This window comes from Mustela erminea, chromosome 1 (assembly GCF_009829155.1).
Source record: "Mustela erminea isolate mMusErm1 chromosome 1, mMusErm1.Pri, whole genome shotgun sequence".
NCBI lineage: Eukaryota > Metazoa > Chordata > Mammalia > Carnivora > Mustelidae > Mustela > Mustela erminea.
The window spans coordinates 24,339,833-25,371,143 of NC_045614.1; the positions used below are offsets into that span (position 1 = coordinate 24,339,833).

Here is a 1,031,311-nt window from a genome sequence, read left to right on the forward strand (position 1 = left end):
CTAATGCCCAACAGGTGGGGGCCTCCTGAGCCCAGCCCGTCACTCACGCTGCACACCTGTCGGGCACTGACACCAGGCAGAGGGACAGGGACTGGATGCTCCCTGCTCCCACAGCTTCTCCTCGGAGCTCCTTTGCTGGCGACCATTTCCCCGCTTGCCCTTTCTTCAAGTATTCAGGCTCCTCCTCTTCCTCTCTCTCTTCCCACCACCCCAGGTGTCCTTCTCTGAATTCAGCCCAGCAATGCCCACTCTTCCCGCTTTTAGCAACTCCGGAAGCACTCACCCCCCGGGCAGAAGGAAACCCCTACTGTCGGCGGTCAGACGTTCATCAAGCCCCTGCACCTGTAGCATTTAATCCTTGCAGCAATTCCTTGCCACAATAACCAGCCCAATTTACAGATGAGAAAACCGAGTGATAGAGGGATATTGGGAGTGATAGAGGAGATTGCTCAGGATCTGGCCCAGCCGGGATCTGAAGCCAAGAAATCAGGCTGGGGTGCCTGGGTGGCTCAGTGGGTTAAGCCTCTGCCTTTGGCTCAGGTCAGATCTCAGGATTCTGGGATGGAGTCCTGCATCGGGCTCTCTGCTCAGCAGGGAGCCTGCTTCTGCCCCTCTCTGCCTGCTTCTCTCCCTACTTGTGATCTCTCTCTGTCAAATAAAATCTTAAAAAAAAAAAGAAGAAGAAGAAGTCAGGCTGAAACTTCTGTGTTCTCTGATGTTGTCAGAAGAGCACAGACAGACCAAGGTTTGAACCCCAACTTTATCATTTTCAAGGTTCATGGTGTTGTGCAAGCTTCTTAGTCCCTCTCTGCATCAGTTTCCTCATTTGTAAAACAGCAGGGATTATCTCAGAGCTGCAGTGAGGATTAAGTTGAGGAGGGGTTGCATTTAAAACAATCCTAGTGAGGAATTTGGGGGGCTCAGTTGGTAGAGCACATGATTCTTGATCTCAGGGTTGTGAGTTCAAGCCCCACATTAGGTGTAGAGATGACTTAGATATAAAATCTTTTCTAAAAAATTAAAAAAATGAGGGCACCTAGGTGGCTCAGTGGGTTAAACCTCTTCCTACAGCTCAGGTCATGATCTCAGGGTCCCTGTCCTGTGAGGACACAGTGAGAAGGTGGTGGTCTACAAGTCGGGAAGAGAGCCCTCCCCAGAAAATGACCATGTGGACACCCTGATCTCGCCCATTCAGCCTCCAGAATTATGAGAAAATAAACTCCTGTTGTTCCAGCCACAGGTCTCTGTTATTTTGTCGTGGCAGCCTGAGCAGACTGAGACAGGAGGTCAGTCCGCTTTCACTCCATGTTTCGAAAAGCCCAGAAGATGAGAAATGACACAGCCCAGCCTCACAGGAACCTCCAGAGCTCAGTGCTTCATGACACAGAGGCCCCCATAGCCAGCACAGGAAGACAGTCTTCTCTCCACATCTCTTGGACCTTTCAACCAAGAAAAGAACTGGGCTAGAATAGCCCAAGTGTGAGAAACAAGCCCAGGGGCTTTCATCTGGACACCGGCCAGGTGGGGTGTTTTCTCAGAGCTCTTCACATCGTGGGTCCAGACCACACATTAAAATGCAACCACCAGGGTGCTGTGTGGCTCAGTGGGTTAAGCATCTGCCTTCGGCTCAGGTCATGATCTTGGGGTCATGGGATCGAGCCCCGCATAGGGCTCTCTGCTCAGCAGGAAGCCTGCTGCTCTTTCTCTGCCTGCCTCTCTGCCCATTTTTTATCTCTGCTTGTCAAATAAATAAATGAAGTCTTTTAATAAATAAATGAATAAATAAATAAAATGTAACCACCATGATACAATTCCTTCTCCTGATCTCAAAAGGAACAGTGCACATTGCAGGCAAGTTTTTAGGTGTCAAAAAGAAAATGGGTGTCAATCCTACTATCCAGAGAAAATACACTATTAATATTTTATGCATCCCCCCCAATCTTTTTGGGCCTGTATAAAGAGGGAGACCTCTAAGATTCTCCCACAGCTGAGCTCGGGCTACAGATATGCTTCCATAACCTTCCTTTCCCCTTCAATCTTAGATCAGAACTATTTTCCCTTCTCACCAAAATTTCTTTGTAGACCATTTCATCATTGGGTAGAACCATAATTTATGTAACCATTTCCCTATTGTTAGGCGTTGAGGTGGTTTCTAACAGCACGCCACCATAAACAATGCCTTGAGGCACAAGCCACTACATAAATTTTTATTCACTAACCTACCCTGACCACATCCTTATGATGGATTGCTGGACGCAAGATGGCGGAGATCGCCCACATGAGCTGCTTTATGACTCGTGACCCACCCTGTGTGGCAGAAGTATGAGAGAGTCTGCCCCACCACATCCTCACCAGCATTGAGTATTATCCCTTTTCAATATTTCGATCACGTACTCGAATATCTTTTTGTGTAGTTCTTTAAATATTAGTGAGAAAGAATCAGCACAGGTTTTGATAATTTGGCTCTAGAGGAAAAAGAAAACAGGTCCAGGAATGTTCTACTGAATTTGACACCAGCTGGAATTAGACGTTTGTTTCAAGAAATGCTAAATATTAGGGGCACCTGGGTAGCTCAGTGGGTTAAAGCCTCTACCTTCAGCTCAGGTCATGATCTCAGGGTCCTGGGATCGAGCCCAGCATCAGGCTCTCTGCTCAGCAGGGAGCCTGCTTCCCCCTCTCCCTCTGTCTGACTCTTTGCCTACTTGCGATCTCTCTGTCAGGTAAATAAATAAAATCTTTTAAGTAAATAAAAATGAAACGCAGTATTACAATATTTAACCACACTTTGTGATTCTGACTCATGGGTAGCAAAATAACCAAAGCGGAGGTTGGAACAGCCTGGCTTTGGGACCAGACAAGCAAATGGGGAGACAAATACCAATATTTATGGAGCGCTTTCCAGGAACCTGTTGTTAACATGCAATGCGAGGGGCGCCTGGGTGGCTCAGTGGGTTAAGCCTCTGCCTTTGGCTCAGGTCATGGTCTCAAAGTCCTGGGATCGAGCCCCGCATCGGGCTCTCTGCTCTGTCGGGAGCCTGCTTCCTCCTTTCTCTCTGCCTCTCTGCCTACTTGTGATTTCTGTCAAATAAATAAAAAAAATATATTAAAAAAATAAAATAAATTTAAAAAAAAACATGCAATGCAATACTAAAACTTAAATTCTATGAAGCAACATTATTTCTAGCTCTAAAGACAGGGAGAGACTGAGACCCAGAGAGCGTTTGTGGGTGACCCAGATGACTCAAGCAGCAGCGGGGTCTGGGGAGCCCAACGCAAGCCTGTTCGCCCTCCAGGCAACCTCTTTCTTTCCACTCACCCATTTGGGCTGCGGTACAACCCATGGGCAGCTTAATCTGAAGGTCAGCTCTCTCATTTAGGATGAAAAATACCCATACCACCTGCTTATTTTACTAGATTCTCCAGCAAACTGTTTCCCATAGAGTAGGAGGGAATGCCTCGTTTATCATTACCCAAATTATCATTGACTGAAAACAGCCATGAATCACAAACAACCTTATACATTGGTCTGTATTGCATTCCTAAAAATGTATATGAAAGTAGAATGTAAAAAAAAAAGAGAGAAAGAGACTCCAACAAAGCAAGTATATGTCTTATCAAGGGATTATATTCAAGGAGAGCTAAAAACAAAACCAAAATCCATAGTCCGGGGCTGTGAGTGGCTTACAAGAGTCACCCGCGTCAGTCTTAGATGTGGGCATGCTTACTGCCAATACACCAACACATACAAGACACTAGGTCGCCGGAAATAAAAATCCATTTCTCTGAAATAATCATGTACTGGCACACCTGAGTGTATTCTGAAGTTGCATTCAGATGATGGAAAACTCAGGGCACCTGGATCTAGTTCAGCAGAGAATCTGCTTCACCTTCTCCCTCTGTCTTCCCCACTTCCCCAGCCTAACCCTCCCCCACCCCCACTCTCTTGTTCTCAAATAAATAAATAAATAAATAAATCTTTTAAAAAAAAAAAAAAGATGGAAAACTCTGACTTTTAGTGTTGGGAAGAGGAGCTTAATGGTGGTTTTCTAGAAGGGGCAGTGCAGATCCCAAGGAAAACAGAACAAGAGTCTGCTGGCACTGATGCTTTTTGCCAACAATTTTGAAAAACTGGGCAAGAAAAGAATTGATGATCCATCTTTCTCTTGATAAAGTGAGCTTTCTCAAGCTATATCCCTTTCAAGAATACCAGACGGGGAGCCGAGATCTATTCCTGGCCATAAACGGTTAGCCGGGGGACTTGGAAAGCAAGTGCCTTGGATTTCAGGCTGGGTCTTGCCTTTTCATTATGAACCAAGTCTGTCTGTCTGCCAGACTTTTCCCCTTCCTTCCTTCACTCCTTCCTTTGACTTCTTTATTATGAATTACAAATAGAAATACAGCATTTCTGTACAAAGCCCCAAATCTTCAACACAATTTATAAGCTCTTCATGACTGCCAGCTGACCTTTTCAATCCAGTCGACCACCATCACCGCATTTTTGGTCTTCTTGTCACATGGGCCATCTTTCTGGTTTTCAGAGATGCTATTCCACCACAGGACCTTTGCATGTGTGGTTTTTTTAAATGCCTGGTATGTTCTCCCCTGACTCCACTCCTCTCAGCCCTGCCTTTGCCAATGTCTTTCCTACTCACTAATCAAGCCTCAGTTTAATCTTCAGCTCAATTTCCATTTCTTTGAAGGAAAGCTTCCCTGATTTCCTAGACTGGTTCCAGCTCTTCATTATAAACTCTCAGAGCACCTGAAGTCCTCCGTGTCAGTTACTAACTGCACTTCCGCATTTATTTGTGGGATAGTTTCCTTGTTCTGACTATCTGGTGAATGCTGTAAGACAGAGTCTACCCTGGCTCGTCCCTGATGTCTCGGTATCTAGCACTGAGCTTGTCTGTATGCATTTTGCCAAATACGAGGGATGGATAAAGAATTGTGATTTTATACTCAGGAAAACTTGCATTCAAGATTGCTGATCAAGTGAAGACGTTTTCAACAAAATGAAAACTGAGGCAATTCTCAGCATCTCACTGTGGAACTTCTAAAGGCTTCCAACACTAAGGAAAATGAGTCACTAAGTCAGTCACTAAGGAAAATGAGTTCAGATCACGGAAGGTCTAAGGGACAGGATGTTGGCAAATAAGTTAGGAAATCTATGGGCCACCTGGATGGCTTGGTCATTTAGCAGCCCAGCTCTTGGTTTCAGCTCAGGTAATGATCTTGGGGTCGTGGGATCGGCCCCACACTGGGCTTCACACTCAGTAGGGAGTTTGCTTGAGATTTTCTCCCTCTCTCTCCTCTGCCCTGCCCTCCCCTGGCTCATGTGCTCTCTCTCTCTTTCTCTCTCTCTCTCTCCTCTCTCTAAAATAAATAGATACTTTTAAAAAAAAATCTACATACACATTGACCATGTAAAATAATAATTACGAATGTCTACTTTGGGATATTAAAACAACCAATATACTGGTCAAACGAGCATTTACATTAGGAGGAACGCAACTGGAATTAAAATAAGCCAGGAACCTCTCCTTGTTTGAGAAGAGAATGGAGGCACTGATTAACATTAAGTTCTATTAAGTATAAATGTTGACGCATCTAGGGTATCCACACTTTAATATTAGATGGACAATATAGCTTCCAAAACAAAAAAAAAAAAAAAAGGAAGAAAAATGGAATGAGGAAAAGGAAACAAAAAGTGTCCAAAAGAAGAGAAAGGAAGATAAAAGAAATAAAAAGTAGGGCACATACAAAGCTCAAAATCTATCAAGGATCAGAAGCAAATAATGAATAAAACTTTTTAATTAAAAGTTAGGATATAAGAAAGTGAAAAAAATTAAAAGACTAAAAAAAGTCCCAACTCTAGATGTTTAAAAGAAACATTCACAACCTAAAGAAATCGAGTAGTTGAATAGAAGGAACGAAAGAGCAAAATACCAACCCCCAAAAAGACCATGGTAGCCATATTCATGTCCAACCCAGGAGATCTGGAGGTTCAAAGCATTGCTAGCTTCAAAGATACTATATAATAAGGAAAGCCTCCTTTTTGCAGAAAGATACTACGTGAAGAAACGTAAATGAAATTTACACCTTCAAGTCGCTGGGAAAATGCAGTCATTGAAAGGGGGCACTCTCTCCAAACAAGGGGACACCCATCCATTGGCCAAGGATGCATCACTATGCTAGGGGCATGGGAACCCCCATACCACCTGCTTTAAGCAGAGAGACCTCCCCAAGCTCACCAGGGCTAAATTTCCCTCCACCACTGGCCAAGTGATCCGACTCCTGCTACTGTCCAGCACAGGTCCTCAAGTGTCCCGCTGAATTCCACATACCTAAATGCTACGTAGCTTACGTGTCAGTGGTCACCCCTCCTTCTCCCAGCCCCAGGGCAGGAGAAGGGACCCAAGTGCTCTGTGCCAGAGAACTCCCTTCTGATTCTCCCTCACCTCCAGACTTTACCATGTAAGTCTGAGCTGAATTTTTTCGTCATTCATTCATTCATCCTACACGTTTGCACACATACCATGTGCCGGGCAGTGTCTGAGGTACACAGGAGAAATTCTGGAGAGTTCCCGTCTGACTCAGTAGCTGGCCTAGAAAATCCTGCTCCTATCACCGCCTAGGGAGGGAGGTGTGTGATACCATGTACCAGATTGCCAGGCCATCTTCTACCTTTGGAAACCGAAACTGTCCCAGCTTCAAGCACACAGGTGGCCCTCAGTTACCCTTTCCCTCAGTTCCCGAGAGGTCATTCCAAACATGTCAATCCTTACTTCACCTCTCCATTGCTCTTTTAAACGACCTTTAGGGGCACCTGGGTGGCTCAGTCAGTTAAGCCTCTGCTTTCAGTTCAGGTCATGATCCCAGGGTCCTGGGATGGAGCCCCCGCATCGGCTCCCTGCTCGGCGGGGAGCCTGCTTCCCCCTCCCTTTCTGCCCCTCTTCCCTCCTTGTGTGCATTCTCTCTCTCTCTCTCTCAAATGCATAAAATCTTTTTTAGAATGATTTTAAAAATTATTTAATTATTGCCAAAATGTATTTATTTGTTTAATTAATTGCCAAAAATTAATGTCCATCAGAAAAATTAGAACCTAAAGATTAATAAAATTAAAAAACTCATTCTGCCATTTAGGCATAATTACTGTGAATGATCTTTGGTGTGTGTACTCTGTTCAGACTGTCTTCTCTCTCTCTCTCTCTCTCTCTCTCACACACACACACACACACACACACACACATCTTTTTGCCCACTGATTTCCATTACGAAGGAATATTTCGTCTCAGGGCAAAAAGACAGTGAAGACCGTTGCAAATCACGATGCCCTTAATAATCACACGTTCCCAGGATTAACTACATGTTCTTCATTGATAATTGACAAAATCAACAGCACACCAAATAATAAGAGAAATACCTTTGAGCAGTGCCCCCCGCAAAAGTAGAAAATTGAGATCTTCGTATTAGTTTTCTATAAACCCAGGACGGACAGCCTCGGCACCTGCTAGGCAACACAAGAGAAAACACTGACAATGGCACACCTCTTGCAGGAGACGAGTCTGTACTCTCTGAACACCTCCAAATCCTCCCCGTCTTTTTAAAAATTGTGGCACGGACCCTTAACAAGAGATATACCCTCTTCACGATGTTTTGTGTATGCAGCGCAGCGTTGTGAACGATAGCCATAATGTTCTACAGGGGAGCTCGGATGTACTCATCCTGCATGACTGAGACTTTATAGTGGTTGAACAACCCCCTGCCTCCCCTTCCTTCATCCTCTGGCAACCGCTCTTCTACTCTTGGTTTCTATGAATTTGACTACTTTGGATCCCTCACGGAAGTGGGATCGTGCACTATTTGTCCTTCCGTGACTGGCTTATTTCACTTAGAATCACATCCTTCCGTTTCATCCTTCCTGTCACGCCTGGCAGGATGTCCCTTTTCTAAGGCTGGATAATATTCCGCTATATATGTATATATGCCTCATTGCCTGCATCCATTCTTCTGTTGATGGACATTGAGGTGGTGTCCTGTCTTGGCTGTTGTGAGTGCAGATATCTCTTCGAGGTCCTGATTTCAATTATTTTAGAAATAAACCCAGAAGTGGGTTTGCTGGATCATATGACAATTCTAGGAACTTCCACAAATCAGGCTTGAGCCACAGAGTTGCTGCCGGGCTGGTGGGACAATGGGCTGCCAGGTGGGCCCATCAGATCCTCCAGCTCCAAACCCTGAATCCAATCGGACAGATTCCCAGCAGGACAGATCGCTGGGAAAGCTGGGAGCACGGGTTTCCAGATGGCTACTCCAGGTCACTTGAGGAGCCTAGAAAAATACAGCTTCTCCAGACTCACTCTGAGCCTAATGCATCTGAATATCCAAAGGCCAGGCCTAGAATCTGTATTTTATGAATATCCTAGCTGATGTCGGAGCTTTGTCAAATTTGGAAAGCACACCAGAGGGCCAAGTCATGACTTTCTTGGATTCCAGGAGACATCTCAACCTCTTCCGTCAAGCTTGTGTCGGGTTGTTGGATTAGGTGATTGCACTGCAGAGACCTTTAACTGACACGGCCCAGAGCCGAAGCCAGCGCTCTGAGCACCTGCCGCATTACGGCCCTCCGTTTTAATGTTCTGCATCAGCATCTGCCTCTCTCTGGCATCTTTTCCCACGTCTGGGCATTATACATACAAGGAAAAAGGTCCACAGGACAAAGCGGCTGATCTCTCTAAATTCTAGGGAGACTGTTCTCTGTAAGATGATTTTTCTGACTTAAATCACACTCCTGTTGGCGACAAGGGCTTGTGCTAAAGACAGTGGGGGCCACTCTTTCTCCTGCAAGGGCACCTGGAGGCTCTGGGGAGTGCGTTTGTGACTCTGGACCAGGGCTTCTAAGAGACCTTTCCTCCATGGTAGGAAGTCCTATGGCCCCGCTGTCATTTTGCATATGTGGCTATTGAGTACTTGAAATGTGGCTCGTGGAGGAACTGGGTTATTTTATTTTAATTAATTTACATTTAAATAGCCACAGACAGCTAGGAGCTCCTGTTTTGGACAGCGCCCACTAAGGCGGGCAGGGAACACCAGCTTTGCTTTACAGACCGGTACTCAGAGAGGGGAAAATGACATGCCTGAGGTCACCGACTGAGACAGGGCGAGGATTCAAACCCAAATTCAATCCATGATACGTGAACTGCTTTGCCACACACATACACACACACACACACACACGCACATACAAAGTGTGTAAAATGCTGATAGGGGATCAAATAAAGCTGAACATCCCGCTTCTGAGATATCAGCTCTGTTTTAGTTACAAAGCCAAAACAAAAAGGAAAGCCACGAAGCAGGACACACACTATCAATCCGCCTCACCATGTAGACAGTCCGGCCAGGGGATTTGGCTGTCTCCGCCGCCAGTGCTGGCTCGAGAGCGGCCTTGTGGTCGAGCATGTTTTACTGCGTGCCCAAAACTCCAAGATAGCTGGGCCTCCCGGCACAAACGTGATGGCCGGGGGCGCGGGGAAGGGGGCCCAGAGGCAGTGCCGCAGCTCCCAGGGGGAACACCACGTCTGACAGGTCACATTCGGGCCACCGCACGGATGGGGACGGGGCCCCACCGCCCTGGAAAGCGTCCCCGGCTGCCTCCTCTGCTCACCGCGCCCCGGGAAAACGCGGTTCTAGCAGTTACGGTCAGCCATTTAAATCACATTACCCTGTAAGTGGATATACAAATTGTCAGCCCTAATGAAATTTAGGAGGAAGCGGTGGGAGGGGTGAAAACACTCAGAACTGGTTTCTTGGTTTTCGGACCCGGATTCAAGTGGTTTACACTCCTCGCTGAAAACGTGCTTGGAGTGCGGTTTCTCTGCCAGCTCTCGGGGGCTCTCCCGGGGAAGCCAGGGTTGAGTCTTCTCCACCCCCCCCACCCCGCCCCAGTTCGCCCTGAAACTGCACCGCGAGGCCGAGCCCCTTGCACACACGGAGCTGCTGCCGGCAGGAGAGGGTCTTCCTCTTCTCTGCACCCCACCAAAGGCCTGGCGCTCGGAGGCATCCGGGAAATGTGGAATGAAAGAGGCCGAGCAGACAGGCCCCATGCACAGCCTGAATCGTGAGAGTCGGAGAGGCCCTCGGAAAGGAAATCCACGGGGCGATGCCAGAAATGCCTCCGCAGAGACTGCGGGGGCGGCGGGGGCAGGGAGGAGGCCCTTTGCAGTGTCTTCTAGCGGAACACTCGGACTCCCGAGACCGTGCGCTGAGCAGCATCTAGGATTAACTAATGAATTATCTGCCACTAAATAATCGATCAGGCTTCTCTCTCCAGGGCAGACAGGAGAGCTAGTGGAGGGAGATAATAATATAATGGCTTCCATTTATGGAGTGGTTACCCCGCATGCCTGACACCACGCAAGCACTTGGCCCGGTCATCCTCCCCAAACCCCTGCTCAGTGGATACTGTCTGCCCTCTCTACAGACGAGGAAATGAAAGCTCAGAAACTTGTCTAAGACAGTGCAGGTGTTTCTGATTCCACCGCTCACAGTTTTTTTCCTCCCCTCCCCGCCCCCACCCCGTGCGGGTGAGGCACCTGAGGATGGTGTGAGCGTGCGGGTGTGTCCTGGAGGGAGATGGGCCAAAGAGAAGCTTTCCCTACCTCGCAGGTCTGCGGGGCCCACGCAGCCTGGGCCAGCTTTCATTTGCATTTCTTCTATTCCAAACATCAGGTCTTGAAGTCCTGTTCTCCTCCACCTTGACACTATTTCCTGGGACAAAGACATTGCTCTGCAGAAAATCAGCCTCACTTCCCCGTGTGACCCCTTCCAAACGGAGGCGCATGTGTCAGGGAGTGAAGCCCAGAGAAGGAAAGGAATGTGCCCAAAGTCACACAGTAAAGCGGTGGCCAGCATGGGACCAGAGTCCAGACATTGGAAGTTTTGCTGGGGCACCCTGCCTAAAACCCAGGTCCAGGATTCTCCCGGCTCTGGTGCACGCGCAAAGGGAAACTTTGCCTGACACCCACCCCCCACCCACCCCCCCCACCCCCCACCCACCCCCCAGCCCAGGGCTCTCCCATGGCACAAGAATGAGACTTCGGAGATGGGCTCAACGTGAAACCTAGCACAAGTGACTCTGGGTCTGGAACAAAATGTTAGATTTCTAGCGTGCCTAACTTTCCCTTCTTCTCTTTCCAGCAACCCTGGGGGGCCGAGAGACCTGGCTTTGCTTCTTACCAGCTCTATAGATTGGGAAACATATGTGATCTGCTGAAGCTTCTCTTGCTCCTATAAAATAGTGATAGAAACCCTTCTTTGTGTCAGATGCTGAGAGCTCAAACAAAATAATATAAGTAGAACTATTATGGGCTTAATAAATGGGAGCAGTTGCTGATAAATCTGGGCTGTGAGTTAGAAAATCTTCTTATGCCCACTTTGTGGACAAGAAGACTGAGGCTCAGAGGAAGCTCAGCAGCTTGCCCAGGGGGACACAGTTTGCTACCCACAGGAAGTGAAGTGGGGCGAAAGGTGTGCCTCAGATTCCGAAGTCTGGGCTGCTCTTTCCAGCCTCAGACTCCTGCTCCGTAAAGAGGAGGTAAGTCCCCACCCTGCTCATGTCATAGTCTCTCCTAAGACATGGGAACGCATTCCGCAGAGTTTCCCATGGATGGGGGAGGACTCGGCATGTCTGAGCTGAGGCTAAGCCCATCCTCCGACTCCCCACCCTCTGCTTCCCCAGCCTGAACCTGATCAAGAAACCTTCAGGAGCCCCCTCCCAGTGCCTTGAAGGGAGGGCCCTGCAATTTGCTGAATCAGGGAAGCTCATGAGTCATTGAAAGCCAGCGATGGAACGTGGCTGCTTTCTCCCCATGCCAGTGATCACCACCACCATCATCCCTACTATAACCTGAGTGCATTCTTGGTACCTAGCCATCCTTGCCAACACTGTATAACCCTATCATACCTTCATGTTACCCATATGAATACCAAATGAAGCTCAGAGAGGCAAGTAACTGGCCCAAGGACACACAGCTAAGAAAAGCAAAGCTTGGAGCCAGGCTTTCTGAACCCCCAATTCTTCATCCACCCCTCTACAGCTATGGTGGGTATCCAGGGGTGAGACAAGGGTATCCTCCTGCAGGTACTATCACAGGAGAGAGAGGAGATAGACCACCACTCGAACACTCTGGAATCTTGACCCATGAGAGAGAGTGATTGCAAAGCTATGGCAGCAGCTAAGATCCTATACAGACCTCCTTTGCAATGTGACGTTGCCACTGCTCTCATCCAGAGGAAGAGTCAAGCTTCTCCGTCTTGTGAACACGGGACTCTCCTTGGGATGCTTTGACTCATATAATGCTATAGAAGGGAGACAGTGCAACTTCTGAATTCAGGTCTCAAGGAGCCTTGAAGCTTCTTTTCTCACCTTCATGGAATGTGGTACCACAGCGTGAAGGAGCTCAGGCCAGCCTCCCTGAAGCTAAGAGAACATGTCAAGAGAAAAGGCCGGACAGCAGCCAGAATCAAGCACTGACCTGTGAGTGAGGCCTTGTAGGACAATCCAGCCCCTAGCCAACCTGCCAGGCCCCAAGTAAGGGCAGAGGAACCCCAGCTAACCCAGTCCAAACTGTTGACCCACAAGATCACAAGTCATTCAGCAATAAAGTGATGAAGGGAATGACTTGATTGTTCCTGGCCTCAGTTTTCACATCTGTAAAATGGGGATGATATTCATATCCATATTTGATGAGCTTATTATGAAGAATGAACGAGATGAAGCCCATGAATCGAATCTTGGACTGAGTCTGGCAAGGAGTTAACAGCATCACCATCAAGGATATGCACAGTTCCGGTCATGGAGTCTGAGGCATGTGGCATGAGGGGATCCCTTTTGTGGGTGGAGGGAGTGTGTACGTAGAGGGCAGCCCTGGGACAAGAGTGTGAGGTAGAACTTACAGCAGGTCACACTAGTGGAACAGAATTTGGTAAATATGTGGCTAGAATCTTCTCAGTTACAGGGACTTGAAGACCATCCCAAACTGGGCTAGAAGCCCAGGATTGCAGGGTTTTGAGCCAAGGCGATGCAACACCAAAATGTCCCCAAGATCGTGAAGTCCTTCAGACTCCAAGATCTACGGAAAAGAGGAGGCAGATGTCTCCACAGGGTCATTAAAGGTCAGTTCTGACCATGCCCTACCCATGCCAAATATCTTCCCATGATTCCCCGTCCCTCTAAGGAAGATATCTAGGCCCTGGCTAACTACAGTGTGAGCTGCTGTGCACCCCAACCCTCACCATCCCCCTTCCCCTTGACAAGCTGGCATACCCCTCAAATCACAGTTCTTTGGATGGACCACATCTTCTCCTACCCCCGGACATTTGCACAAGCAGTCCTCTCCTTCTTGAATGCTGTTACCCATGCTTTTCCCACTTAACCTAGATAGCCCCTACTTGCCTTTAAAAGCTTAGCTAAAACATCACTTTCTCTAGGACGCACCCTTGAAATCCATGTCCGGGTTTGGCTCTCCCCCCTGGGCCCCCTCTGGCACCCCCATCCTTCCCTGATCTCATGTCATTGTGACTGCCCGTTACTCAGGGAGGGCTGGACCATGTTTGCTTTGCTCACCGCTGGAACCCGTCACCTAAACCAGTGCCAGCATACAGTAAGTGTTCCTTAAATATCCCTTCCTACCAAGTAAGTGATAATGCAGTAAATGAGTTGGAAGGTCCTTAGAGATAAAACAGCACCAAAAAGGAAATCGGAGGCTCAGCAAAGGGAAGAGATTTGCCCCAAATTACACATAAAGCTATGTCAGAAGCAGGAAAAGGCCCCACCTTTACTGAATGAGGCCAATTTTCTTGGATGGCCGGGAGGGACCCTGGTTGATGAAGGGAGGATCCCTCCTTGATCATGAACGTGGATGAGTCAGGACCTGTCTGAGCTTCCCAGGGGATGGTGTTCTCCAGGTGAAACTGCATGCTTCTCAGGGGCCGATGTCCTCTGGATGAGAAGATGTGCAAGGGACCTTCCCAGTCTGTGACCCTTCCACCCAGGGACCCCACTGTGTCCGAGGACTTGGTGACTGACCTGGGTTCTGACTGCAGGAGCGTGACAGGTGGACCGAAGTACCAGGAGAAGCAGCCTGCCGGGTAGCATAACTACTTGCTGTATCAAACTCCAAGATGCCTGTCCGTTCATAGACGTTTACAATTTCATCACATAACAGTGCAAGGAGGGAGTTTCTGGTGAGGGCATGGCTTTCTTCCCTGGGGTGGAGGGGTCCAGGACCTGGCTTGCCCTGGCTCCATCAACCCCTAGCCTGTCAGAGCCCGCTGCCCCCCACTGGTGGAAGGGAGAGATGCCACGGAGAACTCATACCGGCTGTTCGAAGACTCCACGCTCCAAAACCAACAGACGCCACCTCTGTTCATGTTCCACGGCTAGAAACTAGCCCTTGGGCCGGACCCCGCTGCAAGAGGACCTGGGCAATGCAGTCTTTGGAGGGGCAGCCCTCTGGCAGGATCAGTTCCACATCAGGAAAGGAAGAGCATGAATTGTGGGTGGACAGTCGGCTCTCGGGTCAGACTCAAGTTCTCTAAACTTCCATTTCTTCATCTAGAAGATGAAGACTACAGCATTACCTCCGAAAATTCTTGAAAAATCTTACTGAAATGAGTGAAAGATAAAATGCTTAGCAAGTGCTGGGTACAGAATAAGTGCCTACCCCACCTTTTTTTTTTTTTTTAACCATTAGAAATTAGATTTGTCCAAAGGGGATGATCAGAGGACGTCCGGACCCCGTTTGGGCTTCCTTTGCCTCCTCTGCTTTTTACACCTTCCTCTCTCCCTTCTGTCCTTCTCTGTTCCCCTTCATTTCTTCCTTTTCTGCACCTCTGTAGTCTCTCTGTGTCTCTAGACTCCCCTCTTTGCCTCCCTGAGCACATCCTTTCCCTCCTATCGAGCCACACTGAGCAGCAGATGGGCGGTCACTCGGGACCAGCCTCCAAAGACACAAGCAACAGACCCCAGCTCTCTAGACATGGCACAAGGCAGCCATGGACCACAGGCCGGGCAGCTCTGGACTCAACAGCACCTGCCAGAAAGGGGGGGCCCTCGGTCCCAGTGCTTCCCATCTCCCCCATGGGTTGGGAGCAGGAACTCAATGAGCAGAAGTCAAAACCTCCGACCAACTCCGAGTTAAGCAGCAGGTTTCTTTCCTGCTGTTCTTTGATTTTAGCATTGCCGACACACCAGAAAGAACATCATCTGTCCCTCAGTGGGCAGTAATCGGCCGGCCGTCCGTCATCTTCCAAACTTGTTTGGTCCTGACACGCTTCTGTTGAGCATCTCCTGGGTCTTTGAGTGATAGAAGGTTCCTTAGAAATTGCAGCTCGAGATCCAAGAAGAGAACACGCATGTGTGAAGCTACTGGCGGCAGGCTGGTTAGAACAGATTAGCCGATAATTTATTGTCTTTGTTTTTGATGCTAATCCCACCTCTTAAGTTGCTACTACCTGGGGGGCTTTGGAGGTGGCCTTTTAGGTTCTATCGTGTAATTTCAGTATCCACCTCATTGCTCTTATGCCCAGGTTTTAGCTGAGGACACTAAGGTCAGAGATTCAAGAATGGTGGTAGGGCTAAAACTTGAGAATGGGCATGGTTTTCTTTCACTCATTAAATAGTTTTTGAGCTCCTGGGGCACCTGGGTGGCTCAGTGGGTTAAGCCTCTGCCTTCGGCTCAGGTCATGATCTCAGGGTCCTGGGATCAAGCCCCGCATCGGGCTCCCTGCTTGGCTGGGAGCCTGCTTCCCCTCTCTCTCTGCCTGCCTGCCTCCTTGTGATCTCTCTCTCTTTCTGTCAAATAAATAATAAATAAAATCTTTTAAAAAAAATAGTTTTTGAGCTTCTTTGATTTGAACAGAGGCAAAACTTTTTTATTTCTTTGCTTAACCTCATTGGCTAACTTATAAATCCAGATCTTTTCAGTTGAGACCAGTGGGTTTCAACCAGAGTGATTTTGTCGCCCCTCTTCCTGGGAGCATTCGACAACGTCTGGAGACATACTTGGTTGTTAGCGATGGGAAGGTGCTATTGGCACCTCGCGGAGAGAGGCCTTGGGAAACCGCTAATCGTGCTGTGATGCGTAAGAAAGCCCCTTGCATCCGAGAATTGGCCGGCCCCACGTGTCAACCTCGGCAAAACTCTTGAGTTAGAAAAACACACCTTTAAAAACAATCCCAAGTGCAAGAACCTGCAAGGGTCAGTTAGGCGACGCACATGGCTGGAGAACTGGACGTGCCCGGCCTGGCTCAAAGAGGCAGAGGCTGCTCGGCTCGGGCCAGTTGTTGCTACAGGGGGCTGTTGTAGGTAGGTGGCCAGCTCTTCTCATTTCTCAAGCCAGAAATCTAAATTTGAATGTGCAAATACTCATCTTGTTGGCAACTAATTTGAGCCATTTTTAAAAAATGTTTTGCCAGTCAAACAAAGCACATCTGAAAACGTAGTATAGACAGTGGGCCACAAGTTTGCAGCCTCCCCAAACACCAAGCGAGGGTGCCTTCCTAGCACCACGCTGACCACTGTTGGGACTGTTCAACAGAACTGGCTCACACTTCTTGGGTTTAGTCTTCAGACTTATTCTATCTTTCCTAGCAAGCATTTAGTGAGCACCTACTATGTACTAGAACCTTCTCTGAATACTCCAAACATGTTGACTCATTTTATCTTTGCAAAACTCTAAGATGTGGGTATATAATTCTGCCTCTCATTTTAAAGATAAGGGTTCAGGGACACAGAGAGGTTATACAACTTCCCCGAGGTAACACAGCAAATGTTCGTACCAGGATCTGAAATCCAAACAATCTATGTTCTTTTTTTTTTTTTTAAGATTTTATTTATTTATTTGACAGACAGGGATCACAAGTAGGCAGAGACATAGGCAGAGAGGAGGAAGCAGGCCCCCTGCCGAGCAGAGAGCCCAATGTGGGGCTCGATCCCAGGACCCTGAGATCAGGACCTGAGCCGAAGGCAGAGGATTAACCCACTGAGCCACCCAGGCGCCCCCAAACAATCTATGTTCTTAATGGCTAAGCCAAACTGCCCTGTGGAAGAGGCTGCATCTCCATTTCTACTCAGGAAAACTTGGAAGGAACTTGTCTGACTCATGAGTCAATTCAGGTAAGTGAGTGAACAGTCCCCCATCATACTGAACTCTTCAAGTGCTCAGGACCTCAGTCCCTCCAACTAAAGCTGTGGTTCTCAACTGGGGGGTGATTTTTCTCCCTGGGGCACTTTCTGCAATGTCTGGAGACATTTTTGGTTGCCACGAGTTATGGGGGGGGAGGGGTTCCTGCCGGCATCTGGTGATTAGAGGCCAGGGATGCTAGCTAAACCCCCATCACACCGGAGAGACTCCTGCAATAAAGAATTAGCCCAGCCCCCAAAGCCAACAGTGCTAAGGTTTTAAACACCTGGCTCACAGCCTTACCGCATGCAAAAAGCAACCAGCAGAATGTCTCAGGTGATCCAGTCTGTTTATTTTGAACATTATTTTTGCTCTCTCCTCAAATCCTAGTCTTCCTTCTCTTGCCCTGGAATTCTGCCATAATCCCATGTCGCTGTGCTCACCTCCGACGATAAGTAATAATGTCCTAACATGACACTTACAGGTTAGCAGCAGCAGAATGAATTAAGAACAGGCAAAACAAAAATGAGCATTAAAATACAAAGGGAACCCTCAAATTTCAACCAAAATATCACACACATGCGTGAAAAGAAAGTTCTTTTCCTGGACACCCTAAGCCATCATCATGCTCTGTGCCCGCATGCAACTCTGTGATGGCCACGGACACCGTCTCTGCTAAACACACACGTGACTGCGCCAATTTCATAAAATGATTTTAATAGAAAAGTACAAGGTATGAACAAAAATAAATAATCTTTATCTCATGTCTAGCCCAGCAAATTGTACACTGTATATAAAACTGTTCTAAGTGGTAATTTTTCTCGTTTCTTTTCTGCTTTTGAAATACTGAGACAACATTTGAATGAAATCTTCTATATTCAAATCGATACATTATTTGCTTTAAAAAAAATCATACCAACTTTTAATCATTCTACATCCATTTTTTAAAGTTGGCTAACAAGATGATGTCGCACTAAAATAAAATATCATCCAATCATCGGGTTTAAGTGTAAAGTTTGTGCAAACAGGTAAATTAGAAGATGCATTTCCTAAGTTTTAATTCCTACACTGCCAAATGTTTCCTATATTAAAAACTCATTTCATCGTCTTCCTTTCAAAACATGACCTCTGGTTTTCCCCACTCCACAGAGAGAGGGGAGGCTAAAAAATACTTTTTTAAAAAAATAAATATTTTAAAAGTATACTTTACAGTGATAATGCGGTATCTTCAACCTGTGCCTTGGTGCGTATCTGCATTACATAAAGGCTTCAAGTTATAGTACCTTTTCTTCCTCCATCTATATTATGCGCCACTCAGTCTTTGGGGACAGTTTTTGCTAATGACCTCTTGGAGCCAGCCACTACCAGCTTCTCATTTGGAGCCCTTATCCTTCTACAGTGTCCTATTTGATCATTCCAGGGGCTTGAATAACGTTTTTGCAAAAACAAATTGAAAACTGGTATTGGCAAAATCATATGAGAAAAGGGTTTCAGGGAGGCTACTAAACCAGTCTCAGGAGGTCAGCAGCTCGAAGAACCGAACAGATAAACCGGACTGAAACTTAAAACAGATTTCCTTTTCCTTGAGCCCATAATTACTATTTTGAACAGGACTCTGTTTGCCGCTGCCTATATATAAATTTTTTGTTAATTTCCCTGTATTGGGAAGATCTTGAATGCACTCCAGGATGAGAAGGGAAAATATGCTGACGTTCCTAAGTGAAGTATATGTTTTTGCAATAAAGAACACTGGTCAATATACAACTGAGGAAAAACTGAAACAGATGTGAGTCCTAGAACCACAAGCGTTTGAATTTGCCCAGAAATGCTATTTTAAACACTCTATATGTTGGTCTACTGTTTTTTTGTGGAATAATGCATTCTTGGCATCCTTAAAAGGTTTCAATATGTTACAAGGTTATCCGGAAAGAAAAAAGCAAAGGGCTAACATATCCATCTGTGCGGCGCTGGCCAGATTGCGGGGTACGTTTTCAGAAAGCACAAGAACTCCTATTAATTGCACTTAACACAACAAACCTTTAGTTTCCCATGAGTTTCATCCTCTGCAGACCAAGGCTTGCTTTTCCTAGAACTACTTTCAACGGCGCTCCGTCCCTAGTAACTTCAAACAGAGAGGTGCAACAGAGGCAGTGGTAAACACAAACTTTTGGGTGAAAATACTGGTTATGGATAAAAGCATGTGCCTTCTCCATTCTTCTCTGAGATGTTACAACAGCAACACGCTCTAAAACAATTAAGTTACATGCATAATGCTCAAAGAATGTGAGCGATCCTATAACCAGCTTTAAGCCATCTGCTTGATTTCTTTTTTTTTTTTTCTTGAGGAACATATATAGGAAAGAGAATTCCCCTTTTGTTCCATTACATATAGAAATCTTTTGAAGCTTCCAAAGTTTGGTTTTGGTAAAACTCTGTACTCTTCTATTATTCTGATGTGTAGTCATTCTAAACTATCCCTCATGGTTTCTCAAAAAAAAAAACCTTCCACATGAAATATCTGAAAGACAATTGAAACCACTTACCAATATACAAGTAACGTTTTATTTTTATATTCTATCTTCCATTTGGCATAAGCCTTTCATGTTTGTTTTTTAAACCAGTGAAATATACAAATCACGCAAGACAGAAATATGTACATTAAAAGTACAGAATAAAGGCCATAGAAGATATACATAATATCTGAATGACAAGTAGAATATCTTACATTAAATAGTTTCTTTTAAAAACTAGGATTGTTAAACTCAACTCTCTTCATAAACATGAATCACTAAAAAGGAACAAAATCTGGTTTAGCAAATAAAAAAATTACTTCATGGTTTTTGTATAATAAAAACCAAAAAAGTGACATTTTAAACTAATTAGTGCTTTTTAATTTCAAGATCTTTTGCTTGCAATTCACTGCAACTGAGGGGACGAGAATATCTTCGTGCTATAAATTAAAGAGCCACAGGTGGCAGAGGTCATTGTGAAGGTCACTGAGCCTTGGAGGGTTGCAGGAGATGGGTGTCTTTCCAAACTTCTAAAATAGCATAAATCTGAAATAAGAACACATTTGATGGAACTTTTTGGAAAGAGGTGTCCTTCGCTTTAAAAAAAAATTTTTTTTTTCTAATTAGCTATGTATGCCATGAGCTTAATTTTCCTTATGGACTCAAACAGGTGCTAATAGGCACCAGTTTCCACTCTGCAAATGGAACCATGGCAACACAAACATGGACAATGCTTCTGAGTTTCGAATCTCTCTTCGTTTCCACATCCATGGCAAACGAATAATGCCCTTTCAGGAAAGTGTACAGAGATGGAGGTTGGAGAGAAGGGGGTGGCGCAAGGCCGATAAAAGGAATTTTCAAACCAACATGCATTTCGCAGTAAGACCTTCCAGATTCCTCAGAAACAAGGCTGTTTTGTGATGCTCCCTCCAGGTGTGATCGCTCGCATCGGGGCCGCAGCCCAAGCTCAACCTGGAAAACTTTTGGAAAAATCCCCATTGGATTGCAATGAAGAGTAACAATGCTCTAGATGGAGAAATCGCCTCAGAATAAACTGTAAGTCACTGGCTGCACTGAGATATAATTATATTTATATTTATATATAGATGTGTGTGTGTGCACATATATATGTTATGTACAAAAGACTTTTGAGATATCAGGCACCATTAAACCACACCCCCCCCTTATAAATGCAACTGTTCAAGTACACTAGGAACAGCCTTAGGGTATACCTGCAGTATAATAGGAAAAGCTGGAGTGGATAGTCAACACACAGGATCACAAGAGTGAAACGCTTGCAACACCTCTGGGAACTCCATTAGCCATGTAATGTCATTAAAACCTATAAAAAGACTGCTCCTCAAAATAAAAGTTTGAGGGGGAAAAAATTCCCTAAGTAGCAAACCGTTTCCCAAGTGGAGCTTGTAATGTTTCATTTCCTGTCCCACAATCAAAGGGACCTACTGGAGCTGCCTTTTGGCCAGCATCACATTGCACCAAGGCCAGGAGGAATCAGAGAGGACCTGGGGTTGAGCCGGAGGGCCGACTTCACTGTTTCCCCCTCGTGCAGGATTTCCGCTCCGGGGCAGGGCTGATCTGCACCCAGTTCAGTTACCCTGTTATTTGGGCTGAGGATCTGTGAATGGAATTCGTTTATTATTTCCATCATTATCATTTATTAACCAAGCATCCCTAAGAAAATTACAGTATAGTTTTTTTCAATATTCAGGCCAACCTCCCCACCTCTCTCCAAACGAAAAGGCTAGTACCCAGAATCATTCGGGGATCCTTTTCCAATCTGATAACCTAATTCCTGTAACAGCGTCAGATCAGGATCTTGATATGGGTGTTTTTAAGGCTTTTAACTTCCGGAGCTTTCCTGCCTGTTCCCCAAGTTTCAGTAGCTACTGGTACAGAACCCTGTGCAGATCGAACATTTGAGAAAAAGGGGACAAATGATATATCTTGCAGGGATGCGAGATTTTTTGCTGTTACTTTTTAAATTACCAGTTTGAAAATGTTTCCAACTGGCAGCCCCTAGGGAAGGGGTGGGTCTCATTTCGTGTTTGTTTCTCTCAAGACCCTTCCACGTGCCCCAGAGCACTGACAATCCATTTTGGTCACAGAAGCTGAATCATGCATAGAGCTGTACCACCCCCTTCCAGCTGGTTGCTACCTGTCCTATATTTGACCCCACAGTGGAGAAAAAGAAAACATCTTTCCTTTCCCTTCTAGATGTGCATACAACTAAGGGTACTTGTAATCCCCCCTCATCCTACACCATCAAAAGAAGTCTTGTCTTACCTTTCCAAAGATGCACAAAATAAATATCTGTCTTGGTTCCCACCCCCCCATTATTGTCAAATAATAATTATAATATTAATAATAAACCACAGAGTTCTTAGATGGGAACAGAAAAAAAAATGCTTCCGGTTGCAATGCTGGGGGGAGGAGGGGAATAAAACAATATTAAAAGAGAAACCAGAATCACTGTACGTTCTATAAATAAGTGGGTCTGGGAGCGGGGCTGGGTGAGGCGCGGGCAGCGGGCACCCGCTATTTGCACACGAACTGGTCCACGATCTCCGTGCACTTCTTGCACTTGACGTAGCAGCACCAGTGGAACTTGCAGTGGCAGCGCTCCGTCTGCACGGTCTTGAACTGGTCGTAGCCGCGGCCGCAGCACATGAGCTCGCAGCCGTCCATGCCCTCCGACGTCTTGTTGCACAGGCGGCCCTGCGTGCCCAGCGAGCCCGTGCTCTCATTGCGCACGCAGTAGTCAGGGCTGGGGTCGATGTAGACCAGGTCCTGCGTGGTGGGCGAGTTGAAGCGGCTGTTGACCTGCACCAGCTTGCCCCGGCTGTTGAGCCGCATGGCCGCCGCGCTGTCGTACTTCTCCTTCAGGGCGTCGCCCACCTTCCGGAAGTCAGCCAGCTGCAGCCAGCACGTCTTGAGGCTGCAGGAGCCCGACACCCCGTGGCACTTGCAGGCCACATCGGCCAGGTTGTACACCGTCTGTGGGGAGAGAGGACAGTCAGCGCACCCACTGGCGGAGGAGCCTGGAGCGAGGGAGGGCATGTTCCCAAAGCTCCCCCCATCATTTTCCCCCCGGGAGCAGTAGCCACCAGCTCCCCCAGGGCCCTGCCTAGTTCCTCCTCCTCCTGCGCTACCAGAAGGCAGGTGTTGCCTTCTTCTTCTTCTTTTTTTTTTTTTTTTAAAGATTTTTTATTTCTTCATGTAACAGAGAGATCACAAGGAGGCAGAGAAGCAGGCAGAGAGAGAGAGAGGGAAGCAGACTCCCCGCTGGGCAGAGAGCCCGATGTGGGGCTCGATCCCAGGACCCTGAGATCATGACCACAGTGGAAGGCAGAGGATTAACCCACTGAGCCACCCAGTCGCCCAGGTGTTGCCTTCTTTAAAAAATCTACAAAATAAATGGGCTCTTAACCTCTCATTAGTATACCTCACCGGAAGCAACAACCAACTTTTAAATGGTAACAGGAAAACACTCCAGTTGCTTCTTTTTTCCCCAGGATAATGTCCTGAACACTGATCCCAGAGACTATCCACAATTCCTGCCTTCCTCACCTGGGTGAATCCCCTCTGCCAGCCTATGAGGGCAGGGCTAGTATCTGACCCATCTCACAGAGAGGAAAAGTGAGGGCTATAGAGTTACCCAGGAAGGGAGGGCTGCCAGGATTTGAACCCAGGTGGTTGGGCTCCAAGCTCATGCTCAGTGACATCCCATGGGCACCCAGCTGCTAAGCAGGAGGGTGGGGTGCTATTATTATTAGTGTCCCAGGCACTGTCATCAGAGACTTTATACTACTTATTAAAGCCTCCCAAATAACATTATAATGGATTAGATGATGGCCCATGGCACAGAGAGGTTAAGTGTCCTGCACAGGCCACACAGCTGGAATGTGGGGAAACCAGGTCTGGATCTCAGGCATTCTCACTCCTGGGTCCTGCACAGTTCCTCACCCTTCCCCACACTGTGTGATAAAGAGCGCCCACACCCGACCTAGGCGGATGTGAGTTTTGTCCTAACTGGGCCCTGGCATTGAGGCAACTGGCTTTACCTCTCAGAGCCTCCTCTTTCTATCTGGGAAGGGGAACTGTAATGGTACAAACCTCGCAATATTGTTGTAAAGATAAAATGAGGGGATGCGAGGAAAGTGTTACATGGCATATGGGAGGCAATCAGTGAATCTGCTCTTTCTCCAGGGTGATGAGCCCAAGGCATCTGGGTGCTGGTCCTGGGCTCTCACTGGGTCACCTTGGCCTCCCAGTAGCAGCGTCCGCTGTCCTGGCCTCACAGCACCGTGCCCAGCAGTCTGGGAGGCGGTGGCTGCCTATTTATAGTCCCCACTGCCCACAGCTCCTGTGCCAGTCACCCTTCACAGTTGGAGTGGTGCTGGCAAGCTGCAGGAGGTCTGTCAAGAACCTAGAGGCTGGAGGGAGCTAGAAGGCGCCTTACACCCAGAACAGCTCCCTTCGTCCTCTAAGGATTCATAAAGGGCTTTTTTTTTTAAAAGGGGGGGCCGGGGCGGGTGGGAGGGAGCCAAATGTACTCCCTTGGCACTCAGCTAATGTGTGGAAAGGTTTTGCAAATGTATTTAACCTTTGCTCCCCTTTGAGGAAAAGAAAAAGCTAATGCCCCCAGGCGATTCTAATATGATTTCCTGGCACAGGGTCCAAATCTCCTCCTCCCTTCCCCCACTGTCCTGGAGAAAAACTGTCTTCTCTGCAACCTCATCTGCCAGGATCCAAGCGCAGCTCACTGCTCCACTTATAAAACCTACCAAAAGAACTCACTCTCTATTTAAAAATATAGATGGTAAATGACATTCTAATATTAAAGGTGCTTTTCCAACTCCCCAAAACCCCCTATTTCCACTTGGAAATCCCTTGACCTTCTCTTCTTGGTTGCTAAGCCTCTGATCATTTCTCTTCCTGAGAGAAGTCAAAGAAATCCCCTCCAGGGATGAAAGTACCCAATACGGGCACGATGGGCCTGGAAGAGTCAACCACATCTCTCTCTTGGAGGTGTGTCTGGTCTGAGGCCCTGGGCACTGCGGTTTGCTCTGAGTACTGGGATGTGCCCCCCTGGGAGGACAGGGACAAGCTTTATGGGCTCCCACGGGGAGTGGGGTTGACATGTCCATGATGTGGCCTTGGTCAGCTCCAGAGGGGAGAGACAGCAATGGGAGGCTTGAGAAAGAAGCTCTGAAACCGTAAAGTGACCCCTCACAGCACCACAGGCAAAAATCTAGAGTTTAGTCCTTTCCCAGCACCTCCACGTTTTTAACATCAATGTGAGAAGCTAGGTTAGCTGGAATTATCTAGATAATCTTTGACTTCTCTGTTCCCCATTTCGTAACATTTACCAATTAAGTTATGATTTATCAAGCACTCGCTAAAGGCAGATACTAAACTCAGCCCTTGGACTGAACCCTGTGAAGCTATTGTTTTACGGGTTGGATAGAGAGAAGCACTGGTAACTTCGTATGACCCCACCCCTGTATGATCCCACTTAGTCCTCACATAATCCCAAGCAATAGTTTATGCCATGACCTTCCAAAAGACGTGCAAATGAGGTAACTGAGACTCCTACACGGAAAGGAACAGAACTGGATCTTAACCTAGATTTCTTTAATTCTGCAATCGATAGCCCTTTACCCCTGAGCTGTGACGCATGCGTTTAATAAAAATGTGCCTGGGCTTGTATCTCAATCCATCAATTTTTCCCCCATGGCCATGAAGTGGTTCTCTAGGGCCTCAGTTTCCCAAGCTTTAAAAATGAGGGTGTGTGGTTAGAGGGTTCTAAGACTCCTCCCAGTCCTCTATATTTTACTCTGTGATTATCTTCCCTTTTCCTCACCCCAAAATACAGAAGAGTGAAATCTCTGACCAGAAAGTTCCTGGCACCTACCTTGGGTTCTGTGAAAAAATAATGACCCTGGTTTTCAATGCTGCCAAAGTTAAGAAAAGTTTCACCCCTTCATTTTAAAGCAGCCATAAAGTGCCATGTGTTTAACCGCAGGAAAAAAAAGGGTCTTTTTAACTGTTGTGGAGAAGCGTCCCACCAGGGGAAGGAAAGAGTGGACCCAGAAGGCTGGTGAGGGCTTGCAAAGCTGGTCTCTCTGGGCCCTTCTGAGGGGCTCTCTCTTCTATACAGAACCACCCTCGAGTGGCCTGATGGGCAGACCTATAAAAGTCCACACTCCTAAAAATGCCATCGTTTTCCTAGAAAAACCCTTTAAACAGAACAAAACAAAATAAAACCTTCAATCCATCAGGCCTGCTATCTAATGCCATGAGGAGAGGCAAGGAGAAAGCCAGTGAGGGAAAAGCCAAGTCCTGGAAGCTGAGCTGAGGGCTTTCTCCACTGGGCACCTCCCGGGATAAAGAACTGCCTCTCCCAAATTTAAGCCCAACCACAAACATGTTCCAAGGAGGAGGGCGAGCTTTATTCACATTTTTATTTCTGAGCTGGGCTGGCCAATGGCACTGGGGACTAATTAAAAAGGCAGAGAAAGCTCTTTTTTTTTTGTCCAGCGACTGCAGAAGCACCTTTGCTGGAGGGGGCCAGGCGGGATGATTCACCTCGAGGAGGCCTTTCTGGGGGGGGGGGGGGTGTAGGTGGGGAGGGAGGAAGGGAAGAAGGCGGACAGGGGAGCAGCGAAGGGCAGAGTCCGAAAGGGAAAGAAGGGGCTGGACGCCCGGGAGAGCGACCGAGGGGCAGGTACACCTGGAGGGCGGCGCAGGGCGGCACCGAGGGCCGGAGGGCCTGGCGGCCGAGCCTGGGGACCCCAGCGGGACGCGAGCGGGCGGCGGGGGCGGGGGGGGGGGGTGATGGGGCGGAGCGGGCAGGCGGGGCGGGCGGAGGACTCACCCTGCGGCCGGCCTCGTTGTTGTGCAAGTTCATGAGGATGCGCGCGCTCTCGTACGAGCCCTTGGCGTGGATGCGCTCCCGCTCGCGCGCGTCCACGAACTCCTTGGCGAAGCGGTAGCCGTAGTCGATGTTGTCCCCGCAGCCGCCCCACAGCCAGTCCCGCGGCAGGTCCTTGGGGCGCGCGGCGCGGCTGCAGCCGCAGGTGGACAGCTCGCCCTCGCGGCACGCGCGGCTCATGGCGTTCACCACCCCCGCGGCGCTCACCGCGTACGTGAAGGCCGTCTCGCGGCTGCCTGCGGGCGGGACGCGGGGGTCACCCGGCGCCTGCCGGCTGCCGGGCTCCGAGAGCCCCCGGGGAGCCCCACCCACCCCACCCACCCAGCGGCCCGGGGCAGAGGGGCCGGGGGCGCCCCAGCCCTAATACCCACACCCCCGGGGCCGGCCCCCACCCCCAGGGGAGGAGGCAGGACAACCGCCCAACACTCGGCGGCGGCAAGTGACAGGAGCAGCAGACCACCCCCCCACACCCCACCCCACCCCCACCCCCGACACCTTTACTCTTGACACTGAAGCGGCCACAGCGCTCAGGCGGCGCTGGACTGGTGTTCCCTCCAGCCCCTGAAAATCTTGGAAACTTACTTCCCAAAACGCACGTGAAAGAAGTCATTGAGGGAGAACAGAACGTGGGGACCTCCTTACGCTTATGTTAAGGTCTGGTGTCATTTTCATGTCGAATTACCTCAGGCGGGAGCACAGAATTTGCTAGGCTTAGGGCCTCTGAAAGTCTCCGGCCCTGGAACCCTGGAACCCAGAGGCTGCAGCAGCCCTACTGGGGAGGGGGGGGCGGCGGGGGCGCCTCCCCCTTTTTTCCATCAGGAGGCACAGGGTGCCTGTCTCAGGCTCTTGACGTCCCCAGAGGACATTTCTAAACCTGTTCCTAGAGTATTAGAGTGAAACTTGCCCCTTCTTCAATCCCAAGCTGATGGGTCTGATACTTCTTCCAGAAGATGGAGGTCTACTTCTAACAGCCTGCTGTCTTTTATGTGACTTCTGCAAACCACACCCCCACCCACAGCCTTAGCCTCAGAGCATTAGAATAAATAGCAAGAAAGAAGAAACCACAATCTGAGGGGAAACGAAGAGTCTTCCTCTTCCTGAAACCCTGTACAACACTGATAGAGGAGTCCCATTCATCGGGAGGAAAGTGGAGGCAATCGCAGACTACCTCAACTCCCACTTGTACATGGAGACGTTTCTGTGTGTAACAAGAAGCCACTTAATAGAAATGTGGTACCAGAGAGAAAGGGTTAACATCTTGCCCGCTGAAGCTGGGGTGTAGGGGGCTCACTTTCTTCAACTATAAAATAAGTATTGAACTAGATGCCTGGGCAAAAAAAAAAGGCCACTTTTGGTGTTGAAATCCCTGTACCAGAGTAAGTTTTTCTGACACTTAAAGAGCTTCCTAACAATCTCTGGGGGGGGGGGGTAACAGCAGCAGAACAGCTGACAACAGGACCCCACCCCAACCAGAAGGGTCCGTCTGAGGAGGACGGCTATACCATTCCAGGATCCCGCAGGCTGCCCTCTCTGGGACTCAATCTCCACACTTCAATCCACAGACATGTGTGATTCCTCCTTCCAGGAATAGCGAAGGTTCCCAGCTACCACAGACCTTCCCTCCCACAATTTGAAAAAAATGAATAATTTGAGGAGCGTGTTGGTGGTTGGCAGGAGGATCCAGAAAGTTCCTAAGGGGTGTTCCGTGTATCTAACTCAAATGAGAGAGGCAGGGCACATCAGGGAGTGGAGAGAAATGAGGCGAGCAGACAGATTCTGGGGAGTTACTTGAGGATTAATACTGATAGTACAGAAAAATTTGTGGCCCCAGATGGGAGACCTGTAGAGTAAGGCAGCCACTAGAGGAAGAGAGATAAAGAGTCCTGCGGAGATAGAAGAACATGAGGCACTGTCTTTCGAGGAGACGGCGCATAAAAGGGCTTTTATACAAAACACAATAATGCTGCTTTTTTCATGGGTCTACCTTGAGCATTTCCTTTTTTTTTTTTTTCTTTTTCTTTGCCCTGGCACCCAAACCTGGTCAGAATCTCTTTAGCTCATTGGTCCCTGCAGGTAAAAATGTCAGTTTGAAAAGTGCTCTTTGGCTAATAGCCTATGGACACAGCCATCAGTTCAGTTCGGGTTCCCTCCCTGTGAAATTTACCTCTCTTCAGACCCTCACACCCCTTAAAAATGGAGCCTTTCTTATATATCTTTTCACAGTGTGGAGACAAAGAAGAGACGGAGACAAAAGCTGGAGGAAAGGATAGCGGTGATGAAAAATGAGAAAGTTTCCGAAATGAGGAGTGGGCCCTTCACTGGCCAATTGTATACAGCGCCTCCCAGGCAACTAGCACCCTAGAAAAATGAGTCAAAGAGGGATGGAAGTAGCAGCCTGAGTTTCTCAGACACTGGCCCCAGCACAGGGTCAGATTCTCACGGATTGCTCCCCATGTCTCTGGTTGTACTTAGTGCTCTGGAGTGAGTACACACACACACACACACACACACCCCTTGCAACATCAAAGGTGCCTTAAATTTTCCCTTAGCTCCTTCTCTTCAAACAGACTCATAAATAGAAAAGTGAAAGCCAAGTTAATTTCCCACTGTTAGGGTTGGGTCCGTGTTCCCCTTCCACAAAAATCTATTCTGGTTTTTCTTCCCTCCATCTCTTTTTTAAATAAATAGAAGAGAGGGCCCCATGTTCCTCTGGAAGCCCAGCAGCAGCTTCCTGCTGTAAGACCCCAGGAACCTGGGGGACTTTTGGCAAAGGAGGTTGGGGTGGGCTCTCAGATGCCCAGGACATGGGTAAACTTGATGCTAGTATCTTAGCAGGGTGCCCCAGGAGGAAGTTCGATTCCCAGCCACTCGCCACCAACCCAGATGGGAGTACCGCACAGCTGAGGACCAGACAGGGTATTTGCAAGGGACAATTAACTATAAGCCTTTGTACCAAAGGTTCTGCTTGTTCCCTGAGGAGGCAGGCTCTTTGAATCTTGGACCACATTTTAAATAAATCTCCAGCAGAACTCAAATCCACTTAGCAAATGATAGCTTATTCTGAACATTTTGGCCCAACACAGGCTACATAGGAAGACGAGAAGAGGATCTTAAATCAAAGCCCTGTTCCAGTGACGACACAGAAAAACCGTTCCAATGCTGTTTTGCTTCCTGGTTACCCATCAAAAATGTATGGCTTGTGCAAACTCAAACACACGCGGAAAAGTGCTCCCAGAGTTTGAGAGGGAGGCAGTTTAGGGGGAATACATAAGGCCAAGGTGAGAAGGGAAAGCTGACAACTTACCATTCTGATACGTTGTGAGCTTGCTCACAAAAAGGCAATGCAGAAGGGCATCTCCACCACCCCACTTTACTAGATAGGGCAGTCCACGTTCAGGGCAGGCTCCTGTGTTCCTGCCGCTTAACTCCTGGATTCGGATCCCAGTATACACATTAGCACATTTTAATCATTAACAGGAAGGACAAAGCCCTATGAAACTGCAGGCTGAGAGTCGCAGACCATTTTGCCATTCAATCAGAGGAATGGCTTCCAGTCCTGTATTATTTTAGTATATGAAGTCGCTTGGCTTCTTGGCTCAAACATCCACTGACAACTCTTTTTTGTTCTCAATGAATGCACTTTTCAGGGTTTTTATAAAAGCATTTTATCCATCCGTGACGGATATTAAGCCAACTTTTTTATCTTCAGTCCGTCTAAACAGTTAATTGCTTTGATAAATGGCTTCTTATTTTAGGAATCACCGCGGTCATATTAATTATAAGGGCTTGTTTGCATAATACTAAAGGGACCTAAAATATTCACACTAGAAAACACACACAGGATCCCATCTGTCAGATAGTATCCTATGCTATTAAACCAAACCAGAAGCAGACAGAGTCTCCAAATTCTTTGCCTTTGGCCCCATTTTAACGCCACCTCCTCCCTGCATGCACTACCAAGTTCAAGGATACGTTTAACCTAAAGAATCTGACTGTGAGCAATACATTTAAGACTTTTTTTTAAGTCTCTAGGTTGGGATCCGAAGCATGTGCTTGTGTGTCAATAGCCAAAATCACAATGTAAATGGGATCACTCCTAATTAAAATTCTTTCTGGGCCTAAAAATAAAGCTTTTAACATATATATCTCTATAGCCTCAGGAAACATCTATATTAGGAAAATTAAAACCTTATTCACTCCCAACGTAGCCAGCATTCGAAAGATGACAGTATTTAGTTTGATGCGTGGGCCATTTCAATTGTGGCTTAAGAGACTTCTAACCGTTAAAAGAGTTTTGAAGTTTAAAAGGATATAAATGACTCATCTTTCCTCACCTCCTTTTGAGAAACCGAAATAAGCGTTCTGCTTCTCTTCCAAACAGAAGGCATTTTAGAAAAAAGTGCAGTGTTCAGAAAAATGAAGGTGTCTCTGATGCTTCCCTTCTGATTTGACTAAAGAAGCCCCCAAACTTATTATTATCAAGGTGTGGGAACAGGAATTAAGGCCAGGGGCAGTAGTGAGGAAGATTCCGGAAGACTCCCCCCACCCTGCGCTCATCCAGCTGGAAGACTCCGTCCTTAGCAAGCTCCTAAGTGCTCTCGGAAGCCCGTCTTCAGGAGAGGGCTTGATCTGCATTTAACCAGCTGTTGCACAGTGTCCTACCTATCTGCATGACCCGGCCGAACACAGAGGTGTTGTCCACGGTGCTGCAGTTCCAACGCCGATGCCGGAACTGATACTGGCACTCCTTGATGCCCGTCTTCGCGCCTTCTCCGATGTACTGCATGTGGTCTTGGTACAAGTGGCACAGTTTCTTCTGTCCTTGAGAAAGTCCTGCCAGCTGGCTGCAGAGAGGCTGTGCTCCTATGATATATACTTCTGACATCTGAACAGGGTTATTCATACCTAGCGACCTAGAAGGGGTGGGGGGAGATGTGCATTCAAGATTTACGTGAACTCTCGAGGTAGGCCCCCTGAAAGCATGTCAGCGAGACAGAGTTTTCAGCACACAGATGCTTTTTCTCTCCTGCTTGTCCTCATGACAAAGTAGGAGAAGGGCTTCATAAAACTTCTCTGTTTAAACTGCGCTCAGAAAACGGAGGTATTGTACAGTCCCCACCCCGCCATCTGGCTCCTCAGTTAGGTTTTCACTCCCTTCCTTGCCCGGGTTGCCATCTACCTGAACCCACATTTCCGAAATGGGGGAGATGGCGGTTGGGGGGACGGGCCTCTGACATTAGAGAAAGGGGACTCCCTTTGCCCCACAAATTGGACGGATCTGCCTTGAAAACGTATGCATGTGAAAGCAGACAGAATTAGACACGGGGAAGAGGAGAGAGGAGCTCCTTTTGACCGGTGCAAGAATTGGGACACAAGTAGAGAGACTGAAGAAAATTCACCAGTTTCTGGACATTTTAAAAGGGCCCCTTATGTGATTGTAAAAGACCCAAGACAGGGTATCCAGTGAACACAAGTCATGTTTGACAGTCAGAAGAAACGCTGTTCATTTACAGGGAAAAAATATCCAGAACGCCGTCAAAAATAATCCTTTGGATACACTGCAGTCTATCTACAAGGCCTCTAACCAGAGAGAAACGCTCGTTTAAGGACATTTGACTACTTCAGGTTCACCTCCTTTTGATCAAATTTCTAGCCCCATACTGCCCCACTTGGAGTGCAGCTGTCTTCCTAGAACACTCTGCCTGCCTCAGACCCTGAAGGTTAATAACCTCGAGTGACAGAAAATAAAAGCTGGAACTCGCTTTTACTACCTAGAGGTGGCAAAAGTAAATTTTATAGATAGGCTTACAATTATTAGAAAAGTGAATTTCAGTGCCCTTTTATTACATGATGTACTACAAGCAGACATCTGAACAAGGGCCTCATAGAAAAAAAGGGTAGATTTATAGGGTCCCATTCCCTACAGAGCTAAAGATTAAGCTTGACGATATTAACAAGTTAAAAGAAAATTCTGATTTCCAGATATATACACAAAATATATTATAGACCTATGTATCACATAAAGGCACTCAGACTCACGATTCAGCTTTAAATACTGCAGCATCGTACCCACGAATCTTAGAAAAAAGAAAATCAAACAAAGAATATGTACTTAGAAAGAACTTACCACCAAGAATTGGCTTCTATTACAACCTGGGCGAAGGAGAAAAATATGGCCAAAGCCATTAGGAAGAACTTGGAAGACATTGCACTTCCAGCCGTCCCCAAAGCAACTCCTGGGTTTAATATTCCAATCGACTTCTGGAGAGGGAAGAAAGGAGCAGATGTTTATTGCCTCTCAGATAATTTTCAAGCATACAAGTTTAAACAACGGAAGCATCCGGGGTCTCTTAAGTTTACTGTTGATTGACTGCGCTTCTCCTCCGTGAGTTTTTTGATGGCAAGATATAGGCAGTTTCTTTTTCCAAATTAATCCACCCACGCAACCTCACCAGGAAATCTGATTTCGCTGGGATCCTGCGCGCGGGGCACGCCAGCGATTACAAACATGTCTCAATGCTGTTGAGTCAAAGCCCCGCTGCCAAGCGCTGCCTCTTTCCTGCTCGTTCGCTTCCCGCACCCCCTCGCTCCCCTCTAGTCCGCGCTGTGCTGGGTCCCTCCTCGGGAATTCACTCGGGAACCCGCAGCCACCCTCGTCCGCTCTCCGACCTGGGCCGAGCAACAAGTGGAGCCGGAATTAATTCCATGGGCGAGAGGAGCGCGAAGGCTAGTGGAGCACGCCGCCGGCGGCTGCGGAGGAGGCGGGGTGGCCGGCGCGGGGGTGGGGGTGGGGGTGGGGGCAGGACGCGGGAGGGAAGGGCAGGGGGTGGGGGGCGAGGCCCCGGGGAGCGGCGTGCGCGAGAGTGCCCAGCTGGGAAATGCAGTTCGGAATTAACAGCGTATGTTTCCTAATCAGTTTACAGGCCGCTTTGGGGGAAGCCACTTCCAGAGGGGGAAGGGCAGCCTGGGTTTCCTTAGGACACTATTCAACCAGCTTGGAGTGGGGAGGAGATGGGGGGCCCTGGGGATAACGGGGAGAGAGACCTGCTCTCTCAACCCAGGAAACAGGAAAACAGTGCCCCCTCCCCTGCCTGCGGCCTCCTCTGGCCACTCTGCGCACCCCCGAGAAGGGGAGAAGGGCTAGCACCCCTGAGGCAAATAGGGGATCTGTCCCGGGAGAGGATCCCTTCCCTGCCCTCCCACAAATTCTGATTCTTCATTTCCCTCTTTCTCCCGCCCCCCTTCGGTCCCCACTCCTGACAGCTGCCACGGAGAAAGAGGAAAGGAAACCACGGGGGGCTCCAGTTTTCTTTGGTCTTGGTCTGGACTTGTCGGCCACTTCGCCACCGCGGCCTTGTGAGCCTGGCCTTAGAACACCTCCGCCCCACCCTCCAGCCCAATTCAGACTCGGTTCGGTTAAGTCCCGAACGGTGAGAGTGCAGGGCAAGGCCACCGCGGGTGCCAGTGAGCCCTCGGCGGGGCCAGAGATGCGCCGGCTCCCGCGCCGCGGCTGAGCCCCTGGATTCCAGGGAGCAGAGAGGGCCCCGGCGGCGAAGATTCCCGTTGTGAAGAATTTCGGGGGCAGGGGGCGGCCCTGGGAGCTTTCGCGGCCGTTCTCCCACCCCCCACTGGTGACTTGTTCACCTGTAGGCGGCGGGGGCGCGAGACAGTGGCCCGTGTGGGAGGGAGGAGCGGGTTTCCAAAATCCCCTTTTACGTTTCTGTTAAGTGTAACCCGGCTGCGCTGCACCGCCGGCAGCCCGGAGGGAGCCCCTTCCTCGGGAAAGGAAAGGTGAGCCTTCTCCAGGCGGCCGAAGGGCCTGGAAAGTGCGCCGTCAAAGGGACCGAGGGGACCTAGGCAGCCTTGGAAAAGCGAGGGGGCCCAGGAGCGTGCCAAGGCTTTTCTGTGCCCGTCGTCCTTTTGACCAGACAGCTCGGGGCTTCTCCAAGAGGAAACGCTTATGTGGTCCCCCGAGCCCGCTAACCAGGGCTCTGAGCCCTTGGCCCACTCATTCTCCAAACGCCGCAAAGCTAGGGGCGCATCCCGGAGAACAGAAACCTGGGGTTTCCCCAGCCGAAGATAGAGAAGGCTCGGTCTCGCTCCCCACCCCCGCCCGAAGTGTCAAGTTTCCTCCAGGGGAGGGGGTGGGCTGCGAGGTCTGCCTTCGCGCGCGGCCCAGGCTGCAAAATCGACTCCCACCCCCCTCCGCGGCCAAGGCCGCGCACGCACACACACTCACAACACACCCATGCACATTCACACACTCGAACGCGTTCAATAGACACACACGCACCGACGTGCTTCCGAGACGCGGGCGGAGATGGCTGCTGGCCGCGCGCACTTTCCGAGCTTCCCGACGGGCGGGGCACGCGGGGCGGGGCGCGGGCAGCAGAGAAATTGATAACAGATTCGGCGGATTACAGCGGATCTCTTTGTTAGAGGCGAAGCCACACAACCGAACCGATTTTGGGCCCGATGACCCTAGGGAGAGTCTGCCCATTCCTAACTGGGAGTGGGTCACTGGGTCTCCGAGACTCGGGTCTCCCCAGCTCCAGATTAGGGGTAGGCCAGAGGTGTCCCAAAGGGGAACCGCCAGGAGAGCCCTGAGAGTCGCGTCTCCACTTAACCCCGCGTGCTTGCCCGGAAACACCTTGGCCCTCTTCCCGCTCCAATCCCCGTGCAACCCAAAAAAAAGGCCCCACAAGTTTGAAGGACTGAAAGAACCCACAGCGAACTCACTAATAAATGCATCGACTCTGAAGGGTAAACACCCTTGCCTGTTTACCAAGAGATCTGATCCCAAAAGACAGTACGAAATGAGACCTCTCCGGAGACGGTCACACCGGGGGTAAAACAAAAGTTCTGGGCAGAGACTGAGTTTACTAAAGAACGGGCTAAATGTTTTCGAACACTTTCAGAGCCACGAGAAGCCCGCTTATGTAAGGTCCTCAGAATCTGTTCCTAGCATGCGATGGGGTGGAGGGCCGCGGGCGCTTGAGAGTTTCTAGCGCAGGGGAGGGGTGAGGTGGGGGTAGGGCATTCGTGCTCCCCAGTTTCCAAAGCCAGAGCAGCTCAACGCAGTGACGCTTATTCTGTCTCTCCTCCAAAGCCTCTGCATTGGATTGAAGGTGTTCCTAAACCACCTTTATCCACTGGGGTGCAGGCTGGGGGTGATGAGGGGTGGGAGACAGGAAACCATCACTCTGGTTAGATGAGGTTCCCAAGCCACAGAGCCAGCGGGTCTGTGCCAGCGCCCAGCACCCAAGTCCTCAGCTCTGCGGCCCCTAAAGAGAAATTCTGCAAAGGCAGGAAGAAGATTCTCGACCCTCACCCATGGGCGCTACCTCATTCGGTCTGGGCATCCCCTTCCACTAGGTTTTTTGAGTCTAGGTTCCCCCAAGTCTGGGAGGATGAAAATGAAGGGGGAGACCAGCAAGGAGTCAGAAGTGAGTTTGACCTGGGCTCGTGGTGGCTAAAAAGATAGGAAACTCCAACAATCCCTGCTCTTGGTAGGAAATAAACTTTGTTTTCCCCACTGTGATCTCTTCCTAAAGGAGAGAAACAGAAAACTGTGGGAGACAAAAGGCTGCAACCGCCAAGTTGGGACGCCCTGCCCCAAGAAGTACCCAGAGAGAAGAGGGAGCCCACGGGGCTGAGCCTGGTGAGGCCGACGGGGAGGTCCGCTTTAAAGGGGGAGCAGAGGAGGACGTAGGGTTCCCCTAAGCCTCTAGCCTGGGCTCAGAGGGATCGAAGCAGTCCTTCACCGCCTTGTTGTGTCCACAGTGCTGCGTGTGTGTTGTGTGTACGTTTGGGGTGGGGGAAGCCCTAGAGAGAAGGTGGAGGGAGCTCTTTGCGCCCAGTGATCAGTGCAAGGACTGCCCCGGCTCTGGACTGAACAGCAGGTCGGAGAACAAGGAGGCTCCAAAGGAAGAGCGGTGGCCAAGCCCGGCTGTTCCCTGTCTCCCCACTTCCATCCCAGGACGAGTCTCTTCAGACTTCAATACTTTCTCTTCTCTCTCTCTCACACACATACACACACACACACACACATCACTTACACCTTCTCACACAGGTTAACCTCCAAGCACAGGCTCTCGACTTTATCCAGAGGAAGAGCAGAATGAAGGAGAAAGAAAATTAAAGATCACTTGAACCCCCACCCTTCAGAGGCAGTTTCAACTCCGCTTTTTAATAGACGAAGAAATTGAGGCCGAGAAAAAGAAAGCAACACTTGTCTCCCACAGAGCAGGGGTGGGAGCGCCCAGGCCGTACCCTAGGCCTTCTTAGGGCGACGCTCCTGTTCCTACGCCCCGGGGACGAGGTAAACCCTTCCTCCTCTCTCCGAAGTCCCGTTTGCTGGATCGGACCCCTGGCCCCATCTGTACTGCGGCGGCTACGCAGAGCAGCTTGTTCCCTGGGGGCCTCTGTGGGGCCCTCGAGAGGGAGAGGTGGACCTGGTGGTCGGGAAGGACGAGCGGAGCCCGAGGTGGGAGGCAGAGGCGAGCAGCTGACTGCCCACCCCACGGAGCCGACTCCCAGGCGTCCTACCTCGAGGCAGCCAACAGGGGGCAGCCGGCACCGCACTGCGAGCGTGAAAAGGCAGCGGGAAGAGCTGAGCTTGGTGCGCGCGATGATAACCCCTTGTGCACCGGGGCGCTCCGGTGAGGAAAGGGAAAGGCCAGGGACTCTCGGGCCCGTCCTCCTGGGGAGGGCCCTCCTTTGTGGGGCCCGGCGGGACTAAGGCTCTCTAGTAAGCCCAAGACTGGAGAACAACTGACCCTTTACTCCCCTCGCTCCCCACACACAGGACAGGGATCTACACACTCGGACACAGTTTACAAGGCGTCTCCACAGCTTGCGCGCTTTCAGCCTTGCCCCCACGAAACTCCCCTGGCAGAGGCTGTCTAGAAACGAAATCTCCATATCAGGCTGGGGCAGCAGCGAATCTTGGCGGGAGGGCAGGGGCTGAGGAGATGCGATCCCACCCCTGGCTCCAAGGGACTTCCAAACAGAGGGTTGTCCATTTAAAAACGGGAGAGGAGAAGGGGCCCCGACGCCAAACTGGAATTGGAGAGTAAAACAAGGCCCCGGGGGGCTCCAGATTTCGGGTTCTTTTTAAAAATTTTTTTGGGAGGGCGAGCGGGAATTTGTTTGCTTTAGGAAACATCTTAATTCTAATCCCAGCCTTATTTTCTAGAAAAGTAAAATGGGAGAGGATCAAGAAAAGTGAAAATTAAGGATCGAAGCTTGGAGGACAGAGAGAGGAGAAGTTGTTTGGAAAATAACAAGTTCTATTGCAGGAAGAAATGTTAACTTTTCGCAAAAGTGAACTCCCGGTGACCCTCGGAGTGTGTGACTCGGCTTTAACATACAACTGACAATTAAAACAAACAAGAGTTCACAAACTGCCCCCCGCCCGCTCTCCCAAAGCGGAGGCCCAAATGTTTCCAAAGGACACGGCAGATTCCGCGCAGGGGGCCAGGGCGCGCTCTCTCAGAGGACTGGATTAGAGCCACCACTGCCAACACTCCCCGCCCCCATCACCCCGGCAAAGTGCCGGAGCTCACCCAGTGGCGGCTAATAATGCTAATAACGCGACCCTGCTCCCGCGCCGGGGTGCGCACTGGCCCCCCACTGGGCACTCTTAAAGGCACACGGGCCTGCAGCGCTGGGATTCCCCGGCCCGGACGAGCCTGCAACCTGGCCTCCCGCAACAGAGGACGAGGGGAGAGGGGGCGGTGCACTGCTCTGGGGTGTAGGCTCCTAGTCCTGCCGCCCGGTCTCCCAACCAAGGAGTCCTCCTCCCCTCTCCGAGCCCCGGCCACACACCCTCTTGGTGCCCGCGCAGTGGGCGCTTCGTAAATATTTGTTGAATTGAATCATTATCCTGTTACTGAAATATACATAGTAAATTACACTGATGTTTCTTAGGGCAAGAACAAAGTCCTCGGTGAACCGCTCTCAGTTCTTCTGCCCTGGCTCTTCCTCACTTTTCCTCCAAAGTCCAAAAGGCTTGCGGAACTTTTGGTGGGACAAGAAGTCTCCCGGGAGACAGAGGTAGTGCGCGAGGGTGGGCGGGTGGGCGAAGGGGTAGGAGTGCCTGCCAGCTACGCAGGAGTTCTAGCTTCTGGAGGCAGCAGAAGAAACGGAAGGATAGGAAGAGGTATGTATGCGGGGGGTTGCGGGGGCGGGGGGGAGTTAGTTAACTTCCAAAAGAAAAAAAGTGAAGAAAAAAAAAGTGGCGAGCGTCGACAGCGCACAGAACACCTACCTTCATGGCGAGGGGGAGGGGACGCGGCCGCGGGGAGGAAGTCGCCACCAGAGCGAGGGCAGCCGAGGAATCCGAGCGGAGCGGCCGGGTTAAGCCTGGGGGGACGATCCCGCGCAGAGCTTCGGGCTCCTCCTGGGCGCGTCGGGCAGGAGCAGGAAATCGGTGGCGAAGCGGTCACTGGCGCCCGAGTCCGAGGGCCCGAGCCGGAGCAGCGCCGGGATGCGCCCGGGAGCCGAGGGGGCGCCGAAGCCCGCCGGCCGGCAGCAGGGGCAAAGCCGAGCCGGCGCGCAACAAGGGAGCCGCGGGTCCGGCGAGGGCGTGCAGGCGACTGTTCCTCGGCGAGGCGCTCCCTCTCCAACGTCCATCAGCGACGGCGGTAATTAGGGCTTTCCAACCCCAAATGTGGGCGTGATTGTGCAAAAGACTTTACAACAAATAATAAAAAAAAAAAAATTCTTCACAAGAGGGTGAAAAAAATGCCCCACTACTCAACTCTGGCCCGGGGCGGGGGCGGGGGCGATCCGGGCGCCCAGGTGCCCCCAGTTCATTCACACCACGGATTCTGCAAACTCCCGGCGGCTCACGCCTCCTGATCTCCAGCTCCTCCTCTCCAAGTCTGTGGCCGAAACGTCTGCTTCCAGGCGCTGATCCTGCGGCCGCGAGTGAGTGTGTGGACGTCTGTGTACACACACAGACACACACCCACCCCCCACCCACCCCCACACACACTGAAGCTTTGGGGCCACAGAACAATCAGGCGCGCATGGCTTTTTCTCCGGGAGATGCCGCTGAAAATGCACAAGTCGCCGTCCGGACTACAAGAGTCTGCGCCAACTTTTGTCCTTTCATTTTAGGGTTTGGCAAAAAGGGGGCGCAAAATGGGTAAAAGTCGTCCCTCGAACGCTCTGCGCGGCGGTTTCGGGGGCGATGAGCGATTGCCCCGGGGGAGACACTGGCTCCCCCCTCCCCTCTTTCTCTCTTCGAGTTAATCCCCGTCTTTCCCCCGCCTTCCCTAGGCGAAGGGCGAAGAGGGGCGAGGGCACCGCGGGCGTGGGGCTGGGGAGGGGCGAGGGCCAGGGGCTCCGCGGCGGCCCTTCAGCTCTGGCGGTCCATGGCTGGCGCGGCTGCCCACCTCCTCGTTTGGCGCCGGGGCCCGAGGGGCGGGCTGGCGAGCAGGCGGGCGGCGGGCGGTCGGGGACGCGGCGCGGCGGCGGCGGCGGCGGCGGCGGGAGGAGCTCGCTCGGCAGCAGCCGCACCGAACCGGACTCTGGGCGGCGGAGGCGGCGCCTTGGAGCTCGCAGCAACCTTCCACGCGATCCTGCGCCCCGCAGCCAGACTGACCCGCCGCAGGGACCGCGACCCCCCCCACCCACCCCCGGCCCTCCTAGCCAACTGCCTCACTCTCTCTCCCTCTCTCCGGACTCCTCTTTCCCCTGCTGTTCTTAGAGGGAAAAAAAAATTTTTTTTTAAGTTGTAGAACCAAAGGCGGCTGGAAAGAGAGAGGGAAGGGGGGAGAAAAGAAAGAAAAAACTCAACTTCGCCTATGCGCATGCGTGGTGAGGCCGGCCTATGACAAACTCCGCAGGATTTTAAAGCCGTACCACGGCTGGGGTGCAGGGGGGTGGAATACGCTCCCTGCTCGAGCCCCCTTCTCTGGGCTCCCCATCCCCCAGGCATCTGCTGAAAGAGAGAGGTCCACTCTGCAGCGGCTGCCTGCCCGCCGCCCGGCCGGCCGTATGCGATCTTCCAAAGCCGCCCACCCTCGGGAGGATGAACCCCAACTTCCCGGTCTGGACTCCTTGGCTCGCGGGTCCCGAGACGCTCCCACTGGGGCTGCAGGGGGCCTGCGGCCCCAACACGGAACCTCTGGGAGCACCTCCTCCCCATTCTTACCCCGGGGGAGGGTCCCTAAGCCCCGAGGCTGGAGAACAGGGCAGACGCGCACATCCTGCATCGCCCCAGTGTAATAGATTTGGGGACTGGGGCGCGCGATTCAGCCTCTGGCTGCGACCCAGCGCACCCGGATGCGACGTGTGGTGCTGCCGGGTGGATCTAGGTGGTTGCCCTCAGGTGAGAAGCTTGCGAAGTTCCGCAAAACCGTATTCCAGACACTGGAACTTCTGGACACTTACAGACACCTGTGGTCGTCCCTGTAGGGACGCGGTTGGCGGATGTGTGCCCCTGAAGCCCAGCATGCCAGGGAAGCCACCCCCAAACATGCCTCCCACTGGAGCACAGCTCTTGTTCTCAGTCCTCCCCATCCTCTAGACATCCCAGGTGGAACACACACACACACACACACACACACACACGCACACACGATTCAATTTCCACCATCCAGCAGCATGCATTTGACCTTAAGGCATACACTCCACAGCCTGGGTTCTTGGGGGGAGGGGGTGGCTGTTCTGTTTTGTTCTTCCATCCCTGACTCCCACCTTGGCTGACCACTACATCGCGCAGGGAAAGACTGCTGAGACTCTGTCCCACCCTCTGCAGCCCCTTCCTGGACCTTACTTGTCTCTGCTGACGGGAATCCTCCCCAGCCCTGGCCTCCTTTGGCCACCCGCACCAAAATGGCTGTGTGGGCTTCCCAGGAACTGCAAGAGATGCCCTTTCTCCCTCTGGCCCTGCTTTCTTTAGCCAGGGCTTCAGGAAGCCTTAAGGAGGAGGAGCCCAAGGTCATCAAAGTTCTTCTTGAGACATCTCCTGTTCATCTCCTGAGTTCCTCGTCCCCTTACATTCTTTAGGCCTTGCCCACTTAACAGTAATGACCTGTGGGCATTTTCCAGTTTTCCGATCTAGTCTGAAATCTGCCAGTTCCAGGGGAGGGTCTGAACATGAGAGGTCTGTGCCGGGAGAACCGCCCCTTGGCAAGCCCTCCCTGGTTCCCTCTGTCCTTTTTTGCTTTTGACTGCGTCTGTCTCAGGCCGGGCAACCCAGATGCCCAGAGGCACTGGGCAATGGCAGGACAGGAGTTCAAGAATAGAGCTCTCAAAGGGTTCTGAAACCCCTCCATACCCAAGTGACCCTGAGTCCCTTTAGATGATCTTACTGCTAAAACAGAAGGGCTAGTCACTTGCTCTCACCCCTGCAGCCTGTCCAGAAACCCTGGCTACCCAACACAAACCTTTTTCTAAAATTTGTCGAATTCTGAATTATCTGGATTATTGCCTATTTTTCTTCACTTGCCTTTGCTTATGTAGACACAGCCCCAATCGTCTTTATTTCCTGCTCTCTTCTTTTCTCTAGAAGGTGGTGTTAGGTAGTGGTTTAGGGAAGACTGAATTTCCAACCCTCCTGGGTTACTTTCTAGCTGTCAGGTCTTGGGCAAGTCATTTAGCCTCTCGGGGCTTCAAAATCTTCTTCAATACACACATAAACTCACAAACAAACAAAACATGGAGAAATACAATAACCTGTGGCAAGGGTGCAGTGAAAAGGAAACAGATGACCTTGAAAATCAGGCAGGAAGCAAGAATGAACAGGGGGGTCATGGAGTACTCAGCGTGGGTCACTTGCCAGGCACTCCATACCCTTGATTTTTTCCAGTCACAGGGAACAGTCACACTTTTCACTGAAGAAATATAAACAGCAGGGAATTGTTGGGTATCTCCCCAGATTTCACTGGCGCCCTTTGCAAATTAAATCATTATATGCCCCCCCAATTTTATAATTCCACAAAATCCCCAAACTTCTGACATACCGATCCGGCCCCAAAGATTTCAGAGAGGGGACTGTGAATTTTCTCTGAAGATACTAATATCGGATGTGGTGAGATCTCACCCCACAACAATCCAGGAAGCTCCCTAACAGCGTCTTCCATGGCTAGAACACCAGCTAGAACACCAGCACTCAGGACAGGCCTTGGCAACTAGTAGGTGCTCAAAAATATCTGTTGAATGAGCAGATGAGTGCATGAATGGATGAAAGGATTATTTCCAGAGAAAGTTGTCAAGGGGAACCAACTCGAAATCCACTTTGAGTCCTCAGCCAGAGGTGCTTCTCTGGAAAACCAGGCTGGTTTGCAAGAGCCAGTCCACCCTGGTGTTGATGGAATTGGCCAGGAGAAGGGACACTGATGCCTCCCCATCGGTTAAGGAGGCGGAGCCCGAGGTTCTCAAGGGTTCCTGTCCCGCAGACCCCTTGCAAACCGTGTGCATGGGCGCATGCGCGCTCAGATTGAGTCATCTGCAGACACACCGTGGAAGGCATCGCGGAGCTCCACTCATTAGAAATGCTTTTGAGTCCATGGAACCAATAAATCAATATTCTTGGCTGCTCTCCCAACAAGATTATTTCACAAAACAGAGCGCAAGATGAGGAATTTATGAACGATCGCATCCCTGGGCTGCCTTTCCCAGTGGGAGAAAGCAGGGTCTGGGTTGTCATTCTGGGAAAATCTACCCCCCTTTTATGCCCGGCAAATAATATTTTATGGCTCTGGGTTTATGGCGGTGTTTTAATGATCCACCGTAGAAAGCGGTTTTTCTCTCCAGTCGCTAGAATTTGTTAAGAAGGGCTGGAGGCCATAAAAGAGGGATGGGCCCCAGGGACAAACAGGCTCCATCTTCTGAAATAAACTAATAAAGGACCCCGAGATGTTTACTCCTTCACCTCAGAGTCAAGACCAGCCGGGATGCCCGCGAGGGGCCCACAGATGGGGCACTAAACAGGACAAAGAGGGCGGAAGGGGGTTGGGGCTTCCTCACCACCGCGTGGCCACAGTCAAAGTAATTCCGTCAGGTCGTGAGGCCACCGGCCACTGGGCTGGGAAGGACAGGGCCTCCCTTGCAGGTTGAGGACATTTTTGGACACTGGGCTGACTCAAGCTTTCCTAGCGCTGTATTCCCCTCACTGAGGGCCCTCTTTATTTTTTACCATCAGTGGTGCTTTGGCAGGGGGGGCGGTCTGAATGGATGTCTTTCTTTCTTTCTTTTCTTTTTTTTTCTCTTTCTCCATTCAGTGTTAGTTTTAAGGGACATCAGGGTCAAAAAGCCCCGAGTCTGCCTCCCAGCTGTACCTCTGGCTGACTGAGTGGTCGCTTCCCCTTCTGAGCCATCCTTTCCTCATCCGTACACTGGAACAGATTAGGGATCTTCTAACAATTGAGATAAGGTTCCAGAGGCCTTGGTCTTGGCAATAAGTGTTGCGATTATTTCAACACTAGGAATGTCTGTCCCTGGATGCCTGAGTCCAATCCGGAGTCAAATAAGTTGCCTGAGGAGGGTAGGGGCAGGGGTCCGGGGAAAGAAGAGAAAGGAGGGAGGCAGTGTGTGTGTGATACGGTTCAGTAAGTAGGAGGCTGCGAAGTGCCTGACCTGAGGGTGACGAATGAGTAGTAGTAATAATTGCTGTTAACTTTGCTGTCCTTACTAGGAGCCCGATGCCAGCCTGTTTGAACTAATATTCATTGTCGTGTTTCATTCTTACTACTTCATGAGGTAAATCCTTCACTATCTGCATGATAGGGAGACAAGGAGAACTTTGAAGAGGTCACAATTTCTATGAGCTCAAGCTGTTTTAGTGTCCCAACCCCAGGGTATGAACCCCGATAACCTGACTCAACCGAGGCTTTATGACCGTCCTCTATCTACCTCTAGAGAAAGACAAAACTCATTTTCAAAAGGGGTCTTCCTGGCTCCTCAACCTTACCACACTTTTCTCCCGCGCCTGTCCCACACAAAGCTTACTTTAAGTGGGAAGAGTCTTTCCCGAAAGCTTGGGAGTTTACTCCACTAACACTGAACACGAAGACCAGACCGGCAGAATCGGCCACACCTACCGGCCTGGCTGACATCTCATTCGACAGAGCCATCCAAGATTTGTCCTTCCTTCCTTATCCGGCTTGCAGGGAAGCCCTCACTCCACCACCACCATCAGGAGCCACGGCCTCTGCACTCAGCAAACCACCTCGAATTCTGAGCTCCTGCAGGACAGCGTCCTCTGACTTCCCAGGCCTCTGAAGAGGTGGGTCTGGGGCTCCTCCCGTGTTATCCCTGACATCACGGTCCATCCCTCAGGAGCACAGCTCAGATTTTATCCCCCTGCCTCAAGTCTTTCAGCGACTCCCTCCGTTATCAGATAAAGTCTAAACTGGCCGCCTCCTACCTGCAAGGCTCATGAGAATGAACCCTGTGCATTTGCTGTTCCCTCAGCCTGAAAATCTGTTCCTCTGACCTGGGCACTTCCCCCCTGTTCAGGTCACCACCTCCGTGTCCATATTAACTTCATTGAACCCCCGCTCCCCCTGCCGATGAGCCTTGTATGATAGTCTTTCATCCTGATCTAAAATTACCTGATTCCGTTTGCATTCACGTTTATTTACTTTCTGCTTTCCCTTCGCTAGAACATCCACTCCAGGAAAGCAGGGGTCCCGGCTGTGCCGTTCAGTCCTCTAACCTATAGTAACTGGCATGGAGAAAGTGCTCGATAAACGAACGGAAGATCATACCCTTAGCCATATAACTGCTAAGCAAGAGAGCTTGAAAAATGCTGGAATTTTCATTTTGTCTTATTCTGCTTATTTACTGTCCACGATTTTTTAGGCACAATTGGGCCTAAATCTGTGTGTTAGGATTTGGGAATCTGATTTAGTATTCTCATTTAGTAACCTGACTTTAAATAGCAGGGGCTTAACCACCTTACTTTATCTACCTATGAAGAAAGGGAAACTGTTTTTTAAAAAGTGTCTCCTGGGTTCCCTGAATGTGCCCACACTTTTTCCTCTGGCCTCTCCCACAAAAGGCTTACCTTAAGTGGAAAGAGTCTGATAAGAGAAATAGTTTTCCTCTGAAGAAAGACAGTCTTCTGTTCCTCTCCCTTCTTGTCATACTGATTCTTCTGAAAAGTTTTCTCTTACTGGCTTTTTTTTTTTTTTCCATAAAAATACAGCTGGTGTACTCAATCTCGTTATCCATCCCACATGTGTTCACTGTGGGTCCCTGCATCTAGATACTGGGTTTAGAAAATAGAGTAAACATTTCTGGGGAGACACAAGTCCAGTTACTAACATGAAAGAAGCTGACTTTCTCATTTGAGAGATAGGGAAAAATGCTGGAATTTTCATTTTGTTTTATTCTGCTTATTTATTGTCCACGATTTTTTAGGCACAATTGGGCCTAAATCTGTGTGTTAGGATTTGGGAATCTGATTTAGTATTCTCATTATTATTTTTGTTCCCAAACAACGCATTATCTAGTCACACTCCTGGGTATATAATAGCATGTCTGTAAGCTCTTTAGCTAAGTTCCTTTCGCTGAAAGGGGGATCTAGAAAAATGTGATTATTTTTCAAAATTTTTCAGACTTAGGCATGCCGTGAAACTGACTGGCAGACAAAATCTCATTAGACAGCATCTAGATAGTGAGCAGATTTTGTTCTTTGTTTTTAAGATTTTATTTATTTGAGAGAGAGAGAGAGAGCACACATGCAAGCACAAGCAAGGGGGAGGGGCAGATGGAGAGGGAGAAGCAGACTCCCCGCTGAGCAAGGAGCCCAACGTGGGAGTGATCCCAGGACCTGGGATTGTGAGCACAGCTGAAGGCAGAAGCTTAACCAACTGAGCCACCCAGTTGTCCCAAGCAGATTTGGTCCTAACTAGATGCTATTATAGATAAAATCTTTCCTTTCCAGATGAGAAGCAAAGATGAGCCTTCCTTTCATGACAACCTGGAAAGCCTACCATGAGGACACATCTGGGTGAGTGTTAAAAACAGATTTTGCCCAAAGAAGAAAATACATGCTGGTATCTCAAAACCATCTAACAATATGAACATCTTTCTTTGTTAATTTCAGCTCTGTGACACTTGCCATTTTACTATCAAACCAATGGTGGAGAAAAATTTTAAAGGAGAGATATGTTAAACAAAATACCTAATTACAAAAGACAGAGTCTCACCATTATTACTTGTCTTCCTGACCCCAGACTCTGCACAAACCATCTAAGGGCATTTTTGACTTTTCAGAACTGACTTACAGTTCTGACTTACAGTCCACATCTTATTGCATTTTAACTGGAGTGACTCTAATATGATTTTCTTCTTCCGTGCAAATATTCTCGACCTCCTTAAAAGAGACCGCAAATAATTCTAAAGAGCAGAATTAAATCCCAAGTCCTTTTAATTTTGTATACTTTGCCAGTATAATCTTCCATGCTTAATAAAGTGACACTGTTATGACTTCCCAAATCTGTCTCAATAAATCAGTGAATTTCAGATAAAAGTTTCTTTACTCAGTTTAATCCTTAATTCAGTGATCTATAAGTGTCCATGAAGGTCAAGTGACAATTCATTGACTTTAAAACGCATGAGAAACACTCCCAGGGCAAAAGATCCCAATGTCGCTGAATGTATTTAAAGTAAGTGGTTTTGACTTAAGCAAAGATTTCTACTTAACCCAGAAGAAAAGCAGTCACTCCTTAGAAATACCACAGAATTCAGGGAACTGAAATGAATAATGGCAAAGGATTAAATTCACCTATTCCAGTCGGTACATATATCTACTGAGTATATACAGGAACACGATGGCTCGACTCACATGTTGTCCATGGACGACCCCCTTCTTCTCAGCCCAGGAGCACAGTCCTCTCCGTCATGCACATATGTCATAACAGAGATTAGTGGGTCCATAAGCACCATCCCTCCCTGGTTCTGCTTGTTCAATTCAAGGATGCTTGAAAAGATCTCTTTGCCACTTAGAAATGGAATTCAGTCCATACTGATAGCAGGATCTATTTCAAAATTCAACAACTGAAAATAAAAGATCATAAATTTAGAGTCAGTTTGTTGGGACGAAATTACAGCTACAGAACACAAACCAAAGAGCAGCTTATCACATGCCTACGGAATGAATTCATTCATTTGCATCCAATACGCATGAATTCATTCATTAATTCATTCACTCGGTTCACTCCTGGAACGCATATCCACGGATTGTCTTCTATGGACCATCCATCATTCGTTTAGTAAGCATTTATGGCACACTGTAATCAATTCATTTATCAAATCAGTACTGTATGTGCCAGGTCATGTTGCTTTGTCCAGTGTAGCCCAAAGATGATTACTGGGCCCTCACTAAGTGTTAGACCTTTGTAACTTCTAGAAAAAAGGCTCAAATGAATGGCTGAGATGGAAGCCCACACAATGTATAAACATATCCTGGATGATACTGTCACTTGGGCGATGCCGTTGGGCCTGTGGCTTCTTAGTGTGCTGGGAATAAGGCTGAGAGGGCTTAAGGACCAAGTTCAACATGAGGAAGCCCTCCTTGTGCTAGCTGGCCACCCTAGACATCCCAAGGCGGTCCAGCGGGAGAGAGCGGTTGATCCCGGTCTAGCGGGTCGCCAGCAGGAGACAAACGCTCTGTAGCCACATCATTGCCAGGGCTCCCAAATATTGTCTTCTCCTAGGAGGCTTGGAGAGCCGAGGCATATTGGCCTGGGTCGGGGAGGCTGGTTTGAAATCAGGTGAACTTGTAACCAAAATCTCTTCCAGAATCTTGATTACCCCACAGACACAGAACCTGCCCGTTTCCCTCCCGAAGCACTCACTCCAGTCTGTGTCGAGCATCTTCTAATGCATAATAACATTGAACTTGCCTGGATAATAGTAAGGGCTGTTATGATCCTGAGGTCACAGACAGGGAAAGTAAGCTTGGAGAGGACACAGAGCCAGGATTTAAACTCAAGCCCTGATTCCTCAGGGCAAGAGCAGAAGGTAGAGCTGGAAAAAGAGGCAAGAAGGAGGGAGGAACTCAGAGGAGAGGGAGGTGGGAAGGAGAAGAGACAGGGAGGAAGAAGAAAATGAGGCCGAAAGGTGCTGAGTCAATTCTCCCAGAAGCAGAGAGAAAGGATTATATCTGCTCTCTGTTCTTTGTCTACCGAGGATTAGCCTCAGGATACCAAACCCCCATATGCAAATCAAAATTCTAATCACAGCATGTTGCCATAGACCCCAGGAATCGGTCACAAGGCCAAAGTTGACTGTTTCTTTTTCTGAGCCGTCTCATAATGGTACATTCTTCCGTGGGCTTCCAGACGTCACTGTGTCACTGTTCGTGATAGAGAGGTTTCCCTCGGTACCTTTGAACGGGATCACCCACCCAGGGGGTTGATTCCCAGAGGGCTCATCATTTTCTTCCTCTTTTGGCAAGCTTTCCCCCAGTTACCCGCCGTGCACCGGGGATCATGCTAAGCATCGGTGTTGCAGAAATGAATGAGCCACGGTCCCTGTTCTCAAGGGCTCACGATAAAGCCGGATATCCAGGCTCCTGCGATAGTGATGCCGGACATAATGTTTATTCATGTGACACAATAAGGTATCTGGGAGACAGAACAAGGAGAAACGGCAGGCATAACACTAAAGAGAGGAGACAAGGGCTGTGTCCACAGATAGAGCCCCTAGTCTGGATGCTTAGAGCTTTTGTCTGTCCCACACTGACTTCTCCTTCTCTGACTTCTGATTCTCCTTTAAGGATTCACCTATAATCTCCTTGGAGGCCAGATGAGTCCACCCTCAAACTCAAGGTACGGGCACGGGCACGTGATTCAAACGTGGCCCAGCCGAGAAGGGTCATGTGACACAGCTGAGACCAATGGGAGATGGACTGTGTTTGGGCAACAATGCAGTAGGGGAACTGACCTTCCCTGGAGGTTGTGACCCAGGTTGGCTCTACCTGTGTTTTCGGGGAGGAGTTGGGAGGTCCCCCATGACACAAACAGCGTGGAAAATGAGGACAACAAAGAAGTAAGCAGAACCCAGACATGGAGGAAAAACTAAGACATTAGCCTGAGCTGGTTGGAGCCCTTGGGTGCCATTGTGCCTGAGGTCCTATTACCCTCCTGACTTTTCCTTCGTGAAATCATTTTAAGTTGGGTTGTATCACTCGTAATTCAAAAAGTTCTGACGATACAATCATGTTTGGTTGTTTTAGGAAAATACATGTTTGAGTGAAAAAGGCAAAGTCAGTTTTACGGTTAAATGCCAAACACACATTCCAATCACTGCTGGGTTTAGACCAGCCCTCCGGAACCTACAGGAGACTTGACCCGACACTCTCCTCTGGCTTCTTTGAGACAGAGCAAGTTGTCAGCCTGGAAAAACCACAGGGGGTCACCACTCATGTATGGACAGTGTGGACGGGGAGGTGAATGAGTCTATGAACCAGGCAGAAATCTTGGGAGCGCTTTGAGGATAAGCCAATGAGGTCCAAGCCAGGAAGACAGCACGTGAGGGGTTTCTCTTGGAGACAGAACACTGCGGCTCAGTGGTGGATGATACAGTCTGTGACCTATACCTGCATCTCTGGGACATCTGGCTTTGACATCCTTGGGACAATCAGTGGGGAAGTCAGCAACTGCCTTTTATTTTTATTTTTTTTTAAGATTTTATTTATTTGACAGAAAGAGTGAGACACAGTGAGAGAGGAAACACAAGCAGGAGGAGTGGGAGAGGGAGAAGCAGTCTCCCCTCCGAGCAGGGAGCTGATGTGGGGCTCGATTCCAGGACCCTGGGATCCTGACTTGAGCCGAAGGCAGACACCCAACAACTGAGCCACCCAGGTGCCCAGCAACTGTCCTGGTCTCTCTGATGCTACTTCATTTGGAAACATAAATTAATTGGTTTAAATAAGCTAAACCCATTGGGGTTTGATTTAGGGTCTTAAAATCAAAATACATGGGGTGTAGAAAGGACTTTAGTTTTCCTATGTCCATTAGGAATAAGATTTTAGATACCTACTTTCTCTGTGTGGATTCATCAATATAGTCCACCAAAAAAATGCTTTTTGCATCTGCCGGCAGGGCTGAACTGCTAGGTCTGAATCAGATAAGGTTCTATACCCTCGGGAAGACTACACATCTTCCCTGCCTACAAGCCCATCGTCTTCTATGGTAGTAAGTCGATTCGCTCATTCAGTCAGTCAGTTAACAGTTTTCCTCTTTGTGTACGTTTGCACACCATACACGGCAGAGATAAAGCTCAGAGAGCAGGGTGTTCCAGGAAAGAGCTCTTCTTTGAGGGGGAACTAACTGTTTGATTAATAGAGAACTAAAAAGTCACCTCCTAGACTCCCGCTACACTTCTAAACCTCCCCTTCTTACTACCTTTGTTCAAACTGGAGAATCTACGATTTGCTTCCTCTGTAAATGCGATTGGATGACCCTGTCGGACACAATCCTCAAAGAGTCAGGCATGATGGTGCAGTGGTTAGCACCCCCCCCACCCCCCGTGCGGTGCCGTGACCCTGAGTCCAGGTGGCTGCTGAGTACTCGGAAGACGGCTAGTCCTAATTAAGTCAGGCTGTAAGTGCGAGATACAAACGCATTTCAAAGCCTTATTATGAAAGCAGAAAAAGGTGGTAAATTTTCTTATTAATAATCTTTACATCGGGATGCCTGGGGTCTCAGTGAGTTAAGCTCCTGACTCTTGGTTAGCCTCAGGTCAGGATCTCAGGGTTGCAGGATCAAGCACCTGGTCGGACTCCATTCTTGGTGCAGAGCCTGTTTGAGTTTCTCTCTCTCCCTCCCCCTCTTCCCCTCCAGCTGTGAGCACTTGCTTTCTCTCTGTCTCTGTCTCTGTCTCTGTCTCTCTCTCTCAAAAATAAATAAGTAAATCTTTAAAAAAATGATCTCTATATTGACTGTGTTGAAATGATAGTATTTTCAGACATTTTGGATTATAGACATATCATTGAAATTCATTTCTCCTGCTTCTTTTTTTCTTTTTGGAGACATATGGCTACAGCAAATTTTGAAATCACCTACAGGGCTCACGATGTTTTCTGTCAAACAGCAGTGGGTCAGAGCAGGACTCTGGAGTCAGAGGGAAGATTAAAATCTGGCTTCTCTGTTTAATAACTGTGTGGCACTGAATGACTTACCTTCACTGGGCCTCAGGCTCCCCCTCTGTAAAAGGGATTTGTGACAGTCCCCACCTTGTGACCATGATGCAAGAAAGGAGATGCGTTGTGTCCGCACCAGGCCTGGCACTGAGCTGCTTTCTAGCAAATGTTACCTATTCTGGGCTAACCCTCCAGCATCTCCCCGGGAAAGTCGGGGGACCGAGCTAGATGGGTAGCAAAATATACGATGGGGATTTGGGTAAGTCTATGACAGAGTTGTTCCCTTTTGATTTGCTATTTTCCCAAATCTAAAGTTTGCTCGTAAAACGACAGTATTGTTAGTGGATAGCAGCGGCTGGCTTCCTGAAGAAAGACTAGTCCTCCTGGTCGTTCTTTGTGGCCCCAGAGGGTACGTGCGGTTACTGTGACACATACTGTTAATGTAGGTGGTTTTTCCTGCGAGCCGACCATGGATCAGACCTTGTGCTAAGCATATTATCTGCCAATTGTGTTCCCAACAGCCAGCCCAGAAGCACAGGAGGGCCAAGAGATTTCCTCAGGGTCCCCCGGCCAGGAATTGGCAGAGACGGGACTCGACCCATGTCTGTCGGACCCCAAAAGTCAATTTACGTATTGACCGGAGCAGACACATTCTGGGTAATTCCCTGTGGCCGTGAAATCTCAGAGCCTTCCTCAGGGCCTCACAGACTGTTTAGATAGAGGAGCAAATGAGGTTTGCCACAGGAGTTCCAGATTGTTGCCCCAACAAAAGGGAATCAGAGATTTTATAGGAATGAGAAACTGTGCTTTGGAAAGGTGTCCATTCTTTCATTAGAAGGCAGCAGAGAACCATCTGCTGTCAGGACCCCACTCAAGGCAGTCCTTCCCATCCATGGCTTGAAAAACAGGACCAGCCAGAAACAAGGAAGTAGTAGAACTTTGCCTCTGGAGAATTTTCCGGGACCTTACACACATGACCCCATTAATCCACTCCATACCCGGATGAGATAGGTAGTTGCAAGTTATTACTAGTCTCGCTTTCAAGATAGAAAACCTGAAGCCAAGAGAGATTAAGCAGTTAGTCCAAGGTCAAGTAGTGAGCTAGACCAATCTGGAAAGGAAACAATTATCTTCTAAAATTCCACTCAAATACACGAACCGATTGGCCAGTTCCTATGGCGTGCTGATACCCGCTTAGATGCCCTTGCACTAGAATGACAGGCTTTTGCCTAAGATATCTGCATCTGCCTTTGGTCGAATTTGTATGGATTGGTTTAGTATCAGTGTCCAAACTGACATCAGATTTTTTCCCAAAATATTGGCTCAAGGCAAATACAGCTCCCAGCTCCAAATGTGGTATCCATTTTACCTAGCTCCGTTACATTTAATCACACCTACACAGCTTTTGGAACATAAAGGGAGAATTGTTCTACAAAGAAGCCCTTCTTGTGTTTTCTTTTTCTTTAGAGATGATCTGTAGCGCATAAAAAGGTTTAGGGGCTTCTGCAGTTTTACTGTGATGTCTACCCTGGGGAACGAGGAGCATACACTGTCTCCAAATTGTACAAAATCTGGAATCCAGTGTGGCTCACCTTTGAGCTTACTGTCACTCTTCAGTTTAATACCCCTTACTCTTTCAGCTGTGTACCTCTGACAGTAGGTAAAGTTCCATGAACCAAAGTCACGCATGGGCTGGGGAAAGAGGAGACATTCAGGGGAGCTCGGAAGAATCTTTGCTGTGAGCTGACATTGCAAAGGCAGCCCCACGGAGAAAGGGTCCCCTGGAGACAGCACTGGTTGTGATTCCTTGTGTCCAATTTTGCAAAAGGCTCTGCCCTCCGAATGTAATTTAAAAGCAACCATTCTGTTATCAGTTTTGACCAGTCTGGGGCAATGTGAGACATCAATGCACCTGTTGCTGTCCGAAGGAAAACAAGGCCCTGTTTCATGAACTGGGGAGGAGGTCGTCTACATATTTGGAAATGACAACAGGCTGCACTGAGCTCGCTGGTGAAGAATTCACAGTGGTTACTTTGGGATGTGTTGGATTTCAGTTTCTTGGACCAGCCAAATGAGGCACTTAGAGAAATTCCTCTTCCATGACTTCCTAATTTTCCGAGTCCAGGAGATTCGGGATTGGCCATCCTAGGAAATTCCAGTTTGGTCTCCCGAGCTGTCCAACTTGTTCAACCTTTCCCGACCCCTTTGCTCCTGTGCTGATGTGGACAGCTCCTTCCAGAAGATCGAACTCGATCTAAGCCAGCTTGTTACCTTGCTAATAATGCACAGATACTGCGGGGCCGGTAGAGGGGGGTGGTAATAGCATCATTTACAAACAACCACGTTATAAAAGGAACTAAGAAAGCCAGGGCATTACCAAAGGAATGCTGAAAACCAAGGCCACAGATTGTGGCCGGAGGCCAAGATCCTTATTCCCCACCAACCTAAGACTAATCCTAGAGCCTTACCTCTTCTTCCAGCTGTGTGCAGCATCTGGGAGGGAAGGAGAAGTGGTCCCTCCCAGCGGTGCTTCCTTGCAGTTACTCCCTGTTCGTTCTTCACCACTAGGCCCACGTTTCCTATCATGTAAGCTGGTCCGCCTGTGCTCGCTCTCTGCTCAGCAGGGAGCCTGCTTCTCCCTCTCCCCTCCCTCTGCTTGTGTCCCCTCTCTCAATGTCTCTCTCTCTGTCAAATGAATAAATAAAATCTTTAAATAACAACAACAACAAAAAACAAAACAAAAAAAAAAACCCAAAACCCTTCTGGGAATGTATTGTCCTCTTAGGATGAGAAAACACAGAGAAGCTAAGGAAGTAGCCCAGGGTCACTTCTTAGGATGTGGTGGAGTCAGGGTTTCACATTCCCAGAGCCTGCAAGCCCAAATAGGTCCAGGGGTCAGGCAGGCAACACCCCGGAGTATGGCTGGCCAGGTGTTGCCGTTCGGAGAAGAATGGGGACAGTGGAGAAACGGAACTATGACTAAGCCTTCACCAAGCTCCCAGCATCCCAGAAAACCTTTTTCGTGGCTTACCAGTTACTTACTCCCAAAAGTTAGCCAGTTATCTTGACTCCTAACCCCATAGATGAATTTTGTCTGTTTCAGTGCTTCGTATGAATGAAATCACACAGCCTGTTCGCTTGTGTCCTTCTGCTTTCACCTAATATTCTGTGACATTCATCTGTGTTGTGGCATGTAGCAATACTTAGCATGACTTAACGTGGCAACTTAGATTTTGGTGGAAATGTTGATTGGTTGCCCATCTGAGGCTGAACACACATCCTGTGGCTCCTCTCTGGGTCAAAGCTCTATTCGAAGGAAAAATAAACCAGTCTCTAACGTCATTTCATTTCGCTGTACATCCTACTCCCCTGTACATTTGATGTTTGCCTCCTGTCTTATTTGAAAATTTGCATTCCCTTTGTGACGAAGAGAACATGAGTGCTTCCTCCAGCGAGAGGGATTTAGGTTCTAGGATCTCACTTGCAACCTTGGAAGTCCTCCAGAAAGGATGAACACCAAGAACGTGAAACCAAGAGAGGGAGAGTAAGATGTTATTTGAGCCCCTGGAACAAGCCACATCTGAAACCCACTACCTCTAAACTGTTGGTTGCATGAGGCACTTGTGTGTGTGTGTGTGTGTGTGTGTGTGTGTGTGTGTATCTATATTTATTTTTACTAAAGTTATCTTGTGTTCATTTTTGTTGTTGTTCTTTATTTGGGGGGGGGGATACTTGCAAAGGAAAAAAAAATCCTGACTGATAGCTTTATTTGAATAAGCATTCATATTTCTCCTCCCCACCAGCCACACTGCCTTTATCCAGTGAATCACAGGTATGCGGACATAGAGGTTTTGTCTTGGATGTATGCAAGGGTTTTCTGAGTCCTCTTCATGTGGAGTGACAGCAGTTGGCACAGACAACATGTTTTTAAATAGAGTACACCAGGCTTTGCCTTAACCCTGGGAAAGGGTCTTCTCTGCCCACATGGATCATTTCTGCTGTCAATGCCTAAGCCAGTCAACAGGGGGAAGGCAAGGCGAGAGAGAGCAGAGGTACTTTCAAATAGAAGAAAAAAACGGTCCAAAGGTTGAAGCTGCTGATTCAATAATTTTAAGGCTTTTGGAGCTGTTTTCTTCTCTAGCCCATGTGTCTTCTGCATTGAGACAGAGATCTGATCATCTCTGGACATCTACATTTCAAAGTCTGTCACAAAGAGGCGGGTAAATCGTAAATACCGCGGAGAAACCTGCCAAGCACCACCTCACCTAGGTGATCAAGGTCAACATCGAAAGTGAGAAGTCATGTTGATCATAGGTACCGATGTGGTGAGAATGACATTCTACCTCGGTGGTCTTCCTCCTAAAACCCATACCCCTGGTCTGATCCTGAGGGAAAAAAAAATCCCAGGAGAGGGGCAACCCACAATATATATCTGACCCATACTCCTCAAAACTGTCAAGGTCTTTATCAGTGTGAGAAACACATGGCCAAGAGGTGCCTAAGTAGACCTGACAAGTCATGAAATGCACTGTCTGGATTGCGATCCTGGAACAGGAGAAGGACATCAGGAAAAACTAAGGAAATTGGAATGCAGCACAGACTTTAGTAAATAGAATGACATAGAGATATTTTGTTAATACCATTATATGCATGTTGGTTCAATTAGTGCACAAGTATACTGTACTAATAAAGTATGTTAATAATAGAAAAACTGTTTGTGGGAAGGAAGTTTATATGGTAACTCACGGTACTATCTGCTCAAGGGTTCTGTAAACCTGCGACTGTTCTAAAAAATAAAATCTATTGGGCTCCTGGGTGGCTCAGTTGGTTGGGCAACTGCCTTCGGCTCAGGTCATGATCCTGGAGTCCCATACTGGGGCGGGGGAGGGGGGGTCCATGCTCAGTGGGGAATCTGCTTCTTCTTCTGGACCTCCCCCCTCTCATGCTCTCTCTCTCTCATTCTCTCTCTCTCTCAAATAAATAAGATCTTTTAAAAAACTACTAAAAATTATGTTTATCTTAAAAAATCTATTACTGGATTTCTTTTTTTTTTTTTAAGACTTGATTTATTTATTTGACAGAGAGAGAAGTCACAAGTAGGCAGAGCAGTTGGCAGAGAGGGAGGGGGAAGCAGGCTTCCTGCTGAGCAGAGAGCCGGATGCTGGGCTCGATCCCAGGACCCTGAGATCATGACCTGAGCCGAAGGCAGAGGCTTAACCCACTGAGCCACCCAGGTGCCCCCATTACTGGATTTCTGTTACAGCAGGAGGGTAACCTAAAATTCAGAGCTCAAAAGGGCCCCTGAAATGATTACAGTGGTCCACCCACAACATCTTGAGTAACCATGAGCCATGCAGTTAAATATGCCTTCATTGATCGTTTTTCAGTCCTTCTGATTAGTAACAAAGAAAAACTCTTGGTTTAGCCCCGGAAACACATCTTCTACCATTGCCTATCTCCCTTTTTAACAAAGAAAGGGAAAGTCCAAGCCTCAGAACTTCATTTTTATTATTTTTACTGTTCTTCTATTTGGTGAGGCCCATAAATAGAAAATGATCCTACTTTTGCCTTTATGATAATGGCATTTTTCTTATACTTATTTATTTACTTATAAGGTTTTTTTTTTAAGATTTTATTTATTTATTTGACAGAGAGAGACAAGTAGGCAGGGAGGCAGGTAGAGAGAGAGGAGGAAGCAGGCTCCCTGCGGAGCAGAGAGCCCGATGTGGGACTCGATCCCAGGACCCTGGGATCATGACCTAAGATGAAGGCAGAGGCTTTAACCCACTGAGCCACCCAGGCGCCCCATATACTTATTTAGATAGAAAAACAAGACCACTTAAATTTAAGAATTACTATATAATTCTTATTATACTATACTATATAATACTTATATATAATATTACTATATTACATATAGAATATATATAATAATACTATGTAATACTTACAATTACTATATAAGAATTACTGTATAAGACCTACTGTCTTTAGCTATAGCAAGGGTCAGGAGAGTGCTATTTACATGACTGAAGTTGAGACCCCATGTACTAGTCTATACCCTTCAGCGTCACGCTCAAGGCCCTCTCCCAACTGGGGACACCTGTCCACTGTCTTGTCACCAGATCCCCCACCATGCAGACCCACAAGCTCCTAGGTCAAGGGTGGTGATGCCCAGACACTTGGGGCATAGAAGAAGTAGAGAGGCCCCTGGATAGCAGGTGTAAATCCAATGTACTGTCGGGGCTCTCTTTTCCCACAAGGCTTGATTTCCACTGGGATCCACGGCCTCGCTGAGCAGCCATCGGTTCTCTCCCAGTATTGACCAACTGGGGCATTCTTGAAGAACCCAATTCCTTCGGGTCTCTGTGAGCCGAATAGCCACCCTGGAGCCCAAATTTGCAACACAGATGAACTGGCAGGTGGGAACGATTAGGATCTGCATCCAGGCCAGTATGTCCCTGGGTCTTGATGCATCCCTGGAACCAAGGGGCTCGCTGAGTATTGGGTTTAAAGCCCAGCTCTACCACATATAATCAGTGGGACCCTTGGTGAGGTACGTAAGCTCCCTGGGGCTCCCCTTCCTTGTCTGAGGAGAATGATGTTTCCTGCCTCATGAGATTACTGGGAGGACAAGTTCCCATGGGCATGGCATTTAGCAACAAGGCCATGCATGTTAGTCTGAGGGCCATGGCCTGGTTCCTAGCAAATGCTCAATCACACCCAATTATTTTGATCTGTGTTCATTTACTAGTAGTACAATCATTATTGTGGATTAGCACTTCTAAGAATTAGAACAGCTCTCCAGTTTTTTGTAAGAGCCATTCACAGATACAGGCAGGGCAGGTTCTTAAGGTCAAAGCCTCACGTATACCCAAATGATGTCATACATATCAGTGGAACTAACGTACGGATTGACCCGCAGAGGAGTCCAGCAGTGCGCGGGCTAGTACCTTTCTTAGCAAAAGGAGTGTTTTGTGAGGAAAGAAGCAGAGGCTCCATCTGGCCGGCTGGGTTTACATAATCAAGCTTGAATGCAAGCCGGCTGCTTCAGGAAGTTCTACGAAAGAAGAAATTCTTGTCCAACAAAAGTTCTTTCTCTACAAAAAGGCAACATAATGAAAAGGGCACGACTGCAGACTGTTCCAAAATGCTCCGGACTGTGGGAGAATTTCACACATAGTGGCCGTGAGCCCATAAAGCAAATGGTATGTCCCCTATGTCATTAGGGGCCAACTGGGGGGATATTCTGTCCCATCATCTCCTCCCCAGAGAATCTTTGGGGATATATATTTCTGTTTTGGAGCCTTGGGGACAGTCTTGGTTTGCAGTGAACTTACCATACATGCTGGAATCGGTCACATCCTAACTGGGCCTCAGTTTTCCCATCTGCAAAATGAGACTATTGGACACAGGGCATCTAACATACTTTCTAGCTTTGATAATTAGCTACTGTTTGATTTCAATAAGGGTAAGATTTGGTAGTTCATTTCTTGGAATACAATTCAAACCTTTAAAGAAATCAGGAGATGGCTCCCCACCATGATCCCAGTTGGGCTGTGAAGGCTGGTGAGCCCTCACATGGATGATTTGTGTGTTTTTCGGGATGATTTTGTGTGTGCAACCAAGGGTATCCAGGGTTAACTATTATTGCTGCCTGCCCAGCTTTCTTGTCCCTCTCTTCTAGAATAAAGCCCATTTTTCCCCCTTTGGAGAGTGCCCTGCCCACATCAGTGAGGCTGTCAATCCCTGGGCCTCTCCCTCCCAACTGCCTTGAATAAGGTCATTGGAAGCGTGATCCAAAAAGGACAGTAAGATTCCCTTTAGGGACCTAATGTGGAGGCTTGAAAGGAGAGGGTTCCTGCCCTTCAACCCCAGAATGCTCAAAGCTGTTGGGAGTCATCTTTGCCACCAAGTAGAAAGAACCCAGCAGGGACTGACATCAACCCAAGGAAAGTTAAGAGGAAACGGGAAAAAGAGAAAGGGAGGGAGGCAGGAGAGGAAGAAAGGGAAAGAGAAAAGGTGGGAAGGAGGAGAGGAGGGAGGGATAGGAGAGAGAAGCAGGGGGAGGTTGAGAGGGAGAAAACCAAGGGCATGGGATGGTGGGAAGGAAGGGAGAAGGGAGATCCCGCCAGTGACTTAATTTCTTAATATGAACCTCCGGATTCAGCCTCGTGTCAAGCGAAATTTGTGCCTTGCTCCCTCCTGTGAAGTGAGTATACAACTTTCCTCAGCCATCCTTTTTTCCGCAAGACCTTAGGTTCCTCAAATGAACACCCGTGACCCCAAAAAGATTAGAAACCACCACAATCGGAACATTTATTAGAGATGGAATGAACTCACTTCAGAAAGAAACAAAGTTTATTTGATGAATATAAATAAGGCGATCAGCACAAAGTACTCCTCATACACATGATAACAAAGTTATGAACTGTACATACCTTGTATGCTGTTGTACTTCTACTAGACACGAGGTTACAATGACTGGCTAATACATGCCCACTGGTAGTTTCTGAGGGTTCCTTAGTTTTATGTATTGTTTTCATATCGAAGTCCATAATCACATGGTCAATATTCACAACCCACATGCCACTCACTTGGAGAAAAATTACAAGAAGCACTATCAAACAAGGGTCTCCGGGAATTAGATACACTGACCCCTGGTAGCATTCAAACGTTACTCTACACAAACACATCTCAGAGAGAGCCTATGTCAACACATTTGCGGTCTCATCATAAACACTGTTTAAAAAGTAAATTGAAACCCATTTTCAAATGAAAGTTGACACGCTGTTAACGTGCATACTGGATACACAAAAATCATTAAATACAAAATCGAGACTGTACATCAAAACCAAATGGGGTATAAAGTACAAGCCTGTTTTTGCACAGAGCAAGAAGACCAACTTCTCCTAAATGTTAGCCTCCACTTTTTTTTTTCCAACTTTATTATGATTAGAAGGGTACCTGCTAATGTTTGCGCAAAGGAAATATCTCCCAACATCACAGTGTTTGTTGTAAACCCAGAGACTCTTTTTGTGAAAAAGGGAATTTTTATTTTTTGGTAACCCCCAAAACATCAGAGAATATTACACGAAATGGGAAAATGTGCTATGTCAGATGGAATTTAATTTTTAAGGGACTAAGTAATATGCCCCCATAATGGTGAGATTGATAATACTTTAACCCAACAAAAGTGGGGCCAAAAAATGCCCCCTCAAACAACAGCTGTGATAAAATTGGCACATACTGAGTAATAGCTAACTATACGTGGTTGGTTGCTTTTTCTGTTTCGAGGACCCTAGTTTCCCTAGTGGGTTTCCTACACCTGCTTCAAGTATTCAGTTGCAGAGTTCAGGTCAGGATCTGGCTGCAGGAGGCGGGGAGGACCGCCTTTTATTGTTCACGGGGACACGCTTACGTGCCCTGGGTTTTCAGTGCGACATCATGTCAAAATGTGCTATAAACATTTGCAAAGAACTCTGCTCTCTTCTCCAGTCGAGATCCTAAAACCCTTTGATAGTTAAAGGACAAACTTTTTAAACATGAATGTATTTGGATTGTTTATGCAACACGAAAGCTTTACGTAGTTCGCTATACTTACTGACGACAAGAACAAAGCCAGAAGCAAGAAACCTGCTTGGATATATTACTCCTAACGCACCAAGGATGAACAGTGCAACTCAGACACAGTTTCATCTTCCCCGACAAATAAGGTGTCTGTCTTTTAAATATCTCTATGGCTCACGGGAGAGGTCTGGAGTTCATTGCACCAACATTTTGAAAAGTGATAATAACAACTAAATTCAATGCAAGACTTCAGGAGCATCTGTGTGGAATCCTTCCCACAGCAGCAAAGAAAGACAACTGTATTTATTAAGGCCACTCATGCTTTACTTCACTGTTTATCCTCGTAAGAATGTAGATTTTCGTCTCCCACGTGCGTACCTGTGGAAGGCTTTCTTCCATTGACGAGAAAGTGGATCAATGCGAGAGTCGCACATGTTTGCCAGACTGGTTGTGAGTTTTATGCAGTTAAAACAACCTTCCTTATTGTTTCATTTTCAGAGAAAGCAGTAGGAGCTAAATCCTCCTTAGTACCATGTAACGTTTGGAAAAGACCTCCAAATTTGGTCTCTTTCCCTGGCATGTGCTTTACATAATGACTCTGTACCCACACACGTGTTGTGTAGAGCTATATACAGATACACAGCTTTTGTGATTATTCCTCATTCATCAATGTTTTCATGTTTGATGCTGAAAATGCTTTGGAATCCATGTTGGAGACATTAAAAAAAAAAAAAAAAAAAGAGAAATGACCCTTCATTTCCAGAAGATCTAAGCTTACACAGCATTTGAATCTGGAAATGTGAATGAGTCCCAGCTTCTCCATGGAGACCTGCGCGTATGGGAATGGTAAGAGCCTGAGGCTCGGGTACGTCCCTGCCACGGGGATGTGTGGGCCACACGGAATAGAAGGGCGTGGGTGCCTCAGGCTGTTGCCACTCTCCAGCACAGAAACAGGGTAGATAGGATCATGAATGATTGATTTGGACATGCCATGCTTTGTCAGAGACACACACCATGTTCTCATAAGGCGATTTCTTGGCAAGTATTAGTGGTTTAAAAAATTGATTTCATTTCCAACCTGGCCCAGAGGTAACTACTGGTTACACCATCAAAATACGGTTCTTCAAACAGCGGATTAAAGAAACAGAGGAGGGTAAAGGCTCACCATTTTTGGTGTTTTGGTTTCTTCGTCAAACACTCCATGCATCCTGGTGTACAAACACTGCCAACACCACTCACTCACAGAATTTACACTTTTTGATAATCTGATGCCTTAGGAATGACCACGTCGACTGAACCAGCAGCAGAACCGGAGATGAAGCGAGTGGTCCAAAAGAAGCTGAAGCCACAGTTAAAATCCCACGGAGTTCAAGTTTATCCCACGATGTTGAAGGAACATAAATAAAATGTATCAAAGAATGACATTCAGAAGAGATGATCACATTTTGAACACCCGAGTCCCGACCGCCCTCCCACCCAGAAACGGAGGAGCTGTCATTTTCCTCCTCCTCCTCGTTCTCCCTGCCCGACATATCTGAATCCGTGAGAAAGGACGTGAGATGATAAAGGAAATAGCAAGTCGAACAGAACTGTGCGCCGTAATGAAAATGAAAAGCTCCGCTTCGGTCCTGATGCACGTTCCAGGGGGTGATGGCCAGTGATGGGAGCCCCGCTGCAAGAGATGATCAGAACATTGCTGCAGAGCTGCATTTCCCCTTTAGTTAGCTCTTCTGTTAGCTGCAACAAGAAAGCACAACATTTATCAGGGAAAGCACCTGCCACTGAAGAGGAGATTACAGATAGGGCCAGATAGAGCTGATAGGGCCGGCCTTCCCATACCCCACCCCTGCATGGACCCTCTACTACTCGCTTTGGCTGGGGTTGGTTGGCATGGGGAGGAAGCACAGAGGAAGGACAGAGTGAACACGAAGTTAAATTACGTCTTGTAAACACCTTTGAGAAGAGGCCTCTTTCAAAAGATGTCGCATACAGGTGTAGAGGTCTCTTGATAGGCAACAAGAACGTGAAAGGAAAATATACCAGAATGTTCCAGGGATCACTTCTACGTGATCAGAGTATATGTTTGGGTTTTTTCTCTTCACGCTTTTCAACAATGAGTAAGGTTCTTAAACTATTTTTAACTTCATGTTATGGACACTAGAGAGTTAAGGATGGTCAGGACTCCAGAAAACTTAACATTTGCTTCCAAACCAGCTGAGACCAACAGGTTCGAAGAATACTGGACCTAGCCATTTCCACTGCGGGGTGTGATGCAGAGCAATGGGAAACAGGGACTCAGAGACTGGCACACAGATGTTCACAGCAGTGTTGTTCACAATAACCAACAGGGAGAAAAAAAAAACCGACCAGGCATCTATAACCAAAAGGAATGGATAAACAAATGTGGTCTATACATACAGTGGAATATTACTCAGCTCTAAAAAGAAATGAAGTTCTGATTCACGCCACAGTATGAATGACATTGGAAGACATCACAGCAGCGAAATCAGTGAAAGGAGCCAGACACAAAGGACAAACACTGTATGATTCCACTTACATGAAATATCTCAAAGAGATACATTTGTGGATGCAGAAAATAGATTAGAAGACTGCCAGGGGCTGGAGGGGAGGAGAAATGGGGAGCTATTGCTTAGTGGGTATAATTAAGCGATCTTTTGGGATAGTGAGAAAGTTCTAGAAATGGACAGTAGGGGTTGTACAATCCTGTGTAGGCACTGAATGCCTCTGAATTATGCTTAAGTTGTACACCTAAATGGTTAAAATGGTGCATTTTAATGTATGTTTTGCTACAGGGAAAACATTTTAAGAAAGGATATTGAATAGAAAAGAACAAAACAACGTTGGCCTCCCCCCTTCCCCCCCGCACGCAAAGACGTGCGAGCTCGACCCTAAACATAAATGGAACAGCCAGCCATCCGCATGCGTCATGCTCTGGGGACAGAGAAGCAGGAGCACCCCATGCTTCCTCACTGCCCCATCAGGAGGGCCAGGGGTGGAACACAAGTGCAGCCTGGGAAGAATCAGTAAAATGGGTGGGAAGAGAGGCCTGGCCCAGAGGACCCTTCAGGAGATGACTGGCTCCCCCCGCCGATACTCATTATCATTCACATATGGCCTTTGAATACTCGGGGAGTTTCCGGGCACATGGCAATAGAGCAGCTCTCTGGGGAATATGGCAGTGAGAGGAAAGATCAAACACACGCACACACACACACACACACACACACACACACACTCACACATGTGTGAGCCACCTTTTGTATAGAGCCTGCGCTGTCTGAATTGGTGGTCAATGCACAGAATTTCTTGAGCCACACTGACTAACGAGAGCGCCGGAGACCCCGGTGTCCATACAGGTAGGCGGTTACTCCCAGCCCTGGTTAAACAGTACAAACGAAATATGTGGCTTGGATGAACTCTGCTAATTCATACTCTGAGGAGTTTGGTGTAACCCTTCTGGTTAAGAAACTTGAATCGGGGCAAAAAAAAAAAAAAAAAAAAAAAAATGACTTTTGCAGAGCCAGAAAGCTAGGGAGTTCCTAGAGCAGATCATATTACTTATTCTGGCACATAAAATCTCTGCAAACTTCGTATGAAAATTGTAAGTCAGAGCACGCTTTCTGCTTCATGAGCTGTGCATAGCTCTAATTCTTTTGTGCATTAAGCATTTCTTAATCATCCTTTTAAAGGGCTGACCAATATATTAAAAGGCCACATGATTAAAAGGTAAAGAGAAACCCAAAGTAGTACTAAAATGCACCGGTCATATTTTACAGATGGGGAAACGAGTGAAAAATAATTACAGTGAATGCCTGATGTCCTTGATGTTTTTCCAAGATAAAGTAGCAAAGAACAATCATTTATTCAGTTGAGAGAAAGATTTCCAGCTGGGTAGCAGGTCACTAGGCAGAATACAGTGCCTCACTAGGGCCGTGCGCGGCTTTGGGGCAAGGTTTGCACTGTGGAAGAGAGAACACTCAGAAACGGTTTGCCGCTCCTTCCACTGGACAATCCATTCACCGGGAGGCCGACATGGCTTTGAGAGAAAGACTCAGATGACGGTTCCCAGCAGTTAGAAATGCAGATGATCCCTTGCTGGGGGACAAATAAGCCTGTGCTTTAAAAAAAAAAAAAAATGAAAAACAGGAATGAGGCAATCCAGGCAGCCTCCCACGGCGGGATAATCTCTGGCGAGTCCCGCCTCACCCGGAGGGTCACAGCTGCCCACTCTGTTTCCAAGCATCTTCTCCTGAAGCACCCGACTCGGGGTGCTCACTGGTGCCCCCGACAGCCTTGTTTCTAAGGACGTCACCTCCATCTTGGATTCCCTGCATGCAACCTGCAATTACCATCCCACTGCCCTCAGGAGGGAGGAAGGATGCTAGCCGGGCCGGCCCCTCTCTCTCCAGCCCCACGCGCCCCGCTCCACCTGTGCTGGACTTGCTTCTGCTCGAAGCTCTCCTTTCTCCTCGCCTCACAGCCCGGCCTGTCTGATGAGCATTTACACCAACCCTCCATGGGCCTGATGCCCGCCCACTCTCTGGTCTCAGTTTAGGCATCACTTCCTCCCTAGGGGCCTTGCCTGACCCTGCTGAGTGTGGGATGTAGCACAAGAAGTCTCACGCACACTTCACTGTCCCCTTGTGGTGATGTGTCTGGACTTGAACTATCCAGCATGGCAGCCACCGACCACACGTGGGTACCTTGAAATGTGTTGGTTCAAACTGAGATGTGCTCTAAGTGTGAAATATATCCAGATGTCCAAGATTAAGTAAGAACTTATTTTTTATATTGATTTTAAATGATTATAAATTATTATATTGAATTTTAGATTCAGTATGAATTTAGTTTTTTTAATTTTCCTCTGAGTTTATCTAATTTTTAAGTGTTTCTCAAAATTCCTGTTAATACACAGTGTGATATTGGTTAGATTTTGTTAAAATTGATTTCATATTAAAATAATACTTTGGACATATTGGATCAAGTTAAGTAGAGTACTACAATTAATTTCTCCTGTTTCTTATTTGTATTTTTTTTTTAAGATTTTATTTATTTATTTATTTGTGAGAGAAAGAAAGAACACACAGCCACAGGGGGATCAGCAGGCAGAGGGAGAAGCAGGCTCCCTGCTGAGAAAGGAGCCCCATGCGGGACTCGATCTTAGGACCCTGGGATCATGACCTGAGCTGAAGGTAGCGGCTTAATTGACTGAGCCACCCAGGCCTCCCTCTTATTACTATTTTTAATGTGGCCACAAGAAAACTGAAAACTCCTGATGTGGCTTCCTTTATATTTCTATCTGAATAACCCTGGTCTGGGCTATAAGATCTAGGAGGGAGGGGCCAGCCGGGTCTTGCTCATTTATCATCCCCTGTCCTTTGCACAGTTCGTGGAACCAATTGATTCACTCATGCATCCACAGGTATGAGAGGGCATCCAGAGTAGGCAGAATCCCACCCCCTACCAAGATTTCCTGCTCTGCTCAATAGCAGAGGCTTTTTCTCTAGCGAGTAGTGGAAGAGAAAGGGAAACTTCAAACATAATTGGGGTTTGCTGTGTTGAGATGGAGGGGAATCATGGGACAAGGACTGAGAGTGTCCCACACAGTCAAAATGCAGCCCGCAGCCGACAGCCAGCGAGAGAACAGGGCCCTCAGTCCTACAACCACAAGGAACAGAATCTGCAGGCAACTTGGATGAACTTGGACGCGGGCGCTTTCCCCAGGGCCTTGGGTCAGCGTTGTCCAGCTCGGTCAACACCTTGACTTTGGCCTCATGAGACCCTAAGGGGAGAACCCAGAGGAGCGCGACTTGGCTTCTGATATATAGAAACTGTGGGATAATAAATGGGTGCTGTTTTCGTCACTGAGTTTGTGTTAATTTGTTGTGCATGGATAGGAAACGAACACAGCTTCTTTCTGTGTCAGGCAGTGTACCTGGTGCTGAGGGCACAGTAGTAACAAAGACTGACAGAATCTGCACCCTCATGAAGCCTGTATTTTTAGGAGTAAGACAGCCAATAAGCAGATACACAAATAGATAAGAGAATAAGGATTAAAAAAAAAAATCTGTGGCTCAAAGGAAATGAACAGGGATCTGTGTGACAGGCCTCCTTAAGACTTACTGATCAGGGGTGCCTGGGTGGCTCAGTGGGTTAAGGCCTCTGCCTTTGGCTCAGGTCATGGTCCCAGGGTCCTGGGATTGAGCCCCACATGGGGTTCTCTGCTCAGCAGGGAGCCTGCTTCCTCCTCTGTCTCTGCCTGCCTCTCTGCCTACTTGTGATCTCTGTCAAATAAATAAATAAAATCTTAAAAAAAAAAAAAGACTTACTGATCATATAACAATTATGGTATTTTTCTTAACATGGAATGATGTCCATAATTTTCCAGCAAAGAAAGCAGATTTCAATTCTTCATATGTAGTTCAACCTTATTTTTTGCAGCAACACACTCATAAACATAAACATTTGCAAATGTCTATACCAGCATATTGTTAATAATGATCTCTGGGGGGTGGTTTAAAAGTTTCTTTAGAAACTTTGTTGTTGCTGCCCTTCTTCGATTTTTTTTAAACCAAAGAATGTGTAACTAGTCTCATAGTAGAAGCCTATTTCCATTGTGAGAAGTCCTGACTTGGCTCTGGGGAGGGAGTTGCAGTTGGTGTGCCCGGGTGGGGGGGCCTTCGGGGGTGGGGTGGGGGGCCTGCAGGGGTGGGGCGAGCAGGCTCAGGCCAGCAGTGAGATTCCGGCCCAGGACAAGCGCCCCCAGGAGACCAGGCTATAAACGTGTGGTGTCTCACAAATATTCCTTCAGACTGTTTTTCTTTGGAATAAAGACACCTGCCCGATTATGACTTTCTTCTCCTGCCCTTTCAGTAGTGATTTGCAGAAACTGGCTGGGAGAAAGGGGTCTTTGGTAAACACGGAGGGGTTAAAGGGGAAACTGTTTAATAACAGTAGTAAAACGCAGGCTATTTTTGACATCTGGGTTAATGTCCATTACGCTCCATGTGCTTTCCAAATGTGTGCTGTGCCCCCAGGTAGAAAAACAGACACCCATTCACCAGGGCTTTGGACGCCCCTGACATTGCTCAGGTGCCCACGTAACAGCAAGCCTCACAAGCTCATTAACAGCTGCCCAAAGACAAGAGATGCTCATTGTTGGGGGGAGGGGGTGGGCAGCAGGCATCCTGCAGAATCACTCCACTAAGTAATTCTGCTCACAGGAAAACCCAATAGAGTCGTTTCTGCTCAAAAAAAGAAAAAAAATTCTATAACTACATCTGTGTTATTACTTAACATCTTTTAAAATGGGGCGGAATGGGTTTCCCGTTTTTCTCATGAAGATTTATTTATTATTGTTGTGATCAAAGTGGCAACAAATTATGTTAAATCATTTAATTTTCTTGATAGGAGCAACCACCTTGAAGCCATAATTCAAAAATATGAGTGGAGAGCAACATTTTACCTTGCAAGTGGCCTCCTACAGCTCCACAGGGCAATAAAATGTAACACTTGAGAGCCCGAAGGGCTGGGGGGGGGGGCGGGCGTGGGCCCAGCCCGCCGCAGCTCAGAATTGCAAACTGCTGTTCGGGATGGTAGAGCCTTCTGGACAGGGCAACAGAGAGACTCTGGATTTGGATTTCAACTGCTGGTTGTATGTGCTGAGTACGACTCATCCACAGCGTTTTAAAGAAAGGAAATCAAATGCACGGTAGCATAAACTGCTAGGTCTCCTTAGGACTTATTTCTGTAGTTATTATTGTAGTCAGAATTACTCATAGCTAATGTTTGGTGCGCGCCATCTGCCGTGGAGCCCAGTGATTTTGCTCCAATGATATCAAACTAGAGAGTGCCACGGTTCTAACTGGTGTGACAGCCCCTGAAACGGATGAGGAAACCGAGGCCTCCAGGGACTAAATGCTTTAGGTCAAATTCCCACCTCCTGGGGTCTGACTTGAACCCGTATCCTTTTTGCTTTTAGAGCCCCTTCTCTTTACTATGATGCCAGAATTTTCTAGATCTTGGTCCTTTGTTTTCCACCTTCCCAATTTTTGTAGTCTTCGTAACACCTGTCATGTTTAATTGATAATTTTCCTTAAAATTTTTTCTTTTCTAAAAATTTAAATGTCCCTTTTAAGAAAGGTTTGCTTTTATGTAAGTGCTTGTTTATATCATTCTAACAAATAAGGCTTATGATTGAAAATTTTAAAAAAAGATTTATTTTAACGCTGTAACGGGGTCAGTATTTGTCTAATACGCCTTATAAGAATTGCCTATTTAATTAATTCAAGTGTCCAAGAAGTACCTAAAGCTATCTTCTCGGGGACATGCAGGGCCCTGCCTGTGCCTAGCCGGGTCTCAAAGACCATTCCCGCCGCCTAGCAGCGGCCTCCTGCTGGTGGCACCTGGCTCGAGTCATCGGGCTCACTCATTCTCATCCCCAGGGCCACCAGCCATTCTCAGCACCGCCTCAGTTGAAATTTTAGGCCAGGCTAGGATGGGCCAGCTTTTCTCTTCTCTTTTCAACGCAGACAGCAGCAGAAGGGAAGGTCAGAAAACTGCCACTCAACACCAGCATTAGGCACTCTGTGCAATTTTTAAAACATTGATTGAATAGAAATGTGCTTTTAGCTGTAAGTTTCCTTAAGATAATACTTCCTCAACCTAAGGCAGTGCCCGTATGCCAAAGGGCTTTGTTACTTTACTCCAGGATTTCCTGATGGGATACCATGGACACTTGGGGCTGAGTCATTCTTTGTAATGCGGATGCTTTCCACTATGACCTTGACTCCTCGACTCCTCCTCCTCGAAACTAGGAGCATCACGCACTCTCCCAGGTAGGACCATCAGAAATGGCTCCCAATATTGCCAATTAGCCTCTGGGAGGGTGGTGGAGGCAGGGGCGGAGGGGGGGGGACAAAATCCCTCCCCCTAGATGAGGACCCTGGTCGAATCCATTGTTTTTGTATTTAATGGGTTAACCGTGCTATTTACGTACAATTATATTTTTGGTAAGTCACGTATCGCATACGTGCCTCTACCAATGCATACAAGATGGGAACATTTTTGCAGAAATAAACATCTATTCTAAGATGCCCCATATTATTTCAGACACGGTGGACAGATTTAGAAGTCCCGTGGAAGAAGGTACAACCTAAGTAATAAAAATAATGAAAATGTACAACTTATCCGACATAAAGTAGAAATGCCACAATCCTGAGATAGCGAGACACCTAAGTCACTCGCTGAGCTAAGTGAAAAGGTAAAATCTAGTTTAAATTTATAGCATTCCTTCGGTGTCCCTCTAGGAGTTTGGCACCTTGCCAGGGTTCCTTGTTAAAAATTTGTTAAACGTGTTTGGCATTAATGCAAACACAAAGTGGTCATTTGTTACAAATTCTATTGGAATGCATTCATTTAAGGCAATGAAGTAGTTACTAGAAAAGAAAAAAAAATGTTCATTAAGTAACATTTTAAAAATACAATGATGTATGCAGTGTGCAGCTACGGGCGCCCCGGCGGCTGTACGGTCGCTGACAGAGTAACCGCACATTGTGTTTGGTTTGAAATTGGAATCTTTCAAACATAAGTGATAGAACAAAAACTGGTTTTGTTTGTTGTCAAAACCGATGTTAGTCTTTCTTTCCTGAACTAGTTAAAATAACCAGAAGTTTGGCATACGATTTCTAACATCTCAAATCAGCGAAACGTCTAGGTTAAAATAATGCTTTGGGAATCTCTGGGAGTGCCGAGAGTGACATCGGAGACAGGGACTGTTTCAACAAACAGAACCCCCCCGGCCCGGGGCCCCTGGAGAGAGGGGAGATTGCCCGAGTCATCCCGGAGAAGCCCGCATGGGGAGGGCCACTACCTCCGTGCTTCCCGCCTGTCTGAGGTTATTAGGTTACCTGGAGAGGGAAAACCATCGGCTTTCATCACGGAGACGATGGAATCCTATGAGCAAATATCCTACGCCTTGTGTCCACCTTCCTGTGCCACCCTGAGCTGCTCACACAAAGGAGTTAGTGCCGAGTAACGGTGACTCCCTAGCTCCCCCAAGAAAGGGCTCTGAAGCTCAGCTCTGGGAGAGAGGGGTTATTTGTCACCACAGGACGTTTGGCCCTGCGACGCGGCTGGCTGTGGATGTCTGCAGAGAGCACGCCATCTCAGAGTCCCCGGATACTTGCCAGAGCCGGTCCGAAAGGTGAATAGAAAATTCCCACTTCACAAAAGTGTTCAGAAATTATTCACTGCTTTTTTCCCTTCGCTCTCTCTCTTCCTCTGACGTGTTTGCTGCCAGGAAAGCGTCCAGATAATAAAATCCCAGTGGTCTGGAGAGTCACGAGCCCAAATCCCCATATCCCCCAAACCTCTCTTTAGGTTGGTCTCCCTTGTGGTCTGAGTTTGGTGTTAGTGAGTCTGCCCGTGAAGGGCATGGATCCAGGGTATCTTGTCCCTAAATTCTTGAAATCTTCTCCTAGATCAAGAATAAACTTAGACAAAATGTAGCATCCTGCGTGTGGCTTGGAGAAGTTTGCCTTTCCCTTCCCAAGTGCCTCAAGGACCAAGAACCAGCAGCTCTAAGAACAGGGAGAAAATACTTCCAGAAGTCACAAGAGTACCTGATACAAACGGTAAGACACTCGCTCTGAGTACTACTACAGAGCACTTCTTGGTTTCATACCATTCGGCGGGTCCTCTTACAGAGAAAGAATACACACATAGTCCCCAGCATTAGGGTCTCTCCCAGGGGCTCTGGAAAAGTCTTTCTGCTTGAGGGGGTCCAAAGCTCAAGCCCCATTAGCTTCAGGATAAATTCCTCTGCCTGCAATTAAAACTTGTTTCTGAGATGGCATTTTCAAATTCAATGGAGAATAAAGCAAAACATGTTTTCAAATCCCTTACTGACAAGAATTCAGAACTTGCCCTACCCAACCCAGCAGACCACAGGGAAACGTCTCTTCAGCCTGGGTGCTGAGAAGGCGGTCAAGGGCAGGAAGGAGGCGCTCCTCCTAGAAAGAGGAGCCGCCAAGGCCTTCTGCAGAATTTGAAACATGAAGGAACAATTTGATATCCCAAGTTTGCCGACGAGAAGTGGCTCAGATGACAAGCGTTTACAACAGGATCTTCATAGAGCCAATAATGGCAATTAGTCCCCAGAATTTGAAGGCTCCCTTCCCGCCTCGCTGAGGTGGAATGCCATTTACTCTTGGGCTGGCGACTAATTAGGGGTCTCTTTTGAAGATCAAGGTTTTGTGATCCCTGCTTCTTAATAACATGGTTTGCCTGTCGGCCACCTGGGTCCAGGCGAGACCTCCCTTTCCCCCTCCCCAAACAGCAGGCACTGCCTTAGGCCAAGAGCAAGTGTGGGCAGGAAAACACAGACCCAGCCCGTTGAGCAATTTAACCTCTTCACCGCCGAGGGCCTGCAGCCCAGTGCTTGATTCGGCTGCGTGGAAACAGAGAGCGTGGACCTCGTTTCTCAGACAGGGCGGAAAGGCTGTATGCAGTGCAGAGAACCCCACTTCGTGGTGCAAACACTAGGCAGTGTGCTTTCTTGCGCAGGAAGAGAGGCAGGAAGACTCCACTTTTCCAAATGAGTGGTAAATCAAGAGGCCCTTTGCATTCGCTTCAGGCAGAGCTGTTTCCAGAACGGATTCTAGAAGTGACTGGCATAAAGGAGGCTGGAGGTTGAGGACCGTCAAGTGCACCTTCTGGAGCTCTAATCTAACCAGTCATCAGGCCCAAGAGGCTGAAGGGTCTGCATCAGCAGAGCTCTTGCCAGGGTCCCCATGGCCTTGCTGTGCGCTCCTGGGCTGGCAGCTTCGCTCTTTAGAGGGAGAAGCAACACTGCAGGAAAAGTAAGCTGCAAAGAATTAAACTTGTAACAACTTGGGCAAAGCACTGGAAGCAAGCAGGGCTGGTCCTTGGGCTGTTGACACACTCTGGCCTGGGTCGGTTGTGGTCACTAAACCCATTAGCGTTCCGATGTGGCAACAGCTAATGCAGCAAGTTCAATGTGTTTTTGTTTAATTTCTAAATGCTGGGTGCACGCTGGCAACGACAGCAGCCGAAGGCAGTCAACCCCACTGCCATAAACACAGTCGTCATTGTCGCTGATCTGAAATTCATATTTTCAACTATTTATTTTTGGCAGATAGGGGCTGAATGGCGTTTTGCATCTGATTAACTGTGCTTTAATTTCAACTTTCTTCAAACTTCTCTGTGTTTTCGAAGCAACCACCAAATCAGAGTTTTCCTGCAACAAAAGGTACTAGCTTTTCATGGGGGTGGGGAAGAACTCTGTGGTAGGTGGAGAGGAAAAGAGGAAATGTATAAACCCAAGCCAGCAACCAGCTGAGCGAAGGTGGACCTTTTGGAGATATGCAGGGGCTCTGAGGGCCCTCAGAGACCTAATCCACAGCCACCTGCCAATAAGGGACTAGACAAAAAGCGACCTCAATTTAGTCGGCAGAATTGAAAGGGATGTGGTCGGCAGGGTTGTGTCTCTTAAATGAGACCTGAAGGCAGATTCAGCTTGAATTTGAATTGGTCTTCAAATTATGCTTGTGAAAAGTATGAGACTCTTTCCACCCTTCCTCACTCCCTTCATTCCTTTATACCTTCTCTGCCTCCTACAATTTTTATAAAGTATCTATCAGGAGCCATGTTAAGTCCTGGGGACATGTGGCCAAACGAGATAGATGCTGACTTCAGGGAAGGCACAACTAGTGAGCATGTCAGACATTACGTTCAAAAAATAATTAAAATGAACATACGATTAACTAATTAAAAATTCGGTAAGTACCAAGGAAGAGAATGACTCCCCAAATTCACTGAGCACAGTCACTTTCGTTCAGTGGCATCCGGTCCTTACACTGCTGGAGAGTTTGCAATTATTAGTCCATTACACCGCTCCAGAAACAGGAGCAGAGAGGTCAAGTTACACACTCAGTGTGTAACAGCTAGTCAGTGGTGGGGCCCTGGTGCCATTTTGCACACTGAGACATCCAACCCCAATTTATAGGAGCACATCGGGTCTGGTCTGTTGGGAGGGCTGGAGAGACTTTCCAAGGAAGTCACGTCACTAGTGGGTTCAAACATCAGCTGGAAGGGAATGGCTACTTCTCCTCTCTTCCTCCTCTTCTTCTTCACTGTGCTAACAGAAAAGAAAGTCTGTAGATTCCTATGCATTCCCAGGTTTTGTCCAGACTCTCTGCCCTTTCAAGTTGGTGCTTTTTGTCTCTCACCAAGAGCTCAACTACAGGCTCCTTCAAAAGCCTCCACTTCAGAGGACCGAGGTGCATGCATCCTCCTTCCCCTCCAAGAGCTTGCATCATGGCCTTCCAGCGTCATGGCACTGGGGATGATTAATCACTTTTAAATATGAAAAAAATTAACATGTCCGAAGCATTCTTCTCCACTGTCGAATGTTTTGCTTTAACGTAGATCCAGAATGGCTCCCTTTCCCAGCAGTTCCAAAGCAATACATTTTCAGTTGGAAACTCAACTGCAGAAATCCCATCCAGAAGCCTCAAGCCATATATCTTAACATCTTAATTTCATTTAGGAGGAATGCAGTGATTGATCATTTATCATTCTGAGATTGAGTGAACTATCTAGAGGATTCCAATCTATTGCTTCTATGCAACTGATGGGATATTCACATGTCTTCTGTCTGCATGAGGGCTTCGGGGTCCAAGCTGTCTTTGAAGGAGTGGAATGCTAAAAAGATTATTGAGGGAGGGTCTGCCTTTACCGGCAAAGTATAACTCTACGGCTTTACTTCTTCCAAATTAGAGCCTCCCCCAGTGATAGCCAGGATGTCTGCTGCTGAGTTACTCCCACTCCTCCATCCCCACACAGGGAATCTTGCCTTCCTGACCTTATCCTTTGATAGGTAACTTTGAAAGGCCTGGGGAAAACCTTCCCAGGAAATCCATTGGCGATGGTGGGACTTGACTTCTTTTCCAAGAGATTTCTATTTAACCGAAAGCTGCTTTGTCACAAAGGCATTTTTACTGTGGCATAAACAAAATGGCACCTTCCTGGGGCGTCTGGGCCAGGCCATTGGCATCACAGCTGCTATGCTGGCTTCCACTCAGGGTACCATGATAATCTCTTCATGTTGGGTAGGGATGCTTGGACAGCAGGGAAATGGCCAGAATATTATAGAACAAGATTTCTAGAGTGTCTATAGGACCACCGATCTTGAGCTAGATGTGTGGGCAGGAATGAAAACATGGTCCTTAAGCCTGAGCATGTTTTCTATAGTGGTGGATCCCAACTGAGAGCCTACTATGAGTTTCACATGGTGTGGGTTTTAAGAATACACACAGAACATGATGACTCTAAAACTGCAACCCTTCTCTGCAAACATGCACACACAGAGTTTGCTCAGGAAGCCCACTGCTTAATAGACAGTTGCCCAAAGGGAAATGATGATGTCCATGCCCAACAAGGAAAGCAGAGGAGATTTCTGAGGGAATCCAAGGCTGGTCACATTTGCACAGCATTTGAAAAGAGACAGGCTCTCTGGTTTGAATTTACATTTAAAAAAGTGGTACCACCTCACACCAGTTAGAACGTCAAGAATTAACAAAACAGGAAACAACAAATGTTGACGCGGATGTGGAGAAAGGGGAATCCTCTTCCACTGTTGGTGGGAATGCAAGCTGGTGCAGCTACTTTGGAAAGCAGTGTGGAGGTTCCTCAAAAAATTAAAATAGAGCTACTCTGCGACCCAGCAATTACACTACTGGGTATTTACCCCAAAGATACAGATGCAGTCAAAAGAAGGAGAACATGCACCCCAGTGTTCATAGCCGCAATGTCCACAGTAGCTAAACTGTGCAAAGAGCTGAGATGCCGTTCAACAGACGAATGGATAAAGAAGATGTGGTCCATATACACACCAGAATATTACTCCGCCATCAGAGAGGATGAACACCCACCATTTACATCAATATGGAGGGAACTGGAGGGGATTATGCTGAATGAAATAAGTCAAGCAGAGAAAGACAATTATCCTATGGTTTCACTCATGTGTGGAATATAAGGAATAGCATGGAGGACCATAAGGGAAGGGAGGGAAATCCAAAGCGGGGGAGAAACCAGACAGGGAGATGAACCATGAGAGACTATGGACTCTGGGAAACAGTCTGAGGGATTCAGAGGGGAGTGGGGTTGGGAGAAGGGGTAAAAGGGTGGTGGGTACTGAGGAGGGCATGTGCTGTGATGAGCACTGGGTGTCACACTTAACTAATGAATCACCGAACATTCATCAAATACTAATGATGTACTCTACAGTGGTTAGCTGAACAGAATAAAAAAAAGAAATAGAAAAATATTAAAAAGATTAAATAGAAGTGTCTGTCTGTCCTTCCAGGTGTGCATGTAATCCAGGGCCCAGCCCTCGGTCTTACCTCCAGCAACTGCTCAGGGAGTCCGGGATCTCTAGAAGGCCACCGGGACTGATGGGCTCCGGGTAATGGAGAACTAGTAAATAAGGGGCCCCTCAGGCAGACCCACGCTCCCACCTGTAAGGGGACTCCTAGCTATCACAAATGTTTCCAACTTAGATGTGGAAGGGCCCTGAGAGGCAATTCCTGTGCTGCTTTTGTCGCTGGTCACTTTGAAGATTAAAGAGGGAAAAACGCATTTTCATAACATAGGAACTGGCTGGAAATTTCCCTATTAAATCCCACGGTCCTGGCAGGCAGAGGCTGGGTTTAACTCTTCCAAGACAGGCCTGGCAGCCAGAGTGAGGGCTAGGGAATGTCTTGAGGAAGAATTAGGCCAGAAATCAAGGAGTGCGGCACCAAAAAGTGGATACAGTCTGCACCAACGACATTGCAGGGTTCTAGGGGCATCTTTGGAGTCACTTCCAGAGACCCACACAGTACGCCTTCAAAGTACTCAAGTGGTCCCCGTGTGACCCAGGGGTACGTACACCAGTGGCCTTGGCTTTGCTACAGAGACGAATTGCCCGAGGATCCCGTCCTGTGGGATGTGGCAGACCCCTGCAAAAACACTCAGACCTCCTCCCGGGCTGTGCCCAGCTGTGCAGACAGATTTGGGGGGGCAGAAGGAGCCACAGCACTGGGTCCCCATTCAGGGCTTTTGCACCTACAACCCGCTCCTCCTGGAGTACCGTCCCATCACCCTTTACCTGACGGGGCCTTCTGCTGTCCTCAGATGCCCGCTTAAATGCCACTTCTTCCGGGGGGGCCTTCCCTGACTCCTGTTCTTGGTCACATCCCCTTGCCAAACACTCCCTCCACACTCTCTCCCTCCTCCCCCCTACACGCTCCCGTCTCGGAACAAGCTGCAGTCCTGCTTTTGTGCTAGCATCTGACTCTCTTCTGACTGCAGCCCTCGCTGCCTTCATGAGGACAGGCTGGGGATGCCTTGCTCACTGTGGTATTTCTTTTTTTTTTTTTTTTTAAAGCTTTTATTTATTTATTTTAGAGAGAGATAGGAAGCATGAGCGGGGGAAGGGTAAAGGGAGAGGGGGAGAGAGAATCATAAACAGACTCCGTACCAAATGTGGAGACCGACATGGGGCTCGATCCCAGCACCCTGAGATCATGACCTGAGCCTAAATCAAGAGTCAGTCACTTAACCGACTGAGCTACCCAGGTGCCCCTCACTGCGGTATTTCTTACAGGCCTGCCACACGGTGGGCGCTCGACAAACATGGAAGTGGATTAAGGCGACAGGGGAACCCGTCAATGATAACCAATAAGTACTGGATGCTCGCTATGTGCCAGCAATATTCCTAAATGCTTTGCAGCGGGGATTTTCAACTCATTCTTGTTTGGGGTCCGATAATTCTTTGTTACGGGGACTGTCCTACGCTTGCGCGATATTGAGCAGCAACCCCAGCTCCTCCTCACTGGATGCCGGTGGCACACGCACTCCTCCCCGAGTCACGACAATCAAAACTGTTTCCAGACATTGCCAAACACTCCTAGGGCAGGCAAGCCTCCCCCTCAACCACCCTGCTGAGAAGAACTGATGTACACAGATTAACCCACTCCTGTGCACAACCACCCATGAACTGGAACTGTTCTTTACCTCGTGTCAGAGTTCAGAAAACTGGGGCCCAGAGTGGGTAAGTGACTTGCTCCAAACCTCACATCGGGAGCCCCGGGCGGTTCGGTTTCTCACTCTGAAGAGGTGCTGGAATGAAAAAGGGCTGGCTCTAGGCCATGTGGGTAAAGATGTGGCCAGTGAAGGTCCTGGTCTTTCTCGTCTTTGCTAAGTGAGCTTCCTTGCCATGGCCCTGGGCTGCAATTTCAGATTGTCCCAACCCAGGGCCCTTTACCGGGGTTGGGCTGGATTTCTGGAAGGACTCCTCGTAGATCGGAAGTGGCTACACATCTTCTACTCACTGACTGCTTCTCTTTCCTGGGTCAGTGTCCAGGGATGCCCAGACCCTCTGGGAGCAAGGCTGTCAGAAACTAGCAAGGTGAGGCCAAGGGTACCTCACTTAGGCACGAAGAAGGCTCGATGGAATGTTACCGGGAAGGTGGGCCTCAGATCCAAGCCTGTCTGCACCTCACCATGGCAGGTCCTTAAGCCCTGGACCACGGTTCAGCCAAACTTGGTAGCAATCCTAATGTGCGGACCGCCTACCTTTCTGCACCTGCTCAGGTGACTCCATTTGTGGACCCTTGGTCTCTCAGCCAAGAATGGAGGAGGAGGATGACACTGTCCACCCCAGAGGGTTACCATGAGACAGGGCCAAACAGAAGCTCTGCACACGTGAACTACCTATCACTTTTTTCCCTTTCTAGTTTGGCTGCCCTCAAGTAAATCACTTAACCTCTCTGAGCCTCAGTGGTTTTTTTCAGTTTTGATTTTCATTTACAAAATGAAGGTAATAATCCTAACTTTTCCAGGTGGTTGAGAGGATGAAATAAAATGAGTTTGTTTATAAAACCCCTACACCCGTCCCTGACACATAGTAGATGTCCAATTACCAGTACTTCTTTTCACCTCCTCCTCTACATTCACCCATAAAGAGTAAAGAGATGGGCATCAGGACCAGTTTGATCAAGAGGCTGAAAGTTCCAGCATGGGGTGTTTATGCCTAGGTTATTCATGGGCTGGACAAGGGCCTTGTCACCTTCATGAAAGGAAGTATGTAGAACAAAGAGGGAGCACATCACAGGGGTCCGGAAGGAACAGTGCTAGACAAACCCAGAGCATCTCCCAAACTACAAATTCCATGCCTCCAACCTACGGCACCCCTGGCAGCCAGCCTCGTTGGCAGCTCACCCTTTCTCTTTGGGCCCTTCCTGTTGGCACAGCCGACCTGCTTTCCAAAGCTTCGGTAGGACTTTTTTTCATGTCTCCAGCTGGTAGATAAACTTTGAAGGATATTTCTGTGGCAGGTACAAACCTGGACAGGAAGCCTCAGGAAGAAATCCTAAATTAATTATATGTCAACATTTAAGCCACAAGAAGGAGCAGTTGTCATAAATTTTTGGGAGGTTAGAATCCAATTTTAGTTGTAAATGCGAGCGAGCTCACTGACTCACTTGTGAACTGGTGCCAACAAAATGATATATTTTACATTCTTTCACAGCTTGTTTTGGCTAAACACAATGAAGAGAAGGGTGGGGGGCGGATTGCAGTTCTTACTCTTCACCAGGCCGATACGGTCAATCATGCAGAAGAACTACACCACGCATGTGCCAAAGCAGAAGAAATAAGCTCCGTTTATCCACTTTTTCGGTTGCCTTCCACCCTCATTGAGAAAGGAAATGGGGCTGAAAAGTCAAAAGAAGGTCTTAAGGACTGTGGTCACCTTGAGCATGGCCCAAGGCTTGACATTCCTGACAACACATCAGGATGCCCCCCCAGGAGTCTTGTCCAATTTCTTCAGCCCTGAGCAAACCTTGGCATGATAATGTCTTCTGAAACATCATTTCTCTGAGCATTGGTCATTAGTTAAATTTGGTGTCAGGTAGTCATTGGAAGAAAGGCAGAAAAGTCTCTCCAATCTTCATAAAATTCAGAAGGTGGGAGTTTCAGGGTTGGTGACCAAGTGGAGATTTGGGGAGAGTGGCGTGCCTGCGGAGGCCATGGGAGCTCGGAGCCTTTTCCTTCTGCCTTGCCCTACTCATCTCTTCCATCTGGCTGTTGTTGAGTTATTTCCTTTTATAATATCCCTGTCATCTAGTTCAAAAGAACAGGAAGAAGAAATAGAATGAGGAGGAGGAGGAGGAGCGGCGAAGGGGAGGCAGTGGCAGCGGAACTTAGGCTAGGCTACTGTTGTGGGTTTTACTTTCTGCTGGCTTTCTCATTCATTCATTCAACTGATTCTTCCAGTAGCATTTATTTTTGCTGAGCTAAGACTGGGGATATGGTGGGGCGTCGGACATGGGCCCTGGTCTTAAAGCTGGGCAGCCAAGTCAGAGCCTTAGGTGAGGAAGGAGACAAAGGCAAGACAATGTGATGTGTGAGCTAATGCGGGTAGGTAGGAAGGGTGCCCCAGGAGCCCGGGAGGCACCGGATACAGTCAAGGAGGGTCCACAATGACCCTTAGAGATGATTTCCATGTTGAGACTTGAGGAGTAATAAGCAGGACTTAGCCAGAGAAGGAGGACAGAGAGGAGTTCTCTGATTACAGGAGAAGCCTATGGAAAGGCCTAATAGAAAGCCAGCCCAAGGCCCCCTCAGAAGTGCAAGCACTAAGGACAGCTGAACACAAAATGTGAAGGGAGAAGGGTGCTGACAGGGCAGTGAGGAAAGCAAGGCCGGCCACACAAGACTTTTGGCTACACTGAGGAGACTGGATGATTCCCTCAGGGCAGTGGGATACCATGGAAGGGGCGTGATCTGGCCAGATGTGTGGTTGAGGAGCGTCCCTTTGGGGCAATGTAGAGGCTGGGTAGAGGCAGCTGGTGAGGCTGTGGAGAGGCCTTAAGGGACAGACAACTCCGTGGGTAGTAGTGTGGGCAGAACTGAGCCCCCTAAAAGCAGACATTCAAGTCCTAACCCCTAGGACCGGTGAATGTGACCTTATTTGGCAACGGGGTCTTGGTAGAAGGAATCAAATGAAGAGGAGGTTAAACTGAATTGGGGTGGGCCTTAGTCCAATGTCTGGTGTCGTTAGAAAAGGAGGGAAATGTGGACACAGAGACACAGAAAACCCACACAGGGAGAACGCCCAGGGAGGGTGGAAGCAAAGACCGGAGGGACGGCATCTTCAAATTAAAGACCACCAAGGACTACCAGCAACCGTCAGAAGCCAGAAAGAGACAAGGAAGCATGCTCCTCTAGAGCATGGCCTTGTGCACACCTTGATCTTGGACTTCTGGACTCCGAAAACATGAGAGAAGGCGTTTCTGCTGTTTTAAGCCACCCAGTTCACAGTACTTCGCCATACCGCAGCTCCAGCAGACAAACCCAGGAATTGTCGTGGAGCCTCGCTGCGCTGCTCCCAGCAGCACCGAACCTCCACACGGCCTGTGTGCTGAGCCACCCGCGCCCATCTGGGAGAGGGTCATGTGAGATCCAAGAGACCTCTATCCTTCACGCTGGCTCCCTCTGACCTGGTTGAGCAAGCAGCGCTTCGTGGCCTGCGAGGGGCCTCTCCCAAGCGTGGCCATCCGTGAGAGAGTTAGCACCGAAAGTCAATATTTGTCCCTAGGCAACAGTTGTGTTTGCGCTATGAAAGCCTCACCGGGTTTTTTCGGAGATTTCAGTCCGTGTGGTCTTTAGGCCATGAGGTAACCTTGTCCCAAAGAAACCCCTGAAGACGAGCCAGGAGGGATGCGAGTCCCAAACAGCGGGCTTTGGCAGGAGGAGCTCAGGAAGCACGAGGGGACTGGTCCCAGGGCCAGGGGCTTCGGGGGGCCGCAGTACACAATCGCTGTGTTTGTGCTATTAGCAGGACCGATTTCCTCCTGCGGCTCGGTGGAGCCTCCCCAGGCCCTCCCTCAGTCCCGATCAGCTGTTCCCAGCTGGAAGCACTCCTGTCATCTGCTTCCCAGGGACACCAGCTGACACAGCGGATGGGACCGTGGGCTAGGCCGCAGGAGTACACGTGTCCCCGCATCTCCTGCACAAGGAGGAGACGACTTGCTACCCAGGTTCTGCCTGGGTAGGGTTGGGGGTTAGGAAGCAGCGACAGGCCCCTCAGGGCCCAGTACAGGGCCTGGCACCAGAGGGGTCTTCATAAATGCACATGCGCATACATGAAGACCGTGGGCTTTTGATCCAACAGAATCTGAGCTCCATCCCGGCCTGGCCCAGGGTTAGTTGTGCAACCTTGAACACGGAATTGTACTTTTCTGGACCTCAATGGCCTCGTCTGTGAGATGGAGACACTAAAAATACAGAGGTGTGGAGAGGATTAAGAGAGATCATACATGTGAGTGCTTAGTAGAGAGTCTGACAGTAATAAGGGCTCCTAAACGTTAGCCATCACAGTCACGTGCCAACATAACAACAGTGTTGATTTTCGCCATTTCGAGACGTAGGGGAAAAGGTAGGGGGAGAGAAGAGAGGGTCAAAAAAACCTCATGAGAATTCTGTTTGCAAATTCCTTCTATTGCTTTGATCACTATTGGCTGCCATGACAGCTCTATGACATAGGTCAAGGGTTGTCATCTCCACTTCTGATAAGAGAATCTGAAGTTCATGGCAGTTCAGTAACTCAGGCAAATGCTTTCTAGTGATAAGTGGCAGAACAAGACCAGGACCCCGAAGTTTTCCCACCACATCTTGACAGGGCACAGAGGCACTTGACGACCCCTCCTGGAATGAATGAATGAATGAATGAATGGGAGATCCAGTTGGAAAATAATCACAGGTGGGGAAACAGGGGCAGAAAAAGACAGGATGGAAGCATCTGGAGACCTGCTTGGGCACTCATCTCCCCTTCTCCAACCTCTGTCCCGAAACCTCTGCCAATTCTCAAACCCTAGGATGGGTAAAAGGAGGAATGAGAAGCTACTGACTAGCAGTCCTTTAATTTCCCGAGCCTCAGTTTCCCCATCTGTCCGGTGGAGATGACCGCACCCCCACAGTCTTGTTCGGAGGCTCCAGTGGCACGTACATGAAAGGTCTCTGTGAGCAGCACCGGTATTTAAAAGGATGAAGCAAAATATGATGGCAGATTGGAAGAGAGAACCGGAAGGAAGTGGCCCAAGATAAAAATGCATTAATATTAACCAACAGGTTCCTTCAGAACAACAAAGCAATAAAACAATAATTTTAGAGAAACAAAACCCAGCCTAGGAAAAGTCTGCCAGAGGGAGCGGAAATGAAGGCACAACCAAGTGGCCCTTGGCTTACCTATCTGGAAAACACAAGATGAAAAAGATTCTTTGTAAACCAATATTTGAAAAAGCCCCACTGGGCTTTCTGCCTGTACAGACTGCCTATTATCTTGGCAAAGGATGAAAACAAGGGAATTCTTATTTAAAATGAGCATGAAACAAATTCAGGTTCATGTTATCGGCATCATCTGGAGCTACCATTTACTGAATACCTACTATGTGCTGGGCACTGTGCCAGGAACTGTGCCTAGACGCTAGCTTCAGAAGAAAATTGTTTAGCACTCCTACAAAGCAGACATCGTATTCCATCATTCACATATTCATCTATTTTCACAAGTTTATTTGTTGCACAGATATGTCTGGAGTGTCCTTTATGTGCCAGACATAATACTGTCTGTTTCAAATAAAATGAGAAACTGGGGCCAGTCGCTTTCTGTAAGTCAAGGCTTCTCAGTGACACCACTTCTGACTTTTTGGGCCAACGCTTTTTGTTTGATAATTCTTGGGGCGGAGGGTGGGGAGGGGGCGCTGTCCTGTGAATTGTATGCTGTCCAGCAGCATCACTGGGCTCTCTTCATAGAGGTGTCCATCTGACAAAAACATCTCCAGAACGTGCCGAATGTACCCTAGCAGGTGAACAGTATGGTTGCTCCCAGTTTAGAACCACAGCCTTAATAACATGCTGGAGGGACTCCCAGAGAGTCTAAGTCCAAGGCTGCAGCGTTAGTAAGGGAGCTGTATTAAGCAAAAGCCAGAGCTGATCTTTGCCGACCTTGACTTTGTTTCTGCATGCTGAGATCCTGGAGGTGGGGTTTCCCAAGCCAGAGCCTCTGTGACCTTGTTTACTAACAATGCACATCTACCCCTCAACTCTCCCTTTGGATTCTTTGACTTTTTTTTCTCTGTCTGCCACATCATATCAGTCATAGACATTTAGTTCCTGAACGTTGGAGGAGACTCTAGGTAACCAATGTGCTGAACCCAAGACATCCCTGAGTATTGTTATCAACATAAGCCAGTTCTCCAGTGAGCCCCTGGCTGGACCTTTGGAGCAAAGTTCATGTTTCAGCTCCTTAAACAGCAACTCCGTGGGGGTGTACAGAAAGTCTCAGGAGAGAATTGGGATTATTATATTCCCAAAATATCTTGAGATTTTTAAACTTCAAAGTTGTATCTCAGTTTCAAGAGTAGCCTAACCTTTGCAAGGGTTACTCTGCAAATATACGCAAGTTAAGAATTCCCTGGCAGAATGTCTGCCAGGATCCTAAGCCTACATTCATATCTAATTTATAATCGTGCTGAAAAAAACAGGTTCCTTTTTCAAGGAGCTCAGATTACCCCTAGTTTGGCATTGTGCACAAGAGTGACAGGTGCAATTTATGTGAATAATCACTGCAATCAGCTGCCCTTAAGAAGGAACCAAGGACATGCCCTTCAGAGGGAGAAACTGCTGAGTCACACCATCAACCATCGCCCCCCAAAATGGTGCCAAAGCCACTGGTTACTACTGACCCAACTGAGAGGACACTGCTGAAGCAATATAGTCGTCTGTTGTGATCGAAGTTCCCCAGCCTGGGCAACCACGGCTCTGGTTCCAACTCGGCCAGTAAAGCATCCTGTCCCGTGGAGGAAGGCCTCTCCCTTCACTGAGTCTCAGGTTCCTCATCTGTAAAATGATGTCACTGGACCCCATGAGACAAAGGATTCCCCTGGCTTTATCAGTCAATGACTTCCTTCTCCACTGTAGTTGTGGTCTGTGTATAGGCTGGGAGGTCCTCTGGGAAGGAGCCAAGAGATGATGCCTTTGATAATAATAGCTCCCAGCAAAGCGGGGCTTGAATGAATGACTCAGTGAATGAGCGTGGGTGTGGTTTTCCTGCAGCCGGGGCGCTGAGCCTCCACGATCATCATGTGCGATCCCAAACCAAGGATAACTCACTTTGGGACAGAAGCGATTTTCAGGTTTAGGAAAACCATGGTATGGACCAGGGGTTGGCAAGATAGTAAAGGGGCAGAGTCACTACTTGAGGCCTTGCGGGCCTTATGGTGTCTGTCACAACTTCTCCCTTCTGCAATTGTGGCATGAGAGCGGCCATGGACAATAAGTAAATGAATGGGTGTGGCCGTGATCCAATAAAACAAATATAGGTGGTGGGCTGGATTTGGCCAGGGGCTGTTGTTTCCCCTCTCCCCCACCCCACACGACCAACCAACTCACACGTGTCTGCTCTGTCTCCAGCAGCCCCCCTGGCTCTCTGGGCCTGGAGAGCTGCACGGCCACTTCCTGACTTAGCTGGCATCACAGCAGCCCCATCCCTCCCTCGGCTCATCTTCCCGGAGTCAGAGCCGACAAAAATCTTGTGAGAGCCAAGTGTTCAGCTGAGGAGCAGAGATCTCCAAGATGATTGGCATCAAAGCCACCCTGTCTCCCTGCATTAGGCTGGGACCTCAAGAGCAGGGAAATGAGACAGAAGGGATGGATGGAAATGCAGCACCCATGCATGGGAACTTGGCTTGTCTTCCCTGGAAAATCAAGTCCAAGTGTTAAAAGAGTTATGATGCCCAATTATCGCAGGCAGCAGTTGAAGGAGGAGTGGGCTTTTTGCTCCCACCAGAACACCTTTCCGGCTCACACATGAGCACAATTTGGATTCTAACAGGACTACGAAGGAATAGTTTGATCGTGAGGTCATCACATGGGGCTCCAGAGCCCAACTGACCTTTTGAAGTCTGCTCAGGGAACCTCATTATGTTGCATTTTTGAGTGATCCCTTCTCTGATTTTTCCAAGTCCCTTTGCCCCTGCATTCCTTTGATTAGATTTTTGCCTCGATAGAGAGGCACAGGATGAGGGGAGGGAGAGCCGTGGAGGGAACCAGGAGGAAAGACCTGATTATTAAGTGAATAATCTCCCCGGGGGCCTTGGCCTGCTACTCCGTGGGCTGGGCTTGCTGGCGAGGATGTCTTTAAGGAGCAGTAATTCTCCAGAAGGCAGGACTCCCATGGCTTACCAACACAATTTGGAATGAATTGATGCAACCCTCGAGTGGCAAGCAGGAGCCCTTGCCAAAGCACACACAAAGTTTCCCCGCTTGTAAAGCAGTCACTGGGAGTAGCTTCTAGAGAAAGGAAGCTGATCCCGCCCCGTGACAAGCCACCCCTTCCTTGCCCCTTGAACATTAATGTGTTTGCTCAGCCCACTGTCTGCCCCTGATGTGCATTTGTGTCCTTGCTGCCATTTTTCATAGTAATGACTCCTGACTTCCTGCTAGCAGAATGTCAGAGCCCAGAGAGGTCCCCGAAGACTCTCGGTTCCCTTTAAGCAGATGATAAAGGGTGGCTTAGTGTATAACCGTGCACAAATCACCGATACTCAGGATCTAGTCAGGAAAGGAGGTGATTCTCCCCCTGATTTCAACCTGCCGACAGGAACTCTCAGCCAGGCCCAAGCTTCCAGCTCAGCGATAGACACAACTTCCCTGGTGTGGCTGTCTTTCTTAGAATGCCGGGCTTTCCCGGGACCACCCCTGGCATTGACAGGGCACGATCCCCCCTCTTGTCTCTCCAGCTTCAGCATATTTGAAGTCACCAAGCAAACCTGGGGCGCTTCTCTCAGTTGTTTGAATGAGAGGCTTGGAAATTTCACAGTCATTCATCGTGGTTGTAAAAGGTCAGCAAATACAACCCAGGGAACTGTCCTCCAGGCTTCAACCTTTCTGTGCCGACACTGCATCTCCCAGGCTGCTGCTTAACAAGACTCTGGGGCCATACAAGACCTTTGCTTGGATCATATCATTCCCTCCACAGGAGTTCTAGAAACTTTTTTTTTTGGTATGGTTTAAAGGTAGTGAGGGCCATTTCAAAGTAACCGACTTGGAGAAGCCCCCATATGAATGGAAAGACCACAGGGCTAACTTGTGGTCCTGCCTGGACCTGTATGCTTGTCCCAGCTTTCACACTGACACACAAAGGTGACCTGGATTAAGTCACTCAACTTTCCAGCGCTTTGATCAGGGCCCCTGAGCTGTACAGGTCTCTCCCTCTGACCTATGGACCAACACGGGATGATTACTTTCCCTTTATCAACACAAACCTCACCAGCACTAGGGGCTTCTAGACGTGTGCCAGGCATGGGCGATACTGGGGTACGAAACTCATCCCTACCCTCAGACAGTCAAGCAGATTAACCTCTCTAATATGTCAAGTGTGTCATCACAAGGACAATACCTACTACGCACCAACCAGGTGTCGAGTGTAGTTTCTAAGGCCCATTATATACATTAATTCATCAATTCGCCTCAAGTGCTTCTATTTAAAAATTTGTATTTTATTTAAATTCAATTAATTAACATATGGTGTATTATTAGTTTCTGAGGCAGAGTTCAGGCACTCATCAGTTGCATGTAACACTCAGCGCTCCCTAAGTGTCTTTTAAGTACACACTCTTCTCCGAGTTTGAGAGGTGAGAACACCACGGACCTAACAGCTCAAGACAATCGCTCAGGGTCACACAGGTACTAAGCGAAGGAGACAGCGGGAGCCTAGACTGACCTGAGGGCCTTCTCAAGCTGCACATCCACCGCAGGGCCATAGACGGGCTGTGGGGCTCCTTCCTCCTCTGTGCCGCGCTCCCAGTGAAGCAAGTCACCTTTCCATTTATTCCAAAACCTTTTAATGAACCTGAGGGAGGAGCCTGACCCTATGCTAGGTGCTGGCATTAGGGGGTAGCTGAGAAAGCTGCTTTCCCCAGGCTCACCGTGGAGCAGGAGAGACCTCCTCCCCGCACACCTACAATCCTTCCTCACTGGTTAAGACCCTTCGTCCTTAGACCCCTGGGGCACGAGTCACAGAATGTCTCCCTAACTGACCGAACTCACTAAACCTTGGAGATAAGAGTCAATGCTGGAGGAGCTCAGTACATTTTTCACCGAACATGGCATTGTCTCAGTCAGCAAAAGATCTGTCTCTCAGGGGACACTGTGATATCTGGCAGGTGCATCACAGGCAGGAGTGGCCAAGGTGACACAGAAGCTTCCTGGGCCTCGAGGCTGAGCACAGAGAGAACCTCAGTGCTTTCGTGATCCTGGAGGCCGGGCCGTGGGGGTGGGCAGAGGGAGAAGCATGGGACTGGAGATTATTGCCGGGGCTCATGACTCCTGCCGTGCTCTCTCATTTCCATCTCCCCTCCGTGTCCTTATGATAACGGCAAGATCCGTATTAATCCTGTTAGGACCCACCATTCCTCCAGCGCCCTGTGCCAGGCTGGGGGCTGAGTACACGACTTGGAGTTTGGCATTTGGTCTGCCCAGCCACGCTCTACAGTGGGTGATGATAGCCCAATGCCGGCCCTCCTCTCTGTGTGGCCTCTACTGTTGGAGCTGTGGGGTTTGAACCCCAGCTCTGCTGCTTACTGGTCTGGTGCCTGGGGCAAGTTGTATGATATCCCAAGACCCAGTTCCTTCCACTGTTAGAGCGTTAAGAGGAACGCCTTACTGGTTATAGGGAAGGCTTTGGTGAGAACATGTACTAAAAGGACCTGTCATAGGGCCTGGCACAAAGCAGTAGCTCAATAAACAGTAGCAAGTATTTTAGTTTCCTTCAAATTCTGACTCTTATTCTTAGAGTCAGGCAAGTCAGCACCAAACAATGGCATGAGGTCCCTCAGTCCTTTCAGAATGGGGACCCAGACCAAAGTGTGTGGTCCTCATGGCTTTGGAAGGAAAACAGGTAAGCAACATGGAAGACAACAGTGGAGAGGTGCGGTGTCCCCACAGAACAGTGACTGGAGTGCAGCACCTGCAACAGCCTGGGGGCATGTGGGCGCGTAACTCCCCGCAGGGGGCGAGCAGACCTCAGTATCTCTCCTGTGTGACATCAGCATGTTATTTCGGTGACTCAGCTTCGTTTCCTCACTGCGCTTCAGAACCGGGCTGAGGCACATTCCCTCTCATCTTGCCTGACTGGGTGTTCCACTGGGCCCTGCTTCTAAATGAACTGTCCCCTGGAATATCTGAAAGCAGGAAACTACAAAAATAGAAGGGTACCCTCCACCAGCCTTCCCGGAATCTACAATACTCATCAAAACAAAGCAGTAGTTCTCAGTCCCAAATTCCAGTTTGTTGTCCCCAGTAGAGCCAGTGTGAACCTGCTGGAACATAAAGGTGACAAGGCTCTCCCTTGTGCAAGAGCCTTCAGGAACTCCCTGTCGGCTTTTGGGGAGGAGGAAGGTGACCATTCACCTCTTCCTTTGTCCCCACTGCTGCCACGTTCTGATCTAGCTCTCTCCCTTCCCGTCACCTCACCCACACAAACTCACCCTTCAGATCTCAGCTTAGACAGAAGCTCCTCCCTCAGGAAGCCTTCCCGGAGCCCCTGCTCTGAGTCAGAGGACCCTCCCCCTCGTTCCCAAGGCCCCCCGTGCCCACCACCCGCTCCTTCCTGGTACTTGTTGCACACGCAGACATCCGTCCTCCCCGTCCTGGTCTTTCCGGATACATGGTGAGCTCCGTGGGGACAGAGAACTTGTACCCAACCAATGCTTGTTGAGCCACTTAGCTGACGATGTTGAGCCTGGAGTAGTCTTATAGAATGCACATGTATCAGTCTCTGAATTGAAGTCCTAAATGGACAGATTGTGAAATGTAAAAATGGAAACTTTCAAAGGGTTCAACAGTAATGAATCTGAACTTCCTACCATGGAGGGCCCAGCCTAAACACGGGTTGGGGGTGGGCAACGGCTGAGGTGGGGGAGGCCCCTACTATCTGATTCGGTTATGGAGAGACGCTGCTTGAAGTGGGGGCAGGCCCTAGGTCGCCCTCAGTAACATACTGATGGTCTCCCAGCCCCCTCTGTCAAGCCTCCACTCTGCCCTACAGGAAGGGACTGTGGAACCTCAAGCTTTTGCCTTGAAATTAGAGGCATCTAAACCTCCAGCTTAAGAACTTTTGCCACATGTAATTATTGACCTGAGACATAAGTCACCTTCAAAAACTCTGCGCTGACAGAGGGCAAAAGAAAAGCGTCTAGAATATCAAAAGGTAGAGGGTCCAGATTAAAAAGGGCGACGCAGGGAGGGCTTTTCCCAACTTGTAGCCTTTAATTGACTCCAGTCTCTGCCAAGCACCCTGGCCTCCTTTGTGAGCATGCTGGGAGGTGGGATGGGTTCCCCTGACACCGGAAACGGGTGGCCTGCAGCCACATTTCCCGGAGGAGTCTCCCCTTGCTGTCGCACTGGGTGCCACAAGCCATCAATGTCTGCAACGGACAAGTGTGCTAAAAGAACAGTCTTAGTAGCCAGGCTTAGCGCACAGAGGCAGAGGACCGTTCTGCCTGCTGTTCCTAGCCCCACCCCATGGGACAGACTCCAGAAAACCTCTGGAATATCAAAAGGTGAGGTGCCAGGCTTGAGATCTGACCAAGTCTGGGCCAAAGGCAGGCAGGCTGGCTGGCATTTTTAATTCAAAGGTCAGTTGAGGAAATTTCATAGTCAGCTCATTCCTCTGGGTCCAGGCTTACCAATCTGGGAAGTGGTTCTAGAAATCTTCCTGTGCCTCTGCCCCCCCGCCCCATTCCCACCTTAGAGCAGAGGCACACTTTTAGTAAAACAAGGCTCCCCTCTTGTCACAAACGATGCATGTATCAGCCTCAAGTTCAGTATGAATGCAGCTTTGCACCGTCCCAACATAAAGCAATCGTAGGCTGCCTTGGAAAAAAGCTCAAAAGACGAACCGGAGTAATTCGCACAGAAAGCTTTAGAAACCAAAGTCCTGCTTATTCTGCATGGAGAACACAGGGAATGAGGACACATATTTCAGCCTCTTTTTTTTTTTTTTTTCCCCATGTTTCATTAGCATTTTACTTTTCTGCAAAGAAGTCCAAAAATGAACCAAAGGGCTTTTGAACCATCAAGGAAGGCTGTGCCTTCTGGTCTCTCAGGACACCGCACCCCCGCCCCCCGCCCCTGGCAGACTGGGGATGAGCCCCATCACCTTGCATTCGTCTCTCTGGTAGGCATGGGGGAGGCAGAAAGGAGGAGATGCTCTGTAGGACTGGCCTGTCCAGGCCTTAGAGTTCAGTTAGGATTGAAAACTGATATCAAAAGGAATGTCAAGCAGAGAAATCTAAATATTTCAAACCTGGTTAGTGGCTACAGACAGCCCATCATCTCCTTCTCTTTGGGTTTCTGTCCTTCGCTTTTTCTTTTTCTCTGAATTCCCCGCCAACCCGTGGGACTTTGCTGGGTAAAACCCAGCTCTCCTCTGGTTGCTGGGCTGTGCTTATTAAATGAGGATGAATGTCAATGTCACCCAGCTCATTAATAATTGATTTCCAACCCTGTCTCTATTTGCAGAGCAGAAGCCACTTACAGAGTCTATTATTCCAACTCTGTGTGTGGGTCACAGGGCCAAAGAGGTTCCAGCAGGGGTAACCTTTGTTGACAGCCATCACCATGGCAACTTCACACATCTCTAGCCTCAGCCTTGATGCCCAACAAGGTACCGTGTCTTGCCCTGCACTGGGGACTGGGCTGGAGTTTGCTGAGCTCAAACACTATATGAGCAACTCCGCTGGCAAAATGGGATTTTTCCGTTTTAGTTTTTGGTCTTTGTCGAACGGCATCACATTCTTTAACCACCCCTTTTCGGAATCTGGAATCTGGCTTGGAAAAGGGCATTTTCGAATTTAAAAAAACAAAACCCTGCTTTTCTTTCTGTCTCCTCGGGCAAAAAATAAAGACAAAGTAAATCCCCTCTGGTTGCTTTTAGGTCATTTTAAGTCCAAGAAACCTATATGATCCCAGAATAACCGATTGTTTCGTTTCCACCTTACCAAAGACAGCAAGCTTAGACCAGAAGAATTACTGTTTTGCTTTTAACCACCTATTAATATTTTGTCCTACCAGCCATACTTCCTCTACCCCTCTACCCCTCCTTTGAAGATTCCCCCCCCCCCGTAAATTAATGTTTAACAATTAAATGAAGCCAACGGAAAGTTTTTGAAAGATCCACACAATTACGGATTGGGTGGGCAGGCAGAGCCTCTAATTTAAGTGGGAAATGTTTCCCAAATTATGGCCTGAGACCTCACAGCTAATTACATAATTTTCTGCATCTGAAAAAACATAAGCTGAGAAAATGCAAACAGAATCACCCTGATAATGAGAGAGAAAAACCTGGAAGTGGGTCCACCTATTATCTTAGAAAACAGAGCTACTAGGTATATCCAGGAAGAGCCCACGAAAGAAGCCCAGCGCTAGACTTGCACATGGTTTGAGACGTCATGTCCCCTGTGTGTCAACCTGAGCCACGGTGCTGGACTCAGAAAGACCAGTGTGGCCAAATGTGTTGGAGAAATAGTAGCTATTCCGTCTGTGCTTGGAGATTTTTCTAAGGCACATTTTCATACGGAAGGCTCTACTAAGTCCCTCAAGGAAACAATATATTTAACCTTGTTTTGTCCAGAATTGGCCAAATTCACGTGATTTTCTTAAAGAATCTTTACTTAAGAAATGTTTATTGAAGTAAGTGAAAGATATTTTAAAAAGCCATTTTAAATAAATAATGCTGATTTAATACCTCTTTGGGGGATTTTTTTTTTTTAAATAAATGTTTTATAGTCCCATGAACGTGGGAAACTTAGGTCCCATGTTCTCAGAACAGACTTTGGGGGCGCCTGGGTGGCTTAGTCGTTAAGCAGCTGCCTTTGGCTCAGGTCATGATCCAGGGATCCGGAGATCAAGCCCCCACATCAGTCTCCCTGTTCAAGGGGGAGCCTGCTTCTCCCTCTCCCTCTGCCTGCTGCTTCCCCTACTTGTGCTCACTTTCTCTTGTTCAAATAAATAAAATCTTAAAAGGAAAGAAAGAAAGAAAGGAAGGAAGGAAGCAAGGAAGGAAGGAAGAACCAAGAGAACACACTTTGGGAGATGCTAATCGAATCCCATACCTCATAAATAAAGATACAGAGTCCCAGAAAAGGATTTGCTCGAGGTCCCAAGGGTGTCTTAGGGCGTTCTTAGAAGAAAAGGACAGTGGATCCCTGCATTCCCAGGCCAATGTCCTGTGGATTAAAGGTGCCCTACCTTGGAGGTGAGAATACAGCATGGAGACACAGACTGGATGGCCTTCAAGTCCATGATCAGGATAAGCCAATGCACTTCTCTGTGACGTCTCCCAAGAATCACACTTTTAAGTGACAACTCAGAATGCATTTGGGAAACTGGTGCTTTGGGAGACTGGGGGACCTGTTCTTCAGAGGAGGTGCCCACTGAGCATTCCTGTGAATCACTTCACACTTTGCTCTTCTGCTCTGGCTGATGATAGCTTGGTACAGTAGGAATGTTCCAGACCAAGAGCTAGAAGACGAGACTGGTGCTATTTCAGAGGGATCCTTGCTACAAAATGTGCACACTGGGGTGTCTGTGGTTGGGGAGCAGTGGTAGGGGTCAGAGGTAGCCTCTCTTCACTTGAGGGCAGAGACTATAAGATTTCATGAAAGCTGGGTCACTGACTTCATGCTTGAGCTCAGGACATGCCTCCTTATCGGAGGTCTGAGAATCCCCATCTGTAAAACGAGGGAGGGGAACCCCAGTAGTATCCTGAAGTCCCTTCCCAGCTTTCACATTCTTTACCCGATGCTCCCTCCTGGGAGGGAGTGACACTCAAAGCCACATTCACACAATGACTGTATCATGAATAGCCGCTTTTAAAGTCAAAATCCTCTTCTCTGGGAAAGAATCTTCTTTGTTCTTTCAAAAAGCAAGGTCAGTTCAGACCAGCACCCCACAGAACAAATGCTTATGCAAAGCTTGTGCCATTTCTGGGAGGCACCTCGGGTAGTCTTGGGAGGGTTGGCTGTCCTTACTCCCCAGGGCCGGCAAGATCCCAGAGAACAGCTTCTCTTGTCTGGCTCCCACCCCCTAAGAAGCAAGCAGGAGGTACAGATGCGCAGAAGCCAACAAATATATATATATATAAAACATATATTTTATATATATATATATAAAGTTTTCTTTGGAAGAGAATTTCAGAAACTCCGAAAACTTAGGTCCCATGTTTGGGTTCAGCTCAGGTCCTCCTCCTGATCAAAAGTCTCCATTCCTGAAATGCTATCTGAGTGAAAACAACTTCATTCAGGATATCAAGCCGTGAAGTCATCAAGTTTTGAAAAAGATCAGCCTCCCAGACCACCATCTGTTATGCAAGCTATATGCAATGTACAAAGTTGCTAATTTTTTTGGCCAGGACTTCAAATTCCATGCTTTTAAAAATTAAGATGACAAACAACTTATTTTTACAAAGACCTTGAGCCAGCCAAAAACAGTCCGGCTTCCCCTCAGGTCCCAGAAAAAACACGGTTTTGACAAGAGCTCTTAGATTGTCAAGTCAGGCCACTGGTGTTTGCTTGGACCTTGTGTCTTAGCTGACAAGAGCCCTGGGGATGGCGGTCCTAGAGGAAAAGTCATCAGCTTTTCATTGTAAATAAAGGCAAGGAATGGTCGTTCCCATTCTTAACCCTTATCTGGCACGCACATCTGACTATCTCTGGGAAGGAAAAGGTCACAGGACAGTTCAATGATTTATCGAGAGCAGCTTTCATGATCTTTATATTACTTTCTCCAACATAAAAATTGGCCATTTCTCAGCACATAACATCCACAGAATCCAGAAATTGTGCAGCTTTGTGTCTCTGCAAAATGGGTTATCTAGAAAGCCGCACAAGAACTGTCGTTAGATTCTAGATAATCGCACAAACAGGAATGTTTGTGTGCTTCCTGGTTCCAGAGATGTTGAAAGTAGTCAAGTCAATGTGCTAATGAGCTAAGTCACTGTTATTTGAATCAACTCAGCCCCCCACACACTAAGTTGAGGAACAGACTTAAAAGAGCTTTAAGATCTTCCTCACTTTCCAAGCGACCCTTTACTGGACATTGTGAACAACAATGACACATAAGGTACCACCTATAATCTTCCTAGAAATCCTGCATGATTAATAGTATGAAACCCGTTTGTAATTGGGGGAAGTTGAGACTCAGAAAACCTCATAATTTTTCCAAGATCATGGGGTTTGTATATGATGAAGCCAGAGTTTGAATTCAAGTTTGCCAAGCCGGGTTCTCTCCCTCGTCTCCTGTAGAAGACGGCAATTCTGATTCTTTGAGTAAAGCTGCCATGATGGTCACCTTTCCCTTTGCCACCCTGACCCCCAAATTCTAAGACAATGGAAGGTTGTATTAAAAGAGAACATTGCCCAAGATGGCAAATATGTTTCATCTAGAGGGTTGATTGAGATAAGCCAGCCCTGGCTGCCTGGAGAGCTGTATTTACTATGTATTTACTCTGGACCCATGAGAAGAAAGCTGGGAAGCATCACAGTGTCTAGCCATGGGAGAGGAAACGTGTGGTGTATTTGTGTATTTTCTGACTCGGGGCTGTAGGATGCTATAATAACCAAAATCCATCTCTCTCTTTCTCTGTGTCTCTCTCTCTTTCTCCCCTTCCTTGCCTTCTCTCGTGCTTTGAATAAGCAACACTTAGTGTGACTCCATGACATATGCCACCAAATTTCAGTCCCCCAGGAACTTACTGCTGCAGTGAAATAGCCAAGAACAGAAAAAAGAAAATGGCAGGGATGCCTGGGAAGCATCTGCCTTCTGCTCCGGTCATGATCCCATGGAGTCCAGTGTTGGGCTCCCTGCTCAGCAGGGAGTCTACCTCCTTCTCCCCCTCTGCCCCTCCTCTCTGCTCATGCTCGCCCTCTCTGAAATAAATAAAATCTTTTAAAAAAAAAAGAAAAAGATGGCACACATCTCCTTTCATGGAAAAATGAAGAGTCCTCAGTGTCCCCCAAACCATTTCTCCTTTTGCCCCTTCTCATTAACAGCAGGTCTGGGTCACTTCTTTCATCCAAATTTTTGTCAGCTTCAGGGTGACCCACAATTTGCCAAAGAGCAGACTAGATAGCTCTTGCCTGACACCAACAGGAATGTTCAAAGTCTTCTCCAAATCTTCTACTGGATTCCACTACGGCTAGTACTTCTATTTCTTCGGTCTCCTACTTCCACCCAGAAAGGCATCTGGTTTTCCTACAAAATCATATCTAGTCACACTCAGTTTCCGCCCCTCAGGGGAGGGGAACCTGTGTGGAGATCCCTCCTGGGCTCTGGCTGCTGGGTGGTCTCCGAGGTCCCATATCTGCTCAGAGCTTCTGCAGCCCCAGTATCCTTCTGCAAGCCCCAGAGGACCCCTTCTCCTGGCCTGCCTTCCTGCCTTCCTGCGCCTGCTGTGTTTAATCTGTCCTTCCATCCGTCCCTGAACTCCACTGGACCTCTTCTCTGGGAGGATTGGGAGAGCAGGGCTGAAAAAACACAGGGCTGTTGAGGAGTTGTCTGGGAGAGGAGCGGCAGCGATGGGCTGTCCACGCGTAAGCAGTCAAACATCTGAACTTGGAGGGAGAGCTTCAGGGAGACAGAGCTTCTATCAGCCAGTAATATCGAGGGCCAGAGCTTAGACTAATAGGAAGAAATAAAAAATGGGAATGTTTCGGCTGGACATCAAGAAAAACATCCTGATGAAAAGGGAAGGCTCCCACGTGGGGGCCGTTCTCAGAAAGAGGAGTGAGCGGCCAGGTCACTGCTGTGCTCCCCCAGCTCGGCTCCGGCAAGGTTATAAACAAGGCCGTGCTGCCTCGGGTGGGATGGAGCCTGGCCCCCTTCCAGTTTGCCTTCCCTTGGAGAAGCCCCCGGAGGTGGGGCATGCAGATGAGGTCAACCTGGGTTGTAAGAATCAAGGAGGCACTTAAGCTACGCCATGACCATGGGAGTTTGGGAAAGTAGTTAGCTGGTCCGGAGGAAATGGGACAGCTTGAAACTCCTCTCTCCTGCTTGTGTTGTCTCTGCGTGGCACTAGGTTCCCTCTGCTGACCCTCTTCCTCTGGTTCCTTAGGATTTCTTTGTCCTTGCAACTTTTGGTTGCATGTCATGGCAGACCTGTCCTCTCTCACCTTGCCAGCCTTGACGCTTTGCCTCTCTCAGCTAACCAATGCTACCTCTCCACATTGTTCAATTCAGCTTCCTGAGAATAAGAACCCGGCTGACCCGTTTCTTCAGTTCCCGAAAGGCCAGGTCACTGGTCACCTCTTGGGCAACAAAGTTGGTTCATATGGGTTCAGGTGCCTGATCTTTATCCAATCAGCGGTGGCTGGAGCTGGGCTGGGCAGCTGGGGCCTCCCATGGCTGTCTCTATAGCAGGAGCTCAGGACTGGCGGAGGTTTCTTTAAAAGTGATGTGAGCCCCAGATCTGTCTGGGCCCTTCCCTCTCCCCTCTGTCATGCACAGAACTCCGTCTTGCAAACCATGTTTCAGCCTCTGAGTTAGAGCGCGACCCCCTCCTGAGCTCCAAGGGCCTCCTGCTTGGGTTGGGTGAGTGCTCAGCAGATGGAAAAAAGACGACCTTCCTATTCACACATATGGCCCCGTGACTGGCTACCAGGTTTACTGGGCCTCCACAAGGGCCTTTTATCAGTGACTGATGTGCCATTTGTTCCCCTCCTCCCCAACTCCCCCCTTTCCAGTTCTACCACACCCCAGCCCCTTTGCTTCTGGCTGTGCAGAGGCCAACCCCTCCCCACCTGTGATGTTCCCCCATTGCCCCTTCCCTCCTATCAATGGCGTGGGGGAAGAGAGGGGCATCCTTCCATGAATTGGCCCCTAGGGGGTTATTTGTTTTCCTCTCACTTATCAGCATCATTTAGGATAAATCTGAATTCCAAAATGTTTGCCAAATGCCGGCTCCTTGCTTGCTACTCCTTGGATGTGCTGAAGAATTCGGCCTCACACGGGGCAGCTTAAAATCAAGGGACTACTTCTGAGACCCTTACCAGGCCTAGGGTGGGAGTGGGGTGGAGAGACACAACCCGACAATCAGCATCACTCAACACAACAATCTACAAATCCCCACAGTGTGCCAGACCCAGCTACGGCTGTCACCTCACCGGCTCCCCGACCGATCCTGCGAGAGAGGACTCAGCATCTCCATTCGACAGATGAGAAGACATGGTTAACGACGGTGCTCAAGGCCTGGTGACTGGTGCCAGACGAGAGATGCCTGGACACCCAGGGACCGAGAGGCGAATTTTGAAAGGCCCCTCCCTTTGGGGTTGTTCTAGTAAGATGACCACCAGTCAGCACAGAAGAGCCCCTGCTTTTCTCCTAGGCCGTGTCACACCCTCACTTGTACCGTTGGTTTTCCTGGCTCTATGAGGGCTTTCACCAAAGGACTTCTCCTTTCCCATTTCATCAGTCATCAAGCCCTGCTGCTTTTTTCTTTAGAATGTCACTGGGAAGTGGCGCCTCTTGCCCATCCTCACTGCCACTGCTGCCACGTCCCTCTCCCAGATTCCTGCCCTGGGCTCCCCGCCTCCAGTCCTGGCCCCTCCTTAGCCACACTCCAAAGGCCAAATGGCAGCTGAAGGGCTCCTCCTAAGAGTTACCTCAGTTGTGCGACTCCACTGGGGAGGGACTAGAAGGTTGAGTGGTGACAAGCAGCAAGCAGGGCGCCCCGGGCACCCTGGTGTCCTCCTGAACTTCTGCAGAGCACAGGGGTAGGTCACAGAGCACACTGGGCCTGAGGCTCTGAGAAGCAGTTTGCCTTCTCAGGGGGAGCTCCTCGGGAGTCTGCTGCAGTTGGGGACTTTCTTCCCCTAGAAGCGCTCAGTATCAGCAAATCTCTCCTCTCCAGGAAAGAGTTTCTGACTCTGGGGCATGCAGGAGAACTGGATAAAGTGCTGGATGAAGAGGAAAGATTCAAAGGAAGAAAAAATGGGGGTGGGGGTGGGGGTGGGGGTTTGGAAGCTGTGCTCACACCTGCCTCGCCGAGCTCTTGCCAGGGCTGCAAGAGTCAGAGCCCAGAGCTCGGTGGCAGGGCTCTAGTGTGGCGGGAACATCCCACTGTTCCTGGAGGGATTCGAAGGGCACGGGACTTAGAGAAGCCCATTCAGGGGGCCCCGCGTTCTGCCACCCTGTCCTCTAGGGCCCTTCTTAGCCTCTCTGCACTCCCTGGCTCAGGGCTCACACGGGGCACTCAGTAGTTCTTTCCTAAGTGAGTAGATAGAAGGAAGGCTCAGCAGGAAGGGAGGACCCGGTGGCCAGGCGCCAGGTGGTACCACCCTGTAAGCAGGTGAGGGGTTGGTTGGGCAGAGCTTCAGACAGGTGTCAGGGGTCCAGACCCCCGGCTCCACTGTTCCTTAACACAATGAAAACACGAATAACCAGGGAGCCAGGTGCCGTGCAAGGCACGCCACGGTCGTCTCCCTCCCAGACATCCTGGCCTCACTGCTGCTCCTGCAGACCTGCCTTACTCCCACCTCAGGGCCTGCCCTCCCTGTGCCTCTGCCAGGAACGCTCTTCCTTCATCTCTGTCGACTTGTTGCTCGAAGTCCCATTCCAGTGAGAGCTTCCTTGGTCACCCTATTAACCCCGTTCCTCAGCCCTACTCCCTACCCCTTCTGAGCTGTGTTTTTCTCCAAGCTATTTACGTCATCTTCTGACACATGGCATCATTTCCTTATTTATCATGTTTATTGTCTCTCTCTTCCACCGGAATCCAGGTCCCACGAGGGTGGGATTTTAGCCTGCTTTTAATGTAACATTGTTCACGGCTACGTCTCCAAGGCCAAGCAAGCTCGTGTCTGGTACATGGAACTTGCTTGATAAACATTTGTTGAATGACTCTGAACCATCACAATGACCCTACACAATGACCCTAATCCAAACTAGGCATTTGGGCTCTTCCCATTTCATTGCTGAGCAAATTGAGGCTCAGCAAGGGTGGGGAACTGGCTAAGGGCCCATAGCCAGGGTGGGGTGAGGGTGGAAAATGTGTGTGTGTGTGTGTATGTGTGTGTTCGCGCGCGTGCCTGGGTGTCTCTGATACCAAGCAGTTTCCTCCCCACCCCATGTCTGTCACTTCCAACTTAGGTGGAAAACAAGGACTCTGTGTCTGATGACTTCGGAGGCTCTCCCTCCTGAGTTCTGTAAGTCAGTTTAAGTCCATAACCATTTTCTCAGAGGAGGTGGAGCCGCAGGGGTCTGGAGCGTTCTCTTTGGAGTGAGAGCTTGAGCACTGTTTTTCCCACTCAGCCCTGGGACCTTGGAGCTCTTCTTGACATCTGAGCCTCTGCCTTCCCTGCCGCAAAATGGGGATGATGACAATGCCTCTCTACAGGGGCATCAGGGAGCCCGCGTGCACGTCAAAGGCTCCTCGGTACCTGGCCCACTGTTAACATCGTGGCCGTTCCGCTGACAGTCAGGACCTTTCCCGTTACCCCAGCCCTGCTTCCATCCGGGTCCCCCACCCCTGAACCTCCTGGGTGGGGAAGCTCCCCTGACTCATGTTATCCTCTAGATCAGCCAGGACCGGCGGTTCCGCCTCAGAGAGGCGGGGTAGGGCCCAGCCGGCCGTGTTTGCAGCCCAGCAAATGTTCCTGGAGCCTTGTTTTTTGTTCTGTTGCTGGGCCATTTGTTTTTATAGCTTATCGTTTCTGCAGGGGGGCTTTGAAAGGCTGCCATTGCTCCAGTGGATGTTTCCGGTTCGCCTCCATCAAGCCACATTTAATGAAAACCAGTTTAAGGTCTTCTTTCTCATAAAATGTCTCATTGTTGCTCCGGCAGCTCCTCTTTGGAAATAATGAAGATGAACGCTCCCTCCGTGGGGTAGCACACAAAACCCCGGGCCGCAGGAGAGCTTTGCTCAGTCCCCGGGAAGTTTTGGAGACTGGAGGAGAAAAACAAGCCAGCGCAGCCTCTCCTGAGAAGGAGGAGTAGAAGCAGAGGCCTGGGAATTCGGAATGCTGCGGATGGAGGAAATGGAACCTGGGTTCCTTGTCCCCTCGAAAGGAATTGTCAACTCGAGAATTTTTGCCGCGGAAGGGGGCTTTCTACATGCCCTTCAACAAAGGCTTGCGGTCCAGAGAAGTGCCTTTTCTGCCAGGGGACCTCCTTCAGGCTTGCCAGGCCTAGGCCAGGGTCAGGGGTGCCTGATGAGGATCTGATGGTCTGCAGTCAGGAGGGTGGGGGTGAGGGGAGGGGTTGGGGGAAGGGAACAGCTTGTGGCAGTGTCACCGACAGCAGGAGGCTTCCTCGGAATACAAAACACAAAGGTTTTAGATGTGAGGGCCTGGATGCCCAGGGGTCCGTGGTTACACTGATGGGAACCCCCAATGTCCTCTCTACACACGCCACACAGGGTGCGTCCTACAGAGCGGAGTAATGCTCTTCTGAAGATGCCGCTGGTTTTCTCCCTTCAGGATACCTTTGTGGTAATAAAACATTCTGGAAATCTTCTACCAATTGATTATTTTGTCAGTTGTTGCAGGGGATAATAGGGTTAAGTATAGTCGATCGGCCTGGGTCCTTTGCAAAAGGGACTTTCCCCTCTATGCGTGTTTGCATGCTTACTCCTTACTGACACCTCAAACCACCTGCCTCGCTTGCTCTCACGGAAGCCTTCCTCCTCCGGGCAGGAAGGAGAGCAGAAGTGGCCACGCAGGAGACTTTCTTGTGGACTTGGCTGCCCTGTGTCAGCAAGGAGGTGACGTGAGGCGTGAGCAGGGCAGCCAATCCTCTCTCGCTACCCATGCTTGCCCCCACAAAGCTGTGTGTCCTCTGAGAGGTCACCTGGCCTCTCCAGGACTCAGTTTTTCCATTTCAAAAGGAGGAGGTTGGTTTTGAGGAGGGGGTCACAATTGTAGAAGTGTTTACTTGGGCCCCAGGCCAGCCGCAGTCCCATGGCAGGGGCGGAAGGGATGGAAGCAGACTGGGGACGTCCCGACTCGGGGCAGCCACCATTCCATTCCAGCCGGGGTTGTTTTTCAGAAATGGAGATCCTCAGCAGCCGGATTCTCCATTTCTCAAGAGAACCCGGAACGCTTGGTTTTTATGTGAACCACCAAATTCTTAAATCTTGGCAACGAAATCAGATGTTTAAGACAGTGTGCATGCAGGTAAAAAAAAAAAAAAAAAATCGATTTGTTGATCCCTAAAGTAACCCCTGGTTTAAAACTCTATGATCCATACTTATTTATGACAGAAGAGCGGAGTGCATGTAAACCAGAGAAGCGCCTGGCTGCCCCAGACAGGAGCCGGGGCCCGGATGCAGCGCTGACTCTCAGCCCCGAACACCAACGGCCCTCCGTCCCTTCGCCTACGAACTGGGAGGAGATCCCAGCGCCGTGTGAGGATTCAGTGGGGTCCCTTTTGCAAAGGGGTACATTGAGGGAGGGTAGAGTGCCATGCCCTGGTTATTCTCATCATGTAAAAATTCTTCTCACCACTGGGGACCCTGAGGCCCAAAACCTGGAACTAAGCTGTCTCACATCTCCGAGGCTGCTCTCCCGAAGCAAATGCCTGAGACGATATGGAAACCAGATGCGGAGCAAACACCGCCTTACCTTTTTTTTTTCCCCCCTCAGTGCTTTTGTAACTTTTTAAAGTCGTTCCACGTTCATGAGCTCTGATATCACTGAACTCACAGCTGCCCGGCCAGGCTGTCAGTTCAGGGATTATTGTGTTCCAGATGGGGAAACTGAGGCTCAGAGAGAAGAACGACTGGGCTGAGGTCCCAGAGAATGTGAGCGGCATGAGACAGAAGGGGCTGAGGTCCCAGAGAATGTGAGCGGCATGAGACAGAAGCCCTGTGGGCTGCTGCCTGCCGGCAATCCTTTCAGGGTAGCCAGCTGCTTGCAAAGCACATAGGTTTCCAGATACAGGCTTAATGCAGAGGGCCCTGCCGGCAGCCAGCATCAGGACAGCCGGAGCCTCTTGGTCAGTCCCGTTTTCAATGGCAGTTCTAAGGACAGTAAAAGTGGCAGCTGCTTCTAGCCACTATCACTCCTCCCCGGGAAAAGGCGGCAGTTGCCCACGGGGCTCCCTCTGCGGCTTCACCACCCCACGAAACCATGAAGTCCAGGGTCATCTTTGCAGGAATGCTTGCTTCTTCTCTCCCCTTCAAGGCTTGTGCACGATCTGTTTCCCCTCGGTGCCAGCATCATTGCCCTCCGGGTGCCCTCCAGGAAGCCCCTTTCCAGTTCATATTCCTTTGCTCTCAGGGAATTGTGGTTCTTTACTTCAAAGCCTTTATCTCAATTTGGGATTGTATGTTCTATACATTCAGAACTGTGATGATCTCATTTAGTTCCATCTCCTTCAATGAAGTCGGTTGGAGGAAGAGATCTCATCTCTTTGCATTCAACGTCATTGACTCCAACACCAGAGATGGTAAACAGGAAATATTTGTTCAGTGCATAAACAGATATGTGAAGTACGTGATACCCACCATTTCATGTAATTCCCTCTAAACTCCATGAAGTAGATATTAGGAGGAGTCCCTTGTGGTAGGTGGGGAAACAGAATCTGAGAAGGTCAGTGACTCGCCCAAGGTCACACAGTTAACAAAAGATGGAGCCTGGATTCAGGCACAGGTCTGCCGTATTTCCAAATTTTCAAAAATACACTAAGAAAATAATTGAGTGAACCTCTCTTTTAGTAAATGTTCTCCAGAGAAACAAAACCAACAGGGGGTGTGTGTGTGTGTGTGTGTGTGTGTGTGTGTGTGTGTGTGAATGTGTGCGCATGCATGTGTATGGAATGAGAAAGAGAGGTGGGGGAGAGAGATTGATTTTAAGGAATTAGCTCAATCAATTCTGGAAGTTTGATAATTTTACAGTCTGATGGGAAAGGCCAGCAGGCTGGAGACTCAGGGAAGAGTTGCAGTTCAAGTCCAAAGGCAGCATGCTGGCAGAATTCCTTCCTGCTCAGTGGAAATCAGTGTTGCTTCTGGAAGTTCTTCAACTGATTAGATGAGGCCCACCTACATTATGGAGGGCAAGTTGCTTTACTCAAAGTCCACAGATTTAACTATTAATCTCATCCAAATAACACCTTCATAGAAACATCCAGAGTAATGTTTGAAAATCCCCGGGCACTATGGCCCAGCCAAGTCAACACACAAAATCAGATGTTACCACCTCCATATACCATCACTCAGATTCAACAATGATCAAGAAGTTGCTATTTCAGGGCACCTGGGTGGCTCAGTCGGTTAAGTGTCAACTCTGGCTCAGGTCATGATCCCAGGGTCCTGGGATCAAGCCCCACCTTGGGCTCCCTGTTCTGCGGTAAGTGTGCTTTTCCCTTTGCCCGTCACCCTGCTTGTGTTCTCTCTCTCTCTCTCTCTCAAATAAATTAATAAAAATCTTTTTTAAAAAGGAAGTTGTTACCCTGCTTTAACTAATCTCCTTTCTCCTTTTTTCTCTGTTGAAGTGTTTTGAAACATACCCCATATTTTCATATACCAACCTACTTTTGAACTCAAGACTACCAACCACAACACACACCCTTAATTCTCCATACCACTAAGAGCAGACTCCTGTCCCCCACTTGGGAGAAACACAGGCTCTCAAAATGCAGAGAGGGGGCTTCCAGTGCTCAGGGCCCAGCCTCCACTGCCTGAAGGGGAGGTCTGATTTGTGGGACAACTTTCATGGTCTCAGTGAGACATTTCCTCTGCGCTCCAGCAAGTCGGCATCTAAGGTGACCTGCTCCAGGGTGGGGGTGGGGCAAGCCGCAAGGCATGCAGCTTCCACTTCAGAAAATCACTCTCCGTTTTTCCACAGCCACACTTTTGTTTTCATTTTCGCGTTGCGCCTGCCTGCTCCCCGTCTGTTTATTGCTCTCTTCTCCCTCTTCCTCCCTGGCCTCCTCCCCCTCATTCTCCATCTCTGCCTTTGAGGGGTCTGGATTTTTGCACACTAGAGAAAGGGACCCATTTAATCTACCATATTTACAAGCTTTGTAAACAAGGTACAGTGAAATCATGGAAAAAATGCATTTTATGTGAAAAAGTTCATTATACGACTTTGTTCTATTAAAATTGCCTGGTAGAACTAACCCCACCCCGTGAATTTGAAAGAAAAAAAAAATAAAGAGAGAGAGAGAGAAACAAAAGGACCCCTAAAAATGCCCCAGTCGGCATTTATGTCCCGTAATTTCAAATCAATATTCATATCATTTCTGTGTTTCAAAACACTCGAATGGAGTTTTCCTCTAAGCAAAAGGCACAGGGACTCATTTAATGTGGCCTTCCAATAATTTTCCTTTAAAATATTATTGTTTTAGTTGTCCAAATGGATTTAGGAACTAGGATTTAAAAACCAACCAACCGAATAAATTCTCTTTTTGACGGCGGAATAATTTGTAATCATTCTACTTTAGTGTCATTTTTTTTTTTTTTGGCTTTTGTAACTTAATAATTTTGTGTTGTTATGATTGTGGGGCTTCCAGATTTTTCTATTTTTTCTTATGATGATAATAACAGCCCGTATATTAAAATGTACCAAGTACTCTGCCAAACACACTAGATTAATAATTTTGTTTAATTCTCACAAAAGCCCCACCAGGACAGGAAGGCTTTGTAGCGTTAAGTGACTGGTCCAGGGTCACCGCGAGGAAAAGACAGTTCTGAGACTGAAACCTCACAGCCAAATCTCTGCATCATTTAAAGTCTAATTTTCTAAGTTTAAAAAAAAAAAAAAAAAGAGGACAGGAGACCAAGAAATACTAATAGTAATAGGATTGTCTTTAACAGGTAGAGACATGGGTGACTTTTAATTTCTTCTTTAAACTTCATTAAAACTTTCAGCTTTTCTATAATGAATCATGGAATAGTGCTTATATAACTGTTTTGTGGGGGAAGAAATGTAAAACCTGCCTAGCCTTATCTCAGGAAGACTGAAGGTCTTTTATGAAGTGTTTAAATACACCGGAGAGTGTCTGAATACAAAATTTGCTTGATACTTTGTATACTGGATAGAATGCGGAGTTCCCAGAGGACCTGGGCTGTGCGGACTGTCCAGCTCCTCCTCTGTGATTATGTGGGCGAGCCTCTCCCCTTCTCCGGCCTTATTTGTCTCATCTGTAAAATGGGACCAGTAGATTGAAATGCTTTTAAGGGCCCTTCTGGCTGCAAACTCGTCTGACCTCTTTGATTGCTTATGAAATAATCTAGATGGCCTCTTTGTCACCAAATATTCAAAGACACTGCTTGGCGCGAGATCATGATATCCTTAAGAACATAGAAAGGGCTCTCAGGCATTTTCTGTCCTTTTATTAGGGCTTTCAAGACACAGGTGCAGAGAAGGTCTGAAGGGATTAATAGCCAGGCTGTAGATGGCCTCTTAGGGACTGCGACAGGAGACATAGGCCTGTTTTCAGAACATACCAAATGGGTGACACCCTCTCCTAGGATATGGTGTGTCTCAGGCTATGATCAGCCATTTTTTCTTCCGTTCCTGAAGGCACAGACTTGGAATTGATATCAAGGACAAAGCAAAGCCACCTGGAAATTGCATGGCTGTGATTTTTTTCTCTGCTGCTTCCCAGGGACTGGGTTTCCATGTATGTGCCCCACATTATAACCCACCCTTGTTTTCAACCAAGAGTTAGGGCTGAGACCAAGGGCCTGGCCAGCCTCATCTCTGAGCACCTGGGTTCTCGAGGCAGGCAAACATCACTCCGCCTGGGGCCTCTAGAGAGGCCACAGCTGCTCTGTCTGTCTTAAGCCTGCAGCTCGCAAACATCCCTGGAAAGGAAGGGAGGGAGCCTTGGGCTACACGGAGGTGAAGCCCAAAGCCGGCCCAGAGCCCTGGCTCCCAGACAGAAACTCCACTAGTGATTCTGAGGATCCCATTTCCCACCACCACAGCCAGCCACCGTAGGGAAGGCGGCACCAGGCGCCTTGGAAAAGAAATCAAAATGCAGGCACAAAAAAATAGGAATAATCCTAATAATCTGAGACCTGCCGCCCTCGCTAACAGGACCATAAAGGGCATTTGTTTCTAATTAAACACCAAAACCCTAAACCTTTCAACTCTGCATCCACAACTACTGTAAATGTTTATGAAAAACGGGAAATTCTCGTTTAATTCAAACCATGCCAGAAATGCGTTTTCGTTGTCTCAACTGGTGGAGAAATCCTATCGGCCCCAGCTTGAGCACATCTGAGCTTTAAATTAAGAAAGGCAACAGTCCTAGGAGCACAGGGAAGTCCTGGGGAGGACCTGTTTGAGGCAGCCATGGGCCTCATCACAGTCAGCTTTTCAAAGGACCTTGGAGCAAAAGCCGAAGTGTCTTCCAGAAAGAGAAATGGGTACCAGAGGTGCAGGGGAGGGTCACAGACACCTCAAAAATGGATCAACCTGCCCAGAGAAATGGTTACAAGTGAAAGCACTAAAATCAGACGACGTGGGTCAACTTCTTACCACCCGGGTGCCCCAGGGCAAAGTTGGTCAACTTTCCGAGACTTGGGATTGTCACAGATCCCCATGACAATGAAATGAGAGGAAGTGCTGGGCATGGCAGCTAGCAAATGCCTGGTCCCTGCCCCCAGAGAAGTAGCATTCATGGGGTACTCATGTCCACCCAGCTCCGGGGGATCTCTGGGCAGCGCTTCCCTACCCTCATCAGTAAACCCTCGGAGTTACTGAAATCGTAGCCCTTGCTGAGCTAGCCTGTCGGAGAGCAAAGGTTTCAGCAAGAGACAGCAGCCCTTGCAACAATACCAACACAGCTTGGCCCCAGGACCCGTGGAACCTCTCGAATGCCTCTCCCCCAGATCCCACGATGGAGATCATATCTCCACACAGATAACCCCACGGGGCTGCAGAAATTCCCAGAACGGGAGGAATCTCTGCCTTCTTAATCAGAGGATGAACGTCCTCCCTTGGAGACAAACATTTCATTTTGGCTGGGAGAGCAGGAAAGAAGCCTTGGGGACTTGCTTAACTGCATTTCCTAACGTTTCATCCAGCCTTAAAAATTGGGGGATTTCCTTTGCAGGTCTTTGGGGAGAAGGGTTAGGACCTCAAATCTGGGGCTGAGTCATCCTTTCTCTCACTATGGATACTCCCACTCTAACAACGTCAGCAGTAGCCTTCCCAAAGCAGGGAGGGTCACCCTCCCACATTACTGCCCTTTAGGCAGGACAGAGGAGGCATAGGGTGTTGTGCCACAGTGTCCAGCTACCCTACCTCCGGAAAGGTAGCCCAAATTCCTATGTCCTCCACTTCTGTCCACAGGGTCCACCCCAGGCCCAGCCATAGAGCGCGTGACTCAGCTTGGCCAATCACACTTTCACATCCCCTGGCCACTGGGTCTCAATTGGATCCAATGAGGTATATCAAGAGTTTTGCGGGACTATTAGAAGAAACGTACCTTCTCTTTGCCAACAGACCTGAACCTGGAAGGATGACAGATGACAGCCCTTATGTTACCAAGTGGAGCCTGAGGAAGTAACCAACCCACACAGAAGTACAGAGACGGGGTGGAGAGAAATCAAGTCCTTATCCTATATGTTGTTTGAGCCCCTGGGGCCCACCATGCCTGACGGTAGGATCTCCATCTTCCAATTCCACAAGCCAATACTTTCTCTCATTAGTTTATGTAATTTTGAGCTGCTTTGTCAAAAGACAGCAGCATCCAGCAAGGACTTCCTGAAAGCCTACCATGTGCCTGGATCTGGGCTGGGTACACTACAGGATACCGGGACTCAAATACACACAGAGATCTGGAGTTGACAGCCTCTTAGGAGAGAATGAGACATGAGCTTGAGTGACGGTAATAGTAAAAAACCGCTGTGACAAATGCTGCAAAAGGGGGACATAAAATCCTGATGACATATGAGGAGTGAGGAGAGCCCAAGGGCCAGGAGGAGGTTTATGGAGATGGCATTTTAGCACCATTTTGAAAAGAGTCACACTGACAAGCAGAATTTGAGGTGGAAAGCAGTAAATAGGACCCCCTGGTAGAGGCGACAGTGTGAGCCACGTTGTGGGACACATGTTTTAGAATGAGGGACAAGGAGTGGGGAAAACACTGGGCAGACCCCTGGAATTCTGTGGGGGCGTGGCCAGGACACCGCTCCCGCCCCCTGCTGCCCCCCACCACCCTTCTGATATCTTTTCCCCGCTCTGAATGGTCTACCATCCCCAATTTGTGTAACAGCTCTCAGCCTGCAAAGAAATCTAGCTTTTGTTTGTTCGGCTTATTCAGGCTACCTCTGGCGGGAATCCTTTATTTACTGAGTCGTTGCCATGTGAGCTCTCCTATCCCCAAAAGTTAGCCAGTTCACTTTGCACTCCCCAAAAGGCCGCTTCCAGCATCAAGCCGTGTAACGTGGGCAGGAAACCCACTTGGGAGAAGCCTGGGAGGAGCACTCCAGTCAACGCCTTTGCAGAGTCTGGTTCTTGCCAACCTCTTCTCACAGGCCACCAGCCCTTTCGCTTTCCGCAATCCCCATGGCCTCCGGCCACAGAGCCTTTGCATACACTGTTCCCTCCTCCTAGAACACCGTATCCCTACCTAATCAACTCCAACTTCTCCTTCAGATCATGACTCAATTGCCATTTCAGCATAAAAACCCTCCTGGACTCCCAGGGCTCTACTCCTAGTATATATGGGTTGAGGGCCAGCATTCCAGAGTCAAAATGTCCGGCTTTGACTTTGGCTCCAGTGCCTCCGAAGTGTGTGATGTTTTCATGCCTCTGTTTTCTCATTTGTAATGCCGTTATCATAATGGAGAGGCTCAATAACACCAGTAATGTTAGCACATAGACACAGGAAACAAGCATGAGCCATTGTCCTCTAACTTCAAAGCACCACATCCTTCTGCCTCCTACCTCTTCACTGATGTACTTTAATGTATTCACGTGATCTTCTGATTGGCATCCGTCATTGCCAATTGACTGAAAGCCCCCCGGGGCAGGGGTGATATCCGGGTTTGCCCATTGTTCTATCTCTAGTACCTTAATACACGCCCTGGCACAAAGTAGATACTTAATAAACATTTCAGGAATGCAGGGATGAATAAAAGGATAGAGGCAGAAAAAAGTAAGACCTCAAATATTCTCACCATTTGCAGAAACTCTGATCTAAAGATGTCCCTCCAAGTAACTCAGGAGCAAGATCTTGAAGTTGCAAACATCTGTGGTTTCAAAGATGAAGAAAACAGATTCCAGAAGATGCTCCGGCCACTGAATTCCGCTTTAGCTATTCATTTCCTCCTTAAAGAAGGATACGAGGCCCAGAGTAAGCACAGCCAGCCAACCAGATGCAACACTCTGAAGTCAGCAGAAGATTGTCTGATGTGCATCAAATGACTATAATTCCTCTTCTAGCATCCCTAACGGTTCCAGGGAAGTTTCTGCATTTGTGACCTTTGGCCCAGATTTTAAATAATATTATGCTTTCCTCTGCAATGCTATTGTCTGAGAGTTTACATATTTGGGGTATGTTTTTAATATGTGTCTCATACCATATAATGGGCCAAACTCTCCTCCGAGATCCATGCTAGATCTCCAAAGTATGGAATACGTTATAGATTGAGGGGTAAACGGCAGTTTCAATGCCAAACTTTTGATCCCTCATTTTTCTGTGGCCCTCCAGAAAGGACGGCTCAGTTGCGAATGACCAAAAGTGGGCTTGAGGTTTGCGGTAGGGACATTCAGCATTTCTCTCTGCAAAACTCCTCAAATCAGCCCTAAAGAAATGTTGAAAGAGGTGGATGTGAAGGCTGAGTACCAATGGGAACGGAGGCGGGACAGCCAGACACGGGAGCCTCGCCTCTGCACTGAGCAAGTCATGCAGCTCTGACTGGGTGCTGGTTTCCCTGGAGCAGGGCTCCTGAGGCCTCGCTCCCTTCATCCCACTCGCCTGAGCCAGCCTGGCTCACTTGATGTGTCTCTCAACTGGTCTGAACCACAGATATGTTTTCCTTCCCGGACTGTGGACCCTTCTGAAAGTTTTTCTGCATATTTCTTCCTTCCCCCAAAGAAATGGTTCTCCAACTCTGAAGTTCTGATCCCATGAAGCAACAATGGAGTGTAGTTCTGAGCCACAATCCTCCCCTCACAATGGCTTCTTACAAGGAGAAAGTGCTAGAGGAACAAAAAAATGCAGGCATATACCCAAAACTCACACCCCTCACACCGGAACTGAAGTCACACCCCTAAAATCCGCCCTCCCACATCTTACCAACCTGAACTCCCACCTTTCTGGGGGTCTTAGCTCAGCACCTCATTTTAGGTCTGAATATCTACTTGTTCAGCAACGAAGTTGCTGGAAATCTATGCTAGAAACCAAACTCACCTCTTCAAATAAATTTGTGTCCTTGCGTGACCCAGCGGGTGAAATGAGGCTGGGTGGAACTCTCCGATGGTTGGGGCCTGAGCACTGCGGTGGGCTAGGTTTTCAGGGTACAACCTAGATCCCTGCAAAACTCCACCCAAAGAGGCCTCAGAGGACAACACCCTCAGTCTATTCATCAACGTCCTCCTTGCCCTTGGCCTCTCTCCATTGGAGATGGTGAACAAAGAGAGAACAAGATAGATTAATCTCTTTTTAATCCTTCCCTCCGAGCGGGGGCCTGACCCCGGGCTTTGGCCTGTTTCAGCTCCATCCTGGGCAAGGCCATATTTCACACCAAATCATTAGTTTCTAGCGGAACAAGGCACCACCCATGGGGTATGGATGGCTTCCTATCTCGCAGGAGCCCACAGGGGCTGCTCAGACATGATCTCATCCATCCCCACCCTCCAGAGCAAGGTGGGGGCAAGGAACATTCTCTTGGCTCTGCTGCTGAAGGAACTCTAGCCCGGAGGTGAGGCGCCTCTCTCCAGCTGTGCGTGACCAGAGGCGATGCCCACGTCAGCCCTCTTTAGCTCCAGGCAAATCCCCCGCAGCCCAGCTCTTCCTGGGACAGCATAGTGGTGACGAAATCTGTACCACAAAGCAAGTCCAGGTAAATGAATGGCCATGGCTGTGTTCCAGCAGAACTTTATTTCCCCAGACAAGCAGTGTTTGCTCTATGGGACACAGTTTGCCAACCTCTGTCTTAGTGTAAGGCCTGACAGAGCTTCCTGCTCAAGAAATGATCTTAGAACATCAGATTGGAGCAGAGTTCCTCAACCTCAGCACTGCTGACATTTTGGGCCCCATCAATGTTGGGGGGCAGTTTGTGTGTTTTCCTGTCCACTGTCTAGCAGCACCCCTGCCCTCCAGCCATTAGATGTCAGTCGCACCACCCCTAAGTCATGACAATCAAAAATGCCCCCAGATGTTGTCAAATATCCTCTGAGGAGGAAAACTGCCGAGAAGTTGAAAAGTACTAGGTTGGAGGGAACTTAAAGAGATTGTGACATTTGTGTCCCCTCAACTGTTGTCCTGGCCCAGGGTTACCCAGCTCAGTTTGCACACCTGCCGACAGGGACACGTGAGGCTCTCAACCTCTTTGGTTCAGATGCCGCAAAGGAGCACCCTATCTCTTGCTTCCTGGGCATCCCCATGAGCCCCGTTCGCACCCTGCTTCACAGGCATCATCGCAATAACGGCATCATGTGGGCGCTGCCTTACTCCCACAGGAGAGGAAAGCTAGATGGGACCTAGATCATAGAGCCAACAAGTTCAAAGGCCAGGACTCAAATCCATAGCCCATCTGCCCATGCCGTCAGCCCCTGAATCATTCCCATGCTGATGTCCGCTCTCTTCATCTGCCTTCCTCCCAGTCAGCCCAGAGTGGAGACTTTCCCCTCTGTGTCTGGGCAGGGCAGTGTAGAGACTAGAGCTAGACTCCTCCAGGTCTACACTTAGTGGCCGCCTCTCAGCCATGCCCCAACCTCCTACAGCCTCATGTTCCTTGTCAGAGAAGTGGGGATGATAACCGCACCACCTTCAAAAGGCTGCTGGGAGACCAGAAAGATAATGCAGAGGAAAGGCCTGGCAAACCTTGAAGGCCTAAAGAAACATCAGTATTGTTCCTGTGACTGGGGCCAATGGTCCTTTGCCATAGGGTGGCTGCTATTTCCAGACTGGCTCCCTCTCTAGCTTCCTTCTAAGTTTGTAGGTTTCATTTTGGGGTCTGGGCCCCAAGCCCTTCTTGGAGGTTCTCTTGGTCCCCTCTGGAGCGTGGCAATTCATCAGGGGTCCCCCAAGGGGACCAGGGGGTTCCCTTGTGCCACTCTCTTCACCCAGAGCACCTACGTTTTTATTTTTGTAAATGCTGAGCCTCAGCTCAAGATTCTTTTCGTAACATGGGCTCAGCTGCAAAATAGAGCTAAAAATCATCACTCAAGGGCCGTTTTCTAAGTGTGACTCTTGAATGAGCCCATCAGCATCAGGCTTTCCTGAGAGATCGTCAGATATGCTGAAGGTCAGGTCTTATCCCAGACTTACTGTCTCAGAATCTGCATTTTCCCCATATCCCTCAGAAAAACGATTCCAGGTAAGTCTGAGTAGCTCTGCTCTAGGGATCCTCTGATGCCAAAGTTCCCATTGTTGCACCTTCCTGGGAGTTGCTGCCCTGAAAAGGGGGCACAGCATTGGCTAAGTCTATTCAGAGCTGCAGTTACAAAATCCTTTGGGAAGGCAGAGCTTTCTGTAAAATGCACCAGGGATTGGATCCACGGTGAATTGCTACATGGAGTAAAGATGGCCTCGGAAGGGAGTTGTTTTTTTCACCCCTTAAATCTGCTCCGGTCTGTGACTGCTTTGACCAGTAGGGTATGGCAGAAGTGATGCTATCGCCCAGCCTCTGCAAGGACTCCCAGCTTCTGACTTGGTCTCCTGGAGCCCTAAGCCACCATGTAAAGAATGGGTCTACCTAGATGGAGAACCCACAGGGAAGGCTCTGAGAGGACGTATATGCAGAAGAGAGGCCCAGCTGAGCCCAACCTGTAGTCGTGACCAAAGCCTTCTTGGACTCTCCAGGCCAGCCCAGCCCGGCCCAACCCAGCAAAGCCACCTATGGAATATCATCAGGTCACATGGAACCAAAGTGTCCAGGTTGGCCCTGGTGGAATTCCTGACCCACAGAATTGTAAGACATAAGAAAGTGAGTATTTCAGCCACTAAATTTTGGTGTAGTTTGCCATACAACAGGAAATAACTGGAATGATTTCAAAGGAAAATCTGTCATTTGGGTTAAAAGTCTTACCAAGTCAGGTTAGAGGTAGGATCAAGGGGGGAACCAAATGATCAGAAACTCACTCTTGCGGCAGAGTGCTGAGGTCACCGTCTTGGCAGACTATCAGGCTGTTAGCCCCTCGCCTCCCTCTTCTGAGCGCACTGAATCTTATCTCCCAGCAACACTCATGCACCAAAGGAGGGATGGTGATCCAGACCTCCTCCCCAGGGCTTGGGATGCAAATCTGGGAGATTGGCTCATCCACATTATCAGTGGCTGAAGGCAAATATAGTCTCATCAGAAGGTTTAGATGATGTCAGCATGTTCCCACTAGAAAGTTCACCAAGCTATTGCTTCTTCACTTAAAAAAAAAAAAAAAAGAAAAAAATGAGAGAAAGGAACTCTGGGCTAGAAATCAGACACCCTAGGATTTAGAACTGGCTCTGTTACTTTGAACCATCACTGTAAACTTGGAAGGTGACGAGCTTTGCAACCTTGGGCAAAATCCTTTGTATCCCTGGTTTTCAATACTCCTGTATGTCCATTATGGTTCTGTATAAGTTTTCACCCACAGTTCTTAGAAGTTCAAGGATGATCCTAAGAAACTCCACGTGTCCATGGGGGTTAGCAGAGGTAAGAAGGACAACTCAGAAAACTGAATGCTGGGTCCTCCAGCTGCATTTCAACCAGAGGAATTTATTGAAATTTGGCAGAATTCTCAATTTGAAAATGAAAACAAAAAAAACCATTCCTGAATACCACCCGTCTTCATATTTGTAAGGCACCTTCTAGAACTCTCATCCCTGAGTTCTCTATTCCTAATTTTGAGGGGGAGTGGATGTGGCAGTCTGTGCATTGATTTCCCCCACTGCATACTTCCAAAAGGTAGGCATGGTGAGTCACTCTTTGTCTTGTTGCATGGTATTCACCCCCCCTTCTTTTAATAATAGCACCCCAAATTCCTTGGGGGAAATCACCCCTCCTCTACTCTCAGTCTAGGCCCCATCTTAGTGGGAGCGTATGACCAGACATGGTCAGTCAAAATGCAGTGTCCTCTTGGCCAAGACATACTGTTCAGTTCTAGATGAGCACAGGTTCCAAACCAGTCCAATGAGAGTCTGCCCTGTCGGAAAAAGTGGCCATCCCTTTACGGAGTTGTAGAATGCCAGGTGGGAGCTGCCATTAGTTATCTTGCCACCTCTGTGTGAAAGCCAGCCAAAGAATGACTCCAAACCAGAGGAGAGCAGAGCCAAGAGATGGAGTGAGACAGGACCTGGATGATATCGTATAAGCTTCTGGATCCAGCTGAACCTGAGGTCAAAAGATCCAGCTGAACCCCTGGACCTTTTAGTTATTTAAGCTGAAAATTCCTCCTTCCCCCTTTCTTTTTTATTTTTTTTCTTTAAAGTTTTCATTTATGTATTTGATAGAGAGAGATAGCGAGAGAGGGAACACAAGCATGGTGAGTGAGAGGGAGAAGCAGGCCTCCCGCTGAGCAAGGAGCCGGATGTGGGGCCTGATCCCAGGTCCCTGGGATCTGGCAAAGGCAGACGCTTAATGACTGAGCCACCCACACGCCCCTCCCCCTTTCTTTTAATTAAGCCAATCTGAGTTGGGTATTCGTCTCTGAAACCCAGAGTTTCGGCTCACAGAATAGGGGTAAATATAGCTTACTTGAGTCTGGAGATGTCACATGAGAAACATCTAAGTGTTTTGCATAGCCTGACTGCAGAGAAAGCAACCTCCCAGGTTAGTGGCCTGAGAGTTTGTGCAACACCAAAGAACACCAAGCTCGCCCAATGCAGTCACCCTCCCATCCGTTTTTGTATTTCCTTCCAGCTGCACCTTCTTTTACGGAGCTTATCTTTCTCCGGCCAAGACATCTAAAATGACATGCTATTGGAAGACATTTCTGTCTATGCTAATACCTGTGTTTAAATTTTTTTGTTGTGGTTTAAAAAAAAAATGATCATGATGTGATAGCAAATGAATGTTGGCAAATTACCAGCTGACAGGCGTAAAATTTTATGAACATGCACATTCCAAAGGAATGTGGAAATAAGCCATCCACTGTAGTCCAGTTTGGCAGAAATATTACAAAAATATAAGTTTGGCATATATTGTAATTCATTTAAAGATGCTTAAAAGCCCATCCATCAACCTTGCATGGAAGGTCAAAGAAACACATGAATCCCAAATAAACAATAACTGATGTACAAGGAAAAGGCCTGAATATCTTCCCCGAATACCAGAGAAAACACACACGTGTGGAAAAGATGGTGGTGAGATTTGAAAGGCTGAGCTTCTAAAACCTTCATTAATGTTTAAAAAAATAATAATCGCTTCTTAGCAATATGGAAGGTGGGCTGTTTCCCCTGAATGGCCATCTGAATTCTGCTCCTCAGAGAGAATTTTGCTAATGGACTGATGGGTATATACCCTTCAACCCTTTACATTCTTGCTTCAAGGACCATATCTATAAGGAACAGAAAGAGCACAATAGATTGCTCTTGCATATCTGCATCCAGACTCGCTCTATGTCATCAGAAACCCAGAGGGCCTGCTTGACCCCTTCCCAATCCTCAGATGTGGGTCTGAGATGTGGATCTGACTGGATCTGGCCAGTCAGATTATTCGTGGTCATAGTGATTGGCTCAAGGATGGCAAGTTCCCCATCTGAGTCTTCCGTAAGATCTGGTAAGTGAACATATGAGTGAGAGAGAGAGAGAGAGACCCATGATTTTCCTCCAGGATCCTGGGGAGAACGAACCATGGGATGTGGAGAAATTGCTACTTTACCCCCAGCCTTTTGTAGAAGAAGGGAATGAGGCCAACATGCTCAGAGAAGGAGAGAAGAGAGATAAATTCAAGAGAGGTGGGAGAGATAGATAGCTAGACGGATGAATAGAGAGAGAGTGTGTGTGTGAGAGAGACGTAGACAAATAGATAGATAGATAGGAAGACAGAGGCAGAGAGATATGAGATCTAGCTATGCCTGCAAAAAGAACCACCACCCCTGCCTGGACTTCTCAGTAACATGAGCTAATAGATACTCTTTTCCATTTTGGCCAGTTTGAGCTGGGCTCTGCTACTTGGAACTGAACTAATTTTGACTGATACAGTTAGCCACAATATTTGCAGCAGAATCAAGACCATAAAAGAAATTGGACAAAGGAGAAGGATGATATGGTTATTACTTCAAAGAAACTCGCCATTTAATTGTGTTCAGTTTGGTAATGGTTTGCTAAACATCTATTCCATTCCCAAGTCTGTACGAGGGGCTGGGTGATCCTAAGATGACTAGGACATAAGCCTCACCCTAAAGGATCTCCCTGCTGAGCCAAGCAGTGGCTTTCTTCTTGGTATTTTGGAGATGGGGAGATGTGTGGCTATTTGGAACTAGGAAGGCACCATTCGGCACTTGAATAAGGTGGACAAAATCTGGGGAGAGATGGAAAGTTTGTACGATATGGACTCAAAAGACCAGTTAGAGTGTTTAGGCACAGTGGAAAATTGTGAAAGGAAGATGCTTCCCTGATGTCCTCCAAACCTCCCATTCTAAGTGGCCTATTTTTTTTTTTTTTCACATTTTAACTATTTGTGAAACTGGCTTATGAGTACGGCTGTATGAGCCATACTCATGAGTATGAGTATGAAACTGGCTCAGGTATTCAAGATGTAGCTTTCCCAATGGTCATGTGGGAATAATACCTAAGTTGCAGAATTCCTGTGACAGAAATACTCCTAGTTGTCTATCTTACTTTTTGTTGGCCATTTATCTTAGTCACAGGCTCTCTGACTTTTAAATGGGCCTCTCTTGCAGCTGTGTGACCATTTGTCTAAATTCTGACTGATGAAATATAAGCAGACTGCAATTTCTAGGCTGTGTCCATGAAGGGAGAAGAAGGACTCTTCTTTTATCCTTTTTCAGTCCTGTTGCCTAGAATACAGCCATGAAGGCTGGAGCTTTGGCAGCCATTTTGAATTAGAAGGCAGAAACCATGTCCAAGGACAGGGATCAGCAAATGTTTTCCTTTCAGGGTCAGGTATCAAGTGCTCTTGGCTTTGCAGGCCATATGTTCTCTGTGGCAGCTACTCAACTCTGCTGTAGTGCAGAAGCAGGCACAGACAACACATAAATGAATGCTCATGGCTGTGTTCCAATAACACTTTATTTACAAAAACAGGCAGTGGGCTGTAGGCCACAGTTTGCTAGGATAGAAGAGCAGCAAGTTAAAAAAAAAAAAAAAAACAGGGTTCCTGATGACATCATGGCACCCATTCCCCAGACTTACTTTATATGAGGAAAAAAAAAAATCATGATTTTTTTTTTTTTTAAGAATTTCTGTCATTTGAAGTTCCAACGAAAATAGTTGTTTAGGAATGAATAAACAGTGCATGTGAAATAGCTAGAGTACACATTAAAGACAAGTGCTTATGCATCAAATAGGTATTCCATAACAACAACCAGATAGCTGTGCTCAAAAAGGCTTTAACCACCTGCAAGTTGAGGACCTGGTGGCCAACAGATCTGAAATCAGCAGGGATGAGAGGGAAAGAGTCTGCTCCACAGGCAGAGTGTATGGATGAACCCTTCCTGACCTTGGCCATGCACCCCTGCTCTGCCTGGGGCCCAGGATCCCACTCTCCTCCTCTGCACAGTCCTCTAATTCTCCTGCACTGGTATTCCTTCCCACCTCTGAGATGTTCCCATCAGCACAACAATAAACCACTCAGAAAAAGAAAACATGCTAACCTTTATTGACTATAATAAAAAAGATGACGGCCTAGGCTCATGTAAGCTGACTTGGGTTAGAGTGCCCAGGCTTGGCCATAAGTCACCTTCTGGCAACTGAAACCACATGAAGCACAGTGTTGAAAACTTGCTAAATCATTTGTCACTCACTTTTAAAGTAAAATACTTTCTGAAATAATCATTTGATTTCAGCCTCAGCTGGATATAAATACTCTCTCTTCACGGGCACATCCAATAGCAACTGAAATCAAGGCCAGTCAAAAGGCTTTTGCTGTCAAGTTTCAAATCCATAAATACACTACTCTCAAATTCCAAATTTCTTCTTCCTTAGGCCTCAAGTGAAATTATTACATCCAGTGGGGATGCAGAGGTCTCTAAGCTTGGGGGATAAAAACTGTCCTGGCTACTGAGTTTTCTGGCTCTGGATTTGAGTAAATTTAACTTTCATGCTATGAGATCTACTCATTGAATGTCCTACTGTGTTTCAAGAGCATCTGCTATATTCTGACTGTGTGGGTTCAAATTCCGGCTTCACCACTTAGCAACTGTAAGACTTTGGGCAAAGGTGTAACCTCTCATCTGTAAAACGGGTTACATGAAGAATTAAATTCATTCATTCATCATGAGAAAAATTTTGAGCACCTACTATGTGCTGGGCACTGTTAGATGCGCAGGGAACAGAGTAAACAATGCCATGCATATATTTATGCCTGATGCAAAGTAATTATTCAATTAATTCTCATTGTCATTATGTTGATCATTCATATAAAAAATACGAATGTATGTACATTAGACCATATTCTAGATGCTGAAAATCCAGAAGGAAATGAGAGTCCATCTTCTTATAGCACTTAAAGGCAGGCAATATCTAAGTATACAAACAAGATCCTTTACTATGGTTATAGTTGCCATGAAAACTACTAGCTTGGGTTATATGCTAGAGAGTAATCAATGATGTTGTGGGCAGGAGAGGTCAGGGGAAGATTGCTTGAAGCACCATCTGAAGATCTGGGAAAAAGCACTCCAGAAAAATAAGGGGGGTCTGTGTAAAGGCCCTGAGGCCAGAAGGGGCTTGATGTGCATGAGGAATAGATAGAAGACCAATGAAGCAAAGGGAAGAGTGGGATAAAGTACAGGTGGAGAGGTGGGCAAATCCCTCATTGTATGGGACTTTGAAGCCCTGCTAAGTCTTTCAGATTTTATCCAAATGAAATTAGATCCTATTGGAGGGTTTTAAGGGAGCACTTAATCTGATTTTCATTTTAAGGCTTGATCCTTTTGAATGTGTAGAGACCAGGGTGGAAGCCGGATGATGGGGGAGGCTGCTGAGGTCCAGCCGGGAGATGATGGGCTGCATGGTGAGATAGTAAGAAATGACATAGTAGGGCCACCACGTTGGCTACATTTGGTGAGAGAGAAGGAAGAGATGACGATGATCCCCATATTTTCAGAAGGAGGTCTAGAGCTGGAACGAGGGTGAGAAGATACTGTGAAGAATTACCACTGGGGATAGAGACAGCAGTCTGGAGGCCTGCTTTAGGCCTCAGAGTCATCACCCATGGATCAAGATGAAGCCAGAGGGATGGATGAGGTCACCCCAGTGATTAGTGGAGCAACAGACAGCAGCCTGGAAAGTTTCCTTCCGGCCTTGTCCCTCACAACTGTTTTATTGCTATCTGGTGAGTTTCACTTCTGGTGATGGCTTCCCTCTTTGGGCCCTTCTAATCTGTTTCTCTTTAGAAGGTGGCTGTGTTCAGTGGTTTTTCATTTCTTTCTCTGGACTAATTTTATTGCTCATAGCCCTCTCTTCAGCTGCCTTGGCAGGGGGATGCTGTATATTAAAATAGTTATTATTTTATTTTATAGCTCAGTTGAATCTATATTCAGCTCATTATAAGTGTATGGGTCCCACTAGCCAAATACATTTCATAATGGTAAGCTCTTATTGAGAGAGAAATCTCATGTTTTCTTGGTATCTTCCAAAAGGCTGCCCCTAAATTGTGATGAATCATATGTGGGCATACCATGCTCCTGGTTCAACTTGGCAATATTTATAACACTGGGGCCCATGTGGTCCAAGGTCAGAGTGGCAAGGAGGTGGGAGAAGAATTATACAACATCTCAAAATTAACATTTCCCAAACCGACTCCTGATCATCATTAATTCATTCACTTCCATAATCTTCCCTATTCCAGATGGTGGCAACTCCACTTTTGCAGGCTCTCAGGCTGAAATGCCAGCACCATCTTCAACTTCTGTCTTTCACACTCCGTATCCAATCCTTCAGCAAATGCTGTCATTTCTTCCTTTGAAACCTATCAAAATCTAATCAATTCTTTTCATCCCCATCATAACCATCTTGGTCCAAATCCTCAGTATCTCTTTCCTGGATTATTTTACCAGCCTTCGTGGCCCTTGCCTCCTCCCGTCTATTCTCAAGTGGGCTAGAGAATTCTCATGAAAATAAAGTCAGATCATGACATACATCTGCCCGAAACCTTCCAATGACTTCCCCTCTCACTCACAGCAAAATTAAGTCCTCACTGTGGCCTATGAGGCCTTACATGGTCTCTCTGACTCCTCCCCTGCTGCTTTCCCAGTGCTCACCATACTCATGTCAAGTGTCATGAACACAGGTCATCCACATTCTACTTTAGGGCCTTTGAATGTACTTTTCTGACAACCAGGAATGTTCTTCCCCCAGATATAAGCAAAGGGCACTCTCTTACCTCTTTTAGGACTTCACTCAAATTGGACTTCCCCACTGAGGCCTTTCCAAGCATCTTTACCTAAAATTTCAATAACTTGGCCAGAATAGGCCACGTTATACCATAGGAACAAACAAACTGAAATCACAGTGGCTTTACACAGCCAAGTTTATTCCTTTCTCATTCTATGTGTCTACTGTGGGTCAGCAAGGGATCCTGCTTGCAGTCTTTCCTTGGGCTCCATCTCGGCACATGCTCCCACAGCCAGGAAGGCAAGAGGAGAGAGCAAGGTGAATGACACATGGCTCTAAAAGCTTCTGTCCAGAAGTAACACACATTACCTCTGTTCCTATTTCATTACCCAGAGCAAGACGCAAGATCGAGTCTGACTTCAGGAGGAGAGGAGGTAAAATCCTGCCTTGTGCCCAGAGTGGGATCGGGGAAGGGCCCAAATGACCACCTCAGTCCAGAAGAGCAGAGTAAAACCCCCTTCATCTGTCTCTACTTCTCCTTCCCTATAGCTTTCCCAGTTCCTCCCATCCCTTCACTCCCAAATCTCCTTCAAAAAATTCTCCTTCCTTCTTTGAGGAATGCCCCTCTCCAGCCCTAACTCTTCCCTGAACATAGACACATATAATTCCCCAGATGCTGTATCACAGAAGCCAAGGGCCCAGTTCTGCCAAGCCAGCCTCCAGAGAGGGTAAAGTCAGTGAGGGTACTTCGGCTGGCAAAGCCAGAACATTTTCAGCAGGCTGACTAAAGGGCAAGGCCGGAAAAGCTCCCAAAGTGATGAAGCTTTGTCCAGTAGCTCAGGGCATGGCACTCTGCCCATTAGACAGAGCACAGCGCTGGCTGATTTCCACGGGGCTGACACCAAGATTTTAGTGATCAGAGGAAGATCCAGGCTTTTGGCATTCTGTGCTTTTAAAAAAAAATGTTAGATTTAGACTATATTTAAAACTGTATGGAATCCATGAGGGCTAACAAGACTATTTGGCTTGTCCCTGACAACTCCTTTCAATACAGATTTAATATGTCAATAATTTTGTGAATACTTAAATCTCCATTCATCATTTCAATGATTTCTTTACTGAGTATCTACTATGTGTCAGGCGCATAGTAAGCAAGACAAATTCTCCTTGCCCTCAAGGAGATTAAATTCCTCTGAGGGGCAACAGACAGTGAACGGGATATATGAGTAGTTGATGTGGTACTGGAAGGTATAAAGTGACATGGGGGAAGTTGAGGTGGAGCAGAGGAAGGGGGCTCTGGAATGTGGCTGCAGGTAGATCTGTTGTTTCAGCCCCCCGCTCCAGCAAACACAGTCACTCTGCGAGGAAGTTCATGCGAGATTCTGGTAAACTGTCAGGTCACCTGTAGCCCCCGCAAGCAGAATGGAAAGCTAGTGTCGCAGAGACACTGTGGGTGGCTCTCATCACCCCCTGGTCTGGGGACCATTGCTTCTTTTCCTCCTCTTCTTTGTAGAGTGATGAAAACGGAATGGGCTCTCCATTTTCCTCACCTTTCACTCATCTCTCATTGGGACCATTCCAGGAACTTCTGGGTAATGTGATTGAGGGAGAGGAGCGAAAAGTTGCCTCTGGACCCACTTCAAGGAAATGTCACTGAAACCCCAGAATTCATCCCACTTCAGTGAGCAGGTACCCCTGTCTCCAAGGAGCTGAGTTGGCAGCAACTTTCCAACCTAGCTGATTAAACAAATACAAGAGAAGACCACATTTGGCAGCAACAAAGGATTAAAAAAATCCCTCCATGATTATCTTGGGCCAAATCTGAAGAAGGAATCTGCATTCATCCTGATAACACGTTAAAGTTCAGTGGCTGAAAACTGCAGAACAAGTTGGGTCTCGGTGTGGAAGGGGCAGGGCAGGAGCACGCACTCACTAGCTCTGCCAATGAGGAGGAAAAAAATTTTAACGAGGGCAAGATAAGAGCCAGACGTGTGGAAATATTTCTCTTTGAGGATATTCTTTGTACCAATTACTCTTCAAAGATATCACGTTAGCGTTTTTGGCACAACTTGACAATTAAATTAGACGAATGGTTTTCAATGTTTTCGCATCTGATGTGCCTGAAACTCTTCTTAACGCTAACATTTTCAGCCCGTCACACACATTCTTAAAACTTTGGCAACTCGCATAAACACTGATTTCAATTAAGTCAAGAATTCAAAAACATTTCACTATTTGTCTTTTTTAAAAAATGACATGACAAGTAATTAATTGGGCTTGATTATCATTTTGTAGTGTCTGAAGTTTGAAAGAAACACAGGCAATAAATTTCTGCTTTTAGATGATGACTTCCAAGATGGCTTCATTACTTATATTCATGGACTCTCCTTTCCTCCCAAGGATTAAAGGTGCCTTGAATCACACCCTCCCCTCTTCAATTTCATGGTCCCAAGTGATTCTTGTCCTGGTCGGCTGTCATTGTCAGTTGCCCAGGAGAGAAGGAGAATGCTGTGCTGGATAATGGGAAGGAGCAGAGTAACAGTGTGGTCAGAATATGAACCTCAGCCAGAGGAGAAGCAAATTCCAGGTCTTATATCTAGGGTTATGGTTTCCCACTTGCTGATGTGACAATGTAACTTGATGAGATAATGACTTCCAGGTTGGTTCCAAATGGTCTGGGATTGGAAGGTGAATGTGGATGGAGGGCTGGGGCGAGCTGCAGCAGCCAGATGATGCATAGATTGAAAGAGGTGGCCATTCCGCAGGACATCTCTCCCAGGAGTTCAAAGAGTCCTGACGATCTTCTCTAGCTGGTTGCTGACATCCCAGGAGAAGCACAGATGGCCGATGGCCAGATAGGCCAGTAGGGCTGGCACATGATAAGGAAGTTCGAGGAAAACTCCGAAACCTTGCAGCTTCCTTTTCTTCTCCGTTCTTCTCTTACTTCCGGTCTTTCCCCTTATGCTGGTCATTTTTTCCCCTCTACTTTTGAGATGCACCAATGTTTAATCGGTTTAGAAGATTTTGATCAACATCAGTAAAGAGGAGTGGTGTGCCCTTTCCATACCCATTCTCTGTGTAGAGGGCTCTTTTAGGCCATCAGGGATATTTTGAAAAATCCCACAGAAACCTGCTCTTTCCCTAATTTATCTCTCAACGCATTTTGTAACGAATAATCTGATGTCCTCTTCCTTGCTGGATAGAAAATTCCATGAGGACAGGAGTTGGGTCTGTTTTGTGTACCATGTACCTCCTTCCAACCCTAGCTGTATCCAGCATGTCTTTATTCTGATGTCTTGACATCGGGGAGCCTTACTGATCCTTAGGGAGACTGATCATCTGAGGATTCAGCCAGTTCTTAGAGATAGCACATGACTTCCATAGCTTTCATACGCAAACCAATCAACCAAAGCCCAGGCCCCTCAACTACTTCCTTTACCAGGCACTCACAAGGCTCTTTAACACTCCAGGCTAATATTCCTCTGCCCTAATCACCCTTGGGCCAGGTACATCCATCCCCTCCCCACCCAGGGACTGCCAAAGTTATTCAAACTAGTCAATCCTAAGCCTGTTGACTCTCCCTTCTCTTTTTTTCCCCAGCGGAAACGATAATAAAGGTTCTTGCCCACTTTCCCCTTATCTTCTCTGCCTCCTGACTGACCCCGCTGCTTTCCTGTGTGGCCCTGAGGGGCATGGCGTGCCTCCTCTTCTGATCTGTTGGTCTCCCCATACCTGAATAGTAGAACCTCTACTCGAACACTAGCGCAGTACCCAGCACACGACAGATGCTCAATCATTATTTGTGGAAGACTGACCCACTAAGTAGATGGCTCTCGCAGCCGTTTCTCCAAACTTCAAAGTCCCCAAAAAACTCCCTGTCCACTGTTTCCTCAACCTTCTTTCCTCGCACCAGCTCACTGCCTTGGCCAAAATTCAGGTGGTCCCTCCCACCCCATGGGGTGCGTTCTTCCTGCCACCAGCAGGGTTAGTGTGGCCCAACAAGGCAAGCCTGATGGTGTTGCTGAAGGGAGAGCGGGTTGGGACATTGTGGGGGCTTTTCTTGGCTGCCTGTCATGATGAGATATTCCAGCTAGCAAAGGAGAACAAAGACAACAGCCAGGAGCCTCGTCTTTTATGGTTCTGTCCTGGCAACATTTCAGGAACAGTCCTGGACTGGGGGCCAGCCAGGCTTTGTCACCTTCCTTACGTGCACCACGGCCACTGGTCCTCCAGCTAGAGGAGTACCAATGCAGGAGGCACGGGGATATGAAAGTGAGCACATGGTGGTGGAGGGGACACCTTCCTTGGGTCCATCCCCAGCATCTCCCATGAACACCTAGGCTGGCATCAGAAAGAAACAACTGAAGTTACCCATGCTGAGATAATACCAGTGGGGGAAAAAAATTTTTTTGGGGGGGTCTCCTGGGGATATTTGGAAGCTTCTATAAAATAATAAGTAATATTTATTGAGCAGTTACTACATGCTGGGCACCATGCTGGGCAATTTCTATGTGAGAGAGCCATGCCTCACAGTAACCCTGCAAAGGGGTATCACTGTCTCCATTTTCAGATGGGAACACGGAGTTTGAGGTGAAGGGACTTGCCCACAGTCACACAGTGAGAGTTGGGCCAGACTTAGTCTTGAGCATACCTTGCTTCAAAATCTCTCCACTACCCCACATGGCGTCCTTCAAAAAGTCAAATTCTGTTAAGCATTCAAAAGCCTCAGCTGGGTGACTACTCAAGGCCTCAGTTTCTCTCCCTCTGTTGTGAAGAGGTCGCTCCAGATAATCTTAGTAAAAGGCTTTCTATGCTTTGTTATTTTGACCCAGCAAGTGATACTTCCAAGCAGTGTAGATGTCCTCTGGGAGCTAAGGAGACTGCAGGGCATCTGAAGCCACTGATACAGGCTTTGCGACCTTAAGCAAGTTGTTCAACTTCTCTGAGACACAGAGAAGGCAACAAAATGGTCCCGAAGCAGGTTTGACTCCAAACCCCCAAGCTCTTTCCAAGAATTCTCTACCTGTACCACTTCCTTCCTCACCAGTATTCCTGTCTCAAAGCAAATATTTCTGGAATGTGATACAATTACAGGACACGACACATAAAAGTGTGGGTAAGGAATGAGCTTTGATGTTGGGCAGACTGAATTTTACTGACACTGCTTACCAGGAAATATTTAGCTTTCTCTGTGACTCAATTCTCTTATCTGCAAAATGGTCACCGACAGGTCATGGTTCCATAGACTTATCTGAGACTTGCCCGAGATGATGCATTTTGCATGGAGCTGGGCAGCAGAAGCATCTAGTAAATCTTAGCCATTAATATGATCACTGAACTTTATGATTTACTCTATTCTCTGCCTGCCTCCCACATCTGGAATGGTGATGTGAAGAGCAACAGATGGAAGGGCAGGCAGGACAAGGGGGGGGCCACAGCCGCCATCCGGGTAGCGAGCTGGCAGGCAGCGCCAAGAGGCAACACGACAGCTAGCTGGCGGCATTCTATGAAAGGGAAGGCTGGGGTAACCCAACAACCCACTGGGCTACCCCTTGTGTGAGGAGTCATTGTTCCTCACAGTCTTTACTTCCTCTGTTTGCACAGTCAGTGTCTATCGGTCCTCTGCTTGCCAGAGTCAGCGGCCTGGACCTGCTTGGGTCCAGAGGACCCGCCCCATCTTTACTTTGCATGCATCCAACATTCAGGCACCCAGGAAGCCTGCCACAGGCCATCAGCCTCAGTAACGGTGGTACTGTCCACAGACATTTTAGCGCGAGGAAGTGCCCTGAATCTCCAGTCCTAAAACGCATTATTTTCCTACCTTTAAGGTTTTCCGAAATGAGAGTAGAGTTTACATTTGATGAATGCATTTGATGTAGTGTTTCTCATCACCCAAGAGCTGTTGGTAAATGGGAGGGGTGTTCTAGAATTGAGGGAATACAATCATTTGTCCTCGCATTTTGTGCAGAGATTAAAATACCATCCTGCTAGGGCTGGTAGTAGTAATTATAATAATTATCATTGCTATTAATAGCAGTTACTTTGTGTTGAGTTCTTACAAAGGCCCAGGACTTCGCGTGTACTATTTTCTGTCCCTATAAATAGAGCTCTGAAGAGTAGCTTCAGTTATTCCCATTTGACCAATGAGGGAACTATGGTCCACAGAGGACCTCTAACTCTCTGAAGCAAAGTGACTCTCTCAAGGCTTCAACACTGTACAGCCAAAGGGCCCAGATTCAAACCCAGACCCAAATGGCTCCCAAATTCTTCCTGTATCATCTATGCTTTTTGGTAGTGTTTCTCTCTCAAATCCCCAATGAAATCTTCGATAGGAAGTTCCTTTGCCAAAGTCCGTGGATGACATACTGCAATAAAGCAAAATTTTCTCTCCCAAATCATTGGGCCAATGTATGAACTGAAGTAAAACAAGGTAGAGGACAGACCATCTTATGGGTGAGGTGGACTATGCTACTGGATATGTCCAAGAGGAAAAGGATGCTCCATGATAGGTGTGTCAAGGAGAATTCCTGTGGTCTTGGTCTGTCACCCATTGCTGTGCAACCTGGAGTGAATCACTGTGCCTCTCTGAGCCTCCACTGCATATACTGTGCATATGTGCAACGAGCACAGGAGTCTTCTAGAGTCATTTGAGGATTTAGGATGTTCACGGGGTGACACTCACAGGAGAGCTCAAATGATGCTGACTTTGTTACCATGACTGTGATCATCAAGTCTGGTCCCTGAAGCTCCAAAGTCCCATAATTCTCTCCAGACAGTCAGACAGAGATTAACTATATTACCAGTCCCTACCAGACATAGGTCAGAATGGGTCCTTATGTTTCCCTGGCCAGTTTGAAAGCCCTAGCGGACCCCTACCACCACACAAGCATCACCTTGTCCGTGACAGAGAAACCACACACCAAAGGAGTGGTAGCTTTTGGGGCCCTCTTCTGAACTATTGGCTCATAAAAAGTCAATAAATGGAAGGGCATTTTAGAATTGTGAAAATACACTCATTTATCCCTCAAAAATTGGTACACCTAAAATCCTTCAAGGGAGATATGTCTACATCTATATGTGTATTTATATAGCTAATTTTACAGATGAGGAAACTGAGGCCCAGAGAGGTGAAAGGGTATGCCAAAGGGCAATGATGCAGCAGGCCCAGAATCCAGGTCTGCTGGGCTCTGAGCACTGGCCCTTTGGCATTTTCTATGTCACCACCCTGTATCTCAATCTCCAGAGCAGACACAGGAGATGGGCTTCCCCTCTCGAGCTCTCAGTCAAGATGATACGTAGTGAAATAAGGTTCCCATCTTGTGGGCCTTCCTGCTGGCTGACAGTTCTTTCAGTCAGTCACCTTATAGCTTCAGCCGATGGCCTCATCCTGGTTTCCTGTCCCACTGAACCGTGTTGTAAAAGTACAGCTTCAAAGTGGTGACAAGCATAGTCCCACAGCCTGACGGGATGCTCAGGAAGAGAATGTTCTTGGGGCTGATATCACACCCTCAGGGCCCCCTGGCCTTTTCTGACTCTGATTCAGAGTCCCCAGACCATGGCTCTGTTCTCTCTGTCCAGAAGAGGGACTTGTCACACTTGGTCCTAGACATTTCAGGTGATAAAAGATCAAAAGGCGAGCCAAATCTTGTGGCTTGCCAACAGGCCATTGTCTGCCTGGTCTCCAGATCTGTCCTCCAGGCTCAGAGACCAGCAAGCATCCCCTCTCTACCCAGCCACCTTCTCTTTCACAACTGCTTAAAAAAAAAAAAAAAAAAATCCCCTCCTGTTCTTAATTGCATGCTGTGTGTTCAGATTTCCTGAAGTTCATGAACTGCTGTGAAATTTAAGACAAGTCTGCATTCCCACTGCTTTGCTACTTTTTAATTCTAAATTCCACCCACCTCCCTAGGAAAAAAAGAAAAAAAAAAAAAGCCAAGCTGAGTCAAAGAAAATTTATGCCAGTTGAAAGGAGAAGGCCAGCCCCAAATAATTCTACTAATAAAAGGGCAGTGAGAGACAGGGTAAAAATAATAAGGTTATATCCTCATAAAGTTCCTTTATTTGTGATTCCCAAGGCACTTGGGGAGCACTAGCTCATCGGGGCAGGGTCCCAAATGTAGCATCTCCTCCCAGTGGTTGCCTCCATCACTCCGGGGGGTCCGTAAACACGGGATTGTAGCACTTGAGAGCCTTCGAGGTGGGTTGGTGGGAAGTGCAGACCAGAAAAATTTTATAGCAGGAGAAAGAGGTGCCAAAAACCCTAAAGACTTCCCCATAGTCACCCGATGAATCAGGCTGAACCCCAAACAGAGCCCAGGCACGCACTGTTCTCCAGGCCTTGGAGAGGAACCCATTGGGCGGTGGCCACAGGCCATTAAGAGATGCTTTGCAGTAAAAAGACCATATCCCGGAAGCTTCAGGGGGCCTCCACAGTCCTATGAAAGAGGAAGAGCACCCCTCCCAAGCCATGGAGTGAAAGGAAACAGAAGAGATTGCACAGGACATCAAGCCTGAGTTAGGATCCAACATGCAGAGCAGAGCTTTCCCAAGGCAAGCACTTACTCGGGCCCTACTATGTGTGAGGCACTGGAGATGGGGAAACGAAGGAGACATGGCCGCCTCATGGAGCTCATCATCGCCGAGTGGTGGCTCCCCTGGGTAAGCAGCAGGCTCTGAACAAGGAATCCCATGGTGAGTGCTGTAGCAGACATAAAGGTGGTCTGCCAACTTAAGGCCATCCTCCTCTAAGCCCATCTCCTGTCTGACTCCTGCACTGGTGCCCCCACTGGGTTACTGTAACCAGAGGGTGAGCACAACACCGTCAACCCCTACCCCCCCCATCAAAGTCCTCCATGGCTGCTTCCAGCTAGTGAGCCCAAATCCACACGCCATAGCTTCTAGGCCCTGCCTCTCTCCCAGACCTCCTCTCCTGCCATTTCCTTCCTACTTAATTATTCCCGGAACACCGCCCCACAGCCTTCGTCCCTGCTTCTCTCTGCTCCAGAACAGCTCGTGCCTGAGCTCCTCGCACGGTCAGCATCCTTGCCATCCTTCACGGGTCTGCTCACCTGTGTCCTCCTCAGAAAGGCCTTCACCCGGATTCTACAAAGTAGCCTGCATAAGTCCCTCCCCATCATGTACCCTTAGTTTACTTCCTTCAAAGCAGTTGTCTCTTTCTGAAATGAGACACAAGTTGTCTCTATGTATTTGTTCGCATAACATATGGCCAATCTTCCTGTACTACTTAGCCAGGTAACAAAGCACTCCGAAACTCAGTGGCTTAAAATAGCGACCACTTACTCTTACTTACGAGTTTACAGGTCAACTGGATGATTCATCTGGTCCTGTTTAGGCTCACCCATGTGTCTACGTGGGGTTATTAAAGGGCTCTGCTGATCTTAGCTGGGCTATCTCACATGTTCAGAGGTTGGCGGGCTATGACCTAGTATAGGCTGGTCTTGGCTGGGACAACTATGCTCTCCTATACATGGCCTCTTACACACCCGAAACAAGCATGGGCTTGTTTTCATGTGGCTAGGCAGAGCTCCAAGAGGGAGGGAGGCAGGGAAGTCAGGAGAGAGAGAAGGAGTTCACAAGGCCTCTGAAGTCTTAGGCTCAGAACTGGCATGCTGTCATTTCCACCACACTTTGATCACTAAAGAAAGTCTCAGGACTAGTCCAGGTTCAAGAGAAGGTGAAACAGAATTCCACTTCTTTATGGGAGGAGCTGCAAAGCCATATTGCAGTGGGTATAGATATGTGGATTCTGAAGAACTAGGGACATTTTGGCAGTCAATCTACCACATTCTCCTTCTACAGTGTAAGTTCCACGAGAGGAAGGACCTCAATGAACACTCGCCGAGCAGCACACACAGAATTAACCTTCCCCTTGCAGAGTGTGAATTATGTACACATGTGTTTGGCATGCACATGTGTTTGGCATGCTCATTGATTTTTTAAAAAGTGGCACAAACCCCTTTATAACACTGGATTCTGGGAGAGGGTTATATTCTGGCCTAGACAAGCTACAACAGGCATCTGCTATATGGAGCTGTTCTACACTGGGAGACATACCTGCCCCATGGGATACCCAAATCCACGTAATAACAGGTCACGTTATAATGAGGTTTCGCTGCACATGCCTGCTCTCCATTTAGACAGCAGGCCCTGCCAGGTCTTCCTCCAGCTGCTGGCTTCAGACCTCTCTTTCCAGAAGGATAAGAACTACCTGTCAAAATGCAAAGCTCTAACAATGAAATATACAGCGCATGCTGTGGGAAAGCCCTCGCTTTACTTCCACAGGCTGCAGCTGGTGTGCACGGCTGAAATGATTCATTCCTCCTCCCAGCAAAACAAGTCCGTTTACAGGGTCTCCTAAACAGAACACATCCTCAACCTTTCACATGCTCTACACTCAGCTCATGATTTAACCACCTTTTCACTGAAGAGTGGCAGACTCAGCGCTGAAGCGGGAGGCTCCTTCCTGCATTGCTCGCCACTCCAAGGCAATATACTGTTACATTTCTAGGAAATCAGAATGTCTTCTAAACCCTGCTTCAAGTATCTACACATTCCATGCTAAGCTGCAATGCTTAATTTAATATCTCCACAGCAGTGGTTGGGGTTTCAACCATAGATCCCACTGCCTCAGGGACATAGGAAGAAAACTCAAGACGTGATATAATAATTTGGAAATGATTGTGCATTTGAGATGAGGAAAAAAGACCAAAAAGCGAGAGAGGTTTTCACCACAATTGCTAAGAGTGGATGTGAATGCTGCTTGATAGCAACATCAACGGCATCTTTTTTCTTGGGGAAGCTTGACTCCTAGAGGGTTTCATTTGGGGAGGGGGCAGTGCTGCCATCACCGGACTCAGAGAGTCCAAAGGGAAGAAAGGATTTCAGTCACAAAAGGAGCAATAGCATTTCAATGTCAGGGAAATATGGAAGAAAAGACAGAGGATGGAGACCAAAAGAGGCTGAATTCATTTCCTTTGGAAATCGCTGCCTGGATCGGGGTTCCTCAGACTGTTACCTACTCCCATGAGAGCCTTGAAATCTCTTCTCCAAATCAAAGGTGCTAATTACTTTCATAAGGGTGCTGGCTGGAGCAGAACCCAGGAGGTTGGTGAATGTGATTTTCTCATTTCTGGGATTTTCTCATTTCTGGGCCTGAGGAATGCTTCAGTTTGGGAAGGTAGGCCTCTTGATTCACTATATATAATTCTGATCCCTGAGATGCTGGTTTGCCTCAAACCTGCCCAGGACATTAGTGGTCCATTGGTTCATTAAATATGGATTGAATACCCCTAATGTGTGCCATAAACTCTTCCAGGCAGAGCGAACAAAACAGCCTATATGCTTGCCTGTAGGGGGCTCATAAACAAAATCTATGGTGAAACACAACAGTATGTTTGATGATGGTAAGTACCAGATAAACCAGGGAAGGGTTTGTTTGTTTGTTTGTTTGTTTTTAAGTTGGGTGGTCAGATGAGGTTTCATTGAGTAAGTGACATTTGAATAAGGACTTGAATGAAGTGGTGTGCGAACCTGTGGCTATCTGGGGGAAGAGAATTACAGGCAGAGAGAATAAGCTGTGCAAAGATCCTGTGGCAGTAGGTCCCTGGTTTGTTGGAGACGTCTCTGTGAGGTCAGTGGTGGAGAGGAGTGATGGCAGTATGAAAGGGATACTTTGTTAAGGGCCTTTTGTAGCACCAGTTTAAGGATGTATTCCTCTAACTGGGAGGCAGGTCTGCGTGATTCCTATCAGCCCTCAAAGGAGTCAACTTCAGGAGGAGCAGGGTAGAGGGGAAACAAAGGTACTATCAGTCTTTCTCTTTTCAATACTTGAGCCTTAGTTCTCCCACTGCCCCTTCCTTTAAAAAGAAAGTAAGTATGGGAAAAGAAATAGCATCTGTAAAAGTAGATGTATAACAACATCATTTAGTCCTGCCATGGGCAAAAGGTGAGATGTTTAGAGTCATCCATCAGGGTGAGTCTATAGACTGTGTAATCACTGAAGGCTGATTAACCCAGGGAAGTTACCCAGAGGTGGGGACTTTAGATGTGTAAGCAGAAGTCCTGCATGACAGGAAAGATGGCAAGGTTGGACAAAGGACATTCAATGCTTGTATCCAGCATTTGTTTCCAAGCGAAAGTCAAGATGATAGCAGACACAACAGGGTTCCCGGCATCCTTACTTCATGGGGAGGCTTCAGATGGTACCTGTGACCCTTCTGAGATGGTAGACATCTTCTATATGTTTTGTGCTCTTTCCTGAGAAAAGGACCCAGGGATTCTCAGAAATTTTCATGACATCCTCCAAAATGAAGAACCGCTGACTTGGCATAGAGCAACTTCGGTTTTTCTAGGTCAGTAGATGATCCCCCAGGAGAACTCTGTGATCAGGAAGAGCTGAGCCAACATCTTCATATTATACGGGTCTTCATTCAGGGTCATGGGCAGCTCCATTTTGAACTCAATACCCAAGAACTTGGATAGTCACATGCATGTTGTCCCCTCCATACTCCCAAATCCAACTGTCCTAAATACTGTCCAGTCATCCAACTGAACACGGACTCTCACTCCCCTCCCGGCTCTACATATGCTGTTCCCACTGCTTGAAACACTCTTCTCTGCTTTTCATATTAGCCAACTGTCACATCACTCAAGTCTCAGCTAAAATACATCTCCTATGGGAGGCAACTAGATGACATGATGAACCCACATAGCATCCTACATGTCTTCCATCATATCCCAGCAGAGCTTATTGTGAGCTCTGGTTTTATAGAAGCTTTCCCAGCTAGAACATAAGCTCTGTGAGGGGAGGAGAGGGGGTTCTCTCCCTCTGCAGAGAGCCCTGGATCTAGTAGGCACCCATTTTTTCTAGATGTTTCTAGATGAATGGATGGATAGGTATGTTGAACAATTACTCTTCTCAGAAAGGCCAGTTCTTCTGGACACTAACTTGCTCCCCTCCCCAACCAGTGGCCAGGCTCCATAGAAGAGTCTATCACAGCCTTCAAATGCCTGTTTTTACAGACCTGGGTAGTTATACCCAAAAGAAGGCTATCAATCTTTTGAGGTATATATATATATACCTCAAAATAAAAATAAAAAAAATATATATTTTTTATTTTTATTTTATTATCTATATACATATTTTTATATATATTATTTTTATTATATATATATATATATATATTTTTTTTTTTTCTTAAGAAAGGGGTAGAGGGGGAGAGGCAGAGGCAGAGGGAAAGAGAGAATCCTAAGCAGGCTCCACACCCAGCATGGAGTCTAAGGAGTGGCTCAATCTCACAACCCTGAAATCATGACCTGAGCTGAAGTCAAGAGTCAGACATTTTACTGACTGATCCATCCACCTCAGAGGCAGAATCTTTAAAAAATAAAAATAAAAATTACTGGTCTAGCTCAAAAACTGAATTTTACCCAGTTGGATGATTCCCATTTCAGGTGAGGGGTTTTTTGTTTTTTGGTTTTTTAAAAATTAACATATAATGTATTCTTTGTTTCAGGGCTACAGATCTGTGAATCATCCATCTTATACTTTTCACAGCATTCATTCAGGTGAGTTTTTAAGCAAGCCAAACTACCGACTGCCTGGCCCCACATCAGTCTTCACAATTCCATGTGGTGGTCCCTCTGCAGGGCTCCACACCAAGCCTTCTCTTGTCTGAAGAAGTGAATGCAGAGCCTGACTTTGAGAGCATTTGTTAGAACAGACAGGATGACCTACGTAACCTGAGTTCAAATTTATACTTTATCACAAACCAGTTAAGGGCCTTGGCAAAACATTTACCATCTCTGGGCCCCAGTTTCCCCACCCTTAATTGACTCAGTGCTCTGAATGGTGGTTAAGAGTAGAGGGCTTCAGAGGCGAAGCCTTGAGTTTGAATTCTGCCTCGACACTTGCCAGCTAAGTGGCATTTCACAGGTTATCTTTAGGGGCTTCCGTTTTATCATCTGGCAAAGTGGAACTAAGAAAGGTTTATTTGCAAAAATATCAACCAAGACTCAACATAGTAAGTACTAACTAGGTACTGTACCAATATCATTATTGTATTACCCTCATAGCTATTGTTATGCTATATAGAGCGGAACATAATCGGTACAGCTACTCCTATTGCTAAGCCAGAGGAAGAAGGCTGGAGCCCTTTAGTCAGGCCTACTCAGTCTTTAGAGTCAAAGCAAAATGCTACATTCTTACCCACGAAAAGCTGGACTTTTAGTCTCTTTACCTTAGTGAATATGAATCTAGAGAAAACACATGTGAAGTCAGGCATCTGTTAACTACTGGCTAGTTTCCAATTCATTCATTCATTCATTCATTCAGGGAAGAAGGCAAGAAGTCACCAGGTAATATCAGCTTCCCTAATAGTTAACTGAGAATGGTTCCAAGTCAGCAACTGTGCGGTACTGTGCTGGTGTCAGACAACATGGGCCGGTGGAAACTGGGAGCCATGGGAAATCCTGGCTCTTCTGAGTATCCAAAGATTCACTGAGCTGCTTCTAGCACTGTGGCCCTCAAAGGGCAGCAGAGGGCCAAGTGGGAGTTGTTGCCAGCAAATCCAACCATACTCCCATTCTCTAGCCCCTCCGTCCCAATATAGGCACAGGAATCAGGAGTCCAAACTCTCAACATCTTCTGGGCTAGAATCTTGACCCCTCCTCATATTAGTTATGCAACTCTGCAAGTCACTTAGCCTCCCCAAACCTTAGTCTTCTTATATGGAAAAGTGTAATAAGCACTGTATCAACCTCAGAGTGACTGCAAGGATTACAGGAGAAAATCCAGGAAACTCATCTCTTTAATCGTGCCTGGCAGAGGGAAAGCACTCAGCAGACAGTGGTTCTTAGTAGCAGTCACGGGCGCCTCAGAGACCCCATGGTGTAGCCCACCACAGCAGAGGTCACGCCCTGGAGACAGATGACTAGGGTTTGAAGTCTAGGCCCTGTCTCTGGTGGTGCGCCACCTGGGGCAAGGTACTTAACCTCTCACAGACTCAGCTTCCCCATCTGCAAAGTGGAATCAGTAACAGCACCAACCTCCGGGAGCTTTGATAAGGACTCAGTGAGTTAATGGGCAGGAAGCCCTCCAAGCCAGGCCTGCTTTCTATCAATGCTCACTAAAGACGGCTGTGATTACTACTAGCTGGTCATGCCAGGTGTTCTGGGCTTGGTTCCTGGCTCTCCCCCAGCCTCGCTGAGACTCAAAGGAAAGGCAATTCTCCTCATTTACTTGAGGTTTTAAAAACCACACCTTTCTTACCTTCCCGCTGAATACGAAGACCCTGAGGCCCCAGGCAGACATTGTTTGCAAAAGCCCCAAACTGCCACATGTCACTTAAATGGACGATTTCTGCCCCTACTCTTAACAGTATCCTATCCTGGTGAGTAGAAGCAGCCATGGCCCATCTCTCTCTGCCAAAGCTGGCTTTTTCAGGAGACCCCCAAAGTGGAGTGGGATCGACGGACGTGCGAGGGAAGGATGACGTAAGACAGAGCGTGGCGATTCCTTCCTGAACGAGAATGACCGACAGGAGGAACTCCACCGGCCGACTGGAGTCACTCGGGCATTCCCACCCCAAGAGGTTGGTATCCAAATGAATGGCTTGTCTCAAGCTGAGCAGAGGCCCGGATTTTATCACCCAGTCAGTGGACAACGAGAACCAGACTTGCCTACAGGATGCTCGGGGAGTTACAAATCCAAATACGGTCTTGTCTTTGCTATTTCGGGAGCCTGACGTGTGTCAGTCCCTATGGTGGGGAGGGGCTCAGGCAAGAACTGGGGTCTTTGGTGCTGGCTGTGCTTCTGCCCGGGTCCCTGAGATTCGGTTATTCGAGGTGACCCCATTTCCTGCAACGCTGAAGTGCTGTCATCTACTTGGTTTAGGTTCTCTAGTTTGTTTGGAGATAAAGAGCCCCCAGTACGGTCTGTTTGTGCGGTCAACCGGGCAGCAGTTGGCAGGATGAAGGAACAGTTTTAGAACTCAGCTTCTAAAAAGAGTCTTCATTGGGTCTCCAGTTTCTCCTGTGTTATGGCTCAGGGTTTTTGGTCCTCTCGTGGCCCCTTAAATGGCTAGGCTTACCATCACTGAACTGGGCTCCATTCAGCCAAATGCTCCTCCACCAAGCACCTCGACCGTTTGGGACCTTAAATCCAACCAAGGGTCCAGTTATTAAATTTGGAAAAAAATGCCTAGCATACCTGTCTTCTTCCTATAACTGCTAGAGCTCTAGACTTCAAAAAAATGAGATCTTTGTCATAGGGTATTGCTCCAAGATAATAAGTAAGATTTCCACTTGAATTCCCTTGTTAGAGACAGAGCTCCCTGGGGACTTCACCCTGGAAGATAACAAAACCCCAAACTGTATCAGTACATCTAACTTATCCCCAGTCATCCAGGCCAAGGGTAGGGCTACTGAGGGGCCTCTGTGGGTTTGAGGTTTTTTTGACCCCAGTCTTTCCTTTGTGGCCATGTGAACCACCTTCTTGATTATTAAGAACACAGAATGACCTAGAAAAATCCACAGGTTTCATGGAAATGAAAGATCCACAAACAAACACAGCTGGTTTCAGCTTTGATGCTGATAAACAAAGCAAGGCAGAGCAGAACCGCAGAACGAAAATCAAAAAACCAGACTGAAAACAAGAAAAGAAAATCCTTCTTCTCAGCCTGTAGACATGGGAGGGAGGCTCGAGGAAGCTTTGCAAAGGGTAGTGTTTGAGAACAGGGCTTCCCGGAGGGGAGTCTGGGAGCCCCCAGGCTGGGCCCTGGTTCACACAGAGGCATTGGTGTCAGGTGCGAAGTCCAGGGCACTGGTGCATCCAAGGTGACCCTGGGCCAGAGAAAGAACAGGATGATGTGGGGGCGGGGGAGGGGTGGGAAGTAGGGGAAAAACCAAGACAAGACTAAGAGGAGGGGTTGATACTTCCCAAAAGAAAGCAGATCAGGTGGATGGGACCCTATTCTAAAATAGGAGAATAAGGGGTGCCTGGGTGGCTCAGTGGGTTAAAGCCTCTGCCTTCGGCTCAGGTCACGATCCCAGGATCCTGGGATCGAGCCCCATGTCGGGCTCTCTGCTCTGCAGGGAGCCTGCTTCCTCCACTCTCTCTCTGCCTGCCTCTCTGCCTACTTGTGGTTTCTCTCTCTCTGTCAAATAAATAAAATTTTAAAAAATAAATAAATAAATAAATAAAATAGGAGAATAATGTGTTTATAAGAGGGAAAAGCAGATGCCCACAAGCTCTCCTCAGATGCGAGAGGATGATGCTGGGATTTAAATGCCCAGAGAATCTCTAGAAAGCCATGTGTGGACTGGCTCTTGGACTATGGGCATTTCCCTGCATTTTCAATATTAATTCCAAGCCCTTGTTGGCCAGCATGAAGGTGGATTCCAGCCGTGATGCTTAGATAAATGCTTTTCATAGATCCCACTGTACTCTGGGAAAAGATTTATAATTATAGTGTAATTTTATGTTACTGCATTTGACCATCACCACCAAAAACACATTACGAAAAGCATCTTACCAAGAGATTTCCCCATTCTGTGCTCACTAACAGAAACAGTTGGTGACTGAGTTGGTGACCTATTTAGCTGTTAATAATTTTTTTTTTTAAGTGCATTTAAAACTAATTTGGTTCTGGGGCACCTGGGTGGCTCAGTGGGTTAAGCCGCTGCCTTCGGCTCAGGTCATGATCTCAGGGTCCTGGGATCAAGTCCCGCATCGGGCTCTCTGCTCAGCAGGGAGCCTGCTTCCTCCTCTCTCTCTGCCTGCCTCTCTGCCTACTTGTGATCTCTCTCTGTCAAATAAATAAATAAAATCTTAAAAAAAAATTAATTTGGTTCTAACTGCTCTCTAAAAAATCGTATATTTTTAACCAAAACTGAAAATTATACTTAAAACACCTAAATACCCACCATCTAGTGGAGTAAATAAATCTTAACATTTTGCCATATTCCTTTCAAATCTTTTTTTCTTTAATTTAAGCCCTTTTCCTTGATTTTCTCCCCCTCCCTCCCCTCTTCTGAAGTAAATACTGAAGTTGGAGAGTGTTATTCTAGTACATGTTTGTTAAATGTTTAATACTATGTGTGCTACATATTCATTCATTAATAAATGTAGAATAAATCTGCAACTTTAAAAGTTTTCAATGTTATTGTACCACATTTATCACTATCAAACATGCTGCTTTCAGTCAACATTATGTTTTTGCAATTTATCCACATTAATGTAATTGGTTCGAGGCATTTTAATGCCGTGATGTATGCTACGGCATAACATACCAAAATTCTACTGATGCATATTTGGATTGTGTCCAGCTTTTTGCCATTACAGAGCTTCAATGATGCTAATTGCACATGTCCTCTTGTGTGGAGATCCAAGCAGTTCCCAAGGGTCTACACCTAAAGGTCGAATTGCTATGTCCTCGTGAATGTCTGACTTAAACTTGACTAGATAGTCCGAGTTGCACTCCAAAATGATTGTAAAATCCACACCAGCAGTCAGGGCAATGTCCTTTCCCTGTGGTGCAGGGTATTATTTACCTTGTCTGCTGAGCTGGTGATAATACTATTCACTGGTTTCTCTTGCCAGGCGTTGGGCTAAGCTATTCACACATATTATTCCATTAACTATCCCACGTAATCCTAGCAACGATCTTATAAAACAGGTTTTATCAATCCCATTTCGCAGACAGGAATCAGAGGCCGGGTGAGGGAAACCACTTAGGGTCAACCTGACAGCGAGTGGTGGGCTGGTAATAACAACCAGCTGTGTCTGGCTCCAGAGCTCTTAAAAAGTAAATATCATTGCCTTCAAAACTGCAAAAACATCCTTTTTCACTGAGCAGACACATGACTTGAAGCCACAGAGACAATAAAGTTCCCCAAGTGCTAAAAAATTGGTACACATCCCTAGGCTGAACCCAGAGCTCCTGATGCTTCACTCTCCAACCTGAAGCTGGCACAAAGGTCAAGGTGGTTTCCTCGGCAGTTTTCCCCAAGGAATCAGCAGAAGGTTCCAAGCTGGGTGGCATCAAGGGCAGACATCCTTGCTTCCGGGCCCGGCTGTAATGGTGTTCACAGACCCCAGCTCCTCCTCCCAGGAGCAGCCCTCCAGCCCTGGACCCCTCACCATCAATCAGGGCTCTGTGGAGCGCCTCAGTCATTTGGAGCATTTGGAGCATTCTTCCAAGAGAGGGAACAACCTCATAAAGCCTCCGCAATTGAATCAGAATAAATGGATCCTAAAGATGGCTTTCGACTCAGGCCCCAGTAAGCCGACGGAATGTTAAAAAGACACATGAACCTCAGAAGTGAAAGCAGAGAGTGCGAGGGAAATCCCCTTGGCCTGATGAATCAATTCCAGAAAAACCCTTTCACCTGGTCCCCATCCATCAGCACCAGAGTCCGGAGATGGGAAATGGTGGCTCTCACTCTTAGCACCCCTGTTTACAGTTATCCACACTCTGAGTGTGGTCAAAGAAAACCAACCCTGGGACAGAGACCAGGAAATCCTGACTTAGGAAGAGTGTACAGCAAAAAAGAAGTGGGTCTCTCCCTTTCCACAGGAGATCCAGGGATGCTGACCCCCTGCTCAGATTCCCTTGGGGCAGGCAGTATTCTCTGATGCTTTTAGTTCACAGAAAGGCACTGCTGGGCCATAAGGGTCCCTGGGTGCATCCTGGCTGCAGGAGCAGTGCCCTCTGGCCATGTAGACTTTCCAGAATGTTGTAGGAAGACCGTGGTGGACAGGCTGACCAAACCCAGTGCCTGTACCATCACCATGGCTCAGGCATATGTCAGGAGACTCTTTGGGGACAACTGGATCCCAATATGGAGGAAGGGAAGAGCAAAACCAAGACATAGGCTTTGGGGGCAGCCGGACCCGAGGTTGAATTCATCTATTAACTGTATGACTTGAGCAAGCAATTTGACTTCTTTGAGACTCAGTTTCCTCAGCTTTAGAGAGGGAGGTAAAATCACCAAACTCAGCAGGCTACTGGAATGATTTTTTTTTTTTAATGTGTTCAGGGTGCATAGCACAGTGCCCGGCACATGGTTAAGACTTCTACTTGCAATTATAATGACCCTATTTTATAAATTAGAAGTAAGTACCCTTCTTCAAGACAATTGACTGCCATCTGATAAAAATCCTTCCACAGATCTGTGATGACTATGCAGTGAATGGTGCCCCCAGAGGTGTGCAATGGACAGTTCGCACCGCACCATAAGTGCTGGCTTTGCAATTGGTAAGCGCTCAATAAGCAGCAATGAATACTTTACCAGTAAGAATAAAAATACCATCACCCACGGACTCCATGAGGAGTCTTTCAAATGGCACTGACGCAGGTTATAAATGAGTTCCCAGGACCCCAGGAAGTGTGCAGAGCTCATGGGTGGAGGATTTGGGAGGGGTCGTGCGCAGAGGGCAGTGGGAGGCTGTCAGGCAACAGTCCCAGCAGGAGACGAGCAAGTGGAGGCTTCAGAACGCTCAGGTCAAGCCTGAGAGGCAAGCCTCATCAGTCAGGGGCAAGTTGAAGGTCTGACAGGCATAAGGTCATCCAGAGCGCAGACTACCTCCCAGAGCGGCACTGGGAGCATCTGGGGGCAATACTATGTGAGAGGAAAAGCCCGTGAGCTGCATGGGACACTGGAGGAGCTCCACCCCCTCTTGCTCACCGATCTCGGCTCCCAGAAACCCTTGTTCTCCCAACAGCCTTGGGGGGGGGGCTGTCTCATGTTTTCAAAGTACCTTGAAATATATCACTTTATTGGTTGGTTTGTTTACTAGTTAAAATTTTAAGACCATATATATATATTTTTAAAAGACAACAATTTCACTCAAAAAATGGGCCAAGGACACAAATGGGCAGTTCTTAGGACAAAAATGACCCATGAACAAATGGACATAAAATCTGAGAGGAAAAATTTTAAAACGAGACAGTTTTCTTCTCATCAGACCGGGGGGGCGGGGGGGCGCGGGAATGAAGACTGATAATATCCAACGCTGTTAGGATTACAGGGCAATGGATGCCTTCCCATTCTACCAGTGCGTGTAGAAGGTCCTTTTGAACATTGTGGAAACCAATCTGGAAGTCTTCATTAAAATTTAAAGACCCTCTGGCCCAGAAGTCACCCTTCTAGGAGTTGATTCTACAAAAATAAAAGCGCTAGAACATATAGGAAAGTACACAGTAAGTCTGCAGCAGCCTTCTCGGTAGTACCAAACCCCCCACCAAACAAAACCAACTGGAAACAACCTATAACCCAACAGAAGGTTATAACCGAATGAATACAGTTTTTCTATGGTGTGAACATTGGGGTGCATTAAACACAGAAGGTAGATTTATTTATACTGACCTGAATGGATGCACTTGATAAGCTCTCAAGTAAATTGCCAGTTGCAGGTTAAAATTTATGTAAATATGCATGTATATATGTAAATAGGAATATGTGCTATAAACTCAGAGGGAAAAATGGGGAGGACATACACTAAACTATGAACGGTGGTAGCATCTGGGGCGTGTGATGACATTGCCAAAAGTCGGTGGGTACAGAACACTGACTTCCTACTTTGTATCCTTGCATCTTGAAGAGGTAGCATTGTGAAGATTCTCACTTGAGCATAGCTAATTATATAACAGTTGGGAAATACGAACAAGAATTTTTTAAAATTTCTGTTCTTTGTTTCTCCTCTTCCTCAGGGTTGCGTTATATCACGAATGACTGCACAGGGGCACCTTTGAGGGACCTGCCACTGGGAGCGGGTGCAGGACACTCCGGTGCAGAAAGTCTAGTAGAGACTTCTCAGACATCAGGGACAGAACGGCACCCTGAAGCTGGCTCATATTAATCGAAATCAAGTTTGCGCCCCTTGTGTTCCAGGTGCAGACACTGAGATCCAGGGCCCAGGCAGGGCCTGGAAGATGCTGTTAACTCACGCAGGCCAAAAGCTATTTACAGAGGGAATGAGCACTCAAAACACAAGCCTGTGTGTGGTTCTGTTTGAAAAAGCAACTGACCAAGGCCCAAAGCAAACATCCACAACGGTAAACAAACAAGTCTTGAATAGGTCCTAGGGGTCTCTCCAGCCAGGTTCACTGCCCACTGCCGACTTCCTTCTCTTTGCCAGACCCCCTGACAGGCACCTTGTCTTCATTATCCTCGTCTTCCCACACCCTGTGAGGCAAGTTTGACTTACCCCATTTTACCAGTGAGGAAACAGAGGCTCAGAAAAGAAAACTCAAGTTGCATCAGGTCACACAGCATACAAGTGGCCGAGGCATATTTTAAATCCAACCATGTCTGTCTAATGCTCTGACACATGGCTTCTCAAGAAAAAACGACCCCCCTCCCCCCCTGCCAAAGGCCTTTCTGTGAGAAACATTTGTGGACAAGAGCAGTGCCCCCCAAAGATGCTAGTCCGAAGCGGGATTGGTGACGGGCAGCTCTTCAGTCATGCGGGCTGTGAGCCAAGGAATGGCTGGTGAGGCTTCCTCAGGCTGTTCCAATGTGTAGGCAGGGCAGGAAGTTGGGGTTCTAGGTGACCTAGCGAAACGGGAAGGATGGCCAGGCCAGATGCAGCCTTCCTGGAGCTTATGGGGAGCTCGCTGGCGAGTCCTGCTCACACGCAGGCTGCCTGCTGCCTGAGCAAAGAGAACAAAAGCCGCTCTTGCTGACTCAGTAGCTCAGGCCACTGTGGGCATGTCCCAGAGCCCAGGCACAAGCTCTGCTTATTCCATTTTTCTCATCTGTTGAAAAGTACGTGATCAGTAAGCTTTTGTTTTGAAAATAAACACCCTCTTGGATTCCACACTCTCTAGGCCAATCCCTTCAGCCTTTTATTGATGATTCCATCTCTCCCATCTGCCCTCTCCTTCTGAAGAGATATTTTTCTTTTATTCTTTTGGGATTTGGCTGACAATTGATTTCTCCATGCTGGTGGAGTCATGGGGAAAGGTAGAGAAAGATCTTATTTGTGTGTATGTGGTGGGGGGAGGGTAGAAAGAGTGGGTGAGAAGGAGGCTCTGCTTCTTTGTTTAGATCCCATTTTCATCTCTCTTTGCCTCCACCTCAGCTTCTTGTTTGTAATGACAAAGTATATGCCTGGGTATATATTTATTTTAACAGCAAGAATGAAAAATGACTAATCACCTTGGATCAGATTACTGAAGGGATAGGAGCTAATTTTCTATAAGCCAAACCAATAGATGTAGACATGGAGGTAGTTAAATGTGAGGATTCTGGAAAGCCTCCACCCAGTTCTGCTGGAAGTATTTCCTTTTGCCTGCCTACCAGTGGTGGCTGACAATTCTATTATTAGAGAGTCACTCCTGGGGCTGATACTGTGCTTGTTAAAATGCATGTCAGAATAGTAGTCCCTCACATTTGCATAGAATGATGGGTGTTTGGAGATCTTTTGTATCTTCTCCATTAACCTAGTCAAATAAATTCTACAAGCCCCTACTGTATAGCAGGTGCTAGATAACACGCTGGTGTTGCAATGGCAGGCAAGAATGGCCTGACATCCTGTGCTACAGGAGGGCACAAGAACAGGTTAACCAACTAGACCTGGGACTACACTCCATGCTCCTGATCCCATGTTCCTTCCATTTGACTACCTGTCACACTAATGCCTGGGTGGGATGAGATACTACACCTTTGCAATCTTGGTGGGAATCAGTCCACCAGTTCATTTCTATGCGATAATCCTCTGGGCATGGGCGGAGGAAAAGGGAAGGCCCCATAATGGGGAGTGGGGATACTGAGGGCCACCTGTGGGATTCCAGGGTGCTTATGGTACCCAGAAGATCCTAGGGACAGAAACCAGGGTGAGAATAGTATAGGAAGATCCAGAGACACACACCTCCTCCCCTCCACAGGGCTCCCTGGCAAATCTTTTAATCATCTCTGGTTGACTTCCCATCCATTTCTGACAGTGGTTCTTTTAAAACTCTCCCCAGCAACCTATGCCTGCAAAGATCTCTGACTCTCTTTGGAGACCTTACCTTCTTTTAAGAGAAAGTCAAGGTCATTCAACATAAGTCTCCCAGGTTATACTTTTTCTCTCCTATTGCTATCCCCTGAGTGCTCCCTGGAGATGTGGCAGGTGGTTCTATGGGCCAATGAATTCTTGCTTCTACTTCTCCCACTTCCTGTAGGACCAAATGCCTGAATCTTTCTGCATTTGTATCTTCACACTCAGCTTCCTCTGGCTCCCTTCTCTTGGTCTACAAATAAGCCTGATTCTCCCTTACCACGCCCTCCCCCCAAAGTCTGTCTACTAAACAACCTCCTCTTTCTTTAATTTCTATTTCATTTCTTTAATTTCACCTTGTCACCTCCCAGATATTCCTTTACTTTTCTTCTTTCACCACCTCAGTGATTTTGTGTCCAACGCCAACTCTGAATGTCCAATGCCCAAAGAAGTGGTCTTGCCTAGCCTTCCTCATCCTCTCTATTGCCCTTATATTAAAAAATACTGACCTTTTCCCTCAACCTGGAACTGTCCCCCTACCCTGCTTCTGTGATACTATACTCAGATTCTGTCCCAACGTCACTGTACACTCTTCACTTTCTCCTGCACTGCCTTCTCTGAGTTCTACCCTCATGTATCTCAATGGCCACAGAAAGACAAGCTGGCAAAGAGATGACCAAGAAATGCTCAAGGAGACCAAAGAAGAACTCCAAAATATCCAAGGACACAGAAGCCAAGGAACGAGCAAGGAAGGAAATGGATACCAACAGCATCAAGTTACTCAGGGTAACATTTCTTGGCTTTTTCTAAGACAAATCCAGGTCTGAAAACAGAATTGCATGAATGAAATAGGCTTCTGTGGTTTGCAGTCTATAGTAGGATTTTATTCAGAAAGGACCTTCTAGTGACTGGAACTTCCCAAGTAGAAGGTGGGGGACCATGGGTCAGGTGGGTCAGTATTAGACAACTCTATCTTTTCTCGGATTCTTTGATTATGTGATACCTTCCCTCAGACTTTTTCAGGGGACTTCTTACATCCAGTTATCATGACTACCACTGCCATCATCATCATCTCCACCATTATCACCACCATCATCAATATCCTTATCACAACCACCACTACTGCCACCATCATCTTTATTATTATTCTCCCCACCACCATTAGCATCACCATTATCAAATATCACTGAATGGTCCCCTAAATGGTTTTTTGCTGAGGACTTCACATACATTCTCTTATTTAATGACCATATCAACTCTGGAAAATCAATTATTTCAGTTTTATAAAGGAGAAATCCCAAGCTCAGGAAGGTTCAGTAACTCTTCCATTATTACACAGTTAGTATGTCCTAGGAGGAGAATTTAAAGGCTAATCTGCCTGATTCATGCCAGGCTCCCTCTCTTGAAATGTGAAAGAAGACAAACCTGCCAGTGACATATTCAACAAGCTAATACAGAGGAGGGAGTTCTTTTAAAAAATAAGCAAGAAACTTTGCCATAGTTGCAAACATGTTGATTCCAGGAAAGTTAACATTCTCAGGCCCTGGTCATATTAATACAAGTCTGTCTTTCAACACACACATTTTCCAGCTTGTTAAATTGAGATGACTCTACATTTGTTCATAGAGCTTGGCATCTTCTGCAAAAAATGTTAAAAATCTAATGGAATGATCAGAAGATAAAAGCCCTCTCTTTTCTTATTTGCTTAGAAGGACCCAGCAGTTTAAAATGTTTTCTCTACTAATATACACAAGAGAGTTTATTAATCCAAAATCAAGATATCTGTTTAAATGTAGAGCAAAGGATTGAGGTCAAAAAGACATAGATACAACTTGCTTATCTTTAACAGGATACATTGAAACTAAATAGTGGTTTAATAGCATCTTTCCAACATTTTGTCTCCTAATGGGCTTTGCAGGATTATTTTACATTGCAATTTTTCCTGTCCAATACCAAAGTTCTTCAAAGACTCTATTCCCATCCTTACCCTTTCGGGAGATGGCAGGAGAAGGAGAGGGGGAGGTGAAAAAAAGCCCTCTTGCAAATCCCTTTCCAAAAATCTTTGGCTGAACAAAGACTTTCCCATTTAAGAGCAGGTGACAGTAAGATCTCTCCCATAGGCAGCACATTAAGACTCTCTGTAGAAGTAAACAAATCTGTTATGATGAAAGCCGGACATTCCTCAGGACCAGGATCTAATGAAAATGTCAGTGTTTTATGCAGTTTAAAAACTGACAATTCAACAGTTTTACAGGAGCTATTTAATGTTTATCATCACTTACAAGAGCTCAAATGCAGACAAGGAGAAGAGCAACAGAAGAAACCAAGTAACTTCTTGCTTAGAAGCTGCTATGTTACCCATAACCCATGAGGGTTTTACAGTTTGTCAAGTACCAGAACCCTCAGGCACTAGGGCACAGGTCTTGGCAAAGGTAAGCTGGAAATCCACACTCTAAGATATAATCATCACAGCGACCATGCTCTGCACTTTCATTTACACCCTTCCCCATTAAAGCCTCAGCCACTGGGGAGTCAGGATACCAGAGAAAGCTGTTAAACCAACACAAGGCAATGCATTAAGAGTCTCTGAATGTTTGCCAAATTCTGCCTTAGATACTATTCAAATCACTGAGAGAAGAGAAATAGAATATGTAACTTCAAAACTAGTAGGGGGGAATGTAAAAAGAAATAAAGAAAGCACAGTCAATTCAAACAGGGCAGTAAGGGAGAGAAAAGGAAGAAGAAGAAAAGAGCACCTATAATAACAGAACATACAAAAAAGAAGACAAAGTTAAGTCAGGTAGATTAGTCACAATAAATATAAATAGCTTAAATTCACCCACCAATGGCAGAGACCCCAGATTAAAAAAAAAAAAATCAGCTTTATAGGGCTTATAAAATGGACCAGTGACACACAAAAGCTGAAAATAAAAAGACAGAAAAAGCCTACACTCCCACAAATTAACCAAAAGGATGTTGCATTAGCAATATTATCAGACAACATAGTAAGTAAGTAAGGGTATTAATAGAGATAAAGGGGGTTGTTAATGACAACAAGAACAAACCATCAGGAAGTTATAACATTAGATAAAGAAATTAAATACATTTAAGATCATAGCCTAGAGACACCTAGGTGGCTACGTCAGTTAAGCGTTTGCCTTTGGCTTAGGTCATGATCCCAGGGTTCTGGGATCAAGTCCTGCATCACCTTCCTTGCTCAGCAAGGAACCTGCTTCTCTCTCTGCCTGCTGCTCCCCCTGCTTGTGCTCTCTCTCTCTTATTCGTTCTTGATCTATCTCAGGCAAATAAATAAATAAAATATTTTTTTAAAAAAGATCATAGCCTAGCAATAGATAAAACAAAAACTAATAGAATTACTAAGAGAAATGACCAAATCTGTAATCATCAGGAGTATCTGAATGCTTATCTCTCAGAAAATGAGCAGCTGAACAGCTAATAATAGAGGTATACAAGATTTCAGTTACATAATTTATAAGCTTTGTCTAAAAAACATACAAAGAATATGAACTCAAAGAGAAAATATACATTCTTTTCAAATACACATGGAATGTTTACATAAAATTGAGCATGTACTTGGCCATAAAAAAAAAAATCTCAACAAATCCCAAGAAGTGATATCACATGCTTAACATCTGAACTTCTCTGTTGAAAGAATACTGAAATTTTGGAACCTTACACATCAAGGCTGTTTCACCCAATTCTTTGCGTAGAACTTTTTTTCTCATTTTCCAAGGCTTTCACCTCCTCAAAGAAGCCTTCTCTGATTAAGCTAGAGTAGTGCTTTCCATCCCCTGTCATTCTATATATCACTCTACTATATATTCTTCATGCTGTTCACTGGCCTTTGAAATCACTTTATTTGTTTGTTTACTGGTTTACTGTCTCTCCCCACCCCAGCCCTCCAACTAAAATGGACTGCATTTGCAATCTCTTGCTTCTGGAATGGAGCTAGATACATAGTAGGCACTCAGTAAACACAGGCTGGGGTCAGCATGCCTTGGCAGCCTGCAGTACTCATAGTCTCTCATAGAGTACAGATCTCTCCCCTAGAACAGATCACATTACATTAGAATTATTTGTATGACTGTCTCAGTAAGAGATAGTGAGCTTGTCATCCTATCTGTGTACATAATTGATGCCAAATAAATGGTTGTTGAATAAACTATGACCTCCCTTGTGTGCCAGAAGAAGTTTGAAACCTTGAGAAGCCAAGTGACCTGTTTAAAGCCACATTTTGTGCCTGATTCTTGACTGTGAGCATGTCTCTGATTCCCTCCAAGTGACCTCTGTATCACACCCTATCATGTGTTGAGGCCACAAATGAGGACAAAGGAGAAAAGTTGGAAATACCTTTTTCAACAAACTTGGAGTTTCTGTTACTATTACACATATCCTAGCCTTTGCCAATTCTATTACAATTGACTCAAATCATTTCTTTCTTTTTTTTTTTTAAAGATATTATTTATTTCAATCTCAAGTAGGTGGAGAGGCAGGCAGAGAGAGAGAGAGGAGGAGGAAGCAGGCTCCCCACTGAGCAGAGAGCCTGATGCGGGGCTTGATCCCAGGACCCTGAAATCATGACCTTAGCCGAAGGCAGAGGTTTAACCCACTGAACCATCCAGGTGTCCCGACTCAAATCATTTCTTACGATAACTACATATCTCTACAAGGACTGGATTTTCTGATTTAACAAGGGATAGAGCTTAAAATAATGGCTTGTTGACTCAAGATCAATAGTGTGGCTGAATTATCAGCCAGGTGGTTAAAGAAAGAGGAAATACTGTGTGACCTTGGGCACATCATTTAGTGGATCTAAGCCCCAGTTTCCATATCTATGAAATGGTCATAGTATCATTACTTAAATCATAGGTTGCTCTGAAGACTAAAGTAATTCAACTAAGCACTGAACATCTAGTATGTGTCCCAGTGTGCTCAATAAATGTTGCGAAGATTTCAGACCCTTGTGAGTCACCTTGATTACTTGGCATTAGTGGTTTGAGAGTTTTGCTCAAGAAACTGGTTTTTGATAATCTGTCTTTCTGAGCTCTTCCAGAGATTAAGACTTTTGCAGAATGGGTCTTAAGGTTCTTTTGAATCTTATTAATTCCATTTCTTATTGTGAGAGCTGAGCTAGAGAAGTCCCGGCCAATGCCACATGTATTGATTGAATGGTCCTTTTACTGAAGATTTCAGAAAGATGAGGCTGCTAGAGGGGCAGCCAAAGCGACAGCATTGGTTAACAAAGGGGCATATTGTCTGGCACATTCTTCTCTGACCTAACTCTCCTCCTGCCTCAGAAGGAACTGTTCTAGAATGGAAAATTCCCACCATGAACATCTGCTTGCCAGATCTGCTCCAACACTGTAGACACTGGTAAAAGCCATCAGACATTAAGGATTTTCCCTTGGATTGGAGCTACTTGACCAAGGGCACAGCCAAACTTCAAATTTATCATGGAAGACAGGGACAGCATCATTGAGATGAGCATTCCTTTTAAAGATTAAAAAAAAAAAAAAATTTACATAGCCCTCCACCTGAGTTATTCCTCTTATTTTTTGATTCAAAAAAACACTGGTTACAAAAAGCTACTAGGAACTCAGTAAATTTGTAAGTGAATTATTTTAGAAGTCACAGTAGTCTCTAGACATATGTCAGAAATCATCACTTGTATATTTACGAAGCATTCTATTCTGGTCCAGGATTGCTTATGCGTGTGTGCCAGGAGGAAGGGTCAAGGTATGAGGCCTCCTGAGGGGCTTTAGTCCAGGGAAACTGTAGTTCACAGACGGGAGATGTAGAATTTGTTTCCTTGAAATCAGGGTTTTTAAACCTCAGCACTATTGATATTTCAGGCTGAAAAATTCTTGGTTGTCGAGGCTGTTTTCTGCCTTGTGGGATGTCTATCATGGTCTCTGGCCTCCACCCACTAGATACCAATACAGCACCCTTCTCCCACCTAACCTGAGCTGTGATAGCCAAAAATGTCCCCTGGCGGACAAAAGTGCCCCCAACTGGAAACCACTGCTTTCAACTTTCTCCACATTCTAGCTCTCTCTGATGAAAGTAGCTTATTGAGGCAAGCTCTGCTGTAGAGGAAAAAGACTGAATACGGGGTAAACACTTTTCTTTGGAATACTCACACTTAATAGGTATGAGATTTGGTTAGGCTGAGGATAGTGATGATTTTATCTAAATATTTTGTACCTCAGAGTCAATCTTGCAAGTGGAGTCTTGGAAATAAAAAGAGCCCTGGACTGCAGGAAACCAGAGTTCTCTTCCCACCTCCACTGGGAGCCAGCTCTGTGACCTTTGGCAAATCACATCCTTCTCTGGGCCTGAGTTTCCCCGGAAGTCTAACACCTCATACGGGGCACTGAGGCAGAAGGCCACAGCTAGGATGGAAAATGGAAGGGGGTTCTACCACCCACCACCCACTAAGAATGCAATAATGGACCCACCGTTGACATCAGAAGCAGCTAAGACCTGAGTCACCATTGCAGAAAATACCGTCAGTGAAACAACACATAAATTTGCCAGGTTATCCCAGAATATAGAGATGTAACCTAGGAGGGACAAAATGAGGGACATGGGCCTTACATAGTGAAGAGCCTGAGACTAGCAGATGCTCCAGAAGAAAAGGCTAAAACTAAGAAAAGAATCAATACATGCATGCAGATGTAGCAGGCTAAAAGGGCTTAGTGAACACCAGGAATATATAAAGGAAGCAAAAAGTAGACATAGGTTAGCAAAATTATTGGCTTGTCTGTATAAAGGAAAAACAATCCACAAGCATCTCGTAAGAAAATAACAGGTTGCCTTTAAGAAACACACATCAGGCCGGCCTCGGGAACCACTAGACACAGCAGGACCTCCCACGTGTATGCATAAGACAAGGCAAGCATTCGTGTCTACCATCTTCCCCACCCAAGTCCCAATTTTTGTTGATATATCTGGGATTTCAAACTGAAACATTTTTGGTTTTGGCATTATCTCTCTTTTCTTTCAAGAGCCACTTCGGACACGTGTGCTCTGGCTTTGAATCCATGTTTACGACAGTGGTCTGGGATGCTCAAGACTAATTCAGAAAGGAGACAGGGGCTTCCAAGGGTGCTGATGGGAGCAGAACAGCTGTCAAGAGAGCAGGTGGGCTGTGCACGGGTCATGCTGTGGGCTCTCTGAAGGTGTCCACGTGGACCCGGCACCAAAGCCCCACCGAGCCCAGAGCAAATGAGTCAGATCCTGAGGTGGGGCCTGGGTAAGTGCCCACTGCATTCTGACGAGAAGCTCAGGTTGAGGGGTGATCCGCTGACATTGACCCAATAAGCCCTGCCACATTGTGACCTTTGGCAAATCACATCCTTCTCTGGGCCTCAGTTTCCCCAGAAGTCTAACACCTCATACGGGGCACTGAGGCAGAGGGCCACAGCTAGGATGGAAAATGGAAGGGGGTTCTACCACCCACCACCCACTAAGAATGCAATAATGGACCCACCATTGCTGCCCTTCGTGTTGCTGCCCACCGTGAGGCTCTCTTCTGCATGTCCTAATCAGGGTTATAAACCGTGCTGCCAGGAGCCAGGGAGGTAGCATGGAGGAGGGATGCGAGCCTGGTATAAGCAAGATATCAGTGGCCGGTAAACCAGATAGGGCAGGCTGGGATGCCGGGGCGGGATGGGGGTAGGGATGGATTTCTGTAGCCATCTGTGGGACTATGGCCCAGGGCAGCAAGATCATCCGATTTTTTCCCCAAATCCAGAATGTTGGATTATATGTGATATTTGCAGGTTTGGGGGGTACCCTGTGTGGGCCAGCCCAACTGCCACCTGGACAGACTTGACTCATAGGCTCTGCTTGGGACTCCAGCCTCAAATTATTCAGGTCTTCAGACATGCTCCCTTCTTTCCACTAAAGAAAACATCTGTCTCCTCAGAAAGAGGCTAATAAGCCTTTTTCAGCAAGTAGAAACTCAGATGCCCCCAGTAAGTGTCTTCATTAATTTGATAATTTTTTTTTAAAGATTTTATTTACTTATTTGACAGAGAGAGAGATCACAAGTAGGCAGAGAGGCAGGCAGAGACAGAGAGAGAGGAGGAAGCAGGCTCCATGCCGAGCAGAGAGCCCGATGCGGGGCTCCATCCCAGGATCCTGAGATCATGACCTGAGCTGAAGGCAGAGGCTCAACCCACTGAGCCACCCAGGCGCCCCTGATAATTTTTTTTTAAAGCCACTCAGACCGCCCTGAAGCTTAACTGCTCTCTGTCACTTCGTGCTTGCAGGCTTTGTCTCAGAGCTCATGCCATGAACTCCCTCCTATGGGAGAGTCCGGTCTCTCTGAAGAGCCGCAGATGCGCTCAGAGCCTGGTACGCGGCACTGTCACTCCCAAATGACAGGAGAGGGATGCACAGCTGCAAAATTCAGGGGGACAAGAACGCAAAAGTATTGAGAACCCAGAGTTGGCTTATTACTCCCTCTGTAATAGCCAGTATCGACTGTGGGCTTACTGTGCCCCAGGCATCATGTTCCAGACACATAGTTAATGAACAAATGAATGAATCAGGTGTCTCTTTTATTTCACACTGCTCAAATCGAGTTTCAGCATTGCAGGGTATTTGGACTGGCAGAATCTCTTCTCTCATTTGTCAGTTAGCTCAGAGAGCCAGATCCATGCAAAGTCAGCATGTTGGGCATGTGTGAGTGCACACACACACACACACACACACACACCCACACACACCAGACAGAAACCTGCCCTCGAACCGTCCGAAATATCTCCCTTAAAGCCACGCAAGAATCTTCCAGAGTATTATAAATGTCCCTGACACTGGTAGGGCTGGAGGCCAGGCGCTGCGTCAGGTGTAGGCACAGTGGTGTGAGTACTGTCACTGCACACTTGGAGAGGTCTCTCCTCCTTTCAGGAGGAAGAGCTCCTCCCCTGGGGCTCACTCTTGCAGACAATCTTTGGGTATTTTCACCCAAGTCATTGCTCAGAAGATTCTCTGCTGTGGCAGCCTCTGTGGGCAGAATCCTAGCTAGGATGGGAGATGGAGCCAGGTCCTCAGGGACACTCCCCCAACCCTCCTGCGCCACCTCCCCTCTCAAGGTGCCACCACCCTAGACACCTACCCAAATAAACATCTGCTCATCCTTTGGTTCTCAGCCTCAAACTCGGGTCCAAAGAGAAGGCCTCCCAAGACTAACCAAGAGGGAACCTGCTTCTCTGCTCTCTGCTCCCCTCGCTCTCTTATCCTGCAGAGCACCTTTCAAAGTGTGAAAACACACCTTTATTTGAGTAGTTATTTGCTGAAGTCTTCTGGCCTCCAGGCCGGGGGCTCTGGAAGGACAAGGACAGGCTGTGTCTGTCTTGTTCACACGTGCATTGTCAGCCATCTGTGGTAGCCCAGTTTTGCCTTCTAAGCCAGGAAGGGCTTCCTGGTGGGTTGGAGTACTTTTGAGGTAGGAGACTTTCCTCTGTTCTGTGGGAGAACTCCACAAGCCAGGTGAGGCCATAAGGCAGCCAGGAGCCCTTTCCACCTCCTCCCCTCCTTAAGGACTCCTGCAAATCCACTTTCCCCTCCTTTGCTGAACAGCTCAAATGGGAGGTTTTGTAAAAAGCAAGTAATGCACCAAACCAGAGATTCTACGCTTATACTAGTCCGTTACTGTGAAATAGTTTCAGGTCGTCAAAACAAAATCAACACAAAAAGCAAAACTAAAAAAATCACTGCCTTAGTTCCTCATTCTGAGTCCCAAATCTTTAAAAACCCCTTTGCCTCAAATTCAAATAAGTTTTTTTTAAAACAAATCATATTTAAAATACATCTTTCCCCTCTCTCATTATAAAGAGAATCGTAAGAGAGCATTATTTTTCACATTCAATAAAAATCCAACCTGCTGCTTTGTTCCCAAATCACATGGTATATTGACTACACCAAAGATCAAAATTGGCATTCGCGGATAACTTTATAATTTATAAAGACAAAACCTAACGATCATGGTCACCATCCTTCCTAAATGTGAAGCCAGCAAGATTCATGCCTGGGCTCCAGAATGTTCTGGTGCCATCCAGATGATTTCACACTCAGCACCTTGAGCCTCCAGCCGTGTTTATTCAGTTCTCAGTGGTTGGCTATGCCCGCTGGGCCAACTCTCAGACAGAGAAATCATTCCAAATACATAACGCTCAGACCAAAGTAAACTACATTTAATGTTTCTTTAATGAATCAGCAACTCCTTTCAGACTTAGCTACACTACAGGATGAGGCTGCTTATATTATCATGTGAAAATATTATCACATGGATACCTACAAATATCAATATATTAATATATTAGCCAAGAGGGACATTGTGTCATATGAAAAAAATACTTCAGTGACCAAGCCTATTACTGAGCCTTTGCAATTTTCTCTCTTCCTTCCCCTTCTCCTACCTTCTTGCTGACGTCACACTCAGCAGGTGTGTTTGAGGATTAGAAAGAGGGCCAGTGTGGTGTGGCAGAGCACCAGGGCAGGGAGGGACTGGCACCAGATGAGGCTGACTAGGCAGGGGATGGCGCATGCCAGGCCTTGTAGGTCTTGGCCAAGCATCTAGGTTTATTCCAAGCACAAAGGGAACTGCCTGGAGGTACTTAGGAAGTAAGTGTATGATGTAATTTACAGTTTATAAAGATCATTCTGCCAAACTGTCTGATGAATTTATGCCTTGTGCCCAAAATGTGTGCCCAAAATGGATCACGAGCTCCTGGCTGACAAGGCTAAAGGTTTTCTCCTATTAATGACCTCACCTCACATACGCACAGAAGTTTTAAACCGAAAGTTCTTAGACTTTTGTGAGCAGCAGAATCACCAGGAAGTGCATTCAAACCCAGCTTGCTGGACCCCACCTGCAGAGTTTCTGATTGAGTAGGTCCCTGTGGGGCCTGGGAATCTGCATTTCTAGCAAGTTCCCAGGTGACAGATGCTGGAAAGCAGGCTGTCGGCAGGGCACTTGGAGGGCCAGTGCTTAAATCTATATGCCGAATAAATCCATCAGTGAAGGGCCATGAAAATATTTTTTCAAACAAAGCAATAGAAACAATTAGTGGTTTGAGTCTGACCTAAAATGGCAGCCATTTATTCTAATTTGTCTTTTTCTGCTCTTAAATTGTTCCCCTTTACCACCTTATGCAATGAGAACCAGAGAACTAAGCCCTGTGTGCAGAAGTATTCTGAAAGGACATAAATTATTGTGATTATACAAGATGAGACACTTCAGAGACAACATCACCAACTTTAATTACAAATCAAATGTCATTCAAAAAAAATTTTTTTAAGGAAAGTATGTGATTTATTTGTGTAGGCAGTAATTATCTGCCTCCATCCAGAAAGGATATGAGGTGGCAAGACATCCGTTGGTACAATTCCAAAACTGAACTTTTTCTTGGAATTCAGGCACAAAACTCACTATGGCCCATCCCTATCTGATTCCAAGCACACAGCACTGGCGAACACACCTACTGTAAGAGGTTGTTCAAACACTCTTCCTTGAAGGGAACCCCCAAAGATACTAACTGAGGTGCTTATTACGCCAAAGCAGAAATGTAACCGAAGAATAAAAACTAAATAGAGCCCCAGAACCAACTGAGAGAGAATATGCTTTAGACCTAGGGAGTGTGCCCAGAGCACTGTGGAGGAAGCATCCTGGGGCTCTGAAGGTTACTTTTCCCTGCTACATGTGACACCACAGTTTCCACAGGCAAATGTCCATTCACCCAGAAATTGTTATCATGGCCCAACCAATAGCAGGCAGACAAACTTAGGAGGTTTAGGTCCTTAATAGGAAGCCCTTTTGCCCAAGGCCTATAAGGTCAGAGGTTCATGTTCTGCCTAGAGGAAAAGCTGGTTAGACAGCCCCCAGGCTGTGAAGGGCTATACTTAAACACTGAGGGGTGGTCTCAATGCCAGCTCATTTCTTTGGTAGTTATTCAGGATCTCATGGTCTAAGAGGATGGGGTGGGGGGGGGGAGGGTGGGATTAAAACATCAAAAGCCATAGAATCAAAACGAGAAAAGCTGTTGAAAATCACAGACCTTGAAAAGCAAATAATAAATAGTCATGAAATAGGAACCAATGAATGAACCGTATTCTCTGTCCACATAGCAAGACACAAACAACATGAAGCCGTACGAGAATTCACATCATGTGGATGATGAGCCTGGATTCTTGCTCTAAGCTGGGCTAATCGTGGAACCGTCTGGCTGTGATTTCAATACAAAAATAGCCACGTGTACGTGCTAGCAAAATAGAAAGTATGTGTGAGCCCCCAAATCCAAGATCATCGCACAGGTTTCTTATTGAAACCCAGCTCCCCGTGGTGTTTGCAATTACCCACCTCCAAAAGGGTAAAAGTAAACATTGGACCTGCTCTGGTGTCAAACTGCCAGCGGATCCTCCCCGCTGTCTCCCTCCTCCTCTTCTTCTTTACAGACAGGTAAAGTTGGATCTCTTGAAGGAACTGGGGGCTCCCACTCTAGGCAAAGGTTGGACAGGTGATCAATGTACAGCATGAGATTTGACTGTGCCTCCGTGCCTCCGACAGAGCTGGATCATCTGGGGCAATGAAAATTATAAGCAACAAGAAAGCGGTATTAACAGCAAGGGTAGGGAAGCCCAGGCGTCCCACAGCACAATTCTCTAGGACACTCAGCAACCATTCTTCTCCTCAGTCGTTCTGGGCACACTCATCAAGCACGGTGCCAGGCTCTGGGGATACAGGGGTGACAAATATCAACACAAGCCTTGCCCTCATGGAGCTTATGGCTTTTTAGGACAACGACACAAGCAATTAAAGGACAGTGGATAAAGGAACCTAGAGGGTGCCGGGGAGCATAAAGCAAAGGCAGGCAAACCAGATTGGGGTGGGGAGGGGCGGTCATGGAAAGCTTCCTGGAAGAAGTGACATTTAACACTGAGCCTAGAGGACCCATGGAGTTAGCCAGACAAGACTATGGTGTGTCAGCATGTGCAAGATTCTGAGATGAGAAAGCATGGCTGACCTGAGGAGCTGTTCTCATCACACGGTGCTTCCCCAAACCCCACAATGCAGTCATGATTTGACCTCTTCTGGTGCTATGTCAGGAAAGAAACTAGAAAATAGTTTGTTTTATAAGATGATAGGAAAAAAAAAACACCCCTAATAATGCAGAGTTGAACTGCTACAGAATAGACTCAACTGCATCTGTCTGTTCTCTACCCAGCAGCATCACAGGCGAGTGAGATGCCGTACTTAGGACCGTCAAAACAAGGAACTAGACTGAAATTTGGCATCACCAAAGTGGGAGCCCCGCGGCCTCTTCCCTTCCCTTGGGTGCTGTCCCTTTCCTTTCCTCCAAGTTCCTGGGAAATCTCAGAGGGAACACTTTGCTCCTCTTACCCTGGCTGTTGTGATGTCTGACAGGCTGCCATAGAAATGATACCTCCCACTTGCCTAACACAAGTAAGGAAAACCGGATAGCGTCTGAAGCCAGTCTTGTCAGGGGGCTCCATGCCGGAAAACAAAACAAAATAAACAAACAAACAAACAAAAAAAAACCTGTGAAAGCCCCAGTATCTTGAGTGTTGCCCAGCATTCTAGCTGCTTTTGCATTATGAAAGAGACCATTGTGAGGGATGGTTAAAGACATGGCCATAAGCACGAGGTCATTTTACCAAAATGCACAGTCCGAAGTAGCTTTCCTTTATATTTTCCTATTAGCATATAATTCAAAACCTGCAAACAACATCTCTGACTGAGCACGAAAAGAACAAAACCCTCACTTTTAAAAAGCGGAGCAAGCAGCTATTTTAGAGACAAAGAAAGGATGTCTTTTTAATCTATGACAACACAAATTTGTTTAGGTTTTCCCTCCACTAAGTAAGTAAGCAATTAGGTTTTTTCCAATAAAAATATCCCTGTGCATGAGCAAACACCAGAGGCAATCATATAATTACCCTGCCCAATCACATTCAATTGCTGACAGTTGAGTTCCCACTGCTCATTAACTTCAGATCGCAATGAGGTCTTTACGGAAGCCCTTTCCCGTCTCTTTACAAAGGTTCCTATGATGCTGTGAGCGGCCCCAACACTACCTCATTGCAGGATAATCATCCCAAAATGGCCGGGGCCAAGGCCAGCCTACTCTGACTTCCCCTCTGAAAAAATAAAAAGAGAAATTTGAAGAAACACTGGCTTGAACACCCTTGCTTCATTTGGGGATCTCACCTCTAAATATAATAGTAACCTTTCACCCCCACACTTTAAGTGCCATAATTATATAATTAAAACCAATTATGTCATTTAACAGAGAGACTTTTTCAAGATCCACGGCAAGCCAATTACCTCAATCATTGACCTCAGAAGATTTCCCACACTGACCTGTAACAATGGGGATTGGGATAAATTTAGGCACTGGCTTCTGAAGGCTGGCATAGACTTGCTGGGTGGGTTGTAGCTGGTCTCCTAGACTCTAGAAGCTGAAATGAATCCATTCGAATCTAATGCCACCACCACCACTTGTTTGCACAACCTTTCCAATATCCCAAAGTTGATTTTTCACAACCACCTAATGGTATTATTACTTCCATGTTGTGGATGGGATAAAGGAGGCAGGGAGGGTTATGGAATTATCTCGAGTAATACACCTAGTTAATGGCAAAAACAGGACATTAAAGGCAAGGGCAGGGCTAGAGCCTGAAGCTTCCACCCCAGAATCCAAAGCCTCAGTGTAGCAAGTTGTGTGTGTGTGTGTGTGTGTGTGTGTGTGTGTGTTTACTCTCCTGGATGCCCAACCCTCCTATTTTGATTATCTTACCCCAATTTCCCTTTGATGCAATACATCTATCCACCTACAGCTCACATGCATCGTACCAGGCTCAGCTTTAGCTCAGGAGTGTGCTAGAACTTTGGCCTCAGAAAGTCAGCTCCCAGAATTTCCCTAGCCTTCACTGGCTCAGGGATGAGCATGTGACCCAATAAAAGTCAATGAGACACACCGAGGCTTTGCCGAGGATCTTGGGAGAGAGACTCACTCCTCTTTACTGGGCTTGTCTATGGGGGGAGGTACTGTCTGGCAGTGGAGCAGCCATCTAGCTATCCCTGAAGGAGTGAGGGAGGCAGGAGATGGAAAGAGAGAAAATGGGTCCAGGAAACATCCCTGGAATCCCAGGGATATTTCATTCAATAGCACATTAGAGAAAAAATGAAGAATGCCACCACTTACAGCTTGGGTAGGCTTGATTACAAGGATGGAATTAATTGACCGTGGCTCTGAGCAGCAGTTCTGCCTCCCGCTCACAACACAGTTAAATGCCTCTTATTTTTAAGTTATTTAAAAAACATGCCATTTTATGGGCAGGAGGAAGCACTTTAATCTGCAAAATGATTTTTATCATAAACTAAACATCCTTGTAACTTTTTGGTCCTATGCTTTGGTCTGAGTTGTCTCTCCTTGGAGCTGAGACAGCTGTTGGAGCTGAGAAGACCTGCCTTGACCTTGCTCTTTGCCCTGCTCAGTGGTACCCTTGTGTTCTCCAATTCCTGGATCTGTGTGGGATGTAGGGATACAGGATACTTGCACTCATGAAAATGGGGCATTTTTCTTTCTTTCTTTCTTTATTTTTCCCCTCTAGTCCCAGGCCTTGAGGGAAAAGAAAATTCCTCTAATGTAGGCTTTTCTACTTTGGTATTATTGAAATTTGGGGACAGACCATTCTTTGTCGCTGGGACTGCTCTATGCATTAGAGGATTTGTAGCAGAGTCCTCTGGATGCCAGTAGGCATCCTCTCTCTCTCCCCCCCAAATTGGGATAACCAGAATTGTCTCTTGACATTGTGAAACATCTAGGGGTCATAGTCAAGATGACCACCATTTGAGAACCCCTGCTTTCACAGAACATTTGAGATATTTATTGGATTTTCCTCACAGCATCTCTGAAAATATAATTCCTTGTAGTAGTATGATGTCTTCTACTTAAAGTGTGAGGAATGAGGGAACCGCTACACTCCTAGAACTTTCCAAGAACCTGTAAAATACCAGCTGAGAAGAGCTGACTAAACAAAAAGACCCAAGATAACAGTATCCTCTGCTATCAGGGCCATGAAACCACAGGAGATACTGACCCATTGTGGACCAAGGTGGGGAAAATTGTATTAAATAGAAATTATTTGGGGGTGCCTGGGTAGCTCAGTCAGTTAAGCATTTGCCTTCATGATCTTGGGTCCTGGGATGGAGCCCCACATCAGCCTCTCTGCTCAGCAAGAAGCCTGCTTTTCTCCCTCCCTCTGTCTGCTGCTCCTCCTACTAATACTCTCTCTCTGTCAAATAAATAAATAAAATCTTAAAAAGAAAGAAAGAAAGACGAGAGAAAGAAAGAAAGGAATTATTTTACCTAAAAACCAGAAAGAGGAAAATGATGTGGAGGAGAAAATTAGAAATGAAGAACAGACATCTACAGGATGAGTTCCAAAGTAGGTATCTGGCTTCTCATTCCCACAGGGGAAAAAATGAACAATCTTAAGATTATTGCTGGGTTTCCTGGATTCAGCTTCAGCCAAAAAGGTGGAAAAGTTTGGGCTCAAACAGAAATGATCTCTCCAACAAAGGCCTTAAACTTCACTCTGCAGAGAAAAAGCCTCAAATGGTCAAGCCTTACTTCTTTGGACAAATGTGGGCAAAGACATTTAAAATAAGAAAAATTGATTGATACATATAGTATTTTTAAAAGGAAGGGAATTTACTGACTTTCTTTGAAATGTCCCCCGTAACTAAGAATGGACTGGCAGAGGTCCTTCCGTTAGGATTGATTTGAATGAAAAGGTAACATAAAACTTATTTAATTAACAGATGCATTGCTAACCCTTGAAGAAGGGATTTGAATTGGTTTGTCCTCTCAAGAACTAATTGGTTGTATCTTCACACAGGCAGCTAGAGGATGCCAGCCCTACGCCACAGCAGTGGGGTTCCAATAAGGTTTTGCTTCAAGGCACAGACTTCTGTGAACCTTCTGTCCAGAGAACCAAGATTGGTGTATGACTGGTCTTTGATGGGGTTTTGTTGGGTGAAAATGTTTGGATTCTAGCAATTTTTCTCACTGGAAGTTCTAATGCCATGGGGGATAGAGAAGTGTTATCAGGGGAGGTTAGATGATCAGATCTCAGACACTCCTGCTTCCTCAGTTCCCAGGCAGCCTCCTCCTCCACCTCTCACCATGCTCCACCTGTCCCATTCTTCTGGGACATTCTCTAGTTGCCCTCTACTTTCCTGCAACCAGTGAAACCTGATGGCTGGAGTGTAACCCTGTCTCAAATGGAGGAAAAGCAAAAATAAAGGAGTCCCCAGGCGCCTTGGCCCTCCCTCCCTTTGTGCTTTTAGGCTTATTGTTTTTGTTTTGATAAAGAGGTAAGATCAACAATAATGGAAAAAAATAGAAGTATTTGTCTGGAGGTTCTAGCAGAAGTCTACAAGGGACTCTGACAAGCTATATAAAGAACTATCCTTTACAGAACTTAGTAATTAAATCTGCAGGAGCTAGTCCTCAACTCTTGATACATAAAGTCAGGGCACACTCTTCGCATGGATAAGTATCCCCACCCAGCCCCTCTCTACTGAAATCATTCATCTTGGCCTACCTGTGTTTCTCAGAATACCTGGGAATGTCAACAGAGATAAAAGAGAAGAGTAGCTCACTCCCAATTCTAGCTGGCATTAAAACCACAGGATGAGTCTTGTGGGTCTTGACGGAGGTGCTCCCTGACTAAGTTTACACATTGGCCTGTGAGCATTTTGTTGGTACCAAAGGCATTAGTCAAGGTGAAAACACAGGTCCGCTTGAGCAAGCATGTGCCTGTTTCCTAAAACAAGCAAAAACCAAGGCTGTACATATACCCTAAGACAAGGTATGCCTTCCCCATGTCCTCCTCAGCATGAAGTATGAAGCAGGCTCTCTCACTGGGATGGCAGGTGTAACAACAGGTCGTTGTCACCCTCATAGTCAATGACCGAACAAGACTTCTAAGAGCAGCAACTCCTTGTTTTAGCCAGGGATGAACCTTACTCCAAATGTCAAGAAAAGGATCTTAACAGTGTGCAGAATCCGGGTTAAGGTAGGAATTGAGCCTCAGTATATCCAGAAATTTTATACAAAATTTGATCTAGGGGGGCGCCTGGGTGGCTCAGTGGGTTAAGCTGCTGCCTTCGGCTCAGGTCATGATCTCAGGGTCCTGGGATTGAGTCCCACATCGGGCTCTCTGCTCAGCGGGGAGCCTGCTTCCTCCTCTCTCTCTGCCGGCCTCTCTGCCTACTTGTGATCTCTCTCTGTCAAATAAATAAATAAAATCTTTAAAAAAAAATTTGATCTAGGTGCTTTCATGCATTATTCTGAGGAGTGATTTAAGGGTTTTTTAAAATCATATTCTTATATTAGTTTGAAACTCAGGATGAAAAATTAAACAATTGCTATAAAGTCCTCCCTTATTTAAAAAAACAACAACAGTTTTCTGAGGTATAATTAATATACTATCAAGTTCATCCATTTTCAGTGTCAATTTCAAATATTTTGATTAAATGTGTGGAGTTGGGCAGCCATCACCACAAACCCGTTTTAGAACATTTCCATCACCTCAGAGAGACCCTGTGCTTTTTTATGGTGAATTTCCTTTAATTTCTGCAACAAAAGCTCTGGAGCTGAAAGAAGGCTCTTTGCTTATCTGAAGAGCTACTCCATTTTTCTCCTTTCTCAGGAGTTCTTCTAAAGTATAAGTTGTTGTTTATCTGAAATTCAAATATAATCAGGTACGCTGTATTTTCCCTTGTGAAATCTGACGACACTAATCCAGGATCAAAGCAAATTAAGCAAGTGAATCATTGTTCATATCTAGGAATAAAAGTACTTTTCTAGAGCACTGTAAATAAACAGGCATTATTTTATTTACTTTGAGCCTTCTAGGTTCAAATATGGCTAGAACCTAGTGCCAGTTAGAATCCAGGCTAAGAACTATGGCTACAGAAACACCATAAAGAATTCAGGCCCCAACTACTATTTCCCCGCTATTTCACAAGCAAGCCTGGGACCTCAAGCATCCAAGTGGTTTATGTGCTACATTTGCCAAGAAAGGTTAAAAAAGTGAATGTAATTGTTAATCTTGCAACTTGCAATTAGAAATGTGACTGTTAGGGGTGCAGATGATAAGTAAATCATTCTTAATTCTTTTGAGGTCCACAAACCCCTTTGAGGGAATCTGACAGAAGTTATGGGCCTTCTCCATAGAAACATTCATGCCCTTTTGCAATTGGAAGCGGTGCACAGAGTGGGTTCATAGATTCTGTGACAATGCACATGGACATTTCAAGGGTCCAAGAATGCCAGAAAGGTGTGGGCAAGTTGACTAAAGCCATCCTGAAGTGTTTGCTATGCCTCTTCTTTTCCTCCCACTTGTATAGGAAGGGAAGACGTTGGGGTGTTGATAAATGAACTGGTTAGGGCAAGAAGACACAACCAGGTTGCTCTCAGACATCAATGGTGAGAACTGTAGCATCAATTCAAGGTTCATGGTCAGTAAAACGGACAGATTGGCTTGTTTTCATATTATATCCCACAGATCTAATTGACAGTTATCTGAGAAGGACATTCTTGGATCCTGGACCACTGCACAAGATTTTGGCATTCTAAAAAATGTTTAAACCACTGGACTATAATGGCACCTGGGGGCTCAGTTGGTTTAGTGTCCAACTCTTGGTTTTGGCTAGGTCATGATCTTGTAATCATGAGATCAAGCCCGTGATGGGCTCTGAACTGAGTGTGGAGTCTGCTTGAGATTCTCTCTCTCTCTCTCCCTCTTCCTCTACCCCACCCTGCTCCATGTGTGCACTTTTTCCCTCTCTCTCTCAGAAAATCAAAACCAAAACCAAAACAAACAAACAAAAAAACCTGACTGGACAATATGGTCATCAAAATTATCAAAGTTCCAAGTCATCTGATATCTCTAATTCTAGAAGCTACAGAGTAGAGGTCAGGAGACAGTTAAGGAAGATTGGGAATTTTTTTTTTTTTTTTAAGTCCAACAGAAAAAGGCAGTTGGCAGATTTAGGAGAGAAAAACATCTCAGTCCTTACCCCTCCTCAGTTCTGCAACGTGTCTCTCCTCTTTTGTGCTTCTCTCCCTTCCTTCACATGGAAAACCAAGAAACTGCCCAGATTTCCTTTGGTAAAATTAAAAAAAAATTTTTTTTCCCCCAATTACATGAACTTAATCAATTTTTCTTTGGGTAACAAAAATAGCCAACAACCTATTATATCATTGTATAATATCCCTCACCATAATTGGAGCTCAAATGGATAAAGGACATGTATGGCTTAGAAACAGTATCTTTTTGTGCCTTAGAGCACCTACAAGATATTAGCACCCCCATTTTTCAAAAGAGAATACTGAGGGGGAAAAAGTTAAGTGTCTTACAGAATTCACCCAGCTAGCCAACAACAAAAAGAGATTTCAAGTCCCAACATCTACATGAGCGACCACCTTACTATGTTAAAAGGTTAATTATATAACCTATGACTTAAAAAGAAATACAGACTTCACTCATTTCTTTTCTCTCAAAAACAATAGACCATTTTAGGGAAGCTTATTATCATGCCCAATGATATGAACCATAAAACTGTTCTGAATGTTTATTTCATACTTATTGACATCTACGAAGCAGATCTACCATGTGCATGCTTATCATCTCAAAGAAAAATACATTATTTCGTTTTGGGGTTTTATCTTATCCATTCTTGGTCCCTGAAACAGCACAAGAAATGTGTACACTCTGTTCTTATTTGTTGTCATAAGATACTAGCGGCATGCTGGGAAGTAATGTTCCACACTTTGTGTTAAGACTTCTCTTTTTTAAACAGAGCTTGTGTAAATCACAGACAAAGTTGACAAATTTCACGGCTTAGTCATGGCTAGCATATCAGATTTCATGGTTTGACAGAGATTAACAAGAAAATCATATTAGAGTTACAACTATTAGTAGATTCTTAGATATTTGGTAAAGAAACTCCGAGCTCTCCAAACTGCATTGCCCACTGCACGCCACCGCCGTCCCCCCTCCTCTGGCTGCAGAGCTCCCAGGATTCCAGGGATCCACCAAGTCACCTCTGGGCTACAGCAGGGGTGAGCTGATGCCTAATGGACTCCAGAGAAAGGGCTAGTGGCTTGGAATAAAGCAAGCAATTTACGACCCAATTCCTAAGAGTGCAGGGAGAAACAAACACGCTGTGTTTGTAAATGACACAGGCATTTACTTGCATCGTATGCACTAAGGAGAGGAATGAATGATCATAGTCATTGAAACGAAGATATTTTAGGTAAAAATTAAGTTTTCACATCTTTATGAGGGGGCAATTCAGCAGAGGCCTTGTTAAAAGTGGTGGCATGCAAGCAGAGACTTCAAAAAGCCTGCTGCCTGCAGAGCCATTTGGCCCGAGGGCTCTGCATATCCTCTTTCTTTGGGGTAAGAGCCCAACTAGCTCGTCAACTTTGCATAAAAGACAGCCAATTTGTCAGCCATTTGCTTTAATTCTCTTTCCTAGTCTTCTAACGATAAACTCCATACACCTTCTGGTCTTCAGCATCACGTAGCTGACTGGAGGATGGAAATTCACTTGAGTCCTAGTCCGGTTTCCTTCCCAGGCGATCCTCCTGGGTCTTATAGGATGTCCTTAATCAGAACCACATTACTCGGCTAGAGGAAGTCCTTGCACAGACGCTGGCAAGACACTAGGGCAAATTAGTTTCAGAACACGGAAGGTCAGATTGGGAATAAAAGCTGCAGTCATCTATTGTGTTTTCTTTAGTTGAGAAAATTAAGGCAGGGTGCCTGACTCGTAAGAGACAAAGATTTGGATAAGCAGTAAGCCACTCAGGGAAGCAGTTCCCTGGACTGCAGAGCACAATAGTCAGTTGTGGAAAGGCAAAGTACTCAAACATTCCAGGTATTCTGGACAGAAGCAAGGATTTTCCTCATTTTCTCCAGACAGGTTTTTATATTTCAGGAGCACCGTAGATTGGTAAAATAACACCGGCTAAGTTATTACAAGTTTTGTCAAGAAATAACTGCCAACGAAGCATGTGTGTGCACGTGTATGTACACATCTGTACATATATTACATGTATTGTGTCTTGGATGAACAAAGCATATTTTAATAATAGTCATAACAGCTGCTATTTATTGTGCTCTTACGTGACAGGTACTATGGTAAGCAGTTTCCATGAATTATTTCTTTTACTCTCTCAACAAAGTAGCATGGAAGGGGCTATCTTTGTCCCTAATTTACAGTTTTAAAACAAACAAAACAAAACTGAGATCAGAGGGGATTCCAGCCACAAGGTTAGTCACAGAGCCCTGCGTTGATCCTAGGGCTGCCTGACTCATAAGCCTGGGTTTTTAACCACCTCGGGATGCTCAGCCCTGCAAATTCTCCTCACTTTCATTGAGATGAGTGCCCAAGTTGACTCTGAGCAAAATACAAATTTCCTGGGAAGCAGGGACAGGGGTTGTATTACTTCATGAGCCATGAGGGCAAAAGAGTTCTGCCTGCAAGGCTCCGGGCAGATGGAGGGGAGTGGGGTAAGTAGAGGGAGAAGTCATTGCAAAAGCCTAAGACCTGGCTTCTCCATTGTTTCGCCCAGGACCAGTCTGCCTGGAGAGACGCAGAGAACCAGAAGGACCAGGAGGCTTAGTGGAAATCTGTCCCTCATCCAGTTTCAAACTAGTAGCCTTCCCTTGTCATGAATGGGCTTGCCCTAGAGATTTGGGGCAAGAAGCATTTCTAGTGTGCTTCTACCTTAACTCACACCACGGGGGCAGCTAACAATTACAAAAGGAATGAACTTTTTCATCAAACGCCCTTCCATAAAACCATTTCCCAGGAAATGTAACACAGCATGGAGCTAGCCGACTGCAATTTTCCACCAACAATGAGCATTGTGGGGCACAGGTACTATATTTAAACGATTTTCCTCCAGCTTTTTGGCAAGGCTCTCTCTCAAGGAGACTTAGTCGGGCTGAGGTCTCATTCCCCTCCGGCCAGCAGGATCAGAATGTTTAATACGACCCTGTCTCTTCAACACCCATGTGTAAAACGCCAATAAACAAGCCGGCAAAGACCTGCAGTTCTAATTGCCTTTTAACTCCGCCAAGATGATAAACTCCCAGAGCAAGGAAGGAAAGACTCCCAGGGATTTAACAAGTTTATCTGCCTGCCACTTGAACATTTTCTGTCTGCCTACACTTCAGTGAATTCACCAATAAAAGGATAAAAGGGCCCCGAACCTCAGACCCCTCAATGGCCAAGAAGCTGCAGATTCAAAACGTATGCCAGCAAAAATCGACTGGTTAACTGAGTTTTGTTTTATGTGTTTGTGAGATCTGGAGCAAGGAAGGTGGGACCACTTGCTCATTTCTTGCACCGGCCACTTCCCTTTTATTGACTGAGGCCTACAAATCTTCACCTACAACAAAGAAAACTGTCCTCACAAGGAAACTGGGAAAGGCGACTCTCTCAGAAACTTCCTACATTCAAGTTACAGGACTGTACCCACAGGGGAAAAGCCAGATGGGCATTGTCCCATCACTCCCACAAGCACATTCTTCGGCTCTCCCTCCCTACACGGACTTTCAAGTTTAGCATTTTAGCTGTTTTGCTGGGTTTGCAGCCTACCACCCAGAAGAAAAATTCTGACAACTCAATACCAGTTAGAGATAAATCAGAAAAGCAAAGTAAAACAAAACCGAAAGATTGACTGGGGGGTGGGGTGGGGAGTGGGGTCCCCAGAGCAAGGAGGTGCCATTCAAGACATTAAAGTGCGGTGAGGAGTGCCTGGCTGGCTCAGTCCATGAAGCCGGTGACTCTTGATCTTGGGGTTGTGAGTTCGAGACCCATACTGGGTGCAGAGAATACTTAAAATCTTTAAAAAATAAAAGTAGGGCGAAAGGACATAGACTTTCTAGAAAGCCACGTCACAGTATTTATCAACATAGATATGCAACTTCCCTTTCAGGAATTTAGTCTAAAGAAATTATTAGACAAGTGCATAATGAGGAAGCTGAAGGAACTATGGTCATTCTAATAGGAAATATTTAAATAGAACTAAGTGTTCATTGTTAAGGACTGGTTAAATAATAAAAAACTCTGTACTCTGAAGCTATGACAATGATGCTGTAAGTATCATTATTAATGTGGAAACATGTCCAACACACAAGGTTAAGTTCAAATAGCAAGTTATAAAAACATTTATTACATGGTTTTTTGAAGAGGCTAGATATCAAAAAAAAAAAAAAAAAAAAAAAAAAAAAAGACTGGAAAGGCACATAGCTCACCAAAATGTTAGCATTTCTGGATGATGGAATTCTTTTGCAAAGATTTTTGAATTATTTGAAATCTTTAATAATAAAAAGGCACTGCCTTTAAAATCAGTTTTAAAGTACGAAAGCTACACAGTAAAATATCCCACCACCACTACCACCTGATCAATAGCAAGACAGTCACATCTGAAATAACTTATGGAAAGACCCAGCTTTCCTTTCTCAAGCAGACACGAGTACAGAACATTAAAGGATTTGGTCTTCATTTATCAGCACATGTAATTGTTGTTCAAGTGTATTCTTCAATGAGATGAGAATGAATGGCAAACCACAAGTGGGCTCAAAACCCCAGAGGGCCTATTTCCCAGGGGCCCATGCCTGTATCGTCAGGGTACAAACACTGAGAGCTCCTCTATTAAGCAGACCTGTTCCACTCAATAAAACAACAGCAGCTCTAGAGTAGGGTGCTTGCCAAATGAAAAATCTGAAGCACTATTTTCCTATTAAAATCTCATCCATGTTTTTCCTATTGGAACCTGGAAACTGGACAAATTCTGAAGGAATCCAAAGGAATTTCTTTAGAAAAGAATTCTGTTAACACCAAAAGCTCCCCAAGCACTACACAAAGCAAATGCTAGATTGCATTACGCTGAAATGTAAAAGCAGGGGTTCAAACCCAAAATGATGTGTCCTTCGCACCAGGCTTTGTGTATATCGCAGCTCACGCGTTTGTATACTTATCCTTGTACATTTCTGCATCTCCCCTTTTTTGTAATTTCATAATCAGTTCCAGATTTCCTATTTCTTCCACATTTTAAGGCATGGAATTTTGGATTTGGAAGATGCAAGGTTTAAAGGTATAGAAGTACAGTGGAAAGTATGATAAAAATAAAACCAAAATTGAAGTTTTGTTTCATACCTCCGGAAAGTAACGAATTGGATGTGTGTCTCAGAGCTCATTTGAACCCCAGAAGCAGAACATGGACACAGGCAGAACTTTCATGTGCAAACTGGACCCTTTGATTGAGACTGACTGTCCTTGCTAATGGATGAAGTTCTGGGAAGCAGAAAGTGTTCCTCCGTGCTGTACTACACCCATGATAAGTATGTCTGCCAAATCACTGTAATGCTACTCTCAAAATTCAGAACTCTGTCCCTAATAAACAGAGGAAACTGAAAGATCAGGTTAATCTAGGATAAACTTCATTTCTAGAGTTCAAAGACAACTGGCCTCTCTATGGGTCTTAATCGGAGGCTTCTTTGAAGGATCGTTCTCAAATTCATTAAAGAATTTTCACTGACTTCACAGACTTTGGCATTAAATAGATAACTTGAGCTCTTCATTGCCCTGCAAAATGACTGTTCACCTTTGAAGCTCTGCAAATTGGGATTAAGTTGGCTGTTTGCCTTTTACCTCAAAGATGACTCCAGTCCACTGATCACTGAGTCCAGGGCAATCACCTGGTTGAACAATGGTATCAAATTTTTCCCTCCAATGTGTCTTTTTAAAAACACACATCCTCTTGTGGGTTGGTTTTGTTCTGAATTTTGCTTCAAATGTAATAGTACTGCTTGCTATCAATGTCTTCTCTTCATCCAAAACTTCAGGAAATACATCGTGTTTTAAAAAACCAAGTTTCACTTTCAACTAACTTGAAAGACAGGTGGAGCTTTTAGATGCATAAGTTCATTTTAAAATTCTTCCTGGAATTTCACCTACTCACATGCCATACTGGCCCAGGCGTCTCATCTGATCCTGGTGCGCCCTTCGGTGCAGCATTTACTAGCTTTTCACAATGACTCTGCACATTCCAAGGAGGGCTCAGCATAAACACATACACCAACCAGCCTTCAGCTCCCACAACCCCACCGTCTGTTTCCTGCACACCCTGTAATCGAAAACATCTCTTCTTCTCAGGTATACGGTCTTGGATTTGTCACGGTGAACGCGAGACTTTACAAGGCCAATAAAATGACAGCTGCACAGAGGGGACGGGGTGGCTTTTACGGACTCTGAAACACCACTGCCTTTAACTCCCAGGGATCAGGAACTTGAAAGCACTCCGATTCACTTAGCTCTGTGTTTGTCATAAAGTTAAGGCTAATCAGATTTCGCCCAACTTGCAGCCCTATCTTAAATCCCCAAGCTTCTCCTATGCAAACTTAACTGATGGAAGATGTGATTATGCCTTCTCAGGTCATAAATTCTAGATATTTATAACATAACTGTTGTCATTTAGGTCAATTAAGATGCTTTTACTGGCTCAGAACAACTACCTATGGGGCTTGTCCAATACCCTGACAGTGGTTTATGACCCTTAGGGTGATTTTATCTCCTAAGGATATGAAAGATGGCTGCATGTGAAAATGTTCAGGAGACTCTGGGAGAATTTTCCCCGTTCTGTGATCATACCCATTGCCATTCTGTTCCTGGAAGCTCAGACCCCCCTGCTTATCCATAAAACTACTCTCTGACTCTAAAACTTCCCCTAGAGTTGGTTTCTTTAATCACCTTTTCTCCCCCAAAAGACCTAAGAGGGGAGATAACACCTCCAGAGACACTCTATGATAAAACTCCCAAGTGGTGGGCTGGCCAAACCGCCAGCTGGGAAATGCCAGACTTTTCTAGATGCATAAAATGTTCCTGAAGACTCGTGGGTTTTACTTTGCACATGGGGCCAACTGCTCCCTCATGAAAGGCAGAATCAGGTGACAATAAAGAAAGAATGGAACATATTTGGGGATTTCATGTAGATAGGTATCAGCTTCTTCTTTTACCTTGGGGAGTATCACCTATCTCCCATCATCATTCCCTTGCTGTTTCTTCTTTCAGCAAGGCCCCTGGGCATCCACTATATTTCAGGCACTGTACTAGGTGACGCAGAGATCGAGAGACTCCCAGGCTCACTGGAGACACAGGCACATTACTAATTAGAATACAAAGTGTTAACAGGTCAATGTACAGCAAATTCTGGAAAGCACTGAGAAGTGCCATTTCCACTTTTGGAACAAAGGGTGATGGTCAGGGAAGGTTCTTTGGGAAAAAGAATTCCTTGTGTGAGGCTTAGAAAATGCAGGCAGATATTTAAGACCAAATGAGGGGAGAAGGGAGAGCCTTGCCAGCAGGGAAGGCATAAGCAAAGACACAGATTCGAGGAGGGCCTAGGATATGTGAGAATGCCAATCGGGCTGGTGTTCCAGAGCATCGCATGCCCAACAGGCAGTGGTGAGAGCTGAGACTAGGAAGCAAAACCAGGACAAGCCCCTGTGGGGTTTGTGTTCACGTTACATAGCGATCACCTTTCTTGTTCCAAGGGGACCTGGTACAACAGCTCCCTTTTCCCCAAACTAGCTGGACGCAGTTGATTAAGAACCATGTCTTCTCCTTACCCAAATCTCTTTTCTCCACCAGCATCAACGGCTGCCATTGTAAAGTCCCCCAGTCTCATTTGACAGAGTTAACTCTTTAAAACTCTAGTCACACCTCCCTTGGTGGAAAGCACTCTGCTTTTGATTACCACACCAACTTCTGTTTGCAGAAGCCAGGGAAGACATCCAAAATTCTATCTGGTCAACATCTCCTAAGTGCTGACTCCATGACAAGACACTGCCCTGTGGATGATTCAGAAACGTGGTTCAGGAGGCGATACCTCAGCATGCAGTGTGATTTTGACGTACACAGTGACACACCCTGGATCTTAGAATTTAAAGATTTTTTATTAATATGATTTTTTCCTTGCATTTCTGATGATGATAATTTGGTTGAATTTGGCCAAAAAAACCTCACAAAACCAAAAACCATAAATAAATAAGTAAAAAAATACCAGAGGACAACATCTACTTGGCAAAAGGAGAGCCCTAATGTGGAAAATATGCTATAGCAACAGCATTTGCAAGTTTGTAGTATGGGAAAATGCAAGGTCCCAGCAATTTCCCCAAATTAGCTGCTTAAATGTACTATAGGGACCCACGGTCAGAAAAGACAGCCTTGACCCAGGCAGTCACAGATTTCTCAAAACCAAATTGTACTTCATTTTGAAGAGTCTTATGGAAGTTTTTACTGCTGTTAAAATGTTAAAATACTTTGTTTGTTTGTTTATATTCTACCTTGTCCCCCCAAAGGATTAAAGCATCTAATACCAATTCGAAGAGGCTCTTATTACTGGAGAAGGGGAGTGAGGGCTTGAGTTACATCCGCCATGCAAAGGTCAGGTTGGCTCCAAGTGGGATTGGACAGTGCTGATATACTCGGAATACTTCTCTAACGCAGAATATTCTGATTTAACACACAATCTGCAGCTGCTGGGTGACAGGGGAGGGAAGGACATGAGAACCCAGTTCTAGAGGGAGTCTGGGAACCATGAGCCTCATTAGCTGCATAAAATCCCAGATAAAAAGTGCACCCTCTCTCATTTGTTCTCTATGCCTGGATGTGTGTTTATATTTAGTTGACCCGTCAGACAGCCTAAGATGCACAGTGCTGCATGGAGACCCTGCTTCTCTGCCTGGTTTGCTTTATGATTTCACTGTCTGGGCAAGTCATCTAATCTCTCCGTCCTTTAGTTTCTTCATCTGAAAACGGAGCTACTACTTTACTTCAGAGGATTATTGTGAAGAATAAGAATTAATACATGTAAACATGGCCCGGTGCATATTAAGTGCTCAATAAATGTTAGCTACAATTCTTATTTCCTAGTCCTTGGTTAAGCACAGACAGAACAACAGAAATAAAGACCATTACTTTGTCATAAGGAACTTATGGTGTAGCTGGAGACAAGATGGCCAGAGGGGAAAAATGATCCAGAAAAGGGAATCCTGGGGAAAACTGAGTGAGGACACTCTAAAAGCCCCAGGAGGTTAGGAAAAATAACGATAATGACATTTTTAAAATTTGGGGGGAGGCTTAAAGGGTTAATCTAGGCTGAATCCAATAAGCAGGCTTCAGATGGAAAGGAGGGCATTTCGGACAATGGCAAACAATACTCAAGAAGACGTGGAAAGAAAAATGAATGCTATATATTTTTAGAAGAGGAAAAAATATCTCATTATCTGGGAGTGGTGGAAAATTCATAAAAACTTCCCCGGGGGACCCACTTGGGAGGAATATGAGGACTGGGTAGAGGTAGTTGAACTTAATGTGGTTGGAAACAAGAGGAGCTGCCAATCTGTCATCATGGGAGGGACACCGAGAAAGCGTTTCAGGAAGGTGAACCTGGCTGAGGCCCTCAGGTTGAGTGGGCTGGGAAAGCTCTGAGTCAGGGAGGCCACCAAGAGGCCACCACAGGGGTGAGGTCCTGTGGGCCACACCAGAGTGCAGAGAGGACAGAAGGCAGTGGAGGATGAGAAAGGCCCTCTGGTCAGTGACTAAACACCTAGACATGAGGTCTAAATGCAGAGGATGCAGAGTCCCATAGGACGGGTTGGAGGCCCAGCTCTGCCACGTAGCGGCCCTGAGCCCAGGGCACCGACTCTGTAAGTTTAGCTTCCTTCCTTGCCAAATGGAAGCAAAAACGCTTACTTCATATGGATGAAAAGCTAAGGTCCACTTAGCATGACACCTGGCTCCTTCCGAGGTGGTTAAAAATAATAATAATAACCATTTATTTGATGTTGGTGTGCTAAAGAAGGAATTAAAAATGAAAGGCAAGAAAACAGAGGTTCTACACCTGGTTCCTAAGCCACTGAAGAAGACACGGGCCTGACTGCCAGTCTGGTTCACTCTTCAGGAGACCTCATTAACACTTAACATCAGCCTTTACTACCTCAGAAACAAATAGAGGTTTCAATATGAATGGAGACTCCTGTACTGTATCCCCTTTATTATGTACCTAACTCATTTCCATCTCACCATGGAAACCAAGTCTTGCCAAAAATATCAGACCAAAGAAAAATAGTGATAACTTTGCTTCATTTAAAAGAAATAGCTTAAGATTTAAAAAAAAAAAAAAAAGTAAGTATTTTGTACTTTATTTCATAAGAAGAGGGAGGGGAAAAAAGATGACACATTGTACCAGCGATTACCTGCCCATTTTAAGCCCTGTCAGCAGCACAAAGACTTGAAGCAAAGCTAAATCCAGGCGCATTATTCCTTTAAGCCCCTGTGATAACTCAAGGGGACTGAAAGGCATGTCTGTGTTTCTACAGGAGGCTTGTGGTGGGTTCAGAAACTTGTAAAGAAGTGCCCTATTATCTCAGGTAGGTGTGTTCCGAAGAATTTAAACTGAATGTACTTTTGTTTTAGTTCCCAAGAAATGTTCCTCATCCACCTAACTTTCCCCAAGTCCATCTTGCACAATGCAAATTGCAGAGGTAAGATGTGCTTGACCTAATAAGTCTGGAATGAACAGCTAAGGAAGTGGGTAACACCAGGAAATTCTTCATCAGCATGCCTTTTTGACCCTTGCAGAACTGTCCTTGATGGCCCCGAGCATGCGAGACTTTGCTTCCTTGTTGGGCTGCGAGGTATTTGCCCACAAAGTTTTGAGAAAAGCTACGAAATCAAAGGGGATCAGGCAAAATGACCTGCTGTTCACCAGTGCTGGTGGGCAGCTCTGCTGGTCACCAGAGTAAGGACTTTAGACCCTTCAAGAAATCAGCAGGAGAGAAATGCTAGAGTAACTTGCCTAGGTCTGCTAAAGCATACATTCCCTGAGGAATGGACCCGCCAATCCACACACTCTTCTGGACTACGAAATGCAGGAAAAAATGATCCTTTCTTCCATCTTTTACACATGAAACTAACTCATATTATGACACAAATGAACTTATACGACTCAGCCGGCTTCCTTACTGAATACAGCTCGAGTCAGTGTTTGCTTTGATTACGGAAGGAAATAAATGGCTTCTCAACGTCCTTTGGATAAGGTGGCATTGGGAAAGTAACCTCGACCAGATACGTGGTACAGAAGAATTGCTCCTGCTGAGCAAAGACAGAAAACCAAAAGAGAAATACTTCTGGCTGCCGCAGAAGCTCCACAAGCATGCATGACTTGTTATCTGTGCAGAAGAACAGTGCGTACAGTCTCCCAGACCTGCAGTTCTGTTCAACACCTGAGAACCATGCCACCTTGGGTAAGTAACAATATCCCTGGGCCACTGTTCCTAGCCTTTAAAAGGAAGCCAACAGCTACCTACTTCACAGGATATCATACATGTCAACTGGACTAATGCATATGAAGCATTTAGATTATGCCTGGCATGTGGGAATCATTTTATAATATGAGCTATCACTACTAATGTAAAATCAAGAAATTCACACCTTCTACCCTCAGTGAACAATGTTATTATTTAGAGCTATGAGTAAATTCTTTTCAGTGGAGAAATCGTCCCTCAATGAGATAGGAATCAATCATAATTTGGCTTCACCTCCATGATACTACTGAGTCAACAGTTTCTCTAGAAATTTCCCTTTTCTCTGGGTCTACTTTAACAATCATCATTTGCATAGCAAATCAGACTCATCATAAGATGATCTAATACTGTCACTTCAATAATCAGAAGCTGTAAATGTGTAGACAAGATTAGTGGGAGGACAGGTGATTTAGAATCTGGAATCATAGGGCCATGGAACTGCCTAGGCCCTTGGAAACCTTTTAGTTTAACCACTTCAGGTTAAACAAGGTTAAAAACAAGAAGAAAAATGTCTCGCCTTGGGCCACAGATCATGCAAAGGACGGAGGAAGGACTAACATCCTCAATCCAGGACTACGGTCACTGCCGCTTTTAATTCAAGAGATTAGCTGTTCCTTGGAGTTTTAGTAGAACTTGACTGTAAAATTATCTTGACCTGATTTGGAGAGGAGAAAGAAGGTGCGGTCATATTTTAGCTACGGGTTTAGGTCCTTCAGTGGTTACTGATATATCCAGGCTTGTTTCTCTCTTATTTGGAGTCGGTTTTGGAAATGTTTATTTTTTTCAGGAAATTTTTTAATTGTACCTGGTTTTTAAAATACATTGGCACTAAGTTAGCTATAACCCCTTTTATAATAATAAAAAGAGTCCTTACTCTATCTGTAGTTATGTCCTCACATTTCTTCCTAATGAAGCATTTTGTATCATCTCTCCTTTCTCCTTCTTATTTGCCCTGGACTAAGGTGAGACTATAGAAGAGATGTCCAACTGAACTTTCTGCCACAATGGAAATCTTCCTTTATGTGTTTTATACAATATGGAAAGAACTGCGCTACCCCAACACTGTAGCATGAGTCACTGGCTCCATGTGGTTATTGAGCCCTTGAAATAAGACTAGTGTGACTGAGGACGTGAATTTAAAATTTTATTTAATTTTAATTAATTTAAATCGTCACATGTGGCTAGTGATTACCATATTGGACAATATATATATATATTATATAAAATTCAAAGATTCAGCTTTTGTTTTTGTGAATCATTTCTTATTATTATTGTTTTCTATTTTATTTACTTGTGCCTTTGGCTTTTTAAAAAAACTTCTTTTTGTTTACTCCTTTTTTTTTTTTTTAAACTCTGATTGTTTTTATGAAGATTAGTCATAGCCAAGAAACAGGCTTATGCAGGGTTCTACTGAGGCCTGAATTCCTTCCTCCCTGGATTCAAGTCCCAGAGGCTTAGTAGGAAGGTCTGCGAAAAAGTGATTGAAGAGAGAACATGAAAAGCTGAAGGCCTCTCAGATGAAAGCCAAGCCAGAAACCTGGCTGTTAAGAATATTTTCTCTCCTCCAAAAAATGAATTAGTTGAATCCAATGTGACACTCAAAGGAAAATCAAAATGCTTGAAGAGCAGGTTGTGGACTTGAACTCCCATGTAACTGGATTCCTCCTTGGGACTTACAGCTCTGACACATGATATTCTGTAGAGAGGGTCCTGTTAGCCTTACTGAAATCTGGACACCATGGGCCTTTTTTATATGGAGAATTTTTAAGATAAATGGAGTTGAGAACTGGGAGCTAAGTTTCCAGGGATTTCTGCCATTTGGGACTATGAAGTAGGGTAGAAGCAGCAGGAACAAGAAGCAGATGAACTACTGTAAAGGGACAAAAAGAAATCTCCTTTTGCCTAGAGAGAGTTAGTCTCCAGGCTTGAAGATGAGAACCACCCTTCATAAAATAAGAATTCATTACACTTCTAGTCCCCTAGGCCTCACTGCACTTTGAGCCAACATGCAATATATATCAGAGAGCTCAATATCAGAAGGGATGCCAGGGCGGTGAGGTGATGGGGAGGTCGAGTCTCCCAGAGATGATCAGAAGCCACTGAGTGAGTGATGAACTCTGGAAGGCTAGGCTGCTTCTGCTTTGATGCCGGGGGTGGGGGAAGGAGAGAGGTTTACCCCAAAGGGACTCTAAAATGCCAGAAATAGAGAGAATGAACCTGAAACACTGAGACTTATGGTGAATTGGAGAGCACTTTAGGTAAAGTTAGCCTATGATTTTGAATTTTCCTGGTGATTTTACTAGAGTATTCAACGTTTCTTATAATATTCCTTGTTTCTTATAACTTTTAGATTGTACTATAATCGAAAAAAAAATTCAAAGAGCACAAAACAGGAGAATGTGATAAGGAGGGCAGGAAGGGACTTCTGATGATGTGGTCAGGGAGGGCCTCTTCCAGCTGTAACAGCTAAGCTGAGACCTGTGTGATGGGAAGGAGTTAGTCTTGCAAAGATTCAGGGGAATGGAGACAATAGGTTTGGAGGTCCTGGTGTGGAAATAAGCTTGGGATATCGAAGGGCAGAAGGAAAACCAGGCTCCAGGACCACAGTAAACCAGGGCATGTTGGTGAGAGGGATGTGGGAGAGGTGCATAAGGGCCAAGGCAGAGGGGCCCCTGAGAGTCAGAGTAAGAGTTCTGGACTAATTAAGGTTCATGAAATATTTGAGACTACTTGCCTAAAGCATCCTCAGTGAAAGCAGTTTCTATACTTCCATACTGACTCCCAAAGCACAGTAGATCCTGATGAGCGTGTCTTTTCCCCAAAGAAAGGGTAGATTACATTGGTGCATTTTGCTCAATGGGTTGGGCAAGAAACCAAGGTCTTCCAAGAGCTTTCCATGTGTCTCTGACCATTAAAGCCACTACTGTAGGGGCTTCACAGAGTTCAGGGGCCTCCTGGTGGGCACACAGTCAACTCGGGTAGACCCAAACCCCTTGGCAACCATTCCTGCTTCCGCCTCTGGGTTTTACACAAAGATTTTTTTTTTTTCCTTCTGCCACTGGGAAAAGTACATAAAAATAGGTGTGCCACTTGAAAATTAAACAGACAGTAAATACCCAGGGCAGCTGGGCTGTGATCTAGATAACACCAGCGAATCTAAGAGTGGGAAGTCACGTAACATAAGAATAAGAAAGAAAGAAAGAATCATGGCAGTAATGATCGGTTTGGAAAAAAAAAAAATAGATGGAAAGAATTTGGAAGGTAACAACTTCCAGATGGTCCTGGTGGTGAAGATAGCTATATATAGAGAAAGAGGGGCTAATTAGTTCCTGGGCCGAGGCCCCAGTTTCTGTTAAGTGAGTGATTGTTTCGTGGTGGTTTAGTTCAATGCTAGGGGACACACACCACATCGCGAGTAAATTAAGTATTTGGGTTTTTTCCCAAGCAGTGGGAATTGCCTAACCTTAATACAATTAATTAAGACTCAATGAATGTTTAATTTAGTTCTGGTGCTTGTACCAGGGACACAATGGGCTCTTTGTTTTGGCCAAGACTCCTAAATATTGGAAAAAGAGAGGCAGGCTGAAAGAGAGCAAGGGTTAGTCAATAGCTTTCTCCCAAATGCTCAGATGCACAAGTTGGTTTCCAAATGTAACAGCCAATTCAATGAAACCCAAGAGATTGCCCTAGAAGGAGGCTGTGGACCTTCCAGGAGAAAAGAAAAAATATTGCCTCACGCCTCTGGGTTGGCATCAGAAGTTACAAGCTAGTTTTTCAAACACCCTCTCCAAAACTCTCAATCTGCCAACTAAATGGACCATCTTTACAGTGCATGCTCAACTAAATTCTCGCTTGGTTTCTTCCTACTTTCAAGTCAGGAGCCCTCGGCAGTGAAAAGAAGGCTTGAGAAAATTTAGGAGCTAGGAAGAGTGGTTGGAAAGTTGACTGCTTCCAGAAGACTATGACCAAATGGACCACTTTTGGGGGGCTACCAATAACCACCTGACAGGCAGCTAGACAAATGTGGAGCTTTTTATCATTATTGAATTGACACTCGTGGCTCCTAAGAGAATTCCATGAAGAATAACAATAACAACAATAACAAGGGCTTCCGTTTACTGTGTGTCTACTTTGTGTCAGCCCCATGTGTGGTGTTCCATGTAGATTATCTCATTCAACTTTCACAATAACAAGTAGTCAGTGTTCTTATCATCCCCTGTGGAACATGTGTAGGAGCTGAAGCTTTGAGATATTAAGTCCTTGCTGAAGGTCTCATAGCTATCAAATGAAGGAACACAGATTACAACCAAGGATGCGTGACCCTCCAGCCTCCACTAACTCTTGCTCACCGCTGATACTGTGCTGAGGCACTCTCTAGGTGAACTCCTATTGGGTGGATGAGCTAGAGGGACTGCCAAACAGCTGGCTCTTGCTACGTACACCAGCAGAGGAAGGTTCAACACTTTAGCGAGAGAACAAATGTGTACTCTGTGCCCATTTACACACCAACTTGCAGAGCTGGCCAGTGGTGAGAACTACCAGTAAGTCCATAGAACAATGACTTCCCATCCCAGTCAAGTCAGACAGAAGAAGTAACTGGTTCGGGAATAGAAGAAGCAAAAAAGCCCAAGGCAAAGAAGACTTGAGCCATTTGACTTGACAGAGATGAGGCTCAAGCCATTTTTTTTCCTTGAATCTGGTCCTTTTCACTTTTAATCCATTGCTGGAAGACTGTCAGGCTCTGGGAGACAGGGTGAGATGAAAGTAAGGAGGTAAGGATTATTGGACCAAATTCCCATCTCTCTATTCTCTTAAGTCTGGTTTTGGTGGAAGCCCAAGGGTTGGCCCAAAGACATCTAGTTTGGCCATGGATTAATTATCCTTCACTTTTACCTTATCCTATAGGAGCTTTAGCAGCCTGAGATGATTGTAGTCCTAAACTAAAACTTGAATTGCTCAGAAAATGTAATTCATTAAAACTATCACTACATTATAAAACTTAGAGCAGGTAGACAGGGATAAATTAAGGATAATTTAGACCAAGATCACCTCGCTCCCAATTATCAACTGACCTATAGCCAAGATCCTTAATCTAATTCTGTGGAAGAAGGGGAGAAAAGAAAAGATGGTTAGCTAGCTAAGTTTCTAAGAGCTTAAATGACTTACAGAGCGTTACCAGGTTAGTGGCAAAACCAGGACAAGAACAGAAGCACGCAAATAGTACATGACTCTCCCATTATATCATCCTGCCACTATTTTTTCCTGAGTGTCTATAAGTTTTCCATGTGTGCATCCATTCAATCAAGAAAATCCTTATTACCTACTATCTGCTGGGCACTGGGAAATGCAAAGATGAGTAACTCCCCTCTTTTGTGGGCTTTTGTACGATTTAAGGACAGGTAACTGGTGTTTAGAACTGTGCCTGGCCTACCATTCAATAAATATTTCCTAAAGAGATGCATAAAAGTACCCAGATAACATAATACTGGGCAGACTGTAAGGAGCTAGAAATATCCCAACAGTGGGAAAGAAGAAGGTGCGAAGAAGGCATTCCACAATATTTGTTGAATGAACAAACAGATGAATAAATAAATGAAACAGAGCTGAGTCCAGCATAATCAGCACACTGAGGCTTTATGAACACTAGGTAGTAGGGTATATGGAGAAATTACTCCCTCACATGACCTTTTCTAAGGGGTCTTGTGTTAGTTCAGCACATACCCAGATCCCTTGACTCTGGACTCTTACAGGACTCCGAAAGACTTTCATTAGAATCCAGCTCTGCCACCTACTCATCAGATGTCCACCGACAAGTCAGCACTTATAGCCTCTCTGATTCTTGCTCTCTAGGAGGGCAAAGCAGGAGAACCCGCCTTGTTGGCTGCTGGGAAGATTAGAACTTGGTACAGTAAAATTCTCAAGAAATACAAGCAGTGCCTACCAGGAATGCTTATCAGTCTCTGTTAAAAGCTTTTTTCTACTACACCCCTGCATCCAGGTATCTGCGTGCACTTGCTGTTTACTAAGCATTATCTTAGCACTCTAGAAATAGTAATGCATTCAATCCTCATGACAACGCTAAGGGTCAGGTTTTATTATCTCTCATCTCACATACAAGGAAAACAAGGAGCAGAGAAGTCAAATGACTAGCCAAAGCCACACAGCTAGAAAGCGGACGAACTGGGATTCCCAGGGAGGCCTGGCCCCAGACTACGGGCACTTGGCCCCCATGCTATGTCGCTTGCCAACAGAGGAAGGATGCCCATTTGCTGTCTCCTGAAAACATGATAGTCTTTCCACCACTAGCCCTGCATGGCTCAAAACTCAGGGACGGTAATTTTTAGGAGACTTGTACCTTATACTTAAGAAAAAAAAAGTGATCATCCAAAAGGTCATGCCAGCTTGGTAAGATGTAGCCCTGAACTCACTCGGTGGAGGAATGATGTGGCGGACGTGGCTCACTGAGGCAAACAGCACCAGGACACCGGTGACTAGATGCTCCTGTGCTCCTCCTAGAGCTCCTGTGGTACCATTAGACTGTGACAATATGGTTTCCCCTACACAACACAGCTGGCTTGGTCTGGGACATCAATGTGATGCCAGAAGCACAAGATGTCCAGACAACTCTGGTGGCATTTCAATCTTTGGAAGATTCCATCACTGCCTCATGCATCATCGTCTGAATTCTGTTCTATATACTCTAATTCTTCACCTTCCTAATCATATTTATAGCAATAATCAAAATAATAGTCCTTATTCTTTAGCACTACAAGCCAGACATTTCACCTATCTCATTTAACCTTGTAATAACCCCATTATTAGGTGTTGCTGTCCACATTATAAAATGCTGTGCAGAGAGTTTCCTTTATTTCTCAATCCATCCATTTGCCTCGCCCTGTTATAAGGCAGGCCTGTGCCAGGCACTGAGGTTATAAAAACCAGCAAAACCCAACCTGCTCCTGATTTCATGGAGGTAATCCACTAAATTCCACAAATCGTGATAACGTGACAAGAAAAAGATACCATGGGCTATGAGACCCTAGAGTGAAGGGACCTGCCCAGGCTTTATCCAGGGAAAACTTTCCTGAGGAAGCAGAGGGAGGGCATGAGTTGTAATTAATTGGGTCAAGGGGGTAGGAATGGGGTGGTAGATATTATTATAAAATAATTTTAAAGGGTTAATGCATTAGTGATCTTTTTTTTGGTCATTGTGTGATTTCTCACCCATAAATAGTAAAATTATTGTCCTGAGAGGGTCATGGGGCTATGTCCTATACAATGGAGAGGCCAGAATGGCATTTGTACTGACCTGCCTGTACTCCTGGAAAGATTAGCTTGTTAACCATGGCCAAGGCAGCAAAGGACCCAACCCTTGAAGGTCTCATGATTCTTTTTATTGCCAAGCCTGTGTGCATGTTCTTCCCATTGTCTGGATCATTCCATGCCATACCGCCCCAAAGATGCCAAGCCCGGGAGTCGAGGGTCTCAGATGGGAAAGGCTACATGTTCTGCTCACCTCCCATGTGGTCTGATAGAGTTTCCATTTATGTTCCAGGAACAGGGGACCTGCCCCTCCAAAGAATCCCCTTCAGATGTGGTAAGTTTTTCAGCACTTAATATAGCCAAGATCTCTGTATTAGAACAGTTTGGCACAAAAGGGTCTGGTTCCTTCTTCTACCCAAGTATGTGGTTTTTATGGGAGATTTGAAGGGGTGGTTAGGAATCCCAGACACAAAGACGGTTTATAAGAATCTGCTCATGCTGGGGCACCTGGGTGGCTCAGTCATTAAGTGTCTGCCTTTGGCTCAGGTCATGATCCCAGGATCCTGGGATCGAGCCCCACATGGGGCTCCCTGCTCAGCGGGAAGCTTGCTGAGATTCCCTCTCTTGCTGTCGCATTGTCAAATAAATAAATAAAATCTTAAAAAAAAAAAAAAAAGAATCTGCTCATGCTGTAAGTTAACTGACAAGACCTGAAGTAATTGATTTTTTTAGAATATTACATTTTATGTATCCATGCATTCTCTCAGGACGCCCAATCCAGACTGCCTGGAAGCTACTTGGGATGTATATACACCATACACCCACGCTCCTACTATTTATTGGGACCAGCCTGCTCTATTTCTATGATCCTGCCTGTATTCTACCTATTAAAGAGAGTCGGTCCTGGCTGTAACATAATCCTGGCTGAGATTCACATGCAAGATGTAATCTTGACAAGCCATTTGGAATCTCTTCTAAAAAAATGTAAAAGCCAGCATTCTTCCAGAGAAATGAATCAGTCTGATAAAAACGTCTACAGGAGAAGCCTAATCAGTTCATATGGGAACTTGTCAGTAGACCCTTTACTTGGACTGTGAGATTAAACCATCTTCATAAATTGTCATTAGAAGCAGGCAGGGTCCCTTCAGCTAAAATGCTCTTCTTTTATTTCCACTTAGAAACTCTAAGGTTGCATTTCCCCAGTGGAGACACCAGCAAAAGCGACATCTAGAATGAGCACTGAAAAGATAACAAAATCTCACTTTTTCTCATGAATATGGTCCCTTTCTAACCTGGTGAAGCAGGATGCCAGCTCTCTGCTCTCCTTTAGCCATTTAGAGTTCTGAAAGGAAAAACCTGCCTCACTTTACTATTTCTTTTCCCTAAACATCCTTTTTTGACCTCTTATCCAGATAATCACCCACTGATTATTTTAGAGGTATGCTAATATTTAGATGAATCCTCCAAGATGCCTTGGGTTGGAACAGGAAATGCTTTATGTCATTTTAATGTTTATCAACATTAGTGGTGAAATCATATCATTACATGGGAAAACATTTTCAGATGATTTTTTTGATATTATCTAAAGTAATTAGTGTGTGAGTTAAGAACAGGCGCAAAGCAGAACCATCTCAAAAGAGGCTCTGCCAAGTAAGTAGCAACTTCATTCACCCATCTCATTAAATTGCAAGAGTTTCTGTAGGAGATTTTTTTAAAATAAATTCTTCTCAACATTAATACCTTTACCCCCTTCTCACAGTAATCCATACTAAGAGGAGAGAATAAGGACAAATGTGACTCCAGTCCTGGTTCTGCCTCTTGCTGGCTGAATGATGTTGGAAAAGTCATTCAGCTTTCCCCAGCCTCCATTTCACCATCTGCAAAAGGGGATAATAATATGACTGACTCACACAGCTGTTACAAGAATTAAGCATACCATCTGGGACACTGTGAGCCTAGCATACTATTTAGAGCACTTTAGATGATGGGTAATTATCTGTTTATTGAATGAATGAATGAATGAATGAATGAGTCAATGAACCTATTCTAACTAAAACTGCAATGTCCTAAATCAGGGGTTGGTAGATTTTTCCTGCAAGAGCTAGAGAAGAAATATTTTAGGCATTGGAGGACGAATGGTCTCTGTCATGACTACTGAGCTCTGTGTTGTGGCAGAATCCAACCATACACTATAAAGAAATGAATATGGCTGTGTGCCAATAAAACTTTATTTGCAAACACAAGCAGGAGACTGGATTGGAACCACAAGCCATACATTGCAGACCCATGTTCTAAAAGCCTAGCCTGCTAATGACAAACTAGACTGACTCTCAAAATAAGTGCTTAGTCATGATTTATAACTTCAGTGTTAGATTAAGCCCTTTGAAGGCACAATAAGAGGAAGTCAGTCAGTCCCTCCCAGCTTCATTGCAAATATTTGCTGCACCCTGTCACACCCCTCCCACCACTGGCAGGACCCACTGTGGTCCCACAGGTATGCCGGGGCTCTTCTTTCCAGCTGGTGGACTCACTCATCCTCTAAACCAGCCTATTTTACCCAGTTCCTCCTTGAGACCAGGCTTCCAGTGACACCCTGGTAGGCCAAAGGCCCTCCTGGAATGCATCCCTTCTTTTCCTACTCAAACCAATGACAAATCTTCTGACAAAATCCTCAGACACAGAGATAGGAACCTTCTTGTCCATGTCCAAGAAAAGAAATGGAAATGTCCTTCCTTCTCACACTCCTAGTAATCTCAGGAGTATAGAATCATGTCGCAGATGATGGAAAGCCATGGGCCAGGATGAGTGAGGGCTTTGTTGAGATAATGTTTCTCTGCACCGAAAGCCTACTGTGTTCAAGGCTTTGCCTAGAACGTCTCCCTGCCCCCACCCCCGCCACCCCTTGTCCCCAGGGTTCAGAAGAAGTAGAGCTCAGAGAGCAAGGAAGGACTTGCCCAAAGACACAGCCTGGAGAAGAAACTGGTCCCTAAATTGCTCTGACCCAGGTCTGACTGACTCAAAAGACCAAATTATGGAAACCCACTCTTTGCTTCTGCGTACATATGGCAACTCTAATCTACCGAGTACCCATGGGAGCCAGGCTTTCAAATTCAGCACAATTTGCAAGCATTTTACTTACTGATGTGCTCACTTTTTTCTTTTTCTTTTTTTTTTTTTTTTTTGACATCTCCCCAGCTAGATTATAAAATCCAAAGAAACCAATCTGTACCTCCAGCACAGTCCCTGGCACACTGGAGGTGATTACATATGTGAAGAATTAATTAAGAAAGAAGAATAATGAAGATATTAGACAGTAGTAATTGTCTATGGGTCAGGCATCAGGCTAAGAATTTGACATACATCATCTCAATGACCACTCCTACTCCATAAGTGGTTACTCTTATTTTCCCCATTTTATTGATGATAAAACTAAGGTTCTGAAAGGTTAACCCTTCCAGGCTAAGGTCAGAAAGCTAACAAATGGCAGAAGCAGTAAGTGAACCCAATTCTGTTAGGCTCTTAACCCAGATTCTCCTTCCTCCATTCAGTTTCCCCACACAATGATCGCCCTTGTCCCAACTCAGACAGTGAGTCCGTTGGCTGAGGGCCCTGTTCCTTCCACAACAAAAAGTCATCTTTTCTCTTTCTCCCTGACCATGTTTGTTCCTAGTGTCTGGAAATTGCTCTCACCTATAAAACCAGGATAATTTTCCATTGTCAACATACATCCCAACCTCCTCCATGGGGTTTTTGTGAGAAATAACTCCATTTGCAGCCATTAATTAAGCTGTTAAAAGTACAAGTAGCTTTTTCTCCATTTTTACATGGCTTCTCAAATGGTTAATGCTGATTTCTTTCTTGGTGCAAACACAAGGAGCTCATAACTTTTCAATGGATTATGAAAGTTATTCCCCCAGGGGCTCGGCAAGGCAGTCATCGCTGGGCATAGCTTTGACATGACGTCAGTGAATTTAGTCCTTCCCATGCTAATGGTGGTTCTTAATAATATTATTGGAATTATTATTACCTTCAATTAAAAGGTTGGCCATGAATGACTTACTACTTCAGAGAGATTCCCCAAAGAATCACATTAGAGTTTGCCGTCTTTTTGCCAAAGGGTACCATAAGAACAGGAACTAGAGTCCTTGCCCACCCCCCACATAAATACATTAATTAATAAATACGCAGTATTCAAATATTTTATGTTTTTGGCTGGTTCCCAGGTTTTAAATTGACTTCCTTAAAGGTGGATAGGGCTGGCTAATCAGTACCACTTTGTTTCAAAAACTAAAAGAAAATAAAAAAAAACCTGAACATTTTCCCCCCCACTTTTACTCACCAAATTACATTAGAATAGTATTAACAGTGCAGCTATAGCCTTCACAAAATGGCCCATCTCTTTCTTATTTTGCCAGAGACTAGGCAGCACAGGGGCTGGTTTCAAAGCAACATAAGGAATGGGTCCCTGGAAAAAGTAATTCTTATTACATCTCTCTTCACAATACCTGGAGAAAGGCCTTCAAAGCCAGGTGAGTTGCTCATTGGATTCAGGGTCACTGAGCTGTCTGACTGCAGATGAGAGCTGCAGGTAGTTCTTAAAGAAAAAACTGGAACATGTAAGTTCAGTCAAAAGAGGGCTTTGGCTGTGCCCAGAATCTGATGCTCAATCACCATGGAAATATGTCATCCACCTCTGGGGAAACTAGGTCCAGGTGCTAGGACAGAAACACTACCTTCCTCTTCAGAAGCAGTGTTAGCATGTACCTAGACCAAATGGAGAGAGGGGTGCCTGAGTGGCTCAGTGGGTTAAGGCTCTGCCTTCAGCTCAGGTTGTGATCTCGGGGTCCTGGGATCAGGCCCCGCATCGGGCTCTCTGCTCAGCAGGGAGCCTGCTTCCTTTCCTCTCCCTCTGCCTACTTGTGATATCTCTCTCTCTCAAATAAATAAATAAAATCTTAAAAAAAAAAATGGAGAGAGATGAGAAGTATCTCAAAGGTAAGAGGATGATTCCTGGGGTCCCAGATGCAGAATTTCATGGGAAGGATCTCTGAAGTCATGAAAAACAGTGAATTCATATCCAGGAGAGGAGGAAATCTAGGGTTCCCACAGACAGGAGAGAAAGCATAAGCTGGGACCAGAATAAAAGAAGACACTGGGACACAGTATCTGGTCAACAATGGACACATGCATTTATGTTAAATAAATGATAGGGAGAGACCTAACATTCTGCTTGGCCTGAAAAGCTCTGTCAGCTTAAATCTATAGCAGCCAAGAAAGAATATCTGTGTAGCACCTAGGTTAATTTCAATACATATATTCAAGAATACGCTTCCTTGCTTTTAACCCAACCAAACCGAAGCCTATCAACTTGCATGAATTTATGGTACTTTTGTTCCTGTGGGGTGTGTGCATATGTATGTGTGTGTGTGTGTGTGTGTTTAATCTTTGTTTCTAATAAAATTACTTACTTAACCCCCTGGGCTGCTTATGAGTTTATCAAGGGCAGGAAGCAGATGTTTTCACACTTGGACCCAGGGTGAGAGAGAAGAGGTGGTATATCACTCAGATGAGGAAGCAGACCACAGAAGGCCAGAGCCTTAAAGACAGCCACGTCAAATGGAGAGGAAGCAACTTTAGGAGGGCTGCCTGGGAAGCCCATGCTGCCTGATACTGGAAGATGTCACAACTCACAAGTCCTGTGTCTGCCTTTTACCTCCCTCGGAGAAGAAATCCATGGCTGTGCTGGGGCAGCCAGGACTTGGCTTTGGTTCTCTGTCTGCCTCCTTGGTAACAAACTTGGCCTCCCTGCTTCCTTGACAGCCTGTTCCTCGTCCATCTGTCTTTGTCAATGAATGAAATTCCAGGTTTTTCAACAAGGCTCCCATTCCAGGAATGGCCATGCAGCCTGATTCTGTTCTGGACACATATTATTACTTTTTCTGCCATATCTTTCTAGAGATCCTACCTTATGCATAGCCCTGGAAGGAGGAGCCCCACAAAGAGCTTGATCTGCCCTAACTTGCTAGGGTTGACTGTACCAAGCAAGGAGTCCTGCTTCAGGCACATCCATTGAGAAGGATAGCCAGGGACCTGTAGCTTATGGCCTAGTTCTGAGATTGACTAATGAGCTGTTTCCCCTATGAATTGAGAAAGAGGGATTCCAATGGACTGAGTCAGTCCATGAAAAGACTGTGGGGACATGCAAACTATGGGGAGAGTACCAAGAAGTTAGAGGAAGTTCCATGAGAGGGGACAGTACTGATGAGAAAGTAGATAGCTATCCTCAGTTTCCACTCTTCAGATCTAGTCCTGTGTGCTTGGCTCCACTGCCAGACCTTCAGCTCTGTGACAGTCTCTTGCAGGTGTTCAATACATCCCCTGGTTTTCTCCAATACATCTCCTGAAGGTTTTCAATACATCCCCTGCACCAGATGCTCTTTTTGCCTGCTTATTACTTGGTACAGTTTCTTTTTGTAGCAGTATCTTGACTTTTTTTTTTTTCCCTTCAGGGAATCATACTTCACACACTGTAAGACTTCAGGGGAAGGAACATAACATAGGTCTAACCAATCCAAAATATCCTATTTTTTAGCCACACAGTAGTATGTTCATGGAGCGGAATGTGGCAAAAACTGGTGGGATGAGTTTCATCTTGGGACTTTTTTTTTTTTTTAAGATTTTATTTATTTATTTGACAGAGAGACACAGTGAGAGAGGGAACACAAGCGGGTAGTGGGAGAAGGAGAAACAGGCTTCCTGCTGAGCAGGGAGCTGGATATGGGGCTTCATCCCAGGACCTGGAGATCATGACCTGAGCCGAAGGCAGGCGCTTAACGACTGAGCCACCCAGCTGCCCCTCATCTTGGGACTTTTGTTGTAACTAATAAGAGAGTGAGGTTTCCATGCTTCTGGGGCATCTATATTATTATGTAAACTTCTGGGGCTGTTAGCAGATGTTTTTCTATCTTTTGGTGAATCCTTTGGTGGAAGTCTGCTAATGAATGAAATATCTCTAGGGGAAAACAGAGCCAAGAGATGGTGAGAGACAGAGTCTTAATGATTTTTTTCTTGACCCCCTGGATCCAGCCATACCTGAAGATATTGTACCTTGACTTTTCAGATATAAGGGCCAGTATATTCCTTTCTTCCCTTTTAAAAAATAGTTTGAATTGATACAAGATTATTGACTACCACATATTCCTTTTAGATTCAGATAGCCTGGGTAGGTCACTCTTCTTTGCAGCATAGGAACCTTCCTTCTTAATCCTGTCCCCTTTTTCCTTCCACTACTTACCTTATCAGGAAAAGCTGTTAAAAGAAGAGCAGAAATTTCTACCTTCCATTAGCTTGGTGACTTTGCAAACTCTATATTCACTATATAGCCATCTTTTCCACCCACTTTTCCGTTCCATTAAGTTTTTCAGTTTGATGTTATCTATACTGTAATTAAAAATTTTTTAAAAAGTTTCTCAAATTGATTCAAGTAGTCTTAAGTGCCTTCTGAGAGCACAAGAGGATCACGAGGGACACTTTATACTGAAGAACAGAAGTAGCGCCCATCACGCCCGTCAAATTTTATTGACCAGAACCCAGCTGCATGTTGGAGAAATAGCACTGGTGATTAGCCACTTTCTGCTGCACTAAAACACCATTGGCCCAGTATTTGTTGAATGAATAAATAATGAGCAATGTGTAGAGTTAAGATTTGCAGATGACTCGGAGATTCCTTTCTATACTATCTGGAAAAAAGAAAACACATGGAACCTGAGAAGTCATATTCCATTGTCATCCACAAGTGTGAACTTTCTCTCTCCTGAGAGGAGCCTCCTGAGTTCTATCTCTCTACACATTCACCTCAATTTTTTCTCTGGCTCTCCTGCTTTCCACAGAACAGAAGATTAATGGATTAACCTTGTTTTCTCCCCTGTGTGCACTCCATGAAGTTATATTGCCCCATTCCTCCTCCGTCCTGAAGTGTGCCACATAGCTCATCAGATGAGGTGAAGAAGAGCGGGGGGGTGTTTGCTTGCTAAATTCACATCGATATGGATTTAGAAGGACCCAGCAGTTCAGAAATAGATGAAGAATGATATTTTTGTACAGGAAGTCACATACATACAGGTGTGTGTATGTGCCTAAAGAAGAAATAATTACGAAATCTTGTTACCATTTCAGTTACCTAGGCTTAAGTTTTCAACAGCAAGTATGGCATAGACATTTACTCTTGAAAATTTGGAGAGAGTCGTTGCTCAGATTTAAGAAATCTCTCTGCAGAGCTGGTCCGCCTGTGCTCATTGGTGGGTATAATATCCCGATACTATGAGAGTTGGTCAGCAAGTGCACACACTAAGCAAGAAGTTCTTTTTATTACAGGTACAATGCGGGTCTGACTGACAAAGGTTTTTGGCTTTCCCTCTCCATCGATGGATGTCTTTCATTACAGATTAAGCCTTTGAGGTTTTTGGGTTTTATTTAAGAATACTGTATTTATCTCCAAAGTAATACTTGCTCTAAAGATGGCCTTCTTGTGAAGTTACATTTTTAACTTCTCCTTAAATTTTTGTTAGATCAACACAGAAGTCAAAATTATATGTATATTATACAATAAACTATTTTTCAATAGGATCAAGGTGTTTTGTTTAAAGGCATGTTATCAGAGAGACATCACAGAGAATTACCAAAGTAAAATTTAAGATTAGCAATTATCATAATCTTAGAACACATTTTTTTAAAAAAATAAAAAGCCAGGCTAACGTTGCCTCAAATTCTTTCTTGATGACTGAGATTTTTCAAAATCTTATTTTTGACTCAAGGAAATCATGAGCTTCAATTATCATGATGTGGGTACAAAATTCTGGCAAATATAATGTTAGATAAAAGAGCCTCTAATGCCTCCTTTACAGATTCTGTTTTCAGGGGACTTATTATCATATCACTGAGTTGCATTTTATGGGATTTGAAGGAGTTTGCATGCAAATTCCTTATCAGTGCTTCAATTTTGGGCAAATGACTCAATCTCTCTATGCTTCAGTTTCTTCCTTTGTAAAGTGAAGATAACAATAATTCCTACTGCATAGGATTGTTGCAAAGATTAAGCAAGTTGATACACATAAAACACTTAATAGAGAATCTGGCACAGCGTCAACTTTATGGCTATGATTATTTTCTCATTACTTTTCAACACACTCCTGGACAAGTGTATCTTTGTAGAAATTGATGGCTCCCATTTGTAGTAAAATTAGGCTGTAGTCAGCATCTAATGTTGAAGATAAACTATTTAGAGAAAAATAAGAATGAAATTTTAAATAAAATTGAGATTCTGAATTATTAATGCAAAGCAGTCTTCACCATAAACATTATGGATCTGCGTTTCAGGATACATAGAAAAAATAATGAGAGCCAAACTCTTTTTGTGTACGTGTGTGTGTGTGTGTGTGTGTGTGTGTCTGTGTGTGAGATAAATAAATAATATATGACTGGGGGGAGCCTAGGTGGCTCAGTCAGTTGGGCATCCAACTCTTGATTATGGATCAGGTCATGATCTGAGGGTTGTGGGTTTGATTACACTGGCTGTGGAGCCTGCTTAAGATTTTCTTTCTCCCTCCCTCTCCCTCTGCCCACCCCCTTTCCTCTCTGAAATAAATAAATAAATAAATAAATAAATAAATAAATAAATAAGAAAGATTGGGAGACCTCGTATCTATGGATAGACATCAAGAAGGTAGGTGATCCCCTTGAAATTTATTTTGTGCATGTGCATTTTCTAGAAAGAGAATCCTCAGTTATTATGTTTTCCATCCACATGATCTTGAAAACATTAAGCATCCCTGTGTAGATAAAGAGTTAGACTGGTAGATACTTTGTTCCCATGTTGCCCACTGCCCCTAATTCAGAGTGCATAAGCAGTGGGTCACCTGGAGAACATCTCCCCCTCGCAAATATACCAGGTTCTCCTTACTGGAGAAAAACTGGGATCTGGAGGAGACTGCCTCTTTGGCAGTGACCAAAATTTCATAGTAAATAGTGGGGAAGAGATTTGGGACTTTATCTTTAAAAATGAGGCTAAAATTTTTAAAATGACTTCACATATCTTATTTTTGATAAAGTTCCGTTTGCAACATCAACAACTTGTTAGTTCTTACAAAGAACACAGAGTGAAACGTGTGGATCTATTTGGCCCATTTATTTTCCTAACCAGGTCGTATGAGTACATGATGTGACCTCCTTCACTCCCATGAGCAGAGTTATTGGGAGGGTGGCATTCACAAATAAATCTGAGACTTTACCATTTTCCCAAGGATGGATTATAAGCCTCTAACATCCAGTCACTCACTGTGAAGCCCTTGGGCTGTGGTCATGCTTATTGACTTTTCCTCTTTTTAACTGATAACACATTATCTTCATTGATTATTAAATTTGCATGTGACACAAACTTGGTTTCCAACATCACTTTCATCAACTTGATAAAATCTTGGGTCTTTTGAAAAGTTAGCTATTTCAATTTCCAGGTGATATAGACTCTATTTTCACTGTACTCCTGGCTGCTAGATAATCCAGAAAAGACAGACATCTAAGGAGCTGACTCAACACAGTGGGAGGCCCGGGCATTATGTGGGGAAGATGTCTGAGTGAGCCTAATTTGATAAGTGGTCAATTAATTCACGAATGTTTTAATGTTATGGTAACTTCGGCTTTCCTACCCTCAGTAAGTGACTTTTTAGATAAAGGGAACTCAAGGAAAACCCTTGTAAAGTTAGTACAAACTGGCAGTGGGTTGGTGTGGGGACAAGAGGGCCCTTGCAATGCGTTCTCCCATAAAAGCCATGTTGTGTATAGTGGCTGGCGAGGGGGAAAGAATGCATTTCAGGCAAGTGTATGTTAAATAAGCCCCTTCAAGGGCCAGTCCATGAACTCCAGTCTAGTGGAAAATGAGGCCCACATTCCAAACCAATTTCACAACCAGCCCCCCTTTTTTAATAACAACTCATTTTTACGTAGGGGGTTGCTTATTCTGCAATTCTGTAATAGTGAATTTTTGCTTATTGTGTTTCTGGATAACAAGGTGTGCCTGTGTTTCCTTCTCACATATCAGTTTGCAGAAAGTAATTGGCCTGCAATTTTTAACCCAGCCCCTGCATGCATTCCTTTCTGAATTGTTCCAGTTTGTCGTGTCTGTGTTGTCACCTGAGAGCTGATCTTCCCTGACTGAAGTCTATTCGAGAAGCATCATTACCCTTCAAGGTGTCTGGTGCAAAGATGGGCTGTTTTGACTGAACTAGCAAAACACATACAGAGCATCTTTTCCAAAAGTACTCTTACGTTACTTCCCAAAGAAAATCAGTTTGTAAAATAAAACCAGTGGAATTTAGACTCAAGCCTTTGCTTCTTTTTGGGGGTGGGGTGGGGTGGGGGGTGGGGCGGGAGAGTTGCTTTATAAATATAACCTGAAGAATAATAATATTAATATTTGCTCCTTTTTCACCAAAGTCTTACGATGTGCCAGGTGCTATGTTAGGTATTTCATATACACAATCTATTTTAATCCTTAAATTAATCCTCCCTGCATTTTTTTTTTCTCTGTAGAAAGGAAGTTTCATACAGGGAAGTATTTTTCTCTTTTTGTTTATTGTTGCATTCCCTGGTGCCTAGAACAATGCCTGGAATAGGGCGGGCACCAACCCTTATTTGCCAAATAATGAATGGATCCCTATTTTCATACAGGGAAACTGAGGCACAGCGAAGCCAATTATAAGCAATTTGTCTAAGGTCACAGAGGTAGTAAGTGACAAATGGTATTTCAAACAAAATCTAATACAAAATCTACAATCTGAAGCGATACGCTCTCTCCCTCATCTGACCCATGCATGCACCGTGACCCAGTCACACCCACCAACACACAAGGACACACACACACACAGAGGCTGCCCCAGTCCATCTGCTCCCCGGCAAACCATTGGCCAACTGCTGAAAGACAAAACCCATCCCCCCACCCCAAATCCATCTCCAACAAAAGTCCTCCGTGGGCTCTTCTGTCGGCAATTCTCACTAGTATTTGGTGACCTCCTTGCCCAGTTCTCATTGCCTGGGCCACAACCCCTCCCTCCCCAGAAGACTCCTTAATTATAACCACCACATAGTCTATACCATCCGGGAGAGAGGCTGTTTGGCAGCAGCTGCGAAAGCTGAACTAAGTTATTTGCGGATTAATCCGCTGCTGAATGTAGTCTTACAAGTATGGCTTTGGGGGAAAAAAAGATAAAAGGAGCTAATGCCGTTTGTATAAATGTGAACTTACATACAACACAGATGCAGGCACACCCACAAGTATGGGGACTAAAAGTTAAAATATGATTATCAAAGGATAAGAAGGACTTACAACTGTAATGTAAAACATTAAGAAATACGTCCTGGCTTTCTGTGTTCTGCCGGGATACAAGTGAGCTCTGAGCCAAGGAGGGTAGGGAAAAAAGAGAGAGAGCAAATTGAAATATCTTTAGGTAGACTTAAATATAGCTTCGGAGATTATAATTCAGATCAAGGCTAGAGCTCCATTTCAACATTCCTTGACTGCTGGTAATATAACAACGGCCTGCAGATTGGGAGGTACGTCTGCTTGGGGAAGGGATGCTTATCTGATCTCAGCCCATCTTTCTTCATGTTTCAATCCCAGAACAGCTGCCCTCCTCTTGGTGAGAAACGCAGCAGTGGCGGCCTAAAACCCAACAGGCTGGAAGCCCAGCTGACTGCGATCCAGATGAGGCTGTGTTACCTCGGGCGGGTGTGCCCACTGCTGAATGGAGCAGACGCGGCTGCTGGTGGGACATCTCGGGGGGCTGCTAGCAGACAGCTGCCATGCCCCACAATAAGGCAGTGCCCCCCTAGTTCCCTGGTGGGAGGGAGGTGGCAGGACAGACAGCAACAACGTGGCCTTGAGAAGGTGGTAGCTCCAAAAGCTGTGTCCCCTCGGTGGCCAATTTCCTGAAGCTGGGAATGGGTGGGGTGTCCCTTCCACTATGCTCATTCATTCATTAACTCACTCACTCACTCATTCATTCACTCACTCATTCATTCATCCACCTTCCATTCATTCAGATATTAAGCAAGCAATGCAGTACAACAATCATATGTACAGACTTGGGGGGCAGATTTGGGTGAGACTTCCAGACTTCACATGCTCTGGCTGTGAGACTCTGGGGGAGTTACCTGACCAAGCTTCAGGATCCTCACCTGTACTGTAGAAACAATAACAGAGCCACACCTCATAGGGCTCCTTCCTGAAGCCAGAAGACTGTGAGTTAGTGCATATAAAGAAAGCTCTTTACATAAGACCTGGAGCATAGTAAGTGCTCAATAAATAGCATAAATAGCAAATCTTAGGATGAGGATGACCGTCATGTCAGAACCATTAGAGGTGTGTCACACAACCTGTGGCCTCCTTGTGCCCCTTGCATGGTTGTGGATGAGCAGGAAAACGTAACATATGAACAACAAGATAAAATGTAAAAAGTTAAAAAGTCCCTAGGGAAAGTTCCAGAGAAAGTCCCACAGAGGAAGAGACACCACTGGACTTAGAGTCGATCTACCAAAAGTGGTTATCACTGTCCCACTGCCTCAGCATCAGAGCTGTGGCCGCTGTGATCTGTGATAAGGCAGAGAAGTAACCTTCAAAGGGGCTGGAGCACATAAAGGGCTCCCAGCAGGTTCCAAGGATAGAAGCTGTATCTGCTGCCATGCTCCTTTGGAGACAGCCTTTGTGGGTCCCTGGGGGACAGCAGAGGTTGGGGAAAGAGGGGTGGAGGGGCACATACCGCAGAGACAATGAATGACCTGTTGCTCTGTGTCTTTCTTGAATGAGGCTGAGCAAGGACATAATGACAGCTCCCTTTCATCTCTAATGTCTCAGAACTTCAGGCTCATCTGACAGACGGGTCCCCTGACAGCATCCTGAGGAGCACAAGTTCTATGAGATGTCCTCCCCAAAATTCCAGGGCCACATACATAAATGCATTTGGGACATGCACCAGACCGTACCTCCCTGTTAGACTCTGCTGGTGCTCATTAGCTGAGTCAAGGTTCTGAGAAGTCCTACAACATTCTGCTTAGCTGAGTTTAGTTCAAAATTATTCAAAGTAGTTATTTAATAGAACCTATGTCCCCATCCTCTCATTTCATACATAAAGAAGGAGTGCGGGCCCACGGTGAAGAAGAGACTTTCTCAAGGTCACACCACACAGTCGGTCAGGGCAGAGCTAAACTTGAACTCGAGCTTTGGTGAACAGTCCTTTGCCTTCCTCCTCCTTTCTCCAGGGAGCAAGGACAGCGGGGGTGTGCGGCACTGCTCCTTGGAGTAGGTGGTGACAATGCTGACACTCCTTTCAAGCACAAGTCATTCAAAGTGACGGCCCTGGAGCACACTGCTAAAAACAAACCCCAAAAGCCCCCTCTGAAATGTCTAATGGAGAACAGATTTGCAAGCCCAGTCCCTGGAAGACACACTAGAGGGTGAGGAGGCCGGGGAGAAGCACAGCAGCGCATCCCAGCTTCTGGGGGTGCGCCCAGGCCTTCCACTGCCTCAGCCGGCCGCACACACTGAGTCCGAGACTTCGTTTCCTCACTGTGAAACAAAGAGGCGGCTTTCAGTTCTGTCGATTTATGAGCCTAGAGAAGAAAGGCTTGGTAGAATCCAGGTGGACTCCTTGGCATTCTGGGGAGCCCCACCTCCACACGGCAACTCACCCCACCTTGGTGATACGCTTCTCTGCCTCCTCACACAGCACAGAACCTCCTGCTCCAAACCCTCCCAGGGCTCTCTAGTTCTCCTGGGAGGACACTCCGTCTACTTTCGCTAGCCTGCAAGACTGCAGATGAGCCTCTCCGAAGTCCTCTCACTGCCTTCCCTTCCTCTCTGCCTCATCTCCACCCTGGCTTTCCCTGGCTGGCCTCCTCCCAGCCTGGGGGTCCCATGTCCCCATCAGCCTTCTGGACAACTGCATCTGAGGCAGCAGCCTCCCCCTCAGGCTTTTTCACCACATTACCTCATTTCCCTCTTTGTACCTGTCACTACCTGAAATCATCTTAGGTATTCATTCAATTACTTGCTTAATTTTGACTCCTCCCAAGAGAATGTAAAATGCTTGAGGGCAGAGTAGCGCTGTTTACAGCTCTACAATTGTTTACCTGGCACAAAGACTGGCAAAACGTAGGTGCTCAGTAAACTTCAATGAAGTGAATGAATGAATGAATGAATGAATGAATGAATGCTTTACCAAGAAACAGTTTGCCTAAGACACAGGTCAAACAAAACCGTCTGAGTCATCAGGCAGAATTGGAAAGCCACCTGCTTTGTTTTCCCAGAGCCCTTTTTGCCTGCCTCTCAGAGGACAGTGAATGAAACTCTGTCATCACACCTAGAGGGCACACATCTGCTTTCAGGGCAGGGACCTGTGTGTGCTGTCCTGTAGGTCCTAGGGCTGGAGGCCAGTCCCCTGCAGGTCCTCCACAGTGCTTAGAGAATCAATGAACTGTTCTTTTAGAACCCAAACATCTCTGTACTGGCACAACCAGGGATTTGCTTCCTCTCCAGGAAAGATAAGCCACCGGAGTTTTAAAGCCTACATTTAAACTGTTTACATCTCCCTCTCCATGTGTGTCCCCCAAGAGAAAGATCATCTGGAAGCCAGGTGGTTTAGTGGGAAGAGCGTTTGGTGGGAGCCTTGCGTCTTGGGTTCTATTCTCAGGCCTTGCTGAGGCACCATGAGTCGGTCTTTTCACCTCTCTGAAACCTTGCTACCTTGTTGTTACAGGCAAGGGGTTGAAAAACCTGGAACCGGAGTACTCCCTAGGCTTTCCTTGTCTTGACCTTGTGGCTCAGTCTCCATACTCTCCCTCTAATAGTCCGTACATACAATGTGATAAGAAACGTGTCTGATGTTTGGCCAAACAAGCATTTTGCTAAGAAAAACGTTATGGTCAAACGAACAAACCAAACCAAATCAAAACAACTGAGAGTCATTCGCTGTGCTCTAACTAGTGCTTTAATTCAGGCTGCATCTGCCACGCCCCAGCTTGAACCAAATGAGGGGATTTGCATATCTGTTAAAGGTTCGGGACTTTTCACAGATTGCAAAAAAGTCCGAATCACAGCAGCTCCAAACCCTACTGCGTTTTGTTTTACCCAGCCTTGCAGATTAGCTTCAAAGCCTGCTTGGTCAGCAAACATTTCTGCTGGCCTGGAAAAGCTCTTCAGTTCTTCCCAATCATTCCCTACCAGCCCTGGGACACCAGAGTGATGAGGAGTGGGGATAAGCCATTTTCCATTCCTGTGAACATTTCAGGGCCCGAAGCCTGCCTTCTTTCAGATTCCATGGGCCTTTGCTAATTTGTATGACAGCTTCAATGTAAATAGGACACATCTGCATGGGTTAAAAAAATAGCCACTCATTGCAAAGGGCAGTGCACTGTGTTTATTTATTATCTACAACTGGAAATCAGGTTCTGTTTCTGGTCTAGAACAGCTGATGGTTTGCGACAACCTGCAAGGCATTCTGGAATAGTTTTAGTCAACTATTGACTTTAAAAACCATTTTATACTCATTTTATTTTCCACAATTCTTTCTCAACTACCCAGCTGGGAGAAGAAAATGAGCATCTATAAAGGCGGATATTTACTGTGTATATCTCATGTATCTCAGGAGGCATACACACCTGACAGATGTCAGCTGTCTGCTGGTGATCATGCTGCTCTTCCTATTATTATTAACCCCTATTTACTGAGCAAGTACTTAGTGCCAACTAAGGCCTTCTAGGGCCTTCTCTCTGTTAGTCCTCAACCACCTTAGGAAGTGCATGTCATCATTTTGCTCTAAGAACAGGAGAAAACTGAAGCACAGAGGGAGTTAAGCATACTAAGCCTGTATGCTGGAAAGCACTGGAATTGGGATTTGAGCCCACAGCCTATGCTCTTAACCAACTTAGCACCTTGTGGTAGCCTCACACTTAGTTACCAAGCTGGGCTACCAGTCAAGGAATACATGCAAGTCTAAGGTTAGACCTGGGCACACGTGTAAAGGAGTTCATTCAGAAAAACGTACTTCAAACTCAGGTTTGAAAAAGACTTCTATAGTTTTAGTTTAGAAGGACCTCTTTAGTTTTACTCAGACAGTCAATTATCTCTTGAAATTGATTACACTTTATATACACACATCACATATATATGTACACATCCAAAATTGCTATTTCCGTAGTTATTTTTTCATGAATTATCCTATTGTTCACTTTAATTCTATTGAATTCAACAGACAAGATAATAAAAGATTATGCTTACTGGTAAGAATGATAATAGAGTGGCAAGTAACATTTCAGGTTATTTACCAGAGTCTGAAAATTTAGGAAGAAATCTGAGATGTCATCTTGAAAATTGTAACAAATCATTGCAATCTGTCAGCAGAGCACAACGAAGAAATGACAAAGATTCTACTGATGTAGAAAGGTGTCCAGAGTACATGAAGTGCAAAACAGGGAGTTACACAATAATTTATATAATGCAAGCTCATTTCTTATGAAAATGCATGTGTGTGTGTGTGTGTGTGTGTGTACATAAGTCTAGAAGAATCTCTGGTAAGACATAGACGGGGTGGAATGGGGGATGTTGAAGAGGAAACTTCTACTTTTCATTTCAAGCATCTCTAGTCTAACTTTTTGTATGCATGTATTTTTAATTTAAATAGAAATCAAGATGACATTTAAAAGCACTCCCAGCCAGCTGACACAGCAGCCCAGGTCACTGGTGCGCTCTACATTGTAATTCCTGCCATCGAGGCCACATCTGCTCTCCTGAGTCATCCGCCCACTAGCCTCACTTGGTGTTGGAAAGCCCACCTCATCTCAGGGTACCAGGGTTGGCTAACCCACCGAAAATAGCTCGAGCATCTTTCTATGTGATTTGCAGCTATTTAGGTCTCCCTCTTTTTCTTCCTCTCCCTGGCTATCTATTCCCTCTGCATGCAGCAAGGACAAGGTAACCAGGATCTGTTAGCACCCCAGACAAGGGTGCTGAACTTAGTCTTCTTGATGAGTAAGGCTTACTCCAAGCCAGCTGGTCAAGAGGAGATCAAGAGAAATGAACAGGCGTTAGCCCCTCCAGCCAAGCAGCCCCCCAAGCTTACATACCTCTTTTGCCCTGTCCTGCCCAGGTGGCCTACCTATGCTAAGCTCTCAAACTGGTGAGAAAAACTCACGTTTGATTTTTCAGAAGGTGCGCTGCCCGGCTTATCTGCAGGACACACATCGGGTGCTGGGTGGCAGCACCCGCCAACCGGATGGCTTTGCCCATGAGCCTACTTCCCCCGAGCTTTGAGAACGCGGTTTCCAATCTGACTTTCATGTTTTGGGGCTGAAGTTTCAAGGACGCATCTGGACAAAATATGCTTTCCATGTAGGCCAATTTATTTATTTATTGCTTATGACATTGTACTTGGCAGCTAAGGAGATATAAAACAATTTGAACCACTCTGCAGAAAACGGTTGCAGAGTTGCCACTGGAGACCCCAGTGGAAGATAACGGAGGAGAATGGAATCTTGCAGATCTTTCTGTAATTGACAGGCAGAGCCTCGAGAGGCAAGTGTGGCCAGCGGGCATTCCTGTTAGGAGCTCACTTACATCTCTTTCCAGCCTCAACTCCTACTTTGGCACAAGCAGGAGACCAGAGGCATGTGTTGGAAGCTTCATCTGACAGAACAAATATGCAGGCAGTATGAAGGCTTTTGCCATCCACCCCTCATCACAGGGGTAGACAGAATGTTTTGAAGTGTCTTTTGAACATTTGCTAATGCAGTGGCTAATGTTGACTGCTTCCTTCTGCCCCTCCTCTGCTGACGCTGTCTGTGTCCAACTGCTGACCCCAGCCTGCCTTTGACTGAGGAGTTCTAGAGCCCCAAGGTCCTCCCTACACAAGCTTGTCACAGGGGAGGAGTATGAAGGTATTGATGCCTTGGGGAAGCAGCCCTTGGCCACTGACCACTGGGAAGCAGTGTATACATACCCCGGCTCCCTCTTCCTCCCTCCCAGGCATGTGACCCTAAGGCCTGTGTCCTACACTGGCTCCCAGAGGTCCCTTGCACAATCAAGCTCCAGTTACCAGTTACCCATAGTGGTGACCCCCTTTATGGGCTGCCTTTCCATTCCTGTCCTACTCCTCCATTGCCCTGTTGATGTTTTCCAGGATTTGTTTCTTCCTCTCTCTCTCTCTCTCTCTCCCTCACTTACTCTGCTTTCCCCGTATCCCAAACATCATCATTCCAGCTTAGCACTTCTTTTTCCAGAACTGAGACTCATTGTCTATCTGGGTCCTGTGCCCATCCGTGAACCAATCACTGCAACCCAAGTGATAGCTCCCTCCCAGTGATCAAGTCTGGGGGCAGAGAATTCTGAGTAGCTGACTTGAGTCATGTGCCCATTCCCAACACAGTGTGGGCTACTGGTATCAGAAAGGAAGGAGATAGATTATGGGCAAAGGACAGCAGTAGACGGTAACCATACACCACTACCAGGCACTGAACACATTTCACACACTTGCTCGTGAAAAATCTTTTTCCTCTGACACAGTTACAGGAATAAGAAGAGGACTGAAAAACTATCACCTTGGAGGGGGATCTGAGTAACCCTGCCTTGTCAGCCTATGACAAGTCTTGGACATGGGGTCATCGTAGCCACAGGTGTTTAACCAAGAAAATGGTGCAAAGTCCCAAATCCATAGGCTTTTTCCAAGGTCCAGTCCCAGCCAGCTGACTGGCAGCCCTGACACAACAAGTCAAAGCCAATTGTCAGGACACCCGTCAGGTATAACAGCACCTCAGGGCATATGGGGGTGGGCAGATAATAGCTGACCCTTCAAGCCACAGAGCAGCATGCGCCCACCACCTTCAACAGAAAAGCCATTCTTCCCTACAGCAACAAGGACACGGGAAAGAAAGTGAACATGTGAAACCGTGAATCATTTTCTGTTTATTAGGGGCTGGGACTTTGTTTTCTTAAAAACTTTAGTTCTGTCAGCATTTTCAAAACAACCAACAGGAGTCAGCTGCTCTGAAAGCCCCCAGATGCCCAGCCACAGGGGTGCTCTTGGCTGCCCCATGCAGCGTGGAAAGATATGCTTCCTGGCTGATCCCCCTCCTCCCCAGGCCTTCCACGAATTACAAATTATAACCCCATCTCACCTCTGCAGACCACAGCTCTGGTCTTGTCAGGCCGGACTGATATTTGGATGATGATTTAGCCAAGTCAGGCCTGGCTGTCATCCTAGACTCCCTCTACTCCACAACCCAATACAGTTGACTCTTGCTCCCAGATAGCTCTGGAATCCAGCTGCCTCTCTCTGTCTCTAATCCCGCCCTTCCTTTATATATACCACACTTCCCTAGCCTCCAACAGCATCGCTGTATTCACTCCCTTTCCCCCATCCATTCTTGGTAATGCCACTAGAGGGATCCTTCTAAAGCATCCGCATCTGATCATGTCCCTGATCAGCTTTTTCTTTCAATGGTTTCCATGTTCCCTTATAATAAAGTTCAAACTCCTTAAATAGTAGAAAGCCCTTCTGACCTCAGTCCTTACTGTATCTTCAGCCTCATCCTTTCCCATTCCACCTCTTAGCCTTCTCTACTCCAGATATGCTCATGAACATATATGTATGTTTCTAGATTAGATCTACATTATGATATTCCTCTGATCTGGGACATTCTCCCCTACCCCATACTGTCCTGGCTAACTCTAACTTTTCCTTTAGGCCCCAGTTTAGAGGCCACTATTTCCGGTTTCTGAAGGCATCTGGTACCTTCTCCATCTCAGCATTTGTTTCAACAGTCCACAGTTGCTTGCTTATCCATTCTCCTTTCGCTAGCCTGGAAGGGTCAATGAATTTGGAATTTGTCTTATTCATCACTGTGCCCTCAGCTTCCAATGCAAACCAGCACACGATAGAAGCGCAGTTCATATTTGTTAAATATTGGAATATGTGACCGAATCAATGCAAGGGGTCTTGCGTGCTCAGACTTTCCACTGGTTGAATTTGAGGTCACACTTTCTGTACAGACAACTGAGATCGCTTTGGCATACCGCCCCCACCCTCAGATAAAATGTCAGTTATGTCCCACATTTGTTTCACTTAATATTCCTTTGGCTCCTGATGGTATGGTCAAGGTATTAAAATGTGTCCATCACCTCTAGAATGGAATGCCTGATGTGGGGAAGAGAGCACGGTCTTTGACACAATCTAGAGCAAGTGGACCTCCAAGGGTCTGAAGTGAAATACAAGAGTATGCACTGTGCTTCGACCTGAAGAGCCTGGTTGTGGAGCATGGACAGGAGTTCCTGTTTCCTTGATCATCCAACTTGGATTTTTTTTTTCTTCCTTGCTTAGCATCTGATAGTGTAGTATTCCGAGGGCATTAAAACAAGGTCAAGAAGGCATTCAGGGATGTAACTGTTTGGCAAGAGTTTAAATATTAGTGATTTTGCCCAAGGAGGCATATAATTGCAGGGTGGTGGTGGTATGCTGTGAGACACAGTGTTCACACGCACACACTAGGGCATGAGGGCCCATGGATACAGGTACGGGTTTGAGTCCTGGCCCTACCATTGATAAGCCGTGTGATTCCTGCCCAGATAGCTAGCTTCTCATATGCCCAGTTAGCTCATCTATAAACCAGAGATAATAACACCAATCCTTGCAATTTGTAAAGAAGAAAGTAGGGAATGCACATAAAACACCTAGCATAGCACCTATCTTATGTAAACATTTAGAAAATGTGAGCTAGGATGCTAGGAAGTAAGAAACATCAGCCTGACCTATGGATCTATTTCTGCTACATCTAATACACTGACATTGGCTCAGCCCCTGTATTCATTCTCTATTGTTGTCTATGACAAAGTACTATATATTTAGCAGATTAAAAAATCCACCTGGTATCTGTCTGCTCTGGGTCTCCCAAGACCAAAATCAAGGTGTGGGTACAACTGCTGTCTTCTCCGGGGGTCTGGCATTAACCTACTTCCAAGCCCATTCAAGTCATTGGCAGTATTCAGTTCCACAGGATACTTTCCTTTCTGACGATCGGCTAGGAGTCATTCTTAGCTTCTAGAAGACTCAAGCATTCTATGGCTTGTGGAACAGTTCCTCTCTCTTCAAAACCTCTCCTCACACTTAGAATCACTCTGACCTCTCTCTCTGCCCCATCTCTTTGTTCTTTTCTCTATTATACTGTATCTGTCTGACTCTTTTGCTTTCTTCTACTACTTACTTTTAAGGGCCCATGTCATTGCTTTGGGTCCACTTGGATAACGCAGAATACATTCCCTGCTTCAAGATCTGATGATAAGTAACCTTACTTCCACCTACAAAGCCCCTTCACCCAGAGTCTGGATTTGCTTTTGATTGAATAATGAGGGATAGGAGTCTGGGGGAGAAGTCTTTGGGTTCTGCTTATCCTGTTAGTTTTACTTTAAAATCTGCTATAAAATCCATGTCAGCACAGCACACTCCCTGGGTGTTCAGTTTTGGCTGTTTTGTGCAGCTGGCTCAGCTGGGAACAAAAACATGAAAAAGTTCTTTTCAAAAAGAATAGCCCACCTTCTTTCCTGAGAGAGTAACTGCTCTGTTTAATATGGAGTTTTAAATTCATTTATTAGGGAAACTCCCTTCATTCTTCTTGTTTCCACTTTCTGCCTAATAATATCCATACTATTTTAAGGTATTTAAATGTTGCAGCTCTAAGGTTTTTTAATCTAGGAGGCTCAACTTTGGCTTTCAAATATCAACCAGCAGTGTCTAAACATAGAAGACTCTTGGGCAATTCTGAATTAATTCAAATAAGACAGCATGGGCTGAGAAACTTGAGATTCAGGTTGGAAGGTATTTGCCAATTGACCACTGATTCCACTCTCATTAGTTTACCAGGCCCATTTGATGTAGAAAATTAAAATTCTGGGCCTCAGAAATACTAACAAATATGTCCTAAGATATAGACACATCATCGTTAACTGCAGCCTTGTTTGTCATAACAAACATGGCAAACAATCTAAATACCCACCAAATGTGACTGGATAAATAAATATTGGCAGGAGAATTCCACGGACTATTCCTATAGCTAACAGAAAAGAATAGACGTAGATTCATATGTACTTAAATGGAAGGCTTACCACGACATACTGTTAGGTGAAAACTGCAGACCAGAGAAGAATCTGTATAATATGATCCAATTTGTGTTAGAAATGAACTTTGTAAATGTACATATATTTTGCAAATGTACATGAAGGGCATAGCTACCAATTAATTGGTGTATACTGCTTCTGGGGACAAGTGTGGAGTTGGGGGATAGAAGGAAAGGGGCACTGAGGTTTTAAGCTCTTTACCTTAGTATACCTTAAATCTTTGACAATGATAATTGAATCATGAATTAGTTGTAGACTAAGAACATGGGGCAAACTATACCAGGTTGAATATACCACAGAGGAGTAAGGGGCGTGTGGGACTTCTACAAATGTGACTTGAGACATGATCTTATTTGAAAGTGTTCCAGAACTCAAAGGGGTAGGCTAAAACGAATGACTTTCAGCTGAAAAAACCCTGCTTATTAATTGCTGCCGTAGAGCCAAGACTAAAATAGGCTGGACAAGAGAGGGCAGTTTCTAGATAATGCGTAGCCTGCCACAGACCTGGCACATAATGGGTGCTCAATAGAGACTTGAAGAACACAACAAATAGCACTATTCAATTTGTAGAAGTATGGTGCCTGCCTTGGATTAAGGCAAGCATATTAAAATTGTAGTAGACATATATATATAATATTCAAGCCAATCTCAAGAATGGATGGACAGAAGGCAAATGGTTCTGTTATAGAATACAGGCAAGGAAGATCTGGACTATAGGCAATCCTGATGTATTTTTAAATAGAAAGAGACAAAGAAGCCCCTGAAAAACCAGATTCCAACCCTATGCAGCCCCCCAGGAGAAAGTTCTTTTTTTAAAAGATTTTATTTATTTATTTGACAGACAGAGATCACAAGTAGGCAGAGAGGCAGGCAGAGAGAGAGGAAAGGAAGCAGGCTCCCTGCTAAGCAGAGAGCCCAATGTGGGGCCTGATCCCTGGACCCTGGGATCATGACCTGAGCTGAAGGCAGAGGCATTAACCCACTGAGCCACCCAGGTGCCCCCAGGAGAAAGTTCTTAACAGGGAGCAGGTCAGAGGAGCCAGAGAAGAAAAAAGGGACTCAGAGGAGGAGGAAGTTCTCCACAGTTCCTATCCCTTCATCTGTGGGATTTAGAGGCTGGAATAAATGATTGCTCACCTCCCTCCCAGCAGCAACCTTCCCCTAATCTGTAAATGGCTGCTCTGATGGCCAAGTAGCCTCAAAGGAGTTGGAATCAGTTCCTTCAGCTTCAAAGGAATAGAGGCTTGGGTTTGCTTGTCAAATGTCAGTGTAAACCTAAGCCCAGCCCCCACCTTCTCTACAGATCACCTGTCAGGGGCTAAGCTGCCAGAGTCTATGTGGCCCCTTCATTTTAAAGGGCCAGTTGGGAAGGGAGGCACATGGTGGTGAAATGTTACCCCAATGTCCTCAAGCATAAAACTGTATTATTTTAGCTATTAAAATGCCTTTTTAAAAAAACCTATATTCTTTTTATTCTATTATAGTCATAACATCACTTTGACTTGACCATCATTGAATATGTGACTAACTAAATCCATAAAGTGAACACGAGTAACACATTGGCTCTTGGACTCGACGCTAGGGAATTCAGGAACCCTGTTTCTGGAGATGGATGCGTTCTCTTTGCTGCTGTCGGCCTGTTTCTGCCAACCACTGAACAATAGTTTGTAGTGTGACTATCCTGCGAGCCATCAACTTGTTTCTAAATTGTACCAGATGCTCATGCACTAGCTCAGCCTCATGTTTCCATCACATTTTTATGTTTTGATGATGTACACTCTTGCCACTCAAAGTGTGGTCCACACACCAGCAGCATTAACACTGCCTGGGAGCAGAGTTGCCAGATAAAATATAGGAAATTCAAATTTAACTGGGTACCCAGCTTCCCCGCCCCCCCCCCCCCATCTGGCCACCCTACCTGAGAGCCTGTTACAAATGCAGACTCTCAGGCTCCACACAGAACTGTGGAATCGGAATCTGCATTTAATAAGATTCTGGGTGGTTGTAAAATCCAGGAGGCACTAGTCTACTTGGCTCCTACAATTTTAACCCTTTTACTTTTAAGTCCTGCTGGCAAATTCTGATCTCACATCTGCATCAAATGCAGATGAAAAGAATAATCCGTCAACAAGGTTGGTTTGTGTGTCTCCCTCATTGGACAGTTTTGGAATGTGTTCTATTTGCAAATGTGTGCATTTTTCAACCTGCGCACACAGGGCACCCCGCTTTCAACTACTGATCAGCCAGAGCTGGTCCTGCAGGCTGAGTCCCATCACTCCAGAGGAGACGCCAGGCTGTGTTAATTGCTTGCTGGGTGGTGGGGAGGAGGGGAGGGGTTACCATCTCGCCTTTGATCAGGAGGGAGAAGTAATGGTTTTACTTACATCCTGCTTACCCTCTGCACAGGCTGAGAGCCCCAGGATCCATTTCAGGCTCTCTCTTTCTTCCTAGTATTCTGTTACTGCCTACATACCGCGGCCCAGGGCTTCAGGGGGGAAAACCAAACGCTCTTTGTGGTACACCCACATGACAGGCTTCAAAATGGAAACAATATTTAAGTTAAACCTGGAAGATCAAGTTTGCTCAAATCTTGCAACACAGGGAGCTTTTGAAAACTTCAGCAGCAGGTCTGTGTTTGATGGCGAGAGGCGAGCAGGGATGGAGAAGTAAGGCCCTGTTAACAGACAATGAATACACATGGGAACCAACAGTCCCCTTTATTCCTGATAAGTAACGAGGATAACAATAATACTCCTAGACAGAATCTCCAGAGTTTCAAGGTGTCTTTCTAGCCACTCTCTTCCTCAGCCTGTAGAATAATTTTTAGGGAAGGGGTGAAGGCGTAGAACATAGTCATCATTAGTCCCATAGGACAGAGAATGTACGACCAAGTAAACAAATTTTAAAAGTCGAAAAAAACCAAGACACTTCCCTTAAGTGGCACATTTCTCAATTCTTAAAATAGTTCTTTCCCCCTGTTGATTTATTTGGTCATCCCAAACTACTTGGACTTCAGAAATCCCACATAGGATTTCAGATCTGGAAGAAACCTTACAAAGATTCATAGAATCCTGTTATGGATTGAATCTTGTGCCTTCAAAATTTGTATGTTTAAGTCCTAACCCCCAGTAACTCAGAATGTGACTGTATTTGAAAATAGAGTCATTGCAGATATAATTAGTTAAGGTGATGACATACTGGAACCCAAATCCAACATGACTGCCATCCTCATGAAAGAATATTGGACATGGACGAACCCACTCAAGGAGCTAGCCATGTGAAGATGGTGGGGAAGGTCTGGCGATGCATCTCCGAGCCAAGGAATGCCACAGGTGTCCAATAAACCAACAGAAGCTGAAGAAGAGTCATGGGACAGTCTGTGTCACAGCCCTCAGAAGGGACCAACCCTGATGGCACCCCGACTTCCAGTTTCCAGAACCGTGGAACCATCCATTTCTGTTGTTTAAGCCACCTTGTTACAGCAGCCCTAACAGGATAGTACAGATCCTAGGGTGGAAGGTGCAATCTTGGCAATAATGATGATGTCAGGCAGGGGTTAGAGGGCTTCATGTGCCCTCTAACACATGAAGATTTCATCAAATCTGGGAGGTAGGGACTAGAAATGAGGAGGCTAAGGCTTGGAGAGGCTGAGCTGCTCAATCGAGATGACACAGCTAGCACATGGCCATGCTGAATCAACACTTGGGCAGTCTTGAGTCCAGACCCTCTTCTCTCAACCATTAAACAACACAGTCTCAGGTGGAGTGGCCAGAACAACAGACTCACGTCTAATAAGCACTTCCAGTAAGCACAACAGGCACTTTCAGGAACTCATAACACCACTGTAAGGTAAAAATGAACACTGTCTATGTTTCACAGAGGAGGAAGTAGAAACAATGAGGTTAAAGGACTGACCCAAGGTCACATAACTCATTGGTAGTGGAGCTGAGGTTTGAGCCAGGTCTGGGAACTCTAGAGAAGCCTAGATATTTGTTGGGTCTCAGTGGCAGGTATGTGTCCCTTTCCAAATTACCATCTCCTCCCTCCCATGTCTCAGATACATGCCATCCTTCTGTCTTTCTACCCACCTTGCACATCTTGTGATTCCCTTTTTCTATATCTTAATGCACACACAAGGACATTTTCAGAGAGTTCATTTCTCTTCCCTAACTCTACAAGAGAGCTCTTTTTCTTCTAAGTAGTCCAGAAGATGGCTTCATAGCTATGAAGTCTATGACATTGCTTCAGTCTATGGGTCAAACTCTGATAATATTCTTAAGTCAATTCCAGGAATTCTCCTGGGCCACACATGTAGAGTGCATCTAGATGCAGAGCAGTGGTTCCTGGCCAAAGGCAATCTTGCCCCCGAGTGGGAACATCTGCAAACGCTAGAGTCCTTTTTGGTTGTCACAGCTGGAGTGCAGGGATGCTACTGGCATCTAGCAAGTAGAGACCAGGGATGCTGCTAAACATCCTACACCACACAGCTGCACAATAAGGAAGGATTCAGCACCAAATGTCAATACCGCTGGGCTGGAGAAATCCTGACATAGCGTGTGCCCTCCAGAGGCAAATGGCCCATATACAGATTCCAACTCGTTCAACACATTCAGCTTCCTCGTTTTACAACCAGAGGCAATTTTCTTAACTTTCTAGGGTCCACTGTTCTTATCTTCAGAAAGAGATAAATAACAGTACTCACCTTACGGGTTTGTTTGGGTCAGGGGAGGGTGCTTGGGTTAGTCCATGATAATGCCCTCAGTCAAGTGACTGGTACAGTGTAAGTGCTCAGGAGAGCCATTCTTTCTATTTCCAAAGCAGGAAGTTAGGTGTCTGTGGGGCTTCCATAGCTGCTGCTCAAATGCGCTATTCTGCAATTTTAGCTGAGATGCACAGTCTCGTACTTATGTATGCCTGACCCAGGCACTTACCATCTGGGGCAAGGTGCGACATAGAAGGAAGTTTGTTTCGAAAGCAAAATCAGGCAGAATAGACAATTTTGGCTATCCCTCTCTAAAACCTTTAGAAGTACTCAGAAATTCCCTTTGGAATCTTCTCAAAGGTCTCCATTTATCTATGTAAGTAGCATTTACGTCACTTTGACAACAGGACAGACACTAAATGGTTTAATGGATTTAATCCTCGAAACATCCCCATGAGATGGGCACTGCCTTTCCTGGCTCTTCGTAAACAAAACCACTTCTGAAGTATCAGGACCCAAGATCAATCACTGCCTTATTAAGTTTTCATTCAATATTATTGTTTGTTCTACCACATTATGGCTATTGTCTCCTGGTAGGCTCCCCAATACTCAGCACAAGCACAGGAATTTAAGCAACACGACATCAGGTTTTGGGGGTTAGCACTCCGCAAGCACACTGTTTTATCTGGAAGTTTCTTATGAAAGCTTTCCTAAGCCAAAATGGTATAAAGAAGTAATTACCCTTAATTTTGCAGAAAATTTTTTAGCATTCCCAGACCCCCAAAAATAACCACTCTTAAGCTTTTCTGATACCTTAAGACACATCTTGCAAACAGAGGCACAAAATAAATCAAGACAGATGCTCACAGACCCAAGTCAAAAGTAAGGTGACCTGATACTGGGATGCTGAGTATGGTTCCTGGGGAAGTAGCTGGTGGCCTGCTCTTACTGCACGGGGTACGTGTTGCCCCTATAAGGACTTCCTAAAAAACAAATGCTAAATGCTATTTTTGCTTTTTCTATAAAAGTGAAAATACTTCTTGGATTTCTTTTGGTTAGTGAAAACAGGTAGTAATGTAAGTCTTTTGCGAAAGCAAAGTGGTGAAATGCAAACTTTTGAAAAGTGGGGGATACCCGTATCTATTATATATAATCATGATTTGATTTCCCGACCATGAGTCAGATGACTTACAAACTTTCGGAACTTTACCCACCTGGGTAGAGACTTCCGTATGTGGTTTAAAGAGCTCGGTCGGAACAGCCCCATGCTATATGGTGGCTGGTGTGGTGGTGGATGACGGAACAATGGGGTTCCAGCCTGGGCTCTGCACCTCCCAGATGTGTGACCTCAGAGGTCTCTGGAAAATGGGGCAACCTGAGACCAACATGTTGGGGTTGAAGACTAAGTGGACTTGCACATGGACAAAGGAGATGTTTGATAATGGCTGCTCTCCACCTCTGAACAAATTCTGCCATCGTCATGACTTGGATTCCATGCCTTACTCACTCCCTACTCTGTGGGACCAGTTAACTGACAATGACCCCACACTTCAATGTTGTTGTGTTACTGTCCTGTTTCCTTTAGGTCCTTCATGTGTCACCCCTCTCTGCCTCCAGCCCTGGTGTTCAGGGCACATCACACAGCCCTGTATGTCCACCAACTGAATTGTCCATGTTAATCTAATTCTACATGGACTCGATGGCAATACAGACCACACAGTGTGGAGCTGCCCTGTGCTACACTACAGATTTCTTGAGTTCTTCTTATAACCTGCCATTGACAGAGACTTAAGAATATGGCTTCCTTGGGTAAAATCACTCAAAGAGAGCAGGAATCTTATTTGTGCTGTTTCCATTCTATCACACACAGTAGGTACTTACTAAATATACGCTGAACTCATTGCTAAACAGGTGAGCATTAGTTAAGTGCTACCTAATGTGGTATGTGGCATTTTTCCTCCCAGTATCTAGTTTCATTTCTTTTCAAATAATCTGAATAATTTGTAGGCAGGAGCATGAGAGCTTAGTTGCTAATCTCATCAACAAAGAATCATCCATAGAGGAGACATGCCTTTGGCCTTGGTTGTTGGCATTTCAGATGTAATTACATTTTTCACCCTAAAATTTCCCAACAAGATTAAGAGTCACACACAAAGTCTTCTTAACCCTCTGCTCAGAAGTCTGCAAAGGAGTTCTGCCCACTTTTCATGGGGTTTCTGAAAGATGCCAGCTGCTGGCAACCATGAAACATGAAACACAAAGGACCTGTAATCTCCTGGAACACACCCTGCTTACACAATTCCTTGCAAGCCTCTCGAAGAACGTACCACGACCTGCAAGCAGGTACTTGCTTTCCTGCAGGCAAAAAAGATGCAACATGGCCTTTCCCAACAGGCTGTTCCCAAGGTTTCCTTTATCTCTTCTGGATCAGCCAAGATAAGCGAGTGCAAACCTCTAGGAAAAAAAGGCAGCTCTAGCATTTTCTTTGTAATTTCACTTGCTTTATAGTCTCTGTTGGAATGTCTCCTGAAAAGTCCTCTCATGGTGGTATTTCTTGTAAGAACTGAAAAGTTTTAAGCTTCTTCATGAATCTGATTCCAGTTGACTACTCACTCCACTAGCTTTTTGGGACTGTGAATTGAGGGCTTTTGCATTTGCGGGCACATATTTTTGTTGTTGCCAAGGCTGTTGGCTTGGCCCTAGGAAAATTACATCCAGTCGTTCCAGGCAAGGGACTTTTGGTGTAAAGCATGAAGATCCCAGGGAGACTGGTTCCGTCCACTCCTTTGGTATTGTGTGGTGAGGCCGAGTGATCACAGTGGTCAGACTGGTTCTCAGCACCCAAGCTGATTCAGGATGCATTCATTGAATAAACATTTAACTCTCTACAACACATAGCAGATATTTGATACATAATTACAGAAATACGGATGCTGCCACACTGTAAGTGGTGATCAGTGAGGAAAATATCAGAGGAGGGGGTGGTGGGGAAAAATTAAAAAAAAAAAAAAAAAGGCAAAATAAAACAAAAACGAGGGCTAGTATTCACTGAGTGCTTACTATATACCAGCACTGGGCTAGCTAGCATTTTACATCATTGTCTCATTTGATGTTCATGAGAACTCCACAAGGGAGGAAAATAAAACCGTATTTTCCCCGTTTTCCAGATGAGGACACTGAGGCTCAGAGAGATTAAATACTGGGCTGCAGGCCATATGGCTGTGTTGGGGCAGATCTGGGACACAGAGCTCCATGTCTGTTCCATGAACTTCTATGTGTGCCAGATGGACAGTTAATGCAATTCAAGGGGAGGAAAAAGAGGAGGAAGATGAGGTGATAGAAGGTATGAGCAAAAGGAAAGGAAGAAGTGGTCAATGAAGAAAACTTCTGATGTGGAGGGGGGAAATGGCAGAGCCCTTGCTGGCTAAATTGCTTCCTCTCAGAAGAACAGGCCCACCTTCTCTTTCCCACGGGAGGGCTGGGCAGGGAGCTTGAAGACTGGAGTGGAGATCTGAAAGGGTCTGGGAAGACCTGAAATGAAGAAACCTATTTAATTCTGTTTAGTCTAGTTTTGTTCAAACTTAGTTGAACATAACATGTTTTTATTATAATTTTTAAAAATGGTCTCTTACTGTCCAATGCCATCAATGCTCTAAGGAAAAATTTCGTAGGGAATTGCTACTATGGGGGAAGGAGCTGGTGACTGAGAGCTGACTTTCTTACGTGGTAAAACAGGCACAGTGCTACCTGCCTGCTACCCTCAGAGAGCGGATGAGGGAGTCAGATGGAAATCAGGACGGATGTGGGGGATTTCCTCTAGACTAGGAAGGGAGCTGTGTGAGTGAGAAAGAGGTGGGAAAAGCACTTGGAAAATGTTTCCAGTGATGAGTGGACCAGGCACAAAGCTGCTGGGCCAAAGGATTCCCCTCAGCTGCCCCTGCCTTCTGCCTTTGCTGGGAAAGCAGTGACTGGCCCAGGGGAGATGGAGAGAGCCCATCTTTCCCTGTCCCTGGCCCCTGCCCATGGTGACAGCCTCCTGGTTATATAAAGTTCCCAGAAAACCTCCATGGGTGGAAGATAAGATGCTCACACTCACCCACGAAGCATAGAAACGGCTTACCAAACAGTCTGGCCTCTGCAAACATGTTAGTGCATTCGTAATTTTTAAAGATAATAATGTGAAGAAAATTCACCTGGCCCCTCTCAGCCCTGCACCCTCACAGGCGGTCAGCCGTCTTCTCTGAGAGACTGGATTTCCAAGTCCCAAGCCTGTTGTGTAAGGAGGGACAAAGACTGCTCTTTGGCTCTGGAACACTTCCTCATTCTCCCTCGCTCCCTTCCACATTCCACGAGCGGGGAAGGACAATGCTTTTCTGTGGCCAATTGTAGTAAATGACCTGTGAGACTGAACCAAACTTCAGATCAGCTGGTGGAGATGCGGTTACCCCAGGTACCCCAGGTAGACTGCACCCCTCGCAGAAGAAAACAGGCAAGCTTCCACTTCCTAGTGTGTCTTTGTCTTGGGACAAAGAGGAGCAACAAGGATTTCCTCTAACGTGACTTCATCATGCTCCCAGGTTGTACCCTGGCGCCAGCAGATACAACTTCAAAAAGTTAGGAAGACCAGAAAGCGACCAACAACAGCAGTAAAAAGCCCAACATGCAGAGCCTGGTCAGAATCCAGTTCCATCAGGCAGCGGCGAGACTCCCTTTTTCCATCATGGAGGGCTTTTGGTCTTCTTTTGTTGTTGAGGGATTTGTATAGAAACTCCTCTCAAATAATGCAGTTACATCAGAGATCAAGGTGCGTTGAAGGAAGAATGGTTGCTGGGGAATCGGCAGGGCTGCTAATTCGGCCACATGCTGACTCAGGGCCACCACACGCATCCGGCTCCTGGGTTGACACGTGAGTGAGGAACAATGAAGCCACATACGCTGCCAAGAACAAATGCGCTGGGAAGTGTTCATGACTCTCACACCCTGCCCCCACTCCTCCCACAGCCAAGCTGCAGTGCGCCTACCCCTCCCTGCACAGGTTCTCCCCACAGCCTGGTGTAGGGGAGAAATCAAACTTACAGACAGATGTCAGCTGTCCGTATGGAAAGACAGTCATGTGACAATGAGTAAATAACAACAGTTGGCCCAGGGCAGCAGCTAAGAGTGATGGGACCGGTACCTAGTTCAGGTACCAGTTCGGTCAGTGACCGGTTCGGTCAGTGTGCCTGGTGTCCACTCTGGTGCTGGAGTGTTCACCAACCACGTAGGACCGAAGCCTGTGCAAAGTTAGAGTTATCCTCCTCAAGTATATTTTTACATGATCGTATTTGTATATGCATGAAAAGGTACCTAAAAATGATACTTTCTCTCAATGAGGACTTAAATAACTTCTTTCCTGATTCTTCATTAAAAGTTTCTAAGTTTTCTACTGTAAACATAAAAATTAAAAATGAGGAAAATGAAGCCATGGCTTTAAGAAGCTCAGATTTTCCAGTGAAAGTGATCTTTGTGATTTTTATTTCAGAGCCTCATTCTGTGTTTCTCTCTGAAGGATGAAGGTATAATGTCTTTCACCATTTGGGCATTTCCTTTTTATTCTGGGTCTAACAGGTTTCCCTGAGAAATGATTTTGCCTCGAACTGATTATAACAACCTCTCTTCTTCTACATCTTTCTGGGAGCTCTCTTTACCCCACTTTATGTATACACAGTGACTGAGGCACTAAGGAAATGCTTGGGGAAAGGCAGAATCTTGACTACCAACTCAGCCATCACAGGAGGGGCCCAACTCATTTGGGCCCACAGTGGCCGGGTTGAGCCTCAGGCTGTGGAAAGCTCCGGAAGGCTGAAAGAAATGGCAGGGCTCCTCCTTATGCAGATTAAGCCTCTCAGTGATTTTGTCACCATGGAACAGCCCTGTGAGCTGGCTGGTGTGGCCTGGTGTTTGAGAGTATCAGATCTGCATGGGACAGATGGGGGCAGCTTAGACCAGGGTGTGGCAGGATAGAAGTTCTCAGTTGTATGCAGTGATTCTTCGCATTTGCCTGACATTTCCTGGAAAATAAGGCTAGAGGGAATGGACATTCCCATCACAAAGTCTCTGATGGACACATTCATGAGGAAGGTATCTTGTAGCCACCCAGGCAAAATGGGTTTCATGAGATCATCTCATAGCCAAGTGGACCAGTACTTCTCTGGCAGGGATCATGTTACCCCAGGGAAGGCATATAGGCAAGAGGCCTGAGGACTGAGTTAAGACCCACTAGACGTGGCCAATACCCTACAGCCAATTGAGTCCTCAATGGCAGAAAAGAAAACAGACATTCTGGTTAATACACTCAGTGGTGGCCATAAATACGCACTCTTGTTCTGAATGTTATTGTCTCATTTTTCCATTTTGTTAGGGCTGTGGAGATGGTTGAAAAGAGATGAGGCTTGGGCCCCTCTCCCTGAACTACCAAGAAAATTCTGGCCCAGCTTTTTACCACCATCTACCAATTGGATGGCTCCCCAAAGTAGGCCTCTGAGAAGTGTCTACCCTGGGTTCCCAAATTTAAGAAAGAGACCTACGAGTCTTCTCAAGTCCACATTTAATATTCCAAGAGAAATCTCTTGTGCTTTCCCTGAAAATACCACTCTGGCCTCGTGTTTGAATGCTGACTCTTGCTGGGAGTTCGGAATCCACGTCCAACATTAAATGGTGCCTTGACCTCATTTAGTGGCTGCATTCTTTAAAAACTCCTTCTACCTTTCTGGTAATAAGGGTGATCCTCTGGAAAAGAGTGTGCACAACATTACAATGTCCCAGATGTAAGACACAATTTATGGGCAGGATTGTCACACATAGTGATGTATGTCCCTCTGGCACCTACTAATATCTGGACTGTGCTAACTGCCATTGGCACCTCTCTCCCTGCTCTTACCCATGGTTGGATTTCCTGATGTCCGCTTGGCTTATTATTTCTCTTTTAGCCTTCAGTTTTCCATAGTCCTCCCACCCATTGATATCTGTGTTTCAGATTAATTTTCGCCAGATGTGAGTGTCTGGACTGCTCCAAGATTTGTTACTCTCCCTCTATGTTCCTAACCTTCTTTGGGCCATTAGTGTAATTTCTCTGACTTTGCTAGTATTCCCAACACCTCCCAAAGTAGTGTCATCTGCAACTTTCTTTCACATGCTCTTCTCTCCCCTTTACAGATCATTAATAAAGAGGTTAAACAAGACCAGACCAGCACCGCACTCTAGAGCAAATGACAACGGGGTGGGAGAAGCCAAAGTGCTCCCTGTGCGCCAGCCCTGGCATAGGAAGGATGTAATGTAATGCAAAAACACTCCACTAGACACCTCCCGCCTCCGGCCCACGGTCATTTATCACCACTGTTTGTTTACGATTTCTCAGCCAGATTTCAGGTCCTGAGAGTGTGGTCATATCCAAGCCAACACGTACTGCTTTGCCAGGTAACTCTCACAAACTCCAGAAAAACCCACAAGAACTTATTTACTGCATTCGATTTTGCTTAAAAGCTTCTACTCCAGCCCCTGAGTTTCATCATACTTGAGAACAGAAAGAGGTAGACTGAGATATTATTACCCTTCTTTCTCTTCCAAGTCATCAGCTCATAATTGTTTGTCAAATATTTGTTGATTTTTCATGTTATACACTCAATTTTTCTTTGAGCCAAAGGAAATCTTCCTCTAGAAACATGGACTAATCTATAGTCTCCAGCAATCAAAACTTCTTTTGCTATACCAACATGTCATTAAAATCAAAGGTAACTGAAGAGGATTTTTCTGCTTTAAGACCTGCTAGAAAATGTGTAGCTGACTTGGGTAGCTATGATCACAAAAATAGATTTCCCCTTTTGGTTTTCCTTTCTTCTGTCTTTTTTCTTATCCCCTTAATCCACCCATCTCACATTATCAACTACTTTCTTCAGCTGGCTTATAGAGTTTGCACTTCCAAGCCTGGTAATAACAATAGCAATGATATTGTGATGAGGACTGGGCTCTTGCTATGCACCAGACATGGCTAGGTGTCTTACTCACCTCAAGTCATCTAATCCTAACCATAGCCCTGTGAGGTGTACACAGTCTTCCCCAAATAAGGTAACGAAGGGATAGAGGACACTAACCCAAGACCACCTAGCCAAACAGTGCCAAGTCAGGACACAAACCCAGTACAATTTAAATGCAGAGACCACATTATGAGCCACTGTAACACATTGCCACCCAATCTCTCATAGATGAGTGGTTCTCCTTTTCTGAGTTACTGGTCCCATGAGCGTCTGTGGAGAATCATAGGCGTTCTCCTTGGAAGATGTGCACATATCCACAGATGAGTCTGTTAGCCACGTCAAAGGATCTGCAGACTCATAGCGGTTCACGGACACCAGCTTAAGAATCTGTATAGTACTCTATATTTTTCCAAGGTAGGAAATGTACTTTGTTCACTGCCTCAACACCAGTACTGAGATGGAAGAAATATTTTTTGAATGAATTATTGATTGCAAGGACTTTGGGCAAGACATTCCAGCTGTAGCTCTGAACAACAGCTTTACAACATATCTTCCAGAGTAGCAGAGGAGGAGGAGAAGAAAGGGCGGAGAGGAGGAACGAAGAAGAAAGAGAAGGTGAGGGAATAGATAAAGCAAAAACATCTCACTTGGCCCAGGAATGAAGTCTGTACTGGAAAGAGACAGAGTCTTTGTCATGGTCGTTCTGAAACACCTCATAACCACTTCTGGTTATATCTCATCTAAACTCCTGAAAACAGGTTATTAAAAGTTTCTTCTACCAGAAATAATACACTCAGAATTTTAAGATGGGAATCCAATCCTTAGGAGTAGGCAAATATCCCACAAAATATGCCTTAAGTGACAGAATTCTTGATACCTCAGGGTTTTGGGGGGACTGTAAAAGCCAATGGCATCTTCCCCCCCATCTGTAGGTCCTTTCATCCTCCTACAATATCGGGAGCTTGGTTTTTCTATAGATCATATACTTCACATTTCTCCCTATTATATGACGGCTGATTTTTCATTGCAACCTTTGATATTCAAGTTGTCTCCTTGTCTTTGAGAGTTAAGAGGAGCTACACACCCTTGAAGTTGGACTTCAGCTATGCTTTAAACTTAGCAGTCTGTATGTCATTGCAATGAGAGGTCAAAGATTCCCATGTCGATACACAGGCAAATAGAAAAAAGGGAGATCAAAAGTCTGTTTTCCTTTGGCCAGTCTGACTGGACACCTGGGGAAAACAGAAGGGAACAAGACTCGTGCTCAGACCTCCACCTCCAACAATGGCCTGTCCCAGCTTTGCCACCCAAGGTAGAAATTTGGAGGCAGTCTCAGGCAGTCCTTTCTCTTACCCATCTATCAAAGTCTTGCTGGCTTCATTTCCTAGTCTTATCTCCAATTTATCCACTTGTCCCCGCTGGGCATCATCTTTCCCACTACTCCCCTTTGTCAGCACCATCAATTATCTCGCAAATGATGGAACAACCCTTACCTCTGCTCTTCCTGCCATGACAGTTCAGCCTCTATACCTCAGCCAGGCTCATTTTACAACATAAATTAAATTATGTCATGTTCCTGCATAAGATCCTCTAATTTTCTTCTCATGTTTTCATTTTTCTTAGATTAAAACCCAAACTCTCCACCTTGGCCTAAAAAGGCTTTACATGATCTGGACCCTTCCCATTTCTTCATCTTCATCTCATCGTTTGAATTTTCTACCCTAGGTTATGGTCTTTATGCTCCATCAGCCCAGAAAGCCCTTTCTCACCCTCTGTCATTTGCATGTCTGCCTGGGACTGCTTCCCAAATACACATTCTGGCCTGAATGCCTACTGACTCTCCTGCTTTCAACGCTTTGCATAAAACTCACTTCCTTGGAGATATGCTTGCTGAAATCCCTTCTGAAGTAGATTAACCAAGTAGGTTCCTCTTGTTAATCTTGAGATCTTCCTGGTTTCCATCAAAGCAACAATCAAAATTTATAAGGTTTCCTCTCCCAGGTCATTCTTTATGGTCTGTTTCCAACAATACTGAAAGATCCACAGCATGGCAACCATGTCTGTCTTACTCATTGCTTTCTTAGTATATAACCAAGAATTTAACCATTTAATGAAAGAATGCATGAATAAGTGGAAAATGAATGGATAAATAAATGAATGAAAGAAAATGGCACAAGGATGATATGAACCTAATCCTCAGCCATAGTATCCTACCAGAGGAGGATATCCCTGTACAGGAGGTATAAAGAAACTTCCATTTTGCAGAGAAAATGGGACTTCAGCTAAAGAGACTGAAAGGCCAAGGCTCTTTCTGTGACTTCTGTCCCCACCACTGGATTTCTCTTGTCCCAGTACAAGCCTAAAGCCTAGCATTTAGACCTTTCCTACTAAGAGAAAGCAAGGGAGAAATAAGCTTCCCAGCCACAATAAAGTATCTCCTTCCTCATTCTTCCTGACAAGAGGCACGACAGGGAGTTCCATTGGCCTCTGAGCACTGCTCCTATGTGTAAGAAAAACCCTTCCTTGTGTCTAAGCACGCTGTGATTCATCCTTGCCCTCCGTAACAGCGTCCATGTGCTGCTGGCACAGAACTACAATTCTTCATTTTGAACAGGATGCACCTACAAGCATCATGGCCCTTTGCCAAACTTGTTAATGCCCACAGCTGTATTTTTATGAATCAGGTCCTAAAAATTTGCATATGTTTTCAATCTAAAAAGACTTCTTCCTTTCTAGTGGTTTAAGAAATAAACATGATTTTGTGTTCAATGTCTGCTCCACGAAGAGAGCTCACCGTAAAAGCTTAAACGTTCAAAAGCCTTGGCAGGTGTGGCACTGGATCCCCCAAGGTGCCTAGATTTGGTCCCTCCTTGCTCCACCTCATTGAATGTTCACAGAACAAAGTACCTCTTGGGGGTCCAAGGAAAGCACTTCCATTCAGTGGAAAGGAAGAGTTATTTGCTGACATAAATGAATGCCACTTCAAGTGGATTTTGATCAAGTGGATTTTATTTTCCTGAAGGAAAATAATAAAGACTTAGGCTGCTTGGTTTTTCTGTTTTGTAAAGCAAGATAGAAAATGCTGTAAGGGCTCCCAGAGCACATTTTCACAATCAAAAGTAGGCGGTGAGAGGACAATGATTGACCACACGTTGCAGGGAAACCCATGAGGGCAACAACTTAGCTGGAGAATGTGACCCTACAGAGTGTCTGCAAGAAAACCAGAAAAAGAAGGCAAGCCAAAGCTAAATTCTAGGCATGGGGAAGTAGGAGTGGGGATGAGCCAGCGGGGAGGGAAAGTAGAGAGAAGCTGGAAGAACACAGGAATGTATGTTGAATTCAAGCAGCACAACTACGTATTTTGTGTGACCCATGACAAAATAAATTGTGGAGCCCCCATGTCCAAAAAATTATTAAGAACTTGAAGACAAGGACAGCAGAGCATTAGACCGAGAGTGCAGCCCTTCTAAGGCTGGGGTTCTGTGGACTATACAGGTTACACGCTGATAAGGCTGGGCTGGGGGAGATGTTTATGGGGAGAAAGCCTAGCTCTAGGGGCTGTCGAAACTCTTTAGAAAAGAAACTTTCCCCAGTTCATTTTGCTCTCAGAAAACACCATCCTTGAATGATCACAGTAAGACAAATAAATCATGCCTGGGCTAGTGTCTGGAAGTGGCAAAAGAAGGAGGAGCTGTCAGCGCTATTATGTTAATTCTAATTTGTTGTAATTTTTGGAGCCACTTTTCCTAAACTGTGATTCATTTCAGCACCAAAACACCAGATTCAAGTCACAGACTTCTGATGCTATTATGAGCATATTACTGATGGCTAGTAAAATAACTTCTTGTGATGTTTCTTTTATAAGGGCCATAAATCAAAATATTTAAAACAGTTAATTTTTAATGTGCCACTATTATCCATCTTTAGTTATAAATTTAATGTCTCCTTAGGCCCCACAGACTGTAATATGACTCAAAACATGCAACGGCTGTTCAAATACGGAAGGTCCCCAGTATCTCATTATTTAAATCCTTAAGATACGGTTTTAAAAGCCTGCGGATATCTGAGCAAACTTGTTTAAAGGAGTCATAAAGGAAGATAGGTAGTTTTCCTCAGAAGTCTATAAAATTTATTAGAACATATTAAAGTAGGATTATATATGGAATAATTTTCAGAAGACATTTGTTTTCTGGGGTACATGGTGCTTGGGGAAATTCGCGGAAGAATAAAGGGGGTAAGGGCTTAACACTGTTGTCTCTATTTGCCTTGAGCAAAGCAGTTTCTCTAGGGGCATTGGTACCAATTCTCCCTGAGGATGACAGCATAGGTCCTATCTTAGAGGATGGCAGGGTGGATATCATGAATCTTGTGAAATAGCAATAAAAATCTTTATTATTCAGGAGGAGACATGAATACAGTCCAGCATCCTAATACTTATGATGGCAGAAGAGTGAGCTTCATGGAAGAAACCCAAGTAGGACCTGCTCTTCTCAAGGTAACCCCCAGACTCTTAGAGACTTCCTCTGCCTCCCCGTCTCTGCATGCTGTAGGCATGTTTCACATACTTACTTTTTAACATTATAAAACCTCCATTTCTTATCTAATGCTACTGTAGATCAAGTGACCTGTGTATTAGCCTTTCTGCTTGAATAAAGGTGATGTATCCCTTAAAGCTTTTTCTACATAGGGAGAGAGTCTCCCAGATTGGATCTTAGGGATTTTTCTGGTTTCCCCACCTCTTCACACTGACAAGCTTCCCTCTGGAACCACTCTGCTTTTGGAAGAGTTGGTTCCAGAGTTGTTTTCCTCTTTACCCAGGGAAGGGAGAAGAGAGGAAACAGAAGGTCTCATGTGACTGGGAAGCAGGTTCTACTCACAGCAAAGGGATCTAGGAGGTGTTACATCTTTACTGTGGAGAAAGATGTGTCTGAAAATCAACCCCTGTGTATTCTCCATAGGACCAGAGAAAGTCATTGGTGGCACCTGCAAAGGTTTAACTCAGCAGTGAAATGCACCAATGAAACTATCACTTGTGGGCAAAACCCACCAGTTATTGTTTTAAAATTCACCTGAAGCACCACTATCATGTAATATGAATGCAAGGCTTGGGGAACAGCACACCTGCCAAGTTATCCCACAAAATTGCCACTCTAATCACAGACTTGTGACATTTCATATTTGTTCCAGAAAAAGAAATGCACAACGAGTACTTCTTGACCATAAAAAATGACCATAGCACACAATTGACCACATTCCTTGTTCTGAACAAAATGGCATATACAGTGTCATCAGTTCAACAGCATATTCTATGGAACCAAAGGTACAGTCAACTCTGGGGAGTTTATGACTTGTTAAACAACCTGCTGTGTCCTGGGGAGGTGTGATTTGCAGCAGCAAGTCTCCAGGGCTCAGTGTCCCATTTATAACCTTGTGGTAATTACATGAGCCACTATTCAATCATAATGCAGATAACACAGAAATAAAGAGTGGATTCTTAATGGATAAAATATCAGCCTTCAAAAGAGCAAAACCCTCTGAAAAATACGCAATGCATGAAATTTATAGTGCAAACCTCCACAGAAACCCAACTTAAAAAAAAAAAAGCAACAGATAGAAGACCACTAATCTGCCAGTACTGATATTTCTATTCTAATGCATATAAAGAAATAGTTACCCATTCACCATTACTATGCCTTGGTCCTTGTGTTTTCTTCAAAACTTTGCCATAGAAGAGAGAGTACAATCCATTAAATGGGCTTCTTAGAGATGATAGTTTCAGCTCCACGAAGATACGCAGTTTATTTTCCTTATTCCTTGCCAAACATTTGACACAACCAGAAGGACAATGAGAGTCACACCACACTGGCACATCTGGTAAAAGCAAGCTCTTGGCTAAAAACCGCTACTGGAGAATTGTGACAATTTCTGAGTCCACAATCATGCCTTTAAAAAGTGTATATAAATCCTAGCAAAGGCACAGTTTACATCTTAAATAACACAGAAACATGTGAATCGTGCTCAACCCAGCCCCAACACGGCAGAGCAATAATGTGGTTGCGGGGAGGGGGAGTAGGAAGGTGGGGACTCTTGGGGGATGGTCACAGAACACAGAAGCAGACACGGGGCACAGTCACAAACACCAGTGAACACAATTGAGCACACATACAATACAATACGAGAATGCAATTTTTAAAGGAAAAATGATATAAAAGATGGTTTCTCACCCCTCAAAACAAAACTGGAACTTTGGTCTACAGGCCCGGCTATGCCCATATGCCCTCCTCGTCATCCTGTGGCCGGCCCGGGTAGGGAGGTGCACGGAGAGGAGAGGAGGGGAGCACCGGAATGAAAGAAGAGAAGGTTAGTTACACCGTGATGCACTGCAAAGGCACACTGATCTTCACTTAGTTTTTCAATCTTAAAGAGTGAGGGAAAAAAAAAAATCTATAGTAACTTAAGTTCCACATCACTGACTTGTCAAATCCGTAACTGTATTTGGCATCTATGGGAACCCCCACACAAAACATCCCACACGCCCAGCTCTGACTCTGTGTCGAGACTGGATTAGAAGATTAAAATTAGTCTACATTAGCAGATGATTATATTTTTGGAAAGCATGCAGTCTGAATTGCATATGCCTACGAGTAGATTAAACCTTTTTAGTAAGCAGAGAAGTAATTATAGTAATCAAATACCCTTAATTTCTCTTAAGCTTAGAGTATCAATAAAGGCTGAAGAAGAATTAAAAAAAAAACAAACTCCATTTACTTGGGTGAAACAAAGTTCTGTGGCATGCAATAATTCACATTGGTTATTTCACAAAGGCTCAAACATGCTGTGATCTTCTGGATTTGTCAGGTTCTATTTTGCTCTCAGCATAAAAAGGATGTGCGCGCCATGGAATGATTATACATTTGCATGGAATGATTGCAATCAAATAAGTTTCAAAGAGAAGAAAGTAAACTTTCGATTCAGTAGAATGCTTGTAGAAAGAGAGTTTCTGTTTAACTTAGAATTGTGCTCAACTATGGATAAACTGAAACTTATTTGGTCTGAATTCTTGTTGTTGAAAATGTTTCCAGAATGGCTCTGGCCACTTTCCTCACTTAGTGAAGGGCCAATAAGCAGAGCAATTGAATCTTTGAAGACAGAAGTAAATCTCCCATCCCAAGGTACTGTTCTGAACAAGAATTCTCACTTTTTATTGCAAGGATTGAAACAAAGTGTAGAAGATTGAGTGGTTCATATCCTGATCTCAAGCATAATTTGGGAGCTGTGTCTTTTAATAAATCCCCAATGAACTGGGTTTTGCCATGATTTGCTTCTTTGTTTTGAAAACCAGGAACAGGAAACAAAATAACTTGGATCATTTTCTCACCGTTTGGATTCTCATTGCATAAATTGTTGTAATATTTGTTTGAATCATATAAAAATGCCAGTATTTCACCATGTTTGATCTAGAAAAACAGCAATTTCATACAGTTCAATCGAACCTTGCCAATAGGCTATGGTAATTTTCATCTATTCAAGCATTCAGATCTGTGGTTTTTGAAGTGAGTTTTCATGTAACATGCTTCTTTTTATTTCTGTATATTTTATTTTGCTCACTTGAAAATGTTATTCTGAGAAGAGAGCCAGAGTTTACCAGACGGCCAAGAGGGAATCTATGGCCCACGAAGGGTTAACAATCGTCAACTGATTTGAGTCTACCAAGGGATTTGCACAGAGTACAAACTGGACAACTCAGTGTGAATATGCATCAACAGTTTAGATAGGAATATTCTAGCAAAAAAATAAAGTACAATTGATCATTTTAGCTGGGTCTTTTCATACATAACTTATCTGTGTCTATTAACCACTATAGAATCTAGCACTTGCTCCTGGCAATAAACTTCCCTTTTCCCTACATAATTTGAGAAATATGTATTTTTATATTCATTAAACTTCCTCTCAGTTCCTGGAGAAAAGCAAAGTTAATGCCCCTTTTTATGCTAATGAAGAAGGAAAATGTACCACCTGGGACCCTGGGGCATTCACAAATGGGTTTCCAGAGGTCTTGCCATCCCTTGAAATTCAAAGCAGAATGTTGTGGGTATGTGTGTAGTATATTTCTCTGGATGGAAGCCCTCGCTTTCATTATAAGGTTTTTGACCCCCAAAGTCACTGCCATAGGAAAACTCCAGGTGCAGAGCGAAGCTATGATTTGCCAAAGTCACAAAACAAAATAGGAGGTTTTCCCTAAAATGCAGCCCACAGACCCTGCTGACCGCTTCTAAATGGCTGTAAAATCACTTTTCATGCAGAGCACTCTATTTCATTTTGCATCTAAAACCCAACAACATGTATACATTTAGTTTGTTTCAAATCCACTCACAGAGGGTTTTAAATTTTGAAGAAGAAAGGAAGAAAGGAAAGCCACTGCCACCAAAATCTAGTACTATTTTCTTAACAGTGAAATGTGGTCTAATGCAAATGACTTTTAGCAAATTAAATATATTAAAAAGTGGTAATTAATTATGATTGAAACAGACAGGAGTTGTAGGTTGAAAATATACACTGCCAATATCACTACTGTGCCTCGTCCACCATAGGAATAAAAAGGAGCTCCCAGATGTCCAGGGTTATTAAAAACCAGATGTTGAGATCGATGTCTTGTATGCTGGTGAATAAAGTAAAGAAATATGACAGTCCAATATAAACTTTGCTAACATTTAACATGGCAGAAATGTGGATAAATTCCTTTAGTGAACTCGGAATATTATGCATTTTTTTCAAGTTTTTTGTTTCTAAAGTTGAAAGTTCTTAACAGAAAATAGAAAGAGAGGTGGTGGCCATTTCTGGTCTCTCTAATCTTCAAAGCTTAAACATGAATTGACCCTAATCACCAAGTGATCTGGGTCAAAGTGAGTGTCCGCTTAGGGAATAAAAAACAAAAATGCAGGAGCTAATCAGAGGGGGAGCTCCAAGTATTTCCAAACGTTCACAGCTGTCTGACTCCTGCATTGCTTACATCTTTGTATGCAAATATTAATTTGTTCAGCAATCTTACTGCACAGAAATGTAAATTTGGGGGCCAAAAAATACGGAACAGATAAATGTCACTTGATCCCTAGCTTCATGCCAAGTTATTTAGAAATTCTTAGGACTTTCAAAATGCATCTATCAGGTCTGGGAGAGTCTATTTCCTTGTTTTTCTGTTTCTAAATCTACTTTGCAGCGGCTTTTCTGGATGTTGTCTGGTGTTACCTCCCTTGTGTGTCCTTCTTGAGTGACTGCTATGCCAGGAGTTGCCCAAATATGGAGGAAGAAAGCCTCTACTCCATCAGGCATCTGCGTGTTTTCTTCCACAGCATCTGGGGATGGGAACATCCAAGGTGGGCTGAAGCTCAGAGCCCAGTGACCACAAAACACAGCAAATTTTGAAGAGCAGGGAGGCTTAGTTATCAAATAACCTCAGGATGAATCTGTAGCTCCAGAGATTATATGAGGCCTTGATGGAAATCCTGCAGTCCCAGATGCTGGATTCTCCAAATACTAAGATAAAACAAAATTCCTCACCGGATGGACCACTCACAGGGCTGTGCTGATGTCAAGATCTAAGGGCAAAGGGATGAGGCATCACTGACAAGACAGGTGGACTTCCTATTGTGGGGAGGGGGGCATTTGTTAGCCCCAGCAAAGAAGGTCTCGGAAGGAATATGACATATAAGCTCTGGGAAGGAATATAATATGGCATGATAAACAGCCCAGTGCAGACTTTTAATTGGTCTCTATTTTCAAGTATTATCTGTAGTCAGCTGGCTAGCCCCAGCTCATCACTGGCTCGCCCCCCCCCCCACCTCCAAAACACCTGCATTTCTCTTTGAGTTCACAGCCAAAGTTTTTTCTTGAAATTGGAAGGCCAGATTCCTAATGGGGACCTTACCATCACACCTGTCCTAGCTGAAAATGAGAGTGAAATGATGGAAGCATCACCTTCAAATCAGCCCACCGCCACTGTGAGAATTCAGCTAGCCGTCTCTGCCAGAAAGTTCACCCTGGCTTCCTTGGGGGAAGGGATGCAAAGAGATTGTCCTGGTTATTACAGCGTCTGGAATAAACAGTCACCAGACTTCTCCCTACCCCCACTTCAGCCCATGCCTGCTCTGACACTTTCTGGAAACATCAAGCTCCAGGACTCCTAACTTTGGCTGCACAGTCCTGGAAGGAGGACGGTATGGGATTTATGATGTGCCCCGTGTCTGGGTTCAACCAAAGCAGCTCCTCTTGGCATTTCCAACTGCAGGTTTGGCCAGCGTCGAGGAAGACAAACACACGTGCAAAGGAAAAAAAAAAAAAAAATGGGTATGAATCTGGAAAACAGGGGCACCTAGCTTTGTCAGGGCACTAGTAGGTTTACTCTCAGGATCAAGTCCAAATCTTCCCTCTGGAGACCTTCCACCCCTGCTTTTCACCGCCCCTGCCTACTGTAATGCTTAGTCCATGGATGAATGTTTCTGTTCAGGTGATGAGGGCAGGAATGCCTGTGAACTCTTGCATGATCTGTATTGTTACAGCCTTTGCGGCCCATCGGCAGACAAGTTCCCCCCAAAGAAGAAGAAAGTTCAGATACTTCCTTTGTACTCTGTTGAAATATAAATGTTAGTTTATTTCTGACCTGGGCCAGAAATGATCCAGCAGGTATTAGCACCTGTGCAGGGTTAGAGAGTATGACAGCTTTCTGTGTTTCCTCACTGGGTCTCACCACTGCTCCATGACACAGGAGTTGGGAGGCTCTTTGTGCAGATATAAAAGGGAAGTCTCAGGAAAAAAGATCAGGTAGCTCACTGAAGGACACCTGGCCAGGAGCTGTGGAGCCAGGGTCAAATTCCAGTCTACCTGACCACAAAGGTATACCTTTCTGACATGTGAACTCTGAAGCCACAAAAGAAAGAGCTCATGTTGACCCTGAAGGCATTTGTTGGTTCTGCTTTTCTCATCTCTGAAGTACTTTGGACTTTGCATGGCCCTCTTTCCGAGCTGTTGAAGGTCCTTGTTGGAGTTGGGTGGCACAGCTTAGGCTGGGTCTCTCTGGCTCTTGGAAGAAAGAGAACCTCACATGCAAACAGTACCTGTCCTTTATGTGGGCATACATCAGCAGCACCCCAGCGAATTTCATGGTCCCTGAGGGAAAAGGCAGAGCCTTTACTCACTTCACACTGCCTCACAATGCCTCAGATGTGGGAATTTAACAAATTATTTCCAAATGAGTAAGTATACAGGATCAGTTCTTGCTTTTCTGAATGACTCAACTCCTCTGAGACAGAAGGCTGCCTGGAGTCCAGAGTTCCTTAGGGTTGCCAAGATTGTGTTTACTCATTTCTCCCAATGATGGCTCCTTCCCCCTTTGCACTACATTAGCTACTTCCCTGGTTTATTCTTCTAACCCCGGCTGGCAAAAAGCTGAATGTCATTGGCTGAGGGGGAATTCGACAGGAGATGTACATATTTAAACAACAACAACAAAAAAACAACAACACTGGGGTGTTTCTCAAGGAGGGGGTAGAGACTAGAAGCCCGTGCAGTCTGTGTTGGTTTCTTCTCAGCAAGTTCATCTCACAGGGCCTGAGGCAGGGCAATCATCTGAGGCCTTTTTCCAAACCATTGAGAATATTACAGAGGTGTGTGTGGCCGGGGAGTAGGGGGGGTTCTCCTTCACATCTAATGAAGTATCTTCAGGCACTTTCTTGATTTTGTGGGGGGCCTTCATTGTGGGGCAACTTGAAGAAAGTAGTTTTCTATTTCCTTCAAGCAAAAGTAATTCTGACAAACCAGTCTTTGGTGCATGGCACCAGATCTCTCAGCTGAAAGAGGCAAGTACCCAGCTGTAGGTGGAAATGCTGGAAGGCTCTAGGTTGGCCAACAATATTGTTTCAGAGCCCAAAGTCAACATCTGTTAAAAGCTGAGCCATTGCCAGATAGTCATAAAAAAGGGGTGAGGGTGGAGACAGGCTTTATATTTGCTCCCTCATCCATCAGTCATTAACACTTGGCTTTGTTAAATACAGTGAAAACTGTGTTTTTAACAGGACTCTGGTTCTGCCATTTTCTGGCTAGTGGGCAAACAAATCCCCTAGCATTTTGACTCATCATTTCCTCAGCTGCCTCAAAAAAGAAAACGGGATCATATCCTGACCCTGATACTTCATAGGGTGCTGACTGAATTAAATTAGAGAATGTAAATTAAACCACTGCGTAGTTGTTGCAAACATAAACTAGGCATACCACCGGTTGGTAGCATCTGATGGTTTGCTACTATTGTAACAAATTATTTGACATTGCACTAAGGCCAAAGGCAGAAAGGGTAAAAAGGACCCAATAGGTGCATAAAATTTCATCCTTAGGCATTTTGGCATCTCTGGGCTGTTCCCAGCTAGAGGTTATTCAGATCATTCATATAGAGATGCTGAACCAATTTTTAAAGAGCCATTACTGTGTACATAAGGTAGTTTTCAGAATTGTTGTGTGTGTTTAAAAGATGTTTCCTATTCTCTTTCCTGGGCTGCTCCCGTTATCTTCAGGGTGCTGCAACTGCCTGGTGTGCACAAGTCAAACGTGATCCTTATGACATCAGTTCAAGAAGAAAAAGAGGAGCAATGGTGTTTAGCAACAGAAAATGGATCTCTCTGCTTTCAGACGTTTCAAGGTTGGCCACCCCCTTTCCATGGGGAAGCCGAAGTGCTACCTCTTCGACAAATGGGACTGGATTAAAGCAGCACGTTGAAAAGGAATCAACCCTCCAGTGTTACCAAGATGAGTTACACCTGCAAGCTGGGGAGTGCAGGCTGTGTCTGAAAACCCTTGTTGACTCAAAAGATATGGCAACAAATCTTTTAATGAAACCCTAATACTGCAAACAAGGTTTAAAAGTAAGAGGAATCAGTAAACCGGGGGACAAAAACTTGACCCAAAATAGAGTAAGACTGAAATCTTCAACAGGCTCAAAGCCTCTGTAAGGCAGAAATCCTTTTCTACCAGGAGGATCCTGCTGCATTAAGCACCTCTCCTTTTTCCCATGCATGAAGACCCTACCTGGCAGGGTTTATCAGACATGCCCTCATGTGCTTACATGTCAGGAATTAACATCACACCCAGATTAAAGAGCTTTGGTAACAACCCGATCATCTGCAAAGCCAGCTTCCCAGCGGCTGTCACCCCGCCTCCCTCTCTCTCCTCCTGTGGCTTGTGATGGTTGGGTGAGCTCGAAACTGCTGGTAGGGGAAGGAGAGTTAAACACTCCCTGAGCAACAGTTCAGACATTTGTTCTCATGTCCTTCTTTACCTGTGGCCACACAGAGAGCCCTGGCAGGTCATTCCCGAGCTGTTGCTCCTAAAAACAAGCAAACAAATAAACTGCCCCCTTTATTTCCCAACGGTGAGAAACTGCACATTCCTCCGGTTTTAGTAGCTTCAGGGATTTTTAATAGTCTTCGAGGATAGAGAAAAAAGTGACATCTGAGCTATCTTTCTATTTCATCTACTTTTTAAAATCCGTTGGGTTTTAAACACAGCATCTTCCAATTCACTTGTGACAAAAGGAGTATTGGCAAAGAGGCAAGGAATCCCAAGGAAAGAACTTGTAACTGTGTGGTAGTGGATGTTAACTAAACATATCCTGCTAATCATTTTGCAATATGTACATGTATAAAATTATTATATTATATGCCTAAAACTAATAAAATGTTAAATGCGTTATATATCTCAATTTTAATTTCTAATTATCTTTTTTCAAAAAAAGAAAGAGACAAATGGCTCACAAAATTTAATTCAAAATGCATCGCAGGATATCTTTGGCTCCAACTGTGAGAAGACCAGCCCAACAGTGGGGACAGCTGAAATCTCTGAACCCTTCTCACATCCAATCAACTTCAGCCCAACAGAAGCCTTCTTCATGAGTTTCTGAATTTGAAGCCTTCATCCCTACGTGAAACCAAAACCCAAGGCCTCATCTAAGAAGTGGGCCAGGAAATTAGGCTTGCAGTGTAAAAAACCTAATTGCTTCTTAATCAGGCCAGCTTCAGACATACTAGTGTGGGTGGGAAACTGATATTAAAAACTGAAGACGTGTAACTTTTCTTATTAGGTTACTGTCATAGGGGACTCAAAATTTGTGCTTTTCTCTCTTGTTCTGTAACTGCACTTTAGTAAGCTCTGATACATGGTAGTTAATTTTTCTTCTATGTAGGAAACATGAAAACATATTTAATGTATTTACACACACACATATATATGTATATATAATATATATTCAAACATGTACTCAGGGGAAGTTAAGGAGAGAAATTTCCAGTTAAACATGATCTTGCGAAATTCTTCCATATGTGGAAAAGTCCTCAGTTCGTCTGACATATAGCGATACATACATATATACACACAGGACACTATGTATACATTTATCCCACATTCATTTAACCTCAAAACATAAAATAAATTCTTTTTTTTTCCTCCCTAAGCAAAAGCTAGGAATAACAACTCTATATACAGAATCCATCTTCGGAGGCCAATGGAGCAAGTTAACCCCCTTGTCTGTTTGTTAGAATTCAAAGAGCTGCACTTTGGCTAATCTGTTGGTGAAAGTACAAGGCAAGCAGGGCATCAATCACAGACCCCGTCTACCATTTCACAGAGAGGGGCTGTGGGCAAGTGGGGAATCCACGGGCCTTGAGTTGGCTTTTTGAGAAGTAACAGGGCCTAGGGAGGGGTTGCTGTGACAGCTTCGTTCCCCTGGTGGACAGTGAGACTCTACGAACTCCTTGCTGACCAAATGTAAAACGCAGGCTCTGGAAGAAGGAGGAGGTGGAGGGGGAAGAGCAGGGGACTTTGACCCCACAGATCTGGGACGAAGAAACAGCTGCGGTTTAGAAATGTTGTCATCAGCCTTTAGCTACCACCTCAATGAGGACCTAACTGTAGGGGTAGCTAGACATTCCCCTCCTATGGAAAGGCTCTGCAGGACACTCACTAATTCTATCTGAGAGCAGGTACCTAAAGCTCAGGTGTATGTAGCATGGACAGAGGTAAAGGGGCAAGAGGTAAGAACCCCATTTTTATCTTGAGCTATCTTAGGGTCTTTTCATCTGTAAGAAGAGGGAAGAGGCGAGATGTTTGGAGACCAGAAATCTCAAAACGAAGGTAGCAAGGGTTGCAGCCTCTGTGAAGCAGAGCATAGGTGGCAGTCAACCTCAGTGGGATCACTGAGATCATTTCACAATGTCCTAACACACAATCTGTGTATCTACCCCATATACACAGCTTGAAAAGAAGGCCACATCTAGGTTCATTAGTGACCAAGTCATTTGATGGTTTATGGGAAAATGACATGTGTCTCAAGTAAAATTCAATGGGAATTTTCAGCAGAAAGTCAAAGTGGCCATTTAGTGTTCTAAATATGTCTAGTCATACAAAAACCAGTCTTAGTGGAGAGCCAACATGTGCCAAGACCACCGAGCAACCAGGAGCAATAGAGAAAGAACCAAAGTTCACTATTTACATCTGCAGGCCAATTCTGGAAGTGGCCAAGTGGAGTAAGCAATATTTAGGACTGAGGCAACCAAGTTTCTGGGAACAGATTAACAGAGCAGTCACCCTAAAGTTAAGGATGCAAAATGGAAAATCCAACTTCTGCCACAGTCAGGTCACTACCGTAAAGTATGCCCCAAGCCCTGGCAGATCTGATAGCAGCCCCTGGCCCAGAAGAGGCGTCCTCTGCTTTGATCTGGGAGCCTGGCTTGTCCTAGGACCTGTATGTACAGACTCCTTTGTGAGTAAGCAAGGGGATGTGGGCCTTGGGAGTCCACTACTAAGGGCCCTCTGTAACCTGGAGCGCTTCCCCTCCCTCTCTGTGCCATGCTCTCACTCTGGTAATTCCATGGCAGCGGGGAAACTGCAGAAAGCTGCATTTTCACTGGCACAGGTTTAGCAAGAATAAAGAGTAAAGGGGAACACCATACAGTACTTCATTAGTAAAATAAATAAATAAATAAATAAATAAATTTAGTTAGTTAAATGTGAGAAATATAATAAAGGATTTATCAAAGAATAAAGAGGAACAGGTGAAATGGGAGGAAATGAAAGGAAAAAGTCACATAACAAAAGAATGTAAATAAAGACCATGAGAGTTGGGGGAAATGGAAAGAGAACTGAGGAGATGACATTTTTTTTCAACTTTGGAAAATACATCAAAATAGGATAAAACTTACTATAATTCAATGGGAAAGGGAACAGTACATGTGCACTCTAGAAAAAGTTGATATTATAGCCATGCAACCATATTTAATACATGTGGTTGTGTAAATACATCTATCCTGACATCCTAAGAGGTTTGCTGACGATGTATAGCACTAGGAGATTCAGGACCTCATCTTGGGTCTGTCGATTTTCAGGTGTGTGATTCTGAATGATTAACAACATCTCTGAGATTCAGTTTCTTTATATGTACAATGGGGATCCTTCCATCTGTCCAAACTGTTCCCCAAAGGTACTTAGAGAACAGCTCCTTCAACAGACATTTATCGAGTGCCTACTATGAGCCAGATGGGTGTGAATGTGCCTTACGATATGTAACAGAGTATGAATACAAGGAGTATAAAATTTAACCACCTATTCCCATAATAATTTAGTAAGTACTAAGCTTCCATGCTCCTGGACTCTGTAGCCCTCCTGTAGAAATAGGATTTCTATAAGAGGAGTATGAAATTTAAATTTTAAACAGGATCTGAAAGTCTTCAAAGTGGTTAAAAGTCTTTGAGCTTCTCAATGCTGTGAGTGAGCACTTCCATTCAAAAACAAGGGAGAGAGAAGAGATGCAAGTTCTGGGCTTGGAAGGTGCCCATGATATGAGGTTTCCATTTTTCTAGGGACTATAAAAATCATTTGATGCCTGGAAAACAATGAAAAGATTTGGCATAATTGATATGACAAAGAAAGATGCTCCCTTGACAAAATAACAGACATCGGTGGCAAGTACAGAGGGCATTTAGGAGAAGCTGAGTTTCCACTTAGCTTTTCTAAAATCAATCTTGGTCACTTAACTGAAAATAAAATTACGAGTGTGGTTCCAGCATGTTCCATTTATTCTCTGGTCTTTGTTATTCCTCAAAGCAGCTTATCAGTAGCTAGTGTCATGGGAATTGTTTGTTGTCTCCCCCTGGAAATATCTGTGCCCACCTCCTGGTTTGAAAAATTTCCAAAAGTATTATTACAAGGATTTGTCTGAATGATCTACTTGGACATTGGTATGGCTATGGCCATAATGGGGTCATAGGCCTCCAAGTATCACATCTGCTCCTTTCTCAGGTAAGAGTCTAGACTGTTGGACTGCCACATCCCACTGACTTCTCTTATGTGTTCTCCAGATTGTCCCTTCCCCTCATCATACTCATTTTCAACTTCTGAGGGTCTATGTATTTACAATTATCCTTACTTTCCTGTGTCCTCACTCTCTTAATGGTTTCCTTAGTTCAGATCCACAGGGTTTTTGGTGGGATGACTCATCCTCAGACATTATAGCCTTCAAAATGGTATCCCAAGAAATAAATGAAAGAGGCAATCTCATTTTCTGCTATGCAGAGCGTAGCAGAAATTGCCTCAACACTCCACCTTCTGATGAAAAACACTGCTGGAAACTGGATTAGCTATGTTTTAAACCAGGTAGTCTCTTTCTTCACCTGATACTCTGAGAACAGTATTTCTCAGAGCACAGATGTTTCTAGAAAAGAAAAGAAAAAAAAATTCTATGATCAAATAAGTCTGGGAAATGCTGGATTAAGTAAAATTGGAGAGCTTTCTTTCTTATATGACTTTTTTAGATCCTTTGATCTGCTAATTGCACCAAGACTCTCTAAGACTGACTTATAATATGCAGCATTTCCCCCAAATTCTTTATTCACTGAATCTTTGTTTTAAGACTTTCCTCCTGGGACTAATGTTCCAAAAGTTACTTTGGGAAATGTTCGTCTAGACTTATAACCCTTAGATTCAGTTTCTCCTGAGGAGAAAGCAAACTCATAGTGAAGGAGAAAGGGACAGGGAAGAAATGGAAAAAGAATCTAACTCTGCAAGGGCCCAGCAATACTTAAATCAAATTTACTAAGGAAAAATGAATTTCTCTGGAAAAGTAGCGAAGTGACTGGTTTTCTTACATTTCTTTATTTTCATGTGTTCTGATCTTTTAATAAAGCTCAAGAGACAATGGCAACATTTTGTAGTCCCTCTTCCAGAAGAGGGTTCACTGGTCAACCATCAGGTCACAGGAAAAGTCAGAGCTGGAAGCTTCATGGGAAGGAAATCAGGAATCCCTTGAAAGAGACCTTTTCCCTTTAAGTCAGTTAACACAGGTACACTATGGACATTTAGTTTAAATCCCATCCAAATTAATCCATTTTTCAGACTCTTAATGCTGTCACCATAAGGCTGTCACCTTCTCCTGAGAAGTAGCTCCACCCCACACATATTAGAATATATGCTTTCACAATTATATATAGAGTTTGTAATCACCTGGGAAAGATTTCCCAGTCTTCCGATGACTATGACATTCTGGAACTTAGTTTTATAACAATTTATGAGCTATTGGTGATTATAGCAGAGGGTATGGTTGTCCTAGACCTGACACTCCAAGTCAAAAAGGTCACCAGCCCAGCCATTTCAATCAATGGAGTCAACCTACTCATGCAGGTCTTCTTAGTCAATTCTATTTTCTCTAATTGAAAGAGTGTAGCCAGGAAGACTTATAGCTTTGCTGACTCCAATTTAAAACCAGAGAGTTATCCTTCTGGTCAATGGTATGTCACTTTCAAAGTGAACTTTACTGTAGAGTAAGTTCCTAAGTCATGGGCCCCTAGTTAAGTCATAACCATCTTTTCAATGTCATTTTTTGATTGACACGATCCAGGAAAAAACTGAACAAGTCTTGAATTTTTGTCTTCAGGTTAGACAGCCTTCCCAAGGCCAATGTAGTGGCTGGCATGGAATATGTACTCCAAGTATTAGTTGAGTGAGCAAATAACCAGAAGCAGGACTCAGATCAGTCCACCACCACCCCTCCCAGGGCCTGAATTTCTCATTTGTAGAAGAGGATGAGGTTATCTGCCTCTATGTCAATAGGTTGCTTAGAGTGTCACTGGAATGAAGGATGTGAAACTGGAAGACCATCACCATCCTCCCAACAGTAGCAAACACAAAGGTATATTAGAGGTCCTGATGACACACCTCAGCCAGATACTTCTCAAGGCTAACTCTTCTGGGAAGGGCATTTCCCCTGAGCAATGATTTCTGCCCTATGACAACTGCTAGTGTTGGCAGACAAACATAAGAGGGTCAACCAAAACAGGAAGACCTCTATTTTGTGTTTAATAATGATCTCTGGAAAAGTAGCAAGGGACAAGATTTTGTGAGAAATATAACTTACCAGGCAGATAAATTTGATCTGGTATCCAGTTTCTAGCAGGACATATTAGCATATGTGTTTCTGTGATTAAACAAACCCATTTGTTATCTCAGGAGGTCCTTGTGTAAATCCCTTCCCAATTTGGGCTCCAAATCCTTCATTCTGCCTCTCTGATCCTATCTCTCCAGGGGAAAGCCTAGGGTGGCCTTCTAGCACCAATAAAACCTCACATTTACCCTTCCTGTGAGAAGGTCAAGGAACAAAGGGCAGTGTGCCAAAAGGCAGGGACCAAGAACAAGAATGAAGATGTTCGGATAGTAGGATGCCAGGTATACTAGGATGGGTGAGTGTGGAGAGGTGGTGATGGCAAGGGATGAGATTTGAAAAAATAAAGCTAAATCAAAGCAGAACCAGATAATGACAGGAAATTTATATCTATCTCTACTTTGCTGATCGCCAAATGAAGAACCATTTTGAGAGCTAATAACAAGAATTGGTGCCTTTCTGCCCCTGGCTTCAGAAAACTAGATGTCCTAGAAGAACACCTGCAGTGTTAGGGTCTCTGAGGGCAAATGCTTCCCAGTACAGAGCAGGGAAAAGCTGGGTGTCAGGGGCTGCGGGCCTCCAGGTTGGAGCTACTTCACTGTGGAGCTCCAGGGAGCACTTCTTGTGTTGCATACTACATAAATGGCTCCCCCGGAGTTGTACTCCTGGTAGAATACCTTGGAGACTTGCCATCTTAACTTCTTCTTTGGGATACTAGTGACATGAGGTGCATAGAAAACAGAGCCATCTGAAAAACATCTTAGGAGCACAATAAGCACCTCCTCCTCCACGGTTAAACCTCTCTTCACACAGGTCATTCCAGTAAGCCCTCCTCCCTCACATACCCAGAAATATATAACAAAGGCATTCACACTTATCCAGATGATTCTATTCCTTATCTACGGCCTCATCCCTCTGAAATGTATAAGTTATACTAGGATCACATACACAAGAAGCTCACAGTATAATAAAGGAGGAAATACTGCTAATATTGACTGTATTAACCTGCTAGTTTGCATTTAATTTCATAATTTCCATGACGTTCACCTTTAGGAGTTTTAATCCTACATACTATCAACAGTTTTTATATTTGGTGGGTGAAAGCACGTATCATTGAAGACCACAGGAGATTTTTGTTTTTGTTGATCCATCTTTTTCACTTGCTTCATTTAGTCAAGAGAGAAGATAGGATCCAAATCAAATAAACCAGACCCCTTGACTTAACCAGCTAAAATGCAAGCAAAACTGATTTCGCTTCATGTTGTTTTACCCCACTGTTAATTTGCATCACTAAGGAATTTTCTAGGAAAGTGCTCAGCAAACTTAAGGCTTCTCTGGTTGCCAAGCTCATGGAAACAAAGTGCTTTCTCTTAAAATTCTGAAAGAGACATTCCAAAGTAACCCACCATTAGATACCGAGCCAGCAATAGACTTCATATCTATGAAAGTAAAAAGGAGGGGAGGAAAGAAAATGCATAACATAAACAAGAACAGACAAAACCTTAAAGAGGAAGGAGAAAGGAAAACATTTAGACTCCTTGAGTGATGGAAATAAATACCAAAGCTATTAGTTTCAGTTCAAAGGACGTATCACTTTATGCTGTTTATTATTTCTTGAGGATTATTTATTTTATCTTAAAATATCCAAAGGGTAAAAGGGGTCCTGGAGGTAAGCGGCAATGAAACTGACCTGGTCGGGAGAGGGCCTGTGATTGGAATGCTGCGACCTCCCAGGAGATCGGTGGTGGTGGTGGTGGTGGTGGTGGTGGTAATGGTGGTGGTCCTCATCGTAGTTGTCCGCCATCAGCTTCATTCTATTCTGGGTCTGCACAGAACAAAAACCAGAGAAGACTCCATTAGGAGCTGGAAGACCAGCCAAAGATATTCAGGGCATAATTATAGCACCTATAGGGCTCCTTTTGTTCCTAACCCAGAAATTTTCATTTTTAGTCAAATTGAAACTCAATAAAGAAGGCACCATGCCATTTAGTAAAAGAGGCTTTGTCACATCCTTGAAGCTATGATGTTCTTGAGCCTACCTGAGATAAATGTACTCCCCCGCTCCACCATGTGATTTAAAAGGGGGAAAAAATGGAAATACACCCAAAGGTGCTCTGTTTTACATTAGCAAGCGATCACACATATCCAGATAAACTTGTAATCACAAACTGCTGACAGTCACATCCTACACTCTAGAGCAAGCAAGAGAAGGAAGCCCCAGACAAAGAAGATGGGACAGGGCCAAGTGGAGACACAAAACTACAGACAAGTAATGGTCTTGTGAGACAAAGCAGAGGAATCCATTCAAAAACTGCCATATGCAAAAGTAGCAATGGAGAAGGTTTGTAACTCCGATGGCTTCTAGGGAAAGGGCTCTTTGTGGACAATTTAGCTGATGGTGCCCTTTAGGGAAACTGAGCAAAAGGAGCAGAGTTGGTGTGAAAGAGCTGATCACTGTCACTTATGTCCCACTATGTCACACCAGGCAGCTAGGTGTCATGGCTTACATTCCCAGGACAAACAATTGTATTGTTTTGTTAGGTAAGGCAAGAAACAGACCAGCAATGAGTTGACTGAACAAGGTCACAGAATCTAGAAAGATGCCTGAAGACAAGGGGGAAAGGCAGAGAAAAATATCCAGCGCAGAAAGCCAGGCAATGTGGAGAGTACCCAGAAAAGGAGGAAATGCAGAGTACACACGCATATTTGGAGAGAAGACTGTCTGGATTCAAGTCCTGCTCTACCTCTTTGCTGGTTAGGTCATCTTTTGATGTAAGCTTTAATTTCCTGAACTATACAATGGGAGTAATGGTGCCTTCCTCCTTGGGGTCGCCGTGAGGAGCAAGAGATCTGATCGCTTCAAATGTTACCATAAAAATAAAAAACTGTTATTATGATTAATTTTGCTATGTTTACAGTAAGAAAACTCTCCTTCTTTACATGCTGTCTCCTCTGCCTGCGGTACTTCCCCCAACCACTATACCTCACCTCTCCCTTCTGTGTCTGGTTAATTCAGGATTTCTTTTCTCTAAGAAACTTTTCCTGATCCCACCCCTGATGCCAGGACATGCACACCTCCTGCTTATCATATGTAACCTCAGATCTATCTATCCTACTGTTGGTCGACTTGAGGCTGCTTCTTTCACCTGCCTCTCCCCAGAATCTAACAGGGCCTAGTAGATGTAAACGCACTGTGCATGCTGCTGCAGTGAGGCCACTGAAAGAAAGAAGGGCCAGAAGGCTGAGGGATGCTGCCATCCTAGAGGCAACTGCACATTTGTTCTTAGCCAGGGAATGTCACTGAGAGTTGAGGACATCTCATGAGTTGCTACAACCTTCCCACTGGTGGAATGAGATGACAGTGAGCCATCAGCACTTCAAGAAAGCTGGAAATCAAAGGCTGAAGAGCCTCCAACAGGTTGAAATTTTATCATGTAACATAAATAATACTCTGATAATAATTCTGGACCTAACAGTACATTCTTGTAGTATGTATGTTTCATGTACAATCTAAATTATCTTCAAAACTTTCCTGGGAGGAATAATTACTATCCTCCTTGCAGAAAATGAAGGCAGAGATTTCAGCTCCAGAGTCTCCTTCTTTCCACAGAACATGGAGATTTCTGGGGTCTTCCAATTCTCAATCTCAAGCCTTTTCTCTTTGCCATGCTGTCAGCAGAAAAGGCAAAGAGCTAATCAGGTACAAACAAGAATTCCTTTAGATGCTTTGGTTCTGCTAAGTATTAGAAACACTTCATATCCCAATTCAATCTGCCAGAGGTTGTCTCATAATGGACTCCATTTTGTGAAATGTGTACAATATTTGAAAGTCCCCACAGTGGGTATAAAAAATGCATGTATATGGATAAAAACAATAAAAATAGAGAGAAAGATCCACCTAACAATTTAAGAAAAAATCCCAAGCAACCTTTGGCAGCTGATAGCATTTTCATCCTTCTCTTGCCCATTTAAAGCATCAGAAGACCCAACGGACAAGTTATGGCTTGTGAGAAAGAGCAGGTCATGGGAGCTGTTGCCGATCAAGTACTCAAGAGTCCCCTCATTCAGCCTGCCCTTATGCAAAAGATTCTGAATTCAGTGTTCACACCTAAAACTCCAGTATTGTCAGGAGTTTGTCCTTTTGAACTCGTGAACTAATAAATCTGAAATTGTTTCTTCTAATAGAACTGGGAGAGCCTGAAGGGAGCTGTAAGATCCGCTATGGTCAAGAAGGAAGGGGCTCACCCAAGACTGAACGACGAAGCCTAAATGAACAAATAATAACTCTGCTATTGTAAACATCATGATGTCCTTATCCTTTGGGGAAGCTCCTGTGATTTTATGAGATTATTTTCTTACCAGCAACAAGCCTAAAGTTCCCTACCTTTGAACTGTATCCCATAAAAGAATGTACAAGCTAAATAAGATGCTATATGCAGTCCTAAATGTGTCTGCTGAAATGAGGTGTTGGAGAATAGGCATGTCATGGGATAAAGACTGTAAAGGAATGATGTCATCTTTCCAATTTGGTGCTGAAATATAAATAAACCATGTTGTTCATGTGAATACCAGATCTGGGGGAAATGTACACATAGCAATTGTGAGCGGAAGAGGCTTCTTTTGATTAGTCTGGATTGGAAGAGAAGAGTGTGAAACAGAGATGAATAATGAGAGTTTGGCCTGATACTCTAGACCATTTTTATTTATCTTGCTTGTAACATATCCCCTAAACTGTGACCGATGTCTTACAGGCTGGTTGCTAGTTTTCCCTTCTCTAAAAAAAGTTTGACCAATCCAGTCTCCTTAATGGTCAAATTGAAAAATCGATCTCTCTTACATTATTATTTTTTTTAAATCATCTTTACCTATTCTCCTCCCCACCCAATTATATTGGTTTCCTAACATACCAAGAATGGTCTGCAAGGATGAGAAGCCATGAATATCACTCCTTGAAGATAGACAGAAGAAAAACTGCAGAAATTTGTAACAAGGATAGCATTTGTACACTGAGCAGGTGACTCCATGTATAATGGTTCATATCCCTGTAGTCGTGTGGTTGACATCTATACAAGGTGCCCACTCCAAAGCCTCAAACAGCAGCTCTTCTGGGAAGTCATAACTGGAGTCCCAGGAAAACTAATATGGAGTTAGAGAGAGGGAGCGCTTTCCACAGCACTACACTTGGGAACTCATGAATTCACTTAGCAATGCACTGAAGCCCATTTTTATTTCCTTTTCAGTGTCTACCAAACTGCTGACCTGACACGTTTGCCTTTGGCTAACTGTGTTATATTCATTTTACTATATTATGTCATGACTGCTGAGACATCTCTAATCAGATTTCATTTTCCACTTCCTCTTTGTTCCAGGCGCCACCTTATTTCTCTAGGGCGAAAGACTCCGCTAACAGCTCTCTTGTCACACTCTGGCCTCCCACTGAACACAATCTAGAGCTGGGGTGACATCAGACCCCTGTTAGTCCCTAACATCCAGCTCCTCAGAGACTCCCACTGCCCTCAGGAAAAGAGCCCCAGCTTCTCCAGGCTTATAGAGCTCTTGCAGGGCATTTCCTTGCTGTCCACCTCCCAAACTCACCTCTGATGCTCCCTGTTCCCATCCCTGGGATGTTCTATTCCCTGTTCCTGTCATGTTCTTCATCCTCTCTCCCTTCACCCGAGTTATACCCATTTCATTGTCAACACCATGACCTCAGAAACACCTTTCCTGAGCCTGCCTCGAAGGGATTAGGTGCTCTTCCACTGCCTTCCTCAAGACCCTGTGCCCACCTCCAGGCAAACCCCCTCCCATCATGACACTTATGCCAATGAAAGGTACATAATCACCTGCTTTCTCAGCTTTCTCCAACCACTAGGTTGAAATTCTCTTGAGGGAAGCGCTATGTCTGAATCACCCTTGTACTCACCACCTACACAGAGTCTGGTGCATACATAAGTAGTAAGTAAATGTGTGTCCAATAAATGAACGGATGTATGAAGGCATGAATAAAATACTTTAGAACAGATGAAAGGGAAAAGTACATCATTAGCCGCTATGATGAGTCACTTGAGTATATAACTCTTCATGGGACAGTTTAACCCTTCCTACTGTGGATTTGTCTTTGGTTGCTCTTCTTGGGAGTGGGAGAGCAGGTTAAATGTATAGTTTTGGAGCTGTTGGAAAAATTGAATTGGTTTTCTTCAAGATATATTCCATTCTTTAGTAGAATGGAACTCGTGAAATATTCCATGTCCCTGGTTCCTTACCTCATTAAGAATAAAAGGTTTGGTGGTGTTATGGGATTCATTTCCTTACTATCCCCTAGACTTTAGAAGAGCAGGGGCCTTTGGAACACTTTTGTTAGCACCAAAAGTCAACCATGGAAAACTGAAACTTTATCCATTAACTAAAATCCCTGATGAACACCATCTGTGAAAAGGTGCCATATACTCCATCTCTTTGACATTTCTGAAGATTTTATCCAAGGAGCTCTTGAAACAAAATGAAAATCCTTGATTGACTAGTAATAGACTCAATAGCTTAATGGCAATATGTAGCTATAAAAGTGTAATATTAAAACTGCCTTTAAAAATATTTTAGCAAGGTGGCAATAATGAACTATGCTTTGATCAGTCATCTGGATCAAGTTAACAATAAAACCTTCATGAATATGGTTTAAATAAGAAAAAAATATAATAAGATTTGTTGCTATGGGATATGGAGATAATACCATACAATAGCAATTACACTTTCTTCTATCAGAGTTTCTTTTCTCCCTCTTTCCTGCCAGGGAAATCTGAAATAGTCCAGAACTCTTCTACTGGTCTTGTTTCTGCCAAATCAGAGCAAGGTCAACAGTTCTTGTCTCAGAGCAGAAGATGGGGAAACCAGACAACAACTGGACAGTGAGGAGGAGAGGGATTTCCTGTATATCCAGCAGGCCCACATGGCAATGAATCATAATTGAGTGGGTCTGGGTTCCAATGCTTGGGTCACCCCTGGAGGACAAAATGAAGCAGGAGGATGAAGAAGCTATTAGGGGAGTACACTGCATTGGAGAACGTTATAGGATTAAGCAAGAATCAATGATGGAAAGGCTTCCACCCTGGACATTGCAAAGAAATTCATTCAAAACTCACCAACCTTCTGTAACCCTAAAGACAACAACAGTGATATGCCAGGTGTTTGGCTGGTATGCTTTTGTTGACTCTCTGCTTTTGAAATAGCTTTTCTTATGAGCCTTCTTTTACAGATGAGAAAACCAAGCCCATGACTGCTCAGTTGGTGAGTGGGGGAACAGGACTGAAACCCAGATTTCTGACTCCAGAGTCCTATGATAGTGATGGGAAGGGTAAGGTCCTGGGCCAGAGATTGGGGACAAAGCAAAGCGAAACAAGACATGAGGAATTAAAGGACTCACTAAGACACAGTATGGGAAGGAAAATAAAAGTGAAGGGATTGTTTACATAAAAGCCCGGAGGCAAGAAAAGTCCTGTCCAGCTGAGGGCAAGGGCATCAAATAAGGCTCCAATGGTCAGATGCATTGAGCTAAGACTTAAAAGTTGGGGGGCCCCCTGGGTGGCTCGGTCAGTTGAGCATCTGCCTTTGGGTCAGGTCATGATTCCAGACTTCTGGGATCCAGCCCTGCATGGGGTTCCCTGCTCGGCGGGAGCCTGCTTATCCCTCTCCTCCTGGCTTGCGCTCTCTCTTGCTATCTCTGTCACTATCTTCTCTTTCTCTCTCTCTCTCAAATAAATAAAATCTTTAAAAAAAAAAAAGTTGGCACAGTTATGGGTATAAAGAAGTGTAGGCTGGAGAGATTCATGGTAAATTCACCTTGAGAGGAAAAACAGATCAGTGGAGGAACTGGAACCCAAGATGTGAGGGATGTGTATGTCTGTGTGTGTGTGCACGTATGTACGTGTGTTGCTTTCTTCATTCCTATATTGGAAGTGAGGAGAGCAGGAAACATATTTGAGATGATACTTCATTATTTCTTAAAAGCCCTTATCAACTTGGGACATTTTGGAAGGAATTTAAGACAGAGCCATAGTCATATGCTCATACATGTCAAACTACGGTATCTCTGGGAAGATGGGAAACTACAACAGTCTACATAATCTGTTGCTACAACATCAGTCCCTTGGAAACTGGTCTTTTAGCCTTCAACCCATTCAGCTGATTGGTCCTTCCTGCCAACCCCCTTGGCTCCCAACTTTGTTGAAGGCCTCCCCTCAGTCTTTATAAATGGAAAGGTAGTAGGTCACTATGAAGATTTTAGAAGCTATTTTTGTTATCCAGTCACTAAATACCCTGGTGTTATTTTATTTTTAATTATTATAGAGAATGTCAGTGCCCATCCCATATCCTCTTGCTCTATCCTAGAAGTCAGGTGCAGCTTGAATGGATAGTCCTGGATGTGCTGTTGTCTTCCCACCTCAAATCCATGGACCTCTCTGCCTAAGATCTTCCTCTGGCCACAGGTGCAGGTCTGGCCAGGGAACGGGGCACTCACATTCTCAGAATAATGCTCAATCTATGAGGGAGGAAGGAGGTGATGGATAAATAACTAGTGTCCCCGTCCTTTGGTGGGACCACCTATGGTGTTTCAGTATCTCTCAGTAGGTCCTTAGCAGAGAGCAGTCCTGCCTGATGAAAGCAGGAAAGCACACACTAATGCACTTTTTTGGGCATTTTCACTTCCTGTCTCACTTCTCAATTTTTTCATCATGTTTCTTGGGATCACCTCCCAAAGAAACTGTCTGCACCAAATCTTTGTCTCTGGGTCTGTTTTTGTGAGAATCCCAGCAAATGATTAATAAGCCTCTATCTGCCCAACTTTTGCACAGGACTAACATTCTGGTGACTACCATGCCTTTCCATGGATAGCTCTTGAGATTTCTAATTACCTGGGGAGACAGAGCTCTTGTCTTTCTTAGGGGAGTAACATAGGCCTGGCACTAATTCTGTTTCTGCCAAATATTCAGCCTGAGACTCAGACTGACTTACTTTTCCATAAGTCTCAATTCCTGAATCTATAAAATGGACAAGAGAGGGAAGGGTGTGTTTAGCATGAACAAAACTCCACATGGGTGATGCTAGTCTAGTGTTCTTATTGTACATTTATGTCTTATTATACATTTTGCAGTTTCTCTTTCCTTTTTCACTTCTAAAATCAAGGGAGAGGAGTTATTCTGATAAACTCCTTACTGCTGCCACCTTAGGAACCTGAGGAATTCCTGGATGGGAAAGCATGCTCACCTCTGTTCTACTCTCAGCCACTGCAGCCCTTGGTGGGGAGAATTACCTCCAGAGAAAGAGTTCTCTGTGCTCTGCTGATAATGGGGAGGTTAGGATCCTTCACAATGGCAGAAATAAGGCCAGTGTTGTGAGAGGGAGCCACCTGTAAATAGCAATGACAACACCCAACGCTTACCTTGGCCTACTGTGTGCCAAGCTCAGCACTTGGCTCTTGTCAGTTTAGTCAGTTACACCAACAGTGAGGCAGGCAGGAGGTGGAGGGCGTATTCAAAATAGCTGCTATGACAGGGGCGCAAAGCCTGTAGCAATCAAGGCTGAGTCAAATGCAAATGACCTGGGTATCAGTCCTGGTAGAGGATTTTACCATCCCCACTTTACAGAAGAAGAAACCGATGTTTATTTATTTATTTTTTTAAAGATTTATGTATTTATTTCTAGAGAGTGAGAGTGAGCGTATAGGGGTGGGGAAGAGAGAGAGAATCTCAAGCAGACTCCCTGCTGAGCACAAAGCCCCTTGTGGACTCTGACTCTCTGGACGTTGACCCCAGACCTGAGAAGAAAAGCAGTTCACTTTTGATTTTAAAGTTCTCTGAAAAGAATGAAACTCAGGACATACTATAAAATCTTGATCGAGCTTCAAAGCAGTCCATGTTGCTGACTAACCCTAATATAAATTCAAAGTCATAGGCTAACATATTAGCAACTGCAGACAACCAAGGAATTTCTAACATCCCGAGCACCGTTGGAGGTGGTGGGGTCTGGGGAAGGGGAGGGCCCTAGAAGTTTCCAGCCCCAAGTTACTTAGTTAAGCACAGGTCTGTTTAATTAAGTAGTGGGCAGCACATGCTATACTTAGCTTTTAAACACTTGTAAAGTCCTCTTCATTCATTTATCTTACTTGTCACTGACAAGCTCTTCAAGGACTGTAACAATATGCAGAGCATGAAGAGCCTGGGTAAACAACGCATATTTTATGTGGAGTCTAAACTGCTTCAACTCAGAGAGTCAATAGAGGGTCTCTGGGAAAAAAACCAAAACAACAACAACAACAAAAAAAAAAAACAAAAAAAACCCCACCCAGACTGTTCTGCTAACTAAAGATGCATTCTGTGCATATGGTTTAGAAAGTGAGCTTCAAAATCAAATGCTAATTTTTTAACTAAAAAGAAAAAAGTCAGGGGCAGAAAGGAAGGAAAGAAGGGAGGGAGGGAAGGAGGAAAGAGGGAAGAAAAAGGGGAGTGAGAAGAGGGAGAGAGAGAAGACAGAGGAAAAAGGCAAAGAAATGAGGAAGAAGGGAACAGAGGAGGTTCTCTGCAGGCACTGGGGTTCAGACTCTAAAACTGTGCAGAGAAGGGTGGTCAAGGTCTTCATTCAATTCATACTGGCAACCAATATTTATTATCATTGGCCTAGGCAGAACTGGCATCCCCGCATCTTCTCCTCAACTAACGAGTTAAAAAACAAAAAAAGAAAGAAGGAAAAAAAAAACCAACCCAGGGTCTGGCCTAACAGAATTGGCTGATAGACTAGAAACTGCTAGTTTCTCTTCTAAGGAGAACCTGAAGGGCTTGAGTAACCCGGCAGTGCCTCAGGGAGGGACCGAGAGTCTTCCGTGCTAAGGGCTAGGAAGACAGGTATGCACATACCTGGAGATGTGCATGAAGATTCACAGGGAGTAAATGGGCTTTTTTTGTTTTTTTGTCACTAGTTTTTTGTTTGTTTATTTTATTAAATATAATGTATTATTTGCTTCAGGGGTACAGGTCTGTGAATCATCAGTCTTACAATTACATACTTACATACATCCTTATATCCTTACTCACCATAGCTTATACCCTCCCCAGTGTCCATCACTCAGCCACCCTATCCCTCCCCTCCACCCTCAGCAACCCTTCGTTTGCTTCCTGAGATGAAGTCTCTTAAGTTTTGTCTCCCTCCCCGGTCCCACCTTGTTTATGGATTTACTTTACAATGTGTTTCAATAAATTATAACAAGCACATCAAACACAGAAATCATATACATTATATCATAAGACATGGAAAACATTGTGAAGGTGGTTCTCAAAATGACTGAAACTTGAGACACCCCCATCAGAAGGAAAGAGCAAAGCAGCTGAGAATGGATTGGGTTGCAGTCAGCAGAGTCTGGGGATGTGGAGTAGCCCAGGGAGAATGACTGGATCCCCACGAACTGTCAAGAGGACAGCAGGACATTCTCCTCCGGGGGCTTTGACCTTGACGCAGAAATGGGACCAAACGAGATCTGGGCCTGCTCCCAGTTCTGAAGCTGAGCAGAGAGGCATAAACCCAAGACCTCCTCTGCACCTCACTCCCTTTGAAACAAAACAAATGACAACAAAAGGCAGAGAAAGGGAGCAACGCAGAACATGTGGCGGGGCTGCTCGCCTGGCTACGCTGCGTCCAGGGAGAGACCCGAGAAGGGCGGTGAGACTAGAGTAGAGGTTTGGCAAGGCGCAGAGCAGGAGGAAGACAGGGAGAGCCAGCTCAGGTCCTGGACCGAGAACAAACCCCTCTCCCCAGCTGCTCTCACACTTGGGTAAAACAACTGAAGAAAATGTAAACACGCTCATTAGTAGTTTTCCAATCAGTTGGAAAACAAATGAGAGGAGAGAAATGGCAGTGGAGTGTCCCAAATACCAAATCTATGAAACATTCCCTCTGGCGTTTATCTTCTCACTGGGTTGCTCGCTGTTTGGATTTCAGTGCCCTCACTAGCTTTATATGGGATACGCTGAACTTACCCTAGCTAGGACCAATTTACTTCTACGTGGAAAAAAGAGTCTGAGTCATATATTCCACTCCGGGTAGGTCTCTGTGGACACCCCCCACCCAGGGACACGAGACACGATAGGCATATCATTCGCGGGTCCTGTCACACACTCCTTGAGCTGATATTCCCTCAGCACACAAAAATGAAAACTCATCCACAACCATCACTTCTCCTGTGAAAAATTACCCCCAAAGAAGAGACAAAGTGGAAATCCTGGGTCTGTGGATCTGACAGAAATCCAATTTCCAGAAAGGATGGAATTACGTTCTGATTTCCTCTGGAGATGCCTGGTGTGCTGAATCATGTTTCCTACACCCCCAGCCCCCAACAAGTTAGATGAGATTCATCAAATCGATGCATTTTGAAAATTACTTTTTCTTAGTCACCTGTTTAGGGTAGAATCCAAAAAGCCTGATTTTCTATCATCCTGAAGTTGGAAAAGCATAAGGAGAAAATATCCAAATGTACTTAAACTTGATTCTTAAACAGAAGAAGATATTAGAGTATGTAGCGAATGCTTATTTAGAGTACTAGGAGAAGGTGAGTAACTGGAAAGTTGAGGTGATCTTCTCTATGACTCTTTTTATTTATTGTATTTTTTTAATGTATTAAATTTTTAAATATTTTTATAAACATATAATGTATTTTTATCCCCAGGGGTATAGGTCTGTGAATAGCCAGGTTTACACACTTCACAGCACTCACCATACATAGCCCATACCGTCCCCTATGTCCATAACTCCAACCCCCTCTCCCTCCCCACCCCCAGCAACCCTCTATTTGTTTTGTGAGATTAAGAGTCACTTATGGTTTGTCTCCCTCCCGATCCCATCTTGTATCATTTATTCTTTTCCTACCTCCAAACCCCCCATGTTGCATCTCCACTTCCTCATATCAGGGAGATCATATGATAGTTGTCTTTCTCCGATTGACTTATTTCGCTAAGAATTTCAGGAGCTATCTCAAATCCCTCTCCTACAAATGAGGACTTACCAGAATAATTCAGATTCATTTAGTGTTAGTGCTAGGCCACACCTTAAATCAATGAATCCAAGTTTACTCTTTTACTGAAGGAGAGACTGAGGTTCCAAAAGGTTGAAGTAAATCATAAACCCAAGAGAAAGCCCTAGAATACTCAACCGCAGGTCCCAGGCCCTTTCTCTGCCCCGGCTGCCTTCCCATTTGATTTGCATGTGTAGACAAGTCCACCATGCCCATGACCAGTAACAACACAGGACCCCCTTATGTCTTTCGTTTTGCATTCCAAAGTACTATGGTATTAATTTCCATTCTTGCAGTCTGAATAGCATCAAACACCTAATCATTCTGGTCTCAGTGTCTACAGATAGGTTAAGGAATTTTCCATTTTCTTTCAGATAGGAGTCTTAGTTCCCTAGCAGAACTACTGATTTAGCTTTATAATTTCTTCTTTTTTATAGCATCTCTTAGTTTTTATTATATAAAGCATATATACTAGCTATGAAAAATTAAATAGTACAAAAGACTTTATGGAAAGAAAAGTAATATTCCCTCTCTGCCTACCCCAATATCCATTCCCACTCTTAAGATTTTTTGCCAGTTTTATCAGACAATTTTTATATGCATAACGCAAGCCCAGACACTTGCACATACCCTTTAAAAATAAAATGCCCAGTATCTCTTGGCTATCCTTCCATATCAAGATCATGTAGAGTGACCTCATTTCTAATGGTTACATATTATTTTGTTCATGCATGTACTTTTATTTATCAGTCTTTTTGGTGTACTAAAATGGTGGGCAGAACTCTATTTTGTTCAAGATGTAATTCCAGCACCTAAAATATCACATGGCACACAATGACACATATTAAATGTTTGTTGAATGAGTAAATGAATGAATAAGTGAATGAATGAATGAAGATCATTTGCATAATTTCCAGTTTTTCATTATTTCAACAATGCTTTAAAGAATACTTTTCTAGGGGCACCTGGGTGGTGTAGTTGGTTGAGTGTCCAAATCTGGTTTTGGCTCAGGTTGTGATCTCAGGGTCCTGAGATAGAGCCCTGGTCAGGCTCCGTGAGATAGGCTCCTGGTCAGGCTAAGCATGGACTCTGCTTGAGTTTCTCTCTCCCCCCTCCTCTGCCCCTCCCACTCGTGCTCAATCTCTCTCTTAAGTAAATAAATAAATCTTAAAAAACAAAACAAAACAAAAAATTTTTCCAAAGGGACAGTTTAACCTGTCTTCATGTGCTTGTTTTCAACAAGGACAGATGCTGAAACAGGTTATGAAAGCTGTTTCTGTGATGTGCTGGGAAAAGAGATTCAGAAGAGATTCCCTAGAATAGGGAATGCACATTTGAAACTTTGAAAGTTATCACCAGTCCCACATCAGGCTCCTTGCTCGGCGGAGAGTCTGCTTCTCCCTCTCCCTCTGCCACTCCTGCTCCTCCTGCTTGTGCTCTCTCTCTCACTCTGACAAATAAATAAATAAACTCTTAAAAAAAAAGTAATCACCAAATTTCCCTTCAGAAACATTGGCCAAGTTTCAGTCTGTGCCTCTTTCCCCAGACTGTGCCAATACTGAGTCTTTCAAACTCTAATCTTCAAAAATCTGACACAGGAAAATTTCATATTTCAAATTTCATATTTCCTTAATTATAATTTGAGGCTGAGCTTCTTTTCATACAATTATTGGCTATTTCTATTTCACTATTTGTGAGTCTCCTTTTATGTCCTTTTGCCCACTTTTGGAGAAGGGTAGGGAGGAGACTTTCTTCTTATTGATTGTGAGAATAATTATATATACGTATATATACATAAGGAGCTCTCACTATATGTACATATAAAAAATTCTTCAGAAAGACAAGAACCCAAGTAAAAGTGGGAAGAAAGCAAGTGAGGCAGGCTATGTGAAGAAAGGGAAATGTGCACAGACAGGCTGGATTTGAGGATGCCGGGGAATTTCTTGATTATTGGAATACATCAGCATCTGGAATGTTCACTTGAGCAGCAGAGAAAAGGGGGAAGTAAGTATTGGGTAGTTGGTGTGCTGGGGTGCAAACAAAGCTGGCCCCTGTCCCTCTGTGCCCCAGGCCCAGCAGGCAGGTGGTGCTTATAGTGGAACATTAGCAGGAGTCCCAGTGTGCTTCACGTCTCTGCAATAAGCTTGTAGGCTTCCTGAAAGTCTGGGCCATCCACAGGAGAGTACAGGGCATGTAAATGCCACTCATCATGCATGTGTTGGTGGCAGAATCTAATACAACCTTCTTCCCCAAACAAAAATTCCCTGTGTAGCAGTCCTGGTGGATGCATTACTGAGCTGTGGGAAACACAATGCCTTTTGAGAGAATATATTAAATGGCTTAAAGGGGATGTCCTCCCTCCCCCGTGCCTGACATATTCTGAGCTTTTTGGTGGCAGATTCAGTCCACTTGTCCTAATTCTACTTTTTGGGAGGTCTTTAGACATTTCAATACCATTATGCCTGCTATCTCTAGCTTACCTAGCCTAATCATGCTTTGCCCTCTCTACTGGCCATTCTCTACTTCTTGTCTCCTCTGTGTATCCCATCACACAAGGGGTCATTATAGTGTGTCAGGGCTCCTCTTAGAGAATAAGTCCCTGAACAGAGCCTGAATAATCCAAGTCTTCACATGTGTCCTTACCTTGTGTTAAACACTATTTAAAAATAATTAATATAATCCCATGTTGCACTGATCTCTGAACATCTGCTCTGCAACAATGACTCATATTCAAATTTGCAATTGATTAAACTTGTATCCTGGTGGCCAGTTTCCTTGCTGTTTCACACACACATATAAGACATGTGGCATGTGCACACCAGAATTTTAATTCTAAGTTTACATTTCATTCTTTTCCTTACTGAATATTTGCTTTGGCTTATCCTAACTGAATTTGTGTCTATCATTTCATCCTGCTGATTTCTCAATTCTAACTATGTCTTCCATTGTTTCAAGTAAACTTCTCAGCTTTGAGCCATCACATTTCCAAAAAGTATGTTTTCAAAGACTGTATAATTAGGTCCAGGTACAAGCCAGAAGGACAGAGCCCAACACTTCTGGCAACCTCTCTTTGGAGGTGACAGGATTCCCGAACCAACCTGCCTAGGGTAGAGTTGTTCAAACAACTATAGATCCATCCAACTGGACCACCATTTAGTACTTACTTCAATGGTAAAAACAAAACAAAAACTGATACAAATACCTTTCTGGAATCCTGGCATGCTCTGTCTACAGCATTCCCTCAACCTGCCTTTATACTAACCTTATAAAAAAACAAAATGAATTTAACATTACTTAATCTTAATAAACAAATAAAGAATCTTAGTGATTGCTGATTTTATTCCAGGTTTCATAACCATTGATGGAATAACTTGTTCTAGAAATCTGGGTGTGGATGGATATCAAAGTTACAGTACCTTATAAGCACATTTACCTTTTAGGAATTTAGAAGTAAAATTCTGGAAGTAGGTAAAATTCAGAAAATCTTAAGAAAAGCGGAAATTAGTTTCCCCTGTTCTTGAGGTGCCTTTATCCACTGTTGGCAGGACTGTAAATTAGAATAAGCTTTCTCAAGGGCATTTTGGTACTATGTATTAAAATTCAAAATATGCATGCCCTCAGGTAAAACAGTTTCCTCCTGAAAAGAAAGTCAGACAGGTACACAGGGATGATGAAAGGATATTCACTGGGATATTGATCACAGTAGCAATTAATGAGAAGGAAACGAAATATTCATCTGTCAGGATTTTGTTAAATTATTGAGTATTCATTATAATATAATGGAATCCTCAGAAACCATTCACAAGTAACATATATTTATATTCCTCAGAAGGAAAGAGTATTACAACATAGAGCTGAATGGAAGGAGGAGCAGATGATAAGACAGCATGTTCATATAAAATAATATATAACTATCTATACTTAAGCATATTTGAAGGTTTACATATGTTTGTGTTTACAGCACATACATACTTGCATCTGTAAGAAAGGCCCAGAAAGATGAGCACAAAATATTAATGGTTATTGCCAAATGCTTGGATTTCAGGGGGTTTACTTATTCCTTTATTCCTTTCTAAATTACTTAAATATTCAGTAAATTATAGGAAATAAGAAATGAAACAACAAGAAATATTTCTCTGTTCCACATGTCAAAATGCTGAGATACAAATTACTCCTCAGATTAGAAGGAAATCGGAGTTGAAATCATCTTAGTTCGGGGGAAGAGACTCCTGAGACTGGCACTATTGCCCCTGGTCTCCTGCCATCTTCTGTTTCTGTGACGTTCACAGTCCAGGGTTTAACGGAGTCCTGCCTGCCTTATTGGCCACAGCTCTCCTCCTTTCAGATTCCTTTCCTAGAATCCTTTCAAATTCTAGCAAAATAACATAGCAACTTCCTCCAGAAGAGGTCTTTAACAAACCTGGCCCCTTTTAAATCCCGAAGAATGTGTGCACTTCACAACTGCTACGAGAGGCATGGCTGTGGCTATGCAACACAGCTGGATGGAAAAGGATCGGTTCCCAAGTCCCCGTCAGGCTCTGAACCAGTGCACCACTGCCAAACCCAAGTCCTCCCACAAGAGCCTCAGAGCCCTCAGCTGGATCAAGTCACTGTCCATCTGACTTGTGCATCATGGGCCAAAGATTGGGTGTATCTCTTTGCTGGGTCCTTTCAAGTTGGGAGAGTTAATAGTACAGCTCCAACTTCAGGAAATTTCTTGTAATAATACGGCATTGCAGTAATGTATAGGGTAAAGTCATGCAAAAAATATTTGTCTCATTCCCACACTCTGTAACTTGGTAATTATATAGGAGCTTGGACATTAAGGACCCAGACATAAAGGAGTGGGTTAAAAAGCATAATTATGGCTCAGAAACAGCATGAGCCTGGGGACATTTCAGGCCAGGTTCTACTCAACAAAACAAAACAAAACAAAATAAAACAAAACAGCACCCCAAATCAAATAGTGGGCTCTCTCTCTCTCTCTTTCCTATTTTGGGAAATAACCCATTAACAAAATAATGTACCTATAATGATTATTTAGAAACAGACATGAGATGGAAATTAGCAGCAAAATAAAGTCTTCTTTATAAAGTCTTCTGGGATTTTAAGGTTAATGGCCCAAGGATCTCTCAGGTCCTGAAGCTTTATAGGACATAATTTGAAATTTGTGCTACAGAGGAAAGACTTCAAATTTCCATGTCTCATAGACTGTGTAATTGAAAGAAGCTGTTGTGTTACACTTTGTATGGTATTGGGGGGGGCATTAATAAAAGACCCAAGTTATTACTGGCTAACTATTCTTAAGTATGCAGAGAAAAGTATATGTCCAGGGAGTCAACCAAGCTACACTAAACCCAAGGTAAGAGCTCATAGATAGAAATAACCCAGGAACCTAATCTCAAAAGCCACTCTATCATTAATCAAAAATACTGGTTCCAAACTTATTTCATGTGATAGTTCTCATATCATAATCTCCCTTAAGAAAACACAATAGTTCCCCATTGTCTTATGTATCTGATAGAAACAATTCATTTGCTGGGCAAGGCCAACATTTCCCTTTCTTCCTGAGCAATTCCCCTCCTCCCATCTGTATCCACAGAAACTCTTCCCAAAGATGGTCTCTAATACCCTGTACACACAGGTTCATCTCTACCCAGGTACTTCCTTTGCCAGAAATGACCCACCCCTTCCTTCAAAACCAGGTTCTATAGCCTGAATCACAGCTAAGGCTCAAATGTACTTCAATACAACAATCTCCATTACTGAAAGCGTCCTGGAGAGTAAAGAGAATTAGAAGTGGGGTCAGAAGGCCTTAGTCAAATGGCCAAAGTTAAGTCACTTAACAGCTGTTTAACTACCAGCAAGTTATCCAACCACTCTTATTTTGTGCAAAAGGCATCAGGAGACTGCTGGATATCAAAGGAGTTTCCCTGAGCTTCTGTGGCTTCTGATACCTTTTCATAGCCTTGCAGTATGTGAAACAAGGCTTGGATTCTCTTTCTGTTCAGTAAACTCTGCTGAGCAACTCTCTCTTACCAATTACCATCGCGTGCCCTGTGCTGACTGCCTATCTCTAACTCTCATGCTCATTCCTGCTACATGGTCGCCTCCCAGTGCCCAGGTACACTTCTTCTGGTCACAATTACAGCTAAAAACCATCCCAAATCTTGTCATTTATTTTATGTTTACAGTGCTTGAATTTGCAAGGTGATCTATATAAAAAGAGTAAGCATTTGGGTATCATAGGAGTCCCACCTTTGGTGGGTTGCTGATCTCCTTCATTAGATCAATACCTTCTACATGCAGATCTGTCAATCAGATCCATCAGCTTTTAGTGATCCTTCCCTGAGATCCTTAAGATGTGGTTTGGAAGGCTAGTCCTAGAGTCAGTATTTGGTGAAAGTGGACAAGAAGCCCACTGCATGTCAAAACAGCCAGGTTTAGGAAGTGCCATAACCATTTTTAACATTATCACACACACAAATTGTTTTTGAGAATTTTGCCGTGCAATAGCCAGAAGCATTACAGAGAATTGGAAGTTAAAATAATAATCTGTATCATCTTTATAATTTTTCCTTTTATTTTCCACTGTAATTTATGGTCTTTATCTATGAATCACAACATTGAGCCCTTCGGGAGCTCCAAGCTGGGAATCGCTGTATACTTGGAAAAATCCAATACTTCTTACTATCTCCTCTCAATATGCTACTGCCTATTGAGAAAGGATTCCTTCTTCCTCCTTTTCACTTCAAGTTTTCTCACTTCCTAAGGGATGCTTCCCTGAGGTCCTGGGAAGCCTATATGCCCATTAAGATCTTGGTATCGTTCAGTATGAAAGCCAGCATAAGCGTATATCAATTCTGTCCCTGAATAAGTGTGTGGTTTTTATTTGGTTTGTTCCAGAAGCTCTTTCTTTGATTTGCATTTCAGCAGTGTACAAGATCTGAGAAACATCCTAACCTCCTGGCAAAGTATCAGGAGAATATTGCTTTAACTATAGAATGAGGCCATTGCTTTTCCAGAACTTTTCTTTGCATTGTCTGAGTTTGAGAATAAAATATATATTTGAAAAACAAACAAATAAAGGAATCAACAAATAAACAGTAGAGGTTAGACCCAAGACCTTATCCCAGATGGCTGAAGGTAAGGAGAATAATTGCCTACAAATCAATCAACAGATTGAGCAGAGGGGGGAAAAGATGCTGTGCTGTTTCCTTGATCCCTATCTGGATTCCCAGAGTTCCACGGACATTCCAAAAGTAATTTGGCTTTTATGCACAGTGCACAGGGACTAATGTTTTTCAACAGAATGTCATAAGGAGATGGGATAATTTTGGGTCTTGCTCTCAGCAAAAGCTGAAAATTGGGTGTGGTTAAGAGGACAGAATCAGGCTTTTTTTAATGGGACCACTCTTTTGAAAAATCACCCCAGAGACGAAAAATTGCTTGCCCTTGCCCCACTGAGAATTCATGCTGGATTTGCCCAAGAGAATTCCCGCTCATAAAAATATACAAAACAGATCTATTAATACAAACCTGTAATTATGAACAGAATGAGAATCTCACTTAAATAATTTTGCAGTTTTAATACCAACTGATTCAATAACCCCAAACCTGATTGGACTAGTCAAACTTGACAAGATTCAAGTCCCCTGAAGGTGATTACTGAGCACGGATGACTAATAATCAAACTATGTGAGATGCTGAAAAAAGAATAAAGAGCAAGACAATGGCTTCCAATCTAAGCAATGTAAAATACTCAACAATGGTTTTCCTTTTTTTTTTTTTTAATTTATTTATTTATTTGAGAGAGAGTATGTGAGGGGAGAAGGTCAGAGGGGCAATGTCAGATTCCCCGTGGAGCTGGGAGCCCGATGCAGAACTCGATCCTGGGACTCGGATCATGACCTGAGCCAAAGGCAGTTGCTTAACCAACTGAGCCACCCAGGGGCCCAACAATGGTTTTCAATGTAAAACTGTTTGGCAGCAAACAGAAAGAGTCTATTGGCAAGTATACTTTTTGGACCAAACTCCAGAAATGGAAATTAAGCGACAGGATGTGCCCAAGGTCATGTATATATGGGTGACCTCATAAAGGAATGTGGAATGCTTGACTTCCAGCCAACACCTAGCTCCTTCCGCTATGGAGGAAGGAAGACCGAGAATAAGAGGATGCTCTGTAAATTCTGTGGCTGTACCTGCAACCTCACAGACTCTTTCCATGCTCAGTGGAGCAAGCATTAAACTAAAGCATCACACATCACTCTAAAATTTTCCTCGGAGAGAAATTGTAGCTTTCTACTTCCTCAATTCTCTTGGTCTTGGTCAGAACATTAATATTTGTTGGACAGCATGTTTTTTAAGTGGGAAGATATTTCAAAAATCAAATATTCTGGTTTGTTTCAAAGAATATGTTCTCAGCTAAAGTCTGAAGCTTTCTTCCTGTGGGGGTGAGCCATAGTTGGCCACAATTCACCAAAGTTTCCACCAGCTAACAATAAAAAATTATGTCCCATTCTAAAGAAACAAAAGAAAAATTATAGTGAAGTTGTGCATTTCCTTTCCAGTCCCCAAAGACAATCTGAAGAACGGGCTCAACATGCCAAATTAAGCCATGAGAATTTATCCATATCTAATAAGGATTAGCAAATGTTACAACATTGAACACGGCCTTGACATAATTTATATTCCAATTTCTAAGGCACTGGGTTCAGCGTGCTCTCATTCCAGCCCTGACATAGGAGGATATGTTGAGCAGTCCTGTGGGGTCCTCTGAGAATCCCAATCATGTGTACGACAAGCAGGAGGGCTCTTCATGTGACAAAAGAAAGTCTTTTTATACAGAAACAGTGCTTTCAGAACCAGAACATGGTAACCAAGCTTACAGAATTAACCACCTAGGAGAAATAGAGGCATTTCTCCCCTCGAGCCCAAGATAATCATTCTGGAAACAGAAAACCTGGTGATGGAACCTGCTTTGCCTCTTTCCAAAGTTGGGTGTCCACCTGCAACTTGGAAAACTTTGGAAACAGTTCTAAGTCACATATTTGGAGTGAAAAAGATTAAGTCTCCTGAACTTTGAGCTAGCCAGCTCTGATTGGGTCTGCTCCATTCCATTTCTCATCCATACTTGCCAAAAGCACAAAGAGGCAACTGGGACATTTGCTCATAGTATCTGCTATTAAGATAAATCAGCAACACTTAAGTGTCTTTTGTTCATAAAAAATAATCCCCTGGAGATGGTTGTTCCCCTTCCAAAATATCAGCTTTTTGTTTCCCTGCCTCACCAAGGATTGCATCACTAGAAAGCTCAAGAACACAGAGGCTGTCTCCCTGGAAGCCCAATGTCATGTCAAGAAGCCTCAGAAGACCTTGGCTCCAGCAGAGCCCCAGCAGCCTGGACAAGAAAGTCTAAGACCGGGAGGTCTAGAAACACCTTTCCTTGGAAGGAAGATGTCTGAACCCGCACCAAACTGGGTTCTTTCAAGGCGGTGTTTGCCCCTCAAGTTTTCTTCAAGGATGAATCAGGGTCTGCCTCCTGAAAATGCAGAAGGCATTTTCATGAACACTGCTACTCAAGTTCTTTTTTCTTCAGCCAGGGGAACAAGTCATGTGAAGTGAGTTTATGTCAATGGATTGTCACCCACCAGAGACAATTTGGGACCATCATTCTTCAGTGCTACCCTGTGGGAAAGAATAAGATAGTCTTGTCTTTGCTCCTCAGAACTGAGATCAATATTGTACACATCTGTGCAACCCTCAGGGTTTTTTAGGACCTTGCCCTTCAGAAGATGCTGTATGGTAATGCTTCTCTGTGAGGTAGGTAGGAAACAAAAAATAACAATTTTTATAGGAAGGTAGGCTGTCCTGCTCACCATCATCCAAGTAATTAAAGGAAATGAATCAGGATTACATAAGCCAAAGGAGCAAACTTCAGAGACTTCCTTCTTCCCTATTGTCTTTGAAATCTAGAATCCTCAAATATTCCCTAGTGGGAAAGATGGCAAACGCATTGCAATGGGAAAACAAAGAGGCTGAGAGTTCTACCCCCACAGACAGACTTACTAAGGGCATCTTGGCTTGCCCACCCACCAGTGTGACTTGGTTTCAGCATCTGCAAAGTGAAGGTAAGGATGGTACTACCTCTTCAAGTATTTGTGTGGATTGTAATGAAACAACAGAAGTACAACACTGTGCTTAGAATATCATTTGTTCAAGAAATGATAGCTGTGTTCATATCCTATGAACAATGCATCTGTCCTACTCAACCACAGGCTCCAAGAAAGCAAATAACTGCCATTTGCCTCAAAAGTCCTTGCTGTAGATCAAGTATCAACATACCGTATGTGTGAATGTATTGGAATTGTCTCTGACTAGCAAAAATGCAAAGAGCCTAGAGGTCTGTTGGTTTATTCCTTTCATTTTATAGATGAGGAAACGGAGACTGTGAGAGAGAAGCAAAATAAGTTGTCCCAGGTTTCTCAGTGTGTTGGGGTCAGGGCTGGATGAGAACTCTGATTCTTTGATCTTACACTTTCTATTACTTGCCAAGTCTTCCTTGCTTGGCGTCATCATACTTTCTAGATGGCTGCTTGCTGTCAGGTATCTCAGACAATACTGGGGCCCCAAACCCAAGAAAACTGACAACAGAATCTGCCTGGCCTTGTGACTCACATGCCTGCTTCCTACCCTAGCACCCAAAGGGGCTTTGGTACACCCAAGGTAGTCCATACCAGTAGGGTTTCTGGTTGGCTTCTTAGCTGTCTTTTTAGACTAGGTATGCTAAAGGAAATAAACCAGCCTCAAGACGATTGGCTAATTGGAGATTTCTGGGGAATAAGAACCACCCTGGATTATAGCTTTCTGAATTGTCATTCTTGTTCAGTCAATTTTCATTGTTCTCTGAAATGACAGCCTCTCAGTCCAATCTGAACTTATAACCTCTTTGCACAATTCCATTCCCAGACTGCATCAAAGATCATCTGAATAAAGATTTGCTGGCTGTGTCCAACGGGCATTTCCCAATGGTCATATCAGGGCAGAGATAAGAGAGTGGGGTTTTGGTTGTCGTGTGCATATTTTTAAAAAATAATCTCATCTAAACATTGGTGTTGTGGGGTTCTGGCTCCCCCACCTTGTCAACTCAGCAACTGCACTTCAGACTGGGACCTGGGAAGAACAGATTCCTACTCTCCTGGCTGTAGTTTATTCCCTCTGAGGACCCCCTCCCTGGACCATACTCCACATGGATCACCCCCCAATACCCTGCAAGTCCTTGTTCACATGCCCCTTTCTCAAGAAGGCACCCTGGGAACATCCTATTCAAAGTCATCCCCAAACACCTCATAGAGCTCCATCTTCATTTTTCCTCACAGCATTTGTTATTAAACATGGTATACATGAGATGTCTTTATTTTGTTTTTTGTTTGTCCCCTCTGCTAGAATACAAGCTCTCTTGGGGCAGGGAGTTGTGTGTTTTGTACATTGTGGTGTCCCCAGTGTCCAGAACAGTGTCTGGCTCATTGTATGTGCTCAGTCAGATTTGCTGAATGAACTGCCCATTTTTCCCCATGCCTTTTCCCCTAAGAAGTTTTAGAAATCTCCCTCTGCCTCTCCCTCTCTTTTACTGGTCACTTGCCCTTACTTAGAGTAATATTCTGCTCCAAATCTATGATTGGCATGTTATCAGAGTATGGTCTTGAAAAACTCAACACAAACAATGATATTTTTGTAAAAACTTAGAAATGCCAAGTGTTTTGTAGGAGAGAGCCATTTCATAATTCTCTAAAATCCTTAAAACAACTATAACTCCAATATTTCAACTTTTAGGCAACGAATCTTAAGGAAAATAACAGAAAAAAAGATTTATATACTGAGATGTTCATCAAGTATGATTATAAAAGTGAAAAACTAGAAACAAATTAAAATTCCAATAATAGGAGAATGATAAAATCAATTGTGGCAATGATGGAAATCATACAACAAAGATATATGTTTTTGAAAGCTTTTAAGGACATGGGAAAATGTACAACATTAAATGTTTATAAGGCTAAAAAAACTTTATTATGTAGTATGTCATGTCTTTGTTCAAATATGTATGTAGACAATGGAATGTAGGAAACTATAAATCTTAATGACAGTTATTTCTGAATGGTGGGATTATGGGTGATTTAAGATTCTTATTTACATTTTCTAAGTTTCTATAATGAGCATATATTATTTTTATGATAAAACATTTATTAATATGCTTTCAACTATGGAAAAGTATCATTTACATAATAAGGATGGTTACAAAATTAAATAGTTATTACTTTTTAATATCATGCATTACTTTAGATTAAAAAAAGCACACATGGAAGATTCTAGAAGTTTTCACTCTGACTTTAGTAGCATGTTGCAGAGAATTAAAAAAAAAATGGCATCTTCCCAAAAAGAATATGTAGTTAAGTAAGAGTAAAGATAAACTACTAGAAATGTTAAATTCTGTGTCAGCAATCTGTGAGAGGGGCAGGGGAATATCCCTTTTCCTGCCACATTATTATTTGAAAAAGCCTAAGAAGATGTAATTCTGAAGATAGGGAAGGGCCAACAGTTTGCACACCATTGCTGATCAGTGACAAAACCAGCATGATTTAGATGCAGTTATGCAAGGGGCAGTGTGAACAAAAAGAGAGGGGGAAAGGACTTTTCTTTCATTTTGAAATTCAGCATCAGGAAGACACAAGGGCAGGAAGTCGGATCTTTTTTCAATTCATTTGAAATGATAAGGTGAAGACAGCCTAGAAAGACTTTTAATTATACGATGAGAGGAAGGAAAGCAGGGAGGGAGAGAAAAAAGACCAGGAGAAACCTGTTTTATATGTGAGATGGTGAAGAAGAAAGTGGAAAATGGGGGCTGGGGGGAGGCTTCCAAGCAGCTATCCTGAGAAGGAAACACAAGAGGCAAATGCCAAGATTTCAAACAGGGAAGCAGAAAACACAGCACACTTGATCAAGCCCATGGCAACCCCTTCCCCATGGCAGTGGGTGATGCCTGGTGATGCAGGAAAAGATAAGTCGCCCTTCCCAGCCAGCACATGACCTCAGCTCCTGGCATGAGCCGGAGGGGGGGCCAGCAGGAGGAGCTGGGAGTGGTGCTCAGGGTCACAGGATAAAGCCTTCTCTTTATGCTACTTGTTAGCCCCTTCGCTTGGGGGCTATGACCTAATGAGGTATTGCAGCAACTGGGAACATGAGAAAAGTATGGAAGAGCTTTGGGGTGAGATCCCCTTTACCAGTTATGCTGTCTTTGCCCAGTTCCTGGACCTTAGTTTCCTTATCTCTGAAACAACACCCAGTTTTCAGAGTTGTGAAGATTAAATGAGATAATATACTTAAAATCCCCCACCCAGTGCCAGGTATCCAGCAAGAGTTCAAAAATTGTTAGCTCTTCCCACTCTAAAAGGTGAGTAGAAAAACTGTAACGAAGAGCAAGAATGATGTACACATTATACCCACACTTAAGTCCTCTTGAAGCAATGTCACTCTAAGATCCCTCCAAATCTACCAAGAGCAATAGCTGGATCCCCCCCCCCCCCAAAATACAATGGCTTCTTGGTGGCTGACATTTTGGAAACTTGCCCCATGCACACTCTCTGCTTTGGTGGTGGATCTGAATGTTCTCAGAGGCGGTAATGAACAGGTTAAAATCGAGGGGATTTCAAACATGTCTAATCCAATAAGAGGCTTGGTAAAACATGCGTTATCACTTAAAGAATAAATGTTTAAAAATAGAGCACAGATGTGAAATTTGAATAAAAAAAGAGGGAGACAGCGCGTGAGAGATCTTCTTGGCATTTGTGTGCTATATTCTGTTTTGGTCACCTTCAGCTAAGCCCGTTATTCTAATGTGCTCTGCCAACTGCTAGATACTGGGGACGGGTGGGGGGGGGGTCTTCAAATTACTGAAACAAAGTTGGCAAATCACTCTGAAACTTAAAAGTCAGACCCATCTCTCCCTTTCTGTATTTCTAAAAACGGGGTAACACACTGATGAAGTTGGTCTTTTCAAGTTTTTCTACTCAAAAAGGTATACTTAAGAAGTAAAGAGTAAGCTTTTCTAAAACTAGTATTTCTTACCCTAGAATCCTTAAATACTTAAGAGAAAGTATCATGGATAGGCATCTGTCACAAAGGGTAGACTATGGACTGCTGATCATAAAATTCATACGTGATTCCTACTTCTGTAGGAAACATTCTCTGACCTCTCCAGCAAGCAAACATTTTTGAATGTTGATGGCACATCTGCACCAAAAAATGGCAATTTTCCCTGTTATCTGTTTCATGAGTTAACATCTGCCATACTGGTGGAAGAGATGGTAAAAACCCAAGGCTCAAGGGCAAACTCAGTTATGTCCTAGTGTAGCTCAAGAAGGCCGAACGCAATTTCACAAAGGTATTCCATGAATGTTTTGGGTAGGAAAACAAAGTAGCTTTTAAAATATGACTTTATTCAAATGAAAGACTCAGAAAGTGGACCATCAAAGTCAGCTTGAAGTTCTGGAAAAAGGCACCTCTAACAGAGATTTGGGGAAACCCGTGGAATCACTCAGAAAACCTTTGCGTCCATAATCTGAGTGCTGTTTTGTGTTGTAAGTGGTTGGCTGAATGGATACCCTGAGTACTGGGGCCAAGGCATCAGCTACTTAGAGTAGGTTAGTCTAGGTGAAGAGAGCAGTTCAGTGTCCTGACCAATTACTTGGACACAAAGAGGAAGCTTTTCAGTCACACTTCAAGGAGGTTTTACCTCCTTGAGAATGCACTGCCCTTGGCCTGCCAAGGAGGGATCTGAGTATTTCTTTTTTAAAAGGGGATTCTCTAGAACACACTATACAGACACTTTGCATTGAAATCAGTGATAAATAGAGACGTGCCTAGATCCTACCAGTGGGACATGAACAGCTTAACCCAAAGTAAGTCTGCAGTGCAAACCAATGCATTTGCATTTCAGCAATTCGATCTGGGGCAAGTCTGTGATGCATTACAATGCTGGGATCAAATCAAGCTTTTCTGGAGTTCATCCAACCAAAACTCGAGGCTATGGGAACCCTACTGCATAGAGTTCCTCCACTGCAGTTTAATTGTGCTCACCTCCTGAACCGTAAAGCGTAATTAAAAGCCATCTGCATACAATGCAATGAAAGTGTAAATAGGAAGCACAGCCATGTGTGGCCTCAAGCAGGAGGGCTGGAATGCCTGAGCAATCATCCCACTCAGGTGGTTCCCACTTTCCATGACTGGATGGGTCTGTCTCTGCCAAGGTCCAGTTTGACTAGGATTCCAATCCTACAACGAGCTTCCGTGAAACACTTTTCAGGGTGGCCTCTGCCATCTCCCATTCTTGGCCACACCTATTTGGCTAATTCTTAGGTATGATTCCGGTGACCTGAGCAATATGAGCTACCCAAACGGATACACTATGCAGACCTAGTATAGCCTCCAGAACGTTGACCTGGACTAGTCTCTCTTGTTCTTAATGCCTTCCTGTTCCGAAATGCCCAGTATGTTTCCTGGTAGCCAAAAGCAATGCCCAGAACTGGTAGGAAAGGGAAAAGAAAACCAAGCACAATTTATCTCTGATCACAGAAGTATTCTAACCAGTTCTGAGAAATAAGCTGGTTCTAATTTTAGCTAAACAATAGTGTCTGGCCCTCATTTTAAGAAGGCATTTTCATCAAGGATGTGCATATCACTACTTCGGCACACAGGGGAGCATTTGGGAATAAGGCTTAGGGGGTAAGATTTAGTTTTAAGCTTTCTTCAAAAACCCCTTAGCAGCAGAAAAAAATCCAATGATTTCAGAATTAATTATTTTGATGTCAGTCCTTTCTTTAAGGGTGGAGAAAAAGAGTTGGGGGGAGATTGGATCCAAAACACAGAAGAAGGAAAAATGGTTATTTTTAATAATATTTCCTCCACACAGAAAGAAAAAAAAATTAACTCATTCCCATTTGAGACCTTCTCCCCAAACTGCAAAAATCTGGAAGCCAGATTTTTTTTTTTTTTTAAGAGCTAGAGTAAAAGTGTCAGACGTGTGTGCTTATGAAGAAATGCAATTGGGAAGAATACAAAAGTTGGACAGACTTGTCTATCTACAACCAAGCTATGATTTATCCTTTATCTTTTTTTATGCAACAGAAAGTTAATTTGTACTGCTCTCTCAGCTTTATACCTTGCTCAGCATAGAACCAACCCAAATGTCAACACCTGAAGAGCGTCATAAAGATTCTTTTGTTGTTAAGCATAGTTGGAATTTCTGAACTCATTTCATATCACCTTCTCTAGCTCTCTTGACAGATGTTTAACAGGAGTTTAGGTATTTCTAGGCAAACTGATTTATGATACTCAGAAGTTTTCAGGGATGAAGTAGAGGGGCTCCCTTCATAACAACAAGTAACTTTTGCCACATCTGGAAACTCAGTGACATTTTATTTAAGAAGAATCCCCAAATTTAGAGGGAAGTTGAACTAAAATAACAGTGAAGAGATTCAGAAGAAAGGTTCAAAATGGCCACCATTGCACATAATTCAAGTATGGGAAAAGGCATCTCTGTAAAATGTCTTGCAATGTGGTAGGACATGACATTGTGTTCATCATTTAGCAAACAAGTCTCATATCTTCTACCAACTCCTATAGGTGGTGGCTGCCTGGAATACTGGGGTGAGAAGAACATAATGCTAAGTTTTGTCTAAAGTCATGATTGATCAATAATGTCTCTTTTTTTAACATGCTGCTCTGGCAATTCACCCACTCATTCATTTACACTTGCAACAAATATTTACTAAATGCCCACTATGTGCTAGCAATTCTGCAAAGCCTGGAGATAAATGGTCAACAAAAAAAAATTACAAGCCTGGAGATAAATGGTCAACAAAAAAATAATCACAAAAACAAATGCAAAATTGCATCTGTTACAGTGCAATTAAGTGATGTACATATTCTACAGGCATGCCAAACTGGAGATTTGACACAACTGAGAAAGTTCCAGAAAGCTTCCCTGAAAAAAGTGATGTTGGATTGCGATTGAATGGGGCATTAACTAGGTGAGGAAAAGAGGGAAATGTATTCCAGGACGAGGGGATTGTGTTGCATGTACAAGGCAGAGCACATATTGGTTTGAATTTGTCTTTATCACTCCAGTAAAGGAAGCCAGGGAAGATTTTTCAGCAGTAAGGGTTGGAGAATGATAAGTGTATCATGAGATTTATCTTTAGAAAAGATCAAGCTTGAGGTTTGAGAATCTCTGCCTTGGCCTGGCCTGGAGGCAGGCTGCACTTCCCCTTGGCACAGATGTCACTCTGAGTAGGCCAATGGCATGGTGGTAGCCATTAATGACCACTGCCTGTCTCTTTACAACAAGGAGAGTGCAGGATTTAGACTCTAGTGGTATGTTGTTGAGACTGTCAAAAAGTCAGGGAGGGCATTTTGTCAAAGGGCTCTGTTCTCACTCAAAAATCTCACTAGCTATGACAAGTAAATTCTGGTATTAGTTCTTCATGGCTCCAGTGGAAGTGGCAATGCTTTTTACAAACACAAGCTAAGCACCAGGACTCCTTAGAAGCTGAAGGCAGGGGAGACTGGGTTCAAGTAGGGCAATCTTAGACAGAGCACTCCAAGTGGTACCTGAGAGTCCCTCCTGCTCTGAGTTTGCATGACTAATGTATTTTGTTTTCTAACTACAGAGTACTTTTGCTCCAGAATGTACCACTCTCAGTAGATCCTGCATAAGAGTCCTACACATCCTATCCCCACCCCATTAATGCTCTGATAGCTCACCTCTTCATCTCCTTGCCTACTCTATTCCAGCCACACTGGTTTCCCTGTTCTTCCCCCAAACACACCAGCATGTTCCTGCCTTAGGGCTTTGCAGTGGTGATTCTCTGTGCCAAAACACTCTTCCCCTAGATATTTAAAGGACTCTCCCTCTCTCACCTCCTTCAAGTCTTTGCTTAAGTGTCTCCTTCCCAATGAGTTCCCGTTGTCTACCCTATTTTACATTGTTACCACGTCCTCAATCCTTCTCTGACACTTCTGTTCTCCCTTATACTGGTCTAATTATTCTTTCTTTTTTTTTTTTTTCTTATTTACTTACTTATTATGTTCAGGTTGATTGCCTTTCTCCCATTCTCTACTCCCAAGCCATTAAACCATAAGCTCCACTAGGAAGGGGTCTTTATCTATTTTGATCACTGATGTATTTAAACAATGTTTTAGGGAAGGCACTCAATGAATATTGTTGAGTTGAATTCCAACATGGTACTTGGCCTCAGTGAGTTACCCATACCCATACCTCATCCTTGTACCCCTGGGCAGCTTGGGAGCCAGAGGTTGAGGCACTGGAACTTGATTCCTCTGATAGCATCTATGAGATGTGGGGGCTAATCCATGGCTCACACTACTGCCTTAAGGATGCAGTATTTAGCCTAGTTAAGAGCAAAGTGTCAGCACTCCTACATCTCAGATGCTCAGCCCTGCACTTCCAGATATAGGTGGTATGTTATAGGTATGGTAGTTGTGTCATATGGTCTTGGTTTGATCAACTCAAAAATAAGAATGATGCCCTCCTCATTGCAGCAGATAAAATAAATGTTATGAGTGAATCCTCAGGACCTGGTAGAGAGACTGGCACAGGGCAGGCATGCAATATGTTGGTTGGTTGATCATGAGGAAAAAGCAAGACAATGTTTGTAAAGGAAGGTATACATAACACACTTGGCATAGAGCCTGGCATGTGGGAATCATGCATTCATTCACAAAATAAATATTTATCACGTGTCTACTAAGTTCTAGGCAAAGTGCAACAACCATGGGGATCATTGAACGAACTACTAAATGTCATGGGCAGTAGGAAGATCTGCATGAGATAAGCTGAGCGGAAGGCAGCCTGAAGAGGGTGGTATCTCTCGTAAGCCAGTCTGCTTCAGTATCCTTACAGAACACTGGGCAGATGAACACCCAGACCCAGGCCTCCCCCTCCCACTGACCTGGACACGTGAAAGAGTGTCAGTCATACAGGTGTCAGTCATACAAGTGATGACAGCTGAGGTTTGGGACTCTCCCGGTGGCACCCTCTCTGATTGACTCTATGTGACTGCATACACAAACCAAGCAAATTTAATGAGCACTATAAGCCTCTGTAGTGCACCCTGGGTGCTGGGGTCAGTGGTTCCTGATATGACTGCTCACTGCTCCCCAAGTGCTTGGGCTTTAAGGGAGGGGGGGGACCAGGAACACTTAGGTACTAAAGTCTGTCTGCTCTTTGTCCCACAGTTCAGGGGTATGTTCTCAATAAGTTATGACTCCCAGGCTTGCGGAAAAATATCAACAATGAAATCAAAATCAAACTACCTCTAAGGGTTGGTGGTAACAAAATCAGTTAGTAATAGCAACAGTAGTAGTAGTAGGAATCATGCCAGCTCACAAATATACAGCACCTATTATGTGCCAGGCACACGCAAAGCTCTTACATTATACTCACAATACTTTGAATTCGATTATTAGCCCAATTTACAGACAAGGAAACTGAGGTTTATGGAGGTTTTGTATTTTGTCCATGATCACACAGCTAGCTAACAAGTGCTCAAGCAAGAGTAACCCTAAGCAGTCCAACTCTAGATGGCATCTGCAAATTCAGTTATGGTTATGTGATAAAGGGTCTTTTCAAGCATCATGGAAGTCCAGCTTTGATGCCTGAGTAGGGCACCCAACCTCTCTGGACCACCAGTTCCTTCTCCTATAAGAGCATCAGCCCTTCCGTTTCATTAGGAGTCGATGAGTCAGTGCATGTAAAACCTTTACACTGATGCCTGGCATGTGGTGAAAACTCAGAAGTATAAGGAATTATTGACATGATCAAATAGCTTAAGCCTAAGAGCTCTAGGCAGAACCCACCCCTTATGAATAGCCAGAGAACATTCTTATACGCCATCTACTTCAAGCTTACAAAGATAAGGGGACCTCACAGTTTCTGCAATACACTTCTGCTTGTCACTCCAAATTCCTTTCTGAACCTGGTGAGGTATGTGTGGACTCAGGTGGACTAGCTAAAACCTGAGCTTTACAGCTTACAAGCTGTGTGTTTTAGGCTGGTCATTCACACTCTGAGTCTCAGTTACGCCCCCCGGGAAACGGAGGTAATCCTGCCACCCACACCACAGGGCTGCCGTGAGGATCAGGGACAAAGTCCCCGAGGATGCTGGATATACATCCTGGAACAGAGCAAACGCTCAATAAAAAGGGAGTGCTTTTATAAGCCAATTAATCATTATCCTTAGAATCGTGTCATTTACAAGGATACATCAATTCATGTGCCCCCCCCCGTTGCCTATAGGGTGTGGGGAAGGATTTCAAACCTAAATCATCAAGGAGCGCATCATTCTCATTTGCTGCCTTTTTTTCCACAACAGCCCTTCAGACCCTGCCTTAGTTCAGGCGGAAGCCTAACTCTGCGTGGCTAGGTTTCCCAAATGTGCCCCATGATACCCAAAACCAAGCCTGTTGTGAATAATGAAGGCTTTGTGCAGTTTCCCAGGAGCAAATTGAAGGGCTACACTCAATCCTTCCTGGAATCCAGGAGTGCATTTTCATGATGCTGAGAAAGAAAAAAAAAAAAAACAGCCTTAAAAAAATTCCTTATTGGGAAAAGTAGAGGGAGATTTGGGGAGCAAGGTATCTAAGAGACAGAAAGAAAAATATAATCCACTATGCCTGACCATAAGGCCTCGGGCAGTCTTGGCTTTACAGCAATGCCAGGCCATTTCAGAAGAGCTGGCCCCAGAGGGTAGCCATCAAGTCTGGAACCCTTGGCAAATACAGAATAAATAAAATCACATTACAAATCAAGATATAATGCTATCATCTATGGTCACAGGATTTTTGGCCACCAAGTACTAGAAATCATTAAAAGAGGGAAAGGGCAAGGCAGGATGTAGCTGTTATGCACCCTCACCACCCCCCATGGTGGGGGCAAGTGTCTCCTTAGCTACTGACTGACCTGAGACCTTTGGATCATGTATGCATCGTAGCTGGACCCGTGGTACTTGGCCGTAATATCTGGGCTGTAGCCAGCATCACAAGTGCATGGTATATTCGAGCTCAGGGGCTGTTTCTTAGGTCTATATACCTGTGGGAGAAAGCTACAATGGTTAGGTGCAGGAGGGGAGGGTGCAGGGTTCACAGGAAAGAGTTGGAGAAAGCAAAGAAGGGGGCTTATCTTGACTTTCTGTGGCCAAGTGGGTAGAAACCAGTGTAAAAGATGCACAGCCCCAAACAAAGAGGTCAGATGTAAGCAGTTCCCAACCCCCAGGACCAGCGCTAGCGAGGCATGCTGCTCTGTGGAATGACCCCAATGTCTGGCAGTGACTGGGACCCTCCCTCTGCAGGAGAGGGCACCCAGGCGTGGCAGTGGTCTCTCTCTCTCAGCAAGGCAGTCCTATGGGAAATGGACTCTGGTTTGGGGCCAAAGGATGACTTTTCCTTCCTGAAGAGGGAAAGAGTTGGCCCAATTGTGAAGGGAAGGGGCTTGTTTCTTTGGGCTTCCTTTCCACTCACCTTGCACTATGTGCTCAGACACCCTAGCAGGCAGAGAACCAGTGCTGGTGGCTGAAATTGAGGTGGACACACTCCTTGTGGTACCACGTGGCATTTAGAGAGTTTCAGAGCCACATGTGGCCTAAGCTAAGATGTGACAGCCACCTTGTGAGACCACAGACCGTTGAGCCATAATATATGCGGAATTGGTTATATAAGGAAGCTAGAATCCAAGGGAATATCTTTAACAATTACTTCCAAAATACCCCAAGTTATATATGGAGAAGAAATAAGGTCTGAAGATTTCAGGAATGATTTTGCAATACGCTACTTCCATCCAAGCCACTTCCAGGAAACTCTCCAAAAAGAAAAGAACTGCTTTCTGTACAAGTTAGGACTTTGCCCCTCCTTCCTTTTCCCTCAGAAGAAATACAGTAGCCTAGAGAGGAGGAAAAAGATGGGATAATTGAATAAATAGGCGATAAAAAGAATGTATAGCTGAATAATGGCCAAGGAGGTCTCCAAGTAGTCTGGCAGTGCTGGGGACTGGGAGATGTCCCTTAGTCAAAAGGTCCTAAAGGAACTAGTTGAAGAACCAAGGTTGGAAGTATGGAGAGAAAGAAATCTAAAGAACTGGATGAGGAGAGTCACTGATGGGGCCCAGAAAGAGAGCAAGACAGAAGGTAACAGGTCCAATGGGAAAGTAGGTGCCCAGAATTTAATTCGTAGTTTCCAAGAAATAGTCAGAAGTCATACAAAGTCCACTGGAAGGAAGAGACCTGAGAGTTATTTCTGGGGAGATGATGTGAATATAAAGGAAAGGGAAATAGCACTGGCTGCAAACCACACAAGCCCAGGCACATGCACATAAACAGAAAAGCAGTAAAAGGATGTTTCAGCAACAACTTGGGCAGTATCATTCCTACCTGGTTTTAACTGCGTGAGCCGGCACGATGGGTATGGGAGAATGAAGAGCAGCTAAACCCATAGAAAGCACCCAAGGCCCCCAAACCAGCCAAACACACCTTTCGTGCAGGAGGCCCCACCTGCTGCTTTAACTGATGCACGAGTCGATCTTTTTCCCGCTTCAGGGCCATAACTTCTTCCTGTGTCTTTTTCTTTTTGGAAGCAGACAATTCCAGCAAGGCAATATTTGCATCTTTTTCACTGATTGCCGCAAGCAGAGCTTCCTGTCTGGTAAAATAAAGATTATTGTGATCATTTTTACAAAGTGTAAAAAAAATTGTCATTTATAGTTGAAATGAACCATGGAGCTTTGTCTTAATGGGAAGGAATTATGGACAAAGTTTAAGACAGACGTTTGTCTCAGAATGGACATAGTAGTTTGGGTCAGAATCCCTGAGACTCATGCACTGCTTCCTTTGAAGGAGCCATCTTTCATTGGTTTCATAAACAAAGCTGCAAATTAGAAAAGGAGGGAATCAGTCTGAGCATTCACTTCTAGGACACTTTAATCCATCCATCCATCCATCCATACATCCATCCATCCACCCATACACCCGTTTGCCAAGTAAAGTTCTCGGTACTCCAAGACAACCCAACAAAACGGGGCAACAACTTAAATATCAATATCATTTTTTTTCATGTAAGATTTCCTTTTGAAGTCATGCAGAGATATTTAGTAGAGGAGTCCTTTCTATTTTCAACGTAATTAATGATGCTTTCCTGCTATTCTATTTAAAACCATTCCTTCCTCAGTCTTCCTTATTTAGTAATTTTATCACTAACCACTGACTAGTCCAAGCCCCAAACTTAGAAGTCATCCTTAATTCCTTCCCTCTCTTTTTTTCCCAGAGACACCCCATCAACAACTTCAATAGGTTTTACTCCAAAAGACATTCCTTATCTACACATTTTTAAAAGATTTTTATTTATTTTTGAGAGAGAGAGAGAGAGCAAGCATGAACAGGGGGAAAAGCAGAGGGAGAAGCAGACTCCCTGATGAAGCAGGGAGCCCAGTGCGGGGCTCAATCCCACAGCCCTGGGATCATGACCTGAGCCAAAAGGCAGACACTTAGCTGAGTCATCCAAGCACGTGAAAAGACATTCTTTATCTAAACTGATCTACGGCTACCAGACTTGTCCCAACCACCAGCATCTACTCCTGCAACCCACTGGTCTCCCTAGAACAGACGAGATCGGGCGCGTTCAGGGTGGTATGGCCGTAGACTGGTCTCCCTAGAACAAAATCCAAAATAATCTTTAAAAACATTATAAATTTTGGGGTGCCTGGGTGGCTCAGTCAGTTGGGTAGCTAACTCTTAATTCTGGCTCAGGTCATCATTTCAGTGTTGTGATATTGAGCCCCAGGGAGTGCTCCATGCTGGGTGTGGAGCCTGCTTGAGATCCTCTCCCTCTGCCTCTCTTCACCCTCTTAAAAAAAAAAAAAATTACAATGCTTTGACTCATTATCTCTGATTTTTTTTTTAAGGTTTTATTTATTTATTTGACAGAGAGACAGTGAGAGAGGAGACACAAGCAGGGGGAGTGGGAGAGGGAGAAGGAGGCTCCCCGCCGAGCAGGGAGCCCGATATGGGGCTCAGTCCCAGCACTCTGGGATCATGACCTGAGCTGAAGGCAAACATTTAACCACTGAGCCACCCAGGCACCCCCTTAATCTCTGATTATAGCTGACTCAAAATAATATTAGAGTTGCCTCCTCCCATTTTACAGTTCTTTTTTTCTTGCAACATCTGTTGCAAATTTCAACATGGAATTTTGGGAGACTATTTCTAACTAGACATTGGTTCTCCTAGTACCTTTCATTTAGTCCTTCTCAACACTGAGGAAGTCTTGTCCCAATCTGCGTCACTTCTGCCATATTCTAGATACCTTATAAGACCTCACAACCCTGCGAAGGCCTCTGTACTGGATATTTTCTTTACATAGAAGACCCAGGACTAAAAATTGGTCATGATCCTGTTTTGTCTTTTTTTAATCCCCAGACCAGGCCCACTCAAGACTAGGCCCCCTCCAGATGTCTGAACAAGATGGTCATTATTTGGATCTCAGATTTTCCCCCTTTTCCCTGCAGGGATTTGTATGGACTTTTCTGGGCCCTGCTAAAGGCAGGCAGTAGGAGCTTCTGTTGGAGGCTCAGTCAGACATATGAGCAGCAGAAATGTCAGGGAATATGTCCACTTTCCAGAAGAAAACCAGTGCAGGCTGGACTATCAACAGCGGCATTCAAATCCAGCTTCACACAGCCTGTCTCCTTCTGGATAACATCTTGAGACAATAGACATGCTTACCATTCACAGCTCATGCATATTTGTACATAAAACTAGACTGAAGAGGCTGCACAGTCTTCAAATCAGGGAGAGCCCATTCGCTACCTGCTCCAACTTAACTACCACACACGTAGGGTGACTGTAATATTTTACCCTACTCTGCGCCAAATTAAAATGTCTGTGTGAAGCTTTTTTAATGGAAACAACCTAAGAAATTATTAGGAGGAAATTGGGGATTGATCGTGAATTATGCTGTATCTCATATTTCACTCTTCCTTTTAAAAAGATTTTATTCATTTGAGAGAGAGAGCAAGCATGCATGTACCAGCAAGAGTGGGGGGAGGGACAGAGAGAGAGGGAGAAGCAGACTCCCCACTACCTGCAGAGCTCAGTGTGGGGCATGAGGCTTGATCCCAATCCCAGGACTCTGAGATCATGACCTGAGCCAAAGCCAGACATTTAACTGACTGAGCCACCCAGGTGCCCTCCATATTTCAGTCTTTACAGCTAAATGCAGCATTTAAAATGTTGAGGATAAAAGGGGTGTCTGGGTGGCTCAGATGATTAGGCGTCTGCCTTTGGCTCAGGTGATGATCCCAGAGTCCTGGAATTAAGCCCTGCATTGGGCTCCCTGTTTGCTGGGGAGTCTGCTTCTCCCTCTCTCTCCCCCCTGCCCTCCCCCCGGCTTGTGCTATCTCGCTCTCTCTGTCAAATAAATAAATAAAATCTTCAAAACAGAAAAGAAAAGAAAAGAAAAGAAAAAAGATCTGTGAAAACGTTTATTTGTTGAGAGACAATTCTCCACGTGTCTCATATTTCAGCAGGTTTTACAAGCAAAGGCACTATCTTCTTTTCTCACAATCTTTCCAGAATGTTTGTATAGTGAATAACCTTGGAAGACAGAAGTAGTTTCTCCCTTAGGATCAAAGGGTAGACATGCTTACTGCCCTCATATAATAGCATCTCCTTCTAGAGCAAAGGGCAGGCACATTACTGCCATTATAAAAGATTCAGGTTCTGAATCTTTTCAGTGTTCTTCTCTTGTAATGTAACCCACTGTAAGCCCAGCTATTCATCTGAGCTGCCTGCCTTGCCTCCATGGGACTTGAGGAAAGGAGAACTGACATAAATACGCTGACGCTGCTCTCCGCACCTTAAGCAATGAAGTCCTTTGTTTCTGACCTCAAAGTCTCTGGTCATCTACCTGCATCCATGAAACTGAGGCAGGCTAACCATTAGCATGCCACTAAGGGGAAAATCTCAGAATCCTCACAGTTCTAGATGGGTAGGTATATATATTCAATAAGATCCCCCAAACATAAAACTATATTCGTAGAAAAAAAATTGGAAGGAAAGACATCAAAATGTTAATAGTCATTCTCTCATGGTGGTGAAATTGATAGGCTGGTTTTTGCTTTTTTTCTGCCTGTATCTTTCTGCATTCTTCTTCTTTCTCACAAAATACCATGAGAGTAAAATTAACAAACTGTAAATGAAACTTCACAGTCATTAAATAAACTATAGGTGCACGCTTCAAATACTTGGCATATACGAAAATCTGTTCATTTTCTCATCAACATTTTTATTATGTTCTCTCTGTCCCTCTCACTCTTTATATGCAGGTAAGTGCACACACACACAGAGTTTCACGTATACATATCTGGTATAATCTACATCATCTCCCATGTGAACAGTTGTAATCATTGCCTAAGTAGGTTCCCTTTGCCCACTTTTATGTCCCTATGTTCTATGGTCCTTTACAATCCACTTTCCTCTCCCAGGTCAAAGTTCAGAATTACACAGCTTTAATAACTGTTAAAAGTCATTATCAGCTGGGGCACCGGGTGGCTCAGTGGGTTAGGGCTCTACCTTCGGCTCAAGTCATGGTCTCAGGGTCCTGGAATCAAGCCCTACATCAGGTTCTCTGCTCAGCAGGGAGCCTGCTTCCCCCTCTCTCTCTGCCTGCCTCTCTGCCTACTTATGATCTCTCTCTGTCAAATAAATAAATAAAACCTTTAGAAAAAAAAAGTCTTTATCAACCTAAAGAAGGACACTTCTAAATTCCTTTTACCCTATAATTCTATAATTTAAGCTTTTCATGACTTAACACTTATTTATCCTCTTGTAATATCATTAAAAGTCCCAACAAATTAATTTCTAATTTTCAATTTTCTATTGATTAGAAAACTGCTGATCATAAAACACACATCAATTCCTAATTCTCTACAGATATTATTACTAAATATAGTCCCAAATCCTATTATGCTTAATTATTATATCTCAAGATACATTTAAAATCATTTTTTAAAAAGTACACTTAAAACCACTACTCGTCAACATTAAATTGATGCAAAACATCCCATTTTGTTCCTTGTACCATGTTCCTTATTTTTTTAAATTTTGTTCTGTTTGCTTCTGGTTAACAAATATGTTTTATAAATGCTGGTACTATACAATCATAGAAATCTGAACAAAATAAGTGTAACAAGGAATACATACATATATATATATATATAATATACCCTCCTTTAAATATTGACCATAAACTAATGATAATTTATCTTAACTTGATTGAAATCTACATTCAATAATTTTAGTCTACTTAAGTCAAAGAGTAATTGGTAGAAAATAAAAGTATATAAAACAAAAAATATGAACATTTCACATTTCATACTACGATATCTCGGAAGATGTTCTGAATATGTTAAGGTTGTATCTGGCCACTTACTTAAACAAGGATGCCAGGCAAAGAAAACTCTTAATTGTAGGCTGATAGAACCATTGCATTTGTGGTTTTTTAAACAATAAGCTTTATAAAATGAGTTTTAGATAATTCTTCATCAAGCTGATATATTTCAATTAATAATTTAAATCACTGTGAGCTAATTTTGCAAAGTTATGGGTTTTCCTTATCCCTGCTTCAGAAGTCAGGGGCTTTTTGAGGATAAGAGATACTGAACATAATATTTTTTAAAAGATTAATTTCATTTGCCAGACTTATATCAGATTCTATACTTTTTGCAATTCCCATAAGGCAATTTGCTAATATGTCTACTTAAAGCACCGAAGGACAAATACTTTACTGAAAATTAACAGAGGCCTGTTTTGAGAAAATGGCAAACATTGTAATAAATTAGGAAGCTTAAATGTTATCACTTCTTTTTTCCAATAGGGAATTTAGATTCAGTCTTTAAAAGTCTGGGAAAACGGAAATATTTGCATTTCTAATGCCCTTTTACATCTACATGTTTTTACATGTTATAATTTTTTTTTAATGTGTACCTGTGAAAAGACATTTGGATATAAATTGGAAATGCAAAGAAAAATTCTCATTATTTTCCCTATCAAGTGACTCATCTAGATTCAAGGACAGATTTACATTGCTTCAGAAATTGTTACGGTCCCAACAACCTGAAGAAAGTTTCTGTAAGTCTGAAATCACCTTCAGCAGTTAATCTGTCCTTTCTGTTCACAGAAAATACGAAAAGACTGTATTTCCTCATCTTTAGATAGTTAGTGGGGTTAAGTATATGCCAAAGGCTTGCAGAATTATCTTTAGAACACTGTGATGCTTTAGTATACAATTACTAAGGTAATCTGTCTATGCCCCAAAATGTAGCTTAAAATATGAAAAGGAAGCCCAAATAAGCTAGAAAGGAAGATAAGATAATGCACAGAGAAATAAATCTATAAGAGTCTGCTGAATGCCAAGCTAAGAAAGTGGACCATAGACAGCATTTTATCAAAGTGCAGCCTAAACAAACGTCAAGGGGAATAATTTCTTTAACAAATATGGGCAACAATGAAGTAAAAAGAGGGGGGACTTCTGTGCCCTCACGCACATTTAGTCAGGGTTAACAATGGATAAAAATATGTGCAAGAACACATTTAATAACCCTATGCTGTCATTCAGTTTGTAGGAGGTAGTCAAGATACAGCTAATAAAACACCAAAAAAAATGGTTTGCGCCACCCTGAAAAGAAAAAAAAAACCCTCAATGGAATAAAACAAAAGAAGACTGAAGGGCGTCTCCCACCAAGATAAATGCCTTCTTTTGAGTGTTGCCTGTGGCTAACCTTCACAAAGAGAGCTCCAGAATCCTCTGATGGTAATACATCACTACATCACTTATCACAGTCAATTTAAAAGGGAGCTTTATAAACATTTCTATTTCACTCCCTGTTGCTGTCGCTCTATTAATGATGACTTGAGCTCTGAGAGAGGATCCAAAATTAATTTTAGAAATTGTAAATGAGGCAGACCAATTAGGAACTATTATAAATTGGTTGGCGGGTTGGGGCGGGGAGGGGGGTAGTATTAACACATTTTTTTTTCTTGCAGGCTCTTGTTTTAGTGAGCTGACCCATCTTTAGGAACACACTCAATTACAAAAGCAGATGCTTAAAAAATGCATTCCATTAAGAAATGTTTGGATAATCGCATGCAAGGGAGAACCTACATTATGTACGGTGCTCAGCCCACAGTCATGTTCTAATCATACTGTGGGAAAAAAAAAAATTCCGCTCAATCAACTTTTCCCAGTTAATTACTGTTTTCTTTCCCTCATGACCCTGAATCTTCAACCGTAAGTTCAGTAGGAGGTGACTCAAGACAGACGGTGACGAAAGATCCTGTTCAAAACAGCCTCTCTCTCACCCCTGGGGTAAGGATAGGTGGAGGTTTGCTGTGATCAACCCTGGAGATAGATGCTCATTTGCCTCAATTTCAAAAGCAGCATTTTTAAAAAGCATCTTGAGAAAGGAAAGTCTTCTGATATCAATTAATATCAACACTACCCACTAGCAGAATGATGTATTGTGTATGCAGAAGGGCCCACGCAGAAAGCAAAGCTGCTCACATAAGGTGGGGCCCACAGGGTGAGATATATTTGAACAACCACAAGTTCTAGCAAGGACAAAGAACAGACCAGATTTGTAAAGGCCAGGCTTTGGCAGCCCAGACTCCTTAATGCGGTTTGCTCTCTGTCGCCCACCTAAAACTGACCTCAAGAAATAGTTTACTCCAATTACGGAGAATTTTGTCTTTGAAACCTAATAGCACACGACTGGAATTTCCTAACACAGGGGCCATGAAGTCTTGTGGAGGCTCTTTACTCCACACACCAGCTTTTTACCCCACTACTTACTCAGGGCATGACCTAAGTAGGCAGCTGAGCCATCCTTGGGTTCCGCCAAGTGCAGCTAGGCTAGGAAGTTCTGTAGGTAAGGGGAACACGGTGTGCTTTCAGGACACTGAGATGGCAAATGCCAGCCCCCTGGTCATTTTGTTACAAAGGGTGTCAGGGAGTCTGAGGCCAACTGACTTTCCCATATGGAAAAGGCCAGAGGAGGATGAGTATTAGGAAGAGCTACTGCCCCCATCCTCAAATGCTCTCTCCATTCCCATCCCTTGGGAGAACTGATAAAAAAAAAAGTCAATGAGGGATGGGAGGAGCCCTTCTCTAAGTCCCGGTAGAAGACGTGTGTGGCATTACTGATTACTGTGTCTGTCTGTCTGTCTGTCTGTCTCTCTCTCTCTCACACACACACACACACACACACACACACACGATAAAAAATTACTTCTTTCAATTTTTAGCCTATTATGATTTCTTTAAACTTGTCTACTTAAATAAAATACCACTTATGTCCTTAAGACTTGATTAACATACTTGATTAGGATACTAATTTAGTGCCTGAGCTTTGGGACTGAATATACCTGGGTTTGAATCTCACTAATTTATCTATTGTTTCTATGACCCTGGCAGGTTCCATAATGACTCTGAAACTTAGATTTCCTCATAACTGAACTAAGAAGGATGATAGTCACTGTCTCTGAAATCTTTATGAGAGTTAAATGTGACAGTGTCTGTAAAGATTCTGTTCAGTGCCTGATACAACCACACAAATGTTAGCAATTACTTATTTTTACATAACATGGATACCCTCAAATGTAAAGATTGAAGTTTTGCCTTATTTTCTACCAGGCTCTCCTTCACAGTAAACATTCTAAATATGCCATTGGGTCACTTATTTTCAAGGCTGACTCTCTGAAATTAGTTTCTGTCTAGTCGCACATTTGACTTTCATGAGGTGGTATCTGTTTTCCCAAATAAACTAAAAGGAGAAAACAGAGCTTGAGTGTGGACACAATGTGTTCATCATAGAAGAGTTGCATCCCAGGCCAGGCAGGTCTGATTTAGTCAGTAACTGTTCAATATCATTCCATCCAAACGGATAGGAAAGGCCACATAAAAGTGGGCAAGACGTGATTTCATGCCACATGAGAAATGGAAAAGTGTTTTAAAAGGTGACCTTTTAAAAGTCAAGGTCAAGTGCAAAATCTAACCAAGGTCAAACAACTTCAAAACAAAAATTCTTCCATTAAAAAAAAAACAACTTAAAAAAATAGTAAATTTGGAAGGCAGGGAGGGCAAGTAAAATAAAGGGCCTCTGACCCTTCACGAGGCACACACGAGCACACCAGGCATTAGTGTGTAATCGCTTGCTATAGTTCTCCTTTGGTTCCATTATTCTAGTTCAGTGATGAGAAAGTTTCTCTGTAGACCACTTCACACCGCCAGTGCAGATTTACACATGCAGTACACCCAGCCAGACTCCCTGGAAGGGTTATTGATGATTGATAGTAGGAAAACGGAACACATCTGGACTTCACTGTGGGCCAGAGCTTTGCTAAACCTATTGTCCATGGATGATCAGTTACTGTCCAGACACTTGCCTTCTCACATTAACTTTTCGGTTGGAAATTAGTAACTGCCAGAAAATGGGTCACTAACTTCAAGGTTTAGAAGTTTAGAACTCAGGGTATCTGATCAATTATTATTTTTTTCTTATTGGTAAGATATATAGATGTGTATATACGTGCATATATGTATATATTTATTTTCTCAAAAGATAATATATTTTAACTTTCCCTCTACTGTATATTTAATGCTACTAAGATTTGTTAGTAAGCCTTGCACAGAGCAGCAAATTGCCCTCCTGTATCTTGAACTAAATATTTTCCCTCTTAATTTGACATTTTTGTGTTAAATCAAACCTCCCTTTACTTATGTTTACAGGGAATAGAATATTCCCAGAGGCTAAATTATAATGAAAAACAAAACAGATTGTCATGTCATTGCTGTGAGAGGAATATGAGCAGAAGGGGGCACATTCCAGAATTTTGCTAAACATTTGAAGAAAATTGAATTAAGGTTCTGTAAAGCAGATCTTGTAGAGAGAAATACAAAAAAATAAAGTTGCTGGAAGCAGCTCCTTTGTGACAGTTCCTATTCAGAGGAAAGGAAAAAGGCAGTGGTGTCTACACCGGGGAAAGGAAACACAGTGGTGTGTCTGTGTATGAAGCAAAAAGCAGGTTTCCAGAAGGAGCCTGAAGGCATCATATCTGATAGGGAGGAGGGCTAACCAGACTCCCCTCAGCTTGAAGCTGCTCTCCCTTGCTGTGCCTGCCACGAAGAGAACGGCAATTCGGGATAACCTATCGGAGTTTTCCTTTGGGAATCTGATGGCTTTTAAAGCACCCTCAAAGACGTAATTCCTCAAGTAAATCTCTTTGAGAAGTCTGGATTTTAGGTCTGCCATCTCGTGGCCATTGCAATAATTACTGCCCCTTTCCAGTTTTTCCCAAAGTAATTACATCTCTATCATCTATATTCTAAACAGGTACTGCAAAGGGTGCTTATTTAAAAAATGAACGTTAACCACAGAAGAGCTCCACGATGTGTAAGGAGGTAGGACATCTCACATTCTCATCCACTTTCTGCTCACATTTTTCATGTCTTGATGGAAGCTTAGATTCAAATGATCACTTTACAAATTATCAAATAAACATTCAGTATAGGGTTGGGCCTGTTGAGAGGTGGGTTCAGAGGTGATAGGCATGTTTTAGGTGCCTTTTTTTTAAAAAGAGAAAACTTAATGGACACAGAGTTGCATCCAAACGAATGAAAGTATCAGCATTTCTGTACTTGCCACACATGAATTTGCAAGAACATACAGAATAAAGTAGGTTGTAAATCCAAAGGGGCTTCATACCTAAAAATTAAGATGATCTGTTTTTCTGAACATGCTTCAACAATGTGAGGGGAAAAAAGTAAGACCAAATTTATAGCAGATATATGTTGGGATGGAAATGCTAAAATGCTGCTATAAAAACACACTGAGTCTGTCTAATGAACACCCACTAGCCACTTGTTGCATGTGTCAACAGGAGAGAAGCAAATGCATGTGGTCACTTCTTAGCAAGGTTTCACCAATGTATCATAAGCTCTAAACTAAAGAGAGATGCAAGAGCGTATTCTATGACCATAAATTAATTTCAGAGCCCAAACTACAGAAGTATAGAACTATGCATACACATACATACACCGAAAGGTTTGCATTGCTAGGCAACGATTTAAAAGATACATATATAATGAAGAGTTACAAAAATCAGTGAGTGAATCCAGAAATAATGAGTTTTATCTGTTAGTTACCTGAAATTTCTGGATTTGTGAATATAATATATGGGACAGTATAGCATGCTCCTTCTCAGAGGCTGAGGGAATGTGAAACCAGACAGCGGATGCAGAATGAAAGAGTCTGGTAAACTACCTGAAAGCACTCCACATCTGGAAAGAATCGTGGGGGAACCAGCCCAAGACACAATGGTATAGAAAGCAGTCTCAGATTTACAGTATGGGTGGCCTTGTGGCTCATGGAAGTGAAATTTCCACTCTGGGAGGAGCGATCACTAAGAAGCAGGAATATTTGTGATGTGAAATTAGGAAGTCCACTCCAAAGCAACTGGAGGGAACATGTTCCTCTGGGGTGGCTGTTTACTGACCATGCAGAGAAGAATAAACTAACCAGATAATCAGAGCCCAGTTCTTCAACTCGTTGAACGCACACTCACTGAGTACCCCCTGCATACCAGGTACCGGGGAGGAAAGGACAAAGAAGACAGGCACAACTCCTGCTGCCATACAGCAGACCCTAGAGACTCTCCATGCACACAGTCATAATGGCTGACCCTGCTTTCCACAGAAATACTATTCTATTTCTGTCAGTAACGAATACCAGATCATTAGCAATACCAGGCAAAGAAGATATCCATGAATCCTGTTTACCAACCCAAAGGCTGGGAATAAGAATTCACATGGCACGTTCCCCCACATGCATCAAATAGTGGCATAATTGATCCAAAAGCTCTCTCCCATCCTGTCTTCTTCATTCTGCATGTCCAGCGTGATGCAGCTGCAATCCAGAAGCTCAAAAATGAACAAATAAACAGAAACCTGACACCTCCTATTCATAACTATTGGCTGAATGATTTGAAGAGCACTTTTTTGTGTGTGTTTCAGAAACTGTCAAATATCAGTGATCTCATGTAGTTCGACCTAACAATTTTCTCCCATAAAAAAAAAGCAGCTTTACTGGTTTCTTCATCTGCTTGTTTATAATACATGCCCATGGAGAATTATAATTCTTCATCACTTTCTAACCTCAAAGACTTAAAAGACTGAAGCAATTCCCTTTCCACAATATCCAACTACTAATCCTACATGTACCCAAAGACTACCTACTAGAGACAGCCCAGTCCATGGGAGAGAGCCTGCTACACATATCAGAGTGGGAAGCAGGCAACTAGAAGCCCCGAAAGGTGACAGATCCCAGTCCCTTAGTGGGTGCCCCCAGACCTGGAAAACCACTTAGTGAGAAACTTCCTGGTGATCAACTCCCAACCTGATACTGATTACCACTCCCTGAGATACTGACCTGTTGACTGATTGCTTTGAGATCAGATCATCTATCTCCCAGGACAGCCTTGAGGCGGCCCCACATCACTGAGCAGCAGTGGAGCACCTTCCTTTAGATTTGAACTTCAAGTCACAGGACAAAGGGCAGGAGTCAGAGAAGAATGTGGCTGCAGAATGCTTAAGGGGTTTTCTAAATTCCCATAAGTGAAAGGACCAAGAAAAAAGCATCCTTGAAGAGGTGACACAATCATGAGTGGTGGCATAAAAGTACCAGCTAATGTCTTAATCTGTGTCTTAATTTCTCCACATATGGACAAACACTGTGCTAGAGAGAAGTTACTGTGGATGAACACTGTGCTAGACATTGTACGGGAACAATAAGAAAGAGGGCTTGCAAACTCTTCTGGTAAAGAAAACAAATGCATATGAAACGTCAAATCACAAAACAAAAGACAAAGTATAGTCTATTAATGCCTCCATTATTAGGATGGAGGATTAGCAATTATTAAGTTATTACTTTGTTTGCTATATGCATATGTGAGGCCTAGGTAAAGCACAGAGTTTCATTTAGTCCCCTCAAATTATCCTCCAAAGAGAAAGTAATTATAATTCATACCATGAAGTTCCATAAACTGAGTCTGTGGAAATTTAAGCAGATGGCCCAAAATCACATTGCTTTTCAATGGTGAAACTGGAATTTGAATCCAGGTCTGTGTGACTTGGTCATTTCACTAAAATGCTTGGTTGTAGGAAGGAAGGAACATCCCTTTGGTTTGGGATAATGGGGGTAGGTTTTCACATACTGCAGAGGTGGTGTATTGGAGGGCTGTACTGGAGGGCTCTAGAAGGAAAAGGGAGGCTTTCAGATGGGGATAAGCTTCTGAGAAAAAACTAAGAGTATTCAGTCATTTAAAATTCTATCTGTCTTGTGTATTTACTTCTATTTCCAGCTATACAACTCCCAGGGATGTTAGAGTACCACCACAGAAAACGCATGGTCAGATTAAGTGCTTCCTAAGTGCCAGATCAAAGACTGGCACTTGGAAGTTCTCATGCATGCACACACATGCTCATTTACATATGCACATATAAGCGTGTACACTCTCACTTGAGTACACGTGCACACAGGTGCGGACATGGGCAAATACTGTGAGAATAAGATTGCCAACACCCTTTCCAGGTAATGGCAACTTTTTATTCTGAAATTAGGTAATGTCTTTGCTCAGATGTGGTGTTAAAATGCCCTTTTATCAAATGATGGTGATGGAGTTAACACTTAAATAGCCTTATTTAACTTAATAGCTTAATAAGCTTTATTTTTTTTTCAAAAATATTTTTTCATAGTATTGGTCCATGACATTTAAAATCTAGAAAGCATTCATTTGATTGCTGAATATTATTATAATTAGGGTGTGCTTGACGAACATCTGGATATTCCTTTTTACTCTGCAGAGATGGGGGCTTGTCGTTCCTTTTGAATGTGCTTGACCTTTCATTAAATACTGCCGAGATTTCCAAGCAGGTTGCCTTAGGAACGTCATGTTGAATCCCAATCATTCTTACTAAGTGACCATTCCTTAGATACCCATTCCAGATATAGTATCCTTAGGATATAGGTGAGGAGTGATCTTTTATTTCACAGATAGTCCCCACTACACATGATGTCTAGGTCCTTCTCAGCACCCTCAGTTACCAGAGAAGGAAAGAAAAGCTGGGTTGGTCTACATTAACCCTTAGGAAAACCACATCTAAAGGTGGCCAGAAAGTCCAGTATGAAATATGAAAATATGACATACTCTGTCTCTCCTTGCATTGAATTTTCTAATGTAATATGTATATGTATGGCTACGAATGTCTGAATATTCAGTGTCTGGGAAGACTTAGCAACATGGTACTTATTCCTCCAACTATGGGCTAAAGTGAATACAGATAAGGATTGCCTCCAGGGACCCTAAGATTTGAGTTAGGACCTACGGATGGAAATTGCAGGTAGATCAGGCTGATGTCAGTCCAGTAACAGAAAGAACTCTGGCTAAGTCACAGCTTCAAACAACCAGCACAAGCTGCCTCCTTCCCATCTCTGAAAGTATCGGTGCAGACATCAGAGCAATTCATGTCAAGCAATTCCCAGAGCAAGAATTCTAACAAAAGAATCAGTTAAGTTTCTTTGGATTGCCAGCTACAGAAACTGACTCCAGCTAACTTAGCAAAGAGAGGAAGTATTAGGGGCATATTTGGATAGGTTAAGGGAAAAAAATAGCTAACACGTGAGTCTTAGGAAAGTCGGTGAGAAAGATGCTCCAGTACCCTGGTAGCAGGAAATTCCAAATCCATCTTGGGAAGACATACCATTTATATAATAACTCTGCTAAAACCTTCAGACTTAATGGAAAAAGGATATTTGACCTTCCTAGAAAGAAAATTAGCCCAATCCAGGTCAATCAGCCATGGGTGGGGGTCTCCCCCCAACTCCAGGGAAGGTCCCTATCACTGGGAACCCACCCTAAATAATGGTTTCACATCAAAAGAAAAAGGGGATAGCTAGGGTTTAAGGGCCATTCTCATTGGCAGTTACTCTAATAATCTCGTAGCTTGAAGGGTCTATTTCAGTGGTGTGTTGGAACTGGCTGCTTCTGGTGAGTGAGAGTAAGTTACCTGCATGTCTTTCCAACTCCACCGCCAGTCAGTAACCTTGGCCATGGTAGGAGTATTTATTTACACAATGGAAATTGGCAAATACTACCCATCAGGGCTTCTCCCTGACCTTGCCCTGTTTTACCCGCACACCACTGGCCGATTTCAAGATTGTTAAACACTCTTGCCAAGACTGTTATCCACCCCAGAGGACTGCCACAGATCCCACAATAGGGAATATTTAGGTAACACTCCCCAGCACTTTTTCTGTGCCAAACACTGTACTATCCTACAGCACAACAGCACTACAGCACTATATGATACACTACACTATTCTAACTCTCTATGTATTAAGTCATTCAATCTGCAGAGCCATCTAATGAGGGAGGTGTTATTATTTCCCCATTTACAGATAAAGAAGTAGAGACAGAGGGGTGAATTAACTTGTGAACTTTGTTCACATGGCTAATAAATGGAAAAGCAGAGATTTGGACCCACAAAGTCTATAACTTAATAAGTCTCAGAATATAATAAACATGTAACTGTTATTCTAAGTAATGATGCCAACAGAAAAAACCAACAACCCAAACAGTTTGAACCCAGGGAGGACTTGCCTGAATTCCAATAAAAGGATCTCTCTTTAGTCACAAAGATGCTGTCAGTGCAAGCAGCCCAGTACCTGGATGTTCATTCCTTTCATTTTCTGGAATGCCTGTGGACTGAAGCCAAATCTAAACCTGCTACAAATCTCAGAGAAGAGAGAGATTTCACTGTGTATAGTGCCAGAATTCCCCAGGTGAGTGGCAAGTGCATTTCAGGACTCAGTGGGCAGTGAATTGGCCATGATGTCACAAGTCCAGTGAGAAAAGGGAGTTAAGTCTGAATCTTCAACCACCTCCCCCACTGGTACTAATGGGAAAATAGAAAGGAGGAGATTCATAGAAAGACAGTCACCTGGTTTTAGATGTGTGCCGTGAACAAGATACTTAATGCTATGCATCTTTAAATGAAAATACTGTTACCCACTCCCAAGGTCACTGAGAAGTTCAAATAAGATGACCCATAGGAAAGCATCTTGTAAACTGAAAAAATCTTATGAAATTGGCAAGAATTACTATGGGCAGTATCCTTACGCATACAGTTCCTAGAGCCCAAACAGCAATGTGCAGCTTGATTTATCCCAAGCAATATCTGGGATGGACCCACCAAGAGCTGGGCACTGCTTCCATCTGTTGAGCCAAAGTTGTTTAGCCCATGTAAAATCACCAGTCCAAATGGCTGTTGGGAGTTTCACCTAGGACAAATAGTGTAAGACCATGGAGGGAAAATTACTATCTGGAGGAAACATAGCTTTCCTTCTCCAACGATTTCTTGAAAGATGTGACCATAATCCACCAGCACGAAAGACAAAGCCTCTTTCTAAATAGAGTTTAAAAATTATGAATTTTTTAAATCCACTGAACAGTCAATGAATATTTGTTGAATGAATGAATGGGATTCATTGGATTCAATGAGATTCAGTGGGACTCCATGGATCTGGATTCAAATCCTAGTTCAGCACCACTACAATCTGTGTGATTTGGGGGAAACAATTCTGTGAATCTCGGTTTCTTTATCCATAAGATGAGAAAAATAATATGTACTCTTGTAGAGTATTATAGGAGATAAAATATGTAAACCATTTAGCACATTTAGTTAAGTATAAACAGTTATTACTACTATAAATGCAAGCTGTAGTTATTATTAGTTTATTAATCCACTATTATTATCAGCTACAAGATAAATATGTTCAAATCTCTAATTGCCAAAGAAATAATATGAGTATTCCCAGCTGCTAGAGACCAGAAGAGAAAACTATTTTTTTTTGAAAGGAATGTTGAGCAACAATATTCTCAGTTTTCTGTGTTTGTATCTAGAGATTTACTACGTTCCTAGTGTTTACCATGGTATCACAATTCTACTTGTACACACTTCAGCAAATGTAATTTGGAGACTGGAAACGAATTTTTCTGTAAGGGCAAAAAGAAAAACTGAATTCCAAAACTGACAGTGTATCCAAGACAACATTTCCACTCTGGATTCTGCCTTCCTTTTTAAAATCACTTAGCAGAACTCTTGAATATCTAAACCCAGTATTTCAATGGATCTTCAGAGCCAAAAAGCTTTCTGCAAAGGATTAAAGAAGTAGCAAAGTGTCATTAAGAATATAAATTTAAATCGCTTGAAGGGAAAAAAAAAAAAAGTGCGGCTGTGACAGTTGCTCATTCTTACACAGAGAATTTTAAAACTCCACAAAATTATAAGGGGAAAAATATCAACGAACTGCTATAGTCAAATAAACGAAAGTCCCATCAATTTATTTGTAGTTTCTCTTTGAACTGCAAATAGACACAGGTGCTAAATGTCTTCCTTTGTTCTGTTAAAGAAGTCTGAAATTCTTAGGCTTTTCTATTCCAAACAGCTCAACATGAGCTGTGACAATTCTTTGCTCAAATCAAATTAATTTAGCTTCTAGCTTAAAAAAAAAAAAAAAGTTGTATAATAAAGCAAATTAACTGCATTGTATTCCTAACTGATAAGTGACTTCTTTAAGTCTTTTCTTGGCTTAGGTGGAGGGTAGAGGAGACACAGCAATTGATCTGTTTTGAAGACCAACCCCCCGCCCCCCCAAAAAAAGAAAAAAGAAAAATCTATCTCCATTTTAAGACTTTTAAAAACTAATTACAAACAAAATGCTTGCAGTTCTAATGATTGGCTATTAATCTTTTTTTTTTTTTTCCGACTTGACCATTTCCTCAAAGATCCATCTGCACTTCATTTATTTATTTCTACATAAAGACAGCTTATAATTCGCTTATCCCAAATTTGAAATACTGGTTTGTCTGTAAATATGGAAGCCTAGAAGAAGCCCCGGTAATTGGTGCTTTTAGCTGCCCACTTAATCTTGCTTAAATTACCAGTGTTCACAATGAGGAATGATCGAGAGGCACAGGTTGAGTAACCATCAGGATAGCAAATGCAGGGTATGAGGTTAATAAAGATTATTGTCAAGAATCTGAATGTTATTCCAAATCACAGTAACCAATGACTCACAAATTAAGAGCACTTGCTAACTAGAAGCAAGGTGACGGCCAAGTGGGGTAGTTAAGGCATTATTGCTTCTGTAAATGCTAAACTAAAAGTAGACGTGTAATCTTCAACTCCCTGAACACCCCAATTTGGCCACTAAAGATGCTGTTTTACATTTCCAAACATTTTCCCCTGTCACTACTTTTTATACTTCAGTTCTCAGGTTGTAAGTATTTGTTACTTGCAAAGCAGCCCCCTTTGAACACCGAATCATGGGAGGCATTTGTAACTAACTGCCAATGCGCCTGCCAAACAAAAACTCCCTGCTGGTGACATGACCACCTAGTGACCTCTAAAAATGTTGTAACAATGTGAAAAATAGCTCCCTCTTGTAGGAAACAGCAATTTTTTAAATTAAACGTACATTGAACGTTCGCTTATATACAGATAAATGGTGTTCAGAGTCACCTTCTCTGTTTCCAATTTCAATCTTTTGAAACCCAGCCCAAACCTAAATAAATAAACGTTGATACTAAGAAGAAACTAAGAGCTCAAGAGCCTTGTGATTTGCAAACAGCTTTTTTCCATTTTCGAAAATCTAAACTCTGGGCCAGACATAGAACAGGTAATGAAAAGGAACAGGCTTGGCAGTCCCTCTGTGGTTCTAAGCTGAAAAATACGTCAGGCAGAAATAAGTGGCTATAATTTGGCAGGCTTAATGTCTTTAAAAGTTTGCAGCTTGCTAGAGAAAAAAAAAATTTTTTTTGAACAGTTATAACATTTACAAATTGAAACACAATCACTAAGCTAAAAAGCCACCTTGACATAATTTCATTATCCTCAGACTTTTAAGCGTACTTTTATCATCTTCAAGTATTTTTGCACTGAAATAATAGGAAGTGCGTACATAATAGCAGGCATACGTAATATTAGGCTACATCATAGTAGGCACTGATAATAATTAAAACTGGGGGCACCAGGAGGCTTTTTGATGCCAACATGATCTTAGATGACTGTAAATATTAATGAACCTGGTTTATGCCATTTGACAACAAAATATTCAAGCCTAGTCTCACTTTAAAAGGTGCAATGAAGCTTCCCCTATATGCCCAATGGGACACAAAAAATGGGAAATTGGACTTGACAGTAAGTATTTTTGATGCCGTGGATCACTGTTTTTCCGGTTACCTTATCTTTCTAAAATTTCAAAATTAAGAGTCTCAGCGCACCAGAGGTATGACATGTCAAAGGCTGTTTCACTTTAATGCGTCTGTTGTTCATCCTGACATCTCTTTCTGATGAATTATTTCCAAACACTGGCCTGAGCCTCGAAAAATCAAATCACTTGAAAAGAGAGTGGCACTAGCAACTGTTTGTTTCCAAGCCATTAAAATGCCTGGAAGATCACTTGTTTTAGAAAAGGTAGTCAGTCCTTCTTGCCTCTTTAAATCTCTCACCTATCACCCCACCTCCCCCTGCAAAGGCAAAGAAAACTACTTCAGGATCCCTCCCTCAAACAGGGAGAAAGCCAAAGGACCTTCTCTCAACTCTGATTTAAAAAATAATAAGATACAAAGAAGAAAGAAAAAAAAATGCATACCCAAATCCATGTTAAAATATGCTTCCACCTTTTCAACTTTAAACTTAAAACCTGCTTTGTTAATACACGAACACACCAAATTCAATATGCTTTTGGTAAAAGCGCTCCACATTGAATTAAAAAATTGCTCTGCTTGTAAAGTGAATCCTGGCTATCATTTCCAGACAAGGAAGTCTTCCCTTGGTTTTGTGACATTTCCCCCAGCTTTAATTAGCAATTCTGTACTATATAAGTTGTTCCAGAACACTTGCCTTCTACAAAAAAGCACTATGATGTAACTGACCATGAAACAAATTTGGATTTTTAAAGAAATTCAAGTGGTAGCAGAGGACTTGCTTTCCAGACTGACCTCTATCTCTCAGACTTTGTGGTGAGACAGTTCACAGTAGTAATATGATTTGACTAATGTTATATCCAAACTCATATGATAATTCTAACTATACATATAAAATCATTATAATACAGTTATACTTGGTGGATCTATATGAAATTTCTAGTATGCAGGTAGGTTCAACCCACAAGAATGACAATATAGGATTCTGACTATATGAAATTAGTCTCAGGATAATATTCTCATAGGATTGATGTGGAAGTCAATAAATGCCATCTCTGAAGAACTTAACAGAATGCCTGAAGCATGGTAAGCATTCAAAAAATGTGTGTGGTAGAAGGAGAAGGAATTATAAACCTGTAAATATTGTTCATTTTGAATATTCCAATCATTTAGGCTATTGATGCTTACTGACGTAAACATTGGCTGTGTGTCAAATAGCTTACAATTTAAGAAATGTAATCACAAGTCTTAGTTACTATTGACTAAGTGTTCTCCATCAAATAGTTTTTTAAAAAGTCAATTTATTTTAGGCTCAGGTTATATATCTCTTTTGTAAAAGACCATTCTACCAAATTAAGATAAATATTAGATCAACATAGACACACTATGTCTTTGAGTTCTTATATTTTGTATTCAAGTAACAATAGGGACAATTTTATCACATGGAGAGAATTACATTTGATCAGAGTGGCTAAAATACTAACTCTTTTCCAATACCTTGGCTATCCAGTATTTCCCAGCAATTACCTGAGCTGGGCCAGGTGATGCTAGTAATCCACTCCTCTCCCCAAAATATGTGGTGTTCTAAGCTCATGAAGAAGAGACAACTCCATATATTAAATTTGATCTAAAAAATCTTCCAGGTTAAAAAAAAACAAAACAAAACTATATCATACTAAATTACACATTTCTGAAAGATTAAGGAATTGGAATCTATGGCCAAGATAGTCTAGAATTTCTGAAATGTGTTAAACCACATTAAGTGAATTGGGTTCCCCAACTCCAAACTACCTACACCCACAGCCACTCTGTTAACACCCAGTAAGGTCACAGAAACCTCTGCCTCTTCTTATTGTGTGTTTTTTCCTAGAACTCCATCATCCTTGGACACACTTCTTTGATTTGTATTGTGAAAGATGAGGGGTGAACTAATAAGGGATGGACACCTGCCATCCTTCAAAGCACCGCCCCCCCCACAAGTGGCCCTATACACCCTTCAAGAATCTTTGGACTTTCAAGATCTCTGCCCCCATTTTACAACGTTCTGAGTTAGGTTTCCTTGTCTCCTAGGACATTGCTGGCCTGCACACTGAGAGCTGGCATTCAGACAAGGTGGGTCATGTCTATAGCCAAAAGAAATCCAGCCATTTAATCTAAGAAATTGTGAATGTTGGATCTTTCCACTCTTCTTATTATACATTAAAAGCCAAACCAGCTCAAACTATATAACATTTTCCAAGAATGTTACAGTGGGTTTATGTCAATGAAGGTGAATGGATCAAATATATTCTTCAGTGAGGTCTCTACCAACAAATAAGACTTAAGCATATTAAAAGAGAGTCCATTTTGGAAATTCAAAACACTTGGCTTGCCAAAGTGAGGGCTAACCACCAAATTCCACCAGATAAGGTGGTTTTTCCTTTTTCTTTTTAGATTACAGACTCTAATTCTTAATATTTTTACTTCTTTGCAATGGAATTTCAATTTGGAATAAAATTTTACTCCCTAACAATTAAGCCAAATCTCAAAAGCAACTCTATTTTACAACATCTCAGGCTCCCCCAGTTTACCTATCTGTGGAATTCCTCCTTTTGTACCAATCCAACAGAGAGTATAAATTAAAACATATTGGGAGCAGTATTGTAAAGGAAACAGTCCCGGAGTTGGTGCATTGTTGTGCCACTTCTTTTGAAATTTTGAAAATTATAATTGTATTAAAACTTTAAGAAACCGCTTCCTAAATTTTTCATGAGTAAAGATGATGACTACTTCACAGTTCACTTAAATCACTCAGGTCTTACTCCATCTTCTGGACATTTACACAGGAAGAAGGGTTCCCTACTGTCTCCTCCCCCTCACTGGGAGTCGGACCAGCTGGGACATTTTAAGTCTCTTTCATTAAAAAAAGAAGGTTAAGGTCAAAATAAGTATGATAAACATGGTAGTTTCTATTCTCAATACTCAAGGACGAAAGACTAAACAACAAAAAAATGTAACATTAAAATTCACTACATGTATGATGAAGCTTGTTTTTTCTTTTCGTGCAACATAATCATGGAGGAGAAAAAGGGTTTTGGAAAACAGTAGATTTTACCTTTAGCAAATCTAGTGTTTTAAATGGAACTAGTAGTTATACAGCTGCACATTCCTTTAATTTGTATGTTTCCAATTATCTGCATGACTGGCACTTTCAAGTTTTACAGTTGATCTTGAAGAGCAGTGCACTTAATCTTACATAAAGAATATTTTTACACGAAAGAAAAAATAAGGTAACTGTGCTTTACTTAAATGTGTTCGTTTTTGTACATTAGAAGTTTGAGCAGTTTGGTTTAAGGTTCTTTAAAAGTTAGTCAATTGCAATGCTATGACTTTTCATAACATATACTTTGTTATTGGGTTTAACCTTTTTACCTATAGAGTGTCAGCCCCTCTCCCTGACACAAGACCCCTACCAAACAGTAGTCCAGTGTCAAGGTTATCACATGAAAACAGACTGTAGGTTTCATTCTCATTCTTCTCTAATGGCTGAAAAAAGCAAATTCACAGCCCCGATGGAATAGCATGTTGACATCTGAGAGCTTGCAGTATCATAGGTAAATTATGTGCCTCCCACTGTCCAAAGTCAAGGAGCAGACTGGATTCTTCAGAAACACATTCTGAAGCTGTTTTATCTTCCAATCACCTTCTTCCTTAAAGGTAATAGTCTACTGTCTGTAACGTAAGCTACTATCTCAGTGTGGTTGTAAAAAATTGATTAGGGGCACTGTGGAGATCCCAACCCAGTGTTTTTAATGATTGTTACATGGACCAGCTCTTTACTATTTGCTGTATATAAGGGCAGAAATAATCTTTTACTGTGGCTCAGAAACACTTGAAATAGACTGAGTGGCAAAACTTAGTTATCAAATCTAGTTGTGATTCAATACATTATTAAAGTGTTTTCACATATATGGTGGGGAGAAAAATAAATGAACTATGATGTACAATGAAGACATCCCTATTAAATGTTCATTCATATAGAACCCGCCTTCCCACGGGGTGTCTCTCCTGGTCTGCCTGGAGGTGGTTCGGTGCATGAGAACGTGCTGTATAAAAACAACCCTCAGATAAAATAATCCAGAAATAATGCTACAATTATTTGACGTGTACAATAAGCATATGGAGTCAGTTAACTGAGGAATGAAATACAGAGAACAGTAGTGGTTCAGGGGTGTCTTGACTTGTTTCTGGAATAGGAGAGCCTAAAAGGTGTGATATAAACCTAGGGGAAAAAACGACGAGAGGCAGACTCAGATCGGTGCAGGGTGGATGGGGACATAGGCAGACAGGAGATGAACCTTTAGCATCACCACATGCTCACTGTGTGATCCAGAACCTCTGCCAACAGTAACGTAGATGCTTTGGGGATCAGACGAGATAGCACACTGAAACTGACGATGCTGCTTTGAGGACTACTGCTGTTCTCTCTCCAGCTATTTCTATCATCATCATTATTATTGCTACAGCTCAACAGCAAACTTCTTCTGTAAAGAGCCAGATAATAAAGATTTTAGGCTTTACAGGTAGGCTTGCCTGATTTAGCAAATAAAAACACAAGAGTCCAGTTAAATTTGAATTGGAGATAAATAGTGAAATAATTTTTTTTTTTTTTTTTTTTTTTTTTTAGTATTTAAATATGTCGCATGAGATATTTGGGACATGCGTCTAAATTAAGGGGGTCAGTGAAAGAATGAACCATCTCCTAGTTTGAACGAATTAGTGGCAGGTATTCATTTTAGTTAGGTGGAATGTGGCTCCATTTAAGGAAGAGGCGTCTAGAATTGACAGAATGCTGTTCATCCACCGAAGTCTCCAAGAAGGGGGAGAATGGCCATTTTGAAGAGATTGTCAAGAGGATTCCTGTTCTAGAGAGGAGTTTGTACACGTGAGGATGATATGTGGGGTGTGTCTGGCATTAAACACACCCAGATTCTGAGATAGACTCCACCTCCTACTATTGGGGTGACCCTGGGCTCCGGATCTGCCATCTCTAAATGAGGATGCTTTTATTGCCCTTGCAGAATTGTTGTGAAATTTAGAAAGAACGAACATCTAATAGCAAGTGTAACTGTCCTGCACATAGAAGGTATTCAGCAAATAGCAGAGATAAAGATTTTCTGACTATAAATTACAGACATTTTCAAACACACAGAAAAGGAGAGGAGAAACACCCAAAAGCCCACTGCCAAAACTTAACAAATATGCTATATTTTTTCATTTTTTTATTTCAGAAAAAAAATTTTTTTTTTAGAATTTATTTATTTATTTGACAGAGAAAGATCACAAGTAGGCAGAGAGGCAGGCAGAGAGAGAGAGGAGGAAGCAGGCTCCCCGCTGAGCAGAGAGCCTGATGCGGGACTCAATCCCAGGACCCTAGGATCATGACCTGAGCCGAAGGCAGTGGCTTAACCCACTGAGCCACCCAGGTGCCCCATATTTCTGAAATATTTTAATTAAGTTGGACAACAAGACATTTAATTCCTAAATATGTCAGCATGTGTTTCTAAAAAATAAGAAATTTCTCCCATATTCCTAATAATAAATAAATATTATTGATACTTAACGCCTCTCTCTTTTTAAAAAAAAATATTGATTCTTGGGGTGCTTCTCTGGTTCAGTTGGTAGAGCATGTGACTCTGGATTTCAGGGTTGTGAGTTCGAGCCCTTACATTGGATGTAGGGATTACTTAAAAAATAGAACCTTAAAAAAGTTGGATTCTCATGATACAGCTTTATGAACATTATTTTACTGTATTCACTAACTCACACATGCAGACCTATCTTTTTCAATCTTGTAGAGTCCCCAAACCAATGTCTCAGATATTAACATTCTCAGAAATATTTTCACCATTTCCCTTATCCTATTTAGTTTAAAGATTTGCAATTCGTACTTTGCAATTTTGAGCCCTATAATGTTCTCCAAATTTAGAAAACGTGTTTATCTCTGTAACACAGATAGTTCTAACTGAAATTAAGTCTCTGCAAGAGCCATAAGGATTATGAAACAACATTTGTAATTCCTAGTCCCATTTACAAGCAATTTCTTTTTGTTTTCAGGCAATTTTCACTTCCAAGTAAGCACAGACTGCTCCCTCCTCCTTAGCTCTGCTACCCCTTGGAAGAGAACTAAATTTTGCCACATGTACTGTGGCACTTTTACCGTGTTTACTTGTTAATGGATTCTTGCCTGCTGAACTGTATACACCAAGCCTATGGTCATCACAGTGTCTGATACCTGGTCCAGAGCCTGGCAGATGCTAGACCCACAGTAAGTGCTGGCTGAATCTTTATATGAGTGAATGAGCACCTTAAGGCTCTGATCATGCTGTTATTTTGCTCATCAAACTTTGCTATCCTAGACAGAGCGAAAGCAAAACTCGGCTTAGGGCATATGATCTTCAAGTCTGAATTAATGGATTCTAAATGAATAAAGTTTTTAACCCCAAGATATTTTGGCAATCACTGAATGAATCCCTACTATTATTTACCCACATATCTCCCTAGGATTCAACTGCAGACTGACTAACATCCAATAAGGTCTAGAAACCTAAGAACAGAGGCATGGGGCCTCCTTTTCCCTGTCTCTTAAACGAGGGGAGTACTTCTCCACTATATGTAGCTGAATGTGACTATGAACAACGGAATACAAGCCAGGCAGGCTGATTTTTGGTGGGGCTTTCCTTCTTTTTGGCAACACATTGGGTTAGAATTGGCTGCCAAAGTCTAGAGGCCTTCAACTCTGTGCCAAAGTGTCAATTTCAAGAATTACCTATTAGAACAATTTCTAGGACATGGGTTTTAATCCAACTCTAGATAGCTTCTTAGAAGTTGTCAACGTACTACTGGTTCTTCCAATGGTATAAAAGTAAGTCATAATCAAGTCTCCCTATAAGTCTACATGATCTATTTCTTTACCCTACCCCTTTTTTGACTGAATGAAGATGAAATTCCTATGATAGAGAATTCAGACCAGGATACATATATGACCGTACTATCCCCATAAATCAAATTATGTAAAACACATGCAATTACCCACAATACCTGCTTAAATAAAAGACTTTTTTTTTTTCCTCTCAAGACACAAGAACAATCTAAAATCTAGTTTTCTTGGCAGATTAAGTTGCCCATCCATCTCCAGCCATTGGTACTTGTTCAAACTAGTGTAATGGCTCTGCACAGGCTAAGCCTCAAGGTCCCCACATCCATATTTAATCTACAGATAAATGCAGCAATCAATCTTTCCCAGGGTCTAAGAGAGCTATTGTATTCTACTCGATGACGTAGCACGTGCAACTATTGTTATGGCTTTCTGCCCTAATGACTCAAAATGAACATTTTTAGACAATCTAAACTGGCAGAGGCATCCTCAACAGAGGAAACGTGCATTAGAGAGTAGGGTGTTCCTTAAGGTTTTACCAGGAGGTTCGGGGAGTAGCTGTCACTGGGGCGATTACATCATGCAGATAGTGCATTAATACCAAACAGCGTGAAGCCTGCTTGAGAGAGGAGGCAGCAGATTAGGGGAAAAGCTGTAGGAAATCCTGCACGAGTCCACAGAACTGCTATTCCTCACCTGTTCAGGTGGGTTTGGGTTTTGTGTATTTTGCTGAATAAAATGATTAAATGACCCCACTGTCTCTGTTTTACTTTCCAATCATCTCAGAAAAACATTTTTGAGATAGAATGAGTGTGAGTGGTAGAGTAGTGTGGTCCTTGGAAAAGTGACTCCAGGCCAGACTCCAGACTTAGGGAGGAGTCTGCCAGGGGGCTCAGACCTCTCCACAGGGGCGCCCAGGCTCCGCAGACCAGAGCACTAAGGGAATAGCAGGAAGCTATTTCTACTGCCCAGGCCAGCAGTAGAAATCAGAGGCTGATTTCAAAGTCCGGTCCACCCCCAGCCAAGCTAAATCCCAGCAGATCACCAAGATCACTGTTGTCACTGGGGGCTGGCAATAGGAGAGCTGGGGATGTGGACATTCTGCTCCATTTAAGGTTAGAGCATGATTCCTGGCTCTCTCCACAGGGAAAGGAAAGAAAGACCCAAACAGAATAAAAGAGGACGTGCAACTCTTTGGATGGATGATTTTAACTGAATCAAATAACAATATGAAAGCTCTCCCTGCCTAGCCTTGGAAATGACCCAAGGAGGCCAGACAGGGTTGGCATTTCAAGTGGATATGGAGAAAATCAGACCGCAGTTCACCCCAGGAACACTGAGGAGGACAGAAGATGAGTGGAGCTTGAGAGATAGGCTGAGATCCCACAAAGGAAGCTGTCCTGGAAGGCAGTGCTTACCCTGGAGTCCCACCTCTTACATCTGGCACAGCTTGGAAGGGGTCGATGACCCTCTTGGAGACTGTAGGCACGCTTGGATTCGGTTAGTTACAGAACTCTGAGACTACTACCCAGAACTCACCTTCTCTGAAAGGCCAACATCTAGGGAGAGAAAGGGCTGCCAGGAAGCACTTTACATTCCTCCTTTGCCATCCCACCTCCACTTCCTGGAACAGGGTTCCCGTGGGTGAGTCACCCGACAAATCCCCCATGTCATAGCCCAGGTCACTACCCAACCCCCATCATGTTTGTTCTATCACCCATTTTCTCCAGGTCACTTAGGCAGCAAGTATTTATTTGTTGCATGCCAGGCCCTGGACTGGGCATCAAGGATAAAATCGTGGGCAAAACCAGGCAGAGGCCTGCTATATTCTGGAGCTATGACTGAATGGGGAGAAGGAGGCAATAATAAGTAAGGAAGTGCTAATTAAACAGTCATACAGATAAAATGTAAACGATGGCGCTCCAATGGCATAATCACTTGGCATGCAGTACTATAAAATGTAAATTACTCAGAGGGCTTTGGTTTTTTTGCCAGGAGTGCCAGCTTCCAAGTCACTAGCACCTTCTTCTATTGCTAACATATCTGCCAGCTCCAAAGTGGCTGGTTCCAGGACCTGTCAAAGACCCCAGAGGCTTCAGTAAGGAGGTTTATTCAATTTTCACTGGCTGTCCTGACTGTGGGCTCCTTGCCTTCAGGCACATGTGTGAGGGAAGTAAAACAGAAAACTCCCTGTGTGATAGATGCCCAGCGCTACTCAAAGTCACTTCTGCCTCCCAGCCCCAGCTTCATTTATGACGTTTTAATTTGCAGGAGACAAGGTGGCCCTTCATGTGTTAGACCTCTAAGGAGTCTGCCTAATCGGACATGCCCAGATGCAAGAAGACGGCTTAAACCAGGAATGGCAAACAGACCTGCTCTTATCTAAGGGTGATGCCCACTGGAATACTAGATTGAAGAGGGTTTTTAAGCTTAGCAAGAAAGGATTGTTTTGAGTGATTACTGGTGTCCTCTCCAGACGTGAAAATGAAATGTCCTCCTTAGGATAACCAGTCTATGAACACCCCTCACATTAATTTGACAAATTTTGAGTGCCTACTAAATACCAAATGTAGAAGAATGAGAATAAGGCTGATTTACAAATGAGAACACCAATTCTGGAACAAAGCATCACTAGGTATTCATAAGCCACACTCTTCACTCCATTCATTCCTTCCTTCCTTCATTCATTCAACAACTAGTAATGATCACGGACTACATCATAGGCATTGTGCTTGGTCCTGGGGACACAGTGATGAAGTTGAAGGACTAGGTTCTGCCCTCCTGAAATTCAAAGTCTATAGTAGAAAAGAAAAATAAACAAGTAAACAAATATCATTTCAGATAAAGACAACCTAAAAGAATTAAATGATAGAGAGGTACAGGGAAGAAGGTAGACTTTAACCAGAGTCTGCTTTGTGAAGAAGACATGTGACTTGAGCCCTAAAGCATGGAGGAGATGGGGTCCCCCGTGGGCAGATCAGAGGGAAGAGCATATGCAGCAGGGGGAACAATAAGTGTAAAAGCTGTGAGCCAGGAATGAGCTTAGAAAAATCAAATCAGTGGGGCTGGAGCTTAGAAGTGAAAGGGAGATGGATACCAGATGGGTGTGAGGAAGTAGGCAGTGGGCAGAGACAAGCTGCACATTCTAGTGAGGAGCTTGAACTTTACTGCATTTTTTGTGTTAAGTTTAATTATGTAAATGCAGTGATATGTGTATGAAGAGGTAGTGCAGGAAACGGCATGATCTAACTCATGCCTTAAGACCATGCCTGTGGCTGCTGTGTGGATGGATTTTAGGGTTGGGATAAGAGGAGGATGATGGTTTCCTCATCTAAAATGGGGGTATGGGATGTCACAGGCTCCAATGTCCTTTTGACTCTGAAACTCTAGCATCTGTGATGCACTGGGCTGAGCACCAGGGCCACAGTGAACCTGTCTGCCATGTTCACTGTGATTCTCCTCAAAATTCTGACCAGGGCCATGTGCACAGGGGAGGTCAGGCAATATATCCTGAAAGAATGTCTGCTTTCCACACACAAAAGACCTGTCCTCTTGTCATTTAAGAAGTCTGCCCTTCTGGACCTTAGAGGTTACTATCACTAATAATGCAGTCAAGCCTTTCAGTATTTATTCAGGGTGGGTTAGAGGCTAAGATTCAGTCCAGTCTGGGTTAGGAGCTCTGGGGCACATGAGGCTATCCTCTAATAGTATTGGGATGGCCCCCCTTCCTTCCCTGATGATACTATTCCCAAGCACATTTTAGGAGCAAAACCACAGAGTCTCTGTCTGGAGTGGGCAGAGGGTGGAGAAAGTACACACAAGCATAGGGAGTGAAAGGAACAAAGGTCTTCAGGTGGAATTACAGAGTATTGTTACGTAATATTGTACAGTCCAGATTTCAGCTCTCAAAGGATAAAAAACTACAAATATATTTGGTTGAGTAATATGAAATTATCATTTTTTAACATTTAAAAAAAGCTGAATATCCGCAATCTCATTCAGTTCAACCTAATAAATAGAAGCCAAACGATGGAAGGCCTGAGTGCCATATTTAGGGATTGGGCATTCATCCCACAAGCCACAAAGAGTTATGCTTGTTTCTATGGAAGTCTATATGCAGTTGCAGCTGGATTTTAGAAGATAACTGGCAACAGCTGAACAAAACCCTGGAAAGACAAGTGAATGGAAAGAGGAGGATTGGGCAAAAGGTTCTTGTGGTAGATTATTTTACCATTTCCAATTATTCGCTCCCTACTTTCCTGTAAGAGCAGCCAATATCCCTTCTCACTGCCAGGTGATTTGCAGGACCTTCCTGTAGGAAGAGTGCCCTCTTCTCCTTACCACCTCAGCCTTGGCCATGAGATGTGTTTGACCATTAAGATGCAAGAGGAAGTGATACATGTGGGTTCTAAGCAAAAAGACCAAGACCATTGCATAATCCCTCTCTGTCATGCGAATTGTATGTCCCAAACAGAGGCTGCTACTTGACCCTGGATGCTCAAGTGACAATGAGACAAAGAGCCCCAGCTGGCCCATGAGTGATCTGAGCTCACTGAGCTGTGGGGGGTCATTGGTTATACAGCAAAGCTGACTAATACAATGTATACACTGGCACCCTTCAAGCCATTTCTGACCCACAAGAGCATTTTGTTGGACTTTAATGGAATTTCAAAAGGTTTTTGTTGTTGTTGTTGTTTTAAACTAGTTGCCTTTATTTAAAAATCCCAATGTGGGGCTTCCTTTAACAGCAGGAAGAATTAGTAATACCGAGACTGTATTCCTACATGACAGAAATCACCTGGAAATGAGCAGGAACTGTCCTTTCAATGGGGCAGGTGTTCTCGAGTCCTCACTCTGTCCCAGTGTCCCTCCGAATCTGGATCTCTGAGTTGGTTGCCAGTTACCACAATTGATAAACTGCTGATTTTCTTATAACCAGCCCAATATGGATTACTAAGATTACCAATGGCCTTGATTATTTGCCTTAAAGATAAAATGAAGAATGACATTAGCAACACCTATCCTGCTATATACTTCCCCTGCATTATCCTCACTGAGTCTTTGAGTCAACCCTACCATCACTGCACAGATGGGGATAGTGAGGTTTAGAAAAGCGAACAGCTGCTCGGAGTTAGACAGTTCATAAAAAGTGAGGCTGGGACTTGAACCCAGGTCTTTCAGCTGATAAATCCCATGCTTTTAACCTCTCCTATTACTTGTTTATGGTAGAAAAATTTGAAGATAAAAGTAAGTGGAAAGGAGGACAGGAAAAAAAAAAAAAGACAAACCAGAAGATTATGTAGTTCTTTCTAGAGTCTGCTCTAGAGTGTGCTTTTCCCCCCTTAATAATCTTTCATACAATTTACATATGCCTTTGTGTCCTCAATAATTCCACTTGCTGTGGGATGCCTGGGTGGCTCAGTGGGTTAAGCCGCTGCCTTCCACTCAGGTCATGATCCCAGCGTCCTGGGATCGAGTCCCACATCGGGCTCCTTGCTCAGCGGGAGCCTGCTTCTCCGTCTGCCTCTGCCCTCTGCCTGCCGCTCTGTCTGCCTGTGCTCATTCTGACAAATAAATAAATAAAATTTAAAAAAAAAAATTTCACTTGCTGTGATATTGTTATCCTGAGCTTCCCTCTTGAATGGTGGTGGCTGAAGGAATGGCTTCCCTCTGTGGTAGTTAGAAGCAAAATGTAAGAAAAGCAATAGATTGAGATGATTTAATTACCTAATTTTGGAGTCACAGTTTGGATCCTAGTCTGCCAGCGTCCCTGAACACCAGATCTCTCTCCAGGTCTCTGTCTTTACCCTTATCTGGATGTTGAGGCATAGATCCTCTTCGGCTGGCTGCATGTAAAGTACAGAGAATGAGCCACCTAAATCAGCCTGGGCTTCCAGCTACCTGGGCTTTCAGCTGTTCCAGAGACAGTGATGTCTCTCATTCCCATTGAGCTGAGATGAGACTGTCGACCGTGCACATCTGACGACACTGTGTCCTCTGCAACCCTTCCGTGTTCCACCACATGCCTGTAGGGGCAGGTTCTCCGCTTGCTGTGGAAATTCCCGTTGGAGCAGGCCACCCAGTATATAGGTAGTTACTGGTTTTCTCACAAGTCCTAACCATCCTAGTCTTTTGCTCTTACCCACCGGTGAGTCTCACAAATAGCCACTCACTTTGCAGGGGTGAAATCCATCAGCAACCCAGGAACAACTCAGAAAGGCTCTGTACTCCAAAGTCTCACATCTATGGGCTTCTCCACCCGAAAGAGGGATTGTTGTGTGAATTAGATAGGAAAACCCATGCTCAAAAATGAGGATGGTGCTCTAGGTGTACAGTAAACATTCAATACCTACTCCTAGAATTATCATTTATTTTTATTACCAAAAAGGCTATTGAGGGATATTCCCTTTCCTTTCTCTCCCCTATGCATTTTCACTCATCAGAATTAAGCCCATTATACTGGAGTTATGAAACCAGCTGAGATGGAGAGAGTCCCTTAGGGTTTAACCAGCTCCTGCTACAGTCATCCTCATTTCAGTTCAGGACAATTCATTCTTCCCATTGCTCAGACCCAAAGCCTCAGTGTCAACTTTAACACCTACTACACGCTCACACCCTACACATCTGATCCTTCAGCATTTCTGCTTGGCTCTACCTTCAAAACAGACACAGAGGTGAACCACCACGCTATCACCTGCGGCCACCACCATCTGGTCTGGTTCTCCATCATCCCTTGCCTGGGTCATTGCAATGGCCTCCTAGCTGGTCCTTCTGTTTCTGCTCTTGCTCTGCCGCCTTTGCTCAACACAGAAGCCAGGGATCCTGTTGAAATGTTACATTGGAGCAAGTCATTTCTCTGCTCACAAACATCCAAAAGGGCTCCCCATTTTACTGAGTCAAGCCAGAGACATCCTAATGGCACCAGCCCTACATGACCAGCCTGGCTCCTAATTACTTTTCTTTTCTTTTTTTTTTTTTTAAGATTTTATTTATTTATTTGACAGAGAGAGATCACAAGTAGGCAGAGAGGCAGGCAGAGAGAGAGGAGGAAGCAGGCTCCCTGCTGAGCAGAGTGCCTGATGTGGGACTCGATCCCAGCACCCTGAGATCATGACCTGAGCCGAAGGCAGCGGCTTAACCCGCTGAGCCACCCAGGCGCCCCCTAATTACTTTTCTAACATCGTTTCTACTCATCCTTCACCCAGGTACTCCATTCCTAACACAGAGACCTTTGAACTTGCTATTCCTTCTGCCTAGAATGTTATTCCCCCAGAAATGCATTTGGTTGGCTCCCTTACTCCCATCAACCTTTGTTCAAATTTCACCTTTTCTGTCAGGCGTTTCCTTAACAAAAAAAAAACCCTAACCTCAACACTTCATATTCCCCTTTCTCTAATTGTTTTCTTCTTGGCACTCATCACCATCAAAATACAATACGCTAAGTTGAACCTTATGAAATTGTCAGTTTTTAAACTTGCTGACCGATAAAAACAGTACTGTCCTGTGGATCAATCTCATATTTATCTTACCTATCACGTTGATTGTTTTTGTCCCCCTCTAGAACATCAGCTCCACGAGAGGAGAGATGTTGGTTTTGTTTACTGTATTCTCAGCACCTAGAATAGTACTTGACACCAAAGAGTGTTAGCACCCCCTCCCACCCCCATCAATAGTCATTCAATGAATAATGAATGTGGCTGGGGGCTTCAGTTTCAGTTAACAATGAAAAAAAATCAGGCTGCTGACAGGTGTTCCTGGGAAAGGCAATTTTGGTTAAAGTATCCTGGGCTTTTTGAAAGTGCAGTGGGGAAAGCTTTAAGTGTATTTTCCGGTTCACTAAACACCCGGGATATATTGAAAGGAACAGAGATTACAGAGGGAAAGGAGGCTGCTTCTGTATATATATTTATCCAATTTGAGATTCTTGTCATTTTATTCTCCTATCCCCCAAATTTGGGCTGCTACCCCTGCCTGATGCCCAAAGGATTCTAACCAGAAGCCCCATAATCATAATTCTAAAAAAAAAAAAAATCCTCCTGGCTGCCCTTAAGTTCAAAGCAGTAATTAACCCCACAGTCTTTTGAGACATGGGGCATCTTCATGCAATGCACTTTCAATATAATACATTTAGTCTCGAACCAAGCTGGGTGAAACATGTCTGTCCTTTAGGGAAAGAGGACACAATGGGACATAACCGCAACCAGTGCCCCAGTTGTCCAAGAACCACCTAAGCTGAGTTGGAAAGAAAGCCCGTGGGATCTCATGCAGGGAGGCATTATGTCAACATTCGTTCTGCCAGCAAGTTAAGATGAATTCCACAGACTAAGCTTGGACCAAGTGTGCAATTAGACACCAGGGAAGTGAAATTCCCTGAGCTGCGGCCTGGAGCAGAATGACAAAGTGCTCAGGGACTCCCTGACTCTGTGGTCTTTTGTCAATTTTGAGGCTGTGGTATCCCCTTCCTTGGCTCTCCTGTCCCCAGGTTTGGCTCTCCAGGTCCTTCGCTCTAGGTGCTCTGATGGTCTTCCATGGACATGGTTTACAGGTGATGATGTTGGTCCACACTCTGCAGGTCTGGCTTTATAAACCCAGGCCTTTGAAGGTACACATCTCCCCCAGACCTTCTGTGAGCCTGGGTGGCTGCCACCAGGTAAACAGCACAGTCTGGCTGAGCCACAGGGAACATAATATGCTTTTCCAGTCAATTTGCTTTATTTTCCATTTAAAAAGAAAGACCTTCATCAAAATAGCCATTAATATTAACTAATTACTAATATTTGTTTTAACATGGTTAAGAGAATGGCATGTTTTACAAGTTTTAGAGACATAAAACCCAAGCCCAATTTGGTTCTTGCCTCATTAAATTTTAAATTGTCATAGGTCACTGCTAACACCAACAGTAATTCTAATTCCCTGGTCTAACCAGAGAACAAACTTGAATTCAGTGGACATTTTAGGAGAGTCAGCACCCTCGTGGAGGCCTTTACACAGCTGAAGCAGAAGCCTTGTGTGCCTCAAAAATCCCCAGATACATTCTCCTGCCTTGAACCTCGTTATTCGGCTTTCGTTCTACAAAACTGCAGGGGAAAAGACCTGTGTCTTTTCCTATTTTTTCTTTCCTTCCTCCCTCCTCTCATCCCTCCCTTCCTCTCCATGATGATAAAGAGAAAGAGAAAATAATATAAATAAGTCTGAGAGGATGAGACAGAGAAAAGATGAAAATGCCCTCCCCAAGCTTTACAAGAAAAATTTGATCAGAAAAAGTACTTTCCCCTCCTGATCTTCCAATATTCAGACTAGCAGATAATTAGTAATGAGCCCAAACCAACTTTTCTCTGCCAGTCTCTGCTAGTTTCCAGATAATTTGCTTTGTTCTGTGTAAGGCAGGGCAACTCTAGTTGGATTCCAATTTGCATAAATCCACCTGCCTTTTAATTTTAAAACAAAGAAGGACACCAGAAGAGAAACAAGGATTAGGATGACAGGTTGGTAGCGCCCACACATCCCCCCCGCCCCGCCCAGCCTCACTGAGATAAGACTAAGCCTCATTCTACCCCTGACACAGGCCAAAAGGGTCCCCTGGCTGAGGCCCCTGCTCTGAGGGCCTGCATATCAAAACACCTACACATATATTGTTTTCCTGGCTCTTAAGAAATTTGGTGCTGAAAGTTTACCAACTGACCAAGTGAACTGGAATTACAAAAAAAGGATACACAAACCAAATGGGGCCTCCATTCATTCTCCCATCCGAGGCCCTGGAAATGTCAGAAGCAGGCCTGTTTGAGTCCATGGAGAGAGGGTAAGTGTGGAAATTGAAGGAGAGGTTATCGTGCAGAGGGCTAAGGAATAAGAACATACTGATGATTGAATTCTTTGGCACAAAACAAGACGGAGGGTGGAGAGAGAAGGCAAACGCCTTCTCAGGGATGGAGCAAGGAAGCTGACGAGTGGACGTGACAGGGCCAAAGAGGAGATCTGATGGGACAAGGATTCCCCAGGAGCATCAACTGAGGATTCTAGAAGCCAGAGGAACCTAGGAGCAGAGGGAGAAGTCCTACACAAAGATATGGCGTGAGTCTCTGATGGGCATGCTTGATGGACAAAAGGAACCAGCTCAGGGGCAAGCCAGCCTCGGGTTTGGGTACTGGCTTACAGAGCATTCTAGAGATTGTAAGCTGGAGCTGGTGACCTCAGACGTTTGACCCTGACCTCTCTAACCCTTGAGTTCCTTATTATAAGTGGGGCCCATCCCCCAGGCTTGCTGGGAAAAGAAAATGAGAAAGCACATGCAGAAAGCAATAGCACAGTACTTGACATGTAGCAAATATACATAAATATTAGCCATTAGTGCCATGGTTAGGATTAGCGTTAGTAGTAATTTTTCTGTTTAATGGGATTCCATTTGGCTGGTGGGTCCTAAAGAAATACTGTGGACATCTCTAACTCCTTGTCCCCATCTTTTCTGAGACTTTCTTGCAAAGACTTACTTCTTACTTACAGGGCCCGGTGTCTCCCTCTTCTTTTACCCAAGGCCTTTAAAAATACATTAAAAAAAACAAAAACAAAACAAAACCAGCAATATGCAGCATCTCATAAAGGAACATGTCATTTCTCCCCAGGGACAAATGGCCTGCCAGGCAGAAGCACTTGGCACCCTATGGTTCACACCCAGTATCCATGTGCCAGTGTCAGAAGCATGGACTTCAGTGAGGCATCTGAAGGCCCACGCATCACCAGTTTCTGGGGCAACGCCCTGGTGGAAGGTAGAACTCTACCCACCTATAGCAGAAACAGCTGTGGCTGTGTTATAGTAAAAATAAAATTTCCCATGGTGTGCTATAGACATGGCTAAAGATGGGTGTCTCTAACCCACACCCAAGGACACACCCTTCAGGCTCTATCTGGATGAAAGTCCAGCAAGAAAAGCAGGCATAGAGACATTGCCCCAGAATGGCAGAAGGGGAAGTGGGGCTTGGAGTCTAATTTGAACTTATTTATAGTAGACCTCCAGCTCCACTGGAAATGTTGCTCATTACCCAGAAAGCCATATTTGTGCAAGTTAATTTACAACTTGAAGACATAATGTTATGGAGTAATCTAGACTTTGATTTATGGTAAATTTCCTACTGGCATGAATTTTTATACACCAGGCTTTAGCTGATCCCCCTAACCGACAAATAATGCTCAGCAATTATACACTATCAGGCAAACATGTTGTAACATACACTTTTACCCTTAATCCTGTATATAAATTTTACTTTTTACACTTGTGTGGTTCTCTTCCACATGTGAATTTCAGAATACTATGCCCATTTAGTGTACTGTTTATCATGGTGAAATGTGACATAATTGACTATTTCCTATATGAGGCAATTTTCAAAAAATCAGCTTTGTGGGGTTTCTTTATGTTTTCTGAAAGAAACAAAACTTTCCGTACATAGGACATTTCCTTGATGATATTTCACATCCGATAAGGTAAGATTATTAATGCTCACTGATGGTCAGTGTGATCCTTTTCCAATGTCATAAATCCAAACACACTTGGGAGAAATACATATTTTCAAGAAGAGATTTTGTTACATGAAAATCCATGTGTGTAAATGCATATGCTTATGCACACCTAAATAGATAGGTGTGAATATGTATATATGTACATGCACACAAGTTAGGCGGAGTGCAGGTGTTCCTTAAATCCCAAGAGGGCTACTGATAGTAATAACTGTGGAGAAAATCAAGGCCTTTGCTTTAGGTAAGTCCTCACTCCACTTTGGGCATGTTTACGCCCCATTCAGAGGATGGTGAGGAGGAGGGGAAAAAAAAAAGAGGATGAAGAGGAGGTTGAGGAGGAATATTTTGAGAGCCTACTGTGTTTCATGCACCTCACTGAATATAATGCCCGGCTATTTTATTTCTCAACTTCATTTTCAAAATATTGGCATTAAAAACACTTTTCAATAGACATGAAATCTGGACATTGTAAAGGAAGAGACTGAGATTCATATAATTATACAAGTTTTGGGGAGCAGAAAACAAACCACCATAATAACAACCCCGAAAAAAGAACAGTAAATGATTTCACATTAGGAAAAGTATATGATAAATAACCATTACAGATACACATTTCAGATAAAGAATCTATATCTGTAACATGACACATTAATTTTAAAAAGGTCCAATAGCCCAGGAGAAATAGGGACAAATGTTATGAATAGGCAAAGCACTGAAGAGAGGCACACAAATAACTAAATATAAAATGGTGTTCACACACACCAAAATTAGGAAAATAAAAATTAAAAGAACAGATGACCTCCCTCTTGTGAAGTCTAATCAAGAAAAAAAAAGAAGGCAGAAGAATTCAAGCAACTAACTACAAAATGATCAAAAGGCAAGAGAATAGAACAGATAAAGAAGAGATTGTAATAAGAACAGTGGATATATATGTAAGTGAACTGTATAATACTCTAGAACAGTAAAGATAATAAAATTCACTGGGAAAAGGGAAGATAATCTAAATGAACTAATACCTCCCAAATCATGAAATAAATGAAAACTACTACAAAATAATTATCTTCAAAATTGGCACTGGGTTTGGGCCACTTAACAGAATACTACTTCCAAACTTTTAGGAACATATCAATTTTTTTCTGGCTGCTTAAATAGTTCTGGAAATATGGATGGCCTCACAATTTAATTTTCAAAGCAGCCATAATTTGGATACATTAAAAAAAAAAAAAAGAAAGAAAGAAAGTATAGGTCACTTCCACTTGTGACTATGACATTAAAAACTGCAAGTCAGGGGCGCCTGGGTGGCTCAGTGGGTTAAAGCCTCTGCCTTAGGCTCAGGTCATGATCCCAGGGTCCTGGGATCGAGCCAGCATCGGGCTCTCTGCTTGGCCTGCTTCCTCCTCTCTCTCTGCTTGCTTCTCTGCCTACTTGTGATCTCTTTGTCAAATAAATAAATAAAATCTTAAAAAAAAACCAAAACCACTGTAAGTCATAATACTTGCAAAAAACCCCCAGCAGCACATTAAAAGAATAATATAAACATGACCAACTAGTGTTTATTCAAGGAAAGTTGGGATGGTTTAATATTAGGAGTTCTATAATATAGCTCATAACATTAGTTAAGTCAAGAGAGATATATGTAATTATCCAAATCAATGTTTCTTTATCAGTGGTACACATCAGATTCACGGATCTGATTTCTATCATGGCAAACAATCCTGCAATATATCTGGAGCAAGTCCTGATAGATTTTTTTTTTAAGTGCTCTTTGGGGATTCTTTTGTACCCTATGAGAAGCACTGATTTAGAAAAATGTGTAAGAGGTATTTGATAAAAGTTAGAGAATTTTTGATATAAATCATGAGAAATTAGGAATTAATCCCTTTAGTAAGGATGATCTCATCTGAGTAGTAAACATAATAATGGTAAACCACTAGCATCATTCCCATGAAAACCACGTGTAAGACAAGTGTATTTACCACAGTTGCTAATATTTATTATTGTTCCAGATATTCTAAATGAGCAATAAGACAAGAAAAAGATATTAAAACATAGCTATCATAAAGAGAAGCCCAAGTGTGATTATTTACAGATCATATAATTATCTATTCAGAAAGTGCAAAAGTCAACTAAAACTTACTTGAACTGATAAAATAATTCAGAAAGGTGACAAGCTAAAAAAATTCATGAAGCTCTTCTATAACTTTTCCTGCCAGTTCAAAAAGACAATGGGAAAATGTTCTACTCATAACAACCAATATATATATATATATAACACCAATAAATAAACCAAAAAATCAATTATGAGTCCCAGTATGAAAAATATTAAAATGGAGGAAACTTGCATCCTTGAATTAGACTTACACAATAAGTGAATATGAATAACATAACAAAATATACTACTACATATTTATTGATATGTGCCAGTTATCACATGGAGATAAGTGTTTTACATGCATTATTTAATTTCCTACTTAGAACAATTCACTCCTCGTTGGGATATGCCAGCCAAATATTACACCCAGTTTGTTCAAGGGCACAAATCTAGTAGGTGGCAAATCCTGGATTCAAATCCAGCCAAATCTGCCATGCTCCTAATCACAAACTATGACAAAGATCTGCCTCCCACTGGATTGGGAGCATCTTCTTCTGCAGTCCTGTGTTGTATGTCAGTAAATGATATGCTGAGAAGAGCTCATGAGAGTCAAAATCTTTACACGTCACTATTCACTAAAACTTCTTAAGTGGAAAAATGCAACAAGGGGCTTTGAAGGGAACCACTGGTAAAGTCCAGGGCCTCAGCTTGTGGTATGTCACCCAAATACATTTGGACACTCTGTCGTGGCTGTTGTTTTGGGCTCTCGCCCAAGACTTTGTGTAAGACCTTGGACAAGCAAGTTTGCCTTTGCTGAGTTGAGTACTCTGTCAACATTCAAAATAATGCTGAGGCAGCCACAGCACAGGCCGGGAAGGGATGTCCAGGGCCATGACATTTTACAGAGGACATCCCAAATTCATCACTGTGTTTCAAGTTCAGACCTGCCCTTGGAACCTCTTCCAGAGTCTCCAATTTGAGACTGAAAGCAACACTTGAACTATTGGCAGGAGAAGCACTGAGAAGGGAATGAGACCCCACATTCCTAAAACCACAGGCCTTCCCTGCCAGCCCTGCTCTCCAGGGTAGACACTTAGAAAACATTCCCAGACTTCTCCATATGATCTCAATGGAGGCCTGGGGGTGGGGAGGACCATTTGTTGTCTGCAAATTTTTAAGTTTATATAATGTATTCATTTAATGTTTAAAAAACCTTTCTGTCATGCCTTGGCTCCTTGATCCTTTTCTTTCTTTCAGAAGGTCTGAGGAGTGAAATGGCCTCACACACACACACACACACACACACACACACACACACACACAGAGGGGGAGGCATACAAAGGATGAAGGACCCTGTTGGGAAAGCAGCCTGTAGGTACCTTCATTTAATTCCCTGTAAAATGGGAATGATGGAGTGTAAGAAGGGACCTGAGGAGACATCCCAATACTGTCCCCTTAGCTCCCATGCAGATGTCCCTGGACTGTCAGGGAGGGGCACCCCATATTAGTTCTACTGTGTACTCTGGGAGGCCCTTTAGTGACTGTAAGGCTATCTCACATCTCAACTGGTATTCCTTTCCTTCTCAGCTCTCCAGGAGAGACAGTTCACTGAGGAAAGTCTGCATGTGTCATGCAGACATGTTTGCTGATATCAGAGGCCATAGGGGTCTTACCAAAGAGGCAAGCCAGCCTTTTCCTGGGTCCCTTGGGTTGTTCTCTCCACTGGTTTTTCTACCTATTCCTAACTCCCTACACCTTTACCTCTTCTTCCAACATTCTTTTGTATTTCAGCAAAAGATATCATCATCTGGCCATTTAATCGTAACAGATATCCTAACTTTTCTCTCTTACTCACCAGTTTCACTCCATTTACTCATCCTGAATCAGCACTCTTCTCTCCATTTCCATAGGAAGACTGCTACCATGTTACATGTCACAACCCCAATAAACTCCTTAGTTAATGTCCCACTTTTATTCATTTGTTCAAAAAATACTGAGTCCCTGCTATGTTGTAGGAATTATTCTAGGTGCTGGAACACAGTGGTAAACAAACAAACCAAAACATGGAAACAAAAAACCATCTGGGAAAATGGGATGGGAAACAGAGTACTGCATTCCTATCACAAGTATCAGGAAGCCTCGTGGTTAAATGACCAAGAGGCTCTTCTGCTCCCACCCCCTCTAATGGCCTCCTCCACCCCACAGGGCAGCCAGAACATCTTTTCAAGACACAAAGCAGACTGCCTTACCTTTCTACTAGGAAACAACCTCTGGCATTTTGAATAACATTCATCACTCTCCGTCTTTTTTTTGGGGGGGTGAGGGAGATCACTGCAATCAAGGGGCATCAAAAGAGTATTTGACAAGTAAAGAAACAGTTTTACCATCACAGTGAATATTTACTCTATGCTCATTGCATGCTTAGTAGCCCATCTGGTATTATGACTGGAAATGCCAAAAGAATTTATAAGACATATGCCTTAACTCTACGGCTCACAATCCAATCATTGAAGCAACTATGTATTAAGCACCTATTATGCACCAGGAGTTTGATGGCAAAATACAAGCAAATCTCCATTTCATTATAGAATTTTGTCCTCCCAGCGGGCCCACAGCTCCCTTTTGAGTTTGCAATCTTTTTACAGCTATTCGTATGCCGTCTTGTTCATGATGGGTACTTAATAAACGTAATGAATAGACTAACAATGTGTATGTTTATTTGGCAGGATGTTTGCTGCCAAGCCATTCAAAATGTTACATATTTATGTCTTTATGACACAATATCAACCACAGTAAGTACTAGCATTTATTGAGCACTAGATTAACTGTGTTCTTCATGCTCTCTCATCTAATCAGCACTACACCCCTCACATGGAGGCTGTTATTCCCATTTTACAAAGGGGTAAAGAGAGGTTCAGCAGATAGCAAATGGCAGAGTCAGAATTCACACCAAGACTTCAAAGCCAGAAACAGCTGGTGTGGCCAGCCACAGCAGAGGCCACAAAACGGGGGCACTTTCCCCTTTCCTCTAGTCGTATCCTGACATGTCCCACACAGACAGGGCCATACTCTTCACCCACATTATCAACTAATTCCCTCCCAATAGCACCTGGAGGGATACAGTGAATACTACTAAAGCATAAAATGAAAGATTTCTCTTTTTATAAATACTTGTGCTTCACATGTGCACAAGCAAGGAGTCTAGGCTTTGCATACTGACTGCATGAGCTCCAATGTCAGTTTGGCCACTCCCTGACTGAGTCATCAGTCTGGGCCTCCGTCTCCCTAGGGATGAAAAGCAGAAAATATTTTATAGTGCCCTTAGCATTGTGCTGGGTTACTTGTTATTTTTTAAATGATTTTGTAAACAAATGACATTTTCCTTAATCCAACAGTCTACCTATCGTTGTTGGATTTATTAGTGCTGAACTGATTCCATCTCAAGTAATGAGAAATGTGGAACTTACTTTTTGAAATATTTTGCTCTTTCTCTAGAATGACTGCCTTAAAGAAAAACTTTTCTGGGGGCGTCTGGGTGGCTCAGTCGGTTAAGCATCCAACTCTTGATTTTGGTTCAGATCACGATCTCAGGGTCCTGAGATTGAGCTCCAACCAGTGTGGAACCTGCTTAAGATTCTCTCTTTCCCTCTTCCTCTGCCCCTCCCTCTATTGCTCCTTCTCTCTAAGACAAAACAAAACAAAACAAAACAAAATATCCCACTTTACTGCTGATGCCACTCAAAAGTATCATTACTACCTACAAACTAAAGTTAGAGGCAGATTGACAGCATACTCTTGATGTACATATCACTTAGATGTGTAGATGGGTTAGAAAATGCCCATCCTTGAGAATACAGGAAACATAGTCATCTGCCTTGGGTGACAAAGCATGATAGCTGTCCCTTTAGATGATAACATGAAGACCACCAAACACATTCCCAAAGCAGGGTCCCAACACTGAAAGCCACAGGAAGCCATTAAAAATACGACAGTAACTAAGAAACCAGGGTTAGCTGTCAAAGATCCAAAATGATATTGCCTTTCATGACACCTCTATATCTTTTACCCTCAACTACTATAGGTTACCACATTTTGTGTTTTTAAATAAAAAGATTAAAAAAAATTTTTTTCATGTGATTAAGATATTAAACTGGGATATTTTCATTCTAGAGGACAAAAGTACTTGTTATAGTAGATATAATTCATTTTGGGCTTTTTTTCCCCTTAAGATTTTATTTATTATTGACAGAGAGACATGTGAAAGAGGGAACACAAGCAGGGGGCATGAGTGAGGGAGAAGCAGGCTTCCTGCTAAGTAGGGAGCCAGATGTGGGGCTCAATCCCAATATCCTGGGATCATGACCTGAGGATGAGCCACTGAGCCACCTAGGCACCCCCATATAATTCATTTTGAACAGACAGATATAGACTAGGGCCTTTTAGGAGTCATTTCTCATGTAAAAGAAGAAAAATCCCATGTCTTCTGGGATCATGTGGCTTTTCTGTTTGAGAGAGCTCTGGTTTGTCTTCCCAGTCTTTGTAATTTTCCATGTATTTCTACAGAGAATGGAATGAAGCTTGAGAGAGAATGTGACTCGTTTTACAGAAGATTTAAAATTTATAGGTATGCCACAGAAGTTCATCATTTTCCATCCTGTCTGAGAAACGAAGAGTTTCAAGAGTTTTTATAGAGCTTGTCAACTTTCTTCATATTGGTTACCAATTTATAGAACTGTGTAAAAAAGGCTGCCTGGTGAGGTCACAGAGGCCAAGCCAGTCGTATCAACAACAGAACTCCATGAGACTTTGAAATACTTCATAGGAACTTATAAAATAAATTATGTCTATAGGTGAAAAAGCCTCTCATGGTCTGTTCATTGTTTCAAGTCCCTATCCTAACACAAATGACTTGGAGAGATTTTTTTCACTTTTTATGTTTTAATATCTACTGTTCTTTTTTTCTCCCACTTTTTCTAGGTTCTGTGAATTCTACTCAAATAAAATAGGTCTATACAAATCATAGTAGCATAGGTGAACTCTTCCTTGACTTTCAAATCCTGTTTCACAGGAAGCCAACTGGAAAACATCCCTTTGTCTCTTGGTATTGGTCCTTCACATATGGCTGAAAATTTCAGCCAACACTAGAGTTTCCACAAGTGCCAACAAAAGAAAGCGTTGCTCATTTAGGCTTTCATCAAATATTACTTAGCACTTAATACTGGATAAGAAAGACATTTAAAGGAATAATCAAAGATTCTATGACAAAAAGAATCACAAGGGAGGCAACCATAGCACAATGCTATGGAGGGGTTCTGAAAGCGTAAAGCTTACTTATATCTTTAGGAAAGACTTCCTGGAAAGTGGTATCATTTGAACTAGGCCTTGAAGGAATGGTAGGGTTATTATACAGGGATAGAGCCCTTGACCCAAACTGAGTAACTAAAACAACCATCTGGAGGTGAGGTCACTTAGGGTACACATGGAGAACCTAGAAATAAGTCCTGGTCAAACTTTCCTGCTTAGCCTGTCAGTATTTAGATGACAGAAAGGGGCTTCACAAATTAACCAGCACCATCCTCTACCTTCTCACCAGACCTCACTATAAATAATTCTTTAAAAAAAAAAAAAAGATGCTATTAAACTTGTGAAGCTTCGAGGTTTCTGCTACCACTTTTTACAATTTCTTCTTTTAGCTAACCTCCATCCCACTGCTGTAATTTTCAGCCTGTTTCTTCTCCCTGTCTCTCTGGGCAATAGCTGCTTCCTATGGTCTTTACATCAACAGTCTTTCTTCCTTTCCAGACCTTTGCGTTCCTCAACCTCAACTCTTCCCTTCCCATGGATCTCACATGGTACTGAAGTGTGCTCTGCCCTGTGCCAATGAAAAGGCAGTGAGAGATACCTCCTGAGCCCCGTGCAGTCCAAATCTTCTCATTAATGTTGCCTAGGAGTGCCTCTGACTTTCAGCAATGCCTCCACTTGGGGGTAGTTCTCTTAACTGGGGCTACACAAAGCCAGCTCTGCACCACTGGCTGCTCACAGAGTGTGTTTTTCTCGGACTCACTGGCTTCAGTCTGATTGTTTCTGATCACTTCTTTAACATATCAAGGACACAAGGAATTCTAATCCTTTCCTCCAAGGTGCCAGCTACTTCTGAGTGGGTTGCTTTCCAACTCAGTGGTTACAGGGACTTTGAAATCAGCCATGTGTTTAAAATATTGAACAAAGACTTAGATCTTGAAATGTGCACTTATCCTTTCACTTATTTTCTTAATTCATGAATTGACTACCACTTATGGATCCTGCCTATACATCTGTTTTAGATGTGGAAATTTTTTTAAATTCCTTCATCATTTGAGTTAACTCTCCATAGTATGTCCAACTTAGCTTGCAATATGCCAACATACAGTGGAACAATTATCTTTTCTTTTGCAAATCTGATCGAAAATGAGCCAAGTCCTGCCCTTCTGTGCTACGTGTGTGAATGGTAGTAGGGTTGAGAGTAGGGAGTTATTTAGAGAAAGCCATAGGCTGGTTTAGCCATATTTTTTGGAGGGGATTACAGTCTTTTATACATTGACTCTAATGCCCTGAAAATTATTCAAATGCTATCTTGGTGCCAAGGTCCATGACCATTAGTTCATTCTAAAGGGATAAGAGTCTGATCTTTGACTTTCCATACTAGAGTCACACCTCACAATTAATTCCATGTGTGTGACTGTGACTGTGGATGTATGCATGAGGCTTTCTTGTTGCCATTGCTGATTACATATAATCATCTATAATTTTGTGACACTTACTGTGAGTCAGGGACTGTGTCAACTATTTTACATAAATGTCTCATTTAGCCTTCCCAATAAGCCTGTTATATGGTAAGTACTATTATTATCCCAATTTATGAATGAATAAACTGAGTTTTGGAAAAGTAAAGTCACACGAACCAAAATCTGTCCACTCCAAACTTGGTCTCTTGATCAATACCTGCATTGCTGTTTTGAACTGTATATAGCTAAGCCAGAGTCTTCTGGAATGTTGGCTCCAGGTCTTGGCTGTGGCTAGAATAGAGGGTGAGTTGTGTAAGTCCTACCAAGGACAACGGCAACATCCCCCTCAAGATGGTAAATAATGAAAATTATCCCTGGCCTGCATTCAAAAGGAAAGACCTATTCAGCTAATGCTCCAGCCCTTGGAAAGATCACTCCTAGGAGAGAATATTATGCATTGAGTCCAGAATACATATGGATACAACATAAACTGTAGTATAAGACGGAGCCTCGTTTTAATATCAGGTCCCCTAAAGACTATCTGATCTTAGGCAAGACTCTTAGTGTCCCTGAACATCAGTTTCTTCACCTACAAGATGGAGATACGAATATTGTATGTCTTTTGATACCTAGTTGGGTTGTTATAAGAAATATGTTAGATAAAGCTCAAAGCCTGATTGCTTAAAAAAAAAAAAAAAAAAAAAAAGACTTCTATTTTTATTGTTGTTAGGCACACTCAACAATCTCCATTCAGATATAGAGCTTGACTCGGCATCTTGATTAATTCTTATATAGCAAAATATTTCACTATTTTATGCATTATACCTGATATAAGATCTTTTTTTAATATTCCATTTATTGTAAATGAGAAATAGGAACAAGGAGGTGAGAAGCATTCATCTCTCCAGCAAATCTACCAAGAAACAAAACAGATAGATCTCCATTAATCAATCATAAGAGCTCACTAGAGAAAATTTACCACACCACATCTGACAATACTACCCCTGCAGGTTCAAAAGATTCTCAAGATCAAATATTCCAATAAGTAACCACAGCTCAAACGCAAATTAGTCTCCTGAAACACAGAGGCTTTCTAATTCTTTTTTTTTTTTTAAAGATTTTATTTATTTATTCAACAGATAGAGATCACAAGTAGTCAGAGAGGCAGACAGAGAGAGAGGAAAGGAAGCAGACTCCCTGCTGAGCAGAGAGCCTGATGCAGGGCTCGATCCCAGGATCCTGAGATCATGCCCTGTGCCGAAGGCAGAGGCTTAACCCACTGAGCCATCCAGGCACCCTAAGGCTTTCTAATTCTTAAGACCTTCAAATATCTATGAGCAAAAAGCCATGTCTAGAAGATACCTCTCCAACCTTGAGATTTTTCATGCAGACCCAGCCCCCAGTCACTAGTATTATTAACTAAGAAATTGAGAACACATCTATTCTTTCAATTGTTTCTTCATATGAACCACAGAAAATAACCCAAAGCTTCTAGAACTTATATATTAGACTTACCAGAAAAAAAGGAAGAGGACTTTTTAATTCATACACTGAATTAAACCACTCACCCCAAATATTATTTAGGCCATGTCATATACTGCCTTCCTTCTCTTATCTGAAAGCAAAGAAGAATGTGCCAGGGGTTAGACCGGTTTCACTTGGGATGATGAGCCATGTGTCTGCCTGAAAAGATGGCCTAGAATCTACCCTGACAATCTCAGAGTTCCTTAAACCCTGGGCAGCAGGAGCCACTCTTCAAAGAGTATCTTAAATCCTGGCCATGTTCTGGGAAAGGGCCCATGAAATCTTTGTTTCTCCCCAGCATGATCATAGCTACCATAGAAGGACAGGAGGAAATTCAAAACAAGCAAACAAAAGCCACACAAAAGTATCTTGATCGTTTTTCCCTGTGCATTCTTGCATTAGAGATTATTTTCCTTAATAACCTTATTAATTCTCAACTCTTTCATTATGGCTACACTGAGTCCATCATGTAATTAGATGATCCAGAGATAAAAGCAATGGCCTAAGAGACACGTCCCTTTGGGCACCGGATCAATTTTGCAGCTGGGTAGTTGCTCAGAGGCCTTGAACATATCCTACCTCTTCCCAGATGTAGGTATATACGGGCTGGAGCAGATGGTCCTTATGATTAGCTTTGTTCAGTTCTGAGGCCTAAAATTTCCATTTTCATTTTTGTTTTGTTTTAAAATAAGTTTATTTATTTTATATTATATATATATATATTTTAAAGATTTTATTTATTTATTTGACACGAGAGATCACAAATAGGCAGAGAGGCAAGCAGAGAGAGGGGGAGGAAGCCGGCTCCCTGTCGAGCAGAGAGCCCAATGCGAGGCTCGATCCCAGGACCCTGAGACCATGCCTTGAGCCGAAGGCAGAGGCTTTAACCCACTGAGCCACCCAGGTGCCCCAATTTATTTTATTTTAAATAAATGTATAAATTTATTTATTGAAGAATAACATGCATATAGAAAATTCCATACATTGTAAATATGCAGCACCATGCATTTCACAAAGTGATTATACCTATGCAACCAGTGGCGATCTCAAGAAATAGAACATAACCAGCACTACTGTCTTTCTCAGTCACCTCCTAAGAGGGAATAGTCATAATCATAAGTTCTAAGACCATAGATTAGTTTTACTCATTTGAGCTTTATGGGATCATATATTCTTTTCTCCTTTGTGCTTGGCTTCTTTCCCTCAACATATTGGTGAGATTCGTGTTTGGTGTGAAGGTTACCCTAGGTCACTGTCACTGCTCTAGAGTATTCTACTATACTAATATGCTGCCTAAGGTTTAATATTTGTGGTTACTACTAGATGTCCCAAATCCTGTGCTATAGCTCATGACCAACTGTGACTGCCTTGCAAAAGAAGCAGGCAAACTGAAGAACATGCCTGAACTGACAAAGACTTTGTTTACTGCATCTTGGGGCCATGTTATGCTGTGTTCTTTTAAGTCCTCAGAGGTCTTATGCCCTGAGAAGTTGAAAGCAAAATGCCAACAGTATCAAACTTATTTAAGCAACACCTTTTTGTTCTTGTTACTATTCCATGTGATCTATACAGGTAAAACCCGAGGCCCCTTAGGAGTTTCCAAGATACATAGATACATATGTATCTATACACTGATACATAGAGAGATTATAGAGACAGACAGGAAACCCAATATACAACCTAGTTTAAAGAAAACATATTCAGCATAAATGAAAGAAAATAACTCATGTGCAAGAAGAAAGATAAAGGCATTTTGTGGGGTTATGCCAGGTAAAATCACTACTGTTTTTCCCAAACAATTTAGTCTGAGGAGAGCTCACAAGAACACTCAATGAGAAAGGCACAGGGTTGCTGTAATCTGGGGATAATAAACTGAGTAAAGTTCAAAAAAAAAAAAATACAACATAGCCATGTTTTTAAAAAATGAAATAAAAACCTTCCTATTGCAGCAAATGATCACAGAGGGTAATGAGCCTACTGGTGCTGCAGAAAGGCAAGAGAAGTTCCAGAGCCATCATCCACATTGCTTGACAAGGCCAGGAGACCTTCTGGCATCAACATGATTTGATTTGGCAGCTAACGTTGACGCTCTTGGGACATGTCAGCCTGAAGACAGGCTGTTCTATTGGCCAGATTTAAGGCAGTGACTTCGCCTGACGAACCTGGATTATTGCAACCTACTCTTAACTGGGGCTTCCAGTCTCCAGCTGTGACTTTTTTCCCACATTCTCTGAAATGAAGCCCAAAGGATCTCCCCCAAATGCAAACCTGATCATGACAGGCCTCCATTTTAGATCCTTCCACTTAGAGCCTTCTCTATTGCCCACAGGATAAAGTCCAAATTCTCCATTGCGGCTTTGAGTGCTTTTGGAGTGGACCCCTCTTTGCTCACCTTGCTTGCTCTCTCCCACACACTCCAGACATGTGAAATGCCTTCTAGTTCCCTCTGCCTACACTTTCCCCCTAGGCGTCACCAGGCTAATCCTGCTTGTCTCACAGGTCTCAGGGAGCTGCTGATTTCTCTGGAAAGGCTTCCTGGATGGCCTCTTAATGCTCCTGTAGCAGCACCCCACAACACACTAATTACAGACTGCAGCCCTGTTCCTTGCTGCTGCAGCAGTCCTGACCAGTTTCTCACCCTCATCCCCTTGGCAGTCACGAACACAGAATTTGCCAACAGAGTTTTCTTGTGTACACCTGCAACTCCATCTGATTCTTCTTCTTGGTCTGCATTGCACATAGAGGCCATGAGTACCAGAACTTATTGTTCTGGGGAGTATCCCTCAGCTAAGGGCAGAAAGGAGGAGGGTGAAGAGTCCAGCTTTCTCTCCCTACAAATAAGCTACTTGCACTCAAATCTTTGCCTTAAGGCTTGCTTCTGGGAAAACTCAGCCTGAGACAGTGGCCCATTTCCCAGTCAGACCATGACTCAGTGAAGCTAGCAACTGAGGTCTCTCATTTATCAGTGGGCATCATCAGTGCCTACACCACATGCCTGGCACAGAATAGATATTTATTGAAAAAATGGGGTATGACATTCAGTGAACACTTATCTCATTGTTGGTTTTCTACTTAAAGGCAATATGCAGCAAAAGCAAACGCTTTTGAGTCAAAAGACTTAGGTTCATTTTAAAAAATGGAACCGTCTGCTTCTGATTGGTGTAACCTTGGGCAGGGTGAGAGTCAGGGCTAAGACTCCTGAGCCTCAGTGTCCCCTTCTGCCCAAGAGGGGTCTTTATGAGACTCAAGGATTGTTGTTTATTTAAATTGTGGGGAGTTACACAAATGTAAGTTGTCCTTATTTTAGGCAGTCGTGTAATTCTTTATGCCTAAACAGGGGGAAGGAGATTTCATCTCAGATACCACAAACACTTGTGGCAGGAAGAGGAAGTTGATGAAAACAGGGGCTGGGTAAACAGTTAATTCCATTTGCAGAGTCTTTAGAGGCTGACATCTCTGTTTTGATGGAAATAAGGGAATAAAATAGGCTTTTATCAGTCTAGAAGTAATTGCTAATAGTAAATAGACATAAAGGGTATGTCTGCATATATCTCTGGGCTCTATTTGACAGGATACTTCTAATGAACCTTTTTTTTTTTTAAGATTTTATTTATTTATTTGACAGAGAGAGATCACAAGTAGATAGAGAGGCAGGCAGAGAGAGGGAGAGAGAGAGAAAGGGAAGCAGGCTCCCTGCTGAGCAGAGAGCCCGATGTGGGGCTCAGTCCCAGGACCCTGAGATCATGACCTGAGCCGAAGGCAGAGGCTTAACCCACTGAGTCACCCAGGTGCCCCAAACCATTTTAAATATGGAAAATCTTAGCATTTTTTTGTTTTTCTCCTTTAATAGTTTCAGAATCCCTAAACACAAATACATACATGTTGAAAAATAGCTGAGATTATTTTAGATCAAACTAAAATCAAATGTCATCTTAGTAACTTCATAGTACTGCTTTTATTTTTTGAGACATGCCAAACCCTATATTAACCCACCAGGCCACTGTTTTGAATATAAGACTTAATAAGAGAATAAGAACGAGAAATTAGAATATAGTCTAAAACACTGAAATTTTTAGTGTGCTTAATACTGATTATCAATATGGACCATCAGCTAATGAACATCTTTTGACATCTTTTTAATTTAAAGACCAGCTTAAATAAGAGCCACAATTTTGAAATAAGGGAAACCTGAACTCATTTTCTTTCCTTCTGTTTAACTGTTTTGTGTTCTAGGTGGATGGGAAAACCCTAATCCATCATCATATTGATCAGCACTATGTAAGAGGGAAGAGTACGTGCAAATTTTTACCCCAGAGTTCTCAAAGTTAGTGCTTCTAGGGCTGGGCTTTCTCTCCAGACCCTCACCCACGACTGTGTATCTTATGTATCCATGCACATGGAGGACATAAAATACATGTCAAACAAAATAAAGCAAGTTATTAAGTACAACAAAACCCTAAATCTTGGTGGAAGTCAACAGATAAACAGACTATAACAGTAGAATAGTCTAAATACACAATGTATAATTCATGGCTAACCCAAGGCTGTGCTTGTGCAATATTTCACCGGACTCCCCTTGTAGGCTTTGAGGTTAAGACTGGGTAAATTGCACTGCCTTTGCTAACTCAGCAAAACTCTGGACACTCAAAAAGGAAAACCCCATCTTTTCCAATAAGGAGAACAGGCAAGAAGTTCAGAGGGTAAAGAGAGTATTCTCTTAAACCTAGACATTTGAAAGTCGCTGGGTACCAAGCTATGCACTATCTTGTTAATAGGTAATTTCATATGTTTATGACTTCTTCAGACATTGTGCTGCTAAAATAAAGAGAGTTGACCAACCTCTTTCCCCACACTCCATCATTGGCCCCTGGGCTTAGTTCACAGTAGGCATCTGATAAACATTTGCTGAAGGAACTTCTTTTTGATTTCCATTTGTTGTCCACTGGATGCAGCAATGAAATGCACACATGAATATACAATGCCCAATAACAAGAGTAATAGAAACCTGAATAAAATGAAACATCTTTATGCAAATTGGAGTTTTAGACAATTTCTTAATTATCTTTTCCCAAAATATAGGATGAACTAACAAATGAGTATACATGGCTTTCCCAAAGCTGACAAGGCAAAACCAAGTCCTTGGCAGCTCTCCAGTGGCCACAAGTGAGGCTTTGTGCTAAGGACCACCATGGCTTCTGGAGACTAGAAAGCTGAATGGGCTGTGGGATACAGTGTACAGGGCAGTGCCATTTTTGGCAACTAAGAAATAAAAGAGGGAAGACAAATGTCAAGTCATCACCAGCACAAGTTTATGTGCTTACTAATACATGGGAGAACTATGCCTGGTGGAGCTACAAGCCTGGGCTTTGAGCAGTAAATGAATCTGTCCATAAAATAAAAGAATTCAAAAGAATGTTATAAACATAGAAAGGTGAGAACTGGTTTAGTCTTTCTAAACTAATGGATTCAACCAATCAATTGCATCTTCTTTTGAGTGTTTTGCAGTTGATTGTTTGCTGATCAAAAAATCCCAGGTGAGCTTTTCAACTACAGAATGCTGTGATTTATGGTGTCTACCTGATGGTTTCACCTACGAATGAGCAGAGAAGATACTGGGCCTACGAAGTTTTTTCCCAGTCCTATGGAGAAGGTTTTCTCCACTGCCTTTTTAAATGTTTAGAGAAGTGGTAGGAGACCAAAAAAGTGAATTTTGATTATTACACAAGTTATGTCAGTTTGACATATTGACTATATAAATATAACAAAATAATATTGTTAATCAAAAATTTAAATTTAAAAACAAATAGAGGGGGGCCTGGGTGGCTCAGTGGGTTAAGTCTCTGCCTTCGGCTCAGACCATGATCTCAGGGTCCTGGGATTGGGCCCCATATCAGGCTTTCTGCTCAGTAGGGAGCCTGCTTCACCTCCTCCCCACGCACTGCCTGCCTCTCTACCTATGATCCTTGCCTGTCAAATAAATAAGTAAAATTTAAAAAAATAAAAAATTAAAAAATAAAGAAAAACAAATAGAAAAACCTTAAAGAAGCAGAAGTAATTTACACTGAATAGGCTAAAAGGGATAACACTATCCTTCCTGTGAATTACTATAGAGTTTAGGGCCTCCATCTACACTTCACCAAATTACTGAAAACCTTATTACATCATTAATGAATACAGAGAGGTAGACCAACAGAAAAACTCAAGTACTAGCTTATAACTTTCAAAATATTTAGAAGATGGCAGTGAGTGGAAAATTTTTAATGTGTAATATACCCAAGAACAAATCCTCAGGGAAATGCCTAGATAGAGAAATGGTGCCAGATTTCTGCAACACAGGCAAACAAATTAGAATTTTTTTCTGGACCTTTAAAATATGCATTGAAAGTAAAACCATGCACCTTTCAAAATATGGAAACAAAACCCAGTGCTGTCACAAAATGTACCTTCTCTAAGTTGCACTTAATGTTATGGCACTAGCTTTTATTGGGGGTTGTTGCAGGAGACAGCTCTATGAAAACCACATCTGCGTTTGCTGGAAAGGGCTGCTGAGGGTATTATCCATTATGTGGTTCAATATTCCTATAGAAAATCACTCACAAGAAACTCTTTTTAATATCTGGTGCCAGGAAAATCTCTATCTCCAGGAACTAGTCTGTTTCCTCCTTTCTAATAACAAAAATGGTACAATTTATCCTGTTTCCCTTTTTGCCCTGGCTGCCAGGGAGTTCAGGGCCAAATTTGATGATCAATCATAGTAATTATAATGGACTTCGTGGTTAGCAGAGTTATTTCCTCCAGGTTTTCAAGGCTTTTATTTTTATTTTTTATTTTTATTAATCATGTATGTGTGTGTGTGTGTGTGTGTGTGTGTGTGCACACGTTCATTCACACACACTTGTGACATGGGCTTTATTATAACTTCAACACCTTTTTGAAAAATGATGGATTATGTTTCTTGCATAAAAGTAAAAGATCCAGGAAGATGTCAAAATATGCTTTTTCTTGGTACAAATAGTTTTCATACACATGTGTATGAGCTTAAGTATCTTGTCTCTTTGGAAACAACTACTTTTATACAAGTTAAGAGTTTGTCACTGTTATACCCAGACAAGTTTTATTCTGTTTATGGATTATTTCTTTGATAAAATAATGTATCTTTATTTATAGTTGATGCCTTTCAGAACATGAACATCATAATTCTGCAAAACTTTGTTAAGCTCACAGTTATCATGAAGTCCTTAAGTTTGGCTTTAATGGCTTGGCTGAACTCAAAGAATCACTGCAGAGAATTCATTTACACTACGTTTACCAAATATTTGAAATGGACCATCATGTCATTTTCACTTCTCTTCAATGTTTTCTTTTTTCTTAAGTAATACATATGAAATTAATGGTTGATTTGTTTCAAATGATATATTTTCCTGCCCTGAACCTATTCTATTAGGCAGCTTACATTTAAAAATATTTTAGTCTTACAGATTTTCCACTGACTAATAAGCAAAATACGGCTTTTCAAAATCCTAAGAGAAGTACATTAACTTTCTTTCAAATTGTTGTTTAAAAAAAAAATGTTCCACACCGAATTCCCTAACTTGGGACAAACCGGAAAGATCCCATGAGTTTTTAAACCATATTCATTTCCCTGAGCATGGGGGCTCTGCCTCCTGGATGGTACAATGCATTCAGTCCTCCTGTCAGTTAGAATTTAGGAAGTCATTTCTCTTTAATGGTTGCCAGACCTCCTGGATAAGCTGGGGCACTTTGCTTTGCCCTGGATCTCCATTGAGACTGGAACCTTCCTACTTACTTTCCCCTTTACCACCATAAGAACACTGGGATCCTGCTGGCATAAAACTGTTTTGACCCCTGAATCATAAAGCTGTACCTTAACAGTGGGATTGTTTGCAATTAAGTAACTGATCCTTTTCCTATTTAACTTGAGTCAGTTCATTTGATACTAACACCATGCTTCTGTAACCCCACCTCTCCACCCCCCACCTCTCATTCCCTTGACATGTCTCCAAGAATAGCTGGGTGGCTTTGTTCTTTAACTCTGCACATAATCAAAAAAAACCAAAAGGCCACAGAGGGACTGGATATCAGCACAGTGCCTGGAATCAGACAGACCAACCTCACATTAAAGCTGGGGTCTGCCACTTACTGGTTCTATGACTTTAAGTTACTTAATTGTGTGGGATCTAAGCCTCCTCATCTGTAAAACGTGAATACTAATAACAGTACCTCACTCATAAAGTTGCTTCATTCATTCAGGAAATAATCACCCAGAGTACCTCCTATTTGCCAGGAAATGTGCCAGGAACTAGGTACACAGTCAGAATATAGACGGGTCCTACCCTCATGGAACGTTCTTTCATTCTAATTGGGCAATTAGACACTAAATCAACAGATGAAAATACAAACTTAGAAGTTTTGGTAAGTACTCTAAAGGAAATGACAGAACTCCGGAGAGTAACAATGAAAAGTGAAGGGAAATGTCTTTGTAGAGGGAAATCTTCTTAATCAGGAAGCATTTAGGTTATGATCTGAAGGCTAATGTGGAGGAAGCAGACAAGAACGGGAATAGCATACACAAAGGCCCTAAGCAGGCAAATCTCAGCTTTTTTGAGAAAGAAAATGGACCACTCTGTCTTCAGGAGACTGTGTGAGAAGGGAGAAACTCGGAAACAAGACTGGTGAGTATCAGTGGAGATTCAAAATGCAAAAATCAAAAACAAAAACCAAAAAACAAAAATGTGATCTAGGGTTTAGAACAGATCAGATATCAGCAAATTACAGCTCATGGGCCCGCTGCCTGCTTCTGTAATAAAAGTTTTATTGGCACACAGCCATTCATTTGTTTATGTATTGTCTATGGCTGCTTTCACACTACAACAACAGAGTTAAGTGGCTGCAACAGACCTAAAAGTCTGAAATATTTACTATATGGCCCTTTAAGAAAAAGTTTGCCAATTCTGAAACAGAGTAACCTCCAATAAATGTTTAAATAAACAACAACAACAAAGTAAGCCAATACTGTATGATTCCAACTATGACATTCTGGAAAAGGCAAACTGTGGAGAGAGTGAAAAGATCAGTGGTTGCCAGGGGTTGTAGAGAGGTAGGAATGAATAGGCAGAGCACAGAGAATTCTTATGGCAGTGTAACTACTGTGTGTGATACTATAATGGTGGATACATGTCGTTATAAATTCGTCCAAACCCAAAATGTATACAGCACCAAGAATGAATCCTAATGTAAACTAAAGACTCTGAGTGATAATGATGTGTTAATGCAGGTTTATCAATTATAACAAATGTACCACTCTGGTGGGGATGCTGATAGTAGAAGAGGTTGTGCATGTGTGAGGGCCAGGGATATATGGAAATTCTCTGTACTTTTCACTCAATTTTGCTGTGAACCAAAGACTGCCTTAAAAAAAAGACTTTTTTTTTTTTTTAAGAGTAATATGATCTTTGGCAACAGATCATATTTCGGCCCCAAATCTGCTTTTTCTTGAATTACATATAAAATGCAGCAACTCGGGACACCTGGGTGGCTCAGTGGGTTAAGCCACTGCCTTCGCCTCAGGTCATGATCTCAGGGTCCTGGGATCGAGCCCCACATCGGTGCTCTCTGATCAGCAGGGAGCCTGCTTCCTCCTCTCTCTCTGCCTGCCTCTCTGCCTGCTTGTGATCTCTGTCTGTCAAATAAATAAATAAAATCTTTAAAAAAAATAAAAAAATAAAATGCAGCAACTCAAACTGAAGTCTTCCCTGAATTTCAAGATACCTGTGTTCTTACCAAAATGTGGATAGATATAATTTTTTTAACTTAAAAAAAATGTAAACCATCTTGTATAACCATGGGAATTAGCAAGTAATGGGATTTAACTTGAAAATTTTTGAGAGGTAGGTTAAATTAGAAATTCTGGGATATTCTGGGAATGCAGTAATATTGTAAAACTAAGATGGATAAGCAAAATATTTAAAGATTGTTTCTATTAGTAGTGCATGCACACTGATCATATGAAATAAGAAACTTCTGCTTCCAGCATCATGGCAGACTAGGTGCTATGAAGACCTCTTTCAAAACACAATTTTTATTGGATTGTTGAGCTCATGGGAAGTAAGGAAACCTCTAAAGGACTAAAATAAACACACAAAACTCCAGAAGTGAGCTGAAACCAGAATATTGTGCTGAAAACCCACATAAATAAGAGGGATTGCTCTGACAGCAAACACCTAGGTCATTTACAGAATTGAGACACTAAGCCAGTGCAAGTTAGAAGAGCTTAACCTGGAAGCTCTGATTAAACCAGGATTCTTGAAAGAACTAAGTGGTCCTAGGTTGGTAGCAGCCTTTCTTGCTTCCAGAAGAAACAAAATAAATCTCCCCTGTAGAAAAAAAATCCCTATTTTAGTCACTTGGGGCTCCCACTACGATTTGCCAAATATAAATCCTCAAAGATTACCAAGCATAGAAGGAAACCAATTACCAATGAAGGAAAGACTCTATAATAAACAAACAAACTACACACACATACACACACACCCCTAATGGCTTCAGATACTTGAGATATTAACTATAGCATGTAAAATAGCTAATTATGAAATCTTATTATTATTATTATTATTTTTTAAAGAGAGACACAGAGAGAGAGGGAACAGAAGCAGGGGGAGTGGAAGAGAGACAAACAGGTTTCCTGCCAAGCAGGAAGCCCAGTGCAGGGCTCAATCCCAGGACCCTGGGATCATGACCTGAGCCAAAGGCAGACACTTAACAACTGAGCCACCCAGGTGCCCAAACTATTTATGAAATTTTAAAGAAATCCATGCAACAATAGACTATCAAAAGTGACTAGAAAGATTTGAAAAATCCAAATTAAACTTTGGAGGAAAAATGTATATATATAATAGTTAATCTAAAATAGTCAATGAATGTGTTTAGCCACAGATTAGAGACAGTTGAAGAGAGAACATGTGAACTGGAAGATATCAATGGAAATAATTGCTCAGATGCAGCTGAGAAACTGGAAGAAGGAAAATGAGAATGGGATATAATTGATACGGAGGGCAAAAAGGGAATATTCAACACATCTGTTAAATGGAGTCCCATGAAGAAAGACTAGAAGTGCAGAGGGAAGGTGATATTTAAAGAAACAATGGCTGAGAATTACACAGAATTGGTGAAAGATATGAATTTACATATATAGGAAGTAGAATAAATAAAATAAATTCATACCTATACATCATAGCAAGACTAAAAACAATCAAAGGAGGGCGCCTGGGTGGCTCAGTGGGTTAAGCCGCTGCCTTCGGCTCAGGTCATGATCTCAGGGTCCTGGGATCGAGTCCTGCATCGGGCTCTCTGCTCAGCAGGGAACCTGCTTCCTCCTCTCTCTCTCTCTGCCTGCCTCTCTGCCTACTTGTGATCTCTGTCTGTCAAATAAATAAATAAAATCTTTAAAAAAAAAAAATCAAAGGAAAGCTAGTTACTTACAATTAGATGGAAAGCAGACTTTTCCACAGCAATAGTGGAAGCCTGAAATCAGTAGAATAATATGTTGCTGAATGAAAACAACTATCATCCTAAAAATGGTTGATTCAGGAATGAGGGTGAAAAAAAGATATTTTCAGAGAAAAATTGAAAAGAGTTTATCAGACATAGATGTACACTAAAAAGAACTGGTAAAAGCATAAAGGATTATAAGCTGAGAAGAAAAGATTGAGATGTAAAAAGAAATGATAAACAAAGAACACTGGTTTTCAAAAAATAATTTTCTATACAGGTTTGCTTAGAATTGCCAATTTTTTTATTAGTATCTAATCCATTGATTAAAAAAAGGGGCATAATTAAAGTACTAGACAAGAATATGTAAATAGGAGGGTAATAAACAGAGTTAACATGCTTTATCATGTTTATATTGTCTGGAAGAGGTAAGTGTCACTGGCTCCCTGGCAGGAATATGGGCCATACACAAGTCAGTTACACAATCATCTTATCACCAAAGCTGATCTAATTACCACCACAGCTGAGTACCATATCCGCCCATAGCAGAGGACAATACTGAGCCTTGGGTGGACTAACTAACTACCTAGGGACATACTGATGACATTAGACTTCTCTGACTTTGAAGTAGTCAATGCTTTGACTTAAAAAGGATAGAAACTTCTGCTTATGGATTTCTCTTCTCTTCTCTCCAGGACAATTCTTGGACATACAAAGTGACTTATGTATCATGATATCCTGGGCAACATCACCCCCAACCATGGGACACATTTTAAATCAAAGTAAGTACACTGGTGGTCTTACTACCCAGAAATGCTGGTTTAGTATCTGATGGGGGAGAACACCCAAAGAGGCTAGGATACTCTCCTATGGGTATATGTCTTAAATCATAGGCCAATAGATAATTCCAGTCCCCCATAGTAAGAATACAAGGATCAGGAAACAGAGGAAGAGGTTGCAGCGGCCCTTCTCAATAAAACACCTGATAACTTACTAGGAGAACATTTGTTTCCACCAAAGAACATAGTCATGGCGTGACAAATTAGAAGCTGAGATTGTCCCTTGGCCATTTGGGGCTCCTCACTCCACTGAACAAACAGATAAGGAAGGTCACCATTACTGCAAGGGGTATAAGAAAAGAGATATGTAGAACCCAGGCATTCACTGAGGTACCCTCAAATGAAAATGTAAAACAGTGGTAACCCAATAAATTCAAAACCATCAATAACTTAGATCTTGAAAGAAGGTATGTGTAACATTAACAAGTCAAGAACTCTAACTAGCTGAAGTACCAGCAGAAAGTAAAGGGATCACAGAAGAGTTGATGGTAGAGGAAAACCATGATTACCAATGAGGCCTCATGACTAGCTATAGAGAGGCTACAGAAGTTACATTTTGTTTCACTAAGTCACTTCTTTTCCCCCTTTTATCCTTTGGTGCCTTACAAGACTGGTGGTAGCTCAGATTTTAGATACAAATATGACCAAATTGACATTTTCTCACAATGATGTGGGGACTGAGGTTGTGTTGCAGACACTAACTTTTCACCTGAAAAAAGGACACGAGGAGATGCCAAGAGGCAAATGGAGTAAACTGAGCCAGATATTGTCCATTTGTCCCTATAGATCTACTCCACTCTTCTCTCCTTGGTTTCTTTCTCATTGGCTGATGTACACAGGTGACATCAGTGTGCTCTGTGTCCTTGGGATTCCTGCAGAATTAAGCTAATTGCAGAAGATGGATGTAGGGAGGAGAGTGACATCAGCATGTCTATCCTTCTGGTTCCCTCTCTGTGAATTCACTTCAGGCTCGTTATGTCCCTTTCAAAGCAGCTCCAGTTGACCCTCTCCCACGTTCTGGGAATGTCTCCTTCTTTTGTCTACCTGGACTTAGGAGTGGTGACATCTCTGCTGTGGTAGCCCTGGGTTCCTGATAAACCCTAACAGTTCCACCATACCATACTCATACCTTTGCAGCTAATACCTTTGTAAGTAAATGCTTCTTCAGTTACCTTAATTTGAATAGCTGTTTCTACTGGGGCCCTGACTGACCCACTCACTCTGATTTCATGTTATATAACACAATGTCTATGAACAAACCCCTATTTGGAGGGATTTTCTTTAAACACCCATAAACTCAGAGCTCTGGGTAATTCACTGTGGCATCAAAATTGGTTAACTCTTTGGCACTATGTGACAGGTTCAGAAAAAGTTGTTACAAGAACACTTTCTGGGTAACCAGAAAGAAGAAGGTTCAAGTTGGACATGAAAAGTCAGGAGCTCTCTACCTCTGGCTATAACTGTTGGGCAATTACTATCAAGAAAATGTTAATAGAACCTAGCAGTAACTTCTCTTAGGACCAACTGCCTTAGTACACTTTGGATAGGCTTTAATTTATAATTAAATGACCAACTAGTCAGATATGCAGAGAGAATCTAAATATTTCCCCAAGACAGAAGTCCTCAAACTCTGAGTGTGCATGAGCATCACCTGGAGTCAGGACTGCGTGTAGTTTGGCAGGGTTCAGGGCAAAAATGTGGGCCTGTTGTTAAGAACTTACTAAGAATTCCAAGACAGTGATAGCAGAATCATTAAAGCAAGCACAAGGCTCATTTAAATGCAGAGTCTCCATGTTGCTGCAGAAATTGCACAGCCATGAAGCTGCACTGCTTGGAGAGCTTGTTACAACATAGGAGGCTGCATCCTCCTTCCAGAGACTCTGATTCGGTAGGTTTGGGGTGAGGCCCACGAATCTGCATTCTGAACAAATTCCTGGATAAAGCTGATCCCGCTGGCCTAGGAACCAAACAAAACCTGAGAACCATTACTCTGGAGAATATAAAAGTGGGGAGGGAATCTCAAGATGAAATGAACACACAACAAACCAATTCAGAACCCAATCTGATTATCTGAATAGATTTTGTACTGGATATCACAATATATAACTCTGAGTCATAAAAAATTAAATTCATCCATTTGTAAATTTATAGATACAAATTTAATATCTCAAATAATATTAACGCCTATCTCACATTTAGAGATTCCTTTTATCAACAAATACTTATTAAATGTTTACCATATGCTGGGGCACTGTGCTTGCTCATGCATTATCTATGAATAGGTCATAAATAAATGAGGATATTATTTAGAATAGTGATCACAAGCATGGAGAAGTTCAGAGTTGGATGAGTGAGATCCCCCATGTTAGGAAATCCAAATATGGAAAAACTGTATCATTTTTATAAACATATATTTATTACATGTTTATTGAGAAAATATAGCTGAACAAAAGCATCCCGGCTTTAACACAATTGAGACATGATACAAAAAATATATCACAGATGATGTTAAAAGGTAAAGAATGCCTCATTTCAAATAAAGATGAGATATTAGGTGTTCATGGTGACCTATAAGAGTTTATTAAGAATTATGAAGTTTTATCCTATGATGAAATAGTGTATATTTCAGTGTATAAACATACAAACAATACCTTCAGAAATTTTCAAATACTCTCCTTAGAATAACCAAGGTACCAGTTAAGAATATCAGCGAATCTAGGGTGAAATTTTTTTAAGGATTAACAAAAAGACACCTTCTATAAAGATTAAACTACTCCGGGACGCCTGGGTGGCTCAGTTGGTTAAGCAGCTGCCTTCGGCTCAGGTCATGATCCCAGCGTCCTGGGATCGAGTCCCATATTGGGCTCCTTGCTCGGCAGGGAGCCTGCTTCTCCCTCTGCCTCTGCCTGCCATTCTGTTTGCCTGTGCTCGCTCTCTCTCCCTCTCTCTCTCTGATAAATAAATAAAATCTTAAAAAAAAAAAAAGATTAAACTACTCCACTCTCACTTTCAAAGTCACGCAAAGACACTGCCAATTTATTTCCACAAATGTCCCCTGCAACATAGCCTATAAGAACCTATATCAGCTTCAGAGTTCTGGTTTCTCCTATGCGGTATACAGTCTGGTTGACTATTGACTATTCATCACTGTAATTTCAAAGGATGAAAAGTTTGCTCATGTGGAATGTAGGTATTCTTGACCTCTGAACTCCATTGTTCTGAAGCCAGGAAAAAATATGAGAACTCTGGCAGTATTAAACAAATCTGATAAGGTCATGTCTGCCTTCAAAGAGAGATCAGCAGCCAACTGCACAACGGTCTGCAATTTCCAAAATATTCTTCTTTCTAGGCCTCAAGTGTTGATAATTAACTGCCTATATTCTAGGCCAACTTTATTATTTTTCTATTGTAACTTTAGTAAAATTAAATAATTGTAATTGTAAAATTTTTAAATGACACTGAGAAAATAAAATTATATTTTCCCCCACAAACTTTCTATTCCCCCACTTAAACATGAAGAAGATATAAAACCACATTATAAGAGTTTACTGGGAAGAATGTTAATGAAGGATGCTAAGAATACCTTGTGCTAGACTTATAAAACATAAGTTTTATTAAAAAAACATACAAATATAAGAATAAATATGGGAAACTCTAGTTTTTAATAAAAATCTGTGAATCAAAAGTATTTTCAACAGATGAATATTTAGTATGAGATTCTGACAATAAATTTTGCAAGGGCCTCTTTTTTTAAAGCAGAGATCAAAGAATATTTTGTATCTGGTCTACTGTTAATTTATATCAATTTAACTGTCAATATTTAAAAATTCACAATGAAATTACATAGGGCTCAATTTATAAATATTTATCTATAAAGTTAACATCTGTGAATTGTGGTGGTGTGTCAAACTGTAAACATATTCATGGAACATTGGTTCATTTTGAGAACAGATGTTGGGCCATCTCTATAATGGGGTTGATTGTAGATGGTACAGTAATGATATAGCCTCTTTCTTTCTAGAAACATTTAAAACACACAGGTAAATCCAAGGAAAGCAAAATGTGCCCCTGAGTCCCTACTCTATTTTTGCCACAGTGGCAGACATTACTAGATGATCCTAGAACCTCTCCAGCCCTCAGGCCAGCCTTTGTATAGCTCTCATCAGAGCACTATGGCAGTCACTGTCGAGTGACTGGAACTAGCACAAGATCAAACTATTTTTTATGCGTTTAACTCTTGTATTCTGCAGTGTTTCTCAAATGCTTTTATGTGCAGCATATTTTCATGTATTTGGAAGTTTGGTAGCACTCTTAAGGATTAAAAAATTAAAAGCAATGATAAATAAATTTCAACAACACTAATGATCTAGTCTGTCAGTACCTTGCAGTGTCTAGTAAAGCAGCCCCAATGATCAGTTATTCATTTTATATCCAGGTTACCCTTTGGGCATAACTATTTACAGCTTTGGTTCCACCTCTGTAGTAAAGCTCTCTTATAGCCATTCGACATGCCATGTTCCTTTAGGTCATTCTGGTATTCTCTACAGGAAAACAGACCTTTCTGTCAAGACAAATGTGGTGCGCAACTATTGGTGTGCCTTTAGAAAGAACACTTTGGCCAGTGAGTGCTCACCCAATCCATAGACAGAGAGAATGGTTAAGAGGCCAGCTGGATTTGCCAGATGAAGACAATTAGGTCTCCTGTTTTCTGTGCCTTATCTCATTCAATATTCTCAGCATCCCATGAGAAAACTGAGGCTCTGAGAGTTTAGCTCCTTGCCACACCACCCACTGTGAAGAAGTAACAGGGACACAACTCTGGTGAGGAGATATGGCCCACTTCAAAGCCAGTGAACTTAGCCTCTCTGCCAGTCTGCCCTCTGGTGAGCAAACAAATCTAGTCACCTTCAAAAGTAGGAGTAGATCTAAAATATTAACAGCAAATCTGGAAGAATGGAGAAGCCACCATTCTTTCCACTGTTTCAGTCAGAGTTTGTTTTATTAAGACAGGCAATCCACTTCCTCTTTGCACCAAGTGTCTGAAAGCATCAGTTCCTTCTACTTCCTTCAGGAGGTCTTCCACTTGAAATGTGATCACTTCTTGAACATAAAGTGGATGGTAGGGCTTTACAAATGTCAAAGGCCGCAGACAACACAATGTGAATTATTATCAGGATTGCTTACGCTTTAGCCCCCCACTTTCACACAGGAGCAATATTTTCACTGTCACTTTACAGGGGAGACAATTAAAGAAGAGAGGAAACTTACTAACCTGAATTTAGCACCTACATGCCAATGCTCAGGTGATGTACATGAGCTCATTTAATCCTTACAACAAACACCAAGTATACATTTTCAATTTCCTCTGGTTAATTTTTATTACCATATCACCTACTATATGTTTTATGTATTTATTTTATTATCTGTGTCCTGCCCACCCCATTAAGCCCTCTTTTCCTTTCTTTTTATTCTTTTTTTTTTTTTTTAAGATTTCATTCATTTATTTGAGAGAGTGAGCAAGCGAGAGAGGGGGGCAAAGCAGGGGGGAGCAAACCCCCTGCTGAGCAGGGAGCCTGGACACAGACAGGATCCCAGGACCCTGGGATCATGACCTGAGCTGAAGGCAGACCCTTAACCGACTGAGCCACCCAGGCAGGCCTAGGCCTTCCATTCTATAAAGGATTCAGATATTGGTCTGTTTCATTTAGGGTCATATCCCTAACAGTGCATGGCATGTGGCAGATGTGCAATAACTATTAACTATGTAACTGAATACAAGCTCAGCAAGATTCAAAAACTTGCCTAAGATACACATTTTGGAACCAAGCCCTCTATCATCTGTACCCAACTGCTACCCAACACCCCAACTCTGGGCTATTTGAATGACTGAGAGTCCCACCAGCTGGGGCAGACAGTAAGGATATCACTTGGCAGTGCTTTGTGAATAACGGCACCCTTTGACCAGGGGAGTCCTGATATTATTGCTTCTTCATTTAAAAAAAAAAAAAAGAAAGAAGCTTAATCTTGAGACAGCAGCTATATCCCCAGATTTAGGAAACACTAAAACAAATGGTGCTGATAGAATTATACTAGCAGTAGACATTGCCCACAATTCCTCCTTGTAGTTCCCCTCCTAGCCTTCAGCCCCTGTCTGGTTCAGGTGGCTACAATTCAACTCAAATACTGACTGAGGTCCACTCTGTGTCACCTACAGTTGGTAATTGGGGAAGATGCGTCCTTGTTCTCATGTAACTCACAGTCTCCTGTGAGAAGAAAGGCAGTGAATCACATAGGTTTAATATGAAGCATTATGAAGTGTTAAAAAACAATGTACAGGAGGAGTGCAGAGAAAGGGAAGCCTGGTTATCTGAAGGCTGCATCAAGGAAGACTTCAGGGAGGAAGAGGCATGTGACCTGGGCTAGGAAGAGCATCACTACCCAAGGAAGGAAGAATACCAAAGTCACCACCAAGCTGAAGTAGGGGAGTAGTAGATTCCTAGAGTTGTAAGCAAAACTAAGAAGCAGTAGAATTTAGTCCAGTTGTTCTCATGTGGCCTAAATGGAGTTATTTTGCTCCACAGGGGATATTTGACAGTATTTGTCACAACTGGGGGGGGGGGGGTGCTACTGACATTTAGTGGATAGAAGACAGGAATGCTACTGAGCGTCCTTACAATACTCTCTATCTCCCCAAAGGATTATCCATTCCAGAATACCAATGCTTACGGATTGGTAAAGGATTATCCATTCTAGAATACCAAGAGTGGTAAGGTTGAGAAAGTCTGGCTTAAAGTAAAGAGCATGAACTTTGAAGGCAAAGAGACTTGGTTGCAGTCCCATCTCTACCCCTAAGTAGCCAAGTGACAAATGGCTACTTTGTAGCCAAGAGGCAAATGACACATTCCTTTTGTGCTTAAGTGTGTTCATCTGACAAACAGGAAATGCTGGCAGTACCTACTTCACAATGGTCAATCCTTCACTCAACAGATATGTCTAAAGAGTCTCCTATGTGCCAGGTACTACATTAGCTCCCAGGATACTGCAGTGGGTAAAATGAATGTAAACCCCATGTTCATGGAGCTAATCATGGAAATTAGGCATATAAGCAAGCAATAAATAATAAAGAGGTAGGAAGCTACTGTGGAGATGTGTTAGACGTTAAAGAAGCTCCAACAAGGAAGATTTGCCCTAGACAAATGATCAAAGAAGCCTTGTGGGAAGAAACAGCATGTAATTGGAATTGTGAAGGATGGTGAGGGATTGGTCAGGTGAAGAGGACCAGATTAAATAAGATAACAGATGTCAAACCCTTACTATGGTACCTGATGTAATATACTCATTCTATAATGGGAATTATTCTGAATGTCCCCAAGAAACCCACTGTGTATATAATGCATTCTGGATTTCAGGAGTTATCATTTTAATATGATGGAGATTGCTGTTAACCAAACTGTGCCTTCTCCTTCCTAGGTTCTTGGCTCCCTGGCTAGATACTTCATAGCCTTCCTTAGTTAGACATGGCCATGAGACTAAGTTCCTGCCAGTAGAATGTGAGAAGTGATGTGCTGATTTTTGAGTGGGCTTTATGTCAAAGAACATGACTTCTCAATGACTTACTTTTGTTTCCCTCTGACTGCTAAATAAGGATGTAGTTGAGACCCAACTTCAGCCATGCCATGGATGGGTAAGCAAAGTCACTCTGTATAGGGTCAGATAGTAAATATATTCAGCTTTGTGGGTCATATGATCTCTCTCATAATTACTCAACTCTTCTGTTGTAGCACAAAAGTAGCTGTAATGTGGGCACGGCTATGTTCCAATAAAACTTGATTTATAGAAATAGGCAGAAAACTGAATTTGGCTTGCAGACCACAGTTTGCTAACCCCTGTGCTAGGGGATGAGGAAGGAGTAAGATGGAAGGAACCTGGACTTGTGAAGGAACAGAACTGTCCTGTCAACCTGGACCCCTCCCCTTAGAACTGTTAATGAGAAAGATACCCATATATATTCTTTAATCCCTACAGGTAAGCCTTTCCCTAATGAAGACATGAGTTTCTCATGACTCTTTGGGTTTATTTAGACTGTCACGGCAATCTAGGAAAAGTGTGCATGTAATAAGGTCTTCAGGAGAAATGATGCCTGATCATTCAGCATTTGGAAGGAAGACTGCATTCAGGCTGGCAGGAGCTCATGCTTTAGCAATGAGGAGTCCAGAATTCTCACTCCCCATTCAGCTGAAGGAAGCAAACTGAAGACATTACCACCATTTACAAATTCAAGATTTACAGAAAATCTGACTCCTACTGCTGGATGCCTGTTGGTGTCCTCCCGGAAACGACAGTCTAAGTAAATAGCTGGTATCTTCAATCATGGTAGAAAGCACACAAAAGAGGCCATAAAACAGCAAACTCTGGATGCTTCCAGTGGCAGGCCATGCTGGCTGGAAATGGCCTCAGTGACTTTAAATAAAATGAAGACTGAATTTCTTGAGGGCCTCTGGACCAAGTTCACTGGTGGTTTTCATTATTTCTGGCTTGCTTTATCCCTGCTTTAGTTGGGGAAGTGGGAAAGTTAACAGTGTCCTAGAAGACCTCTTTCCAAAAGAGTTCGAAATAAAATTACCATAATCCTTTTTACATTGATAATCCATTTACATTTACAACTATATTTTAGGCAACTCAACCTTCATCAGAAACTAACCATTGCCAACTCTAAATAATCCCTAGACCTTGACAAAATAGAATTAAACCAGCTTGAGGCATGGGAAGAAAGGGTAGCACAGCCAAGATGGCTGAGCTGGAAAGAATTTTAAGTGTCTACTTTAGTCTCCTTTTCTCATTTCTCAGGTGAGAAAACTGAGGTCCAGAGAAGTTAACATTTCAGGTCACAAATCACATTACTGGGTGTTTACCCTAATGATACAAATGTGGTGATCTGAAGGGGCATGTTCACTTGAATGTTTATAACAGCAATGTCCACAATAGCAAACTATGGAAAGAGCCTAGATGTCCATCAACAGATGAATGGATAAAGAAGACGTGGTCCATATATACAATGGAATACTATGCAGCCATAAAAAACCCATGAAATCTTGCCATTTGCAATGACATGTATAGAACTAGAGAGTATTACGCTAAGCGAAATAAGCCAATCAGAGGAAGACAATTGTATTATGATTTCTCTGATATGAGGAATTTGAGAGGCAGGGAGGGGTTCATGGGGGGAAGGGAGGGAAAAATGAAACAAGATGGGACCAGGGAGGGAGACAAACTATAAGAGACTCTTAATCTCAGGAAACAAACTGAGGGTTGCTGGAGGGCGGAGGGAGGCATAGGGTGGCTGGCTGATAGACACTGGCTGGTGTCTGGTTAGGGAGGGTATATGCTATGGTGAGAGCTGTGAATTGGTTAAGACTGATGATTCACAGAACTGTACCCCTGATGATTCACAGAACTGTACCCCTGAAACAAATAAGATATCATATGTTAATTTTAAAGAAAAGAGTAAAAAAAAAAAAAAGAAGACAAAAACATTTCAGGTCACAAAACTAAGTTAGAAATAATGTGCTTCTATGGTTTCAGGTAAAAAGAAAAAAACTGTGATTTTTTTTATATGTGTTTGTGTGAAATTGGGGAGGAAATACAACTCTATTGTCCATTTTCCCTGTTGTTTTCTATATTAGAAAGAGCCAGAGGTAAATGTGGGCCTCAATTTTTAAATCACTTTGTATGATCAAATTACAAACTCCTACAAAACTTGGAGTTTAAAAAAAAAAAAAAACTCCAAAATTTTGACTGATTCCTTAACTTCAATTCATTTTCTAGAGAAAAATGTATTGAGTAAGTAAGATATTTACATGTGTTCCTGACAAGTAAGGATAGTTGTGTGCCTCAATGCACACTTTTAAAAATTTTCCTACTAAATCCTGTGGCTTTTAGAAATAAGATGAGGGAAAAGGGGGTTTGCTAGTTGTCTGAATTGAGATGCTAAAGGTCATCATGAGCAAAATTCAGTTTTCTGTTCTCAATTTCCTTGCATCGTTACATAGGTCCTTTTCTGTTTTCTAAAACATCTTACAGCACACCCTAAATGTAGAGAAAGGTAACACAACTCTATGTGGTTGGGGTCCTGGATCAGGCTGCCATTCACTGTGGAGCTATAAGTCTCAGGAGCACTTATTCTCTCTTCCTCAGAATGGCCCAGATACTCAAGAAGTCAGGGAGACCCTGGCCCCCAAATTTGATACAGCATTGCTTTTTGACAAGATAGAGTTAGGACATGAAAATGTCTAGAATACGGCTGCTGGGCTGTTGACTTTCACATTAGCTATATATTTTATAGTACTTAGTGCAAATATGTATAAAAATTAAATTTGCCAGTGAGATATTCAAAAGAATGTGGTTGGCTGTGAATTTCCAGGATTGCAATCCAATATCTGGGAGCTCACACCAGGACCATTTGTCTATCGACACAACTCAAGTGTAAAAGTCCCCAATGCGCTTTCTTACGAGTTGGTTGGCATCATTGCCTCAAATCACAGAGGTTTTGTGGTAAGGAAATAACAGGAACAACTGGTGGATGCATTTTTGATCTCCCAACTGCAGGGGAAATGCATGTACAAACCTTTTCAACACATTTTCAGAGACACCAAATATGTTACAATCAAGGGTATCTCAGGTAGAGGATAACAGTTCTGCTAATTCTTAAGCCTAGTGTCAAAGGGACTGGGAATGTTTCCACAGAAAAAGCAAAGATGTATTTCACACTGGATAATCCATGATGACAAGATTTTAAGGAGATAAATCCTTTTCCTCACAAAGTATGTGCAACTCACTTCCATGTCTGCAAATCATCAGGCAACTACTGTACATTTTTAAAATCTATCCTGATAGTCTTCTGTTAACTCATGCATTTTCATATTCTGAAATATGCAAAGTTTCATTCCTTTTTTTGTTGTTACATACACAATTCATATCCTAGAGAAAATCTCTAAAGGTATAGATGAGGAAAAATAAACATACAAAACTATGACCTCACTAATTAAGAATAAATAACTTACAGACACTGGTAAATATTCCTCCAAATATTTCTGTTTTTCTCTCATGCATTCATTTTTCCTTCCCCTCTCCTTTACATACATAGCACACAGACATAAACATCCTAAAATGACTGCACACTATACATATTAATGGTTTTTTTATTCAGAGATATGTGTAGAATCATTTAATGAAAGTAAATGGATATCTGTATTATCTGTTTTAAGAGCTATACAGATTTCCACTATGAGTATTGTAAACATATGTATGTGTACAAACACATCATTATAGGCATACCTGGGAGATACTGTGGGTTCAGTTCCAGACAACCTCAATAAAACGAGTATCAAAATAAAGCGAGTCAAATGAACTTTTTTTGTTTCCTAACGCATATAAAAGTTATGTGTCTATGATACTGTTGTCCATTAAGTGTGTGCAGTAGAATTATGTCTAAAAATGTACATACCTTAATTAAAAATACTTTATAGCTAAAAAATGCTAACCATCATCTGAGCTTTCAGCAAATTGTAGTATTTGGCTGGTGGAGGGTCTTGCCTTAATGTTGATGGCTACTGACTGATCATGGTGGTGGCTGCTGAAGGCTGGGCTGGCTATGACAATTTCTTTGAACAAGACAACAGTGAAGTTTGCTGCACTGAGTAACTCTTACTTTCACAAACAAATTCTCTGTAGCAGTCAATGCTGTTTGATAGCATATTACCTGCAATAGAACTTCTTTGAAAACTTCTCTAATCACGCTGTTTTATCAACTAAGTTTATGTGATATCTTAAATCCTTTGTTTTTATCTCAACAATCATCACAGCATCTTCACTGGAATAGATTCCAACTCAAGAAGCCACTTTTTCGTTCATCCCTAAGAAGCAACTCCACATCTGTTCAAATTTTATCATGAGATTGCAGCAATTCAGTCACATCTTTGGGATCCATATTCTAGTTCTCTTGCTATTTCCACCACATCTTCAGTTACTTCCTCTACTGAAGTCTTGAGCCCCTCAAAATCCTCCAAGAGAAGTTCTTCCGAACTTCTGCTCATATTGATATTTTGACCTCTCCCCATGAATCACAAATGTTCTTAGTGGCATCTGGAATGGTGAATCCTTTCCAGAGGTTTTCAATTTACTGGCCCAGAGTCATCAGGAGAATCACTGTCCATGGCAGCTATAATGCATTTATTTATTTATTTATTTAACAGAGAGAGAGAGAGAGATCACAAGTAGGCAGAGAGAAAGGCGGGGGGGGGGGGGGTAAAAATAGGCTCCCTGCTGAGCAGAGAGCCCGACAGGGGGCTCAATCCCAGGACCCTGAGACCACGACCTGAGCCAAAGACAGAGGCTTAACCCTCTGAGCCACACAGGCGCCCCTATAATGCATTCCTTAAATAATAAGACTGTAAAGTCAAAATTTCTCCTTGATTCATGGGCTGAAGAATGGATGTCATATTAGCAAGAATAAAAAGCAACATTAATCTTATTGTACATCTTCATCAGAGCTCCTGGGTGACCAGGTACATTGTCAACGAGAAGCAATCTTTTGGAAAGGAATCTTTTTTCTGAACAGTAGGTCTCAACAGTGAGCTTAAACTATTCAGTAAACCATGTTGACATGGATGTGCTGTCATCCAGGCTTTGCTGTCTCATTTATTATATAGCATAGGCAGAGTAGTTTTATCAGAATTCTTAAGGTAAATGAGCATGGACTTCAACTTAAAATCACCAGCCACATTAGCTTCTAACAAGTGAGTTGCCCTGTTCTTTGATGCTTTGAAGCCAGGTATTGACTTCTCTCTAGCTATGAAAGTACTAGATGGTATCTTTGTGTCATAGGAGGCTATTTTGTCTACATTGAGCATCTGTTGTTTGGTGTAGCCGCCTTTGTGAATTATTTGTCTGAATATTATCTGAATAATTTGCTGCAGCTTTCTACATTAGCAGCTGATCCTTCACCTTGCACTTTTATGTTATGTGATGGCTACTTTCTTTAAACTTCATGGACCAACTTCTGCTAGCTTCAAACTTTTCTTCTGCAGTTTCCCCACCTCCCTCTCAGCCTTCATAGAATTGAAGAGAGTTAGGGCTTTGATCTGGATTAGGCTTTGGCTAAAGGTAATGCTCTGGTTGATTTGATCTCCTAGCCAGACCAGTAAAATTTTCTCCATATCAGCCATAAGGCTGTTCCACTTTCTTGCTATTTGTGTGTTCACTGGAGTAGCACTTTAAATTTCCTTCAAGAACTTTTCCTCGACCTTCACAGCTTGGCTAATTCTTTGGCTCAAAAGGCCTCGCTTTTGGCCTATTTCAGCTTTTGACATGCCTTTCTCACTAAGCTTAATAATTTTTAGCTTTTGATTTAAAGTGGTCAATGAAGAGGCTGTCATAGGGTTATTAACTGGCCTAATTTCAATATTGTTGTATCTCACAGAATAGGGAGACCCTAGAAAAGGTGGGTGGGGGAATGACAATGCAGTGAAGCAGTCAGAACACACAACATTTGTCAATTAAGTTCACCACTTTATATGGGTATGCTGCCTAGTTCCTTAAAACAATTACAATAGTAACCTCAGGGATCACTGATTACAGATCACATTAGCAAATACAATAATGATGAAAGAATTTGAAATATTACAAGACAAGGCAGAGCATCTCAATACAGACAACTAGCAGCCCCCTTCTTCCCTCATCTTATTTCCCAAAGACACAGAATTCAGTAGGCCTCATGAAATCAATATAAGAAACAAAGACATGGGTGAGATGGTGTTCTATGCCCTTTATGTGCCAGCAGACTCCAGGAGAGACTCGTGAGGTTGAAGTGATCAGAGGGGGAAATGAGGGCCATTGGAAAAGACCAAAAGAGGGGTCCTTGGCTCACTTATTGTTACAGCATCTGGGTAAAGAGATGAATAGATGTTCAACCTCAAATCAGGAAAATGGAATTCAAGACCACAAGAAGATACCATTTCACATTATTCCAAGTGCAAAATTAAGAAGTTGAACATATCAAATGTTGGCAACTATTTGGATCTCCACAGGATCTCACAGATGTCTGGGGGAGTATAAACTGTCATAGTGACTTCTGAAATCAACTGAGAATTTATCACATACCCTATGGCCCAGTGATCACACTCTTAAGTACATAACCAAGAGACATTCTTGTACATGTATATGTTTACTTAAACCCTACTTGTAGGAGAAGAAAAACTGCAAGTAGCACCAAGGGCCATTGACAGGATAATGGAAAAATAAATTGTAGAGTACTTACACAGTGGAATATTATGCAGTGGTAAAATTAATAAACCAAAGCCATATACAATAATATGGATAGTTTTGAATAATATCATATTGGCTGGGAAAAATCAAGTGTCAGAAGACCACACACAGTATGCTATCTTTTTTGTAATTTTAAGCAAATAAAACCAAATTACAGTTTAAATATTCATATACATGTGACTACTTTATGAAAAGCATGGTAATAGTAAACACAAAATCCAGGTTCATGGGCATATATTAGGGAAAGGCCATGGATTAGGAGGGGGAAACCCATACAGACATATAGTTATAATTCATGATCTGAGGATTCTTGGTGTAAGTGTTAAGTCTGTGAGTGTGCATGTGTGTGTATGCAAGTGTATGAATGTGTCTTGCATGCTACATGGACCAACGATGGTAGTATGTCATAAATCAAGAATCATGGTTCAACCAATTTTATAATTTGAAATCCATTAAAATATATATGAATGAATGTCAGGCACTATGTTAAACACTTTACACTGTCTCATTTGAATTCTCATCACAGTCCAATGACGTATCTACTTTTTATTCCCATTTTACAGATTAGGCAACTGAGGCATCAACAAACCAAGTACTTTGCCAAGGTCCTGTGGTAAGTGAATGTCAGGATTTATACCAAAGCAGTTGACTCCAGAGCCATAATCTTCTAAACCACTATGCTACAACCTTTTCAGGCTCTTTATACTTACCTGTACTGTCCAATATGGTTCTTAGTAGACACATGTGGCTATCTGAATTGAAATTAAATGAAATTTAAAATTCGATTTCATGTTGCACTTGCCACATTTCAAGTGCTCCATTGTTCAAGAGATAGTGGCCACCGTCCTGGAAAGTGAGATGGAGAATTCATCATCACAGAAAGTTCCATTAGGCAGCCCTGGCTTAGCTGATTGCAGAACCAGGAACTTGGTTCAAGTTGACTCATGCCTGGTTCTGTCCTCTTTCCACTACTCCACACGGCTTCCCAAACACAGGTCCCTGATGTTGATGCCCCTTACAGAATCTCAACAATTCAGAAATGTTCTTTGATATCTGCTTTGTGATGAGCTGAAAGGACACCAGGGGACCTGGCTGATGAGCTGGCCAGCTTTTGATGCTAGCCTTGCGCTCTGCACTGGCCATTTTTCTTAAAAAATGAAAAACTAAAACTTATGAAACAGAAATGTTCAGCATGTGTAAATAGTTACATAAAAGAAAATAAAAACTTGCTACAACACCTTCAAAGGGCTGGCCTTATTATAAACACCAAATTTTTATCATTCCTTCAAAATTATTTCTCCTATTAAATGCAAGTTCTTCCATCAAAGCCACATTTGCTCGTTTAGTCAACCGCTCTCCTAGCCTTGGGCAATGCACACTTTTCCATTTCTTCTCATGTAACCCTCTTGGCTACTGTGAATGCTACAAAACCCACTTCAAAGCATGCGAGAGGCGGGAACAGGATCTACAAGGCCAAGAAGAAAAGATCCCAGGGATGGGATAAGATATGAATTTTGTAGAGCAAGATGAAAGCATTTATGAACATCTTTGCAAATGCACCAGCACAAGCGAATTACAGAAGAAACAATGAAAAACAAAAATCAAAGTGTATCTTTGGCATCCCAATCAAATGCCCTTCCCGGAAATCTGATTATTTAAGTGTCTCAAAATTCAGGAAGATGTAAGTTAGAAAAATGCCCTTTGGTTGTGAGAAATGCATCATCAAATCTTCAAGATCACTTCACATACACTTTCTCCTTTTGATTCTCTTGACAACCCTGCAAGGTGCACAAAGCTAGTAATAGTATGTTCATCTTACAGTAAGAAAACCACAAACCACACTTAGGCTTACAAATTGGAAGAGATATAGGATCAAACAAAGATTTCTTGCTGCCAGTTCTGAAGTTTTTGCTATAGCATGCTGCATTTTACGTAATTTTTTTTTGTATTTTGAAATGTGAATCAAATTCTCTTCTCTGTCAATTTAAACCTGAAGCAAGGCTTCAGTAAAGAAACCTTTTGAAATCTATAGTTAGAGCATGAAATAACTATGAAAATAGAAAAAAACTGGCTGATGTGGTAACGTTTCTACAAAAGTAGTTATAGTTACATAGCAGATGACAAGGTGTAAGATATATGTGGGCTGGTAAATGTGGGCTACTTATTTATAAGCCTATGTGAAAGCCGGATGAATATACAGCTCTACTCACCTTTCTCTATGTCTCATATGAAGGCATTTTCCCTGGTCCTCTCCTCTCCAACAAACACACAAGCATACAGCTCATGGCAAATTCAATGGATCCTACGCAATGATAGCAAGTCATCTAAAATAGGTATGGTGTTTGTCAAGAGGTCTGCTCTGCCCTTTGCCCCTTTGTCTGGTTAAATCTCTCTCATCCTTTAGGTCTATGTTCTGGGGCTGCCACTCCATCCAGAAGCCTCCATTAACCCCTCAGAGCTCCATAGCAGCTGCCCAACCCATCCTATTGGAAAGATTCACTGTGTTCTAATTCCCTGTTTAGTCTATCTTTGCCACTAGACTGTGAGCTCCTGGAAGGGAGGTTCTTCAAATACTGGAACTGGATCTAACACAGAACGGTCACCAGTAATGTTTGCTGAACAACTATTTGCTGAAGTAACGTTTGTTTGTCCATGTCATGGATACATGAACAAATGATCTAACAAGTGGTTCCAGCTTTAATCAGGATTCCAGTACAGTATAGATGTCATCTTAGGCATTTGCTTAAGACACCTGCTCTCTTAGTGGGTGTGATAGGCAGAATTTTGGTTCCCATAACCTTTGTTCTCTGCTATCATACCATGAATATGTTATATTATCTGGCATAAAAACTTGGCAGCTCTAATTAAGGTCATTGATGACTCTAAAATAGATTATCCTGGATTATCACGGTAGGCCTGATATAGTAACTTGGGCCCCTAAGAGCAGAAAAAGAATTCAGAAGAAAAAATCAGAGAGATTCAAAACATAAGAACTCGACCACCATTGTTGGCTCGAAGATGGAGGGAGCTATGTGAAAAGCATGAGAAGGAAGTTTATTCTGCCAAAATCCCAGGAGCTTGGCGGAGGAGCCAGAGCCCCAGGTAAGAACTGTAGCCACAACTGATATCTTGATGTTTGCCTGGTGAGAGCCGGAGCAGAGAATCCAACTGCTGTGCCAGAATTTTAATCAATAGGAACTGTGAGGTAATGAATGCATGACATTTTAAGCTGCTACATTTGTGGTCATTGTTATGGCAACAACAGAATACTAATACAGGGGTTTTCTCCAGAAGTGGCAGACCCTCAGACAGAGTTTGACTCCCAAATTTTTAACTGGGGAGGTAATCACCAAACAGTGGCAAGGGAGTGAAGAAGTGAGCCCATGAAGGGAAGAAAGTCAATACAACACAGGTTACCACTGTGGGGAACCAGGGCTCAGTACTGCTGGGGACCACTCGGAAACCTACAGAAGTAGCCTCGGTTATCCTCTCTGAGGGCAGCGAGCCACCTGCTCCCACCTGGCATGAGTGGGTCTGCTCCCAGAGGCACTAATTCTCTAGAACCTCTGCTCCTTCTCCCTTACAGTCTCTGCTCCAAGAGAGGAAAGCGATCTGATAAATGAACTTCTTAAAAAGCAGTACAGACTCAACTGTGACCCCTTTGGGATTGCTATGCACTTAAAGGGTGACTTGCAGAGAATGGACAATATTTAAGCCTCTCAACAGTAAACCTCAAAGAAGGATTTGAGGATTGTAAGAAGAGGCTTTCTCAACCTCTCTACTACATCTCCCTGCTACCTCCTCTCCCCACTCCCTTCCCCCGACTACATCCACTGGCAAGGCGTGTCTGTTCTGAACCCTTCGGCAAGTGAGTATCTACCAGTGACACAGATTTGTGAATACAGATGTGTGGCCTCTCTCTCTCTCTACCACTGTTCACATCTTTAACCACTTTGGACTTCTCAAATTAAAGCCACATTATAAATACAAGGCATTATTCTTATTCACTGGTAATAATGGTAATAAGACTCAAAACCAAAAGTGAAACCTGGTTCTTGGGGACACTGAGGATGCAGGAGACACAGGTAGGAACTTTTTTTTTTTTTTTAAACAGAGGCATAATTGCATCTCTGTCAGGTACAATCTCACTCTCCACGTGATTTCCATTATTTCAAGACAATTTAAATCCTACCTTTCCTCTGACAAAAGTCTGTGATTACAAAACAAGGAGCTTTTTACAGCAAGAATAAGTTGTATTGTTCTACAGAACATATTGTATCAGAAAACAGTACCCTGAGCACCAGAGCTGGCCAGGTGGAAATTCCTTATATAAACTGTGAAAGGGAGAGTTGAAAAATAGTTTCTGGTGTCCAGTGTGTGAAAGTGCTGGATGAGCAACTTGCTTCTCACATGTGGCAGGATTGCTCAGAATATGAGGCTGGGGCTAAAGTCTCAGGCATCACTTAACACTGGATGCTCCAAGTCCCACTCCTCAGATACAAGGTTTATGCAACACGAGGGGTTTGCGCCTGTGCCCAGTACACACGTGCTGTTTTCTATTTTCTAGGCCCTGAGCTAGGCACCATTTATATAATATTCATAACTGTATTCTGCTGTTTTTATTACCCCTACTTTATAGAGGAGGAAAGCAAGGCCCTCAAAGGCTAGGTCACTTGCCTAAACAAAGGTCACAAAGAGCTAAGATTTGAAGCCCACATCTGACCTGCTTCTCGGGTCCCTGCTTCAAACAATTCCTAACTTTCTGTTTCATACGATGCCAGTACCAAATGGCGCAGCCTTCAAACAGCCTCCGAGATAAGCTGCCCCCTGCCAGCCCTGGCTGGTGCCCTAACATCTACAACCAGACACTTCTGGGAGCTCACCCAAGGAATGGGTGTATCTGCAGCTTATCAAGTCTAACCTCACCTCTTTCACTCAAGAAAGCACTTCACTTTGCAAAAAGTAACATTTATGTTGTTATAAGGATAACCCTGAATTCACACTCATATATTTAGAAAAAACTCAACCATTCCCCAACCTTGGTTGAGGCAATGTTGCATAGAGGTTAAGTCCTTGGTCTCTGAAGGCAAAAGAACTTTCGAGTTCACTTACTTGATTCTACCAGTTACTAGCCAAGTAGTGTGTGGAGCAAAAGCAATTAAATCTCAGTTTCCCCATCTATCAAGCGGCCATTCTGTAGTATCTACACATGGGAATGCTGTAAGGATCAAATGCAATTCTATACATAAAGAGCTCTGCATCATTCCTGGACACAACAAGCCCTCAAATGGTCATCCCATCATCATTGTTATCATACTATTTTCCAGTTTTTGTTATTAGTGGCAAGCCTCCAGCTGATGAGGACACAGCAACTCCAGCTGAGTCACAAGAGCTGCCTTCCAGTTCTCTAACTGGATAAAGTCCCAGACTTGGCCTCTCCTTATTGACCTTTGAGTCAGCCATCTAACTACTTGTCACCGCCTCTTTCATGGGGCACCACACTTCTGGGGGATCATAAGCAAGATTTAAGATCTGCATGATGGGACTGTCAAGTGGAATTCCTCTTTTCTTCTGGCAAAACTGCCAAAGCTTTCTAAAGCTGCCCTGGAAGGAGACCATACCCTGAATGTTTCAATTCATTACCATGACAGTCATGAAACATACTCTGTGCACCAAGCTCCACATTCAGAATTTGGACTGCACAGAGCCCAATCATCCTGGTCCCCACACTGGAAGAAAGCATGGTGGCATGCTTTCATCTTAGCAGCATAGAGCAGGACCTTAAAAGAGCAAATAAGCCCTAGAAATCAGAATTAAAAAGCAGAACTATCAATTTTTATGCCTGGATGAATGCTTTCAACATAAGTTTGTTTCTGGATCAAATAGTGACCAATCGTCAAATGTTATTACCCTGATAAGATTTCTATGAAACACATAGTACAACAGCATAATAATATTTCTTCTTCCAAAGAAGGAGGCAGGAAACAGAGGCTGATCTTTGGCTCAGATGACTCCAGGTTTAAACTCCGGCCGGCTTCTTGCTAGCCAGGCTTCTTAGCAGGTGAGCTAACCATGTAGACCACATTTTCATCTGAACGATGACAATATCAAGAATGCCAACCTCAAAGGGCTACTGAGTGTGTAAAGTGTGACAAGGCAGCGAAAGCACTGGCAACGCACCTGTGTTCAGAGAGCATTAGGAATGCTTTTTCTTAGTGAAGTTCCTCAAAACTCACTGTGTAGATTCACTAGCAAAAATTCAGCAAAGAAACTACTAATGAATTTAGAAAAGGAAGGCTTGTATTTCCTAAAGAAAAGCATTTCAGGGGCGCCTGGGTGGCTCAGTGGGTTAAGCCGCTGCCTTCGGCTCAGGTCATGATCACAGGGTCCTGTGATCAAGTCCCGCATCAGGCTCTCTGCTCAGCAGGGAGCCTGCTTCCTCCTCTCTCTCTCTCTGCCTGTCTCTCTGCCTACTTGTGATCTCTCTCTGTCAAATAAATAAATTAAATATTTTAAAAAATAAAAAAATAAAAATAAATTAAAAAGAGAAGCAACTGAAATTCCAAAGGAGTTTCAGAAATTCACCTAAAACCACCCAACAAATGAGTAGTGGTGAAACTGGAAGTCAAACTCAGGTTGGCGAACTCCAGAGCTGGATGATTTGTGGTTTTCCGAATGGGATGCTCAAAATCTGTCTGTCAGAAAACTACACCCTCTAAGATGACCACAAGTGGTTCAGAGGTGTTGAAGGGCTGCAGATGAGCTGAGACAAGCTTACAAAGGAATGTGGGTGTCCTGTTCCAGGGACACACAATAAATGCTCAGCAATCCTTGTCTCTGAAGACAATGCATTCCAAGCTCCCAGCCCTCTTGAACATGGAGGGGCTCTGCTATTCAGCTGTCCAGCACCCCTGTTATCTCAAAGTTAACTATTTTCCTTTATAATTCAGTGGAGACTGATAACTATTATTTCCTTGTCTAACGCATACCTACATGTGCTCTGGTTATATATAGGTTGTTAGGAATTAGGATGGACATTTTTTTAGCTCAACTTTACCAAGGGTATTTATACTCAGAATTTTAGAACCATCCCAATTAACCTCAGAAAAATTAACATATGAACTGGATAAGACAAAGAAAAATTTTTGTTTTCCCAGATTATGATCTGGGAAAGAACAGATAGGATCACAGGGTTTGCTGACCTGATTAACAAGGAAAAGCAAGTTGAGAAGCTTTAAGAGATGAATGCTATGCAAGAGGGAAAACAAGTAAGACAGATAAGAGGTAAGAGAGATGAAGAAGTCAGAGATTGTGAATAAAAATATCTGGTATATTTATAAAATCTCCAAACCCACATAGGACTGCTGGTTGTTCTCCAATAGCTATTCTCCCCTTCTATACTTATGGAATTTTCACTGGCCTGTAGCCTTTCAGCTAATGGACAACATTTTCTAGCCTTGCCACAAACTGGATGTGGCCACATGACTAAGTTTTAGCCAAGGAAATGAGTGCAAGAGTGATATATGCAGCATCCAGTCTGCTCCCTTGGAGGAAAGGAATATATTCTTCGCTTGTCTCCTGTTCTTCTTCTAGTTAAGACACAGACTGGACAGGGAGCTGGAGCAGCCATCCTGAACCACGAGATGGAAACCATCATGTGCTGAGGAGGGCAGTAAGATAAAAGCAGTAAGAGAGAGGAAGCCTGGGTCTCTTTCACTGCCAAACCAGCAAGACAGTTCTCTGTGATCTAAATAGATTTTGTTTTTGTTTGCTATATATAGACTTTGATGTAAGGAAGAAGTAAACTTGTATCTTATTTAAGCTACTAGATTTTGGGATCTCTCTGTTATAGCAGCCTCATCAGAATTTTAACTAATACATCAGATCATATGAGATTGATAATCAGGATAATGATATCAAATATACTGATGGAAAGGAGGATTTTATTTCATTACAACAAAATTTCTGGAAACACCTCCTCCAACTACCACATGGTATAAATTCAAGGAGACATCAAAGTGTCATTTATTGCCATAGACTTAAAATCTAGACAATTTAGTCAAGTTGGGCTGGCTCAATTATTACTTGCAGCTTCTTTCTGATAGCCTGAAATATTGTGCTTCAAATGTAGAATATTTTGGGGAAGGACTTCCCGATTCTGAAAAGCACAAGTTCCTCTAGTCCCTTAATCCCACTTCAAAAATATGTGGCCCCAATACTTCACGTCAGACCTGTTGGCTTCTTCCTTTGCAAAGACTAGTTGTTACCTTAAAATCACACTGGATCGTATCAGTTCTCTCCTCCCAATTTCCTTTCTTAATGCTTGGAGCCTCATCATATCACAATGAAGTATTATAAAAATATAGGATAACAAATGTTTTCCTCTGGGTTTGGTAAACTGGAATGGGGTAAGGATTGTGCATTTACACCCAATTTACTTCAGACCATATTACCCATAGAATAACTTGTGAGTTCTCAGATAAAAGCAAATAAAGGAAACTATGCCAAAGTAAATGAACATTTTTCAATTCCTTTCATATATTAAATACTGATATATCCCCCCAGAAATATAAAAATACATAGCATCATAGTCTACCTTCACGCAAAATGCAGTATATACACTCTTTCATCACGTTAGAATATGCCGCCTACCAGTATTTCTACTCCTGGGAATATAAGCAAGAGAAATGTGTGCAAATGTTCACAAAAACACAATTCATACTATTCACAATAGTCCCTAGATGGAAACAGCCCAAATGTCCATGAAAAGCAGAATGGATAAAACAAACATTAAATACTCAAACAAGGGAATACTAAAAGGGAATGAGATCGAATTGACTACAAGTACTCAAAACCATACGTCTCACAAAGAAGATGTTGCACACAAAAAAGGAAAAGAATGTATACTTTTTGATGCCACTAACATACGGTTCAAAGCCAGGCAAAATGAATCTATAGTGCGAGAAGTCAAATAGTCACCTTTGGGAGAATTACTGACTGGTAGGAAATGGAAGACTTCTGATACACAACGTATTCTTCTTTTTTGTTTTTGTTTTGTTTTGTTTTGTTTTTGTTTCAAATATGGGTGCTGGTTTCATGTGTATGTTTACTTTATGAAAATTTACCAAGCAGAAATCACATGATTTGTATACTTTCAGGCAGGCATGCTATTCATCAATTTTTTAAGATTTTTTTTAAATACATGAATCCAAAATACCAAATTGGTTATAATACCAAAAGCAAAGTGAGAAGATTATTGCAAGCTTCCATCTAAAACACTTCTGAGAATAAATACTATGGACATATCTATAAAAATGGGTAAGTTACCTCAAAGGAGCAGTAAGAAATGCTACAGAGAATAGGCAAAAATGGAAAAGCAGGTAGGACTACCTTCTAGGAAAGTCTGCTAACAACATATGGGTCTAATGGCAACAACATAAAATTTTAATATCAATTGTGTTACCTACAAGCAGCAATGTTTACTCTTTCACCATTTGGATGACTTAGACGCCATTTTTTTTTTTTTTTTTTTTTTTTTGCAGTGGATATTAAAAGAAGGTGACATGTATTTTATTCAGATTATCCGTGGAAAACCACATCTATTGGGCTTATCGATGCCCAGTACACTGCATTCAACTTATGTGCCAAGTGATGAAGATGACTCAGTTCACAGGAGCCCAGTTTAATTTCTCTACACAGCAGCCCCCTGTACTAAAGGTTATGCAAATAGAGCGAGTGGCTGGTGAAATTCAGGCTGCCTCTTTGGTGTTAAACACAAATCAATTTGACATAGAAATGCCCCATCCTCTCTGTGTGTCTCTTCCCTCCCCTTCTTCTTCATGAGGCTCCAGCTCCATCACCCCCCACTTGGCTCATCCCTACAGCCTCCTAACCTGTACTGGTGTTTCGAACTGACTTTGGCTGCAGTTAATCTTTCACGCTACAGAGCTATCCTCCTATTATGCTGTTAGAAGTATTGCACATTTCCCTCAGGCCCCAAATTCGCACTTCTAGTCTCACCTCCCCTGTACTCGCCCCTCTCTATCCTTGAAGCCCCAATAATTGCTTGCCCTTAGGACGACCTGCCATTCTCTACATTCACCACCTGTGTTTATATTTCTATGTCATGGGTCATATTGTCAGCTAAAGAGCAAATGTTCCGTCCATTCCTTGATTATGGAAACCCTGCGTATGTTTCACGATTCAGATCAAATTGAATCTTCTTTATGACCCCCTTGCTGATCCCCCAGTTTGGGAAACCAAAACAAAACCAGAAACGATTTCCTTTTTTCATCAATACTTCATTCTTCTAAGTGTGCCCAGGTCTTTTTACTAAAATGTGGAGCTTTTGTGAGTGGATACTTTTTTAATTCATCTTTTTATTCCCTGAAGCACCTAGCACAGAGTTTCCTACATCTTAGGTACTTAGAAAAGAAATTTTAAAAGAAAGAAAGAAAGAGAGAGAGAGAGAAAGAGAGAGAGAGAGAAAGAGAGAGAGAGAGAAAAATAAAGAAAGAGAGAGAGAGAAAGAAAGAAAAACAATGAGCACCTGTTATGTGCCAGGCTCAGTGCTAGGTGAATCTGTGCAATAGGCATGGTCACTCCCATTTTCTGGAGTCAAAGCTGAGGCCAAGAGATTAAGTAACTTGCCAGAGACCATGTGGTAATGATAGATTGGAGATTAGAGCCCTGCACTGCCATCTGACTCAAGGTTCAGTCCCTCCCTCTGCGAACCAGTGTTCCTGTACAAAGGTATATGGCGCTGGACTAATCTAAATATGCAGGAAGTGCTGGCTCCCAAATTCCAGTTTCTCAAATGAGAAAATAGTTGATGTTTTCTCAAGTTATAAAATTTTCAGTTTGCTTTAGGCTAGTTCAAGTGTCATCTACTCCTTGGGTCTGTGGTCTTTTATTTGCTATCTGCCTGAGAATCTGTCTTCTTTACACACTTTTATTTTTGTTCCAGGGCTCATTTTGCCTAGAATTCAGCTCCCTGTCTTTTCTCAAATTCTGATGTAAGAGTTGGCATATATACCAGAAAGGTTCCTTATCCTCTCCACTGTCAGTCTTTCTACTCCCCTCTCAACAATGGTCTGTGCCTCTCTTCTTTATTTTGTACATTCTGATTACTTCAAATGTAAGCGTTCTCAAAGCCAATGACTGAGAAGGAAAAGGAGCCCACTGACTGGTCACTCACCACCATCTGAGATAATAGTGCTTCTGGGCAGCCTGAGATTCTAGCTGACTTTGTCAATGTGTCAACAAACCTCAGGACTGCCCAGATAACCAAGGACTTACTCTTCACCTTGAAGACAACAGCAGTAATAACACCAATAACCAACTGTATTTGTTTCCCAGGGATGCCATAAAAAATTACCTCTGCAGTGGATTACAATGACAGAAATTTATTCTCTCCCAGTTCAGGAGGCCAAAAGCCTGAAATCAAAATATTAGCAGGGTTGGTTCTTGTGGAGACCCTGAGAAAAAAATCTATTTCATTCCTGTCTCCTAGTTTCTGGTGATGGCCGGACATCTTTGACATCCCTTGGCTTGCAGATGCATCACTTCAATTCTGCCTCCATCTTCATATGACCTTCTCCCTGGTGTTTCTTCTCCTTTTCTGTCTTTTGTAAGGACACCAGTCATTGGATTAAGGGTGCACCCTGGCCCAGAATGGTCTCATCTTGAGATCTTCAGCTAAGGGAAAGATGTAAAAACTCTTATCCCAAATAAATTCACATTCTGAGGTTCCAAGTGGATATATTGGTTGGGGGCCACTATTCAACTCAACACTGGTTGAAAGTTTACTATGTGCCAGGCACTATTTTAAATAATGTGTATTAAGTCATTTTATTTTCATAATAACTAGAAGAAGTAACCATCTTCCCATTTTACAGATGAAAAAGAGAAAGACCTAGAGAGGTCTAGTAGTTGTCCTAAGAACCCACAGGTGGTAAAAAGTAGAATTAGTATTCTAAGTCAGGTAATTTGACTCAGGAATTCATGTTCTTCACACCAGAGTCAACTGCCTCAGATGCATTTACCAGATTCAAAGTGCCTTAATTAACAGAGGGGACCACTTCTACAGATTGCTAATATAAGAGCATTAAAATCACATTGTAAATACAAGAGCCGTATACTAAACAATGTTGGGAAATACATAATGTATTCTCTACTGCAGCTTACTTCCAATCAAGACATCACCTAAGTGATCACAGAATTCTTTCCTGTGGAACCTGAAGATAGCTCAAATGTTCCAAATACTGCCTGGCTGGCATTTCAAGGTGGCACTCAAAATGAAACCTCTTTGCCATCTTGGTTTTAGGATCTCTCATTACAATTTTAAAAAAAAAGGGGGGGAAAGAAAAAATGGAGAGAATGGAGGGATGAGGGGCTTGGTCTCCTTTGTCTCCTTCTAGCCTACCTTCCCTTTGGACTTTTATCTGCCTTCCAACTCTGACAGTGCAAAACTGGATCAGATCAAACAGCATGGAGAGCCAGACAGAAGCCCAGGCTCAAAATCCAGATCCCACCAGACTTTGTTTGAAATTCAAAGACTGCAGGGGCTGCCAGCAAATTCTTGGAAAAGCTCTGGACTTCGGAAGAAACCTTGCTTCAACCTCTAAGAAAAAATGCTAGATAATGATTTTTTTAAGCCAACAACGGGGGCTGGTGTTGGGATGAAAATGCACGCATTAACAGGACAGCAGGTGTACTGGACTGGAGGAGCCTCTGTGTGTCTTCCCCAGAGCCCAGGCTTCATTCTCAACATTTCCTATGATCAAGCTGCTCTTTACATAAACTTTGCTGTAGATAGTGGCATTTGCTACAGCTCCTTAGAATCAATTCTTTCCCAGTTGTCTTTCACACACACACACACACACACACACACACACACACACACACGGGAATGCACTGAGAAAAGACATCATGTGTTCCAAGGAAACACTATTTTCCAGGTTGTGTGCACAACTTAACAAACTTGAGGATCTCCAGAGCTCTATACTTTGCTTCACGTCATCATTATGCAAGGCACACCAATAACTAGACTCCAGAGCTTTGGGTTTAGACCATTTGTAGAGAATGTAGTATTTTCACTGGAAATTAGCTTCAGGTTTAAACTACTTATTTATTAAAACCTACTCCTTTATTAAGCAATGTTTAGTCTTCACTTAAAAATAACAGATATAGGGGCGCCTGGGTGGCTCAGTGGGATAAGCCTCTGCCTTCGGCTCAGGTCATGATCTCAGGGTTCTGGGATAGAGCCCTGCATTGGGCTCCCTGCTCAGCGGGAAGCCTGCTTCCCCCACGCCCCCCACCCCTGCTGCCTGCCTTTCTGCCTACTTGTGATCTCTGTCTGTCAAATAAATGAATAAAATCTTTTTAAAAAATAACTGATATACCAGAATGTACTTTATAGTAATTACATCATAAGAAAAGTTACTGATAAAAATTATCCACTTTACTTCATAGATACGCATTTTTCATTGAAATACTACTCTCTCCTTTTTTCCGGTGAGAAAAGTAAGGTCCAAATTGATCACACTGCTTAAGGTCACACAGCTACTGAGCCATGGGACAGGGACAAGAACGAGGTCTCCTAGCTCCAGTTCTATTCCTCGACACCTCAGTGTAGCCACCCAACCTCACTCCAAGATAATCTGCACAGTAAAAAATCCTAAAAGAACCACAGCAGCATTAATGAAGTTTTAAGGATATGGATGCCTTTGAATTCTCTACTTTTTACGGCTGAAGTCTCTGCATGATGTCAGAAATTCAGTCTGCATTTTTGTCTGTATTAAACCCCCAATATTTAATGTTCTATTGAAGTAGTAACAAATTGATGACGGCATAGAAATTAATTTTAAAACTACTCAATAAAAGTAGGTCCTGAATTTCCTCCAGATTTTTTTCCCTGTCAATGACTGACAAGTTCATGAAACCTTGACAAGATTTCTCAAACTCAGCACTATTGACATTTGGACCTGGTAATTCTTTGTTATGGGGGCTTTCCTGGACATTGCAGGATGTTTGTTAGTGTCCTGGCCTCTTTCTTGTAGATGCCAGTACTATGCCCTCCCGTCCCTCCTCAGTTGTGACAACCAAAAATATGTCCCCAGTTATTGTCAAATGTTCCTGGAGGGACTTATAATAGTACATGAGGAATCCACTGGAGGCATATTAAAAGACAACATCTAGGAAGTTCTCAGAAAACATAAACTGATTTGTTATCATCTGATCTGCTTATATCAAATATTACTAGCATCGAATACATTATACTGTGTGAAATAAGCCTATCACAAAAGGACAGAATGCTGTATGATTCTACTCTTAGGAGGAACCAAGAGTAGTCAAATTCATAGAGACAGGAAGTAGAATGGTGGTTTCCAGGGACCAGGGTGAGAAGGAAGTGAAAGTTCTTATTTAATGTTATACAGATTCAGCATGGAAAGATGAAAGGTTTCTGAAAATGGGTGGTGGTGACGGCTGTACAACAATGTGACTGTACTTAATGTCACTGAACTGCATATTTAAAAATGGTTAAAATGGTAAAATTTTTGTGTATTTTACTACAAAATTTTGAAAAATGGTTAAAATTCTTTTTAAAAAGTCATCACAAGGGCTAACTCCATAGAGCAAAAACACCTAGACATGCTTTGAAACTCCCATATGAGAACCCTGGGTTTTTTGTTATTGCCATTGTGTTTCTTCTTATTTGCGGGGGGGAGGAGAGAGGAGGCTGTTTTGTTTTGAAAATAAACCCCATACCTAAGGAATGCAGAAACTAAGACAATCTTCCTCCTAATTCCTGACCAAACTTTCCCAGCCAGAAGCAAGAGCAGCAAGCAGGGCTCTAGTGCCTTCTGCAGAGCAGTGTATATGCATGCATCAGGCCACAGGCCCTCGGGGAGGCCCCCTGATTTAAGAGCCTTCTTTGTGTGAAACACAGCAAGTCCAGATCCCCGAAGGACTCAGCCTGTGGGCCACGTCAGCCCAGAGCCCTTGCAATTGCCAGGATGCTCTTGACAAAAGACGGTCTGGTACCAAGCGGCAAGGCCATTATTTTCATTTAAACCATACATGTCATGTCCTGTTTGTGAGAAACACGTTAAACAACTCAGAAACACATTCACCATGGGCTCCAAAGTGGGATTCACATTCCTATGGGCTGGCGTACTATAAACTGCAGGGGGAGGCTACTGGGGTGGTAGGACGGCTCATCCATCCTTGTTTTAACAGAGGGCCCCTCCCCAAAACTCAGCTGTCAATGAGGACCTTCTTTTCATTGTTTGATGGGAGTCTTACAGTTTTCTTCAAGTGCCCAAAGCAAAAAAGCCAGGTTATCTATGGGAGCCCAGAACTTCGGATTCCTTTAAGATTCTCTCCTAGCAATTTTTATTTTCCTTAAAAAAAAAAAAGAGTAAGAATCCAGCCCCCCCAAAAAGAATAAGAATTCAGCCCCCAAAAAATATCCCAGAAAAGATGACTTGCCTATTTCCATCTAAATTGTAACAGCAGACGATACATCTATCATGACTGAAAGACATTTTGGAGATGTAAGCCACCCCTAATAAACCCAAAATCTGTTCTCCTAACCCACTCCATCACAAGAGCATCTTGGATGGAAATGCACTCACCTATAACACATAAGATGAGAAATACCTCATTCACCGATGAAAGAAATAACTAATAAACATGGAGAAAAATAATTCAATCAAGTGTAATTTCAACTTATCCTGCTGTCACCTAGTTACCAAACATACAGTATTTATATGCAAAACTCTAAGAAATACATTAAAATTAGTACCCAACTCTAGGCCTTTGGCCAAGTCAAATAATAAACAGTGTAATAACTATGTCTGGTTTCATGCCATGACATTTCTTTAGGGGGGAAAATTTATCATTTAAACTATACATATCACATCCTGTGTAAGTTTTTAAAAAATTGAACTATTTTCTTTAAATGTTTAAAGGTAGATTAACTATAAACAAAAACTGAATCAAACATAATCAAAGTCCTGTAGACTCCAAGAAGACTATTTTGAAAGGAATCACATTGTTAGTTAGAACAAAGGTGGATCTAGCAGAATTCTTAAAAGCCAAAAGAATACCTTTCCAATTGTGAAGGTGAATGCTAGAATGCCTTACTTCCCTTCCTCAAACTGACAGCTTTCTTGTTGAAGTATACAAAAGTTCTGCAGCAATTTCAATTTTACTCTGGCTTTATGTAAAAAGATGTCCCCTGGCCTTTTAAATGCAAGTAGTCAATAATAATGTACTTGGCCATCACCCCCAGAAGGCTGCAACCTCCTGTTCTTGCCTCTCCGGCATGTCTGTCAAAGGAGAGATGGACATCACGCCTCTCAGAAAGATGAAGATCATGCTCTTCTTGGCACTACTAGAAAAGAACTTTATCTTTGCCTTTATTACAAATGCAAGAGGATGTCTGTCATAGGCAGAACTGATTCTCCTGATATCAGTAATCAGCATCAAAACTGAACTTGGGCCTGTGGTTGGTTAAGGCATTCTGGTATTTTGTGTGTGTGTGTCTTTGGATGTCAGCCTAAGGGAAGACTTGGTTGAGCCTAACACAGCTGTGATATTCAGTAACAGCTCTTTTGTTTGAGTGATCTTCTCTGCCATATTCCACCCAAAGAATGGCTTGAAAGAGAGGAAGACTAAAGAACTCCCTCTGTGGCTCAGGAAGAATTTTGTGGCTCATTCAATACAGAACGCCATTTACTCTTTATCAGCTAATTCATTTAATTGGCATTGTGCTAAGTGCTGAAGATACAGCAAAGAATAAGGAAAGGTCCAGGTTTTCCCAGAGCTTACATTCAAACATAGGGACATTCTGAAGTGGACAATGAACAAATAAAGTACATGTAGACAGATATAGATGTATCCACAGCAATTTCGATTTTACTTTGGCTTTATGTAAAAAAATGTCCCTGGCCATATATGACACACAAATAGTGGTGGTGAGTGTTACAAAGAAAAATACCTCTACCCTAGAGAAATGAAAACATATATCCACATAAAAACTTGTTCACAAATATTCATAGCATTATTCATAACAGCCAAGGGTGGAAACAACCCAAATGTCTATCAACCGATGAATGGATAAACAAAATGTGTTATATGACTCAATAGAATATTATTTGGCAATAAAAAGAAATGAAGTATTGATATATGTTACAATAAAGACGAACCTTGAAAACACCATGCTACAATGAAAAAAGCCAAACACAAAAGGCCACATAGCGTATGAATTCATTTATATGGAATACCCAGAACAGGCAAACCTACAGAGACAGAAAGTAGATTAGTGGCTGCCAGGGGCTGGGGAGAAAAGGTAATAGAGAGTGACTGTTTAATGAGCATGGGATTTTAGGGGTGGTGAAAATGTTCTGGAATTAGACAGTGGTCATGTTTATATAACACTGCAAATATACTGAAAATCACTGAATTGTATGCTTTACTTTGTTAAAATGTTGAATTTTTTGTTATGTGAATTTTATTTGAAGTTTTAAAATATTTTTAAAATGTAGGAATAATAGAGCAGACTAAGAGTGCAGATAGTGCCAGAAAAAGTGCTATTTTAACTAATTTTATCAGAAACGTCTTCTTAGTTGACTCTCAAGCAGAAACTTGAATATAGTAAAGTTACATGCCAAGCAAATATTTGGGGCCTTTGTTCTCTGCTGTTTCTCTCCTTCTTTTCTTCTCCCTTTTTCCAACACAAGACTTTTCCTTTTAACCATTTTTAATTATAATATTATGTGACTGTCACCGCCATCTACTTCTAAACAGTTTTCATTGTCTCAAACAGAAAAGTGCTATTTTTCTTTTAAGGCTACAATTGGGCCATTGATACAAAAACAAAACAAAACAAAACAAGAAAAATGGTTTTACAAGAGAAAAGGTGAGCAGGGTGTGTACTTATGTCACTGTTTTGTTTCTCTTCTGTTCAATAAATGATTAATGATGATGGTAGTGGATTTAATATGGGATACTCTGCTGTGTTGAAAAAAAATGGTGGGGAGGTCAGGGAGAAAAGGATATCTGGCAAGATCAGCCTTTTGGTGGGAAAAGTCCTTCCCTCATCATGCAACATTTGATTTTCAAATATTTATTGACTCATGGAGACAGTGTGGACTCTCATGTCTGAAATATCCATGTGATGCCCCATATCTGTGTGCTTTACAGAATGAATAGCCACCCAACAAAATGCAGGTCTAAAAAATCATAAGAAGAAAATAATAAGAAGAAGAAATAATAAGAAGAAATTTTAAAAAATTAAAAATCCCAACTTCTGTTCCCTGAATAGTATATAACTTCGAAAAATAGAACTATTTTCCCAAATTTTGGCATCAAATCATAATAATTCACAGAAAGGGCAGTGCTTTTTTCACTTAAAACTAATTTGTAATATATGTATGTTCACACGCATACATATGCACACACACACAGTAACTAAACCTCTACTTTAAAAAGGAAAGTCGTTACTTTAAAAGATAAAGAAATGTAAAGATGGCTAAAATTTTATTAGCTGAACTAATAAAAGTTGGTTCCTATTAAACATAGCATTCTCAGCTTTATTTTCTCATAATGTCATTCTTATTCTGGTCTGTAATCCAGTTTATATATTATGTGTCTTTGGTACGAAGGAATTTAAATTTATAATGCTGGCAAGAGAAATGGATTTATACACTCAAGAATATAAGCTCCTATTCAACATACTTAAACATACTTAACACACTACTGATAGTCAGCTGCCATGAGGCAAACTGTGAGCTAAACAAGTCTTTGAGCAAAAATACTGAAAGGAGGCCGCAGCGCTTGTCATGGAAGCACACCGATGCTCACAACGAAACGGAAGACTGGCCTCTCGGTCCTATTGGAAAGCACCCCAACTCCAACAAACAGTGTGTCCTATTTGAGAGTACTCTGATTCACAAAGTGAGAGAGAACCCTTTCATTCAAAGGACAAATCTCCACATTATGCAACATGACAAAAGTACTCTGCAATACAGCTAGGTCGAAAATACCAGAAATACAATTCCTGCATGTTCTCCTTTAAACCAGGAACATCATATAGCGGTCAGGACAGGCAGAGTTTAGGCCAGCCTCACTACCACTCCGTGCTTCAGAGCTTAGGGGCTGGATCCTGATTTTCTGGCACGCAGGACTACATTCTCAACCCATTCACTTGCTGTGGCCCCATACTGCTAGCTTTCCCCGCTGCCCTTCCATTCCCTCTGCCCAACCCAAGCTCCCCTGCTGGCTGCAGTGCTGCATTTCTGGCTTTGAGAAGAACTAGCTTGCTGCTCTTACAGCCCCAAGGCGCTCTCAATGCCTTACCATGCTGCACCCAGCAACTCTACTAGTTGGACATGGCCATGCACTTCTTCCAACAAGTCCTCAAGCACTGACCACTCTCCAACTGCCTCGGGCTCTCTCACACTCTCTCTTCTGATTGTCCCTATTTTGAATGGAGACACTTGCCATTCTCTGGGAGTACACCTCCTGGGCTGCTGGAGGAAAGCTGCAGAACCTCTCAGCTGTGTGCTCACTGTGCTTCGCTCTACGGAGTTATTTCACCCATGAAATCATTTCTTTTTATTTTTCTCCCCTCTTCTTTTTCCCCTCCACCCCAGCCCCACTCCCACCCTTGGAGTAACTCGAAACTGTTTTAGAACACCTTCATTCCTGCAGAGCTTCAAACAGCTGTGCGGCAAGGTCTAGAAGTATAGGGGCTGCTGAAGCTGTCTTCGCTGTTGTCCGTGCCATTGGGGCAGGGTGTAGAATGACCTTAAGTCTCCAGGCTCCCTACCACGCCAGCTAGCCAGGCTGCTCCTAATGAATAACAAATGGGCCTTCCCAATGCATTTGCTCAAGACAAGCTGCCATTACAAGCCCTTTTGTTTTTTTAGTGTTGTGGTAATGTATCATCTTGCTTGGCTGGAAGTCATCTTTGAGAAGGTCACCACAGGTACGTGCGCCCTTCCCTTGGACTCCTCTCCCACCCACTCGCAACCCCACCACCATCCCCGCTATAAAGGAAGTCTGGTTAATGTGGACAATGCACTCCACACCTTTGTTCTGACCCGGGGAACCAGAAAATCCAGGACTCCACTTGTGGGCCTGCTTATCAGCTATAAATGCTCCCCACTTTGCAAGAGAAGTTTGGCAAAAGATGGTAGATCTTCAGCAAGGTTAAAGGACAAGTCACAGGGACTATAGGGGATAGCACTGTGCTTTGGAAATTGACTTGGAAATGGGGGCAGGGAGAATGCCCTTTATCATGACTGAAAAATCAGATCTCAATTCAGAGTAGGAAAGGTTCTTTTCCAAGCCTCCTACTATTCATCTTCATTTCACAGATATTTAGAGCATGTATTATGTTGCTATGGACAATTAGCCTTTTATCCAATTTTACTTGAGAGTTTAACTCTCCCACCCGAAGGTTTTAATTATACCCTCAGCCCCATACTTGGGCCTCGGTTCCTGCAGCTGGAAATCTGCCCCAGTGATGTTATAACCTTGTTAATGTAACAAAAGAGGAGTTTACTTAAAACTGGACTGACTATGGACTTAAGCCAAATTTACTTGAAAGAGGAAAGAGTCTGTCAAAAATCCTATAGTAAACACGGCAAAGCAGTTCTTTCATTGCCTTCCCTTAATTCATAGCGACAAGCAATTTACATGTAAGTGGATTCATATGCTCTACCGAGAGGCCTCCTCTCCAAGCAGGGGTGGTGTGTGCTCCCCCCCCCCGCCCCCGCCTCCCCTTTTTCTTTTCTTGCCTCCCTTTTAGTTTTTTTCTTTCTTTCTTTCTTGGTATGTGGAGTAGGCTGTTCTCCTTAGTGAAACAGCATAAATCCACAATGTTTTAATCGCCCCAAAGCATAATTAGAGCCCTCTAAACATTTACCAGACCAGTCGCTCTGAATAAAGGCAGTTGAAATTTCCAAAAGCTACTCTTAGACCTGACTGTTGTCCTGTCAAATACACACTTTATATTCTGTTGAAGCCTGCTTATAAAGAACGAAAAACTCTCCTGCTAACGAGGTAAGAGTTGTAAGCTTTAAAGTGGAAGTTGTTGGTCACATACCAGAGCCCACGTTTTTCTCTGTTGCCAAAATCCTGCAGGGCTTCTTACCTTCTGCTGTTAATTAGATTACCTTTTTTAAGTCCACACACTAACAGAAAACATACATTAGACTAAACAAGAAATGACAACAAGGAAGGGCTGAATGGAGAGCCTTCTGAGAAAACATGAAAGAAAAACATCATTCTTAATATCACTGGATAAAGAAAAAAAGAGACTGCAGGTAATTTCAGCCTGCAAGGGGCGGGGGAGGGATCCTTAACATTTTAGAAGCAAAGACCAAAAAATTAATTCCCCCCAAGTAGAACGCCAGGAAGGGGTTTACTTCAGTTACATTATTTTCAACTATGCTCTTTGACAAAATCCATCCATGGCAAACAACTGGCTAGCACTCAAGTTTCTTTCATGCGCACTGAACGTTTAATTAGTTCTAACTAGATCAAAAGTTGTTTTTCTCCCTTTTGGCATGTATCTGTATCATTTCTGTGCTATTTGGAAGCTGCTAGACATCAAAGGCAGACCCATCATTCTTGGGGAACCTCCATTCCTTGGAGGTGATTCTGATGTACCCCCTTCTTCCATGCTACCGGATGTCATGGCAGCCACAGGCCACTCTGGCAGGGCCTGGTGGCACCCCAAGCCATGTACACAGCTCCTTCTCACTCCTCTGAGAGCACCCAGCACCGAACGGACTAAGAATGCCCCAAGAAAACTGCAAACAAACCATTACTATGTGGAATCACGGTAAATCCCTCAAAACGAAGAACCTGTGAAAAAAATCTATGTCTGAGGGAATCCAGAACTTAGCATCATTTAGGTCATTAACACCCCATGATATCGGGACTTATTTCAAGTACTCCAAAGTTACCCTTTTTTTTCCTTTATTTTATTTTGGAGGAGGGGTTCCTTTTTGCCGTTTATTCCAAGACCTTTAATTTTAACTGGATTAGCAAATTAATAGAAATTAAATTAAACCAAGTACCCACTAAGAGCCTTCTACTTAGAGGAGAGCTTTGAGATTATAAAGACACAGGCAGAAGGCAAAGGTTAACATCCCAGCCCTCCTCCATGATAGCTGTATGGTTTAGGCAAGTTTACTTAGCCTCTTCGACCTTCAGTTTCCTTCTCTGTAACCTGGAAAGAATATCTTCTTCATCAAGTTGTACAAGGAGTAAGTAAGATGGAAAGCACTGAGCTCTGTACCTGTGTTCTGTAAGCCACATATGTTTAAAGGACATGCTCAGTAAGTGTTTGACACTGCTCTAATCCAAGTAACAACTATTTGTCAGAGATAGAATTGTAGTGTTGTTTGGTCTAGCTTTTTAACTATGAAGGTGAGGCTGTTTCAAGGTCCATTTTTTAATTTATAATATATGCCAGGAACTCAACTAGGAGCTATTTACATAGACTATATCTTCATTTGTCAGAGTGGCACCATCTACAGGCTCTACATTCTAGCTTCTTCTGAAGAATATGAGAGAAGTTGTGTGCCCACCTCAAAGCTACTGACAGAGGCAAAGGTCCTTGGAACGCCATGTCCCTTCACACAGGTGAAGTTGTTTGGCATGTACCCTTCCTTCTGCTGGAACACAGATGTGATGGCTGGAGCAACAGCAGCAAGTTTACAACATGAAGTCAAAAGCTGACCACGTCAAAGGTTAAGATAGGATGGCAATAGTAAAAATACCCTATCCTTTCTCCTCCTCCAAACTTACCTTATGTGAAAAAACGAATTATTCAATTTGGGAGTATTCTGTTGGGTACAACTGCAGCTGTTACCTACCCCTGATTTCTCTTTGGCTTAGAAGATGTGGCTACATAGAAAAGAGGATTTCTGGGCACCTGCACATTTGCGTGGGCCTATTTAAGGAAGGATTATATGGCAACCTGAGATGCATAATATCTGCTGCCCAAACTTGTCACATTTCCCTTTCTAGCGGCCCCACCACATGCTGCAGGATCACACAACACAATTACTAAATCATGGTTTTATCACTGTCTGTGATAGTTTGGCTTCCCTTGGGTTCCAAAATATTATGTTTAAAAATATCCATACTTGCCCTTGGTTGTGTTCCAAAAAGAAAAGACATTACTGGCGAGCATGTGCCTTCCTAAGAAGCACTGACGAGAGTACATCTTGAAGTGAGCACATTAATGGGTGTCCTTTAAACCCTCCACTTCCCATTTTCCCATTAGAGCCTCCTTAATTTAGCACCCCAGGATTCTACTTAAATTACCTTCTTAGTCAGGATTAGGGGAGCAAAAGGAGACCACAGGGCCCTGACCCTGACAGTTCAAATTGTCAGCGCCAAGAGACTGACACACTTTTCTCCCCACTAATCCCACATTGCATGGCATGGTCTCAATTTTGGAGAAATCCGAATGCTTATACACTTAGCCAATTCCCAAGTGATTCGGATAAACTTAGTACCAAATAAGTGAGGCATTTATGTATCTTGAATATCTCTACTTGCTCAATGCCAGGCCCTCAATATTTCGATAAAGTGATGACAGGAAGAACACAGAGAACAAGAAGTGAAAGCAAAAAAAATAGTCTAAGTACATGGGAAAACGATGAGCCTCTAGAATTTATTTTGTATATTTGAGAGGAAATATATGTTCATAATGCAATTTTCAAAATGTAGACTTTAGAGACAAGATTGGTTTTCCTTCCCTTTTTTGAGGAAACCAAAGTAGATTTGGGCTCAGAATATTCAAGGGCAATTTCTAAAAGCCACTCGGAATTGTCTTCTTCCTGAATCTGCCAAAAAAAACTGCACCGAAAAGAACTTTCTGTCTGTAGCAGCGCAGTCAAATAGAAATATAATATAAGCAAAATTTTCTAATAGCCACATTTAATATGTAAGAAAATATAAGTGAAATTAATATTAATATTTTTATTTAAGCCAATATATCTAAAATATTATTACTTGAATATATAATCAATATAAAATGTATTAGAGATAGTTTATATGTTTTTTTTTTCCACACTAATGTGTTTTTGAAATCAGGTATCTATTTTATACTCACAGCACTCCTCAGTTGGACCTAGTCACATTTCAAATGCTCAATAGCCACATAAGGTTCATGGCTCCTGTACTGGACACTAGTCTATAGTACTTATCCTGTAAACACACACGCACATGGTCAATGGCACAAAGACTGTCATTACAGCAGAGTAACATGTATATTTTTTTGACCCCTCATGCCCATCCCATACAATTAATGAAGGAAGGGAGGAGATGTAAATTAACACAGCCATTGTATAGCTTAATCCAGATGAAACTGCTGAGATGCAACCATTCTTAACCTATAAATATGGCAATTTCATATGGTTCAACTTAATATTTTCACCCAAAGAGCTCATGAGAGGATTCATGGTGAGATTCAGAACTTAGGCTTGCAGCAAGCCTCCAATAAAATCACTGTCTTGAGTGGTCACTGATTGCAGAAGTATGGGCCAATGACATTTCAGGTCCAAGTGCAGCAATTCATTAGCTGCTAAGTTGTTTCCTCTTTTCTTGGCCAAAACACAGTTCCTACAAACCTGGCTGAAAGATAATATTTGGTCAAAAAGTAAGGCAGTGGTCACTGATAAGTGTTACTGGCCACCATGCACAGCTCAAGGTCTATGGCTGCAGACTCCTGGAAGCATATCACTTAGAAGCCTCAGAAGCCCCTCAAACTCTGTCTTTGCAAAACCATAACCTCCAAAACCACCACCATCACCATCGTCGTCATCATTGGTACCATCATAATCACCATCATTGTCTTCACCACTACTGTCACCAACACCATGACCATCACCACTGGGTCATCACCACCCCAACAATAACGGTCATCATCATCATCCATCATCACTAACAAGAGCATTATCGCCATCATCACCAGGCCTATCTATATAAGTCCTTACTTAGTTCCTTTACCCACTTCCCTAAGACATCTTCACTCTTTCACCCAGGGAACTCCTATTCAATCTTTAAGACCTCGTTTAAATATCACCACCAGAGTTCTTCTCACCTCACAGGCTAAATGAATTGCTCTCTCACTTCTGTGGAACCATTGAAAAAGTCCTTTATCTCGGTTATAACATAATGACACAATTATGCAATCTTCTCTCCCAACTTTCAGTTCCTAGCACTGGGCCAGGTACTAACTCTAAGATTCAAAATAAATATAAACTGGTTGAATTCAGATGAATTACATTACAATACAAGGCCATTCACTATGTAGACATTCCTTGGATGCTGAGCTAAAAAATGATTTTGAGGCTGTAATCTGATATTTCCAATCATTCTATATATATTTTGTCTTCAGACAGATTGTAAATAAATATGGACATGGGCCATAACTTCTGTGTCTTTGTAGATTTCACAGTACTGTGCAGAGTCCCCCACTTTTAATAGCTTTATAAATATAATTCACATATCATACAGTTCACTCATTTAAAGTGTACAGTTAAAAGGGTTTCTGTATATTCAGTTGTGTAACTATCACAGTCAAATTTTAGAAAATTTTCACTATTCCCAACCAAAATGCATACCATTACTAGTCACCTTTCATCTCTTCTCCTAACCTTGGGCTACTATGAAACTAATTTCTACCTCTGTGTATTTGCCTATTTGCATATAGACTGGATCATACAATATGCAATCTTTTGTGACTAACTTCTTTTATTTAGGATGATGTCTTCGAGGCTCTTCCATGTTGTAGCATCCATCAGTACTTCATTTCTTTTTATTGTCAAATCATCCCATCTATGGATATACCTCATTTTGTGTATCCATTCAGCAACAATCCACACATTTGGGTTGTTTCCACTTTCATCATATTATGCATAAGGTAGCTATGGATATTAATATACAATTTTTTAATAGATGTATGTTTTCATTTCTTCTGGGTATTTACCTTGGAGTGGAATATGGATGTCTGTCATATGGAAACTGTGTGTTTAACATTTGAAGGAATTACCAAACTGTTTTCCAAAGTGGCTGCACCACTCTACAATCCCATCAGCAATGTGTGAGGCTTCCAGGTTCACCACATCCTCAGCAACACTTGTTATTGTCTATTACATTAGTTATCCTTGTGAGCATGAAGTGATAGCTCACTGAAGTTTTGATTTCTATTTCCCTAAGATTAATGATGTTGAGCTTCTTTTCATTCATTTAATGTCCATTTGTTTATCTTCTTTGGAGATATGTCTATTCAAATCCCTTTTTCTGATTGGGTTATTTGAATTTTTATTAAGTTGTACAAGTTCTTTATATATTCTGTATACAAGTTCCTTATGAGATATGATAGCAAATATTTTCCTCCCATTTTGTGGATTGTCTTTTCTTGATGGTGTTCTCTGAAGCACAATAGTTTTTCATTTTGACGAAGTCCAATTTATCTATTCCTTTTTTAGTTGCTTGTGGTTTTGGTGTCATATTTAAAAAGGCTTTGTCTAACAAAAGGTCACAAAGATTTATACCTATGTTTTATTGTAGGAAATGTTACAGTTTTAACTCTTACATTTAGATCTGTGATCCATTTTGAGTTATTTTTGTATATGGTATGAAAGAGCCTTTCACAGCTTAGGGGTTTTGGAAATAAATAGTCCACACATTTTCTTTTTATGGATCTCATAACACGTTACCAATAGTTCCTCTTCAATGGCAATTAACTCAAGTTTGCTTTCTCATGAGCATTTTATAGAGACCTGGCATTCAAGATGTTCTAAGAATTTTGCACAGGAAGAATCTAAGGAAGCTAAAAAGACTATTCATCATTGAAACATTGATAATGTTGGTAAAATTCCTCAAATTTTGATTTTATATTGTCCTTTGATATTTTCCTTTCATTGTCCTGAGTGATTTCTATATTCTGAATACTGAAAATTCAGGAGATGTTTATGGTTTCTTGGTTTTTAGTGTTGTTTCTTCTCCTTCCTTCTCTCCCCCCCTACCTCCCTCAGTTCCTTCCTTCTTCCCTTCCTTCCATTCTCTTTCCTCCTTGCCTTTTTCATCCATCCTTCCTTCCTCCTTCTCTCCTTCCCTCTCCCCTTCCTTCCTTCCTCTCTGCTTTCCAACTAAAGTGTAATCTCACTGAAAATACCTTCGACAGATCTTGATTGTTTTCAAAAACATTTATCAGCGACAACCCCCCACCCCATGCCACACACAGTGCCTAGAATAGGTCCTGGCAATAAGTGTTTAAGGGTTTAATTTGAACAGTCAAATCCTATCCCTGAGTTCCAAACGAAACTATAAGGATTCCCTTCACCACAATGACTGTACAGGCACTGTTCTATCCATTATCAATTAAAAAACATTTATTTTATAATAATTGAACAAAAAGCATTACTCCATGTAAATGAAAAATACCAAGAGAAAAAATAATAACTGTACAATCATGACATGTAAATTCATGCATAGGAAAACAGACTAGGAAAAAAAGATAATTCAAAATGTCAAGGCTTTTCCTTGAGCAAATTATTTCTTTTTTCTGTTAGCCAACATTTGTCATAATATGCATATTTAATTTCTATTTTTTAAAAAAGAGCTCTCTTTAAAAAATTATTTATTCTTGATTTTTCAGATATAAGAGGGATGTAACATCATTGCTACCAATCACTTGAAAATGTTATATAAGAGAAAGCATTTTTATAATTACAAAGTCTTATACAAATATGACTTACTATTATTATGTTGAATAATAATAATATAATATAATTCAATCTGTTATACTGTTAAAATATCAAGCACTTATAGAATTTTTGGTCATTGAGCACAGATAATCTTCTGTATTCATTTGGTATGATGATAACATACCTCCTTCTCCCCTGCCTTACTGATCATGGGTGCATTTCTACATACTAAAGATTAATTTACTAGCTCCTAAACCTTTAAATGAAGTAAACTCTACACCTTTAGGGCTTATCAGGAAGCACATGAGTTGTGTGTGGAGGCCATGCACAAACACATGTGCAGAGTCAAGCTCTGCATCTCCAACAGGCAGGCTTTGCTCCTGCTCGTAGGGCAAGATGGCCATAATATAACCTGTGTCTAAGACGCTGGAATCCAGCAGATGTTCATGCATCTTTTTCAGTTTGTTGGCTGGATTTAAGAACCCTGGAACCTGTAGTTGATTAGTTCTGCTCTGGGTGCCACTGAGGCCCAGGGGAATGATGCTAAGAGGGTTTCAGGAGACAAGGGCATAATTCAGTCAGCCTACAAAAAAAAAGGAAAAAAGCAATCTTGGCAACAGAAGCCTGCCTGCCTTCCCTCCCAGATGAGTTTGGAGAGCCCTTGTTCTTTGGACTTTGACGTCAGAGGCCGAAGCTTTCCTGGTCCTTCACTGGCTGCTGCTCAATAAAAACACCATCCCATTCCATCATTTTGATCATCATTATTTCCTCAGTTAATAAAACTTAAAGAAAGCATGTTTTCAGAGATAGCTGTTAAGGGGCAGAGGCCCATTTTGGCTGAGGTCAGCCTTGGCAGAAGTGAACTTTTTTTTTCCTAAGGTTTTATGCTCTTTTGGTAAAATCATATTGTTTCAAAAATTAAAATAATAAAACAATAGTTATGCAATGGAAAGTGGTTCAAGTTTGCTGCCACAAATTTTCATGTATACACTTTTAGCTGCATTAAAAGCTACACTCCAAGCTGGTGTTTTAAATATTTTTTAAGCTCAATATCTCCCTGAAAAATTCCAGACCAATTCTGGGAGTTTCTTTCATTGTGTATTTTATTTTTTAAAATCCTGTCTTATTATAAATATATAAATTATTACTAATACCATCATCAAGGAAGGGCAAGGCTGAAAATTTCATATCCAATTACAGCTGACCAGTGTGAAGGTAAACCATATGACAACACACTGTGGACACAGCATCTCTAATGGTAGCTTGAAAAAAATGACTTAGGTTAGTAACCAACTTTCAATGGCCACATGTTAAGAAGAAAGTGAGAATAAAGGGAAAGTGGGGGGCTCTATCCCTGATGGAGGGAAGCTATTTGTTTTGAGGCAAGGATAAGGCTAGGAGTTGAGGATGTTGTGGTGGAAGATATGCTATCACTGCATCCTTATGGGAGTGATAATTTTGAACTCCTTCCCCCCATATAAATGAGCATTTCCAAGAGAATCTCCCAGAGCTGCTTTGGAAGAGAATCCAATATGTTCAACTATTGAGTTGTTTTTATTGGTCATTTGAATATTGTATTTGATTGTGAGTCCCCTGTGAAACACTCCTCCCTTCCCCCTTCTGTATCCCTTAGGTCTTGTGTGTACTGTTCCTCCCAATCACCATGCTTCCTCCCAATCTGGATTAGATGTCCCAATACCCCCAGGACCTTCCTTATCAGAGTACTTACTCCATCTTTCCATCCTCCTCATTAGTATGTGAGTTCTCCTAGGCAAGGACCATGTCACTAGGGCCAGACTCAGTGCCCAGCCCATAGATAATGTCCAAGGACTAATTGTGGACGGCATATATATATACATAAAGAATACCCAAAGAAGATAGATTAGAATAGTGAGGGCCCTCTAAAGTTGTTACAAGGGGTGCCTGGGTGGCTCAGTGGGTTAAGCCTTTGCCTTCGGCTCAAGTCATGGTCTCAGGGTCCTGGGATCGAGCCCTGCATCGGGCTCTCTGCTCAGCACGGAGCCTGCTTCCCTCTCTCTCTCTGCCTGCCTCTCTGCCTACTTGTGATCTCTGTCTGTCAAATAAATAAAATCTTTAAAAAAAAAATTTAACTTGTGATCTCTCTCTGTCAAATAAATAAATAAAATCTTAAAAAAAAAATTAAACCTGTTACAAAAAAGAGGAAAAGAAATAACCGGGTACCTTCAGATGGAGATGAAATGATTCTGCAGTATAAAGGTATGAGAGGGCACCTGGGTGGCTCAGTGGGTTAAAGCCTCTGCCTTCAACTCAGGTCATGATCCCAGGGTCCTGGGATCGAGGCCTGCATCGGGCTCTCTGCTCAGTGGGGAGCCTGCTTCTCCCTCTCTCTCTTCCTACTTGTGATCTCTCTCTCTCTGTCAAATAGATGAATAAAATCTTTTTTAAAAAAAAATAAAGGTATGAGAGAGAAGACAGGAGAATAGCTTTAAATACTCAAAGACTATAAAGATGGATTAAATACCTAAGTGGCCTCAAAAAGCAAAATGTAAAAGAACCAAGAGCAAGAGGATAAAATGAAAAAGAAAGTTATTATAGTGGAACAAAGACAAACATTTTAAGAAAGAGTTCTCTGAAAAGAGAATGAGTTTCCTTAGAACACTCATGTAGATTTATTAAGACTTACTAAGTAGTGTAACAGTTTTATATGTATTAACCCATTTAACCATCAGAGAAACCCCATAAGGAAGGCAATATCATCTCTATATTTGATCAAGGTCATAGTGCAAGCAGAGTGAGTGGTAGGGGGCAAGATCAAACCTAAGTCATCTGACCCTACAAAGTCCAGGTGCTTGGCCCTTAAGCTAATGCATTCCTCATCATCTTTTGATGCTGGGCAGATGCTAAAGGACCCCTTCCCAGAGATGATACAGAGGAGTCAGGGCGCATCACCAGAAGAGATAACAGGCTAGATGATATGAAACAGTTTGTTTCCATGACAACACTTATTGTCACCACTTGGTCTTATTTGGCACAAGGTCAACAAAATGTAATGGACATAAAGTCTGTCAACCAAAATGTAGTGGACATAAAGTCTGTTTTCATGTGGGACCCTAGCTTTCACATTTCTCCACCCTTTTGGAACACATTTTCTCCCTGCCTTCTACTGAAGCCAGCATTAGAATGCTGCCAAATCCCTGGCCCAGCTGTCATGACTCCTTGAGTCATTCCCCCCTAGAGCAACCAGATGTGAATGCCAAGCCCAAGACAAAAATCTGGCTCAACATAATGATGTCACATTGTTACCTAGTAGAGGGAGGGAAGGGCACAGAGCATATTTGGATACAGAAGCTATCTCACTGCTCCCTCGGATCACCAAGGTTGGATGTACAATAGATATTCCACCGTTCAAAACATCAAGACTAAGCTAAGCTCCTGGAAATCAGGGACTAGGTCTGAGTCATGACTGGATCAGCATCTAGCACAGTGGGATATCTCTAGTTATTGGTCAATAAATGATGGTTGAATGACGGTTGATGCTTGAACATCATAGGGGCTAAAGCACCAACTCCCTGAAGAGTCAAAAATCCACATGCCACTTTTGACTCCCCCAAAACTTAACAACTATTAGCTCACTGTTGACTGGAAGCTTTTCTGACAACAAAAACAGTCAATTAATGCATATTTTCTGTTTTATGTATTATATGCTATATTCTCTCAATAAAGTATGCTAGCGAAAAGAAAATGTTACTTAAAAAATCATAAGAGAAAACAGTACCATTTATAGTACCATACTGTATTTATATATTAAAAAAATCCAGTTCAAACTGTGTTATTCAAGGGTAAACTATAATTAATGAACAAAGACTCTAAAATAACTCTGCAGAAGTTAAATTTTTGTCCCAGTGATATGGGGGCTTCCGGGAACAAGCAGATGTGATCATTAACACAAACAGTGCAAGAAGCTGAATGGTTATCTTCAGGACTCACCAGAGATTCAGGAGTTTAACCTCATTACAAAGAAAGCTTAATTTTAATTTTATTCCCTACAGAAAAGCTACCATTAGTCAAGACCCAAGAACCCTTAGGTGTAAAAGATGTGACCAATCATGTTCATGTTCACACTATGGAAGTTATTATTTCTTTAAAATCCTGGAAATTTACCTTTCAGTAAAGAAGTTGGAAAAAGACGCAATCAAGAAAAGTCTTTCCCTTCCAGTTATGTGTAGAAATGTCAATAACTGCTAAGAGATAAATACTCCACCCAACATGTCAGCTCTGGGAACACTAAGACTTATGCATTAGTCAGGGAGAATAGAGCTGAAAATCGATTAAGGAATGTGTCAAGTGGTGTAAATCCTTCTGATTTCCCTGTATAATACCACTATGTAGTCCACGTTGCTGTTTTATAGCAACATTAAAACAAATTAAAATTTAAGCCTCTCACATTTGGATCCCAGGGAATTTCAACTTTATGGGGAAAGGCCTTCATTACAATTCTCCTCCACCATAAAGTACTTGTAATTTGGTGTCAAAAATGTTTATCTGAAAAAAAGAAAGTTTATACTGAAATATTTATGGATGAAATAATATAATGTCTTGGATTTGCTTCAAAAAATACCGGGATGGGGCGCCTGGGTGGCTCAGCGGGTTAAAGCTGCTGCCTTCGGCTCAGGTCATGACCCCAAGGTCCTGGGATCGAGCCCCGCGTCGGGCTCTCTGCTCAGCGGGGAACCTTCTTTCCCTACATCTCTCTGCCTACCTCTCTGCCTACTTGTGATCTCTCTCTCTCTGTCAAATAAATAAAATCTTCTTTAAAAAAAAAAAAAATACCGGGATAGTCATGGAGAACTGCCAGATAGAAAGGAAACAGGACTGTCAATGACTGAATAATTACTGGGGTTAGGTAAAGCGTATATGGGGGTTCATTTTGCTTTTGAATATAATTGACCTTTAAAAAAAAAAGTTTAGCAGTATTTTATCTAAATGCATTGGGCCACCAGTTAAGAAAGAGAGGATTCTCAGGGATATTCTTCTCTGTTCCATGGAGGTGCCCCTTGCTTTTGAAGGAAGGGAAAGTACCACTCATTATACCAAACTTACAGTCCTATCTCATTTGAGTGTTTGTTCAGGTACCTGCATGGATCCCACGTTAAAGGCAAGGTTCTCAAGGTACCTTATTTTAAAAATATAACTTAGTAAGGAATTTTTGTCTTTTTTTAAAAAAGATTTTATTTATTTATTTGACAGAGATCATAAGTAGGCAGAGAGGCAGGCAGAGAGGCAGGCAGAGAGAGAGGCGGAAGCAGGCTCCCCGCTGAGCAGAGAGCCTGATGCAGGGCTTGATCCCAGGACTCTGGGATCATGACCTGAGCCAAAGGCAGAGGCTTTAACCCACTGAGCCACCCAGGCACCCCAGTAAGGAATTTCTAACTGGCCAAAACTCTTTAAAATTCTTCTCTCCTTTAAACATAGGTATTTGGTAAACTCATCTTTCCAAATGAGAAGCTTATCTGACTTCAGTATATTCTTCACTGGAAGACTTTCTGAAGAAATGAAAGTCTGCATAGGAAAGCTCTGGGGAAGTTTAGAAAACTGCTGCTCTAGAACACAAGATGCAGAGGATGCCCATAGAGGAGAGTGGATCACATTGAAATCAGTTGCATCGAACTCAAGAGCCTATGTCCCCAAAGAAAAGAAAATGGCTCTGAACGGTGACCAAGTTTCTAGTTTACCCCACGAAAGACTGCTAGATGAAGGGGCACTTGGGTGCCTCAGCTGGTTAAGTGTCTGCCCTTGGCTCGGGTCATGATCCTAGGGTCCTGGGATCGAGCCCCACATTGGGCTTCCTGCTCAGTGGGAGCTGCCACTCCCTCTGTTACGCTCGTGCTCTCTCTCTCACTCTCTCTCTGTCAAATAAATAAATAAAATCTTTTAAAAAATAAATAAAGACTGTTAGATGACATTGTTGAATGTGGAAAGAACTCCTTTCTAAATCTACCTGGTCTGGTGCCACCTGCCTCCAGATGGGAGAAGGCCTGCATGCTAGACAGCCCAGTGTTACAATGCTACTGGTCCCATTAACACACTGGCTGGAGGTCCATGTATCCCAGAAAGGGACTGAGCTGGTCCATGGTGAGAAAATATAAACATAATGCAGGCTATGACTAGACCAGCTCTTCTCAACCAGGGCTGATTTTCCTTTCTAAGGGGCTCTGGCAATATGTCTGGAGACACTTTTTACTGCCAACTGGAGGAGGGGATTGCTCCTGGCATCTAGTAGTTAAAGGTCAGGGATGCTACTAAACACAGGACAATCCCTATAGCAAAGGATCATCCATCCCAGTGTCAATAGGGTTGTTGCAAACCCTCAGATTAGAGCTATAGTTGCTATAGAAATCCTCTCACAGCCCCCATGCTTGCATGGAGGAATGAAGGTGGTAGGGGCGCAGAACACAGAGGAGGCAGGAAGAAGGGAAAGCCAGGGGCACGCATCTCCACCACTCCCAGAGCCAATCTAACCTCCATTGTGTAAATGCAGATTCCTGTGGGTCTGTTGAAATCTTTCACTTCTCTCCTGGGGCGCCACTGCCAAATTCCTAAGACAAGCTCTCTCCCTCTAGAAGACTGCACCACTTCCCAAATAGCATGCCCACATCCAAATCTAATCCTCTGTGCAAAAGCTAGAGACAGTATGGTGTGGTGGTCAAGCATGTGGCCAGACGACATGACAATCCTTAAGAGGTTCAAAATCACCACTGTTATGTGACCCTGGGCTAGTTACTTAACCCCTCTGTGTCTCTGTTACTTCAAATATAAAATGGAGATGATAAAAGCACTTATCTTAGAGGGTCATGTGAAGATAATAATTTGTTTCGTGAGTGAATGAGTCTATGATTGAACAAATGCCTGAGTCCATGAGGAGTGCTTAGTTGTACCTCAGGCTAGAGTGCTACGTTTAGAGCAGTTGCTTCTCAAAGCTGCAATGCCTTTAGCTTTATGGAAACCCCAAATGCTCTGAGCTTAGCTGAAAGGAGGCTACCCATGGCCTGGAGGCAGCTGACTTGTGCTCTGGCCAGGACGTCCTAGAATGCTCTCTTTCCTTCTATCTCAAGAATCTCTTCCCTCCTCAGTCAGGCCAATGGCCCCAAGCCTGCATTGTTTTCCCTTGTACGTGGCAGGAGCGAGAGGATGTTTTCACTAGTCCTAAGACTAAGGCTGACTCTGGGTACATCAGCCCCATGTCCTTCTGGGACTAGGGCAGCAGCCATCATTCATATTGAAGGGTCATTTGGAAGCCAAGTGTTTTTAGAAAAACAACAGAATGGCAGTTTTGTTTCAGTGTTTTGACTTAAGCATCAAACAATCTGCTTCTTTTTCCAAAATTACTTAATATGGGAAATGTAAACATTTTCTAACAGCACTTTCTCAAATCATCCTAACAAACCTCACACATATGACCATGACACCATGGACTTTCCCACTGTACCAGTCTGGGTCTGGCTGAAGACAGAATTTACCACAGATGGGTCCAATGAGAAGAATTCAATGAAAGGTCTACAGAGGAGAGGTGAGCAGGGTTAATAAAACAAACAAGACATGGTGAGGCACCCAGAAACTGGCAACAGTGGGCAGCCATTCCCTTGCCTTGGGCTGAGGGGCAAAAGGAAACATGAGTTAATCCCAGCTAGCAGGAGCCAGGGATGGAGCATTGCTGAGAGGGAGCTGTAGCCCTGAAGAGAAGTCCTTACCTCCAAAGATATGGCCACAAAGCAAGAAGGGAACAGGAAGAAAACTCTCTAGCTTTTTTCTCCTCCCACCCTCCCATTTCCAGCACCTCCTATTGGCTTTGAACCCAATCAGGAGTCAGCCTGCAAAGGAACTCTAGAAATGCACCCCAGGGTGGGTAGCTTCCCAGGGCACAGCCTCCCCTCCCAAACAATGGCAGGAGGTAGGAAAGAGCATGAGGTTGGCCTACCCAACCCCATGTGGCCTTAGAATTAAGCCTTAGATGATGGAAGTCTTAGAAATGCATCAAAGGGAAAGTTTTCCAAGAAAACTTCCAGAGATAGAGCCAAGAGGAGAAAGAAGCTCCAAGCTCAGGGCTCATGAAGTGAACACACAAACACCAATTTCAAAACAGAATGGAAAGACAGCAATTTAACTTTTATCATAACTGCATGCTGGCACTAGCTCCAGTGCCCTCTGCAATCCTCTCCAAGTAAGCAAAGTGCAGGGTATGAGTAATAACAGATTCTCAAAGTTGGCCACAGCCTTCTACAGGTTCGAATTAAGATCCCAGGGATACTGGCTTAACCCAAAGATCAAGTCAAATACTGCACTTCAATTTTCACAATCTGTTGGTTCCCAAATGCCGTGACTGGAAAACCAAAGACCTCGGCCATACTTGATTGGCGGCTTGGCTTCAGGCGAGAGTTCTCAATTGTTTTGCTGCTGGTGAACTGAGTAGTCTCCTCTCAGAATCTCATTCTCCAGGCAAGATTGCCAGAGCCAGGCCCTTATCTCCTCAAAAAATGTATGCACATGTATGTACACAAACACACACAAACACACACAAACACACACACACACACACACACACATACACACACACACACACTCCTTCCCAGGTGCCTGGTCTGCTTCCTTCCCTAACAGTCAAAATTAGAATCTAGCAAGATAACCATTATGCTGAGAAAATCAGAATATATTTTGAACCCCAGCATTTTGTAGGGTACCAGAACATGGGTAGGAAAGGGAGGGGGAAGAAGGGAGACGAGAGAGGATGGTGGTTAGAAGTAAAGGAAAGAAGGAAGAGGAAAAGGAAAAGAAAGGGGAGGCTGGGTGGAAAAGAAGGCAGGAGTGGCCAAGGTAGAGGGAAAGGAGGAAGAGGCAGCTAGCAGGAGGCAGAGTGTAACTTTCATCAGCATTCCTTCATTCCTTCAACACCCTTGTATTAAATGCTTTCCAGGGATCCAGAACATTCAAGCCTTCCCCACCTCCATACAATGCCTTGCCCTATAACCCTATATGTCTTCACTGACTTGGAGCCTTTGTGATGTCCTCTTCCAGTGAGGATGAGGATCTTGATATTTACCTGTTCACCCTCCATATCTTAGGGTTGAGGCTTCCCCGATCATATCTGGACTACATTTTACCTATGCCAAGAAGATACTACAAGAAGGCAGAAATCCTTCTAAGTTGGGAGTCTTTCCAAGTCCTGCCCTTCACAGCTCTGGCAGGCAGCTGACATCTGGGCAATAGTCTATTTCCCACTGATGCCCTTAGTCTCTACTCTGACATACATTCTTTCACCTTTGCAGTGTCCTTCTTTCCTTTTTGCCCTAAACAACCATTGCAAGAAGTGTTCCCTAGCAAAAGACGTAGTAACCCAGAGGGATGTGGTAATGGAGGGAACAAATAGAAGGGAGAAACAAAGGTGGAGAGAAAGGGGCATCAATTTATAGAGCTGACTAGAGGACTAGCCCATTGAAAAATGTCCAATTTCATACCTTCAATTTATAGTTGAGCAAACAGGGGGACAAAAGACAGCCACAGGTTAAGAAATGATGAACACCAGAGCTAGAAGGATTCCATGGTCTGTTGACCAGTTGGCATGGATGGATCAGGTCTTTTGTATCTTAGTGAGGATTTATATTTATAGGGACCACAGTTTCCTAGGCATTTGGATCTGAGACCTGTGCCAATTCCCCTGGCATGAACCTCCATCGTGAGCTGGTCTACAGTCCCAAGAAAGCAAGCCAGAGTCAAGAATTCAAAGTCATTTACACAAAACAGAAAATCCCCAGGCCCTCTGGGTAAAGATCATGATCCTGAATGGGGAAAACATATCCTGTATGAGTCCCCTTTGAAAATAAGTCAAATTAGGGCACCTGGGTGGCTCAGTGGGTTGGTCTCTGCCTTTGGCTAGGGTCATGATCTCAGGGTCCTGGGTTCGAGTCCCACATCGGGCTTTCTGCACAGCGGGGAGCCTGCTTCCCTCTCTCTCTCTGCCTGATTCTCTGCCTACTTGTGATCTCTGTCGAATAAATAAAGAAAAATCTTAAAAAAAAAAAAGGAAAGAAAGAAAAGAAGTAAAATTAAATCAGAGATGAGACCCTATAAAGCTTTTCTCTCTTCCCAAATTTAAACACACATTCTTTAAAAAGGGAGGCTAGTTATGGTTTCTCAATGCTCACTATTGGCATGTGGAGGTGGATCATTCTATAATGTTATAGAGTCTGTCCTGTGCACTGTAGAATGTTTAGCAGCATCTCTGGTCTCTACGCACTAGACTCCAGTAGCAACTCCCCTTTAATTGCGACAACCAAAAATGTCTCCAGACTTTGCTGAATGTCCCCTAGGGGGCACTATTAACCCCATGCTGAAACACACTGCTTAGAGAATCAGACCACTAATGGGGTCATCTGAGTCCAAAGCTCTGTTCACAATGGGAGAGAGTGGGACCGGCTGGCCTCAGCTCACTCAGCTATAACTTGCAGATTCAGGCTGTGAACTCAAGTCCCAAGAGCCCTGCTCACTGGACCAGAGAATTCTCATTGCAGGATCTGATGTATGACCCTGGCTGTACTGTCTGGCCCTTGATTTCTCTTTGTGTGCTGTAGCTGTCCCATCCATTGCCTCCTGAGGCTAAACCTGGCAGCACCCCCCACAGCATTAGATCAAGTACTTAAAAAATTCCTCCAACAGGATGTTGCTCTTGGATTGCGAGAAGGAACACAACTGTCCCCTTTGACTTACCATGCTTTATGAGATTGGAAGATCTGTACATTTCTCTTTCCCTGTTCTTAATGGTTGACCTTCCCTAGACCCCATGGAGCTGCTGTGAGGATGGAGATAACATAAAGTATGGTGGCTGGAATTATTTAAGCTCTACAATTCACAAGCATTCAGATTATTTAACTGCTGATTATGATTATTTAAGCTGAAAGATTACACCACTTTAGCTCAGAAAATGTTTGTATTTCCATTAAAAACCACCAGGCCAAGGGCCCTTTGACTGACATTTTTCACTATTAAAACTATACATACAGTGCATGTTTTTGGTGAGAAGACAGTGTGTCCCTTATTTTGTTTTAAGATAAGGAAGCTGACTTCAAAGGCCTCTTCCAACTAGCTCTCTTCCAATCCTCCCTCTGAACATCATTCCAGCCTGCTGTCTTGCACCCCAGAAGCAAGTTGGAAGAAGCACCCATCTGCCTATTGCCTTCTACTATTTAATCAAAACCAGTCCTGCAATTCCTACACTTAAAATTCTTAACAATGACATCTAAGTTCTTCACTCAGAGATGGTGTGCTCAGTGGTAAAGATCATGGACTATAGTGTTAAACAGACTTGCATTTGAGTTCCAGGTGTCTGGGACTCAGCTTCTGCATCTACGTAGTGGGGACAATAACATTCCCTGACTCACAGGAGGTGGCAGCAATCTGCCCCTGCCTGACAAGTAATGAGCACTTAATAAAAGTTTACTGTAATAGTAATTCCATCACCCAAAGTCTTGCGTGCACTGAAGAGTATATATGTCTAGGCTAGTTTAATTCTCTGAAGGCATGTGAATCAGAGATAATATATTCCTTGAGGCAGGGAGAGTGAAGGGCTCTTGATTCTACCCGACATGCAATTTAACCAGTAATTTTTTCCCTGTAATGATTTGTGAAACATGTTTGTGCTTGGCTAATACATTTTACATCTAAAGAGTTTTAAGAAAAATAACACAATGTATAAAACTACAGAAAAATTCTATTGTGGTCCTAATAGAGAAGACTGTGTCCTAAACCAAGCAGTCATTTTTGGCTTTTGGCAAGTTTCTGCATTTAAACACAGTTTCTCAAGGGAAGCACAAAGTAGATTTCGGCATCTCCTAAGTGTCATCCACATTTCAGGTCATTTGTTTAGTGAAATTACGGCTAGAATTCCTCATTGGAAGCACTATGATCACCCTGTTTCTACCTACCTGGGGATGGAAATCCCCTCCATAGCAAGCAGAACAGGTGTTTTTTGGCTAGCACAGGAATTGCTGACACACCTCGGGAGCTGCCTTCAAAGGCTACAGAGTCTTCCTCCTTTCTCCCTTCTGCTGACTGAATGTGGACAGGATGGTTGCAGCTAAGACAAAAGTCTTGCATCGGGGTGAAAGCTATATGCTGAGAAAGGCAAAGCATCAAGACAGGAGAAGCAGAGGTCCCCAGTGACTGCACGGCTACTTGTATGAGCTTCTGGAATGTGAGGTTTTCTGTTCCTTGCATCTAAAGTTAATTAGACCACTCCACTATTCTAAAGTTATTTTCGTTGCAGTTAAGTTTTACTTATGCACTGTAAGCTTTGTGTACAAGCTCTTTTCCACTAAAGGCACTAACACACCAACTTCAGGGTTACAAGAGAGAAACAGAAATTATGAGTGATAAGCATTTATGTGACTGTCTGAAGCACAAACCTCAATTGATGTTGGATAAGCAGTTCTTTATGACATTTATTTTCCCTCTCTCTGTCACCTGTCCTCAATCAGAGCAGGTAACCTGGAAAAGATGTGACGAGCTTCATCCGTATACTAGCTGATTCAATTTACTTTTCAAACTGAGCAGGTGGTAAATAGAAACAACCAGACAAATTAGGACATTCTACAACACATTACCATGGGTATTTAATATTTTTTAAATTAGACATGTTGAAGTTTTTCTAAACAGACCATTAGATACAGAAAGGATTTCGTTGTAGCTCCCCTCAAAATGTTGAAAGCATTAGGGTCAATTTGGAATTTGGAGATAGGATCAGTACATGTGAACTATGTGTTTATCTAACATATTAACATGCAACATAACATTATATATTCACTCACATACATACATATATGACATTTTGCCACTTAAAAATCACCTTTTCATAAGTGCATAATTTCATTAAATCCCCCTAGCATCTTTGTAAGATGGTGCAACTGAGTTTATTAATTTTAAGTAATGGATGCCTTCAAAACTCTCCTCCCAGGCTTCATTTATCCTGTCCAAATTGCCAGGCACTTAGGATTCCTCTCTAAAGAAATGTGATTTGTCTTTTCTCATGCTGGCATGAAATAAAGAATAAATTGATTTTATCATTTTCTGCACTCTGCCTCTCCTTTGAAGGGTACTTACCTAATGAGTAGCTCTCTCAAAAAGGATCCTAGATCAAAGAAGCCAACAGGATAATGCCTTGGAATAAGTTGCTGCCTTACCTCACTATAAACTTCCTAAAATAGCTTAGTATACACAAAGGCTTTTGAGGCTATCTGGAGAAGATGCCTAAAATGCAACAATACTGAGTAAATTAAGATGGATCTTACATCATCAGATGAGTTAAAAATATAGAGGTTTTGTTAAAATCTTTATGTAACACAAGCACCAGAAATCACCACAAGTCTGAAATACGCACTTTAAATCATGTAACTATTAACCAGCTCTCAAAACCCTATTCATTCTATACTTAATACTAAATTAAACTTATCAGTCAGCCTGCTGATCTGCCTATTAAATTACTATGCTAGTTTAAATCTTCTGAGCAGGCACACACAGATAGATTTTAAGTACTATATCTCATGGCCTTCAATTCCTTTTAGCCACAGATATCAAGTTCACCTGTCACAAATTAAATAATTGAGCTTTGGTTATTGAAATGTAAACTTATTAACCAGCATTAATAAAACCAAACATATATAATGATGTTCTAAGTATTATTTTAATAAAATTCCTTTTAAATAGGAGCAAATGTAACAAAGATGAAGCATTAGGAAATGTTGTAGCAAGAGGTTTAAAGTATTTTTTTAAGTAAAAGAATAATCTTATAGGGGTGCCTGGGTGGCTCAGTGGGTTAAAGCCTCTGCCTTCGGCTTAGGTCAAGATCCCACGGCCCTGGGATCAAGCCCCACATCGGGCTCTCTACTCGGCAGGGAGCCTGCTTCCCTCTCTCTCTCTGCCTGCCTCTCTCCCTATTTGTGATCTCTGTCAAATAAATAAATAAAATCTTAAAAAAAAAAAAAAGAATAATCTTATACACAAAGGAAAGTGACTATAGTGCTCTTCTATGAGAAAACAGGGTTGGGGCACCTAGGTGGCTCAGTCTGTACAGCAGCTGACTTCTGGTTTCTGCTCAGGTCATGATCTTAGGCTCCTGACATTGAGCCCCACATCAGGCTCCACGCTCAGTGGGAACTCCGATTGAGATTTTCTCTCTCTCTCTCTCTGCCTCCCCTCCACTGGTGTGCACTCTCTCTATCAAATAAATAAATCTTTATAAGAAAGAAAATGCAGGTTGGGGACTGTCCGTTCCTTCCGGTGTCAGGATAAAGACAGGCAATTAGAATACTAACCTATAAAAACCAAACTAAATGGGGAGGTATTGGGAGGAAGAATCCTATATGAAATACAGTCAAAGGCTCTCCTCTGACTTAGGTCTCTAAAAGGGTTCTCAGTCTAGGAAATTACACTGAATTTTCCATGTTCCTCTTTATCCCAAAGACCTACAAGGGTCCTTACCTTTGGAATAGCTTTCTAAGTGGGATTCCAAATTTCCTTGGTTATAGGAAAAAAAATATTTTTCTCATCTATCTACTCATTTATTTGCTTATTAGTTCATTCATTTCCTCCACTCATTTCACTCAAGTGCAAGCTTGATCAGGTGGGATTTTTCTGTTTGTTCACTTAGAACAATCCTTGCCACATAGTAGGTACTCAACGAATATGAATTTTTATGCTAATTCATCCTTTCATTCCTCAAAAGTTTATAAAATGCCTACCACATGACAGGTTCTAGATACCAACATTAAAAAGAAATTACACTATAAATAAAACCAACTCATGAGAAATCTTTAAATTAGAGGAATCAAGCAATATTTTCTCATTCTAAATTCAGTCTAAATTTAAACTAAGAAGATAATTTCCTGCACTGCTCCAGGAGAATGGGAGGGAAAAATGTAGATATTTATGGCACATGTCCTAAAATGATAAAACACAAAACAAAACTCTGGTTATAAATGAAATTATAAATGAAACAGCTGGGTTGTAGGGGTAGTTATCAAAAGGTAGCTTGAGGGATCTTTGTAATGATGGAATAACTCTATATCTTGACTTTGACAGTGATTACACAAATTTACACATGTGATGAAATTGCATATAACTAAATACATACACAAAACAAGTGCATTTAGACCCAAAGAAATCTGAATAAAGTTGGTAAATTGTACCAATATCCATTTCTTGGTGTGATCCTATGCTATAATTTATAATTATTCAAAATGTTACTATTGAGGAAAATGATTTCTTATAACTTATAAATGATAAATGATTTCTTAGAACTGCATATCAATTTATAATTACTTAAAATTAAGTTAATAAGATAGAACAGCAGAATGCTTATCAAAACATTCTTTATGTTGGCAAAACATTAAAAGAAAAACCATGACAAGTGGGAATATTACACAGAAAGCCATTTAGGTTTCATATAAGTACCAGTGAGGTATCTGCAAGTGCCCATGACTTCCAGTGGGAATGGTGTTCACCAGGGCCTGGTGAATTCCCTAGTAGTAATTGCATGGATGGGAGTCTGGTTGATGCATGCTGGGAGGCTGGACCCAGCTGCTTTCCAATTTTAAAACTCTGTGCCATTTGATTTTACAACGAATTTAACAGACACCACCTTTCATTTCAAAAGCCCCTTTTATGTTTCAAAGCACTTTCACATATGCTGATCCATATTCATTTTCAGTTCAGTACTTTAAAAAAAAATCCTGTCTGTACAACAATTCTATAGAGTAGGCAAAGCAGTTATTATCACCTCCATGTTACTGAAGGGAAAACTGAGGTAACCAGGTAGTGATCTCCTTCAATTACAGGTAAGTTAACATATCCCAGCTCCTTTCTCCTGACTCACGGCTCCACCCCTGCATCCTCTAACACCATACAACCTCTCCCTTCCTACATGGATTGGGAATAGATAGATGCTGCCTAAAATTGCTTACAGGATGCCTGCCAAGTTGAAAGAAAACCAATAGGGCACCTGGCTCAGTCAGTTAAGTTAAGCATCTGCCTTCGACTCAGGTCATGATCCCAGGGTCCTGGAATGGAGCCCTGTGTCAGTCTCCCTGCCTGGTGGGAGAATCTGCTTCTTTTTCCCCCTACTCCTACTGATGCGCTCGCTCCCTCTCTCCCTTTCTCTCACTTTCGCTCTCAAATAAATGAAACCTTAAAAAAAGAAGAGAGAGAGAGAGAGACCCAGTAATGCTTGTCACAAGTGATAGTAAATACTGACAGGGATATACACATCTGAGTTTTTCCACTAACTTATGTTGACTCAGTTAATGTCCAGTAACCAATATGTCAACTCAGCTTAAAAATCAGGATTGATCAAACCAGTTGGTTGACCTAAACAGCCCAGGAGGCTCCTGAATCTAATTGGGATTTTTGGTCAATATAATTCCCCATACTTGTGTCCCCATAGTCCTGGGAAGGAGCCCATAAGTGGGGCTTCTGGGCCAGTTAAATAGTGAATAGGGTCCATATTGGGCTCAATGAAGCAGGGCTTTGTTACTTTTACCAAAGGAATTAACAGAAGAATTCTGTATTTATTTTGCTGTGGCAGAAGATTAAGCACTTGAGCAATAATGTGGCAATTCACCAAAAGAGGTCTTAGTTAGGTGCTATCTGAAATCATGAAATTAAGTGGGAAAACATACACACGGAAAAGGTTTATATGTTTAAGAAAAATAAATCCAAATTTTAGATAAATGATACTCTTCACAAAGTATACTAAACAAATGACATATTTTCATTGGCTGATAGCGTCATTTACACACATATATCATTTTCTGTGTGCCAAGCCCTCCTGAGGGGCTCTCCTCTCAAACACTCCACGAAAGTCGTTATAGAAGGAAACAGAAGGGCCAGCGATGTTAAGGTCATTTCCCCTAAATCACACAGCTGCCAAGTGGAAGCAACAAGATTCCAACCTAGATCTGATGACTCCCAAATCAGTGTGCTTCACTGTTACTCACTCTCTCAAAACGCTGAAAGTATATGTCCTTTTTATAAACAAGACGTAATGGACATTTCCTTAAAAAGCCGTAATAAATTACTCCAAGAGATACAGAGTTAACTTGGAGATAGCTGGAGAACAATGGGAGAAACTAGGCTGAACTTCACACACTGCAACACACAAGGGGGCAGAAGTGGGGCTGGTGAATGGAAGAGAATAAAAAGCCTGAAGGAATCAATGTATTGCTATTATTAATAAATTATTGTTCAAGCTGGTAATGTCACAGATGTTTGAAATACTCTTCCTCTTAGCTACATAAAATCCAGTCTTTGCATTCAATCTAGTCACTCATTCGATAAACAATTATTGACCATTTACCATATGCTGGGCACTGTTCTAGGCATTATGATAACACAGTGATTCAAACTGATGAAAGTTTCAGGCTTGGTGGAATGCACATAAGCTCCATGAGAAAATAAGACAGTAGAAAGGGAGCTTGATGTAGAAGATTTCAGTTTTAATCCTGGCCAGATGGCCTTAAGCAAATTACTTGAAATCTCTCTGAATCTCAGTTCCCTCACTTCTAAACTGAGGATAATAATATACTGTTTTTAGGGGTGCCTGGATGGCTCAGTAGGTTAAAGCCTCTGCGCTCGGCTTGGGTCATGATCCCAGGGTCCTGGGATCGAGCCCCACATTGGGCTCTCTGCTCCGCGGAAAGTCTGCTTCCCCCTCTCTCTCTGCCTGCCTCTCTGCCTACTTGTGATCTCTGTCTGTCAAATAAATAAAATCTTTAAAAAAAAAATAATAATAATATCTGTTTTTATTATGCATTATTTATTATGAAAAATGCAAGTTTATGCATAAAAAAACTACTTATTCTTTGGTCTTGGAGAAACTGAGGTAGTTGACAAGGAATAAAAATTTTGTCCTCATTATTAAATCCTTCAAAATATTTCATTCCATATTTTCCATGATCTAAGCTTTCTGGGTTTAATGTTAACCATGTGTAAGACTTATGGGGTCAGGATAAGGTCATGCTTCCATACCTAGCCACCAATTTCAAAGTCTACGTTACAGGCTTAAAATGCCATAATTATGTACATTTCCCTTACTCTGGAAGGAAGTTAAATTATATCTTAGTGATTATTTCATCTTAACTTATAGAGAGAGATGCTGCTTCTTGCCTACTTCTTTAGGAACAGATCCACAGTCAAGTGATTATTTCTAAAATCTTTGAGTAATCTTCTTTCCTATGTTCTTCCATGGTGATATTATTTTGTTTTAAGAATGAAATAAGAGCTAGGTGGAGATGGGTGTGTCACAGGACCACAGGAAGTATCATTGCCCAGCATGAGGTCACACTTTATTGATTAAATCAAAGAAAAAGATTGGTTCCTGTCTCCCCCTACCCCTCGCCTACCCTACCCTGGCGTGAGGGGGAAGAGGTAGCAGGGGGATTTCCAAGTCTGTTTTTATCAGCCCAGCAAATCAGAGTCCTTGCTTCCTAAACAAAGAGGTGCCAACCTTGAGACTCTATGAAAGCCAGCACAAGCTACGCATTGTACAATGTGAAAAGAATATAATTAGCAAAGTTATAGTCACAATTAGGAAATACCTCCTCAGAAAAGTTTCCACTTAACTCTGAGCAGCACTCAAATTACTATTGTGCTTAACGAGGCTTCTGTCTCTTGGCCAGCTCAGACCTTTGAGACAAATCTAAGAATAACAGCGCCGTCCACAAAACACAGACACACAAAATTTAACGCTGGATTTTTTTTTTAATAACCGATACGAAAAATGTGCAAATTGGGACAGGGAAGCTATAACTAAATAAATAAATAAATAAATAAGAAGCATAGTCACGGAAATGAATAGTTAAGTGCTGGGCAGATTATTCTTTCTTCAAAATCTTTGTCTTTTCTAGCCTTCCTTTCCCCATCCCTGAAGAAAAGTTAGAAAAGAAAAACCAGGAAAACAAAAATGGGTACTCACTTCATCTCCAGGATCTCCTCCAGCTGTTTTCTCCTTTCTATCCGGAGGTTGGCCAAATGGGCTTCTTTTTCAGCTAGAGACTGCTGCGTGGAGGCCAGGCGGGCCTTGGTGGCATCCAGTTCCTGTCTGGTCTTCTCCAATGCACTCATCAGTTCCTCTATCTGAAAGGCAGAGGGAACACGGTGTTATTTATCCTTCATTCAAGCACCAGGCCTTCCTTGCTAGCCTGTATTCTGATAGACACAAAGGAATCATAGCCATCCTTGAACTGGGCACTGTATCTTGGAATCCAATCTTTCTTTGTCACTGGTTGAAGATAAATGTTTCAACACAAGAAATGTCCAAATTTCTCCAGGGTCCTCATTCAATTGGATTATCCAATAACCTTTATAGAAACTATTTAATATATTTATCGGTAGTGGAAGGTAACTGGCTTGACCCAATTTCAACCTGTGTTTGGCAAAAATCTCAGATACTGCCTCACAGTTGGCGGAAGGCAATGCTCAAAAGGCATTTGCGCAGCACAATATACTTTTGTGTGTAGGCCCCAGAGTATTCTGACAGGAAGTTAATCTACGTGTTTCAGATTCATTCATGTTTTAACCTATCAAAGTGTTGTTTGGCAAAAGCAATTTGATGTCCAAGGGGCCTCAGGAGCCCCCTCTCACCTCACCTCCCTGACTCACATTCAGGAAGCAAGGTTTGGCCAAAGGTAAACAGAATTCCAGCCACAAAAGGTTCAAGTTTGGTTTGCCCCTGAAGTTTGAGAGGGTTCTAAACTTGAAATAAATGACATGTAACTTTTATAGGGTGCTAATACACCATAGAAATAAGCCAGACTATCAGATATCTAGGATTTTTAGCCAGGTCCCAAAAAATTGGACCAGGGAGCCCCAAGGCAAGGCCTTATTCTCCCTAAACCATTGGGGGCTTTTAAAAGCCAACACACAACAAAGAGAGCTGGTGTTTACGGTTCTGTTCCAGAGACTTCCGTGGAGTGAGCCAGTGAAATGCCATCCTTTGCACAGATGCAGGCCGCATCCACCCTGCTGATTTAAAACCATGGTTCCAGGAAGCTTCTAGATTGATATTTGGGTTTCTAAGCCACCCTCCCACTTCCAGCTGAACTTGGCAGAATGGGATCATCCATCACTAAAGTCAACAGAACACCCTTCAAAATGTGTCAATGACATGTTAGGTTCCAATTCATAAAGACTTTCTACACAATTTCTTCAGTTTTCCATGGAATTTTTTCAGAATAAGCATTATAGTTCACATCCAAGGTAAATTATATGCTTTTAAGATGCAGAAAACCCTCCATTTTTCCCTGATAAAAAGAGGAATTTGATGACCATATAATGTAAATCAAAGCCAAAGCCAAAAACAGTTTAAAAAGCAAGGAATATGAAGGTTAACCATGAAAGTACCAGAACCACACCTGCCTAATTGTAGAATAAATAGTATTATTTAACTTTAGAAATATACAAAATTTTAAAAGAAATTATAATATTTATATCTCATATAAATTTATAGAATATTTTAAATATGACTAGCAGCCCTTCGACAAAGCAATGCTGGGTGAGTCTGAAACAGGTATCTTTCCTCCTCTCCCCCTGCCTATTTTTGATAGCAGCATAAAAAAAGATCAGAATTATGGTCATTCTAAGGGCCAACTTGGATTCAGTTTGCTTAACCCTCTATGGTATGGACTGTGTCCTCATGACCCCATCTCCTTTTGTAAATTGCTCTCTGTTCCAAATGCACTATTGATCTCAGAGAAGAGGGAGACTATCCAGGATTCTCACCTGCTAAATCCCTCTCTCATTAAGTTGACGCTGACCTGTCTGTAATCCACAGATACAGAGCGACTCAACTGGCTTTCCCAGTGCTTAGTTCACACACCACTTTACTGCTTGGGGCCTGCCCCAGCTAGTTTTATACTAACCCAACTTTAACAATTACACTTTAGAGTTTAATGACTTGTAGTCTTCCCTGGTCATTTCAGCAATAACCACATACAAAAACCTGGGTGCCTAAGAAATACGGTCCAGAGTTTTTACTGTTGGAGATGACATTGGCTTCTAGCATCAGTAACTCCTAATATGAGGTAAGACTACTATTCTCAACACCTAGCAAGCAAAGCCTCCAGTAGTTTCCTAGGCCAAGGCCTACGACTCCTCCAAATTCACATACCCTAGGCCAGTGAGTATTGTATACTGCGGACCACTGGGGTCACTGGCCTCAGATACATAGTTCTAGTCTTCACAAAGCCACTGTTTCTCTCTGTGACTTTGTACTAATGATCACTTGATTCTTTGAGTCTCAGTTTCCTACTGAGGACCATGATACTTCCGGGTTAAACACCTAGAGTTCTGAAAACTATTTCCTTCGCTACCAAAGCAGGACCATTAAAAAACAAGAAATGTTTTCTCTCTTGTGGTGGCCATCAGGGTGGATTAACAATATTCCAGTTCTCCTCCGTAGGGGCACACAGTAGGGCCACACTTCCCTACTCTGTTTTAATTGGGGTGAGGCTTTGGTCAATAAAATCATTGTCATTTTCAGGTAGAAGCATTTAAGTGCTAGTACTTAAGCCCAACCTTCCCTTTTCCCTGTGATAACAGAAGTGTGTTTCAGATAATGTCTCCTTCAACCTGAGTTTCCCAATGACCACAGGGAAGCTCAAGGTCAACCCACATCACATAAGCAAGGTATAAATCTCTCTTGCAACAACTACACCATGAGATGATGGACTGTCTGGCTGTTACCCCAGCCTGGCCTGGGCTGTCTTGACTGGTAAACTGTACACTTATTATCAAGTGCCCCAAGTCTGCCTCCATCTCCCCACCAGTTCCCTCTCATCAAGAAAGAAAATTGCTTTTCACTTTTGCTATCCTGTGGAAACTCTACACTTGCAAGCCATTGGTACTTTCCTTCTTGCCACATGTCTTTTTTTTTTTTTTAAAGAAAGATTTTGTTTATTGATTAGAGAGAGGGAAAACATGAGCAGAGGGCGGGGTAGAGGGAGAGATACAGGCAAACTCCCCGCTGAGCAGGGTGCCTGACATGGAGCTCAATCCCAGGACCCTAAGATCATAACCTGAGCTGAAGGTAGATAGATGCCTAAGCCACTGAGCCACCTAGGCACCTCCCACATGTCTTTTCTTAATGTACTGGTTTGCATAGCCAAATTCTTTCCCTCATTTGACACAACATTTTAGCTGATTGTGTATATGTACCTTGTACCTTAAAAAACAACAGATTAGAATCTCAGCTCCATCACTTACTATGTGACTCACACAAGTTCCTATACCTCTTTCAGAGTCACTCTCCTCACCAGGAAACAGGGGACCATGCTGCTTATTCTGTTCCATATTTATGGGCATTAAGTGAGATGATGTAGCCCTATATTTATATATATCATTTATTCTTCTTCTAACTGATGTTAATAAAATGATTTTTCTTCTGATAATGAGAATAAAGTACACTCATCATACAAATTATAAAAGACACAGATATAAAAATTTAAAATTTCTCTTCTTATTTAAGATTAAATAATGACATTCTTTTTCATTAAGATCACCCAAAATTCTACCACCTGGAAATAAACCCTATACACATTTGGTTATAATTTCTCCTTCTCTCTCTCCACCCGCCCCACACTGTGTGTGTGTGTGTGTGTGTGTGTGTGTGTGTGTGAGAGAGAGAGAGAGAGAGAGAGAGCTAGACTGAGATGCTATACACAATTTTCTAAATAATTTTTGATAAATGTATCATGAGAATTTTCCCCTTGTCATTAAATAGTCATTTGTAAACACAGTTTAATGGGTAAGTAGGGTTGTATCCACCCACCATTTTCCTAAAACCAACTCTTCCCTTGAAGACCTGAAAGGTTTCCCTGAAAACCTAGTACCCATGTTTCTTTAGTAAATTCTTCATCTTCCTGCAGTCTATAATTGGATTCTTCCTCTTATTACTCTGTCCTAAAGACATTTTGTTCATCCATGTGGATTCTTAGCAGGAAAATGAGGTCTGTCTCCACACTTCTCACCTATATACAGATAGCTTTCAAACTTTATCTTTTACTAACTTGACCTCTTTCACATATATCTAACCACCTGTTGATCACTTCCATTTGGATGTCCCAATATCACTTTAAATGTAAGATAACCAAAGCCAACTCATGATCCATATACAGCCACCTAAACCAAATCCCTACCACCCACTCCTTGTTCTCCCAACCTGTCACTCCCTACACTCCCTAACACATCTACAGGGCCAACACCCTGACCTTTACTCAGGTACTCATGTTTAAGACCTCAGAACCTCATCTGCCTCCTCTCCTTCCTCTTTTATTTTCTATTAATCATCAAGTCTTATAGCTCTATTTTGGAAATACTTCTCAGATCCACATTCTTTTTTTTAAGATTTTATTTATTTATTTATTTGAGAGAGAGTGAGAGAGTTCAAGTGGGGGGTGAGAGGAGAGGGAGAAGCCGACTCCCCCCTGAGCAGTGAATCTGATGCAGGGCTCAACCCCAGAACCCTGGGATCACGACCTGCGCTGAAGGCAGACCCTTAACTGACTGAGCCACCTAGGCATCCCCATCATTTTCTTTTCTATCATTACTATTGACACTTAAGCTTAGGTCCCTTTCTCTCCCAGATTTCTGATGGGGTTTAAAGTGTGTGTGTGTGTGTGTGTGTGTGTGTGTGTGTGTATTCCTAGCCTTTCCCTGTACCCCCTACCCTAAATAAGGACATGGCTTTGCTTGATCAGCTTCTCCCCATCATAGTGTCTCTCTCAGGTCCACTCCTGGATTTTAGGACATGGAATTAACCAATGGGTAGCAAAGTGAACTTGAGAAGCCAAGTGCAAAAGTACAGAACTTTGAAGCACAGGCTATGATGATCTATGTGACAAAAAGTGGGAGAAAAAGTCAGAAGGGAAAGAGGAAAAATGAGCCCTGAGACTGGGGACAGAGACAGGTTTTTGTTTTAAGGGCAGGATAAGGAAATTGTGAAGAAGAGAAAAGGGGAAGGAGGAAAAAGTTGAGAGGGGCTATTCCTGGGGCCCCTTCAATGTTTTCCTAAAACACAAATTGAAGAATTAGACTACCCTTTTGATTTTTTTTTAGCTGTTTGGACTATGTGTGTTTGAAAGTATATTTAAACTGGGCCCTATGGGTCTGGGATTCAAAGATGTCCCATAGGATTCACTGTCAAAACCTATCTCTACTGCCAAGACACTACACCTAAACCACCAATATTTTGTTAAAAATATCACTGGCCTAGCTCCAACATCTCACAGAGCTCCCAACAGTAGTAGTTTTCAAAATGTGTTCCTTGAGCATCAGATGTTCCCGAGTGCATCTAAGGGCTGATAAATAGGTCAGTGGCATGGGACAAAGAGTGTGAATTAGCAGAGAACCTTTTCACCATCCCACACTCACAAAGAGTTGTTCTACTTCTGTTTGACATATAGAATTCTACTCAGGATTTTGAAGTTTTTTTTTTTTTTAAAGATTTTATTTATTTGACAGAGAGAGAGAAATCACAACTAGGCAGAGAGGCAGGCAGAGAGAGAGAGAGGGGAGGAAGCAGGCTCCCTGCGGAGCAGAGAGCCCAATGTGGGGCTCGATCCCAGGACCCTGGGATCATGACATGAGCCGAAGGCAGAGGCTTTAACCCACTGAGCCACCCAGGCGCCCAAGGATTTTGAAGTTTTTAAAAGAAATTAACATATTTTAAAATTCTGAGATGATTAAAGCATGATTATGAAGCCAGACTGTACTAATAACACCTGTTTTACCACATATTAGTCATAGAACCTGGGAAAGGGTCTGAATTTTCTCAACTGGAGAATAGTACTTCTCATAAGAGTTACTGCAAGCATTAAATGAAGCGATTAAATTAAATAATTAAATTAAATTAAATTAAATAATTGAGTGTACAGTTCTTAGTGCAGATACTGGCAAATATGAAAACAGAAGAGGCAGCACAGCATAGTGGTTACAAAACAGAATTCGGGAGCTAGCTTACCACTTACAATCTGTGCCACTCTGAGTGAGTTACAAAAGTTCACTAAGGCTCAGGTTCCTCATATGTGATGGGAGAGCAATAACAGAGCTTAGCTCACAGGGTTTCTGTAAAGATTCAATGGGTTAACATCTGTGACCCTCTAAAAACAATGCCTAGGACTTGGTGCCATAGAAATGTCAGCTCTTATTTATACAGTGCCTGGTAAGTATTCAACCCATTTCATGTTTATTACTGAATTCAAATATTGTGCTTCTTGTCACCTATCTGCAAATGCATATGCATGCATACACAAACACACATACGCATGCACAGCCCTGGATTGCCCCACAATGACCCCCCTTGAGTTACCAAAATCACCGCACCTTTAAGGCTCTGTCACAGAACCCTGGATTCCTTCACAGCCCTGACACTCCTTCCAGTGTCCATACTCAATAAATAGCTGCAGGATGGCAGGAAGGGTACAGTGATTAAAAGCTGGAAAAGCACATCCCTGGATCAAGTTTTGGTTTCCCAATAGGATCTCTATGACCTGAGGCCAAGCTTAACACAGTGCTTTTTAAACCTGGTTGCACATTAGAATCCTTTGGAAAGATAGTAAGAATTCCGATGCCATGGTTGCATCTCCACCAATTAAATCAAAATGCTGGAGGGTGGGAGTCAGGCTTTTGTATTTTATTAAAGATGCAGATGATTCTTAAGTGATTCCAAAGTGAAGCCTAGCGTAGGATCCCTGGACATTACTGACCTTTCTCTAGGCTTGCAGTTCCTTCCCTATAAAATGGGGAGGAGATAGAAACTACTGCACAGCACGGGCACAAGCATAAAGGGAAACAATACACATAAAGCATCCAGCCCTTTCTGCTGGACACCCTGGAAGTTACCATTGTCCCTGGGAGTGGTTCCTAGCCACATTACCTCCATCCAACCTAAGTACCAAGCACCAATTCTTACTGTCTACTCTTGACTTTCTACCATTTAAACACCACTTTACATTTCTGCACAACTTTTCACATGGATGCTAAGTTGCTACAACTGGATCGTAATCCCCTGGAGGGCAAGGACCACACCTCCATCCTCATTGGAAGCCCCTCCAGACCTTGACTCAGTAAATACATGCAGGATGGCAGGAAGGGGAGTGCAAAGGCGCGATTCTGAAACACCCTCCTTTGACTCACTTAGTGAAATGACAGATGAAGTGTGAGTCCGAACCTGATACTTTCCTACCCCATAAATCAGTGGTTACCTTGCCATCCTCACCAAACACCCTTCAAGGTCTTGCTCTCTGTTTGCCTCAAGCACCTTCTCCTTGGTATGGAGATGAGGGGGCTCAGTTACCCAGGTCCTGAATGCAAGGGGGCCCTACATTCACTGCCAGCCCAGCAGCCACTAACAGCACCCAGAGACCGTGAGTTTCAGGATGGCACAATAAAAATGTCCCAAGCTTTGATCTGGGGTATAAGCAAGGAGCTTTTAATCCTACTCTGCATTCCACATGCTCTGCCCTGGGACCTGGGAAATATGAACTCCCTCCTCCTTTAGCCGCCACTTCACAGGACATCTCCTATGTGTCAGGTACTCTGCTGGACACTTGTAGTAGGCTCATCCTCAGAAGCTTTCTGGTTTGGCAGACAAGTTTAAATCAAAAAACTATTTACTCACAATTGTGATTAAAAAAAAAAAAAAAGGCTAGGGATGCCTGGGTGGCTCAATCAGTTAAGCTGTTGATGCTTGATTTTGGCTTGGATCATGATCTCAGGGTCCTGGGATCCAGTCCCACATCAGGCTCTGTGCTCAGCAAAGTCTGCTTGAGGATTTCTCTCTCTCTCCCTCTGCCCCTCTCTCCACTCTCTGTCTCCCTGTCTCTCTCAAATCAATCAATTTTTTTAAGCTATTAAAGAAAAGTACTGAGTAATGAGCAAGAATGAAACAAGACCCAGTCCTGCCCTAGACCCCATGGTCCACCTCCCTAAATCAGTTCAGTGGAGTAGCTTGTTGAAGAGAAAGGAAAAAATGAGTGCTGTGGGGACTGTGGGGACCTGTGGTCCTGTGCATTAGAGAATTGCTACTTGGAGAATCACAATGATTATGAGTCAAAAACCATTTTTGAGAAGCTCAGCAAGAAATCAACATATTTGTCTTGATTTAACATAGCATTTGCTTCTTTCAGAGGTATACTTATTGGTAATTTACCAGACAATAATATTTCCTGAGGGAGAAAAATTTTAGAAAACCGTTTTATTCTTAAAATGTCACCTTCAATGAAAACAGAATTCACAGCAACCTCAGAAGTCTTTTATAAGACTCAAGATGTTCCAATTTAAAATAATTTCCTAAAGGTCCCCAAATACAATAAAACTAAAATTCTGATAAGCTAAGATTACATTTTAAAATACATCAGCTTGTTGTTACAAATACAGAACATAATAATTAAAGGTTTCTTCAAGCTAGATGTCTATTAGGCCACACAAATTTAAAAAACACTTAAATAATTGTGTGTCATTTCTGATTTTATAAGTCATTCCATGTGGCAGATCATAAAAATTGTCTTATAAAATGGCTAAATTACCAGAACTATTCTATTGCATTTGAATAATTCATAACTCCATACACTTTAAGAATAATGAAGCTGTTAAATGAATTTCTAAAGAGTCTAGTGCTTACACCCAGCTCTGGAGAAACTTTTCGGAACTTTTAAAGTGAACAGCAGAGCCTTAAAACAATAAAATAAAAAAACCTGTTTAAGACCTTAAATCATTAACATGTGTCGACTTAAACTTACACATACATTTGTGTTGTTTAACTAAATATTTGAAAACCAGCTTCTCTCTCAGTTATCTGCCAAGAGCCCTACTCCAGGTTCTGCGTGTCTCTTCTTGACACGTGGCAACGTCCTGTGCTTTTCATGAGGCTTGCTTGGCAAGAACTGATCTTCAAATATTTTGATAAAACAATTTTTTTCTTAAATCATATGTCAGTATTGAGTTAGTACTATTCTGTGTTAATGATTTGGAATTTTTAAACAGTTTTATAAACCGTGTTTTTAAAAATGCATGATTCCTTCTTTCTTAGCCTTCACCACCCATCCTGGTTTTCTGTCTTTACTCATCCTGCGTGCAAGAGAACGGTAGTTTTCAGTCTGCACCAGAACACACAGCCAATGAAATCCCCATATCCCAGGTTATAGCCAAACTGGAATGCGAATTGGTCCTGTGGGAATAGCTGGGACCTGGCCCAGGTCTGCTTTGGGCACAGAGAAGGTCACCCAGAGATCAGAGGGTGAAGATAAACGCTGAAACCCTCCCTCCTCAACAGCAAGAACTTCGAACTTCGCAGACAGTGATGCTTATGGCAAAGAATCTGTTAAAACGAGGGCTACTAATCTTATTTTTCCAATTACTCTTATCTGACATTTCTATCTGTACCTCCTTCCCACCTTCCCACTGCTGCCTTAGAGTGACACCTTTTGGAAAGGTTGAAACTGAAAATGCCCAGACTGCTTTCTGCCTGGACCTGACCACCCTTAAGATTGTGTTTGGGATTTGCTCCCTCCTCACTAAAGTTTAAGCATCTAGGAGGTTTGCTTCAATATGTCACCTCTGATCCTTCAGCAGCAAACAAATATCCACATCACGTGAGTGTATTTGGGCTCAAGCTCTTTGATTTTGACTACATTTTAAATTCCCCCTTTTCCTTCCTTTCTTCTCAGGCTTAGTAACAAAACTTCAGACCATAATAGAAGATGGATAGTGAAGAAATGTATAAACTACATACATCTGACTTAGATTTTGTTAAATCAAATAGTGTTGGAACACAAATGAATAAAAGTTTCCCCACAATGCCCTGAGCAGTCTTTATTCCAGATCAGACTGGGCTCAGTGGAAACTCCTTGACAAAAAGGCTGTGTGGATGACCTTCTGTGTATGTTTGCTGTAGGTACTTCTTGAACAATTGGGAAGCATTCTTTACTTTGCCTGTGCACTGTTCACAGCATGGCAAAGAGCTAGTCTTTTCCCTAACAGTCTAGGAAATTCTTGGAAACAGGATAGCTAGTGGTTAAGACTATGGACCCTGAAGCCAAAAGGCTTAGTTCCCAATCAGGATCCAGCCATGTGCGGGCTATGTGACTCTGTAAAAGATTCTTGACCTCTATTTACATGAGTTCATTTTCTGTAAACTCTGGATAATGACTGTAGTTCCTGGGCTCCTTGCAAAGAACCCCTGAGTGCAGCACTTACACACTGGCAGAAAGCAAACACGCAGTAACCTGTCATCATTATCAACAGTGATGTTAGCTGACACACCGGCGCTTAGCCTTCTGCCTAGGAGAGGATAGGTAAGCAAGACAAAGTTACAATTTCCATTTTCTTCCATTTCTCAGAGATACATATTTTTCATTTTCAAAGGAAAGGTGAAATTTTTTACTACGGAATCAATAACAAATCAAATAAATTACTCTCAAGTATGTGTTGTTTGTATTTTAGTCTAACTTAACTGAATTCCAAACACAACCATGAAGGAACTCGTTAAGACATTAGAGCAGTAATATTCAATAGAACTTCCTATGATGATGGCAAGGTTCTAACTCGTTCTGTCCTATACACCTGTCACTAACTACATGTGGCTATAGAGCACTGGAGATATTACTGGTACAACTGAGGAACTGAATTTTTAATGTAGTTTAATTTTTTTAAAACAATTTTATAGGATTTTTTAAAGATTTTATTTATTTATTTGACAGGGATCACAAGTAGGCAGAGAGGCAGGCAGAGAGAGAGGAGGAGCTTGATCCCAGGGCTGTGGAATCATGACCTGAGCCGAAGACAGAGGCTTTAACCCACTGAGCCACCCACGTGCTCCAATGTAGTTTAATCTTAATTAAAATTAAAACGTAGGGCACCTGGGTGACTGTTGGTTAAGAGTCTGCCTTCAGCTCAGGTCATGACCCCAGGGTCCTGGGATGGAGTCCCACATTGGGCTCTCTACTCAGCAGGGAGTCTGCTTCTCCCTCTGCCTGCCACTGCCCCTGCTAGTGCTCATGCTCTCTCTCTCTCTCAAACAAGTAAAGTTTTAAGAAAGTAAAATATAAATAGCCAATTCTAGTGGCTACTATACTGGAAAGAGCCAGAACATCTAAATTTTACAACTTTATTGTCCAATAGCGTTTAGAAATTATTTCAATCGTTAGGGCAACTAGGGGGTGCAGTCAATTAAGTGCCTGAATCCTGGTTTTGGATCAGGTGGTAATCTCAGGATCGTGAGATCGAGCCCCGTTCAGGCTCCACACTCAGTGCCAAGTCTGCTTAGGATTCTTGCTCCCTCTGTGCCCCACTTCCCCTTCCCACCACTCTCTCACTCTCTCTCAAATAATAAATAAAGTCTTAAAAAAATTATTTTCAATCTTTGTGGAAAGTTTATCTCTTTTGAATATATGAGGAAAAACTTTTTAATTTCTTTAATTTCATTATAGTTCATGAATTACCATTTTATCCATGATTCCACTTTAGGAATTTATTCTAATGCTATCATAAGGTATGTTGCCAGAGGAAATTATGTTCATCATAGCCTTGTTTATAAAAATCAGAATAAAAATTTTGTTAGTGTGGATATATATAAACAAATGTATACATATATACACAAATATGTACACTCAACTTTCACATAAATGAGTTAAATAAATTATAATGTATATGTGTATGTGTAAGTGTTGCAAAGAAATTGGATAGTAAATTAGAGGCATCCAATTGTTGAGATGTTGGACAGATATTAAACACTAAGTAGAAAGACAGATTGTAAAAGAAAGAAGATCATGAAATCCCAAGTGAGAAAAGCAAGCTAGTAAATAGGAAATACAATATAATCCCATCTATATGTGGGTTTTTAAATGTATATTCACAGAAAACAAAAAGATTAGAAGGAAACATCAAAGGAAAAATATCAAAATATTAGCAATGTGTTTGCTTCTAGGCATGTTATTTCAGGTAATCTATTCTATTTTTCTTTGCACTTTTGCTGCAAATATGAATTATTAATGTAAAAAAAAAAGAACCTTTAAAAAATTATAACCAAGGAAAGTCTGCATAGGATGTATGTACTTCTGCTCCCATGGAACAAGGGGGTGCTGGTAAACCAGCCTCCAAAGGAGAGTTACAAAGCACAAGTCCAAAGCAGAGCAGGGCCCTCTGGTGGCAGTTACAGTGGCAGCTACCCTCAGCCAAAATAATTTTAACTCAGGCCACACTTCCAGGCATGGCTGCTTTGCTCCTGACACTCATTTAGATTTATGCTGATTATAATCCCCGGTCACCAGGGAGTGTTTGAGTGTTGGTGACTCCAGAGCTGTCAACAGTCATTCCTGCCACCTCACCCTCCCCCACAATGCACTTGAATGTTGCTTGTTTCATTACTGTTCCTTGATAAAGTTCCTATGGGTTTTGGAAGTCCACTATGGTTGTTTGTTTGTTTGTTTTGTGTTTGTGTTTGGGTAGCATTTTATGATTTTGTTATTATTATTTTGTTTCTACATCTCTCAAAATTAGTTGTCAGGCCCTAAAAAGTCACAACCATTTGTTCGTGCCACTAAAGTCACCTCTATTAACAAGGTATATTCATTCCCATTCAACAAATCGGGGCAATGTTCTCAAACAGGCTACTTTCTTGTGATGTAAGGGACAGTTCTGGGGCATTTCCAAGGAGGAAAGATGAAAGAAGGAGACTTTTTTTACTCTGAATTCTCCTATTGGCTTGGCTTTGCAGAGGACACTTATTGATTATGACGAATTTCAATCAGCCCACATTAAGCCTGACTCCAAACATTTTCCCGAGGCCCTCAGGACCCTTGCATCAACGTTCCATCAGCCTTGAGCAATAGGGAGGGGCCTCTCTGTATGTCAATTTGGCCTTGATCATATGGAGTCTAATGCATCCTTGATCTAACCACCAGACCCAGTATCTTCTCAAACACACAGTATATGTTCAGGAAATAATTATGGGACTTGATGCCAAGAGGGAGAAAAGAAGAGATGGAACTATACCGTAGAAAGGTAATCATTATGTCAATCAATATGGTTTCCTGTAACATACTTGGTCCTCACATACTTCCAAAGAATCAGGCCATTTAACTCAAGCTCAGAAAAGGTAAGGGATTTACCTAAGAATTGCAGATGGCTTACTCTTTACCAGAATGTGAGTGTGACTGTTGAGTACAAATATAATGTGACAATTGTTAGAGGTGGCTATCCTGAGATGATGTGGGCCATGAGACCCTCAACAGTAAACAAAACAAAACAAAACAAAACAAAACCTTGGCTCGTTCTCCTCAGTGTCCCCAGGCCTGAACACAGCACCTAGCATACAACCAGCCCCACAGGTACATGGATGAACATAATTTAATGACTAGACCTGGGTCCCATTTGAATCACTGAAGTAGTATTCACTACAGGCTTTGATTTCAGCACTGTTCCAAAATATCTTACTAGATTTTTACATTAATTTTCTATTACTATGTAACAAATTGCCACCAACTTGACAGCTGAAAGTTCTATAGGTCAGAAGTCTAGGCAGAAAGTATGGTATGACTGGTTTCTCCACTCAGGGTCTCACAAAGTTGAAACTGAGATATGGCATCTGGAGATCAAGCCTCTCTTCCAAGCTTATGCAGTTGGAATAGAATCCAGTTCCCTAAAGTTGTAGATGTGAGGCCCTCTTATCCTTACAACTTCTAGCTCCTAGAGACCACTTGAATTTCTTGTCTCATGGCCCACTCAAATCTTTAAAGCCAGTAATAGAAAAATGTCCCTTACATCAAATTTTTCTCATGCCTTGACTCTTTCTCTTCAGGAATAGCCTGGTCCCTTTTAAGGGTTTCCTAATTAGATCAGGCCCATCAAGAATAATCTCCCTTTCCCAAACTCCGCTATGTCATACAGCATACCTAATCACTGTAAAAATATAAAATTGTGTTTCAAAATATATGTGTCAGATATGGGGAACTTCTTTAACATGATCAAGAACATTTACCAAAAATAATCCACAGCTACCATCGTACTTAATGGTGGAAGACTGAATGCTTTCCTCTAACATCAGGAGGAAGACAAGGTATTTTCTCTCAACCCTCTTATTCAGCATAATTCTTGGAGTTCTAGCCACTGCACTAGCAAGGAAAAGAAATAAAAGATATAATAATTGGAAAGAAAATAATAAAACTGTCATTACTTGTTAATGAAATAATTATCTATGCAGAAAATCCTGAGGAGTCTACCAAAAAAAAGCCTAGAACTAACAAATGTGTCCAACAATGTTGCAGAATAAAAGATCAATACACACAAGTCAATTGCATTTCTATATAATCGTAGACTGTAGAAACCATAATTAAAAAGCTAAATACCATTTATAATCACCTTAAAAAATGAAATATTTAAGTATTAAGTTAAAACAGGTATAGGTTTTCTGGGGGTGCCTGAGTGACGCAGTCTGTTAAGTGTCCAACTCTTGATTTCAGCTCAGGTCATGATCTCAGGGTTGTGAGATCAAGCCCCGTACTGGGGTCTGTGCTGGGCATGGACCCTGCTTAAGATTCTCTCTCCCCCTCTCCCTCTCCCCTTTCTCCCTACTTGCATGCACGAGTACTTTCTCTCTTTCTCTAAAAAACAAAGGTAAAAACCCCCAAATAACAACAACAACAAAAAACATGTACCAGATCTATATGCTGGAAATTGCAAAATTCTGATGACAGAAATCAAAGAAAATTTAGATAAACAGAGTATCGATGGATTATAAGACTAAACATAGTATGTCAACTTTTCCAAGACTGATGTGTAAGTTTAACGTAATTCTAACAAAATCTCAGCAAGTTTTTTTTAAAGATATAGACATGCTTATTCTAACATTTATATGGAAACACACAGATTCTAGAACAGCTAGACAAAGAAGAATGAAGTAGGAAGAATCACTCTACTTAATATCAAGGCAACTGTATAGTTACAGTAACAAACATGGGTAATTTTGGCACAGGGATAGAAGAGAACACACAAACAGACATACATGAAAATGCTCAAATGATGTTTGATAGAGGAGCAAAAACAATTCAATGCAGTAAACATAGATAGGCTTTTCAACAAACTGGAATAATTGGACATCCAGAGATTAAAAAAAAAAAGAAGAAGAAGAACATTGAACTAAACTACACTACTCAACAGTAAAATTTCTTATACAATTTAAAAATAGATAAAAGACAGGAACAGACATTTTGCTGACGCAAATATAGAGATGGCAAATAAACACACACAAAAATGTTCTACATCATTAGCCGTTAGAGAATTGCAAATTAAAACCCCAATGAAATGCTGCTATATACCTATTTGAATGGCTAAAATAAAAAGTAGTGACAATATTCAATGCTGGTGAGGACACAGAGAAGGTTGATTCCTTGTACATTGCTGGTGGGAATGTGAAGTGGTGCAATCACTTGGGAAAACAATTTTACAGTTTGTTTGTTTGTTTTTAAATTTAGCATGCAACTACCATGTGACCCAGGAATTGCATTTTTTTCATTATTTACTTCAGAGAAATAAAAACTTATGTCCATATAGAAACCTATATATGACTATGCATGGGAGCTGTATTACTAATAGCCCAAAACTGAAAACAACCCAGATGTCCTTTAACTTGTAAATGGTTAAACTACGGTACAGCCATACTGCGGAAAACTACTCACCAATAAAAAGGAATGAAGTACTGATACAACCAACAATCCGGAGGAACCGCCAGTTAATTATGTTAATTGAAAAGAGCCAATCCCTAAAGGCCACATCCTATATGATTCCATTTATTCAAGGTCCTTTAGATGACAAAATTACAGAAACAGAAAACAGATTAATTCTTGCCAGGGTTAAGGGATGGGAAAAGGGGATAAGTTGAATAAAGGTATAAAAGGACAGGGTGAGGGATCCTTGTGGTGTTGGAAGTGTTCTGTAACTTGCTTGGATTAGTGTCAGTATCTTGGTTGTGATATTATACTACAGTTTTGCAAAATGTTATCACTGGGGAAAAACTGGGTAAAGGATATAAAAGATCTCTTTCTATTATTTCCTAAAACTGTATATGATTTTACAATTATCTAAAAATTAACGGCTCAGACTTTTTAAGTGCCTGTCCTATATATTAGGCTCCCACTTCAGCTGGGAAAAGGACAGCAAGAACAAATACTGGAGGAGGCAGGAAATGCTCCCATAAGGTCACGAAGCCATTCCCATCATCCTGAGGAAGAATAGTCTCCAAAATGTCATAACTATGAGGACGTTGGCAGAGAATGCTCTTGTCCTCAATGTCTTCCAGTCCTGAGGACAACTACATATGCAGGCACAATCTTAAGCATTCAAATCAATGGCTTGACACTTAAGTGACTCAGGATGTGAAAGTGACTTCCTTAAGAGTCAAGTGATAAAAATGTCATAACTGTGGTCCCCTTTTTATAAAAGAAACAAACCATCATACACACACACACACACACACACACACACACACACACACACACATCTGTACAGCAAAGGAAACAGTCAAGAAAACAAAGAAGCAACCCACAGAATGGGAGAAGATATTTGCAAATGACAGTACAGACAAAAGGTTGATATCTAGGATCTATAAAGAACACACACAAACAATTTTAAAATACTATGTTCAACAACAACTATCAGTGCATCATAAACTAACTCATAAAGGCCATCAACAGGTACCGGTTTCCTTATAATTATAATCTAGGTAAGTTTTTTAAACAGTCATAGTAAAGCCTCATTATCCTCAAACTAAATACATCCTCCAGACTTCTGGCTTGGTTAGCTCCTCAGTGGGAGGAAAGCAAAAACCAGACATGAAGTGCCAGAATGAAATCTTCCGCTTCAATTTCTTCTTTATTTAAAACATTTTATAGGGCTTTATGTTGACCCTGTGGCTTCAGGAGAAGGAAATCCTCCCAAATGTGTCCCTGGGGCACAGCATCCCCCACAGCGACTTGGCTCCCTCCTCTCAGAGCGATTACTGCTACATGGAAAAAAAATTCTTAATTGGTTAACTTCGGGAAAACTGCTTCATAAAGGGAAGACTTGGAACAAAGACGCCCACCCAAACAGCCAGTTCTCTCCACATACAAAGTGACTGGGGATGAGTTTGAGAGACACCACGTAAGCAGGGCTGACAGACAGAACAAAACTGCACTTTCAAGCTGGATGGAGGGTTTATCCACTTTCCTCCCATCTCTAAATGGAATTAAGTATCCACCGAGTCATAAGAGCAGATCTGCTCAACTGTGCCCCTCTTCCACTCCTAGCAGTCATCCATGTACAGCTCAGCATCCTCCCCGCACTCCAGAGACTGAGACTTTACTTTCTGGCCATCCAGCTGAACTAATGAGAGTGGGGTTATGACACTGGACTCCCAGGACCAGTTACTCTGCTTCTCACCTGGCTCTGCACTGGAAATTGCCCCACAGCCCCAGCTAGGAGCTGTGTATGGGTCCCAAGGGAGCCCCGCAGACAGTGGGTGGATGGCAAGGGTCAAATCCAGTCCATTCCTATAAAAACAACCAAAGTACACATCCTGCCGAGCATAATTTTCATGCTTAAAAGTAGCAACTTTTGTTTTTCTCGATTACCCGGACACAAGGGAGCATTCACTGTTAATCTGAGAGAGACAAAAACTACTTAAATCTCAATGTGTGACACTTTGTTCTTCAAAACTTCACAGTTGTGATGGAAATTGCTCTGTTGACAGGACAATTTATACCCCTATATTAAATGCCAGGCTTCGCCAAGTACTTGTACCAAGTTTTGGAAGTAGATGTCTATGCTTTCCCCATAAGATGTTTTCTTTAATTTATGCCTTTGAACTCTATTTTCAAAATAAGTGATTCTCCAAGTAGCTCTTTTCAGATTAAAACAAAAAAACAAAAAAACAAAAAACACCATTTTCATTACCAATATGAGATTACAGTCTAGTCCCATATAAAATGATTAAACATAACCCTGAATCAAACATAATCCTGGTATTAAATAGTCTCAGGACAAACATAAGTGAAAACATTGGGTTCCTTGCTTGAATGCCAAATATTCACTCAAGGGCCTGACTGCTTCAGCTGGGACTTTTTCTCCCCTGTACGATTTCTCAAATATGTAAATTACTTTGTTTAAAAACTATTTCTCCTCTCTTTTCTTGCAGAATTAGTACTGTTACAATTATCTATAAGGAGATCATGGTATCTCGACTTCACAAGGAGAAACAGCCTTGGTATTTAAAATATCTAACAACTATACATATATGGAAACGAATACCCCATTTTGATGGGTCACACTCAGTAACCTTAGAGGCGCCTCTATCTGGGCAATAGTTCCTTTTGGACGAAACACAATTAGGCTGTGTAATGTGCTGAATCCCTTCAGATAAATCGTTGTGCACACAGCCGGGCCACTCTAGCTGGCTTTAAGGCTGGGGCTGTCAGGCCCACTTCTCTGGTTAATGTCAGTAGCACTATGTATAAAAGGTGACTCCAGTGTGTACAAATGTTGATCTTTAGAGAAGTCATGCCTAGACTCATACACACATCCCCTCTTTCGTCCACTAGGTCAACGGCAGGAACAGAGGGCGACCCCGCAAGGGGCTTGCCAGGAGCAGAGTCTTACTTGTCAGGTTACATTTCCCCCAGGGACTCCCCTGCCTGAGATTAATCCATAATCCTGTTTCGTGTTTTAAAAACTCAGGTTCTAAAAGCCTTGCCTCTGAGACAGTTTCAGAGGCGACGGGGAAATGTTCTAATACACGGTAACAAATTAGTGCCAATGCAAGTAAGCATAGAAAAGAAAGGGACTGTGTGGAGTAGGTGCCACAAAATGTTTGGCCCTGTCCAAAACCATTTCTTTAAGGTTCCAGAATAGACACTAAAAACATATCTGAATGGCTGGAGTACCTGTAGGTTAAAAAAAAAAAAAAAACAAAAAACAAAGTTGAAACCATCTATGGTTTTTCAGCTTGCTGCTCAAGTTAAGTGAAATAAAGATGCCCCCTGATGGAAAACACAGCCGAGGTTCTGAAGAAATATAATATTCGCTGATGTGACTTCCAAATTAAATTTCATCTGAATACCAAACAGTAAGAAAGCTCTCATCTCAGCTCTGAATAATCCTATTTTTATTACATCAAAATTGTTTCTTCCCTTGCCAACCTCATTCTACCCCTTTTTGCTACAAAGTTAATGTCCAGAAAGAGTCCTTTTACAACTCTAGCAGACCTGACCAAAAAAAGCAGCAATTCCCAGTGCTGTAGAAACCATCACGAACATGTTCTCATCTGGATGATTTGAAGAAGTAGAACTCACTCCACGCTATCGCAAAGAAAGAGAACATCCAGGTGAACACAGGTCTGGACGAGATGGCCCTGTGTGAACTCCCTGACACTTAGGAGCACTGAAATGTGGACAGAGACAGCTGGTTTGGTGGCATCTTCTGTTCCGATTCAGAGATAAGAAAAGGCACGGTACCTAATAATGTAAGTTCCCATTTTAATTTGTGACTCAGTCTTTGATTAATTCCTGCTAAGGTTTAACTTACAATGTTTGACAACAATGCTGACCTTGTCAAAGGCAAAGGTGAGGGTGGAAAGATCATTTTCTACCCAGATGCAACCTCTCTAATGTAAGAAAAGCAGCTCCGGTTTCCAAAGGTTAAAAAGGGGAGACAAATCACCAACCTTGTTGCTCAGTTTGTTGCTGCCTGTGTTGGTATGCATGTGCGTGTGTGTGTGTGTGTGTGTGTGTGTGTGTGTGTGTGTGTCTGTGTGTGTGTGTGTGTAGCATCCCTCCTGCCCAACCCCATCAGTCCCCCACTGCATGTTCGTACCTTCAGGGATCAGTGAGGGTGAATTACAACTTCCATTTTTTGTACCATGGGTGGAGAGAGCCCAAACCCTACAATTGAGCAAAGGAATTTTTACGCGTACAAGCACTGACTTCCAAAATCAAAATATAGTTTTAAAAGAGGCAGTGTGGTTTCTATTCCCTTGCAAATAAAACTCCTTCTCCTGACCGACAAGGGCCCTGTTTTATCCAGCCCTTGCCTGCCTTCTTAATGACATCCCATGGCACTCTGGCCTTCCCTGGAACTTGTAGAATCTGGTCTTTCTCTTCTACCATGCCTTGTTTCTCCCCCACCCCTTCCAAACCCTTCAACCGACAGGCATCTTCTCATCTATCAGGTCTCAACATAAATGTCGCCACCTCCCAAAGGCCCTTCTGAATCCCCTTAGATAAAGTTAGTTGCCTTCCTCCCACCTGTCCCTGGTATTCCTCATCTCAGCTTCAAGTTTGTTTCCTTCCAGCATGTATTACAATAAATTACTCTATTTAATAATTCCTTTGTACGTATCTTCCCATTTTCCCTCACGAGGGTCTTTGCCTCACGTCTAACTTATTCACCAAGTTATCTGTAATTCCCAACTGGGGTCCAGCACATGGCTGGCACTTAATAAATAATCACCTAACTCATAACTAAAATTAGTAACTCATAACTAGAATTGCTAAAAACAGTAACACTTGACAATCACACCAGTGGTTTGGAAAGAGGGTTCCCCAACCAGCAGCAGCAGCTTCATTGGGGAATTTGTGCGTACGCACACTTAATAGCATCCTTTTCCCTATCCCCCTGCCTCCACCTATGGAATCAGAAACTGTGGGGTATGGCCTAGCTATCTGTGTACAGCAACCCCGAGGATAGATTCTGGTGCAACTTCAAGTCTGAGAACTACTGGTTCACACAATATTCCCCATTTTCCAAAGAGCATTTAAGAGCCAATGTCACTGACTTGCCTCTATTTGAGAAAGAAAGAATTAGCACGTTTTCACAGGAGATAAATCTTTTGTAAGCAAACGGTGACTATAATCATTCAACCCAGAAAAATCTCTAAATTCACAAGTAGCTCTCTGTTTAGGAGAAAGTCATTAAAGAAAACCAATGCATTTGCAGGATATCCTTCCTCATTTCTGTTCATACAGACAGAGTGATCAGGCTGAATGTCAGGATGCTGCAGGCAAACCAAGGGTATGGGACTTCTGCCTTATCCATAGTGATGGCCCAGAAAGGGGCCCAGATGGTAAGGACTCTTGCCTCTCAAACTCCACCTTGACGGTAAGGCCCTTGACACAGACCTTGCTTTGTCATCTTTGCACCGTGGCCTGACCTACTATCTAACACACAGTGGTCACTCAGAAAGTGTCTGCAGAAAAATCAGTGATTCTCGTGACATCTGTTTATCTGGGGAGAACAAACAAAAAAGCTTTGCTTATTGAATTTACTAATGGGCTAATTGCCTTTATATAAGAAAAGTGGTTCACAAACACAAGAGAGCTGGTGGAGGATGAAGAACAAATATGAGACTCAGAGTCAAGAAAGATCCAAGTTGGGGCGCCTGGGTGGCTCAGTGGGTTAAGCCGCTGCCTTCGGCTCAGGTCATGATCTCAGGGTCCTGGGATCGAGTCCCGCATCGGGCTCTCTGCTCAGCTGGGAGCCTGCTTCCTTCTCTCTCTCTCTCTCTGCCTGCCTCTCAGTGTACTTGTGATTTCTCTGTCAAATAAATAAATAAAATCTTTAAAAAAAAAAAAAGAAAGATCCAAGTTTAGGGGTGCCCAGGTGGTTCAGTCACCTACCCATCCAAGCCTTTATTTCAGCTCAGGTCATGATCTCAGGGTTGTGAGACTGAGCCCCACATCAGTCTCTGTGCTAGGCATAGAGCCTGCTTAAGATTCTCTCTCTCTCTCTCCCTCTGCCTCTGCCCCCACTCCCCTTATCTTTAAAAAAAAAAAAAAATCCAGGTTCAAATCCTGACCACTTGATGCTGTATGTCTTTGACCAAGGTACCTGACCTTACTGAGCTTTCCATTCCTTAACTGGACATAGAGATACACACCCTGCCACACCAGACAGTTGTGGGTTTTATATGAGGTTGCAGGGTAAATGTCCAGCACAGTATTAGGCATCATCGGGGAAGGCCAGGGAGATTTCAGAAAGCATTGTCATGACCCATAATATCACTATCGCTTACTTGTTTAATTGGGGAACATGGATCAGAATTCTGTGCCTCTGATATAGTGTGTATTCTGGAAACATTTAATGTAAGGGAGTTAGAGAATTATATTCTTGCCTATCCCATAGCTTTCAATGTGTAGGGAGAGATCCATCAGTATAAAACAGGAGGCAACACAGGCACTGAGGTTGGGTCGTTAATGGCCTGAATCCTTTCTCTGCCACTTACCAGCTGTGTGACCTTGAGTAAGCCACTTACCCTCTCTGGGCTTCTGCCTTTGTAGATTAGAGATAATAATATACATCACACAAGGTCGTAATGAGGCCTGGAGATTAAAATGTCCATGAAACACTCAGCCCTGTGACCTGTCCTTAGTAAGCACTAAATAGATGATAAGTATTATTCACTGAAACAACAATAAGCAGGACAGAATTCCATATCTGCTATATAGAAGGCATGAGCAGAGTGTTAGAGGCATAAACAAGGAGAAGATACATTTGGTAAAGCAAGACGGGAAAGAGAAGCTTCTCGGAAGTGATGGTATTTAGACAATGTCTTAAAACAGGAGTCACAAACCTAAACACCAGCAGGGCAGAGCAGTTATTAACAAGGAGTGATACTGGCCAGGCAGGGAAAATGCTCCTTAGCTGCCACTAATTTCCACCAGGCAAAAACACAGGTTCTATGTGCTAGATCCTCTAAACCAAAGAAGAAAAAGTATCTGAATTTTTCTTGTGAAATGATATTTTTTAAATGGTGCCTCAATTAAAAAAAAAAAAAACTATTTGAATTCACAAAATACATTTGTTGGCCACGTGTAGATCACTGGCTACCAGTTTTTACTTTCTATTTTAAAGGTCAGGTAGAATTTTGTCTAGCAGGGAGAGTGGCGAGATCAACCTAGGAAGAAAACAGTCCTAGCTAAGGTGGGGCGGTGGGGGGAGGAGAGGGTGGAGTGGAGGAAGCGGGGAAGGCCGGGGAGATTTCAGAAAGCAGAATGCTGCTCCAGGACACGGAAAGGAAGAGGATGAGGAAAAGAAGTGCTAGGAAACAAAAAGCAGGCGGAATTTTTCAGGGAGAGGTAAGGGCCGGATTGACAGGGTAGGTCTGAGAATACAGACATGGAGAAGGAAGGACTTTGAAATGAAGAAGAGCAAACTTACCAGGCCACTGTCTTCCTTTCTTTGGGCTTCAATCTTCCCTTTTGTACGATGAGCTCCTGAATCAGATGAGTTCTAAGCTCCCTTCTGGCCCTCTCTGCACCACTCAGGGTCACCACTGCAATTTCCCCACCTGGGGGACACCATATGCATCTTCTGTGATCTTGGCTATAGGGGATGTGGCTGTAGATCACCACCAAGAGGAAGAGGTTCAAGGTCTGCCCAAGCATCACCTTTATTAGCCATAGAGGACAAGCTGTCCTGAGCAACGCAGAAGGAACAAGAGGCCTTACGTGTAAGACCAAATCCCTAGATAAAGCAGTAATTCAAATAGCAACACAGTCACCTTCACTAAATAAATATCTGCTTTGGGCCAGATGCTGGTCTAGTTACTGAACAGAATTATCTCATTGAATGAAACAGGTCCACTACTATTCCCATGTTACAGGCCTAGAATAGTTAAACAGACCAAAGGTCCAATAGCTAGAAGTTGCAAGACTAGCGGTCAGGCCAGGGGGTCAATCTGGCCCAGTGCCCTCAGTCAAACTGACTGCCTTCTAGAGCCTTTCAAATCTCTAACTTGGTCCTGTGTTCCTTTCAAAATGGTGCCAAAATTCTGTGGCAGGATAATCCAAACAGGAATGTTCATGAGTGATGCATGCATTGAGAAAGGTTTAGGACTAGGATTCCTTCTCCTGTTCCAGAGAGGGTGGCCCAGGAGGGTTTGAGTCCTGGTGAGTTTTGTACTTCTCCTGACAGAGGTGACGTAAGAGATTTAGTTTCCAAAAACCTGGATTCTCAGTCTGAGAAGTCAAGTTATCACAATGAGTTTGAATGCTTGGCTGGTCTTAAGAGATGTGGATTCTACCTTGGGTGACTGAGGGGGTACCAGATTTCACAAGGCAAGGTAAAGACCTGCATCATACCCAAGCAGCTCTCTAAATGAAGGAGACAAGAAGCCCAGCACCAAATGCTAAGGGAAGGGTTCAGGTGGCCATGGGAAGGAACTATTAGCAACTACCTTGGGCATGGCCCCTGAACACCCCAGAGGCAGTCACCTGAACCAAAGAACAGAAGCCTTGCCTCAAGCACTCTGGGTGTATAAGTTCAGAGTTATTATTAGAACCCTGAAGGAGAGAGAGGAGCCCTTTATTGCCTGAGATTTTATTTTCTGCTAAGCATGGCTATGGGGAAGAGTTTGTGACCTAACAATTAATTTGACTAGAAAAAATAAAATATTATGTTTTTGTACCCAAAGGTTATAAGGTTAATTTGGCCACTTATATTTATTTACATGGAAAATACTTATATTGAGAGGTCTTCGTATGTTTGATAATTTTGCCCATCTGACTATAGAAAGCCTTCTCTCTATAATGGACGTATACACTATGTATTTTTACTGTTTCCTCTTTAAATACTCTATTTTTAGGTTGGATCAACAGCTAGTCCAAAAGATAAATATAAAAACATATTTCAAAAAAATTAATGTATTTTTCTATAATTAGATACATAAATATTTGTTTCTATCTTCACTTAAAACAAGAGACAAACCAAATATTCTAGTATTTTTCCTAAACTCTAATACCAATACTCAATAACAAATTAATAAGTACTAATATGAATTAATAATTACATGGCTTTTACCCTGTACTATGCATTGATCTAAGGTATATATGAATACTATTTTGTCATTCCATTTATTTCTGGTGACACTCTTGAGTTATCATTCCCATTTTATAGATAGAGATATTGAGGCACAGAGAGGTTAAGTAATTTGCCCATAGTCACACAGCTAGTAAATGGCAGAGCTGGGATTTGAACTCAGGCCATGATGTCCCAGAGTCTGTGATGACCACTAGAGTAATTTGCTTCCTAGCTTCTGTTATAAGAATTGAAGGAAGACTATTAAGCATGTTTCAAGCTCTCTATAAATTCATTCATTAACTCAAAATAACTTATTATGGCACTATGCCAGGTATGAGGGATTCATTCCCTGCACAGTCTAGCAAGGAACTTGCTCTTAATTTTCTCACTCCTACCATCCCTCATGTCCCTAGGAAATTACTACAGACTTGGTTTCACAACTTCCTCCAAAAGCTCACACGTACCTACCCCAGTGATGTAGCTGAGTCTAATACACGACATAATGGGTCTAAAAGAAAGCTAAATTTTACAAATTTAGCAAAGCAAATCACAGATATTGATCTCAAAACCCAAAGATAGCAGGAGTTGGTCCAATTAGAAATAAATACAAATTGCTAAGACATGGAAGCATGGAGATCTAGAAGGCTTGAAAGATAACATTTGCCACTATGAAGGGATTTCTTTTGCATTCATAGTTCCCAAGCTGAGTGTGGTTTACAAACATCCTGGGGTTAGAGACCTAACTGTAATATTCCAGTAAGGGAAAGAGGGTTGACTTCATCACAAGGCAGGCCCTGCTGATGGCAGCCTAAGACTGGAATGTGCAGATAATTATCTTTAAAGCTAGTCAACGGCTATATGTCTCCTATAATATCACCTTTAAGATCAAGCCAAGACATTCCAGTCTGAATCAAGGTTTATTTATAAAAGGATTTAACACTTTTAGATCCCATATTGCTTGGAGGACCACCAATTTCCATTCCCAAATATCCAATTTCTTCAATTTCACAGAGCATGAATGAGATTTCAGGTTACCATATGTGGAGGGAAAAATTTAAGACACTAAAATTCCTTTTCTTCAATGAGGTGAATTTCTTTGCTAATGCCTCCACAAAATAAAATCACCATTAGGGGACTGAAAGCAGAGAATACCATACGTCATAATGCCACATTCATGTAGATACAACCAAATTTTCAGGTAATTCTAGCTGAATGGTCTCTCTTGTTCCCCTCAAACTTGAAAGGTCAAAGGAGCAATCTGATTGTGGGTGTTCTATATTGGCCACAGACGGGAGAAAGAATGGCCCTTCTACCAGCAAGGACACAGAATTTAGAGGGATGCACAGATATCTAAGGAAAGAAAATGGACCCCCCATAAATTAGAGTGACCTGCTGGAGGGAACCACTTAATCTGGAAGATTGTAGAAGGTCCTTCATTGGTGGTGTTAGGGAATAATCAGATATCCTTTTTGAAGAACTAGCATAAACTGGCTTAAACTACATGAGAGTTGGCACAGTATGTGGTGTGTACTGAAAAGTGATAGTACCCAGTAGGGACAAGAGAGACAAGCAACCTCAGAGGAGATAGCCCAGAGCTCAGTATTTCAGCCCTACAAAGTTATTTGATAATTGCGCATGCTGGAAAGAAAGAAAGACAATGATAACCAGGAAGGCCACCAACATAAAACTCAATGTAATTTTTTATAAACATAGGATTAGTTATTTGTTGACATTAAATAATTTTAGTCATTTCATGACGAAAAATAACTCGGAGATTAAGCAAGAAAGAAGTGAAAACCATTTAGGTTGAAGAATGATCAAATGTCTTAACTTCATTATCACTGATAGGCATTAATAATTATCTACTTATTAATAATAGAATATTACAATCACCTGTTAATAAATACTTATTAGTGGGTAGTAATATATATGCATGTGTGAATGTATATCTATTTTTTATATGAGACGCTAACCCTCCTGATGGTCATATCTATCATTCTCAATTAATAAAGGGACATTCTGGTTTTCTAAAACAAAATTATGTACATATATATAGATATCATACACACAGCTAGAGAAGGCTATTTAGAAAACTATGTCAGAGAATTAAAAGTAGTTTTCTTCAGCTGTGAATCATGGGTACTTTTTTTTTTCTAATTCTCATTATCAAAATCCAAAATAGCTTTATCAATTCTTTGACCTTAATTGTCAAATAATACATGATTAGACATTTTTAATTCTGGAGGGAAAGTATGAGACAGAAATAAAAGCAAAATTAAAAAAACACAACTCCAGGAGCGCCTGGGTGGCTCAGTGGGTTAAAGACTTTGCCTTCGGCTCAGGTCACGATCCCAGAGCCCCGCATCGGGCTCTCCTGCTCAGCAGGGAGTGCTTCCTCCTCTCTCTCTGCCTGCCTCTCTGCCTACTTGGGATCTCTGTCTGTCAAATAAATAAATAAAATCTTAAACACACACACACACACACACACACACACCTCTCCAGGACCCAGAGAACCACTGATGATCATATTTATGGCTTTCCAAACGTCCTTCCATCTATGCCCACGGTTTCAACAATAATCAGTCATACCATACATATTGCTTTGTGGCCTTCCTTTTAACTAAACAAAATACAATTGACATCTTCCTATCAGTAAATATTGATCAGGTTCATTCTCTAGTGGCCACAGTGTAATCTATCATAATCCCCTCTCAATGGGCCTTGAGTTTGTTTCCAGGTTTCCAAATTATATAAATAACTGTACAGAAATGATCTCTAAACATTTTCTTGACTCATGATTCAGTTATTACTTAAGGTAAGTTCCTGGAAGTGCACTTGCTAGGTCAAAGCCCTTGCCATATCTGTAAGATTTAGAATACACACCAACAAATTGGCCTCCTAAAAGACTATACATATCCTGCATGAGGGGCATATTTTATTTTCCTCTTTCTCTGTATTTTCTGCTAATATTTTCTGTATCTTACATTTTGCTATAAAATCCCTTGGGCAAAGGGAAAAATAAGTAATTTATAAAAAAAATAAATAAAAGGAAAAGGGACAATTGGGAGGTGACTTTTTCCAACAGAGAACTATGAACCATAGGACAGGTGTTGCCTAGAAAGAAGACAGGGACACAGGACTCCGACTTGACACTACTGTCCATTAAACTCCTCCAGCTCACTTCCCTTGCTCGTGCCCACAATGCTGTCTCCTTTCTGTAGGGGAGAGCAAGGTAATCTGCAAGCCTGAGTGTCCAGTGCTTTTAAACGATCCTAGTCATCACTTCATTTTAGGTTTTCAAAACCAAGACAATGGCTCTCCATTTTTCCTGGAATATTTCCCTTCAAGGCAGAGATTTAGAAGAATCCTCCTTAGGTTGAGTCAAGACTTTCCAATTCCCTTCCCTCATCCTGAAACCAATAATACACTTGCCTTTTTCTGTTACCTGATTGGTTTGTTTTTTTTTTTTTTTGAAGACTTTATTTATTTATTTGACAGACAGAGATCCCAAGTAGGCAGAGAGGCAGGCAGAGAGAGAGAGGGGAAGCAGGCTCCTCACTGAGCAGAGAGCCCAATGCGGGGCTCAATCCCAGGACCCTGAGATCATGACTTAAGCCGAAAGCAGAGGCTTAACCCACTGAGCCACCCAGCTGCCCCCTAATTGGTTTTTTTTTTTTTTAAAGAAGATACAGACCACTGAACCTAGTGGCAGGGGAGTAAGAAGACTGGATACTCATCTAAGCAGTCTCCAAAAGTGATACATTTAAAAAACACATTCCCGTGTGCTCGCTTTGGCAGCACATATACTAAAAAACACATTCCCTTAATACTTTGTCATAAAGTTTGTTCACTGTATGATACAGAGAAGATACAGCAGGATAAGAAATCTTGAGATACATGCAGAAATTATTCCACAACTGAGAGTCCTTTTTATGGACTAGCTTCTTACCAACAGAACCTTGGGCTCTAAACTCCCTATTTTAAGTCTCATCTAGGGAGAAAAGGAGACAGGGACTAGGTCTCTTCTCTTTGAATAATAAATTATTCTTAACACCCTTTACTGGCTAACAGTAAAATAGAAGATCAGAGAGCTCAGAGGCCATGAATACCTGTTTGCTTCAGAAGTAATCTTTAACGTTTGAAAATATCATCAGCTTTTCTCTTTAGAGTGGAAACTACGTGTGCCAAAATCTTCTTTCTGCTGATACATACCTGAATCTCTTACCACTTCTAGAAAGCCATCACCCTATAGTTCTTTCCTTCAGACATGAGGTCCAAGAAGATCATGAATTCCCCTGCTAGTGACTTGTTGACTAAGCTTTACCTCAGGCCAGGAGACATGACTGAAGCATTTGCCAACCTGGAGTTATAAAACATACAAATCTAGACTCACAAAGGAAGCAGCTACATGTTAAGATGATTTTGAAGACTCTCTCCAAGTTCATCTCAAAAAAACTAGATACCCATCATTGGAAGGAGAAAGGAAAGGAACCAGATAACATACTTCCTTCCTGGAGGTGCTTTCTTCTAAGCCCTACCAGTACCTGCAGTCTTCTATTTGGGAATATGATCCATTTTTGGACATATATATGAAAATAAAACAGGTAAGATAGAACCAAAAACAGTTAAAATATCTAATGACATCTTGTTGTCATTAGATCCAGATCCAGTTTCTTATGAAACATATACAGCTGTGCCATATTTCAAAAATGCTTTCACCTTCAAATTGTTCCTGATTAAGTCCCATGGGCAATTTCAAGACATTAGTAATTTCCATATTTGTCTTAACTATATCAAGGATATACACGCCATGCTCTTTACTATTATTTTTAGCACTTTTTAAAATAAAAATAAAATGAGATTAGGAATTTCATATAATAAGGCAATCATTGCTGTACCAGCAAAGATTGTGATGCTCTTGTCAGCTTACAGAAGACATTCTCAGAGAACAGACAAAAAAGATCATTTCAGCTAATCTAAAAGGAACAAGTCTAAAAGCGGTACATAGGGGCGCCTGGGTGGCTCAGTGGGTTAAAGCCTCTGCTTTCAGCTCAGGTCATGATCCCAGAGTCCTGGGATCGAGCCCCACATCGGGCTCTCTGCTCCGCGGGGAGCCTGCTTCCTCCTCTCTCTCTGCCTGTCTCTCTGCCTACTTGTGATCTCCGTCAAATAAATAAATAAAGATCTTTAAAAAAAATAAAAAAAAAAAATCTTTAAAAGCGGTACATAAAAGGCGGTTGTAGAGGAATATAAGGTAAAAAATCAAACACAAAAACAGGAACTACTTATATAAATTTATAACATGTCTTGGTTTTATGAAATAAATTACTAAATTTAAATAGTTTAGGCCTTTTGTTAAATTTTGTCACTTCTGTAATTTTGATTCTGAGTTGAATTGGTTTGGATTAATAAAAGACACACAATACTTGAGCTTATAAGGATGTGTGATAAGATTTCACTTATTCTTACTGATGTCAATATACCTAGTTATAGGTTACATCTTACCTATTTTTGGATTGGCTGAGGGGGTAGAAACAAGATAATAACTCTCATTAGAAATCTATGTACTCAGAAAGACATTAAGCTTTAATGAAGTTATTAGAGAGAACTGATTTTTAACTTACTGGGCCTATCCAGAAGCTTGGTGTTTACTTCTTTACTCATTGCTGTAATGCAGATAGGAAAAATGCTAGATAAGTAAATTCATAAAAAATCAGAAGTTGGGGTGCCTAGGTGGCTCAGTGGATTAAGCCACTGCCTTTGGCTCAGGTCATGTTCTCGGGGTCCTGGGATTGAGCCCCGCATCGGGCTCTCTGCTCAGTGGGGAGCCTGCTTCCCCCTCTCTCTTTGCCTACCTCTCTGCCTACTTGTGATTTCTGTGTCCCATACATAAATAAAATATTTTTTTAAATAATCAGAAGTTATAGATTATTCCAAAAATCATTTGACTATTTTTTAAAAAAATCATGACATTTTAGATTATGGGATAAAAATAAATTATCACCAAATTTCTTCCAAATAGTTCATGTCTTCTAAATAAGACACACATATTCAACGTATTTGCATAAGAACATCTCAACCCACTCACAGCCACTGACCCAGAGCATGAATTCCACCTTAAGGTCAAGCCAGGCAATTCTGAAAGAAGTGCTAAATCCTCTAACCACTGCAAACCCATTCCACTCGCTGTGGCAACAGCGCGGTGAGTATTTCGGTCCCAGTGGCCTAGAAGAATGAGTGTACTTCATAAAGCACCCAATTTATTCCCATAAAATGCTTGACATGCCAGTTGACTTTGGGCTCATTTTACACAAAAATCCAGGTTTTTGGAAAGATTTACTCTAGGGTTTCCAAATGTTTATTGCCTCGCTGACAGATTTTTAGACTGACACTTGTAACAGGTGATTTTTCACACCACTAGAAATCCAGAATATGATTCCAGAACATTGGGCAAAAACTGTCTCTAAGACTTGATATTAAATCACACTAATTCTAGAATCTATGAAAGCAGAGAAATACTTCTTAAACTAATAATCAGATGTGAGATAGTACAATATCATCAAAAGTTATACCCTTTATAAAGTCTATGCCTCTAGTATTTCTCTGTTCCTCAGGTATACTGAGCTTGTTCCCCTTGGTGACCTTGCACTTGCTGTTCTTGATGCCTGGAGTCTACTCATCCCAGTGCTTTGCAAGGTTGCTTTCTGCTCATCATTCACCTTCAGAAGGTAGTCCTCCTCCCTCTCCACACCACATTGTATATAATATTGTCTGGTAATTTCCTTCATAGTAAATATTATAATCTCCAGTTGTCTTGTTCATTTTTAATATATTTCTTATTAATGAGAGCAGGGCCTTTCCTTCCTTATTCACAGTCACTTCCCTAGTACCTGGACAGGTACATACTACACACACACACACACACACACACACACGTATATGTATATATGTATACACATACTCAATCAATGTATGCTAAATAAATAAGTAAAAAGTTTAATCCAAAGTACTAAGGCTTTTCATGGAACTACAGTTCAAAGCCATAGGTTTGGCTTCTAAGTACTTCATTATTGTAAAAACAAGCTATATTCCAGACAAGACATATTAAGATTAGGTTCATAGCCTGCAGAATGAAGGTGATTATATTAATTTACTAATTTCCAAAGTTCCATCATGAAGATACCTTGCTGTATTTTTTCTTCCATGATGTCAATGCTTTAAAAATTGTTTGCTTTTCAGGGCACCTGGGTGGCTCAGTTGTTAAGTGTCTGTCTTGGGCTCAGGTCATGATCCCACTGGGATCAAGCCCCACATTGGGCTCCCTGCTTGGCGGAAAGCCTACTTCTTCCTCTCCCACTCCCCCTGCTCGTGTTCCCTCTCTTGCTATGTCTGTCTCTGTCAAATAAATAAATAAAATCTCAAAAAAATTAAAATAAATAAAAATAGCTTGCTTTTCAAAATTAAATTAAGTTAAATTGGAAATACGCCCTATGAACTTTATATCAGGATTTTTGAAAGATAAAGAATGACATGTAGAAAAAAGTGTATAATGAACGTTCACAGCAACATTATTCATAATAGCCAAAATGTGAAAACAACCCAAATGTCATCAACTAATGAACAGATTTTAAAATGTGGCATATCCAAATATCTATATAATAAAATTATTATTTATTCATAAAATTAATGAAATAGTGACATATGCCATAACATGGATGAACTTTGAAAACACTGTCCTAAGTAGAAGAATCCAGACACAAAAGGCCACATAGTATATAAATCCATTTATATCAAATGTCCAAAACAGGTAAATCCATGGAGACAGAAAGCAGATTGGTAGCTACCAAGGACTGGAGTTTGGGAGTGGAAATATAGAGTAATTATTTAAACTGTACAGTGTTTCCTTTTGGGGTGATAAAAATGTTCTAAAATTGATTGCAATAATGGATGCACAACTCTGTAAATATACTGAAAATCACTTAATGGCATACTTTGAATGGGTGAACTGGATGGTATGTGAATCATAGCTCAATAAAGTGTCATATATATACATATACATATATGTGTATACATACTTGGCATGTAGGTACCAATTATATCTTTGTAGACGAAGCTGGATGATTAATTCTCATCTAGACCTGAAGTCTACAAAAATACATATTATCTGCTTATCCTGGGATGCATTGCTTAAGGAAATGTCAGCTAAACAGATAAACTGAAGTTTCAGTGACCAATTATGAGATTATTTTTTAGCTCAAATAGATTCCAGTCAACAGTGGGAATGGCATGTGTATGTGATGTTTACTGTGAGCAATCATTTAGGTTGTTATATAGTAGCTTCACCATCTGTTAGTCCAGGCCTCACAGTTCCAGTGGATCTTCTGTATCTGGACAAGAAGATAGAGTAAATCATACTTTGGTAATAAATTATAAGAGTAATTTATATGCCAAGTCTGAAATTGGCAATAATCACTTTCATTGACCAAAACTCAGCAATATGAGACATCCCTAACTACAATGGAATGTGGAAAATGTAACCTATCTGTGTGTGCAGAAGGAAAAGGATTCAGGTTTTGTTGAGATGTGCATCAGAGACTTAGCAGAGTTTACTACCTAAAGGAAAGACAGATTTGGGAGAAGCCTAGGAGCATCTATTTTGTCACACACACTGTTTCTCCAAAGATACTCCCTCTTAATAAATATTTGCTACCAATTAGAGAATAAATTGGTGAAACTTACGTTAGAAAGAAACTTGGCAACATCCAGGAAAGTTGAAGATATGTGAAACCCATGATCCAATGCAGAAGATGAGAAAGACCTGGCCAGAATATTCCGCAACTTCTTTTATCCTGTGAACCTAGACTGGCTTTGTGACTTGTTTTGACCAACACACTAAGGTGGAAGTGATGCTGAGTGCCCTCCAGGGCCTAGGACTTAAAAAGCCTTGCATCTTCTGCTTGGATAGATGCCTCAAGAATGCCGTGCTGTGAGGAAGCTTGTCTGTTCCACTGGAGGATGAGAAGCCAAATGAAAGTCTGAGGTACTGTTGCCCATAGATGGCCGGACATGTGAGGCCATGCTGGATTCTTCAGCCATTCCAGTCATCATCTGATCACAATCAGATAAAAAAAACTAACAGAACCACCCTGTCTACCCTTAGACTTGTGTAAATCATTATTTTAAGCCAGTAAGTTTGGGGTGTTTTGTGACATAGCAATAGATAACTGATACAGCCAGGAATTTCATCTCTTTATAGTATCAATAAGCTCTCACACTTTAACCCAAAGAGAAATGCTAGGAAATGTCCACATGGTACTGTTTGATAAAGAAAAAAAAATGGAAAAAAATAATATGTCAACAGTTACCCAAAAATGTATATTTAATGTATGGTTTAGACATCCAATGGAATGCTATATAGCAATGAAAATGAAACAGAGCTACCACTATTAACTTGGAATAAACTTCAAAACATACTGGGGTGTCTGGGTGGCTCAGTCGGTTAAGCGTCTACCTTGACTCAGGTCATGAGCTTGGAGCCCCAGGACAGAGCCCTGAGTTGGGCTTCTTGCTCAGCGGGGAGTGCGCTTCTCCCTCTGCCCCTCACCTGCTCATTCTCTCTCTCTCAAATAAATAAATAAAATCTTAAAAAACTAAAACAAAACTATTTTTCCCCAAAACATACTATTGAGAAAAGAAAGTGAATTACCCAATGATACACATTTATTCAATCTTCCAGAATTTATAGAACACTATGTAAGCTACTGTGACAAAGCAGTTATGAAAACAGACCCAAAAATAGAAAAAACAAAAGAAAACAAATGAGCAAAATCCCTGTCTTCAATGAATTTGCATTCTACCAGAAGTATACCAACAATAAAAAAGAAAATAAATCAAATGTTTAGTAACCTATATGGCAAAAAGTACAAAGAAAATAATGACAAAGGGAAAGGAGATAAAGATTAGAAGCGTTTACAGTTTTGATGGAGTAGCCCAGGAAGGGCCTAAGGCAGTCATTTAAATAAAAACATGAGGGAAGTAGGAAACTGGCCATCTGGATGTTAGGGGAAGGGCAATCTAGGCAAAACTGCAAGGGCAAAGACCGTGATGCAGAAGTAAGGCTGGTATTTGCAAGGAATACGGAGGAGGACAATGCATGATTGGCCTAATAAGTAAAGAGAAAAGTATGAAACAATTCATGTTGCATTTTAAGGATGCACAAAATAAAGTCACTTACTATTTATGAATTCATAATGTCTAGTAAAATTATAAAAAAGTCTATTTTGCTTAGAAATAGGTACATATGTCAAGTAAGTATAAAAATAAGCCTGAAAAGATACACATTGAAATAAGGATAGGATTCCTTTTGGGGAACATGAGGTAAATGGGATCAAGACAGGCTATAACAGTATATCTCTTTAAAAACTGTTAAGCAAATACGGTAAATTTTATTTATATACTCATTTATTAAGTAAAATATATTTAGTGTGGAAGTTGGGTAAATGCATTTTAATTACAATATTCTTTGTATTTTCTAGGATGCTTGAAATATTTCATAATTGGCTTTAAAAGGAAATAAAATAATAAATATTTAATCAACAATCAGTAATTACTTAAAGGAGACATAGTTGGGGACACACACACATACACATAATAAGTGAGAAGGATATTTGCAAACTGTCCAAAAACTCAACAGGTATCTGGGTATGGATTTCACTAAGAAGGACATCATATCTATCTCAAGGTAATAGCTACCACATACTTCTCATACAGTATTATGTAGGACTTAATCCATATTTAGGGACTGTAGTTCTGTTTTAATGATGGCAAACATGGCTTCTGCTTTAATCCTTCAGTTCCTCTGTATCTGCTTCTAATATAATCTCAAGGAGCAGATGCTTGTACAAAACTGGACAGGAAGAGAAGTTAATAATGATAGTAATAATGACAATAATAGCACTGACATTTACTGAGTACTCAGTACTCTCCTCATTCTTTGAGGTAGGCATTGTTTACTACTTCCATCTGAGCACCAAAGAACAGAGGTGCAGAGAGGTGACTGACTTGCCCAAGGTCACATGGCTGGGCTGTGAAGTGATGAGCCAGTCTTAAAACAGAGCAGCCTGTCTAATGGCAGAGGCAGAACTTTAACCATTAAACTCTGCTGGTAATGAAGAAACCTTGAGCACACCCTAAAACTTCTCCCACAACTGGCCACTTGTATATTAAAGTTAAAACCAACTGTGAATATGTTTGTGTGCCTGGGTAATAAATTACTAACTGTATGGTTCATATTTGCTTAACTGATGGGATTATAGGCTTCAGTTGAATCAATGTGAACCTTGATTACCCACCAACATGAATTTGAAATCTTGCAGACTCTTGTAAATAAAATTGCATCCAAAGTAGTTGTGACCTTTTAAACTCTTACAAACACTGTCATCCTTAAGATGGTGTTTGCAGAAGTTGGAGGCAGAATCCAACTTAGCTCTGAGAAATGTGTCCTGATTTTCACTGAAAACCACAATCATTTCCCTAAAGGCTTTCTTACCACATGTGTCAGTCCTATAGAGTTGTGTAGGCAAAGTTTGGAGGTTGCCTCTCAATCAACAATTCTCAAGATGGAAGGCCCAAATTCTCTGTTATTGCAAACTGAATGATCAAAACTGAATATGGTTTGGTTTTCTTCTTTCTTTCTTTTTTAGATTTACTTATTTATTTGGCGGGGGGGGGGGGACAGGGAAGGGGCAGAGAGAGAGAGAAACTCAAGCAGACTCCATGTTGACCATGGAGTCCAACATAGGGCTCAATTTCAGGACCCTGAAATCAAACCTGAGCTGAAACCATGAGTTGGATGCTTAACCGACTGCATCATCCAGGTACCTCTGAATATGGTTTTTTTAAAAAGCCACATGCTAAGACCAAATGAATACAACACAAAGTCATCTAAGATCATGAAAATCAAGCCTGAAAAATGTAAATAATTATGACTTATCTTTAGCCACAAAAAAGAAAAAAAAACTAGCATACCACTTTTCTACTGGTTTTGTTTAATAATGGGAGATTAAGTATGTATGTAGCTCATATATGGAGAAGACTATTCTTCATAAATGGAAATAACTGGAAAATCATGTCTGCTAGGAATTATATGCAATGGGGAACATCAACAGTATTTGGTGGGAAAAAACAAATTCAGTGATGGCTAATCACATATTTCAGAAAATTTTTATTATTAATTCACTTAAGATTTTCTCTCATTAAAGCAAAGCTCTGTTAAATAAGATAAAAAAACCACACCTCTGTCCATCTCCTTGCTAAATTCTAACAATTGTATAGTACCAATTCAAAGGTATTGTCTCATTCTACACATTCGCTCACGCAAAGAACATTTATTCACAAGCCTTCCCAAACACACCTCATTTACTCAAGTTAAATAAATGAACTAAGATCTTCTGTTAACTGTCCCAGAATGTTTCTGATCCATATAGTTCAAATCAGTGACTTTCAGATTAAAGCTGTATTTAAATTATTTCTATTACTAGAGGCAAAGTAAATTCAATGCCCCCAGAGTGATGTTTCTAACAAAACCAACTCAAACTTTGCTTCACTAAAATATAGCCAACAGGGAGAAAAACATCGTAAACATAGTAATTATGGTAAGATAATCAAAGGCCTCCACACAGAAAAAAAAATTGTCCTAAAAATGTCACTTGTGGGTTTTGAGGCTTTGGAGCCTTGAAAGAGACTTATTTTAAACAGAAGTCGAGAGGAAGCAACACATTTTGGATCTTTCTCTGTCTCCTCTCCCCTTTTTCTCACTCTTGGGAAGGAGAGAAGATAGAAGATTTAAAAAAAAAAAAAAAAAATCAAGCAGCTCTTCTTTGACACAACCACCCACAACACCCCATTTTGTGTCTTCTTTTCTACAGTGGCATCAAAACATTCCCATTTTACTGAGAGTTTCTTTCCCCTCAGATTTCCCTGGCTTGTAATTATAGTCACAGGGAGCTCCTGCAAGGCTGTCTTCAGGATCTTTCAGCCCTCATACATGGAAATTTCTGGCTGAAATTGACTCTATCCTCTGCTCTTTAAAGAAACCAGCAGTATGAACTAACTAAAAAGATTCAATTTAAATAGACATTTCTCCAAATAAGATGTACAATAGGCACATGAAAAGATGAGCTAAATCACTAGCCTTAGGGAAGAGCAAATCAACACCACAATGAAAGGCCACTTTCCAAAGACTGAAAGTATTCAAGAAATTGTGGGGAAACTGGAGCCCTTGTTAATTGTTGGTAGGAATGTACAATGGTGTAGCCACTGTGGAAAAGTGTGTCAGTTCCTTAAAACATTGATTCTTGAATTGCCATACAACCCAGAAATTCCACTTTTGGGGATATGCCCAAAGACCTGAAAGCAGAGACTCAAACAGTGTTCATGACAGCATTATTTATAATAGCCAAAAGGTAGAAACAACCCAAATAGATAAATAAAAAATATGCTCATATATGCAACGGAATAGTATTCATCCTTAAAAAGGAAGGAGATTCTGACACACATTACAACATGGGTGAATTCCCAAAGACATTACACTAAGTGAAATAGGCCAGACACAAAAAAGACAAATATTATTTGATTCTGCTCCTATGAAGTACTTAGAGTAGTCAAAATCATAGAGACAGAAAGTAGAATGGTGGTTGCCAGAGGCAGGAAGAAGAGGGAAATGAGGAGTTATTGTTTAATGGGTGCATGCAGAGTTTCAGGTCAGGAGATTAAAAAAGTTCCAGAGATGGATGGCAGTGATGGTTGCACATCAAAGTGAATACACATAACTAAAGTCACAAAACTGTACACTTAAAAATGGTTGAAGTGGCAAATTTCATGATATATTTTACCACAGTATAAGAAAGTTGACTCAGAGGATATAATTATAAACAGAATGGTTTTCAGTCAACCATTACTTTTATGAATCAACAAGCTGCCATTTTGCATTTCCACAGTAGGCTATAAATATGATGGTTCTGGCTTGCAAAGGCTCTCCTTTAGTGCCCATCAGTTCGGAGGCTAGACTGTGGTATACTGAACCACAATCATTCATGCCTTTACATTCTCTACTGCTTTAGGAAGAAGGCACTATCTCAAGACAAATGAATCACATTCTTCTGATGCACTGATCTTAGCAGACATCGCTAATCAATCATAGCACTGCTCTGTGCAATTTCATAACCCTTCCTAAAATGGGGTTCAGAAAGAACTACCTGTCAAAATGAAATCTATTTGCCATAGTGGTCTAGATGGCAATCTAGCTATTTTGGCCCAAACTAAAATCTTACACGTTAAAAAACAAAACAAAACAGTTACTATTAAGCTAAGGATGCCAAATAACAGATGTAAGAAGACAACTTTGCCCCATTCTCTGCCCATGTCTTTTCACTCTCCCAGACTCTGAAACATATAGGACCAGGTACAAGAAAAGCAACTCAATACAAGCAACTCAAGTGACCAGAGAAAACGAGATTCTTATAGCCTTATAATAAAAAGGGGTTATGTCAGTATAATAAAATTTTTCATTATGAAAGCCCTCATTACTTTCTAGAGCAAAGGTTGGCAAACTTCTTCTGTAAAGGGATAGACAGTAAATATTTTAGACTTTGCTGGCCATGCAGTCTCTGTTGCAACTACTCAACTCTGCCCTGTACATAAATGAATGTGCATGGCTGTGTTTACAAAAACAGGTGGCAAGTGGTATTTGGCCTGTGAGCCATAGCTTGCCAACCTGTATTTTAGATTACTTTATCTTCGGTACAGATGTCATTAGGGCCCTCTTTCTCCTTTCCTTTTATCCACTTTCAGAATTTAAAGTCATTTCTATCCTGACCTGAGCACTGACCCTTCTCCCCACAAATAGCTGAATGAAGGAAAACTGGCACAGAAAGCACAGAAGTAAGCAGGAAGTGGAAAGGAGCAGAGAGAGAGAATACAAGAAGTGTGCTATCTTGTGTGGGTGGGGGGGTATGTAGAATTGGGAACTAAAAGTCAGTAACTAAGGCCCTTCTCCCAATGGAAGGCTGGGGGTAGATCAGTAGAAGGGAGAAGCCATTCCCCAATTTCCATCCAACCACAAAAGACATTAGAACATGGGATTCAAATCCACCCAAAGCAAATCCTCTCTGGATGTGGTCTTGGATTCTATGTGTAAGCTTGACATGACTAGGACCCCGTTTGGTTATGGTCGCTACTACCTTGCTAAGGGTCATACAAAAAAGTGATGTCCTTATGTCTTCACTCTGGAGACTGGTGCAAAGCAAGTTCAAAGCTAACACAAACTTACTGCATTCATTGCCACTTCCAACAAATTCTGCTCAATAACAAGCAGATACAGCAGGATAAGTATGGAGCAGGTCAGAGCCAGGACAGCTCATTCTTGGACCAGTTACTGTAGTTCACTGATCTTGAGCAAGCCACTTAAGGTCTGTTTTTTAAATCTGAGTGGGAATCCAAATGCTGGTTCCATACAAGGATAAACAAAGAAACGTATTCCAGGTGATCTGCGTTCAGACGGAAAGATAACATCTAGAAAAAAGAAGAAAAATCCCTATTCCAGCAAATATTTCGTGATGTCTTCAATACAGGGTGGGACTGAAAGAGATAAAGATACTTGGTTGAGAAAGACAAGAATGCAGGGGAAGAGTTAGGGAGAAAAACTGTGACTTGAAAATGGAATTACGGAAGCAAAAAGATCGAACATCTAAGTCAGTCTGCGGGAAAAACATATAGTTTCTTGGAGAATGTGGCGCATAAGCGGAGGAATGTGAGAATAAACAGGAGGTTGTTAGGGAAGGTAAGTGGGAGAAGGGGCATTCTAAACATGAAGAGCCACAGAGACCAAAGCTCAGGGAAGAGAAAAAAGATTAACTGTATGTAGGGAGTAGATCTGCTCAGTGTTACCAGACTCTAAAACTGCATGCAGGTTCTGGTACAAAAATGGGGCTGAGGCTTGGGCAAGACAAGGGAGAGCCTTAAATGTCCCAATAAAAAGCAGGGAGTGTATTCTGCAAGATGACCAAGATGTTGAAGGTATCAGCTAAGGCGGTGATGAGGAAGTATAGAAAGTTAATCAGAACATAGTGAGGCTGGACACAGAGGGGTCAGTCAGGAAGCCATTGCGTAATTCATGCAAGAGAAGATCAGAACAAAGGCAGGAGATAGCAGGGATGTAGAGGAGGACAGATTCAAAAAATATTTACAGGCTAAACTCAGCAGGACCTGGTGATCAATTAGAAGTAAGGATAGGGGTATACAAGGAAAGGGAGGACTCTGAGTAAAAGGCTGACTCTCAGATTTCTGGTCTGGACAGGCCAGACCATACCACACCCCAATATGATCTTTCCCACTACAGAGAGTGTTACTCTCCCAGGAAACAGGCAATCTGGGAAAAGTTCGCAAGAAAAAAAGATGTAAGGACAAAGCCAAGTTTGGAAATATCCTGGTAACAAGTACTGGAAATCATAATTACACACATATAAATAAAAGGCCAGTAGAGATGAAGGGCTAAAGGATGCCACCATTAAATCAGGTTTCACTGTACACAGTAGTATTTCTACAATGTTTCTTCAATATGTTGTCTGAAAAATACACAAAGCTATAAAATGTATATCACATGTGTGTCTGTGTGTTTTACAACCATACCATACCTCAGAAGAACACTTTCTGTCCTGTACTATTTCATTAGACAGTGTGTGTAAATAGTAGAGGAAATTTTAGTAAGTATATATTTCAAACTACTTATACAGAAAAAAGATTTGAGTAGGTGGGCATCCATTTACCATTTAGGTTTACAAATTATTGTTATTCTTGTAACTTTAAAAATATTTTCAAGTAATCTTAAATAGTGTACATATCATTAAACAGATGCCAAATTATTAAGGAAAAATGACATGGGGAATTGCTGGACACTTAAGGTACCACAAGTATTAGGTAACTAAATCCAAAAGGGCATGTAGGGTGAGAAAAAACAAAAATGAGCAGTGAAAGGTCCAGAGGCTTAGCAAAAACTGTTCCCTGAGAGTAATTCAAGGACTATAAGCTGTGTCTAAATTCAAACCTCAACCTGGAGGATACACAAGGATTTTAAGTCATTTTTCAGGGATTGAGATAAATTACTCTCACAATAGACTCCCGATCTTCTAGTTCCATATTGTGGATACAAGCAAAATTCAAGGTTGAATTCTGACTCTACCACTAGTTAATCACATTACCACTAGTTAATCATACTGCCTTGAATAAGGCATTCCCTTTTACTCTCTTACTTTCCATCTCTACATCTGAAATATGAAGAGGGTGGATGAGATCACCATGGGGTGCACAGAGCCCATGGTAAGTCCTCCCACATGTTTCTCCTCCATAGTATTCAACAAGTTTATGGTTATTCTCTTGCTCAGTGTTGGTCTTCACACCTAGAAGACAGCTCTATGAGGATGGGACTCTTACCATCTTATTGATTCCAATGCTTAGTGCAATGCCTGGCACTCAGGAGAAGTTCAAAAATATTTTCAAGTAACTTACGCCAAGAAACTCCCCCATTCTCTTTTAAAAAAAAATGTTTATAGGGGAACCTGGGTGGCACAGTCAGTTAAGCGACCTACCCTCAGTTAGGGATCTCAGATCCTGATCTCAGGATCTGTGAGATCTGGCCCACACTCAACATGGAGTCTGCTTGAGATTCTCTGTCCTCCCTCTGCCCCTCCCACTAGTGCTCTCACTCTCTCCAAAATAAATAAATAAATCTTTTAAAAAATTAAATTAAAAAAATGTTTATGCCAGATTAAAATCCAGATCTCCGTAAATACAACCCTAAGGAATGGAGGACAACACAGTTCCAAGCTGGATCCCTGTTCATCCTCTCTTTGCTGTTAGATCAGTTGGGGACTTGTCTCATCATAAGCTGGTTCCTCTCTTACCAGACCCTCAAGGGCCACGTTCCTAAACTGCTCTCCAGATCTTCCTGGTTCTTTAAAAAGGAACTATCCCATTTATGTTTGTCTCAGAGTTTACATGAATAACTATAAAGAGGTTGAGACTGGCTTTCAAAAATGGCACATAATAGGGAAGTTAGAAAGGTAAGGACAATCTCAAAGTAGCGTCTCAGAATTAGACCTTGTCTCTCCCAATTCCTCCCCCTTCTTAAAGATCCTTATGGAATGACAGACCTCAGGGAGTTCCACCATCCCCTTGTTCCTGTGGTTGAGAATCAACCTCTGGTTCTCTTCCCATCTCCTTGTCTAGGGCCCCTCTTCCTTGGCCAGCAGAGGGAGGCTTCCACTCTCATCTTCTTGAATTATTCCTATCCACTGATCCTTGATCTCTTTCCCCTGAGCCTCAGGCCCTGCACAAATGACTGTGGCTCTTTCAAAGGGGAGCTCCAGATTAGAATAAACAAACAACTCATCCTAAAACTCCCTGCTCAGAGCTGGCATCCCACTGTATACATTCTCCAAGTCTCCAAGGCAAGAATTCTGCACCTGGCAAAAGGCACTGTCCTGGTAAGGGGCTCCAAGCCAGCCCTGCCCAGGCATCTCCACTCCCTCCCCATTTTCTCCTAGAATTTTCCTCTTGTGACTAACCCTGGTTGAGCTGAAGTTTTGCCTACTTTTTTCTCCTGACTTTGGGTCTTCCCTACATGGCCACTTTTATTTCACTCTAGTTCCTCCAGTGTGGAATTCTTAAATCTTGCTTTCAAATAGGCAAACAAAAAACTGGACAAATCTAGTAAATAATACATAGGGATACAAAATTGGGCAAAAAAAATATATAAAGGAAAGAAATTAAGAGAGTGGGTATTTTGGGGGGAAGAAATGAGTTGTTTTGAAAAGGATGAGGGCTTCTGGGGTAACTAGAAAGTTCTGGGTTCTTTCATGAGTGGTGGATTTAAAGGTATTATAAATTCATTAGCTATACATGTACGTGTTGTAGCTGTTTTCTGTATTTGCTTTATACCTAATAAAACTTGTTGCTTTCTTTTTTAAACTCTCAACCTCTATGATTCTACAAGCTAAGGATCAACTGGATTTCTGTAAATAGAGAAACATACGAGTCTCTTTCCATGTTCCTGTGAGTTCTCATCACTGCAATAAATGTTTCCTATCCAACTTCCATCTGCTCTTCCATCTGCTTGTCTCCATTCATGAATCAAAGCAGATCTGTTTGAAGACAGAGAGTATGTCTAAGGAAAGCTAGGCCTCAGAAAACTTTGGATGATGAACAACCTAAGGGAAAGAAGAGGCCTGAGTTGTTCCTAGAAATATAATGCTCCTTTTCTTTTAAGTCTGTTAGAGGTTTGTTTTTTTTTTTTTTTTTACATTTTACTCCTTTATTAACATATAATGTATTATTAGCCCCAGGGGTACAGGTCTGTGAACCGCCAGGTTTACACACTTCACAGCACTCACCATAGCACATACCTTCCCCAGTGTCCATAACCCAACCACCCTCTCCCTACCCCTACCCCCAGCAACCCTCAGTTTGTTTTATGAGATTAAGAGTCTCTTATGGTTTGTCTCCCTCCTGATCCCATCTTGTTTCATTTTTTCCTTCCCTACCCTCCAAAACTGCTAAGAATTACTATGTGCAGAGAAGAAGTTTTTAAAGCAGATGGGGGCAAAATGATATTATCATTATGATATCTATTGTTACCGTGTGCCTAGGACTAAGTATTTAGTGAACTTCATCAGATTTAATCCTTACTGCAGAGAAAGGGGAACCCTCCTACTACCCTGTTGGTGGAAGTGCAAGCTGGTGCACCCACTCTGGAAAACAGCATGGAGTTTCCTTAAAAAGCTGAAAATAGAGTTACCCTTTGACCCAGCAATCGCACTACTGGGTATTTATCCTAAGATGCAAAGGTAGTGATCCGAAGGGGCATGTGCACCCGAATGTTTATAGCAACAATGTCCACAGTAGCCAAAGCATGGAAAGAACCTAGATGTCCATCAACAGATGAATGGATAAAGAAGGTGTGGTATATTTATGTGTGTGTGTGTATGTGTGTGTGTGTGTGTGTGTGTGTGTGTGTGTGTATGCACACACACATATCTACAATGGAACACTATGCAGCCCTCAAAAGAAATGAAACCTTGCCATTTGCAATGACATGGATGGAACTAGAGGGTATTATGCTGAGCAAAATAAATCAGAGAAAGACAATTATCATATGATCTCTCTAATGTGAGGAATTTGAGAGACAAAGAGGGAGATTGTGGGGGGTAGGAAGGAAAAAATGAAACAAGATGGGATCAGGAGGGAGACAAAGCATAAGAGGCTCTTAATCTCACAAAACAAACTGAGGGCTGCCGGGGGGAAGGGGTTAAGGATAGGGTGGCTGGGTTATGGGCATTGGGGAGGGTATGTGCTATGGGGAGCGCTGTGAAATGTGTAAGCCTGGTGATTCACAGACCTGTACCCCTGGGGCAAATAATACATTGTATGCTAATAAAAATAATTTTAAAAAGATTTAATGCTTACAATAGCTCAAGGAGATAGATATGATTTTTCTTAATAATTCTATATGATATGTAGTGCTCTTCCTCTGAAAAGCCAACTGATGCTCAACTCTGGATCTTTCCACATGCTATTCTCTCTACCGACAATGCTCTTTCCCCCAACATTTTACCTGACTGGCTCCAGCTCCTCCTTCAGGTCTTATCTTAAATGTTACACACTCCTCACACACTCCTGGTCTTCTTTCACTTTCTGGTACCCTTTAAAAAATATCTCTAACACATTCAGCATTCATAAAAGCAACTGTCCAGTTCCTCATTTCCTGATCACAACTGTGGTAAAATCTTCCAAAAGTGATAGATTATCTGGATGACTGAGCCATCCTGGAATTCTTTTCAATAAATACCCAGCTGGAATAAGGCAATCTATCTTGAAACACACATATATTTTGACAAGGAACCATGAAAAAGCAAGTAATTGATACATAGGCCTGGCCAGAAAAAAAATTACTCTTGTTAATTACTATAAAGAATAAAGAAAATAATGGTGCCAAATCCCAAGTGCCAACCTTCAGGCTGGGAAGGGAAAAAACTTGCCCTCTGTGCAAAGATAAAGCCAAAGAAAAGAATCTTAATTTCTCAGCAAAACAGCTATACATGGGTTTTGGTCAGGTCATGTTTTATTTGCAATCTTTAAGCAATAGTAAAGATGGCAAACAAAATGCTTCAGACCGGAGAAGAAAGAATAATACTAGCTGCACGCACTTAGTCCAGTGAGGAAGCATACAGAGCATTTCTAGAATTTATTTCATAGTTAAAATTTATGTTTAGCTTGGTTTTGTGGCTGCCTCTGTAGCCTGTATGTGCAAGGCATTATAAATACTATTCAGGGGTCCTGCCTCCCTCCCACACCCCATAGCATCAATCAAATTAACCAAGTAGCCATCAAAGTACTTTTGGAGGGTGCTCTGTGGCCCAAACCAGCTGCAGGTAAACCACTTGGCCACAGGAGCCATTCCATTTCCTCCTTAGTCTCCTCGCTCCCATGGCCTCCAGTCTGGAGACAGCGTCCAGCCTCTCGATTTACGGGAACCCCTTGCCCACCTCCTGCGCGTGGGTATGCAAGGCCATATTTAGCTCAACCTACCCATAGTTCACTTCACCCAACCAGGTGAAGCCAGACACCAATGGAGCACAAAGAAGAAAAGGCTTTCTGTCTCAAGTATCTGTCTGTGTGAAGTTAGTGGCTTTTTAAAGGTTACCACTTTGGTGCCTACGCGTCAGATTCTTTGGGTGTTTAATTTAGAGGTGGAAAATATAGTCATCTAATGCCAGCAAGCAGAATTAAGAAGGCTATGATGTTTCAAGTAGAAAATAAAACAATTTGGGAATGGATATACATGTGTGTGTATATATATCAATAGGCATGCATATATACCATATGTGTGTGTGTGCTCAAACAATGAGGATATGGCTTCCTGCCAAACATTAAGAAAAGTTTTAAAAATTTATGATGCTTGGAAAAAGCATACGAAGACATAAATCTTAGATTTTTCTCCCAATCAAAGCTAAACTACCAGAACAGGCATGCAAAACTTTAATAAAGTATAACCCAAGGAAATGAGAGTTTAACAGAAAACCTAAAATTAACAACGGCCTCAACAATCATATCAGAAAATGACTACTTAGTCAATGTTAACTACAGTATTGGTGACAATGGCAAAAGTGATTTTGTCTGTCACTTCCTGAGCACATTCCATGCATAAAGAACTGAGTGATGACCTTACACTGAGATGTCACTGATTCATTCAAACGTGTGAGGTCATCAGTCTTCTTGTCCTCTTTTTAAAGAGGAGAAAATCGAGGCACAGCAACATTAAGAAATCTCAGTGTCACCCAGCCATAAAGTGGAGGGAGGAGGCCTAGATTACAGGCCCGTGTAACTACAGATTACAGAATGAAAAGTGATGGCCATCGATACGCAGCCTCCCCTATGAAATGGGAAGTGGGAAAGGAACAAAATCTAGAATAAGAAAGAAAACTAGGAAGAACTCAGGGAATTTTCTAGATAATTTAGGCCTCCAAGGAGTCCATGTAATCCACAATTACAGCATAATCCATAATTATGGCAACATAAAGTTTTTGTGTAGTTGTAAATGATTTAGCATCTTTCATTGTACAGAAGCAGTCATTTGAGAAGTTGGAAACTCAATCAGTGTATTAGTCATATGATTCCTAAAAACTAGCTTGCTTCATTTCAAAATTGAAAACTGTGGCCTCAGAAAAAAAGGTCAGTTGAAAAATACACCAAAACCTTCCCATCTCCACGCAAATTGCACATCATCCCTAGTCTAAGGAGTCACCTTGGAGGCTGTTACTTATTCCAAAGAGCCAAGCTTTTCTCCAAGACAATTGGGAAACTAACCTTTGGAATCATTTCCAAAGTCTGGCATATTCTTGTGACAAAGCAGCATAACTTGCCAGCAGCAAAACTTAATAGTCTAAAATTGTCTTTTAGAATCAAGAGTGGGGAATAAGGCTGCTGATATAGCAAACTCTGGTTTTAGGAAAGAAACTTGTGCTGTGATTACAAAAGAGTAAGGTCTCTTGTGTGGCTTTTTAAATGGCCAGGGGAGCTCCAGAAAGCTTTTGAGTAATCACTGCCATGCAGGGAAATACACACAAGTTCCACTGGGTGATGGCTGAGAAGGGAAGTATGGATTTGGAGATGACAGTGTCAAAACTAGCCTATTTAAGATGGTGGCAGTGATGCAGCCATCACACTCACACTGACTCAGTGCTCCCTCCAGGGTGCCTGGCTCAGAGCAGGTGCCCACTGAACAGTTATGAATGACTCCAAGACTTCACTCATGTGTCAGTTAAACAATAAGCAAACTCATTCCTAATGAGAAAATTCTCCACTCTTTACAACAGTTATCAGATCAAAGACCTGAACACTAACAATGGTATGGCTTCACTGCAGAACTAAAATAGGAAGAAAAACCTGCTCTAAGGGTCTGCTGCTCATTTCGCCACCTTTTTCCAGAAGTTTCCAGTCTGCAGGCTGTGTTTCCTAAATGTGTACATACAGGGTGCCTGCCACACAAGGCAGTCGCTCTGAGGGCAGGGTGGAATGAGGTTTCCTCTGGCCCCCTCACTATGCTGTCCAAGCTGCTCTCAGGGCAGCCACTTCAAGCAGCTTCCAATGAGGACGGCTCCCCTCTGCAGCTGAAGGAAGGAAGAAAAAATAACCAGGGAACATCTTCACGTGCCAATAAGAATGCCTCTTGCAGGAAAACCCTGCTCAAAGAGACCTCATGATAAGATCTAGATGATACATCCTCTATGGTCTGATTATTCAGCCATTTATTTATCCCACAGTTATTAATAATTAATAAATGATTATTATCTTATTATCTATTGGCACTGAGATAGCAGCATTAAAATATAGACCATCACTTCCAAGGAGGTCACTCTCAGTTGGAACACACTCCCCCTGCTCTCTCTGAGCTCCCAGCATGCACTGCTGCCTGGGTGGGCAACCCTCTTTCCTCCTGGACACAGCTCCCCAATCCCTCACTCTCTGTGCCAGACAGCCTCCCAATCCACAGAAATGCTATGGGAGTTTATTTTCCATTCTGCTTACTTACCATAATTCATTTATTCAGTTAGTCAAAAATATTTATTAAATGCCTATGAAGGGCCAACCCTGTTCTAGTTGCCTTCACCTCTGAGCAGTTTGACCCCAGTACTTCGGGAATCCATGTATGAACCACTCAGTGGAGCCCTACCTGAAGTCACAGGCGTCCATTCACATAACATTAGCGGTGTTTGCTTTATAATTTGGGGGCACATGTGAGAATTTTTTTTTTAAGATTTTATTTATTTATTTGACAGAGAGAAATTACAAGTACACTGAGAGGCAGGCAGAGAGAGAGAGAAGGTAGCAGGCTCCCTGCTGAGCAGAGAGCCCGATGCGGGACTCGATCCCAGGACCCTGAGATCATGACCTGAGCCGAAGGCAGCAGCTTAACCCACTGAGCCACCCAGGCGCCCCACATGTGAGTATTTTTTAACTCTTTGTCACAAAGAATGATAACTGTACCAGATGATGGAAAAGCCCTTGCAGAGGGTCACTGCCTCTTGCGTAAAGAACGCTTGTGAACAGTTCGGGGGAAATTCTGCCAATAAATGCAACAGTGGCCAAAAATGGTAAGTGATTTCAGATATAAGTAATTAAACAAAATAAACATCATAAGTAGACATCTTGGCTATTTTATCTATACCTCCTGTAAGTTTATATATTCAAACTTGAAAAATTTTTGTGAAATTTTTCTTTGAGAAACAGTAGATGGCTATATAATCAGGGTACTTATATTTGAGTATATACAGTAACATTTCCTGGCTCATAAATGATGGAAGAAAGTGCTCATCAGAACCAGAGAAAGGGCCCAGCCCTCAACCTGAAGACATTTGCAGGGAATGCCAACAAAGCTGCAGGAACTGGCTTAGGTAGAAAAAATCAGGCTGCCTTTGCTTAGAATGTTCATCTTCTGAACTTATACTGCTGCCTAGTCCATCCTATTTAAAAAAAAAATCTCTTTGGGTTATATTCCCCCATTTCTTAGTATGCCTTACATTATGATTATGTCTTTATGATTTTTTTCTATCTGGTGAGGGAGAAACAAGAACCTGGTCCTAGAAACCCAAAGGTTTAGTATAAAACCTGACACAAATGGCTGTGGAATGAATGAATACGTAAGTGAAATTTGGCTTTCATAAGCATCGAAAACACAGAGATATGTATGATCTTATTTTTATTTTTCTGTGGGATAAACAAGCCTAAAGAATTAAAAACATTATAAACCTTGTTAAAACTGAAAAGAGGGTCCTCCTATTACCTATAATATACCTCCTAGACTTCCTAGCTCCTAAAGATGCACTTTTAACTACCACCCTGTGTCAACACATTGGATTCTAGTGTACCTGTGGCAATTCCTGTGAAGTGAAACTTTACCCAGGTTACCAAGCCACAGGCTAATATGTTTCTAATCCCTCTTTAGAGTAAGGGGCAAAATAACCTTGAAAGATGACTAAAAGGGCAAAGCCATCATTAAGCCAGATTAAGAGAGGTGCACTATGGACTCTGAAAAATAATCTGAGGGGTTTGAAGTGGCGGGGGGTTGGGAAGTTGGGGTACCAGGTGGTGGGTATTATAGAGGGCACAGATTGCATGGAGCACTGGGTGTGGTGAAAAAATAATGATACTGTTATGCTGAAAATAAATAAATGAAAAAAAAAAGAGAGAGGTGCAGTTCATTCAGAAATTACAGGCCCATTTATGATCAGACTCAGGCATGCAGGAGACATACATGCATTTCAAGGTTATATTGTTCAACTGTTAACATGTTCAAATTTGAGGTTTTCTAATTTCTCATAAGGATCCTTTCACAGCCAAAAATGTACAAGCAAAATAAAAACAAGCCTGCTGGTAATGACACAGGGATACTCTGTGCTTCATTTTCAACCTGTATAACTGATTTTGACAGCACAGCAGGAACCTAAAGCACTATAGTCCATACTGCCCAAGAATGGCTTTAGCAGGAAAAGGGCAAAACTGTGTCCAAATGAGAACTAACAATGGATACCTGAAAAAAAAATGCAACTTTATATTTAAGGCTAGAATAATTTCCACATCTTCCTCTGAAACATTCTTCATCTAATTTGGATTTGGGGCATAGCATTATGTGAGTTTATAACCAGAAGTCAATATAGATCCCAAAGTCAAAAAGTGATAGAAGGAAATAGCACTATACCTTTCATAAACATTTTTCAAGTTTGCTTCACATCAACTTTTTTAATGAGGTGCAATTTTTAAAAGGTATATCAGAAGTAGAATTTTCTTGGTCAATCATTCTAATACAACTGCTATTTAATCAAGTGACAGGCACAAACCCATTGCAAGATGCTCAGGTGAATTCTTATTCAGCAAGGATAATTTTATGCTTAATAAAGTGTCACTGCAGAGTTTTTTCAACCTCAAACTGTAATCAAAGAGCTGATTGCATATCTCAGTTATTAGCACTGTGAATTGTCTAGATCAACATTTACCCAAGTTTTGCAAAATACTAACTCTTTGCAATGTTAATAGATGTTCCAGGAAAAAAATCTTTTTGTTAAATGATTTGGAGAAATTTTGGATTAAAGAACATTAAACATGACTACAGAACTTCTCAGAGTTTTACCATGCTAATATGCATGGTGGCTCTCCAAGTGAGGAATAGAGTACATATTATTTTCCAGAAGCATTTGACAAATGGAACCCTTTCTTCTAATGGTATCTCATAGAACTTCACTTTGATAAACATGCTTTGGGAAATGCGAACCTAGATAGTATCAACCCAGTTTTTGTCAAATTAGTCTCTTTCCATTTTCCCACAGTTCATTATGACCCACATAGTTGGAGGGGGGGATAGCCTCTATGACACAGTGGCTTATTAAAATAATAGTCTATTTCACCAACAATTACAGTTAAAAACCACAAAGCTTCTGCCCTTGAGAAAGAAGTCTGTAACCCAGGTGGCTCAATTCTGAGGAGTTCCTGCATTGTGTATCTTATATCCAGGCTGTCACTGTTCTAATCTTTATCTTTTACTTAAAAAGTAGCAACTGGTGGATGTGTTATTATAACCGACTACTCTGAAGAAAGAAAACATAATGTTTTAGTGCACCGTAAAAAGTCTTCTCAAAATGGCAGGCATGGCACTTCAGATGGAGAACAGAGAGAGTTTAGAATAAATGATACTTAGAGCCAAATAACATATTACAAGGCTGGTACTGAAGAAGACCAATGGATTCCCAACTGGAGGATGTCCTTGACACTGAAATGAATGCTCCATTAGGGTAGCAGTTGGCCATGAGTTGCCCTCTTGGATGGTACCTTTAATCATCACAGGCAGGCACCCTCCAGTTAGTCTCAGGATGCCAGGATTTCAGAGTTGAAAGGGGTCTTACCCCTTGTACAAATCCCTTGTTTTATAAATGAGAAAACAGGCTCAAAGAGGAAAAACAACAACAAAAAACTATGTGCCAAAGGTCACATGGCTAAATTAGTGATTGAGCCTAGCCTACAACCCAGATCCCCAATTCCCTGGGTACTCTCATCCCCACTCGCTCAGAACCTTGTATTCCATGGAAGAACTATGATTCAGGTAGCCCTCTGGAAGCTTCTGCTCTGGCTTGCCAGAGCCAAGGCTCTAGCTGTAGACACATCCTCATGGTTTCCTCTTCCCAATGGTCTTCTTCTATTCCAGAGCAAGCAGCCACCAAGGAACACATGATCTGGACTTGCAGAGCTACTACAAGTCAGATATGCCAGGGAAGGACATCTTTGCTCAGAAGAAAAGATATTGAAATATTCAAGGGTAAAGAATCTTGTCTTACCAACAGTTAAATCCCAGCCATAGCACAGTACCTGGTATAGCGAAGTGCTCAAAAAATATCAGTGGGACTACTTCAGAACTCAGGACAGACTTCTGCATGCCTTGAAGAAATATTTTAGTCTATTTCATTAGTTAAAAGAAACTTATCCACTATCTCATAAAATTCATGTGAAGCTTCTTTGCCCAAGTTTATACAACCTAATTTTTTCCATTTTTGGAATGGCTTGACCACCATTTTCACTGTTACCATAGTTACTGGGGCTAGTGAGCATACAAAGAGACAGTTTGCACAGGAGAGAGGGGTTTCCCACTCAAGACTGAGACCTGGGAAAGAATGCCAGTTCTTTCTCTTGTTCACATCACCAAGTCTCAATCTTCTCAACTGTACAATGGTTCCAAAGATGATAGCTACCTCATTCATTTCTTGGGAAGACTGAACAAGTCAATATGTATACAGAGCTACTTGGCCAACTAAGATTGGTTTTTAACAGCTGTTTGTATTTTTCTTAAGGTTTTATTTATTTATCTTCACACAGAGAGAGAAAGAGACAGTGAATGTACAAGTAGAGCGAGAGGGAGAAACAGGCTCCACACTGATCAGAGAGCCTGAAGTGGGGCTCCATCCTAAGGTTCTGGGATTGTGATCTGAGCTGAAGGCAGACATTTAACCAACTGAGACACCCAGGCACGCCAACAGCTGCTTGGATTGAAGAGAAGTATGAAGCTGGGTAGGTAAGAGTCCTAAGATCGGTGGCATGTGCCTGCCATGATAATCAAAGAGAGCACCACATGCTTATCAGATACTCACTGGAGATGACATGGTATGCTGCCCAGATTCGTTTTCAGGACTAAGGCATTCCTTCCCCAGCTGCTGTCATGGATGCACTTTCCAAGGTTTTGCCCTCCCCTGGGGTTGACCATATCCACTCACTTGTTGATGAGAGGTAACAAAGGCTCAGCCTTCTTATCTCAATTGGGGTCAGCTCCCTCCAAATGGCCACCCCAACTCCATAGGGTATGGATGGGAACTGCTGAATCTCCCTTGCAACTATGTTGCAGTTTAACTTCTCCAGTGCCTCTAGCTTCTCTCCCTTCCTGAGAGTACCCCCCACCACAGTAGGTCTCCTGCATGTTAATCTCACTCTCAGTTTCTTAGGAACTCAACCAAAGACATTACCCTTGGAAGAGTTCTTTGCTCAATAAAAAACAGCAGCTAGTATTCTAATTGTTGATATATTTAAGCAACCTATACTTCTTTTCCATGAAAGGAGAATTTCTGAGTTCCTTTACAGGTGACATCGTTTTATTGGATGAGGAAAGTGGCAAAGGGATAAAGAACTTAAACTGATCTTTATTTAACATTTAAAAAGTCCTAGGCTACGTGGTCTGTTCTCACAATTTTCTTCACCACCGATTTGCTACTTTTTTAGTTATTCTAATTGTAAAGACATAAAAGAGTCATAGAAGATGATAGAATATCCTGTTCATTAGCTTTGCAGAAAGCTTAGTTTATTGTGAGGCATCATTTCATGTCATCTTAAATGGCCAATCTAATATCCATTGCTGAAAGAGCATAGGCCCAATCTTGGGGCTTATGGCTTAATGGTTCAAATCCTACTGAAGGTAGACATATCTTATGGAAACAGTGGGCTATACAAAGCACACTGGACAGGGAGGCAAAAGGCCTGGGATCTGGTCTCCCCTCTGCCAATAACTCCCTCTGGAAACTTGGGCAGTTCACGTGTCTTTTCTGGGACCTCCTTTCCTCATCAGCAAAGCAAGGGGCTTGTATTAAATAAAATCTAAGGTCCTTTCTAGTAAGAAAAACTTACGATTGCTTAACCTTGCAGGGTTTTTCCAGGCAGCATAAATAAGATGTAGAGAGAAAGTTTAATACCAGAGATGAAATTAAAAGTGTCATAAATTCAAATTACTAACTTCCCAAATGTGTATTACAGGAGAGACTATTAAATGACTAGGAACAGATTTTTATAGTTTTATTTTCCTTTTGCAAGATTTCCAACTAAATCATTGCCCATGTCATTGATTGTCATTTCCGTAATCTGGAGTGTTTGAATATACAGCTTAGCAATGCTTTGGACAAGCCATAAGTCAAAGTTAACATTTTTAAAAAATTAACCATGCCCAGGTCTCTACCTTGCATAGAGACATGCTGAAATACCAACATCCATTAGAAAGAGGTTATTGATGTTGGGGTGACATGCACTGTGATTTGCAGGTGCCCCCCTGGCTAACCTCTGGTAGCCATATCTCAGGGTAAACGTGCCATAATTACCCTGGCCAGGAAGAGCTGGTTTAACTGTACTGGCTCTTTAGATGTATGTTGAACATGACTGCCCTTTAGGGATTTCCAGCGTCCATGTGTGTGAATTATCATGTGAATTCTACCTTTGAAAAAAAAGTAAGGTATGCTATCAGAATTATTTTTTTTTTCAATCCCCTTGCCTTCAAATGTGGGTTCCTCAGTAATACCTTCATTGTATCTATTTTGAAAATTATACCACACCACTATAGATTAAAGTAGAATGGAAAGACGTACAGATGCTCCCAAGCACACAACCTAAAGGTCTCATTTCTCAGCGGCTTTTAAAGCACAACTTCTGGTCCAGAAACTTTTGCCTGGGGAAGCAATTTTTTCAGTTTCCAAAAGCTGAGCTTTAGTTTGTCCTTCACAGGAAAGCTTTGTCTCCTCAAAGCTTTGCCTTTAATGAGACCTAAGATTGCAGATGAGTCAATGGACCACTGTCTGAGGCTCAGTTTCCCCATCTATAAAACAAAAACACACAAACTTGCCTCACCCAATCCTCAAGGTCAGTGGGAGGATGCAGTCTGAAGATCATCCCATGGAAGCACTTTGAGAAGCACCCAATGCTCTAGCTAAAATGTGTGGTTGTTGTTATTGTCTAACCTGATCATCTGCAGTATATTTTAAAAAACTAATATTAAAATGATGTCTCCAGTTTATGGCCCAAGCCTCACCTCAAAGTAAGCCCAGAGGTCAGAGTTAAAGGTAAACAGAGGGGGTGCCTGGTGGCTCAGTTGGTTAAGCATCTGCCTTCGGCTCAGGTCATGATCCCAGGGTCCTGGGAGGGAGTCCCACTTGGCATTCTCTGTTCAGTGAGGAGCCTGCTTCTCCCTCTCCCTCTGCCTGATGCTCCCCCTGCTTGAGCTCTCTCTCAAATATATAGGTAAAATCTTAAAAAAAAAAAAAAAAAGAGAGAGAGAGAGAAAGAAAGAAAGTAAGTAAACAGAGGAAAGGCAGGTTCTACAAAGCAAGTCCCTGCTCTTTCCCTAGAGCCGAGGCATGCCTATAAACACTTCTAAATCTCACTAGAGAACACAGGGGTATGCACGCTGCCTTTCCCTCATCAATTTATATTTCAGGGACCAAAAAGAGAAAATGGAATTATATCTAAAAACTAGTCTGATCCTCTTTAGGAACCTCCTTTGAAATGAACAAGAGATTACCATATTACTCCAGCAAGATTTCTTTCTCCATCCTCCATCCCCTCAAGCTTTGTCATTTCAGAGCATTCAGGATTCTGCTTCCATAATAACAATGATTTCATTTGACAAATATGTCACATTTCATTCTGTAGGATCTTCAGCCTTCGACAAACAAACATTCACTTTGCTGAGGACTAAGAGCCACTAATGGAGTGAAACCTGAAAACCCTTCAGAAAAGAATAATGAACCTCACTCTGTCTCCAGGGGGTAATTTAGTAGGTAGATTAGGCAACACTTGATTAAGGGTAAACCTCTCCTTTCCATAGAAATATATTGTGTTTGTATAGAGGGGCTGTATGAAGTGGAGGATTAGGTCACAAATCCTCAAGAAAAAGCAGAAGACGTTTCTCAGAAGAAACATGCGAGTTACGGCACATTTGGAAAAACAAGTAATACTTTATTGGAAGGAAAGAAGAAAAACCCCACATACAACAGTTTTATTTACACGATTTCACTTAGCTTCTTGGAATGTTTCTAACAAATGGTTAGTTCTCAAATACATTGCGCAGGATGCCTTGTCACCCATGACAGTCTGTGAGTTACTACAAAGAGTAACGACTCAACTCAAGGCTACCAGAACTGATTGTCAAATAAGAATTTCTGAAACTGCCTATAGGGAGCTGCTACAACAAAAAGTCGTCTTTGGCTCATGAGGGATGAGAGTGTGAAAGAAAAACAAATGTCAACATAAATCCCCAAGGAAAGAAAGCACTTCTGTACTAAACCTCAGTCCTACCCTCCAATGTTCTGTGTCCTCTGCAGACCTGCAAATACTTGAGTATTTCTTGTTGTCTGAAACAATGCTCTTGTTGTCTTGTTGTCTGAAACCGTGAACAGAATCTGGAAATGTTGGATGTAGCTCCATCCACATTTCAACAACACGACAGAATTTATTCACAGTTTAATGGAACATCCTGATCTCTACCCATCAACATAGAAAATGGCAAGGCAAACAAAACATCTCACAGTGTTAAAAAGATCATAATAAATTCTAAAGCAAATTTGAAAAAATGTGGATCTTTCTTTTAAACCTGTGTTCAGATGACTTTTCCCATCTTTCCATATGTTAAATAAGATGGCTGAAATGGAGCCTCCCTAAATCACTCTACACTGTGCCTACTGAACAGCCATGAAAAACCAGGTACTAAATAAACGTGTTTTGACAATGATGAATCTCTTAACTCAGCTGGTCAGGTTTCTTCTAATGGCAGTACTTAGAAGTGTACCATAACACATGAACATAGATCACAGTTTGAGTAACAATTTTAAGCTTAGGGAACTGAAAGAGAAATGAACTTAACTCAATGACTTGGAGAGATGAACATAGAGATATGAGGCTTAAAAACTGCTGCTTAGGTCACTCGTGTCCCTCTGCAAAGAAACAACTTATCAAGGCTTAGGAACTTCATAATGAACTATATGTTTTGCTGAAAGCAATATATATATATAGAGAGAGAGAGAGGTTTATATTGTTTGTTACACTTACTCAGTTAGCTGCCTCCAACTCCAATTGGAGAAACAAAGTAAAGGAAGTCCCTTTGGAAAAAAGATATGAACATATAGACTTGTACAAATTGAAAAATAAAATTGTCTTTCTAGCTTTTCTTATTTTTTAGAACTCTACTAAAACGACAAAAATAAATGGGAACATTCATTTGCTTTTTAAACTGATCACACTCGGGTTTAACCACTGGCAGAGAAGAAACTTTACAGTTCCCTGGGAACCTATAATTTGGAAACGGAAGCACACAAGAACAGACTTTAGTTTTCAGGCAATAAATTGAAGAGAATTCTGCAGACATACAACAGAAAAAGAGCATAAAATATTGGCTTGTGCATTTCTTAGAATGTTAGTTCATTAACTCGATAACTGCACAGGGAAAAATGCAGCCAAAATCTACAACGATGTCCAATGGGATTTCAAATTGGCATATTTACGCAGCAAGAAATAGCTGGAGGTTGGGGGTTGGGAGTGGGAAAGCATCCCATTCTGGTAATGACGATTTAGTGTGAATCTCCGGAAAGACACCTTGTTGAAAAATCCCCATGCAGTCTCTAATGGGACACACAGAAGCCCAAAGCCCCAAGGCCAGACATAAATATCATCCTCCATAATCTGTGTCATGGGGAATAGTTCTATAGAATTATACAAAAAAACATGATCTTTTACATTTACCTTTCACACACAATTCAACATAAACTTGAAAAACGTTTTACTTTTTCCTCCTTATTGTCCAATATGTTGTTTAATGCTTTATTGGAAACTTTCATTTACTGGTGTGTGCTCTGTATCTGTATTACTCATCAGTATAAAATAGTTGCAAAGGAATTGTTGGACGATACTCCCCATGGTCACTGTCTTCTATGGTTAAATGCTCATTATCAGTCTCTCTGTAACTGAAAGCTCTAGTAACTGAACCCCACATAGATCAGGTATAGCACTAGGCCCTTTCATAAAGCTCATCTTATTCAACACTCTCAAGGCAATAGAGATTGTAATTCCTTCTTATAGATGAAAAAATAGTGAGAGTCAGAGAGGTTCCCTACCTTACTGAAATCCTGAACTAATAATACTAAGGGCCAATATTTGAAAACTGGACAGTTTAGCTCCATGGTTCTTGATCTTTCCCTTCCTGCTCTCCTTGCCAAATTCTCCAAAGTATGATGCAAGAAGTTAATTCAAGAAATTCTTTATTCTTATAGATTGTGAGCATTTCCTCTGAGGAATAATAATTCAAGGTATTCGAGGTATTTTCAGACAAAAAAAGGACTCAGGACAATTACATTAAACTGCTCTCTTGAATGGATCAAGCTGAGCTAGCCAGGGTGCTAGTCTCTTTACTTACATCATGTGAAACCAGTGGGACCAGAGTACAGGGATGCACAGTAGAGGCTACAAGCCAATGGTCAATTCATCTGTCCATGTGTTTCACTAGATCAGAGTGTTTTTAAAAAATGCACCAAATCTATAGATTTCACATGAAAAAATGTATATTTTATGGCAATCAGATGGCCCCTCAACCCTAGGCTCACCTTTCTGGCAGCATTCAGTCGAAGCTTAGTGGTCTCAATCCCTTTGATGAGTCTTGGGTCCTTGGGTTCCTCACAGTCCCTACCACCCTCTATCAGATCCATATACTAATGCCCCTGTAGCTGTAACTTTTCATTATGTTTATGTTACTGTTTTTTCTTATGTAGAGAAATGTTTCTCTAAATGTTGTCCCTTTTGATAGTTTCAATGACTGGTCTCCAGTCCTTATCCTTCCTTGTACTTCCTCCCTTTAAAATGGTCTCTTCAAGGGTAGAGTATACTTCCCTAATCCCCATTAATTTGTTCACCCATGTGCCTTGCTTTGGCGAGTGGTGGGGCCATGGTGTGAAAATCACAGCGTCAGTTTAGGTCTAGGCTGTCTGAGACCTTGAGAGTTTCTGCTTACTCTCTTGTGCCCTGCTACTGTCATCAGAAGAGTTTCCCCAGTGGCACTGACCCCCTTCAGGCTGAGTCTCGGGATAAACATTTGTAGAATGGGGCTGCCCCAGCCACCCAAAGACCTGCAGTGAGAAACAGAAATGCCCACTTAAGCCCACCCTAGAGAAGCTGAGCCACTTGGTCAATCTGAAAAATCTGTGACAATAACTATTGATGCTTTAAAGTCACTGAGCTTTGGGATGATTTGCTACAGAGCATTATTATGGCAATTGCTAACTGATACATCTCTACCAAAAATTTAAATTAAGACATGCTGAAAGAATGAAACATCATAATTTTTTCTTACATGAAAACCTGTTTCCTATTTACTCTAATAGCCTAGACCCTGGATGCATCTGAGTTTGCAATTCCTTCCATAAAACTATAAACCTAAGAACTAAAGAAGGTTGGGTTTGTGAAATGTTTCTTAGCATGACTGCATATCCAGATTGGACTGAAATAGCCCAGTTTTTGCCTGTTGCTGTTATGTCCTAGTTTGAATACATTCATTCAACTTTGTCTCCAATTTTCATAACTAGTTGAATCTCTTCAATTTCTCCTTTGGAACCTCATCCAACAGCTATTATTGTTGCAGAAAATACTATACCTGAAGTTTTTTTTGATATGATAGTTATTTGGTTGATCAAAATCATTAAGCCAGCATGTCCAACCCTTACAAAAAACTAGAATAGAATGAACCAAATTTAGTAGGTGCCAATCCTACTACTAACACTACTAACTACAACTACTAACCAATCCCACAACTACTAACTAATCAACCAACTTTCCAAACAACCAAACTGGATCCCAGTTGACAGACATTTATTAAAAGGCCGAAGAAGCTAACTCATAAACAGGAAATACTTAAAACAACAGTGATATTAAAAAAGCAAATGCCCTGAGAAAGTATAGTTCTGTCTTTAGAAGGCAGTAATTACTGCATCTGAGTACATCTGCTTAACAATCCAAGAAAGTGGGAGTTTCACTCTCTATTAACCTTAACCAAAGATATTTTCATCAAAATTAATCGTGATTAGTTTTTATTGCATTTCAAATGCTATCCTTTATTTGGGGTGGTCAGGAATGCAACTAAGCAATTCCAGACCATGCTATCTTTTATGAATAGGTCTATGAGGTAGTTATCAAGAGGCCCCTTATAAAAATATTGCTATGCAAAAGTTCATGAGTCAAAGCAAGACATTAATTTCCATAACTAGATGTGTCCTTAGAAAAGAAATGACTATATATAGAAAAGACAGCAAGTCTGATGCTCAGAACATATCAAGAGTAGAACTGTATAAATGCACATGCGTATCATAGACAAAAATTTCACAAAATGTTCCTTTTACCTTTTCTTTGTTATCATAATAACAATTAATCATTAATACTTGTGAGCATAGCTTGTGCCAAGTATAATTCTAAATTCTTTATATGCATTGACTCTTTAATCCTCAGAGCAACTCTGAAGTAGATGCAATTATTATTATTCCCATATTACAGATGAGAAAACTGAAATGAGGAAGAGTAAATCACTTGCCCAAGGATATTTAGTGAGTAAATTCTGAAGCTTGGAAAGAATCCTGGGAATTCAAGCCCCAGAGTCAGTTAAAGAAAGATGGTAACACTAACCTCACCAAACACTGACACCACAGTCAATTAGTCTGTTATGTTCTGTGCCCTCCTGTAGCTTGCTCTATGCAGACTCTATACCTTTGTTGACAGTTCTCTTGCCTGGAGTGCCTTCCCTCTGGCTGTGTCCCTCCCAGGTCAGCTCTAATCCTACCTGCTCCATGAAGACTCTCTGCCACTCCACAGTTTTCTTGTCACCCTCTTAGAACTCTGTTTCCGAACTCTCATCACCATCTAAAGATGGTCAGAAATAAGTTTTTGAGTCCTGGCTCTGCCACTTACTAGTTAAGTAATTTGGGGCAAGTTATGGAACCTCTCAGAGCCTCCTTCTTCTCATATATCAAATGGGATAACAGGTTATCTGTCCCATAAGATGGCTGTAGTGGATCTCTACGGATTTACTGCAGCACACCTTCTAGTAACACACTCCTTTCTTTCTTGTGTGAGGTCACCAGTTCCCACTTTCAGCCCATAGGATTTGGGTGTGGCTAACCTGTGTCCCCTAGGCTCCAGGTGATCACATCCTGGCCTGGCCAATATACCCCTTCTTTCAGTTTGAACTTTTGCTAGAATCACTAAGAAAGAACGTTTCTCCTCTCTGAGCATGACTATACTCACATTGCAGGCTGGCTGCTGGTGGCCATGACTGGCATCACTGTGGACAGCTCTCTTAAGAATCAAAGCAACAAAGAGCCGAGCACACCTATAGTAGGATGGAGACAGATTCCTGACGCCAGTGTGGGAATATCTGAGTGTAGCCTGCAGTCCACCTGGCCTTTTCAGTTAATTGATTCCTTTTTTGCTTACTTCAGATTGACTTGTGTTCCTATCAGTTAGAACTAAGGGTCCCAACTAATCCAACTCTTAAGAATTAAATAGGTGCTGGAGCACCTGGGTGGTTCAGTCAGTTAAGCATCTGCCTTTCTGCTCACGTCATGATACCGGGGTCCTGAGATCGAGTCCCACCTCGGGCTCCCTCTCAGCAGAAGTCTGCTTCTCCCTCTCCTGCTTGTGCTCTTTCTCACTTGCTCTGCTCTCTCTCTCAAATAAATGAAATCTTTTTTTAAAAAAAGAATTAAATAGGTGCTGTAAGTTACATAGCACCTAGTATATTGAAGAGTTCAGTAAATGATAACTACTACAGTGATTATTCCTCTACATTAGTTTCTCGAAGGCTGATCCAGTTTACCAAATGTAAAATCACCAACACTGTGGTGAGGAACAAATAAGAATATTTGCCTGGCAAAGCAATAAAATGTTCTATAGGTTTTAGTTCTTGTGATCTCAGTCTCCAGGCTCCAATCTAATATGTTGTATGATTGGTGGGAAAACTAAGACCCAAATCCTGGGACAAGAATATTGAGAAAGCTGTGGATTTGAATAAGCTACCAGTCCATGCTTAGGTGTTCCCAAGCCTGAACAAAGGACCTGATGCTACTATTGTTCTAACCAAATCAACCATCCATGCAAATGGCCTTGATTGAAACCATTAAGGCACCTCTAGGACACAGAGAAAATAAACCTAATATTGACTAAGTACCCTCCATGTGCCAAGCTCTGTGCAAGACATTTCCTTGCATTTCCTACTCTAGAATAATTATTTATTTCCCTTTTGGTCAATTAAAAAGATGAACTGAATACATACTGAAACTATCTAACTCCTTCTATCTCCAAGGAGGAAACCTAATATATAACTGGAGAAAGACACTAATTAATAAGCAAAATTTAACATGAACTCCGGCCAAGTTGAACTTGAACTGTTCTGTTTAAAGGCACACTGGAATAAATAAAGGAACTTCAAAGCAAATGCCCTGTTTTAGCTTGAATGTTTTATTGAGCACATGAGGAGAGCTCCTTTGCCAAAAATAGGGATGGTTAATGAGGAAAAATTGGTGTTTTCAGTCAGCCAGTTGGTTTCTGAGATAGGGCTGTCCATTCAGAGATAACTATATTACACAGGGAAGACAGAATAATGATCTGTCTGAGAGCCTCAGAGTTTTGAACAAAACAAAACCAGTTTTGTAAACTGAGATCAACTTAATGCATCCTTTTTCAAATACCTTCTGTGATAATATACATACATTTCCCTTCTACTAACGCCAAAACTACTGAAATATAATTCTAAAAGGAGGACATTTCTATGTTTTGAGCTTCTTGCCAACTATATAAACACAGCCCTTACCTTTTAAAGCGAGGTATAGAAACCAACAGACTGTGGAGTATTATAGTTTCCACCATAATCAGCTCTTATTAGGCACCATTCCAAAAATGATGCCCCACAACTATAAAGACCTATTGGGTTCTCTGGGAGCACACTGCTAGTACTGGACTCAGAGCTAAGGCAAGTCCCCCATTTCTGTTCGTATTTTTCCACAGCAATGGGTATATGTCAGAGACAGTCAATCTTCAATTATTTAGGTTTTAAGAGGAGAAGCCTGAGCTCACCTGCAAGTGTTGTGAGTTGTCAGCCATGCTATCTTCTCGCCTGCGGACTTCTTCCAGTAATTGGGCATTTTTCTTCTTTTCCAACTGTTGGTTGTGCTTGAGGTTGGCCACCTTCTTATTCTGATCCTTCATATGCCTGAGAAAAGTCAGCAGAGTGTGGTTAAATTCAACCACTGGAAGATCATAAGTTATCACAACAGAATTACTACAGATAGAATATACTGATATGGATTCAGAAAATATTGGAACTTCAGAATATTCCATTAATTCAACCACAAGTATGTATTGAGCACCCACTTAACGCCAAGTGCCAAGATGGCACTGGGGCTGCCATGGTGAATGAGACATGTATAGTCTTCACCCAACTCATGGAGCTTGAAGTCCAGTGGGAGTGACAGACCAGTATCAAGGAGACACAACTTAGGTTTCCTAAAGGAAAGGAAATAAATCACATGCTGTGACAGATGATGATGTGCATTGTATGTGTGGACAGACATGGGACAGGAAGATGACTTTAGGTACTGTGGCCAGGAAACCTCCCTAAGGAGGCAAGACAGTAGGAAACACTCCAAGTGACCAGCCAAGAAATCACCAGTGGAGGTGCTCCCCAAGTGGAAGGAGCAGCAAGTGAAATTCCCCAGGCAAGAAGGGACCAACTACTTCTAGGAACTGGAAGGCTGCAGTGAGGCTAGCCCAGGGCAAGGGGGATAAGAACCCACTCTCCCTGGGAACCTGGGATTGCAAAGGTAGGCAGTACTCAGGGAACACAGGGCCCCTGGTCTGTGACGGGGCATTTATTTTCTTCTAAGTGGTTGCTCATCTAATTATTATTATTCTTTTGGATCATGTTCCCATTCTGAGATCATAATCCATTACTTTGATTTTAAAATAACAATTACAAGGCTCCAATCAAATACATTGTCATCACTTAGCTCAAACAGAATAACACTTTGGCTAATCATCGTGTTATGTAAAGCCCTGGTGCTTGGAATAAAAGTTCTTAATGAATCTATAGGATGTCAAAGTGCAAAATCATAAAGTGATCAAGTGAGTAAAAGACTAAGGACAAAGGATGGGTTAAAAGAGTGGGAGGAGGAGTTCTAGGTTTAATGTGGACTATTTCACCAGCAGCGCTTAGCAAAACATTCCACAGATTTAGGCAACCATGTCCATGGCAGCTGGTATAAATCTAATCTCACACGTGAGGAGGCAGGAGGGCAGTAGAGAGGGCTTGGGAGCATGATTCCAAAAGAGGAGGGCCGCAAAACAGAATCTTCTGGGATCCTTCGAACTCTCCCCCGCCCCCAATCCCCAGGCATTCCTAAGTCAGCCTCTGTCACTAAGCTCTGACTCCCAAAGCAAGAGAAAATCACTGTTCTCAAGGAAATGTGCACGAGATGAGAACTACATGATACACAGCAAACATGTCAAATTAAAACAATTACTAATCAAATGAAAGCCATGCTTAAGAAGAAATGTTTATTTGTTGTCCTCATAAAATTATATAGTCCCCTACTCCCTCTCACTCCAAGAACATGAACGTCGAAAGAACTTATTAAGCTGAATGATCTTCTAAAAGAAATCCTGCTGATGAAAATATTCTGAACATTTTGGTCCTTATGAAAACTTACAGTACTGGCTGAAGCAGTAATTTAACAATTTCTGGTGACATTTATTATGAGGATTGTGGTGAGAGAGAACAGCCATCTACTTGGTCAACATTTGGATTGGATAATTTTTATCCGACATTTCCTCTTTTTTACCCAATACAGTACACATCCACATCTGAAACTATCAACTCAAGTCTACATGCTAATCTTCTTTTAGAAAATTATCTTTTGGTTCCTACAAAGATGTTGAGAACAACCTCTTGCTTCCTAACTAAACAAGGATATAGTATTTCCAAAACTCATACTAACCCGAGGCAAGCACATTTCCCAGCTCAGGAAATAAGGTCCATGTCCAGTAATAGGATATGATGGAGAGGTCAGTGCTATTAATGAGATTGTATAAGTAGAGGACACTTTTTATAAAGAAATACTTTTTATAACTTTGAAGCACACACTTAAATAAAACCAACTGCTAAAATGTTTTGTTCCCAAGTACCACTGGGAAAAAAAAAAAAGATTATTGTTGCAAATATCATTTGCATAAAGAACTCTCCCAAAGCAGTCTGAAAATACATAGATCTTACTTTGAGGGATACTGCAGTATTTTTCAATCCAAAATTTAAAAAATAAACTTCCAAATCCATGCATCCTTTAAAGCTTCTCTGAATTATAAATGAGCGACTAAGAATAATGGATAACTGAAGTTTGGACATTATGATGGAGGCCTATTCTCCATTTTCTCCAATCATTCCTTCAAATGCAGCCTGAAGTAGGACACTAGTGATTGGAAAAGAAAAGCTGAGTTTTGAATGGCACTGTTCAGGATTTTGCCAATTAGGTGGATACAGAGCAAGGTGATGAAAATAATCATCTTGTCTTTGTACACAAGAATATCAACAGATACCTATATATACACACTCCTTTGCAGGAGTGCTATGGTTTTCAAATATATTTCTAGCAGCAGAACTCTTTCTTCTAGTAAAAACTTACATGAAAACCAAAAAAGGAGAAGTATAGCACTGGCAGAGGTAGGAAAAAGACAATGGGTGGGGGAGACAGGGAAGCAGAGCCTCACCTCTAGACAGTCACTCTCTCAGGTACCCCTCAGAGAAGCCCCAGGGCTACCTGAAGCATAGGCTGAAACAGCAATTTATGAGGTAGGAAGAGAGAGAGAGGCAGGTACAGAAGTCATGAAATTTTAAAATACGAGATTTCCTGGTGAAGAAAAAGTCCCCCCACCCCCCGCAGAAGCTCACTAGACACTTCTTTAAGGAATGACCATTGTGATTTTTGCTAGTAATAATTACAGCATCTCCAAGAATAAAATCTGTCAGTGACCTATCACTCCCTGCATTTCATGCAAACTCAGTACAGCCCTCAATTGTGCTAAACTCAGCAAGGCAGAACCCCTGGGGGTGCAGAATGCAAAGCCCTCTGGCAATACTGTCTCAGAAGAGAATTATCACTGATAGCCTCTTCCCAAATTCCCACCTACTAGGCAACTCAGATTCCAAAGCTCTGCCAGAAACTGACCTGCTCCATGTTCCGAAATAAAGTCTCCTTGGGATGGCACTTTTTCTTCAGGGAAACACCATTACAAATATATTCAATATGCAAATTATTAAGAAAGCCATTATGGAGGAGGGGCAAATGGAGGTGAGTTAGAGAGTCCAGTGGTAGGATCAGTTTTCATCATTCAGCTTAGACTGACGAGTTTCATAAAGCAAGTCATGTCACTTTTCAAAATTCAACCATCACTAAGGAGCTTGGATTAAATAAAAAAAAAATTCCAATAGATATCAAGATTAACAATTATGGCTACTATATTAAGAAAGAATGTCAGAGAGGACAGAATCCTGCTATTCACTAGAACAGTCCATCAAATTAAAATTAAAATTAGGAAGTATTCCCTAACTTGCTGGTGAAAAAGTATCAGGCTTTGAGGCCTCCAGAATTACAGAGATGGGAAGTAGTGTGGAGCGGGAGTACATACATGCAAGTGTATATTTTACATAAAGAAGAAAATAAAAACTTCTCTTTTTTTAAATCTCAGCAGAAAAAGATACCATTTTTTTAACCTATGTACTCTCAAAAACATTAAAAGATTCATAATGTCTATTGTTAAAGAGAAGGCCAGAATCTAGCTCTGTCATATGTGGTTAGAAAGAGTATAATTGACAAAAATTGGTTGCAAAATTATAAACCAATTTGGCAGTATCCACCAAAATGTCCATACCTCTTGCCCAAGCAAACCCACTTCTAGGAAAGTAGTCTACAAAAATGCTTGCACATATGCACAAATATTTATGTATAAAATTTTCATTATAGCACTGTCAAAGTGAAAATTGAAAATTGCCAAATTGTCAAGCAGGAGAATGGCTGAAGAAATCAAGTGTATTCATACTCTGGAACTCCAAGCTAACCTAAAAAATTAAGACAAAACTTAAGTATGGACATGGAAAACCCTTCAAGACATATCACTAATCAAAAATGAAAGCAGGTAGCAGAATAATCCATATAGTCTGATCTTATTTATGTTAAAATATAAAAACCTATTTGGATGTATATATACATACATCCACTGAAATGAAAACTGATGGAAACTCCACACCAGTCTGTAAACAGTGGTTACCACTGAGGAAGGGAATAGATCAGGGAAGAAGGGGGTGTTTTCATGTGTTACTGTATGCATTTGTGTGTGTATGTGTGTGCAAGTGAGGCATAAATATGTATAAGAAAATGCACATATATTAAGTGTAAAACTCAATTATTTTTGACCAATCAAAATATAGAGCATTGCCATCGTCCAGCCGCATGTCCCTGTCCCCAGACTGGAAGAAAGTGCTATCCCAACTTTTATCTGCATGCATTTGTCTGTTCTTGAAATTTGTATACATGGAATTATACAGTAAATGCCCTTTTGTGTTTGACTTCTTTGACTCAGCATAAGGTTTTTGAGACTCATTCATATTGTCCCTAAACTCCTTTTTTTGCTGAAATCAAGTGGTATTCCATTATATGAATATACTACAGCTTGTTTAGCCATTCCCTTGTTGAATGAATATTTGGACTGTTTACAGTTTTTTTTTTTTTTTTTACTGTTAAGAATAAGGTTGCAATATAAGACAAAATCAGAGAGGGAGATAAGCCATAAGAGGCCCTTAACTATGAGAAACAAACTGAGGGTTGATGGAGGAGAGATGGATGGGGAAGCAGGGTAACTGGGTGATGGGTGTTAAGTACGGCACGTGATACAATGAGCACTGGGTGTTACATGCAACTGATGAGTCCCTGAAATCTACCTCTGAAACTAATAATACACTCGATGTTAATTTATTGAATTCAAATAAAATAAAACTATAAAAAGAATAAAGTTATAATGAATATTCTTGTATTAATTTTTTTGTGGACATATGTTTCATATTTCTTGGTTAAATAACCAGATGTAAGTATAACTGAGTGTAAAATGGCATAACCCTCCTGGAAAACAATTCTGGGTTTTAAGAATCTTCCAGGAACCACTGAAGGGCAGGAACTAGTGGCATAAACTCTGGAGCCAGGCTTCCTGGGCTCTCATCAGAAGTCCATCACCCTCTAGCCGTGTGACCATCGGTGAGTTTCTTAACCTCTCTGCAACTTAGCTTCTTCATATATAAAATGGAAATAATTGCATATAACTCATAGTGTTACTGTGAAGAGTTGATAGGTTAGTACAGGTAAAATGCTTAGAACAGATCCCAGCATGTTCCCTCTCTGTTTCACTCTTAGCTTGCAATATAAATATGATCATGTGTTGTGTAATGTTATGAATACGTATTTACTGTCTTGCTTCCCACACCAGAATGGCAGGTATTCAAAATGCCTCAAACAATGGACTTTGGAATGCATTATCAAACCCTTTGTGTCATACATTTATCTTCCAGTATGCTTTCCTTAGTAATAAGATGAGTTGCATTCCTGGAAGGCATTAGGATACTAATGGGAAGTGTTGCAGGAAGGTCACGACAAGAATGGGTAAGTGAGCTGGGATCCTAAAGTGACTGCACAAGTAGATGGGCCACACACACACAATGGGAGCTGACAATGAGTACTGCATGCAGAATTTCTGATAATAAAGGCTTTTACTTCTAACCACTGAAACGATTCCACTTTTTTAAAGCTTGTAAATACCATTCAGTATTCCAGCATACCTATAAATTTTAGAAAGACATATTAACTATTCTAAGGATACTTTTAGAGCACATAAAGATGTGCTAAGTGTCACGACCACAATACTCCTTCCTGCAAGAAAAAGGATCTGGCCAGCCGTGCCTACTTGAATGCATCTCTCCTCCTGGCAAAGAGCAACAAGTAGGGCCAAGGTCTTAGGACTTAGCTCCAACATGACTTAGGACTAAATTCCCCCAACCCAAACCCTCTTCTAGAGGCCATATGCACCCTCCTGTTACACATGCACCCTTCACTGTTGACTTTCCCGCCCAAGCAGGGAAACCCTACGAAGCAGGTCACACAGCAGAAGGTAGTCACAATCACAAGAAAAGGGTTTGTTTTACTTGTAGATAGTGCACTCTGGAGAAGTTCTAAAGAGCTGGCTTCCTTCAACTGTTCTCCATTATTCTGGCCCTGAAGAATCTCCTCCCCCAGACAACAATAGAGCATCACCCTAACTATAAGTGGAACCCAACAGCTGAGAGCCTATGTTGAAGAGAGTAGATGGTGGGGGTCTCCTATAGAAGACCCCAAGGAGAAAGTCAGGTGCTCTCTGATGTCCCCTGTCCTCCTCAGACGCTTTTGGTAGGACTGGCACACACCCACAGGAAACTCAAAGGGAAATGGGAAAAGGCCGGCCTCTATTTTCAACCTCTTCAGGACTTGATGCTCAATCCAGAGGCACCTAATAACAAAACACTCTTCCTGGCTAGCAGACCATACACAGTCACAAGGGTCACATAACTAACAAGTCTGGCTCCCATTTACTAATCATCAAATAAACTTTTTATCTGTTGGCCTCTCATGTAGGTCTGGTGACCCAGAGAGCACAGACTGGTCATATAGGTCTGTCTGTCTATGAATGGTAGCCCAAGAATGACTATTTTTCCTCAATGTCAAACAATAAATGTACTGTGATGCTCTACATTCCTCTCACTGTAGACTGGACAGTATATTCAAGCCTCTCAGTCCATATGGTCAGAGTTGGCAGCAGATTCACCATCAGGAAAACCCAACGCAGGATCCCCTGCCATCTTGACCTGCCTCACAAACATTCTCTACTTCAGTATACCATGACTCCATCTATCCCATGGTATTTCGATGCCCTGCTGAGAGCTGACTGTGCAGAAATGCAGATAGGGAAACAGAATGGGCAGACCCCTTCTCTCCATCACTCCTGCTACCACAGCACTTCAAGTCACCATCATTTTCTGCCCTAAACCATGACGCTCCTCTCTCCTCACCAGTCTCCTGCTTCTGCTCTTGTGTCCCTTTTAAGTCATTCTCCACCCAGCAGCAAGAGTGAGTGTTTCAGAATAAGTGAGGTCATGTCCTCGAATCCTCCAGTGGTTTCCATTTCCCAGAGAACCAAATCACACATCTATGGATCTCAGCAGCGCCCTCCCAAACCATTTTCACCTTTAGCCCCAGAATCCAGAATCCAGTCTTTTTTCAGTTCCAAATAATGCTAGCTGCTTTCCACTAGAGGGCACAGACATGTGCAGTCCTCTCTGTCTGCCCCCCACCTGTCTTTCCTCTCACAGCCACCACTCCTCCTACATGTCTGACTGATCGTTCAGGTCTCAGCTTAAATGTCGCCTCTGCAGAGGGACTTTTCTGGGCATCAAATCCAACAAAATCCCCTCTAACCAAAACTGCTATGACCACACTCCATGCACCTCCTCGAATGCATGCTCCGCAACTTGTAATGATTCATATATTTGCATTTTTAATTATTAGCTATTCTATCACCAGACAGGTATTACTGCCATCACAGGGTCCAATCTGAAGGTATTGACAAGAGTGAAGGAACAACTTCCAACCACATCCTCCTTGGCCCAAGCTACCATCACCTCAAAGTTGGGCGAGGATGCCAGCTCCAACTGGTCCATTTAATTCATTCTCCACAGGACAGGGGACAGAGTGTCTGGTACACAAACGGGATCATATTTCTCTCCTGCTTAAAACTTCTCACTGGATATCTATTCCATGTGGAAAAGGCCATGCATGCTTCTTCCCATGACTCCTATCAGGTCTACCTCTTGCCTCTCAAAGTCTTATCTCATCCTGCTACCCCCAGCCACACTGGCCTTTCATTTACACCCTCAATATACAAAGTCCTACCATCCTGAGGACCCCTGCACATTATTTTCCTCTTCTAGAAACCTCTCCACCTAATTCTTATCTCAGCCCTTTCATCACAGATAGTTCATATGTATCCCTCTTAGGATATCCTCCTAGAAGCCTTGGTCAATATAGAAGGTTGGATCCTCATGTCATAAATTCCCAAATTACGCTGTATGCCTTGCTCAGAATGCAACACGTTTCGGATCCTTTAATGTCTTCCTTGTTCTGCTTTAAGTATCATCTGAAGAGTGATCCCAACTGTCTTGTTCTCTTCTCTAAGAACCTAGCACAATTCCTATTCCACTGTCACCAACAGATTTCTGTTGGATTGAATTTAACTCTAAAACCTGCAGCTACTTGGTCAAAGGATGAAACAGGTTCCGTTGTGTTTTATGTGAACCCATAAAATTATTTAGGAATGTGTGTCTAGGGATTTACATGAATTAATATTGCCCTCTTATATTTAAGAAAGACACTTTCTATAAAGAAGAATTTAATCCTGTATAATGAATATCAGCTTTTTGTCAATGAAATGGTACCCAGTCAAAGTGAAAAGAAATAAAACTGGACTGCTGGTGAGTACAACGGGGCATTATTACCTGATGCCAACACAATAACAATCCAGATACTCCTATATTCCTACAACGGTCATTTTTTTTTAAATTAAACTGAAGATCTACAAGGCTACACACGAAAGAAATGACCCAGTTATCTCTTTTGTAACTTAATTCATATTCAACAGATGGTTTTTAAAAGTCTACATAGTTCAATGCAGACTGATGGCTTTTCTCATTTACACTTTCTGAAGTCTAAAAACAGGGATCGCTAAACCTTTTCTCTAAAGATATAGCTGGTAAATATCTTAGGCTTTGTGAACCATGTGGAAAGAGTGAGGGAACAAGTGGAAAGTATTCAACTTTGCTTCAATTTTGTCATTGTACCATAAAAGCAGCCTAAGCATGCTACAAAAATGGGCATGGCTGTGTTCCAATAAAACTTTATTTACATAGGGTGGGAGGAGTCAAGATGGCGGAGAAGTAGCAGGCTGAGACTGCTTCAGCTAGCCGGAGATCAGCTAGATAGCTTATCTAAAGATTGCAAACACCTGAAAATCCATCGGCAGATCGAAGAGAAGAAGAACAGCAATTCTGGAAACAGAAAAACAACCACTTTCTGAAAGGTAGGACCGGCGGAGAAGTGAATCCAAAGCGACGGGAAGATAGACCCCGGGGGGAGGGGCCGGCTCCCGGCAAGCGGCGGAGCAACGGCCCAAAAAATCAGGACTTTTAAAAGTCTGTTCCGCTGAGGGACATCGCTCCAGAGGCTAAACCGGGGCGAAGCCCACGCGGGGTCAGCGTGGCCTTAGGTCCCGCAGGGTCACAGAAGGATCAGGGGTGTCTGAGTGTCGCAGACCTTGCGGGTATTGGAACGGGAAAGCCGGCTACAGAGACAGAGCCGACAGTAAGCTCACAGCTCGGTGTTACCTTGAACTGGTCGCAGGCTCGGTGAGCTCGGAGCGCGGCCGGAGGTCAGGCAGACGGGAGTAACTGGGCGCTGTTCTCTGAGGGCACACTGAGGAGTGCGGCCCTGGGCTCTCGGCTCCTCCGGGCCGGAGACCAGGAGGCCGCCATTTGTATTCCCGTCCTCCGGAACTCTACGGAAAGCGCTCAGGGAACAAAAGCTCCTGAAAGCAAACCGGAGCGGATTACTCACCCCGGCCCCGGGTAAGGGCGGTGTCATTCCGCCTGGGGCAGAGACACTTGAGAATCACTACAACAGGCCCCTCCCCCAGAAGATCAACAAGAAATCCAGCCGAGACCAAGTTCACCTACCAAGGAGTGCGGTTTCAATACCAAGGAGAGCAGCAGAATTCCAGAGGAGGAGAAAGCCAAGCAAGGAACTCATGGCTTTTTCCCTGTGATATTTTTTTAGTCTTGCAGTTAATTTAATTTTTTTCTTTTTCATTTTTTGTTTTTTTTTTTCCTCGCCTTCGGGTAAAAATTTTTTTTTTTTTTAACTGTTACCTTTTTCTTTTTTAACGATTTTTTACTAGTTTATCTAATATATATATTTTTTCTTTTTTACATTTTTCTTAGGTGTTTTCCTTTTTTTTTAATTCTTTTCTTTTCTTTTTTTTTTTTTTCTTTTTTCTTTTTTTTTCTTTCTTCCTTTTTGAACCTCTTTTTATCCCCTTTCTCCCCCCTCACGATTTTGGATCTCTTCTAATTTGGTTAAAGCATTTTTTCCTGGGGTTGTTGCCACCCTTTTAGTATTTTACTTGCCCCTTCATATACTCTTATCTGGACAAAATGACAAGACGGAAAAATTCAACACAAAAAAAAGAACAAGAGGCAGTACCGAAGGCTAGGGACCTAATCAATACAGACATTGGTAATATGTCAGATCTAGAGTTCAGAATGACAATTCTCAAGGTTCTAGCCGGGCTCGAAAAAGGCATGGAAGATATTAGAGAAACCCTCTCGAGAGATATAAAAGCCCTTTCTGGAGAAATAAAAGAACTAAAATCTAACCAAGTTGAAATAAAAAAAGCTATTAATGAGGTGCAATCAAAAATGGAGGCTCTCACTGCTAGGATAAATGAGGCAGAAGAAAGAATTAGTGATATAGAAGACCAAATGACAGAGAATAAAGAAGCTGAGCAAAAGAGGGACAAACAGCTACTGGACCACGAGGGGAGAATTCGAGAGATAAGTGACACCATAAGACGAAACAACATTAGAATAATTGGGATTCCAGAAGAAGAAGAAAGAGAGAGGGGAGCAGAAGGTATACTGGAGAGAATTATTGGGGAGAATTTCCCCAATATGGCAAAGGGAACGAGCATCAAAATTCAGGAGGTTCAGAGAACGCCCCTCAAAATAAATAAGAATAGGCCCACACCCCGTCACCTAATAGTAAAATTTACAAGTCTCAGTGACAAAGAGAAAATCCTGAAAGCAGCCCGGGAAAAGAAGTCTGTAACATACAATGGTAAAAATATTAGATTGGCAGCTGACTTATCCACAGAGACCTGGCAGGCCAGAAAGAGCTGGCATGATATTTTCAGAGCACTAAACGAGAAAAACATGCAGCCAAGAATACTATATCCAGCTAGGCTATCATTGAAAATAGAAGGAGAGATTAAACTTTTCCAGGACAAACAAAAACTGAAAGAATTTGCAAATACGAAACCAGCTCTACAGGAAATATTGAAAGGGGTCCTCTAAGCAAAGAGAGAGCCTACAAGTGGTAGATCAGAAAGGAACAGAGACCATATACAGTAACAGTCACCTTACAGGCAATACAATGGCACTAAATTCATATCTCTCAATAGTTACCCTGAATGTTAGTGGGCTAAATGCCCCTGTCAAAAGACACAGGGTATCAGAATGGATAAAAAAACAAAACCCATCTATATGTTGCCTCCAAGAAACTCATTTTAAGCCCGAAGACACCTCCAGATTTAAAGTGAGGGGATGGAAAAGAATTTACCATGCTAATGGACATCAGAAGAAAGCAGGAGTGGCAATCCTTATATCAGATCAATTAGATTTTAAGCCAAAGACTATAATAAGAGATGAGGAAGGACACTATATCATACTCAAAGGGTCTGTCCAACAAGAAGATTTAACAATTTTAAATATCTATGCCCCCAACGTGGGAGCAGCCAACTATATAAACCAATTAATAACAAAATCAAAGAAACACATCAACAATAATACAATAATAGTAGGGGACTTTAACACTCCCCTCACTGAAATGGACAGATCATCCAAGCAAAAGATCAGCAAGGAAATAAAGGCCTTAAACGACACACTGGACCAGATGGACATCACAGATATATTCAGAATATTTCATCCCAAAGCAACAGAATACACATTCTTCTCTAGTGCACATGGAACATTCTCCAGAATAGATCACATCCTCGGTCCTAAATCAGGACTCAACCGGTATCAAAAGATTGGGATCATTCCCTGCATATTTTCAGACCACAATGCTCTAAAGCTAGAACTCAACCACAAAAGGAAGTTTGGAAAGAACCCAAATACATGGAGACTAAACAGCATCCTTCTAAAGAATGAATGGGTCAACCGGGAAATTAAAGAAGAATTGAAAAAATCATGGAAACAAATGATAATGAAAATACAACGGTTCAAAATCTGTGGGACACAACAAAGGCAGTCCTGAGAGGAAAATATATAGCGGTACAAGCCTTTCTCAAGAAACAAGAAAGGTCTCAGGTACACAACCTAACCCTCCACCTAAAGGAGCTGGAGAAAGAACAAGAAAGAAACCCTAAGCCCAGCAGGAGAAGAGAAATCATAAAGATCAGAGCAGAAATCAATGAAATAGAAACCAAAAAAACAATAGAACAAATCAACAAAACTAGGAGCTGGTTCTTTGAAAGAATTAATAAAATTGATAAACCCCTGGCCCGACTTATCAAAAAGAAAAGAGAAAGGACCCAAATAAATAAAATCATGAATGAAAGAGGAGAGATCACAACTAACACCAAAGAAATACAAACTATTATAAGAACATACTATGAGCAACTCTACGCCAATAAATTTGACAATCTGGAAGAAATGGATGCATTCCTAGAAACATATAAACTACCACAACTGTACCAGGAAGAAATAGAAAGCCTGAACAGACCCATAACCAGTAAGGAGATTGAAACAGTCATTAAAAATCTCCAAACAAACAAAAGCCCAGGGCCAGACGACTTCCCAGGGGAATTCTACCAAACATTTAAAGAAGAACTAATTCCTATTCTCCTGAAACTGTTCCAAAAAATAGAAATGGAAGGAAAACTTCCAAACTCATTTTATGAGGCCAGCATCACCTTGATCCCAAAACCAGACAAGGATCCCATCAAAAAAGAGAGCTATAGACCAATATCCTTGATGAACACAGATGCGAAAATACTCAACAAAATACTAGCCAATAGGATTCAACAGTACATTAAAAGGATTATTCACCACGACCAAGTGGGATTTATTCCAGGGCTGCAAGGTTGGTTCAACATCCGCAAATCAGTCAATGTGATACAACACATCAATAAAAGAAAGAACAAGAACCATATGATACTCTCAATAGATGCTGAAAAAGCATTTGACAAAGTACAGCATCCCTTCCTGATCAAAACTCTTCAAAGTGTAGGGATAGAGGGCACATACCTCAATATCATCAAAGCCATCTATGAAAAACCCACCGCAAATATCACTCTCAATGGAGAAAAACTGAAAGCTTTTCCGCTAAGGTCAGGAACACGGCAGGGATGTCCATTATCACCACTGCTATTCAACATAGTACTAGAGGTCCTAGCCTCAGCAATCAGACAACAAAAGGAAATTAAAGGCATCCAAATCAGCAAAGAAGAAGTCAAATTATCACTCTTTGCAGATGATATGATACTATATGTGGAAAACCCAAAAGACTCCACTCCAAAACTGCTAGAACTTATACAGGAATTCAGTAAAGTGTCAGGATATAAAATCAATGCACAGAAATCAGTTGCATTTCTCTACACCAACAGCAAGACAGAAGAAAGAGAAATTAAGGAGTCAATCCCATTTACAATTGGACCCAAAACCATAAGATACCTAGGAATAAACCTAACCAAAGAGGCACAGAATCTATACTCAGAAAATTATAAAGTACTCATGAAAGAAATTGAGGAAGACACAAAGAAATGGAAAAATGTTCCATGCTCCTGGATTGGAAGAATAAATATTGTGAAAATGTCTATGCTACCTAAAGCAATCTACACATTTAATGCAATTCCTATCAAAGTACCATCCATCTTCTTCAAAGAAATGGAACAAATAATTCTAAAATTTATATGGAACCAGAAAAGACCTCGAATAGCCAAAGGGATATTGAAAAAGAAAGCCAACGTTGGTGGCATCACAATTCCGGACTTCAAGCTCTATTACAAAGCTGTCATCATCAAGACAGCATGGTACTGGCACAAAAACAGACACATAGATCAATGGAACAGAATAGAGAGCCCAGAAATAGACCCTCAACTCTACAGTCAACTAATCTTCGACAAAGCAGGAAAGAATGTCCAATGGATAAAAGACAGCCTCTTCAATAAATGGTGCTGGGAACATTGGACAGCCACATACAGAAAAATGAAATTGGGCCATTTCCTTACACCACACACAAAAATAGACTCAAAATGGATGAAGGACCTCAATGTGCGAAAGGAATCCATCAAAATCCTTGAGGAGAACATAGGCAACAACCTCTTCGACCTCAGCCGCAGCAACATCTTCCTAGGAACAACGCCAAAGGCAAGGGAAGCAAGGGCAAAAATGAACTATTGGGACTTCATCAAGATCAAAAGCTTTTGCACAGCAAAGGAAACAGTTAACAAAATCAAAAGACAACTGACAGAATGGGAGAAGATATTTGCAAACGACATATCAGATAAAGGACTAGTGTCCAGAATCTATAAAGAACTTAGCAAACTCAACACCCAAAGAACAAATAATCCAATCAAGAAATGGGCAGAGGACATGAACAGACATTTCTGCAAAGAAGACATCCAGATGGCCAACAGACACATGAATAAGTGCTCCATATCACTCGGCATCAGGGAAATACAAATCAAAACCACAATGAGATATCACCTAACACCAGTCAGAATGGCTAAAATCATCAAGTCAGGAAATGACAGATGCTGGCGAGGATGCGAAGAAAGGGGAACCCTCCTACACTGTTGGTGGGAATGCAAGCTGGTGCAGCCACTCTGGAAAACAGCATGGAGGTTCCTCAAAATGTTGAAAATAGAACTACCCTATGACCCAGCAATTGCACTATTGGGTATTTACCCTAAGGATACAAACGTAGGGATCCAAAGGGGCACATGCACCCGAATGTTTATAGCAGCAATGTCCACAATAGTCAAACTATGGAAAGAACCTAGATGTCCATCAACAGATGAATGGATCAAGAAGATGTGGTATATATACACAATGGAATACTATGCAGCCATCAAAAGAAATGAAATCTTGCCATTTGCGACAACATGGATGGAACTAGAGCGTATCATGCTTAGCGAAATAAGTCAAGCAGAGAAAGACAACTATCATATGATCTCCCTGATATGAGGAAGTGGTGATGCAACATGGGGGCTTAAGTGGGTAGGAGAAGAATAAATGAAACAAGATGGGATTGGGAGGGAGACAAACCATAAGTGACTTTTAATCTCACAAAACAAACTGAGGGTTGCTGGGGGGAGGGGGTTTGGGAGAAGGGGGTGGGATTATGGACATTGGGGAGGGTATGTGCTTTGGTGAGTGCTGTGAAGTGTGTAAACCTGGTGATTCACAGACCTGTACCCCTGGGGATAGAGTATTATGCCTCCATCAGAAAGGATGAATACCCAACTTTTGTAGCAACATGGACGGGACTGGAAGAGATTATGCTGAGTGAAATAAGTCAAGCAGAGAGAGTCAATTATCATATGGTTTCACTTATTTGTGGAGCATAACAAATAGCATGGAGGACATGGGGACTTAGAGTGGAGAAGGGAGTTGGGGGAAATTGGAAGGGAAGGTGAACCATGAGAGACTATGGACTCTGAAAAACAATCTGAGGGTTTTGAAGGGACGGGGGGTGGGAGGTTGGGGTACCAGGTGGTGGGTATTATAGAGGGCACGGATTGCATGGAGCACGGGGTGTGGTGCAAAAATAATGAATACTGTTATGCTGGAAATAAAAAATAAAAACAAGAGTCTGGTGTTTAACTGAAAAAAAAAAAAAAACTTTATTTACATAAAGAGGTGGCAGAGCTGGATTTGGCTCATGGTCCAGAGTTTGCTGAACGCTGGTCTAGACATGTTCTAATACTGCTATGTAGTAATGATAACCATAGGCAGAAAATGCTCACATCACATGATGTGCTCTAAGCATCTTGTACTTACAAGCTCATTAATCCTCACAACAACCTTATTAAGCAGGCCTTTTGATTATTCCTCCTACAGATGAGGAAACTGCCCAAAGTTACAGCATGAGTGAGTACAGAGGCAGGATTCTCAATCAGTCTGGCTCCAGAGGCCACCACCACGCTCTTAACCTCTGAGCTGTGCCACCCAATTGTGGAGAATGTTTCAGAGCTCCTTCACACAACTCTCACATTCTCTTCTCCAAGGCTGTCCGAGAAAGGTCAAGGGAACAGCAATGCAAATTATCAGGATACAATCTCTGGTCTGTAGCCCAGCCACTATAAGGCACAACACTCCAAACTTTAGAGGATGCCCAGAGCAGGAACTTGGTTGGCTATTAGAGAACTAGATATACATGAGGTAATTACCCAAGAATATTGGCTTTCCACCAGGGGAGCCTTGGAATGGAAGGTGGGAGCTTAACAGCTTCAAACTTCATGGCGGCAGCCACAGTTACTGAAATGAAGACCCAGCTACGAAGCGGAACACAAAACCAACAAGGACGCCATGCAATTTCCCTATTAATTTCCGTTCTCTGAACCCGTTAACCTCAATGTGACCACTTTCTGAATAGATTATTTGGTTTTATGGGTGAATCTACACAGAGAAATATTTAGCGTATTTCATATCCTGGAACTACGCTGCATCATAATGAATTTGGCTCTTCTTCCTGAACAGACAGATTTAATCAGAGACAAAGGATTTGGAGATGATAAAATGAGTAAAGATAAAAATAAGTAGACGCTCAACAAAAAGGGAAAGTAAGAGGAAAACAAAAGGGCAAGAACAATAACAGATAACAGGTAAAAGATCTTAGGACAGAACTTCTGGAATCATGGGGGCAAACCCAAGACTGGGCTAAGACATAAGGTTAAAACTCTTGCCCTGTTCCCACTCATATCTTCTTGCACATCATTTGCTTCTCCTCAAAAAAAAAAAAAAAATCTAAACACTTTAAAAACAAAACATTCCTATAATTGCCACAATTCCAGGGAGTATTGTATTCCTCTAAAAGCCTACGACTCCACTGTTAGACATAGACACATTAGGGCCAATTTGGTAGGGTGTCAGTTGTATTTACAGTTTGGGGTAATATAAAAACATATGGAAACTGTGAAAATTGACCCCCAGGGGGCTAATGTTGGAGGAAACCAACATTCCACAGTCTGGCCAGAGGTTGGGGGCGATTTGCCCAGACAATATACAGCCAAAGCAACCTATGAGCACAGGGGCACTGGGTGTATGCAAGACCTATTTTTATTGCATCCAATCTGGAATGGGTCTGCAGCAACCCAGACGTAAAACAAAGCAGAGGTATAAGAAGATAAAAATCTTATTATGTTGATTTTCCAAATTAAAGTACAGAAATAATGTGTCAGAGTCTATATTATTTCATATCAGAAATCAATGTTAAAATATTGCTAAGTAATAAAACACACTCTGTCTTTGGATGTCATATTAAGGGTCAGGAACTACGCTGAAGCACTGTACATATACAGCCTCAGTTAAACAAAACCAAATCTTTACATGGAGAGTAATTTTATCCCCATTCCACAGATGAAGAAACTGAGGCTTAGAGAGGTTAACATCATACATCGTACATTAATAAGTGGAAGACTCAGAATTTGAACTCCCATTTCTATGATGCCAAAGCTCATGGGCTTATCTATTATGCCATATGAAAATAAGATAGTTTTATTTTACATTATTATGAGATCTTTGTCACAAAAGTAAATGGAGCATTCTAGCCAAACCTACATGTTCTTTTTTGAGAGTTACAATCTTCTTCTTTTCTCTAAGAGGGAGGCAAAACACTAACATCAATAAGTTATATTCTCGGGACGCCTGGGTGGCTCAGTTGGTTGGACGACTGCCTTTGGCTCAGGTCATGATCCTGGAGTCCCAGGATCGAGTCCCACATTGGGCTCCCAGCTCCACGGGGAGTCTGCTTCTCTCTCTGACCTTCTCCTCGCTCATGCTCTCTCTCACTGTCTCTCTCTCAAATAAATAAATAAAATCTTTAAAAAAAAATAAGTTATATTCTCTTTAGGATCTGGTCTGAGGTATGGATTATCAAACCAAATGAAAGATAACTCAGACTTAAGACTGAACCAGTTTTGCATTGCTGAACAGCAACTTAACACAAACTTAGCAGCCTAAAACAACACTCATTTATTATGTCACAGCTTCTGTGAGTCAGAAGTCCAGGCACAGCTTGGTTGGTCCCTTAGATCCCAGCCTTACCAGGCTGAAATTAAGATGTTAGCCAGAATACATTTCTTATCCATTGGCTTAAGTGGGAAAGGATGTGCTTCCAAGTTCATTCAGGTTGTTGGAAGAATTCCTTTCCTTGCAACTGAATGAAGGAGGTTCCTATCTTTTACTGGCTATTGGCTGGAGCTGGAGACTGCCCTCAGGTGCTGGAAGTTGCTCTTAGCTCCTTGCCACGTGGCCCTCTCCATTGGCAAACCACAGTACAGCTATTTGATTCTTCAAGGCCAGCAAGAAAATCCCTCCAGTCTGCTAAAATTGAATCTTATATAATGTAAAGTAATCATGGGAGTGCCATCCACCATCTCTGCCTTATGACATACCCTATTCAAGGGAGTGGCACCCATCACCTTAGTCACATTCTGTTGGCCGGATTCAAGTCACAGCTCATGCCCACATTCAAGTGGAGGGGCCAATATAAGGGAGTGAAAACCAGGGAACAGAACAAAAATAGAATTAATTTTAATTATTTAAAACTTTATTTTATCTGTGCTAATCTTTCAAAAATATTTCACAATCCTTTTACTGTCCATTTCAAACTGTTTACCTTGGTATCTACCGAACAGACTTCATTTTTCCATTTCCCAAACTTCCTCCAACCCATTTTCACCAGTGCAACCCAAGGCACTTGGAAGGCATAACTTACGGCCAATGAGGGGTTATGGAAATTTATGCATCCTTACACTTTCCCAAGTATTTATCCCCATGACAACACACTGCAAAAATAAATGCCTGTTCTTTCCACTCTTCTTCTCATAACTCAAATCTCTTCTCTTAGTCAAATGACGATGAGTAAAACAGAATTAGTGGTGGGTGGCAGATGAAATGAAAATCAGTGAAGGGTAACAAAGTGGCAGAATTATTGGCAAAAAGGGTGTAAGCCACTTCCCTCCAATTATGTGAGGAGACAGAACAAACCACTTCCCCACAAAATTGCCTCAACACAATTAACCACTTCCAAAGTCCATTACTGAGATGCCACCTGTTTCAATTCCACTTGGTGATATTTGCCTAACTTAGTGGTTTACAACAGTGTTCTGCCAGCACTGGCTCTGCAGGATGTGATTAATTGTTGCAAAAACAAACAAACAGGGGCGTCTGGGTGGCTCAGTGGGTTAAACCTCTGCCTTCAGCTCAGAACATGATCCCAGGGCCCTGGGATTGAGCCCCGCATTGGGCTCTCTGCTAAGCAGGGAGCCTGCTTCCCCCTCTCTCTCTGCCTGCCTCTCTGTCTACTTGTGATCTCTCTCTCTCTGTCAAATAAATAAATAAAATCTTAAAAAAAAAAAAAAGCAAAAAAGGGTTAAGATCAAATAAGTCTCGTGGATATACAAAAATGTGAGCAGGTTTCTTATACTGCAGAAATTTACACAGCCTTTATTATTACGAAGTGCACTATAAATCTCTAAAAAGGGACATGGTAGGATGTATTCATTAAATTTATTTGACCCAAACCTTTTTCCCCTCCAAGGATGATCCCACTGAATTATTGTTTTGAGGTATAAAGTCCAAGGAATAATAGTGTTAATCAGTTTTTCAAGTTTTAGTTATTAGTGTATGATCTCAATGACTTTTGCTATACCATGCACTACCTGTGCTTCTTAATATTTTTCTTTAAATGTTTTTACTTTATATACCTTTTAGTCTTAGATTCTTTCTAGGCAATTTCTAATGAAATCATGTTTATATTTGATCTGCAAGTTGTGGGTGTTCTAACACAAAGAGGCATAATGAATAAAATACGTAAGTGTTCACTATACCACCTGAAAGTATCCTAATTTTTAAATACATAAATAACAGCAACAAAGATTCCTGGATACCACCAAAGCCATGACTAGAAATGACAGAGACAGCACGGAAGAGCGAGGAAGAACAAGAGCCAAGTCCTGATCTTCCATGGATGACTGATGATTGCTCAGAGCAGTTTAGTGGCTTGCACAGACATACACAGATGGTATGTCCAAAACCCTGGGCATCACTGTGAAGTGCCAGGTAAGCTGGAAGGTATAAGCAGTTGTCTCTGGTTGCCCCTGAGCCAGTCCCCAAGTTTCATGAGTTAGAGCTGCTTAAAGTGTCTCCTTTTATTCAGTACTAGAGAAAGTCATCCTTTCTGCTGTAGTTCAGCAACTTCACTAATCCCATTAATCCATTAATCCTTCGCTCTCTCCTTGAGAAATTTCAGCCTTGACCAACCTGAGGATTCTACTTGGAAGCAGAACAATGCCCTTCCTTTGCTTTTCACCAATGGACCATCCAAGCTGAATCAGGATAGCCCTAAATCAGCTTTTGGTTTCAAGCTAGGAACAGGTCAAAAGTAACAGTGGGACAAAGTGACCTTAACAGCAGTGACGTGGAGCCTGATTGCATGGGTTCAAACCTCAGATCAACCATTTCTTCACTGAAGGACCTGGGACAGGTGAATCAGTTTTTTTAAATATCAGTTTCCTTATCTGTACAACAGGATATGAACAGTAAAATAATACTTACTCAAAGGAGAAATAAATGGGATAATACAATAAATTACTTACTCAAAGGAGAAATAAATGGGATAATAAAAGGAAGGTTCCCATGTCCTCAATCTCACATCCCAGGACTCACGAAGTGCCATGAAGATGGTACCTATCTGAAGTCCTGGGTTATCTCAGCTCCACGGTTAAAATCTCAAACCTTAGGAGGCAGTGTGACAGGCTGACTAAGGGGTTCTGGAGGTGATACCTGGATCACATGTCTGCCTCTGCCTCTACTAGTTGTGTGGCCTCCAATCTGAGGTCCAATCTAAGTGGTTTTAAATAAAGATGTGGCATTTCTTGTCCTCCTGGGTTTGTGAAGCTGGACTTAGCTCCACTGTATAAGGTGTGAAAACTCGGAGCCACCTCTCATTCGTAAGATATATTGGGCAGCTCTTATTCTTCTTGTGAATCGATAGATTCCTGGTCTCTGGATTGCCCCCAAGGTCTTCTACTTGACAACAGTTACTCAAACCAAAATAATCAGTGAATACCAAGAACCAGCTTAGACCTCTGTCCATTTCAGGAAGATTCTGAAAAATACAGTGAACGCTGAGGCCTCCTCCAGAGCCTATCTGTAGACTCCCTACCCTTCTCATGCTTCCTTCTTCCCGGCCCAGACTATTTCCAGAAAGAACCCAGTGTTTCACACTGGAGTCATGACAGGATCTTTTTTTTTTTTTTTTTTTAAGATTTTATTTATTTATTTGTTTGTTTGTTTGTTTGCTAGAGAGAGCACGAGAGGGAACAGGAGCAGAGGGAGTGGGAGAGGGAGAAGCAGGCCTCCTGCTGAGCAGGGAGCCGGATGCAGGACTCGATCCCAGGACACTGGGATCATGACCTGAGCCAAAGCCAGACACTTAAAGTCTGAGCTACCCAGGCACCCCTCATGACAGGATCTTTACCTGGAGGGATGCAGTAAAATCCTAAACATCCACAGGCGTTCTTTTCATGGTTTTTTTCATGTCCTTTCTAATTTCCACCTAGATGGCAATGCTTCTGAAGCTCACAAGGGCAAGGTGGCCCAACTTTAAGGAACTGTAATCCCATCTAAAATCCAGAGCAGCCACCAGGACTGAGGTTCCTAAGCAGGTATGCTATAGAAAGTAGAATTTTATCCGCATCTCTCTGCATTGCACAAGGTACATGTTTACTCCTAACAACCACTGCATGATACAGGTGTTGTTATCCCCATTATAGACCAGAAATATGAGGATGAGAAAGCAAGCAACTTGCTTAGAGGGCTCTTACAATTAGAAGGAGGCATATCTGGGTTCTATTTCAACACATTAAACACTACAACTCAGGCCATTTTCCTAACCTATCATTGCTACTCTTGGATTTACCTCACTTGCCAATTTCTTATCAGAGCTAACCACAATAATCCTCCCACCAAGACAAGAACAAAAACAAGAACAAAAGCAAAAACAAAAACAAAAACAACTCCACCATTATTTGGCTGTAAGATTGTTTTCCCAAAGCTATATCACAACCACTCCCTGTCAGCAGCTCCAAGGACCTTCTCTTCTTACCACAGAAAACTCAGCAAATACTCTGTTTCTTACATCTGGAGATACACACACACACACACACACACACACACATTTAGTTCACACACACATACTTCTTATCCTTACTACACACAAAAACATACATGTATACATATATGTTTATCTTTCTTTCACACACACACGTGAGCAGTACCTATGAGAGCATCTCTCCCTTAGGCAAGGCTCTATCCATTGTATAAAACAGATACCACAGGAGGCTAAATATCACCTGAGATTCTGTGAAGACAGACAGACAGACAAGAGGAAGCCTGCTCTCACATTCCTCACAAAGCATTCAAGGACACCATTTACCCAGTAAACAGCTGAGGTTTGGGGAATAGTGGAAGTTGTATAAAGTTCCTACAGGATGATGACGAATGACTCTATTAAATGTAGCTGTCATGTAATTTAGAAATGAGAAACAATTTAAACTCACATCATATACACTAATTCTCCTACACTATTAGGTGATAACTCATATTAAAATTTTTTCACTTTCATGAGAAAAACATCATCAATATTAATTAGATCAATATGAAAAATATTTAAGATTCAAGATAAAGCAGAATAAAAGGAATCCAAGTGCAAAAACTAAGTGTTTTGCTCTATTAGTGTCTCAACTTCATATTTTTCACTTTAGGCAATGTTTCCTATTACTAGTAAGCTCATTTGCTAGTATAAATACCAAATTCTTTCTGGTTGCATCTTATAAAATGAGAATTCTTCATCATCCAAAGAAGAAATTGGAAGCAAGAAAGATTTTCCCCTTTTCCAACTGAAGAAACTGAAAACCCCTAAAAATTTAACATATCCAAGGCAAGCCCATGAGAAAAGCAACATTCTATTAGAAAACAATGCGTCAGGGTGCCTGAGTGGCTTAGTGGGTTAAGTATCTGTCTTTGGCTCAGGTCATGATCCCAAGGTCCTGGGATCCAGTCCCGTGTTGGGCTCTCTGCTCAGTGGACAGCCTGCTTCTCCCTCTGCCTCTGCCCCTTGTCCCTGCTCATGCTGTCTCTTGCACTCTCATGTACTCTCTCAAATATATAAAAAAAATCCTTAAAAAAAAATAATAATGTGTCGAATTCTTATTAATTTTGGTACCACTGAACCCAAGTCCTGTTTTTTTAATTAACTGATTTTTTTCCATTTTATCTTTTTTTATTTAAAAAATTACATTTTAATTTAAATCTTCCAGAAAATCAGACTATTTGTTTATGTATTGTACTAAATGTAGAAGGGAAATAAAGAACTTTAGTTTTCCTGGCTGTTGAGATTTATTTTCTGTATTGTTGTTTGGTGGAAACTGATTAAAAGAAAAGTCCTGGCAACACCTGAACACATGATGGTTTTAAAAAAATCACAAGTTTCTCACTGAACGGTTGGGAATGGAATATTTTATGATACAGATTTACAAATCTCTATGAACTGGAAGCATTTCCTGGGCAATTAATCAAGGGGAACTTTTATGTAAAAACACATCTCGATTGAGCTATTCACAAAAGATCACACAAGCTGCAATGACTAATTGTAAGTCTCAGACCTGGGCAGTTTGTTGAAATGCTTTTCTTCAGGCCATTAAAAATACCATGACAACATACAAATTCAGCAAGAAGAATAAACTAACTACGGAAAGTTACAATTACAGCAAGGAATTATTCAAAGTATGTGACCCTTGTACAAAAAATGATGCACGTTTATTTGATACTGCAGACTCTCTGCTATTTTTTCCCCTTTGATAGGTCTGTTGTAATTCCCCCTAACATTAATGAGAGATATGTGCTAAAAATGAATAGCTGCTAACTCTAGCCATCTGTGCATTCCTGGTACAAATAAAATTGAATGTCATCACTACCCTATTGGATTTCTTGGTAATGCTCTTTGCTGATAAGAACTTTGAAAAAATACCAATGGCTTTTTTTCTTTTTCTTACTCCTACAAAGAGTAAGTAAGTAAGTAAGTAAGTATGCCCATTCCCCTTGCTACATAAAGGGGTCTATTCTACTCCGAATCCAGGCAGCCACTGAGAGGTGGGGTGAGATAAATCCCTGCTTATCAAGATAACTGTTTCCCCACTTGGTATAAATGGAGACAAAGTATAGCCAGACTCAAATGATTAAAATGGCCAAATTCTTAGCAGGTTAACTCATTACTTTTCATCCTTCTCTTGCCAGCCCTGAAAGCTAAGTAGCTGTCTTAACAGCCTGCAGCAATCACTTCCAAACAACTCTCCTTGTCCTACAGCTATGCTAAAACGGAGTTAATTCATTTTCCCTTTATGAATTACTGGCTGTCAAGAATTTGAGAAAGATCCCAGGCTTTAATGGAGACCTCCGAAAAGAGAGACCATGAGCTGGAGAACCCAAGAAGGCATGCTGAGGAGCCAGAAAAGCAGGAAGATTGGAAAGGCACTGGTCAGGAACTGGAATACACACACATATATGTATGTATCAGAACAGAGGCTCGTGGGACCATGTCCAAACACAGCCAGGTATATCCTCCATGAGAACCAGGAACATAGAGCCCCACAGGCCAGGCCGTTACAGCGTCACTTCCCTGAGCAGCCAGCCAGGTCATGCTCAGCAAGCCAAACCCCTTTAAGGGCCTCTTTGTCTACACTTCTGAGAGCTGTGTGCTAAGTCTTGCTTCAGAAGACCCAAGGGTCTAATGATCAGGTGGATCACTTCTTCCTCTCAAGCTGTACAGAAAGCCATGGTGCTTGGGATCCTCTCATAGATTTGATCATTAGATCTAGTTTTATGGGACATACGATGACAGAACTGCTAAGAATATTTATTAGCTTGGCTAACAACTAAAGAAAAAAATGGTAATCACAGCTCTCTGGAGAGGCTTTTTAAATTTCATTTTATGGCACTATAAAATGAGGCCACACCCTGAGCATTTGAATGGGCAAATTATTTGGCTGGAAGGGGCTCAAGTTTTGAAGTACAGTCATATCAACAGACAAAAGCTAAGAGAATATTCAAAGCAAAGTCCATTTCCAAGATGGCTAAGATATCACCAAAAGAGGGTAAGCATCCATTTGATCAAGTGACCATATGTGTGTTTAGAGAATATAGTGTATGTTTCTGGTGTTAAGATTACATTTTGAAAAAGTCCTAAATATTTCCAAACTGTTCCTAATCCTACCTCAATGCACCCCCCCAAAAAAGTAATGTCAATGTAAAACTCTCAACTGGTAATTTATTCATAAGCTACGTATTTAATTATAATAATACAAAATCACGTACTTTTCCTGAGACATAGTTTTGTTAAATCTTATCATCCTTCCAACTTACTAAAAAATGTCAACTGTTCTGTTTTTAATAGAATACAGCAAATGCAAGTGTAAAATTACTTGTACACAAGAGAACATAAGAAATCATATATCTAACAAAGGTCTAGTATCCATAATATATAAATAACTTTTACAACTCAATAATAAAGACTAATAACATAATTAAAAATGGCCAAAGACTCTGAATAGACATTTCTCCATGGAAGATACACAAATGGCCAATAAGCACATGAAAAGATGTTCGTCATCACTAGTCTTTAGGAAAATGCAAATCAAAATCGTAATGGGATACTACTTCATATTTCCAGGATGGCTATGATCAGAAAGACAGGCAATAACAAATCTGTGAGAATGTAGAGAAACCAGGACAATTACATGGTACTGGTGGGAATGTAAAAGAACACAGCCACCATGAAAAACAACTGGGCAGTTTCTCCAGAACTTAAACGGAATTACCACATGCCATAGCAATTCCCCTCCTAGGTATATACCCAAGAGAATGAAAACAAATATTCAGACAACAACTTGCACATGAATGTTCACATCAGGATTGTTGAGAATAGCTAAAAAGCACAAATAGCCCAAAACTTGATCAACTAATGAATATATGAACAAAATATGGTAATATTCACATAATGGAATATTATTCAGCAATAAAAAGGAACAAAATACTGACACATGCCACAATATCAATGAACCCAAACACATCATGCTAAGTGCAAGAATCCAGTCACAAAAGACCACATATTATATGATCCCATTTATATGAAATGTCCCAAACATGCAAATCCATAGAGATGGAAAGTAGATTAGGGGGTAGGGTAGGGGGATGATTGGAGAAATGAGTGTGAGTGCTAATGGGTATGGTGTTTTTTCTGGGGTGATTAAAATTTAATTCTGGAATTAGTGGTGATGGTGACCACACTGTGACTTGTGACTTGTGACTACACTGACAACAATTAAATTATATGCCATAAAAGGGTATGTTATTGTGGATGAATTATATCTTAATTTTCAAAATTATACACGCTCATAATAAAAAATTAAACAGTACAAAGAGTTTGTAAAAACAAAGGTTTTATTTTCCCTTCCACCTCTGCAATAACCACTCTTACACTTAAGTGTTTTTTGTCAATCTTTCCAGAGATTTTCTTTGCCCTTATTACAAAGTTTTGGGGATTAGAAAAAATATTTCACATTAGTGTTTTATACACAGAGGCTGGCCCATGGAAAGTACTTAATGAATGGCAGCAAAGTTTTCTAATTCCTTAGAAATTTGGAAATTCAGAATTATCTAAATTATAAAAAAATAGGGTCTTCAGAAAAGTCTTGTGTGCTTTTTACACTTCACGAAACTTTGTTGATCGATAAAAAATAATCTACAAACAACACTTAAAATGTAGAGAAGTTGAGGAAAGCTATGCTAATCATTCCACCCAAAACATCTTCATTTTAGAGGACTGAACAAAAGTAAAACATCTATGAGAGATGAGAAGGTAAACCAAAGTGGCAAACAACAAACAAAAAAGAAATACTGCTCTCCCTAGGAGCCCTAAAAACTGAAAAGCTAACACAGATCCTTTCTATCAGGCACACAGACGAAGTTGTTAAAGCTTAAGAATTTAAAGTTTAAAAGTTTAAAAACAAAACAAAACAAACCCACCCAAACTCTGTAGGAGGAAGACACTACATTTTGATGGCATGATACCTGCCCTCTGACCTAGCCATAATGATGAGGAAGAAATGATTCCATAGTATGATGACTGCCTGAACAGGGGCATTAGTACACGGGTTTGAATTCTCAGCCTCTGTTATGTGCTGCCAACCCTCCCACATGCCTCAGACAAGATCAAGGGAGATACAGATCCTGTGCTCCAAAGACCCTCTCTCTATCAGAGAGATGCTTTGTTTGTGCTGTTTTTTCTTTTATTCCAAAAGGAAACCCATCATTTATCACAAAAAAAGGCCTTCATTGCTTTTCAGTTTTTATGCTGCTGGGATTCTCTGATCACACTGTGTGGGGCCATGAAGAACTGTCTCAAGAATGATTCCTGGAAGAAGCAGAAAACCCCTCCTGGAAATACATCTTTTCTCTTGGCTGCTTCCCCAGAATTCCCCACCGGGAACTGTCTTCAGCAGGCAGGAGGATGGATGGCCTGAGGTCTTCCCCCACCTTTGCCGTGCAGGTTTCCTGAAGCCCATCCAGAGCTGATGACTGTCTCTAGCCTACAAAGGCACTGCTGCCTCCACGGAGGCCCACTCACCAAGCCCACTCCAAGTCACTTCAAAAAGAGGAATTCCACATTCCTGTTCAAGAGAGGGTGAAGACTCAGACCAGCAGCTCAAAAAAAGGCTGCTGAAACTGCCAACACAAACAGCTTCTCAACTTCCATTATAAGAGGTTTTCATCAGCGCTTGGAATCCTTTGTGTTATAGAAATAGTTTTCCACCCCCAAAAGAAGCACATTAGAGAGTGGTCCCTATGGTATCAGGAGTTAGTGCGCCAAACCAATTTATCCCAGCACAAAACTTCTCACTGTGGAATAGGATACAGTCGTTGATTCTGGGTTCTGGAGTCAGAACAGCTGAGTTTGAATCCTGGTTCCACTAATTAATAGCTGTGTGACAATGGGCAAGTTACTTAACTTTTCTGAGCCTGGCTGTCCTCTTTTCACAAATGGGACCAATAATAGCACCCACAGTTTTGGAGCTGGCATAAAGAAGATGTGTGATCAGTTCTAAAAAATACAGCATCATATATAGCACCAGATATGAACTTAACTAAGTCTTTTGGTTTCTCTGCTACTGAAACAGCAACAATAACTACAGACTCTTGTGCAAAAAAATCTGCCACCACACCTTTATTTTCTTGCTGCTTTTAAAGTGCTATTTGTTTTTCCCGTCCTGCTGGCTCTAGTTAATTTCCTGTTAGTTTCTTCTAGAAACTAAAGGATAGATATATAGGCTGATGATTTTTGTGTTTTGTCTGTTTGCTTGTTTTATTAATTATCCTTGCATCTCTTAAGCCTATTCTTCCCCCTTCAACCTCTAGTACAACCACCCTCTTTTAGCACCATTGTTCCTCCTAGCTTGGGCTACTGCCTACCTCTCTAGCCCTGCAGTGCTACAGAGCTCATCCTCCTGGAAGATACTCTTGCCTGCTATTCTCAGACTCAACAAGTTCAAGATCTTGAGCTAAGCACTAAAGGCTTTCCCTGTCCTGACAAACCCTTAACTGCCCATGCTTCTCCTTATTCTAGAACTTAAGCTACAGAATCCCTTACCCTCTCTCCTAGGCATTGTACCTTCTTACTTCTGTTGCCTTTGCTCATGCTCCTCACCTAGTTCTACATCTGATAAAATTCTTTCCACTTTTCTTGTCCAGTGCAAATACCATCACATTCATAGAAACTTCCCTGAACCCTCCACCTTCTGAATGCCCATGACATTCATACTGAATCTGGCACACTCTGCCATGAGTAATGCCTCTTTGTCCAATTCCAGATTTTCATTCCTATATGCCTATTAGAAAGAGCTACCTAGTTGTCCCAAAGCATCTAACACACAGCTCAGACAAAACCTCTCTGTTCTTAGCTCCTGCCATACTTTCCACACCTGTTCCTACATCCTGCAACGGTTAGGCAGGGATCTCAATCATGTAGGCAGGTCTCACTAAACCCAGGGAAAGCTAAGGTATTTCTGCTGAGAAAGCTCAGGTATTTCTGCTGAGTCTCACAGTGAAGGGTATGGGAAAGCCATCCAGAGTCCAAGGTAACTCTAAACACAGGCTGTTTTATTGTCCTATATAACAATAGCTATCTAATCTTCCACCACTGTATTGACTTGGTTCCCCTCTATGTCAGCTTTGATGGCTCACATGCTACCTGTGCATCTTTCCGTAGCTTCTGGTTATTCATAATTTCTATCCTCTCATAACTTCAGTTCTTTACAAGTCATGTTATTAATTCATTATACAAATATTTATTAAGTGTCTACTATTTTATAGGCACTGGGTAGATAAGACAGGTCCTCTCCAGATGGAAGTTCCACTCTAGACTAGAGGATAGACATTGAACAAGAATTAAGACTGTGCTTCATGTTCTAGTGGGAAGTTACATAAATTTATAAAAGACAAACCTAACTGGGCTGGGCTAGCTCCAGTGAAAGGCAAACAGAGGAAGTGACATTTAAACTTCACTTGACCTGGAAAAAAGTAAAGTTATATCCATACTTCATACCTTATAGTAAGATAAATTCCAGATGGTTCAAAGACCAAATGCAGAAAATCAAACCATAAAAATACCCCCCCAAAATTACAAGACAACTGTTCTTATAGTATGAAAGAGGTTTCTAACTATGACACAAAATTGAAAAGCTATAATAGGAAAGACTGAATATGTTTGACTATAAAATGGTAATTTTTATAAATTTCTGTATAACCGTTCACAAAATTTAGAAAAAGTATATTGGCAGGAAGGAGCAATTTAAACTCAAATCAGACAAATGGGTAATCTTTCTAATATAGAAAGAACTTCTAAAAACAAATAAGAAAAAACAACAAAAGATTATGACAAATTATGGACATATTTAAAGATGCCTCATCTTCACCTGTAATGAGATAAAAGCAAATGAAAACTATATTTAAATGCCTTTGTTCTCCTTCCATATTGACAAAGATAAAAATGCTTAAAAACTACACTGCTTTGAAACAGTTAATGGGGAAAGAGGCACTCATATATTACTGATAGGACTATAAATGGATTAGTCTCTGTAAATGGCAACTAGAAAAATTAGAAAGGTATTGTCCTAGCAATTCCACATCTAGAAATTTATCCTACAGCACTGTCATATACATATGAAATTAAGCCTATTCAAAGTTATGAATTATAGCAGTCTACATGAGAGGAAAAAATCTGAAACACCTCAAAGTCCTTCAGGAGGAGACAGGTACAATGGAACTGTATGCAAAAGTAAAAAGGAATGGAGAGGTATATATGGATATGGAAAGATCTCAAAGACATCAAAAAAAAAAAAACGAAAGAAAATCAAGATGCAGAACAGTGTGTATTTCATTATACCACTTGCATTAGTATCATACTATAAATCCTATCAATTTGCTTCCATCTTTCTAGATGCTGCTTCTAGGAATAGTTCAAGTTACACCACAAGGCCTCATACAGATCATGCATACAATTACTATTCGATGAAGGGGAGTAAGTTAATAAATAAAGTAAATAAATGGCTAAAGGAACAAACTTGGGTACTTGGACTAAACTCAACATAAGGTCCTTATATGCACAGATATGGAAAACTTGTGGCTGAAGTAATCTTATTGAAAAAACTATTTTTCAATAAACACAAGGATGGAATTTTCTAGATTTAATTATTCATATCCCTCAGGAAAGAAGCATTAAGCAGACTAAGGTTCTTTTCAACCTTTCCCTCAAAGTCTCTAAATGGCTTAAGAGGAAAAAGCCTTAAAAATCATTATTCCAGCAACTGAATTTTCTAGAATTTTCTAGGAAAGCCAAGGAGGCTGTCTGAACAGATCACCTCCCACTTCTCCCTTGCATGAACCCCATACTCTCACCCACTATTCTTGTCATGAAACCCTTCATCACAACATCACCACTTAATGAACATCTGCTGTGGGTCAGACTGTGCTCCATGCCCAACAGTTCATGTGCCCACAAGCTTTCTGAGGGATCAGTATAATACATTGTCTCCATATTATAAACACAGGGAGAGGCTTAAAGACCTCTGGATGTGTACCCAACATGCCACAGCCATGAGGGTGTTCCTTTTAAAGATGGAGTTTAATTTTCTACATGTAACATTCTGACAATAGCAGTTTGAATAACCTGGATTATAAGTGAAATACTAATATAAAGTAGTAACAGGTCTGGGATAGACGACACATATGAAATCCAAGAGCACTGCTATTTTATCTACTCAGGAATCCCTAAAAAGCCCCCTGCTTTGCATGTATAGGTGGTAGAAGAGCACCCACACTCACCAGCATGATAGGACACCTATGTGCCAATTGCCCGGTGAGTGTTTCTCACCAAGGCCCACTCATCACAGGTTATCAGAAGATTCTCCAGCTATTCATTATTATAACCAACTCATTCTCTCCACGGTAATTATCTGTGAGCAACATATCATGCTGTCCTTGGAACCATCAAACTGACATATGATTAAATAGCAGAGGGCTCTGAAGTTAAATTTAAAACCACTCTCTTACACTTCAACTCACACATCACATCGAGATCTGTCCAGTCATGGGAATATTCCAGTTGACCAACACCAAAGGCCACTGAGAGACTATTCCGTGACTTCATGTTCCCATCTGGGAGAAGTAATGGTTATGTTCTCCAAGCTATCTAAAGAGATTTTCCCAGGATCTGAAGTAAAATTTTGCAAAGCAATTCACTGCCTGAAGTTCTGCTTCTCCCACACATTAAAATGTCTCAAGAATTGCTTATGCTCACGGTGTCTCTTCACAATTACGTGTGGGGGTCTCACAAGAAATTAGTATAATTCATCCACACATGGTGAGGATCACATACTCTTCAACTATCACTGGAAAAATTACTGCAAAAATAAATTATTATACACTCTGCTCTGTGTATACCAATAAGAATAATTCTTATATTAACAATGTTACCAATTAGGGAAAAAAACCCGGAAGAGAAGGTCAATGGGCAAGCTAAAGTTAAAAGACAAGTCTCACTGCTCTTGGACTATAAATAAATAAATAAATGCAACAAGAGATTCTTCAAAGGGAAATTTCTTTCCATTCCCTGACTCACTCTATAATTTCTAGAATTAAAGCTTTCTATTTCTATTTTCTAAAATAATTCTATACAGTTTATTTTTACAGAAACTGTAAATTAGAAAAAAAAAAAAAAAACAGTTTTTTCCCTCCTCAATAAAATAGTTGCACCCAAAGCAAAATCAGCCAATTTCTGTCTTCTTATTCTAGTTTTCATATTTCTTTAGCTTGATATTGCAATTAATCTTCACCTGTATTATACTCATTTAATTTAGAGTAAAGTTTTAAAAAACAGCAAACTTTAAAATTATCAAAATTCCTTACAAAGAAATTTCCAAAATTTATTGAAATTTCCAAAGCCGTTGTTAGATATATCAACAATAAGGTATTTTGTTCAGAGAAACGTACACAGTACCCACTCATTTTTAAATAGGTCCCTCCAAAATGTAGGCTTCGCAAAAATGTGAAATTACACAGTGTGAAAATTCCAAGTACCTTTACCCAATACGGAAGAGAGTTCCAGTCACTAGTTGGATAAATTTTCCCTACAACTTGAGCTGGTATTGTGGGTAATGAAGTGATAGAATTCACATTTCATAAGAAAAGCCATATAAAGGAAATAGATATTATTTTTCTAGAAAGTGATTTATAATAATACTGAGAAACTATTTTTTTAAAAAATTCCTTCCCCTTCTCAACATTTACAGAAAAGGCTAACATATCTTGAGAGATTTACTATTTGCTGATATTCATCCATATGGTAGTACCAACCAAAAGCCAGGAGTAGGTGAGAAATAGGAGGTGGGTTGGGGGTGGGGGTGGGGGGAAAGAAATGGTTAACCCTGCCACCTTGGCATCTCTTCTTCTGGAGCCAAGACTTATTAGGCCCACCTGGGACTCTCTCTTGATTTTGCTGTTGTTGTCACTGTTTTAACAGATCTGCAAGTTCAGAATGGTTTTACTCATCTCCAAGGAACCTCAGAAGCATTCTGTACCAGAAAGCATTTCAACTACAATGCAAACTGTATTCCTCTATCTTCTTCACATTCTAGAGGATGCAGAAAGAGAGCCAGAGCAGGCACTCAAGCAAATGTTAAAAAGTAAAAATAATACAGAGCATAAAGACCTAGTTCTACAAATTGGAGCTGGCTCAGCAAAACATTAGCCATGGCAAGTCTTACCAAGGCCAGGTCGGAAAGGTGCAAGAACCAACCCCTGGCTACACCTCAAAGGTTCAAAAACATTTCCAAATATAGAATCCACTTTATGTTTGCAGGAGTTGTAAATCAGGGAAAACAACTTTTTCCATCCCCAATAAAATATTTGCACCCAAAGCAAAATCAACTGATTTCTGGCTTTCTACCAGTTCTGCTTGGGCATAAAATTTTCTGACACTTCACCAGAAATGTCAGCATTAGTGTAAGGCAGCTAAAAGAGGGAAATAATTTTCTGACCTGTGGATAACCCCTTCAACCCCAACAGGAAAAGGAATTTTAAAAAACACCTGAAACCCAGCTTTTCCAGTTATTAGTATAAATGGGACAAACTATTTTTCTTAGTGGCCAAATCCTTCCTTATAGGAAGTGCTGGTCTTTGAATTCATGAGGGGAGGGGTCATGTCTGTTTTACTGCTATATTCCCAACACCCAGCTCTAACTCCCACATGCAGAAGGATTTCAATGAACAGCCAAGAAAAGAGGGGGAAGGGGAGGGAGGGAGAGAGAAAGCAAAGGGAAGGAAAAGAAAGGGAGGTGGAAAGAAGGAATGAAAGACAGTAGAGAAGTAGGGAGATAAGAAAGGGAGGAAAAAGGGAAGGAAGAAGGAGCAGAAGAGGGAAAGAGAGAGAGAGGGAGAGAGGGAGGAAGAAAATGAAATAAATTCAGAAGAAGATCTCTTCTCCTTTCCTTTTATCTGTGTCTTTATGTTTCTTGAACTTTCAAGCATCTGGCTCAATAAAAAACTGATCATAGCTTTTCTTAGGGCTTCCTGTCTGAAGCTGTAAGATCACCAGTGCAGTCAACTCTACTACCAGCAACTCTCCATGGGGACCAAGTAGAGGGTGGGAGGGGTGAGATGAAGTTAATGGAAGTTCCTCTCTTCAAGAGTCATTTGTTCAGCACACCGGAGTGTGACTGCCAGCCACCTCCAGTTTGTGGCACAACACCCCATGGAGCTGGAGACCCAGACAGTGCTCAAGGAGGCCACCATCTACTAGGAGGCACAATGCCTAATTCAAGGTAGGTTGAACACAGCCCAGGGAAAGGGTCAGATAAAGCTCTAAGAAGATCAAGGCAAAGGAAATTGCACCTGTCTGAGGAGTTCAGGGAAGGTTGGAGAAATGACACCTGAGAAGAAATCAGCCCAAAGAGGGAAAAGGGAGGGAGGACATGAATCTCAGGGCAAAGACAGAGGCTAGCAGCACAGCAGGCAGGACAGTATTTGCCCAAGTGCTTCATGGGTATATTCTATGAACCTCATATGTGGGAAACCATGGATCCCACACAATTGCACAGGTGTCCCTACTATGAGTCTTCTCAAAGATTTTAATGCAATTGGAGCAGAAGTGGCAAAAGATTCTATTTGCATATCAGAAAGGACTGGCTTTTAGGTGAAAAAAAAAAAACCAATCTATTCACTTACTAGCTGTATTAACTTGAGCATAATATTCAACTTTGGTGAACTCCAGTTTTCTATTCTCCAACATGGAAGAATTGGTGGGCCCAATATCATACAGTTGTTTTGAGTAAATACTATATAGAAAGTGATTAATTCAGTGCTGGCACTTAGTTAACGCCCAGTATTATTTCTACTGCTTCTACTTCTACTTTTGTTATTTCCATTATTATTAAGATGGATGTGCATCATGAATGTAAAAATTAAGAATGTCATATACATTATTTCTTCAAAGAATTTGTCAGTTTTTCATCAGCTATTTTTTCAGAAATGCCAGGTCAGCATATAGTACCAGGCAAAGCACACAGTAGGTGCCTACTAGGTGTCTATGGAGAGAACAGGGCAAGAACTGACCCTAGCAAAGAGCAAATTGCAGGACAGCAAGGGAATGCTCTAAGCAAGTTGTTTCTCATTATTTCTTTGGGCAACAGGCCTCTGAGGTCCAAGAGTAATGACTTCATCCTTTGCTAGAAGAATGAGAGATTGAAGTGCAGTACTGAACTTTGGGGAAACATCACAAAGAGTTTATTTTGGTGGAAATGTTTGAAGTGACTCTGTAACAATGAGCTCATGCCTGCTGCCAGACCCCAGCCATGAGCTGGAGCCTGCTTGCCAGGGAGATGCACACAGTCCATCACTAATTCCACTTCTGTGGGACATAAAAAGGGAGGATCCCAGAAGCCCTACTCCAAAAACAGCTCCTTCCTCTCCAAGGGTGGATATTGAGGCACAAACAAGGAAGTAGCTGACCCAGGATCCAAAGCAAATCAGAGCCTGGAAGAGCCCAGAAAGACCCGAGCCTTCTAGTTTTACTTGGTCAACTCTCTGGCAGGATTTTGAAGTGAATCCCAAAGGATACTTTTTATTTATTTATTTGTTTGTTTGTTTGTTTAGTCAGTTGCTGTATACATTTATCTAGATGATTTCATCTGTCATAAATCACATGCTAATCTCACAGATACTTCCTAGAAATGAGCAAACTTCACATAAGCCCTCCCCTCAGCGTGCAATGCAGGGATCCTATTATATCCCTACAGCTTCCCACTGGTTTTTGTGCAAAGAGATTCTTGACAGAAGTGGAGTTTTCTGGAGTGAGAACGTGAACAGGTCTGGAATATGACATTTGCATTTTACCAAACCAGATCCTTATTATATGTCCACCTGATTTCAAGTACAGAGTTTGTAAAGGAAATGAGGCCATTTAAAAAGGTAGCTGAAAGGGAAGATTTCCTATAGAGTCTAGTACAGAATAGAAGACCCAAGAGTTAGTCAAGTTTTCAAACTTCAGATTGGGAGGTAGGGAGGTGCAGGACAGACTACAAAATTCTATAGTAAGTAAGACCATACATTTTTTTAAAAATATATATATGTGTTATGTGTATACACACATATATGTATATACATACACACACAAATATATATATCTCAACTGTGAGCCATATAAAGAAAGTGCATGGGCCAGAGATCCTGTATTCAATTCAATTCTTACATTGTTTTCCCTTAAATATTCTTTTCTTTTTCAAGTTTTTATTAAATTCCAGTTACTTAACATACAGTATAATATTAGTCTTAAGTGTAGAACTTAGTGACTGATTCATCACTTGCATACAACTTCCAGGATTCATCACAAGTGTCTTCCTTAATACCCATCACCTAGTTAGCCCATCCCCTCCATCCATCTCCTCTCCAGAATTGGTCCATTTCATCTTATTTTAACTGGTAAACATGGAAGTGGTGGGAAAAAAGCAGAGTTAACTCTGGAAGCTTGTCAAAGCTCAAGAAAGCTTCCAAGACCTATAGGCATTTTTGTTCCAGGAAAGTAGGGTTGCCCCATTTGTCTTACACTAAAAATATAACAAGAGGCCATTGACAAGGATTGCACATTTTCTCCATTGTGTTCATTTGGGGAAAGAGGTTAAACAATATTGAAATGATCTGAATCTTAATTTGACCATATAGTTCACGCAACTAGACTTGGACTGAACCTAATCGACATACGAAACCTAATCGACATACCAAGCCCCTTGTAGAAAGACCCCTTGGTACCCACAACCTCTCCCAGCCCTAATACTGCATCCTGTCTTCTGAGAGTCACAGTTCATGTTCAATTGTCATGAAACTGAAAAAATCTAAATACTACACAGTACAGGTTTCTGACACATAAGACACAGCAGAATGCCTATAGAACAAATCTAAAGGTCCTGGTAGGGAGCTTTAGGTGTGGGAGCCAAAGTGGTCCCTGGTCTCCAGGGCTTCAATATCAACAGGAGCAGCAGAGGGAAGGCAAAATGAGAAAGAAAACAAAAAATACAGGCAAGGAGAAAAGCTTAAAGCTTCATTAAAGGAGTGCATCCAAAGCTTGGAGGAAAGATTTGGATGTGATGTGGCCAACCTCCTCCTCTCCAACCTTCATTATGATGTCTGTATCTCCACATAGGGGCACCAGAAAGTGAATTAATAGTTCTTAGATTTTGAGTGAGAGCAGTTCTGTAGGACCATGATTTTGACCCCTGTTTAGATCACAGGAGAACTCTTGAGAATGGGCTTCCTTCAGTGAGATGATGTTTGTGGGACACCCACTGTGGTATGTGGAAATAGCAGAGATTTGGTTTCATTTTCAGGGACTATATGCCATAGGGATTGGGAATAGGCAGTGGGACAAAACTGATATATGGGCAGGAGGACTCACTTTGCAATTATCTGCTGCTGGCATAAATGAATTGGTCTGGTGGCTTAGGTGCTGAGCAGTGGATAGACACACAGGTACAGATACTGAATAAAGAGAAGAAAATAACATTGCTTGCCTCTCAAAGAGCAACTGCACTGGCTATCAGTTTGAGTCTTTTTTTTTTTTTTTTTTTTCCCAAGACTTGGTAGCCCAAATCATACCATGCGCACTGTCTGGTAAATGCATTGATTAAATGAAGAAATCACTAGATAGTACTGCATATTATTATAAGGAGAAGATTTGCTTGACTTAAAGGAGAACCAGTTACTGACTTGGACTCCTATCTAAGAGGAGTCAAATCTGGGATGCATTTCTAAAACAAAATATTCATTTTGCTTCTTAATATCAGGATGCACATAGTCAACGCTGAATCTAGTTTTACATTTGGTCCCATATGCTATGCCCTAGGTAATTAAAGTATGTCTTACGGCTAATAAAAATGAAGTTAAAAAGTCAAAAACCAAAACAATGACAGGAAATAACATGTGTGTACAATATGTTACCAACACACTGATAATTTTCAAAAGTGACTTTAAAAAAGTATCATAAATCTTTCAAAACATAGTGATTTATTAACCAAAAAGTCTGAGTGGTTTGCACTATTAAATTTAGCTTTTGAGTTTCTGTGTCACAGGCAGGTCTTTTGTTCTCCTAGGTTAAATTTAGCATCCTGGATTTTGTTTTTTCCACTGCAACATGTTTTATCATCACACAGTCAATTTTCTGAGCTGCTTGGGAGAAATGCTCTAGAATTTCACTCTGATTTCTCTTAGTTGTATAATCTGGGAATCAAAGGTATCGAATAATCCAACAGTGATTTACTTCCCATCTTCTTCTTTGCCCTTTCCCACCTATATGGCTTTCTCATAAAACAAACCTTCCCTAGGCATGGGATGAAATGGAAAAAAAAAAAAAAATGCAGTGGCCAGAGGAAAACCATTTCAGAAATGTGTTTGTTAAACAAGTGCAAGCAATAAATTGAGCTTAGGAGGGAAAGGCAGTTAGAAGAAAAACTGAAAGTACTGACCTGAGAGTCAAGCTGATTGGAGCAAGGGTGAAAGCAGCAATTTGGAGGATAAGCAGAAAAGAAAAGGGATAGCAAAAGAGAATAAAAGGAAGGAAATGCATTAGTTTTAAACATACAGCCAACAGATGTTATATTAGCAGGTTTTATAACCAAATGAAGGACAATAAAGCAACTTTTATCTGTTATAACCCCCAAAAGCCCTGGGCACACACTGTAAACTGTTCTATTAAATATTACACATAGGAAACCAGTATCTGCTCTCATGCATTATCACTGTAAGCACTGGTGTGAACCAGAGGTGTGCTGTAGCAATGCAACAGCAGAATTTGCTCTCTTCTGGCAGAATATTCATAGGGACCGTTCCTATCTGTGTCCATACAAAATTCTATTATTTAATAAACTGAAATGGAAGTTACTAAGGTATTAGAGCTAGTGGTAAGCACTGATGTCGGAAAGATTTTATTTGAACCAGTAAGTTGGATGGTTGCATCTTATGAGATGTTCTTCCTTCCTCTTTGAAAATCAAAAGGAGCTGAACAATTTGGCTTTCCATTCAAAGATTTACATTTTACATGCTCACAAAACACTGCACCTAGCAATGATCAAAAGACACTGTGAGCAGGGCTTTGGGTGAGGAGCTGCCCGCCCATCAGCCTCCCAAGAGAGGACAGAGCAACTTCCAAAGTTGAGAGTAATTATTTTTCAGTTGTAAAAATGAGGATCATACTTCCATCCCTGAAAATATCCAGATGCTTGATAACTTATTTGTGCAAAAATATTTAAGATGCCCTTCCTATTGATCAAAATAATAAAGTCCCAAATCCAAGCAAAAGTTAAAAGAAAAAAAAAGTGATGATCTTCAAGCTACCACAGGAGCATACAGTGGACATTTATTTTATGAATCTATTTAATGCTCTTTGTAAAACAACAAAGTGAATGAACAAATATGATACCAGTGATCTGCTCAAGGGGACCCCACCATTCCATACTATTGAAAAGTAATTTTAGGAGCACCTGGCTGGTTCAGTGAAAAGAACATGTGATTCTTGATCTTGGGGTTGTAAGTTTGAGACCCATGTTGCATGCAGAGATTGCTTAAATACATGAAACTTTTAAAAATTTAAAATAAATAAGTAGTTTTAAGCATTTCACAGAGGAAGGAAAAACAAAATAAATCCTCAGACGAAAGCTTAAACAAGAACATTTCAAATGAAAATAGTGTTGATCAAAATGATAAAAATCAAAGAGAAAATTCAGGATTAAACACACGGTGCAAGCATTGGTCCAATAATCCCTCATATCTGAAATCCCCCTGTACAGTATTTTGTGATCATGAACACACAACTGATTAAAAATAAGTTAGATCAAGCCATGATCATTGTGGGAACTTTGGCCCCAGCTGTTGCTTCAAATTCTTCTGGATCAGAGAAGTAGATCAAACTGAGGTCTATGGCCAAGCTTTAGAGCATCCTAAATTGAAATAGCAAGCAAACATTTGAAATTAGTTGACTTTTCCAAGCATTCCTAGTTTCCATCAAATTCTCAAAGGCATCCATGACCTTCCCCAAAAGGTTGGTAGGGAAGGTGCAAAACTATCTGCCACTTGTTTCATTGAAATTTCTTCAAACACTTTATCAAATATAAATGGATATTTCTCAGCAAGAAGAGTTTATATCAAAACAAAGAGAACTGGTACAAGGTTTCTTCAATGTATCATGAGACTTCTACATGAGACTTCTAGCATGAGACTTTACACAGTATCCCATTTTTCTAAATAAAGCTTTAGTTTACATTTTGTTAAAAGTGTTCTGAAAGGCATCAAAGAAATTATGTCATCACATTATTGAAAAAATTCAGAAGGAAAAATAACAGTCTGCTTCTCAACCTTAGATAAGGTGCTTTTAGGCATCTAAGATGATTTCTCAAGTGTCTGAATGTCTGATGGCTTTAGTCAGTGATCCAGATAATTAAGTGCTACCTGTTTTCTATTCTGACATTACGTGTTATGTGCAGAACCCCAAAGGACACATGCTGTTCTCCACAGTGGGGAGGGATGTGATCAAGGGCTTGATTTGGCCATTTCCTGTCCCCTAGACAAATAACAGCAAACCCCCACTATATTTAGGATAGTTACATGAATGGTCACCTAACTGATACCTTTCGGTGGCTGAGATGCAGAAACCTAGTGGCAGCAGACCTTGTTTGACAAGAGATCTGTTAGCCTCTCTCTTTCCCCTAAGGCAGAACTAATTCTGAAACTCTAAATGAAACTCAGAGCCGTTGATGGGCACTGACACAGAAAGACCACATATTTCAGTCCCTTTAATGTTTGATTACCTATCCGATCATACAGCAGATGTGGTATCTAGCACCAGCGATCAAATAAAGACTTCAGCTTGATTTGGACCAACACTTAGGGGTATGCTCAAGGCCCTTCACCCACTTTGTGTCAACCTTCCCCAGAGTCCATTCACTTGCTGTCCAAGGCAGAAGCTCCCTGCTGAGCCATCAGCATCAAGTGCAAAAGTTTATAGGAAAAACTGCACATGGGGACCACACTGGAGCAATATGCATTTTGAAAAGCAAAATCGTTAATGGCTGATGTAAAACATCCTTCACGTGGAATTTAAGAGGTAAATGCATCCTTGTAAGTGCCAGGCATATGTGATTTGGAATGTATACATTGTGAAAAAAAAATTAAAAATGGGAAGATTAGCAGAGCAGAAAGCAAACAAGAACTGCCCTCTGAGAGAGAAGTAGGCCAGCGTCAGTGTCATTTGAGTTATGCTATTCCTAACCCTGAACCTTTTGTTGCACATGACTGAAGTTCTGGAATATTTTAGAACACTCATTGCTTTTAAAAAGAAGTCTTTTCACTCTGGTAGGTCACGTTACAGACCAGAGACCACAAATTTATTTCAAGTTCAATTTTTTGGTTTTCAAAATCACAAACTTAATTGCAAACACTCCTCTATGAGTCCAAAATGGAGATATATGTCACACTGCTAAGAAATCTTTAGTTCCCCACATTACGAGGTAGGAATTTTGTAGTTTAAGCCAGAAAATGGAGATATTGTCCAATTTGAAAAGGGCTGCCTGACAAACAAGAAAGATGTTTTGGTCAGAATACACATGGAGCCCAGCAGATAATGATTCAGAAAGCCAGGCCGAGGCTGAGCTCTTCTTTTCCCAAGAAACTTCCCCTTACTTTCCACCACCGCCCCCAACTTCCTTCAGGCCTGGGCTGGGGCTGGATCTCAGACATTTCCCAGACTATGTTCTGCTGCTGGACCCAAGACACAGGCAGGCAGAGAACTGGGACAGACTCAAGTCTCACCACACGTTTTATGAATTACAGTGCCTGGGAGGCATCAGCTTTAAGGAAAGGCAAAGGCAGAGATAAAGAAAATGTGCAGAAAGTACATAAAGATAAATGCCTGTAAAATCACTGTTGTTTTAATACATTCCATATTGAGGATATAAAAATGTGAATATTCTTGATGATTTAATGGCACTAGTGTCCAGCTAAGACCTGTTTGTCTAACTGAATGACTACACTATTTTTATGCAAATATTTATAGTAGCTGATCCTGATTTTTCAGTTACAGTTCTGGGGAGCTTCAAAATGTGGGGCACATCACTTTCTCTCATGAAAGCTAATAAAGATGAGACAGATCTCCTGTGGCCCAGCAGCAATGCCTCTCTCTCTCTCTGCAGGCTATGTGGCTGTTCAGTGCTACTGGACTACCTTCTTCCTTCTGGCTCACTGTTGGACAGGATTGTTCTCAGTCACTAATCTGTTAGACCTGGATTCAAATTCTGACTTTAAATCTTATAAGCTCTGAAAGCTTTAGGAAGTTACATATAGTTAATTAATCTGTGTGAGTCATTCATGTTATGTAGTTTTCTCATCTATGCAATGAAGAAAATGATACTTCCTGTGTTGTTGGTAAGATTAAATGGTATACAGTATTACAGGTCAACTGCTCAGCAGAGCAGTGAGCACAAAAAATACATTATTATTATCATAATTACTATTCTAATATTATTAAGGCATAGATAATATTATGCTCTTCAGAGGCTCACAGCTTCTCAGAACAAGAGACTAGGAGTCAGGAAACATACATTAGAGTTTTGCCTATTTCTGACCACAGGACCAATCTCCAAGAGGTAATTCAACCTTTCAGGGTCTTAGTTTTCTCACCAATAAAAGAGATGTAATGGTAACGTCCCTGTGATTTAACATCAGCTTTTCAGGAAAAATTCTGGTCCTAATATACAATTCCAAAGTAGACATATAGGTATATCTAAAGTTAACTGTGTTTTTAAGAACCAATAAACTGGCAGAACATTCCCACATTTTAAAATTAATATTAAGCCTTTAAGGATTTTAATTTGTACACTTATCTCGGGAAAAGAAATTTCTGACTTAATCACTAAAATTGGTCACACTGTATAAAAATCCTGTTATCATCAAACTAATACTAAGGTTTCTAAGTGAAATATTAATTGATTTAGAGTTTGAATATATTAAATAGTATACTTGAAAATGTTGAAAATTTGAGAATTGACCTATCCATTTAATACCTGGCCACTTAATACTGAGAATTTATTTGTTTTAGCATTCAATTATTCCTAATGATGTAACTATCCCACAAGGACTTGGCACCTGAAAAGTATAATACATTTTAAGGTCACATGGCTGGTACAAAGCAGAAGCAAAATTTGAACCCCAATCCTTCTGTCAGTAGAGCCTATGATCTTTCCATAGGCCACAGGGAGCTATTCTGCATATGTCTTAAAGTCCTGTCAGGACTCACAAGTGCCTTGATCAGAGCTAGCAAACATTCACTGATTTATTCAAAATTTGTTCATCTCTCCCATATGGACTGAATCTAGGAAAGACAAATTCTGCCTTATTGCTGAACCAATAAGAAATCCTCAGAGGTAATGGAGTTACATAAGATTATTCAGAAATTCTTTTCTTTTACAAAATATAGGAAAACACATTGATAGAAAGCTTATTTTTAGAGTCTATCTTATATATATAAATACAATATGGATATGATTTATCTGAAACTCTAAATACTCTGGAACCCTGATATAACCTTCTTTGTTTTTAGACAGAATTTGCTATCAGGTAGGCCTGCCTTAGACCCTATTCAAACATATTTATTTAACAAATGTTGTAAGGTCCTCTTAAAAGATACATCCCAGATGAATTTGTTGTGGTGTGCCAAAAAACATCGAAAGGATATGAGCTCCTTTCCCTTTCTCCTATCTTGAATGAATTTCCAAATACATTTTTTGCTTGAAACAAACCTAAACCACAAATGCTTGTCTTTCACGGGTAAAAACAAAACAAAACTAAACTAAACTAAACTAAGCTTCCAAGTAGTCAGAGCCTCAATTTCTCACACACTTTGTTGGCACACATGTTAGATGAGGGACATCACTCAAGAAACTTGGCCATTACTTTCTTAAACACTTAAGAAGTACACAAGCCCTCAAAAGATAAGCCAATTGCCTTCTTGAGTATCCCACAGAAACATAACGTCATCCCTAACAGGCCTATTCCTCACACATCACTCGTTTCCAATTTGAAATATGCATGTGCATTCCAAATCCACTACAACCTGTGATGGACAACTAAGCAAATCATGTTCACTCACTGCTGAGAACACACAACATGGCTGCAAAACTTACCTCTCAAGTTCTGCAATCTTCTTGTCCTTGTCATTCTTTTCATTCTCCACCTCCTTGAGGATCTCCAGCAATCGGTCAACTTCCGCTTGGGCCTTGCCGCACTCATCACGGTAGTAAGAGGCCTCTTTATCAAGTTGTTTTATTCGGTCTGCAAACTCGGGATTCATCCTGGAGTCATCTTCAATATTATGAGCCTTCAATATTATATTTTTAAAGAATGTAGTTAAGACAACAATTTAGAACAATAGGTAGTGCAGTCACCAATGGTCCAGAAATTATCAATGGAGAAAAAATAATCATCATCAAGAATTATGGGTATACTGTCAGTTAAAAGGCAAAATGGAAAATCACACAATTCAGCTACTTCAGAACAATACTGATTTTAAATTATATTACAGTTTCACAGGAGAGGGGTTTTTTTATTGTTAATATTTTGTTGCATTAATGTTACTACTTTTGGTTTTTTTTCCCCCACCAAGAAATGGGGGATGAGTGTGGGGAGAGACTGTGACATCTTTATGCCCATGCTTTGGCAAGCAGAACTAACACAATTCAACTCCTCACAGTTAAGGAGGTGATTCATACCAACAGCTTCCTTTTCCCATAGAGAAACTGAGGATAAAACAATATTAAATTATTTTTCCAAAAACTATCAAGGATATATGTAAAGCCAGGTTAACATGTAAGAGACTGGTTGACTGATGACTGAGTACTTCATCCCACTGAGAAATTTCAGCAGAAGATGTAGATTGAAAGAAAGACTCACAAGTGAGGAAGGGCTTTCCAGCTAACAGTCATACCCATAAATTCTTGTTCTCTTAAGTAAATTTAACCTGAACCAGGAGGAGGATGAGCTAATTCATGAACAAGCACACAGACAAGAATCTGCAAACACATGCATGGGTGGGTGGCAGCTTCTCACACAAGAACATACACAGGCAACAACACAGCAACAACACTGCAGAATAATTTGCAGCCAAAGTATTTGTGGTTTTGTGTGTCTGAAAGTGTGTTATGGCTTTTTTTTTTTCCCAAAATAAACTTTTGGCTGAAATATTCTCAGACAGATGAAAATAACACTGCACTGCAATGTTTTGCCTACCCCTTGTTTCCCATTATTCCTAAATGACTTCTTCAAAGAGTAGGCAGGGAAAAAACAAGTAGTTTAACAACAGTGCACATTCAACAGAGAAAGTTCAGAGAAGTCATATATGTATGTATCTCCAAAATCCATGTGTGAAATCATACAATGTTAATAATTTATTAGGACTTAGGTTGTTCTGCTGTCTTGAGATATAGAACAGATGTTCATTGTGTTTTTATATCTTTTTGTTTAATTTCAGGGAAAAAACAGGCAAGCAAGCTACAGCTACTGTGGGGTTAAATGAATCATGCATGGTTAGAAAAATTAATACTAATAAGAACTACTATTACAAGGTTGACAGTTTTTGCAATGATTTAGTTGAAAAAATTAAAAAATTAGTATAAAAATAAATTTATTTATGACAAAATCATTTTTAGAATAATATTCTTGCATGTAACATATTATTTAAGCATGAGGATAGGAGGAAAATAATTTGTTTTCATGTTCTTTATCCTAAGATTTCTTTATCCAAGAAATAAACTCAAGTATGCAAAAAGAACTTGGAGATATTTATCAATTCAACATACTACTATCAGGTACTAGTTTATTCCCTTTTACCAATATTTCTCGGAAAGCATTTATTTTTTATTTACTTAGTATGTACATTAGACTTCATTCTAATAGATTAGTGAACCTTTTCAGTATAATTAAAATAATCTGAAAGAGAATCCTGAGCTAATATGCCTTTAGAAGTTTATTCATCTAACAATTTTATTTTAAATTGAAGTAATGAAAATTTTAATTTGTTAATTGCCACTTTTAAAATATAGAGTTGATATTCTAATTTAAAAGGAAATACTTCTATACCTATTTATATTTGTGATAAGAATCAATTCACTACTCTTGTATCAGAAAAGCACTGAAAATATAGTTTTAAAATTCCAGAGAAAAAGAAAACAAAATATTGATGTTAATTCTTTTCCATCTTTTATGCCATATTACCATTATTTTATGGCAGCTGAGGAGCATTTCATGACATTATTTCAAACAACCTGACCAACAAAACTAAGATCTTAAAAAAAAATAATTCAGGAACTGAACTAGAAACACACAAAACAAATATAAATATGCTTTCATTGCATGTCTCTGATTTAAGATTCCTTTCTTGACTCTGACTTAAAGATTCACAAAAAGCTAGCAGTTCAGTTAGCCACTGTGCTATATTTTGTTTTTTTTTCTTATGATTATGACTATTAATAAATGGGTACATAATTAATATTCATGAGACCTAGATTCTAAATTTAGCCCTGTGTCTTATGACTACTGTGGGCAAAGGAGTTGGCCTCTCCGAGGGCAGAAAAAGCTACCATACAGCAAACGTGGGGAAGGTATTATTCATTTGTGTTCTTATTATGAGTATTATTTTATGATATGCACCCCGCTATTGGGGCTTGTTATACAGCTAAGTTAATAGGTTTATTTAGTTTCTCATCAAGATACTACATATGTCTTAGAGAAGCCTCCTTGCTAAGCTTACAGAAAAAGCAGTCTGCTGGTAAATGGGTATCTAAGCACATTCTTTATTTTAGCTCTATGAAGAGAAGATAACCCAAGGCAGCTTTTGACACTGGGTGAAATTAGATGGGTTAGTAGTCTTTTCAATCGAACAAATGACTCATGGGATGTTTAGAAGTACAGAAAGCCTAGGAAAAGACATGCCTGAATCTAGGCCATTGTTGGCCTCATATGATATTAAAGTTAGATCATATTATTAAAAGAGATCATAGCCACCTTTACGGTTAGCCTGGTATCTTTTAGGTAATACTTGTAGGTGCTAATGATTCTTCCTCTTAAAACAAGAATACCTTTGAGTTAAATAGATCTCCGTATCAACGATAAGTGTCAGAATTCCCTGAAGAGTTATTAAATAAACGTGTAAATAGATACCATTTAAAAACTGTTAAGTCAACAGAAAGCTTTAAGAAAGAGTCATACAGAGGTGGATGAGTAACAGCTACTTCTGGGTCATCACTAGTGTCCAAGCGAAGACTCAGGAGAGGAGAGTTTGTCATGACTGAACAGCTGGTGAATCCCTGATCCAACCTGAGTAGTGGGGGCAAAAGTCTCCACAGAATTTATAAAAGATATTGCAAGTAACCACTTCTATTCAGCTTGAATCAATACTTTTCAGAGGATGGGCTGAAATTGTTAGGCAGTGTAGCATGAGTGTGATATACTATGATCTACGAACATGAGGATTATACTATACTAAAGAAATACAGGAGGAAATTGAGCTTATAAAGCAACACTTCCTTCCAAGTTATAAGGTCAGAGCCTCCTCAAAAAATGAAGTGAAGGAAGCACTTTATTTGCATTTAGCAATGCTCTTGGCTTTTCAAATTATAACAATGGGTTCTTTAACCTAGAATGGCAGCTCTTAATAGGGATTAAAAGTAGATAACAGAATTGGACCTAATATACTTTAGACACTGCAGAAAAAATATAGATATATATTTGAATAATCATTATCTGAACAAATTCCTACCACGGCATTCTCACCCATTCAAGGTCTAAACTAAAAATACACAGCAATTATTTCCCCTTATGGATCTGTTGATTTGAATTAGCTCTCCCAAAAGGTGAGGAAGCGACTGCCCACTTCATTCTAAGACACATCAGCTTTGTCCCCTCTCTTCATTAGTCAGGAGTCTAACGCTTGAAAATGCAGATTGGTGTGGATTTAATGGTTTTAGAAGCTACTTATTATAAATATAAGGTAGAACACTGTCACTTTCAAAGACATCCACCAGTCATAAAATGAATAACAAAAAAATGTCAATGAACATTCTTTTCTTAACGTAGAGATTCAATTTTGCTGATTAAACCAGTCAGTTTAAAGGCAAATCCATATATCTGGTTCTGCCTCAACATTATTTCTGTTTAACTTTTAGAGCAACTCTCAAGCATCTCACAGAGACACAGAAAGTTGGGAAAAAAATATTTCAGAAATGACTGTACTGCATATTAGATCAGTAAGTTCTGAGGATCCTCCAATTATGTTTTCCTACATTTCTAAGGAAATTTCCCCCATAAATGGGAATAATCAAAACAAACTTTGGAGACTCATTGATGTGGGCAAGCCTTGGAATTTTGACATGAAGAAAAGCCTGAAATCAAGCACAAAAGAGGAATTTAGCCATGACTTAAGACAGGTAGTACATAACAATACCTAGGGGCTATTTTAATTATAGAATTTAGAACTATTTCAGGAAACAAAGCAAAGTTTCAAGTTAATATTATATTTCAATTAAAGTTAAGAGCAAAAAGTGATTTAAGCCAAACCAGGGATTGATAGTATCAATATGAAAAATCACAAGTTTATTAATAATTTTCTTATAAATTTTGGACATTGATTATTTTCAGTAAAATTCTAGTTCATCATTCCAAGTGCCTAGAAAGGAAAGCATTAACTTTGGCCCTGAAACCTACTGTGAAACTGGGCAGGGAATATCCAATTATAATATTATATAGCATTCTTTCTTTGAAATGGGGCCTAACAATTTAAAAAAATCATTTCTTTTAAAATAAACGAATGATTAGTCATGAGCTTAAAGCACAAGCAGAACACTAACTAATGAGCCTGATGGTTTTTCTGCCTGATGGTTTTTCTTCCCTGTGCTTATGGGTTTCAGCAATAATTTGTTAAATTTATGCACAGTGAAAATATGATTCTTAATTGCAGCACTTTGGGGGGTTTAAACATTCCTTTCATATCTGAGCAGCAGAAGAGGGCATATAAACTACTTTAAACATTGTATTTTATTTCAGTCTTCTAAAAGAAGTTTCAACCTTCACATAATTCTGAGTTATGAACAAACCTTACTTTTTAAAAATAAAGGTTTGAAGGGTAATTATAGAACTGCGATATATTATAAAATTTACATTTTATTTTAAATCTAATTAATTAATACCAAATATAAAAGCTGAGCCTAAATAATACATTCAAAATCTAATAATGATATATCTTTGAATCTTAGCCTACTTAGTTCTAAAGGAAACTTCTTTTACAACTCTAGCTAAGTACATCCAGAATACTCACAATTTTCATATTATAACTATTACAAAATAAAACTTTTCTTATAGATGGAATAAATAGGATATTTTTAGTATATGTGCTGCTGAAGCAAGCACCAAATAGGATATTTTTAAATAAATGAACAAATGTTCAAAATAATTTTTCTTATATCACACATATACAAAATAAAAAGAACCAACTGTATGCTTAACAGTTTTTAAGACAATTTAAACAAAAATACAATTATAATGTACCCCCTATTAACTATGGAATTTCATAAAATTAGCAAAGTAAAGAACCAAACCAATTATCTGGATGTTCTGAAACAAAACATGTGACTTCAAATCTTAAATGTCATTACAAATATTACCTGAGTTCTTTAGCTACTAAAAGCCTGGAGCAAGCATGACGTGTGTGTGTTCGTGTGTGTGTATATGTTTGTACATGCTGTGTGCATGCTGTGAATTCTCTCTTAATATTTGCAATTTTCCATTGTGTTGGGGGAACTAGTCTATGAGTGAATCAAATAATTTTCATAAATAGTCCCCGAAAACCACAAAAATAAACCACTGTACCTAAACAGTGACTATGAAAGCATTTATAATGCAGTGTGCACCATGTCCTTTGGATTGCAGAGTCCTATGATGACCTATAAGTCAGAGACCTCACTGAACATTAACAAGTCTTTTTTTCTCACTACAGTGGAAAAATGCTTGGTCTTTTTTCTTGTAAACTGTTACATAAAATGTGAGCCCTGCAAAAGATGCTGTTTGCAGAAAAGACGGGATTTCAATGGATAGTGACCAGGCAAGAGGCGGGGAGACTCACATGTGTGGAAGTACATTAGAATGTTCTCAATTATCCCCTGGCCAGTCACAAAGTTGTCCTCGTTGTGTCCAAATCAGTCATTTGCCTTGCAGCAACAAGGATATTATACAATGCACTAAATTTAGGAGCCAGAAGCACTAAAGTTTTATTAAAAATTTCTAAGAGACCTCTGGATACCATCTCTGGGCATAATAATTACTAGAGCTACGGCAAAGACGGTATTTGAGACTGGTGAATAAACCATATTATTTGTCTGGAATTAAGAACTAAGGGAAGAAAAAAAAATTCAACTGAAGATAACCTGCATAGTGTTTATAATGACAAGACAAAACTCCTCCAGGAGTAGAGACTGGTAGTTAAGCTGCAGAAAGGTTATTATTATGAGAAATAATAAGGATACAAAGACAAAATTTTAGATTCCTAAGAAATGGCATTACAGCATCCCTTAGTACCTGGTAACTAAAGTACAAGTAAAGGAGTTTCAAAAGTAGGTTTATTTCTACTCCAGGAAAAAAAATGTTCCCAGGAAGACTTCAAAGGTCAATCTTTATTTACTCTCATTTGGTTTAGATTAATGGATATAGATCTGAGTGTAAAATGATGTTATTTAACAAAAACAATGAATTCACCAAAATTTATACAGGAGCCGTATTCAACATAAACATACAATAATAAGAAGAAATTTCCTAGGTACCAATAACTGGTTAGAAAATGAAAGGAGAAATATAGCATTAACCATAAATTACCTCACATAAATTTTTAGTAACCTAAAAATCATATATATATATATATAGGTACACATATCTATATAGATAGATATAGATACATCTATATAGGTAGATATAGTAATATATATACTAATACTTAGAACTATCCTTAAAATATCACATGTCTATTAACAGGAAAATGTCAAACCTTTACTGTAAAAGATCTATGAAATAAAGAAAACTGCATCAAGTTCATGAATTGGAAGAAATAATACTGGAAAAATATCACTCTAAAAATTATTTTATAGGTTGAATATTATTCAAATTAAAATCACCAACAGTTGTGCTTTTTATTTGACAAGGTGATCCTGAAGTTTACTTGGAATAATAGAAAATTAAAGGCTAAGAACACTACAACAAAATGAAATAAAAAATAGAAAAAATTAGGGTGGAATTTGCCTCACTAGATACTTAAAAATATTGTAAAGCCACAATACTTAAAATTCTGACCCAAAAAGCAAAAGACACTGATAAAACTGAATAGCTCAGAAATGAAGACATTCATCCAGATGAGAACTTAGTATACAATGAAATAGTATGAAGAAAAGTTGTTAAAGAACTATTTGATAAATGGTGCTGGGAAAATTAGTTGATCATTTGAAAATATATAATGTTAAAACTTCACCTCTCCACAGGAATAAAAATACACTAAACACAGATAAAGGTGTTAAACTGATGTAAAAGGTAACATTTAAAAGATTTGGGGCACGGCTCAGTGGGTTAAAGCCTCTGCCTTCAGCTCAGGTCATGGTCCCCGGGTCCTGGGATAGAGCCCCACATCGGGCTCTCTGCTTGACAGGGAGCCTGCTTCCTCCTCTCTCTCCGCCTGCCTCTCTACCTACTTGTGATCTCTGTCTGTCAAATAAACAAATAAAATCTTTAAAAATAAATAAATAAATAAAAGTTTTAAATGTAAGTGAGTGCCTATTCTTCAAATCAGAGAATGGCTTCTAAGCCTAAAGAAAACGAGAAAATTCTAAAGGGAAACACAGGTCAAGAAACCTAAAAATAGTTAGTTTTCTTTACTAAAAAAAATTTAGGGGCACCTGGGTGGCTCAGTTGTTAAGCGCCTGCCTTCGGCTCAGGTCTTGATTCCAGAGTCCTGGGATCAAGCCCGGCCATCGGGCTCCGTGCTTGGTGGGAAGCCTGCTTCTCCCTTTCTCTCTCCCCCTGCCTATGTTCCCTTTCTCTGTGTGTCTCTCTCTGTCAAATAAATAAAATCCTTTTTAAAAAATTTAAATGAGGTGTGCCTGGATGGCTCAGTCAGATAAGCATCTGCCTTTGGCTTAAGTTATGATCCCAGGGTCCTGGGATCAAGCCCTGAATCTGGCTCCCTACTCAGTGGGGAGCCTGCTTCTCCTTATCCTTCTGTCCCTCCCCTCTCTAGTGCTTCCTCTCTTGCTCTCTCTCAAATAAATAAAAATCTTTTTAAAAAACTTAAATGAAATGAAATATTGCCACAAATCTGACAGTTTCTATATAAAGTACAGAACGATTCATTCTAACCAATGAACAAAACAGCAAACTCAAAAGCAAGTGCTTACATGACCAAAAGAAACAATTTGCAGAAGAAAAATACAAGCAGCTAGAAAATGTTTTAAAAACCCAACCACTCCAGTGATTGAAGAAAATAAAGTTAATGACAAAAAAATTCCACCTGTGCACTTGTTCAAGTTATGAAAAATGACATTTCTTGGTATTGGTCAAGGTGTGGCAGAAAGGCTACCTTTATTCAGTGCTGAAAGAAAAGTGTCATGGTAGAACTTCTCTTAAATGCAACACAGTAAGAACTACTGGGAGCTTTTAAAAATCATTGGCCAGAATTCATTCCATGACAAACATAAAAATGTGGGGAGATTAACATGGGAAATGTTTTTCAGAGCATTATATACTGGCAAAAAAAAGTTGGGGAGAGATGAGCCACATTTGGGGAATGAGTAAATATACTGACATATCACATAATCAATAAGATAGTGTTTTGGAAGAATAGTTACTGGAGAAAATGCTGATGATACCTTATAAAAACAGAATATACAATTCAATAAACACTGACACAATCTGGTGAAAAGAAAAGAAGAGCATTAGATGAGGAAAAAAAGGAGAGAGAGGGAAGGAAAAATGAAAGATGGGGGAAGGGAGGGAAGAGGGAAAAAGGAAAAAGAGAAATAAAGAAAGGAGAGGATAAAAATAACAAAAAAGATGTCTGGGTAGGGAACCCCCCAAATGCTCTTAGTGATTATCTTTGTGCCAGGCAATGTTCTGTCATTTTATTTTCTCCTATACTTCCCTACTTGTGCAAATTCTCCACTGTGACCATATGTTATTTTTATAACCAGAATAACATGATTTAAAAAAAAAAAAACTATTAAGAAGAGAAAATCCATCAAGCTGCATCCCTATCAGTCCAAAAAAGAACTAGACCCTGAGAATATCTCCAGACAGGGAAAGTCAAAATAATGAGAGGCTGGCTATACTCCAAGATGCCAAACCAGTGGGTTAGCTTAATTAATTCAAGGAGAAAAGTTTGTTTTTGCTTCCCGGAGACCCACCACTGTGGTTGAAAAGTCCAATAAGTGCCACATTACCAATATTTCTGGAAATGGTCTTAAAGTTAACGGAGCTGTTTCTTTGGTCCTACCTACTCTGACAGAGATGCTGAAATCCTGTTGTGGTTCTGGTAACTCTGCTGTTACAGGAAAAAAAGCCCTCCCCAGTTGTCCTGCACATACCCAAAATGTGACATACTTAGGTTTTCTGCCTGTCCCCAACTAGTAAATGTGAAACAACTTCACTGGGTTTATTTTACACCTTTTAAAAATGATCTACTCATTTTTCCAGGGTCAATTTTCAAGCTTAAAGATAGTCCAATCTTATCTTTCTTCACATACCCATTGTCTAGACCCTGCTTATGAACATTCCCATTCAAGGGGATGCCTGTGTGGCTCAATGGGTTAAGCGATTAATTCTTGACTTCAGTTCAGGTCGTATCTCGGGGTTGTGAGATCAGGCCCTAGTCCAGCTCATGTACTAGACGTGGAGCCCGCATAGGATTCTCTCTCTCCCTCTCCCTCCCCCCACCCTCCAAAAAACCTAAATAATAATAAAGAGCACTCCCATACAAATGTTAACGGATAGGAAATTTAGATTATTTTTCCTGCTCTGCTAAAAATCATATTTGGGGAAAGAGGTTAATAAAGATGCACCAAAGGAAATTGAGAAATTCGGTTTGTAAAAATAAAATGTTTTAAAGAATGGAATGTAGAGGTTGAATCTATATATACTTAAAAAAAAATTTTTAATAAACATATAATGTATTTTTAGCCCCAGGGGTACAGGTCTGTGAATTGCCAGGTTTACACACTTCACAGCACTCATCAACCTAATTAAATACACCCAAGCATCTTGTGTATCATGCTGTATGTATCCTGGAATAGCAGCTTAACAAAAAGTTGTTGGCTGAATTGTTTCCTTTATCTATGCTCTTCCATTTTCCCATGATGGGAATTCTTAAATAGGACATAATTAGAATGCATGATAGCACAGATCACATCTGCCAAATGACAAATTCTGGTCACCTTGAGGTAATATTTCATCCAGTTAAGCCAGTTGAGTTGACAAAACAAAAAGGTCTTTCTTCTTTAATAAGTTAAAGAAGCAAATAAACTGCTTCATATAAATGCACACCTGTCATTAGGATAAAAAAAAGTCAGTGGTGGCATCTGGGCCAGCCATTTTACATATATTTTTACTAGTTACCTGTTTTGTGTACCATTAAGCTATAATCAGAATTGTTACTGTTATTAGGAGGCTATATTTTAGTTTGTCCTCAGCCAAATGACATGTTTTTAACTCTTACAAAACCCACAATAATGTTAGGCATTTACCAATCTCAAAGAGCATAGCCCTATTTTTAAATCTAAGCCTATTTTAACTTCTATCTATCTTATATCTATTCTATCTATATCTATGACATTCTATTTGAATGTCATTTACATCGACTTACTTGCTACTTTACAAATGCTATCCTTTTTCACACAGATATCTCTGAGTCAGAAGGAACTAAGAAAAAGTTCTAAGAGCCTAGATCTGCAGCTGATCTCTGCTTTTCCATAGCCTTAAAGCTGAAGTTAAGAAGGAGGCAATATCAGAGCTGGCATTATTTTCTTGAGTTCTTAATTTTTAAATTTCACATTCAAAAGAAATGGCAGTGGCCTTTGCACAGGTCATTTCTTTTGAAGAACAGAAATGGGAAGAGACTCATATATATTTTTGAATCCTCCCCAGTATGGCACACCGTGACATGTGATCAATGGATCCTCATGCTTTGATATGTTACAGCGGCAACTTTCAGAAATGACTTACTGGGTTGTACATCTGATTGAACAACTGCTCAGCTTGCTACATTGCAAAGTTGGGGAGGCATTGAAGCACAGACAGGGAAAGAAGGAAAGATCCGGAAAAACAGCATTAGCTCAACAAATCCAGTGCATTTGCACAGACGAACTGGTTGTTAAAAAAGAAGAAATTTCAGTTTTTAAACATTCCACAGTGAAAGTGAGAGGCTCTAGGGAAATAGAAATGTTGATTTTGGCTCCTAAAAAAGAATAGCTGGAATAAGAAATTTAAGGTTTGTGTTACTTTCCCTTTCTCAAGTTAAATAGCCCATGAAATAAAGAAAGCTGTCCACTTTTGATGATACATGAAGTGCTGGCCTCTAGCAATGAATCAGAAGAAGTACTTCTGGCCAAGCTGGCAATTTATTACCTGAACTTCAAAGATGGTAATAATAAAAGATTAATTAAATCTTATCATTGAATTTATAGCTCTTCTTTTATATTAACACAAGCCTGAAGTTTCTATTCAGTCTAATTTTAGGAAAATATAGATCAGCAAACAGCAGGTTAGCAATAGCAAAATATCAGTAAGCAAGACATTCCAAGATTAACAGTAAATGGGGAGAAGAAAAAAATTAAGTCATCAGGAAGAAAAAAGGAACCAAAATAAACTGTTATCCATTGCCCATTACCAGTTCCTACTATTAGTTCATAATTAATAAAAATGTAATTTTTAGTGACTATCCCATTATGTTCCAAGGGCTTCAGAATTTGTAAAGTTCTCCAGTCTATTTTGTGTAGAAGATTTCAATTTTTGTAGATTTAAATATACTGAATATTATCTAAAATATCAGTTTCAGGTTCTACTTCTTAAATAACTACATCATTAACTTGGGGTTCAATGTCAAGTTGTAGAAGGTGAAATACTGTAGGAACTTTCACTTTGCTTTAAGCTGAGTCATGTGCCTTTAAAGAGTCTGAATTTTTCATATGCTCAGCTTTGATGAAGTAAATGATAATTTTACCATGGTTTAAAAAAACCCACTTTCCTCAAAGATGATATTAATTGGAAAACTACCAAATCATAACATTTTGATTTGTTGCTTCTCAATTGATTTCTAGTTAGATAAGGTAAAATTATTTCTACATATTGAACGACACATACTTTTTTGAAAGACAAAATTATCCACATGTCACTAATGAGGTTCTTCTCAACCTCTAAGTGACTACTTAAGATTAATGAATGCAGTAATTGGTAAAGCACACTCATAACTCGTTGGGCTATGTGGTTACTATCATTCTATCAACCTCATTAATATCAGGAAAACTTTCCTCACATATGAATATTTGATGGCACTGTTTTTAAGATGTGGGATGCAAAGTTTAAGGAACAGTTCCTTTTCTGCCTACAACCATTTTTCATCCTGAAGTATTTGGAGACTTAAATTAACAGTATAATAGTTAAAAGTAACTAGGCATGTGAAAGTTCTCCACAAACTTTTATGTAAAAACTCTCCTTACCAATGTCAAGAATTGTTCATAAGACAAAAATAAATTTAAATCTAATGTGGATCTCATTGTCACTGGCAAAACAAGGTTTCTGTTCAGCTAAACACATCTACGATGTTATGTATATTTTATGGCAAAAATACATGGACGCTCACAAATCTTGAGCAAAATTCCATAGGGAATCATGGTTTATTTATGACATAATAAAACTATTATGTTTTCAGCTTTCATTTAGTAAACCTTTATATTTTATTCACAAGTCACATACCCTTTTATTTAAAAGGAGGCCCAGACACTCCTTAAGCTTTTATAGCTGCTTATTTTTCCATGAGTAAATGATGTGTTTATATGTATATTCACATACTGTTGGCTTATATTTTCAAATATTTCATGTAGATCTCAATTCTTTTTAAGGTGATGGGTACTTGAGGTTTTTACGGAACTATTTATTAGCAGAAATTAAAGACTACTAGAGAAGTATTTAAAACTTTTGAATTTAGTTGATGCTAGAAAGCCAAAAATAACAAAATAGCATCTGCAGGTTAGGTATGAAAATATTTAAATTATAATTAGCTTATTTAATTTCACTGTACTATGCATTTAGGAGATAATATAAGCAAACATTATTTATATACTTAGAAATAAGTTATCTTTTTATAAATTAAATAGATCCCTACAGCAAGACAACCATTTTTGTTACTTTAACCCTGGTGATGTGGCAGAATGTTAAAATATTGTCAGGAATAATGCTAAAATGTTTGCAGGATTTGCTCTGTGAGTTTTAGCACACAATGTCAACTGAGAGTTGGAAATGACACCCTCTGAGTGACTCTTTGGGCAAATCAGAGCTACATTGAAAGAAACTAAATTGAAATGAATAGACATTCACTTATTAAACCAGTCAAGTCATATACATAGAAACCGTAAGGGTCAATATGGGAAACTTCTCCTTTTAATTACTAGAGGGTTTCAAATTCTATAGGTGACCTACACTAAAAGGGAGTATATCAAGTATGTATCTGCAGAAATAATATATGTGGTGGCCTCAGCTCCACAATGGCCACAGAGAGTTGATGAACGTATCTTTCATGGCCAGGTCTAATTGAGGTCCTCCTTCAGGACTCAGCACAATGCAACTGAGGTAAGCTAATGTAAAGCAAGTCAATCAAGTCTTCTCACAGTTATCTTAGAGCTGCCTTGTGATCACAAAAGTGTTCATTAAACTAAAAGTACCTTCCCTAGGTTCATTTCTTGAGATGTACATGTATGCATAACATATTACAGAACACATTCATGTATGTGTCAGGCATGTATTATCATACACCCAATGCATAAATAGCCAAGTCAACTGCCACTTAAGCACCCTCAGATGGGCCATTTAAATTCTTCTATTTATTGTTTGAGGTTTTTGCTTAACTAGATACTGCTTGAAAAAAGTGAGACACAGAGTGGATTGAAAAGTAAATTTTGCAATACAGAGATTTTTCTTGCTGTTTTGCTGTACAGGGATTTGATCTCTATCTTTTTCAGTAAGGAGACTTTCTTTACTAGTGTGAAATTTCTGAAGACAATTCCCTAAAATTCTGTGAACAGAGTATATCACATTTCAGTTATATATTGTACCATACAAAATAGTAATATTCAATTTTTAAATATTCAGAATAATTTCTCTACAGATATATGATGCTTTAACATCCTTATCATCCACATCATGTATTTTCATAACTTTAGCAAATAAATCCCCATTCCAGTGTGCTATAAATTATACATAGTCAAATTTTATTATATGCTTTGCTTGATTATTTAGATTCTTATTATCTCTTTTGAATTAACTTTATAAGTTGTCAAAGGGAAACAAAATGCTTAAACTCATAAAATTATGAGTTTTATATGAACAATGAGTGCAGACGTACCAAACAACACAGGGAAAAAGTCAAAGGAATGATGCATGACTAGAAAGGTACTCCACAAAAATGTCCAGTTCAGAGAAAACATGTTAATGCTGCAATGTAAAGATCCTGTTTTCTTTTACAAAGTCTTCTACATTCAACAAGCTTTCTAAGATATTAAGGTCATTTTTGGTTAAGTACAAATAGTCATCCCACAGATATTCTAGGGACTTGGACTATTTGGGTGGACTTCTAGAAATTTAATATTGTCAAGTAAACTTTTACAAAGCTCCAATACAAAAATTAACCTCTTCTGAAAGTAGTAAAAGTTTATCAACATATAATGGGAACCCAGATTCTTTGATTTGTTACAAACATTTTCACTTTTGTTTTTATAGTTAAGATTTACCCAGAGAGTAGCAGCTTATTTTTATAACATATATATTTTTTTACTTCCACTACTATTTTCATCTGTTTTTCAAGTTCTTTTTCAGACAGGAAACCTAAGATATTTTTTCAGGTTCACTGGCCAATTTGATGCAGACTTCATGAGTTAAGAGTGCCTAAGTCTCTTATCACCAGACAGCAAAAGATAAGGGGTTTGTTTCTTTGCAAAATATCTCTTCCTTTTCCATTTTATAAATTCATTGTAAAATGAGCATTTATTTCCTTGGATTTCACTTACCTTTTTTAACTGTGCTTCCAATTTGCTACATTCTTCTTTCTTTTGTTCAATGGCTATTTCTAGAGATTTTAATTTGGAGTCCCTTTTCAGCCCTGCTGAGGCTAATGAAGATGCATGCTCCTTGAGGTCAATTAAACTAGACTGAAAGGAAAGAACACTAGTAAGTAAAACACCGCAATTTCTACTAGTCTTCAATTTGATTACATTGATTCTCTGCATAGTAGTAAAGTGTGCATTAGACAGAAAGGGTAAATATAGTCTTACTAAGGTAACAATAGCTGGCTCTGGCCAGGAAATTAAAATTGGCCAGCTTACAGAATCGAGCAGGATCTAATTGCAGTAGAATCAAATGTGACCAAATGGTGTGGTCAGTAAATGCATGTTTCATGTCTCAAAGTCATGCTGATGATGTAAGTCCCAAGGTGGTCTTTACATGTCATGGCAAAACAGACACCCCGAAACTTCCATTTACATTTATTGCTGTCAAGTCGTGCAGACTCTAAGATAAATATGAAAGAAAATACTAACTCTAATGCTTTCCCCCACAAAGGGCAAATTAAATATAAAAGAAGCATCTTGTTAAGTTTTTATCAAATTCCATTTCTTTAATAGAAAAATAACCAACAGTTTCTAAGATATCTTCCATAGAATCAAAGATAAAATTATTTTAAAATTTAGAGTAGACTTTACGTCCCAGTCCTTTGTAAATCCTAATTCAACAGAGATAGTGAATCTCCCCATTTGAGACATGGGTTTGCCTACATTGTTCCACTCATCAATCATGCCCAGAAACCAAGAGTTCCCTTGGATAGTCTGAATTTCAAAAAGTAAAGTAAATATGTGCATATATCATGGAACATAAATTTGCTTAGCTAAGAAGGCAAGGTCTATTATCAAACATGAAATGATTAGCAGCATCTAATACTGTATCCAAAATATTCAGATATTATCCAAAATCAGACTTTGTGAGTTTCCTTTATATCCCTTTGCAGCATCTAGAAGGACACTAAGCACACAGTGGCCACTCAGTAAATGATATTACCTAATATTTTGTGTCTGAGCTACTTCCTGGGCCCTGGAATAATCTTGTTGATGATAATATCACCATCACTCAGCAAACTATCCAGCTCCTAACAACCCTCTGAAGGACAGAGCAGCCACTCTCATCTTTCAGATCAAGAAACTGAGAGTCATAAGAACTATCTTTTCTAAGGTTCCTGACCTATTAAAGGAAGACAGAGGTCTCAAACCCAGAACTCTGACTCCAATTTCAATGTTCTTTATCATACTACTCCCACAAAAATAATAATAGACCTTGCAATCTAGGCATTTTGTCATGACGAAGATGATTATCACTGCAAATAAATTATAAGCTGACAACAATTATATGTTGTTTTTCTCCATACATTTTAAATTGCCAGGTCTGATAGCTTTATGTGTCAACTTGGCTAGGTTATATAGTCCCCAGTTACTCAATCAAACACTAATAGGTGTTTCTATGGAGGTATTTGGTAGATGTAACTAAAAACTATCATCAGTTGATTTTAAATAAAGGATATTATTCTCCAAATCTGGGTGGGCCTGAGCCTATCAGTTGAAAGGCCTTAAGAGCAGGACTGAGATTTCCCTGGGAAGGAAGAAATCCACCTGTGGACTGCTGTGCCAGTTCCTGTCTGGAGTGTTTCCAGCCTGCCCTTCCTGATGGCCTACCCTATGAATTTCAGACTTGCCTAGCCAGCCCCCATAACTATGTAAGCCAATTCCTTGCAATAAACTTCTTAACATGGTTAAATTTCTTAATACAGTTCTGTCTTTCTGCTAGAACCCTGACTGACACACCCATCCCACTGGCAGGAACATTACTATACAGGAACAATAAATGGTTGCTGAAATGCTTGTCTGAAATCATACAAGGTAGGCATTGTTTACAAAATTATTTTCTTTTAAAGCTATGCTCCACAACATCATCAAGATCTCTTTTCAATCATATATATATAGTTGAGATTATATATATATATATATATATATATATAGTTGAGATTATATATATATATATATATATTGTTTTTTAAGGTCCAGATCCATGAATAACACAATCAGTTATTCAAATTGCAAATGAGATCAAAGCTTCTGTGCATTCTGTTATATACCAACTACAGTAATTACAGATCCCCTAAGTCAGATTTAGCAGTGAAATAGTAGGAAGAGAATTTACATTCTTCATTTTCCTATCAAAGAAATAATCTCTTTTGTAAAAAAACAAAAACAAAAACAAAAAACAGCACACTTAGATTTTAGGGAACTTGCATTTTGTTTCTATTACTCATCAAATCTCCCAAACTTAGATTCCTCATTTAGACAGGACTTTAATTTGAAGAGAATTACCAAAACCAAAGGCTGAGGTATTAATCTGGTGCTGGAAAACGGACACTTATGCGTGATACAGTCCAATAGGAGGAAAGAATCTGTGATAGCCCTAAAGGAGATGGACATTTCCTATGGACAAAAATAAGTGTGAAGGGGGCAGTTGTGGACAATAGCACATATCTCAGAGTTCTGGAGACTGAATAAAATAACATGCAATGCTGCTTCTCAAACTTCTCCATCAACGTATCCCTAAGTAAACTAAAGGAGGTAGAGGTATCTATCCCTCAGAGCGTGGGGAGTATAGCCCTACCCATCCTCTCCATAACCCCCAAGCAAATAATTTCTTTGAAGTATATTGTTTTACTTAAAAAATTCAGGTAGGATTTGTATTCTGCATTCATGTTTGCTCTAGCATGAAAACATTGTTCTAAATTATTTATCATAATGTAAAATCGGTATTCCAGAAGAATCGTCACATTTAACATATACTTTGTGTCTAGCATGGTACTGTATCCCCTAACCTGGAAGTATTCAGTGATCTGGTTGAGCAGCACAGATCAATGTAAAGCAAGCAACACAAGGACTGGCATGTAATAGACCCTCAGTAAGTGCAGACGTTGTTGTTATTATTATTATTGTTATTGTTGTTATCCCAAGCAAAACATCATGGCACAGTAAAAAATTATAGAATCCTCTAAGCCACACAAATGTGGTAAAACATCAAGAAAACTTTCAAGGAGCTACATTGTATGCAGTGAGAGTAGAGACGAGGGCATAAGGCATACTGATAAAGGGAGTTACGGTAAATATTTTCCTTTGAACTCCAATGGCTTTGACAAGGAAAGGTAACTATGTCCCCAAACCTTCACACAGACCCTCAAACTCACTCTCTAGTCTCTTGAGGCTCCTGAGAATGGGACTATCAGCATGGTTCATTTGTTTTTCCAGACTCACCTCTTTTTCAGTCAGTTCAGCTTGTAAAGCATTGACCTTCTCTTTCAGATCTTTGTTCTCTTTTCGGAAAGATTCTATCTCTTCTAGTCTTTCCCGATCATCTCTCTCCCGCTGTTCTTTCAAACGCTCAATTATTCTCTCCTGTGAGGCAATTATCAAAAGAGAAGTGAGAAGCCATCAGTTGTATGTCAAGGCACACTACAAAAGGAAATGGGAGGCAATAAATGTAAGAAATGCTCTACATGAGTCAACACATGCAAGACAGTTAAACTTGGGTTTCTGAAGACAGGCTGTGCATAACAGCATTTGGGAAAGACAATCAATATGGCTTTTGGCTTACTAATAAAAGTCAGCATCACAGCATTGCAAGGGATCTTAATGTTCAAGGTGTGAGGCTGTTCTTGGTTCATGGTGGTACTTGGGAAATTCCAAAAGCAGTTCCAGAAGGTTTAGGCACCAAGACTCTAGGTTTATGAAAGACTTTAATGGATGAGTGGAAGGACAATTAACCTCTTGGCTTTCCTATTCCTTTGCTTGGTTTCCAAAAAAACTTCCTTGGTTTCTGAAGATTCTGCTCTGGCTAGAAAGGGGATCTAAGCAGGGCAAGACGTAGGCCCTTCAGGACTTAGGTCTGAACTACTAGTGAGAACTTGAAACAAAATAAAGAATGAGCTCATTGGCTAAGTGATTTGCCAATGCACCTAGAGATGACCATTTTTCCTCCATATTTTTCCAATGGCTTCTTGGCAATCAGTAGAGACTCCAACAAAACTTTGCTTTAATTTGACAAAGTTCAAATAGCAGCTTTCCTTTACTGAGAGTTTCTTACATGCTAGGCGCTGCAGTGTGCCTTTCTTCATCTAGACTCCATCACAATTGCATGGTCTGAGCCAGTGCTATTAGTAACAGTATGGTAGGAAACCCAGGCCCAAAGACCAGCTAACTCATCCAAGGTGACCCAGCACATAAACAGAAGGCACAGCCTAGCATCCAGGGCTCTCTGAGTCTTAGCCATGTGCATGAGACCACACTGACAAAAACAGATGCATGGTGCCAGTTAAGGAGATCTGAGAACCTTGCGTCCCCTGACTTACATGCTGAAATGAAAGCACTGGTCTGGTAGATATGTTCTCCAAAAACATGAAATCTAACCAATGTCAAAATAAAGGCTTCTTCTTTTTAAGTAAAATTGCACTAGGGTGAAGTTTGAGCTAGATTTCTAAAATTTGTTTCAAATTACCCAACACATATTTGAACTTTCTTTAGGATGGCAAAATAAAAAAATACTGGTGCAACAATCACTCTTAAGGATCCTGATATTATCTTTTATATTCTTATAAGTATGTAGTATGAGACAAGGCCTGATATGTAAGAAACATAAAACAGTATATGATTCAGAGGGAGGTTAGTTTGAACACTTAGCCTGTGATTTAAGTCCCCCCAGGGAAGCAACTGTTCTACCCCAATGACAGTAATTTATGTATCTAATGCTCTCAAAGAAAAAAAGAAGTATCAAAAAAAAAAAAAAGAAAAAAAGAAGTGTCATTATTGTTTTGTAATTAGCTAAAAACACTTTAAAATGAAGTATATTATTACAACAGTCAGGGTAGAAACAGAACAAATCAGTCTACTAATTGTCTACATTTGTTTCTTCTTGATTCCGGTTATAGTCCTATTTGACTCTGCTTGTGACACTGGTGAGTGGATAATTATGCCATCTACAAAAAAAGAAAATGGCCTCAGTGCACAGGAAGTCTCTCAAGGGCTTTTAAAATTTTCAGCAGCTAAACCCTCACTGCCTTATGCCTACACTCATTGCAAAAGCATCACAACTGGTCACCCGGCCACCACTGCCACCACATGAGCTGTTGGAGTGACATTTTTTTAAGTCCCAAACTGTGTCACCTCACTGCTTGGAAACTTTCCCAGGAATTGGTCTGGCTGGATTATGTGGCCTTTATTCCCACTCAGTGCCCTTCTTACGGTTTTACTGTATATCTATCCTCCCGGCCTAGCTTTCCAAAGGGCAGCACTCAAATCCTAAGACTCTTAACTCAGGGCTGAGCAAACTGTCTGGCATACAACAGGCAATTAAAGAAGCTGAAGGAAGGAATAAGAGGAGTGAGAACTCAACTTAGGGACTGTCTTAGCTTCAAAGGAAGGGAAATAAAATTAAGTATGCGTGTTAACATCCAGAAGGTGTCAGAGTCATTTGGTAAATAGGTTGATTTGCTCTAAGCACTTGTACTATTGACTGGGCATCGATGACAAAAAAAATCAGCAAGCACTACAATGTTTTTAAGTGTTATTGATGATTCAATACTACAAAATACTTCTCCGTCAATCACAAAACTAATTTAACTGTCAGCCATGTAGGGCCAGATGTCAAAAACATGTGTTAAAAGGCCCTAATATGCCATGATCTACTTGATTAACAACTAACTTGCAGAAATTCCAACAACGTGTTCTTGTTTTAGTCTTATTTGCATTGGCAAGTATTTCTTGCGCACTCATCTGGCTCTGCACAGGTCTAATCTATTTGTGCTTTATCACTGAGCGGGAACTGAATTACAGCAGCCTCCGGCTCTGCTATCTGCCTTTCTCAACTGCTTATCTGCTATGCGGCTACAGCAACGCTTGGCGAGACCAGCTTTATAAATCTGTGGGTTCCGTCTCTTGAGCTTCTGTGTGTCAATCCTAGAACAAAGTCATACTCAATCTTAACTTGCTAAGTGGCATTAGTTTTTGCACTGTGAATATGTATATAAATTCTCAGAAACTAAAATGAATAACACACTCCCCAAAGGTCATAATTCAAGTGGAATGGTGAATAGTGCCTAATAGGTTCCATTCATCAGCCAAATGACAGCAAATAATTAGATGTTCTTATGAGTCCATGATTTTTAATTAATCATTTTATTTTTTGTACCATATCTTGTTCCAGGGGATCTGTTCAATTAAATGTGGATAAAACTGGAACTTGTGAGGGAAGGGTGACTAAAGGTGGTCATGATGTTGTAAAAACAGCAATTACTAGAAGGTTTGAGTTTCAGTCACATTCCATGACGGGTGACCTCAGTGGCCTTGGGACAGTCCAGGAAGGCAACAAAGTCCCAACATAGGGGCAACTTAGATAGATGAGAAGTGGCTTCCTGGAGCACTGGGTTGAGAAGTTAGCATGCACCACAGTCTATCCATGACATTACCTAGCACCCAGAAACAGGGAATTGTGCTGCATCTGTTGAAAATTTTCAGTTCTTCAAAATGGAAGAGTATAGGTTTGGTATTTCTCAAAGTGTGGTCATTTGACCACTTTCAATAGAATCACTGGCATACTTTTAAAAAAATCACAGGTTCTGGGGCGCCTAGGTGGCTCAGTCTTTGGCTGGCATGCCTTCAGCTCAGGTCATGATCCCACAGTCCTAGGAATGAGCACCACATCGGGTTACCTGTTCAGTGGAGACCCTGCTTCTCCCTCTCCTCCCCGCTTGTGTACTCTCTCGCTATCTCTGTCTCTCTCTCAAATAAATACATAAAAAATCCTTTTAAAAAAAGTCACAGATACCTTGGATCCATGGAAAAGCAACTGAATCAGAATCACTAGGAAATGGGACCCAGAAAACCGTATTTTATGAAGCTCCCTAGATGGTAAGATTATTTGGATACACCCAAAAGTTTGATACGGGAATAAATACTTACAATGAATCTACTATTCTCCCATGATGAAGAACCTTGCCAGTTCCTATCCAATGTTTTTGTCTGTGCTTTTCAAATACACTAACATCCTGATTTTGTTACCTTTTGAAAATTCCCTTCAAATGAATTGATCTGTATTTGCTTTTAATCTTCATTTCTGTGAAAGGCAAAAAGTCAGATGCAAATAAAGTTTGAAAACTAAGAACTCCAGGCCAAAGCTGGCCTACCTCACATTTGGTTTGAGCATCTGCCTTTATGATATTTTAAAACCGGAACTTGAATGGCTTGAGGTAGGTTAAGGACTCTGCCACTTGTCACAATTGCCAGCAGTACCTACTGCCTCACACCAAGCTCACTTCCCTCATTTTTGTTCTCTGCCTGGCTCTTAAAGGTATCTAACTACTCAACTCCTCATCTACTGCCCAATTCAGATTTCATGCACCTGAGATTGTGGATCAGCAAACTGAATAACTACTCTCAAGGTGGTTCCAAAGAGAAATGGAACTTGGATGTCAGCTAATTTAAATGTGCATTTTGAAAATAATGTACTAAGAGAAGAGGCTTGCCCCACGTGATGCAACTCTCAAGTGGTGGCATGAGTATAGCGGAGGCAGACTCCCACAGACCTCAGTCTTCCTTCCCAGTCATCCTCTCAGTCTCAAAGGAAGTGCTTAAATAAAAGAAATAGTTTCAGATTTGGGAATTGTTCGGGGATTTAAACAAGAATAAATCAAATCTTAATAGGGCCAGAGGAAAAAAAAGATAAAATCCTGCCAAGTAATCCATGATATGGAAAAACTATATGGTATATGTTTACTTCCGTAAAGTTGCAGAAAGAAATTGAGAGGTAGTAATGCACTGACATCATATCACTCAAAAACTGCAAACAGGATACATAATCCTTAATATTTTTGAACGAACATTCCCTCATTCAAATTTTTACAAGCAAAATTACTACAGAGAGTTTTGGTAGTAAATTCTTAAGAATTTTTAAAAGAGTATTTTCCCAAAAGAATCATCTTATTTATTCTTTTATGTTTTCAAGGAAAATACCATATCTTAATAATTTAATATTAAAGTTATAATGTTATCATTTCTATCTAGACATAGACTTATGGCTCTTCCTTTTAGCATCTCTATTTTTTAATGTACTGCTGTGGCTCTCAGACTAGAGTGAACAATCACCAATGACTGGATGTTCACTCCTGGAACTTGCTAAAGTATAAAATCCCAGACCCTCTCAAAGTTCTGGTTTAGTAGGTATAGATGGAGCCTAATGATTTAGATTTCCAAGAGGCACCTTCTGGTGATTCTGACACAGAAGTCAAAAAAGCCTTCTTTAAGATACACTGGCTTAAAAAAAAAAAAAAAATCTGTGGGCCATTTAATTTAATACATTTCTTTCCACAAATTTGAGGTGCTGGGAAAGAGAATTACTTGCCAAGGCCATCCAGTTAGTGGCAGGGCTGGGACTAGCTCCTACCCAGGTTTCCTTCCACTTGACTTCATTACTACAGTTCATGGACTATGATAATGGGGAATATAGGAGACAGACAGTATCGCTCCCAAGTCCACATCCTTGACTACTGTGTAATACTGCTTCTCAGGAAGCTGAATTCCTAGAAGAAGAGGAATTAAATCTGCAGAAAGTAAAGAACATTCCAGGCTAGGTGTGGGCAAAGGGTCTGAGAAAGGAAGGAACGTGGCAAACTTGAAGATCTAGGCCAGCGTAGCTAGAATACGGAAAATGAGGGCAGAGAGACGGGGGATGAGGCTGGGAAAGAAGGAAGGAAAGACAGAAAAAGAGGGAAGGTAGAGGAAGGGAGGGAGGGAAAAGCAAAGAAGGTAAGGAAGGAAAATAAGAAGGAGAAAGGGAAGGAGGCTGGGAGGATGGGAAGGGGAGAGGAGTAAGGCAGGCAGGCAGAGAGATAGCTGATCGGATATGAGCCAGATCGGATGAAGGGGTGGATCGTATGTGCCAGGTTAAGGATTCCAGTTGTCATCATCCTAAGAACAGTAACAAGCTAATGAAGGTTTTTAAGCAGGGCCAAATATGATGGGATCAGTTTTGCATTTCAAGGCTCTCCTGGCTTATTTAATGTGCCAAGTATACTGAGGAAGGCTAACGTGGGAGTGGGAGGTCCAGCTGGGAAGGCAGGTAGTGTGAGCGCAAAAGCGGGCACATTTAGATCATCTCCTCCCAACCATGCTTCCCTAAATCCTAACACCCCTGTTTTTCAGCCCAAGCTCACCTTTTCTGACAGAGCCTCTTCGAGTGTTGCTAGCGCAGTATCTGTATTACTGGAATCCGTCTGCAAGGACTTCACTCTGTCTTTCAAATTGGTTAGTTGTTTGTCTTTATCCCTAAGTTGTTCTTGTAAGTTTTCAATCTGAAAATAAAGATAACCATACTTAATGCATATTTTATAACATATCCAAGGCCAAGATTCCTGAACTGGACCTTTTTTAAAAACATAGACCCCAGGTTACAGACATTGTCAGCACTGAAGTTACAGAGACTTAGAATCAAGACCATTTTGACGAGACCTCATCCTTCCATGTACTTAAACTTTGTATTTAAATGGTGATACAGATGAGAAGACTACCTCATTCCATACTGATGCAAGCCCTTCAGGCATGTAAACGTTGCTATTTCTACCTATTTCTGTCCTTCCTACCAGACCGGTCCCTAATCTAATCTCCATTACAGTGAATCAGAGAAATACATTAGCGGGACTTTTTCATTCAATGAAAAGACATGCATTGGGTGCTCATTCTGCATCAAGCACCATATCAGTATATGGCAGAACCTATGTAGTCATTCACTCACTCCTTTATTCAGTAGTAAATTTTGTGATATGCCAAATGTTGTCAAGTGGCTGTTTCAAAGTAACCACATGAAAAGCCAAGTAGGTTATCATCAGTAGACTGTTAATGGGAAGAACTTGTGATATAAATCAAATGTAACAAGTACTAAACACTCCATTTGGCAACTAAGTCATGTGCTGGCAACCAACCAGCCACTTTTATCCACTATCTGCAGCCTGAAATAAACACACCAAATAGCTGATTATAACGCCTGCCCATGAGCAGCAGCAAGGACCTTTCCTGGGCATTGCGTACATTACCATTCATTTTTTTTATTCTCTGCTTTCAAACCATGTATTTCTTATCTAAAGATTAAAAAAATCCCACTATACAAACAATTTATTCATATTAAGAGTTTTAAAGTGACAAGTAAAAAAAGCAGTACAACTCTAAGATAAGTCCATTCAAAATATTTGTATTCTGCACCCAGGCTTTCGCAGGAAATCATTCCAAATGCATGTTTAACAACGTGTGACTTAAACAAATTTTTGGATTATTTGATTCATTTAGCATAAATCTGAAATGCAACACAAATAATGACAGCAATGCAGCAAAAACGAGGAGGAGAAGAAGGTGACAATTGAGGTGGCAGTAGTAGCAGCAGCAAAATGAACACAAAAGCAATGACCCCGCTGACCCTCAAATGGCAGAACATGGGACTTGGCCAATTTTTCCAATGGCTACAAGCAATTTGAACTAACAGAGATGGCCTTTTTCTCTCCCCTCCTTTCTTCTCCCTTCCCTCTTCCTTCTTCCCTTTCTTTTTCCCAAAAATGTATCTTTTTAATAAGACATGTTTTTTGCCTTGAGACAGACATCCTGGAAACTCAAGTTATACATCAAATAATTAGCTTTCTCCCTCAACAAAATGCAATGTATTCCTGCCCACCTACTTCTGTGAGAATTCACTCAAAAGGCATAATCAAAACAAAGGCTTTCTCTATTGCAGACAAGCGTTCACATGGATACACAACACCATAAATACATATATGGGTGAACAAGAGTATGGATGGTTACATGTCAGAATGATACTCGTTATATAAAAGAAGCCAACAGCTGAAAGGACTGGCTCTTTAAGGAGAGGGTGTCCCATTATTTTGAGTACACCCACACCCACAGATACATTTATGTACACGAATATATGTAAATCCATGGTGGTTCCAAGCAAACTCATTAGGCACCCCCTGTCACCCTAGGAGACAGTGCCCAGGACAGGACAAAGGATACCTTCTCTCAGGGTATCAGCCCTGAGTCAGTGGTAGGCCCTGATTTCAAGGGATTTTGGGGACTGGAAATAGGGGCTAAAGTAGACTATAAGCCTGTGAGAGACTCCTTGGGACCTCCCCAAGTCACTGACAGGACTGAAGAAGTTTAGGGCCAGGGTCCTACCGGGTAATATAACACTTTGTATTTTCTGATTTTCTGATAGTAGCCATCCTAATGGGTATGAGATGGTGTCTCCTTATAGTTGATTTGTCTCTTTATAGTCTCCTTATACCTTGATTTTCATTTCCCTAATGACTAATGATGTTGAGTGATCTTTTCATGTGCTTACTAACAATCTGTATATCTTCTTGAGAGAAATGCCTATTCAAGCCCTTTGCCCATTTCTGAACCACATTGTTTGATTTTGTTGTTGTTGCTGTTGAGTTTTAGGAATTCTCTATATATTCTGCATATTAATTGCTTTTCACATATATAATTTATAAATATTTTCTCCAATTTTGTGGCTTGCCTTTTAATCTGCTGATATTCTTCTGATGTGTAAATTCCCCCATTAATACTGCTTTCTCTACACGCAGTAAGTTTTGGTACATTGCACTTTTGTTTTCATTCAACTTTAAGTATTTTTTCATTTCTCTTGTGATTTGTTTTGATCAAGGCATTTTTTAAAAGTGTTGTTTCTGACTTGGAAGTCTGTTTTGTCTCTTTCAGTTATGACTCGCATAGAACATATTTCTCCATCCTCTCACTTTCCTTCTATTTGTGTCTTTGGATCTAAAGTGACTCTCTTACAGATGGCATGTAGTTGGATCATGGTACAGGTGGTAAGGAGGGGTTGTTTCCTTGTTCTTAGTCCATTCTGCCAATCTCTGTTTTTCAATTAGATTTTAATCCACTTACATTTAAAGTAATTACTGAAAAGAAGAGGTTTATGTCTGTCATTTTCCTATTTGTTTCTGTAGACCTTATAATGTTTTTGTTCTTCATTTCCTGCATTACTCTCTTCTTTCATACTTAGTCGATTCTTTGTAGTAAAATGAGTAAATCTATAATCATTTTGTGTCCGTGTATGTGTATATTATTCTACAGCTATTTTCTTTGTGGTTACCATGGGAATTACTTGTAACATCCTGAACTTGTAACACTTAATTTTAACACTTTGAATTTATACCAGCTTCGCTTCAGTAACACACAAAAATTCTGCTATTTTACAGCTCCATCTCTAGCCCTTTTGGCTGGTGATGTCACAAAATTCTGTCTTTATACACTGTGGGTTCCCAAACACAAATAATAAATACTTTTAAATACACTGACATCTTACCTAATGTAGAAAATGAAGCATGAAGTTACCAACCAAAGTTCCAATAATACTAGTTTTTAGACTAATAGTTTTCATAAATATATTACTCTCTTAGGTCATGTAGGAAACAGAAAATGGAATCACAAACCATTATTACAATAATACTAGCTTTTGTAATTGCCCATGTACTTACCTTTATTGAGATATTTTTCTTTTCACATTACTTTGGGTTATCATCTAGTGTCTTTTCATTTTACCCTCAGTGACTCCCATGAGCATTTCTTGTAGGACAGTTCTAGTGGTAACAAACTCCCAAGCTTTTATTTATCTGGGAGTATCTTAATTCTTCCCTCACTGTTTTTTTTTTAAATTTTTTATTTAAGTTCAATTTAATTACATGTAGTATATTATTAGTTTCCAGGGTAGAATTTAGAGATCCACCAGTTGCATATAAAACCCAGTGCTCATTACATCAGGTGCCCTCCTTAAAGCCCATCACCTAATTATACCTATACATCCCCCTTCCAGCAATCCCAGTTTGTTTCCTATAGTTAAAGAGTCTTTTATGGTTTGCCTTCTTCTTAAACAGCTTTGCTGGATATAGGATTCTTGATTGACAGAAGTTTTTGTTTTTGTTGTTGTTTTTTCTTTTAGCACTCTGATTATATCAACCCACTGTCTTCTGGCCTCCAAAGTTTCTGATCAGAAGTCTGCTTATAATCTTATTTAGGATCACTCGTGACACTTTCTTAATGTTTTCAAGTGTATCTCTTTGTCTCTAGATTTCAAAAGTTTGGTTATAATGGATATTGGTGTGGGTCCCTTTGAATTTATCTTTCTGGGAGCTTACTGAGCTTCCTGGATGTTTATATTCATATCAAATTTGCAAAGTATCAACCATTATTTCTTCAAATATTCTTTTTGCTTTTTTTTCTCACTTCTCTTTCTAGGACTCTATAATATGTGTATTGGTCCATTTCATGATGTCCTGCAGATCTTTTAGGTTCTGTTCATTTTTCTTCAATCCTATTTCTTTGTTTCAAGTTCACTGATTCTTCAGGTTGTTCAAAGTTGCCTTTAAATCCTTCTAGTAAATTTTTCATTTCAGTTATTATATTTTCCAGCTCCAGAATTTCCTTTTGGTTTCTTTTGAGTTTTCTATCTTTACACTGATATTTCCATTTTGCTCATACATTCTTTTATTTACTTCTCTCACATATCCTTTTTTGTTCTCTGAGCATCTTTAAGAGTGTTGTTTTAAAATCTTTGTCTATGGGGCACCTGGGTGGTTCAGGGGGTTAAGCCTCTGCCTTTGACTCAGGTCATGGTCTCAGGGTCCTGGGATCCAGCCCCACATTGGCTCTCTGCTCAGTGGGGAGTCTGCTTCTCCCTCTCTCTGGCTGCCTCTCTGCCTACTTATGATCTCACTCTCCATCAAATAAATAAATAAATAATCTTTTATAAAATAAAATAAAATCTTTGTCTAGTAGATCTGCCATCAGGTCTCAGGGCCAGTTTCTGTTTATTTTTTTTTTTTTCCTCGTTGAGTCCTACTTTCTGTATGCCTTGTGATTTTTGTTGTTGTTGAAAACTGGATGTGGCAACTCTGGAAATCAGATTCTCCCAATTTCCCAGGGTTTGTTGTTTTTTCTTACTGTTTTTATTGTTTCAGTTCGTTGTTGTCATTGTTGTTGTAGGGTATCTCTGTGGCAAAGATCAGTCTGAGGTATAAAAATATAAGGTCTGTTCAAGTCTTTCCTGAGCCCATGTCTTTTCCCAGATATGTGTCATCATTTTCTAATTTTCCTTATATATGCAGCTGCTCATGAATGTCTTAATTTTCAACGTATGGCTCTCAAAAGAGAAGAAGAGAAAATGAATGAAGAGGAAAAGGACTGCCATTCCTTTTAGTCCCCTGGAAGTCAGTAAAGCAGAGGAGCAGGAGCTTGCCCCAACATGGGGAGGTACAACAACAGTAGCTGCTGACTCTGACGGTACCTCAAGATCAGAAGCAGTAAAGATCAGAACACAGAACCTTGATAATTGAAAGGTGGGGTTTTTTGTTTGTTTGTTTGTTTTTATTTGTTTTTGTTTTTTGCTTACCCTGGCTCTTCCAAGCTGTGTGTAGGCTGCTTCAGGCACACATGTTCGGCTGCTTGTCACTTGGCTAAAGGGTGGGAAATGGTTAGCTTCCACTGTGCTAACAGCTAATATTGACCAAAATTAACACATTTTACTATCTCAGCCTTCCTCTGGAACTTGCAAGCCTTCAATAGACTCTAGAGTTCGAACATAGTTACATCAGTCAGATTCTGACAGTGCAATCGCAATCATTGTGTAGATGGAGAGAGACATTCCTGGTGCCTCTGACTCCTCCATCTTCCCAGAATCCTCCTCCAGAAATACTCTTTACACACCAAGGAAAAGGCAAAACTGGTTGCTAGTATAGGATCCACTAAATCATGGATTTAAATACAAAGATTTAGGGGCACCTGGGTAGCTCGGTCAATTAAGCATCTGCCTTGGGCTCAGGTCATGACACCAGGGTCCTGGGATGGAGCCCCATGTCAGGCTTCCCTGCTCAGTAGGGAGTCTGCTTCTCCCTCTACCTCTGTCCCTCCCCCTGCTTGTGTGCCCTCTCACTCTCTCTCTCAAATAAATAAATAAAATAAAATCTTTAAAAATAAAAATAAAATAAATACAAAGCTTCAAATTAACCCATTGTATTGGGTTTCTATTACTCCATGAAATATTAGCATAAATTTTGTGGGTAAAAACAACATGAATTTACTGCCCCACAATCTATAGAGCACAAGTCCAAGCATGGCATAATTGGTTTCTCTGCTTATGGTCTCAGAAAGCTGATATCAAAAGATCAATCAGTCTGAGCTCTCATCTGGAACTTGGGGTCCTCTTTCAAGATAATTCACATTGTTGGCATTACTCAGTTCATTGCTGGCTATTAACTAACAGATGCTCTCAGCAGCTAAACCTGTCTTAGATCCTTGCTACATGACCCTCTCCATCTTCGAAGCTAGCAACAGAGCACTTTTACATGTCAAATCCCCTCCTCCATGCTCTAAGTTTTTCTGACTTTTTGTCTCTGACCTCTAGACTCAGATTTGCAATGCTCAAGTGATTAGTTCAAGCCCACCCAGATAATGTCCCTTTTGGTTAACTCAAGGTCAACTGAATAGCAACCTTAATTACATCTGCAAATTCCCTTTTGCATAAAATGTAATCCAAACATTGACATAACACCAGGGAGCCCATGTCATGAGCGCCATCCTAGAATTCTGGGTACTATATCCATATATTTCATCTATACTAAAAAAACATAGTAGTCTTTTAAAAGATTCCTTAAACAAAGAATTCTACAAGAGAAATTTATACAGATCTGAAGAATTAATTATAATGGGATGTGTGACATTTTAACATGGCTTTTCTGCTGCAGCCATTTTTACATGGCCTAAAGTTAAAATAAAAATAAACTTTAAGCTTATAAAATAGTTAGGTACTATATGTACCAGACCTCTTCACTACAAGCCAGGCATTGTCCTAAATACTTAGGGTTTTTTTAGAACATTTTATAATGAGATAATTGAGATTTCCATGCAGTTGTAAGAAACGATATAAAGAAATCCCTTATATTTGTTAGCCAGTTTCCTCTAGTAGTAAAATCTAGCATAACTATAGCACAGTATCACAACCTGGAAATTGATGTACATATAATCCATTGATCTTACTCAGTTATCACCATTTTTATACACACTCATTTATGTGTATGGGTGTATGTCTGTGTGTGTGTCTGTATACTTAGTTCTATGCAATTTTATCACTTGTACAGATTCATGTGACCACCACCAGAGTCAGGATACAGAACGATTCCATCCCCCAAAAGATTCCTTGTGTTGTCCTTTTATAACTATACCCACTTATCTCTGTCTCTGTCCCCATCTCTAACCCCTGCCAACAATGAATCAGTCCTCTTCATTGTATAATTTTATCATTTCATAAATGTTACATAAATATAGGCACATGGTATATAATATAACCTTTGGCATTGTTTGTCTTTCCCACTCAGTATGATTCTCTGGAAACCCATCCAAGTTGTTATGTCTATCAATAATTTTTTTTTTTTTAATTACTAAGTAGTAGTCCATGGTATGGATCTACCAGCCTGTTTAACCATTTACCTGTTAAAGGGTATTTGGGTTGTTTCTGGTTTGGAGCTATTACAAGTAGGCTACTATGAACATTCATGCGTAAGTGTTTTCTGTGAACATAAGTTTTCATTTCTCTGAGATAAATGCCACCAGAGTAAAATTTCTGGGTCACAGGACTTGCAATTTGGCTATATAAGAAATTGCTAAACTGTTTTCCAGAGTGAATGTACCATTTTACATTCCCACCAGCAACACAGGAATGATCTAGTTTTTCTACATTCCCACCAACACTTTTGGTGTTGTCATTACTTTTTGTTTTAGTAATTCTGACAGATGTACGGTGACATCTCATTGCAGTTTTATTTTGCATTTCCCTAAAGGTTAATTATTTTGATCACCTTTTCATTTGCTTATTTTTCATCTGTACGTCCTCTTCAGTAAATACCTGCTCATGACTTTCAGCCATTTTCTAATTGGATTGTTTTGGTTTTGTTTTACTGTTGACTTTTCAGAGTTCTTTTGAGAGTATTCTAGATACCAATCCCTTGTAAGATATATGGTTTACACAATGATTTTCTCCCAGTCTGTAGCTTGTCTTTTCATCCTCTTAACAGGATGTTTCACAGAGCAGAAAGTCCAATTTACATTTCATGATTTTAATGTCAATTCTATGAAATTATTACTTAGCCTTAGATCCTGAAGATTTTATCCTATTTTTCTAATACATTTATAGGTTCATGTTTTACATTTAAATCCATGGTTTACTTTGAGTTAATTTTTTGTATAAGATGTGAGGTTTAGATCAATGTTCAATTTTATTTGCTATAAATGTCCAGTTGATCAAACACTATTAATAAAAAACAAAAAAAATTTTATAAAAAGCTTTTCTTCCTCCATTGAAATGTCTTTGCACCATTGCAAAATATCAATTAAGCATATTTGTATATCTAGATTCTTTATTCTGTTCCATTCACCTACCTATCACTCAAATAATAGGAGATTGTCTTGATTACAATAGCTATATAGTAAGTGTTAATATCACCTTTTTTTTCAAGAATGTTTTAAGTTAATCCAGGGCTTGTACATTTCCATACAAAAAAATTACAATAAGCCTGTATATGTTCACCAAAAACCCTTGGGATTTTGAAAGGAATTTCATTAAACCTATAGCTCAGTTTGGGGAGAAATGATACCTTTAATCCTTTAATATGCTGAGTTTTTCAAACCATGAATACAGTGCATATCTCAAGTTGGTTAGGTCCTCTTTGATTTGTTTTATTAAGATTATATAAATTTCAGCATACAGATCCTATACATGTTTTGGTAAATTTATTTCTAAGTATTTCATTTCTTTTGGAGTTATAAATGAAATTCTGTCTTTAATTTCCGTTTCCAAATATTCATTTTAGTATATAGAAATGTAATTAATTTTTGTTTGCTGATCCTATATCCTCAGATTTTACTGAACTTACTTTATGAACTCACTAGGAAGTTTTACCTTTTTTCTTTTTAAAAACACTTTGTGATATTCTATATAGACAATCATGTCATATGCAAAAAAGGATGGTTTTATTTTTCAATTATTTTTCTGGTCACAGTGGTGAGAACTTTGGAGTACTGTGTCACAACCTTGCCTTTTACCTGAATTTAGGGGAAATATATTTAGTCTTTAGTAGTGAAAGACAGATGTTAGCTGTAGATTTTTTTGTATAAGTTGCTGACAAGCTAAGATGGTTCTCCTCTATTCCGAACTTGCTTAGGGTTTTTAATCATAAATGGGTATTGAATTTTATCAAATGCATTTTCTATGTTAAATAATATGATCATATTATTTATTCTTTATTCTGTTCATATGGTGGATTACAATGATTGCTTTTTTTCAAGGACTGATTTTTAAATGTTGAACCAACCTTGTGTACCTGAAATAAATCCCACTGAAATAAATCACTTAGTCATGATATAGTATTCTTTTTATACATTTTTGCATTTGATTTTCTAATATTTTGTTGAGAATTTTTTATTTAAGTTTATGAGACATAGTGGTCTGTGGTTTTGGTTTTGGGAGTTTTTGCTTTTGGGTTTTTTTTTAATTGTATTTTTCTATTTTGGTATCAAGGTCATACTAGCCTCATAAAGTAGTTGAAAAATATTCTCTCTTCCATTTTCAGGAAGAATCTGAGTATAATTGGTGTTAATTCTTTAGCTGTTTGGTAAAATTATCCACTGAAGGTATCTGGGCATGGAAATATCTCTTATACGAGCTTTTTTTTTTTTTTTTTTAATTTTTTATTTTTTATAAACATATATTTTTATCCCCAGGGGTACAGGTCTGTGAGTCACCAGGTTTACACACTTCACAGCACTCACCAAAGCACATACCCTCCCCAATGTCCATAATCCCACCCCCTTCTCCCAAACCCCCTCCCCCCAGCAACCCTCAGTTTGTTTTGTGAGATTAAGAGTCACTTATGGTTTGCCTCCCTCCCAATCCCATCTTGTTTCATTTATTCTTCTCCTACCCACTTAAGCCCCCATGTTGCATCACCACTTCCTCATATCAGGGAGATCATATGATAGTTGTCTTTCTCTGCTTGACTTATACGAGCTTTTAAATTGAATGGTCAATTTATCTTATGGTCATAAGATTATTCAGGTTATGTATGTCATCATGGTTCAAGTTTTGATAGTTTGTGGCTTTTGAGGAATTGAACCATTTCTATTAAGATGTCAAATTTATGAGTATAAAGCTGTTTGTAATAGTCTTCTATCAACTTTTTTTAAAAAGATTTATTTATTTATTTTTAAAAGAGAGGGAGAACACACACGTCTGTGAATTGGGGGAGGAGCAGAGTAAGCAGACTCCTCACTAAGCGAGGAACATAATACAGATCTCATCTCAGGAGCCATGAAATCATGACCTGAGCCAAAACCAAGAGTCAGACGCTTAACTGACTGAGCCACCCAGAATCCCCTCCTCTATCAACTTTGTAATGGGTACACAATCTGTAATATTTCTTGCTTCTTTTCTGATATTGATGATTTTTATCTTTTCTATCTTTTTCATTATTGCTAGATTTTCCTGATTTTCTCTATTGTTTCCATGTTTTCAATTTTATTGATTTCTGCTCTACTATTATTCTTCCTTATACTTGCTTTGGGTTTATTTCGTTCTTTTTCTGGTTTATTGAGGTAGAAACCTTGATTATTCATTTGCAACATTTCCTCTTTTCTAATGTAACCATTTTAATGCTACAAATTTCCCTCTCAGCACTGCATTAGCTGCATCCCACAAATTTTAATATGTTGTATTTTCATTTTCATTCGGCTATATATATCTATTTTTCCTTTTTACTTTATCTTTGAGGCATGGATTAATATTCACTGAGAATCTTTGTGTCTTTTAAAGATTTTTTTTTTTTTAAGTTATCTCTAAACACAACATGGGGCTCAAACCCACAACCCTAAGATCAAGAGTCACACAATTTACCAAAAGAGCCAGCCAGGCACCCCTACTTAGTATCTCTGAACCATGGATTACCTGTAAATCTCATATCCTTCTATTACTGAGTTCTAATTCTATGACCATTATGATCATAGAATATACTGTATGAATTCAATTCTTTTAACTATGTTCAGTTTTGTTCTACAACCCTGAATATGCTCTATCTTAATGAACATTACATGAGCACTTGAAAAAAAGGTACAGTTCACAATTGTTGGGCAGAGTGTTCTACAAATGTCAATTAGCTCTTGCTAGTTAATAGTTATTCAGTTCATCTGTATCTTTGCTCATTTTCTATATTTAGTTCTTTTAATTGCTGATAGTAAGGTGTGGAAGTCCCATCTATAATCATGAATTTGTGCATTTCTCTTTTCAATTCTATCAGTTTTTATTTCATATGTTTTGTTTGGTGCATACACACTGAGAATCACTATGTCTTCTTGGTGGATTACTTCTTTTACTATATAATTTTCCTATTGTTCCTAGTAATTTTCTTTGCTCTATAGTCTGCCTAATCTGATATTAATATAGCTATTTCTCTTTTTTAAAAATTAATATTAGGAGCACCTGGGTGGCTCAGCTGGTTAAATGTCCAACTCTCGATTTTGGCTCAGATCAAATATGTAAGATTTAGCCCTGTGTTGGGTTCCATGCTAGGCATCCATCAGCTTAAGATTCTCTCTTCCTCTCCCTGTGCCCCTCTCCCTCACACTGTTTCTCCTTCACACTCTCTCTTAAAAAAATAAGTAAGTTAACAGGATATATCTTTTTCCATTCTTTTATTTTCAACCTACAATGTCATTGTGTCTGAAGTAAATTTCTTATAGACAGCATATAATTATTCAGGGTTTTGGAGAGTTTTTGTTTGTTTTGGAGTTTTTCTACATCCAGTTGGATAATTTCTTTTAATTGGTATATCTTGGCCATTTACATAAAGTAATTATTGATACATTAAAGTTTAAGCCTGCCATTTTATTATTTGTTTTATGTTGATTTCCTCCATTTCTTTTTTGCCTTCCTGAGGGTTACTGGATAAATTTTTATCCAGTAAATGAAGATTCCACCTTCATTTACTTATACTATTTTTGACCATATAGTTTTGCATATTTTCTTAGCAACTGCTGTATGTAGTACAATTTACATATGAAACATGTCATAACCTACTAATATAAATGTTTCATCACTTCCAGTGAAGTACCAAAATAGCACTTTCTTAAGGTCCTTTTTATCTTCATCACTTTCTAAATCCAATTGTCTCATTATTTCCTCTACATACACTGGGCACAATATTGCTAAAATTTTTGTTTCAAATGTCAAATGTGATTTTTTAAAATTATAAGGATGAAGATAGTTTAAAATATCTAGCCATATTTTTTCCATTCCACTCTTCTTTCTTCTTTTCTGAAGTAAAATCCTGCTTTACCATTTCTGGGCTGTTTAGAGAGAGTTTCCCTCAGCAATTGTTCAAGGGTAGAAAGGTTAGTGACAAATACTCTTAGTTTTCCTTTGCCTAAAAATGTCTTTATTTCCCTCTTCATTTCCAAACGATAGTTTCACCAGATAGAGAATTTACGGCTGGCAGTTTTTTCTTCTGTACTTGAATAATATGCCAATTCTGTCTGGCCTCCATGGTTTCAGATGAGAAATCCAGTCATTTGAATTGGTATCCATCCCCCTATAAATACTGAATAGTTTCTCTCTGGTTGCTCTAAGATTTTTTTCTTTGTCTTAGTTTTTAGAGGTTTGTGATGTGTCTTTGGGCTTATACCATCTGGGGTTCACTTATCTTTTTAAATCTGTAGGTTTATATCTTTTGCCAAATTTTGGGAGTTTATAGACATTCTTCAATATTTATTATCACCATATTCTTTCTAATCTCTTTCTGGGGCTCTGATGATATGTTAGATCTTTTATTATAGAATCACAGTTCCCTGAGCTCTCTTCTTTTATTTTCCAGTCTAGTTTTCCTCTGTTGTTTAGATTAAGTTCTACTAATCTGTCCTCAAGTTCACAGACTCTATCTTCTGTCATTTCCACTCTACTATGGAATCCTTCCAGTAAGGCTTTCTATTTTTTCAAAGGAATTTGTAATTACTTGTTCAATCAATTTTATGATAATTGCTTGAAAATTTTTGTCAGATAATTCCAATACTTGATTCATCTTCATGTTGGCATTAGTTGTCTTCTCTCGTTCAAATTGTAACTTTTCTGGTCTTGGTATAAAAGTAATATTCTATTGTATCCTGGACATTTTGAATATATGTTAGAAGAATTGTTTTGTTTTGTTTTCCTATTTATATCTTCTATTTTAGCAAGCAGTCACCTTGTTTCAGTTTAGCATGTGGGAGCTAGCTGACCTCTCTGGTTTGCTGACATTGCTGCTAGGGACAGGGCAGCTCACTGCTACCAGGGACTTGGGGGCTGGGAATAGGTTGACCTGCCTTGACTCCACTGATGAAACTGCTGTGGGCAGCTTGAGCCTGCCACTGCTGGCAGGTGGGAGATGGGGAAATATGTTGATTCAATGGACTCTGCTAGCAATGTGATTGTGGGCAGACTGGCCCAGTGCTAAGTCACAGCTGGGCCTCCCTTTTCCAGTCCTTTGTCCAGAGAGAACAGGCATTTCCTTCTTCTCTTCATCCCTTCTTCCTTCTCTCATTCTAATCTCTCTCTCTTCCTTCATCCTTCCTTCTTTCCATCTAATTTCTCTTGGCAGTTCAGGATTACAGGGCTCTCCAAGTTCCAGGCAGGGATATATAAAGAATAAGAACAAAACCCAGGGAACTCATCATGGTGTTCTTCAAATCCCGAGGCCCCTACCCAATCGTCCTTCTTCTTTCCCAACTTTCAGAGTTCTTTTATGACGGTCTGTTGAATTATTTCCAGACAATCTAAATTAAGTTATATTTAGAAAGAAGAAGAAGGGAAATGTGAGTTTATGCTATCTTTTCCCAAACCTGGAAGCCACTAAACACTTTTTAGAAATGAACTGTTTAATTTGCTCTTCAAAATCCAATCACAGATTTAGAAATGAAAAGAAGCAAACAAACCTGTTAAGCTGACCCAGACAATGAGTGATGAAGGAAGGGGGAATTCATATTCAAACTGTCCAACTCGGGCCCAGCCCTGCTTCAGCCTCCCCATGGCTATCTCAGAAGCCTTTACAGCAGTAACTCTCAGCTCCCTTCCTGCACTGTGACCCCTAGGGATCTATTCCCACCAGATGATACAAGGAAGGGAGCCAGAAGCTGGCTGGGCAGTTGAGTAGTTTCCAAACCTGAATCCTCCATTTGAGATTCATTCCCAAATGGCATGAAGCTACATAGCATATACATTCAAACAAACTCAAACAAACTCACTATGTTGGTAAATACTCTCTTGGCCAAAATGACAAACACAAAGTGAAGAAAAGGATTACATGATACCATTAACAGCTACATTTCTTATCATGGAGCTCTCACATAGTCGGTCCTCTATAAATAATTCTTGACTATAACCAAAATGAACCAGCCCTTTAAATACTGGATGAGGCTTGGCTCAAGCTACCTCCCATTAGACACTGTTCCTGAGAACAAACAACCATATCATGACACCCTGTGGAATATTTGAGATACTGCATGCTGCAAGTTCTACCAAAGTCCAAATTCAAAAGGATAGAGAGAAAGCAGGAAAGAAAACAGCTCTCCAAAATGCATAATCAATATTAAAGGTCTAGGATGCTTTTTTATCATCAGCCGTCTGACCCCAAAGGATAAGCCCTCTAAAATAAAAGTGTCTGCTTCCCAAGCTTGGTGCTTATCTGAATTCCAAAGCATTTATATGATTTCCTTTCCTTTAAAACTAATTTTAAAATGTGATCCAAACCTTAACCAAGACAGCATGTTCCCAAATAATATGGAATTTTGTGTAATTTTTCCTTTAGACATAAAATGAATAGGCAGCAAATTTAAAACATCCCCAAATTGTTCTAAAATGGAACATCCTGAAAATGTTCAATGATAAAATGACAGGCAAGATCCTAGGTTGCATCTAGAAATTCTCATGATGTAAAAATACTAATAAGTCATTATTATGGACAAGATCTCCATGGTTTGCTAATCATGGCTAAATCTACTGAGAGGACAGCAAGGTGATGAAGAGGTCTGGAGCCTCCTAAACAGAAAAAAATTCTCATACTGTGCAAACTCATTTCTGCTGAATGTCATTATGGTCAGAAAGAAGATTTTACTTTTGTTTTCCACATTAAAAAAAAAAAACCCTGAAAACCCATCAAATTTAGAGTCAAAATATTCCAATGTTTTAATATTTTGTACTCCCTCAAATAAAAGAAAAAGCAAAGCATAAACAAGGGAATCATTATATGTAGCAAAAGTACATTTGCACACACAATGAACAGGAAACAATTAAGAATTTTTTTATGACACTAATTTTATCTGAAAGTCATAGCTATACACATTATATAGCTTTTGTATCAAGTTTCAACCATGCATATACCTTTCATATTTATGGACTTTTTTATTTATTCAAATAGTAGCTGACATCAGAAAAATTGGTCTGCTTCTTAGAACACACAAAACACTCATAGAAAACAGGAATTAAAGAGGAAATAATGGGACAAATAAAAAATTTTATGAAATCTTTAAACTCTCATGAAAACCATATATAGATGATTCTGATTCAGAGAAAGACACAATAGATCTTCCATAGTCTTCCATTTACTCATTTTCTTTAATACTTATAGATTCATTTTCCACTCTCTAACTCTGTTCTAAACTTAAAATTCAGTTACCAAGATATTACCTGCCTATGATGCTTGCTTTGTTGCTTTTTAAAATCCTAGGCTACAATTCAACTGCAACTAAATTTAAATTTTAAGTATATCATATAATCTTTGGCTATTTAAGTAATTAATATTTTAGTAATTAAAAATTGCCATTAAGATCACCAAAAAATCGTTAAACTCTTTGGGATAAAAGTCTTTTCCTGTCCACACACTGTCAATAAACAAAGTGCTAATCTTGTCACATTTTTGGCCACTGTCTCAGGAATGCTTCTTAAGTACTCAAAGGATTAAATTAAATCTCACCTGCAGACAGGCTTTTCAATTCAGCTGAAAACCTAGTTCTCAAAGGAAAATTACTTTCATCATCTTAAGTTTAAACCAAAGGTTCCATCCTTTGGAATTTGCAAGAAAATAGCAGCATCAAAGAAAATAATTCACTTCAAGAGAGTTTGTTCTTCAAGACTCTGTCTAAACGAATTATTTCAGAGAGAATTCATTTTAAGAAATATTTTCTCAAGGCCATTCTATGAGAGCCATAACATTGTGTCATTTAAATTACTTCAAGTTGACGTCTTTTCACAATTTTGACTGCCTTCTTGGGGTTTTAGGAAGCTATTTTTTTTTTAAGAATTATTTTATTTATAGTCTTTGTTTTGAATTCTAAATTTGGTTTATGGTCTTTTGTTTTTTTAAGAGATTATAGAATTTTATGAGTTAAACATTTGAAACCCATGAAGGGAATTAAAAAAAAAAAAGATTTATTTCCTTTGAGTTCAAAAATGAAATAATAGAAGAAACTGAATTTGAGATTAAAAGTATGTATACATTTGGGGGGGAAATGACAGCACTCTACCTAGTACTCAAGCAACTATTTTCCAATGTAAAATATTCTATGTTCTTTAATTTAATTTAAGAGATACTTAATAGGATAAAATACTCACATTGCAGAAAATTTCCTCCTAAGAAGATGTAGCATTTCAAAAAGTTCCCCCACCATGTTGTTATAAGAGCCACTGGGGGGAAGATTAGGATGCAGTTCATTTTTGGACTCTTGCATCTACTTCCTAAATAAACAAATCCTGGCTCTTTCTCCCCAAATCAAATACAAACTCAGAGGAAGCACAAGGAGATGAACCACTACACTGAAAAATAGAAACATTATGTCAAAGCACCCTATATCATTATTTGCAGACAATTTATTTTGTTATTGGTTAGTATACTTCATGCTAAATGTTCTGTCCCCTACAGCAAATGTTCCATTTCAAAAACATAGTAACATGTGCTGGAAATAGAAACCACCAAAAGCAATAGTTCTGGTAGCTAGGAATGTACTTATCGTAGATTAGAAAAATGAACATTAATCCTGAAGCTCAGTATGTATGAATCTTAGTATCAATATAATTTGTAAAATAACCCAACTGTCTACCAGAATTCTTTTTGAATTGGAATAAAAGTTTTGTGAAACAAATTAAAGGGCTATCCCTAAAACAGATCTCTGTTAAATACAGGTATTAAAGGCAAGATGGGTAAATTCAATATTTATTTTCATCTTAGAAACAACAAGAAATATAACATTTCTGCAATTAGGCACATAAACACGACCAACTGGATGATTGTTGTGTAACTTAGTATTTTTCCTTTGATTTTTACAATTGGTTCTTTAAACAACGTGCTTTATCTGTACTTGGCAAGAGTTGCCCTACCCTAAACCTTCCACAGCCCAGTCTTAAATGGCCCTGGCAGGACCTGAAAGATATATCTTACTTGCTCCCCCGCTCCTCTTCACTTTAGGTGTATTTCTTTAGGGACATAAAATTTTATGTGTCTAACTAGTATCCTTCCTGAGCTTCACAAATGTTATACAGTAATCTGGGCATCTTTAAAATTTATCTCAAATATTTTGGAAGCTAATCATGAAAGGATCTCTGGAAATGAAGAGTTTTTATGAGGTTAAGACCAAATTCCTTCTCAAGAATTTTTTGTGATACAATGACTTATGCTCTTCACTAGACCAAAGGGATGGTGGACAAAAGTCCCCAAGAATGTAATTCAGCAATCTCTGAGAGATACCAACATCCTAATAATTTATACACTAAATACAGTCAGGGATCCAAAAGGGATCATCTGTTCCTATCACTCATTATGTTGTGATGAATCAATCATACATCTGCAAAAATGTACTCAACTATTAAACTATAAAAATGATCCAAAATCGTGTGGCTTCCAACTTGGCCACATACAATAATCCTCTGGATAGCTTATAACACCGATTGCTGGGCTGCAGGACCATAAGTTCTGACTCATCATGTCTAGAGGTAGATTTGGTAACCCACATATTTAACAAGAGCTGCAGGTCACTTTGATCAAATAGTCAGTGACCAGAGTTTTAAAAAATACCGGCACTGAAACATTGTACACCAAACTTCATATGGAAAATAATTTCTCCCTCAATCACCATTCTTCTCCAAAAAACCAAAAAAGTGGGTAAAGGGTGCCTGGGTGGCTCAGTCAGTTAAGCGTCTGACTCTTGATTTCAGCTCAGTCACAGTCTCAGGGTGGTGAGCTCAAGCCCTGCCAGACTGGCAATATTTTCCCTCAGTCTCTCATAACTGAAGATTTTTTCAAAGACCTGAGAATTTTAAAATCATCTCTAGAACATGGATCCAGGCAGAGGCTTGGAAGGGTAGGAGGAGGGGAAAGAACCTCTTCCCTCCGACCTTCCTTCTCTCAAATAGAATATACATCAGTGGCGTTTGCATTTGATAGGATCCTCTTCTATGAGAAAGTAAGGGCCCAGAAAGATCTAATCTCCCTATTTGGCTCTCTAAAGGGGAAGTCATCAGCTACTTAAAACAAATCCTATCCAGGGGCACCTGAGTGGCTCAGTCAGTTAAGCTGCTGACTCTTGATTTCAGCTCTCGTCATTATCTCAGGGTCCTATAATTAAGCTCTGAGTCTGCACACGCATTGTGATAAGCACTGGGTGTTACATGCAACTAATGAATTGTTGAACACTGTATCAAAAACTAACAATGTATTTATTATATGTTAGCTAACTGAACATAAAAAACAAAAACAAAAAAACCATGATTGACACCTCCTTAGAAATAAACCTGGCTGGCTCTAACAGAAATAAATACATACGTCTGTGTGTGTATTTTTTTTAAAAGAGAGATATCTATCTCTCTTTTAAAAAAAATAAAATAAAGGCCCCGAGTCCAGCTTTGCATTCACTGGGGAGTCTGCTTGAGGATTCTCTCTTTCCCTCTTCCTCTGCCCTCCCCCGGTCTCTCTCATTCGCTTTCTACAATAAATAATTTTTTAAAAAAATCCTATCCAGGGGCGCCTGGGTGGCTCAGTGGGTTAAGCCGCTGCCTTCGGCTCGGGTCGTGATCTCAGGGTCCTGGGATCGAGTCCCGCGTCGGGCTCTCTGCTCAGCAGGGAGCCTGCTTCCCCCTCTCTCTCTCTGCCTGCCTCTCCGTCTACTTGTGATTTCTCTCTGTCAAATAAATAATAAAATCTTTTAAAAAAAAATCTCTTTAAAATAAAATTAATTAATTAATTAATTAAATAAAATAAAAAAATCCTATCCATAGCTCATTAAAGGTTGAAGACAAGACAAAGAGGCTGAAGATATAATAAGTCCCCATAAAAATAACAGGACTTGGTAAATGCCACTGGACAGAGCTTCAGCATAAAGGAAGCAGATTCTGTATATTCTCTTCCTCTCAAATTGCTGGTAAAATAACTTCACGGGATCTTAAAGGTACTGGGAGGAAAAAAACACAAAAAGATTATGCCTGTGATTTAAACACTGGGGCTGGAGAGAGGAGTTGAAATGGTTAAGCAGGCCTTACATTTTTCTTCTTTTGAAAGTTTAACTTCGTTCATTCCTTCCAGCAGTAACCATCTGCATTTGAGCGGTCTGATTATAGCACATGCAGAATTTACAAAATAAAATAATGACGCAGGCCCCGGATTCATTCGGCTAATGGAAAGAAGTCTGTCTTCTGCAAAGTGTCAAAAATTCAATCTCATCTGCTAGCCTGACACTAAAGAAAATGTAAACCCGCTTCTTTTCCCAATTAAATTCAGGGTTCCTTAAACTTTCCTGGGAGGTTAGTCTTGTTCTGAAATCGGATATTTAAAGAAGCAGTCTGTTTTTGTTTATGCACTTTTGTTTCCTATTAAGATCTCAAATGTGTTTTGTTCTTTTATTGTCCAAGGCAGCTTCCCCTCATGTAATTTCTGAATCTCACAGATCAGATCAATGTTTCAAGATGGTCATCGACAACTTCTATCCTTTGTTAACAAACTCCTCTGGTTCCCTAATACCACTGGATGCTTTCCTTAATCATAGAACACCTTCAGGGTAAGTGATTCACATCCAGATGTATCCTAAGGTACCACAGAGCAGATCACTGCAAAATTCCCTGCAAACATATATTAAAATGCAAGGGGCTGCTGCAAGTCAGCAAGGGGATCTTCCCAGAGGAAGATGGATCAGGGTTCATGAGTCAGATACTTTTCCAGTAATTAGTTAATGTGTAGCATAAACCAAATGTGAAACCAAATGCAGCACATAAAACACATAGCATATTTAAATAAGCCCTTAGAATAAAATCAATAGGAAAACGGGGAAATATTTGAAGTGTTCCACCCCAGGAAGGGTACATGGAGTTGCTGACAGGTCCATTCCAAGGTGGCTCACATACTTTCAAATGCTTTTTTAAGAAGAAGATAGCTGTAACTTTTACAATATAAAAGCAATTGGCCCTCATGCTTAAATTTCCACAGGCTCTCCCCTAAGGCTTACTCTTGCGTGATTCCATAATTGCTGGCAAGAGGGGCCACTTGCACCTCAAAATAAGGGGTAAGTGGCTAATTATTTCTGTACGGGCCCATCTGCAATCTCAATCAGTTGCAGATGTAGAATTGAACCCAAAAAAGGAAGCAGCTTCCACACCATAGGGCCCTAGATGCAGTGGAACTCCAAGAAAGGGAACACAATAACCTGGCAACTCATGGACGAATCCCTACTTAGTCACCCAGATGGGCTGCCTTGGTGATTTTCTTTGAGGCAAATTAACAAGAACAGCCAAAACAACAGGATTTAAATATATGCAGGTGATATTCTTTTTTTTTTAAAGATTTTATTTATTTATTTGACAGGCGGAGATCACAAGCAGGCAGAGAGGCAGGCAGAGAGAGAGGAGGAAGCAGGCTCCCCACTGAGCAGAGAGCCCGATGTGGGGCTCGATCCCAGGACCCTGAGATCATGATCTGAGCAGAAGGCAGCAGCTTAACCCACTGAGCCACCCAGGCGCCCCTGCAGGTGATATTCTGATGAGCAAGTCCAATCAGCTCTCAATAGTTATCTTGGTTTAAGTATGAAGGCTTAAGCTTCTTCAGTGTTTTGCCCAGCTCTACCTCAGTCTTCCTTTAACTTAGAGGAATGCAACAAGGAGGAAACCATATCCAGAGGGAAGCATCCCATGCCAGGTACTGTGTTTTTTGACTGAATCCTCATGATGACCCTATGATTTGGTGACAATGATCCCTATTTCACAGACAAGAAAACAATCACATTTCTACTAGATAGAAAAGTAGGACTTGAACCCAAGTCTGACAGCTTCTAAACACTGTGCTTACCTTCTTCTTTTTTTTTTTTAACCACTGTCATCTAGCTACTACTTTAATGTTTATTGTTTTAGCATTTAATATAGATTGGACACAGCATGCTCAAGAATAGCTTTTCTATAATCGTTTGTTCTTCACTGATCTGACTACATACTACTTTGCCCACCTCCCACAGGTAGTCTCAGTAAAAATCAAACATGTATAAGACAGTAAATTGTTCAATAAGAAAATCAAGGCATCCTTTTTGCCCAATATGTCTGGATAGATAGATAGATAGATAGATAGATATAGATATATACATTTTTAAAATTTGTTTTTTGTATATTTTAATTTTTTCAGTATTAAGCTAATATTTGTATGCCAGGTACCCTTGCAGATGTAGTAAAGAAGCCAGAGAAGCTGTCAGCCTTCAAAAGAGTTTATGTACATTACGGGATAAGTTAATAAACCAGTCAACAAAGTATCATAAACATACTCCCTTCGGATAGTAACAAGTACAAAGTATATTTGAAAAATTTAATCAGATCAGGGAATAAAGAGTAGCAGAAGTCAGAACAGCACTTTCAGATGGGGTGCTTATGAAGACTTCTTGGAGGAGGTGACATCTGAGCGGGGACTCAGATGTCTCAGATACTATGAAGAACCAACTGGGGAGAGATGCAGTGCAAAGGCTCTGAGGCAAAAAGGAGAAGGGGGAGCTCAGGAACAGCAAGAAGGCTTCACAAACCCAGACCAACAGACAGCCTCATATCACCTGGTAACAAAGCTTTTAACTTACAAAGAGATTAAAATGTGATTAAAATCTCTATTAAGAACTGAGGCAGTCACCCATTCTTCCATTATTTATTTATTCACTCATTAATTTAACAGATAATTACTGACTGCCTACTGCACAAGGGATACCTAATTAGATGATTTACAGAGCCATGCTCCCTTGGGAACTCCCAATGTAGAGGTCAATTCAGCAATAGCTTGATCAGAATAGACTCCACAGAAAGAGAAGAGAAACAAAACCTCATGCCTAGAGACCCAGACAGAACCTTACCCTAAAATCCAGAGAGTGCCAAGATGAACTCAGTATTAGATTGGCAACCCTCCAGGATCCAGCTGATCAAGGGGTGTTCAGTCTTACCCACTCCAGTTGGGATGCCGGAACACATTCCTGAACCTCGGAGAAGCTAGAGTTCTATTTCTAGGGGCACTACAAGGTTTCAACCAAGGTTGAAAGGAGTGGGGGAAGTACATGCAGCAATAAGACATTGTGTAATGCAGAAAATTAGAGAGGTTCCCTACACTCTGGAGTCATATCACATATGACAGCATAGACAGAGTCAAGAGAGACTGAGATTCCCCCAGTTAGCTGAGCACTCCAAGCCTCAGTGTTCTACTCTCTATAGCTGGAATGATAATGATGTTTCCCCAGCCATCCTCATTTACTCAACGGGTACTAGTTGAATGCTGGCACCCACTAGGTATTGGGACATAGCAGTGAAAAACACAGCTCCTGTCTTCAAGGATCTTCAAGGATGTCTAATGGGAGAAAACCCAAAAATAAACAGGGAATTACAAAACAGTGTGATGTTATGAATAAGTATACAACCATCACGACACTTAGGAAAAGAGCACCATCTCATTCTGTGGGGTCAAGTAAGATGTTCTACAGAAAGTGATAGCTAAGCTGACCACCCAAGGGAGAAGTAAGAGTTAACAAGGTGAGAAATGAGGAAGGAGGAGAAGGACTCTTCCAGTTAGAGTGGGAGAGTGTTCAAAGGGTCAGAAGCAAGAGAGAGCAGAGTGTTGTTCTGGGACCTAGAAGTAGCTCTAAATGGCTAAAAGAGAGAGTGAAAGGGGAAAATGGTACAGATGAGGCCTCAATTACAAAAGACTGTGAGAATGTTAAGTACCATTATCCTGAGGCAATGGGAGCCTTTAAAGTTTGGAGCATGGGATGGCATGACTCAACTTGTGTTTGAACAAGATGATGCTGGCTACAGCGGTTGAATGTACAGGAGGAGAGGGTGAAAGCAGCAAGGGCAGGCAGTTCCCACAACCATGCAGGCAAGATGACTGTGAAAGGGCACCTGATACGGCAGTGACTGGACAACTTCAAGGACAAACAACCACAGTTCATCCACACAATGGAATACTATTTGGCAATAAAATGGAATGGACTACTGGTGTCCACGACTAGACAGATGAACCTCAAATGTATTATGTCAAGTGAAAGAAGCCAGATCCAAAGGGTTTTTAAGTATGATTCTACTTACATGATATTCTGCAAAAGGCAAAATTACAAGGACAAAGCAGCAGATTAGTGGTTGCCAGGGGCTAAGGCTGACTGCAAAGGGGCACAAAGGAATTCTGCAGGATGATGAGACTGTTGTATATCTTTTTTTTTTCTTAAGATTTTATTTATTTATTTGACAGACAGAGAGAGATCACAAGTAGACAGAGGAGGGTTGGGGGAAGCAGGTTCCCTGCTGAGCAGAGAGCCCAATTCAGGGATTGATCCCAGAACCCCGAGATCATGACCTGAGCCAAAGACAGAGGCTTAACCAACTGAGCCACCCAGGCACGCTGAAACTGATATACAACAGGTAACATGACTAAATGCATTTTAAAAATATTTTTAAGACTTTACTTTTTTTTTTTTTAAGATTTTTTATTTATTTATTTGACAGAGATCACAAGTAAGCAGAAAGGCAGGCAGAGAGAGAGAGAGAGAGAGAGAGGAGGAAGCAGGCTTCCCGCTGAGCAGAGAGCCCGATACAGGGCTTGATCCCAGGACCCTGGGATCATGACCCGAGCCAAAGACACAGGCTTTAACCCACTGAGCCACCCAGGCACCCCAAAACTTTACTTTTTTAAGAGCAGATTTAGGTGCACAGCAAAACGGAAAGGAAGGTACAGCGATTTCCCACATATCCCCTGTATTCAAGCCTCCCTGTTATCAACATCACTCACCAGAGGGTCCATTTGTTACAACTGATGAAGCTACACTGACATATTATTGTCATCCAAAAGTCCGTAGTTTGCATTATGGTTCATTCTTGGTGTTGCACATTCTATATGTATAATGATGTATATCTACCATTATAGTATCATACAGAGTATTTTCGCCATCCTAAAAATCCTCTGTGCTCTGCCTATTCATCCTTCTCCCCCACAACTTTGGCAACCACTGGTCTTTTCACTGTCTCCGTATTTTTGCTATATGCACTTCTTAAAATGCATGTTATACACCACCTATGTACCCCAAAGAGGGCAATTTTACCACATATAAATCATATATCATATTTTTTAAGTGACTGGACTAGTAAAATGTGCTTATATATCTAAAGTTTGAACCACTAAAACTCAAATGAGAGTCAGAGTTCATGGCCTCCACCGGATGTTTCTGCACAATGTCCTCAGTGTGGAATACTCTCCAGATGGTTTTGGGATCTTGAGGGGATGAGAAGCCAGCTGGTGGATTGTTGAGGCTCCCTTGCCTTAGTCTCACATGTAAAAAGAGGTGGGAAAGTGCTAGAGTAAAGTGTGAAATCCATGCATGCGTACAAGATCCACTGCCACCACTACCACCAAATGATCCTGCTTACCTGCCCAGCCTCCTCTCAACCGTGCCCCACTAAAGTCTTCGAGTTGATAAGCTTCCCCAACTCTACACTCTCTAGCTTGGCAAACATTTTGTCTTTTTTCCCCTTGCTGTGAAATGTCACAGGTTTTCCTAAGACCATCCCATCCCTGTCAAAGGAGCGAGCGCCTTCCCCTGCTCAGCTCCTGCTCTTCTGCTCTGGGCACCTACACTTCTTCATGACACTCCCGGCAACTATAGTCAGGTCATTAACTCCCTAACCATAATCACAGCTTGACCTTTGTTTATTGACTGTCATTTTCCACTGTGGCTCCCTGGGGTCAGGGACTCCATCTCTCTCATCTCCTGCTATATCCCCAGCTCCTAGCACATAGTAGGCCTCAATACATATATGTTAAATAAATCTCAGTAATTAGTCATTAAAATTATCAAGTTTATAAAAGATATTTTGGAACATTTTCTTGATTCTTCTAAATGAGTAATTAATAGGGAAAGCAGGTGAGAAACTTCTGTAAGGCTTTGCAGAGAAGAAAACCCCTTCCCCACTCATTTCCCTGATGCATGCAGCTGAAGTACTCAAGATAAGACCCATGCAGGCAGGACCTATTTACAGTTCAGAATGAGGTACTTCTCTAGGCTGTAGGCTTCACAGGAACTTTGCTCTGCAATGAATGCAATTCATGATTCGTAGATTCAGTAAGAGGCCCAGGAATAATTTTCCAAGGGCCTGTTGGAACTCAGATAAGTGCTAGAATGAAAACATTTACCAACAGATTAAGGTGGTTTCAACATTTCCATTATAAACCCCTATTTTCAGGGGCTTACACGATAAGCCAGCAGTAAAACCTAATTCTAAACTGAAACTTGCCAAATAATGATGGACTGTCTTCACAATTCTTTTTCTTTTTTAAAGAAAGAGAGAGAAAAAGAGAGAGAGACAGAGAGAGAGAGAGAGAGAGAGAGTACAACCCTTAGCCACGTGTAAGTTACTGAATTGCCAAAAAAGAAAAACTGGAAAAGCAGTTTGGGTGTTTCTTTAAATCATCCTTATAGAGAGAAAAAGTCTTTGTTTTCAACATTAATCTTGAGGACCAGTGATCAGAGATGAAACCACTACACAAACATGGGAAATGTTTTTATGGGTAAGTTGACTCAGGCAAAAAAGGGTGTCGACTTCTATCACCACAGTACACTGGGCAGCCATTTAAAAACAAGACAAATTTAACCTGGTCACATTTATTTGTCAGACTTAGTGTCCCAAGATGTAGGAAACAGCAACTCCTGCTGTTCTTTAGACACAATAAATTGAGCATAAACTATGTTCTCTTAGGTCTCTCAAGGCCCCAGAGAGAAAACCAGACTTTGAGAAATATGGGCAGTGCATGCACTGTCCATTTTGCTTAAAAGAAAGTATAAATAACTGCCACACAATTCTAGCAATGTGCCCTTGGCCCAGACTGTAAAATCCCAGCATGTCTCCATCGAAGTTCAGAGGCAGCACCATTATGGATGCCCTATGGATAGTTTAATGATCACCACAAACTTGTTCACTCTACAAAGCTACAGATTTGCTTTTAGCAAGAAAAAGAAAAGGAGCTTGAAACGATGTGGCCATGTGGATTCTGTTCTCAATCCACTTTAGGCTTTAAATTAGAGACATTAAATAAAGAGCCGGTATTATGGGAAAAAGCAGTACAGTAAAGTGCAGGGTCAGCAAACTCTGGTCCGCAGGCCAGTTTCCAGCCCACCACCTGTTTTTGTAAACAAAATTTACTGAAACTCAGCCATGTCCATTTGTGTACAGAATGTCTATACCTGCTTTACTGCTTTGCTACAAATGCCAGGATTGCAGAGTTGCAACAGAGACCATCTGGCGCTTTAAGAAAATACTTGTTGACCCCTGAAGCTGTGGATATGAGATTAGATCTCTGTGTGACCTCAGGCAGTAGCTAATCTCTTTGAGCCTTGGGTTTATCAACTGTAAAATGGGATAATAATAATAATAACAACACATATCCCACAGCGTAATTATGGTGGCTATGGGAGTTAATGCATCTAAAGAAACCTGGAAGGGGAATGGAATTTTAAGAGCTGGCACCTGAATTTTATTTGGAGGTAAATTTGGCCTTGCCTGGGGAAATGGGAAATTAGTGCATGTCCTTTTCATATAGGAAAGACAAAGGGTTGGAGGTGTTGTCCACAGGGAGACAGGGAAGTACACTGAGACCTGAACTCCACTATACTCAGGTGGGCTGGGGCAAAGGTGTAAAGGAAGGTAGTTAAGTGAGCCAGGAAGAGAAACAGGCAGGATACAGGGATAAGTAGATTGGCAAGCTGCTGAAATGAGCAGACAAAGGTTACCAGTCAGAAACTCCACAGGGTTAGGCAGCACACATTTCATGAAGAATCAGGAAGACCGATGCTCAGTTATCTCAAGTCTGGCCTATTGAGGCCAGTCCTCCCACCTCAAAGCTTCAGGAAGCGCTGCTCACCCATCACATGCCTTGTATGAGTGGTTAAGAGTGGAAATTAAGTGGCAGGGTCGGGATAGGCAAGCTGTGTTCCACGACAGGTAGACAGAATAACCAGACCCACCAGAGGAAGCAGGTGTGGGCAAGCTCAGCAGTGCCACAGGGGTGGAAATTCACAACTGAAGGGCATCCTTAGAATAAGAGGCTGTGGGGGATGTTGAGGGCTCTTAAAGAGGGATGGGCTTCTTACTGATGTGGAATAGGGCAAGCAAGTTGTATTAACTCATCTCAGAGGACAGGGTGACCGCAGATGGCATGTGAGTTACACACATCAGGAACTGAGCATGGAGGCTGACACATAAAACATTTCCCTCATCTTTCATATGCCTTTGCCAGTATGATTACTATTGTTGTTACAACTTATTGGCAATCAGAAAACTTGATTCATATTGCTTTTCTGTCTCATGATCTCAAACTATCTAACTACTTCTAGATCTCAGCTTCCTCATCTATAAAAATAGGCATGATAATAGCTGTTCTGACCCCACAGGATTATGGAAGGGATCAAATGGGATATGTGCCCCCATGAACATTGTAAAGCCCCATCCCAGTGTAATGTGGCTTCATTAAGAAACAGTTGACTTTTTGGTAAAACATTAACCAGTCTGACCCCTTAAAACCAAAACTTCAAAGATCCTGAAGCAGTTCACATTTTCTCCCCTCTTAATTCCAGGCAATAAAACTGCTGACTCCCTCAGAGCTGCATTAGGAGATATGAAGAGGTAGACAGGCCAACTGCAGCTCATGGTCCCCCTTTTCCAATAGGCTGAGAATAAATGAGACCATTTATTTTTAACCTTTAAACCATCTTGAACCTTTCCTTCAAGTTCCTATTAAGTTAAACTTTGCTAACAGCTTTCAAGTATATCACTTTGTTTTTAGAATTAAAATCATACTCCTTTAGGAAAACAGATGAGAATAATATAAAGTCATCCTTGAAATAAAGTTGTAAACAGGACCTGCATCTGGGGATGTAGGCTCGTTCTTTAGGGGATGTCAGCTAGTGCTTAAAGAGAAAGAGCAGGGCTATGCTCACCCATGGTCCAAAGTGATGACCCTGCCTTGAATTGGAATAAGCAAAGCAAACACTACTAGGCACGAGAAAGTGACTTCAAGAGTCTCAAAAGAAAAATTCAAGAGAAACTCCATTTCAAACCATAATAGCCAACTTTATTTTGAGATAACAAATGAGTAAAGCCCCGACATGGATTATGGTAGGTGAACAACACCATGGAGTAAATGACCAAATAAATGCCATTCATACACCCCTCCTCTCATTACACTCTCATCACAGTCCTATGGGGGAAAAAAATCCTATGGGGATAAAAGTGCTTTTATTTTTTCATGGAGAAAACTGAGGCCCGAAACAGTAAAATAACTGGACTAAGTCCACATAGCTAGTAGGTCACTGGTTCAAAATAGAATCTGTTGATAAAAACAGCCCAGCTCCTTCAGAACAATGGTTAAAATCAAATGATTTTGCCGACACCCAAGCAAGCAAGTAGGAAAAATGGGTGCAATGACATAATCAAAAGCCTGTTTCCAAGATGTTTCGATTTTTATTAAGTCATTCAAAATTGCCCTCATGCTTAGTATTTATACTTTTACACCAAAAAGCAATTAAGATCTGACGTGGACCAAATGTTGGTCTTCAGAAGTTCACAGCCTTCACCGCAGTGCGATGTAATCCAATACTCCAAGGCAGTGGCTCCTAAAGACAATGCTAGTGTTGAGTTACAGAATTCGTTACCTCGGGCAGGCGAGACACAAGCCCTCTGTGTATAAGCTATCAAAGCCCTACTAAACTTACACCGAAATGCCGAACACAGCAACCCGGGCCCCTCTACTCAACATCTGCTCAACAGTTTGCCTCTCCACGAGCCAGCAAAGGGAATGTGATATGACCTTCTTGCTATAAAGCCTGACTAGGCTGAGGGAACAACCTGAGCTGGTGTGTTCTAGATGAGATGGCAGTGTTCCCTGATGGGAAGGGCAGACCTGGGGACAAAAGACAGGCATTGGTTGCCTTCAAGGTTCAGAGATTTTCTCTCCCAGCTGAATAGTATATAAAGCAAATCATCTTCCTTCCTTCCACGGAGTGATTTCACTTTTTTCAGACAATAAAATTCATGGAAAGTGAAATAGTTTGATTATCTTTAGCACCAGTAAATTTTATTTTAATCCATGGCCAAATATATTTATGTCTGGTTCTGATATACAACCTTAGTGTCTATTGTTCAGAGGAAACTTGACTTAAAAGACATTAGTCATCAAGTCTTCCCCAAAGAGGTCAAGCAGTACTTTTCCTACTAGAATGTCCTGCAGAAGAGGTGAGGCAGACAGACTGCAAAGGTAATGAAGACTGGCTTCCAAATCTGCCACTCTCCAGGGGCCCATCAGCCCCATCATTAGAGTACAACCCAGCTGCAGAGTCTTCTTTTTTTCAGCAAATTCATTCCATTTCCATCTCTTGGCCCACCCTGCTCTGAGTCTCCCCTCTCTTTACCTGCGTTTGTCCTTGTGTGTTGAGAACTACCATATTATGGTTGGTACTGTCTGCCTATATTTCAATAACAATGACAACAGAGGTAGATCTAGATTTTGTAGGGACTGAATTGGGTGGGGGTAAAGGAGGTTCTTTCAAAAAAAAAAAAAATACAGAAATATCTTAATTTTGCGACACTTACAAAAACATACAAATATGAGCACACACTGCCAGGGCTTTGAAAGAGACTCGCAGAAGGAAGGGGCCATGAACTCGACTCATTAGTTTTCCATAAGTAATAAGGTGTGCTTATCGAGCAATGTCCAGAAAACCCTCAGATCATCCTGCCTAGCCTTCTGAGGTTTCTCTTAGGAAACAGGAGAAATCTACTTCTCAATGCCTCAAATAAGAAAGGAAGAATTGCAACTCAGTGGCCCCACTGTCCACCATCTTGGAAAGAAGAGAGAGATGCAAATTAACAGCACTGACCAGATAATGACCTTGAGGCTAACTTGGAATAAATCCGTGCACTTGGGCTATATCAGTACATAAAACAGACAATGATTCCTGCCACTGTGGAGCTTCAACTCCAGCAAAGGCATAAAGGACAATAAACATAATAAGTAAAGGATAAGAATATATGGATTGGTGAAATATGGCCAGTAAAAAAGAACAAGTAGACCAAGGTAAGAAGGATAGACTATTGGATGGAACAAGGAGGCTGCACTGTTGCATGGGGTGATCAGGCGGCCTCACTGAGAAAGTGACAGTAGAGGAAATACTTGGAGCTGGTTAGGAAGTCCCCCTTCTAATATGTGAAGTACCTAACACCCAGCAAAGGAGCTGCTTAATAAATATTAGCTGCTGTTGTAAAATAAAATAATAATCACAATGATGTTATCATTGTTATCACAAATACCTTCTTGATCTTGCCCCCAGGAGGTCTGGGAAAGCTATAGAAGTAAACAATAAAGCTAAATATCTTTTACTTTTCTTTCTAAATTCTCCTCTGAAGACTGATTTCTAGTTATCAGATATCCTCAAAGTGATGTGATCAACGTGATTTTCAAAGAAGTTCTTGTAAAACAAATCATCAATTCAGATTACAAATTTCTGTATTAAGATATCCTGGACTTGATAATGCACTGTCCTTCGATCATAATTTCCAATACTCAAGCATATTCTATAAAGTGGAGATTATCCAGAAATCCAAATTGAACCCACACTTCTCTTTCACACCTAAAGAGACGCATACCCTGGCAAGGCATAGGTACAGACCTGTGACTGGCGTCCATTAAGTGTTGTGACCTATGGACTTGGCTCTTGGGAAACTCGTGATGTTGGAAAAATTCTACCTGCAGATTCACAATCTTGCTATTGCTCACCATACCACCAAGGTATCCACCAAGTGCTTGACACCTCTGCCATCACCCCTTATCACCTTTTTGTACAGGGGAAGCTGCTCAGTGCTCTGATTTGATGTGAGGATCAACTGATGTGATGTCACCTTGGCTAGACCACAATCTCTAGATATATGGGCATACTTGACCATACTCTGGATGTTTCTTTGAGAGTGTTTCTGAATGAAATTTACATTTAAGTCAGTGGTCTTTGGCAAAAGCAGATCGTCCTCCGTAATGTGGTTGTACCTCACCTAATCAGTTAAAGGCCTGAATTGAACAAAGAACTGATCTCCCCCAAGCAAGAGAAAATTCTCTAGCAGACTTCAGACTTTTGCAACTTTAGCTCTTCCTGGTTCAATAGCAGATTGCCTTGGACTCAAATGGAAATTCCTTCCTGAGATTCTAGCTGCCACCTCTTCCATCAGATTTTGAACTCACCAAGTCTCTACAATCACATGAGGTGATTCCTTAAAATCTCTTTCTCTCTCTCAGTGTCTCTCTTTCTCGTGTGTGTGTGTGTGTGTGTGTGTGTGTGTCCCCTCTTGGTTCTGCTTCTCTGGAGACACCCAGCTAACACATTTGGTCATTCTTTCTCCACATAGACACTTGGGTCTGGGGCCTTCCTACCCTGCTCTAGCCAAAACTGTTTCCTAAATGATAGAAAACTATTATTTAGATCATACCCTTTCACATTTTGTGATGCTAGTCTTTCATTGTCTTTGAGCTCTTTTAAATTGTAGATAACTCATAGCAATGAAAATAATTCTTGCTTATAATCATAAAAATTCTGACCTGTGTGGCAGAGGCTATATTCGCTTACCTCCACACTTGGGGAAAACCAGTTTTATCCCCATCTGCTTATCCATTTCAATATTTTTGATCTACAAATATTTCTGGCTCTCCAGGTTCTCTAGATGGTTCTAACATCTGCCTGGTTCCTTCACTGATTAATAAGTAAAATCTTTAATGTATATTCATTTTATATCTGTACCAGAATCATTACATTACCATTTTTTATTGTGTTATGCTAGTCATCATGCAATACATCATTAGTTTTTGATGTAGTGTCCCAAGATTCACTGTTTACATATAACACCCAGTGTTCCATGCAGTACGTGCCCTCCTTAATACCCACCACCAGGCTTTGAAAATTGTCTTTGAATAGGTTCTGTCCTTTCTGCTATACCAGGAATTTCTTAAGCGTATTTAAGATGTTTACTGTATGAATGAATGAACTAATGATTAATCATGTTTTCTCCTTGAGTACATAGGGATACTATATGCATAGACAGTAATTAAGAGTAAAAATCAGACTACTTCAGTTCATGACCTATTGCGGCTACTTATCAGCTACATCACCTACTGTAATTCTCTACACCTCACTTTTACCATCTTGAAAATGGAGGGAAAAGGCTCCCCTCAAGTGTTGTCAATAGGATTAAAATAAATAATCCATGAACAAGGCTTAGCACTATGCATGGCAGCTCTGTAAGTATTCAATAAATTGTACCAATTATCATCATTTTTTAAGCAGGTTGACCATTTGGACAATTGTACACAGTCTATCTTCTAACAGTCCCCAGAGTGCCCCATACCCAACAGGTGCTTCATAAAGGCTAATGACAGTGGTGATGACCACAACAGTACCAAAGCCTCCCAGCCTGCCAAGCTTAATAAAGTGTGTTATCCATTCTTCCAGACCACTGCTGGAGATGTTACAGCCTGACCTTCTATTGATCCCAACATCGTCCCAATGGACCTTGTTCCATTGTAATTTATTACAACAGCCAAATTGAATCCACATGACAGTGCTCAGAGCCAATTCTCATTGAGGTTCTCTCCATCCCCTGCCCCCACCCTCACAGCCCCCAAAGATTTGTGGAGACACTGAATTAGATGATTTACTCAATTCCAGATATTACAGCTATTGAATTCCTTTCTTTAATCTTGCACGTCCACCTAGAAAACGATAAAGATGGCCTGGCATGATTTGTTCTGTACTCTCGTAAATTTATTATTAATGTGGAGTCAGTAACCTTTACTTGCCTGCTCAATTCTTCCCAGCCATGGTCTTTATCTTGAGGAATTCAAGTTGCTTGTTGCTACTGACATCTCTTATATTCCTCAAGCCTTTACTCTCAGTTAGAAAGAGGCAAGTCCAGAAAGATAGCTCTCTGGCAGCAGGCTTTACTGTACATAAATAACAACAGGATTGAGCAGATCTTATATGCAAGTTTGCCAAAAGATGTCTGAGCAAATTAGTGCCTCCCATGTACTGTGCAGCAATTTTAATAGCTAAAATTGACGTTCTTGATTTTTCTTTCAATGCAACAGACGGACAGTGTCTCAAGCCCTCTCCCTGTCACAGCTCATCACTTTTGTAAGCATTTCGGACATTATTTTCTACCTTCTTCCTCTCTCCCTGGGCTAGACTAATCCACCCTGACACTCCAATTGGGAGACTTATCTAACTAAAATAGTTTGTCAACTACCATAACACTTAGTACAGTCTCTGCTTAGTTCCCACATCCTTGATCGTAGAGACTCTACAGAAGGAGGGAAGGGGCTTTCGGAGATGAGTTATTCAAAGAAAAAAAGACATTCAGTTTAAAATTCTAAGGAAGGGGTGGTGGTACTGATGTGAAAAAATACATAAACTACACAGAAATGTGTAACAAATGCTTGAACTATAAACGGAAATGAAATACTAAACCAAAGACACAATTATAGTTCCTCAAGAACAGTTTCCGAAGAGTTTAGATTTGAACATGGCAAATAGCATGTATTTCCTTGTGACAACTGCCATGTTTACCATAGACTTAAGTCAAAGTTAGTGTAAACAGAGCAAATATATACATTACTTTGGACACGGAACTACATTCTATATCTGTGATATTCAGTCAACTGCTACGCAAATTTTCTAAAGAAAAGTTTAAAATAAGACAAAGGAAAATATACTGATATGCATATAGACATGGATTACTGTGAACACCATAAATTAGTGAATAAATGTTTCATGTTAGTTACAGAAAGATTTTTTTCATATTATAAGCCATAAATCTAAATTTTCCTTAAGGATAAATATTCATTTTAGTTATTGCATTATGTAATAAAAATGGATAAATATTCTCTATAGATTTAAGAGATTCCATTTTTTCCATTTTTTCAGTTTTTATTTAAATTCCAGTTAACATACAGCGTCACATCAGTTTCAGGTGTACAATAGAGTGATTCAATCCATCCACACATCACCCCATGCTCATCACAAGTACACTCCTTAAAACCTATCACCTATTTAAAAGCCTAATTTGACTTTTAAGAAAGAAAAACCTATTTTGTTATTTCTTTAAAGAAAAGATATAAATATAGTACTTACATGTAAACTAATGATTTAAAAATAAAGCAGTACTGTGCATTTACAAATAAAAGACAGACAAGATAAAAAATTTAAAAAAAAAAAAAGGATAAAAGGACTCTTTCTAATTCAGGCTTGAAAGCAAACCATATACCTCCACACACTTCAGAATCTAGTGTGAGCTTTCTGTGGGAATCTGGTGCTCACCAAACTCACATGTTTAAAGGAACTGGCCATGAAAGCAACACCTATGACACCTGCTGGCCAAACCAGTGCTTATTATGAATGCTATAGTAGAGGTAGGTTAACACAAACTCACCCCTATTGCAAAATAATAATGATAGAAGACCCTCTTTTCTCATTCTAAACACAAAAAAGTGCTAGTTTGTTTTCCTTCTAAAAATAATTTAATGTCACCCTTTCAACACAACATAGCAGGCCATACACACGCACATGTGCACACACACACAAACTCCACACCCCTTTCTTTATTCTTCAGGGACTTTTCCTTTAGTCCATCACCAGAAGGATTGATCCTTTCTGACTTCCAATGTAACTACTAGTTTAGCATCAAGGCTCTGGATTTTGGTCTTAACTCTGACTGGAGCTCACCTGGGCAAATGCATGTCATTTCTGGCTCTCAAAATCCTCACCTTCTCAACTGAAGCTAAGTTGGACTAGGCTGTCTCTCAAGTGTTCTTGCAAATCTGACTTCAGCACAACTTCCCAGATAAAAGACCTGGGTGGTTATGATACAAAATGTTTCATAAATAATAGCACTTATCTTTAGAATGAACTATTGATAAAGACTATAACATGAATGAATTTCAAACACATTATGCTAAGTGAAAGAAGCCAGATCCAAAAGGCTCGAACTGTGTAATTCCATTTCTATGACATTCTAGAAAAAAGCAGAACTATAGGGATGAGGAACAAATTGGTGGTTGCCAAGGACGGGGAGGGGGGGGGATAGGGACAAGGGCTGACTGCAGAGGAGGCACCAGGAGAGAGGTTTCTGAGGTGACAGACCTGTCCTTTATCATGATTATGAAGGTGGTCACACAACTCTATGCTTTTGTCAAAACCCACAGAACCATACAATACAAAGAGTGAATTTTACTGCGGGTAACTTAAAAATCAATTTAAAATGGTTTTTATAAAGTAAGTCCACTTTCTTTCCAAGTTCTTTGGAAGAGTTGATGGATCTAGCATTAAACTCTGATTTTTACATAAAATAATAATTTTGTTATGTACCAGCAGGGCCGGGCACTTTAGCCACTCAACAAATACCTCTTGAACACATAGTATGTTGAAAAGAATTGAGACTGAAATCGAGATGTAAGCTTATCCTCATTCTAAAGATAAGGAAAATGAAGCAGAGAAAAATGTAAGTAACTTGCCTAAGTTTAAAAAGCCCATAAGCTGAGACTCAAAACCAGTCCTATCACAGTCCATGTTCTTAACAAACTATTCTGCGATGCATGCATGTATATGTACATGTATATGTAGTATATGTTTATGCATAAATTTTAAAAACAAAAATAGAATCATACTGTGGTAGTGAAGGTATGAGAAAACAGGCATTCTCTGATCATCTGCTGTATATATGTATCAGAAACAGTTTATCTCAATTAACAAATTAATGTGAATATCTTTCTATGTCCTTGAATATCCTTCTATAATATAATTTCTATTGGCTAAATTTCCATGTAGGTATATGCCACCATTTATTTAGCCACAACTCTACTTTATATTTTCATTGATTACCAGAAAAAAAAAAAAATTAGAGAACTAGCTATGAACAAAGCTGTGGTTAAAATCTACGCCAACCTCCTTAATTTTTCCTTAGGATGAATTCCTAGGTGAAGAATCAGTAAATGGTAGCTTTGGTCAACTGCCCCACATTTGTGCTCCCCAAGCTACCTGACATTTCATACCTGCTTCTATCTCTTTCAAAGAACATTCTCCTGCAACCTCTAAAGAAAAGTTGGTAACATGGAATGGTAGCAAAGGATCCTTGCCTCTGCTCCCACCTGGCCAACCTTGTCTATGTTTCTACCTATTCACAAGTTCACAAATATTCATAATTTGGAGAAAGCCTCAATGTATGTATGATACTCTTCACACACTTTTCTAAGTCTGAGTATCATTTGCAACCTAAAGAATGTAACTTCACATTTCAGTACTACAGAAAGACATATCTCTACCACAAATCATATGACTTCTTCCAAGTCCTTCAGTACTATTCATTTGAGCACATCCTGTTTGCTTAGCTTTGCCCTATTCAAAATTTATTCACAAAAAACTACCAGAATGCAGTAAAACTGGGAAGACCTCACCCTTTGGAGCAACTTATTTACTACCTACCTAGACAAGAGGAATGTCTAAGGCAAACAGTAAATAAAGCCTAGAAAAGAAGTATCCTTTGTTCACCTCCATCAAATATTTGGAATATATTTCTTAAAAATTTCAGTTGCCATGTAGATTGTTAAATGGTAGAATTGCTGCTAAGCTATAATAACTTATGATCTACACCAGAGCTCATCAAACTATAACTCATGGGCCAAATCTGGTGCACACCCTGTTTTTGTAAATAAAGTTCTATTGGAACACAACCATTCCTATTTGTTTACTTGCTCTGAACTGTACCAGAATTTTGGACAGATTTGTTCTCCCATTACATTTCAATTTTCCAAATAACACATACGAAGCACCTGCCACATGCCAAGCACTGTGCTTGGTACTAGTAATAAAAAGAAGAGTATGTTCTGTTACTTCCTTTGCTGAGCTCAGGGTTTAATAAGGAAATAGACACGAACATAAAACATTTTTAAAATCTTGGTTATGCAATCTGACATAGCACAATCTAAAAACCAATAAGGGCTCACGCCTATACATTTTGAAACAATGCAAATCCCCCTACAATTATAAAAGCTCATCAAAACTCCCATGGTTTCTAAGCTGAGCAGTTAAAGGCATCGGAAACTACTTTTATTATAGTTACAAGCCACACCACTTTAGTGGGCCAGCACTCCTTATCAGGATCCTATGAAGTCCACTACTGTTTACTTGCCTCTGGATTTCTGTAAGAGATTTGTTACTACTGAACAGTTATATTAATATGCACTCATATTGGTTTTCTCTTGCTGTGTAACAGAATATCGATTTAATGGCTTAAAACAATTTCCACTTATCAGCTCACAGTTCTGTGGGTCAGCAGTCCAGAAGTCCAGCACAGTCTGGTTGGGGTCTCTGTTCAGGATATCACAAGGGTGAAATCAGGGTGTCACCCAGAATGAGTATTTTTCCAGAAACTCTACAGAAATTTCTACTTCCAAGCAAAATTTAGTCTCTTGTGGTCTCAGGATTGAGGTCCTTGCTTCCTTGCTGGATGTCAGCAGGAACACTCTCAGCCCAAGGGCTGCCCAAATTCCTTGCCACATGGCCCTCTCTATCTTCAAGCCAAAGAACTTTTTACACAGTGAATCCCCTTCATATTTTGAATCTCTGACTTTCCTATCTCTGAGCGTAGGACCAGATTTAAGGGGTACATGTGATTAGGTCAAACCCACTTAAATAATATCCCTTTCTTAAAGTCATAGGGCACCATCTAATCATTGGTGTTGAATCCACCATATTCACAGTTCTAGGCATTATTCAGGAAATGCACACCAGAGAGGTAGGAAATCTTGGGGACCATCTTAGAATTCTACCTACCATAACACTTTTGTTAGAATTGTAAATTACTTTTGTAAACTATATTATACAAATGCTGATTACACGTTGGTGTTATTGCTCATTCTCAAAAATCAGCAATCTAAAAAGGAGGTAAGTGTGATAAAATACTATGATGAAGGCCCCAAAACGCCATAAACTGTGCCATTAGCTTAAAATTCAGTTTCTGTGAAAACAGTCTTTTTAAAGCAGTTAGATCTTTCAGTTTGCAAACGGTACAGTATAATCAGGTAAGGATAAAGCAAAAACAAAAACAAAAAAAAAACAACAAAAAAACGGCAAGGAGACTGCAATATCAGAACAGTATTAAGGTGCCCTTTACCACAATGACTGTGGCATCATATGCCCCAAGAACACATCATCCCTAATTTACATTTATTCCTATGGGAATAATTTCCTATGGGAAACTTTTTATGTATTATAAAAAGTTGTGAATTAGGAACTTCTCCCTACAATACAACATGATAAATGCTAATACTGATATGTGCAAACTCTTCACAGCAAAGTAGAATCCACTGCCAAACACAGGATAAGTAAAAAAGACAGACAAGAAAATTTTTCTTCCCACATAAATAAGGTTGATTTAAATCAAATGGCCTGGGGAGTATGTGGGAAGACAAACGGAATCATCTCCAGACTGAAATATGTGAAGGCTCAACTACCTCTAATCCCGTACCACAAAACAACAGCTGGTAGCTGAGATTGACAGATGTGTCAAGATGCCTGTACCCAGGAGCAGCCACTGTCAGGGCACTCTGAGCATTTTCATTTTAAATCTTCAAGGGATTTTGCAGGTAATTATAAACAAACCTTTAAAAAAAAAATCCATCATGCTGAAATTAAGTACAGAAATAAGATCTTAACCCAGATGCAAATATTTATTTAAAAGAGAATTTGCCTCCCCTGGCTCAGGATCAGCTCTTTCATTGAATAAGAATCAGTTCTCAGCATGATCTGGCCCTGAACTGCATTTTGAAATAACACAGATAATCGCTCCTGCCACTTGCAAGTCACAAGGGACAGGAAGAGAATATTTATAATCTGGAAGTCAAAGTGACTCTCAAACCTTAATTATAAAATATATTTTATTGCAAGAAGACATAAAGAATAGAAAAACATCTAATTGTAAAAATTTTTCCTCAAATGGGGCAGGGGAGTGTGGTCCATTTATATTAAATTACTTTTACTTCTAATTCCACCAAATGCACTGTATTGCCTCTTCCACTCAAATCTTTGCAAATCTTATTCTCACTGCTTTGATGGACAACATCTTGTAATACCTCAGCTCTTGATTTAGTCATCAACTTTTCCAGAAGTCCTCCTTGACCATTTCTACTCCCAATACGTGAGGAACCCCTCCTATGTATACCATGTACCTGGCTGGCATTGCACAGAGCACACACTGCCCTGTAATTGAATCTTTGGTGTGTTTTGTTTTGTTTTCTGAGTGTGAGCTCCTAAAAGGCAGAAATTATATTTTCTCCAGTAGCTTATGTAATCCCCAGTGCCTGTAGGGCATCCCAGTCATTACAGATGTTGAATATATTCTGTTGGATGACTGGATGATACAAGGGGAGGGAAAGCAAGATGGCCAGAATAAGACAATGGTACCCAAGGCCTCAGCTGTCACAGGGGAATGAAGAGAAGAAGAAGGAAAACTGTCATCAGAGCCCAGCCCTGTCACTAATTAGCACTGTGACCCTAAACAAGTCACTGTATCTCTCAGGACCTCTGAGTCCTGAGTGGAAAAATGAAAACACCAGACCAGAAGGGTCCCAGGTTTTCTGCTCTCTCATATCTTTCTGTCTTTAGTGTTGTCCATGCTTCATCAGCATCCCTACTTTTACATATCTTTTTAAAGACCAATAATATTAGGTTGTGTTCAGTAGAGCCAGTGGGTAGTGGTACCTGGCTGACTCAGTCAGTTAGGCATCTGACTCCTGATTTTGGCTCAAGTCATGATCTCAGGATCCTGGGATCAAGCCCCATGTCAGGCTCCATAGGATTCTCTCTCCCCTCTCCTTCTGCCCTCCCTCCCCACTCATGCTCTCTATTTCTTTTAAGATAGATAGATAGATCAAACCAACAAGCCAGGGAGTAGAAAGATCCACCTAATTGAGGACAGTGACTGTAGTTGATGAAGGAATGCCTGAATGAATTAGCAAGCTTCCTTAAATTTTTTTACTTGCTTCTTCAGAAAGATAACTTCCTGGTTCGTTTGCTAGCAAAATATCATTTCATCAATGTCATCACTAAGAGAGGGCAACTTCAAATCCCTTAGCAATCCATATGAAAAAGAAGGCTGGTAAATTTACTGCTTCATACAGAGGCATAGGTTTACCAAAGAGGCCAGCCACATCTCTACTCAAGAGTTGCAAAGTGATCTTCAAAACATAACTTCATTGGAACAAAACAGACTTCCTTTTTTTCTTTTTTAAGATATTTATTTATTTGTTTGTTTGTTTGTTTATTTGACAGAGAGATCACAAGTAGGCAGAGCAGCAGGCAGAGAGAGAGGGGGAAGCAGGCTCCCTGCTGAGCAGAGAGCCCAATGTGGGGCTCCATCCTAGGACCCCCAGACCATGACTTGAGCCAAAGGCCAAGGTTTAACCCACTGAGCCACCCAGGTGCCCCTGGACTCCTTGCCAATAGAATCAATTGGTTAAAACCACCAACCTGGTTTTTGCCTAGGTCATTGCTAACCTTGGGCAAATAATTCCAACCAAGAATAGGAGGCACACATGCTTTCTCATTCTTTGTTCTGTGAAATTTAATTAGTACTAGAAACTTTGTCACCAACTTCAAACCATGATAAAAATGCAATATATTAAATGATGCCAGAACAAAGATGTTCTGCTGAGACCCACCAACATGTAAACACCAATAACCATACAAACACAGAATACATGTAGAGGTTTTGTTACATAATGCAGTAAGTTAGGATTTTCTTATATTTTCTAGACTGAAGAGGTACTTTTCAAAAAAAATTGGCAAATCACAAACACTAATCTAGACAATACATTTTAGCTACAAATATTTAAGCAACATATTAGTTAAAACTACATTCAGCCCACAATGAATAATATTTTCTCATCTCAAATTACTAGATAAAATATATTAAAGAAAATAGTAAAATGTGAATAGATACATCAGATTTTTAGCCCCCAAGGCAACTAAAATCAAGCACATTTAAAAAGAAGATTAGCCTTAAGGGGCACTTTTCCAAATGACTAGAACACTGGCATTAAGCCAAAGAAATTTAAATGGAGTGATACCTGCTGGGTGACCCAACACTGCTCTGTCCAAATAAGATGTTTTATTTCTATTATATATTCCCTAGACCACAGCTGACCAGCACCTCTCCCTAAATTAGTTGATATGATCGGTGTAGTCAAAACAGTTTTAATAATTCTAATAATTTTAATAGTTCAAGAATGTTATATATACATTAAAAATATAAAAGGAGAAAGTAATAGTAATAGTTCAAATATTATACATGCTTATATACACACATACAAGATGTCTACCTCTGTAAACTTCTTATAATGATGCCAGAGAAAAAGTATAGCTAAAAATGTTAATTAGAGTAGCTGAGATAATATTCAGAAATATTAGAGAGAAAAATATCCATTAAACAAAGTAAAAATCATTTTAAGAGAGAGCCAAGATAAGTTGGACAGTCCATACATGGGAAGAAATAGATTCCTGTAGAGTCCTTTTTGGACTGGATAAAATTATTTGCTTTGGAGGATGTTTAGCACATAAAATTATGTGCTTTGCAGGATGTTTAGCAGCACCCCTGGACTCTACCCACCAGATGCTTGTAGCAATCCCCCCTCTGCTGTGACAACCAAAACTATGCCCAGACATTGCCAAGTGTTCCTGGGTGTGGGAAGTTTGTAAAGGGTCTCCCAGCTGAGAACCTTGCCTTAGAACCACAAGGACCCTAGTTGCAGCTCCAACACTTGGATGCCAGCCCAGTTCCCGGCTTTAGATGCAAAGTGAGCCCACCTACACCAAGGTCAGATGGTAGGTGAACAGCTTACTGCAAAATGGAGCAGCCTCCCAGACTACTTCCTCTTGGGACTAAGTGAGGAGTCTCTCAAATCATGAATTCATCTGTGACTCATCCTAGAAAGCTGCTTAGAAGCCTCTAATCACCTTTTGGGGTCTTGTTCCTTTAAGCCAACTACCAAAACAAAGTGAAACTACTATGATGGCAAAAATGATGCAATCCTTTGAAAACGAAGCAGCAAAAAAAAATCCAATGGCTTAAAATGGTACGTAAAGAATCTCATGGGGGAAAAATAAACAGAAACTGAAACTGAAGGTCATCACAATCTTTTTTCTAAAATATAGCTTAACATATATATTAACATATATTTTTAAATTCCTGAACTGGTGTTCTATTTTATTAATTTAGTTGATTTCCTATTTTTCATCATACTACTTAGTAATTTCATCTCTGTTCGTTTGGTATTAAATATAGGCATCCTTGTATGTTAACCTCGGGTAAATTGCTCAAATTATAGTTTAGCTACTCTCTAAAAGTTAATGATCTCACTTGCTTCATGAGTGGGGCAGGATCATAAAATAGAAACAGTGTGGTGGTTAAGAATAGCTCCATCGGGGCACCTGGGTGGCTCAGTGGGTTAAGCCTCTGCCTTTGGCTCAGGTCATGATCCCCGGGTCCTGGGATAGAGCCCCTCATTGGGCTCTCTGCTCAGCAGGGATCCTGCTTCCCCCTCTCTCTTTGCCTGCCTCTCTGCCTACTTGTGATATCTGTCTGTCAAATAAATAAATAAATAAAATCTTAAAAAAAAAAAACAAGAATAGCTCCATCACTTCCCTGCCGTGTGACTTTGGACAAGGTACTCTTTAAACCAGTCTCTCATTTTAAAAATAGGGAGTATGATAGTACCTATTTGCCATTAGGTTTGTTATAAGGACTTATAACCTAAGGGTACAAAACTCTCAGGACAGTGTTTGATGTATAGTAAGGGCTCAAACAGCAGCAAATAATCCCTTTGTTATAAAAAATTATCATTTGCATGGTCATAATTAAAAATGATCGTGAATAATCAATACCTTCATTTTTTCACTCTCACCAGAATACCATGCCTCTAACAATCCAGTAAGTTAGAAGTGAGAACTGGAGGAAGAAGCAGTATTCTCTGCAAAACAAGACAGTATTCTTCATAAATGCTACATTTTCTTTTCATTAAAAAGGAAAAGGAAGCAAGAGTAGCTAAGTTCCCTTACTCAAGCCTTAACACCTTGTTTTATCTTGTCAGGGTAATGGAACCAAGGTTTGCTATGTGGATAGGACACCAGTCATTTCCCCATCTCGTTTTATTATAAATGGGATGGTTCCGTCTTGTAGCCTACATAGAACATACTGTCCTGGAAACAAGGAGTGAGTCTGACATTTCACTGGGACAAAAGACTCCTCTCACAGCTAACAATATTCGTGGGTCAGGAGTGGATCTCAAAGTAATTTCTCTTTTCCCAAGTCCTCATTCATTAAGAACTTGCTGATATAATTTTCACCCAATGTGTGTTGATTGAGGACCATAACCTGCCAAGAACTCTGCAAGAAGCTGGAGGTATCTTGATGACTACAGTTGGGGCACTCACAGAGATTAGCCATGGAGTGAGGCCAACATTCAGTAAAGGGATGCAGAATTTCAAACTGAGCCAAGAAACAGTTCTTTAAAAGTATAAAACCTCTCCCCAGCCTGAAATGTCAGCAAAGACTTCCCTGAGTAAGTGACACAAGAACTGAGTGGAAATCTCTTGGAACCACATTCCCAGATTCCTTTTATGGCAGGTCTGGTTAGATCCTGCCAATGAGAGACACCTGTGTGAAATCTAGAGCTCTCTCCCAGGACTTTAATCTTAATCAACAGTGTGATGTAAGAGCATTGGGAGGAGGGTGAAAGGGGAGCCATCAGCAGAGAAGATGCCTAACCAGACATTTCTGGTTATGAGATCATGGCACTCTCTCCTTTCTCTTGGTCTCCTACCAAGGTTGTCCTGATTCTTTATCATTCCTAATCTGGTTCTACAGACCAGATACTGGGGCTCTGGATATCCTTGCCATAAATTCCCTTTTGCTCAAGGTAGTCAGAATTAGCTTTTTTTTTTTTTTTTAAAGATTTTTTAATTTATTTATTTGACAGAGAGAGATCACAAGCAGGCAGAGAGACAGGCAGAGAGAGGAGGAAGCAGGCTCCCTGCTGAGCAGAGAGCCCGATGCGGGGCTCGATCCCAGGACTCTGAGATCATGACCTGAGCCGAAGGCAGCGGCTTAACCCACTGAGCCACCCAGGCGCCACCCAGAATTAGCTTTTACTATTTGCATCCATTAAGCAATTTGCTTCCAGTAATATACCATGTTGCTCTCCATTATGCATGTCTATCTCCCCAACCACACTGTCAGGTTCCTGAGAACTGGAGAATGTCTTATTTCCCTTCGAGCCTCTATGATGTAGAGTACTGACTGCTTGACACATAAGAAACACTCAGTAAATGCAAAAAGAACACAATTTTCCATATGTTCAAAAAATAAGTGGTTTGCCAATAATAAATATAAAAGTGCAACTGGATGTTTAAACACCAAGAAAGAGCTCAGTTCAGTTAAAAAGTCCTCTATAACTTACATCAACTTTACACTAACATGGAAATCTCAACGTTGTAGAATCATCTCTTCAGATACTGTTTTTTTTATAAACTTCATGAAGAAACCCAGTATGCTAATAACCATACTCCTGTAGCATCCTTGCCTCTGAGTCTATCATTATTCAGAATTTTCACTGCCATTCTTCCAAAATGGCAGACTAAAGCTGCTGAAGTGGGCAAGTCCATAGACACCACCCCAGAAGCCAATTCCACTCACCTCTCCCTGCCCTTTCCAACCCACAGGGCAATCTATGAAGCCACATGGGCAGCTAGTGAACTTGGCTTCCAGAGAAATCACCATCTGTTTTTCTACTAATAAAATACCTCTGCTCTATAAAATGGGACTGAAACCTAGAATGAAAATGGGGATAGAATTTTTGTCCAATTTAATGGCTTTTTAAAAATTTCTTGGGTAGTAAGTTAATGTTGCATGAGCTACGTAACAGTCTGTATTTGATCTGGTTTAAATAATGCTACCATGTCCTATAATCCTGGGCACTATACACTTTCCAAATGTACAATGTCATCAAGGTTTTATGATATTTCCTACAAAATCTCAATAGCCAGGTAGCACTTCATCAGCTGAAGTCTGAATTCAGGTATGAGAACAGAATACAAAGGCTGCAGCTTGAAAACTGTACTGCTCCTCTGACTTCAGCATCACAGCCATAAGAGGATACTCTACTGAACAATTTTCATACCTGTACATTTTTGTCCCTTACTAAAATAACTCCGTGGCTGGGAATTATGGAGTAGAGCCAAAAGTATGGCAGTAAAACCAAAATCCATGCTCAATGACTGCTCTTTTCCTACAAAACCTTGCTCAGAGATACTCTGTCACCTGGTTCTCTGTTTATTCAACTTCACTTCCTTCTTTAAGTAACAAAATGCTCTGAGCACTGTGTTCATGCCTGCTGCCTAGACATGTGACCTATTCACGTGGCTTATGGAGGACACAAGATTTCTGAGACCCAGGACTCTAAAGGCAAGACTGACAGATACGAGGTGCAAGCCTAGTTTCGCCAGGTTAAACATGGCTATGAAAGGAGCATACCCATTTCTATTGGCATCAAAACACAGTGCTGGTTGCCAAAGAGTCTATAAGAAAGAAATATTAAGTAATACTACATGTCTGACATTGACATAAGTTTATTATTTCTTCCATGCCAACACACCCTAATCCAAAGCTTATGCTGTTCCAATCCAGGCCTGCCCTAAAACAGCCAATTATGCTGAATGTGGTCAAAACTCGAAGGAGTCTCCAGTCCCAAAGACAATGTTTCATTGGCCCATTAGCTTCTGTATTAGTTTCACATTTTAAGTTGGTTTCTGAATCCTGTGCATTACTTCTTTGGGGATTATCTCTCCTTTACATGGCAAGTATAATAGAACTCCCTCCCCCACACTAGGTTGCCAGTGGTATTACTTCCTCCTCAAATGGATTGGTTAACACTCAGTGGGGGGAAAAAAAAAAAAAAAGAAGCTAAAGTACTGCTCTGAATACACATGAAATATTTCCTAATCCATTATCTACATGGTTTAAATAAGTGGGATTATAATCATGTTCCCAAAAGAGCCATAATATACCATTGGCTTTGTTCTAGAACTTCCAAACTAGCCCCACACCTTTGAGCCTTGCTTTTGGAGCAAAGTATAAAATTTTGCAAAATGTGCACATCAGAAATGTCATTTGCCACTTTTGCATTGAAAGTACCCTCCCAAATTCTTTACCAAGAACATCAATGTCATTTATTCCTCAAGAATAAGAGCACTTAGTCTCAACTCCTTGTAAAACAAGCAATTGTGATGTTCTTCATTGATTGACACCTGGTATCATCATAAAACTTGAGGTCCAAAGGAATAATGAGGCTTATTTTCTCAACTTGTTATAACCACTTTTTTCTATTTTCTCAAAGACAAAAAACCAAAAACTTGCATCTAGGTTGCATGACCTTGGGCAAGCCTACCATAGGCTTCAGTGTCCTTCAGTTTCCTGGGGTTAATAACTATACACACCTCAAAGGATTATGGTAAAAAAAATAAGTCAACATTGCATATAATGAGCATAGCAAAGTATCCAGCATACAGTGTTCAACGTAAGTTCAATAAATGTCAGCTTTCATCATTATTCACTGTTGGGGATTTTAAATGAAAAGTTTTCTTTTGAATCCTTAGTACCTGCCCCAAGAATTGCCCTTCTGTCTCTCTGTTAGTCCTATCTACCCTTGACAGCCCCATTGATTCAAGGGTCCTTGGTCATGTCTTCTGAGCTCTCTTCTACACATCTGTACCAATTCGCTGGAGCTGCAAAGGGAAGATCAAATTACCAAGCCTTGTCTGTAAAGATTTCAACAGAAATGAATTAATAATATGATCCATCAGATCACCAATACCCTGAGAGTGAGGATGGAAGCCACAGGGGCTGGGGTTTGCTTCAGGGGCATGTGACTTATATAGCAGCACAGGGAAGACCCCATGCTCAGAAGAGCCCTGGGCTTGGTTTCATGCTCATCCAGAAATTCTCAATAAAGTGTGAATGATTTTCATTTTCCAAAATTATGTAGGTGGTTACTATGACTGGAGAGTTTTGATCAGATTGATTTAAACTGTTTTAAAGGCCTACTCTAGCTTTTATGTTCAGAACAGCCTATAGGAAAGGTACGAGTGGAAACAAAAAATGGCTAGGATGTTGCCAGTATAAACAAGGTGGGAGATGATAGTGGCAAATAACACCAGAAGGAGGGGCCAATTAGAGTTCATTTGTCAGCAGCCATAGCCTGGGTGCCCAGCAACATGCCTGTTTATGGCAGTGTCCCAGCCAGCTGGCTCCTCCTGCCCACCACCGGTTCCTACCCAGTTTCCATGGTGGTAGAAAATGGGAATTAAAAAAAAAATCAGGGTGTATTCCCCAAATCTGGATCCCTTACAACAGAGAAAATGAGTTGCTGAGGGAAAAAAGGAAAGAAGGGCCCTAGCTAGATCAAACGTCTTCTGTGTTAGGTGACTGTAGTCAGGAGCTTATTATATATTGTCTCATTGATTCCAATTAAGTAATAGAGGTAAACAATAGTCATCACTCACACACACACACACACACACACACATACACAAATCAGTATGGGTTCAACAAGAGTAAGATGTACTAAAACATACATAAATAAAAAAATGCATCTAAAATATCTTAACGACCCACAGAATACATTGCTCAACTCTCCATAAGGAAAAAAATAACTAACTTTTCAGACTTGTAATTATTTTAGATGTATATCTAAGTTTGTATAATTATCTCTATATTTAAGCTGGAAAATATAGAAAGAATCATCACTATTTAGTTTTCAGGTAATCAAATAGAAAATTCATCAGGCTATGCTAAAAATGGCATGATACAACAAACAGTAAGTTAAATACCAGTAAGTGAAAAGTTTATACTTCCTAATCTAAAACTTTAAAAAAATTAATTTCTTCTCTTCCATGTGCTCAAAAATTTCTCTGAAATGACAGAACATGGATGATTCCAATTCCCAAGCTAGAGGGCTTATGTGAGCTACTCACCTTCTTCTGAAGAACATTGATTTTTCTTTCCTTCACTTCTAACATATCCTTCATGTCTCGAATCTCTCCAGCCAGTGTCCCCTTCTCTTCCGTGAGGTCCTGTAGCTGTTTTGTTTTTTTATTGAGAAAAGATTCTTTCTCCTCCAGTCGTAACCTCAGCGCATCTACCTGAAGTCAGGAAAAGGAAAGAAGGGGGCAGTTTTACACAGTGGTCATCAGTAACCATCAGTCATGCCCTGGGAGGGAGCGGGGCAGCAGTGTGGCCTTTTCAGCCCAGCATGGTCCTACCATTGCTCATGCTCATCTCAATGCCATGTGTTTTAACAGCCTGTATTTACCTTAAAGTCCCATTGTGTGTGTATCTGAAGAGTGATGCTTTTTTTAAAATCAAAGTTCTTATGAAATAGTAGTATGTCTCCCTGTTAAGGAAAACAAAGCACATTGATAATCCATTGTGCTGGAAAACAAAGCACATTGATAATCAATCCATTGTGCAGGGAGGGCACAACCCTGCTCGGGCTCTGCAGCACCCTCCAAGAATATGGAGAACACAATGAGCCATGCCACAGACATCTGGAAGAACAAGACTGACAAGTAGAGAAATACTCCTGCATTAGAAAAATACAGGTTGCCAAGAGGAAGGAAATGCTATGGAAATGACCATTCTCCAGTGTTATGAAAGACTGCTTTCCAAATATTAAAGAAACAAAAAAGAGACAAAAATTCCTATTTCTATCTTAGCTCAAAAATTAGATTATTACAATTTCTGCTTTTCAAATTCAGTAATAAAATGAGGAAACATAAGCTTTATTTTTCACACTTAATATTCCAAAGACCAAGTGCAAAAAAAGTTTATGTGGGTAATGTGAGATTTGGGGGTGATGGGAGAATTTAATCCTCACCGTCCATACCAGCAATTTGATGGATAGTAGCTACAACAACAATCAAGAAGTAGTGAGTTGGCTAACTGAACATAATGAAAACAAACAAACACAATAATAATAATTTAATTATGTTGGGGGGGGGGGGAGAGAAGAAGAAGAAGTAGCAAGGCAAGCATGTTACTTAGAAATACCAAAATAACCAGGCAAGAAGAGTTGAAATAGGTTGTCTTGGGGAAGAAGAAACGGGATAGGGGTAAGTAGGGGTCTGCTGCATCTTGTCACAAGTCTTGTTGAGCATTTGTCTATTATGCTACCAGCAAATAAAATTTGGACCAAAAAAAAAAAAAAAAAAAAAGACAAAAATTTTAAAAAGAAAAAAGAGGCAGGAATACCATAATAAGCCAAAATAAATAGATATATAAATTCTATCAGGACACAAATTCAAAAGGCAACTTGGCACACTGGAAAGGAGACGTTGGTTTTAGGCTGGGTTCTGCTTCTATCTAGCTATGAGAATCAGGACAAATAACTCCCCTACCAGCCCTCCAGCCTCAGTTTCCCTATCTATGAACAAAAAGGTTGGAACCCCCTAAGTGCCTGACATTTTTTTTATGTTAAAGGCAAGAATCAGTCTTAGGTAGAATACATTAGGAAAGAACAATGATATTAGAAATAAAGTTATCAGGGGCGCCTGGGTGGCTCAGTTGGTTAAAGCCTCTGCCTTCAGCTCAGGTCATGATCTCAGGGTCTTGGGATCGAGCCCCACATTAGGGCTTTCTGCTTAGCAGGGAGCCTGCTTCCTTCTCTCTCTTTCTCTGCCTGCCTCTCTGCCTACTTGTGATCTGTCACTGTCAAATAAATAAATAAAATATTTTTTAAAAATAAAAAATTTTTTAAAAAAAGAAATAAAGTTATCAGAGTAGAAGCTCCCTTTTTTACTCCTTTCCAAGAAAGAAGCACTAAAGTTGTGTTTCTTTTTTTTTTTTTTTAATTTAAGATTTTATTTAGTTATTTGACAGAGATCACAAGCGCAGAGAGGCAGGCAGAAAGAGAGGAGGAAGCAGGCTCCCTGCCGAGCAGAGAGCCCAATGCGGGGCTCGATCCCAGGACTCCAAGACCACGACCCGAGCTGAAGGCAGCAGCTTAACCCACTGAGCCACCCAGGTGCCCCTAAAGTTGTGTTTCTAAAGGTCAAGGGTGATGGGAAGTTGATGAGTAGAGAGTTTTTCCAGTTTTTTTTCCTAGAAAGGAGATCCCAGCAAGGGAAGGGGTGAAACAAATGCTTGAAGCCCAGTTGGTAGAAGGACCATTGACCACATTATGAGACAAGATGGACATTCTGTGACCACACAAGGTGGAAACAGCAGATTCCTTAAACATCTGATGGCCATGCCTCTTCTTAGATAAGAACCATAAAAATCTAGGGGCTGGGAAGTGAAGGGGATATAGCCACTACTATAATCTGGAGTGCCATCTTTTATGTATAAACTAAAAATAGCATTTTTTTTTTTGCCAGATAGGATGAAACCCCAAAGAGATGTTATTCTAGTTTGGTAGATGGAGAGGACTTGAAACAAAGATAGGTCATTTGAGAATCTGGGATGCTTAAGCTTTAGTGCAGCTGGCGTGAATTTTCATTTAGTCAAGGGAAGATCCCCAGGACATGAATATCCCCTTCACTTCCCAGCCCCTAGATTTCTATGGCCCTTACATAAGAAGAGGCATGGCCATCAGATGTTTAAGGAATCTGCTGTAGTGGCTATAAGGGGTTACATTCAATTGTAGAGACTTCCACAGGCTGACCAGGACTCAATGTGAATCTGAGAAGAAACTGTGGTCCCATTAGTCCTGCATTCTAGCTGTCAAAAATGGGTGGTCTATATCTGGAGTAGAGGAAACACTCAACATTCAAAACTGTGCTATAAATAAATTACAACATGGGAGGTAGTAAAAGGCGCTGGAGAGAGTTTAGAAAAAGACACTCTGTGTGATAAATAATATGCTTAACATTTACTGTGCCTCCTCGCCACAAGTGATCTATTAGTGTCCTGCCACATCTTTCTGAGCCTAGAAGAGACACAACGCTAGGTGTAAGAATGTTTCTCTGGAGTAAGATAGAGAGTAAGGATGGCCACAATCAACACATTGTTCACAACACCCAAACTCTACATGGTAGGAAACAGCCTGTGCCAGCTAAGGTTTTTCTGTTTGGGAATTTATTTTCCATGCACCCAAATGCATTTATTAGCTTCAGAGGAATTTTAATCATGACCTTCAATCACTTCAGCCTACCCTTAAAGCTTTGCAGTCTCTTAGAATCAAGACATGAGGTTTAAGGGTCTATTTTTTTAAAAATAAAACTTTGACCTGAACTGCATCCAATTCTAAACCAACATTAGCCCAGTTTGCAGTAAGCAAGTATGACATCATTTCTAAAAATCAAATTTTAACTTCCAGATGGTGCAAAACCACAAGCAGGCACACAGGCCTCCTGATACACAAAAGTTTAAATACAGGGAAGATTAGGAAAGAAAGAATACAGTCAATTAAAAATTTGAATATGTATTTCCAAATTGGGTTCTCCTCACAAATGTCTGGACTTCACTCAACAGTGTACATCATTTATAAAAGAATCAGAAAAGCCTTGATGGTTAGATTATATTCCAACATCAGGTAGAGACATAAAAGTTAAAATGTTTGGGAATATGAAATACCTTTCTCTGCCTCTTCACTCAACACCAAATAATTTTAAGGGCCTTGACTCTCTCTCTCTCTTAAACTTTGGCAGTTGACTCAATAATAAAACTTGGCAAGGCAAAGAGCACCATCATTTCCCAGAAAAACAAAAGAAAATTAGAACTATATGATATAGTCAGCACACAAAGACCCATAGGCTGAATTTCCAATTTTTACATATGACTTAACCTCATGGGAACTAGTCACCTAAAGTTAAAACTAGGACAATCTTTTCATTTTAGGAGAATTACTCATTTCCTTCTGATCCAGTTGAATGTGTATTTGTGTGTGTGTGTGTGTGTGTAAGCACTTGTAACTTATAAAAATTTAACCTTTTATCCGGCAGTATAAAAAATGAAATATTTGTTATCACTTCAGCTCCAGGTACTAACTTGAAAGAAAAGGGCCATGGTAATAAAATGGGCAAAAATTGCCAAAATCAGAGTTAAATATTATTAATCTTTATGTCAGCACCCAGGAATTATAAGCAGTTCCAATAGTGAGGTATGTTTCTAGAAGTGCTATACATAAGCTTCCCAACCTTTCTGCTGTATTTTGCATAGGCTTCGGAAACAGTTCCAATGTTGTGACCAAACACCAAGTGCTACTTGATGTGCCATAAATAATTTTTAAAAAATCAAACGGTTCATTTCAATCGTAAAATGACTACAGCAAAACTTGAGAAAATTAAAAAAAAATTTTTTTTAAACCCTTGAGAGGGGAAGGGAGCCACTTGAAAATTTTCGCAGATTAAATACAACTTACTTGACAACACTTCAGGAATTGAATAAACACACTATCACAAAGAACAATTTTAAAAGAAAATGAAACTGGAGCACTCACAAAACTCCCAATATAGTTTTATTTCACATTCAAAATTTCGATTGTTTGTTTTTCCTAATAGCAGACTTGGATTAAGGGTATATTTGAATTTGATTCAACTTGCAATCATTCAAATGGGGAGACAGTTTCAAGTTGAAAGTAACACTAAAAATAACCTAAAATCGAAAACTTGTTATTGTGGTAACCACTAGTTCTCACTCACATCCAATTCTCCTTTCCTTCCAGAACCCAGGGAAGATCTCCCTTCCCAGCCCCTTGCAGGAAGATAGGGGTATGTGTTTTATTCATGAAATGTAAGCAGAAGTGACATATGTCACTTCCTGTCCATCCATCCCCACATTCTTTCCCTTACTCAGAGATCTTGAAAGCTACATTTTCCAGATGGTAGAGCTGTAAGATGGTAGAACCCCCATAAATCTAGATCCAAGTGACCATGAGAAGCAGGGTCACTCCCTACCTTCTGTTGCTGTAATCCCCAACCCTCAACATGGGCTGGATTTACAGTATCATGTGTCAAACTACTCAGAAATTATTATAATTTCCACTGGTTTTGCTAAGGAGTGGGTACCCTAAAACTAGAAAGGTCTTAGAAATTGCTATAAACCTAAAAGAAACCTCAAAATCTACTTTCCCCTAGCCTTTCACCCCAAATCCAAAGAAGGGGGGTAAAAACAGAAAGCAAAGACAGAACTAAATGGAGCAAGTAGCGGAACCCTGGGGAGTGGACGCTAGGGTCAAATGTCAAGATCTTGGGAACAGAGAGAAAAAGATCAAAAAGGAAGAATACTCTGAAGCACATTGGTTTGAACTTCCATTTGTATAGTAAAGTGGCCCAAGTGGACAACTCTGTTTTGCAAAAGTCTCTGCATTACAAATATATATGTTCAAGCAACCCATGGTAATGGCCACGGACTTACCCATAGGCCTTCCAAATTTCAGGAACACAGTAAGGTGTTAGAAGCAAAATGAGGATAATAACAATACCTCCTTCATCAAGTTATTTTGAAGATTAAATTAAATTAAATGTAATGCACTTAGCACAGTGCCTGGCACCTAGAAACACTCAATAAATCTTCGCTATTGTTATTATACTATTCTGCTTTCTACAACTACTAACCCAGTGATTTATATACTGTAGGAATGCAATAAAGATTGCTAATCAGCAGTCCTCAGGAAAAGTGGAGACTCAGCAAATAAGATTTTGTGCTCTGACAAGTAGCATGGTGTTATATTGTCTGTCATTTACTTTAAAATATTTCAGCATACACTGTATAATGTGTGTGTGTGTGTGTGCGCGCGCATGCGTGTGTGTGTGTGTGTAGAGGCTTAAGGGTGGGTGGATGGATGGGTGTATTTCCCAACTGGAAATAAATTCTCTAGGGGTAGTTAATTAGCCTATGAAAGACTTTAATTAAAAGCTGGCATGCCATAGTCAGCTACCAAAAGTTCCAAGATACTCTTTATATTTGATGAACAGCTGAAATTTGGTCAATTAACATAATTGATGTGAGGAGTGATTTTTCCTTGGTGATGTGAGTGGTGTTTGAGATGTGTAGATTGGCTAGAAATGCTACACAAGTACTCCTACTCTTCCAGGAACAAGATTTGAGATGGTTTGTCCAATGTAGATATGATGTAAGCCACATTTGTAATTTTAAATTTTCTAGTAGCCGTGGAAAAAAATAATGAAAATAAACAGGTAAAATCACTTTTAATAATGTATTTAATTTGGCCCACTATATCCAAAACATTATTTGACCTCTAATCAATATGAAAAATATTAATGAAGTATTTTACATTCTTTTTCTTCAAAATCCAACATTGATTTTACCCTTTCAACATATCTGAATTAGGACAAGCCACAATTCAGGTGTTCAATAGCCACATATGGCTCATAGCTATCACTTTGGACAGTGCAAGTCTATGACTAGTAAGCACAAAAGTTTCAACCTTTAGATTTCAATATCTCCTGCATAAAAATGCTTTATGGTGGAATCTGGACCAAACAAGGTTGGCTGAGCTCTACCCAGAAAATATCATCGCATTGACCCAGCTAGTGTAAACCATTTTTGGCCTCAAAAGGATGGACCTTAGGAACCTGAAGAAGCACTTTGAGAGGTTGTGAAGTACTACATAAAGGCAAGGTCATGCGGCATGAATCCTACAGTCCTCCTTGTCTAACCACCCCTGATCCTGAGATCAGGAGAACCCTGAGAACCACGTAACTGTCAATGACCTAACTGGTTGGTGATTCTGTTAGCACAGTCTTCCTGGAGTCTTGTTGAAGAGAAGAATTTAGAATAATCATTGCTTTCTAAAAACTCTTTTTATACCAATCCTAATTATAGCAAAAGTTACCTTTCAGAAAAAATGTCCTTCAGCAGCTGTACCACCAAACACCAGCTATATAGATGAGGTTATATCTATCTCTTACACTATGCTTGGTTGGGTTATCCTCCTCTGTAGAAGCTTTTTAAAAAATATATATAATAACTAGAATACACATTCACTTAATAACTATTAAGAATTGATTTTGTATCAGGCATTGTTCTAGCTTAGACATACAACTTTTTAATAAGGCCATCAGGTCTATGACTTATTGAACCATATATTCGTAAAGTTGGAGGTGAGGGAGAGCAAACAATTATTATGTCAATATCATCAGTAAACATAATTTTTAGAATAAGTGGGAAGTAATACAAATATAAAATCTAAAAGCTTACATAAAATACTTATAAAAATGGAATGACAAAAGGCTGATTTGTGAATATTTGTGTTTATTGGTGAAAATGTATATGTTTGTGCTTGTATGCGCACAAAATAATAAAAATTCATGATTCAGCAAATATCGGCTAATGTAAATCAAACCTGGAAAGACACTTTGGTATTCAGTAAAATGGTATATTTAACCAATAGCTGCTCTTTACTATGCAATCTTAGAACACTAAATGGTCTTCACTGATCTTTATGAACAGATGATGTATTTTCTCTTTTAAAAAATTATTTTCTAGGGGCGCCTGGGTGTCTGAGCAGGTTAAAGCCTCTGCCTTCGGCCCAGGTCATGATCCCAGGACCCTGGGATCGAGCCTCGCATCGGGCTCTCTGCTCAGTGCAGAGCCTGCTTCTGTCTCTCTCTCTCTCTGCCTGCCTCTCTGCCTACTTGTGTTCTCTGTCAAATAAATAAATAAAATCTTAAAAAAAAAATTATTTTCTAGCTCTGTCCATTAAAGAGGCTTCTTTAAGAAAGGAGAGCCTGGGTGACTCAGTCAGCTGAGCATCTGCCTTTGGCTCCGATCATGATCCTGGGGTCCTGGGATCGAGTCCCAGACTGGGTCTCCTGTTTAGCAGGGAGTCTGCTTCTCCCTTTTGCCCCTTATTCCACTCATGCTTCTCCCTCTCTCTCACTCTGTTTCTTTCTCTAATAAGTAAATAAATAAATAATCTTAAAACAAAAACAGCTTAGAAAAAGTGACTACTTCTGTGTCAATGAACACCTACCCAAAATGCCCAGACTGTGGTCTCTAAAAACCATACCTCACTAAAAGAAATCAGTTTCATGGTAGAAATGATTAATTTTAGACCTGTAGCAAGAAACATACAAGGTAAATATAGTGTACTTTGTTGAACCAGAAAGCATGGAAATTATTAAAGGCCAAACAGTCTTTTTATTGGTCATGCATGGAACAATTGGATGCTGTTATATGAACAGACAGGAGGCAGGAATGGAGTCTGGGAACAGGTAGGGAGCTACAGCAGTCAACCAGAGGAGAGACAGTAGCTGCCACAACCAGGATGGAGGTGATAGAGAGGAAGTCATAGCCTGTACTTGAGACATATTTTGAGTTACAATCAGAAGGCAGCTGGCAGAACTAAGGGTTTATATGTATAGGGATGAAAGGAAGGAAGGAATCAAAAATAATCCCTGGCTGAAGCAACTCTTTGGATAATGCAACTATTGCCTGTGCAGGGAAAGATTAGGGAGAATCAGACTTAGGGATGGGAAAACAAGAGTCTGAGATTAAGTTACACATAGTTTGAGATGCAAGGAAACATCCAAAAGGTAAGTGGCTATATAATTTGGAAGACCCTGACAAAAATAAACCTGAACTACAGTCTAACTTATGTATGGATAAGCAGTCCTGTACTTTTATTTATATTCCTCCCAAAGACTAATTAGGACATCTACTGCCCATTTAAACTCAACTCCCACTTAAAAGCAACAGTTTGAAATCAAGTTAATAAACACTTGTAAAATGATGACATCAATACCACTGAAAACCAAGAGATATCCCTTTCCTAAAAATATTCCTTGTTTTTTATCTTTATTTTTAAGGTCTCTCTTCTCCACACAGTTATGAGTAGCAAGAGATTTGGTCATTTCTACTATGCCCTTAAGCTCCTCAAGGGGAATGTCAATGATGTATTTACCGTCATATTGATCACTCAGTCAGTAGATTGATAATGACTGGGAATAATTGGACTACATGGTTCTGCTTCTGTGGGCTGGCTTATCTTTAGCAATCAAAAGCTTATGCATTTGACGAAGGCAAAAAACCTATATTATATTTTAAGATATTTAGATAGCAAAAAAGAAACAATAATGGCTATATTATAAAGTGCTTCATAATTTACAATATACCTTTCTTCTAAATTATAAGTCTGTGCCCTTACACTATTTCAATAGAAAAAATGAAAATTCAGGGATATTTAGTATTGTATAACCACATGCTGTAGTTATAAAAGTTAAGTTACAATCACCAGCTTGTTAATAACACAGCTGAGATTTTCAGGTTGTAAAGATGCATTTTGTCTTACCTACCTGTCAAAAAATTTTACTCAAGACCCCCATGCCACCTACTTGAAGAAAACAATGCTTGGTTAAGAGTGCTTCGTATCACCCACATGGAAGAATTTGTATCATATGTGGGTTAATAATCCAGCCAACTTTATAAAGCTGTTTTCATACTTAAGTTTTTGGCTACTTCTTACACTAAAATAAGGTGGTTTTAAGTGACTAGTCCAAAGTTCAAAATTTAATGTTCGGTTCAGTTCCAGCAAATTTCTGAAAACACATGGGAATTGTAACTCATGTGTTAATACTTAAAGTTTTTGTTAATAAAACTTCCAACACTAACCTTACCTCATTGAACTTACCTCACTGGTTTTTATGCTCACTATAAAACTATAGCTGTCATAATATTTTTGAATTACTACAAAAGGAAGTAAGCCATTCCAAAGTCAATGTTATTTTGCAACATGATGATAGTTATAAATTCAAAATACTTAAAACCAATTTGCAAAGCTATCAATCTTAGTACCTCCTAACATTTAAAAACCCCATCTTCAAAACATTCACCATTATCAAAAAAACAAGTTTAAGAAAACACCATGTATCATTCATATTGCACCTTCCCTTCAAGTAAGCACTTTATATTTAAACAAGAAGATGCATTTTAACATGAAATTTTAAAATACTATTTCTATTTAAATATGCCATGAACTTTGTAAACTATCACTGAAGCCCAAAGAACTAAAATCACTGATAATTTAGTACCTAGATTAAGTAATAATTTTATGATCGCAAAGTCAGTGCTTTTCAATAAATCCAGATAAGTAATCACCTTCTAGGTATGCTTGACATGTTTGTCAATGACTGAGAAATTAGGAACTGTAGTCATTTTATTTAGAGGATAATTAAACCCATATTTTAAAGTCATATTGCTCAAATCAAGACCCAGACTCCAGAAGGATGGGCACTTGTGATCAAGGATACATTAGTTTGCTACAAGAATTGTTTTATGTTGTCTTTTCTTTTTGGTGATTATGTCAAAAGTTAAATCAATTTATTCTGGATCAAAAAATAACTCCTTATAAGCAAGAATTGTTAAAAGATTTCAGTATCTGCCTTTGTGTTTGCATTTAAGATTCCTTTGGGGGTAAAATGGAGAAAGCACAGAAGGACTTCTTATTTCTCTGATATGTTCCCTTAAAATCTTTGCCATCAGACATCATGGTGGCCATGCAAACAAGAGGTTCATCAGAACTACAGAAACAGCAATCTGAGAAAACAGGGTATCACACAGAACACCACTATGCTGACCTCCTTTACTAGCACCAGAGCCATAGTGGTTGGCACCATATTCATATCAAGTATAAATTAATGTCTAGCAAATAATCTTTTTCCATATAAACTTAATATCATTAGTTTAAATTTTATACACTTTGGCACTATATTTTCATTTCATTTGATTTTGATTTGGCTTCATAGATCTGTAAGTTATAGGCATGCCTAGTCTTCTCTTTGTGCCTAATTAAGTAACAAAAGTAATAATTATTACATTAAGCAATACTGAGTGTCTACAGCATTCTTTTCATTTTTTTTCTTTTAAAAGAAATTTATTTTTCTTCTCAAGTGTAGAACAAACTGCTCTAAGTAAATAGTATTTATTCTTTGAAATCTTCCTGGGTGATGTGCATATATTAAATGGAGGAGTAGAGGTGTGTTCCATGATCAAGCTAACTGGGGAAATGTGGCTAGCTTTCCTAATTTATGGTAAAAATTAATCTACTAAAGTTTTGACATCCCATAACAAAGATCTTACCTAACTTGCCTTTTCCTGCATCTATTTCAGCACAAAAACCTTGATTTTCTAAGAACACATAATATCTTTCAGAAGTGTTTAGGAAAGATTGTTCTTGAGTATCTTTTAGCCATGAAATTTTAAGTCATGGCATAGATATGAAATGTTTGAGTGTGGTGAGTTGAGGACACACCACTGAATTAGACTCAGAAGGCCCTGGCTCAGAGTCAACTAAATATTTTCAAGTTGTATGTACCTCATAGTGTGATGCACCAGGGTGTCTTGTGCATTCCTCAGGGCCACCTGTGAAGGAGTTATTGTTTACAAGTAATAACACTGAAGCTCTGAGGGCCTGTAGAGCTATCTCAGTAGATTGCATTAAAGTCCCATCTTCTGATTCAACATCCACTCCACCAGGCTGCTTCTAGGTTCATTTATGGCTCTGCTGGCACTTGGAGGTGGGGCCTTTGCAGAAATCACTTGCTTCTCAGGGACTCAGGTACCACCTCTATAAACCAATACAATTTTGTTCAATGGCCTCTAAAGTCATTACCAACCCCAAACTTTTATGATGTCTGAAAGTGAGTGATCCAGATACTAAAACATATTGACTCCTCAAACTCAACAGCCAAAAAACAGATAACCATGTCAAAAAATGGGCAGAAGACATGAACAGACACTTCTCCAAAGACATACAAATGACTAACAAACACATGAAAAAAATGTTCATCATCATTAGCCATCAGGGAAACTCAAATCAAAACCACACTGAGATACTACCTTACACCAGTTAGAATGGCCAAAATTAACAAGACAGTAAACAGCAAGTGTTGGAGAGGATGTGGAGAAAGGGGAACCCTCTTACGCTGTTGGTGGGAATGCAAGTTGGTACAGCCACTTTGGAAAACAGTGTGGAGATTCCTTAAGAAATTGAAAATAGAGCTATCCTATGACCCTGCAATTGTACTACTGGGTATTTACCCCAAAGATACAGATGTAGTGAAAAGAAGGGTTGTCTGTACACCAATGTTCATGGCAACCATGGCCACAATCACCAAACTGTGGAAAGAGCCAAGATGCCCTTCAACAGATGAATGGATAAGGAAGATATGGTTCATATATACAATGGAATATTCTTCCATCAGAAAGGATGAATACCCAACTTTTATATCAACATGGACGGGACTGGAGGAGATTATACTGAGTGAAATAAGTCAAGCAGAGAGAGTCAATTATTATATGGTTTCACTTACTTGTGGAGCATAAGGAGTAACATGGAGGACATAAGGAGAAGGAAAGGAAACATGAATTGGGGGAAATCTGAGCAGGAGATGAACCATGAGAGACTGTGGACTCTGAGACACAAACTGAGGGTTTGGGAAGGAAGGGGGTGGGGAGATGGGTGAGCCTGGAGGTGAGTATTTAGGAGGGCACATAATGCATGGAGCACTGGGTGTGGTGCATAAACAATGAATCTTGGAGCACTGAAAAAAATTAAGTTAAATTAAAAAAAAACAACTTTGGTAATTAAATGAGTTTGGCATTGACGCAGAAAGACAAAGAGGAAATCCAAAATAGATTCACACACTTATGGAAATTCAAAGATTTATTTATTTATTTGAAGGAGAGACAGAGAAGATCAGGGGGAGGGCAGAGGGAGAAAGAGAACCTCAAGCAGACTATGCAGGGCTCAATTTCATGACCCTGAGATCATGACCTGAGCCAAAATCAAGAGTTGGACACTCAACCAACTGAAATACCCAGGCACCCCATACTTATGGAAATTTACTATATGATAAAAGTGAGATTTAGATTCAATAAAGAAAATATGGATTATTTAATTAATAGACTGAAAACTGACTATCAACTTACAAAAATAATAAAAATAAAGACTTAACTAACTCCTAATCACAAAAATAAATTCCTAATAAAGAGTTAGATGTAAAAAACTTAAACCATGAAAATTCTACAAAAAATTATGGGGGCTCTTCTTTTTATTTCCAAAGTATAGTAGTCCCCTCTGATCTGCAGAGATTTGTTCCAAAACCTCCAGTAGATGCTTAAAACCACAGATAGTACCAAATTCTATATATACTATGTTTTTTTCTATACATAGATACCTATGATAAAGTTTATAAAATTTATAAACTAGGCACAGTAAGAGATTTACAACAATAACTAATGTCAAAATATAATAATTATAACAATATACAATAATAAAACTGATGTGAATGTGGTCTCTCTCCTTTTCCCTCTCTCAAAATATTTTTTCTATCATACTCACCCCCTTCTGATTGTGATGATATGAAATGATAAAATGCCTACATAATGACATGAAATGAGGTGAATGACATAGGCATTCTGACACAGCATTAGGCTCCTACTGAATTTCTGAAACCATGGGAAGAAAAACTGCAGATAAGTGGGGGAATATTCTATAGAAGTACTCCCTAAGCAAGAGAAAAAGCCATAAAGGAAAGCAAGAGAAAAATACCATAAAGGAAAAGATATACAAATAAGACTAAATAAAAATGAAAATGACTTCATGAAAAAAGACAAAAGGCAAATGAGAAAATATTTGCAAAAACCAAATATAAAATGCAATGTGAGTTCCAGTATAATGTTTCCAACTTAGAATGACAGAAGGAATATGTGCTTATGTGTACATAGACTATTTCCAGAAGAACACATAAGCAAATAAGTAAGAGTTTGTTGAATATCTACAATATGCTCAGTTACATAAGTGATAAAAACAAGGATTAAATTAAGATTAGTCAATTACAGTTTTAAGTTAACTAGGGCATCCCACTGACTATTCTGGGGAGCTCAGAGTAACATAAATCCAATCAGGCCCAGAGTTCCCAGGAAATCAACTGGTCATCTGCCTTTCTAATTGACCACTTCTCAGGGCAGAAATGCTGCAGTTAGGAGAAGGCAGGGGCACAATCTTTCCTGAAGAATTATTTATGGTGGTACATATTATAACTGCCAAGACTCTTTATCTAATATATTATTAATACATTGTTCAAAGCCAATTAAGAGTAATAGCTATATAGAGAGGCTCTTAAGCTAGACTCCTCAAATTCATATCTTAGCCTATTAATTATATAGAGTATACACTTACATATAAATAATGATATATGATAAAAAATAAAATACATTATTTGCAGCCATATATTATATTACACAGTGGCAAACAGCAACTCTATTCTCTGTCCAATTCTAAAATGCTCTGAACACTGGATCACATCCAGAGAGACAGCACTCAGAGACACCGCTGGGAACAAAGGAACTAGCTGATGCCATTTCCCTCCTCTGCTCCTCAGCATTACTATAGGCCCACTTGTGGGAACCAGTTCAGTACAGATACTCGCTACTTAATACAACAAGCCCCACTCTCTACATTCAGTGGAACCACACCTCCTAGTCACGCTTGCCTCAGTCCCAGCACACCAGGCCCCCTCCCCAAGAAGATCAGCCTAAACCTTTACTCAGACCAAATCTCTCTATGGGGAAGTTCCAGCAGTGATGGCAACAGGTCTCATTTCACAAGTAGACCAGACCACACCTAGTTAAAACATGTCATTCAGACCAGTAACCAAACACTGCCCACAACAAGCAAAAAGAGCCTCTACAGATGACTGGCTTGGAGGAAAAAGTGGCCAGGATAAAACAGCAGAACACAAGCAGCACACATTAGAGACATTCCCAGAAGTGCCAGACCCTGGAGAAGAGGGGACGCCACATGGCAGGACACTACTTCATAAGGCTATCACTCTCAAGAACAGGAAATGTAGATGACTTTCTTAACACAGTAAACAGGCACAGAGACTTAGACAAAATGAGAAGACAGGGAAATTTATCCTAAATGTAGGAATAGGACAAGGTCATGGCCAGAGATCTAAGCAAAACAGATATATGTAACATGTCTGATAGAGAATTTAAAGTAATGATCAAAAGAACGCTCACTGAACTTAAGAAAGAGTGGAAGACATGAGTGAGATACAGAACAAGAGATAAAGAATAACCTATCAGAGTTAAATGGCTCAATAAAGATATGAGAAACAGATTGGGAGGGAGGCAAATGATAAGAGACTCTTAATTCTCACAAAACAAACTGAGGGTTGCTGGGGTGAGGGGATAGGGAGAGGGTGGTTGGGTTGCGAATATTGGGAAGGGTATGTGCTATGGTGAGTGCTGTGAAGTGTGTAAATCTGGCGATTCACAGACCTGTACCCCTGGGGCTAATAAGACATTATATGTTAATTAAAAAAAAAAATAAACATGCCTGATAGAATGAATCACAAGGCAGAAGAAGCAAAGAATGAATTAGTGACCTGACCTAGGAGACAGAGTAATGGAAAGTACTCAAGCTGAACAAAAGAGGAAAAAAATAGAATTATGAAAAATAAGAACAGACTTAGGGAACCCACTGACTCCATCAAACACAGTAACATTCATATTATACGTGTGCCAGAGAAGAAGAGAGAGAAAGGGGGAAGAAAATTTATTGAAAGAAATAATAGCTGAAAACTCCCTTAATCTGGGGAAGGAAACAGATATTCAGATCCAGGAAGCAGAGAGAACTCTCATCAAAATCAACAAAGGCAGATCCACACCAAGACATTTGCAATGAAACTGGCAAAATACAATGATAAAGAAAAATTTTGAAAGCAGCATGAAAAAACAAACAAACAAACAAAAAACAAACAAACAAACAAACAAACAAACAAAAACCAGACAGTAACTTACAAAGGAAAACCCACAAAGCAAGCAAGGGATTTTTCAGCAGAAACTTTCCAAGACAGAAGGTAATGGCGTGATATATTCAAAGTGCTGAAGTGCTGAATGGGAAAAATCCGCAGCCAAGAATACTCTAGCCAGCAAAGGTATTATTTAGAATAGAAGGAGAAATAAAGAGTTTCTCAGACAAACAAAAATTAAAGCAGTTCAAGACCACTAAACCAGTTTTGCAAGAAATATTAAAGGGGACTCTCTGAGTGGAAAGAATAGACCAAAAGTGACAGGACTAGACGGCTTTATAGACAAATTCTAGAAAACACTTGAAGAAGAATTAATATCTATTCCTCTCCAACTAACCCTCCCCCCCCAAAAAAAAGATAAAAGAAGGAAAACTTCCAAATTCATATTTGGCAGCATTACCCTGACACTAAAACCAGAAAAGACACCACTGAAAAAAGAGAACTACAGGCCAGAATCTCTGATGAACATAGATTCAAAATCTTTAACAAAATACTTATAAACAGAACTCAATAATACATTAAAAAAATCATTCATTGTGATCAAGTGGGATTTATTCCTGGGTTGCAAGGGTGGTTCAATATTCACAAATCAATCAACATAATATATCACATCAATAAGAGAAAGGATAAGAACCATATTTTCAAATAAAATCTTTGAAAAAAAGTGGGGGGAGGTGTCTGGGTGGCTCAGTGGGTTAAGCCTCTGCCTTTGGCTCTGGTCATGATCCCAGGGTCTTGGGATCAAGCCCCTCATTGGTCTCTCTGCTCAGTGTGGAGCCTGCTTCCTTCTCTCTCTCTCTCTCTGCCTGTCTTTCTGTCAAATAAATAAATAAAATATTTTTTAAAAGAACCATATTTTCATTTCAGTAGATGCAGAAAAAGCAATTGACAAAGTTAATATCCACTTGTGATAAAACCCTCATTGAAGTAGGTTTAGAGGTAACACACCTCAACATAATAAAGGCCATAAATGAAAAACCTACATCTAATATCATCCTTAATGGGGAAAATCTGAGAGCTTTTGTTCCTGAGGCCAGGAACAAGACTGGGATGTCCAATCTTACCACTTTTATTCAATATAGTACTAGAGATCCTAGCCACAGCAATTAGACAACAACAAAAAAATAAAATAAAAGGAATCCAAATCAGTAAAGAAGTAAAATTTTCACTATTTGCAGATGACAAGATACTATATATAAAAAACCCAAAAGACTCCATCAAAAACTGCTAGAGCTGATAAAGGAACTCAGTAAAGTCTCAGGATACAAAATCACTATACAAAAATCTATTGCATTTCTATACACCAATAATGAAGCAGCAGAAAGAGAAATTTAAAAAACAACCCCATTTACAACTGCACCAAAAATAGTAAGATACTTAAAAATAAACCCAACCAAAGAGGTGAAGGACATGTACTCTGAAAACTACAAAACATGTGAAAGAAATTAAAGGGGACACAAAGAAATGAAAAGACATTCCATGCTCATGGATTTGGAGAACTAATATTGTTAAATATTGTTAAACTGTCTATAGTACCCAAAGCAGTCTATACATTTAATGCAATCCCTACCAAAATATCAACAATATGTTTCATAGAACTAGAAAAAACAAACTTGAAATTTGTATGGAACCACAAAAGATCTTGAATAGCCAAAGTAATCGTGAAAATAGAAATGCAAAGCTGGAGGGTTCACAATTCTGGACTTTAAGTTATATTACAAAGCTGTGTAATCAAAACAGTACAGTACTGGCACAAAAATGGACACATAGATCAATTTAACAGAACAGAAAAACCCAGAAATAAAACTGCAACTATATGCTCAATTAATCTTTGACAAAGCAGGAAATAATATTCAATGGGAAAAGAACAGTCTCTTAAACAAATGGTACTGACAAAACTGGACATCAACACCCCAAAAAAAAAGAAACTGGACCACTTTATTACACCATACACAAAAATAAATTCAAACTGAATTAAAGACCTAAATGTGAGATCTGAAACCATAAAAATCCAAGAAGGAACATAGGCAGTAACCTCTTTAGCATAAGCCATAGCCGTTTCTTTCTAGATATGTCTCCCGAGGCAAGGGAAACAAAAGCAAATATAAACAATTGGGACTACATCAAGACAAAAAGCTTCTATGTAGCAAAGGAAACAATCAGCAAGACTAAAAGGCAACCTATGTAATGAAAGAAGATATTTGTATATAAAATACATAAAGAACTTGGGGTGCCTGGGTGGCTCACGGGGTTAAGCCCTTGCCTTCACCTCGGGTCATGATCTCAGGGTCCTGGGATCGAGCCCCATATTGGGCTCTCTGCTCGCCAGGGAGCCTGCTTCTCCCTCTCTCTCTGCCTGCCTCTCTGCCTACTTGTGATCTCTCTTTCTGTCAAATAAATAAAAGAAATCTTAAAAACATACATAAAGAACTTATAATACAACTCAATACCCTAAAAATAAGCAATCTAATTAAAAATGGCAGAAGACATGAACATACATTTCTCCAAAGAAGACATCCAGATAGCCAAAAACTACATCACAAGATGCTCAACATCACTAATCATCAGGGAAATACAAATCAGAACTACAATGAGATATCACAATCACACCTGTCAGAATGACTAAAATCAGTAAGAAATCAATCAACAGGAAACAATAGGTATTGGCAAGCGGGCTGAGAAAAAGAAACATTGTGCACTATTGTTGGGAATAAAAATTAGTGCAGCCACTGTGGAAAACAGTATGGAGTTTCCTCAGAAAGTTAAAAACAAAACTACCCTATGATCCAGCAATGGCACTACTGAATATTTATCCAAAGAATGCAAAAGCGCTAATTCAAAGGGATATATGCACCCATTTTCACAGCAGCATTATTTACAATAGCCAAGATATGGAAGCAGCCCAAGTGTTTACTGATAGAAGAACGAATAAAGAAAATGTACACACACACACACACACACACACACAGAGGATATTATTCAGCCATAAAAAAGAATGAAACCTTGCCATTTGAAATAAGGATGAAGCTAGAGTACATTATGCTAAATGAAATCAGTCAGAGAAAGGAAATTACCATATGCTTTCACTCATATGAGGAATTAAAAAAAAAAGAAGAAAGAGGGGGAAAGGAGATAAATTAAGAAACAGACTCCAATTAAAGAAGACAAACTGACGGTTACCATAGGGGCAAAGGTAGGGAGATGGGTTAAATGGGTGATGGGGATTAAGGTGATGAGCACTGGGTAATGTATGAAATTATTGAATCACTATATTGTATACCTAAAACTAATATAACACTGTCTATTAACTAACTGAAGTGAATGAATGAACGAACGGATGAATGAATGAATTACCCTGAATAAAATGTCATCAAGAAGAAAATTCTGCAAAATGTCTACAGGTATAATACTATTTACTCTATATATTCTTATTTTGCAATGTTTCAAATTCAGCCAAATATTTACTACTGAAATAGTTTTCACAGATTTGCTTTTCAAAATATGAAAATTCATCCTAAGATACTCAGAAACATGTTTTACACACACAAATAAATGAAGGAAAGAAAGATTCACTACTATAGCTCCATTGTAACACACCCCACTAAAGTGTATACTGAATTTACGAACACATTTTCACTTTTAAGCCAAGTTGAAGTTTCACATCATTGACTTTTAGGTAAAGCATAAATGATTCTGAAATGGGTGTTAACACCAAACCCTGTGCAAATTACTTTGGCCAGAGCAAGCAACTGTTTCTCTGTTGGGACTTTATACAGACTCTTCCAATTTACAAGAGTTTTGTTACTAAGGAACATGGAGTTGGAAATAAACACAGCTCCAGGAGTGAAGAAGACAATTGATCAATCAATCAAACCAATTAAGCTAGAAACAAGAACTGCCATAACATTTAAAAAATTCAAGTCATGCTAAATAAATATATTCTTTGCTCATTTTTTTTTTCATAAAGAGAAACAAACAGCCATCTCTTTCTAGGTTCTTCACCATCATTGCTCCTGAAAATATTTACCATGATCACAGCATTATTACAGCAGGAAACATTTTGGTATGGAAAATGTTTCAATCCTGCAAATTTTCTGTGTGTGTACGTGTGTGTGCATGTGTGTGTGTGTGTGTGTGTGCGCGCGCGCTCGCGCATACACACATGAGCATGTGTTGTATGCATGTAAATCAATTTATCATGTGAGCAATAAGTCAACAATATTTCATTGTATTATTCTTGCAGCAGTGCTTTCTTTGTTGAGAGTCCTAGGATTTTAAGAGAGAAATCAGAAGTGACCTGCTCAAAAGTAACAATTGGTGATTAGAACTTCCCATCATTTTCAGATCTGTAAAATGAGGAGGTGGAACTTACAGTTCCAATTCTGACATTCTGTGATTTTATTATTCTATTTTGTTAGTTCATATTCTACAATACTGGAACTCATCAAACTACCCACAAACAAGAGATTTTTGTTTCTAAGTAGCCTGATACCCTATAAGCAAACCCAGTTACGAGGCATTTACCCATTTAAACAGTAAGCATTTTCAGCGCAATCTAAGGGAGGAATACAGGCAGCACTTTGCATCACTTTTATCTTGCAAACAAAGTATCTGGGAGAGAAAATAACTAAAAATCATAGCCCTACCTTTCACAATTACCAATTTTACAAAGAGGGAGGGTAAATGTGCTGACAGCACTGTATCTAAGCGAAACAAGAAATAGCCAGAAATGAGAGAAGTAATCTAAAAGGAAATACCACCTGAGAAAGAAGGGGAAAAAAATATGTCTAGAAGCTACTACCTTCTGATGATGGAAAAACCAAATGCACCAAGCAAGCTTGCCACTCTACTGCATCTCAAATAGAAGTAAGTTTATACAAAAGATAAGATGACTAAAGATGTTGCCAGGACAAACACACTGCCAGACTCCTTCATATTCATATCCAGGCAGAATTTGGGTCTTTTAGAAACTGTCAACATTAACCAGATTAGTCCCAATTTCCCCTGTAAATTAGGAAGTGGAACACAGAGGGCATTTCTTCCCTTCTGAATTTCTTCACACCGGGCATTGTAGGGAAGCATACAAAGGACTAGAGGCATGTACAAATACCCTCACCCTATTCCTGAAGCATTCCCTAGAAGAAATACATGCTTCATGGATAAAATAATATGCTTGTGTCCCATTTCCTTGATCTCTTTGGAACTTTTTCAACAAGACTGCCCATGCCTCTCAGAAAGTCTGCTCTGTTCATCATCTCAAAGTTCTGTTTGTACACCTCACAGGGCCACTCTGGGCAACTAGAAGTAGCTTTATAGAGCCTGGTGTTAAGAAGGATCCTAAGGCCACACCCAGACTTGGTAAGAAGGTTGGCAGAATGAAGAGGTAATGAGTTGTTAGATACAGAGCTATAGAGTCTCTCTGGATCTAGAACACTCAACCCTGAATCTTCATCTTTACATGCATGGCTGACCCCCTGTTCTTGGAATAGGCTTTTCTTATGCATCTTCTGATCTTGAAAAACCTACTTCATATCTGTAGTGAGTTTTGGTGTCCCCCCCCCTCAAAAATATGTCCCTCTTACAGAATTTGTGGATGTGAACATATTTGGGAGAGGGGGAAGATCTTCTAGATGTAATTAGGGATTTATAGATGAGATCATCCTGGATTATTTCTGGATGGGCCCTAAATGCAATTATAAAGATCCTCATAAGAGACACATGGAGCAGAGACATAGACAGAAGAGAAGAAACCACACAAAGGTGGAGGCAGAGGTTGCAGTTATACAGTCTGAGTGAAGACATGCCTAGAGCCACCAGAAGCTAGAATAGACAAGGGAAGATTCTCCTGTAGAGCCTCTGGAGGGAGTGCAGCCTTGCCAATACCTTGATTTTGGATAACTGGTTTCCAGAACTGTCAGTATTTTGTTATTGTTGCTTTAAGCCACCAAGGTTGTTGTAATTTATTACAGTATTCTTAGAAAACTAATACAGTATCCTCTTTTATTCATCCACTCACTACCAACAACAAATGTTCATTATTTTTTATGGGAATCCAAAGATAAATACTACCCTTGCTCTCCAGAGCCCCATGTTCTAGAGGAGTGGCATATAAAATAACAACCATGACAGAGAAGTGCAGAACTCTCCCAAACAAGTACTGAAAGTGTTCTCAGAGGATGTAACTTCTGACCTGAGCTCTGGGAGAATAGGTACACAGGGGAGAAGGGGCTGCACAGGATGTCCATGGGGTGGGCCAGTAGGACAGAGAGGAAGTCACCAGAGAATGAAGCCATGCAGTAAGATAGCCAGATCCTAAAAACTGTATACCACGTTAATGAGCTTGGCATGTTTTCCTGTAGGAAAGACAGGAAATCTGTAGAAAATGCCTTTCCTGACCATGTAAAAGATATATGAAGGTTTCTTTTCCTATCTTGGTCACACTCAAGAATTCAGAGTTCAAACTCATTCCCAATATAAACACAGCCTTTCTGTTCCAGACCCTGGATTGCCATTCCACCTTGCTAGTGATGTTTGTTTGTAAGAAGTTTTCTTCCCCTTAAAACTCTCTGCTATGTGCAATCCTAGGATTCCTAAAAGAATTTCTAGAGCAAACCAGTTCTACAAGTACTCTTCTTGGGGGTAAAAAGGGCTGGAAGTGAGGTGGGGTCAAATGTTCTACCATAAAAAAATTATGGGAAATGTTTATCCAAGAATTTATAAAATGCTCTGAGAAGTCCACTTTAATTCTGGTTAATCAGCATTACCCAAGCTTACTTATCTCTAACACTCTCTTTCTTATAACAGCCTATTAATATCAAAGGAACATACTATAGAAAATGTTATACTAGAATGTTATTTTTCAAATGTAAGTTTAATATTATATTCTATACTCAGCAGGTTCTCAATGTACATTGTTAGGCTCACACCTACCCAGAACTCAACACCTTTATCAGAAAACATGGACCAAATAAATGCCCTCTAGACCACTGAGCAAGCACAGACTAAGCACCCATCTCCAGAACACAGTGGTAGGCCCTGGAAACATAACATGTAGGAGATGGAGTCTGTCCCCTCAGAAGTTTGACATAGCCACACATTAAGCAATATGATTTAATTCTATACCTGACAAAATAACCACACAATAAAAGTGGGTTAGAGTAACCCCAATGGAAGGAAACTTTTTTTTTAAGATTCTGTTTATTTATTTGACAGAGATCACAAGCAGGCAGAGAAGCAGGCAGAAAAAAAGGAGGAAGCAGGCTCCCAAAGCAGAGTTTATAACCCACTGAGCCACCCAGGCGCCCTGGAAGGAGATTTTTCATTTTAATAACTAACAATTCTAAGTATTGTTTGCACAAAGGGGCAAAATAGTCTATAAAATTACCATTTTCAAATGCTGAATTTTGTCAGACTCATAAGAATCCCCACGAACTTGAAAAAAGACCTTTTCTGAAGTATCTCTCTTCAGAAGACCAGGGCTGAGGTTTACTCCCATGCCATTTCTATATATCCCCTGTCATCATTAGTTAATTTCATTAATATTACTAAGTTGCAATGTATTTATGCTTGTACCACATATAATAAAAGCTGTTAAAATAATCTCTTGGTTATTTCATGACTATACATGCTATAAAAATTATAAGGAAGATGGAATTACAAGGAAAGGAGCCTAAAAACACATTCTCTTACCTCTGACAAGAGTTCTCAATATAGAAATTTTGGAGTAAGTCAAATTAAGGATGGGGGGCGGGGGGGCGGGGAGAAGCTTCCTCTGTTTTTCTCTTCTGGGTTTAATTCTGAATGCAAAGTTATTTTCCAGGCAAAGATGAATGGAATTCTGCTCTTTCTAATCTCTATAAAAATTGTGAAAATAAAGATCCATTTCATTGGATAGGACAATGCCTGCTCTGAAAAGCAGCCATTTTCTGATATGTTTGGAGATGAGTGGGCAGGCTCTGCACTCTTGGAACTGTGGGCATGTGGACCTCCAGCCTGCACCTCCATAATCCTTTTCACACCTCAGGAAAACAGATCCTGCTAAAGGGCTTTCTGTCGCCAATGAAGACAAGAGTGCTTACAAGTTAGATGATAACAATATTATAACCAAAAAAAAAAAATGAGACTATTTTCCTTCAAAGAAATTCTATTATTCATATACACGTGGTCATTATTCCTATAAGTTTCTGAGGGGCTCCATTCTAGTCTCTCTTTAAAACAACATTGTGATAGTAACAAAACCTGCTGCTATTTATTGAATGCCTGAAGTACTAGATGCCAGCCTAAGGGTGTGATGATGAGGTGGAAAGCATCATTCCTCCTGATTCCAGAGAAGGGAGGTGAGCCTCAGGAAAGGGAAGAACCCAGTCCATGATCCCACATCCACTCAAAGTCAGAACTGAGGCTCAATCTGTCCATCAGAGTAGCCCAAACACTGGGAGACATAATGATAGACAAACAGGATCCAAGAACTCAGTTTTTCTGCCTCCCAAATCAAGGCCCAGAGAAGTCATTATAGTTTTAGTGTCCCGATAATGTAGGGGAGGAATTCATTCATTAGAGAAGAAAAGGTACTAGGTTGGAAATACTCTAACCAGCAGAAGGAAATTGGGTTGCCCTAAGCCTCAGAGGAAAGAATCAAGACGTTTGTGTTCAGATCTGCTGAGCTGAGGAAAGTAGACTGTTCATGGCTCGGCCAAGGAGCATCACATCGTCCCCTCAACCTCTGCAACCTGTATTAGTATTAGAAGCATAAAAATGGATTTTGATTGGGCTTCTTTTCAGAATAAAGTTTAAAACCAGTAAAACAAGGCTCTTTCAGTAGTAATTGTTAACAGATCCTTGTCACCTGGATGTTCTTACGCTCATATTTTATTCAAATGTTCACTGGCTAACCTTTCCCTCCCTTAACTTCACTGACACAGCAGAGTAAACACTGGGACTGCAAACTAAATGCCAAGGAGGTCAGGCTAATGACACTAAAGAGTAAATGGTTAGGTGGGGACTGGGCAAACTGGGAAGCACACATCTCATCCTAAGGGGCAGCCAGCCACTGCCTCAGTGCCCACCCAAAGTCATTGAGAGGAAACTATGGCGCTGCTGAGAGCTTTACCTTACTCAAGAGAAGCTAGAAATCTACATTATTATGTGACATGGCATGATTTTTTCACATCTAGCAACTTTTTTTATTTCCGAAAAGGGGAAAAAAAAACCAACACTAAAGAAAGGACATTGGGTGAGCCCAGAAAACTAAGTCTGGATTAGATTCACCTTGTGGGTTTCCAGCTTATAAAACTTCCACTAAACATAAGAGTGAAAGAATGAGGAATAAGTTAAGATCATTTCCTTGTTAAGCAGAGACAGCTTAATGGAGTTATGTTTTCCAAAGAAAAGGTTTACTCTGAATTTACAATGAGACAAAGAAATATGTAACTTATGTTCTTACTATTGATATTTTGATATTCTAAACTTCTAAAAGGTTCAGGGGAAAGGTTAGGTTGAATTTCTTCCAAAGAAACTGTTAATATTGCTAAAAACCTATGTATTATTCACTAAATTATTACATTAATACGATTTTCAAAAATTAATTTTATAACTTCTTTTTATCAATATTGACCAAGTTCCAGGCTTTATGCTGAGTCTTAAAGAAACAAACAATGGAATGAGATAGTCCTATCTTTTTCACTAGGCTGATAACCTAGCAAGAATGACAATTTAAATAGCAATCCCAATTAAGTCTGGCTACCTCTTATGATAAGGAAGGTAGACAGTGCTCTGGGACCACTTAGGTTAGGATAATTAGTTAGTTAGGATAAATTAGGGAAAGCTGCCTGGAAGAGGAAATTGAAGCTGAGACCAAAGGGATAAAGGTCAGTGAAAAGAAAGAAATAATTTGAGATGGAAAAGGCTTCAAATCTAGAGGCAGAAAACAGTGTTACTGGTTGGGGAACGCAAAAAGGGCTTGATGTGTCCACAGAGTTCAACTGACAGGGTTGAGCTGGGGCCAGTGGAGAGATGAGAAAGGTAAAAAGAGCCATGCTATGGATTTGGGGTTTTTATCCTGATGGCAATGGAAATGGCATAATGATACATTCCCTTAAGAAGGAGCACTCAGGGGGCACCTGAGTGGCTCAGTGGTTAAGCCTCTGCCTTCAGCTCAAGTCATGATCCCAGGGTCCTGGGATGGAGTCCCTCAGCAGGGAGCCTGCTCCCCCTCCCCCCGCCTGCCTCTCCCTACTTGTGATCTCTGTCTGTCAAATAAATAAATAAAATCTTAAAAAAAAAAAAAAAGAAGGAGCACTCAGTAAAGATGTACTCGTGCCAAAGTATCATGTGTGCATAGATGTACAGTTCCCTCCTCTAAAGGGGATAAATTCTCACTTGCTGGGTCAGCTCTCAGGCTCCTGTTTATTGTACAATGAAGCAAGCTAAAGGCTCTCAACCATGACAATCTTGCCTTTCAGGGGACATTTGATAAAGTTTGGAGACATCTGGGGATATAAGGGCATACCTAGTAGGTAGAAATCAGCAGCCCAAAATATCAATAGTTTCAAGGTTGAAAAATTCTGAAATAAGCTACTAAAAAAAAATTAAAAATAAAAGAAGTCAATCTATATATATTTTATAAAGGCGCAGGAGGAGAGAGGGTAAGAGATCCTAAAAAGCTGCATGACTTTGATATCAACATTAAGTTTACAGGGATATTAGATAAGTGAAAGATTCAGAATAGCTGAGTGTAAAAGCAGGAAACTGAGCTAAGAAGAATGGTCGACAGGAAGCTCTGTTGCACTACTAGCCTCATACTGGCTCACTGCAGAAAACCAGTAAGTATTTTTCAAATGTATGAATTAATGAATGAACAAATAGGTGAATGAATGAGTTGGATCTTTTTTAAAGAGTCATAAGAATTGTGGATTGAGACTATGTTTGTCATTATGACTCTGAAACGACAGTAGAACCCATGTCAACACCTTAGCTGTTTGTTCCAGAAATCTTGTTCCTGTAAGGCTATAAACCAATAAATTGACTATTAGCTTCAGGAATTCCCACTGATCATCTTACTGGGGACAATAATCTACAAACCTGGTCAAATGATTTATTTATCAACCAGACATTTACCATTATTCTCTTCAAGACCCTCACTTTGCTGCATTGCTCAATCTTATAATATCCTGAATTTTGGCCAATTCCAATTAGTTCTGCCTAAAAGGTCCATCTTAAACCATCTGAGCTCAAACCTCAAAGGCCTATGAATATTCCATTTCTAATTTCCCCTTCTGAGACACTGCAAAGGCTTTCTTTGTCACGGTGGTATGCTTCCTCCCTAAAATAAGTTGTAATAAATTTAGTGGTGATATTTTGGGGAGTTCAACAGAATGGAACTACTTTTTTTAATTACTTAAGTTATTGGGCTATGTATCTTTGAATGTGACAGGGCTGGATCACATGAGATCCTAGATTTTTTTTAATTGTATTATAGGACCTGTTTGAAATTTTGACCCAAAGCTTAAGTACCCAGCTGCGCCATATCTTCAAACATCCCCATAGAACTCCATCGGTTTATTTCAAAATATTTATAGAGTACCTACTGTTTTCTAGGTCTTATGTGAACAAAATAGCTGTCAGTCTAGTAGAAGGAGGGAAGATGACAGGCGAAAGACAATAAATGGAAAAACATAGCAAATAATTAAAATTATAGAATGCTAGAAAATTATATAGAGCAGGGCAAGGGGAATAATTAAAGAGGGTGGCCAATGCAGGCTTCACTGAGAAGGTGGAGAGAGTTGGCAATGTGGCAAGGCAAAGGAAAAGAGTGCTAGGTAGAGGAAACCAGTATAAAAGACCATGGGCAGGCACATACCTGGCATGCTGGAACAGCAGCAAGGAGGCCAGTGTGGCTGGAATTGGGTGAATCAGGGGACAAAGGCTAGAAGACAAAGTCATAAGGCAATGGCAATGGTGTAGAGCAGGGGTGAAGAGAGATCACATTGGCCTGGATGTCACCGTGAGAACTTTGGGCGAAACAGGGAGCCGCTGGAGGGTCAGAGCTGGAGAGAGACAGAACTGGACTTGTTAACAGCTTCATTGTAGGGAGGCACTGGGAAAGGCAGAAAGCAGTTAAGAGGCAACTGCAACAATCCAGAAGAGAGATGATATGACAATAAGAATGGTGGGCCAAATCCAGGAAGAGCCAAGAGGACTGACAGGTTGGTTGAGGGATGTATTAAATAAAGAGCAGTCAGCACTTAAGCTAAGCAGATACTTCAGCATGACAGCTGGACTGGTGGATTGATGGTATGTAGGAATCAGGGTCAGTCCGATAAAGCAATCCTATCCTTATAGTACAACCTCAAAGAGAAATGGGGAAATGATAAAAAAAAAAAAAAATTGGCACATAATTTTAGAAAGAATGTTCAATCCAGAACTGGGTGTTTCTGAGACATAAAGAAATGGACAAGGCAGTTCACTGACTGAGACAATTTTTCAAAAGTCCTTTATGAAATTCCAAAGTATACTTAATTTTTACTATAATACTTATGGGCATCCAGTTTCTTAAGAAAGTAAGGTCCCTTTTACAGTAGGGGTGGGTGGGACCCTTGAGAAGGGCCTGTTGTCTAGGTGCAAGGTTCCTAAGGAGGAATCACAGCAATCACAGCCAAGCTCAACCTGGCAATACCTTCAGGTGCACAGGAAAATTACACTGGCCCCTGCAGAAAGAGGAAAAAAACATATGTCCACCTGTAACCAGAATGACACATTATTTATCAGATCTCTCCTGTGGGGAGGTCTACAACTGGGAACAAGGGACCAAAATTATTAATGTTTCACATGAATAAAATAGTAAATGTGTTTATTCTTTACTTCTCCTCCCTTACCCCAGGCATTGAAGGGGGATTATACTCTACAAAACAGAGGGAACATAAAACCAGTCCCAGATATTAGGTCCATGGTTGGTTGTTTGTTTTTTTTTTTTAATGCTGCAAGGGCAAAGAGAGAAAGAAAGAAAAGCCACATAGTTTAGAGAGTAATAAGGAGAGAGTAAAAGTAGTCCTGAGTCTCCTTTTAAAATGGGAGAAATATTGCTATTGTTTGTAAACTGGTGAGCTTGTTATACTCTTTAGGATATAAAAGAAAAGATTAGTTTTTTAATAACTTTGGTTGTTAGAAGTATTTCATTGACAACGACTGAATCAACACAATAATCTGGTCAAAGATGCTCTGGTAATTAAGTCAAACCAATTATAGTGCTTCTTAGAACCATTCAGTGCACCTACATTTATTCTGTTGAAGTTGCAAAAATGGGAGGATGTGATTCTGGGTCTGCTGGTGGCTCCAAATTCACACAGGATATAGCCAAAAAACAAAAGGTCAAGAGGCTAAAGGGGAAAATGAATGAAGAACAATGATGATGTTTCATTCCCTGAATCCAGCACTGCCTGAAGTCAGTATAATCCTGAATTCTCAATAGTACAAATCACGAAGTCCCATTTTGCCTAAACTAATTTGAAATGGGTTCTAGCGCTAACTGGTAGAAACTACAGGCCATTAAACTTCCCAACCCTTCTTTAAAATCCTCAAGCTTAATACAATAATTTCTGACTCATAGGTTATGCTTCCAGGGTCATTATGGGATTCCGATTCACTCTCCCTACATCCTGCCTGGTAGCCCATATAGCCAACTTCGTATTTCCTCCATTCATAAAAGACAATAGATTATAATAAAAAGAAATCTAGATGAGGACCAAGGGACTTTGGGTCCGGGTCCCAGTTTTCCCATGATAGACAACTGCTGATTTGCTCTGATCAAGCCATATTAACCTATCTGTGCTTCAGTTTCCTCATCTGAAAAATAAGGGGTTTTTAAGGACACTGTCCACCTCTAGTACACTGCTTTTACCTTAAAAAATATGCAGGCAGCTAAATACCAAAAAAATACTCCCTATCACCAAAGGCACCTTTTTGAGTTTTTAACTACACCAAAAAATTTTTACCTAAATAAAGTATAATTAAGAAAATTAAACACATGCTAAAAAAAAGCCATTGTCCAAACTTCTCATTCTAACAAAGTAAGGGTGAAACTTGAGATGTAATTCACCCAGAGAGAAAAACCTAAACTGATAGAAAGTTATTCCTTCTAAGATGGCAACTGGAGATTTTTTTTCAAACTTTCAAGGATAAAATAATTTCCATATTAAATTAAATTTTTAAAAAGCCTATTCAAGAACATAAGGAAAAAACATTAATTTATACTACCAAAAGACCCCACTAATTTTTACTACCAAGAAAAAGATTCTGATTTTAAAACCAAGCTAGTAATATGTATAAAATCTTCCTTGTTAGTATAGATACAAAAGTTCTAAATAAAACTAGCATATGTAATTTAAAATACTTTACTTGCCTCCTTCACCATGAGAACTTTTGTTAATAGAAATACCAAAACGTAGAAAAAGACAATGAGCACTTTAATTGTTGTTAAATCACCATTTACTAAAATGCAACTTTCATTCCCATAACCTTTTTAAAGGAAATAAAAGGTCTTTCAACATTAGAAAATGCAAAGCATAGCGAAGAATCCATTTTGCCATTACTAGAGAAACTCTAGGCTTTTTTATAGAAAACAAAACAAAATGATTTAAAATTATCTTGAAGTATGACTATTGCATAAGGATCCACAAAAAAGGCTTTTCAAAGTATAAATACTAACAACAAAGGGGATAAAATATTATTTGCCTTAACACTATAATATGAAAACTGAAATGACCAATAATTTTTCATAATTCTTCTTTTAATTTTTCATAATTATTAAAGTAAAAGAGTAAGTGATCTGAATACAAATCTATATATACACACACATACATACTTCACATAAGTATATTTGCACAAATCTATATATACACACACATACATACTTCACATAAGTATATTTGCATAATAACATCATGAAAGATAAAGCACATAGAAATAAACTTAATAAGGTTCATAAAAACCACTAAAAGTAGGGAAATAGTTGATCAAATACTTAATTAATTTGATCAATTCTCACCAAGTTAATTTGCAAGTAAGTACATTTACATATAGGTTTTTAGATGACTCTTCTTAGAAATACATAAACAAAACAGTTCTAGAAATAAATGGGGAAAAAAATCAGGTAAGCATATCAAATATCATTCTGAAAAAGCCTGGATTGAAAACAGTCTCCCTTCCTTTCTAGAACACAAAGTAGGGGAGCTTGATGCAAGACACAGCAGTAATCATCAGGCTGACAGGACAGTGAGGCTCAGAACAGCTAATTATATATAGGAAATAAGATGAAGATAGAATCAAAAACAAAGAGGAAAGACCATTAAATGAGTATAAATTAGCCAAATGAAAAGATTTTACTTAGATTTATACTTTGAAAGATATGCTAAAATAGACTGTAGATAGATTCTACAGAATAAGTTTTTTTCAAATAAAGGGAAACTGGCTACTTAATTATATTCTATGCACCTAAGGGAATATGACGCAATAGTGAAAAGCATGAGAACAACTCTTTTTTGGGGGGCAGATGAGTCCTTGGGCATATCGCTAACTGAAGTACATGAAGGTACACAACTACTGACATAGGACACTTCAAAAATTTGATGTTTAAATTACCTTGACCTTATACTTGTACCCTGCTTTCAATCAATTTAGATGTACACATAAAATTCCATAAAAATCATTATAGTCTTTGATCCAGCAATCCAAGTGTTCAAAGACATTCACAATGAAATATTACCTTTACCAGTAAAAGTTTTAAAAACAACTGCAATGACCAAAAGTGGGAGTATGGCTGGGGAAATCACAGCATCCAATATGATTAAGAATAAAAATCACAAGGCTGGGCGCCTGGGTGGCTCAGTGGGTTGAGCTGCTGCCTTCGGCTCAGGGCATTATCTCAGGGTCCTGGGATCGAGGCCCGCATCGGGCTCTCTGCTCAGCGGGGAGCCTGCTTCTCCTCTCTCTCTCTCTGCCTGCCTCTCTGTCTACTTGTGATCTCTCTCTGTCAAATAAATAAATAAAATCTTAAAAAAAAAATCACAAGGCTTATCATCACACAGGCATACTTCTAATGACATTATATTAAATTTTTTTTTAAAAACTAAATTTTAAGTAAATTATAAAAGCAACTATGCCAAATGTAATATGAACACAGTATAACAAAGATGAGAAGGGAATATGGGAACAACTTTTTAAATTCTGTCATAATGTTAAAATTGTGATTGATTTAAACATTAATAAGATCATCAGAATGTATTAATAAGACATCAAAAGTGGGAAGAAGAAGGAGTTCTGGTAAGTGGCCAGTAAGTAGTATTAAAACACATAAGCGTTTTTCAAAACCTTCCCCAGAAGGATATGATATATCAAATACATTTTTGACTCTACAAATCTAAATGAATAACCAGAGATTTACCCAAAAGAAAAGCCTATGGGAAAAGCCTTTGAACTCATATCTGCCAAAGTCACCTCTGGAGTTCCAGGACACATACCTGCCCATGCTAGGATCTCCATGTGTTCATGTGGAATAGCCCTGCCTCTTTGGATTATTGAACTGATCATTACCATCAGATGCTTTCACAGGGGTGGTGGGGGGAGCCCACAGCCTTACAAGGACTCCAGGACTCCAGCACTCTCTCCAATTGAGAGCAAATGGTCTCTACAACCCCATTACAGACCCAGGAACATAACACATTACACCTTTAACTACTAGAAAAATCAACCAATAAAGGGAGGCATGTGCCATTCTCCCACATACAACTTATAAAATGTCCAACAAAGAAACGTAGGTGTTGCATTTGAAAAATATTTTTATAGGAAAAATTTGTTTTTCTGTCACAAAGCCCAACCCAGAGCCCATGCTAAAGGAACAGGCCGCTGAGCATCCTCTGACCAGTCCCCGTTGAACATCTCCTTGAGGATCTGTCCCAACTGGAGTTCTGTGTTTCAGCCCTAGTGTCTGAAAGAGATTCACTATCAGTCAAGACCAGGAGGTGGTTTTGACAAAAACAAGAAGACAAGCAATCAGCTCATTCTCTCCCTCTATTTCAATAACTCCAAGAGTGTACCTTCTTCTGGCTTTGGTATTGATAATGTCCAAAAGCACCAAATAAGGGGGAATCATAAAAACAGCAGCTGGTTCAGAAAGAGGACCAGCATGTCTCACAGAGCAAACCCCTCTCAGCAGCACCCACACAAGAAGACTTAGTAAGTCAGCCATACTCATCATTAAACCATCTAAGCCAAGAAGAAACAAAGATGATGGTCTAAAATCCATTCATAGGATTTCAAGACAAAGATGGTTTTACCTAACTTTACAACAGCCAGTCTCCACTGAACCATGTCACGGCTCCACAAGAAAGGCCAAATGGTTCATTACAAGAAAAGTTCCAATGACTGTTACTTAATGTTTAGCAGCGGTTGCTTGGCTTGGCCACTGCAACAAATATTGCTGAACTGTTTAACTTACAAGAGACATTTAAAAGCTAAAAAGCCCAAATTCTAAATATGTAATTCATAAAACAGCATATTTTCTTTAATTCATTTTCTCAAAGTTTACAATATCTGTACTAATTCTCTGTAACTAGATATGTTCTGGATACATTCTCAGAGAATCTGTGCAGAATAAAAATTTGAAACATCTTAAAACTAACTAAAAACATCTTTCCAGTATGCTGCAAGGCAAATGCTTTTTAGATGTTTTGCATTTTTATGCTAAACAGTGCAGCTGCAATTGATAAAAAGCAATCAAGCTAATTTAAGTCAATCAACTCCAGGAGGTTCTCATCACTTGGATAAAAACGCTCTCTCACTCCCTAGAAAATAAATAAAGATTTAACAGAATGAATGTATTTTTTTGACTCTGTTTTCTTGCCATTCCAAAGACAGCATATAACCAAGAAATCATGTTAAGCAATTTCTGTCACTAGTTTAAAGCATAATGCAAACTTTTAAGTCATGTTTAATTAAGCAATCCTGGGCAATAGCATATTAGCAGAGAGTAACAAACCTTGGGTGATAGAATAAAACACAGACACACACACACATGCACACAGACACACACAGACACACACACACACACACACACACACACACACACACAATGAAAGGTACAAAACTGCTGTTAGAGAGGCTATCAATTCCTCTGTACTCTCTAAGGAGAATATCATATTAGATGATTTCGTTCTGGCTGGTTGTCATTATTAAAAGATGATCCTGGAGCTTTAAAATCACAATTTAAAATAAGTAAGTTCAGGGATAAACTGGAAAGCAGAGTTCATGCATTTAAGTAACTTCATATATTATGAGAAAACCAGTAGGGATGGTTACAAAGGACTTTACCATGATAAAGATAATACACATTTAAGATTCAGGACTGGAAGGGGAGGAGAAAGTCTAAATTTCCCATTTCCACTAACAGCTCAACACCACACTCCTCTGACTGCTAAATTCTAAGATGCCTGCAAAAGTGACCCAACAAGTAAACACAAAACGGTATCTGATAAAAGACCCATCATCAGAGATAGTAGCTACCTGAGCAGGAAAAATAGACCAAAGTCATTTTCTCTTTCAGGGAAGTGGTACCCAAAAGACAACATGAAAAAATCAGGAAAAGCTTCTCTCCCTCTCCTTGGTATAAAATCTGGAAAGTTATGGGGCAACCCCAAATGTGTACTTCTCCATTTTATAGAGGGGATGCTAAAAACTGTTTTGAGAATTAAACAACTTGACATGGCCCAGCATACAAGCTCTAGCTCACAGGAGACACCAGCTGCTGTACGAAAGCCTCATGTGGACACAAGTTTTCTTTATTAGTTTCTTGAACATACGAATAGGGGTGCATTAAGGAAAAGGCAATGATGATTAAAGAAATGAAGTTGAAAATATTATTCTAAAAATCTTCTATGAAATTAATTGTGCAATAATACCGAAAAGATGAATCAGATTTTTTTTATGGTGCTTCAGAGGGTCAGTCCCTTCTGCCCATGAAATGCCTCATGCCTGATCCTGAGCAAGCAGGTAAGAAGATGTTTTCCTGGAAAAGCTCTCTGCAATGGAATGCCCATATCCTGAAACCACACTTTTCCGTGCTGTTTGTATATGTGTGTGTGTTCTCTTTAGTAATGTCAGTTTCTTTAAACTCCTAAAGAACACAATTTCCTTGCATTGACAAGGATATAAGTATATTAATTATACCTTTTCACTTTCTGTATGCTGATGTTTTGACACCTGTGGCCTTGCTGATCCCAAGAGATTGTCCCTTCCAGAGCAGGCCAATTCTTAAAGACAGTAAAAGACTCAACCTACAACTGTGACTTTCATGTGCAAACCAACCAATCCAGAGCCCATACTCCTACCCCACCCCCTCCATTAGACTCTCATACTCAGCACCACTCTTCTCCCCCTCCAATCATCCCAGGCAAGGTACCAGGTAATTAGGGACAGCCCCTATGCCCCCAGACACCTCTGAAATTATTCTCACCAGTAATCCTAAAACTGCTTACCCTTGCCTTATCCACTCCTTCCATGAAAACCACAATAAAACCTCTTGCCCATGTTTTCCCCTCATTCCTTCTATCTCCTGACCAACTTTGGTGCTTCGTTGTGTGGCCCCCACAGCACGGCATGACTCCTCCTCTTAGGAACTGTAACGAACTATCTATCCAACGGCAATTGTCTCCCAACCTGTTGGCCTCACCAGACCTAAGTAAAAATAAGATCTACATTTTAAAACAATTTTAAAAAGCCATGCTTCACTCTGTTTTACCCTCACCTAAGCAAGTATGGCCCAGAAGCCTGACTTTAGGAACATTTATAGTCATGGGGGTGGGGTGGAGGGGTGATACAGTCTCCTTCCATGTTGTAAAAGCAATATCTCTGGTATTGATCTTGGAAGGGACAAACTTGTCCTGCCACGTGTGATGTTCAAGGCATTAATGTCTTGAGAGCAGAATAGCAAGCTTTAATATCTTCTTTCAGGAAAAGGAGATCACTTTGCAGCCTCTAGGAATGGCAGGCATCCACAGAAGAACAATTGCACATTCACTGGGACAACACCACATGCTTGCAATCATGTGTTCCAGAAATATTTCATTCAATATTCATAAAGTCAAACTCTCCACATCTTTCCATTTGCCTTTCCATTTCCAGCCACACAACACCAAGAAGAATTCCCTGAACACACCTTTTCTATTGTCTCTAGGCAATAGAAATAGTTCCCTCTTCCTGGAATGCCATCTCCTCTGCTAGCCATTTTCCCAACCAGAATTCTCTTATCCTTCCATTTTAGTTTGCCTCCATGATGGAGCTTTCCTCCATGCCCCTCAGCCCCCCGGGATTCCTTCTCCTCCTCTCTGACATCTCTTTCATGTTGCCTTGTTTGGTCCTTCTTGGAGGACCATGTTTATCTCTATTATAGATAATATGTAGTGATAGCTAAGACTTTACTAGTGTACTGTATGTGATGGGCACTGCACTAAATGTTTTACTGCATCTTATCACTGTATGCTTATCCTAACGTTTTCATACAGGTAATCCTTTTGTTCTACAGTTGAGAAAACTGGGAAGTGAGGTGAATTAACCATGATCAGAACATTTATTTGTCAAGCAATAGAGTCTGAATTGGAACCTGGGTCCCTCAGACATAAAGCCTATGCTCTTAATAGGTGGTATTGCCTTTTTCTGGGCTACAATCTGCCTGGGAGGGTAAGACTGCCCCAGGCATTTGCAAATACCCTAAGCTCAGCTCAATGTTTACTCACAGTGAATAATGGGTACTTACTCCCTGTTAAATAAATAATTCTAGTTATGTTTGAAAACCATAAATTGCAATTGTTCATCCTTTATGCTTTGTCACTTAATTTGGTAATGGGCCATTGCCTGGATTCTTTATGTCAATGTGAAATGATATAATCCTCAGATGGGAACCAATTGGACTCCATTCCATTTATGAAGTTGTTAAGTCAAAGACAACAGGCCATACAGACCTGTACCCCTGAAACAAATAATATACTGTATGTTAATTTAAAAAAAACACACAACTGGTCCAATGGACATTTTCTTCCTTAGTGGATATCCTCAACAGTCATGGGATGCAACAGTAAAAAGGTCAGCCAGGGGTATGCTCCTGTACTTTACATCCATTTCACCCCTCCCTAGAGAGTAAGCTTGGGCCAGCCTCAATTTCTACATCTGTAAGCCAGGATAGGGAGGGAACCCTCTTGCAGAGGTGCTATGAAAATGCCATGAAGCCTGACACATATAAAGTGCTAGCGCGCTGTTCAAAAGGAAGGAGGATGAAGAGAACAATAACTGCAGCTCACTGAGTACACAGGAAAAACCACAGTAAATGAGTGCTTGCTCTGTGCAAGAGGCTCATCTTAGTGTACGCTGCATTGTCATTTCAGCATCCAATGAGCAACTCAAATGTTCAACACAGGCTGGAGGAAGGACAGGTCACTACGGCAATGAGAACTTCTCCAAGACACAGGGGTTTCGAGGTGAGCAGATTTCAGACACTGGGAAGCCTAAAGGAAGACTACTCTGAGCAGAGGAAATGCAATAAGGAAACTGTCTCGGGCGCCTGGGTGGCTCAGTGGGTTAAGCTGCTGCCTTCGGCTCAGGTCATGATCTCAGGGTCCTGGGATCGAGTCCCGCATCGGGCTCTCTGCTCAGCAGGGAGCCTGCTTCCTCCTCTCTCTCTCTGCCTGCCTCTCTGCCTACTTGTGATCTCTCTCTCTCTGTCAAATAAATAAATAAATAATCTTAAAAAAAAAGAAAGAAAGAAAGAAAGAAAGAAACTGTTTCAAGGACAGTTGTCCCAGCCTGGTGACAAGAGTGACTGAAGCAGTCCTTTCACACTGTACCTGGACTACCCATGGTAACATAGTAATGGAGAGTATGTTCAAGGGCTCTGGTACTAGACAAGCTGAAGTTAGAATCAGAGCCCTGCCACTTCAGAGTGGGGCTCAGAGCAGGTAACCTACCTTTCTAGGGCTCAGCTTCCCATTCTGTCAGATGGTATGGTTTTGCAGGGACCTATGACTTATATGAGCACCATGCTTGGGCATGGGGTAAATATTCAGCCAACTTTGTTTCATTTATGTTACTTTTTGCTTGTTACTTATATGAGCAGGGCCTGTAACAGTGGGATACTTCTATTTAAGAGAACCATTATAAAGGTTCAAGGAGATGATACACAATGCTCCCAGGCACAGCTTAAAACACTATAGGTGAGCAATAAATGCAAGGTATTATTGTTAGTATTGGCAACTATAATATGTATAAGGCTCAGCATTAAGAGCAGAGATTTCTAAAAAGAGAACAACAAGAAAGAAGATAAAGTTAAGAATAATAGGGTCACCTGGATGGCTCAGTGGGTTAAAGTCTCTGCCTTCAGCTCAGGTTGTGATCTCAGGGTCCTGGAATCGAACCCTGCATTGGGCTCTCTGCTCAGCGAAGAGCCTGCTTCCCCCCCTCTCTCTGCCTGCCTCAATGCCTACTTGTGATCTGTCTGCCAAATAAATAAATAAAATCTTAAGAATAAATAGTAACAGTAGTATATTACATGCCAAGCACGAAGCTAGGTCTTTTCCATCCACTAATTTGTTCCTTTTATACAGTCTCATGCACAGGTAGTATAATTTCCTGCTTTCCCTTGAGGAAACTCGTACCAATACTCTTAAGCAGGAATTGGAAATTCGGGGGAGTAAAGGGCAAGGCTAGTAAATATGTTTGTCTTTGCAGGCTGTGTAGTCTCTTTTGCAACGAATCAATTTTACCCTTGTAGTGCGAAAACAACCATAATAATATATAAATGAGCAGGCATGGCTGTGTTCCAATAAAAATTTATTATAAAATCTGAAACTAATGTAACCTGTGTGTCAACTGTACTTCAATTAAAAGAAAAGGGGGGGGCGCCTGGGTGGCTCAGTGGGTTAAACCTCTGTCTTCAGCTTGGGTCATAATCTCAGGGTCCTAGGATCGAGCCCTGTATCAGGCTCTCTGCTCAGCAGGGAGTCTGCTTCCCCTTCTCTCTCTGCCAGCCTCTCTGCCTACTTGTGATCTCTCTCTTTCAAATAAATAAATAGAATCTTTAAAAAAAATAAAAAATAAAATAAAAATAAAATAAAATTTAAAAAGCTGACAGCAGCAAGAGCTGGCCTGTGGGTCATGGTTTGTTGACCTCTGCTTGTAGCCACTGAGATTTTTGAGGTTGTTACAGCAGCATAACCTGGACCATACTATCAGATATAAACACCACTATACTTGACAAAGGGAATCCTGCTGGAGAACAGCAGAAAAATAATGGCAGTTTTATGTTTCTCTGAAAAAACATTTGTTAAAACAGAACCATGTACAACTGACTTGAGTTCAGATTGTTATTTAACCTGGTTGAAGAACATCAGTGTGATTTTTAATGCCTTGGGAAGAAGGCACACATTGGACCTTTGGTCAGAAATGCTATTCCATCCCCTTCTCACCTGGTTTACTCCATCTCATCTTTCAGATCTCAGATCAAGTATCTCTTCCTCCAGGAAGCCCCACCAAAAACCAGCTTAGGCTTTTGCAGAACACTTGGGCTCCTTTTCTCACTATAACTGTATTACTGAAATTATTTAATAATATCTTTCTCTTCCACCAGCTTCAAGAATGCCAGAGCCATGTCTCGTTTTGTTCACTGTGGCATCCCCAATCCCTAACCTAGTGTTCGGTACATAGTCGATACTCAATAAATATTTGTTGTGCTGCAGAGCAGTTAAGCAGAACATTAATGGTCACCTTCAACTGATGACTCACAGAGTGGCAATGACCCATCCAAGGTAACAAAATTATTACATGATAGACCTATAATTCAATCCAGATTCAGCAGAAACTCAAGCCTTGATCTTAAGCAGAACACCCCCCACTGACTGCCAGGGATCTTGGGATAACATATGTGGTAAATAAAAGTACTAAAGAAAAGATCACCTTGACCAAAAGGTAGGAAAGTATGGAGGGAGTTGATTGAATACCTTCAAAATAAGAAAGTTCAAAATTTTTCTTTGGTTTATTAAGAGATTCCAAGTGATATCTAACAGATGTGTTTTGTTTGCCCACATGCTATTGCAAAATAATTTTATAATTAGTTGCCAGCATTGCAAAGAGAGAGATTCCACCCAAAACTCTGGATTTCCCACTTTTCTTAAAGTCAGAGATAAGGCAACTCTGGACCTCTAATTCCTGAGGGCAAGAACTAACTCTAGATGGAGCTGCTCCTCTCCAGTTACAGCAGTCACCACTCAGCCAACCTCTCCACATCAAAATCCTACCTGGACCCTCTCACACTGATATGGGTAACCCTGGGTTATATGGAGACTCAGCAGAAGTGATTTAGAGGAGGAGGGCTACAAGTAGAAATCAATTATTTCATTTCCTTTGGAAAGGTTATCAAAAGGCAGGAAGGAAGGAATGGAGAGGAGAGAGCCGAGGAGAGAGGCGAGAGGAGAGGGGAAGAGAGAAATTGTACTGGTAAAATTAGAAGCCGAAATAGAAATACTGAAGAAGTGGGAAGTTTTCACTTTCGCTGTAATATTGTAACTGTCTAAAAACAGGACCTGGGTGGAAAGAGAACTCAGCTCCTGGAGTACATGGCAGTGATGGAGGGAACATCCACAATGTCCTGCCGGAATGATCTGATTTAGTATCATATGATACAAGGGCTTGTGAATACCTAAGAGAGTTATCCAGTTGCAAAATCCTAGAAACTATTTCATTCAAACCTACCACATCTGGGAGCTGTGTTTAAGTGTGGGGATTGGCAAATTACTCTGTAAAAATGTGTTCACCATTTTGCTTACCAAGTCCTCTGATACCCTCAGGAGTTAACCTAAGACCTTCGGGACATAAAGGTCTATTTTATAGTCAAGGTTGGCCAGTGAATTCAACAATCATGATACTTGATATACCACAAGGAAAGAGAGCTATTTCAGTTCCAGAGAATAAAAGCACTGATTAAATCCAAAAAAGATAGGGGGGATGACCCCAGAATCACACAGCTGAAAAAGTATTAGAAATAGGTCAGCCCGAGGTTAAAATGCTACACTACTATCTTTTAGTGATGTGTCTTTGGGACACTTACTTTACTTCTCAGGTATAGGAACATGTACCATTTGTATCATCTTACTGTCCTTACTTTTGAGAGTACTAGCAAAATGTATCATTATGATATAAGAACAATGAGAACACTCACTAACTTTCAGCAAGTACAATGTCTTTCTGTAAAACAAAAGTGTATTCCTTCAAAGAAACCATGGCTTCTGGGATGCCTGGGTGGCTCAGTCAATTAAGCATTTGACTCTTGATTTTGGCTCAGGTTGTGGTCTCAGAGTCTTGATATTAAGCTCTATATTGGGTCTCATGCTGGGCATGAGACTCTCTGTTTCTTTCTCCCTCTGTCCTTCCCTCCCTGCTCACTCATGGGCTCCTGCTCACTCTCTCTCATGAAGGAAGGAAGGAAGGAAGGAAAGAAGATCATAAGAAAGAAGAAAGGAAAAGTAGGGAAATGAAGGGAAGGGAAGCGAGGAAGGAAGGAAAGGGGGGGAGGAAAGAAGGAAGGGAAAGAGGGAGAGAAGGAGAGAAAGAAAGAGAAAGAAGAAATCCTGGCCTCCATTAACCTATCTGGAGAAAGCATATAAAGTAAGACTGCCTAAAAGACTTAAGTTACTTCATATTTTTAGATTAATTTTCAAAAACAAGAATGCTCTAACTCTTAAAGATCAAACATCCAGGCATGCAATGCAGTTAAATGTTTTTTTTCTTCTTAAGAAATAGTTATTGCTTCTTAAGGCTGAACTTTGAAGATACTGTTTATCCTCTGCATGTTTAATTAAAATTCTTAAATTTAATTCAGATATTCTCATTAAACTTGTCTCTTTAGAAGATTATTTTAGCAAAGTTAATATTTTCTTTTACTAGGTGTTAATATAAACAGGGTAGTTTACTTCGAGCTCTCCTTGAGGAGACTGCAACATTGGAGTCTCACACTGCCACCCCACCCCTGTCCTAATTCCTCCCCGCAGCAACAGAATTTGAAGAAAATTGCTGCCACATGTGCCTGACTTACAACTCACACAAGCTCCATGGACTCTGCCCGCAACTCAGCACAACCCTGAGCTACAATGAACTGCACAGCCACCTAATGGCAAAGAACTTCACCCAGAAGACTACTCTGGTTTTGCCCAAATGGTGAAAGGTCACAGAGTATCACAGCCCACCTCTTAAAAATAAGTCTGTAAAGGAGAGAAGGAGAGGAGAAGGGAGTTGAGGGAAATTGGAAGGGGAGGTGAACCATGAGAGACTATGGACTCTGAAAAACAATCTGAGGGTTTTGAAGGGGTGGGGGGGTGGGAGGTTGGGGGAACCAGGTGGTGGGTATTAGGGAGGGCACGGATTGCATGGAGCACTGGGTGTGGTGCAAAAACAACAAACACTGTTACCCTGAAAAGAAATAAAAAATTTAAAAAATAAATAAATAAACAATTCATTCTGTTCTAACAAAAAAAAAGTCTGTAAAAGCAGAAACATTGAAAACAATCTAATTGGTCATCTATAAGGGAATGATTGACTAAAGCATGGTCAGTGGAGTAATGGGAAGCCATGGACAGTGAGACAGATCTGTGCACTAACACAGAAGAAACTCTAAGAAACAGTAAATGAGAAAAGACAATGATTGTTTTCATATCCAATATGATCTCATTTATGTTTAGAAATCCTAAAATAATTATAAATACATACATATATACACACATATTTGGAGAATATACCCCTAAATGATAAGGGTGTTACCAATGTGGGGGACATACTTCAGTGTGTCCAGAAAGATAGAAGTGGAATTTATTGTTTTCATTGTTTATTCTACATTTTAAATTGACAATACGAATGTATTTTTACATTACTTTATAAATTAGAAATAAAAATCCATTTGTAATAAAAAGTATAGGATCCCTGGATGGTTCAATTGGTTAAGCATCCAACTCTTGATTTGGCTCAGGTCATGACCTCAGGGTCATGAGTTCAATCCCCACAAGGGGCTTTGGGCTGAGCGCAAAGTCTGCTTGAGATTCTCTGCCTCTTCCTCTCCCTCTGCCCTCCCCCTGCTCTCTCTAATAAATAAATAGGGGTTCTAGAGGTGCCTGGGTAGCAAAATTGGTTAAGGGGCTGACTCTTGGTTTTGGTTCAGGTGGTGCCCTCAGGGTCATGGAATCCAGCACTGTGATGGACTCCACACTCAGCATGGAGTCTACTTGGGTTTCTTTCTTCCTCTGCCTTTGCACCTCCCCCTGCTCCCAGTGTGCTCACTCTCTCAAATAAATAAATAAATCTAAAAATCAATCAATCAAACAATCAAATCTTTTTAAAAAGAAAGAAAATATGTGCCTTCCAACATAAATAAAGAGAAGTAATTGTACTATTTTGGCACATCAGGTTTAATGAGTAGACAACTCTGGGGTTTTCCAGGTAGAAAAAGCTCATGGGGAGGAAAGAAGGGCCAAAAATTAGTAAGCAACAGTACAGCCAGGTTTTGGGGGTAATGGAAATTCCTTTCTTGATATCCAAGGAGAAGGGGTGGCTCAAGAGTGATGCCAAAACACCCACTGCTCTTGTAATTCAATCTCTTCGCCACTGCTTCTTCTACTGTTACCAACACCCTCCTTTTCTCTCCACCTCATAGCTTCTCATTGCTCTTAGGTTCGGCTGCCTCATGGCTTCTGGTAAGTTCCTTTTCTTTAGCCTTCTCTCAACAACTCTGCCACTCTATGGGCTCTGTGTCTTCTTACCTTGGGTTCAAACACCCCCAGAGAGCACAGAGCATATTTAATGAACTCATCTACCATTCCACATACATCTCCCACCACATTTAATCCTTGGAACAGCTCTCTAGAATTCAAGGAGACGAGTGACTTGCCCATCCAGTTAGTCCAATCTCAAATCTCACAGTTTGTCCTTAATTCCTCTCATTCTTCACCTCTGCCTCCATATCCAATTCTCACATGTCCTGACAACTATCCCTCCAAAATGGATGGCAAAACCATCCTCTTTTCTTCACCTCCACACCGTCACTGGACCCAGGCCACCATCACTCCTCACCAGGTTGTGTGCAGTAGCCTCTCAGGCCATTCCCACACAGCAGGCAGGATGGTCTTCTAGGAGTAAAAACCAGACCACCTACCACCTTGTTTAAATCCTGCCAGTGGCTTCCCATTGCACTGTGAACCCAATCTTATTTCTTTGCTGTGGCCAACAAGAACTTCTTTGATTGGCCATCTCTCCAAGTTCACCTTCTCCTACTCTCCTCTCATGCATTCTACTTGGGCCTCACTGGTTTCTCTTTGTTCTGTATACACAAAGCTCACTTCTGACTGAGGGCCTGGGCACTTGTGCCTCCCTCCGTCTGGGATCACTATCTGATTTAGCATACTTACTGTTAAATGGGCCTTTTCATATGTGTTTCTTTTCTCTACCATCATCCCCCAAATTTACATTTAAATGTAAGCTCCATGGTAGCAGGGATTTTTGCCTATTATGTTCACTGCTCTGTCCCTTTTACACAGGGTAATGTCAGAAGACATCATAGAAGACATCAATGAATATTTGTTGAATGAATAAATGGGTAAATTTTTAGTTGACACAGCACTAGGAAGACACAGGTTTGGAACTCTAAAGCAGTCTTTTCTCTGACCCCAGAACTGATGAGCTTATCCCCTATGTCCTACAGCCAAACCACCCATCCCATCCCATCCCATCCCATCCCTATTTCTCTTCCCTACACACACACACACACACACACAAACACACACACAGCAAATAGGATATACCAGTCACAAATAATTACTCACTGTTCCTTATACATACAGGCTACACTTTCACCCTCTGCACTATTTCTCCTGCTTCAAACACCCTTTCTGTCACCCCTTATCCATCACAGTAAACACTGATCTTCCTTCTGGGTCCATCTGAAAGTCCTCTCCTCATTAACACCTGTCCTGACTCCCTCCCCCACAGACACGTGAATTCCTGGTGTTTTATACTTCTCTGTTTCTGCCTTTATTATTGAACACATTCCAAGATACTATTTTTGGTTCTGAGTCTCTACACATGGAGACCTTAAGGACAAGGGAATGTCCTTAATCTAACTAACTTACCCTGAGGTTTCTCAGTCAATATGTATTATAGATAATTATTAAAACCCACTCTAACTATGGCCATTTTGCACACATAAAAGTTTTATAAAATAAAAAAGGCTATAAGAAGTACCAGCTAGTACCAACTTCATAAGACTACTATAAAGATTACATCACAAATGGGTTCCACATCTGGGAGGTTTAATAAATATGATATCCTACTGTTGTTTTGGTTAATAATACATAAGACTTCTTGTTAGCAAAATGTGTCAAACTGCATTAGTCACTTCATTCTACTGATTTAACCAAGTGTAAGCACCTAGGGGAAAAGCATTTTAATTACGTTTATCATCAGTATAAAGCATTAAATGGCCAATAAAAATAAGAACTATGTGCTTTAGAATTGTTGCTAATGTGAATTATAAATTTCAGCTTAGGAAATAGTGCAATGTCCAGGATAAGACTTGGCATAATAATCTCTCTCAGGGGGCGCCTGGGTGGCTCAGTGGGTTAAGCCGCTGCCTTCGGCTCAGGTCATGATCTCAGGGTCCTGGGATCGAGTCCCACATCGGGCTCTCTGCTCAGCGGGGAGCCTGCTTCCTCCTCTCTCTCTGCCTGCCTCTCTGCCTACTTGTGATCTCTGTCTGTCAAATAAATAAATAAAATCTTAAAAAAAAATAATAATCTCTCTCAGAAGATTGGCATTATAGCCAAGTACTATAAAAATGAAAATAAAGGCAAAGTTACATTCACTTTCCCATAGTGGTCACTCAAAGCAACATCTTCCCAGGCTGGGAGACTTTCCCAAACCTTGTCAAGATTCTTTGATAAAACCCACACCTACAGTTGCTAAAGAGAGGGAACTGAACAAAACTAGATTTTGCAGAAGCAGGAAAACAAATAAGTTAGGACGGCTCCATCCTCAAGAAACTCATAGTCAAGTCAAAAAGCAATTCTGAAAACTCATTGGCAAGTACTATGCTAAGAGAGAGCAGAGAAAGTGATCAAGGCCACAACATTCAGGATCATGAGCAGGAACAGACTTCTGCCAGCCCCTAAAGATACATGGAGAAAGGAAGATGAGAAATTTGTCCAAAACCAAAGAGGAAGGGAGAAAAAAAAAAAAGGAAATGAGCTTGCCAGAACTTATCTATACAAGTTCTAAAACTGAAGAAAAGACATATTTCAAATTGCCCATGTCTTAATTCTCTCTCAAAATTTCCCTAAATTAAGGAGCATTCTTTTCTTCTTCTATGTTCTCAAATTCACTCTACAATACATCAAGATATCTTGGTAACAATCTTAGCTCTATTGTATTGCACCCAACATGTGGTGTCACTTTGAAATTCACTTTTTTTTAATGATTTTTTTTTATTTTGTTCATTTATTTATCTGAGAGAGAACAAGAATGAGAGGGTACCAGCAGGGAGAGGGAGAAGTGGGCTCTTAGGGCTTGATCCTGGACCCTGGAATTAGGACCTGAGCCAAAGGCAGATCTTTAACCCACTGAGCCACACAGGCACCCCTAAAACTCACTTTCTAGAGAAAGACTGGTGAGAGCTGGTTCAGTTCTTCTAGACTGGGATTTAGATAAACTCAATTTACAAAACACACACCAGCACACTCTAACAATTCATTCCATAGTAAATGTTCTCCTTTTGTAGTATTTGAGAGGTTTCAAAACCAGGACAAAGAATAAAATTTATAAGGTTTTACTATCTGTATTTCATTTCTGATATACTTTCTCTTTCTAAAATATGTAAGATGAATATTTAGAATTCCTTGAACTAGACTTATGTTTTACTAATAAGAAAACACTGAGACTGTAAGATGAATAGAAGAATCCAAGCAGGCAAAATAAAGTCTTCTAAACTTCTAGACTGAGTGTGAAATAGTAATTAGATCCTCTGATGACTGATACCCACCAATGTGGGTAAAAGAAATGATGTCAAGCACAAATCATGTGGCCATGGTCTGTCCCTGGCAACCCAAACCATTCCAGGGAAGTTCTGGGGAACGGACCCTGCCTAAACTGAGTGAGTCATCAGCAGGTCCCTGACATCAGCCAGCTGCACTCTCACAGCAACTGCCTGACTGAAAAAAGATTTCCAAACCTTCCACATAAAAAAGCTCAACCAATTCAACTCTCCTATCATATTTCCCAATGCCTTCCTCTAGGTCTTTTACATCCAAATTAACTTTTCATAAAAACAAAGACTTAGAAAAACTAAAAAAAGTTAAAAGAAGGGGCGCCTGGGTGGCTCAGTGGATTAAAGCCTCTGCCTTCGGCTCGGGTCATAATCCCAGGGTCCTGGGATCGAGCCCCACATCGGGCTCTCTGCTCAGAGGCAAGCTTGCTTCTCCCCTCTCACTCTGCCTGCCTCTCTGCCTACTTGTGATCTCTCTCTGTCAAATAAATAAATAAAATCTTTAAAAAAAAAAAAAAAGTTAAAAGAAGACTTTTTCCTTCTCAAATGTTTAATTTCATTGTTTCAGTAAAAGGTCTTCAATCAATTTCATTGATTCAGTAAAAGGTCTACAATCATAACAGAAAAAGTGTCTGTGTACATAAAGACATAATGTGCCAGGGTAGGTAGATAGAAGACATCTTATACCATGTCGCTGGGAATGAAATTCAAAGAGCCTATGCAGGCCACTACTCATATATTTTTATTTTATTTTCAATGTTTTCGTACATAAATTTCAAACATATACAAAAACACAGAAAATAGCCCAATGAATCTCCAGGCACCCACTTCTCACTTTACATGTACCCACTCATGGCTCCTACTCCCATTTCTTCTATGCACCCCAATCACACACCTTTCCCAGTTCCCTTATTATTTAAAATCAAATACCACACATTCTATCATTTCATCTATAAATGCTTTAGTACGTATCTTTTTAAAGATTTTATTGATTTATTTGTCAGAGAGAATGAGCACAAGCATAAGCAGGGGGAGCAGCAAACAGAGGGAGAAGCAGGCTCCCCACAGAGCAAGAAGCCCAATGCAGGGCTCAATCCCAGGACTCTGTGGTCAAAACCTGAGCCTAAGTCAGATATTAAACAGACTGAGCCACCCAGGTACCCCTTTATTATGTATTTTTAAAAAGATAAGACCTCTACATTAAATTTTAAAAATTCCATCATCACACTTAGACAAATTCACCAGTGATTCTTTACTATCATCAGTTTAACTTAAAAACTCCCCCAGCGACTCACAATTTTACCATTTTACTTATTTGAATCAAGATCCAAACAAGGTTCATACATTATGATTGGGTGATATGTCTCTTAAGTCTTTCTTGATCTACAGTTTCCCTCTCCTACCTCTTTCTCTTTTTCCTTGAAAACTTTTTTGTTGTTTTAAAACAAAAACAGAGTCATCTGTCCTATAGGAGTTTCCCATGATGGGGAACTTGCCCACTGCAGTCCTTGGAGCTGTTTCCCAAATTCCTCTCTGTTCTATTTCCATGAAATTTTGGTTTCATTTTTCTGACAAGACTCTAATTGCAATAGAGAGTACTTCCATCTGGAGGCATGTACTATTGGATGTGACATCCATTAAAACTTAATCACCAGGATCCACTAATTAAACATTAGAGGATACAAAATGGTGAGATTCTAGCATTCTTCATTTATTAGCTGGAATACCTCTACCTTGAGAATCTTCTCTTTGTCAACTCTTGACTACTCTGAGACACAATTTATATAAGAGTTACAATAAATGCTCATTTCTTTCCCTTTATTTGCCTGGTTCAGAAATAATGAACTGGTTCCCCAAAATCTACAAGAGCGCTTTTTTTTTTTTTTTTTTTAAAGAGTTATCATTCTGAGGGACGTCTGGATGGCTCATTCATTAAGTGTCTGCCTTCAGCTCAGGTCATGATCCCGGGGTCCTAGGATTGAGCCCCTGCATTGGTCTCCCTGCTCAGCGAGAAGCCTACTTCTCCCTCTCCTATTCCTGCTACTTGTGTTCCCTCTCGCTGTGTCTCTCTCTGTCAAATACATAAACAAATTTTTAAAAAATAAAAAATAAAAGAGTTAACATTCTGAACTCATGGATTTAAGCATATCTTGTGCGTTATTAATGTTCAAATTCTTTGTCCAGTGGGCACATTTTTTTAAAATATTTTATTTATTTATTTGACAGACAGAAATCAGAAGTAGGCAGAGAGGCAGGCAGAAGAGAGGGTGGGGGGAAGCAGACTCCCTGCTGAGCAGAGAGCCTGATGTGGGGCTCAATCCCAGGACCCTGGGACCACCACCTGAGCCAAAGGCAGAGGCCTTAACCCACTGAGCCACCCAGGTGCCCCACATTTTTTTTTTTTTTTAAATTTGCTCCTGAGTCTTTTTGACATGCCCTGTCTTTGATATCTTCCTCACTTTCTGATATGACAAGCTGGTCTAGGCATCACTCCCTGCCCCAGACATAGACTTTTCCATTTCTACAAAGGCTTTTCATGGGAAAACAGTAAATCTGACACTAAGAATGTTCATTGCTACCAGATTGGTCCTTGTTTCTAGGGCTTTATGGAGCCATGGCTAGAATATAAATATAAAGCACTTATTTATATAAGTTTATATGCTGTTAAAGAGGAAACAGAACTTAAGACTACAGTCACCTCTTTTCTTAACTTCATCAGTCTTGCATTGTATTTTTTTTCCTCCTAAGCTCTTAATGAACAAACAGAAACACTCATTTGTTTTATCCCAGTTTTCACACACACACCAGCTTTAGAATAATAATACCCACATTACAATCAATAATATAATTACTGAAAAAGGTTTCAGATTCTTTGCATATTTTTTTGTCCTGGACTGTATGTCTACTACTAGAAATGTACACTCAAAGTACTCTTATTTTAAAGCCACTTGGAATAGATCCTCTCTGTGTGGTTATGCTGTTCCTCAGAGACATAGATAGGTTTGTTTCATTTTTCCTTTTAACTTTCTAGGGATTGCCTTTTTAGATTCAATTTTGCTTTTTAATTATGTATTTACATGGCTCCAAAGTCAAATCTAAAAAATAAAATATATTCAAAGTCTGGGTTCTCTCAATGTCCACTCATTCCACTATAAAACAAGTAATATTATGGCTTGTCCATCAATTTCTTTAAAATATAAGCAAATACATACATTCATATATATATTTGCATTCCCCTAATCTCTTAGGTAAACAGTAGCATACCCTATACACTTCTTACCAACTTCTTTTTTCTTTTTTTTATGTAATATATTCTAGAGGTCACTCCATATCAGTATATAGAGATATTCTTCATCTTTTACACAGCTACAAGTAATCCATTTTGTGGATCACAATGAGTTATTCAATCAGTCCCCTCCTCGTAGTCATTTTGGTGGTTCCCACTCTTTCGCTATTACAAATGGTGTTGCAATGAACAGTCTCCAGTATTTTGTCTTTCTACTAGTGTATCTTTGGGATCTAGAGATTCTAGGAAGAATTGAGATTGCAGTCAAAAGTAAACATGTGTTATTTGCTAAATGTTGCCAAATTCCTCTCTAAAAGAAGATATGCCATTTTGCATTTTTTTACCAGCACTGTTATTAGAAGACTATTTACTTCCACAGTATTACCAAGAGATAGAATACATTTCAAGTCTTTGGATATTTTTGCCATTCTAGTAAGTGAAAATTATTTTTCAATGTAGATTTAATATGCACTTCTCTCATCCTGTGTCAGGTTGAGCATCATAAATTAGGCACCATTTACATTTATTTTTCTTTGTACTATCTATGTATCAGGTCCATGATTCTGTATGGTTGTTGGTTCTTCAGTTCTGTTTTTAAAAACCTTATTTATTGGGTATATGAATCCTTTATTTGTAGCACAGCTTGTAAGTATGGAGCCCAGGTTGTTATCTGTCTTTTACCCTGATATTTTTTGTCATACAAAAATTCTTTACCTTGTCATCAAATTTATCAATCTTAAACATAGTTAGGAAAGCATTCCCCATACCTAAGTTATAGTGCAGTTCAATCAGTGTTTTCTCCTACTACTAATATCAAAGCATCATCTGAGACTGGATACTTTCATTGCTACTGTGATGTGATTTCTAATTCTCTCACTACACTGCCAGTGATATAGGAGAGCAACAATAGATCCAACGAACAGTTGTGGAGTTCCTATATTATGCTAGGCACTGCTCTCAGAGCTCATAAGCGTCAGTTTAAAAAAAAAAAAAAAAAAGTCCTTTTCTTATAAAAAGTTTATAATGTGATGAAATTTTCCTTCTATAAAAATATTAGGTTAATAAACGGATAAAATAAAGACCTAAGTGCAGCACAGTAACGAAAAACCCATCTAGGCCACAATGTTCCTGAGGAATAGGATTATATTTTTGTGTCCTATACAACCTATATCAAGAGACTTTATCCAACAACATGACCATTGAAAATTTAAGGATTTGTAAATGAAAAAGCTCTAAGCATTAAAACAATTTCTCTTTGTAGTTAGATATTTTCATAGACTTACCCTATTGTATGCCCAAGATCTTTATGGGTTCTGTCAAGCAATCAACAATTCACTAAATTGAATCTTTCATGAATCAACCATAGTGAATCCTCAAGGACAAAAAGAACTACAAATAATATTAAATTTTTTCAATAATCACATAATGGGTGATAATGGTGGCAACACTTATTTACTTCTATATTCCTGGCACCTAGCCCTAAGTCTAACACATAGTAGGTACTTTATAAATAACCTACTGGTAGGTGTTGGTGATGATGCAGAGAAAAGAGGAATCCTCCTACACTGTTGGTGGGAATGCAAGCTGGTGCAGCCACTCTGGAAAACAGAATGGAGGCGCCTCAAAAAGGTGAAAATAGAGCTACCCTATGACTTAGCAATTGCACTACTGGGTATTTACCCTAAAGATACAAATGCAGTGATCTGAAGGGGCACATGCACCTGAATGTTTATAGCAGCAATGTCCACAATAGCCAAACTATGGAAAGAGCCTAGACGCCCAACAGATGAATGGATAAAGAAGATGCAGTATACATATACAATGGAATACTATGGAGCCATCAAAAATGATATCTTGCCATTTGCAACAACGTGGGTGCAACTAGAGGCTATTATGCTAAGCAAAAGAAGTCAATCAGAGATAGACAATTATCATATGATCTCTCTGATATGAGGAATTTGAGAAATAAGACAGAAGATCATAGAGGAAGGGAGGGAAAAATGAAACAAGATAAAACCAGAGAGGGAGACAAAGCCTAAGAGACTCTTTATCTCAGGAAACAAACTGAGGGTTGCTAGAGTGGAGGGAGGTGGGAGGGATAGGGTGCCTGGGTGATGGACATTGGGGAGGGTGTGTGCTATGGTGAGTGCTTTGAATTGTGTAAGACTGATAAATGAGAGACCTCTACCCCTGAAACAAAGAATACGTTATATGCCAATGGAAAAAAAAAAAAAAAAAACTCCTTGGACAGAAGAAAAAAAAAATAATTAAATTTAAAAAATAAAAAATAAATAACCTACTGGAGATCCACAATAAAGGTTACCAAAATAATACTGTACACCTAAATTTCATCTTAGTGTTCTGTCTCTCTCTTTTACTCATACATACATGCATGAACAGCAAGGTGCAAGTGATTAAATTTTTCCAAATTTAAATCTTTAAAATTCATGTACATTTTTCCACAAATGCACACTTTGGTTTTGGATGGGAGTGAGGATGAAGAGTTGACAAAGCCTAAGCTCTAGATCTCTGGCAATTCCAAACTGTTCTCCAAGTCACACCATTCCCTTCTTCCTGTACTGCCCTCAGAAGAGCTGTCAAAGGTAGTCATCACTATGGAGAGAACGGACACCCAGCTTTGCTGGCACTAGGTTAAAGAGTCACACTCAGTTAAAGAGAAGTTAGATCTTCTCTTTTCCTTCACATTTGGCAAGATCTTAAGGACAGAACTTAGGATTTGTCCAGTTTCAAATTAGTAACTGCCAAGTAGTATTTTATCATCATTCTGTTATAATCATAAGGATTTAAGAAATCACTACATTTGAAAATAAGAAAACAAAATACAGGGGAACCTGGGTGGCTCAGTGGGTTAAGCCTCTGCCTTGGGCTCAGGTCATAATCTCAGGGTCCTGGGATCGAGCCCCGCATCGGTCTCTCTGCTCAGCTGGGAGCCTGCTTCCCCCTCTCTCTCTGCCTGCCTCTCTGCCTACTTGTGATCTCTCCATCTCTGTCAAATAAATAAATTTTAAAAAATTAAAAAAGAAAAAAGGAAAGATAACAAAATACAAAATAATTGCAAGAAAATAAATTTCATACATTTCAAAACAGAAATGCTTACAATAAAAACAAACTTCTAGGGTTAAAGTGATCCTCAACTACACAACTTTTTACTTCAAATTGTATTCTCTCTCTTTTTTAATAAAACAAGAGAGGGAAAGTATGTGTCTGTATGGAATAAGTATCTGTATTTCATTTAAAAAGAAAAAAGTTCATATGAAAATGGGTAAAAGATTCTTGCAGAAGCCCTGAAATTTAACTTCACTCTTTACATTTTGGTTTGATATGTAAATATACACATAAAGAAACCTAACCATAGCAAATGTTAGACTTTTTCAGAGGAATAGAGGTAAGTGTTACAAACGTGGGTCCAGTGTCAAGAGAACATAATCATAATGTAAACTGGTTATTTCTAAATGGTGCCCCCAAAAGGAAGAAAATGAATGGAAGTACTTAATAAATTCTGTTTTCCATAAGATTCATACCAAAAAAAAAAAGAGAGAGAGAGAGAAAGAATGTGAGCTTGGAGGTCAGTGAGAGTTTTGTTGAATTTCCCTCCTCCTAACTTCTGTCATCTCCTTTTTAAAGAGGCAAGTCAGCTTCCCACAGACATGACAGAAATACATTCTTTTTTTTCCTACAAACTATTCATCAGTAAGTAACACTTACCAGAGGACATGTACTTTCCCATAGATGATTAGTTAATTGGATATTGTTTCTTCCAGTTGCAGCTTAAAGTATGTGTCTGTATGGAATAAGTATAGACAATGCCTTTTTTAAATAAAAATATAACCAAACAAAAGTAATAAGGATCTCTTTTTTTGTTGTTTCAAAGAATATAAAGGGCTTTGACTCCGTACCTCTACATTCCAAAATAACAGATGCAGATTATAAAGGGATCTAATGTAGAAATTAAAGTGATTCAGTTATCTTAATTGCATGTTTAGCCACACAGGTCAAATAACATCCCAATGAACTCAAAAAGAAGAGCCAAATTCTTTTGTTTCACTAGAAAAATAAGTTGCTCAAAATAAGTTGACAATGGGCTAAGGATTGGAAAGTTTTTGATTAAAAAGGAATTTTTGTTGGAACACATAATGAGATTTGAGTTGCAGTAACAATATAAAATTGAAGGCAGAATTACATAAAAAATGAGTACTGTAAAATATCATTATTTTAGTACAATGGAAAATAAGGTGTTTGTGGTTTTACTCTATAAATTCTGTATTGTCTGCTCGAATGTATCCCTCCTTGGCCATCCTCTCAATAGCCATTCTGATTTCAGAGCCTTCTGCATCAACATTCATTTGTGGTAGGGGGAAGCCACACAATCAGCATCTCCTAGGCTCTACTTTTTCCCTCCGTTTTATTGGCTTTTCAGGACTGATTCATGCCCACGCATCACATTGGTGTTCAGTTACAAGGCAGACAGTGAATTTTCCTAATCCATTTAGCGTGCTGACAGAGCCATGTTCACAATTTATAGAATTTCCTTTTAGACATCTACCTATTTCACAGTTCATTAAGATTCAAACTGAACACCTGTGTTTATGAAGTCAAAAGCAATTTTGTACTAACAAGGTGTTAAATAAGGCATTCTCTGAAAGCCTGAACAACAGTAACAACAACAGAAGTACTAGACTCTTGACCTATGGAATGAAATAATGTCTGTAGCTACCTGCATCATCCTTTAATAGGCCAGAAATTGCTATGGAACTGCAGCCAACAACCATAACACATTTTAATTCCTCCACCACAGGTCTTTTATGTTTTACCTTAAGAAAGCAAGAGTATGAGGCTGCCTTGTACATTTCACCCAGATATCTAAAATCTGCAAAACAGTTCAAAATCATAGGAAGTAAAATGTGGCCCCTTTCAACAATGTCTTGATACAAGCTAGATACAAGGACATTTTCAGCATTCTGGGGCCCACAAAGCCTGACCTTGGCTCATTTTTACATAACCCCAAAGTTTTCACATCATTAATAAAGAGAGAATCAAAACAAAGCCCACAGACATTAGGGGAGGGAAAAGTGTGTAGTTTGGCACTGCCATCATAAATACCCTCAAAATGAAAAGGGAAAAAAATAAAATGCACGTAACAGAGGTGGCGACCCCTATAATGACTGTGGTTCCCAAACAGCTTTTTTTCTACTGGTAATAAACCATTTTGCAGACCTCCCAATTGTGGCCACCATGATAGTTACAGCTTTGCAGGTTTATGTCTTTTTCTTGCAGTTAAGAGTGTTATCAATAAAAATTTCAAATGATGCCTTTCCCACTCAAATAAAAACATTTTAAAATGTGAAGCCAACAACAGGATTAGAATGGAAAAATACAAGTGACACCAGGATTTTCTTTTGTATATTTTTTTCACTAAATCCCTTAATTTATTAATTCTAAAGACATTCCTCGCAAGTCTTGAAAGTGAAACAATGCACCCTAATGCAGCACTGGGGTAATTTGACAGTCCTAAAAATTGGTTTTTATCATATACTAATGACTTTTTAGAAGAAACATCTCACTTTGAATGCCATGATGATGACGTTTACTTAACAAAAGTCTATCTCAAAAAGGTTATTTCAAATACCCTTTGAAGCCTGTACAGAAGCAATTAAAAAAGGACTTCACTACCTGCCAGTCAACTGCGACAGGAGGCAGAAGGAAAACTGAAATTACTGGTTAAAAGTAAAGAAGCACTGGGTAATGGGCACTTGAGGGAATGAGCCCTGGATATTATATGCAACTGAGGAATCACTAAATTCTACCTCTGAAACTAATAATATACTCTATGTTAATTAAATTGAATTTAAATTTTAAAAAGGTAAAAAAAATAAAGGAGGACGGCTTATAAATCCCATCTTATATATTGTGGCAAATATTATTTCTACACACTTAAAAAAAAAACTCCTTTGCTCAAAACATGTGAGTTCAGAAGAAAGAGTGGTTCCTTAAGTATCTGGAATAGTTTGCAAAACCCTGTATGAATGCATGTAGCCCCAAGGTCCCTGGAGGCCTGAAAGCATCCCCAATACCTGTCACAGTGACCTGTATAACCAAGAGTCTGGGCCTCAACATGAAAATGAGGCAGAGGGCCCACCTCAGTGCAGAAAACCAAGAAACAAGGAGTCATAAATTGTGTTCTTTTCTCCATGTAATAACAACATTTTCATTGTCAAAAGCTTGATTTTTATGATCCACCTTGAATCTGATAGCCCAAGTCTGCTTTCTGGTTGTGTTATCACACTGAAACATCCATGACTCACTCAGAAAAACATGCCACCACAGAACCCAGAAAACATCTCCTCTTACTCCACCAGCAGCTCCTTACTAAGGAAACAATCTCCCTGAAGAAGTGATCAACACCCCTTCTGTTAAAATGCATTTAATTTTTTACCTTGCAATTGTATACAACATATGTATATCACAGACAATTTAAAGATCATTTGAGTTTCCAACACAAAGGGAAAAACAGCAAAGGTACTGTTGTCCATTATTTCACTTTTTTTTTTTTTAACAAAGTATGCAGGCATGCATAAGTATAGGTATGCACCTTTAAAGAAATAAAAAGTAAATATATAATAAATTTTTCTTAATACACAAGAATTCTAGACTTTATGAAAAATGGTTCCCACCCCAGAGTTTGGGCAATATCCTTCATTATTATGGCCAATATGTAATGGTTATTATACCTATAGTAATACTAGGAGGATTTAAGTCACAGAATTATTCGTTCTTAACTCTTCATAGCCAATACAGGGTTTTACCCATTAAGCATTGAACAGCAGTGAACTCAGCTATTAAGACAGGATTATAAAACTTGCCATGAAGATTAAATGAGACAATGTATGTCAGCTCCTTGACACAAAGAAAACACTTATTCCACAGGGGCTGTTATGGAAAGCACTAGATTTCTGGTTAAGAGCTCAGGTTTTGCGATTCAAGCCCCTGTCACTCACCACTATATGACCTTAAACAAGTTTTAAGGCTCTATCGCCTCATCTTGAAAATGGGGTTAATAATACCAGCCTCGCAAGTTGTGAGTCAAGTTTAAGATAAAGTGTCACATGGGAAACATTAAGCTGTATCTCCTGAAACTCAATATAGCAGCCACAAGACACTCAGTAGCCATTTGAGCAATAGAATTAAATTAAGAAGTCTAAGACCAATAGCCCACCTCGTTCAGAACCTCGCACATGATAGATACTCAATAAAATATTATCAAATGACACCTCATTCATCTAGACAAGTCTAGGGAAGTGTCTGAAGTACAGCAGATTGAAGCATTTCTAAGTAAATGCAGTAACTCCTGAAATAATCCAGCAGAGTGTCTGTAACCCTATAAATACCATTCCCTTTCTCAAAGAAAGCCAAGTTGCCTGAGTGTGGATTCAAAAAGGACAAGCTTTAGTGAAAACATAAAATCTTAACATTATCAGAGTAATCACCTTGGCAACATTAGCCTTCAATTATATGAGATATAAATGGACATTTCATACAGCTTGCATGCTTTATCTCCAAAGGAGCTAAACATGTATTTCCTTCTATCTTCTTTCCTTCCTTTCCTTATCTGCTTTTAAACAATAGAAGGAAAATAAAATCCAATTAAGATTTTGTGTGGAATTATTATCAACCAGTGATAACGAAATCACTGAGCATTCATGGTACTATAAATCAGTTAGTTGTCTATCATATATCTATATGCCCAGTGAAGTGTTGGCTGGATAAAGGCAGGCATCATATCCAGCAATAGTAGTCATTCAAAAATTATGTGTTGAATGAAAAAAATGCATGGAATCTACAGAGCAGGAATCTTTAATGTGAAATTCTTGGAAATGCTTCAGGGCATCCGTAAACTGCCTAAAACTATATACATGATTGCAAGTGAATATAAATGTATGTATGCCAAGGTAAATTTTTCTAGTAAGTGAGCTTATAGATTGCATGAAGTTCTCTTCCATACTGATTACATTTTAAAAACAAAAGCAAGGGATGCTTGGGTGCCTGAGTCAGTTAAATCTCCAGCTTCTGATTTGGGGTAGGTCATAATCTCAGGGTGATGAGATCAAGCTCTGTATCAGCTTTACCGTCAGTGGGGAGTCTACTTGAGATTCTTTCCCTCTGCTCTTCCCCCTCTCCCTGCTCTCTCATTCTCTCTATCTCAAATAAATAAATCTTTAAAAAACAAAAACAAAAATGTTATGGACCTTTGTTATGGAGATGTGACTAACTTAACCTACATTTGCTGCCCCTTGCCTTTATGAACACAAACCCCTACATATTTATTAGTAAGTTCTCAAGTGTTTATTTTTAAACAAGTAGAACTCCTCCCTGATCTATTTGGAACAGAAATGAGTATAAGAGCAAGCATTATATGCCACTGTCATATAACACATCTTCCAGAAAACATGCAAAAGGGTTGTCATGCCTGGCAGTTTGGGAGTCATGCTAGGCAGGGGAAAGTGGACCTGCCAGAAAACTGAAGGAAGTCTCTTAATTTGGGGACACAACAAAATAGATGACACTTCCATATTTTCTTCATTTCTCTGTATCATTCTAAGACACAAAAATGTAAGTCAATTAAAAAATAAAAGTCTTGGCCTGATAAATGCAGACACACAAATTCAAGAGACCCACAGAGGCAGAACACACAGAATGCATGTTAAAAAAAGAAGGACATGAACAGACATTTCTGCAAAGAAGACATCCAGATGGCCAACAGACACATGAAAAAGTGCTCCATATCACTCGGCATCAGGGAAATACAAATCAAAACCACAATGAGATATCACCTCACACCAGTCAGAATGGCTAAAATCATCAAGTCAGGAAATGACAGATGCTGGCGAGGATGCGGAGAAAGGGGAACCCTCCTACACTGTTGGTGGGAATGCAAGCTGGTGCAGCCACTCTGGAAAACAGCATGGAGGTTCCTCAAAATGTTGAAAATAGAACTGCCCTATGACCCAGCAATTGCACTATTGGGTATTTACCCTAAGGATACAAATGTAGTGATCCAAAGGGGCACATGCACCCGAATGTTTATAGCAGCAATGTCCACAATAGCCAAACTATGGAAAGAACCTAGATGTCCATCAACAGATGAATGGATCAAGAAGATGTGGTATATATACACAATGGAATACTATGCAGCCATCAAAAGAAATGAAATCTTGCCATTTGCGACAACATGGATGGAACTAGAGCGTATCATGCTTAGCGAAATAAGTCAAGCAGAGAAAGACAACTATCATATGATCTCCCTGATATGAGGAAGTGGTGATGCAACATGGGGGCTTAAGTGGGTAGGAGAAGAATCAATGAAGCAAGATGGGATTGGGAGGGAGACAAACCATAAGTGACTCTTAATCTCACAAAACAAACTGAGCGTTGCTGGGGGGAGGGGGTTTGGGAGAAGGGGGTGGGATTATGGACATTGGGGACGGTATGTGCTTTGGTGAGTGCTGTGAAGTGTGTAAACCTGGTGATTCACAGACCTGTACCCCTGGGGATAAAAATATATGTTTATAAAAAATAAAAAATTAATTAAAAAAAAAAAAAAAGAAGTAACATAGAGGATTCCCTAAACATCCTGATATACAATAGTAATAATAATAACAACAGCAATGATGATAGCACAATTTACATCTAGAACCCCTGCACCCCCCCGCACTCAAAGCACTTTTCAGACAGATGCATCAGGCTGGCACAGTGACTGGCATTTCATACATCAAGACATGGCGACTCAGAAAGGTTTAAGTCTTATTCATGTTGCAGTTACATAATGGGGAAGCAAAGGCATGTCCATACATCTCCCACTTCTAAATGCTGTGTTCTTCATATATTTTATTTAAGACCATAGAATAATAGCTAGGCCTTTCTTCTTCCTAATTTCTGAATATGTTGGTAATTATTCATTGAAATCTAGAAAAATCAAGGTGCTAAAAAAGCCAATTCATGAGTATCACTACTGCCACTGAATTAATGTGTCGGCAGATGGGGCTAAGTTGGTACATAGAAAACAGCAAGGAAAGTAGCAAAATAAGAAACTTGGCCTTGGGTCCTTTGAAGCTATTTTAAAAAGCAAAATGTTATGTTAAGAGCTATGTGGTGTATCTCTGTGTATGTGTAATTATTATTCCATTGATTTATTGCACACATGTCAAAAAGCGTCTGGGCATTTGTACAAGTTAAAACAAACCAACCCAGGAGCCAAGCCACATAGCCACAAACCCAGACAACTTGCCTTCCACCCCTCATCCCACCCTTCATCCTACTACCTCCTAAACCCAAATACCCTGGTAGCAAATGCTTCCTTGCAGTGATGAACCTTTATGCCAGAAGTATCTGTCCTTTATACCATATTCTAAGAGTAGCCAAACCCAGTTGATGGTACAAATTTTCCAAATAAGCCAACATGCTCTTCCCATTCTAGGGACAGCCCTCTCCTGTTTTAGCAAGAACTTACAGGAATGACTCAGGAATCTAACTGGAAGGAACTATCAGGTATAACCCCCTCCAAGAATGAGCACCATATCTTTCATATGAGTGTAAACTCAGGTCTTTCATTATAGGGCACAACAAAACATAAAATATCTCACTCACTGACTCACTCACTAATCTACCACATGTTAGGTAGGGAAATTCTTACTTCTGTCTGTTTCTCCAAGAAGCAGGAAAATTTCTTTAATGGACTTTACCCTGCTGCCAAAAATCCTTTGCTTATAATCCAACAATTAGAGCTAATTTCAACTTCAACTGCTTCCCCTAAGAGATGGAGATCATTAGATAACATTCTCCATTTCGATTTACAAAGATTTTAAAAGAAAAAAAAAGGCAAAAGAAATTTCCTTGGATGTTTCCAGTTGATAAGATCATTAATCTCACACTCCCAACTTCAAAGCAGGAAACTAGAAAATCACCTCACTTTCTCTGCACACAGAGAACAATTTTTTCTACTTCAAAGCACCATCTCTTTATTGGGTCATTTTAATTATTGAACATGGGTTGGAAGCTATTCACATAATGCTACCACTGTCTTTTTCATGAAAAATGTATAGGTCTGATTTAGACTACATTAACTTGAGAAGAGTAAGATACAGGGGAGAGTATAAGGAAAGGGAAAGAGGCCGGGGGATACAGCACTCATCAGTATAAGGTAATGAGAGGAAGGTAGTAAGACTTTTTGAGCTGACATTTCTTCCTTTCCTGCTGGAAAGGAACCATCAAGACGCCTGATTCCCAGTTCAAGTAATACCACAACAGATTGCCTTGCTTCTCAAATTACCTTCTACCTAATACACAGCAGCAGAATTACACAGCATTATTAGTAATGCTTGTGTCATTGCCAACCCAAGACAACCAAGTGTTGTGAATAATCACTGTGAAAACAAATTGACCCTTGTTCTACAACAGGGGTCAGCAAACTATCTGGTCCTGTTCAGACTACGACTGGTAGGAAGAGGACATTTCAATTCCCACTCAACCCTCTTCCCACAAAATCACAATCCCATGGCTTGGCAAACTTTCTCTATAAAGGGCTGGAAAGTAAATATTTTCAACTTTAAGGACCAGATGGCCTCTGACACTATTAAATTCTGCTGCTGATGCCCCAAAAGAGCCAAAGACAACACACAGATGACGGGGTATGGCTGTGTTCTAATAAACCTTTATTTATAAAGAAATGCAGTAAGTGGGCTTTGTCCCATAAGCCATAGTTTTTAAACCCTATTTAGATAAGTGCCAGATAGCAGAAATGTTCTATGGCTTACTTTCTCATAAACAAGTCACTAGCCACATGTGACTATTAAATACTTCAAATATGGCTAGTGTGCCTAAGAAACTACATTTTAAATTTTACATAATTTTAGTTAAGTTTGATTGGCCACCTGTGGCTAGTGGCTACAGTATTGGCACAGTTCTGGACTAGATACACTGTAGCTTCTTCAAGAGAGATACAGGCTGTCTTCCAATTTATGGCAGAGCTCAAATTTTAACCGTGTAAAATAAAATATCCGTGCTTCTAATTTCCCAATGAAACCACACAGAACTGAAAATGATGTTTCTTAAATGTGAAATATCTGCATCACTGAGGTCAATGTGACCATTTTGGTTTACAGTGATCAAATAACTGCCTACGAGCCAGTGTCAAGTGCACAGGGGCTGAGTCACACACATGCCAAGACCCATCCAATCTGGAGGTTGTTTCCTTTCACCTCAGGACACTGCTGCACCTTGACTGAGGGCATAGGCCTTCTCAATGGCCCCCTTAAATCCAAGGAAAATCTAAACCTCCCCACACACAATTATGAAGGCATGGCTTAAAGAGCACAAGTGCAACTCAATTAGACTGCCTTCTCCCACAGAAACCCACAGATCAGCCTTAACCCCAAAAATCAGGGAGATTCACCACATTCTTTGCTATTGTCCACATGCAATAATTTATTTTCTGGCAGCTGTTTTACTTACATAACTAGCTTGTGTTTTGCTTTTCTTAGCAAGCCCAAAGATATAACTCAATGAAGAGAAGCAAGGAAATAGGATAGTAACATGTATTTGGTTTTCTTCTAAGTATGAATAAGAAGTAACAAACCAATATTTCTTTTTAAAAAACTCACACAAATTTCAACTTTCTTCAATAGGTAAAAGAATCTTTAAAATTGAGGATACTCTTTAGGAAGTAAGAAACCCCTCGAATCACAGAGAGGGACCTATACAGATACACAGCAAGTAAGGCAAATGACATTGCAACTTTTTCATGATTTTGATAATACCATTATAGATCCAACCATTTATTTATGGTTCCCAAATCCAAAAACTCTGAAAAATGAAAAAAAAAAAAATTCCAGTGTAAAACAAACTCTTTTGGGGTGGAACAACCTGACATGAACTAATAGGATGCTACTCACACAGTTTTTATTTACCCTACTTTAGTGTGAGCAATTTTTTTTTCTGCAGAAATAGTCATTTGTTTGTTATAGGGTGTTGCTATATCCCCACTGCGAGTGTTATGCAATCTGTGATATGGGTCTTACCTTTCCAAAATCCCTGGAACATCTGATATCCAAAACACATCTGGCCCCAGGGGGTTGGATAAGGGATCTTCTAAAGAAAGCTGTCCAGGTAGGATATTTTCTATCAACTCAACGTCTGCTGCCTGGAATCCTGAAACAGTGCCTTACCTCGGTCTGAAGGATGGCAGCCCTCTGTTCTTTGGCAGTAAGCGACTCTTTAAGCACTTCAATGTGTTGCTTGCAATCTGAATTTTGATTGCTAAGGGTTTCAAGCTTTGTTTGTAAGGCAAGAAGTTCTGACTCCTTCTTTGAAAGTTCCTGCTTCAGCTGATCAATCTGTGAAACAACAATATTGCAAGAAATTAGAAGCCACATTCCTACTCTTTACATTTGTGAGCTGCTGATTTCTCTTAATTTTCAACAGCTAATGATCATTAATTCAACAAGGCAAACCAACAAGTTTGCCTGAAAAGAAGGCCTTGGAAGTTCTTAGAGGCTGCAGAGGCTCTATAAAGGTAGTCAAGAGCATAAAAAACAGAAAAGTAAGGTCAGCAAACTGTCTTCCACCTTCCATCTCACTGTGGACCAAGAGTCACAGTGGAATGAAGGCTTCCTAGCCAGATCCACTCCTCATCCATGAAGCAATATAAATTATTCACCAAGATCCTCAGAAGGGGCAACAGGTTGCTAAATAAGGTAACTAACCCAAGACATACCCTGGTCCTTCTCTGCTACTCAACAGTGGAAATGATCATTCAAAGCAATCATTTGGCAAAAAAAAAAAAAAAAAGAATCCTCACCCCCCCCCAAAAAAGTATTAAAGGTTTTTTGTTTATATTAAATACTGAAAAGACACAAAAGAACATAAAATTATAGAAAGTATAAGGAAAAATAATATGAGAAACATTCATCATTCAAATCACCAAAAAAGATCATTAGAATCTACATCCCAACCCATTTCTATCTTCTTCTCTCTTAATGCAGAAATAATTACCACCCTAAATTGTGTGTTTGTCATTCCCTTGCTTGTTTTTACATATGTTTTTTGTCTTTAAACTTCATTTGTTCTGTGTATTTTTTTAGTACCTAGCTTTTTTCTACTCAATCTTATGTCCTAAAGATTAAATCATGTTATTGTACATACAATTTGCTCATTTTCCCTGAAGTACGGAATTCTATTGTAAGACTGCACCACAATTTGTTTGCCCATTCTGCTGCTAATAGACATTTTGGTCGGTTTCTAGGTTTTTTGCTAGAACAAAAATTGCTATTCTGAATGTTCTTATATATATATCACCTGGTACACATAGCAAAATGATCTAGGAGTTAAATTGCTGGACTACATAGATAACACCAAAATGTTTACCAATGCTGTTATACTCATATTGAGGTCACAAGGAGTGTGTAAGTGTGCCAATCACTCCACATCGTTGTCAACATCATGCGTCACCAGACTTCTACATTTTTACCAGGCTGATAGTTATGGTAGATGATCTCCAAAGAGGACTGCCACCAAGCTCTTCCTGCTTATACACACATGTTGTACTCACAACTAAAGGTGGAGTCTGTTTACTCTCCTCTTGAACCTGGGCTAAACTGTGGATTGCTTCAACCAGTAAATGCAGCCAAAGTGTTAGTTCTGGTCCTTGTCTGTAGGAGAACAGGCACATTTAGTCTCCTCCAGCTGGAAGCCGGCCACCATGTTAGAAATCCAGCCACCCTCTGACCATGATGCTATAAAGGCCATACCAGCCACATGGACAGGCCATGTAGAAAGACAGAGAGATCTAGAAGAAACTGTGGCTCCTTTTCACCTTGTTCCTGGTCTTGAAGGCAAGAATTTCAGTGTTTCATCATTAAGTTTGATGTTTGCTTTAGCTTTTTATAGGCACTCCTAAGTTACAGGAAGTTCCCTTTTATTACAACTTTGCCAAGAGTTGTTTTTTTTAATCATTAAGGAATGCTTAATATTAATAAACATTTTTCTGCTTCTCATGATTTATCACATTTTTTCACCTTTAATATGTTATTGAAATGAATTACATTAATGAATTTTTAAAATACTCAGCTCTCCTTGCACAACTATGAAAAATCCCACTTGGTCATGATATATTATATTGTTATATGTTACTGGATTCAGTTTACTAATATTTTGTCAGGATCTTTCATCTATGTTTATGGATAAGACTGGTTTGTAATTTTCCCATTTTGTGTTGTCCTCATCAGGTTTTAGTACCAAGTTTGCCTTCTAAATGGAGTGCTCGCTCTTTTAATGTGTTCCGAAATCGTTTGTGTAAAACTGAAATTTTCTTACTGTTAACTTTCATTTAGAAATCACCAGTAAAGCTGGTATTTTCTTTCTCCGAAGACTGTTACTTACTTCATCTATTTAATGGTTATAGAAATATTTGTGTTTCTAATTATTTGAGTCAATTTTGATAATAAGTTTTTTCTCCTAAGAATTTTTCATTTTATCTAAATATTCACCATTACTTAGCAGAAAAATTTTCATAAAACCCATTTATCTTTCAATACCTATGGCATCTATGACTCTTCTATTTCATTCCTAATATTCTTTAATTTTACTCTTTTCTTTGATGCGGCTCTGCAGAGGCATGTCACATTAAATAATCTCTTCAAAGAGCCAATTTTGGCTGTGTCGATCATCCAACATTATTCTTTTCTTTTCTTTCTTTCTTTCTTTTTTTTTTTTTTTAAGATTGTATTTATTTATCTGGGAGAGAGAACACATGAGATAGAGAGAGAGAGAGAGATCACAAGCAGGGGAAAGGGGAGGCAGAGGGAAAAGCAGACTCCCTGCCAAAAAGGGAGCCCTACCTGGGACTCAATCCCAGGGCCCTAGGACCATGACCTGAGCAGAAGGCAGACACTTAATGACTGAGCCACCCAGGCACTCCGAACATTCTTATTCTCTATTTCATTAATTTGAGCGCTTATTTTTTGAATTTCCTTCCTACTGCTTTCTTTGGTTGGACAATTATCTCACTAATTTTCACTCCTTTTTCTTTCCATATATGTGTCTTAATACTATAAATTTCCCTGTAACATTTTAGCTTGATATTTAGTATTGACATTTTTATTCCATCATAAATATTTTCTGACTTCCGTTATTATTTATTCTTCAACTCACAAAGAATTCAGAAATTTGCTTCTTACTCTAAAAATATATGGATGTTGGGGCGTCTGGATGGTTCAGTGGGTTAAATAAAGCCTCTGCCTTCGGCTCAGGTCATGATCCCAGAGTCCTAGGATCGAGCTCCGAGTCGGGCTCTCTGCTCAGCAGGGAGCCTGCTTCCCTCCCTCTCTCTGCCTGCCTCTCTGCCTACTTGTGATCTCTGTCTGTCAAATAAATAAATAAAATCTTTAAAATATATATATATATTTTATATATGGATGTTTCCTAGTTATCTTTGTGTTTTTTCTTGCTTGTTTGCTTTGTGAATAGAGAATAAGGTCTGTTTGATACTAATCATTTGAAATTGGTGTGATTGCTTTATGACAGAGTATGTGATCAGTTATCATAAATGTGCTTTGTATACTGTCTACTAGAAAAGAATCTATATCTAAAAATTACTGAGTGCAATGATCTATATTTATTGGCTTGAAAATGGATTCCTTGCCATAAAGTCTATGACAGCTTTCTTAAGTTAATATTCGGTTGGTGTATCTTTTTTTCACTTTCAATGTATCATTAACTTTATGTTGTAGATGTCTCTTGTAATAGCATATACCCAGATTCTTTTATCCTGATAAAATTAAATGGAGCATTTATTATCATTACAGATATATGTGATTTTATTTCAACCATCTTACCTTGTGCTTTCTAAATATACTGCCATTTCTATTACTTCTCTTTTAATTCTTGCCTTTTGAAAGAATTTTTTTCCAATTCCATTTTTTATTTTTTTTGCCTCTACTCATTTAAAAGTTATACCTTTATTTATATTTATTTTATGTTTATTTCATTTATTTCTAATCCTTAGGTTACTACCCTAGAAAGTATAGCATACTTACATTTTTTTATTCACTCATCACATTTAATATTTTAAGTCCAGTAGATTTTCTGATACATGGTTTACCTAAGTCTAAAGTCAACCTATGCTTACATTCTTTCTGAATAACAGAAGGATCTTAAGACGCTTTAAGTTCAGCCACCATCCCCTTGACAGTAATGTAGTAGTCTACATTACTGTCATGTATTTCAGTTCTTCCCTATTTTGTTTTTAATTCATCATTACTTTTTTACAGTCTGTGTTTGTTTAGATTTACCCCCACATTCATCACTAACTTTGTTACTTGTTCCTGCATCTCAGATATTGTCAGAAATCTCCTTTTGCCTAAAATCCAACATTTAAAATTCTTTTAGTAGGATTTTATTGGTGGCAAACTCAATTTTTATCTAAAAATATCCCAACAACTTTTTAAAATATTATTGCTCATTATTAAAAGAAATTTTCTAGGTTAAGAGATACTTTTCTCAGCCATCTTCTGGCTAACAAAAGCTATTAAGAAGTCAAGCTATCACTCCAAATTCATTGCTTTATAGGTATTGGGACTTTCTTCCATTAGCTGCCTTTTTAAATAGTTTTATTGAAATATAATTTATATGCTATATAGTTCAACTGCTTCAAGAGTAGAAATGATGGTTTTTAGTATATCAACAGAATTGTGCAACCATCATAATCACAATTTAGATCATTTTCTTCATCCCAAAATGAAACCTAGTAACAATTAGAAGTCACTCTCCATATTTTCCACCTTCCAACCCCAGACTTAGGCAACTAATAATCTACTTTCTGTCTATTCTAGGAATTTTATATAAATGGAATCTTACAATATACATACTTTGTGATTGCCTTCTCTCACATAGCACAATGTTTCAAGATTCATCCATGTTGGAGTATGTATCTGTACTTCATTCCTTTTTATTGTTGAGTAATAAATGGTATACTGAATGAATATACCACATTTTGTCTATCCATTTACCAGCTGAGGGGGACACTCAGGTTGTTTCCATGTTCTGGTTATTATAAATAATGCTCCTAAGAATATTCATATGCAAGTCTGTGTGAACATAACGTTTTTATTTCTCTTGGGTGTATATATAGGTGTGGAATTGCTGGGTCATATGATATGTTTTCCAAAATGTACCATTTTATGTTCCCACTAGCAATATATGAGGGTTCTAATTTCATCGTATTCTCACCAACACTTGTTAGTACGTCTTTTTAATTATTGCCATTCCAGTGGGTATGAAGTAATACCTCATTGTGGTTTTGATTTCTCTAATGACTAATGATATTAAGCATGTTTTAATTTACTCATTAGCCATTACTGTATCTTCTTCAGACAGGTGTTCTGTTTTTAAAAACCTTTTTATTTTTGCATCTGAGATGATGGCTTTACTCTCATGCAAACAGATTTCTTTTTATTTATCCTCTCTGGGGTACTCTGAGCTTCCTGATTTTATGGACTGGTACCTGCAGCAGTTTTGGAAAATTCTCTGCTTTCTGCTCTTCAAATATGTCTTCAGTGTAGTGACTCTGTCCCCACTCCCCACCTCTCTTTCCTTCTGAACTCTGATTAAACATATGCCAGACCTTCTTATTCTGTCTTCTATGTATCTTAACATATGTTTCATGTATTTCTTTTTATTTACTTTATTCTACTCTATTTTCTAGTTCATTACAAGTCTTCTCTGCTACGATCACCCTGAAGTTAAACCTAGTCATTAAACTTAAATTTCCATTTTTATATTTTCCCATATCTAGACATATTGGGGGGGTTCTCTTTAAATATGCTTGGCATTCTTATAGTTTCTTGACCCTTATTCATGTTTTCAATCCTCTATTTTATTTACTTAAACATATTAAACATACTTATTTCATAGTGTTTGTCTTGAAATTCCCATTTCTGACGTCCTTGCCTTTTAGTTCTGCTGTTTATTCTTTGTACCAGCTATCAATTATGATAGTTTGGTTTCTGTCCAGTTTTGTGATTTTTAAAAAATTTTTTTCTGTGATTCATGTTTTTTAGAACTTTATCTGGAGAAAAACTTTGAGGTCTAAGTTGAACTTGTGGCCCTTCAGAGCTTTTGTCTCTGCCAATACCTGGGGCACTATCAACTAAGGGCCCCATTAAACTCCATTCTTTACTTGAAGTTTTTGGATCACCTTATACTGCACATCTGTGCAAGAGCCCTCTGTGGTTATGGATTCTTAAAGCTCGTTTTTTTTTCAACTTTCACTTGGCTCAAAGTCTTAAAATAGGTAATTGTCCCTGGATTCCCCTAATATAGGTGGGAGGAAAGCACAATGGGAAGGTTTTTAGTTTATCCTGTACTAAGAGTCTCTGGGACCCCAGTTTAATGTGATAGTGGTAGTGGAATTCCTATTTGACTCTTCATCTTCAACAGACTCAGGCTTCTATCTCTTTCCTTCAATGTTCCCATAACTGTAGAAACTAATGCTTAAGTTCACCTGTCTAGGAAATGCCAATAAGAAGATAGAACCAGTGTTCTGTTATCACTCCAGCCCCCTGCTTTGGCTTAGTTTGGCTCTTGAGATTTTTTTCTGACTTGAGAGTTCTTAAGTACATTTTATTAAGATTTTATTTATTTATTTGATAATGAGAGAGAGAGAGAGAGAGAGAGCATGAGAAGTGGGAGGGTCAGGGGGAGAAGCAGACTTCCTGCTGAGCAGGGAGCCCGATGCGAGACTCAATCCCAGGACTCCAGGATCATGACCTGAGCCGAAGGCAGTTACCTAACCAACTGAACCACCCAGGCATCCCTATAAGTACATTTTAAAATATATGTTTTAGGGGCACCTGGGTGGCTCAGTGGGTTAAGGCCTCTGCCTTCAGCTCAGGTCATAATCTCAGGGTCCTGGGATCCAGCCTGGTGGCAGGCTCTCTGCTCAGCAGGGAGCCTGCTTCCCTTCCTCTTTCTCTGCCTGCTTGTGATTTCTGTCTGTCAAATGAATTTTTTAAAAAATCTTAAAATAAAATAAAATATATGTTTTGAAAATATATTTTATCCAACATTTTTTGTTCTTTTCAAAACTAAATGTGGCATAAAAAAGAATAAATTTGCTGACAATAACTGCTGAGAATGAACAGAGTAGGATGCTTACAAATAAATAGGACCCCCTTTTTTGGAATTGTTCAGGTTGTGCAACTCACTAGAACGGTTGAGGTGGAATCCCATTTGCAGGATGAAGTCAGACTAGAGCAGGGGAGAAATGGGTTTTATCTTGCTTGCCAAATATAGAGATTTGGTAGTGACCAGCAGTCTTGAGAAGGATTCTGAATATGTTTAAAGATGCACTGAAAAAGAGTTGTGATTGATTATCAATATGCTCTGGGTATGTGTGAACAGATGGTGGCACTGATCAGGTAGATGAAATCCATAAAACACATTTCTTCTTTATAATTTAATGAATCATGAGTCTATGATCATTTTCACCTGTAATAAAAGTAATTTCTCTCTTTCCCTCTTTCTCTCTCTCTCTCATATAACAAGAACAGAGTATAAATTAAAAAAGGGAAAATCTGGATTAAGATTAACTAAAATTATAAAAGAAATAAAATCTGTTGTGATCAGCAAGATCAGCATTCTTCATGTGGGGTATGGGTCTAAATCACATGCAGTTGTAGCTGCCAGCACAGTATAGAGTTGATTCCACATATGAAACTGATTCATCTTAAAATAAAGCTAAAAAAAAAAACTTTGAACTTTATATGCTTAAGCAAAGATGATGTTTATAGTATAAAAAAATGATTTGAGCTAACTTCTACAAGTATCAGGGTAGAAATTTAGTGTGGGAATGGGGTATTAAGAGAGGAATTTGAATGAAATTAAGTTGATCAACAGAGTGGTATTTAATAGGAAGGAAGAACATGACAAGTTCTACATACACCTACTTTATTCAATAAAAATAGACTGATAATGATAGAACTATTTCAGCCTATAAATATTAAATAGACAGTTGCTTTAAATAGTTTTCAGACCATCACTGCCATGAGGTAAATTTCAAATAAATATTTTACGCAGACAATAACAGAAAAGGGCTTTTCTAAGGGGAATATAGTTACAGGGTAGAAAATCATATTCGTCCATAAAAATATGCTTTTTGCTTCTTTTATAGCCATAAACTCAATAAAAATGGAAAGTGATGCAATCGAACATACATGAGAACCGAGGCTGGGGAAGGTCTGTCTCAGTGATGGCAAGAAGAAAAGCCAATAGGAATTACATCACACGCTTTATATGAAGTCCATGTGGACATCAGGAACACTTCATCTCGTCTGAAAGTTCTTCCACCGCTTACGTCTGTGACACAACCAACACCCTTAAAACACTCCCTTGCCAAGGAAAACAGCTTCTTTTTCACTGCAGATATGGCCCTCATGTCTAGAAAGTGATATGCTTATTATCATGCAGTTTGGGTTATGAGGTTTGTAATCCTTCAGAGGTTAATAAGAAAATGTGTTACAAATTCAGAATAAAAGAGGAGCTCTAGGACAGCAGAGTGGTGTCAAACTCCTAAAACAAAGGGAGTGACTAATACAGAAGTACTGAGATCAGTAGATGAAAAATGTGTTACATTAGGAACAAAGCCTTGTATGGAATAGGGGATGCCATCATTCTTTCCCTACAGAAAAACAATTATTTATATGGTACATTCCATTCTTAAAGGCTTAACAGTGCTCTGAAGGTAACTCATGGCCTCATAGATTCTGTCTGCACAGTCTGAGTCCTCCAAGTTTTCAGGATTGCATCTCAGTTCTCAGGCAAAACGTGCATGTGCCAAAGGGATTAAAGATTTCCATCCTGGCCAACTATGTCTCGTATTTGTGCCTGTGCACAAGTTGAGACTCTAAACTATACTTTTACATTTTTGCAATTCACCTTCCACCTTTGCAAACATGTTATGTCACAGTTTTTCTATGACATCATATTTATAAAAGCAATTTGGGTCTTCACTTCTACTTAATTTAATCACAAAGCTTTCAAGAGGTCCTACCAGTCCTAGTCATCTGTTCAGCATCAAAATGGAGGTGCATGCCATTTCACAGGGCCATTTAAAACACTTCCTTTCCCTCCAAACCTACATGCTTTACTCATTTTAATAACTAATGCAAGCAGCACTCCCTTCACATTTCACAACACTGTTTCTATTTTAATTTTTTATTGAAACATTTAAAATTATCTATTTCAACAAACTTTTATATCTAGAAATGAGTTCACATACATAATTATTATTAGCTACATTTATTACCTACTTGGAACAATTATATATTGAGATTGATTTGAGGTCATGCCCTGTCAATGAAGAGCAATCAAATTTTGAGTCAATTTTATCAGTCAATGGGTTATAAAAACAATTTTTGATTAAAATTTCAAAAAAAAAGTCAAATGAGAATGTAAATATGTGTTTATCTAATTTTAGGAGCTTTTTTCATGATCAAGTTGAATTTTTTTTTTACTTTTTTTTTATTTTGATTTAGAAGCATGATAGAAATCATTTTAGATCTCTATTGAGAAATACTCAGATGGAAGACCACCTCCAAGGCTATTGCCTTTGCAAACAGTTATCACTCTGAAGGCACCCTTCCAAAACACCAAGTAAAAAAGAAGCTCTCCAGGCTCTTTTAAAAGCTTTCTACATATTCATCACAAACAGCAAGAAGAAGTAACAATATTTCGCTGTAATTTCAGATTTGGTTCCTAGATTTCCATTCCCCTCCTTAGGCAGCATCTCAGAAGAATTTCTGAAATGTTCTACCAGGACTCTGAGTCTGTATAAACTGTAACAATTTCTAAAGTCAACTATGCCTGCATTTTTTTTGCTAGTCCAGATCCAAAGTCCCTTTCTAATTTCCACTTCTATCACTGCCTCACTAAACCCTTGAGTTTCACAATTACATTTCTATTTCCCCCAGGTAAGCTTCTGAGCCTCTAGGTGTTTGCAGTTGAAATCTAACATTTCCTTCCTTTTTTGGAAAACCTGCCATTTCAATTGAATGGAGTTCTTCCCACTTCCTCTTCTGTGTGGGGTTGGGGTGGGACAGTATTTTTACTTACCCTTCTTGGTTTGCTCAGTCACTGATTTGAGTTTGCATTCCTCAACCAGACCTGTCATTGCTATTTTGCCAATCTGGTTATTTAGACCAAAAAAACCCACAAAAAACAAAAACAACAAACAACAAAAAAAAAACCACTAAGCAAACTTAAACTACTTGTATTACTCCATCCAGAAGTTAACTCTCCTCTCATCAAATCTTCAGGGTAGTTTGTCCAGGACATTTCTTACTTTCCCAATTAAGTGGTCAGAATTGGCTTTGAAGTGAGAAACATTTTGAATATGCACTACTTTTAGAGCCCTTCAGTAGCTAGCTCAATGTCATGTGCTAAAAACAAGGTTTAATAAGTCTTTGGGAACCACAGAGCTCAAAAATCCACCATTAAAAGCTTTATCCATACAATTCTGTGCAAGTGAAAGAGTTCAAAGACTGTAATGATGAACTAAACAATTACTCTATCAGTGTGTACAACCAACTATTGCAAAAATTAACCCTTCAGTTATCTCTAATAATGTTGACAAGCAACAGATTCATATAAATCTTGTAGAAAAGTTATCCAGGTGTGCCTGGGTGGCTCAGTTGCTTATGTGTCTGCTCTTGGCTCAGGTTATGATCCAGAGTCCTGGGATTGAGCCATTCACCAGGGTCCCTGCTCACCAGAGAACCTGCTTCTCCCTCTGCCTGCTGCTCCCCCTTCTTGTTCTCTCTCTCTCTCTCTGTGTCAAATAAATAAAATCTTTTTTTAAAAAAGTTATCCAGATAGGCCACAACAGACCATAAACTATGTTAATAATCTAATTTTAGAGGACATCAATCCATGCCTCTAAAATTTAATAAATTCCATGGCAAGTGATTCACCTGACTGGAATCAGTTCACACAGCCTCCAGGATCCCACAAATCACAAAACACAAGCACTCAGGACTAAAATGTTTAGCAGTAGCTATGTTTTTTGTTTTGTTTTTATTTTTTTTAAGTAGCTATGTCTTCATAGACCGGCTCAACTATATCCATCCTCTCCTCTCAAAGCAGAAATAAGAAAAATAAGCAATTGAAGTAATGATAGAAAGTATAAACAATGAATGTTAAGAGTTAATCCAATAAGAACATTCTTTCAATGGAGAAGATATAAAAAATTAATTCTAATACTTTTTGCTATCTTTATCAGTCTGTACAGGACTTCTGCATGACTTTATAAAATCTTGTTTTTATTTGTATTCTTAGAAATCAATTTTCCCCATTAATCAAGTCAAATACAACATTTATTATTATTATTATTATTGATATTATTATTATTGTTTGGTTATTATACTTCTTTAATAATAATGGGGATAATTATTAGCTACTTTTTTGAACCAAGCATTTTAGTTACATTATTTCATTTAAGCCTGTGAGTCTCCCACTAAGGTTTATCATGTTGCCCCATTTTGTAGAAGAACAAAGTGGCTGAGCGACATAAGTTACTCTTCAAGAACATGCAACTAGCAATGACAGGCTAGAGATTGGCCAGAGTCCACTTTATGTGTCAGCCTATACTCTTCCATCTTACTCCATTTCTCTCCTCAAACATCCTTCTGACCTGACAACTTTTGGAATTCTAAAAAGTAATCAAACATTAAAAGTTAAAACAAACTCAAAGACCAATGGTCTCTCAGACACCTGGCAGCTAATAAAGGCCTATTTGCTGAATGTTTTATTTACCTAAATAAATTTCATGGTATTTTTAGCTGTAAAAGAACTATCTCTCACTGTTGAATGACAGGACAGGGAGGAAAAGTTTAAGCCAAAACAATAATTCTGCCCAAACGTTATGAGTTCACACTTATCTTCATAGCTTAATCCCAGAAGGAATGGTCATTGTTTGGTCAACAGGCCACCCTACCACTGGTCTTGCTACACCTCAGCTCAACTTTCTGAGAGGGAAGGACTGCAAAAAAGAAATTGGAAGAGAGGGCTGAACAGGGAAGCCCACTTTGCATTTTGTGGAACTCCCTGAAAGGAAGTGGTTACATTCAAATCCAATGGATATTCTCCTCAGATCTCACTCTACTCCTTCATCTAAACTTTTGACATAATCTCAACATCAATTTACAAATGTAAAGTTAGCAAAAGTAAGCAAAATTTTTGTTTTTCCTCTAGAGAAATGCACATACACACACACATAGACATGGTGAAGTAGATGTATTCTTCTCTGTAATTTGCAAATTCTCTGCAATGAATATGCATGTATATCACAATGATAAAAATCATACCACCATTTCAATATTTCCTCTCTCCACTTCTACTACTTCCTCATAGAACTCTTACCCCTTCTGCATTTTATAAGGCAATAAACAAAAGTCAAACCTGGAACAATAACGGGGAGTTTAAGAGTACATGGTAGAAAAAAGAAAAAAGAATTTTAATTGTTGCGATTATTATTTCAAAAGCAAAATAATTTCAATCCAGGGATAAATAAAAGCTTCCCAAAGTCTCAAAAGACCTACTTGGGGCTATTCAAAAATTAAGTAATTATGCATGTATCAAAATAATAGATATTTAGGTGTTCAGTTCATTTGTAGCCCAAAGTTTGTTTAATTTTGAAAGTAACAAACTAAATTCTTTAAAACTGGCAATACCAATATAAATTAATGGACTAGGTTACAATAATTATGTTGTATAAATATTCCACAGCTAAAGATACCAATAATAATAACACTATGAGGGCGCCCGGATGGTTCAGTTGATTAAGAATCTGCCTTTGGAGAAGAATAAATGAAACAAGATGGGATTGGGAGGGAGACAAACCATAAGTGACTCTTAATCTCACAAAACAAACTGAGGGTTGCTGGGGGAGGGGGGTTGGGGGAAGGGGGTGGGGTTATGGACATGGGGGAGGGTATGTGCTATGGTGAGTGCTGTGAAGTGTGTAAACCTGGTGATTCACATACCCGTACCCCAGGGGATAAAAATATATTATATGTTTAATAAAAATAAAAAATTAAAAAGAAAAAAAAAAAGGACTCTGTCTTTGGCTCAGGTTGTGATCTCAGGTCCTAGGATCAAGCCCTTCATCACGCTGCCTGTTCAGCAGGGTGTCTGCTTCTCCCTCTCACTCTGTTTTTCCCTCTCATTTGCTCTCTCCATCTACTTTCAAATGAATAAATAAAATCTTTAAAAATAATAATAATATAAAAATAATAATAACAGTATCAATAACAATGCCTGACATTTATTGAATGCTTTCTAGGGATTAGTCAGGGACTAAGTGCTTTAAATGCATCATCCCTTGGAATTGTCAAACCAACCTAATGATAAATGTACTTTCCTATATCCTATGCCTATTTCATGGATGATAAAACTAAGGCTTAAAGAAGTTGAATAATTTAAGCAAACAGTAGTATTACAATGCAAAGTCAGTTCTACCTTAAGCACTATACTAAAACCAAACTGTCTTCATACCATTGAAATCAGTTACATTGACTTCCAAGATCAATACATTTGGAGACAGTCATCTTCTTAGGGATGGGCCAAAATTTGGCAATGATGCAAACTTCGCAAAATAGCAAACTTATGAAAACTTGGGAAATTTGGAAGAGAGGAGACTACTAAAAATAAATGTTAACTCCCAAGACACCAAACTTACTCATTAGAAAATCTTGAACAGAGATGCCTGGGTGGCTCAGTTGGTTAAGGAGCTGCCTTCAGCTCAGGTCATGATCCCAGCGTCCTGGGATCGAGTCCCACATTGGGCTCCTTGCTCCGCAGGGAGACTGCTTCTCCCTCTGACTCTGCCTGCCTCTCTGTCTGCCTGTGCTCACTCTTGCTCTCTCTCTCTCTGACAAATAAATAAATAAAATCTTAAAAAAAAAAAAAGAAATCTTGAACACCTTAGTAAGTAGAAATTTGGCAAAGATGTTCCCTGATCTCATATTGGAATCTATGCTTCTGAACGAAAAATCTTCTGTGTACTTCTTTACTGTCCATATATTAGATGATATCATATAAAACAGGTTATGTGGGTATTTGGGGAAGTATGTATGTAAATCATAGATTTTCAGTCACATTAAGAGTATAAAAGTTTATAACTTTGGACCATACCTTGGTTTTCATGAACTTGGAGTGACTTTTGTAAACCTCTATTTGTTTGATCTCTTCTTCACGGTCCTCAGTGTTCAGCACACCATTGGCTTTTAACATCTGGATCTCATCCTCCAGATCCCTTATGTTTCTCTCCAATGAAGCAATTTTTGTGTCCTGTTGTTCAAAAAAAAAAGTTAAAAAAAGGAAAGAAAATTGTTTTTTCAGTATCATCAAAACAGAATTCCAGAAAGTTTTTGGGGGGTAGTAATACATTGATTATGGTATAGTCATAACCCTAAATTCAGAAGAGTATATATTTTTAACTTCTGTGAGGATCATTTGTGAGATTATTTTTTAAGCTCCCAATAAAGATCAAGTGTCAATACAATACGGAGAGTTGCTTAGATATTTTTATCTAATATCTGGAAATCAAATTACTAAAGGAACAGTGACAAAAGTGTTAAAAAAAAACCACTTAAGTGGACAAATTTGTAATTTCAGATATAGTTTGCCAGCATACAATTTCTAGTCTACTTGTAAACAAAAAACTTTGTTCATATGTATACTCTGTGCCTGGTTTTATAAGGCAAACTTGTAATTGGACTCTAAGAGACAAGGAAACTAAAATCTACTGAGGAAAAGGACTCTTATCTAGAATACAGACATCAATGAAATTAAATAACTGAATCCTGATTTAGTATGACTGATACACTAAATATTGAAAATTTATAGCAACTGAAAATAAAATATCACAATGTCATGGTTTATTTTACAAGCAGCTCCCTTCGTGACAAAAAAACATTTCTACCTTGCAGGGCATTTCTAATCCACATGACTTACAGAGTTGAAAAAACTAAAAATATTACACTCAAATGTGGGATTGAGAGGGTGATAAAAAAACAATCATAGAGTTTTTTTAAGGAAATAACAGACATTACACACAAGATAGAGCACTGAAAGAAATGATGCATTGAAAAGAAGAGAAGAGGGCGCCTGGGTGGCTCAGTGGGTTGAAGCCTCTGCCTTTGGCTCAGGTCATGATCCCAGAGTTCTGGGATCGAGGCCCACATCAGTCTCTGCTTGGCAGGGAGCCTGCTTCCTCCTCTCCCTCTGCCTGCCTCTCTGCCTACTTGTGATCTCTGTCTGTCAAATAAATAAATAAATAACCTTAAAAAAAAAAAAAAAAAAAGAAGAAGAGAAGAAAGAGTTCTTATAGGGGAGAAAACCTATCCCTGACCTGAGATGTTAAACTCCAACCAGTCTTTGAACTAAAACAATGAAAGTTTGAATGTAAGTTTGCTCCCTGACACCCTATACATACCCTTTTATTATAAAAATCCAAAGAGCTGATAGTACATTTGTCATTGAATGCTAACTAAAAACAAACTAACTCATTTTTTTTAACCAATTCATTATCAAGAATCTAAAAGACTATTCTCTCTCTGTCAAATAAATAAATAAAATCTTTTCTAAAAAAAATCTAGAAGACTAAATAAAGAGTTCCAAAACTAAAGACAATGAATGGCCTATTTCACTTAAACCTAACTCATAGGAAATACTTTCTAAAAAATACATCTGTCCTAAATTTTGTGGATATGTTCCATTTTAATTTCCTATATTCTATGGCATATATTTCCTATATTCTATACTCTAATTGATGGTATGATTCACAGGGCAATATAATCATCATTAATATTATGATTTAACATTGTCATCATCATTAAATGGAGGAAAATGAGGAGAAACAATTTATTATTGAGTGCCATTACATGTGAACATTCAAGTGCTCCAAGTATTGAAGACATTTTAATTAATTCTGAGGAAACCCCAAAAAGATGAAATAAAAAATTCTGAAATCTGCAAGATTACTATGGAAGGTTATAGTCTCTAGTACTTCATTTTCCTTTAAAAATAATATTTACTGTTATTTTTTTCAGGTATAAAAGTAATGCATCTTAAATTCCTAAAAAATGGAGAAACTCCCCTCTAATCCTACTATCAAGATATAAACATCACTCATGTTTTATGTACAGCCTGCCAGTCTTTTTCTATTCTAGGAGCAATTTCTAGAAATCCTGTATACTGCCAGTTTGAGTGAAAAGAGTATCCAGACTAAATGTTTATGTGCCTCTAAAATTCCTATGTTGAAGCTCTAACCCCTAATGTGATGGAGATGAGATGGTATTTGGAGATGAGGCTTTTAGGAGTGATCAGGGTTACATGGGGTCATGAGAATGAAGCCCTCATAAGAAGAGACACTAGACTTTATTCTCTCTTGCTCTTGACCATGTGATGACACAGCAAGGAGGTGGCAATCTGCAAGCCAGGAAAAGAGCTCTCACCAGAACCCAAACTTGCTCTCACCCTGATCTGGGACTTCCAACCTCCAGAACTGTGAGAAAATGCATTTCTGTTTTTGAAGCCATCCAGAAGTGGTATTTGTTATAGCAGCCAAAAAAAAGGACGTATGTATGGAGGCATCTTTAGTTACTCTTTTGAGCTCTGAGCTATGAGAACTCTGTAGATAAAAAGAGCAGCCATAATAAAAAGTATGCAGAAAAAGAACTTCTAAACATTCATAAGAGCCTCTTAAATAAATGGCAGTCATTTTAAATCATTTTTTTTTTACTATCAAATTAAGACATGCACACTATAGGATGCTTGGGTGACTCAACCAGTCTATCATCTGCCTTCATCTCAGGTGATGATCCCAGGATCCTGGGATCAAGCCCCACATTGGGCTCCCTGCAGAGGCTTCTCCCTCTCCTTCTGCCTCTGGATGCTGCTCCCCCTGCTTGTACACGTTCTCTATCAAATAAATAAAATCTAACAACAACAACAAAAAAGATACGCTCACTATAGGAAACTTAAAAAGCTATGTCGGGGGGTGGGGAGCAAGACAGCGCAGGAATAGGAGACCTAAATTTCATCTGGTCCCAGGAGTTAAGCTAGATATTATTAAACAATTCTGAACACCTACAAACTCAACAGGAAATCGAAGAGAGGAAGAGGAGCAATTCTAGAAACAGAAAACAGACCACATTCTGGAAGGCAGGACATGCAGAGAAGTGAATCCAAAGTGATATATGGGAAGAGAGTCCGCAGGGGGAGGGGCCAGCTCCTGGCAAGTGGGAGAGCAATGGAGCACAAAATTAAAACTTTTGGAAGTGTGCTCCACTAAGGGACGACAATCCAGAGGCTGAGTGAGGGGTGGGCCCTCGCAGGGACAGTGTGGTCTCAGGACCCACGGGGTCACAGAAAGACCAGGGGTGTCTGTAGTGGAGATTCCAGGTATCAGAACTGGGAAGATCGAGGCAGAGAGAGAGCTGAGGAGTGGGCTCTCAGCTCAGGGATACCTTAAACCGTGATCCAAAGCACAGTTGGACCACTGCTTTTCAAGCAGGGACCCCACAAGTAGCATATCTGGGGAGACTTATCCTTCCTCCCCTGGGAAGGGTGGCAGGGGAAGCACATTGCAGGAATCTGCTGGATTTGGAGACTCCAAACAGAGCCATGTACTAGAGATAGAAATGCTTGGTCACAGGCTGGGTGAGCTTGGAGATGGCTGGAGACAGGAAGACAGGAGGGAATGATAACTTTTCTCTGAGGGTATACTAAGGAGTGGGGCCACAAGTGGTCAGAGATTGGGAGGCTGCCATTTTTGTTTCCATCCTCCAAAGCTCTACGGAAAGTGTTCAGGGAACAAAAGCTATGAGAGCAAACTGAAGCATATTACTTAGCCCGGCCCCCAGCAAGGGCAGTGCAATTCTGCCCCAGGCAAAGACATTTGGATCACGGCAATGGGCCTCACCTCCACAAGATTAGCAAGAACACCAGCCAAGACCAAGTTCACCGATCAGTGAAAACTGTGGAACTCCAGAGCTAGGAGAATGGAATACATAGAACTCACAGCTTTTTTCCCATGATTATTTAGTCTTTCAAAGTTAAATTTTTTAAATTTTATTTTTTTCTAATTCTATTTTTTAAATTTTTCCTCTTTTCTATTTTAATCTTCTTAAACTATTTTACCTTATCAAAACCATTAAAAAATTTTTTTAATTTTAATTGTTATAGTCATATTCTATCCCTTCATTGTACATAAACTTATTTTCTGTGTACATACAGGTTTTGCTTCCTTTAAAATTTTGGGATACAGTTTCTTCTAACAGATCAAAATATACATAAATCTAGTGCATGGTTTTGTTCTAGTATCCAGCTTGAACACATTCATTCCTCTTTTTTTTTTTTTTTTTCTTTTTTCAACCAACTTTTTAACTTATCATTTCCTTTTTTAAACTCCTTTTAGGGATGCCTGGGTGGTTCAATGGGTTGAGCATCTGCCTTCGGCTCAGGTCATGATCTCAGGGTCCAGGGATCAAGCCCCGCATCAGGCTCTCTACTCAGCAGGGTCCCTGCTTCCACCCCCCTCTCTCTGCCTCCCTCTCTGCCTACTTGTGATCTCTGTCAAATAAATAAATAAATTCTTTTTTTTTTAAACTCCTTTTAAATTTCATCTCCACCATCATATTCCATCCCTTCATCACGTTTACCATGATTTTTTTTGTGTGTATACACACACACACACACACACACACACACACACACACATATATGTATATATGAGATTTCCTTTCTGTAAGATTATGGGAGACAATTTCTTCTAACAGACTGAAATCCACCCAGTATCAGGTGTGTGGCTCTGTTCTATTCACCAGTCTTTTTTTTAATCTTCCTTTCTTCTCTCCCTAGTTTCTGGTGTCTTCCAAACTGACTAGTATATCTTTATCTGGGATCATTGTTACTCTTTTAGTATTTTATTCTCTCATTCACCTATTCTTTTTTTTTTTTAAGATTTTATTTATTTATTTGACAGAGAGAGATCACAGGTAGGCAGACAGACAGGCAGAGAGAGAGAGAGAGAGGGAAGCAGGCTCCCCACTGAGCAGAGAGCCCGATGTGGGACTCGATCCCAAGACCCTGAGATCATGACCTGAGCCGAAGGCAGCGGCTTAACCCACTGAGCCACTCAGGCGCCCCTTATTCACCTATTCTTATCTGGATAAAATAGCAAGGTGGAAAAACTCACCTCAGGAAAAAAGAACAAGAAGCAGTACCAATGGCTAGGGACCTAATCAATATGGACATTAGTAAGATGTCGGAACTACAGATCAGAATAACAATTATCAAGGTGCTAGCTGGACCCAAAAAAAGTATGGAAGATACCAGAGAATCCCTTTCTGGAGAAATAAAATCCCTTTCTGCAGAAATAAAAGAACTAAAATCTAGCCAAGTTGAAATCAAAAAAGCTATTAATGAGATGCAATAAAAACTGGAGGCTCTTATTATGAGGATAAAGGAGGCAGAAGAGAGAATTAGGGATATGGAAGACCAAAGATAGAGAATAAAGAAGCTGAGAAAAAGAGAGATAAACAACTACTGGACCAGGAGGGGAGAATTCGAGAGATAAGTGATACCATAAGACAAAACAATATTAGAATGGTTGGAATCCCAGAAGAAGAAAAAGAGAGCAGGGAAGAAGGTATATTGGACCAAATTATAGCAGAGAATTGCCATAATCCGGTGAAGGGAACAAGCATCAAAATCCAGGAGGCACAGAGAATCCACCTCAAAGTCAATAAAAATAGGTCAACACCCCGTCATCTAATAGTAAAACTTCTTTTTTTTTTAAATTTATTTATTTATTTTATAAACATATAATTTATTTTTATCCCCAGGGGTACAGGTCTATGAATCGTCAGATTTACACACTTCACAGCACTCACCATAGCACATACCCTCCCCAATGTCCATAAACCCACACCCCTCTCCCAACCCTCCTACCCCCAGCAACCCTCAGTTTGTTTTGTGAGATTAAGAGTCACTTATGGTTTGTCTCCCTCCTGATCCCATCTTGTTTCATTTATTCTCCTACCCCACTAACGTCCCATGTTGCATCTCCACTTCCTCATATCAGGGAGATCATATGATAGTTGTCTTTCTCTGATTGACTTATTTCACTAAGCATGATACCCTCTAGTGACAAACAGAAAATCCTGAAAGCAGCTTGGGACAAGAGGTCTATAACATATAATGGTAGAAATATTAGATTGGCAGCAGACCTATCCACAGAGACCCAGCAGGTGAGAAAGGACTGGCAAGATATATTCAGAGCACTAAACGAGAAAAACAGCCAAGAATACTATATCCAGGTAGGCTGTCACTGAAAATAGAAGGAGAAATTAAAAAGCTTCCAGGACAAAACAAAACAAACAAAAAAACAAACAAAAAAACTAAAAGAATTTGCAAACACCAAAGAGCCCTACAGAAAATCTTGAAAGTGGTCCTCTAAGAAAAGAGAGAGCCTAAAAGTAACAGACTACAAAGGAACCAAGGCAATATTCAGTAACAGCCATCTTATAGGCAATACAATGGCACTAAATTCAAATCTTTCAATAGTTACCCTGAATATACATGGGCTATAAATGCCCATTTAAAAGACACAGGGTATCAGAATAGATTAAAAAAAAACACACACCCAAGACCCATTGATATGCTGTCTGCAAGAAATTCATTTTAGACCCAAAGACACCTCCAGATTAAAAGTGAGGAGTGGAAAACAATTTACCATGCTAATGGGCATCAAAAGAAAACTGGGGTGGCAATCCCAGTTAAAGGGTCTGTCCAACAAGAACATCTAACTATTTTAAATATCTATGTCCCTAACATGGGAGCAACCAATTATATAAACCAATTAATAACAAAATCAAAGAAACACATCAACAATAATACAGTAATAGTAGGGGACTTTAACAACCCCCCACTGAAATGGACAGATCATCTAAGCAAAAGATCAACAAGGAAATAAGGGCCTTAAATGACACACTGGACCAGATGGACATCACTGATATATTCAGAACATTCCCTCCCAGAGAAACAGAATACACATTCTTCTCTAGTGCACATGGAACATTCTCCCGAATAGATCACATCCTGGGTCACAAAGCAGGTCTCAACCAGAACCAAAAGATTGGGGTCATTCCCTGCATATTTTCAGACTACAATGCTCTGAAACTAGAACTCCATCACAAAAGAAAAGTTGGAAAGAACTCAAATACATGGAGGCTAAAGAGCATCCTACTAAAGAATGAATGGGTCAACCAAGAAATTAAAGAATTGAAAAAATTCATGGAAACAAATAAAAATGAAAACACAACAGTTCAAACTCTTTGAGACAAAATGTTCCTGAGAGGAATATATATAGCAATACAAACACTTCTCAAGAAACAAGAAAGGAATCGAATACACAACCTGACTCTACACCTAAAGGATCTGGAGAAAGAACAGCAAAGAAAGCCTAAACCCAGCAGAAGAAGAGAAATAACAAAGATCAGAGCAGAAATCAATGAAATAGAAACCAAAAGAACAGTAGAACGTATCAACGAAACTAGGAGCTGGTTCTTTGAAAGAATGAAAAAGACTGGTAAACCCCTGGCCAGATTTATCAAAAAGAAAAAAGACCCAAATTAATAAAATCATAAATGAAAGAGGAGAGATCACAATGAACACCTAAGAAATACAAACAAGTATAAGAACATATTATGAGCAACTATACACCAGCAAATTTGATAATCTGGAAGAAATGGATGCATTCCTAGAGACATATAAACTACAAAACTGCACCACGAAGAATAGAAAACCTGAACAGACCCATAACCAATAAGGAGATTGAAGCAGTCATCAAAAATCTCTGCCCCCCCCACCCCGGCCAAAAAAAAAAGCCCAGGGCTGGATGGATTCCCAGGGGAATTCTACCAAACATTTAAAGGAGAAATAATACCTATTCTCCTGAAACTATTCAAAAAAATAGAAATGGAAAGAAAACTTTCAGACTCATTTTATGAGGCCAGCATTACCTTGCTCCCAACACCAGACAAAGACCCCATCAAAAAGGAGAATTACAGATGAATATCCTTCATGAATGCGGATGCAAAAATTCTCACCAAAATAACAGCCAATAGGATCCAACAGTAATTACAAGGATTATTCACCACGACCACGTGGGATTTATTCCTGGGCTGCAAGTTTGGTTCAACATCCGCAAACCAATCAATGTGATACAATATATTAATAAAATAAAGAACAAGAATCATATGATACACTCAATAGATGCTGAAAAAGCATTTGAGAAAGTACAGCATACTTTCTTGATCAAAACTCTTCAAAGTGTAGAGATAGAGGGTACATACCTCAATATCATAAAAGCCAGCTATGAAAAACTCACAGCAAATATCATTCTCAAGGGGAGAAAACTGACAGCTTTTCCCCTAAGGTCAGGAACACGGTGGGACTGTCCATTATCACCACTGCTATACAACATAGTACAAGAAGTCCTAGCCTCAGCATCACACAACAAAAAGAAATAAAAAGGCATCAGAATTGGCAAAGAAGTCAAACTCTCATTCTTTGCAGATGATATGATACTTTATGTGGAAAACCCAAAAGCCCCAATCCCAAAACTGCTAGAACTTATACAGGAATTTAGTAAAGTGTTCAGATATAAAAATCAATGCACAGAAATCAGTTGTATTTCTATACACCAACAACAACACATAAGAAAGAGAAATTAAGGAGTTGATACCATTCACAATTGCACCCAAAACCATAAGATACCTAGGAATAAACCTAACCAAAGAGGCAAAGAATCTGTACTCAGAGAACTAGAAAGTACTCATGAAAGAAATTGAGGAAGACACAAAGACATGGAAAAATGCTCTATGCTCATGGATTAGAAGAACAAATATTGTGAAAATGTCTATGCTACCTAGAGAAATCTACACATTTAATGCAATCCCTATCAAAATACCATCAATTTTTTTCAAAGAAATGGAACAAATAATCCTAAAATTTATATGGAAGCAGAAAAGACCCCGAATAGCTAGAGGAACATTGAAAAAGAAAACCAAAGCTGGCAGCATCACAATTCCACACTTCAAACTCTAATACAAAGCTGTAATCATCAAGATAGAAAGGTACTGGCACAAAAACAGACACATAGATCAATGGAATAGAATAGAGAGCCCAGAAATCGACCCGCAACTCTATAGTAGCTAATCTTCAACAAAGCAGGAAAGAAAGTCCAGTGGAGAAAAGTCTCTTCAAAAAATGGTGCTGAGAGAATTTGACAGCCACACGCAGAAGAATGAAACTGGACCATATTCTATACCACACATAAAAACAGACTCAAAATGGATAAAAGACCTCAATGTGAGACAGGAACCCACCAAAATCCGTGAGGAGAACACAGGCAGCAACCTCTTCGACCTCAGTTGCAACAACTTTTTCCAAGAAACATCGCCGAAGTCAAGGGAAACAAGGGCAAAAATGAACTATTGGAACCTCATCAAGATCAAAAGCTTTTGTACAGCAAAAGAAACAGGGAACAAAACCAAAAGACAACCAACAGAATAAGAGAAGATATTTGCAAATGACATATCAGATAAAGGGCTCGTATCCAAAATCCAGAAAGAACTTATCAAACTCAACACCCAAAGAACAAACAATACAATCAAGAAATGGGCAGAAGACATGAACAGACGTTTCTGCAAAGAAGACATCCAAATGGCCAATGGACACATGAAAAAGTGCTCAACAGCACTCAGCATCAGGGAAACACAAATCAAAACTACAATGAGGTACCACCTCACACCAATCAGAATGGTTAAAATTAACCAGTCAGGAAACGACACGTGTTGGCGAGGATACGGAGAAAGGGGACCTCTCCTATACTGTTAGTGAGAATGCAAGCTAGAGCAGCCATTCTAGAAAACAGTATGGAGCTTCCTCAAAAAGCCGAAAATAGAGCTACCCTACAACCCAGCAATCACACTATTGGCTATTTACCCTAAAGATACAAATGTAGTGATCTGAAGGAGCATGTGCACCCCAATGTTTATAGCAGTAATGTCCACAATGGCCAAACTGTGGAAAGAGCCTAGATGTCCATCAACAGATGAATGGATAAAGAAGATGTGGTATATATATATACAATAAAATACTATGCAGTCATCAAAAAATGAAATCTTGCCATTTACAATGACACAGATGAAACTAGAGGGTATTATGCTAAGCAAAATGAGTCAATCAGAAAAAGACAATTATCATGTGATCTCTCTGATATGAGCAATTTGAGAGGCAGGGAGGGAAAAAATGAAACAAGAAGAAACCAGAGAGGGAGACAAACCATAAGAGACTCTTCATCTCAGTAAACAAACTGAGGGTTGCTGGAGGGGAGAAGGGTGGGAGGAAGGGGGCGGCTGGGTTATAGACATTGGGGAGGGTATGTGCTATGGTGAGTGCTGTGAATTGTGTAAGACTGATGAATCAAAGACCTGTATCCCTGAAACAAATAATACATTATATGTAAATAATTTTTTAAAAAGCTATGCAGATAATTGTGATAATCCCATCACCCAGATATACCCACTATTAACACTTTTATCTATCCGCATGAAAGCCTTAAGATTATATTACTACTTTAAAACATATACAAAGACAGTTATCAATTAAAACTCTAATTAATATGACAGAGATTTCCTCTTTTTGAGATAAAATCTTTCAGCATTTACAAAGATCTAAGTACAATCTTACAAGAGTTTAACTGTAAGTTAAGTGTAAAAGGCAGGGTCAACATCTGTGCTATTCTAATACAAAATCTTCTGGGATTTCAGACCCAAGTCTAAAGTGAGCATATTCATATGTATATATGTATACACACATATATACCTATAAAGACGTTTGTGTATACAATACACTTTGTGGTCCTTGTGTCTTACACCTTAATTTTTGATATGTCTCAATCACATAGACGGAGGTGGGGGTGGGTGGGTAGGCATGTATCTTCAGCTTTCCCCTCAGTCAAATCCTGAGGCTTTCCTTAGCAATAACCACAATCACCAGCTTCTAACTGGGTTAGAAGGAGTTTTTTTTACTGTACTTTAAAAAATTACATACTGCTAAAGAAAGATCAGAACAGGGTCAAGATAGAGATTTCATAACATAAAAAAATTAACCTATATGCATCTGAGTTAAAATTTCACCAAACAGTAAAACACATTTTAAAAATAATATTTTTAACTTTAACTAATTTCCTTAAATTAATCAACTTCTCTTTTTCCTCACAAGCCACAAGTATCCCAAAATACTAAATACCAAAATACTAAAAAGAAAGAAAAAAAGAAAGAAGGAAAGAAAGGGGGGTTGTTGTGAAGTCACTTTAATAATTACCTATTTTTTTCCTATCCTGATTTGTTTCTGTTATTTAAGAAGTGAACTTTAAGGACAACAGAACTCATACATGAAACTTTAAGCATAGAGAAAAGGAGATAGGAGAGTATCATGAAGCTCTAGAGAAAAGAACAGATACAAAATACATAGATATATACGATGGTGTATTGACTGTGCCCAAGAAGATACTCAAAATGCTGAGGCAGAGAAAGACATTAGGAAGTCTGGTATGAAATATAAAGGTAAATAAAATGACTGCCCTGTTCACAGATGCTCGATTGCCTCAGTCTGAGGAATTCAGGGAGAAGAAATTTCATCTTTTCTTTTTTTTTTCAAATCTCAAAAACTAAGATTAATTACTCTAAACTTCTATATTTAAGGAGAACTATGGAAGGAAACCGCCTCACAGTTCCTAATGGGGTGCAATGTGGTATACAGATGTTGCCCTTCAAAACCGAGGCTCACTGCAGATCTCAAGAACTCTAAGCACTGATCTGAAGTGAAGACATAATGCTGTAACATCCTGAAAGGTGAAGTTCCAGGGCGCCTGGGTGGCTCAGTGGGTTAGGCCGCTGTCTTCGGCTCAGGTCATGGTCTCAGGGTCCTGGGATTGAGTCCTGCATCGGGCTCTCTGCTCAGCAGGGAGCCTGCTTCTCTCTCTCTCTCTGCCTGCCTCTCTGTCTACTGTGATCTCTCTCTGTCAAATAAATAAATAAAATCTTTAAAAAAAAAAAAAAAGTGAAGTTCCAAAAGGCAGAGCAAAATTTACCTCCAATCACCAGAATTTTCTTCATCTAAACATCTTCACATGTTACTTACCACTGATACTTCAAAATAATGTATGTTCTGACTTTCAAGTATTCATTTTGATTATGTTTCAGAAATAAACTCTCAAAGCAGACCATTGTGGGCCTTCCTTGGAGATGGAGAAAGTGAAATTCAAAATACAATAGCTTTTCCCAAAATCCACAGAACACAAAAGCTCTGTGAAAAGGGCATTTCAAGGTCAAATAAATCTGAGAAATGCTTACTGGGGATTCCCTATGCACATTAGCATTAATGACTCTGGGGAAGTCCTAAAGCAAAGTATTCTATTTAATTTCATTTTTCCCAGTATTATTCCTCTAGAAGTCAAGTCTTAAAAAAAAAAAAAAAAAAAAAAAAAAAGACTTTAATGACCACATTAAGCTCAGGGTTATATACATAAGTGAAGACCCCAAACAGTGATTTAGATTTTTCAAGGGGAAACTTACCATTATTACCCTCCTTTTAAAATAATTAGGTGCTTAAATATCTAGATCACCTTGTTGGCTTCTGTAACTCAAAGTGGTTTACTGAGAGCTTTCTCTGAGCTCAGAGCAGTGAAATAACATACACCCCCATGCCCTCAGACCCTACCACTCCATGTCTCAGGTAACATTTTTCAAATTGTCTTGAGATATATCAACCATTAAATTGTTTTGTTTTATACCATATTTTCATTAAGGACTGTAAGAATGTGGGACATAAAGTTTCAGGAAGGAAAAAAACAGATGAAATGTGTTTGCTCATTCCTCATTAGTTAGGAAAAAATATCTGAATCAAATATCTTTTAAATCATTTCTTTTTGGGGGTGCCTGGGCAGAGGCTTAAGCCTCTGCCTTCTGTTCAGGTCGTGGTCTTGGGGTCCTAGGATTGAGCCCTGCATGGGGCTCTCTGCTCAGCGGGGAGCCTGCTTCCCCCCTCTCTCTGCCTGCCTCTCTGCTTACTTGTGGTCTCTGTCAAATAAATAAAATCTTTTAAAATAATAATAATTAAATAATCATTTTTTATACTTCATTAATTATTTTATTAACATATAATGTATTATTTGCCCCAGGGGTACAGGTCTATGAATCTTCAGGCTTACACATTTCACAGCACTCACCATATCACATACCCTCTCCAATGTCCATAACCCAACCATCCTCTCCCTACCCTCCCTCCCTCCAGCAACCTTCAGTTGGTCTTGTGAGATTAAGAGTCTCTTCAGGGGCACCTGGGTGGCTCAGTCACAAAGCTTCTGCCTTCAGCTCAGGTCATGATGTCAGGGTCCTGGGATGGAGCCCTGCATGGGGCTCCCTGCTCAGTAGGAAGCCTGCTTCTCCCTTTCCCACTCCCTCTGTTTGTGTTCCCTCTCTCACTGTGTCCCTCTCTATCAAATAAATAAATAAAATCTTAAAAAAAAAAAAGTCTCTTCAAATCATTTCTTTCCACACATTCATAAAATAATACTTGTAAAAATTTTATACATCAATTACAGATCATCACTCCTACTTAAAGATTCATACTCAAGACTATTTTACATTTATCATTCAAAAAGACGTAAAAGTTATCTGATGGGCAATTAATAAATAAACTACTGGAATTGAATCCCTAGCAGCCATCCAGCCTACAGATCCACCTGCTGATTCTTAAACCAGCCATAAATATTAGTACAGGTGCTGGACTACTGCAATGAAAATAAAAGTCAGAAGGAGGACTGAAATAAGTATATCTCTGCTTTATCCTTTTTTTTCTTTATTAATTTCTGAGTTTATCTAAGACATGTCTGCTACAGTTGATAGTAAACTTAGGCGCAGGGAGTTTTCTCATTCATTCCACAAATACGTACTGAGCATCTATAGGATATCAGTCACATAGCCACGTACGTGAGATAGTAGGTAGATCTCAACAAGATTCATGGGTACCCTTCTTTCTCTAACATGGAGTACAATCTAGATCACTGTTACTCCAAGTGTGGTCCACAGACCAGTGGCACAAATATCACCAGAGAGAGTTTTAGAAATGCAGAATCTCAAGCCCCAACCCAGACCTACTGAATCTGAATCTGCATTTTCACAAGGTTCTCAGGTGATGTGGGCGTTTTAAATGACTACAGGTGTACAGCATACACGAGGGAGAAGACTGACCAGTGCAGAAGAGACCAAGACAACTTTGCAAGCCAAGTACATTTAGAAAAACACTAACCTACTCTCAAGAGCTAACCATCTGGATGCCTGGGTGGCTCAGTGGGTTAAGCTGCTGCCTTCAGCTCAGGTCATGATCTCGGGGTCCTGGGATCGAGTCCCGCATCGGGCTCTCTGCTCAGCAGGGAGCCTGCTTCCCTCTCTCTCTCCCTCTCCCTGCCTGCCTCTCCATCTACTTGTGATTTCTCTCTGTCAAATAAATAAATAAAATCTTTAAAAAAAAAAAAAAAAAAGAGCTAACCATCTTGGCCTAAGTGTACACCAACCCTGGGAGTAAATTATCTGGAGCATCTTTTCCAGTCCAGATGCCTTTATTTCCCTTTTTGTATTTACTGAACATTATGTTCCCCTTAAATAGCAAGAAAAAGATTTCAATTCCTCTCTAGGAACTGTGAACACTGAAATGATGAGTAGGTGGACCATCAAAAAAGCAGTATCATTTAGTCCAAAAAGAAAAACTATCTTATTGCTAAGTGTCATAATGTGATTTTTTTTTCCAAATACAGTAAGAATTACTGGTTTCATTAATATCAGACCAAGAAGAAAATACAAGTCGTTTTTACAGAGCTTGGAACTCACCATGATCATGTATTGGTCTACGGACATTGATCAGGGCACTTAGGGCAAATTTGGTTTAAGGAAGAAGCCGTGATCTAATGTTCAGGAAACATCCCAACCTAATTACACTTTATTCAGAATAAAATTCTGGACTATTATTACTGGATGCCATAGAGGATTCTGAAGGCTTAACTTTTAAAACTCATCTAGTTTTAGTTGCAAACATAACTGAGCTTCTCTTGGTCTTAGGCTATCTGAGGAATGCCCTGATTTTGGAAGGGTTTACTGTGTGGGATTAACCGCGATTTTGTAAGCCCAAACCAAGCACTCCAGAAAGAAGTCGACATGGTCCTAAAGCATGTTAGAAGGAAAAACTAAAAACAAAAAAAAAAATTAGTGACTCAACTTCTTGGGCCTTATCAAACTGTAAAAAGATGGTGACCTAGATGAGAAGATGACAGAGGACATGCTGTTTTTTGGTGAAAGTATTGATTTTTGTTCATACAGTACCTAATTCTTTATGGCAAAATGTACAAGCACAGAATCAAGTCAAATTCAAAGCAACTAGGGTGCTTCAGTGTTTCTTTCCATGGCTTCATTTGCCTACTTCTGACTCATTTTTCATGAAGCCCATGCCTCAGGAATGCATCCTTCCAGTCATCCTGTCTCTGTGCACATAGCTAATGACCCATGGGCAGAGGTATGTTTCTTTCAGGACACTACACAACCTGAGGTTTTGGTCTCCATATATGAATTTGTTGTTGTTGTTAATAGATTCAAGTCAGGGGGGGAAAAAAAAAAAGAAAGAAAGAAAAAACACCTGAAGATAAAACAATCTTCCTGACCCTTCGAGAGTCACAAACCTGGATGTAAAACCTGGTTCAGGCATTTACGTCTTTGGGCAAAATGCTGAGGCTCTCTGAAATAAGACTATGCTCAAGAGCATGTCATGAAAATCACAATATATGCATGCATATGTTGCATACAAAGTACCTGTCATGGAACCTCCCCCAGAAGAGTAAAAGAGTATATTATTATTATTATTATTATTAGCCAAGAACAGTATAGTACATTCCCACCCATTCCCCAGTTCTGTGAGGTGACCATGTAGAGGACAGTAGCTTCCACTTTTAGTCTACCCCATCTATGTGAACATGTTCCTTAGGTTGCTAACCCTATAACCTCAGGTTGTTATAAGAATTACATGAATGAGAACACGTATGCCTTCTAGAATAACAGTCAACACACAGCAGGTGCTCTACAAATATTACCTTCTTCCCATTTCTAGCTGTAGAATTTATCAATTGCTTTTTTATTTGTCTGCTCAGCTTCTTTTCTTTTTGGGAACTACATCTCTCCAGTTGCCTGTGGTTTTAGTGGGGTTTTCCTGTGTGTCCCTGCTCTGTGGCAAGAACCATGGATTCTCTGGATGCAGATTGATCTGCAGTGAATTCCTTATGCCATCAAGGCCAATCAAGAGTTCTTTTAGGGGACTAACATAAATTCAGAGGCCTCTCCTTTTCTGACCCTATGTTTCTCCTTTTGATATTATGAATGATAAGGAAAAGATGGGCCTATGGCTGGTTATGGCCTTCTTTGATACTATGACTAAGAATGTGCCTGAATGATGGGGCACCTGAGTGTCCCAGTAATTAAGAGTCTATCTTCAGCTCACATCATGATCCCAGAGTCCTGGGATTGAGCCCCACATCAGGCTCCCTGCTCAGCGGGAAGCCTGCTTCTCCCTCTCCCACTCCTCCTGCTTGTGTTCCCTCTCTCGTTGTGTCTCTCTGTCAAATAAATAAATAAGATCTTAAAAAAAGAAAGAAAGAAAGAATCTGCCTGAATGACTGGGTCCTTACAGCATCATTTGACCAGCTAGGTACAGCTATATCTGAACCATCCACTCCCCCAGAATACCAAAATACAATAGCAGGGTTTCAGCTACTTGCAATCACAAGAGTAAGCCACAGAAGTAATAGCATGAAAGGTAACACCAAAATACAGTTAGATACAATAGTCTACAAATCTACAAAGAGAGGTCAGCAATGGGTAAGACGACCATAGAGTAGTCAATCTCCAGAAAGCACAGGGGCCTAATATAGGGTCTCAAGATGAATAAAAATAAGATTATTATAGGGAAGATGAAATTCTTTCTAGCCAGAAATAATAACACATACAAAGTCAAGAGTACTTACTCAGCATGGTATCCAGCACATAATCTTTAATTAATATAAGTTGAAAGAATAAGATAATAAGTATGAATTATGTATGAAGAGGAGTAAGAAGACAGGACTAATTGAAAAGTGTAGATCACTTTTTGTTGCAGAAGAGTTGGGGAAAAAAGAAGGGGCTGAATGATAAGCACTCTTCAGAATCCAGCTAGGAGTTGCTTATAAGCTGGTCAAAAGAAGGCAACAAGATGACCTTTGAAAAGTTAATAATAAAAACAGAAGCCAAAATGGGAGTTGAGACAGTAGAGATGATAGATCATCAGCCTAGTGGTGAAGGAATTCTCAGACACAGTTAAGAAAGGAGTATAGAGAAAACAGCACAGGAATCACCAAAACGAAGAGGTGTAAAATTGATGGAGCTCATGAAAAGGTCACAAAAAATAAAAGAGTAATGTTTCAAGAAAGGAAGAGAGTCAGAAAATATTTGAGCGTACTTTAAATCCCATAGAATCAGGGTGATTGCTGAGTCACTCAACAACCAGTACAGCACGGGACAAGAACCAACCAGAATAGATACCACCAGAGCAATGGAACCAGGTCTGGGAAGTCCCTGAGAGGCCAGGGGTTAACTCCTTAGTTGCTGGAGTAGGGGAGGATAGTCTGGGGATTTGAGATAACCACAGAAATATTTCAATATTTTAACAACCAGTGTAGTTGCACCTGTGCCTCTCAGCTAACTATTGGCCCTTCATAGAAAGTTGCTTCCGTTAATACTGATAGTTTTCTACATTTCCAATGCACAGAAGGGAGCACTGGCTAATCCAAAATCAATTCCATCTGCCTGTGTAACACACTAAAGCAGAAGCTCCCCAGTGCCAGTCTGTGGACTAGGTGCATCAGATTCATCTAGGGAGTGAATAAAAAGTACATGACTTGGTGTCACCCAAGGACATTTCCTTTCAGAATACAGGTGAGCAAAAAAATCTATATTTATTTGTAAACTCCTCGGGGGGAATGAAGCCTCATCAAAAGATTTCTTTTTTAGACCTATGTTTTCTCCCTTGTTTATGTTGAAGATACAAACATATTTGCATTATCTGAAAATATAGAAAAGAATAGTATAGGACAGAAGCAATGCTTCCCCATTCCAGCATTAAAAATGCAGTTAATAACAACAACAGCTAATGTGTACTGATTACCAATGCAAACACTGTGCTAGAAAATATCATTTAATCTTCCCTATAACCCTCTGAATTAAGTACTTATTTTACTCATTTTATAGGTCAGGAGATTTTTAGAAGGTAAATAACTTACCAAAGATTTTCCCTTTTTTGCAATAACTTTCTAGGCCCAAGATGGCTCAACTTCTGCTTGAGGTTCCTTGTCAGCAAACAAATACTTAGATAACTTTCATGCCCTGTAAACGCTCCACTTGACCAGAAATGCAGTCACTTTTTAACACCTTTAATACACTGGAATGGTTGCCTCCACATGTAGAAGAGAGGAAGTCACACAGTAGGATCTTGCTGTCTCCAGGAAAACCTCAGGAGAACTGGCTTCAGAGAAGGTGTGCCACCTAGCAGCTAGGTTATTTTGATCCTTTCTTCCACACAGTATGATTAGCCTTTAAAGATCACAGAGCAAGGTCAAAAGAAAATAGTGAAGAGGTTGGGAAGAGAGGACAGGGAGGAATAAATTTCAGAAAGTGTTTCCAAATGAAAGGGTAGCCCCTCAGTGTGTACTGTGTGCAGCCCCACCCTCCCTAAGGCTTGGTCAAAGTCATCTTTCACATGTACATATAAATACAAAGAGAGTTTGAATTCCCAGAGATTCAGAAAAAGACTACTTCGCAAAAACAGTGACAGCATTTCAAAAAGTAATGAAAAGGTGGACATCTGACACCTCTATTCTCTTGCAGTGCTCTTTAAGAAAAGATCAGGTGAGGAAGCTCTTTTCACTGGACTCTAGCAACCTGAACTCGCTCTTCCCACTCCTTTTAAACCATCCCCACAATGCCTTCAACAACCCTGGTTTGGAGCCTCATTCTTAAGATCTCCAAAACATACCACAAATCCTTCTATGAGCAACCAGTTTGTCTCATGGAAAAAGCAACAGGCGGCAGAGGAATTCAGGCCACCCCAAGTCACCAGCACAGCCTGATGGATGTGGAAACTGGACCATGCCTTAGGGATGAGGCATGTGACAGCCAGTACACTGTCATTACTGAAACTTGAAAGGGGAAGTTCACATGAGGCCTGTGGTTGACTTCTCAACCCTGCTGGCGGAGGCGCACGCCAGTAAGGAAATTGCGATCCCTAAATAAACAATAGACTGGGAACCTGAGCACCAACAAGGGAGAATGCAGGGGCTGCTGGCCTGGGCAGGGCTGGCCAAAATGGAGCAAACAAAGCAAAGATTTAAACTTTGCAAGAATGTCATGTCAATTCAGACTCCGCAGGCAGGCCCTTTGAGACTCCAAATTGCCAGTCTCCTACCCTCAAAACTTGGTAGAACTTTTAAAGCAGGACTCTTGGTCCAATCTCTTCATTTGCCAAATGAGAACAGTGAGAGCCAGAAAAGACAAGTGACTTGCCAAAGGCCCAACAGCCAGAAAGCCAGGTCCCTAGGTCATTTATTATGCCACAGGCCTACTGGCAGTCACTATTTTTTTCTCTACTGGTTTCTCCTTTCAAAGATGCTTTTAAAATCTTTCCACTGCCACCTATATGTATTCTGAGATAAGACTGCCTGAAGTAAACTTCTTACATTCCTTCTCTATCCTTGCTCAAAGGTACCACCTCTTTTTCATAGGTAAAACTCAATTTCCAGACTGAAAGGGAATGGATAGAGAAGCAAAGAATTCTGTGAGCATTTATTATGTACCAGGACTTTCCCATGCCTTAATTCATTTTAATATTCTCCACAACCCTATGCAGGCTGGTATCATGGTCCCATTTCACAGATGGGAAACTCAGAGCAGCAGAGCCAAATTATCAATTTCGTAAATAACTTAACCTTCTCTGCTAACCATAAATAAATATCCTAGCCTTCTCCTCTTTGGAGCCTTCTCTGTTCAGCAAAAGAAAATCAGAAAGAAGAAACTATACGGCTTTAAGCTTTTTTCAATGAACGTACTGCTGTTTTTCCCAATAATTCCTGATCATTCCTGTGTAATGAATGCACATTATTGAAAATATAAAAATTTGGAAAGAAAAAAAAAAAAAGAGGAAAAATTTCTTTATAATCAACTCATTCAGAATTAGTGTCAACATCTTGGTACATTTTTTTCCCCAAGCTTTTATTCCACGTTGATAAATATATCTTCTTTTATATTAAGAATATTAAGTCTCTAACTACTATTAACCTTAGAAATACATCTCCTGATTATAGTTCTGTTTATAGTTTTAGTTTTTAAGTAATCAAAGTTATTGATCCTTTCCTTTGGAATATCTTTATTTCTGAATAACAGCTTACCTTATATACATTACATGTGCCATAAAATTTATCCTTTGACAGTGTGCTATTCAGTGGTTTGTGCAACAAACACCACTATCTAATTCCACAGTATTTTCACCACCCAAAAGCCCTGCACCCATCAGCAGTCACTCCTTTTTCTCCTCTCCCCCATCTCCTAACAACCACTAATCTACTTGCTATTTCTACAGACATACCTATATTGGATATTTCATATAAACAGAATCATTTAGCACAATGTTTTCAAGGTTCACCCAGGTTATAGCATGTATCCGTACTTCACTTCTTTTCATGGCTAAATAATGCTCCACTGTGTGCATATACCATATTTTGTTTATTCATATAGGATAATGGACGTTTGGATTTCTTTTTAGTTTTTTGGCTATTATTAATAACGGTGTATGAGCATTTGTGTACAGGTTTTTACATATGTTTTCAGTATGGTTGGGTGTACATCTAGGAGGAGAACAGCTGAGTCATACAGTAATCCTACATTTAACATTTTGAAGAACTTCCAAATGGCCTTCCAAAGTGGACTGAACCATTTTACATTCCCACCACCAATATGAGAGTACGGTTTTCCACATCTTCCCCAACACTTGTTAGTTACTGTCTTTTTTTTTTCTTTTTTTTTTTTTTAAGCCATCCTAGAGGAGGATAAGTCGTATCAAATTGAGGGTTCAATTTGCGTTTCCTCTTGGAATATCTTTTCATATCCTTATTGGCCATTTGTACATTTTCATTGGGAAAATACCTATTCAAATCCTTTGCTCAATTTTTAATAAGATTATTTGGGTTTTTCTACTGTTGAGTTTTTCTTCCTTTACATTTAAATGAACTTTTTACTTAAAGTATATTATACAAAGAAATTAGCCAAATCATAGGTTCTCAGCATGATGAATTATGACAAAGTAAACACACCTGGACACAAGCAAACCAGATCATAAAGCAGAATACTACTCGTACTCCAGAAGCTTCCTTCATGGCCCCACCCAGCCTCCATAACCCCGCATTCCTCCAAATTATACACTGTCCAGACATCTAACATTATTCATTATTTTTTAATCTTTTTTTAAAGATTTTATTCATTTATTTGACAAGACACAGCAAGTAAGGAAACACAAGCAGGGGGAGTGGGAGAGGGACAAGCAGGCTTCCCGCCAAGCAGGGAGACCAATGTGGGGCTCAATCCCAGGACCCTGGGATCATGACCTGAGCCAAAAGCAGACACGTAAAAACTGAGCCGGCCAGGCACCCTATTATTCATTATTTATGTCTATTTTTGGAATACACACATATAAACAGAATCAGATTGTTTGTGTTCTTTTGTCTCTAAATTCTTTCAATGCTGTTTTGGGGGTATTGAATTATGTTGTTACATGAAGCAATAGCTTGGTCCTTCTCATTGCCATATAGCATTTCATTGCATGAATATTTCACTATTTATCCACTCCATTGTTGATAGCTATTTCTTCTTTTTTTCCCAAGGTTTTGTTTATTCCACATTTAATTATGTTTTAAATCTTTTATTTAAATTGGGTCTTGTACCACCATTGTTAGATTTCCTTCTAGATATTTTGGGTTTTTTAATGCCATCGTAAAGGATATTGTTTTCAAAATTTCTTTTTGTAAATGTGTGTTACTGGCACATAGAACTTTGATTCATTTTTTAAATACTGACTAGCGATCTGGCTAAATTCATTTATTAACCTAATTGTTTATATATGAATTCACTGAAATTTTTTTTTACACGTATAATTATGGTGCCTGTGAATAAAAGTGCTTTTATTTGTTTCTTTGTAATTCTCATACTTAGGATGTCCAGAACATTATGGAATAGAAGTGAGAGTAATAAGCAGTTCTGTCTTATCTTTTATATCATAAAGAAAACTTTTAACATTTTACCATTAAATATGATGTTGATTATAGTTTTCTTATAGCTGCTTCTTATTAAATTAAGAAAATCCTCTCCTAATCTGAGTTTGCAAAAAAAGCATTTTTTTTTACATGGATGGATGTTGCATTTATCAAATGTTTTTTCTGCATTTATTGAAATTACATTTATGTTTCTCCTTTATCCTATTAATGCAGTAAATAACATTGCCTGGTGTTGTGTTTATCTCGCCGGAAAAACTTTACAATTGGTATCCAAATATTAGTCCAAACTTGCTTTTTTGGAATAAGCACAACTTGGTCATGTCATTTGTTACTTGGTCATATCATTTAACTTTCAGTTCAGTAGGATAATATACATCAACAGTTATGAAATTTTCCTTTCATGTAATGACTTTGTTGGGAACTAATACCAAGTTACACTGGCCTCATAAAATAAAATGGGAAGTGTTCCCTCTTTTCCTATTCTGTGGAATAGTTTCTTTATGACTAATGATAATTTTTCTTCAAATCTTCAGTAAAATTCACTGAGAAGCCATCTGGGGCTGCAGGTTTTTTCTTTCAGTTGGTTTTTGGATTTGGGGATTGCTTCTTTTGGTGGTAAGATTTTAAATATAGAATCATTGTCTTTAATATTTGGTACTACTCAGATATTCTATTTCTTCCCATGCAGTTCTGACAAGTTGTATTTTTAAAAGAAATTACCTAAAATTTCAACTTTATAATCATAATGTTATTAATAAAATTTCTTCATATTTTTAATGTCAATAAAATTGACAGTGATATCTCCTTTCAGTGCTGATACTGGCTATTTTTCCCAATAATTCTACGCAGAATTTGTCATATTTGTTAATCTCTTCAAAGAATCAGTGTTTGGCTTTGGTATTCCCTTCCAGTATATGTTTGATTTCTATTTCATTGATTTCAACTTTTTTATTATTTCTTTTCTCCCACATTCTTATGGTTTTATTTGATCTTCTATTGTTTTTTGAACTTAAGTCTTTTCTCAACCAAACTGAAAGACTTGCTCTTCCCCAGGTATTCTTAATGCTTTCCAGCCTCCTTGCCTTTGCTCCTACAGTTTCCGCTGTTTATAAACCACCCATTTCCCCTTTATTAAAATCATGACAACTATTCAAGGCCCTCCTCAAATGTTACCTCCTCTAGGAATCATTTTCTGCCCCTCTCTCATTTGATATCCTCTGAGTCCCTGCAGTCCAGTTTGCCATTCTTAGATCCTGACTTATGTACTTCCTACCATTATCCCCTTAAAAACTGAGTGCTCAGTTTTTCCGAAAGATCTACCATGATGCTGTGCACAAAATAGCTACTCTGTCCACACAGGTGTTCGTGATTCAATTTCAAGAGTTAAATTCTCACAAACTAAACCTGTTCATAGCAGGAATCCCTGAATGGCAAGTCAAATATTCAAATAGATCATAAGAAGAGTTTGGGTAAAAAAAGGAAAGAAGTCTCATTTTTTTTTTAAAGTCTTCCTTGCTTCCAAATAACAACTATATATCATCCAGAGCTAACATTTAACTTGACATTTTGCTTTTTCTGGCTATCACTTAAAACCCACATTTTTCCCCTTATTTAAGGAAAATAGTTAAATGGGACAGTTTTTTTTTTTTATATTGAAAGATGAGAAGATGAAGAAATTTCTCAAGAAAAAAAAAATAAGCTAAAGGATAATTTCTGGTATCGTAAATGGATAGCACAAATCAAAAACACAGGGCTTTGCAAGTTTGAATGAGTTATGCTCCAACTGTTATAAAGACTTAAGGGCAAGACTTAAAACTCAGGGGGGAAATATAGGGCATACATTGGCAGTAGAGTACATATTTGGGGCCCTCCTTGGAGGGCTGGTAACACTTACATGTAAAAAGGATCACCCTTATCTTGTAGCACAAAGCACATACACCTTCCCAAAAATCCCAGAGATCTCTCCAACTCTCAAGAGCTGCCTCAACCTGCTCTATAATACAAACTCCAGGGCATAATTTCCAATATAAGTTTTGAAAGAAAAACCAATTGACCCTATGGGCTGTCTTCAGTAAAAGCAGACTGAAGGAATAGAAAGTATAGGAATTCTGGAGGAAAAACCTGTATTCAGATCTCAGTTGCTAAGTGCCTAGCTGTCTATCCTCCCTAAAACACTACTTTCTCATCTGTGAAATGGAGCCAATTAGGCCTATTTGCAGGTTATTATATGTCAGGTGGGCTGTGTCTGGTTTCATGCATAATTAGTGGTGTTCGGGTTGTGGGGTGTCACCAAAGGTGCAAGGTGCTATTTTTATTATTATTGCTCATACTGTTTCTAACGGCCACAAACAGAGTGAGGCATAGTCTTAAAGCCTAAAAGCCATCATAATGGCTTGGCTAGAAAACTAGGCTTGAAACCAATTTTCTATGAAATCTCATCATAAGAGAAGAAATCATTCTAAGTAGAGTGCGGTGTTTAGACTCAAATAGGTAAGAGTTTTAAAAATGGAAGAAATAAATATAGGGAGGCCTTATAGCCAAAGAAAACATTTCAGCCACAAAGTTGGTATTCTTGACTAGATTCCAATACTTGAATTAAGTTCATACTGGGAATTAGGATGCATTCAGTGGCCTAGGTTTGAACTTGAAATCCCTCCTTTCCTAGATGTGTGACCTTGGGAAAAGTTGCCACTGTAGCTCTCACCTTCTGCATGTTCCAGTGCATCCTTTCCATACCTGGTGGAACTGAATTGCCTGAACTTGACGAAGTATCAGCCTATCTTTTAAGAGAAACTTAACCCAACTGCAGCTCACCTCCACTCCATGTGGAAGAACAGCAGTTATCTGCTGGAGCAGGAAAACAAGGCTTGGTCTTTAGTTTTAATAACAAAAGATCAGCCTCACTACTGGAGTTTAGCACCTGAATGCAAAGTCCTGTTCTTTGGTCAACAGCACAATGACAAGTCAGCAACTTAGGTTAAGCTCAATGCTTAATTGCTCAATGCTCATTTCCCAGAGAAAAGCCTGGTGGGAACAAATGTTACTCAAAAAGCACCACTCATGACACACAAGTGCCTGGCTGGTCATGTGACCAGAAAGCTAAACACCCACAATCCCCACGTTACTTACCACAGAAATACTGTCACCTAGTGACATTACACTCCTAGCTTCTTAATTCACTTTGGATAACAAGTTCACCAGATCAAATACATTTACTGCAATTTTTACTAAATCCCTTATGGCACTCACTAGCATAAAGTTTGTTTTTCTTCATGAATGAGTGCCATTTAATTTATTAAGCAAATGAGAACTAGGAAACTTTGTGTATTTTCTTTTTAGCCTGGGCTGTTAAGTTTAGAGTGAAGTTTACACCCCATTTCAGTAATTATCATTATTCTGGGGTTGGTTTCTTTTTTGCCTTTTCTTAAAACACAAATTTCTTCCTATCCCTTCTTCTTGTGATTATTAGAGCTTAAAAGCCATCTTACTCAGATGGGCAGACAGCAGCTGTCTGAAAATAGAGTTTACATGAAGGAAGTCAAACTAGAATGGAATGAGAGAAAATGGGATCATTAACAACTTTTGAGCCCCTGGATCAAGCTGTGCCTGAAGAAATATCCTGTTTTTCTCTAGTTGAGTGAGCCAATAAATTTCCTTTTGGTTTTAGCCATTTTGAATTAGATTTTCATTCACCTGGAAGATTTAATTAGCAAAGAAAACAATTTTAAGATTATCTGACTAGTACCATTGTTATTGTAATTCATTTTCTTAAAAAGAAACTAGGTACAGCTTTATGAATGAACCTGAGAAAGTGAAATTTTGGACATTATCTTTATGTCAAATCAAATTTATAATAAAAGTAGGTTAAAACATTCTTTCAAAGGAATTAACATTAAAGAAGAAAAAAGGGAAAAACCTGTTTAACTACCATTTTTGTTGACAGTTCTCCATAAAAGAAGAAAAGAGGAGCTAGTAAAGAATCTTTGGACACAAAAGTAAGAGAAGGAAGAGCACTGCACCATCTACAAGAAAACTAATTTCTGTGAGAAATACACACAATGTTCTAGTGCAAACCTGGAACATACCTGCCAGAGCAAATCGGGATCAAAATTAAAACTTGGAGCTTCCTGCAAGAAGATAAATCATAAATAACTTCATTCACTTTGCTTCCTTTCATTGTCATTCAGATGACCTTAAGCCCCCTGCTCAACTGGCTGCGGTAGATTTGATGGCTGCAAGAGAATTACGCCCGCTTTGATGCTGGCAGATGGCCCTCCCCAATGCTTGCCCACAGACATATTTTCACAATGTACAAGCACAGAGGTGCCCACAGAGATCTACAGAAACTACCAAACCAAGTTTCTAAAGCTGCTTGAATTAAGGCAAGTTTTCACAGATTTTCACAATTAACAACTTTCTCAAATTGATGCAAAAGTGTATGTGCAGAGAAGATGAGGGCTCAGAAGTTGACCCTCAGTTTCTCTCAGAAGCAAGGGACTAGTAGAGATAATTTATAAGCCCTTAATTCATGTCATCTCCCTGAAACTACAGGTCAAATTTTCTCTAGGAAAGTTCCTTTTAACTTTAGATTTTGCCAAGGCACCAGATGATACCGATGTTTATCCAAAGGTATTTAAGTTAAAACACAACAATGTCTTAAGTTCCACCCACCAGGTTTAAGGGTCAATTGTATTTGAGAGTCAACCCTAAAGCTTGTAAAATATGGATTTCTAAAATTCCCTCCAAATTTGCAGGAGTGTAATATACAAAACTGGATAAGATCACAGCCTCTGTCACAAGCTACAGACATAGCTGAAAAGATGAGCCTCTACCATCTGCCCCCATAACTCAATTTTTACATAGTGAGTATAGATGCTAATGGGACCCAGACTTCTCCACTGACAAAAGAGAAGGCTGTGGTTTGTAAATTAATACACATCCAAAAACAACAGAAAAATTCCAGGTTCAATTCCCTGACAAGTATATTGATCATCATTTTTCCTAAAAACATATTCTATAAACCACCATCTTTGGCATCCATAAAAGAAAAACTCCAGACTCAATTTACTGATAATATATGAATGTGAAATTTACCCTAGAAGTCATGTTTTATGCCTTCCCATACAGGTAGCCTAAATGAGTGTATTATTTGTTTCTTTTCTAACAAAACATCTGATACTAGAAACTGTTATAAGTAAGCAGATTTTTTTTTTCCTTCTAAAAGTCACCAAAAGGTATTAATTGTATTTGAATAGAGACCTTTACATGAAAAATGTCCACTGCTCTGGAAGAGAGTCACTCCTGGTTTCTCCAAAGATTGCTGGAATTCACAATTACTTTTTTTTTTTTTAAAGAAAGGATAGTTTGGAAATTGATTTTATGTACATCCTCTTCTCCATTAGTAAGTGCCAGAGACTGGGGTAGTAGGCATGGAAGTGGGTAGAAGAAAGACTGACTCTGCAAAAAAGTAAAATAAAATAAAATCTTTAAGATAAAATATTTTGTCTTTTTTCTTTTCTTAAGAAAGAAAGAAAGAGAAAGACAGAAAGGAAGAAAGAAAGGAAGGAAGGGAGAGTGAAAGAAAAAAGAAAGAAAAAAGAGAAAAGAAAAGAAGAGAAAAGAAAAAAGAAAAGAGCCCCAACCAAGTCTCAAGTTTGGCTACACTATAAAGTAAGAAAGAAATCTGTTATGAAATACTCCCCCACAAGTGTAGAATGGTAAGTTTCTTTCAAAACAAGTTCAAATTACATAAATTCAAAATGAATTGATGAGGCAAGATTAGCAATGATTATTCAATCTTATTGGCATTTGGTTCCTTTGACAATATTTTTCAACCAATTTGCTGCAAATGCATTATGAGTGCCTCAACTCATGTAACCTCATTTGGGGGACACAGTTTTAAAAGCAAATGCTCTACATTATTTCCACAAAAATTCACTAGGATGAAGACATTGTCATGACCAAAAAAAAAAAAAAAAAATCCCAAATCAGAATTGTGCATGCCAAATATTCAATAGCTGGTGTTACTTTCTTTATCCCCAGGACTTGGGAATTTTTTGGCAGACAGTTCAAAATCATGTGCTATAATAAAGACAGAAAAATCTTTATCCTATCCTATCAGCAAGCTACAGAATTCTCTTGTAGGCTAATGGTGATCAGAAAATTCTCAAGTGTTAAACTCTGGAATACCAGATTGCAAACATCATTGTTATGAATTGTTTTTCTTCATGAAACAATTTAAATCAAGAATTATTTACTCTTACGATAAACACTATTTACTTCCTTCTGGCAAGCACTGAAAGCAAAAAAAAAAAAAACAAAAACAACCCTTTATTTACATTTCTAGATACTGACAAAGCAAATGGGTTTCATTTAGATTTATTTCTTAATCATACATCATGGCTTAACCATCCTCATTTATTTCATTATTCTTTAAATCCTCTGAATCTATCCAGGAGGATCTCTGATTCTTTTAAATAGCATGTTCGATGCTTCCACAGCTAACTAAGATAACATATGAGTATTTAATAAGTTATTATTACTTCCAGATTTGGTTAGGAGAAAATAGTGGAGTCCTAGGAAAGTATTATTCTTTGAAAAGTACATTTTGCTGATAGCATAATTTTAATTATTTAACAACTTCGCTGCATATAAGGCAACTTCTCTCTGCCAAGTCCTAGTTTTTTAAAAGTGTCTTTTCATTGTAATGTGAATGAAAAGGAGAAAAGAATTATTCGAGCTTTAGAAATATCCTTTTAAAGCACACACAAAACCTCCCCTAGGGTTGAAAGCATTGGCCATGCTCTGGAAATGAACCCAGCTCCTTTCAGCCAAGGGATACTTGAGCCCTTTATTCTTTTGCCCAGAACAGACATCCTAATTAAAGGGCCAATAAATTAAATGTACCCAAGAAGGAAAAAAGATCCAGAAGAAAAGTACCCACCAGGGTGCCTAGAGAAAAACACAAGGTTCATTTCAAGTGTTTATGTTAGGCAACAACAAGTTAGAACAAACTCCGGAGGCACAGCTGTTTTTGAAAAATGTGAACAGCTCCTACCTTCATTTCAATGACAGTCTGGAGAGCCTTCGTCTTGGCTGGCTCCGGCTGAAGTTGGCTCCTTCGGTGCAATTCCTGGGGAGGAACACGATAGAAATAAGCCTGACGGTTCATCCTTCCGTCACACCATGACCTTTACACAGGTACCACACAGCCCACTGGGTGCAGGCTCCCTGTGCACAGACATAAACAAGCCACAGGTGACTCTTCCCCCACCCTCTTTAGCATCCCTCCTGCCTGGAGCCTGCGTTCCGGTGAAAAGCTCCTGGCACATGCGCTATTTCTGAAACTTCCATCAATAATTAATGTCAACTGTGACAAAGCCAGCAAGTAATCATAGTCCAAATACTGTTCAACACTGGGGCTGTTGCCCAGCCATCAAATCATAATTTACTAAATTACATTACTCTGTGTTCCCAATACAAACACAGCATGGAAACGGAGGAAAGAAAATGACTAACGTGGTTGCAAATCCACTGCACGCATGGCATTTTGCTACTGAGGTAGGTTTGAAATGAGCAATTTAAGACCTTTTCAGTACCACTGTGTCACTTTTGGAGTGAATAGATGTGATGAAACCCTGTGAATATCTTGCTTCCTAATTTACAGTTTCTGTCCTTATTCAAAATCACATCTGTGTGTGATATGTTTATGCACTCATGATGCCAAGAAATTAAAATTGGCATTAATATCAACAGTGTTAGAAAGGAGACAAAAATGGTTAAAGCCAGATGTAGACCCAAGACCTCTGGAATATGACAAATACAACTTCATGTAAAACACAAACAACATAATTACAATTTTAAGCTGAAAAGCTCACTTTTTGCATGCCTCATCTCTAAAGAACAGTTCTGTTAAGGCTTTGAAAGTTTCCTTGGCTGAAGAGAAAAAGATAAGATTTGTTCATTTATGCTTTGATTTTCTTAATAATTAGCAACAGTTTTTGTGAAAGTAGCCAATGAGAGGAATAAACAGAAGTACTCACATATGTCCATGCTGCTGAAACAAATCACCTATGGAATAATACTATAAGACTTATTTGCTTGCAGAAAAATCATTTAAATTCAACATGAGGTAGTTCTAGCCCTACACATTCCATCGGGCCACAAACATTAAAAACAAAAAATAAACACACAAACAAAAATCCACTTTGGGCTTTATAAAAGAGAACCAACATGACTTCTAGCTCTTTTCAAGTAGAGATATTAAAATTAACTCTCATCCCACCACTATCATCTGCTACCATCACCATTTCATAAAGACAGAACATATCAATGCAAATATTGCCAGAAAAACACAGTCCCACAATAAAAGATAATTCTTCTCAGGATCATAAACAAATATTCTTTTGCCCATATTCTATTAACATTGTTCTTACTTGCCAGCAGCCCAAGATTTGGTCATGGGAGGCTATGTACATGTCTAGGGCCCAGCACTGGAGAATCTCCCCTACAGTTCTGGAATATAGCATATTTTCTTCCCAAAGTCATCACTGGCACTTCCATAAAAATCTCTTATTCTGTCCTCAATTTTTCCTTGTTTCCTGTCTGCTGACTAAAAGTAAAGAACTCTAAGACCCAAGAAGATGGTAGAACTCCAAGATAAAAGGAGCCCAGGTTTCTGAAATGTCATATAATAAAAAAGGCCAGTGAACACCCCCATGGGCTGGTCTAAAACTGCCGGCAACTCCAGGTGACCAATACAGAAATATATCAGGAACCCAGAATTTTAGGCATGAAATCTCAAGTGGTTCACTGGAATGACATTTCTGGGAAGTTAATGAGTACCTAGAGTCTAGTGAGTTAATGTGGAGGGACACTACCTTCCAGGATGAGCCTGGCAGAGTAATGTTTGCACACACCATCTCTTCATCTCTTCAGTAGGAAACACGCATACACGCACACACACGCACACACACACACACACACACACACCAAAAACCCCTCAAAACTTAACTCTCTATTCAAAGGTAATTCATTATATCTGACCTTTTCCCTTTACTATTCTGGTAATCTACTGCTATGGAACAAACCACCCCTAATTTAGTGGTGTCAGACCACCACCATTTGATTATGTTCATGAATTCTAGATCAGGAATTTATAAAGGATAGACTGGGCAAGGCTTGTTTCTAAAGCATGTCGGAGACTAGAACAGCTGGGACTGGTGGATCCACTTCCAAGAAGGCTTCTTCACTCACGTACCTGGTGTGTTGACCAGAAGAAGACTTGAAAGCTGGGTTTCACTACAATATCACCTATATACAGTGATACCTGTATATGGCCTCTCCATGTGACTTCGGTTTCTTCACAGCATGGTAGCCTCACGATGTCAACCTCTCACATTTAGGTGTAAAGACTCCAAGAGCAAGCACTCCAGCAAATAACCCAAAGACGGTACAGCCCTTTATTACCTAACCTCAGAAGTCCCATAGCATAACCTCTGCCATGCTCCGTTGGTTGAAGCAGTTACAAGCCTGCTCAGATTCCAGGGAAGAGTGCCAAAGAATCTGAAGCCATATTTTTAAATTACCACTTTTGAGGAACAAAACCAGTTGAAGAAACTGACAGGAAAGTAACACTAGAATCTCAAACATCAACTCACATCAGTCTTAAGATATGGCAGATTCAAATATTCAAATAATAATTTGATGCAGGGCATATAGGAAATACAGCAGTGCACTAAGTAGACAAATACTCCAGCCCTTACGGGTTTTTTAATTTTAAATTCCAGTAAGAAAGACACACAATAATTTTAAAAGGAAACCAAACTAGTTTGTTAAGTGTTTTAAAGGAAAATAAGTCAGAAAAGTGGACCAGGACACATTGTATAAGGGGACCAATTGCAACTTTAAGAAGAGTGATCAGGGAAAGTTTCGTGCAAAGGGAACATTTGAACAAAAATCTGCAGGAAATGGAGGAACCAGTTGTACAGACATTCCAAGCAGAGGGAATAGCAAATGTTTAAGAACCAGGTTAGCACTAAATAAGGGGTGGGGAAAATAGCAGGTCAGAGAAGTACAAGGGTGCAGGCTGACACACTGGGCCCAAATTTGGAGTCATTGTCTGGACAATGGTTTTACTCCGAGGAAAATGGGGAGCCACTGGAAGGTTCTGAGCAAAGAGAAACCATGATATACCACACATCCTTAAAAGTTTGCTCTGGCTGCTGGACTGCAGTATGATTTGGGTTGAGGAAGGAGGTAAGGGCAGAACTACAGAGACTAGTAATAAGCAACTGGAATAACCCCAACAAGGGATGATAGAGTCTGGGACCAGGGTGACAGAGTACAGGTGATGAGCAGGAACTGAGTTTGGATATGTTTTGAAGGTGAGGTTGACCTGACTTTCCTGACAGAGTGCCTGGAGACAATAGAAAAAGAGAAGTAAAAGATGGCTTCATGGTATTTGGCCTGGACAACAGAAAGAATGCAGGTGGAAAACCAAGATCGGGAAGATGGGGAAGGATAAGTGAGAGTTATGGGAACCAAAAGTTCGGTTTTGCATATGTTAAGTTTTCGATGCTGTAAGACATTCAAGTGGAGTTGCTGAGTGGGCAGGTGGATAGAAGAGTTGGATTTGAGGGGAGAATTAATAGCTACAAATAAAAAATTTAGGATCAGCCAATAAATAGCTTTTAGCTAAAGTGATAAGCCCAGATGAGATCAACTGGGATTGCACACAAAGGAAAGGAGACCAAAGAGGACTGAGCCCAGGGATGACCTAACATTAAGGGGTCTGAGAAGTAAGGAGGAAGCAATAAAAGAAACTGAGAAGGAATAACCTGTGAAGTAGAAAGAGAACTAAGAGTGCAGTATCCCAGAAATCAAATGAAAAAAAAAAAAAAAATGAATCAACTGCTGCTGAGAAGTTAATAAGGTGAAACCAGAGGACGGACCACAGCACTTAGGAGCATGGCAGGCCATTAGTAACATTGACTAGAGCAGTTCTGGTGGAATATATGAGTGAAGTTTGATTGGAATGTGCTGTGGGAGAATGGAAGGAGGAAAGAGCCTCAGGCTACTATATTTCCACAGGATACTATTTAACTGATCATTTATTTCATCAAAACTGTGATCTAGATTTGTACACCCATGTTTATAGAAACATTATCACAATAGCCAAAGTGTGGAAACAACTGAAATGTCCATCAACGGATGGATAAATAAAATGTAGTATATAATTATTGTGGAATATTACCCAGCCTTCAAAAAGGACAAAATTCTAACATGAGCTGCAATATGAATGAACCCTGAGGGCATTATGTTTAACAAAACACAGCAGTCACAAAAAGACAAATACTGAATGTTCTTACTTATATGATTTATCTAGCGTAGCCAAACTCAGAGAAACCGAAAATAGAATTCTGATTGACAGAGACTAAATGTAAGGAATGCAGAGCTGTTGTTTAATGGATACAGAGTTTCGGTTTGAAAGATAAGAAATTTCTAGAGGGGTGCCTGGGAAGCTCAGTCAGTTAAGTGTCTGCTTTCGGCTCAGGTCATGATCCCAGGGTCCTGGGATCAAGCCCCCTTTGGGCTCCCTGCTCAGTGGGGAACCTGCTTCTCCCTCTCCCTCTGCAGCTCCCCCTGCTTGAGCTCTCTGTCAAATAAATAAAATCTTTAAGAAAAAAAAAAAAAGAATTTCTATAGATTGCTTGCATGATGACCTGAACATAGTTAACATTACTGAACCGTATGCTTAAAAGTGCTTAAGATGGTAAAGTTTATGTTGTATGTATTTTACAATTAAAAAAATTTGCAAGCCATAAACATAACTTGTTTAAGTCCCACAACCCTCACCATCTCCATTCTTCTAGAAAGAAACTATTACCTTAACATTGGTATCTTTCTCATGCATGCTTTTGTGCTTTGATTACATATGTATGCCTTTATAAATAGTATAAATTCAACAACAGAGCACATTCTTTTTTAATTTACTTAAATGCCAGCTGTCTTCCCTACACAAAGCTTTTGCATTTTGGGTTTTACCTCAACAATACTTATGTTCTTAGAATTTATCTGTATAAATGTTTCCCCACTCTTTTTATTCACTATAAACAATGTTCCAATAAACACAGTATATTAAAAAAATATGATTTAGGTACCTTTCATTCTTAACTGTGTAACAACTCTTCTTCCTGAAGCAGTCAGTTTCTTCTGCTTGGAATAGTCCTCTACCATTTTTGTTCCCTTTTTGCCTACAAGGATCAGCAAACTACAGCCCACAGGCCAAATCCAGCCCACCACCTGTTTTGGTAAATAAAGTTTTATTGAAACACTGTTATATCCACTAATTTACATATTGTCTATTGTTGTTTTCATGCTACAGTGACAGAGTTTTGTAGTTGTAACAGAGACCATATGGCCTTGCAAAAAAGCTAGAAATATTTACTATCTAAGAGCCTTTTTTATAGGAAAAGTTTGTCAATTCTGGTCCAGAACATCTTCAATATTCATCCTAGCCATCTCAGAAAAAAATGCCAATTCTTCACATGGCTGTTTCAAATCTGTCCACAAATTCTTTGACATTCCCTTTATAGGATGAAACCTAAATATCTTCCCCTTGAAAATTGACTGAGCTTAGTAACTCAATCTAACAAACAGAATATGGTAGAAATGGCATCTGCAACTTCAGAGGCTTGGTCATAATGACATTATGGCTTCCTTCTTGCTCACATTCTTAGGTCACCTGTTCTAGAAGAAGCCAGCTGACACATCATGAAGATACCTCCCGCTACCCTATGGAGAGACCCATGTGGCATGAAACAGGCCTTCTGCCAAAAACCATGTGAGTCAGCCATAGCAGAAGTGGGTCATCCAGCCTCTGCGAGGTCTCCAGATTCCTGCAGCCCTGCCCAACAGCTTGATGGCAACCTCATGAGGAACTCTGGACCAGAACCATCCAGCTAAGTGACTCACACATTCCTGACATACAGAATTTGTGTGATAATAAGTGTTCATTGTTTTAAGCCGTTAGTGTTTGGGGTATTTGTTACAAAGACATAGATTACAAATATGTCATAGAAGGGCCATTAATTGACTCCAGACTAGTCTACATCCTGCACCACCATATATACTCTCATAGCATTGTGTAACTTTCCTTCATATCACTGAAAATGGCTGCAATTTTTCACTAACTTATGAAGTCAATGGATTCATGTCTGTGTTCACCATTGGGTGGTATACTCCATGAGCACAAAGACTCCATACGTCCATTGTATTCCCAGTAACTAACACACTGCCTGCCAAGAATAAGTGCTCAATATTGCCTAATAGAATGAAACAGGCCAAATGACACTGTAAGTTCTATAATACCTTTAGACCAAAAAGGATTTTTGTGTGAAGGATGGCAGTAGCTAATAGTTATTTATACATGTGCTAAGCACTTTGTAAATATTAAGTTATTTAATCATCACAATAACCTTTTTTAAATTAATTAATTAATTTATTTGACAGAAAGAGAGAGATTACAAGTAGGCAGAGAGGCAGGCAGAGGTGGGGGGGAGCAGGCTCCCCACTGAGCAGAGAGCCTGATGCAGGGCTCGATCCCAGGACCTGAGACCATGACCTGAGCCGAAGGCAGAGGCCTAACCCACTGAGCCATCCAGGCACCCTGACAATAACCTCTTTAGGTAGATACTATTATTATCATTATTTTTCATTCAAGGACATGGAAGCATAGAGAAGTTAGTGACTTGCACAATCTACTGAATTGCACTACTAGGTAGTCTGGTCCCAGGGCCTCTGCTCCTGACCACTGTGCTAAACTGCCCTTGTTTCACCATGTAGCTTTGATTTAATATTTGAAGCTGACAAGCTAGCTCTCCATTGGCTTCTTTCATTGTAGTCACCTCCTATTTCTCCTTTGATCCTATCTTCCATTTCTCACTCCTTTTTTGAGGACTTGAAAATTTAAAGAGACTTCTCTCAATAGCAGTTCTCTGGTACTGATAACCGTATTAGATATTAAAACTTAAACGGCAAACATGGTTAAGCATACAGAAATAGAGGGAAAAAATGATTATTTTCAAATATTAATATCCTTCTCAATCTTTGACAGATCAAACATTAAAGAATGACCTAAAAGATTTAAATGATATAAGTAAGACTAAATTAATAGACAATTACAGTGAACTTTAGATTAGACCCCCATTTCAAGACTCCATGGAATATTTAAACAGAATGATCACCATACCAGACCACCAAGAAAAACCTTAATCAGATTCCAAAAGGCAGAAGTGATACAGGCCACATTCTTCGTCCACACATAATAAAACAAATTAAGAACAAAAGTTAAAAAATGAAACCTTACTACTTGGAAGGTAAAGCTCAGAAAGTCTTAAAATTCATCCTATATAGTTCAACAGATCCTGTCCTCACATATCTACCAGGTGTGTGACCTTGGGCAATTCCTGAATTTTCTCTGATCCTCAGGGTGGTAAAGTTGAAGAGAGATAAGCATGTGAAGTATTTAGCTGGGCTGGCACACAGTACACTCTCAATAACTGAAACTTAGCCTTATTATTGTTGTTGCTCCTGAATGATTATTAGTATTCCTGAAAGTGTATCAGAGAATGCAGCCTGGCAGAATGCATTCCCTGCCCACCTACTCTACAGTCTGATACTGGCTACCATCAAAGCATTGCCACTAGGTCTGCCTGAATAAAATTCAAAAAATACTTGCTGGAGGCCCACTATATGACAGGGAAAACACACACAGAATCCCTGTTTTTGTGAAGCTTACATTCTAGTGCAGGTATTCTCAATGGAGGTGGTACTATGCTCACAGGACTCCAGGGACAGTTAGTTGCCCAGTGCTGCTGGAGTGTAGGAAGTGATGGATACAGTATAAGGAAATGAGACCCAAAGGGTAACGGCTAGGGAGAAGACAGACTGTATAAGGCCACGTAGGCCCTCATTAAAACCCTGGTCTTAGTAAACCTGGTGATTCACAGACCTGTACCCCTGGGGATAAAAATATATTATATGTTTATAAAAAATAAAAAATAAAAAATTTTTTAAAAATCCTGGTCTTATACAGAAGCCTTCAAATTCTAGAGATATGGGGAAACAGTTTCTATGGAAATACATAAATATAATATAAACTTAGCTTTAAATTATTTTTTTAGTCTTCACCAAAAAACAGACATTTGGGAACACATACACACATTTCCCTTAGTTTGTTTTAATACATAACCTACTCCTTTTCCTAAATTTGCATTAAAGATTGTTCGGCAGATTTATCTTGGTCTTTTGGATGATATGATCCTGGGAACCATAGAAAGTAATAGAATAAGATGCCGGGTTCCAAATATTTGGCCAGTGGCAATAACAATGGCCTAGGAGTAACAACAGAGTTTAGTTATTTAACTCAACAATTACTAAGTGCCTAATAATGCTAGACAATGCAGCAATAACAAAGATAAATGAAATACCATGCCAGGTCTCAAGGAACTTGATTTTTCTGGTGGAAGAGGAGAATATAACTAGGATACAAGACTGCAATTAATAACAGCAGCCACCACTTACAAAGTGCTTACCATATGCCAAGCCCCATGCTTCCCGTCTAGCCCCTGACTGGATCTCTACAGCATCCCTACAGGTAGGAGTTACCACCCCCATGGGAAATCAGCAAGCAGTCAGACTCAGAGGGATAAGTAACATGTCGAAGATTACAGTGTAGTAAGACTTGAGAGTGTCACAACGGTGTCTGATACCTAAACTCACATCCTTAATTACTAACATAACACTTGGTCTATTTTGTTATTTGTGGCCCCTTCATGCTCTACAAACATCTAAGATTTTAACAGGTAAGTAAATCTAACTTCTGGTTTGTTTCTTAGTTCCCTGTTAGGACCCCACCAGTTCTGAACAATATGTTGTGGGGGAGAATGAGAGGCAATCATCTACTTCCTGAGGAGGGAAGGATGAGGTGTGGAAAACTTCATGGAAGAGTACACGTAGGTGGTCCCAAGTCTTTCGCTGTAAGCAGTCATTATGCTGTCCACTATGTATACGGCACAGTGTTAGGTGCTATCAGCAGCATCCTGGTCATTCAGCCCAGCCTACACACCTGATCTTTTCTGCTCTTGGAAGCTAAGCAAGTTTGGGCCTGGTTAGTACTTGGATGGAAGAGCACCTGAGAAAATTGGACACTATAATCTTTTAGTGTGCAGCCAAGAACCATAGATTATTCCCAGGCCTCAATATCTAGTGCAGTTTGGCCAGCTGGATTTTGAAACTGCATTAGGCTACTGACTCCATTTTACCTTCCATTTCTCCCATCTGAACTGGAGTGACTGTAACTCTTATACTTGCCTGCCCCATCATTGTCTATTGGGAGCAGATAAATTATTTCTTCAGTGTCACAAGTCCATTGATAACAAGGAATTGTGCTCAGGAGTTGTACTTAATAGATTACACCCAGAGCCTCATCCATACATAATTTAAATGATTTAGATGATGAGATTTTTGAAATGATGAGATTTAGATGAGTTTGGGGCTTTGAGTTGATGCTGTCATGGGATAAGAATTTTGGAGACCGTGGAACAGGGAGAATGAATTTTTTTTTTTAGTTCGGAGAGATATGCATCTGTGGGGGCCAGGTGGTAGACTGTAGCCAGCAGAATAATGCCCTCTACCAAAGATATCCACTCCTATTTCCTATGAATATGTTATATTGCATGGCAAAGGGAATTTGCAGATTTAATTAGGGTTATATATGTTAAAACAGTTATATATGTTAAAAATTATCCTGGATAATTTGGGTGGGTACAACCTAATCATTTGAGCCCCTTCAAAGTTCAGAAGCTCCTGTGACTAGAGGCAGAAGAGAGATGCAGCAGATGGGGAAGTCAGAGATCCTAAGGATGAGAAGGTGTCAATGTGCTGTTGCTGGTTCTGAGACACAAAGGTCATGTGCAAGCACCAGAGGAGGCCTCTCGGGAATAAGGATGGTCCTCTAATGATAGTCAACACAGAAATGGGGACTTTAATCCTACAAATATAAGGAACTAAATTTGGTCAACAACCTGAGTGAACTTGGAAGCAGATTGATCTCAAGAGCCTCTCGAAAGGAGCAGAGACCTAACAACAGCTTGGTTTTGGCCTCAGGGGCCTCAAAACAAAGAATCCAATTAAGCCATGCTGTACCAGGACTGCTGATCTGTGAACTCATAAATTTGTGTTGTTTTAAGCTGTTAAAGGTGCAATCATTTGTTATGACAGCAATAGAAAACTAATATAAGGTGGTTAATCTTTCACTAACCTTTGGACTCCCCTATTACACAGCTCTTCCTGCACTGAGGTGACACACATGCCCCTGAAGCTACTATATACAGATCTTCATTCTATTCATTCAAGGACAAAAGAACAAATCATGTTCTTCTCACATGATGACAGCTTCATGGTTCAAAGTCTTTCTTACTAAAGAATCCTATTCACTCCACTGTTTCTTACAAGGCATGGTATCAGGTGCTACTTCTATGTCTTTGGTCATATTCCTGTGAGGCCAAGCCTGAGACGAGGACGTTTATGCAAGTAATTTATTAATGGAAGGCTCACAGGAGAACCCATACGAGAAGAAAACAAATCATATAAAGAAGAGAAGAAGTTAAGCAAGGATGTTGTTGCATAGAAAATTTAGCCTGAGCCTGCAGGGAGCTCTAGGTGCTAAACTTGCCGCAGAATCTGTCCCACTAGAGGCACAGGGGTCAGCTCCCTAAATTCCTGTTCTAGTCAGTCACTACCTGTGGGTTGCCTGGCACTTCTGGGCAAGAAGTTTGGCAACCCCAGTCACTCAAAAGTACACCTCCCAATAAAGATCACAAATGTGAGTTGTTAGCAGCAGCACCCACAGCCACTGAAAGATGGGTACACCTGCCCAGTTACCCACAGGGGCATTCCTGGATCTTTACACATTTTTCCTCATGTCCCTTTCTCTCTCGAGTACTTGGAGAAGGTGTGGGAGAGGGAGGGCTTGGCTGCTTCACACCTCCAGCCAGAGGGCCCATTTTAGAGATGCCAGCAGGGGATGGCATATGAATCAACAGTGTGTTCCCTGCACACCCCCACAGTCCAGATGGCTACACATCCCAGAAGCGGAGGGTGGCTCCTACGCAGACAACTTCCCTGGCTGAAGATATGCACCACACTTTAGACCATGAAGGAACACACTGCAGTAGTCATGGTGACATTTTCACCAAAAAAAAAAAAAGGCCATGGTCTTTCTTTTGCTGCAGATTTTCATTTCAAGCACCCATCTGTAGTAAAATCTTAGAGTGTAAAATACCAAAGGCTTTCCATAAAAATGGAAAGCCCAAAGGACTAGTTGCTGCAGCTTCTCACTCACAGGGTGAATTCCTTCCTTTCCGTGATGTAGGTCACTGAGCTGAAGTGTGAACAATCTCAGATCTGGGCAGTCAACCTCCAAGAAGCAATTCTGATAGTTGGGAAGTTCTCTCCTTCCAGAAGTTATGTCAAAATCTGCTCCCTCTAACTCCTCTACTAGGTCTGCTCTGCATTACACAGAATTTGATAACACCTATGCTGACCATTCACTGAGGCTTTGCCATGTTGCAAGCATTATGCTAAGTACCTGATATGAAATATCTCATCTAATCCCCCACACTTGGGAGGCAAGGACTAATCTCCACTTATCAAGAGGAGACCTAAGTCTCAGAGTGGATAACGGAGCAGCACAAGACCAAACCACTGAGAAGCAAAGCTGAGATTTGGATCCTTAGCTGTCATTCTCCAAAAGTTCAGTCAAACTCTTGACGTGCAGCCTCCACTCAACAAATTCACCTCTTTGTCATAAGATGGTACTCCAAGTATCAGAATCCTCTCTCCCATGGACTTTTCTTTCTACCTGAAATATGTCCAGGTCCTTCAACCATTCTTGATAGAGCATAAGAACCAAAATAAGAACCACCCTGGTGGCCCTTTTCTGAAAAGTTTCCAGGTTCTAATTTCTTTTCTAAAACATGGTGCAGAGAACTGGCCATTCCACACACAGCCTCTACAATAGCAACAGTAGATCCATCCTTACACATATTATTAAGCAGACAAAAATTGTGTCACCCATTTTGGCAGCAGCAAGCTGACACTTTTTTTTTTTTTAAGATTTTATTTATTTATTTGACAGAGAGAGAGAGAGAGAGAGTGAAAGAGAGCATGAGAGGAAATAAGGTCAGGAGGAGATGCAGACTCCCTGCAGAGCTGGGAGCCCAATGCGGGACTTGATCCCAGGAGTCTGGGATCATGACATGAGCTGAAGGCAGTCACTTAACCACCCAAGCCACCCAGGCACCTGCAAGCTGATACTTTTCTGCATCAAATGAAGATGCTTGTGAATTAAAAATGGTGTGACCATAAAGCTGTGGGACAAGGAAGGGGTCTCACATGCTGAGCCTGGGACCAATCTCCCAGAGAAGTGCACTATACATAGGTGGTCCTTGCAAACATCTGGCTTTTGGGAACCACATCCATGGAGCCTTTTAAAACCATCATCCATACAGCGAACTGTAATTTTAAGGTTCCAGATGGTAAAAAAAAAAAAAAAAAAAAAAAAAAAAAAAACCTGTTGGTGCTATTTGCAAGCCAGTCCTAAACTTGCTCAAAATCCTTACCATCTAATCCTTATAGCAGAGTCTATGAAACTCTGGAATGTTCTTGTTGCATTTGCCCTTATTATTTTACTAAAATTAGTGGGAAACTGAAGCAAAAGGACTGACAAAAGTGAAAATAAGCATAAGCCAAAGGACTAAGAGAGGTGGCACCAGTGCATTTTGCAGCTCAAAATGCCTCATCTTTCAGGAATCGGACACTTTAGCCAGAAAATTCCCTTTTGAATGTGAGGCTGAGTAATAAAACCATTAATGCCACCAGAAAGAGGTCCCTATAGATTGTATCTAAAAAATGAAAAATAAGATTCTAAAATTATTTTCACATTTATGGGAACAGTGATCTCCTCCTCCTGTACACATTTAAGTGTAATCTGATTTGCAAATTACTTTTGGCTTTACCAGCAGCCAGCTGGGAAACACTGGACAAGGCGCTAGGTCTCTCTGTGCCTCATAGTCTCATCTGTAAATGGGGACCCCAATTGTTATAAGGACATGAAATGGTTAACAGATATAAAGCCAGTATGCAATGGTTCCTAAATAGTACCTGGAATGTAGTTCAATAAATGCTGGCTATTTAACATTTATTTAATAGTGTTACTCAAATGAAGAGCTTGTACCCTCGTATCTGGAATTTGGAGGGCATTTAAGACAAGCCACTGCAGAAGAGCAGGGACATGGAAAAGGGTCATGTACTCTGGAGGGAGGCAGGAATGGTCACAAAAAGAGAATGCTCTCAGGATAGCAGATTGTCCCTTTGTAAAACTGTAATAGGTGAGAGGCAGTCTAGGCAGAAGGGCAGTGATGGGTCTCATGTGGAGTTCAGACACAGGCAGAACTGGTCAATGGGAGTCTTGGCAGAGACCTGGTTGATCAAGCTAGCAGCAGGGGGAAGCCCTGGGACAAGATCTAGTCCTCAGGAAGTCCAGGGGAAGGGGAAAAAAAAAAAAAAACCCACCCAGGTCCCAGTCTAGGAGCAAAGAGGGATAGGATGCCAAGCCAGGAACTATACTATGAACTGTCTGTGGGCAAGCTCTGAGTCACTCTCTAGCCCCTCAGCACCGAGGACACCCTTCGGCACATGGCTAAAACAAGAGAACCTAACATCCACTGCAAAGTGCTTTCTCTGTACCTGACCCAGTTTAGACCCTCTTCAAGGTCTCTCTCACCCAATCCTCTCCCACAGCTCCCAAGGTCCTATAATTCTTCTCATTTTACAGATAAGGGAACTAAGGCCCAGTAAGGTGAAATGAATAGCCTCAGTGCTCAGATGAGGAAGGGATGATGGATAGACAGATAAAATTTAAGTTGGCAATGGTCTCCCACCTAAGACAAAAAGCATTTCCTAGAAAAAAGTTTCACCTCACGCCCCCAATCTCATCCCCCACTATAGGTCACGCTCATCCATCCACACTCCCCAAACAACACAGTCCCTAGACTGTCCTTACTATTACATTCCCTTATTCATTGCAGTCTCTCAGAAGCCCAGTTCAAATCTCATCTACTGCAAAAGGCTCACACACACACACACACACACACACACACACACACACACACCCCTACTGATTCTTCCCTCTCATCCTGCACTTTGCTTTAATTTCCATTAGAACACTGACCATGACAGCCAACATTTTAGTGTAGTCTCTAAACCTGTACAGGTTCTACATCCTTCAATCCTCTCAAGTGTTTCCATCATATAGGTCAGGAAACTAAGGAACCAAGTGGCCTAAGAGAATACAATTCTGATCCAGTCCATAGCCTGTGCTCTTAGCCATTAGTATCCATATCTTTCCAAAAGTCTTCATGCATGTATATGTGTATGTCTTCCACAGAGGGCCATGGAGGGTGGGGTAGAGTGTGGCATCCCAACCCCTAACACAACTTCATAGCATGTGCCCACTGTTGACACTCACCACTGTTTGCTAAATCTAGTTGACTTATTTAAATTCCAACCATGTTTAAAATGAGGTTAAGATCTATAAAGAACTTCTCAAACTCAACACCCAAAAAACAAAATCAAGTCCAAAAATGGGTAGAAGACATGAACAGCACTTCTCAAAAGAAGACATACAAATGGCTAAGAGACACATGAAAAAATGTTCATCATTATTAGCCACCAGAGAAATTCAAATCAAAACCAACTGAGATACCACCTTACACCAGTTAGAATGGCAAAAATTGACAAGCCAAGAAAGAGAAAGTATTGAGAGGTTGTGGAGAAACCTCTTATACTATTGGTGGGAATGCAAGATGGTGTAGCCACTTTGGAAAGCAGTATGGAGGTTCTTCAAAAAAATTAAAAATAGAACTACCCTATGACTCAGTAATTGCACTACTGGGTATTTACTCCCAAAATACAGATGTAGTGAAAAGAAGTGCCATATGCACCCCAATGTTCATAGCAGTAATATCCACAATAACCAAATTGTGGAAAGAGCCGAGATGTCCTTCAACAGATGAATGGATAAAGAAGATGTGGTTCATATACATAATGGAATATTACTCAGCCATCAAAAAGGATAAATGATGCACCAATTGCATAAACATGGATAGGACTGGAGATTATGCTAAGTGAAATAAGTCAAGCAGAGAAAGGCAATTATCATATGGTTTCACTTACTTGTGGAACATAAGGAATAGCATGGAGAACATTAGGAGAAGGAAAGGAAAAATGAAAGGTGGGGGGTGATTGGAAGGGGAGATAAAACATGGAGACAAACCAAGGAGAGACTATGGACACTGGGAAATAAATTAAGGGTTTTAGAAGGGAAGGGTGTGGAGAGGATGGGTAAACCCTATGATGGGTATTAAGAAAGGCATGGATTGCATAGAGCACTGGGTGTTATATGCAAACAATGAATCATAGAACACTTGTCAAAAACTAATGTTGTACTGTATGGTGACTAACAAAATAATTTTTTAAAAAGGTTAATATTTATAACAGGACCTGGTATGTGGTAAGATATAATATGCATAAATAAATAAGCAAAATTACTCCATGAGAGATGTTATACATAATCTCATTTATAATGTATCCATTGTTTCTACTCAGTGTAGTTCTAGGAGAGTTTTAAGGCAACATTTAACCCTTATATCAATGCTCTGAGGGGTGCATTATTATTTCCATCTAACAACTAAGGAAACTGAGGATCAGAGAATTCATGAACCTTTACTCAAGTCATGGGGCTGGTGAGAAGCTGAGATAATTTGAATCCAGGCCTCCCTAAATGCATACACCATGCTTTTCTGTTATATGGTGCTCAGGCTTCAGACAGGAGAGGGAACCACTTCAAGGTGGACTTGATAGTGTGTTACTTGAATCAGATGACTTCCCTTCAATGAAAGGGACTATGAGGTCTTAACTTGGGATGATGCTGAGCCTGAAGAAGGTGACCTACTGGCCTCAGCAATGGCTCAATGAGGGAATTGGAGAGCTTTAGAAACTGGGATACAGGCAGACCCCAAACCTAGACTCCAGGAAACACACTCATTTGACATTGGGTGTCAGATAGTTTCCTATAAGGTCTCCCTCCCACTAAGCAGTACAGCCAATGTCAGTAGCTACCTCCCAACAGAAGGGGCCCAAGCGGCAGGGATATCCTTTGAGCTGTTTGTAGAACCCCATTTTTAGCTACCTCGGTGTATAATTATTTAATTAATTTACAAAACTAGGTATGTAATTTACAAAACTGGTATATGACAGTTGGCAGCATATATATATATTTTTTAAAGATTTTATTTTTATTTATTTGACAGACAGAGATCACAAGTAGGCAGAGAGGCAGGCAGAGAGAGAGGAGGAAGCAGGCTCCCTGCTGAGCAGAGAACCCAATGCGGGGCTCAATCCCAGGAGCCTGGAATCATGACCTGAGCTGAAGGCAGAGGCTTTAACCACTGAGCCACCCAGGCGCCCCAGTTGGCAGCCTATATTAATGATACTGGGGAAGAAAATTTATTAATACAGGAAAATGTTCACAATAAATTAAATGAAAAGAGTTGTTTACAAAACAGTGATGAAGTCCCAGAACCTAAGTCAGGTTCGGTGGGGTGAGGAGGTTCGGAGCCGACGACTAAAGAAAGAATTCTTAAGACGTCGTTGGTGCAAAATGGTGGTTTATTAAAGCACGGGGACAGGACCCGTGGGCAGGAAGAGCTGCTGCCCCGGGTTGTGACGGTCGGCATGTTATATACCCCACGGTTGGGGGGAGGTGGTGAAGGGATGGGAGGTTTCAACAGAGTTCTCACATGTTAGGGAGGGCCTACAAGGTGCCGGGGGAAGGCCTTGCCCTTATGGCTTGATCAATGTCGTCCTTAGGTCAGGCATTAACATCAAGATAATTGGGAGATTCTTGGTGGGGTATTATGATCCGGCTATCATTTACATTCCCTTCTACCTCAGTCTCCTCCAGTTTATGGTGGGAGGGAGACATTAGGGCTTCAGGAACCAAGAGTTATTTGCCTCTGGAAATTTGTGCTATTGATAAGGTAACCTCCCCGTTTAGGTCTCTAGGACATCTGTAGAGCAAGGGAGATTCCTGTTCTGCAGGATTGCGATCCCTGCAAGTTAACTATTTATCGTTTTATGGCAGTCAGGGGTGCCTGAGGAATGCTACACATATGGAGGGGAGCGGGTGAAGAGGGGGTGCAAGGTGCCAGCTTTTGCTTTGTCTTCAGCCAGCCTCCTGCTCCCTCATCATTCCCCCCTGAACAATTTTGACCCTTAAATCTTTAAGGTGGTTGAAGGTGGAAGGTCTCATCTTCTGTAACTTCTTCCTGCTGAATAAGGGCGTAGAGCTGTCTCTACCTACTCAGGTCAATATTGGTCAGGGTAGGAACGTATAAGGGAGTTACGAAAGGTGGAGGCAGCTGAATCCAGCACTGACAGTGAAGAGGCGTCCTCGCGCGCGACAAGGATCGTCTGTCGTGGTGAAGTCATTGTAGCAATGGAGTCTCGGCACCAAGTAGAGAAACATGGAACAAAGCAACATATTAAGGTTAATAAGGCGATAAGAATGAGAAGCCCAAAAAGGAGATTTGGCCATAGGCCTCCTCCAAACCAGGAACTTAACCAATCACTGAGAGAAAGAGAGAAGGATCTTGTAGAGCATTTGTATCCTTTATTAGTCTGTGACATTTTTGCGATAGTCTGGGATGTATACGCAACATTCTGTCTTGATAATTGCGCATGTGCCACCCTGGGCTGCTGTCAGGACATCTAAGGCCATCCTATTTTGTAGGACTGCCTTGTGTATTTGTGAGACTTCGGTATTAAGGAGGGAGATGTCATTTAGTGAATCACTGAGTGCCTTTGTAGTATATTTATTAAGGGCTTCTACATGCCACATGACATCCTCTAGTCCCGCAGATGGAACAAAAATGGATGCTAAGTGATCATACCATTTAAAAACAGATTGTGTCCATCTTTGTTTCAAGTTGGGGAGATTAGCTGGAGTTGTAATGGTTTTAGTAATGCGCCCATGAATCCAGGCAAATCCTAAAGTACAGCGACCTATCCACCCTGGAGGAAGGCAGGGTCACAGGTTAGTTCCACATATCCAGTGGGTTCCGTTTGGAGCTGGCCATCTAATGCCAGGTCGCCTTACCCAGTCAGTAGCAAACCAGTCAGTAGCCTGGAGTACTATTACTTGGGAACACATTTCTAATGATAGCCATCCCAGATATGGTGTGTTATTTGCCCAAGTATCATATGTATGATTTCTTTGTTCCCAGAATAAAACTGCCTTTTGACTGAGCCGTCCAATCGTGGGTGTGAACCACAAATATGTATCCCGGATCTGATATATGCCATCTTCAGTATAGCGATAAGGAGGGTTTTGTAACTTAGGCCCATATTTGACTGGGGAGTTATGGCTTGATAGCAATCCCCTTTCCTTCCAAATAGCTCCATGGGCATGTAGTACCAGGAAAGCATATTTGGAGTCAGTATAAATGTTAATTCTTAGGCTTTGGCAATTGCAAAGTGCTAGTGAGCACTATGGCATACCTAGCTTTTCTTATTCTTTCTATGAAAATTACTGTCATCAGAAAACCAACTGTCATTTGTATTTTTAACAGGGGCATCTTAAATCTGGCCATATAGAATAAGCAAGATCAATAACCTCTGAACATTTTTGCTCTATAGAGAAAGAAGTACAGTGGTCAGGTTCAGGCATACAGGTAACTAGGTTTAAAGTTTGACAAATTTTAAGTATTATTTCTGGCATATCTGTTAGTGTAGCCCAGTATTTAATAAGTCGGCCTCCATCATCCATTGGTGGCCTTTGGCTTCTAAGACAAATCTGGACCTGATGTGAAGTCATTACAGTCAGGGACTGTCCCATAGTGAGCTTTGAGGCTCTTTTATGAGGGCTGTTCTATGCTTAGCTAAAGCATCTGTTTGCAATTGCACCTCAACAGAGGTGGCTTCTAGGATAAATATGACTAAGGGATGAAACCAATAAGAAGACCTTTGAGTGGTCCAGGCTTAACAATATCCTGATTACAGAGGATCACTGGCAAGTGAGAAAACTTGTCAAGAGATAAGGGGAGTGCCCCATGCATCATCTGATCCTATCATAAAGAAAGTGGGGTCATCCATTATCTCCACAAGTCCATGGTTAATACTATGGAGTGCGATAGGCTGGCTTTTAGGCAATTTCATTATCCCAGCCACACACAAGGTGTTAGTTAAGTTATACAACTGAATCTACACTTTCTAAATTGCCTAAGAATAAGAATTTTTACATACTTATCTTTAAACTGCCAATGTATAAGCTCATTTTATGGGAACAAGAACTCAGTATGGCACTATTATTACCCCCATTTTGTAGCTTAGGAAAGTGAGGCTCAGAGAGGTTAAGTCATTTGCCCAGAGTCCCAGAATCTTATGATAACACAGAAAGAATTTGAATCTAGGACCCAAAATCCAGATGCCAAATTTTGGGGCTCAGAGGAATAGCATGAGCAAAGCCATAGCAATAAAATAGCCAGGTCAAGACAATTCCACACCTATGGTCTTTTTTGATCTTAATAATTTTCTTATGAATTAGGCAGGGCTACCACCTTTGTCCCCATTATATAGACCAATAAACTGAGACTCTAGGAGCTTAATTACCTTGGGAAGAGCACCCAAGAAGGTAGCCATCAGGTCTGGTCAAATTATTAATTTCCTAGTCTCTACATCTTTTACCGGGTCCATATGGTTCCTAAGGTAAGTGAAGCATCCGTCATGGTCACAGCTATATTCTAACACATAGTAAGTGCACAGCAAACAGTAGGCATCCAATAAAGATTTGTTTAAAGAGTGAAAGAATAAAGTTCAGAAATGGCATATGGTAGGTTAGCCCCGAACCCCAAGAAAAGGTATTATCTCCTTGGAACCTGCAAATATTACACCATATGGGAAAAGTATCCTTGCAGATGTAATTAAGTTAAGGATCTTGAGATGAGATCATCCTGGATTACCTGGCTGGGCCCTAAATCCAATGAGAAGTGTCAGTGTCCTTATAAGAGAAAAGACAGAGGGAGATTTAAGACAGAGAGAAGAAGGGAAGACACAGGCACACAGAGGAGAAGGCAATATAAAGATGCCCAAAGAGATTGGAGGGAGTATGACCACTAGCCAAGGAACACCTGGAGCTACCAGAGGCTGAAAGAATCAAGAAACAAATGCTCCCCTAAAGCCTCCAGAGGGAGCACAGTCCTGCTGACACCTTGATTTCAGACTTCTGCCCTCCAGAACTGCCAAAGAATAAATTTCTGTCATTTTAAGCCACCCAGTTTGTGGCAATTTGTTATATCAGCCCTAGAAAATTAATACACAGCACCACCAACAGCAATATGGGTGTATAATACACCTGCATAACCATTACTTCACCTGGCCTTCACAACAGCTGCAGGGAAATGCAAAGCTGTTTGACCCATGTTTCAGATCAGCACAATGAACGACTAGTAGTTGGAATTATCCTGGCACGGGGGAAAATGAAGGGGTGCAGTGAAGGTAAAGGGGTAACCAACTGACTGAGTTGCTCAAGCTTGGCTGATGGGTTTCAGGAATCACAAGATCATAAATATGCTCAATGAAGATGAATCAGTCCATACTCTAAAGACCATCAGGAGCTCTTTCAATAACCAAGGACATGGGGGCTGCAGGGACTGGGCAAAGGAGAGGGACAAGCAGCCACACTGACGTGTCCAGAAAAGTAACAACAGCTGCTACTTACTGAATGCCTACTCTGGCCAGGTCCCATGCTAACTGCTGACAGACATTACTGTATTTTTAATCCTCACAAGGTAACAGGCATCACTCCCATTTTAAAATGAGAATTTGGAGATTAAGGAGCTTGCCTAAGGTTACCCAGCTTGGAGCAGAAAAGGCAGGCCTTGAACACCTGACTTGGGCACCCACATGTCCCAAAAGAAGGTGTGGCTACACATACAATAGTTGGTAAGCAGCTTCCAGAGGAGGGAGCATAAGTTAAAAAAATGCGGATCAGAAGAGACACCACCAAAAATAGTGGATGGTTTCTTTTTTTTTTTTTCAATAATGAAAAATAAATTATAAAAAATAATTTTTTTTCAAAAATGCTTAGAAAAAAGTGAATTTTTACCTATAATCCTGCTATGAGAGACAATTGCTTTCAACAGTCTGGTATAACCATGCTTTCCAGACTTTTTCTTCATGAATGTGTATACATGTGTATATGTAGGTATGTATATGTGTGCACACATGCTCATGCACACATGTGTTCTCTTTAATTAAAAAAGGACAATACTATACATGTTGTGGGGAAGTCTGCTATATGCACTTAATGTAAAATCCTAATTACCTGGTCTTTTATATAAATTTACCAGCAGAATGATAATGAGTAAAGGCAGCCTGGGAAGGCAGTGACAGTAGTCCAGCCTATGGGTAAGACAATTTAACTCTAGTATTGTTTATGAACACCATATCATTGTGAATAATAGCACACTGAATTTTAGTCCACTTATTATTGTTTCTAAATCCTCCACAAACGACTCTGCTATCACCTGTGCCTAGAAGGGGCAGTATCTACTGTCCTGCCCCCTTTGGCAAGCTGCTGCACTAGGGAAGATGGGGACTTGGTGAGGAATGGGGGTTCTCAGAAACAGGGATGGCTCATTGGCTGTGCCACACATTGAAAGGCACACACCATGCTCTTGTTAGATAAGTAGGAAAACTATCCCTTCTCGCTCCTCATGTAGATCTTGAGGAAACCTACTAGCAATACCCACCATCTTCTTTGTGATCTTGAGAGAAAAATTATAAGGAAAGGTCAATTTAAAGTATATTAAAAAGACAGCCTATATTCAGTGGAGTCTGGCAACTCATCCACGGTCGGGCATTTCCCTTCTAAATTCACTACTGAGTAGCAGGACAGATACTTTCTTTCTTCTCCTTCTTTACTCTTTCTTTCTTTCTTTTTTAACACATCAGAGACCAAAACTACTTGAGATGAGTTATTGAGAAGATATAAAAGAAACAGAATAAACTGCTCTAAAAACAATCCAGCTGTCCACACAGACACAATTGGAGTTTAGTTTCTAAAAACTATAATGGTATAATTTTCCTGTTGGCCATTCCCTTAAAATAATAATTGAACTGGCAAATCCATTCCTCATAAACACTCTCATCATCTCTGGCTTGATGAGGGCTAGCTACTGAGCCACAGATAAAAGTTTCTTCAAGATAGTAAATCATGAGCCATATGTTAGAAATTACCCTACGCCCCTATAAATGGGACTATACCCCCCTTTGTCTTTTCCAAAACAGTGGAAGGGATTTTTGGCAGCCAGACACACATTAGAATCCTTGGGAATAACACTGCTAATCCCCAACATGACACTTTGAAAACTTCAGGGTCATATTTCACAATGGTATTTTCACAGTGTCTGGAGAGATCACATTTCTAAAAACAGATTCAAAAAAACAACAAAAAGATAACCAAAAACTGAGCTCCAGCCACTCAGGTATGAGAATAACTCTTGATATTGGCTGTGTCTGTGCATAAAACACAGGCATCATCATGAGAGATAGCAAAATGTCACAATGGACAACCCGGGCTCTGCAGCCCAGTGGCCTGGATTCAAATCCTGACTCCACTAGTTTATAGCTGTATGACCACGGACAAATAACTTAACCTCTCTGTATATCAGCTTTGGTATCTGTGCAGTGGGAATGGTAATAGTACTTGTTTCACATGGTTATGAGAATTAAATGTAAAAATATAAAGGCTTCCAACAATTTTCTGAAACATCCTTTAGAATAGGCCTCCTACTATAACAAACAACTTGAGTGATAAGTTGAGTTGAGGTTTTCACAGGCCATGCCTGAAAGGGGAATATTCACTTTTGCTCATACTGGCCAGAACCTGGTCATATGGCTGGCTATACATGAAAGGCACCTAGAAAATGTAGTCTAGTAGTGTGCCCATGAAGAACAGGGGAATGGAGTACTGGTGACAACAGCAGTCTATACAGCATGGGTTTCACAGAAATGAAAATTTCATGAAACATTTCCTGTACTTACTAAACATGAGAAACTCTGATATTTCTATTCCATTCCATTCAATTCTAATCTTTTTCATTTAAAACATGTTGGTCATGGCCCAATCAGTTGATTGTCACAATCCACTAAATCCACAAATGTTCTGTTCAGTAAGTGTTAGTTGCTGTTATGGTAGTGGCAGTGGCAGTGAGCAAAACGGCAAACTAGATGCTGTTGAATTTTTTCAGAAAATTCTTGGTATTTGGGTCCACAAGACTACAGTGATGACATGCTTACATTCTGACTTCAGGTACGAGGAGTCTGAAACATACATCTAGAAACATTGGTCAACAAGCCCAGGCTGCCTCTGGAACACTTAACTAATTACAATCATACATTGCAGAAACTAACAGAAATAAACACTTATACATACACACACATGTGCACATAGAAATGAGAAATGACCACTAAATAGAGATGGGATAATACATAACGAAGAAAGAGCCTGACAAGAAAAAGAGATATTTGTCCTCTGAATACACAAAAGCAAGGACAGAGACCGGGTACTGCTTTATCAATGAGTATACAAGTGGTACACTAGGTTTTGCTCTTCATATCCTTGCCCTATAAAGTCCTCGCAGTTTGTGCGTAAGTTAGTACTATGTTCTCCCCCAGCCCTTATAATGTGCTAAGGGATTTCAACTTCCTCTCAAGAGTCATGGGAATCTATGTAAGAAGTCAAGAAAGGTATGACATAATCAGATATGTATTTCAAATGACTACCTTGGGATATACTGGTGTTAGCCTGACTTGAAGCAGGGAGACAGTGAAGAGGTTGCTGTAGTCAGAGAAGGCAATGGCCTGAGCTAAGGTAGAGATGATAGGTAGAGAAAGAAGGGCCCTGAATCAGAGGATACACAGGGGTTCAAACTGGTAAATTCTGTGACTGATTTACAAATAAGAAAAGTCTCCAAAGAGGAAGCACAAGTTTCTGACTTGGACAACTGAGTAGATCAAGTGCTGTTGGGTGAGATGAAGAACACAGAAAGAAAACAGGGAATGTGATAAATTCAACTTCGCACAAGTTATGTTTGAGGCACCTGAGGCTCAATCAAAAGATGCCCAATCAGCACTGGAAACGTGAGCTAAAAGTGAGATAAGACTGCTGTGGAGACCCAGATTTGGAAATTAACAGCACATGAATGATGGTTAAAGTCAGGGGTCATCCTGGGACTGGATCTGACTATAAGACACCATAGACCAACCCCCCACCCTCAGTGCCATCAGCCCACCACACACAGAAGGTGGGGGTTGGGATGGGGAATGGGAAGGAACTTGAGTGCTTACTAGACAGAAGAGGCAATAACATAACACCCAAGTGACCATGGACTATGGCTCAGTTTCTTTATTCATTCACCAGCTATTTATTGAGCCTCTACTATATGAGAGGCACTGTGCCAGGGACTGAAGAAACCATGATAAACAACAGAGACCAGGTACGTACCCATGGTCTCATGGGCAAGGAAGCTGAAAACAAGGAAGCATATTAAAAAAACCAATAGAGCATGCCATGAAGAAAATAGGATACTGAAACTGAGAATATCAGGGAAGGGGAAGGACCTACTTGAATTATAAGATCAGAGAAGTCTTCTCTTGGTAGGTAACATTTAAATGGAGACCTCAAGAATGAGAAAGAACCCAATGGGGAGAAGGTAACAGAGGGAACTGGGCTTTAGACAAGGGCAAAGCAAAGATATTGGAAGTTTGAAAAACTGACAGATCAGGATTCTGAAGCTTGGGAAAAAAGGGAGCACGATGAACAAGGGTTAGATCATGGGAAAGAGTTTGGATTTCACTCTAAATGTAATAGAGCGCTATCAAAGTTGTTTTAAGCAGGAGAATAACATGAAAGATAAGACCCATACTTTTAAAAGCATCACTATAGCTGCCATGTAGGAAATGGATGAAGGAGGAACTGTGGACTCAGGGGAACCAGATCAGAAGTGAACATCAATGGTGGCCTAGACTATGGGGTTAGTTGGGAACATGAGGAGGAGTCAAATGGCTTTGAAATATAATTGGAGGGATAATCATCAGGACTTGGTTATAAATAGGATAGAGTGGGTGAATGGAACAATCAAAGATGATTCCTAAGTTTCCAGCTTGAGCAGCTGAGTGGATTTTAGTATTTCTCTCTCAAGTTTATTATGAGGGATGAAGAAATAACATGTGTCCATCACTCAGCACCAAGGCCAGCACAATAGGTGAGCAGCTGTAAACAGGTATCTTCCACATCATTATTACTCTTCCCACATAACAGACCCCTACCCAAAACCAGATTTCAGAATTGCCCTGGCTTCAAGTCCTTCATTTCCTACTCTCCTCCACCACGCCAAACCCTGGACCCTGGAACCCTTAAGTTCTTTCCCATACATTTTACTTATTCAGACCCTCATCAGGAGAGAAAAAAAATATTTAGTATATTTTGCTCACAAAAATATCTTTCCTCACAGCTTAACTTTCTTCCCAGCTCTAACAAATGACTCACATTAGTCAGTTCCTCCCACCAGGGCCACCCTCATCCAGCTGAGAATCAAAAACCATTCCTATTCTCATGTCTGAAACTCTAAGTGGCTCTTGGCCAAAGATGTGAATCTAGAAATGCCCCCAAACAAAATTCATATCCCAGAGCCTACTAATTACTTCCAGTAAAACAGCTCACATTAATACCATTTGTCTTTTAGGGGTGCCTGGGTGGCTCAGTGGGTTAAGCCTCTCTGCCTTCGGCTCAGGTCATGACCTGGGATCAAGCCCCACATCGGGCTCTTTGCTCAGCAGAGAGCCTGATTCCCCCTCTCTCTCTGCCTGCCTCTCTACCTACTTGTGATCTCTCTCTCTCTCTCTCTGTCAAACAAATAAATAAAATCTTTAAAAAAAAATTATCTTTTAGTAGCTGAATTAACTTTCTGCTGCTTAGGCCAGGATTAATGAGCGAATACCCTTCAGATAGAAAATAGGGACTGCAAAGATCTCAACCATTACACATAAGAAGGAATAAGTCAGGGGCACCTGGGTGGCTCAGTAGGTTAAGTATCCACCTTCAACTCCAGTCATGATCTCGGGATCCTGGGATAGAACCCCAGATTGGGCACCTGCTTGGTGGGGAGTATGCTTCTCCCTCGGCCCCTCCTCCCACCCCCGATCTCCCCACCTCCACCCAGGTTCTCTCTCTCTCAAAGAAATAAATAAAATCTTAAAAAGAAGAAGTATGCTGAGTGAAATAAGTCAAGCAGAGAGAGTCAATTATCATATGGTTTCACTTATTTGTGGAGCATAACAAATAGCATGGAGGACATGGGGACTTAGAGTGGAGAAGGGAGTTGGGGGAAATTGGAAGGGGAGGTGAACCATGAGAAACTATGGACTCTGAAAAACAATCTGAGGGTTTTGAAGGGACGGGGGGTGGGAGGTTGGGGTACCAGGTGGTGGGTATTATAGAGGGCACGGATTGCATGGAGCACGGGGTGTGGTGCAAAAATAATGAATACTGTTATGCTGGAAAAAAAAAAAAAAAGTTTAAAAAAAAAAAAAGAAGAAGAAGAAGTAGAAGGAAGCCGTCAGTTGTGTACTGGAATCGGCTTGTTACCAGCTTGAAAGAGCTGATTGCACATCTCCTCTCAACTCCGAATTCAAAAACATCACACTGGTAGACTGAAATCAGCCACAGTGAAGGTAATTACACCACAGACCCCTGCAAATGATACAAATCAGGAGTTTCCCTCCCTTTTAAGAGTCAGTTGTTAAACATTGACCAGCACACTGCTGGAAGCAGCTTTTGTTTTTAAGTTACCATTTAATAGGCACTTGCTCTGTACCAGGCACTGTGCTAAGTGCCTTCACTAGTTACTTCAGTCGGCTCAGCAACCCTCAGACAGGACACTGAACTTGTCCTGTCACTCATCTTGCTGCCTCATTCCTCCTGGCCTAAACTGCCCTCAGTCCTTCTGTCTCCTTTCCCTTCTCACTTCACCCCGCTTTGACTACCATCTCCCTAACATCTGGCTCAGTAATCCTCATGAAACCTTTGCTGGATCACTCAGGAATTAAATTCAGCAAACCACCTACCATGAAGCAAGCAAATGGAATTGTTACTCCTTCTGTGTTCCTTCTGTGCCATGTACAGACTTCTCTCATGGAAGTTTATATTTTGGAAGTTCATCACTATTATTATTTGAATATATGAAAATGCTCATATTCTTTTTTTTTTTTTTTTTACCTACAAAATATTGGATAGAGTCATTTTGAGTCAGTCTGCTCTTCTTGGGAGAACTAGATATAAATCAGAACATTATTCCAGAAGTATGAGAAATCAGCACACTCCAACACCTTTTTCCTTAATTTTTAAGGAACTAGAAGTAGAATCAGTAAAAGAGAATGAAGCAATTCTAAGCATCCCATTAAAACACAAATTTAAAAAAAAAAAAAAAACCCAAACACAAATTTAGCAAAGTATCCATTCCCAACTCTATAATCCTCTATCTAACCATACACAGCCCAGCCACTGGGAAGGATTGATGAAAAGCCATTTGCTTCAGTGCATGCAATAGGTTATACCTTCAGTAGAAGCCCAGTTTATTAAGTGACTTCTTTGAAGCAAAACACTACGAGAATATCTAAGCATCAGATACATACTTTGTTATCAAAAGTATGTACTTTGTATGATACTTTGTTATCAGCAAAGAATAAAAGTTTAAGAACATGCTTTATTCATAATAAATTAGTTCTTGTGGAAAAATTTCTCCTTTTCAACACCAGAAATATAATGCCTTAATATGTTTCTAGAGAGCTCCTCCTTGCTTCTGGAAGCCTGTTCTCGGGACTGCTTTCAGAATGGATGCTATAGTAACATGTTTGGCTACACAAGAAGCAAATGTTGCCATTAACTCAGTCAAATTACAAAAACATAAATGCTTCCAGTGCCTGGATCAAAATAGTCGTCAGAATGTTGGTTTGGTATTCCATCATTAGGCAAGATACCACAGGCCATATGAGTGAAGAAGGTTTTAGCCTACTGGCAATATCCAAAGTCTGCAGTTACTTTCCCTAATAACCACTTGTAACCAAGAATGTCCTTAGGTGAAAACTCCCTTTGGGTTTTGAACCCTCAAGTTACTTATCCATGACTTGCACTGCATTTTAGGGGGACATGAAAATGATTCATATGGATGATCAAAATTGGTTTCTCTTAATTATCCCAAACACATTATATACTCTTATAAATAGCTGTAAAGCTAAATTAAAATTATAAAATCTGATTATAATGATTTTATGTCTCTATAAAGCCTCAAGAAATGTCCTAATTGAGGAGCTCATATGTAATATGTAAGAGTGAAAAACAGTTGACAACCATAATAGAGAATTTTGACTATCTCTAAACTCAAGCCCTTAATAGGCAATCGAGCCTAGGCTACTAATTGGTTTAGAAAAATAAAATGCATTTCTCAACCACTGACATTGAAATCACACATGTTTTTTAGGTCCAAATTATCTTAGGCCTTCAAGGAAAGAAAGCACTTGAGCATAAGACAAGATGATGTTGCACCTGGGCTCATATTTCCTGAAAGACAGTGTGTAAGTTTCTTTGTACAGCTGAAACCTAAACTTCTTTGGGAAAACTTTTCTGGCCATTACCAGCTTATCAGAGTCCATCAAGAATGGGATCACCAGGGCGCCTGGGTGGCTCAGTGGGTTAAGCCGCTGCCTTCGGCTCAGGTCATGATCTCGGGGTCCTGGGATCGAGTCCCACATAGGGCTCTCTGCTCAGCAGGGAACCTGCTTCCCTCTCTCTCTCTCTGCCTGCCTCTCCATCTACTTGTGATTTCTCTCTGTCAAATAAATAAATAAAATCTTAAAAAAAAAAAAAAAAAGAATGGGATCACCTAGCATCTCCTTCTTGACTTGATTCAACTATGATTAAGTGCCTGAGAAAAGAGGCACTTCAATTAAGTGCCTGAGAAAATAGCCTCTGACCTTAAGTAACTCTAAGAGCTATTTGTAGTAGCTGGAGAAGGCCAGATTTTTCTGGCCACTTTTGTATTTCTTGACTTCTAGCTTAAAAGAGGTACAATTAAGTCCTATTCATCCTAATTAGGACAAAAAGAGGAATTATTTCTTACTTGAGGAAAACCCAATTATCAACTTATGGTATACTCTTGAATTATACATAATTTTACAGCAATTCCTTTTTTTTTTCCATTTTGGAGAGGAGCAGAGAGAGAGAATCTCAAGCAGGCTCCACACCTAGCATGGAGCCTGATGAAGGGCTTGATCCCACAATCCTGAGATCATGACCTGAGCTAAAACCAAGAGTCAGACATTAACCAATGACTGAGCCACCCAGGCACCCCTTTACAGCAATTTCTTCCTTTCTTAAAATCTGCATCAGGACTTTTTTTTCTTCAATGATTTAATAAGTAAAGTACGAACTGAAAATGTTCCAGATATGAGAAAAAGACACATTTTTCTATCTATACTGTGTCTATAACACATCAAGAATGAGCACCCCCTGAATCATCCCAATTACTTTGTGACTATCCTCCAAGAAAAACATTGAGACTGTGGGAATAAGAATTATAATATTTATTTACAATGAGCTTGCTAAGTGCTAAGTAAATTCCATCTCATGATAAGCTCATAGACTAACCCAAAGAAGAAACTTGTCTAGAGGACCTGATGGGAGATATTTTTATTGTCTGGAAGAAACACTCACAATGCAAACTTGGGTGTATTAATCAGATTGTTCTAAGTTCATGAGGGCAACAGTGGTCTTTGAAAATTGTTTACACCATTATATCCCATCTCCCAAAATGGGGCATGGCACAGAGTCAGCATTCAAAATATATTTGTGTAGTGGAGGCATGATTTAATTTTACTTTTGCTCTGCTAACTCCACTTAAAGTCTCATTTTTATTAAGAGACATGCAAACACTTGTAACTAGATTCCCTGAAGCTTTTAAAGTGACATATACATTTAATCAGATATATATTTAGAAACCATTGAAAAATCTTACATAAACAGTTTTTAAAAAAAAAACATAATATGGCCCCCAACTTCACTCAGCAAAACAGGTTTTTTTTTTGAAGAATGGCATGTGTGTTCATGTGCATGTGCTTATGCGCGTGTGTGTGTGTGTGTGTGGGCGCGTGTGTGCGTGTGTGTGTGTGTGTCATTATGAAGCCACTAAGTCAGATTGAGGTTGTCTTTGAATTCTGTTCCTTCAAAAGTATTTGCGCATAATTCTTTAAACACTCCATAATACCTTGCCCTCTCTTAACATAACTGCTTGTCTCTTATAGAATTCCCCATTTCTCTGAACAACAGCAGCAACAAAAAAGAAAACCCAATCCTTACTATCTGCCACCCAGGCATCAACATCTCCTCCATTGAAGAAATTATCAGGGAATATAGTAACCAGGTTCCATCTGCCCTCAGATTTTATTTTTCAGACTGCAGATAACTAAATACTTAATTAAAGCAAGCAGGAGCCTTTGTTCCATAGCTGTGTATGACAATACTTAAAATTGCTATGGAAATTTTCCTCATTAAGCCCATCTCCAAATCCTTGTCCCCACATACAGGGTGCTCTCTTGGAAAAGGGGAGTATCTTCTTACAATTTGAGTCATTTGGAGTACATTGTATTCTGAGCAGGACCCCAATTACCCAGCATCTGATTAATGTCTGTCCAAACTCTTGCCCAGTAACAAGACCCTCTGTAACTCAGCTAACCACCTAACAACCCACATCATTAGGGCCCATTATCTTTTATAATGTTGATTTTTTGGTATCCAAGGACTGTGGTTCAGACAGACTATTTAAAGGCATTAAAATAACAACAGCCTTGCCAGCTGTGGGCATGGCCACCAAAACTACCATCAGGTCACAAGGCCAGATACGACAGATGCCAGAAGCAAGACTAAGGCAGAGGGAGCACACATTTAAGAAAACAGATCCACTTGTTTTCCCAAAGGACACCATATTCCATGGGTATGGAGAATCAATAGCTGGCAATACAGATGACGGAACCCCAACTTCCTTGCCTAGCTCTAGTTAATATCTTAAATTTTATCTCCTTTCTTGTCAAATTTCACCTTGGAAAAGGCTTAAAGCTTTCAAATCTTGGATAAATTTTATTTCCTTTTTTCTAGCCATAATAGTCAACTCTATAAAAATAACCTATGCAGTTTCTTACAGAAACTGCAACTTGATGCTGTTCTTTCAAGTTAACCCACGACTATATGCTTGTTATGAAACAGGTATCATCATTAAGCCCTCTCTACTTTTCAGGCACTGTGACGGATATTGCCTGTATTATTTAATCTCATAACAATAATTTGTTTCACAAATGTGGAATGATGTCAAAAGATGTTAAATAACTTTCTCAAAGTCACGCAGCCAGAAAATGACAGAGCCAGGGTTTGAACCCAGGTCTCTCTGACACTAGGATTCAGGTTCTTTTTTTTTTTTATGTTCAGTTAGTCAACATATAGTATGTCATTAGTTTCGATGTAGTGCTCAGCAATTCATTAGTTGCATATGCTCATCATCACACGTGCCCTTCTTAATACCCATCATCTGGCTACCTTCTCCCATCCCTCTCCCTTCTGTAACCCTCAGGTTTTTTTCCCAGAGTCCAGAGTCTCTCGTGGTTTGTCTCCCTCTCTGATTTCCTCCCATTCAGTTTTCACTCCCTTCCCGTGCAGTCCTCTGCACTATTCCTTATGTTCCACATATGAGTGAAACCATACAAAAATTGTCTTTCTCAGCTTAAGTTATTTCGCTCAGCATAATCCCCTCCAGTCCCATCTATATTGATGCAAATGGTGCTTATTCATCCTTTCTGATGGCTGAGTAATATTCCATTGTATATATGGAATACATACAATCTTCTTATAGGATTCGGGTTCTTAACCATGACACTACACTGCCTCAAAAACTTTTGGATCTTAGAACTTATACTAGACAATTTCAGCCAGCAGTTTCCAATTATCCAAGAATGAAGACACCTTTCTGATGACAAAATAACATTTCATAAGGTTAATATGTAATGAAGAGCTTAGAGTAGAGTTTGACACATACTAAACACCCAAGAAATGTTAGGTGTGTTATGACTGTTAGTATTATTATGAAGGACTCGATAGTAACTACTTTTTGGATGCACTGATGATGATGCTAATGAATAAATTTCATATTCATTATAACAGTATTTACATTCACTTGAAAAAGTAAAGTACTGATATATAAAAGATATGATTTGTAAGTATAAATAATACCTATAAAAACATAAAAAATACACAGCACATATGTATACACAGAACACACACACATGCAAAAACACACAGGCATATATGCAAATGTGCCAGATTCAGAACACTTCTTGAGGTCCCTACTTTTCTCTAAGTGGCATTCTAGAATCCTCTAGCAATCCTCTCCCTCCCATTAGTGAACAGTGTATTCATGGTATCCTATGCCTCCGAAGACACCGAGTGAATTTTCACATCATGCCTTATCTTTACTTAATTTCACCACTTTTAACTGATGTTAAGTTCTTCCCTAGGCTTGGTTTAAGTGCATGCAATTCAGCAGATAAGTCAGCCTATACCTAAACCATAATAATTTCTCCCATATACCAATAATAATCCAGTTAAATAAAATCAGAAGAACTGAATGAAGATAAGCAAAATGAAGGGCAGCTTCGAGAAGGGAAGTATAGTGTTTAGAATACAAGCAATAGGAGACAGGAGAATTCTCATCAGTTGCTATTCTCCCTGTTACAAAAAACCCGAAGATGTTTGCTGCAGGCATCTTGATGACAATAAAATGTCTATTTCATCATAATTCAAGACTAAGATTATTTTTAATAATTTTTTGCCTGGTTATAAAAGATGTTATTTTCGAAAATAGGAAAAACACAGAATAAGCTTAGGAAAAAAAGTAATCACTATGCCAATGCCTACACATTTTTCTGTATTTCCACCCATCCTCTTATCTATATATTCATTTATTTTTAGAATTATAAATCTATTTATATTTCTATAGTTTTTTATAAAATGAAACTGGGATCATATTATATTAAGCTTATATTCTGCTTCTTTCATTTAGCATTATGTCCTAAGGTATTTTCCATTAAGTATTCTTCAAAAATATTATATGCAATAGCATTAGAATGTTCCATTTTACAGACATAAAAGATCTTAAAGATCACAATTACCTTTTATTAAACTTTAGAAATTTGATTATAGGGTTGGAAGAATGTAAATTTTCTCAAAGAATAAAGCTTTTAAAAAATGATTTTTACATTTAGCAGGGGCCAAATACAACATAAATAAATATGAGAGGGGGAAAAAATGATTTTTACGGGTGCCTGGGTGACTCAGTGGGTTAAAGCCTCTGTCTTCGGCTTGGGTCATGAGCCCTACATTGGGCTCTCTGCTCGGCAGGAAGCCTGCTTCCTCCTTTCTCTCTGGTTGCCTCTCTGCCTACTTGTGCTGTCTATCAAATAAATAAAATCTTTAAAAAAATGATTTTTATGGTGTTCAGTTACTTGGTAAACAGCAAACAAAAGGATACATCCTGACCAAGGCACTATGAGATTAGGGACATTTCTGTCTTACCCACATCATGATATCTTCAGGGCCTAGAAAAGTACCTGGCACAATAAATATTCATTTAAAGGGAGGAAAAATGCTGAGGGCTAGGTATTAGAGCCTGGAGGTTATACTTACAGAGTCATATACTTGGAGTTTCTAAAAAACTCAATTCCTCAATCACTGTGAGCCCCCGATGGATTAAGTGAAGCTCAGGAAGTAAAGACCTTGCACACATAATTATGTTTTACTGTTTCATAGATGGCATTTTTAGTAAGTATAAACTGCTTCCATTTTGCAGCATGCAAACTAGCTGGCAACACAGCAAAGTCAACTGTAGTAATTTGATTCCAAAATGCATAAAGGTTTATCAGATCCAGACAATGTGGGAATAAACTGACGCATCTTCAAGCAGATTTTCCAATCAATCTCTTTGGGATGTCAGCTTGGGCAGGATAGAATTTCCATGATTCGGCCTATCAAATCATAAAGATGTCAGAGGGACTGCCACAAATGGATCATTAACTGTTGTCAGGAATACTAAGTTCATTTTTTCTGACTGAAAAGATGGCAATTCCAAAATTCATACGGAGATTCTGAACAAATATTTAAAACTAAGATTGATTGTTGCCCACAATTTAAACAAAGTTAATTCTAGCAAGTTCTGCCTCACTCAACAGGTCAGGAATTCAGGATACCTGCTCATTTTACCTATACTTGTCTCAAATTGTAGTTTTAATGCACTGATTTACTGTATTTTATCATTTTGCAAATGTAATGTCAAACACAGTGCATTTTAAAATGTTATAAATTGGGGCACCTGGGTGGCTCAGTGGGTTAAGCCTTTGCCTTCAGCTAAGGTCATGATCTCCAGGTCCTGGGATGGAGTCCGGCATCCAGCTCTCTGCTTGGCAGGGAGCCTGCTTCCTCCTCCTCTCTCTCTCTCTGCCTACTTGTGATCTCTCTCTGTCAAATAAATAAATAATATCTTTTAAAAAATAAGATAAAATAAAATGTTACAAATCCCCAATGTTCAGAGGAGCTAACAAGGAGGAGCAACATCTGAGGAAAGGGGAAATATGTGCTGTTCTTCACCCTTAAAAACTCTCTTGTTCTTAGACTCTGTGACCAGGAACTGACAACTATTCAGAAGTTGACTCAGTAAAGGACATTAGAAACAGGCGAACAGTAGATTCTAAGCTCTCAGGCAGGAAAGAAATATGGGGCATAAGAATGTATACAAGCCCATCTTAGTGGTACAGGGCAGGAGCCGCTCTGTAGATAAGGGGGACATCTATTAGATAAAGCAAAGAACTGGAATGTTGCAAAGAACATTGGGGCCTCTCTGCAAAAACTGAAGTTACAACAGCTTCCACTGAAGTTGCCAGGGGAAACAGGGTCTAGAATAGACAGGCTAGGAAATTATAGGATGGCCACAGCCACAGCTACCTTAGGAACTCAGGCTCAGAAAATGAGGTGCTTGGTGATGGAGCTGGGCCCCAGAGTCCACAATCACCCTCCATCCAGTTTCCAGGGGGCAGCCATAGGGGTTACTTAATCACTCATCCTTCCCTGCTTAAACCCTTCAAAGGCTCCCCAGTGCTCAATGGGTGCTTGATGTACATTTGATGAACATTTGAGGCCTTCTGCCGAACTACTGAGCCTCCTCTCTAACCACCACCACCACCAACCCTACTCCCAACCCCACCAGCACCACCACCCCTCCCTGACACCCTGACCTTCTATCTCATTAGAAAAAAGAACCTGACTGATTTCAGTACCTGGAGAACATCATTCATGCTCTTCCTTGTCTCAGACCTTGACTCCTGTGCCGCCTCCCTCCTATACACGTCTCCCCTTCTCTACCTGGCCTACTTCCAGTCTCTGTTCAGATCTTCAAGATGCTTTGTCAAGCATCCCAAACTAGGCTGTGAAGTGCTATCCAGCACACTTCCTCTTGAAGTCATTCCTCATTCTGGAAGTTTCCTTTGAGATGCCTTTTAGACTGTCCCATGAGGACCTAGACAACTTCTGTCAATTCACTGCTCTATTTCCAATTCCTAGCAGAGTATGCAGTACATAACTAGTGTTCAGGAAATATTCTTTTTAAAAGTGGACAAATAAACTATGTTGTTCCTCTTTCAAAGGTACTCAAAAGGAAGACTATGGAGTCTTGCCTGGTGAGGGTAGCCCCAAAATCCTCTCATAAGCAGAAACAAGGTAAGTCTGTCTGGGGGTCCAGGCCCACCTTGGTGGCTGACTCTTACCATAATGAATGGAGTCAGTAAGCCCAAGGATCATCCTCCTTATTTTCAACCTATATACAAGCATCAGTTCCAGGCCTCAGAGAATTCTCAAGTGAGCTGACCATGAAAAAATACAACAGAAATTTTCATAAAGTCATGCAATAAGTCCCTTCAGACAGAGGAGCACTGTTCTGTGGAGTTGAGGGGGAGTATTTCCCTTCTTTACTTCATTCTTAACAACATACTGCAGCATAAAAACATATACTTTAGGCACAAATTCCAAGCACAAACTTTAAGAGTAGTTTTAGAATCAATAGACATTTTTCCAATATCATCAGGAGGACATATGTAAACACGTATTATTGCTAATTAAATTGCAAGTTCCTGATCTTATTTCTTTCTCCTAATTAACTGACAATAGTTTTCTTTTGTGTAAGAATAAACTACCTGGGGGCTGATAAATCAGACATCTAAGAAGAGAACTTGGCAAGGGATTCTAATCAGTTGCCATGGAGATGTGCATTTGTGGTGTTTCCTTTACTAAAAGTTATTATCTATGGGAAAGATAATTTGTTGAAGCTATCTAAGTGAAAAGAAGGGAATACGCCAAAAATGGCACATTTTAGTATTTATGACTCAAAATCTGTTTTGAAGCCTGAAGAATGCATATATAATAGGGTTAAACTGTTTTTTTACATAATTTAATTATTGCCTGATAGCATATTCTTGAGAGAATTCATGTAGGTGTGCTTTGTACTAAACATTACATTTTATCTTCTAAAATGAATAATGCATCCACATTGTAGGTGTGGGCTTTTACTTTGTGCTTAAGTTACACTATCAGACATTCCTTAGGAAATTCCACAACTGAAGATACAAAATTGAATTAAGTAAAGGCCAGAAATCTCCATTAAATAAAGAAATCTTGGACAAACCTATGTCTTTTCAGTGATTACTATTTTGTTTATATCTCATCTTGCAGATTTACGTATTATATACACTGTAACATTAACATGAAAATTATTTGACCAACTGAAATCATTCTTGATATTCAATTAACATTTAATAGAAGATACCCTGAACCCATATTTGAGCACCTATAATAAAACAAGTACTTTACATACTAATGCTTTAATCTTCACAGAAACCCTATAAATTAGATATTCCTAGTTCTACTTTATAGAAGTTGAAACCAAGAAGCCAAAGGCTTAACCCATCCATTCTTGATGGGTCGATAATGTCACCAAAGGGGTAAAAATCTGTTCTTAGGTGGTTAGAAAAACCTATATATTACAATGGTCAGTGGCCCTCCAAACCCCAACCCTACCCCATAAAATCTTATTCACTATTATTTGATTTCTCTCATTAGGGAGAATTTAAATTTAATTTTTCTTCTTAGGTGGGGCTATAAAGAAAAGAAGAAGATAGAAAAACACTGGCATAACCTTTAGTAAGTGATAAGCCATTCATTTATCAGGTGATATTTAGGAAATATCTATGGGCCAGGCACTGTGCAAGGACTAGGATAACAGTGGTGAACGGAGCAGACACAGACTCAAGGTTACCAAAGCTTACAGCCCCATGAGGGATATGCAATATCCCCCATGGGGGATATTATGAATGCAAACCAAGTAAACCACACAAGTAAAGAGAACATTCAAAACCATAAAGAGTACTCTGATAGAAAAGGGGTTCTGGGAACATGACTGGAAGACCAGGAACTGTGTCTTTTCAGAAGTGACTTCAGGTTGAGACCTAAGAGGCAAGAAAACTCAAGTGAGGCAAAGGGCATTGAGATAGAGTGCTGGGCTTAGAGAATCATCCAGAACAACCATCATAATGCCTGGAAAACAAGTAAGGTAAGAGAATCTATGCTCCCTGATTTGAGAGACACTTCAAGCTTAAGGGTCAAAGAGTATGGACTCCACAGCTTTACTTCTGATAATCTTGGGCAGTTTACTTAATCTTGCTGTGCCTCCTTTTTTGTGATTGAAAAACGAGGATAACATTGCCCACACATGATGATTATGAGGATTAAAATGCAAAATATGGAAAGTGCCTGGCTTATGGTACAAGCATAAAAAATTGGTTGTCTACTATGATTATTTATTATTACTATTATAAATAGAATAATATAACAAACAAAAGACTCAAAACTGGGTCTGCCATCAATTTGCAGATACTAGTAATTGCAGATACTAGTAACCCCCTACAACACCTTAAATTGTGATTATAAAACTTTATGCAGGTATGACTAGCTACAGACACACATAAGGACTTTCTAATCATAGTCCCTTTCATAATTTGGCACTATCCCCAGGTTTTGCCGTATCATGCAATTCTACATTTCCCAATATGTTTTCCAACATAGTAACCCAATGAAATGCTCAATGACAAACAGGTTTATGGACAAATGGTTTTGGAAATACTCTCTACAATACAGATCACCTGTGGTTTAGGTTGTAAGCCAAATACTGGTTCACTGGGTGGAAATGTATTGAAAAGTTATATGGGGCAGCTCCAGGATCACTGGGATGCCTCACAGCTAGGATCTCAACCCAATGTACCACCATATATTTAGCATAGTGGTCCCAACCATGACTATGCACTGGCCACTACATATTGCCATTGGCTTCTTGATAATTATCCCCAGAGCCTATATGCGTCAGACTTTACCCTGCCATAGAAAGTATCTGACCCTAGCTTCTTTTCCAATTCCAGAATTAATGCAACTGATTGGCTGAGTCACTTGCTTGTACATGTATATATAAATTAATTTATATAATACTCTAATATTATGTTGGCTAAGCAACCTGTTGGAAGTCACACACATAAACAAGTATCTGTTAGAGATACTCAGAGAGGTAAGGAACTTCAAAGTTCATAATTTATTTTGGCAATTTGGCAGCTGTTACTAAGATTCTCTTTTTTTCTGCTTCTTATCAGGCTAACATTAGGTACTGACTAAGCATTAGCAACAATAACAAAGAAACTACCCACTTCTGCAAAACTGAAAAGTGATTTCAAACAATGTTATTCTGCTGGCTTTGGTTACAGAAGTCAAGGGATATTATTTCAGAGCCTACAAAATTAACAGCTCATCAAAAAAAAAAATGGTGACTCTTATTTATTGAGAACCTACTATGTAGCATTCCCTGTGGAATATTAAGCATCTTACATTGAGTTCAGCTCAGCTGCTTCACATTCTGTTAAAGAAGAGAAAGCCAAGAGCCACCCATCAGGTTTGAACTTGCCCAAAGCCACGCTCCATTCCAAGGCTTGCTACCTACCCCTGTGGCAATATCCCATCATTTTTGCAAAAAATCTAAGAGGTATTTCAAAATTCCTGGAACAATCCGCACATAGTTTAATGAGAAATTCTGGAATCTTCTGATTAAAAAAAAAAACAATGAGAACACAAAAAGTTATGATGAATCACAGAGGAAGCTTAGAAAATTCACTCACTGATACAAGGAGAGGTACCATATTGCTTTGTTATTTACTGTCAACAGCATACTGAAATGTTTTAGTAATCAAAGACAGTGTTACTAACAACCCATGGTGGGACTGGAAAGGCTAAAAATTATTGAGGATGCCGAACCCAATAAAACCTCTCTGTGCTGAAAATTGCAGATAATATAAAAGGTATCCTGGTTTATTGGAAGAATATATCAGGTTATGGTTACAGATTATATCCTCTGTTTCATATTTGTGAGAAATGTGCACAATGTATAGTTTAAACCAGGGACCTGAGTTCTCTTAGCTACAGCCAAGAATTTTCTACATAAATAATTTCTCTCCTTTTCCCTGACTTTTTGCAGATGCCACTTTGCATGAAACACTATGGACACAAACAGACCACTGCCACCACCAGTGTCCTCCATCATTCACTGGCCAACTGCAATTCCTCCCTCAGTTTTCAACTGCAGCATCACTTGCTCTGGATGGCATTGCCTGACCATTTAAAATAACTTTAGGTGCCTTCACATAACTCTCCCCATATACTCTGTCCTTCCCATTTCTGAACCAACACCACACTTTTAACTATTTATTCAGTTTTTGGCTCCCCCTAGAATGGGAGGTCAAAGTTCAGGTACCATGTAGCTCTTCTTCAGCAATAAATTCTCTATACCTCACTTATAACTAATGATCAACAAATACTGAGTAGATGGATGAATGGACGGATGGATGGATGGATAACAGCTAGAGAGGAATGCAAAATACATCACAGTCATATTGTTTCTGTGGTTCAAATAACCAAAAAGCCCCCTGGTCTGACATGTCAAATGGAAAAAGGGAGACCTAAAGACAGACTCCTTCAAGAGACTAAGAAAGACTTCTCCCTAACTGAGCTGCAGTAAATGCCTAAACCTTTTCTTCCATCTTGGGAACAACCAGTTCCCAGAACAAGCTGGCTTCTGACTGAGGCCACCGTACTTCTCCTCTCCTTCATATTTTCCCAGTGAGCAGCCATTTCCCAACTGGGTGCATTTTGCCATGCTAGGAATGAAGACACACAGTGCACCACCACAGACCAAGCTCAGAGAGAGGAATTTAACTGGTTCCCTCCCAAACACAAGGCAGCTGTCCATGTCTGTTGACAAATGGTGCTCTGTGGAATCTGGACTGTCCTCACCTCTTCGCATTTTATTTTTCAAAGAAATCTTTGTGACTAAATTGAATATTTTGGAAACCAGAAATAGAGCATCCAAGTAGGTCAGGATGAATGATCCCATTTGAAGAGATTCCTTTGCTGGGAGGGCAAGACTTGTCAGCATTGTGGTGGGACTCCTGTTAACCACTGTCCCCATTTCGCACCACACCAACTAAATTATGCTTCTTGGATGGGAAAACATTTTCTCCAAAACCAAGATGGCACAAAATATGCTAGGAAATGCTCTCCATGTTTGTCAAATATACAGGAGCCAAATTAGGAGAGGGACAACAAACCCAAAGGCCATCAAAGAAAAATAGTTGAAAAATGACCACCAGTAGTTGATTTGGCAGGATAACCATACTTATTTCTGCTGACATTTGAACGCAATTTATGTAAATCTCTCTCTCTTTTTTTCAATCCACTGTTTCTTGGCACCTGCACCTTATCTACTAAAGCCCTTTTTGGGATCTCCCTTTAATAACTAATCATGTCCCAGCCCCAGTAGTTGACTTCTCTAAGAGTCTTGACCCCTTGAGTGACCATTTCTATGTTAAAATTTATTTGCAGTTTCCTCTCCCCCAAATACCTTCTTAAAAGAATTCTATAAAATGTCATCACTAAAGGTTAAAAGCTTCCAAATATACATGTTAATTCACCCATATATTTTGGTACTATGTTTTTAAATAGCCTTATGTCAATAGTATTTAAAAAGATATCCATAGGAACTTAGAATATGAAGAATGGAAAGTGATACATAGATTTAAAGTTTTTGTATGTTCAATACATGTCAATTATACTTATTGGGTCATATATACTTATACATACAAAGGGTTGCATATAATCATATTTTTAGATTCAGATCAGCAAACATGCCAAGGTTTCCCTGGCCAACACTGGCCAGAGTGTGGTAAGACAGGCCTTCTCAGATCCTGTTGGTGAGTGTCTAAACAGGCACAACTCATTTATAAGGTAATGTGGCAAAATTTTAATTGACTTACCCACCAATCCCTCTGCTAGGAATTTGCCCAACGGATTTATTTACACAAGGACCTTAGTGTTTTTGTAAAAGGACATCTGAGGTAGCATTATTTATGACCAAAAAAAAATTTTTTTAAACACCCAAATGTCCAAATCCAGAATAAAGAGGAAATAAGAAAGGTAAAAAAAGATCAGAAATCTTAGAGCTATGGCTTGGCTTGTGTAGGGGTGAGGGGGTTTTCATGGTATTAGGAATAGGGATAGTAAGAGAAACACAAACGAGGCAGTAGGTGTGAAGTGGTATCTCACTGTTCATTTTTATAAGGAAAGTATTGCTGTAATCTTGTGCTTCTTATCATATTTGAGAGATTTAATTACAGAACTTTGAGCTACTTTGAAATTATCATTGTAGTTACTAGACAGAGTTACCATGCAAAGACTGGACCACACAGGTCCGGGCCCTTTAAAAAGACAAAAAGAAAGAAAAACAAAATAAAACAAAACAGGCACATGCACACACACACACACACGCACACACACACACACACACACACACACATACACACCATACATACACAAACACGCAGAGGTTTTAAGATGTATATATACCCAAGATTACAAACTACTAATCCACAGACATACATGTGTTCTTCATACAAACTATGTGGGAAACCTTCTTACATCATTCTCTATGGGTGGCCCAAAGATACTAAAAAAATAAGAAGAATTTGTGCACTCACTATGAGCCAGGTACAAGCTAAGGGCTTTACATGGCCACCATCACAATGGCCAGCAGGCCACCCAGAGAATTAACTCAATATATATTTCTTAACCATCACCTCTTTTTGTTGTCTCTGGTAAGAAGGAAAATGCAAGCTTTCCTTTCACTCTTCCCTGTCTTATGTATCCCATTAATCTCTCCACAGACACTCTTTCTCTCATGATCACCAGATCTTTCCATTCCTCCATCTTCTTGTCAGTCTTCTACTCTCTACCTAGGTTCTTTAGTAAAATGTCTCTCTTCAGATTCAGACCCTCTTCCTGCACACCCCCCTCTTTTTTCTCCACTTATTAGCTAGCTGCTCCCAAAGGAAATCTGAAATTATTAGCATGCTAATGAGAGGGAAAAAGCATTGTCTGACATCCAGAAGCTGGCCTGGCACATGTAGCTGGACCAGATTAACCTCCTGTTGGACATAAATGACCTCACAGAACACCAATGCCGGGCAAGCTTACTCTGAGACCATGATAGAGAGAGACAATGGAAGCCTGGGTGGTTCAGTCATTGAGTATCTGCCTTTGGCTCAGGTCATGATCCCAGGGTCCTGGGATCCAGTCCCGCATCAGACTCCCTACACCATGGGGAGCCTGCTTCTCCCTCTCCCACTCCCCCTGCTTGTGTTCCCTCTCATGCTATCTCTCTCTCTCTCTGTGTCAAATAAATAAATAAAATGTTTAAAAAAGAAAGAGAAAGATAAAGAGACAAAATAAGACCATGTTATAATTTTGCCTAAGCACAGATAATAATGTCACTATGCTACTAACAAAATACCAGACACCTTCTCTTGGCTAAAATGAGTGACTGTTTGCTTATTTACCAAAGACAATTTTATCTTTGTTCTAGTCTGCCCTCCCCAGAAATAAGATTTATTGAGCTACTCAGTCACAGCATTGCACCCACTTTCTTGTGGCATTCAATCTAAAGCAAAATCTCCTTCCCTGAATCACCCATCCAAAGCCCAAAACCTATAATGTTTTTTCTCTAACACCCTAGTATTGAAACACACCAAGTTTCCTCATAGTGCCTATTCTCCCTTGCTGCAATGAATAATAAATCCAGTTATGTTCAACAAGTGTATTCCTCGTGGTCACTGGCTAGATAGCACTGACACTAATATCAAAGGAAACCAAGCTCTATGTTCTGAAAGGAAGTAAGATATCATCCTATTGATGCTTCCAGCCCATCAACTACTGGGCAGACAGGCCCTGCTACCTAACTCACTGGGCTCTGGCCAGAATTTCACCTCCTTGGATCCAGCAATCTGCCTCCTCAAGCACCAGCATTTATGAAAAATGGAAACTATGTCTCATACAACTGCATCAACTTTCTGTTTATTGAACAACAACTATAACTGAGATGCTTTCTACTATTTTTCAATGAAAATATATCACTATTTCAGCTACATTAATAAAGAGGAGCTGAAGTGCCTAGGATCCTAATCAAGGGATATATTAATTTGCTCCAAGATAAAATTACTACCTACAAAAGATTTCATGATCTGTATTTCACTTATGATTGCACCAATGAGCAATTAAGTCTCACATGCTAAATTAGAGCAAATACCTACAGCCCACATGCAAGAAGACTGTTTCTGTTTTGTTTAGTTTTAACTTAATCCTCTGCAAGATCCCTGGAAGTTTGTTTTGTTTACTGTCATTTCCCCAGGACCTAACACCATACTTAGAACATAATGGAGGCTGAAAATATTTCTAACATTTTGTAGTTATATAAAATTAAAAGTTTATGGGGAGTGGTTATTTTTTAAGACAGAAAAGAGATATGAAAAGGTGGAAGTCTGCAGGAATGAGAAGATAGCCTCAGGCACTGTGAGAATGTGAAAAGGGTCTCCATTCCACTCTCAGGCCACTCTCCCAGCTGGTGGTCAGGGAGAGTTTACTCCTCACATACTTTCTGGCAACTCCCATCTTCTTGTGGACTCATCCAAATGCCCTGGCCTCTTATTCAGCACATCCTCATCTCCAAAAATCTTTCCATTTGTTCTATGGCAACATGCCTACGATTACTCTCCAGACCTAGTGAGCACCAAAAACTGCCCCCTTTTAAAATCTCTATGGTATGTGCCTGGGTGGCTCAATGGGTTAAAGCCTCTGCCTTTGGCTCAGGTCATGATCTCAGGGTCCTGGAATCGAGCCCCACATCAGGCTCTCTCTGCTCAGCAGAGAGCCTGCTTCCCCACCCCCCTTTGCCTGCTGCTCTGCCTACTTGTGAGGTCTCTCTCTCTCTGTCCAATATAAATAAATAAATAAATAAAATCTTAAAATCTTTATGGTAACATCCTGCTCCTTCCACCTCACCTCCCACCCTCCATCTTCCTTGCTCAATTACTTTCACCTGATCCTAATCTCTAATCTATAGGATTCCCCACTCTGTCATTAGCCCTCCATGGTCATTTCCCTTCCCCTGTGCTCAGGTTGTAGCAAGCTGTACTCTTTCCTATACCCTACTTAACAGAAGCCCCAACTCAGCTCCATTTCCATGGCACAATTCAGCACTGAAAAATAAGTCTTTCCACCCTAGTCTTTTATGTATTTTTTATTTCCTGAGTCCTCAACAACGCTAAGAGTTGGTGAGGAGGTGGCCGGCCCAGTTGGAAGTTCCTACAATACTGATGGGAGTACAAATTGATAAAAACCACTTTGGAAAATTATTGGGCAGTATACTAAACTACCTTGTGATCAAGCAAGTCTACTCAAGAGAAATGAGCGAAGACATCCACCATAAGATATATATAAGGATGCTCATAGCAGTTTGCTTATAATAAACAAAAGCTGAAAACAATGAAAATGTTATCAACAACAGACTGGGTAAACATGTATATTCATATAATGGAATATTACACAACAATGAAACAGAACAAACTACTAATAGGTACAACGATATGGAAGAATTGTACGGACACATAAAGTACATAAAAATTAAGTCCATTTACATGAGCTTTACTGACTGACAGAATAGGGATTACCTCAAGGGGACATAGCTGAAAGGGAGAGGCACAAGGGGTCTTCTGGAGGCAGGACATATATCTTGACTTGAGTGGTTATTATATGAGTATAAACATTTTCCTTTTTTTTTAATTGTGGTAAATACACATAACATAAAATTTTACCCTCTTAACCATTTTAAGTGTACAGTTAGGTGGCATTAAGTCCATTCACACTACTGTGCCACCATCACCATCCATTTTCAGAACTTTTTTTATCAACCCAAATTGAAATTCCAACTCATTAAACAAAAACTCCCATACCTCCACACCCTGAGCCCATGGCACCCACCATTCTACTTTCTGCCTCTGTGAAGTGGACTATCCTAGGTACTTCATATAAGTAGAATCGCATAGGACTTGCCTTTTTGTAACTGGTTTATGTCACTTAGCTCAGTGTCTTCAAGGTTTGCCCATGCTGTAGTATGTATTAGTTGTCCCTTACTTTTTAAGGTTGAATAATATCCACTATGTATACTCCACATTTGTCTGTCGATTTATCTGTCAATAGATACTTGTGCTGTTTCTACTTTTGTCTGTGAATAATGTGAATAATGCTGCTATGAACATGGTATACAAATATCTGTTTGAGATCCTCCTTTCAATTCTTTTAGGTATATACACAAAGGGTACAGACATTTTTAAAAATCCATCAAACTGTATGTCTAAGATGTGTACACCTGATTTGTGCATTCTACATTAATGAAAGTGTAAAAGAACCCAAATGTCAACAAAAAGACATCTCCTGAAACAAGCTCCAGCAAGACTTAGATGGTCTGCTGGCACTATGTTTTCCTGAGATGGGGAAAGGAGACAACAACTACTGGTTTTTTCAGTGCTCTGACTACAAATGTGCATAGGTATTGAAGAATCTGTATCAAACCTATTTTTCCCATAAGCCCCAATACTTTTAATGTATAATTTTACAAAGTGCAATTTTTAAGACTGTATATATTTGTTATATGGCTTGACAATATGTGTAACATGTTTATGTAACATGTGCTTACCAAGTACCTACCATGTACCAGGGATTGTTTCCGTTTTTTGAGGAGACAGCAGTGAACAAAACAGACCCAAAAAGGTCCCTGCCTTTCAGGAGCTCACATATTAATATACAAATAGATTGTTTTAAATGGGACAATTGGTGGAGATATTCATGTATTGATTTATCACCAGTTCCCCACTGGTAATATGATATGACAATAGCCTCCCAAGTGACACTGTTAGTATTAAACTTAACAGAATTTGGGTCTCCTTGTCCTCCTCTAGAAGTTTTTCAGTACAGGACAAACTATAAGAATGAAAGGTACTTGAGTACAATATTTAGGTACAAAGTCTGAAGTGGTTTGTCTTTGCCAAAGAATCATCTAAGAAGAAAAACCAAAAACAATAACAAGCTAAAACATTCAAGAAAGATGAGGCAGTCCTTGCCATTTCCCCAGAATATTCCTAATCTTATTATAATGCTTATTAATAACTTAAGCAGAACACATGATACTGAGACATCTCCAATGACAAACAGAAAATAAGCTTCATCATTTTAAATAGTTCTTATCACACTGTTAAGCCTTGCTTTTGTTAAATAAAATAATTTATCATACCCACCATTTGAAAGGGTGATAAAGGCAATGTGAATAAGGCAAGACATCAGTCATAAGTCCCCACAGTAAAGTGGTTTAAAATCATCCAAATTATGATACAGTAATAGGATGTTCCCTTAGGATCCTGGAATTCAAAGTCATTAAGGCAGGAAAAAGAAAAGACTTCATAAATTATGTATGCCACAATTATAAATGTCAGAAAATATTGGCTTCTTTAGAAATCTAAAATAATTGATATTTGTGATTTTTAAGATCTTATCGCTAAAGTAGGAAAAGAAAGGTGAACTAAAGATTGTGTCATAAAATTAAAATAGCCCAGGTGGCTCAGTTAGTTGAGTATCCAACTCTTGACTTTGGCTCAGGACATGATCTCAGAACCTGGGTCCCTGCTTGGTGGGGAGTGGGCTTGTCTCCCTCTCTCTCTGCCCTTCCCCCTTCTCATTCTCTGTGTGTCTCTCTCTCAAATAAATAAAAATCTTCTTTAAAAAATTAAAATGCAGGGCACCTGGGTGGCTCAGTCATTAAACACCTAACTTCAGCTCCGGTCATGAACCCAGGGTCCTGGGATTGAGCCCCACATCGGGCTCCCTGCTTGGCAGGAAGCCTGCTTCTCCCACTCCCACTCCCCCTGCTTGTGTTCCCCCTCTCGCTGTCTCTGTCGCTCTCTGTCAAATAAATAAACAAAATCTTTAAAAATAAAATGAATCTTGGAACGCTGAAAAAACTAAATTTAAAAAAGGGAAATAAATAAATATTAAAAAATTACAATAGTACTAATGGCATTCAAATGTTCTTTACCAGTTCTCCCAGCATCTTCAGGACATATACTACCTATTACATCAATTATCACAATAGATTTTAGACATATTTTACCCAAATGATAAGACCAAAATTAAAATTAAGATAACAACATGTGTTTCTTGATGACTAAAGGCAAACCACTGTGACATGAGTTTTGTTTATCTTCTTTTAATCCTCAAGACAACTTTAAGAGGTAGGAAGTATTACTAATCCCATTTTATAGATGTAGAAACTGAGTTTTAGGCATACTTAAGTTATTTGCAATTCAAATCAGGACAGTCTGATTTCAGGGTTCACACCATTGAGCATCATACTATATTTTACATATACTCTGAATTCAAATTCAAAGCTTTTTTTAAAAAAATTATTTAATTTTTTAATAAACATATAACGTATTTTTATCCCCAAAGGTACAGGTCTGCAAATTCAAAGCTTTTTAAAGCATGGTGCTCCAATAACTTGACTGTCACCTTCTGTATTAAGAAAAAAATTATTAAGGCTTCAAAGCCCTTCCTGCCCTGACCTGATACCTATCTTTTAAGACCTGTCTCTCACACTTCAGTCACTGAACTGAACATTCTTTCCTCAATACATAACAGATTTTCAAGCCCTTCACCTGTGTACACACTCTTCTCTTAGGAATGCCCCACCAATTAATCTGTTCCAGTCAAAAAACTCCATGAGAGTCTATGTGTAAATCTGTACACAATACATTATAAATTAAATAGGTTGAGCTTGAGGTAATTATGCAGGGGTTACAATTATGACACATTTATCTGCATTTGACATATTTCTCTACCCCTTTTGAACCACAGAGAACCAGGTCAGACCTGACTGCCTGAATTTTGCAGTCAATCACCACCATTAGCTGTTCTCTTCAAGAACAATATTATTCAAATTGTCAACAGTGTCCTCACTAACAGACACATGGACTAGTTACTGCAAATCAGACCATTTCTCTCAGAGAATACTTAAATAATGAAGGGAAAATCATTCTAAATAAATTAACTTTTCACTCTAAAAATACCCTTTGGCCACACAAAATAAGCATTATACAACATACACTAGAGAAAAGTTTCTTTATAGAATATAAGATCTAGACATACTCCTTAATTGTAAACCAAGACAACCAAAATAAGAAACAAAAATTCTCTCTAATCTAGATACATGAGATTAAAAAGACTAGTTTCAGGATTGTTTCCCAAATCAAGCAGGGTCTCTCTCAGAGGGCTTTCTCCTAACAATCTAGAATTTCCCTCCTTTTATCTTCCAGGAAACATCTTCCCATGCTCCTATGACCTCCATTCCAGAGAAGCCATGTGCAATTATCAGTTTTATGGATGCTTGAGACTTTACACTCGCACAACAAGTCACAATCCCAATGGAGCACAAGCATAGATAAAATGCTCACCCATTGTACAGTCTTGTCTCCTTTGCCACTGACTAATTGACCATATACATGTAGGTTTATTTCCGAACTCTGTTCTGTTTCATTGATCTGTATGCCTATTTTTTTGTGCCGGTACCATACTGTTTTTATCACTACAGCTTTGTAGTATATCTTGAAATCTGGGATTGTGATACCTCCAGCTTTGTTCCTCTCTCTCAGGATTGCTTTGTCTCTTTGGGGTCTTTTGTGGTTCCATACAAATTTTCATGTTATTTGTCCTAGTTCTGTGAAAAATGCTGCTGGTATTTTAATAGGGACTGCATTCAATGTGTAGATTGCTTTGGGTAGTATAGACATCTTAACAATATTAATTCTTCCAATCCATAAGCATGGAATACCTTTCCATTTGTTTGTGTCATCTTTTTTTTTTTTTTAAATCAGTGTTTTATAGTTTTTAGGGTACAGGTCTTCCAACTCCTTGGCTAAGTTTATTCTTAGGTATCTTACTCTTTTTGGTGTAATAATAAATGGAATTGTTTTCTTAATTTCCCTTTCTGCTACCTTGTTATTAGTATATAGAAACAGTACTGATATCTGGGTATTAATTTTATATCCAACAATACAGCTTCTCTAAACTTTATAACTTTACTGAATTCATTAATTACTTCTAGTAGTTTTTTAATGGAATCTTCAATGATATTGTAATAGCATTATATAATAACAGATGGTAGTTATATTTGTGGTGAGCACAGCACAACATTTAGAGAAGCTGCATTGTTGGACACCTGAAACTAATGTAACATCGTGTATCAACTAACTCAAATAAAACGTTTTTTTAAAGTACTCAACCAGCAACCCAAAGAGAAAAATGAAAGTGAATCACCAAGGCTATCCTTTATCACGCATTGCAAGGAGGACCTCTATCCATCAGTAGTGAGCAGTGTCTACAACCAACATTTACAATGGACGTAGGGGACAGATACTTGCAAAATGAGAGTGGTGAGGAGACATTTAGGAATAAACTTTAGACTGCAGAATAAAACTGAAGTTTACTGATGAGATTGCAAAGAAAAGAAAGGAAGAAACATGCTGCCTGACAATGAGAGAAGGTAATCCAAAGACATACCACGACAGGGTAATGCTACATGGTTGTGAACATTGCTCCTCTGAACCACAGTGTTTACAGATCTTACTTTGGTAGCAGTCTTCAGTTTGAAACCTGGCTTACCAGCTCTGTGGCCTGGGAACCTTACTTTCTCTCCTTGACCTTCAAACTTGACCTTGACCTTCAACTCCCTCATCTAAAACATAAAAATAACACCTCTTCCAAGAATCCGGGGATTGAGAGAACACTTAGAATGCAGATAGCACAGTGACTGCCACATAGCAAATGCCAAAAACTATAGCTGCTGCTATCATCATTTGATTTTTATTATGTGAAGACATTAAAAAAAAGACTTATTTGTCTAAAACTATGCTGCCAACACATTTTGTGATGACTGAAATGTTCTATAGCTGTGCTGTCCAATGTGGTAGTTACTAGCCACATGTGGCTACTGAGCACTTGGAATAAAGCTAGTCCAATGGCAGAACTGGATTTTTAATTTTACCTAACTCTGATTAATTTAAATGTAAATTGTCAAAAGTGGCTAGTGCCTACTGTATTGGATAGCATGGGTTTAGCATAACTATAATACCACTTTCCTTTGAAGAGAGAATGACCTAACCCTACAGGTCTAAAAATCCTAGCTCAAAGACCAGTGCCAATCTGCTCTCAAATGTTCACTAGTCTACAGCAAAACAAACCAGAAAAGTTTAAGTTTATGAATTTTTCATAAAGCCAAATCCATTCCAACTAAGGAACTATTGCTCCTTTCGAAATTGATGATTCAATCTAAATTTTTTATGAAATTTAGTCATTCATTCAACAATTTCTATTGTAAGTTCTCCCTATATGTCAGGCATTATTCTAGAGATACACAATAAATAAAAGATTCTCTGCCTCATGGAGCTTACATTCTAGGGGAGGGAGAAAGACAATAAACCCCCACACACATAGACACACACACATACACACACACACCCGTACAAGGTAAAAGAAAGCAAGATGATAGAGAGTAGGACAGGGGGAGGAAAAGGGTCAGGGAAGCCCTTTCCCCTACTGTACCATTTGAGTAAATTCCTAAAGGAGGTGAGAGAGCTAACCATGTACTAAAGAAAGAACACTCCATGCATAAGACACAGCCAGTACAAAACAAATTTGGCAGATCCAAGAGAGAGTTTAGTGTAGCTGATGCAGGTAAATTACAGAAGACAGGGACAGAGAATTTATCAGAACTAGTTTACATAGGGCCTAATAGGCCACTGTAAAGACTTTGGCTTTTATTTCTTAATTAAAATTTTAATTAGGTTTGTAGAATAGTTTTAAAAATAGTTCAGAAAGAATCTCAGCCAATGGTAAGTGCTGTGAAGTGTGTAAACCTGGCGATTCACAGACCTGTACCCCTAGGGCTAATAATACATTATATGTTAATGGGAAAAAAAAAATCGCTCAGCCAGTTTCCCTAAATGTTGAACATCTTACACAACTATGGTATACTTATCAAAACTAAGAAAATAACATCTATACAATAGTATTCATTAAACTCTAGACTTCATTCAGATGTTGCCAGTTTTCCCACCAATGTCTTGTTTTGTTTCAAGATACCGTCCAGGATCCCACATTGTATGCAGATATGTGTTATTAGTCTCTTCCCCTCTGTGACAATGTCTCTGTCCTTCCTTGTTCCTTGTACACTTGCTCTTTTGAAGAGTACTGATCAGGTGTTTTGTAGATTGTCCCCAATATAGATTTCTCTGATATTTTCCTCATGTTTAGCCTAGGGTTATAGGTTTGGAGAAGAATACCACAGAGGTGGAGTGTCGTTGTCATCACATCCTATCAGGTGATGATATCATATACACATGGTTTATCACTGGTAAAGAACGCTGGCTTTTACTCTGAATGATATGGGAGCCATGGGAGAGTTTCGAGCAGAGGAGGTACATGTACTCGATTTTAAAAAGATCATTCTGGAGCCGTGTGGAGAATAAGCTAGGCAAGAAGCATGGAGACCAATCAGGAGGCTACTGAATTGGATTCAGGTGAGAAGTGATCATGGTATTTTAGGCTCGATTAGTGGCAGGTGAGGTGGTAAGAAAGGAATGCATTCAGACATACACTGAAAGTAGAATCAAGATTTGCTCATGAATTAGATGTGAGATGTGAGAGAGAGGCCAAAAGATAAGGATAAGGGGTTTGTACTGCACATCAGATGGGAAATACTGAAAGAAGACCAAGGGAATGGAGGGAACTAAGAATCTAGGCTGGAATCCCTGCATTTGCAATGCCTACTAGACATACAACCAGAGAGGTGGAGCAGTGATTGAACAGATGATTCTAGAATTCAAAGGTGAGACTAAGGTCAAAGATATAAATTTGAAAATCATCAATAAACACATGGTATCTAGAACCATAAACAGGATGAAATCATGGGACTGAATGCAGAGAAAAGAAAAAAAATCTGAGGTTGAAAATGATAATGGTAGCTGATGATAGCTCTGATTTTTTTGTTCAATTTCCTATATTTGAAAAGTTAAAAGCTAGCAACCCCACAGCCACCATCAAAGGTTTGGTGGTATACATGTGAGTAAATATACACATATTTGTTCATTTTAATGTATCTAGTTTTTTATTCTAAAGTTCTGAGAACCTCAAGTCTAAATAATATCTCCAGCTCCCTTTGCTATCCTTAGCAATTTTTCAAAGATTTTCCTGGAAAGCAGTCTTTTCTTGGACTGGAAGTTTATACTCTGGAGAGGAGAGGGGAGGCATGATTTTAAAGAGTTCAAGAGCATGGATCCTCTGATAGCAAAGAGGTCCAGAAAGCAGTAATTACTTGGTGCTGTCTCATGACACTGCTGAGGCAAACATGTGGTGGTTAAAAGCAGAGAATTTAGAAGGGGTGTGGGTGTGCCCCGGCTCAGCCACTTACGAGCTACAGAGCCCTAAATGAGTGGCTCCCCACCCTAACCTCTGCTTGCTTCTCAGCACAAGGGGTTTCTCTTCTAAAGCACTGAAGCCCTATGCACAGTGCTATGCCCAAGATTCTTGGCCAGCTGCAATTTTAATGCAATGCTATCCAACACAGAACAAAAATAAATCTTCCTACAAGCAAATCTCTTTCAATTAGGGAAGGAGGTGTGAGAGAACTAATTCATGTTACAAGCAACCATTTATAATAATTTGTTCAAATGCCTGTAGTCTATGAGCTGCCTTCCTAATAAAGAATAAAATCTTTCAGATATAGCATTGAGATATGCAACTCTCAGATTCAAAATAAACAAGTAAATAAATGAACAAAATCCCAGAAAGATGACCTTCTTAGAGGAAGCTCAGAAAAGGAGCTAAAGAGAAAACCAAGGTTTATTCCAGGTCTTACATAACAAGCACATACAGGAGGCAGGGCAATTTCAAAGATTATTTTCCTCCATCTTCTTAAGCAGTGGCTATCAAGCTTTGATGTATATAAATCAGAATTAACTGGATGACTTGTTAAAAGGCAGATTACTGGGCCCTACCTCAGAGTTTCTGATTCAGTAGGTCCAGGGTGGGCCCTGCAACTTTGGATTTCTAACAAGTTCCTAAGCAATGCTGATGCTGCCTGTCTGTGGACCACACTTTGATAACCACTACCCTAAAGAATGCCTATTATGTCAAAGCCATAGCTGAGATTTGTATGGATATTAATCTCTTTTATTTATTTCCAGCAGGGTAATGATTGATAGCCAATGATGCCTGCAAGATTTTAGCATATGATTTTAGCATATGATTTGCAAATCCAGCCTGAGATATTTATTGTGTGAATCATTTTCCAACCATCCAGAACTTCCAGGAATTCATGGACACCAAACCACACACTTCTAAAAGCCTTCCCTAAAAGGAAAGCTTAAGAGAAGCCCAGAGGATGTGAAGTAAAGACATTCAAAAATAAATTCAACAATTACTTCATAGCAATATTATCAAACCTTGACATAACCGAAGGCCATATGAAATACACTAGAAATTGACTACACAGCAAAATCAAAGTAATTCAGGAAAAAGTAAGATAACCCAGCCAAACTGTGGGGGGAAAAATTTTAAGTAAATCTTAGTACTCTTTATAAAAACTATACCACAAGTGAGGACTGATAGGGAAAAGGAGGAAAATTCAGTTAAAATTGCTCCACATTATAAAATTATATATAAATACATATAAACATAAATATATTATAAAATATAAATAAAAATTCAGAATTATATCACCTACTCAAAAAGATTTGCATTCACAATTCAATGAATTAAATATCTGTTTAAAATATACTCTGGGCAAGGCACTATTGGAATGAAATATACCCCTCATGGACTCAAGGATGTCCACGGCATGAGCTGATAAGTATCATAGTAGGAAAATAAATATCGTACGGAACGCAGAGGGAAAACAGACCATACACTGGGGAAGTTAATTCTGAGATGGACCTGTAAGAATGGAAGGGCATCCCAGGTGAGAGCATGGAAAACACCAAGTTCTAGAAACAGAAATAGTTCAGAGAATATGGGGGAAAGCTTGTAAAATGTGCCAACAACAGAAAAGGCCCTTGGGATCATAGTGAAGGGTGAGACTACAAAAGTGAAGGTGGGAAGGCATGACCATGTGAGACGCCCCAAAGGTAGCCTATAAGAGTTTGGCCTTTGCATCACATTTAACAGCACTAAATGAACAAAGCTTTATCCTAGACAGGAACCAGAGCAACCCTGTCAGAATGCAAAATGTAGGCATAAATATAGTAATACCAGACATCAAGTATAAAAACTTTCTTGAGGTTCACTCAAAAAGGTAGAACAGGTAGCAACAGAAATCACATTTTTTATTGCAAATATTCTTACTCTTTCCCCATAATCAGGCACTAGGTAAGAGTCCAAGGAGGATCCGCAGGTGAGATCCTCTGGCATGAGTTACAGGGGATTTTAACATGGTGCCCCCTATCAGAAATCACTGTAAAAAAACAGCAAACAGGGGCGCCTGGGTGGCTCAGTTAAATCGAGTTAATCGAGACCCGCATCGGGCTCTCTGCTCAGTGAGAAACCTGTTTCTCCCTCTCTCTCTCCCTCTCTCTCTCTCTCTCTGCTTGCCTCTCTGTCTACTTGTGATCTATGTCTGTCAAATAAATAAAATCTTAAAAAAAAAAGAAAACAGCAAACAGCTCAACATTATCCAGTACTCGTGGGAAAGGCAATGAAAACTCAGGCATAGGTTTAAGAAATCACAGCTTTCACCCAGGAAACCAGATTGTCGAGTTCCATGGCATATACCTTTGCTGTTATTTTGTGGCCTGCTTGCACATGGTGTCTCTTCAGAGGTGAGACCCCTGTATTCTGTGGCGGTAGGAAGAAGAAAACAGGTGGGGTGGAAACAAGCTTGTTTACAGAGGCCAGTGTACAAAACAACAACACCTGTTTAAAATTATTTATCTACAAGGTTTTTTTAAACATTTTTTTTTAAGATTTTATATATTTATTTGACAGACAGAGATCACAAGTAGGCAGAGAGGCAGGCAGAGAGAGAGAGGAGGAAGCAGGCTCCCTGCCAAGCAGAGCCCGATGCGGGACTCCATCACAGGACCCTGAGATCATGACCTGAGCCGAAGGCAGAGGCTTTAACCCACTGAGCCACCCAGGTGCTCCATTTATCTACAAGTTTTATTCTAGTATCAAATGAACATAAAAGGCCAAAGAAAAAATAAAGTATATTCTAATGAGGTTCTCAAGGGCCCATCTTCATGACCACCACCTGGTCTAGGCTACCACCAACTATGGTTCACCTTGAGTCTACAATATCCTCCTATTGCCCAGTTTGCTTGGGTCAGCCCTTATTGATGTTGTGCCAGCAAGTATTAAAAGCACTTCCTCTCACTCTTGGAAATGTCCAGTTTGGATGAAGTATGGTCATTTCTCATCTATTCCCACCTCACTTCAATTCTTTCTCCCCATTACAGGCAAAATGATACTACATTACTACAGCCCTTGATTCCTTCCAGTTTAAAAACCTTCCCGGGCTTCCACTGTGTAGATGTCCAAGGCCTACCCTGCTAGGCTCATTCCTGCATCTGCCTTCTATCCACACCAAAATTCTTTTGTTCCCCAAGGACACTGGAGACTTCTGCCTGGAATCCTCACACATGCTGTTCCTGCTACCAGGAATCCTCTTCCCCATCACCTCCCTTTCCTTGCCAATTCTCACTCAGTGTTGGGCGCTCAACCAAAAAAATCACTTCCTCTGAAAACCCCTTCCTTATTATCTATTCAGATTACTCACTTGCACTTCTATTTATAACACTGTATGACTAAATACTTGCATGTCTTGTTTAATGTCTGTCTCCAGAGAACACAGGTCTCTGAGGGCAGGGTCTATGATGGGATTTGCTCATCACTGAATCCCCAAGTGCCTAGAATAGTGTCCTCCATATGGCAGGTGCTTAGTTAATACCACTGGATAAATGAATTCACTTATCAAGATCACAAGTCACAATTACTATTGTGGAAAATAAAGCTATCACTTGTAAACAGACTGCATTTTGTGCACTGGTATAGTAATTTCCCATTGCTACTGCTACCAATTCTCACAAATATAATGGACTAAAAAAACAATACAAATTTTCTATACTATTTTAGAGGTAAGAAATCCAAAATGGACTTCATTGGTTAAAGGAAGGTGTCAGCAGAACCGCATTTCATCTGAAGACTCTGAGAGAGAATGCCTTTCTTTGCCTTTCCAGCTTCTAGAGGCTACCTGGATTCCTAGGCTCATAGGCACATTCCATCTTCAAAGCCAGGAATCACATTACTCCGGGCTCTTCTTTCATCAAACCATCTCCTCTGACTCTAACTCTCTTGCCTCCTTGTGATTACAGTGGGCTCACCCAGATAATCTAGGATAATCACCCCATCCCAAGACCCTTATTCAGTTATACCTGCAAGGTCCTTTTGCCATGTAAGGCAACATAGTCACAGGTTTCAGGGATTAGGATATTCACATCTTGGGGGCAGTAGGCATTAATCAACCTATAATTGGCTTTAAATGTACCTCTTTCCTTGTAAGAATATTAATAACAAAAACAATAACAGGAATGAAAGTCTATTACAGCCCTATATCTTAGAGAATCTTTATGAAAAGTCATCTATAGACAAAGAAAAAAGTAGCAGCATGAAAATAAACACAATTTGCTCTCTTGGAATAATTTCTTATCTCAATTGATTTGCTCAATTTAAAGCAACTACCTTAATAGCCAAATGTGGGATGTAGGAAAATGGCACACACAACTGAAGAGGATACTTTCCCTTCAGTGGGCTTTTTTATAAACTCAACCGGATAACTGGATAGCAGATACTTTAATTCAGTTAAACTTCCTAAGTTTTGTACCAACACTGCACAAATGCCAATTCCATGAGATAGACTATTACTAACATCAAAGGTCTTGATCCATGGTTCTTAATAAATTTTAGACCATGAACCCTGGAATTTCTAGGATATTCAGGTAGTTTGAGATATGAAGACAGAATAGTTTCAGTTGGGATACGGACGCCAAGACACAGCAGCAAAAGCAGTATTTTCCCTATACTCTTGAAACAATTGATTCTTCCTGTTGTCCTTTAGAGTTTACAGTAGAGTAAGTGCTTTCACAAAGAGCCTCCCCTGCCCAGAGTCTTTTGGTCTATTCCACTCCTCCCCTCTTCTCAAGCAACAAGGCAGACTCAAGTCACATACTGTGTTCTAGTAAGATCTCATCTCTTTCCTTAAACCCACTGCCATGTAGTGAGTTATATCCAGAAGACCTTCTCCCATCCAGGCAATTGCTTATCTATGCAGAAAAGCAAGCTGGACTTCATCCAGAGACTACATTCCCTGTCTTTTATTTCTTAGGTTTGGTTTTTTTCCTTCTGATTTAATTTATTTTTACCTTATGCATCCAAAAATCATTCAACAAGTATCACTAAGTGCCTATTCAATACCAAACTGAATATTGAGTCATAATAGTGAATAAGATAGGTATGGCCCCTGTCTACATGGAGTTTACAGTCTATTAAGGAGACAAAATTAAGCAAAAATGATACTAACAACTGTAATAATAATACTTGCAATGGAGAAACCCGAAGTCACAAAATGGCTACACCTGGGCAAATTCTTACCAAGAATTTTGGACAGCTGCCAACATTTTTTTTTTTTTAAATAAGGAAATTTCACAATAAAATAAGGATTTTCTGTTATACTTCTTAAAAATTAGCTAGAGCTCTTCGGCTCAGGTCATGATCTCAGGGTCCTGGGATCGAGTCCCGCATCCGGCTCTCTGCTCAGCAGGGAGCCTGCTTCCTCCTCTCTCTCTGCCTGCCTCTCTGCCTACTTGTGATCTCTCTCTCTCTCTCTGTCAAATAAATAAATAAAATATTTAAAAAAATTAGCTAGAGCTGATAAATAGCTATCCTTTTTTGATAAGGTACATGGTTTCTGGTTTTCCACATTCTCAGGACTCCTTTCTGTCTCCCTGACACTGAACCCAAGGTTCTAGTCACTGTCATCATATTTGTGCTGCCTTTTTTTTTTTCCCTATAGATCTGCCTGTGCTAGTCTATTGGAGTAGTCACTAGCTACATGCAATTATTTAAATTTAAATTTAAATTAATTGAAAACTAAATAATAACTAAAAGTCCAGGTCTTCAGTTGCACTAGTCACATTAAGTACTCAAAAGCCACATGTGGCTAGTAGCTACCATAATAAACTAGGCATATACAGAACACACCCATCATCACAGAAGATTCTGCTATCAACAATCCATTTCATCCTTGGCTCCTACAGGCATAGCAATTTGCAAGCCCTGCTATAGGATGATACAAAATTGTTAAAAGAGGAGAACCGGGGTGCCTGGGTGGCACAGTCAGTTAAGCATCCAACTCTTGGTTTGGCACGGGTCATGATCTCAGGGTCATCAGATCATGCCCCATGTTGGGCACCACAATCAGTGTGGAGTCTACTTGAGACTCTCTCTCCCTCTGCCCTTCTCCCCAACCCCCCAAATAAATAAATCCTAAAAAAAAAAAAAAAAAAAGGAAAAAAGAGGAGAACCAAATTGGATCTAAGAATTCAAGGAAGGCTCCCCAGTGGAAGTGACCACAAAACTGGGATATGTAAAATGTACCAACATTACAACATTGGAAGAAAAGTGATCTGGGCAGAGAGGACAGTGTGTAAGGAAATGTAAGGTGGGCATTTATCCTTATAGAAATCTTTCCTAATGATCTCAGCTCACTTCATGTATCCATACTAAAAAATATCCTTGATTAGCACATATCTAAGCAATAGAGGGTCATATATAAATTCAGAGCTTCAGGTAATATTGCCATACTTCCCCCCCGCCCCAGTAACACTCAAGAAATCATCTTCATTTGAAGAGCATACCCAGAAAATCAAATTTTCTTCCTCTCTGTTTCAGGATGATCGTTTCCAAACCTGAGACTATCAAGGCCCTAAATGTAAAGGCCATCTGCTGAGCAGGCTGTTTCCAAGGGAACAGAAAATGTTTCTCTCAAGTGGATTGCACTGTGATGCTTTTCTGTTCTAAAGGACAGTGACTTCTCTGCAGAGGAAGGCATCCTCAATATCCTTAGAACTTGCATCTTGCATTTTTTTTAAGAATTTGCATTGAGAAAGAAAATTATGTGCTTTGGGAGTTGTTTTAGATCTCCCACTGTTAAAGGCCAAGTTTTTGCCAACAGCTTCTCAAGTGCTGGGGTCTATTTATTATTCGAGGAATTTCTGGACCCTTGGCTGATAAGAATATAGATCTTTCCACTGACGGAGACCTTGCCTTTCTGGATCCATGCAACCAACCTCTACTAAATAACAACTGGTCCAAAGTTTCCTTAGTTCTTTTGGGAACAGGGAGAAAAACAGATGACTAAGCACTGTCCTAAAAAGCTCACAGCCCAGGGGTAAAGCCAGACATGTAAACAAGCATAATCCCTCCAATCAATGAAAAAATAGACATATGTTACAGGTGTTAAATGAACGAACAACACACATGTTGGTAAAAACATGAAGGTGAGTCAACATATGAAACCTCCAGGGGAACAATCTCTTAGACAGTTCTACTGGCCCTCTCACAGAATATCCAGGTGCAGTTATTTGAGGCAAAAAAGCAAACCCAACCTGTCACTCCCCAGTATAAGTCCTTCTGCCCACTTGCTTCTCCCAGATCCTTCAGACCAACAGGATTTAAGATTTTATTCCCCTCAACATACTCCCAAACCCACAAAATACCTGCCTGTGCCTAACGCTACATTTCATACTTCATTAACCTGGTATTTTTCCAGCGTCAGTGGGGATCTCTATCACCCCACCAGATGACGGCATCACCCTTCCTGGACTCCATATGTGTTTATTGCAAGAAGAAATATAAAATCCTCCACACTCAAGCCCTTCCAGTTGGCCTGTCTAATACTTGTTTGTACTTTCATCTTTACTGTGAAGCAACCTTGTTAAAAAATTTATTTTTCAGGTGCCACCATGGATAAATCAGCCTTTTGATCAAGGAGAAAGCATACGTGAAATTGAGAAAGGACACGTTTTCCGTTTTCTGGGAAGGTTTTGGGGATGTCAGTCACTGTAAAAATCTTTTCTTGGGAATGCCGTCCACATCTGCAAACTGTTCCTGTAAAGTCTATGCAGAAATCCATTTCAGTATATAGCTTTGCTCCATGATAAGCAATCTTCCATGGAAAACGCCAACCCTGGCCTCCTCAGCTGAACTATAAAGTCATGTTGCTTTTTTTTTCTTCTATGACAGGACAGAAGGAAGTGATTCACACACCTGAATTCCCTGAAATGGAAAATTTCTCACAGGAGAGTGTTTTGATAGCCTTTGTTTCTTTCGAAGTCACAATGTACGTGTGAGTTTTTAAAGGTTCCCTAACTGAGAAAGAAAACTTGAAACAGGGTAATGATAATGTGAGTAATACATTATTTAAATGATTTCTGTCTTTTTCTGTCTTTCCATTTTTCCTCTTTTTTATACTTTTTCAGAAGCAAGCATGTTTGTAAGTCATAAGGTTGATGGAAAAAATTTGAAGTTTCTAAAAAAGATCATAATACCACAATAACCACTAGTTAGCTGTGTAATGTTGTCCAAGCCCCTAGATCTCTCTTAGACCTAGGACAGAGGGGCCCTTTTTCTGGGCCACACACTAGAGGACTCCACACAGGAGAAACTCCAAAATGCAAATTTTTTTCTTTTCAATATTATAAGAAAGTTTTGTTTGTTTGGTTTTTTTAATTTGGTAACTGCCCAAGCCTATAGGAGGGACTCCTTAGCTGAACTTGGCCCCCAGGATACTGAGGCCAAAGGATACTGAGATGAGAGCCCATGAGAGGATGAACCACAGATTCTGCCCTTGGAAACCAAGGACAAAATAAGTATCTCCCAGATAACTCTGTTCCCTCCGTTCCCCTTGCTCAGAGGACGTATGAGAGGCACGTAGAAACCCCGGGAAGGCCTGATCCGACAAGTAAGGCCTGGAGGTAGAATAGCTGCCCAGCACACCTCCCTGGAGAGCTCAAGCAGATCATCCCCATTTGGGGATCAGAGGGTCCAGGAGTCTTAGGCCTGACCCCAGCTCTTACCCTATCATGCTCTTGCAGATCCACAGGGCTGCCCTAGAGTGACTGAGGTCCCTGCTGCCTCCAAGCAGCACTGGATTATAGCCCTCAAGGCAGAAAGCAGGCAGAGCTTGATTAGACCTTTACCATATTTAGACATTTGGTCTGTGGGTCTCAATTAGCATTTGCCCTGGCCCCACAAAGGGTAGGGGCTGCCTGACTCTGGTTCCTGTGTAAAAATAAGAGGACTCAACAAAATTGCTCCTCAGTTTGGGCCTTTTCTACAAAGTCTTTATATTTTTCACTTAAGTACTTTAAGGTAAAGCAAGGTAAAAAAGGCAATTCAAGATGTCAGGGGGAAAAAAATAATAAAATTTATTTTTCCGAAGTTATTTCAAGAAGAAATCTTTGAATGAATTGTAGCCTCTGGCTTGCTCTTTCCTACCTCTCAGGTTGCATGCCTTATGCAAAGAATGTCATTAAGTAAAACTAGTTTGAAATGCCTCAGAATACACACACACACACACACACACACACACACACACGAAATACCACAAATACCACACTGTAAAATTCTCCATGTGGTATAAGAATTACAGTTTATCTCTCTCTAATGACCAACTGGCAATTAATATTTAACCACCTTCTTGCACTGAAGACCTTTTCTAAAATACACAAGAAGAAAAAACTACATAGAGATTATTTCAAGACTCAACATTCAAATAATAACTTTAAAGAGGACAAATAAATGAAAACCATGCCAAAAGGAGCCAAAGACCACTAAAACTGAAGAGTATTTACTATTATTACTTAGGAGGATTAACTTAGAAATATTTAGAGATGTCAATTGTGAAAATACTAATCTGAATTTTAATTTTTCTGATTTTTTTATACTAATTACAAAGACAGATGTGCTTACTATCCACACTGACTAAACTATAAGCACAGTGTAAGAAACAGCTTTCCTCTTCTGATAGGGGCAATAAATAATGTTTCTATATTATGTTGTGTTCCCGTATATCACAAAACTGGTTGAAATGTATCTCTAGCTACCGTAAATCATAAATACAGTTGAGCGGAACCTCTTCCCTGAATGTACAAAATAAGCACACAGCAATAAAATCCAGAGTTACACGTGATTTGAGTGTGAGTTTCTTCATAGTCCATTTTAATTGATTTATACAGACAGGAAAGAGAGGGAACATTAAGCCTTTTACAAACCTTCCCAAGCTCTCCTAATTAGGCCAGTCCTGCATAAAGAACTTCGTAGTTTTAGAGAATCTGAGAGCAATGAAATAAAAATGAGATAAATTGGGGGAAAACACATATATTCCAACACCTGTTCTCAAATTCTGTGCTTCTAACAAAGCGAATGTTATAGGTAATAGACACAGTGGGCTATGACCAGGTTCCTCACTAGTCCACAGAATGTATTTCTGAAATTTTGGTCCATATTTTACCTTTATGAAGGGAATCTGAATCTGTGAAACAAGTCAAAGCTATCAAAGAGCACAGGGAAAGCTGTGCTTAACATGAGAAGTTTATTTAATAGAACGTTAACTAAGACATGTGAAATAGCCAATCTCTTTAAAAATGCATTTCCAATCTTTATTTGAAATGTTCTCAGAATCTTTGTGTCTAAAAAGTTGCTGAGTAAACGTAAAAGTAAAAACTAAGATATATATAGTAAATGACCTTGTTTAAGAAAACACTAAAAAGCAGTGCTAAAGCAGCTACCATATTTCTTCTCAACCCAAGCCACCAATAATTGTAAGGCACATCTTAATTTATACCTTCAGAGAAAGGAAAATCTTATAATAACACCATCAACTGTGAGATGCATCCCAATTTCAGAGATGCTAACGTGTAAAATAAGTCATTAAAATATGGAAAATACATCCAACTCTTATACTGGACAAAGTGAGAAGGAACATTTGTCTATAATGACCACTTAGCAAATACTTGTAAAATACATGAGAAAATTAATAACTTCAAAAACAACTTTCTTGGGGCACCTGGGTGGCTCAGTGGGTTAAGCCTCTGCCTTCAGCTCAGGTCATGATCTCAGAGTCCTAGGATAAGCCCTACATTGGGCTCTCTGCTCAGCAGGGAACCTGCTTCCCCCTCTCTCTCTGCCTGCCTCTCTGCCTACTTGTGATCTCTCACTCTGTGTCAAATAAATAAATAAAACCTTTTAAAAGAACAAAACTTTCTTGACAGGAAAATGGAACAAAGAACAGTTCTATATATGTGACCATAGAGACAAACAGGTAACTTTCTGTCATCAAGCCTCTCCCCTACTACCCTGGCCAGCCTTCCCTCCCACCTCAGTTCCTATAATATTAACAGTAAAAAGCACATACCTGAACAACTAGTTTTATATGCATACACACATCCACATATATATACACTCACCCACACTCTAGACCAGGGGTCGGTCAGCAAACTGTGACACACAAGCTAAACCAGGCCATCAGCTCTGTTAATAAAGTTTTATTTGAACAGTCATGCTTATTTATGTATCGGCTATGGCTGCTACAACCGCATAACAATGGCAGAACTGAGTAACTAAAAGAGACTGAATGGCCAGCAAAGCCTAAAATATTTGTCATCTGCCCCTATAAGAAAAAGTTTGCTTCGCCGTGCACTAGAGCACATGGCCCTAGAAGACAGGGGCTATATTATAAATTGGTCTTACTCTCCCAGTACCCTCTGGCACCAAGTGAAAAATGTATGCTAAGTGTCAGAGATTTTAGAAATCTAAGGGGAGCATACCTCTAAATCAAGCTAAAAGGTGTTCTAAAGGCTAATTTCTCTCTATAGAGGAATCTTTTACCTCCATCTTACTCTTTCTTTACAAGTTAAGATCTAGTCTATAAATCAGTCCCACACTATCTATATGACTAATAGAGTAACTCCATTTACCTCCCTAATTAAGTTCATCACACAGACGCTAGGAAGACCATCAGCTGCCTTTCACACAGCAAACAATATATAACAAAAAAGCATTTAGCCACCCAACAGCAATTCAAGGCATCAATCATTTCTGAGACATCTGTTGGAGCATGCTCTCTATGCTACTCTAGATAAGAAACTACCAAATAGAATTAGACACAACCCTACCCTCAGGGAGCTAAAGTCTACTGAGACTTTATCTCCTTAGTCTTATTTCAAAGTAAACACATTGTAATAGCATGATAGCAAACAGAACCTCAAGTTCCTGACAAGGGGAAGACCCACTGAGTAATTAATCAGAACTTGGGTACATTGTGCAAAAGCCCTGTGGCCGATATAAGAATGTACAGTCATGGCTTCTTACCCTGAGCTATATACAATACAAAGACAAGGGTATTGCTATGACCAGACCCAACAAATGGAAGAACACAGTCTTCTGGGCCACTTAAGAGGGAGAGATTAATTCTGATAGAACCAGGTTGAGGAAAACAAATAAGAGAAGATCTTGTGAAGAAAATTTTTGAGTAGATTTTAAAAGAGAAGATATATTTCCATAAGAAAATCTTTTTGGATGAGGGAGGAATAAACACACAAAAGGCACAGCCCTAGTATTCTGTACTTTGTCAACAGAGAGTTATTATTATGTATTAATCAAATGTTTACTTATTGAGTGACCACTCTGTGCTAAGTGATATATCTGGGAGCAAAACAAGTTCTCTTTAGGGACAAAGAAAAAAAAACCCTGCCCCTAAAGTTTGACTTCCTATTATCATCACTCTGGTATAAGGAGTGCACAGTGGGGGTGAGGAATATGGTGAGAGACAAAGTTCAACAGATAGGTTGGAGATCACTGCAAAATACCTGGGATGCCACGTCAAAGAGGTTGGATTCTATTTTAAAGAATATAAGATTTTTTAAATATTTATATAATAAGGGGAGCCTGGGTGACTCAGTGGGTTAAGCCTCTGCCTTCGGCTCAAGTCATGGTTTCAGGGTCCCGGGATCCAGTCCTGCAACAGGCTCCCTGCTCAGCAGGAAGCCTGCTTCTCCCCCTCAGACTGCCCCTCTCCCCTGTTTGTGCTCTCTCACGAGCGAGCACTCTCTATCTCAAGCAAATAAAGTCTTCTTTAAAAATTATTAAAAACATATAATAAATTAAATAAATATATATTCAATACATTGTAAATTCTGCCTATGTTCTAGGTCACTAGAGATTATTCCAACACTAGATTAGTCTTCTAAACCAATTGTATTCATAGTGAAGTACATAGCAGAATGTGAATTCAACTCATAAAAAAAAAAACCTACTCATTTTCAAATGTTTGAACCTGATTGTTTAAAGATATACAGAAGGGACCTAGTATATGTCAGTACACAGCCAATGAACTGCTGGCTATGAATTAGAGGTTATTTCCAAATAACCTTAATTTAATACTCGACATAATTTACCAGCCATATATTCATGTGTGTGCACATTTGTGTGTATTAATGAACACATTACTTTTAGTTTTATTTTAAAAGCAACAAAAGTTCCTCCACTACCTGAATGCTTCTTTATAAGACAGCTCCAGAAGTAGTAGGAAGAACATGCCTTTTAGCAGCTTAATCCCTAGTGTCCCCATGTATTTCTCAAGCTTATTTCACCATTGTCTTGTGGCCTGTTTCCTAAAAGCAAACCTCCCTTACTGTTCCTGAGTGACATTTCTTCCCTAGCCATCACAGTAAATCTATTCCCTAGAGTCTTTTTTTTTTTTTAAGATTTTATTTATTAATTTGAAAGAGAGAGAGAGACAGCGAGAGAGCACAAGCAGGGGGAGTGGCACAGGGAGAAAGAGAAGCAGACTCCCCACTGAGTAGGGACCTTGAGTCAGGCTTGATCCCAGCATCCTGGGATCACAACCTGAGCCAAAGACAGATGCTTAACTGATAGAGCCACCCTGGCGCCCCATACCCTAGATTTTTTTTTTTTTAAAGATTTTACTTATTTATTTGACAAGACAGATCACAAGTAGGCAGAGAGGCGGCAGAGACAGAGAGAGGAGGAAGTAGGCTCCCACTGAGCAGAGAGCCTGATGCAGGGCTGGATCCCAGGACCCTGGATCATGACCTGAGCCAAAGGCAGAGGCTTTAACCCACTGAGCCACCCAGGCGTCCCTATTCCCTAGATTCTTAAATGAAACATTTATCTTCATGAATTGCCTTCTCTTAATATACCAGGGTATTTTAATATTTCAACTCTTCTTGGCTAATTTATCTTCACTTACTTGTGCTTATTAGGCTCTAAACTAGGATTTCTCAACCTTGACATTATTGACATTGGAGGTTAAATGATTTTGTATTGTAGGAGCTGCCCTGTGTATTGTAGGACATTTAGTAGTACCCCTAACCGATACCCACTAAACGCCAGTAGTACACACACACCCACACCCATACCTGCCACATTGTGATAACCAACACTATCTCCAGTCATTGCCAAATCCTCCTGGGAGGCAGAATCATTCACTGCTAATAGCTACTGCTTTAAATCTATTAGTTCCATTTGATACTAATACTGACATTTACATTTGGCCTTCCACTATTCCCATCATGTTTATAAGTTAACTCACTCAGTCTTCACAACATCCTATTTTAAGGTGAGGAAATACTCACAGAAGATAAGTTGCTTGTCTAAGGCCACACTGTTACTAAATGGAATAACCTTTCATTGAACCTGTGTCCACTGATGTCAGACCCTTAGCTCTTAACTACTACTGCACCATTTTGCCTTTCTGAAAATGCACAAAATTGACAGTAGACCAGGTATAGTCTCTCTCCATGACTTCCCTATTTTATGATCTAGAGCCATTGAGGAGATCTACCACACATTTAAGAATATATCATTTGCATAGCAGAAGCTCTTGCATCTTCCCAGGAGTAAAAATTCAACAACAACTGGTGTGGCTTGGGCAGGACCAATCCCACAGATGTGGATCATAAATAACCTATATGAATATGACTAGCCATCTGATGTCTACAGGATGAATGTGAGCTCTACATTTTCCTCAACTGAAGTTTTGTTTTGCCCAAGGAGGCACTGCCTTAGTCAAAAGCATGCATTCAGAGAGCACGTGAAAGGTGAAAGGCACTAAGAAATGGGCATGAGTAGAGGCGCTTGGGTGGTACAGTCAGTTAAGTGTCCAACTCTAGGTTTCGGTTCAGGTGGTGATATCAGGGTTGTTAGATCTAGCCCTGCATTGGGTTCCATGCTGAGTGCAGAGTCTGCCTAAGACTCTCTCTTCCTTGCCCTCTGCCCCTCCCCCACCCCACTCTCTATAAAATAAATAAATAAATATTCAGGAAAAAATGGGCATAAGTACCCCCAAAAAGTAAGAGATGAGATCTTTAAGAAATATGAAATCTCATGGGTTAGGCAAAACACCTAGCTACAAAATGACATTATAGTGTATCACACAGCAAAAGCTAATTTCAACTAAAGGTGAGAAAAATCTCAAGTTGACTACATCAAAAGTTACAATTACAGAGTATTTTTCTTAAAAACATTTTTCTAAAGCAAATAATCAATCAGGTTCATAAAATGTAGTAGATGAAGAGTGTTTAAGTTTAACAGACATTACAATGACATGAAATTCACCTATCAATTTGTTTATAATGAATATAGTTTTTAATTATGCATGAAAGCTATTTGTGCTCTTTAATAGGATAAATGTTTCCTTTATGCTCCAGTGTCATCTATTAATTCACTTAGCAAATCCTTCGCAAAGGGAAACTTTGGCTCAGCCCATACAAACTGGTACGAATTTTAAGTGAGTAGGTTATGAATTAATTAAGCTTTTACATGAGAAATAATTGACCTCACAACTATAAAAGCTGACCAGGAATAAAGTGTGTGGGGGGGGGCGGTTCTCGGCCCATCTTCTCTGCAGAGTAAAATCATCTGGGCCTCATTTCCAGTGATTCTGACTTAATTGATCTGGGTGGGACTTGCAAGTCTGCATTTTTAAGCTCCTTGGCTTGTTCTAATAAGCCCCAAGGCTGAGAACAACCATGTTAAAGGAATGTCAGTGAAAAGGGAGAATCAGAAAACATGAGGCACACTGCAGTACAGACTACAGGCTCTTGCACCCCAGAATCTATCAGCTCTTCTATCAACTCCTACTCTGTGATCTTGAGCTGATTACTGCATCTCTCTGATCTCTGGCTTCTTCATCTGTAAAATAAAGATGTCCAATGGAATAAATGAGAAAACAAATGTAAAGAGCTTCGTGCACTTCCTTAAAGTGCTCGGTATATTTTAGAAATTATTGCGGCTTTCTGAAGAAGGGACTTTTGAGTTGAGTCTTGGCCTTAAAATAAAAACAAATTTATATGCCTCTAATAATGCACTCATTCTACCAATTAATTTCTTTAAAAAGAGAGAGATTCACAGAATTCAGTGCTATGCCGTATGGACTGCCTGTTTATAACTGACATACAAGTTAATGGTCAAACTTTGTATTTGCCCTTCAGACAACCAGAATCCAACTGATGTGTTACTTTTTGCCACTTGAATCTTTGAGGTCCCTGAAATACTTCCAGCATCCCTCCCATCCTTCACAACAATTACAAAAATATTTGCACCACCTCCAACTGCTAAGACAAAGACGCGTTCTCATCTACATGCTTCCTTGCAATAACTAATTCTGCAAACACAATAAAGTAAGTTCCAGGCAGGGCTGAATTTTTTACAGTATTAGTTATAAACCCCTAAAATAATTTATAATGGAAATTATGAGATGTCCTTCGCTATGGAGGATATTGGTCGTAGGCCCAACGACAGAACATGTGTTCATGGGGCACACAACTGTATGTACGCAATACACATACACAGAAAAGGGTTCTGTTCACTTAACTCAAATTTATTCAGAACAGTTTTATGTTATTTATTTTCATGAGTTTTAGACAAGATCTTTTTTAGCACATTACAGAGGCCTGGAGGGGCTTTCTGCATAAAAGACAAAGCCAAGCACTGTTAATGCAAAGTATAGTAACTCAGTGTTTTGAGAAACATGGCCAAACATATTTGAATATGAAGCCATCAGGCCAAGAAATCTTGGTGTCTAGAGCTGAGAACAAAATTGGCAGTTGAGTTCTCATTATCAGGAGATTCTTACTAACTTGTGGCCACTTGGCCCAGCCTATCTCTACCTTACAAAGATTCATACACACTTTCCACAAAATATTTGGACAAGAATATTTCATGATGGTAAAACATAAGCCATGAGAAAATGCCATAGAAAGGACATCTGTCCCCCACTTTCATCTGAAAATGCCACAGAAAAGATATCTGTCCCTCTCAGTTTGCTCTGAAGATTAAATGAGCTAATACACGTAAAATGCTTGCCTGGCACAGTGCCTGGAACAATAAGCACTCAATACACACCAACTATGATTACTATTTTTTTATTTTATTATTTTTTTAACTATGATTATTATGTTTAACTGACATTTTCATTATAAACCACACTCACAAAATCTGCATCAAAATGCTCAAAAAGATACTGTAACAAAATAAGAGTGCAACACACAAATTATGCTAAAAATCTAAGACCCAAAGATTAGCTAAAAACTAGGGCCTATGCCATGCTGAACACGGTGGAGGAAAAAGCTAAAGGAAAACACAAAACATGAAGCAAGAGATGATAGCAGGTCTGAGAGTAGAGCTAAGAAAATCCCAGTGCAGACAACTTACCTTTGGGAAGTGTAAGAATTTTAATGTCTTCAGGGTGCTATTTGGGGTTCAGAAAGAATCTTTCACTGTAATAAGATCTAACAGGCCGTACAAAGATTTCACCTTCAAAAAGTAGCATTCAAAGAGCAAGATAAAACTCCAGTCAGAGTTTGGGTTGTCACCCCTATCCCCAATATACACTTATATTTCAGGTAATTCAGGAAGCTGTTTGGGAAGCCTCTTCATTATACTTTTAAAAGCTCCCTTTCCATCATTAAAAAGGCACACATTTCTAATAGGTAAACATCCTCCAGTTGAACAGACTCGAAGCATGACTATTCCTAAGTAAAGCTGCTTTCATTTTCCAAAACTCCTGGGCACCCTTAAACCAACGTGTGAAATTCCATGAACTCCAGGGAAGGGGTGGTGGGGGGGATGCTAATATGCTTAACCTTACAACAGTGAGACCCAGTGAAAGACAGACTAACTGACTAACCCACAGACCAGCAAAATCTTAATGCCTAATAGCAAATCATTTTTAATAAAGAACCAATCAAAAATTTACTAGAACATGAAGCAGACTTTAAGAGACCACTTACCACAGCCTGCCTAGAGAGTCAGACCTTCTGATGTTGGACTGCCATCTAAGCACAATAATATTTCCGTAATCTCTAACAAAACATACACGTGTCACAGCTGAAGACACTTCTTACCCATCATAGTAACTAAAGAAAGTCCCCAACTGCCACCAGATTCCCTGACAGTCTCACAATTCCAGATTTCAAGTTGATCGGTAGAACAACCCAAATGTCTAACTAAATTTTGTCTGGCTAAAGTCTGACTTAAAATGTGAAAAAATAAGACACATCAGTATTGTTCAAGTCATATATTTTTTTTACAAAGTTATTTGCTCTATGTTGTGAAGTGTATTAAGACTAATGAGTCACAGACCTGCACCCCTAAAAGAAATATTATGTTAATTAAAAAAAATAATAATAGTAAAGTTACTTGATCTAGTGAGATAAAAAACATATATTATTTCAAACTTGGTTGTTATTTATCCCTACAGTTGACATAACTGTTTTATCTTAAATAGCTGGTAAAATGTTACCAGAATGGCCTTAAAATCAATTTCATAACTCTTCTCTCCTAGTACATGGGAAAAGCGATGTCCAGAAAGGTCCACAGAGAAAACTAGTTGAAAATAAAAAGTAAATCTCATTCAAGGGTGCCATCTAGTGGGAAAATCAAGTGGTTGTCATGTTGCTAAGCAACCTTTGGATGGCATGTTTAAAACCCCAGAATCTTGAAGCTTGGAAAAAACGTAGTTCAGTGTTTCCCAAAATATGTTCCTTGCTAACAGGATTCTGTCATCAAATGTATTTAAGTCATGCTGGGTGAAACATTGGAAAATATGTCTTTACTACAGAGTATCTCACAGCCTAGAATAAACTCACATACATTGGGAATCTCCAAAGGGAAATGTGGCATTTGTCCCATGTATTTGATCAGGGAAACTCTTTACTTGTGGTCACCTCTGAACTCCTCAGAGAGCACTGGAGTTTCTCAAAACAATGTTTAGGAAATGCTGATTTAATCCAACTCCTGCCTCCACATTTTACACATAAGGTTTCCAGCAATTTAAGTAACTTGTCCTGGTTCCCAGTACTGCCTGTAGCCTGTCAAGCAGAAGTGACCTGAAGGAGGTAGACTATAGGACATTTTCCTCTGCCCCTCTCCTCTAGCATTAAAATTCTACTGTGGAAGGTCTACAGGCTTCATTTTAAGTGCCTATGAGGCTGAAGGACACCTTACTGCACTTAGATAATACTAAATATTGATTAAAAATTCTAAAATAATATTCTCCTTTCATGTTCTCATGGTTATTATTTTTAAAATCTGTCTATGGATTGATCCTAATGTTATGTACCAACATGGGTGGTAGTTCATCTTTATTATAGTTATATTTTTTCAGAAACAATTTCAGAGTATAAAAGTTATGTCTGATGTCTCCCATATATGTCCCATTTGAGTGTGAGCCTAAAGGATAACCACAATACCTAGTAGTGATTATGGAGACAAAAATCAAAGAATTAGAGGCTAGAAAAATAAACTCAAAGAAAGGCAGACATTATATAGCAACCCCTCCCCAAATACAGCAAATATTACATAGGGTAGTAAATATTACATAGGATTACAAAAGCAGCTTCCAAGGATTGTTGCTACAATTTATCCTGAAAAATTAAAATATATTTTCATTTATAAATAAATTTAAAATTTCAAGAGCAACAAGAAAACAACTGTAGCTGTTATGTTTATGGGCATCCCAAGGAATCAATGAAGTGTCAGCCTCACAGCTCCTCTGAGTACTTCGTTTACCTGCTTCACTATTTGTCACTGCTATACCTTATAAGCTGGTTATTCTAAGAAGGAATTATGTGTTCACAAGACTGAAAAATGGGGATAATAATAACTTGAATGAAGATTATAAAGTATACACAAGTAGTAAGAAATAAAGTACCTTTGGTACTGTCGTTTTTTAAGTAAGGGTCAAGCCTAGCATGGAGTCCAGTGAAGGGCTTGAACTCATGACCCTGAGATCAAGATCTGAGCTGAGATCAAGAGTCAGACACTTAACCATCTGAGTCACCCAGGCGCTTCTTATTTGGTAATATTCAAATCATTGTGGTGGTTGCATAACATCACTACTAGTTTCATATTTGTCATATTTGTCAATAAGATAAGTTTTATCTTATTTAAAAGTTTTTTTATTGGGGGCACCTGGCTGGCTCAGTTTGTTAAGCATCTGCCTTCAGCTCAGGTCATGATCCTGGGGTCCTGGGATCAAGCCTCACATAGGGTTCCCTGCTCAACAGGGAGTCTGCTTGTCCCTCTCCCCCTGCTCTTTCTCTCTTGCTAACTCTCTCTCAAATAAATAAAATCTTTTAAAAAATAAAAGTAAAAAAATTTTTAAAAGAGGGAAATTGCTCTCAATATCTTTGGGCATAAAACTGTTTATGTACTAAGAATTATCTCTAAAGGATAGATTCCAGAAGTAGAATTACAGAATCAAAGGATAAGACTCATTTACGTTGACAAGCTTTTTTCCCCAATATGATTGTCTTAGTAATTTATACCAAATATGAGACTTCTTATCACTCAATTAAAAATAAGAGGCTTGAGAGATAACTGTAGGGGTGCAGACCACTCTCAAAGTCCAGGTGGAATGTACACAGCATTTGGAAGGCTCTGGAAATGCTCAGTTCTTCCCACACACACTCAGACTTGAGAACCCTCTCCCATACATGAAACACAAATTCTAAAAATTCCCAAAACTCAAAAACCATAAATTTTCAAAAGGACTTAAGCTTCTGGTAGGTGAAAAAAAGCTCTCAATTAGGACCCCAACCTTAAGATATTAACAAGAGATTTAGCACCTACATATAGAATTGGTGTCTTAATCAAATTAACAGAAACCTACATGCAAAGTGGAAAAAAACAAAAAGTATTGTCAGTTTGGTTGGACAGGTTGGGAGAAGCCTGGTGCCCAAGTTTGAAATTGGCACTACTCTGCACCAGAGAACTAGCCGTAATTTCTTTATATCTGCTCTGGAAGCTATCCACTCTGATTCTGCTCATGGATTACAGCAACATGATGGGATGTTGTAAAGCAATACTAAGAGGCATGAATTGATATGAAATATTTTCTTGGCCCTTCACATATTTCCCCCATACTATACTCAGCCTGAGTTAACGTTCCTCAGGAGTCTCTAAACCACAAAACTTTTTTTTTTTTTTTCACTTCTAAAACTCTTTTGCTTTCTGTATATTTTCTGACAGGACCCATGAGTATTTCCAAAGGCTTGGCTTGGAGTTAGAATGCACAGCACATTTGGGACTGAGAGGAAGATCCAGCTCTGATTAACTTTTCTTTCCCTGCTTTGTTCCAAACAGGATTCCCAACATACCAACTGGCCAACTGACTCTGCCACACAACAGAGTAATCATTCATTCATTCAAATATTTATTGTGTTCTTATTATGTGTCAGGCCCCTTGCCAGGTTCTGAGAGTCCAAAATGGATGTTGAATCAATAATTCTAGCTTCACTCATTTACCAGCTGTGTGACCTTGGCCAAGTAAGCTCATTTCTCTGAGCCTCAGTTTCCTTAACTATAAAATGTGGGATAATAAGGGCCTGTCTCACAATATTGAATAATTGTACATGGTTTCCAACCCCCATTAAATATTCAAAAACTACAATTTAGTCGTTAATGTGAACAAAATTAAAAGCATAATTAATTTAGTTGATTTTGGTTAAAAATCATAATGGCAACTAAGAGACAATGTGCAAAATATAATCTTATATTTGATGTGCAAAGATATATTATATCTTTATATCTGAATTTTGAAGTAGCCTCCAAATTCCTAGTTATAACCCCTAGTAAAGAACAAAGGTACAGTAACTTAACCTGGGCAATTAGAAGTAACCCAGTCACCACTACTTAAACATAAGTCTTTAAAAATTCTCTTCTTTCCCCATCTTCTCATTTATCCTTAACTTTCTAAATGGGAAAGTAGCCTCTGGGGCATATTTGCCACCTTCAGGTAGTGTCTGAATAGCTGTGTCACCTTGGATTGGGTGTTGATGTCTGGCATCAACTGATGACTGGAGCCCCTGCCATGGACTTCAACAAGGTCCATGTACTCTGAGCCCTTCTCATCCCTACCCCAGGATTCCCCAAGTCTTCCAGTGCTCTCAGCATCTGATATGGCTTCCCAAGACAGTGCAGGATTTCTCTGCTGCTTTTCCCATACCACACTAGAGCTTGGGTCTCATAGGGCTGTCCTCAGCCCACTGTCACATTTCCACCCACAAGTCCAGTTGAATGTGCATCATCGAGTCTCCTGCTGCTCTGGGAATCAAGCTAAGTTCCTCCACTGCTTTAAACGCCTCCTAAATTATCCTCTGAAACTTCTGGATCTGAGGAGACCATATCTAATTCTCCCTTCCTTCACATGAAATGGGGCTGGGTGCAAGGGAGCTCTTCCCAGACACCCACTCACCTTCTAATTCAAACCACAACCCCTTGGAAAAACATTGGGCCGACATGCTTAAGGACTTGCTGGTTGTGTGACCTTGAGAAGTGCTTAATTAATAGTTTCCATATCTGTAAAATAGGGATAATAGTAGCCATCCCACAGGAACACTATGAAGATTAAATGAGATAATAATATATGCAAAACCTCTGGAATGAACTAAGTACTACCCAACCCCTACCACCCATTCTAGACTTTCCCTTCTACATGACTTCTGGTCACTGCACCACATGTATAAATTGTGCCTGTTCCAATAATAAATTCCACCCTCCTTGATCTAACACCTTGACAATTCATTTGCAAACATATGCCCCAAGTTTCTGCCTATATAAATTGGCAAAACTTTGCAATTGTTTTAGCATATCATGTACCTTAATGCATCAGTTTAAAACCTTCATCAAGCATGGCAAGCTTGATAAACAACTGCAGTTCATGTGGTTTAATCTAAACTAAACCAAATGGCCTTATCCTTATTGCCCCAATCCCAAGGCTCCATTTCTCACCGAGTAACTCTTGCAACTCATATTTAGATTTTCACCTAAGTTACAAAAATAGAAACACTTGAGGAAATTAGCTAAGTTAAAGGCTATTTTCCATGGCATCAAGTTCAAGGCCAAATTAATATGTTGATGCTTTAAGAATAAGAGCCAAAGTTGAGGATCTGGCACATTTTACTTTTAAGCCATAGCTGTGTGAGTATGAACTTCATCCCTTCATCAGCTCTAGTCATATCTTCTTTTTAAAATATGATTGCAGCACAGAAAGAGGGTTAGCATCTCTGCCTATAAAAAGGGCAAACACCCTGCCTGAGACTGAAAAGCAATTTTCAACAAGTCAGTAATTACAGAGGTCCACCTCAGTGTCCAAATTCCTATCAAGGGTTTGGTTTTGTTTTTTGTTTTGTTTTAAGTTGAAGACATCTTTTCAAGGCAACAATCAACTCAGCTCACAATGAAATAATCAGACATTCTCAGAGAGACCCTCTCTCTGTTCTGAATGCCTTCCTGGGCTTTCAGCTCAGTAGCTTTGATAGCATTTTGAAGTAAGACAAGCCTTTCTTTCTCCATATCACATCTTACACAGAAGCCCAACAAAGCCGAACGACTCTGGATGAAAACAGGACTAGGGGCCCAGATTCCTTGCTCTGCTAGGTCTCACCTCTTGGCTGATCGCAGCCTGCCTCACAGAACTCTAAGACCCCTCATTGCCACTTTAAAAGCCACTGCCTCAGATGATCTAAACTAGGGTTCAGCAAACTTTCTCTGTAAAAGGCCAGATAACACACATTTTCTGCTTTGCAGGCCATAAATGGTCTCCTGTTGGAACTACTCAACTCTGCTATTGTAGCATAAAAGCAGCCACAGACAATATGCAAACAAATGGCCATGCCAGTCCTCTTACAAAAGTTTATCTAAAAAAAGAAGTGACCAGCTAGATTTGGCCCATGGGCTGTAGTTTGGCAACCCTAAACTAGAGACATATCTTTTAACTGTCTCTTGGTTCAACATGTTATTCAAGATGGAGAAGTGGAATATATCACAGAAAGCACCAGAAACTCCACTTTGTACAACTTGAATGATGATTTATTTTCCATTTACCTCTAATATTTACCAAAGTTGTTAAAACAAAAATTCTGTCTTAGGGGGAGGTAGCTCAGTCAGTTAATTGTCCAACTCTTGGTTTGGGCTCAGGATATGATCTCAGGGTTGTGAGACTGAGTCCCAAGTCTGGCCACACCCGCTTAAGATTCTCTCTCTTTCTCTCCCTCTGCCCACCTACTTTCTCCCCATCCCTTAAAAAAAAAAAAATAAAAATCTGTCACATTCATTTATTGCATAGCTGTTGAGGGCTTTAAAACTATTTTTTAATTCTATGAATCACAATCATCTCAAATGTGATCTTTCATACACAGTGAATTTTAATTCTTGAAAGATGTTCCCTGAAATTCTTCCTCCCCCCAAAATTACATTTCATATAAGCATCATTATAAAATAAGGTTTTGCCCTTCCTCCCTTGTGTATAAATAACTGATATCAAGAAAAACAAGGCAAAATCAAGAGTTTTTTCATAATAAGCATTACACCACAGTGGTTAAGGATGTAACAGACATAGGGGGAAAATGGGTTTTGGAGTAATTTTTAATATAATATCTAAGGCACAGCTTAGAAAACTATTACTTATAAATGTATGTATATTATATACTTATTATATGATATGATACTATACTAACACCATTCTGACAACAACCAAGCAGAACTGCTGTCCTAAGTATCAGGAAAAGAATGCCCAGAAGCCATACTTGTTCCAGGGGGTCATTCCTAGCAAGTCAGGCTTCAACAGGAGCAAGGATGAACAAACTGAGGGTTTCGGAGGGGAGGGGGCTGGAGGGCTGGAGGTTGGGTGAGCCTGGTGGTGGATATTAAGGAGGGCACATATTGCATGGGGCACCGGAGGTGGTGCCTAAACAATGAACCTTGGAACACTAAAAAAAAATGAAATAGAATTAAAAAAAAAAAAAAGACCCAAGCTGGGCCCTCTTCACAGGTTCCAGTTTTATCTATAAAAGATAAATTCAAAGGCTTAGCATTGGCTAACTGACCATGTGGACCAAGATGCAGGACAGATAAAGCCTGTGCTCAGAAGAACTGGATCATCCTTTCAACCCTCAGGTCCCCCCACCCCACTCCTACTGCCAGCCCTTCCTCAGAATCAGTAGCAACCAGCACTTGGATTCCACACATTGCCCTTTCAGTAAAGACTCCTTTTCTAATTGTGCTAGCTCAAGATTTTGCAACAGAATCTTAATTTCCACTTACGCTATCTGTTCCAATTCTCATTCTACCTTCCCAGCCACACCTCTCAGTCTGCTCCAGAGAGAAAACAAATTTCCTCCATCAGTCTATTTGGTCTGCAATTGGGGAAAGCAAGCTCTATGAGAATATTGTGGGGGACCTTCAGGAAACCACGCCTCTCCAATAAGTCCTGGGACTCTCTGCCACTGCCAAACACCTCTTATGGGAAGCAGATGAGAATAACAGACTTTCCATAAAAGTTTAGTGAAAAGCTTACCAAATAAGGTAAAATAAGATTGAATAAGATGTCACCAAGGGCCCTTAATTTCTGCACCAAGTGAAACAAAAAACAGGAGAACATCGCCCCTGAGCTCCACCCCCAGAATGGCAACTCACAATGGCTCCCCGAGGCTTACTGCAAGCTCAAATAGTCCCCATTCTAATCTCCCTATAGCTGTGTGACAGAGGCCAGCTCCAGTGCCAAGTACTGCTCACAGAGTTGAAGCAACCTTGTGAAATCAAAGATGGCAGACCCAGATTTTGGCTCTGGCAATTAGGCTCTAGAGGCTGCATTATTATTATTTTTTTTTATTTGACAAATACAGATCACAAGAAGGCAGAGAAGCAGGCAGAGAGAGAGAGAGGAAGAAGCAGGCTCCCTGCTGAGCAGAGAGCCTGATGTGGGGCTGGATGCCAGGACCCGGGGATCATGACCTGAGCCAAAGGCAGAGGCTTTAACCCACTGAGCCACCCAGGCGCCCCTAGAGGCCACGTTATTAACCACTATGCTGTACCTGTTCCCCCTCTGACCTCGGCAGCTCCCTCCCTCCCCTGTCTAGTCCATCCCACACTCCAGTCCAGATCAGTTTTCCTTAGAAACAACTTTATTACTACCACTTCCTTGCTCAAATCTAGCAGCAGCATCTTGTTCTCAGGCCAACTACAGAATGTTAATTTGGTTATGTCCCACCCTTACATAAAATCTTTTAGTGATTCCTTAAAGCTCTAGAGTAAAGACTGCAAACCGTAGTTTACCATACTCACAAAATCCCTCCCTGATGGTCCTCTTCAGCATGAAGACCTTCCTCTCTCATCCCCTCTGTTACAGGTATTCTAGACCTCTACTGTCCACTATGGTAACTGCCAGCCAGGAATGGCTAATTAATTCAGTCCCTTGGTTTCAAGAGCCACATTGCAAGTTACATTTCATAGTAACATGTGACTACGGCTACTATAGCAGACAGCACAACTCTAGGGAGCCTCCAGATTTGACTTAACTATGCTCCTTGCCTCCAATTCATGCCCACCATGCCCTCCCGACCCTCTCTTTGACTTTCTTTTGATCCTTCAAGGCTCAGCTTAAACATCACTGACCCAGAGTCCTTCTTTGCCTCCTCTGAGTAACTGTTAAACATTCCCAGGAATATTTAATAATTGAAATGATTTAACCATGTGTAACCTGTTGTTTCCCATAAGGATCATCACTGTCTATCTTATGAACAGCTGTATCTACAGTGTCTGGTGGGCAGTCGGTAATGACTTCCACCTAGTAACCTCATTCTAGCATATAATACCTTGCAAGAAGGGGAAGCCTCACCAACCTTCCCTCCCAAACTGCCTCTGATTCTCAATGCCTTTGCTAGCCAAATTACACAACCCACTGCCCTGTGGACTTGTCCTGCGTGTTCCTACCCTTGAGCTTTTGCTTGGTTGCACCCTATCTTGCTATCCCATCCCATTTCATTTCCTGAAATCTGCCCCCTTTCAAATTCTACTTCCTATAGGAGTTCTCAATACTTAATGGAAACTGATTCATTCTTTGTGCCTTTTGTAGACCATGTTTGGTATTACTACTCTTCAAGTGTCTGCTGTATGACTAGAAAGACTACATCATCCCAACACCCACTGCTGTGTCTGGTATACATCTTACACTCAGTGAAGGTAAGGCGGTAGGGAAATATAGAATCTCAGAGCCACCAACAAGTGACACTCTATGAGCTGGGATGATTAATAAGGACGATAGTAGGATAGGAACTTCAAAAGAAAATTATCTGAATAACAACAGATTAAACAGTCCGCTGGGAAATGTGAAGAAGCTCTTTAACATACTTTCGGCAAAATGACTGTTTTTTTAAAAATAGCAGTATGAAGGTCAAATGTTGACTGGCAGATACTGTATCATACTAGCTGTCAATTCCATCAGAAAAATTTCATACCAAATCAGAATTGATATTTGGATTTCAACCTTTGTTTTTTCTAAAAATTACCTACACTTGTTACCTACATTTTGTCAAGTGAGATTCAAAAATTTCCTTTAGGGGCGCCTGGGTGGCTCAGTGGGTTAAAGCCTCTGCTTTCGGCTCAGGTCATGGTCTCAGGGTCCTGGGATCGAGCCCCGCATCGGGCTCTCTGCTCAGCAGGGAGCCTGCTTCCTCCTCTCTCTCTCTCTCTCTCTGCCTGCCTCTCTGCCTACTTGTGATCTCTGTCTGTCAAATAAATAAATAAAATCTTTAAAAAAAAAAATAAAAATAAAAAAATATAAAAAAATAAAATTTCCTTTAATTAAATACCATTTTATTCCAATTGCAAGATGAAACTCCATTTAAATTTATTAACTTTACTCATTATTTTTATAAATTTTGATCCTAATTTGGTCTCAATATGGACATCCTCATGTAAGGAGAACCTCCTTCATGGAAATTATAACCCCGTAAATATCTTCCCAGCCATGAGCTAATTTATCCTAAAACAAAATAATCCTATTACTACCCACAAGGAGACTAACTAGAGAAGGCATTTTCAGAGCAACAACAACAACAAATCATGGTACCAAAAAGAAAAATACAACAATACTAGCCCATTTCCATTCATTTTATGGTCTTTCGGGCAGAGAAGCCTTTAACTTTTACTCTTGGGCTTTGTGTAATTTATAAGACACTACCAAGTTCAAAGTGATTTTTATTTTTAGCCTATTAATCCAATCAGCTTTTGATTCTCTCACTGACTCAGAAATATAAGAGATTTCTAACATGCATTTTTGTTCTAGCCCCCTACACACTCACAGAAAGGGAAAACTTGAGAAATTTTCAGTAGGCCAGAATAATACAGAATTTTTAGTTTGTAATTGAAAACTAAAACAGCTTTAAATTTGTTATATTATATTAAGCCTAACTTGTATAAATGACTTAACTTTCCCACTTAATCCAAAGGAACTCTAATTACTTTTAAATTTCAAACAAACATTGAAAGACCAAAATGGACAGGCTGGCAACTTGATAAAATTTACTCTCATAGTGTAATAAAACAAGCTGAGGGAAACATACTGCTTAAAAAGTTTGATTTTGTTTCTTCTCCCAGACCCTTCCACACTATACTCTGCTGACTTCCTCAAGGTATTAAGGAATATGAATTTTAACCTGCTGTGCAGCTTCTCCAAATTCGGTTACTAAATGGGATGTCATTCATATTTCCTAATTATACCCAGCTTGGTTGAGGATAAAGATGTAAACAGGAGGCTAAGTTATTAAAGATAACAAAAAAATTCAGGATCTGTCATTAGCAAGAAAACAAGGGAGATTTCATAAATCTTTGGCTACTTTGGCTAACATAATAAACGTGCCAGATCCTAAGAGTGCAAATAACACTCTGTTATACATCCAGACGAAAGAAAGGGTATCCGAACAGAGAGGGGCATCAGGGAGGCTCAGTCAGTTAAACATCTACCTTCAGGTCAGGTCATGATCCCAGGGTCTGAGGATCGATTCCTGCCTCAGGCTTCCTGCTCAGGGGGAGCCTGATTCTCCCTCCGTCCCTACCTCACTGCTTATGCACTCCCAACCTCGCTTTCTTTCGCTCCCTCCCTCTCAAATAAATAAATGAAATATTTATTTATTTTTTATTTATTTTTTAAGATTTTATTTATTTATTTGACAGAGAGAGAGATCACAAGTAGGCAGAGAGGCAGGCAGAGAGAGGGGGGGAAGCAGGCTCCCTGATGAGCAGAGAGCCCAATATAGGGCTTGATCCCAGGGCCCTGAGATCATGACCTGAGCCAAAGGCAGAGGCTTAACCAACTGAGCCACCCAGGCACCCCATAAATGAAATTTTTTTTTAAAAAAATGAAGAGTTGAGAGTTCCCAGCACCATCTTCACTAAAAAGTAGTGAAATCAAGTTAACATTCTGACACATGAGAACCTTCCTGGATGTGGTCTCAAGTTCTCCACAAGCTTTATTTCACCATTGTCAAAACCCACAGGAGATATCTAAACATAATTGCACTAAAATTATCTACAAGTCCTAACTTAGATAATTCAAGTTCAACACACTAAGACACTCAACTTACTCATAGGTGAATCTATTCAAGTCCTACTTACTCTGCACACTTCTAACAAGCTTGGCATTCTAATTCCCATTCTCCAGATAATTAACAATTAAAAGATGGAATGTGAATGAAGTGCTAGAGACACCAATATTGTTAACAAGGATAGATGTCCTCTAGCACCACAGGAGGAACTCTAAAAAACACCAAAGTAAACACAAAAATGAGATAATCTGAGACCACTTAGGAGAGTGGCAAATAACCCTATATTCCCAAGGCCATCCCAAGGCAAGCACCCCTTCACAGGAAAGAATAATAATAATAGACACTGCTAATCTTGACCCTAAGCTATGAAGAAAAGTCTCCAATCTGCTGGGGACATTCTGTATAAGAAAGCCAAGAAGTATTCAAATAGCTGTAATCTATAAAGACTTTCCTCAAAGTGGTTAATCATTTTTGAAAGTGTTGACACATAGAGGGCGAGGCTCTGGTCACTTGGGGAGCTGTCTTATAAGAAAGCTCCCTTCTCCCACACCATCAGTTAATGAAGCACTGCATATATACACTCCATGTCGGAAGCCGTTCCAAGGACAGCATTCCAAAGTCAGCTATAACAACAAACAACAGATGTCCTGAAAAGGCACAGATATTTCTTCCCCACACCCAAACTGTTTAAGGAGGGGGGAATAAAGAGACAAAAAAAAAAAAAAAGTGTGTGACCAGATAAGCAAACTATCAGGAAGTTGAAAAACAAAATTTCAAGTTTCCAATGAGGGCAAAAGAGCACCAAAAAAAGAAGAAGCAATCATTCTCATTTTTTTCATTTTTACAAAGAAGGAACCAAATAAAATTCCCTTTGTATAAATGCCAGGTCCAGAGACAGCTCTTCCACCATGAGATGATGAAACCTGAAGAACTTCCTCAAGGGAGTAGACACTTCCAAGTAGCAAATTTCCATTTTAAAATAAGCATATTTAATGCTAGTTTCTCCAGTTACAACAATGTAAATGGCTGTTAAATACTAAATACTAGTTTCTAAATTCTGTCATGGAGGCAAAACAGTCCACATTCAGGGTAGGGTCAGGTGAGGGTATGAATCCTCCACTTCCAGCCCCTAGTACCAAATTACTAAAACCCATCAACTTAGTGCAAAACAGGACCGAGACATCTGGCTGAAATGCAACCACTGTGGCCAACCCTGAAGTGTCATAAGTGTGTTTCCCACCATCATAGCAGGCTATTTACTTACGTATGTATTTATAACTTCTTCTTCACCTGCTTCTAGAAAGACCCTGAGGATCCTGGCTGATGAATGGCCTAAAAGACCAGCCCTGCAATTTCTTCACACGTTTACAACTGAAAAAGTTTAATGGAAAAACCACACTCTCATCCAAACTGTCCGGAATACATGTAATGATAGCAAGAAGGATGAAGCAATCCAGTGATTCCTACCTTATCCTCACCTTGTCCCTACCATGGCATACATGAATAGGGTGGCCAACTCTTCCTGATTTGCCCAGCACTTTTCCAGTTTAAAAACTGGAAGTCCTGGGGCGCCTGGGTGGCTCAGTGGGTTAAAGCCTCTGCCTTCGGCTCAGGTCGTGATCCCAGGGTCCTGGGATTGAGCCCCACATTGGACTCTGCTCGGCAGGGAGCCTGCGTCCGCCTCTCTCTCTGCCTGCCTCTGCCTACTTGTGATCTCTCTCTCTCTCTCTGTCAAATAAATAAATAAAATATTTAAGAAAAAAAAAAAAAAACTGGAAGTCCCACAGCCTGGACCCCACCACTCCTGGGCAACTGGAGCAGTCAGTCATCCTACATGAAAACAGTAACATTCATACATCCCATACCAGTCCAGAAATGTGGTTACACACAACCCCTTAACTTTTTAGTTCAGGGACATTGAACTGTGCATGGGAGTCTATCAGTCAGACTTGGGTTCAAATCCCATTCCCTCCACTTTCCAGCATTGTGAAATTAACCTAATCCCCAGTTTCTACACTTACAGGATACAGATAATAATGGAAACCTCCTCAGAGAACTGTGGGCCCAAACTAAGCGTTCTACTATATAAGGAATCTAATATTGCATCTCTTAGTTATATGATCATTTTATCTTATATCATAACCAGGCAATTTAAACACATTATTTGCAAATTTCATGATCCTAACTACCAAGAACAAATCATTTCCCACAAGGCTCACAACTCAGACACACAGTTAATAATTCTAGCATTAGGGATGTCTGACCGGCCCAATCACTTAAACATCTGCCTTAGGCTCAGTTCATGATCCCAGGGTCCTGGGATCAAGTCTTGCATTAGGCCCCTTGCTCAGCGGGAACCCTGCCTCTCCCCCTTCTTATATTCTCTCTCTTTCCAACAAAAAAAATAAATAAAAATCTTTAAAAAAAAAAAAATGCTAGCACTAATAAACAAAAACATGACATCACTACCAGAAAATCCAGGTGAGGCCCTTCTTTGCACTCCAGTCAAACTGACCAAGAAAAATAACCCAGAAGTTTACCACTTGAACAAGAAAGTAAATTTTCGGGGCGCCTGGGTGGCTCAGTGGGTTGGGCCTCTGCCTTCGGCTCGGGTCATGATCCCAGGGGCCTGGGATCGAGTCCCGCATGGGGCTCTCTGCTCAGCAGGGAGCCTGCTTCTCCTCATCTCTCTCTCTGTCTGTCTCGCTGCCTATTTGTGATCTCTCTCTCTGTCAAATAAATAAATAAAATCTTTAAAAAAAAAAAAAAGAAAGAAAGTAAATTTTCTTCCACTGGTTCCCTGTCAATAACTGCATTCTCTCTTTTCTGCTCTGCACATCCAGAAGAGCTCTCTGTTTGTTATCTGTATCACCAACACTGCTGCCAAGATATGAAGGCATAGAAGCAACCTAAGTGTTTATCCACAGATGAATGGATAAAGAAAATGTAGTGGGTGCCTGGGTGGCTCGGTGGGTTAAGCTTGGTCTTCGGCTCAGGTCATGGTCTTGGGGTCCTGGGATTAAGCCCCACCTCGGGCTCTCTGCTCATCAGGGAGCCTCCTTCCTCCTCTCTCTCTGCCTGCCTCTCTATCTACTTGTGATCTCTCTCTGTCAAATAAATAAATAAAATCTTTAAAAAAAAAAAAAAAGAAAGAAAGTAAATTTTCTTCCACTGGTTCCCTGTCAATAACTGCATTCTCTCTTTTCTGCTCTGCACATCCAGAAGAGCTCTCTGTTTGTTATCTGTATCACCAACACTGCTGCCAAGATATGAAGGCATAGAAGCAACCTAAGTGTTTATCCACAGATGAATGGATAAAGAAAATGTAGTGGGCGCCTGGGTGGCTCGGTGGGTTAAGCTTGGTCTTCGGCTCAGGTCATGGTCTTGGGGTCCTGGGATTAAGCCCCACCTCGGGCTCTCTGCTCATCAGGGAGCCTCCTTCCTCCTCTCTCTCTGCCTGCCTCTCTATCTACTTGTGATCTCTCTCTGTCAAATAAATAAATAAAATCTTTAAAGAAAAAAAAAAGAATGTAATGTACTAAAAAAAATGTGGGATGATAGATAGAAAGATAGATAAAGGGGCGCCTGGGTGGCTCAGTAGGTTAAAGCCTCTGCCTTTACCTCAGGTCATGATCCCAGGGTCCTGGGATCGAGCCCCGCATCAGGCTCTCTGTTCAGCGGGGAGCCTGCTTCCCTTCCTCTCTCTGCCTGACTCTCTGCCTACTTGTGATCTGTCTGTCAAATAAATAAGATCTTTAAAAAAAAAAGAAAAGAAAAGAAAGATAGATCGATAGACAGATAATAGAGTTTTACTCAGCCATAAAAAAGAATAAGATCTTGCCCTTTGGGACAACCTAGGGGGTACAATGCTAAGTGAAATAAGTCAGTCAGAGAAAGACAAATTCCATATGATTTCACTCATATGTGGAATTTCAGAAACAAAACAAACAAATATAAAAGGAGGGGGAAAAATGGACACCTAAATACAGAGAACAAACTGGGATTTACCAGAGGGGAGGCAGGCATATGGGGATGGGTGAAACAGGTGAAGGGGCTTAGGAGTACACTCATCTTGATGCGTACTGAGTAATGTAGAGAATTGCTGAATCATTAATACTGTACACCCGAAACTAATGTAACACTGTATGTCAAGTATACTTGAACAAATAAATAAAGAGGCCAAGTTAAACAGACATTTTTCCCTCTTCCCTGTTCATATAAAACAGCAGAATATCTCTGGATGGTGATAAAAGTAGAATGAAATAAACAGAATAAATAGAAAAATAGAATAAAAAGTATTAATCCAAGGCATGACACTAGATAGCCAACAATGCTCACATGACCAGTGCCAAGTTATGTGAACAGCCCTGAAGTCCAAGAAGCAAAGCACTGAAGAAAAACATACACTAGGTATAGTCTCATGTATGAGAGGAGGAGTATCCCTGTTCCCATCTTTCTAGCACAAACACTGTGTCACACCTTCCTTAACTCCTTAAATTATTTTTCCTTCACATGGTAAGGATGGCAACATACACACAGGCATTCGTGCTAGCTTCAAGATAAAAGTGATGTTCAAAGACCTCATTTATGGAGAGATTCTTTTTTTCATATGCATGATATGTGGAAATTAAACAAGTTGTACTTTTCTTATGGCTCTCAGTCACATTATGACTTCTGAGATAATTATTTATATTGTTTTGCACACCAGAGCAGATGCTTCCAAAGAAAGGTGAGAGGGCAGGGCTGTCATTAGCTTATATGGTACCTTTGTATAAATTATAAAAGGAAATCCCCTTGGAACTAGAGGGTATCATGCTTAGCGAAATAAGTCAATTGGAGAAAGACAACTATCATATGATCTCCCTGATATGAGGAAGTGGAGATGAAACATGGGGGATTAAGGGGGTAGAAGAATAAATGAAACAAGATGGGATTGGGAGGGAGACAAACCATATGTGATCTCACAAAACAAACTGAGGGTTGCTGGGGGGGGGGTTGGGAGAAGGGGGGTGGGGTTATGGACATTGGGGAGGGTTTCTGCTATGGTGAATGCTGTGAAGTGGGTAAACCTGGAGATTCACAGACCTGTACCCCTAGGGATAAAAATATATTATATGTTTATAAAAAATTAAAAATTTTTAAAAAAAGGAAATCCTTTCCTCAAGACACTTTACTTCTGGCTGCCAGAAAACTGTTGCAATATGCTTTTATTGGAACAAAGAGCTGTGCTGCCATCTTTTAACAAACTCATAATATATATGCAAATCTATACTGTCCATGATATACATGGTACCCCCAGAGTTGTGCTGTACCTAATTTATACAACTATACATTGATTCTGGACAATGTCCCTTCATCTTCGCTAAATCAGAGTACTTCAGATAAACTACTTGTAATCTGCCTAAAAATTGTCCTGACAAGTCAGATTTATATATTGCTTGTTTGGGTGTGTGATTGCATGTGTGCATGTATGTACCCATGTTACATATTATTTTTTAATGAATTTTGCAAAAAACAAAAGAAGAGAGAGAGAGAGAATTGTCTGTCAGGTTAGATTACTGGCCCAAGGCTATGAGAACAGCTATTCTTGATATATCAGGATAAGAAATTTAAAAATACATGCTTTTTTATATGGCAGTGTCATGGTGGGAGAAAGAGGAAAGGGGAAAAATCAGGAGTCCCATAGCAATCAATTTATTCCCAAGGCAAAAATATTTGTTCTTACCATGAATGATCAAAAATTTTACTAACGGTCATAAAAATAATTGCCCCATTTCAAAATATACTTGCTATACAACACAGGAATAAAGTTTACCTTGTAAGCTTCTTTAAATAGTTTTGCATTAAGCTGCCACCAACTTCATCTTTCCCACCTTTAGATTCTGGCCTCTAAGTGAGACCATTAAGAGTTCGCAAGGTCCAGGATAATGGGTTTTCCAGAAATGGGATCCCAGCTTCCCAAGCATCAGGAAGGCCAGACCACAAGAGCCACAGCTTAAAGAAGGTAAATAATTCAAAAATGAAAATCTGTAAACAGGCAGGTTTTTTATGGACCACTCTACTTACAGAGCACTGACTCAGACATATTGCTTTTCCTCATCCTCTTATATCATCACTACAAGTAACAGTAAGTACAACAAGGCCAAGAAAAACAGCTTTTTAAAGAAAGGGAAAGAAAGCAGCCCAATGAGATTCTAGTAATGGCCAGGTGCCCTTTTCCCTGCTTCAGCTGGATTCTCTCCCTTTATTCTCACAACACAGGTTTTCTCAGTCCCAATTTACAGAAGAGCAAGCTGAGTCTCAGAGAGATTGAACAGCTTGCCCAAGGTCACACAGCTATTAATGATAAGCCATGTCTGACTCCACAGCTCTTGCCTTCCTGCTATACCACACTGCCCTGAGCAGAGTTTTAGGTCAGCACTTCTCAAAATCTTCATGTGCTCATAGGTCTCCTACAGATTTTGTTATAAAACAGATTCTGATTCCAGAGGCCTGGACCAGAGCCTGAGATGCTATATTTCTAATTGTGGTTGATGGGCCACATTTTGAGTAGCAATGTTTTTGAGCAGTAGTTCTCAAGTAGGGAGATGCCCCCCAGGGGACATCTGGCAATGTCTGGGGACATTTTTGATTGTCACAGCTGGGGGTGGTGATGCTACTGAATTTTGTAGGTGGAGGACAGGGATGTTGCTAAACATTCTACAACATACAGGATCCCCTCCCTCCCAGCAAATTATCATCCATCCCAGAATGTCAACAGTAACTCAGTTGAGAATCTCTGCTTTAGAGGTCCTAAGCTCATTTAAACTTCTTCCAGAGCTGCTGTAGTTTTGCAAACTTGCACTGGCGTCAAAGGTTGCTCCAGTATTTCATAAATTCTCCTTGAAGTCTGATAGAAAAGTTGATACCATGCAACTGATGGCTAGAGTCTGACGAAGTTTAATTTCCTCACAAATATTCCACCATCACACTGAAGAAAATCAAGTCAGCTGATTACAAAGAAGGGTTTCACAGACTGCCTGGAGTTTCTGTAAAGGTCCTTGTTTCATAGCACTAGAGTTCACAATTGAAAAACTGAAAGATAAGGTTATTTTTAGGTGCAACTTTTACAATTTCCTGTTCTGACAGTTCAAACATTTACTCTGTTGACAAGGATCACACGAAACCATCTCTTATTATTCAGCATTAGTTATTGCGACTGACCATCAGTATTGCTGGGACACATTCAACTCCCAAAACTCAGTAAAGAAACCAGTCATTCATCTAGATCTTTAATATTTATGGCACAAAAAAAACAGTTCAATTTTAATTTTTGTTTACTGAAATAGTCATACTTTATTGTCTTTGAATGTCATTTTGTTTGATTATGGCATATGCTTTAAGAAAATTGCACATTTGAATATAATGGGGTGTTGAATATAAATTAAGGTGTGGTTAAAATCATATAGCTTTTTGGAGGAGGCAGGGGAGGTCTAAGAAAGAATATGATATGTGTAACATTTTATGGGGTTCCTCCCATACGCTGAGGACAGTGCTAGATCCTATGGATGTTCTTCGTCTGGATATTTACAGTCAAGTAAATGGATATTTAATAATTTCTATAAGAAATAAGCAGAGGCAGGGACCCTAATTCAGTCTAGGGTGAGAGAGAGTAAAAGTGAGGACTTCTGAGAAGGTAATGCCTGGGCTGAATAATGCAGGACAAGTAAAGGTGGAGGAGGAGAGGTGCCCCAGACACTAAGAGGAGCTGCACAAACACAAGCACAGAGCCCAGAGGCCAGTTATTGAGCAAAGCAGCTGGAGTTTGAGGTGAATGGAGCAGAAGAGAGAGAAAGAACAAGAAGACGGGAAAAACAGGGAAGGGCCTTATGAGCCAAGTTCAAAAAGTTTGTACTTTGTCCTCCTGGCAATGGAGGATATGGAAAGGATAGACTTGCAATTGACAAAGATGATTATGATAGCAGTGTGAAGAAGGAACTGCAACAGGTACAAACAAGGAGACTAGTGAAGAGGACCAGACCAAAGGTAAGAACAATGTTAAAGAAAAGCAACAGGCAGATCTAAAAGTCTGTAGGGAGATAAATAAGACTTAGTGATATAATAGATATAGGGGATGTGGTGGGCTGAATAAGAGTCCCCCAAAGATGGCCATATCCTAATCCCCAAAACTTGTGTATATGTTACCTTACATGGCAAGAAGGACTCTAAAGATATAATTGTTAAGGATCTTGGGAGGGGAAGATTATCCCAGATTATCTGGCTGGACCCAATGTAAGCACAAGGATCCTCCTAAGAGGGAAATGGGACAGTCAATCAGGGGAAGGAAATGTAACAACAGAAGCAGAGGTCATAGAGAGAGAGATTTAAGGCTCTAGGAAGAGGCCATGAGCCAAAGACTGCAGCTGGCCTCTAAAGGTTGTGAAAGGCAAGGAAATGAATTCTCCCCTAGAGCCTTCAGAAAGGACACAGACTTGCCAACACACTGATCTGAACATAGTGAAATTGATTTCAGACTTCTGACCCCCAGAACTGTATGAGAATAAATTTATGTTGTAAACCACTAATTTTGTGATAATATGTTACAGCAGCAATAGGAAACTAATACAGGAGTGATGGAGAAAGAGAAATTGATGAAAACTCCCAGTATCTAGATAGGGTAGGGAGCTAAAGAGTGGGGGGCGTCAGCAAGACAGAGACATAGGGGGAACATCAGTTGGGAGGAAGCAAGTAGTTCCATTCTGGACAAGCTAAATTTAAGATGTCTCTGCAACCCACGAGATGCTCACTAGAAAGTTACACATATGGCCCTGATACTTGGCAAAGGGGTCCAGATTGGGGATGGAATTTTCCACCAACTTGGTACTCAGTATATGTTCAATAAAATCTACTGTATTTTCATCTTCTTTTGAGATAAAGGTTGCAGGAAAATTACCACTCCTACTGTAATGAATATAAAACACACTATGAAGAGTAATTATTTCTACAGGCAAGAATAGGATAGTGGGGGAAAAAAAAAGAATAGGATAGTGGAAAGACCTCTATTCAAATTCTAACTCTAACATGGTAGCTATGTGACCCTGCAAAAGTCACACCTCTTCTGTGCCTAAGTTTCCTCATCTATAAAGGGAGAATAAGCCCTAACTGAGATTGAATATATCATGAGTGACCGGCACTTAGTTGAGTGTCAAGTACAAAGTAAGTGCTCGATAAAGGGCAGCAATTATAAGTACTACATATGCATAACTCGTTAAAGATATTTTGATGAGGGGCACCTGGGTAGCTCAGTGGATTAAAGCCTCTGCCTTTGGCTCGGGTCATGATCTTGGGGTCCTGGGATCGAGCCCCGCATCAGGCTCTCTGCTCAGTGGGGAGCCTGCTTCCCCTCTCTGTCTCAGCCTGCCTCTCTGCCTACTTGTGATCTCTGTCTGTCAAATAAATAAATAAAATTAAAAAAAAATATTTTGATGAATCATAAGAATTTTTGTGTCCTCCCAAAAGTTGTAAAACTTCTAATTATTTCATGCTTTATTTCCCAAGTCATTTTCTAGATACATCAAACACTTTGGTCATCTATTATATTAAAGCTGTGTAAGAGGATCTCTTCTCCCAAGAGGGAGATGTGTATCAATAATGATAAACCTGATCTGTCAGCATCTACTGTGTTCCAGGTGCTTGTAATACTAAAGATGAGTAAGATGTGATTCCTGCTATCAAGGAATGCCCAGTCTTGAGATATAGGTAGGTGGATAGACATATAGATATATAGAGATAAATATAAAACCATAAGTAAACTAACATTCACTGAGCACCTACTATGTGCCAGCCCTTATACGTATTCATGCATTACATGTAAGTTATCTATTACATGTATTACATTTAAGTTTATTCAAACCCTCTGAACTAGATGTTTACCACACAATATAATCTACTCTTAACATTCTGGAGCAATTACAAAGTGAACCTGGGATGGTGGAGAGAAGGTCACTCTGGAGTTTGCACAGCTTGTTACAAAAACCTGTGCCCCAACAAGTGACCTCTAAAATGCCACCAAGTGAGGTTTAATTCTGAAGAGAGAACTCAATGATTTGTAAAGGGAGTAAGGACTTGCTTTACAAGGAGACCAGCTGATGTGGCCGTAACTCCATAATTCCTGCTTATCCTCTCCTCACCTTTCTTCAAAGAAACATAAATGACATTTGTTGAGCCAAGCCTTGTGCAAAGTGCTTTGTATAGGTCATTTCATTTGAGACCAAAGAATAAACTTGCACAGGTAGATGAAAAGGTTTTACAGGAAGCAAAGAAAACTGCTGATTAAAATTATATTAGGCCAGAAGTCTCCTGTAAATTTCACTAGCATTCTTAGGTCTCTTGCAAAAGCCCAGAACTTCTACTTGGAACACAACAAGAAAGACAATTAACCCCATAAAACAAAGCAGATAAAAACAAAAAGGGAAGAAAATGATTGAGGTTAAAATAAAAGAGAAGGAAACTGACATATTAAGAGAAAGCGTTCATATGAGGATTATAAATGAAATCATAATATGAGTCAGATCAGAAACCTAAACAGAAAAGGAAAGTTTCAAAGAAAACAAATCAGAGATGGAGAGGAACTGGGTGGGAAGAAATGACTAGAAGCTATTTTGACTTTCTACAGAACAGTAGATACAATGGTTCTCAACTCTGAGGTCAAGTCCCCTGTGAGGTCTTAGGCAAGCTACTTAGCTGCCCTGATGAAGTAATGGGACAATGTCAGCACCTACACCTCACAGGGTTGCTCTGAGGACTAACTAAGTACAGCACTCAGCTCTGTGCCTGCACCAGACAGTCTTCTATTTTTCACAATGGCGGCAACAATGATTTATGCTGTTTACAGCACCCTGCCGGGGCCTCCCATGACACTCCATCAGCCTTTCTCCATGTGATAGCCCTCAGATAGACCATGCCACACAGATTTCTCAAGAGGTTGCCGTGATTTCAGGAAATGTGGTCCTTTTAGACCATGCTCCTTAAGTCCTCTCACATTTGTGTCTGTGAGGCAACCAAGCAAAAAACCAGCATGCAAAGATAACCAAAGCCTACAAAAAGGGAAAAACTTAAGAGTTCTTCAAAGAGATTTCATGTATTCTGGAGAATCCTGTGTCATCATGTGTCAGAACTACCCATTCAGCATAAGCATCCTCAAATCTCGACTAAACTCCCGTGATCCCTCTCCCTGTAACAGTTGCTCAAGAGGCAGCCTAAGAATATCCATCGAGGTTAGCACCTGGCAGGTTTTTCAGGCATCTCAAGCTTCCAGTGTGGAACTGGCAAAGATCCAGTCATGTGCAACATTCTGTCTTTTAAAGAAACTAAAGCTTGAGTCCTTAAAACCAGCTAAATCTTGACATGCCTCATAAAAGTATTGCAACAGTGACTGTTGGCAGGAATACCATTGGGTATCATGAAGCCATGGCGGAATACCTACATTAAGTGTGATTTCTGCTGTCTCAGGCACAATCAGGTTCTGCCTCTTCCTTGCTGTATGGACTCTGACAGAAGGAAAAAGATCTCCACTGCCCTTTAAAAGAAAATCACCCAGTAATGCATTCCTATTTGGATGTGGATGGAAAAAGCAATGCTTTAAAGATCATTTGTCTGAACCAGGATTAATCTTCAGCATGCTAAAAAGTGCTCACAGGTGGTGAGGGAGCTCTTGATTTCAGGTTCAAGTGATTAAATCTAAAGAGGTGTTCTTTTTAGCAACTATTTAGAGAAATATGTTTAAGTCTGGCCAAGAAATATAAAAAGAAAGTGACACTAATAAACCCAAAAGAACCTAAGGTTAGAGAAGCAGCTAATCTACATAAATAGGTTTCTGAGTGGGGGAGGTGTCGAGTGGTGATAAAGCATTTCCTTTGTATATGATCACTGGACCCAACGTTTGGCACTTAGAGAACACAGAAACTCTGCCACTCATCAGTGGAATTCTCTGGGAGAAGAGAACTTTCCCCCATTAATAACTTTTAAAAACATGCACTAATTCATGCTGACAGTCCAAATCCTCCCATCAAATTTCATTAAGTGATCAGGCTGAGTTCAAACATATATGCAGGATAAAGAGAAAAACTCAAGTCTAGAGAAAACTGGGGAAGGGGGAAGGATAGTGAACAAAATCCTATAGTCTAAACTTAAAGTTTTAGAGTCAGGAAAAGAGGGCAAAACTAGAGAACTTGGTCAAGTGGGTCAAAAAATAAAGGTTTCAGTGCCAAAAAAAAAAGCCAAATATGAGTTCAGACTCTGTAGTGTGATATACATAAATACTTGCTGCTATTTTAATATTTGCCTTTACTTGAGATTTAGTAAGAATCTGCCTGAGGCAAGATTTTTTAATAGTAATAATAAAAATACTTAGTAGTACTTATAGCAAAGCATGTGTGGTCATGATGTTTTAAAGGAGAGAAAGAAAAGGTAATTCTGAACATCTGTACTACATTTCCACATGATAAAACTACCACACTCCAAAATTATTCTGAAGTTTTGTGGAGCTAGGGTAGGGGTGGATAGCAGTTCATGTAGAGAAATGTTTATTGAAAAAACAGAAAGGGAGACTCGGAGGCCATTTGGGGGAAAGCAGGGATGACAACCTTTACCGTAAAATAGAACCGCTAATTAATAGTGAGAGTCCAGTAGTCAAAAAAGTGAAGTTACGTGACTTCTCAGATCCATAATTTTTACCTCCATAAATGCTCCTGAGAATCAAACATCTTTTATTTTCACAAAATCCGGCTTTCCCACTTGGTATCTAAGATCAGAACACCACACCCAACCCCTCCCTTAGATTTATTTTCTAGGACTTGCCTAATTCCCAGCCCTACTTTTCCTGAGGGAAGAGGGGGTAGTCGGAGGTAGCTTCTCTTTCAATTTCTCTTTCTCTCTCTCACATACACACACACACACACACACCCCACTTCTGTTTCTTTTCAGACTCAAGCCCCCACCTCCCCTCAGCACATCTGTTTCCTAGCTCAATCCCCTGCAGGCAGTCTTTGGGTCAAGAATTATCATGACTGAGCTGCCCTTCCTCAGTAAAACAGAGCTTCAAGCAGGTGGGGCTGGGAATTACTGTATTTTACCACAGCCACAGGCCAGCCACCAGAAGGATGTGTCAATCACTTTAAACCAGCAGTTCGACCTGTGTGATTTTGCCCCCCCAACCCCAGGAGACATTTTGCAATGTCTGGAGACATTCTGCATTGTCACAACTGGGAGAAGGGGAAAGGTACTACTTGTACCTAGTGGATAGAAGCCCAGAGTACTGCTACACATCCTACAATGCACAGGACAGCCCCTGCAACAAGACACATCCTGTCCCAAATGCCAATAGTGCTGAGATTGAGAGACCCTGAGCTACAACAAGGAAGCAAAATTTCAAAAACAGACTGGGTCATCCCCCAACACTAAATATGCTCAAACAGCTGACAATCCAACCCCCATTACCCAAAAGGATATTACTGCCTTAGAGGCTGAAATAAGGGCAGAGGGTGGTAAGGGGATTTCTCAATTGTCATCCTTACCAGGCCCTGGCTTTATCTGATTAAGAATACTTTCCATAGGAAAACCTAGCAAATCTATGGTACACCAATGATTACTACATGTAAGTATCTTTTAACATAATTTATATATACACTAGACAGTTTCTTTTTCAGGCCAGTTCCTTCAAAGCAGCCACAGATTTAATAAATTGCATAGGCCTAAAAAGTGTCAGAAAGCACAGGCATTTAAAAAAAAAAAGAGGAGGAGGACTTGGAAGCTGTGTTTTAATTAAGTCAGGAATTCCTAGTTCTTTCTCGGAGTTTGAATGGCAATCTCCATTTCTCTGGCATCTTAATAGGTTAGTGAATTCTTCCCACACAGTCCCTTTGTAACCCACAGGTTACCTCCCCAACACCCACCGCTCTTGAAAGAGCTGCAGACTTTCATGATAACCGGCAATGCCCAAGGTGCTACAACTCTGAAGATGAAAATCACCAGCCTAATCGCTGTAAAGGAAATATGAGCAGAAATGACAGAAAAATATATTGTCTCCTCATTTAAGAAAAATAATATTCAAAAGCTATACAAAAATAGTCAGATTTGATGCTCTAAATATAACTAATTGCACATATGCTTTTTACCAAACATCTTGATTCAAAAACTGTTTACTTATCATCTACTTCAGGAGTCACCACACTTTTTCTTAAAGGACCAAGTGGTAAATATTTTAGGCTTTGAGGCCCAGGAGGCAAAATCGAAAGAGGTTTTCTTTTTACCAACTATTTAGATATTACATACATACGTATACATACTTAGGATATTATATACATACATAACCATTTCAAATATAACCATCTAAAAAGGTAAAAACCCATTCTTAGTTCCCAGGCCATAAAAAAACAGATGGTGAGCCACGTTTGCTCCACAAGCTCTAGAGTGCTCACTCTTGATCTAATTGAGTAGTAAGTCTTTATGTTTATTCTAAAGGCTCACTCATCCTTCTTTCTTTTTCCTTTCTCTATAAACCATTCATATGTAATTATCTTTCCTTTATTAAGGAGGAGTTGATTCCTTCTTTGTTGAAGTCACAACTGCTGTAACTATAAGCCAATAGTAGGAATCACCCAGCAAGCATTCACATTGCCTTATTAAACCCTCTACCCAAAACATTTAAAACACTCTTAACATATGGCCAGACTAAAAACACAAATAAAGTTTCCCCTTTCACATCCAAGCCGGAGTGGGTGGGAAACTTTTCCAAAGTTTAGCCACCTAGAAGAACAATGAAATGGAGTACTTATCGGAGGCTATAAATACAGTTTTAATGTCTCACACTGACATAGAGAGAAACCCAAAATACCCAACAAAAACTAAATAAAAAGAAAGTAAATTTGGGAAAACAAAGCATTTCTTTTAGGCAATGAAATAATGACAGAGCTAAAAAATTGAAAAAGAAAGCTAACTTTGAACAGACAAAATGGGGAAGGGCCAGCACTTAGCACCTCCTGTTTTCCTTACTCTCTGTTCACAAAAAGTCATCTATTTCCTAGGAATTCATGGAGGGCCTAGATGTACAGTACCATTTTTTTGTATTTTAATCTAGTACTTTAACTTTCATGAGCAACAAATGGGCTAAGGAGATCCAGCTGTGATATTACATTCTGCATGGCACTGTTTAACCCTTCTACTGCTCAGTGACCTCATACATAGACTTATAGTCCTGGGTTCAACAGGACTAAGATGTAGCAAGGGAAAAAAAAAAAAAAACAAATAACAAAAACAGAGCCTTTTGCATTATTTTTCTCCTTTTTCCCATTGATTTAGGAAATATCCCTAAGCAAGAAGTCAGAAGACCAGAATTCTAGTGCCTGCTCTACTCGGGCATCATCTCTGGCAATGTCAGCGAGTGGTTAGGATCAGGTGCCTGGAAACAGCAGGCCTAAATTTGAATCCCAGATCCATCACCACTTGCCCTAAGAAGCTGGACCAGACACATCACCCCTTTGGGCCATAGCTTCCTCATCCAAGAGACAGGAAACCACCATCAACCCCAGAGTATTGTTGAGAGGATTAAATGGCACTCCCTAGAAATTGATTAGCACAGCCTGATGATGCTCTTGAGTGCCCAGTAAATGTTATTTGTCATTACTTCTTAATCTCTCTGACCCTGTTTCCTCACAGGGTTACCAGAAGCATCAGAGGAAAGCATTAAAACAGTGTACTCTCTAAACTATGAAGCCTCCTTCATATGTAAGGTATTAGCTGATGTTCCATCCAAGACAGGTAGGCCCTTGGTATAGCTAAGCTGTCTCAACTTCCCAATTGCCACAGTTTGTGATATACTGAAGTAGCCACAGTCCTGGTACTTGGACAACTTCCTCGACACTGAGGTTTCATTTGTGGTGCATGGTTTTACCAAACGTGATAATAATAAATCAGGTCAGCTACCCAAAGAATATTTTTCGAAAAGCAGTTAACACCTAAGGTAGACCAAGAGGACAAGGCAGTGAGGACAGTAATGAGAGTCTCTCCCAGCATAACCACCTGACATTCTCCCGAATCCCTAGCGCCTCCCCTCACCTCCCTCTACCCTGCCACTTTCTTTTCTCAGCAGGTTCCAAAATGCCTTTTGCCTAATGGCTCCCTGGGGCTCCACCAGTCTCTTTTACTATAAAAAGCAATCAGTGACACTCATTAAAATCAATATGGGGTAAAACCTGAACCATTTCAAATTAGCATGCAGTGTTCAAACTTTAAAGAGTGTATTCAAATTTAAAGATAAGGCAAATGATACTAAACATAAACACAAATATAAACATAAACAGGAATAGGTGCATTCCCTTTGCCATCAGAAATGTGTGGGTAAAAGTTATGAAATCCTGGTTTTGAAAGTATTGTTAATAGGGGTTCAGAGAGAGTACTTTCCTGTAAAGGTGCTTCATTGGCATTCATCCTGTACAGAGTGCTTGGAGAAAATGGAATTTGGAGAGAACAAAGGGAACCTGTATCAAGTTGGCATTAGTCAGTGAAAATTCTATGTAATTTCAAAGGATATACCCAAGTCAAAATGACATGCTTACTCAGAAAAGAGGCATCAAAGAGAAGTATGCAGTCCCTAAGGTCACTTTTTAGACAATAGTAGGGGTGAGTGACAAGGCAAACTTTGGAATGATCACACAAACTGGGGGCTTGGTAGCCACAAATGATCAAGTATGTATGCAAACAATAGCAACAACAATGTGACCAATAGTCAGACATGCCTTCTGCACTTGGGCAGAACTTCATAGTCATTTCCTCAGCCATGTTCTCAACCCTGGCTGGACAGCTCCACCAGGATTTCATCAAACTCAACACATCCAAAGTCTTTCCTCAAGCCTTTTACCACTTGGGCTGGCCCACTATCCGACCATCTGTCTGCGCCAGGCCCAAAGAAGCTGTCTGCTCCTCGCAGCTCCCAGCACTCAGTTCCCAGGCTGTCAAGGTCAAGGTAGAGATGAACTTCCCTTCAATTCCTATGGCTACCACCCAGATTCAGACTCTTGGTGACCTGAACAACCACAGTGTCCTTCTAACTTGTCTCCATGCCTCCTCCTCCCAATCCACTACCAATTAGCACTAACAATCTTTTCTGTTCATGCCATTTTCCTGGGAAAATGCCTTCAAAGGCTGCCCAGAGCCTACAGAGTAAAATTCAATCTCCTGTGTCACAGGATCTGGGCCTTGAGTGACCTGATCCCAAATCACCTTTTCAGCCTTATGTCCTTTCCTCCTGGCAGGTGGAGTTTCAACTGCTCCAAACTCATGGCACCCCCTCAACACATCACAGTTCCCACCTCTGAGGTTTGGCTCAGCTGCCTCTTTTCTAATTATACTTCACCATTATTACTGTGTGTTAAAATTCTTCTTGCCTTTGAAGACCAGCTCTGTCATGGATGAATTCAGTGGTCAGCCTCCTACCTCTAAGCTGTACACCATTTTAGTGCTATTCGATGTTCTCTTAGTACACTTCCTGCATATGGAAGTTTAGCTTGTGTTCTATGACATCTAACATGGTTTCAAGAAAATGAAAGAAAAGTTCCAATTAGGGTATGTGATAGTGACAGGTATAGACTCTGCACCCAGATTTCCCAGGTTCTGATCTTCACTCCAGCATTTGCTTTGTGTGACTGGAAATAATTACCTGCTTCTTTGTGCCTCAGTTTCTTTATCTGTGTGATGGGGATGATAGCAACAGTATTTATGTAGCACAGAACCTGACACAAAATAAGCCTCAGTAAATGTGAACTGTTTCTCCTACTGCCCCACCTGAATCCTTGAACAAGACCACAAACTTGCCAAGAGTGCTCCCACAGCATCCTGCATATGGAAGTTTAGCTTGTGTTCTATGACATCTAACATGGTTTCAAGAAAATGAAAGAAAAGTTCCAATTAGGGTTACACTCAAGTTCCTGCTCCACAGCAAACACAGAGCAAACGTAAGAGAAAACATAAAAGAGCATGGCACTATAATCATTATGAACCACCCCTCGAAGATTGACAAAATAAATCACAGAAAAACTCTCTATTGTTTTTTATCTCTTTTTTCACTGTCAAATATTTACTGAGCACCTGCAGGCAATATATGAGGCCTGGGAATATGGATGGAATGTACTAACCAGGTAAGAAACTTACTTTATTAAAAAGAAGCAGCAATTGTTAGGTTCTATAATATATTAGGAAATAACTCTTGCAAGAGAGAATTTGTAACGTTATATTAATGTGGTCACTCGTGTTTAGGAATATTTTCCGTGATAAGTTTTGTTGGTAGAAATAGACAGGTTAAATCTGTAGAATCAGAATTAGAAATGCCTCCCTCAGCAAAATCATGGTTCAGCCAGCAGAACTGGAGGCAAATTCATGTTACACAGAGAGAGGCCATTTGGTTTTGAGAAGGGGGAACTATGCTGGAGTTTAAAAGTTTGGGCAAAGAGCTATAGTACAGGCTTGAGCCATCATTAAAAGGTTTATGAGCTCAAGAACTTCTGGGTCCCCAACTCTGCATTGGTGGATCTTGGTAAATAAATGAGGAAAGTAAGAATTCATGTTGCCTTTCCCTCCTCCTCCCTGCCCCAACCATAGCATAGTGGGAACCCCAGGCCCAGTCTCCTGGATTAATAGCAACTGAGGCCCCCAATGCCTTGATTGCTCTTCAGCCCTTGCTACCAAAGATGGGCAAGCTACCCAAAGTTTTAGCATAGAAAATCAATAGTCATGTCAGCAGAACATATACCCTTCCCTTCAAACATCCTACAGTGCTGAGTCCAGAGACTCCTGACTCTCCAGCCACGAAAATACTAAGGAGAGTGAATATAGGAGGATCTGGTATATAAACCCACCTTTTCTATAATGAAATCAATAGAATTTTAGGTACGTGATTACCAAAACCTTTACAGAGAACAATATGTTCTGTGCAGAAAAAGCTAGAGAACAAGGTAAACTATTACCACATCCAATAATGTCTTATCAAATCAACCAGTATCCAAAAGCATCCCCCGACACTAGTGAGTAATGTTCTGTTGCAGCCAACACTTTGGCTCACATTAGCACATCCGCTGTAGTTCTTGGGCAGTGGTTTTGGTCTTCCAAATAAGTTGAGATCATAGTCTTTTTGTTGCTGTTTCCTGCCAGGCAAAGAAGTGGTTTCGCCCTCAGCCTTTTCCAGACCACCGAAAGATAACAAAACACTAAAGCAACCCGACCCTCCCCATGTGCAACTCCTGCCAACTCAAAATCTCCTCAAACAATAGGCTAAACAAGACCAGTATTCCAGGAGATGGGGTTTATGAGGCCCAACACCTCTGCCTGAGAATGAATCATAAAACCACTAGCACTCTATTCTCCAACATTACGCCATCTAGCCCCAAACTGGGTTGAACCGTGCAAAATGAAAAAGAAATCAGGAACACAATGAACTTAAAACCTCAAGTACATTTTAAATCCTGTTTTAGATTCATTTAAATTAACAGAGGTCAGGCTACTTCTTTATTCAAGCTGGGCTATTCTTACTTCTTTAATATCAAAAGCAGTCAGCCACATTTTTCCACTAAAAAAGTTAAAAAATATATATATACCCTGACAGAAGAACATTCTAAAACTCAGTAGAGAATACGGAAACAGCTTACAATAAACTTTGCCTTCTAGAATAACTAATGTAGGAAATTACCCAGTTATTTGGCCATGGGAAACAACTATTTATATATTTTTACATATTTTACAGGTCACAAGTTAAAAGCACACTTTTTATTTCCTAGCACAGCTTTTTTCCAAAGTATTTTATGAAGAGCACCAGTGCAGCAAGACAAAAGCAAGTTAAATAAGCTTGAGAACCTTCCCCTTCCTGGGAATGACTGATGCACACTTGTGTATTAAGGAGTCTAAGGAGTCCTACAGTAAACTCTGTGGAATCCAGCATTTTCCCAAGTTCATTGGCCCTGTAGCCCTTTTTCTCTCATAGCACTTTATTAGCATCCCACAAAATGGCTGTTCTGCAGAGCACATTTTGGGAAAGATTCCTCTAGAAAAGGGATTTCCTGAAATGATTTAATGGCTGAAAGTCTAGTCACCCCAATTCCAATACCAGTTTCACCACTGAGAGGCTGAACAAGCTTCTTAGTGTCACCTCTTCTTCAGTTTCCCCAGGTAAATGGGCCAAATAATAGCACCTACCTCCCAGGCCTGGGTCTTCCCACATGACTGGAACAGTCTTCTGAAAGCTTCACGTAGCCGGTTCCTTCTTATCATTCAGGTCTCAGTTCACAATATCACCCCCTCCAAAGAGGCCTTCCCTGACCACCCAATATCAAGTTGGCCCCACCCAGGTCACTAGTTCTTCCTTCTCTTCTTTTCTTCATGTTACTTCTCTGTTTAACTATGAAATTATGTTTCACCCCTACAGAATACAAGTGTGATGAAGTCAAACTTTATTAGCTATGATTGCTTTATCCCAAAGCAGATTCTCAGTAAGTGCTCACTGAATGGATGGAAAACCGAATGCACCAGGTAGTTTTGAAAGTTAAATAAATATCAATCAATGAAAGTATTCTTTGAAGTGTCTGACACATAAGCATCTATCCAGATGCTGTTATGAAAACTTCTAATGAATGATGAGTGGTTAAGATACTCATAATTCTTGCATTATTTAACTTTCCTCTTCCTGCTGTATCGTGGGTAAACATTTCATGGCATTTATTCAGAGTCGTGTTGGTAAATGGGCTTCAGGGATGCGGTGGCAGGGGCGTAGGCCCTGGGGGTAGCATTTGCTGATTTCCATGGTATAAATACTCCCACCATGACTAATTTCAAGTTATCAATGGTTTAAAAGCAGGCTCACAAAATTCCTGAAAATGTAACAAATGGCTCTCAGAAGATAGTACAATCCTTCTCTTGGGGAACATCCTTTCAGGCCTCCAAAGTCTTTTTGTTTAGTTAAGTTTAAAATCAGATTTTTTTTTTTTTTGAGAGACACCTTTTCCACATTCACCTTCTTGATAAGCCAAGAAAAAGGCAATCCACTGACTTTCATTTGATGCCCAAGGAAACTAGCTGAATATGTTGGGCTGCATTTTCTGTACCACTCTCTGTGGGCTCTCAGACTGATGGTTAAGGCTCCAAACATGATCTATTTCCAGGCCAGACCACTGTGAGGGCAAACTAATCTTGTAAAACACAAACTGAATTTTGTTTAGATTCATTTAAGTGGAGGCATCCACACAACAGAATCAAGGCACCATCTACTTAGTCCTACCAGTGAGCAGAATCTAACAAGAGGAAAAGAGTAACTCTGCCGTGACCACAAGACCCCAACATGGAGTGAAGGTCAATGCTACAGATGGAGGTTTCTCTGGCATCGCTGCCCTGCTATACATGCAACATGATCCCTTGGCACCCAAAATAAAGCAGCAGATTTTTTCAACTGTGGTAATCTCCAGCCACAGTTCTAAGATAACACAACCAAAATTTCCAAATCCACAGCGGCTTTACATGCAAGTGACTACTGCCAGTAGTTACTGTTTCTCTTCAGAAAACTCAATGTGAAGTCTATGGAGTGATGCAGGAAGAGATTAGTCTCTGCTCCACTCTATTGGTTATTTATTGCTGTGTAACAAATTACCCCCAATTCAGCAGCTTAAAACAACACACATTTATTATCTCACAGATTCTGTGGGTCAGGAATCCAGGCACAGCTTAGCTGGGTCCTTTGCTTCAGTCTCTCACAAAGCTGCAGCCAAGGTATCAGCCCAGGGCCTGTCATATTATCTGAAGGTTGCACTGTGGAAGGATCCACTTCCAAGCACACTAAGTGGTTTTTGACAGTTTTCAGTTCATTGTGGCTGTTTGAGTGAGGGTCTCAGCTCCTCACTGGGTGTTGACTGGAGGCTACTCTCAGTCCCTTACCACACGGGCCTCTCTCACATGAGCTTACTTCATCAAAGCAGGCAAGTTGAGAATAAAATAGAGTGTGCTAACAAGATGAAAAGAACAGTCTTATATAACCTAATCATGGAAGTCACACTGGCATCCCATTACCTGCACCGTATTTTGTTGTTTAGAATCAAGTCGCTAGGTTCAGCCTATACTCGAGGACATGGATTTACACAAGGGTATGATTTCCAAGAAGTGTACATCATTAGGGGCCACCTTAGAAGCCTAAGATGACATTCAGCCTCTTGGAATATGGATGGGAAGACCCAGTCCCAGCAAAACATCTCTTTAAGCATCTCAATCCAAAACCAAGCCATGTGGCTTCCCAAGCATGCTGTTAATGTCTCATGAAAATAAAACAAGGGAGAATAAGCATGGAGGACACTAAGTCTTAAGATACAAAAGTCCGTTCAAATTTTCTAAGCAAATACAATCTATATCAGAGGAAACTCCTGAGAGCATCAAGCCCCATCATGGAAGCCATGTTTTCTGAACCACCAAAAAAATGACTCACAAGAACTGCCCATCTGAAAAGGTATATAATGCCAAGAAATCTAATTCTGAAAGCAAACATCTTTTAGAATGTTTATTTATTGCTATAGAAAACTTTTTAAATAAACTTAATGCCATTTTATTGCTTCCTATTTTCTGTGAGATCTGTGCCTCCCTCAACATTTTGCCTACAGGGTACTTTTGAGATCCACATCCACCATAGCGGCAAGGAACTGCTGTAAAAGTTTCAAACCTTGGCTATCACCCACATTTTTTTCTAAGCTCTATCCAACTATATATCCTCAGATATCTGAGCATCCCAATATTCAATAGTGGTGGCAGGCCAGAGAGTCTCTGAAGTACTTCAAATTATTTAATCCCCTAAGTGCCAAAATGCATATTCAAGAAACCTGGGACAGATTTTCCTAGCCAAAAGAAAATGCAGATGAAGATTATCTTAAAACCTAAATGTTCAAAACTGGTCTGCACATTTTACCGCTCTTCCCAGAAATATCCATATGCTTTACTTTCTTCAAATGCTGCCCCAATTCAGCTATAAAAATATTTAGGTTCATTGTTTTGCTAATCACCTATTTGTTTTGCTCCTATAGAGAGATGTATTTGATAAACATCTAAAACTTAGTACTGTACTTAAAAAACCCTGAAACTGGCCATCTGTGGGAAAGTAATTGTAAACCACCTTAGAGCTGGCATGTGCTGCACAGACTTGGATCCTGAATATGTGTCAAATAACAATGGAACATATGTGTAGTGAGCAAAGAAAAAAATCTAATGCAAAATTCCAGTTTAAAGGTGATAAGCAGACAGGAAGATTATAAAACAGATGCCAGGAAATTTTGTTAAGGCTGCAGATATCTTCCAACCTGTGAAAATAACTTGGTAACATATTTTAACTTATAAAATATGGGTTTGGGGCAATAGAGGGAACATCCTTACCTCTCTAAGATGTATGTTTTCCTTCTCTTTCTGGTCTAAAATCACTTCTAAGTGACTGACTTGAGACTCAGCCTCTGCCATCCGTCGTGTTCGTTCATTGTCATCCTCGAGACTTTTAGAAGGCAACCCTTTACTTTGCAACATCTCGAGAAGCTTTTTAATTGACTCATCTCGGGCATTGAGGGTCTGTTTCTGTGTTTCAATTCTCAATTCCATTTCCTCCAAGGTCTTCCTTAAAAGGAATAGCTCTTTAGCTTGTCTGTCATGTTCAGCTTGGAGCCGCCGGAAGTTCTCCTCAGTCAGCTCAATGGTGAAGTGCTCAGCTCCACGGTTGCCACTCTCTTGCTGCAGGAGGTGATTGAGGTCTCTCTGGGTCCGAAGCTCATCCTGAAGGGCTTGGATTGTCAACTGCAGGTGCTGTGATAAGAAAGATGGAGCAGGAGAGGAGAAAGAAGGGGAAAAAGTCAATGGAAATGCCAAGCGCTATTTGCTACTACCAGACTATGAAGATGGAATGTTAATTATGAGGTAGGTCCAGAGGGCCAGCCGTTAAGTGCTCCAGGGTGACTTCAGAAGCATGGGACAGCACATGGAGAGGGGGAAATTAATTCAGTGATGCTTTCTGAATGTCTCAGGAGAAGAGAAATGTACACATACACAGAAACAATATATTAGTGTCAGTCACAAGGGAAATTATACATCTACAGAGTTTTAATTGAGGAAGTGGAAAGGGTTAGAAGGGAAAGTCTCACAAACACACCTTCTTTAGGCCCGCAATGCTCCAGACTCAGTATTCCTTGTTTCCTAAGGTGTTCTTTATTCTACTATCCATACTTTCGATGATAAATGCATTTCCATTTAAAAAATGAAAATAATAGCATCCACTACAAGTAGACACAAACAAGGACTTTATTTTTTACAAATAAAGCTGTGAACAGGTTTAGTAAACAGGATTACTGCATCTGCAAGCAAAAGGGAATAAATGCAGACAGACAGACACAAACACACAAGGAGGTGATGCTGTGCAGAGCAAAACAAACAAGCTGCAAAGAGTGGACAAACCTTGGTTCTTCTGGCATCCAGTAACTGAACAGCATGGGAAATGGAAAAAAAAAAAAAAAATGAAGCAAAAAATCAACACAAAGAAAAGTCCAGAGCAAGCAAAGGATATTTAACAGAAAGAATCAACATAAAATACCTTCACAGAAGAAAAAGAAAAAAGAAAAACAAATTCTTATTACAGCAAAGATCCATAAGCTACACGAAATCTATAGCACTGCTGTTTGATAAACATGATCAAAAGAAAAAAGAAGGAGAAGAAGAAGAAAGTGAGGTTAATTCCAGCTTTTGTTTTCTTAAATCTCACTGACCCAGGAACCCAAAGTCTTCAGTATACTACCAGGGAAGAAAAAACAACACTCCAGAAGTATCCACATATTATTCCAAGTCACCATTTCAGCCAAAATAAGAGTGAAAACACCAAAGAAACAAAACAGTCACCGGTTATGAGAAAAGAAACATTGCATGAGGACAGTTGGTGAATTCTGCAACACCTTTCCCACAGGGTCAACCCTCAGGCTGGTCAGAACAGGTAGTCATAAGCTAGAAGGCATTTTTGTCCTAGGAACAAACCAGGGCACTTCCAAAACAGTTCATTCAATCACCAAACACACACTTCTGCCAGCAGACCAGACATAACACTCAGCAAGGGCCTCAAAATGAACACAAGGCATAGCTCCTGCCCCCAGGTACCTCACAGTACTGTAAGCCATAAATAATACTATGTCTACATTACATAAATATTGGAGTGGCCCACATTTTGAAATCTTTCTGAATTCCTATAGCTGGCACCCAGAGGTGTTGAGATCTTTCTGAGTCTGGTCTATGCCCAGAGGTTAGCACTGAGTATTGCAATATCTTGATTAAACTATTTGTGGATCTATTTCATCTTCCATTTAAGAACATCCACTGAGACATTCCCAGAGCACAAAGAACAATTATTCTCTTTCTCATCCATGTGCCACAGTGTCTCACAGGACAGTGACTGCAAGTGAGCAACTGGTATGTATTTAATGATGGTAATTATGAATTTTTTAAACAAAATTCACTCCTGTAAAGTGTAAAATTCAGTGGTTTTTAGTTGTGCAACCATCCACACAATACATTTTACAACATTTTCATTATTCCAAAAGAAGGTGCAGGATACAAAATTAATATAAAGAAATCTGTTGTGGGGTGCCTGGGTGGCTGTTGGTTAAGCATCTGACTCTTGATTTTGGCTCAAGTCATGATCTCGGAGTCTTGAGATCAAGTCCCACATCAGGCACTGTGCTGGAAGTGGAACCTACTTAAGATTCTCTCTCTCCTTCTCTCTCTTTTTCTCCCCCCACAATCCTCCTCACTCTCTCTTACTCTCTCCCTCCCAAAAAAGAAAGAAATCTGTTGCATTTCTTTAGACTAATAATGAAACAGAAGAAGGAGAAATTAAGAAAACAATCTCATTTACAATTTCACCGAGAATAAAATACCTAGGAATAAGTTTGACCAAGAAAGTAAAAGCTCTCTACACTGAACACTCTAAGACACTGATGAAAGAAACTGAAGACAACACAAAGAAATAGAAAGACAGTCCATGCCCATGGATTGGAAGATTTAATATTGTTTGTTCATTTGTTTGTTTTAGAGAGGAAGAGAATCTTAAGCAGTCTCCACACCCAATGCGGAGCCAACACAAGGAAGGATCTCATAACCTTGAGATCACAACCTGAGCCAAAATCAAGAGTTGGACACTTAACTGACTAAACCACCAAGGTGCCCCAGAATAATTATTGTTAAAATGTCCTCTCCACCCAAAGCAATCTAGATTCAGTGCAATCCCTATCAAAACATCAACAGTACTTTTTTCTCAGAACTAGAACAAATTATTCTAAAATTCATGTGGAACCACAAAATACCCCAAATAGCCAAAGCAATCTTGAAAAAAGATGAACAAAACTAGAAGTATCACAATCCCAGATTTCAAGATATACTACAAAGCTATAGTAATCAAAACAGTATGGACTGGCACAAAAGTAGCCATATAGAACTGAATAAGATAGAGAGCTCAGAAATAAACCCAGGCTTATATGGTCAACTAATCTATGACAAAGGAGGCAAGAATTTAAAATGGAGAAAAGACAGACTCTTCAATAAATGGTGTTGGGAAAATTGGACATCTATATGCAGAAGAATGAAACTGAAGAACTTCCATACTGTTTCCCATAGTGGTTGCACCAATTTACATTCCCACCAACAGAGTAGAAGGGTTCCCTTTTCTCCATATCCTCAGCAACACTTATTTTATTCATCTTTCTGATAATAGCCAGTCTGACTGGAATGAGGCGGTATCTCAATGTGGTTTTGATTTGCATTTCCCTGACAATCAGTGACTTTGAGCATCTTCTCAAGTGCTACTGACTATCTATATGTCTTCCTTAGAAAAATCTTTATTCGTGTCTTCTGCCTATTTTTAAAATCAAGTTGTTTGGGTTTTTTTGGCTAGTAATTTATGTAAGTTATCTATATATTTTGATATTAACCCCCTATCAGATATATGATTTGCAAAATATCTTCTCCCACGAAGTAGGCTGCCTTTTCATTTTGTTGCTGGAATCTTTTGCTGTGCAAAAGCTTTTTATTGTGATATAATCCCATTTGTTTATTTTAGCTTTTGTTGCCCGTGTCTAAGGAGACTGACTAAAAAAATACTGCTAAGACTGATGTCAAAGAGCTTATTGCCTATGTTTTCTTCTAAGAGTTTTATGATTTTAGGCCTTACATTCAAGGCTTTAACCCACTTTGAATTTATTTCTTTATATGCTGTAAGATAGTGGTCTAGTATCACTCTGGCATGTAGCTGTCCAGTTTTCCCAACATCGTTCATTGAAGTGTTTGTCTCTTCCCCATTTTATATTCTTGCCTCCTTTGGAATAGATTAGCTGATCATACATGTGTGGGTTTATTTCTAGACTCCATTCTATTCTATTAATTTATGTGTCTGCTTCCATGTCAGTACCATATAGTTTTGATTACTATAGTTTTGCAATATAGTTTGAAATCAGGAAGTATGACCCCTCCAGCTTTGTTCTTTCTCAAGACTGTTTTGGCTATTTGGGGTCTCCTGTGGTTCCACACAAATTTTAGGATTCTTTGTTCTATTTCTGTGAAAAATGTGATTGGTATTGTATTGGAGACTGCACTGAATCTGTAGATCGCTTTGGGTATGGACATTTGAACAATATTAATTTAACAATATTAATTCTTCCAATCCATGAGCATCTTTCCATTTGCTGGTGTCACCTGAAATATCCTTCATCAGTGCCTTACAGTTTTCAGACTACAGGACTTTCACCACCTTAATTAAATTTTATCCTAGGTATTTTATTATTTTTGATGCAATTATAAATGGAATTATTCTCTTAATTCCTCTTTCTGATAGATTATTAGTATATAGAAAAGCAACTGATTTCTGCATGTTAATTTTGTATCCTGCAACTTCACTGAATTAATTTATTAGTTCTAATAGGTTTTTCTCTTTTTCTATTTGTAATATCACATCATCTACAAATGATGACTGTTTTACCTACTCCTTACCAATTTGGATGCCTTTTATCTCTTTTTCTTACCTAATTACTATGGTAATTATATGTTAAATATATGTTCTAATAATATGTTGAATAAAAGTAGCAAGAGTGGGCATTTTTGCATAGGCTTCGACAATTGTTTTCTTTCTTTTTTGCAGTGAAAGTGCCTAACTTAAGATTTGATTGCCAAGACATTCACTCTAAAGAGGCATCCACTTCAATGATGGCTACCTTGAATAAACATATTATCAACCACAGGACTAGATAAGAGACTGCCCCAACTGAGGCTCCTTTGTTTTAGAAATTTTGATTGATTTCAATAACTGACCTTTTGAGCCACTTGTTTTTTCTCTTCCCACACTTTAAATCTCCCCTTATGTTTTAAATTCACCAATAAAGAATGAGCCCACAAAACCCCCCATCCTTGACCCCAATAAAAGCAGAACCAGGCCCATGCACTCTCTACCCATGACCTCACTGTATGCCCCACCTCTGCTGCACAATTTCCAGGTTCTTTAAATGATAAACCTCTATTTTTTTTTTTTTTTCAAAATTTCTTGATGGCTATTGCTGAAGGGCATCTTGCAATCATACTAAGAACCACAAGGGATAATCCAACCACAATACTGGTTATTGATAAACTGAGATCAGTTCAAAACAGATTTATGAGATGATCTAGGTTTACTTGGAAACAAACATGAATTGGGATGATCAGACTGGAAATCTTCCTTTCTGAGAGTGACCAAAACTGATTGTTTTTCTTTTGTGGTTCACAAACTGGCCAAAAGGGAATTCCAAGGGAAAATTGCCAAAATGTTTTGAGCACAGACAGCAACATTGGAAGACAACTCTGTAAGCGGTCTGCCCCTTTGGATGGGCAAGTTGCCTATCACCCTGATCCTGTTTCCACACCGCAAAATGGGGATAATCATGTTTATCTCACAGAGTTCCTGCAAGGAATAATAACTAAGATAATACATCAAGGGCCAGGTTTGAGAGTAAAGGAAGAGAGGAACTTTGGTAGAAAGGAAGGAAGAAGGAAAGAAAGTAGAAAAGAATGGGAGGGAAGGAAGAAGAAAGAAAGAAGAGAGAAATGGAGGAAAATTGATCCATTTATCTGTTCATATATATTTACCTAGTATCTCCCTTAGACTCACAAAATTAGAAAGAAAAGAAAAGAAAGGAAGAAAGATCCATGTACATGGTCCATGTAGATAAGTAAACTGATAGTAGCTTTACTATGTTATGAGGGCTGTAACAGAAGTCACAGACATGACTAGAAATTCAGAAAGGATGTCACCCAGCCTGGAGATATGTGGGAAAACGTCCCAAAGAGCCACCACGGAGCTGCACCTTGAAGAGCAGTTGAGAACCAGCCCCATGAAGAATGATGGGAAGAGAAGAGAACGTATAAAAACCCAGAAGCAAAGACAGAACAAACCTATCAAGGAATAGTAATAGCAAAAACCTAATTAGAGCTTGCCCCATGCCACACAATGTTCTAAGCTTTGCTAATCCTCACAACCACCTTGTGAGGTAGCCACTGTTTAAGACCTCCATTTAACTGATGAGAAAATGGAGATGCAAAGTGGTTAAGTAACTTGCTCCAGGTCATCCAGCTAGGGAAGTGGCACAACCAGATGTTCATCTAGGTTGTCTGATACCAACTACCCTGCTCAAACCACTATACCATCTAGCCTCTGAACCGGCACAAACACTTCAGGATGTTGGAAGAAAAGGATGTAGGTAAGGGGGTAGAAGCTGTGAGAGGAGACAGGCAGGCAATTATGACAGTTACAGCAATTCCTAAAACTTAAAGTTAGCCATCTAGGCTGTTTCTCATTCAAAGGTTGTAACGACAGATGCTTCCAGGTTGTATATTTATTCATAAGTAAAATCTACTTTCTAGGTAGCCATTTTATTAGTAAATAAATGACTTTGGCATGACCAAAGACAATCTGATAATCAAACTAAAATTTAATTTTCAAATCTTTCTCAAGTTCATGTGTCATTTAGTTTTCATTCTTTTTAAAAATATTTAAAATTAAGCAGAGATCTGTTCCTAAAAAGGAATTACTGAGCTAAATGCATGTACCTTAAAGAGTCCTGATCATCTTTCTGCATCATATACAGGAGGATGGGGAGGGGATCTGAAGCAACCTCTCCCTCTGTCTCTCTCCTCCCTCACTATTCTACTTCTAAGAAATTCAAATCAATCAAGTTTCAAAATTCATTTACCAGATAGCCATTTCTAGTTAGATATTTAACAAAGGCAATTTCTATTTTAAAATATAAAACCACATGTAATAATTTATTGAAAAGAATATCCTCTCTCTGTCTCAGTTTCCTCATTTGTAAAAGGGGGAGGAGAGTAATAATTCCTAATACACAAGATTGTTGTGAAAATTAAATGAGTTAACACATACCTAGCTGTACAATGTACCAAGTACAGAGTAATCATTTATATCAGTCAGGATAAGCTAGGATATGCTGCCTTGACAATAGCAACAAAAAATCATATTCTGAAAGACATAATCCACTTGACACACCGATGACATGGAATCAGAACTTGAAGATCTCAAAGAGACCTTAAAGATTAGCCTGTTAACCTCATTTTACAAACAAGAAGATCAAATCACACAGGTTAAATGACAGACCCAAAAGAGCAATCACATTGTCAAAGCCAGAATTTCAGTTTCTGGGAGCATGAAATCTTGGTTTCTAGGATCCAACCTTATATATTTTATAGTAACCCTAAGAGTAGACCAAAAGGGGGTGCCTCTCTAATTTAATAGCTTAGGAAATGGCAATGGTATCTCCTACAGGGAGGCTGAAAGATTACCTAAATCATTTTACCGGGTCCCACCCAATAGTTTAATAGCATGGGACCTCCAAGAATAATTTACTGAGACTTCCTTTCTACATCTGTGAAATTAGACTGTTAGCTAATTAAAATTGGCTAATAGTATGCAAGCTCAATAAAAACTAGCTCTAAAAGATCCAGATAAAATACAAATGAAATCTCTAGCAAAACCAAACACCTTCTCTAAGGGCCAAAAATTAAGAAAAAAATGCAGAGTTTTCAATTCCGCCCTTCCCAGATTATTCAGTTCCTTCAGACTGAATCACCTTCCCTTCTCAACCATGAAAGCACATTTCTTTTAAGGCTGTAACCCAAACCTTACTGGATCAATAATCAAGAACATTCATTTTAGTTTGTTACCTACATCAGATAGCTACCTACAGACCAGCAACCTGTAAGGCTGTATTCTAGGGCCATCTCTTCGGAAACTCCCAGTGATCATTATGGTCTCAGTTTCCCAAAGCTTCAACCTCTCCTTCTGTGACTTCCATTCTACTGCATCTGGAGAGAAAAGCCCTTCCAATGGCCACCTGCACTGGGATAAAACATTAGCACATGATCCAAACTCATACCTGGGTCCCACTCAAACTGCTATCAACTTAGCACTTATGACACATGTGCAACAGGTGGCAAAACTGTTAATTCCCTTTAAGTACAAAAATCAGTCTGTAAGTGGAAGGGCATTCAGAAAACTTTTTACGGCCTACTCTACACTCTTAATTCTGGGATCATTCTCCAGTTGTTCTCAAAGAATCAAAGCTCAAAAGGCAAACTCCCTTCTCCACAGCCTGCCACTGAGGACACCACAGAAAGAAGCAAAGCAGGTGTCACAATGTCATCCAGACTATCTTCATAGTCACTCTGCTAGGAGTACAACTAGTACAAACAGAACTGTATTTATCCTGATAGCTGGCCTTCAACCCAGTTCTTTTTAACCTTTTCCCCTGACACTTAACTGCATACTTTGAAATCTGCCCTGGACAGTAAAGACTATCCCCATCTCCAGTCCACAAAAGGAAAAGAAGTTTAGAATCATTAGTCTATCCTATTTAAAAACAACAACAACAACAGGTAAACAAAATGGAAGCTTAAAAAGATTAGTCTGTCTAATTGATTCCAAGTCTCAGACAATAAAGGAGGTCATAATGACTTCTGTTTCTGGCATCATGAAAGGTTATGTCTTCTGATAAGCCCTCCCCTACAAAACAGCTAGACAAAAGCAAATAGATCTTTCAGAGCATTGCTGTGCTTACAAGAAAGTAAAGAATATCTCCAAGAAAGAGAAAGATTGAGAGAAAGAAAGTGAGCTTTTCAAGGGCACATTCTGGGCCAAATTTGCATTATACCCCCCAAATCTAGCACATAATAGGTATTCGATAAACAGTGAAATATGGACAGAAAGATGAGAGGACCAGAAGACCAGAAGGGAAATTGTCTCACCAGATGGTCGGCACAGGGGAACACTGTGAGAGTGAATATGTTTCCATTCCTCTTTGCTTTGCTGTACTTAGACTAGGGGTGGGAGAGTGTGGGGCAGGCGGGGAGGGAAGGGGTGTCCTTGACCTCAGATTACTCTGTCCTGCTCTCTCCTCCAAAACTCAAAATGCCTCACGTCCACCAACTCACTCATCTGACAAGACTGCTTTGACGCTGCCAGCACTATGTCCACTTCACAAGAGGATAAATTGGACTGGCTTAAGAGATTTGACTACAATCACATTGTTAGCAGATATGGGCCAGTGTCTAAAACTGAGCTTTCCTCCAGCCAATTCTAAAGTCACCCCTGTTATAAAAAATACAGAGAACTTCATTATGCACAACTCTCATAAGTTCCCATAGTCACTTAATCTTGAAAAAAAGTAGACAATAAAAATATAAGAAACTAAGCCATACTTGAGTTTATATGGAAAAGGGGGTAAAATATACTTTGCCTTAGCCAACATTCAGAAGAATGACTTCCAACAGCTACTGGGGTCAGAATCTAATCCAGATTTCTGAATGTCTAAAACACAAAAAGGTAAATAGAATGAAAATATAATTATATATGTATGATGTGCATGGAACACACAATTATTTAAATAGGGACTAGCCAGATGTTTAGAATCTACTGTGTCTTATCCCCAAACATGGAAAATATGAGTTCCTGGCAAATTTGAAAAAATTTGTGACCTTAAGCTCTTTTCCACACTATGGGGAAAAAAAAAAAAAAAGATAAAGTTTTGTACTATAAAGCAGTTTAGGGTTTCATTGCTATGAAAACCGTCTCTGAGCTATATAAAAATATGAATTGGCTTATATCCAAAAGTCTTGAACTTTTTTTAATAAATCCATACTCCTTCTCAAGCAAGGGCTTAACATAACTCTTTCAAAGAAAACAGAATCTCTTTGCAGACAACTTGGCCTGCTCTGCTTCTCCTGTGACTTTATTTCCCTATTTATCATTTTTTAGTTTGTCTCTAATCAAATTTTAAGGGGTTCTCTGATCCCTGTTTCCATAATCCCATGTGCAGGATGTACAGCACTCCTCATGGCTTCAAACCTTCCATAGACTGTGTCATGTGTGTGAAAAGACAAACAGCAGATGCTGGCTAAAAACATGTGGCCCAGTGGGCTGTGGAAAGGTTGCTGTACTTAAGAAAAGTATAAAAAGATTAATATTTAGACACATGGTCCTAGGCTTTCTCCTTTAGGATAGATGGAATAAGCATATACAGCTAATTGAGAATATTGATAGGCAATTTTTTAAAATCACCAAAGCGTGAGGACCCTGAAATCCTCAGACACATCAGTGATAACTGCAGAATCCACTTTGGTCAGTAACATGACATTTTGCCAAATTCATAACACTAGTGTGATAAAGACCCATTGGCATTTGCTTTTGTAAGCAAGGAGTTCTGGTTCTCATACAGAACAACACTATAGGATGGCACAGTATTGGAATATCGTACCAAGCTAAGAGTTAAGGACTTAGCTTTGCTAAGTAGCTTTGCTACTAACCAGTTATATGATCTGGGGGAAAACAGTAAATTTGTCTGGGCTTCCAAGAACAGTGGTGATGAGCTGGGTTTTGAATCCTGATCTACCTATTATAGCCTATGTCACCTTGGACAAATTACTAAAGTACTTAAAGCACTGAATTATTCATCCATAAACAGGAAATAATAATTGTAACTAAGGTACAGGGTTCACACAAAGACCACATGAGATGTTCCTCACATAGGTGAATAGGTTCCCATAAAGCATAAAGCACTGGGCCTGGCACATAATGAACATTCAGTAAATGTTCACTATTATTACTATTGACATAGTGGTGGTGGCTAGAGGCCCAGAATTAAAATTTCTCTCCTTCCTCCCATTTGAGCAGGGAAAAGAAATGAGTATAATGAACATAAATTTTTGATCATCAAATAAATGCAACAGTGGGAAACAAAATGCTAAGCACTTTGGCATTTTTTAAATAAGGGAAACAGGAAACATTTGTTTTAAGACCAACTTAAAGATGGCTAAAATTGATTTCCCATTAACTGGTCTATAAATAACTCTACAAGGGGCTCTCAGGAATAGTAACATCTCTGTTTTGAAAGTCAGGGTTTTTTCCCTACTGGTAGCCAGTAATACACGAGCAACTATAGGATAGTGGCATGCCCTGCTGTTGACACCATTCAACCTGTTACAGGATGAATGGATGGATTAATTAATTAATTAATTAATTTTAAAAAACAAGTTTAACAAATATTGATATTTTTAAATATGTCTACAGAAGCAACCCAAAATAGGTAATCATGGAAACGATAGTTTAAATTGGAGCTTTTCTATTATTAATAACCACACACAATGAGAGGACAGCTCATTCATTTTAAGCAAATCTTTAGTGTAAATGACATTTTAGAATCTTGATTACAATTTCCTTCTCTGTCCACAACATGTTTATTTAGCAAAACTGCTAACCATCTAAATATTTTTAAGACAGGTAAGAGGTTTTACCTAAATTATTATCACCTCAAATGGCTGAGTGGCATGCACTGAACTATTAATTTTTCCCTACTGTGAGCCACATGGTTCCCTCAGCCAAACTGTAGTCCTTTTTATTAAAACTTTTCACAATAAGAGATTTTTCCTAAATACTTTACTCTCCTGCTTCTCTTTGCTTCTTGTGTCACTCCTGGGAAGGGGGATAACTGACCTCCACAAAATTCGGAAAGTGGTCCTTGGACTAGCAGCATTAGCATCTTATAAGAAAGGTGGGATCTCAGGTCCCACCTGAACCCTGCAGTATCAGAAACTGCAATTTCAGCAACACTGCCAGCTAATGTGAGGCACATAAAGGTTTGAGAAGCACTTCTCTAGACTTTAAAAAAAAAAAGAAGAAGAAGAAGAAGAAGAGGAAGTTTCAGCCTTACTACTGTTTTAAGAAATAATTATTTGGAAATAGAAAGGTGGGGAAGGAAAACATCATGAAAAGAGTATTGTGGTATAGTCCTCAGAAGTACATTGAAAACTTAGTTTGTGTGAGTCATAAAATCTCAGTAAACTATGAGTAGTGCTCCCCAATATAAGACACTACTAGGCTTTACAATCAACTGTTTTATTCATTTTCAGTCTTTTAAAAAAATATTTTACTTATTTATTTGACAGAGATAGAGACAGTGAGAGGGAATACAAGCAGGGGAAGGGGGAGAGAGACGCAGGCTTCCTGCTGAGCCTGGGGCTTGATCCCAGGATACCAGGATCATAATCTGAGCCGAAGGCACACGCTTAACAACTGAGCCACCCAGGCACCCCTCATTTTCAGTCTTAAATAGCATTTCCGTATGCATGTCTGTGCTCTTGGTGAAATTTTAAATGACTGGGGAAAAAAAACCATGAGGAGTCTGAGATGAATCTTTTTTTTTTTTTTTAAAGATTTTATTTATTTATTTGACAGAGATCACAAGTAGGCAGAGAGGCAGGCAGAGAGAGAGGAGGAAGCAGGCTTCCTGCTGGGCTCGATCCCAGGACCCCCAGGACCCCGGTATCATGACCTGAGCCGAAGGCAGAGGCTTTAACCCACTGAGCCACCCAGGCACCCCTCATTTTCAGTCTTAAATAGCATTTCCGTATGCCTGTCTGCGCTCTTGGTGAAATTTTAAAAGACTGGGAAAACCATGAGGAGTATGAGATGAATCCTTTTTCATATTATAACTTGAACAATATAGGGAACTTGTACACTATAGAGAAAATGTTAATATATTGCTTCCTAAGTATCTTAATCACTCAAATTCTCTAAGTGTTTCCATTTTATCAGTGCACTAGAATCAAGAGTCTGAACCTTCATTTCTTTCTCTGGTGTGAAGCTGAGATACCTACAGGATCCAGACAATGTCTATGGTCTTTAATATTCTACATGTAATATAAATATATATGTAAAAAAATGTGTGTGTGTGTGTATATATATATATATAGAGAGAGAGAGAGAGAGATAATGAATGAATGAATGAATGAATGAATGAATATTCCATGATCCACAAACAAAAAAATGGCCAACATAATATAGGAAAGTACTATGACTAGACAAGGAAAAAAAAAAAAACTAGGGAATACATCATAATGATCATTGCTAAGGAGAGGGGGATGGGGAATTACTGCTAAAGAATATGAGGTTTCTTTAAGAGGTGATGAAAGTGTTTTAAATGTATATACTAAAAATCACTGAATTGTACACTTTTAAAGGGTAAATTCTATGACACGTGAGTTACACCTCCATCAAATATTAAAAATGATAGGAAGTGGGAGCATTAAGATGCCTTTCTTGGGGCACCTGAATGGCTCAGTCAGTTAAGCGTCTGCCTCTTGATTTCGGCTTGGGTCATGATCTCTGGGTCATGGGATCAAGTCCCGTGTCAGGCTCCACACTCAGTGAAGAGTTGCCTTGGAATTCTCTCTCCCTCTCCCACCCCCTCTGCTGCTTCCCCCACTCATGTTCACTTGTCCTCTCTCTCTCTAAAAAAATACATAAATCTTTTTTAAAAATCTCGCTTTAAAGACGCCTTTCTTTGTATTTCCCATTTTCATTTACCAAATATTTTTTCCAAGAATAATTTTTGAATTCCTACTGCTATGTTTATGTCTCCCAAAAATGCATATGTTGAAACCTAGTCCCCACTGTGATGATATTTGAAGGTGTTACCTTTAAGAGGTGGTTAAGTCATGAAAGTGGAGACTGGGAATGGGAATGATGCCCTTATAAAACAAGCCCCAGAGAACTGCTTTGCCCCTTCCACCATGAGGACACAGTGAGAAAACAGTTCTCTGTGAACTGGGAAGTAGGCCCTCATTAGACACCAAATCTGCCAGCACCCTAATCTTGGACTCCAGACTCCAGAACTGTGAGAAATAAATGTTGGTTGTTTATAAGCCATACAGGCTATGATTTTTTTTTTTTTAATAGCAGCCTTAATGGACAAAGACACGGGCCTCATCACTTCTAGGCTAGTTAATATTCTTTGAATTGCAAGCAACAGAAATTGACTTGACCTGTCTTAAGCCAAAAAAAAAAAAAAAAAAGGACTGCATGAGAAGATATCAGGGTATCTCCCTGCATCAAAACAGCAATTATAAAAACAAAACCCAGAAAAAAAAGGGAGCAGGACACAGCAGGAAACTTTGTGAAAAGTTTGCAACTCAATTTCAACAACTCCCTGATCAAAACTGTAAATATCCAAGAGCCAGGTATCCACCATGAATCAATCAGTTGTGGCAGCTAATCCTGCCCACCAGGAGCTACTCCAAGGGAAATTTTCTTTAAAGGTAAGTAGAGATCCCAAGAAGAATCTGCTACAATTGCTGTTATAATTAAAGATTTGAAAAGAAGCAACATATGAAAATATAAAAGTGCTATAGTTATGTTTATTCAGGGTAAGGGATTCCAAAAGAGCAATATATACAAGACGCGGGTGAACTTCATGGTACAGACATAACCATGCAAATTCAAGTTTCTAATATCCAGCAATGAACATTGGGAAACTTAAAGAGTATTAGAGATTAATAAGACTTTGGAAATACAAAAATAATTAATTTGACAATGAAAGTCCTAAATATTTTATTGAGAATAATATCTCCAATTGAAAACCCTCTATTTGATGTCAGATGCCTTGAGTTGATCTCCAACTCGATCTGATCACACACTAGCTGCAGGGTCCCACAGCCTTGGGAGGGCTGTATGACACTAACAGGTTACTTCTGTTTTCTAGGTCTCAGTTTCCAGCTCTTTTAAAAGCTGCTAAGAATACAAACATCTTATAAAACCATGGTAAGGTTAAACAGATAATGCATATCAGATATTTAGCAAGTCCCATTTTAGCCCACAGGAAGTCATCATTTTTAAAAGCTACTGTTATGAATATACAAACCCAGACTGCAAACCCTCCCCAAATGCCTGGAAAGAAATAAAAGTAGAGTAGGGGGCAAAAATGTAAAATTATGTTTGCCTGTATAATATACAGAAAAATCCTTTCACCCAGAGGAACTTTCTGGCTTGGCCACTTTGTATTCTAACCTTTTAACAGCAAATAAAATACTTTGAAAGAACCACCCAAGATTTTCTACAAGCTCACATATGCATTTTAAAGACACAGCAAATATTGAACAGCAGAAATCGCTGAACACTGGTGATGAAGGGGATCAGAAAGATAATCACCTTTGCTACTTTTTACAGGAGGATAAACTGAGGCCCAAAGAGGGGGCCTCTTGTCACTTGAAGCCACAGCGGAGATGGCAGCACTGCCAGTAGTGAAGCCCAGACACCAAACTCTCAGCACACTGCTGTGTCCTGGTCTTTCCCTTCTAATCCTATGCACCAGTTTTATTTGGTCACTGAACTGCAAAAGGATTCTGTTACCACATAATTAGTGTCAGGGTATGTGCAACAGCTGCCACAAGCCAGATTTCCACACTGGAGTCAAACATCTTTGGCCCAGACGCATCTCTTCCACCACACACCACCGATGGTACAGCTGCTGTAACCACAGTCCATACCCCAGCGGCTCAATACTTCGGGAGTTGGAACAAATGATTAATTCCAACCAGGATGAAGTAACTCTTCTCTCTGAAAGGACTTTTTAAAGAACACCTTTAGCAAATTTTGAAAGATTTACCATTCTCCAACCTGAGAGCTTAAAGACTTTGAAAAGGGTTTAGAGGAATTTTTTCCCCAAAAATGTATGTGGGATAAATGTCAAGAATGGAGGGGGCCACTCAGAAACCTGGAAAAGATAATGATAAGTCACAGGAGATCCATGCTATCGTTGGGCAAGCCAAAGTAAAAACCAGAAAGAAGGAATAGTTCTTTTGCAGATACCATCATTGGAAGAACATGTTATATGGCTAAGAAATAAGATCCCTTGATACCAATCCGCAATAATATCAATTTGAGATTATTTTTATTTTCTCTGGATAATTTTGGATGTATTACTAAGAATAAGAGTTTTCCTTAGCAAAGACTCAGAAACCCACATACACATTCATGAGCATACAGATACATTTCATATGCTTTAAGATTCTTTCTCAAATCCTTAAACCAGTGAAAGAGAATAGAGTTTTCTCCAAAAGAACAGTAAAAAGTATTTTTAAACAAGGACTGCAAAGTGCTTTTTTCATCCCTGGATATTTATTTTGTTTTATAATTCATTTGAGACTTTTAAAGTCAGGAAGGGAAAAAAAAATGGCTTTCAAATTTGAGCCTGGAACAGAGCTAACCTATCAAGTCCAACAGGGATATAAAGAAAGTATCTAACAGCACAGACACTGCTGGTGCCCGGAACAAAAGCATTATTGAATGGAAGAAGAATTTAAATTGAAGTAAACCCTAAGATACCTTAGTAACTCTAGGTCTCACTGTCATTTTTCCTAATAAGATGAACTATTAGTCCTGGTTTACATAAATTTCATAATACCAGGGCCCTCAGCAAGCTACAGGGAAGCCAACGGCCCTCTTGAGTCCATACATCTGTAACACTATTTAAAACATGATTGTCCCTCTCACCACCATCTGGGTCCTTAACTGTGAACCATACAAAACTAATGGAGACTGGGCCCCACAAAATGAGTGGAGTCTCTTGCTGTATCTTTGAAGGTTTTCTTTCTTTAGTTTAAGAATTCAAAGGGAAGGGCGCCTGGGTGGCTCAGTGGGTTAAGCCGCTGCCTTCGGCTCAGGTCATGATCTCAGGGTCCTGGGATCGAGGCCCGCATCGGGCTCTCTGCTCAGCAGGGAGCCTGCTTCCCTCTCTCTCTCTCTGCCTGCCTCTCCATCTACTTGTGATTTCTCTCTGTCAAATAAATAAAATAAAATCTTAAAAAAAAAAAAAAAAAAGAATTCAAAGGGAAGGGGCACCTGGGTGGCTCAGTCAATTAAGCATCTGCCTTCAGCTCAGGTCGTGATCCCAGGGTCCTGGGATCGAGCCCCGCATCAGGCTCCCTATTCCGCAGACAGCCTGCTTCTCCCTCTCCCTCTGCCTGTCCATCTGCCTACTTATGTTCTCTATCTCCCTGTCAAATCAATAAATAAAATCTTTAAAACTTTTTTTAATTAAAAAAAAGAATTCAAAGGTAAATAAGAGTGGAAAGAATTACAAACAGGCTTTATGGTTTTATAAAGAAGGAAAAAATAAACCTAGGATTAGTTTAGAGTTTACAGTCTGTGAAGAGCCTCCTCCACCATTTATTCCTTTAAATAAACTTTTCAATCACCTTTTAAAGGGACAAAGAAAACTCTGTTATTATAGGAATTGCTGAAATTCAGGATGGGAGACTAGTTTAAGTGCTGAATCCTAGGGTGCCTGGGTGGCTCAGTTGCTTAAGCGACTGCCTTTGGCTCAGGTCACGATCCTGGAGTCCCAGGATCAAGTCCCACATCAGGCTCAGCAGGGAATCTCCTTCTCCCTCTGACCCTGGCCCCTCTCATGCTCTCTCTCTCTCTCAAATAAATAAATAAAATCTTTCAAAAAAAAGAAAAAAGAGCTGAGTCCTATACTCAAGCAAGAATTGGTCATACCACCATTTGTCTATACTGTTTAACCCCTGGCAAATTATTTGCCCTCAATTTCTTCCACTGTAAAATGAGGATGATCCAATTATAAGTAAACACATTTAGGAATATATAAAAATATACTTATAAATAGACACATAGCTTATTATAATCTATGAATTCAATAAACAACTTCTCTTAATGTTATAATTAGTATTAATAAAAGCACATTATGCTGGCATATATCTTTAAAGGTTATTTAGCAACTCACTCAATGAACTCTAGGCCAGATAACATTTGCTTACTTCCTCAGAAATAAGGCTTTTTCCTTTTTTTGAAAGAAGTTTTATTAAGGATATGACTCAATCTCCCATCAAACCCCCTATCATACAACCATTATGCTATAAAGAATTCTTTCATTTGAGGTCACTCGGAGAGTTTGAAAGTATAAACTAGTCATTCATTTCTGCCATAGTGCTCCCAGGCAACATTCACTCAGCTCATCACATGCTAAGCACTTTGATAAAGCATCAAGGATATAAGGTCAGAAAAAGCATGAGACATTGTCCTTGGCCTTGGGATGCTCTTAGTTAAGAGAAAGTGACAAATGTGAAGGCCAATAATCACAACAGAAAGGAATGTGAACATAAGGAAGCATGTACAATGTGCTAAGGCAGCAGAGAGGAAGGAGGCATCAGTCTGGTCTGTGCACAAGCAACAACTCCACAGAGGATGCAGGCTTTGAGAGGGGGCCTAGAACAAAGAATTTCCTAAAGACAAAAAGGGAAGGTATTCCAGGCAAGATGGAGGGAATGGCCAAAGGCACAGAAGTATGAGAAAATCGTGACATGATAGGTGGGAAAATAATATAGAGCTTAGGGGTGCCTGGGTGGCTCAGTGGGTTAAAGCCTCTGCCTTCGGCTCAAGTCATGATCCCAGAGCCCTGGGATCCAGCCCCACATCTGGCTTCTGCTCAGCAGGGAGCCTGCTTCCCCCTCTCTCTCTCTGTCTACCTCTCTGCCTACTTGTGATCTCTGTCTGTCAAAAAAATAAATGAAATCTTAAAAAAAAAAATGAATTCCCTGTTTAAAAAAAGAAGAAGAAAAGAATAGAGACCTTATCCAAAGAAATAGAAGTCTGAAAAAATCATGACATGTTGGGTGGGAAAAGAATATGAAGCTTAAGAGCCAAATGTAAGATCAAGAGTGGCAGGAGACAGCTACAAAGGTGGTAATGCTCATCACAAAAGGACCCAAATGCCATAGAAAGGATGTGGACTTCATTAAGCAGAGAGTGATGTAAATGGAGTGTTTGGTACTGTACATTCCAAACTGGACTTATGAATACATTCTGAGAGGTCTTCAAGTTTTATAAACATTTGAAATTTCTTTTTAAAATTTTAATGATAATTTAAAAATAAAATTATCTGGAAATTAAGATACAACTTTTATTTGTACTAATAATTTATATTTCATTAATTTTTTCAAAAAATATCTACTGGATATCTACTATATGCTAGGTACAATCCTAAGCATTGGGGATATACCAATGAACAAAAGAGAGTACCTGACCTTGACGAACTTAGAATCTCATAAGGGGAGACAATCAATAAACAAAAGTATAGCATATCAGGAAACAGTGCTACACAGATTAATAAAACATAAACATGGTGAGATGGTGTTAATTTTATACAGGGCAGACCAAACTAAGGTTTGGTAGAAAAATAAAGAAAGGGAAGGGCGCCTGGGTGGTTCAATGGGTTAAGCCTTTGCCTTTGGCTCAGGTCATGATCTCAGGGTCCTGGGATGGAGCCCCACATCAGGCTCTCTGCTCAGCAGGGAGCCTGTTTCCCCCTCCCCCTCTGCCTACTTGTGATCTCTCCCTCTCTCTATCAAATAAATAAATAAAATCTTAAAAAATAAATAGAGAAAGGGTATTTTAGAACTGGAAGATAGAATGAAAGGCCAGGCAATTAGAGGCAGAGAAATGAAACAAATGAAAAAGGTATTAGAATAATCCAAGGGACATAAAGGACTGTGAGGGCCCAGAATGTAATCTGCACTTTGTTTTCTAGCAATATGGAAAAAGATAACTATAATCACCTGGAAATGTTGAGAAAATACAACAATATCACTTTATATGCATAGATGAACATGCATGAAAATAAGAAAGATTCTCAAGGGCCAAAAACAAAAAGGAAAACTAAAAATCAGAGAGGTAAGAAGAGCTGAGATACCAGATGGGGGCGGAGGGACATAGCTAAGGTTAATAGCCTTGGAAGTGGGTCAGAACAGGCTCTAAGCAAGTTAGAGCTAGACCTTTCCATAAAACCAAATCAGTGAAATGGTAGACACAAAAAGATGATAGCCTGAACTCTGGGCTCAGGATAAGATAAAACTAGTTTCTCCGAGGATCTACCTTCATGTGAATTTGGGATTCATTGTATAGTGCCTAAAGGTCTGAGAACCCAAAAAGAGAAATGAAATTATATATAAAAATGATCCCAAAAATGCCAATGATACCTGGCAAAAACAAGCACAAAAGTGCTCCAAAGGAAGTCTCCCAACCCAGACCACGTGGAATGCGTGGTCTGGGTTGGGAGAAATCAAATGATATTCAATCAGAGAATGATATTCAATCAAATGATATTCAATCAAATGATATTCAATCAGAGAATGTCAAAAAATCTCTAAAACTCATTAAGGGGTACAAAATGGATAAGTAAAATTAAACTCATGCCTAAGTATAGCAAAGTAAAACTACAAAATGCTAAATGCAAAGAGAGAATTTTAAAAGCAACCAGGGAAACAGATTCACTACAAAAGAACAACATACAATGACAATGGACTTCTCAAGGAATCAACAGTATTATTTCAACAACAATAGCTTGAAAGTGCTAAAAGAAAGTATCTCTCAACCTCAGAATTTTATTCCCAGTTAATCTGCCATTCAAGACGAAACTATACCTGGTGCTACACTTTAGCCCTCTTGATATGAAGAAGCTCAAGCTACCCTATTTGAAGACAACAGACCATGAGAAGAGAGACCCATCCAAAACCCAACACCAACCATCCCTAGAAGAGATTAGCAGAAGAACAGCCCAGCTGAACCCAGCCAAGGCCAGACAAAACTAATGATTCAGAATTAGGAGCAAATAAAAAGTTGGATTAAGTCACCAAGTTTTGAGCTGATATATTACACTACAATAGAGAGTTGATACGTAAGATGCCTAAAACAATGCTGTATAATAGAAAATGAGCAATAAATATTCAGTAAATGACCCATCCCTACCCCACCAGAAAAAACAATACCTAAGGGCAGCCAATGCCAATGTAGCAAGAGTCACAACCTTCTTCACTTGCAGAAGTTAGAACCATTGTGGAAACATGTTTTGAATCAGAGAATCCTGAAATATCAAAGCTCAAATGTCACAACCACTGTGAAATATTCCCAAGATTCTGCTGAGGGAAATACCCACTTCTTCTTGCTTGCTTCTATGGAACACTGAGGATCGCCCTGATATGGCACCTATGTCAGTGTATTTTAAGGATCTCCTATCCTGAGTAGCACCTGGTCCCAGGCACAGCTAAGCAGTTCACCTCTTACTCGTGGTGATTCATTCATCCCAGTTTCTGCCCCTAAACATAACTACACTGGATGCAGCATGCTGGGCTATTTTAATCCTGGAGAAAGAGGTCAGAACACAGAGATAGGATTAAAGGATGACTAAGGAAGCAGCTCTATAGTAGTGATGACAGAGGGAGCTGGCTATAACTTTATCAGATCCCCCTCCACGCATGACTCACTCTACCCTGGTGGGGAGAAATGCCAAGCACAGTCTCAAGTCTCAACAGCCAATAGCCTACAACACAGTCAAGCTGCTTCAAAATGAACATCTGTCTGCTGTCCTTGATCATAGAGGAAACCGAGAAGCCAGGAGGTCAGGCTGATCCGAGAAAATGAAATGAGCCACAGATACCAGATATACCAGATATAACAGATACCTGATACCAGATATATAACCTGATGGAAGTCACCTCTGCCTTCCTTGGAGACCTCAATTCCCATTGCTCTCACCTTTACTCACTAGGCTCCAGTCACCCCAGCATTCTCATTGTTCCTCAAGAATACCAAGTACATGCCTGCTTAGGAGCTATTGCCTTTACTCTTCCCTCTGGAATGCTCTTCTGCCAGACATTTAAATGGGTTCTTCCCTCACTTTATGTAGTTCTCTGCTCAAACATCACTTCCTCAGAGAGGTCATCCTTGGCCACTCCATCTAAATTAGTTTCCTATATACACTCTGTCATTCTCTGTCACCTTACTCTGCTTTTTTTCCTCATAGTTCATAGCACCACCAAACATTATATAGATATATTTATCTATCTATCTATATCTATCTATTTATCTATCATCATATAGCTCTATCTATCTTTAATTAGTGTGTGTTTATCTTCTAACTATAATGTGAGCTCCAGAAGGGCAAGAATTTGACTATTTGTTAAAAAACTGGACACTCAGTACTAATACCTAGTAGATGGTCAATAAACATTTATTCAATAAATTAGTTTCCTAACTATAAATGTGTTAACAAGAGTGCTCTATGTGACCAGCTCATGAAAATTATTTCCTTGTTAGACTGAAATCTCTATAAAGACAGATACTTTTTATGTCTTATTTATTTATGGACCATATGTAAAAATAATTAACATTTGCAAAGTGTTTACTCTACAATGACACTATGCTAAGCGTTCATATGCATTTCTCATGTCTCCTTTGAAACAGCTTCATAAGCTGGGTACAATTACCATTCCTTTTTCACTAATGAGGACAGTAAGTCTCAGAGAAAGGTCATTGGCTCAAGGTCAAGCCAAGATTTGAGTCTGACTCTGAAAACTGGGCTTTTAACCCTAATCTACACTACCAAGTAAGAAATGGAAAGAGTAAATGAGTGGCTTATGAGCTAGAGATGTCCATCAGGATTTGTTCTGGTTGCAGCCTACTCCAAGCCACTCTATCCACAGCCAAATTCCATGTCGAAAGGCCCTGCTCCTGGTTCTCCCCATTCCAGGGGCCAAATAGACCAAGAGATGAACCTTTTACCCATGGCCTGGCTGGGCTGTCAGATGCCTCTCTCAGAAAATTTGAATTGGAAACTGAGAACCTGAGCCAGTCAATAGAGGAAGCAAAGTAGCAAAGAATTCCTCAGGAGGATATAGGCCTTGGCAAACCAAAACCTCAGGGAACCCCAAGTTCTGAGGAAGCAAAATGGACATGGAGAAGGCTGCCGAGTAGATCATGAAGAGAAAGCAAAACAGAAAAGGTACAGAAATGCCCTAACAGTGCAGCTGACTTAGATCACAATAGTGTGTCAGTTTCATTTCCAGTGAACCCCTGGCCTTCTCAACCCACACAATCAACCATACTGCAATAGATTGATTAGACCAAAACAAAGTATAGGATGAGATATTCCTGTCCAATAGGACCTATCTGGACCTGTTATTCAGAATGACCTTGAATTACTAATCCTGGACATGCAGGAGTGAGTGTTGAGATCCAGATTTCAGGTTTTTCTCTCTCTACCACCACTCACTTTCCCCAGGTCACCAACTTCTGCTCCTCCTGGCCATTTCCTCAGCAGGACTGGTGGGTTCCAAGTGACTCATTTATCCTTCTTTATCCCCAGTCCTCTCATTCCCAGGAAGCAGCATGCTAGATGCTATCTTGGCCACAGTTAGTACCTGCCCCGCCACTCCTCTACTCCTTTGGTCTCTGTGAATTTTCCCCATTCTTAGTTTCTTTTCTCAAAAGTCTCACGATCTCTTTCAGAAAGATCTGTCAGATACCTCTCAGAAAGCAATCTGGCTTTCTCTGGGGATCCTTGGTTCATCAAAACAGAGCTACCTATGCCTGGATTACACTTACACTCATTAAGAAGAGCTCAAGTTCTTTCCCACAAATGTTCCATGACATCTGAAGGCCTAGGAGCATACAAAGGGGGTGCTGCTACCCAACTGCACCTGCTGAGCACTCAACCCAGTTCCAATCAAAATACACCCTTAGAAGACCACTGAAAGATAATGGACCCATATTTACACACCACTACTATAAGCATCCATTCATGCTGACATCTATGCAACATATATCTTCCTCCAGATTTCCTCAAGGGAATCACAGAAATCCTAACTAGAAGGACCCTAATTCAATCCTTCCAATTTGCATATGATGAAGCCAAGTCACAAGGCAAAGAGGAAACTTAGACTCAAATGAGTGAAGTGTGAGTAAGGAGAATTCCTTTGTAGGATCTACCCTCCTCAAAGCACAATTGGTCAAGTTTGGAAAACACTAACTGAAGAGCCATTCGAAGAGTGTTATATAGGAAGCACTGACCACACAAAGATAATAAGGTCTAATTTTCTTCTTCAAAGTATTTGCAACTCAGTGGGAAAGAGACTGACCCACATGTTTACATGATAAGACATGCATTTGCACATGCTCTACTTCAGGCAAAAATAAAGTGCTACAGTTACCTAGGTCAGGGGTGTCAAAGAAAAAATGTGATCAGGAAGGGTTCCAGGGAGAAGACAGAATTTTGGTTAATCCTTCAAGGCCCTCCTCATGCCTCGGGTTTCACCTAAAATGTTCCATCCTCACAGAGCCTTCCATAACATCACAGGCTGGGTTTGTGCCCTGGCTATACAACCCCACAGCACCCTGAACTTTCTTCCACTTTCATAACTGACTCATTTTCTTCCATGTTTTTCTCACAAGATGCAAATGTCATAAAATCAGGAATCTCACCTTCAGTACCTACCAGAGTGCTTTTCACACTCCAGGTAACTAGTAAAGAAATATGTGTGTGAGGATGTTGTGTGTGTATTGAATGAAACTGAGCTAGAAATCAGTAGGCTACCCTATACTCACACCAGGAAGGAGAAGGTACAAATGGGAATTTTCAGAAAAGTCTACTTCTAAAAGCAAAGAAGGAAGAAAGAAGGGACAAAGGAAAGGGTAACATAATAATAACATCAACCAACATTCACCAAATCCTCTCAACAAGGCCTGCACCTAGATTACCCTATTTAATCCTCCCAACCACTCAAGGAGGAAGGTAATATAATTGTACCTGTTTTAGTGACAAGGAAACCAGGGTATAGAAAGGTCAAGTAATCACCCAGGGTCATATGCTGAAGAGTAAGAGCCAGGCTGAAACCCAGCAAGTCTGATCTCAGGAACTGAACTCTTCTTCAACATCTGACACTGAATTTGGAAAAGAATAAGTAGACTTTGTGAGATGAGAGAGAAAGAAGCCTAGATTTGGTGTTTGGAAGAGTACAGGATTATCTTCTCTGAGAGCTGCTTCTTTAAAGATGCAGCCCCAGTCATCAGCACCCTAAAAGTAACCCAAGAATAGGTGAAAGAGAGGAGCAATGGACAAGTCCATGGACACTGAAGCTTAGATACTCTCCTATTTCTTCCCACTGTGCCCCACCCTCCCCACTCTTGGTCACCTTCTTTTATTTTCCAATAACAGGACACTTATGGATCCTGCAAATAATTAAAAGCAAAATCTTTTTGCAAATTACAACATGGGGACATGGACTTCTAATGTTTAAAAGACTTTATTAAAGGGGTGCCTGAATGGCTCAGTCAGTCAAGCATCTGCCTTCAGCTCAGGTCATGATCCAGGGGTCCTGGGATCAAATTCCACGTCGGGCTCCAATCCTGAGCGGGGCTCCAGCCTTGTTTGGGCTCCCTGCTGAGCAGGGAAGTCTGCTTATCCCTTTCCCTCTGCCCCTCACCCCACTTGGGGTCTCTTTCTCTCTCTCTCTCTTCACTCACTCAAATAAAATCTTTAAAAAATAAATTAAAAAATAAAATATTTCAGTATAAGCAGATTAAGTATAAATTGGGGAGACTTACAAATTTATCCTTTACTCTTTTAACTTAACTTTATTTAGAACATAAATCAGAAACAAATCCAGTTATACAAAATGCCCAGCAATTAGGGCTGCCTGGGTGACACAGTCAGTTAATTAGCGTCTAAACTCTTGATTTCAGGTAAGGTCAAAATCAAAGTGTCGTGAGATCAAGCCCCAGGTAGGTCTCTGTGCTCAACAGGGAGTCTGCTTGAGATTCTCTCCCCCACTCGCTGCCTCTCCCTCCTACTCTCCTGCACGTGGGTGTTCGTGCACTCTCTCTCTCAAATAAGTAATCTTTAAAATGTCCAACAATTAAAATCATTCAGCACAGTGGTACTTCTAAGAAATAATTTAAAGAACCTTCCAAAACAATGACTGCTTAAATAATTGCCTGATATTTAAAGTATAACAATGGCTTCTATGACTTTCCAGCTTTTGATGGATTTTTGAAGAGTCAACTACTCACAGGTTTCTGTTTAGTAAAATATCTACTGTTTTACTATCTGGATCATTTCAAAAAAAAAAAAAAAAAAACAAAGGTGGTTTGGTCTTTTTATCCACACCCTTTTCCTTTTCTATCACACTTCTGATAGAAGCATCTGACTATAACCACAAAACGGTGATACTTTTGCTGCCAGCTAGGATCAGCTATTATTCATTCTAAATCCTCTTCCTATGTCCAATCTATAAATGGACAGAACAAAGAAAGAAAAATATTACTATTTTTATCTTAATTTTTTAAAAGTTAGTTTTTAAAAACTCCATGGGGGGGGGGGCGGGGGCGTGTTGGTATGCCCTCCCCAAACACACACACACATTCATGTGTTTTATCTTCAGGAAGCCTACCAGGTTTTCACTGGAGATGCGAAAAAAATCTCTTGATTTTTCCCACAGGGGTATGGGCAAAGCAGCCACTTTGAAATATTCCCAGAGCATTCTGTTCTTTTTAGCAAGGTCTGCCTTCAAAAGAAACTATTTTACCAGAACCTAACTGACTGCAAGAAGGGAAATACCCAACTCCAGCTCTCCTCAAGACTTCTTGTCTCTCCTAAGGGGGAAAAGCGAAAAAAACTGAAAAGCACCTGTAAAGGTAAAAGCCTGAGGGCACAGGCTCACTCACAGAAGGAGACCTAGCCATTGGACTATTAAGAAACAACATTAGAGAAATATTAGTTAAGTGCCAAATACAGTCCTTTCTAAGTTTTCCAGGTACTTTCACATATCTTTTCTCACTTCATTCAACCTGTGGGACAGGAAAGGAAGAGGATATTGTCCCATTTTATAGATAAGAATCTAAAGCTCTAAAGGGATATTAAACTTCAGTGGACCCAGATCTTCTATCTAGCTCTTCAGACATTCAGGCCAAATCATATCTAAACCATATCTTTTGTATTACTTAATTAGAAAGTTTCATTAAATTAAGTTTACTGAATCAAAACTTACAGTCCCCAACTTAAAATGTTAATTCCATTTATTGAGCCTTTACTTTAGGACAGACATTGGGACAAGCCTTTCCTGTGCATTATCTCATTGAGTTCTCACCACTTTCCTTATAAGCGAGGTACCATTTGGTTCATTTTCTGGAAAGGGATTCAGGATCTAGAAGCCAAGTAACTTGCCTAAGAATGAACATCAAGCAAGAAAGGAATCTTTGGAAGAATTCATGTGTCCATTTCTCACTTGCCATTTGTGCTTCATTCTAATCATGGCAGGTGACAAAGACTGTCACCTAGACCAAACTTTACTTATGGTCTTCTGAGCCCTCTTGTTCACCAGACCTTCACCTTGGCATCTTCTCTCTCCTTGCCAAGCTTACAGAGCCCTGTCTTAGCAAGTATCTTGTCAGTTCAGGGCAAATCCCCAACCCTAAATATGTGATGATGTTCTTCATCCCTCACTTTTAATGCCTAACTCCTTGCCCTACTTTTCACAAGAATCCTGTTAGGTCAGTTTAGCAAGAACCCTCCATGCTTGATGTCTTTCGTTGGTAATTTTCCATTCACTGAGCCCTCACTCTGCTCATTGGCTAGAATTCCCAGCTGCCTTTGCTATAATCGAAGTTGAATTCGAATTTCTCTCCTCTATTACAATGCCTCTACCGAAATAATCCTGAATTAAGTCCTCCTTACTATTTTAACAGCTATCAATAATCATTTCCTTGAACATAGGAATGATACTCCAACAAATTAACAGTTCTTGGGCTTAGGAGCCTCTAGAACTAAGTTTCTACCACCCGGAAAGCTCTGAGGACTGTACATACAAGGATATTCAAACATATTTTAAATCACTATTTGATCTGATGGGGGGAAGAAGTGCAAGAGACTATAAGAGCACCAAGAACCTAACCATGGGAGGTCATAGCTGGTGGATGCACATGGAATCAATCACACTCCAGTAGCCATCCCACTGCCTCCGCCAACCCAGCTAGTGTTTTATGGGCATGTCGCTGTGAGGGACATCACCTCCTCTCTCTCCCTTATCATCAAGGCTTGCCTTCTGGACCCAAGAAGTCATGAGGATGAAAAAGAAAAGGCTTCAAATCTAGATTTTCGGAGCCAGGAACCCTACTCCTCGCCACTATATGTCAAAGCACAGATTATGCAAGGCCTGATCTCATGCTAAATGTTCACTGAGGACCTCTCACTCTCATGTGTCTCCACCCTGAGGAGCTTTGAGGGTTCAGGACATAGAACAGGGAGGATGAGAATTGAACAGCTGCCTATAAGAATTCTTCTGATACAGGGTCTGAGGAGTGATTCCAAGGGAGAGACTTGCCATACTGCACACATAAGCACACATATATACAAGCACATACATTAATGAACAGAGATGCTTTTGCTCTACGAGGAAAGGTGATTAGAAAGGTATTAGGAACTACTGTCAAAGCATCCAAGTTCATATAACACCTGAGTCATCATCATAACAATAATAATCATAACGAAAATAAGAACAGCCGCCAGTTACTGAACACCTACTGATGCCATCAATGTACTAGTAAATTGAATCATTGTATGTACTCCTCACGCCCCTCTGAGTTGGCTAGATTTCCCAAATGAGGAAACTGGGAGTTAATGTGTGCAACTGCACCCAGCACAGCCAGGATTTCTACCCAGATCTATCTGATTCCAAGGCAGTGTTCCTACCACTTCACCCATAACTTCACACCAGTAATCATTTCCATCAAATAAGTGGGCAGAACACAATACCTACTATCTCAGAGTCCAATCCTTTCGTGGGCCAATTAATTTCACATGGCAACATACTACAGCCACAGAGTAGGTGCTCAATAAATATTTGCTGAATTAAAAAATCGTTTTTATTTCTCAAACCACATTTCCAGTTTATTGAGGGCTATAACTTTCACTTCAGGGTCCTTACCAGATTTCACTGCTTTTGTTGGTCAACAGTGGAAACTACTGCATCATTATGTTATGGACTGATGTCTGTGTCTCCCCAAAATTTATATGTTGAAATTTAACCCTCAATATGATAGCATTAGGAGGAAGGGCCTTTAGGTGACAATTAGGTCATGGAAGGGGAACACTCATGAATGGGAACTGATAAAAGAGACCCCAGAGATCTCTCCTGACCTCTCTTGCTCTCTTGCTCTCTCGCTCTCTCTCTCTCTGCCATGTAAGGGTAAAACAAGAAAACAGCCATCTACAACCTAGAAGACGGTCCTCACTAAACCCTGACATGCCAGTACCCTGATCTCAGACTTCCAGCTTCCAGAACTGTGAGAGATAAATTTCTGTTGTTTATAAGCCACCCAGTCTGTAGTATTCTGTTATAGCAGCCTCAACCTTGATCCCATAATTGCACTTCTAGGAATCAGACCCAAGAGGATAATCACGAGGCTCCTTTATTTTGACAGGGAGACAGAGACAAAGAAGAAGAAAAAAAAGAGGAGGAAAAGAAAAGAAAAATGTGGACATTGGACTTTTCATTTACTTGGCTTTAACAGTAAAAATACAGCACTTTTCTTTTTTTTCTTTTTTTTTTAAGATTTTATTTATTTATTTGTCAGAGAGAGAGCAAGAGCGAGCACAGGCAGACAGAGTGGAAGGCAGAGTCAGAGGGAGAGTCCCCTGATGTGGGACTCGATTCCAGGACGCTGGGATCATGACCCGAGCCGAAGGCAGCTGCTTAACCAACTGAGCCACCCAGGCGTAAGAAATGATTCATTTGGAGGAATTAATATTTTCATTTCTCACTTAAAGGTTAAGATCTTCATTTCATGCTGCCAGAGCCTTTTCCAGTATCCAACACGTGATCACACTTGGTTCACATGTAGTAGCCCCTCATAGACAGGATAAAATCAGTTAACCAGATAGATGAGCTAATTGTTAAAGATAGGCCATTACATTCGTAGGCTCTCTCTCCTCTACAGCTGGTAAGAACATAAACTGAAAAAAAGCTCTCAAAGTACATAGTGGCCATGTGGTTCCAGAGACTTAAATGTGCGTCTTTCCTTTGATCTCCTGCATCCCCTTCTAGGAATGAAACCCAAGGAAGTCATCTGAAAGGCAGACAAGAATTTAGGTGCCAGCACATTCTTCGCATTTCTCATGCTGATAAAATTCAGCAAACAACTTCAATGTGCAATACTGGAAAAATGGTTAAATAAACCGTGTTTCTGCCACTTGGTGGACCATGAAGCAAAGAATAATAAAAATCCTCTCTAACAAATATTTCATGGTAAGGGAAAATGTTCATAAAAATTAAATAAAAAGCCAGATTCAAAACTGCATAAACAGTATTAAGCCAGTTTGTCTAAAAATGTAACAAATGATTTTATCTTTACATATATGCATATAAAAGACATAAGGACATATATGCTCCAAAATGCTAAGTAATTAACCATGCTATCTCCAGATATAAGATTTTTCATTTTCTTCCACATACCTTATCTTTTACAAATGGACATATATTCTTTTCATTATCAGAAGAAAAGGAACTTCTGCAAAGAATAAATTTTATGTGGAAAACCTGAAAGACTCCACTCCAAAATTACTAGAACTCATAAAGGAATTCAGCAAAGTGGTAGGATATAAAATCAATGCACAGAAATCAGTTGCATTTCTATACACTAACCATGAGACAAAAGAAAGAGAAGTTAAGGAATCAATCCCATTTACAATTACACCAAAACCTATAAGAGACATAGGAATAAATATAACCAAAGAGGTAAAGGATCCACTGGACATTATATGCAACTAATGAATCACTGAAATATATATATATATATATATATATATATATATATATATATATATATATGAAAAAAACAATAAATTATATTTTTTAAATGTTTAAAAAAATGTAAAGTATCTGTACTCTAAAACTACAGAAGACTTAATGAAAGAAATTGAGGAAGACACAAAGAAATGGAAAAACATCCATGCTCATAGATTGGAAGAATAAATACTGTTAAAATGTCTGTGCTACCCAGAGCAACCTACACATTTGATGCCAATCCCTATCAAAATACCATTGATATTTTTCACAGAACTGGAACAAATAATCCTAAAATTTGTATGGAACCAGAAAAGATCCCAAATACTCAGAGGAATGTTAAAAAAGAAAATCAAAGCTGGTGGCATTACAATGCTAGACTTCAAGCTCTATTACAAACCTGTAATCATCAAGACAGTATGGTACTAGCACAAAACAGACACATAGATAAATGGAACAGAATAGAGAAGCCAGAAATGGACCCTCAACTCTATTGCCAACTAGTCTTCAACAAAGCAGAAAAGAATATCCAATGGAAAAAGGAGAGTCTCTTCAATAAATGGAGCTGGGAAAATTGGACAGCTACATAAAGAAGAATGAAACTGGACCATTTTCTTACACCAAACACAAAGATAAACTCAAAATGGATGAAAGACCTAAATGTGAGACAGGAATCCATCAAAATCCTACAGGTAAGCACAGGCGGCAACCTCTTCGACCTCAGCTGCAGCAACCTCTTGCAAGACATGTCTCCAAAAGCAAGAGTAAAAAGGCAAAAATGAACTTTGGGGACTTAATCAAAATAAAAAGCTTTTGCACAGCAAAGGAAACAGTCAACAAAACTAAAAGGCAACCTATAGAATGGTAGAAGATATTTGTAAATGACATCAGATGAAGGGCTAGTTCCCAAGACCTATAAAAAACTTATCAAACTCAACACCCAAAAAAACAAATAAATCCAGTAAAGAAATGGGCAGAAACATGAATGGACATTTCTCAAAAAAAAAAAGATATACAAATGGCCAACAGACCATGAAAAAAGGCTCCATATCACCTGGCTTCAGGAAAATACAAATCAGTCACAAAGAGATACCACCTCACACCAGTCAGAATGGCTAAAATTAACAAGACAGTAAACAACAAATGTTAGCCAGGATGCGGAAAAAGGGTGGGACTCCTGGTGGGAATGCAAGCTGGTACAGCCACTCTGAAAACATTATGAAGTTTCCTCAAGAAGTTAAAAATAGAGCTACCCTAGGATCCAGCAATTTCACTATGAGGTATTTACCCCAAAGATATAAAAGAAGTGATATGAAGGGGCAGCACCTGCAGCCTCATATTCATAGCAACAATGTCCACGAGAGCCAAAATGTGGAAAGAGCTAAGATGTCTATCAACAGATAAATGGATAAAGAAAATGTGATATATAGATATCTATATATAGATATATATAAATATATAGATACAATGGAATATTACTCAGCCATCAGAAAAGACGGATATTTACCATTTATATTGATGTGGATGGTACTGCAGGGTATTATACTGAGCGAAATAAGTCAATCAGGGAAAGACAATTATATGGTTTCACTCATGTGGAATACACAAAACAGCAAAGAGGATCATAGGGGAAGGGAGGGAAAATTGAATAGGAAGTCATCAGAAAGGGAGAAAAAACATGAAAGAATCTTAACTATAGAAAGCAAACTGAGGGTTGCTGGTGGGGTGGTGCATGGGATAGGGTGGGGTAACTGGGTGATGGGCACTAAGGACAGCACGTGATATGATGAGCACTGGGTGTTATACACAATTGGTGAATTATTGAACACTGCATCTGAAACCAATGATGTGCCGTATGTTGGCTAACTGAATTTAATTAAAAACAAGAATAAATTTTAAAATCTATGTTCACCTTTCAGGAAATTGATTTGTGATATCTATAATAGTCAAATCACCCCAAAGAAGCGACAATTCATTAAAACACAACAAAACAGGGGCGCCTGCGTGGCTCAGTGGGTTAAAGCCTCTGCCTTCGGCTCAGGTCATAATCTCAGGGTCCTGGGATCAAGCCCCACATCGGGCTCTCTGCTCAGTGGGGAGCCTGCTTCCCTCTCTCTCTCTCTGCCTGCCTCTCTGCCTGCTTATGATCTCTGTTAAATAAATAAATAAAATCTTTAAAAAAAAAAAACACAACAAAACAATAAATTCTAAAGAATAAGATGACTAAACTCTACCTCTGAAACTAATAATACACTAAATGTTAATTAAATTTAATTTTAAAAGAATAAAGAAAATGCATATATAATAAAACTAAATAATAAATAAATAAATAAATTTTTTTTTAATGCTAAGATAACACATATTCCAAAATATAACTCCAAGCACTGTCAGGAGACTTTCCATACATTTAACCCATTCCCTCCCACTGTAATTTATGCCATTGTAACTTGGTTTATAATCTCATTATTAGTCTTTGAACCCCTAGAGGATAGCAGTGTCTGACACAGAGGTAAGGACTTGACACAGAGACAATAAATGTTTATTTAATCATAAGAACAACCACCAGTGAAGTGTGAAAATCATGGTTTCATCATTCCCTCCAATGTTTTTATCCTCCTTCTTCAAGAAATGGTGCCCCTTTGTTCTGGTAGTTCATGGTCCTTCCTCCAGGCTCTGATGGGGCTATCAGTTATTCATAGCCCCCTGACCAGACATTGGGACTGTTCAGGAAGAGGGAATATGGGCCAAGCAGCATCAAATTCTTCCCTAAATATACACATGGGAATTCTAGGGGAGGAACGTACTACCTCCCAACATGCCACAGGTGCCTAAGTGTGAGAAGGTGCCTGGAGCATCGGGGGGACACCTTCTCCAGCCACACGAAGGAAGCCATGTCCACAGGAAAACGAAAGGAAGCCAAATGGCAGAGGGAAGGAGGGCCATAAATGAAGAGAGACAAGGGAAGAGCTGGTCAATGATGCCATAGGCCAAGAAGAACTGAGACCAGTCATGGCACAAAGAGAGAGAGAGTTCTGAAAGTCTTGAGAACACAGTTCCAGGCCTGATGACCCCATTCCTGCAATTTAACTTCAATTCTGCCTTTGCCAGCTATGGCAAGACAATAAATTCCCATTTTTCATAAGCTGATTTGGTTTAGGTGTCTGTGTTTGCAACTAAAACTAGCCTGACTTCTTTGTGTCTCTGATAGCCACAAACATGTAACATTAACAAATGGCTATCAGACACATGAAAAAATGTTCATCATCACTAACCATCAGGGAGATTCAAATTAAAACCACATTGAGATACCACCTTACACCAGTTAGAATGGCCAAAATTAGCAAGACAGGAAACAACATGTGTTGGAGGGGATGTGGAGAAAGGGGAACCCTCTCACACTGTTGGTGGGAATGCAAGTTGGTGCAGCCACTTTGGAGAACAGTGTGGAGATTCTCAAGAAATTAAAAATAGAGCTTCCCTATGACCCTGCAATTGCACTACTGGGTATTTACCCCAAAGATACAGATGTAGTGAAAAGAAGGACCATCTGTACCCTAATGTTTATAGCAGCAAGGCCACGGTCGCCAAACTGTGGAAAGAACCAAAATGCCCTTCAACAGATGGATGGATAAAGAAGATGTGGTCCATATACACTATGGAGTATTATCCTCCATCAGAAAGGATGAATACCCAACTTTTGTAGCAACAAGGACTGGACTGAAAGACATTATGCTGAGTGAAATAAGTCAAGCAGAGAGAGTCAATTATCATACGGTTTCACTTATTTGTGGAGCATAACAAATAGCATGGAGGACAACGGGAGTTAGAGAGGAGAAGGGAGTTGAGGGAAATTGGAAGGGGAGGTGAACCATGAGAGACTATGGACTCTGAAAAACAATCTGAGGGTTTTGAAGGGGCGTGGGGTGGGAGGTTGGGGGAACCAGGTGGTGGGTATTGGAGAGGGCATGTATTGCATGGAGCACTGGGTGTGGTGCAAACACAATGAATACTGTTACGCTGAAAATAAATTTAAAAATTAAAAAAAAAAAGAAACCTTAAGAAATATTACATAGAAAAAAAATACTGCTTTGTTTCTAAGAGACTAGGCAAAGGCGATGTCTGATAAACTTACTTATTAAAATAACTGAAAACATTTGAAAAGTTGCCAAGCTGATTAATACTGATTATAAAGATGATAAAAATCTCTCATAAAAAAATTTAAATGTACGGCAAAGCTTATAGGATTGGAATACAAAAACCTACATATTTATAGATGGACGGCATTTATATTAGCATGTTAGATTACAATGTGATTTCTAAAAGGCTGGTAGATTCTCTATTGAATTAGTTAATTTAAGAAGACCAGTTAACATGCTCACAATTAAAAAACCAACTGAAAGCTCATTTCATCCCAGGGTCGCATCTTTTCTCAAGTTAGCATATAAAGGCCCACATGGGACATATAGATGTCAGTTGCAATTCTTCCACGATTTCTCCTCTAAGAGGTCAGGATTTTCACAGTACATAACTAAAAGGATTGTTTTAAATCAACTGAGAAAGTTGTCATTAAAAAAAAAAAAAAAAAAAAGGTGGGGGGATATCCTGATAGGCAGAAACTCCAGTGTGCACTATATACAGATTAGAACATTCTGCCTAAGTGTTATTAATGACCCATAAACCATAAGATGAAACACAAAACCATGGGCAGGACACCTTAAGCTAATGGAGCCTTATAAACTAGAAGTAAACTAGAAGGCACCACCTGAAGGAAAGTAGATAGATAACTAGATCTACATATTAAAAAGTATTTTTAATTTATATATATAAATATATATACATATTAAATACATATATACATATTAAATATATACATATATATACATATATATGTAGAAGACATACATATATACATATTAAAAATTCAGATCAGGGGCTCCTGGGTGGCTCAGTGGGTTAAAGCCTCTGCTTTCAGCTCAGGTCATGATCTCAGGGTACTGGGATCAAGCCCTGCATCAGGCTCTCTGCTCAGCAGGGAGCCTGCTTCCTCCTCTCTCTCTGCCTGCCTCTCTGCCTACTTGTGATCTCTCTCTGTCAAATAAATAAATAAAATCTTTAAAAAAAAAATTTCAGATCAATCGGGCATCAGACAAAAAAGGCATCTAAACAATAATTAGAAGATGTGTTCGTTTAAGTCAAGGCTTATTTGAAAACTGTATCTGGGAATAGAAGAACAACTCTGTCTTTGTTACTCTGCCGTGAGCCATGCTTCCATTCATTCATTCTTCCACTCACTGAATGAACACCTCCAGTATGCAGTTGTGTGTTCAGCATGGGAGACCTGGGGATAAACACTGTGAGTGGGCCTCAGCACTCATGGAGCTTATAGTCTACAAGGGAAAGCAAAACAGTTGACAAGTAATTATAACGGCACAAAGTATTTCTTTAAAAAAAGAAGCATTTACCTTAGCTCATAGACAATTCAAGCAAGTACACTGAAGCTGGGTTCTTGAGGAGAAGAAATACTAATTAGGTAAGGAAGGGTGAGGGAAGAGCAGCTCAGATAAAAGGAATACCAAGTGCAAAATCCCTGACGAGAGGAATAGGGTGTACTAAAGGTACTTAGAGAAGTTTACGAAAGAGAGACAACATAGAGCAGTGGGTGAGATTGTAGACTCTGGAGCCAGTACATGTGGTTTGAATCCCAGCTCTGCATGACATTTACTAGCTGTGTGACCCTGCACAAGTAACTGAACCTCTCCATGCTTCCTATATAAAACAGGAATAACAATTTCTACACAATAGAACTATTGGAACAGGGCCTTCCACATGGAAAAGTGTTGAGTATTGTGGTTGGAACACAGACAAAACAGGAGCATGGCATGAGGCTAGAGAAGGATAGCTGGGGCCAAGGTGAGCCTTGGTGAGAAGAAACATAAGCAGACTAGATCTTTGTAAAGACCCCATTGGCTGTAAAAAGGATGACTGGTGGGGGTGTGATGATGAATGAAGACCTACCAGCCAGCCAGTAAGAAAGCTTCTGTGGAATGTGCCTTAAAAAAAAAAAGAAAAGGTCAATGTAAACAGTGCTGAAGCTTTGGATAATGTTTGTACAACATCATTACTCTACATGTCTAAGCTTTCGATTTTATCACTAATTTTAAAAACTTAATAAAAAAGCCAAATACTGAACCACTGATCATTTACTTTTTTTTAAAGCTTTTATTTATTTATTTATTTTAATCTCTTTGAGAGAGAGAGAGAGAGCTCAACAGGGTGAGGGGCAGAGGGGGAAAATCTGAAGCAGACTACATGCTGAGTGGTAAGCCTGATAGAGGGCTCGATATCGGGACCTGAGGCAAAATCAAGTGTCAGACACCTAACCAACTGAGCACCCAGGAGCCTCCCATCAATCATTTATTACTCTAATTCCTGTTAGAAAATTTCATGGATATTTTATAACCTCAGAATCTTAATAGGGCCCTGGGAGGTACGATCAAGGCATAGTCTTATGACACTCCAAAAACCAAAACAAAACAAATTTGAATGGATTAATACTTGAGGCAAAGTCTGAGGCCCAAGCCCAGCTGAGCCTGGCCCTAATGGTGCCTAAACTGAAGACAATAAATGCTTCAAACTCCCAGCTATCTCATTTTCTCCCATATTTTTTCCTTCTGGAAAATAGGATCTTTCTTTAAAGGAACTACTGCCAACAGGCTTGATCCACATCTGTAGACCAGGAAGGCACATGTCCAAAGTGCCAAACCATAGTTCCCACATTCTCACTACCAGGTAAACGCCAGTCTTTCAGCATAGAGATAAGTGCTCAGGTTTTGGAGTCAAGGAGCTCAGAACAAGGTTTAGGTCCTGGCTCTACCACACACTGTTATATGACCCTAAATAAATTACTTAACCTCTCTCTAATCCTCAGGGTCCTCATCTGCAAAATGGAGAAAGCAATTTCACTTGTCTTCAAGGACTGTTGTGAGGATGATTTCATATACTATTTATAAAGCACTTAGCATAGATTCTCATACAGAGTAAGCACTTACTAAATGGCAGTTGTGATTATTATCCATCTGTGGTTCCTGTGATGCCACCAAAATTGGGGATTAGACGAGGTAGAGAAAGAAAACACTGCTGGTAAATTGGTCATCTGTTTTGGAAAAGTGGCATATCAACTAATGGTGAAAATATACCTAACCCCATGCCCCAGTACTTCCATTCCTAAGTGGGCATCCAAATGAAGAGCATCCCATGTGCACTAAGAGAAGAATGAGAAAGCTCACAGGAGTATCATTCACAATAGCCCAAAGCTAGAAACAATTCAAATGTCCATCAACAGTAAAATGGAAAAATAAATTATAAAATGATGGTATATTTATATAACAGAATATCATATGGTGCCAAAAATGAGGAAATTACAGCTATACTCAACAAAAGGAGGACTCTCTCAAATCCTATCCTAAATGAAAGAAGCCAAACACGAAAGAATCAGACTAGATAAGATATATTTGTAAAAGTTCAAAAACAAGTAAATTATTAACTCTAGAGTTTAAGGACACATACGAAAGTGGTAAAAGAATAACGAAAAGAAGGAGATGACCATGAAGTCAGGGTAATGGTTGGCTTTAGGGAAACATGGGGCTTGTGATTGGGAAGGAGAACATAGAGCCTCTGAGGTTCTATTTCTTGACCTGGATGATGGTTATGTGCATGTTATACTGACTCATCAAGCTGTATGTTTAGGTTTTATATACTTCCTATATGTTTTTGATATTGTACAATAGCTGAAAAACTAATCTGCCTGCCCTATCTAATCCACGTCTTCTTTTCAGGAGTATCAGAAGACTGGGGACCGTGATATATGGAGCTAGTTCTGACTTTCTGAATCCTATCTATTTGAGCCCAAGTCTTAGTGGGGGTTGATAGGCAGGGAAGATGCAAGAGAAGTGAGGAGGTGAGCCCACCACCAATGACTACCTTGATAGAACTGTCTAACTTTTTCAACCCAGTCTCTAGGAATACTCCCAGGGTCAGCCCCTGTCCTGTGTTATGTCACTTTTAAGATGGGAAACAACGAAAAGTGATTGAGGAAGCTTACAATCAGCATAAGCGAGGAATTAGGGACACAAGGAGTAATGCCACATGAACTATTCATTCAACACTTACAAAGTGTCACGTCGCAGTCATTATTCCAGGAGTGGGCATATTACCCAAGCAGAGCCAAAGTCCCCTAAAATTCACATAGACATATTGTGGGAAAGCAGCACCTTTCTCCCTGAGGCTACAAAGTTGCCAGAATGCAGAATGAGCTTAAAGATTCTAAAGGCCACTTTCCCCAACCTTGTAGGGGAAACCATGTCGGCAAATAGAAAAATAATGCTCAAAGAGGGAAGGAGGGCTGAGAGCTGGAGAGAGATAAGTCAAGGCCCTGAGAATGAGGCCTCATCCCAAGAAGAACAGAGGCCAGCAGAAGCTGAGACCATTTGGAAACCGTGAGTCCCCAGTTCCACCACTGATGCCGATTTCTGCAAACTAACCTCAATTCTATCCTTCCCAGCTACAGAGCCAACATGGGTCAGCTCTTGTGCTCATTTCTCATAACACAGAGGTAAGTAATAGACAGGAATTCCTCTTAAGGATGTCTCAGTTTAATTAGGAAAATAGATATCAACAGTCCAATAGCACTGTGAGAGTCATATGGATGTGGAACATCTTAACCAGATTGGGAAAGGAGAGGGAAGGGTCAAGGGAAGATTTTAAAGGCAGTGACCTATTGACTGAGAATGCTTTGGGTTCATTAGGGAAAAGAGGGGAGAAAAGATGGTCAAGGCAATGGGAAAGGGGCAGGGGTACAGCTTGAGCAAAGGTGAGGAGTAAGAAAAGGAGTTTAGGGGTACACCAAGAGCACTTCGGTATTGCTGGAGCGAGGTGAGGTCTGCAGGAGAAGCCAGAGAGATGGATCATAAGGGAGCTGAGAGCACTTAATAGAGTCTGAACTTTGTCATATGGAAAAGGAAGCCTTTGAAAAACTTTAATAGGAGGAAAATGGAGTTCAATTTCCCTTTTAGAAAGAGCAAGATGTTTCCTAAGGCCACTGAGAGCAAGAAAATGTCTCCCTCCCTCTCTCTCTTCCTCTCGCTCTCCACTCTATCTCAACCTCTCTCTCTCTCCTCCCTCACACTTTCCTTCTTCCTTCCTTCCCTCTCCCCTCCCCAGTGTCCCAAATCTCTAAAACCCCCATCGGTCAAAATGTTCATTTCTTGCAATTGTCACCCTATTATGTAAGCAATAAGGACGGCATCAGCTAATAATAAGAGCATCAGACCGACTGTCTTGAGAGCTGGGTTCTAATCCTGCTATCAGGATTCTAACCACTACCAGGCCTTATGAGCTAGAGCGAGCCACCCATGCCTTTGGTGCCATCTTCTGCATGGGCAAAATGAGAAGTAACGAAATCAGCTGTACACACCTCAAAGGGCTATTATGAGAAGTGTAAATGAGGCAGGTCAAAAATCACATCCCCAGCATCTCTGAATCTGCCAAAGGACATTGATGCAGAATAGCATTACATCACATAATTTGTTTTCTTATTAAGAAAAAGTAAATCCTTCCACTTGGTAAATCTGTACAAACACGGCACCTAGATTTTATTTAAAATAACAAAGACTTCTCAGACCTGTAAGTACCCAATATTATATTTGTAGCAATCTATTTTGACTTTATTATTTACTCTCTAAAGGACAGCATTAAATACTCCCACTAAGCAAACTGACAGATACCTAATATTTAGCTCAAGGTGAAATAAAAAGAAAAATATGTTAATATATGATGACAGAAGTCCTAATAAAAGAACACAGGTAACCAAAGTTCTCCACAGGTAATAAAACACTGGTACCTCAGCAGGGTATCAAAATCCCTTAGGAAGAACAAAATGCTTCCTGAAATTAGGTAGCAATTTTGCCTCTAAGATGAAGCTGCAGAAACCTAGTAGGAGAATCACTGAGGCTTTGGGATTTTTAAATCTAATTTACAGAGCATATTTTCCAAGCATTATTAATTGCCTAGGGGCAAGTTTTCTTTTAATGGTATGCATAATAGTCTGACAATTGCCCACAAGGTGGCACCAAATTCATGTTCAGAAGACAACTAAGGGAATTTTTTTTTTAATTGTAAAGTAGGTGTTCCAAATACTCAACAGACGGTTTCCTTTATAGCTTATGCTCGAACAATGAGCCAGATTTATAAGTATTAGCTTCCCCTTATCCCTATATGATACAAAAGTTAAAACTACTGACAACTATAAGAAAACTTTAAAAGTAGACAGACCTCCTCCTTTCAAGATAGAACTGTTCTACTTCTGTGCAGTTTTAAACAGGGAAAAAAAAAAAAAAAAGTATTTAAGTCCTAAAAATAAATGTCCCACTTCTTAGTGGGGAAAAAATCCTAAAGCTAATTTAATACACTGAGAGATACCCAGAAGTTGATCATTCTCTCCTTTGTTTTACATTTTATTTGATTGAGCTTAGATGAGCCAGTGTAAATCTTTAAAGAGTTGAATGTTATTTAAAAATTGAAACAGATCTGCAATTAATACTTAATGTAACAGGTCATGGTTATTTTAAAACGATGAGATCTATTATAGGAGACTTTCTCCTTCCTATACCCTCCATCCTCTTCCATCTTACAAAGGCTAAACTAAGGTGAACTGGCCCAGGCTGACATGAGCTCTGGGAACCTATAATGAAAGTCATTCTAGGAACAGACACAGTGCATCACTGTTGTGTTAAGGGATATTTCTGCAATTAAAAATGGAGTGCTCTGGGCCTAAGCCCCAGGGAGCCAAACCTTTCATTTTGAAAAAGCAGAGATTGCACAGAGCTATAGATAATGCTCAAAGGGCCCCGCTCCCTGTTAGCAAGAGAAGACAGAGCTACCTGTAAGGAAAAATTTATTTATTACCATTTGCAACACCCACCACAGATAAGAGTGACCTTTTGCAAAGGGCTTGTGACCTGAGGTCATCCACTTTTCAGAAGAAAAACCTGAAAGAAAAGAACAAGGTAGACAAATCCTATCCTGAGGCCACCCAGATACCTATCAAGAAGTATCATCCCACTAGCCATGCCCAAGAAGGTTCTCTAATCCCATTAGCAATCACGAATCATTTGTTCAGCCCCCAGAACACACGAAGGAAAACATTCTCAACTGCAACCTCTTGGCTTCTAATTAATTGTGATCCCTGAAATCAAAAGGTAAACTTCCTGTTAACTCATTTATTTCCTAAGCAAGTCATCACACACCCCTACACCATACACAAGATCTCAGCGACAAGGCCATCTGGGATGCTTATGAAGGTGCTTTCTGCAGGTCCTTTGCCCACCTAGGCAGACACTCCCACAGACTGGCTGGAAGGCAGAGAAACAAAGGGTAAAAAGGGTATGGTCACATGAACAGTAATCATAAAGCTGCTCATTTGTCACTCTGCATTCTACAAACCTGCAGTCCTGACTCTGCCGCCCTGCCATATCCCTCTATGTGAGGAACACAGAACCTCAGCTTCTCAGGGATACAATACTCGTCCAGTCTGAGCTCAGAGCAACCTGACAGACATTTTAGGTCAAATGTCCCAGACCATTTTTAAGATGCTGCACAAGCCCTTTCTAGCTCTGATTTTTAAGCCAACAATACTACTAACTGACATTACAGAATTTAGAAGAAATTCACACAATAAAATACTATAACCACAAAAGCATGTGTCACTTCTCTTAATTCACTAAGCAATGTAAGAACTTTAAGACTAAGACTTTAACAGGGGAGCGGTGTAATGAAGCTTCAGTGTTAGAATCCATAATAATATTAAACAGCCTTAGTGAGGCAGCATTTAATTAAAATAGGTAGGAAACTGGTATTCATTAGACATTTTTAATTTGCCGGCTACTGTGCTAAGCATGTGTCAATTTCCATTTAAAACTGATTTCATAACTGCAAACTTCCAAAAAACTCATGGCAAATCCTTGGGTGTGCCCCCTAGAGCACTCAACACACATTAATCACCAGGCTGTGTCAAGTACTACGATGAACACGCAGGTGAAGTGGTTCTGGTCTCCTGTCTCAGAGGACTGACACTGCACTAGGGGAGGATAACTATCACAGCGCACCTGTGAGGTATGTGTCAGGTACTGCTAAGGAGGGACAGATTATGCATCCATGTATTCTAGACCTCATCTTTATTAGAACAATCCTTAATTGAAGAAAGAGGAATTAATGGAATGCAAAATTGATTAGAGGTGAGTAGAGAGATGTCATTATGAAGCCGAAGAAATGATTATCCATGGGATGAGGAAATGATCTCCGAGGATTTTCTTTTAGATCACAAGGAAAAATAAGTTCTCCAAGAAAGGAAGAGTTCACTCCGATGAAGTTCAAGACCCTTGGCGTGTCTGGGCTTGATCTTCCCTCTGTTCTCATTCAGGCCCTGGGGCTGCTCACACCCTTTCCTTTTGAAATTTACCACAGCTAAGCACCTGCCAGGCCATCCCAGGCTCTCTTCCCTTCATGCCACCTGCTCCTTCTCCACCATGTTCATCTTTTCTTTTTTTTTTTAATTGTGTTATGTTAGTCACCATACAATACATCATTAGTTTTTGATGTAGTGTTCCAAGATTCATTGTTTATGCACCACACCCAGTGCTCCATACAATACGTGCCCTCCTTAATATCCACCACCAGGCTCACCCATCCCCCCACCCCCTCCCCTCTAAAACCCTCTAGTTTGTTTCTCGGAGTCCACAGTCTCTCATGGTTCATCTCCCTCTCTGATTGCCCTCCCCCCCACCCCGCCTTTATTCTTCCCTTCCTTCTCCTGATGTTCTCTATTCTATTCCTTATTTTCCACAAGTAAGTGAAACCATTTGATAATTGACTTTCTCTGCTTGACTTATTTCACTTGGGATAATCTCCTCCAGTCCCATCCATGTTGATGCAAAAGTTAGACATTCATCCTTTCTGATGGCTGAATAATATTACATTGTGTATATGGACCACATCTTCTTTATCCATTTGTCTATTGAAGGGCATCTCAGCTCTTTCCACAATTTGGCTATTGTGGACATTGCTGCTCTGAACAGCGGGGTGCATATGGCCCTTCTTTTCAATGCATCTGTATCTTTGGGGTAAATACCTAGTAGTGCAATTGCTGGGTCATAGGGTAGCTCTGTTTTTAATTTGGGGGGGAACCTCCACACTGCTTTCCAAAGTGGCTGCATCAACTTGCATTCCCACCAATAGTGTAAGAGGGTTCCCTTTTCTCCACAACCTCTCCAACACTTGCTGTTTCTTGCTTGTTAATTTTGTCATTCTGACTGGTGTAAGGTGGTACCTCAGTGTGGTTTTGATTTGAATTTCCCTGACGGCTGATGATGATGAACATTTTTTCATGTGTCTGTTAGCCATTTGTATGTCTTCTTTTGAGAAGTGTCTGTTCATGTCTTCTGCCCATTTTTTGACTTGATTGTTTGTTTTTTGGATGTTGAGTTTGAGAAGTTCTTTATAAATCTTGGATATCAGCCTTTTGTCTGTAGTGTCATTTGCAAATATTTTCTCCCATTTTGTGGGTTGTCTCTTTGTTGACTGTTTCCTTTGCTGTGCAGAAGCTTTTCATCTTGATGAAATCCCAAAAGTTCATTTTTGCTTTTGTTTCCCTTGCCTTGGAGATGTGTCTTGAGAGACGTTGCTGTGGCCAGTATTGAAGAAGGTACTGCCTATGCTTTCTTCTAGGATTTTGACGGATTTCTGTCTCACACTGAGGTCTTTCATCCATTCTGAGTTTATCTTTGCGTATTTCACCAGGTTCATCTTTCTGTCCTTGAGGTACCACCTCCTTTGGGCAGCCTTCCTAGATCACACACAAACATACACATACACACACACACATACACACACACACCATAGCTAACATTTCCCCCACTAGAGTGTAAACTCCATGACAGCAGGGACTGCTGCTGCTAATCATTGTGTCTCCAATGCCTGCCACATAATAAGCACTTAATAAATAATTGTTCAGATTACAGAATTTTAAGTTTTAGATAATTTTCTCTCCCAAGTGCCTATAAGCTCATAAAAGACCAAAAGTGTCTGGCTTCCAGAAAGTACACCAGAAGTGTTCACTGAATAAATAAACAGCAAATATTCAGCCAAAACAGAGCTTTCTAAATTAAATTATTGTCTATTGAGCAAAAAGCTCACAATTACTGTAACCAAGTGCCCAAACATTTGCCTCCAGTAAATGTCTGCACCATCAGTCAGAATGAAGAGCCAGGAGCTTCTCCCTACACCAACCCCTCCACACCAAATCTTAAGAAGTGAGAAGGACAAAAATACCATCCTTTAATAAAGTATTTTGGAAATGGGTTAGAGTTATTTTCTCAGTAGCTTTTTTTCTGTTACCAAGCCACCTATCACAAAAATAACCCCAAACAAGTAAGCAGTCAGAACTGGAACATTTTCACTAATGGCACATCAGTTGATTTCATCATGTCCTGGTTACAGTGGGTCCTCCACTCCACAGCAACTGAATGCCTACTATGTGCCAAAGGTCATACTGTATCTTCTATTCACCAGTTGGATATTTCAAGGCCAGAGCCCTGTATTCCCAGATCTAAGCACAGTACCTGTTATTCAAGAAGTGAAGAGATGTACAACAAATCTTTGTTGGATGTGTTGAAATCCTTGAGGAATGTGTTCATGGAAAGCCAACATACCAGTTCCCAGTGTGCAGGTACATTCTCATCAAGGCCACTTACAGCATCAATCCACGCTTTGAGGACCCAGTTTACATTCTCCAAAAACAATTAAATCTGAATATAGGCTTGACTCTAATGTCCTTTGTTCAATCATTCATTCAACAACTTTTATTGAACATCTATTTTATGTCAGCCCATGGAGACACAAACACTAAGAAAGAAGGGCACAGCACAGTCCTCATGGAGTTCACAATCTAACTCAACAGGCAAGCAGTCAGCCAAATGTTACTCAAAGAAGTTGCAGGGGCTGTGAGGTTAAAACACAGGTGCTCTGGTTCCACTGAGGCAGGGACATGAAAACAATATATCTATGGAAATAATCAATTGTAGGATAAAAGAGAAAACTACACCGGGCTAGTACAGAGGTGAGGCAAATTGTCTAAAAATAATGAGACATTTATAAAAAGAGGAAGATTGCATACTCACACTTGGGAGTGCTATGAGATAGCTGAGCACACACAGGAGAGTCATCGGTAAGTACATATCATGGCACTTAGAGGGTTTCTTAGGTATATGAGGCCCTGAGTGACCTCTGGGTAGCTGGGAATTCAGCATCACTCACTTCTCACCTTGCCTACTGTCTCTGCCAGTCCAAGAGGAGAAAGTAATCTCACACAGCTTTCAAAGCCTCATTCTCTTTATTATTTAGAGACCTGCCTCTCATCCCATAGAGGAAAGCCAAAACCACCCCAAGGGTTATCATCTCATAGGAGGAATCACTGAGTCATAGAATATGAATATTTCTGTGACTTTTGATACATTCTGTCCATTTCATTTTGGCTCCTTATATTACTAAAAATCTCTGTAGAACGGAATTCAGTGAAACACTTGGAATAAAAAAAATTACTGTGTATATTAAAAGAACTACCCTTTCTGAATTTACTAACACAGTTTTAGAGTCTAAAATGTTGTCTTCATGACTATGTCAGTCATTTTTAAGCTCCTACTTGGTAACTGGAACATTTTTTAAAGTGGCATTGGTCAATTACATGTGATTATTAAAATAATATCCCTCACCCTTTTATAAGACCATGACAATAAAAAATAACTAACTTTTCACTGACACTGATTAAAGAGTATTTTAATCACCTAAATCTTTGCTAAAATATAAAGTCTTTGATGTGAAGCATGCCATCCTCTCCAAAAAGAATGACAACCATAATCTTAGTAAATTTTGCTACTAAACTAAAATTGTTTGTCATATCTCATTGCTCTCTCTCTCTCTCTCTCTATATATATATATATATATTTTTTAGTACGGGGACATACAATGTTACATTAGTTTCAGATATACAACACAATGATTCAGCAAGTTTATACATTGTACCTTGTTCATCACAAGTGTAGCCACCATCTATCCTTTATATCACTATTACACTACCACTGACTATATTCCTTATGTTATGCCTTTTATTCCCATGATTTATTCATTTCATAACTACAAGCCTGTTTTTCCCACTACCCTTGATTCATTTTGCCCCACCCACTTCCCCTCCCCATGGCAACCATCAGTTTGTTCTCAGTATTTATAGGTCTTATTCTGCTTTTTGTTTATTTGGATTTTTTTTTTTTTTGGTTGGGTTTTTTTAGCTTCCACATATAAGTGAAATTGTCTTTCTTGGTCTTTATAAGTGTCTCTAATTGTCTTCATGTTGTCTCAAATGGCATGACCTCATCTTTTTTTATGGCTATGTAATCTTCCATTGTGTGTATCCCCATCTTCTTTATCCATTTGTCTATTGAAGGACACTTGGGTTGCTTCCATACATGGTTATTGTAAATAATGTTGCAATAAACATAGAGGTGCAGATATCTTTTCAAATTACTGTTTTTGTTTTCTTTGGGTGAATACCCAATACTAGAATTATTGGATCATAAGGTATTTCTATTTTTAATTTTTTTTTAATTTTATTTGACAGCGAGACAGCAAGAGAGGGAATACAAGCAGAAATGGGAGAGGGAGAAGCAGGCTTCCTGCTGAGCAGGGAGCCCAATGTGGGGCTTGATCCCAGGACTCTGGGATCATGACCTGAACTGAAGGCAGACACTTAACAACTGAACCACCCCAGAGCCCCAACTATTTTTAATTTTTTGAGGAATCTCATACTGTTTCCACAGTGGCTGTACCAATATACATTTCTACCAATAGTGCGTGAGGGTTCCTTTTTCTCCACATCCTCATCAATACTTCTCATTTTTTGCCTTTTTTATTTCAGCTATTCTAACAGGTATAAGGTGATATCTCACTGTGGTTTTGATATGCATTTCCACAATGATTACTGATGCTGATCATCTTTTCATGTGTCTGTTGACCCCCTGTGTGCCTTCTTTGGAAAATGTCTATTTAGGTCCTCTACCCATTTTTTAATCAATTTATTTGGGGGTTTTGCTGTTAAGTTGTATAAATTATGTTTGTCTTTATTTTATAAAAACATTTATTCCTTATTTTAAAATAAAATAAATGATTCATTCAACAATTACTAACCACCTATATGCTAGACATCCTGCTAATTACTTGGGCCAAAGTGGAAACAAAATTCAAAAGTTGCCCTCCAGGGGTGCATGTGTGGCTCAGTTGGTTACGCTACTGCCTTCAGCTCAGGTCATGATCTCTGGGTCCTGGGATGGAGCCCTGTACTGGGCTCCCTGCTTGGTGGGAAGTCTGCTTCTGCCCCTCCCTCTTGCTCAGTCTCTCTCTTTTTCTCTCTCTCTAATAAATAAATAAAATCTTTTTTATTTTATTTTAATTTTTTTTAAATAAAATTTTTTTTAAAAAGAAAGAAAGAAACTGTCCTCCAGAAGATGACAATCTAGTAAGAGAATCAGGCCTGCGAGCAATTATGTCTAATATGTTGATATATGTAAAGAAGTTTGTACAAAAAAACAAAGAATCTTGAAAAAGGAACATCTAAGTACATTTGGGAAATTCAGAAAGGCTTCATAGAAGAGGTAAGTTTTGAATTAAAACTTGGAAGACACAGGGATTGGAAAGCAGACAAAAATAAACAGAGGACACTAAAGATAGTCAGGGAGGCCAGCACACAGAGGGTATATCAGGGTCCTGGGCAGATCATGGAGAGGCTCACCCACCATGCTGAGGAGTCTGACTTTCTCCCAGGTATAGCATAGAACCCATCCTTGAGAAATGAAGGGACAAGATCTAATGTAGGTATCCTATAGGAGATGGGACAGACTGGGATAAGATGATAAAAAGAGCAAGTAGTTAAAAAATAGTAGTTCAGGAGAGAAGTTATACAACCGTGAAATAAGACAATAGTGGTGGGAATCAAAAGAGATGTATAATACATGTGGAATTAAGGAAATAGAAGCTAAGGGATCTGATAATAGACTGGATATTAAGAGCAAAGGAAGAAAGAAAAGAAAAAGATAATTCCCAGGCTTCTGGCAAGTAAACTTAACAGTTGTACCATCCCATGACCTAAGAAATATAGAGGTGGCAGACATGGAAAGTAAAATAGTAAGTTCTGATTAGACATGTATTGGTCAAGACAGATTAGGATAAACAATGGTAACAGATAATCCCCAAATCTCAGTGATTTAAACAACAGACTAAATTGTCACTCGTGCTACATGTTTCTTATGCTCCAACAGGCTTCCTCCTTCTGGGGTCCAGACTGATGGAGGCCCTACGATCTGGACAGTGCTGCATGGAAAAGCAGGAGAAGGAAGCACTAAAGAATCACACCCTGACAATTGCATTCTGACCCAGAATTATCACACATCACTTCCACTAACAATCTATTGGCCAGAAATAGACATAAGATTGTGTCTAACTTCAGGAGGCAGAAAGGCTGCAATTCTTTTAGAAATAGCCCAGAAGTAGATGAGAACCAAATATTAGTGGTCAGCAGATGGATTTAACAGATATATTCAGAACATTCCATCCTAAAGCAGCAGAATACACATTCTTCCCAAGTACACATGGAACATTCACCAGAATATATCAAGTATTAGGTCACAAATTAGGCCCCAAGAAGTACAAATAGACTGAGATCATACCATGCACCTTTTCTAACCACAATGCTATGAAACCACAGGAAAAATCTGTAAAGTCCACAAATACATGGAGGTTAAGTAACATGCTATTAAACAATGACTGGGCCAACTAGGAAATCAATGAAAAATTTTAAAAATATATGGAAACAAAAGAAAATGAAAACACAATGGTCCAAACCTTTGGGATACAGCAAAAGTGGTCCTAAGAAGGAATTAAATAGCAATACAGGCTTACCTCAAGAAGCAAGAAAAATCTCAAGTACATAACCTAACCCTATACCTAAAGGACCTAGAAAAAGAAACACAAATGAAGCCTAGAGTCAGCAGAAGGAATGAAATAATAAAGATCAGAAGAGAAGTAAATGAAAATAGAAATGAAAAAAAAAAATAGAACATATCAATGAAACGAGGAGCTGCTTCTTTGAAAAAATTAATGAAACTGATAAATCTCTATTCAGACTTACCAAAAAGAAAAGAGAAAGGACCCAAATAAATAAAATCACAAATGGGAGAGGAGAAATAACAACAAACTCCAAAGAAATACAAACATAGAAACTACCAAAACTGAAACAGGAATAGGAAATTTGAACAGACTGATAACCAGCTAAGAAATTGAATTAGTAATCAAAGAACTCCCTATAAAGAAAAGTCTAGAACCAGTTGGCTTTACAGGAGAATTCTACCAAATATTTAAAGAGTTAATACCTATTCTTTTCAAGCTATTCAAAAAAAAAAAAACCAGAAAAGAAAAGAAAACTTCCAAATTCATTCTATGAGGCCAGCATTACCCTGATACCAAAACCAGACTCCATTAAAAAACAGAACTACAAAAACAAACAAACAAACAAAAAGAAACTGCACTACAGGCTAGTATATCTGATGAACATGGATGCAAAAATTTTCAGTAAAATACTAGCAAACCAAATCCAGCAATACATTAAAAAAAATTAAAATAATAAATAAAAAATAATTCACAAAAATCAATTAGGATTTATTCCTAGGTTGCAAGGGTGATTCAATATTCCGAATTAAATTAACGTGATACACCACATTAATAATCAATTAATGTGATACATCACATTAATAAAAGAAAGGATAAGAACCATATGATCATTTCAATAGATGCAGAAAAAGTATTTGACAAAGAACAACATTCATTCATGATAAAAACCCTCAACAAAGTAGGGGTTTTTTTTTTAGATTTTATTTATTTATTTGACAGACAGAGATCACAAGTAGGCAGAGAGGCAGACAGAGAGAGAGGAAGGGAAGCAGGCTCCCCACTGAGCAAAGAGCCTGACATGGGGCTAGATCCCAGGAGCCCCAACAAAGTAGGTTTAGAGGGAACATACTTCAATCTAATAAAGGCCATATATGAAAAACTGACAGCTAATATCCTCTTCAATGGGGAAAAACTGAGAGCTTTTCCTCTATGGTCAGGAAAAAGATAGGGATGCCCACTCTCTCCACTGTTATTTAACATAATACTGAAGTTCTAGTCCACCAATCAGACAACAGAAAGAAATAAAAGGCATCCAAATCAGCAAGGAAGAAGTAAAACTTTCACCATTTGCAGATGACATGATACTCTATATAGAAAACCCAAAAGACTCCCCCAAAAAACTGCTAGAGCTAATAAACAAATTCAGTAAGGTCTCAGGATACAAAATCAATGTACAGAAATCTGCTGCATTTCTATACACCAATAATGAAGCATCTGAAAGAGAAATTAAGGATTCAATCCCATTTACAGTTACACCAAAAACAATAAAATACCTAGGAATAAACCTAACCAAAGAGGTGAAAGACCTGTATTCTGAAAGCTATAAAACACTGAGGAAAGAAATTAAAGATGACACAAAGAAATGGAAAGACATTCATTGCTCATGGATTGGAAGAACAAATATTGTTAAAATGTCTATACTACCCAAAGCAGTCTTTACATTTAATGCAATCCCTATCAAAATACCAACAGTATTTTTCACAGAGCTAGAACAAACAATCCCAAAATTTGTATGCAACCACAAAAGATCCAGAATAGTCAGAGGAATATTGAAAAAGAAAAAACAAACCTGGAGGTATCACAATTCCAGACTTCAAGTTATATTACAAAGCTGTAATGTCCAAAATAGTATTGTTCTAGCACAAAAATAGACACAGTTCAATGCAACAGAATGGAAAACCCAGAAATGAACCCACAACTGTATGGTCAATTAATCTTCAACAAAGCAACACAGAATATCCAATGAAAAAGAGACAGTCTCTTCAACAAATGGTGTTAGGAAAACTGGACAGCAACAGACAAAAAAATGAAACTAGACCACTTTCTTACACTGTGCACAAAAATAAATTCAAAATGGATGGAAGACCTAAATGTGAGACAGGAAATCATAAAAATCCTAGAGGAAAATACAAACAGTAACGTCTTTGAGAATGGCTGTAACAACTTCTTTCTAGATATGTCTCCTGAGACAAAGGAAACAAAAGCAAAAATGAACTACTGTTACTCCATCAAAATAAAAAACTTCTGCACAATAAAAGAAACAATCAACAAAATTAAAAGGCAATCTATGGAATAGGAGAAGATATCTGCAAAGGACATATCTGATAAAGGATTAGTATCCAACATATATAAGGAACTTTAAAAATTTAACACCCAAAAATTAAATAATCCAATCCAAAATGGGCAGAAAACATGAAGACATTTTTCCAAAGTAGACACAGAGACGGTCAATAGACATATGAGAAGATGGTTCAACATCACTTACCATCAGAGAAATACAAATCAAAACCACAATGAGATATCACCTCATACCTGTCAGATGTCTAAAATCAACAACAAAATAAACAACAGGTGTTAGCAAGGATGTAGAGAAAAGGGAACCCTCTTGCACTATTGGTGGGAATGCAAACTGGTACAGCAACTCTGGAAAACAGTATGGAGTTTCCTCAGAAAGTTAAAAATAGAACTACTCTATAATCCACCAATTGCACTACTAGGTATTTATCCAAAAAAATTCAAAAATATTAATTCTAAGGTATATGTGCACCCTGATATTTATAGCAGCATTATTTACAATAGCCGAATTATGGAAAGAGCAGAACTGTCCATAACTTGTTAGTGTCCAATCACAAAACAACACAAATGTGGTGGAACAGGCCTCTAACAGTCTGAATCTGAACTCAATATTCTTTTCACTCCATTGCAGGTGCTTCTAGTGAAATGCCCAATTTGGACAGATTCTGTCTAAACGGCTATTATCTGTTCAAGAAAGATGGCATTATCAAGTCAAAAAACTGGCTGTTCTCTGAGAAAGTCAAGGTAAATTTTGGTGGTACACACTCACATTTGGACAATGTCTTCAGTTTTTCAAAGAAAGACCTAACCTGTATGTTTGGTTTTGACAGTGTGATAATTACTTTTCTAAACTTAGGTATCACAGTTCTCTGTTTTAAATCAGAACTAAGGAAAAACTGAAATTTACACAAGAGGAGTGTGCAAGGAGTATGTATTTTCCCAGTAAACAAACAGACATGGCTGTATTTCAGTAAAATTTAATTTATTAAAACAGACAGTGAGCCATATCGGTTTGCCAAACCCCTCACTAAAGGACAAAATCAATTAGTAACAATACTACCTTGGGGTACATCATAAAAAGATCAGTAATTAAATGCCAAGTTGGAAACCAGTCTCATACAAGATGAAGACATAGAGATCACAAGAACAGTGAAACTCTCCAAAACTACATTTATGAAACTGGAACCATGGGTTTTTGTGTGGTACTTATAAAGCCCTCCAAGTTCAATCTCAAAATTCCCTATTGGTTTAAGGGACACTGAACCTGTAATTAAGCCACTGTTTCTCAACTCCATACTCACCTTTTCATACCACCTCTGTGAGGCTAGGGCTGGGGCTCTGTGAACCACATTTCCATTTTGCCAGCTACTGCCTGTCAGGCTGTGCCCATAGGGGTGCTAGATGGAAGCCATGGGACTGGAGGAGGGGTGGAGCCTAGTCCTTCCTGTCTGCTTCCTATTGGCTTCCAGCTCCTATCAATGTATTCCTTCACTCTAACAGAAGCACTTCCTTCCTGTGGCAACTGCTGAATTCAGTTTTCTGTCTCTCTGGAACCACCCTCATTGTGCGCCCTCAGGGACCACAGTCCCAGCCTCCCCACTCCAGGTCCCAGTCCTAGCCTGCTGCCCCACTCCTGAGCTCAAGGACTCCAATACCAAAGTAGTACCACCTCTTCAGAGTTCTGGATACAAGGACCTCAGCTTTCCTCCTCCTTTGCTCAGAGGCCCCAGCACCAAGCATCATCTTAGAGATGGGAGTTCAGCCCCACAAGGCCCCTCCTGCAAGCTTCTAAATCTTAACAACCCTAATCCCGGTAGTGGCAAATGGCTCCTTCACACCTTAGTGTTCTCTTGTTGCCTTTTCAGTTCTTCAGTATCAAGTGGATAACTTTTAATATTAAATTCTCTTGGTGAAAATAATTGGGTGTGGTTTCTGTCTCTGACTCAACCTAGACTGACAGAAAACACAACCCAGCAATTTCAAAATAACTCAAATCCTAATCTGTCTTTCTTAAGCACTATGAAGTAGACACATGATTCTGAACTTTACTTAAAATCGCATCTGTCACTCTCAAAAACTACAGCTGCTCCCAGGGCTGGCTCCTTGGGAGTCTCCCCTTCCCCTGAAATTCCTTCTATCCTTTGCTTCTTCTTGGCCTCTTGTCTTCTCCCTCAACCCTTTTCCTCCTAATTCCCCATCACAAATCCCCAAGGACCAGTCTTCCACAAAGGATGAGCTTTGGAGGGTAGAAGAGCCAAGAAGTCTAGAGTCTAGAGTCCAGGGCACTTGAGCCCCTTTCCTCACAGCAGAGATTAGAAATGGAAATGTCCACCCCAGACTGAAATGGGAAGGTGGGGGAACACAGGAGATAAGCCTGCCATGCATATGAACTCTGGGACGCCAACATTGCTATAATGAAAGTACATTCAGCCTCACAGAGAAATAGGCAGTTGTGGGGACTGCAAAGTATGTGTTCTATGTATATGTCAGAGCTTCAGTTTTTCAAAGGAGGCTGAAAAAAAAAAAAAATCAAGATTCTTATGTGAAATCTCTAAGTTTCTAAACATTGGTTCAGTTTTCTTTAACACTCTGTGCAGATTAAATGAAACTTGCCCAATCCCACCTATTTGCCCTATTTCCTAATACTACCCCATGTTGGCCCTAAATCCATCCAATATATTCCATTTTCTTTACAAAGATTTGATTATTAAAACTGTTTATTTTTAATAGTTACCTACAGAACTCTAAGCCATAACAGCAAACCAAAACCAGGATTCTTTTCCCTGCCACTTTTCCAAGTTACCACGAAAATGAAAGCAAGAAAAATTGAGTAACAGAAGACACTACTTGATGTAAACCCTCAGAAAACAATTCTAAAAAAAAAATTTTTTAAAGCTCTCTAAAGTAAAGCTTTTAAAGTTTATTTTAGAAGAAGATAACAGTGCACATTATTTTTTAAGTAATATTTACAGAACAGTTTGTTCTAGTGTTCTAAATGACACAAATAGAGTAGGCCTGGTATACACACACCAAAATGGTGACAATGAAATTAGAGCTTGATCTAGTGGTAAATTACCCTTTGCTCATCTCACCAACACCTAAGGCTCCAAAATGGAGAAGGTGTCATTTGAATAAGTCGACCACTTGGGTACATATGAGGCCACACACCCACTTACCTCCCAACACCACCCCCCCCAAGTACAATTACCCAATCTGCAAAAGAAAGACACACTGGCACTATAATTACGAGAGATCCGAACAAAAAAACCATGCCCTTTTAAAAGCTTAGCTACATTTCCCAGTCACACTTTATCCGCCTCAGAGCAAACTCCAAAGCAGTATGAAGACTGCTGCCTAAAATGTCAAACAGCAAAGAACAATGTGAAATCCACCATTTGAGGGACAAAGCAATGCCAGTAATGCTAGAGTTGGGGAGAGAGGTGTAGAGAATGGGTTAATTTTTTATTTCTTACTCCAACATGTCTCCGTGTGTTATTGCTACAGAAGGAAAAAAACACAATTTCCCACAGTCAACTTATTTTGCTTCACCTCCACAGGTGCTTATTGTCAACTACAATGAGAACCAACCTATCTAAAATCCACAACCTCACTCTCCAAGAGCCATAATGGAGTAATAAAAGGCCTCTACAGAGCTCAGATGGTTGGCACAAAGGCCATACCCTAAAGACTCCTTGGAGACCCATTATATCTTCAGTCCATTAACTTTTACTTGACACAAAATTCTAACTAACCTGTGTGATTTCAAAGTTCACAGATCAGACGCAGGAAATTTCAGTCTGAAGACAAATCAAAGGCACTTGGGAAAGAGAAGGACATATATACTGTGAGATGCCAGAACACATGGGATAGACACCAAATGCAGAAAAGAAAGGGAGGTGTGTGAAAGAAAAGAAAAGGAGTACACAGCCGAAGAGGAGTGCAGAGTCCTTTGCTCAAAGTGGGTCTTAAAGTGACACTGTCACTTGTAGAAAGGCTGGAAGAGACTATGAAAAAGGAGAGGACAAAAACAGGCAGTACACTGGAATCAATAGGAAGGAACCAATTTGAAACAGCCAGAGGCACAAAAATATCATGAGTCTCATAGTTGTCAGAGTAGCATCTGACATTTTTTGTGGATTTAGGCATTCAGGCTCAATGCCAAGTACTTCTCCTGCTTTTTCTTACCCCAACCCTCTCAGCAACCCCATTTAGTAGGTATTACATCCATTTTACGGATGAAGCTACAAAGGCTTAGAGAGTCCAAGACCAATGTCACCTAACTATGAAAGGGCATAGTGGAAGTGAATTCTGGGTCTGTCTACTTCAAAATCCTGCCCTGGGGAGAAAAGGCAGGGGTAAGGGGAGAAAAAAAAGAATGATACTCTTCAATGATCCCCCTGGCCCACTGTATTCTGCAGTCACCACATGAGGGGAGAGACCATTATCTCTCTAGCACAGCGTCTGGCACATGGCCTGTGCTCTTGGTATCTGATGAATGAGGGTACGATTATTTTCATAGGACAACTCTATAATGTAGGTATTCATATCCCCCATTTAACCATTAAAGAAAACAAGCAATTCTTTAAAGCATTCATTCTAAAAGAGAAGAAAAAACTTTCCTGCTGAAAGATAAAACCAGGAGTTGACAGGCCAAATGATTGCCCTTGTCCAAACAACTGACAGAATACTGGGATGGAAAATAAAGCAGAACTAGTAGGAGATGGAAAATAATAGACATCTTGACTATTCCTTTTTCTTTACTTCAATATTTGAGATAACATAACTCACAGTAAGACCAATAAAGGAAATAGCTCTCTTTGCAACAGAATTTCGTTTATAAACCATACCCCTAAAATGTTTGCCCATGACAATTCTTCAGGACATGATGACTTGAAACAAAGGAAAGGAAAAAAAAAGAGAGACAGAAAACTAACAACCCAGAAAACTAGACAGCTCATCACGTGTTTTCTTCCAAATTCTGCAGAATCACACTTGAAGTGACAGATGTGAAGAGGAAGAAGGTTCACACCCAGAAAGGCAGGAGAACTATTTTGGGGAGGTTAGAGGAGGTGGCAGGGTGCCTGGAGAACTAGTGCACAGATGTAGCTCTGGCATGTATATTCATTCATTCATGCATGCAACATTTACCAAGCCCCTACTATGAGCCTGGCTCATCAGCAGAAGCTGGAGATACTGTGGGGAACCAGACATAGTCCCTACCCTTAAGAATCTCGCAATCTGTTAGAAAATTTCAGGCTAGTAATAAATCAATTAATACTACCCATGATGGAGAATGACCCGGGGATTCTAGAAACTCAATATGGAAGACTCAGGACAATTCAGGAGGAGGAGTTAAGAAAGTCTTCTCAGAGGTGACACATAGTCCTGAAGTGAAGGACAGCCAAGGAAAGAAGAAGGAGGGTCAGAGAGGTTATCAGGGATAGAGCTTTGCCTATCATGGGGAATGGAAAGCCATTCAGTGTTCCATTATCAGGGAGATTATGTGTCTAGATTGGCGTTAAAAATAAAAAATCTGGAGACAATGTGGGAAACAAATTAGAAGGAGATATAGACTAGAGGCAAAGAGGTAAGTCAAGAGACTATTGCTATTGTTCAGGCTAGAAATACTCAAATCGAAACTAGCATAAGGGATGGGGAAAATGAAAGGAGGGAGCTGAGTCAAGAGACACTTGGGGGAGAGAATAAGTAGGAATTTGGGACCAATCTGAATAGAGTTTATGATTGGGGAAAAAGGAATCAAGGATAGCTTCACAGTGTGTAGCTCGGTTGTACTGGGATTGGGATGCTAGAAATATACGCTAAGAAAGGGGTAAGACTGGGGGAAAGTAGCAAGTTCAGACTTGGACATATTGAGTCTGAAGGGTCTTTGTCTAGTGAGAGTTCCATCCATCTCTATATCCATTCACTGTATTAGTTATCTATTATTACATAACAATAATCACACAAATTTAGCAGCTTCAAGCAACACATATTCATCTCATAGTTTCTGTGGGTCAGGAATCCAGGTGTGACTAAACTGGTTCTTCTGCAAGACTGCAATCAACATGCCAGCCAGGGCTGGGTGCTCATCTGAAGCTCAGCTGGGGGAAGACTCCGTTTCTTAGCTCAGATGTCTATTGTCAGCATTCAGTTCATTGCAGAGACTACCAGAGTGAGGGCCTCTGTTTCTTACTGGCAGCAAGTGGTACACAGCCCTTTCCATAGGCACCTGACAACATAACAGTGTTCTTCAAAGCTACCCAAAATGACTGTCTCCTTTTAATACAGGCATTACAATCTTATATAGCATAATCACATACACACAGTTGCATACATACTATCACCTTTGCTGTATTTTATTGGTTAGAAACAAGTCACAGATCCGCCCCGCGGGCCCCCCCCCCCCCCCCCCCCCCCGTCAACCTTATTCAGAGGAAAACACAAAGGCATGGATCCAGGAAGTAGGGATCATGAGGACCACCTTAGAGTCTATACAACCACCTGCAATTTCAATTGATCTCCACAAGATGGAAACTCCTAGACCCACCCTCTTACCTCCTATGGTCCCATGTCCTAAGCAAGCAAGTAGATACTGAGTGCTATGCAAATACAGTTCTATAACCCTCTGTCTCTCTCAATTTGATTTCCTTCATGAAAGCTTCCCAAAGAGGCTATCCCCCCTCCCTTCCCATTCTGGTCTCATAGCACTTAAAATCTAAACTAATGGTTTCCAGAATTTGAGAGTCAAAACGCTGCATATCTCCTAAAATATAGAATAGCTACCATTTCCCAAATGCCTACTCCTTATACTGTAAACTATATATAAAATATCTCATTTAATCTTCTCAATGATACTAAACTAAAAGCAAATATTACTCCTTTTGTACAGATGGGAACATCGAGACACAGGCTAAGACACTTACTCCAAGTTGGAGCTAATTAAGTGGCAGGTACTGGGCAGTCTGACTCTGGAGCCCACAGTCAAAGCCAGACTAGACACTTAAACATCACCAGCTACATTTTTAGTATCTTCCAAGTGAGAAAATATGAAATAGCCAAAAGCTACTTTGAGTTCAGTAACAGTTTTAAATACATTTGCAATTTTTTCCCACAATAGAATCTACAAATATTTGTAGAACACAGTACATACATGTGCAAACATTTATTCTCTCCACAGATAATGTGGATTGGCAACCATTGCAGAGCTTCACAGCCCTCCCCATATGGCTCCTCATCTGGGCATCAGTGGTCCACGTCACGTTGCTTGGTACTTGGATTCTAATCTTCGTCAGCAGTTCTCAACCAGGGGTGATTCTGCCCTCTGAAGGGCATTTGGCAATGTTTGAAGACATTTTAATTGTCATGACTAGGGAGGGGGTGTTGCTGGCATCTAGTGGGTATAGGCCAGGGTTGCTGTTAGATCTTACAATGCACAGGGCAGCCCCACAACAAGGAATTATGCAGCCCAAAGTATCCGTAGTGTGTCAAGTTTAAGATGCCCTGATGTGTATCAAAGATAAAAGTCTCTAATTATTTTGTATGTATTTGTCCTAACTCTCCAAAGATAGGCCTATATGCCATCAGAGTAAAGCTTCATGAGCTCCTCATCACCCTACCTTTCCCAGCCTATGCCTAAGATCCAAATATGGTGAGGTCCTAGAAATGCTTCTTGAATCTAAATTTATTTCAAAGACATAGCAGGCCATATTCTACAAGAGTTATTTATTCAACGATTAACACATTCTGTCCAAATTAAGAGCTTCTACTTTGAATTTTCTGAAGGCTAATTTACTTCTGAAATTAATACAGCCCTACACAGAGCAGCCTCTAGCACCCATATAGTTGAATTAGCAAACAAATCTTTGGTTTAGAAAAATTAGATAAACAAAACCATATGCAAGATCAAGACAAATAGACCCAGAAGCTTCATCAAATGCCAAGGACTAGAAGGTGTTTATTACCTTATACAAACACTCACCCTTAAACAAATGAAGGTTTACTTGTGGAGCATAAGGAATAACATGGAGGACATTAGGAGAAAGAAAGGAAAAGAGAATTGGGGGAAATCAGAGGGGGAGAAGAAGCATGAGAGACTGTGGACCCCGAGAAACAAACTGAGGGTTTTGGAGGGGAAGAGGGTGGGGGGTTGGGTGAGCCTGGTGGTGTGTATTAAGGAGGGCACATATTGCATGGAGCACTGGGTGTGGTGCATAAACAGTGAATCTTGGAACACTGAAAAAATAAAATAAAATTTTAAAAAAAGGAAAAAAGTGAAAGCCAAGGATGTACAAATGGACTAGATTCCAAAATGATCCTTTTTTTTAAAATCACAAGTCATCATGAGGGAAGAGAATATTATTCTATAGCATGTCAGATGCATTTACTGAATAATGAAAGAGTCCCTACGGTTTGTTAGCACAAGCAGAAGCTGTGTGTATATAATTCTAGGAAGGAGTTATTATTTCATTTTTCAACATAGAAATCTAAACCTTCAATCCAGACAGTGAAATGACCATCCCAATGAATTTTCTACCAAGTAGGGAAATGCCGCATTTTATATTTCCATGCCTCTGTGACCCAATCTCAGGGTACAGTCTGGTTCCTCTTTCACTCTCAGATAAACAAAAACACAAGTCCACTGAATCCCAAAATAACCTAAAACCTTTGGGACCACGCCTACACTGCTAAGAGGGCTCCAAAATTGTTCTGTCTGCTCCAGCAATATACTTTCCATGGGGAGATGAATCAGACTGGACAGGACAATGGCGTCTCTGAAATTCCTCAGGAGTGTCTTGATTACACCCAATTAGTGAGGCCATACACAAAAGCCCAGTGAATCAGACAGCCTCGCAACCCAACAGAGTCAGCAGGGCCGGAAAACCAAAGCCATTAGCTCCTGCTGTTTCCCACCTTTCAGAGAATCAAATCCACGCTGGATGGGAAAGACAATGGCTGCTTTGTACAATCAGACAGATTATTTTTAATGGGGGCATGAGAAATTCAAAGCAGTAGGGAAATCCAAAATCACTAATAGTCATATTTGGTATTCTCTGAAGATTGTTATTTGAAAGAACAGACCTAACTTCACAAATACAATTTTCCTAGACTAATTTGAACATTACCCCTGAGTTCCCTGAGCACATGACAAACAGCATCAGAAAACAGCAATACAGGTATGTACCAGGGCCTGGAGTAAGGTTGCCTGGGGGTAAAGTTCATGTGAGCATTAGCCTGGTTCTGTGGAGATAGGTGAGCTTAAATGGGTGGACTGAGCCCTGGGCTATGATCTGGTCTGGAGTGTGGGTAGGCATCTAGTTGGCATCTGTCTATACCCTTTCATTCGCTCACTCACATCTGACTCCTCAGCCCTGACCTCAAAACCTACCAAGATCTACCACTCTCTTTATTCATTCCACCTACACTGGCTTAGCATTTACTCTTACTGAAAGGTCCCCCAGTAACAGGTCCGTGATCAAAGGAGCAAGACTGATACAAAGCGAAAGTCAAGCAAAGCTTTATTTCGCGCTAAGCCTTAAGAATCAACCCCACCGTTGGGGCCACACCTCTTACAGAGAGGGTGATCAGCCTCACAGATTAACTTTTATAGAGCAAAGACCATGTGGTTGACCCTGGCCACACACAGGTGGCCAATGAGATTGCAACACACAGAGAAAACGGCACAGTCATGCTAGGTCACACACAGGTGGTGTGGTGAATTGAATTACAATTCACCCCATAGTAGCTACTTGAACTAGCCTATCACCTTGGTCAGAATTGGTGCCCAAAAGGCAGGGCCCACGCTCCTTGGTAGCTAGGGAGACAGTATGCATGCCCCACTGATTGGATGTCTCCACCTGGCCCAACTCATCCCTGCATCCGACTCATCCCTGGATCCGGGCTCTGTTATCTCTACCTGACCTGACCCACCCTTGTGTTTGGGCTCTGTTACCAGGGCCTGGTGGACCATATTTTACTACATAAACAACACAATGCTGTTTAATCTGAGAGATGGAATCACTCTGGCAAAGTAGACCCTTACACTCACATGCGGGGTTTATGACCTTCCCTTTCTTTCTTGGTGTCTGCTTATCCAGATTCTGTACATTCTCTAAAACCTAGTGGCCTAAATCAAGCTCTGCCTCCTCAAAGATGCCAACCCTGACCAAATTCAGTATTCTCTGAATAGTAAGTATCAGGGCAGTGTTTGTTAAGCCCTTATGATGCTCCAGAAACCATGCCCAAATCTTTATAGAACTGACTGGATTTAACCCCTATGCCATATCATTACCCCCACTTTACCTATGAGAAAATTCAGGTTAAGAGAGAAGAAGTTAAAAAAACAACAACAACAACAAAACAGAGCAAGACAGGCAGACAAACTGAGAAAGAGGAAAAGTAACTTGACCCAGATCACACAGCTAGGAAATGGTGGAGCTGGATCTTATGCCTATGTCTTTCTTAGGCACTAAATCAGGTCTCAGTGAACTTTTTGGTAAATGGCCAGATAGTAAATATTTCAGGCCTTAAAAGCCACACATTCTTTGTCTCAACCTCTCAACTCTGCCTGCAATTATAATTTGAAAGCAGTCATTTATAAATGAAAAGAAAAAAAATTTAGCTCATCAGCAGTTATGAAAACAGGTTGCCCACAGGCCTGTATGAAACTGTATATAGTCAATGGGCTACAAGACCATGGCAATGCCCTTCCCCACACTGTATACAGTCTAGACCTACCCACAGTAACAGCAACCTGTATCAGGAGCTTGTCAGAAGCCAGACTCTGTCTACGTTTCCTGAAGATCTTACAATATTCCTCCCACAAGGCAGAGGCCAATATTATTCCTATTTGAGTAGAACGCTTTGAGAAGTGAAAGAATTTCACAAAGTTACCTTGCGGTTTACCTTGGCTTGTAGGCTAAGATTTAAACCCAGGCTGACTCCAGAGATGCAGTTTTCCACCTGCACAACCTGTATATGATTAGATAACTAAGCTGCAGCCAATATCTTTCCAGTATGAGCACCCAGGATGTAGTCCTGGTATCTTGGCTGCTCTGCTACTCAAATGTTTCCATGGAGGTATTTACAAAGCTACAGCAGCTTCCCAATGGAAGTCTCATAGAGAGTGTTGCCTCTCACTGCTTTGAGCAGACAGAAACATTTCAGCAAACTAAAGATCAAGGGTCATTTCAGAAAGCCTGATTTTATATTTCATTGTTAAACTTTAATGAGGCATGACATTCAGCAGAATGAATGATCCAAGGGATCCAATATATCATGTCCCATAATGTAATTTTTTAAATTATAGATAAATATTGCAAGCACCAAGGAAATCACTTGCCCAAACCCATTTCATTTATAGCCCTCACTCCAGGTGTGCCTGATTCTATTCTGAGGCACCAGCCTGCCATATTAAACCACATCCTCATACATTCCATCCTCCATAAGACTTCTTTTGCCCTAATTCTGCAAATACTAGACAAAGACAAGGCCCACGCTAGATGAGCAGAGAAAAGGGGAAAACAGGTCCTGATTAAAAAGGAATAAATCCTGGGACGCCTGGGTGGCTCAGTTGGTTAAGCAGCTGCCTTCGGTTCATTTCAGGTCATGATCCCAGGGTCCTGGGATCGAGTCCCACATGGGGCTCCTTGCTCAGCAGGGAGCCTGCTTCTCCCTCTGCCTCTGCCTGCCTCTCTCTCTGCCTGTGCTCACTCGCTCTCTCTCCCTCTTTCTCTGACAAATAAATAAAATCTTAAAAAAAAAAAAAAGGAATAAATCCTTGTTCTACTATGGCTGAACATGAGTTTTAGAGCCAGAAAACTAGTTTACTGTTGGAGTGACCTTGAACTTCACTAATCCTCAAGTTTACTTCTAGAACATGAGAACAAAAATGACTTTGGCACCAGTCCTTGATTAAATGAATTTAATATTTCTAAAGCGACCAGACTAAACACTAGTCTAGTCCTCACCCTCCTCTTCCCTTCTATATAAGGATTTTTTAAACCGCATGAAACAGAATACCTGCCATAGTGTCTATTGTTTTGCTTCACATACACATTCTTTAAAAGTTCCAAATAGTTATTAGCATAAGGTAAAAGACACTGTGACACATTTAAATTGGAATTCTCTGAAGTGGTAGTCTTTTTAGATTTGTTTTTGATCCAAAACCAAGTGTACGAAATAGTTAATAGATCAAAAGCATACTTCAATCTAGCTTAATACTCAGTGGAGGTAATATAATACAACTAGCACCTAATTGGACAGACACAGCTCAGTTTCCAAAAAGCAATTACATCCAAAATTGTGCAGTAAATGTGCCCTCAAACTAATGGCATGAGCCAATGGCAACTAAAGCCAGGTTCCTTGGGTCCCCTCTCAACTCTGACACTTAGTAAGTGTGGATGTGGGCAAGCCACTAGCCTCTCAGAGACTTGTTACCCTGATCTACAATATGGCAGGAAGATGCCCATCCCATGAGCTTGTTACGAGGGTGGAAGAAGATAATACATTTACATGTATTATCTCATGTATTATAACACATGTAAATGTATTATCTCCTTCCACCCTCGTAACAATATATATTAAACAATATATATTAAATCTATGTAAAACCATATTAATGTAATGTATACATTACATTAAATGTAATTTAATATGCTGCCTTGTTCCTTGTAAGGATTCAATACCTATACTGGGCGCCTGGGTGGCTCAGTGGGTTAAAGCCTCTGCCTTCGGCTCAGTTCATGATCTCAGGGTCCTGGGATCAAGCCCCGCATCAGGCTCTCTGCTCAGCGGGAAGCCTGCTTCCTCCTCTCTCTCTCTCTCTGCCTGCCTTTCCACCTATGTGATCTCTCTTTCTCTCAAACAATAAATAAAATATTTTTTAAAAAAAGGATTCAATACCTATAGGTTATGATATTATTATTAATGTTAGCTTGTTGTCATTGAGAAGATTCTAAAGAACATGCAGCTCTGAAAGGAGAACTCAAAGAGAATGCTGAGCAGCATGGACCAGAAGAATAAACATTGTTAAAATGTCTATGCTGCCCAGAGCAATCCATACTTTCAATGGCATCCCAATCAAAATACCAACAGCATTATTCAAAGTGCTGGAACAAACAATCCTAAAATTTGTATGGAACCAGAAAAGACCCCAAACTGCCAACAAAACATTGAAAAAGAAAAACAAAGCTGGGGGCATCACATTGTCTGATTTCAAGCTGTATTACAAAGCTGTGTTCACTAAGACAACATGGTACTGGCACAGAAACAGACACATAGACCAATGGAACAGAACAGAGAGCCCAGATATGGGCCCTCAACTCTATGGTCAATTAATCTTCAACAAAACAGGAAAAAATATCCAATGGAAAAAAGATAGTTTCTTCAATAAATGGTGCTGGGAAAATTGGACAGCTATATACAGAAAAATGAAAAAGTTGGCCATTCTCTTACACCATATACAAAGATAAACACAGAATGGATGAAAGACCTCAATGTGAGACAGAAATCCATCAAAATCCTAGAGAAGAACATAGGCAGTACCCTTTTGATATCAGCCACAGCAACTTCTTTCAAGACACGTCTCCAAGGCAAAGGAAACAAAAGCATAAATGAACTTTTGGGACTTCATCAAGATGAAAAGCTTCTGCACAGCAAAGGAAACAGTCAACAAAACAAAGAGGCAACCCACAGAATGGTAGTTGATATTTGCAAATGACACTATAGACAAAGGGTTGATATCCAAGATCTATAAGGAACTTCCTAAACTCAACACCCAAAAAACAAATAATCAAGTCAAAAAATGGGCAGAAGATATGAACAGACACTTCTCAAAAGAAGACATACAGATGGCTAACAGACATGAAAAAAATGTTCATCATCATTAGCCATCAGGGAAATTCAAATCAAAACCACATTGAGATACCACCAGTCAGAATGACAAGTTAACAAGGCAAGAAACAGCAAGTTTTGGAGAGGTTGTGGAGAAAAGGGAACCCTCTTACACTATTGGTGGGAATGCAAGTTGGTGCAGCCACTTTGGAAAGCAATGTGGAGGTTCCCCAAAAAATTAAAAAAAGAGCTACCCTATGACCCAGTAATTGCACTACTAGGTATTTACCCCAAAGATACAGATGCAGTGAAAAGAAGGGCCATATGCACCCCACTGTTCATAGCAGCAATGTCCACGATAGCCAAATTATGGAAAAAGCTGAGATGCCCTTCAACAGATGAATGGATAAAGAAGATGTGGTCCATATACACAATGGAATATTACTCAGCCATCAGAAAGGATGAATACCCAACTTTTGCATCAACATATATGGGACTGAAGGAGATTATCTAAGTGAAGTCAGTCAAGCAGAGAAAGTCAATTATCAAATGGTTTCACTTACTTGTGGAACATAAGGAATAGCATGGAGGACAACAGGAAAAGGAAGGGAAAAGTGAAGGGGGTGGGAATCAGAAGGGGAAATAAACTACAACAGACTATAGACTCTGGGAAACAAACTGAGGGTTTTAGAGGGGAGAGGTGTGGGGGGATGGGTGAGCCTGGTGGTGGGTATTAAGGAGGACACATATTGCATGGAGCACTGGGTGTTATACGCAAACAATGAATCATGGAACACTTGTCAAAAACTAATGATGTACTGTATAGTGACTAATATAATATTAAAAAAAAGAATGCTAAGTAGTAAAATTACTGGGAAAGACGGATGATCTAAGGTGACACCCTGACAAGAGGTTGACTCGGCAGAAATTCATTTCAACACGCACACGTACATGAATTTGCAAAGATATGTATATGTGCAAATTCTGGCATAATTCCTAAAAACAACTACATGATCATCATGCCTCATGCATCTAACCAGACTGGGGAGTCTATCACAGAACAACTGTCAAGTTAAAATTAGATTATCACTGCCCAAATGAGGGCAGTTTCTCAATTTCCTTTTTTCTTTCTCCACTTCTCATCACCCTCCCACAAACGAACCTGCTTACCCATGCCAAGAATATACAGCTCAGAAATGAGTTCAGGAAAAAAAGTAAAAATAAAAAAGAAAGACCTAAGAGAATGAAGATGTAAGGGAAGGTGTCAAAGAGCAGCATCATTTGATTATTCACACAAAACAGAACTGTGTGCTGCCCTACACCAGATACACTTACTATCTGCTTAGTGGTGTTGTTTCTAATCTGTTAATCAACATGTAAAATACATATCTTTATTCCCATTTCACAAATCAGGCCAGGCTTTTACAGATGAAGTGACTTGCCCAAGGCCACAAAGCTGGTAAGTGTAGTCAGAATCTAGACCCTACCCTTGCTGGTAACAAAACTCTTACTAATAGCCCTTGCCACTTCTTTAAGCTCTGTGACACACTGGGGGGCCCTCTATAAAGAAAACTAAGGTTTGTTCTTGTCTTCAGAGAGATATAGTCTAATGGGAAGGAAAGATAGAAGCAAGTAATAATGATACAATGTGAAAAGGTGTTTTCCAGAACTAAAACCAATGTGTTATGGGAGATTCAAGGAGCAAAGGATTCAGTCCAGGAGTGAATATGCAATGTTAAGAGTTGGGTATTAAAGAGTTTGTCAGCCAAAAAAAGGAAACATGCATCCAGATTTGGGGTTGTCATGCAAACAGAAGCACAGACATAGGAAAGATCCTTGCATGTTGAAAGTAGTAAGGTAAGCGGTATATAACTGAGCTGTGAGGGAAATGGGAGCAACCTGGAAGGGAAACCTAGGGGCTGATAGTGAAGTCTTGTCAGCCATGCTATAGAATATGGAATGGATTCTGTAGACCAGTTGCTGGCAAAAGGAGACCAGCAAGGGAGCTACTGTACAAAGACAGAGTAGAGAGGGACCTGCTTGCTGTATAAGGGCAGAGTAGAACTGCTGTACAAGGACAATGGGGTGAATTTAAGGCACACTCATGGGGTGGAGAAAAGGAAGATAAGGATATCAAAGGCTGATATGAAACACACGGTAGAAAGATGATGCCTTCTCAAAGGAGGTCTAGCCAGGCAAAAATACCCCACAAAAGAAATAACAGCAGTATAGGATTCTTGATATTTAGAATACGGAATTAAAACAAAACAAGCCAATAGCATATTTGGTTTAGACCCTTAAGGAAAAGAGAAAGTTTCAAAAGTGAAAGTGATGGAGATTAGCACAAGGTCTCTAACAGACATTAATAGAAACCAAAAATGTAAAAGATAAGTCTCAATACTCCATGTATTAAAAGGAACTTAACTACATGGAATAAGAAGTTTCATTGAAAGTGACCAAAAAATAAAAACAAACACAATTAGTTTGGATTGGAGGTGATCCACTGGACCACAGGATATTCGTGTGCAGGATATTAAGAAATGATCCAGCACTTTCAGAGCAACCATGGTCAGTCAAGACAACACGAGTAGTAAAAATGGTACATATTGCTACAGGGACAAAGGTCATTCACACAGGGTCAGTTTTCCATATTTTCCTCATAAATCATAAATCACATATAGATGAGAAGCATGGGCTTCCCGGTACAACCCAGAAAACAGTAAGACCTAAAATAACAGCACAACTTCCTTGTTATCCTCAAGAATGCTCTCGTGATGCTGGCTGCAAGTCATGACTCATACTCAGAAATTAAAGGTCTCAAAGAAAAAAAAAAAACTTCTCCTTCAATTATACAGACCACTTCTATAAAAAGGAAGGTGATATATTTCTCCTGATGCAGAGAGAACTTTAAAGTCCAGCTAATCCTCTGTCAGAAGGATTTAGGAGAGTTCTTATTCCTAACTCCTTTAGTTCCTAAGACTAAACATTCTTCTCTCTTGCCAAATAGAAGGAAGGACACTGGTCAACCAAAACCAGAGAGAACACAGAAAGAAAGGTCTGGTCCACAAGCTACCAGGAAACCAAGGAGGGATTCGTGTTAAAGCTGCCAGATTCCTCAGAGACCATATTGCCCAACCTCCTCCTGCTTTATTGATCAGAAAAATAAAGACGGGAGATACTCACAGCCTCATACAGCACTTTGGAATTGGGGCGGCGAGGGAGGGAGAATGGGGGAGGGGACTGGGAAACAGGACTTCTTACACCTTTCATTCCAAGATGCTGCTTTTCCCAAGGTCCAGAACCCAAGTCCTCAGGTAAATGAGCCCCTTCCACATCAGTAGGCTCAAACCCCTCTTGAGTAAAGAAAGATGAGAGATAAACCAGCCACACTCTAGTTCTGGACCACTCTAAATCACTGATTTGGGTGATGGATGGTTCTTACAGTGCCATTCTCAGAGCTCCTGTTGTGTGTCTCCAGTGTGCCTTGAATTATCTTTTCTCCTACAAAAATTCAGAAACAGTTACATACAAGCCTATTTGGAAGGGGTGAGTTATTTAGACTGTAAATTAGGTATTTACATCTGTAAGGAGGTGACAGTGGGCTCTTCCTAACAGATGCCATCCTCCACCCATGAGAACGCTTGCCCCATTGGAACAGAGGGATCCTGCTCCGGAAGCTCCACCCAACAGCTGGGAAAACCCTTTCTTACAGTATGGGTTTTCTTAGGGTATCGAGCCTGAGCTTTCTAGGTGTCTCAAGACTCTGCCCAGCTATTGGCAGACCCACCTAATGGAGGATGTTGTTCTTCATAGCCTGGTCTCCTTTGCAAAAGAAAAACAGGGTAATTGCAATTGGTTTTTAGAACAGCCACATATAGAAACAAACAGTAGTCAGTCTATATGGCAGTATAATGAATATCATTTCTTCATGATACTTTTATGATACAGGAAAAAAAGGAATTGAATTTGTGGATGGTGTTTCATTAAGGAGTAGAAAGAAGAGCAGAATAGAATGAACGATAATGGGAGAAATAGTTTAAATGAGTAATCAAACCTTGGGAATAAACTCCTCATGAATAAAAATGGCCATTTTTTAAAAAAGATTTGCTGAATTTCAATTTGAACAAGCCATCCACAGCAGGAAAAATAAATATACAATATTTCAACCTTAGAATTTAAATCCCTTGTTTTCAAGTTACTTAATTAAATACTCATGACTGTCAACTCCAGCACCAAATACCAGGACATAGGAAGGAATGGTAAAGCAGGCTCCTTACACAAAGTAGCGCGAATCCCATTTGTTACAAGCAAGATGTCGATGACTGAATTAATGAAAAAGAGAATTTATACAATTGGAGGCAGAAGTCATCAGGCAGTGACACTAAAGCATCATGTGTTTCTCCCACTCAAAATAAATCACCAAGTGCTAATATTCTTGCCTTAAAAATAAGCCACAGAGTGGCTTTTGCTTCACTTTAAATAGAAAAGCATTTTATCTATCACCGAAATTTTTTAAAAATTGGGAAAAACTACAAATTAGTCTTCCAACCTTTAGTCCAGTAGTTCTCAAAATTAAGTCCAGGAACATCTGCATAACAACCAACCAAGACACAGGTTTAAAATGCAGGTTCCCACACTCAGTCCACGGAGTGAGGACTCTAAAGTGCGGCCAGGGAATCTGCACTTTTAGAAATAGAATGAGCAACTCTGTTTACTTAACTTTGAGAACTAAGGCTTCCAAAATCACCAAGTCCCAGGCCTCTTCCATACCTATGCCGGGGTTCTCCTTCTGAAACAGAAATCTCATCGTGTCATCCCCCTGCTTAAGAAAAGAATGAGAAAAAAAACTTTTGCCATTCCTTCACTGCCCACAGGAGGAAATCCAAACTCTACAGCATGGCTTATAAAACTCAGCCCACTCCTCTACTGTCTAGTCCCTGCCTAACCAGGAACATTTTCACAGCATGCTGTTAAATTAAAAAAAGTAGGCTACAAAGCAATATGTACATCTGACACATGCTACAATATGGATGAAACTTGAAAACATTATGCTAAGTGAATAAGCCAGACACAAAAGGACAAATTATATGATTCCCTCTATATGAAATATCTAGAATATGCAAATCCATAAAGACAGAAGGTAGATTGGAGGCGAGTAGAAGCTAGGGAGACGGGAAGTAAAGTTATTGGGGAATGGTTACAGAGTTTCAGTTTGGGGCAATGAAAACGTTTGGAAAATTGTGCCAATGGCTGCATAACACTGTGAATATAATTAACACCATTGAATTATACACTTAAAAAAGGTTAAAATGACAAATTTTGTATTATATACAAAATATATATATATTATTTACCAGGATTTTTAAAATTTAACAATGTAACATACCAAAACCCACTGAATTGTATACTTTAAATGGGTAAACTGTATTGTATGTATATCACAGTAAAGCTGTTAAAAAGATGTACAATATGTACCTAAAATACTTATGTGAGAGAAAGACAGGAATGAAATATCCTAACTACTAACAGGAATTAATTCTGGATGGCAAGATGCAGACAATCCTAATTTCTTTTCTGAGATTTTCTACATTCTCTCCATCTTTCATAATGAGCTTGTGTCATGCTGGCTTTATATCCAGAAAAGGAAGAATAATTGTCATTAAAAAAAAAAATAAAAACTTTAGGGGTCCCTAAGTGGCTCAGTCAATTGAGCACTGGACTCTTGAATTAGGCTCAGATCATGATCTCGGGGCTGTGGAATCAAACCCAGAATCAGGCTCTGCACTCAGGGTGGTCTGTCTGTCCCTCTCCTTCCCTGCTACTTGCACATGCTCTCTCTTGCTCTTGCTCTCTTTCTTGATCTCTCTCTATCTCGCCCTAAAATAAATAAATAAAATTTAAAAGAAAAAAAAAACTAAAACTTTAAACAAGATAAAAATAAGATATAAGCAGCGATCTTCTCCTGTTGGGAGTCAGGGCAGATTGTGGTAGCATGGCAGAGGGGGTCCCTAGACACATAGTGCTGCCTGCACCCTCCTTCACTGAGTGACCCCCTGACCACTTAAATGTGTCTATTGATGACGGTGTCTCTTCGTGGCCAATAGAGCTAATAATGCAGTTAAGGATCTGGAGGAAGACTCCCAGGGTTCCACCACTCACTGAGCCCCTCTCTGAGCCTCTGTTTCCTCGCTGGAACAATGGGAGTAATAATGTTACTACTTCATAATGTTATCAAGAGAATAAATGAGATAATTTATATGAAATGCTTAAAACCACAGTTGACACCGAGGACGTTGACCGAAGTGTTCAGTCAACTACTGGCTGCTTTTATTTTTACTATTACTATTGCTCTATTACATCCATGTGAGTATTTATCCATTCCCTACTAAGCAGGGAATAGAAAACTATGTATGGCCCAAGGACCAAATCCAACCTGAATGGCCCATAAGCCAAGAACAGTTTTTACATTTTTTAGTGGTTGAAAAAAAAAAATCAAAAGAACAGTGAAATTTTATGACATGGGAAATTCATATAAAATTTAAACTCCAGCATGCATAAATAAAATGTTACTGGAACACAGGCTCTCCTATACATTTATATATTATCTGTAACTGCTTTCATACATTTGCAACAAAGATTGTCTGGCCTGAAAAGCCTAAAATACTTACTATCTGCGCCTGTACAGAAAATGTTTGCTGGCCTCAAGGTGTGATACCCAAGGATGTCCCTTGTGCCTGCTATTCAAGGTTGTCAATGTGGTGAACCAGCACTAGGTCTGAACACCACTTTCTTTGCATTGAGTTCTTGGCTATTTATTCTTCATTTGGTAATACGCAGATTTTGTTATTGGTTCCCATTTGTTTTGAGGAATCAGGCCATTCTTTTTTTTTTCTCTTTCATCTTTCTATTCTGTATTGTGCTATCTAAAAGTATTGTTTGTCGTTAAAAAAAATCACAGTGTAGAAGACAGGCACTAGGCCCTATAAACCTGTTATCTGAGTCAGTCTCACAGACTGGTGATTGTGTGGTTCTCACCAGACCAGTGTCCATTTGGACAAGCTCTTCTGTAAGTCAGCAATGAAACTGGATTCTCCTTCCATCTCCATTTTTGGTCCTAAGAGTTTGATTTTAATACAGAAAGATCATTCTTCTCTAGTCTTCCTACTAGGGAGGCATACACTATCAGGTCTGCAATGGAAGGCAGACAACTATCAGTTTGAGGTCCAAGACACTAAGTACACAGGCACCACTTTCAACCAACTGTTGCCAGCTCTCATGGGGTCATCAAAATCTAATTCCTCTCTTCATCCAGGAAAAGCTCCTGCTTCTTACATGAATTTCCTTACAATTCTAATTCTTGCACCCGTCTTACCTCCTTTCACCAATGTACTTCTTTTTTTTTTTTTTTTAAGATTTTATTTCTTTGACAGACAGAGGGACCACAAGCAGATGGAGAGATGGAGTAGCAGGCAAAGGGAGAGGGAGAAGCAGGCTCCCCACCAAGCAAGGAGCCCGATGCGGGGCCTGAACCCAGGACCCTGGGATTATGACCTGAGCCAAGGGCAGACGCCCAACCGACTGAGCCACCCAGGTGCCCTCACCAATGCACTTTTAATGGACAATCTAGAAAGTATATGATAAATAAATAAAATTATGTATTTGTTTATTTGAGAGGTGCCACAGGAAAAAAAAGGGGGGAAGAGAATAAGATATTTCAGGCCCAATGGGCAGCAGTTTTTTTTAATGAGCTGACAGAGAAGAAAAAAAAGTTCTGAGTGATCACTAAGGTTGAAAAACACTTACTCTACAGTTCCAAAGAGAACTTATGGTTGTTGAGCAGTTAATATACATCAGGTGCTACACTGTATGCATGTTACCTTATGTAATCTTCTAAATAGAGCTGGGTGGTAGGGATTAGAATTCTCCATTTAAGGGATTTAAAAACTAAAACTTCCCCCAGATTACAGGATCCAGTATTTGTTGGGTTTTTGAGGACCTCCTACATTTGAAGCCTTTGTTAGTGTGTATGTGTGTATATGCTGTACATGAATGCATGTGTGTTGGTGCACTTGTGTTTACATGTGAACATGAAAGAGACTAGAAAGAAAAATATACATACCTATTTTGGGCTCTAACATACAGATTTGTTCCTCTTTCTTAGTCCTCATCTCAGTGAAGGCAACAGAGGTTCCAGTCGACCTTTTCTCCTCTTACCCCAAGGTCTAACTAGTCACTAAGTGTTCCTGCTCACTTGGCTTCTTAGGCCCTCCATGGACCTCTGCCCTCACTGGCCCATCTAATAACATCTTCTGGGGCTCTTCTGCCCCACCCAGTCCACCCCATAGAATTGAGCGACCCTCCCACATGCTCCCACAGCACTAGAAGCCATCCTTACACAGCAGCATTTTTTATTGGCAGGCAGAGCTCTCCAAACAAAATTCTGATATAAAAATTGCCACTAGGGGCACCCTGGTGGCTCAGTTTGTTAAGCAACTGCCTTCGGCTCAGGTCATGATCCTAGAGTCCCAGGATGGAGTTCTGCATCGGGCTCCCTGCTCTGCAGGGAGTCTGCTTCTCCCTCTGACCCTACCCCCGCTCCATGTTCTCTCTCATTCTCTCTCTCTCAAATAATAAATAAATACAAATCTTTAAAAAATAAAAATTGCCACTAAAAGATTTTTTGGCCAAAGTTAATTAATAATCTAATAATATTAAGCAACAACAAACTAGATTCGTGTCCCTAGCAAACCTCTGTCCCCAGTTCTCCACGTGTTTCCCTACATCCAGCTTTTCCTCTTGCCCCTTACCATTCTGCTCTATCTGCACCTTTGTTATTTCTCTTCCCCTTATCCAGACTCCCTACCTTTTCCCAATGACCCCAAGATGCCAGGTGTGTCTAAAGAGCCATTCCATCCAAGAAGTTGGTATTTAGGCAACTACAGAATTTAAACCTCAGACCTAAGCTGAATAAGAATCGTAACTAAGGGCTTTCCTAAATCTAGACAAGATCACCAACTATTCACAGAAGAATTTAGAATTCTTTTGAGTACATATGAGCCAGGGTTACCAGGCTTTTATCAACTTGTACACATGTTTGTTGGAATCTAAATTCTGAGTAGCAAAATTAAATTGGACTGTCCCAGGAAAAGACCCACAGGATCTCTCTTTTCACAATAAACTTAAGGGTAAAAAATATATATAACAAAAGGCCTGAAAAATAGGGCAAAATCTTCTAAAAAGCCATACCCAAAATGTTTTGAATAAAAATAGACTGGACTATAGTTCAATCATGCTAAAGATGAAAAAAAGATAAAACTACAGGAGACTTTCAAAATAGGCTATAAAATAACTGTCGACAACATCCAGGAGTTAAAGAAGGTGCTGATCTAATAGTGGCTTTTTCATCTTGGCCAAAGATACTCCCACTAACACTTATGGCAATGTGGTCCACTTCCTTAGGGACACATTATTCTCCTATGAATGAATAACTAAAAGGCCCACCATTTAGGAATCTTACTTCAAATACTAGATTCTGTCCTGCTGCTCGCAGACATGGCAAAATCACAAGAGACTCATGTACTATAGCCAGCCCTGTGTCCAACAGATGAAGGCCTCCTTTCTACATCTTCCTAAATGGCCTCTCCATGATCTTCAACAAGAAGATTTCTCAATTGGAAGAATGGAGAAAAACTGCTCTTGAACCTTGTTGGAGAAGACATTATCTGGTACTATAAACAACAAATACAGCAGTGAAACTGCAAGGAGTCCCTGGATTCATGCTTCATAACTAGAGACACAGAATTCCACAGAATTAGGATGCTACTCCAACATGGGGACCTCAAGTTCAGAATTCTCTAGGACCCTCTAGAAGTAGCTGAATTTTAGAAGCAGACAGCTGACCTGAAAGGTCTACGACAAGCTTACAGCCTCAAATAGGGGGCATCTTCTATTCAAGGCTACTTCCAGAACCTATCTAATTCCTGCTTTGTTTTTCACCTAACTCCTTACAATCATTTTTCCTTCTCTAAAGACCCCTAGTTGTTTTCCACACATGATAGCATTTTTTCTCTTCTCTTTCCTCTCTATTGTAATTGTTAGGAAAGAAAATATTCATTCTTAGATAATTTTATACAGTAGCCACTGCCTCAGTGTTACTAACTGCCATCCATCACTAGATATGCATGATATAATCCTCTGGACAATTTCAGTTTCATCAAATTAAACCACTGGGAGTTACAGTCAGTGGCATTTCCACTTACAATTATGTGGCCAAATGACCTTAAACAAACCACTCTGTGATTCTACTAGTACCCCTTCTCCCGAGGCAGGGTGGGTAAACAGAGAACCAATTATTACAATTTGTTGTTCCAATCTTAGGTAATTTCATATTTGAAATCAACAAATTTCCCATAGTAAGTGTCCAAATACTTGCCACCTGAAGGAAACTCTTAGAATTCAAATATCTAACCCAACTAATACAATGCTTCATGTTATAAACAACTCCTTTTATCTTGTATCTTCACAGACACCTGCCACTCCTTCCGCAAGCCAAGAGGCCTGATCCTGTTTGCCTCAGACTAATACCTCATGCACTTTAGGAATAATATTCCAAGACCTGTCCATGCATAGAGCCTCTAATTCTATGTATCACCAAGGCTGGACATGAGCTCCAAAATGAGGCCACCCTTGATTATTCAGGCACTCCACCTGGGAAAATGACTGACTCATTGGTTATGCAAACAATCAGAGCAATGCTCCCAATGATGGGAATCCTACAAATAGAAACATCTGTAAGAAATTAATGACTAACATTAATTATAGACATTATTAATAATACCACTCCTACCCCAGATGGATACAGATCAGTCTTAACTCAACGGCATAAACAGTGATGAAATTGCATTGCTCTAGATTTCTTTTCGGCTGAGTGATGGTGGTGTCTGTGCCACTGCCAATGCTGCTTGCTACACATGGATCAATGAAACAGAAAAGGCAAAGCAGGCTAAACATTGCCATAAGGAAACAGTTACTTGCTTTTCTAAAATTGATTCTCCTAACCTATGGAATTTGTTCTCTTGACCTGGGTTGAGCAATCAGTGTTTCTGGTTCTGAAGCAACCTACAGGGACTATTAAGTGTTTTCATTCTAATCCCAGTGGTCAAACGACTGCTCTAAAAAATGCAATTGTCTATGGGGACAACTGGACCATCTCTGACAGGGGAAGGTCTGAATCTCTAGCCTCCCCTGAATTGTCAGCAACTCACAAGCAAAAGAATGACGAAAGAGAGAAATGAAAGACTGAATATACAAATGGACACGGGTGTGGCCATGACAATAGAATTCTGACTCAAAAACTCTGTAGCAACCACCCTGCAACAGTCAGGCTTGGTCAATGACTGCCAACTTCCTTATTTTTTATTCTGGCTTCTAACTCAGGACCAACCAAAGGAAACCAAATATTCTCCCCAAAACAAATCACATAGGATGCCTTGCTTCTAGTTAGCCTGCCTGCAGCTTCCCCATGCCAACATGCTTCAATCAAACCATATATAACTGAAGTCTCCCCTTCTTTCACTGTTGAGATTTTCCATTCTACCCACTGCCTCTAAGAATCTTTACCAAATGCAAATGATGGTGACTCCATTCCTTGTTATAGCCAGCTCTGAATACACAGCCTCTGTTTGCTCTCATTTAGGTCGTCTTTTATTTCCACACAAACCAAGCCCCATACACACATACACAGCAGGAACATGTGCAAGACACTAGAAATCCCAGCAGCCGTGTAAGGACAGACACTCTTCTATGACTCTTCTTTCTCCACTCTACCCACCAAAATTTCAGGTCCAATTGCAACCACCCACAAATACACCCTTATCCTGAGGCAAAATTGGCTTCCTTTGATAGCCTGACATCCTATTGCTACATCCAGATTATGCTCAGAGATGGAGCTTCCTAACCACACACCATGGCAAAACCATGTGGTTGTGGGTTACCAGTGTATTGAGAAGTCATTGATTCTTACACCACCACCCCAAGGAATTTTCAGCCATGGACAACATTAGCTTCTCACTCTAAAATGACAAGGAAAAATTACAATTTTCTGAATGTGCAATGGCCTCAGAAAACTAGAAAGCCACTCAGAAGTTTCCATACTACACAGCCCTTGGATCTCTTGTGCTGTATGCTAGCTTTTGCCCTGGGAGGGAATCCATATGGCTGATGATGGGGCTTTGGCAAGATGCCCAAAATGAGAGAAACATGAACAGGATGCTTTTGATGGGTGAGAGAGTCACTCCCCAAGGAAATGAGCTGAAGAGTTCTGTACCTAGGAGGTATTCCATGCTTTTAAATTCTAAGAGCTATACAAACTAAAAGCTACAACATGGCTCCAAACAGGGAGGGCCCATAATATTCTCACATTCCCACTAATGGCAGAACATCTAAATTACATTGATTAACATCAGCAACATTGAATAAGATTATTTCATAACAATACATGCAACACTCAAACTTTCACTATATTCCATGCACTGTTACCAAGTACTTCCCATGTTTTTTCTCAACAACAGTTTGAGGACATAATTCCATGACTGAATCCATTTTACAGATAGGGGACCTGAAGCTAAGAAAATTGGAGCAAGGTTACAGAGCAGAACATAAGCTAGGCCCAACTATAATCTGTTAGACTTCATACCCTGAGCTATTAACCTGTAATTTAAAAGGCTACATATAACCCATACTTGATGGACCACAAAGCAGCAACCCAGGAATGACTGCTTAATATGAAGGAAAACACATGCATAATTCATCATTACTCAGCAACTGGAAATTAATATATAAAATCAAATTTATATCCAGTCACCTATTACTATTATGTCAATTCTAATTAGACATTTGTGTCACACTTCCACAAATACAGATATAAATTCCTATAGTGTTTAATTTCCTATAGTTTTAAAATAGACTTTGTGTCAGCAATTGTCTCCCAAATTACTTGAGATGATAACAACTAAGGTAATTTCATACCAGGCTAGCACTTAGTTTGCATTTTTCAACCTAATGTTAATGGAAATTTAACTAATAAATTTTAATCATAACAATCTCATAAACTTACATGGAAACCAAGCTAGTATCAACAACAACAAAAAACTATATATCATACAAATGTGTGTGCTATTTCAAAAGCAGATTCAATAACTTGATATTTTTATATAGAGTCCATTTCTATAAACTAAAAAGAGGAGGGAATTTGAAACTCATTTAGTCTATTCAACTTCAGGATGTGTTACTTCCTAAATCTGAATATGATATGTGACTAATCTGGGACATCACCATATCATGAAAGCATACTTAAGATTCAATAAGGGATTAGTTGTAGAGCTTTTTGGCTTCCCCATCTCACCAGCTCCACCCCTTCCAACTTTATGCTAGAAATAGACAGCAGCATATTGGTCTAAAGCAAGGGTCGGCAAACTTTTACTGTAAAGGGATAGATAGTAAATACTTTAGTCATTGCCAACCACAGTCTCTGTTACAACTACTGCAACTCTGCCAATGTGGTAAAAAATCAGCCTGACACAATGCTGAAATGAATGAATGTGGCCATTAAATAAACTTTATTTTATTTTTAATCAATTTTTTATTTTTAAATTTTATTTGTTTTTAATTTATTTTATAAGCTTTATTTTTGGACATGGGCATAGACATTAGTGTTTCATATGCTCTGAAATGTCCTTTTGATTTTTTTCAACCATTTAAAAATGAAAATCCATTCTTGTTCATGGGCTTTACAAAAACAGAAAGTAGAACTGACTTGGCCCTCAGGTCTTAGTTTGCCAACCACTGGTCTAAAGCAGAATTGCCTGATTTTGTTTTGTTTTTTTATAGTCACATCCTCAATCAAATTCACACATCGCATCTGCACCTCCATACAGAGAGGTCATCCAGTAGTTGTTTTCAAACAATGAATACAGCTAATGCCTATCAAGTACTTACTATATGCCTGGCCACATATGAAGCCCTTGGAGTGTAACATTTCATTCATTCCTCTCCCTAACGTTAAAGGTAGCTTCCATCATTATTTTCATTTTACAGATAAGAAGACTTAGAGAAGTTAAGTAACTTGCCCAAGGTCATGAGACTGGTAAGTGGTTGAGCTAAGAAGGCTAACTCCCCTGCTAGTATTACCCCATCATTATACACCTTCCTAAAAAGGTTTCTGTGGGCCAGAAGGCAGGAGAAAAAAAGTAAAAGTCAACCAGGAAGCTTTTAATATGAACAGTAACATACAGGAGACATTAACAGGTCAGAGGTCACAACCACCAACATATTAAGAAAAGCTTCTATTTCTAAATTTCTTTTGAAAATTACTAGTCTCTGGGACGCCTGGGTGGCTCAGTTGGTTAAGCAGCTGCCTTCGGCTCAGGTCATGATCCCAGCGTCCTGGGATCGAGTCCCACATCGGGCTCCTTGCTCCACGGGGAGCCTGCTTCTCCCTCTGCCTCTGCCTTCCACTCTGTCTGCCTGTGCTCGCTCTCACTCTCTCTCTCTCTGACAAATAAATAAATAAAATCTTTAAAAAAAAAAAAAAGAAAAGAAAAGAACTAGTCTCTGTTATTTATTTAATGGTGAACACTATCAGTTTCAATGTGGCAATATTTATCACTGAGTGGGAATATGAAGAACTAGGGTCTGCCAAAATCTAATGGTCCAGAAAGGCCACCTTCATATTTTAGCTTTTTGAAATGGATGAGAGCAGCCATCCCTGTATGTTCTTCCTTGGTATTTGCATCAAAGGAGAGACCCAGGATGCTCCTAGGTTACCAATCATACCTTACCAGGTTACAACCCATAACAAGGGAGATTTGCATAGTAATCACTCATCAAAATCTTTCCCTCTGGGAAAGAAACTCCATACTTCTCTTCCTGGAATGAGAAGGCCAGGACCCTGGAGACTGGATTAGTGTGGGTAAAGGGCAGGAAAGGGAGAATAGAGGTAAGAATTAGGGAGCTCTGGGGCCAAAGGAGCTCCCAAAAAAATCGGGTCTGAGGAGATGTAAAGAGATGCAAAATTAGGTCTAAAGTCAAGGTTGACACTTGTGGCCAAGCAAACAGGGTGGGTCCAGGAAACCCAGCAGAAGCAAGGAGCTGACACTGGTGAGAAGTAAAAGTTTTTATTGAACTTATGGCCTCTTCCACTCCTTCATACTGAACATCACTTTGTGCCACAAACTTAAACCTTGGGGGTATAATTCACGAACAACACAGACATAGTCCCTGCCCTTACTAGGTTACAGGCTATTGATGGAAGGCAATCCACTAAAATAAAGATAGGGGAGCTGACAATGAGGAAACACTGAGTCTTATGTGAATACTAACTGGGAGAGAACCATTAAGGATGCTGCACTAGGCAGCTTCTCAACATGGTTTCCAGTGATCCCCATCTCCTGATACGCATGCCTTTCAGAGTGGCCTGGACCTAGCAACTTGCTTCAATTGAACAAATTGCAAAAATATTGCAAAAAAGATGGAATGTCACTTCTGAGATTAGGTAATTAAACACTGTGACTAAAGCCTTCCTTACATTCTTTCTCTTTCTTGCTCTCTCTTACACATTCACTCTGAGAAAAGCCAGCTGCCATGCGTGAGCTGCCCTCCAGAGAGGCCCAAGTGGCAAGGAACTGAGGACAGCCTCCAACAACAGTCCATGAGGAACTGGGGCCCTCAGTCCAATAGACTGCAAAGAACTTAATCCTTCAACAAGCTCATAGATAAAGTTGGAAGCAGATCCTCCCCCAGTCAAGCCTTCAGACTGCAGCTTCAGCTGCACACTGATTACATGATTGAGCCCATGAGCCACAGGACCCAACTAAGCTGCTCCCAAATTCCTGACGCATAGAAAGTGTGAGATAATAAATATCATTGTTTAAAGCACTAAATTTTAGAGAAATCTATTATATAGCAACAAATAAACTAATACATACAGTAGATCAGGTTGCCCAGAAAATATCTACCAAACTCTTCTTTTCAAACTGCTCATTTCCCACAAAAGAAACATTTTATAGTGTATGTACTGTCAAAGTCCAGAAACTCTGATATGGTAATACTGATATTACAAATGGAAACCATCCCTCCCAATGGGATGGGCTAAAATGGCTCCAACAATTCCAAAGAAAATCTTACTTGCTCCCAGAGGAGAAATGGGAACAAAGAAAGTTCCTCTTTTGCCAACGGACTGGGTATAAGAACTGGAGCAGAGTAGGGAGATTCTAGTAGAACCAGAATGCTAGAAAAGGACAGTAAACAAAGAAGTCGTAATGAATAGGAGGAGGCTGTTTCTAACATATCATTCAGGAGGCAACAGATAACTAGCTTCCCCTAAATTTATTTTTTCATGTGTAAGATGCACATATGATTATAAGACAGTATTTCGGTGCTCCCACAGCACCCCATAATTCCCCCAACAAATCCCTTAAATGGGGAACTCAACCTAAGTGCTTACTGTCTAGTTTCTCCCATTAGAGTGGCAAGCCAACATCACTCTCAGTCACCACTGTATCCTCAGTGCCTAGAACAATGCCTGCCACACAGTAAGAATTTAAAATATACTTTTTAAAGATTTCATTTATTTGAGAGGAGAAAGAAAGAGCACAAGCAGGGGGAGGGCCAGGAGAAGGGACAGCGGGAGATGCAGACTCCCACGGAGCAGGGAGCTGAACCAAAGGCACATGCTTAATTGACTGAGCCACCCAGGTGCCCCATGATTCAACATACTTTTGCCAAATAAGTAAAACATGATCTCATTTCCATAGTAGGATATATGCATAGAAGAAGACTGAAAAGAAATACATTGAAACATAAGAAATCATGGAATTTCACTAAATGTAAGAATATAATCCTTTTTTTATTTTCTTTGATAAACTTGTCTGCATTTTCCAGAATGTCTTTAATGCAGAAAGAAATACCAGAGACCACATAAGACAGACTTGTTGGACCCTATGCTGTTCACTTTTACAATTTTATAATATTGAGACTGCTGCCATAACTTTCCAAGTTTGAAGAATTATTTATAATATATTGTCACCTCATTTGTCAACTTTTCAACCTAACAACTGAATTCTTAAGCACCATGTAGAAAAAATATAAATTAAGAAATCAACACCTGGAGAGCAATATTATGCATACAGTTACCACTGCTTTTTCATCTTTAAGTAGAATTAATCATTTCACACTTTAGGCCCCTAAACAGATATAAAATGAGAGAAAATACTGTATTTCAAATAACCACATGAGAATCTTTGGATTGTGCAGCACATTAGCTACAACCAGTCTTTAAAATGCATTAGAGCATCCAACTTACAAGACAATTACCCCCAAATGTAGTCTATTAAGTAGAAAGAGATTTTGCACATATGTGTGTAAACTTCACATTTTTATCATGAATCACTGGACTAAGTCACAAAAGTAGCAGAGGGACACCTGGGTGGCTCAGTGGGTTAAAGCCACTGCCTTTGGCTCAGGTCATGATCTCAGGGTCCAGGGATCAAGCCCCACATGGGGCTCTCTGTTCAGTGGGGAGCCTGCTTCCTCCTCTTTCTCTCTCTCTCTCTCTGCCTGCCTCTCCGCCTACTTGAGATCTCTGTCAAATAAATAAATAAAAATCAAAAAAAAAAAATCCTGCGTTTTAGGTTAACTCTGCACAGTCTAATGGAAATATAAAGAAAGCTGCATACATAATTTTATATTTTCTAGTAGCCACATTTTTTTAAAAGATTTTATTTATTTATTTGACAGAGATCACAAGTAGGCAGAGAGGCAGCGGAGAGAAAGGAAGGGAAGCAGGCTCTCTGCCAAGCAGAGAGCCGGATTCGGGGCTTGACCCTAAATGAGCCACCCAGGTGACCCAAGTAGCCACATTTTTAAGATGTAAACACAAACAGGTGAAATTAATTTCAATATTTTTTATTTAACCCAATATATCAAAAGTAATATCATTTCAACATGTAACCAACATTAAAAGTTGCTGACATACTTTACAATCCTTTTTCTGTACTTTACTTTTTTACTTTTTCCCCAGTTTTATTGAGAAATAATTGATATACATCACTACATAAGTGTAAGGCATACAAAACACTGGTTTGATTTGCATATATTGTGAAATGATTGCTGCAGTAAGTTCAGCTAACAACTATCTTCCCATATAGATACAATTGAAAAAGAAGAAGAAAGACTAAAGGAAAAAAAAGAAATTTCTCCTTGTGATGAGAATTCTTAGGATTTACTCTCTTAACTTTCATATACATCATACAGCAGTGTTAGCTATCTCCTTGTAGATTACGTTCCTGGTAATTAAATATCTTATAGCTGGAAGTTCATATCTTTCTTAAAATTTTATTTTTTCAGTGTTCCAAAATTCATTGTTTATGCACCACACCCAGTGCTCCATGCAATATGTGCCCTCCTTAATATCCACCGCCAGGCTCACATAACCTCCCACCCTCTGTACTGTCTTTTGACCCCACATGTACATGTACTGTCTTTTAACCCCACATGTATGTCAGATTTAAAGCACATCTCAATTTGGATAGCCCACATTTCAAATGCTCAGTCACCACATGTGACCCATAACTACTGTATTGGACAGTGCGCGGTTAGTGCATTTCTTCTATCTTATTAATCTGCAGAGAACTTTTTTCATGCTGTTATTACTTACCAAGATAGCTCATCTATCCTGAATTTAAACTAAAGCCCAACCACATAGAGATGAAAAAGCAAAATAACCTGGTGCAGCTTCTATTCACTCATGAAATAACAGAAATAGTGAGCACTTTCTTCAGGCAGACATTGAGCCAAGTACTTTACATAGCTCATTTCATTTCATGCTCACAACAACCAAATAGGAAGGTTCAATGTAATCCCCATTTTACAGAAGAGAAAACGGAAACACAGAAAATTAATAATTTGCCTAAAGCACTTTTCTAGCAAGTGGTATTCCTTGGATTTCAACCCAAAAATGCTGACTCTAGAATGTACACTCTTATTCATCATACTTACTTAATCAGAGGGACAGGAGATAAATGGTTAATAAATCTTAGTCTGATGTGAGTGTGAATAACAGAAAAGATTCAGGAAGTATTTGAAAATGCTGGGACAGAAATCTAGGCTTGAGGTACAGGGATAAATTCATCTACGAGGTAAGGAAAGGAGAGCAAAAAACACGCAACCAACTGAAAACTCTTGTATCGACAACGATGATGACAATAATAATGACAATGATGTTAATGATAAGAGCTACCATTTTTGGAGCCTCTGTTCTGGGCCAGACATTGTGCTAAAATCAGAGTTTCTCAACCCCAGTACTACTGACATTTGTAATTAAATAAAGGTTGTGGGGGCTATCCTCATATTATAGGACATGTAACAGTATCCCTGGCTTCTACCAGTAATCGCCTTCCACTCTCACCAGGCATGTCAATCAAAAATGTTTTTAGACATTGACAAATGTCCCCTGGCAGGCAAAACTGCCCCCAGTTGAGAACCCTGGATTAAGTGCTTCCCATACATTATCTTACTTAATTTCTTCACAGCAGCCCACAGGAAAGAAATATTATTGCTTAGTCCCCACTACTAATAAAAAAAAAAAAGACCTGGGACTAGAACCCAGGTTTGTCTAATTCTAAGGCATATTTTTACTGCTGGTCAATACAAGTTCCCCTCTTGTCTCTGATTCATGCATGGGTTTGCACGCTCTTCCACTCCCTCATCAGATCCCAAAGAGAAATATAAACAAAACATCTTCAGGGCTCATTGCTGAGAAGTTCTCCTCCTACTACAATCACCTTTAGCTTCTCTTTTCATCTTAAGCTCTTTGAGCTCTACTTGTACCCATGTTTTCATGGCTAATTACCCTTTAGGTCAGCTTGGCATGAATGAACAAATAAATGTTTATAGCCTGAATACCTCCTTCTGGAGAATGTGTGTTCATGTCCTTCATACAAAAACCTAACCAACAGCAATTAAAAGCCACAAATATGTTTTTATAAAGAAATTAAGCTATCAGCATATCACCTTTGATATAAAGTGAGATGTGACTAAAAATGTAAACTTGACAAATGGAGCTTAAGTTCAAATTGATACAAGTTGTAAATTTGTTCTTGAAATATTAAACACATGGGAAACAGAAGCTAATTATTTTGTCCTATTTTAGTATGTGAAAATTACTTATAATCTGCCTGTTAAACAATTCAAAATTATTTTAAATGATAATTGACTATAAAAGTAGGCCAATTTACACCTACAATCCCTCTGAAACCACCTAAAAATGGGGACAAAGCAAAAGAAAAGAAAAACACTTCCATGTGTGTCAATTTCTTTCTGTTTCTTAACCATCAGTCCCCAAGGCTAAAAGAAGGAAAATCAGAAAAGTTTAACTAAACACAACTGATTAATAAGGTAGCACTTTTCAAGCTTTGCAAGTTTCACATTATTTGACTTGACTACACCAAGGAAAATCCTATGACTCACACTTAAAACAAGTCATTATTCCAATGTGGTTCATGGGAAATTTCAGGGTTTTTTAAGTAAGAAAAAATGAGAATTTCTTCTAACCACATCATCAATAGTATTTTTAAAGAACTGCATGATTTTTTTAATGCCTTTATCCCATCCCAAAGAAGGAAAATGTATTTGCATTCATATTATTTAGTTTTTCATCAAAATGCTCAACATCAGTCAGGGAAATACAAATCAAAACCACAATGAGCTACCACCTCACACCAGTCAGTATGGCTAAAATAAACTCAGGAAACAATAGATGTTGGCAGGATGTGGAGAAAGGGGAACCCTCCTACACAGTTGGTGGGAATACAAACTGGTGCACCCACTCTGGAAAACAGTATGGAGGTTCTCAAAAACTTAAAAATAGAACTACCCTATGACCCAGCAATTGTACTCCTAAGTATTTATCCGAAGGATACAAACATAGTGATTTGAAAGGGCACACACACCCCAATGTTTAAAGCAGCAATATCCACAATAGCCAAAATATGGAAAGAGCCCAGATGTCCATTGACAGAAGAATGGATAAAGAAGATATGATATATATGTATATATCATAGTGATGGAGATAGATACATATATATATATATATATATATATACACATACACACACATACTTACATACATATATCATGGAATATTACTCAGTGATCAAAAAGAATGAAATCTTGCCATTTGCAATGACATAGATGGAACTAGAGGGTATTCTGCTAAGGGAAGGAAGTCAGTCAGAGAAAGACAAATACCATATGATTTCACTCATATGTGGAATTTAAGAAACAAAAGATGAACATAAAGGGAAAGAAAAATAAAATAAGGCAAAAAAAAAAAAAAAAAAAAAAGAGGGGCGCCTGGGTGGCTCAGTGGGTTAAGCCTCTGCCTTCAGCTCAGGTCATGATCTCAGGGTCCTGCGATCGAGCCCCGCATCGGGCTCTCTGCTCAGCAGGGAGTCTGCTTTCCCCGTCTCTCTCTGCCTGCCCCTGCCTACTTGTGATCTGTGTCAAATAAATAAATAAAATCTTAAAAAAAAAAAAACAGAGGGAGGTAAACAATAAGAGACTCTTAACTCTAGGAAGTAAACAGGGTTGCTGGAGGGGAAGTGGGTGGAGGCGTGGGATAATTGGGTGACCGGCATTAAGGAGGGCACTTGATGTAATGAGCACTGGGTGTTATATGCAATAGATGAATCACTAAATTCTACCCCTGAAACTAATAATATAACATACATTAACTAAATTGTATTTAAATTATAAAATTTTTCCACCATTTCCCCAAAAGAGATCTTAGCAATTTTGGGGTCCTCATGCTCTTTGTAAGTCAACAGTCAATTTTCAGTTCCCAAATAATCTGATCTGAAGCATCTGAAACAACTGATTATGTCCTGCATTATGAAATACTTTTCTGCACTTGACTTCAAAGATACCATATTCCTTATTTTCATTCCAGCGCAACTACTTGACCTCTTAATGTTACAATATCTGAGGGCTCAATTCTTGGCCATCTTCTCTTCTCTGTTTATACTATATAGTTTATTTTGTACTCGCACTTTTGGTGATCTGATCCAGACTTCTACCCAAGTTTATGTCTTGAGCCTGACTGTCTCTCCCTTGAATTCCTAACTTACAGAGCCTAGCCTGTCTAAAGTCTAACAGACATCCCAAGTTTCACATTGCCAAAACCAAATACCTGGTTTTACCTTCCAAACTTGCTTCCCTGAAATATCCCCCTCAGTAAATAACAACTCCATCTTACTGACTGCCCAAGACCCAAACCTTGGAATCATTCTCAATATGATATACATACACAATGGAATATTATTCAGCTGTAAAAATGAATGAAATATTGCCATTTGTGACAACATGGATGGAACTACAGAGTACAGAATAAGTGAAATAAGTCATTTAGAGAAAGACAAATACCATATGATTTCATTTATATGTGAAATCTAAAAAACAAACAAAATGAATAAACAATAGACAAATTGATTCATAAATATAGAGAAAAAACTGGTAGTTGCCAGAGAGGAGAGGTAAGGGAATAGGCAAAATAGGTGATGGGGATTAAGAGGTACAAGCTTCCAATTATAAAGTAAATAAGTAAGTAACGGGGATAAAATTTATAGCATAGAGAATATACTCAGTAGTATTATAATAACTTTTTATGGTGACAGATGGTAACTACACTTACCATGGTGAGCATTTCATAATGTATATAATTATCAAATCATTATGTTGAAATTAATGTATTATATGTAAAATACACTTCAATTAAAATTTTTTATAAGGGTCACCTGGGTGGCTCAGTGGGTTAAAGCCTCTGTCTTTGGCTCAGGTCATGATCCCAGAGTCCTGGAGTCGAGCCCCACATCAGCCTCTCTACTTAGCGAGGAGCCTACTCCCCCCCCCCACACCCTGCCTGCCTGCCTACTTGTGATCTCTGTCTGTCAAATAAATAAATAAATAAATAAATCTTTCAAAAAAAATTTTTTATAAAAGAGGAGAAAAAAGAGAAAATGGGAAGGGTTGTTTATTTTGACTAAATGAAGACTCCAAACTACATCATAAGAGTGAACATAGCTCCACAAAAATTAGAAACCTACTGGAAATAATTAGGAAAATAGTCAAACAAAGGCTTGCATCTATACTGTGAAGCCCCAGATTGCTTGGTAGAAGAGTGACCATAGGTGGAAAATCAAGATATCCCAAATTCAATAACAGAAAAAAAAAAAAGATGATTTCAAATTCAGAATATTCTAGAGTAAATAAAATATTAATGCTTAAGTCAGAGTGAAACTCTCAAGCATTCCAGATTCCTATGACTCTTGTTCCTGGTTCAATGCTCATAGAAAGCAGCTCTGATTATAATTTTCTCTTATTTTGTATTTTTTTAAAGACTTATTTATTTAAGGGGCACCTGGTGGCTCAGTCGGTTAAGAGACCAATTCTTATATGACTCAGATCATGATCTCAGTGCCCTTCAACAGACAAATGGATAATGAAGATGTGATCCATATACACATAGAATATTACTCAGCCATAAGAAAGGAAGAATACCCAACTTTTGCATCAACATGGATGGGACTGGAGGAGATTATGCTAAGTGAAATAAGTAGAGAAAGTCAATTATCATATGGTTTCACTTATTTGGGTAACATAAGGAATAGCATGGAGGACATTAGGAGAAGGAAGGTAAAAATGAAGGGGTGGAAATCAGAGGGGGAAACGAACCATGAGAGACCGTGGACTCTGAGAAACAAACTGAGGGTTTTAGAGGGGAGAGGGTTTGGGAGATGGCTTAGTCCAGTGACGAGTATTAAGGAGGGCATATATTGCATGGAAAAGTGGGTGTTATTCGCAAACAATGAATCATGGAACACTGTATCAAAAACTAATAATGTACTGTATGGTGACTAACATAACATAATAAAAAATTTAAAAATTTAAAAAAACAAAATAAATTTTAAAAAAGAAAGATCATGATATTGGTGGGCAGGGATGGGGTGGGGGGGCGCCTCAGGCTCCATGATCATAAGGGAGTCTGCTTCTCTCCCTCTCCTCCCTCTGCCCTCCCCCTATTGATGCACTCTCTTGTCCTAAAATAAATACTTATTTATGTTATAAATAAATAGAAAGAGAGAGAGAGCATGTGTGTGAGAACAGGGCAGAGGGGCAAGAGGGATAGGGAAAGAAAATTTGAAGCAAACTCCATGCTGAATGTGGAGCCAGATATTTCATTCAGTTTCACAACACTGAGTTCATGACCTAAGCTGAAATCAAGAGTTGGACACTCAACCAACTATGCTACCCAGGCGCCCCAGCTTAGTTTATTTTAATAGAAAGACCCAGATTACAGAATTATCCTCAGAGCTTCCCAACTCTAGAGATCCTCCACACCTTCTGGAGATATTTTAGAAATACAGGCTCCAGTCCAGACACTAAATCAGAATCTCTACTGTTGGGTGTTGTTACCTGTTCTCTTCTTATTGTTTTTTAAACTCCCCCCCCCCACCCCCCGCCCCAGCTGATTCTAATGATAAGTGGAGCTTGGGAACTGTTGGTCCAGACCCCACACCTCTACTGGTTTCCCATGCTGGAGAGATAGCAATAGTAATTGGCTGGGTCAATGAACAGGGCACCACTGTCACTGGGAGATAGCTACTGCTATTAAAGATGATGAATTCTAGACCACAAAGAAACATGGAGAAGTGCATATAATATAATGCTAATTATAAAACAAACACCAAATATAAACAGTTTACATAATTTAAAGTTGTGACCTGGTAAAATAATAGGCACAATATAAGCTCTTTTATCCAACATGAACAGCATATAAAGGTGATTACAACAGAGCCTAAAGCCTTCTGTTGGTAGCAAGGAGTTGTCTAGAATCACCTATGAGAAGGATTCAGGTGGTTTTCAAGTGCTCTCCTGTCACAGATATCCCTTAGATGAATAGAAGTTCTGCCACAGGCATTCTCCATCAGTATATCATCCTTAACTTCAATTCAATAGCAACAGACATCCAACTGCACTGGTCACAACGAACAAGTCTTTTTTTGTTGTTTGTTTACAAAATAAGAAGTCTGGAGGTAGGTGGCTGCTGGCATTAGTTATGCCATTTAATGATGCCATCCAAAACCCTTATTCTTTCTGTCATTTTTCATTCTTACCTTCATACTTCTATCACCAGAACAAAATAGCCACTTCAGTTCCAGCATCAAGTCCAGGTTCAAAGCAAAGGAAGAGGAAAATGGGAAGGCATCAGCTTTCCCAGATGCTCCCTCCAGCCTTTTTCCTCTTATGTGTCAGTAGTCCATGGGTTACATGACCACTCCTAACTATAAGGGATGCCAGGAAATAAAAATTCTATCAAAGAAAGTAGGATTATCTTTACCAATTTATATCAATCTTGGTTCATCTTCTGGGCTTGGATTTTGTTTGGTGATCCAATCAAAATTAACATCTGTTATCAAGAAAGATGAGTAGTAATTGTTGAGTAGAAATAGTTTCTACTACAACTTTCTTGCCTCGGTTTTGAAATAAATATTACAACAACAAAAGAATTAACATGCTTTGCTTTAGAACTGTAACAGGCCAACCATCACGCTAGTCACATCAAGGGCTAAATCTGGATCAGACAATGGTTCTGTCTGAAACTTAACCCAGCTGGGACTTACAGTAAAGCCACAGAGATAAGGCTTGACCACAGACAACCAGAATCAAGGTATGTTAAGATTCCTAAATATGTATTATTAAAAAGGTACCCAAAATGTGCTATAGCGAAATAGCATCCAAAGTCCCTAATCTATACTATATTAAAATTTTAAGTATGTGCAAATTTCAGGTAAATTAGAAATACAATAGAGACATTAAGGAATGTCAAATTAACTTTTAAAAATGCAAAAGTGCTATGAATTGAAATCATTTACAATTCCTGTGGAAGATTTAACAATTGTTATTATGACTATAGAGAAATCTCTACTATGAAATTCAATAGTTTTGACCTCCATCTAATTTTGCCTAAGCCTCAAGAATTCTCATCACACTGTGGATGTTCTTGGTTTCTTTAACCCACACAATGTAAAGTGATTTTTTTAAATCCTCTAAAATGGACATGCCAATAAAATGGGCAGTAGACCATACTAAAGATTACTTCCCTGCTGTCCCTCCCTTGTTTGACTATTCAGTCTCAACCATTTTGTGTCCGTGAAACCTGGGATCAGGTCAGGCAGATGCAGGATAATATTCTTTCACCATGACAACACCATCACCTCTGCTAATGCATCCAAGCCTTCAAAAATGATGAGAAGATTTTAAAACCTCTCTAGTTGGGCTCTTCTCACTGCCTGAACAGAGGAGAGGCTGATCAAATTCCATTTCAAAGAAAAATATCATTGCCCTTCTGCCACCTCTTTCTTTTCCAGGAGAGTCCTCACAAAAAGTTTATGACCCAGCCATCAATGCTAAAGAGAAATGATTGATTGGGTAAAAGGACAGAGAGAGTATTGCATTTCTGTCTCTAACTCTCTTTTTCAAGAAAGGCTGTCTGCCTGTCACTAGAATCATTTGTTATGTAGACAAAACTGGAATTAACAGATGAATACGACATCTTCTTATACATTTGTAGATGTAGACGTGATCCTCATAGATGATTCCTGTTTTCATCTTCCAATCTTATTCCGTCCATGATCACTCCTTTCCTTTGAGTAAAACTTTTCCAATGTCATATTTACACATCCAAATCTCAACTCATGATTTTCATAATAAAATATTTATGGAGTACCTACTGTGCACTAAGGATTATGTTCAGCCCTAAGCATACGATGGGACACAAGAGTCCACAGAACTTGCCCTCACAGAGCTTAAAGTCTGAATTTCCCATGGCTATTTCAAATGTCACCTCCTCCAGGCCTTCTATGGTTACCTTCCTTATTCTACATCCCCACATCTATATCATTTTCTACTTTATACAGCAATTGTATATACATCTCTTCTCCTCTGTTCATCTGGAAGAAGCTGAAGCCTTCATTCATTTTTTAACCCCCAAAAGCACCTCACCTAATAGCTTGCTTATAAGTGGAATCCCCCCCCAAATTATAAACTGGATAAAAAACACAAGGAAAAAGAAATGTGGCAACCTTCAAAATCAGCACTAATTACATTTCCAGAGTTCAAAGAGAAATTACAGATAAGAAAAGAAACTTATGAAAATTATGAGGCAATAGAACATTCATAATTCATAGTATTGGGAAACACAGAGTATAAAAATTATAGTGCACATATTATAAGTCTTCTTATAAGGATGGAGAAGGAATAGCTCACTTTCTGGTCTGACCACACTCTACCTGGGGAAAACAAAAAATAAAAGCCAGTTAAGCAATAGATGTTAGGTGTTGAATATTGAACACAGGGCAAACAATGAAAGGGAGGAAAGAAATATATCAAGGAGTTCATTAACAAATACAGAAGAAACTATGCCAGTCATCCAGAGGCAAGAGTCATACTTCATAGAGAAAGAGAGCTAACAAAATACAGAGAAAAAGCAGGTGTCACTGTGGAATGATCTGTGTTCATTTTACCAGAAGAGTTAGTGAGGCACAGAGAAGTAGCCTGACTGAGCAGTGTTCATGATCTCTAGACCCACATACATATTATTCAATTATGCTGACAGGGGTACCCTAGTTCATGTCAATGGCACAACAATGAGATAAATCACCGCCAAATGAAATGAAATCAACTCACCTACAATCTCTGGTGAGGCCCACACATGTTCTTTTTAGTGCCATCTCAGAAGTTGTGCTACAGAAAGAACAATGTCCCAGAAAGAAAGACCAGACATTGGGTTGAGCCTGTGCTCTCTACAGCACTGGTCTGTTGTTTCTCCAGTTGACTTTGGCTGGAATCAACAGAGATAATAACTCATGTCTTTGTCTAGTCCCTTTATCTCACTCTGCTACTCTTTGATGTTGTGCTTGAAACAAAACCCTAGAAATCAGGAAGCCTAAGCGGAAAACCAACAGATGTCATTCTGTGGGTAAAGAAAGGTTCAAAGCATTCAAGAAATCTGCAGAAATCTATTGTCTCTTGACCTAGAAGTGCTAGACCCATCTAGATGGAGGTTAAGAACAGGAAGTTAACAACAACTAACCACAGCTCCAAAAATCCAACTTCACAAAGCCTGCTAAGTTTTGTAGTTAAATCTACAGCTGACTCTGAAAGGGAGCCTAAAATAAGGCTGAAATTTTAACAATGAAAAATGATCTTAGTTAGTAATTCCTTTTTCCATTCAAAACCAGTGACAGTCAATAAATAAATGCCCATGTTGAACTCAGGAATGGAATAAAGTGTTCTTACAATGAAAAATGTAATCCTTTTCTCAGAACCTCTTTCAACAGGATAAAATGCCCTGATTAGTAACTTTGTTAATTAGCTTTTCCATCAAGTGTATTTTACCCTCCTCAAAAGATCTATCATTCAACTTCTTGGAAATCCTCCTGCTGAGTTTCAGGGAAAAAGATTACAACCAACTCAACACTAGGTTTCTAATAACTTTCTTATTCATACAACAAAAATAGAATTTAGTGACTTTCTTCTTATAGCTTGCTTTTCAAACTAAAAAGCAAGTTTGACTCTATGTGATTAAGTAATGAGAACGTTATAAGCTACATTAACAATGAAAAGCAAAAGAAAAAAAGAAAGAAGGAAGGAAAGAAAGAAAAAAAACAGCAAATGATAGTGACTGGTTACCTTGGCACCCTGAATTTAGAAAGATTCCAAAGCCAAAACTAGTTTTAGTGTAGTGGGAAAAGTGTTATGATTGATTAGTGATTTCTGCCATTGGAGTCAAAATGGAGAGCAGCAGTACATTTATCACTGGGGCAATCTATATACACACTACTTAGAAATAAGAGGAAAAAATTGAGAAATATTTTCAATAGGAAGAAGATTATTGAGTTTTATTTTTAGGATTTAGCTAGTTCACATGCCACATAAAGAGTTCAAAGATCTGGGGCACCTGGGTGGCTTAGGGGGTTAAGCCGCTGCCTTCGGCTCAGGTCATGATCTCAGGGTCCTGGGATCCAGTCCTACATTGGGCTCTCTGCTCGGCAGGGAGCCTACTTCCTCCTCTCTCTCTCTCTGCCTGCCTCTCTGCCTACTTGTGATCTCTCTCTGTCAAATAAATAAATAAAATCTTAAAAAAAAAAAAAAAAGAGTTCAAAGATCTGATCTGATGAAAGTGGGGGATTATCATGCCACAGGATGTAATCTTTTTTTTTTTTTTTGCTAATCACAAAACTGTCTTTTATTACACCAGTTAAACAAAAGATAAAAAGAAACAGAAATGGCAACAAATAAGATATGAGTGAAATCTTTCATGTGCATTACTTCACTTGGCAAAATCAAGCATTCTCTTCTTTTTTTTTTTTTTTTTCCCCAGCATAACAGTATTCATTATTTTTGCACCACACCCCGTGCTCCATGCAATCCGTGCCCTCTATAATACCCACCACCTGGTACCCCAACCTCCCACCCCCCGTCCCTTCAAAACCCTCAGATTGTTTTTCAGAGTCCATAGTCTCTCATGGTTCACCTCCGCTTCCAATTTCCCCCAACTCCCTTCTCCACTCTAAGTCCCCATGTCCTCCATGCTATTTGTTATGCTCCACAAATAAGTGAAACCATATGATAATTGACTCTCTCTGCTTGACTTATTTCACTCAGCATAATCTCTTTCAGTCCCGTCCATGTTGCTACAAAAGTTGGGTATTCATCCTTTCTGATGGAGGCATAATACTCTATCCCCAGGGGTACAGGTCTGTGAATCACCAGCTTTACACACTTCACAGCACTCACCAAAGCACATACCCTCCCCAATGTCCATAATCCCACCCCCTTCTCCCAAACCCCCTCCCCCCAGCAACCCTCAGTTTGTTTTGTGAGATTAAAAGTCACTTATGGTTTGTCTCCCTCCCAATCCCATCTTGTTTCATTTATTCTTCTCCTACCCACTTAAGCCCCCATGTTGCATCACCACTTCCTCATATCAGGGAGATCATATGATAGTTGTCTTTCTCTGCTTGACTTATTTCGCTAAGCATGATACGCTCTAGTTCCACCCATGTTGTCGCAAATGGCAAGATTTCATTTCTTTTGATGGCTGCATAGTATTCCATTGTGTATATATACCACATCTTCTTGATCCATTCATCTGTTGATGGACATCTAGGTTCTTTCCATAGTTTGGCTATTGTGGACATTGCTGCTATAAACATTCGGGTGCATGTGCCCCTTTGGATCACTACGTTTGTATCCTTAGGGTAAATACCCAATAGTGCAATTGCTGGGTCATAGGCACAGGATGTAATCTTAACACTTGCTTGCTTCCGGCCTAGGTCACATCCAGGATTAGCAAAGTACTATTCACAAGGACCCCTCCCAGTTGCAAGAGTCCATTCATTCTGTTTTACTCCAACATCCTAATAGAGCTATGGGCAAAAGGGTATGAAGAAAAAGCACTGAACTTAGAGCACCTTTTCAATTCCTAAATGTGACTCAGACTACATCAGACTGACCCCTGAGCCTTAGTTTTGTCATCAGTTAAATGATGATAATGGTTCTTGCACCCATCTCATCCCTTATGGAAATTAAAATGAGAACCTGAATGAAGCATTCCGACCACAACATGCTTTAAAAACTTTTTGATCTCACATCTAAAAGACATTCCAAAAATAAGTGTTAAATTAGATTCCCAAATACAATACCAACACTGCAAATTACTCTCCACCAAAAGATTACTATAAGGAATAGGAGGCTGAGTCTCCTGCTGTCCCCTGGATGAAAGCCATAGTGTCACTCCACCTAAGCAGCCTACTCCCAGCTTGCAATGCACAACACTGACTATACACCCCTCATCAGTGAGGGGTTAAGAACAAAATAATGTCAGAGATTAATGTCCATCTAGAACTTCAAAGTTTATCAATCACTGACCACATACACTAGAGATATTACCATCATTCCCATTTTTGGAATAAGGAACCTGAAAAAGAGAAAGATTAAAGGACTAGGGATTGGGGGGCAGGGAGAGAGTTGTAGTCTTGATTCTAAATGTCATGCCATGTCTACTGTTTAAGGTAAGAAGTAGCAACTTTAGGGGCTCCTGGGTGGTTCATTGGGTTAAAGCCTCTGCCTTTGGCTCAGGTCATGATCCCAACGTCCTGGGATCAGCCCCGCCATCGGGCTCTCTGCTCAGCAGGGAGCCTGCTTCCCTTCCTCTCTCTCTCTGCCTGCCTCTCTACCTACCTGTGATCTCTGTCTGTCAAATAAATAAATAAAATCTTAAAAAAAAAAAAAAGTACCAACTCTAGTAAGTAGGTATATGGTGACAGCTGAGTGATGACCCCACATTCCTTCTTATCACTTGAAAGAGACAGAAAAAATGAGTTATTTATAGAGGTAGAAACAGGTTTCATGTAAGGTAGAGTGTACTGACTCATGCACAGGAATGGGTTACTAATGACACTGTGGAGAACATCTCTCCAGGGCGCAGAAAAATATGGCTGTAATTAGATACTTTTTTTATTTGCCAAATTAAAATAGGCCTATGGGCTTTAGAAAAAATACTAAAAATAACCTCTCTGTCCCCTGGGCATCATACTATCCCAAATCATATCTGATGGAAGATTAATTTTTCCATTCCATGAATGCTATCCAATTTTAAGTCAAATCAAATACATATCATGCATCTACTGTGTACAAAGCAGTCTAGCAGATGACATGCTATGCAATGTATTCAAGTAAACATATTAGAACCATGTACTAAAACCATTAGCAAAGATACTACCTACCCTCTGCTAGATAAAGGTGAAGAAACTTCAAAGAAACAATTTTAAAGAAATGGTTTTAAAGAAATGTTTCAAATATCAGTATTATCAAGATGCAAGCAAATTCCTCCAAGAAAGAGTATGTATGCGTGTATATACGAATGTCCATGTAACATTTGATTCCACCACAGAGTTTTATTTCCTTTATGTTTTCTGGCCATAAACTATGGAAATATTTCACTTATTTCTTGGTTCTCCATCTTGAACCAAGTTAACCTCATGGAATGTTTATGTCATCATGATATTTGCTACCAACAAAAGCATCCTCTATCAATACCATTGAGTCTTATAACATGACAATTTCAAAAAGCAGCTGTGGGCATGTACACAGTGACTCAAAAATCACTGCTTCTACAGGGAGATGAAAAATATTTATGTTGACTCCCTTACTGAAATTCATTTTGCCCAAAGGTACTTATATTCATTAACGGATAGCAATCGTCCTTCCTTGACCATTATGCTAGGATTCACCAAAGTATAAAGTCCTCTTTCAGTACAAACTAACAGAATAGGAAAGAGTTAACTAGCTTTCCATGGAGGTAAGAAGGAGGAAATAAAATCCTTGAATACATTTCATTTTTTTAATATGTATTTTAAAGTATGTATTTTAAAATATGTATTTTAAATATGAGACTTTTATACAAAGTTCAAAAGTAAATGGCTTCCAATAAAGACAGTGGTGGTTATAATCAAAGAATGTCAATGACCAAGGACCTCAAATTTGTGAACCTTTCCTCACTAGTCCCTCACTGTGACTAGAAAGCCAAACAAGCTTCCCTGGCCCAGGAAGTCCTACCTAACAGTACTACTATCGACCTTCATAAACTCACCTAAAACCACCCTCCCTTTAGCTCACTCTTCTCCAAAATTCCCTTTCATTTCCTCCCACTTGCCACTTTCTCAAGGTCTCCACACCTGCTATTCCCTTTGCCTGGAACATCCAATACCTTCACCCTCCCTCAGTGACCCTTTATATTACAGCTAAAATGTCATTCCCTCAGAGAAGCTTTCTCTGTATCCTACACAGATAAGACTTCCATTATGGTCCCTAGTTATGCCCTCTTTACATGCCACTTAACATTACTGTAATTCATTATTTGTACAGCTATTTAGGAACTATCAGGCTGGACTATTAGATCTTGAAACCATGGATTAAGTCTGTTTTTTTCACCTCTGTATCCTTAATAGTCAAGCCAGTTTCTGGCACAGAACCTAATAAATTCATAGATTAAATGAATGAACTGAATTAAATAACTAGAAAGTTCTCTAACCAAGAAACCTTCTCCTTTCATTTTTTCTCTAAATCAAACACCATCTACTTAACTGAAAGCCAGGATCAGCAAACCATCAGCTATACCACCATAAACCTCACTAAAGACCATAAAAGCATCATAGCACAAAGTTCAGTAAGCCATCAAACAAAATTTCTTTTTCAGGAGATGAAACATTCTAAAATAAACTGTGGTGATGTTTGTTCATCTCTTTGAATACACTAAAAAAATCACTGAATTGTCCACTTTAAATGGGTGAATTGTATAGTATGTAAATTACATCTCAATAAAACTGTTATTTTTAAAAAATTTCATTATTTACGCTATAAAAACCAAAGTGCCAGCGTCTTTAAGTACTTTATTTCAAACCTTAAGTTCATTAAGTTGTCTCTGGATTCAGTCTTCAATTGTTAAAAGAAAAACTGGAGTTTTTTATGGCTTGAGAAATCCAGCTGGAGACTGTTGTATTTTGAATGGGAAGTTCATGAAAGAATACTTTTTACCAGTGGGCTAAGGGTCTCTCCTTTCATAGAATGGACAGTTCACTAAGGAGAAACTCCAAATGGATGCTAAACTAATTGGCTTACAAAGATTTTTTTAAATGTAAATTAAAATGAAATCTTATTTTTTTGCTTATAATTCAGTAAAAGGCTCGGGATTGGAAAATGTGTAGTTAACAAGGAATTCATACTCACTATTGGAGAGAGCTGAAATTTGCCTAACCATCTGAGGGACAATTTGGCAAGAGCTATTAAAATTGTACATGTTCATATCATTTTACCTTGATACTCTCTCCTATTAGCTCATTCTTCAGAAACACTTGCTCAATTGAGAAATTATTTGTAATACTGAAAAACTAGAAACAAACTGGATGTCCATGGTAAGGACAAGGTAAGGTAGATAAAATAGTCTGTCTACTCAAAATTGAGTATTAAAAAGAATGAGGTAGGGGTGCCTGGAAGGCTCAGTAAGTTGAGCATCTGCTTTCGGCTCAGATCATGATCCCAGGGTCCTGGGATTGAGCCCCATGTTGGGACCCCTGCTCTGTGGGGAGCTTGCTTCTCCCCCTCCTTCTGCAGCTTCCTCTACTTGTGTGTGCAAGCTCTCTCTCTTTCTTTCTAAGAAATAAATAAAATCTTTAAAAAAAAAAAAAAGCAAAGAGGTAGGGGTGCCTGGCTGGCTCAGTTGGTGGAGTGCGCAACTCCTGATCTCAAGGTTGTAAGTTCGAGCCCCACATTGTTTGTACAGATTACTTACAAATAAAATCTTTTGAACAATACAAATGAACATAGGATAAGCAAAGGTAAAATAAAATAAGATAAAAAGAGGGAGGCAAACTGTAAGAGACTCTTAACTATAGAGAACAAACTGAGGGTTGCTACAGGGGCTGTGGGTAGAGAGATAGGTTAAATGGGTGACAAACATTAAGGAGGGCACTTGTTGGGATGGGCACTGGGTGTTGTAAGTGATGAATCACTAAATTCTACTCCCAAAACCAATACTACACTATATATTAACTAATTTGAATTCAAATAAAAACTTAGAAGAAAAAATAATTTTTTTAAAAAATTAAAAAATAAAAAGAATGAGGTGGTTTGACATGTACTTACATAGAAAAGTGTCCAAGATGTATCATTAAACAAACAAAAAAGAAAGCTCGACTATAAATGCCTTTATAATGTTAATACATGCATAGGAAAAATATGAAGGAATATACTCCAAATTTAATGGTAGTTATCTTAGAGTGATGGTATTTCATAGTCTACCTTAAATATTTCTATCAACTTTGAATTTTTTACAATTCAAGTCTTAATCGTATTACTCTTGCAAGCAGAAAACACAAAGTTGTTCTTTGTTTTGTTTTATTTTAATTTTCCCTTTTCTTTGGCTCTCTGGAGAATGGGGGCGAGGGGAACTAAGAGAGGCAAAAATTGCAACTAATTCCAATAACTAGGAAGAGGGGCAATTTTCTAACTTCCATTGTGATAAATCATTCCCTTCCCCTTTTCTTATTCTCCTATAGCCCTTCCTTTCTGGATTCTGGCACTTAACAACTTTTTACCTCAAACTGAATGGATCAATCAATTCTCATGCCTTTATCCTCCTGTTGGAACACAAGCTCCTAGAAAACAGAGGACTCAATTCATCTCTAGGCCTCCACAGCACAAAGGATAATGCCTGTACACAGTGTTCTGGGGAGCTTCAGCAAGCGTTATCAGAACTTTTAAAAAAACAATTTTTATCGTTAAAGTTTTTTAAATGGCTTGGGTTTTAAAATTCAATCAGTACAAAAAAAATTAAAAATGTCTGTCTTCCTCTCATTCTGGATTCTCAGTTCCCCAGAAAATTATTTATTTATTATGTTCTTTATTATTATTTATCACAAAGTGCCTGGAAGTCAGTATTATACGGCTGTTCTGGTACTCTACTATGTCAGGCACCCATGTCTCTCTTCTCTTATTATTCTACTAGACATGGCCTCATTCCAACCAAGTCCACTGCATAGTCCAAGATGGTGCCTCCAACTCCAGCTACTATGTCCATATTCCAGTCAATGAGAAGAAAAAGAAAGGAGAAAGGCGCACCTTCCCTTTAAGTGCACTTCCCAGAAACGGTACGTACTACTTACACTTACAACTTAGTCATACGTTGTTCCAAAGAAAGTTAAGAAATGCAGTCTTTACTCTAGGCAACCACGAGCTCACCATAAATTACCAATTCTTTTACTACAGAGTATGGGAGAAAAGAGTGTCGGAAATAACAGTCTCTACCATATCTTCCAATCTTTAGAAAGTCAAACAAAACCACAAAGAACATCGTTATGTATCTGCCTATATACACTTACGTGAGAGTGTCTTTGCACAAATTATAAGAGCAACATTAGAGACCCTATTACAGCTCCCTCATTTTACAGATGAGGATTAAGACTCAAAGAGGTGAAGTAACTAGCCAAAAGTCATATAACTAGCTCCCAGCAGAGTAGGGATGCCAGATAAAATTTAGAACACACAGTAAAACTTGAATTTCAGGTAAACAAACAATTTTTTAGTATAATGTCATATGTAATATTTGGGACATACTTACACTGAAAAATTATCCCGTGCTTATCTGAAATTCAAATTGAACTGGACATCCTGTATTTTTATTTGCTAATGCTAGCAACTCTATAGCAGAGCTTTAGAATTTAAATCTCTTGACTTTAGCCGACCAGTTCTCCTATATACAATGTGGCTATGTCACACGGACACTCAGTTAATAAATGAAGTAGAGTACACCAATAATTCATAGACAAAGAATATACCTTCCCATCAAAGATTAGCCTTTATAAAGGATCAGACATGGTATTCATGCAATATGCTTAAATTAACTGAGTTTTTCTATGTCATCAATACAGAGATAACAGAACAACTGTTCCACGGAGGTTACAATAAATCCAACAGCCATTAGAGCATACATGCTCCTATTCAAAATAAAATTAGCCTTAAATTAATGCAGATATCCAAAAGCTGAAAGTAGGCAAATCTTGTCAGAGTTCTGCTTTTTACACATATAGAGAAGAACACAAGGATGGAATACAGACATGCTACAGCACTCAGAACTCCTTTGAAATACAGTAGTCACTTCATAGTAGTGATAATGACTGGGAATGGGGAACTAAGCCGAAAATTACAATTATGCCAGCAAATATATTTCATTCTCTATATATGGTTTAAAATTTTTAAACCTAACAAATTAAGACCTCTTCATATTCTCTTCCTGATTGCAAATAAACAGTTCTGCAAAGTTTTTCATCACAAGATTTTACAGGCACACCCCCACATTTTATAACAAAGAAATCAAGAACTGTAGCTCTAAGCGTATTTTTCATGCTAAGTTAGTATATCATTTCCCTAAAAGAGAATCACCTGAAAACTTAACTTCCCAAAATTTAGCAAACTGTATTAAAAAAAAAAAAAGAACCTGATTGTTACCCAGTCTCTATATTCAGCTACCAATTTCCAGAAAACACAAAAAGAGCAGCATTTTAAACTCTGCAGGGATGCAATCAACAAAATCCAGGCCACAGGAATCTCAACAGGACAAACAACCTGGTCTCTTCAGTATCTAAATAACAAATGGAAAAAAAGTAAATGACACTTAAAAAGCATCATCCAATCACAAAGTGTGATCCTTATTTAAACCCTGATTCAAACTGTTTTTAAGAAACAAATCAGGGGCACCTGGGTGGCTCAGTCAGTTAAACAACTGACTCTTGTTTTCAGCTCAGATCATGATCTCAGGGTCTTGAGATCAAGCTCAGTGTGGGACTCTGCTTAGCACAGAAGCTGCTAGAGATTCTCTCTTTCTCTCCCTTCTCCTCTGCCCATCCCCACCCCAATATGTGCACACTTGCTCTGTCTCTCAAATAAATAAATACCTTTAAAAACAAAACTATGGCACCAATGAGAAGATTAAAAATGTGGACACTGCCTGGATATTTGGTAGTAGTAAAAAAGTATTGTTGGGGCTCCTGGGAGGCTCAGTGGGTTAAGCTTCTGCCTTCATCTCAGGTCATGATCTCAGGGTCCTGGGATTGAGCCCTGCATCGGGCTCTCTGCTCATCGTGAAGCCTGCTTCCCCTTCTCTCTCTGCCAGCCTCTCTGCCTATTTGTGATCTCTCTCTCTGTGTCAAATAAATAAATAAAATCTCAAAAAAGAGAAAGTATTGTTAATTTTTCAGTGCATGTGATGGTGTTACAGGATTTCTATTCCCTTAGAGCCAGCAGTTCCTGGTCACACCACTTCAAAGAATGAGGAGGTAGACCAGACAAAGAGTAGTGGGCAGCAAGGCAAAGTTCACTGATAAATAGTACAAAGCCCCCAGAGAGGGAGGGGACCCAAGAGGGTCGCCGTTTTGCCATTCACATCTAAGGGGGTTCATAAGCTTTTTTGCAGAACTATCTTGAGCATCCTGAGTGTGGGCCTCCTGTGGATTGGCTGCGAAGCTGTGCCAGTCAAGGCTTTGATCATGTCTACCTATCGGGTTATTGTTCATGTGCTGACAGCCTCTTGAGCTGACATTTGAAGACTAATTGCCTCAACTTGTGATAGGGACCAGTGTTTTATGGATAACTGTTTTGTTTCAGGATGTTTTGCAAAAGTCACTTCTGTAAAGGCTAATAAATAGAAATGTTATTGTGGTCTTGTCTAAGCTGTAAAACAGGATGCTAGTGTGATTTTCTTAGCTGTCCTAGCTCCCTGTTTTCTTGTTGGGGACTCTGACCTTGACTACCTAATTGTCCAATAAACTCTTAACAATAATAGCATTATATTAGAACTTGTTTAAGATCCTTATCTTTTAGAGATAAAACTAAAATATTTACGTATGAACTGATAGAATGCTTCAAACTAACAGAGAAGGAGGAAGTAGGTGGGTGGGGGGGAAGCAGGCAGGAGTGTGCACAGGTTGATGGATTAGGAAAAGATGATAAGTACACAGGGAGTCATTATGCTATTTTCTGTTTATATTTCTGCATGTTTGAGATTCTCCACAATTTTTTTAAAATGTCTAGTACATGCCAAAAAAATTAAACTAAAATCTGAGGATAGTTGCAAATATCTGAAATATGATAATGTTCCATCAGAAAAAATAACTTAGGGGCACCTGGGTGGCTCAGTCGGATAAATCCTCTGCCTTCGGCTCAGGTCATGATCCCAGGGTCCTGGGATCGAGCCCCGCATCCGTCTCTCTGCTCAGCGGGGAGCCTGCTTCCCTTCCTTTCTCTCTGCCTGCCTCTGCCTACTTGTGATCTTTGTCTGTCAAATAAATAAATAAAATCTTTTAAAAAAAAAAAAAAGAAAGAAAAAATAACTTAAAACAATCCGCTATTTCAGATCTTATTGTGGATAATGCATTAATTCAGATAAAAATCTTGTCTTTAATAGTTTTCAGAAGGGCTTGACTCACCAGTTATGAATTAAATGAAGAAAAATACAAGTTAAGGTAATTTCAAACATACAAATTTCCCACAAGCCAGCAAAATCAAGACTCTCTCCTAAAAAAGCAATTATTATTTTCCACCAAAAAAACTGTAAACAAAACCCTAAGAAATAATTTTTTAATATTTGTTTTTACTATGTTCAGTACTCTGTGATCCAATTTTTAGTCTGATATATAATTAGAACATCTATCAAATATCAAGAGAAGGATAAGTTAGTCTGATTTTTTTTTTAAGATTTTATTTATTTATTTCACAGAGATCACAAGTAGTCAGAGAGGCAGGTGGGCGGGGCGGGGGGGGGGGGCGCGGCGTGGAAAGCAGAGAGCCTGATGCAGGGCTCAATCCCAGGACCCTGAGATCATGACTAGAGCTGAAGGCAGAGGCTTAACCACTGAGCCACACAGATGCCCCAGTTAGTCTAATTTTAATAGAAGCTAAGAAACCTAAGCTCCAAGCACTTTTTTAAAAAAAGGTTCCAAGTGAGAAACCTCAACAGCCATACCCTGAAATAATTTTTAACAGCCTTATCAGCCATAACCTTGAAAAAAATAAATAAATAAAAGCTGCCCTACTCTTGCATGTTCTTTCAGTTTGTTTTCTCTCCCTTGCAATTACCTGAAAAGAGGGAAGAAGGTTGTGCAATCTAAACAATGCCTGGGGGAAACAGCCTGTGAATTCTTCTAGCTCGCTTAAACTTTTATATCACAAAAGCTCAAATAATTTTAAATTAGGCCAGTGCCAACCTGAAGGCATTAAAACACAGAGTGCCTTTTTGCAAACAAAGCATCAATTTCAGTCTAGGCATCTTGTAAAATGAGTAGACTGCTCAGGAATTACTCTCACTTTACACATGAAGAAACTGCAACACTGAATTAACAGATTTGTCAAATGAGAAGAGTCAAGGAGTAGCTGACTTAAACTCAAAATCCCCTGACAACTAGTCCTCATTTTTCCCCATTCCTCCCAAATGTGAACACATGGTCATACGTGCATATCTTTTGCAAAATAAAATACTATTCCATAACCTGGCCAATATTTTTTTCTATCATCAAAATCCTTCCATTGATCAAGGTCCACCTTACTATATGAATGACTGCAGAATATTCCATGGCAGAAAAGTACCATGATTAATTTAGCCAATCCTTTAAATTGGACATTTAGTTTCTTATCAGTCTTTGCCATAATAAACAATGCTATATAATGCATGTCCAAATAGGCATATCTACATGAATCTGTTCCATTATTTCTCCAGGATAAATTCTTAGAAGTAGCTTGTGGGCAAAGGGTATGCCCTTTTAAAATACAGATTTTAACAGCAAATTGCTCCCAGGAGGGCTGGGGTAACTTAGAGCCCCCACTAACAGTGATTAAGGTCCATTTTACCACTCTGCCCATTACTGCCCATTTTTTCCTTTAAACTTTAGCAATTTGAGGGGCACCTGGGTGGCTCGGTGGGTTATGCTCAGGTCATGACCGCATTGGGCTCTCTCTCTCCCTGCCTGCCTCTCTGTCTACTTGTGATCTGTCAAACAAATAAATAAAATCTTTTTTAAAAAATAATAAAAATAATAAACTTTGGCAATATGATAACTGAAAATAATCTCATTATTTTAGCCTGCATTTGTTTTTATCAGTAGTAAGGTTACTATCTCTCCCTGAATCTTCTTCCCTCCTGGGAATTGCCTATCCATGCTTTTCACTAATTTCTCTGCTTCATTGTTAAAATTATTATTGATTTATAAAAGCTCTCTATATATTAAGGCAAGGTTCCTTCACCTCAGCATTATTGACATTTGGGGCTGGATAATTCTTTGTTGTGGGGAACTGTCCTGAGTTTTGCAGGATGCTTAGCAGCATCCCTGGCATCTACCCACTAAATGCCAGCAGCATTCCCTCCAGCTGTGACAACCAAAAATGTCTCCAGGTGTTGCCTCTGGAATGCAAAACAGCCCCTGGCTGAGAACCACAGTGTTATATAGATTAACTCTCTGTTCCAATTACATGCTATAGCCTCTTGGGTACTAGTACTACCCAACACCCGTCCCATAGGAGTATCCCTTCTTCAGTATTCTTTGAAGATTCTTTACAGACTTGATTACTAATTTTCCAGGAAGCTGTCTCAATACTGAATTACTACAATTGCTCCAAAACTCATAAAACTAAAATGAAGTCTAAATCCCTTTAAGCTCCAGACATTAATTTTAGTTATACTACCAAGAACTGTACTGTTTAATACAGCAGCTACAAAAAAAAAAAAAAAGCAGCTACTAGCCACCTATAACTATTTAAATTTAAATTAAGTAAAATTAAATAAAATTTAAAATTCAGTTCCTCACACCAGCCATATTTCAAAAGCTCAATAGCACATGTGGCAGGTGGCTATCATACTGGACAGCACAGATATAGAACACTCCCATCATCTTAGAATGTTCCACTGTACAGAGCTGCTCTAGAACATTTGCCACTCCAAGTGTGGTCCAAGGACAAGCAGCACTGGCATCATGTAGATGCTTTTTAGAAATATAAAATCTTGGACCCCACCCCAGACCTACTAAATCAGGATCTTAATTTTAACAAAATCCTCAGGTGATTAACATACACTCGTAAGTATGAAAAGTACTGCATTAGGAGACTGAAACATCTGATGTCAGTTATCAAAAGTGCTTTCATTCCACAAATGTTTACTTCTCCAGACTAAACAACCTCAGCTTTTCATCATAGGACCTAGTTTCCAAATTTCTACTGATCCAACTATTGATTGGCTTCTATAATCTTCTTGTCTATAAATGACAGAAGGTAAGGCTATGCTTCAGGAGAGGTCAGAAAATGAAACATGGCCTTCTTCGAGGTGAGTATCAGGTTCCTTTCAATGTTGTCTTAGTGCACATTAGTTTTGTCCTTATTTAGTAATTTCCCATTAGTTAGATCACACTAGAGGCATGTAATAAACTTATGGCCAACAGGTTCCTTGCCTTCTTCACGGAACTGCAGTGAAGTCACACATTTCAGAAACCTTTACAGATGCTTGTTTAAATTGATGTTCAGAAAGTACAATTATCTGTATTAAATTTAACCTTGTTGGCTTCTTTTGGTTTCATCTGCCAAGTTCCCAATGTGTCCCAATTCTTTCATCCAAATTTGAAAACTTGACGAGCATACCTATTTCTTCTTCCAAACACTCAAAAATGTCAAGCAGAAGGAAATCCTGAATAGTGATCTAGAGTCCCACAGAATCTTCTCCCCACTGCCTTTGTGAATCTACTGAGATTCTTCGGTATATTTCTAGACCAGTCATTAATCCGCCTAACTGACCTGATACTTGAAATCACTTCCTAACTCCAAAGTGTGTTGCTTCAAAAACCAATAGAATTCTTCTAGCAAAAGAAAAAAATTATGATGTTAGATTTATAGGTTTTAAAGACTGAAAACCAGGTGATATTTCCCAAGTCCTCTCTCACTACCAATACTTTATAATAAAAGCATGACACTCTCTTTTCTATCCAGTCCCCAAATTAGGTTGACCAAAACGATGCCGTTTCATTAAGATATCTTCATTTACAATGAAATAAATAATCAAAAGTAATCTTAACACTTAACTTGTATCTGTGATGGGATCAACTCTCCACTGCACAAATGTGGTTTACCCAGAGACTCTCTCATTACTTACATCAATGACTCAGTTGTCTTTACGTCTTATAATGTTCTCCTCATTATTTTTACAAATACATTCCACATAGATTAATGAATGATGTACCAGTGAAGAAAAACACTAGATATATGAAAACCTGTGAGATGGCCTCTTATTTTCAAATATGATAAAATTATTTTTATTCTTCCACTAATTTAATTTTAGACTTTTAAAGTTTGTATATCCCTAAACTTTTATCCTTTTCTCATTTTGCTGTATCTTTTCTTTGTCATCCTTAGAAATTTCCTACTCATGTTGCCCTCATCATGCAATTAATTGAACATATACACTAGGAGATTATATATCAAATGACTCCTACAAGGGAGATGACTTGGGTGATTCAAAGATTCAAATATAAGAATTCCTCCTTGGGGGCACCTGGGTGGCTCAGTGGGTTAAGCCGCTGCCTTCGGCTCAGGTCATGATCTCAGGGTCTTGGGATCGAGTCCCGCATCGGGTTCTCTGCTCAGCAGGGAGCCTGCTTCCCTTCCTCTCTCTCTGCCTGCCTCTCCATCTACTTGTGATTTCTCTCTGTCAAATAAATAAATAAAATCTTTAAAAAAAAAAAAAAAAAAAAAGAATTCCTCCTTGAAGGACTAATAATCCAGTGGGGGGGGGAGACTTGGCACCAATAATTATGATAGAAAGCAATATACAGAGCATGCCATATAAGTAAGACAATCAATAAGTTATTTAAAAAATGAGAGGAAGAACCACTCAATGTCTGGCTAGGATAATTAGAAGGGGCTTAGAACTTCTCAGAGAGAACAGAATTGGTAATTCTATTTGAATGATGGATAGGATTTCAAGATGTAGATAAGGAGATCTAGAGATTAGTCCTGGCCAACCAAGCAAAGGTGCAGAACAACAGAGGTGCAAATACAAATGCATCTACTTTGGCCAAAGTAATGGATAGATGGTGGAAACAAGGCAAAAAAGGCCACAGTTCAAGTGGTGGACACATCTGATGATTAGAAAAGAATGAATCAATCTTGACTGAGCAGTAGCCCTGAGCAATGTCACTGTCCCTACAATATCTAAGTGTGTCTATTATCAGGGGTGACTGGAGGGGAAGAATCAAGGACCATTTATTTATAATATATGGCATAAGATACAGCAACTCCCATGTCATTAAAAATTCTTCAGCTTTTAAATGTCTGGTGGGCATTTAGTAATATGATAACATGGATATCCTTTATTGCTGGATATTTAGGTTAGTTCCAATGTTTTGTTAATAGAACAATTGTGATGAATATCTTTTTATTTTGTGTGCATATAATTCCTAGAAGAGGAATTACTGGTAGAAGGATAAGAATATTTTTAAGAATCTCAATACACATTTACTAATTCCATATCACAAAACAGGTATCCATCTAAATCTCTAATACTGGTATGTATTTTTGTTCAGTATATGTGACTATATCCATCTCACCAAAAAAAAGTAGATTTCTGAATACTCTGCCTTCTTCCTCAATGGTGTGAGGAATCAAACCAGAGAGAAGAGGGTCTACTGCCCCAGCCCCAGGGAGGTGCAAAAAGGAGCCAAGTTACAGTTGATTCTGCTCTCTCCATATGACTGTGACTCCTCAATGGGCACTGCAGAACCTCACACCCAGGCTGACTTCATGGGTATAACCTGTGGAGCCTCATAGGGCCCCAGGCTTAGAAGATCCCATGCTGGAGGTTCCTCAAAATGTTGAAAATAGAACTACCCTATGACCCAGCAATTGCACTACTGGGTATTTACCCTAAAGATACAAACGTAGTGATCCGAAGGGGAACGTGCACCCAAATGTTTATAGCAGCAATGTCTACAATAGCCAAACTATGGAAAAAACCTAGATGTCCATCAACAGATGAATGGATAAAGAAGATGTGGTATATATACACAATGGAATATTATGCAGCCATCAAAAGAAATGAAATCTTGCCATTTGTGACCATGTGGATGGAACTAGAGAGTATCATGCTTAGCGAAATAAGTCAAGCAGAGAAAGACAACTATCATATGATCTCCCTGATATGAGGAAGTGGAGATGCAACATGGGGGGTTTGGGGGGTAGGAAAAGAATAAATGAAACAAGATGGGATCAGGAGGGAGACAAACCATAAGTGACTCTTAATCTCACAAAACAAATTGAAGATTGCTGGGGAGAGGGGAGTTGGGAGAAGCGGGGTGGGGTTATGGACATTGGGGAGGGTATGTGCTATGGTGAGTGCTGTGAAGTGTGTAAACCTGGCGATTCACAGACCCATACCCCTGGGGATAAAAATATGTTTATAAAAAATAAAAAAATAAAAATAAAAAAATATTAAAAAAAAAGAAGATCCCATGCTTAGTTTAATGTCTGTTGTCCAATAATTTTTAACAAGGCCCTGAATTTTCATTCTGAGCCCCCAAGATTAGCCAGTCTTGTTGCTACCCCCACAGTGCCTAAGAGGGTGTGTTGCACATAAGAGACATTCAAAATTTCACCCAATTAGCACAATATTATTGTGTTTATGGGAAAGGGGGAGGAGAAAAATCAAACTAAATCCACATTAATCGCGTCTCTAAAGAGTATGCATTTTTCAAAAAAGTCATTTTCAAATTACCTTTTAATTTCATTAGTTACACAGTTCAAAGGAACAATTAAGTTAAATCAAAGCCACAGAAATTCAGAAGAGTCATGAAAAGAAAAAGTAAACAAAGTTTTAAAAACCTAGAGAGACAGTAATTCAGAAAAACATTAAATTCAAAGTCAATGAGACTTTGGCATTTGCTATAACTATATCATCTTCCCAGTAGGTTCTTGAACTAAATAAATGTGATTTCTGCTTGGAAATTTTCCTGGAGGCCATCTGGAAAATTAAGACAGACAGGATAAGTGTCTTTTTATTATTCTGAGCCACATAAAACAATTGGTCTCAGGAGCTGATAAAAACTATTCCAGAGGAACCCAGACCACTAATCTTGCTACCCTCAACAACTTTCCCCAACTTCCAAATTTAATAGGCCATTAGTATCCCTAGTGTGAACATTGCCCTTTTCCAAAGTTTTATTTAAAGCTTAGATGATCAAAAAGTATTTGAAATCTGCAGATGGATTTACCGAAGGGAGGCCCCAGACTTCAGAAGGCCAGAAGCAGTTTCAAGTTTAAGTTCAAGTCCATATCCTTCTCCCCTCCTTAATTCTATCCCAACTCCCATCCTGACAGTCAAAAGCATGTTCTTAAATCTGGTCTTTGATCAATTGCTTCTGAACTACATTCTTAAGAATGCAGATTTCTGGGCCCTATGACTGACCTTCTGAAACAACATATCTGAGATAGAATGAAGAAACCGACTGATTCTTTTGACCAACATTAGGTGAATCTATGGGCAAACCAGAGCTTCTCCCTTCATTGCGCACACATGTCACCTGGAGATCTTGTTAAAATGCAGATTGTCTGATTCACTAGATCTAGGTAGAGGTTTGAGAGTCTGTATGTCTAATAACCCAAGAGCAGTAGTTCCCACCCCAGTTGCACATTAGAGTGTAGAGCCCAATTCTAATTCCCAGATGAATCAGAATCCCTATAATGGAGCCCAGGCAACACTCTGGAATGAAATTCTGGGTAGATAAACCCTGAACCTCAGTTTCCCGCTCTACAAAATGAGAATAATACCCACATGAGATATCACTCATCGCTAGTCATCTCACAAACTCCCTGCTCCCCCATCATGCTGTCCTTTACTTTGGAGCCTTTGCAGACACGATTCCTCCACCGCCAGCTACCCCCTCATTGTGGGCCTCATTAAACCGTACTCTCTGTCTTCACACTGAAGCTCAAATGTCACCTCTGCTGGGAAGACTTCCTGACCAGCCCCCAGTGCAAATCTAAATGAGGTTCCTGCATTTGTACTGTTCACAGCACCTTGAACATCCTTCAGAGCCCCACATATTTCATAACGATGTACTTTCGTGCAAGGAATAATACCCACTTCATCCCACTAGTCTTAGTGGGTCCCAGATCCCAGTCCTTGATTCATCACTGTAACCTCCACAGCTCCCCAGCACTTCACCCTAACAAATGTTAATGTAGGTTGAGCTACCTTACTCTGTGCCAGCTTCTGCTCTCAGCATTTTACAAGATTCAATTAACTTCATCTTCACACACTCATACAGGACAGGTGCCATTATTATCCCTATTTTATGGACGAGAAACAAGCATAGAGAGACTAGGTTGCTTGCCCAAGGAGTCACAACTGGAGGCCCCTAGTGGAGGAAACATGATTTGAACCCAAGTAATCTGGGTTAAGAAAGGTAAAAAGGGGGCGCCTGGGTGGCTCAGTGGGTTAAGCCGCTGCCTTCGGCTCGGGTCATGATCTCAGGGTCTTGGGATCGAGTCCCGCGTCGGGCTCTCTGCTCAGCGGGGAGCCTGCTTCCCTCTCTCTCTCTTTCTGCCTGCCTCTCCATCTACTTGTGATTTCTCTCTGTCAAATAAATAAATAAAAATATTAAAAAAAAAAAAAGGTAAAAAGGCACAATGAGGGACTAGAGAGGTTCCCTGGAGATTCTTCCTCTTCTTCCTTTCTTTTTCTTTCTTGCTTCCTTTCCTTCCGCCTTCCCTCCCTCCTTCCTTTTCTCTCTCTTCTCTTTCTCTCTCATACACACACTTTATAATGGTCACTATGCAGGGGCAGCCACAGCTCATTTATTCTATTTGCATCGCAGATACCTTAGTTCATGCTCCTTCTTTGAAAACAAAGGTACTGACAAGTCCCTGCTCCGATGGAAGTATTCCAGAAACATGTAACACACTCGATGTACCTTTACCAGACAGCTAACGGGAATAAGCAACCAACGAAACTGGTTACATGCACGGCGGAACTAAATGGGGTTGTGAGGTGGGGTCGGCAGGCTCCTTCGCACACCGTCAGGAAGGCAGGCCTCTCGGAGGAGGTGCGGTCGAGCTGGAACCTGGAGGGAACAGAAGCCAGCTCTTCCCCCGGGAGGAGAGGGCAAGGTGGGAGAAGCAATGCAGGCAAAGGCCCAAAGCACCACACTGCGGCCATGCCTGAGAAGCGAGAGCCGTCAGTGTGACGGTCGCTGAGGGACGGAACAGGTAACAGGTAACAGGATAAAGCGCGCGGGCCCGCCCGGCTACTTCGCACCTCGAGATTCACTAATTTTTTCAGCCATGTGATCACCAATCTAGTCACCAAAACCTTTCCCTGTGGGTTCACATACCCTCCACAGTGTTCTGATCCCTGTCCGCTGAAAGCAAGCGCCGGAGCTTGCGGGCTTTGCCGCCAGGACCCACCTGCTTTCGCTCATTGGTTCAGAGGCTGGCACGTGACCCGAGCATATCCAATCCATGGCCAGCCCTCAACCCGAGGGAGGGCAGGTCTTTGGCTCACCCAGTGGGCGTGGCATTTGGAGGAGCCCCTCAGATTCCATCGGGAACTTAACCCCGACAGTGAAAAGAACGAATTAGTTAAAGGTGTGGAGAAACGTGCTTGGAGAAGAGACGTTAATAAGAGAACTCGGGTCAATATTTAAAACCCTCATTCCTCTGCCTCTCGTGTGGCCATGTATTCTCAACTCCAAGCCCCAGCTAGACGTCGGTTCTTATCATCAGATTTCTGGAAGAAGCTAGACATCTTAATACCACTTGAGTAATAATAGCACTTATTAAACACTTACTCTGTGCTTTGCTTTAGGGACTTTCCATGCTAGCTCACATAGTCTTGCTAGCATGAACTGAAGCCAGAATCACTATCCCTGTGCTTATACCTAAAGAGTCATCTCCAAGAAGTTGAGTTACTTACCCAAAGTCATAAGAAAGCTGTAAATGGGCAAACCTGGGACTCCAACAGTCTGTTCTATTAACCACTATGATTAACTGATTCTTATTTTTCTTAAAACAGAGCCTCATTTACTAGAGGTGGTCTGAGTGAGGCTCTGTTCCCTATAGATGGAACAGAATATCCTTTTCAAGTGTACAAGTATCTATTGGTGCTTGTAATTAGAGTGACGGTTTTTTTTTTTAATTATGTACAACGCTGTATCCAAAATGTCAAATTTCAGGATATATATAGAGCAAACTGATTTTAATTTGTGTCCATGCGATATAGAATGTCAATTAGTAAATGAGCTTTGGCCAAAGATTTAAAGACGGATAATAGAGCATTCACTCATTAAATGTACCATGCAATGTGATGCATAAATAAATATCAAGCCATATGAATAAATTAACAAAATTACTCCATAAACAGCTCTTCCCATGATTCTTTATTCCTATTGTAATAACGACTAACATTTACTGGACACTTGCTATGTGCCAAGTTTCATGATTAAGCACTCTGTATATTATCTCATTTAAACCTCACTATTGGGAAAATAGTAAAATAACCCCAGTTTACAGATGTGAAAATAGAAACTCAAAGACAGACCAAGTGTCCAATTTTGATTTTAGAGAGGCAAAATTTAAATGCAGGTATATCCGCCTCCAGAAGACTTGTCCTTGACTACTTCAAGCAATTAGCACACCTCAATCAGAGCACCTATCACATACTATGCTTTGGTGGTTTATCTGAAGATCTGTCCTCCACTAAGAATCCACCTTTGAAGAGTTTATGGACTCTCCTATTCACCTCTATCTCCTCCTTGATTAAAACAGAAGATAAATATATTATTTTTTTAAAGATTTTATTTATTTATTTGACAGAGAGATAGAGAGAGAGAGATCACAAGTAGGCAGAGAGGCAGGCAGAGGTGGGGTGGGGAGCAGGCTCCCTGCTGAGCAGAGAGCCCAATGCGGGGCTCAATCCCAGGACCCTGAGATTATGACCTGAGCCAAAGGCAGAGGCTTAGCCCACTGAGCCACCCAGGCGCCCCGAGAAATATAATATTAATACAAAGCAATTAGCTCATCTGTTTTTCAAACAAAACTTAGTCCAATAATCACTCCTGCTGACTCTAGGCTACTGGATGAATTTTGCAAGGCACTGAATTATCACAGAAAATAAAATCAGGACCAGAAAACTAAATTTCATTTTAGATACAAAACTGAACGGCAGCCAGTCTCCACACAGGAGACTGCTAAGTTCTTCAGCTTCTTATTAACAGATTGATTTGTGACAACTCTGCGCCACTCAGAGATGAGGGAAAAAACTGAGCATCTCTGAAAATTTCTCATAAAAATTATCTGTAAATAACGAGAAAGATGTTGAAATATTAACGCCTCCTCCATGAGCACATCAAAATGCTCCCTCAGCCACCTTCCATCTGCTTGCCCGCCTCTTCCAACGTGAGCACAGCCACGCTCCGTTTTCAGCTTATTTGATGTCTAAAAAGATTAGCCAAAAATTGTTTCAGGAAAAAAAAATTGTTTCAGCATGCTGGAAAGTATAATCCTCACATTTCAGACATATTTGGACATCCTAATTTAAAATATGGTGGAAAAATAGCATACTTGTGGGTTGTTCCTTGTCATATTTTAAATGCATTCCTGTAAAATATATTTCTCTATTAAAACCATGGGCATAAACTTAACTTCTAAATGGATGTAACAACAGCAACAATAATAATGGCAGCTAACACCAACATAACATTGTTCTAAATACTTTATGGTCATTCACTTAATGATCCTGAAATGTTTCTATTACTAGCTCCATTTTACAGAGTAGAAATCAGAGGCCCAGAGCATTCAGTGACTTGTTCAAGGTCACAGGGCTGACGGTAGCAGAGCCACTGCTTGAAACAGGGGTCTTGACATACTATGTTCTTACCCACTGTATCAATCTATCCAGGAGGCATTAGCCACCACCTAGCTTTAATCCTTCTTTTCTAATATCTTCTGTCATTGTCATATTGCAGCAGATAAAAAGCTGGATCATGACTGTCGTGGGTTAAATAGTGGCCTCAAAAAAGATATGCCTACGTCCTTACCTCCCAAATCTGTGGATGTGAACTTATTTGGAAAAAAAAGTCTTTGAAGATATAATTAAAGTTAAAAATCTTGAGATGAGATCTACCCAGATTTAGGACAAGCCCTAAATCCAAAGACAAGTGTCCTCATAAGAGGAAGACAGACAGAAATTTGAGACACAGAGACACAGGGGAGAAGGTGATGTGAAAATCAGAGGCAAAGACTGCAGTGATGTGTCTACAAGCCAAGGAATGCCAAGGGTTACCAACAGAAACTAAGAGAAAGGTATGGTATGCATTCTCCCTCCAAGCCTCCAGAGGAAACCAACCCTGCATATACCTTGATTTCAGACTTCTGGGTCCTACAGGTGTGAGAGAATAAATTTCTGCTGTGAAATTAAGTGAAGTTAGTAGTCATTTATTACAGTAGCCCCAGGAAGCTAATACAGTGAGTCTTGGGCCCAAAAACCCTGAACAAAAATCACATCCTCTCTTGATAGATCAGGGAAATAGGTTCAGAATGAGGAATACATTAGCATGCTGTCAATCACACAACAGGTTTGTGGTAGAGCCAAGCCAGGCTCTAAGGTACATGCTGGCCTCCCAATTCCTGGGCCAGCTCCCTCTTCTTAACCCACCTCTTTGAGAGACAGAATCATACATGCACTTTAGAACCTGACCACCTACGTGGTGTCCTTGTTCTACCATTTGCTAGCTGTGTACCTCTATTTTCTCATCTGTAAAATGAGAATAGAAATGACAACTACATCACTGTGTTATTTTGGGGAACAAGTGAGTCAATATATGTGAATAGTATGCAGTAGCTCTCAATAAATGTTAGTTATTACTCTTATTTTATTCCAATATCTATTTAGCTATTGATAAAGGGCAAATTATGAAATCAAGAATATGGGAGTATCTAGGAAAAAAAGAAACCTGATAGACACATTAGCAGGGTTTATCATTATGTGTGGAAGTTTGTGACAAACCTTATTTCCCAATTTCTTATGAAGATGTTGGACATCAAAAGGTAATGCCCATCACCCTTGACTTATACCTCTCTGACAGTCTTCACTGGCCCCACTCCCAATGTGATTGACCAGTGACCAGGACATTGACTAGAATGTGGTGCTAGCAAAAGGAACACAGGCATGCCCCCACATCCTCTTTCCCACTTGTGCAGCCCCAAAAGAGCAAGCGGCCCCACGCCTCCCATCTGCTTCCTGCTCTCCCACGGTGACCACTCCTGAAAACACTGCTTTCTTAGGCAGTTCTGCCATCCACCCAACTTTCCAGCTATGGGAACCCGCCCACTTTCCTTTACCCTTTCACTTCTGGGTATCCATGTAGTAAGCACAGCAGAACCTCCTCCTTTCGCTAACCTTGATTTCCCCCTGAACATCGTGGCTACCTGGAGTCAACATGCAGCAGGCATGGCCATCTGGAGGTCTGATGGGGACGGAACGGCAAGGTCTCTCACCTAGTCAAAAAATCCCTGCATGAGGGATACTGAGCCCATCCTTGGGCATTGATAAAGCCTTACTATGTTTCTCTTTGACTTCTAGTCCTCAGGTGTATATTCCTTTTTGGTCAGACCCTGGATAGGGGCAGAAAGAACAGTAGCACTCAGACACCAAAACCCCACCCAAACTCCTAACAACCTCTTATTATCTTCTGATGGAACTGTACAATAAGCTCACTTTTTTCCAAGAATAATGTTCATTATAAAGTGTCCTCCAATGTATTGAACTTCCTACTAGTCATCTGAATGATAATGCACACTTGCAGAATACCAAGAAAATGAAACACTTGGGGAAATTAAAGCCATTTCACCCCCAAATCAAATAACCATCAGTTTTTTGTAATAGTTATCCTGCTCTAATTATAGTGCTGGATCTAAACACACACACACACACACACACACACACACACTCTACACTCCTTGTCATATCTATCCCTATATAAAATCTAAGCCAGCTGCTGGAATTAAGCTAAATAGTATTGGAATCAACAGTGTCCTTAGGAAACATAGGGCTGGGATGCTGATTTCATCACAATTCTATCGCCTGTACTTTTTCCAGGAAGTTCAAGAACCATGAGCAGCTGTAGAAATCCAAGTCATCAGAAAAGCAAACAAAGGCAGTGCCTCTCCTGCAAAGCAAGTTCCCTCAAAGGGCGTCAGCGTCTGCCTTCTTAGCATAAAGGCCAAGCCCTTGATCTATGGTGAATTTTTAATACTTTTCTCTTTTTGTTTCAGTCATTTGGGAAACATGATCCCTTTTTCTCCAGGCCTGGTACCAGACTTCCACCATCACCCATAATCATGTCATTTGCCTCCAACTCTCAAGAATTAACCAATGCCTGACCCACCTTACCCATTTCTCCTTCCCCCAATAGCAAAAGGAGGTCCTGTCCCATTCCCAAGCCTGGGTGGAGATTACCATGATGCTGTCACCTCTTTCACAGTAGGGTTAGGATTTCATCTAAGTCTATGAGACCAAAAGATGCTTATATCTTATTAATATCTCAAATTTGAAAATGTTCTCTATTTCACCTTCAAACTAAGAATCTGTCAACCAAGGAGTAGACCAGAGCAAACTGGAGATACAACACCCCAGCTAAGGCAAGCAGTAACTCACTCAATCCCTGCTCACTCAGTTCAGGGCTACCAGATATGCCCAGCATTGAAAAAAATCAGAAATCCAGGCTTTACATAAAGTCTCCCAGTTTTACAATGCTGGCAACTAGTTCCCAAGGTCACACAGCCAAATTATGGCCGAGTGAGGACTAGATCCAGGCCGCCTAACTTCACAAAGCCCAAGAGGTCTTGACTCAGTATATACTTGTGTATTTTACTTAACAGCTATTTATTAAACAATTACTATATTGAGGGATATTATTTTAATAAGTAGATGAATGGATGGAGGGACACCCAGATATTTATTAAGGAACTAAAGAATAAGGCAAAAAAAGAAAGAAGGAAGAAGGAAAAAGAAAGAAGGAAGAAGAAGAAGAGGGAGAAAGCAAAACTTAATTCCCAAGTTTACAACATACCTTTTTAAAAAACTGAGATACACGGGGCAGCTGGGTGGCTCAGTTGGTTATCAGCTCAGGTCATGATCCTGGAGTCCCAGAGTCCCCGGATCAAGCCCTGCACTGGGCTCCCTGCTCAGCAGGGAGTCTGCTTCTCCCTCTACCCCTCACCCTGCTCATGCCCTCTCTCTCAAATAAATAAATGAAATCTTAAAAAAAAAAAAAAAAAAAACTAAGAATACAACATTTAATTCATAACTATCATTTTCCTTCCAACAATAATTATATTTGCGAGTAATGCTGAATAGGGAAGAGATCACATAGTCTGAAATCTTAGAATAAGGCAAACATAGAAATCCTGTTTAAGCCAGAGCATCTTCCACTACGAAAACCATGACTGTGGGCTGTAGCTTTAATCCACAGGTAAAATCTCTTCTTGGATTATTTAAGAACAACCTCTTTACTCCTCTGCACTATTGGGAGCACAGGGTATATTTCTGCAGTGTTTCTATCAGGATGGTAATTAGTATAGCTGAGAAATGCCATCAACAGCAAAAGTAAAATTAGCCTTTACTTGTAAAATGTCTCCTGGGGCATACTGGTGGCTCCTGTCTCCACCAAGCAGGGTTTTGGGCTTGCTGTGTCATCCCATAGCAAGCAAATTGCCCCATTAGCAGCACCTGAATAAAACCACCAACACATCATACTGACCACCAACATGTCTTCCTTTGCCTATTTTTTTTTTTTAAGATTCACCCATTTATTAGATAGTGAGAGAGAGAAAGAGCGTACAGGAGACAGGGACAGAGGGAGAGAAAGAGAGATAATCTCACACAGACTGCCCACTGAGCGTGGAACCCAAATTGGAACTCAATCTGATGACCCTGAGATCACGAAGTGAGCCAAAACCAAGAGCTGGACGCTTAAAACACTGCACCACCCAGGCACCCTTTCCTTTGCCTATTTCAACCACACCTGCCTCATCCTAGCCACATACTTCCATCAAATTGCACACATGACTTTTTTTTGCCACTGGGGCACTCCTAATTTCCCTGAAAATTAGCTTAGACCTGTAGCATGTGTTAGCCAACATGAGTTTTTGAGACCATTTTATTCAACATAGTGATGCAACAGGGAAAACAGGGACTCAGGGAGCGGAGATGATTTGGCCAATATCACATCCTGTTTGGCATTAAAGTGAAATGTAAACTAATTCCTAGTCTGGAGCATTCTCTTTTCACTGAGCCAAGCAATCTCTTTAGGTTTAATCTTTTTACTCCACACCCACCATCTCTTTATCTGAACCTTTCCTGACCACCTCTTCCCTGAGTTTGAGGAAACCTCAACATCCACCCACAGCTGAATTCATCTTCTCCCTCCCCTTTCAGACTTTGTTTCACCAATAACCCTTTCTCTACTGGCCCACTCCCTACATGGTAAGAATATGGTCAAATGTGTCACGTATTGGTAAGAGAAGATTCCCCAAACTCCGCATCTCCTCCAGTTACCATATTCAAAGCCAAGCTACCTGCAGAAAGAATACAAAAATCAACATTACCACTTCTAACCCACTACCGCCCAATATCTATTCTCACCACCTTCATAATGTTCTAGCAGAGGCCACAAGACAGCCAGCTCCACCAAACCCACATCTCTACTTAGTGTCACCACTTGGATGAATGAGGTTTTGCAATAAAATGTGATCAAAGAACAAACTCCTGATCTCCCCTCCTACTAAGCCTGTTTGGCCTCAATCTTCCCTAGGGGCTCAAGCCCCAAACTTAACTCCTTTTGTTTCCCCCACTAGAATGGAAGCTCCAAAGAGGCAGGAATTTTTGTCTATTATTATACACTCAGCACCTAGCCTAACACATGGTAGAAGTTCCATATTGGTTGACTTGATCCATTTCAGCCATTCAATCATCATCTTGCTTGACCCTCTTGGGGATACCAGTGACACCTCTAGTGGAAAATGAGTAAACACATCTAAGGCCAATGGAGAGATTTGGGTTAGAGAACTTTGTCTGATAGATCATTCCTTTGGTACAAACTGTTAAAGTGTCACTGTAAGAGTTTTAGTTGGCCAGAGATAATGCAGCAGATGGATTTAGTAGACAAAGATTAGCAAAACAGGCCAAAGTTTACAAAAATCAATCAGTCAAACACTTCCTATGAGTCCTCAGCTTTCTAACTGGTTGGATTAATGTGTGGAATTATCTAGACCTGGACGCCATGTGAACTTTCTTGGGCGACTTGAGTCTGTCTTTCCCAAGGGTTCAGACAACAGCTTTTACTAGGAAGTTATCTTCATCTTTTTTTCTCTATTATTCCCTATAGTGATACAAAAATTTACAGTTTCCATCTTATGCTGCAGAAAATATTTCAATTCAGCCTACCAGGAAAATGTAATGTGATTCTTTTTTTTTTTTTTTTAAAGCATGAGAAAAGTCTGGCTATGGCCCAAAATTTTCCAGAGCAGCCATCTGCAAAACAACATGAACTGGCTTGGATTCAGCTAAAAAGGTCAATACCTCGGTCAAGAAAACTCTCCTAGCCACCCCTAAGAACAGAACAACAACAACAAAACTGTTCCCAAGATTGTGATTTGGTATTTCCTTGGAATATAACAATACTTACACATCCAACAATGATAATCTGGAGACCTTCTCTCTCTCTCTCTCTCTCTCTCTCACACACACATATTAATAATAGAAAAGGGATATCAAAGAATTAAGCCAAGGAAAATTAAACTATTCTCAACCCAATAGACCCATAGCTTCTGCTGTGTATAATAAGCACCTTTCCCTTTTGACCTTTGGTATATTACAGTGGAGCTCTTAAAGTCATCCTTGTGCTGTACCATGGCAGTCCCAGAGGATTTCACAGAACCAGAAACATATAGGAAAAACCATAGAAACAAAATACAGTTTGTCCCAACATATGCCTCTGTGCCTATTATGTGCCATAGTAACATCTCTTAAATTAGAAAAATTTAAAAAGTGATCTCCAAGGGCCAAATTCTCTTTCTCCTCTTTAGATAGAAGTGTAATACTTGGGCCACTACTTTGCCCTATCTCCTTATCTAGGCTTTATGAATAAATCTCTAGTCATCTAGTTTTTCTTGGCAATTCCCTCCATTGAGAACTTGAATCTCTACAACCAACCCCTGCTCCCACCTACCATTTTGAATAGTTGTCCATCCTCAGGGACTATCTCTAATGTCACGTTCTCTATATAAAGTCTTCCTTCATCTTTTCCTTCTCTGGACTCCTAATCAACTTAATTATATCTTTGAATGGCAGGGACAAATTTCTTCCTTTTTTTTTATGGGTCTTTTTTTACAAGCTTTTATGAGTACAGCATTTTCTCTGTAGACTAGGTTCTCATGGCAGGAACTGGGACTTCCTCATTTTTGTAACTATAAAGCTTCTAAACAGAGAGCCCTAAATATTCATAGCTCTATCAGTCAAGATGCATTGAGCTATTAGTAACAAAGCCTGAACTCAAATTGGCTTATACAAATTAAAGGAAAATCAAAGACAAGACAATCTTCAGGTATGGCTCTGATTTCATTTCTCTACCATTCTTTTAGCACTCTACTTCCGCCATCTGACAACTTTGTCCTCAGATTGGTTTCCCTCATGGTTATCATCATCATCTATTATGATGGATATTATTTGGATATTTACTCATGTTGGCATGGGGCTAAATATTTTTTACCTGAACTCTCTCATTTAATCCAATTAAACTTAAGTCCTATTAAATTTACTCCACTAGCAGTAAATTTACCCCTAGAGCAGGTACTATTATTACATTATTTCACAAGTGGGGAAACAGTTTCAGAAAGATAAGGTTGCCTGAAATCCCACAGATGGAAATGAAACCCAAGCAATCCACCTCCAAACCTGGTGCTCTCAACCACTGTCAAAGACAGTCATGCAAGACCCAAGAAGACAGCCCCCACTAAGGCACATTACCAGACTGCTCACAGAAACTCTAAACAGACAGCGTATCAGATACAAAGAGTAAAACTGGGGCTGCCAGATTATGATATAAGCATCGTTTAGGAATGTCACTCCACATCCTACAGTAAGGACAGGAAACACCTAACAGGTATTAGGAAGGTGATCAAGACTGGTACCAAGTTGAGACTTTCTCACTGAAGTTCATCAGAAGTACTAGATGAGATTTGGAAAGGCAATGACTTTCTCATTGTAAAGCCCAGTGGCTTGGGCCTCTAAGTTGTGTAATGCAGAGTCCATACCTGTCGTAAGATCACCTTGTGTACACACGACTGGCCACTCCATACTACAATTAGGGTTGACTGGGGACCAAATTTGAAGTTAATTTGGCTGGGCTCAATTCCCTCTCTGCCACTTACTAACTGCAGCTTTGGACAAGTGATCTCTCCTCTAGCTTTGCCTTACATCCAAATGAAATAGTGATTTTTTTTAAACAATTTTGTTTATTTATTTGTCAGAGGAGAGAGAGAGAACAAGCAGGGGAAGCAGCAGGCAGAGGAAGAAGCAGGCTCCTGCTGAGCAAGGAAACCATGCAAGATTCAATCCCAGGACCCCAGGATCATGACCTGAGCTGACTGAGTTGCTTAACCGACTGAGCCACACAGGCATCCCAAAATAGTGATATTATTAACAGTACCTACTTCACAGGATCATCATGAGGATTAAATGAGATACCATATGTGAGCCCATCAGCACAGTGTTTGAAATATCATTATTTCATTTGGGGTATACGTAGGAAGTGCTTTACGAGCTATACTGATCATCTTTATTCTTATCAAGGGAACATATTGTAGTCAGGTGGGTGTGCTAGATGGGAAAGTGATTCACAGGCTCACATGCTCGCCTGAGAAAGGCAGGAGCCCAGACTTTCTCCAACTTCCCCTCCCCAACCCCTTCCAGAAGCCCTACAATATCCGGGTGTTGGAAAGCTGCTGTGCCCACTCTCCTGGACTCTGGCTAGGCTTCTACAGAAAAGAAAGCTCACATCAAGGGCTCTTCTCAGAAAGAGAACTGAGAAAGAAGCTTCCTTCCCTAACCCAAATGTCATGCTCAAGTAAAGTTGCAAGGTAGAGTAAACTGTCAAGGTACATTACTGCTGTTTCTTAGTTATGTTCCACATAGGAAAAAAAAAAAAAAGGTCCTCTAATGATTTTCCAAGATAGTAAGAGTGTCTTACACTTTATAGCCTTCCTCAGCCCTTAGTCTTTACTGGGAACACAGTAGGTACCCATGATCCTTACTTGGTAACTTCCAAAATTCTTTTTTTTCCTTGCACTATCACAAATGTCTACAGCACAATTTATCTGCAGTTTAATTTTACCTGCAATCACACACAAAAAAAAAAAAGTGAAACAATTATCTGCAGTGAACTGGGAATTTTGGAACCCCAAGAAAAACATAATGAACTAAAAGTCCTTAATGAAAATATGTGAACATATATTCAGTATGACACCCAACCCCATACAAACTCTTCAGTCATAACTTATTCCTGAGTGTAGACTAAAATCTATCACCTCTAGGATATTGTACTTGAATACGTTTAGTGAATGTAGTGCTGTCCATCTATCAGTTTCCACCCTACCAATGTACACACCTTTTAACTCTTCAAAATCCTGGCACATGTCCCCTACTTCTCAGCAAAAATTGAAGAGCAGTGAGCTGAAGACATGTCTCACGTTACCAAGAGCTCATTCATCTCATTAACTACCAAGAGCTACGTACTCCTAATACATGTGCAATATGTAATATTAAGTGGCATTATCTAGAGAGAGGTTGTACCTAAATATCCTCAGATGCCCTTGGGGTTAGAGTGGGGATAAGGAAGTGAAATGCTGTGCACAATTCAGGTTATACACATTTTTCTAGAAAAGATATAAAAGTTTTCATTGGCTTCTAAAAGAATACATGGCTCACCAAAGTTAAAAATCACAAACAGAAGTTTAAAAAATTTGAGAAAGCAAACTTTATTATTTGCTACATTTCTAAATTTGAGCAATTTCTAAATTTGGTCATCATGTGCACTGTCCAACTCTCCACCTCATATATTTACTTATTTCTCTGGTTCTAAAACTCCTTGGGAACTTCTATATTATTTTACATGGATATTTCAGAAAGCTCACCCAAGGGACAAATCAGTGAATTTTAATTTTATTCAATTCCTTTTTAGATAATATATGCTCAGGAGACAATACTTTTTAGAACTCAAGCTAACTGTTATAACTTAAAATAGAAGATGCCAGATTATAACACGACTAGTTCTGAAAGTTTATAACTGGCATCCTAGTCTCATCCACTTTGGAGACCCAATTCTTCAATAAGACTAAAGGAGTTTATAAAAAGTGGAGAATGTTTTAGAGTTCCATAGAGGATGTGATCTGACATTATATTAAAAAAAAAAAAACAACACATGGGTCCACTAAGATAAGACAGCATGATTTGATCCTGCTGTCAGTTAATACCATCTCTAGACTTTCTCCAGTGGGCACCATCAGAGGTAGGGATTGACAACGTGGGTGTGAAGGTCAGGAGATCCCAAAAGGCTACTGATGTTGCTCTTGAAACAGCTGTCTACAGACAGAGGGGAGAGTAGTTACCTTTCTTTGCTTGTGGCCTTCTTAAAAACTGAAAAAGGTAAGCTCCCATTTAGGTGTTGCACAGAGGTATTTCCCAGCAAGGGCTATCCTTTCCTCCTTACCAAAACTTATCCTTCTGTTTCCTCCTTAGAGAATCTACCCATCATGATCCTTTCTCAGAAAGATTCTTTCCATAATTCTGCTGAGAGACTGTGCTTCTCCTGACTCCCTTGGGCACAGCTGACTGGACCTAGCACAAACTCTGGATTCACGCTGGGCCAATGAGATTTTTGGTTCTCTGAATTTGAAACTGAAACTCTAGGCAGTCTCAGTTAAGCACTTGAATGGAGAAGATGCTTTCCTTGAGTGGCCACTTTTTCATAAGCAGCATATAAAAACAGCCATCAAGAAAGAAAGTAGCGAGACAGGAGGCAAAAATAATGAGCAACTGACTTCGTCCTTTTATTCCTGATTATTTTCCAACTATCTTTATTCCAACCCCCAGGGACACCTGACTGCCCTATCTACATTTAGGGCCTGAAAATAACTCTTCTATGTCCCTAGTAAATCCCTTTCTTTTCCCCTTCAACATGTTTGAATGGGCCTCTGCTAATTGGAACTACATTTTCCCTTAAATAAGTGGTGACTGAATCAATTATTTAAAAAAAAATAATAAGCTGGATTCTCAAAGAAGACAAAGAAGAGGTTTCATAGGAGAAAGTTGCTGGGAGAAGTGGAAACCGGGAACGCTGGGACCCAAGAGGGCAAGATCTGACTTGGAGACACAAGATTGAGAACAATCTAAAGACAAATTCTGAATTAAGTGTAACCATTCCCTGAAGTCAGACAGAAACCACCTGAAAAGGATGCCTAGAGCCCCAGTTGAAGGGAATACTGGGTCAGGAAGCTATCCATGTCCCTTTAAATTCCTGTAGAGAGAGGCAAGTTCAGGAAGAATTCTATCTAGATTAATGAGACCATCCTCACTGGATACAATAATCCATAATAAAGAATTTCCCCATTCCTGAAGCCCTGCCCTTATGGATCCAGTGAATTTGTCAAAGTCATAACCACCTCAGCAGATCTGCCAGAACGTTAATGAGCATTCTGAGAGATGATCTCTCTCATTCTTCTGCCACCTGCAGTTTTAATTTTCCAGCCATCCCTGGAGTTGCTTCTTCCCATCCTTCTGGGTGGGCTTCCAAGATAGGAGTTTTCCTCTGGCATTCTCCTCTGCACATGTAATTGACAAGAATGCATTTGGTCTTTCCTGCTTCCCTCTCTCCTCTGTTGTTCTCGAAAACATGCTCCCTTCCTTGTTCTGGCTTTCTGTTCTTCCTGTATAACTTCTTGACAGCATCCTTAAGATACCTTCAAGCAGTACATTCCTACTTCCACTCTATATTAGGGCTTCCATTTCCACACCAAATTCCCTGGTTTTCAAGCAAATCTGTTGTTTTTCTCATTAAGACAATAGAAAGAACACACTTTTGAAGCTAAAGCATACCTCAGATTCAAATTCCAGCTCCACCTAAGGGTGAGGGCTCTGGCAGGCCATTTAATCTCTCCATCTTGTTTCTCATCTATAAAATGGGGGTACCATGTTTCGCAGGGCTGTTGAGCTCACGCACATGGAAAGCAACTACTAAATTCCTGATACACAGTAGGAGCTAAAAAATGCTTATTCTCTCTCCCTTTCCTTTCCAAGATCAGTATCAGACATAGTCAAAAAACACCATTAAAAAGCCAGTAAAGGGGCACCTGGGTGGCTCAGTGGGTTAAAGCCTCTGCCTTCGGCTCAGGTCATGATCCCGGGGTCCTGGGATCGAGGCCCGCATCAGGCTCTCTGCTCAGTGGGAAGCCTGCCCCCTCCTCTCTCTCTCTGCCTGCCTCTCCGCCAACTTGTGATCTCCCTCTCTCTGTGAAATAAATAAATGAAATCTTTAAAAAAAAGAAAAAGCCAGTAAAGTTATAAAGAAATGATGGTTTAAAAAATGGGTTTCACGGTGCCTGAGTGGCTCAGTCGGTTAAAGTGTCTGGCTCTTGATTTCAGCTCAGGTCATGAACTCGGGGTTGTGAGATCAACCCCTGTGTAGGAGGACTCTGCATTGGGTGTGGAGTCTGCTTAAGATTCTCTATCTCTTCTTCTGCCCCTCCCACTTTCTCTCTCTCTCTCTTTAAGAAAAAAAAAAAAAGTTCATTTCCTTAAAGGGTTGTATATTTCCTTAAAAAATTAATCTCTATTTACCAAATATCCACCTCCAAAAGAATCAAGGTATTTGAAGATTCATGGTTACTAGTCCAGGTCATTATTTTTTTTTTAAAGAAAAAAGAAAAAAAAAAAGATATCATTTACAATTAATTCCTTCCCATACAATGTTGAATCAGGTTTTACCTTTTATATGAATATTTTTGCATAAATACATACCTTTTGATCACCACTCCACAAAGTGAAAGAATTGAGTGTAGGCAAGGTATTAAGAAAAATGAAGATACAGTAATCACCCAATTAACTCAAGGTTTCTCATCATTGTAGGTATAGACATTCTTGGCCAGATAATGCAGAGCTCAATTCTATGCACTTTCGGCTATTTAGCAACACCCCTAGCCTCTACCCACTGGATGTCACCTCTTCCAGTAGTGACAAAGAAAAACGTCTCCAGACATTGCCAAATGTCCCTTGGGAGGCAAACTGCCCTCACCTGAGAACAGGTAAGTTAACATAAGCAGTGTACAGAGCCAAACCAGACAGTACAAGCCCAGCCATTGGTTTATAAGACAGGAAGTAGCTGTACTTTTTCTCTCCAGAATGTTCCCACTGAAAACAAAATCGCTGCACATCACTTCCAAGATATAAACAAATGCTGGCTTCACAGAGAAACAGAACGTGCCAGAGTTCTATTTGTCGAGCTGCCCTAGCTCTTGGCTACATGCCCACACTCTGCCTAAAACCTACTTCCCAAACTTTTGAAAATGCTTTCCACAGCTTTCAGAATCTGACCTTTAGAGCAGCTGTGTGTGTGTGTGTGTGTGTGCGTGCATGCGTGTATGAAATAGATTTACAATTTTCTATATTCTTGCAAAGCCAAAACCACTTATTGAGTCCAAATGCCAACTGGGGGTGGTGGGAATTTGCACACAGATGTCAGTGGACTCCTAAACAGCAACACAAGAGCTCCACCTGCAACTAATTATAGAAACTGAAATTGCACTCTGGCCAGAGGAGGCTAGGTTCAGAAACCACCCCATCTGCTTTGGCCAATAAAATCACTCTGTTACTTTTCTCCTGTCAACATAGACTTGCTTCTTAAAATCCTCTGAGGATGTTGTCTGTAGGGAAATTTATTAGGCAGTGAATTTTTTGAGGGTGACCGCTCCCTCTGCCTTCTCCCCCTAGAGCTTGGTTTCAAAAAGTGCCTTGGCACAAGTGAGACTAAAATAATCTATCCATTGAAATATTCCAAAATGTTTTCTTTAGTTCCTGGTGTGCTGTTGCTACCCCTTTGCCAAAATAAAATGATCCAGAGAGAAAATGGAAGAGGGAAGTCATTTAGCTCTCCCAAGGTCCAGCATACAGGAATGTTTATATTCCTCCCCGCATTAGCCATGTCTTTCATAAAATAAAACCTGGGAATAAAAATCTGTAAGGCTACTAATGCAGTGCACATGGCTGATCCTAGGGCTGACTATAAGAGATTACGGAGGCAAAACAGCTGACATCTGTGACAAAGATGTGTGCAGCTCACTTCAAATCATTCTCCTACATTCTAGCAAACAAAGAAATCAACTGTTGGCTCTGTGCCATGTCATCTATCTTCAGAACCAAAGGAAGTTTTCACCTACCCAGGAAATCCATTTAAAATCGTGGTTTCAGACTAAGTAGGTCATTGCCTAAGTCTGGACCAGAGTTTTTCCACCTTTCTGGAAAGGTAGACAAAAGCTACACTTCTCTGAAGAGCTGAAGACTATTTCAAGATGAGAAAGGTGAACTTTTGTTGTTGTTGTCCTTGTAAAATTCAGGACATGTCCTTCCAAAATTCAAGTTATGCTGTGGTGCTAAACTGGTTTATATTATGCAGTTCTAAATGTGTGTCTATGCAACATTGAGGAAGGCATACATAAACACTCATACTTTAAATCAGAGTTAAAACGAAAAAAAGTTATATACCTATACAACATTTGATTGACTTAATTTCTCAGGTCTCTTTTCTTTATTTTTTTAATTATTTTTTTATTTTATTTTATTTTTTTTACTTATTTATTTGACAGAAAGAGTGAGATCACAAGTAGGCAGGGAGGCAGGCAGAGAGAGAGGGGGAGGCAGGCTCCCCGCTGAGCAGAGAGCCCGATGCAGGACTCGATCCCGGGACCCTGAGATCATGACCTGAGCCAAAGGCAGAGGCTTAACCCACTGAGCCACCCAGGCGCCCCAGGTCTCTTTTTTTTTTAAAGATTTATCTATTTACTTGAGAGAGAGAGAGAGAGAACACAGTGTGGGAGGGGCAGAGGAAGGAGGGAGAGAATCTCAAGTAGACTCCCCACTGAGTAAGAAAACTGACACAGGGCTTAGTCCCATGACCCTGAGATCATGACGTGAGCAGAAATCAAGAATCAGACTTAACCGACTGAGTCACTCAGGCACCCCTCAGTCTCTTAATATGACTTATGAACCCTTAAGATATTTGAAGAAAGAAGGTGACTAAGGACAACTCAAGTCAGTGCAATAAAAGTCTGTTTTTTTCCTACAGCATCCCTTTGTCCTTCATCTCAGTTCCTGTAAAGAACCTCCCTTCTCCCAATGCCTGCAATCTAAAGGGCTCACCAGTCACAGTAACCCCTTCTCACATACCTATCCTTTGCCCCAGCTGTACACACTCACCAAGTCCTGGAGCAGGATATGACTAAGGTGAGACAAAGTCCTGCAAATTTTCCAAATGGGAAGTAAAGACATAGGGATCCCTTAACCCTTCAGTTATGACCCTGGGGTACAGGCAGCCAAGACCACCCACCACATCAAAGACAAAAATGAGGCTTACACGTAGATGGAGGCAGATATCAAGAACCAGAGATGAACAATAGTGAGACAAAATCCTGCTACAGTTTGAGGCACTGGATCTAGTCAACCCCAAGTTCCACATCCAAGCCTTCCTGCAATTTCATTACAGGAACTAATAAGTCTCCATTTTTCGTCTACATAGGCTTTTTTTTTTTTTTAAGATTTTATTTATTTATTTGACAGAGAGAGAGACCACAAGTAGGCAGAGAGGAAGGCAGACAGAGAGGAAGCAGCTCCCCGCTGAGCAGAGAGCCCCATGCGGGACTCGATCCCATGACCCCGGCATCATGGCTTGAGCCAAAGGCAGAGGCTTAACCCACTGAGCCATCCAGGCACCCCACATCTATATAGGCTTAAAAACTTTTCTGTCACTACTTTGGAGTGTTGCCCAATACTATTAGTAAGTAGGTTTTTTCATTCTAATGTGTAAGGTCCTTTAAGATCTCATTTCACTCCACTGAAATGCACCTATTTTTCTGGTTATCATGACTTGTAATTATTATGAAAAATATTATCAATTAATAATTTTTTATTTTATCAGTTAGGAAGGTATTGAGCTGCCCAACTAACAATGACTTAAACCACTAGTGGTATTTTCTCATATGACTAGAGGGCTGGAGGCCAGCCCCTGTGGGTGCTGCTGCAAGTGCTCAGTGAACATAGGACATAGTCTCTGTGCTTGGCATGGCCTTTCTTTCATGGTTACTACACAGCTGTCACAGCCCCAGGCAACAAATCAACAGTTATGACAAGAAAAAGGGGGAAGGAACATTGCTGGTGACATTTACAAAAAAAAAAAACTTTCCCAGAATCTCTCACTTGGGTTTCATTGGCCAGTTACATGAGGCAAAAAGGGAGAAGTCTGATGCTGAGACATTAAATAGGCATCACGAGGGCACTCTGGAAGGCCCAGCCACTGAAGGAATTGGTTACACTGAAAGTGCCATCTGCCTTCACAGGTTTCAAACTTTAATACCTTGCTTCTAGAGCTACTCCTGAGCCAGTCTTTTCCAAAGTGTGGCCTTTATTTGCTTAGTTTAGAAAATATTTATAGTTTATGACAAATAAAATTATTAAAAATATACATTAAACTGTGTGTGTGTGTGTGTGTGTGTGTGTATAAAATAACATCCATATGTTAACCTATATAACTATATATATATGAGACTTGGAAGGAAGTATATTCCCCTGACCCCACTGACTTTGGGCTTGGCCATGTAACATGCTTTGGGCAATACGTGAGTTGACTTGATGATATAAGCAGAGGCTTTAAAAGTGTCTGTGTGGTTTGGTTGGACTCTTGGCATCTATGATCTACCATAAGAGGAATTACTGAATAGATTCTGTCCCAAGGAGAATGTGGACACATGTAAAACATATTTAAAGCCAACTTTCAACCTCCAGCCTGGTGTCAAAAGTCCAGCCCTGCCCAACTAAGTAGCACCCAACCTGCAGATACATGAGGGAGAGGTAAATGCTTATCTTTTTAAGCCAATTAGGTTTTGGAACGGCTTGTTACACAGCATTACTACAGCAACAGCTGCTCAATATATAGATGCTTGGTTTAAGATAAAGTTTCATGGTCTTTGCTGGGGTTAAGCAAACTTAATAGATTTTTTTTCCTTTTTTTAAAAATTTATTTTGGAGGAGTGCGGCAGAGAAAGAATCTCAAGCAGACTCTCCACTGATCATGCAGCTTGACGCATGGTTCAATCTCACGACCCCAAGATCAGGATATAAGCCAAAATCAAGAGTCGGACGCTCAACTGCTCAACCAACTGAGCCACCCAAGTGTCCCCTTAATAATCATTTTTTAGGGGCACCTGGGTGGCTCAGTGGGTTAAGCCTCTGCCTTCAGCTCGGGTGATGATCTCAAGGTTCTGGGATCAAGCCCCACATCAGGCTCTCTGCTTGACGCGGAGCCTGCTTCCCCCTCTCTCTCTCTGCCTGCCTCTCTGCCTACTTGTGATCTCCTTCTCTTTCTGTGTGTCAAATAAATAAATAAGCAAATAAAATCTTTAAAAAAAAATCATCATCATCATTTTTTTAACTGCAAGAGTTAGAGCATTTCATTTCACATGCTGATATATTGTATGTGTTTGTTAGGGCTGCCATAACAAAGAATCACGAACCAGGTGGCTTAAACAACAGAAATTTATTGCCTCATAGTTCTGGAGGCTAGAAGATCCAGATAAAGGTATCACTGGGGTTGCTTCCTTCTGAGAACTGTGAGGGAAGAATCCAGGCCTCTTTCCTTGGATGGTAGATAGCCATCTTCTCCCTGTGTCTTCACGTGGTCTTCCCTCTGTTCATGTTTATGTCTGTGTCCAACTTTCCCATTTTGGTAAGGACATCAGACATATTGGGTTAGTGCCCAAGCAAATGACCTCATTTTAACTTGATTACCTCTCAAAAGGCCTTATCTCCAAATAAAATCACTTTCTGAGTTACAGGAAATTAAGATTCTAACATATCATTTAGGGGGGAACATAATTCAACCCATAACATTATGCATTATGGATTTCCGGGATAAGAGTATCTAGTATGTCATGCCTCAAGTTTATTTGACTGGGAAATCCCCTCTGGAAAGTATTGTTTCCCTGGAAATACTTTGGAAAGGTGGCTTTGATGGCTCCATGGATCTCAGATTCAAAGTAGCAGGAGGAATGGAGTCTGAAAGAAGGCACAGGGATAAAACGGGTCTATCTGAACAGTGAATATATTTAAGTCCCATTGACAGACTAGATGGACCTGGACACTGCAAGGCTGAGTCCTTGATTTCACAAAAACCCAGTGCTCAAGGGGACTGCAGCTGCATTTAACTGTTAGTGGATGCCCCCTTCACAATGCAGCTACCTAGCCATCTTCCCAACAGGAAACAGAATGAATTCTACCACCTTTTTCCAACTGGCACAGCTCTTCGTATCTGGATACTCCCAGTGACAGCAGTATTTTAGAACAGAGTTTAATGACCCCTGTTGAAATGGCCCTAGAGTTAATCAAATAAAACAAAAAATAATGATAAAAGAAACATGGAAACGTGACCTATCTCGACCTGTTCAAGTTACAGGCTCAGAATGAGAACCAAAAAAAATCATACGTTGAAACTAGCTTAAAAAAAAAAAATCATCAAAACCCCATACGAATATTGATTTAGAGTAGATTATTTCCTATTGTGTTAAGCCAAAAATAGAAATGATCACATAACCATTGCTTCAAAGCCATAAAACTCCCCAGGCAGGTTTACTTACACTTCTTAGGTTACGTTTCCCAGTGACCTTGTCCCACTTCTTCGTGCAAGATGGGTAAATATTAGATCGAGTACAATCTCCCAGTGTGTGATGCTATTTATATTCAAGCAGATCCTTGGCTAGCCATGCACAAGTTAGGAAAACGTCTCAAAACTGCTTAATACACATCTAATTTAGAAAAAGTAATCTATTAGAAATATAAAGTTAATAACGACCCCAAAAAATCCAGGAATATGAAAAGTCAATAACTTACATGCATCAAACTGCAAGACGTAAGTCCTTATGAACTTTCTGAAAATTTCTTCTCTATCATGTTTTCCCTCTCTGATCTCTATCATGCAGGTAAATAGAATGAAGGGGTAAAAAAAAGACAATGGTATAAACTTTAAGAGAAAATTAGGTCACTTAACCTTCCATGATTTGGATTCTCCTGCCCTCAACATCCACCCCAACTCCACAGGCTATTACAAATAATAAGGGGGCTATCTCAAGTGGTAGCCAAACACCCATTCCGAATCTTTTCTTCTCACCTCTCCCCAAATCAGTCTACAGGGGTGACATTGAGAGCAGAGGCTATGGGTTCACACCATTTCAAAGAATTAGCCGTCATAATACTCCACCACCCTCTTCCTCCATTCAAGAAAGTACATCATGAAGCAGAAAGCGCAAGTGATAACATAAGGGTAACTGCATCCATGCATTCCAGTGATTCCACATGCCAATACTACAACTCTTAGTAGTCCCAAATTTATTTCTATTCATGCAGACCTATGTGGCTGAGAAGTAGCACCTTGGAGAGAGACTAGGAGATGGAAGTGAGGAGTCTGGATAGGTGTCTGGTGTGGAATACCCATCCAGGAATCTGAGTATCTATCCTTTGCCTGTATGATATTTGGTCACAGCTCCCTACCCAATTGCCTCCAAGGTTGCAAATATCCTGCCCTTCCTGTAACACAGGAAAGGTGTTCAACATCCTCTCTTAGATCTGGAGCTGGGTTCACCTCCCCTGGACAGAATCACTAGAACTTCAAAATATAGTACAAAAGAACTGATGAGTGGTTTCCCTCTTCAACACTGCACATAAGAGTGAAAGGTCTGTATTAGTGACCATTAAGTACACAGAACCATGAATCTCATACACAAGAGCACTTGAGCTTCCTGACCTCTAGCCTATGATGGACCTGCTTCCCATTTGTATTCACGTAGTATAGTTCAAATTGTTTTAGATCACCTGAATTTATGCTAGCAAACTTCTAATTATCCAAACAGACAGTGGTTGAACTTCATTTGTAGATGCAGTCTCTGGTTGTTGTGCATAAGAAACCACAGTCAAATGTTCCCCATCTGCTTTACATCTTTTTCTTTCATATAGAAAAATTTTCCATGATTTTTTCCTCTAAAGGGAAATTACAGTCAGTAATGGTAAATGGTTGAAATTCTAAACAGCACAAAAAACCACTTCTACGAAAATGAAATAAATTCCTAATTAAGAATAAAAATCCCCCCCCCCAAAAAAAGAATAAAAATCCCCAGGGATGCCTGGGTGGCTCAGTTGGTTAAGCTGCTGTGTTCGGCTCAGGTCAGGATCTCAGGATCCCAGGGGCTCCCATCAAGGAATCCTGCATTGGGCTCCTTGCTCAGCAGGGAGCCTTCTTCTCTCTCTGCCTCTGCCTGCTGCTCTGCCTGCTTGTGTTCTCCCCCTCCCTCTCTCTCTGACAAATAAATAAATAAATAACATCTTTTAAAAAAAAAAAAAAGAATAAAAATCCCAGGGCACCTGGGTGGCTCAGTGGGTTAAACCTCTGCCTTCGGCTCGGGTCAGGATCTCAGGGTCCTGGGATTGAGCCCCGCATCAGGCTCTCTGCTCAGCAGGGAGCCTGCTTCCCCTGCTCTCTCTCTGCCTGCCTCTCTGCATATTTGTGATCTGTCTGTCAAATAAATAAATAAAATCTTAAAAAAAAAAAAAAAGAATAGAAATCCGTTAAACTAAATCACATTCTTAGTCACTCTATCAGAACAAGTCATTTTTCTCATCTAACATATATGATCTTCCCATTAAACTAAGATTACAGTCACAGTTCAGTGTTCCTGTAAGGAGTTACTGAACATAAGTCCTAGACATTTCCATGAACTAGACCAAAGCATTGAAGACCAGCTCTCATTAACTAGCTGTGTGAACTTAGGCAAACTGCTCATTCTTTCTACATTTATTTTTCATGTGCAAAACAAGAAAAAGTCTAGCACCTACTCAAGGTGACTAATGCAAACAGTAAATAAGCTAATACACACAAAGCTCCAAGAACAATGATTGGCACATAGTAAGCCCCCAACAGAGGTCTACTGGTCACAGTAGTAGTAATAATAGAAACAGCAGCAACAGCAGGAGTCTAGATTGTTCCCCAAGCTTTATTTCATCTTGCTCCACTTTTTGACGAACACCAAAACTTCACTGGTAGAAATTTCTAGATGTCCTTCGTATCTTACTCTCCTCCCTGGAAAGAAGAAAGGACTATACTATAACTCCCAATCCCTTGCAATTGGGTCACTTCCAGCCCAAGGAACTGAGGAGCCAATGTGCCATCTCCACACACCCCCTTCCTCTGGTGCGACAACTCCTGAAGCCATGTGCCAAGATGCAGAAAGCTTGAATCCTGAGTCACTGCCTGGAGGAGGGCTGCCCTGGAGTCACCTGACCTACTTCATATTTCCAGTGAATCTTGATGTGTTAAGCCACTGAGATTTGATTGCTGCAGAAGGATCTACCCTATCCTGACCAATAGGTACTCACATACTCCTAAAACAGATGCTGACATAATTCCTACAGGAGAAGGAGAAGTGCTTCAATTTTTAAAAAATGACTTGCTTTTTGTCAATCTTTATATTCTTTACTTTGTAATACTACCTCATACTGCAAGTAAATTGACTTTTCAAACACTCCATGCTGCTTCCTCCTTTTGCATTTTTAGCCTAAAAAAGAAAATGTTCACATTTTAATCATATTTAATAGAAAGATTAACACTGGAGCTTTTACTGGATCATATGTCACATGATCACAGGGCACCCATTGTACCTAAGGTAGCCTATGATCATAGTATTTTCCAGAACTAAGAAGGGGTACTAGGAGCCCCCTCAAGTATTCACTTATTTCTGACTTACAGCAACTTGGGACAGTTAAGTAGGATTATGGATATTTAAACTAAACTAATGCTAACAAAATAGACAAGGGGTTTAAAATGCTTTTACAACAGCATGAAGGTTTTGTGTGTCATTAAAATGTACCTCAATGTGTCATTTATTTTATTTTGTCAACAACTTCCATACATATTTAATTCTGTGTGAATGTTGGAAAAGACACATAATAGATTGGCATAATAGCACATCACGTAATTTATAAGTAAACATACATGTGTGTAAGTGAGAGTCTGTGCTCAAAAAAAAATTTAATGATAGCAACATAAGATAAAAGTAATTTTTGAGCTGACAGTTTAAAGAATGGCTTTCAAACTTTTTTGTCATTATTTGCATGATTCCTAAATAGCTGTAACCGTTTTTCCAAAACAACTAAATAAGAAAACCAGTACAGAATTAGGGAAATACACATAGCAGTGACAGGTTCATAAAGACATCACGAACCAGCAAAGTCAGGGGAAAAAAGCAGAAATGATAGTAAAGAGCATTAATTTGATTTAGGACTGAAGAACAAAACTTTCTGTTCCAACTAAAAATCACACTTTCACATCTGAAAACCAGCAAAGACTCTGTCAGATAGTCAAAAGGATAAGGTGATTGCTTTCTACACATAGAAGAGAATGAAGAACAGATTCTCACAAAGATCAGAAATGCTTCTAAAGATACTTGGACTCCAAGGGGTGGTATCCAGGGCAACAGATAGGAGGGCCAGCAGATAACCCCAAGAAAGGCAGAGAGCTTCATGAGGCCAACATCAAGACCAATTATCAAAGAATCACAAGGTCAGCCAAGTTAGAATTATCTCAAATTTCTACAGAAAGTTAAGTGAAACCCAGAAATTTTTCCACCAAATGCCACAGCACTCTACTCCCCATCTCCTAGCACTTATCTCACTACTCATAAGAGGTGAAGCTGGGATTTAAACCCAGGAATGTCAGACTCCAAAGCCCTTATGAAAACAGGAGCAGATGAATGAGCCCCACAGAATAGGTAGGATTTGGAAATGGGAGACTAGCCAACTATAAAAGGGAAAAGGAAGGGAGAGGCTTCCAGAGAAGGGAAACCTTTCTCTGGCAGAAAGCTACCAGAGAAAGGGAACAGAAAGAGTAAAGAACTGAAGGGGTAAAACCCTGAGTAAGTGCAGCAATCACCAAGTTGGAGTGCAGGTAACACAGGAGATGCGCAGGGAGGGGGTATGAGATAAGGCTGGAAAGCCTGGCTCAGGCCTTCCAAAGTAAGGTGCTGATGGCTCAGCCAAAATGCCAAATTCACTCTGAAGCCAATAAGTAATTATTGAGGGCTGTAAAGCAGAGAAATGGTATAACTGAAAGTAGACACAGGGAAAACTAATCTTGCTATAACATGGAAGATAGATCAAAGAGTAAGAAGGTGTCTTGCATATAGTACATGCTTATTTAATATAAATGGATAAAGGAAAGACCAGGTTACAAATTTTTTTGTTTCTCCAACCTGGTATCAAACCCATTCCACCCAGCGTTACTTAATATTATTTGGTTTGCTGTTTAGAGTATAAACTCCACTCATTCTAGAAAGAAATAAACTTGCTCTCACTTCAAAAATAAATCAATTCATCAGTCAAATGTGGCTCTTTAAATGTTGCTGTTAAAGTGTCTACTCTTGCAAAAATTAACATTTTCCTCTTCCATGCAGAGGGAAGTACATCTGAGCTGCTGTTGTTACCACTGAAAAAAGAAAAAAAAATAACCAAGTATAAAAGTTAGGCAATAAAGAATGATTCCCCCTCTTCTGCAACAGTATGAAAAAGTTAATGGAAAATAAGATCAGAAGTTATAATTTCATATTGCTTATATGACCTTTTGTAGTCTCTAAGTCAAACACGTCCTAAACCATAGCTTTCTTGATGATGCTGAACTTTCTTCCACATAGGTCGTGGTGCCATCTGCAAAGCATCAACTACTCAGTGAAAAGCCAAGGCTGAAAAACACAGAGATGAGTCATAACCTACCTGATTTTCTTCATGGGACACCCTCATCTGTTCCTTGAGAACGGACATTCGGGCTGCCTCTTCTTTCCTCAAGACTCTCTCCTTTTTGAGCTCAGGACTCCAGAAGGTCTTGATACTGTTCATGGAAGATCCTAACTTGCTGTCTTTGATGTCTAGTTCTTTCCGGAGGAGGTCATTCTCTCTCTGAAGTTCTTTGAGCTGAGCTTGAAGGTCTAACATTGTGCTGTCCCTTACCTGCCTCAACATGGAAGGGACCTGATGGTGGTGGTGATGGGATGTGCTAGTCAGACCACCATGTTGATCTGTGTATGAAAGAACATCTGTGTGGGAAAGTCCAGCAGAAGCAATATTGGGACTACTCCCCATGGCTGTGACTCGGCCTCCATAAACAGCTCGATTTGTGGCTCTTCCCAGAGTCATGGTGCCCTTTGGGTAAGTTGTCGAAGCCACCCCTTCATGATCACTCAGGTACATAGGTCCAGACGTAGCATAGGCTGCATTTAGGGACTGGATGTTCTCCATGGACAGTGTCTTGCCTGTTCCTCCACCTCCCCCACTGCTTGTTCTTCTGTGGCCCAAACGAGGAGACCTTGGCAAACGAGGAGATCTGGAAGGACTACCTTCCAGATTGGTGATTGTTCTTGCACTTCCATACATTTTTCTTCTATTATGAGGTGCTATTGAAGAGAAGGAATGTTATACTAAGTTGGGGGTGAAGCCAGTATTTCCACTATTGGCCAGAATTTTCAATGCATTCTTTTCACACTCTGTTCCAGAAAATGACTCCAGAGGATCTGAAAAATGAGAAGAAGAAAAAAAAAAATCAAAAACAAACTTCTTTAGAACTCTGACTACATTATATTTTTAAAAATGTATCGATAGGTTAATGATGATAATGACAGATACAAGAACAATAGTCACACCTATATTCATTTTTTTTAAGTAGTCCCAAACTTTATTTACTACATGTAAATATTTTGTCTATTTCCCACACCCAAATCCCAAGCAAGCTCAAAAGTTCTCAGAGCAAAGAAGCAGCTCATTTTTCTTCAGGAAAATGATGCTCTGCATTTTGGTTTGTGCTAAGTGACAGCTGGGACTTCCAGAAAATTCACCATAGAATTCCTCATCATAGGGAAATTTGCTATAAAATACTCCATCCTAGGGGCATGGCCCCCATACACAAGTGGCTTGACAGTGACTCTGAGAAGCTTTTTCTTCCTAGGACGTCACATAATAGTCAGGCATGTTGTTACTTCCCACCCCTGTACACATTCCAGACATCACTAATCCACCACAGTCCTCATTTCCACTAAGGCTGGAACTCTTCTCAACATAACACTCTAGAGGGTTTACCACCAATCAACTTGCACTGGCTCAGGAGTGAAACTATTGGCCATTTTGGAGCTAGAAGAAAAAAAGGAGGCTCAACCATCAAGATTCCTGTACATCTAGCTAGATCCTAAATGCTATTACCAGAGAAAATGGTAGTCCTGTCTTTTTCTCCCGTCACACACTTCTTTCAGGCTGGTGTTTTGGGACTTCCTTTTCCATTCTGGTTGACCTAAGTAATTACTCCACACTAATTCACACCTAAAGAGAAATGGCACAAGGGAATAGTAGACCATGTTAGAGCTCCTGGGCCGATACCCCCTGGAGAAGAGTAGTAGAAGCTCCCTGTCATAGTCACTCAAGAACTTTGTTGTAGAATTTTATGTAGCTGGGATACAGGGTTGTGATTATCCCTTCAATGTTGGGCCCAAATGGCCTTATTGTGGTGCATAATGGCCTCCCTCTCTTCCTTTGAGGATATGTTTAGTATACTTTATTTTTCTTCACGTTTTAGACACTAAGACCACAGATTTTGGAGAAGGGCAAACCAGGGTTCAAATTTCTATTCTAACACTGACTACCTTAGTGACCTTAGGTTAGGGATAGGCATGTGGTCCACATTGGCCCAAAAAGAGTTACACCATACTTTAGTTGGAACAATTGGGAAAGGCAAGCTCTTTTGCAGCTAGAATTACTTGCTTTTGAGATGGAGCTTCAGAGGACCTCCACATGGAAATGGCTGCCTTGGGAGTGAAGCTAATGCAAAGGAAAGCAGAGCCAAACTTTTTGTTTCCCCCAAGATTTTATTTATCTATTTGACAGAGAGAGAAAGAGAGCATACAAGCAAGGGGAGTGGCAGGCAGAGGGAGAAGGAGAAGCAGACTCTCCATTGAGCAAGGAGATACATGTGGGGCTCCATCCCAGGACCTGGGGTAATGACCAGAGCTGAAGGCAGTTACTTAACCAATTGAGCCTCCCAGGCACCCCAGAGCCAAACTTTAGATAGTATGAAATCAAACCAAGTGACATCACTTGATACCCTAGATCCAGCACTCACTGAAGGTACATCTACTCCAGACCATTTTGGCTACACATGCCAGGCAGACTGACTAAATTATTGACCCCAATTCATCACTCCTTCTTGCACCTATGTCCTTGGCAGTGCCCTCCCAATCTGACTCTGAGTTCACTCATATGATTTGTTCTGGCCAATAAGGTGGTAGCATATGTGAAGGAAGCAGAGGCCTAAAGCAGCTCTTGTGTATCTATTTTCTTGCTCATTTTCCTCTGCAACAGTAATTAGAATATGCCCAGTCTTGCTTGCTGGAAGATGAGAAATATGAAATAGAGTCAAGGTGTCCTGGCCAACAGCCAACCAACCCCAAGACATTTAAGCAAGCCCACTCAAGATGAGCAGAGCTGTCTAGCCAACCCGCAGCTGACCACAGAGGCATAAGCAAGTGCAGCTGATATCCAATGAGCCCCATACACCAATGGACAAAACAAATACTTATTATGTCAATGATGTTTTGCAGCTGGATGTTCTGCAGCATTACTAGAGCAACAGACAATGGATACCTTCACTCATATGTTTCTTTTTTCATTACGTTCAATTCTAGTTGGGGTATCTGTGTTTTACATCCTAAAAAGTCCTCATATACAGTATGAAGAAATATTTTCCATAAAGTCTCCTCCTTTCCCTAAAAAGTCCCAAGAGTTACACTCATTTCTAACTAAGGAACTTAGTTTCAAATGTTTACATTACTTAGAGCTATATTTTATTTTACTTGAAAATACACAAAAATCATTTTGTATCTAAGATTTTTGCATGATAATCTGTTCTGTAGAAAAGGCAAATCAACAGTTCCAACAATAGGATTCAGTTACATAAATGATGAAAGAGACAGACTGACAGTGGATAGAATAATGTAACCATAACATGAATAGTTAATGAGATGGAAAGATATTCGTGACACACTAGTCGGGAACGACTACAAAACATTTTTTGACTTACATAAAACACGCATACATACACACTACTTAAAGAGAAGACCGGGACAACACACATAAAACGTTATCAAGTGGTGGGGTTCCACATGGTTTTCATTTTCTTTTGTTTATATGTATGTGTGAAAATTTCTATAATAAAGATCTTTTAGATTGTGTTTTTAGTCTCTATTTCATTTGTTTGGCCTTGTGACTACTTAGACCAGCATCTCCTACAGAAGTGACACTGTTCCAGCTCTGAGCCTGGCTCTAAAAGGCCTAGCAGCCCTAAAAAAACAGAGATTTAAGGTCCAAGCTATCTTACTGGAAAGAGAGTCACACAAGAAGATCCCAGAAGAGAACACTCCTACACTGTTGGTGGGAATGCAAGCTAGCGCAGCCACTCTGGAAAACAGCATGGAGGTTCCTCAAAAAGTTGAAAATAGAGCTACCCTACGACCCAGTGATTGCACTACTGGGTACTTACCCTAAAGATACAAAAGTAGTGATCCGAAGGGGCATGTGCACCCGAACATTTATAGCAGCAATGTCACAATAGCCAAACTATAGAAAAAGCCTAGATGTCCATCAACAGATGAATGGATAAGGAAGACGGGGTATGTGTGTATGTATATATGCATATGTGCACACACACACACACACACACACACACACACACACACACACACACACAGGAATACTATGCAGCCATCAAAAAGAAATCTTGCCATTAGCAATGATGTAAATGGAACTAGAGAATATTATGCTAAGCGAAATAAGTCAATCAGAGAAACAATTATCATATGATCTGTCTGATATAAGGAATTTTGAGAGGCAAGGTTGGGGGGTTCATGAAGGGAAGGGAGGTAAAAAATGAAACAAGATGGGACCGGGGAAGGAGACAAAGCATAAGACAATCTTAATTTCAGGAAACAAACTGAGGGTTGCTGGAGGGCAGGGGGGTGGGAGGGGTAGGGTGGCTGGGTGATGGGACACTGGGGAGGGCATGTGCTATGGTGAGTGCATTGTGTAAGACTGATGATTCAGACCCGTACCCCTGAAAAAATATATTATATATTAATTTTTTTAAAATCCCAGAAGATGAGACATCACATGAAGAGAGCTACAAGAAGGAGAACCAAAACATCCCAGCTAAAAGCCAGCACCAAGACACCAGACTGGTGAGACAGGCCTCTTAGACCGTCCAATCCAGCTGCCATCTAAAATTAGGTATGTGAGTGACAGCCAACACTGTGTAATAGAAGGACCACCCAATCAACCCGAAGAGTGATAGGAAATATAGGAGATCAAAATAATGACTGGTTGGAATTCTGACCCTATTAGAATAAGAAAGAAATATAATTCTGTATTTATTTTGCAAACACTTAACAGAGAAGTCAGAATGTCAAAAGGAATACAGGTCCATCATCATCAGTCTGGGTGTCTAAGAAATGAAGAAACAGGTGGAAATTGGTTACTCCCAGAGCACACCAGACAAGAGTTATGTACGATTCCACAGAACTTATTAAATCAAAGAGGAATTTCAGGGACCATCAAAATGGTTAACAGAATAATTTCTTTACCAGTACACATCTTCTTAACAATAAATCATCATTAGCAACCTAGGCCTGAAACTTTATTTGGAAATTACTCTCTTCCGCCACATTTGCAAAGAGTGGGATGGTCTCCTGGAACAACGTTGCCCTTATAGCTAGCTGCAGCACACACGGTGATGTTCTTCTCCCAGATGAGGCAGGCCCAGTTGACAAGGTAAGCCAAGGCGAGTTCCCATGGCTGTCATGTCCTCCTAAGCCTCATGATTCTTATTTGTTCTACTGAGACACTCACAACCCCCCCCCCCAGCCGTGTTTAAGTCTCCTGATATATTTTTAGGTACTTTGTTTTGACACTCGGGCTTTTTTGGGTTGTAGTCTCCTAATTCTCGTCTATCCTAATTCTCATCTATCCTAATTCTCGTCTAATTTTTTCTTTTGTTCTGTAAAATGAATATCACAGCAAAGAGATCAACTTTATTCAGCAATCAATAATGCAATAATGCCTTCTATTTCCAATCACTGACTTCAAGGTAATCATTTCTAAGCTTTTCCCCCTACCTATGAATGCATTACAGAAAATAAGGTCAAAGTTAAGATCTTACTGTTTCAAATACTATGATGAAGCCAAGATAGGCTCAGTCATTGAGCTTTCTTGTAAACTCTTAAAAACACCTGCTTTCTTATATAGTTGGATATAAGGATAAATTATTAATTAGATTAAACCAAGCACAGAAAAACAGACAAATACTGCTGAATACAATACCAAAGAAATTAATTGCATGACACCTTTCACTTCAAAAGGACCTCATGAAAAAAATTCAAAGTTTGAGGGTAAATTCCATTTAAGGCTCAAAAACAAAATCAAGTCAAGGATGCTATTATAAACCTATATGAATACTTTCTCTAATTGCATATGGATTCATAAATAAAATATACACTCATCCACTCATTCTTTAAAAGGTTTATGGACTCTTGATCTCTAAGCTCAGGGGGAAACAAGGTGGAGAGAGCCTTGATTTCTGTCTACCTCAAGTGTCTCAGACTATCATGGTCTGGAATGGTCTATTTTAAGACGAAAGCACTTCCTGCTATCTGCTCTAAATTAGGTTAAGTTTATTTCCACAGATCTCAGCCTCAGCCCATCACCTGAGCCCTGCTGACAGACCGTGTGAGCTGAGATCATCAGTATCTCCCAAGATTTAGCCCAAATTAACATATCCTTTTTTTTCTTCTCAGCATCCCTAAATTTTAAAATATTTTGTGTCACAGAGTACAGTAACTTCTGAAATTCTTCTAGAGGAAGACAGAGTGTAGGAAAAAATCTCAAGCAAGAAGCAGCTGCCCAGGAGCCAGATGCTGCCTGCAGATGTGTTATATATGGCTAGCCCCGTGTTCTTTAGGATTTTGATCTAGTTGCCAACAGGGAGAGATACGGACATTTCACATTAAAATACAGACTGCAGCATCTCCTGAAAAGCCGGAAAATCTGACACCATGAAACCCATTTCACCGCATGACAACAACTGGTTAGAGCCAGCCAGCAGCTACCCCTTCAAGAGAGACCATGCCACCTCCAGTTTGCCATAGTCACCTCCACTCCTAATGGCCTTATATTAAGTCTGACTCCCTCTTTTCATGTTTGTCCCTCTAGGCATTTACATTTTACCAATCTTACCCATATAAAATATCTTTTTTTTTTTAAGAGTTTTAAAATTTATTTTAGAGAGAGTGAATGGGGGCGAGGGGATGGAGCAGAAGAAAGGGAGGGAGGGGGAAATATCAATCAGACTCTGCACTGAGTGGGAAGCCTGACATGTGGCACAAACTCAGAACCCTGAGATCATGACCTGGACTGAAACCAAGAGTCAGACACTTAACTGACTGAGCCCCTAAAATATTTTAGAAAATAATTCATTCTCCTTCACCACCCAGTTCGAGTCTGTTACCAAATCCTATCAATTTTGCCTCCAAAATCTGTCTTTTTTTTTTTTTTTAAGATTTTATTTATTTGTCAGAGAGAGGGAGAGAGAGCGAGCACAGGCAGAAGAATGGCAGGCAGAGGCAGAGGGAGAAGCAGGCTCCCTGCCGAGCAAGAAGCCCGATGTGGGACTTGATCCCAGGACGCTGGGATCATGACCTGAGCCGAAGGCAGCCGCTTAACCAACTGAGCCACCCAGGCGTCCCATCCAAAATCTGTCTTGATGGGCTCTCTTGTTTCCACTTCTACTGTCTTCACTCTATTGCATCAATGTGACTGGCTTCAGCTCTCCCAGACATCCCCCATACAACGCCCCCCCCAAAGCATCTCTCCTTTTCTATTCCTCCTTCTGTCTCACATCGCATTCTAAAGTGCAATTCTCAATCACAAAATACCTCCCCCGAACCTGACCCTCTTAAAGCCCTTCAAAGCATCTCATTGCTTTTTGGACAAAGACGAAAATCCTTTCCATGGCTGGAGGCCCTACCGGATTTGGCCAATGCCAACAGTTCTAGCCTCCTTTCTTGCCATTCTAATTGCTGACTCTGCCTGAGTCTTCTCTCTGATGTTCAGTTGCATCAAGTCCCTTCCTGACTCAGAGCTTCAGATCTCATTCCTAGTCATCACTTTAGATCACAACATCCAATAGCACACTCTCTACGAGTCTACCCATCCAAATCAGGTCTCTTGGCTACATTCTCCCAAAGCATAATGTGGGTTTTTTTTTTTGTCATGGTAATGGAAGACCCAATCAAGGCTGTACCTCCTCAGACTCTTGGTTTGCAAAATAGGAAACCGTGCAGAAGAGTAATCAGTATGCACAAAGGATTCTGGAGCCTTCAGGGAGGAAAGTCAGTGACACTCTAGTCACAAAGACCAAAATCCAGAGTAAGGAGATGAACATGCTTACAAGCAACACTACAGCTTCCAGGAACAAAATAATTACCTCAAGATAAGAGGGTATCCAGGCTGGTGATGGGGACTCAAGACAAGTGACCGAGGAGTCATGGAGAAGCCTGTATGGGCAAAGCATGTGGGTGTGATGGGAAACTCCCAGGCACCATGCCATACTGTGTGGAGCCTATGCAGTGGGGCACAATGCTATGTAGAAGGATATGAGCCACGAGGAGGTCCAAGTGTTCCAGAGAGGGTTCCCCACAACCAGACATTGAGACAAGGATTTGAGTATAGGTGGTTCACTTAGAAAGTAATTCCAGGAAGCACTTAGGGGAGATTTGACACTAAAACATGGAAGTGAAAGAAGTCAATATGGGGTACATTTTCAAGGGAGTTTCTGCTCCAGAAAACTGGTTCCAGTCCTGCTGAAGGATCTCTGAGAAACAGTGTAAAGCCTGCCTCACAGTTATCCCTCCATAAGAGTAAGATACCCAAAGACCACTGGCAGACATCTGCTCCCCTGGCATTTCCAGCCGGCACTGCATGGAGGCCATGAGAAAGCCTTCATGTTCCAAGTTCCAAGTACAGTCCGTAAGCACTGCGATGTGGGCGAGGCACCAACAGCACCTGCTGCACCATGCAAGGCACACCAGTGGCTGATCTGGCCACTGAGAAATGGGTTGGCCTTCCCTCGCTGGACCATATAGCAAGGACCATAGCATCTTTCTGTCTGAAGACCAGTCTCCATGGCAACACCTGGTGGCTCAAAGATGCAATCATATAGCAGGACAGCTGGACAGAAACCATCTCTGAACTTAGGTAAGGGATTTAGAGCCATATCCCCCTCACTTTGGGGCAGTGTAATTCTGGGGTAGGGAGTCAGGGGAGAAGAAAGGGAGATGTAGAGAGGTAGGGGAAGCCTCGAATGAAAGATCTGGAACTTACTACAAAGCTGGCAGGTGTGTTCCAGCATTTTGGGTTTAATTTGGACAAGTGAAATTTGGAGCAAGTTTTTTGTTTGTTTGTTTGTTTGTTTGTTTTTAAAGATTTTATTTATTTATTTCTCAGTGATAGAGGGAGAGAGAGCGAGCAAGCAAGGCAGACAGAGAGGCAGGCAGAGGCAGAGGGAAAAGCAGGCTCCCTGCCGAGCAAGGAGCCCGATGTGGGACATGATCCCAGGACGCTGGGATCATGACCTGAGCCAAAGGCAGCTGCTTAACCAACTGAGCCACCCAGGCGTCCCTGGAGCAAGGTTTTTAAACAATCCATATAAGACCCAAAAACACTTCTATACTTTATAATTCTATATTAATTTATGTGATTATTTACTGGGGCCTTGGTGGCCTCCTACTTTAAACCCTAACCCTGTACCCCAGGGTTTAACATTTCTTCTAACATTTGTAGGGCCCAGGGGAAGGGTACAAATAGACACCCAAGTACGGTATGTCCATATGTTTTATAGTCATAAACAAGCTAACAAACTGGTAAATAAAATATATTCTATCTTCCTTCTTTGACAAACATAAAAATGTGGAAGGTGAAGTTTGAATTTTAAACTGAGAATTCTTGGATTCTTCAAAGTTCTAGCCAAAATATTGTGGCAAGAGGCAGGCCTGTCTCCAGCCAACATCCTCCTCTCCACACCCCTGGCTTAGACACACCTCAGAGGGTCTCACACACAGGAATTCTGCAGTCTGCACACGAGGCTAGCTCTGTCTAGACCAGAGGTCAGCCAACTTTCTCTATAAAATACCAGACAGTAAATATTTCAGGTTTTGTGGGTCATCAGTCTTCATCACAACTACTCAACTCTGCATTTCAGCACAAAGGCAGCCATAGACAATCTGCAATCAGATGAGTGTGGCTGTGTTTCAATAAAACTTTATTTATAGAAACAACTGTTAGCTGGATTCAGCCCACAGGCAGTAGTTTGCTGACACTTGGTCTATACTTTTATAAACAGGCGCCCCTCAGCAACTCCAGGCCTAAGGGTATACACACAGGTAGCATGATTTCTCCTCAGGAGGACAGACCTGGCAAAAAAAGCCCAAACAGACCCTGGAAGACAGCTCAAGGTCATTTAGGAAGGGAAGTATCAGGCCTGTGGGTACCGAGTAGACCCTAGAAAGCCAACAGGTGGGCACCACCACTCAGCAGTGCTGACTCCTCCCCGACGGATAAGACCCAGTCAGATGAGGGCCAGAGTGGGCCCTCTAGAGCCTGAGGCCCTGTGCAAGGGCTCTTCTGACCAGACCTAAGGGTACACAGGAGATTCAAAACAGTTTTGAATATTTGAAAGAACATGTTTAATATTATGACATTTTCATCATTTCACTGAAATCCCTTCCATGACAACTGATATAACAATTTCGTTATCACAGTCAGAAAGGTGAAACATAGTGTTTGCTTTTTATTTTTATCTATTTATTTTTAAAGATTTTATTCTTTATTTGAGAAAGAGTGAGCAAGAGACAGAAAGAGAGAACAGAAGCAGGGGTGGAGGGTGCATAGGGAAAAGCAGGCTCCGCACTGAGCAGCGAGCCAGATACAGGACTCCTTCCCAGGAGGCTGGGATAATGACCTGAGCTGAAGGCAGATGCTCAACCGACTGAGCCACCTAGTGTGTTTGTTTTTTAAAAAAATTTTTTTAAGATTTATTTACTTATTTGAGAGAGAGAGTGCACCCACCTGTGCATGGGATGGGAGAGGGGCAGAGGGAGAGAGAATGCCAAGCAGACGTCACGCTGAGCATGGAGCCCAATGTGGGGATTGATCTCACAAACCTGAGATCACGACCTCAGCTGAAATCAAGAGTCAGATGCTTAACCGACTGTGCCACCCAGGTGCCCTGACATAATATTTTTTAAAGACTTTATTTATTTATTTAACAGAGATCACAAGTAGGCAGAGAGCAAGGGGTAAGCAGGCTCCGCCCTGAGCAGAGAGCCCAATGCGGGGCTCAATCCCAGAACCCTGGGATCACGACCTGAGCCAAAGGCAGAGGCTTTAGCCCACTGAGCCCCCCAGGTGCCCCCTAAAATAGTATTTCTTTTTTAAGATTTTATTTATTTATTTGACAGATGGAGAACACAAGTAGGCAGAGAGGCAGGCAGAGAAAGAGGAGGAAGTAGGCTGCCCGCTGAGCAGAAAGCCCGATGTGTGGCTCGATCCCAGGACCCTGAGATCATGACCTGAGCCAAAGGCAGAGGCTTTAACCCACTGAGCCATGCAGGCGCCCCCCAACATAGTATTTTTTTAAAGGAAAGAAAAGACCTCAAAATCAGATCTGATTGGAGAGACATCTTTAATTTCTTGATGTGCAGCCTTAAGCAAATTATTTAACTTCTCCAATTCTCACTTTTCTCAGCTACAAATGGGGATAATGGCAGTCCTTTTCATAGTGATTTGGGAAAAAGTAAATAAGATAATAAAAGAAAAGTAATTAGCAGAATGCCCAGCACACAGCCAATGCTCAAATAAAGCTGACTGTTATAAGCTCAAGGCTACCAGAACAGGGCACACTGGTTCCAAAATTCCAAGGTGTCAGAATTCTCTCATTCCACAAAGCTTGCCTCGTCAGACACTGCTAAGACAAACTCAGCCTACTATTCAAAACGGCTCAATCAAGATACCAGCCATTTTTTAAAACTGGAAAGAAAAATGGCCATGTTCCCAACATCTTCAAGCTACAATATTCCACATCTGTAGATACTGAAAGTCCCAATAATAAGCCATTTCATTTTAAATTCCACAATGATATGAATCAGGGGGGAAAAAAGTCAAGCTTGATGTGGCAGAGATTTTTTTTTTAATATTTTTATTTATTTGCCAGAGGGAGAGAGAGAGAGTCCACACATCAGGCTGAGAGGCAGGCAGAGGCAGCGAGAGAAGCAGGCTCCCAGCTTCTCTCTGCAAGGAGCCTGATGCGGGACTGGATCCCAGGACCCCGGGGTCATGACCTGAGCCGAAGGCAGCCACTTAACCAACTGAGCCACCCAGGCGTCCCAATGTGGCAGAGATTTTAAAAAATGCTTTCCCACCATTCTCCAAGAAGCACGCTGCAACTCAAACGCATACATCCACACATCACTACTCTCTCCTTTGGTTCCCTCAAACTCGTTTTATAATTACTGTTTTCCATACGCAGATTTAGCATGATTACATGTTCAGCTGCCTTGGCTCTATTTTATGGTAAGGTACTTCCGTGAAGAGGCTGACTGTATTCTGTACTACAAGGTAAGGACTCTGTATATCCATGTATTAGTTAACTGCACTTTCCTTTAACCATTTCCGTAGTTTTAATTTCAAACTCTGTCAATTTATTCTAAAGGATTAAATTTAAAACCTGAAACACCTAAAAACTTTTGTTAAAGGACTAGACCACAATCTAGTACACAGCTAAATCCCCAAATTAAAAATACAGCAAAATTTCAAACAATAAACAGTAAAAATACAAAAGCTGAGATGCTAAATCAAAATAAAAAGACAATTATGGTTAATATAATATACTGACTATAACAACATTATTTATTGCCTCATAAAGTTTCATAAATTTAACAAATTAAGCTGGTTGCACCGAAGAGATAAATAAGGTTTTTAGATTCATTTTTAAAACATCTGTGCATTTTCTTTAATCTGCAAACATAAAATGTCAATTGGCAAAGCTTTAGCTATAGTGAACTTGCAAAAAAAGAATAGTCAGGAATTATTGGGTTCACACTAAAAAATTCTCCATCTGTCAACAGATGTTCCAGAGAAAGTGACAGAAAGGTAGAAGAATAACAACTCTACCCCTACGTCCTTAAAAACTCAATCACACAAAATTTTTTTACATTTAAAATCAACATGAAGGATTATGTCTAAAGAGGCTTTGGCTAGAAAAGAATATACACATAATCATGCACATAAGGAAAAATTCTGGCAAAGATTTAAGCTATTCCCAAAAAAGAAGGAAAAAAAAGGACCACCATCAACAGCAAGAGATGGGAAATGGCTTCAATGTGCACATTCTGGAGACAAGTATTCATCTATGTATTCTGCAAAGAAGAGAAAGAATAAATGCAGTATCTTAATTCTGGGGTCTCTCAAAAAATATGACTGATTACCATGAAGGAGTCACATGAGACTTTAGCAAGGGCCGAGTGCAAGGCAGTGCTGAATGGTACTCAGAAATGCCTCAAAAAAAACTGAAATTACAGTGAATGAGAGTCAATATCTACATTAAGTCATCAAGAAACTCAGTTAAATCTCTAAGTGCACAGATAAGGGTGAATTATCAAATATAAAAATATATTAGAAGGGAAATTACAGCACATAGTTAAAATCTCTTCAACAATATTTCTAGAGAACAAGTCTGTAATATGGTTTCTGACCTTCCAGAGACCCAAAGTCCTCCATTTCAAAGGGGAAGCCACAGCCCCTTTATTCAGGTACCATGAGCAATAACTCTAGTTACTGTGCAGGGCTGCCAGGTGTTGGGAACACTGGAAATAGATGAGAGCCTCTCTAGGAGTACAGGGTGATGCCGCAGATGGAGAGTCTTATGACAGAAAGACGGAGTAGTGCTAGAGAGACAAAACCCAGGTTTTTAACCTGGGCAAGTACTGAGAGGGGGCAGATTCACAGCTGTGTATAAAGAATTTATAGGGGCGGGGCGCCTGGGTGGCTCAGTGGGTTAAAGCCTCTGCCTTCGTGATCTCGGGGTCTTGGGATCGAGCCCCGCATCGGGCTCTCTGCTCAGCGGGGAACCTGTTCCCCCACCCCCCGCCTGCCTCTCTGCCTACTTGTGATCTCTGTCTGTCAAATAGATAAATAAAATCTTTAAAAAAAAATTATAAAACTCGTGACAATTTCAGGTTGTTTTTATTTCAATACTCTAAAAGCAAATAATGTAAGGATACCCTTGATCATCAAAGCAGCTATGCCCACTGTGTTTGAGCAACAAGCCCTACCCTCAGGAATCACCTTGGGTCACTGAGAAAGGAAAAAAGATGGACTTGGGAATCTAAATGATGTGTTCTTACTCAGTGAAAGGTAAGGGAGGTCAAGCTCCTTGGCGTGAATCGGAGTTTCCCAGAAGTTGCATATTGCGAATGTGATGGGAGAACTAAGTTACCACCCAGTACATGGCAGGGTAGAGCAGCTGACTGCCAAAGAGGAAGCAGATTTTTATATGTTTATCACACTTATTACAAGCAGTAATTTAGTTAATGTAGTTAAATTAATTTTCTCTATTTGAATTAGTAATATGAAGTGTACTTAATTTCTTTTGTTAAGTTTATTTATTTTTAGTAATCTCTACACCCAGTGCGGGTCTCAAACCCACCACCTCAAAATCAAGAGTCACATGCTCCACGGACTGAGCCAGTCGCGTGTCCTGAAGTATATTTAATTTCCAAATTGACTAAGGTTTTATAAAGGAGAAGGAACTAAAAACAAAAAACAAAACCAAAAAAACCTCACCTGCAATTACATTACATCTTAACATTACAATCATTAAACATTACGTAGTCTAATAATTACAATACAATGATTTAAGTCAACCCTAGGGTGCTATAAATCATTTCTTTATAAGGTATCTCATCTCAGCACCTAGGTGGCGCCTTCAGCTCAGGTGAAGATCCAGGGTTCTGGGATGGAGCCCCTAGTTGGGCTCCTGGCTCAGAGGGGAGCCTGCTTCTCTCTCTGTGCCCTCCTTCCTTCCCCTCAACCCGATCCTGTGCATGTGTGTGTGCCTGCCCCCTCTCAAAACAAAATATTTTTTAAAAGCGGGGGGGGGGGGGGGGGGGGGGGGGGGGGGGGGGAGGATCTCATCCAACTTTTAAGAAATTCTGTTTAAGTCCTCAATCCCATATTCATTAGCTGTTTGAGTTCTGAATCCACATTTATTATCTTTTTAACCTTGAGCAAGTTAACAAACCTCTCTGAGCCTCAGTGAATAACAATGGCCTCTGGAGTAATGGCTCCATTACTCCATGGAGTAATGGAAGATTGGCTACTTCACAAAACTAAGGTGAGTCCTGATTAAATCAGAGAAAGTGCAAGTGCTCAGCACAGTGACTGAAGCTTAGTAAATACCAGTACAACCTCATCTTCATCAATATTCTTGTTGTTAATATTTAGTTCTTTGCTTTCTATTAATTTCACATATGATACGAAAATCATTCGAATTTTGAGCCTTATGTTCTCTTTAATCTCTATAATCAGTTCTTGAAAGACAGTAAATTGACTGAATTATTAGAAATAATACTACTACTTATGTGCGTGGTTTTACATGGATTCCAGGAAGAGAGCTAGACCTTTAAGCACGATGTATTATGTATAAAAGAGGAATAACAATATTAAACATGTTGCAATGGCTCTACAAAGATTGGCTGATTAAAAAGGTTGCTAAGCAATTTGCTCATGAAGGTAAAATTTTTGCCAGTGCAGCAAATTGCCTCATTTGTTCAAAATATTCACTGTCCCTTTCTAGTTAGTTCATTCCCACGTCTGTTTTCCGTAAGAGGAGAATCCATCCTGCCCCTCTGACATCGGCCTTGACCATGTGTCTTGTTTCACCAAATGCAATGCGAGCTGAGGTAACACATGCCAGATCCAAACAGAAGCTGTAAGAGCCATCTTATGCGCCATCCATTGGTTTCTTCTTCTTCACAGTAAGACTGGCTCATCCAAGAAAGAGACCACTCCTTCAGCCCAAGAACCAGAATAAAGACAATGTAGGGCAGCACCACAGACAACCCATGCGAGAGAAATAAACCACTGAGATTTGAAGGTTGTTATCTCAGCATAACCTAGCAGTATCTGATTAATACACTCAGCTCCCACAACTGCAGTCCTAAAACAAAATATTTAACATTTAGGTTAAAATATAGAGCAGCATTTTCTCGCTGATTTATTTCTCATATCTTTCCTCCTATTGCCACAATATCAATCTGGTAATGTCATTCCTTCAGGGATAAAATATCTTATGTTAGGTCTCTAAATAAATGCAAATCACTTGTAAATGATGTATTTTGAGGCAGAGATATACATACATAACCAACAATTTTAACTGCCTCCAAATGTATTCTTTTTATCATTCCTGGGCTCTGATTTCTTTCCTAACAAATAGCTATTCCTAATGCTTGGACATCTAGAGGAAGACAATGGTTGGAAAGGCTTAAAGGAGGATAAACCCTGCAAAGATAATATAGTTATGCAAACAGCTCAAGTGAACAGCAGGAAACATCAATGGGTGTAGGCTGCAACTCATAACACCAATGGTCTCCACATGTGTGAGTGCCTGCCCTGGAACACAGTCCCATGAAGCGTCCAGTCATGTCTGGTCCAAGCATGCCTCACCATAGGATGTCAAGAAAAAGGGATCCCATGCACCTGTTATCTGTGATTCCATCTTACAGTGACTGGTTCTGTAAGTTCCAGATTGTACTAAATAATGCCACCGTCTTCCTGGGAACCTTTTGCAGACAGAGGATTCAACCCTGACAGATCCTTAAAGGCGATAACCATGTCTCATTCATCTTCATACCCCAATGCTATTATACTTGTAATTAAAGGGAGCTCAGTGCAGAGCAATGAAAAGAATGGGCTTTTAGTCAACAGCTCAAGATTCAACTACTAGCTTCTCCATTTCCTTGTATAACAACCTTATGAGCAGATGCTGTTTAGTGCCCTACTAATGTCCCTCTGACTTGAAAATTCTAGAGTGCTCCAAAGGACTTCGTATCGCCAACATCAGCATCTTTACCGAGGACTTCTTTTGAACCTTGGAAAACTACTCTGCTCTTGCAGGGTTCCAAATAGAGTGCAAGGGGAATTAATCATCCTCAAAAACAACTGGCACAGATGCTTATACACCAATGTCTACAGAAGCATTATTCACAATAGCCAAAAAATAGAAACCAGATTCCCATCAATGGATGAATGGGTAAACAAAATGTGGTATATAAATACAATGGAGTCTTATTCATCCTTAAGAAGGAATGAAATTCTCACTCATGCTATATCAAAGATGAGCCTTGAAAATATTATGCTGAGTGAATTAAGCCAGACAAAAGGGGACAAATATTGCATGATTCCACTTGCATGAGGTACCTAGATTAGTCAAATCTGTAGAAACAGAAAGTAGAATCATGGCTGCCAAGGAACTGGGGGCAGGAAGGAATGGGGAGTCATTGTTTAATGGGTGTAGAGTTTCCATGTGGGATGATGCAAAAATTCTGGAGATGGGATACCTGAGTGGCTCAGTCGGTTAAGCGTCCAACTCTTGATTTTGGCTCAGGTCATGATTTCAGGATTGTGAGATCCAACCCCACACTGGGTCCTATGCTGTGTGTGGAGCCTGCTTAAGATTCTCTCTCTCATTCTTAATCTCTCCCTCTCTCTCTCTCTCTCTCTTTCTCACTCTCCCTCACCAAAAAATTAAACTAAAAAAAAATAAAAAATTCTGGAGATGGATGGTCATAATGGTTTCACAACATTGTGAATGTACTTAATACCACAAAAGTATAATTTTAAAATGGTTAAAATTGTAAATATTATGTTATATATATTTTACCACAATAAAAAAAATAAAGTTAACAATAAAAATAAGTTTAAAAAAATAAAAGAAAAAAACAACTGACAGAAGCGGGTGGTTACACATCCCTGTTCCCTCACCACTCATGTGAGATCATCTAAGGGAGGTGTTTTACACCATCTCCAGAACTTCCTTGTGAGCTTAAACTCTAGTCACCACTGCAGCAGCTTACTGAAGAAGCTACTGCCTGTTGCCTGCCTTCTCCTCCTTCACACCCTTGTTCACCTACTGGTGATACCTGTATGCCCCCAAATAATTACGTTCGCAAGTATGCTTGTCTCAGGGTTTGCTACTGAAGGCAAGTTTCTTAACTTCTCTAAATATGAATTTCCTCATCATGAGAAATAATACTTGGATCATGGACTTATTGTAAAGATTAAATGAGATAAGTCTTGAACATGCTTAGCAAAGTGCCTGACACATAGTAGCTACCTGTAAATTTCTTGAACTTCTAATCCAATAGTTACTTGCCTTTTTAACTGAAGATAAACTAAGTCTCTCAGTTTCAGAAGAGACTGAAAGTCCAAGAGCTATTGTATCCCATCTTCTACCTAATTAGCACCTTCCATGATTTATCATTCACCCTTTAAACACAAGAGGCATCAAAAGGAACTGGAATTTTGCATTCCATCCAATCCTTCGCTTGGAAGTGGGCTAGGACCACAAAGTAAGTTAGATAAGTTCCCAGATATCAACCAGATTTTCCAAAACAGACAGATCACCACCATATCCTTCCGTCCTAAAGAATTAGGGTGAGGTTAACTACACACAAACCTTAATGCCTACCCTTGCTCTTTGCCTCCGAATATGCCATCTTAGCATCATTATGGCTTATGATGAAAACTAAGATGCACTTTAGTCTTTTTCTGTTCTACAGTATACCAAGTGAAACCACAGAATCATGAAAATCCATTGAAGTGTATCCTTTGCTAAGTACCATTTTATTTGCTTTGGTTTCTCTTTACTTGCTTGCCAAAATACACAGAGAATTTTGTTAGCACAACGATCACCTATGCCCATTAGCAAACCAGAAAAATAGGTTACTGACTCTGGTGGACATTCCTAAATAAGACTGGTGAGATATTCAGTTTCTGTCCCCAATTTTTATAGAAAATGGCTCTAAGAATATGTTAAAAAAAAAAAAAGCTGAACAAATTTGCTAAACTTACATGTTAAAAAGGGAAGCTCTGTTACCCAATTAATAATAAAACCCCAAATTACAACTTGCCCTTTATCATAATCCCCAAAGCTTGTTTCTAATATCTCATATATGCATAGCCTTTAACTTTGTTCTTATCTTTCACAGGTATACAGTGGTGACCAACTTACATCCAAAGCGTCTGACCAAAGGTAAACCATCCATACTGGACATGTCTAATGGTTTCCATCTTTGCCTCAATTACATTAAGTTTATGAGGTTCGAACTTCTCCCTACATTATTCTATATTTTTCCTTTTCACTTACTTTTTATAAAACAATGACAAGATTCAAGAAATATTCAAATAATCACACAAACTCTGCTACACAAATATGATGATGGTGCTGGTGAACTAAAACGTTTGTTATGAGTTGAGGTCAGGATTACAATAGCTTAGAATGCTGGTTCACCAGCTGAAGCATCAAAGTCAAGATTAGTGTATAAAAGGCAGTTTAGCCATGTTACCATCTGATGTACGAAAGTGGTGTAAGTCACATCAAAGTCAAGTCACAGGAGTATGACTGGGATGCATGGGACACTGGACGTGGCTATAGCACACTCAATCTTGTAAATTTCAGGGAGTAAATCATTACCCTCCATGAGCTTTCTCACACCACTTTCAGAAGCTTCACATTACGAATTGCCTTCTGTTAGTCTAACAAAGGCGGTTTAATGCCATCCATTAACTGCAAACATTTGCAAGGATTTTAAAACAAGCGCCATACTCTCTGGCTCTGCTCAAAACTCACTGAAAAGAACTTGGTCCCTGGAGACATTTGGAGAGATTCTCAAAATCAACAAGCAGTGTGGAGTCCCACTACAGATCAGGAGCAACTTCACTTGGAAAGCGGTCTTTTAAAGGTAGGAAAGTTGCGTAAATTGTGTTTGGTCAATGGAATCGGAATGGGCGCCGCTAGGATTCCCAAGGCCATATTCATAATCTTCCTATTGCTTTCCAGGCCATTCTTCCACTCGCCCACCCCAACCCCCACGTCCTCCCACAAAAAGCAGGTGTTATTGCCATGAACGTGGAATGGAAGAATATAGAGAATTCAGCATCTCGGTTTATGTCAGCCTCCGACTGAAACCGCTTAGGGATTAAGTTCAAACCTCATCTCCTTAGTGGATCATAGGGTCTTCACACCTGCCACTCTGTCTAGCCCCCTTCATCAGCCCCCATCCCAGCCAAGCGAATATCCAGTTCCACAGGTCCTTCATTCTCCCAAATCCCAAATCTCCCATTCTCTTGCTCATCTTGGGACCTAGACCGCCCCCTCTGTTATTTGTACCGTCAAAACCAAGAGCACCCAGCTAACACCACTTAATGCTCTGCCTGTCCCTAGGTGTCACCCTCTTCAAGAAGACCTCCTCATCCTTCATCCATGAATCTCCTAAGTCCTCCATGACAGCCTGGGTGCCCCGCCATAAGAGTTCCCATTACAACAGCCTGCTTACTTGTCTAGTGCTCCACTAAAGGCTACATACAACCCCTGAGCCCCTAAAAATCACTTGCTCGGTTTATAATTGCACCCCCATTGTGCCCAGCAGAGGACTGGCAAGGAGCGCACACACACATTTGGTGACTATATAATACAAACACTTAACTCTTTGTTAATTAAGTCCATCATGAAGGCACACTGGCCATTCTTGTTTTCCAGGATAAAACAGCTAATACAATGACAGTTCCTCCATCGATTCTTTGCAAGAAGAAACTGTTGTAAAAAATATATATATATATATATCACTTTAGATCTGGAGAAGGACCAGCCTGATTTTGACATATACCAAGAGATTCCCCAAATAAGGAGAAAGCTAGTGGCAAAGCCAAAAATGGAACTTGGGTCTTTTGACTCACAGGTCAGTGCTCACGTCTCTTTATCCAAAAGAATCTGCTCTGAAGTTATTCTAAGCAACTATTTGTGTTACTGAATTCAAGATGGGCTGTCAAAGTATTTGAAGCCTGTGTATGAAAAGATAGCTTTTCCCTGGACTTAACAAAAAAGGTAAAGAATCTCCCTTGTGTACCCCGCTAACTGCTCTGTGCTTGCCAGCCTGAAGAACAGCAGTCCCTGAAACTCAGCTGCCTTTGTATCCACCCAGCATCCAACAAGATCTATTTTCAAAGAGTCCCTAAGAATGCCAAGCTATCATCCCATTCACAACCAAACCTCCTGCATCCCCCCCATGGAGAGGTTCCAGGGACAAGATGGTTAAAGGGCCAAAATGCAAAAGAGGGGGTGGGAGGGAATTTTACCTAGAAGGAAAAAGACACACGCATCATGGGAAAGAAAGAAAATACATCAAAAGCCGTCTCCTGAGAGCCAAATGTGAGTCAACCACACTGCTCCCAGGATCCTGCCCTTTTGAACCACGGTCTTGCTCCTCCAGGTGGTAAGAGTTAATGTTAAGAGGGCTGGCAGGAAGGCAGCATGGCTAACCTGCCTGAAACCAGGCTTAAGAAAGCCATCTTGGGGGGCGCCTGGGTGGCTCAGTGGGTTAGAGCCTTTGCCTTCGGCTTGGGTCATGGTCCCAGGGTCCTGGGATGGAGCCCCGCATCCGGCTCTCTGCTCTGCAGGGAGCCTGCTTCCTCCTCTCTCTCTCTCTGCCTGCCTCTCTGCCTACTTGTGATCTCTGTCAAATAAATGGATAAAATCTTTAAAAAAAAAAAAAAAGAAAGCCATCTTGGTGGCCACCAGGATCACCAAGAAAATAACAAGATCACGGTACCAATCCAACCACGTATCTTGCAGAGCAGCTCAAACCTCCACCTTCAAAGCAGAGTTCACCCCCAGAGCAACTCCCAGACCTCACCTTCAGTCACCTTGGACCCACAGAAGATGAACCCCCCCACCCACAACCACACCCACCTTGTTTCAGAGAAACTTGATACAAAGGAGCTAGTAACTGCAATGCACAACTAGGTTTAGTTTGTTGTCTAAAACCCTGCCCTTTCTTACTATAATTAGCCACACTGCTTTAGGGGAAAGTCTCTCTCAGTCTGTATAAGGATCCGAGCATATTCCTACAGAACAGAAACATTGCTCAATTCCCACTCAAGCTCCTGTCTTCTGAGCCACTAAGGAGTTGCCTTGAATTAATAGTTTGCTCTTAATACATTTACGGGGAAGACACTTTGCTGCCTGTAATTCATTCATACTCTGAAATCATGTAATGACAACTACCTTTAGGGGTGGAAAGCTGTAAGGCAAGGGGGAAAAAAAAGAAACACTATCAGACACCCCCCCACACACACACACACACGCACGCGCAAACACGCTGCATACATACAAGAGAATCAAATGAGCAAAACGTACACTCTAAACAATAAGCCACAGTAAAGCTGCTTCTGCAAGGCACCAATGACTAGCGTCTCACTGGCCTTCCATCTACAGGGGTATCCCAGGGATGCCCTCTGACCCAACCCATATTTTTCATTTGCTGGGGCCACAATCTCACTACTGACTTCCAGGAAAAAGTAATCCCTTAGTTTCTTCCTGAAAGTGCTGGCAGCCTTTCCTTCCTTCTCTCTTTTTAATTTTGTTGAGTGCCCACTAGGTGCCAGCAACCAGAGATTTCCTGGACCTTCAAAGCAATAAATCTGAAAGATGGAAGTGGAAAAGGAATACCCAAAAAGTTAAATGCAGAACTCTGAAGCACAACACTGGGAAACAGAGCCAGCCAAGAGCTAAGAAAATCGGACTACAGCAGAAGTTGAACTGGCCCAAGAGAGGGGTGACCAATTATATCAGCAATTAAGTCACTGAGGTTGTAGCCTTGAGCTTCCACAGCTGAGGCAGAATTAATAGCAAATCACACAGAGGACTCAGCCCTAGCTGTGGAAGAAAAACAGCCTGCCTCTTCATGATGCCTTCCCACTGACAACAGGGGCTACTTGTTGCTTCTATTGCAATCATGGGGCCACACACTGCTCTTTCTACAGCAAGCAATAATTTACGACCTTGAGAATCAGGCAGATGGGGGTTCAAATTCCAGATCTGCCACGGCATTAGCTTTGAGCAAGTTCTTCTGTTCATTCGTTCAATCAACAGATATTTATTTGAGCATCTACAACATGTTAAAAACTCTTCTTGAGGGTGGGTGCCTGGGTGCCTCTGCCAATTAAGTGTCTGACTCTTGATCTCAGCTCAGGTCTTGATCTCAGGGTCGTGAGTTCAAGCCCCACATTGGGCTCCATACTGGGCATGGAGTCTACTTTATAAAAAACAAAAACAAAAACCCTCCTCTTGGCACTGGGGATACAGCAAAAAGCAAAAGCAATTGCCTTCATAGAACTTAACAAATTCTTCGAGCCTCAGTTTCCTCATCTATAAAATAAGAATAATATTACCTACCATTATAGGTAGTTTGAAATGAGGAATACAAAGCACCTAGCACCTAGTAAATGCTCAGTAAATGGTATCCTTCACAGAACAGAGTTAACTTACCTACAGTTTCTAACTAGAGTGTAAGCTCCAAGTAAAGAACTATCTATGGCTCACCTCTATACCTCCCCAGTACCTATCACCATAGTAGATGCTCAATAAATATTTCAATGAATAAGTACTCAATCAATAGTACCCATTATTATGGTAACTGATATTCATTATTCTTCTCCAAGACACTGAGCTCTATTACTTAAAAAAGCAAAAGGTCATTAAATTAAAGTCCCCCCCCCCGCTTTTTTTAAGGAAAGTAAGGTACACTACATAATATATCTTCAGAGGTTTTTTTGTTTTTTGTTTTTTGTTTTTAATTTGAAAGTGAATGTTACTAAGCATAAGTATTCCAATCCAAGGACTCTCTTAGTACAGAGACCTGCATGGACAGCTAATATAGATGCCTACCCCCTGCTTTCCTAACCACAAAGTAAGGACAAGTTGGACAAGCTTCAGGTTGATCCAGGAGACATGTAAAAAGTAAGTTAAAAGATGGGGCACCTGGCTAGCTCAGCTGGTGGAGACTACAACTCTTGATCTCAGGTAGTGAGTTTGAGTCCCACACTGTGTATAGCAATTACTTAAAAATAAAATTTTTAGGGGTCCCTGCATGGTTCAGTCAGTCGATTAACCATCCAACTCTTGATTTTTAGCTCAGGTCATTTTCTCAGGTTTGTGAGATCATGCTCTGGCTGGGTATGGAACCTGTTTAAGACTCTCTCCCTCTCCCTCTGACCCTCCCCTCTTCTCTCTCCCTCTCTCCTGTCCCTCCCTCCCTCACTTTAAAAAATAATAGTAAAACCAAAATAAAATAAATTATTTAAAAATAAAAGTAAAGTAAATGAAGTTTGTCACATGTACTAAACGATAATCAGAAAGGTTAAGGTTTTTAAAAAATGCCACATAAACAAACAATCACAAAATCTCAATGGCTTAAAACAACAAAGGTTTCTTTCTTTGTCACATTGTATATCCAATGCCAGTTGCTCATTCACTGACTCAGGGACCCAGGCAAACGGAGGCTCCATCTCAACACATGCTTCCATGACCATCAGAGCAGAAGTGAGCACTGAAGGGTCTCACACCGGAAATTAAATATTCTAGCATGGAAGTGGCTTGTGTCACTTCTATGTGGAAGGAAAGAGAGAAATGTAGCTAGGGAGAATATGAATGATCTCCACCAAAGGTGATACAAAGACCAACAAGCTGTGGAATAACAAAGGGATTGGTTAAAGAAGATGCTCCAAAAACACAACTCCATCGCTCTAAGGTTCTCAAATTCTAGACCTGGGAAGGTGTTTAGGGAGCATTTGAGAGCAGCGACCTCAATATGAAGGCATCTCAAACAACATAAACCTAGACTCTGACTTTTCAGAGCAGCTCTGCTTTTTTCTCTAACTGTATGGAGGGGCCAGATAAGTTTTTTTGTTTTTTTGGTTTTTTTTAGGAAACACGAGAAAAGTTTCTACAGCTGAAAAACCTATGAAAACCACTAATGTAAACCAAATCCTTTGTTTTACAGATTTTTAAAAAAAGCAGAGGGGCACCTGGGTGGCTCAGTGGGGAGGGCCTCTGCCTTTGGCTTGGGTCACGGTCCCAGAATCTGGGATAGAGCCCCATGTCCAGCTCTCTACTCAGCGGGGAGCCTGCTTCCTTCTTTCTCTCTGCCTGCCTCTCTGCCTACTAGTTATCTCTGTCTGTCAAATAAATAAATAAAATCTTTTAAAAAAGAAATGTAGAGAGAGAGGAGGGAAAGAAGAGAGATCCAGGAAGTTCAAGTGACCCCGCCCCACCCCAGCCCCAGGAAAGTTCCGGAATGCTTAGCCGCTCGCTGTCCTTTGATGGATTTGTTGTACCGCTGCACCACCCTCTGGTCTTACCCTTCTTCTCTGCTCCCCTTAACTGGCACAAGAGAGCCAGACCCAGACCAAGATCATGTCACACAACGAATGGTATGGACGATAAGTAGTCCCTACTCTACTGCACTAAATAATGATTCACAACCCATTAGCAATTCTCTACATTACTCATTCCCCACTTCCTGGCAAATGTGAAGCCATTAGTAGACGTTAATACTAACCTTCAGAAGACTTTCATTTTGTTCTCAGAACAGGTTAACAGCCACCTATGATTTGCATTCACTCAATTCCATTCTCTTCTCATATTCCCAGCTCTGCTTTGTGCCCAGCTTTTCCTCTACCTTCATTCACACTAAAGCACTGGGTGTCACATACTTAAACCTCAATGGTCTTCTAACCTCCAGTCTCTGCCTTTTTCAAATCATCTTATACTTGCTAGCCCATAAAATAAAACTCACACTTTTCAACCGGGAATTCAGTTACCTCCTCAATTTTCCCCCAGCCTATTTTCCCAACATCATCTCCGCTGTAGTACTTATCCTGCCCAGCCAAAAGCAAGATGATGAGCCTGGAAGTCGAAACGACATAGTAATCAATCCTAGATTTTGTGCTAGTTCTTAATCTGAGTTTCAATGTTCTCTCCTACAAAATTGGTATGATGGTGTCTACTTTGAGAGGCCCTTAAGCGAGTGTAACAGTGAGGATTATGTTTGACTGCAAGCAACAAATAGTGGCTTGCAAGTAAGAAGGTTATTGGTTTTGGGCAATAGGAAGTATAAGGAAGGGGGTGCTGGGTGGCTCAGAAGATTAAGTGTCTGACTCTTTATTTTGGCTCAGGTCATGATCTCAGAGTTTTGGGATAGAGCCCGGTGTTGGGCTCCGTGCTGGGCATGGAGCCTGCTTAAGATTCTCTTTCCTGGGGCGCCTAGGTGGCTCATTGGGTTAAACCTCTGCCTTCGGCTCAGGTCATGATCCCAGAGTCCTGGGATCAAGCCCCGCCTCGGGCTCTCTGCTCACCTGCTTCCCCCTCTTGCTCTCTGCTTGCTTCTCTGCCTACTTGTGATCTCTCTCTCTGTCAAATAAATAAATAAAATCTTTAAAAAAAAAAAAAATTCTCTTTCCTTCTCCCTCTGCCCTCCCCCTCCCAAAAAAAAAAAAAAAGGAAAGAAGAAGAAGTTTGGCAAAAGTCCGTTTAGGCTGGTACTATGGCTCAACAAGGTCATCAAGATCAAGACCCTTCCAAGTTCCAACTTGGCCATTTTTAATACATGGTCCTATTTCTGTTGCTGTAGTTGGCTGCTGTCCTTTCAGGCACTGCACCTAGGTCCCCAGCAGCAAGAAGCAGAAAGGGGCCAAAGCTGTTGGGGTGTACTAGCCAAGTGTGTCCTCCTCATTTAGCTTTCAGGAAAGCCCCCATCCAACAACATCTACTTATATCATTGTAAGACCTGAGTCTCATGACCGCTGTGGGCTGTTACGGGAGTCTTGGAAAGTGAGATGGGCATATTCCCACCTCAAGCAAAATTGGAGTTCTTCTAGTTAGAAAAGAGATGAGGAATATTGGATAAGCAATCAGTAATGTCTATCCCAGTATTAAAGTACATATTTTATATAAAGTGCTAAGCACAGTAGTTAGCTGCTCAATCAAAATTGAGCTGTAATTACTGCTATTATTATGATTACTGTTGTTATTATCACCATTTACCTATCTTACCCTCTGGCCAAATGGAATAACTCATTATATCTAGATGTTCTTTTTTTTCATTTCTACTATATAGCATCTGTATATGCTATATGTATCTCCCACAGTATCTCTGCTTCAAGGTCCAGGAAAATGCCATTTAATCCAAGAAGTCTTTCCCGACACCTACTCCTAATAGTAAGTTCTATGAACCCACATCAGACAAAAACTCCTGCGTTCATTATTCCATTGAGGATAGTCTCTTGGAACACGGTAGTTCTAATAAAGAGTGCCTTGATAATTTAAGTAATTAATGTACATATTTTTCTTTAAGATTATATTTATTTATTTGAGAGAGAGAGAGTGAGAGAGAGCATAAGAGGGGAGAGGATCAGAGGGAGAAGCAGACTCCCCACTGAGCTGGAAGCCCAATGTGGGACTCAGTCCTGGGATTCCAGGATCATGACCTAAGCCAAAGGCAGTTTAACCAACTGAGCCACCCAGGCACCCAGCATGTACATATTCATATCCACATTTACAGTCCGTCTTCTAGAATCAAATATGGTATATTCCTGAAATGTCAAAGTAAAACACTAGCTTTATATGTCATAAAGTTAGTTGTGGGAGTGAGGGGATGAAGATTGTATTCCCCAAGAATAAGAAGAAAAAAGTAAAAAATTCTCTAAAAAACCATACGTTTTACATGTTGTCGGAGTTCAGATTATCATTCATCACATATCCCCTCCTCTACTATGGGCAGAGTCTACTTTTATCCATGGATGTTGATCTTCACCATGTGACATGCTATGTCCAAAAAGGCTGTTTGTGAAGATGACATTGCTTGTGCAGTTTGACTCAGCTATCAAATCCGGTTATCCACCATGAGAAGGGTATGCCTCAAGTAGCTGCTATCCCTCCCACTGGGGCCCCAGAACACATAGCAGACCAAAACCAAGTGCAGCCAGCAGCAAAGCCACCCGGGGAACCCAGCCTAGATCAGTCAAATTAGAGTCAACCTAAAAACTCAGGAGAGTGAGGGGCATCTGGGTGGCTCAGCGGGTTAAACCTCTGCCTTCAGCTCAGGTCATGATCTCAGGGTTCTGGGACTGAGCCCCGCATCAGGCTCTCTGCTCAATGGGGAGCCTGCTCCCCCCACCCCTCTGCCTGCCTCTCTGCCTACTTGTGATATCTGTCTGTCAAATAAATAAATAAATCTTTAAAAAAAAAAAAAAAGAAAACTCAGGAGAGTGAGAATTAATACCTGTTGCTGTAAGTCAAGAAGTTTTGATACACAACTAATATAACTTTATCAACTGACATATCTTAGCATTTCTTACATATTAATTTACTTTTTTTTCCTTTTCTTCACACACACACACACACACACACACACACACACAAAAGAAAAAAACAGACTGAAGAATCTCTGTGTCTGGTACACCCAATGATGACTGGATCATTTGGATCAACTGTTTTAGATATAGGACCTACAACTATCATTAATATCAGTCCTTTTCCATTTCCCATTTGTTTTATTTTTCTAAAATAAGGAAAATCACAATAAAGTATCAAGGAATAATTGCTGAAATTAAACCACTGGCTGGCAAGTAGTTCTCCCATATAACAGCCAAAATGTTAACTTCTTTTTTTTTTATTAAGATTTTATTTATTTATTTGACAGAGAGAGAGAGAGAGAAAGAGCACAAGCAGGAGGAGCAGCAGGAAGAGGGAGAAGCAGACTCCTCACAGAGCAAGGAGCCCAATGGAAAACTGGATCCCAGGACCATGGGATCATGAGCTGAGCCAAAGGCACACACTAAACCAACAGAGATACCCAGGCATCCCCAAAATGTTAACTTTTTAGCTGATAAAAGAGGTTAAAGATTGTCCCTAGTAAGATAAACAAAAATGTAGATTATACAAAATTAACCTCACCAAACTCAAAGACTATCTGTTGAGGTGAATTTATGGATTCCAACACCATTCATTCAAACTAATATTTGAGTATATGTCTTTCGGCAAATCACGATCATTGAATTTCACCAAAGGGAAAACACTGATAAGGCTTAAGTCTTGTGGCTTTTCCAACATAATAAAACAAGAGGGCCACACTACTTCAATAGAATAATTTTAAATACAATTATATTTTATCCCTAATGAAAAAGAGTCTCTTTGAAGGTGAAAGAGAAAATAAAATTCTAATCCCTTAGCAAAAGAAAAAAAAAGCCAAATGAATGATAACAGCCCATATTCAACCTATACCTATTCAGAACTCCAACTGGAAATATAAGGTATCAGTAAAAATAGAAGAGTAAGGATTTTGTTTTGTATTACCTTCTTTTAAATAATCATCATTACATTCGGAACCAAATTTCCACTGGGCCAAAGCTGACTTACTAGAAATATACACGAAGTTACTAAATTTATCTACTGGTGAAGTGATGGCATTCAGAGAGTCAAGGCACACATTAACATCGCAGTGGATTCTAAACGAAATAGAACTTATGTATGCTGGAAAAGTCCATACTTCAGCATGGACACATAGACGGCACAACCAAAATTTGAATTCAAGGCCATAGCCAAGGTCACAGGCTCTGGGTCAGAGAAATGTGCACTCAAGTGCTCACTCTTACCCTAAACTGTGGCAAGATACATAATCCCTTTTAGCTTCCTTACCTATAATTTGAGGGTAATAATAACCCCTACCTCATAGGAGCTCTGAAAGTTTTTAAAAAGATAATGCATGTAAAATACTCCACAAAGTGCTAACATTTACAAAGTGCTAGACTTCACAATAGTAATAATACTACCTTGACAAACCTGGCTTGGACATGAAAACCATCCTAATCAGTGCACTCTGGCTTACAATCTGTTCACGAAACAGCGAAGGCACAGCTTTATATTCACATCCACATACAGCTTCTATAAGGTAACAGGATCAACCAGTAATTTTTCTACTGAATTCAGAGAGAAGGGCACTGAAAAAAATAAGCCTTTCATTTATAGAGAATGAGGAGGAGCTGGTCCTGCTGCCCACACTCCAGCCACCCATGAAAAGTCTTGCTGATGAAACCATCACCATCCACACACTACCCTCCCAAACTGTGCAGGGTTTTTATTTAAGCACAGAGGCAGACAGACAAGATGGCTCACCTTAGAAGCAAACTCACCTTAAAGGCAAACTCTTCTACCCTCCGGAAGGGATCTTTCTTGACCTCACTGCCACATCCAAACTGACAGCCAAACTGTAAGTGAAGAAGGCAAGCCCTCACTTCCAGAAGTTGAGTCACACTGTCAAAAACTACAGGAACCCCTTCTATTCATGGTAATCCTAATAAAGTATGCTTGTCTGCTTCAAAAATATCTTATAAGTCCATTAATAGAGCCAAGAGCCAATTACAACTGTATACTGAGAAAACGATGTGACTTTACAAGGACAAGAGTGACCATAGGAGACAAAGTGCCACACCCTTTTCCCAGAGAGCTCAACAGTAAATGGTGTCTCTTATAAAGGAGCCTGCAATTCCAGAGAAATAGGTGGACGATTCTAACCCCCCAATACGTACCCCCATCAGTGCATTTTTTTTACACAGATCCATTTCATTTTCATTTTTAAGCCAATGGCCTGAGCATCCCCAACTACAACTAGTGAGGAGAGAAAGAGGAAAGAAAAAACAAACACGAGTCAAGCATACTTGCTTCTAAGCCCGTTTTCCAAGAGTTTCCTTCCCGCTTGTCTTGCCTCTCACAGCTGGAGCCTCATACCTGGTGGAAACCAATGGTTAAGTAAAACCACTGATTTAAAAAGCCAACCAGGAAACTAACCATGACAAGTGGGAGCTGCCCTCCTCTCCCGAGCGTTGATTGGCTCTTGAGGTTTTACCGGTCCCCGTTCTGCCCACATAAGTGGCAGGTGTGACTGTCAATCACAGAGGGACCTGACAATTCACCACTCCGGGAGTAAACTGCCTTTCATCCAGCAAAGGCAGGTAGCCGCCTAAAATCGATCCGCTCATAACAGAGCGGACCCTCCCTCTTTGGCAAGAACAGAGACCCTTAAGTACAAAATAAATAAGGCCGGGCCGATCCGCGAGTTTATGAGCGCTGTTTTATTATCCCGCACCAAAGCAACCCTTAATCTTCACTGTCCTAAGATGATCTTTCAAAGGCTCGGGCGAATTTTTTTTTAATGAGAATAAAAAATTAGGTACCACCTTCTAAGTACGCCTTTTCTTGTAAAATTCGGAGATGGGGAGGGAGAGGAAAGGAATGTCGTTCCATTTAATGTCACGTCGTATTCGTTTTCATACACCACCACACTCTACCCCTCCCCAATAAAGCCGGCTTCATTTTCCCTGACACGGATTTTTTTTTTTTTTTTCCTTAACACGCTCCCCTCGGAGCCCACCGAGGCAGCCAGGTACCCCACCCCCCTGGACTGGGGCTCCACCTTTCAACACTTTGTTCGGCTTGGGGTTCCCCGAGACCCTTGCCCCTGAGAACACCCACCCTCGAGGCAAGAGGGGGAAAGCCAGGAGAAAGAGGGGAAGCTGGAGAGAAGAAAGGCGATGGCAGTGAGGGTGGCAGCCGGAGAGGGACTGCGGGAGGTGGCCCGGGCCGCTGGGGCGAGCGAGCGGCGCCCGCGCGCCAGAGCAAGCCGTGCACTTGTTCCAATCCGGGGGTTTCTACATCAAGGCAAATCCGCCCTTAGGCCGCCCCATCCTTTCCTCCGCCCCAGAAAGCCCCGGTGGAGGCGGATGGTTCACCTCTCGGCTCCCCGCGATAACGCATTGCAGCTCCCCACGAGTGAGGGGGACCCGGCACGAGGGATGCCCGGCACGCGCGCCCCGAGGGAGCCGGGCGCCCAGCGGCCCCAGCCCCGGCGTCGACGTCTCACCTTCTGATGCTCGCCCCGGGGCCGTCCCACATGGATTTTTACAACCTCACGTCGCCCTGGCCCCGGGCGGCCGGGAGGAGCCGGAGCCGGCGCGGAAGCCGGAGCCCGAGCGAGCCGAAGAGGGAGGAGGAGGAGGAGGTGGAGCGGGGCGGGGAGGGAGGGCACGGCTCGGAGGGCCGGGGCTGTGCGCGGGGCCGGGCGGGGCTCACGGCCGAGGGGGCGGCACCCGCCGCAGTCCTGAGACGCGCGCTCGCGCGGCGCTGCCAGAACTGCGCTCTGCCGGGCCCCCCGCCCGGCCGCTCCGCGCGCTCGCCCGCTCGCCCTGACTCACATTCCCAGCATTCCCGAGGAGCCGCTGGGGGGGCCGGGGCTGGGACGCGGGCGCCTCCGCGGGAGGCAGCAGAGAGCGCCTGGCCCCGCGCCGCGGGGGGTCTTCGAAGAGCCTCCTCCCAGGTAGCTGCCTTCTCAAAGCACCTGGTCCTCATCTCCTCTCCCGGACTCCTCTTCTCGGGTACCCTCCAAAGGCTGCCAGGCACTCCTGGGACTGGTCAGGTGGCTTTGGCGATAGGGACAGGGAAGGCACTCGATAGAGGGGATGCAACTGTCTTGTAAGTTAAGCTTGGGGGTCGGGGGGAGTCGGGGTCCCCATACCCTGGCACCCTCCTGTTAGCTTAATCTTGTTTAGGAGAGTGAAGGGATTTCGTAAGGTTTTCACTTCCCCGTTCCCTAAGGAAAAGAGAGAATGGAAGATGAAAAAAAAAAAAAAATCATCATCAACCTCATAGTTATCATTCATTGAATGCCTTCTCTGTGCCCTCCAATGCGTGTGCATCGTCCCATTTAAGGTAGAAAGATGGCGTCAGAGTTCATTCACACACACACACCTCAAAATAATGTGCAGCAAGAGTTAGACACGTTTTTCATTGGAAAAAGCTACCATCCAACAAGTCTGGAGCCCCAGCCACTACCATTTTATATTGGGGAGAAGACCTTACTGGAATCTCCAGATTTGGTCTCACACTGAGTAGTCAATTTGCAAGACTAAAGCAGTGATTTCCTTCCTGTCCTGATGAGTCTGCTGCTGGCAATGTCAGCGACCAAACCTAAATGTCTCCTGCTGGGAAGCTCTAACAAATGAAGCTGAATCCAGCCATGGATGTCTGGACCAGCAGAGGTACAGAATCAGCACAATGATTAGGGATGACTCCTTCCTTCCTCCCACAATGGGAATTGAAATATTAAATGAAGGAAGTAGACTCGAGTCAAACGCCCTGTTCCTTAAGCCTTCCTTTTACACCTCTGTGTTCACTGACTCACGGCCCCTGAAGCCTCTTTGCCCTTACCCTCTTCTTTCTCTCAGCCACCAAGAAACCAGCACCCATCATTCTGTTGACCTGGCTGCTCCAGGGTAAAAGCAAGCTACACCTGTTGCGTTTAGTTCTCTTTGTACCTCCTTGACAGCCTCTGCTAAAACGGCCTGTTAAATAGATGGATGGATGGATAGACATATAGATGTACTTTGTTGAGAGTGCTTTAAGAAGTCCTAAAATCCCTTATCTTTTGAAATGTGACCAGCTTATTGACTCCCTCCTATATGCACCACTTACATTTCCTCCACTACTCTCACAAAAACTTCATAAGATATTTACTCTCTTTCAGAAAGTCATGTAACATATCCAGCTGAGAATGTATTTAAATCTATGCCTAAAGCTCACCACTCTTGGCCATCCATTCTCTATCCCTTTGATCCATAGGTTCTAAACAAGAATCGCTGGACTTCGTGGGGACAATTTCCTGTGTGTATGCCGATGTGCATTTTTCCCCCAGAGAGAAGATCTATGGTTCTCAACAGATTTCTTTGCATTGGGTCCTTGAAAAAGTTAAGAATAACCACTTTAAACAGAAAACAACTTCATGTAGTAAAACAAGGACTGGAAGTTTAGGGATCTTAAGTCATCTTTATCCTCTCTGGGACTTAGTTTTCTCATCCGAAAAATTTAAAAGCTGACCTAAAGGATCTTAAGTACACTACAGTAAGGGAGACAGGCAAGAAAACAGGCCATTACAATATGGCTTATGAAGGAACAATGCTGGGGTGCCTGGGTGGCTTAGTTGGTTAAGCATCTGCCTTCGGCTCAGGTCATGATCCTGGAGTTCCAAGATCAAGCCCTGTGCCAGGCTCCCTGCTCAGCGGAGAGCCTGCTTCTCCTTCTGCACCTTGCCCTCCATTAAGGGAGCCAGTTTGTGAATTGTGAATTGTGATTTGAATCTCTTGCTCTGTCTCTCTCTCTCTCAAATAAATAAATAGAATCTTAACCACCACCACCCCCCCCCCCAAAAAGGAGCAATGCTCGAGGTACTCTAGGAGCATATGGAAAAGACAGAGAGCCCTTACCCTGGGGCTCAGAAATGGATTCCCAGGAAAATGTCATCAAATTTGCTTGCTATATTCACACTCCCTGTCCCACCCTGTGCTCAGCCCAGAGTAGCAGCCTGCATACTCTGTGAAGCCAACCATAGGAGACTGAATCTTTGGAGAACACCTGCCCCTGGGTGGGCTGTCACAAGCTCTCCCCACAGTATTTGAAACTAGGCCATTGGAATGAGTCAGCCAGTGGGTACTGAGTGAGCTTGTAGCCCAAATCAGAACTAGGACACCCAAAACCATGGTGCCAAAGTCACCAAAAAATGAGCTCTAAGACCTTGGTTCATTGGCAGAAAGGAGAATAGACAGCCAAGTAGACAGAAACTGAGATTCCTAAAGGTCTGAAAGATTCGAATATCTACCTGCTTACCTGATAATACTGATGTGGGTATCTAACTGGCATCTCAAACTTGATCTGTTCTAACAGGACTCTGGATTTGTGTGTACCACATCTCTTCTCTCCCAAGGTCACCCATCAGATTAATGACACCACCCTTTAACCAGTTGCTCACGTACAAACCTAGAAACATCTTTGATTCCCCCTTTTGCTTATACTACACCTTTATCTCATCAACCAATTTTATCAGCTCTGCCCAGGACCATATTGGAGCTTGACACCAAAAGAAAACTGTGTACTCCTATGTATATATGTATATGTATATATATACATATACATATATATACATATATGTATATATATATATACTCCTATGTATGTATATATATACATTATATATATATAAAAGCTCAAAAAATATATATATATATATATTTTTTTTTTTTAACTAAGTAGAAAAAGTTAACAAAATCTCCACACTGAAAAAAACACAACTGTATCTAAAGCCCCATGTTGCCTAATATGTTTGGTCACTACTGCCAACCCTCATAAACCCAGCCAGTAGGTAAACACAATGGCCAAGTGGCCCAGGAACTGAGCACTTGTTAGAAATGATTATTCTTGTTGCACGATGATACAGAGTCATAAAACACAGCAACAGCAACCTCTCTCTCTTTTATATACACAACTAGGAAGTTTCAAGACTGAGATTCAAATCACAATTCACAATTCACAAACTGGCTCCCTTATATGGAGGGCAAGGAGAGACCAAGAAAGAAGCAGACCACTCCAGATAGGTAGGTGGCAAGTTAAATAAGAAAAGGAAGGCTTATCTCCAGTGATTCCAAGATGAATAGATCTCTGCACCTGCCCATCAGAATCTTAAAGTTTATATAAAGGCCCTAACTGCATTCAGTCATGTATACTATCCAGATGGTCTCAACGACACCTTACTCTCTCAAGGCTACGTCCTTAAATGGTTCCCCCTGTGGGAACGGTGAGCAGAGTGTACATTCTAAGGACTGGGGAGTGGATGAGGAGCTTCAAATTCCCCACCTCCAGCTCGTGGCTAACTGGTGAACACATTCTCTCAATTACCTGCTCCAACACAAGGCAATCAGAATCAACACAGCAAAATCAACTAAACTTGGTGAGTACTTGGATATGGGACATGAGGGAGGAGCCAAGAGTGCTCCCAGGAGTCTGGTTCCAGCAAATGGTTAATGTGCCATTCACTAAGACCAGAAATAAAGTTGGGGGGGGTGATAAAGATTTATAGAAAATTTATGAATAATTTATGGGTTCATTTGGAGCTTTCTGAATTTTCAGTGCCAGGGACCTCAAGGTAGAAATATCCAGAAGGTGACTATTTCAGTGTGCTCTGAAGTCAGATGAAAGATTCCACACACTGAAAACAGTGTGTGGAAGTCATCACGTTTGGTAATTAGAGCTATGGGCATGGATGAGTAACCCAGGACAGTCATTAGCCATGAGAAGAATTTAGTTAGATGAGAAACAAAATCCCTAAACAACTTAAAATTATCTGTCCTTCTTAGGCATGAAGTCATTTGTACATGTCTCTTAACAAGGTAGGTTTAATTCAAGAGAAACATCAATGGGGCTGCCGTAAAAGAAAAAAGACCCAATTAACTGACTCACTACCACCACCACCACAGTTAATTAGATCAGAAATAATCACCTGACCCTTAAGAAGCCAACCTATTGGCTTAACTAAGCCAATCTAAGCCAATTCTCTTTGCCAGGAATGTTTTAAGACCTTCGTAGTCTTAAGCATCAGAACCAGCATATCAAAATACAGCACCATCAGAATATTTTTCCCTATGGAAATTTTTTTTTAAAGATTTTATTTTTTCATTTGACAGACAGAGATCACAAGCAGGCAGAGAGAGAGAGGAAAGCAGGGTCCCTGCTGAGCCCCATGTGAGACTCTATCCCAGGATCCTGAGGTCATGACCTGAGCTGAAGGCAGAGGCTTAACCCACTGAGCCACCCAGGTACCCGGAAATTTTTTTTTTTTAAGATTTTATTTATTTGACAGAGAGATCACAAGTAGGTAGAGAACCCGGCAGAGAGAAAGGAGGGAAGTAGGCTCCCTGCTGAGCAGAGAGCCCCATGCGGGACTCAATCCCAGGACCCTGAGATCATGACCTGAGCTGAAGGCAGAGGCTTAACCCACTGAGTCACCCAGGCATCCCTCCCCATGGAAATTTTTGAAAGTTTTTTGGCTTTGCTTTTACAATTATTTAGCTAATTTATTAAATTCACTGTGGCTATGATTTGTCCATAATCATAGAGCATACACAAGAATTATTGTGAAATGAGGAGAAAATCTAACCTACAATTATTTTCAAATGGAATGAAATGTTTGTAAATATGAAAAACCATAAAGTTATGTTTTGTACACATTTATAAAATTAAACATTTATTAATTCCCCATTTGCAGTTTCCTATAAATCAGTAATCTCAAGGTATACAAGGCTTTCAGGGGCTTGCAAAAATGTTGGTTAAATGTCTATATAATGTAAAATTACATCAATTGCTTTAGTTCCTCAGTTTCCAATAACTTTCCATTTCTACAATTCTAACCACTCATGAAATCTGGCCACCCTTGCTGTCCTTGGGTTCCATGAGGTGCCCTGTGTCCTTCCAATAGATACATACAGTTATTTTTTTGCCTCAGGTAGCTTAAGCAATTTTCTCTTCCTCATAGCCACAATTACTCCCTGAATTGGAAAGCTAGCTTCCTTAGCTTAAACAAAGCCCTTCCCAGTCCACTAGAATCCAAATCCTGAATCTGGCCTAGCTAGCTACCAGATTCCCCAAAGAAAACGAACCTGGGTGAAACCACATAAGTGGATATTGTTATAGTTATTGGGTATTCCTTACTCTGCTTCTGCTTCTGGAAAGATACGGCAGATGGCCATGCCAAGCCCTGAGCCTGGACTGTGTCTGTTTCTTTATGGTATTTTCCATGATCTACTGCCCATTCCATAGGCCTCCACTTCTTTCTGCAGTCCCTGGTTTGGCTATTTAAAGGTAGTTCATTAACACATTTTAAATTATGCTAAAAGCTGTAAAATTAAAAGGACTTTTTGCCATGCTCATTTTTCAAGAACAATTTCAAGGTGGAAAAGGTCTCTTGGAAGCCCCTAAGGAGAGAAATAACTACAGATGCAGGGTTTAAACCCTTCCAAATGCTGCAGGCTCACATATTCTTTTGGCTTCACCCAAACCCTGGCTCCTTCACACTTGTGCTTTTTGCTACTAAAGAAATTACATTCAGACACCACCATGTTCTCTTTCTGAAAAGCTAAAGGCCTTATGGAGAATTAAGCTATTCTAAAAACCCATAAAAATTTCTTACCTTGAATCCTCTCCGCATTTCCATCCTTGCAGATGCTGGAAAGACCCAGCAAAACTTTTAAGGGCGCTAATAATGGGATTCATTACATGAGAGAAAAATAATTTTTAAAAAATGGGGATGAGGGAGTTGAAACATGAAAGATGTTTAAAATATCAATAACATAGCAAAGCCACCCATTTTTCTGTTTTTCTCCCTAGTGGCAAAAGTTCAGCATTTAAAAAGCTATGTGTCTTCAGACAAGTTACTTACTTTGAGATTCAGTCTCCTTATTTATAAAAGGGGAGTAGTTCACAGTCTCTTCTGTACATGGCTATGACAAGGGTAAAATAAAATCATGCAGGTAAAGTCCTTAGAAGCTTCAAGGAATGGGGGTGCCTGGGTGGCTCAGTGGGTTAAGCCGCTGCCTTCAGCTCAAGTCATGATCTCAGGGTCCTGGGATCGAGCCCCACATCTGGCTTCTGCTCAGCAGGGAGCCTGCCTCCTCCTCTCTCTCTGCCTGCCTCTCTGCCTGCTTGTGATCTCTGTCTGTCAAATAAATAAATAAAATCTTAAAAAAAAAAAAAAGATTCAAGGAATGGTGGCTTCTGTACCCATAATGCTGATCCTGTTAAGGAAGAGAGCAAAACTTACATTAATATTGTCAGGAGTTTTAAACAAATTTGTGAATCTCCATGCTAAATGGTCAGGACCAGGATAGATGCTGGGCTTGGGTGCAAAATTAGAGGCATCAAAATCTCAGCAATCAAGGTAAATCTTACTTTTTAAAAAGATTTTATTTATTTATTTGACAGAGAGAGATCACAAGTAGACTGAGAGGCATGTGGAGAGAAGGGAGGAAGCAGGCTTCTTGCGAAGCAGAGAGCCCAATGTGGGCCTCGATCCCAGGACCCTGAGATCACGACCCGAGCTGAAGGCAGAGGCTTAACCCACTGAGCCACCCAGGCATCTGGTAAATCTTATCTTAATACAGTATTTTTTGAAAAAACAAATCAGCAAACTACAGCCCAGGGGCTGACTGCCTGTTTTTGTAAATGAAGTTTTATTGGAACTTTTAGGAACCAAAACCAAAACCAAATGAAAACAAACAAACAAATAAACAAACAAAACCACAAAAAAACTTTAAAAGAAACATCGAGAAAAAGAGGCTGGAGCTTCAGTTATAGGCATTTTACACTCTGGCATTCTAAAAAAGAATTTTTTACGCTCGGGCTTTTAACTAACAGCCTGATGTGCTTCCAGTATATTGTTCCTGTGAGAACGCCTGTGTTCCTCTAGTGTCTTTACCGCCTGGAGTCTCTCCGTGAGAGAGAAAAACAACTGCCCTAAAAGGTGGATTCTTGTGAGAAAAAGGGTTAACATGATGCCTAGAAATGTTTCTTGGGACCAAAATGGACTTGTTTACCCAACTTAACCAAGAACCCAAGGTCTACAAGATAACAGCTTCGGGCTACATATTTGAAAAGTCACTGAGACAAATGTCTGAATAAACACTCTGAGAACTCCATAAACATGAGTTGTTTTTTTAGTAACTGGAGAATCGTTAATGTAATATGAAGAGTGGAATCCACAGTCGCACTGCAAAGATATAAGTGATCGACTCATTAATCAGCCTGCCCCAGGGCAGGGGTTGATGCTAGATAAAGGTAGACATGGGTGTGAACGCAGAAAACAGAAGAGGGAGCTCCTTTCAATCATAGGTATCTATCCTACCACCTACAAAAATAGCTCTGATTACTGAGTGTTCTATCACCAAGCAATTCTTATAGACAGTAAAAAGCTTCATAACTTACATTGCCAAAAATTCATCCATTTCTTGAAACAGGCTTTGGATCAGCTCTGAGAAACAGAGTTCTTTTCCAAACAAAAGCCTTAACTACACAATTAAATGAAAGGGAACTAATTTGCTTGGAGGAGAATAATAAAAGAAAACAAGCTATTCTGAATGATAAAAATATGTACCAAATTGGCAACAGCTTTAGAATGATGCTCCTGGGTTTGATTAATGAGATATATTATCAACTGAACAAACAAAGAGCATACGGGTTTACGACCTTTTCTGCTTAGCTTTTTTTTTTTTTTAAAGATTTTATTTATTTTATTTGACGCAGAGAGAGAGAGAGATCACAAGCAAGCAGAGAGTCAGGCAGAGGGGGTGGGAGGAACTGGCTCCCTGCTGAGCAGAGAGCATGATGCGGGGCTCCATCCCAGGATCCTGAGATTATGACCTGAGCCAAAGGCAGAGGCTTAACCCACTGAGCCACCCAGGTGCCCCTTCTGCTTAACTTTTTTTTTTTTTTTAAGATTTTATTTATTTTATTTGACAGACAGAGATCACAAGTAGGCAGAGAGGCAGGCAGAGAGAGAGGGACGAGGAAGCAGGCTCCCTGCCGAGCAGAGAGCCCGATGCGGGGCTCGATTCCAGGACCCCGGGATCACGACCCTAGCCGAAGGCAGAGGCCTTAACCCACTGAGCCACCGAGGGGCCCCTCTGCTTAACTTTTTAATAAAAATCTTAAAAAGAATTTTTGAGTTATAAAAGTTAGAAGAATGGATTATAAAATAAAATTCAAACATTCCAGGGGCACCTGAGTGGCTCAGTTGGTTAAGCATCTTCCTTCGGCTCAGATCAGGGAACAGGATTAAGCCCCACATGGATCCCCACTTCAGGCTCCCTGCTCAGTGGGGAGCCTGCTTTTCCCTCTCCCTCTGCCTGCTGCTCCCTCTGCTTGTGCCTACCCCCGATCAAATAAATAAATAAATAATTTTTTAAAAGTTTAAAACAAATCAAATATTCCAGAAAAAGTGAAAATCTATCCTCAGAGACAACCAATCACTTTAAAAAAATTTTTTTTTAATTTTTATTTATTTAGGGCACCTGGGTGGCTCATTTGGTTAAGCAACTGCCTTTGTTCAGCTCAGGTCATGATCCCAGAGTCCTGGGATGGAGTCCCACAATAGGTTCCCTGCTCAGCAGGGAGTCTGCTTCTCCTTCTGACCTTCCCCATCTCATGCTCTCTCTCTCTCTCATTCTCTCTCTCTCTCAAAAAAATAAATACATAAATAAAAACTTTTAAAATTTTTTTAAAAGATTTTATTAATTTTTTAAAAAGATTTTTTTTAAAAAGATCTTTTTTTAAAGATTTTATTAATTTATTTGAGAGACCACAAGCAGAAGGAGGGGCAGAGAGAGAGGGAGAAGCAGAGCAGGGAAGGCTCAGGGAGTCCAACTCACAGTTTGGCGGGGAAACTCCATCCCAGGACACTGGGATCATGACCTGAGTCGAAGGCAGAGGCTTAACCAACTGAGTCACACAGGCACCCCAACAACCAATCTCATTTAACACAGGCTGGTATATATTCCCTTGGATTTTTTAAATGTATATTTTAACAAAAATTGGGCCAAATTGCGGTTTTTTCTCTCAGTATCCTTTATCTTCTCCTCTGAGGTTTAGACCTTGTCTTTCTGGTTTCAGGGATTTTCATATCGCCTTTCTTCTTTGGCCACAGTGATTGCTCCAAGAGCTAGACATATGACCACAGTCAGACCAGTCAGAATCCTTCCCTGGGATTTTTCAACTGGCTCTCTGTTCTTTAGTCAAAGAGCTCTAAGAAGGTAATTACAGAGTTGGTGGCATCCATGGCTCCACTCTTATGGAAAATTTGCAAACTCTGAGAAGCAGAGATAAGAGGCAGAGAGGACCTCAGCTCTAAGAACATTCAGGTCCCTGATTCCATTGCTAAGGACCACAAAGCTCCCATGATTCCAAAAGCTCTTTTGTGCAACATTGTCTCCAACTCTCTGAGCTACTCTATCATCCTTCTAGTTCTTGTGACTGTGCTAGACCCACAGTAAGTTCTATTTCTCCCTGAAGCTATTTCCCATGGTCATCTGCCACTTGCAACCAAGAGAGTCCTAAGACACATTTACTTCCGCGATTTGATTTTGTTCAGCTGAAATTCTGTAAATCATGGACAATTTCATGTTAGTGCACATCTCCCTTTTCTCTTTTAATGGCTGAATCATTGTCCATTGTATGGATGAATGTTTCTGATCTTCTAGAGCCAGGAACACAAGATAGTTTAAAAAGTGATAAACGCAAGATTCTCAAACTCACATATCAGGAAAATACAAATCAAAACCACAGTGGTATATTTTCTTACACTAGTCAGAATGGCTAATATCAAAAAGACAAGAAATAACAAATGTTGGCATGGATGTGGAGAAAAGAGACCCCTCATGCACTGTTGGTGAAAATGTAAATTGGTGCAGCCACTATGGAAAATGGTATGGAGGTTTCTCAAAAAATTAAAAATAGAAATATCATACAACCCAGTAATTCCACTTCTGGGTGATTTACCCAAAGAAAAAAAATAAGGTCAATTTAAAAAGATAAATGCACCCCTATGTTTATCCCAGCATTATTTATAATAGCCAAAATATGGAAGCATCCAAAGTGTCCATTGATAGCTGAATGGATAAAGATGTAACACACACACACACACATACACACACACACACACTGAAATATTACTCAGCCATAAAGAAGAATTAAATCTTGTCCATGGTGACAACACAGATGGATCTCAAGGTTATTACATATGCTAAGTGAAATAAGTCAGACAGAAAAAGACAAATACAATATGATTCCACTTATATATGGAATCTAAAAACAAACAAAAAACAGAACAGAAATAGATTCATAAATACCAAAAACAAACTGGTGGCTGCCAGGGGGGATGGATAAATAGATAACAGGGATAAAAAGTTACAAACGTCCAGTTATAAAACAAATTAAGTCCCAGAGATGAAAACTACAGCATAAGGAATAGAGTCATCAATATTGTAATAACTTCGTATGTGGCGAGTGGTGTCTACACTGACTGTGGTGAGCATTGCATAAGGGACATAATTGTTGAATCACTACGCTGTACCCCTGAAACCAGTATAATATCATATGTCAACTATTTCAGTAAAAATAAGAATTTAAAAAATTAATTAAAAATAAATAAAGGCGGGACATCTGGGTGGCTCAGTGGGTTGAGCCACTGCCTCCGGCTCGGGTCGTGATCTCAGGGTCCTGAGATCGAGTCCCACGTCAGGCTCTCTGCTCAGCAGGGAGCCTGCTTCCTCCTCTCTCTCTCTCTGCCTGCCTCTCTGCCTACTTGTGATCTCTCTGTCAAATAAATAAATAAAATCTTTAATAAATAAATAAATAAATAAATAAATAAATAAATAAATAAAGGAAAGGAAAATTTAAAACAAAAAGAAGAAGAAGAAGAAAGAAAAGAAAAGAAAACTGCTCCAGAAATAAAAGTGGGGGGAGTCGAAGAAGGATGGATGTCAAGCAATGGTGAAGCTGAATTCGTTTTCACTTTTTTGTCTACTTTCATGTATGCTGGAAAACTTGCAAAATGAAAAGTTAAGAAGAAGGGGGGAAAGGAAACAAGGGAAAAGAAAGAGAGAGAGAGAGAGAGTGGTAAAACTTGGTGGAAATTTGTTCCTAAATGAAATAAAGTCTACAAGTACCATTCTTTTAAACAAGAAAAAGCGATAAGCATGGAGAATTATATTCAGCTTGAAGAGCAGCAGGCACAGCTCTGCGTGGGGACGATTGTCTTGTAAATGACAGGCCAGCCCAGATGAAGGTCAAGTGTGGGTGTTCCCCAACCGCCCAGCCCACGCAGTACTTATCACACCTGCCTCAGGGAGAGTCCCTCCAGGCTTGTATTACCTCGCCTTTTGCATCTCAAGTTTCTCCATCACACCTAGTAGTGAACTTGTCCATTCAGAGGGTCTTTAAACCTCTGTTTGTCAGAGGAACTTTGTGAGTCACGTGGAGCGAGGGGAGGTTGTGCTTGTAGATGTGGTAAACAAAGACAGAAGAATACTTTGATTTCCTTACTACCTACAGCTTACAGACAAGTCCTTGAGAAAGGCAGAGTGACATTCCTCTAGGGACTCAACTGCCTTGCTGTTAATTCTTTGTGGAGGGCCAAAGGCAATCAAAGCCTAGCCTTCTAGCCACCACCACCGCTCCCCAGCCACCAACACCGCTCCCCACCCCCCCCTTCATCCCCAGGATCCTGTAAGTCTACTTTAATGTATAAAAATTCCTTTCGAGGGCGTCTGGGTGGCTCAGTCGGTTGGGCGACTGCCTTCGGCTCAGGTCCTGATCCTGGAGCCCCGAATCAAGTCCCGCATCGGGCTCCCAGCTACACGGGGAGTTTGCTTCTCCCTCTGACCTTCTTCTCTATCAAGCTCTCTCTCACTGTCTCTCTCTCAAATAAATAAATAAAATATTTTTTAAAAAATTCCTTTAGAAATTTATTTTATCTCTAACCTCCCAAGAAACGTGCTATCAGTCATCCCCCAAGCATATGGCCCACCGATATATATCCAAAGTGTCTCATGACTAAGGTTTTACTAGCTGGTAATAAATGACACTTTCCCAACAATAGCTATCCTGGAATTCCTTAGAAATTTACACCATCCCTAACTTCCTCTCAACTTGAAATTATATGACGGGTCACTCCTCATGACCCCGGTGCAGCTCCTTCTGCCCACGGGTCCTGTCTCCGTACTTTAATAAAACCACCTTTTTTGCACCAAAAAAATCTCAAGAGTTCTTTCTTGGATGTTGGCTTCGAACCCTAACATTCTTTCCTACCTCACTTGCATTAGTTGTTGAGGCCCAGAACCCTAAGTACAATTGAGTTTGAATTTGTCTGAAGATCTAACACCCCGTGTTTCTGTATTTCCACTGTGCAGTTTCCAAGACATGGAGCAACTGTAAAAGAGCTGAACTTGGGCTTTGTGGTCACACAATTATGGGTTCAAGTCCCAGTCCCTCCATTGATGAGCTGTGTGATCTTGGGCAATTTACTTATCCCATCTAAGCCTGTTCCTCATTAGAAAAAAAAGGGGTGAGGTGAGTTGATGAATAGTACTTGCCCCATAGGCATTTTGAGAGAATTAAATACGAAATTGCGTGGAAAGTTTCTATGACTGTGCTAAGCTTGTAGTAAATGCTCCGTAAATAGGGAGGAACATCATCTTCGTGCTCTACAGTAAATTCCATTGTCGGGCTGTATGCTGTTTTCACTTTCTGAGTTTCTCCGTTGCCAGTATGACTTTCAAAAACTATTCTTTCCAAACTTTCAGAACACACATAAAAAGCTGGGTGCTAGCCAGAACACATCTGAAAGCAAAACAGTCCTAAAAATAAGAAAAGGATGCATGACTTTTTAATGTTGGGTTTCTCTTTAAGAGAGAAATTAAACTGTGAGTAAAGACCAAAATTCAATCTTTCTGTGACCTTGTTCAAAAACAGAGCTTATTGGAACATCATGCATGTCAGATGTTGTTTAGAGTGGCATATGCCCTTCTCAGGACATTCTGAACATGCATTGTATGTCTGCATTTATCTCTAGTGGGTATTTCTGGGCTGAAGAGGGAAGAAGGGTCCTACCTACACTGGACTACAGTATCCACAGTGCCCTGGATTATGTTCCGCAAAATACAAACAGGTACAAAAAAGATAATTTCCTATAGTCTTAAGACAAACAGTCTGGGAGATAAAATTCAAGGGCTTTTCCCATATAGGTTTTGAGGTGCCTTGGGAATTCAGACTGATATTCATAGAAAATCCACCAGGGGAAAAAGTGCAACCTGATTCTGGATGCAAATGAATGCTTTCCCAGAAACAAACTCCTTTTTGCTTTATCCTCTGCTTAACACCCTCCTCTCTCACCACTCACCTAGTTAACTTTTATTCAGCTTTCAGCCTCAACTCAGATGGCATCTTCTTCAGAAGCTCTCCCCAAGCCATCTGTGGGATGCCCACGCAACCAAATCTCATTGCCCCCTGCAATTCTCTTTCACGGTTCCCATCATGACTATGCTGGGATAACCACATTATTTGTGGTCCTGCCAGTGCTGTCCAGCATCTACATGCTCCAGCTCCACCAGGAACAGGATCACCTCTGTTACGTGGACACCAAAATCGGTGATATAATAAATATATATATAATATATATGATATATGATATAATGTGTAATAGTGATATAATAAATGTCTGTTGAAAATTTCAGAATAAATTTTTTTATTCTGTGAATTTAGACTCTAAGTTTTAGAAACTCAAAGAGTAGCTAATTTGCTAAGAAGCTTTCCTTATGAAAGTCAGAAGAATGCCTTTATTCCATGTAACCAAACCAAACAAAACCAAATAAAAACAAAAACTCTAGCTATTTGATGTCATATCATCTACATTCTACGAAATTAATTGGTTATCAGCTTCACGAAAAAGTGATAATTAAAACAATTAGCACTAATTGGATGTGTAACTGGTTAGATCCAAAAAGGAATTGAGAAAGACTCAGATAAGAGCGCGGTTTAGAAGCCATACCTTACCTCCCTGTTCGGGCATACTTGAAAATGAGGGTTCTAGAAAAAAGAGCTAACGGGTTGCTAATGAAACCACTCACCTTCTCAGAGCACCTGCAACATTAGGCTTTAGCACAATATTGAAAAGAAAGCAATTCTGACACAGCTGCTGCTTCTCAGAGCCTACCCTCTGCTTGGATCTTCCCTGTGAGACAGGACTCACTCACACCACAAAGCGGTCCTTTCCATTATTGAATGGTTCAAAGGGTTAAGGAATTTCTTCCTATATTAAGACCAACGTGTGTCTGACTTTAATTCTGCTCCTCAAAGGCAAAACAAATGGATGTGTCAGTAAACTAATAGTTAGTAATATGGAAAATGAGGCTTATTGCTGTGTTTAAAAATATAATAAACCTCTGAGTTTCTTCATTCTGTGTGTAAATTGTGAGCAAGCATGTGTGTGACTGTGTGCATGTGTGTGCAGATATATATGCGCAAGCATAATTGTTTTTTGTCACATCAGCATAAACAGTTGTAGGTTTATAAGATTCTGGAGGGTTACTCCACTGTAGTTATTTTATAGCCTTCTTTGTTAATTCTCAAAACTATTAAAAATCAAAAGCACCTAAATAAGGCAAATTTAATTATGGACTAAACACATAGATCTGCCTCATTTTTAATACAAGACGAGAAATGGAATAGAGTCAAATGTTTTGTCTGTTTTGCCAAAGCCCAAAACCTTTCTTCTTTGGGCAAGGAAATACTTACACCATAAGGAGTAATTCTTTAATTGCTACTAATTAGAATAAATGGCCAATGCATGCTGGGTCTCAGGGAACATGACTAACACTTGCCTCACCTTGCAATAACTGCAGATGAAGTGTGGGTGAGGGCGTGAAAATGGGGGGCATCGCCTTGACTCCACCTCCTCCTCTATCCTTGTAGCTGAAATCAGGCACCCGTTAATATCAGAGCCTGGAGGCTCTTTCCGACAAGTGTGTGAAATATTAGGGGAGCTCAGATGCTGAGTCATTCTTGAAACAGTTTTTGGGAAGAAGTAGCTGGGTCGTTCGTCTAGCCTTTGGAGACCAAGAGACACCGCACCGCCCCCCTGCAAGTTCCACCCAGGCTCAACCTCAAACTCAGCCCTGAGCAGCTTACATAGCCTCTCAGTAGAATGGGGATAACACCTCATATGGTTGTTATGAGGATTCCATGAGCTAATTCATAGAAAGCTCTTAGCACAGTGCCTGGAATAAACACTCAAAAGTCTTAGCACACAGATATATAGGACCAGTCCCACACAGTGATTTAACTGTCAACAGTGTGGCACCTATATGTTCTAGAAGCCCCCCACCAGACAATCTAATGTGTAGCCAGGACTGAGAAGCCCTGCGTCAGTTTTAACCCAAACATTGATGAAGACTGAGTGAAGGCACCCGCTATATCCATGATTGAGCTCCAGTGGCAAGTCAGTTACATGTTTCAGAAGGAGAAATAATAAATTTTTCCTGAGGAACTTCTGGATTTGCTTGAGGGTTTGGAGGCATTTGGTGTGTGAGGGTGGGGGGCGTTGAGAGGGAGAGGAAGAGGGTCACGATAGTCTTGGGCAAAGACAGAAGGATGAGGACAGCTGAGAGATACTTTAGATACTTTAGATACTGCCCCAGGGAGTCAAATCTCGGTTCTGTGCCGAGGGAGCCTGCAAGCCAGAAATGATGGGACCGCTTCCATTGCATAAGGGTCTGTGAGACCAGGGGGCTGAAGCAAAGCCTGTTCAAGGTCCAGGTGACAAGGGACAACACTCACAATAATTATGGTACAGCAGCCACCCTTAATATACATATTTGTGCCAAGCATCTTGCATGTGTTGATAACACTAGCCGATATCCATTGAGTGCCTACTATTTATCAGACATTACTCTAAGAGCTTTATAGGGTTCATTTCATTTAACCTTCATTTCATTTAACCTTCAGAGCAACACTCTGGAACCATTCTAGGTACACTATAAAAGAAAACAGAAGCTCAGAGAGGTGAAGTGACTTCCCCAAGCTCACAGAGCTAACAAGGTCAGGCTCTAACCTGGTCATGTTCATCCCAAGTCCAAGCTCCCAACTAACCACTAGACTACTAAGACTCTCTCCACCGAACACATCTGTGACAGTTCCTGAATGCCTATCCTAACCTTCAAATAAACAATTACCTCTTTAGAAGATGCTCCCCACACAACCAGAGGATATAAATTGGTACCAGCCTCCTCAGAGTGGTCTGTGGTTGGGTTTCTTAATTGTCCAAGGAGCTCTGGCTATTCAGTCCACTTTGAGGAAAGACAGCTGGTGATCTGTCAAAGGGAACACTGCAAAATATTTAAAAGGCAGGGGGTAGGGGAACAGATGTAGTCTCAAGTAGGAAGGAAGGTTAAAGAACGCATTTCTTCCATGAGACTGGCTTCTAAAACGTAAAATGACAAACGAACCTCAGCTTCTGGGCAATGGAAATGTCTCCCAGGATATCAGCAGTAAGTGTGATTTTTTTTAGTATCTCTATGGTTCTTCCTTGTCTCAACCCATTGACTGAGAAAGTACATAATTAAAAGTAGACCTTCACAGCACCTTCACCTCAAGGAGCTGAAACACTTCCATGTCAGAAGTAAATCGGAGAGGACAGTATTTCTGCCCCATCTCTGCCTTTAAGACTTGGCTTTTGACCCTAGGTAAGGGATTGTACCACAGGGAGTTCATTAGAGGAAGTAGAAAACAGGATAGCCGACCCTCTCACATTGGCAGTCCACAGAGGAAGACCAAAGACAAACAAATAAGGCTTTATTCTGTCACTGGGTTTCTTTATGGGTTTGGGCTGTTTCCTGTTGCAGAACATACCCTTTGTGGCATTTCCAAGGTCTTTAGAAGCTGATAGTAAGGACTGCTGGTAGTACATTTTAGCTTTCCATTTGTTGGATTTGTCAGCCGACTAAAGACCATTTGGGGAACAGAGTACCAATTGTATCCCTGCTGACAAGTAAGGAAACTGAGGCACAGGGCTTGTCTAATTTTACACAGCTGAGATTAGTATTATGGCCTCTGACTTCTCCAATTAACTTGGACCCAAGCATGCTTATACGGAGATTGACTCAGAGCCTCTATCTTGAACACTCTTTGACAGTAGGTATAACGTGAACCTTAAATAATGAAGATACGGGGCGCCTGGGTGGCTCAGTGGGTTAGAGCCTCTGCCTTCGGCTCAGGTCATGATCCCTGGGTCCTGGGATCGAGCCCTGAATTGGGCTCTCAGCTCTGCGGGGAGTCTGCTTCCTCCTCTCTCTCTGCCTGCCTCTCTGCCTACTTGTGATCGCTGTCTGTCAAATAAATAAATAAAATCTTAAAAAAAAATAATGAAGATGCATATGAAGGCTACGGAGTCGGGAATGTGGAAAAGAAAATAGAGGAGGCCACTAGAGCTGAACTCGAAGGACTCCCTGAATAACAACAGAATCAACTTCCACTCAGGGAGCACTTGCGTGTGTCAGGCACAGGACCAAGAGCTTCACAGACATACACTCCTCTCAAAGCACTCACCACAATTCTGGGAGGTGCAATTTAGTACTCCCCACTTGCAAGATAAGGGACCGTGTCCCCAAAAGTAATTCTCCCCCTATTGGGACTCTTCTCACACCAAAGGTGTGACTGATCACTGACACCATGATGTCTCCTGTAACTAGTGGATTGGGCAGAAGAAAGACATTTCTTAAAAGTAATTCAATGGTTCAATTCTTAAAAGTACATTATCTTAAGATTTTGTATGCCAAAAAGAAAAGAAGGCAAGTGTTTCTAAGGAACATTTAAATTATTTCTAAGCTTTCCGTTGCTATATATAGCATGGGAGAATGGTTAAGCAGCCTGGCTGGCTTTGAAGCGGGAGAACTTTGTTAAGCCTCAGTTTCCTTCTTAGTAAAATGGGAATAATATAGCACCTCGTTGTGTTGCTGTGAGAACTCGATGATGTATGTAGCGTTTGGCACAGCTGTTGTTCCATAGTGGGCACTGTATGAAAGACTGCTGCTGATACGTCATGGTAATATGACGATATTGTCGATAATAGATTGGTGATAATTATCCATGATAAGCAAAATATTCTGACTTAAGACTACCACTTTTTTTTCTTTTTTGCTAATAACTATTTCTCATTGATGGGTATTTTGTTGGTGTTTATTCATAGAAGCTTAGATTTGTGGCTTTGTTTGCTGGGGAAGGTTCTGGAATCATTATAGAGTGATGGTTGCTTCTGCTTGGAGAACAGCCAGAATAGCACCAACAGCGGGGTGGAAAGATGTGATTTATTAGTTCTTCTCCTATTGCAAAACCAGCAGTGCAGATTCACCAGATGAGAGCCAAGCAGGATACTCCAGGTTTTAAGAAAATGATATTGGGGCATCCACCATCTGGCCTCCAAGTATGCATGGGGGATGGCCTTTCTTGTTTAAGGTGAGGAACAGTGGTAAAGGCAGTACCAGGAGCATCCCAAGTGTCTAAGTTCCTCACCTTGTGGGAAAAACAGCTGTAGCTCCATGGCTGGCTCCCTGTAGAGGCTCAGTGCCATCTGAAATGTCCTCAATCCCAAGGACTAATTGACACTCTTCAAGAAGTCAGACAGGAAAGTTCTTTTTTTTTTTTTTTTAAGATTTTATTTATTTATTTGACAAACAGAGATCATAAGTAGGCAGAGAGGCCGGAGGGGGTCGGGGTCGGGGGGGAAGCAGGCTCCCCACTGAGCAGGGAGCCCAATACGGGGGCTCGATCCCAGGATGCTGAAATCATGACCTGAATCGAAGGCAGAGGCTTTAACCCCCTGAGCTATCCAAGCGCCCCTGAGCTCCCATTTTCATACTCATCATCTTCATGACCCCAAGCATATTCTTGCCCTCTCTGAGCCTTGATTTCCTCATCTGTAAATTGGTTATAATCACAGAAAACCCGGATTTAGTTTAGCAACAATACAATTTTGGGGCACCTGAGTGGCTCAATTGGTTGAGTGTCTAACTCTTGGTTTCAGCTCAGGTCTTGACATCATGCATTATGGCTCAAACTCTGCAACAGGCCCTGCCTTCAACAGGGAGTCTGCTTGGGGATTCTCTCCCTCTGCCCCTCCCAACCCCCACTCATGAACGCGCTTTCTCTCTCCATCTCTCACTCTCTAAAATAATTAAGTAAATCTTAACCAAAAAAAGAAACAATGTGACTTTGAAAATAACATTTCAGTAGGTTTTACCTAACAAACTAAATGATGCACTGTCACACAAAATTGTGACTTACACCCAAAAGGTCTTTTATAACTGGATCAACTACAAAATTCTTTTTCAATAGATAATTCTCAGCTGTAATTTTTTTTGTCAGTTTTTATACCCTGCTTCTAATTTACAGTAGTATTTCTCCCAAGAGTCAATGTGCATTCCATTCCCTTGAGATGCTTCTAGAAGAGAAACTGGACACTAGAAACCTCTCTCAGAAATTCCCATTACAGGGGCACCTGGATGGCTCAGTGGGTTAAGCCTCTGCCTTTGGCTCAGGTCATGATCTCAGGGTCCTGGGATCAAGCCCTGCATTGGGCTCTCTGCTCAGCAGGCAGCCTGCCCGCCCCCCCCCAACACCAACTGCTTCTTGCCTGCTTGTAATCTCTCTCTCTGTGTCAAATAAATAAAATAGGTTTTTAAAAATTCCCTTTACAAATTAACAAAGTAAAGGTTCTGAGCAAGTGCAGTATAGAAACCTACCTGTATTTAAGTCAGTGTTTCCTGGGGTGCCTGGGTGGCTCAGTGGGTTAAAGCCTCTGCCTTCGGCTCAGGTCCTGATCTCAGGGTCCTGGGATCGAGCCCTGCATCAGGGTCTCTGCTCAGTGGGGAGCCTGCTTCCTCCTCTCTCTCTCTGCCTACTTGTGATCTCTGTCAAATAAATAAATAAATAAAATCTTTTAAAAAAAAAAAAGGTCAGTGTTTCCCAGTCATTGGTCCCTTGAATGCTTTTATCCTTTAACACTCATTTAAATCCCATTTAAAATCCAAGGAACATACCTTGGGACAATGGTTCCTAAATTTTTTATGTTCCTTAGAATCACCTATAGAGCTCAATAAAACACAGGTTCCCAGTCATGTCCCCAGAGTTTCTGATTTAGTAGGAGCCCCAAGAATTTGCATTTCTGGGATGCCTGAGTGGCTCAGTGGGTTAAGCTGATGCCTTCTGCTCAGGTCATAATCCTAGGGTCCTGGGATCAAGTCCCTCATCGGGCTCCTTGCTCAGTGGGGAGACTGTTTCTCTCTCTGCCTCTGCCTGCCTTTCTGCCTGCTTGTGCACACTCTCTTTCTCTGACAAATAAATAAATAAAATCTTTAAAAAAAAAGAAAATAATTTGCATTTCTAATAAGTTTCTATGGGATACAAATGCTGTTGACTCAGGGACCATAGTTTGAGAACCACTACTTTGAGACAGGCAGAATTAAACCAAGTTTCAGGCTGTTTTTATAATAACTCTGGGCTGTTAAAATCCACAGCACTCAATAGAATATCAGATCTGAGGGACACCTGGGTGGCTCAGTTGGTTAAACAGCTGCCTTCGGCTCAGGTCATGATCCCAGAGTCCTGGGATCGAGTCCCACATTGGGCTCCTTGCTCGGCGGGGAGCCTGCTTCTCCCTCTGCCTCTGCCTGCCGTTCTGTCTGCCTGTGCTTGCTCTCTCCCCTCTCTCTCTCTGATAAATAAATAAAATCTTTAAAAAAAAAAAAGAATATCAGATCTGAGCTGGAACTTGCATTCACTTATTCAACCAATATTAATTGAGCACCAACTATTTGTGGTTTTTTAGGGGGGTAGGCTGGAGTTTTTTTTAAAAGATTTTATTTATTTGAGAGAGAGAAAGAGCACAAGCTGGGGTGGGTGGGGTAGAGGGAGAGGGAGAAGCGGACTGCCCCCTGAGGAGGAAACCCGACATGGAGCTCGACCCCAGGACCCTGGGATCATGACCTGAGCTGAAGGCAGATGCTTAGCCAACTGAGCCACCCAAGAGCCTGGACACCAACTATTTGTAAGGCACTAGGGTAGGCGGTTGGGATAAGTAGAGAAACACTGGCATGCTATCTCTCCTCTCAGAGCTCACAGTATAGCAGCGAAAAATTAAGACAGAAAAGAACCTGATTGTCAGTTGTGGTTAGAAGAACAATGAAGGAAAATCAGGGCATGGTCGGGGAGAGATTAGCGTGAGAATTTAGGTTAGGTTGCTCAGATAGATCCAATATGACCACAAAGTCATTGTAGCTCTTTCCACAAAAGGCAGATCTGTTTTCCTACCCGTGAATCTGGGCTGCCTGTGTGACCTGCTTTGACCAACAGAATACGGCAGGAGTGGTGATATGCATGTTCCAGGGCCTAGGCATCAAGAGGCTTTCAGCTTCCGTTCTCAGCCTCTTGGAACCCTGAAACCCCCATACCATGACAAAGCCAAAATGAAAGACCAGAGGAGAAAGGGAGACCCCCTGTCCCAGCAGAGCCCAGCCCCAAGTCAACCTGCCAGCTGACTACTACCCCATGAGTGAGCCCAGGCAACACCAGCAGAAGACCCAGTCCACCAATTCACATGATCAAAAATAATATTGTTACGCCACTACGTTTTATGGTGTTTGGTACAAAACAGTAGAAGCAATCGAGGATCATGCAAGAGCTCTGTGAGTAGGTCATTTAGGCTGAAGAATGCATAGAAGTTGCAGGGGGCAGCTGGGTGGCTCAGTCGGTTGAGCAGCTTGATTTCTCTTGATTTCGGCTCAGGTTGTGATCCCAGGGTCCTGGGAGGGAGGGTGTATCAGACTCTCTGCTTGGCGGGGAGTCTGCTTATCTGTCTCCTCCCTGCTTGTGCTTTCCCTTGCTATCTCTGTCACTATCTGCCTCTCTTTCTCTCAAATAAATAAATAAAATCTTTAAAAAATAAAAAAAGGAAAATCTTGGTATTTTTTCCATTATAAGTATTTTACATAATTTTGATTTTTAATATTATTTATCTTTGTCACTGAATTTTTTGGCCACGCCCTTAACTTTTGTACCTCCCTCCCTCTCTCTTGTCTCAGTCCTGAAAATGTTTGCTGTCCCAAGAGACTAAGTTTAAAATAATTCATTATACAGCAAAAGTTAGCTAGTGTGCTAACTATCAGTCCTTTGGAAATTTATCTGATCTCTCCAAGCCTCAGTTTCTTACCTGTGAAATAGGGATAACATCGTATTTCTCATAGTTATAAGTGAAAAGTAAATGAAATATTTCAGGAAAAGCCCTTAGTGTATTGACTGCTACATAGCATTTCAATGCAAACATAATTATCATCAATAGAATCTTAAGAGTTTGATCCTGGTTTTAAGATCTCAGAGTAATATTGATCTTTTTTTTTTTCCAGACCACTGATGAGAATTCCCTGTTCTGTTTCTTAAATAAGTTTTCTAATTTTCTCCATTTACTTCTTAAAAAATAATCTTTATAAGCCTAAGTCTGGACATTTAAAAATGGGAGGTAAAATCTAGTTGCTTTAGAGCAACAGGTAAATTCATCCTGAGGTGCTCCCTGCTGAGCACAGAGCCCGATGCGGGACTCGATCCCAGGACCCTGAGATCATGACCTGAGCCAAAGGCAGAGGCTTTACCCCACTGAGCCACCCAGGTACCCCTATTTAATTTATTTTTAAAAAAATATTTTACTTTATTTATTTAATAGAAAGAGAACACAAAGCCAGGGAAGCGGGGGAGTCAGAGGGAGAGGGAGAGAGAATCCCAAGCAGACTCCTTACTGAGTGTGGATGGAGCCTGACTCAGGGCTCAATCCCAGGACCCTGAGATCATGGTTGGAGCTGAACTCAAGAGCTGGATGATTAACTGTCTGAGAGACCCAGGCACCCTCTTAATTACCTCTATGAAGGCTCTATCTCTAAATACAGTCACATGGGAGTGCACATTTACCCCATCTCCTATGTGAAATATGGGGATGATCATATCTATTATGCAGGGTTATTACAGAATATTAGGTCCTATACTGCCTGGGGTGTAGTAGGTGCTCAGGAAGTTGCAATTATTCTGATGATCGAATAATGATCCCATTTGTGATGTATGAAGTGGCACAGAGACTCCGCGGGGGCAGCAGTGAATTCTGACTGAGGTCAGGGAAGCTTGCAGGGGAAGATGATGCCAGAGGAGGACCTGCATCTGCAAACCATCTGTCAGGAATGTCAGGGAGGAAACTCTGCACTAGGAAAGTGTTTGATGAGGTGACCTCAAAAAGCCTGTCCAAGTATAAGATTCTGTGAATATTAGGTCAGAGAATTCTCCAGCTGGCAGAGACCTTTTGGGAAGAGTGCCTGATAAACACTCCTGACAATATGTAATGAACTGATGAAGTTAAATTGATCCTCAATGTGCATAAATAAATAATTCCTTTTCCCTTTTTTATGTAGATAGTGTAGTACATAAGCCTCTGTCATTTTCTAGGATTTCTATAACTCAGAAGGTCAAGGGGTTTATTTTCTGGGATTAAGATATTTATACCTTCTTTAGAGGGACATCCATTTTCAGTTGGATCTGATTTAAACTTCTCAAAACTTTAGGACACAAGATAAATTTAAGTGCTTAGCAATCTAATGTGGGCTTGGCAAATACATAACACCTGCACTAATACTATGATCCTTCCTACCAAGAGATGTTTTTTTAAAGTAAATATAAAGAATAAAAATGCAATACTTTGCCTTCTGGATGTCAAACTTCATTTTTTTTTTTCAAAAAGATAAGAAATCCAGTTGTTTCTGAGTATGTTGAGTGTCCCCAAGATAAGCCCTCCCTGGTGAGGGGAGTTGTTCAGTGTTGCTCAGGCAATCTGGACTTGTGGGCACAAATGTGGCCTCTGTGCCATCTCTCCCAATTCCTACTCAATTCCAGTTCCTACAGAGGCAGGTCTTGTGGAATGTTTGTCTTTGGCCTTGAATTTCTCGAGGTAATGTGTATTAAAGTGAAAAGTCAATATCTGTAGTTCAAGGGCAAAAGAGACCATAAGGCACTGAAAAAACGAAGAGTCCTGCAACCCAAGAAGGCTGCTGTGTCGTGCTGGCATATCGGGGCCCAGCAGCGGAGTAAGCCAATTCTTGAGGCAAAAGCCACGGGGAGGGAATTAAAGCAAGGCCAGGCCTCTTACTCAGCACATGCTGATATTCATGCAGAAGCGAGGATACCAGTAAGACTCAACGTGCTGACTCAGCATCAGCCTACAATTCGTATTATGAATAGAGAAATCCTTGAAAGGGCTAACTCCTAAGGGATGAAACACCCATATTATTTTGGGCGAGCACGACCCGATGCGATTTTTTACATTGGGCAACGGAAAGGTGATTTGCCCAGTCAAGGGCACAGCTGGAATTGACAGAAATGCTTCCATTTGTGAACTGTACACAAGCTGTGGAGCGCTTGGGAGCCCTAGTGCTGGAGGCAAATTCCTTCTAGCTGTACCCTTGGGCATAGGGCTTACCTTCGCTATGTAAAATGGGGAATATCTTGGGGGGAGCGGAGGAATGCTTTCTTTGTAGGTGGTCCTGGAGGGTTAAGTGACATAATGTATGTGACATTCTTGCCTTAGTGTTCTCATACTTCATGAGTACTCCATAAACGCTAACAGTAATTAAGATAGTACCTCAGGGGGCTCCTGGGTGGCTCAGTGGGTTGAAGCCTCTGCCTTCCGCTCCGGTCATGGTCCCAGGGTCCTGGGATCAAGCCCACATCAGGCTCTCTGCTCAGCGGGGAGCCTGCTTCCTCTCTCTCTGCCTGCCTCTCTGTCTACTTGTAATCTCTCTCTATCAAATAAATAAAATATTTAAAAAAAAAGGGGCCTGCTTGCCCCCAGCCTCCTGCCTCCCTGCCTACTTGTGATCTCCATCTGTCAATAAATAAATTTTAAAAATTAATTAAATAAAGAGGTAATTAAGGTTAAATGAAGTCATAAGGTTGGGGTCCTAATCCAACAGGACTGATGTCATTGTAAGAGGAGGAGTAGGGCACACCGAAGAAAAGCCATGTGAGGACATAGAGACAATATGGCCATGGGCAAGCCAGTGAGAGTCCTTCAGACAATCCGACCCTGTCAATACCTTGATCTTGGCCTTCCGGCCTGCAGAATTGTAAGAAAATAAATTTATGCTGTTTAAGCCACCCAGTCTTCAATATTTTGTTATGGCAGCCTGAGCAGACTAAGACATTTCTCTCTGGAGATTTTTGGCCTTTTGTGTAGCCTCTTTAGTAGTTTACACTGTCTTGTTTTCAGTCTTCGTATCAGATTTAAACCTGTTCTATTTACTGCTCCCTTGTTCACACATTACTTCATCAAAATGTGTCTTATCTCCCAAAGCACATTATCAACTCACAGCGAGAAAAAAAAAAAATCAGGTTACATAAGCATCTTTTATTCTAAAATGCCCAGAAAGAACGTATAAACTCTGGGCATTCAACAAATCTAAACTGCTTAAGTAAGTGGCAGTTAAATTACTCCTCTTCGTTACCTGCCATGTAACCTGGGGTAAATTAATCCTGTTTTCACAGCTGTAAATGGGAAATATATCTCTTAAACAGAATTTTTCTGAGACAGCAGCGGGGATTAAATGAGATAAAACTATTTGGCACATAGTAAGTGTTTCATTATAAAAGAACTATTATCATCTTATTGTTTTGTTCTAAAGCCACATCTGGGAAAGGGAAAATGATCTCACCTAGAAGGCACAAAGTCACTGCTGATTCAGTTTTCTCCAGTGGGCAAAGAAGTCCATGTCTCTTGCCTTTCACTTTTTCTTGTTTTGAGATGAGTTAGACTGAAGTTTACTGGTTGAAAGAAATAAATAATGGAACCCAGGTTCCCTTTTTTCTCCGCTGGTACTCCAAACTGGAATGCTCTTTGCCTCAGTAATGTTTTCTGTTTCAGTTTAAATCACAATTTGATATGGCCAAAGCATCAACTGTAATATGCTTTATTTATGGAACACATAAAATGTAAGGATGAGGAAATGTTAAAAGCCAGACCTACCAGTCCCTAGTTGTGAAGGGCCTGGTTTGACTTTTTAACTTTCTAACAACTCCAATGTCCTCAAGATAATTCTGAACAGATTGTACAGAAAAGACAGCTTAACTGTATTAAGATCTTATTAGAAAATTTCTAATTACCCACATGCAGATGGAAGTGTAATCTGTTTTAGGATTTCAGCCTTTGTGGTGACTCACTCCACCCCACCCCACTGACACAAGTCAAAGGAATTATCCTACGACTGTACAATTTGCAAACTGGATAAATCTGAAGACCTATATTGTTTTTATGAAGGATCTATTGCAATATTCACCTTTAAATTAGAATCTTTACAGAGATTCCTTCTATGGCTAGTTCAGAAATCTTTCTAATACTAAACAGACTTCCTACTCCCCCTTCCTCACTGCCCCTTCCAAAGTCAAAGAGTTTAATCATTACTAATTGAGCTTGGCATAAGGCACTTAAAAATTATCCTTATAAGCTGGCAGGGATCCAAACCATGTTTTGCCAGATCGTTGGATTCAAAAGAGCAGCACCTGAAACCTCACAGCCAAGAAGCCTTGGTGAGTGGCTTATATAGCCTTAGCTATCTGCTGCTATAAGACTCGAAGAAGAGACATGTGAGCTGATCTACTGAGCTGCCAATGGACTTTGTGATTTGATTTTTGGTGAGGAAATTTTAGTGTAATAGCAATCTCACTTTTAAAGAGGTTTCTGATAAAGTTTCTTGCTGGGGACCAAAAGGGGAAAGAAAGACTAAGGAGTATCAAATTTCCTAGTGGCATTAATTATAAAATTGCAAAGAATAAAATTTTAGGAGATATGGACATAGGAATGGTAATACATTCTACCTCAATATTTTTGTTTAAATAATTCCTTTTTATCTTTTAAAAATATACAATGGTACGTGCTAATTGTATATATGAATAATATATATATGCACAAAACAAGTGAAAAATCCCTCACCTTTCCCCTGGCATCCCATTTATTTGACATTAATATTTCAGTGGATGGCCTTCTATATTCTTCTACACATACATATGCAAATTTCTTCACCTTAATAAATTATACTATGTATATCATTCTCTACTCTGTATTTTTTTAATCCAACAAAATGTTATGGTTCTCTTTCCTTGTTAATTCATATAAATCAACCTTCTTAATGTCTGTATCTTAATTGCTGAGGCGTAATTTCACCTCTCTCTTGCTAATAACATTTAGGTTGGTTTCAACTTTTTTACCACAAGAAACAATGGTATAATGTCTGTATGACTGCAATATGAAGATACTGCATACTTATTAATATTTCTCTAGGTTAAATACTTAATGTGGAATTACTGGGCCAAAAAAAAAAATACTCACTGATATTTTAATGGGTTCTGCCACATTGCCCTCTAAAGGGCTGTAGCAATTTAAATATTTTGTTTTTAACTAATCTCTACACCTAACATGGGGCTTGAACTCACAAATCCAAGATCAAGAGTTGCATGCTGTACTGATGGAACCACTCAGGCATCCCAAGAGCTGCAACAATTTAAACTCTCAAGAACATTATACATCTATACTTATTTTCTCAATCCCTCACCAACTTTGAGCACTGTAGACAGTTTTCATTTTTATGAAGTTTTCATTTCCACAATTATTTACAATTTTTACAGTGTAGGGCTTGGTTATGATTTACAAACTGTGTGACAAAAGAGTTCAAAGTTTGGGCTCTTTAAGTTAAAGACAATGAAATCTTTGGGGTGCCTGGGTGGCCCAGTCAATTAAGCACCTGGCTCTTGATTTTGGCTCAGGTCATGGTCTCATGGTCATAGGATTGAGACTGTCATCTGGCTCTGGGCTCAGTGGGAAGTCTGTGTGAGATTCTCTCTCTGCCCCTCCCCTTCCTCAGTCTCTACCTCTCTCTAAAATAAATAAATAAACCTTTATAAAAAAAAAAAGACAAACTGGCTGTGGTGCATAAACAATGAATTCTGGAACATTGAAAAGATATTTAAAAAAGTAAATAAAAATTTTAAAAAATAAAATAAAAATTTAAAAGACAATATAGTCTTTAAAAAAACTTATCTTCTTTTCCTAGGCCATATTCTCTCCCAATTTTTGAGAAGTAGGCTAAAATTCATAATCTCTTTTGCTAGATGAACTTTATACTCCAAGTTTCTGGGCTGTCAATCTCACCAGAATTCCTGATGACAAAGAGTCCTCTCTTTTCTTGAGTGAGGAGCATATTGAAAGACAATCACTTGGGGTGCCTGGGTGTCTCAGTTGGCTGGGTGACAGACTTGATTTTTGGCTCAGGTCATGATCTCAGGGTCGTGAGATCGAGCCCTACATCAGACTCCATGATCAGCATGTAGTCTGCATAGTCTGCTTGTCCCTCTCCCTCGGTTCTCCCCTCACCTTACTGTCTCTCTTTCTTAAACAAACAAACAAACAAACAAAATCTAAAATTAAAAAAAAAAGTACAGTCACTTGCTTACCCTTCTCTGACATGCCAGAGCTGACTCATGCTGGAATGACAGAGAGGGCTAAAGGATTTAGTGCAATCCATACTCTAGCCTAACACCCAACACCAATTGACTCTCAGCTGCAGAACTTGGTATGGAGGCTCCAAAGGGCTTTCTAAATGTTCCTGTGTCACTCCAGTGAGCTACCCAGCCTACACACTTCAGCACCTGGACAGCTCTCTCAGCACGACCTCTAGAGGGAGATCATGCTAAGCAGCTTGTCGAGCCCTCTAGTGGTTGCTTTAGTTGTTGCACAACCGTTGTTTAATAACACAGATAACAAATGAAGGCATTACCGTTAGAAAAGACCTAAGCATTTTAAGAATACAGAAAGTAAATATGAAAAATGTTCATTATCTTTTCCACTCCACTCCCCTTCTCAGAGGAAAGTACTGATAATACACAACACACACATATACTTACCCACATCTTTTTTTGTGTGAACGGATTCTTCAGAGACCCATTTCCTTTTATCTCCAATTAATACAATTCCTAGTTGTTGTTTTGTTTTTAATCTGAGCACACATGTCTCCTCATATTCACGGAAGACAGTATAAAAGAGTGGTTGAAAGTATGTGTGTTATGGGACGCCTGGGTGGCTCAGTTGGTTAAGCAGCTGCCTTCAGCTCAGATCATCATCCCGGCGTCATGGGATCGAGTCCTACATCAGGCTCCTTGCTCCGCAGGGAGCCTGCTTCTCCCTCTGACTCTGCCTGCCACTCTGCCTGTGCTCACTCTCGCTCGCTGTCTCTCTGACAAATAAATAAATAAAATCTTTAAAAAAAAAAAAAAAAAAGAAAGTATGTGTGTTAACAACACACGGGTTGTGAACCCTAATTCTGCCACTTCCTAATTGACTAACCTTGGCCAAATCATTCAAATTCTATGTGCCTCAGTTCATTCATCTGTAAAGTAGGGATAATAAAAAATGATACCTTACAGGGATTTTAGGGGAGATAAATGATAAAATACAGGTAAGCATTCAATAACTCTTCGCTCCTATTGTTATTACTACTGTTAATTACAAATTAACTGGTACAATAGAATTCCATAGTGTGGTTGCATCATAAATTATGTAACGGCCCTCTTACTGATGGACGTTTCCATTGTTTTCTAGTTTTCCTCTGTTGCAAACAATGCTGTTAAGAACCACTCCCGTATATATGTCTTTATGTCCACATGTATGTGATTCTTTAAGATCTATTCCCAGCATGAGAGTGAAATTTTTTCAATTAACTTCCAAAGACTCTGAGAGTCCACATCATCGAATGATTTGCAAAGTTCTACTGACAGAGAGAGACACTGAGAGACAATTTCCCCAAGAAAGATGGTATCGTTATAGGTCTAAGTGCTGTGAAGAAAAACAAAGCAGGGTCAGGCATAGAAGAGACTAGGGATGATAGATCGGGCACCCTATTCAGATGGGGTGGTGCACAATGACTTCAAGGACCTGAACGAAGTAAAAAACTAAACATAGCAAATGGTTTATAAATATGTGGGTCCAGAAAACAGTCCTGACTTTCTGGTCCTTTCCTCCCCTTTTCCAGTGAAAGCAAACCTTATATCCACCCCTCCATCCCTCCTACCAATCCCCATACATTGTCTCTATTTATCTTAGGGTACTCCCCCATTCATCTTCCCCTACCTTGAACTTAAGCATTTAGCAGACAGGACTTAATTTCTTATGTTTCATATTCTCTCATCTCCCCACCAGAATAGGATCCTGGGTTATGTAGTCTGTGGGCACTCCAATGTTAACTGGCTGGGATGAGGCTGCTGTTAAATTTAAGTAATCCCTAAGGTTGCTATGCAACACGGCCCTTGGCCACTAGAACACACTCTACCCAGTGACATGAGCACATGGATGGGGAGGCATTCGAATGTGTATTCTATGGGTGTCAATATTCTGAACAAAATGAGTCCTTCACTAAGACCTTGGGCTTTAGTCAAAAGAAAGCTATTTTTTGCCGGAGCTGTGTATTAGATGTGGAGTTAGTGTTTTTTGTATAGTCCTAAAGGTATCCGAGGGTTTATAGAACTTATTTTGTTCTAATGTGTTTTGTTCTGGGTTTCAATTGTACCAATTAGGATGCTTTTGGCTGCAAGAAAGAGAAAACACATTTCAACTGGCTTAAAAATAAAGAAAATGTGTAACTTCATTAAACTAGTCAGAGGTGGTTGACCCCAGGATGATTTATTCAGGGATTAAATAGCATTATTAAGGATTCAGATTCTTTCTGTTTTTCTGCTTTCCTATCCTCAGCAAGACAGAGTGACTCCTTGGACTGCCTTCTCTCATCCCAACACGGCTATGGAGTTCCAGACACCATTGCAACTAAAACTGAAAAGGGACTGTGCCTTACTATATGTCTCACAACCTAGGAAAATGCAGAAACACTCTGAACTTTTCATCTCTCTCTTTTTATTTATTTATTTATTTGACAGACAGACATCACAAGTAGGCAGAGAGGCAGGCAGAGAGAGAGGAGGAAGCAGGCTCCCTGCTGAGCAGAGAGCCCCGATGCGGGGCTGATCCCAGGACCCTGGGATCATGAGCTCAGGCGAAGGCAGAGACTTTAACCCACTGAGCCACCCAGGCGCCCTGGACTTTTCATCTTTTAAAAATTTATTTTGTTGGGACGCCTGGGTGGCTCAGTTGGTTGGACGACTGCCTTTGGCTCAGGTCATGATCCTGGAGTCCCAGGACTGAGTCCCGCATCGGGCTCCCAGCTCCACGGGGAGTCAGCTTCTCCCTCTGACCTTCTCCTCGCTCATGCTCTCTCTCACTGTCTCTCTCTCAAATAAATAAATAAAATCTTTAAAAAATTATTTTGTTTATTTTTATTTATTTTATTTATTTATTTGAGAGAAAGACAGAGTGAGCACAGGCAGGGGGAGGGGCAAAGGGAGAAGGACAAGAAGACTGCCTCCCTGCAGGGAGCCTGATGTGGGACTCAGTACCCAGACCCTGACATCTTTAATGGAGTTGAAGTCAGATGCTCAGCCAACTGAGCCACCCAGGTGCCCCTTTTCACTTATCATTGGCTAGAAGTGAGTCACATGTGCATTTCGAAATCAATAACCGATGCAAGAATGGACCTACCAGTCCCTTTCAGCACCCTTCAGGTGTTGCTGGCATCTACTGGCACAAACACGAATTGGGCCCATTTCTCATAGAGAAAAGTGGACATTTAAACCAAGTTAAGTTTCTATTGGAGAGGAAGAGGGGATGAAGATTGTTGGGGTTTGGGTACTATATTAATTTGTGAAGGCTGTTGTAACTGAATACTGTCAACTGGGCAGCTTAAATAACATAAATTTGTTTTCTCACTGTTCTAGAAGCTGGAAGTCCAAGATCAAGGTGTTGATGGGATCAGTTTCTTCTGAGGTTCTTCTTGTGGCCTGTACATGGCCGTCTGTTCCCTATGTCATCATATGGTTTTCTCTGAACACGTCTATGTCCAGATTTGCACTCCTTACGAGTATACCAGTCCTATTAGATTAGGGCCCTTCTAATGACATCTTTTAAACTTAATTATCTCTGCAAAGACTCAGTCTCCAACTATAATCACATCCTGAAGTACTGGGGGTTAGGATTTGACCTTATGAATTTTGGTGGGGACATAATTCAGCCCATAACAGTTACCAACAATGACTGCCACTAGTTATTTGCAGAGTATATAGAGAACCAAAAAGAAGGAATCTAAAGTACTCATAATTTCACTATCCCTAGGGACCCACTGTGTATATCTTTCTAATCTTTTCTTATACAGATGCACATACCATAAAGATATGTTCTTTTTTCTGAAATGGCATCTAACTGTGCCTACAGTTTGCAGTCTGCTTTTTTGGTCTTACCATATCTTGAATATCTTTCTATATCAACTTTCTTTTTTTAACAGGTGCAGAATATTCCACTTTTAAGGTACTTAGGAAATCTCCACTTTTTTATTAGAAACAACACTGCAGTGAACATCTTTATAGTTAGATCATACCTATTCCTATCATCTTTTTAAGATCGGTTTCTCACTTAATCTTTCTGGAAATGCTAAGTCAAGAAGCCCTGGACCTTTCAGTTGTCATGTCATTATTGTCACTGACATTGTAGAGTTGAGAAACAGCCCAGAGAAAGCAGAGAAGGAAAGCAGAGAAGGGAACTTCTCCTCTGCTCCTCAGAATTCTTGTAGCCCCAGAGAATGTGTGATCAACCATTAATTATTCTATTTCATGATTTGTTTTACAAATAATTGGAGGCAATGTGACAAGAATGTATGTTTTAGGGGCCAGAAAGCAAAGAACTTCATATTCATACCGCTCAGATCAGTTATAAAATCCCCCTAAAGGTTTTGAGTGATAATTACAAAGTGAAGCTGAGAAGTGCAGAGAAAATGCATTACTTTCTCATCGTGCTTTTGAAAATTGGTTTCTAAATCTAAAAAGAAAATGAGGGGCACCTGGGTGGCTCAGTTAGTTAAGCATCTGTCTTTGGCTCAGGTCATGATCTTGGGGTCCTGGGATTGAGCCCCATGTCTGACTCCCTGCTCAGTGGGGAGTCTGCTTCTCCCTCTGCCTGCTGCTCCCCCTACTCATGTTTGCTCTCTATATATCAAATAATAAGTAAAAATTTAAATAAATAAATAAATAAATAAATAAACAAATAAATAGAAAATGAACTATACACAATGTCCCCACGGAAAGTCTCCCATGCCCAGGATGTAATATGAACAACTGAGTGGGGTTGAAGGTAGACCAGGCAGGATATGGGATCATTTAAGTCCCCGGTGTTGGCACTCTGGTTCTGTGAACAGGTTTTCTCATGTGTCACTGCAAACCACACCAGCTATTCTTATTTTCAACAACAACAAAAATGATACTTGATTTAAGAGGCTTTCTGGAAGGTTAAGACTCTACATTCGTATCAAGCTTATTTCTAAGCATTGAAAATGACCATAGAATAACATTGTAAAATAATAAAGTCTCTTCCTAATAATTCCTATTTGAACTTTTTGATCAATTTTCAAAGTAATTTTTCTAATAGGGCTTTTACCTTCACTTAATCAAAAGAACCTTCCATTTAAATCTATCTACCATACTCAAAATGATAAAAACTGGACTGTAAGCTCTATGAAGGCAGGACTGTTTCTTTTTCTTTTCTTCTCCTTTCTTTCTCCCTTTTTCTCCCCTCCCTCCCTTCCTTCCTTTCTTTCTTCCTTCCTTCTTGCTATTGTCTACCACCTGGACCATAGCTGGTGTTAGATAAATATTGTAGAGAGAAAAAAAAAATCAATGGTTGGATAGCTAACATTTACTGTACACTTGCCATTTGCCGGAAACAGTGCTAAAAGCAGTATATCATGTGAGTCCATGAAGAAGGTGCTATTCTTTCTCCACTTTACAAAGCAAGAAACAGGCTTAAAAAAGTTTTACCTTTTTTCAAATCAAACTGCTAGTATGCAGCAGAACTGGAATTACAATCATGGTCTGAATTTTACTTGTGCTCTTAACTATGACACTATGGAGGAGAAATTCAAACTACTAGCAACATCCAGCATCTTAACAAAAGAAGATCCCAAAGGGAAATCATGGAACTGAATCTTTTGAGTGCCATGATTTCCATCTATATTTCAAAGAGCACTATGAAATGCATCATCCTCACTGATCATTCTGATAATCCATCATTTCAGCCATTGCCACAGAGCAGCAACTGACTGGTGGCATTTGTTTATTTTGAAAGTAATCAAGGTGATAAGCCTAGAGCTTCTGAAATTCATCTCAGAGGAAAGAATGGTTAAGGAAGTGGGTGATGTCCATGAGTCTATCTGTATCATAGCAATGCAGTAATTGTGTACAACAGCATTTCCTCTCATGCAGCCAATCATACCTATTGGGCATCAAGAAAGGATCTGTCTCTGGCAAGACAGGGGAGAAATTTAACACAAAACCCCCTTCTTTAACTAAGTTCATTCTGTTTGGACAGTTAAGATAAACATACATGAAACAACTCAAAAGTCAAAAAGAGCCTATATACTAAAGATGCCATCTCAATCACTTGCAAAGGAGAGACTGCGGTCTCCATTATGCTAATGAGGAGACAAGGCACAGAGAGGCTAAACTAGTTGTCCAAGTCACACAGCTTATATGTATGAATTTCAGGGTTATCCCCACATTCACCTGATTCTGAAATCCATCCACTTAAACCACTTGAATTCACTGCCTCCAAAGAATGACACAGTTACTGGTTGAAATCAACAGAAAATGTTGTATGAAGAAATGGGACTTGAGTCTGACCTTGAAGAGCAAACAGGAGGGCAGGCAAACAGAAACAGATAAATCACTGTAAGATGCTGAAAAGCATGCACGAAGCCCAGAGGTGAGAATGAGCCTAACACAGAGGGCAGAGGAACAGGGAGGTAGGTCTCCCTGACTAATGGGAAGAAGTGAGAAATAAATAGGAATTGAGGGCAGATTATGACAAGTCTTGAAAGTACGTGGGGGTAAGAGGAGGTGAAGGAAGAGTTTGAGTGTATCGTGTCAGGCACATGGGAGGCTATTGGAGCCTTGAAGCAATATCAAAAGTCAGTTAGGATGGTGGTTCTTAACTAGGGTGACATTGCCCTCCAGGGGCGTGGCAATGTCCAGAGACATTTTTAGTTGTCACCACTGGGAAAGGTGCTCCTGGCATCTAGTGTGTAAAGGATAGGGGTGGGACGCCTGGGTGGCTCAGTTGGTTGGACGACTGCCTTCGGCTCAGGTCATGATCCTGGAGTCCCGGGATCGAGTCCCGCATCGGACTCCCAGCTCCATGGGGAGTCTGCTTCTCTCTCTGACCTTCTCCTCGTTCATGCTCTCTCTCACTGTCTCTCTCTCAAGTAAATAAATAAAATCTTAAAAAAAAAAAAAAAGGATAGGGGTGATATGCAACATCATACAATGCAAAGAAGAGCTATCCACCCAAAATTCTCAGTTGTGCCAAGCTGAGAAACCCTGGTGTAGGCAGATAGTATGATGGTAGCTGTCAAGATAGGACAGAGGGGAGGGGATGGAAGCCAAGAGTCCAGGGAGGACAGTCATTCAGGGAGATAGAAGTTAGACCAGGTTTAAGGGGGGTGGAGGAGGATGAACAGGAAATAGGAAATCCTCCAAGTAGTTGAAAAGAAAAAGAAAGATGCAATGTGTTAATCCCTCTTACAGGTTGTTTGCTACAAAATGTGGGAAAACTAAACAAAACTTTTTTCTTTTAAATCATCTAAGGGCATCTTATTATATGATCTAAAAACTTGTAAATGATATACAACTGCAAGAAAATTGCCACCATGAGGGTATAGGGCATAGAGCTTTAACTGTAGCATAACATTTTCATTCTTTTTTTAAAGCAAAAGCTGAAGCAAATTTGACAAAATGTTAACATCTGTTACATTTGGATGGTGGATACATGAGTATCTGTTATATTATTTTCTGTACCTTATGTATACTTGAAAATGTTCGTGATTAACAAAAAACAGGGTGGAGAAAGAAAAAAAAAGTCTTGGAGTGGTAGTTGATAGCTTTCATTAGAACTTATATTAGTATTGACAAATGTCATTTTTTAAGTCCAGAAGTTATATGTGAATATGTGTACATTGAAGAAGCTGTCCAACCATACAAAAAAAAAAAAAGAAACAAAAAATAGAAATTTCTCTTTCATTCTTCTTCAATGCTTTTCCTTTTTCCTTAGTTAACCACTGCTAAACGTTCATGTGTATGTATATATCCAGATCCCTTTCTATACATTTATAGAAAGATGGGGAAGGCAGGGAGAAGAGGGATACATTGCTTCTAGATACAGATATAAATTTATAGATCTTTCTATCCATCTGTCTTATGTGGGACCACACCACTCATAAAGCATGCTTTTTAAAAAGAATTTATTTATTTATTTGAGAAAGAGAGAGAACAGGAGAGAGGAGTGAGGGGCAGAGGGAGAGGGAGAAGCAGACTTCCCACTGAGTAGGGATCACGATGAGGGACTTGATCCCAGACCCTGAGATCATGACCTGAACAGAAGGAGATGCTTAACTGACTGAGCCACCCAGGTGCCCACAACATGCTTTTCTTATTAACACATCTTATAGGGCTGTCTTTCCAAGTCAATTCATAAAGATTCCTCTCTTTCTTTTTACCTTGTCATAATATATCATAGTATAGATATACCATAATTTATTTACTAAGATTGCTGTATATTTAGGTTGGTTTCAGTGTTTTGCCATCTCAAACAATGTTGGAATGTATAACTTCATGTTCATTTGTAAGGATTTCTATAGGGAGGATTCCTAAACATAGAACTTCTGGATCAAAGGGTAAGCATGTTTCTAATCGTGATACAGCACAACTGCGCCCCTCAGACAGTGTATGAGCTACCCACTTCCCAGAACCCTCACTGACGCTATATGCTTTCAACCTTTAAAAGTGTTGCCATTTTTATCAAAACTGTGTGTAGGAATCTACTCCAGACATATATAAAGTGATGAATGTCCAGGGCAATGTAAATGGGAAAATGCTAAAAAAACATTCACACCAATAGGGAACATTTAAATAAACTGTGGTATATCTGCACATGACATTCTATACAGCTTTAAAAAAATTGGGGCGGCTGGCTGGCTCACTCGGTTAAGTGTCTGCCTTGGGCTCAAGTCATGATCTCAGGGTCCTGGGATTGAGTCCTGTATCAGCTCCTTGCTCAGCGGGGAGCCTGCTTCTCCCTTTCCCTTTGTCTGCTGCTCCCCCTGCTTGTGCTCTCTCTCTCTTTCTCTCTCTGGCAAATAAATAAAATCTTTAAAAAACAATAACAATGAGGACACTATCCAGGGACTCACTGGGGTAGCTCTTGAAAGGGAGAGGACAGAGCAATGTGAGCAGCAGCATAAACAGGGGCAAAATATCTGTGCATAAAATGGTGGTGGTAGATACACATATTTCCCCCAACATACATTAAGGATCTCTGTAAAATTCACAGGAGCCTGGTAACACTGGTTGCAGTGAGGGAAGACTTTAGATGTCTGGGAGAAAGAACCAGAAAGGGGACCTTCACTGTCCATTTTTACATCCTTTTCCATTTTTATCTTTGAATGTTTTAGATGTATTCCCTACTCAAATAATGTATACAATTTGAATTAAAATGCTAAAAAATTGCCAAACGATTTACAACAAGTATACTTATTGCTGCTTTACAATGTAGTTCCCTTACTGCTAGTGAAATTGAGCTTATTTATATCTTTATTAGCCATCTGTACTTGCTTTCCTGCAAACTTCCTGCTTATATCTCTTTCACATTTTGCCGTTGACCTGTTTCCCCAAAACAAAAAATTGTTTTGTAGTTCTTTGTATATCGAGGACTTTTTTATGTAGTTATATTGAGGTATATTTTACATACCACCAAACTCATCCATTGTAAGCTATTCAACAATTTTAAGCGAATTTATAAAGTTGTGCCACCGTTACTGTATATGAAGGATATTAATTCATTGTTACAGGGTTCTTTGATGCCTCTTGATTACATAATCCCCTTTTGCAAACGTAACTAGAGGAAATGTTTTCTCACAATCTGATGTTTATCTTCTAGTTCAGACTCTGATATGAATATTTTAAAATTTATCTAGTCAAATTTGAATACAGAAAGTCAAAAAGAGACAAAAACAAGGAGAAAATGCCAGTCATACTGGGTCTCAAGAAGAAAAAAAGGCCTGAATATCCAAGCAGACCAAATGGAATATACTTGATTTTGTCATTAATTTCATTTATAAAAAATAAATTTAAACTGAGCGTAGACGAGAACATGTATCACTACCAAAGCAATTATGTAGTTAAATGTAGTACATGAAAAGAGCTACTTTTGAAAACAGACACAGTTCTATGTAACTTACACAGTTTAAGAATAACTAAAAAAAAAAAAAGCAAAAAAACCCCAAAAAAACCCAAACCCTCCATATTCCTCAAACAGTACCTTGAAGCTATCTGTGAAAAAGGACACTCTCAATCAGAAGGATGACACCGCCTTCCCCACCACCACCTCCAATGCAGGAGCCTCCTGGGATGGGTTGATGCTTTCTGCTTTCAATGACAGCTCTGAGTCTCCTGTCAACTGCACAGGCCTTAGAATTTTAAAAATGACCAAGGCTAACATTACTGACCTTTTTTTGTAGAAAGCCCCATGGTGAGCACTTTACAATTAGTGTCTTGCTTAATTCTCACAGCAACAGTGACCTGAGAGCCGCGTTATTGTGGATTTACAGATGGTGAACCCGAGACCTGAAGAGAGAAGTAGCTTCCCCAAACTCACAGAGCTGGGAGGTGGTGAGGATTTGCACCCAGGTCTGCTAGCCTTCCAAGTCCAACTTTTGTAACCACTGAATTCTATTGCATCTCAAGACAGAAATGATATTTTTAAAAAAGATTTTATTTATGTGACAGATATCACAAGCAGGCAGAGAGACAGGCAGAGAGAGAGGGGGAAGCAGGCTCCCTGCTGAGCAGAGAGCCTGATGCGGGGCTTGGTCCCAGGGCCCTGCGATCTTGACCTGAGCTGAAAGCAGAGGCTTTAACCCACTGAGCCACCCAGGCGCCCCAAGACAGAAATGCTACTAAATGAATCTTTAAAAATGTATATCTCATATTTCTACATAACTTACTTTCTTATTTTTTAAAGATTTTATTTATTTATTTGACAGAGAGAGAGGAGACAGTGAGAGCAGGAACACAAGCAGGGGGAGTGGGAGAGGGAAAGCAGGCTTCCCACCAAGCAGGGAGCCCGATGTGGGGCTTGATCCCAGGACCCTGGGATCATAACCTGAGCCAAAGGCAGATGCTTAACCATCTGATCCAGTCAGGTACCCCTCTACATAACTAACTTTCTCTTCTCAGATGTAGGTGTATACCATTTCTCAACAATCAGCAGTGTGTACGTGTGTGTTTTATTTTTTACTTTTTCCATAATAAATATTTTTAGATTGTCCAAATAACACAAAATGGGACTGTCCTATTCAGTCTTTCAGATCTTCCTTTAACCAAGTGGGGTTTTTTTTTTTTTTTCAAGCAGCTTTTACCTTTCCGGCCCAGCTGGAATTTTGTTTATATTTTAAAACCATGAGCAAATGACAAAAGTTTTGCCTGCTGCCCGACTTTCTCTCCCTGTGGAGTCCAGGGGAGATACTCCTACAGGCAAGCAAATACAGATAAAATCTCTTTGTTGACATACCATTATGGTAATGATAATTTCCTACCTGAGTTTTCATCTTTGAAATTCTAAAGGGAATTAGGGAATACTTCCATTCAATAAACAATGTTTGCATAGTTCTCCTTGTTAAGACTCCTCAGTCTAAGCCTAAACTGGGATTTTAAAAAGTAACTTTCCCTTAAAGAGCTCTCTTTCTAAGAGTGCCCCAAATTACAAGTCATGTGAAAGAGTGCTGAAAACACCATCTTTCCCTGAACACAGAGTTTGTCTATTTTCCTAGTTATGCATCTGTTCTGAATAATTTCTTCTGATCTGCGATTTCCACTGCCATGGCCGTTAAAGAGATGGTAAAGGCAATTTGAATTGGACAGTGAAAGCATCAATAGGTAGCTTGTATCTAGTCTTGAGGATAAAAATGAGTAGATTCAGACTCACTGGTAATTTGTCTTAAATCCAAATTGCCCTCTTAACAGAGGTGCCAGATAAGATGCAAGCCAGCCCCTGCATGGGAGTGATGTTGCTTTATTTAAGTATTCATAAAGTGACCAATATCTGGCACACTCATTGATCTTGTAGAACAGGAACTTTCCCAAAAGCATGCTTGAAACATAAACACATTACCAAGCTAGTTTAAAGGATAATTTCCCCCAAAATCCAGCCATTTACATTTCTGTGGCAAAAAGGACTACTGTTGGAGCTCCTGGGTGGCTCAGTGGGTTAAAGCCTCTGCCTCCGGCTCAGGTCTTGATCCCAGGGTTCTGGAATCGAGCCCAGCATTGGGTTCTCTGCTCAGCAGGGGTCTGCTTCCACCTCTCTCTCTCTCTGCCTGCCTCCCTGCCTACCTGTGATCTCTGTCTGTCAAATAAATAAATGTTTTAAAAATCTAAAAAAAAAAAAAGACTACTGTTTGAGTTGTTCTCTGTGCCAAGCCCTTTTTATATAGCCTGTTATCAACTGCAGAGTAGATATTATTATCCACATCTGAGAGAGGAGGACACAATCCTAGAGAGAGAGGCTGCATTGCCCAAAGGCACACAGCTGAGCACTAGCGGCTGAACTGTAGCTATGTGACACCAATTCCTGGGCTATTTTTATGCCCACCAGCCTTGATTAACCCTTTTTCCAGGTTCAGCAGATTCATCAGTGACTTCTTGGACTTCACCACTTTGTGTTCTTCTAGGTCTTCCTCTTTCTAGCAACAGACCCAACTCCCTCAATAATTTCATCTCAGGGCATTTGCCACCGAGCTACAAAATGACTGTCCTTCGAGATGGAACTATGCTGATGTATCTACCAGTCACCACCACCCTTGTTTGCAGATCATGACCGCATTCGGTTTCTGGTTGCAGAAGAGGTACTTCAGATCTTGCATTATAGTTTACAGAACGGGGATGGAAATTATGGAACATGTGCTATCCCCCGTCCCCCACCTGTATCAGCCAAGGAAGACATTAATAATCCATCATGTGAAGTAGCCTTCTCTAGAGGGTTCAGGATTGGCCTCAGAATCCTTCTCAGTCTGACACTCCAGGCAAACCAATCAATCAAAATCAGCGAGTGAGATGAAATCCATTCGCCATCACTGATATAAGAAAACCTCCTTTAAGCTTACATGATGCAGAAATCTTTCTTAATTAGTGAAATGTCTGAGATACCAAAAATCATCCCCAAATAATAACTTCTAAGTATATGCATCTGGAATTCAAATTGTCTTATGTAAATCAAAATGTAACCCCTAATCTTCAAGAATTTCTAATTAAATCAGAGCGCTGGCCAAATAGGCATTGATGCCTACTTTAAATGTAATCATAGGAGCACCTGGTGCTCCTCCCCAAAAAACTGAGGTCTCTGGGAACCCACATTCCTTGTGTGCTTCTACTGGGCCTTGGGTCTTTGGTATATCAAGTGTAATTCCCAATCAACTAATCAAAGGAGCTATAAAAATCATCTGACTAAGAATTCAAGGAGATTTAATTTTGTCTTCTCTTGCTCAAAGCATCTTTTCTTTTTTTCATGTTTATTCATTCAGGTAACAAATACTTACTGAGTGTCAACCCTACCAGCTAGTGCTTTGTGCTGGGGATGCCAACAAGACCATGGCAGAAGGCATCTCTGTCCTCTCAGAGTTGTGCTCTCCAAGGCAGCAGCCCCCTTGTGGACAGGGCAATTGAGGGGCATGGGGGGTGGTGAAGGAAGGAGGCCTACAGACCTCTAATTTTGCTTGCTACAGATCCTGCTCCAAATAGCTTCCAAAGCTTCCTGATACCTCTTTTTAAACCACATGGAGCATTTAACAGTCAACCTTATCTATCTCAAGAAACACACACGCGCGCACGCACACACACACACACACGCACACACCCCTTAAGCACAAGTATGTTCTTTCAGGTTTGGGGAAAAGCTGCTTTTTCTTTTTTCACGGAGAGTTCCAAGATAATTCCTTGAAAGAGTTATGCACTGTAAGTTGAAGGTCACAGATCAAATTTTTGGAGAATCTTGCCTCTCCCTAATTGCTCCATTTTGTTTTAAAGAAAAAGAAATGAAATTAGGGGAAGTGGGCATATATGTTAAAGATAGAAGGTAGAGAAATAAATACTGTATCTCCATTCCCAAATATGAAGGGTGAGTGTTCTTTTTGGACTCTCCAGTGCATTTTGGCACAGTTGTATGACTTGGGTATTTGGAATAGTTGCATATTCAAGCTATAAATTTTCTTCTAAATTAACATAACAGTAGAATGTGATACTCACTAGAGTTCAAACTCTACACGGGTAGGTATTGTCCCCATCCCTGGTGCCTAGTACAGCACTTGGCATAGAGTAGATACTTGATAAATAATTAAGGAATGAATAAATGGGTAAGACAGCTGGTTAGGAGACTAGTGAATTATAATTACTGAATTCCATTTTCTGTATATATCATTTCCATTTTATCTTTCTATATTTTTTAAAAGTTTTTATTTAAATTCCAGTTAACATACAGTGTGATATTAGTTTCAGGTGTACAACTTATCTGATTTAAAACTGCATTGCAGGGGCACCTGGGTGGCTCAGTGTGTTAAAGCCTCTGCCTTCAGCTCAGGTCATGATCCCAGAGTCCTGGGATCGAGCGCCGCATGGGGCTTTCTGCTCAGCGGGAGCCTTCTTCCTCCTCTCTCTCTCTGCCTGCCTCTCTGTCTACTTGTGATCTCTGTCTATCAAATGAATAAATAAATTTTTTTTAAAAAAATGAAACACTTCAATAATTAAAATAAATAGATTTGAAAAAAAAAACTGCATTGCAAATAAATAAATAAATAAATAAAGTTGTATCGCACCAATGCTAGCTATAATACTGTGTGCATAATCACTTCTGTGGGCATTACTGAGATTAGGAAATTTTCTTCCTGACATATTCTAGTGCTCTGATCTGGAAAAAAATAAAACAAAACAAAGCACCTTATGTGCAGCTTTGAAGGGTACAATCACCCTGAAAATAAATGTCAACATATTGGTTTTACATTTCAGATCTACAATAAATAAGACTGAGTTTACAGGATGTAGAGTAATCAAGAAGAATACGATAGACAATATATTTTTGACCAAACCCTGGGACAAAATGTATTCTGGCCACCTTTCTCCTGACACATTGACCCTCAAATCAGAAAGCTGGTGGGGAAGGAATTATACCAAATTCCTGGGCCCATCCATTTGCACTCACAGTTCTCCTGGGAAGAAAGGGACCCCATAGACATCTGCTGTTGTTGCCTGGTGACAGTTCTTGCTCTATTAGATAATAGCACCTTGATTTTCCTTAGAATATTCAGAACCCATTGAAAGTAGTCTTGGTAGATGGTCAATCACAGCCCCACCTAGCCTGGATAGGGTCATGTGACTCAAGCAAGACCAGTCAAATAATCTCTTTAACATCTGAATCGTGAACTGAAAAACACAGAAAAAAATCAAAGCCTAATCATTCCAGCTGCACCCTTTAACCCTCACTGGTTCTTGATTCCTAGATTCCCATACCTGTCTAAATTAATATTTTTCAAACTATCTGATATCTTTCCATTAAATTCTGGTTTGTTTTTGTTCTGTGTTTTGCTTAGATTGGGCAGAATCAGTTGTTTTGTTGCTTATAACCAGAGAAATCCTGCTCGGGCTGGAACAAAGTTTCCAACCCTTTCAAGTTCAAAGTTATTGAGACTTTTTTGGTAGCCCTGGGTTAAAATAGGGGATGGTTAGACCTACTAGGGGCCCAGTGGCCCAAAAAGCATTAGAATGGGGAAGTATGTAACTCATACGGAAGGAACTTCTGTATATGGTAAGGGTAGACATTTCAGAGGTGACATGGCCCCACTCTAAGCTAAAGGATAAAAGACAGTGAACCCACATATCAAGATTCTTCCCACCGCAGATTTCTTACTCCATGCAAATGCTAAGATTTCCACTTTTAAGGGGTACCTCTATGAGATGGAATAGACACTGAGAAGCTGTGTCCACTCACTGGGTCCTGCACGTGTGTCCTTTGCACCGAGTATGTGCTGGCTTGGTACAACAAAGAGAGGACAATTTTAAATCAAGTCCAAGTCATTCTTTTCTCCAGGATCCAAGTTTGGTCTATTTTTTTATTACCTGGTCCAGCTCAGGGATCACCCTGGTCAAGGCAATAGAGATGGGAAGCTAGGTCAGTAAGGCCACAAGGAAGAAATACAAAAATGCAGAGTCATGTATGCTGTCCTCCACACCAGGAATCAGGTGGAAGGAAACCTTCAAAATAGGTCCAAGAGGCAGCCCAAACCAGATCCTAGCCCATGCCTCCATCTTTCTTAGTGGAAGACTGGCAATATATGAGAATGTAGAGAGCTATAACCCTGGGACCCATCAATGCAGCACAGAGAACGTTCCCTAAATATGAATCATAGAAAATGCATGTTTTCCTTCAAGATGCCTTTGAGGCCTTAGTTGGGGTCAGCAGCAGCAGCAGCAACAGCAAAAGCCAATAGGCCAGCAGCTCGGTTCAAGCCATCTCTATTCCAACTGCAAATAGACATATCAAGTCTTGGCTTTGGCAGCACGAATGAGTGTCATAAAGAACAGGTATATGTAGCCACTCTTGTGTATCTTTTCCAAAGGCAAAGGTTTCATTAGGAGATAATGTCAGGTCTCTGGTTCTGAAAGGAGCAGCATGCTCTGGATCAAGCAGCATCCTGTGATGTGGCTTGGGAGTCCTCAAGCCTGAGAGGCACACCCAAATTCCACACATGATCAAGAGCCCTCAGAACCAACGCTAGAGATCTTGGAGTTACTAAAAGAAACCCTACAGGGGAAAAAGAATAACAGAAGATTTGAGGAGAAGACAATCACTGAATTTTCAGGGTCTGCAGGATATAGAAGCAGAGACATCACTTGGAAGTTGCTTAACAGTTTGGAGTTCAAGGTGAACATTAGAACTGAAGGCATGGGTATAGCAGGAATAGAAGCTTCTTCCAATGGAAATGGTTGGTGTGGCTCAGAGAGAGTACATCAGGAGAACAAAACTAAAAGGGTAAGGAAGGAGAGCTGGGCAATTCCAAAATTTAGGGGGGTGGTAAGAAGAAAAAGGGGGTGCCTGGGTGGCTCAGTCTGCTGAGTGTCTGACTCTTGGTTTCAGCGTAGGTCATCTCAGGGTCATGAGATCAAGCCACACATCTGGCTCTGAGCTCAACCCAGAGTCTGCTTGAGAATCTCTCTCTCTCCCTCTCTGTCCCTCCCACTTTCTCTCTCTCTCTCTCTCTCAAATAAATAAATAAATCTTTTTAAAAAAATAAGTAGAGCATACCTGGGTGGCTCAGTTGGTTGAGCCACTGCCTTCGGCTCAGGTCATGATCCCGGAATCCAGGGATCGAGTACCACATCACATCAGGCTCCAGCTCCACAGGGAGTCTGCTTCTCCTTCTGACCTTCTCCCCTCTCGTGCTCTCTCTCACTCTCTCTCTCTCAAATAAATAAATAAATAAATAAATCTTTAAAAAAGAAGAAGAAGAAAGGGATCCCATGAAGGAGACAGAAAAAGAATGGTCAAGGATAAGGATTTCTCAACCTTAGCATGATTGACATTTGGGCCCAAATAATTCTTTGTCACAAGAGCTATCTTAAGCATTTGTTTAACATCCCTGGCCTCTACCCTTGAGATGCCAATAATACCCTTTGCCCGTTGTAACAACCAAAAAATGTCTCCAAACATTCCTATATGTCCTCTGCAGGGAAAGACTGTCCCTGACTGAAAACCATTGGTCAAAGATGTAGGAGAAAAATGAGAAGCAAATTATGTCCCAGAAGGCACAGACTTGCAAAGTAATTAACAACAATAAATGTCTAAAAGATATTGAGTTATATGAAGGCTGAAGGGTCTAGTGCTTTGTCACTAGAAGTCATTAATGAACCAGCAGAGAGCAGTTTCAATAGGACAATTGAGGATGTCCAGTCTAGCTGAATGTCCGTATAAGAAATACATAGTAGGGACTCCTGGGTGACTCAGTCAGTTAAGCACCTGACTCTTGATTTCAGCTCAGGTCCTGATCTCAGGATCATGAGATTGAGGCCCATGTGGGGCTCTGCATTGAGCATGGATCCCGCTTAAGATTCTCTCTCTTCCTCTCCATCTGCCCTTCCCCACCCCTTTCTCTCTCCAAAAAAAAAAAAAAAAAAAAAAAAAAAAAAATATATATAGATATATATATATATAAACAAAGAGAAAAGAAAAAAAATACATAGTAAAGGAAATTCAAGAGTTAAAAGGGTGTTTGTTGAACTAGGTGACCCTTTTAAGGGTCCTTCCAACCCTGAAACTGTGTGATTCCAGATGACCTCCAAGGAAGATCTTTCGAGATCCCTCAAGTCCTCATCTGCTGCTGGCTATTTTGTTTGCATGTAAAACCGGCCGTATCTCTGCTTGCCCTACTCATGTCACATGAAATAAAAATCCAAAGAACCACCAGCTGCTATGTGGTTTGGCCCCAGTGCATGTTGAAAACTAAAATATGTTTGTTTTTTATGTCATCACATAAGTAACAGTTAAGCAATAAAAATTTGCCAGGCAGCTGTGGGTTAGAGAGAGATTGAATTGATAAGTCAATCTGAAGGTGTCAGGCTTAAGCTTGGTCTGAGAAGAAAGAAGTGGGGTTGAAGTCACCCAAGGTCTGCTAGAAGCCTTTGTGCCCCATCCAACCGCTCCAGACTTCATCCCGTGTTTGGCTCAGATGAAGAAAGTCTTAGTCACAGGTCAGACTAGCAGGGGCTGGCACATCCTGAGAATGCCACGGGAAGCCTGCGTGGCAATTTGCCTACACAATTGCTAGCACTCTTCTCCAGTTTTTGAACAATTGAACCAACTTCAATGTAAGCTGAAAAGGAATCCAAAGCAAGATGAGATTTTCCAACTAAAGCAGAAAGAAAGCATAGCAGAGAGGTTGTTCTTTTTTCCTTTTTGTTTATGTATTTTAATGCTGAATTGAGAAATAAGACACAAAACAAAAGTTTTAGTTCTGGTTTAATTACTAACAAAAGATAGGTCACTTCCCATGGGTTCCCATTTAAATTAGATGCTAAGCAAAGTACTTTTTGCTTCTCTAGGCAAGTAAAAGAGTTCATGGCATGTGTTTCCACTGTTGAGGTTCTTCTTACACTTTAGAGTCATAATAAGTTGTGTTTATTTAGGTGTTCTCCCACCAGCCTATCAGATCCTCCAGAGAAGGCACCAAGCTTCTCTGGTTCACCACTGAGTCTGTACCCTGCAGTTCTTGATAAATATCAAAGCATATCAAAGGCTAGCTCCAGATGACTCTAAGAGGCAACTCTAAGAAAAGGTGATTTGGTATAAATCTTTGGTGCCTGGTGGCTCAGTGGGTTAAAGCCTCTGCCTTTGGCTCAGGTCATGACCCCAGGGCCCTGGGATTGAGCCCCAAATCGGGCTGTCTTCTCGGTAGGGAGCCTGCTTCCCCCTCTCTCTCTGTCTGCCTCTCTGCCTACTTGTGATCTCTGTCTGTCAAATAAATAAATAAAATCTTAAAAAAAAAAAAAGTGAGCCAAGATCAGAGCCTCTCCCTTCACTTTGCTTCCTCAAGTTTTTATAAAAGTCCAACAATGATATACAATTAGTGGCAACATCCAAAGCTATTTCCCACACCTCTGACATGGATACCACTACCAGACTGTCTTATAACTTCTAGTTAAACTAAAATTTTTGAAACTGTATTCCATGTCAGCTATTTTGAAAGAAAAAGAAAATCCAATACTACCAATCCTGTTATTTACGTGTCTGGCCTTCTTTAAGGCAGTTAATTTGCCTTGAGAGTAATAAGCAGACTGTGTGGCCAGAAGAACAAAAAATAAAATATCTTTTTTTTTAAGGATTTTATTTATTGGGGCGCCTGGGTGGCTCAGTGGGTTAAGTGCCTTCGGCTCGGGTCATGATCCCAGGGTCCTGGGATTGAGCCCTACATCAGGATCTCTGATTGGTGGGGAGCCTGTTTCCCCCTCTCTCTCTGCCTGCCTCTCTGCCTACTTGTGATCTCTGTCAAATAAATAAATAAAAATCCTTAAAAAAAAACATACAATGAAAACTGAACATTCACAAATATGTAGAAATAAAACAACATATTCTTAAACAACCAACGGGTCAAAGATGAAATCAAAACAGAAATTAGGAAATACTTGAGAAAATGAAAATGAAAACACAAAATATGTATGGAATGTAGTCAAGGCAGTGGTCAGAAGGAAATTTTATAGCAGTAAATGCCTTTATTAAAAAGCAGGAAAGATGTCAAATCAAAAATCTAACTTTACAACTTGAACCAGAAAAAGAGCAAACTAAACCTAAAGCAAGCAGGAAAAAAAAAAAAAAAAGGAAATAATAAAGATTAGAGAGAAATAAATAAAATAGAGAATTTAAAAAATAGAATCAACAAAATCAAAAGCTTCTTCTTTAAAAAGATCAACAAAACTGACAAACTTTAGCTAGGCTGACAAAGACAAAAAGATAGAAGATGCAAATAACTAAATCGGAAATGAAGACGGAGGGGCACCTGGGAGGGGCACCTGGGTGGCTCACTCAGCTGGGCATCTACCTTTGGCTTGGGACATGGTCTCAGCGTCCTGTGATCAAGCCCTGCATCAGGCTCCCTGCTCAGTGGGGAGTCTGCTTCTCCCTCTGCTTCTGCTGCTTCTCCTGCTTGTGCTCTCTCTCTGTCTGTGTCAAATTAATAAATAAAATCTTTAAATTTAAAAAAAAGAAATGAAAATGGAGACATTACTACTGAGCTGGCAGAGAAAAAGGGGTTATAAGAGAATATTATGAATATTTATTTATGAATATTTATTGTGAATATTTTAATATTCACAGTATTATATACTGTGTTTTTACAATAAAGTAATCTAGAAAAAAAGAAGATGTTATTAAGAAAATCATAAGAGGGGCACCTGGGTGGCTCAGTGGGTTAAGCCTCTGCCTTTTGCTCAGGTCATGATCTCAGAGTCCTGGGAAGGAGCTCTCTGCTCTCTGGGCTCTCTGCTCAGCTGGGATCCTGCTTCCCCCTTTCTGTCTGTCTGCCTCTCTGCCTACTTGTGATCTCTGTCTGTCAAATAAAAATAAAATCTTTAAAAAAAATTAGCAAAAAAGATTGAATAGACATTTCTCCAAAGAAGATCGACAAATGACCAATAAGCATATGAAAAGATGATTAATATCAGTAGTCATTAAGTAAACGCAAATCAAAACCGCAAAGAGATATTGCTCCACACCCCCTGGAATGGCTCTGTGAGTGTGTGTGTGTGTGTGTGTGTGTGTGTGTGTGTATTTAAAGGAAAATAACAAAAACTATAATTTTTTAAAGGGGTTGGAGAGGATATGGAGAAATTGGAACATTCACATGTTGCTGGTGGAAATGTAAAATGGTCAGCTGTTGTGTAAAACAGTTTGGTGGTTCCTCAAAAAGCTAAATGTAGAATTACCATATGACCTAGCAATTCCACTCCAAGGTTTATACATAGAAGAATTGAAAACAGCTATTCAAACAAGTACATATACATATAGGTTCATAGCAGAACTATCCACAGTAGCCAAAAGGTAAAAATAGTCCAAATGTCTATCAACAAATGAATGGATAAACCAAATGTGGTATTTCTGTACCATGGAATATTATTCAGCCTTCAAATGGAATCCAGCACTGGCACCTTCTGCAACATGAAAGAATCTCGAAAACATTGTGCTAAGAAAGAAGTCAGACATAAAATAACAAATGTTGTATGATTCCATTATGTGAAATATCCAGAACGGATAAATCCATGGTGACAGAACACAGACTGGTTGTTGCTAGGAGCTGGGGGGGGGAGATGACAATGGGGAGAAATCTTTAATGGTTAAAGGGTTTTACTATGGAGTGATATGAGTGTTTTTTAACTACGTAGAAGTGGAGGTTGCACAACATTGTGAATATAATTAATACCATTGAATTGTTTACTTTAAACTGGTTAATTTTGTATTATGGGAATTCCACCTCAACAAACTATTTTTTAAAGATAGCACCTAAAATAAGTCTTTCCTACAAATGTGCTATTTAAAAAAAAAAAAAAAAACACTTTATTAAACACTTATTTGAATACAAAAATTAATTCCAAATTAAATAATTCCTTCTGGAGAAAGGCCCAGAAAAAGAATATAGAGCTGTTTATAGCTTATTGTTAACTTGCAAATGCTGCTGAATCCTTGCCATGCTTTTTGCATAATATGGTTCCGTCAAGTGTTGGGTAATGAGCAGTTCATTTGGAGCCATTTTTCCAAAATAGAGGATGCTATTCATGAAATGATTCTTAGAGTATTTATAGTTAGATGCCAATCTTTGTTTTTCAGTTTACGGGAAGACTCCTTTTTAAAAGCTCTTATTTGTGACTTGAGTAACTAAAGGAGCCCTGGGATGCTTCTCATTGATAATGGATACTTTCCCCTCCTCAGAGCTATTGTTTTTAGGCCAATGTCATAGTTTGCTAGCGCTGCTATAACTGAACACCACACACTGCGTGGCTTAAACAGCAGAAATTAATTTTCTCACAGTTCTGGAGGCTAGAAATCCAAGATCAAGGTGTTGGCAGATTTTGCTTGCAGATGGCATCTTTTCAGTATGACCTCACGTGGTCTTTTCTCTCTGTGCGTGCCCATCCCTGGTGTGTCTCTGTGTGTCCACATTCCCCTTATTGTAAGGACACCAGTCACATCTGAGTAGAGCCCAGCCTCACAGCCCCATTTTAAATTATTCACCTCTTTTAAAAGCCTTGTCTCCAAATATAGTCACATTCTGAATTTGGGGGGAACACAATTTAGCCCCTAAGATGACATATCCACATTGACCCAACAAATTACAAATGTTTCAAATAATCCTGCCATATTAAAGTAGACTCAATCTCACGACTCGCAAAGGCAGTTTTTCATGATGCTTTTCTCATGTTGTTTCTGTGGCCAAGAGAAAAAAATTATTCTCAGTAACATAAAAATGTTTTTGCTCTTCAAAGATCAAACTTTTTCCTTTTTGTAAAGCAAGGAGTAGTTATCAATGAAGGGATCTTAATCAAGCTCTCTAAGTACTTGGTGCTTTAATATTCCCAATGGGAAATACGTGACTATTCTCATTTGTAAAATAGGAATGATACCTATCTTGCAGATATCACTGTCCAGTATTGGATAGACATAGAGATGATATTTAACAACAGTAGTTTTAATCTATGAAATGCAACATTAATGCAAAGTGAAACTATTAATAATGCCATTCGGTGCAACAAATGGGGAATGAGGAAATTTGTGACAAAAATTCTCAGTTAATTTTTATGCAGCCTTTATTTTTTTGGCTAAGGTTTATTTCAAGAACTATTGAATGAATTTAGAAGGAGTAGTGAAATGTATGTATATGCCATTAAGCAAGCTGCTCTTTCCATTAACTAAGAAAAGAATCCGAAGGTGGGGATTTAGGAAGGGAAGAAACTCAGCCAGATTCTAATTTCGTTTCCCTTCTATGTATACTTTTTTTTTTTTTCAAACATAAATTTGTTTGAACTCACTCAGCACTCCTTTTGTGAAGGAAGTGTATGAAATGAAGGGAGTTTCAGAACTGGCCCAGTGTCTATAGCAACACAACATTCTAAGGAATGGCAATGCTCATCAATCTTTCCTATCTGATAGCACAAGAGAGGAGCTAGATGCACGTCTGGGGAAAGGTGGCAATCAGCTTCAATTCGTCTTATGTAAATAAGGATTCTCTTTCTTTCAATGGAAGTTCAAAGCTTTTCATTTTTGTCTTTCCTGTCTACATAAATGCTCACCAAGGAAGCATTAGGCTTAGAGAAGATTCTCAAAATTTGTAATTGCTTTATCTTTTCTCTCTTGTTAGTTACCTGCGGTGAATACTGCAGGAAGGTTGAGATGTTAACACTAATTATTTCAATTCTGATTTGTTATTCAGCTTTGCAAGTGTCAGTCCCCATATGTTTCTGTTTCTATACCTAGCTTTGAAGGTTATAGATAAGATAAAGATACTTATATCAAAATTTTCAGGTAATAAGCTATTCCAATCTTATGCAGACTCTCCAGAAAATAAAAAGAAAATGAAGAATAAGACTCAGGTTATTTTATAAACTTAACATAACCTTGATATCAAAACAAAACAAGGAACATTCAGGAAAAGAAAGTTTCAGGCCAATTTTACTCACTTATGCACCAAAACAAGAATCCTGAACAAAATATTGGTGGACTAAATTATATACTATCATCACACCAAGTTTAATTTATCCAAGTAATGTACTGTTGGTCTAACACTAGAATAATTCGCTAGTGTACTTAATGATATTTAGAGGCTAAAGGGAAAAAAAATCATATAATCAACTGGGTAGGTTCAGAAAAAATATTTGATACAATTTAACACACTCTTTCAGGATCAAAGTGAGCTTCCTTAACCTATAAAAGAATAACTACAAAATGTTGACAGCAAATGTCCTTCATAATGGCAAGATTTTGAGCAATCTTATTAAAATAAGAATAAGACAAGCCTACCTTTTATCATCATGTCTCTTTAGCATTACACCAGAGCTTCTAACCAGATGAGTTCTAAGAGATTAAAAAGAAATAAAGTGTATTGGGACTAGATAATAAAAAAAAAAAAATTGTATTTATTTGAAAATGATCTAATTGTTTACACAGAAAACCAAAAGAACCTGTAAATTACTGAAATAAATAGTTATGATATGTTAACATAAGATTAATAAACATATATGAGTAATAAACAGTCAATATTCTTTTTGTTTTATTTTTTATTTTTTTAAAGATTTTATTTATTGGGGCGCCTGGGTGGCTCAGTGGGTTAAAGCCTCTGCCTTCGGCTCAGGTCATGATCCCAGGGTCCTGGGATCGAGCCCCGCATCGGGCTCTCTGCTCAGCAGGGAGCCTGCTTCCTCCTCTCTCTCTGCCTGCTTCTCTGTGATCTCTGTCTGTCAAAAAAATAAATAAAATCTTTAAAAAAAAAAAAAAAAAAAAGATTTTATTTATTTATTTGACAGAGACAGAGCGATCACAAGTAGGCAGAGAGAGAGAGAGAGGAGGAAGCAGGCTCCCCGTGGAGCAGAGAGCCCGATGAGGGGCTTGATCCCAGGACCCTGGGATCACAACCTGAGCCGAAGGCAGAGGCTCAACCCAATGAGCCACCCAGGCGCCCTCAATATTCTTTTTCAAAAGATACTATTTACAGACACAAAACAGCTATAAAGATACCATTTGCAAAGCCAAAAACTGAGATACTTTTAAATTAATCTAACAAGTATGTTGAAGACTTCTATGAAGAAAATTGTAAATTTTTTGAAAGACATTAAAAAGTAACTCAGACAAAGAGATATGTCCTGTTCTGGCTAGGAAACATCGATATCATAAAGATTTCAGTTCTTCCTGAGCTGACCTATAGGTTCAGTGCAATTCCTACCCAGGAACTTGACAAGCTAATGTTACAATATATATGGAAGGTGTGTTGAAATATGTATCAGAGAAAAGACCTCCCAAGATGAAAATCAGAGTGGAAAGACTTGCCATACTGGAAATCAAGATTTATTTTCAAGCTTTAGTAATTAAGGTATTAAGATAAGCAAATATACTGATGGGGGAAAAGAAAAAAGCAAATAGGCCCAATGCATACAGAACCTTGATATAGGAGAGGAGTAGCATCCTAAAGCAGTGGAGGAGGATCCCAAACTCATCCCTCACACAAAAAATCAATTACTGGGGGATTAAGGACTTTAACATGAGAAACACAACTTTTAGGGCATGGAGAGATGACTAGGTGGAACACAGAGGGTTTTTAAAGCGGTGAAAATATTCTGTAGGTTATAATCATGGTTTTATGTCATTATACATTTGTCTGAATGCACGGAATGTGCGTTCACCAAGAGTGAACCCTACTGTCAACTGCGGCTTTGGGTAATTATAATGTGTGAATGTACTTCTTCAATTATAACACATGTACGGCTCTGGTGGGGGATAGTGACAGTGGGAGAGACTCTATATGTGTGAGGACAAGGTGTATATGGGAAATCTCTGTACCTTCCTCTCAATTTTGCTATAAACATAAAACTCTCTTTAAAAAATTGTCTTTATTTATTTATTTATTTTTAGGCATGGAGCACAATGCAGGGCTTAAACTCATGACCTTGAGATCAAGACCTGAGCTGGGATCAAGAGTCAGACACTTAACTGACGGAGCTACCCAGGTGCCTCCCAAAAACTAACTTTAAACAAAAGTGAATTGGGGGAAACGGGAAGGGGAGAAGAACCATGAGAGACTGTGGACTCTGAGAAACAAAGTGGGGTTTTGGAGGGGAGGTGGGGTGGGGGGATAGGTGAGCCTGGTGGTGGGTATTAAGGAGGGCATGGTTGGCATGGAGCACTGGGTATGGTGCATAAACAACGAATCTTGGAACACTGTATCAAAAGCTAATGATGTATTTTTTCCCCCAAGATTTTATTTATTTGATAGAGAGACACACACAGCAAGAAAGGGAACACAGGCAGGGGAAGTGGGAGAGTGGGAGAGGGAGAAGCAGGTTTCTCACCAAGCAGGGAGCCCAATGTGGGGCTCGATCCCAGGACCCTGGGATCACGACCTGATCCAATGGCAGAAGCCATCCGTGTTTAAGCAATCTTGATTTCTATCTTTCTCAGACAGTAAGCCAACAATTTCCCTTTGCACATGAGCTAATTTGGTTGGATTTCCGTTGCATGCAACCAGAACCTCCTGACATGTGTATGTTATATTTTTCTTTTTTTAAGAATTAAAAAAAAAATTATTTCATTCATTTGACAGAGAGAGAGAATGTGTGCACAAGCAGGGGGAGAGACAGAGGGAAAGGGAGAAGCAGGCTCCTTGCTCGGCAAGGAGCCTGACACAGGGCTCGATCCTAGGACCCTGAAATCATGACCTAAGCTGAAGGCAAATGCCCAACCGACTGAGCCACCCAGGCACCCCCCCATTTTTCTTTTTTTAGAAGAAGTTGATTTTATGAAATTTTCAATCACATACAAGGACATATGTAATAGATACAATAGGAGATATCAAAGTATTCACACAAGAAGCAAATTTTCACAAAGACCACTGGCATCTCTGGTGTGCTTCCTCCTGGGCTCATCCCTCTCCTAGCCACCAAAAAGACCCACTGTTTTGATTAGGTATCTTTTTTTTTTTTGCTTTCCATTGTAGTTTTGCTTATATGTAGATATCTGTTATAGGCTGAATTCTGTTTCCCCAAATTCATACGTTGAAGTCCTATGTAGCTAAATCTACAAAAGGTGGAAAGTAAAATTCCTGAATATGTTAATTGTGAAAGTTCCATATTAGTTCATCTTCAAAAAATGAGTGCTTTACCATAATTACATAACAAGTTTTAAAATTTACATGTGTTTCTTTTTTGAAACATCCATAACCTGGAAAAATGTAATTATGTGTACATGACTACATGGTAAAATGTTTACTCTTGAATCCGCAAGCCAATCAATCCCCAAAAACCGATCTCAAAGGGTGTCAAATTCTTGCACTCAGAAGAGAAACATTTATCAAGAAAAGAAAAATAAGGACATTTCATATGACAAAATGAAACTACTTTTGTTTGTTGTTGCAATGAATGACATTAAAACCAAATAGGCTCATGAAAACCGAAGAGAGATTATGGCTTTACTACTCTCTAAACTGATGGTATTTATATCTCTAAGAAAGGACACTAAATGATGTGACAATTACACAGGGCTCTCATTGACAGTGGAAACATTATTCAAGAAGATGTGAATAAAGCATCAAGTGGATAGAATTGGATTATGTTTCTCCCCTTTGCAATTCTTTTTTTTTTTAATTTTTTTTTTTTAATTTTTATTTATTTGACAGAGAGAGAAATCACAAGTAGGCTGAGAGGCAGGCAGAGAGAGAGAGGGGGGAGGAAGCAGGCTCCCCGCGAAGCAGAGAGCCTGACATGGGGCTCGATCCCAGGACCCTGGGATCATGACCTGAGCCGAAGGCAGAGGCTTTAACCCACTGAGCCACCCAGGCACCCCATAATTTTAAGATTTTATTTATTTGACAGAGATCACAAGTAGGTAGAGAGGCAGGCAGAGAGAGGGGGGAAGAAGGCTCCCTGCTGAGCAGAGAGCCCGATGTGGGCCTTGATCCCAGGACCCTGGGATCATGACCTGAGTTGAAGGCAGAGGCTTTAACCCACTGAGCCACCCAGGGCACCCTCCCCTTTGCAATTCTTGAGGAGGCAGTGTTTTGCACACTGGTGGGAGGAGGAAAGAAATATTAAAAAGTCATCACAGTACATTCAGCATTTACACGTTGTATGAACCAAGGACTCCATTTACTAAGCACCTATTATGAGCCATGAACTACATGTTGAATCACATTACATGCAATTTCTTCCACATTTTTCTCTGGCTTAATTGAATTTAACCAGGTCAAAAGCTTCTCTATAGAGACAAAAAAATAGATCAGGAGTTGCCTGGGGGTGAAGGAGGAGTGTGGGTTGAATGTCATTTGTTTTCTAAATTGGATTTTTGAGGTTGATTGGCTTATCTAATCAACAACAAACATTAACATATAATTACAGTCGAACCTTGAACAACACGGTTGGAACTGCTTGGATCCACTTATACGTGAATTTTTTTTATATAAATATAGTTTAGCACTGCAAGTGTATTTCTTTTTTTTTTTTTAAACACATTCTAAATTTTATTTATTTATTTGAGAGAAACAGTGAGAGAGAGTATGAGCGAGAAGGTCAGAGGGAGAAGCAGACTCCCCATGGAGCTGGGAGCCCGATATGGGACTCGATCCCAGAACTCCGGGATCATGATCTGAGCCGAAGGCAGTCTTCCAACCAACTGAGCCACCCAGGCATCTCCTGCAAGTGTATTTTCTCATTCTTGTGGTTTTCAAGATTTTATTTATTTATTTATTTGACAGAGAGAGAGAGATCACAAGGAGGCGGAGAGGCAGGTAGAGAGAGGAAGGGAAGCAGGCTTCCCACCGAGCAGAGAGCCTGATGTGGGGCTCGATCTCAGGACCCTGGGATCATGACCTGAGCCAAAGGCAGAGGCCTTAACCCACTGAGTCACCCAGGCGCCCCTCTTGTGATTTTCTTAATAACATCTTCTTTTTTTCTAGACTACTTTATTGTATAAGCACAGTATATAATACACGTGACATACAAAATATGTGTTAATCAACTGCTTATGTTATCTGTAAGGTTTCCAGTCAACGGTACATTATTAGTAGTTAAGTTTAGGGAAGTCAAAATTTGTATGTGGATTTTCAACTGTGCGGAGGTTCAGCACCCCGATCCCTGTGTTGTTTGTTCAAGGGTTAACAGTACTGATTCTTTCAGGTTACAGTTGTTTCAAAAGATGTGCATATAAATCATAATGGGAACTTTTGGAGTGATGGTGGTGCTCTAGAACTAGATGGTGGTGATGAATGACTTCTCAAAAGATTTTTTTTCCCCCCAAATGCTACTCATTTAAAAATAAGACCCAAGGTGATATTGAAATTTGGTACTAAGAGTAAAAACACTTAAGTGTATCAACTATTATGTGAAATAAGTATTTGTGTCACCAGCTAGTTCCCCAAGACCTGGCCTTTACAACTCAGTTGCTTGTGCTCACTAACCTTTGTCTTACACATTTCCCCAAACTCTTTTTCTGGCTTCCTCTACACTCAGGCCAATGAAACCCCAGAGCAACCCCCAGGTGATGGAAACCAGCCTCACCAGGTCCAGGCCCAGAACTCCCATACCTTTTGAGCTAAACCTGAGCTGCACCTGCACAGATGGACCATGGAGTTATCTCATTATAATACTAATATCCTCTCAAGGAGGAGCCTTAGCCTCATTTACATAACACACAATGTATGTATAGGCATGTTTCCTTAAGGCATATCTGTGACCGAAGGCCTTCTCTACAGAGGATGGCAGGTTTCCTTATCTAAATATTCATCCTGGGGCGCCTGGGTGGCTCAGTGGGTTAAGCCGCTGCCTTCGGCTCAGGTCATGATCTCAGGGTCCTGGGATCGAGCCCCGCATCGGGCTCTCTGCTCAGCAGGGAGCCTGCTTCCCTCTCTCTCTATGCCTGCCTCTCCATCTACTTGTGATTTCTCTCTGTCAAATAAATAAATAAAATCTTTAAAAAAAAAAAATAAAATAAAAATAAATAAATAAATAAATATTCATCCTAACCCTAAACTAAAGGAACCCAATCAGCCTCTCTCAGGGCGTCAAAGCTTTGGAAGCTATTCCCTGTGATCTCCTGATTTGCTACAAATAGAAGTTTTGTTTGTTGGACAACTCAACCTCACACAGTTTCGGACTCACCAAGGAGTGAACTCATTTTGGTTAGGTTACATTTGTGTATGAGAAATGCTTCTAAAGAACAATTACAAAATTTGATCTGGGTTTTCATGACTATTTTATCTTACAGTTAATGATGTATTGCTAGAATTTTTAAAGCTCAAGCAATAATTATGCCCATGATCAACATTTAATTCTATTTAGTAGACAAGTTTTAAGGTGTCATATTTAATTAATGATTACACACACAGCTATGAAAACATCTATCTTGGCTCTTGCAGTTTATGCAAATTTTATGTAATTATTCCCCAGAGAGAATAGTCCACTTAACGTAAAACTCTTAAACTTGATTTAAATTGCTTTTTCTTTATCATGAGTGATATAACAACATCCTTATTATCATACTGTAGAAAACTACATCTCGATAAAATTTGACTTAATTTTGACTCCAAACTTGTTCAACCTTTAGATATGGATCAGCTGAAATACACAAAAAATACAATCATTTGTGTCCTCAGAAAAGTAGGTGACCTCATTAAATCCACATTTGAAATTTTCTGTTATTAACTGAAGTACACTAAAATCACAAATAGGAACAGGTGGAATCATCTATAAACCTGTACTTGTGTCCAAGTTGTCAGATGCTAAAAGCAAAGAAGTCATTTTCAGAGTGTGCTGCCATTAGGGTGTATCACAGGTTCCCTCCAGCCACAGATCCTTTGCACACACTGTTTGCATGTTTGCCATGCTCTTCATTCACCCCTCATATCTGAGTTCTGGCATTTCTTCCTGTAGGAAGTCTATCCCCAGCCCCCAAGTCAGATCAGACTCCCTTGTTAAACACTCTCCCCCTCCAAGAGGCATTCATTTCCTTCTAGAGCATTTCCTTGGATTGCAATTGCATAATCATTAAGTCAAAAGTTGAATTAATGCTGATCTCCCACAGTTCTACCCACCAGGGGAACAGAGTCCTTATCTTGTTTTGCTCTTTATTGACTGTATCTCTTTCTACTAACAAGTGCCTGGCACAGAACAAACACATAAAGTATTATTCCTTGAAGGAGGAAAGAAAGAAAAGAAAAACAGCATGCTAGAATATTTTCCTGGAGCCATCCTGCTTGAGGTCCAGCCAACCTCACCAAAGAGGGAAAGCGGGTGATTGGAGTCACACTTTGGGAAAGCAATATGATTGTGACCATGTGCCTCCAGGCAAGCCAATCAGACCTGTTCTCTCCCAGGAATTTAAATCTTGAGGGGATTATATAGGACAAACCCTTAGAGGTAAAGCCTTATCTGGAGTGCCCAAGGTCCTACAAAGACAAGCTGTCAGCTTTTGTTCCATTGGGCCCGGGAGCAGCCTTTTGGCTTTGCTCTCTGAGACGTGGTTCTTCAACTTTCATTTACATCCTGTGAGTTACTCTAGAATTTTTTATTTTTTGCTCAAATTTGCCGAAGTTCCTTTCTTTTGCTCATAGCCAAAGAATTCCAACTGTTACATTTTCCTATCTCCTTTATACTGATCGGATGTAGACTTCTATATTGCAATACTTCTCAAGTCTAGGGACTCATGGTTTAAGTTGTAGCTAAAGGAGTATGCTTCATTTAACCTACACAAGTGCTCAAACACAATGATTGCCTGGACATGTTGTTTTAAATTGACCCAGACCACCCCGCTTCCCAGCCCTCCTGCTGGTGCATTTCTAACACACCTTCTGCAAGACCCTGTCTATTTTCCACCTCCAAACTGTGATGTGTGGGGTGCTTTTTTTTTTTTATATCCAAGTAACCTTTCGCAAAATTCAATCAGCTCTTTAAGTGCCACCTCCCTAAAACATAAAACTTCAGCTCCGTGGACTCCTTCATTTCTCTGGAGCTCGCCTACCTCTACCCAACCTTCTTCCTTCCTTCCTGTCTCTGAATGAGAGACTTCTTCCTCCAGAAACCTGGGCAGCTCAGTCAGTTGGTTGTCTTCGGCTTGGGTTATGATCCCAGGGTCCTTCCTGAGTCTCACAACAGGCTCTTTGCTCAGCAGGGATCCTGCTTCTCCCTCTCCCTGCTGCTCCTTCTGCCTGCTGCTCCCCCTGCTTATGCTCTCTCTCTCTCTCTCTCTCTCTCTGACAAATGCATACATAAAATCTTTAAAAAGAAAAAAAAAAAAAAAAAAGAGGGGCGCCTGGGTGGCTCAGTGGGTTAAAGCCTCTGCCTTGGGCTCAGGTCATGATCTCAGGGTCCTGGGATCGAGCCCCGCATCGGGGGGGTTCTCTGCTCAGCAGGGAGCCTGCTTCCTCCTCTCTCTCTGCCTGCCTCTCTGCCTACTTGTGATCTCTGTCTGTCAAATAAATAAATAAAAATCTTAAAAAAAAAAAAAAGAAAAAAGAAAAAAGAGAGAGAGACTCCTTCCTCATTAAGGCAATCTTCCACCTGTGCCCACCTGTCTGTCTCTTCCGGTGCCATCCTCTTGGCAGTCCCAGCGAGCATTCGCCGAACTTGGGACAGCTCCAAATACTTTGCCTGCATTACCTCATTAAATCCTGACAACAGCCTTAGGAGGCGGGGAGTACTATTGCAGACCCAGGAAATAAGGCTCAGAGCAGTTAATTAACTCTAGATGAGTTCAGGATACAACATTTGGCCCATACAATTCAACACCTGAACGTGTGTGTGCTCTGAAACACTATGTTTTTCTGCCTCAATATTGTGCAAATCCACAGCCCCTCCCCAAATTAGTTTTACTGGATCCTGCATCTTCCCATGGCCTTCTCTTCAATTTCCAGTCACTAAATGCACTATAGTCTAGCTTCTGGCCTTTAAAAAAGAAAAAAAAAAAAAGATTTATTTTATTTATTTATTTTACAGACAGAGAGAGTAAGCATGCTTGTGCCCACGAGCACATGTATACACACGCACTCAGGTATAAGACAGGGAGGAGGAAGGGGATCAGAGGGAGAGGACCTTTAGCAGATTCCCCGCTGAGCAAAGAGCTCAATGTGGGGCTCCATTCTACAACCCTGAGATCATGACCTGAGCCAAAATCAAGAGTCAGATGCCTAACCGACTGAGCCACCCTAGCTTCTGAGCATCCCTAGCTTCTGCCCTTTTGATCCCACTAAATCTGCTACAGTTCTCATCACATAAGAGATCTTCCACACACAGAATATCTCGTAACTATTGAATTCATCCATCCATTCACCAAATTATTTTGAGCACCCATTCTGTTCCAGACACTGCAGGATATGCACTGGGTGAGCAAAACAGATGGGATCCCTTCCATCACATATGTGAGATATCAGTGACCTCCTACTTGCCAGGTCCAGAGACCACTCTGGCCACTTCTCATTTTTTTTCCAGTTGATCTCTGTAGTGCTGGTCATGCCAACCATGTCCTTCTTGAAATTTGGGGCTTTGGCTTCCACAAAGCCTCTTATCCCTGCTCTCCCTCTCCTAGGACCACATCTTCTCAACTGCTTTGATAAGTTCCTCCTTTTTTTATCAATCCCTTAAATGATTGAGTTCCTCAGAGTTCTATCACGAAGCACTTCAAAGTCAATAAGCTGCAAACTCAGTTTTCCCCACACCCCATTCTCATCTTTCCCTCCTTATTCCCTTGTTCTTGCTAACGCCAGCATTTGATATCTAATCTCTCTTTCCCTTTCTGCCCCTACACTCTCATACAACGGTCAAAAAATTCTCATAGTATTTTTCATCTTTAGAAGTTCAATTTGGAGAAAAAAAAAAAAGTTCAATTTGGGAGGTCCCTGGTTGTCTCAGTTGGTAGGGCATGCAACTCTTGATCTTGGGGTTGCACTTGGCTTTTTAAATATGCGCAATATAGTTATAACAATTGTTTTCATGTTTTTTTTTTTCTCTACTAATTCTAATATCCGTGTGGGTTCTTAGTCAGTTTCAATTGATTGATTCTTCTTCTTCTTCTGGACCACGTTTTTCTACTTCTTTGTATGTGTGGTAATCTTTGATTGGATGCCAGACAGCCGAGTACTGAGTGTTTTGTAATCCTATAACTCTTCTTGAGCTTGCTCCAGGAGGCAGTTAAGTAAATTGGGAACAGTTTTATCCTTTCTAGTTTTTCATGATTTGTTAGCGAGGTCCAGAGCTGTGCTCAGTCTAGGAAAAATTATTCCTCAATACTGGGGGGGTTAAAAAAAAAAAAAAAGGAAAACCTTCCTGATTGATCTACCCAACACCATGAATCATTGGTTTTTCCATTCTGGCTGGTGGAAATTGTTACTGCTCCTGGCCCTGCATGGGTGTCAGGTACTATTCTTTCTAATCCTTTTGAATGGTTCTTTCCCTGGTTTCATACACAAGCTGGTCAGTACTCTGCTGAATACTGGAGGGGATGTCTGCAAATCTACAGGCTCTCCCTCTCCATTAGCTCTCTTGTCTCCAATGCTCTGTTCAATGAACTCAACTGTCCTGGTCTCCCCAGACTCTTAACTCTTTCTCTTTGATCAGGGAGACCTCTGGACTCCATATGTTCTCCTCTCCCTGCATTGCAGTCTAGAAACTCTCTTAAGGCAGTAAGTTGGGGCGACCAATCAGAGCATTCATCCCACTTGTTTACTGTTTCACAGGGATCTCTGTTCTTTGTTGTCTGATGTCCAGTGTTTTGAAAAAATATAAATATAAATAAATATATAAAAATATACATATATATGTGTGTATATATGTATATACAGTTTCAGGAAGGAGGGTAAATCCAGCCCTATTATTCCATACTGATCAGAAGAGGAAATCTTGTAGTGAAATCTTAACAGATCACCTTGCCTCAAACTTCTGTAATCTGTTCTCACTTCACCAGAGTTTTTTTTTTTTTTTTTTTTTCCTGAAACATCAACCTCTTAGTATCCCCCTGCTTAAAGGTCTTTTATGGCATTCTCATTCATTACAGAATAAAACTTAAGCTGCTTAGTGTGGTATATTTCATGCCTCCATGATGAGATCCCTTCCCAAACCTCCACCTTCATCCCTTGCCATTCCCCCATAGGTACTGTTGCTTCTAACCATTTCAAGGCATTAATTGTTGTCTTCTCCATCCCACCAACAAGCGCTTACCAGCACCTACTTCCCTGTCTTTGAACACATTGTTTCTTCTACCTGGAATATTCTTTTCCTCCTCCACGTGGTGAAATCTTCTTTAACCTAGAAGATCTTTTTAAGCATCTGTAAACTTTCCCCAGACCTGCCCATCCTTACCAGGTAGAATCACTCCCTTGCCTTTTTGCACCATTATGAACTAAATCTTGTATATGTCCCTTTAACCGCATTTGTCACACTATATTACGTTGTATGCATTTGCTTATATGTCTGTTCCCAGTAATATCTAATATACTCCATGAGGGCAAAGAATGCACTTCCTTCATCTTTTTTTTTTAAAAGATTTTATTTATTTATTTATTTAGATTTTATTTATTTATTTGACAGAGAACACAAGTAGGCAGAGAGGCAGGCAGAGAGAGAGGGGGAACCAGGCTCCCCGCTGAGCAGAAAGCCCGATGTGGGGCTCGATCCCAGGACCCTGGGATCATGACCTGAGCTGAAAGCAGAGGCTTTAACCCACTGAGCCACCCAGGCACCCCTTATTTATTTATTTTAGAGAGAAAGAGAGTGTGCATGCACACGTGAGATGGGAGGCAGAGGGATAAAGAATCTCAAGTAGACTCTGTGCTGAATGCAGAGTCCTGTGCAGAGCTCAGTCTCATGACCCCAAGATTATGACCTGAGCCGAAATCAAGAGTTGGACACTTAACCAACTGAGCCACCCAGGTACCCCCACTTCCTTCATCTTTGTATGCCTGGTGTTAAATTCATCCAACCAATGAACATTTCCTGAGTTCTAGGTCCTGGAGGCACAGCATTAAACAACACAGGGTCTTCGCCTTTATGCAGTTTATATGGGCGTGAAAGAGGCAGCTAATAAACAAATAAAAGTAGGGCATATTTAGAGAACAGAGAAGAGAGCCCGATTAAAAGGCTGTTCCAGCCATCTAGAGAATAGAGATGATACTAGCTTGGAATAGGGTGTGGGAAGGGAGGAGAAAGGGGAGAGAACTGGATCCACTTGAGACACATTTCTGAGATAAAGTCAGAAGGGTTTGTAGATGGATTTTTTGTGGGTGGGAAGGGAAGGGGAAAAAATTAGGAATGACTTTTAAAGGATAGGTGCCTAGTAAATTGTATATGAATAAGCTCCTTGATAATTAAAAACTGGTTTTAAAAACCCCTAAAGGGGTTCCTGGGTGGCTCAGTCGGTTAAGCGTCTGACTTGATTTTGGCTCAGGTCATGATCTCAGGGTTGTGGGACTGAGCCCCACATCAGACTTCACCCTCAGCAGAGAGTTGGCTTGAGACGCTCACCCTCTCCCTCTGCCCCTCCCCTGCTCATGCACATGTTCTCTCTCTCTTTCTCTCTCAAGTTAATAAATAAATAAATCTAAAAAAAAAAAAAAAGATGAACCTATAGAATTGATTCAGCATCCAACTGGCCAATTTCACTGGGAAAACTTGCCTTGTACTGACTAGTTACCATAGAATAGAAACATTGAGCAAAATGGGTGAAGGTGGTAAAAAGGTACAAACTTCTAGGTGTAAGATAAATAACTCCTGGGATGTAATATATAGCATGATGACTTAGCTAACAATACTGTATTGTATATGTGAAAGTTGCTAAGAGGTAGATCTTAAAAGTACCCATCACAAGAAAAAAATTATAACTATGTATGATGATGGATATTAACTAGACTTATTTTGGTGATCATTTTTCAATATATACACATATAAAAAATTATTATGTGGCCCACATGAAACTAATTTAATGGTATACATCAATTATATCTCAATAATAATACAAATTAATTTTACATTAAGGTTAAACTCCAGAGTTGAACTAATTAAGCTTTATAGTTGCTTATGGTCTGAACTTACTCAAGTTATAGAAATTTTCAGGGCTTTAGTTTTATCAACTGTATCATGGAGGTAATGTTAGTAAGTATAGTTTAGGGTTTTTATTAAAGAATAAACTGAGAAAAAAAGAATAAATTGAGGGGCGCCTGGGTGGCTCAGTGGGTTAAGCCGCTGCCTTCGGCTCGGGTCATGATCTCAGGGTCCTGGGATCGAGTCCCGCATTGGGTTCTCTGCTCCGCGGGGAGCCTGCTTCCTCCTCTCTCTCTCTCTGTCTGCCTCTCTGCCTACTTGTGATCTCTCTCTGTCAAATAAATAAATAAAATCTTTTTTTAAAAATAAAAGAATAAATTGAAATGCTTTTAAAGCCCTCAGTACTATCTCTAATATAGTAGGTATCCAATTAAAGGGAGCTAATTTCAAGAAAGTACTAGTGAAACAACCAATTAATTAGTTATTTTGTTGTTCTGTGTTCAAGAAGAATATCATGATTAAAATTTTTGTTCCTATCCAGTGATTCTCTGTAGAAATAAAGTTGGGTAATTTTTGCTGTGATGTATTTTGTGTTCTGTTAAAATTAAAGAAGCTTTCAAAAATACATACGAAATAAAATACAAAATTTAACTATTACAAAAATCTTTCCAACAGAATGAAAATTTTATAATGATTTAATACCTTCAAGTATCTTTCTAAAGTGGCCCATTTCCATATATTTCTAACATTGAAAGAAGAACCTGTTGGTGCATCTTCTAGCTGAGGCAAGAAGTTCTTAGTTCTCCTGAGCCTTTCTTGGGGAAATGTGGGTGGACCCTGAAGAGAAGTTTGTGTCCCCAGCAGGGAAGCAGTAGACAAGGTTTGTTGCTAAGTTCTTTAGAAATTAGGAATGAATTAGATGAACATTGCTTTATCATGAGTGAAAGGAGAGGCAAGTGGGATTTCAGAATGGTAATGACGGTGAGAAGGAGGGAAGAAAAATATCAGGGCCCAGTGAAGGGCAGCACCTTAGAAAGATACATTACTCCAAAGGCTAGCAAGGAAAGACATCAGGTGATGGGTGTTTTTACATAATCTATAGAAAGGAAGAGAGAGAGGGAGAGAATATATACAAGAGGATAATAGTAGGAGTGAAGGCTGGCAATCCTTTTTTTTTTTTTTTAAGATTTTATTTATTTATTTGTCAGAGAGAGAGATTGCGCAAGCAGGCAAAGTGGCAGGCAGAGGCAGAGAGAGAAGGAGCTCCCCACTGAGCAAGGAGCCCTATGTGGGATCATAACCTGAGCGGAAGGCAGCAGCTTAACCGACTGAGCCACCCAGGTATCCCGAGGCTGGCAATCCTTAAGAGCAATCATCTGTGGTAATGCTGTGAACATATTATCACCATAATCCTAAAAGCTAACATCTGTTGTTATCTTCATTTTACAGGGAAAGAAACTGAGGCTCAGAGTGGCAAATTAACCTCCCCCACATGTCACAGGTGGCTAGCAGCAAAGCAGAGATTTGTTTTTCTTTTTTCAAATTTTATTTATTTATTTATTTGACAGACAGAGATCACAAGCAGGCAGAGGGGAGGGGGAAGCAGGCTCCCTGCTGAGCAGAAAGCCAGATGCCGGGCTCAATCCCAGGACCCCGGGATCATGACCCAAGCCAGAGACAGACGCTTTAACCCACTGAGCCACCCAGGTGCCCTTAAAGCAGAGGTTTGAATCTGGTTCTGTTTAACCAGAGACTTTTCTTTCCTGCATCTTCCCATTTTGTCCTTGAAGTTCTTGCTAATGGGAGGAAAGCTGCAGATTCAGTAGAACCTGGGAGGGAAACCAAGGTGGTGGGGGAGAGGGGATGCCAAGAAAATTTACTGGCAAAATCTCTTATCTTCAGTTCTTAAATAAAAATCGATTTAAGGGCACCTGGGTGGCTCAGTGGGTTAAGCCGCTGCCTTCGGCTCAGGTCATGATCTCAGGGTCCTGGGATCGAGTCCCGCATCGGGTTCTCTGCTCCGCGGGGAGCCTGCTTCCTCCTCTCTCTCTCTCTGTCTGCCTCTCTGCCTACTTGTGATCTCTCTGTGTCAAATGAATGAATAAAATCTTTAAAAAAAAATCGATTTAACTCTCTTGGCATTTGATTTTTTTAAGTCTTGCAAAAAAGTGTAATCTTACATCATGGTAATGAAACATGAAGATTCCCAAGTAATTTTCTGTAAGGAGGTTTATTTTCCAAAGTTAAACTTGAAGTACCAACGAGTTCAGACAATCACTCAAATCTTGTGAGAATGAGAGTCTCTCAGTGTCTCCTTGGAGGTGATGATTCCTATTTCTGCTTAAGAATTAACTTTTCCTTTATTAACGAAGTATTTTTAATGAGCTTAATATAATTAGAAAATGTGTCTCTAAATCCCCAGGAAGGGAGTCATGACTTTCTATGATTTTATATTTTCTATGTTAACTATTTAAAACCACAAATTTTCAGCTTAAGTAAGTTTCATTGTGAATATGTCCATGTTATTATTGCATAGGAAACTGGACCTATGCTGCCATCTGCTGTGTCAAGATTAGGTGAAAAATCATCCTCATAAACTATGATTGAGGAATACAAAATATACCTGTATTACTGCACTTTATAGAAAACGAGTGCAAGGGAAAAGAAATGCCTACAGTTATATAT

At 40.9% G+C, this 1,031,311-nt stretch overlaps 2 protein-coding genes across 16 annotated transcripts; both read right to left on the reverse strand.

Annotated features, from left to right (window-relative positions):
- Positions 1-22,093: 22,093 nt before the first annotated feature.
- On the reverse strand, positions 22,094-40,275 carry WNT5A (Wnt family member 5A). 4 transcript variants are annotated; one of them, XM_032322660.1, is made up of 5 exons: positions 38,917-40,275; positions 32,773-32,906; positions 31,308-31,558; positions 26,589-26,881; positions 22,094-22,705 (listed from the first exon to the last, which is right to left on the reverse strand). In XM_032322660.1, the coding sequence occupies exons 1-5, from the start codon at positions 38,920-38,922 to the stop codon at positions 22,247-22,249; spliced, it is 1,143 nt and encodes a 380-aa protein (XP_032178551.1). In that variant the 5' UTR covers positions 38,923-40,275; the 3' UTR covers positions 22,094-22,246. The 4 variants fall into 4 exon arrangements, with proteins under 4 accessions (XP_032178551.1, XP_032178545.1, XP_032178568.1 ...); XM_032322654.1 differs by lacking the exon at positions 38,917-40,275 and adding an exon at positions 34,939-35,375; XM_032322677.1 differs by lacking the exon at positions 38,917-40,275 and adding an exon at positions 33,315-33,413.
- A 19,819-nt stretch (positions 40,276-60,094) lies between these two features.
- Positions 60,095-961,422, reverse strand: ERC2 (ELKS/RAB6-interacting/CAST family member 2). 12 transcript variants are annotated; one of them, XR_004280877.1, is made up of 22 exons: positions 961,342-961,422; positions 960,817-960,891; positions 931,144-931,937; positions 792,453-792,476; positions 791,391-791,807; positions 685,159-685,233; positions 655,766-655,921; positions 641,749-641,916; positions 578,310-578,477; positions 529,742-529,879; positions 523,794-523,934; positions 520,473-520,613; positions 516,418-516,453; positions 505,302-505,495; positions 499,596-499,607; positions 460,866-461,001; positions 396,955-397,115; positions 275,920-276,067; positions 241,943-242,077; positions 227,009-227,074; positions 158,478-158,695; positions 62,965-63,063 (listed from the first exon to the last, which is right to left on the reverse strand). XR_004280877.1 is itself a non-coding variant. In XM_032322772.1 (21 exons), the coding sequence occupies exons 3-20, from the start codon at positions 931,798-931,800 to the stop codon at positions 227,048-227,050; spliced, it is 2,934 nt and encodes a 977-aa protein (XP_032178663.1). In that variant the 5' UTR covers positions 931,801-931,937; positions 960,817-960,891; positions 961,342-961,422; the 3' UTR covers positions 62,999-63,063; positions 227,009-227,047. The 12 variants fall into 12 exon arrangements, 9 of the variants coding, with proteins under 9 accessions (XP_032178582.1, XP_032178608.1, XP_032178615.1 ...); XR_004280876.1 differs by lacking the exon at positions 227,009-227,074 and having other exon boundaries at positions 62,960-63,063; positions 158,507-158,695; XR_004280875.1 differs by lacking the exon at positions 227,009-227,074.
- Between the last annotated feature and the right edge of the window lie 69,889 nt (positions 961,423-1,031,311).

Coding starts and splice junctions, on each gene's coding strand:
- WNT5A (XM_032322654.1), bottom strand. CDS start 35,145: ATGGGCAGACTCTCCCTAGGGTCATCGGGCCCAAAATCGGTTCGGTTG. Junction 31,559..32,772: donor ATAGAAGCCAATTCTTGGTG/GTAAGTTCTTTC, acceptor CACCCCTTCTAG/GTCGCTAGGTATGAATAACC. Junction 26,882..31,307: donor CGGCCGGGTCATGCAGATAG/GTAGGACACTGT, acceptor TCCCGCCCGCAG/GCAGCCGCGAGACGGCCTTC.
- ERC2 (XM_032322691.1), bottom strand. CDS start 931,800: ATGTATGGAAGTGCAAGAACAATCACCAATCTGGAAGGTAGTCCTTCC. Junction 655,922..685,158: donor AGACTGTCATTGAAATGAAG/GTAGGAGCTGTT, acceptor TTTGAACAACAG/GACACAAAAATTGCTTCATT. Junction 516,454..520,472: donor TGGAAGCACAGTTAAAAAAG/GTAAGTGAAATC, acceptor TTTGCAATGTAG/CAAGCTGAGCAGTTGTTCAA.